At 39.5% G+C, this 1,153,433-nt stretch overlaps 8 protein-coding genes, 1 non-coding gene and 1 pseudogene across 13 annotated transcripts; 5 read left to right on the forward strand and 5 right to left on the reverse strand.

Moving 5' to 3' along the window:
* Window positions 1-47,122: 47,122 nt before the first annotated feature.
* Window positions 47,123-52,945, reverse strand: MED21 (mediator complex subunit 21). Of its 2 annotated transcripts, XM_065887519.1 has the most exons (4): window positions 52,889-52,945; window positions 48,817-48,931; window positions 48,170-48,270; window positions 47,123-47,608 (listed from the first exon to the last, which is right to left on the reverse strand). In XM_065887519.1, exons 1-4 carry the CDS (start codon window positions 52,928-52,930, stop codon window positions 47,432-47,434), a joined length of 435 nt encoding a protein of 144 aa, XP_065743591.1. In that variant the 5' UTR covers window positions 52,931-52,945; the 3' UTR covers window positions 47,123-47,431. The 2 variants fall into 2 exon arrangements, with proteins under 2 accessions (XP_065743591.1, XP_065743592.1); XM_065887520.1 differs by lacking the exon at window positions 47,123-47,608 and having other exon boundaries at window positions 48,219-48,286; window positions 52,889-52,930.
* A 6,511-nt stretch (window positions 52,946-59,456) lies between these two features.
* Window positions 59,457-97,083, forward strand: TM7SF3 (transmembrane 7 superfamily member 3). Its single transcript, XM_065887566.1, has 12 exons — window positions 59,457-59,653; window positions 69,613-69,767; window positions 73,462-73,612; window positions 76,869-76,989; window positions 77,724-77,895; window positions 82,340-82,517; window positions 87,366-87,452; window positions 88,981-89,061; window positions 89,688-89,840; window positions 92,613-92,710; window positions 93,523-93,685; window positions 94,948-97,083. The coding sequence occupies exons 1-12, from the start codon at window positions 59,563-59,565 to the stop codon at window positions 95,208-95,210; spliced, it is 1,713 nt and encodes a 570-aa protein (XP_065743638.1). The 5' UTR covers window positions 59,457-59,562; the 3' UTR covers window positions 95,211-97,083.
* A 9,368-nt stretch (window positions 97,084-106,451) lies between these two features.
* FGFR1OP2 (FGFR1 oncogene partner 2) lies at window positions 106,452-123,568 on the reverse strand. Of its 2 annotated transcripts, XM_065887654.1 has the most exons (6): window positions 123,434-123,568; window positions 121,193-121,310; window positions 113,353-113,495; window positions 110,859-110,972; window positions 108,290-108,403; window positions 106,452-106,589 (listed from the first exon to the last, which is right to left on the reverse strand). In XM_065887654.1, the coding sequence occupies exons 1-6, from the start codon at window positions 123,566-123,568 to the stop codon at window positions 106,452-106,454; spliced, it is 762 nt and encodes a 253-aa protein (XP_065743726.1). The 2 variants fall into 2 exon arrangements, with proteins under 2 accessions (XP_065743726.1, XP_065743727.1); XM_065887655.1 differs by lacking the exon at window positions 110,859-110,972.
* A 2,859-nt stretch (window positions 123,569-126,427) lies between these two features.
* Window positions 126,428-126,500, forward strand: TRNAW-CCA (transfer RNA tryptophan (anticodon CCA)). Its single transcript has one exon. It is a non-coding gene; the product is annotated as a tRNA-Trp (tRNA).
* Window positions 126,501-138,099: 11,599 nt separating this feature from the next.
* Window positions 138,100-170,492, forward strand: INTS13 (integrator complex subunit 13). The gene is made up of 17 exons (XM_065887092.1): window positions 138,100-138,289; window positions 139,271-139,506; window positions 141,894-141,968; window positions 147,612-147,814; window positions 148,207-148,287; window positions 149,744-149,834; window positions 151,208-151,336; window positions 152,849-152,933; window positions 156,135-156,224; window positions 156,433-156,522; window positions 157,644-157,822; window positions 158,922-159,092; window positions 159,354-159,508; window positions 159,809-160,039; window positions 163,372-163,511; window positions 169,199-169,334; window positions 170,152-170,492. The coding sequence occupies exons 2-17, from the start codon at window positions 139,282-139,284 to the stop codon at window positions 170,189-170,191; spliced, it is 2,121 nt and encodes a 706-aa protein (XP_065743164.1). The 5' UTR covers window positions 138,100-138,289; window positions 139,271-139,281; the 3' UTR covers window positions 170,192-170,492.
* A 46,779-nt stretch (window positions 170,493-217,271) lies between these two features.
* Window positions 217,272-218,228, reverse strand: LOC136131085 (heterogeneous nuclear ribonucleoprotein A1-like; annotated as a pseudogene).
* A 38,806-nt stretch (window positions 218,229-257,034) lies between these two features.
* On the forward strand, window positions 257,035-780,204 carry ITPR2 (inositol 1,4,5-trisphosphate receptor type 2). 3 transcript variants are annotated; one of them, XM_065887013.1, is made up of 57 exons: window positions 257,035-257,126; window positions 303,242-303,312; window positions 361,689-361,804; window positions 362,588-362,674; window positions 364,651-364,809; window positions 370,719-370,817; window positions 371,122-371,205; window positions 371,501-371,647; window positions 375,702-375,797; window positions 388,846-388,890; window positions 400,625-400,776; window positions 405,827-405,926; window positions 406,461-406,621; window positions 422,153-422,294; window positions 424,381-424,542; window positions 428,672-428,844; window positions 429,756-429,875; window positions 429,992-430,177; window positions 431,546-431,797; window positions 437,586-437,730; window positions 439,298-439,448; window positions 466,399-466,592; window positions 470,156-470,285; window positions 475,337-475,394; window positions 476,830-476,995; window positions 478,054-478,227; window positions 505,117-505,206; window positions 505,303-505,428; window positions 510,257-510,379; window positions 511,023-511,223; window positions 513,546-513,797; window positions 516,455-516,580; window positions 536,739-536,867; window positions 538,074-538,194; window positions 553,902-554,092; window positions 559,372-559,514; window positions 564,506-564,614; window positions 614,540-614,648; window positions 615,603-615,790; window positions 620,317-620,500; window positions 621,209-621,465; window positions 630,497-630,697; window positions 633,561-633,671; window positions 637,647-637,742; window positions 639,219-639,341; window positions 672,067-672,174; window positions 676,392-676,584; window positions 679,306-679,431; window positions 686,878-687,053; window positions 698,551-698,715; window positions 701,963-702,158; window positions 706,408-706,500; window positions 716,788-716,918; window positions 718,266-718,431; window positions 729,313-729,473; window positions 779,006-779,167; window positions 780,118-780,204. In XM_065887013.1, exons 1-57 carry the CDS (start codon window positions 257,035-257,037, stop codon window positions 780,202-780,204), a joined length of 8,106 nt encoding a protein of 2,701 aa, XP_065743085.1. The 3 variants fall into 3 exon arrangements, with proteins under 3 accessions (XP_065743085.1, XP_065743087.1, XP_065743088.1); XM_065887015.1 differs by having other exon boundaries at window positions 388,846-388,887; XM_065887016.1 differs by lacking the exons at window positions 637,647-637,742; window positions 639,219-639,341.
* Window positions 780,205-871,828: 91,624 nt separating this feature from the next.
* Window positions 871,829-916,245, reverse strand: SSPN (sarcospan). The gene is made up of 3 exons (XM_065887872.1): window positions 915,928-916,245; window positions 878,368-878,454; window positions 871,829-872,245 (listed from the first exon to the last, which is right to left on the reverse strand). The coding sequence occupies exons 1-3, from the start codon at window positions 916,204-916,206 to the stop codon at window positions 871,880-871,882; spliced, it is 732 nt and encodes a 243-aa protein (XP_065743944.1). The 5' UTR covers window positions 916,207-916,245; the 3' UTR covers window positions 871,829-871,879.
* Window positions 916,246-1,007,436: 91,191 nt separating this feature from the next.
* On the forward strand, window positions 1,007,437-1,010,129 carry BHLHE41 (basic helix-loop-helix family member e41). The gene is made up of 5 exons (XM_065887870.1): window positions 1,007,437-1,007,498; window positions 1,007,634-1,007,697; window positions 1,008,018-1,008,125; window positions 1,008,452-1,008,563; window positions 1,009,027-1,010,129. The coding sequence occupies exons 1-5, from the start codon at window positions 1,007,437-1,007,439 to the stop codon at window positions 1,010,127-1,010,129; spliced, it is 1,449 nt and encodes a 482-aa protein (XP_065743942.1).
* A 40,276-nt stretch (window positions 1,010,130-1,050,405) lies between these two features.
* Window positions 1,050,406-1,065,128, reverse strand: RASSF8 (Ras association domain family member 8). Its single transcript, XM_065887542.1, has 4 exons — window positions 1,064,923-1,065,128; window positions 1,053,955-1,054,844; window positions 1,051,507-1,051,651; window positions 1,050,406-1,050,860 (listed from the first exon to the last, which is right to left on the reverse strand). Exons 1-4 carry the CDS (start codon window positions 1,065,023-1,065,025, stop codon window positions 1,050,739-1,050,741), a joined length of 1,260 nt encoding a protein of 419 aa, XP_065743614.1. The 5' UTR covers window positions 1,065,026-1,065,128; the 3' UTR covers window positions 1,050,406-1,050,738.
* Window positions 1,065,129-1,153,433: the final 88,305 nt, after the last annotated feature.

Consider the following 1,153,433-nt stretch of genomic DNA (forward strand, 5'->3'; position numbering starts at 1 on the left):
ACACTGGAAGCCCCTTTACAGGCGGAGACTGCGGGTGGCGGAGGGGGAAGCTTCGGAGCCACGGAGGAGAGCGCAGCAACGGGTGCTGAGGGCAAAACGGAGAGGTTCCCGCACAGAGGATTGGTGCTGACCGGCACTCACCAGCCCGAGAGACTTGTCTGCTCACCCGCCGGGGCGGGCGGGGGCTGGGATCCGAGGGTCGGGCTTCGGAGGTCGGATCCCAGGGAGAGGACTGGGGTTGGCGGCGTGAACACAGCCTGAAGGGACTAGTGCGCCACAGCTAGATGGGAGGGAGTCCGGGAAAAAGTCTGGAGCTGCCGAAGAGGCAAGAGACCATTGCTTTGGGGTGTGCAAGGACAGGGGATTCAGAGCACCACCTAAACGAGCTCCAGAGACGGGCATGAGCCGCGGCTATCAGCGCGGACCCCAGAGACGGGCATGAGACGCTAAGGCTGCTGCTGCAGCCACCAAGAAGCATGTGTGCGAGCACAGGCCACTCTCCACACCTCCCCTCCCGGGAGCCTGTGCAGGCCGCCACTGCCAGGGTCCCGGGATCCAGGGACAACTTCCCCGGGAGAACGCACGGCACACCTCAGGCTAGTGCAACGTCACGCTGGCCTCTGCCGCCGCGGGCTCGCCCTGCACTCCGTGCCCCTCCGTCCCCCCGGCCTGAGTGAGCCAGAGCCCCTTAATCAGCTGCTACTATAACCCTGTCCTGTCTGGGCAGGGAACAGACACCCTCAGGTGACCTACGGACAGAGGCAGGGCCAAATCCAAAGCTGAACCCCAGGAGCTGTGCGAATAAAGAAGAGAAAGGGAAATCTCTCCCAGCAGCCTCAGGAGCAGTGGATTAAATCTACACAGTTAACTTGATGTACCCTGCATCTCTGGAATACCTGAATAGACAAGGAATTATCTCAAAATCAAGGTGGTAGACTTTGGAAACAACTGTATACTTGGGGTTTGCTATATGCGACAGACTAGCTTCTGCTTTTTATGTTTATCGTAGTATAGTTTTTAGCGCTTGTTATCATTGGTGGATTTGTTTGGTTGCTCTCTTTTTTAAAATATTTTTTATTTTAATAATATTTTTCTATTTTTTTATTTTAATAACTTTATTTTACTTTATTTATTGTTTTTTCTTTCTTTTTCTTCCTCCCTTTTCTTCTGAGCTGGGTGGCTAACAGGGTCTTGGTGCTCCAGCCAGGTGTCAGGCCAGAGCCTCTGAGGTGGGAGAGCCAAGTTCAGAACACTGGACCCCATGTAATATCAATTGGCGAGAGCTCTCCCAGAGATCTCCACCTCAACACTAAGACCCAGCTCCACTCACGACCAGCTAGCTCCAGTGATAGACACCCCATGCCCAAAACTAGCAAGACAGGAACACAAACCCACCCACTAGTAGAGAGGCTGCCTAAAATCACAATAAGTTCACAGACACCCAAAAACACACCACCAGACGTGGTCCTGCCCACCAGAAAGACAAGATCCAGCCTTATCCACCAGAACACAGGCACCTGTCCCCTCCACCAGGAAGCCTACACAATCCACTGAACCAACCTCACCCACTGGGGGCAGACACCAAAAACAATGGGAACTATGAACCTGCAGCCAGCAAAAAGGAGACCCAAAACACAGTAAGTTAAGCAAAATGAGAAGACAGAGAAATATGCAGCAGATGAAGAAGCAACCAGACCAAACAAATGAAGAGGAAATAGGCAGTCTACCTGAAAAAGAATTCAGAGTAATGATAGTAAAGATGATCCAAAATGTTGGAAATAGAATGGAGAAAATACAAGAAATGTTTAGCAAGGACCTAGAAGAACTAAAAAGCAAACAAACAAGGATGAACAACACAATAGATGAAATTAAAAATTCTCTAGAAGGAAGCAATAGCAGAATAACTGAGGCAGAAGAACAGATAAATGACCTGGAAGACAGAATGGTGGAGTTCACTGCTGCAGAACAGAATAAAGAAAACAGAATGAAAAGAATTGAGGACAGTCTCAGAGACATCTGGAACAACATTAAATGCACAAACATTCCAATTATAGGGATCCCAGAAGAAGAAGAGAAAAAGAAAGTGTCTGAGAAAATATTTGAAGAGATTACAGTTCAAAACTTCCCTAATATGGGAAAGGAAATAGTCAATCAAGTCCAGGAAGCAAAGAGAGTCCCATACAGGATAAATCCAAGGAGAAACATGCCAAGACACATATTAATCAAGCTATCAAAAATTAAATACAAAGAAAAAACATTAAAAGCAGCAAGGGAAAAACAACAAATAACATACAAGGGAATCCCCATAAGGTTAACAGCTGATCTTTCAGCAGAAACTCTGCAAGCCAGAAGGGAGTGGCTGGACATATTTAAAGTGATGAAAGAGAGAAACCTACAACCAAGATTACTCTACCCAGCAAGGATCTCATTCAGATTTGATGGAGAAATTAAAACTTTCACAGACAAGCAAAAGCTAAGACAATTCAACACCACCAAACCAGCTTTACAACAATTGCTAAAGGAACTTCTCTAGGCAGGAAACACAAGAGAAGGAAAAGACCTCCAATAACAAACCCAAATCAATTAAGAAAATGGGAATAGGAACATACATATCGATAATTACCTTAAGTGTAAATGGATTAAATGCTGCAACCAAAAGACATACACTGGCAGAATGGATACAAAAACAAGACCTGTATATATGCTGTCTACAAGAGACCCACTTCAGACCTAGGGACACATACAGACTGAAAGTGAGGGGATGGAAAAAGATATTGCATGCAAATGGAAATCAAAAGAAAGCTGGAATAGCAGTTCTCATATGAGACAAAACAGACTTTAAAATAAAGACTATTACAAGAGACAAAGAAGGACACCACATAATGATCAAGGGATCAATCCAAGAAGAAAATATAACAACTGCAAATATTTATGCGCCCAACATAGGAGCACCTCAATACATAAGGCAAGTTCTAACAGCCATAAAAGGGGAAATCGACAGTAACACAATCATAGTAGGGGACTTTAACACCCGACTTTCACCAATGGACAGATCATCCAAAATGAAAATAAATAAGGAAACACAAGCTTTAAATGACACATTAAACAAGATGGACTTAATATTTATAGGACGCTCCATCCAAAAACAACAGAATACACTTTCTTCTCAAGTGCTCATGGAATATTCTCCAGGATAGATCACATCTTGGGTCACAAATTAAGCCTTGATAAATTTAAGAAAATTGAAATCATACCAAATATCTTTTCCAACCATGATGTTATGAGACTGGATATAAATTACAGGAAAAAAACTGTAAAAAATACAAACACATGGAGGCTAAACAATATGCAACTAAATAACCAAGAGATCACTGAAGAAATCAAAGAGGAAATAAAAAAAATACCTAAAAACAAATGATAATGAAAACACGATGACCCAAAACCTATGGGATGCAGCAAAAGCAGTTCTAAGACAGAAGTTTATAGCAATATAATCCTACCTCAAGAAACAAGAAAACTCTCAAATAAACAACCTAACCTTACACCTAAAGCAAATAGAGAAAGAAGAACAAAAAACGGCCCAAGTTAGCAGAAGGAAAGAAATAACAAAGATCAGATCAGAAATGAATGAAAAAGAAATGAAGGAAACAATAGCAAATATCAATAAAACTAAAAGCTGGTTCTTTAAGAAGATAAATAAAATTGATAAGCCATTAGCCAGACTCATGAAAAAAAGGGAGAAGACTCAAATTGGTAGAATTAGAAATGAAAAAGGAGAAGTAACAACTGACACTGCAGAAATACGAAGGATCATGAGAGTTTACTACCAGCAACTATATGCCAAGAAAATGGACAACCTGGAAGAAATGGACAAATTCTTAGAAAAGCACAACCTTTTGAGACTGAACCAGGAGGAAACAGAAAATATGAACAGATCAATCACAAGCACTGAAATTGAACTGTGATTAAAAATCTTACAACACACAAAAGGCCAGGACCAGATGGCTTCACAGGAGAATTCTATCAATTCTATCTAATATTTAGAGAAGAAAAAACACCTATCCTTCTCAAACTCTTCCAAAATATAGAAGAGGGAGGAACACTCCCAAACTCATTCTACGAGGCCACCATCACCCTGATACCAAACCCAGACAAAGACATCACAAAAAAAGAAAACTATAAGCCAATATCTCTGATGAACATAGATTTTAAAATCCTCAACAAAATACTAGCAAACAGAATCCAACAGCACATTAAAAGGATCAAACATCATGATCAAGTGGGGTTTATCCCAGGAATGCAAGGATTCTTCCATATATATGCAAATCAATAAATGTGATACACCATATTAACAAATTGAAGGAGAAAAACATATGATCATCTCAATAGATGCAGAAAAAGCTTTTGACAAAATTCAACACCCATTTATGATAAAAATCCTCAAGAAAGTAGGCATAGAGGGAACTTACCTCAACATAATAAAGGCCATGTATGACAAACCCATATCCAACATCGTCCTCAATGGTGAAAAACTGAAACCATTACCACTAAGATCAGGAACAAGACAAGGTTGCCCGCTCTCACCACTATTATTCAACATAGTTTAAGAAATTTAGTGACATCAATCAGAGAAGAAAAAGAAATAAAAGGAATCCAAATCAGAAAAGAAGAAGTAAAACTGTCATTGTTTGCAGATGACATGATACTATACGTAGAGAGTCCTAAAGATGCTACCAGAAAACTACTAGAGCTAATCAATAAATTTGGTAAAGTAGCAGGATATAAAATTAATGCACAGAAATCTCTGGTATTCCTATACACTAATGATGCAAAATCTGGAAGAGAAATTAAGGAAACACTCCCGTTTACCACTGCAACAAAAAGAATAAAATACCTAGGAATAAACCTACTTAAGGAGACAAAAAACCTGTATGCAGAAAACTAAAGGACACTGATGAAAGAAATTAAAGATGCTACAAACAGATGGAGAGATATACCATGCTCTTGGATTGGAAGAATCAACATTGTGAAAATGACTCTACTACCCAAAGCAATCTACAGATTCAGTGCAATCCCTATCAAACTACCAATGTCATTTTTCACAGAACTAGAACAAAAATTTTCAGAATTTGTATGGAAACACAAAATACCCTGAATAGCCAAAGCAATCTTGAGAAAGAAAAACAGAGCTGGAGGAATCAGCCTCCCTGACTTCAGACTATAATACAAAGCTATAGTAATCAAGACAGTATGGTACTGGCACAAAAGCAGAAATATAGATCAATGGAACAGGATAAACCCATGCATATATCCTTATCCCTTATCCCATGCACCTTATCTTACTATTTTTTTTTTTTTTGCAGTTCGCAGGCCTCTCACTGTTGTGGCCTCTCCCATTGCAGAGCACAGGCTCCAGACGCACAGGCTCAGTGGCCATGGCTCATGGGCCTAGGCACTCCGCAGCATGTGGGATCTTCCTGGAACGGGGCACGAATCTGTGTCCCCTGCATTGGTAGGCTGACTCTCAACCACTGCTCCACCAGGGAAGCCCCCACCTTACCTTTGATAAAGGAGGCAAGAGTATACAGTGGAGAAAAGACAGTCTCTTCAATAAGTGGTGCTGGGGCCACTGGACAGTTACACGTAAGAAAATGAAATTAGAACACTCCCTAACATCGTATACAGAAATAAACTCAAAATGGATTAAAGACCTAAGTGTGAGGCCAGACACTATAAAACCCTTAGAGGAAAACATAGGCAGAACACTATGACATAAATCACAGCAAGATCTTTTTAGACCCACCTCCTACAGAAATGGAAATAAAAACAAAAATAAACAAATGGGACCTAATGAACCCCACAAGCTTTTGCACAGCAAAGGAAACCATAAAGAAGATGAAAAGACAACCCTCAGAATGGGAGAAAAATTCTGCAAATGAATCAACTGACAAAGGATTAATCTCAAAAATGTACAAGCAGCTCATGCAGCTCAATACCAAAAAAATGAACAACCAAATCCAAAACTGGGCAGAAGACCTAAAGAGACATTTCTCCAAAGAAGACATAGAGATGCCCAACAAACACATGAAAGGATGCTTATCATCACTAATCATTAGAGAAATGCAAATTAAAACTACCATGAGGTATCTCCTCACACTAGTCAGAATGGCCATCATCAAAAAATCTACAAACAATAAATGCTAGAGAGGATGTGGAGAAAAGGGAACCTTTTTGCACTATTTGTGGGAAGGTAAATTGATACAGCCACTATGGAGAACAGTATGGATGTTCCTTAAAAAACTAAAAATAGAACTACCATATGACCAGCAATCCCACTACTGGGCATATACCCTGAGAAAACCATAATTCAAAAAGAAACATGTACCACAATGTTAATTGCAGCACTACTTACAATAGCCAGGTCATGGAAGCAACCTAAATGCCCATCAACAGACAAATGGATAAAGAAGGTGTGGTACATATTTACAATGGAATATTACTCAGCCATAAAAATAAATGAAATTCGGTCATTTGTTGAGACGTGGATGGATGTAGAGACTGTCATAAAGAGTGAAGTAAGTCAGAAAGAGAAAAACAAGTACCATATGCTAACACATATATATGGAATCTAAAAACAAAAAAAAAAGGTTCTGAAGAACCTAGGGGTAGGAGAGGAATAAAGACTCAGACGTAGAGAATGGACTTGAGGACACAGGGATGGGGAAGGGTAAGATGGGACGAAGTGAGAGAGTGGCATTGACATATATACACTACTAAATGTAAAATAGATAGCTAGTGGGAAGCAGCCACATAGCACAGGGAGATCATCTCTGGGCTTTGTGACCACCTAGAGGGGTGGGATAGGGAGGGTGGGAGGGAGATGCAAGAGGGAAGGGATATGGGGATATATGTATACGTATAGCTAATTCACTTTTTTATACAGCAGAAACTAACACAACATTGTAAAGCAATGTTATTATACTTTATTATACTCCAATAAAGATGTTAAAAAAAAAACAAAAAACCTTCCCTGAAAGCCATCAGGGACTTTGGGCCTTTAGAACATGAGCTTCCCATTCTCCTTGCTTGGCCCTGCAATAAACACTGTACTTTCCTTCACCAAAATCTGTTGCAGTAGATTGGCTTTGCTGCTCATCAGATGAGGAGACCCAAGTTTGGTTTGGTCACAGTCTGAGGATCTAACGTATAACATAGTGACTATAGTTGATAACACTGTACTATATAATTGAGATTTGCTGAGAGAGTAGAACTTAAATGTTCTCACCAAAAAAAAAAAAAGGTAAATTAAAAAAAATTTCCACATCCTGCAATATGGATGAATTTTACATTGAAGAAAAGAAGTCAGCACAACAGAATTCATATTGGGTTATTCTATTTATATGAAGTTCACAAACAGGCAGGACAATACTACAACGTGTGAAAATTCATGCATGGGTGGCAAACTCTACAGAAAAGCATGAATGTAGTGACAATAAAAGTCATGATAGTTTTTAACTTTGCAACAGAGAGGAGTAGTAAGGAAGAGGGAGCACAGGGGGAGATTACAGAGTTTAGCAATTTTGTATTTCTTGATTTAAGTGGTGGTACTTAAGGTTGGTTTGAGATTAAATCCACCTCTACTTCAAGGTTTGTTCATTTTTATTTATCTATGTTACGTTTTACAAGAAAAATTTAATTTTTTAAATTGAAGCATATTTGACTTACAATATAATACTAGTTTCAGGTGTATTACATAATGATTCAATATTTTTCTAGATTACACATCACACAAAATTATTATATTATTGACTATAGTCCCTGTGTTGTACATTATGTTTCTGTGATTTATTTTCTAGTACAAGTAGTTTGCACAAAAAAAGTTTAAAGAAAGCTATATGTCTAGGAAAATAAATGAAAGTTTCTCCTAACCTAAAGAAGTGAAAGTTCCCCTTTACATAACAGCCTTCCCTGGTCCAACTCCTGGGAACATGTGTTGGGTACCTCTTTCATTATGCATATACTGTATGCATATCTCTGTGTATATCACACTTTTTTAATTTTTAAAATAAATTTTACTATTCATATTTTTAAAAAATTATATAACTAATAGAGTACCCGGATTTAAGTCAATCAGCTTGAGTCCTGAGCTTGTACAAAATTTCAACCACTATGATATACTGCTACTTTTTTTTCTGTTTCTTCTTTGACCTATAGACCTCTTAATTTCCAAAGGTATGGTCTCTTTCTAGTGATCTTGCTTTTCCAAACTTTACTGAGGAATAATTGACAAAAATAGTCATGTATATTTAAAGTGTATGACGTGATGATTTTATATATATAAATATTTTATTTTATAAATATAATGAAATAATTACCAAGATCAAGATAATTAACACATACATCACCTCACATAGTTAACTCTGTGTGTGTGGTGAGGATGCTTAAGATCTATTCTCAGCAACTTTAGGTATACCTTATTATTAGCTGTAGTTGCCATGCTGTACATTAGATACTCAGAACTTGTTCTTCTATAACTGAAAGTTTGTGCCCTTTGACCTATATCTCCCCATTTCCCCCCTCCCCTCAACCCCTGGCAACCACCATTCTATTTTCTCTTTCTATGAAATTGGCTTTTTGTTTTTTTAAGATTTCACATATAAGTGATACCATACCTATTGCTGCTTCTTAAATAGCTTCAAGGATGTAAATCATAGCACTGCTTTAGAATCACAGAGCTGGGAAACAAATTTGAAGTCCAAATGTGAGACAATGTTGAATTAGTTGCAGTCACACTGTGTGATAGAATACCATGCATGAGCAGGCACACAAAAAATGATTGCCATACATAGAATGAGAATAAGTTAAAAAAATCTTGTCCCATTTTTCAAAAAAGTATATGCATAAACAACAATCTAGAAAGCTTACGCTTGGGTAGTAGGTCTTGCATGAGTTTTTCTTCTAAGTGTCTACATGTATGTTTTGACTTTCTATAATAACATGAATTAATCATTTTCTTTTTAAAGAACTTTACTGATATAATTGGTATGCAATAAACTACACATATTTAAAATGTACAATTTGACAAGTCTTGGCATATGTGTACAACTGGAAAGCATCACCATCATCAAGATAATGAACATATTCATCACAGTTTAACCATTCATTTTTTGATAGACATTAAGGTTGTTTCAAATTTGAGGCTATTCAAAATAAACCTTCCATTAACATTCATGTACAAGTCTTTTCATGAACATATGCTTTCTTTTCTTTTGGATAAATACCTAGGAATGGAATGACTGGGTCATATGGCAGCTGTTTCTTCAACTTTTTGAGAAACTGCCAAACTATTTTCAAAGTTGTTATATCATTGTACATTCCCAGCAGCCCATATGAGTTTCATTTCCTCCAAAACTTCCCCCAACACATAACATGGTCAGTCTTTTAAATTTTAGCCATTCTAACAGGTATAATGTGGTATCACACTGCGGGTTTTTTAAATTTTTTAATTTAATTTAATTTATTTATTTATACAGCAGTTTCTTACTAGTTATCCATTTTATACATATTACTGTATATATGTCAACACCAATCTCCAAATTCATACCACCACCACCACCCTGCCCCACTTTCCTGCCTTTGTGTCCATACTTCTGTTCTCTACATCTGTGTCTCAATTTCTGCTCTGGAAACTGGTTAATCTGTACCATTTTTCTAGGTTCCACATATATGAGTTAATATATGATATTTGTTTTTCCCTTTCTGACTTACTTCACTCTGTATGACAGTCTCCAGATTCATCCACATCTCTACAAATGACACAATTTCATTTTTTTATGGCTGAGTAATATTCCATTGTATACATGTACCACATCTTCTTTATCCATTTGTCTGTCGATGGGCATTTAGGTTGATTCCATGAAATGGCTATTGTAAATAGTGTTGCAATGAACATTGGGGTGCATATGTCTTTTTGAATTATGGTTTTCTCTGGGTATATGCCCAGTAGTGGGATTGCTGGGTCATATGGTAAATCTATTTTTAGTTTTCTAAGGAACCCCCATACTGTCCTCCATAGTAGCTGTATCAATTTACATTCCCACCAACAGTGCAAGAGGGTTCCCTTTACTCCACACCCTCTCCAGCATTTGTTGTTTGTAGATTTTCTGATGATGCTCATTTTAACTGGTGTGAGGTGATACCTCATTGTAGTTTTGATTTGCATTCCTCTAATAATTAGTATGCTGAGCAGTTTTTCATGTGCTTCTTGGCCATCTGTATGTCTTCTTTGGAGAAATGTCTATTTAGGTCTCCTGCCCATTTTTGGATTGGGTTGTGTGTTTTTTAATATTAAGCTGCATGAGCTGTTTATATATTTTGGAGATTGATCCTTTGTCTGTTGATTCGTTTGCAAAAATTTTATCCCATTCTGAGGGTTTTCTTTTCATCTTGTCTGTAGCTTCCTTTGCTATGCAAAAGCTCTTAAGTTTCATTAGGTCCCGTTTGTTTATTTTTGGTTTTATTTCCATTACTCTAGGAGGTGGATCAAAAAAGATCTTGCTGTGATTTATGTCAAAGATTTTTCTTCCTACGTTTTCCTCTAAGAGTTTTATAGTGTCCGGTCTTACATTTAGGTCTCTAATTCATTTTGAGTTAATTTTTGTGTATGGTGTTAGGGAGTGTTCTAATTTCATTCTTCTACATGTAGCTGTCCAGTTTTCCCAACACCACTTGTTGAAGAGACTGTCTTTTCTCCATTGTATATCCTTGCCTCCTTTGTCATAGATTCGTTGACCATAGGTATGTGGGTTCACCTCTGGGCTTTCTATCTTGTTTCATTGATCTATATTTCTATTTTTGTGCCAGTACCATATTGTCTTGATTACTGTAGCTTTGTAGTATAGTCTGAAGTCAGGGAGTCTGATTCCTCCAGCTCCGTTTTTTTCCCTCAAGACTGCTTTTGCTATTCGGGGTCTTTTGTGTCTCCATACAAATTTTAAGATTTTTTGTTCTAGTCCGTAAAAAATGCCATTGGTAATTTGATAGGGATTGCGTTGGATCTGTAGATTACTTTGGGTAGTATAGTCATTTTCACAATATTGATTCTTCCAGTCCAAGAACATGGTATATCTCTCCATCTGTTTGTAGCATCTTTAATTTCTTTCATCAGTGTCCTTTAGTTTTCTGTATACAGGTCTTTTGTCTCCCTAGGTAGGTTTATTCCTAGGCATTTTATTCTTTTTGTTGCAATGGTAAATGGGAGTGTTTCCTTAATTGTGTATAGGAATGCCAGAGATTTCTGTGCATTAATTTTGTATCCTGCTACTTTACCAAATTCATCGATTAGCTCTAGTAGTTTTTTGATGGCATCTTTAGGATTCTCTATGTATAGTACCATGTCATCTGCAAACAGTGACAGTTTTACTTCTTTTCCAATTTGTATTCCTTTTGTTTCTTTTTCTTCTCTGATTGCCATGTCTAGCACTTCCAAAACTATGTTGAATAATAGTGGTGAGAGTGGGCAACCTTGTATTGCTCCTGATCTTAGAGGAAATGCTTTCAGTTTTTCACCATTGAGAATGATGTTTCCTGTGGGTTTGCCATATTTGGCCTTCATTATGTTGAGATAGGTTCCCTATATGCCTACTTTCTGGAGAGTTTTTATCATAAATGGGTGTTGAAGTTTGTCAAAAGCTTTTTCTGCATCTATTGAGATGATCATATGGTTTTTATTCTTCAATTTGTTAATATGGTGTATCACCTTGATTGATTTGCATATATTGAAGAATCTTTGCATCTCTGGGATAAATCCCACTTCATTATGGTGTATGATCCTTTTAATGTGTAGTTGGATTCTGTGTGCTAGTATTTTGTTGAGGATTTTTGTATCTATATTCATCAGTGATATTGGTCTGTAATTTTCTTTTGTTGTAGTATCTTTGTCTGGTTTTGGTATCAGGGTGATGGTGGCCTCATACAATGAGTTTGGGAGTGTTCCTTCCTCTGCAATTTTTGGGAAGAGTTTGAGAAGAATGGGTGTTAGCTCTTCTCTAAATGTTTGATAGAATTCACCTGTGAAGCCATCTGGTCCTGGACTTCTGTTTGTTGGAAGATTTTTAATCACAATTGTAATTTCATTACTTGTGATTGGTCTGTTCATATTTTCTATTTCTTCCTGGCTCAATCCTGGAAGGTTATACCTTTCTAAGAATTTGTCCATTTCTTCCAGGTTGTCCATTTTATTGGCATCAAGCTGCTTGTAGTAGTCTCTTAGGATGCTTTGTATTTCTGTGGTGTCTGTTGTAACCTCTGCTTTTTCATTTCTAATTTTATTGATTTGAGTCCTCTCCCTCTTTTTCTTGATGATTCTGGTTAATGGTTTATGAATTTGTTTTGTCTTCTCAAAGAACCAGGTTTTAGTTTTATTGATCTTTGCTCTTGTTTTCTTTGTTTCTATTTCATTTATTTCTGCTCTGATCTTTATGATTTCTTTCCTTCTGCTCACTTTGGGTTTTGTTTGTTCTTCTTTCTCTAATTCTTTTAGGTGTAAGGTTAGATTGTTTATTTGAGATTTTTCTTCTTTCTTGAGGTAGGCTTGTATTGCTATAAACATCCCTCTTAGTACTGCTTTTGCCACATCCCATTGGTTTTAGATCGTCGTGTTTTGATTGTCATTTGTCTCTAGGTAGTTTTTGATTTCCTCTTTGATTTCTTCAGTGATCTCTTGGTTATTTAGTAACATGTTGTTTAGCCTCCATGTGTTTGTGTTGTTTACGTATTTTTCCCTGTAATTGATTTCTAATCTTATAGCATTGTGGTCAGAAATGATGCTTGTATGATTTCAATTTTCTTATATTTACTGAGGCTTGATTTGTGACCCAAGATGTGATCTATCCTGGAGAATGTTCCGTGTGCACTTGAGAAGAACGTGTAATCTGCTGTTTTTGGATGGAATGTCCTGTAAATATCAATTAAATCTATCTGGTCTATTGTGTCATTTAAAGCTTCTGTTTCCATATTAATTTTCTGTTTGGATGATCTGTCCATTGGTGTAAGTGAGGTGTTAAAGTCCCCCACTATTATTGTGCTACTGTTGATTTCCTCTTTTATAGCTGTTATCAGTTGCCTTATGTGTTGAGGTGTTCCTATGTTGGGTGCATATATATTTATAATTGTCATATCTTCTCCTTGGATTGATCCCCTGATCATTATGTAGTGTCCTTCTTTGTCTCTTGTAATAGTCTTTATTTCAAAATCTATTTTTTATGATGTGAAAATTGCTACTCCAACTTTATTTTGATTTCCATTTGCATGCAGTATCTTTTTCCATGCCCTCACTTTCAGTCTGAATGTGTCCCTAGGTCTGAAGTGGGTCTCTTGTAGACAGCATATATACAGGTCTTGTTTTTGTATCCATTCTGTGAGCCTGTATCGTTTGGTTGGAGCATTTAATCCATTCACATTTAAGGTAATTATCGATATGTATGTTCCTATGACCATTTTCTTTATTGCTTTGGGTTTGTTTTTGTAGGTCCTTTTCTTCTCTTGTGTTTCCCACTTAGAGAAGTTCCTTTAGCGTTTGTTGTAGAGCTGGTTTGGTGGTGCTGAATTCTCTTATCTTTTGCTTCTCTGTAAAGCTTTTGATTCCTCCATCGAATCTGAATGAGATCCTTGCCGGCTAGAGTAATCTTGGTTGTAGGTTCTTCCCTTTCATCACTTTAAATACGTCATGCCACTCCTTTCTGGCCTGTAGAGTTTCTGCTGAGAAATCAGCTGTTAACCTTATGGGAGTTCCCTTGTATGTTATTTGTTGTTTTTCCCTTGCTGCTTTCAATAATTTTTCTTTGTCTTTAATTTTTTCCAATTTGATTACTATGTGTCTCAGCATGTTTCTCCTTGGGTTTATCCTGCCTGGGACTCTCTGCACTTCCTGGACTTGGGTGGCTATTTCCTTTTCCGTGTTAGGGAAATTTTCAACTATAATCTCTTCAAATCTTTTCTCAGGTCCTTTCTCTGTCTCTTCTCCTCTGGGACTGCTATAATGCAAATGTTGTTGTGTTTAATGTTGTCCCAGAGGTCTCTTAGGCTCTCTTCATTTCTTTTCATTCTTTTTTCTTTATTCTGTCCCGCAGCAGTGAATTCCACCACTCTGTCTTCCAGGTCACTTATCCGTTCTTCGGCCTCAGTTATTCTGCTATTGATTCCTTCTAGTGTAGTTTTCATTTCAGTTATTTTATTGTTCATCTCTGTTTGTTTGCTCTTTAATTCTTCTAGGTCTTTGTTAAACATTTGTTGCATCTTCTCTATCTTTGCCTCCATTCTTTTTCCGAGGTCCTGGATCATCGTCACCGTCATTATTCTGAATTCTTTTTCTGGAAGGTGGCCTATCTCCAGTTCATTTAGTTGTTTTTCTGGGGTTTTATCTTGTTCCTTCATCTGGTACCTAGCCCTCTGCCTTTTCATCTTGTCTCTCTTTCTGTGAATGTGGTTTTTGTTCCACAGGCTGCAGGATTGTAGTTCTTCCTGCTTCTGCGGTCTGCCCTCTGGTGGATGAGACTATCTAAGAGGCTTGTGCAAGTTTCCTGATGGGAGGGACCTGTGGTGGGTAGTGCTGGCTGTTTCTCTGGTGGGCAGATCTCAGTGAAACTTTAATCTGCTTGTCTGCTGATGGGTTGGGCTGAGTTCCTTCCCTGTTGGTTGTTTGGCCTGAGGCAACCCAACACTGGGGCCTACCCGGGTTCTTTGCTGTGGCTAATGGTGGACTCCAGGAGGGCTCACGCCAAGGAGTACTTCCCAGAACTTCTGCTGCCAATGTCCTTGTCCTCACAGTGGGACACAGCCACCCCCCGCCTCTGCAGGAGATCCTCCAACACTAGCAGGTAGGTCTGGTCCAGTCTCCTATGGGGTCACTGCTCCTTCCCGTGGGTCCCAATGTGCACACTGCTTTGTGTGTGCCCTCTAAGGGTAGAGTCTCTGTGTCCCCCAGTCCTGTTGAAGTCCTCCAATCACATCCCGCTAGGCTTCAAAGTCGGATTCTCTAGGAATTCCTCCTCCCATTGCCGGACCCCCAAGTTGAGAAGCTTGATATGGGGCTCAGGACCTTCATTCCAGTGGGTGGATTTCTGTGGTATAAGTGCTCTCCAGTTTGTGAGTCACCCACCCAGCAGTTGTGGGATTTTATTTTATTGTGATTGCACCCCTCCTACCATCTCACTGTGGCTTCTCCTTTGTCTTTGGATGTGGGGTATCTTTTTTGGTGAGTTTCAGTTTCCTCCTTTTGATGACTGTTCAGTAGTTAGTTGTGATTCCGGTGCTCTCGCAAGAGGGAGTGAGAGCACGTCCTTCTAGTTCGCCATCTTGAACCAATCTCAACATGAATAAATCTTATGTTTCATAGTGCCACACTGAGCTCACATAGTAGATCCTGAAACAAGAGCTTGCACACAGTGATGCTGTCTTGGTCAGCGATCCTATAGGGAGCAGGAGTGGGAATGTGCCAGAGTGAAACCGGATGGAAGGAAAGTGAAATCAAGTGTATGATGTGGTGTAAAGCTGATCACCACTGTGGGAAACTGAGGTGTTCTCTCTAGAACTCTCTCTAAAGAGTCAGATGGAATGAACCTCCCCGTTGTCTGCCTGAGGGACATAAGACAGGAGGACTTCTCTGTGGTCCCTTCCCCACTGGTCAAGGGTGTTAAGCCCCTCCTGTTTCCAGGTTGGCACATTTGACAGAAAAACTAAGAAGGTTTGCTGCAGGTGACCCACTGCAGAGCAGAGACACCTCTGGACAGAAAGCCAGAGCTATGAAGGGCAGCTAAAGTGAGGTGCCAGAGTGTAACTGAGGTAAACGAGATGAAATGAGAGAATGAGCCTTAGGGCATGAGAGGTACACCATATGTATAGCTTTGTGAAGGTTTAGGGATTGAAATGCCTTGTTCTTCCAGTCATGACTCTCTTCTTAATTAGAATGTGATGAGATGCACGTCTTATCTTGTGTTTCTTTTAGAGTAAGAGCCTCATTGTAGACGAAAAAGTCAAGTGGCATCCTCTGAAACTACCCACCTCCCCATCCAGCCAAGATAGTAAATAAAAAAAACCAAGTCATATCTCAGAGGAGCATGGAAGAGATTAGAGCCATCTTCAAAGCTTTAAAGGATGCAGGGATGGTAGCTCCCATTTACTTATTCTGGCATCTATGAAAACCAGATGGTGGATGATCATGCATTACTTAACTGTAACAAAGGAGTAGCCCCAATTGCAGAAGCTGGGCTGGATGTGGGACCTTTACTAAAGAAGATTAACAGAGCCTCAAGTATGTAGTGTTCATTTGATCTGGTAAGCATATTATTTTCCATATCATTCAAAAAGAAGGACTGAAAACAGTTTTCATTGGCATGGAATGACAACAGTATATATTCACAGGATTGCCCAGGCACTGTGTTAATTCTCCCATTTTCTCTTATAAGGATCCATACTATTTGGACATTTCACAAAAATTACATTGGTCCATCATTTTGAGGAAACATGTTAATGAGCAAAATGTGCCATGTTCCCCTGATGCCTTGATGAGACATACAGAATTCCAGAGGGTGAGAAGCCAACCCTAGAAAGATCCAGAGGCCTGCCAGATTAGCATCGGTCATGCAGGGCTATCCCCTCCCAAGTACAAGGTAGGTTACTGCATCTTTCACTTCCAATCTATAAAAAAGGACACCACTTGTCAGGCCTCTTTTTTTTTTAATTTATTTTTTTTATTCTGGCTGCTCCGGGTCTTAGTTGTGGCACGCGGGATATTTTAGTTACAGCATGCATGTGGGATCTAGATCCCCAACCAGGGATTGAACCTGGGCCCCTGCATTGGGAAAGCGGAGTCTCACCCACTGGACCACCAGGGAAGTCCCTTGTCAGGCCTGTTTATCATTTGCTTGCAGGCTATTCCACACTGAGATACACTCCTTCAATCCATTTATAGGAAGGTTGCTAGCTTTGAAGTGGAGCCCAGAGCAAGAGAAGGCTTTGTAGCAGGTCCAGTAATAAAAGCAACCTTGCGGCTTGGGTCATATACCCCGCAGATCCCATGGTAGCAGGAGTACCAGTGGAAGAAAAGATGCCACGTGAGTTCTTTGGCAACTCCCAGTAGGAGGATCGCAACGCAGACCTCTAGGGCTCTCAAATGATGCCATGCCATTTGCTGCAGAGAACTATGCCTCATTCAAAATGCAGCTCCTGGCAGACTACCAGGCCCTGATATATAGTCTGAGTACCTCACCATGGGACATCATGTGACCTTGTGTCCAGAATTGGTCATCATGAGCTGGATGCTCTCAGATCCCCAAGTTCTAAGTTAGGCGGACCCAGCAGCAATGTGCTGCTGAAAGAGATAAGTGGTACCCTGGAGACAGTGCTTGAATAGGCACAGAGGCCCAAATAAACTGCATGGAAAATGACCCCAACCCCTGGGATCACCCTGCCGTTGCCCTGACTGACATCTCTTCCTCAGTTCACGCCTATGGCCTCATGGTGGTTTCCCAACGACCAGCCAGCAGAGGAAGAAAAACCCAAGCTTGGTTCACAGACGGATGAGCTGGGTGAAGTTAGTTCGGGTTGATAACGGACTGATAATTCCCATTCAGGGGTGGCCTTGAAAGACAGAGGTGCAGGTAAATCCTCTCAAAGGTCAGGCCACTTAAAAAAAATCATGAAACTGTCTTCGTATACATTCACATGTTAACTTTTAAATGTATATTACCTCTACCCACAAGCTTTATATAGTGCTTAAAAATAATATTTGTATTGTTTGCTTAAGTGTCCTGGATTTAAATTACACCATCAATAATGAAAATTATTTCGCTATTACCATTAACATTGTTAGTAAGAGAGAATCAAAGGGAAAGACTTCCAAGACCATATGGAGAACATGCATGGGAAGTTAATAGGCTCTTGAGAATTTTGTTATGTTGCCTCCACAGTGGGAGATTTGGTAAGCCTTAGCGAAAGAACAAGAAGGCAAATCGAAGTAGCAGAAGGCCAGCAGGCTTTCAGAACCAGATAAATGTGGCTCTGAATCAAGGCTCTGCCACTTACTAAGTGTATGACTTTGGGAAAGCTATTTAGTTTCTCGTAAGCTCAGTGTCCTTCTCTGTGAAACAAGGTTGATGATACTTTAACTAGCTTCTTGAGAGGACCGCCAAGTACAGGTGTGCAGCCTGTGAACTGCACAAACGTACCTAGTGGAGGAGGTAAGAAGGGGCTGACATCCCACTTGGGCTCAGATCCCTGGGTAGCATCTACCATGCTGCAGTACCTATTTCTAATTTGCACAAGGCCCCCTATAGGCTACTTCAGGCCTGCCTGTTGTCAGGATTTAAATGAGATCACATATGTAAGGCACCTAGTAAGTAGTAATAAATGGTAGCTGCTACTGTATTCTGTTGACTCCAAGTCCAGTTATTGAAAGCCTAAGTTAAAAATAGAACTCAGGGGCTTCCCTGGTGGCGCAGTGGTTGACAGTCCGCCTGCCGATGCAGGGGACACGGGTTCGTGCCCCGGTCCGGGAAGATCCCACATGCCGCGGAGCGGCTAGGCCTGTGAGCCATGGCCACTGAGCCTGCGCATCCGGAGCCTGTGCTCTGCAATGGGAGAGGCCACAACAGTGAGAGGCCCGTGTACCGCAAAAAAAAAAAATAGAAGTCAGAACCCAAGCCCTGCATAATACAAACAACTGGTCACACAGGAAGGGCATGTCTCTGATGGAATTGGGCTTCCCCCAATGGACTCTAAAGACCACAAGGCTGGGACCTGCCTCACTCACCTCTGGATGCTCCTGGTACCACTTAATAAATACTTGCTGAATGATTGATTGAATGAATGAATGGATGGAAGGATAATTTTACTTTTTCTGAAACAAAGTAGCATCTGAAACAAAGTAGCATCTGAAACAAACAGCATCTTTGAAAATATTTGCTTGGAGCTGTTCTTGAGTATCTTCCCATACCTTGATTTCAGTTTGCCAGTTCCCAGAGTTTCCTGTAGTTTTGAGGCCACTTATAGAATAAATCTAGGTCAATGTTCAGAATAGGTTGCTTCAACTGTCTTAAATTTAGTGACAGAATCCTCGAATAGTGCAACCAAGCAATAACAATCCCACAGTTTCTCCAAGCTTGGATCTTTGTCATGTTTACCATGTGATCAAACTATGTCTTTTGGCCCCTTTAGGCTACACTGATCAAACTTAAGTCTGATTTATTTAGAGTTATTTTTGTTGTCACTTTTAGACTTTTAGACTACGTAGAAAGTGTCTGGTTCCTTACGTTAAGCTTCCAGAACCATGTTGCTGGTGGGGTGACTACTACAAGAGGGAGAAATTGTCTTTGGAGACAAGTTTTTGTGGTAGAACTTTCTCTGGTTCTACCACAGACTCCCCCCCTTCTCAGCTGTGCAGTGGAGAATCAGACCTCCCTGGGGCGCTGTTAGCAGCATGGTGAGCTCCAGAACAATCCTCTTGGGTGATAAAGAAGGGTTGCTGTGAGATATTATGGAAACTAAGTCTTTCCAAAGGAATAAAACTTGCACTGGAATCCAGCAAAATAATGTTTTCAGTTCAGCAAATTTAGTTTTCCCGTAGTTACCTCTGATTTAGCGTAAGTGGTCTGAACTAGCTCTAAAATATGATACGATGTGATGATGAAATGCGATAAGCCTTACTCCCGTGGGTCGTCTGTTCCGTTAGCGCTCCCTCCCTTTTGTTCCACTGTCTGGTTACATTCCTCTCTTCCTCTTACCTCACCACTGGCAGGGCTTATTAACTGGGTCAGAATTAAATTTTACACGTTGCACCAACAGTTTTAAACATTAATGAGAACTCCAGGCCCCGTAACTGTAACAGTGAAAAGGAGCTGCACAAACCTCCCGAAAAGGACAGCCTCAGTGAGGATCCGAAGGGCCTTTGTTCATCTTCAGAACAACTAATCTCCCTTGCTAAATTTGCCTTCCATGCAATTCCAGAGACTTCTGAATAGTTCTGTTCTTGGAGCATTTCCTTACTTGCTCCTAATATGTTTCATTGTCACAGTAAGCCAGGTCTTTGCTGGTTTTAGTTGCCTGTTTAGAAGTTGCTTTTAGGATAGTCTGCTTTTAAAGTAATCTTTATATTCACTAAGTTTGATGGTAAACTAGCAGTATTATGTTGTCATTTCTTTATGAGAACAGGATTTCCCAAATTCAATTATATTAAAGCCAAGATAAGAAGTTTTGGGGCATTTAAGAGAGCCTATATCTGTAATTGCAGTTTAAAAATCTTTTCTCATTAAGTAAATTATATTAATTCAATTTACTTCACAGCAAAATGAAGAAAGGAAGAGGAAATAATTACGTTCTGCATAATAATTATGTTTTGGAAAGCCGTGTTATAAAATCACAAAAGATTTGAAGAGAGGGTGATACAGATTGCTTCAGATAAGGTTTTCCATTTTTGGTCTTAATAAAATAATTGATGCCTGGCCTTCTGTTCCTGATCTAAGAAGTTCTAGGTTCTCTTAATTTCAAAACGATTATGCAAGACCCTCTCCATCCCCAGAACCTTCTCATGCTAACCAAATTCTCTTTCTCGGATACTCCCGTGCTGTCCCGTTAACATCTCAAATCCCATTTCTCAGATACCCCAGGAAAACAACAACAGAGAGAAGCCTTGTAAGGGAATGGCTAAGAGCATGGACCCTTATGCTAGACTAGCTCTACCACTTACTACCTGTATAACATTGGGCAAGTTGGCTAAGCTCTCTGTGCTTCATTTTCCCATCTGTAAAATGGGGATAGTAACAGTATGTACCTCATAGAGTTATTAGGAGGATTAAGTGATTTAATCTTTCTAAAGTACTTAGAATAGTAGGAGTAGGTATTACATGAGTGTTGTTAAATAAAATTTTATCTAATAAAGTTTAATCCTGATTTTTACTTTTTCTCTCCAAAATCAGAAGGATTTTTATCCCATAAATCCAGTAGAAGAAATTGTTAGTAATTTTTCATGCCTTTTATATAAATAACGTATCTAATAAATATCTTTATCACAGATTATAAACAAACTAGATGTCCAACAATATACAAATTGCTAAAACTTCAGATATTTAAGTGACATAATCTATTTTCAATATGTTTAAGTGAAAAAAAGTAGGTTACATAAAAATAATATGTATTATGATTCCATTTTTTAATTGAAACAATATGTATCATATACAAAGGCCAAAAAGAGTCTGAACAGATAGACAACAAAATGTTTGTAATGGTTATTTTTTGGTGATGAAATGATGGATGTTTTTTTATTTTCTTCTTTTTGAAAATCTGGATCATCTAAATTATCTCCAAGAATCTTAATTACTTATTAATAAAGGGAAACTAAAAATTAATAATAAAAATATAGTTTATGATTGTGGAAATTTATTTTCTCTCCATGGGAATCTCTAAGGAAAGTGGAGAAATATATTAAATTCCTCTAATTTAATTCAATAACAACTTCCATAAACTGGACATTTATTTATTTATTTATTTTATTTTATTTTTTGGCAGCACAACACGGCTTGCAGGATCTTAGTTCCCTGACCAGGGGTCAAACCCTGGCCCCAGCAGTGAAAGCACTGAGTCCTAACCACTGGCCGGCCAGGGAATTCCCATAAACCTCAAATTTAGTAAGATTTTTTTTTATCCCATTGTTTTTAGATATGCTAAGACACTAAAAGGTATTTTAAACAATCTTGAATTTATTAGTGTGGCTCTTTTAAGCATTTGTTCTCACTTTTATCTTACTTTAGTTGTGGATAATTAATGTTTGATGTTGGTTTATTTTGTGTAAGCAAACATTTAAAACAACTTATTACACTAAATTTGAGAACTGAAGTAGATATTCTGTGAATACAATAATTTTAGTTGTTTCTTGAGTTTATCAAATAACAGAAATAAAAAGTTTCTAGCATTACTTATGAGTCAAGATAGATGAATACTTAACTGGATACATTTTCCAAGAATCAGAGAGAAAAATTAAATATACCATCTTATGCAACAGAATAGGGAGCCCAGAAATAAACCCACATACCTACAGTCAATTAATCTTTGACAAAGGAGGAAAGAATATACACAGGGAAAAAGAGGGCTTCCCTGGTGGCACAGTGGTTGAGAATCTGCCTGCCAACGCAGGGGACACGGGTTCGTGCCCCGGTCTGGGAAGATCCCACATGCCGCGGAGCAACTAGGCCCGTGTGCCACAACTACTGAGCCTGCGCGTCTGGAGCCTGTGCTCTGCAACAAGAGAGGCCGCGATAGTGAGAGGCCCGCGCACCGCGATGAAGAGTGGCCCCCGCTCGCCGCAACTAGAGAGAGAAAGCCCTCGCACAGAAACGAAGACCCAACACCGCCATAAATAAATAAATAAATTTAAAAAAAAAAAAAAAAAGGGAAAAAGACAGTCTCTTCAACAAGTGGTGCTGGGAAGGTTGGACAGCCACATGTAAATCAATGATGTTAGAACACACTCTTACACCATACACAAAAATAAAAATGGCTTAAAGACTTAAACATAAGACATGACACCATAAAACTCTTAGAAGAGATCATAGGCAAAACATTCTGTGATATAAATTGTACCAATGTTTTCTTAGGTCAGTATTCCAAGGCAATAGAAATAAAAACAAAAATAAACATTTGGGACCTAATCAAACTTACAAGCTTTTGCACAGCAAAGAAAACCATAAACAAAATGAAAAGACAACTTACAGAACAGGAGAAAATATTTGCAAATGATGAGACTGATAAGGGCTTAATTCCCAAAATATACAAACAGCTCATACAACTCAACAACAACAAAAAACAAACAACCCAATCAAAAAATGAGCAGAAGATCTAAATAGACATTTCTCCAAAGAAGAAATACAGATGGCTGATAGACACATGAAAAGATGCTCAAACGTTGCTAATTATTAGAGAAATGCAAATCAAAACTACAATGAGGTAACACCGCACACTGGTTAGAATGGCCATCATTAAAAAGTCTACAAATAACAAATGCTGGAGAGGGTGTGGAGAAAAGGAAACCCTCCTACACTGTTGGTAGGAATGTAAGTTGGTGCAGCAACTATACAAAACAATATGGAGGTAACTCAGAAAACTAAAAGTAGAATTACCATATGATCCAGCAATCCCACTTCCGGGCATATATCCAGATGAAACTATAATTCAAAAAGATACATGCACCCCTATGTTCATAGCAGCACTATTCACAATAGCCAAGACATAGAAACAACCTATATGTCCATCAACAGATGAATGGATAAAGAGGATGTGGTACATATATACAATGGAAGACTACTCAGCCATAAAAAAGAATGAAATAATGCCATTTGCAGAAACATGGATGCAACTAAAGATTATCATACTAAGTGAAGAAAGTCAGAAAGAGAAGGACAAATACCATATGATATCACTTATATGTGGAATCTAAAATATGACACAAATGAACCTATCTAAGAAACAGAAACAGAATCACAGACATAGGGACCTCTCTGGTAGTCCAGTGGTTAAGATTCCACCCTTCCACTCCAGGGGGCACGGGATCGATCCCTGGTTTGGAAAGTTCTGCATGCCACACAGCGTGGCAAAAAAAAAAAAACTTTAAAAAGAATCACAGACATAGAGAACGGACTGGTGGTTGCCAAGGGGGAGGGGGTTGGAGGGAGGGCTGGAGTGGGAGGTTGAGGTTAACAGCTGTAAGCTATTGTATATAGAATGGATAAACAACAAGGTCCTACTGTATAGCACAGGGATCTATATTCAATATCCTGTGATAAACCATATGGAAAAGAATATTCAAAAAAGAATGTACACATATATATGTATAACTGAATCACTTTGCTGTACAGCAGAAATTAACACAACATTGTAAATCAACTATACTTCAATTTTTAAAATGTGTAAATGTACCATCTTAGCATTAGGGAGATGGCACTGCAACACTTCTGATTTTGCCCTTCTTGAAGTGTGACTTTGTTTCTCCTCAAGCTCAGTTGTAATTTTTTTCCACTGATCTGTGACCCTTGTATTTCTTCCTTTAATCAACTTTTAAAGTGTTCAACAGATTCTTCAGTAAAATCCTTGCAAAAATGCCAACTACAGCTTTTTTCTTCTTTAAAAAATAAAAATAAAAAACTACAAAGGGAATTACCTTTCTCTCCCATACTAAGAACCATAAACCTAAAAGCCACAGTGAATCAGTATGTTGGAGAACTGATAAATCAATACATTTAAATTTGAGGGAAGTCAGTTGATCTTTGTTCTCCCACAAAACTGAGAAACCGATTTGTCTCTCATTAAATCAACTGTTAACCCACTAATTCACATACTTCTTTCATCCGCTAGAAATATTTATTTCAATCTTGCTAATTCCATGCAACCATCCTCTCTAGCTATTTTACTTCTTTTGTCTCTAAGAGGAATTCCCCACTGGATTGTTGAAAACTTTCCACCTTTGTTTCCCTTGAATGTGTTCTCAGATTTAGGGAAAAAAAAGTTCTGAAAAGAAGATGACCCTGATTTTTTAGAGTGAATAAAAATTTTCTTCACCCACAGTGGAAATCTTATAGTATTTTTCCCCAGAGCTATAAGATGGTGGAAAAGGAGTATTTTTTTTCTTATTTAGAAGTATTGAATAAAAGGTGTCAAAAATCTTACTTAGAAAATCTACCAACCAAGATTCAGTAGAAAATCCCAGAAAACTACAAAGAGGTTTAAAAAAAAAAATTAAGGGAAAGCCTCTTTTCTTGTAGTCTAATTTCTCTATTTACTTAAAGTTTGAATGAGTCTTTCTATTCCAGATCTTACAGTATAAAGACAGTTTATTAACCAGTGACACTAGGTTAGGAAAATATTTTACTCAAGAAAACAGATAGCCTTTATATGCCATATAAAAAGAGAACGCTGTTTTAGAACAACACTCAAATATAGCTCAGAGCAGAAAGTATTAAACTATATGTATATAGTTTAATACTATATATATATATATATAAAGTATTAAAATCTATATAAGGAATTTATCAGATTTTCTGGAAAGCTGAGAGTTTTTCATATTTTTTTCTGATATGCTGTTTCCCTTAAATGTATTGGCTCTTCATCTCCTGCTGTTACATCTACAAGAAGTATCTTAAAGATATTCTTTTACAGTGCCTAAACACTTAACTCTAAAATTTTCTACTGCCACCTCCTCCCTGCTACTCCCAGGAATACATTCTAATTACTTACATTTAATGTTTTTCCTTCATCCATTTATGTATTTATTCAACAAGTATTAATTGAGCCCTTACTGTGTGTCAGTCCCTGGGTTAGGCTCTGGGAATGTCATGGTTAAGCACAGATAGACAGAGTCCCTGCTCTTATAGAGCTGAACATCTAATGGGGCATTCAGATATTAATCAAGTAATCACACTAATGGAGGTATAATTATGAAATAAGGTTCACTTTCTGAAAAACAAAGAACAAAATCTTAGAACCCAAACAGCAGGAACCTCACCAAGACTAGAGGGACAGCCAGGTTTCTCACAGGAAACAAACCAAAACAACATCAAGACCAAACTTGACTGGATCTACAACACAAGATTTAATTTATTTTCATAATGGCATTGCTGTAAGCCAAGCAAACAGCCTATTTATTAATTCTAAAGGTAAGTAGAAGAAAATTTAATCTTGACCCTTTCCCCACCAAAAGTATTCCTTCTCATCTGAGAGGAAATATTTACCATCACTCATCTAAGCGATACATTTTACACGGTGCCCCCCGCCCTGGCTATTCCCATAAATTATCTAAGTGAGAAAAAAAGAGTTTTAAAACATCTCCAGCAATTTTTCATCATTTTGCTTCTCTGTCAAATGAATTACCCTCTTGAAATATTTTCTGTATATTAAAAAAAGATGTTTCATGGGTTCTTATTTGCAAACCTAGTTCATAGATATTGTTTTAGTAGATTCAAAATGTATTCTTTTTTGCCCCCTTTGGAAATCTGTGACTCTAGATCAAATTACTCCTAACTTAGGTTTCATTGAATGGAGTATATTAGATAATTTTTATTCCCAATCATTGCTTTATTATGCATTTTGAATCATTGTAAAGAAGATATTTCTTACATCAAAATTTTCCTAAAACTCCAAATATATTTGGTTACTTTTCATTTGGTTGTTCTTTTCTTTCTTTCTTTCTTTTTTAAGTAAAGGTTTGTCTTCATTTCTGTTATCTTACTATAATTATCCCTTATCCTTATTTTAAATTCTGCTGGGTTTTTCCTTTATCTCATAGATTTTATCTTTTTGCTATCAGCACAGCATTTCAGTCTACAGAAATCACTAGGAATCCTAATTTCATAATCTGTCATTTTAGCTAAAACCTCCTACTTTTGTGTGATCAACACATTTGAAAATAATTTCTTCTAAGCCTTCATTTAAAGCATTTATTTAAAATGTCAAGCCATTTATAGGATATGGTAAGGATGGCTAAAAGAGAAAGGACAAGAACAAAGTAGTTCACTACACAACTCCAGTGAAAAGACAAATAAGAAAGAGAAAAATAAGAAAGTCCTATGAATGCAGTAATGACTTGCTCTGGGTGCACAGCTGGAACTCCAGCTTTAAAGAAGGGAAGGGAAAATGGAAAATAGATAGCTAGTGGGAAGCAGCTGCATAGCGGGGAGATCAGCTCGGTGTTTTGTGACCACCTAGAGGGGTGGGATTGGGAGGGTGGGAGGGAGGCGCAAGAGGGAGGGGATATGGGGATATATGTATAGCTGATTCACTGTGGTATACAGCAGAAACTAACACAACATTGTAAGGCAATTATACTCCAATAAAGAAGTTAAAAAAAAAAAACATACTGAACTTATACTGTCAACCAAAAGCAGCACCCACGGTGAAAAAAGATGTGAGAACGGGGAACTGAATTCAAACAAATCTGCACAAATCTTTGATATTATCCCAGGGAGGGCTATATATCTGTATGACTGCAAAAAGTTGCATGTTGATGCCGTTTAAGTATGCCTGGAACGTTACAATAAAAATACATGCTTTTCTGTTTCTGTTTCATAGATTCACTTGTGTCATATTTTAGATTCCACATATAAGGGATATCATATGATATTTGTCTTTCTCTTTCTGACTTACTTCACTTAGTATGATAATCTCTAGTTGCATCCATGTTGCTGCAAATGGCATTATTGTGTCCTTTTTTGTGACTGAGTAGTATTCCATTGTATGTATGTACCACACAGAATCACACACATAGAGAACAGACTGGTGCCAAGAGGAAGGGGATTGGGGGAGAGATGGAGTGGGGTGTTGGGGTTAGTAGATGTAAGCTTTCATATACAGAATGGATAAACAACAAGGTGCTGCTGTATAGCACAGGGAACTATATTCAATATCCTAGGATAAACCATAGTGGAAAAGAAGATTTTAAAAAAGAATGTATATATATGAATAACTGAATCACTTTGCTGTACAGCAGAAATTAACACAACATTGTAAATCAACTATACTTCAATTTAAAAATTAGTTTGGCAAAAACAAAACAAACAAAAGAGATACATGCTTTTCACAGCCAATTAGAAGATGGAAGGAAGATTTGACTGCTGTTGCTTGAATCAGCAATGTGTGTACTAGTCGACATGGCACCTGTATGCAAATTAGAAAAAGATGACTCTTCCCCAGGCTGACATAGCTTCACACAAGCGCTTGTCAAGAACAGCACGGGTTGGACTTCTGCCCTCACTCACCCCCTCGGCCAGGAGTCCCGTGTGCTGACCACACATCTCGGCTTTGCTAGTGGGCTCCTTGTTAGGCTCTGACAATAGGGGGCGCTAGAGGGAGCCCGAAGGGCTGGAGGAGGAACAAGGGACTTGCTCCTGCCTGTGACCCTCCTGGTGGCTGTGTTCTTGCCAGTGGGACTCCATTAACACTTCTTCCCTGTAGCAGCAGTTAAATCCTGTGTGCAGTTCTCCCAGCACTTGCAGGACTAGTTGTCTCGTGCCCCCTCAAGGACACCTGGCACCAGACCCTTCCTCAGAGGTGGGTCCCAGCTCAGTGAGGCACCTCCTGCAAGCCCAGAGACACCAGCGCCCCCTGAGCAGAACCCTCTTCCTCAGAAGTCTGAGTTTCAGTTCCACAGGGCCCCTCCTCTAAGTTTCTACATTTTAATAATAATTCTTACCTCTTGACATTGTTTCCTCAATCCTGAAGGTAATTAACCGTTTCCTGTAGTTGCTACCTCGACAATACATTCGATTTCTCTTTATACCTTTATGGTTACCAAGTTGACAGCCGTATACCTAATTGACAGTTCATTATGTTAAATTCTCTTTGTCAAATAACTGTGTAGTTTCTGTCTCTTGACTAGACCCTGACGGGTACAAAGAGGAAGATGAAGTAGAACAATAAAGGGTACAATCTACATACATGGTATTTTTCAGACATTACTTGAACTGCCCTAACAGACAGACTATGCAAAAAGGGGAAACTTTCCATCAGTCTCTTGAGCTGGGGATTATTGCCAGAATCAAAAAACTAGCTGGCTTAGTTGGCAAGCTCTCCTTAAGGAATCCTGGTTGGAGAGCGATAAACCCAACCTACATCTTTCCAAAGGGGTTGTATTAATCACAAACAGGTTATTCTACAATAACAAGCAACTCTCCAGTTAGCAATGGCTTAGAACATGTACCTATCTTAGAGGTTTCCTGGTAGCCGAGGATCTGCTGCAGCTCTGTTCCATGGCTCTGCTCCAAATATCTTCTTCATTTGGAGGCCTGGGCCAAAGGTGGGATGCCCCTCTCCTTGTCTCCTGGCAGAGGAAAGAGGGTAAGAGTGGAAACAGACAGTGGCTGCTGGGAGGAGGCATAAATCACCTCCACTTGTGTCTAAAAGCAAAGTCAAGTGGTCAAACCCATTATCAATGGGGCAGTTTGGATAAAGGGGGAACAAAATCTTTTCCCTGCTGTGTAAGAATTCAACCTTTAACCTCACTAACTCTGTTCCCCTGGAACCAGATGAGAGTAATATGTTAACAGTGTTCCTCAACAGCTTTGCTTATAATAAAAACGATCTCGGATTAGAAGTTGCATCTGTACTGGAAGGAACTATAAATGCACGATAGACCCCTGGTGGAGGCTGTGTAGCTTTTAGCTTTCCTGAGTGTGGTGACTGTTTTCACTGGGCGTGTCCTTGTGGGGATGCTAGAAGTTATGGCTCTGAAGCTATTAAAGGACATATTGGCTCCTGTGGGGTAGGAGTGGTTCCTGCACCTGCCCCAAGTAGATCTCATCTTCTTGTACTTGAGCTGTCCCTAGGCAGCTGTGTGACTTGATGTCCCAACAGAAGAGGAACACCTGATGGCGCCCTGCTGGCAAACTGTGGTTCCTCTCCTGTGTTCTTCTGAGTGACTCCGATGCCAAAGTGGTCGATGGTAGTTTTGTGTGTCTGAACGCTGAGTTGAACCTAAGAATACCGCATGGTGGGCACTGGAGGAGCAAATGTCTACTCTTCCACAGGGAAGCACTACAGAGGTGTAGACCCTTCTTACAGGGAGAGGAGCAAGTAATTAGGTGCAGTAATAAACTCTACATGCGAGATTCTCCTGCAGGACCCTGGTACCTTTCAGTAAAGAATAGATTGAGAACTACTGATCAATAGAGGCAAATGGAAAGAGAAATAGGTTTGTGACTCAGAGAGATCTCAGAAGCCTGGATCTCTTGCTTACTGCTTGTAACTTGACTGATCGAGCATCAGAATCATCACCTATGAATTTATTATCATTCTGGCCTTTTTACTAAAAAGGAAAAAAAAACAACTGAAACTCAGTTAAGCAAAAAAAGTGGAATTATGTGCTCATGTGATTGAAAAGGGCAGGGATGGAGTTGTAATCTAATGGACTTGAGTCTCCAGGACTCTCTCTTTGTCCGTATCTCCAATTTATTTGGCTTCTTGGCTTCACCCTATCCTACTTCAGGAAGGATTGTTTTTGCCGTATGCGGGCCTCTCACTGTCGTGGCCTCTCCCGTTGCAGAGCACAGACTCCGGACGCGCAGGCTCAGCGGCCATGGCTCACGGGCCCAGCCGCTCTGCGGCATGTGGGATCTTCCCGGACTGGGGCACGAACCCGCGTCCCCTGCATCGGCAGGCGGACTCTCAACCACTGCGCCACCAGGGAAGCCCAGGAAGGACATTTTTTACATGACAGAGCTGCTGGCAGTTTTGGCGCACATTCTTATAATGAGCATATATAAGTCTTTTAAAATTAATGGTTTCATTTTAAAATGTTACTGGGTTCTCTCATTATCTCACCTGTCTTAATTAGATGAACGTCTTTATTTAGGCTAATTGTCCTGACGTTTGTACATTGGAGGCAATCCTTCTTGCTAGAGAAGCTGAAGCAAAGGTAGAAATTGAGTAAACTGATTATCATAAAGTTCTACGTATGGTCGGGACCATGGAGATCACCTGGTCCATGAGTTGTGCCCTCATCTAACCTTACAGCATCCTTCCCAGGATGCTGGCTTACCCTTCTCTTGTTCTTGTTCAGATCATGCCTTGAAAGTCTTTCCACTTTTATTAAGAATATTCACAAACTTACATTTATTCTGGACTTTAATCTTTGCAACCATCCTAGTGTCTTCATATGTTTCTCCAATTTTTTCTCCTTTGGAATTTTTCACATTTACGCAGACAGATATTTTTGTTCTTCTTTTTTTTTTTTTTTGGCTCTGTCAGGTCTTAGTTGCGGCACAGGGGATGTCTGTCGAGACATGCGGGACCTTTCTCGTTACAGGGCACGGTCTGCTCGGGTGTCTCTCTAGTTGTGGTGTGGGCTCCAGGGGGCCTGGGCTCTGTAGTTTGCACACAGACTCTCTCGTCGAGGCGCACGAGCTCAGTACTTGTGGTCCAGGGGCTTAGTTGCACTGTGGCATGTGGGATCTTGGTTCGCCGACCATGGATCGAACCTGTGTCCCCTGCATTGTAAGACAGATTCTTTACCACTGGACCACCAGGGAAGTCCAAGTCAGATACTATTTTAGAATGTTCTCTTTTTTTCCTATTACATATGGTATTTCTCTGAATTTTTGTAAACCTGCTTTTCTAAACCTATCCATTCTGTTAGGATGTAATTATTTCATAGTAACTGTTTTCCCATATAACCAGTCTTTTCTTTCTTATTGGTAGGGAAAAAACTAGAATATTGGGTTTCCCTTTGGCTTTCTCTACTTTCTTAGAATGTTTCAGTTAGAGGTCTTGGTTGCAAACAAAGAAAATAAATCTAGTTTGGTTAAGGAGAAAAATGATTTTTGGAGGGGCTGAAAGTTGCACAATAGGCAAGAAGTCTGGATAAACAGACTTGGGCAGGAACATAGGTGAACAAAGCACAGCCAAGATCCTGCCAAAAGAGCCATCTGTGCAGGATGCCCTATTGGCACTGGCCCTGCTTGAGAGTCACAGCTGTGCTGCTGGCATCTGCTCCCTCTGCACATTTACTCTCATGCCTCCGAACTCACGGTGTCTCTATATATACAGTGACTGGACTGACATTACCAGAATCAACTATTAATTAACCAGAAAGACTATCATTCCCTTTCAGTTTCCATGCTGTCAATCAGAGCTCTTTGTTTCTTATTTCTCCCCTTGTGATTCTCCCAAACAAAGAAGGTGTCCATGTACTGGGTTACCAAAACAAGAACTGACCTTTACAAAAATATCCAAGAAATGTAAGGATTTGTCAGCGTCATTCCTTTAACATAATTAGTTTTCAGGATGTTGGTATATTTGAATTCTTACATTACCACTCTAACCTGTCCCTCTGCAGTTTTTGTAATTTATATGAGGAAAGCATCTTTTATATAATCTACCATCCTATGTCCTCATTATAATCTAACAGCAATAGCATTTGTGTTTGTCCCTGTTTTTATCCTAGTCTGAGGTCCTATGAGATGTTCAAACTGTGTTCTATGGGGGGAAAACGTACCATATAACATTGAGAAGCACTACAAACTCTAACTCCCTTTTGAAAATTTTCAAAGCACAGTAGCATATTAAAGGTTTGGGGAAATCTTGAAGTAAAGAAATGTGTTTAATTTTAACTCAGCTTTGACCATTCTTACTAGACTATTGTTCTAGTTATCTGACTATTGGCCTCCAACTTCATATTGGCCTTCACCTTTCTTTTTTGCATCTCAGGGGCTGGAAGCCTGAAAACTACATCTCCCAGACTCTCTCATCTGCTGGATCTGATTAGGTTCTGGCACGGGAGGTCCTGGCAAGAGGTTACAAAGCAGGAAGCGCAGAAGAGCCCTTACTTTCCTTCTTCTGCTCTGGCTGGGGCAGCAGCGGTGGCAGGCCATCATAGGCCACACAGATTGCTGTAATAGTGTCACAGTCATAGCAACAGCGCCAGAAGACAATTAGCAGCTCCAGCAACAGCAACATCTTTCAGCAAAAACGGGACTGTGGCTTCCAGAATCCTGAACCATCACAGGGACCTCTCGCTTCCTGTGAAGCAGCAGCCGCTGTGGTTCCAACAGTGGCAGTGCAGCAGCGGTGCTCTCAAAGCCCCAGCAGCACAGCACTCGGGGGATCTGGGCGGCACCCTTTCCCTTTTTCTCCTCTCGCCTTACAGTTTGGCAGCTTCCTGGACCTACTGATATCTGAGTAGCATCCTTTCACCTTTTGGCCCCTTCAGCCCTTCTAACACTTTTGCAAACGATTCTCTATATCAAAGGCTAAAGGTTAGAAATACCCAAATTGTGGGACTTCTCTGGTGGCACAGTGGTTAAGAATCCGCCTGCCAATGCAGGGGACGTGGGTTCGAGCCCTGGTCCGGGAAGATCCCACGTGCTGCGGAGCAACTAAGCCCTTGCGCCACAACTACTGAGCCCGTGTACCACAACTACTAAAGCCCGTGCGCCTAGAGCTGGTGCTCCGCAGCAAGAGAAGTCACCGCAGTGAGAAACCTGAGCACCGCAACAAAGAGTAGCCCCTGCTCACTGAAACTAGAGAAAGCCCGCACGCAGCAACAAAGACCCAACACAGCCAAAAATAAATAAATAAATTAAAAAGAAAAATACCCAAGTTGTTTCTATCATTCTGACTAGACACTGAAAGATACAAACACAGTAATTTCCCCCCCCCCCAGCAAACATAACATCTTTTATGACTACAGCATTCTGCGTGACATAGTTTAGGAAAGGCAAACAGCCCAAATCCTCTCTGCCTTTCTTCTGTTTTCTGGTTGTTGTTTTTCTATAAATAAGTACTTCGCCTATTTACAGTGAGTGAGGGGAAAAATGGGAAGAATTAAAAGTGGAGATAAAGTAAGATTTTATATTTTCTTGAGCGTGAATAATCATGTGTGCTTAAAGATCAGATTTATAATAGGGATACAGAATTCCATGTTCTTGGTGAAGTTTACTAGAGAAACTAACAGCTCACAGATGAACCAATACTCCTAAGTATAAGTTTTGGTTCTCAAATATCTGCTGAAGAAAAACCATACACATTTCAGAACTGTAATGAGTCAACAAGCTGAAACCAATTTTGCCCTTCAAAGTACTTCAAAGGAAAGGTGGACCTCAGCCACTCCTATATTCTTTTTTCTAGAAGGTAAACGAAGGTGACTAAAGCATTGGTGATCTGAAGCCTGTATTTTTCTTATATGGACCAAAGAGACCTCATAAGGATTTTGAGTTTCATTATTCATAATGAGTCCTTTCTATCCCTATAACAGGCCAAGCTTGTTCCCCGCCTGAGCCCTGGCTCTTTGCTCAGCTGGTTCTCTTTAGTGATCAAAGTCTAAGCTCAAATTGCTGCCCCCCACGGATAGGTCTTCCCAGACAACTTTATCTGAGACTTCTCCACCCTCCTCACCATCTCTCTCCATCAGCCTGCATCCCATTACCCTGTCTTACTGTCTTCTTAAGTCCTATGTACGCTATCTGAAATTACCATTTTGATGTATTTACTTGTTGATTGTTCATCTCCTCCCTCCATTATGTGATCTCTTTAAAGATATCCCTGGGATGAACATTTTTTTTTTGTGGCTGCATGGGGTCTTTGTTGCTATGCGTGGGCTTTCTCTAGTTGCAGCAAGCGGGGGCTACTCTGTTGCGGTGCGCGGGCTTCTCATTGCAGTGGCTTCTATTGTTGCGGAGCTCGGGCTCTAGGCGCGTGGGCTTCAGTAGTTGTGGCACACGGGCTCAGTAGATGTGGCTCGCAGGCTCTAGAGAGCAGGCTCAGTAGTTGTGGCACACGGGCTTAGCTGCTCCACGGCATGTGGGATCTTCCCAGATCCCACAGGGATCAAACCCATGTCCCCTGCGTTGGCAGGAGGATTCTTAACCACTGCACCACCAGGGAAGCCCTGTGATCTCTTTAAGAATAAAGACCTGATTAAAAAAAAAAAAAAGAGTGAAGACCCGGTCTGGCTTATTCATTGCTATATCCCAGGGCAGTCCCTGCACACAGTGCGGGTGCAATAACCATTTGCATCATGAATGAATAAGCAACTGACCTCCCCTACTATGTTCAATTGTTCAAGACACTGGGCTGGACCCTGTACAATGTTAAGATGGTCCCTGCTCTTTTTGAAAAACTACCATGTCGAGTGTGAGCCAATGTTCCTAAAGTTTGGGTCCATAAATATCTACTGAAGAAAGATAGATCTTAGTTTCATGTGAAAGTAATAAAACAATATATAGTCAACAGAAAATTAAATAAATCCAATAATTAATGTATGCTTTGTTCACAAATGTTCAAAGTTCAAGTTTATATACTTATCTGAATTCTATAAATCCTCCGAATTTATTAAATGAGGTCTGAGATTATGTAAGAGATCAAGCTTTTATGATTCTGATTCCTGTACTTACAAGATTTAGGACGGAGTATTGGGAAGTGCCCTGGAGTACTGGAATCAGAGGGCCTGCCACAGGCAGGCTCTGGGTCAATTGACAATTAACTGTTGATCCTCAGTTTACCCTTGAAAATAGTGACATCTACCCCACAATAACCACAGAGATATGTGAGGTTCAAGAAATAAAAGAAAACCAATTATAAATAACTTTTTTTTTTTTTTTTGCGGTACGCGGGCCTCTCACTGCTGTGGCCTCTCCCGTTGCAGAGCGCAGGCTCAGCGGCCATGGCTCACGGGTCCAGCCGCTCCGTGGCATGTGGGATCTTCCTGGACTGGGGCATGAACCTGTGTCCCCTGCATCGGCAGGTGGACTCTCAACCACTGCGCCACCACGGAAGCCCTATAAATAACATTTATTGGTCACTTCATAACAGACTAAATACTTGACATTTATTGTTCATATCAACCACATAATCCAATGAGGTAGGTCATTATACTTTTTATGTTATAGATTCGGGATCTGAGACACAGAGCGGTGATGTGACTTAATCAAGGTCACATGATTTGTAAGTGGTACGGCCAGGGTTCAAACCCAGAGCCTATGTACTAAATCATTATGTCTTATGCCTTCTAAATAGTAAAAAGTTGCTCAAAGGTGATGTGTCGATTCAATCAAGAAGTTCTTGCAACAATGATCAGGAGACTGCACAGTTCTTTCAGCAGTAATCAAGAGACTGCATAGTAAGATCCTATTTTTCATAAGCTCAACTTACATCGACTGAACCCAAAGCCAATGCTTCTGGTATTCTCAGTAGCTGCATCTAATTTCCAACAAAATCATGGGAGTAAAATACAATGCTGAGTCACCATATAAGTCCTGGATTCTGCATAGCATGCTTTATTGGCAAGTATTCCTTTGTTGTGATTTAGCCAAACCAGAAAAAAAAAAAAAAAAAAAAGGCTGACATTGAACTTGCACCTCAAATCTGAAAAAGCCTCTCTGAATTCCTATGTATAAACCATTGTTAGAAAGAATAAGTACAAATCAAGGGAATTAGGTTTAATCCCCCTAATAAATAAAGAGAGCCTTAGCCAGGGTTAGGGAGAAATCTCTTCCAGCAGCGCTCTTAGGAAGGATAGGGATTTACCGTACTGTTTCGCGTTATTTGCTGAAGCATTTAGAAAAAGCCGCTGTCTGAGAGAGCAGACTACATCAGGAAGGAGCTTAACTCTCTAAAATTAAAGTGTATATTCAATCTCTTATTGGATTTTTTCTTTGAAAAGCACTTGTTTCTAATAAACAATTTCTTCACTGTCGGTTGAGAACAGTAATTTCAAGATCACAGATATGACCCTGGTGTCTAAGGATTTTCTTAAATGTTTAGCTCTGGCAGAAGAAAAGTATAATTTCAGGGGAATCTTCCAACTTTAGCCAATCCTGGGCCTGAGAAATAAATAAGATCAATGTAAACAGTCTGGATAACTGACAAGGAAATGCTTCATTGTCACGCTCAGCATGGTTATGTGACTTATGAGCGTCCTCCATAACGTCAGAATTCTTCTTGCCAAAACAAAACAACTCAGATAAAATACCAAGCTGTAACAGCCCTCAGCCAAAGAGGAAAGAGTAAGAAGAAAAAAATATAACCACTAATTGTTACATCTGCTGCACCACTATTTGATGTAAGCGTCTTCTCTCACCCAGACCCTTAAACAATCTTAGCAAAGTAAAGGTACCATGCTGTCTTATTTTATTTTGAGGTAGCAGTTCTCAAACTTTTTAGTCTCAAGACCCCTTTATACTCTTAAAAATTATCAAGAACTCCAAAGAATTTTGGGTTGGATGATATCTAATAAATGGGAAATTGTTCAAGTTCAGGCATACCTCCGAGATTTTGTGGCTTCTGTTCTATCACCGTAAAGCGAATCTTGCAATAAAGCAAGTCACGTGAATTTTTTGGTTTCCCACTGCATATAAAAGTTACGCTTACACTACACTGTAGTCGCATTTTGTCTAAAAAAAAAGTACACACCTTAATTTAAAAATACGCTATCGCTAAAAAATGCTAACCATCATCTGAGCCTTCAGGGAGGCATAATCTTTTTGCTGGTGGAGATTCTTGCCTCAGTGTTGATGGCTGCTGACTGATCAGGACGGTGGTTGCTGAAGGTTAGGATGGCTGTGGCAGTTTCTTAAAATAAGACAATGAAGTTTCCTTTCACAAACATGTCTCTGTAGCACGCAGTGCTGTTTGACAGCATTTTACCCATAGAACTCTTTTCAAAATTGGAGTCAATCCTCTCAAACCCTGCTGCTGCTTTATATAATTGTCCTTTGTTATCATTTCAATAATTTTCACAACATCTTCAACAGGAGTAGATTTCATCTCAAGTAACTACTCTCTTGGATCATCCATAAGAAGCAACCCCTCATCCATTCCAGTTTTATCATGAAGTTGCAGCAATTCAGTCACCTCTTCAGGCTCCACTTCTAATTCTAGTTCTCTTGCTGTTTCTACCACATCTGCAGTTATTTCCTCCACTGAAGTCTTGAACTCCTTAACATTATCCATGAGGTTGGAATCAACTTCTTCCAAACTCTTGCGAATGTCGATATTTTGACCTCTTCCCATGAATCTCAAGTGTTCTTACTGGCATCTAGAATGGTGAGTTATTTCCAGATTTCAATTTACTTTGCCCAAATCCATCAGAGAAATCACTATCTATGGCAGCTATTGCCTTATGAAATTTATTTCTTAAAGACTTGAAATTCAAAATTACTCCTTGATCCATGGGCTGCAGAATAGATGTTGTATTAGCATGCATGAAAATATTAATCTCTTTGTACACCTGCATCAGACGTCTTGGGTGACCAGGTGCACTGTCAATGAGCAGTAATAGTTTGAATCATTTTTTTCTGAGCAGTATGTCTCAACAGTGGGCTGAAATTCCTCAGTAAACCATGCTGTAAACAGATGTGCTGTGTGTCATCCAGGCTGTGTTGTTCTATTTATAAAGCACAGGCAGAGTTGATTTAGCATAATTTTGAAGGGCCTTAGGATTTTCCGGATGGTAAATAACTTAGCTTCCACTTAAACTCGCCAGCTGCATTCGCCCCTAACAACAGAGTCAGCCTGTCCTTTGAGGCATTGAAGCCAGGCATTGACTTCTCCTCTTTAGCTATGAAAGTCCCAGATGGCATCTGCTTCCAATAGAAGGCTGTTTCATCTACAAATTGTTTGACAATCTGTTGTTTAGTGCAGCCACCTTCATGAATTATCTGAGCTACGTCTTCTGGATAACTTGCTGCAGCTTCTACATCAGCACTTGCTGCTTCTCCTTGCACTTTTATGTTATGGAAAAGGCTTCTTTCCTTAAACTTCATGAACCAACCTCTGCTAGCTTCAAACTTTTCTTCTGCAGTTTCCTTACCTCTCTCAGCCTTCGCAGAATTAAAAAGAGTTAGGGCTTTGCTGTGGATGAGGCTTTGGCTTAAGGGAATGTTGTGGCTGGTTTGATCTTCTATCCAGACCGCTACAACTTTTCACCAAATCAGCAATAAGGCTGTTTCTCTCTCTTATGTGTTCACTGGAGTAGCACTTTTAATTTTCTTCAAGAACTCTTCCTTTGTGTTCAAAACTTGGCTAACTGTTTGGCTCAAGAGGCCTAGTCTTCAGCCTATCTTGTCTTTCAACATGCCTTCCTCACTATGCTTAACCATTTCTAGCTTTTGATTTAAAGCGAGAGACATGCAACTCTTCCTTTCATGTGAACACTCAGAAGCCATTGTAAGGTTACTAGTTGGCCTGATTTCAATACTATTATTGTGACTCAGGGAATAGGGAGGCCCAAGGAGAGGAGGAGAGACAGGGAATGGCTGGCTGCTCAGGGGAGCAGTCAGAACACACACAACTTTTATAGATTAACTTTGCTGTCTTGGGTGTGCACAGTTTGTGATGCCCCAAAACGATCAACAGTAGTAGCACCAAAGATCACTGATCATAGATCACCTTAATAAATATATTACTAACAAATTTTTTTTTGAAATATTGCGAGAGGTACCAAAATGTGACACAGAAAGGAAGTGAGCAAATCCTATTGGGAGAATGGTGCTGATAGACTTACTAGATGCAGGGTTGCCACAAACCTTCAATTTGTTAAAATAAAAACAGTGTCTGAAGTGCAATAAAGCAAAGCACAATAAAATGAGGTATGCCTGTATTAATATATTCTACAGGAAAATAATGAGCCCAATATATGTAAATATAAATAATGTAGATTTTTATGGAATTTAATTATATTTTCCAAAACAAACTAGTGAGAACAGAAGGATTTTGCAAATAATGGATTATCATATCTGCTTCTGTGTTCAATCTTTTATGATATTGTTTTGATTGAAGTATGTGAAAAAAATCTGGATGTGCAATTTGAACAGGGAAGCGTATTTTAATAGTCTTTTCAGATCATTGTGGATATTCTTCTTTGATCCAGCCCTGAGAATCAAGTCAGTTTACTGAAAGTCAGTTGCAGTGTGGAATCCAAAATCATTATCAGTGAGCTTTCTTATTGCATTACAGTAAAATCCATTGCATTTAAATTGATATTTTACTGGTGAATTATTTTATAACATCAAGTAATGGCCATTTGGGGGAAAATGGTTTGCTGAGCTATTTAGATCTTCCCTATATCGACACACATTATTAAACAATACTTTAAAAATCACAATTGGTAACCTCATCACTGATTTCATCAGAAAGATCTCAGAAAAATCTGTAAGTATTGGGAAGCTGTTGAACTCACAAGGAGGATACAAGTTTTCCAAAATTCTAATTTTTGCTTGAAAACTCATATTTTATCGTTGGCAACAAATACTGTCAGTTGTGCTCCTTGAAGCGACAAGATTACTTGATTTATAATATTTCTGAGACAATTATCTCCCAAGTTACCTGAGTCCGAATAGTTTGTCTCTCAGTCATTAGTAAATGATGTTCCCTGAAAACAAGCAGCCAGTGTAGCTCACAAGTCAAAAAACTAAGTTCTTTCTCCTTCATACAACCGTTATACATGGATATGCAGCAGAAGTGCTATATGTATTCGTCATAGTTTGTCACACAGAATAATAAAAAGATGTACATTCAAGGGTCAAGATTTAATAAAATTAATTTTTACTGTTTCATCAGGGGCATTCTTAAATGAATAGGCTTTTTCCCCCATGTGAGTGCATGACAGTAAAGAATGACAGTTTATGATGAGTTCGTTTCCAGTGCCTTGACTCATGGCAAGGCTCCAGAAGCTTTACCCACCATGGCTTTTGTCCCATCAGTACAATGCCAACACAGCAGAAAAAGCAAGTAATATGTCAGCATTATTATGAAAATACTTTCGACTTCACAGACCTGGGTATCCACGAGCCATACTTTAAGAACTGTTTTCTATAGCGTAGCACATCAATACCTGGATTTAAATGTGGATATTCTAAAACCACTTTCTAGGGTTTTCTTCTTGAAAGACGGCCCTAGAAAAATATTCTAAATGTTTCTATTGAGAAGACCTGATATTTAACTGAGTATATGGGTTGCTTTGTTATCATAGAGGTTTATGACCCCCCAATTTTTTTTTTTTTTTTTTTTTTTTTTTTTTGCGGTACGCGGGCCTCTCACTGTTGTGGCCTCTCCCGTTGCGGAGCACAGGCTATGGATGCGCAGGCTCAGCGGCCATGGCTCACGGGCCCAGCCGCTCCGCGGCATGTGGGATCTTCCCGGACCGGGGCACGAACCCGTGTCCCCTGCATCGGCAGGCGGACTCCCAACCACTGCGCCACCAGGGAAGCCCAACCCCCCCAATTTTTTACTGCACACCCCAACCCAACAAATGTTGAGTTGACATCCCTGATATATGCGTATTTATTTCTTTACAGACTATACGTAGCGCTGTACTAATATATTTCAGTTATTATAAGTCATACTATCCCATACAGCCCAACTATCCATAGACAGGTGAAAAGATAAACATATTTGGCACATCCATTAAATGGAATCCTCTTCAATAATAAAAAGGAATAAATTACTGATAAACTCAATAACATGTGTAAATCTCAAAATCATTATCCTTAGTGAAAGAAGCCAGACCAAAAAAGAGTACACACTGTATGATTGCATTTATATAAAATTCTAGAAAATACAAACTAATCTATAGTGACAAAAAGCAGAATTTCCCTGAGGATGGGGGTGGACGGAGGGATAAATTAAGAAGGGGCAGGAGGAAACCTTAGGGGTTCTTGGAAATGTTTGTTATCTTGGCCTTGATAATGGTTTCATGAGTGTATGTGTACATCAGACTTATCAAATTGTACACTACACCCCCCAACACACATGCAGTTTATTGTTATCAATTGTACCTGAAGAAATTTGTAAAAACAAAGGACTGGAATATGATGGTTATTGTTAGGTGCTACAATCAATGCACTGGGGTGGGGTGGGGTGGGGATGAGAGACTAGAGGTATTAATCACCAATTTAAGGCAAAGTGTGAAAGCCAGAAGGTGTCCTTGACAGCAGACACTCAGCTCTTATAGCCTGAAGGCAGAAAAAGCTGAAGATCACATTCAGTCTTTAATTATAAGAGAAGTGAGCCTCCAGAAATATTTGATTCTCAACCCAGGCAAGTCAGCTTCACCAACGTCAGGGCATTGATTGGGAAGGAGTGTGACACTCCGACTTAGAATGGGGCCTTCTTGGTGACAGCACTCAAACATCTTGAATCACCAGATTCATCTGGGACTGAACAAGGCTAGCTCCTCCCCATTAAAGGCTAGCTCTACTCACTTCCTTGAACATGATGCGGAATCCTCTGCTTTGCAAGACAAATGCCATACCCACACACCTCTGGCCGGGATATACCGCCACCTCATAGCCTGGCTACCAGATAAGAAACTAGGATCAGTCACAGTCTAACACAGCTGAGGAGGTTCTGGGTCTACTGAGAAGGAAAAGGTGCTGCAGGACCTAGCTAAGGCGTATGGGAGGAGCTGAGAAAATATATGCAAGACCAGGACATGACACCAGTGTACAGAACCAAGGGGACAAAAAAATAAAGTTGGACAAGGGAGACTCTACTGACCACTTTTCAGACCACTCTCTTGTCATATAACATTTAACATCTTGTGTTTAACAACTAGTTCATAAAATTCCTAAAAATGTCACTACTGGGTCTTGTAAGAACTGATAAGAGCCATCCTGCCCTAGCACACCACTGGCTAAGGCCGATGGCAGAAGATGCTGGCATTAAATTGGGCTACCTGATAGTAGTAGAAATGAAAGGATCCCAAATAGGGGTCAGGTGGTAATGCTTATCAGATGCACAAGATGGGCTCAATCATAGTAATAAATAGCAAAGTCAGAGTGGCTAGCAATGGGGACCCTGACTTCAGAGAACTATGGAATGTGTTAAGAGAACACGAGTCCCCAAGGGCAGGAGAGATGGGCAGTACTGCTCAATCAATACAATCCAATGAAACCAAGGATGGATGATTAAACACCAGAGAGCCGCTGTCCCAATTAAAAGTCACAATCTCTTCCCTATTTCCAATCCTGAGACCCTTGTCAGATTTAGAACCCATTGTTCTCATGAGGATCCCCACAAGAAAGACTCTACAATACCATAGCAAGTGTTTATGATAATTCTCCCAGGCCTACTCCCAAGGGACCCATGGCCGTTTACCCAGGTAACTGTATACAAGGAAAAGAGAAATACCAAGGCATGAAAAGAGAAATACCAAGGCATTTTGAGGAGTGTTAGCTAAAGGGTCTGATTTGACATTAACACATGAGAATCCAAAGCATTATCATGGCCCCTTTGTTGGGGAAGGTAATAATAAACAATAAATGGTGCCCTGGGCCAAGATCCCACGCATAATAGGTCCACTGGTTCCATGACTTACCCAGTGACCATTTCCCCAGCCCCTAAACTTCACAGTTAGCAACCACTCCACATGAGTTACTTAACCCCTGGCATAAGAGCTATGGAAGTGGACAAAGGCAAGTGGAAGCTCTGAAACTGTCCCTCCCACTCTGCCTTGGTCAAAGTAGTAAATAAAAAACAATATTGCATTGGCAATATTGGAAGTAAAAGACAAATATTGCAAATATTTGTAAAGGCTGTAAAAATTCAAAACAAATTTATAAAATTTTATTATAAATACTGTAAAGAAAAAACAATATTGCCTGGAACTACGGCAGAGATTGAAGCCACCCTTAAAGACCCGAAAGATTCAGGCACCATTATCACCATCACAGCCCTACTTAATTCAATAGTCTAGGCCCTACAAAAACACACGTCCAGCATATGAACCTATCTATGAAACAGAAACAGAATCACAGACATAGAGAACAGACTTGTGGTTGCCAAGGGGGAGGGGGTTGGGGGGAGGGCTGGAGTGGGAGGTTGGGGTTAGCAGATGTAAGCTTTTATATATAGAATGGATAAACAACAAGGTCCTACTGTCTAGCACAGAGAACTATATTCAATATCCTATGATAAACCATAATGGAAAAGAATATTTTGTAAAAAGGAATGTATATATGTATAACTGACTCACTTTGCTGTACCACAGTAATGAACACAACATTGTAAATAACTATCGTTCAATAAAAAACAAAACACGTGTCTAGGAGGATGATGCTAGACTACTGCACACGTATACTCATTTACCCTTCATAACAACCCCATGAGGAAATTAGTAATATTTCCGCTATTTTTCAGTTGTGTTGAGACATAGGTAACCTGCCCAAGGTCATACAGCTAATTAGCGGCAGTGCAAGCAGGGTGGCACATGCGCCTATACTATTAATCACTTCTCTCCACGTAGGGCAGGTTTCTGATGTGTGGCCTGTCCAACACACACCCACATGTGTGAAGGTGGACGTAAAAGATAATTTACCATCCAGAGAAAGTGCTCATTGAGCTTCCTCTGTGGCCCATGCCAGGACTTAACAACCTCTGTATGAAGAGCCATGAAGGTGTGTGCCTGTCCTTTTATTTTCAGCTGAGAGTGGACATTTGGTGTCAGAATCAAGTTACTGGCTCCAGGAGGACACTAGTTCAAATCAGAATCATAACACTAGTTTGAGTGGATTCCAGGGGAATCGTAACCTGGCACGACAGCTAGTCTCCACATACCCCTCTAGGTCACAGAACAGCCACTTCCTGAATGGAACCGAAGTTCAGGGTCAAACGGCCCTCTCGTGGTGAAAGATGGATACTTGTTTGGTCTCAGAAGCCCCAGCCTGCAGCATCAGTGCCTTCGCTCCATCTGAGGCCTTTCTCAGGCAACTGGAAGAAAAAAAAAATGCAACCCTCAATAGGCAGGGACAAGGATGCAGAGCAAGGACACGGCGGCAGGCAGTTAATCTTCCTAAATTCTACTCACTGTTGAACTTCTGAGGAGTTGGGGAGACAGTGGGAGTCAGTCCTGTGGAGGAAGATCGAAAGGCCTCTTCCACCAATATCTATAACTGGCTAACAGCAAACCAGTTCTGCTGAAATCAAACACAAGTGAAGCATTATGCTGCTTAAAAATGTGTTGCCTCACTATTTACAAGAGCCAAGACATGGAAGCAACCTAAATGTCCACTGACAGATAAACATAAAGCAGTTGTGGTATATATTTAAGATGTTATGGAAAAACCCAAACGGACTTTTTGGCCAACCCTATATATATATATATAAATAAATAAATATATATAATGGAATGTTAGCCATAAAAAGAACGAAATAATGCCATTTGTGGATGGACCTAGAGATTATCATATTAAGTGAAGTCAGAGAGAGGCAAATATTGTGTGACATCACTTATATGTGGAATTAAAAAAAAAAATGATAGAGACTTCCCTGGTGGTGCAGTGGTTAAGAATCCGCCTGCCAACGCAGGGGACACGGGTTTGGTCCCTGGTCCGGGAAGATCCCACATGCTGCAGAGCAACTAAGCCCTTGTGCCACAACTACTGAGCCTGTGCTCTAGAGCCCACGAGCCACAACTACTGAGCAGCCCATGTGCCACAACTACTGGAGCCCACGCGCCTAGAGCCCGTGCTCCACCGCAATAAGCCTGCGCACCACAATGAGAAGCCCCCACTTGCCACAACTAGAGAAAGCCCGCGTGCAGCAACGAAGACCCGATGCAGCCAAAAATAAATAAATTTTAAAAAATGATACAAATGAATCTATATACAAAACAGAAATAGACCCACATACATACAAAACAAGCTTACAGTTACCGGGGGGGAAGGGGAGAGGGATAAATTGGGAGATTAGGATTGACATATACACACTACTATATATAAAATAGATAACTAATAAGAACCTACTATATAGCACAGGGAACTCCACTCAATACTCTGTAATGGCCTATATGGGAAAAGAATCTAAAAGAGTGGATATATGTAAATGTATAACTGATTCACTTTGCTGTACAGCAGAAACTAACACAACATTGTACATCAACTATACTCCAACAAAAAATTTTTTAAAATGTGCTGCCTTAAACCTTATCATCATTGAAAACATGACCCTTAGACACAGTTTACATGAAATATTGTTTTATTAAATATATTCCTTCCTGTTCAAGAATATTATTACACTTACCTTAAAAGACCCTCTTCCCAATAGCATCCCCTTCTTTCCACCAGAGAGGTAATCAGTGCCCTGAATTTTGTCTTTAGAATCTCCTTATTTTTAAGTTATATAAACATACATGTATAGGCCTGCCCTGAACATATACAGCCCTGGCCAAGAATACTTGGAAGCCTAGGGACCATATATCCAAATTATAAAATGTATAAATCAAGCTAGCAAAGTGTTAATTAAAAAAATAAGTTTTGTCCTCCTGCCTGGAAAAGTGAACCTTCTTGAACACCTAGAAAGCCAGATTCAAATTTCTCAGATTACCAATGAGGCTGAGAATTTGTGCACCTTTATTGGCCATTCCTCTGCTGTGAAATGATTATTTTGTGATTTTCCTAATGGGTTGCTTTTTTCTTTTTTTTTTTGATTCATAGAAGGGTTTTACATATTTTAGATACTAACCCTTTGTCCAGTTCCAAGTACTGTAAATACCTGCTGCAAGGCTGAGCTTGCTTTTTTATTCTTTTTGGAGTACTTTCATGAACAGAAGATCTAAATTTTAATGCATTTAAATTTATTAACCTTTTCTAAATTAGTTAATATATGTAAGTTTGAAGCAGTGTCTGACACATATTATCGTAATTTTTGAATTCTTTTCCTTTATGATGTGAAATTTTTATATCTATTTTAAAAAAGCCTTTCTTATCCTGAAGCTATGCATATTTCCCTAAGAATGTCTTCTAAAAATTTTAGATATTTGCCCTTCACCTGGCATGAAATTTTTTTTTCCTTTTTCCTTTTTTATAACGGCTTTATTGGGAAATAATTAGCATACCATAAGTCACCCTTTTAAAGTATGTATTTCAGTGTTTTTCAGTAAACTCAGTTGTGCAACAACGTCCACTAATTCCAGAACATTTTCATCACCCCAAAAAGAAACTCCATAGGCACTGAATTTAATATATAGCATATATATAACCAATATCCAGCACAATTTCTATTATTTCCCCAGTGATTCACATCATCTCCGTCACAAATCAAGTTTTCCGATCTGCGTGGATTTCTGTTAGATCTCTCTATTCTCTTCCATTGGCCTATTTATCTATCCCTGCACTAATACATGCTGTCTTATTAAAGCAAGCTGTCATTCTATATTTTCTAATGAGAATACTGATTTCTATTGACACTTTGTACTTCCATATAAATTTTAGAAATAACTTGTCAATTTCCACAGAAATCCCAGTTGGAAACTTAGTTAAAATTCTGGGGGCTTCCCGGGGCTTCCCTGGTGGCGCAGTGGTTGAGCGTCCGGGACATGGGTTCGTGCCCCGGTCTGGGAGGATCCCACATGCCGCGGAGCGGCTGGGCCCGTGAGCCATGGCCGCTGAGCCTGTGCTCTGCAACAGGAGAGGCCACAACAGTGAGAGGCCCGCGTACCGCAAAATAAATAAATAAATAAAAGAGGCAGAAGGATATCAACCTAAATTCAAAAGTCCACTATCTCTGCATTTACCACCTCTCCTCTGGCTTGAGGGATGTTTTGATTTGTAAAGACTGTAGAAATATGACAAAAATAAAGACAAATTACATCACAATAGAATTTTATAGTACATCTGTTTAATTATATTATGACCATTAATGCAATATCTGCCTCAATAATTTAACCCAGATAACAATAAAAAAAAATGGCATAATGACAGTTTAAAGCTGGTTCAATCACGATTTTACAAGCTTATTATTAAGAGTGAAAACAGAAGACTATTTAAAATAGCTAAGAAGATAACATGTGTCATAGTGCTTAATGTTTCTGTAACTGTTGGTAAGGCTTCCATCTAAATCTGATGCAGAATTCTCAATGGCATTGAAACAGTTCTTTTCTCAGTGGCACGCATGGTATATATACACTGTGCTATGAGTCTGGAAGAGACTGGCTATGGGTGCCACTTCTTGTCTTCAGCTGGGACTGTGCAATATCAGCAAGTGCGCTCTGTATCTTTTCCAGAAGCATGTCCCCTCGATAAACAACATCCTCCAGACACGTAGCAGCTTCGTGATTTTCTTCTTCCAGCTTATACAAGCTTGCAGCCTTTATAAGACACAAATTTAAGAATGTTCTGAGAAATGAAAAACTTGGAGATTAATGAAAGTTGAGGCGGAAAGAACCTGCGGTAAAAGTATTTACTTTTAAATCTGATGACTACCCAACCATTGTGATAGAGTTTTCAGTTGCAGAAATCCTAAGATCAGATAAAACTTTCAGTGGCAGAAATCCTAAGATCAGAGTCTTCTCTGAATAAATTAACTTAAAAGATGACTTTTCGATTGGAGATCTCTGGATGGCTACATGAGACTCCCTTCCACACTGCTTTCGGACACTACTATTCTACTCCACACCCAGAATGTGCCCCTCCTCTCACTCTTTGCAAGGAAAAGAAGCAAACTGAGGAAAATGGCAAGTTTTCTTTAAGCTCAAAATTGGACAATTATACACATTCAGCTCAGTCTTTAACAGACTACAGTAGTTCACAGTAAAATCCCACTTTAAAATTTAGATTAACTTTGAAAATTTTAACAAAAGGCACTAAATCTATCTCTTTGATTCAAAATTCTCTACTCACAAAATTCTCAAAGGAAAAGATACTTTTACCTGTAAAGCAGCTGTAGATTCTTCACTGGGTAAGGAATCTATCAAAACATCAATGTCTTTTGCTGTTCGTGCAATCAACGCTGCAAAAAGCTGGGCATATTCTAGAGAAACATGGTACTCATTTAGGATGTTAGAGAATCTCAAGTTTTCAGAAAGAGAAATTAAGCTTTATGAAAACAGAAAACTTCATAACTTTTTCTGTAGCAGGCTTCTAATGATTAAAGTGTAACTTTAACACATCAATTCTATTACGTTTGAGAATCAGCTTTAATATTAACTCAAATTGGAATGTAAGCATAATGTATATCATTTCATTTATTAGGACAATACAGTGGTCACTTGAATAAAGGAATCTATAAATGGGATGCCTTTCTTATTAAGGTCCCTCAAGTAAAATTCAGCTAAATTCATACAATTCTCCTCTAAACAAGTAAAACGTCTGTTGTTTGACAAGAAAAGAATTATGAGGTGTTACATAAATTGACTATAACAAATTCATTTCTTTTATGACAAACTTATAGTAATATTCTCAAACAATAACATTTTTAGAAAGCCATAAATAAGTTGAATTTTTCAATAAATCTAATTTTAAGGGATTACAGGTAATGTGAGAGTCAAACTGAGAGAAGCCAAGAAAATCTATTTACCTTCTGTAGGATTAGCTGGCTGATCTTTGTTAATGGCTGTCTGAATATTACTAAAAGAGGCAGGAGGACCACACTGCTGCAACACTCCAATGGCATTACAAAACTGATCCGCAAGCTTGAGGCCAAAGGAAAGGTGGCAAAGTTAGAAAGGATTTAGCTGTTTTACCGATTTTATTGGTAACGGCAGCAACAATGTTCCTATTATAATGGTCTCTGAGCAAGAAAATAAAACAGAAAGGAGTAATTCTGGATAACATAAACCAGTTACTAACAATGATTAAATGTTTTAATCATGCAAAGAAACTACGTCTGGTTTCAATCAAAGAAATACAAAATAATCTTTCTTTTCTTCCCAAGGTAACAGAATGACTAGAGAAATATATGCCAATACTTACTGCAAGCACAAGTAAAGACTTTTGGGGAAGTAGTGGTGGAAAAGAGCAAATGTGATAGGCAAATATCTAAGAATGGCCCCAGGGTAAATTTTAAAATGTGACCCCTTTTCTCAAACTAGAGTAGTTACAAGAATAAAAGTGGGGAAAAGACTGCACCTTAAGTATTCTGAAATGTTTTTCTCCAGGACTCAAGCTGTGAACACCCAGGGCTCTAAAAGTATTCCTTAATCAGTTTTGAAGATTGAGAATACCAAGTCCTTACTGAAACCGTGTCCCATGGGGTTAATGGAAGCTGTCACACTAACAAAAATACTGGAGTACGTCTTACAGAACAGCAGATAAGGGAACAGCTTGTTAGAAACCCCTCTGCTTTGTAACCTGCCTTTAATGATTAAGACTGCTTTAGTTGTTTTTTCTTTCCCTAATTGCACACCCTCCAAGCTTCACGTAGCCCATGTCATACCGCACCAGACTTCTTACCACCCCTACAGATAACGCTGCTGATGCGTGCTTCACTGTAGTAACAGGGGCTTAAGTTGTTTTCCAGAAATTTGGAAGATTTGGAGTGGGCCCCTGCCCAGTTCAGACCAGCTAAGAATAGTTGGGACCACCAACCCTAAAACTGGTCCCGTGCACAACACCAATTACCTCACCTTTTCCCTACCTCCACCCACCCTTCCCCAGGCCTGAGAACACCCTGCTTCTTTATCCCATAAAATCTCAAGCCTCTTGCCTTCTGGGAAGCAATCTGAGATTTGTTCTCCTGTCTCCTCACTCCGCTGCCTCCTGAATAAATAAACCCCTTCTCTGCTGCAAAACTCAGTGTCTCAGTGTTTGGCCTGCTCCACAAGTCCAGCAAACAAACCTGGCTCCATAACATTACCATCTCCAAACCTAAGATCCCTAGTCTCCCCACCAAATTCTCTCCATAGTCCCGACCTCTCAAACCTCAATTCCTTACCTCCAATCAGTGAATCAGCATTTCCACTAAGATTCACTGCCATTATTTGAATGACAGAACTCAAAGTCAACTGTTTCCTTTGTTTAATATCTAATTTCTATTGAGAATCTCCTAGTGAACCAGTCTAACTTCAGACTCAACTTTCATCTTCAAATCCTGCTAATACTACTACAAATCTTTCCCTTTTCCTTCTACCATCACTGCTGCTGTTAGTTCAACTTCACACAAGAATTGTTTACAACAGACTCCTTATTAATTTCTAGTTCTTATTTTCTTTTTTAAAATTATTTATTTATTTATTTTTGGCTGCTTTGGGTCTTTGTTGCTGCAAGCCGGCTTTCTCTAGTTGTGGCGAGCGGGGGCTACTCTTTGTTGTGGTGCACGGGCTTCTCACTGGGGTGGCTTCTCTTGTTGCGGAGCACAGGCTCTAGGTGCAGGGGCTTCAGTAGTTGTGGCTCACGGGCTCAGCAGTTGTGGCTCGCTGTCTCTAGAGCACAGGCTCAGGGGTTGTGACGCACAGGCTTAGCTGCTCCGCAGCATGTGGGATCTTCCCAGACCAGGGATCGAACCCGTGTCCCCTGCATTGGCAGGCAAATTCTTAACCACTGTGCCACCAGGGAAGTTCCTAGTTCTTATTATTTTCTATGCTATTTTACTCTGCTTAAAAATTCTGAGTTTGCCCCAGCATGGTCTTCAAGATAAATCTCCAAGTCTTCAGGCCATTTCAAAGCTTTCAATAATCTAAGTCAACCCTACTTGTTCATTATCTACTCCTCCTTCACATATGCCTGACTGGTGATAAATTCATTCCTGACGACACTGCTTTTGCCCACATTTTGCAAAGGTAATAGAGTGGCAGTTACTGCTCTGAAGCTGTACAAACGTGGATTCTAATTCTGGTTCTGGTAACTCGAGTTTCTTTTAATTTTTAAATTGGGAACATTCTCACATTATAGCAGTGTTATGAAGAAGACAGAAAACACACACAAATATTCAACACACTGGCTATTTGCTCTGTCCTTATGAAGCTCTCAAAATCCATTTATTCAACAAATACTTATCAAAAATCAACTCTATGACAAGCATTGTATATAACTGTATAAACACACTGATACAGTGAACAAGACAGTTGCTGCTCTCATGGAGTTCTCAGTGGGTAAAATAAATTTTATTTTAATAACTTCACAAATAATTACAATTCAGATAAATGCTAATAAGATTCCCTCTATTTTAATTAATATCACTCAACAGTTCACTTTACTTCAGCACTTACAGCTGAAAGCACTCAATTCATTACAACTCCTAACCACATACTGCCTTTGCATTATTTAAATGTCTCTTGAGTATATGACATCTTTCTAATCAGACTGTAAACTCCTCAAGGAGTATTTCTCTGTAACCATGGTGGTGCACCCATCATGGATACCAGGCACCCATACCAGTTAACCTAGAGGTTTTTCTCCAAAATCCAATGATCAGCCTGCCTACCATGGAGTTAAGGGCCATATTCACTTTTCCTTACGATCCTTCTGGCTGAGACATGTATGAATACACAACATTTCCCCTAAAATAACATTTGTATCCAGCTGCATCATTACAATTTGATTTTGTAAAGCCTCAAAGGAGTATCTCCCTGAGGGAGACTGGTTGGCAGCCCAGGCAAGTCACCAAAGGTAGAATTTACCTTGGTGAATTCATCAACATTTAGGGGCTGGCCCTCACACACAAAGTAGCTCAGTTTCTTGTGAGCAGATTCACACTCTTCAAGTGCACAAAGACTAATAACAGGAATACCAACTTATTAGCTTCCGCTGAGAAAAAACTGGCAAGAGACCAGGTACTTGGATTTTCCAGTCAACATCTCACCTGGGACATCAAATTTTAAATAGAATAACAGAAATGTAAACAAGTTAGCTCTTAATGGTAATAAGTATATGAATTCTTTGGCTTGCATATACTTTCTACGTACACATACAGGAAAAATAATCAGAAGGATCAAAGTAAGGGGGTCTACTCACAACACCTGACTTTTCATAGGGAGTAGACCCACTGGCAGGCATTTTAAAAACCTTAAATAAAGATATACGAAGGTCAGAAGATTGACTATCATAAAGACGTCGGTTTTCCCTAAACTGACATGCTGGGGGCGCGGCCAAGAGATGGAACCCTTGGTCTATAGGAACCAACTAAGATGAAACAAAACTTTTCACTTTACTATCACTCCCGCCCCAACCTGAAAATTTTGGCGAAGGAATATTCTCGGCTAACATCTAATGGCAAAAATCCAATCATTAAGAACAAGAATTGCCCTCCGTGGGTTAAAATTGATAAGGGGAAAAAAGCTTCCGCATCCTCTCCCCTCCCTGCCAAAGAGGAGCACTCCCATAAGCACCACTGACAAGCAAATAAAACCTTTCCGAGAGAACATGATAAGGCCGTGAAGCGTGACAGTCCACGCAGTCCTGTCACGGAGTGGAGTGAGATCCTCCACTTCGCAGGCTAAGAGGCCGCTGGCTCCCGAACCGCCCCGCCGCCGGCCTAAGACCTTCCAGACCGCAGCGCCGCCTCCCTCCAACCCCAGCGCTTGATGCTGAAGCCCGGCCTCAGTCCACTCCCCACTTCCGAGTTTTGCCCACTGTCTTGCTTTCTGCCTTTTTCTGCCTTGCTTTCCCTCGGGAAAGAAGACGACGGAGATTAATCGCGTGCAATTACTCACCGAGTTCACGGCGTCCTGCAACTGCGTGAGCCGATCCGCCATGTTCCTCCCGCAAACAAAGAGACGCGAGAGTAGCTGCTCGTACGCAATTGGGCAGCTCTAGGATGCGTCATGGCCAATCACGGGGCTGCGTTCTTGGAGGGGGTGGAGTCAAGCCTTACTCCACGCCCGGCGCGGAGTGGGCGGGACTTTCCGGAGGCCTGCTTTATATGGACTACCTCCACCTGGGGCGACTCAGCTGTAAGCACGTTCAGTAACGCGGGGGCTGTACAGGGCCCACATTGGGGGGGCAACGTACTTTCTCGTGGCTTTTAGGTGTTACACACTTTACAGAGATTGTTGGATTATGCGGTTTTTAAAAGTAATTTTCCCTATCCTCCCTTGTATCCATTTATAAACATCGCCTTGAATACTTGCATGGACCACAAAACATACACAGCAAACAACTAAAGAATACTTGGGAGTCACGGTACCGACTTGAGTGTCAAGAAATCCAAATTAAATTTCAGCAAGTAATCAAGGCGGGCTGTGTTCGGGTGCCCCTCCGTTGCTTTTGGGTGCGGAACACCTGGATACGTATTTAAATGTGGGTGTGCTGGGGCAGCTGACACACGTGAGATGGAAAGTGTCCAAAACTAGTACTAAACTGAGCTGTAATTGCCGTGTTGGAAGATTATGGAAAACAGAGGTCTTGTGGGCAAAAGTGAGAGGAGGAAGACGGTAAGGTAAAAGGTAAGGTGTAATCAGCATCTCTTGTTTGTGTGACTGCGAGAAACTCGGTAAGGAACAGAGCAGGGTTGGTGGAGAAGAGAGTGGAAGTTTCACAGTGGGAAAGAGGAGAAGGTAGTGGGAAAAGAGGATGTTCCTGGAAAATAAGCCAGGTGCGTAGGTGCGGTATGTTCAGTTTTTAAAAAGATAAGCTGTGTAATTTAGGCTTAGACTTTGGACCTATTGAGGGTTTCGGTGTGAAGAGTGATGGTCAAAGCTTGGTATTTAAGGAAACTTAGAGCCTGGGGATAGTCTGGAAAGAAATGAGGCTGGAATCAGCTAATGACTGCTTTGTGGACTTCAGACAAACTCACGTCTGATTATCCCTGATTACCCTCCTGGGGTTGGGGGAGGGTGGAGAAAACTCTCCGTTGGGAACTTGGCTTGTGGGATCTACTCCAGCGCTAGCTGGGAAGCTCCACTTCTGTTTCACCACCACACAACCCCACCTCCAAACAATCAACAAAACTGCTGGGACCTAATTGGGAACCTCTACAGGTGAGGCACCTCTCCCCTTAATGGGATTATTGAGAGAATTCTAATTTGTTTTAACTGTAATATGGGGTAAGCTTGTGACCCTCTCTTCTCACCCCCAGCTGAGAGTGTTCCTTACTGAATGTCTGCCACGTGCCAGAAAGTTATGTGGGTGCTGGGTTTGCAAAGATGAATAAGCCAGGGGCTCACAAGGAGGAGGGGTCTGCAGTTATTCAAGAATGAGGTGAGTTGGGCCTAGACTAGGGTGTTGAGCCTGAGAAGAGAAGACAAGGCTAGTTTTGAAGGAAAAATTCACACGGATTGGTGCCTGGCTGGATACAGAGGGATGAATGACAGTACCCATGAAGGGAGAATACTAACTTTTGTAGCCTGATTGAAGAGAATTTGGGCACGGGGTAGAACCACTCTGAAGCAACTCCTATTACAACCCAACTTCCATCCTGTTGTCCTGTCGTTACGTTCCTTACAGTTTTCAGTAGCTCCACAGAGACTTCAGGTTGATGTTCAGCCATTTCTGCTTGGGTTTCAAGGTTGACCATAATCTGGCTCTAGGAAACAGATTCCCGCCTCCTCGTGCAATAGTTTTCTGAGTGAAATAATCACATCAGATTATTCAGCCACAGCCCCTGAAAATTTTTGTTTTTCCTGCGCTTCTTAAGCCTCTTCTGGCCATGGACCCCTAAAGAATCAGATGAAAACTGGACCTTTTCCCAGACCAGGCTCTCAGAATTTTGCATACATTTTCAGGGGTTTATGAACCTCTTGAAGCTGTGGACTTCAGGTAATAATCCGCCTGCAAAATGCAGTCTTATATGTGTAGCTCAGGATGCCTCAGCAATGGCTCTATTGACGTTTGAGGCTGATTACATTCTCTGTTCTGAGGTGCTGTCCTGTGCATTGTAGGATGTTTGCCAGCATCCCTGTCCTCTACTCACGAGATGAGAGTAGCAACGCACCCCCACCCAGTCGTGACAACACAAAATATCTCCAGATATTCCATGATGACTCCTAGCAAGTGTGGGGCAAAATTGCCTCCAATTGAGAACCACTCAATTCTTTACCTTTATCAAAACAATTTCTTTGCTGTTATTTAATTCACACTCGATCTTTTAAAGTTTTACTTTTTACTTTTAATGTAAATTTTATGAATTACTAGATTCCACATGGACCCCTTCTCTCTCATGATTTTGACTTTTTTTTTTTTTTTTGCGGTACGCGGGCCTCTCACTGTTGTGGCCTCTCCCGTTGCGGAGCACAGGCTCCGGACGCACAGGCTCAGCGGCCATGGCTCAGGGGCCCAGCCGCTCCGCGGCGTGTGGGATCTTCCCGGACCGGGGCACGAACCCGTGTCCCCTGCATCAGCAGGCGGACTCTCAACCACTGCGCCACCAGGGAAGAAGCCCCGACATTTTTTTCATATGCTTTTTAATTTGCTTTTCTTGAATCCCCTACTGGATTATATGGTTTTAAGAGGAGGAACTCAGTATTATGTATCTCTTATCTTTGAAACACAATTTTGGTAAGTATGTCCTTTTAAACTTTATATTATTAAAAGTTTCAAACATACACAAAAGTAGAGAGAATAGTATGGTGAACACTCACGTACCCACCACCCAGCTTCGATTTTTTATCAACTCATAGCCAATCTTGTAGTAAGTACTTTGATTTTTTTAATCTGTAGTGACTCCCTATTTTTTCAGGAAAAAAAGTCTTTAACAGCTCTTTAACTTGACATTCTAGACCCTTAACTACCTTTATTACCTACTCAGTCACAATTTATTAAACATCTAAACTGTTCCAAGCACTGTGCTGAAATACTGTAAATAAGCATTTGCTACATTAGATTCTTTGCAATTCCCTACAGATGCTCTGCTGTTTCGTACTCCTATGCACATCATATAAGATGCATTAATTCTCTCTTCCTTGTATGAAAAGCTCACACTTCCATCCCTACCTCGATTTTGTTCCCCTGTTGATCATCCACTCAGCTTTAAACCTCATTTTAAATGTTTCTTTCTTGATAGAAACCTTTCCTGAAACCCTGGAGTAAGTTAGTTGCTCCCAATCTTCAGAATTGTTCCTTGTACTTGTTATTCCACTTAACACATTGAGGTTTAATTATCCATACATGACTCTAATTTACTCACCACCATGAGCTACTTGTGGGCAGGAAACATATTTTAATTGTTTCCATATTTCCAATGCCTAGCACCTAGCATTTAGCCTGACACTTAGAAGACTCTGAATGCATATTTATGGACTAAATGAATGAATTTCCTAGCATAATGATTTCCATATGTTACTAAATAAACATTTATTGAATTTAATTTAACGAACACAGTCCAAAGAATGTAACCCGCAGGAAGAACAAGTGTTAAAAAATACAGAGCAATAAAATGGATAACTAATAAGAACCTGCTGTATAAAAAAAATAAATAAAATTCTAAAATTCAAAAAAACAAAACAGAGCAAAGGTGAGGTTAGAATGAGATAGAATACATGGGCAAGCTTCACAGAGCACCTTTCCTGCCTTTCCCCTGGAGCTCTATTCCCATCTCCATCCACGTTGTCTTGGGCGTTGTCAAAAATCTAGGATAGGTTGCCTGCCTTCTTTTTCTAGACTCAATTGAAGCAGTCCTTAAGGCTCTAGTTATCTATATCTTGGATTTGGGAATCTTGTCAGTTTTTGTGTTTCCTTTCAATTCTTAGGAATAAAAACTCATCTGCAAAGCTGCTGGGCCCATTTGCTTCACAGGTTGCCAGTGGAACTCTGACATGAGCAAGGAATCCCAGCCAATATTCTTCCCAAGCTGTTACAGTATTTTGGAGCCAAGGTAATGAGGCCCTCTGCTGCTTACTGACACATCTGTCATCAGCTGTCCACTGCAGGCACAGGGAACGGCAATGCTAAAGTGTGAAGAGAGGGAATGGGGTTAGTTCAGGGAGGTGAAATTAATTCAGCATGGCCAGCATAGAGGAGCTGAGTTGCAGCAAGAACCTGGAGAGCTGGACAGGCGCTACATCATGGAAAACATTATGTGTCATACTCAGGAAGATGGACTGTTAAATCCTGAATGCTTTTACCAGAAAACATTTAGCAGTATACTTTAAAAAAAAATTTATTTTCTTATTCAAAAGCCATACACATTCAATATAGAAATTTTACAAAGAGCAGAAATGTGCAGAGAAAATCATTCTTAATCCAATCACCTGGAGATAAACTCTTTTAAACATTTTGATAATGTTCTTTCAACCTTTCTATGCATATAAACATGAATGCATATTAAAAAGAAAACAAAATAAAGCTTATACTATATACATACATGTATATATATATTGCTTTTTAACTTGCCTTTTCATAAACACTTCCTGATCATTCAGTTGCCTTTTAAAAAATGATTTTTGAAGGGCTACAAGGTATTCTATTATATGGCTACGTTACAGGTTATTTAATTAACTTATTGTTGGGCATTTGGGTTGTTTTAGTTTTTTTGCTATTGTAAATAACATCTTGAACAGTTTTGTGCACTAATATATATATATAATTTTTATACATATTTACATACTTAAATCCAAAAGTGCAATTATCACACCAAAGCTGAGTATTTTTAAGATTTCTGATGCAGCTCATGCCATAAAAAGTTGTATGAAATTACACTCTCACTAGTTAGATCTTAGAATGTCTTCTCAGCTCTTTCACCCACACTCGAAGTTCTTGTTCTTTTAAAATATTTACAGCTTAGTTTCTTAATTTGATTTTGTGTGTTACTAGTGAATTTGAACATTTTTTCATGTGTTTACTGGCCATTTGTGTTTCTTTTCTTCTATTTTTTTGTTTTTTAAATTCCCTATTCATGTCGTTTGCTAACTTTTACTTTTGGTCATCAACTTGACTTTTCATATGGTTTATTGTTTATGGTGTTTATTGACTTTAATAAAATTAAAATATTTAAGTAGCCAAATCTACCAATCTTTTCCTTTATGGTTTCCTCCTTCGCTTTTTTGCTTAGAAAGTTCCTCCACTGAATAATTCTGATCACTTCTGGTTTGGCACTGCCAGATTCCAATAGATTTTTGCTCAAATAAACTCTTAAAAGAAAAAAAAAAAAGACAGTTCCATCATTCTGTGATCAACTTGTTTTTTTAAACGTGTATTTCTTCTAGCTCTTTTAAGATTTTAATTTTATTACTTTGGGATTTCATTGTGACAATGTGAGATAGAGTTGTAATCCTCCCTCCCCAGTACAGTGCAGCTAATCAGTTATCAGACACAATTTACTGAATAATCCATCCACGGGTCCAAATGCTACCCTTATAATCGCTGCTATCATCGTCCCGGGGTTTCATCTATTGAGAGTTAGTGGAAAGAGGGTATGTAGGACAGTGAATAAACACCATAGGAATAAACAGTACTACCGCAGGTGTGAACATTTGGGCCAGGCAGAGGAAGGACAGTAAAAGAGTTGTGCCTATTAATATTATGGTGACTGCTATAGGTTTTTAGTTTAGTAGTGGATTAACCACATATGGAATTTTCAACATAGTTGCTTATTAAAATAGATAACTGAAAAAGTTAAAGAGCAGGAAAAATAAAGCAGGGCAATCTTCCCCAAATAAATAAACCTATATTTATAGGTTTACCTATAAACCTAATTCCACAATCGTCTCACGAGCCATCTGTCACATGGACTACGGTCCTTTAAACAGACCTCACGTATAAAATTTGAGAGAGGAAGTTCAGATGAAGGTCTTGAGTCTTCGAGGATAATTTCACTTAGACAAAACGAAACATTTTTAATTGTGGCGCTCATCACCAGCGCAATAACCACCACAGAAACAGCACTGCCCCCGTATTTTCATACCAACATCTCCCTGAGGAGCTAAGGCAATTACGACAGGGAGAAACGATCAACTCTAGCGTTTTGAGCACCAGATTCCTGTTTTTTTTCCGTTTGCAAAGGAAACGCGGGAAACTGGAGCCTGGAGACGTTAGGCCGCAACAGAAAGGGTTATTTTTCACTCGAACGGTAGTTTTCGTAAGTGCGAAAGATACCAAAGTGGGAAGTACAGGTTACAACCCAGAACTTCCTGGGGGCGCCGCAGCCCCCGGCGCAAGGGTGCCCGCAGCGCCGCCGGCCTGGAGGAGGCGAGCGCCGCCCGGGCACGCCCCTCCGCTCCCGTCCCCGCCCTCGCCCCGGGGGGCGCAGTCGCCGTGACGTGAGGGGCTGGAGGAGGCGTGGGGCCGCGCAGCTGGGCTGATTGCCGGAACTGGAGCCCTCTGCCGGGGCGGGGGGCGCGCGGGCTCCGCGGGGCTGGCAGGTGTGCTGCGCGTGCACCTGGCGAGCGATGGCGCCGGACGCGGGCGCCCCGGGATAGCGTGGGCTAGGTGGCGGCGCCCGGCTGGGGCAGCAATGGGGCTCCTTCGGCTGCTGCTCCTGGCTGTGTTGGCGTCGGAACCGGCGGCGGCCGCCGGAGCCGAGACCGTCGGGAACTCCAGCGAGGGTAAGGTCGGGGGCGCCTGACTGCTGCAACCCAAACTTGGTCTTGCATTTCTTGCAAGGTCAGAGTCCACCCCGGGGTCTGTCCGCGCAGCGGGGGAGGCGGTGAGTTCAGAAACGGCAGGAATGGATCGAGGTCCTTTCCTGCAGAAGGCAAGTCCCATTGCTAAGGAGGCCTTAATGTCAACCTCCTGATTTAGGCTGGGGGAATGGGAAGAGATAGGAAACTCTCTTGTTCAGACACATTATTCTCTCCCTTAGGGTGCAGCCATGTTTGTAGGTTTTATTTAACACATTAAAACACCTCTTTGCTCCCAAGTGGCTGGTCTGAGCGTCTGGACTGCGAGGCTTGATGCAGCCAAGGTGCAGCGGGTTTTTGTACTCCAAAATCTAGGTGCTTTTCACACTGGTTATGCTCTACGGAGTTTCAGAGGAAAAATGAACCCAGAATGGGACTTTAGACCATAGGTCATGTGCTTGGTGAATGGATCTTAGTAATAGTTGGTGGTTTGTTAATATAAACTGTAAAAAGCGTTAATTGTATGAAGCTGATAATCATGTGCTTTTCCATGGGGTCAAGAACATTCTTGGTTTTGTTTTGAGCTTAAGAGACTAGTTGTAGTTCTGAAACATAATATTTTCTGAATAATGTGATTCTGTTTCTGAATGCGTATCTTTGAAAAGCACTTGTGCAAACTGAATCCTAGAATTTTTGCCTAGAATTTAAGGCCAAAGCTGAAAAGGGCGGTTATAGTTTTGCAGAAAAAATAGCCTTATTTATAACAGGGCGCTAACATTCACTGCGTGCAGCATGTGCCAGGTGCTTTTCATGGCAGTGTTATTTAATCCTTACCACCCTGTTAGATAATTATTGTCCTCACTGGTGGAGGATGAACCTGAGGCCCAAGACGATGCTCACTACACAAGTAAACAGCTAAGAGGGGCACAGACAGCAGATGAACCCGTGTGTCTTGCTGTCAATTTCATGGTCTTCCACTTCTACAAAGCTGCCCTCCAGTGAGAATGTTTTACTTAGTGTGGTGCTTTACACTTAATTCTTCTCTGAATTCTCATTCCTCAAAGTAGATTCTCCCTCCCTCATATGGCTATTTCCATTCTTCCAAGGTGAAGAATCTGAGAGATTGAGTTTGCAGATGATCAGACGAGAGAAGGAATTTGAGAAGTTAATGTCTTTCAGACACTGTTTCTCACCTCTGTGATTACAGCACTGTTATTTCCTCAGCCACATTATTCTTCTGGCCTTGCATCAGTATTGCTGTTCTGTGCAGAAGAGGGACAGCAGGTGGGAACTTGACTGCTGAGGGTTAATGAAAGCCCATATTCTCCACATCTGTCAGATAAAGATCAGGGCGGAAATTAAGGAAGACTTAGTTCCAGACTTGCATGATCCTCCTGGAAAATGTCTGGATTTCTGTTTGAGGTTTCTGATGAGTATACAAACTCGAAATTGAGTAGCTGCTGTAACTTAGGAGGATTTACCCATCTCTAGCAGAAAGAGCTAAACACCTTGACTAGTGGCTTAGAAGCTAAGTGAATCTTTGAAGGTGGCAGATCGAGTTCTAGAATGTCTGAGGATGGTGCTTTCTGTGACCAGCAGGAGATGAACCATACATCTAAACAGTTTTCCCTTCTCTTGGAGTCCCGGTTCCCTGCTACCGTGAACACCTTTCATTATTGATTCAGGTTCATATCTGGTAACTCACAGGAACTTACCTAGTGATTGGAGTTGAGCAGAGTGCTCTTTGAACCTTCTCCAGTTTGTGCTATCCATAATGCTTAAGGAAGGTAGCAGGCCACTTGTGTAGTTAGTTGCAGGTGTTCTCTTTCTCTCAAAAGTGTGTGCATTTTTGTGTTTCCTTTCACCTTTTAGGGCTAATGAAAATTCATAAGAAAGTATCAATGAGAAAGTAGGAGGGGCAGTTGAATGCTGGCCCGCTCAAGTATCTGAACGGTTTTTGTTTTTAATATTCCATCTGAAGAGAATTATGAAGACTAACCGTTGACAAATCTGTCCTAGAATTTTTCTGTTGAGTTAAAGCAGAAACAGTGGAGGTACATTTCAGTAAATAGTAAAAAGGAAGAGGTGGAAAATTTGAAGGTTGCAAGTTTAGGATCTGATTGAGAAAGAAAAGGAACATATTGGGATTGGGCAGCTCTTTTTAGAATGGAATTATTGGAAGGAAAGAGTGACTCTGGGTAGGAATGGAGGAAGGGTATGAAAAATAGAAAAGGGTCCCCTGCTGTACGTTAGATGACAAGAAACATTTTTGCCAGAGAAAGCAGAGGAGAGCTACAGCTTAAGTGCTCAGTCTCGTGTTAGACGTTTGCCCTGTAATAGCCTTCTTTTTTGTTGTTAAATTTATTTATTTTCGGCTGCATTGGGTCTTCGTTGCTGCACGCGGGCTTTCTCTAGTTGCCGTGAGCGGGAGCTACTCTTCGTTGTGGTGCATGGGCTTCTCATTGTGGTGTCTTCTCTTGTTGCGGAGCACGGACTCTAGGTGTGCAGGCTTCAGTAGTTGTGGCACGTGGGCTCAGTAGTTGTGGCTCGCGGGCTCTAGAGCGCAAGCTCAGTAGTGGTGGCACACGGGCTTACTTGCTTCGCGGCACGTGGGATCTTCCTGGACCAGGGCTCGAACCTGTGTCCCCTGCATTGGCAGGCGGATTCTTAACCACTGCGCCACCAGGGAAGCCCTGCCCTGTAATATCCTTGATGTGCTGTCTTTCCTGTCCACTCCTCAAGTCATAAGATCTAATTATCCCTCAAAAAATGTTTCTGATGCATCCTTTTCCAGATGACTTAGAAGTGCAGTTAAGTTCCTATTAACCTCTTCAGGATATATTTTTGTATTTGTGTCTTCCTTTGCCATGTCTGTTTTTATGAGTAGAAATGAAATGCAGTTTCTGCCAGGCTAGACTGTTAAAGTTGTTTTGACTTTCACTATATTTCCTTGTCAGTCTGTGGAAGTCACTTTCTCAACTCGCTGTTCATGATGGATGTGCTGGGTGTTTTATACCTGTTAGACCTCTTCTTCCCACTAGTTTATTTGTAGGAGGACCATACTGACTGCCTGCATTTGTTTTTTCTTTTTTTTGATAAGGACATGAGCCTCTGAAACATTGGAAAGCTAATAGAAACTAATAATGATATTGTGTAGTATTGGACAGTTTACAATTTTTTCCCCATTTGATACTTTCAGCAGCCACGTGATGTATGCAGCACGGTTAACTGCATTTTACCATGAGGGAACTGAGGCCCATAGGAAATAATTACTTGTCTGAGGTCACAAAATTCAGCTGTCATTTACCAAACATTTACTGTGTGCCAACCAGGTGCCTGGCACTGTGTGAGGCTCCGGAACATCAAATATGAAAGGGCCCTGCAAGTCAGGACTCAAACCATAACTGGTTTGTTTAATATACAGTATTCTATAAAAATTGTGAAATGGCTCTTGGATTGCCAGAGGATTTTCACACAAAAGTTAGATAAAGATAACTAAGAATAGGAAAAAATATAGCTTTCCTTCCCTAATTCATCAAATGTTGTGTTAGGAGTTCTCACGCCTGGCTGGACATTAGAATCACCTGGAGCCTTGAAAAAAAGGCATGTTGGTGAAGAGACAGCTAGAAATTGAAATAGAAAATAAAAAGTAAATTTATAATACCATCAAGAAATATTAAATATTTAGGGATAATTATAATGGGATATGTTACAATCTCTATAGAGGAAACTATACAACATTCTTGAGATAAATTAAGAAAATAAATAGAGGGATATCTCAAATTCGTAGATTAGAAAAATTCTGTTATAAAGGTATCATTTCTCCCTAAATTAATACATTCAGTGCCATCTCAATCAAATCCCAGCAGGGTTTTTTTTTGTGGAAATTGACAAGCTGCTTTCTGAAATTTATATGGAAATGAAAAAGGGCCAAAAATACTCAAGACAGTCTTGAAGAGGAAGAACAATTTGGGGCAGAAATTAAGACAGTGTAATATTGGTGTTAGGATAGGCAAATAGACCAATGGTACACAGTTAAGAGTCCAGCAATAAACCCTCACATATGTCACTTGACTTATGTGAAAGGTGGAATTGCTGAGCAGTAAGGAAACTACTTTCAATAAAGGTTGCTGTGTCAACAGGATATTCATATGGGAAAATGAACCTTGACCATCCCGCCTCACACCATACATAAAAATCAGTTTCATGTTGATTTTAGACTTAAATGTGAAAGGTAGAACAAAGTTCTAGACATTAACATGGGGAATGTATCTTCCTGATCTTGGAATGTGTTGGCAAAGAATTCTTTAAAATCATAAAGGAAAAGCTTGAGAAATTGGACTACATTAAAATTAAAACTTCTGTTAATCTAAAGGTATCGAGAGTGAAAAGACAAGCTATAAGAGTGGGAGAAGATATTTGTAACACATATCTGACAGAATACTCATATCAGTGATGACTAAAGAGTTCCTAAAATTCAATAAGTACAGATAATCCAGTTTTTAAAATGGGCAAAAGGCTTAACAGACCCTTTCACAAAGAGGATATTTAAATAACCAATAGGTAAAACAAAATGTTCTTACCAAGTGTTGGTGAGAGTATAGTGTAACTGGAATACTTCCTCACAAGCTGATAGAGGTCTAAATTGGCAAAACCATGTTGGATAACTGTTCAGGAGTATCTACTAAAATTGAATATAAGTACACCCTGTTACCTGATAATTCTACTCACAGGTTGTACCCAATAGAAATGTGTACATGTGCACCAAAAGACACATACAAAAAATTGTCTGAATGGAGTTATTTATAATTACTCCAAACTAGAAATAGTCCAAATGTTCGTTAACAGTAGAATAGATAAATAAATTGTGGTTTATTTATTTCATGAAGCATACAGCAATGAAAGTGAATGAATAACAGTTACGATAGCAGCTGGGATGAATCTCACAAATAAAATGTTGATTTTTAAAAAGCTAGACACAAAAGAATTCATGCTATATGATTCCATTTAATTACATTTCAAAAAAAAAATGCCCATCTGTGGTGTTAAAAGTTAGGATCATGGTTACCTCTGGGGAGGAGGGAAGAGGTAGTGATTGGAAGAGGCCACCAGGAGACCTCTAAGAGGTTAGAATGCTGTTTCTTGATCTGGCAGTGTAAACTTTGTGCACTTTTTTGTAGGCATTTTAAAATTTTTTTTTTTTGCTGTACGCGGGCCTCTCACTGTTGTGGCCTCTCCCGTCGCGGAGCACAGGCTCCGGATGCGCAGGCTTAGCGGCCACGGCTCACGGGCCCAGCCGCTCCGCGGCACGTGGGATCTTCCCGGACCGGGGCACGAACCCGTGTCCCCTGCATCAGCAGGCGGACTCTCAACCACTGCGCCACCAGGGAAGCCCTAAAATTTTTTAATTAATTAGTTTATTTAGGCTGCGACTGGTCTTAGTTGCAGCATGCAGGATCTTCTTTGCGGCATGCGGGATTTTTTTTTTTTTTTTTAAATTGCGGCATTCAAACTCTTGGTTGCGGCATGCATGTGAGATCTAGTTCCCTGACCAGGGATAGAACCTGGGGGCCCCCTGCAGTAGGAGCACGGAGTCTTACCCACTGGACCACCAGGTAAGTCCCTGAATGTTATTTTAAAGAATATTTGTTTTGTAATTGATACTTGAACCCTAACCCCAGGAATTTTGATTTAACTGGTTGGAGAGGGGCCCAGGCAACAATATCTTTTAAAAAGCACCTTCAGATAATTGTAACGTACAACCAAGGTGAATGACCACTGTATTAGAATTCCTTTCTAAGAAGGACACCTCATAAGCACTACAGAAAATATGAAAAATAGGAAATGTGTAAAGAAAAGAAAACATTATTTAAAATACACCCCGTAGGTACCTGTTTTTAATAGCCCTACTTACTTTGTCAAGTGACCAGTTTTTTAAAAATAATGTATACAGTGTCTCTCCCCTTTGTTGTCTGGCTTCTTTCTGGTTCTTGTCACAGGCATTTGGCTGGGGAAAGAGGGTTAGTAGGCATCACCTTCCTTTCGGAAGCTTTCGGAAATCTGTTTCTGAAATGGCAGGTGTTCTTCTCGAAGAAGTCGGAAGCAGAGACTGTCACTTACTGTTTTGGTCCTGATCATTTTATATTCTCACAGAAGCTGTTTTCATTTCTGATTTTCTTAATGAGAACAAGACTTCTTAGTTATTTTAACTATTTTAAATCAAAGGTGATCTGCTACACTGTCACAGCAAAAACCTTCTCAAATAGGTTTATTGCTTGGCATATATATGTACACACACACATATGTATGTTTTTTATAGAGTATTCTTTCACAAAATAGACTATTTCTTATTTCTTATTCATGCTGGGATAGTAACAGCCTATATGTTCATTAGTAAGGGATTGGTTGAATAATGTTTACCTAGAATGGGATATTATATAGCTTTTAAAATGATAAAGCTAGAATTATCTGTTGATGTGGAAAGATATCTAAGATCTGTGAAATGGCTATACCAAACATATTTGTGTCTTTCTTTTTCCATCTACATAGAGATGCCCATGCTGATATCTGCCTAAATCCTGAAAGGTGTATACCAAACTGTTAATAGTGATTATTTCTATACAGTGTACTTGCTGGAGGAATTAACTTTCTCTACAGTTCTTGCCTTTTAAAATATGGCTTATGTATGATCTGGAACAATATTACCATTTTAAGGGAAAAACAAAACAGGTGACACCTGTTGAGTGTTGAGAGTGTCACCATTTTGTCTAGACTGTGTCCCTGTTTTATAAATTTCACATGAAGAGTTGAGGTAGAACCTGTGTTTTGAGTGCCATCAAGGAAGGAGGTTTTTTTCAAATTGTGCATTTCATTCCTGGTAAGAACGCCTCATTATTGCTATAGAAATCTGGTAAACAATGAAATGTGTAAAGAAAAGGCACTTAGGGCTTCCCTGGTGGTACAGTGGTTAAAAATCTGCCTGCTAATGCAGGGGACACGGGTTCGAGCCCTGGTCCGGGAAGATCCCACATGCTGTGGAGCAACTAAGCCCGTGTGCCACAACTACTGAGCCTGTGCTCTAGAGCCCGTGAGCCACAACTGCTGAGCCCGTGTGCCACAACTACTGAAGCCCACGCGCCTAGAGCCCGTGCTCTGCAACAGGAGAAGCCACCGCAATGAGAAGCCCGCGCACCACAACGCAACTAGAGAGAAACCTGCGCGCAGCAACGAAGACCCAATGCAGCCAAAAATAAATAAAATAAAAATAAATTTTAAAAAAAGAAAGAAAAGGCACTTAACATACATTCCCAGGAATACCTACTTTTATTACCCCTACTTATTTTGTTAAGTTACCAGTTGTTTAGTAGTATATTTTAATTTCTATGGTCCTGTCTTTCCTTACTGTCTTTTAAATCACTGAACGTTTTGGTTCTCCAAGTATTTCTGAGTTGTGATTTATCTTCACCCTTGTGTGATAGATTAAGGAAGCGTTAAGAAAACCAACACTTCACTAACTGATAGCTTCAGTCTCTTCCAGGGCTTATAAATGTTCTGGGTAGTATTTTGATTCAAGGCCCATGTAATGGGAGACAGATGTAAAGATCATCAAAAATTTCTAAGATAGGCTTAAGGGCAAATTTAAGTGTAAGATAAGTGATTATAACCTTTACGAATTTACTTACATCAGTTCTGGTCACAGTATTCAATAATAGGCAGAGCGACTAGTCCGTAAGTACTTAAATAAGTATTTGTCAAATAGAGAAAACGGGATGGGGACAGACTGAAAAAACAGAAAAACTGAAAATGTAACTCGAAAAGGCAGGCCGGTAAGTGAGCTGAGTGCTTTGGACAGTTAAAGGATGGAAATCCAATTAATTCCTAGGAAAACAAACTGAGACTGCTCTTAGACTGGAATTTGTGGATAGTTTTAAGAGTTGGAAGGTGGAGAATGGATGGGACCAAAGTTAAAGTGCAATACATGAAAAGTTTTTAGGGCCGTTTACCGAGGTCTACTTAATTTTATGTATAATTTGGTTTCCTAATAAAGTAATCCTGATGCTGGGAATACCTGGAATATTAAAATGTTCCTTGTTCCCCTTTAAAAACAAAAAAAAAACCCCAGAAAGCTCCCCACGTTTTCCAGACTTCCGTAGATTCTGTTAGCCACTTCCTAATATTTTTACCTCTATTCAGGCTGGAGTTTTGTTCCACATACAAGGTGAAATGTCTTTCCAGTTACATAAATAGAAAATACACCACCTTCATTTGTCATTGTTACAACTATTAAAATTTTCTCAGGATTTTTAGAAATTAAATCAGAACCACAAATAACCTTTTTTTCTATAATCAATTAAAAAGTTATGAAGATAATATAATAACATCATGGAGTTTGGGGAAATTTTATAGAGAGTAACCTTTATTCTAGTTCTAGCAATGTTTGTATGTTCTGTTTGGCTTTCTTGGTTAGCCTTTCTTGATAGTCTTTTTTTTAATCATCCAAATGGAGTACTTGTGTTAACTACAAGAACAACAAAAAGTGCTGAAAAAATTAGCCTTCTTAGGAAACGGTACATAAGAATGAGTTAGTGTCTGGGGTGTTTTCTTTTAGCTCCCACTGACTCAAATTTCCTTCTAAAATAAAACATGGTCCTTCCACTGTGGGACTCTGGTGACTATAATCTTTACCTCATCACCTACTTTTCATCTCTATTAAATTGGAATCTTTTTTTCTATTTTGAGGTTCCAGCCCCCAAGACTGCTTATGTAATGCTTGCAGGCTCCTCTGCTGTTTATGCAAAGACATACTGACTCTAGGGCAGGGGGTGAGACGGGAACCCAGAACCACACAGAAGTCAAAGCAGCCTATTTAGTGGATCCCTTGAGAATTAGGTTAGAAAAGGAAAGAACTGGTGAGCAGCTGGGAGATAAGACACAGTGAGTGAGTGAAACACAAGCAGACATTGCAGGCAAGTGGACAAATGGGAAAGCCTAGGTGAGGTGTTGGAGAACTTGTTAGAGCCTATCTTTTATGTGGACTCTGAACTTGATCCTTAAACAAACGAAAAGCTCCTTCTTCCAGAAGCCCTATGATTCGTGAAGTTCCTGGTGTGGACACTCAATAGACATTTTTGCCTGTGATGATGACACCTTCCTTTGCGAGCTGAGTACTTCGGTCCCATTTGACAGATGAAGAAATTGAGGTTTAAGGGAATTAAGTAACTTGCCTGAGATCACACAGCTAGTAAATGGTGGGGTAAAATTGAAGCCAGATGTGTCTCTCTAGCTGGGCTGACTTCAGAATTCACTAGATTGTAATAATCTTTAGTACCAGTGCATTTACGATTGTTAGTAACTCATCAGGGTTGTTAATCCTTAAATTCAGGGACTCTGTTCTGAATAGAGTTGTTATTGCTGCGACCAGAAGGGGGATTTTCCTGGGCTCTGGGAGCCAGGCACCTTGAACGGCCTATTTTTCACATCTTTTTTTTTTTTTTTTTTCGGTACGCGGGCCTCTCACTGCTGTGGCCTCTCCCGTTGCGGAGCACAGGCTCCGGACGCGCAGGCTCAGCGGCCATGGCTCACGGGCCCAGCCACTCTGCAGCATGTGGGATCTTCCCGGACTGGGGCACGAACCCGTGTCCCCTGCATCGGCAGGCGGACTCTCAACCACTGCGCCACCAGGGAAGCCTTCACATCTTTTGAAATATCTTTCTTCCCTTTAGGTTCTCAGTTCCACCCTTTGTAGCTGAGGCACCCTGGGTGGGCAGCTTCACCCCTTTGAGCTTCATTGTTCTCATCAGTGAAATAGGAGCAGTAATAATAATATTTATCTCAAGGGTTTTTCTGAGGATTAAATTTGCCATGCATTTGTGTTTAAGTATGCAGTTTGTACAAATCGCTGTTAGAGATATAAGTGTTACAATGAAACATTTCTCTCCTTGTAGGTCTTCTTGAATTTTCTGTGGGGAGGTTTAGATACTTGGAGCTCAAGAAGCCCTCTCCAGAGGAAGCTATTTTGCGTCATATTTCCAGCAATGTCACTTTTCTTATCTTCCAAATACATTCACAGTATCAGAATACAACAGTTTCTTTTTCTGAGGTAAGTACAAAGAGTTACTTCCATAAAAGTCATTTCCACATTTTGGGGTCTTGTATTTAGCATGAGCGGTAGAGTTTTTTTTTTTTTAAAGACATTGTTGGGGGTTTTTTTGGCTGCATTGGGTCTTCGTTGCTGCGCGCGGGCTTCTCATTGCAGTGGCTTCTCTTATTGTGGGGCATGGGCTCTAGGCGCACGGGCTTCAGTAGCTGCAGCGTGTGGGTCAGTAGTTGTGGCTCACAGAGCACAGGCTCTGGCTCTAGAGCACAGAGCACAGGCTCTGGCTCACAGAGCACAGAGCCTGGCTCTAGAGCACAGGCTCAATAGTTGTGGTGCACAGGCTCAGTTGCTCCGCGGCATGTGGGATCTTCCCGGACCAGGGATCGAACCCATGTCCCCTGCATTGGCAGGCGGATTCTTAACCACTGCGCCACCAGGGAAGTCCCGAGCATTAGAATTTGATGCCACTTTATGTCTTAAATTTTTTTTCTTTTTTTAACAGGAGGGGGAAAAAAGAGTTTATTTACACGTACAATGTGCGTATACGTGGGAGATCGCAGTAATGCGTAATTCAAAGAGGTGGTTAGAATTTGGGGCCCCTATACCATCTTAACAAAGGGTGATAAATTTGTGGAGAAGTGTATGTCTTAAATTTTTTTAAAAAATAATCAAGATTGGGTCCTGTCAAGTTAGTGGTTTAGACTGGCTAAGAGGTGAGTATCACAGGCCTTTCTTGAGTGGTGACCTCTGACCTAAAGAAGGGTGATGCTCCTGAGTTTGGGGGAGGGTGGCTTGTACCAAATGTCTCCTGTCTGCAGTTAAGCTTTCCTCATACTTCCCACCTTTTCTTTTTCTTACCCTAGTGTGTCCTCAGTGATTTTTACCTGAGAGTACATTTTAATGGGTTGGCTTTGTCATTCAGCCATTTAGTGTTGAAGTTTATTAAGACTCCTGTAGGATCAGCTTTATTCTTTGGAGTCTCATGGAAACAAAAGAATCCTAACACTCAGTTTTAACCAGTGCAGTGCTTTGCTTCCAGCAGCATTTAGGACCCTGTTACAGAGATCATCACTACACCCCTGAACCTCAACCTCAGCTCTGGGAAGTTTCTCAAATGTCCTGGGTCAGCTTAAGCTATTAAGGCTCTGCCATTTATGTTAACCTTTTACAAATCTATTTATATTTAGTCTATATGACCCCCTAGACAAATAAATGAATTTCATTCTGTATAAAGTTGTGCTGCGTTTTTATGTGTCCTAAGCCTACCTTCTAACATTGTGGTATTTGCTAAACAGAGCTGTCTTAGTCCAATTCCTATATATCTTATGGGCACTGGTCACAGTATCTTTCAAACTAAGTGTTTGGTATTTTTTGTTCCTGCTTTCCTGTCTCTGCCACAAAGGTTTTGAAGTTGTGTGTGGTGATCTAATAGACTAGAAATGGAAGGGTTTGATCAAGGAAAAGAGGAAGGAGTAAGTTATGTTAATTGAAGAGATAACAGTGTCTATGACCCATATATATATATGTTTTGTTTTGTTTTTATGACCCATATATTGATTTTGCCTGAGTTCTTTGCAACCAGAGCAGAGATCAAAGCATGTTAAATTTCATAACTTTCTTAGAAGGAAGAAGCATGTCAGTTCTTGAGGGGAAGCAAAGTTTTTTTCTGGCACTAAATTCAAATGGAAACTTTCTATTCAGGCCCTTACATAGGATACATAGTAAAATGGCACAGAGATAATTTCCTTCTTAATAATATCATAGCAAAGACAACATTTGAAGGAAGAGAAAGGATGGAGAAAAAAGGCATTTATATTTATTGCATGCCCACTGTGTGCTAGGCCAGTGATCCTTAAGCTCCTGGGGCCATAGACTTGGAATTTGCTGAAATCTCAGGACTCTCTACCTGGCAGAATGTATGACTACATCTGTATAATTTCATGGGGACCTCTGGAAACTCACTGGGCCTCTGGGGCTCCTAGTTAGGAACCCTTGCATTTGGTTTTCCACGTAGTTAATTTAATTCTCGTAACAGTTCAACCAAGTAGTTCTAATGCCTATTTTTACATTTGAGGAAACTGAGGTTAGATAAAGGGAGGCCAGCATTACTAACGTGACAAAAATGGCCTGGATGAACAGCATCTTGGGCCTCGGTCTTCATGCAGAAAGGATCTTAGTTATCCTTAATTATAATCGTGTTCCTTTCTTGGGCTGCCTTTAGTTCTCACTGTATTTATACGGCGGAGAACATGATAACCAGAACTGCACATAGCTCTAGAAGTGAGTCTGTGAAGAGAACTTTCTGTTGTAACTTCCTGATGAAGTGTGGCGCTTTGGAGTTTCTGGGTCATCTTGGCAGTTAGTTTTTTTTTTTTTTTTTTTTTGCGGTACCCGGGCCTCTCACTGTTGTGGCCTCTCCCGTTGCGGAGCACAGGCTCCGGACGTGCAGGCTCAGCGGCCATGGCTCAGGGGCCCAGCCTCTCCGCGGCATGTGGGATCCTCCCGGACCGGGGCACGAACCCGTGTCCCCTGCATCGGCAGGCGGACTCTCAATCACTGCGCCACCAGGGAAGCCCAGCAGTTATTTCTTTGAAACTGCTGACCCTGTAGTTCCTCACTTAGTATTTGGGTCATTCTCTTTTACGCTTGTCAAATTGAAACCCATCTGGCACTTTTTTCTTTCTATTTCCTTAGCTTTAAGAAAACACTCTGAATCTACTACCTCTTAACTTAGTACTTTGTTATTCAAAAAGCTTTCCCAGCAGATGGGGGCAGGGGATGGGAGAGTGGCTGGGGTGTGAGGAAGGGTTAGAGCAGGGCACAAAGAAGGTGATCTGTGTGTTCACTGTCTTGGTTGTGGTGATGGTGTCAAAGGTGCCTACATTTACCAAAACCTACCGTTAGTATACTTTATGTGTAATTTATAATATGTTAATTACAACTCAGTTTTTTTAAAAAGCTTTCCAAGAACTGAACTCTTTGGGGTCAGAGCTTATGTTTTTGTCTTGGTAGTGGTCAAGTTAATTTGTATATCGGGACCACAAATGGAGGCTGCACCAATGGCTTGGTCCATGTCACAAATCTAAACCTAAGTCAGCCTGCACTTACAGGGAACCCCTGTCAAGGAAACCTAACTTACACTGACCACAATCTTCCAGCTCAGCTTAGCCTAGAAAACAGGACCCTCTCGACTTTTATGGAAATCCTGACCTAGCCAAGCATGCCCTTCTAATGCTCTAAAAAACTAGTTCATGCCCCACATCCCTTGGGAACAGGACTCCACAGCTGGTGAGGCGCTGTCCTCCCCCAGTCCATGGGTTGTTCTCCCTTGAATAAGGGACATCAGACTCATTACTAAATTGTTTTAGTTTTTTCATTCACACAGTAGTTCTTAACCCAGTAGTCTTAGTACTTGACATAGTAGATCCTAACTGAGAGGATTGAAAAGCTTGGGGATTTTTCTGTGTATCTGCTATCCCTGATCAAAGACGTATATTTTAAATAGTTCCTTCACGTGTATGTGTGGTCACGTGCACATAGAGGTGAAAAGAATTCTTTAATCATCTAAGGAGGATCTGTTTTTATTCCTTTTTGCTTTGAGAAGCTTTGGAGTAGGGCATGCACACTAGATCCACTCCAAAATTTAAGCACTCTGCTCAACTCCCAATTCATGATGACTCTTCTTTCCTTATTGCAGACTCTCCTTCCCAATGCCTCGGGAACAGGCACTGACAAAGGACTGGTTTTCATTCTTAGACCAGAGCAGAGTATATGCACTTGGCACTTGGAGACTTCAGACCCTGAGCCTGTCCAAAATGTGGCCATTCCACTCTCCTACTCGGAAAGCGGTAACCTTTCTATTGTCGACTCCCCGTTACTCTCCAGAATGCGGGACTTGTGTGTGAAAATTTAGGGGAAACTATAATCCTATTAAAAGTGTTTATTATAAGTACAATACCTTGAGTCAGAAAGGTATTAACAGCAGGGGAGTCAGAGAATTAGCATGATGACTGAAAGCCCAGGTAGGGAATAGGAGAACACATTTATTCATTTGGAAAACATGTAAGGAGCCCTTGGAGAAGCTGTAACAGAAAGACAAGGCATGGTCCTTCACACATTAGTTGGTTATCGGAGGCCGAGGAAGACGTGGAAGAAGAATGGGGTGTTTGGAGGATGGTGAGCAGTGGGTGTGGCTGGAGCCAGGGTGTGAAGGGCCTGGGGTACAATGTGAGGTTTGCCGTCTATGCTGAGAAACATAGCGAGTTTTTTTTTTTTTTTTTTGCGGTATGCGGGCCTCTCACTGTTGTGGCCTCTCCCGTCGCGGAGCACAGGCTCCGGACGTGCAGGCCATGGCTCACGGGCCCAGCCGCTCCGCGGCATGTGGGATCTTCCTGGACCGGGGCACGAACCCGTGTCCCCTGCATCGGCAGGCGGACTCTCAACCACTGCGCCACCAGGGAAGCCCTTTAGCGAGTTTTTAAGCAGAGGAATGATCTGATGCATTTCATCTCTTAGAAAGTTAACTCTAGAAGCAGTGTGAGGAGTGGGTTGGAGAGGGCATAGCAGAGTCAAGACAGAACAGCTTTCAGGACTCACAGTGAGAAATGAAGATGCGAACAAAGGCCCCTAGAGGGGGCTGGAGAGGAGGAGCTGGGTTGAGATATTCAGAAGGTAGAATTGACAAGACCCAATGACCAGTGGTTATGGATTGTAAAAGTGGGGAGCATGGGCTTCCCATTTGGACAGCTGGGAGGTGGTGATGCAAAATAGGCATGGAGATAGGATTTTTGTGGTGCTGGATGTTTCAGGGGGTTGGGATGAGGTAGATGGTGACTTCAGTTTGGGACACATTGAATCTGAGACCCTTATAGGACATCTGGATGGAAATGTATAGTAGGCAGTTTAAAATAAGGGCCTGGAGTAGAGGTGTGAGGTTAGATACCCAACTGAATAGTTGTTAGTAAAAGCCATGGAAGTGAGTGAGATTGTCCAGGCATGAACTTAGAGATTTAGGGGGGAAAAATAATAGCAGATAACTTCCTAGTGCCTACCACGTGCCAGACTGTTTCTGGGGGATGCTAACTGCTGAAGAATAATTGTAAGACTAAGGAGTAGACAGGAAGGTAAGAGGAGAGCCTGGACATCCTGCGTTAAGTAAGGAGTGGTAAATAGTACTTTGCAGAGAGATCAAGAGAGTGACTGAAAGTGTCCATATGATAGCACAACCCAGAGTCAGTGGTGGCCTTTAATGAGAGTCATTTTAGTGGCACAATGAGGGTGAAAACTAGATTATAGCGATTGAGGAGTGAAGGTGAGGTGAGGAAATTTACATTCTTTTAAAGTTCGGTAGTAAAGGGAAGGAGAGGTTGCAATAACTAGTAAAGGAGGTAGAAGCCAAAAAGAGATTGGAGTTGAAGAAAGACAGTGTTATGTAGCAAAAGGGTAATTACCTGATGAAAAATGATAGATTTCAAGCTTCCCTCAGGGTCAGTGCACAAGAAAATTTATGAACAGTGGAGTGTCAGTTACAATACACATGCTTTTCTCAGCTGTGGTAAATATTTGTAAATGCAGGGAAAGGAGAGTGTGAAGGAAGAGCACAGAATTCTGAGAAAGATTCCACAGAATACTGAAACAGTGCACACTGGGTATCTCCATTCCAAATCTGCAGAGTTCCAGCAGTTGATGCAAACTAAGAACTCTGGGAATGATTGGATGAGTGTATGAAGTTGAGATCTTAAAAACCTTTAAATTGGTTTACCTTGTTCTTAGCTTCTCCACTTGAGTCTGCTGTATACAGTTCTTTGCATGGAATTGAACTAATGTCAAGTGACTTCTTTAAGTGTTGTCTTGCTTAAAGGTTATGAATAGGATTTCTAATAAGAAAAGAAGAGCTGTTTTAACCACATTATTATTATTATTATTTTTTTGCGGTACGTGGGCCTCTCACTGTTGTGGCCTCTGCCGTTGCGGAGCACAGGCTCCGGACGCGCAGGCTCAGTGGCCATGGCTCACGGGCCCGGCCGCTCCACGGCATGTGGGATCCTCCCGGACCGGGGCACGAACCTGCGTCCCCTGTATCGGCAGGCGGACTCTCAACTACTGCGCCACCAGGGAAGCCCTTAACCACATTATTAATGTAACTTAAATACCCCAAATTTATTTTCTGTTTAATTATACATATGCTATTCTAATACGTGGTCTTGGGGTTCTTGAGATTTTTAAATTTTTACTCTTTTATATATACACAAAGACTTCCAGCAATGAGGATGACACCATCTTCCTCCCTGTTGAAAGACTCATGTGAAAAGTGGACACCCTTCTTCTGTATACTAAAATCGAATAAAAACTTCTCTGTGTAGGAAAGGCACACATTCAACATTTGGCATACAATTTCAAGGTGTTCATGGAGCCCCTGAAACCCACTCTTGGATGCCAGCTTAAGAATCTCTGCCTCTTCTGACCTTTTTAACTCTAGTGCAGAGATTGGCAAACTCCAGAGCGCAAGACAAATCCAGTTCGTTGCCTGTTTTGTACATAAAGTCTTATTAGAACATAGCCCAGGGACTTCCCTGGTGGTCCAGTGGTTAAGACTCTGTGCTCCCAATGCAGGGGGCCCAGGTTCTATCCCTGGTCAGGGAACTAGATCCTGCACGCTGCAACTAATATACCATGTGCTGCAACTAAGACCTGGCACAGCCAAATAAATAAATAAATAAATATTAAAAAAAAAAGAAAAGCAACTAAAAATCCGATACTTAAAAAAAAAAACAAAAGAACACAGCCCATTCGATTCCGTATCATCTGTGGCTGCTTTCCTGCCACAAGAGCAGGGTTGAGTAGTTGCCACAGAGACCATCGAGTCTGAAAAGCCTCTAAAATATTTACTATCTGGCCCTTTACAGAAAAGGTCTTCTAATCCCTGTTCCACAGCCCGTAACCTCAGTTAACTTTACCCTTAGTCCATGAGGTAGTACAAAACCAGAAGCCGTCTATTTAACTTCTATATTGGGAGTTCTTATAAGGGGTGGGGTTCTGTTTTTCCGAGTGTGGTTTGAATATATAAGAATTCTATGTTAAGTAACTTACTTGTTTTCCATCCAGATCCTATCCCTGGTGGTTGTAATTTGGAGTTTGATTTAGATATCGATTCCAACATTTACCTGGAGTATAATTTCTTTGAAACAACTATCAAATTTGCTCCGGCAAACCTAGGTCATGCGAGGTATGTCTGTCCCCGACTCCTAAAACTCCTTTTAGGACGTGCATTGCTCGCTGTTGTGTAGACTGAGTAAATTCTCTCAAAATCCATAGTTTCTCTTTAGCAAAATTGAATTGCCTAATTTTTTTTTGGAATGGAAGTAATTTAAGCTTTGTTACTAATACTCGAGCTGTCATTTACAGTTAATGTTGTTTCCCTTCATTCTTAGGAAGAGCCAGATGTTGAGCCTTTATTATGAGCTTAGAAGTACATCTTAGTTTTCGTAAAGAGTTTTAAATATAGAAAACATTCTGGAGGCATGAAACACTCATATTTTTTGTAAGCATCTTATTATTTTAATTAACATTCTGCCCTAAACTTTAATAGTAATGATAGCTAACATTTGAAATGCTCCCTGTGTATCATCCATGGTCCTGCTAAGTGCGGTGTGTTGTCATTTAATCCTAATTTTATGAAGAAGGGGCTGCTGTTCTTATTTTACAGAAAGGCCCCCTAAGGGTTGTTGAGATTAAGTGACTTGCCCACATACACACAGCCAACGAGTAGCAAAGCGGGCAGTTGACTCAACCTGACTGATACATCTGGTTATGTAACCATACATACTGCCTCTCCTTTCTTGGTGGTGCCAAACTTGGAATCGTTGTTGCAGAAGTTTGAAGTTCCAGCTTTTGGTTCCTTTTTATAGATGAGACTTGCAGCCCAAGAGACTGATGTTCAGTTTTGTTGGTTGACTTTAGAGGCGCAGATGCTCCGCCGTGTGACGTCAAGACGGGCCAGGACTCCAGGTGGAGGTTACAGTATGACGTCTATCAGTATTTTTTGCCGGAGAACGACCTCACTGAAGAGGCGTTGCTAAGGCACCTGCAGAGGATGGCTGAGGTGCCTCAGGTGCAGGCCAGTGCTCTCAAGGTAAATCTGACTCTCATAATTTGTGTAGCCAGACTGTGACACCTTTGTAAGAGTTGAGAAGGGGAGAAGCTACCAGGAGCTTTTTTTTCTTTTAAACTGTTTTCTTGGTTTTTCTGGGATTCTCACTTTTTCTCTATTTCATTATCACCTTGGGAGTCATTGCTAGTGATATCCCTAAGTAACGTTGGCTTTTGAGGAGACGCATGTAAATTTTGTTATATTTTAGTTGCAGCTACATCTATGACTGTTCATCTTGAGCTATGGATGGAAGTCGGTGGTCATTTTCTATGTACTCCCATAACTATTAGATTAAAAAAATTTGGCAAGTCTAAAGGTTATAGTGTTTTGAGAAAAAATAATGTGAAGCTGTTTAAGGATATATACGTTACCTTTAATATTTAAACCCAAACGCAAAGTTTCTAACTTGCAGCAAAAGTTTTCTTCGAGCTTTTGAAACCCCTGAAAACTCTTGTGACTCCAAGGGTGGGGACAGGCCAGCAGCCTTGGCATCATCTGGGAGTTGGTTAGAGTCGCAGACTCTTAGGCTCCACCCCAGAGCTATGGAATCAGCATCACTCATTGTGCTTATTCACCAATTAGGAAGCTCTATTGGCAAAGTTTCCCTTTGTACATAGGAAATTTTGAAGACCATTTTTATTCTTAGGAAGAATGTAAGAATTCTTATAACAGGGTCTTTTTAGTTCACTTCTTAACTTTTGGTTAAGAGCTAGAATATCGCGTGCCAGAATTCAAGGAAACATTCAACGACTAATGACGGCATGTCAAGAAGACTCTGGAGCCTGCTTTTTCTGGTTGGTTTTTGTTTTCTTTGGATTTTTTTTGATGTGGACCATTTTTAAAGTATTGAATTTGCTACAGTATTGCTTCTGTTTTATGTTTTGGTTTTATGGCCGTGAGGCATGTGGGATCTTAGCTCCCTGACCAGGGAGTGAACCCGCATCCCCTGCATTGGAAGGCGAAGTCTTAGCCATTGGACCACCACGGAAGTCCCTGGAGCCTGTTTGAAGCGGCTCACACTGGCCATCTCTGGGACAATTCAGTCATCAAAGAGAACGTGATGGATTATGCCTTGAATAAACAAAAACACGTCCATACTGATACTAAAAAAAGAAAAAGGAAAAATGCTCAGTTGCTACCGTTGGAGCAACGTACACGAAATTATACTCTGAAAATTAATAAAGGGAAGGAACTTACCCTGCCTTTTTAAAAGGAGGATCTGTAATTCACTCCCGGTTGATAAGAGAAAGTTCTGCTTTACAGAAGAATGCCAGCTAGTAAATGTAGAAGGAATAATAGAATTAGAAGATCTCCATTTTCTGACCCTTAGTGAAATAATTCAGGCAAGGATCACCAGGTGAAAGAGTGTTGGGGGGAAGGATATTCCCAGGATACCTAAAAAGCACCCTCAGATTAATTCTTATTGCAAAGGGAAAACTACTTTCAGAGTGGAGTGATCCGATGGTCTCTAGCTTATCCATGTGGTCAGAGTTAGCTTTGCTGATAGGAGGTGAACCTGCATTATGTGCTCATGTGAATGTAGGCTGACTTTATCGCCATAGCCTATGGAATATTCTAGCGAAACAGGTTTAACTTGAGTTCCTGTTTATAGGAGTTCCTGTTTACAAGAAATGCCTAGGATCAAAGTACAAGTTAGACATCTTGAGCACAATCTGATAAATTCAGGTTGTGGAGTGATCTGTAAAATAACTTCCTTAATCTTTCAAAGGTGATTCTGGATTGCAGAAATTGGAGATAAACATCATACGTGAAACTTGGTTGGATCTTGGTTAAGGGGTAGAAAAGCTATAAAAGACATCTGGGAAAATTTGAATATGGACCGTGTATTAGATAATAAGAAATTATTAATTTTCTTAGGTGAGCTAAGGTATTGTGAGCACATAGGAGAATATCCTTGTACTTAGTACCTTGCTATTCAAAGTGTGGTGGATGAATGCATAGCGTTGTATCACCTGAGAGATTCTTAGAAAAGCAGAATCTCAGGTACCTCCTCTGACCAGCAGAATCAGAATCTGAATTTTAACAAGCTCCCCAGTGATTCATAGGCTATTAAGTCTGAGAAACACTGTGTTAGGACATGCATGCTGAAGTATTTAGAAGTGAAATGTCATGATTCCTGTAACTTACTTTAAAGTGGTTCAGCCAAAAACTATATATATATGTGGGGTGGGGAGGATCAGGAGGGAGGGACAGAGAAGCAAATCCGCTAAAGTAAGAACAGCTGTTGAATCTAAGTGGGGTGTATAATGTTTTCATTGTATTATTCTTAACATTCTGTTGGACTTGACCAATCTTTTGCCCAGAACACACACATATATATATTTTTTGCGATATGTGGGCCTCTCACTGTTGTGGCCTCTCCCGTTGAGGAGCACAGGCTCCGGACGCACAGGCTCAGCGGCCATGGCTCACGGGCCCGGCCGCTCCGCGGCATGTGGGATCTTCCCGGACCGGGGCACGAACCCGTGTCCCCTGCATCGGCAGGCGGACTCTCAACCACTGCGCCACCAGGGAAGCCCCAGAAAACATAGTTTTGAAGGCTAAGCACTATATTTAAACAGTAGAAGTTTTCTAAGAGGCTCCTGATTATTTACTCCTGAAACGCAAACATTTCCTTTTCTCCCTTCTGTTAGTAGGAACATATCTGTGTATTAGGGCTACGTGGGGCCTTTGCTTCTCCTATTATATTTATCCCCTATTTAACAAACAACCTTTAAAAGGGAATTTTTGAAGTGAAGGGCTACAGGGCAGCACAGCTGTATGTGATTTTTCTTATTTCAGAGCCTGCTAAGGACAAAGGTAAGTGGCTGCTCTCTGTGAGACGTTAACCCACACGGCCTACGTCAGCTCTGTAGCTCGCAGTGACCGCTCACGTTTGTTGGACACTTACTCTGTGCTAATTACTGAGGGGACACTAGTGAGCAGGATCAATAAGGTTCCCACCCTTACGTCATTTACAGTCTAGCAGACGAGACAAAAATTCCTTTCTTTGTCCTAACTAGTGCATTTTACTTAAATCATTTATTTATATCACATTTTACTTAAATTATTAACATATACAAAATCTTTAGATGCATTTTGTGTAAGAGCTTGTTCATATCAACACGTACAGACTGTGCAGGACAATCTCTTGACAAAGTCAAATGGGTTGGCAAACTATTTACATGTAGGATGGATAGCACAGGGAACTATATTCAATATCCTGTGATAAACCATAGTGGAAAAGAATATGAAAAAGAATATATATATATATATATATATATATGTATGTTTAACTGAATCACTTTGCTGTACAGCAGAAATTAACACAACTTTGTAAATCGACTATACTTTAATAAATTGTTTTAAAAAAGCCAAATGGGCTAGTGTATATTTTAAACAAGAATTGTACTTTCATATTAGAACTTAATAGCACAAGTAGGTGGGGTTATAATAGAAAAGCTTGTGGGGTTTTTTTTAAATTAATTTTTATTGGAGTATAGTTGCTTTACAATGTTGTGTTGGTTTCTACTTTACAGCAAAGTGAATCAGCTATACGTATACATATATCCCCTCTTTTCTGGATTTCCTTCTTATTTAGGTCACCACAGAGCATAGAGTAGAGTTCCCTGTGCTATACAGTAGGTTCTCATTAGTTATCTATTTTATACACAGTATCAGTAGTGTATATATGTCAATCCCAATCTCCCAATTCATCCCCCCCCTTCCCCCTTGGTATCCATATGTTTGTTTTCTACATCTGTGTCTCTATTTCTGCTTTACAAATAAGATCATCTATACCATTTTTCTAGATTTCACATATATGCATTAATATGAGATATTTGTTTTTCTCTTTCTGACTTACTTCACTCTGTATGACAGACTCTAGGTCCATCCACATCTCTACAAATGACCCAATTCCGTTCCTTTTTATGGCTGAGTAATATTCCATTGTATATATGTACCACATCTTCTCTATCCATTCATCTGTTGATGGACATTTAGGTTGCCTCCATATCCTGGCTATTGTAAATAATGCTGCAATGAACATTGGGGTGCATGAGTCTTTTGAATTATGGTTTTCTCAGTGTATATGTCCAGTAGTAGGATTGCTGGGTCATATGGTAGTTCTGTTTTTAGTTTTTTAAGGAACCTCCATACTGTTCTCCATAGTAGCTGTATCGATTTACATTCCCACCAACAGTGCAAGAAGACATGCCGATGGCCAAGAGGCACATGAAAAGATGCTCAACATCACTAATTATTAGAGAAATGCAGATCAGAGCTGCAGTGAGATACCACCTCACACTGGTCACAATGGCCACCATCAAAAAATCTACAAACAATAAATGCTGGAGAGGCTGTGGAGAACGGGGGTTTGCTTTTTTTAATCTAAACACTAATCATGCATTATTTTTGGCTTCAGGTGGTTACCCTAACAGCTGATGATAAGACAAGTGTTTCTTTCTCCTCCCTCCGGGGACAAGGTGTCATTTACAACGTCATCGTTAGGGATCCATTTCTAAATACGTCTGCAGCTTACGTCCCTGCTCACACCTACGCTTGCAGCTTTGAGGCAGGGGAGGATAATTGTTCTTCCCTTGGTGAGTATGTGGATTTCAACTGTGAAAATTCTTCTTTGGCTTTGCGGATCTTTATCAACTAGTACAGAACTTAAGGATATTTAGAAGTGCTTTTGTCTCATTCATTCATGCACTCAGCACATGCCTCCTCAGCCCGTCCAGTTACTCCACTTTCTGTTCTAGGCACTGGGATAGAGCAGTGGACAAAACAGACAAAATACTAGCCCTCCTGCAGCCTGCATCTTAGTGGGAAAATGGATCTTTCACAAGATACATTTGTGAAATACATCGTATGTGAGATACATAACGAGGGTAAAGAAGCAAGAGTTAAGTAGGAAAGGGAGGTAACCAGTGAGGGCGAGAGAATTTGAGAAAGCATGGCTCGGGAAGTCCTTGCTGAACAGGTAGCATTAGGATAAAGACCCAGGGCGAGGCAGGGAGCCATGGACGTGTCACGGGGTGGGGGGGAGGGGCAGTGGCGGGGGGTGCCAGGCCGAGGGGACAGCCAGCGCAGAGGCCCTCAGCTGCAAGCCTGCCTCGTGTGGCTGCTGGAGCGGGCGGCCTCGCAGGTCCCAGTTTGGTGTATAGCTTTTATTCTGAGAGCAACGAAAAGGCATTGGAGAGCTTGAGCAGGTGGTGCGGATTCGTGTTTCAATGGGATCACTCTGGCCGCTTTGTTTTGTTTTGTTTGAGAAAAATCAAGGGCAAGAGCAGAAATAGGGAGATTGATCATCGTAGTGTCCAGGAGAGAGAGGGCGCTGGCAGTGGGGCTGCTGTAAGATCTTTCTGTTTATGTGTGTTTAGCATCTTATTTTGAAACAGTTTCACAGAAAAGATGCAGAAATGGTTCAGAGAATTCTGCATAGTCTTCACCGATGGTCCTCAGATGTTAGTTACCGCGTTACGCTGTTTGCTTTTTATTCTTTCTCTCTGTGTACACACATATATACATTTTTTTCCTGAAGCATTTGAGAGCAAGTTGCAGACATAGAGACCCTTTGGCCCTTAAATGTTTCTATTTATTTCCTTATGTAACTAGTAAAACTATCAAATCACAAAATTAGCATTGATATAGTACTGTTATTTAACCTACAGATGTTATCAGATTTCACTAGTTACTCCACCAATGTCCCTTATAACCAGAAGAAAAATGTTTTTTCTGGTCGAGGGTCCACTTCATGATCACGTGTTGCATTAAACTGTCTCTTTTATCTTCCTGCATCTGGCACAATTTCTTAGTCTGTTTTTGTCTTTCAAAACCTTTACCTTTTTGAGGAGTACAGGTTATTTATTTTTGTAGAACATCCTGAATTTGGGTTTATCTGATGTTTCCTTGTGACTAAGTTCAGATTATGGATTTTTGTAGGTAAACAAAAGAAGTGATGATGTGTCCTTCTCTAGAGGCACCTGATAGCTGTGTTCTCCGTTACTGGCGGTAGTAACCCTGATTACTTGGTTAGGAGTGTCGGCCAGGTTTCTCCACTGTGTAGTAACTATTTTCCCCTTTAAGTATCTTTTGGGGAGATACTTTGAGTACAGGTAAATAGTCGTTTCTCAAACTCTTCACTGCTGGCTTTAGCATCTGGTGAGCTTTGCCTGAAACATTTATTACCAGCCGGTTGCCAAATGGCGTTTTTCCATGTTTATCATTCCTTTTATATTTATAGCTGTAGGAGAGGGAGGGGGTCTAAGGACTGAGCCCTGGGTGCTCCAGTGATTATTGAGATCAGGAAATTGAAGAAGATCTCACCAAGCAGACTCAGAAGGAGCAACCAGATTGGTAAAAGGAAAGTGTTTTTTGTAGCTAAGAGAAGAAAGTGTTTAGAGGAAGAGACAGTGATCACCTGGGTCAGAGGCTGCTGACAGGGCAGCTGAGAAAGAGACTGGAAAATGACCACTGGATTTAGCAACATGGAGGCCACAGGTGCCAGTGAGAGCATTTCAGGGTAGCCTGACTCGAGTATGTTCAAGAACAAATAGGAAAGAAATTGGAAAGAGTTCAAACAACTCTTTCAAGGAGTTTTGCTCTAAAGAATGAAGTCTGTCGGTTGGGTTCAAGCCAGGGTTTAATGTTTGCTGTCCTCTGTATCCTGCCCAGTCTTCCACTGCCACGCACAAGATCCTTGAGAGATACAATACAAGAGACCAGGCAGATATAAGTTCTGCGTTTTTGACTGATGGGCTGTATCTTGTCTGGGTTCCTCCGTTTCCTTTCCCTCAAACTCTTTGCACCAGGGCCCCTCCTAATGAGAGTGAGCTCTGGGACCTGTCTTTCCACGTTAGGCGGAGGGGAGGGAAAGGTCCCATCCTACTGTTCCTCCAGCTCAGAGTTGGGTTCTGTGGCTTTTGTCTTCGAGCTCGATGGACACTAGGATGCCTTTCCTGAGCTTGGAGTAGGGCGGATGGACCCACGTGGCTTTTTTTTTTTTAAAATATTTTTAAATTTATTTATTTATTTTTGGCTGTGTTGGGTCTTCGTTTCTGCGCGAGGGCTCTCTCTAGTTGCGGCGAGCGGGGGGCCACTCTTCATCACGGTGCGTGGGCCTCTCACTGTCGCGGCCTCTCTTGTTGCGCGGAGCACAGGCTCAGTAGTTGTGGCTCACGGGCCCAGTTGCTCCGCGGCATGTGGGATCCTCCCAGACCAGGGCTCAAACCCATGTCCCCTGCATTAGCAGGCGGACTCTCAACCACTGCGCCACCAGGGAAGCCTCACATTGCCTTTTAATTGAAACCTTGGCCTCTGTCATAGCTATAGTGATTCTGTCATGATTAAAAACACTAAACACTGGCTCCCCTGTGTCTTCCCCTCCCACTCACCCCTTTGTCTTTATTTTCCCCAGAATTCGTACCTTGTGTTGTCTCTAGATTCTACTTATGAAATCTCTCCTCTCGGGCTTTACTTCTATGTTTAACTTTTTCTCTCCTTCCTTCCTGGTACTGTGATCCGAGATTCTACTTAGTTCCTCTCTGCTGTCTAATGTCCTGGAGGAACATATCTAACTGTGTGTGCCAGTTTTTCTTGGGATGCTGTCTTTGGTGACTGCACCACTTGCTGGAAACTTCTGCTAGATTTTCACTTGAAAAAAATTATCCCACTGAACTGCATGTTTTTGCTGTAAGGATTGAATCGTAGAACTGCTGTCAGCCGCAGGTCTGAAATGAGCAGGATGTTGCAGTAACTCTCATTTCATCTTTCTTTTGAGCTCTTCATTCTCAGAGAAACTGATATGTAGGTATATTTTATGCCCTGCAAATGGTGGTCTTCTGTCTTGTGCTCCTTATCTAAATGTAGGTCTTCATGGTATCCATCTGAACACTCAAGTATTTTATGTGTGTGCGTGTGTTGTTGTTTTTTTTAAAGCATTGACTAATTTAATCCTCACATCCACGGTGGCATTGGTACTTTTGTTTTTAATTAATTAATTTATTTTTGCTGTGTTGGGTCTTTGTTTCTGTGCGAGGGCTTTCTCTAGTTGCGGCAAGCGGGGGCCACTCTTCATCGCGGCGCGCGGGCCTCTCACTATCACGGCCTCTCTTGTTGCAGAGCACAGGCTCCAGGCGCGCAGGCTCAGTAGTTGTGGCTCACGGGCCTAGTTGCTCCGCGGCACGTGGGATCCTCCCAGACCAGGGCTCGAACCCGTGTCCCCTGCACTGGCAGGCAGATTCTCAACCACTGCGCCACCAGGGAAGCCCCTTTTATGTGTTTTGACTTGTGGTCAGTTTGTAACACTTCACATGAGTTTGCGTAGGTGCTTTGTTTTTGTTTTCAGTTCGGGGATGACTTTCTTGTGTTTATCTCAAAGGTGTCATGATGGTGGTGAATTTAGTGGATCTGTTTTTCCCTTCAATAGGGCTTGTCTTTCGAATCCTGTTTTTTCTATTTAAGTTTGTGCCGATCGAGGATCACAGGGTTTGGATTCTTCGGCATCAGGGAGCATATTGTGCTTCATCCTTAGTTATTACACTACATGTTTATCCAAAGCAACATGTATAATTGAGAAGATTGGTGGTAATTTGTTCATGTGTTACTTATAGATAATACATCTTCTTTAATTTAATGTGAGTTTTGGTTAAAATCTTTTGTGATGGAAACCTTCAGTGAGCCTCCGTATATCATTATCCCGCCTTAGCAATTTTGATTCATGGCCGTTATCCTGTTGCAGTTATACACCCACCTGTGGCCCCCCCCCTTTTCACTGGATTCTTTTAGAGTGGGTCCCTAATGGTCATTTTGCTTACGAAATTTTAGTACAATATGTATATCTTAAAGATAAGTGCTGTTTTTAAAAATATATGGCCACAGTATCATTAGCACAAGTCTCAATGAAATATTGAAGATAATTCCTTAATAGCATCAGATTAACAGCCAGTGTTTACATTTTCCCAGGCTTCTTAATTGTTTTTCACAGTTTTGTTTGTTTGAATCAGGTTTCAGATGAGGTCTGCACATTGTTTTTAGTTTTTGTGTGTCTTAAATCCCCTTTAAGTCATCGTTCTCCCTCCCCCGACCCTCCTTTTTTTCTTGTAGTTTGTGAAGAAACAGTTATCTGTTTTAGGCATGGTCTCTCTCCTCCTCCTTTCCCACTTCTCCCCCATCCCCTCCCCCAAATGTGTCGTGAGTAGCATTGCAGACCTTCATCAGGAAGCAGTGTTGTCTGACTTCTCTTTTTGTGACACCAGCGACCATTGGTATTCACTGCCCACATAGAGTAAGTCATTAGGGGTGGCAAAGATGTTTTTAAAATAAGTAATACATGTATGGAATAAATTATTGTCAGTTCACTTTGCTTTTTTTCATGAAGTTTTGTTCTATATTGATTCAAAGTATCAAATTCGATGTATTATGCACTCAGTTTTCATTATTTTTAGGAAGAGTATCTACCAAAGTGTTCTTCACTCTTTTTGCCCTGCTTGGTCTCTTCATCTGTTTCTTTGGACACAGATTCTGGAAAACAGGTATTTTGTCTAATATAGTTGCTATTTACATGCCTTGTGGTCTTTTTTCTGAAATGCTGCTGGGGAATTTATGACCTGTAAGGAGAGTAAGCAACTGGCTACCTCCACTATCTTTATAGATTTGTCGCTGGGGTCTTTTAGTAAAGATTCTACTGAATTACAATGCATTTTGATTTTTTCTCTTTCCTCAGCAATGGAATGCAACCTTCTCTTATTAAGAGGGGAACAAAATTTGATTTGTGCATCAAAACTTCAATTGCTAGATTGACTAGTTGACCAAAGATTACTAATTAGAAATCAGGACGTCTATGTAAAAATATATGTGGATTTTGATGGTGGCGATTGACATGGTTTCGTATAAATCAGGCTGCAGTGTACAGTACAGGGAGGTCGAAATGTCTGCACAACCCTGGGAGGTTCAGACAGCAAATGGCAACTCCACAATCTGCTCAGTGAAACCCAATGGGGGAAGTAGAATATGAATTATGCTCATTGAATTGATTTGAATTCATTGGGCTGACTTTTTTTTTTTTGCGGTACGCGGGCCTCTCACTGTTGTGACCTCTCCCGCTGCGGAGGCTCCGGACGCGCAGGCCCAGCGGCCGTGGCTCACAGGCCCACCCGCTCCGCGGCATGTGGGATCTTCCCAGACCGGGGCACGAACCCGTGTCCCCCGCGTCGGCAGGCGGACTCTCAACCACTACGTCACCAGGGAAGCCCTGGGCTGACTTTTATATAATGTTTGCAGTTACTAAAAAAAAAAAAAATCCTTATATAATTCATTAACAGGCAGTATAATGAGCATCAAGGGGAGAGTAAACATAATCTTGATCTTATAAAACTCTTCAAACTTGCTTTAATAAATTATTTGAAGCAGCAACTCCTTTCCCTCCATTACTCTACTCTTTTTGTTGATTGAGAAGAGAATATTGTGAAGAATATTTAATTTCTCAAAGTGTAGAATGATTCTATAATACAGAATTTAATTGTTAAGCTGTATGCAAGGTCCCAAAGATATTACTAGGTTTTTTATAGATAAAGACAATGGTTGATGTTCATCCTAAACAGGAAAGGATGACTTAAAAGAAGACATAAAAGTCACATTTTGCTTTGGAATATTTTTTTTTTAACCTTTCAAATTGTATTCTTGCTCATGTAATGAATTGAAATCTAATCTGTAATTTCAGATCAGACACAATGACAGAAGTACTATTTTTGTTTTAAGTAGGAAGTATAAATACATTAAAATGAGCTATGAAATTAACAATTAGCTGACCAATTGAAATTGACCTATATACAAGAAGATGTATCCAATAGTTAATACTTGAATTTGTACCCATTTAATGATAATATTTACTCCCAATGACTTCTGAATCTTTCCTGCCTTTTAGATAATTATTTCTCTTCTCTGAATGCCCTCATGTGTAAATTCTGGGAACTGAAGCATGTATTTGTAGATTAGACATTTAAATTGCATTTACTAACTGTAGCTTTTGTTTTTTTTCCTTCCTTGGTCGTTTGCTACTAGAACTATTCTTTATAGGCTTTATCTTCATGGGATTCTTCTTTTATATACTGATTACAAGACTGACGCCTATTAAGTATGATGGTAAGTGAAAATAATATAGTTTGACTGAGTGTTCAAAAAGGAAGGCACCGTTTACACCCACCTTTCCTTCTACAGTTTGACCAGTATTGTGTGTGATATCCTCTTATGTGTGTAAAATAACTGGCCACCTGTGCTCTACACATCTTTTCTAAACTACTCCTCAGACCATCTCTCCCGGGTTTTTAATCTACATGGTGAATTCCTTGGTACTGAGGGAAACGAAGGGCCATATTGATTATAAACCTGTGTTCCAGCTGTGTGGTATATTGACCATATGACCTTTACAGCAATCAGAGTGTTAGGATTTTCTTTACCTTAAAACAAACACAGCCCCTCCTTCCTTGTCACATTGAACAGAATGCTTGTCACCCCTCCTTCCTCTGCCCCAGTTATAGGTTGTACGAAGCCAGGCCTGTCACTAGTCCTTGGAGGTTTAGCTCCCCGGCTGGTTTCCAGCCTCAGACCGGGCCCTCCCTAGAGAGGGCCTCCCCATGCCGGTTTCACTGCACCTTCGGTGCCTGACCCAGAGAGAGGCTAGGCTGGCTCTGGTAATGGTATAGTGTGTCTAAGGGTGCGGTTGGAAAAGCTTCCTCTGATCTAACTGTTCATCCTCTCTCCCTGTGCAGTCCGCCTCGTTCTGACAGCCATTGCCGGAAGTGTCGGTGGGATTTTCTTGGTAGCTGCTTGGTGGCGATTTGGAATCCTCGTGCTCTGTATGCTGTGTGTTGGACTAGTGCTGGGGTTCCTCGTCTCATCAGTGACTTTCTTCACTCCACTGGGTAGGAGATGTGTAACTCACGTCATGCGTGTTCAGTTCACTGTTTAAAGAGTTCACTTCAGCTCTCTAGTACACATATCCCCTCGTCAGGGATTTGGGGCCTCTCCTTAGAGTTCTGGAAATTTGCACTGATAATGTGGCACTTTGGGGAGGGTCAGTACCAGTAAGAATCCCTCTCTCCTCAAAGGCGCTCTGTATAGATAATTCTAGAATGTTTTTGGAGGTAGCTTTGTATCTATTTGTCATGATAAGGGCAGTGTGGGTGTGTGTTTCTGTTAGTTGAAATTAAGGGAGGTAAAGGGGATTCTTTATATATGGCAGAATAGTGGTTTCCGTTTTTCATTTGTTAAACCCTGGAACTCTTTCTTCAAGTGAATTTTAAGCAGAAGCCTGATACACCCCACAGATAAACGTGGTGCTGCTCTGATGGCAGCTGAGCTGAGGAAGCTGGTGCTTTGTCCCCCGTCTTCTCTTTACCCCTAACCTCTGCTCCCACCCTTTGCCAAACCCCGAGTATTCCCAAAGTACCTACTCGTAGTCATCCTAGGACAGTAGCAAAGGGATGGTTCTGGGGATTTTTTTAAGTTATTCAATTTCTATCAATTTTTAAAATCTAGTTAGCTTGTAAGTTAACTTCCTTTTGTAGGGGAGGAAAAATTTTCCTTCTACCCTTCTAGGTTCTTTGGCTGCTCTAATAATTAAATTGACATAAGACAGATCAATAGGAGAAAAACAGATTTAATTTCGTGCCACTGGAGTCCCATAAAAATATAAGCCTCAAAGGCAGTCAAGCAGTTGAGGCTTATCTGCCATCCCGAGCTAAGAAATGGAATGGAGTCTGGGGCTTCAAAGGGGAGGAGGGCAGTTTACAGGAACATAACAAGAAGAGCAGATGTTTGCCATGCAGGTAAGTCTTTCAGATAAAAAGTTATCTCTGGTAATTGCTTTCGTTCTGGGCCAGGCCCCTGATCTAAATTCTTTTAGGCAGTTAAGGGAAAGAAAAGTTTTTCTGAATCTGCTGGGTCTTGATTGCCTTTCAGCTCATGCCAAAGGGGCACATTTTGGGGCCCCATTCTGTTTCCCTTCACTTTGCAGTTGTACAATAACTTAACATTTCTTGTTTGTTGTCAAAAATGCAAAAAAAAGGAGTATCTACCCACTACTATATTTAAAATAGATAAACAACAAGGCCCTACTATATACCATGGGAACTATATTCAATATCTTGTAATAACCTATAATGGAAAAGAATCCAAAAAAGAATATATATATGTGTATGTGTGTGTGTATAACTGAATCACTTTTGCTATACACCTGAAACTAACACAACATTGTAAATCAACTATAGTTCAATTAAGAAAAAAAAGGGAGTATCTACATTCAAAAGTATTAGGCGGGCTTCCCTGGTGGCGCAGTGGTTGAGAGTCCGCCTGCCGATGCAGGGGACACGGGTTGGTGCCCCGGTCCAGGAGGATCGCACATGCCGCGGAGCGGCTAGGCCCGTGAGCCATGGCCGCTGAGCCTGCGTGTCCGGAGCCTGTGCTCCACAGCGGGAGAGGCCACAGCAGTGAGAGGCCCGCGTACCACACACACACACACACAAAAAGTATTAGGCTATTTCCTTTTTGTGACAATGTTTAGTTCTTATATAATAATATCAGATTAAAGGTGATGAAAATGTTAGATATAAGAATAGCTGTCTCAAAAAAAAAAAGAATGCCTGTCTCTTGAGGCTGTCAGTTCTTGAGAACACAGGATATTGAGTGCAGTTGGCTCTCTAAAGATTTTTTTTTTCAAGATCAGAGAGAATTGGTGACCTGTGTGTTTACTGACCATTCCAAGGCCCTTTGACCTGATTTTAGCAAACCTATAGCCGAGTTCATTTCCACAGCCTGCCCCCCACCCCCACCCCCACCCCCGCCCCCCACCCCCACCCCCACCCCCGCCCCCCGCAGGTAGCTTTTTATCTACCTGGAAAGTAGCATTGTTTAGATTTGACTAAATGACAGGTTCCCAGGGATGTCTGTGGAAAATGCAGATTCAGAGCTCTACTCTAGAAGTGCTAAATCAAATACTACTTAATGAGCTTCCTCCCTTTCTGTTAATGCTTAGAGGATGGAGGGATGATGGGTTAGAATTGTTTATAGTTGATGTATTGAACTATCTTATTTTTGGTAGTTAATGTATGAACTATCTCATTGCTTAAGGACATTTAGGGTGAGTGTCTCCTTAATAAGAGTGGGTGCAAACTCATATATATATATATATATATATATATATAAAACCCTATTAAATCGATTTTGCTGTTTATATGGGAGTTCATATGGTTAACTCTGAATGCCACTTATATTTTTTACTTTGCAGTACAAAATCATGGAATCATAGAAATTTGTAGCTAGAAGGGACGATTTGAAGCTTGGGAATGAAGTAGTTCAACCATCTCATCTTATGGGTTAGGAAACTGAGGCCCAGCATCACAGCTGGTAAATGGAAGAGCTTGGACTAGTCCAGCCTCTTCTAAATTATCCTGGTAATAAATGCAGAGCATTTACCTGCTTGATTTTCCTCCCACCCCTCTACCTTCTTAGGACACTCCCTTCAAAGGGGATTGTATTGACAGTTAAATGAAAAAAGTCAGTTCATATCTAATTGCTGACATATTCCCTGGTTGTTAAATTAAATCTTCGATGTGCGTCTATGTTCACACGTTGAGAAAATGAAATTTAACTTGGTGAACCTGTTGTTTACTCTTGATTTCTTTTTGCTTTTCCAGGAAACCTAAAGATTTTCCGTGATGACTCAGTGTTCTGGGTGACCTTCTCTTGTATAGCTATTCTCATTCCAGTGGTTTTCATGGGCTGCCTAAGAATAGTAAGTGTCATCCGGTCAGTTTATTCATCCTATTGTCCTGGGCCTTCAGTTGTTTTGCATTTTTATTATCCAGAGAGAGCTGTCTGATTATCTGTATCAGATGATTGATTTTTTTTTTTTTTTTTTTTTTTTTTTTTTTTTTTGCGGTACGCGGGCCTCTCACTGTTGTGGCCTCTCCCGTTGTGGAGCACAGGCTCCGGACGCACAGGCTCCGGACGCGCAGGCTCAGCGGCCATGGCTTACGGGCCCAGCCGCTCTGCGGCATGTGGGATCTTCCCGGACTGGGGCACGAACCCGTGTCCCCTGCGTGGGCAGGCGGACTCTGAACCACTGTGCCACCAGGGAAGCCCAGATGATTGACTTTTAAATAGCCTTGTTACTATGAAAGCAAGAGAAGTTCTAGTTACCATTACCTAGTTACGATGTTTTTTCCATCAAGTGGTGCAGGTCATCCCTCTTTTAACAGCAGAAGCAGAGAAGGTAGGGCTTACAGTAATGCAATAATCTGCCGGATTGTTCATTTCAGCCGTCTCTCCAGAAGAATGGTTCTTAATCTAATTAGAATTTATTGTTGAAGTTCTTTCACAGGGAAGATACTTTCTATGATGAGGGAAACTGTTTTACCAACTGTAGGTGTTGAAGATTGTTTTCAGTTTATATTTTCAGGTAACCTTTATTCAGCTGTAAGCCTTGGTCTCTCTTCACATGCTCTGAGGGAGAAGTGATTCCCTGGGATTGAGGCCAGTGATCAAAGTTAAAAACTATTATTGTTCTACCAGAGGTGCCGCCTAAACGCTTCTGCTCTTCCACAGCTGAACATACTGAGTTGTGGATTCATTGGCTCCTATTCGGTGGTCTTGGCTGTTGACAGTTACTTGTACACAAGCCTTTCCTACATCACTTTGAACGTACTGAAGAGAGTGCTCCACGTGGATTTCCGCAGAGCTTTCATAAATGTGCCTTTTCAAACGAATGGTAAGACTCTAAATCCAAGAACCAAGTGATAGTCAGATAGGAATACTGGCCCACCTGTGCTAACAAGAACTCTTGGTAACCAGATTGAAAGATTGAAAGAAGGTTAACTGGACAAAAGGTGGAAATTCACACCATCCAAATGCTATAAGAGCCCTGTGTTAATAACTTATGATCATAGGAATGAAGAATTTAAATTTGTAAGGTGGCTGAAAGCCATACTTCTAAAAATCTAGTGAATGAACTTTATTAAGAAATTTCTAAGCCAGGATTACAAAGGTTTATCTGGTCAATTCCCAGTTGTAAGAAAAATGCTGAGAATAAAGCTGTTTGGCACCTTATGAGTTGGGGTGGGGTGAGGGGTGAGAATGACAACCTGATATTTTTAAGCTATTCCCTTGTTTTCCTCCTATAAAGAAGCACGTAATTTGCTAATCAAAGTGAAAGTGGTTTTCAATCAGTAGCTGTATTTTTCCTCAATTGTAAGAGTCTACCCATTAAAGATTTTCCATTAACTTTTTGAAAAAAATGACTACCAAATTAAACGTTCACAAAGATTATAAGATATGTTGGTTTCAGAAATGTTAGAATAGCGAGAATGGAAAAGCAGGTCTTAGAGTTGAAGATATATAAGCATGATTGTTATGAATATTTAAGGGCACATCTTTCCCTCTGCTATCCTGAACCTGCCCTTATTCTTTAAGAGGTTGATGGTAAAGACCTTGAAATCCACATGTCTTGGAAGTTTGACAGTATTTTGCCAAGTCTTCCGCTAGAAGCTCAGTACAATTTGTTGAATCTTTTCATGCACTTCTGTATCCATTCTACATGAGTGGGGTGGGGTCCCATATAGGGTGGGATGGCAAAAAAGAGCATCATGACATTCCAATGATGTACATTTGTGAGATCACTGCCTTCCCCCCCCCACCTCTGGAGAAACACAGCAAACAACAAACAGCTGTGTCTGCGGGCACTAGTCATAAAATACTGGAATGCCAAGGATCCAAACAACTGATTCCTTTACAACCTGTCTGGACTTTCAGATGCCGGTAATTGGAAACTCCTATTTTAAAATGTAAGACCATAGCTTCCTCACTTATTCCTTGGCTGGTGAGGAAATACACGTATGTTTGGACAAACTTACCAGAAAGTCTAATATTAACTGAGAAAAGATGATACAGATTGAGGCTATGAAATGTTGTCTTCGATCTGTGTTAGGTTTTAAAATACAAGAGTTCAAACTGTGCTTCTCTACCATTCTTTAGACTTTATTATCCTGGCAGTATGGGGCATGCTGGCTGTAAGTGGAATTACGTTACAGATTCGAAGAGAAAGAGGGCAACCGTTTTTCCCTCCCCACCCATACAAGTTATGGAAGCGAGAGCGTGAGCGCAGAGTGACAAACATCCTGGACCCCAGCTACCACATCCCTCCACTGAGAGAGAGGCTCTACGGCCGATTAGCCCAGATCAAAGAGCTCTTTCAGAAGGAACAGCCAGCCGGTGAAAGAACGCCCCTGCTTCTGTAGATGCGGAGGGCTTGGTCAGTGCAATCTTGAAGTACAACCCAGGTACCGCCTCAGATTGGGTGTTGTTGCCTTGCTGCTTCAGCAGTCTCTGGGGCAAGTCTGCTAAGAAACCAGCTTCTGTGTCCGTGCTTTGTACAGTATTGTGGTCTCCTTATTGATACAGGGTAAGGGTATACCAGGGAGATGACAGTAATTCTAAGTGAGAGGGAGAAAGATGGCCAAAAAGTTGGTGGTAGGGAGGTTCTTCCTTATTATAAAATACGTAAGGAATTACCTTTTGGTTTATAAATATATGTCAACTTATTCCATTAAATAGATACACTTAAAAAAAAAAAAGGAACTTGAAAACAGTGGTTCTCTTGTAAAGCCCTGGTGGTTTTGTTTTTTTTTTAATAACACCTTGAACAATTCTGTCACCTGAGTCTGTCCAAACTCGGGGGCCAGGGCACGGAGAGTGGTTTAATTTAAGGGTTGGATTGAACTTTTATTTGTCACTGTGTTTGGAGCTTTGGGAATTTGAAACTGGGCCTTTGAACTTCAGAGTACAAAACAGGGAAAACTAACTTATCTTCTTACTAATAGCAGTCTGATTACGTAGTTGCATCTTTCTTAGTATTATATATTATCAAAAAGTACCCTTCTTTTGTTTATGGTAAAATACATATTTACTGTGTCGATCATTTTTTAAGTATATAGTTCAGTAGGTACCCCTCGTCTTTGCTTTTTATTGCTTAAAATGGTATTTTAAATAGCTAAATTATTCCAATTATTTGAAAGTAGCTCCATTTATATAGATAATAGAGCTTTTATGTGGATGATTTATTTATATTCCAGATTAAAAAATGGCCTTTTTGTTTTTCTTTCAAGACCTTTTAAAATAGTGTTGACAGCTGATCTCTAATTGAAACTGCATTCGATGGCGTATGAATTGTTTTATTTTTAGGAGACAGATTGGCTCCTAGCTTCATCCATAATCCCATTAATAGGGAAACCTTTAAAAAATTTGCATTTTGTAGTTCTTTCTGCTAAACTAGTTGTTAGAGCATTGGCACAGTTTCAGAAAATCTGTGCATGAAGCCTTTGTTTGTCCTGTCTGTGTTGTAAAGCGCTGAGGAGGGCGTCAGAAAGGACTCAGGTGTTTAATAGAGCTGCTTTCAGTGACTTGGACTCTGTAAGGAGAGTCCCTTCAGTTTTGACTTTGTTCCACTAAGAGAAAGCGCCCGATGCCCTGGGCTGCATCCCTTCTCCTCACGGCCTTTCAACTGTCAGAGCCTCTGCCGAGGAGGTTCTGCCTTGCATTTAGAGCTGGGGACTCTGACGTGCCTGAGTGGCCTTGAGGTCGGTTGTGGTTGTTGCATTCCCATTTGTAAGTTAACCGCTGTTTAAACGATGCTGCTTTTCAGAGGTTTTCAATGGACAGTAGGTTTCTGAAGTTTCGGGTAACTGGAAAATTTTCAACTTTTGCTCTTAAAAGTGTTCCAGTAAGGTTGAAACAAAATGAAAAAATGTACGACTAATCATTTCTTGCATTGAAAAATTATACACAGGTGTCTGTTTACTATTTATTTTGTAATCTTCACTGTTTATATAACTTCAAAAACACTTAAACTTGAAGAAAAAATGTGTTTTCTTAATAATTCGCTGTAGGGATTCTGGATTCTGCTGTATTGTTGTAAATTCTAACAAAGTTATATGGAATATGTGTGAATTTTTTCCTATACCATCAAAATGCACTGACAGTAAAGAGTATAAAGACAAAACACACTTTCTTGGAGGGGGGAGACATATTGTTTAAAATTTTTCATGATAATTTTTTTTTGTGAGTAATAAGTCAGTTCGTATAATTTTTTAATAATAAATACCTATTTTGAAAAAATGCTAAGAAGTCTCATTATTATAAAATTCCTATAAAATTTTTTACCAACTGTATTTTTGTACCAAAGTAACAAGACATGAGAGGATGGTTTCACAGCTATAAAAACAAAATTATTTAATCTGGACAACAATTCTTTATTAAAAAATCAGTTTAAATATAAATGGAATGATAGGAAATGAACAAAATATGGGATAATGTGTTAAAAGTTATATCCTTTGGGACTTCCCTGGTGGCGCAGCGGTTGAGAGTCCGCCTGCCGATGCAGGGGACGCGGGTTCGTGCCCCAGTCCGGGAAGATCCCACATGCCGCAGAGCGGCTGGGCCCGTGAGCCATGGCCGCTGAGCCTGCGCGTCCGGAGCCTGTGCTCCGCAACGGGAGAGGCCACAACAGTGGGAGGCCAGCGTACCGCAAAAAAAAAAAAAAAAGTTATATCTTTTGTTAAAAGGAAAGCTGATGTCTTTAATGCATTAGTTTGTGTTGGTGTCTTTAGTACTTCAGTTGTGTCAAACAAGAAAAATAGTGTTGCTGGAAACTTGGCTCTACTATTTAAATGTTTTGGTTCTGATTAGCCTATTGTAGATTAGCTACTAGGTTGCCAAACCACAGCAGCTAACTGGTGCTATAGACCAGTTGAGTTCTATATAAATTGGGATAGAAAACTGATTCTAACAAAGAAATTGCTAGAATATTAGACCAGGAGTGAACTTCAGAGATAATGTTAGCTGATCTTAACATGTTATCATGTTATTTTATACCTGAGGAAATTCTTAACCAAGGAGTAAATTATATGAAGTCACAGTTATCAAATAATAGTGCCCAGACCAAAATTTGAGAACTCCCTATCCAAGTGTGCTTTATACTCTGTCATAATGAAAATGTAATTCATTGATTATTTTCAGTTTTCTGCTCGTGAATTGGTAGGAAGCTCCTATGCTCCTAATATTGCCATGATCTCTACTTTTGGGGAGTGATTAATTTTACACAGTGAAAACATGTTTTTCCAAGTTAATTCTCTGTGGTCGTGGACCATTTCCTGTTCATTACAAAGTACATGATAGACACTTAAAATTTCCAATATCCCTAAGTATTTCACCACAGCAGCATTTGTAAAGAATTTTTTGGTATAAAGTTGACTCCTTGGTGATGTACTTGATACCTGTTATTAACCTTCATTAAAACCCCAGAATTCTTGGCTAATCTCCTGAGAACTGGGTGGAGGCTTTCCCATTGTGCTACAGCCCTTCTTGGGAGGGAGGCTACCTGTGTTTTCCTTTTTGATATGAGCTGAGTTGTGTTCCCCCCTCCCAATTCATACGTTGAAGCCCTCACCTCCCAGTACTTCAATATGTGACTATATTTGGAGAGAGGGCTTTATTAAAGAGATAATTAAGTTAAAATGAGGCCATTAGGGTGAGCCCTTATCTAATCTCACTGGTGTCTTTACAAAAAGATTAGAACATACAGAGACCCTGGGGCAAAGTACATGTGAGGACACAGTGAGAAGGTGGCCATCTGCCAGCAGAGGAGAGAGGCCTCAGAAGAAATCAGCCTTGATCTTGGACTTCCAGCCTCCAGAACTGTGAGAAAGATTCTGTTGTTAAGCCACCCAGTCTGCGGTATTTTGTTATGGCGGCCCTAGCAGACTAGTACACTTACAAGTCCTTTTATCCTGATGGTTGATTGAAAGACACCTGGGTACTTTGGCCACTACGTTTGCAAGGACCACTCTTTATGAAATTGAGGTAAAGAGGGGCTCAAGTTTAGTGGAAACTTGGGCTTACCAGGGACTACCCCATAATCATTACACGGGGGAGGCTGGCAGTTCTGTATGAAGCTACATCAGCACCAGGGGCAGAATCGTAATAACCGTAATACAGTGAATGATAATAGTCTGATTTCGATCTCACCTTCACCCATTCACTCAATATTTTGTTGAGTTCCTAAATGCCAGGCATTGCCTTGGGGCCTAGAAGAAGATGACAAACAATACAGGCCTGGCCCCTGCTTCAGGGCTTAGAGTGTGATAAGTGAGACAGATACTAAAATAGTTACAGAAGAAGTAACAATATGCAATGAAAATCTACAATGGAATTGGGGGTGGAATCTGAGATGCCAGGGAAGAATTCCTTGAGGAAGTGACTTTTTTTTTTTTTGCGGTACGTGGGCCTCTCCCTGCTGTGGCCTCTCCCGTTGCAGAGCACAGGCTCCGGACACGCAGGCTCAGCGGCCATGGCTCACGGGCCCAGCCGCTCCGCGGCATGTGGGATCTTCCCGGACCGGGGCACGAACCCGTGTCCCCTGCATCGGCAGGCGGACTCTCAACCACTGCGCCACCAGGGAAGCCCAGGAAGTGACATTTAAGTGGAGATTTGGAGGAAGAGCAGGACCAGAAGGAGGCTCAGTGCATTCCATGTAGTGGAGGAAAAGCACCAACAAAAGCCTGGAGGCCTTCCCTTCTCACTTGGGAGGTGCCCCAGTGGAGTCTCACTTGTATGCCCACCAGTCATTATAGCCCTTCATTTTGGTGCTTGGTGGGAATCAGCTCTCCTATTCTCAGCTTTAGACATTTTGAGCAGTTGATCCAGACCAGGACATTGTCAGGTTTTGTTTTGTTTTCTTTAAAATCGAGTAGTAACTGAAATATCAACATTCTATAAGTTGAAGGTGTACAACGTGTTGATTTAATACATTTATATATTATGATTATCATCACAGCATTAACTAACATGTCTTATCATGTCACATTATTATTTCTTTTTTTGTGGTGAGAACAGTTAAGATTTAGTTTATTAGCAACTTTGAAGTTTATAATACAATACTGTTGACTATAATCACTGTGCTGGATATTAGATCTCCAGAATGTATTTATCTTCTAGTTGTAAGTACATACCTTTAAACGTCTCCCCAGTTCCCCTACCCCCAGGCCCTGGTAGCTACCATTCCGCCCTCTGTTAGTAGGAGTTTGGCGTTATTAGATCACATGGATGAGTGATATCATAGTGTTTGTCTTTCTCTGCTGACTTATCTCACAAAGCATGATGCTCTCAAGGTCCATCCATGTTGTCACAAATGGCGGAAATTCCTTCTTTCCCGTGGCTGAATAATATTCAGTTGTATACAAATGCAACCTCTTTATCCATTCATCCGTTGAAGGACACTTAGATTGTTTCCCTGTCTTGGCTATTGTGAATAATGCTGCAGCTGAAGTAAACTTGGGAGTACAGATACATTTTCAGTATCCTGTTTTTGGTTTTTTTGGATATACGGAAGTGGGATTGCTGGATTATATGGTAGTTCCGTTTCTATTGTCAGTCTTCTCTTCCTCATTAAATTTTAACTGTACTACAGAACTGCACAGAGCACACCTGACCTCTTTATTTACCTTTCTTTTCCCATTCCTTCCAAGACTCTAGAATTTAACAATCATTCCCTGGCAGGTAGGTCAGAACTTGAGTGATCCACAAGCTGTGGCCCTTGGTATCATTCTTTCTATTCCAGAGTCTATATATACGAGTATAATAATATACCTGACTCTACTGCCCCTAAGGGTGAATGCCTTCCCCTGGAAGGAGGTTAAAGAATAGCCACAATTTTTTTCTTTTTGAAGTCCTTAAGGGTGAAAAGGCCTATTCGGTCTCACATGAGGTTCTCATGGCTCCTCCTGTAATGGATTCTCTCCCCCAGACTAGCTTGAATGTGCTTGGCCTGCCTGCACTCATGGTGCAGGATGGATGATCTGGGAGCTTTGAGGAAAGGGCTAGAGGATAAGAAGATGAATGCAGCTGCAATAAGCAAGCGAGACACATTACTAAGCCTGCCTTGGCTCCCCCGTTCTCCATGGGCTGTGTTTTCAGGAATTGAACCGGTTCTCAACTTTTTAAAGTAAACTAGCTGTCTCATTTGGAGACCAACCGTGTATCAAAATTCCTTAAAATGACTAAAATATATGTATCATTAGGGCCGGGCCTAAGGTTCTAGGGCAGGGGTACCCAAGCCCTGGGCCACGGACTGGTACCAGTCCATGGCCTGTTAGGAACTGGGCCGCACAGCAGGAGGTGAGCAGCGGGTAAGCAAGCGCAGCTTCATCTGTATTTACAGCCACTCCCCATCGCTCGCCTTACCGCCTGAGCTCCGCCTCCTGTCAGATCAGCGGCGGCGTTAGATTCTCGTAGGAGCGGGAACCCTACTGAGAACTGCGCATGCGAGGGATCTAGGTTGCGCGCTCCTTATGAGAATCTAAAGCCTGATGATCTGAGGTGGAGCTGAGGCGGTGATGCTAGCGCTGGGGAGCGGCTGCAAATACAGGTTATCCTTAGCAGAGAGGTTTGCCTGCACAGAGACCACAATAAATCAATTGCTTGCAGACTCATTTCAGAACCCTGAAATGTGAGTGGCAAGTGACAATTAAGCTGCATCTGGGGGCAGGCTTTAAGTCAGAATCCGACACGTATTTTAGTCCGTGCGTGGCCCACCCATTATTTTATTTACTACTTCCATCCGTGCCTCTTTCCCACACTGCGCACTTCTCTCAGTCACAGTTTTGGTAAGCCCACGAGCTAACCCTAGCCAAAATGAGTAAAAACCAAACATCGCTGGAGAGCGTCTTTGAAAAGGGGAAAGACACAATGATGAGACAGCAGAAGACTCCAAGACTGCAACAAAAAGAAAGCTGTATTTAAAAGAAAATACCAAGAGTGCTACTTAAATCACAGGTTCATTGCAACAGGTGATTCACATTGTCCAAGCCCCCTTTGTATAATATGTGGCGACCAGCTATCCAACGAAGCCATGGAACCTTCAAAACGGCTTCACCACATGGAGACCAAGCACCCTGCATTAAAAGACAAGCCTTTGGAGTTTCTCAAAAACGAACCGTGAACACAAAGAACAGAAGCAATATTAAAGGCCACCACTTCATCAAATGTGTCTGCACTGAGAGCATCAGTCTTAGTGGCTAACCGCATTGCTAAAGCTGAGAAGCCCTTAGTATTGGTGAAGAGTTGATCCTGCCTGCTGCTAAGGACATTTGTCATGAACTTTTAGGAGAGGCTGCAGTTCAAAAGGTGGCACGTGTTCCTCTTTCGGCTAGCACCATAAGTAGACAAATTGATGAAACAGCAGAGGATATTAAGGCACAGTTGTTAGAGAGGATTAATGAGTCACCGTGGTACTCCAGGTTGATGAGTCTACCGATGTTGAAAACAAGGCAACAATACTCGCTTTTGTGCGATATATTTTTCGGGAGGATGTGCATGAGGATATGTTATGTGCACTTTTGTTGCCAGCCAACACCACAGCTGCAGAACTATTCAGGTCTCTGAATGATTGATTACATATCAGGAAAGCTGAATTGGTCACTTTGTGTCGGTATATGCACAGACAGAGCGGCTGCCATGACTGGATGGCTTTCTGGTTTCACTGCTCAGGTCAAAGAGGTCGCTTCTGAATGTGAGTCTACGCGCTGTGTCATCCATAGAGAAATGCTGGCTACCCGAAAAATGTCACCTGAACTTAACAGTGTTTTGCAGGATGTGATTAAAATTATCAACCACATTAAAGTACATGCCCTTAACTCACGTCTGTTCACGCAGCTCTGTGAGGAGATGGGTGCAGAGCACACACGTCTTCTCCGATCCACAGAAGTGAGATGGCTTTCTAGAGGTAGATCACTGGCCAGAGTTTTTTTTACAAGAGCCGCTCCAGAGATTTCTTTTAGAAAACGTCACCACTGGCAGCACATTTCAGTGAAATAGAATGGGTCGCAAAACTTGCTTACTTGTGTGACATATTCAACCTGCTCAATGAACTCGATCTGTCATTTCAGGGGAGAACGACTACTGTGTTCAAGTCGGCAGATAAAGTGGCTGCATTCAAAGCCAAACTGGAATGATGGGGGCGACGAGTAAATACTGGGATTTTTGACATGTTTCAAACATTAGTAGAGATTTTGAAAGAGACTGAGCCAGGGCCTTCTTTCTCCCAGCTGGGGCATGATCACCTGTCTCAGCTTTCAAAAGAGTTTGAGCATGACTTCTTAACCACAAAAGCCCGAACTGGGAAGGAATGGATCTGCGACCCATTTGTGAATAAGCCAGGTGAATTGACTTTGTCCGTGCTAGAAGAGGATCAACTGCTTGAGATCGCAGATGACGGTGGCCTTAAAGGTATATGTGAGACAACTTCAAATCTCCATACGTTCTGGATTGAAGTCAAGATGGAATATCCTGAGATTGCCACAAAAGCACTGAGGAGCCTGCTTCCATTTCCAACATCCTGTCTTTGTGAAGCAGGGTTTTCTGCAGTGACGGCGACCAAAGCGAGATCACGGAGTAGACTGAACATAAGCAGCGCGCTTGGGTGTCACTGTCTCCCATCCCCCCCAGATGGGACCATCTAGTTGCAGGAAAACAAGCTCAGGGCTCCCACTGATTCTGCATGATGTGAGTTGTATAATTATTTATATATTACAGTGTAATAAGACTAGAAATAAAGTGCACGATAAACGTAATGCGCTTGAATCATCCTGACACCAGCCCCCCACCCGACACCCCCGCCGTCCATGAAAAAACTGTCTTCCACGAAACCGGTCCCTGGTGCCAAAAAAGGTTGGGGACCGTTGTTTTAGGGGTCTAATTTCAGGGATGGGATTGAAGGCCTTTCTCTGAAAAAGAAAACAAAAAATGCACTCTCTCATTTTGCTTATTAACGTCGGAAGGTTTTTCCACCAGAGGACAACTTCCCATTCCACAAGTAGAGCTACTCAACCTTTCTTCCAAACCAGCTCTCCCTCCTGAATCCCTTCAATGAGAGATACCAGTGATTTTCTTTCTACTGAATAGAGATGGTTTTCACTTCTTGTATTCTGTATATGCTAGAGTCTGCATGAGCTAGGAACAAAAACCTTATAATCACTGAGGTAGGTCTTAAAATGAACATATTCTAGGGGAAGTTAGTATTTGAGAAATTCATTCACTTGCTCTCACATCAGCCTTTGGTTTGACAGGCCAGAAGTCTGAAATCAAGCAGGGTTGGGCCCTTCTGGAGGCTCTGAGGGAGCCGAGGTCATTCCATGCATCTCTCCTAGCTTCTGATGGCACCTCATAAACCTTAGGGCTCCTTGATTTGCATAACCCTCTGCCTCTGTCTTCACATGACTTTCTCCTTGTGTGATTCAAATCTCCCCCTTTCCTATAAGGACAACAGTCATTGGATTTGGGGCCCATACTAAATCCAGGATGATCTTATCCTGAGATCCTTAAATCTGCAAAGACTCTATCTGCAAATATGCTCTCATTCACACGTACAACAGGTTAGGACCTGGGCATACTTCTGGGGGACACTATTAAACCCACCACAGATGATCAAAAGGTCTGCCAAGTCAGCAATAAGTTGCTGGCCAATTCCTAAGAAATACAGATAGAAGCTGTTGCTAAGTACTAAGTTTCTGGTAAGAAAAAATAAACTTGGAGACCATACCAATTTTAGCCGCTCATCTTTATTGATAAAATAGGTTCCTAGTAGTACATATTCTCAGACATAAATTTTAAGGTTCTGCTTAAAAAAAAAAGCATGGGCTAGAACACTTGCTATATAATAACATAAATGTCTTTAAACACCAAGTTCTTAAAATAATATCCAAGTAAGAAGACCAAGAATAAATTAACTCAACTTATCTGTTTACAAAAATAATTATTTATCAAGTAATGTTTTATAATAGAGCTGCCCCAATGAATTGCCTCAGACTTACTCCCAATTGTGTAGCTTATTTCAATTCTGACTTGGGATAAAAACTCTATGAATGAATGTGCCATCAAATTAAAGGATACTTTCCCCAAAACCGACAGAAAAGTTTAAAAACAAAGACTGTCACTTGTTTACCAAATAACAATTAAGGCCGCTGAATGAGAAAAGAAATCTATTTAATGTTTGGGCCATTAGCCCTTTTCTATTCAATCAGTCCCATCAACCCCACTTTCCCCAAACTTAAGATAAAAAATTCCGAAGTGAAAAGTAGTTTTAAATTTTACCAATATATGAAATTATACATAAAAGTTACCACGTAAATATTACTTTAACAAATTATATACTCCAAAGTAGGATTTTCTATTGTGCTATTTTTAATATATATTTAATGTGAGTACAGTATATTTAATAATCATATTTGACACTCTTACCTTTTCTTCTATAATCACGACAAAACATGAAAAATTTAGATTTCAACTGATGCTAAAGCACATTTCTATTTCTAGCAGCTTTTAAAAATTTATATACTGGATATATATTCTGTAAAAAATAAAACAAATACTTATAAATCCAGATTTCCCCCTCACCACCCCCTAGCCCTTTGACTGAAAGGTTACAAGAAACATCTTGTAGGTTATGAGAACCAGATGGAACTTAAGAATAGATCTAGAAAAAAAAATTTTTTTTTAATTTTAACTTACTGTTTCTATATGTCTTAAGCGTAATTACTTAAGAAAAAAAAAGGTTTTGAGGCAGAGGAATTCCCAATTTACTTTGAAATTACCATACTTATCTTGCTATATCAAACATTTCAACTGTTAGCTAAATGAACTACATAATATCCTTAAAGATCAACCAGAGAAGAGAAAAATCTCATCTTCATTACTGATTTAGAACCAAAACTTAAACTTTCAAAGAAGTAGTTTAACCTACTAAATACGTCTCTTATAAGCTCTTCTTTCTTAGAAAGTAGTATTCCTTCTCTTTCATTCCTGAAATATTTCATATACTTAAGCAAATCATGGACAACTGTTAGTCAGTGTTAATTAGGATAAATTAGCTAAAATTAAATTACCTCTTTCATTTATGGTGCATGTAAAACATTCCTAAGTCTTTCAAACTGAACTTTCTTTGACAAAAATTTAAATTAATGAGAAGGTAGATAGGCAATCATTAAAGCTGAAGTCTCATGGTACATAAGCTACTTGCTAACTTTCACCATACAGGGAGGATATAATTTAGTATGACGATTTTCCATTCAGAATACTGTGGCAAAATTTGTATTTTAAAATTGGGATGTTTCTATTAATTCCCAGACACTTGTTGGGCATATTCATGTTTATCCAAGTGTCAACCAGAAAGCCAGCAGCACTGCTGAAAGCTCTTGATACATTCAGCAGTCACTGTGAAAATCTTTAACTTGTTCACCAATTAACAAAGGCTTAGTTTCTATTTTTCAATTATAGTTTGGAATAATGTCTCTGACCATTGACTATGCATTTTCTTGTTGCTGTCTTTTAAAAATGTCATTGCCAGTGCACTGTACATATTATAAAAAATAAAACAAAGGGCAGCTTGAGATGGATTTTTCTGTTAATTCATTCACAGACTTAAAAGCTCTTCAGCTCTTCCTCAGACTCAGGTCACTATTGGTCACTAATGCTGATAAAGATGTACTTTCCGACACATCATCTTTTCTAAGATTCAAAAATGATTCTCGAGTTATTTGAAGGATCTCTCTCAAGCCTTTATTTTCTTGCTATAAGAAAGCACAAAAACAAAGAAGCAGTCACCGAGGTGGCTACAAGAGTACAAACATATCTTAAGAAAAGCCAAACTTATGAAGGTATGATAAATAAAAAGCAAGTACTGTAACTGGCAGAAATGTATTAAATGATAGATGCAGCTGAAGCTGACAACTTGAATCCACGGAACACTTTTTTAAAGAGGTAGGAATCATGTATTCAATGTCTTCCACCACTGAAAAGCCTTTTTATTTATGCAGCTGTAACTGTAGACAGAACCTCAGAAACAGCCTTATTTTATAATCACAGTATAGAAAATCACATTAAGAAAATAACACCTAGATTTATATTTGTGTAAACTCAGAAAGTCTGAATAATACCCTCGGGCTAAAAGCTCTCAGTACTTTAGTAATTTGATTATTTCCATGATAGCATGGAATGCAGGGCAAGCCCTGGTTTGCTTCCCTCACTGGAATTTAACAGCAGCAGGGCTGGCTGAATAGATTGTGATATTTCTTAGAAGGAAAGTTAAGTGACCAAATCTAGCACTGGTAAACAACTTTGCCTTTTTCTTCTAGATTTGTTACTGCAAGAAATTTTTAGACATTTACAAATAACTCTCATAATTTATTCTCTACTGCTTTGTCTTTTGGTCTTACTTTCTAAGTTTCAATGGTATAAATAAAGCAGAGATCAGCAAACTATGGCCTGGCTTGAGTGAGGCCTGTTATTGTAAATTAAACTTTACTGGAACACAGTTGAGTCCAATCTTATTTTTTGTGTGTATAGCTGCTTTTTCATTACAATGCCAGAGGTGAGTAGCTACAACAGAGACTGCCTGTTTGCAAAGCTTAAAAGATTTACTCTCTGGCCTTTTACTGAAAAAGTTTGCTTACCTTTGTTATAAAGAATGAGAGAACTTTGTACACTTAGAGAAATCATTTTTGGCCCTCTATAACCAATTTCTCCACCATGATTTCAAAAGAAAGGTTTTAAAAGTATAAAGGTCTACTCTACTGATTTCAGTTATTCAACAATGACTTGTGCTTTTGCTACCACAAAATAAAGGACAGATGCGATAAAAGCTTTTATATTCCCCAGAAAAATACAAGTGGCCAAAGAATATGATTTGTGGACTGAAAACATTTCTCCCTGCATCACTGTGACCTCTAATAAAATAAAGATATTAAAAAAAATTACTAAGCTGAAGAAGTATATTCACCTAATAACAGAAGAGACACAGGATTAAAAAAAAAAAATCAATTTTCTCAATTACTGGTATAAGTTTACTATTGATCCTAGACTCTTGCATTACTATATAAATGGTCTTGCATTATACACCCATATAACCAGTATCCAGATTAGGAAAAAGAACATTACTAGTATCCCAGAAAGTGTGTGTGTATATATATACATCTACATACGTATATTATTTTTTTAAGATTTTTTGGGGACCATTTTTAAAGTCTTTATTGAATTTGTTACAATATTGCTTCTGTTTTTTTTATGTTTTGGTTCTTTTGGCCACGAGGCACGTGGGATCTTAGCTCCCTGACCAGGGATCAAACCCGCACCCCCTGCATGGAAGGTGAAGTCTTAACCACTGGACCGCCAGGGAAATCCCCAGAAAGTATATATTTTAAAGTGGGATATATTTTCTGGCATAAATCTTTGTATGGACAGTTTTCACCTACATGTGCAATTTAAAACCTACCTCAAGTTGAAATATTCGTTCCTGTTCCCTGCAACCCTGTTGCTCGTCGATTTCAATGGCTTTCCTCATTACTGCTGCCATTTCAGTTATCTGGTCAACATGTGCTTGTAATTCCTGAAAAAAAAGAGATGGAAGTTGTGAATCAGTGAAATACTTTTTAAAAATTTTTGGATCCTCCCCTTTTTATAAAATCTGCATTGCCACTTAATATGAATGTAATATCTTTACATTGCCATTTAACATAAATGTAATATATCAAACATATTTACAAGAAAGTTGACTGACCATGAATGTGCCTTTGAAGTCAGATTTCTGTTAGGACTAGGATTACGGATAAGCAGCACAGTATATCTAAACCCATAAACAGGAAAAATACTCATTTCACGTTCCTCTCACCACAAATGATCAGCAACTTTTTCTTTTCCGCACCTACATACCCCATTGACCAAAGTAATGGGAAAGATAAGCATTCAATCTCTTTTCCTCACTGAAGTCTTCATGATTTAAAAATATTTTCTGTGTTTTCCATGCCTAAAAATTCATCTCAATTCAATCCAGAACTTTTCTAGATTATAATCCTCATTGAGAGCAGAACTGTACATTGCTTATATTTGCCTACTATTTAATGTTAGGTACATAATAGATAATAAGTATTGAGTAAAATGAACAGAGTTCTTCTTTAAAGTATTGAATATTAAATGGCCTTTGCAAACTGTTCAAAATATAATTTTAGTATAAAATAGACATCCACATTTGTTTGGCACAGCAAGTAGCATAAATTTCTTCCAATCTCATTCTCTTATTCTTTTTTGCATACCTATGATGAGCCAGGCACTGTGCTAGGTGACAGGAATATGAAGCCTGTTAAGAAATGTTCCCTGATTTCAAGGAGCTTACAGTCAATGAAACAGACAGACAAAAGGTTTATAATCAACAAACATGAGAATAATACTTTTTTAAATGAACAACTTCTATAGACCATTGTTCACTAGCAATTGAGGGTCATTTTGTTATACTAAGGACAAAACTTAAATATAAAAGTTAATAGCTCCCCAAATAAACACTGTCTCTTAAATAGTTGTATATACTCTGTAAAAAGTATTTGAACAAGACCCCCCCAAAACCTACAAAACTAGTAAACTATGGAAGGAATATAATAGAGAATAGGAATATCTTTAGCAAACCGCACATTTAATATCTTCTTAACCAACAAAAATACAGATCCTTATATTATTTTAACACAATCTATAAAAAGCTAGTATGCAGGAAGAAGTCAAAATAAAAGATTACGCTGTCCAGTATGGCACTATTTAAATTTAAATTACTTGAAGTCAAATACAATTTTAAGAAATTAACAATTCAGCCCCTCAGGTCGCACTAGTCACACATCAAGTACTTAATAGCCACATGTGGCTGGTGGCTTCCATATTGAACAGCATAAAGAACATTTCCATCACTGCAGAAAGTTCTATTGGACAGCTCTGGATTAGATTATGGTAGCAAGAATGATATCAAGACAAACATCTGTCGTAGTTTAAAAACACTCTGTAGTAGTTTAAAAAAAATGATTACAATCCCTCCCACTGTAAAGGGAGCCTAATGTTTAAACACAAGTTAAGTATAGATAACTGCAGCAGCAAACTGAATAAGGGTAATGAGTAAAAATTTTGAATACCAACAGCTTTCTCAGTTTATGATTTGGTGTCTTATGGCACTGACCTAGGTTAAACGACTACAAGGAAGCAGGTAATTACTTGCCTTTAAAACGAAAGAAGACAAGAAACTACTAATTTTTTCAGGACAGTCTGTTTTAATAAAATCATCGTAAGAAAAAAACCCCAATACTTCAAACAGAAGTGTATTTTTATAGGTCTGGTTCCTGGGTGGCTCACTTATTACAATAAAATCTTCAGGGAAGTGTCATGGATCTCTTAATAGGCACAAGAAGGCAAGACCTGTGCTTTCAAAACTGTCTTAAAGGCAAGAAGTGCTAGCAACATAAACCTTGCACTGTCTTGAAATGCCTTTCAAGAAGAAAAGGCAGTTAAAACACAAAAGACACAATGGAGAGGGTATACTACTATACTCAATAACACCTAAACAAAGGCAATTTTACTGTGAACTCAAACTAAAGGACTATAACTATGGAAAATCTGAATTAAAACAGTTCATTTAATAGTTTGATTGAACAAAATTTTTAGGAAATCAGATTAAAATTATTACCAAGAAAACATCTTTGATGTCCAGCAAGAGGATGACCGTTTGGAGCTTACTAAAATTTTGCATCTATAGCTAACAAGAACAATAACATGAAAGGCTGGCCCAAAGAACCTTTAAAGCCTGCAATTATCTAACAGGCTATGTATAATACAATACACAGAGAATTGATGACAGACTTAAAGTTTCTACACTGAGTATTTTTGCAAGGCTATGAAAAGCACAGCGTTTTTAAAAGCAATTTCATTTATTTGCTGATTTAATTTGGGAGGAGAATTCAATGTAAAAGAACTTTTTAAATGGACCCCCCTTCCATCCACACCCCAAAAGCTGACTGTTTTATTTAGTGTACATTCTGATTTGCTTCCAAGTGCCTCCTCTGCAGTCCGTGTTGAGGTGCTTCAAGGATGTGTCGAGATGCATCAAGGAAGAATCCTTCGGAGCTGTTACGATGCACCATGTCAATCTGTAGTACAGAGTCATTATAATGTTAATACGGATATTATCCGTAATTTAAAAACTGAATGAGTGTTAGTTCATGCGTGTTAGCCAACTGTTTGAAATGTTTGTTTTTTTAAGATTTCCAAAAAGGTAGCAGTTCAAAAATAATGTAAAAATGAGTATTTGGATGAAAATGAGTTCTCCTCAAACTTTTTATTGGTTTTTAAATGTGTGCTCAAAAACTTCCAGGTTGAGGACAAAATTCTATGTTACACTAGTCTCAAAAGGTTCTCTTACTCCAAAATGCTGTTACGTGTAACTTTGTTTATTAGCCCTAAATGTGTTATAAAATTATTTTTGTGCTTACGCACGTCAGAGCACTAGTACCTAAACATATCTTGGAAGCTCATATTTATCACACAAGTTTCTCTGCTCACCCACTTCTGCTTGTTGACCCCAATAATTAATTCAACGCTAGATTTAGATGGATTTGCTACCTTTCCTTGCCACTGTCCCAGATTCTCCTCATGAGAACTAATCTTGCTTCCTCTAGTATTCCAGTAATAATTCAGATCTCTATTTTAGGATTCATCACATCCTACCTTATATTAGATAATCACGTTTGTGTCTGTATCTCCCAATACACTGAAAGCTTCTATGGTAGAGTAATAAACTTATTCATTCATCTTATTATTAATAATAACTAAGCCAGTGCAAGTCTGTTTGAATCAAAGTGTCTCCTTTTTGTTAATAAATATCTGTTTGAATCAAAGTGTCTCCTTTTTGGGAAAAATCAAAATCACAAACATTAATATGTATTAGTTAGAATTAATAACAAGTAACTAAACTGTCATTTCATGGAAGGCAAGAATCAGCACTTAGATGAAGAATTCAATTGAGATAATTGAAAAAGGATGATTTACAGCTATCTTAAGAAATGTTTAACTTTGCTAATTAATAAAACAGCTGTGATGAGTGGTAAAATCTAATGTGTTTTAGAAAACATTTGCTTCTGACATAGCTGCTACCACAAGAGACTAGCTAGCTTCAGTACCTTATTCTTAAGCACTAGTTTGCCAGAGCATTCTCTTTAGATCTTAAAAAATCTAAGTTGTTAAACATAAGGGCCTTTTGGAATGTCTCAAGATTATACTTATCTTACCAATAATTTTAAGTCAGTTCATATTTGTACCTTAAAAAAACCTCTTAAATTATATATTTAAAATTAAACTTTTTATAATGATCTCATTAACAACAGATACAGTTTATAGTCAAAAGATTGCCATTTAACTATCCAAGGTTTCCTTTTGGATAGGAGATGAATAACATAGCTAGATAATATTAAAGCCACATTTATTTTTACTGTTTTACTATTTGACACAAGAGCTGTCGATTACTAACTTCCTTAATATGTAGAGTTGAATTTACATATTAAAGCAATTCACTAGGTATTTAATTTTAATAGAATTAATAATTTTAAAATACCTACAAGCACCAAGACGGAAGAAATATAACATTTTAAGGAATCTAAAAAGTGTTTCAATAATAGAGAAAGATAAAAATGTTATATGAATATTTCTTAAATAATATTAGTTATAACTAATAGTTAGTTCACCATTATCCAATACAGATAATGGCCTAGTAGTCACAATCTATTCTAATATTTTTATTTCACACCAGCAGTTAAAAATCAGTTTAAAATAAAACATAAACGGAAAAGGACTATTCTACCTGTTTTCAAAACAGGTGCTAGTAAACACAGGGATCAGAATGAGTATGATGAACAGCAGGAAAAACACTAATTTCTATTAGTTCAGCTCTGTCTCTAGAAATGATATTAAGTGATATGTGATGGAGGAGGGGGTGGGGAGGCAATATATTTTATATATACATAAATACATATTTGATACATATATTTCCTCTCCCCCCCACCATGGCACTTCCATTAATAATCAGGAGTATCTATAGTCTGGATGAATTAACCTCATTCAGAAAATAGTCTTAAGAAAAACAAATCTACCTTTAGCTGTTTTCAGATTTTTTAAAAAGTTTTAAGCATTTAATTTTCATTTTTGCAAGAGATATCAATACACAAATTAAAAGAAGTATTTCTTACAAGCAGATAACCTTATAAAAATAATTTTGAATTGAACAGACTTACCTTTATTTCCCAAATAAAGTTTATTTTTTAATATATATTAAAGCTACTAGGGAAGAATGGGAGTTAGAAGAGTAAATCAAACAGAAAATGATACATAACATGAAAAAAATAAGGAGAAGAAAATGTCAAAAAGAGAAGTATTCAATATCATGTAAGTAAGATTCCTATGATTTTTTTAAAAATCTGAACACAAGTTAACCAACTGTCCTTTTCTATTTCAAATTATATTTACAGAAAGGATTACCTTGGTGTGCTGCTCTTTTAACTTCATTATTATCCCTGGATCATCTTTTTTGCTAGCCATTAGCAATCTAAACATTTGCTCTCGATACTTGCTCATTATAAGTTCCAAGGCAGACTGATGTTCTTCCAGGGATGTACGTAATTCTATCAAAAACAACAGTATATTTTATTCAAACTTGAGTTCAGGATGTACAAAGTATTCTCTTCCACATTAATCAAAAAAGCAATTTATAAAGGGGGTATTTTAAAAAGAAAATATGAGGTACAAAAATCTAGCCACATAGAAATAAAGGATACTGGGGCTTCCCTGGTGGCGCAGTGGTTGAGAGTCCACCTGCCGATGCAGGGGACACGGGTTCGTGCCCCGGTCCGGGAAGATTCCACATGCCACAGAGCGGCTGGGCCCATGAGCCATGGCTGCTGGCCTGTGCGTCCAGAGCCTGTGCTCCGCAACAGGAGAGGCCACAATAGTGAGAGGCCTGCGTACAGCAAAAAAAAAAAAAAAGAAAAAGAAAAAAAAAAAAAGAAATAAAGGATACCAAATGGAGTCCTTTATTAGTTCTCAAAATGACCATTTTAAACTCATTTTTTGAGAAATCATTTTAACAAATATTTACTGAATAGGAATTAAGTATCAGATCATGCTCTATATTAGGAATACCAAAAGGCCATAAAGCTCAGAGTCTAGTGGAGAAAACAAAACATAAATAATTAAAATACAATGTGGTAAGTGTAGAGTGGAGCTCTATCCAAATACATATAGAAAGTCTGTGAGGAAAAATTGGTGAAAGCTTCACAGTTGTATAGTATTGAGATCAACTTGCATTCCTTGAAATGAAAAATAAATGACAGGGCATTCTAAGCAGGGAGGCATGAAACTGGATGGTGTGTTTGGGAAATAGTTCAGGGTTACAAGAGCAAAGGTTTCACGGAGAAGAGAAGTATGGGAAGAATACAAAAAAGAAGGCTTGGAGTCGACTTTGAAGGACGATGGATAAGAAAATAGTACACAGTGAAGGTTCTCAAGCAAAAGAATAACATAATCAGATATATTTTTGAAAAATCAATCTGATGCCTGTGTTGAAGATGGACTGGAGGGAAAAGACACTGAAATCAGGGAGACCAATGAGGACAGTTCAGGCAAGAGACTATGAACACCTAAGTTGTGGGCCAAAGTGGTGGGACTGCCGAGAATGAAACGGAGTTATTTCATAGGTAATGACAATGGTGCAAACTGGATACTGAGGGTGAGAGTCTTAAGATCCAAGTAAGGTAGACATTCATATGTAGGACAGGATAAAGAGCAATAAATATCCTCTCTATCTGGGGAGCTACCTTGATCACACGCCTCTTAATCACCACATCAGAGCCTTTTGCCCTCAGCTGTCTGTGGTTCTGCTTCTGCATGGGCTCCAACTAACTTCACATAGGAGCAATCTGACTTCAGACTTCTGCCTGGCTTCCGGCTAGCACCGTGCACCTCTGTCTTCCACCCCTGAGTCACATAGCACAAATGAAATTGCCTTTCATAGCTAAGCTAAAAACGTTTTATTACTCAGTACCGAGAGTACTGGCTGACACAAGGGAGGAGATGTAGAGTGTCAGGTCCATTAAAAATATGCTATCTTAATCCTCATCCAAATCTGAGACGAGGATATTATCCATTCCATCATGCAGATGGAGAAACTGAGACTCTGCAAAGGATAAAATGTTTCTCCAATTTAATAAAATTCAACTGTAAAAAGAGTGACGTGTGACCCAGCAGAAACAAAAAATAGATGTGTGATAGCAGCAAGAATGGAGAAGAAATGAAGATGGAGTGAGTCAGGAAATGTGTAGGTATTGCTGCTAGTCCGTGGGTGCCTCAACAGTCCTTGTTGTTTCCTTCCACATTCCTGAAATAGTGCCTTTGCTGCCTTTTCCTCAAAGTTCCAGCTAAGCATGCTGTTTCCTAGTGGAACCCTAAATAATACAGCAGCCATGTGGTTGGCAGGGTCTTGGAGCTCGGTCCTGGTGTCAGGTGGGAGAGCTGAGTTCAGCTGGGAGAGCTGAGTTCAGGACACTGGACCACCAGAGACCTCCCAGCCACACATAATGTCAATTGGTGAGAGCTCTCCCAGAGATCTCCAAACTCAACGCTAAGACCCAGCTCCACCCAACAGCCAGCAAGCTCCAGTGCTGCACGCCCCATGCCAAACGACTACCAAGACAGGAACACAGCCCCACCATTAGCAGAGAGGCTGCCTAAAATCATACTAAGTTCACAGAAATCCCAAAACACACCACCGGACGTGCCCCTGCCCACCAGAAAGATAAGATCCAGCCCCACCCACCAGAACACAGGAACCAGTCCCCTCCACCAGGAAGCCTACATAACCACTGAACCAGCCTCACCCACAGGGGGCAGACACCAGAAACTACGGGAACTATGAACTTGCAGCCTGCAAAAAGGAGACCCCAAAGTTAAACAAAATGAGAAGACAGAGAAATATGCAGCAGAAGAAGGAACAAGGTAAAAACCCACCAGACCAAACAAATGAAGAGGAACTAGGCAGTCTACCTGAAAAAGAATTCAGAGTTATGATAGTAAACATGATCCAAAATCTTGGAAACAGAATGGAGAAAATACAAGAAACATTTAACAAGGACTAGAAGAACTAAAGAGCAAACAAACAATGATGAACAAAACAATAAATGAAATTAAAAATTCTCTAGAAGGAATCAATAGCAGAATAACTAAGACAGGAGAACGGATAAGTGACCTGGAAAATAAAACAGTGGAAATAACTACGGCAGAGCAGAATAAAGAAAAAAGAATGAAAAGAATTGAGGACAATCTCAGAGACCTCTCTGAGACAACATTAAACACACCAACATTCAAATTATAGGGGTCCCAGAAGCAAAAGAGAAAAAGAAAGGGTCTGAGAAAAGATTTGAAGAGACTATAGCTGAAAACTTTCCTAACATAGGAAAGGAAATACTCAATCAAGACCAGGAAGTGCAGAGAGTCCCATACAGGATAAATCCAAGAAGAAACACGCCAAGACACATATCAATCAAACTATCAAAAATTAAATACAAAGAAAAAATATTAAAAGCAACAAGGGAAAAGCAACAAATAACATACAAGGGAATCCCCATAAGGTTAACAGCTGATCCTTCAGCAGAAACCCTGCAAGCCAGAAGGGAGTGGTAGGACATATTTAAACTGATGAAAGGGAAAAACCTACAATCAAGATTACTCTACCCGGCAAGGATCTCATTCAGATTCGAAGGAGAACTTAAAACCTTTACAGACAAGCAAAAGCTAAGAGAATTCAGCACCACCAAACCAGCTTTACAACAAATGCTAAAGGAACTTCTCTAGGCAGGAAACACAAGAGAAGGAAAAGACCTCCAATAAAAAACCCAAAACAATTAAGAAAACGGGATTAGGAACATACATATCGATAATTACCTTAAATGTAAAAGGATTAAATGCTCCAACCAAAAGACATACACTGGCTGAATGTATACAAAAACAAGACCCATATATATGCTGTCTACAAGAGACCCACTTCAGACCTAGAGACACATACAGACCGAAAGTGAGGGGATGGAAAAAGATATTCCATGCAAATGGAAATCAAAAGAAAGCTGGAGTAGCAATTCTCATATCAGACAAAATAGACTTTAAAATAAAGACTATTACAAGAGCCAAAGAAGGACACCACATAATGATCAAGGGATCAATCCAAGAAAAAGATGTAACAACTGTAAATATTTATGCACCCAACATAGGAGCACCTCAATACATCAGGCAAATGCTAACAGCCATAAAAGGGGAAATCGACAGTAACACAATAATAGTAGGGGACTTTAACACCCCACTTTAACCAATGCACAGATAATCCAAAATGAAAATAAATAAGGAAACACAAGCTTTAAATGACACATTAAACAAGATGGACTTAATTGATATTTATAGGACATTCCATCCAAAAACAACAGAATACATGTTCTTCTCAAGTGTTCATGGAACATTCTCCAGTACAGACCATATCTAGGGTCACAAATGAAGCCTTGGTAAATTTAAGAAAACTGAAGTCATATCAAGTATCTTTTCTGACCATAACACTATGAGACTACATATTGATTACAGGAAAAAAACTGTAAAAAATACAAACACATGGGGGCCAAACAATACACTATAAATAACCAAGAGATCCCTAAAGAAATCAAAGAGGAAATTAAAAATTACCTAGAAACAAATGACAATGAAAATACGATGACCAGAAACCTATGGGATGCAGCAGAAGCAGTTCTAAGTGGGGAGTTGGCAGCAATACAATCCTACCTCAAGAAACAAGAAACATCTCAGATAAACAACCTAACCTTACAACAAAAGCAATTAGAGAAAGAAGAACAAGAAAACGCCCAAAGTTGGCAGAAGGAGAGAAATCATACAGATCATATCAGAAATAAATGAAAAAGAAATGAAGGAAACAATAGGAAGATCAATATAACTAAAAGCTGGTTTGTAAAGAAGATAAATAAAATTGATAAACCATTAGCCAGACTCATCAAGAAAAAAAGGGAGAAAAATCAACAAAATTAGAAATGAAAACGGAGAAGTAACAACTGACACTGCAGAAATACAAAGGATCATGAGAGATTACTACAAGCAACTCTATGCCAATAAAATGGACAACCTGGAAGAAATGGACAAATGCTTAAAAAAGCACAACCTTCCGAGACTGAACCAGGAAGAAATAGAAAATATAAACAGACCGATCACAAGCACTGAAATTGAAACTCTGATTAAAAATCTTCCAACAAACAAAAGCCCAGGACCAGATGGCTTCACAGGCGAATTCTATCCAACATTTAGAGAAGAGCTAACACCCATCCTTCTCAAACTCTTCCAAAATATAGCAGAGGAAGGAACACTCCTAAACTCATTCTACAAAGCCAGCATCACCCTAATACCAAAACCAGACAAAGATGTCACAAAAAAAACTATAGGCCAATATCACTGATGAACATAGATGCAAAAGTCCTCAACAAATACTAGCAAACAGAATCCAACAGCATATTAAAAGGATCATACACCATGATCAAGTGGGGTTTATCCCAGGAATGTAAGATTCTTCAATATACTCAAATCTATGTGATATACCATATTAACAAATTGAAGGCAAAAAACCATATGATCATCTCAATAGATGCAGAAAAAGCTTTTGACAAAATTCAACACCCATTTATGAAAAAAACTCTCCAGAAAGTAGGCATAGAGGGAACCTACCTCAACATAATAAAGGCCATATATGACAACCCCACAGCCAATATCGTTCTCAGTGGTGGAAACTGAAACCATTTCCACTAAGATCAGGAACAAGACAAGGTTGCTCACTCTCACCACTATTATTCAACATAGTTTTACAAGTTTTAGCCACAGCAATCAGACAAGAAAAAGGAATCCAAATCAGAAAAGAAGTAAAACTGTCACAGTTTGCAGATGACATGACATTATACAGAGAGAATCCTAAAGATGCTACCAGAAAACTACTAGAGCTAATCAATGAATGTGATAAAGTAGCAGGATACAAAATTAATGCACAGAAATCTCTTACATTCCTATACACTAATGATGAAAAATCTGAAACAGAAATTAAAGAAACACTCCCATTCACCACTGCAACAAAAAGAATAAAATACCTAGGACTAAACCTACCTAAGGAGACAAAAGACCTGTATGCAGAAAACTATAAGACACTGATGAAAGAAATTAAAGACGATACAGATGGAAAGATATACCATGTTCCTGGATTGGAAGAATCAACATTGTGAAAATGACCAAACTACCCAAAGCTATCTACAGATTCAAAGCAATCCCTACCAAACTACCAAAGGCATTTTTCACAGAACTAGAACAAAAAATTTCACAATTTGTATGGAAACTCAAAAGACCCCGAATAGCCAAAGCAATCTTGAGAAAGAAAAATGGAGCTGGAGCAGTCAGGCTCCTGGACTTCAGACTATACTACAAAGCTACAGTAATGAAGACAGTATGGTACTGGCACAAAAAGAGAAATATAGATCAATGGAACAGGATAGAAAGCCAAGAGGTAAACCCACGCACATATGGTCACCTTATCTTTGATAAAGGAGGCAAGAATATACAATGGTGAAAAGACAGTCTCTTCAATAAGTGGTGCTGGGATAACTGGACAGCTACATGTAAAAGAATGAAATTAGAACACTCCCTAACACCATACACAAAAATAAACTCAAAATGGATTAAAGACCTAAATGTAAGGCCAGACACTCTAAAACTCTTAGAGGAAAACACAGGCTGAACATTCTATGACATAAATCACAGCAAGATCCTTTTTGACCCACCTCCTAGAGAAATGGAAATAAAAACAAAAATAAACAAATGGGACCTAATGAAACTTCAAAGCTTTTGCACAGCAAAGGAAACCATAAACAAGATGAAAAGACAACCCTCAGAATGGGAGAAAATATTTGCAAATGAAGCAACTGACAAAGGATTAATCTCCAAAATGTACAAGCAGTTCACGCAGCTCAATATTAAAAAAATAAACAACCCAATCCAAAAATGGGCAGAAGACCTAAATAGGCATTTCTCCAAAGAATATATACAGATTGCCAACAAACACATGAAAGGATGCTATCACCTCACACCAGTCAGAATGGCCATCGTCAAAAAATCTACAAACAATAAATGCTGGAGAGGGTTTGGAGAAAAGGAACCCTCTTGCACTGTTGGTGGGAATGTAAATTGATACAGCCACTATGGAGAACAGTATGGAGGTTCCTTAAAAAACTAAAAATAGAACTACCATATGACCCAGCAATCCCACTACTAGGCATATACCCAGAGAAAACCATAATTCAAAAAGACACATGCACCCCAATGTTCACTGCAGCAGTGTTTACAATAGCCATACAATGGAAGCAGCCTAGATGTCTATCAACAGATGAATGGATAAAGAAGATGTGGCACATATATACAATGCAATATTACTCAGCCATAAAAAGAAACGATCCTGAGCTATTTGTAGTGAGGTGGATGGACCTAGAGTCTGTCATACAGAGTGAAGTAAGTCAGAAAGAGAAAAACAAATACCGTATCCTAACAGATATGTATGGAATCTAAAAAAAAAAAAAAAAAAATGGTTCCAACTAACCTAGGGGCAGGACAGGAATAAAGACGCAGACGTAGAGGATGGACTTGAGGACATGAGGAGGGGGAAGGGTAAGCTGGGATGAAGTGAGAGAGTGGCAATGACATATATACACTACCAAAAGCAAAACAGATAGCTAGTAGGAAGCAGCTGCATAGCAGAGGGAGATGAGCTCAGTGCTTTGTGACCACCTAGAGGGGTAGGATAGGGAGGATGGGAGTGAGATGCAAGAGGGAGGGGATATGGGGTTATACGTATATGTATAGCTGATTCACTGTTATACAGCAGAAACTAACACAACATTGCAAAGCAATTTTACTCCAATGAAGATGTTTTAAAAAAAAGAGCAATAACTACGATTTAGGCATAATGGACTAGAAATGTCAAAAAGTAACTTTAACTGGCTATTTTCCCATTTTATTTAATTAATTAATTTATTGACCATGCCACACAGCTTGTGGAATCTTAGTTCCCCAAGCAGGTACTGAACCCGGGCCCATGGCAGTGAAAGTGCAGAGTCATAACTGCCGGACCACCAGGGAATTCCCTTTTTTCCCATTTTAAAAAATAGTAATTGGTCCCAAGTTGATAGTACAGTTGCAGATTAAAGTTCTCTTTTGATTTGCTATACACAGTGATAATATAGCTTGCCTTTGTTCTCTTGTTGCAATTCTCTGATTTGTCTGTTTTCTTGCTGGATACCCATAACTAATGTGGACCGTGGCCGATGTCTTGCAACTTCATTAAGTTCTTGAATTTCTTCTTGATACTAATGAAAAGATTTTTATTAAAATGTAAGAGAAAATATTTGAAAATATGTATCCGATACACACACACACACATATATGTATATTTGATAAAGAACCCTTACAACTCAACAATAAAAGGAAAAATAACTCAATTTAAAAATGGGCAAACAAGTAAGTTCTGAGGATGTAATGTACATCATGGTGTCTAGAGTTAACAATATTGTATTATATACTTGCAAGTTGCCAAGAGAATACATCTTAAATGTATACACACACACACGAACGGTAATTATGTGAGGTGATGGAGGTATTAACTAACCTCATTGTGGTACGTAATCTTTTCACAAAATATACATATATCAATATATACTGTACACCTTAAAGTTACACAATGTTGTATGTCAAGTATATCTCAGTAAAGCTGGAAAAAAATAGGTAAAGGATTTGAAGAGACATTTCTCTAAAGAAAATAAACACATGAAAGATGCTTAACATCATTAGTCATTCAGGAAATACAATTCAGTGTAACAAGGAGATACCACTTCACAACGACTAGGATGAGCTTAATCAAAAAGCAAGTAATAGCAAGTGTTGGAGAGGATGTGGAGAAATCACTCCCATATACTGTTCATGGGAATGTAAAATGATATGCCTGCTCTGGAAAACAGTCAGGCAGATGCTCTAAAAGTTAAATATAGATTTTTAAGACCCATCCATTCTAATTGAACTAGGTATATACCCAAGAAAATTGAAAACATATGTCCACATAGAAACTTACAAACAACTATTCATAGCAGTATTATACATAATAGCCAAAAAATAGAAACAATCCAAATGTCCATCAACCAATGAACAGATAAACACAATGTGCTGTATCCTTACAATGAATATTATTTAGCAATAAAAAGGAAGCAGGTACTGATACATGCTACAACATCGATGAAACCTGAAAACATTACGTTAAAAAAAGTCACAGAGAGCCACATATTGTATGATTCCATTCATATGAAATGTCTAAAAGAGGCAAATCCGTAGAGACAGACAGATTTGTAGTTTCCAGCGGCCAGGGAAAGGGGGACCTAGGGAGTAGCTACTAATGGATATGGGCTTTTGGGGTAATGAAGTGTTCTCAAACTAGATAGTAATTATGGTTGCACAGCATGTGAATATACTAAAATCCAAGGACCTGCACTCTTCAAAAGGGTAAACTTTATGGTATGGTTCTTAACTCTGGTTGTCAACCCCCCTTTTTCACAACTCAATACCAGATATATATGTTCACTGGAATGCATGAATCAAGGTAGACAGGGATGTATGTAATGTGTTTAGGGCAACAGAGTTGCAAAACAAAATAAGTAAACTTCCTTCACTATTTTCAGCAGCTTTGTTAAAAGCAGTAACCCTGGGTTGCTTCCTTTTACAAAAGGGATGATGCATTTCTAGAGTGTAAGCTATGAATATATATTTTCCTCCAGTGATTTCCATCATAATATCAGAGATTTTATAATTCTCTTAGAGTTGAAACTCTTTATCAAAAGAGGGCTTAAAATAGTAGCTCACTGGAAAGTTCTTATATACAACAGTAAGGATAACAAGAAGTGAAGCCCTTTTTATTTCTTCTTTAACTGGCAGCATTAAATGAAAAATAAGGTAGGAAGTACAAATGCAGTAACTGCAAAAGGTGGAAACCAGATATTGCTTTGCATCATTTTCAAAAACTATTTTATTGTTAAATAGTGTCACCTAAATACTCTTATAAAGAAAAATATTTCTACATTATAAAAATAGGAGACAGAGCAAAATATGTGTCAATTATATAGTGAAAGATATTATCTGGTCTTTGTCAAATGTATCTAGACCTAAAAAATTCATATATTTTCCAAACTCAAATGTGCATCACTGTCAGGAAAGTGATCAAGTCTATATGTTTTAGAATATATACATATATACATGCCAGTCGAACTTGACAAAATTACATTTCAGTCTAAAGTAAACTGAAACACACCAGTCAAGCTACTTTTAAATTTTAGAGAACATTAAAAAATAATAAAATACTAATTAAGCAGAAGTTTACAATTCAAGCAACACATAAATATCAATGACTGCTTCTTTAAAATGGAATCAGCAAGGAAAAACATCAAACCTGCTTCATAGCTTCTACTCGCTTGTTGAGAGCTGTGGTTTGCTCAATCAGAGATTCTGCTGCATCGTCGTGATCTCTCAGTCTTTCAACAAGGGCTTTAGCATCAGCAAGTGCCTTCTCAATTGTGCAACTCATTTCTAAAGGAATATGTATAATTAAAAATGAAAATCAAGATTCAAAACAAAGCTGGCATAGCATCTTATTTTAGTTTCACGTTAACACAGATATGCTTAAGCTACATTTGTTACTGGATTGCTCACTGTCTCGGAAGAAAAAACATCTAAGAACACCTGTGGTTTTTTTTTGTTTTTTTTTTTTGCGGTATGCGGGCCTCTCACAGCTGTGGCCTCTCTCGTTGCGAAGCACAGGCTCCGGACGCGCAGGCCCAGCGGCCATGGCTCACGGGCCCAACCACTCCGCGGCATGTGGGATCCTCCCGGACCGGGGCACGAACACGTGTTCCCTGCATCGGCAGGCGGACTCTCAACCACTGCGCCACCAGGGAAGCCCCCACCTGTGGTTTTGATTCTGTTAAGGTAGAACAAACTCAAAAGTGAATTTATAATATTCAAAAAATACAATGCGTATAAATATATATAATTATATAATTACATATATATATATATATATATACACACACACACATATGTGTGTGTGCGATCATACATGTATGATTTGCAGACATAATCAGAATGTATTTAAAACACCCTGAATTTATAGTGGGGAAAAAAAGTACACATCCAATGGATATATTTTATGTTATATAGAAATTGTGCTCTTCATAAGGGCAAACCCTATCAAGTCATTTGTCATTTGTGAAAAAGGTCACTTTATTAGTCTTTATTCTGCAGTCAATGACTGTCAGGTCTCTGACCATAGACCCTTCCTAGCCTCTGCTTGGTCAGGTGACCTGAGACACCATTCACAAATGCACACTACTGACCAGCCAAAGTGGCCTCTCTGTGTCATGCTATGCTCAAGTGTCAACCTCCTTCTGGAGGAACTTTGGCTTCTTATATAAAATTGCATTATAATCCTAACTCTTGCACCTTCCTTAGTGAATGGCAAAGAAGGTTGTAACTTAGAACAACACTGGCCATTGTGGGAAACTTCTGAGGTGTTAAAATCAATAATTAATATACATAAAAGGAACTCAAAAAATTAGGAGGCAAAAAATGAAGCAGCCAATAGTTATTGTAGTTTCTTCAACTGGTATGCTGAGACCTCAAAACAAAATTTTAATCTTAAAATAATGTCTCTCAAAAACTTTAACTTTCTGAAACATCATTCTTCAATTTTTCTCTTTCTACTAAGTGTCACCTTACTTTCTATATAAGCTACCCTTTCTTCAAGATTTTCTCAAAAAATAAAATTACACTGTAAAATTACTAGGCCAGAAGCCAGGTCTATAGATATTAAATTAAAACTCAGGTACAGAACCAAGTTAAGGGCTATAATGAAGGATTTTCATCAAGTTTAGGAAGACAGAAATCTGCTACAGAATGTAGGACAGTTAGATCCTACTGCACTGGACTATAGTTCAGTTAATTATTAGCCCCTCAGATAGAGAAAAATGCAGTAAGTACAAAAGAGATTTAAATAACCCAACTACATAACATTTTAAAAGAAGGAAAGAAAACACAGCAGGCCATTTTAGCAGGCTTTCATTTAAGGTTATATAGCAAAGATTCAAAATTGTAAACTAAATAAAGATGAAAAAATGTTCAACAGTATTCTTGGTTGTACCCAACAGCTGAAGCAAAGGGTATACTGTCCTGTTATTATAACAGGTTTAAAGCTGAATAAAAAGATTTTATCAAAATAAATTAAAATGTAAAACTGCCAATCTAGAAAATATTCATGACTAGACATTTCCAGAGAGCTTTAAGAATTAAGCTGGAAACTAATACAATTTCTGTCTCTCTAGATAAAACAAGCAAAAGATTTGTCCTCTAATATCTAGGAGATTTAGATAAGCGTACTTCAAAATACAAGCAAAAGGGCAATTAAAGGAACCAATGGCTCGTACTGGCTAAAACACAAAAGGACAGCCATTCAAAATCTATCTAAGATGCTGCTCCAAGGGAGACATTAGTCTCCAATAATGCCTTGCCCTTCCTCTAAACTTCCAAGGGGAATAATCTAAAATTATAGATAGGGGATTCCGTGGTGGCGCAGTGGTTGAGAGTCCGCCTGCCGATGCAGGGCACATGGGTTTGTGCCCCGGTCCGGGAAGATCCCACATGCCACGGAGCGGCTGGGCCCGTGAGCCATGGCTGCTGAGCCTGGGCGTCCGGAGCCTGTGCTCCGCAACGGGAGAGGCCACAACAGTGAGAGGCCCGCATACCGCAAAAAAAATAAATAAAATTATAGATAGGTAATAGTATGGCTTTCCTATTTACGTGGGAGTTACTATATCTCCATATCTCCCATCAATCCCACTACTATAGAACAGCAGATTCTTCAGAGTAAAATTTTAAAGTTATTTGTGGGAAAAAAAAATTAAAAAGAGAAAAAAATATTTGTCTTATAGTAAAAATAACTGGTTGTAATGGTGAAAGAAATTTTTAAAAAGTCTAGAGAAAGTTATAAAAGATCTTAGAGAAGTAAAGTTTATCTTGATTTAATAGAACAAGTCAAGTATGAGGAACCTCTGACAGTCCTAGGTTCCAACCTAAGATATTGTTAAATGATACTGTTGGGACTACTATGAGAAGAATACCTCTTTATGCTTTGTAACAACATGACATCTACAAACAATAGATAGGAGGCGTTTCCAAATAAAATGCACTAAAGTTCCTATATATGATCAGATGATAGGTGATCTAGACATGAGAATACCTATACTGTGTGTAATTCAGTAAGTTGCCCTCTCCCCAAAAGCCATGCTCCCAGAATTCTCTGGGCGAAGGAATCTACAGAGCCCTGAAACTAGATGGAATCTTTCCAGATAATCATAAATCTTTCTTTTTGAAATACGAAAAAGTTGGGACTTCCCTGGTGGTCCAGTGGTTAAGACTCCATGCTCCCAATGCAGGGGGCCCAGGTTCAATCCCTGGTCAGGGAACTAGATCTCGCAATGCCACAACTAAAGATCCCACATGCTGCAACAAAGACCCTGTGTGCTGAAACAAAGACCCAGCATAGCCAAATAAATAATAAATAAATAATTTTTTTTTTTTAAAAAAGGAATATGCAAAAGTTAAGCTGTGTTCTGGGGGTATCAACTTGACAACATGGCACCAAAGACCCACTGCCTATTAAATCCTATGCTTTGATTCAGTAGCTAAGGCTCACCCTCCTTGCCTCAGAGCAATCACAGGCCTCAACTAAATTAGTCAAAGCACCTTCAGAGTTTATACTAGGTCTGTATACCTAACGTTCCCATATGTAGTAAATCTCAACTGCTAAATGAAAGCACCCTAAAATCATCTACTAGTGGAATAATTATGAAATGTTTTTACTTTCTCCGCTTCATATTACCATCTTCTGGTACAAAACTCACTCCAACAATCATACCTACTGGAAGAAAATCTCGTGACTGTGTTCCCATGATTCAAGGAGTGTCCAAGCCCAAAGCAAAGCCTTTGAATTCTCTAGCACCAAATCCCGACTTTACTGTTTGTTAACAGGTTTTGCATCAAACATGAAAAGTGACGTGCATCAGGCTTGATATGTAACAGGTACTTCAGTCATGCTGATAAAATTCAATTTCTTACCAGAAGCCAAACTGATCAAATGACTTAACTGTGGCCTTCTAAGATAGAGCAACTCGTTAAAATGAAAGAGCAAATATATACACTAATAGCTGAATTGTTTTTGGAATAATTCACTTCTTTAAATGCTGCAAGGAAGTTCCTCAGATATCCTTTAAAAAACAACAAATACATTAACTACTTGATGGCTTGATGCTACCTAAAATAATAAGGTAGAGATGCACAGTAAAAAAAAAAAAGATTCTAAAGCTAGTATCATATATTACAGATACTATCGAACTACTTAAAAGTACATAGTTATAAAAACATTACTTTTACTAAAAGTCCTATGCAAGGGTTTCACATAAAACAATAAAATCTTAAGAAATCCATGGAGAAGTCAAAGATTCCATCACAGACACACAAAATCTGGCCTGCCAAATTCCAGAAAGAAATATGGGATGATCAGGTTATAAAATCCATGAGTATAAGAGCTGACATAATCAGGATGGCTACCTGATAGCACCAGACAAAACCTCGAATGAACACTAACTCATTCCAGTAGAAAAAGATTAGCCACAATATTAAACACTGATGGGAAAATTGCTTGGATGGCAGAGGATATGGTCCAGTACACACCTTATTTGTAAATAAATGTATCCAGAAAAACTGTAAAGGTGAAGCGAGGACTAAAACCATTCCTAAAGGACGTTTTGAACATCTCCAAGTGGATTTTATAGGGTTGCCTCTCTCTATGGTTTAGGACTACATAACCTTCCTAAATATACAAGTAATGTATTAATAATAGTATATTTATTTATGTTACAGATGGATTTTAAAAGTCCCCTACTGAAAAGCCATAATACTCACAATGGTTAATATACTATTATATTTTGTGTCCTTCCAAGAATATTCTAACTTGTCAATCAGGTAACATAGAAACATTTAACTGGATCAGTTATTCATGAATTTAAATTATGCAACACTTTGCCTCTTTCTCAGAAATCTTTCTGCTTGTATCATTCTCAGTCCTCAGCAAACCCAAAACAGGATAAATCCAAGAAGGTCCAAGCTCAGACACATCATAATCAAATTTCTGAAAATGAAAGACAAAGAAAAAATCCTGAAAGCAGCCAGAGAAAAATAACATATTACTTACAGAGAACCAATATTTTGAATGACTATAGATTTTTCATCAGAAATCAGGAAGGCCAGTTAAAAGCGCTAAAGAATGGAACTCTCAACCCATAATTCTATATCCAGTGAAAATACCGTTCATATATGAAGGTAAAATAAAAATCATTCTCAGAGGAAGAAAAACAGAATCCATTTCCAGTAGATTTGTTCTAAAGGAAATTCTTCAGAGGGAAGCAAAATGATAGCAGAAGGAAACTTAGAGTATCAGGAATAAAGGAAGAGCAAGAGAAATCATAAATATCTTGATAAAAATAATAGACTATTCTCTTTTTGAGTGCTTTAAAATGTCTGATATTTGAAAACAAAAGCTATAACTTTTGTGATGGAATTTTCAATTTATGTAGATGTAATATATAACTACAACATTAACGGGGAGGGTTAATGTTGAAATGATAAAATGTCAATTGTAAACAAACATATATGTTGTAATACTAGAGAAATCCCTAAAAAAAAGCAGTATGGAGATAAGAGTCAAAATCATAACAGATGAATTAAAATGAATAAAAAGTTTTAATAACCCAAAAGGAGGAGAAAAGGGGAAAGGAAAGAACAAAACACTGAGGGTACAAACTGAAAACAAATAAGATGGTGGATCTAAATACAAACATATTAATAACTACACTAAATATAAATGTTCTAAACACATTAGAACATGCAGTCTGATCATCTAACTCTTTAATTAGGATTTAAAACAGGACCCAGGGGCTTCCCTGGTGGTGCAGTGGTTGACAGCCGTTCGTGCCCCGGTCAGGGAAGATCCCACATGCTGTGGAGTGGCTGGGCCCGTGAGCCATGGCCGCTGAGCCTGCGCGTCCAGAGCCTGTGCTCTGCAATGGGAGAGGCCACAACAGTGAGAGGCCCGCGTACAGCAAAAAAAAAAACAACACAGGACCCAATTATATGTTGTCTACACGAAACTCACTTCAAGTATGATATAGGTAGGTTAAAAGTAAAAGGATGGAAAGAGACACACTATATAAACACCAATCAAAATAACACCAGTGTACTAATAATAAGTACACGAAAAGGTGCTCAACATGATTAGCCATCAGGGAACTGCAAATCAAAATAACAAGATTCTACTTCATATCTACTAGGCTGGCTATATAATAAAAAAGATAGTAGGTGTTGGCTAGGATGTAGAGAATTTAGAGCGTTCATGGACTGCTGGTTGGAATGTAAAATGGTGCAGCCACTTTGGAAACCAGTCTGGCAGTTCCTCAAAAGGTTAAGCACATGATCTAGCAATTCCCCTCCTAGGTACACACCAAGAAAATGAAAACATGTCCTTGCAGAAAATTGTACATGAATGTTCATAGCAACACTATTCATAATAGCTCCAAAGTAGAAATAGCCCAAATGTCCAACAACTGAGAAATGAATAAATAAAATGTGATATAATGAATATTTTTTGACCCAAAAAAAAGAGGAATGATGTACTGACATAAGCTACAAAATGGATGAAACTTGAAAAATTATGCTAAGTGAAAGAAGCTGGTCACAAAGGAGCACATATTTTGATTCCATTTACATGAAATGTCCACAAGATGCACGTTCATATAGGCAGAAAGTAGATTAGTGATTTGTCTAGGGTCAAAGGGAGAGGGGGAAGATAAGGGGAATGGGTAGTGACTTAATGGGCATAGATTTTTGGAGTGAAGAAAATATTCTAAAATTGATTGTGGTGATGGTTGCACAACTCTGTGAATATACAAAAAAACCATCAAATTGTACATATTAAATGATGGACTATTATGGTATGTGAAATTGTATCTCAATAAAGGTATATTTTAAAAAGAGAGCTGGGGGCTATATTAATACTAGATGAGGGACTTCCCTGGTGGCACAATGGTTAAGAATCCACCTGCCAATGCAGGGGACACGGGTTCAAGCCCTGGTCCGGGAAGATCCCACATGCTGCGGAGCAACTAAGCCCATGTGCCACAACTACTGAGCCTGTGCTCTAGAGCCCGTGAGCCACAACTACTGAGCCTGCATGCCACAACTACTGAAGCCTGCACACCTAGAGCCCATGCTACACAACAAGAGAAGCCCGCACACCTCAAGAAAAAGTAGCCCCCGCTCGCTGCAGCTAGAGAAAACCTGCGCACAGCAACAAAGACCCAACGCAGCCAAAATTAAAGAAATAAATATATTTTAAAAAATATACTAGATGAATTAGACTTCAGAGAAAAGAAAATTACCAGGGATAAAAGAGGGGCAATACATAGTTGATAAAAGGGCCAACTCACCAAGAACACATAAGAATCCTAAATGTATATGTACCTAACTAGAGAGCTTCAAAATCAAATAAAAACTGAAGAAAATAAATAGACATATCCTCACTTACTGCTGAAATCTTCAACACTTCTTTCTCAGTAACTGATGGAACTAGTACACAGAAAATCAGCAACGATATAGAAGAAATGAACAAACTCCATCAACTAAGTAGACTGAATTGATAATTTATAAAACACTATAACCAACAACAGAAGAATACACATTATTTTTAAGTACACATGGGACATTCACTAGGATAGAGTATATCCTGGATCAAAAAACAAACCTTAACAAATTTAAAAGAACTGCAGTCATACAAATTATGTTCTCTGAACATAATGGAATTAAACTAAAATAAATAACAAAGAGACAACAAGAAAATCTCTAAATATTTGTAAATTAAACAACACACATAAGTAATCCATGAGACAAAAAGAAAGTCTTTTCGGAAATTAGAAAAAAAAAATTTTTAATTTTTTAAAATTTTTTTGCGGTACGCGGGCCTCTCACTGTTGTGGCCTCTCCCGTTGCGGAGCACAGGCTCCGGACGCGCAGGCTCAGCGGCCACGGCTCACGGGCCCAGCCGCTCCGCGGCATGTGGGATCTTCCCGGACCAGGGCACGAACCCGTGTCCCCTATATCGGCAGGCGGACTCTCAATCACTGCGCCACCAGGGAAGCCCTAGAAAATATTTTGATCTAAATACAAGATATCAAAATTTTGGCATGCATGTAAAGCAGGAAATTCATACACTAAATGCTTATATAAGAAAACTAGAAAGATATCAAATCAATTATCTAAGCCTCAACCTTATGAAATAAGGAAAAGAAAAGCAAAATAAACACAAACTAAACAGAAAGAAGGAAATAATACAAGAGCAGAAATTAATGAAATTGAAAACAGGAAAACAACAGAAAAAAAAACCAATGAAACCAAAAACTAGTTCTTTGAAAAAGCAAAAAAAGTTGATAAACCTCTAGCGTAACTGACCAAGAAAAAAAAGAGAGAAGACATAAATTACCAATGTCAGGAATGAAAGAAGGGATATCACTGCAGACTCCTAATTCATTAATAGGATAAGTGAATACAATAATAAATTTCATACACATGAATTGGATGAAATGGACAAATTCTTCAAAAACCACAAACTACATAAAGTCATACAAGATGCAACTATTAGTAATAATAATTACAGCTATAACTATTAAATACCTGTAACTATTCTATAGTCCTACAACTATTAAAAACATTCGTAGTTAAAAATCTTCTGCCAAAAATCTCTAGACTCAAGTGGTTTCAATGGCAAATTCAACCAAATAGTCAAAATAATTTTGAAAACAAAATTGGAGAAATCACACTTCTAAATTTTAAGACTTACTATAAAGCTATAGCAGTTAAGATGGCATGGTATTGGCAGAGCCAGTCAGATAAAACAGAACAGAGTCCAGAAATAAGCCCACAGAAACACGACCAACTGATTTTTGAAGAAGGTGCAAAGGCAAGTCAAAGGAGAAAGGATAGTCTTTTCAGCAAATGGTGCTGGGAGACTGGACATCTGCATGCCAACATGTTAACCCTGAAGTAATTCTTACAATTTTCACAAAAATTAACTCCAAATGGACCACAGATCTAAATGAAAAATGGTAACGCTTCTAGAAGAAAAAACAGGAGAAAATCTTTGTGACCTGGGGTTAAGCAAACACTTTTTAGACATGATACCAAAAGCTTGATTCAAAAAAGGAAAATTCAATAAACTGGACGTCATCAAAATTAGAAACTTTTGCTCTGGGAAACACTGTTAAGACAGTCTGAAAAGACAAGCTATAGACTAGGAGAAGATACAAATCACATATCTGACACAGGACTTGTATTCAGAATACATAAAAACCTCTCAAAACTAACAATAAGGTAATAATCTAATTTTTAAAAATGAGCAAAAGACTTTAACACTTAACCAAAAAAATATATGGATGGCAAAAAAAGCACATGAAAACATATTCAACATCATTAGCCATTAAAGAAAAGCAATTAAATCCATGATGAGCTCCACTACACCCCTATTAAAATGGATAAAATAGAAAGTATTGACATACCAAGTGCTGGCACGGAACTCTCACACAGTGCTGGTGAGAATGCAAAATAACATGGTTATTTTGGAAAATGGTTTAGCAGTTTCTGAAAAGTTAAATGTATTCTACCATATGACCCAGGAATACCAATTCTGGGTATTTACTGTAGAGAAATGAGTGGATAAACAAACTGCAGTACATACCATCCATACAATGAAATACTACTCAGCAATAATATTGAATGAAGCACTGATAAGGCAACAACATAGGTGAATCTCAAAAATATTATGCTGACTGAGTGAAAGAAGACAATCTCAAAGGTTACATACTGTTTCCATTTACCTGGCACCGCCCAAAGGACAAAACCACAGCGGTAGATAAGAGGGTACATAAGAGATCAGTGGTTGTCAGGAGCTGGGAGTGGGAGTGGGCACGGGGGTGGGGGAGAAGGGTGTGGCACAAAAGAGCATTCTGAAATAATGGATAGTTCTGTATCCTGATTGCGGTGGAATCTGTACACATGTTAAAATGAATAGAACTATATTGCAAAAAAGGGCATAATACGTTAATTTTAAAACTTAAAAAAAAATTATCTGTCCCCAAGGTTCTGCCTTTGTCTTTAATTCATCTGCTGTTTATTTGCATGCGTGGTATAAGGAAGATATCTAATTATATTTTCCTTTTCTCACGTGGACAACTAGTTGCGCCAGTTCCCATTTATTGGATAGTACGTTCTTCCCCCACTGAATTGTAATGCCACACCTGTTGTATGTTTTTTCAATAAATGTATGGGTATGTTTCTGAGCTCTCTATTCTACCTCTGTATCTATTATCTATCTTTACATCAATACGCTGCCTCAACTGCTACAGTTGTAAAATAACTCTTGCTATCTGATATGGCAAGTCATCTTTTCCTTCTTCAAAAGTGTGTTAGCCTTTTCTCCAACCTAATTCAATCTAAATGGACCTCTAGAGCACTCCAGAGTAAAATCAAACTGCTAGGTAATAATTTTAATTAATTCCAACTGTTGGTAGCTTTCTGAGCCTAAGTAATACAGCCTTATACTGAATCTTGCTCATTGGGATAACTGTTTATTCCATTTTACCAATGACGAAACAGACTCAGGATTTCAAAGGTAAGGAGCTGACTGACAGCACCATGTAGCAAGGAAGGAGCCAAGCTAGTACCAGAAATAGAACTTCTGACCCCCAGTCTAGTGGATATTCATGAGCCAAGATGGCTCTCCAGGGCCCTGTTTGCTTTTACCTATATAAAGACTATCCTGGTCTCCTGGATGGAAAAACAAAGCAAATTCCTTGACCCTACTCGACCGATGAGACTTCCAAAGTATTATATAAATTGCATTTCAAACCAGCAATAGAAAATAAATGGAAGTGTAAATGAAGATGAAAAAATAACAAATATTTAATATTTTTCTGCATAACCAATAAAAGCCTAGTACCTATTTTAACCAGCCATCACAGTTAATTATAAGACTGTTAAAAACAAGAAAACAGGCCCCTAAATGCCATGTCACTTATGCTAAGCCCCACATCACCAAACCAAGACTTAACTTACAGTTTTGGCCTCTTCCAGAAATGGAACCTTAAATCTGTCGATCAGGAATCACTGTGAGGTAATTTGTCTGACAGACCCCTGCCGTCTCCTAAAGGAAAGTGATCTTGTCCCAACCAATCTGCTTTTTGTTAGTATAACTTCCTTGTCCCTTCTCCTATAAAAGTCTTTCATTTTGTACAGCTCCTTGGAACTCCTTTCTGCTAGATGGGATGCAGCCTGATTCATGAGTCGTTGAACAAAGCCAATAAGATTTTTAACGTTTACTCAGTTGAATTTTGTTTTTTAAGGAGACCAATTAGACTTTCTGAAACTAGAATTAACATCCACTTTAAAAAACATTCTCTACATTGCATAATGAAATACTACTATCAAAATGAACTACATTTGAAATTTCTTTTGTAACTATAAAAACATACCTGTTCAGGGAAAGGAATTATAAATAGCAGGTAATTAAAAGCATACCTTTATTAGCATTTCAGAAAAACAATGACACAACGTTTCTATGAATCTGCATGTTCATTTCCTGTGTGTAAAACCACAGAAAAGTTTAAAATATTTTATAATATGCCTTTACTTTGCCACCTTTTTTGAAAACCATCGTGCTTTTCCCCCTGCACTGTTTGGCTGGTAACTGGAGTGGGAGGAAGATTGTTTTCCACATTCTCTAACAAGTTTTAAATTTAAAAGACTCCAGTTAAAAAAAAAAAAAGATATTCTCAATTTTATCTATTTTTTAGAGAGCATGTCTTAACTAGTCACACTTAGCTAGTGTACTTACTTACATTATCTTCTATAGCTAGGTTCATATTACAGGTAAAATTTTTTAAAGCAGTTCCCTGCCCTCCACACTAGCTACATTCTCACCCACTTTACCGCCCAAAGACATTCACAGTCAGACTCCTGGCAGAGGGTTCAGAACACTGTGCTGCCGATAAAAGAGAAACCACCACCCACCCAAGACAGAAACTGCCAGCTGTTAGTTTTAGATTTTGGTTAAGAAGAATCTAAAGAAATTCAAACCAGTCTTCTTTCCCCTTTATCCACAAATCCATTACCCTATAGCTGAAACTACACAGAAATACTGTGACCGCTGTCATACCACAGATGTGTCTATCAATGTCAACAATCTAGTTTAAAATTTTTGATTGTTCAGGCAGGTGCCTCTAAAGTTAATTAGTGGATAATATTAACTGACACATATGGAAATATAAAAAGTCCTCGTTATGGCTTTCTTAGAAACTTATAAAGAGATCAAGAAAGAAAACATGTAAATTATAAATTACATATTTTTTAAAAGCATCTTATACAGACATAGCACTGTATCTGAAAGCACAAAAAATTTTCACTGTCCTTGAAAATGATGGAATGAACACGTTTGGAGTTTTATGAAGGTGCTTTATGAAGAAAATGAATTTTTAAAGTTATAAGAAACAATCTGAAAGTAAGGACACAGGAGAATTTTTTTTTAATTATACCTTACCTTGGAATTGTGGCTAAATATAAGTTGCATACACCTGTATGTTCAAACAGGCATGACAATTCAAGAAGGACCTAACTTAATCGAAACCAGTTATTTCTAACCTATGGGCAAGGAATCATTGGAAGGGCTGCATGGATGTACATATACCAAGCATGGTCTGTAGTCTAAATATTTCTCTCACATAAACAGCCCACTATTTTTAATAGAGACTAGTAATAAAATACAAAAGCATTTAAAAGCATAATAGTCTTTTTGCCACTATGTACAATCTCAACTAACAGATACTAAAAGTACAATTACTTGTGTATTGGTGGTACAGGGTTCCTCATATTCAAAACAGGCCAGGGTTCTTTAAGCTAATATACAAGGTTCCTCTGGCTCTAAAATTCTACACTTTTAAGGATGCTAAGGATTCCTACTCCTATGGTGAATCTTCAGAACTATAACACCTGCTATGTGCCAAGCATTGGTCTAACTTTTGCTACAAAGATGAATAAGACGTGATCCCAGCCTCAAGCTCAAATTAGCGCAAGAGACAGATACTGGAACAAATAATGTTATACAACCTAAGAAATACTGCAGAAGTACCGTCTCAAGTGCTTTGGGAACACCGTGGTACTATCAATATCATCTGTGGGAGCCTGAGAAGACAATGGTCTATGAATTGGATCTTGAAAGTTGGTTTAAATAAAAAAGGAAGAGTAAGCATTCAAGACAGATGGTACAACACATACAAAGGCACAGAGTTGTGAAGGTGCTTGCATGTTTGGAGAAACATCCAGCAGTCTGGCATGACTGGGTATTGAACTATTTGGAGGAGAGGCAAAATAAGACGGAAAAGGTAGAATGGAATGTATTGGAACAGACAGTATAAGGTCCTAAGTGATATGCTTAACAATTAGGACTTAATTCTGTCAGCAATACGGTTATTCAAATAGCTTAAAGAAAGTATTGATATGAACAGATTTGTATTTCAGAATGGTAACTCTAGGGAAGGATGATGGTGGAGAAATCATCTGGTGAAAGAAAAAGAAATAGCATCGTGCAGTGTAAGTGGAAATACACAGTCAAGGATGAGCCTTAGGTTCCTAGTTTGGACAGCAGGATGGACACCGGTACCATTACCTGAGATGGGATACATAAAAAAGGCAGGAAGAAAACCAAGAAAAGAGTAGGATTCTTCAGAGGGCAGTTTCCAGACAGTATGGTTATCCGTGAAGAGTACCAGGAAAAGAGTAATATTTCTTGGAGGGCAGTTTCAAGAAAGAGGGAATGGTTCTCCATGTCATATGCAGAGGTAAACTGAAAACTGAAAAGGATCCCTTTTTGCATCCCTGCCGACCACCCCCCAACCCCGCCCCACAAACGGTGAGCTCCCAGGTGGGTTAGGCAGGAAACAGAGAGGGAAGGTGTGTCCACAGGGTTAGGGCCAAGGCTTTTGATCGAACTTTCCGCACCTCAGTTCCGGAAAGAGGTGCTCAGAGCTGAACAAGGAGAGGAAGTACCGCGCCCAGTAACTGGCAGCCGGTAGTTCAAGAGGTGGTGCAAAGCACCATCGGGGAAGGAAGCTTCCGACTCCCTATGCCCGCTCTGGTCCCTGGATTGATTCCACTTACTCTGGTCTCAATCCCTCGCAGCCGTCAGCTGTGGCGGTTAGGACTCAAGCCTCGGCCAACGGGGACCTATGCACCCAGGGAAAGAGACTCCTCTTGCCTGTTCAGCTTCTTCAGCGAGCAGACGCAGAACCAAGCAGAGGCAGTGCAGGGGCGGCCTGGGGGAATCAGAGGGGCTCAGCCCCATCACTTGCCAACGGAAAACCTCCGTTCACCGCCTCCGACCAGCGCTCTCAGAGCGCTTCAACCTCGCGAGATTTCCTTCCTCGAGTAACCGTGGGGGCAGAGCCCAGGGATTTTTTTTTGAGGCCTCTAGCTGACATGCGCGAGAGGTAGGGGCGGGCCTCCCCACTAATCCACGCTCAGGCTTTCTCTCGGCCTCTCGTAAAGTCTCGCGAATTTTGCTAGGGGAAACGGGCCTGGGTGGAGAGACAGAGAAGGGGAGATCTGGTGGGCGGGCCTTGCGCTTAGGGGACCGTAGCACCGTTAGCCGGTGCTGTGGTTGGTACTTCGCTGTTGGGGAGGCTCTCAGGTCGCCCGGATCAATTTTCCCAATGGGTGACTGGAAAATTAGGAGGTAGAAAATCTTGAGGGTCGGAGGCATTTTTTTTCTTGGCTCCGCCCTCTTCCTGTTAGAGACCTGGGCGTCTGGCCCGCAGAGGGGGAAGGGCAGCTTGGCGGGGCTGCAGAAGAGTGCTTTGCGCACGCGCCAGTCCGAGTGTGTGAGTGTTTGTGTTCACGCGCAGGCGCGCGCGCCCCTGCATTTAGGAAGCCTGGGAAGGACCGGTGTGTTAGGAGATGAGCGGGGAAAGCATAGTCCCCTGTCTTTGGTACCAGACACTCCTGACTGAGCGCTGACCCTCCCCACCCAGCCAGCAGCCTTTTCCAGAGAGGCTGTGGTGCATAGCCTCTGTTCGTTTTCACTGCAGGACCAGGCACGAAAGTAAGCGAACCTCGATCCTGAGGTCTTCCTTATCCACTCACCTTGTACTCCCCCCCCCACCCCAGTTTCCAGCAGAGTGTGTCTAGGTTTCTCAAAGAAGAGTTTTGCATGAAGGGGAAATGCATTGGAAAGCAGGAGAAGAAAATAGCTGGATTGTAAAAAGTCGGTTCGTTTTAGTGAACACTTCTGCTGTGTTTACCCTGTGCTTTTCGAATGTGGATTGTCTATTCAGTATAAGATTTTATTAGCGAAGCAAGGGAGCTCTTACAAGAAAAAGTTTCAAAAGTTCCTCCTTCCCACCATGTGATGGTAGCACCTAAGTTTTTCTGTTCTACATGATGAATTACCGTGGTGTTTCAGAAGCTAAGGTGGAGAGTGTGAATTTGAGGTCCTTATCCTAATGCGAAGACCAGATATGCAGTTATCTTAGGAGATGTTTGTTATGTTTTGAGCTTACCTTTTGTTGTCACTCTTTCCAGTTCATTCTTTCTCCCCAATCCCCATCCTTTTTCAGAAGTCTTGAGATTTTTTTGGAGGGAAGCCCCCACATGCTGACTTATATTACTTTAGGGGTTTGTATTTGATTGATGTCAATTAGCAAGGATCATTAAAAGTGTGTTTGAAGGGTGTTTGTCGTTTATTTTGTTTGGTATTATGTAAGGGAAACCAATACGATCATTTGTAAAAATGTTTTCTTCTGGCAAATTTAAGTTCATTCCAAAAGCAAAAAATATCTGCATGTATTGTAATCTGCCTGTGTCTGGTAGAATGACAGGTGAATATGGTGCAGCTCATCCCTTGAATTGTTACTTTCTGGTCATGACCTCGTTAAATCTTGTCCTTTGTTCGATAAATTTGTTTGACTACTGATTATTCATGTTCCCTATCAAATCTTGAGGAAAAGACGCATTCGTTAGAAATAATTTAAGATATTAAATGTTATGTATAAGGTGTTTGGCTAATATATTTTATCCCTTACAGGTTAAAACAAAATGAAGATTTTTTCTGAATCTCATAAAACAGTATTTGTTGTGGATCACTGCCCTTACATGGCAGAATCATGCAGACAGCATGTCGAGTTTGATATGCTGGTGAAGAATAGGACCCAAGGAATCATCCCTTTGGCCCCTATATCTAAATCATTGTGGACTTGCTCAGTAGAATCTTCCATGGAATATTGTAGAATAATGTATGATATATTTCCTTTCAAAAAGCTGGTGAGTGTGAAGTACAAGTAAAATCATGATTTGGGGGATGTACTTGACTGCTTTTTACACTTTTTGTGTATGACTTTGCTTTAGATTTGACTTACAACTGTTTATTTACTACTTTAAAAGTGTAGTATATAGAACTCCCCTTTGGGGTTAATATATGTATTTAATTGGGGCCAACAACAATAATAACAGCTAACAATTATGGAGCACTTAACGTGTGCTTCATATTAACTCCTTTAAGTCTTAACAGCAGTCCTATGAGGTAGCTACTGTAATTACTGGGACAGTATTCAAAGTGTATAAAACCAGAATGGAACAGACACTGACCACTGAGAACTGTTGTCGGCCTAAGCAGAAGGGATGTTGGCTGAAAGCACTTTGTCAGAATGTGTTGGTATGTTCCATCTGAATATCAGCCTTGTTTATTACTGCCTTGTTGGAGATGCAGAAACTGAGGTAGAGAGAAGCAATTTGCCCTGAGTCATGTAGCTAGTTAGAGGAAGAACCAGAATTTGAACCTGGCTGCTTACAATTTTAGTGAAAGTGTCCTAAATTGCTGCAGGATTTGGCCATATTGTAAAGAATGCTCTTAAGAATGCTAAGGGGAAATTGTTTTTATCAGTAAGAAGAGAAATTGAAGATTGATAGAAACTCCAAGTGTGACAATTATCTTCAGTTTTCAGAATCCCAACTGTTTTATTTTGGGAAAGTCATTTGGTTAAGCCACAAGTGGATGCTTTGCTTTCTGTCTCAGTTGGAGCAGCATAGGTTGGGACGTAGCCTGTTCATAGACCGGCACAGGCACAGCAGTAACAGTAAGGCTGAACACAGAGAGGCTAATATATATTATACATTCAGATATGTTCCAAATTAAAATATAAATTGTTTTAGTCCCTCTGTAAATTGTGTATCATGTAAGGTAAAAAAGTATATATGAGAGGAAGCATAATGTAGTGATTTAGCACACGGGTTTCAGTTCAGGTCCTGGCATCATTAAGCTACCAGCAGTGTGACCTTGATCATTTTGCTTCATCTCTCCAAGCCTCAGTTTCCACCCATGTAAGCATAACTATGATTGTTGTAAGATTTCAATGAGGTAATGTGGGTAAAGTGGCCAGTAAAATATGTTCCTGTCAGGTAAGTCTTAGGAGAAAAGGCTGCTTATCAAACTTACTGGGGAGGCAAAATGAGTATTACATGGATAATAAGAAAAAAGATCATGAGTTAGATAATATAGTCCAGGGGAAAGAAGTAATCTCACCCTCCTCCCAAAAGGGAATATAGCCCTCATTTGATATATTTTCTAATGTATCGTTACTGTTATCATCTTACCTGATATATTTTGTTTGCATTTTACTTTAAAAAATTTTTTTAAGAAATTTGACAGATACAGTGGAAGAATTAGGATGCTTTTTATTTATTTATTTATTTATTTATGGCTGTGTTGGGTCTTTTCTGCGCACGGGCTTTCTCTAGTTGTGGCAAGCAGGGGCTACTCTTTGTTGCCGTGTGCGAGCTTCTCATTGCGGTGGCTTCTCTTGTTGTGAAGCATGGGCTCTAGGCACGCGGGCTTCAGTAGTTGTGGCACACAGGCTCAGTAGTTGTGGCACACGGGCTCAGTTGCTCCGCAGCACGTGGGGTCTTTGCGGACCAGGGATCGAACCCTTGTCTCCTGCACTGGCAGGCGGATTCTTAACCGCTGCGCCACCAGGGAAGTCCCTTTACTTTAAAATTTAGAATAAAGTGCAAATCCATTCTTTTAGCTTTCAATGCTCTAGGTTATATGGCCACTGCTTGTTTTTCTGACCTTATCTCCTACCTCTCTGACCTTCACCCTTTTGAGGGTGTGCACCTAGAGGTCTTTGCATTTGCTGTTTGCTGTACCTGGAATTCTCTACCTCCAGCTCTTTCCCTGGCTGGTTTCTTTTGGTCATTTTGGATTTCCCTCAATTGCCACTTCTGTAGAGAGCCCTTCTCTGATCACCCAACCTAAAGAAGCTAAACAACTTCTGTTTCATAGCACTTATCACTCTCTGAAATTATGTTGTTCATTTATTTTTGTTTGTATTCTCCCTGCACTACCCTCTGTCTTACCACACCCCGGAACCCCGGCTTTCCCCACATTGTGAGCAACAGAACTGTTGTATTCACCACTGTATTCCCATATCCCTAGTGCTGAGAATAGCACCTGGCCTGTACTAGGCATTCGGTAACTATAAAATGAGTGAATGAATCAGTCAGCAAACCAGAGCTAGAGACTGCACTCTCTATTTATGTTTTTGTTATATATAATATATTAAAAGGTATTTATAATAAAATAAATGTTTTAAATATGATGTGATTGAGAAGACTTGGAGTTGAATACTAATTATTTCTTTGAACTCTATTAGGTGAATTTCATTGTGAGTGACTCTGGAGCACATGTTTTAAATTCTTGGACTCAAGAAGACCAAAATTTGCAGGAGGTATGCTTAGATTTTGAGCTGTGGCCATTTTTGAAAATTATCTGGACCTGATAATACTTTCTTAAAATATAATTAATTTTTTAAATAGGTATAGTATTTGCACATAGTTTTAAAACACCAACTAATACTAAAAGAAAAACAGCTGTCTGTCTTCCAGTCTTTCCCCACTTTCTAGAAGCAAGCTTTCAACTCTTTAGCTCATCTAGTATTTACTTCATATTTCTAAATAACATGTTTTTACTGCTATTTACAGAGTTCTCAATTTAAACCTCATTTATCATTAGTGTCGATGAGGATTTACCTTTTATACTTCCTCTCACCCATGCCACTCTCACTGCCTTCTTCCCTTCCCTGATTTTCTCAATATTATGTCAGAAGTTTTGGTTAATTCAAAATTTCATGTTTACATTATAATGTCTGCATAAAGTGTTATCCACTGCTAAGCCAAGTGGCATATGCGATTATTTCCTTTGTTTTGTGTTTTACTAAGGTTTTATTGACATATAGTTGACATACAGCACTGTATAAGTTTAAGGTCTACAGCACAATGATTTGACTTCTGTGTTATTTCCTTTGTTGTACAACTTTTTGGTGTTCCTGGAATTTATCATTTCCTTTTTTTTCCCCTTTAATATGCTTAGTTTTCTGAGAATCTACTGCTGCTTTTCCTCATGTGTCTGTGAAACTTCTCAATATACTTATCATTAATGTATTAGAATTTTAGTAGTTTGATTTTTTTCCCCCCTTGAAAAACTTCTTGGAACGCAGTCTTGGGCTGCACTTTGAACTGGTTGCTTTCTACGCCTGGTACACTGCTGTCATCCTCCTTGCTTTGTGTGTGTGTGTGTGTGTGTGTGTGTGTGTGTAATCTCTTGTTTTGGTAAAATATAACTTCGGAATTCTTGTAACTTACCTTACAGTTTATTGATACTTGAGGTATAAAAATGTCAGATTGGAAATAATTTTCTCCTCAAAATTCTGAGGGCCTTACCCCACTGTTCTAAAACTCCCAGTGTTACTGTGAAGTCCAGTATCATTTTTCTTCATAATTTCTCTCTGAAACCTTTTAGAATCTTTTCTTTCCCCCTTTATGTTCTGAAATTTCTCAATGATTGGCCTTGGTGTTGGTCTTTTCTCATTCATTGTGCTAGGCTCTATATTCTTCAGGAAAATTTCCCCTGTTGTTTCTTTGATAATGTTCTTGTCTTTGTGTTCTGTGTTTTTCTGGAATCCCTATGAATGGGATGTTGGACCTCCTGGATTAAATTCCTTATTCTTTTTCTCACTGATCCTCCCATTGTTGTTCCTTCTGGGCCTTTTACCTATTTCCTTTTAATCCTTATATGGAACTTTTTATTTGATCTTATTTTTAATTTCTTATTAAAAAAATCTTTTAATTTCTTATTAAAAAAATCTTATTTTAATTTTTAACGCTCTAATTATGTCCATTTTTGTCGTATCCTTTTCTTGTTTTATGGGTGTAATTTTTTAATCCAAAGGTATTAGTTTATTTGAAGTTTTCTTTTGATCTCCTTGTGTTTTCAGTGTTCTTTTCATGTTGAGGCTTTTCTTAAATGCCTACTGATATTTAGCTATGCAACCTTATTTAGGTTAGAAGATCTGCATGAGTAGGTATTGCTGACTGACCTTCATCGTGATTTATGTAATCTAGTTGTTTTCCCTGGGAGGCCTCCAGATGTCAGAATAGACAGATTGTTTCTCCGAGACTTCTCAGGTTCTCCAGAGAAGATCTTCCACTCTTCCACCTGCATGCTATAAACTTGGTTGTCAGCCTTCTGGGAGCCAGGGGAGGGGGTAGGTTCTACCATCCAGTAGGTGAACTTTCACTCAGTCTTTCTGTTTTTGGTCTAGTACTGTGCTGTCCAATATAGTAGCTACTAGCCATATGTAGCTACTATTAGCTATCAAATAGCTACTATTTAAATTTAAATTAATTAAAATTAAATGCAATAAAAAATCCAGTTTCTCTGTAGCACCAGCCATGTTTCAAACACTCAGTAGGCCACATGTGGATAGTGGCTACTGTACAGCACAGTTATAGAACTTTTCCATCATCAGAGAAAGTTCTTTTGGGCAGCACTGGTCTAGTGTCTTCCCCTGACACTCCGCTGTGCTTTGTGGTATCCATGCTTGGTACCTCTCTGGTTCATTTCCTCTAAGTACTGTGATTCTGTATCTGGGGGGGTCAGGAAGAGAGAGTCACTTGCATGGGTAGGATGTGAGTAAGATCGGGAGTCAAATTGTTCCTTATACTGGCTTCAAGTCATTCAGTTTTCAGTATCTTGCCTCATCCTTGCTTTATGTGGTACTTGATGCCTCCAGTTCCTGAACTTCTCCTGGATTCTGAAAGGCATATCATCTTGCCTTTTCCCTCTGTAGGCGCTTAGATTTCAGTTTATTCAGTCTTGCTAAGTCCATTACCATTCCTCCATCCATTTTCATACATTCTTGCTGACATCTTTTGATTGTTCTCTTGTCTCCTCCTCCATTCTCTTCATCTTTGTGGGTTTATGGGGTTTGTTTTTTTTCTACCCCCTTTGGTGTTTCCTTTTTTTTTTTAATGCGGTACACGGGCCTCTCACTGTTGGTGGCCTCTCCCGTTGCGGAGCACAGGCTCCGCAGGCGGACTCTCAACCACAGCGCCACCAGGGAAGCCCTGGTGTTTGCTTTTTTAAATTAAATTCCTTTACTACAGTTTTAGTGGAGTTTGAGGGAGAAGAAATAAACCCATGCTCAATTCATCAAGTTTATGCTTTTTAAACATGTGTCTAAAGCTATTGAATTCGTGGTAGATTACGTTCTTTTCTGTCGTTTAGGTGGATAGAAGACTTCAGTCTATTAGGTCCTTCACTGATGAATATGAACATGAGAGACAGGCATTAGTGAAATATTTGAATACATTATTTGAACTATTTCATATTAAAATTTTTCTGTTAATGGATGCCCTTTAGTGGAAATAATCCCATGCAAATGTGTTTTAATGAAAATGTGCTTCTTACGATGTTTGGTCTTAAAATGTTGTGATTAATATTATAATATGTAAACATATCTAACCTTTTTTTCTTTTGAGGTAACTCACTGAAGGGGGACTTTTATTGGCTTGGCTTTGCATTTATATCACTCCAAAATGTTCTTTATTCTTTCATTGCTTGAAAAAATATTAAGGATTCCATACATTCCCCTGTACTATCTTTTTGAAATAGCATGTATTCTGCTTTGTTCTTTCAAGAGGTACTGTGAAAGAAGACTGAAGCTTCTCTAGTTGTGTATAAATAAAAATAAGTACAAATTTGAATAGATTTTCGTTACTGCACCTCTGCAGCGCAGTAAGAGGTATGCATTTAATAATGGGAGCTATACTGATGATACGAGAATTACTGCTTCCTTCTGCTTTCTGAAGGTGAAGGCATATTATATCACACGCATTGCTTTTAGATTATGAACAGAAGGGGAAGCTCCAGGTGTGAAGGCAACTATATAAAAATCCCTAATGTTTAAGATGATATAAAGTAATTGATATTTTGTATAAATTATGTATAATCTTGTCTGTGTAAACACATTTAATGTTTAGCTTTGGTTATCTGTGTCACACCTTTCTCTAGTTATTGTGACTGACTGATCATGAGAAGCAATTGAAGTAGATTGATTGAAGAATGTTTGGGCTGGAAAGATTGTAGACATCTTTTGCTTTGACTCCTTCTTTGTGCAGGTGAAGGAACTGAAGCCCACAGGTGCCAGAGGTAGTTTGACTTGCATACCTGGGTCCAGGACTCTTTCTGTTACAGCACGTGACTCTATCCTCTACATTGTAGATCTTATTACAAAAAATTTATCAGATTTCAGGAGTTTTGGTCTTGTTTTTGTTGGGTGAATTAAAGTTTGAAAGTATCATACTAATGTGACACAGGTTCTATTATTAGTTTCACTTTCAGATTAGGAAAAAGCTAGGAGAGATAAACCAGGGTCACACAATATTAAAAGTCAGAGCCAGCGTTTCAGTCCATAGTTACCTGACTACAGCAGTTAAGCTTTCTGCTGCTTTCCCAGGACCACAACACCCCTGTCCTAAAAAACTTTTTATTTTTCTCCTATGTACCAGGGACTTTTTATAGTCCTATATATACAGTATTTTTTCTTTCATTTTTGATCACTTTTTATGAATAGGTAATACCTATGTAGTTTAAAAATAAATTTTACGTATATACTTGCATGTATACATATGTGTGTGTGTGTAAGTAAAAGCTAAGCCTTGAAAAATTTCCCATTCATCCCCTGTTCCAGTTAGTGGTGTGCTAGAGCCTGGTTATACCAACTTGGAAGAGCTGAGTGTGTGCATCTCCTATCAACTTTACATTCAGTGAAAGCTTGAAAGTAGCGATCATGGGAGTACTTAACCATAGATGTTGGCAAACACTACAAATTAGGTTTTTTTTTTCCCTTTGGAGAGCTAGTTTACCAGCACATCACTATTTATCCCCACCACTATTAGTTTTTAATGGGTCCTTCCAGCGTATCTTTATGCATATATAAAGCAAAGTCCTCATACTTGGTTCTTTTTTAAGAGTGTTTTAGCTATTCTGTATCCCTTGTAATTCCATATGAATTTTAGAATCACCTTATCAATTTCTATCAATACAAAGAAGTCAGCTGGGATTCTGACAGGGATTATGTTTAATCTGTAGTTCAGTTTGGGTAATGTTGTCATCTTAACAATAGTAAGTATTCCAGTCCATGAACATAGGATGTTTTCTATTCATTTAGATCTTTAATTTCTTTCAACAGTATTCCATAGTCCTCAGAGTATAAAATCTGCATTCCCTTTGTTAAATTTATTCCTAAGCATTTTATTCTTTTTGGTGCTATTATAAATGGAATTGTTTTCTTAATTTCATTTTTGGCTTGTTCTTTGCAAATGTACAGCAGTACAATTGGTTTTTGTCTGCTGATCATGTATCCTGCAACCTTGCTTAACTTGCTTATTATTTCTAAAAAATTTCTAATGGATTCCTTAGAATTTTCTACATACAAGATCATGTCATCTGCAACATAGAGATAGTTTTACTTCTTCCTTTCCAATCTGAATTCCTTTTATTTCTTTTTCTTTCCTAATGCTTGGGCTAGAAGCTCTAGTATAGTATTGAATTGAAGTGGTGAGAGTGGATATCCTTCTGTTTCTGATCTTAGAGGGAACACATCTAGTTTTCACTATTAAGCGTGATATTATGTATAGGTTTTTCATAGGTGCCTTATATCTGCTTGAGGATGTTCCCTTCTGTTTCTAGTTTGTTGAGTGTTTTTTATCATGAAAGGGTTTTAGATTTTTGTCAAATGCTTTTTCTGTATTTATGGGGATGATCATGTGATTTTTTAAAATTCCATTGATATCGTTTGCATTAATTAATTTTTAGACGTTAAATCAACTTTGTGTTCCTGGGATAAGTCCAACTTGGTCATGGTATATAATTCTTTTTATATGTTCTGGATTCAGTTTGCTGGTATTTTGTTGAGGATATTTGTATCCATGTTTATAAGATACATTGGTCTGTAGTTTCATTTTCTTGTGATGCCTTTGTCTGACTTGTGCTTATTCTTGTCAACATGATTGTTTTCCCTTTTACTTAGCTGATGGCAGCGTTAGCTGCTGTTGGGCCTCCTAATCCACGGGCAGATCCAGAATGCTGCAGTATTCTGCATGGTCTTGTTGCAGCAGTGGAAACCCTTTGTAAAATTACCGAATACCAACATGAGGCTCGTACTCTACTCATGGAGAATGCAGAACGTGTTGGAAATAGAGGACGAATAATTTGCATTACTAATGCAAAAAGGTGAGACATTAATCACAGTAATTCTTTCACTGAGGGAATTTTAATATCCTATTGTAGTTTTTATTTAAAAAAAGCAGGGGCAACATGTTAGCATTTAAGGATATCACATGTGGCCTTTCTAATATCGCAGCTGTGTTTATCCAGTTCTAAAATATCCAGTTCATCTTATTGAAAACTGTTTAGATTGTTATCACATAGGTCGATTTGACTTTTTTTCCTCACTAGTTTTTCATTCAATTGGTTGTTTGGTATTGTGAATGAGCACACTACAGACAGTCCTTATTGAAGTAATTTTAAGTGCCTGTAACAAGATACTACAGCTGAATAGTGTGTTTAATTTTTTCTCTTACTATTTATTTATTTAAGTTGGTTTTATCTTTTTTATGCCATAGTGATAGTCATGTGCGAATGCTTGAGGACTGTGTCCAGGAAACAATTCATGAACATAACAAGCTTGCTGCAAATTCAGATCAGTGAGTATAATCCATAAATGGAATAAATATTCCATTTTTATAGTCATATTTATTTCATTATAATTATTCCAATAATTTTAATGGTAATTGGTACCATTCCCTTGAATTCTCTACTGGCTCTACAAATTAGTCAAAAATGTATGTTCGATCAGAAACTTCTTGTCCCATTTTCCCTTTAAGTTTAAAATTTTACTTTTTGCTCACAGGAAAGGTGAGCAGAAGGATAAAATAACACATGAATTTATAATGCATATTTTTTTGATGGCTTGTTCTCATACTCTGTATTACAAATCTATAAAATGAGCAAATCATTGGTGGCATTATTCAGTATGTACCAAATCAAAACATAACTAATTATATTGTCTGAATTTTTAAAAAAGAAAAAAGCCACTAAAGATATGTTTGGGACAATTGCTGTGAGGAGTCTATATTAGATCGAGCTACTATTAATTTTCTAGTTGGAGTACTGTTATTATCATCAACAAGTAGGATTATTCTCACTAGGAGAAGGAAGCATGCTGAGGTATTTAGGAATGAAGTATCATTTCCTCTGCAACTACTCTCAAATGACTTAGTAAAAAAAAAAAGAATGTACATCTATTTAGGCATTTATAGTGAAAACAAATGTAGCTAACAGCTAATTAGCTAATCTATGTTAAGGTTATATGGGTGTTCATTGAATAGTACTTTCCTTTCAATTTTTCTGTAGGTTTGGAAATTTTAAAATAAGAAGTTGGCTCACAGATATAGAGAACAAACTAGTAGTTACCAGTGGAGAGAGGGAAGGGGAGAGGGGCAAGATAGGGGTAAGGATTAAGAGATACAAACTACCATGTATAAAATAAATAAGCTATAAGGATATATTGTACAACATGGGGAATATAGCCAGTGTTTTATAGTAACTATAAATGGAGTATAACCTTTAAAAATTGTGAATCACTGTCGTATGTCTGAAACTTTTATTATTGTACATCAGCTGTACCTCAATTTAAAAAAAGAAATAAAATGGAGGGGGCAAAAAATAAATAAAAGTTGGGGGTAACTTTTTAGTATTACAAATTCTGTATTCTTGGAAATAACCAATTAGCGGTAATATAATTTGTTCTTGAAAAATAATAGTAAAAGGGAAATTAATACACAATATATTCATTTTCTCTGTGGCAGTTATCTATTGAAAATTATACCAGAGTATAAGAATTTTCTCTTTATTTTATCCTTCGAATACACAAAATGATCATTTTTGCATTTGAATTAAACTCATATAAATTATTTATTAAATGTTCATACAAGTACAGCAGTTAATACAGTCTTTCTGAATATTTAGCTTTTATGTTAACCGTGGTATCTGATTATAGAGACACACTGTTTTAGTATATAAAACTTTTTATAGTTTACCTGCCTGAATTCTTTACGTAGTATATAGTCTTATATTCTAAGTGAAAAGTTTCTCTTTAAGTCTCATGCAGATTCAGAAGTGTGAGCTAGTCTTGATCCATACCTACCCAGTTGGTGAAGACAGCCTTGTATCTGATCGTCCTAAAAAAGAGGTAAGTGCAGAAGTAATGGAAGAAGAGATCACTGTTAATTATTAATAATAAATGCTGAGAAGGTTTAGCATAAGAATGATCAGGTTGCCAACATTTTCTGATACAAAAATATTTAGAGTTTTGAAAGCAACCTGTATGGCAAAGTCCCTAGATTAGTTCTTTATGTTATAATTGTAGATTTTGAAAGTATTTTGTTTTGTTTGCCTGTTGATGTTTATTTTAAATAACTGTGTTCTCAAACCATACACAATTTGTATTGTTCCTCAAATTTCAGTTACTGTAATGGATTTCGATTGCTTTAATGACTTCTTACTCTGTAGAACTGTTTTTCTTCTCATTAGGAAAACAATACACTCTTTAATCAAAATACACTCCTATAACAAAGAAATTAACTTTACCTATCCAGAGGGGTAAAAGACTAATTTCCAACCTTGGTTTTACTTTTCAAATAAATTTGAACAATTTTAAAGGAAGAGATGAGTCTGTTGATTGTTAAATGGATTCACATCACATAATATTCTCCATTGGTGGTCTGTGTTTAGAAATAGAGATATGTGTGTTTGTATAACTATTTTAAATGTGTATGTTCTTATTTTTGTTCTTTTTAGTTAGCATTACTTAATATAAACGTGAAGTATTAACTTAGATAATGTTTTTTTTTATAGCTGATTTCTTTTTTAGGTCATTATCTCTATCATTGTGTTTTATGTGGTTTCCAGTGTAAGCCCATTTTTTGTTAACTTTTTTCTGACTCTTAGTGACATAACATTATATTGGCTTTACTTTGAGATAAGTAAATAATTTACTTACAATAAATACTATTACCCTGGAATGAGTAAAATTTTGTTGCCTTGTTATAAGTAACTTTTGGCTGCCTTATGCATTTCTTGGTGACAAAATATGATGATTGTAGTGATTTTCATTCTTCGTAATAAGTAGTAGTATCTGCAGAGGTTTGTCCTCTCCACAAAATTAATTATTTTTTCTATAGTATTTCTGTGGGACACTTCAAATCAATTTTGCATATAGATAAATAGAAGTAAAAATTATAAATTAAAATATATATTTAAATCAAAGGCTATTCTACGTTAAGTTTCAAGAGGACAGGGATTTTGCCTGTTCACTGCTGTATCCTCCAGTAGCTCACACAGCTCCTGGCAATTTATACAGTAAGTTCTCTTTAATACCTATCATTGAATGAGTGAATGTATAAAAATGTATTACTAAAATAATGATTATGGTTAATTTATGAACCTTTTCCCCCCTAAATTCTCACAAGTAAAAGTACTTAATTTTCATGGGTTGAAGTAAAATATTTAGCACTAAGTTAAAATGTTTAAAGTTTTGTGGGTTTTTTTCATACCTTTCTATAGTTGTCCCCCGTTTTAACCAGCGAAGTTCATAGTGTTCGTGCAGGACGGCATCTTGCTACCAAATTAAATATTTTAGTACAGCAGCATTTCGACTTGGCTTCAACTACTATTACAAATATTCCAATGAAGGTAGGCAGTTCTTTTTCTTGCTGTTTTGAAAGCTCTGCTTTGCTTTTTAAATATTTGATATGTATTATTTATTTTAATGAACCTTAACTTTTTCTTCCCATATCATATTTTCTGTTTTGCTAGCACACATTCAGTGTCTTTGACCAGGTTAGTAAATAATGAAAAGCAACAAGAAAGGATCACAGAACAAAGTGCTGTATTTTTTTTTTCCTAATAAGAACATTCTGTATCAGCTTTTTTGTTTTTAATTTTGTTCTCATTACTTTCATCAAAATATAATTTCTATCTGAAATGATTACTTTTTCTGTGATTCTTTTCCTGACAGTTGTTATTAGATTTTACTCACTTTGTGTGTTCTAGTAGATCTTTTCTTTCTTATATTTTTGTTCTTGCCTACCCAGTATAAAGGTGTTTGTAACTAATAGGTCTAACTAGGGAAAAATAGTTTATAGTTTTAAACAAGTTTATGATTCTAGCTGAAAAACATATGAGTCTTATGATTTTACTAATGGATTTTCTTAGGAATCTGTTACTGTCTTGTCATTTTCATTATGTTATTTAGTTGTCTAAGACCAGCACAATGTCTGGGCCATAGAAAGCTTCAAATGAATTTTTACTGAGGGGAGTTACATTTAATTGTATTGATTATATTTACAAATATAAAGTAGCCAGTATATCTAAAAATTTAAATTAGCTTTCTTATAAGTCCAGTTTCATTTTTTTTGCCATCTGATGAAAACTAAATTGCATGAGAAATGTAATCTTTTCATTATTAATTTCCTCCTTATACCACTGGCTGGCTCTTTAATAGAAATTATAGCCTTAACCAGTAGAACAGTTTAGGTGAGGCAGCAGTGAACAACTAAAATAGCATGATAGACGTATTTTAATATAATTTCATGAGTTATAAGAAAAATACTCTGAGGGTGACAGATACCTTGCTTTTTTAAATTTGACCATATTTGTGTGCTACTGGTGTGACTCCTCAGTCTTTGTCTTTTTCTTGTAAATAGATAATACTGAAGTTTCTATTTACTGTTTAGTGAGGACAAGTTACTAAACTTGTTTATTAGTCTGTATTTGCTATTTTATATAATTGGTGCTTGCTAATTTACTATAGGTATTTAAAGATGCTATTTCCTCCTTCAATCAACTATTTTACATTGAGTAAACTATTTCAATTACATCATATTTGTGTATAAAAAGTATTGGCAGGACAATGCATTCAGAGTAAAAAAATTTCTAAAATTTCTAGATGAACCATCTATGTTAATTCTGACATAACATAATAAAAATCACTACTTTATTACTGATATGTAGCCAGTAGTTTTTTAAAATAGTTTATATTGCTGTGGAAAATTATTGCATCTTTAAATAGATTAATTACTGAGCAAACTATCCCCTTATTATAGCTAATTATTGTTGGGTATATTTGATCTCACTTTAAGCAAAATGAATAATCACTTCGTTGTTTTAAAAACAAAACCAAGTTATTTTAAATTTTGCTTTAAGGAAGAACAACATGCTAACACATCTGCCAATTACGATGTGGAGCTACTTCATCACAAAGATGCACATGTAGATTTTCTGAAAAGTGGTAAGTAAGAGACGTTGGAAAATACTATTTTGTAAGATCTAACATATGAAAGCATACTAACAGCTTTGAGAAGTTCTTGAGTAAATAAACCTGATTGACTTTAGTTCATCCCGTTCCAAACTTACCTGACAATATCACCCATTAATGGCCATGGAACTAGTGTTCTATTGAATTTACTTTGGGAAAGACGAGGCTAATGGAACAAATACAGACATACCTCATTTTATCATGCTTTGCTTTATTGTGCTTCATGGATGTTGCATTCTTTTACAAACTGAATGTTTGTGGCAACCCGGGTTGAACAAATCTTTGGCGACATTTTTTCAATAGCACTTGCTCACTTCATGTCTCTGTGTCACATTTTGGTAATTCTCGCAGTATGTCAAACTTTTTCATTATTTTTGTTATGGTGATCTGTGATCAATGATCTTTGATGTTGCTCTTGTAAATTGTTTTGGGGTTCCACAAACTGTACCCATATAAGACAGAGAACTTATTCCATAAATGTTGTGTGTGTTCTCACTGCTCCACTGACTGGTTATTCCCCATCTCTTTCCCTCTCCTTGGGCCTCCCTATTCCCTGGGACACAACAGTATTGAAATTAGTCCAGTTAATAACCCTACAGTGGCCTCTAAGAAAGGAAGAGCTGCACATCTCTCACTTTATTTTTTTTTTCATGGAAAGGCATTTTATTTTAAATATAGCAGTGTGTACATGTCAATCCCAAATTCCCAATCTATCCCTCCCCCTCTCCCTTCCCCCCTGGTAACCATAAGTTCATTCTCTAAGTCTGTGAGTCTGTTTCTGTTTTGTAAATAAGTTCATTTGTATCATTTTTTTAGATTCCACATATAAGTGATATCATATGATATTCGTTTTTCTCTGTCTCACTTCACTTAGTTTGGTAATCTCCATGTTGCTGCAAATGGCATTATTTCATTCTTTTTAATGGCTGAGTAATATTCCATGGTATATATGTACCACATCTTCTTTATCCCTTCTTCTGTCACTGGACATTTAGGTTGCTTCCATGTCTTGGCTATTGTAAACAGCGCTGCAGTGAACATTGGGGCGCGTTTATCCTTTCGAACCATGGTTTTCTCTGGATATGTGCCCAAGAGTGGAATTGCTGGATCATATGGTAGCTCTATTTTTAGTTCTTTAAGGAACCTGCATACTGTTCTCCATAGTGGCTGTATCAATTTACATTTCTACCAACAGTGCAAGAGGGTTTCCTTTTCTCCACACCCTCTCCAGCATTTATTGTTTGCAGATTTTTTGATGATGGCCATTCTGACCAGTGTGAGGTGATATCTCATTGCAGTTTTGATTTGCATTTTTCTAGTAATTAGTGATGTTGAGCATCTTTTCATATGCCTGTTGGCCAGCTGAAGCTATGTCTTCTTTGGAGAAATGTCTCTAGGTCTTCTGCCCATTTTTTGATTGGGTTGTTTTTTTTTGATATTGAGCTGCATGAGCTGTTTGTAAATTTTGGAGACTAATCCCTTGTTGGGTCGCATTATTTGCAAATATTTTCTCCCATTCTGTTGGTCGTCTTTTCGTTTTGTTTATGGATTCCTTTGCTGTGAAATGTCTCTCACTTTAAATCAAAAGTTAGAAATGATTAAGCTTAGTGAGGATGGCATGTCGAAAAGCCAGGATAGACTGAAAGCGAGGCCTCTTGCACCAAACAGTTAGCCAAGTTGTGAATGCAAAGGAAAAATTCTTGAAGGAAATTAAAAGTGCTACTTCAGTGAATACACAAATGATAAGGGAATGAAACAGCCTTATTGCTGATATGGAGGAAGTTATAGTGGTCTGGGTAGAAGATCAAACCAGCCACAACATTCCCTCAAGCCGAAGCCTCATCCCCAACAAGGCCCTACCTCTCTTCAATTCTGTGAAGGCTGAAAGAGGTGAGGAAGGTACAGAAGAAAAGTTTGAAGCCAGCAGAGGATGGTTCATGAAGTTTAAGGAAAGAAACTGTCTCCATAATATACAAGTGCAAGGTGAAGCAGCAAGTACTGATATAGAAGCTGCAGCAAGTTATCCAGAAGATCTAGGTCAGATAATTCATGAAGGTGACTGCACTAAACAGATTTTCAGTGTAGATGAAACAGGCTTCTATTGGAAGAAGATGTCATCTAGGACTTTGATGGCTAGAGAGGAGAAGTCAGTGCCCGACTTGAAAGGACAGGGTGACACTCTTATTAGGGGCTAATGCAGCTGGTAACTTTAAATTGAAGCCAAAGCTTATTTACCCTTCTGAAAATCCTAGGACCCTTAAGAATTACACTAAATCTACTCCACCTGTGCTCTATCAGTACAACAACAAAGCCTGGATAACAGCACATCTGTTGACAACATGGTTTACTCATTATTTTAAGCCTACAATTTAGCCTACTGCTCAGAAAGAAAGGTTTCTTTCAAAATATTACTGCTCATTGACAGTACACCTGGTCACTCAATAGCTCTGATGGAGACATACAATGAGATTAATGTTGTTTTCTTGCCTGCCAACACAACATCCTTTCCACAGCACATGGATCAAGGAGTCATTTTGACTTTCAGGTCTTACTATTTAAGAAATATATTTCATAAAGCTATACTGCCATAGGTAGTGATTCCTCTGATGGATCTTGGCAAAGAAAGTTGAAAACCTTCTGGAAAGGATTCACCATTCTGGATGCTGTTAAGAACATTTGTTTTTTATGGGAAGAGGTCACAATATCAACGTTAACATGAGTTTGGAAGAAGTTGATTCCAACCCTCTTGGATGACCTTGAGGGTTTAAGACTTCAGTGTTCATTATTATTTTAACATCTGTTTACTCTGAACTCCATTAAGGCAAAAAGTGCTCACTGTTACATCTTCTTATATATTTACCTTATAGATTCCTCATTTTATGTTTCTTCTAATAAATTTATTGGGATTCAGTACAATGAGTTGTGCATTTTAGGTTCCTGAAGCTTTCTACATAACCATGTTATTTTATCATTTAATGGTGTCAGAGGGTAGCAGTTGTAGATTCTTAAAATTTTTTAAAATTTGCTGTTAATTTTTCTAGGAGACTTTCTAAACAAAGATGTTCTCTCAGAGGTATTTTCTCTTATAGACCTTAAACTCTTGGAAATCTTGTCAAACATTTGAAGTTTGTGATTATTTAGTAATGTTATTATTTCTCTAACTTATTTTTAAAGGTGATAACCACTTAAGTGGAAGCAGTAGAGAAGGCTCATTTAAAGAAACAATAACATTAAAGTGGTGCACACCAAGGACAAATAACATTGGTAGGTATTTAAAAATAATTGAAAGAGAAAATAATAATCAAAAGATTCTTTAAGTATTGTGTAGGGATTATTTGTTTCTTTTTGAATTTTTGTTTTTCATTGTTTTAGAGGATCAAGGAACAAGCTTTTGTTTTTGCTTGTTTTTCCTCTTTTAATTGTGGAAATATTTCTTTATATTCTTTCAAATCAGTGTTTTCTTCTATTTCAGAATTACACTATTGCACTGGCGCTTATCGAATTTCACCCGTAGATGTAAATAGTAGACCTTCCTCCTGCCTTACTAATTTTCTTCTAAATGGTAACTTTCATCATTTAATTGTTTTGACTGAGATTATGACAAGTGAAATCATTAGTGAGAATATGTGAAAATGTGAATTCTCAAAAAGCTGTTTTTTTCAATATAGTCTAACCATTTTATTTCCCAAAGCTGTTTTAAATTTATATACTGGTAAATACCCTTTAACAGTTTTACTAATGTTTAAAAGTAAGTTGACTTTGTCTTTCACACTATTGTAGCTAAGTAAATTTACTTAATATATTTTTTAGAATTTTTATTTTAAAAATTTGACATTTAGAGTCTAAGTTAATTTTTTTTGGAAGATAGAATAATATAGACTTGTTTATCTTGCCCTATTGAATTTTAAATTACAAAATATATATGGAATTATTTCTCTTTAAACACTATATCTTTATTATAAATAAACATCTTATTTTCAATAATATACCATATTATTCTTATAGATATGACTTTAAATCCGATGTTTCCTTGTGTAAAAAATTAAAAAAAAAATTATTGAATTCCATTTGCTAAATCTAAATTCTGATGGCTCCTCTGATGATTCTTATAATAACTAGGTTTTGGAACCACTGTTGTAAAGAGTTACTCTGCCTTTATCATAAGGTTAATTTCATTGTTATATTAAGCACAGTTTGATTATCAGATTGTGTAATGTTCAGATTAAATAACATTTGGTCATGTAAAGTAGCAAGTAGTTAAAATAACAGTGCCAATAAGGAGGTATTGTAGAAGTGAATTGAGACTTGCTTTCTGCCCCAAATGGTTTGTAGCTTTGATAACCTAAGGGTTATATAAGAGTTGTCCCACTTTTCTTCTTGATGTCCGGGAGAAAAATTTTGTATGAACTTGTAATTGAATGAATAATATAACCAAACATTATACCAGAGACCACTGTACTTACTTTGGAAAACTGTGTAACTGTGTAAGCTTGGAGAAGCAAAGAGAAAGCTAAGGCTAGAACGCAGATTTTTAGGACTTGATATGCAGATACACTCAATTAGCAATGCTGGTTAAAATATGAAGAGCAACAAATAAAATGAAAAATCTAGACATAAATCTTAAGGGAAGAACTAAGAGCCCTTGGGATTTCATTACTGATAGAGTAATCTTGTTTTTGACAGGTCGTTCTGTTTTATTGGAACAACCACGAAAGTCAGGTTCCAAAGTCATTAGTCATATGCTTAGTAGCCATGGAGGAGAGATTTTTTTGCACGTCCTTAGCAGTTCTCGATCCATTCTAGAAGATCCGCCTTCAATTAGTGAAGGGTGTGGAGGAAGAGTTACAGACTACCGGATTACAGTAAGACTCTAATATCTATAAATTTTGAGTCTGTCATTCAGCAAGTACATAGAGTACCTATTATATGCTAAGATCTGTGCCAAAAAGTTTAGAGAAGTTGGTTTTTTATTATTGTTTTAATTAGGTGAATTTCCTGCAGTACTTGCTCAAAAGAGCTGTTTATCACTATGTTGTCTTCCTTACATACTCGGTGTATGCTAAGAAGTATCTGAATAGCATTGACACACACTGGAATTATAGGCGAGAATGGAAGTTGATTCGAACTAATATTTTAGGTGGAATTTTATTTCTAGTAACTTAAGTGCCAAGCATAAACATTTGAAAGTTTGGATTCTGCTACTTTGAAATAACACTATAAATTTTTATATGATTGAGAGGTGCATACAAGGAAATTTTATCCATTTTTAGTAGAAATTGTATTGTTCTAATTTGAAATTTTCACTCTTCCACCCCTCTTTGATATTTCATGGCTGTCTACTTTTTAAGGTGTTTATAAAAATTAAATGTGAATGATGTATATGAATATACTTTGTAAACCACAAAGTGTTTTGTACTGTAATTGTTTTTGATTAGGCTTTTCATTTTTATTTTTACATAATTTTTTAAATAAGGAGAAAGCTAGTAAGTGTTCATTGTAGAAAATGTAGATTCTTTTTATAAAAAAAGCGAAAACAAAGACTATCAATTACCTGTAATTCCATCATTCAAAGATAACCACTGTTAACATTTTGATGTTGTATTAAGGTAATTTTTAAGTAAGCAAAATGGTATTCTAGTGTGATGAACTTATTCTTTTATCTGCATATAATAGAAAAGAGTTAAATTATAGAAGTGAAGAAAAATGAGTGTTTTTAAGAAGTGGAAAGAACCATGAATGTATTAATGTTTGAAGCTTTCTTCATCTCTGTTAAATAAAGGCTGATAGGTTTCATGTTCAAAAAGAAAGGAAGAAATTAGTGTGTGGAGGGCGGGCTGTCAGAGAAAATGCTTTGTTGCATATCACAGGACAGAAGACCTCAGGGGAACAGACTGTTACATGTAATCCGTACTGAAACATTAGAAAATAGTTTCTAATTTTATCTTATTTGGTTATCATTAGGATTTTGGTGAATTTATGAGGGAAAACAGATTAACTCCTTTTCTAGACCCCAGATATAAAATCGATGGAAGTCTTGAGATCCCTTTGGAACGAGCAAAAGATCAGTTAGAAAAACACACCCGTTACTGGCCTATGATTATTTCACAGACCACCATCTTTAACATGCAAGCGGTAAGTGTTAAATAGTTTCAGTTTTTCTTCTAGATTAGTTATATATTCTTTACAAATAACATTTATCAAGCAAAGAATGAAATATAAGAGTTTGCTACAGTTAAAGAATTAGTAATAGAAAATGGAAGTGATGGTTATAGATTAGCTCTCCATGGTGATGTTTAAAATCAATTCAAGTACTGTCTAGATGCTTCAATACTTATTTTTCAGACAGATTTTCTTTTTCTTTCTTTCTTTCTTTTTTTTTTTTAAATCTAACAGGTAGTTCCATTAGCCAGTGTTATTGTGAAAGAATCTTTGACAGAAGAAGATGTGTTAAACTGTCAAAAAACAATATACAACTTAGTTGATATGGAAAGAAAAAATGATCCTCTACCTATTTCCACAGTTGGTACAAGAGGAAAAGGCCCTAAAAGGTAGGGTTTTTTTCTTTCTTTCTCGTATATAACATTTTCTTGATGCTTACTGTTTTTTTGAGCTAACTTATTCCCTATGTAAATTATATGTTTGGGAGTGTGTATATACACATACATATGATTAAGATGAAATGATATAAAATAGCAGAATTAGATACATTATCACTTAGAATTGCACCATTGGAAGAGAAAGGAAACCCATGTTTAATTATTTCTTTTAACTTTATCAGTAACAGGTGACACTTGGATATTATTTAAAGAGTATTTTGTAAGAACATTATTTTAAATCTTTACTTTTAGAGATGAACAGTACCGTATCATGTGGAATGAATTAGAAACGCTTGTCAGAGCCCATATCAACAACTCGGAGAAACATCAAAGAGTCTTGGAATGTCTAATGGCATGCAGGAGCAAACCCCCAGAAGAAGAAGAACGAAAGAAACGAGGAAGAAAAAGGGAGGACAAAGAGGACAAGTCAGAGAAAGCAGTGAAAGATTATGAACAGGAGAAATCTTGGCAAGATTCAGAGAGGTGATTTCTTAATTAAATTAACATAGCACTGTGGTGCCTTTTGGCATAATCCATTCTACATGTAGCACATTTGAACATTCAGACCTTATTTATTAGTACTTCATTTAATATGTGTTTATTGTATTTTATAACTATTATTTTATCATTCTTCATGTCTGGAAGGTCTTTCTTGGGCTTAAAGAGGTATGATTTTTTTTTACTATTGGGGCAAAGATAGTGTTTAATTTTTTTCCTAATTAACTTCTGAAAGTCATAATACATGACTTTTGGTATCAGTAGTTGCTTTTATGTGTTATGAACATCAAAGGCATAGTTTTATTTCTTTATTCAGTGAATACTTATTAAATGCCTATGATGTGCCAGGCATTTGGCATACGATCCCTGCCCTGGAAGAATGTACAGTGTTGTGTAGAGGTAGGCAAGTAAATGAGCGATTTACAGCAAAGTGTGGAAGATGCTATTATAAAAATAGGCATAGGAAACCCTTGAAAGCATGAAAAATCATAGTCCTATTCTGAAAACCTTCCTCAATAGTACACTCTTTTCCTCAGTTCCTGATTTATATAGTGATGTCCGGGTTAAATTTGGAAAAAAAACGTTAAAAGTAATAAAGGTCTATAAATAAAAATATCATGACATATTATCAGTAGTTGGCTTTATCTTCTTTATCTTCTTTCTACCTCCTTGCCAGAAATCAGGCAGAGAACCAGGTAACTATTACAATGGCAATGTAGTCAGTCCTTAAAAACAGAACTTACTATGGAAAATTTGAAACTTAATCCAAGAGTAGAATAAAGAGTTACCTATTATCTACTTTTAAAAGTTAATCAATTCATGGCAGATCTCATTTCATATATATTCACATCCATTCCCCTCACCACTACCACCCTCCAACTCCCCCACCCGAATAGTTTGAAGCTAATTCTGGAAAGTGTATTATTTCATTCATAAGTAAGTAAGACACTTTTATTCCCTTTGGCCTTAGAAGTTCACTTCTTCCTTAGTGCTGCTGAGTTTCTGAAACAGAATTGTCTTGTTTTAAGAAGAGGGGGGAATGAATATTCTCATTCAGATCCCACTTATCTTCAAGTATATGAAATTCAAAATAAGCTTGGAGTTAAGTTCCTACCTTAAGGAACATAAGTACATTTCCACAGTACATAAACTTGGGAACAAATGCTAGTAGATGTCTGAATCTTATTTGTAATTTGAAATAGTATTTTGTCTATATCTTTAGAAATTAAAATTGTGAAGTATCTTCCAAGATCACTTCATTTGTTTTTTTTTTGAATTTTACTTTATTTTTTATACAGCAGGTTCTTATTAATTACCTAATAGTTTAGTGTATATATGTCAATCCCAATCTCCCAATTCATCACACCACCAACACCCCCCTGCCACTTTCCCCCCTTGGTGTCCATACATTTGTTCTCTGCATCTGTGTCTCAATTTCTGCCCTGCAAACCAGTTCATCTGTACCATTTATCTAGATTCCACATATATGCATTAATATATGATATTTGTTTTTCTCTTTCTGACTTACTTCACTCTGTATGACAGTCTCTAGATCCATCCACATCTCTACAAATTTCGTTCCTTTTATGACTAATATTCCATTGTATATATGTACCACATCTTTATCCATTCCTTTGTCATTGGACATTTAGGTTGCTTCCATGACCTGGCTATTGTAAATAGTGCTGTAATGAACATTGGGGTGCATGTGTCTTTTTGAATTATGGTTTTCTCTGGATATATACCCAGTAGTGGGATTGCGGGGTTGTATGGTAGTTCTACTTTTAGTTTTTTAAGGAACCTCTATACTGTTCTCCATAGTGGCTGTATCAATTTACATTCCCACCAACAGTGCAGGAGGGTTCCCTTATCTCCACACCCTCTCCAACATTTGTTGTTTGTAGATTTTCTGATGATGCCCATTCTAACTGGTGTGAGGTGATACCGCATTGTAGTTTTGATTTGCATTTCTCTAATAATTAGTGATGTTGAGCAGCTTTTCATGTGCTTCTTGGCCATCTATATGTCTTCTTTGGAGAAATGTCTATTTAGGTCTTCTGCCCATTTTTGGATTGGGTTTTTTGTTTTTTTAATATTGAGCTGCATGAGCTATTTATATATTTTGTAGATTAATCCTTTGTCTCTTGATTCATTTGTAAATATTTTCTCCATTCTGAGGGTTGTCTTTTCATCTTGTTTGTAGTTTGCTTTGCAAAAGCTTTGAAGTTTCATTAGGTCCCATTTGTTTATTTTTGTTTTTATTTCCATTACTCTAGAAGGTGGATCAAAAAAGATCTTGCTATGGTTTATGTCAAAGAGTGTTCTTCCTATGTTTTCCTTTAAGAGTTTTATAGTGTCCAGTCTTATATTTAGGTTTCTAATCCATTTTGAGTTCATTTTTGTGTATGGTGTTAGGGAGTGTTCTAATTTCATTCTTTTACATGTAGCTGTCCAGTTTCCCCAGCACCACTTATTGAAGAGACTGTCTTTTCTCCATTGTATATCCTTGCCTCTTTTGTCATAGATTAGTTGACCATAGGTGCATGGGTTTATCTCTGGGCTTTCTATCCTGTTCCATTGATCTATATTTCTGTTTTTGTGCCAGTACCATATTGTCTTGATTACTGTAGCTTTGTAGTATAGTCTGAAGTCAGGGAGTCTGATTCCTCCAGCTCTGTTTTTTTCCATCAATACTGCTTTGACTATCCGGGGTCTTTTGTGTCTCCATACAAATTTTAAGATTTTTTGTTCTAGTTCTGTAAAAAATGCCATTGGTAATTTGATAGGGATTGCATTGAATCTGCAGATTGCTTTGGGTAGTATAGTCATTTTCACAATATAGATTCTTCCAATCCAAGAACATGGTATATCTCTCCATCTGTTTGTATCATCTTTAATTTCTTTCATCAGTGTCTTACAGTCTTCTGCATATAGGTCTTTTGTCTCCCTAGGTAGGTTTATTCCTAGGTATTTTATTCTTTTTGTTGCAACAGAGATCACATTATTTCTGACCTTTAAAATTTTACCTTTATAAATTCTTCTTCATTTTCTTTTATAATTTTAGCCCCTTTTTACAGCTGACTACGTTACTGAATTACTGCATTATAGGGAGGAAAAGGGAAACTTGTGTTTAAATTTGTTAACTTCTCTTACCTGATTTTAAATTGAGGTATAGCTTCTGATTTGTTCCTAGGCTTATGTTGTGAGAGCCAGGTATCTTTTATTGATTGGTATGTAAAGTCTAGTTAAATTATTGAACCATTCAGATTTCTAAGAATTTAAACTTTTTAAGTTTTTATTATTTGTCTCTCTCAAAGATTAAAAGGAATCTTAGAACGTGGAAAAGAAGAGTTGGCTGAAGCTGAGATTATCAAAGATTCACCTGATTCCCCAGAACCTCCAAATAAAAAGCCTCTTGTTGAGACGGATGAAACTCCACCAGTAGAAAAATCAAAAGGTAAGGTAGAACTGCGGTAACTATGTTTGTAAAAAGTTTTCCAGTTTAGTTCTGTTGTACAGTATCCTTTTATGTTGTGTGTGAGGAAGAGCTACTCACTGCTCCTGATGTTGTTTAGGAGACCCTTTGTTCACAGCCTTGGAAAATATAGGCAGTAAATACATTTGTCAGCTTTTTTTTCTTTTAATTTATTTTTGGCTGCGTTGGGTCTTCGTTGCTGTGCATGGGCTTTCTCTAGTTGCGGTGAGCGGGGGCCGCTCTTCGTTGAAGTGTGCAGGCTTCCCATTGCAGTGTCTTCTCTTGTTGTGGAGCATGGGCTCTAGGTGCGTGGGCCTCAGCAGTTGTGGCACACAGGCTCAGTAGTTGTTGCTCCCGGGCTTTAGAGCGCAGGCTCAGTGGTTGTGGCACATGGGCTTAGTTGCTCCGCGGCATGTGGGATCTTCCCAGACCAGGGCTTGAACCCATGTCCCCTGCATTGGCAGGCAGATTCTTAGCCACTGTGCCACCAGGGGAGTCCCATTTGTCAGTTTTAAAGGAAACATAGTGTCATAGCTTTATTAATGAAGCCTTTGGAAGATAAACACTTTTACTATAAAGTCTGTGGTTTAAGAAATTTTAATTACATAAACTTGAATCTGTGTATGTTCCTAACACTATACTAAGTGCTAGGTTATTGAGGACAGACTCTTTTCTCTAAGCTGTTACTGAACTTAGGGAAGGATCTACTATCCCCATTTATTGATAAATTAAAATGTCTTGTGAATGGGTTTCAGTAAAGGTATTACAAACAATATTTTTATTGTAATGCCTTTTATGTCTTACTTATATGCTGAAAAGCTGAATTTCCTCTTGAGGAATTCTAGCAGTCAAAGATAGGATTCGGGTTTGGGAGTGCCTGAAATCACCGCAGGCTTCAGTTACCTTGAAGGTAAACTAAATTCAGTTCTTTCAGGGTAAATGGGAAATGGTATGACAAAGGACTGAGTTCTTACCACTGTGCCTTTACATAAGACCTCAGAGCTAGTTACAATTATTGGCAGCTCATCCTAGGGAGAAGGTGGGATTGTTTGTTTTTTTATATACTATTGTTGTAGTATATATTGTAATACATGTTAATATTGTCCAGTTCACTGATTTCTTTGAAATTAGAGGTAAGATCTTATCATATTTGTCTTTTAGGCATTTGCCCAGGGTACCTGGAAAATAGTGGGATTTAAATAAATGTCTATTGGTAAATTATTCTATTACTCACATGCCACTGCTGATTAGGATGATGTTAATTTAGGTTTAATCTAAGCAATGCTTCAACACTGTTTGGAAAATAGAACTCTAAAAATTATTATTTATAGTAGCAAAAAGTTGCAAGCAACTGAAACATGAATTAGCAAGAGAATGACTTAAATGATGGTGTGTCCATAGGGTGGAATTTATAAAGCCCCAGAATAACTATTTTCACAAATACCCACTCTTTCCTCTTGCTAATGTATATCATTCCGATTTTAACTTAAGTAACTACTTTTTCAGAAAAGACTTCCCTGAGGACTTCCTTTCACAATTAAGTCAGGTACTTCTTTGTGTTTCCATTGCATCCCATGATTAATACTATGGTAGCACTTAAGAGTACTGCATTGACATTATTGATTGATATGTTGCCTCTACTATTCGGCTGAAACATTTCAAAGGCAGGGGCTTTTAAAAATTTACTGTTGTAAATTTTCATTACCACCCACTACAGTCCCTGGTTCATAGTAGAAGTTCAATTACTATTTGTTAAATGAAAAAATTAATGAATTAATGTATAATAAGTTAAATTTAAAATGCAGGTTACACAGCCATATATACCATGATGTCCACTTTGTTTTAAAAGGAATTTTTATACACATATGCACTAGAGCGTGTCACTTAGATGAAATATCAACTATAATTCAATTAACTAGATCCCTGAAGCTTTTCACCCTGGAAACACTATATAGAGTGGCCTGTATGAGAAGTAACTTGATTGCAAATCACTGCCTGCCCTTGTAACTTTTCATTCAAGACTGGTATTTTTGTTTCTTTTTTCATTCTATTTTACAACCTAAGTCATATGTCTCTCCTGATCAGCAATTTGGTATGGGTCTTTTATTGTACCTCTGTTTCATCTGCTTTGGAAAATAACTTCCTAGGACTCTCCAAAGTGAATTTTGTGCTTGCTGTGTAGTCTGCATGGAAGATTGGGCTATTCCAAACATGCCCTATAGATGTGGTGAAAGTCTGTTCACCTCTCTTTGTGTAATGCAATAATAGAAAAACCAAAATGTAATTTTATTGCTATAGATTGGCGTTAAAAAAAATATGTATAGTTGTTAGAGCAGTAGTATTATGGGTGATTTATCCCCTCTTTATATGTTTTGCTGTTTTCTACATTTTATCTAATGAATATGTATTAGTTTTATAATAAGAAAAAATGTTTCTAATTTTGTTATTATGGAAAATTTATATGCAGTAATATAAACTCTCTCTGGTGCACAGTCTGTGAGTTTAGACCTTGTATACAGTTGTGTAACAGCCCCTACCACAGTCAGATATAGAACAGTTGTGCTCGTCCTACACTGCCCTGCCCCCAATCCCTCATAACCATGGATGTGTCTTTTTCCCTCTATGATTGTGCCTTTCTCAGAATGTCATATAAATAAAATCATAGAGTGTGCTGCCTTTTGAGGTTGGCTAATTTCATAGAACATAATGCATTTGTGATCCATCTGTGTTGTGTGTTTATCATTAGTTTTTTTTTTTTTATTCCACTGTACATGACTGACTTTATTAGAAAGTGCCAACTCACTTTTCCAAGTGGCTGTGCATGTGCATTCCCACCAGCAGTTAGTGAGAGTTCTGGTTGTTCTGCACCCTTGAAAGCACTTGGTATTGTCGTGATTTTTTTTTCTCTCCTAATAAGTATGTAGTAGTATTTCCTTGTGGTTTTAATTTATATTTTCTCTCATGACTAATGATGGCGAGTGTCATTTCATTTGCTTATTTGCCAACTGTATATCTTCTTTGATGAAGGTCCATTCAGATATTTTGCTCATTTTTAAATTGGGTTGTTTGCGGGGGGGGTTTATTGTTGAATTTTGAGAATTTTAAATTTATTCTGGGTACAAATCTTATGTTGGATATGTGATTTGCAAATGTTTTCTCCAAGTCTGTGGATTGTCCCTCTCCTGAGAGCGACTTTTGCAGAGCAGAAGTTTCTAATTTTGATGAAGTTCAATGTATAAATTTTTTTCTTTTATGGTGTGCTTTTGGTGTTATATGTGAGAAATCTTTGCTAACCCAAAGTCACAAAGATTTATTTCTATGTTTTCTTTTAGGAGTGCTATAATTTTATTTATTTATCTATCTATTTATTTATTTATTTTTATTGAAGTATAGTTGATGTACAATATTATATGTTACAGATGTACAGTATAGTGGTTCACAATTTTTAAATGTTATGCTCCATTTATAGTTATTATAAAATATTAGCTGTATTCCCAGTGTTGTACAATATATCCTTGTAGCTAATTTTATGCATAATAGTTTATACCTCTTAACCCCCTCCCCCCTTCCCTCCTCCCACTGGTAACCCTTCCCCCTTTCTTCTCCCCACTGGTAATTACTAGTTTGTTTTCTCTATCTGTGAGTCTGCTTCTTTTTTGTTATATTCACTAGTTTGTTGTATTTTTGAGATTCCACATATAAGTGATATCATACAGCATTTGTCTTTCTCCATCTGACTTCTTTCACTTAGCATAATACCCTCCAAGTCCATCTGTGTTGTGGCATCTGGCAAAATTTCATTCCTTTTTGTGGCTGAGTAGTCTCCCATTGTATATATGTGTATATATGTATACATACATACACACACACACACACACACACCCCACATCTTTATTCATCTGTTGATGGACAGGTTGCTTCCATATTTTGACAATTGTAAATAATGTTGCTATGAACATTGGGGTGCATGTATCTTTTTGAATTAGTGTTTTTGGGGTTTTTTTGGATATATACCCAGGAGTGGAATTGCTGGGTCATATGGTAGTTCTATTTTTAGTTTTTTGAGAAACCTCCATACTGTTTTCCACAGTGGATGCACCAATTTACATTCCCACCAACAGTGCACAAGGGTTCCCTTTTCTCCATATCCTTGCCAGCGTTTGTTATCTGTGTTCTTTTTGACAGTAGCTATTCTCACAGGTGTGAGGTGATATCTCACTGTGGTTTTGATTTTCATTTCCCTGATTATTACTGATTTGAGCATCTTTTCATGTGCCTGTTGGCCATCTGCATTTCCTCTTTGGAAAAATGCCTATTCGGGTCTTTTGCCCATTTTTAAATCAAGTTGTTTGTTTGTTTGTTTTGATGTTGAGTTGTAAGGGCTGCTTTTATATTTTGGATGTTAACCCCTTATCAGTCATATCATTTGCAAATATTTTATCCCATTTGGTAGGTTGTGTTTTTGTTTTGTTGATGGTTTCATTTGCTGTGCAAAAGCTTCTAAGTTTAATTAGGTTCCATTTGTTTACTTTTGCTTTAGGAATCAGATCAGAAAAAAATAATTGCTATGATTTATGTCAAAGAGTATTCTACCTATGTTTTCCTCTAGGAGTTTTATGGTTAATGGTCTTACATTTAGGTCTTTAATCCATTTTGAGTTTATTTTTGTATATGGTGTTAGAGAATGTTTTTTGCCTTTTCTGTTGTGCAGAAAAGAGTTAACTATAGCAGGCCTGGGGCTATTATCATTAGAAAAGCCTGCTTTCAAGTTTGGCCCTTGGCTGACATCTGGGAATATGGCTTTTGAAGCATTCCCCAAATGATAAAGTTATTTTGCCTTATATCTGAACTGAACACCTGCTTTCCTTCTGGGAGTCTGGAATTTTGGTAGTTGTAGTTAGGCAGGGAATGCCTACGTGACCAGCCCCCAGAAAAACCTTGAACTCTGGAATCTTAAATGTGCTTTTCTGGCAGAAATATTGTACACACATCGCTGCATTTTTGCTGCTGGAGGGAGTTTGTACTCTTGTGTGAACCTTCATGGGAGGGAGAGAGCATGGAAAGCCTGCAAATGGATTCCACTAGTCTTTTTTTTTTTTTTTTAAACATCTTTATTGGGGTATAATTGCTTTACAATGGTTGTTAATTTCTGCTTTATAACAAAGTGAATCAGTTATACATATACATATGTTCCCATATGTCTTCCCTCTTGCGTCTCCCTCCTTCCCACTCTCCCTATCCCACCCCTCCCGGCTGTCACAAAGCACCGAGCTAATATCCTGTGCCTTGCGGCTGCTTCCCCCCAGCTATCTACCTTACTACGTTTGTTAGTGTGCATATGTCCATGACTCTCTCTCCCACTAGTCTTTTGACTACTGTGCCTTTTCCCCACACTGGTTTGGCTATGTGTCCTTACTGTACTGTTGTAATGATTCCTAGCTGTGACTGTAACTTTATGTTTAGTCATTTGAGTCCTTCCAGCAAATCATTGAACCTCTAGTAGTTAGTCTTGGGGACCCCTAAACACATACAAATTTTAGAATAAAGGGAAGATGATATTGCTTAAATTATATAAAGTGAAGAGTAGACTAAGGGGTAAATTTGTTAAGTTTGTAAATTTTGAAGTAATGAATTATTCTACCTTTGTTCTCTTTCAAATATTACACCAGGGCCAGTGTCCTTATTATCCTTATGGAGTAATAGAATCAATACTGCCAATTCCAGAAAACATCAGGAATTTGCTGGACGTTTGAACTCTGTTAATAACAGAGCTGAGTTATATCAACATCTTAAAGAGGAAAATGGGTTTGTATTCATTATTGTAGAAATTAGTTTTGTTAATTGCCTTATGGTAAGTTTAGAAAAACAAATGCTTGTTTGTTGTGGTCAGCAATTTTTTTATTACTTATAACTTTTATCTTATTACTTATAATATTATGGACTCATACATGTTACTTATGAGGAGAAAAAAAAATTACCTTCTTTGATTCGTGGTACTTGTAAAAGACCTGATATTATTGATTGTAACCATGAATGTTCATTAAACATCATAGAGGGAAAAATTGTAGAGAAAACATAGTATGCAACACTGACTCTTGTATAAAATAACAAGGGAGAAAATATTTTCCTAGTAAGTAATACAGTATTAGGAATATTGATTTTAATTGAATAAATCTAAAATCTAAAAATAATTGAAGATTTATTAGAATAAATCTAAAATAATTTAAATGGTTATTTTAATCTTTTTTGGAAGAAATTCTCTTAAAAATGTATTGATAAAGGAATTTCTTTAGTGGAAGAGGAAATAAATCCTTGTCAAAATGGAAGAGATTTTTTTCCTTAGTTTTGCTTGGAGCAGTATAGTGGAAAAAAACCAGGGGCCTTTGAAATGAAAGCTTGGGGAAGTCATGTAATCTCTCTGGGCCTGCCTCAATTTTCACTCATTTGCAAAATGAGGAAGTTAAACTAACCAGGGGGAACCCTAATTTTAGTCATTTTCTAAAGTGCTTACATTCTTCCCTTCTATGACTATATTAAATTTTAATTTCATTTAATAGTTAGATAAGGAGAAAAAATATTGGTAGTTAATTTTACCAACTTATTTTTTCCTCCTATTTTTCAGAATGGAGACAACAGAAAATGGAAAAGCCAGCCGTCAGTGAAGAGTGACTTGAGCAACTGAATTTAGTATATTGCATAAATATTTTGGATGGAATTTGATATAAGAACTTTTACAGCAAGATTGTATAGTTATGTTGCCTGGACTGGTTTTTACATTTTTAAAATATTTCAACTAACTTTATCTTTTTTGTATTAATTGTAAAATTAGCACATATGTCAGAAATATACATTTGTCCTCCCAAATTAAACAAATTTATTTTATGGTAAAGGGTGTTCCCTCTGGAAATGTTTTTTAAAAAATTCTTAGGCTTCTCTTTGCCAAATAAAACTCTTAAAATATCTGAAATGCAAAATATCGGAGTATTCCTTTAGGAAAAAGATAATATTCATATAATGGCTGACAATTTTAAGAAATTTTAACAGAATTTGGGTGAGATTTATGTTTAATATAAAATATTGCCTATGAACCTGCAGCATATGCAGTGCTTTTCCAAGAAATAATGTTTTTCTGTTTATTTATTTTGTATTTTAATTTAAGTTGTTTTGTGTGTGTGTTGCCTACTTAAAAGCAGAGTTTTCGGGTAGTTGGGGTAAATTTATGTTTACCCATATTGGATGATGTTATATATACTTTTTATGCTAAAAACCTATTGTTCATTAACTTTTCATGTTGCAAGAGAAGCGTGAAGGAGATTGCTTCGCAGACTTGGAAGAAAGAAAAGTTATGTGTTACTTGTTTTAATCCCAGAAAAGAATCTTGGTCTCCTCATCTCTCAGAAATGTCATGGTTATATGGTGTATATTTGGTGAGTCTTCTTCCTGTGCTGCTTCTGGAAGCTCATAACATGTTGCAAGAAACATGTTATTTCAATGTTAAATGCTAATTCTAGGCTTGTCATTTTTCCTTGAGTATCTATTAGAGAAGAGGAAAAGCTCTTTTTTTAAATATAGAGATTCAGTATTTTTTATTTAAAAAAAAATAACTGGTGGTTAAATAAGGGTTCAGCAGGCTTTCAATCCAGTGAAATATACATTGTTCTCCTTTATCAACTCCTGTATCACTCTTAGCCCTTGCATCTGCCCTCTCCCCTAAGCTAGAGCCATTTTTATTCCTTACCACTGTGTTTAGATATACACTACTCAAAAGCACGACCAGGCCTTATTAGCGCCTAGACTTGCAAGATTTCAGGAGCTGTAACCCAGTACTCAATTATTGGATCATATTTACTTGTGGTTGAGTTCTGACCTTTTGTGTCTTATCCTTGATACCCATTCAGCTTGTACCAAGTAGGAGTCCCTGCTGTAGTTCTTGATTCAAAAATCTTTTCTTTATAAACCATTTCAAAGACCCCTTTTTTACTCTCAGTTTGTGCTTCCTCCTTTCCCATGTGCTAAGGCCATGCTTGTTGACAGTCTTACCTACATTTCAGTCTCCATTTTTAAGTATTATTTTTGCATATATACTGCTGTTATTGTGTTCTACCAACTGGTAGAATGTTTCTGTGGCTACATTTTGAACTACTGTACAAGTAGTTTTCTATATTATTCCATATATCGTTGGTGGTTAAGATTGTCCAGCAGACTCATTCTATGTGCTTAACTAGATGCCTTTTGAGCACCTAAAATTGAGCTCCTCCTCCACCTCCCACAGAGCATCAAGCTATATATTCTTGGTCTTATCTTGAGATACATTTTACAGCCTTTTGGTGGAAGTGACTGTTTTAGGACAGAAATAGAAAAATGACTGGTAGTTGTTGGCTCTTCTAAAACAGGATCCATATTGAGGATTTACTAGTCAAGATAAGTGGACAAAATTTAAATTAAAAAAAAATTATTACCCTTCCAGACTTAATGATTGTGGGAATGAAAGTTACCCTAGAGAGAACAAGTGCCCTTTCAGTTATAAAATTCTGATATCAGTATCATGGTAGCAAAAGATGTCCCTCATTTTTGTCCGCTTGCTCCCCAACAACATCAAAAACTTGACATCCATCCATGGACAAAAGTGCCTTTGAGGGAGCTGTGGCATCCAGCATCCAATGCCAAGTGACCTGGGAAGGGTGTCACCCACCTGTGTGTTGGATAAATAGGCAGACAAACCTTGGTCTCAGCTGTGGACCCTGCAGTAGCCCATGAAGAGGCTCCATACCCTCTCAGCCACAGTCTGGGAACCCCTGGAAAACACTATCTTAGGCACTCATCCATGGACATGAGAGCCTTGTGGAACTCCAGGTTTCTAGGTGAGAGGTTTCAGCACACCATTGGAGTAAAAAAAATATGCATCTGGAAGCACTGGAGTAGATAAGAGAAATAGCTTGACTTTACCCACATTACCCTTCCTCCAAGGTGATGACACAGCTTAGGGCCAAAAGAGAGCTCAGCCCATGATTTCTCCTGTGGGGGAAAGTGAGAGTGTGTGAGCGAGCACCCAACTTCCCCAGCTGTGTGGAACGTTGCCAAGGGGGCTCATTTCTTTGTTGCCCCATCCAGAGTACTGAACTGTGAGCTACAAGACAAGGGGGTTGGTGGGAGGGGGTGGGAAGATGCTGGGAGAGTGGCAGATAGGATTCTCAGAGGGCGTTAAAGGGATGTGAATCTTACTGTGTTGTAGACTCTATCAAGAAGCCCATCCACCAGCTGCTGGGAACACCTCACCTTGGGTCTGCCCAGCTAGCCCATGGACAACACTCAGTTGTTGTCCTCACCCAGAGACCCCTACCACGCTGTGGCCAGCTCCCTTTGTGCACTGCTGATGGCAGCAGTGAGAGTGAGCTTTGACAGACAGCTAGTGAGCACATGCAGAAAGCTGGATTGAAATTGCAGGCAAGGGTGAAACTACACACTTGAGGTTTAGCCACCTTTGGGAAAACAAAGAGATGCTGTCAGCACTTGGCCTGCTGTATTGTAGAATCCAGAGAAGGCAGATAAGCTTAAGAATTTTTCCACAAGAGGGAGAAAGTGCAGCGAGCTGCTTCTGACCAGCAGAATGACGAATCACCACACACTAGATTCTTCTCGCATCACACTTTATTGGAGTACAGCTTGGTTTCAGGCGGATGGAAGGAAGACCCCGTACGCTCGAGCCTGTCTGCTTATATAAGGGCTTAAGGACTCGTGTAAGTCCCTGATTCGTCCGTATGGTTATCGCATTTCGCAAGCCGGACTTTGGATAGGCCACTGCTTCAAAACCTGATTAGCATATTAGGTGCATGCGCCCTAGCGGCATACTTAGCGCATGCACAATGGCTATCCAGCCGCGCCCTACAAGAAAGGAGCATGGAGCAGGTGTATTCATAGAAGGTCTGAGATAGCCTCTGAACACCTAGCAGGGCTGACAGAAGGTATCTCTCTCCTACAGGCAGTTAGTAAAGACTAGAGGAGGTGACTGCTACTTCAAAAGCAAAAAAAGCAATACAAAACTTCAAGAAACATGAAAAATCAAGGTAACATGACACCACCAAAAGGATCACAATCTTCCAGTGACAACCCCAAAACATGGAGATCTGCAATTTACTCAATAAAGAATTTAAAATAGCTGTTGACCAGGAAACACAATAAGCTACAAGAAAACAAAGACAATTCAACAAAATCAGGGACAAAAATACATGAACAAAATGAGAAGTTTAATACAAGGAAGTCATAAACCATACAAATTCCTGAGATAAAGAATACAATGAATGAAATGAAATAGAAAATGTACTAGAGAGCAGCAAAAACAGAATGGATCAATCAGAAGAAAGAATCTGTGAAACAGAAGACATAACTTTGAAATTATCCAGTCAGAGGAGTACAAAGAAAAAAGAATGAAAAGGAGTGAAACAAGCCTAAGTGTTCTATGGGCTACCCTCAAAAGAGCCAGTTGGTGAATTACTGGAGTTCCAGAAGAAGAGAGCAGGAAGGGGGCAGAAAACTTACTTAAAGAAATAGTGACAGGGCTTCCCTGGTGGTGCAGTGGTTGGGAGTCCGCCTGCCAGTGCAGGGGACGCAGGTTCGATCCCTGGTCTGGGAAGACCCCACATGCCGCGGAGCGGCTGGGCCTGTGAGCCGCAACTGCTGAGCTTGCGCTCTGGAGCCCGCGAGCTGCAACTACTGAGCCTGCGCTCTGGAGCCCATGCTCCGCAACAGGAGGGGCCACCACGATGAGAGGCCCACACACCACGGCGAGGGGTGGCCCCTGCTCGCTGCAGCTGGAGAGGGCCCGCGCACAGCAATGAAGACCCAACACAGCCAAAAATAAACAAGTAAATTTTTTAAAAAAAGAAATAATGACAGAACTTCCCAAACCTAGGGGGAGATTCGGATATCCAAGTACATGTAGTTCATATGTCATCAAACAAAATTAACTTAAAAAGCTCCTTTCCAAAATACACTGTAATACAAGTGTCAAAAATCAAAGACAGAGACTCTTAAAAGCAGCAAAGGGGAAAAAGCTAGTAACTTATAAGGGAACCCCCAAAAGATTATCAGTGGATTTCTCAGAGAGACCTTATAGGCCAAGAGAGAGTGGGATGATATATCCAAATTGCTGAAAGGAAAAAGCTGCCAAACGAGTATTTTATATGGCAAAGCTGTTCAGAAATGAAGGAGAGAGAAAGAACTTTGCCAGACAAAAGCTGAGGGAATTATCACTGCTAGACCTGCCTTATGAGAAATGCTGAAAGAATTCTTCGAGTTGAAATGAAATGACAATAATTAGTAACATAGAAACATGAACATGTAGTGGTAAAGGTAAGTGTATGGTCAAATTTAGAATAATACTATAATATTGTGGAGTATTAACCACTTTAGTGTAAAGGTTAAAGGACAAGAGTGTTAAAAATAACTATAGCTACAATAATTTGTTAATGAATATACAATATAAAAGAGGTAAACTGTGACATCAAAAGCTTGAAGGGGGTAGTAAAAGTGTAGAGTTTTTGTATGTGATTGAAGTTAAGTTATTACCAGTGTAAAATAGACTGTTATATGTATAAGATATTTTATGTAAGCCTCATGGTAACCACAAAGCAACAATCTACAGTAGATTCACAAAACATAAAGAGCTTTCTGAAGCATACCACTTCAGAAAATCATCAGTTCACAAAGGAAGGTAGCAAGAGAAGAAGAAAGGAACGCAAGAAATACAAAACAGCCAGGAAAAAAGATGACATTACTAAGTCCTTACCTATCAATAAGTACTCTAAATGTAAATAGATTGAATTCTCCAATTAAAAGACATATAGTGGCTGGATGGATTAAAAAAAAAAAAGATACAGCTATATGCTGCCTACAAGAGACTCACTTCAGCTTTAAGGACACACATTGGCTCAAAATGAAGAGAGGAAAAACATATTCCATGCAAGTGGAAACCGAAAGAGAGCAGGGTAGCTATACTTAGATCAGACAACATAGACTGAAAGCCAAAAATGATAACAGAGAAGGTCGTTATATAATGGTAAAGGGGTCAATTCATTAAGAAGATACAAGAATCATATATATGCATCCATAATTGAGCACCTTAATATATTCAGAAAATGCTAACTGATCTGAAAGGATAAATATTATCATATTGTAACAATACAATAATAGTAGGGGACTTCAGTACCCTAATTTCAACAATGGATAAATAATCCAGATATAGAACAAAAAAAAAAAAAAATTGGACTGTAACCAACATTACTTAGACCAAATGAACCTAGGAGACATACAAAACATTCCATCCAACATCAACAAAATACTCAATTCTTCTCAAGTACACACAGTATTCTCCAGGATAGTTCATATAGGTCACAAAACAAGTCTTAGCAAATTTAAGAAGGTTGAAATCATACTAAGTATCTTTTGTGCCCACAATGGTATGAAACTAGAAGTCACTAACAAGAGGAAAACTTGAAAATTCACAAAAATGTGGAAATTAACACTCTTGAACAGTCAATGGGTCAAAGAAGAAATCAAAGAGAAATTTTAAAATATCTTGAAACAAAAATGGAAATACAGCATATCAAAACATATGGTATGCTGCAAAAGAGGGAAGTTTGTAGCAATAAACACCTACATTAGGGAAAAAAATAAAGATCTGAAGTAAACAATCTAATTTAACACCTCATGAAACTAGAAAAAGAAGAAACAAACTAAGCCCAAAGTTAGCAGAAGGAATGAAGCAACAAAGATCAGAGCATAGGGAAATGAAGTAGAGGCTGGAAAAACAATAGAAGAGGTCAATAAAAACTAAGAGCTGGGTTTATTAAAAAGATAAAATTGACAAATCTTTAGCTAGACTAAGGAAAAAAGAAGACAAAATTATAAATGAAAGAGGAGACATTATAATTGATAATACAGAAATACAAAAGATGATGAGACTACTATGAGCAATTATATGCCAATAAATTGTATAACCCAGAAAAAAATGAGTAAATTCCTAGAAACATACAACCTACCCAGACTGAATCATGAAGAAATAGAAGATCTGAGCAGACCAATCATGAGTAAGGAGATTGAATCAATAATAAAAAAAATTCCCAAAAGGAAAAGCCCAGGACCAGATGGTTTCACTGGTGAATTCTACCAAACTTTTAAAGTAGTAATGCCAACACCTCTCAAACTCTTCCAAAAAACTGAAGAGGAAACACTTCCAAATGCATTCTATGAGGCCAGCATTACCCTGATACCAAATCCAGATAAGAATACTACAAGAAAATAAAACTAGATCTTATGGATATAGATGCAAAATTTTCAACAAAATGTTAATAAACAAAATTCAACAGCAAATTAAAAAGTGTACAATGATTAAGGTGGACTTATCCCTGCGATGCAAAGATGGTTCAACATATGAAAATCAGTAAATGTGATGTGCCACATTAGTCGAATAGAAGATAAAAACCATATAATCACCTCAATAGATGCAACAAAAACATTTGATAAAATACAACATTCTTTTGTGATAAAAACACTCAACTAATTGGGTATAGAGGTAACATCTCAACATAATAAAGGCCGTATATAAAATGCTCACAGTTCACAGCATACTCATTGATGACAGGTTGAAAACTTTTCCTCTAAGATCAGGAACAAGACAAGGGTGCCCACTCTTACCACTCTTATTCAGTACAGTACTAGAAGTCCTAGTCAGAGTAATCAGGCAAGAAAAAGAAAGAAAAGGCATGTAAATTGGAAAGCAAGAGGTATAATTGACTTTGTTTGCAGATTACATAATCTTACATATAGAAAAATCCTAAAGATGCCACAAGAAAAACTGATAGAACTAATCAAAAATTCAGTAAAGTTGTAGGATACAACATCAACATATAGAATTCAGTTGCATTTCTGTACACTAACAATGAAATATCTGAAAAAGAAATAATAGAAATTCCATTTACCATAGCATTAAAAAAGTAAAGTATCAGTACTTAAGAGTAAATTTGACCAAGGAGGTGAAAGATCTACACACTGAAAACTATGACACTGATGAAAAAAATTGAAGAAGACACAAACAAATGGAAAGATACCCCATGTTCATGGATCAGAAGAACTGATATTGTTAAGATAGCCATACTACCAACAGCCATCTATAGATTCAACGCAATCCCTATCAAAATTCCAACGGCATTTTTACAGAAAAAAAAAAAAAAAAGCCCTAAAATTTGTATGGAACCACAAAGCAATCCTGAGAAAGAACAAAGGTGGAGGTATCACACTCCCTGATTTTAAACTAAATACAAAGCTACAGTAATCAAACAGTATGGTGCTGGTATAAAAATAGACACATAGACAAATGGAACAGAATTGAGAGCCCAGAAATAGACCCTTGCATATATGGTCAACTGATATTTGAAAAGGGAGCCAAGAATACTCAATGGGGAAAGGATAGTCTCTTCAATAAATGGTGTTGGGAAAACTGGATAACCACATGTGAAACTGGATCCCTAGCTCATAAAAATTAACTTGAAATGGATTTAAAACTTAAACACAAGACCTGAAACCATAAAACTCCTAGAAGAAGATATAGGGGGAAAAGTTCCTAACAATGATTTTTTGGATATGACACCAAAAGCAAAAATTAATAAGTGAGACTACATCAAGCTAAAAAGCCTCTGCACAGCAAAAGAAACAATCAACAAAATGAAAAGGCAACCTTACCTTTGGAATGGGAGAAAATTTTGCAAATTATATATCTGATAAGGGGTTAATATCCAAAATATATAAAGAACTCATACAGCTCAATAGCAGAAGAGGGACTGAAAGACATTTTTTCCAAAGAAGATATACAAATGACCAACAGGTTCATGAAAATGTGCTCAACATCACTAACCATCAGGGCAATACAAATCAAAACCACAATGAGACATCAGTTCATATCTGTTAGGATGGCTATCATCAAAAAGATAACAAATGCTGATGAAGATGTGGAGAACAGGGAGCCCTTGTGCTCTGCTAGTGGGAATGTAAATTGTACAGCCACTATGGAAAACATTATTGAGGTTCCTCAAAACATTAAAAATAGAACAACCTTATAATTCAGCAATCCCACTGCTGGGTACATATCCAAAGGAAAGGAAACAGGATATTGAAAATGTACCCGAACTCCCACGTTTATTGCAGTTTTATGCATAATTGCCAAGAAACAACCTAAGTTTCCTTCAACAAATGAATGGATAAAGAAATTGTTATTGTATTATATATATATATTATATATATATAATATATATATATGTATATATATATATAATAGAATATTATTCAGCCATAAGAAAGAAGGAAATCCTGCCATTTGCAATAACATGAATGGACCTTGAGTGTATTATGCTAAGTGAAATAAGTCAGAGAAGGACAATTACTGTATGATATCACTTATATATGTAATCTACCAAATCAAACTCAGCAAGAGTGGAATGGTGGTTACCAGGAGCTTGGGGGTGGGGGAAACAGGGAGATGTCGGTCATAGGATACAGAATCCAGTTATAAGACAAATCAGTTCTGGGGATCTAAGCACAGCATTGTGATTCTAGTTAATATTACTGTATTATATATTAGAAAGTTTCTAAGAGAGTAGATCTTAAATGTTCCCACCACAAAAAAGAAATGGTAATTACATGACGTGATGGAGGTGACAGCTAACCCTATGGTGGTAATCATTTTGCAATATAATAGTGCAGTATATCAAGTATACACCTTAAACTTACACTATGTTATATGTCAATTATATCTTAATAAAGCTGGGGGGAAAGAGTCTACTGACTAAAAGCTCTTTTATTTTTGTAATCATAGTATAAGGCAAAATTTTCACAATCCTCTGATAATTGCATGGCTTGTTTGACAAAGTATTACAGTCATAAATACTGTGATATTTTACTCCAAAAATTCCAGTTTATATGGAGATTGTTCAAAATCACTGTGTGGACATGTGCAAACCTCATTAATACATAGACTTATTAATATATGGATTGACACTGGTATATCATGCAAGTATTAAGAATAAGACTGAAAAATACACAGCTTAGTTTTAGAGGAAGGTCACCAAGTGTTTGAATTCTTGAATACTGCACTTGTATTCCTGACTTTACAGTACTAAGGTGCCCTTAATTGAGGGCAAAACAATCTACAGTACTTTGGCCAACTTGTTTTATGAGGCACTGTGTTATTTGCTTTGTTATTTCTGGAATATTTCAATTAAAGTCACCAGTATAATTGCACAACGTGTAGAGAACAAAAGTGTCCAGATGCTAACTTTGTTATGGAGGTGCTTCTCATATGAGCAATTCTAGAAATGTCCATATTATTGTAAAGATTTGAAGCACTAGAATTAATTTTGAGATCTCCAGGATCTGAATTTACACTTATTAGGTTGAATTTCATTCAGATCTATTTCCATGATTAAAATGAACATATTAGATTGAACCATACAAAATTGCCATTTTTATATTCAAAACAAAATTGAATATTGGCCATTTCATATGGTTCAATTTATAAATTTGTTTTTATACCCTGACTAAATATTCAGTAGAAACTAAATTTAGCAGGTTGTGTATATTGAAACAAGTTCCTCCTAGTGAAATGTGTAAACTTAATGTCTGATTAGGATTGTCTTATTTGTAACATTTTAAATTTAATTCCATCACTGCTCTGAATCAACTGAAAATGAAAAGCTTCAAAGGAGAAAACATTTTGAATTAAAATACCCCTGTAATTTCTTTCTTAGTAAGGAATGGGGTCATAACTATTTAGATGAGAATATTAAAAGAAGAGAGAAAATATTGTCCTATTTAAAAGTAGACATCACATTAAATTTATGTACATACCAAGTTCAAGGACAGTCCTTGGGAATATGTTTTAAGGGGTAGAAGAGAAGGAAAAATAAAGGTCAGAGAGGTCAGAATGAAGAAGTGCCACAAAAGTTGCAGAGGTGTTCAGAAGTCTGAAGACTTAAACAAGGCCAACCAACAGATATGCCAACCAAGATGCTGGCGATTACTTCCAAAAAGCCATTGCCATGGAGCAGCGGGAGTAGAAACTAAATTGTAGTGATTAAAATGTTACTTAAATGAAGTTAGAAGTAGAGGATATCAGTCAGCTCTTTCAGAAGTGTAGTGACCAAAGCACCCTTGCCTGTTATGGTAGCTCAGTAAAAGAATAGAATCAAGGGAAGGTTTGTTATTATTTTTTGTCAGTCTTTTTTTTTTTTTTTGCGGTAGGCGGGCCTCTCACTGTTGTGGCCTCTCCCGTTGTGGAGCACAGGCTCAGCAGCCATGGCTCACGGGCCCAGCAGCTCCGCGGCATGTAGGATCTTCCCGGACCAGGGCACGAACCAGGGCACGTTGGCAGGCGGACTCTCAACCACTGCGCCACCAGGGAAGCCCTTTTGTCAGTCTTTTAAAAGATCAGTATGAGGTGCTTGTTTTTGAGTCAAAGGTAAGAATACAATGGAGAAGTCATTTTAACAATATCAATTCTTCCAATCCATGAGCACAGTATGTCTATTTGTGTCATCTTCAATTTCTTTCATCAGTGTCTTATAGTTTTCTGAGTACAGGTTTTTTACCTCCTTAGTTAGATTTATTGACAGGCTTTTTTTTTTTAGGCCGTACCTCCTTGTGGCTTAAGGGATCTCAGTTCCCCCACCAGGGATTGAAGCTGGGCCACAGCAGCGAAATCACTGAACCCTAACCACTAGACCACCAGGGAACTCCCAATTCTCAGGTATTTTATTCTTTTGGTTGTTACTGTAAATGGGATTGTATTCTTAATTTCTCTTTCTGATAGTTTGTTGTTATGTACAGAAACACATCAGATTTCTTTATATTAATTTTGTATCCTGCATTCATTGATGAGTTCTAGTAGTTTTTTTGCTAGAATCTTTAAATTTCTCTATGTATAGTATCATGTCAAAGGCACAGAGTGACAGTTTTATGTCTTCCTTTCCAATTTGGATGCTTGTATTTCTTTTAGTTGTCTGATTGCTATGGCTAGGACTTCTCTGTGAGAGTGGGCATCCTTGTCTTGTTCCTGCTCTTAGAGGAAATGCTTTCAGCTTTCCACTATTGAGTGTGATGTTAACTGTGGGTTCGTCATCTACGGCCTTTATTATGTTGAGGTAGGTTCCCTCTATGCCCACTTCCTGGAGAGTTTTAAATCCTAAATGGATGTTTAATTTTGTCAAAAGCTTTTTCTGCATCTATTGAGATGCTCGTATGATTTTTATTCTTCAATTTGTTAATGTGGTGTATAACATTGATTGATTTGTGGATATTGAACCATCCCTGCATCCCTGGGATAAATCCCAGTTGATTATGGAGTATGATCCTTTTAATATATTGCTGAATTCAGTTTGCTAATATTTTGTTGAAGATTTTTGCATCTATGTTTATCAGTGATAATGACCTATAATTTTCTTTTAGTGTATGTGATACCTTTGTCTGGTTTTAGTACCAGGGTGATGCTGGCCTTGTAGACTGAGTTTGGAAGCATTCCTTTTTCTGCAATTTTCGGGAATAGTTTGAGAAGGATGGGTGTTAACTCTTCTCTAAATGTGTAGTAGAATTTGTGAAGCCATCTGGTCCAGGGCTTTTGTTTGTTAGGAGTTTTTAAATTACTGATTCAACTTCATTCCTGATAAGTGGTTTTTTATTTCTTCCTGATTCAGTCTTCGGGGAAGAATTAGCATTGTTAAAATAACCATACTAACCAGGACAGTCTACAGATTCAATGCAATCCCTATCAAAATACCAGTGGCGTTCACAAAACTAGAACAAATAATTCTAAAATTAGTATGGAAACACAACAGATCCTGAATAGCCAAAACAATCTTAAGAAAAAAAAGAACGGAACAGATGTATCACATCCCTGACATAAAACTATACTACAAAGCTACAGTCATCAAACAGCATGGTACTGGCACAAAAACAGACACATAGATCAATGGAACAGAATAAAGAGCTGAGAAATGAACTCACACTTATATGGGCAATTGATCTATGACAAAGGGGGCAAGAATATACAATGGGGAAAAGACAGCCTCTTCAATAAATGGTTTTGGGAAAACTGGAAAGCTACATACAAAAGAATCAAACTGGACTACTTTCTCACACCATATACAAAAATCAACTTAAAATGGATTAAAGACTCAAATGTAAGACCTGAAACTATAAAACTTTTAGAAGAAAATATTGGCAGTATTCCCTCTGACATCAGTCTTAGCAGTATTTTTTGGATATGTCTCCTCAGGCTGGACAACAAAAGCAAAAATAAATAAATTAAACTACATCAAACTAAAAAGCTTTTGCACAGCAAAAGAAACTAACAACAAAATGAAAGGCTGCCTGCCGAATGAGAGAAGATATTTCTAAATGATATATCTGACAAGGGGTTAATATCCAAAATATACAAACAACTTATACAACTCAACATCCAAAAACCAAACAACCCAATTTTAAAAATGGGCAGATGACCTGAATAAACATTTCTGCAAAGCAGACATACAGATGGCTAACAGGCACATGAAAAGATGTTCAACATCACTAATCATCAGGGAAATGAAAACCAAAACCACAATGAGATATCATCTCAGACCTGTCAGAATAGGTATTATCAAAAAGTCAACAAATAACAAGTGTTGGCAAGGATGTGAAGAAAATGGAACCCTTGTGCCCTGTGGTGAGATTGTAAATTGGTGCAAACACTGTGGAAAACAGTATGGAGATTCCTCAAAAGCTAAAAATAGAACTACCATATGATCCAGTACTTCCACTCCTGGGCATTTATCCAAAGAAAATGAAAATACTAATTAGAAAAGATATATGCACCCCTATGTTCATTGCAGCATTATTTTCAATAGCCAAGATATAAAAGCCACCTAGAGACCCATAATAGATGAATGGATAAAGAATATGTGGCATATATATATATATATATATATATATATATACACACACATATGCACACACACACAATAGAATATTACTCACATAAGAAAGAATGAAATCTTGCCATTTGTGACAACAAGAATGGACCTCTAGGGTATTATGCCAGGTGAAATTAAGTCAGAGAAAGACAAATACTGTACAATCTCACTTATATGTGGAATCTAAAAACAAAACCAATGAGCAAACAAAATCAAATAGAAACAGAGTTATAGATTCAGAGAACAAACACGTGGTTGCCAGAAGGGAGCTGGGTAGGGGGAGGAGAGAAAGAGGTAAGGGAGATTAAGAGGTACCAACTTTGAGTTACAAAATAAATGAGTGAAGGGTATGAAATGTACAGTGTGAGGAATATAGTCAGTAACTATGTAATATCTTTGTATGGTGACAGATGACAAGTAGACTTCTCATGATCATTTTGAAATTTATAGAAATATTGAATCATTATGTTGTGCACCAGGAACTGACCTAGAGTTGTAGGTCAATTATACTTCAAAAACAAACTGATAAACTCATAGAAAAAGAGATTAGATTTGTGGCTACCAGAGGGGGGGGATAGATGAAGGCAGTCAAGAGGTACAAACTTCCAGCTGTAAGATAAAGAAGTACTAGGGATGTAACGTACAACATGATAAAGATAATGAACACTGCTGTGTGTTATATATGGAAGTTGCTAGGAGAGTAAACCCTAAGAGTTCTCATCACAATGACACATATTTGTTTCTATTTATTTAATGTATCTATATGAGATGATGGATGTTCTCTAAATCATGGTAATCATTTAATGATATATGTAAGTGAAATCATTGCTTATACAGTGCTGTATGTCAACTATATCGCAATAAAGCTGGACAAAAACTTTAAAAATACAATGGAGAGGGGGCTTCCCTGGTGGCGCAGTGGTTGAGAGTCCGCCTGCCGATGCAGGGGAAACGGGTTCGTGCCCTGGTCCGGGAAGATCCCACATGCCGCGGAGCGGCTGGGCCCGTGAGCCATGGCCGCTGAGCCTGCGCGTCCGGAGCCTGTGCTCCTCAACGGGAGAGGCCACAACAGTGAGAGGCCTGCATACCGCAAAAAAAAAAAAAAAAAATACAATGGAGAGGTAAACATTTAATCATTCTTTCCTATACACAGTCAAACCTTAACCTATTGCAGAATTTGTTATTTATAGTTATATATTATTTATGCCTTCATACTGAAGGTTGTGGTGAGTATCTTGGGCCGGCAGTTTACAGCATTTTTTTACATTTGGAAATGCTGTTGCCAGTGATGCAATTTCTTTCCATAATGGATGATTCATTACATGATTTGTTTATGGTAGTGGTGGTCTGGGTGACATAAATTTATAATTGACCACCAGGCTTCTAAGGAGAAATAAGTGATTAGAATTAATTGGTAGTATCTTAATACAGTTAACATGGAGGATGAATTACTTATTGCTTATCTTTTTACCATTTGACTCAGCAATTGTTTATTTTACCTGCTTTCTAGATCAGTTATCCCTGTTTCTCATACAGTTGTTGATACATTTGGATTTCTGATAGTATTACTCACTTCTCCTCTGGCTAGTGAGATCCATTTCATCATGGAATGGGAGTTGACGTTTTGAAGGCTGGAAGATTGACTACTCTTGTGTCTGTGGCAGAGGTCACGTTTTCTCTGTAAGGTTGATGTTGAGAAGACAACGGTGTCCCTCTCCATAATCCAGGTGAGGGTGGAACCTCACGCTCCAGGATAGGGGGCTTTCTCGGCCTTAGCGCATACGTTTCTTGGTCTGACTTACTTATTAAGGTTCTCCCTTGAAACACCAGGGACTGAGGAATAAGAAAAGTCTTATAGTTCCTATAGAAATGGTAAGCTACACTTACTACTATTGCCACAATCAGTATACACATACTTACCAACAAAGCCAAAATAAGATTTCTAATCCAGTGGGTATTTTCTACGTTAGATGAGGCAAGAATGCTGTTTTCAGTTAACGACCCATTATCTGGCTCCAGAATAAGGCAGATTCCACCATATGTGATGTTCTCAACTGTGCCAATTTTGTATTCCGGTGACATAGCATATGCAAAATCTGGATGGACATTCCCATCAGGCCTTCTTAGTTTAAACATCACTTCCTGAATTTTTCTGTTAGGACACCTTTTCAGAGAACTGCCGTTGACTTCACATAAGGTTCTGTTATACCAGGATATAATAGTAGACCCTGGTCTCAGGGTGGTTAATACAATTTGTTCAGGGCTACTGGAGTTTAGATAGTCAGTGAGTTTAGCAAAAAACAAACTAATCCTCTCTCTCTTCTTGATAAATGAGTAGAAACTGTTTTTAGTGCGCAGAGTGTAAGTGTGGCAGGGTGTACTTCTGGGCAGCTTCAGTTCAATGGTGAAAAGCATCTGAGCAGCCAGGCCCCCAGAATCTGTGGCACGAAGAATAAAGTCCTGAGGGGAATACTGAAAGTCCGGTTCTAGGGGATATCCATATAGTATTTGATGAGTCAAATTAAATTGCAGCCAGCTTTCTGAGCCTGAAGGATATGCGTCTACTGATTTTATTGCAAGTGTCAAATGAGTTGAGCTGCCATCTTCCTGATCATAAAATGTGTCAGGATGGATTGGGAAATGGAGTCTGTGCCCGACAGTTGCTGTTATCAGTTGAATTGGATTAACAACTGTTGGAGATGTGTTGGGTTGACCTAGAAGGAGCAAACAAGAACCAAATTTCAACAAAAACCATTCTTATTTAGATGTTTAAGGTTGTCTTGGTGGCCGACTTATTTCCCCCCCATATTCATTTTTGGACCTGATTTGCATAGGAATGTGGGAAATCACAGACATCCTGTATTTGGGTACCACATAAGTAATTCCAGGAAGGAGTGAAAGAGACTGACTTCTTTCATCTCTGTTTTTAGCCTTTGATTTGGGGACACTTCCTCCATCTACTCAATGGTCAGGTTCATCCGTCTTAAGCTCTGTCTGCACTTTCTCTTTTGGTTTTCTTTCTCTCACTTCCCTCTCCCTCTTCTCTGACCTTCTTTATCTTCTGTCTTATCATCAACTGGTAGAGTTTGCTTTATAGCTTTGATGCTACTTCTACATATTCACAGAGGTTGTTACTTTCCAAATTTCCTAATCCTCTCAGCCTTAAATTATAGTATGGAAGAAGATCTTGAGATTAGCTCATTAGTAGTATCAAGTAACTAAGTCTGGGTTAGAGGGCTTCAGAAAAACAATGTTTTGGCAGTGGGCTCAAATTTCTAATCTGATTGTGTGTGTGTGTTTGTGCGTGTGTGTGTCTGTATGTCTATGTTAAAAAGCTCAAGAGGGACATTTTTTAAAGTTCAGGACGTAACAGTTGTATAATTGAACAGAAACATAGTAATGAACTAGTGCTCTAATTTCAAAGAACACATTTAAATCCCAAGGCACCTAGAAAACAATTCAAGCTCTGCACAGAAAAGGTTTGGTGTTGTCTGAGAGAGACGATGAGGCAGGTGACTATCGCAAAAATGGGAATATGCTGCGATATAACAAAGGCAGGTGGCTCTAGATATTGTGAGTCGCACTAAGTTGGAAAGAAGAGTGTCATACTAGGAAAAAGCAGTGAATCTAGGAGACAGGATGGGACAATTACTTGGTGAAGGGAAGACTATTTTGAAGGGAGATCTGAGCACTTTTGCATATTTCATGGGATTGACTAACGGTGTATGTTCTAACTACCAGGGAGATAAGTTTCAAACAGGCTCAAGTTCCATCAGCTTTCCCTCCTTGGTGATAGAATTGCTTACCTGGGGGTGACATGTCCTCGGGTTTCTGAGATTCAGGATGGAGAGCACATGTCTTCAGAATCTTTTTTGCGTGAAGCAGTTCATATTTAGTGAGAGACAAACTGGTTGTACCTTGTCTAAATGATGTCTCTGGAAACTCTGTAGTGAATCCAGATAAAATGGTGAGCCTCAATTTAAATTAGATGTTTAATTGAAACATAGGAAATCCCCCAGAATTAAAAATCATCCATGCAATTTTCCATGGAAGTTACCGTACAAGTACGCTTCAATATGAAACAAGTTCTAAGAGAATCACTCCGATATGAGTTACCTAGTTCAGAAAAGAGAAGCTGGGCAGACATGATAACAGGTTGCATTTAAAGAACATTCACCCAATGCCAGGCACTGCACTAAGTACATATTTCATTTTACCTTCATGACAAACGTATTGGGATAATGATTATCCTCAATTTATAAATGACGAAAATAAAATAATAAAATTAAGTAGCTACTCAAGGTCACACAAATAGTATGTTATAGAGCTAGATTTTGAACCCTTGTCTGACTATAGATACTGAATTCTTAATCACAGTACTGCCTGTGTTTAGAGTATATGGTGAGAGAGAAGATGGTCTTAATTTTACCAATAGAGATTGAATTTGTTAGCAAGGCTTTTTCTAATTATGATGAACCATAAGGTTGCAACAGATTATCAGTGTCTTTCTGAGATAATTAAGGAATAATAGTAACTAGACAGAGTATGGTCTAAGTGATGGCTTGAAGTTCCTTCCACGTTTGTGAATCTTTGATAAATCTGAATTGTATTTAATGTGTAGAGGGCATTAAATGGGTACTGCATTTTGTTGTTGACTTTTCTTACATAATATTTTCTTAAAAATTTTTCCCCCTGAAAATCACTATGCTCCTTGTAGAAATATTGGAAAATACAGAAAATATAGACAGAAGAAAATCCAGCACTCATAACGTCATCACAGTTAACATTAGGCACTGTATTTTAATCTTAACACTATTTTAATCTGAATATTTTAACCAACGTTATTTGGTTACTACTTGTTAGTATAAAGATTCACTGAAAAATACAGCAAATAGAAAACTAAGCAACTACCACAATCTTACCTTGCATGTTGTTAACGTCAGAAATAGTCCCATATCTTGTCAATAAGTTTCGGGTGGTATGTGGGTGACTTACCACCATTCCAGTAGGATCCAGGTTAAACATTGTGTTGCCTGGTGAAGTTTGGCTAGTTCTTGAGAATTTGCTAAAAGCTAAATGTTCTATGCCTGAATACCAGTCACTAAGAAAATGCATTATAGTCTTTGAGCCCATGCTTTCAGGTAATTCAAATGCATTTGCAAATTTGGGCAGCTCAGAAAGGGATGAATCCAATAAATCAGGTAAATGAGTAAATGATGAGGTCTCCTTAGAATAAGATTGAGTTTTCAAAAGCACATCAGATGATGAGTCTTTCTCTGATTGGTTGCTGGAGAAATGAGCAGTTTCCCAAAGCAAAAGAGTTGAGTCAAATGTACTATCCCATGCAAATTTGGTATTTACGCTCATGCCAAGAGGTGAAACTGTCTCTGTAGGAGTGGGGAATGAATGAGTCCACTGAGAAACTTCAGGAGTCTCAGACACATGACCATGCTCATGAAGATGCTTCTGCCTCAGCCAGCTTGACAGGGGCAACTGGCTGAACTCAAGGGGAAAATGCGAGACTGCCAGTATCTCCCTCGCTGAGGCTGCAGGTATCAGGAGACTGTTAGGTGACTGTACAAACCTTCCCAGGTAGACTGGGTGAGAGCCACTCCATCTGCAGAGGAATGTTGTCATTGAAGATAGTCCCTCGGAAGGTGTGGCCACATCCTGTATCACCTCCTCAGAGACTGAGGACCCAGGAAAATGAGAGTACTTGGATGAGGCAAGAAAAGCTCGTGAATACCAAGGTTGACTAACTGACTCTGAGACAAGGTGAGATGAAACAGGATGCTTTTGTATTCTTGTTCCGTGGATTGGGGTGTGCCTCCTTATCTCCCACTCTGTCAAGTCTAGTTTTTCTAACAACACTGATACTGTAGAAGTTCTACTCTGAAGGAAGTCAGAATCTGTGAATGAAGTAGCTGTTAATACCATAGAAGGAAGGACCTCAGGAAAAGCAAAAGAATATTCAAGGTTTGTTGTCAAGGACATTTCCTTTAATGAATTCTGTGATGCTACTGTATGCAGTGGCCTTGTCATCTTTGTATACCTTGGAGTACCTGGAATAAAGGCAGGATGGAGGATAGGAGTGATCTGTCTTAAGGCAGCAAATAAGCCAGAAATTGAAGGGGCCTCATCTTTAGGGATCCAAGGAGTCACTAAGGTGGGTAATGAAACAGAGAAAGGGTTGTTTGGTTTTCTCATCATTTCATTTGGCCCTACTGTTGGGACTGGGATAGCCCTTAACTGCCTGGGTCTTCTTTGAGATTTTTGAAGTAATCTCCAACCTTCAATCTTATATCCTAAAATTTGGGCAAGATACTTAGAGGAAGCGTGCTGTTGAAAAACTTGCATTAGCTCTGGCAGTGCTGTAGAAACATGTTCCATAGACCAGTGGAATTGTACAGAGTGACCTTGTAAAGGAATGACTTGCCTGGGATCTTCAGCCAACACTGGAAGGTTCCAAAGATGCTTGTTTACCTTGCTTCTGAATGTGCTCATGGTCACCAAAGAAGGATCCAAGTGGAAATAGTCTGCCAGTGTGTGTACCAAAAAGAGACGGTCTTGAACACCAAGAGTTTCGGCAGCTGCTTTAAGAGTAATTTCAGCTATGATGGTGGAAAACTCCTTTGAGCCTCCGTGAGCCCTAATACTGAAGATTGAAAAGAACAATACAGCATGGATTATTGCTTTATTAGCACTCCCTTATTTTTATGTAGGCCTTCCGGGTATATATAGCATTCTATCATACATCGTTTATTGTTACCTCCAATAACTAGGAGGATAGGGAAGACAATTATTATAATCCCTAATTTATAATTGAAGAAGCTGAGATTCAAAGTGCTAAGAAAAATGTCCAAAGGCACAGAGTAAATACCTGATCCTAATTCAGGTGTTCTGACTTCAATCAGAAGGTAAGAATTTCAGTGGGAAAGTTGTTTTGGAGTTAGAAAGTTCTGAGTTATTTAACTGATCTGAGCTTCTGTTTCTTCGAATAGAGAATGGGTGTAAAAATTTCCCTTGCAGAGCTATTTTGAATATTAATTGATATATGCACTTCGCAAGTTATTACCTGGCACACAATAAGACTTTCACTCTTACTGCGCCTGTCCTGTTCCTTTCTGTCCCTTCTCGTCTTTTCCCGTGACCTTTCCTATCCTTCCCATCCTTGTGTTCTTCCTTGTGTCCTTCCTTTCATCCTACCTTGTGTCCTTTCCTTCCTTGCATTCTTTTTTTTCTTTCATCCTTCTGTATCCCTCTTTTCCTTGCATCCTTCCTTTTGCTTTGCTCTCTTGTACTTCTTTATCTCACATCTTTTGCATCTAGACCAACAGTGGACCTCCTCTTAAATGGAAGTACTGGTTAGTAGTCCCTGCAGTTACTAAATGCGCTCTTTTAAGTAATAGCCCATGATTTGACTTTAGTCCATAGTTGGGGTTGTGAGGCCAATGTCTCTAGAAGCTCGTGGCTTTGCTGAATGGAAACCCAAGTAATAACTCTCACAGATCCAGAAAGGATGTGAGCATAGTATAGCCCTAGTTTACTGTTGAAATGATCAGGTATGCTAAACCAAAAAGTATAAAAAAAAAAATTTAGTTCTTTTAAGAAAATGAAAACAGGATTAATTTTTAGGGTGAAATGATTAGATTCTGTTTTGAATGCATTGTTAAGGCTTCCATTTCTTCCCTTCATCTCTAAGACTTTCAAATGTGCCACGGAGCCCATAAGGCTTTTCGAGATCCAGCCTCTGCTAACTTCTCCAGCTTCATGTCCCGCCACTACCCAGCTCACCCTGTGTTTCAGCAATGCCAAATTTTGTGTGGTTTCCCAAACATAACATTCTGTTTAATGTTTTTGTAACCATTCAACAGGTCCTTCTTTGAGCCTATAGTGCCTTTCCTCCTGTTTTGGCTAGCTGACTTCAACTTTAAATATCCATCATGGACATTACCTCATCCAAAAAGTTTTGCCAACATCCTCCCCCAAGGTGAGTTAATCTACGAATTTAGCCTCTATATCTTACATATATAAGATATATGTAATGCATTCTTTGCACCATATTACCATTTTTAAATTACATTTCCACACACCCTACTGTAGCAAGTTCCTCAGCAGTAATTTATTCATATTATCTCCTACGCCCAGCTCAGGGATCTGGCAAATAGTAGACACTCACTAAATTCTTAATGAATGAATGCATAAGTAAATGGAAAAAAAGATGAAAAAAGATGCAATGATACATGGGAAAACACCTTATAAATTGTGAGTTGCTGTGTAAGAGTTGGTTATTATTGGCCTGAACTCTAAGTTTCATAGTTTTGCATAAAAATTATTCTAGAAGTTAAAAAGCAACTTTCTAGAGAAAAACTTCAAAATTTTAGATTAAGAGGGATAGCAAACAACATGGTAATTTCCATATTGGAAAATAACTTAAGGAAAATAAAAAATACTCAAAATGTGAATTGTTAAACCATATAGAATTACCTTTTAATCGATGTTAAAACAGATAATACATGAACACAATATACGATTCACAAGGCACAAAAATGAAAATCATGTAAAATACACTGTGTTCCGTTTTTACCCCATCATCCTTGTTGCCCGGTCTCCCAGTTTTCCTCCCTTACTGTTACCATAATATTCCAATGTATTCTATGCTTACAAGGCGTATGTGTATTCAGATGCTACTTTTTGAAAAAGGAAAAGAGAAAAGGACTGTTCTCAGTTAGTGCATGGTCCATGAGTGTAAAATAAAATGGTATGAGAAATAAAAACTTAGTTCCCAAGAGTTCATTTATTTGGGGAGGGTGTTTTCCAATTCAAGGAATTACCATAATAAGCTTTGCTCTAAGAGCCTGTTTATTAGCAACACTGTGAAATGTGTCTACTTCTCCCTTTTGTGATTGTCTTCTGTTCCTTATTCTTCCTCCAGTGCAAGGTTTTGCTTCTTCCTATCCTGCCCTTGCTCTTTTGACTAAACTCATAGGCTGAGCACCACACCCAGGTGTCCTGGTACTTTTTTAATGCAGACACTTACCCACTTGGAGAAGGAATCAAGCTTGCTTCCTTTGCTTCATCCCTATCCAGCACATGAAGGGTAAAGGTGATGGAGGCTGTTCGTGTTTGCTGGAAACAGAAATCCCCAGATACTAGCACCATGATTTGGTAATCTCTTCCTTCATCTTCTAAGGGCAGTCCTTGCAAGGTCTTGATAGAAGGATTATATTCCAGCCATCTTGGCAGTTTGACGTTATGAACCCCTGTAACCTGTTCAATTACACATGAAATAAAGTCTGAACTTGCCTTTGGGAAGAGGCTTTACATTTGTTTGCTCTGTCCCTGTGGCAGAGCACTGATAACAAGAATTAAAGATCTCTGTTGAGGTATACATTTCAAGTTTAATCATAAACCAGTTTTTTTTTAAATGCTAAGAATATACTTCTTTCTTCTCAGGTTCATAAAATTCTTTTGAAAAACATAAACTTTGAGTAGAAATCACAGAATAATCATTAAACTCATTAAAATACTGGGTCAAGTATTTCATTAGAAGAAGTTTACAAAGCCTAGGAACTATTTAATATGATTGACAATTAAGGCTCGTGTCTAAAAATGCTAAATTCTATTAAATTCATATATTGGATTGCTTTTCCTCTCAGACTAGGTTCCTTACAGTAGCTCATTATTTGTAAGCCTTTAAAAGTACTTTCATTTTCTTGAACAGTGCCCTGAGACACCTACATATAAACTATTCCAGGGTTACAAGGACTACTTGGAAATCTTGAACCCTGTTTATTTTTAATATCTACAAAACACGGTGCTGAACAGATTGGTTAGAGATACTTAGATGCTTACCTGAAACTGACTTATTTTCCCTTGGAAGGCATATGGAGAAACTGGATAATAGAATAATTTTCCAATGAGGGCAGCTGTGTCTGGCACGCCGTGAAGAACTCGGGTCTCTGCACATGAATAGTGAGTTGTCACAGCCAGCCCATGCATGGAGACAGAGGTCAGCACCAGCGCAAGATATGGTATTGCTGAAACTCTTCGGATCCAGTCCAGGGACTGACGGGTGCTGGCGAGGTCCGCTCCCATGCGTTTCTTACTGGTATCCATGGCTTCTGTATAGTTAGCTCCACTTGGGTAACTGGATATCACCTTACTGAACCACAAACCGCTCAACCGATTATTTCTTATCTATCTTCAGAGCAATATTTAGGGTTTAGAATCCTTTTGTTTTCACATATCATTTGCATCAACGGAGAATTACAGATTCCCACTATCTCAAAACATCACTGCTCTGTGGTGAAAGCACAAGTGAGAGAGGGAGACCACTGATGCATTTTGACATAGAGTCTGCCTTGCGTGGCTCCTTTAGTGATCTCCATCCAGCGGTACCTAGAGATTAATACGGTGCTCATAAAAGGATGAGTTAATGTAATAAGACAGTAAAAACAAATACAATACAGCAATAAAAAGCCTTCCGCAAAGATAGCCTTATTCCCATTTTCATCTGTGCCCCCGTAATAGACATCAGAGGTTTCTCAGCATCCCTGTCCCTCTTTTGGTCATAACAACCTCCCCTTGGGAAAATTTCCCTCGCCTACCTCATGACCAAATGATGTAGCTCCCAATCGTAGTCACCCATCTCTCTGGCCAGAGAGGTGAGCAAATAACTCGGGGCTGGTAGGTCAAAATCCTCAGTGCCGGGCTTCCCTGGTGGCGCAGTGGTTGAGAGTCCGCCTGCCGATGCAGGGGACACAGGTTCGTGCCCCGGTCTGGGAAGATCCCACATGCCGCGGAGCGGCTGGGCCCGTGAGCCATGGCCGCTGAGCCTGCGCGTCCAGAGCCTGTGCTCCGCAACGGGAGAGGCCACAACAGTGAGAGTCCCGCGTACCACAAAAAAAAAAAAAAAAAAAAAAATCCTCAGTGCCTCTTGCTGTGGGGAAAGCCCAGGTTTCTCTCCTGGGGAGGAGACCCAGTCTTGGCTTTTACTGTTTTCTGGGGTTTTCCATGGACGTGCTGGGACATAAAATCTCTCTTTCCTCTAGGGTTGCGTGTTAACCTGCCGCTTCATCATTACGCCTTCCCCTCCCCACCCCACCTCAGTCCTCTCCCAGCACCCCGCGCCCAGCCTCCTCTCGTTTCTGGAACTTGTTATAGAACAGCCCAGTCATGTACAGGCAGGCACTCCGGAAAATGTGGAATAACCCACGGCCCTAGTTGCAATGTATTCCTTTTCAGCTCCCAATGGACTAGTGTCTGTAGCATTTCTTCTTTATGTTGAACACGATGTTAAGCTTGGCCAGTAGAGGGCACTGGAAAGACACTGCAGGAAGAAGGAGGCGTCTGGTTTCCGGGCGCTGTTTTGCTTTCGGTAGCTCCTGCTGTAGGGCTCAGCAAGGCTGTATGTGGAAGCGGACATCCAGTGCGCTCTGCACCAGCCTCACACTGTCCCTTGGTGACCTTGCAGTCCAGCCCAGGCCCAGTTGGCCACTAACCATGACCCTCCTGCCTGGACGCTGGTGTGTTCCAGACCTCGTGTCAGCAGCGGCACCCAGACCCTGTCTGTGCATCCTCCCACCAGCGTCGGCGCATCTGTACCCTGCAAGGTTGTCTCCTGCTGCCTGGTGACTGTGGACCAGCTCCGCATCTGACAACCCAGTAAACTTCCCTGCCATCCCATGGGTGGCAACCATCCTTTTCTCTAAAGAGATCTAAACCTTACTATTGGAGAGTGGGCCTTCCCCCAAGTTTTCTCTTCCTTAGGCACTCTCCAGCAGCCCTAGGTACCCTTAGAGTCTTCTTTACATCTTTTTTTAGCTACTCTCCTACTTTAAGTTAATAATTCTTTACATAAAACCTTCCCTGCTCAAACATACTGTGTTTCCAGTTTCCTTATTGTCCAGACTGATTCACCCCTTATTCTTAACATCACTTTTAGTTTCTGTGACTGGCTTTGTTCTTTTCTTATATTTAGGTTGGTAATGTTTTATTATTACTATTCCACCGCTGAAGTCTATGTAAAATGGGAGAAGCTATGCCTATCTTACCTGTTATCATGCATATGGAAGAGTCTGTAAATTATGAAGTGACATTTTATGTTCGTTGTTTTTATTATCTAACAGCCCTTCTCTCTTATTTTCTTTAGTCTCACCCTCTCTCTGCATGTTTCCGGGATGTTGGTTCTTGACTTTTGCCTTCTCTCTATACCTTAGCTTCTCATACCTATAGCTTCGTCTTGATCTCTTGCTGGAGCTCTAGGCTTATGTCTCTATGGCTCTCTTCAGTTATTCTCCACTGTCTAGATGCTGGAAGATAATGTCCTAAATTTTTAATTTGACAGTCAAGACTTCATTAATTCAACATTCACGAGGGCCTGTTTAATGTGCAAGGTACTATTGTGGGTGCCGGGCATACAGAAGTGAACTGGATAGGTAAAGCCCCTACGTTTATGGAGTTTATATTCCACAATTTAACCCTAATCTATCCTTCCAGACGTATCTCCCTGCATTAACCTGTGATCCAGGGGAAAGTAAACAACTCCTGGTCATTTTCCTGTCTCTCTACCAATTATCAAACCTGAAATGATCTTTGCCCTCTTTGTCTATCCAAACCCTATGCTTTAAGACCCAGTTTAAAAGCATCCATGAATCTTCAGTAGACAACTCCCAAAGCACTTAGAACAGTGATCCACAGCTTTTCCCAAAGCAACTTATCTGAGAGTTAAAATATGCCCTTTTGTAACAGTGCCTCAATATGCATTATTCTCAGTGGGAAAAGGGAGGGTTTTTGCCAGAATTTCAGCACATAGGTATGGGGGACATGTATAATTTGAAAGAGTCTCCCCAGTGATTCTGATATGTCTCCATAGAAGGATATGGCTCCTTCCCTGTTGAGAATCACTGGTCTATACCTTATGTTTCTCAGTGAAATGTGTGCTGCTTTAAAAACATTTTCTATTATTTAAATTCTCATGACTCATCTCTTTACATAAATGGAAACACATTAGGAAAAAGTCAGTGGGTCTACTACTTCTTGAGATTCTTCCCTGCCCACAATTCCTGTTTGTGTGTATTACACACAGAATGTTGAGAAATATTGAAATGATTATTGGTTTTACTTGTAAATTGCAAAAACAAAATAAAATACTACTCACTTAAATAACTGTTGCCCATGCTTTCCTTTTTTTTTTTTTTTTTGGCCAAAGCATTCCTAAGCCCATTCCCTGGCTTGTGCCTTGAACTTAATTTTAGTTTGAAAAATCAAGGTTATATCTAAATATAAGAGTTAAACGTATAAAACTTCTAGAAGAAAACTTGGGGGAAAGCTTTATGACCTTGGATTAGACAAAGAATTCTTAGGATATAAATTCTAAGCACATAATTACCAAAATGATTAATTTTTTTTAAGTTGACAGTATCAAATGCTGGCAATGATGTGGGAAAACTGGAACTCTCATACATTGCTAATATAGTTACAAAATGCCACAGACACTGAAAAACACACTGATAGAGCTAATCACATAAATATAGAATTTATCAAATATACAGTTTGTTATTATTTCTAGTGGCAATATAACATTTCAGAACCCCGAATTTGAAGTTACCTTAAGGATTAGCACTCTGCTTTTTAATGAGGCAATTCCTCCTTAACGTATTTTTCTGCACTTAAATCATCACTTAGCTGTCTCTTCTTAGGTAAACATCCCCAGCTCACTTGACTCCTGCAAAGAAACCACTTCCTGTCCTTTAGGCTTTTTAGTTACTTATCTTAGACCCTCTTTAATATCTCCATCATCCTTTCACATGAAGAGAGTAAAAGTAAACATCAAGGAAGGGTTTCATCTTGTCTAAATATAAAAAGACAATTTCACTAAAAAATGACTGGGGGGACATGTGGCAAAGCACTAGCAACATTTGAAGCTGCCTTTGGGAAAGTAGCTGATTGTATGAGCATGACTGCCACCCCTGCAGGTTTCCCACACCTGCCGGGGTCCACCGTTTGAACTCCCTGTGAATAGGATGGTGGTGCAAGGAGGGAATGCACGTATGTCTCAGAAAGGGAATGTGGACCCGGACAAACTGCCAGCTGTTTCACTGGGAATCAATGACCCAAGAAAGTTAGAATCCATCATTCTGATGAGTCCTGAAAACCGGAAGTCCCTCCACTCAACAGTTTGTACTCTGCGTATTAGGCATTCAAGGCTTTATCAACAGAAATGATCAATGGAAAGTGGGGGAGTGAATGGAAAGCTCTTTGAATTGGAGGGAGTCAAAGGGTTCTTGTCCCTTTCACAATGAATCAGCTAGTACACTTTGGGAGCCTCACTTCCTTTCCCATGGTCTGATTTTGCAGTTGTTCAATTAGAGAGGGTCAGACCAGAAGTTCCCTATGGTCTCTTTTGATTCTTCACCTTTTATGATTTTGTAGTAATAGGCCTCAAGAACTTACTAAAGTGAATCCTTCTCCCTGTGGCAATCATAAGAGAATTAACAGAAATAACTACCCTTGCTGACTTGGCTGTCTTACTTGGAAGCACTTCAGTGACTCCAGAGTGTCGAACAGACTGAGCACTTCAAATTCCATTTCATGACACACACTGTTAAAGAAACCCTGAACAGATTTACTGGAGAGCTTGAGAATATGTGATTGAGTCCGTCAGAAAGCTACTGTTCATTCATTTATTTATTTAGTTTAAAATTTATTTATTTATGGCTGTGTTGGGTCTTCGTTGCTGCGTGCGGGCTTTCTCTAGTTGCGGCGAACAGGGGCTTCTCTTCATTGCTGTGGGCGGGCTTCTCATTGCGGTGGCTTCTCTTTTGCAGAGCACGGGCTCTAGGCGCACGGGCTTCAGTAGTTGTGGCGCGCAGGCTCTAGAGCGCAGGCTCCGTAGTTGTGGCGTACGGGCTTAGTTGCTCCATGGCATGTGGGATCTTCCCGAACCGGGGCTCAAACCTGTGTCCCCTCCATTGGCAGGAGGATTCTTAACCACTGTGCCACCAGGGAAGTCCCGTTCATTTAAATAGGTAGGAACTTAATGGACTCTCTATTCTCTGCAACAAGTGATAACAATTAGAATATAAATAATAGAATAACTTTGCCAGAGTTTTAGATTCTGTGTTCCTTTTGTTGGTGAACAGGATGATCGAAGAAGTAAACAATAGAGAATGATCTCATTCTTAAAATCTTGATTTTAAGATACTTTTCCAAAAGAAAAGTATATTTCATGTGCAAGATCTAAAAATCATACAACTCAAAAAACTATGGCTAGAAAATTCATAAAGTTTTGATCTTAAAAAGATTCGAGGTTGCTTCTTTTTCTTCTCAGAACTTCAGCAGCGCATAGTTAGATATGCTGTGTGCAGCGGTTGCCTAGTAACTGCTTATTTACAGTGACTATGGGGGCCACTTCATTGTAGACTGATTCTAAAACTAGAAAATTCAGGGAAAACACAAACACTAAATGATTTATTTCATTGATTATCAGTTTGATTTTCAAACGTTCTGTAAGTACCAGTGGGTTTTAAAAAAATCCAGACTGACATTTGCTTTTTTATTTAGTGGGAAAATTTAATACATTTTCCTGTATTGTGGTTATTAAAATATTAGGATTGTAGAAATAAGTCTTATTATGTCCTTTCTCTTTGTGCTGCCTTTTCTGCCTCCCCTCTTTATTATTGCTGTCTTTCAAATTCATTGAGTTTTCCCTCCTCCTCTTATTTGAGTCTGTCACATGTATTAACTTGGAAATAATAAGCTCTGTGTCTTTTATTTTGGTGGTTATTCAGATTATTTTATTTTATTAATTTATTTTATTTTTGGCTGTGTTAGGTCTTCGTTGCTGCGCGCGGGCTTTCTCTGGTTGCGGTGAGCGGGGGCTGCTCTTTGTTGCCGTGCACGGGCTTCTCATTGCGGTGGCTTCTCTTTGTTGCGGAGCACAGGCTCTAGGCACAAGGCCTTCAGTAGTTGTGCCACACGGGCTCAGTAGTTGTGACTCACAGGCTCTAGAGCGCAGGCTCAGTAGTTGTGGCACACGGGCTTAGTTGCTCCACAGCATGAGGGATCGTCCTGGACCAGGGATCACACCCGTGTTCCCTGCATTGGCAGGCGGATTCTTAACCACTGTGCCACCAGGAAGTCCCTCAGATTATTTTAATGTGAATGCTTGTCAGAGTTTATAGTTGTTCAATATTTTTGCCTTCCAAAAATTGCAAAGACCTTAGAGTGTTTTAATTCTGATCACCCCTTCACTATTTATGAGCTACTATAATGGTCTTTTGGGTCAATTATTCCCATTGATTTTTATTATGTGACAATCAATGCAGCCAATTATTATAAACCATCGATGTTGCTTTATTTTACCCATATATTACCAATGTCTTTGATCACCATTTCTTTAGTAACAGAGTCCTTCCTTTAATATTCCTTTAGTGAGCTCATTGGTGGTAAAGTCTCTCAGTTTTTATTTGTCTAAAAATTATTTTCTTAAAGGTAATAGATTGTCAATTGTTTTATCTCAGTCTATTGAAGATATTCTACTACCTCTGGCTTGTCTCACTACTGTTGAGAAGTCAGTTGTCAGCCTCATTGTTATTCCATTGTGGGTGCTGTGTCTTCTCCCTGTGGGCTGTTGAAGGCTTTTTGTCTATTGGTGTTTTGCGGTTGTGGTTAGGTATGGAATTTTTTCCATCCTGCTTTTTGTTTTTGTTTTCATTTGGTTTGGTTTTCCTGGATCTGTATCTTTTAACCATTCTGGAAATTACCAGCCATTATCCTGACAAATATTATTTATAACCTATTCTATTACCTCATTTTGGAATGATAGTTAGACCTCACTCTACACTCCATGTCTTTTAACTTCCATTTCATACTTTTCATTTCTGTCTGGGATATTTCCTGAACGTCTTTGTGTCTTTCTTCCAGTTCTCAAATTCTCTTCTCAGCTGTAGCTAACCAATTATTCCTGTCCACGGATATTTTATTAATTCAATTTTTGACCTCTAGAAATTCTGTTTGGTTCTATTTATTTATGTATTTATGTTTTGCTCATGCATTTTATTTTATTTAAAACATTTAATTTCATAATGGAGTATAGTTGATTAACAAGGCTGTCTCAGTTTCGGGTGTACAGCAAATTGATAGTTATACATATACATGTATCTCTTCTTTTTCAAATTCTTTTCCCATTTAGGTTATTACACAGTATTGAGCAGACTTTGTGCTATACACTAGGTCCTTGTTGATTATGTATTTTAAATATAGCACTGTGTACATGTCAGTTGTTTGGTTCTCTTTAAAATCTGTTTGTTCATCTTTTGAGTCTATTGTTCTTTTTGGGTGTGTAAACATCTTTATTGGAGTCTAATTGCTTTACATTGGTGTGTTAATTTCCGTTTTATAACAAAGTGAATCAGCTATATATATACATATATCCCCATGTCTCCTCCTTCTTGTATCTCCATCCCACCCTCCCTCTCCCACTCGTCTAAGTGGTCACAAAGCACCGAGCTGATCTCCCTGTGCTATGCGGCTGCTTCCCACTAGCTATCTATTTTACGTTTGGTAATGTATATATGTCCATGCCACTGTCTCACTTTGTCCCAGCTTACCTTTTCCCCTCCCCGTGTCCTCAAGTCCATTCTCTACATCTGCGTCTTTATCCCTGTCCTGCCCCTAGGTGCTTCAGAACCTTTTTTTTCTTTTAGCTTCCATATATATGTGTTAGCATACAGTATTTGTTTTTCTCTTTCTGACTTACTTCACTCTGTATGACACTCTTTATGTCCATCCACCTCACTGCAAATAACTCAATTTCGTGTCTTTTTATGGCTGAGTAATATTCCATTGTATATATGTGCCACATCTTCTTTATCCATTCAGCTGTTGATGGATACATAGGTGGCTTCCATGTCCTGGCTATTGTAAGTAGAGCTGCAATGAACACTGTGGTACGTAACTCTTTTTGAATTATGGTTTTCTCAGGGTATATGCCCAGTAGTGGGATTGCTGGGTCGTATGCTGATTCTATTTTTTTTTAAGGAACATCCATAGTGGCTGTATCAATTTACCTTCCCACAAATAGTGCAACTAGGTTCCCTTTTCTCCACACCCTCTCCAGCATTTATTGTTTGTAGATTTTTTGATGATGGCCATTCTGACCGGTGTGAGGTGATACCTCATGGTAGTTTTGATTTGCATTTCTCTAATGATTAGTGATGTTGAGCATCCTTTCATGTGTTTGTTGGCAATCTGTATATCTTCTTTGGAGAAATGTCTATTTAGGTCTTCTGCTCATTTTTGGATTGGGTTGTTTGTTTTTTTGATATTGAGCTACATGAGCTGCTTGTACATTTTGGAGATTAATCCTTTGTCAGTGGCTTCATTTGCAAATATTTTCTCCCATTCTGAGGGTTGTCTTTTCATCTTGTTTATGGTTTCCTTTGCTGTGCAAAAGCTTTTAAGTTTTTTAGGTCCCATTTGTTTATTTTTGTTTTTATTTCCATTTCTCTAGGAGGTGGGTCAAAAAGGATCTTGCTGTGATTTATGTCATAGAGTGTTCTTCCTGTGTTTTCCTCTAAGAGTTTTAGAGTGTCTGGCCTTACATTTAGGTCTTTAATCCATTTTGAGTTTATTTTTGTGTATGGTGTTAGGGAGTGTTCTAATTTCATTCTTTTACATGTAGCTGTCCAGTTCTCCCGGCACCACTTATTGAAGAGACTGTCTTTTCTCCACTGTATATTCTTGCCTCCTTTATCAAAGATAAGCTGACCATATGTGCGTGGGTTTGTCTCTGGGCTTTCTATCCTATTCCATTGATGTATATTTCTCTTTTTGTGCCAGTACCATACTGTCTTGATTACTGTAGCTCTGTAATATAGTCTGAAGTCCAGGAGCCTGATTCCAGCTCCGTTTTTCTTTCACAAGATTGTGTTGGCTATTCAGGGTCTTTGTGTTTCCATACAAATTGTGAAAGTTTTTGTTCTAGTTCTGTGAAAAATGCCATTGGTAGTTTGATAGAGATTGCACTGAATCTGTAGATTGCTTTGGGTAGTAGAGTCATTTTCACAATGTTGATTCTTCCAATCCAAGAACATGGTATATCTCTCCATCTATTTGTATTATTTTAATTTCTTTCATCAGTGTCTTATAGTTTTCTGCATACAGGTCTTTTTTCTGCTTAGATAGGTTTTTTCCTAGATATTTTATTCTTTCTGTTGCAATGGTAAATGGTAGTGTTTGCTTAAGTTCTTTTTCAGATTGTTCATCATTAGTGTATACGAATGCAAGAGATTTCTGTGCATTAATTTAGTGTCCTGCTACTTTACCAGATTCATTGATTAGCTCTAGTAGTTTTCTGGTAGCACCTGTAGGAGACTATGTATAGTATCATGTCATCTGCAAACAGCGACAGCTTTACTTCTTCTTTTCCTATTTGGATTCCTTTTATTTCTTTTATTTCTTTTTAGAACTTCCAAAACTATATTGAATAATACTAGTGATAGTGGACAACCTTGTCTTGTTCCCGATCTTAGGGGGAAAGGTTTCAGTTTTTCACCATTGAGAATGATGTTGGCTTTGGGTTTGTCATCTATGGTCTTTATTATGTTGAGATAAATTCACTCTATGCCTACTTTCTGGAGGGTTTTTATCATAAATGGGTGTTGAATTTTGTCGAAAGCTTTTTCTGCATCTATTGAGATGATCATATGGTTTTTCTCCTTCAATTTTTTAATATGGTTTATCACATTGACTGATTTGCGTATATTGAAGAATCCTTGCATTCCTGGGGTAAACCCCACTTGCTCATCGTGTATGATCCTTTTAATGTGCTGTTGGATTCTGTTTGCTAGTAGTTTGTTGAGGATTTTTGCATCTACGTTCTTCAGTGATATTGGCCTGTAATTTTCTTTCTTTGTGACATCTTTATCTGGTTTTGGTATCAGAGTGATGGTGGCCTCATAGAATGAGCTTGGGAGTGTTCCTCCCTCTATTTTATTTTGGAAGAGTTTGAGAAGCATAGATATTAGCTCTTCTCTAAATGTTTGATAGAATTCCCCTGTGAAGCCATTAGGTCCTGGGCTTTGGTTTGTTGGAAGGTTTTTAATCACAGTCTCAATTTTAGTGCTGTGACTGGGCTGTTTATATTTTCTCTTTCTTCATGGTTCAGTCTCGGAAAGTTGTGCTTTTCTAAGAATTTGACCATTTCTTCTAGGTTGTCCATTTTATTGGCATAGGGTTCCTTGCAGTAATCTCTCATGATCCTTTGTATTTCTGCAGTGTCAGTTTTTACTTCTCCATTTTTATTTCTAATTCTGTTGATTTGAGTCTTCTCCCTTTTTTTCTTGATGAGTCTGGCTAATGGTTTATCAATTTTGTTTATCTTCTCAAAGAAACAGCTTTTAGTTTTATTGATCTTTGCTATTGTGTCCTTTATTTCTTTTTCATTTATTTCTTATCTGATTTTTCTGACTTCTTTCCTTCTGATAACTTTGAGGTTTTTTTGTTTTTCTTTCTCTAATTCCTTTAGGTGTAAGGTTAGGTTGTTTATTTGAGTTGTTTCTTTATTTCTTTTTTTTAATATATATTTTTTTGTGGTACGTGGACCTCTCACTGTTGTGCCCTCTCCCGTTGCAGAGCACAGGCTCAGGACGCGCAGGCTCAGCGGCCATGGCTCACGGGCCCAGCCGCTCCGCGGCATGTGGGATCTTCCTGGACCGGGTCACGAACCTGTGTCCCCTGCATCAGCAGGTGGACTCTCAGCCACTGCGCCACCAGGGGAGCCCTTGAATTGTTTCTTGTTTCTTGAGGTAGGATTGTATTGCTGTAGACTTCTCTCTTAGAACTGCTTTTGCTGCATCCCGTAGGTTTTGGGTCATCGTGTTTTCACTGTCATTTGTTTCTAGGTATTTTTTGATTTCCTCTTTGATTTCTGCAGTGATCTCTTGGTTATTAAGTAGTGTATTATTTAGCCTCCAAGTGTTTGTATTTTTTACAGATTTTTTTCCTGTAACTGATATCTAGTCTCATAGCATTGTAGTCAGAAAAGATACTTGATATGATTTCAATTTTCTTAAATTTACCGAGGCCCAATTTGTGACCCAAGATATGATCTATTGTGGAGAATGTTCCATGAGCACTTGAGAAGAAAGTGTATTCTGTTGTTTTTGGGTGGAATGTCTTATAAATATGTATTAAGTCCATCTTGTTTAATGTATCATTTAAAGCTTGTGTTTCCTTATTTATTTTCATTCTGGATGATCTGTCCTTTGGTGAAAGTGGGGTGTTAAACTCCCCTGCTATTATTTTGTTACTATTGATTTCCCCTTTATGGCTATTAGTATTTGCCTGATGTATTGAGGTGCTCCTATGTTGGGTGCATAAATATTTACAATTGTTATATCTTCTTCTTGGATTGATCCCTTGATCATTATGTAGTATCCTTCTTTGTCTCTTGTAATAGTCTTTATTTTAAAATCTATTTTTTCTGATATGAAAATTGCTACTCCAGCTTTCTTTTGATTTCCATTTGCATGGAATATCTTTTTCCATCCCCTCACTTTCAGTCTGTATGTGTCCCTAGGTCTGAAGTGGGTCTCTTGTAGACAGAATATATATGGGCCTTGTTTTTTATCCATTCTGCCAGTCTATATCTTTTGGCAGGAGCATTTAATGCATTTACATTTAAGGCAGTTATCAATATGTATGTTCCTATTACCATTTTCTTAATTGTTTTGGGTTTGTTACTGGAGGTCTTTTCCTTCTCTTGTGTTTCCTGCCTAGAGAAGTTCCTTTAGCCTTAGTTGTAAAGCTGGTTTGGTGGTGCTGAACTCTCTCAGCTTTTGCTTGTCTGTAAGGTTTTAATTTCTCCATCAAATCTTAATGAGATCCTTGCTGGGTAGAGCAATCTTGGTTGTAGGTTCTTCCCTTTCATCACTTTAAATATGTCTTGCCAGTCCCTTCTGGCTTGCAGAGTTTCTGCTGAGAGATCAGCTGTTAACTTTATGGGGATTCCCTTGTATGTTATTTGTTGCTTTTCCCTTGCTGCATTTAATTTTTTTCTTTGTATTTAAATTTTGATAGTTTGATTAATATGTGTCTTGTCATGTTTCTTCTTGGATTTATCGTGTATGGGACTCTCTGTGCTTCCTGGATTTGACTGACTATTTCCTTTCCCATATTAGGGAAGTTTTCAACTATAATCTCTTCAAATATTTTCTCAGAACCTTTCTTTTTTCTCTTCTTCTTCTGGGACCCCTATAATTGGAATGTTGGTGCATTTAATATTGTCCCAGAGGTCTCTGAGACTGTCCTCAGTTCTTTTCATTCTTTTTTCTTTATTCTGCCCTGCGCTAGTTATTTCCAGTATTTTATCTTCCAGGTCACTTATCCATTCTTCTGCCTTGGTTATTCTGCTATTGATTCCTTCTAGAGAATCTTTAATTTCATTTACTGTGTTGTTCATCATTGTTTGTTTGCTCTTTAGTTCTTCTAGTCCTTGTTAAATGTTTCTTGTATTTTCTCCATTCTATTTCCAAGATTGTGTGTCATCTTTACTCTCATTACTCTGAATTCTTTTTCAGGACGACTGCCTATTTCTTCTTCATTTGTTTGGTCTGGTGGGTTTTTACCTTGCTCCTTCATCTGCTGTGTGTTTCTCTGTCTTCTCATTTTTCTTAACTTACTGTGTTTGGGGTCTCCTTTTTGCAGGCTGCAGGTTCGTAGTTCTCCTTGTTTTTGGTGTGTGCTCCCAGTGGCTAAGGTTCATTCAGTGTGTTGTGTAGGCTTCCTGGTGGAGGAAGTGCCTGTGTTCTGGTAGATGAGGCTGGATCTTGTCTTTCTAGTGGGCAGGTCCACATCCAGTGGTGTGTTTTGGGGTGTCTGTGACCTTATTATGATTTTAGGCAGCCTTTCTGCTAATAGGTGTGGTTGTGTTCCTGTCTTCCTAGTTGTTTGGCATAGGGTGTCCAGCATTGTAGCTTGCTGGTTGTTGAGTGGACCTGGGTCTTGGCGTTGAGATGGAGATCTCTGGGATATTTTCGCCATTTGATATTACATGGAACTGGGACATCTCTGGTGGACCAATGTCCTGAACTTGGCTCTCCCACCTCAGAGGCACAGGCCTGACACTGAGCTGGAGCACCAAGACCCTGTCAGCCACACGGCTCAGAAGAAAAGCGAGAAAGAACGAAAGAAAAAACTAAAATAAAAAGAAAGAATGTTACTGAACTAAAAAATAAAAAAATGTTTTTAAATAAAAAAATTAAAAAGTAATAAAAAAAAGAAAAAATGAAAGAAGAGAGCAACCAAACCAGAAAACAAATCCACCAATTATAACAAGTGCTAAAAACTATATTAAAAAAAACAAAAATACGGACAGACAGAACCCTAGGACAAATGGTGAAAGGAAAGCTTCACAGAGAAAATCACACAAAGAAGCATACACATACACACTCATAAAAAGAGAAAAAGGAAAAAAATATATATGTATGTATATAAAAAAAAAAAGAAGAGAGCAACAAAATCAATAAACTAATCTACCAGTGATCATAAACTCTAAATACTAAAGTAAGATAAACATAAAACCAGAAACCAGTCAGTTGCGTACAGCAAACCCCAAGTCTACAGTTGCTCCCAAAGTTCACTGCCTCTATTTTGGGATGATTCGTTGTCTATTCAGGTATTCCACAGATGCAGGGTACATCAAGTTGATTGTGGAGATTTAATCCACTGCTCCTGGGGCTGCTGGGAGAGATTTCCCTTTCTCTTTGTTCTCTCACAGCTCCCGGGGTTCAGCTTTGGATTTGGCCCCGCCTCTGGGTGTAGGTCACCTGAGTGCATCTGTTCCCGTCCAGACAGGACAGGGTTTAAAGGAGCAGCTGATTAGGGGGCTCTGGCTCACTCAGGCCGGGGGGAGGGAGGGGTACAGTATGCGGGGCGAGCCTGCGGCAGCAGAGGCCGGCGTGACGTTGCACCAGCCTGAGGCGCGCCGTGCATTCACCCGGGGAAGTTGTCCCTGGGTCCCGGGACCCTGGCAGTGGCGGGCTGCACAGGCTCCCGGAAGAGAGGTGTGGAGAGTGACCTGTGCTTGCACACTGGCTTCTTGGTGGCGGCAGCAGCAGCATTAGCGTCTCATGCCCGTCTCTGGGGTCCGCGCTGATAGCCGAAGCTCACGCCCGTCTCTGGAGTTCCTTTAAGCAGCGCTCTGAATTCCCTCTTCTCGCGCACCAGGAAACAAAGAGGGAAGAAAAAGTCTCTTGCCTCTTCCGCAGGTCCAGACTTTCCCCCAGACTGCCTCCAGGCTAGCCATGGTGCACTAACCCCCTGCAGGCTGTGTTCATGCCGCCAACCTCAGTCCTCTCCCTGTGCTCCGACCGAAGCCCGAGCCTCAGCTCCCAGCCCCACCTGCCCTGGTGGGTGAGCAGACAAGCCTCTCCAGCTGGTGAGTGCCGGTCGGCACCGATCCTCTGTGCGGGAATCTCTCCGCTTTGCCCTCCGCACCCCTGTTGCTGTGCTCTCCTCCGCGGCTCCAAAGCTGCCCCCCCTCCGCCACCCTCAGTCTCTGCCCGCGGAGGGGCTTCTAGTGTGTGGAAACCGTTCCTCCTTCTCAGCTCCTCCCACTGGTGCAGGTCCCGTCCCTATCCTTTTGTCTCTGTTTATTCTTTTTCTTTTGCCCTACCCAGGTACGTGGGGAGTTTCTTGCCTTTTGGGAGGTCTGAGGTCTTCTGCCAGCGTTCAGGAGGTGTTCTGTAGGAGTTGTTCCACGTGTAGATGTATTTCTGATGTATTTGTGGGGAGGAAGGTGATCTCCGCGTCTCACTCCTCCGCCATCTTGAAGGTCTCTCCCAAGTCTGTTGTTCTTTACTCATATTTTGAGTTTCCATTTTTATTTATTTAAACATATTAAATATAGTTATTTTATATTCTGTGTCTAATCATTCCCACATCAGAAGCCTTTGGGGATCTTCTTCCCCTGTTGTTTCTGCTGTCTCTTTTTCATGGTGCCTAGCTTCCTCGTGCATTGTGATATTCAGCTGTGAGTTACTCCTTTTCCTTGGATCTTTCTGTATGGGAATTTTTGAGTCCTGGATTTTACTCTTTTCTGCCAACCATTTAGGAGATAATATCACCACTTTGAATAAAATTGTCATCTTAAATTTTGTTTTATTTTGTTTTGTTTTTATCACAGCGACAAATTATAAATCACAATTCAGGCTATAAGTCCCTGTGAAAGTCAGGCTGTTAATTTCTGTCAGAGAGGGCTTTTACTTGGTTAGAAGATCTGAATATTTCTTACTTTCTTCCTATTTTTATCCATCACTTTGTTTCTATTGCGAGAGTCATTTAGGGCGTGTAATCTGCCATACTGCTGGAAATGGAATAATCTTATAAAATTCCAAGTTGAATGCAATTTATTTTGGCACCAGAATTTCTTTTCTTTTTTTTTTTAATAACTATTTTATTTTTATTTTTGGCTGCGTTGGGTCTTCGTTGCTGTGTGCGGGCTTTCTCTAGTTGCAGCGAGCGGGGGCTACTCTTTGTTGTGGTGCCTGGGTTTCTCATTGCAGTGGCTTCTCTTGTTGTGGAGCACGGGCTCTAGGTGCACAGGCTTCAGTAGTTGTGGCGCGTGGGCTCAGTAGTTGTGGCGCATGGGCTTAGTTGCTCCGCAGCATGTGGGGTCTTCCCGGACCAGGGCTCGAACCCGTGTTCCCTGCATTGGCAGGCGGATTCTTAACCACTGCGCCACCAGGGAAGCCCCCAGAATTTCTTTTTTGACACAAAATGCCAGTGACTACAAAGCCACGCAATTTGGATCAAGCTTAGCAGAAAGAGCAAATGAGAATTATTACAATGTAAATGGGGCCGTAGTTCTAGTTTTTGTAACATCCATGGCACATAGTACCTGACACTTGCCAACTTTCAGAATTTACTGTACTCAAGACCTGTATTATTGACTTGAAAAAGTAAAATGTACGTTTTAAAAGAGACTTGGATGGAATCCCTCCTAGTAATTTAATATTAATAAACAAATTATACTATTTTACGTGCAAGATCCACACTGGGAGTGGTTCATACTTGATACTGGGTCTGAAAGTGTGAATTCCCATGGATGGATATAGCCAGGTGTGTTGTGATGACACCCAGGAAAGCATTCCTCCTTGCCTTCTCTTTTTTCTTTTGACTTTCTCAGTTGCCCTGAGGTCAGAAACAGGTATTGCTTTCTGAGAACAATTCTGAAAAATAGTTCACTTTGGAAATTCACATGAACAGACTACTCTTAATGCCAATAGCAAGTTGGTAAACACCATGTTCCTAGAAAAAGGCAAATGGCTGTATCCCTGTTTCTACCTCTACAGGACACAGTGAAACCTGCTGTTGTTTTAAGAGTTCCTCAACCAGATAACAAAAAGAAGGAAACTCCATACTCAGCTACTGCTTCCTGTAGCCCACAGAGACCCAAGATTTCTTTCAGCTTAAAAATGCTGTCATTTCTTTGATTTACTGCAGACTATACATAGAAACTTCCACTATCTCTCGGAAAGCAGTTAGCTGAATGTGGCTCTCACTGTAGGGAGAGTGAGTGGCCAGTGATGAGACCACCCCTGTTCCTCCAAGTCCTGTTCAAGTAGGCAATCTAGAAAGCTGGTCTCAAAGAGACAGGTAAGCAGTTAGGAATCCCTGAGTCAAAGATTTCACAAAACAGCAGCTTATTCCATAATTTAAAAAAGTATTTATTGTGTGTCCACTGTGGTCTCTGGCATTGTTATAAGTGCTAGAGATACAACAGGGAGCAAAACAGCCCCATTCCTACAGTGCACAGTCCTTGAATGGAGGGCAGATGAGACAAGGGACGATTCCATTACCAAAGTTTAATGAGGACTGGGATACCGGTGGTAGAAGCTGCTACCTAACCACCTCTGTGTTCACTCTTATGGGTCCGCATGGACCTTTTCAGTCAAAATTGTACTACGTCACAACGCAGCATATAAAATGGTATCTAGAAACTATGTCCCTATAAAAGAGACATGGAGGGTGGGGTGGGAAAGGAAGCAATGAATAATGAAGAAAATATAATAAGTATTTGACCTTTTTTTAACCTTTCAGAGAAGGTTAAACTTTCAAATATATTATATCAAGAAAGGCTGTTTAATAAACAAAACATTGGAACATTTGCCTGGCATGTGTAATTCTTAGACAAGAGTGGGAAAAGGAAGTGAAGAAAATTTTTAGTTTAGAACTAAAAAATCAAATTTTAGTATTTTTCTATGTGTACAAAAATAGCTTTATTTTAAAAATTAAATCCCTATTTAAAGCAATTTTTTAGGGCAGTGAAAATACTCTGTATGACATTATAATAATGGATGCATGTCATTATACATTTCTCCAAACCCATAGAATATACAACATCAAGAGTGACCCGTAACGTAAACCATGGACTTTGGGTGATTATGATGTGTCAATGTTGGTTCATCAGTGTAACAAATGTACCCCTTTTGTTGATAACGGGGGAGGCCGTGAATCTGTGCCGGCAGGGAGTATATGGGAAATCTCAGCACCTTCCACTCAATTTTGCTGTGGACCTAAAACTGCTCTTAAGAAAAAGTTTTGTTTGAAAAAAAATATTTTGCATCTTGGTTGGGAGCTCTGAGCACAGCCCCTTATAACGCAGCCACATAAGTGAATCAGATATTACAGAATAAAAAGCCCATTAACACACAGGCTCTTAAATGAACAGGAATGGCTCTAGCACTAGTATGTGTTAAAGTTTTCTCAGGAATAATAGATAAAGCTTAACACTCCCATTGGAGCACTAAGACCATTTTCTCTCCTTTTTCAGATGTCAAACCTGAGAGCTGGCGTACTCACCAGCGCCCCCTTCCGTATGCGCCTTCTAATTTGTTCGTTGCTACTTGTTAGCACCTGGCTTCTCCCTGTTCTCTCTGCTTGAGCTCTGGGCACAAAAGTGAAGTTGATAGTTAAGTTTGTTTTTTTTTTTAACATCTTTATTGGAGTGTAATTGCTTTACAATGGTGTGTTAGTTTCTGCTGCATAACAAAGTGAATCAGCTATCTGTAAAGATACATCCCCATATCCCCTCCCTCTGGCCTCTCCCTCCCACCCTCCCTATCCCACCCCTGTAGATGGTCACAAAGCACCGAGCTCATCTCCCTGTCTCCATGGTGACTGTTGCAAGATATAAGTGACCCTTCCTGTATCGTTTTGCAGTGAAAGCCTGACTCCAGGTCTCCGAGCTGTCCTCCGCATCTTGCCTGGAGAAGCCAAAACAGCCGTATTGTCCCTTGGGCCCCGGCCATCTGGCCCACTCCCCATGCACTGTTTTCTCTAGGTCAGGAGACTGGGGCAACCACCATTCGCCCTGAGGGGGAACAGGTGAAGGGAGTGTTGGAGTGGAAAAGCCTAGTGTTAAATAGGGAATATCGTAAGACACCATGCTTACCAGGATAGCCTGGTGTGATGAGAAATTTTATTTTTTTCATATCTTCAACAATATTCTTCTGATCGATATGCCTTTCTCATCACTAGTCCTACCTGAAATTTTTACACTATTCTCTCTTCATGAGAAAAAAAATCTGTATTTAGTTTAAGAACGTTACATTATTGAGAAGGCAAATTTAAAGTACTTGACCCTTTCCTGCACATTGTCACAAAGAGTTGTTTTAACAAATGAGACATAAAAGGATGTTTTCAAGAGTCCCAGGAGAGGGTGGGAGGGAGGCTCAAGAGGGAGGGGATATGGGGATGTATGTATACATATAGCTGATTCACTTTGTTGTACAGCAGAAACTAACACAATACTGTAAAGCAATTATACTCCAGTAAAGATATATATATATATATATATATATATATATATATATATATATATATATATAAGAGTCCCAGGAAAATGCAATGTTATTTCTTAGGATATAGACTTTAGATGGGGTGCTGCATGGGAGCCCTGGATGCTGGTGATAGTCTTGGTGGAAGTGAGTTAGGCATCAAGTGAAAGGAGAGATATAACATAAAAAAGATAACTTGGCTTACCTCACATTTGCTCAGGGCAAAATTAGCACAGACCACTGAGTATACATTTACCCAGAGGTACTTTTTCTATTTACCACCAGGGACCCTAGCTGACTATAATCAGGTGATTGCATTTTTTTTCTTTTTTAACATCTTTATTGGAGTAAAACTGCTTTACAATGGTGTGTTAGTTTCTTCTATATAACAAAGTGAATCAGCTATACATATATCCCCATATCCCCTCCCTCTTGTGTCTCCCACCCAACCTCCCTATCCCAGCCCTCTAGGTGGTCACAAAGAGAGGTGATTGCATTTTGAACTCTCCGTATGGAGCAGGAAAACCAGCTGGCTTTCAGTACTAACTTGGGGACATCGGTTTTGCATATATTGGGTTGGCCAAAAAGTTCGTTCGGGTTTTTCGGAAGATGTTACGAAAAACCTGAGCCAACTTTTTTGGCCAACGCGATACCTTTTCAATCAGGTGCAACCTCATGCTTTACGTGGATCTTTAATGGTAGTTTAAGTCACTTGATTAGTTGATTAGACGGAGGTTTGTTGAGTCCATGAAAAGTTCACTTTTCACTAAGTTAAAAAAAAATTCATTCAAGTTTCCTTTCTCTTTTTCCTCTTTGGCTTCTAGTTAGTGAGTTTCAGTTTTTTTTTTTTTTTGCGGTACACGGGCCTCTCACTGTTGTGGCCTCTCCCATTGCGGAGCACAGGCTCCGGACGTGCAGGCTCAGAGGGCAAGGCTCACGGCCCCAGCTGCTCCGCGGCATGTGGGATCTTCCCGGACTGGGGCACGAACCCGTGTCCCCTGCATCGGCAGTCAGACTCTCAACCACTGCGCCACCGGGGAAGCCCGAGTTTCAGTTTTTAAACTCACCTTCAGGCACATTTTATCCATTCATGTGAAATTGTGGCCTGCATGGGCATCAGACCTGACCCTTTTCTTTACCTCATACCCTACATCCAAATCCTGTCGGTTCTACTTTCAAAATATAGTATATTCCTAAATCAAGTACGTCTCAACATTACATCTTAGTCCAAAACACCATTAACTATTTCCTGGACTGCTGAAATAGAGTTGTAATTGGTTTCTTTACTTCCACTACCTTCTACCACCTTCCCACCCACCCAGCTGTCGGGTTGGGCCACTGAGTCTCCAGAGGTTTAAATGGCAACATTTTTTCAAGGAAATTGGCTTGGAGGTCCCACCCCTCACGCGGTTTGTTTTTGCCTTATCTGGATGGTCGTCCCTGGCTCATCCCTGAGAGGTGACATATGAGAGACTAGATATTACTACATAAGTAAGAATAAGGAGCTGCTATGGAGTGCAGAGCACACAGAGAAGAATCATGAAAAGAATATTCTAGTTCATGTTGGACAGGAGGATTTTTTGCACGAATAAGTGACTCCTATCTTAACAGCTTCTGCTTCAAAATAAACAAGTTCCAGGACAAAAGTTTAATATAATTAGAGACTCCGAGGGGAGTAAGCAGAAGGTCACGTAACTCATGAGGAATAAGGTCCAGGAATTTTCAAGCAAAGATAAACATGGGGCTATACACACAAAATAGGATGACCTCAGTGAATATGATAACATTTATTTTTATTTTTATTTTCTTAAAATTTTTGGCTGTGTTGGCTCTTCTTTGCTGTGTGCGGGCTTTCTCTATAGTTGCAGTGAGTGGGGGGCAACTCTTCGCTGTGGTGAGTGGGCTTCTCATTGTGGTGGCTTCTCTTGTTTAGGAGCACAGGCTCTAGGTGTGCGGGCTTCAGTAGTTGTGGCACACGGGCTTAGTTGCTCTGCGGCATGTGAGATCTTCCCCGACCAGGGATCGAACCCATGTCCCCTGCATTGGCAGGCAGATTCTTAACCACTGTGGCACCAGGGAAGTCCTCTGAGTATGACAGCATTAAACGCAGGGGCCAAGTTGAAAGGGACAATTTGTCTTTAATGAATTTTTTTTCCCCTAGATTTCTGTTTGTAAGCTTCAAGTACTGTTCCCTTCTCCACTCTATCTGAAGTATGACTATCTAATACAGATACAACTGCAGCAAAATGAATGCCAGTCAGCAAACTGAACCGTGCAAGAAGTCTGTTTTTCCACAGGCCTCTGCTCTACCAGCTGAGCTACAGAAGGGAGCACAGAAGTCTTCTTTTCTTTCTTTCTTTACTGGCCGCATCCTGTGGCACGTGCGATCTTAGTTCCTAGAACCAAGATCGAACCTGCATCTGCAGTGGAAGTGTGGAGTCGTAACCACTGGGCCACCGGGGAAGTGTGGAGTCGTAACCACTGGGCCACCAGGGAAGTCCCCAGAAGTCTGTTTTTCTATAACCTAATTTCTGTTTTGAGCATTCTTCCAATGCAGCAGAAATTAATCTCTGTCAATTCAGGGGTTTCCTCCTACACTTCCCAGAGTGGCATTGAATATCTGGAGGATGTTCAAGTGACAAGAGGTTGGGGGTGGGAGTACCAGGTTGAGTCTGACCTCTGGTCACCATTTGTCCATTCTGGCATCACTGCGATGGCCAACGCCAGGAACGTAAAAGACCTCCTGCCACTCCAGCTCCCACAGGGACCATACCCTCAGTATCTATCTGCTGGACTCACCTCACAGTCATTTCTCTGCTAGGTTATTCTTGCTCTTTCCCTTTGATCTGGGAATCCACAAACCTGTCTGGAGCTTTGGTAATGCCTCCTTCCCATCTGACACTTGAATGGGTGAGGGAGAAGGGGAGGGGGCAGGCCCATCCCAGGGCCATATTAGCATCTGTGTTATGACGGCTTCCTGCCCCGGGAAATCTTTGTGAGGCAGCCCTTCCTCTAAATTACCGAGTAGATTTCTACATCTTATTTACGCCCTGCGCATTTGCCATTGCCCTTGGGACCTGTAGTTTGGAGACTCAAAATCCAAAAGAAGCTCATTATTTTCTGTTTTCTGTTAACTTATTCTCCCTGAAGGTAATAGAATTCAAGTAACCAATCTGCTGTTTGGAAGATGGTAAGAATGAAGAAGTAGAGAAAATAATAGAGGAAAGCATTGGCAAGTACTTCAAAACTGTATCCTACCTCATAACTTTCTACTGATTAATTCCCTAACAGAGGTCTGAAACACAGACTGGAATGGCATCTGAAACAGAATAAACCTATTGATGAATGACTGAATGATGCATACATGCTCTCATATAATACATAGGAGCTCTTAAAAAATATTATATGCAACAAACAGAAATTACTTAGAATACGATTAGATTATATGGAGTCTATCTCTGCTATGATCTGGCTGTAGAACTTCATCAATCGCTTTACTTTCTGAGCATAGAGTTTCCCATTTGTAAAGTGGAGATAATAACCTCTACTTCGCAATCTTTCTGTGGTAATTAAATCATGTTAAATAATCGAGGTGATTCATGACAACCATTCAGTAAATTCTTATTTGTTCATCCATTCATCTGTCCTCTCATATGTTCACCCTTTCTTTCATCAGTTATGCATGTCTTACTCCTGTATAGCAAGACTGTAGACACTGTTAATGAACCTTTTGTGATATTTACAAATAGGTCGTTGGATGGGTGTGACTGCCCTAGCCATTTATCTAGTCAGCTCTAGATGGAAGCCTTAAGTAAGATCAGTGAAGATAAGCCCTAGAGTCACTATTCCCATGGATCTGATGAACGACGCTCACGACTAGGGCCTCCCCATTGCCCTTACCGGTTTCTAGTGAACAAGTAGTTTAGAGCAGAAATAGTGACTTATGGACAACAGTACCTCCTCACCTCTTCTCTAAATAAATGTTATCAGTGATACTTTCCAGGCTTCACGTAGAGAGTTGGCTGAGATAAAATCTTAGATCCAGAGCAGAGTTCATAACTATCTTTCTCTTTTAAGTGAAGTATAATTTTTATATGGTAAAATGAACAGATCTTGTGTTCAATTCAATGAGTTTTTGACAATTCTATACACTCATTTAACTACCACCCAAAACAAGAACTTAACATTTTTATCACCTCCCTCCACAATACTCTCAACCCCCTTTCCAGTCAATTGTCCTGCCAATATGGCAGAATTTTTATGGTGAAAGCCCCCAAATGTTCTTAGGGATGTCTTCTATTTTATTTAGCATTTGAATTCTGACACCTTTCATCTGCTGGAAGTAAACTAGTGAGAGCCAGCGTTGGCTGCATCATCTCAATACCCATAACTATTCTATGAGGTAGGAACTATTACTCCTTCCATTTTACAGATGAGAAAACTGAAGCTTAATGAGATAAAGTGAGTTTCCCAAAGGCCAAAAAGCTCTTAAGTGGCAGAGCTGGAATTTGAACTCAGATGGGCCTGATTCTAGAACTTAACTTTTATTTTCTTTTTTAAAAAGACACGTTTATTCGGCATCATGGTCAGACTATTACATTTAGCAATCGACAGCCTGGGTACAAGAACAAAACAAACTCAAAAACTACATTAAAACCCTTCGTCGGAATGCTTTACACTTTCCACAGAACAGAAACGGAAATAACGTGTTATACAATAATACAGTCCTTGAGTTTTTTATTGCCCATATACATGAGTATTGTCTAAACCATACCTTCTCTGTAGCAGCTAGGCCCTGCCACCACTGTCCTTGGCTGAGCTCACAAATCTGTTATAACCTGTAGCTTCCCTGTCACTTCTCTGGCTCTCTTCTCCTGCTAAGCTTTGTTTCCTGGCAGTAATTAAAACCTTCTGCCACTGCCATGGCTATCGCTGCTGCTGCTGGAACAGCCATAGCCGCCTTGGTTTCGTGGTTTGGCAAAGTGTTGGCCTCCGCCACCATAGGGGCCAGATCTTCTGCCTCCAAAGTTTCCTCCATTCATGGGTCCAAACTTTGAAGATTGATTGTTGTAATTGCCAAAATCAATGCAGCTTCTGCCACCTCCAAAATTGCTTCCATCGTTACCAAATCCATTATAGCCATCCTGCTGCCACCATATCCCCCACCACCGCGGCTGCCACCAAAGGCATCTCGACCACTGAAGTTTCCTCCATGACCAAAGGTGTCGTTCCCACCAAACCCACCTCCGCAACCACCACCAAAGTTTCCAGAACCACCTCGACCTCTTTGGCTGGATGAGGCACTAGCCGTCTCTTGCTTAGATAGGGCTTTCCTTACTTCACAGTTGAGGCCATTCACAGTGTGGTATTTCTGAATGACAGTCTTGTCTGCGGAGTCATGGTCATCAAAGGTTACGAAAGCAAAGCCTCTCTTTTTGCCACTGCCTCGGTCAGTCACGATTTCAATCACTTCAATTTTCCCATACTGTTCAAAACAATCTCTTAGGTGAAGTTCTTCAGTGTCTCCTTTAATGCCACGAACAAAAATCTTTTTCACAGTGAAGTGGGCACCAGGTCTCTGAGAATCTTCTCTCGAGACGGCCCTCTTTGGTTCCACCACTCTTCCATCCGCCTTGTGTGGCCTTGCATTCATGGCCGCATCCACCTCCTCCACAGTGGCATACGTGACAAACCGGAAGCCTCTGGAGTGCCTGGTGTTTGGATCCCTCGTTACCACACAGTCTGTGAGCGCTCCCCGCTGCTCACAATGGCTCCCCAGACTCTCTTTCAAAGCTCAAACCTCCGATGAAGACCTTCCACAGCTGTTCAGGCTCTTCGGGAGACTTTGACTTAGACATGACCTCAGTCGTGGCGGGGTTGGGGGAGACTTTAACGATGCTTACTTGGTGGCGTCCACGGGCAGAAAGGCTAGAACTTGACTTTTATTTTATTTTTTTAAATTAAATTAAATTAATTAATTTTTTGTCTGCGTTGGGTCTTCGTTGCTGCGCGCAGGCTTTCTCTAGTTGCGGCGAGCGGGGTCTTCTCTTTGTTGCGGTGCACAGGCTTCTCGTTGTGGTGGCTTCTCTTGTTGCGGAGCACGGGTTCTAGGCGGGCGGGCTTCAGTAGCTGCAGCATGCGAGCTCAGTAATTGTGGCACGCGGGCTCTAGGGCTGGCAGGCTTCAGTAGTTGTGGCGTATGGGCTCAGTAGTTGTGGCTCGTGGGCTCTAGAGCACAGGCTCGGTAGTTGCGGTGCACGGACCTAGTTGCTCTGCGGCATGAAGGATCTTCCCGGACCGGGGATCAAACCCGTGTCCCCTGCACTGGCAGGCGGATCCTTAACCACTGCACCACCAGGGAAGTCCCTAGAACTTGACTTTTAAATCACTATGCTAAAGAGCAGGTGCATCCTGAGGTCTGGCTAATGATTGCAATTTTCCCATGTCTGGATTTTGTGCATCTGCTATTATGACAAAAGGAGAAAAAATAAGTTGGTTGACTTAATACCATCATACAGTGTAACTTCCATTTCCTTTATAATATCCTCACAAGGCTTGTTACCCTTTCATTAATTTGTGCCTGCAAGATTTTTACCAGATGACTGTTAAGAACCGTGATGGAGATCATGATAATGATGAGAATTACGAAAGCAAACATCTGGGAGCACTTACTACGTCTCAGGAGCTGTGGGAAGCACTGCACCTGAATTTCTTTATTTAGTTCTCATAAGCACTTTCAGGTAGAATCTGTCATTCACATTTTTACAGACTAAAATTTTGAGACTTTGAGAGCCTGAGTGACTTGCCCAGTGCTGCCCAGTTAAAAAGTTGGTAGAGTTGATTTTCAACCACTGCCGTATACAGCCTCTTAATCCTCTATTTACATCCTCAGTCCTGTTAATAAAGAATGATCTTTGTTCCTGCCCCAACAAGATTTCACCAGGATAAATATGTGAACGTGAACTCTGCCAGCTGGCACTCTTTTAGATAAGATCTTATTCGTCCTCAACACTTAAATCCACCTGGTCTTCAAAACCTTGGAAAACAGCCAGGCTGGGCCTTGGCCAAGTTGTGAAGTAGAGGAAGTTTGTCTCGGGCATTTTATACTCCTCTGCACTCTGCCATACCCTCTAAGTATCCTGTCAACCAAAGACTCCTTGAATTTTCCATTCCTGGAGCCAAAATCTTGCCAGAAGGACTGAGCTCTTCAGCCTCTGCCCGTTTACTTGTTGAGACTCCCTGATGCCCCTCCCACTCCCACCTGCCCCAGCTTGTTGATTTCCCATCTGTATCTGAGTCAGTTTCCCGCTAGCTTCGCCATCCAAGCCTGTGCTAATGTCCTCATGGAGGGAGGTTAGCAGGAGGCCCTCCAGACACCCGCAGCTTTCTAGAGGTAGGACCCCTATCTATTTTGGCAACCAGAGTTCTGTGTCGTCCAGGACTGATAGGAAAGGAAGAGAGGGCAGCCTTAGTGATAACAGCAGCTAATCATATAGTATTTAATCTGTGCCCTGTACTGTTCTCAGTACTTTATACGTATTAATTTATTAAATCCTTACAACAGTCCTATGAGGTATGTTAGTCAAGGCTGCAGCAAGAAATAGGAGGTACGCAGAGATGGAATTCTGAAGAGAATTCAAAGAAGGTACTATTTGCAGATGTGTAGGCAGATTTAAGGGAATCAGTCAGGAATATGGAGGCTCACAGGAGACTAGCCATAGCAGGAAGCTGTTCTTACTCCTAGGCCAAAATGGCAGGTGAGAAAATGGTGTAGTTAGAGCCTGATGAAGAGCCATTCGAGGAAAAGCTGCTCTAAGGGGCCGATGGCAGTCATGGAGGGATGAGGCCAGAGCCCCAGTGGTGTGAGGTTGGGGGAAGCAGGGGAAGTGAACGTCTTGGGGGTTGGTGAGGTGTTGGGGACACTAGGGCTCTTCCTCCTTCTGATTTCCTATTGGCTGAAACAACTAGAAGCCTGAGGTCAGGGGCATCTGGGTGATACAGACTTGACGTACCAGTCACCATGGAGCTCAGTACAGGGCACAAGGACAGAGAAAAACAAGTCCGTGAAGAAAGTGAAGCACAGAGAGGTTGAACAATGTGCCCAAAGTCACAGAATTAGGAAGTGGAGGCACTAGGTTCTGAACTGAGGCTGTCATGACTGCTGTAGCATTGAGGAGTTTTCCCACACTTAACATAGCATCTTACGGGTTCCAAAAATGCTCTCGGGCTCCATTCATCTGTTTAAAATGTCCTTGTACACAGTAGACCCCGAGCAGAAATTACTTTATGACAGGTTTGGGTGACACTGGTAGGCCTTGGCCAATTCAGCGGGTTAATGATAGCTAATGTGGTCAAGTTTATGAAACAGAAAGATCATGAAATATTTAGTAAGTTTGCTGGAAAACTGCTGAGAATTTGGGGAGAATCATTTTGCCTCAGCTGAGGAGAAACTGAGACTTGTGGTTTCTGGGTGAGAGAAGTCAGTATGTACTCAATGTGAACAACGTATGCAAAAAAAAAACTACCCACCTGGGTTGAACCTGCTGGTGGCAGAACAACTGGTAGAAGATACATGCATCGCGTGGAGACATTTCCTGTGAAAGGAGGTACAGAAAAGCACCGTTTTGTGAAAAAGAGAATTCAAGAGAAATGAAATGATTAGAATAAGTCCTTTTTACATTAAAGCAGTGAAGCTCTAATGATAGCCTTTTAGTGTTTATTTTATTTATTTATTTTTTTTGCGGTACACGGGCCTCTCACTGTTGTGACCTCTCCCGTGGCGGAGCACAGGCTCCGGACGCGCAGGCTCAGCGGCCATGGCTCACGGGCCCAGCCGCTCCGCGGCATGTGGGATCTTCCCGGACCGGGGGACGAACCCGTGTCCCCTGCATTGGCAGGCGGACTCCCAACCACTGCGCCACCAGGGAAGCCCTAGTGTTTATTTTATTTCTAATTAAGTTTTTGTTTTCTCCTTGGTAAAATTCGGCAGCAAGCTGAAGTGCACCTTTAATGGAGCCAGACAATGGTTTCTATGAAGAAAAAGGATGAAGCTGGGAAAGAGGGAAGAGGCCCAGGATGATGCATTTAGAGGCACAAAAGTGTAAGAAAAATACTGGCTTTTCTTATGTAATTTAGCAACAAAGTTGTGTAGCGTGTAATGGGGTACTATGGCTTGGCATTATCGCTATAATTTGAGAAAGAAAAGCAGTCTTTACAGACCCAAAAGTTCTATGGTAGACCTCTGTGAAAAGTAAATCAAATGTACTCAGCTTATATCCAAACCAAATGTTATAGACCCAGAGAACACTCTTTCCTACTAGACATTTTTCTCTCCTACTAGTTGTTCAAAAATGGTTCTTGTAAAATTCTATTAAGCTATTTGAAATGTGGAAGTTGGGCTTTAGGTAAGCAATCATTATTTATCATAAAGATGGAATATAATTGCCTTAATTGTTATTCTTTCTAGAATTTAGCTATTTCTAAAAGCGAATTATTAATAATATTTGTTATACAGCTGGTTTGTTTCAAGCCATAAATACTAGACACATATATAAATAGTCAAATAGACATGAAAAAGGCACTCCCCATCTTTCTTTCCTCTGGACTCTAGGTTTCTTAGGATGCTGTGGCATGGGGCCCTAGGGGTCATAAAAACTTGTGAGAGGGGACTCCATCTGAACAATGATTTCAGGAAAGGATAGTCAAAAAGATAGTCTAATGTGTATGCATCCAACCCTTCAAAGGGCTGGGAACTTATACCCCCACATTTGAAAGTAAAAACTAAAGCAACATCCAAATTATAAAATAGAAGATAGGGTTGGGTAATGTCCTTAAGAATCCTAGAAATGGTTCACATTTAAAATACTGCTTAAACCCAAGGATATTTGTTTATAACTGATACATACAGCAAGTGGCCATGATTCTGGTTTGTAACCGGTGTGATCTACGTTGTTTTCCAACCAGGCTTATCTATGATTTGTCTAATGGACTGGAGAAATATATAAGGTATGCTGTGCATCTACTTTACTATCATAGTTTAGGAGGTAGAGAAAGGAACATCTGTCTGTTGAGCTATGACAATATATCATCACTATCTACCTGTTAACTGTCCTCGACTTACAGCAGAACAGCGGAAAGGCAAAGTTATCCTTAATGGTGGTATAACAGCTAATCTATAGGCTGTAATTTACAATAGCATTCCCCTGTAGGACTTGTGTATCTGCTAGTAAGGCGGGCAAGCCTAAGGCATGTCCACCCTTTCCATTCACCCAGGCACCCTTCACTGGGATCTGGGAATGATCCTTGGGAACGACATGTCCCCAGGCCCCAGCCCATCCTTAACAGATAGCTGTCTTCCCAGCCCTGCAGTCCCCAATCCTTCCTGCACTCTCCTTGCTATAACTGCCTGGGCCCTCCCTGCCCTAAATAACCAGTGTCTCTAAGGAGATGACACCCAGCATAGGGGATGGATGTTTCCAATTGTAAGAGACACACCTAAGGGAGGAATTTTAAAGTAGGGACATTTTAGATTAGGTAAAAGACACCAATATTAGAAAATCAACATTTGCATTTCTCAGTTCAGTGCTAATTTTTCATTTATCTCTGCATGTCATGTGTCCGACAAAGGCAAATTCAATGAAGTCAGTGTGATGAGAAACTGACATATTTAGCAGAGAATAAAATGTAAGTGGTTTCAGGACTGTCTTGGTATTGAATCCTATCTATCTAATAAGAATATTGTAATTATATTGTGAAAGTCATTGTATTTTGCTTTTTCTAGTCATTTTCTTATTGCTCCTTACTCTCCCTTTCATCTCTATAAACCCCTCAAAAAATAAGTTACTTTTGCTGAATCTTTACTATTTGCCAGAAGCTGTGTAAGTTCTTTACATGTGTTAACATATTTCATCCTCACAACAACCCTGTGTTAATATCTCCCAGTTTACAGATGATAAAAACAAGAGTCAGAGAGGTTAATGTTCCCAAGGACACACAACTAGTAAGAAGAGAACAGGATTTTTTTTTAATTTAATTTTTGTTTTATATTGGGGTATGGTTGATTTATGGTGTTGTGTTAGTTTCAGGTGTACAGCAAAGTGATTCAGTTATACATATACATATATCCATTCTTTTACCTATTCTTTTCCCATGTAGGTTATTATGGAATATTGAGTAGAGTTCCCTGTAGGGAACTGTAGGACAGTTCCCTGACCTACATAGTAGGTCCTTGTTGATTATCTACTATAAAATATGGTAGTGTGTATGTGTTCGTCCCAAACTCCTAATTTATCCCTCTGCCCCACAACTTTCTGCCCCCTTTGATAACCATAAGTTTGTTTTCTATGTCTGTGAGTCTGTTTCTGAGAACAGAATTTAGATCTCAGAGGGTCAGTTTCCAGTGTCTAAGCACTCAGCCACTAAGCTGAAGTGTCTCTGCATACTCTGGTGGTTTACACTATAGAAATGGTTTGACTACTTCTCATCTTTCCTCTTTATGTATGGTGACTTACAAATGTAACTAATGGCCTAACAGTCCGTACATGTGTCCTCTTCACTTTCCTGCTCTGTGTCCTGACTCCTGTCTGTGTCCCTTATGTTCTCTCTGAGGTCACACCATCTGATTCCACAGTATTCTGAGCATAGTATGAGGGGAAGCTCAGCAAGTTGGTGAGTGCACTGCTGATCACCCCACTCTCCAGATATTTGAACTTGTAGGAAATCTCATGTCAACCAGAGATACAGCAAAAAAGAAAGATCGGGTGTCCTGGATTCGAGCATTCTCTATAGATATTGGAAAAGGGGCTAGCCCTATAAGTTCCCAGCCCTCTTTAGATTGGCTGTAAAGTTGCAGCTTTCAAAGTTCTTGACCACAACTTACCATTAGAAATACATTTCTGTTGCAACTCAAAACACATATATTTATATACAAAGAACTGAAACAAAATATCATAAGACAACACTTACCTTTGCTATGTGATATGTGTTCTGAATGTTTCTATTCTATTCTATTTTTTTTAAAGTTGCTGGTTCAGATCCAGTAAATTGATTTCACAACCCATTAATGGGCCATGACTGGTAGATTAAAACACACCACAATAAAGAATTATTTCTAACTCAACATACAGTGAATTTTCACTAATAATAGATTCAGACCAAAATATGGTTCATGCCTTGATTATCTGTGAAAAATTATGCAAATTATTTGTGTTTTCCTATGTTCCATATGCTTACTAGAGGTCAGAATGCCAGTAAGGGGGAGCATCATGTGAGAAAGATTTTAAGATTAGACTTATCTTTAAAATGCAAGGCAATTTTGAGGAAAAAGAACAAAGCTGGAGGTATCTCATGCCCTGACTTCAGACTATACTATAAAGCTACGGTAATCAAAACAGTATGATACTGGCACAAAAACAGACACATAGATCAATGGAACAGAATAGAGAGCCCAGAAACAAACCCCTGCACCTATGATCAAAAGGAGGCAAGAATATACAGTGGAGAAAAGACAGGCTCTTCTATAAGTGGTGCTGAGAAAACCGGACAGCTACATGTAAAAGAATAAAATTAGAACAATTTTTTAACACCATATATAAAAACAAACTCAAAATGGATTAAAGACCTAAGTGTAAGGCTGGAAACCATAAGACTCATAGAAGAAAATACAGGCAGAACGTTCTTTGACATAAAACATAGCAATATTTTTTAGATCTGTCTCCTAAGGCAAAAGAAACAAAAGCAAAAATAAACGAGTGGGACATAATTAAACTTAAAAGCTTTTGCACAGCAAAGGAATCCACCAACAATATGAAAAGACAATCTATGGAATGGGAGAGAGTGTTTGCAAAGGATATGACCAATAAGGGGTTAATATCCAAAATCTATAAACAGCGTATACAACTCAATATCAAAAAACCAAACAACCTAATTAAAAAATGGGCAGAAAACCTGAATAGACAATTTTTTTTTTCCAAAGAAGACATACAGATGGCCAACAGACACATGAAAAGATGCTCAACATTGCTAATCATCAGAGAAATGCAAATCAAAACCACAGTAAGGTATCACCTCACATCTGTCAGAATGGTTATCATCAAAAACTACAAAAATAACAAATGTTGGCTAGGATGTGAAGAAAAGCAAACACTTGTACACTGTTGGTGGGAATGAAAATTGGTGCAGTCACTATGGAAATCAGTATAGAAGTTCCTCAAGAAACTCAAAATAGAATTATCATATGCTCCATCAATTCCACTCCTGAGAATATATCCAAAGAAAATGAAGACACTAATTCAAAAGGATACATGCACCCCAATGTTCATAGCCGCATTGTTTACAATTGCCAAGGTATAGAAGCAACCTAAGTGTCCATCAACAGACGATTGGATAAAGAAGATGTGGTACATATATGCATATGCAGTGGAATATTAGCCAAAAAAGAATAAAATCCTGCCATTTGCAGCAATGTGGATGCACCCAGAGTATATTATGCTTAGTGAAATAAGTCAGAGAGAGAAAGACAAATACTGTATGATGTCATTAATATGTGGAATCTAAAAATAAAACAAAAGAATGAGTATAACAGAACAGAAACAGACATAAAAATAGAGAACAAACTAGGGGTTAACAGAGGAGAAAGGGGAAAGAGGGAGGGGCAATATAGGGGTGGGGTTTAAGAGATAAAAACTACTATGTATAAAATAAATAAGCAGCAAGGATATATTGTACAGCAGGTGGAAATATAGCCACTGTTTTGTAATAACTTTAAGTGGAGTTTAAACTATAAAAATATTGACTGAAACTAACATAATATTGTAAATCAACTATACTTCAATTAAAAAAATGATTGACATATGGGGGCTGTAATTGTGTTTGACTGTACATGAAGGAGATTATGGCCTTTCCTGAATACATGCTAGCTAAGATTAGCTCTACAGTGTTATTATAATCTTTTAAAATATTAAGATTTGGTCAGTTGCATAGTGGGGACAATTGGAAAAATTTGAATGTGGTCTAGGCCTTAGGGAATTATTGTTAATTTTATTAGGTGTGATGATGGTATTGCAGTTGTGTAGAAAAAAAATGTCCTTTATAGATGCTTATATTGAAGCGTTTATGGGTGATATGTCATGACATCTATAATTTATCTTAAAATAAATATTAACAACAACAAAAAAGACTGGGGACAGGCACGTGGAAAAGTAGCCCCATACCTCAGCCAGGGGCAGCTGCTACCATTGTCCTGCTGCCACTTCTCCAATCTCCTCTGTAACTAAAACTCCAGTTGCTGGGGACGGGTAAGAAGGAGAAGGAGGGAACAAACGTCCATGGACCCACTGAGAGTTAGATGTTAAAAAAAATTGGTGTCATGTTTCTGGTTCCAGGATAGGTGGATTAAGCGTGCTACTCCCTGTCTCTCCAACTGTGTGCAGCTATAAAACCTGAAAAACAGGCATGGAGCAGCTATCTGCGGACTCTGAAAAATAACTAGGACAGGCAGATTGGGCAATAAGAACAGAATTTGAAGTAACATGAAAATGGCAGTGAATTTACGTATTTTAAAAGTTCTAAAATTGAGCAGCATGGATTTGACACCATCTGAAACATGGAAGTGGACATGACTGTGGACAGAGAGAGCACCAGAAGCCTCTAGTTCAGGCACGAGGAACAGGAGAGGAGACAAAGAGTTTCTAGATATAAAACCCAAAGGCACAATCTTTATCTATTTATTTTTATAAATTTATTTATATTTTATTTGTTTATTTTTGGCTGCATTGGGTCTTCATTGCTGCATGTGGGCTTTCCTAGTTGCGGCGAGTGGGGGCTACTCTTTGTTGCTGTGCGCGGGCTTCTCATTGTAGTGGCTTCTCGTTGCGGAGCACGGGCTCTAGGCTGGCGAACTTCAGTAGCTGTGGCAAGTGGGCTCAGTAGTTGTGTTACACAGGCTTAGTTGCTCTGCAGCATGTGGGATCTTCCCGGACCAGGGATCAAAGCCGTGTCCCCTGCATTGGCAGGGGATTCTTAACTGTGCCACCAGGGAAGTCCCCAAAGGCACAATCTTTAGAAGAAAAACTTTGCCAATTAGACTTCATTAAAATGTAAAACTTTTGCTCTGTGAAAGATATTAGGAAGAGAATGAAAAGACAAAGTACAGACAGGGAAATTTTTGTAAATCACATATTCGATAAAGGACTTTTATCCAGAAAATGATAAAGAACTTTCAAAATTAATAATGAGAAAACAAATAGCCCTCCACCCCAAAAGGATAAAAGACTTGAATAGACACTTCACTTAAGAGGGTGTATGGAAGGCAAATAAGCACATGAGAAGTGCTCAACATCTTTGGTCATTAGGGAAGTGAAAATTAAGGCTGCAATGAGAAACCACTAAACACATATTAGAATGGCTAAAACAAAAGATGCTGATAGTAGCAAGTGCTTTCAAAGATGTGGAACAACTAGAACTCTAAATTGCTGGTGAGAATTTAACATAGTATCACCACTCTGGAAAAACAGTTGACAGTTTCTTATAAAGTTAAACATATGGTTACTATATGACAAAGCAATACCTCTAATGGGCATATACCCTAGAGAAATGAAAACTAACATTCACACAAAACCTGTACATGAATGTTTATATCATAATAATTAAAGATCAATTAAATAAATAAAATTTAACAAAATATTAATTAATATTATTATATCATAATAGAATATAATTTCATAATTGCCCCAAACTGGAAACAACACAAATGTCCTTCAACAAGTAAATGGATAAACAGATTACTGCATTCGTATACTGAAATGCTAGTCATGCAACAATCTGGATAAATCTAAAAGAAATTATGCTGTGTTACAAGATGCTAGCCTTAATAGGCTAATATTATATAATTGCATTTATATGACATTCTTGAAAAGACAAATTTGTAGTGATAGAGAACAAATTGGTGGTTGCCAGGAGTTACAGGCAGGGGGAGGATATGACTGCAAAGGGATACCATGAGGGAATTTTGGGGAGGTAAGTAAAGAATTCTATATCCTGATTGTGGTGGTGATTTTATGACTTGATACATGGGTTAGTTTTACTCTACGTTGGTTTAAAAATTTAAAAAGCTGAACCAAAAGTGACAAAATTCTAACAACTGTTAATCTATGGAATGTCTCCTCTGTATGTTTGAAAATTTTCAAAATAAAAAGTAAAAGGAGGGGCTTCCCTGGTGGCGCAGTGGTTGAGAGTCCGCCTGCCGATGCAGGGGACGCGGGTTCGTGCCCCGGTCCGGGAAGATCCCACATGCCGCGGAGCGGCTAGGCCCGTGAGCCATGGCCGCTGAGCCTGCGCGTCCGGAGCCTGTGCTCCGCAAAGAGAGAGGCCACAGCAGTGAGAGGCCCGCGTACCGCAAAAAAAAAAAAAAAAAAAAAAAAAAAAAAAAGTAAAAGGAAACATTTATTCAGTCAAAACACCATTTTACAATGCAGCAGGGCACATTGATTAAGAAATCAGTTTCTAATTTCAGATTTTTAGTTTTCAGGTCCTAGTTCTACAATCAACTAGTTACGTGACCTGAAGCAAGTTACTAAACTATCTGAAACCTCAGTTTCTTAATCTGTAAAAAGGGATAATAATAGTATCTATCTCTTAGAGTTTTTATAAGGACTGAGTCAATAATGTCTGTATTTAGTAAACACCAATAGTTGTTATCTATTACTGTTGTTACTTTACTATCCCAAACTAGTGATGTAAACAGGATCTTCTGAATATTGAATTTTGGACTGATTTAATAAAAGTCTAGGTCTCTAAATATTTTGTTCTAAAACAAATCAAACAAAATACAGAACATTAAGATATTTTTCTACTATTCTATAAATTCTTTTCTTGGTTTCCTTTCATTCTCAGGGGGATAAAAATGTCATTAAGAAGTACCTGGACACCATATTGATAATTGTTATTTTCTAGGTCATAATTGGTATCCTAATATTTTAGAAAATCTGCAAGAAAGAGAGTTAAAGTTAGTCAATATAATTTGTAAAGGTAAGCCATGTACAGATATTCTGATACTTTTTAAATATTGTAAATGAATTTATTAAGCATTTATACTAATCAGACTGAAGCCTATGAATGCATCATTGCTCCAAAATTCTAGATTATATTAGTAAAGTAGGGATTTATGAGCACCTAGAAAAGAAAGCTATGGTCACCAGAAACCAGCACAGATTCACAGGGAGCAAGTTCACTGGACTGACTGCATCTCCTTCTTTGATAACATTACAATCAGGGAAGTGTGGACCAGTTCAAGGCCTTTGTGAAAGTCTCATGGTATTCTTTTGGATACAATTGAAAAATATAGGTTGAATGAAGTACCAGGTCATTGTTAAACAATGGTCTCCAGAATCTGGAGGGAGGTACATCTTTCTTGGTTTTCCCCTTTGTCCTCCGCTATTACACATTTTATCGGTGATTTGATTAATGATACAGAAAGAAATGCTCATAAAAACATCAGTAGATTCCATAAAACTTGGATATCAGAATTAGGTTTTAGTAATTTCCTGATAGTTGAAGGGATGAGATGAAGCAAGCAGAATAACATTGATGTAGATGATTGTTAAGGTTCTGTTCTTTCATCCAGAAAATCAACCATATACATGTGATATGAAGATTTGTTACAATATATATAAGCAAAACCTATGTTACTTAAGCTGAATATGAGTACGTTAGCTTCTCTATTGCTGCTATATAAAAATTATCACAAATTTAGTGGCTTAAAGGGACACAAATTTATTCTCTTCCAGTTGTAGAGGTCAGAAGTCTAAAATGGTTTAGCGATGCTGCATTTCTTCTGGGGGCTCTAGGGAAGAATTTGTTTCATGCCTTTTCCAGCTTCTCTAAGCTGCCCACATTGCTTGGCCTGTGGCCCCACATCACTCGGATCACTACTTCTGTTGTCACACCTCCTTCTCTGACTCTGGTCCTCCTGCCTCCTTATTGTGATTACATTGGGCCCACCAAGGTAATCCAGGATAATTTCCCCTTTTCAAGATCCTTAACTTAATTGTATCTGCAAAGTCCTTTTTGCCATGTAAGGTAACACATTCACAGGCTCCCGGGTTTAGGATGTGGACATCCTTGGAGAACCATTATTCAGCCTTTTGCAATGATGTTATTGCCAAAAGTTATGAGATCATTGGAGACGTTAATATTTTGAATAAAAGTTTATTTTGATCATATTTAATAAATACATTGATAATATAGCAAACTATAAAAATAATACTTCAAATGAAAGAGGTTATAGTTTTACTCTACTCTTCCTTACCAGAGAATATGTAGAAAATTAAGTTCAGCTCCCGATACCATACATTAAAATACAGTCAAACAGGGGTACAATCAAAGACATATTGTGAAAGGATATAAGAATGAGGAGCTAGAATAAGAAATTGGAGATGTCTACTGGAGAAAGAGGGTTGGGGAGTATAGCATAGCTATCTTCCCTCTTTGTGACAATAGCATATGGAATAAGCATTAGAGTTGTTATGAAAATTTTTAATGGGACAAACTAAGGAAAGAGCTGGCTACATCAGGGAAACATTTCAGTTCAATGGAAGGAAGAGCCGTTCGATCTGGAACGGGTTCCCTTGAGAGCTACTGAGTTTTCTTTCACTGGAGACTCTCATGTATGGACTCTCTGTGATTTATATAAAAGCAGTGCAAACATATGGAGAGTACCGAGCCAGATAAATTTCAATGCCCCTCCCATATTTCAAGTTCCATGATCCCAATGACTAAATATCTGTCCCTTCTTGAGGAAAGGAGAGAGAAATATAGCCAGAGCACAAAAGCCAGTGAGCAAATAAAGCCTTTGTAATGGTCTGAATGGGCTGTTTTGATGACAGATTTACGGTGGAATAATTTCCTTTGTTTGTCCTGTAATGAGTGTTTGTACCTTGAGTTTGCAACAAACTTCTTGCCCTGTGAACATTTCCAGCTGGATTTCAAAGGAAGGAAATGGTTTTGCTTAAGTGACGGTTAACAGAATTCCTGCTGATTAATTTTTTTTCTGTATTATTTTCATCACAGGCAAATAGGTAGCTACTTGTTTCAGTTATAAACCTAAAATCTTATCATTTTAAGATAAAAGTTTACATTTATTTATTTACACAGCATATGATTTCCTTAATGCTTAAACTTTATATGGACCCTTTTCTTCTGAACACAGAAATACAAAATTTATTTCTACCCAGCAGTATCCTAACACCCTTTCACAGCAAGTGTTATTTGTATTAATCTATTCATTTTCCATCTTACAAATAAGAATTTTTCTAATAAATTCCCCTCTCTTTTTGATTATTTAACATGTTTTCCTCTCTATTTTAAAGTTCTCACTTTCTCCCACTTCTCCTCTCTCCTCATCCCACTTCATTGAGAAAAAAAGGCATTGAGTCATGCTCTCTGATTATCCCATGAACACTACTATGAACATACCTATTTCTGCACCCATTTTCTTCCTCTTTCCTTCTGTTTCAATGAAAGAAATGTTCCTCCTTCTTTTTTAAAATTAAAAGAAATTTTTTTTTTTTTTTTTTTTTTTGCGGTATGCGGGCCCCTCACTGCTGTGGCCTCTCCCGTTGCAGAGCACAGGCTCCGGACGCGCAGGCTCAGCGGCCATGGCTCACGGGCCCAGCCGCTCCGCGGCACGTGGGATCCTCCCGGTCCGGGGCACGAACCCGCGTCCCCTGCATCGGCGGGAGGACTCTCAACTACTGCGCCACCAGGGAAGCCCTAAAAGCAATTTTTGATGAAGGTAAAAGAAAGGCTAAGTTCTATGTTCGTGAAGAATCAGGGGATGTCATGGTAGAGAACTGACCACTTATGAGCAATAAAGGAGAGTGAGGCTTATTTTTGTTTCCATAAAAAGAGAAAAATAAAATGATTTCAGAATTCCTGCTAAGCTACCTAAAATTTGGTTGCATTCAGCTGGTGACATTGAGACAATCAATCCACAAGCATTTACTGCCTTTTTCCTTGTCATACACAGTAAACTTTTAAGTTTGGAGGCAGATGTATTAAAAAATGGGCAGAGGACCTGGATAAACATTTTTCCAAAGAAGACATACAGATGGCCAATGGGCACATGAAAAGATGCTCAACAGCATTAATCATCAGGGAAATGCAAATCAAAACCACAATGAGATATCACCTCACAGCTGTCAGAATGGCTGTCATCAAAAACAATGCAGGACTTCCCTGTTGGCGCAGTGGTTGAGAGTCCGCCTGCCGATGCAGGGGACACGGGTTCGTGCCCCGGTCTGGGAGGATCCCACGTGCCGTGGAGCGGCTGGGCCCATGAGCCACGGCCGCTGAGCCTGCGCGTCTGGAGCCTGTGCTCCACAACGGGAGAGGCCACAGCAGTGAGAGGCCCGCGTACCGCAAAAAACAAACAAACAAACAAAAAAAGCAAATAACAAGAGATAGCAAGGAAACCTTCGTGCACTATTGGTGGGAATGTAAATTGGTGCAGCCACTATAGAAAAAACAGTATGGAGATTCCTCAAAAAACTCAAAATAGAACTACCATATCATGCGGAAATTGCACTTCTGAGTATATATCAGAAGAAAACAAACACTAATCAGAAAAGATATATGGATGCTTCTGTTCATTGCAGTATTAGTTTCAATAGCCAAGATATGGAACCAACATAAGGGGCCATTAAGAGATGAATGGATAAAGAAGTAGTATATATAGACAATGGAATATTACTCAGCCGTAAAAAAGAATGTAATATTGCCATTTGCAGCAACATGGATGGACCTAGAGGGTATTAATGCTTAGTGAAATAAGTTAGATAGAGAAAGACAAATACTATATGATTTCACGTATATGTGGAACCTAAAAACAAAACAAATGAACAAACAACAAAACAGAAATTGAACTAGTGAGAACAAACAGGTGGTTGCCAGAGGGGAAGGCAGTTGGGAGAGGAAAGAAATAGGTGAGTGAGATTAAGAGGTACAAAGTTCCAGTTGGAAAATAAATGAGTCACAGGTATGAAATATACAGTGTGGGAATATAGTCAATAACTATGTAATATCTTTGTATAGTGACATACTGTAACTAGACTTATCATGGTGATCATTTTGAAATGTATAGAAATATTGAATCGCTATGTTGTGTACCAGGAATTAACATAGTGTTGTTGGTCAATTATAGTTCAAAAACAGACAAAAGCAAACAAACGAATAAAACAAATTCACAGAAAAAGAGATCAGATCTGTGGTTACCAGAGGCAGGTGTTGGGGGGAGGGCAAACTGGATAAAGGTGGTCAAAAGGTACAAACTTCCAGTTTCAAGTTAAATAAGTACTAGTGATGTAATGTACAGCATGACAAAGATAAGTAACACTTGTGTACATTATAAATGAAAGCTGTTAAGAGTAAATCCTAAGAGTTCTTGTCACAAGGAAAAAGTTTTTTCTCTTTCTTTAATTTTGTATCTATATGAGATAACGGATGTTCACTAAAATTATCGTAATCATCATTTCATGATATATGTAAGTCAAATCACTATGCTGTACACCTTAAATTTATATAGTGCTGTATGTCAATTATAATATCAATAAAGCTGGAAGAAAAAAAACAAGAACAAGAAAAAAAGAGATTGTTAAGAAATGACTTGTCTTAGAAAGATAATACCATTCTAATACCCTTATGACACAGCTTCCCACAGGACAATTTGGTTCATTTTTCTGACAGTTTGTGATGACTGTGAACATGAGGAGATAGTGTCTTTTTACAAAAATTTTTTGATTTCTCCCCACCTCCATCCAATCCATCCTCACGTCTTTCGATTCAAACTTTCAGGTAATTTTAAATAAGTCCACTTCTCTTCGTCTCTACCACCCCCACTAGAGTTTGCATCAATATTATTTTTCACCTGGGCTACTACGTTAAACTTTCTCACTAGTGTCCCTGCATCATTTCTTGCTCTCCTTGAATCTTTTCTTCACACAGCAGACAGAGCCGTCTTGTTTCAAATGCTGCTGACTGGTAGGACTGAAAGTTGTCTATTAGACAAACAAGTATAAATGTCTAGGCAGTTAGATATAGACATTGGAATTAAAGTTGGAGTGGTAAACTTGTGAGTGAAGGTAGACTCAGAAGAGAAGAGGTCCAATGTCTAAGCACTGGGGCACGCCTTTGTTTAAATGCTGGGGATATACTGAGGCACCAGCAAAGAAGAGTGAGAAAGTAGTCAGTGAAGTACAAGGAAAACCAAGAGAGGGTGGTTGGTATCCTCGAAGCCAACTGAAGAAAATGTATCAAAGAAGAGGGAGTCAACCACTGTGTAAAATGCTGATGATAGGACAAGTAAGATGAAGACAGAGGACCATTGATTTAGGATCATGGAGGTCACAGGTGTTGTTGACAAGAGTAGTTTCAGTGGATTCATGGGGGCAAAGCCAAAAAGTTCAAAAGAGAATGGGAGGAGACAAATTGGAGACAGCAACTATGCACAGGAGATTTTCTGTAAGGGGATTAGCTGGAGTCCGGGTGAGTTCATAACAACAGAGTAGAGGGCGCAGGAAATGGCAGAGGTGCCTTGTCAGGTGCTTGTGGAAGTTCTGTTTCATTTGCTTCGATTTCCTCAGTGAACTAGGAAATACGCTATCAGCAGGATGAGAGTTAGAACTGGGGAGTAGCTGCGGCATTTGAGGAGGGAGGAGAAGGTGTGAGCAGTCATCTAGAGGAGTGGGAGAGGGACTGGATTAAGCGAATGTGTTATGACTGCCACACTCCCTTGAGGTCCGGTAGAATGGGACCTCATTAGAATGGGACTGATGAGTGTAGGTTTACATTTTTCTCTAGTAATATTAGTTCGCGGTGCAGGTGTGCAGCAAGCTGGATATTGGATTTAGCCAGAGTAGGAGTTGTCTAGGTGAATAATACAAAGAGAGAGGACAAAGAGAGTTGAAATAGTTGTGCGTGATGATGACGATGGACTCTAATCCAGCTGAGTAAGGAAGGAAAATAGGGCCTGTGAGAAGCGGCTTCCCATGTAATAGTGGTGGATCAGTGGGATTTCAGCAGGCTGAAAGATGTTGGAGTTACTGTAGTTAGAAAGACGGGAAGCAGATGGTAGTAAGAAAGTAAGCTGCTTGAGACTGATGTTATGGTTTGTAATTATTGGTAACCATAGGATCGATGACATGCTCATAGAGTGAGCAGCTGAAGCAGAGAGGAAAAATTGGGGTTGATTAAGTTAGAGACCAGGATGCGAGAAAGATCATTTATATAGATGCTGAAAGTATTGTGAGCTATGATTGAAGTGTTGGCAACAGTAATAGTGAGCCAGGAGGTAAATCTGCAAGGAATTGAGAAAGATGACTCAGGGGTCTATAGATCAGCGGTCCCCAACCTTTTTGGCACCAGGGACCGGTTTCGTGGAAGACAATTTTTCCACGGACCCTGGGGTGGGGGGAGGCGGATGGTTTCGGGATGATTCAAGCGCATTGCATTTATTGTGCACTTTATTTCTATTATTATTACATTGTAATAGATAATGAAGTAATTATACAACTCACCATCATGCAGAATCAGTGGGAGCCCTGAGCTTGTTTTCACTTGCCACTCACTGATACGGTTTTGATATGAGTCTGCGTACAATTGATTTATTGTGGTCTCTGTGCAGTCAGACCTCTCTGCTAGTGATAATCTGTATTTGCAGCCGCTCCCCAGCGCTAGCATCACCGCCTCAGCTCCCCCTCAGATCATCAGGCTTTAGATTCTCATAAGGAGCGCACAACCTAGATCCCTCGCATGCGCAGTTCACAGCAGGGTTCCCGCTCCTATGAGAATCTAACGCCGCCGCTGATCTGACAGGAGGCGGAGCTCAGGTGACAATGCGAGCGATGGGGAGTGGCTGTAAATACAGATGAAGCTTCGCTTGCTTTCCTGCCACTCACCTCCTGCTGTGCGGCCCAGTTCCTAACAGGGGGTTGGGGACCCCTGCTATAGATGACTGCGAAAAGGATGATTAATGTATATTAATATCCAATGATATAGAATATTCAAACCTGGGCACCAAGAGCAGTAAAACTAAAACAGTAATGCCGGAATGTAATAGATCTCATAAAGGAAGTACAAAGTGTTATGACCATGGTTTTCAAATTTTATCAAGCATCTGAATCCTTGTTAAATGATTTGTTAATATACATATTGCTGAGCCCCACTCCCTCAGAGTTTCTCATATACTGGGTCTGGGATGGGGCCCAATGATTTGCATTTCTAACAAATTCCCAGTGACACTGATGCTGATGGTCTAGCAGCCACATTTCAAGAATGAATGTGCTATGAAAATTTAGAATGAGGAGGGATTTCTTCTGGCTGGAGACTGCAAGGAAGGTTCATGGAGAATATTCTTTATTTCTCTGTATACTCTTAGAAACAGCAGAGTTTGACATAATCAAATACCATATATTGAATAATAAGAAGTCATGGGCTTCCCTGGTGGCGCGGTGGTTGGGAGTCCGCCTGCTGATGCGGGGGACGCGGGTTCGTGCCCCGGTCCGGGAGGATCCCACGTGCCGCGGAGCGGCTGGGCCCGCGAGCCATGGCCGCTGGGCCTGCGCGTCCGGAGCCTGTGCTCCGCAACGGGAGGGGCCACGGTGGTGAGAGGCCCGCGTACCACAAAAAAAAAAAAAAAAAAAAAAAAAAAGAAGTCATACTTTTTGGGTCACATACTTACTCTGCAAGTCAGAGGAGCAGAGGAAATGTGGTTCCTTCATTTGTCTAAAACTTCACTGTATCAAATCAACAATTTGTATACCACAAACGTATGCAAAGTTATATGTCAATTATATCTCAATAAAACTAGAAAGAAAACTAAAACTGCATTGTCTAAAATGGATCTGATCCTCATGAAGGCCCCACCAGCTGGGTGACCGGAAAAGAACTGACTTTGGTCTGCTCTAAGTGTTGATCTAGTTACATAAATTTAAGCAATCTCTTTAGGTAAATATCTAATCTCTTTGGGGTGAAATGTTTGGTCTTTTGGATTTCACCTGGCGGGATGTGGTTTTGTGACCTTGTGGTCGTGGGGGAATGGTGTCCCTGCCCTGTGCTCTGGCTTCTCTCTTCTCTGTGGCAACGTCTCTGTCTGCCAGGCTGCTGCTCACTCTACTGACATTCTTGGCTGAGTTCTAAGCTGGTGTCACTCATGGTCTGGTCACTGAGATTGATCTGAGCCCAGTAATTCTCTTTCACTGACTTGGCCTTACCTTGCTCGCTATGCTCTCCTCTGAGTTTCTGCCCTGTCTCCTATCTGGCCACTGGCCTGGTTGATTATGGATTATCTAGCCCTTCACCAGAGTGGGGAAGGGTGTGCTGCATTGGCCCTGTGGCAGCCCCACTGGGTCTCAGTTCATGTGACTTCACATTCTAACTCTCGGATGAGCACCTTGGTTCCCACCTCTACCACATGGGAGTGAAGGCAACCTTTGGGGATCCGCTATCAAGCTTCCCTCTCTGCACAATTACACTGACTCACTCACTCTCTGATGTGGCGTTCTGCCTCCCTGGTTAGTGTGGGAATTGCCTGAGAGGCAACCTGCTTTTGGAAGTCTAACTGGAAGCAGGGCAAGACCCCTTCTCTGCCCTCAGCACTGCCCTCAAACTAGCCTAGGAGCCCTCCATCCTCCTGTCTCTAAAGCCCCAGAGTGAGGAGATCAGAGCATCTCGCCCCACATCCCTTGCCTCCTTTCTTGTCTTTTTTTTTTTTTTTTACCATACTTCATGCATTCTAAGAAACATTCTCCACCCCCTTCATATGCATCTTTGAAACTGGGTCTTAGAACTCGTATCATGTCCTAGTTAAATTAGCAGAATTTTTTCTTTCTTGATGGTATAATGGTGCATCTTACAATCAATGTTCTCTTAGAGTCTATAAAATACTGCATCTCTCTGTTTCTCCTCTATCACATTCTCGTACCTTCCTCCTTATCCTCACAACTCAGTCCATTAATGGCACCAAAGACATTTTCCCTACTCTGTGGCAGGTGCTCTTTGTTGAAAGGGAGATAAAAAATTTAGTAAATTCCTTCTTCACCAGTCTGAATTTCTAACTTATTGTCTTGATCAACAAATCCAAAACAGGCCATCCTAGGCCTAGTACCATAAAGCTCCAGGGCTTGGTCTCTGAGACGAAGGCTGCACTGAAACCTGATTTTAGGGGGGGAAATAAAATGTATCTGTTTAATAGTTGCAAAATGAATGTGGGACCTGTTACTCATTTAAAATATCAAAGCAAAAAATGCTTTTATAAAGGTATTGCTGATAGTGAAGGTAACAATTTCATGCATATAGTAGTTTATCAAGAAATTTTAATTGCTAATAATGATAACTAATTTTCTAAAATTGGGAAGTATTTGTATAGATTGTGCCATCTTTAAATTAAATTTTTTTATTAGAGTATAATTTTTTAAAATTAATTTTCATTGGAGTATAATTGCTTTGCAATGCTGTGTCAGCTCCCACTGCATGGCCGAATGACTCAGCCATACATATACATGTATCTCCTCCATTTAGGACACTACAGTGTATTAAGTAGAGTTCCCTGTGGTATACAATATGTTCCCATCAGTTGTCCATTTTATACATAGTATCAATAGTGTATATGTGTCAGTCCCAATCTCCCAATTCCTCCCACCCACCCCTTTCCCGCTTAGTATCCATACTTTTGTCCTTTACGTCTGTGTCTTTATTTCTGCTTGGCAATTAAGGTCATCTATAGCATTTTTTCTAGATTCCACATATATGTGTTAATATACAATATTTGTTTTTCTCTTTCTGACTTACTTCACTCTGTATGACAGTCTCCAGGTCCATCCACATCTCTACAAATGACTCAATTATATTCCTTTTCATGGCTGAGCAACATTCCATTGGATATATGTACCACATCTTCTTTCTCCATTCTTCTGTTGATGGACATCTAGGCTGCTTCCATGTCCTGGCTATTGTAAATAGTGCTGCAATGAACATTGGGGTGCATGTGTCTTTTTGAATTATGGTTTTCTCTGGGTATATGCCTAGTAATGGGATTGCTGGGTCATATGGTGGTTCTATTATTAGTTTTTTGAGGAACCTCCATACTGTTCTCCATAATGGCTGTATAATTTACATTCCCATCAACAGTGCAAGAGGGTTCCCTTTTCTCCACACCCTCCTCAGCACTGGTTGTTTGTAGATATTTCGATGATGGCCATTCTGACTGGTGTGAGGTGATACCTCATTGTACTTTTGATTTGCATTTCTCTAATAATTAGTGATGTTGAGCATCTTTTCATGTGCATTTTGACCATCTGTATATCTTCTTTGGAGAAATGTCTATTTAGGTCTTCTACTCATTTGTTGATTGGGTTGTTTGTTTTTTTGATGTTGAGCTGCATGAGCTGTTTGTAGATTTTAGAGATTAATCCTTTGTCAGTTGCTTTGTTTGCAAATATTTTCTCCCATTCTGAGGGTCGTCTTTTCGTCTTGATTATGGTTTCCTTTGCTGTGCAAAAGCTTTTGTTTCATTAGGTCCCATTTGTTTATTTTTGTTTTTATTTTCATTACTCTAGGAGGTGGGTCAAAAAAGAACTTGCTGCGATTTATGTCAGAGAGTGTTCTGTCTATGTTTTCCTCCTATAGTTTTACAGTGTCTGGCCTTACATTTACGTCTGTAATCCATTTTGAGTTTATTTTTGTGTATGGTGTTAGGGAGTATTCTAATTTCATTTTTCTACATGTAGCTGTCCAGTTTTCCCAGCACCATTTATTGAAGAGACTGTCTTTTCTCTATTGTATATTTTTGCCTCTTTTGTCAAAAATTAGCTGACCAGGGCTTCCCTCGTGGCGCAGTGGTTGAGAGTCCGCCTGCTGATGCAGGGGACGCGGGTTCGTGCCCCGGTCTGGGACAATCCCACATGCCGTGGAGCGGCTAGGCTCGTGAGCCTTGGCCGCTGAGCCTGCGCGTCCGGAGCCTGTGCTCCGCAACGGGAGAGGTCACAACAGTGAGAGGCCCGCGTACAGCAAAAAAAAATTAGGTGACCATAGGTGCGTGGGTTTATCTCTGGGCTTTCTATCCTGTTGCATTGGTCTGTTTTTCTGTTTCTGTGCCACCACCATATTGTCTTGATTACTGTAGTTTTGGAGTATATTCTGAAGTCTGGGAGCCTAATTCCTCCAGCTCCATTTTTCTTTCTCAAGATTGCTTTGGCTATTCGGGGTCTTTTGTGTTTCCACACAAATTGTAAAATTTTTTGTTCTAGTTCTGTGAAAAATGCCATTGGCAGTTTGATAGGAATTGCATTGAATCTGTTGATTGCTTTGGGTAGTATAGTCATTTTCACAATATTGATTCTTCCAATCCAAGAACATGGTATATCTCACCATATGGTTTGTGTCATCTTTGATTTGTTTCATCAGTGTCTTATAGTTTTCTGCATACAGGTCTTTTGCCTCCTTAGGTAGGTTTATTCCTAGGTATTTTATTCTTTTTGTTGCAATAGAAAATGGGACTGTTTCCTTAATTTCTGTTTCTGATTTTTTGTTGTTAGTGTATAGGAATGCAAGAGATTTCTGTGTATTAGTTTTGTTTTCTGCATACAGGTCTTTTGCCTCCTTAGGTAGGTTTATTCCTAGGTATTTTATTCTTTTTGTTGCAATAGAAAATGGGACTGTTTCCTTAATTTCTGTTTCTGATTTTTTGTTGTTAGTGTATAGGATTGCAAGAGATTTCTGTGTATTAGTTTTGTATTCTGCAACTTTATTAAATTCATTTATTAGCTCTAGTAGTTTTCTAGAGGCATCTTTAGGATTTTCTATGTATAGTATCATGTCATCTGCAAACAGTGACAGTTTTACTTCTTCTTTTCTGATTTGGATTCCTTTTATTTCTTTTCCTCCTCTGATTGCTGTGGCTAGGGCTTCCAAAACCATGTTGTATAATAGTGGTGAGGGGCTTCCCTGGTGGCGCAGTGGTTGAGAGTCCGCCTGCCGATGCAGGGGACACGGGTTCGTGCCCCGGTCCGGAAGGATCCCACGTGCCGCGGAGCGGCTGGGCCGGTGGGCCGTGGCCGCTGGGCCTGCGCGTCCGGAGTCTGTGCTCCGCAGCGGGAGAGGCCACAACAGTGAGAGGCCCGCGTGCCGCAAAAAAAAAAAAAAATAGTGGTGAGAGTGGGCAACCTTGTCTTGTTCCTGATTTTCACCACTGAGAATAGTGTTTGCTGTGGGTTTGTTATATATGGCCTTTATTATGTTGGAGTAGTTTCCCTCTATGCTCACTTTCTGGAGAGTTTTTATCATAAATGGGTGTTGATTTTTCTTGACTGTATAATTGATTTAAAATGTTGTGTCAGTTTCTGGTGTATAGCAAAGTGATTCAGTTTTACACATATATATTCTTTTTCATATTCTTTCCCATTATGGCTTACTACAGGATATTGAATATAGTTCCCTGTGCTATACAGTAAGGCCTTGTTATTTATCTATTTTATATATAGTGGTTTGTATATGTTAATCCCAAACTCCTAATTTATCCCTTCCCAACCCCCTTTCCCCTTTGGTAACCGTAAGTTTGTTTTCTGTCTGTGAGTCTTTCTGCTTTGTATATAACTTCATTTGTGCCATATTTTAGATTCCACATATAAGTGACATCATATGGTATTTGTCTTTCTCTTTCTGACTTACTTCACTTAGTATGATAAACTGTAGGTAAATTCAATTTTTTTAATAATTGAAATAAGCATTTGAGAAACAAGTCAAATAAAAATTTACTCCTAATGGAAGTATGATAATGATTTATTGTTTAGTGAGAAACGCTAGTTTCCAAATGGTTTGACTAGGACTATCTTTTTCTATTAATCTTATTTTCTATTTTACTACTATAAGCATGATTTATTTGTATAGTACTTTAAAAATTAGGCATAGTTTCTGTTATTAGGATTAATAAAGAAAAAGATTCTAATATGATACTATAATGAGATGAGAATGAGAAGGACATGTGTCATTATATACTTATTGTTCATGGGTGATAGTATACGGTTTCATTTTTTTTTTTTCCCGTCAGAGCACCAGTTTTCTAAATTCTCATTCCCCACCAGATGCTTTCTTAATAGCATACACAACAATGCATCCCTATCAGAGGAAAGTGTCCATCCAAAAATTGCAGGAGCTTAATCGTTTTTTCTTCCAGTTTTATTGAGATATAATTGGCATACAGTACACATTTCAGGTGTACAGCATAATGATTTGATTTACCTTCATCATGAAGTGATTATCACAGTAACTTTAGTGAACATTCGTCATCTCATATGGCACAAAATTAAAGAAATAGAAAAAAAATATTGGTGGTGGTTGTGTTGAGAATGCTCAGAAATTACTCTCTTAACAACTTTTATATATAACATACATCAGTGTTAGTTATATTTATCATGTTTTACTTTACATCCCTGGTACTTATTTATCCCATAACTGGAAGTTTGCCTTCATCCAGTCCCCCCTACACCTCACTCCCACCTCTGGTAGCCACGACTCTGGTCTCTATTTCTATGAATGTGTTCGTTTTTGAAATATAATTGACTTACAAAACTATGTTAGTTTCTGTTACACAACATAGTGATTCTACATTTCTATACACTTCAAACTGATCACCATGATGAGTCTAGTTACCATATGTCACCATACAAAGATATTACATAGTTATTGAAGGTATTCCCCCATACTGTACACTTCATATTCAGGAGTTTAATCCTTATCGTGATGTTGAAATACAGCCAAATTTAATTTAGACTTTAATATTTTGTTCAGAAAAAAAAGAGGAAAATAACAATTTTAGTGGTGGAGGAGATTTTGCTGCCTCTCGCTTTGTGTAGCTCCTGGGGATAGCAGGAGAGGGGAATTGTTCTCCTCTGTTTCAGCAGCATCGGACCTTTGGGAGTGTGAGCTCATGACAGTTCTTGAAGAGATTCAAATGCTTAAAGGGTAATTTTTTTTTTCACTTTACTCAATTTTCAAATTAATTCTGATTTTAGAACTCAATCTTCAAGCAAGATGGAACTGGACTGTATAATTCATAAAATATTTAATATCAATTTTTTTCTTTAATGCCTATCCAATTTTACACGACTTACGAAAATAAGTTGGCATTTTCTAAAGGATATTTAGATCAGACTCCTTGAGGGCAGAAACAATTTCTTATCACTCTTGTATAACTACCACGGAGCATAGGTACTGGCACACAGTAGGTGCTCCGTGAATATTTGCTGAATGAGTAAAGTGACTGCCAGTATGTCCCATTAACTTTGAATAAACTGTTACATTTAAAGCATCTAAATCGTTTATGTCTGTTTGCTTTATAAGAACATTGTCAGGTGAATGACACACAGTTTTATGTTTCCAAAGCCTGTGTGCAAATTGACCTGGCCATGGAGGAAAAGAACACAGGGAGACTCAGTTTGGGAAAAAAAAGAAGGCTGAGACTTCCATCAGGTTAGTGGAAGGAGTGGATGGATATACAGAAGTGGAGCAACCCGCAAGCATCTAACCTGACGCAAACTTTAACAGGACTCTTGGGAAAGGTCAAAAGCTGTATCAGGAATAAACATGCATAGTGCCCGATGTATGATGCCATGTGGCTTGGTGGGCTGTGTTGCAGCAGTCGTGAGAGCAGACAGAATGAGCCCTCTCCTCTCTTTCCATATCCCTGTCTTTTGGTCCAAGAATACGCCGACAGTAAGAAAATCTGTGAAAAAAAGGTAGACAAACATTAAGCTGGAAGAAAATACTAATGACTAAAAACAAGTGATTTCTTTTCCCTTTTTAAAAAAGTTTATATTATTGGGGTATAGTTGATTTACAATGTTGTGTTAATTTCTGCTGTACAGCAAAGTGATTCCGTTATACGTGTACATATAACCACTCTTTTTTAGATTCTTTTTCCATATAGGTCATTACGGAGTATTGAGTAGAGTTCCCTGTGCTATACAGTAGGTCCTTATTAGTTATTTATTTTATATATAGTTGTGTGTATGTCAATCCCAATCTCCCAATTTATCCCTCGCCCCCGTCCTCCCTGGTAACAATAAGTTTGTTTTCTACATCTGTGACTCTATTTCTGTTTTGAAAACAAATGATTTTTAAACTCTAAGGATGCAAAGTAAAGTTAATGTAGATTTGTAATGTAGCTGCCAAAAAACCAATATCATGCAACTTTATATGGTGTTGTGTATGCCCATGTTGGGGGAGATGGCATATGTTAAGAAATCTTAATATCAGAGACATGGACCATTATGGAATGACTCTAGGGGAGAGTATTCCAAATGCTGTGGGAATGAAGAAATTGCATGTTCGTCAGAAGCAAACAGAACAGATGCTGCTATCAAGTTTTCTTAAAGGTTCTACCAGGTTCCCTGCCCATCCTCTAGTTCCACCCACTGCCATTTACATCTTCTCTCAGAAATTCTACTATGAAAAGACAGACTACGAGGAAGTGAGTACGTATTCAAAACCTGGTGTTATGTTATCTTAGTCCCACACAAACATGGGTAGGAAATGACGTCTGAGGCAGGTGTCCATCCATTCAGGGAAATGAAAGTCTGTGTGAAGCAGCTGTGATGGTTGCAGTATTTGAAGGAAATTTTTCTTCTAGTGTAAACCTACTTCAATAGGAAAAATACTGGATTCAATTTATACAGGAGCCTTTAGGCATTCTTAAGAGCAGATGCAATCTGATTTGGGAGAGTTTTGGGGAGCTGAGTTTTGGCCCATGTATTTGAATATCCATCAAAATCTCTTACTGAAAAGAGTTTAGAATTTTACCTCTCTATCAATATTTTTATGTCACTTATTGCAAGGCTTATTCAATATCAAGCCTGCTCCAGTTTGATAAGCAGAGATTGTAATGGTGAGCATGGCCAAATCCTTGCTTAGCCCGAGGCAAAAATGGTAACAGGTTTAGTTGCAACACTTTCCTGGAACATGGTACCCAGAAATAACCAGACCCCAAACACTGATAAGGTTGTCATGGAGAACTACATTCCAGTCTTAAATCTGTTTTTTGCCAGGAAGAGTGGATTCGAATTCTACAGGCTTCTTGAATTTCCACTTAGCATCTTTGTCTACTGAGATGTTCTGAAAGATGCCAGGAGACACTGGGCCAGCCTAAACTGAATTACTGAAATGCTGTGAAGCTGTATGTCCTCTGCTTGTAATTTCACTGTAAAGACTGTGATAAATACTTCTTAAAAATATGCATTAATAAGAAAAGATTAATCAAAACACCAGAATCAAAAGGCAGTTTCCTAAGCATGTCTTCTGCATGACTGAATCTGTTGGTTCCAATTTCTCCTGCTGTTTTCACTCTACTATGTCAACTGAGACTTTGAAAAATCTTTCTCATAGTTTCTTCTTTAGAAGTTTTCCCGTTTAAAACCAAATGTCACTTATTGCTGTGTTTTTTTGTCATTTAAAAATAATATAAACTCTCTAAAACATTAGGAAAGTAGAGAAAATTAGCCATAGTTTTATCATACAAATCTTTTTTTCTAGTATGTTGTTTTTCCCTGATATTTTAGTGACCAAACTCATTACAGAACTTTTATCCTACTTTTAAGTCATGATATAAATCTTTTTATATATTATTACATAGTCTTAATAAGAATCATTTGTACATATCATGTTAGCTACTCCTTTTTACATCATTAATTTGCTATTTTTCAATATTTGCTTTGTTTCCAGTGTTTATTATTATTATTAATACTATGACAAACATAATTTTGAGTATTTTTCATATATAGGATTTTTCCTTAGGATATACTCCATAGATCCATATTGTTGTTTAAAATGGTTGTACAGATATGAGATTGGCTGTCTCACTCTCAGCATTGGTTATTATAATAAAAAAATTTTTTTGCTAGTCTGATATATGCGAAATGATATTTCACTATTATATTACTTTTATTCTTGCTTACACCCAACCCTTTGCCTATAAGATTTGTTGCACATAGTTTACCCATTTGGTTGTTTTCTTTTAAGTTCTGTTTATTGGAATTTTGACATAAAAATGTATAGCTATAGGAATCAAATCTACTTGATATTTTGCTTTATGTTTTTATATTAATGCATATGTATTTCTAAGCTAAGAAAGCCCTTACTCATAGAATTTTAAAGGTTAATTCCATTTTTGAGTTTTTATATTGAAAAACCACATATTCCCCTGAATTTATTTTCACCCTAAGATATCATGTGATATCCTAGAACTAAACTAAAATTTTCAGCCAACCATGGTATGCCAACATGGTACAACTTTACATGGATGTGTGAGTGCCTGGGTGTTGGTCGAATCCTCAGATGCAAAGCCCATGGATAGGGAGGGCCGACTGTACCAACCATTTTATATGCTCGGGGGATTTTGGCATCCAAGGTGGCTCCAGGAACCAATCCCCTACAGATACTGAGAGACAACTGTACAACAATTCATACCATGTACACAAATGAGAGGAAACCAAGGCAAATTTGGGGAAGGGTCAAGAGGTCAGATAAAAGACTTCAGGAAGTTCTCGTTGGGTTTATTCTCCCTGTTTTTGCCCTTTTCTGAGTTATGGTGCTATTTTTTCCTTTCTCCCATGTATCTCATTACTTGGGTGACCTTGGGTAGGTTCCTTAACCTCTCTAAGACTCAAGTTTCTTCAGCTGTTAAATGGGATTGATAATATCAATTACCTCCTGGAGGTTCTCAGATATCGATATATGAAAAGTACTCAGCACAGGGACTCAGATATATGTTATTAGTATATATTACTTTCCTCCATCTCTTACCCCTCTACCAAACTTGTTCTCAGATCCAGATCTTTCATTCTCATTGGCATTTACCAGTTGATGAGTTTGGCCTTAGTAGCCTGTTTCCATTCATTAAGACGAGGTTAATATTCCTGAAGTAAGCCTTTAAGAGCAACCCAGAAATCCCCGGGGATCTGGGAAATGGAATTATAAGCTGAGAAATTGCTCTTGGTTTGCATTGTAGGACCTTAACTGCCCCAGCTGCACTTTTTATGGTACCGGAAGTCTGTAAGAGGTGAAGGATAGTCAAAGTTCTGCATTACGTCTTCCCTGTTATCATGCCAGGGACCGCAAGCCTGACAGTTTTCTCTGGTGTTAGATGGCAGTTTTCTCCGTGGGTTTTATCTGCCCCCTTCCGTGAAGAGATAAAAACTGTCAGCTTGTGGAAGGCAGAGTTCCCACGGGGCACTTTGGGATGGTTTTACAGCACCAGGTTGGGAATTTAGCCACTTTTGTTTCTTTTGTCTCAAAACTTGTTTTCTTTTCTTTATTATGCCTGACATTTCCCTGTTAAAAATTAGATTTCTTTCTTTTACAGAAATTTAAAAAATTCCAATATCCCTGAAAGGGGTTATCAGGCATTTACGACTGTTTACTGAAGGGACTGAAGTGTAAATGAAGGAGCTACGGCTCAGACTCTGGAGACAGGTCTGGTGCTGGCTCAGTCACTAATGTGTCCTCTTGCACAGGTCACAGCATCTCTGATGCTTGGTTTTCTTATGACCTTTAATATTGCTTTTCTATCAAGTAATGACAATCATAAAAATAGCTAACATGATTGAGCACTTACTTTGTGCCAGGTACTGTGCCAAACCCTTCAAGTGTGTTTTCTAATTTAAATCTCACAAGGCCCTTAGGAGGTAGGTACTATTGTCCTCATTTTACAGATAAGGAAAATGAGGCATCAGAGGTTGAATATTTGCATAAAGATTGGCAGAGGGTAAATTAGTGAGTTAGTAATTTAAACCAGGTCTATGTAATGCTTGTATTAAGTATTCTGGTATAGTTATGATTGATGAATATTGTCCTGATATCTAGCTGAGAACATGAAATTATATTTGGGGAAGAATCGTTGCAAATTGAAGTAAGCAAGAATTGAAATATTCGAGTAATTTAAGAGCAGATAGTGTAAATAGCTCTAAGACTTGTGACCATCAGATAGATTCGAAGAATATTTTAATAGGATGTTAGATTGTGCGTTTCAGTGGAGGCACTGAATAGATGCAAATCATGAAGGGAAACATTTGAGTTGGGCTGTTGGAGATGAGACATGGTTTTGAAGTGCTTTGGAGTGAGCTGCTGCTGTGTTGTGAGTCTTACCTCACCCCCAGTGCATGGGCAAGACCCGTGTGTGTGTGTGTGTGTGTGTGCGCGCGCGTGTGCGTGTGTTAGGGGAGAGGGTGTGGAAGGGATGATTGGCTCTCATATCTAGTTTAGTGGGAAGAACTTCGAAGGCACCACTGGGGGAGCTTGGTATTTGTCCCCGGCAGGTAGGGAAACACGGTAGACTGATGTCAAACTCCAGCTTTGGAAACAGAGAGGTCAAAGGTCAGGAGATGGGTTGGACACCATTTTTGGCAGGAAAATCAGACTTGCTGCTCCTTTGAGATTGGCCTACATTTCTGGAGTTTTCTCAAGCTAAGAGAGTGTTTCTTGTGGAACAAACATTGAAAAGACAGCTGGTTTGGGATTACTGCTAAACTCTTCTCCACTAGACAACACTTTGACAGTGATCAAAACTAATGTCATAAATGAGGGGGCAGATGGACACTGTGTGCCTGAAGTCAAGGTTACCTGGGGAAATGCAGTTCACCACTTGTGTATTATTCTAGCTGGAAATGCTTAACCTAATCTAATTATGAAGAAATGCAAGACAAACCCAAACTGAGGACTATCCTACAAGTAAATGGCTCGATTCTTCAAAAACATCAATGTCATTAAAGACAGAGGATGGCTGAGGAATTGGTACAGATCAAAAGAGACTGAAGAGATATGACAACTAAATGCCATATGTGATCCTGGATGGGATTCTGTCCTGGAGGAAAAAAATGCTATAAAGGATACTATTTGGACAATTGACAACATTGGAATATGGACAGTAGATTAAAGTTTTAGATCAATGTTAAATTTTCCGAGCTGGATAGCTGTACTATGGATATAGAAGAGAATATCTTTGTTCTTAGGAATACACGAAGTATTAGATAAAGGGGCATGATTATGCAACCTATAGTCCGATGGTTCTAAACATAAATTGTATGTGTGTATGTGTGTGTTTGTAGAGAAAGACAATGATGAAACAAACATAGCAAATTATAAAAACTGATGAATTTGGGTCAAAGTGATGTACTCTTTGTAAAAAGTTACTCTCTTGTAACTTTTTTGTAAGTTTGAGATTATTTCAAAATAAAAATGAAAAACAAGTCATTTTCTCAGCAAAGCGTTCCCACTAACCAAGGTCTGTTTCACCCCCAACTCCCCCAACCCTTGCCCACACAAAACCACCCCCTTCAGAAATGCTAGTAAGCCCCACTCTAGACCTGCTAAGTCAAAAATCTCATGGGACGGGGCCGAGGGAGCTGTTTTAAGACGGTTCTTACACTAAAGTTTGAGAAGCCCTGGTTTAGACCAGTGAGGACCCATGCTCGGAGTTGGGGGGTGGAGTTAACCCCATTCAGGCTGTTAGACATGGGGGAAAAGTGGACGGCTCTCTGGGATCTACCTCACAACAGCAGTTGAGGAGGACTATGAGATTGTCCTTCTACCTTCTTCCCTATATCATCATCTACTCTTCTTCCAGCCTGAACCTACAGGCAAGTCACAGCATTTTTTTTAAATTCAAAATTTCACAGCAGGCCGTATAAATGACTAAGGTATATTTGCTAGGGAGCAAATCCACAGAACTCTCCATCATGAATATGGAGATGGGGATTCAGTAGGAAGGAGAACTTTGCCCTGGCAGTATCTGGGAAGCTTCACTGGGGAAATGGAGCTTGGGCATGTAGAAGCAGGAGAAGGAAAGGAGGAAGGGGAATTTCTGGCAGAGGGACCATCACACTCAAAAGCATGGAGACTAAAATTGTCAGATTATATGTGGGAAGTCTGGCTTTCCACGAGGATATGAGGAGTGGAAGAGTAGAAACTAAGGATATCAAAGGAGGAGACCAGGTCATGGTCAGTGTGGAATGCTAGGACATGGTAGTGGAAATCCATTTAGATGGACTGATGTTCACAATATCTAATATTCACACTAGCAGGTTAAAGACTTTGAACTTTCTTCTGCAGACAGGGGCGTGTCATTGTAAGTCTGAACAGTTTTGATCAGATCAACCTTGTAAGGAGACTGTCCTGGCTTGCTTTGAGGATGGTGAGTGTGGGAGACTGGAAGGGAGGAGACCAGTGAGTAGGCAACGATATAGAACAGAGCAAGGCTAGTGGAGAAGGTAAAGAGGAGACATTCTTGAGATAAAAGAAAGAAATAGGTAGAGGAAAGAATAAAGAGTAACTCTAAGACTTTGTGCCTGGATTCTTAAGAAGTTGTTGATGCTACATGATGACAAACGTGATTTTCATTGGAAGGTGGGACATTTTTGAGTTTGTGAGTCAGACGATTAGTGAGGAATTAAGTAATGTGTTTTATCCCACCTACAGCTTCACTGAATTCTTTTTATTTAAAAAAAATTTATTTATTTTTTAAAGTCTCTCTCTCTCTTTTTTTTTTTTGGACCTTTTTTTTTTTTTTTTTTTGCAGTATGCGGGCCTCTCACTGTTGTGGCCTCTCCCGTTACGGAGCACAGGCTCCGGATGCGCAGGCTCAGTGGCCATGGCTCACGGGCCCAGCCGCTCCACGGCATGTGGGATCTTCCCGGACCGGGGCACGAACCCGTGTCCCCTGCATCAGCAGGCGGACTCTCAACCACTGCGCCACCCGGGAAGCCCTTTTGGACCATTTTTAAAGTCTTTATTGAACTTATTACAATATCGCTTCTGTTTTATGTTTTGGTGTTTTGGCCGAGAGGCATGTGGGATCTTAGTTCCCTGACCAGGGATTGAACCTGCATCCCCTGCATTGAAAGGTGAAGTCTTAACCACTGGACCACCAGGGAAGTCCCTGAATTCTTTTTAGTTGTACCCTAGCACACTTTCCCCCTTCTCGGCAGCTAGGTATGAGGTTACCCTTGCTTGAAGTAGGTGTCGGGTGGAACCAAGAACACATAGGTCAAGTAAAAGGGAAATATATGCTGAACAGAGGTGTAAGTTTGAAGGATACTTTCTCATCACCCCGAAAAGAAACCCTGTGTCCTTTACTTACCCACTACAGGCCCTAGGTAACCACTAATTGACTTTTTATCTACAAGGATTTGCCTATTCTGGACATTTTATATGAATGGAATCATGTAATATGTGATCTTTTGTGACTGGTTTCTTTTACTTAGTATAATGTTTTCAAGGTTCATCTATGCTGCAGCATGAATCAATAGTTCATTCCTTTTTATGACCAAGTAATATTCCACTATGTATTTATCCATTCATCAGTTGATGGACATTGGCTACTATGAATAAAGCTACTATGAACATTTTTGTACAAGTTTTCCTGTATACCTATGTTTTCATTTCTCTTGGATATATACAAGAGATGGAATTGCTGGGTCAAATGGCAAGTCTACATTCACCTTGTTCAGGGACTGCCAAACTCTTTTTGAAAGTATTGTACAATTTTACATTTCTACCAGCAGTAGAGGGTTCCAGTTTTCCCATATCTTTGCCAGCACTTGTTATTATCTGTCATTTTTATTGTAGCCATCCCAGTGAATGTGATGTGAAATGAAATCTCATTGTTGTATTAATTTGTGTTTCCTTGACGATTAATGATGTTGAGCATCTTTTTGCGTGCTTATTGGCCATTTGTATATCTTCTTTGGAGAAATGACTGTTCACATCCTTTACTCATTTAAAAAGTTATTTGTCTTCTTATTGTTGAGTTGTAAGAGTTTTTCAAAAATATTCTAGATACAAGTTCCTTATCAGATACATGATTTGCAAATATTCCCTCCCATTCTGTATATTGTATTTTCACTTTTTTTATAGTGTCCTTTGAAGCACAAAAATTTTTAACTTCGGTGAAGTCAAATTTATCTTTTTTTTGTTGCTTATGGCTTTGGTGTCATATTTAAGAGACCATTGCTAAATTCAATATTATGAACACTTACCTCTATGTTTTCTTATAAAAGTTTTATATTTAGGTCTTCGGCCCATTTTGAGTTAATTTTTGTACATGGTGTGGGGCCAAACTATTTTTTGATAATTTAATCTGTTTTAAGTGCCCATCGCTACTGATGGCAAACTTAACCTGGCCAGTTCTGGATAAATTCAGTAACTTCAGGTTTTCTCAGTCATTGCAGCTTTAGTCTCAGTAAATTCAGGACTCTCCCTTTTCCTTCATTCTCCTCTCATGTGGGATTTAGCTAAATCACAGTGGGTTAATGGTACTTATTGACAGGTAGTGTAGAGTGAGTTAGAATTAGGGTTAGGTGTAAACGGGGAGGTCTCTGTCCCACAATTAGTTTCAGAGAGAAGATAATGATAGAACATGAAGAAAGTTTGGGGATCTGAGATTAGGGTGAACATGCATCCCAATTGAAATATGGTTACTCTTGGAGGGAGCAAGCTTCACAGAGGTCCTGAGACTCCACAAAGATGTTGCACTAGGTGATTTTTTTCCCCTACTCACTCAACATATATTTATTAATAGGCACATGACAGTGCCAAGAACTCTTTTATAGAGTGGAATAAAGCAGTGATGAAAACACACAAATTCTCTGCCATCATGGAACCTATATTCTACTGGGAGGAGACAGGACAAACAAATAAGCAAATAAATGTATAACATGCTATGATAAAAAAATCTAAGAAAAATAAAGAGAGGGACTTCCCTGGGGGCTCAGTGGCAATGCAGGGAACATGGGTTCGAGCCCTGGTCCGGGAAGATCCCACATGACGAGAAGCAACTAAGCCCGTGTGCCGCAACTATTGAGCCTGTGCTCTAGAGCCTGCGAGGCACAACTACTGAGCCTGCGTGCCACAACTACCGAAGCCCGCGTGCCTAGAGCCCATGCTCCGCAACTCACTGCCTAGAGAGAGCCGCGTGCAGCAACGAAGACCCAATGCAGCCAAACATAAATAAATAAATTTATTTTAAAAAAAAAGAAAAATAGAGTAGGGAGATAGCAAATGGGGCTGACAGTATTTTATATAGCGTCGTCAGGGAAGGCCTCATGAGAGGGTGACATCAGAGCAGAGATCTGAAGCAAGAGAGGGACTGAGTCTTGCAGATACACATGGGAAGAACACACCAGGCAGAGGGAACAGTAAGTTAAGTGCCCTCAACAGGGAGCAGGCTTGGCATATATGAGGGCGAGCAAGGAGGCCAAGGTGGTTGGAATGAGAAGGTCAAGTCAGTGGCAGGAGATGAAGTCAGAGGGGCAGTGGGGGGCTCTGAGGAACAGTGGTGCAGGTGCGTACTGCTCACTGCTCACTAACGTGTAAGTGCCACTCACACACGCGTACCTGCACAGACGTACTACAATACGTCGGCTCAGGGGGCACATTAAATAGGGCCACATAGGCCATGGAAGTGACTTCAGAATTCATTCTGAGATGGGAAGTCGTTGCAGTGTTTTGAGCAGAGACTTGATCTAACTTCTATTTTAACAGCAAATGTCTCGCTTCTTGGTTGAGAATAGATCATAAAGGTGCAAAGGTGGAAGTGGGGAGATCAGTGAGGAGTCTGTTACGACCCAGGAGAGAGATGATGGAAGCATGGACCAGGGTGGTAGGATGTTGTTTATACTGTGAACATAGAGCTGACAGGATTTGCTGACGGACTGAATGTGGGGTGTGAGAGAGGAGTCAAAAACGATTCCAAGGGCTTCCCTTGTGGTGCAGTGGTTAAGAGTCCGCCTGCCGATGCAGGGGATACGGGTTCGTGCCCCGGTCCGGGAAGATCCCACATGCCAGAGCGGCTGGGCCCGTGAGCCGTGGCCGCTGAGCCTGCGCGTCCGGAGCCTGTGCTCCACAATGGGAGAGGCCACGACAGTGAGAGGCCCGCGTACCGCAAAAACAAACAAACAAAAGGATTCCAAGGTTTCTGAGCTGAGCAAATAAAGGCAGAGTTGCCAGAATAGGTAAGGCTGGGAAGACCCTTTTAAGGAGGCTTGGCTGCCATGGAAGGAGAGCCTAAACCTTTGGTGGTTGGCTGACTATCTTTGCCATGTTAACGCAGCAGTGTGACCAGATCCAGGCCTCAGACTATATAGGACACCTCAGTGGGTGGTGACTTGTGAGGACGAGGTGAGGAGGAAGAAACCCATTGGTCTTAGGTATGTGGTTTGAAGTTTGTACCTGTTCATTAGCATAAACAATCACCCACTTGTTTTGTAATGTCCTGTTCACTGATAGTTTGTACCTAGAGGAAACAAAGAAAAACATTCACGACTTTGGCTAGTAATTGTGGAGCATCCATTTGGATGTATGGTACAGGACTGTGCAACATGGGAAACCATAGAATGTAATCCATAGATCTCTTGGATAAACAGAAACCTCCATTTTCAGGGTCTTCATCTCGCTCCATCTCAAGCTTTTAAATAGCTCGTCCAATGTCTTGGAGGCTCCCAACAGTAATATCATGTATCACGTAGACAGAAGAGGGCTTCTATCATGTAACAGGCATTTCTAAGTTGCTAAGTAACCATTTCCAAAGGAGAACCCAGAAGTAAAGAGAGATCTGTCAGCTGCGTGGTAGGACAATGACTGGGTCCAGTTTATCTCAGTACATTCAGGCTTTGTGCTGGCACTTCCTGGATTCTGGGTCTAACACTTTATTCTCCTCTATCCTGCAGGCTTTCTAAACACAGGTGTCTGAACATTAAGCTTATTCTTTCCTGTTCCATTATGGGATTATAAGCCTCAACCCAAACCATCTTCAAACTGTAAGACAGCCTCGAACTGTAAATTTACATTTTGGTCAGTTGCACAATTTGGCACACACCTCTGTGCACGCCTTGGGTTCCTCCACCTTTCAGCAAACCTTGCCCTAGGGGGATTACTTAGGTCACAGTTCTTTGGGTGGCTAGTGTCGTAACTGCTGTCCAAGTCTGCCTTCTCCAGGTCTTCCGGAAGGGTAGGACAAAAGTCTTGTAAAATGATGAGGGTTACAAAAGCAACGGAGAAGGTGTGGAAACGTGTCCCGCTGCCAGTTTCATTTATGACCGTTGGAGCTTTTAAGAGTCAGAAGCTTTAAAAGTAAACAAACCAAGAAGGTCAATGAAGACTGTGACAGCGGACTTCCGGAAGTAGAAAGTTAAACCTGGGCTCCGGGTTAAGAGCAGGGGGCGCGGGATTAAGAGACCAGGAGGCGGGCTTCCCTGGTGGCGCAGTGGTTGGGAGTCCGCCTGCCGATGCAGGGGACATGGGTTCGTGTCCCGGTCCGGGAAGATCCCACATGCCGCGGCAGCGGCTGGGCCCGTGAGCCATGGCCGCTGAGCCTGCGCGTCCGGAGCCTGTGCTCCACAACGGGAGAGGCCACAGCAGTGAGAGGCCCGCGTATCGCAAAAAAAAAAAAAAAAAAAAAGAGACCAGGAGGCTTAGGAGAAGGTTCACCGCCTATGGTTGGTTAAAAAAATTGCTGGCCCGGCCAAGTGACTTTTACCTCATGTCCACCTGGACATCTGCTGACGGGTCAAGTTTCACTAACGCCCTATACTCGAGACAAAACCTAAGCTACATAGTCCAAATAGAGACAAGACCCTCCCCCTTCCCTCCCTTCCCCCTCCTTCTCCTTTTTATTTTCTTTCTTTATTGTGTATTTTAAAAAATGTTCTACTTTTTCCTTTGCTTCAACACCTTCCTTCCTCTCCCTGTGTCAGCAAATTATTCACCCCACGCACCCACGCCGCTCCGGCTCCTCCTTTTCATCTCCAGGCGTATCGCCGGCTCACTCCGCTCCGGTCCTGCGCGCGCGCCCTATAGCCAATTCTCAATCCTCCCCGCCCCCTTTAAGACAAGGGACTGGGTCTCGGCCTCGCCATCCTTCGCTTTCCCAGGCGGGAACTGTCGCACCCCAAGCCTAGCCCCTCCTGGGCGGCTCTCTGGCGACCGCTTCCCGGTTCGGGGATCCCGCCGCCCCTCCAGCACCACCCCCGCGTTCGGTCAGCGCGCGCCACTGCTTCCCGGGTGGCCGGGCCCCACCCCCTACCCTGGTCGCCCCGCCCCGGCCCGGCTCCGCCCCAGGCCGCCGCTGCCTGATTGGCCTCCGCCCTCTCGTGCCCCGGCTCCTCTCCTCCCCTTCGCCCAATGGGCACCACCACCTGGTCCAAAAATTCCCCCGAGGGAACCGAGGGGCTCTGCAAGCACCGGCTCTGGCCGGGCTGCGGGGACCGCTGCGGCTGGGTGCGGAGCGGGGAGGGTAGGCAGAGCGGGGAGCGGAGGAGGGAGGAGGAGGAGCAAAAGGTGTTGGAGAGAAAACTTCTAAAAGGAACAGGAAACTTGCCTGGGAGGCGGCGGCGGCTGCGGCTCTCCGGGCGGCGCACGTCGCGGGGTGTCCGGAGCTGCAGCGCCGCTCCTGGCGGCTCGCCAGGCGCGGGGCAGGGCTGAGCCTGACACTTGATCCCTCGGGCCGTGCCCGCCGCCGCCGCCGCTCTGGGCGCTACAGGCGGGCGCTCCGTTCCTCTGCCGCGGCGGCTCCCCGGAGAGGGCGGCGAGGGCGCAGAGAAGAGGAGGGAAGTATTCTTCGGAGCATGAAGCAGCATGTCCGATAAAATGTCCAGCTTCCTCTACATTGGGGACATCGTGTCCCTGTACGCGGAGGGCTCGGTCAACGGCTTCATCAACACGCTGGGGTAAGCCGGGGCGCGGGCTGGGGAGCCCTGGCGCTAGGGCCCCTAGGAACCCATCCCAGTCCCTCGTGGCGCCGCCGCGTGCCCCGGCGCCCGCTCCCGCCTGGGGTGGCCGGGAGGCAGGGCAGGCTCTGCGCCCGCGGACAGCGCCGTGCGCTCGGCTCGCTCGCTCGCAGGAAGCTGCCCATAGAGGCAAGACTTTCTTTGCAACTTCGTAATCTCAAGCTCAGAGACGCATCTGAAAAGGAGGAAGTGATTCAAAAGACCGGAGACAGGCCCGGTAAAGAAGTCTTAGTTGGCTTCTCCGTGGGTTGTTTTGATTAAAAAAATTTTTTTTTTCCCTGTGAAACAAAATGCCTCCTCTTCCCCATCTTTGCTCGCCACCTCTCTCAAGCCCTTGTCCTTCAGGGCCGGGTTTGTAAAACCAGTCAATAAAAGTCCGTGGCCTTGGACATGAAACTCAGGCGATGTGGCGAGCGGGAGTGTGGCTTTTCCCTGCGGGAGGAGCTCACCGTCCCACTTCGCTGAAGTGATTTCCTTTTGGCCTTGACAGACGGGGACTCGCCCCGCCTCGGGGGCAGCCTGGGGGCTCCGACGGCCTCCTGGGTTCTAGAACTCACACCTGATTTCTCCCCTCCCCGGGCCTTGGCCCACTGAAATGCTCAGCCTCTCCAGGGACTCGGCCAAGTGCAGGGCTCTTGAGATTGGAGTTGATTTACGAATGGGGGAAATAGATATATAAACATAACCGTGTGCTAGATGGTTAAAGAGGACTTCCTTGATTACTAGTATATTCTCTCTGTCCTGATTGTAAATACCAGCTCGCAGTTTAAACGCACACTGACTGCACTCTATTTTGATGCGTACATTTTGTTGTTGTTGTTACCGCCTGGTCTCAGTAGCTAGACTCCCCAGTCTTAGAGAGTTCAGGCTGAGAAACTGGTGTTTCCACTTCGGACTGGTCAGTTTTTTCTGCTGTTAGGTTTTAGGGCACATGACTTAACATGCAGTGTCCCTGGACGGTGGCTTTGAGCCGTGCCATTAATGGAGTGGTGTCTACCCCACAGGGGACGTGGACGTCACCAGAACTTCCCCAGTTTCTGTTATTTGTGCATCTCCCTCAATGGGTGAAAGAAGGGAGGTAGGTTTAACTTAATCCCTTTAAGATCAATGTTAAGTGAAACTGAAGCATGGAAGAAAAGAATAGCCGTGACAGGTGCTTTTGTGCTGGGTTTGTAAATCATAAGCTGCCATTTGTTTCCCAGAGAGTTCTTAGTACAAGGTCAGTGTTTGGGCTTCCCGCAACATTTTGCAGATGGACTCTGCTTCACCTCACCCTTCCCCTCTGTAGACTCTCTAGGTGTGTTTAGCCCGGTGGTTGATCAGGAAGGGCTTGGGGTCAAATCCCGGCTTCTCTGCCTGTGAACCTTATGACCCTGGGCAGGTCACATAATTGCATCTCAGTTTCCTCACTCATGGTTACTACCTCGTAGGATTGTGCTGAGGAAGAAGTGAGTTAACATAAGGTGCTTAGCACAGTATGTGACGTATGAGCACTTGTATTAAGGGTTAGCGGTTGTAATTGTCACTACCTAGGTGGCTGTGAGTGACAGTTACAGTCGTGGACAAAATAATAAAAAGGATTAGGAATAGAGTATAAAAGCTAGTGAAATAAAAAGACATGTTTTTGTAGTGTCTTATTCAGCAAAGGTATGTGTTTCGGTCACTACATACTTTAGCAGTTGTGGAGTCTGTCCTGCTCATTTTGGAGAGAGAGAAACCTAGGGGAAGAGAAATGAAGTGACTTACCTGTGAAGCAGAGGAAGGACATTAATGCCAAAAGCTGGAACTATAACCCTGTCTCCAGACTCTCAGCCAAGTGTGTGTTTCCTTGGTTACACATCATCTTGAGAAAAAGAAGCTTTAATGTAGCGTATGTTTGTATAAAATATTTATTCATGTTCAACATTTCTTGCTGGTGTTTTGGAAGTTGAGTTGCCTTAGAGTGTGTTTGTGCAGTATTATTTTTCTGTTGACAAACTGATTCTTGTTTAACTTAATATGACAAGACCTCTGTGCTGCTCGATTCTAAGGTGAGGACGGATCGTTGGAAATGCTGCCGCTGGTGAAGCTTGGTGCTCTGATTAGATATTCTTTTTCTTTAACTCATGGAACTACGTTGGCCTGAGAGTTTTAGTAGTTACAAAGCTGGCAGGAGCCTATGTTCATGCCACATGAAATGTTATCTAGGCAAAGTAGCATCACCTACTTTGTTAGCTTAGATGACAACTGGTAGATGTTTTACTTTACACGTGTGTTTTAGGACCATGAAATCAAAGCAGCATTATAGTTTTTCATTATACTTTTGTAGGCTCATTATACACCTTTTCTATCAAAGACAGAGTACATACTTCAAGTTGAATTTCTTTGCACTTCTATAGTTGGAGGTCAGTTGTCCAAGGTCTGTTGCTAATTATGACCTTGTTCATATCATTTATTCTCTTTTCCTGTCAGCATGTCTTTGTGGAGAGTAAGAGAAAGAGTATATGATGCCCCTGCCCCTGGGGTATTATAAAAGTGAATGAAAGAGACAGAAAGGAAAGAGCCCATTTTTTTTTAGAGAGTTGCTAGGAAACTCCACATTATGCTTATATTTTTGTGGGCCTTAAGTTTTTTCAAAGTTGTGTGAATTGTTAAAGTGAATCAGAGAGCTCCATTGGAGACACTGGCATTGTATCTATTTAGCCAGCATAGTTCGTTCCACTGTAATATTAAAAACTCAATGGAAGAGCTAAAAACGAGGCTGCAAGTTTCTGATTTCTATCTTTGCTGTTTATCTATTTGACGCTTTTGGTTGCATGATGGTTTTTCAAATTCACCTTAGGAGATAGTTAGTGAGAATGGAGTTTACAGCATTACAGGTAATTCATACGTATTTATTTTTCTGCAGATAAATTTTCTCTGATTTTAGTATCTCGTGTATAAATTTGTTTGGCAGGATGCACGTTGTTATTATTGGCTTTTGGGAATTTTTGTAATAAGGTCATGAATTTTTCACCTGAAAAAAATCACAGTTTCACTCTATTAGAGTTTAGTAGGCCCTTTTAGAGGCCCTTCCAACTGGAAATGTAGGAAGCTTTTTGTAGGCTCTGTGACCTAGCTTTTAAGTTTGATATCTCAGTCTGAGGAATTAGACTGCTCCGGTTGCAAAGACTTGCATTTCCCTTTTTTCCCCAGTTATCCTTTAACCAGGATTTACCTGACGTTTCTGAACCCTGAGTTATTGCTAAATGAGGTAGAGTATTGTTCTCCCAGCTTGTATTGGTGCAAAAGGGGCCTGGTTTATGTTTTCTAACTTAATTTTTCATCTAAAGATCTATTTAGGAAACACTTATCTTGACTTAAGGAAAACTGCTTTAAATCCTGTTGGATGAAGATGGTGAATATATTTTAAATAAACAATTTTTTTTTGTACTGTACATTTTAGGGTTATGGTTTTTATTTTTCTTTTAAAAGAGAAGGGAGGGGGCTTCCCTGGTGGTACAGTGGTTGAGAGTCCGCCTGCCGATGCAGGGGACACGGGTTCGTGCCCCGGTCCGGGAAGATCCCACATGCCGTGGAGTGGCTGGGCCCATGAGCCATGGTCGCTGAGCCTGCGTGTCTGGAGCCTGTGCTCCGCAAAGGGAGAGGCCACAACGGTGAGAGGCCCGCATACCACACACACAAAAAAAAAAATAGAAGGGAGGACTTTTGGGATATGTTGTGCAATTTCAGATGCGGTGTTACTTTTGTTTTTTCTTTTTCTTTTTTTATTTTTATTTTTAAATTGAAGTATAGTTGATTTACAATGTTACATTAATTTCTGCTATACAGTGAAGTGATTCAGTTATACATATATATACATTCTTTTTTTAAATATTCTTTTCCATTGTGGTTTATCACAGGATACTGAATATAGTTCCCTGCGCTATACAGTAGGACCTTGTTGTTTAGCCATTCTATGTATAAAAGGTACATCTGCTCACCCCAACCTCCCACTCCGTTCCTCCCCCAACTCCCTCCCCCTTGGCAACCACCAGTCTGTTCTCTATGTCTGTGAGTCTGTTTCTGTTCATTTCTGTCATATTTTAGATTCCACTTATAAGTGATATCACATGTTATTTGTCTTTCTCTTTCGAATTTACTTAGTATGATAATCTCTAGTTGCATCCATGTTGCTGCAAATGGCATTATTTCATTCTTTTTTTATGGCTGAGTAATATTCCATTGTATATACGTACCACATCTTCTTTATCCATTCATCTGTCGACGGACACATAGGTTGTTTCCATGTCTTGGCTATTGTGAAGAATGCTGCTATGCACATAGGGGTGCATGTACCTTTTTGAACTAGAGTTTTGTCTGGCTATATGCCCAGGAGTAGGATTGCTGGATCATATGATAGTTCTATTTTTTAGTTTTCTGAGGAAGCTCCACACTGTTCTCCATAGCAGCTGCACCAACTTATATTCCCATCAACAGTGTAGGAGGGTTCCCTTTGCTCCATACCCTCTTCAGCATTTGTTATTTGTAGACTTTTTAATGATGGCCATTCTGACTGGTGTGAGGTGCTACCTCATTGTAGTTTTGATTTGTATCAAATGCAGTGTTAATTGTCCCTTCCCCCTTCCTCCATTTCTTTATACTAAGATTTACTTCCTTGGTCATTGACACTTCTGACACTTCATATTTTGGGTATATCAACTTGACCAATGGTCAGGTACCACACAGTGGGAGTGAGCATGGCAGAATTCCCAGGACGGGCGGGACAGTAGAATCAATAGAAAGTATACAGTTGTTTCATTGTCTGTTCTCCATGTGGTTGAGAGGTTAGTGAATGACAAGTGTGCACGTGTGTGTGTGTGTGTGTGTTTATGCACATCTGTATACATATGTTTAAGTGATTGTTGCCTTTGACTTGAGGTTTCTTTTTGGGATCTACTAAGAATCAGCACCCACTAATTAAGGTCTGAGAAAACACTCCGGTGACCCCCCATTGGAGCAGTGACTGCCAAGTATCATGATAGTGTTTTACCAGAGTGGGAAAAGATCAGGGCCCTTATTCTTAATTACTACTTGATTGTGGCCAATTCAATGCGCTTTTTAATTCCTTTGTTTCCATGTTCAACAGTAGACATCAGGTAGGGGGATGGTGGGTCACACAGTTTATAATTCTGACTTAATTCCTTAGATGGATGAATAAGACATGTTTTATTTTTACCAATTATAGTCCTTTGAATTTCCCTTCCTGATCTTTTTTCTGCTTAAAGTTTTAATATTTAAATGGTTGCAGATTTGATTTATTATTATTTTTCTTATTTAATTTTGCTATTCTTATCATGATTTGAAAAATCGTTCCCTTAGTAGGACTGTTTGATCAGTAGAGAGTCATAGATGAAGCAAGGAATGGTTGTAGCCAACTTTTATATTTGCATAATTTGTAATTTATCTTTAGCCTCTTCTAAACAGAACCCCTCCAAGTAACAGCATTATTTTCTGCTATAACTAGGTATATGAACTTAGCTTTGTTTTGGCTAGGGCATATGTTACTGTGATAAAAGTGTCTAAAAATCTATTGAGTATTTGCATGTGTGTTTAGTGGGGAGGAAGAAGACAGTATAATCTTGAATATTGAGTTGTTCTGGAAAGTCTAAGGGTTAGTAGTGTCATGTTATGGAACTTTAAATCAGCTGGAGTACAAAGACAGTTTCTGAAGTGGTGAACATAAAGTCTATTTTAAGCTGAAAGGTCCACCATTTCTTAAACTTAAGTCATTCTATAAACAACACTGCAGCTTTTAGACCCACTCAGTCAGGTAAACAACCATCCTTCCTTAAGTACCCCTGATCCTTGGCTTTGATAGAAAGAGAATTCAGAAGCAATTGCTTGGCCTCATTCTAGATTTAACAGAGGTTTTTTGCTTAAAATTTTTTTTTTTTGCGTAGGTAGCACTTTTCACAGTCATGTTTCCCCTTTGGAACTGTTCTTGTATAGATAGCGTGTATATAACTTACAGAATATAGACAGATTACTTTAAAACTTTAAAGTTAAATTCAAACTTTAAAACTTAAATTCCAGGCACAAGGTGTATCTTCATATATAAATACAAAGGAAGTAACAGTGGTCTTCTATGACAAATTTCTAGCATAACAATAGATTGAATTTTACTCCTTTTTTTTTTTTTTTTTTTTTTTTTTTTTTGCGGTACGCGGGCCTCTCACTGTTGTGGCCTCTCCCGTTGCGGAGCACAGGCTCCGGACGCACAGGCTCAGCGGCCATGGCTCATGGGCCCAGCCACTCTGCGGCATGTGGGATCTTCCCGGACCGGGGCACGAACCCGTGTCCCCAGCATCGGCAGGCGGACTCAACCACTGGGCCACCAGGGAAGCCCTTTACTGAATATCTTTGAAATGGATGGATTAGCCCTCTCAAAATTCAAATCAATGATTGGTTAATAATGTTACTTTATAGTTTATTCTGACACAAACCTATAGAACTCCAACCTTGAATTAAGAATAAATTATCAGTTTATTCAGAAAAAAATTTAATCATAAAATTGAAAATGTGTCCTCATCATGAATCCAGTCTATGGACCTTTCCTGGTGATGTGGTTTATGCTGGAGGATGCTGCAGACTGAATCATTGGTTCACCTGACTATGAGCCCTGACTATGTGTTAGGGATACAGTATGAAGAGATGCCAGATATTGTGCTATTTTAAATTATTATCTCAAAAACTCAAACTTCCTTTGAGAAATCTGTGGTATGACACTTGACTAGAATCTATGGGAAACTAAAGGCATTTGATAGTTTTGCTCTCACAGTTGTAAATGCCACAAGATCAGGAACTGACTCTGACTTTATAATCCTTGTATGCTCAGCACCTCACACAATTCCTGGTAAATGGTAGGCATTTAATAAATATTTGTGAAATCAATGTAGTCATTATTTAGTAATGGAGATAAGATTGGTATTGAATAACCGCAACATAAAGCAATTCTTTTCAAATGAAGATGATTAAAAACAGTATTCATAGGGAAACAGAGGAGGATTCTTCCTCTGGCTGGTATGACCCGAGGAGGACTTCAAGGAGGAGGTGGTATGTAGCTGAACTTTGGAGGATCATTAAGATGGATATTTATCTCAAATCTATACCCATAATTTGATCATATATTCTTGGTACTTTTTTCTTTTACTAAAAAAATTGGTGAAGTTTTATTGTTCAATTTAATAGCTCCAGAAAAGGAAGGAAACAATTTGATATTATTGAGATATGCAAAGATAGAAGAAATCATCAAAAAACATATTTTATGCTTATTTATCAAATGTGAGAGCTTTAAGCTTGACTCAGACCCTCTGAGTTTATTTGGACTGCCTTCAATCCTTGTCATGTGTGCTGAGTTTACTGAGACCAGAGATAAAGAGGGCAGGATATAAAGCCCAGAAACTTGGCAATTTTGGGGGAGAATTTTACAATGTTTCCAGCTCCTTTGCATATTCTGTTTTCACTCCTTTCCCCTTTATTTTTCCTTAGCCCCAGTGTTTCGTAGTTTTTCTTCATTAATCATGAACTTCAGTAGTCTTCTAGATCCCTGGAAGCTTTGGCATTAAGGACAACTTTCCATCTGTAATAAAATAGTTCTAAATATTTTTGTCTCATAGTGCCTGTGACTATTCAACACACACACACACACACACTCTCGCTCTCTCTCCCCCACTTGGCATAGAATACCCTTCTGGTATGTGTGCAGTACACCATGCCCTCATTTCCTTTTGGTGTTTAACAAGCGATAGAGGCCACAGATAGAGTCCCATGAATGCCGGGAAAGACTTAGGAAGTAAACAAAGCATAATCTACATTCGTATCTAAATTCTTAATTCAAGCACATGTTACTGAGGTTCTATCTATTAAAGTGTTCAAGTCATTGTTAAAATGTCATTATAAAAATCTCTGTGAAAATTACAAAATGCTGGACTTTTATATGTTAGTTATCCAAAAATTCCTCAGTGGAGTCTTAGAAAAAACTTTTAGGTTTTTAATTAATTCCTAGATATCTAGCTCTCCAAGACCTTGTGGTAATGACTGATTATGAAATAGATATCATAATATCTAGCTCTCCAAGACCTTGTGGTAATGACTGATTATGAAATAGCCACTAGGAGCAGACACTACTGCTGTCCGTATATCTCCTGTTTAAAGAGGATTCTGCAAATTGTGTAAGGAATTGATGGATCAGCAGAGCTAAATATAAGAGCTCAAACAAACAAACAAACACCCAGCAAAAAGAACCTGGATTAAAAAAGTCTTGATTAACTTTCTAGCGGCAAATAGAAGTATTATTTGTAAAAATTTCAGAGAATAAATTGCTCTCCAACTCACCTTTAGTTAAATTATTTGAAAGCCTCGTACTGAATTGTCTTGGAACTCTTGAAAAACAATCTATAGTTATCCCTTGCTATCCCAGTTCTTACTGTGTTGTCACAAAAGCTCCAGAGATTTGGAAAACAAAGGACATTTGCATATCCCTTTGCCCATATGGATAAAGCTTAAGAGTTGAGTATTAGAACTAAGGTTCCGTTGTTTGTAAGGAACAGAAACCACCTTTGGCCAGCTTAAGGAAAGAAGGAAATTTATTAGTATAAAGATACTGGAGGAGCCCCAAGAAATTGAATGATGAGCTCAACAACTGAGCATTAAGAAAGGCAAAACCCAGTGCTGCTGTGGGCATCTCAGTAGCAGAACCTTCTCTCTGGGTCCTGCCATTTACATGACTAGGATACAGCAATTTCCTATACTCTGTATCTCTCTTCTTTTTATTATTATTTTTTAATTTTATTTATTTATTTACTTTTGGCTGTGTTGGGTCTTCGTTTCTGTGCGAGGGCTTTCTTCTAGTTGCGGCAAGCGGGGGCCACTCTTCATCGCGGTGCACGGGCCTCTCACTATCGCGGCCTCTCTTGTTGTGGAGCACAGGCTCGGTAGCTGTGGCTCACGGGCCTAGCTGCTCCGTGGCATGTGGGATCTTCCCAGACCAGGGCTCGAACCCGTGTCCCCTGCATTGGCAGGTGGATTCTCAACCACTGCGCCACCAGGGAAGCCCAGTATCTCTCTTCTTAACATTGAAAATACAGAGTGATAGAATTTGGCCCCTCTTGGATTATTCACTTATGTCCATAAAAGAAAGTCGCGAGGCCAGATCTGACTACCAGGGAGATCCCTGTGAGCAGGGCTCCGAGTTTTGCCTGCTTCTGGGGCATTGTGGTAGGGCAGAAGGAAAGCACAGAGGACCTGGGCATGAGCTGAGGTGTTGCCGCTTAGTAGGTAATTTAATAGTAACTTCTTAGCACCTTTTAAAATAAATTATGGTAATATACATAACATAAACTGTACCATCTTATTCATTTTTAAGTGTAAAATTCAGTGGCGTTAAGTGCACTTGCAATATTGGGCAACCATCACCATTATCCATTTTCAAAACTTTTTCATCATCCCAAACAAACTCTTTATCCTTTTTTTTTTTTAACCATCTTTATTGGGGTATAATTGCTTTACAATGGTGTGTTAGTTTCTGCTTTATAACAAAGTGAATCAGCTATACATATACATATGTTCCCATATGTCTTCCCTCTTGCGTCTCCCTCCCTCCCACTCGCCCCATCCCACCCCTCCAGGCTGTCCCAAAGCCCCGAGCTAATATCCCTGTGCCTTGCGGCTGCTTCCCCCTAGCTATCTACCTTACTACGTTTGTTAGTGTGTATATGTCCATGACTCTCTCGCCCTGTCAAAACTCATCCTTCCCCCTCCCCATATCCTCAAGTCCGTTCTCCAGTAGGTCTGCGTCTTTATTCCTGTCTTACTCTAGGTTCTTCATGACATTTTTTTCCCTTAAATTCCATATATATGTGTTAGCATACGGTATTTGTCTTTTTCTTTCTGACTTACTTCACTCTGTATGACAGACTCTAGGTCTATCCATCTCATTACAAATAACTCAATTTCATTTCTTTTTTAAGGCTGAGTAATATTCCATTGTGTGTATGTGCCACATCTTCTTTATCCATTCATCTGATGATGGGCGCTTAGGTTCTTTCCATCTCCGGGCTATTGTAAATAGAGCTGCAATGAACATTTTGGTACATGACTCTTTTTGAATTTTGGTTTTCTCAGGGTATATGCCCAGTAGTGGGATTGCTGGGTCATATGGTAATTCTATTTGTAGTTTTTTAAGGAACCTCCATACTGTTCTCCATAGTGGCTGAACCAATTCACATTCCCACCAGTAGTGTCTTTATCCTTTTGACAATAACTCCCCATCGTCTCCCCCACCATCCACCGTAATCCCTAGTCTAGTTGCTGTCTATGAATTTACCTATTCTAGGGGCCTCATACAATATCGGTCCTTTTGTGTCTGGCTTATTAATTTACTAAGCATAATGTTTCCAAGGATCATCCACATTGTAACATGTATCAGTACTCCATTCCTTTTTATTGCTGAATAATATCCCATTGTAAGGATACAGCACATTGTGTTTCATCACAATTCATCAGTTGATTATCATTTGTGTTGTTTCTATTTTTTGACTATTATGAAAAATGCTGTGATGAATATTTGTGTACAAGGTTCTATGTGGACATATGTTCTTAATTCCTTTGGGTATATACCTAAGCAGGGGAATTGCTGGGTCATATAGTAACGTATTTAACATTTTGCCTCAGCCTTTCCTGTTCTCCTTACCGTGCTTTACCTTTTTTTACATACCATCTTATTACACACAGTATAATTTACTATTTATTGTGTTCATTGTTTATCATCTGTCTACACTGGTAGAATGTAAGCTCTTTGAAGGCAGAGATCTTTTGTTTTGTCACCGAGCATCTCAAGTGCTTGACTCCATAAATATTTATTGAATGAATATTTGTTGAATTAAGATATGCATATTCCCAAATCTTTAAGTAGCTGTTAATATCAATCCCTTTCTGGAAAAATGTCAATGTAATTGTAAAGTCAGTGTAATTGTTCTTATTAAATATTTTGAGAATTCATATGGGTAATTCTTTTAAAATGGATGAAGGTTGTCACTGGATTTATAGTGCCATTAAATCTTGCTATACTAGGTACTTTTATAATCTCTTGGGTCATATCTCTGCACCTACCTAGTCCAACATGTGATAAAACTTACAGGCTGGAAAAAGTAATATATGTAGCCTTATTTAATGATTTGTATGTTATAGGCACATTAAAGTTAATATTTATGAAAGTTCAATTTTGTTTTTAATGTGTGCAAAGAGTTGAATTTGTAAGCATTTTGTGAGACCATTTCTTAATTTCGATCAGCCCTTTCTCTTAAAGGATAATATATAATACATCCAGGGAAATATTTTATACTTTAATAGCCATCAGCAGAAAAGTTTAGTTGGAAATAATTTGCCAATTTGGAATCAGAAAGTAATTGGAGAATTTATAGAACTTTAGAAAAATAGAAGAGGGCATACAACAACTTGTCATTTTTATTTTTGAAATTTAGGAGTAAGTGTCTGGAAAGGGATAGGCATTTAAATATAGGTGGAGGAGAACAAATGAACGGTATTTTTATTTTTCATTACTTTATATTCTTTCTATTGACTAAGTCTGTTTTAATGTGCTTTGCCTCAGTCTTACTCTAAAAGACATGTTTGGTCATTCTCTTTAAGAACTTGAAATTCTCCGGTGTTGTACTCTTATTCTTGGAATCTTCACTGGTAGCGGTGTACAAATGAGAACTTGTCTGAGAGCATATCTGCATATAGGACAGAGAAATAAAGTGAAAAATATAGATATGTAAAAGTTACACAATAATAATTTAAAAAAGCAAAACGAGGTCGTTCTATTCCCTCTAGTTCTAACATCCACTATGATGTTTAAAAATATAATATCTTTAGAAAATAATTTTGAGATGAAAGATACAAAATGTTATCAGAGTTCTGCTTCATTTCTATAACATCCAGATTAATCCTTTTGAAGTATATCATACCAAGTAAAGACAGTGACTTAAAACATCTCACCCAAATCACCAAACACAGTTACGTTAGGGATCCAAAGTGAGTTAATGATTTAAGGACTAGTTACTTGTGTTTGGCTAAAGTGTTCAATGTCATTGCTAGTATCAGGGACATAACTACTTAAAACACTTGCATTTCAAGTAGATTTTTGGTTTCAGCCATGTTTTCAAAGAGGGTAATTTCAGTCTTGGTTTGTTAAAATAGGCAGGGAAGGTAAAGGACGGAATTTTGTTGTATTGAGGACTCTACTTGTGGCTAGGAATGGTAAATACTATGACATTTTAAATCAAATCAAGACTCGTTGATGGAAGTGTTAGTTATCTAAAACTTTACTAAATTAATCCATTGCTAGGGTTAATAACAAATGATAAAGGGCCTTTATTTACCTTTCTTCCCTATTTACCTGGCAGGACATGATTTAGTAATTGAGTTCCAATTCTAAATCCATGTCAAGAATGAGTCTCCTTTCCTGGTCAGTACAAATGAAGTCATTGTATCTGTCAGGGTGAAACCAAGTACTTATTTCTGAAGTCTTGGCTGCTAAAGAATCTCTCAGAACTGGCTCTTAAAAATGATCAAATTGCAAGTGGAAAAACACTTTGTTAATTACTGGAGAATCTGAATAAAGAATTGTTTAAGTAAACTGACATGTACAAGTCTTGAGAGGCAGTAATTACTTTGGCAACAAGATATCCATAAATTTATACCATTAACATTTTCTAAAGAGTAGATCAACATTTGTATTGCACATTTTTTTTCAAAATAGAAGTTATAATAAACTTAATATCAACTGAATCATTTAGTTTGAACTGTATTTAATTTAGCAAAAAATGTATATTAATTTTTATTTCTGTATCAGAGATTGCTAGTTATTCCCCCAAATTAATTTTTCCCTCTTCCATACTAATAGAAGTACTTGAGTTTGTGGATGCTCAGAATAAAGACCACGTTCCCTAGCCTCCCTTGTAGCCAGGTGTGGCCTCAGACTATAATTTGTGGTTAGGTTCTTAAAGGAGAGGTTTACTCTCCTCCTTCCTTTCCTCCCTATCCAGTCCCCATTCAGCTATTTGTAATGTGGCAGGGAAGAAGCCACCTTGAACCATGTGGATGAGGCCAATACTTCAGGAATAATAGAATATCAAGAAATGAACCTGTTCTCTGGACAACCTCAAATCCTGACTCTACTGTATTCGAACAGAAGATGAAACTAGATGGGCAGACAAGGACCAGATCATGTATTCCCCATTAGGCAGTGTGAGGCCATTGATGGATTGTTAAGTAGAAGAATGAAATAATCAGCTTTTGCTCTAGGAAGATCAGACGGTGGTAAAGAGAAATAGAAGAAGGCTGCAAATGGCAGGCATGGGAGGAATCAGGTGATACATGAAGGCAGCCTGAATCCAGCAGCTGGAGTTGGGAATGAAGAGTAGCTTGTCATCAGAATCATTGAAAGGGCAGTATCTTTGTTTAGTGTTTGCCTTTAGACCCCAAAAGACTTATGAATTAAAATATTCATTGTTGCTTTATTACTTTAAAAAATGGAACATATAGACTTGAAAGAAGTTTCCCCTTCATTTGCTTACAGTTGGTTAGAATGTCATTACGCCTGGTATGACTTCAGGCTTTCCATGGTTCTGGGAAGAGGTACAAGCCTCGTCTTGTACCATATTTCCATCCTCTGGCTCTGTTTCAGGCATAAGGGCTTTTTTTCCCCCCTTTTTAGTTGCACAAACATTCTGAGCTCCCTCTTACCATAGGACCTTTTCACATGTTTGTTTCCTCTTTCGATTGGTTTCCCCTCTTAACCCCCTACGCCTTTCACCTAATTAATGCCTGTTTATCATTCAGATTTCAGCTCTGTGATACTTTTTTATTTTAATTTTTATTGAAGTCGAGTTGATGTACAACGTTGTGGCAATCTCTGCTGAACGGCAAAGTGACTCAGTTATCCACATACAGACATTCTTTTTTTAATATTCTTTTCCATTATGGTTTATCACAGGATATGGAATATAGCTCCCTGTGCTATACAGTAGGACCTTGTTGTTTATCCATCCTATATATAATAGTTTACATCTGCTCATCCCACACTCCCAGTGCTTCCCTCCCCCACCCCCTTCCCCTTGGCAACCACACGTCTGTTCTCTATGTCTGTGAGTCTGTTTCTGTTTTGTAGATAGGTTCATTTTTGCCATATTTTAGATTCCTCTGTGACACTTCTGCAGTGAGCTTTTCCTGATCTCCCTGACTGTGTGAGCTCCCTTGGCTACATATATGCTCATACAGCACCATATTTGTTTCCTTCAGAAAATTTATCCCAGTTGTAGTTTTAATTGTACTTCTATTTATAAGATTTATAAGATTATTGGATTATGTATGTTTCTCCCACTAGACTTTAAACTCTGTAAGGGCAGCAACTGTGTTGTGTACAGTTATGTCCTCAATATCTTTCACAGTGTCTGTCACATAACGGGTATTCAAGAAATATACTGAACAAATGAATATTTTAGCATGATGGTTAAGAGGATGAGTGATTCAGACAAACCTGCTTTCAAATTATGGCTTTACTCCTTCTCATGGTATGATCTTTGGAAGTTACTTAATATCGAGAACCTCAATTTCCTTATCTGTAAGGTGGGATTATTGCCTGGTTTGTAGTATTGCCATGATGACCAATGGCAGTTAAAATATGTAAAACACTTAGTAAGCATCAGGCCCTTAGGCACCTAAGTGTTAAATAGGTGGAAACCATTATTATTATTATTACTACTACTATTATTATTATTATATCTGAAAAATCAGCAGGAGTCTCTTTGGAGGCTTGGCCAAGTTCATATTGCATTGATTTAAAAGTTCTGCTGTATTATGTTTATAAAAATTTGCAGTAAACCAGTTTTTCAGCTGGTATTTGTTTAGTAGGCTATTCAAAGGCACTCCGCCTTATCTATTGTTTATTTTGTTTTTGGACCTTTTTTTTCCCCTTCCTTACTTTGATAATGCATACTGCTAAACTGCAGGCACTTATAATTAGCTTTTCTTAGTGGTTTGATGCATGCTATCTTTTTGATGTAATGCAAACACCCGAAGTGTATCAGCATTAGTAATAACCTTAGAATTGCTTGGCATATATATATATATATATATATATATATATATATATATATATACCATATCTTCCTTGACTAGAATTTTCAAGTCTTGTTAAATTTTAAAGCCAACATGTTATTTCAGTTGCTAAGATTTCTTCCCTACTGGAACATAGTGGTAAAAGGAAACAGTTTTGTTTTATTTATTGAGACAAAGCAAATGTTTGCTTTGGAGCCATTAGAATGGATGTTTTGCACAAGTTTCCTACTGGCCAAGAATTCCTGCTAAACTTCAGTGACTGTTAGAGGGATTAGCAAAAACATTTATCTAACTTGGATAATGAATCAGTTGACAAACAAATTGGTCTAGGACAGTCTTGTCAAATTTTAAACAGTGACTGATCAAATGATAATGGTTACGTCTCTTTAGAATGCTAATGAATTTTAGACAAAATCCTAGGGATATGAAAGGCATAGAGGGTGTATCTTACTCCTGCCTCTTAGATATACCTAATGAACAAAAATTATCCAGGCTGTAGCCTTCTTTTGGTTATGCCATAAAAGGAGATTTTACTATTTTCTAAATCTTAGTGTGTATATGTACACAAACTATCGAAGAACTCTTAAAAATTAAAGCATTAAAAAACACTTAAAAAAACTTTCTTTGCAAACTCTTGTTAGAAAATTTCTCTCTGAGAAGCTGTTTCCTTTCAGTTAACATAAATTCCTTATGGTGCAGTTTATGCCAGTTTGTTATTTGTAGTCATATTGGACTAACTACTAATGCATGGGAGAAAAGTGCCACATTCCTTGTTATGACAGTGAATTAGTCAATCTGAAGACCATTTATTAACCAGGATTTTTTTGGTTGCAAGAAACAGAAAACCCAATTAGAACAATTGTCAGCAAAGAAGAGAACTTTCTGGTTGAGGTAGCTGAAAAGTCTATGCATAACATTGTTATAGACTCTCTCTCTTTATCCTTGATCCTGTTTTGTCATCAATATTAGTCCCATCCTCAGGCAGGCCTTCCGCCTTTGGTGGCAGCATGGCTGCTAGCAGCTTCAGCCTTAGCATATCCCATCCTCTTACATCCAGAGCTGAATAGAGAGTGCCTCATTTCCTCAAACTCTAAAAGTGCTGCATTGTTTGTTTGTTCTACTTTTGTGACTAGGCTCATAGTCTCATCTTCAGCCAAACACTGTGGCCAGAGGAGGGGATGCTCTGATGACGGAGGTGACGTCATCATGCTCTGAGTGGAAGAAGAAGAGCCCTTCTCCATTCTTCTTTCAGGGCTCAGTTGCCAGAAGGAAGGCATTGGATGCTGGAAAGGCAAAGACAACACGTGTCCGTTGTAGCCAGATAAGATCACCCCATGGCCTTCACAAGCCATGTTTCCTATGTCCTATGTCAGGTTTTAAAATATGAAGCCCTTAATTATTTTTGGTACTTATATAAGGCTATTCTCTTTCCAGTTTACTAGTTTTGGGCTTAATACTAACACTGTTTCAGGCGGAGCCTACTGCCTGATGCAAAGTAGAATTGTCTAAGTACTTTACATGCCGCAGTAAAGCCTCGTTAGTCTGGTCTGGTCTAAACTTTTCTTTTAGCATCAGCTCCTGAAGGAAAGCATTCTGAGGATATCAGGGGTGAGGGTCGTGGTGAAGGGTCAGAAAGGGAAGGCAGCATTTTATTGTAATGTTGATGCAAAATAAAAAAGGGAGAGGAGCTTAGGAAACAAACTTTTTCAAAATGTGTACACTATTCATAAGTATATGAATAAACCTCCTTCGATAAATGAATCTCATCCATGAAGGTATATGATTTGAGCCTCTTCTCACAGTAAATTTGATTGTGAATATATTTGCTTTTAGTTTCAATAGCTTTTGTTTAGACGCAAGTAGCTTATCCACTTTATGCAATGATTGTGGCCCCTTCTGTGTACACAGTGTACAAGAATTAATTATTATGATGGAGATGTGTACAAAGCAGGCTGTAATATAAGCAGGATTTAAAACACAAAATTTAAAATTGAAAAACTATTAATTCCGATATCAAAATTGGAAAATGTTGTAGCTAAAATGCTTTTAATTAAAAATTCCTTCGGTAAAACAAATATTTACTGTGCCAGAGTTAGATTTGAATTATAATTCCTAATTAATGTGTTAATATTTGAAATGTATGTAATATTTAGATCTTTATATAATATTTAGAAAACACACAGTAAATTTTTCTAACTCTTAAGAGTCAGTGTCTTCAACTTTTTTTTTTGGTCATATCTTAAATATTTAAAACTTGGGTCCATCTTGAACTATTGAACAAACTGGTTGGTTATGAAATGACTGTCTAAAACTCATATTTAATTTCAAGGTTGAAGTCAAACCATTGAATAAAAAGATGTTTGATACTGAGTTTTTAAAGGCAATATGGATTTTGGAAAGAGCTGTTTAAGTGCTTAGATTTGAATTCTAGTCTACCCTGAAGAGGTTGAGAACTTGGACAAATCATTTAATCTCTGAATTCAGTTCCCCATCTTTAAATTGGGAGTACTATTAATACTTGTCTTCTGATTCTCAGTGGTCCTTTGGGAGTAGGAAATGATGCTATACTTGTGTGAGTATTTGGAAAGCTCTACTGGTACATGCTGGATATATAAAAAGTTAGTATTAGAGTTTAAAAATTTAAAAAATTCAGTTTATTGAAACTAAAAAAGTTCACACATTTCTCCCACTTCCTACCCCCCACCTCTTGCAACTACCAATCTGTTGTATCTGTGAGCTTTTTTTTTTTTAAAGAATCCACATATAAGCGACATCATATGACATTTGTCCTTTTCTGTCTGACTTATGTCACTTAGCATAAGGCCCTTAAGGTCCATTCATGTTGTCACAAATGAAAGATTTCCTTTCTTTTTTATGGCTGAATAATATCCTATTGTATATATTCATTAATATTTTGTTTCGATAATATTCCATTTTATGTGGTATATTCCACAGTTTTTCTGTTCATCTATCAGTGGACACTTAGGTTGTTTCCATATCTTGGCTATGGTAAATAATGCTGCAATGAAATGGGGTTTATATATCTTTTCAAATTAGTGTTTTTGTTTTCTTCAGATATATACCCAGAAGTGGAATTTCTGGATCATGTACAGTAGTTATATTTGTAATTTTTAAGGAATCTCCATAATGTTTTCCATAGTGATTGCACCAATTTACATTCCCAACAGCAGTGCATGAGGGTTCCCTTTTCTCTACATCCTTGCCAACACTTGTTATTTCTTTGTCTTTTTGATAATAGCCATTCTAAAAGTTGAGAGGTGATATCTTATTGTGGTTTTGATTTGTATTTCCCAGATAATGAGTGATATTGAGCATCCTTTCATGTACCTGTTGGCCATCTGAATGTCTTATTTGGAAATAAGTCTATTTGGGTCTATTGCCCATTTAAAAATTGAATTTTTTTTTTTTTTTTTTGCTATTGAGTTGTATGAGTTCTTTGTATACTTTGGATATTAACCCCTACATATATGATTTGCAAATATTTTCTCCTATTCAGTAGGTTGCCTTTCATTTGTTGATAGTTTCCTTTGCTGTGTAGAAGCTTTTTTTTTTTTCTTTCAAGTTTTATTTAAAACTTCTTATGTAGTTTCCATCCCAAGTCACAATAGAGCCATGATTTCTTTGGTTTACAGTACATTTCTCCAAAACCTTTCATTAAAGTGTACCCACTCTGAAAGTGTGCCATGCATACGCTGCAGTGTTTTGTACCTCTGCCATACTTCAACACATCTTCCTTTATCATTGATATTCCAGTTCAAAATAGTATTGGAAGGCTTGTGTATGCTTTTTATTTTTTTTTAAACATCTTTTTTGGAGTATAATTGCTTTACGATGGTGTGTTAGTTTCTGCTTAGAAGCTTTTTAGTTTGACGTAGTTCTGCTTGTTTATATTTGCTTTTGTTGCTTTTACTTTTGGTGTCAGATTCAAAAAATCACTGTCAAGAGTGATTTCAAATAGGAGCTTACTGCCTTTGTTTTCTTCTAGGAGTTTTATGGTTCCAGGTCTTACGTTAAGTCTTTAATCCATTTTGAATTAATTTGTGTGTATGGTGTAAGAAAGTGGTCCAGTTTCATTCTTTTGCATGTGGCTGTCCAATTTTCACAACACCATTTATTGCAGAGACTATCCTTTCCCCATTGTATATTCTTGGCTCCTTTGTCATAAATTAATTGACCATATATGTGTGGGTTTATTTCTGGACTCTGTATGCTGTTCTGTTGATCTATGTGTCTGTTTTTTCCCCCCAATACCATACCGTTTTAATTGCTATAGCTTTGTAATAGAGTTTGAAATCAGGGAGTGTGATGCCTCCAGCTTTGTTCTTTCTCAAGTTTGCTTTGGTTATTCAGGGTTTTTTTTTTTTGTTTTTGTAGTTCCATATAAATTTTCAGATCGTTTGTTCTACTTTTGTGAAAAATACCATTGGAATTTTGATAAGGATTACACTGAAACTGTATATTGCTTTGGGTAGTATGGACATTTTAACAATATTAATTTTTCCAATCCATGAGCACAGAATATCTTTCTATTTATTTGTGTCTTCAATTTCTTTCATTAATGTCTTGTAGTTTTCAATATACAGCTCTTTCACCTCCTTTTTTAAATTTATTCTTAGGGTTTAAAAATTGATAAAGTCATAAAGAGGTCACCTAAACCTATTTATTAGCAACAGTTGAATCATATTACACATTTTAATATCAGTGGCTTATTTTTCCAGATTTGCTATAACTGTAAAGACAGGAAAATGTCTCCCCTGCGCCAGTGATGCAAATAAAAAGAAAATGTTGAATTAGTTACATAACTCAGTATTTTCTTGATTTATTTTGTGTTTATTGATAAAGAAACATATTTGGAAAAGAGAAATAATTTATACTAGTTATATACATAATTAAATATCTTGGATATTTTGGATAAACCACTGTTTTAGGCAGTGGTTTTAAAACTACAGTCCAAATATCATCTAATTACAATTCAACAGATCTGTCATGATATTTGGAGTGACATTAAGGTAGCCTACCTTATTATTTTTTTTTAACCTTGAAACATGAGAGAAGAGATGAGACATAGATTTAAGATTTGTTGATTTTTAAAAAGAAATCTAGTCAAGCTATTTCTTAAAATTGTAATGTTCAGGGAAGTTTAAAGGGTGAAATACTAAGCATAGTTATGTGTCTACATCAAGGTATTCATAAATGAAAGGAAATGTAACATTAAGTGAGGGAAAATAAAGCATTTCCTATCACATCCTTACTGTTCCTGTTTTTAAATTACAGGCTCTTTAGAGAAAACTTCAGCCGCTTAGCAATTCTTTAGGCCATGGATGGAATACTTATGAGTCTGGCCTAGTAACAACCCCTGTACTGCCAAGTTCTTGGAATTTAGATTTTCGACAGTCAGGGAAGAGGCTTTTGAGTGGTTTGTGAAAAGAAAGGAGGACTGAACATCCCTGTGGTGCTGTGCTGAAGAGAAGAGAAGAATTAGAAAGGGTGGGCGCTGGGGAAGCAGCAAGTCCCTACTGTACGGCTTTTTTACATTCAGAGAGCATTCAGTGGTTTAGAATTTGAATTCAGCAGGTGACTGAAGAGATGTCATTTCACTGATTTAACACCAAATATAGGACTCTCCAGGGGAAAAACTATAAGGCTTTTGGGGGACCCTTTACTGTAGGGACTATCCATAGAATTACTTTGAGAGAGGAAACTAAAAAGGGAATGGGGTGATTTTACTGGTAATACTAAATCTTGGTCCAGAGTGAATCATGTGCCTTTTTCATAGACTTTCTTCAGACAGGACGAAAACAAGGGCCAAGTGCGATGGTGAAGGTTTTTTATTCTTCATGATTTCGGGTAATTTCTACTCCTCCTGGCAGCAGTTGTCAGCATCTGAGTCCTTCAGATGAGTCCTTCCCGTGACAAAGCCCTTAGTGTACAATCCAGAGCCAACACACAGTTGCAGAATCGTTTTGTCTCCTAGTGGATGTACTTTTTCCATGTAATTTGTTGTTACGAATGGTTTGTGACTTAATGTGCAAAGCTAAAAACTTAAAACAAAAAAGCTGAAAGTTGTATTGGTTTGTGGGAGAGATTTTGTTACTAGATCTACATTTGTTTCTTAGAGGATGTCCAATAAGATAGGGTAACCATGGAGGTTTGTCTTTTTCTTCTTGATCAGAAGTTTGGTTTCAAATCATCAGTTTGGCAATTGAGCCCTAAAGACGGTAGCTCTAAAAGACAGTTTAAAAGATACTTTGAATAAATTGTACTTAATATCTGTTTAAAGCTTGACATTATGAAAGGGAGAGAATGAGAGAGACAGATATAGATAGGGTATTAAGGGGAGTGTGGGTTACCTAAAGACTGTAGTTGGTTTTATTATGGAGCAAAGTGGTTGCTGGCGACATTGTTTGGTTTTCTCTTACCTCTCCAGGGGGGAAAGAGAGTTGTACCATCTTGGAGGAAACTGGGAAATCTTACCAAAATGTCAATTGTTGCTTGTCCCTGGGAGACCTCTTTTGGAGAAGAGTGAAAGTAGCGGGTCCCTCGTGAATATGAATCAGTGAATTATTTGGGCAGGATAAAATAATTCATTGTGTCCATTTGATTTCTTGGTCTTCAGTTTCATTCCATAGGATGGCAGGAGGTTGAGAAATGAGTTGTTTTGCCTTGAAAAGGAATCTGCTTTTGGTAGCTTAGATGTAGGAGCAGCCAAAGTGAAAGCCACCAGATCACATTCTTTTTTATTTTTTTTAAAATTTATTTTAGAACTTTATTTTTTTATACAGCAGGTTCTTATTAGTTATCCATTTTATACATATTAGTGTATATATGTCAATCCCAGTCTCCCAATTCTTAGGGACAGTTTTGGTGAGAAAATAATTGTAACGAATCAGCTGCTGTTTAAACATCTCTAAAGACTTCTTTTTGAATAAGGGAAAGCAGTGACCCTGGTTCCTGTTTTTTGTGTTTTTTTTTTTTTTTTGTCTTTTTATCAGATAGGAATCTGATCAGTATCAGTTAGAAGAAAACCATTTTTCAGATTAAAGGAGATACCTTTTCTTTTGGGTCTAGGAAATGCAAGTGTGAAACATAGACAGCCTGTCTATAAAAGGAGTTAGAAAGTAGGGCAGAATATTCCCGTCCATTCAGATGAAGGGCAGAATGCAGAAGATGATAACCTTCCTTGAGCTTGTCTTTGGAAAATGATTTTCCTCATACTTAAAATTCTAAAGATGAGGCATAGGACTTCAAGAGAAACTTCTATAATGGTAATTTCCCCTGTGATTTTTGCTTGTTGCAACTTGATTGCTCTTTAGTATGGTATTCATTTACCACATGGAAACTTCCAAATACAAATTATGTTGCTACGGGAGAAGAAAAAAACCCTGGTTATTAATGATAACAATATTTGTAAGCAGGGCCCTTTAAAACAATGTGGGCAGAGGGGATGGAATCTTCCTTTTAAAAAGAGATGTGTAATTCTTTTGCTTCCCATCAGTTTTAAAAAAAGTTATCGAGCTATATGTTAGCCATGAACAGCTTCCCAGGAATATGAGACTGTGTTATCTTGAGAGGATCTATTTTATCCTCTGTTCCATACAGCCCTTAACTGAGGTGCTAATTTTTGAGATACTCTCCAGCTTATTAGGGGTTGGGGCAACCAGTTACTAGCTGTTAGTTGTGTTTCCACAGAAAAAGGAATTAGCCTCATGGTATATTTTCAAGGAGAGTGATATTTCTGTGAAATGCCTGCTGGATAGAGTGTGTCTTCTTTCAACAAAACTAGGCTAAGGTTAAGATATGAGAATTTCCGTAAGAACTTTAAAACATCTTGATCCTAAGGTATGCTTATGTTCAGAGAGTTTTTCTTAATCTTTTGGGGGGTCATCTTCCCCTTTGAGACGAAAAGAAAATTTATGTTGCAACTTCCCATGAATATATACAAACATAAGATTTTACATATATTGAGGGTGTTCAAAACTCCCTAAAATCCACTCCCACCCAAGCTTGGGAGCACTTGTACTAACATGTAATAATGGTCCTTACATGAAGACATAAGCTCTGGGTTTGGTCTGTCTTGTACTCTGCTGTTTCCCCAGTGCCTAGGACCATGCCTGGCTCGCAGTCAGAACTCAATGGATATTTGTTGAATGAATGACTCAAGGACAAAATGAACGTATTTTATTTTTGGTTATGTGGCTAGTCTGGATTTTCTGGTTGCTTATACTTCCTTTATCAGTTCTTTACCAGCTGTGTGACCTTCATGGCTACATTTATTTCTTTTGCAAGGAACAGAAACCCAATGTGTTTAAACGAAATAGAGGCTTTTTGGTATGCATTTCCAGGAAGTCCAAGAGGAGGTGCTAGCTTCAGGTACAGCTAGAATCAGGGGTTCAGTTGATGAGACCAGGATTTTGTCTTTTTCTTCACTTTTTTCCTCCTTCTAGGCTGTTTTCTCTGGTAGACTTTTGCCACCCATGGTGGGGAAAAATGATTCCTGGCAGTGTTAGGCATACACTTTCCCTCACAATGCTTGATCCTAGAAGGAGATTAAGACTGCTCCCCTTCCCATTCATTCATTGTTCATATCTGCTTCTGTAAAGGCACTTTGGCCCTGCTGGGGTTGTGTACACTCTCTGGACCAAGTACTGTGTCTGGGGGGATGGGAGAAAGAAGCGCCAGCCTAGGTCTCTTCTTTTTTTATTTTTATTTTTATTTTTGCTGTGTTGGTTCCTCGTTTCTGTGTGAGGGCTTTCTCTAGTTGTGGCAAGCGGGGGCCACTCTTCATCGCGGCGCGCGGGCCTCTCACTCTCGCGGCCTCTCTTGTTGCGGAGAACAGGCTCCAGGCGCGCAGCCTCAGTAGTTGTGGCTCACGGGCCTAGTTGCTCCGCGGCATGTGGGACCCTCCCAGACCGGGGCTCGAACCCGTGTCCCCTGCATTAGCAGGCAGATTCTCAACCACTGCGCCACCAGGGAAGCCCCCAGCCTAGGTCTCTTACCCTCCCTTGGGTGGCAAAGGGGTCCTTTTGGTTCTTAAGCTCTCCTAAGAGTTTTAAGTGGGAAATGGAAGTTCCTAAAAGGGTAAGTGGCAGAATAAAAAGTAACATATGTCTGAAGCACCTATTCTATATAATTAGTTCAATCTAAGGTTGATATTGTGGTCTTAGGATGTCAATGGGTCCCTTACTGAGCAACTGGTTTTCTGGATGATATCACCAAACGCACTTACGTCCTCAGAGGAAAGACTCCTATCTTTCTTGCAGAATTTTTAAGAATGAAGAGAATAAATACCAACATTAACTAGGCGAGCATTAATAGGAACCTTGTGAAACCTGTTATAGATCAGAGAGAGCTTCTGTCTTCAGATTGTAGAGGCAGTGATTTGGATTTGCGGTACGTGACATCGTGTTCTAGCTTTGGCTTTTTATTGGCCCTCTGGTGCCTCCAGAAGGGTATCAGCCTGTGCTGAGCACACTGTGCTTGGCAGGGCTCACAAGTGGAAGCAGTGCAGTTGGCTCTGGGTGGGGAAGGAAATGCTTTCGAATATGAGGGTATTGTTTGAAATACTATTCCATATATTTATTTCAATTATAATTTCTTTTTTAAAATAATTTTTATTGGAGTATAGTTGATGTACAATGTTGTGTTAGTTTCTGCTGTACAGCAAAGTGAATCAGTTATACATATACATATATCCATTCTTTTTTAGATTCTTTTCCCATATAGGGTATTGAGTAGCGTTCCTTGTGCTATATAGTAGGTCCATATTAGTTATCTATTTTATATCTAGTAGTGTGTATATGTCAGTCCCAATCTCCCAATTTATCCCTCCCCCCTTGGTAACCGTAAGTCTGTTTTCTACATCTGTGACTCTACTTTTGTTTTGTAAATAAGTTCATTTGTACCATTTTCTTTTAGACTCCACATAGAAGTGATATCATACAATGTTTGCCTTTCTCTGTCTGACTTACTTCACTCAATATGACAACTCTAGGTCCATCCATGTCCTGCAGATGGCATTATTTCATTCTTTTTTTATGGCTGAGTAGTATTCCATTATATATATGTACTACATCTTCTTTATCCATTCATCCGTCAATGGACATTTAAGTTGCTTCAATTATAATTTCAATGATTCTTTCTTGGACATATATTCTGTTCAACATTGGCTTTCCAATAATGCATTTTTTTTTAAGGAGAAGAGGAATGTTTTCTTTCTGTAATTATCATGCAAGTTTGAGAATAACTTGTTGAGGAAGATTCAAATGCATTTAAAATCTTAAGATATATTTTGATAAGTTAAGATGGTTTAATTTTGAAATGCATAATGTTCTTAATTTTCTTTTGGTTCATTGTGAACCCGTGCTGAGCAGGAGACTATTAAATCCTTGATGCAGTGCTAACTTTTTTTTTTTTTTTTTTTTGCGGTACACGGGCCTCTCCCGCTGCGGAGCACAGCCTCCGGATGCGCAGGCTCAGCGGCCATGGCTCATGGGCCCAGCCGCTCCGCCGCACGTGGGATTCTCCCGGACCGGGGCACGAACCCACGTCCCCTGCATCGGCAGGCGGACTCTCAACCACTGTGCCACCAGGGAAGCCCCAGTGCTAACTTTTGAAACTTAGATTTTTAGTATGTTCGGATCCTCATCCTGAACTTCTTTTCATGTTTAGTAAGTCAATGCGAACTTATTTGGAATTTTTCCACACCTTTAGACTTTTTTTTTTCCCTGAGTCCCTTAGTTTAGAGACTCAGTTGGAACCTAGTGTGCCAGTTGTCTGTGTTCAATGAAAGGATGAGCAAATGTAAATTAATGTGTAACAGCATGCAACAGTGTTTAACGGTGTGCTTCATGAGCAGCAGGTCTAAATCAGATTTTTTCCTATTAAAAATCATGTGTGAAGAACATTTTCCACCAAGAAGTTGAATAAGTTAATTTACAGAATTAAGTAAGTGATCATTAAGTATTTACTCTGTGTCAGACATTGTCTGGTTTTTTTGATTCTGAAGTACTTATTTATGGTAAATACTATATTGCTACAACACTAATTGCTTTAACACTCTATGGTAAATATATATATTATACTGATGTTAGTTATAAATAATGTGTAAAATTCTACCTGAAAACCAATATAATGACCCTTAAAGAGACAATAGGTATTCACATCTCTCCTGACATAGCTCCTCTTCTTCTTCGTTAGGATATTGATAGTTTGCATGAGACACATATGGACCCTCACTTTTCTCACCTGGGTTCCTGTGCTCATTTCCACAGTGAGCTCCCTACCTCTCTCTCCCTGACTATTCTCAGCTCAGCAAAGCAGAGGGAGCTTTTTACATAGAAGCCAGATCATGTTGACTTTTCTCTGCTCCAAGCCTTTCAGGGGCACACACTATCTCATGCATACTAAATGCCAGAGTCATTATATACGTAGGAGGTCCTGTAGGATCTGGCCTTCCATTCCCTGGCTTTTCTGACCTTTCCAATCGCTCATCTTCTTCTCACTCCCGTCAGGTGTATTGGCTTCCTTGCACGTGCTCAAGCACTGCAAACATGCTCCCACCGTAGGGTCTTTGCACTGGCTGTTCCTTCTGCCTGGAATGCAGTTCTCTTAGGTAGCTCCCTCACCTCCTTTATGTCTTTTGCTATGTTTTATGTTTCCTTTTTTTTTAGATAGCACTTATCCCTTAGCACACTATGTAATTTATGGATTTATTATGTTTATTGTTTTTTGTCTCCTTCTTACTGCTCCCTGCCAGAGTGTTGGTTTTTTTGCTCTTAGAACAATGCCTGGCACATCATAGCTGTGCAGTCAGTGTTTGTCGAATCAATGAATTTCCTCATGAAGAGATTTCATTTTTTCTGAAATGATTACCTTACTGCTGAACTTCTTTCAACAATTAAGTGGTAATAATAGATAACAGGGATGAAAATGATGAACCCTAATAATTATTGAGAATGTACTTTGTGCTGGGCATTTATAATAAATAACATTGATGATGATGATGGCTAACCTTTATTGAATGTTAACTTTGTACTGGGCATTTTGCATCGTCAAATCAGTTGTTTTTCAAACCAGCTCTATGAAGTTAGTACTAGAGTTATCTCAATTTTATAGGTAGGCCGGAGAAATAACTTCCCAACATCACACATTTATATGGAGTAGATACAGTTGTGATACTAGAATCTTAAAAGGAAACGTGTATTGTTAAATTTATATTATCCCATTTTTGTCCTAATCTAGTAGAAGCCAATATGTCTCTTTGGGAATATTTATTTGTGGTTTGATGATCGCTGTCTGGAGGATTAGGGATCTGCATGTATTTATATCAATAGATAAATTCATTACCTAGGATTGATTACAAATTCTACTTTAATAGTAGTACTATTTCTGCTTTTTCCAGGGGTTGGAAAAAAATTTTGCCCAATCTGGAAGCAAGAGAAATAATTTAATTTAGCATATATATGTGCGGCTCTTTTCAGTTATCAGACTTTTCTGCTTGTTTTTGTTTACCTTTGATTTTACCCTCAGTTGGCTCTGCTTTTAGAGATCATGTGTGTTGCTTCATTATTTTCGGGTAAGGATTCATTCACTTCATCCCAGAAAGAGAAGGCTCTGTTCCTTAATTAAAACACTGCAGAAGAGGGTATATATGTCATTTCAGCTACAATTAGACCCTTGCCAATAACACAAATAAGTCTGGGATTATTCTCTTTGTGCACAGAAATGACTTAAAAGAGGGTTTTATGCCCATTGATTCCATCCATACCAATTATAGGTGTGACTTTAGAATGACATCTGTGTTTTTAAACCCATACTTATACACATTTAGCCACTGTTAATTAAATGTTGGAAGCTATGTCTCCGAGGGAATTATGTGAGAGTGTGAAGTTTTTTTGTTTTGTTTTGTTTTTTAACAAGAGTTTTTACCTCTCCCCTTTTCTGGTAGATCTTAGAAATGTCCCAGTTCTTATTGACTCAGTCATCTGCTTGTAGCTTTAATGAGGTAACTTTTATACCTTCCAACTTCCTGGAAAAAAAAGTCTCGTTTCTCATGCTAATAATTGTGGAAATTGGTCTATAGTTGCCAGAAGTTTTTCTGGCAGGGGAACTTCTCTTGCCAACTGTTTCCTCCTAGGTACGTTTCTCTTTTGTGTCTCACTAGCCAGGAAGTGGTATTTGGTTCTCATATTCATCTCTTTTTGAAGAAGGCAGCATACTTAAAAGAACAAGGAGAAGGCAGGTCCTTACAGCTATAAAACTAATCGCCGATTGCATTGTACTCTGACGATTTCAAAGGAAAGAAATGTTTCTGGCTAAATTATGTTCTGTTCTGCCTAGGAGCTCCTACTGACTGGATTAGTTTTTGAGGTCTCTTTTAGCCATTCACTTCTAGAATATATAGTTAAATGTTACTTTATGGCTTGCTGAGGGCATGAGCCAGGGAGGAACAGTCTTATCATTATTACGTACTTAATTCATCTTTTCTTCCTATGTTCTTCCTGCTGCATCTCCATCAGCCTCATTTTGTCTTTTGCGATTTGTTTTCTTTACCTCTGTGGTGCATTGAAGCATGGAAGTTCATTCATTCAACAATTATTTTTATGTACTGACTACATGCCAGTCACTGTGCTAGGTATTGAGAATATGAAGATTAAAAATATACTGCTGCAGTCCCCAAGGAGCTCACTGTTTTTATTAGAGACATGGAGCTAAAGGCATCATACAGTAGATAACAGCTTGAAAGGGTGTATATCAAATATGGTGGGATCATAGAAGGAGACCCTAAGCCTCTAGAGGATGGATGAGTATGGGGTTTTAAGCTAAACATAAGTGCAACGTGGGCCAAGAGAATTTCTTAAAATGTGAATTTAAGCTATATTTTAGAAATATAGTAGGGATAAGGAAACCATATAATCTGAAAAGAATTGAGGGAACTGGTGTATTAGTGTTCTGTATATGCTCAAAAAGAAAATATTTTCTCCAGTTGTTGAGTTTTATACATTTCCATGAGAAGTTATATGTTTTATATCTGTCCGTTAGATCAGGCTTGTTAATTATGGGTTTCAAAGCGTGTATCCTTACTGCATTTTATCTGTTTGCCCTATCAGTAACTGAGAAGTGTGTTGAAATCTCCTACTCTGATAATGTCTTTGTTAATTTCTCCTTCTAGTTCTATAAATTTTGTTTTGCATAATTTGGGGCTGTTACATTTAAATTTAGAATTGTTATATATTCTTAGAGAACTGAAACACTTATATTTAATGGCCTTATTTGTCCTGAATAATGTTTTTTTTTTTTTGCCTTAAAGTCTATTTTTCTGATATTATCACTGCTACCATAACTTTCTTTTGATCAGTATTTCTTTGTTGTGCTTTTTTCTGTCCATATGTTATAGGTATGGCTCTAGTCAATAGCATATGGTTGGATTTTTTCATCCAGTCTGGAAATCTCTTTTTTTTTCTTTAAATCTGACTTTGAAGTGATGTTAAAAATTAAATATATTATGATTAATATTGACTTATTCCTACCCTCTTACTTTGTGCCTTTATATTAATCATGACTTGCCCTGATTTTTCTTCTCTCTTAATTCTTTTTGGATCGACTGAAGTTTTTCCTATTTTTCTTCTTGTTCCATTCTTCTTTCTCTATTGGCTTTGTATTTATATACTATTTCTGTTGTTTCAGTATTTTCTTTTAAAATTATACTTTGTACACTCAGCAAAGTATAAAGTTAATTGATATTTTAACTCATTCCTGTACAATTCAGAGCCATGGAACTATTTAACTCTGATCACTCCCTTTCTACTTACATGCAGATGTCTGGTATGTAGTGCTGTACGTTTAAAGACTCACGTTAGTCATTATTATTCTTTTATACCAACAACATTTATTTAAATTTATTCACATGTTTAACAGTTTTTTCCTTCCCATTTCTTTTTTCTTAAAAATTAATTAATTAATTTTTGGCTGCGTTGGGTCTAAGTTGCTGCATGCGGGCTTTCTCTGGTTGCGGTGAGCGGGGGCTTCTCTTGTTGTGGAGCACGGGCTTCAGGTGCACTGCCTTCAGTAGTTGTGGCTCGTGGGCTCTAGAGATTATTAATTAGCTGTGTCAAATTTACTGTCTTAAATCTACCTACTTAAACAATTATTTTTCATTTCTAGAAATTCTTTATCAAATCTGTCTGCCCATTTTTGATGGGCTCTTACTCTTTGCTCTTTTAAGAAAATTATCTTTAATGTCTTTAAACATTCATAATAGTTATATATTTTTTTATAAATTTAATTTATTTTATTTATTTATTTTTGACTGCATTGGGTCATCGTTGCTGTGCGTGGGCTTTCTCTGGTTGCGGCGAGTGGGGGCTACTCTTCGTTGCGGTGCGTGGGCTTCTCATTTCGGTGGCTTCTCGTTGCGGAGCACGGACTCTAGGCGCGTGGACTTCAGTAGTTGTGGCTTGCAGGCTCTAGAGCGCAGGCTCAGTAGTTGTGGCACACGGGCTCAGCTGCTCCGCAGCATGTGGGATCCTCCCAGACCAGGACTCGAACCCGTGTCCCCTGCACTGGCAGGCAGATTCTTAACCACTGAGCCACCAGGGAAGCCCCATAATAGTTATATTTTTAGTTGGTAATTAACAATATGTATATTGTTGTTTTTGCTGATACATGCATAGCAGTTTGTTGCGTTGTCTTATTAGTAATTTGTAAAATATTTGAACTTATATTTCTTGAATTTAATCTTCAGTATAACTACTATCAATTCTGGACAAAATATAAAAAACAACTATGTGGAAATGTGAGGAAATGACCAAAGCCAGGCAGAAACCTGGGGCCAGGGAGGTGTCTATTCTTGGAATAAGAGAGTGTACCTAGGTGAGTTCCCCATTTTACAGCCCTTATTCCTGAGAAAGTTGGTGCCAACCATGTGGCAAAAGCTCAGATAGGAATGACAGTCTGGTGGTGCTAGTAGTAGTAGTAGCAAAGTTCTGGACTTGAACTTTGCCTAGTGTGTCACTTTTACCAGTGCCATTGATTTTCTAGCTCTCTGCAGATAATTGAGAACTGGTAGTAGTTAAGGTCACCTTAGCCATCACTAAATAAGTGATCGCAACCGGTATAGATGCCTATTCATATCCTGAGAAAGACACTTTACAAGTGCTTTGACTTTCACGAGAACAGTAGTGGACCAGCTAGAACAAAATACTGCACATACTGACTTGCAATAGTATTGGGTTCAAAGAAGTTGAGCAGGCAGGGTAGAGAGGATCAAGGAAAGGAAGTTATTAGATGGAGAAGGAAAATCCTAGAAGAAAAAATCAGATTGCTTTCTTTGGCTGGATTAGGACTTTAAGCTTTCAAAATATACAGGCAGATCCTTTCTGAAGTCATGATCAGATATACATGCTTCTCTTTGAAAGGCAATGTGTAACTCTTAGTCTTTTTTCCCCCAAGTTTCACTAGCATCCATACTCTGAATATAATACAGACGCAAATGTATCGAGACACCAAGCGGGGAAAGAGGGGGGGTGGTGATGGTAGTGGTGGTGGGATGAATTGGGAGATTGGGATTGACATATATACACTAATATGTATAAAATAGGTAACTAATAAGAACCTGCTGTATAAATAAATAAAATAAAAAAATTGTTTCACAAAATGATGGCTTCTTGCGGTGATTCATAAAAAAAGTTAACACGTGAGTGACAGCGTTCCGTTTGTAGTCCTCGTGATACCCATTTTGTTTAAAGGTCTTTGAGTCATTTATATGTGGTTTAGATTAGTTTTATCTTTCATGGAAGAACAACTGGAAGCGTTTTAAATACCTAAAGAGCAAGCACAATTTCAGCTTTGGAAGGAACCAATTTTAGAAATATTAGCGGCAACAAACCTGTGCATGGTTGAAAAACTTGCACATGGAATTAAGCATACTTTTAATGTTTAAACTTAAAATATTTGTTCTAATAAAGATATATTATTGAAATAAGAAATCTAAAAAGAGAAGATAATGTTAAACTTTATTGGTTTAACTTTTAAAAATCTCATATTTCCAATGGCAAAAGGGAATTTAACTCTACTTGTCATCAGAGACAAAATATGAGTTACAGCTATGAGTGAATTTTCTGTGTTGCATCTGTTTTGCATTTACAAGTTAGAACACTTTTTGGCAGAAAGTTTTACGATGAAATTACTTCCCTCTTTGTGTGATTAGAATTGTTTATGGCCTTGTGCAGGGGTGTGTCCACAGGACCTATCAGACCTAAGGTATGGAACTGGACATTTGTAGAACCTAGCATTTCCTGTTAAGATGCTCTGAATTATGAGCCAGATTAATTGGCTTACAAACAAGAATCTACAGGCCTGGAGGTTGGCTCCTTACTTAGGCAGCTTGAGTACTGGTCAGTAAAAAATGGTCCCTATTACTACATGGCAACACCTTAAGATGCTAGAATACTGTGTTCTAAGACTATGGTCACTACGGTGAATGAATGGAACAAAAATCACATACCAGCACTTTGCTTGGAATGATAAAATAATGAATAAACTTAAAAAAATTGATTCTAAACAGTTAAACTTTCAAACTACAATGTATAAAATATTATAAAGTCAGAATTTGCTGTTGGAAGATGATACCAGAAGCCAAACTTGATTATAATACAGGATCAGAGAAATGAAAAAGCACAGAAATAGAAGGAATTTGTGAGATCACAGCTGCCGCATTTAGATAATGAGGCACAGAGAGGTTAAGTGGCTAGCATAAACACAGCTGGTTATGGAGTGGCAGACCAAGGATTAGAGAGCTCAATTTTTTTTTTGTTTTTTCTTCTACTCTAGTACTACTTCTAGATGAAGGTGAAGGAGAGGCTTGACTCATGTGCCAGGGTTGTGGTGATGGTGGGTGGTAGGGTTGTGTGCGGTGGATGGACAGTTTTGCTAAGAAGTCAGAAGATTGCAGCTAAGGGAGAAATTCATATGGCCAGCAGGGTAAAAATCCTAGAGTTAGGGATAAAGTGATTTGTGACAGTCCTGAAAGGGCTGTAAAGGCAATTCCACCCTACTTATGAACCTAGCCACAATATTAGCCCCCTTTCTTACCAATAGTTTTTAATAATACCCACTGTGGATTCCCCACCTTCTCTCTCCCCTCAAATTCATTTTATTTAAATATGCTTCAGTGCCATTGTATCAATATTAGAAATGAATTATATCACTTAATTGTACAAATATCAGATATATGTGGTAGGCATATATCAGGAAGATAGCACACTTACTTTTAAAAAGTATTCAAGGTAGAAATACCATTTATGGCTTCATGAGGAAAAATATATGACTAGCATATTTTACCTATCTCATGACATTTTCTTGGCAGTTGGTGGAATAACGCAAGACTGGAGACCAAAGAATAATTTGCTTTCTTTTGGAAATCTACTTACAAATCTGAAAGCCATGTATTTTTATACAATAATTTATTTACACTCCATGTGTGTTCCTAAAATATATGCTGTTTAGTTTTGCCTACTTATGCTGTCTATATAAATGGAATTATGTAACGTTTGGGACTTCCTTTTTTTTAGCTCAACTTTATGTCTGTGAGATTTTCAGTGCTGTTGCATGCAGCTGCAATTTATTCACTTTAAAAAATAGTTATCTTTCTTTTTAACATCTTTATTGGATGTCAAAGGACTGTCTGTCCTCTTGTCCCTCAGCTAGAAGCTGTAATGGTTACTAGGTTTTCCAATGAAGTGGAAATTTGGAATCAAAAGGAATATAATCAATTTCCATTCATTGTAGTGCCTGATTAAATCTAACCTGATTTATTTAAAACATATGCTCGTTTTCTAGTTTGCATATAATTTTCATGTATCCATATGAGGATTGATTTACTGCTTTTCTGCCCAACTTACCAATTCTGGCTCTGAAAATTATTTTAAAACTGTGTGTCATCTGCCTTATGTGCCCATATACCCCCATTTATTTGTTTGGTTTAGACAGTGATTCTGGAATGAGTATTATCTAGTAAATGTGCTGTTGTGTACAAAGCATGATAACCATGTTTTTAGAGAAGTAAAGTTTTAAAATTAAAAAAAATTGGAGTATAATTGCTTTACAATGTTGTGTTAGTTTCTGCTGTACAACAAAGTGAATCAGCTATACGTATACGTATATCCCCACCCTCTTGCATCTCCCTCCCACCCTCCCTATCCCACCCCTCTAGGAGGACACAAAGCACTGAGCTGATCTCCCTGTGCTATGCGCCTGCTTCCCACTAGCTATCTATTAAAAAATAGTTATCTTTTGTATGAAATTATTCATTTGTCATAATTTATTTATCCATGCTACTATTACTGATGGCCATTTGGGTGTTTCCAGTGTTTGCTATCACTCTTGTACATGTCTCCATATGCACATTTGCAAGATTTCTCTAGGGGGCATACCTGTCCAGTTAAAATTTGATTCACATATATTTGTGATTTATATTTATGTATGAAATCTTCAAAGGAGCTAATGAAATCTCCTTATAGATACCTTGGAAGGTCTAACTGTTGAATGATTTTTTTCTTGTCAATTGCAGTGACCAAATAATTTACAGCTATGACCTTATGAAGAAAAGATAGATATGAAGGAAAACAGATTTTATGTTAGTTGAGTTTCAGTGACAGGTTGAGAATTTTAAGCTATTGCTTAGAATTGCCTATTTGGCTTAGTTGCTGATTCAGACAGGGGAAAATAAATGCACCCCATTAGCTGCATTTAATTTAGCCCATTAAAGTGCACTGATAAATTGGGTTGAAAGGTGCTATATAAGATATTGTTATTTAGAGCAGGCTATCTTGACCCTTCTCAGGATTTGACATTTTTGATAACTTTCTGAGACATGTCTGGATGGGGAATATTTCCTACCCTTTCTTCTATCTACTATTAGGTAACCATTTGTTAGTTCCAGTTTTTTTTTTTTAATGTTTTTGTGATCTACCAAAAATACCATGATTGATTTACTCACTTATTCAAAAAATGACTCAGTCATTCACTCAATTAATAATTATTTAGCATCTTCCATGCTTGAGGCCTAATACTTAGATTTGGGCATATTATGGTGAGCAGAACAGGAATGCACTGACTCTCTTGGAACTTATAATTTTTGGTGCTAGTGAAATATGCTTATATAAGAAATCTTGATGGAGTGTGATAAGTTGTCTTATAGAGGAGAGCCTTGGGTACTCTGGGAAAGCAGGTACTCCTAATCCATTCAAGAAAGTTTGGAGAGCCTTTAAAAAATACAGATTCTTAGACCTTATCCCCAGAAATTTTGGTTTTTTAGATCTGGACCAAAGAAACTTCTTATTATTACCTCCTATATATATATATGATTCAGCCAATGAGCCGAATTTGGGAAACACTGTTTATCAGTGAGAAAAATGGGCGGTAATCATGAGAGGGTATTTAAATGACTTAGGGATGGAATAGATGGTTTTCAGAGGATTTCTGTTCTTAGGCCAAAGGTTGATCTTTATATATGTCCCTATTCAATTGTCAATTCTTATTCCTAAGTTGTAAAAGTTAACTGCCCCAGTGGTGGATGGGAAAGCCTGGCTTATCAGTAGTACACACGAAAAAGACCTGGAATTGTTTACTGTGAGCCCAGTGAATGTCAGAGGTGGGTTTGACTGCCACGGAAGCTACTGCAATCCTATGTTGCATAACTGCAAGCTTAGTGTCAGAAAGAAAGAGGTAACGGTCCCCTGACCCCTGCACTTGTTGGGGGCACATCTGGACTCATGTGAATAGCTTCCAGGATCACATTTAAGGGGGATGTTGACACTTGGGTATATGAGAGGATGTTGAGTTCCTTGGTAAATACCATATGAGGAAGAACTGGAGAGAAATAGTCTTGTTCATTCCAGAAAAAGAAAACTTAGTCTATGTAGTTCCAGAAGAAAGAACTGAGATCAAAAAGGGAAAGATATTTGGGAAAGCAAGTCTCATGTTTTCATTGATTTATTTAACAAATGTTTATTAAGTGGCTACTATAACACATTCTAGTGGATGCCAAAGATATAATGGTAAACAAGTTGGATTTAGTTTCTGACTTCATGGAGTTACAATTTATTGGAAGATCAGACAATTAAGCAAGCGGTCATAAGGAAATGTAAGTACTGGGATGGGAAAAAGACCTATAAACAGATTTCTAATATTAGTACTGGCAGAAAGGTGGTAAGTGGTGAATACTCTGGCCCTGGAGGTATTCAAGAAGATGCTCTTGTAGATATTGTAGAAGTTGTGCAGTAAAATCCTGTTTGACATTTAGCATCAGTGATCATATATGTTTTTTTTTTTTTTTTTTTTTTTTTTAATGCGTTACGCGGGCCTCTCACTGTCGTGGCCTCTCCCGCTGCGGAGGACGGGCTCCGGACGCGCAGGCTCAGCGGCCATGGCTCACGGGCCCAGCCGCTCCGCGGCACGTGGGATCCTCCCAGACCGGGGCACGAACCCGTGTCCCCTGCATCGGCAGGCGGACTCTCAACCACTGCGCCACCAGGGAAGCCCCCATATATGTTTTTATAACAGATTCACACTCCTTGTTTCTTTTCTCACCCATTTAATCCTAACTTTCCCTTTCTTCCATTCTCTCTAAACTCAGCTCCAGTTCTTTAAGTCTGCATGATGAGATGACTTTCTTTGTAATTTTCACAGACCTTTATTTATAAGGGAGAGGACAGATTCTTAGAAGTGAAGGCACACTTAATTACTGTGTTTTTCTCTGGGCTATCAGATATTTGAGGATAGGCATAAATGTTTACACAAATGCACTGTGACCAGATTGATGGCTTTAGTTTTTCCCATTCCTCTTGGTGGCTAGCCCATGCAGGTGAGGACTCTCCGGGGCATTCTAGGGGAGCCTGCATTTCTGTGGGATTGGCAGGCACTAAGAATATGTAAAATACCCATGGCGCTTTTAATATAATTTTTATGCACTCTAAATGAGACTATGTGTTTTTTTTTGTTTTTTTACATCTTTATTGCAGTATAATTGCTTTACAATGGTGTGCTAGTTTCTGCTTTATAACAGAGTGAATCAGTTATACATATACATATGTTCCCATATCTATTCCCTTTTGCGTCTCCCTACCTCCCACACTCCCTATCCCACCCCTCTAGGTGGTCACAAAGCACAGAGCTGATCTCCCTGTGCTATGTGCTGCTTCCCAGTAGCTATCTATTTTACGTTTGGTAGTGTATATATGTCCATGCCACTCTCTCACTTTGTCCCAGCTTACCCTTCCCCCTCCCCATATCTTCAAGTCCATTCTCTAGTAGGTCTGTGTCTTTATTCCTGTCTTACCCCTAGGATCTTCATGACATTTTTTTTCCTTAGATTCCATATATATGTGTTAGCATACGGTATTTGTCTTTCTCTTTCTGACTTACTTCACTCTGTATGACAGACTGTAGGTCCATCCACCTCACTACAAATAACTCAATTTCGTTTCTTTTTATGGCTGAGTAACATTCCATTGTATATATGTGCCACATCTTCTTTATCCATTCATCTGATGATGGACACTTAGGTTGCTTCCATCTCCTGGCTATTGTAAATAGAGCTGCAGTGAACATTTTGGTACATGACTTTGTGAATTATGGTTTTTTCAGGGTATATGCCCAGTAGTGGGATGGCTGGGTCATATGGTAGTTCTATTTTTAGTTTTTTAAGGAACCTCCATACTGTTCTCCATAGTGGCTGTACCAATTCACATTCCCATCAGCAGTGCAAGAGTGTTCCCTTTTCTCCACACCCTCTCCAGCATTTATTGTTTGCAGATTTTTTGATGATGGCCATTCTGAACGGTGTGAAATGATATCTCATTGTAGTTTTGATTTGCATTTCTCTAATGATTAATAATGTTGAGCATTCTGTCATGTGTTTGTTGGCAGTCTGTATATCTTCTTTGGAGAAATGTCTATTTAGGTCTTCTGCCCATTTTTGGATTGGGTTGCTTGTGTTTTTGTTATTGAGCTGCATGTAAATTTTGGAGATTTATCCTTTGTCAGTTGCTTCATTTCCAAATATTTTCTCCCATTCTGAGGGTTGGCTTTTGGTCTTATTTATGGTTTCCTTTGCTGTGCAAAAGCTTTGAAGTTTTATTAGGTCCCATTTGTTTATTTTTGTTTTTATTTCCATTTCTCTAGGAGGTGGGTCAAAAAGGATCTTGCTGTGATTTATGTCAGAGTGTTCTGCCTATGTATTCCTCTAAGAGTTTGATAGTTTCTGACCTTACATTTAGGTCTTTAATCCATTTTGAGCTTATTTTTGTGTATGGTGTTAGGGAGTGTTCTAATCTCATACTTTTACATGTAGCTGTCCAGTTTTCCCAGCACCACTTATAGAAGAGGCTGTCCTTTCTCCACTGTACATTCCTGCATCCTTTATCAAAGATAAGATGACCATATGTGCATGGGTTTAACTCTGGGCTTTCTATCCTGTTCCGTTGATCTATATTTCTGTTTTTGTTCCAGTACCATATTGTCTTGATTACTGTAGCTTTGTAGTATAGTCTGAAGTCAGGGAGCCTGATTCCTCCAGCTCCGTTTTTCGTTCTCAAGATTGTTTTGGCTATTCAGGGTCTTCTGTGTTTCCATACAAATTGTGAAATTTTTTGTTCTAGTTCTGTGAAAAATGCCAGTGGTAGTTTGATAGGGATTGCACTGAATCTGTAGATTGCTTTGGGTAGTAGAGTCATTTTCACAATGTTGATTCTTCCAATCCAAGAACATGGTATATCTCTCCATCTATTTGTATCACCTTTAATCTCTTTCATCAGTGTCTTATAATTTTCTGCATACAGGTCTTTTGTCTCCTTAGGTAGGTTTATTCCTAGATATTTTATTCTTTTTGTTGCAATGGTAAATGGGAGTGTTTTCTTGATTTCACTTTCAGATTTTTCATCATTAGTGTATAGGAATGCCAGATTTTCTGTGTATTAATTTTGTTTCCTGCTACTTTACCAAATTCATTGATTAGCTCTAGTAGTTTTCTGGTAACATCTTTAGGATTCTCTATGTATAGTATCATGTCATCTGCAAACAGTGACAGTTTTACTTCTTCTTTTCCAATTTGGATTCCTTTTATTTCCTTTTCTTCTCTGATTGCTGTGGCTAAAACTTCCAAAGCTATGTCGAATAAGAGTGGTGAGAGTGGGCAAACTTGTCTTGTTCCTGATTTTAGTGGAAATGCTTTCAGTTTTTCACCATTGAGGACGACGTTGGCTGTGGGTTTGTCATCTATGGTCTTTATTATGTTGAGGAAAGTTCCCTCTGTGCCTACTTTCTGGAGGGTTTTTATCATAAATGGGTGTTGAATTTTGTCGAAAGCTTTTTGTGCATCTATTGAGATGACCATATGGTTTTTCTCCTTCAGTTTGTTAATATGGTGTATCACATTGATTGATTTGCGTATATTGAAGAAACCTTGCTTTCCTGGAATAAACCCCACTTGATCATGGTGTATGATCCTTTTAATGTGCTGTTGGATTCTGTTTGCTAGTAGTTTGTTGAGGATTTTTGCATCTATGTTCATCAGTGATATTGGCCTGTAGTTTTCTTTCTTTGTGACATCCTTGTCTGGTTTTGGTATCAGGGTGATGGTGGCTTCGTAGAATGAGTTTGGGAGTGTTCCTCCCTCTGCTATATTTTGGAAGAGTTTGAGAAGGATAGGTGTTAGCTCTTCTCTTAATGTTTGATAGAATTCGCCTGTGAAGCCATTTGGTCCTGGGCTTTTGTTTGTTGGAAGATTTTTAATCACAGTTTCCATTTCAGTGCTTGTGATTGGTGTGTTCATATTTTCTATTACTTACTGATTCATTCTTGGCAGGTTGTGCATTTCTAAGAATTTGTCCATTTCTTCCCAGTTGTCCATTTTATTGGCATAGAGTTGCTTGTAGTAATCTCTCATGTTCTTTTGTATTTCTGCAGTGTCAGTTGTTACTTCTCCTTTTTCATTTCTAATTCTATTGATTTGAGTCTTCTCCCTTTTTTTCTTGATGAGTCTGGCTAATGGTTTATCAATTTTGTTTATCTTCTCGAAGAACCAGCTTTTAGTTTTATTGATCTTTGCTATCGTTTCCTTTATTTGTTTTTCATTTATTTCTGATCTGATCTTTATGATTTCTTTCCTTCTGCTAACTTTGGGGGTTTTTGTTCTTCTTTCTCTAATTGCTTTATGTGCAAGTTTAGGTTTTTTATTCGAGATGTTTCCTGTTTCTTAAGGTAGGATTGTATTGCTATAAACTTCCCTTTTAGAACTGCTTTTGCTGCATCCCATAGGTTTTGGTGGTTGTTTCTCCATTGTCATTTGTTTCTAGGTATGTTTTTATTTCCTCTTTGATTTCTTCAGTGATCACTTCGTTATTAAGTAGTGTATTGTGTAGCCTCTATGTGTTTGTATTTTTTACAGATCTTTTCTGGTAGTTGATATCTAGTCTCATAGCATTGTGGTCAGAAAAGATACTTGATACAATTTCAGTTGTCTTAATTTACCAAGGCTTGATTTGTGACCCAAGATATGATCTATCCTGGAGAATGTTCCATGAGCACTTGAGAAAAATGTGTATTCTGTTATTTTTGGATGGAATGTCCTATAAATATCAATTAAGTCCATCTTGTTAATGTATCATTTAAAGCTTGTGTTTCCTTATTTATTTTCATTTTGTCTGATCTGTCCATTGGTGAAAGTGGGGTGTTAAAGTTCCCTACTATGAATGTGTTACTGTTGATTTCCCCTTTTATGGCTGTTAGTGTTTGTCTTATGTTGAGGTGCTCCTATGTTGGGTGCATAAATATTTATAATTGTTATATCTTCTTCTTGGATCGATCCCTTGATCATTATGTAGTGTCCTTCTTTGTCTCTTCTAATAGTCTTTAAGTCTATTTTGTGTGATGTGAGAATTGCTACTCCAGCTGTCTTTTGGTTGCCATTTGCATGGGATATCTTTTTCCATCTCCTCACTTTCAGTCTGTATATGTCTCTAGGTCTGAAGTGGGTCTCTTGCAGACAGCATATATATGGGTCTTGTTTTTGTATCCATTCAGCCTGTCTGTGTCTTTTGGTGGGAGCATTTAATCCATTTACATTTAAGGTGATTATCGACATGTATGTTCCTATTCCCATTTTTTAAATTGTTTTGGGTTTGTTATTGTAGATCTTTTCCTTCTCTTGTGTTTCTTGCCTAGAGAAGATCCTTTAGCATTTGTTGTAAAGCTGGTTTGGTGGTGCTGAACTCTCTCAGCTTTTGCTTGTCTGTAAAGGTTTTAATTTCTCCATCAAATGTTAATGAGATCCTTGCTGGGTAGAGTAATCTTGGTTGGTTTTTCTCCTTCATCACTTTAAATATGTCCTGCCAGTCCCTTCTGGCTTGCAGAGTTTCTGCTGAAAGATCAGCTGTTAACCTTATGGGGATTCCCTTGTGTGTTATTTGTTGTTTTTCCCTTGGTGCTTTTTTTCTTTTTCTTTTTGCGGTATGTGGGCCTCTCACGGCTGTGGCCTCTCCCGCCGCAGAGCACAGGTTCCAGACGCACAGGCCCAGCGGCCACGGCTCACGGGCCCGGCTGCTCTGCGGCATGTGGGATCCTCCCGGACTGGGGCACGAACCTGCGTCCCCTGCATCGGCAGGCGGACTCCCAACCACTGTGCCACCAGTGAAGCCCCCTTGCTGCTATTAATATGTTCTCTTTGTATTTAATATTTGACAGTTTGATTAATATGTGTCCTGGCGTGTTTCTCCTTGGATTTATCCTGTATGGGACTCTCTGTGCTTCCTGGACTTGATTAAATATTTCCTTTCCCATATTAGGGAAGTTTTCAACTATAATCTCTTCAAATATCTTCTCAGTCCCTTTCTTTTTCTCTTCTTCTTCTGGAACCCCTATAATTCGAATGTTGATGCATTTAGTGTTGTCCCAGAGGTCTCTGAGATTGTCCTCAGTTCTTTTCATTCTTTTTTCTTTATTCTGCTCTGCAGTAGTTATTTCCACTATTTTATCTTCCAGGTCACTTATCCGTTCTTCTGCCTCAGTTATTCTGCTATTGATCCCTTCTAGAGTATTTTTAATTTCATTTATTGTGTTCATCGTTGCTTGTTTCATCTTTAGTTCTTCTAGGTCCTTGTTAAATGTTTCTTGCATTTTCTCTATTCTGTTTCCACGATTTTGGATCATCTTTACTATCATTATTCTGAATTCTTTTTCAGGTAGACTGCCTATTTCCTCTTCATTTGTTAGGTCTGTTGGGTTTTTATCTTGCTCCTTCATCTGCTGTGTGTTTCTCTGTCTTCTCATTTTGTTTATCTTACTGTGTTTGGGGTCTCCTTTTTGCAGGCTGCAGGTTGTTTTTGGTGTCTGTCGCCAGTGGCTAAAGTTGGTTCTTTGGGTTGTGTAGGCTTCCTGGTGGAGGGGACTTGTGCCTGTGTTCTGGTGGTTGAGGCTGGATCTTGTCTTTCTGGTGGGCAGGTCCACGTCTGGTGGTGTGTTTTGGGGTGTCTGAGGACTTAGTATGATGTTAGGCAGCCTCTCTGCTAATGGGTGGGGTCGTGTTCCTGTCTTGCTAGTCGTTTGGCATAGGATGTCCTGCACTGTGGCTTTCTGGTCGTTGAGTTAAGCTGGGTGTTGGTGTTGAGATGGAGATCTCTGGGAGATTTTCGCCATTTGATATTACGTGGAGCTGGGAGGTCTCTTGTGGACCAGTGTCTGAAGTTGGCTCTCCCACCTCAGAGGCACAGCACTGACTCCTGGCTGCAGCACCAAGAACCTTTCATCCACATGGCTCAGAATAAAAGGGAGAAGAAGTAGAAAGAAAGAAAGAGGATAAAAGAAAAGAAAGTATAGTAAGATAAAATAAAGTTATTAAAATAAAAAATAATTATTAAGAAAAAATTGTTTTAGAAAAGTAAAAACAAAATAAACCAAAAAACGGACGGATAGAACCCTAGGACAAATGGTGAAAGCAAAGCTATACAGACAAAATCTCACACAGAAGCATACACATACACACTCACAAAAAGAGGAAAAGGGGAAAAAATCATAAATCTTGCTCTCAAAGTCCACCTCCTCAATTTGGGATGATTCGTTGTCTATTCAGGTATTCCACAGATGCAGGTACATCAAGTTGATTGTGGAGCTTTAATCCGCTGCTCCTGAGGCTGTTGGGAGAGATTTCCCTTTCTCTTCTTTGTTCTCACAGCTCCCGGGGTTCAGCTTTGGATTTGGCCCTGCCTTTGCGTGTAGGTCGCCGGAGGGCGTCTGTTCTTCACTCAGATAGGACGGGGTTAAAGGAGCCGCTGATTCGTGGGCTCCGGCTCACTCAGGCCGGGGGGGGGCGGGGGGGGGGGGAGGGAGGGGCACTGCGTGCGGGGCGGGCCTGCGGCGGCAGAGGCCAGCGGGACGATGCACCAGCCTGTGGCACGCCGCGCGTTCTCCCGGAGGAGTTGACCCTGGATCCCGGGACCCTGGCAGTGGCGGCCTGCACAGGCTCCCCGGAAGGGAGGTGTGGATAGTGACCTGTGCTCTCACACAGGCTTCTTGGTGGCGGCAGCAGCAGCATTAGCGTCTCATGCCCGTCTCTGGGGTCCGTGCTGATGGCCGCGGCTCGCGCCCGTCTCTGGAGCTCCTTTAAGCAGCGCTCTTAATCCGCTCTCCTCGCGCACCAGGAAACAAAGAGGGAAGAAAAAGTTTCTTGTCTCTTCAGCAGGTCCAGACTTTTCCCCGGACTCCCTCCCGGCTAGCCGTGGTGCACTAACCCCCTGCAGGCTGTGTTCACGCGTCCAACCCCAGTCCTCTCCCTGCCCTCCGACCGAAGACCGAGCCTCAGCTCCCGCTCCAGCGGGTGAGCAGACAAGCCTCTCGGGCTGGTGAGTGCCGGTCGGCACCGATCCTCTGTGTGGGCATCTCTCGTCGCTTTGCCCTCCGCACCCCTGTTTTTTTTTTGTTTTTTGATTATTATGTTTTGAATTCTTAACGTGTCCTAACTAATTAGAAAAGCTGACCTTTCCCTCACAGCATTTTTAAAAATTTAAATATTACGTTTTGACGTTCTCAGGACTCTGAGGCTTTCACGTTCAGTGTTACAGCCTGATCGGATATTGTGGAGGTTTGGGTTTGCTTTCTCTTGACCCAATGTGACTTCCTGTTTCTAAGAAAACAATTTTAAAGACTCTTAAAAGGAATTTCTTGCATGCTTGGCAGCTCCTGTAAAAGCACATTTTAGTAAGCCAGTGTGAATGAAGTATATTAAAAAAATAAAAGAAAGAAGCATATTGCTTGATCAAATTAGCATTTTTTTGTGTGTGGAAATTGGATCTCATAGAAAAATCCAGTGATTTAGGAAGTGGATGCTTTTGTAACCCAAGAACTAAAAGTTTCATCTTGATTTGTGTAATCATCCTAGTTCAAGGGGACATTTGGTCACGAATGCTGGAGTTAATGCATACTAGTGAGTCCGATTAATATGTTTTTTTTTTTTTTTAAAAAACAAAGTCACAACTGGGGCATCTCTCTTCAAACGAGCTCACAAATTTGGAACTAATTCACATGCATTGTCACAATATTCTGGAGAAAACCCCAGTTACTTCCATCACTTAATCAATGGAAAAAATGAACATTAGTGAGTCTTTTGCTAGTCAGATATTACTCTGAGCAGGAGATTCACGCCTCCTGGCTGTCAGGTCAGCGATTCAGCTTCTCTGGGAATTGTCCTGGAAATTGGCTTCTCGTGAATATTTTAATAGGGGTACGTTTTTGTAACTAGATAGGTACTTTATTCATTTGAGTAATGTTTGCTGAGTACTCACTATGTGTAGGCACCTTTCTAGAGGCAGACAGTATGGTGAGGAATAAGGCAGGGAACGTCCCTGATTTTATTTATCTTTTAAGCACTTGTATAAGGGCTTACTCTATGCCGGAAACTGTACTAGGTACTTTACAGATGTTACATCATTTAATCTTCCTAACAATGCTGTGGGGTGGGTACTCTTATCCTTGTTTTGCAGGTGTAAAGAAGGAGGCTCAAAGTCACCTGGCTGGAAAGTGACCGAGCCAGGGTTGAACACAGGAGGAGAGCTCTTTACCACACTGTGTGGTCATTCTGTAAGCCTGATCTCATAAGCTTACACATTCCTTATAAAAGAAAAACAAAACAACACACACGCACACACGCAAGAACATAAAACCTATGGGCAGGGCTTCCGTGGTGGCGCAGTGGTTGAGAGTCCGCCTGCCGATGCAGGGGACGCGGGTTCGTGCCTCGGTCCGGGAAGATCCCACATGCCGCGGAGCGGCTGGGCCCGTGAGCCATGGCCGCTGAGCCTGTGCGTCCGGAGACTGTGCTCCGCAACGGGAGAAGCCACAACAGTGAGAGGCCCGCGTACGGCAAAACAAAAACAAAAACCTATGAGCAGTCTGACCACTGTTAATGTTTCGGTGCCTCTGTTCCAATCCTCATCATATGTGTCTGTGTAGAGGGGTGTGTGTGTGTGTGTGTGTGTGTGTTTAAATGTATACAATACCTTATTGATTGGTTCCCACTTATTTTCACAACATATTATACATGTTTTGCAGGCCAGTGCATTTAAAGAATAGAATTGTAACTAGCTCTACAGTGTTCCGTGGTTTGTCTATATCATGATTTCTCTAACCAGTTTCCTACCACTTAACAATGTTTCTTAATTTTGTGTTTCATAAACCCTGCTTTAATTCATGTCCTCGTAACCAAATCCTTTTACAAATCCATGACTCTTCAAACCTTTCTGAGTGAAGAATGGTATTAAAACTGTAAATATTTATGCAGTATCCACGTGCAGTCAGCGCTTTGTGAATATGACGATGTCAACATGTGAACATGCTTTTCCTTCCAGGCTAGTGGATGACAGATGTGTGGTGCACCCAGAGGCGGGGGACCTCGCCAACCCTCCCAAGAAGTTCCGAGGTAAGAAAGAGATGCTTACTTTATATTATGTGAACCAACTGGGGATACTTTTGTGTCTTAAAATAAGGAATGTTAGAACTTTATTCAGTGTGAAACTTTCAAACAGAAATGTGTCCACTGAAAATTCTTTCAAAAATATCCCCATCATTTTTCTTCTTTTACACGTTGAAGGGTTGATACTGAAAGAATAGTTTCAAGTTTTGTTTTGCTGGACAATAGTCTGTGTGTTGCAAGGAAATCTGGGTAATTAACTGTGAGAGGCCACTTTTCAAACCAGTAAATACAGCCGAATGATATGTGTTTATATATTTCCGTGTGAGTTGTACTATAAATGTTAGTGTTTCATTATCAACTCTTTAATTTATCTTTGTAAAATCTCCAGGATGGTGACGCTGACGTGTTAGCTTAGCTTTTAAAATGTCACTTTGGTTGGTATCTAATAACTGCCAATTGTCTTAGAACTCCCTCGTAGGTATAATTTTAGAGACAGTGTCATACTATCAACTGAGAAATTGTTCCTAGTAGGAGACTGATTATAACTGTTACAAGAGAAGGATTAATGGAATTTGCAGAGAATCATAGACAACTAAAACCAGTAATTAAGAGCTTGTGCAAATCAATTTCATAGTTTTTGTATACTTATAATAATAATTTAAAAACAGCATTCATTTTGAACATACTGTGTAAGCATTCCTCCTCACAACGATGAAAAGCAGGTTTAATAAGGGATACAGATCTAGAGAGAGAGTCAAAGGGATTTGCTAGAGCCCCAGACCCAACTCAGGATGTGCTCTCCCTGCAGTGGGGAAGGGAGATGCCTAATGTTTGGTACATGTTTCCCATGTTTCACTTTCTGTGATAGACACTTTCTACACAGTTCTTATAATAATATGCAAGAATATTGCATTTTCATCTTGCAGAGAGAGTGATGAGGACAGTAAATGTCCTTTGAGTGGAATTGGTCACTTAAAAAAAAATTAATTAATTAATTAATTAATTTTTGGCTGTGTTGGGTCTTTGTTGCTGCACGTGGGCTTTCTCTAGTTGCAGCAAACGGGGGCTACTTTTCGTTGCGGTACATAAGCTTCTCATTGCGGTGGCCTCTCGTTGCAGAGCACGGGCTCTAGGTGCACGGGCTTCAGTAGTTGTGGCGTGCGGGCTCAGTAGTTGTGGCTCATGGGCTCTAGAGCACAGGCTCAGTAGTTGTGGCGCATGGACTTAGTTGCTCTGCAGCATGTGGGATCTTCCCGGACCAGGGCTCAAACCCGTGTCCCCTGCACTGGCAGGTGGATTCTTAACCACTGCACCACGAGGGAAGTCCCGAAATTGGTCACTTTGAATAAGTGATCCAGATGTCTCCCCAGGTGGAGAAATTAGCAGAAAGAAGGCTGTGGGAGATATACACCACCCATTAGAAGCACCCATAACAGTGCTCAGTGGGGACACTCCCCCAGCCCTGGGCACGTGAGGTGTTCTCAACTATACACAGTTCCCACCGAGGATGGACTCACAGTAGAACTACATGAAGGAGAGTCAGCAGTTGTGGCAAACAAGATGCGAAGTGCTCCGGGACACCTTGCCAGACACTGTGCAGTAAGTGTGTGGAAATGATTTCAGAGACAGAAGAGGCTAGAGGAGCCTAATGGAAGAATGGGCAATATGAAAAGGAAGATATAGGTTCTAAAGAGCATGAACTAGCTATTATATAAAAATGAGGAGACAGTGTTACAGAAAAGAGAGCTGAGGAAATTACCCAGAATGCAGTGCAGAGGAAAGTTTGAACAAGTCATTAAAAGCTTGGAGGAGGGACTGAGAAGATCCAGCAGCATCTAATCGAATTCTAGAAGGAGAGGCTGGAGCGCATGAGAATGAGGCAACATGTAAAGAGATATGGGCGAGAACCTTCCTAAATTGTAGAAAACCACTGTTCCTCAGGTGGAAGAGACACACTGAGTTCAGAGTAGGGATGATAAGCAAATCGAGATCCACAGACACTTCTTTGTGAACTGTAGGATGATAAAGATAAAAAGTTTTAAAAGCGAACTGGGACAACAAATCAGCATTTGTAACAGAAAAAAGCTTGGGGTCCGGGTTTTAACTGCACTTTCTCTGGCTGTGTCATCTTAAGTAGGTCACCCAGCCACTTAGCGTCTCAGAGGACAGCTGTCATTGGCTGCTGAGATCAGGGCTGTATAAAAACAAGAATAATCTTACCACACAAGGCTTTGCGAGGCTTGGAATCTTTCCAGAGAATAAATGTAAAAGTGTTTTAAGTCATTATACAAACCGTAGCTAACTTATAATAGGCATAATGTATTTCCTTTAAACATATTTGACTCTGCTCTTGCATTATAACCTCTTCAAGGGAAGGATTTTATTTATTTATTTTTTGTGTGTGTTTCCCAGGCACAGAGGTTTGCCCATAGTAGACATCCAAAAAGAAAAAAAAAAAAAGCCATTAGATGCTTGTGGGTGGGAGACCCAAACTTTCCCTGGGATCATGTGAAACAACTTGGTTCCCAGGGGTGCTTCACGCTTCACGGCCACGAGCTTGGGTAGCCTTATTCCTCTCTGTCAGTCAGGGGAGGTTAATCTGTCAAAGATAAACCTTCAGGTTTTGTGGCTGCCTTTTTTTTTTTAGATATTTTACTGTATCTGAGGGAACTCTGCGGTAACAGCTCTGTACCCAGTAGGTAATAATACACAGATACTTGGTGTCATATGATTCAGCGGGCACTGGTTCAAAGTATGAATCACTCAGGTGCTCCGTCTGCCCCTGGAAGGCTGGCTTTTCCTGTAATCTAATACTTTAGGTCATTGTCCTTGCTAGTTTGCTCTCATTTTCTACCTCTAGTTTAAGACTAAGCCATTTGTCTCACTCCACTCACCATTGGAGAAGGAGGGTATTTTCCAGTTGGAGATTCAAGGTTCCCTTTTGTCTTAAAGCTCCGACTCTTCTCTGATTCTTGGAAGCCCATCCTGACGGAGCCCCGGAGGAGGGTTCCCTGAGATGGGCTTGTCTCTGCCCTGACCTTCACACTGCACGGCAGCCATAAGCAAACCTCGTTTTCCCAAATGCTGTATCCTTTCTCATACCTTGTGTTTTTGCAGCTTCACTCTTCTCTTCCTGAGTGTATTTCTCCTGTTCCCTTTGGCTGTAAAAGCCATCACTTTTTCATAGATTTGCCTTCTAAGATCACCGCTCCTGCATTTCCAGACTCCTCTGCTAGGTTTCCAGAGCACCCTCCTTTCTTGTTACTTTTCAGCTAATGTGGAGAAGCTATAGTGTATCAGAAACTATCGTTCAGCGGCACCTCGGTTCCTCTTGCCTTAGCCAAATGATGTTCTGAAATTAATTTGAAAAGATTTTTAGTTTTCATACTCACTTTATGATTTGTTCAAGTGAATCATACAATCTTAGAGCTTTAGCCAATTAAAACTAAATCTAGTACAGTTCCCCACTTTTTTGAATGAGGAGCCGGAGTTTAAAAGAGGCTAACCTGTCTCCTCAATACACAGAATCGTACGAGAAGTGCTCCTTTGACCGTGTCACACTGCCTCTCGTGAACAGAGGAAATGAAGTTTTAACAAACAAACAACTTCCCAAGGGTTATTTAAAACCTGGCGGATGGAGAGCTATTTTCAGTAGAAACCACCCAAACGGAATAGTATTAACTGAAGCACATTGGCTTTCTCTTAAGTGAGTGCAAAATTCTTTTCATGATCAAATATTCTCTCATTTTTAAAGATCAACTTTAAACTTTGGAATACATTTTTATTTATTTATAAATATTTATTTATTTAATTTATTTATTGTGGCTGCGCTGGGTCTTATTTGAGGCATGCGGGCTTCTTAGTTGTGGCATGCATGTGGGATCTAGTTTCCCGACCAGGGATCGAACCTAGGCCCCCTGCATTGGGAGTGTGCAGTCTTACCCACTGGACTACCAGGGAGGTCCCTGGAATACAGTTAGATGTAAGAGGAGTCGTAAAGGTAGTATAGAGACTTCCCTTCCATCCAGTTTCCCCTGTGTTAGCATCTTACATAACCATGGTACATTTGTCAAAACCAAGAAATTACCATTTGTACATTCCTATTGACTAAATTCCAGGCTTCCTTCACGTGTCACCAGTTTTCCATTGTCCTTTCCCCATCATCCCATCCAGGATCCCACGCGCCGTTAGTCATCATGGCTCCTTAGTCTCCTCTGGCCTGTGGCACTTTCTTAGTCTTTCCTTGTTTTTTTTTATGACCTTGATACTTTCGAAGGGTACTGGCCAGGTATTTTGTAGAATGTCCCTTGGTTTCGGTCTGTCTGATGTTTTTGTCATGATTAGAGGGGGCTTAGGTTTTGAGAAGGAATGGCACTTAGGTTAACTGCCCTTCTCCTTGCCTTGTACAGGGGCACATATTATCAACACGATTCATCACTGGTCCTGTTTTTTGATATACAATTTAACCCTCTTCCCCCACACTAAATTATAGCAGTTATTTTTGTTGACTTTATATTTTCATTTTTCTTTTTTTTCTCCTTGTTCTTTTATGCACGTACGTCTCCCCCTGTTCTCTAGAAAACCCTGGTGTAGATTTTCCCAAAAGTTTGTGTGTATTAATACGTGTGCATTTTCTATTAGGAGGAGAAACTGATCTAAATCAAAACAAGGGAGGTTTGTGTGTCCTTTTATTACCATCAGGGTGATAAAACTCAGAAGTAATGCAGAACCCCGGGGGCCACTCCCCAGGAGGGCTGAGGAAAGCGGAGACAGCTCCTTTTCTTGGTTGATTAGATAGTTCACAGCCTTGGGCCATTTGGTCTTGCAATTTCCAACTCTGAGACTCTGTGGTCATTTGACACATGACTGTTTCCTAATCCGCTAACCCTACCAAGTGGCTGCTTCTGGAAAGCAAAAAGTCATTCTGAGGCAACAAGTTAGAATGCTTCAGGAGCTAAAACAGGGTCTTTCTCTGCTGTGCGGTGCCACATGAAAGCAGGTAGTGAGTTTCAGGGACTTGGGAGAACACTGACAAGACCATTTCTTTAACTCAGTTCCTTCTCTGCATATAATTACGGGAAGTTGTCTTGAAGGCTGGCACTCTTACCTTTTGGCTCTACTCATGGAGGTTATACGCTTAAAAGCATCTGTGAAAAAGCCATCCAGCTAGGTAGTAGCTTCGACTTTTTATGTAGTTGAACATGTCAGTCTTGTCTAGCACAGTAGTCCTCTGGTATGAGGCAATTATAAATACTTCCTCTAACAGCTTAACAATTGCTTTATTGTATTTCTTCAGATTTGATGTTAGTGTAAATTTTTTGGGATGAAGACTGAAACTGTTTCAGATTTGAAGTTACTACCATTTATCGAGCATTTAATACATGCTACACTGGGCTCAGGGCTTCCTGTGCATTAATGTTTAGTCATCACAATAACCCTATAAAGTAGAAATTGTTGCTATCCCAATTTTGCAGTTGGACAGTTCAGTATAAAGAAAGTATACAACCGTTTTAAGGTCGCTGAGCTTATTAGTGGTAGAACTGGGAGTCAAAACAAGTTTGTCTGACTCCAGAGCTGTTTGTTTTTAACCACTATACCATACTGTCTATTGAATAATGCCCTCCGGTAAGTTCTACCTGTTGGTCCAGTAAAGCCACATAAATTCCATCTAATCCCTCTTCCACACAGTGGAGCTTTAAGTATTTATTTAGAACGATTATATTCCTGTAGATCTTTTTTGTCTACGGTCTTAATTTAAAAAAATTCTTTCACCTGTTGCCAGCTACAGATTCTTCAGTGATTTCTCTAATCTTCATCACACTGCTGTGTTTGGTTTCTGGTTAGGCTCCTGTTTGTCAAATTAATTCTTAGCGGTGTAGAAAGAACTGAACATGGTACATTTGGGTGCAGTCTGATGAGACTCTCCCTCTTTTTTGGATGCCACACTTGCAGCCCAAGAGTCCTGAGTAGGACTCCCTAACTCACCTGCAACTGTTAGTCAACCCAGACTCCTGAGGCTTTTTCATTCGCATCTCTGGACCCTTGTTTCCCTCCTCCTGTGCTGCATAATTGGTATTTTGGAACCAAGTGGAGAATTGGCTACTTTCATCTTTTTAGCATTGGTCATTGTTCTAACCTGCCAAGCTTCCTCTTTCTCTCTTTTTCGATCTTAACTCTCATCCACGTTATTTATTCAAATGCCCAGCCTCATGACATCTTGAAATTTAAGTGGATAAAAGGGATATATGTGGGCTTCCCTGGTGGCATAGTGATTGAGGGTCCGCCTGCCGATGCAGGGGACACGGGTTCGTGGCCCGGTCTGGGAGGATCCCACATGCCGTGGAGCAGCTGGGCTCGTGAGCCATGGCCGCTGAGCCTGCGCGTCCGGAGCCTGTGCTCCGCAACGGGAGAGGCCGCAGCAGTGAGAGACCCGCGTACCGCAAAAAAAAAAAAAAAAAAAAGGGATATATATGATACTCTCCTTTCATGTGTTCTTCTAGTGTGATTGGATATATCTGAAGAGAAATAGATTAGGACTGTGTTAGTTGGAGCATCTACACATTTGACCCTGGAAGATGCGGATGGAGGGAATTACCTTGGGAGGTGGTCCTGGGAAGCGTGAGTGAGGGAGTGAAGGAGAGTCAGCCTCATGGAATGAAAGTCAGTAAAGTGTGACTGAGGCCCGCCACTGTGGCAGCTGGAACTCAGTCCTGCAGGGCCCTCGGAGAAACCAGGAGGAACGTGCTTCAGAATCTCCTACCCAAGGGCGGAAAGGCTGGGACCAGCTTCCATCCTCTGTGGGTTGAGTCGTCACCCCCTCCCACACAGACATCTGGATTGCTGCTGCTTGCAGCTGAGCAAGTTCTTCAAGTGTCAGGGAAGCCCTCATGAGGACAAGAGGAGAGATGCGGGAGCTCGAGCTTGGAACCTGCCCACAGGCTGAGATCCACTGTGGTGTCAGTGAACTTGGGCCCGAGGACGCGGTCACAGTGCTGTGCGTGCTCAGAATTTGCACTCGTTTCTTTAGTTGAAAGACCTGCAATTAGACTGCCAAGTGTTTGAGGGCAAGACTACGTTCTGTTGAATTCCCAAGATCAAGAACAGTGTTTTCAGTATCACTGGGGCTGACTTAATTTTTGTTGAATTAATAAATAAATGTTTTTCTAGAAAAAAATTATAATTCTTAAAGGCAATATAATTTCAGTTTTTTTGTCACATGCTTTTTTTGGAGGTCTTAATACTACCCAGCATGTAACATAGTTGTTAGCTGATTACTTCATTTATGAGAAAGCAATGTATAGACCTGTTATAGTATTACAGTTTTGTATTCCGGGTGTCTAAATTTCAGCTCATTGGTGTTAAATGTGCATTCTGACATATAAATCTGTAGTGTGAATAGCAGAAGAGGAGAACTTCTACATGCGTTAAGTGAAGTTCTTTTAGGTTGTAGTGTTTTGTGGTTTGCTGCTACTCAGAGAAGTTTAGAAAATTGCAGTGGATTTCCAAGCCAGAAGTTACAAAATTTATTAACAAATGTCTTTAAAACTCTCCGGTTCAATGTTACTGTTGTGTTGATTCTGTGTACTTGTGGTAATCATATTAAGAACCTTCCACAGCTTATTATTAAACTCTTAAGTGGCAGTGGAAATGGGGTAATAAGTTTATTCTTTTCAGTGAGGTTTCAGAGAAGGCCCAAAGGATGAAATGGAAAGAGATTGCTTTGCTTCTTTGCTTCTTCTGTTGAAGCTAGTCAGGGTTGTAAAAGGGCTCGTACTTTAAAATACCTTAGTCTCTATTGGAGGAGGTTTGCTGTGGTTATGAATGGTCAAATAAGACTACTTTGGAAATCTAATCAACTGCTGTTTAGGGCTGCCCTCATACAATTAATTGAATATCTAAAATATATATTTGCTGTATGAACTTTGATTGATTTGTGGCTTTGACTTGTGAAGTTTAATGTTCTCCTTGAAGAGTGAAAAGTAATGGGCAGAAAATTAACACTTGTGATGTACGTGGTTTAGTGGTGTTAGAACAACTCCCTTGCTTACTGATCGTGTATCCACGGGCCAATTTTCCTGAACTGGGGGCTCGTGTGTTAAAATCTCCCTTCTAATATTGTGTATGAAATTAAATATGTGTCTAAATTTTTTGCAAGTACTGAATAAATGCCTTTTGTCTGTGAACACTTTAACTTCATAACCAAGATGGCTCTTTCTAAGAATAGAAAGTCCTAAATATTGGAATTCTTAACTTTGAGTGCTTTTGATGGCCTTTATCCATGTTACCTTACTTAATTCTTAATAGCCCCATTTTACAGATTTGGAAACCACACTGTAGAGAAGTAAAGTTAACATGCTCAAGGTCTCACAGCTGGTAGGTGGCGAGGCAGGCTTATTTGAAGCTTGTGTTTTCACACTGCAAGATCTTGATAAATTTAGTAGAGATTTATTGGTTATCCACTCCGTGCAGTGCAGTGTGTGAACTAGTTACTAAGGTTCAAATGAATCAGAAACGAATGCAGCTCTCAAGGAATTTATAATCTACTGAGGGAGATAAGATATGTTTATAAATAATTGCAACCCAAGGTAGACAATGATAAGGGCTAAATAAAAAGTTGTGGTAAAGGTATGGTGGGAGGATGGAGATTTTAATTTCCTGTTTTGAGAGATGAGAAAAGCTTCTTAATTAAGATAGCAATTGACCTGTAACTTGAAAGATTGGTGCTTGCAGGGAAGGGACATCTAGGCTTTTCAGGCCTAGTATTCACCTTTTCATGAAAGTAGCTCCTAGGGTAATGATTGGTACGCAGAGTTAAATTGCATTTCCCTTTTAAACAGTAACAGAATGTTTGGTAGTTTTTCAAGTACAATACTGAGATGAAAGTGCCAAGCCATTACCCCAATAAGTTTGGTCTTCTGCAGGAGATAGACAAGTAAAGCAACGATAACTAAATGTGACCAGGGCTACTCTGTTACCACTGAGGCTAATCACTGACATTTATTTAGTCCTTACTATATGTCAGGTGATGTCTGCAATGCTTTCCATTCTATTAATCCATTTAATCCTTATGCAACCCTAAGTGGTATTTTTTTTTTTTTTTTTCGCGGTACGTGGGCCTCTCACTGTCGTGGCCTCTCCTGCTGCGGAGCACAGGCTCCGGACGCGCAGGCTCAGCGGCCATGGCTCACGGGCCCAGCCGCTCCGCGGCATGCGGGATCTTCCCGGACCGGGGCACGAACCCGTGTCCCCTGCACCGGCAGGCAGACTCTCAACCACTGCGCCACCAGGGAAGCCCAGTGGTATGTATTTTTATTAAGATATTATTATTAGCTGCATGTGCTAGATAAGGCGCTGTAACAGAACTAAAGCAACAACAACAACAAGAACCAATGGCTTCTATAAGATGGAAGTATATTTCACTTAATAGCGCCTAGATGAGTAATCCGGAGCCATCTTGCCACTCTACTCTCTTCAACACGTGGCTTCCAAAGTTGCTTCAGTAGTTACTACTTCTCAGTCAGTAGAAAGGGAGCAAGGGGAATCCAGAGCAAGTAGCTTCTTCTTTAAGGAGGACTTCTGGAATTGCATATATTACTCCTACTCATATGTCATAGTCACATAGTATATTGGGTTGAATGGCTGTCTGCCGAAAGATAAGTCCATGTCCTAACACCTAGACGCTGTGAATGTTACTTTCAGAGGAAAAAGAGACTTTGCAAATGTAGCTAAGTTAAGGATCTTGAAAGGAGATCACCCTTGATTACCCAGGTGGGCCCCAAATCCAATGACAAATGACCTTATAAGAGACAAAAGAGGGGGAGACACATACATAGGAGAGACCTTGTGAAGACAGAGACAGAGAATGGAATTATGTGGCCACAAGCCAAGGAACACCAGGAGCCACCAGAAGCTGGAAGAGGCAAGAGAGGATTCTTTCCTAGAGCCTTCAGAGGGAACACGGCCCTGCCGACACCTTGACTTTGGACTTCGGTCTTTGAGAACTACAGGAGAATAAATGTCTGTTGTTTTAAGCCACCAAGTTTGGTGATTTGTTACGGCAGCCACGGGAAACTCATACACATAGTTACATCTGCTGCAAGGAGGCTGAGGAATGTGATTGTTAGTGGGCTGGCCATGTGCCTACCTAGAATTCAGGAGTTCAGTCATCTAAAGGAAGAAGAGAATGGATACTGGAGGGTGGAGGGAAGGGTAACATTCTCTGCCACATCCCATTCTATTGAGGAAATTGAGGTACAATACAATGAAGTTAAGTAACTTGACCAAGGTCATATAACTAGTAAGAAGCAAAGGATTGGTTGAAATTCAGACACTTAACCACTAATTATACTGTCTTAAGTCCCAAAGGGCTGTGGAAGTAAGAGAAGAGGATTATAATTGCCTTGGGAGTTTAGAGGAAGCGTGGAGGTGAGCTGGAGCTATGGAAGAATGGGCAGTTGTTAATCCAGTGGAAAGGAGAGGGTTGGGGAGAAATAGGCACAGGGGTGTGGAGTAGCATGACCCATTTGTGGTTGTGGCTTTTAGGAATGTTAAAAGCTGAGGAGAATGTGGAAGAGTGGCAGAGGTGAGCTTGGAGGAGAGTCCAGATGCCCAATGGTCTTGTATGCTGAGGCAGTTAATTTTTATGTCAAAGATAGTGGAGCACAATTAAAGACTTTTAAGCTGGGCTATGACATGATCAGAATTGAAATTTTGAAAGATGATTTTCTTATATGGAGAGACGGAAAATGTAGGATGGGATGTCAACTAAGAGACTGTTAAAAAAGTTCAGAATATGATAAGGGACTAAGTAGCTAGAAATTTAACTATATTAGGAATTGATGACTACTTGTATGTGGGAGTGTGGTGGAAGGTCGAGGTGAGGGAGAGGACGCATCCTAGAATTCCCCCAGGTGTCGGATTTGGGCAATGTGGTAGGTATTAGTAGCACTTATTGAGATATGGAATATAAAACAAGCTACTTGATAGGGGAGGATAATTATATTAGTTCTGTATTATTATGTAACAAAACCCCCCAAACTGAGTGGCTTTCTGAGCATTCATTTACTTAACTCATGAATCTGTGGGTTTGCTTGTAGGTTCTTTTCTTCTGAGCTGACTTGGCTGATCTCTGATGAACTTGCTCATGTATCTGGGGTCAGTTGGCAGCTGGATGGTCTGGGTTGGCTTCATTCACGTATCTGCCTGTGGATAGGTTGTTGATTGGGGTGGCCGGGCCATGTGTCTCTCACTATTTGGCAGGCTAGCTCACATTCTTCCCTAGGGAGAGCGTGAGAACAGCAAGAAAGCACAACCCCCCAGTGCTCAAGTGCTATTCAAACCTCTGTGTCACGTTTGCTAATGTTATATGGCTAAGTTCAGAGGCAAAAAGTGGAGAAATTGACTTCGTCTTTTGATGGGAGTACCTGCAAAGTCACCTGCAAAGGGACATGCATACAGGGATGAGAAGAATTGATGGCTGTTTGCAGTTTACCACAGTAATGAACTTGGTTCTGGCATCCTTTCTGCCAGAGGAGAATATCTAAGAGATTTCCTGATATGTTAATCTGGAGGCTCAGGAGAGAAATCCAGATGGAAAATACAGATTTGAAATTTAATAGCATGTAGATAGAATTTAAAGCTGTGAGAGTGAGAAGAAAAGAGTACCCTAGATGGAATCCCTGGGAATACCAACATTTAAGGTGCCGCCCTAGAAACAACAATATCAAGAGCCACAATGAAGTACCTCTACAAAAATGGCTGAAATAAAAATGCTGACAATATCAAGTGTTGACAAGGATGCAGATCAGCTAGGACTCTCATATGTTGCTGGTGGTGTACCAAATGCTACAGCCATTTTGGAAAAGAGTTTGGCAGTTTCTTATAAAGTGAAATATCCACATACCATATGAGCCCTAAATCTCACTCTTAAATATTTACCAAAAGCAACGAAAACTTAAGTTCACACAAAGATCTGTTCCTCAATGTTTACAGCAAAAACTGGAAACAGTTAACAAATATCTTTCAATTGGTGAATGGATAAACAATACGTGCAGTGGAATACCACTCTGCAGTAAAAAGGAATGAACCATGGATACACCCAACAACACCGATGAATCTCAAAAACGTGATACTAGGTGAAAGAAGCCAGTCTCAAAGGGCTGCATAACGTATGACTCCATTTATATAGCATTCTGGAAAAGGCTGAGGCAGGAGGGGTGAATTTAGCTAACTCAAGGTAGAATAGTCCGGAGAGGAAAAATAGCCCTGAGGTGGTTAGAAGTTTACTTGATCCAAAAATAATCTCTTGACTTCACTGAAAAATAATGAAGTCTCCCCAGTCTACACTTCTGTGACTTTTTTTAACTTCTAAGTCTAGCTGTGTGGGAAGATGGAGAAAGACTTTATCCATTCAGGACTCTTTGCCTCTCTAGGTCCTCATACATGGGAGGGTCCTTGGTGAGGTCTTCAGATATTTACATGATACAGTAGTAATTTTGGGGAAAAGAATGATCCTTATGAAAGTAAAACAAAGCACATTTTAATACTTTTACAAGATGTTCGTTCTTCTAAATATATGGAGCGTTAGAGTATTTCTACCTATGCTATATCCATTTTTATCTTTGTATTCCCTAGGAAAGTAATCCCAGTTATATTATTCCAGTGGAATTTCCTATGAGAAATGCATTGCTTTTGTAATACAGTTTTCAGAAACACGTTGTGGTAAGAAGCACAGACTGTCTGTAAAACTAAAACTATGGCTCACTCAAAAACTCTTCAATGTATTATATAGTAGCTATTTTTCTTTTTTTTTAACATCTTTATTGGAGTATAACTGCTTTACAATGGTGTGTTAGTTTCTGCTGCATAACAAAGTGAATCAGCTATACGTATACACACCATCCCCATATCTCCTCCCTCTTGTGTCTCCCTCCCACCCTCCCTATCCCACCCCTCTAGTGGGACACAAAGCACCGGGCTGATCTCCCTGTGCTATGTGGCTGCTTCCCACTAAATAGTAGCTATTTTTAAATAAACTATTTCCCTATCTTCTCGTATTTTGTCATGTATTAGGCATATTAAAAGACATATTAAGGGACTTCCCCGCTGCTCCAGTGGGTAAGACTCCGTGCTCCCAATTCAGGGGGCCCGGGTTCGATCCCTGGTTGGGGAACTAGATCCCGCATGCTGCAACTAAGGGTCCACATGCCGCAACTAAAGATCCTGCATGCCACAGTGAAGATCCCATGTGCTGCAACAAAGACCCGGAGCAGCCAAAACTAAATAAATATATTTAAAAAGACATATTAAAAAGTCAGTCACCCCAGTTTTCACATGCTGTATAGCATAAAGTATCGCCAGTGGGAGAGAGAGTGTCTTACACATATTTGTTATTTTAAGTGAAAGTATGTGTGAATTAAGATTATACTTCTATAGCTTACAGTAGGTGGGCCTTACTTGTTTTACTCTTTTGAGTATTAAATATATTAATATGTTTTATTTATGAAAGTCTCCGTGCATCTCCACAAAGCTTACTAATCATTAACTTATTCAAGCTACCCCTAAGATAAAAGATTGATTTGTACATTGTGTATTCAAGTCCAAGTCAACTGCCTTTTCTTCCCAGGTGTTAATTTAGTGAATGAACAGTTTAAAGATCTTCTCTGATCAGGTGCCCTTGTTTACATTTTGTGGTTTTCAAGGTAAATACAGCAATTTCAGAATACAGCGAACTGCTGGTGAGTGGCAATGTTTGTTTTGCAAATGCTTGGAAGTAGTTTGTAAACTTGGCCTTCTGAAGAACAAGAGGTAAAAACTGAACAAAGCAGCCCTCGAGTAGAGATCCACCCTCAGCTGGTCACACACCACCCTCTCACCTTGTTCTTCTCAAGCCTTATTGTCCTTTGTTAGCTGGGGACCCCTGCAAAGAGATTTATGCCCTGATAGTGAAAGTGATGTGTCCCCAGGAGTTCACGGAGTCTCGTTACTTTTCTAATGTTTCGCTTTCTGACTGTGATTGGTGGTTGATGGTGGTGGTGGTGGTGGTGGTGGTGGTGGTGGTGGTGGTGGTGTGTGTGTGTGTGTGTGTATCTTCCTCTGGGTAACTTAGAGCCGGTTAAAATTAAACTTCCAGAGGCTCTCCAGGTCCATGAAGAACCGGAAGATAATGTGTCCTGTCTTGGAATCATAGGCATAGGTAGCCTGAAAATGCTTCTTAAGCTAGCACTTTCTAAGCGACAGAAGTTTCAGCTCTGTTGAGAAATAGGGCTGCAGAATTTGTCCTTCTAGTTCCACTTAGATGCACTGCGTGAAGCACAAGTCGAGCTATGATTGTTCTAGAAAGCTTCATAGTTACGCAACTTGTATTCTGATTGTATCTGCATAATTAAAACCTCCATGTGGATAAATACTGGAAGGAAAGGAGTTAAAACAAAGTTAAGTATGTGGTTAGGTTGGGAGTTAGGTTTTGTAACGTTACAACACAAAAGAAAAAAGTCCAATACCGGAAATGTCATGTTATAAAAACAGTGTGGCTGTCCAGTGGGCAAACGTACAAACAAAGCAAAGAGCAACTGATCGAGGGTAACGGATATTTTGACTTAAAGCAATAACAGTGAAAGTTCTTTAATTCCTATTTCTTTCTCACCCTTGTTTTTTCAAAATATATATTTGGCCAGCATTGTTAATAAAAGTAAAGGCAGGTACCTTCACTAGTTGGCTTCCACGTAGATAAGCCAGGGGAGCAAGCGAGTTCCCTATTTTCACCTAACACAAGGTAGCATGATCTAGTGGCTTCTTTGGATGCTCTGCCTGTCCCTTCCTTGCCCTCCTACATAAGATTTATTAAACAGCCTGGAGTTCAAGGTCTCATCACTTAAATAGCCTAGAAGGTAAATATCCTAGAAACATTGACTTAGTTGAGTAAAACCTTTAGGACTTGGAAACTGATCACTTTTTTGCAGAGGAAACAAGGCATTCAGGAGCATTTATTACTTGTGTCCTGTGAGCCACACTGGGATGGTTATATAGTAACCAAGAAAGCCAAAGACAGCCCCACCATGGTGGTCATAGGCCATAAGAGATGGTCAATGCAAAGTGTGAGTTTGTCGTAGGACAAAGACCTAGACATAGTTCTGTAGCTTGGGGGTCTTCGAGACCCTTTTGAGAGGGTCTACAAGATCAAATTATTTTCATAATGACAGTAACTTGTTATTTACCTTTTCTACTCTCATTCTTTCTTGATTGTACAGTGGAGTTTTCCAGAGGCTCTGTGAAGTGTGGTGCTGTCATCTCTCTGTTGGCTAATGAAACATGTGCTTATGTTTTATGGTGTTGCAAATTTCTCAGTTTTAATCTGTTATACAGTTAACATCCATAGAAACAGCCCACAAAAGAAAATCTCTTAGGGGTCCTCAGTAATGTTTTAAGGGTGTAATGAGGTCTTGAGACCAAAAATTTGAGAATAGCTTACTAGAGAAACAGTCAAGTAGCAAGAGTTAGGAATCAGCTTAACTGAGCTATAGGAAAAGGCATGTGTTAAAAGCAGTGAACAGGCAGGGAATAGGTGAGAACTGTGGTCAGGAAAAGTAATTAGAAGTCAGGAAGCCAGCAGGTATACCAAGGAGGCAGGACAAAATGAGGGGACAGGAGAAATAGCTACTTTCCATGAGCTTTTCTAGTTCAGCTTTGTATCCATAGCATTGTGCCTATAGCAGGATGGGCCTTTGATGACTATATGTGAATGATTGAATTAAGTATAAAGATTGTAGAACTGCATAAACATTTGAGAAATGTTTGAGATGCAGTGTTTATCATAGTATTTTTCATGACGAAGGAAACTTAAATATACAAAAGGAGGGAAAGGATGTATACACCATGAGTCCTAAGTGGGAATTTAATGTTTTCAAATCATGTTTAATAGCTATAAAATATGTGTGTGTATATATATATATATATATATGTACATATACCACATCTCTTTATCTGTTAATTTATTCTGTTGGTGGTCACTTAGGTTACTTCCAAATCTTGGCTGTTGTAAATAATGCTCTGATGAACAGAGGGGTGCATCTGTCTTTACAAATTAGTGTTTACATGTACAATGGGATATTACTCAGCTATAATTAAAAATGAAATCTTGCCATTTAGGACAACAGAGATGGACCTAGAGAGTCTTTTGCTAGGTGAAACAAGTCAGACAAAGACAAATATGTACCATTTCACTTATGTGTGGAATCTAAAAAACAAAACAAGTGAACAAACGTAACAAAATAGAAACTGAGTTGTAGATTCGTAGATAAAGAGAACAAACAGGTGGTTGTCGAGTGGGAGGGGTGCCGGGAGGAAAGAAATAGAGGAGGGAGATTAAGCAGTACAGACTTCCATTTTCAGAATAATTGAGGCATGGGTATGAAATGTACCAGTGTAGGGAATATAGTCAATAACAATGTAATTATCTTTGTATGAAATGTATAGAAATATCGAGTCACTGTGTTGTATAACAAGAACTAACATAGTGTTGTAAGTTAATTATACTTCAAAAACAAACAAACAAACCAACTGATAGAAAAAGGTAACAGATTTGTGGTTTCAGAGGTGCGGGGGAGGCGGGGAGAGAGGGTAGATTGGAGAAAGGCAGTCAAAAGGCACAAACTTCCAGTTATAAGATAAGTAAGCCCTAGGGATGTAATGTACAACATGATAAAGATAATGAACCCTGCTGTGTGTTGTATATGAAAGCTGTTAAGAGAGTAAATCCTAAGAGTTCTGAGCAGGAGGGAAAAAAATAGGTTTTTTCCTGTTCTTTAAAGTTGTATCTATATGAGGTGATGGATGTTCACTAAACCTGTTGTGATAATCATTTAATGATGTATGTAAGTCAAATCATTATGCCGTACACCTTAAACTTACAAAGTGCTGTATGTAAATTGTATCTCAGTACAACTGTAAAAGAAGAGAAAATGTGAAGTGGAAAAAGAACTTTACATGAAACTGTACATATAATACATTTTCAGTTATCTAAAATATATATGCATGTATAAGTGTATATTTTGGTAACTATCTGTCTGCCTTTTTCTCTAAGGATATACATCAAAATGATAAACATTGTTAACTTTGGGACATGAAAAGAGGTGGGACTTTATTTTTTCTTTGTATTCTTTAGATTTTCCAAATTGTTTTTCAGTGATCATATATCAGTTTTATATTCAGAAATAAAACCAAGTTTTTTTTTTATATACACAGACATATAAACACATACTTTTTTAAAGCCACTAGAAAAAAATTTGAGTTGTTTCATATTGAGGTCGTTTTTCTGTCTCAGGCTCAGAATTTTTTTATTTCTTGGCTGCCTATGTGAAGCTGGGCTGAATGTCTGGAGGTGGCAGAGGCCGGTGGGAATTCCAGTCAAAGGGGGGAGTACTGGCAGCCAGTACTGCTCTTATCAGAAGGAAGACTCAAATTCAAGAAGTCGTTTTAACTTGTCCTGAAATACCTACTGCCCCATGTGAAGATCTTTAACAGACTCCAGGCTCAGAAGGAGGCCTGGCTGCTTCAGCGGTGTTAAATAAAGGGCAAGAAAGCTTGTAGCAGCAAGAAGAGGAAAGTGAAGAAAGAAATACTTGTTGATCTGCAGCTTTGCCTGCCCTTCGCCACTGGAAGGGCTAAAAACTAGGCCCGTAATAGGAGGAAAAATAATAATAATTAAAAATACATATTACACACACATATATTCTATTTGCTAAAGTTTTTAGGGGTTTGAGTTTTCTAGCTATAACACATAGGTTGCCCTTTGGTGCTTGACTTTTATCTTCTTTCCTGTCTTTATAGTAGCAGGAAATCTTTGGACACTTAAAAGTGAAAAGACCACACACAAAAATTAACTCAAAGAGATTTATAGGCTTAAATGTAAGAGTTAAAACTGTAAGACTGAGCTTCCCTGGTGGCACAGTGGTTGAGAGTCCGCCTGCCGATGCAGGGGACGCGGGTTCGTGCCCCGGTCTGGGAAGATCCCACATGCCGTGGAGCGGCTGGGCCCGTGAGCCATGGCCGCTGAGACTGCGTGTCCGGAGCCTGTGCTCCGCAACGGGAGAGGCCACAACAGTGAGAGACGAGTGTACCGCAAAACAAAAACAAAAACAAAAACACAAAAACCAAACAAACAAAAAACTGTAAGACTATTAGAGGCAAATATAGGAGTAAATCTTCGTGATCTTGTGTTATGTAATGATGTCTTAGACGTGGCACCAGAAGCACAAGTAATAAAAGAAAAAAATGGATAGACTGGACTTAATCAAAATTTTTGATAAAAATTTTTGTGTTTCAAAGGACAACATCAAGGAAGTGTAAAGGCAACCCATGGTCTGGGAGAAAGTATTTGCAAACCATATATCTGATAAAGGACTTGTATCTAGAATATATAAAGAGCTCTTACAACTCAATAATAAAAAGACAGGGACTTCCCTGGTGGCACAGTGTTTAAGAGTCTGCCTGCCAATGCAGGGGACTTGGGTTTGAGTCCTGGTCTGGGAAGATCCCACATGCCGCGGAGCAACTAAGCCCGTGCACCACAACTACTGAGCCTGTGCTCTAGAGCCCATGACCCACAACTACTGAAGCCTGCGTGCCTATAGCCTGAGCTCCACGACAAAGAGAAGCCACCGAAATGAGAACCCTGTGCACTGCAGTGAAGAGTAGCCCCTGCTTTCTGCAACTAGAGAAAGCCTATACGCAGCAACGGAGACCCAAGGCAGCCAAAATAAATAAATAAATAAAATAAATGTATTAAAAAAATAATAAAAAGACAAATGACCTAATTGAAAAATGGGCAAAGGATCTGAATAGATATTTCTCAAAAGAAAGAAGATATAAATTGGTCAATTAAGAGCATGGAAAGATGCTAAATATCAGTAGTCATTAGGGAAATGCAAATAAAATCCACAATAAATATCACTTCACACTTGCTAGGATTGCTATGCTCAAAAAGATGGATAATAACAAGTGTTGTTGAAGATGTGGAGATATTGGAACCTTCATACGCTGCTGGTGGGAATGTAAAATGATGTGTGATTTTGGAAAACAATCCAGGAGTTCCTCAAAAAGATAAAGTTATTATTTGACCCAGCAAATCCCTCACTCGGTATATTCTTAAAAGAGATGAAAACATATGTCCACACTAAAACTTGTATACAGTTGTTCATAGCAGGATTATTTATAATAGCCCAAAGTGGAAAAATCCCCAATGTCCATCAACTGATGAATGGATAAACACAACATGATATATCCCTACAGTGGAACATTATTTAGCCATACAAAGTAATGAAGTACTAATACTTGCTACAGCATGGATGAACCTTGAAACCATTATGCTAAGTGAAATAAGCCAGTCACAAGAGACTCCATATTGTATGATTACATTTATATGAAATATCCAGAATAGACAAACATACAGAGACACAAATTAGATTAGTGATGCCTAGGGGTGAAGGAAGAGGATATGGGGGGGTGGGTTGTGAGTACAAAATTTCTTTTTGAGGTAATGAAAATGTTCTAAAATTAGTGTATGGTGATATTTGCACAATGCTCTGAATATTTTTAAAACCATTGAATTGTACACTTTAAAGGGGTGAACTTAATGCTATATAAATTATATCTTAATAAAACTGCTTTGAAAAAGCAAAATATTATGTAGCCAACATGTGATACATGTTAAAACAAATAGTTACAAGTTGAAACAACTTGATGTACCATTATGATTGTCCAATCAGCCAAAATATGTGAAAATTTTAAGCTCTAGAGAGGCTATGTACTTCCCCCTCTTAAAAAAAGAGAGGCTGTGTGGAAATAGGTACTCTCACACTCAAGGAGAAACTATAAATTGGCAAAGACTTTCTGGAGAGCTGTCAGATGAACCAAGCGTATTTTACAAGGCTTTGGCTGATGGAGGAAAATATAAAATAACCAGCAAGCAAAGAATTCTGATCTTAAATGTTAAATAATAAAGTTCCATCTCTACGAACTCATGAAGATACAAGTTCAACGATGAACGAACTTATAAAATCTATTACTAACTTATAAAGTATATAATTAACATAGGCTGTTGAATCAAAATAGGATGGCTGTAGTTCAACGCAAATGAAGGTATCTTTAGTTGTTTTGTATGTCTCATAGAAAATACTATTTTTGGGGGTTTTCACACAAGATTCTAGGGTATTGCTTAAGTTCCACTTAGACAAAGAAATGTTCCAGGTTATGTCAGTTAGACTTTCCTTACTGTCCTATCTGACAGAAGATCTAGATGGAAGGGCCTGGTAATCTTATCAAAGCCTTTGTTTCAGTTGAGTCTTAGTGTAGCCAAACAAGTGGACAAAGAACTTGCAGAACTATTTTTTTTTAAAGCTGTGTTCCTCAAAATAGCTAGAAAAGAAAACCAATAAAAATATTAGGAATATTTTAATATATTTAGGCTAAGTAAACCATGAAATATCAATGCCATTAAAAAGAAATATGTGCACATTTGCTACACGTTCATGAGTATACATTTCCCCTATGAAAGTAAAAGCTCTACGAAGGGACAGAGTATAACCATTAAAAAAAAAAAGTTTATTTATTTTTGGCTGTGTTGGGTCTTTGTTGCTGCGCGGGCTTTCTCTCTAGTTGCGGCGGGCGGGGGCTACTCTTAATTGTGTTGCGCGGGCTCCTCATTGCGGTGGCTTCCCTTGTTGCAGAGCACGGGCTCTAGGTGCGCGGGCTCAGTAGTTGTGCCTCGCGGGTTCTAGAGCGCAGGCTCAGTAGTTGTGGCGCACAGGCTTAGTTGCTCCGCGGCATGTGGAATCTTCCCGGATCAGGGCTCGAACCCCTGTCTCCTGCATTAGGTAGGCGGATGCTTAACCACTGCGCCACCAGGGAAGTCCCGAGTATAACCTTCTTGTTTATTTCTTCATTCACAGCAAATACCATAGTGTTTGGCACATACTAGGTACTCATTAAATGTCCAGCAAATGAGTCTGGAAAATTTTATTTTTTGTTAGGCTTTTCTGTATATTTGAAGTAGTTCATAACTAAGAAAGATTAAAAACAAAAGAAAATAATGTACCTACCTCTGTTGTTACTATATACCCTTTTATTTATTAATAAGATTTGAAGAGGATATGTTACTTTATGTTTTGAAATATTTTCCTTTAAAATTGTAAGTATTATTAAAAAATAAGAGCAACACATACTTTTAGTCATCCTAGAACATTGGGAGTTGCTATTTGGTGCAGATTCTACTTTGTTCAAAGTGTCACCACAATCCACAAATTCAGAGTCCATTATCAGTCCTTCTGCTTTCTCATGGAAGGGCAGATAAGGTGTCAGGATCATTTTACAGAGGAAACAAAAAGCCCGAGGAGTAAGAAGGGGAGAGGGGAAAGGTCACTCTTCTCTTACTTGATAAATACCACTTGATGGAGGAGGAAAAAGGGAAGAGGAAAGATGAAAACTGCCAATATTAGGTTGGCTAATCTAGAATTAACTGGGCAGAGCCCCAAACTAGCCTTGCTCTTTTTTTATTAGACACTTATTATTTTTTTATTTTTTGCGGTACGCGGGCCTCTCACTGTTGTGGCCTCTCCCGTTGCGGAGCACAGGCTCCGGACGTGCAGGCTTAGCGGCCATGGCTCACGGGCCCAGCCGCTCCGCGGCATGTGGGTTCTTCCCGGACCGGGGCACGAACCCGCGTCCCCTGCATCGGCAGGCCGACTCTCAACCACTGCGCCACCAGGGAAGCCCAGACACTTATTTTTAAGAGCAGTTTTAGCATCACAGCAAAATTGATGGCAAAGTACAGAGATTTTCCATATCAACATCCGCCACCAGAGTAAGGCATTTGTTACAATTGATGAACTTATGTAGACACATCATTTCATCCAAAGTTCACCGTTTACACTAAGGTTCACTCTTGGTTGTGTACATTCTATAGCAGTTGACGAATGTATAATGATATATATCCACTGTTATAGTAACACATAGAGTAGTTTCACTGCATATGTGCGCTCCACCTATTCATTCCTCCTTCCCCCCGACCCCTGTCAACCCCTGAGCCCTTTTTTCCAGTTTGTTGAGGTATAATTGACATACAATATTGCACTAGTTTAAGATGATTTGATATATGTATATATTGTGAAACAACTACTACAATAAGTTCAGTTAACATCTGTTACCACACATAGTTGCAATTTTTTTTCTAGTGATAAGAACTTTTAAGATCTACTCTCTTAGCAACTTTCAAATATACCATACAATGTTGTTAACTACCATCACTATGCTGTACATCACCAGAACTTATTTATCTTTTAACTGGAAGTTTGTACCTTTTGACCACCTTCACATCCCCCCCGCCCCCACCTCATCAACCCCCCCAACTGTTGTGTTTCTGTGAGTTTGTGTTTTTTTTTTTTTTTTTTAGATTCCACGTAAGTGGAATCATATAGTATTTGTCTTTCTTTGCCTGACTTATTTCACTTAGCATAATGCCCTCAAGTTCCATCCATGCTGTCATAAATGGCAAGAGTTTTCCTTTTTTATGGCTGAATAATATTCCAATGTATATATTCCATTAATATTTCATTCCAATAATATTCCATTGTATGTGGTATATATTCCATTTTCTTTATCCATTCATCCATTGGTGGACGCTTAGATTGTTTCCATGTGTTAGCTATTTTAAATAATAATGCAACAAACATGGGAGTGCAGGTACTTCTTTGAGATAGTGATTTCATTTCCTTCACGTATATACCCAGAAGTGGGATTGCTGGATCATTTATAGTAGTTCTATTTTTAAGTTTTTGAGGAATCTCCAAACTGTTTTCCATAGTGGCTGCACCACTTTACGTTTCTACCAACAGTGCACAAAGGTTCCTTTTTCTCTACATCCTCACCAGCACATCTTATCTGTTATCTTTTTGATGACAGCCATTCTAATATCTCATTGTGGTTTATATTTGCATTTCCTTGATGATTAGTGATGTTGAACACCTTTTCATGTACCTGTTGGCCGTCTGTATGTCTTCTTTGGGAAAATGTCTATTCGGATCTTCTGTCCATTTTGTAATCATATTGTTTGGGTTTTTGCCATTAAGTTGTATGAGTTCTTTATATATTTTGAATATTAGCCCCTTATCAGATATATGATTTGCAAATATTTTCTCCCATTTAGTAGGTTGCTTTTTCATTTTGTTGGTGGCTTCCTTTGCTATTCAGATGCTTTTTAGTTTGATGTAGTCCTGCTTGCTTATTTTTGCTTTTGTTACCTTTGCTATTGGTGTCAAATTCTCTGTCCATTTTTAAATCGGATTGTTTGTTATTTTGCTGTTGAGTTGTCTGAGTTCCTTATACATTTTGGATATTAATCTCTTATCAGTTATATGTTTTACAAATATGTTCTCCCATTCTAACCTCTGATCCTTTTACTCTCACCATAGTTTTGCCTTTTCCAGAATGTCATATATTTGGAATCATACATTATGTAGCCTTTTCAGACTGGCTTCTTTTACTTAGTCTATGCATTTACTGTTCCTCCTTATCTTTTCATGGCTTTGATAGAGCATTTCTTCTTAAAATATTTCTTTTTAGAATATTATTATATTCTGTCATCTGGATGTCCCACAGTCTATTTATCCATTCACCTACTGAAGGACATTTTGTTGCTTCTGAATTTTGGGGATTATGAATAAAGCTGCTGTAGACAGTGCAGGTTTTGTGTGGACGTAAATTTTCAGCTCATTTGGGAACATACCAAGGAGCAGGATTGCTGGATCAGATGTTAAGATTATGTTTAGTTTTATAAGAAACCACCAAATAGTCTTTCAAAGTTGATGTACTATTTTGCATTCTCACCAACAATGAATGAGAATTCCTGTTCCACATCCTTGCCAGTATTTGATGGTGATAGTGTTTTGAGTTTTGGGCATTCCCACAGGTGTATAATTGTATCTCATTGTTTTAATTTGCAATTTCTTAATGGCATGATGTTGAGCATTGTTTCAGTTGTTTATATGCCATCTCTATATCTTCTTTGGCTAAGTATCTGTTTAGATCTTTTGCCTGGTTTTTAATCAGGTCACTTATTTTCTTATTGTTGAGTTTTAAGTGTTCCTTGTATATTCTGGATAATGATCCTTTATAGGATAAGTTTTTCGGCAAATATTTTCTCTCAGTCTGTAGTTTGTTTTCTCATTCTCTTGACAGTGTCTTTTGCAGAGCAGAAGTATTTCATTTAATTTAGTTTTTTTTTTTTTTTGATGTGGACCATTTTTAAAGTCTTTATTGAATTTGTTACAATACTGCATCTTTTTTTTATGTTTTGATTTTTTGGCCCCGAGGCATGTGGGATCTTAGCTCCCCGACCAGGGATCGAACCTGCACCCCCTGCATTGGAAGGCAGAGTCTTAACCACTGGACCATCAGAGAAGTCCCAGTTTTTAATTTTAAAGAAGTCCAGCTTATCAATCATTTCTTTCATGGATTGAGCCTTTGGTGTTGTATCTAAAATGTCATCGCCATACCCAAGGTCATCTAGGTTTTCTTCTATGTCATTTGCTAGGAGTTTTATAGTTTTGCATTTTACGTCTAGGTCTATGGTCCATTTTGAGTTCATTTTTGTGAAGAGTATAAGGCCTTTACTTTTTTTTGCATGTGGCTGTCCAGTTGTTCCAGCACCATTTGTTGAAAAGACCATCGTTTCTCCATTGTGTTGCTTTTGCTCCTTTGTCAAAAATCTGCTGACTATAATTATGGGAGTCTACTTCTGGGCTCTCTATTCTGTTCCATTGATCTGTTTTTCTATTTTCATCAATAGCACATTGTCTTGATTACTATAGTTTTATAATAAGTCTTGAAGTAGCCCTTCTCTTTTTCATTAAGGACAAATTGAGGGGAGGTGGGGAAGTTGGATACTAAAATTTCACCTTTTATAAGATATAGGCTAGGTTTGAAGATTCGGCTTTAGGCATTTGGGCCAAGTTGGGTGTGCTGATTGTGAGTCTAGAATCAAGTGGAAGTCTTTACCCAGTAATAGGCAGCATTCAGGTAATCACGTAAGCCCCTTCATTTCCCTGGGTGGGGGGAAGCAAAGGGGGTGAGAAATGCCATAGTTTGACTATTCAAGTTCCCATCACCAGAAAGAAGCGATGGAAGTGGAAAATAAACTCCTCAATAATAGTACTGTTAAAACAACAGCAACATGAATGCTAATCGGCCAGCTTAAAACTAGAACCTGCAAGTACTTTGGAAGCACCCTGTGTGCCCCTGCTTCATCTCCTGCCCTTTCTTCCCCTGCAGAGATAACTACTGTCCTGACTTTTGTGTTAACCTATCCCTTTCTTTAGTTTTATCATTTATGATATACGTATGTATCCCTAAATTAAATATACATGTCTCATTGTTTTCTGGGTCCGTGAAGTTGGATGGAAAAAAACTGCATCCATTTTTTCACTCACCTTTTTCATGAGTTTCACTATTTTTGGTTAGTTTATTGCCTTCAATTGTGAATGTAGGTAATAAAATATTTTTCTCAGAAGGGGTACGTGGGCTTCACTGGATGACCAAAGGCCCATGGCACATTCCTGCTAGGGTATTTCCCTAGGAGTGGCATTGCTGGGAAACAGCAGATGCTCCATGCTGGCCCTTCTTGCCAGGAATCCTCATTTACTACAGAGCATGGACAATAATTTGAGGGACCGTTCTAAGTTCTCCAAAGGAATGGCACGTGACCAGTCCATTCTATTACATGGTAGGAGAGAAGTTGATTTGTTATCTATAGTGAATTCCTTAGGCATTAGGGCTTACTTCTCTCCTGGAACCACAGTGTTGGCATTCAATTCTTGGTTGGCTTACTGGGAGCTTCTTTTTTCCTGCACTGGGTATAATGGAGTCTGACTGATTGAGATTTAGACCCTGCCTCTGCCACTTACTAGGAATGTGACTTTGAGGGGTTACTTAATCCCACTCTGTCTCAGTGTACACACTGTAAAGTGATGGTGATATAGACATCCTGGGGTTCTTTGAAGATTAATTTGTGTAAGGTAACTAGCACAGTTACTGGCTCAAGGTAGGATCACTAAGGGTTGTTTTCTTCCTAACTCCCATTCCATTCCCTATATTATAAGGAATCAGAGATACAGATGGTAAGATACAGTTAAATTTCCCTTCTTTCCTTCACCTTTTCCTCACACATATATATATATGTATATATCTTAATTGAAAATTTAAAAAGTATATATTTTAATTGAAGTATAGTTGATTTACAATGTTGTATTAATTTCTGCTGTACAGCAAAGTGATTCAGTTATACATATACAAACATCCTTTTTTATATACTTTTCCATTATGGTTTATCACAGGCTATTGAATATAGTTCCCTGGGCTAGGACCTTGTTGTTTATCCATTCTCTATATATTAGTTTGCATGTGCTACACCCAAACTCCCACTCCATCCCTCCTTCACACCCCTTCTTCCTTGGCAACCACAGATCTTTTGAGAGTTGTTTTTAATTTCATCTTTATTGTTCCAACGCAATCGTGTTTGATTCTGGTGACCTCCATATCGCTATGACTTTCTTTAGTTCAGACTTTGCTTGGGCTTAGTGGAGGTGTCAACACGAGTCACTGCAGCTCTAGAAAAGACGACGTGGCGGTCACATACTTTGTTTCTGGCCTTGCCCAGATCTGCTCCTTCAGTGTTTTATCACTCTGTCGTTTAGTCCTGCTCTGCCACCTCTAAGTACTCTTTAGTCTTTGAAGGAATCTTTCTCATTTTCCTTAGGTGGTTTGTGTGTGCCAGCTCATAGTATTAGTAATTTTGTATTTAATTTGTCTAGATTTGCTTGGTGTTTGCAAAGCTTGTGTAATTTCCTTAGGTAAGATATAGTTTACAACAGAATGATACCTTGCAATTTAAATAGCAGCTGTTGAGGGAAGGCAGACAGTTAACAAACTACTCTTTCTGTTCTTTTGCAAAAGAGCTATGCTGTGATGAAATGAATAATATATTTTAGTGCATACCTGGATTTGCTACTGTGGTTTGATTTACATGGACTAAGAAAAAAAACCCTAGTTATTTGAATTTGTTTGCAAATGCAACACAAGTTAGATTCCTGTGAGAGAATTTTGAAAGAATAACTGTCTTGTTCCGAAGAGAAGGAAATTCTTATCTGTTAGTTCTTATAATGGTTATGGCCCATCACCTAATTCTGGGGAGGGGTGTTTCTTTTGCAAGGGGAGAATTTATATGTGTGTATCATTCATTTATTTCTAAAGTATTTAATGAAGACTCTTTATGTGCTAGATACTTTAAAAAGTTAAAAGAATTTTCTTCCCAGCTTTATGGAGGTTAATTGACTAATAAAATTATGTAGATTTAAAGTGTACAAGGTGATGTGTTGATACATGTATATATTAGGTACTTTGATAGGCACTGGAGATCTTAAAGTAATTAATACAGACACTGTTTCTGCCCTCATGGTGCAAATGGCCATTGATGCCCAGAACATTTAAGTTTGATCTCTTGACTTTGGTCATAGGGGGTCGGATGCGGTCCATAGAGGATTAATAGCTTGTTTGAAAAGCCGTATGTTTTGTAAATACTTCATTTTATATTTCCTTTGGGATTTAATAAGAAAAGTTAAAAGAAAATGTTGGCTCATTACCTTTGCATTAAGGAGAATATAGACAAATCCCTCTTTCCGTCCATGTGCCCAGTTCAAAAGGGGAAGCCATGGACCTTTGAGAGATGGGTGTGTGAGTTGTAGCAGGTGAAATAAATACTTTGGTGGCAAATGAAACTCAGTAGGGTAGTCAGGCTACTGAATCAGGTGCCATGTCCTACCTGGGGCTTCTCTTTCTGTGTCTCATCTGTAGACATGGACGTTCTCTTTCCTAATAAGAGGCTTCATATTCTGGACTTGTGCCTTTTAACAGAAACATAGCAGAGTTGGAATTTTTTAGAGCCATTTTGGCTCAGTGTTATGGGGAAAGGCTAGTGTTAAGATGGGGAATCTTTTTTTCTTCCTTAAGGGATATTAATCCTCACAAAATTAATCAAGTAAAGGCTAATTACAAGGCAAAACCAAACAACAAAGAGGGCAGGGTTAACATTAATAATCATCTATTATGTACTAGGTAGTATTTGGTTATTTCTCAGTTTTCTTGTTCCACTAATCTTTTAACACTGAGAAAAGGAGACATCAGTGTATATTAAATGGATACTTAAAATATGCTTTTCTATACTCTGTCTAGTTAATGAAGAGAGATGAGAAGGGGGAGATGGAGGGTGGGAGTGGTGGGAGGGAAGACAGGATGAGGTAGCGATGCCCCCAGGTGACAAAAGAGATGGAAATGGAAGAGCCAGCCATGTGCAGGGAAGAGGAGGCAGGAGGAGAGGTACTCACCCTGGACTCTTGATTTGGGTAGTTTTTTTAGAATCAAATATTGTTGACTATTATTGTTCTTTGGAATTCTAACTAAGGCGTAAGCAATTATTCTTAACGCTCTGAAAGCTATCTTTGACTTTCTACAAATTCTCGAGTAGGAGAGTCATAGCAGTCATCTCATATCCTTACTTCCCATCTTCTACATCCTGAAGAGGGTGTTTTTCTAAGGATTCTGGCTCAAGCATCCTCACATCCTTCCATGCCCTAGTAGACTGTTTAGAAACTCCCTGAGAATGTGCATATCTTTGGGGGAACCTACTGCACTGCTATTTTTGCCATTACGATGACTCAGCTGTTTTCATTGCCTGAGTGGCATTAACTAGCTACCCGATCTTGGGCAGATATCCTCACTTAACTCTTGTGTAAATTCGGGGGTAATTGTAGCGATCTCATGGAATTGCACTAAGGCATCTCAGGTTGTTCGCAGTGTCTGAAATGTCAGCTACTTTTCCTGATGCCATTTCTCTCTATGTCACCTCTTCTGTTCATTCATGATATGCACTTCCTTCTCTTCTGCCTTGGGATATTAGCTTCCTAGTTTCACTCTGTGTGTTTCTGCTGACTTTCCCCTGAGTCTCGCGTACAGAGAGAGAGGATCTGTTTAGGCTAATTTGTTATAATGAGGTGTCCGAGTTTACGAGTCAATCCTGGTTTTTATCCATTGTCCCAGTGTCATTGCAGTGGTTCTTTTAACTTTTAAAGGTGTCCTGGTTTAGAATAAAGGACATGGTCCCCCTATTAATCAGTCACCAGCAAGTATAGAGGACCTCTGTGGGGGAAGACCTCTTGAATGAAGGTCACCTCCTTGGCACTGCACAGCCGAGAGATGGTGGCCTTCTGATGAGCTGTTAGTCTCTCGTTTATCCCATCTGTTACAAGAAGAGAGGGGTCTCATGACTTACTACTCAGATTGCAGAATGAAAATCAAGAATTTATTGGGTATTGAACTTGGAAGTCTACATCTGCGACCTGAAGCTTGATATCATGGTGAACGTTTTCTAAACTGAGAAAAAGTTCTTTCAATTTGGAACGAAATGTGCTGCTATTATGTAAGGTTACCCTCAAATTCATAACAGGAGTTAGAAATAGGTCTTCTTGTTCTTCCTCAGGCTCTCAAGGAGGAGCAGAATAATTTATTGTTCTCCTAATGGTTTACTCAAGACTTTTGCTCCCTGTCTTGTGGGTTTTTTTTTCCAGTTCTGGCTCCATGCTTCACCCCTGTTGGACACTCAGCAAATATTAATTACCAATTGTGAAGGTTATTCTAACAGTGCTGGGGGAAAAAAAACCATACATGGTTAGTAAATCATGCATGTCCTTTTCACTTTCAGATAATCCTATAACTGTGTCCCTGAGACATAGTATTTAAAGTTACTAGATTATTTAGGGAATCATAGGTAGAGGACTTACGTCATAAGAAAGAAAAAGAGTTTTTTGGTATTTATTTTGACATTAGTGACATTTATGGGAATTGATCACATAAGTAACTAATGAACAAGTTAACTTTTGCATTACCCGAGATCTATAGGCTTGGTTTCCTAAAATGAACGTAATATTTGGTTGTGACCCTTAGAGTTGAAATGTTAACAACCCTGACACAAGACTTGAAAACAAAAGTCTGTATTTCTTCTCATAGAATCAGGAGCATGTGGTGAATGTCGTGGAACATATCAGCATTTCATTGTTTCTCCAGGAATAAAAAAAAAAAAAAAACAGGGATTGAAACTGTATGATGAGTACACTTAGAAATTCAGTTATGACTTAAATGTGGCTACAATTCAGATTTTTCCACAAATACTTGACATTTTACACTGTAGACTAAGCAGTGACTTTACCCTTAGAAATTGATATGAGTAATATGTCTGAATGATTGCTACTTTGGGTAACAGTCTATTTTTAATTTTCTGACCTGGACGTTTACAAGTCAGTGCCAACCTTCGTGAGTTCGGTTTTGTCCTTCAGTTTCCATATTGGACTTACTGAAGAGTAGGAATGATAAACCATAAGAACTTAGTAGGGAATCCGGAGAATACTTTTGGAGAAAGGCTGCCGGTATTTGAATACTGTATGGTACCATACAGTCAAATCCCAGTAATGAATTTCACTTGGTTTAGTCATTCAACATGTATCTAAAGGTATAGATTTCCTTAGGTTTTGCTCTTTTTCCTTCTCAATTCTTTTACTTCCATTTTAAAATTTCATTTATTCTTGTGGCATAAATTGCCATCTTTGTGCTGAAGGACTTTAAAATTTATATTTCATGTTCCTTATAATTTTCTTCTCTAGTGACTCATCACCCATGGGTTTCCTGAAGGAAGTGGTATTTTAGAATCCCATCTACTGTTTCACAATTTAAAAACAAATTTATTTAAATATCAAGAAATGATCATTGTAATTCCCATTAAGACTAAAAGGCACAGTTGTAGAGAATGGACATGAGGACACGGGGAGGGGGAAGGGTAAGCTGGGACAAAGTGAGAGAGGGGCATGGACATATATACACCACCAAACGTAAAATAGATAGCTAGTGGGAAGCAGCCACACAGCACAGGGAGGTCAGCTCGGTGCTTTGTGACCACCTAGAGGGGTGGGATGGGGAGGGTGGGAGGGAGACGCAAGAGGGAGGGGATATGGGGATATATGTATATGCATAGCTGATTCACTTTGTTATAAAGCAGAAACTAACACACCATTGTAAAGCAATTATACTCCAATAAAGATGTTAAAAAAAATACTAAAAGGAAGGTCTCATCTCATGTGGAAAATGGGACACCCAGTGGACACGTTCTGCAGACAACTGGGAAATCATGGCACTGAACCTTTGTGAGAAGATGAGTTAGAGATACATGTTTGAAATTCAGGGAGGAGCAATTGTAAAAACAGTGAGAAAGAATGAATTTTTTTTTTTTTTGGTAATATTAAATTAGTTGAGTGTTAACAAAATTAGTTAGGGAAGCCTTCCTGGAGAAAGTGATTCTTCAGGGTTTTGAAGTTAGAAGGGACTTGACTTGGTGGGAAGTTGATAAGCCGAATTTTTTTTTTTTTATAATTTGGCCACACCGCATGGCATGTGGGATCTTAGTTCCCCGACCAGGGATCAAACCCGGACTCCCTGCAGTGGAAGCATGGAGTCCTAACCACTGGACTGCCAGAGAAGTCCCTAGGCTGAATTATTTAGATGATAAAACAACACACAGAGGTCTCTTAGGAAGGAAAAACAAGCTATGGGTTTGGGGCAGGGAGTTTTTCTTTTTGGTCTGAGAAAAAGAATCTGTTGAACAATAGTGAGAAAAGGTTAATGAAGTAATGAGATAGGTGACTTGGTGGAGGACACTCAAGATGAGGTAAATAAATTTGCATTTGATGCAGAAGAATTCTTAAACAGGAAACTATGTTAAAAAGTAGTGTTGGGGCTTCCCTGGTGGCGCAGTGGTTGAGTCCGCCTGCCGATGCAGGGGACACGGGTTCGTGCCCCGGTCCTGGGAAGATCCCACATGCCGCGGAGCGGCTGGGCCCGTGAGCCATGGCCACTGAGCCTGCGCGTCCGAAGCCTGTGCTCCGCAACGGGAGAGGCCACAGCAGTGAGAGGCCCACGTACCGCAAAAAAAAAAAAAAAAAAAGCAGTGTTGGAAGAAATTGACCCAATGGTCTCGAGACTGGATTGTAAGGGAAGATATTCGTGATGGAGACTCAATCAACGACATAGTTACAGTTGTCTCGCTGAGAGGTGACGAGCTGTGAGCTTTGACGAAGTTGTGCAAATAGAGAATGGTAGCTGTAAAAATAGAACAAGAGACATATCAGGAAAACCGTATGGAATTCGATTAGACAAAAATTTATATTTGAATGTGTAATATTAAGACGAGAGGAGTGGAAGATTTTTTTTTTTTTTTTTTGCCGTACGCGGGCCTTTCACTGTTGTGGCCTCTACCGTTGCGGAGCACAGGCTCCGGACGCGCAGGCTCAGCGGCCGTGGCTCACGGGCCCAGCCGTTCCGCGGCACGTGGGATCTTCCCAGACCGGGGCACGAACCCACGTCCTCTGCATCAGCAGGCGGACTCTCAACCACTGCGCCACCAGGGAAGCCCTGAAGATGTTTTTAATCATACATTATGTTTGCACTGTATGAAATTACCAATATTTGAGTTTTTAAATCTACCGAAGTGGTAGTTTTATATGATTCCTTGTTATACACACCTAGTTGATGATAACTACTCTCAAAAATGGATAATGGCATCAATAAGGAGCCAAGAATTGCAAGGGTAACAATGCTACCAATTAAGTGAGGAGAGTGATTTCAAGTGACGGTGGGTATTTTCAGAGCTCTGAGCTGGGAGCTGAGTAAATTGTAGAATTGAGAACAAAATAAATAAATAAAGGCAGATTTCTTGAATAATTTTTCTCTGAAATTTTAAACATGTTCCTATTTAGGTACTAACTCAAAGTCCAGATAAAAGAATATGGCCTTTGAAACCGGACTAAGTAGTCCTTAACCAGTGTAGAGAAACTTTGGAAGATTGGTTACCTCTTCAGACAGCTTTACGCTAACCTGGGCAATTGCTCACTTTTGATTTATTTGGATATTAGGAAGAAAAAGGATTTTTGTGAATTTGAAAGGGAGTCTGGAAGCATGTTTGTCTCACCTTTACAGTCATTCTTACGTAGCTAGTAAGAGAATTAGACTCAAGTTAATTAAGCAACTAAACAAAATAACACTCTTACACACACACACACAAATGATAAGAGAACATTTGAAATCTTTGGAGGAAAAGACGTGTATACACAACAGTGCACTGTTTTGAAATGCCCACTTTGACTGAATTACTTTGATGATCCTCTGCTTTTCTTTATGCGGATCTTATTGGTGAGTATAAATTAGTCATAAGTGGCCCACACGTACTTCACTAATAAAGAAAACAGTGTTGCCAGATTAAATTAGTGATGCTCTCAGCAAACCAGGGGTGATGTGAGCCTCTGGATGAAATCTCCCGTAGACTCCTTTGAAAAAGACGTGAGTCATCAGACCTGATCTCCCAGGAGTCAGGCCACACCAAGTAGGACCGAGCAGTAGCTGAGGAAAGAAGTGTTCACGGTTTAGAGTGGCAAATTGTCAGGTTGTTTCTGCTCATTTCCTATTCAAACTCACATCCAGTGCTTCCTGCACACCACAGAGAACACTAGCCCTGTCTTCTCTAGCTCAGTAAATGTGGGACATGGGGCGAAATAGAATGGGCTCATTCTCTAGGTGGCCTCCATTTGCATGCAGATTTTACTGGGTCTTCAAAGAAGCAGCTCATGAAAAGCCATGCAAGAACGTGTATGGGTGTGTGTGTGTGTGTGTGTGTGTGCGCATGTTGTGTGGTTTGCAGGAATGTTACATTTCGAGCTGTTTGTGCTCCCTTGGGATAAATGGGGTGAGATGTTTTTATATTTAATCCCACTCTGTGTCCCCTTGGTTAGGTGCTGTTGGGTTATTCAAAAGAAATTTAATGCTCAGTCTCTGAGTTTGAGGGAGTTGGGAGGTCAGTTGGGGGAGATAAGCCTCTTTGTATAAAATAAAGAACAACAAAGCCGTTTATAATCACCGTTGGATAGTAAGTATTGGAGGGATCTGAGAAGGGGATTTCTTATGAGTTGCTATAGTCAGGATAGCTTCTTGGAAGAGTGAAGTTTATGTTTTAGAATTAAATTTCAGTTAAATTGGTACTTATTGAACATCTGCTATGCCAGTCTCTGTTTAGTAAGGACTAAAATTTGAGTTATGAATAACCACTCTGGTGTAATTCTCTTTGTATACATTAGGTAGAGCCACTTTTTGAGAATTGTGTTACACAAAATAACATTATGACAAACACATTTCTCTCTCTCTCTTTTAAACCAAACGTTTCTTAATTTTTGTGTGGTGAGATTGTGATTCCCCTATAGACTTCTCTAAGTGAGGATTTTGTTAAGGCATTTCTTCTCCTTTCTTGAGGCGGTGGCTATGGGAAGGAGTTCAAGGGCGCTGCAAACAGTGTGAGTCAGCTTTCTCGGTGGCAGTCGTTCTAACAAGCTGATAGTTCAACGTTGCCGTTTGGACTATTGAAAAATAATCCTGTACCACTTACCGTATTGTTAGAGCATCCAGAATTTATACCTCAAATAAACTTTTATGTCTGTGGCTCAGAGGGTTGCTGCTGTCCTTTGCCTGGATTCAGTCACACAGAATGGGAGCATCACTACGTGTCATCATTAGAAGTGCAATCAAAACCGCGCCTCCGCTGTTTGTTCAAGGATAAAAGGCAAAAGCACCTGGTCTCTTTTCTGTTACCATGTTTTCATCTGGCAGGCGAGGAGCACGGGAGGTCTGTTGTTTGCCGTTCCTGCATCACATCAAAGCCTGCCCGTTCCGGCAAAGCTACAACTAACCTGTGGGCAGGATGGGCCTCTGTGACCTGTGAGAACATTTATGATACTGCTACCTGGGAAGGATCTCTCACTTTCACAAAAACATTTTAGCTCAAAGAAGTGGCACCTGCCATCATTTGCCTAACTTTTTAACAGAGAACGTCTCCGGGCAATCTCTAAATGAATAATAACATTTTGCCTGCAAATTTATTTCCTCTATGCTAACATTTTCCTTTTAAAAGATCATAGCAACCACTTTCAGGAAAAGACAACACACTTCTTTGTGCTTTCTTGTTTTTGTTTTACTTTTTAGGCCTATCATGGGTAGGATCCAGTTAAATTGCAGGCTCCTGTGGTTGTGCCTTATGTCTTTCGTTTATGGTCCAATTAATCCATGCTTATGATAAAAAAATTCAGATTGTACCAAAGGTTGTGGGATTTTATTCAACATCCAAGGATTAATATCACTAATTTTTATTCATTTCTTTCACTCCTTTATTCATTTATTCAGGAAACATTCATTGAGCACCTACTAAGTGCCAGGCATTTATCAGGTGGTGACACGCTAGGTGGAAAAAAAAAGCAGGGCAGCCTAGAATGCAGGCTGGAAAAGGGGTGCTATTTTTACAGGGCCAGGGGAGGCTTCACTGATATTTAAGCAGAGGCCTAAGGTGGGAGTCAGAGTTGACCATGCAGAAATTCTGGGGAAAAGGCAAAGGCAGAGGGAGCAGCCAGGCCAGAGGCTCTGAGGTGGAGGTGTCCTGGTTAAGTGCCAGCAGTAGCAAGCAGGTAGGGTGGCTGGCGGGGACCTCGGGAGTGGCCTGGGGGGTGGCAGGTGAAGTCAGGACAGTCCTTGGGGATGGTGGAGGTGAAAGACTGGAGCCACTGGAGGGTTTTGAGCAGAGGCTGTGGGACCTGACTTGTGTTTCAGTGGATTCACTCCCCCTGCCTTGTGGAGACTCAACAGTCAGAGGGGCAGAAAGAGGGAGGTTTGCTAGGACGGTGTTGCTGTAGCCAGGAGAGAGATTGTGGTGATTTGGATCAGATCGATGAGTTGGTAAGAAAGCAGATTCTAGATATATTTTAAAGGTAAAACGTATACTGTAGGGGCTTCCCTGGTGGCGCAGTGGTTGAGAATCTGCCTGCTAATGCAGGGGACACGGGTTCGAGCCCTGGTCTGGGAGGATCCCACATGCTGCGGAGCAACTAGGCCCGTGGGCCGCAACTACTGAGCCTGCGAGTCTGGAGCCCGTGCTCTGCAACAAGAGAGGCCGCGATAGTGAGAGGCCCATGCACTGCCATGAAGAGTGGTCCCCGCTTGCCGCAACTAGAGAAAGCCGTTGCCCAGTAACGAAGACCCAACACAGCAAAAATAAATTAATTAGTAAACTCCTACCCCCAACATCTAAAAAAAAACAAAATAAAACCCCAAAACCCCAAAAAACCCTATACTGTAGGTTTCTTTTTGTTTTGTTTATGGTTTCCTTTGCTGTGCAAAAACTTTTAAGTTTAATTAGGTCCCATTTGTCTGTTTTTGTTTTTATTTCCATTACTCTAGGAGACGGGTGCAAATGGATATTGGTGCAGTTTATGTCAAAGGGTGTTCTGCCTGTTTCCCTCTGGGAGATTTATAGTATCTGGTCATACATTTAGGTCTTTAATCGACTTTGGGTTTATTTTTGTGTATGGTGTTAGAAAAGGAAATAATGCCATTTGCAGCAACATGGATGGACCTAGAGATTATCATGCTAAGCACAGTAAGTCAGACAGAGAAAGACAAATATCATATGACATTGCTTATGAGTAGAATATAAAAGATGATGCAAATGAATTTATATGCAAAACAGACATAGAAAACAAATTTATGGTTACTAAAGGGAAAGGCGGGGAGGGATAAATTAGGAGTTTGGGATTAACACACACACACACTACTATGTATAAAATAGATAACCAACAAGGACCTACTGTATAGCACAGGGAACTCTACTCAATATTTTGTAAAAACCTATAAGGGAAAAGAATCTGGAACAGAATAGATGTATCAATATATATATATGTTAACTGAATCACTTTGCTGTACACCTGAAACTAACACAATGTCATAAATCAACTATACTTCAACAACAAAAAAAATAAATAAAAAATAAAATTGTATCTATTCCAGTGGGTTAAAAAAAAGAGAACCTATAGGGGTTTTATTATTTTGGATATGAGGTACAAGAGATGGGAGTCAAAGATGGCTCTAGGGTTTTTATTCTTTTATTATTATTTTTTTTGTTTTTATTAATCCTTGGTTTTTTTTTTTTTTTAACCATCTTTATTGGAGTATAATTGCTTTAAAATGGTGTGTTAGTTTCTGCTTTATAACAAAGTGCATCAGTTATACATATACATATGTCCCCATATCTCTACAGTCTTGCGTCTCCCTCCCTCCCACCCTCCCTATCCCACCCCTCTAGGTGGTCACAAAGCACCGAGCTGATCTCCCGTTGCTATGCGGCTGCTTCCTACTAGCTATCTATTTTACGTTTGGTAGTGTATATATGTCCATGCCTCTCTCTCACTTTGTCCCAGCTTACCCTTCCCTCTCTCCATATCCTCAAGTCCATTCTCTAGTAGGTCTGTGTCTTTATTCCCGTCTTGCCCCTAGGTTCTTCATGACCATTTTTTCCTTTTAACTTCCATATATATGTGTTAGCATACGGTATTTGTCTTTCTCTTTCTGACTTACTTCACTCTGTATGACAGACTCTAGGTCCATCCACCTCACTACAAATAACTCAATTTCGTTTCTTTTTATGGCTGAGTAATATTGCATTGTATATATATGCTACATCTTCTTTATCCATTCATCTGTAGATGGACACTTAGGTTGCTTTCATTTTCTGGCTATTGTAAATGGAGCTGTAATGAACATTTTGGTACAAGACTCTTTTTGAATTATGGTTTTCTCAGGGTATATGCCCAGTAGTGGGATTGCTGGGTCATATAGTAGTTCTATTTTTAGTCTTTTAAGGAACCTCCATACTGTTCTCCATAGTGGCTGTATCAATTTACGTTCCCACAAACAGTTGCAAGAGGGTTCCCTTTCTGCACACCCTCGCCAGCATTTATTGTTTGTAGATTTTTTGATGATGGCCATTCTGACTGGTGTGAGATGATATCTCATTGTAGTTTCGATTTGCATTTCTCTAATGTTTAATGATGTTGAGCATTCTTTCATGTGTTTGTTGGCAATCTGTATATCTTCTTTGGAGAGATGTCTTTTTAGGTCTTCTGCCCATTTTTGGATTGGGTTGTTTGTTTTTTTGATATTGAGCTTCATGAGCTGCTTGTAAATTTTGGAGATTAATCCTTTGTCAGTTGCTTCATTTGCAAATATTTTCTCCCATTCTGAGGGTTGTATTTTCATCTTGTTGATGGTTTCCTTTGCTGTGCAAAAACTTTTAAGTTTCATTAGGTCCCATTTGTTTCTTTTTCTTTTTCTTTCCATTTCTCTAGGAGGTGGGTCAAAAAGGATCTTATGAACACATGTCATAGAGTGTTCTGCCTATGATTTCCTCAAAGAGTTTGATAGTGTCTGGCCTTACACTTAGGTCTTTAATCCATTTTGAGTTTATTTTTGTGAATGGTATTAGGGAGTGTTCTAATTTGATTCTTTTACATGTAGCTGTCCAGTTTTCCCAGCACCAGTTATTGGAGAGGCTGTCTTTTCTCCACTGTATATTTTTGCCTCCTTTATCAAAGATAAGGTGACCATATGTGCGTGGGTTTATCTCTGGGCTTTCTATCCTTTTCCATTGATCTGTATTTCTGCTTTTGTGCCAGTACCATATTGTCTTGATTACAGTAGCTTTGTAGTATAGTCTGAAGTCAGGGAGCCTGATTCCTCCAGCTCCGTTTTTCTTTCAAAAGATTGCTTTGGCTATTCAGGGTCTTTTGTGTTTCCATACAAAATGTGAAATTTTTTGTTCTAGTTCTGTGAAAAATGCCAGTGGCAGTTTGATAGTGATTGCATTGAATCTGTTGATTGCTTTGGGTAGTGGAGTCATTTTCACAATGTTGATTCTTCCAATCCAAGAACATGGTATATCTCTCCATCTATTTGTATCTCCTTTAATTTCTTTCATCAGTGTCTTATAATTTTCTGCATATAGGTCTTTTGTCTCCTTAGGTAGGTTTATTTCTAGATATTTTATTCTTTTTGTTTCAATGGTAAATGGGAGTGTTTTCTTAATTTCACTTTCAGATTTTTCATCATTAGTGTATAGGAATGCAAGAGATTTCTGTACATTAATTTTGTATCCTGCTACTTTACCAAATTCATTGATTAGCTCTAGTAGTTTTCTGGTAGCATCTTTAGGATTCTCTATGTATAGTGTCATGTCATCTGCAAACACTGACAGCTTTACTTCTTCTTTTCTGATTTGGACTCCTTTTATTTCTTTTTCTTCTCTGATTGCTGTGGCTAAAACTTCCAAAACTATGTTGAATAGGAGTGGTGAGAGTGGGCAACCTTGTCTCATTCCTGATCTTAGTGGAAATGGTATCAGTTTTTCATCATTGAGGATGATGTTGGCTGTGGGTTTGTCATATATGGCCTTTAAGATGTTGCGGTAATTTCCCTCTATGCTTACTTTCTGCAGGGTTTTTATCATAAATGGGTGTTGAATTTTGTTGAAAGCTTTCTCTGCATCTATTGACATGATCACATTGTTTTTCTCCCTCAATTTGTTAATATGGTGTATCACACTGATTGATTTGCGTATATTGAAGAATCCTTGCATTCCTGGAATAAACCCCACTTGATCATGGTGTATGATCCTTTTAATGTGCTGTTGGATTCTGTTTGGTAGTATTTTATTGAGGGTTTTTGCATTTATGTTCGTCAGTGATATTGGCCTGTTGTTTTCTTTCTTTGTGACATCCTTGTCTGGTTTTGGTATCAAGGTGATGGTGGCCTCGTAGAATGAGTTTGGGAGTGTTCTTCCCTCTGCTATATTTTGGAAGAGTTTGAGAAGGATAGGTGTTAGCTCGTCTCTAAATGTTTGATAGAATTCGCCTGTGAAGCCATTTGGTCCTGGGCTCTTCTTGGAAGATTTTTAATCACAGTTTCCATTTCAGTGCTTGTGATTGGTCTGTTCATATTTTCTATTTCTTTCTGGCTCAGTCTTGGAAGGTTGTGCATTTCTAAGTATTTGTCCATTTCTTCCAGGTTGTTGGTTTTATTGGCATAGGGTTGCTTGTAGTAATCTCTCATGATCCTTTGTATTTCTGCAGTGTCAGTTGTTACTTCTCCTTCTTCATTTCTAATTTGAGTCTTCTCCCTTTTTATCTTGATGAGTCTGACTAATGGTTCATCAATTTTGTTTATCTTCTCAAAGAACCAGCTTTTAGTTTTATTGATCTTTGCTATTGTTTCCTTTATTTATTTTTCATTTATTTCTCATCTGATCTTTATGATTTCTTTCCTTCTGCTAACTTTGGGTTTTTTTTTTGTTCTTCTCTCTCTAATTGCTTTAGGTGTAAAGTTGGGTTGTTTATTTGAGATGCTTCTTGTTTCTTCAGGTAGGATTGTATTGCTATAAACTGCCCTCTTAGAACTGCTTTTGCTGCATAGGTTTTGGGTCATCGTGTTTTCACTGTCATTTGTTTCTAAGTATTTTTTGATTTCCTCTTTGATATCTTCAGTGATCTCTTGGTTATTAAGTAGTGTACTGTTTAGCCTCCAAGTGTTTGTATTTTTTACAGTTTTTTTTCCTGTAATTGATATCTAGTCTCATAGCGTTGTGGTCGGAAAAAATAATTGATATGATTTCAATTTTCTTAAATTTACCAAGGCTTGATTTGTGACCCAAGATATGATCTATCCTGGAGAGTGTTCCATGAACACTTGAGAGGAATGTGTATTCTGTTGTTTTTGGATGGAATGTCTTATAAATATCAATTAAATCCATCTTGTTTAATGTATCATTTAAAGCTGTGTTTCCTTATTTATTTTCATTTTGTATGTTCTGTCCATTGGTGAAAGTGGGGTGTTAAAAGTTCCCTACTATGACTGTGTTACTGTTGATTTCCCCTTTTATGACTGTTAGTATTTGCCTTATGTATTGAGGTGCTCCTATGTTGGGTACATAAATATTTACAACTGTTATATCTTCTTCTTCTTGGATTGATCTCTTGATCATTATGTAGTCTCCTTCTTTGTCTCTTGTAATAGTCTTTGTTTTAACATCTATTTTATCTGATATGAGAATTGCTTCTCCAGCTTTCTTTTGATTTCCATTTGCATGGAATATATTTTTCCATCCCCTCACTTTCAGTCCCTAAGTTTGAAGTGGGTCTCTTTTAGACAGTGTATATACGGATCTTGTTTTTGTATACATTCAGCCAGTCTATGTCTTTTGTTTGGAGCATTTAATCCATTTACATTTAAGGTAATTATCTATATGTATGTTCCTATGACCATTTTCTTAATTGTTCTGGGTTTGTTATTGGAGGTCTTTTCCTTCTCTTGTGTTTTCTGACTAGAGAAATTCCTTTAGCATTTGTTGTAATGCTGGTTTGGTGGTGCTGAATTCTCTTAGTGTTTGCTTGTCTGTAAAGGTCTTAATTTCTCCATCAAATCTGAATGAGATCCTTGCTGGGTAGAGTGATCTTGGTTGTAGGTTTTTCTCCTCCATCACTTTAAATATGTCCTGCCACTCCTTTCTGGGTTGCAGAGTTCCTGCTGAAAGATTAGCTGTTAAACTTATGGGGATTCCCTTGTGTGTTGTTTGTTGTTTTTCCCTTGCTGCTTTTCATATTTTTTCTTTTCTTTTCTTTCTTTATTTTGCAGTACGCGGGCCTCTCACTGTTGTGGCCTCTCCCGTTACGGGGCACAGGCTCCAGACGCACAGGCTCAGCGGCCATGGCTTACGGGCCCAGCCGCTCTGTGGCATGTGAGCTCTTCCCGGACCAGGGCACGAACCCGTGTTCCCCGCATCGGCAGGCAGACTCTCAACCACTGCGCCACCAGGGAAGCCCCACAGTATTTTTTAATTAAGCTTTCAAATTGAGATATAATGTATATACCATAAAAATTTACATTTTAAAATGCACAATTCAGTGTTATTTAGTATATTTACAAATTTATGCAACTATCACCACTCTCTAATTCCAGAACTTTTCAACATCCCCAAAAGATGTAGCTATTAGTTGTCACTCCCCCATCTCCCCCACTTCTACCCCTGGCAACCACGAATCTATTTCGTGTTCCTATGGACTTGTGTATTCTGGACATTTCATATAAATGGAAACATATAACATGTGGCCTTTTGTGACTGGCTTCTTTCACTTAGTATCATATTTTCAAGGTTTATTCATGTTGTATCACGAATCAGGAAATCATTCCTTTTTACTCCTGAATAATACCCGAATTGTGGGAATATACGATATTTTGTTTATCTGTCCTCAGTTGATGGAAATTTGGGTTGCTTCCAATTTTAGGCTGGTATGAATAATGTTGCTATAAACATTCACGTACAGTTTTTTTGTGTGGGACACACGTTTTCAATTCTCTTGAGTATAGACCTAGGAGTGAAAAGCACATCCTTGTGTGGCTGGTTTCTTCTGATCAACATTATGTCTGTGTAATTAATTCATTTTTGTTGTTGCATGTTGCAGCAGTTCATTCTTTTTCATTACTTTTTAGGATTCTGTTCTATGAACATGCGGCAATTTATCTGTCTCCGATTGATGGACATGTGGGTTGTTGCCAGTTTGAGGCTATGGTGAATAATACTGCTGTGAACATTCTTTATATGTCTTTTGGTGGAAAAGGCACTCATTTCTCCTGGGTAAATACACAGAAGTGAGGTTGCTAGGCCATCCTTCTTTATCTGTCTTTCCGCATCATTCCAGCGTGCTTATTCATGTTGGTGCTGGATATGCCCTTGGCTTCTTGCCAACCTGCTGCAGGAGTCCTTCCCTACCTGGGCACACATTTAGGACTGACTTTTCTTCTGTTTAATCTCTCTGAAAAGCATCTTGTAACAATCCTCTCCTTCCTTATATACTTTTTCTCCTGTTGATTAACAAAGCAGAGCTTAGCTCATGCCTGCCTACGGCTCACTATGTTTGTACAGTTACCAGCTTGAGAGCCTAAGATAATTTATAATGGTGCATTACCTTACAGTAGTGGTCACTACGGGTTTTGAGGGGCCTAGATCCCTCTTAAAATCTGATAAAAGCTATAGGCCCTCCCATAGAAAATGTACACACACACACACACACACACACAATTTATCTTACACCTTTGTGGGATTTATGAACCTCCATGAATCCCATCCAACTGTGTGTTCTTGGTTCCTAGGTTAAGGATCTTCTCAATTTTGGGGAATTCCCTGGCTGTCCAGTGGTTAAGACTTCACCCTTCCACCGCTGGGGGCACAGGTTCAGTCCCTGGCTGGGGAACTAAGATCCCGCATGCCTCATGGCATGGCCAAATGAAATGAAATGAAATAAAGTAAAGTATTAAAAAAAGAATCTTCTCAATTTTGTAATACCTTAAAAATATCAGTCCTCTTCAGCCTTCCCCTAACTCTTTAAGATCTTCTATTCCAAGCTGTTAACTGATGTTCACATAGGAAGGACCATATAGTCACAGATATAACACTGGCTAATACAGAGATCCTGATCTCTTTGACAGAAGGGGTAAGAATTACTAGCACTTACAAAGTCACTGTTATTGTTGTGAAGTCCTCATTCTTTCAGTTCTGCTAGCATTTGAGAACTTTTCTAATTGTATTCTTCACCACTCCTGTTCAGCTCCTTAACTGGAGATTAAAAAGGATACATTGCAGTTGAACTGGACCCTCCTAGGCTGAGAAGGCATTGCCCTGGCCGCAGGTGCCGCTGGCCTCGGAGCTGGGTGTGCACGCCTCCAGCTTCCTTCCTCACCAGGAGCCTTCCCCTCCTCAGCCTGGCAGAGTTTCCTGTCTCACATTTTCTTCATGGATGAATAATTGGGTGCCACTCAATCACAGAGTTCCATGGAAAAGAACGTGTGTGGACTAAATGAAGTGACCAATTAAGTAGTCCATAGTAAGTTAGATCTTTTTCTTGGAAAATGAAGAAAAAAATTAAAAAAAAATTATTGGCTTAAAATTTTTATAAAAGTAATAAAAAGCACAAAATGAAAATAATTTTCCCTGCTCTGCAATGCCCATTTCCATTCCTCAAGGTTGCTAGTTTATCGTCCTGGAGTTTTTGTCAAGCATGGTGTAGATTTGTTTGTTTTTACAACCCTGAGATCACATTATGCAGTGTGGTGCAGCTTGCTTCTTCCACTTTGCAGGGTAGCACAGACATGCTTCTGTGTATACGCTGCATATGTGCTGTTTTACCTTCCTCTTTTCTTGTCTTTCTTTTTTAATGCTTAGTTTCCTTTACTTCCTCGTATTTAGAGTAATGAGTTGGTACCCTGACCTCCAAAGAGTACTAATAAGTATTTTTCTTATAACTATGAACTCATGGACTTTAACGTATTTGATGTGCTTTAATCCAATTTAGTCATTAATCTTTATGCACAGGTAGCCTCATTCTTGTTCAAGGATGAGGCTTGTTGTGAAGTCCTCATTCTTTCAGTTCTGCTAGTATTTGAGAACTTCACAACAAGCCTCATCCCTCTTCAAGTCCTTTTGATGTGACTCAGTCTGTGTCACACACTTTCAGGTGGGACAAGGTATTCCAGGCTGTTCTTTCCTCCAAATTAAAATTAAAGTTTGGAATAAGCCTCAATTTTATTGTGTGGCATGTTTAGGAAAATGTGTCTCACTAGGTTTAACCAGATGTCCCAGGTGCACCCCTGGTTGTGTCTTATCAGTCAACTGCCAAGTATGTGTGAGAGCCTCCAGGTGCAGGGCAGGCAGCTAGAGCCTGTTATGTAGCTGACAAGTCACCCCGTCTAACTCCTCCTCCCAGACCAAGCAAACCACAACCCAAACAACAAAAACAAGTCCTTATTATGTCCTCAAAGTTTATCTTTTAAAAAAAAATTATTTTTATTTAATTAATTAATTTATTTGTTTTGCTGGCTGCGTTGGGTCTTCATTGCTGCGTGCGGCTTTCTCTAGTTGTGGTGAGCAGGGGCTACTCTTGGTTGTGGTGCACGGGCTCCTCACTGTGGTGGCTTCTCTTGTTGTGGAGCATGGGCTCTAGGTGCACGGGTTTCAGTAGTTGTGGCACATGGGTTCAGTAGTTGTGGCACACGGGCCCTAGGGCGGCCGGGCTTCAGTAGTTGTGGTACGCGGGCTCAGTATTTGTGGCTCACAGGCTTAGTTGCTCCGCGGCATGTGGGATCTTCCCGGACCAGGGATGGAACCCGTGTCCCCTGCATTGGCAGGTGGTTACTTAACCACTGCGCCCCCAGGGCAGTCCAAGGTTTATCTTTTATCTTAAGAATATTTATGGGACACCACTGATCCATAGACAAGTAAGCAGTTGAGGGCTGTCTACAAATCTATTGATGTTTTCTTGCACAATAACTTACATACAATCACATTCACCCATTTTAAGTGCTCAGCTCAATGAGTTTTGGTAACAGTTGTGCAGCCAACACTATAATCATACTTCTATCACCGTCCCGCCCTCCCCGCAAAAAAAATTCTTCTTGCCCCTTTGCAGTCAATCCTTGTCCCCAGCCCAGTGCCAGGTGAACCACTGACTTTCTCGTGGATGCTCTAGGTTTGACTTTTCTAGAATTTTCTATAAGTGGCATCGCATGGTGTATAGTTTTTTGTGTCTGGCTTCTTTCCCTTAGTGTATGTTTTTGAGATTTATTCATGCTCTTGTGTGTATCAGTAGTTCAGTCCTCTTTCTCGGCTCAGTAGCATTCCGTTGTATAGATATACTACCGCATTTGGAGCTGGGTTGTTTCCCTTTTTTTGTGGCTATTATGAATGATTGTTGATATGAACATTTTTGTACGAGGCTTTGTGTGTTTTAGTTCTCTTGAGTAAATACCTAGGAATGGGGATTGCTGAATCATATATTCAGTATATGTTTAACTTTTCAAGAAATTACCAAAACGTTTTCTCAAGTTGCTGAACCATTTGCTTCGTACCATGAATGAGGGTATGTATACATGTATGTATGTGCCATGTGCGAGGCTTCCAGTTGCCCCACATCTTCACCACAGTGATATTGTCATTCTTTTTTATTTTAGCCTTTCTAGGGGGTGTGTAGTGGTATGTGACTGTGGTTTTAATTTGCATTTCCTTAATGACCAGTGATGTTGAGCATCTTTTCCTGTGCTTACTGGCCTTCCGTGTATCTTTCTTTGGTGACGTGTCTGTTCATATCTGTTGGGTTGTATGTGTTCCTTTATTGCATTGTAAAAATACTTTCTATATTCTGGATCCAAGCCCTTGTTAGATATATGTTTTGCTTTTGCAAGTTAATTTTAAGTTGAGTTTTGATAAGAAAATGTCCAATTCATCTGTATTTTATTTGAAATACAAAAGGTTCAATCTTATCCAAGGAAAATCATAATACCTCTTAAGCACAACTTTGTAATCATGTAAGGAAGAGAAAATTAAAAAAAAGAAAAGTAAAGAGAAAGTTCAGAGAAGAGATTGGGGAAAGAGTAAAATGAAAGGAAGAAAATGATTAGGAGAAAAGAAAGAACTAGACAAAACTGAAAAGAGAGATGGAATGAGAGAGAACCTAGAAAGTGAAGGAAGAGGACAACAAAAAAATTTACAGTTGTGGAGGGAAGAGGAAAAGTGGAAGGAGATGACAAAAAATTACAGGGAGAAGAAAATACCTCCTCATGCTTTGATTTCCCCTGCCCTGTTTTCTGCAGCAGCTTCTCTGTCACCCCGTCTTTCAGTTTCCTTCTTCTGAAAAGCAGGTTCATGTCCAGCCTACTTTCTGCCACTTCCCACTTCTTCAATATCTACTGCCCTTACTTCCAAACGTGCAACATAGCTGGGTTATGTGTGTCCTTTCCACCTTCAGCGTATAAAAGCACAGACCCCGAAGTTAGTGGCGTGTGTTTGAATCCCAGCTCCGCCACTTGTTTAACTCTGTGACCCTGGGCAGAACCTAACCTTCGACCTCCAGTTTCACCGTCTGTAAAATGGGAATGATAGTAGGACCTGCCTCTTATTTTTCTGTGAAGATTAAAGAATCCACGTGGAGCTCTTATCATAGTGCTTGGTACATAGTGCTTGATCATTCAGTGTTAGCTGCTATTAGAGTGTGTGTGTGTGTGTGTGTGTGTGTGTGTGTGGTGTGTTTTGTGGGGACAGAGTCTTTCTTGGTTATCATTCTTTAAACTTTAGTTTTCTGTTCATCTTCTTTTCATCTGGGAGTATCTTATGAAATTAAAAAACTTAAGTGATAGAACATCACAACAAGCATCACGCTTCTGAAACTCCGAGATATAATAAACACAACTGTATTTGCTCATCTGGAATGTAAAGTTGGAAGTAATAATAATGGATATTTATGTAGTGCTTTAACTTTGAGTATTTTAACCTAGTACTGACAGGTATTTAATAGTAGAAGGCTTATAAGATCCAAGGCTGCAATTTTCTGGTCCTTGTAATAGTGAGATTCCAGACCCATCCACAATGTGATAAACACAGCTGGGGCAGGTGAGCCGTCTGAGCTTTTTATCAGTAAATACTAGACATGAGCTCTACCCTTTCATGCCAATCATCTCTGCCACAAGTCCCGTCATAAAACAGAAGGTAGTAAGTAGTATTTGGAAGGGGCCGTCTTCCCAATGCAAGATCCCTTCTACAGCATTTCTGCCTCTGCCTGAACACTATTGTAAAAGTTCACCTGTCTGTGATTAATTTGTATTTTTTGGACATTTCCAATTGCTGGCAAGATTTTCCTTACATTGAACTAATTGATAGTGAATTAGTATAGAAAAAAAATGTCTCCCCCTTTTTACATGTAGACCTTCAGCTTTATAAAGTAAGATTACGCCTACTGTTTCTTTCCTGTGTTGGGCAGTGTTTTCCAGTTCCAACCATTGTTCTTCAAACAACGTGATTTCTATATTATGCCTGCTTTCCCATTTGCCCAACTTTGGATACAGGCTATTTTGTCAGGATGCCACTTAAAATGTGGCAGCTATAATTGAGCCCAGCATTCTAGACATCTATAACTTTTTTTTTTTGTTTGGCCACACGGCATGTGGGATCTTAGTTCCCCAACCAGGGATCAAACCTGCTCCCCTGCATTGGAAGCGCGGAATCTTAACAACTGGACTGCCAGGGAAGTCCCAAGGTGTCTATAATTGAGCCTAATATTCTGGATGTGTCCCTGCTTCTCTGGTTGGGGCTCCATTCTTCCATGAGTAAGTCTAAAATGGCTCCATCAGTTTTCCAGCTGCCACATCACGGTATTCATTTATTATATTTGGGGTGAGCATATACTTTATCATCTAAACCAGGACACTTTTGAGAGTGAAAAAGGATACAATTAATAATTAGGCACAGGTAACAGGCATAAACCAGAATTGTCCTGGGCACACAGGGCTGTATGGTCACTATAATTATATGAAGTTGAATTCAAGTCTATCAGATACCGAAGCAGTTGAATTTTTCTGAATTTAAATGCAGAACTGTATGTTTGTTTGAAGTTTAATTATGTTGATGTTTGTCCTGTAGAGATTATTTAAAAATCTAGATTTTTGTCTGTCAAATTAGTTATTCCTCCCCAGTCTGCGCCATCGGAAAATTGGATGCACCCCTTTCCTCACATCCTTCCCAGGCGTTGGTAATGTAAAAGGAGCTTTCCCCAGACCTGCAGCACCAACCCATCTCCAGTTTTAAACTGAGAACCACGATCTTAGTGTGTTCCCTTCTCAGGTTTTTGCATTTTAACAGGATACAAAAAAGACTAAAACCTTTCGGAGCAGAAAGAACAGAAATCTAATGATTGTTTCTCAGGCAACTTGGCAGGTGTTTCCCCTGCAGATTCTGAGCATCTTCCATATACCAGATAATAGGTTGTGAACGTAGAGTTACATGCAAACATATTAACTAATGAAAGATACCATTTGATGGATAGGTACAGGAGTAAAGGTAGAAGTTAACTAGAGTGGGGGTGAAAAGGAGGAAGATATATTTAAAAGGGCATCTTCCTGTTTCATTGTAATTGGCTATATAAAAATTTGACGGGGCAGTTAATAAAAGGATAGTTTTTATTTCAAAGTGAAAGCTGGACTTCAAAAGTAATTATAGAGCAAAAAGAAGGTCCCTTAGTAGTCTCTGTTTTCTCTCCTCCTGACCACAGGATTCCTTCCTCCCTCCCTCCTTCCATTCCTTTCTTCCCTCCTTCCCGTCCTTGCTTCCTCTCCTCCCTCCCCCTCCCCCTCTCCTCCTCTCCTCTTCTCTTCTCTTTATATTTATTTGTTTTTTTAAAATATTTCGGTTCCCTTAACCCTAAATTATATACATGTATAGCCCTCTAGAATAGTGACTTTCAAACACTTTTTAAAAAAAATAAATTTATTTATTTATGGCTGTGTTAGGTCTTTGTTGCTGTGCGCGGGCTTTCTCTAGTTGTGGTGAGTGGGGGCTACTCTTTGTTGTGGTGCGGGGCTTCTCTTGTTGCGGAGCATGGGCCATAGGCACGCGGGCTTCAGTAGTTATGGCACACGGGCTCAGTAGTTGTGGCTTGTGGGCTCTAGAGAGCAGGCTCAGTAGTTGTGGCGCACGGGCTTAGTTGCTCCGCGGCATGTGAGGTCTTCCTGGACCAGGGCTCGACCTCCTGTCCTCTGAATTAGTAGGCGGATTCCTAACTACTGTGCCACCAGGGAAGTCCTCAGACACTTTTTATTGCAACTCTCAGTATGGAATACTGTACATTTCACATTGTAATCCAGCATGTACACACACACACACACACACACACCACACACACCCCAGAAAGAAGTTTCTTTTTTTTTTCAGAGTTTAAAAAATTTTTTAATTTTATATTGATTAACAATGTTGTGTTAGTGTACAGTGAAGTGATTCAGTTATACATATATCTATTCTTTTTTAAATTCTTTTCCCATTTAGGTTATTACAGAATATTGAGCAGAGTTCCCTGTGCTCTACAGTAGGCCCTCAGAAACAAGTTTCTTGAAAAGATTACTTGCTATTGCAGTGTCCTCTACTTCTCTTCCCTTCCCTTCCTGTTCCATTCAATTCTATTCCACTCCATTCCATTCCATTTATAAATGGCTGATTGAACCAAATAAATTGACTTGAAACCTGGTTTTCACAATTACAGTTTTAAAAACACTTCTCTAAAGTTATTGTCCATTGACTGCTAAATTATTTATAGAGATAGATGCTTTATGGTTATAATAAGCAACAAAAAGCTAGCCTCACTTGGGCATAAATCTACAGTAATAATGATGATTAGGACTTTATGATCTTTTTTTGTTCTTATGGGTAAATATCTGCTCACAGAGGACCTAGCACAACAAACTGATTTTGTTTTGGTTCTTCCAGATGAGAATTGCAATTAATTTAGTAACTAGACAATGAACAGTGAGCAATTCTTCAATCTAAATATTACATAAGTCTCCATTACATAACTGTAACATGGCATAAAATATCCTGTGTTTGACTTAAAAAAAATGTAGGCCAGGAGTTATTATTGCAATGCTAAAACTGGTTTAAAAAGCCTATCTCTATAAAATGAATTTACCTGTCTTAAGCATTTAGTTGTTCAGCTATTCGAAAATTAGGACTTTCCAAGTGGAGGCCTTGAGGCCATAAAATTCCCTGCCCACTGTTTCTAACTTGCTGCTTTACTTCTATTAAGTCATAGTTACAGATACTTGGATAGTCTCTTTTTCATACATTTTGGGGCCCTTATAGGAGAAATTCAGGTCTCTAGAAGTATGAAACCAGGGAAAGCTAGACTATCCTGTTGTGTGTTTTAATTTCAGTGAATGTACCTAAATGCACTTTTTTAGCATGTATCAGAAGTTTTATTCTTTTTATGGCTGAATAATATTCCCTTGTAAATGTATACCACGTTTCGTTTATCCATTCATCTCTTGATGGACATTTGTATTGCTTCTACTTTTTGTCTATTGTGAATAATGCTGCTATGAACATAAGAGACTCAACTTTCAATTCTGTTGTATACTCAGCAGTGGAATTGCTGGATCATATGGTAATCTTATGATCAAACCTTATTCTTTGAGCAGTTGCCATACTGTTTTTCATAGTGGCTGCATCATTTTATATCCCCACCAACAATGCACAAGGGTTCCAGTTTCTCCACATTCACTCCAACTCTTGTTATTTTCTGCTCTTTTAAAAAAAATTAACTGTCCTAATGGATGTGAAGTACATGTATTTTTTTATGTTTTAATTTCATAAATATGGAGTGTCTTCTATGAAATTACGAAGATGGGCTTTGGACAGAGATTGATCTGGATTAAGTCTTAAAACTAGTTTTGAGACTTTAGGATAGATCTTTAAAACGTTTAGAGTTTTTCTTTCTTCATTTATCAAGCTAATGGTTACCTCAGAGGGTTTTTAGAAGAATTAAGTGATGGAATGTGACCACCGCTGATACGTAGGAGACACTATAGCAGTATATTATATACTTATAAATGAAAATACAAGTAAACATATATAAAATATATTATATATGTAAGTATTGTGTATGTATGTGTCTATATGTATAGACACACACATTTATGTATATATAAATTTACTTGCATTTCTTTTCTTTCAGACTTAATATTTGTGTAATGGGATTTGGAGACTTGTATTTTGATTTTGGAATCAGTCTGCTTATTACACTTTTTTTTGATTATCACTGTTAATATGATAATTTGAGGATGGGAAAAATTAATTGAAAAATTATACATTATGATGTTCTGATAGCGATTTCTACTTATGACTAATGTAATGGTTTGCTTAATGCTAAAATTTACAACTTGACAAGAATGAAAATTAGCATTGGTGCATTTGGATTTAGTTTTTCTGCCTCACTCCAACGGAAGCAAAATAGAAAGTTTCATTTGTTTCTGAGTATTTAGCCATTAATCTAGGATTCAGATAATTAATGTTTTTGAGACTAATATTTTATAGCATTCCTATTGATGTCTTACCATTAATTGTATATGCACATGTGGCATATTTCCCATGAGAAAACATAAATGTTTCTTTTGAAGTATTACAACTCTTTTATATCTATCTATCTATCTATCTATCTAGATATCAGATATTTATGTATCTATGGATGTAGATAGATAAAGACATATATCAGAGGATCTCAGTTCAAATTCCAGCTCATTTCCTTACCAACTGTGTGGACTTAAGAAGAGTCTCAGTTTCCTTCTCTGGAATATGGAGAAAATAATCCTGGCTAAATCTCAAGGGTGTTGTGAGGATCAAATGATCTTTATTATCAATATATAGTACTCTATATAGTTCATAAAGTACTCCATGGCAGTAATCTGTAATGAGCAAACCAAGTATGGTATTTAAAAAATTTTTTTTATTTGTACTTAAAAATGTTTTTTGGAGTATAGTTGATTTACAGTCTGTGTTAGCTTCAGGTGTACAGCAAGGTGAAGGAGTTATACATATACATATATCCACTCTTTTTAAGATTCTTTTCCCATATAAGCCAGTAAAGAGCATTGAGTAGAGTTCCCTGTGCTATACAGTAGGTCCTTACAAAGTATGGTATTAACATCCCTGCCACCAAGGGGCCAGGCAGTCACTTGTCAGGGCTTTCAAGCATCCTATGTGTGGTTGAACTTGTTCATATTTATAAATTATTTTAATCTAGAGAGTCTGTCGTGAATGACTAAGGCAACTCACTCTGAGGTTTTGCTTGTTTATCTCAGAGAAGGGGAAGGTTGGATTTTATCTCGGGCCCCTTCGAGTTCTAACATCTTTGTAGTCTACAAGCCTATAATTACAAAAGGCTGTTTCTCTCCCTCTTGAGTAGTAAAATAGCTGACTTTTGCTTAGAGGAAGTTATCCTGTAATAATTCATGGTCGTCCAGCCATATATTGTGATAAATTTTAATGTTTGCTAACAACTGCAATAAATTTTCTTTGGCCTTTGTAACATTCTAGAGGACACTTTGCCTCTTACATACCCTCTCTGTACTTGCTTTTGACTATGACCAAAGGAGTAGATGTTTGGTTTGAAATTTCCATGCATAAACAAAACAGACTCCTTTTAAAAACACACTCTAAACATAAAGAGTTCTATACACACACTGTATTTCAGGATGCATTTCTTAGAGAAACTGAAAAACAAAAAGAGAGCTACAGTTATATTTTTGGCTAATGAATGTGTACCTCTCCCCTGACCAACTCTGAATTCTAATTGCTGGTGTCTAGTGGCCCCTTGTCTGCCTGTCCCTGACCCTAGGGAGAGTTTTGTTACCACTTTCCAGTTTATCATTGGGAAGGTTCTGTTGTCTTCATGGAATTCTTCTCCATCCTGTTTATATGAAAAAGAGAAAAAGGAAAGCTCCTCCCTCCTCACCTTTCTCCATGTGGAGACAATAAAGCCCTTGAGAACCACGTTCCCTGTAATCAGTATGAGGTAATTTTACAAGCTACCACGAAAGAGCCTGCTTTGTGACAGGCATTTGCTGATGGTTTAATTATGTCTTGCCTCATTTAAATCGTACACACATCTGGGGAATTCCCTAGCGGTCCGGTAGTTAAGACTTTGCCTTCCAAAGCAGGGGTGCGGGCTCGATCCCTGGTCAGGGAGCTAAGATCCCACATGGCTTGGGTCCATAAAACCAAAAACACAAAAACAGAAGCAATAGTGTAACACATTAAATAAAGACTTTAAAAATAGTCCACATCAAAAAAAATTTAAAAAAAAATCTTACAACATCTTTTGGAGGGAGGAGAAATGAAACAAAGTTTTCTTTCCACCATTACCAAAGGAAATTGCTGGCTGCTACGTAACTTGAACATCCTATATAATAGCCCAGAATGGGGTCCTAAAGTCAATTTCTGGGGTGCAGAAGCTGCCTTAGATACAAATATTTTAGGAAGTACTTGTATACATACAAAGCAAAACGTTGCAGAACTATTTAGTGAGGTATTGTGAGTGGAGGTTTAGACTGGGTTCCTTCCAGACGTACGTGGAATCGCGTGAGAAGGTTAGTTCTTTGATTCGCAGGGTGTTATATACCATGGATTATGTGCTCCACACCATTTGAATGGCTTTCATATTTCTTCCCTCCACTAGCATTTATTCGCAGGTTAAAGATGCCAGCAGATCTTTTAGTTTAACACGAGCACTTCTGGGAGGCTTGGTTTCCTTCCACGGTTGTAAAAAAACAGTTCTAAATCTGAGACATTGTTTCTAGCATGTTGCCCGACTGAACATAGCCCATTTTGTGGAATTTCTAACATTTCCTAAACTTATGTAATTCTGTGAAGTTGCTGGCCTTAGTTCTTAAGGTTAAGCTTTCAAAAAATTTAACTCAAATTACTTCCTTCTCTTTGTGCTTTTGGTGTTTGCTCTATGAAGCAAATCTTGCCTTTTTTATTATTCTTTGAGTCTTGAAATGCTGAAAAGATTGTTGTTACCTAGTTAATAAATGGCACTGAGCAGGTTTCTAATTAGAAAACCCCCAAGACCTTTTTCCCTAGCAGTTTATACATCTCTAACTTTAGAGAATGAGCTGACTAAGGGATTCTAGAGAGCTAGTTCTAGAAGCAGGGTGAGGAGTGTGAATAGCTCTGGGTTCCTGCATGCCAGAGAAACACAGGCTTTTCGTCAAAGGCTGCATCCATGCTGGCGCTAGTGATTGCTTCTGCATATTTTAAAAGATATTACAAGGTAATGGAGCTTTCACTCTCTGCTCCCTGCCATGCTGTTTCAGGGAATTCAAGAACTGTATAAAAAAACACATCGTGGTATCTTAAAACAAAGGGGTGAACACTTTGTCACGAATTGGGCACTTTTGGGTTATGTTTGGGTTTAATCCAAGAATTCTACTTATTGAAGCTCTTTGCTGAGAGCTCTGTAAGGGTTTAGTCACCTCTCAGTGAAGCTATCGCTGAACGAATGAAACAATATTGATAATAATACCTTACACTTATAATATGCCTTTCAGTTCACAGAGTAGTTTCACAGATTCTCTTTTTTGCGCACCTGAGCAGCCCTATGAATTAGGCGTGGCAGGTATTATTAATGCATTTATTATGTAGTAAATTTAGAATCAGACAAAATACACGACTAGTCCAAGACCAGTAGATTTTTAAAAAAGTTTTCCAAAGGAGGCAGAGGGAGAATTACACACACACGCATGCACACACACACACACCTGTCACAATCACCACCACCACAAGCATTTTTACAGACATCTGCATGCCCTAGGTTCCCTCCTGTCAACCAAAATAGTCCTGTGATATTAGTTGCCACGCAGAAACAGATCGGTTATTTACAAAATGAGTTGCCTCCTGGGGAGGGTTGCTGAGGAGAACCATACAGCTGCGGGCCCTGAAAATGGAAAGGGCTGTGGAAATCTAAGCCTTAGTGTCTCAGAGGGAGTGGATGGGAAGCCTGTTTGGCCATCCTCATTCTCTCTCTCCCTCGCCCTTCCCCACCCCACACTAAGAGATATGACCAAGCCTGTTGGTTCTGCTGCTTTGTTTTTAAATCTACAGCTACCCTAGAGCTCCCATACGCCCAGATTCAGATCCTCCCTGTCTCTCATCACACTGGCAGTTGGCTTTTGTGCTGGGTTTCTTGCCTCGTGTTCACATCATCCTTCACGTGCTGTAAGAGCTGAAAACCCTGTATAAGAGTTCGCATTTTCCCTGGGATGAAGTGCATACTTCTAACCTAGAACGTGGCACTCTGCAGAGGCTGATTTCAGCCAGCCTCACCGATTTCATTTCGCAGCTGGGGCTGTCGTTTTTCGGCACGGTTGGCAGGTCCCTGGGCATTCTCCTTCGCTGCCCTTGTACCGGCCATGGGCTCTGGTTGGGACGCCCCTCCCCTCTGAGCATTTGAACCCTCTCGCGAATGTGCTGAATTAGTATGGGTTCTTTAACACTTGACTTGTGCCTTCTTTTTTGGAAGACTTTTCTGGCCTCCCCTAAAGAATGTGAAAGGTCGCATTCATCTCTGAACCACACAGCACCTTCCCCAGAGCCCCATTGAAAAACTTCAGCCTGTTTCACCCGCTAGACTGAGGGCTTCTGAGGACAGGGTCTGAGCCTTACAGCACCCAGAGGCACAACCTAGGCAGTAAACCTTAGTTGGCTGGATGCTTAACTTCGCTTCACAATCACTTTAGCTATGATGACGAGGATCACAACACCCAGTTTCTTTCCTAGTTACCTAAGGATACCACTAGTTAGGAGTGCTACTGTACTGGTTGGTCTAGAATTTAGGACAAATATTTTCTTTGTCAAAAGACCATTTCCTGGCCTTCCCTGGTGGCGCAGTGCTTAAGAATCCGCCTGCCAGTGCAGGGGACACGGATTCCAGCCCTGGTCTGGGAAGATCCCACACGCCGCGGAGCTTCTAAGCCTGTGCGCCACAACTACTGAAGCTCGCGCTCTAGAGCCGGTGAGCCACTACTGAGCCCGCGTGCCACAACTACTGAAGCCTGCGTGCCTAGAGCCTGTGCTCTGCCACAAGAGAAGCCACCTCAATGAGAAGCCCACGCACCTCAACAAAGAGTAGCCCCCGCTCGCCACAACTAGAGAAAGCCACGTGCAGCAATGAAGACCCAACGCAGCAAAAAAAAAAAAAAAAAAAAAAGACCATTTCCTAATGAACTTAATTAGGAATTTGAAGTTATGGAGAAGAACACATTTTTTTTTTCTCTTTTCATAGTTAAAGGAAGTCAGAAGTAGAGACTGCAGATTATAGAGTTCAGTTCTACTTGAATATGGACTTGTGTTTTTGCTACACTAAACAATGTAGAGTTTGGCCACTTGCCTGATATAGGACAGTCTAAATCGCCTGCTGTATTAAATTGGGAGTACTCTTTTGGAGCTATCTGTAAACAACCTCTATATGTGTGCTTGAAAAAATTGTGTATTCTCTTTGTAGATACTAATATATAGGAAATATTTTCTAGGGCTAATTAAATATGTTGTCAAGAAAAACAGTTTTCAGGTCCAGTTATTTGGTTTTCACACCGTTGTTCTAAGTGATGATTCCTGTAACCTACTGTAGTTCTAACAGTCTCTCAACCAACTTTCAGCAGTTAGAAGGTGTCTGTTTTCTGTTGGTTATAAAATCTTTACTCATCCACATAAGTAACTTTTAGACCAGAAGTTAATAATGTTTTCTATAGCTTTGTATGTGTAGGTGGGAGGTAATCAATAGAACTTGTGTTTATAATTACAAGCTATAGGAAAAAAGTCATTATTTCTTCTGACTTTGAAAAATTCCTTAAAAAATTTATGGTCATATTTCTTGGTCATGTGTGCCATTAGAACCATAAAAAAGTGAGATATGAAAAGAGGTCGTCTCATTTAATTTTATAATTAATTTTAAAGAGAATAAAAGAATGAGTGCACATATAATATAGTCAAGAATGTGGCTAAAATGTATGTTTGAGCCGACTGAATTTTATTTTTGTGAAACATGCTTGAAAAATGGGAATGATTGTAAATATTAACACATCGATCAAAACAAGGTAAATTTGGTACATAGAATTCTTACAATTTTTTGTGAGAAAAATGAAAATAATGTTTAGATCTTCTATGTCAATACTCCTTTATTATAGAATATTCGGAATTGACCTTTATTCTAAATTGTGTGTTATCCATTCCACAAATGTACAGAATCATTAGCATATGAAGGCCTTTATTTAGTCAAACTTGCATTTTCCTCATTAACAGAAAAAAAATTTGTTTTTTGACTTAGAGATATCACTAACTATATTATTCCACTATGATTTCCTAACTCGACATTTAGTAGTAGAGTTAGGACTATAATCTTGATTTAGTTTTTTTTGTTTTGCTTTGTTTTTCCCTTATAACATACTGCGTCTCAGATGTCTACACCATGTTCACCCCAGGTATGTGGAAGCTTGGGGAATAGATGACTGAAATGCGACTGCTTGATTACTGTGATTGTTTCTACTTCTTCCATCACTTTGGCTGTCAAAGATACATACCATGAATAAGTAATTAATTGTGCAACGTCAGATAAGGCAGTGAAAGGCACTAATCTTATTCTATTGACTTTCTAAGTCCAGGCACCTTATTATAATTAAGAAGTGCTTTATAATGATTACATTGGTTTGATTTCTTTATAGATCACGCTAGCTATGATTTCCTATAAATTAATGAAAAAGGTGGTATTCTAACAGGCTAAATGATTATTTAAAAAGGATGTTATAGGGATAATTTAACAGTTGACTGGAGCATGGGCTAGATGATGTTTAAATGTTATTTATACTCAGGGATTCCGAGATTCCAATGCTAGGCTATAAGGGAAATCTAAGAAATGCTGGTCTCCTTAGTTACAGTGTTTTTGTTTGTTGGTTTGTCATAGACTGCCTCTTTAAGGTGTGCCCTATGAACCGATATTCTGCTCAGAAACAATATTGGAAAGCCAAGCAAGTTAAACAAGGGAACCACACAGAGGCAGCCTTGCTGAAGAAATTACAGGTAAGGGCCAGCCTTCCATCTGTCTGGTTTAGGCTAGAACAAGTACAGCAATAACAAAAGATCTATGCTGTAGCTTAATGATTTCACTCGATACACTGAGATTCAGAATAGATGTGGCAACACATTAAAGGTGGAAAGGACTTTTAAGTTACAGGGTGTGGCTACTGATTTCCTGGAGTGCGGTAGTGCATTTCTGCTGTTTATTCAGGTGTGCCACACTAATTCAGGTATTCACATCACACTGAAAACCAGTCCAGAATCTCTGCAGGAATACCAAATCCAGTTATATTTTACTTGACATAGTACCTAATTTTTTTGAAAGACTATTGGAAAAACATTGAAAGTCTGTTGTTTCTGATCTAGGCTCTGTGTAAATTTAATAGAACTTATTTTGTGTCATTAAAATTCCTGTTACTTTCGAATTGAAACTGAATTTTGAGGCTTTTGAAATTTACCTACTATGTTTGGTTTCTCTAGCAATATTCCTTCTGAAAATAATTTTATAAGACCAAAGTGCCTAGTACTTTTCTAAAATTCCCAACATAAAAGCATCTCAATATATTTTGGGCTACATTTCAGCATTAAGCTGAGAGATTTTTATCGCACATTTTCATCATGTATTTAATGATTGCCCCTCTTCTCCCGAAGCACCAAGAGTAAAGCAACCCGCCTATTTTAGTCTTGGTTGTATTCTTTGTTCCTAAAATAAACCTTATTTCTTTGTCAATTATTGTGCTCTGTTTTCTATGCTTCCACACTAAATATTTGATAATCAATTTATAGCATGCTGCAGAACTGGAACAAAAACAAAATGAATCAGAGAATAAGAAGCTGTTGGGAGAAATTGTGAAATATAGTAATGTTATACAAGTAAGTGTCTATTTACTTTTGCTTAAAAGGGGTGAATATTTTATGGTTAATTTGCATTTGGTAGGAATGCCAACCTGCCTTAAAATTGGGGGATACAGTGGCTTGTTATTTGGTGGGAATTATACAGTGTGATATTTTCTGTTGATATTCAGCACACGATTCTGTATGAATAAATCTGGTGCATACACATAAAGAAGTGAGCTTATCCAGATGTATGCACAAGTTATTAAATCAAAAGGAAGAAAATGGGGAAAGCCTGTAACAAGAGTCCTTTAGAATTAATGGGACTAACCTGTAACAAATGAAGCTTTATGTTTTCATTTTGTAGGGAGGAAAGTTTTCAAATTGTACTTTTAGATGAGAACTGTCCTTGAGTTATTAGCTCTTCCATTTCAATTAGTATACACACTGATTTATCTCAGCAGCATTTCTTCCTTGTGCTTCACTTAGATCTTTTAGCTTTTTACTTGGGTAGTTGTGAATGCCCCACCTTGTTCCAAAAAGAATGTAAGGCATTTTCAAAAATACATTCCATATAAGATAAAATATTAATAGAAATAAATAAGGCAACTGGATCAAAGGGAAAATAACGATTGCATGAATAAAATGAAGTCAAGGGTGAGGCATGTTTATAAAATCCATGCTGTAAAGGCTGATAAACTTTGGCTCGAAGCCTTTTTGTTGCTTGAGTAGCTATAAGGGCAGTGTGAAATATTACAGCATTCACATAGAAGGTCCGTACAGAGAGCTAAGTCAGAAGTTCGGAAGCACAAACATTCCCCAGAAGAAGACCAGCGAACTGTTTCTCCAATGAGCTCTCATAAAGAGGACACTGTTTAATATAGTAAACAATGGCCTTAACAACTTCCTTACTGTAAATACTACAATGAGGTGTTTCATAGAGCTGTTTCAAAAAATAACATCCCCTGATGTTTTGTTATCGGCCAATGGCAAAGTGTCAGAGCACAGGACTGGCAAAGCGGTTCTCTGATGGTACAAGAGGAGAGCCCTGGGTCTGCGGCTCCCTGGACGTATGAGTTAATCTAATGATAGATTGTGTGATACCTGTGGCTGCATGTCCCTTGGGCAGTACTCCATAACTAGAGCTTCTCTTAACCAAGTTTTGATTCATACTAAGTGCCAGCGAGCAGAGCTCATGTTTCTTGTCAAGAACCTGACTCGCGAATGTTTGCGTGGTGAGTTAGGGGCTGAGCCACGTTTTCTAACACGGTGGATTCCAAAAGGAGTGGGGTTGGCCCATGAGGGTTTTCACTGGTTTCTGAGATAACTTCCTTCTTATATTGTGGATATTAAAACCACCATTCTTTTTTGAAGTGATTGTAATAATAGGAAGGTTATTTGTTTTAGTTTTCCTACTCAGTAATGTCTTGGAAAGGTTTTGCCCATGGAATCCAGTAACCCGAACAGTGGTGCTTCTGCCCTCATCTGAGAAGGGGTGGGATTGTGTCCTCTTATGGAAGTGGCAGAGTTTATTTAGAATGGGCAGGCTGTCTCCGCCCCCAGGGGGTGAGGGCTGTCTGCAGGCAGGGGTGGTTAATAATACTAAGTGGGTTGGTGCATTATTACAGGTCCTCGGTTATTCTTTAATATGTTCTGTTTTTGTGGCCAGGCAGGGATTGAGAAGGAATGTAGTTTGGGGGGACCCCCTGGTCTCCTTTGGAAAGCTTGGGTTTATCCTATTATTTATCAGTAGATGAAACTCTTTCAGAAGTGTCCCCTGGTTTGTTTTCCTTATGTGCTCACTTCATTATGAAACAGAATTGGGGATGGAGGTGAGGAGGAACCCAAAGAAAGTCGGCTTGGAAAGATGGTGACTGTGGAGTCTGGAAAGAACTTTGTTTAAACTCTATCCCGAGCTGTGTTATGTGGGCACATGATATAAGTATAAACACATATATGCAATTAGCAGAGGAGATCAAAGAATAAAGGCGGTAATCCATATCTTTCTTCTACAGCTACTGCATATAAAAAGCAACAAGTATCTGACTGTCAACAAGAGATTACCCGCTTTACTGGAGAAGAATGCCATGCGCGTGTCCTTGGATGCTGCAGGAAATGAAGGGTCTTGGTTTTATATTCATCCCTTCTGGAAGCTGAGAAGCGAGGGTGACAATGTATGTAACTATAAGATTAAGAGAAAAGCAGCACATTCTTAAAGACAGTAGTTCTTAGTAGTGGAGAATCCAGAAAGTGCAAAGAAAACAGATACAGTTTTCAATCTTCAACGTATTATTTTTATGTTAATTTCTTTAATAGGTTGAAAGCATTTTTTTATAGTACAAATTGTGCTCAGGAATCATAAAAAGACAAAGATCAGATTAATTTAAAAACATCTTCCAGCCAGAATTTGTGTGAAAGAATTTAAGAACGTTAATATTGGCTGAGACTTCTAAGGGAGAGAGGCAGAGTTTGCTTCTCGGCCTATTCAGGAGGGAGCATGGCTGTAAGGAAAAAGAGCTGTGTTGCAGAAGATGGAGTCTATTCCTTTGAATTTATAGAGCGACACAGCAAATCATGACAATATGTCATTTACTGCCTCTGTAGCCAGTTGTTTGCAGTCTGTACATCTTAATAGATGTGTAATGAATGAGGAGCTATAGATTGGCAGTAGCTCATTGACGACAATACTTAAATATGTTGTGGAATGCGAGCGTGTTGTAGCATGTGAGTTCTAGTAGTTGCTAAAATATTTTCCTGCTACTTTATAGAGCAGAGAAAATAAAATTATGTGCAATGATTCAACAGGGTCAATAGTTAGATACTTTTGTGTGTAATAAATGAAGTAGCAGGTGACAGTCCCTGGCACATGGAAGGTGCTTAATAAATTCTGGTTGACCCCCAATACGGAATAACTTTCATAAATAGACGACTTTACAGATATTGGGTCAGGTGATCAAGAAAAATAGTTGAGATTAAAAAAATTAACATAAAAATTCAAAGCAATATAAAAGTGTAATTATTCTGACAGTTCTCTCAATCAATACTGTGATGACATTTTAAAATGCATTGGGGCTTCCGTGGTGGCGCAGTGGTTGAGAGTCCGCCTGCCGATGCAGGGGACACGGGTTCATGCCCCGGTCCGGGAGGATCCCGCATGCCGCGGAGCGGCTGGGCCCATGAGCCATGGCCGCTGAGCCTGCGCGTCTGGGGCCTGTGCTCCGCAACGGGAGAGCCCACGACAGTGAGAGGCCCGCGTACCCCCCCCCAAAAAAAAAATCATTAAAATGTATTGGCTGTTTCTTGTCTTAGAAATGTCTTGTGTTGTAGTGAATCTATTTTTTCCAGTGAATTTTGAAGTCCAAATTCGATTCCACAGGATGCAAGCTTCATGGTTTAATTTGGTTAATAAGTTATCTGATGATATCCTCCTTAGGTAAGATTTGGGAGAAGCATGGCATGTAGAAATGTAATGCACTTTAAATCTTGTGTTGGATTTCTTAAAAATAAGTTCTCTTTTTTTTTTTTTTCTTTTGGCATCAAGTGATGTATGCTGTGAGCATGACATCTTTTTAATTTCAGTAGGTAGTTAATTACAATCAACTCTCAATTATTCAGGGACTGGTTATGCAGTTTATGAACAACCTGTGTGTTTGGATGCCCTGTTTTGTAATGCTCATTCCCTTCTCCAGCGCTGCCCCCCCACCCCGCCTCACTCCCACTGAGTACGGTCCCTGTTGGCAGGTGGTCAGTGAATTTCAAAACAAAACATCAAAACAGATAAAACCTGAACTCAAGCTCTAAAGGAATGTGATGAAATGATTGGATAAATTGGGGCCTGAGCCTGGCTGTGGATTTTATTAATTCATTCTGTCTAGTTTTTCGTTCTATCTGTTCCTTTCCCTGCTCCCAAATGCCTTTACAGGCTCAAAGAGAGTTGAATGTAATGAACTATTTCAAATAATTAGTTGTATTGGGTTGTGGGGTGGGGAACAACCTACCACCCAAACATTCCATCTTGGTTAAAATGGACAATGTAATTGTTAAGTGCAATGTAGAGATCCTCCTTATATAGGTGTGCTCTATAAAGCATGGCTAAAGCAACCTTACACACTGCTTTTTGCTGAAATAGCTCACTGTTTTTGCTCGCCACTGTGTAGCTTTTATGTGTGATTAAGGTTGCTGTGAAAGCATATCCACAGCCCTATATTTGCCATGTAAATAATTGTATCGTAATGGTCATTTTCTTTGCCAGGAATAGGTAGCATTTTTCTAAAATACAAGCCTACTGTATTTTATTGAAGGCCATTGGAAACACTGTTATTTCATAACAGGTGGTTTAATTACTGTTGATTTTCTTTAAAAACATATTGAACTTAGAGGAGTAAATTGCAAGGTTTAAAGGACTTTAAAATTTCTGTTTTACTATTTAGCAACTAGTTAAGTTGCGATTTAGGTTATAAGTATCCACAAGATGTTCAGTGACCAAAATGAAATGTAAAAATGAGGCTGATGATAGTGTGGGGAGAAAAATGCTCGTATCCTCAAAAATCAGTTGTTTCTACCGTTTAAGGACACCTTTGCCATTTATCTTATAGAATTTTGGGGTGGATAGTTTTGGGAGAACATAGATTCATGGATCCCTCAGCTGTCTAGAAGTCCTCACGTGCTGTTGCTCAGTTAGAAAGTCACTGGGGACAGCCTTGAGCAGAGTTCATAAATATTTCATTTTCATTTATCTTCCCATGATTGAGTAGTTAATTTTTCATTTAAAACTTTGATCTAAGAAGGCCTTAGTTCTTTACATTGGTGGTAGATTTTAAAGGGGAGAAAAGGCCAGATATTCTTTCAATCAAGAAAAAAAACCAACCCTTAGGGAAAGAGTCTCCTTAAATAGCAAGTAGATTTTGCTGTTTTGCAAAACTAGACCCCTTGGAATTCTGGTGAAGGTGGACTCGATCCCTGGTGTTTTGATTTCTATGGCAATGTTCTTTTCACCACATCAGGTGCCACTTCAAAAGAAGGGTAGCTGCCAGTGGCATTACATTGCTCTTCAATTTCGGTAAAATCCCAACGTGAATCTTACATGGCTGTTAACATAGAATCAACAGACGTGCTTTTGGAATTGCAGTTTTTTTAAATGTTTGTGCACTAGGGTGAATGTGATATGGCAGAAAATTCAAGTTCTGCTTTAAATATGTGACTTCTCAGAAGGCATCTGACCCTATCAGTGGATCAGGCTCCATGCCTGTACTCGTCTGAAAATATTACCAAGTTCCATATTTACCAAGTTATCTAAGTAGATGTGAATTCCCTGAAAATAGAGACTATTTATTACACACTTTTGTGTTATTCCTGGCACTTCTTACTGTTCTTTTTATATCTTATGATTAGCATCTTGTCCATTTCATTTGTAAGTTTTATTCAGCGTGGGTAGTCAAAGTAACTATTGTCAAGAACAAGACCTAGGACCTGGAAATTAGTGAATTAATGCTAGATTCTCCTTATGAATACCATTCTTATGAATCCTTGGAGTTGGTGACATTTTGGCTATATGGCTAGTCTCTTAAAATTATATAAGACTTTACAGGTGGTGTTTTGAGGTAAAACTAACTTTGGGATTGGCCCAAAGCATACAGACAGCTATAATAAACAGTAAGACTTAGAGCAGTGAATATAGGTGCAATCAAAAGTATTATTTTAATTGGAAAGAAATAGCTAAACTATGTCATTATATTTAGCAACTTACTGGCTAATATTTGTATGGTACAGATAAGGATGACAGTGAACCAAATCGAATTGTTCTTTAAGAAATTGGAAGACCAGATATAGCCCTGGCAGAATGTGGTATGAAGTCCCAGTGTTTATGGTACGGAAGACTACTCAGGCTTCTACGTGATTCTGAGACTTGGGGCTGCCTTGGTGTCATGTGCAATGACACGTTTTTATTTTTCGAGGGGATGTTGAAAATATGTCTATGTCATGTTGACTTTTATTTTTTGTTTATAATTTAATTGTTTAAAACAGGCAACAATTCATGGTTCAAAGATAGAAAACAATATAAAGGTATATCGGGAAAAGTCTCTCTCTTATCTTTTTTTTCATGTCCTCAATTCCCAGTTCTCTCTTTTACAGTTAACCACTGGGAGAATTTCTTATGCGTACACTCCTACTCTCTTTCCCTTTTTTATACAAATATAGGCCAGTTCTGCCCCCTCATCCTCTCACTCAACACAGTTCCTTTATGATTTTTCCTTATCTGGACATATAAAGAGTTTCTGTGATGGATATTTTGAGTCACAGCATCTGCCTGATTATGGACTTGAAAGGCAGGATGGTGAATAGAGACCAGTCCTGTAAATAACAGAAGCTATTCCTGCAAACTAAAGGATAACCTTCTGTTGCTCCATTAATGAGCTTGAAGCTTCTCTGTCACATTTGAATCTTCAGATATAGTTTGTGCCAACAGTACTATAGGTGAATGTAGACTCCCGTGTATAATTTATTAAAGGTTAATTTATATTAAAAGTGTGAAATTGTGTTCCTTAAAATCTTGGTCTAGGTTCAGATCCAGGGAGAAGAAGTCCTGTCTGTTTTTACTGTCTGAGTCCTAATTTGTTTTTCAGTTGTCTACTAATCTATTCTAATATTCAGTTGATATGAAATATGCAGAGGGAAGGTGTTGGTTTTCATTTCTGAGATGGTGGTGAGCAATCCTCTGAAGGAGAGTGTAGGTAACTACAGTAATAAGTCTTCTAGCAGAACCTAACAACAAAAGTAACTTGAATAACTATAAAATAACTGTTCGTTATTATCATTAAGAAAGCACAACTTCATTTCCCCACGACTTGAGATACGAATAAAAATACTTGAAGATTAAGCAGACATTGTTAATGATAGCATAAATAAAAAATCAACTTAGACTTACTTCTTTAGAGCACTTTTCCCGTAACTGATTTTAATTTTTATCTAAAAATGAGCACGAACCTATTTGCAGGGCAGGAATAAAGATGCAGATGTAAAGAATGGACATGTACACACAGTGGGGGGAAGGGGAGGGTGGGGTGAATTGTGAGATTAGGTTTGACATAAACACACTACCATGTGTAAAATAGATAGCTAGTGGGAACCTGCTATATAGCACAGGGAGCTCAGCTCGGTGCTCTGTGATGACCTAGATGGGTGAGATGGGGGGTGGAGAGAGGGAGGTCCAAGAAGGAGGGGATATATGTATACATATAGCTGATGCACTTCATTATACAGCAGTAACTAACACAACATTGTAAAGCACCTGTACTCCAATAAAAAAAGTGAGATAAAAAATGAGCACCAGGTTTAAGGAGCAATATTAGTGTTGGATGTTTAAGACAAAAGTGAACCATTTGCCCAAGGCCCAAACTGTAAATGTATTCCTACGAGGTCATACTGGATTCTGCATTCTCTGAATCCAGATGACATTAGACTGTTTAATAAACTTCTGAGACTATAGGGAAGATCAAATATAATAGATTTGTTTTTAATTCTGGAGATAATACAAATGTATAAGATTTCCTACGTGCACTTAAAGTGATTCTAATATTTAGGCAGATTGGTTTATTTGTGGTGGGTGCATTCACTCTTTGTATCTCCTGTATACGTGGCATCAGACCTGGTGTGGAGGGATGCTGACCTATTTATTGACATTAAGAAAGCTCTAACTGAAATAGGAGACCAATAAGAAAAGGATCTAGGGACTTCCCTGGCAGTCCAGTGGTTAAGACTCCACGCTTCCACTGCAAGGGTTGTGGGTTCGATCCCTGGTCGGGGAACTAAGATCCTGCATGCTCTGTGATGTGGCCAAAAAAAAAAAAAACTATCTACACCAGCTTTATGAATCCAGACTGATAGGCACTGTGGGACGTGATTATATAATCATTTATCAGAAGATATTTTACCTCGAAGAGAAAAAGAATTAAAATTTATATGAAGGATAAATGGGTCAAATGTTAGGTCAATGACGAGGACTTCTGTGCAGTTATTTTTAGCTTCAGGTATAGCACCACAGACCCATGCACTGTCTCAATTGCAACTTATTTCTGATTCCCAGATTGTTGTTGGAGATAAAGTTGTTTTGATGCCCGTGAATGCAGGGCAGCCGCTACATGCCAGCAACATAGAGCTTCTCGATAATCCAGGGTGTAAAGAGGTAAGTTCAGGAGGAAAGGAAATGAATTTGTTGATTTTCTCATGAGAGGGGAAAAAAAGTCCCATAGTTTCATTGTTTTCATAAGCATAAGCCCAGTTATGCTAGTTACTATTCCTGAGGTACATGTAGATTTCACATGGTCCTTTGAAGATATTTTTTGACATACATACCCAAGTTGTTCTTTCTGCTCCTTCTAGTTGAAGGAATACTTCAACTAGAAGTACTTCAATTACCAGTTGAAGTATTAATTTCTGGTATAAAATTGAACCTGCAGTCTTATAACTTAATGTTTCTTCATTAATAGGTGAATGCTGTTAATTGCAACACTAGCTGGAAAATCACTCTATTCATGAAATATAGTTCCTATCGAGAGGATGTACTAAAAGGGGTAAGTATGTGCTACCTAGACATTTACTGGAAGAATTGAAGGTAGTCTTACTGAGCTTCTAGATGCAAAACCTGTGTATTCACTGAGGTTTGAAGTTTAGAATGTGACTATAAACCTTAAAACTCACATTGAGTTTTCCCTCCTGTGTTTGGAAACGTATATTTATGCATACTCATTAAAAGCCAAGTGTTAGCAGAAGTCCCAGAGTATCAGAACTATAGAGAGACACCCACTTCTTATGTCTATTTGTTCAAACTTTTGTTGGAAATATAGTTTTCTCGATCTGTTTTTCTAGGGTGATGTTGTTCGATTGTTTCATGCGGAACAAGAGAAGTTTCTGACTTGTGATGAATATGAGAAAAAACAGCACATTTTCCTTCGTACAACTTTGCGTCAATCAGCCACTTCTGCTACCAGTTCGAAAGCACTCTGGGAAATTGAGGTATGTAAATATTTTCTGGCTTTTAATAAATACTTATATCAATAAGACAAGGTCACTAGGCTGGCTGGTTTATTGTTATAAGCATCATTTGTGATAGACCCATAAAACAGTAATTTTGGTGAAGCCACTTGTACCTCTTTACTGCTGTGACCGGTTTGAAATGTTGCTATACTTCCTTTATCTATCTTCTCAGGGGCATCTCTCTCTCTCTGTCATTTAATAAGGGCATATATATGATTTAGCTTTTTAAAATTCCATCGTGAAGTGTTGTTAAGACCGGTCAGACTATAGGCCTTGTGCCTCGAATGGTACTGGGGTTGAAATGGAGTGAGGAGGACTCACTGTATGTGAGGATCTGAAGGGCACAGTCACCAAAAAGAACCTGTGTCTTCTGGGGATGCCGTTTCTAGTGGAGCGAGGAGACCCATAGTTAAGAATTCATCGTCCTTTAAGAGGTATTTGCTTAAGTGTGCCAATATGATAGAGTAAGAAAATGTAAGGTATGGATTTTTCTTTAAAGGACCTTTCTGTACCATGGAAGAGATAAGAGATACGTAGTTAACTACAAACAACCTGATAAGTTCCATCTTGATTTTTTTTTTTTTTTTTTTTTTTTTTGCGGTACGCGGGCCTCTCACTGTTGCGGCCTCTCCGGTTGCGGAGCACAGGCTCCGGACGCGCAGGCTCAGCGGCCATGGCTCACGGGCCCAGCCGCTCGCGGCATGTGGGATGTTCCCGGACCGGGGCACGAACCCATGTCCCCTGCATCGGCAGGCGGCCTCTCAACCACTGCGCCACCAGGGAAGCCCCATCACACCTCTTTTACAGCATATATTTTGTTATACTTCCTTTATGTATGAAAATGAAATTCATATTTAATATATTTTATAGTCTCATGATTAAAAGTTAATAAAATGCCCAAATTCTAATATAAAGGAGAAACAAAAGAAAAATAATTTATATAAAACAATATGTAAGTACCTACTTTAGAAGGCAAAATATTTATATCTATCTTTGATGGATACATTTGGATTTGAGAGAAGTAGAAGAAGAGGATCAGAAGACATTCTATACAAATACAGGAAAATGAAAGAGCAGAGGTAAATGTGTGCCATCGGATAATATCTAGTATTAGGTGAAGTAATAACAAAATAGACTTATTTGTACATGATTTAAAAAAAAAAATCACTATAATTGAAATAGGGATAATGAGGCAAATTCCAAACTATTGAAACAGAGAAAATGAGGAAGTATCATGTTTATGCAAATGAGCTGAGCCTTAATTATAAATGAAGCGTCAAAATAATTCTCTAAGTTATGACATGGTTTAGAATAGAGCTGAAATAGCACAGAAGCATAGCTTTTATCTTGAAACCCCACTCATGTTGAGGCATACTTTCAGTCTCTAGCATTCAGAAGAGACCATATCCTTCAGTATATTTGGAGACCATATCCTTCAATAAGTGAAGGGAATTGAGAAGGTCCGGGGAAAACAGCCACCACCAAAACTACATGATATTCTTCCCAGAAGCCTACCCCACAACTTCTCTTATCAGGGTAAGAGAAAGATAACAGACAACTAGAAGATAAATACATAATTAAAATACACATTTCCTTATCACTGTGCTTCCAAAATTTTCAAAATAATATGGGTAGCAATAATGTGAAATATTATTTTAAAACTTTATTAGCAAAATACAGTGATGAAAAAGTCAGATAGCAACTTCCCTACACAGTGAGTTCCCTGCATTTCACGTGTCTCTGTCTATTTAATGTTTGGTTCTAAGTCTGTTAAAATCTCTCCTCTTATATATTTACCATTAGTTTTATAGCTTTTGCTGTAATTGCACCTCTGCACTGAAATCCTTTCCAACAAAATGTGTGGTTGGAAATGCTGCGTCCCATTGAGCAGTCCGAATGGAGAGAGTTGAATAGATTATTCAGTAATTTTGAGACAATGTCTTGGATTCATGTAAGCTTCCTTCTCCATAGTGGATTTCTCTAAAATTATTCGCCTTTTCCTATAACTCGATGTAAAAGCTTTCTAGTATGATTTCATGTTAAAGCATTACCAGTTTATATTTGTGGTAGGTTTATTTCTGCAATACTATGGGACGTTTCCGTATTGTGTGCTGCATCAGCCAGGCTTCAGCCAGGAAGCCTGAGCATCAGGTGTTTCAAGCAGAGAGGTATTTAATACAGGAAATTAGGTTTCAACGTTGTTGGAAGGACTGGGTGGGAGAAAGTGGGGTGGGGAATGTGGTCTTATCTGAAGATCTGGCAGTGCCAGAAGCCACTCCTCCCTGTGGGAGCCTGCCCAGGACAGCTGCCACCACCTTTACTGGAGGCCTAAGAGGATCCTCTCTTTCACTTTCCTCTGCTTCCCGCCCCTGTGCTACAGGGGAGCACTTTGAAGGGCAGGGATGCTCCTGAGTGTCGTACACAATATCTAGCCTATGCTGAACTCTCCTGTGAATTGCAGGATATTTAATGTCTTGGCTACTGCCCATTCATGCCACTAGCATCCCTCCAAAATCATTGTGATAAATGAAAACACCCTCCCTTCCCTATCTGCAAATTATCCCCTAGGGAGCTGCACTACTGTTGCTAGACCCGCTAGTGTATAGGACAGGAGTTCTTAGTCTGTGATTCATGGTGAGCTTCAAGTTATTTGTTAACCTCTAGCAGTGGTATACAAAAGGTGTGTGTGCGTATGTGTGTATGTGAGACAACCACTAGATATGATCAGATTTTTAAAGATATCTATGCCTCTTGCAAAGGAGTAAGAGTTCAAACGTTGACAAGGTCACAGTAGCTGGTGGGATTAGCAAAGGATTGGTGGTAGAAGGTCGATGTGAGAACTGAGCTTTGAAGGATGGGCAGGTGTTTGGCTGCAGGGGGAGCATTTTTGTAAGACTTCACCCACTTTGAAGTATTTTCATCATTACCTCATTGAGCTTTTGGAGTAGCAGAAGACATAGGAGCCGGAGTCTAGCAAAAGGCATTAGAAAGTCCTGTACGTTAGCACCCAGAATTTGATGCTGGGGTTGGAGGCAAACAGTATGAACGAGAAGAAGGAGGCAAAGAGTATTAATCTGTTGGAGAATAGTGGGAATTTATCTGAGCACTCTAATATGTGTTACGATATTTAATCTTCACAACAATTCTATGAATTAAACCCACTTGGTACATGAAGAAGCAGGCTTGAAGATGTTACTTGCTGTGATCATACCATAGTAACTGGTGGAGCTGGGACTCATAAACAGTTGTCTTTGGACTGGAAAACCTGAGCTTTGCTACAACACCGAGCCACCTGTCGTAAGTGACAGTTGCAGACCCACTTTCATTCTCAGTGAGGCTAGTGGCTTAGCATCTGGGGCAAGACAGGTTTCTCGGACAGGTATCAAAGGACATGGTATTAGTAAACAGGCAACACATGGAAAGGGCCAGGAAGTAAGTTAATCCAGACCTCCAGGCCTTGGCGTTTATGGTTCTCTCTGCCTGGAATGATCTCTTCCAGTCTCTCTGCATGACTGTCTCATTCTTACCCACCAGAGTGTCCATGCTGATTGCAGTATCGATAGAAAGTAGCCTACTCTAGGTTACCCAATCATGTGCTCTATTTAGTTCCTCCTGGCACTTGCCAAATCTTATTCATTGAAAGCTCTGGTCTTATTCATTACTGCGGTCCCTACTGCCTAGAAGAGCACCTGACACATGGTAGGCAACAGATTCATTCATAATCTGTTGAATGAATGAATCACAAATGTGGGGAAACCCCACAGCATTTACAGTTTTGGCCCGGGAAACATGTCTTTTGAAGTAAGGCATCTGTGTTTGCAGCTGTGAGAATCATGCAGCCCAGTGAGTTAACTGTGTAATTACTCATTTATGGGGAATTTTGTTTTTCTGCCACGTTGTCCTCCTGAAACGTATATTAGATCTGACAAGTTTAGTATGAACAGGCGGGCACCCCATGTAAACTGTTGGCATTTGCTGGCCAGGAACATGCATGTCTTTTAGCCATTATTTTTGTTTCTCTTTTTGTCTGTAGGTAGTTCATCATGACCCATGCCGTGGAGGTGCAGGACAATGGAACAGCTTGTTCAGGTTTAAACATCTTGCAACCGGGAACTATTTAGCTGCAGAGGTAAGATTAATGGATATAGTGCTGTTAAATCTCTGATTCTCAAATAGTGGAACAGGCAATACAGAAGATGTTGTATTTGAAGAAACAGTTATTATGCACATTTCATTATTGCCTGTCGTGTTCTGGATTGGCATGTCAGTTGTCCTCAAAATGTAAATATTAGTTAAAACCTTAAAATAATTTTTGTCTTGAAAATGAAAACAGCAGCAGCCACAACAACAGAGCTGTGTGGTTAGTTTGCTGTAAGGGCATCTGGAAGGGGGTATCTGATTTGCATCTGTGTGGGATGCGTCCTGAGATTTGCTGTTTAGCTTCACTCTTTCAGAATGTCTGCGTTAGAGCCGTGATCAGTGCATAGTCGATGTGGTGTAGTCTAGATAGTTTCTGGTTAATCTTCTGTGGCTATTCTTTTACTGGTGGGTGGCTTTCATTGTTCAAACCATTGGAGAGGAAAGGGTTTTTTCCTTGAGATACTGCACTGTCCTAAAACTGTCAATAAAAATGGTAAAAACTTAGAAGGGTCTTTTCTTTCTCCACTAAATGCATGTTGACAATCAGAATGAAGGGTAGGTAGATACAGTAGTACAGATGTTTTAGCAATGATTTAATTAAAGTTTGGTTATCTGGTTTAAAACTAATTTTGAAAATATTTGATTTATTTTTTTTAATTTAGTTTTTCTTAAATCTTTTTTGTAATTGAAGTATAGTTGATTTACAATATTGTGTTAGTTTCACGTGTACAGCAAAATGATTCAGTTATACATACATATATATATGTATCTACTTATATTCTTTTTTCAGTTCTTTTCCATTATAGATTATTACAAGATATTGAATATAGTTCCCTGTGCTATACAGTAAATCCTGTTGTTTATCTATTTTATATATGGTAGTGTATAGAAAATACGTTTTCAGATGTATGAAAATGTCCATTCATTCTACTCTCCTCAACTCTGTTTTTCAATTTAGAGTTTCTTCTGGGATTCTAAACCAGAATTTGGTGTTGGAATTTGTAGTATTACTAAAAATTTGTATAAACATGCTGACCCCAGTCTAAGCTGGAACTCAACCCTATTACTATCTCCATCATGTTAATCTGTGATGATTTTCTTTATAGTACTTCCCACGATCTCACTTATCATAAATTTTATTTTTTTTTTGTAACATCACCACTGTGTTTCCAGCACCTATGACAGTGCCTGGTGCTTCGAAAGCATTTGGTAAATAATTTTTGAATGAATGAATATGAAGAAGCTGTTCAGGCTTCTCTAAGCTTAGAGAATGGGAAGAAGAAAATTTCGGGATTTGTATCTGAGAGGCATTTGGAGCCATATTTGGGCAAATTAATCTCTCTAAACTCCCATTTCCTCCTCTGGAAAATGGGGATAATTGCAATATTTGTATAATAAGACTATTAAGAGAATGAAATGAGGTGAAGTGCTTGGCATCATGTGTGACCATGGTAAGCATCCAAGAAGGGATGCCGGCATGATTAATTTTATAATATGGTAAGTAGAGATTGTTCTTACTTTTATAAATATCTGACTCAATTTTAATGAGTCTGCTTGACTAAATGAAATAGAGCTTTGCAATTTGTGGGCTCTTTGCACCATAAATGTTTTGAAGTAACTGTTTTGGAAAAGTAACCCTTTGAAAAATTAAGGAGTAAGGTAAGAGAATCTTGTCTAAAATAAGAAGTCTACTAGATGTCCTGTAAAAGAATAGAAATTAGGATTAAAATTCTTTTGGTGATAGGGAGGCACTCAAGAGCAACACACCTTTGGTAGAGGGGGCCAGGGAGGTACAAGGAAGGGCAGCTGCTTGGTGGACGAGTAAGGCAGTTGGGGAAGAGTGGGAAGCGTGTTCAGGCAATGAGGAAGAGGAGGTATGTGGCATCTTACATTTCCTATGGATAATTCATGTATCACACGTAAGATGTGTGTGAGGTTAGAAGTGGTGCTAGAAGGTGGGAAAGGAGTGCTGGGGCCAGAAATGTAGGGCAGCTGTTTTTTTCTGGCCGTGGATATTAAGCCAAGGAGAATGGATTTTTTTTTTTTTTGCGGTACGCGGGCCTCTCACTGTTGTGGCCTCTCCCGTTGCGGAGCACGGGCTCCGGACGTGCAGGCCCAGCGGCCATGGCTCACGGGCCTAGCCGCTCCATGGCACATGGAATCTTCCCGGACCGGGGCACGAACCCACGTCCCCTGCATCGGCAGGCGTACTCTCAACCACTGCGCCACCAGGGAAGCCCCAAGGAGAATAGATTTTATGTGTAACTTAAAGAGCAGTGTTCTAAATAATTTGTGTTCAAAGCAGACCACTCCAGAGTGGCACTGTGGTAGTCACCAGCCACACACTGGTTATTTAAATTAAACTTAATATTCTTAAAATTAAGTAAAGTTAGAAAGACTGGCAGCCTGAGAAGTCATAGAAGCAACTGGAAAATCAAATGGGCTCAGTCACAGATGCCAGGCAAGGGAAGATAAGAGTTTCATCGAGGGGGGATGCTACCTAAAAGGTCAGGAACAAAATGTCTTTACAATATTTGGCAAGAACGGGGTCATCTGTGACTTCACTGAGAGCATTTTTAAAGGAAACCGGAATGCAGGGGGTGGGGGAAGGGATGAGGAAGTCAGGAAGCAGAAAGAAGTGCCGACTGAGTTTTCATATAATAACTGCGAAGGGGGAGAAATATTAATAAAAGGAGAGTAAGAGTCCAATTAGACAGACTTTTATGAAGTAGTTTTAGAATAAGGTGGATGAGTTGTTTTTATATTAAAGGGAAGGACCTATCACAGGGCAGGATTTGGTGGTGTCTTTTCTACTCTCAGCACACCGATTTATAATTTAAAATATTAATATAATGTGCTTGAGGCACCCCTGGTAAATTGGATGATGTAATTCTTGAATTGCCTTTGAGTTTATGGTGTTTATATTGGCCAGTGTGGCAAAGAGGGCCTAGATAAACAAACATTAAATGGCATACAAATAAAAAAAAAAAAAAAAAAAAAAAAGAGGGCCTAGAGTAGTGGGAAGAAGAGTCCCAGGTAGACCACTCACAATCTCTCTGCCTTTAAGCAAATAGTTAACCTCTCTGAATTTCAGTTCCCTTGTGTGTAAAAAAGGTGATAATATATATTACATGGGATTTTTTGGAATTAAAGAATATCTTGTGAATTTTAAGCACCTTGTACATAAAAGGTACTCAGTAAGTGTTAAGTCCCTTCACTTCCACTGGGAGGAAGGAGACAGAAATTATGTAGTAGTGTTTATTTTAAAATTTATTTTTATTATTTTTATTTTCCAGAACTGACATTTCTTTGTCAATCAGATAACTTAATGGGGAAAAAAGTTGAGAGGCTCACCACTGGCTACCTTGTGCCTAGAACAGTGTCTGATATTTAATTTACATTCAGTAAATATTGGATAGTCTAATGAATGAATCATAGAGACAATGAGGTACACATCCAATCATTTCACTTTACAGAAAAGGAAACCCAGACTCAAAGAGGTGATTTATTTTGTCTGAAGTTAAAAAGCAAGATTAATGATAGTATCCAGGCTGAATGCTACACTTACTTCATCTGTAGCAGTGGTTCTCAGCTGAGGGTGATCTTGTCTCCAGGGGATATTTGGCAACGTCTGGAGACATTTTTATTGTCACTGTTGGGGAGAGGTGGCTGCAGGCATCTAGTGGGTAGAGGCTAGGGATGCAGCTAAACTCCCTGTAATGTGCAGGACACACCCCACAACAAAGAATTATCTGGCCCCAAATGCCAATAGTGCCGATGTTGAGAAACCCTGATCTCCGTTATACTGAAATTACACAACCTTTTATTGACAGTCTACTAGGTGGAAGCACTACTTTGTTATTGTGGAAAAAACAAAGATGATTAACATTTTATCCTTGTTCTTTAAGGATTTGCAATCTAGAGGAGAATTAGATTAACTCATCACTAGGACGTCTCTTTTGCAATTGTTTCCAGAATACATAAACATCTGAGATAACTGGTTTTGTGTAATGTTTACATTATTAACATCTATAGAAGACCATGATAAATCTCACAGTAAGTTTAAAGGGCTGCAACCTTAAGTGTAAGCATATGTGAGAAAAAACACCTAAAATTTTTACTTGTACTTCCTTAACATGATATTCTATTTAACCAGTACTTACTGGGTGGCTAAGTTATTCAGAAAAATGTAATAAGCTTATTGTTTGTTTAGAAATGAAGGGAAACTAACTAAATAAAATTAGACCATTCGTATGATGAAGATTCTGTAGTCTAACTATAGAGACAAAGCACATAAATTGCAAGCTATTCAAGAATAGCACCATATTTTGTGTGTGTATATGTGTGTGAATTGTGGAAAACATCTAGGATTTAGGACAGTGATATAACGCTGTTTAGATTTTATTCTCTAAGTTACTAAAGTGAACCAACATTTAGAAATGGACCCTTACTCAATTTGAATATCTCCAACAGTATTGTCTCAGGGAATTCAAGGTTTATTTTTGAGTAATGTGCAGTGCTAGAAACTCATGGACAAAATGTGGAACAAAGTATTTAATTATGAATTAGGTAATCAGGGCATTTGTGGCTGCATCGATAATGCATTACAGTACTGTATATTAGGCTGTCTTCCTATAGTGTCAGTTTCTGTGGGCCATACAAGAAAATTAGGTGGCATGAGGGGAAAGTAAACAGTCATGTATTTTTGCTTTTAATATACAGGACAGTTTTGCTTTTAATGTCAGCACACTCTGTGCCATTTTGCTATGGATCTTTTTCTTGTATCACCTTATTGGTTCAGGAGAGTTCACAACCATGTCTGTGGGGCAGAAAGTAAATTGATCATATTTTGAATAGGATAATATGGGAGCCTTGGTAAATAGTTCTACAGCCATGGAGAGAATGATAAATCGAATATCATAATTTCTGATCTGCTGCATTTTCTTTCTTTGGATATTATTAAAGCAATAACTTTTGATGATCCTTTCCAAAACAAGATGGAGGGACTAGTGCAAAATAATTTTGTTAAAGATTTTATAATTGCCCTTTTAAAGACCGCTCGCTTATTTGTTTGTAGATAGTCCGGACTTCCACCAGATGGCAGTAAACACTTATTTCCTAACTATACAGTAGTCTTTGGCTTTAATTAATTAGGTAAAAATTTTGTACTCAAGAACCTGTACATTAGCATAGAATCTTATGCATATTAGGGCTGTAGTTTTAAATATTCCAATGTTTAGTTCTCTATCGAATGTACCAGCCATAGTATATGAAAAGGGACTCTCTCACTCTCTCTTTCTCTCTCTCTCTCTCTCTATACACACACACATATATCACACATATATATACATACATGTACAATATTTATATATAATAGAGGAATATACATACAAGACCCTATACACATGTATAAATATATATCAAAATAGAAATGATGCCTGGCACATATAAGCATCCAGTAAAGGTTATTTTTCCCTTCTTTTCTTTTCTAGACCTAACAGCATAATAGGTTGGCTCTGAAATGCCTTGTCATTGAAAAGAGGAACATATAATTATTTACAAACCCACATGTGATGGTTTTATAACTTCAATGATATATATAATAAAAATTGATCAAAAGACATTTCATTATAAAAAAGTAACTTTTTTCTTTTTACGAAAATGAACAAAAATTATGGACTTACAACTTGTGGTCTGCTTCTTGCTCTTGTTAGAGGGACGGTTGCAGCTGTCTTTAATTTGATAGGTGGTACAACCATGACTTTCTCTCTCTAGGTGTTCATGATATCACTCTCTCTCTCTCTGCCTCTTTTCTATTCTGACTTAGTCTCACTCTCTACCTGACTTCATTCTGGTCCTCTTTGGCCTCTTAAATGAGGACTCCCTTCAGAGCTTAGTGGTGGCTGTTAGCTCTTTCTCTTCTCTGTCACTCACTCCCGTGGCTGCAGTGGGTCGTGACTTCGATCTCGGGTATCACACTGCCATTGAAACTCAATATCATATCTAAGATGGAACTGTTTTCCCACAGAGAGTGAATTTTCTTAGCTCTGGGTTAAAAACTTGGGAGTCACGATAAACGTGTTTTTCTCTCTCAGTTTATGCATTCAGGTTTTCCTGACTCTGTCTCTACAAAATCTTTCGCATCTGCTTTTTCCTTTCCATTTCAGCATTGATATCGTTGGGGCTCTGCCATCTCTTACGTGAACCCCACACTTGGTTACTTTGCTTCTTTCATCATCTGTCTCTGTCTCCTACTAATTATGGCCAAGTGAGGATTTTTAATGCACTGTTTCTGCAGACATTTTCCCAGTGATATTCAAAATCTTTCTGAAGATGCAAACACTTTAGCCTGTGGCAAAAAGCCCCGTTGGCCTGGCCTCTTCCTACCTTGGATCACACCAGTACTTGTTATGGAGGTGGGAAGGAAGTTATATGCTATCAGAACTAAAAGATGTAGCTTTGGAGCCCTCAGACCTGTGCTTCTGAATAACCCTGCCGCTCGCCAGCAGTGTGACTTTGCATGGGGTACTTCACTTGATGCCTCCTCTGGAAAATGGGGCTAAGGGTCCCTTCTAATAGGGTAATTGTATGGGGAAATGAATGAACTTTAAAAGCATATAAAAAGTATTCCGTAAATGACATTTATGGGTCTTCTCTCATCAAGGCTCATTTTCTCACCTATTTGGCATTGGCTCTGCCTGCACTGCCTGTTCTCTTTACCCCCTCTTCCTTCTTCTTCTTCTTTTTTTTTTTTTTTGCAGTTTTAGTTTTTATTTTCTTTCTTAACTTTTATTTTATATTGGAGTGAAGCTGATTTACAATGTTGTGTTAGTTTCAGGTGTACAGCAAAGTGATTTAGTTATACATATACCTATTCTTTTTCAGATTGTTTTCCCATATAGGTTATTACAGAGTATTGAGCAGAGTTCCCTGTGCTATCTAGTAGGTCCTTGTTGAGAATCAATTTTATATAGATAATCTTTCCTTCTCTCCCAGTCATATTGAATAATTCTACCTATCCTTCAAGCCTTCGCTCATATGCTACCTTCTCCATGAATAACTCTTCAATAAATTTGCCCACCACAGATCCCTCCTTCTTCTGACCTATATTATTTATAAATTATGCATTCCTGTCTTATATCTCTTGTCACATTCTATTTTGTATTACCGCTAACTGTATTTATGTCTTCTCTTCCCTCTTAGATTGTAAGGTCTTGTGGTCAGGGACCATATTCTCTTTGTCTTTGCTAAAATACCGTATGCCACCATGCTTTGTCCATTATAGATGTTCTATTAATATTTATTGAGTAAATGATTGAGTAGCATATTAGATCTCTCTCTCTCCAATGCCAGATTTATAACTTATTTTTTAACATAAGGAAATGTTTCCTTTAAAGCCCTAAAAGATTCAGGAACCTCCACATCACTATGTCTTTTTTTCCCCCATCTTTAGAAATGTATTTTTTGGATTCATCCTTAGTCTAATTACTTAATTACTGTGGTTATTATGGTTAGAGTAGGAAATCAGCAGTATAAGTGAAACATATATTAAAGTGTATATTTACTTGGCCTTTGGTTAATTTTGGTGAATTTATGTAGCCATAGATTTGTTTGGGTGCTTCCTCTTCCTCTTTCTCCTTCCTTGTCTTCCTGTTCTTCTCCTCCTTCTCATTATTATTATTATCACTTTAATGAATTTACTGAAGCAATAATCTTATTTATTTTTAAATATTTTTAAAAAAAATTTATCTATTTGGCCGCGTCAGGTCTTAGTTGCGGCACGCGGGATCTTTCATCGCGGTGCCCGGGCTTCTGTCTAGTTGTGGCCCGCGGGCTTATTGCCCCGCAGCACTTGGGATCTTAGTTCCCCGACCAGGGATCGAACCCACGTCCCTGGCATTGGAAGGCGGATTCTTAACCACTGGACCACAAGGGAAGTCCCTGAAATAATAATTTTATATAAAAAAGGCCACATTGCAGCCTGTGAGACACAAGTTGAGGCGAAATCTAACTGATCGGCACCGTCTTTAGTATTGTTGCCAAAGACATGAATATATAAAATTTAATGACATGTAATTAGTATGATTAGGCTTTAGTCATAGGCTTTTCTCTTTTACAGATGAGGGCCCTGAGTTCCATGGAGGTTAGGCGACCTTTCCTAAGGCCCATGGCATTTCCTTCCAGACCAGAGTCTGGAATCTGGTTCCACACACATCCCTCAGGAACTGAACTGGGTGATCCTAAGAGGGTGAAATGTGTGAAGACAATTTTAGAAAGTAACATTGTCTTTAAGGTAGAATATGACCTATGTCTTAAAGGGCATACCTGACTCCTGTTTGACTTAGGTACGTTAATTCCTGTTTCTGTACACATGATAGTTACGGATATGTCATGGCTTCCAGCATGAAGTTAATATACTTTACAGTGTCTTTAACCAACTAGTCTAAATGCTTACTGAATGAAAGCTTTGACCGTAGGTATATCCTGGTTAAACATGTTACATATCTTTTGAATATAATTTAGCTATAATTTTAGTATGTATCTTTTAATTTAAAAAGCAAAGTCTGAATTCTTCAAACTGAAAACAAAAGAATATAACACAGTGATCCTTTTATTTTTTTTAAGTCATTTTATTTTATTTTTATTTGGCTACACCACATGGCATGTGGGAATCCTAGTTCCCCGACAAGGGATCGAACCTGGGCCCTGGCAGTGAAAGCGCCGATTCCTAACCAGTGGACCGCCAGGGAATTCCCTAAAACAGTGATCCTTGACTAAAAGAGCTAAATAAACCCCTTCTGTGCACTATGCTGACCTTTCATTACTACTGAGTAAAAGTGTGTCTTTTTGAGTTTGATTAATCAGTAGACAGGAGGCCAGTTAAGTCACTGTCTTTTCACTTTCTACCTTTCACTGTTGGATTCCAAAAGCAGGAATAATACTGTTTTGGGACTGATTCGTTTATTCATAATTCAAGGGAATTTAAGGAGCCTGAGGTATGCATCTCCATAGAAAAATAAAATTCAGCCTCAGATCTCCCCAACTGCTGGCCTAGCACCAACAGGCAACTTGTAACTGGATTCCTGTTTTATCATCCCTCCCCCACCCCCGTTGTCTGTCTGCTCTGAAAATTGAAAGACTGCTGTCCAGTGGCTCTTGGACTTGGTTCTGCCTTCCAGCCACTCCTCTCCCACTCACTTTCTGATTTGTTTAACTATTTGTTTAACCACAGTTTAGTTTTGTCTGTTCTTAGATTTCCTATAAATGGAGTCATACCATGTCTGGCTTCTTTCACTTTACAATCGAGATGTAATTGACATATAACATTGTATTAGTTTCAGGTGTACAACATAATAACTTGAGATGTATATATGACATATATTGACATGATTACCACAGTAAATCTTGATAACATCCATCACCACACATAGTTATAAAATTTTTTTTCTTGTGATGAGAACTTTTAAGATCTACTCTCTTAGCAACTTTCAGATATGCAATTCAGTATTATTAAATGTAGTCACCGTGCGCCATCACATTACCAGGACTTCTTTTCCTATAACTGGAAGTTTGTGCCTTTTGACCCCCTTCCCCGATCTCTTCCACTCCCACCCCTGCCTCTGGTAACCACAAATCTGATCTCTGTTTCTATAAGTTCGTTTTCTGTTTGTTTGTTTGTTTTAGATTCCACATATGACTGAGATCATACAGTATTTGCCTATCTCTGGCTGACTTATTTCACTTAACGTGACGCCCTCAAGGTCGATCCACGTTGTTGCAAATGACAGGATTTCCTTCTGTTTTATGGCTGACTAATATTCCATGGTATATATTTCTGAGACCTACCCTTGTTGTGTACATCGGCAGCCCATCATTTTACTGCTGAGTAGTTCCCCATTGTTTGAATACGCCATATTTTGTTCATCCATTCTCCTGTTACATGATATGCATTTTGTCGAAGCCTAATTTCTGGCCCTATTTTATGTCCCTACCATTGTTCCCCCCACCTTTCCCATCATCCTCAAATGAATGTGCCTGTTTTAGTTGATCTTCCTGGAAATCAGGGTTACCTCCGCATACACAGTTCTTTCTTTAGCTGAGGAGAGCTGTATTTTCCATAATCTTTGATTATTGCTTGTATTCCACTGATTTTCTCTTCCTTCTAGTATCCTGGTTGCTCATTAGTTGATACCCCAATCTCTGGTCCTCCGTGACTATTTCCTTTTTCCTAATTTTCATTTCTTTACACCTTTCCTCTATGGTGAAAGATAGCTGTTCCATTTTTATCCTTTGCATCACTCATTTCCAGTAATGTCAACTATGCTTGTTCCTGCTGCTGACATGGACTTTAATTTTGTATTTATGTTCTCATTGTTATTGAGATCCTCCTTAATTTAACTCCTTTTTATATTGTGATTATTTGTTATATTATTATTTATCTGATTATTTTTATATTATATTTTACAGTTCATCTTCTGCTGTCTTCATATGGAGGCAATGTTTACTTGCACTTTCTTGAATATGCCAAACCATTTCCTGAAAAGTTATTTTGTATCATACCATAGATAATATTCAGAAAGACTCTGAGAAAGAATTCCCCCCCATTTAAACATATTTTTTAAGCAGTCCCATGTTGTTTTTTCCTGCTTTCCTCCCTTATTGTCCTCAGATGAGTGAGCTCCATGCAGAAGCAGAACGGTTGAGTGGACGGTCTTTTTGTTCCATTTCTTTTTTTCTCAGTCCTCTTGCTAAATCTTCAGCTGCAGGGCAGCCTGCAGGGTCCTGATGTACTTCCCAGTTCCAGCAGGTGTCAAGTCTGCATCCCTGGACTCTCTTGAGGCTGCTTCTCTCCCCGGCCCCTCTGCTATTTTTCCTTTATCGCACAGTGACATTCCAGCCCACAGCAGCTACAGTTCTTTCTCTTCTTGCCCTTTCTTCAGACAGCGCTTCTTAGAAAGCCCTCTGCCATCATCTGCTCCCTCCGCTTTCTGCCCATTTGCTTTCTGAGCGTTGCTGTATCTCTCTGGCCATGAGAAGACAGACAGAGGTAGTGGACAGTGGGGGGCAGGATGGGGGAAACAATTTTCTGCTCCATCTCACAGCAGCTTCTCAGTGATGGAGAAGCACTTCTGTATAGGTCTTTGGTTGGTGAATACTCGGGGTCTCTGGGTTGGGGGCACATAGTGGAACCGCACCAAGTATCTTCTGAACTGTGTTCACCCGGCCACTAGCTTGAAGTCAGGTTGAGGTTTGCCATGAGATGACAAGTGGGGAGTTACTGCCTCTCCCCCAGCACTGTCGGCTTTATAATTACTGTCAATTCATTGATGATTGGGGGTTCAGATGATTTTCAACCTTAGTCTTCAATGAGATGGAGAGTGTTTTGCTTTGTTTTTGATCATTTTCAGTACCGTCATTAATATTTAGGGATAGGTTGGGAGGGGCATTCCTCAGAGCTACTAGCCAAGTGTAATTCTGAGAAAGACTCCCAGCCTTACATCTTAAGTGGTGACTTTAATTACCTGGGGTTGCGTATTGTATACACCAACCGATTCACATTAATAGGATTGCATTCAATTGGACAGCTTGTTATTTTGAGAAAACACCTTCTAAACCAGATGCTTTACAAATGAGCAGCGAGGACATCTTTTTGAAACTGTGTATTCAGGTGGGGGTCAAGAGTTACGGATGCTAAGTAGCTGGAAATATGTGGGCCAACAGGCAGCATGTGCGGAGCTCATGCTTTCTCATTGGAATGACCCCTAAACTCCACAGTCCAACCCAGAGACATGTGTTCTTTGTTTTTATTAACATCTTTATTGGAGTATAATTGCTTTACGTTGTTGTGTTAGTTTCTGCTGTACAACAAAGTGAATCAGCTATACGCATACATATATTCCCTTATCCCCTCCCTCTGGTGTCTCCCTCTCACCCTCCCTATCCCACCCCTCTAGGTGGTCACAAAGCACCGAGCTGATCTCCCTGTGCTGTGTGGCTGCTTCCCACTAACTATCTATTTTACATTTGGTAGTGTATATATGTCCACGCCACTCTCTCACTTGGTCTCAGGTTACCCTTCCCCCTCCCCGTGTCCTCAAGTCCATTCTCTGTGTCTGCGTCTTTATTCCTGTCCTGCCCCTAGGTTCTTCAGAACCTTATTTTTCTTTTAGATTCCATATATGTATGTTAGCATATGATATTTGTTTTTCTTTCTGACTTACTTCACTCTGTGTGAGAGACTCTAGGTCCATCCACCTCACTACAAATAACTCAATTTCATTTCTTTTTATGTCTGAGTAATATTCCATTGTATATATGTGCCACATCTTCTTTATCCATTCATCTGTCGATGGACACTTAGGTTGCTTGCATGTCCTGGCTATTGTAAATAGAGCTGCAGTGAACATTGTGGTATTATGAATTACCTCTTTTTGAATTATGGTTTCCTCAGGGTATATGCCCAGTAGTGGGATTGCAGGGTGGTATGGTAGTTCTATTTTTAGTTTTTTAAGGAACCTCCATACTGTTCTCTATCTCTCCATCTGTTTGAGACATGTGTTCTTGTTTGTTAGTTTAAATAGTCCTCATGCATTAGCTGACATAGCGGATATATAGATCCTCTTTTGCTTGACTTTCTTTTCTTGTGTGTTTAGCACGTGGAGCATGATCTTGAATCATTGTTAAAACTTTCCTTTGGTCTATTTTTAGAAATCGGTGTCTGCATTATTGGTCAATAGCAGATTTTGTGGTGGGCAAAATGAACTCTCTTGAATGCTTCTTAAGAGGTGGTGAGACTGTCAGCTCTCACTTGTTCAAAAATGTCAACTGTTTGATACAAACAAAGGCCATAAATTTGGCATTTTAACTCTTGTCTCCTGCACTAGGGTTTGAAGGTATTTACTAACCGTTTCTTTCTTAGCCTCTTTTTATGTTAAACTTAGTTAAATGTACAATAGTGTACTGGAATTAAAGACCACTGGTCTTGTTAATGTGCTTTTAATAGCAATTCAAAACTAGCTTTGTTTTTTTGTTTTTAGCTTAACCCTGATTATCGAGATGCCCAAAATGAAGGAAAAAATGTGGTGAGTAGAATTGTTTTTTTCCCCGTCGAATACAAGCATATTATTTATATTTTATATGAACACATTGAAAAGTTAGTAGAAAATTTGAAGACTAGGGCTCTGAGAGAGATTTTCCAAGTAGAGGCTGTGGATCGAAGATAAAAAGTAAATGATGATTTGGCTTAGATTATAAGGAGATGACCAGAAGTGGGTGTTTAGGGAGATTTCCAGCAACTTGGAGGCCACTTATGATAGAATGCTGAAGGCAACTGGATTTGGGAGGTATGGTGGGTCTAGGTTTAGTTTTCAGAAGTTCATAGAAATTAGGAAGGAGGAATGGAATTGTGGCATAATATTAAAATAGGACAGCAGAACAATCCTTTTCAATTCAAAATAATTTGGTTTCTATTTATGGGGAGAAATTGAAGTGTTCAGTAACTAGATAATTCTAATTTCTAATAATCTACGGTGTGCTACTCAAAAAAAATTCGCAATCTTATTTTAAACCCAGTTTTCATTTAAAATACTTATTATTATTTATCCTGCTCATCTCATCATAATTTGGAAAGAATATGACTTAACAATGACAACATGATTTAATTCAATAAAAAATTCATAGGGGAAGGGAGTTACCAGTGGGGATGGGGGTGGGTTATGGGTGAAACTGTATGGTGATGGATGGCAACTAGACTTGTGGTGGTGACCACTTTGTAGTATATAAGATGTCGAATTGTTAATGCTGTACACCTGAAACTTATTAAAAAATTCAGAAATTCAGGATATTTTGATGTGATCCAAATAAAGCCTGGATGATGCGCTGGATTTTTTTTTTTTTTTTTGGTGTTTGCTATTATCAATCATTTTTATTATTGTTGTTATATCAATATTTTTGATTACTTCTGCAGCTACTGTCCACTACCCCATGGTGTCTACTGCCTTTTCTGTGTGTGACTCTCAGCAGGGCTGGATTTCTTTAAAAGCAATTTAGCCAGATATTTTGATATAAAATAGACACAGTCTATCAGTCTATAATACAATTTTGTTAGGAATTTTGCCATCCCTTTTGGAATGGGTAGGTATTATTACTGCATCACCCCTAATTCTGCTCTTTGATAGAAACTGTTGGAACGTTTCATTAAAATGACTACTGTTTTACATTGGCGCACAGATTTACGTTTTAGGAGGATATGGGGCAGATGGATCAAATAAGAATTTCTGGACCCGAGTCAACCCTGTTTGACTCCTCTCTCCATATGATTATCATGTTTACAATAGAAATAAGCGAAGTATCAGGTCACTGACCCAGGTGAAAACTTTAATTTGTGTCAGAATGTCTTTAAATATAGAAGTAGGTTTGTTAGATCCATTGGATCTTTTATTTATGATTCAGTTTTATCCGTCTGTGTGGGCTTTTCTCCCCCTGGTTTTCAAATAGCTGTAGCAGGACTGTTGGGTCCTTACCTTCCTATGATTTAGGAAAATGCTATCAGTAGCCATGTTTAAAAAGCAAAGTGTGAACCATAGTTTCTTTGGTTCTTCCTATAAGCTTGTCAATGGTCTCAATGGTTTCTGGCCAGAGACCACCAGGAAAATACCCATACAAGTGGCGTTTATAACCCACTGCACGCACACTATGGGGAACCGTGCTGCTTCTGAGTAAGAAGGTGTTATAAAAAACATCTTATAGGAATTGGGCTTGTGTGATTGATTTTGGGGAAGATTTAAAGAAGTGGGGCTTTGCTGTGGACGGGAATGCTGTTAGGAAGAGGAGGTATCTTAATACATTTTATCTGTGGGTAGGGCAGGCTAGGTCTGTAATTGCTAAAGAAGCAGCAGTCGCTCATATTTGCTAGAGGACAGTCATTTTTTGTGGCTTGAACAACGTTCACAGTCTGTCGGTGTTCAGATATGGTTAGGGAGTGGTGTTGTTTCGTCTTGATCCATTCCAGTCATGAAGTGACCTTGTCCGGTGTTGCTGTTTTGTGAAATTGTCCATATTCACCAGGAGAACACCATGGCCCAGCTTGAGTGTCAGGTCAGCTCCTAGCAACACCAAGGCCTGGCTCATCCACCAGGCCAGCTGTCGGATGTCGGGGACTGCTTTTCTCTTTGTCAAGGTTCATTTCCGTGATATTCTATGTGACTTCTTGAGCGTGCTGTCGAGACAGCGGAGCTCTACTGTAGCACCACCATGAACTTGTGTAGCCTTGGACAAGTCAGGTAGCTTTCCTGAGACTCATTTTCTTCACCTGTCTGATAGGATGAGGACGTTTGCCCTACATCTCTCACCTGCATGCCATGGGGATAAAATGCCAGCAGACAAATGGGAAACTCTCTGAATAAAAGATGTTAGTAGGCTAAAAATGTAAGTTGTTTCTATTCAAAGGTCATCATATCAAAGCTTCCAATTGTGCAATTGAATTAAATCTCTGGCTCATCTCCTTTTGGCTACACACCCTTTGGAGATGCTACCGATCATTCTGGGCAGAGCTGAGTGGGAGAATACAGTGAATGAAGGGTTATGGAGCAGCACAGAGCATATAAATAAGTAATAAATCCATGGTGAAGTTTGCTCTGTGTTAATCAAGCTTTTGATTAGACTTGCTAAATATTTTTCCTTTGTATTCCGAAGTACAGTTTCTTTATCCTCCTCTAACGGTGAGAAAGAGGACTCTTCTGTTTAAGCAGTGTTACTAGCAATACTTTAATTGCATACAACATAGGTGGGATCGCTTTTGCTGTAGAATTTTATGACTGGATCTCATCTGTCATCTCAGAGACACATCCAACTGGAGACATCTGATTTCCTTCTCTCTAAAACCCCTAGCTTGAAAGTAAATAAAACTGAGAATATGGAACAGTAAAGCTAACAATATGGCTTCTCATTTTATACACCATTTACCATCTAGCAATGATGATGTTTCTGTCTAAAAAAGAAAACAGAGGAGCGTTTAGAGTGTAGCCTGTGAAAAATGAAATCAGTTTCCCAAAACAATGCTATCTCACCTCAGATCTGGGTTCCAGTAACACTGAGTTCCCTGGGACCATGCTAATTATTTTCTTTCCTAATTTTCCCTATGTTGTCTATTTAATATCCAGTTAATATTTTTCCTGTAATTTAGAAACCTTTATCAAATGTTGCCTTCCATTTTTGAAGTTTCAGAGGTTAATGGATAATACTGCTGAAATGAGGCGGAGTGTGTCAGAGCTCCCATTAAGACCCAAATAGCTGTATTTATTCTACAAAGAAGTCTATTATTTCCAATCTTACAAATGTACAGCATCCACAGGGACCCTGTAAATATTGGAACGGTATCAAGCCCAGCTGGGAACCTGAAAGTCGTTAGTTTTTTTCTCCGTGAAAACTGGCATCTTTTCAAATGGCTCTTTGAAGGAGATTTTTCTGGAATAACACCACCCATTTTAACATTACTTTATTTATGTGGAATGTGATCTGATTTTTCCAGGGAATGTCTTTTGTCTGTGCTGGGGATCCTCAGCCTCAGCAATACTGATATATTGATATTCGGGCCAGATCATTCTTGGTTGTGGTCGGGCTGTTCTCTGCATTGTAGGATGTTTAGCAGCATCTCTGGACTCTACTCACTAGAGACCAGGAGTGGTCTCCCTGTTCTCCGTCCCCCATCCCCCGCCCAAGTTGTGGCAACTAAAAGTGTTTCTGGAAATTGCCAAACGTCTCTGGGGAGCCAAACTCTCTCCCTTTGAGAACCATCCCCGTCTTTGTGCAAAAACATACGTTAAACAGAAATGTTCTAGGAAGCATGAAACTTTGCTGAAATAGACTTGAAAATTCTATTCTGTAGAATTTTTCTTTTGGGGGAGGGTACCAGATCCTGAAAGAAGACCCGCACATTTCTTTGTGTTTTACTATGTATTCATCAGTGGTAAGATGATAAGGAAAAGAAAGAAAAAAGGGTCATATTGGGAATTAGTTTGAGAGCACCCGATTGTCAAGGAACCGTGGCAAGAGAAGAAGGGTTTGCAGCTTTAAATGGCAGGGTTGTGTCTGTTCCATAAAGTCTGCAGTGAGAGCCCCAGAGGGTCTGGACCAAAACACAGATGCCTACACAAAGTTATGCTGCCGTGGCCACAGGTCTGAATCGGCCCTGAAAACGCAGACATTGTTTCTTACCGAATGTCTCTGGCTCTTCACAGCAGAATTGCTACGTGATGTCTCTGCTGAAAATGCGATGACTCACAAATGAGGCAACAGAGAAGGTGTAACAGGAGGCTCCCTGCTGTGCGCCGCGGGCAGGGCCCCCAGGAGCTAGAGAAGCTGGCGAGCCATTAGCATCCTCTGGCTTCTCATACGGGATTTTCAATTTGTATAATCTGCGAGGCTGTGTGCCTTTCCTTCCAAGTGAAAATGCTAGTTTTCTAAAAGCCCAGCAGACTAGGTTAACATTCTGCAGCCCTTCATTCCCTAAATTGAGAGTGTTTTGGAGACTGAGATGCTGTTAAATTTCACACCTGTTTAAGCTCTGTTGTACCTTAATGTCTTTTCATGATGCAAAGAGGGAGGGCAGTGTGCGTCTGTAATTCTCTGCAGAGAACTAGTGTTTTGGGGTCTTTTTTCTTACTTAAAAAGAGATGTGGGTTTGTAAACAAAAGCCACAAGCACACAATTTTGAACAGAACTGCCTTCATATTGTAGAAATATAATATTAATTTTCTTGATATTGAAGCTTGATCCATTTATTTAAAAACTGTATGCTTATAACTCATTATTCATATTTTATTATTTAAAAAATTCCAAGGGGCTGGCTTGAAGTTTACTGTCAAACTGCTATGACAGCTTGTTAAGCAAATTAACAGAGTACAAGAGATTAATAGCAGAATGCTTAAGACTATAGCACTGTTTTAAAAAACTTCTAAATGTGTTAGAAGCGCTTATTCACACATAAACAATTGTTATGCTATTTATAAATGGAACTTATCTATTCATTAAAGCTTTTTTCCTCAAAGACCTAAGCAAATTATTTGGGGGTACATTCCACTTATCCTAGGTAATTAAAATTAAACCACAGCTCTTAAATACTATGAGTAACTTAGAGTGACCTCTTTTAGCTAGCCCTAATAAGTGAGGTTTCTCTATGGAAAAGATTTTTATTTTTCACTGTAAGAGTGTCAAAATAGAGAGGTCTTTTGACTATTCTTATCAGGATCCCATGGGGAGATATTACCAAGGGGGATGGGGTAGGAGGGCAATCTCTTGGAACCCGAATCTGCTCGCCTTTTATAAGTCTAGAAAATTCATTTTGTTAGCCTTTCGAAAGGGGGAAAAGGACAGTGCGTACAGGAGGATTGATTCCACTAAATGAATCTCAAATGACTGATGTACAAACCACAGTGCCAACTGTCAGTTGCAAAGTAGATCTAAATCCTTGGGTCAGTTAGTGCATTTTCCCTGAAGGAAAATCTATATCAAAAGCTAAATTATGATTAGAAGATTGGCATGGAGAGCTCAGGAAATTAGATGACACACATGCCTTTCAGGGATATGGAATTCCTCCAGGAACACTGGAATACTAATTTGTTTCATCTACCCTAGCCTGCGGTGAGAGAAACTGTCAAATTCTTGTTCATTGACTCTCCGTTTGTTTAGGTTACATGCTTATCTTCTGTTAATAAAGCCTTTCTTCAAATATGGTTCAACGTAATTGATTAGATTTTATTTTCCTTAGCTAAAATCATATTTTAATTGTGCCTTTCTAATACTCCATTTAAACCACTTGTGCTCAAATCCCTGTGCCTACATATTCACAAAAATCCTTTGAGTTTTTTTCTACAACTGACTGATCTCGTCCATTATTTCTGCATTCTTACATTCTGAGGCAATCTTCCCTCACATGTATTAATAACACTCATTATGTTGGTGGTTCTTTCTTTTGGCTGCAGTAGCATTGCCAAATCCAGAAAAGAGCTCTTTCATAATATTTCTTTGTGACTGTAACTCTCCTCGTCTGTTTCCCCCCAAGTTTTCATGTTAAGATGTAATAAACAGCAAACTTCCTTTTCTTTCTTTTAGAATTAGCACTTCCTCTTCTTAATTCTCTCCCTTCCTCTTTCTCTGCCTTCTTCCTCATCATAGTGATTATTATCCTCAATTTCAGACGTCACCACCATTTTTACCATAGGGAAGGAGTTCATAGCTGCACGTGGTATTCTCCTGAGCCCTATGTAAGAAGATTGTGTAGATCTTCTTAAGACCTTCTTGACTCAGTTGTTTGGGGTCAGGCAGAAGTGTGATTCCTGTGTCACCATTACATTTCAGAGCCTTCATGGAAAACTGCTCCTTTGCTATCCATATCTTAGTATAACACCTGGATTTTCATGTTGAGCTGCATGGCAGAGATCAACGCAACAGCACACTTTTTTTTCATTGTTTTAGTTAGTTTGTTCATTCGTTTGTTCCTTCCCTCCCTCCCCCTCTGTCTCCCCGTCTCTCCCATCTTTCCTCCCTCCCCCCCTCTCTTTTCTTTACTTTCCTCCCTTCCTTCAGTAGCTTTATTGAGATATAGTTTACATACCATAAGAATTCTCATGTTTAGAATTACAGATCAGTGGTTTTTAGTATATTCACAGAGTTGTAAAACCATAACCACTATCTAATTTTAGAACATTTTTACCGCCCCCAAAAGAAAGCCTGTATCCACTAGCAGCTCCTGGCAACCTGGATCTACTGTCTCTATGAGTTTGCCTTTTCTGGACATAGGTGGAATCATGCACTATATGGCCTTTCTTTCATGGCTTCTTTCACTTAGCATAATGTTTTTAAGGTGCATGCAGGTTGTACCATGTATCTGTACTTCATTCCTTTCATGGCCAAATAATATTCCATTTGGTGCATGTACCACATTTTGTTTATCCATCATTTGGATGATGGTTATGTCTACTTTCTGGCTTTTATAAGTAAAGCTGCTATGAACATTCAGTGCAAGTTTCTGTGGGGTCATATACTTTCATTTCTCTCGGGTAGATACCTAGAATTAGAATTGCTGGTTATATGTTTAACATTTTGAGGAACTGCCCAACTCTTCCTAAGTGGCTATACCATTTTGTGTTCCTCTAGCAATATATGAGTGTTACAATTTCTCCACATCTTAACGCTTGTTATTGTCTGTGTCTTTGACTATAACTATCCTAGTACATTTTCCTGATTAGTAATGATATTGAGCACCTTTGCATGTGCTGCTTGGCCATTTGTATGTCTTCTATGGAGAAATGTCGTCACATCCTTTCCTCAATTTTTATTTATTTATTTATCTATCTATTTATTTATTTATTTATGGCTGTGTTGGGTCTTTGTTGCTGTGTGTGGGCTTTCTCTAGTTGCGGCGAGTGGGGGCTACTCTTAGTTGTGGTGCACGGGCTTCTCATTGGGGTGGCTTCTCTTGTTGTGGAGCGCGGGCTGTAGGTGCATGGGCTTCAGTAGTTGTGGCACGCAGGCTGTGTAGTTGTGGCTCTTGGGCTCTAGAGCGCAGGCTCAGTAGTGGTGGTGCATAGGATTAGTTGCTCCATGGCATGTGGGATCTTCCCGGACCAGGAATCGAACCCATGTCCCCTGCATTGGCAGGCAGATTCTTAACCACTGCACCACCAGCAAAGTCCCTTCTCAATTTTTAATTGGGTTATTTGTCTTTACAGCTGTTCAGTTGTAAGTGTTCTTTATATATTCTGCATACAAGTCCCTTATCAGATATATAATTTACAAATATTTTCTCTATTTTTTTTTTAATAGACACTTTTTAAAGAGAGTTTTAGATGCATAGCAAAATCCAGTGGAAGGTACAGAGGGTTCCCACATACCCCTGCCAGCACACAAATACAGCCTACTATCAACATTCCTCACCAGAGGGGTACATTTGTTACACTGGTAAACCTGCCTTGACACATCATTATTACCCAAAGTTCATAGTTTACATTAGGGTTCTCTCTCAGTGTTGTACATTCTATCAGTTTGACAAAAGTATAATGATATGTATCCGCCATTATAGGATCATACAGAACAGTTACACTGCCTTTAAACTCCTCTGTGTTTTTCCTATTCATCCCTCCCTCCCCCAATCCCTGGCAGTATATTCACAGTATATTTTTATTGTGTCCATAATTTTGCTTTTTCCAAATATCATATTTGGAATCACACAGTGTGTAGCTTTTTCACACTGGCTTCTTTCAAGATGCATTTAAGGTTTCTTTGTGTCTTTTCATAACTTGATGGCTCATTTATTCTTAGTGCTGAATAGCATTCCATTGTTTGGATGTCCCACGGTTTATTTACCTACTCACCTACTGAAAGATTTCTTGGTTGCTTCTAAGTTTTGGCAGTTATGAATAATGCTGCGGTGCAAGTTTTTCTGTGGACATAGCTTTTCAGTTCATTTGGGTAAATAACAAGGAGCATGATTGCTGAATCATATGGTATGGAATGTGTTTTGTTTTGTAAAACCACTAAACTGTCTTCCATGGTGGCTGTACCATTTTGCATTCCCACCAGCAATGAATGAGAGTTCATGTTGCTCCACATCCTCGTCAGCATTTGGTGTTGTCAGTGTTTTGGATTTTGGCCATTCTAATAGGTGTATATGGTATCTCATTGTTTTGAGTGATATCTCATTAGAGAATTTGCTATTCCCTAATGACATTTGATGTTGAGCATCTTTTCATGTATATATTTACCACTTGTATGTCATCTTTGGTGAAGTGTCTCTTCAGGTCTTTTGCCCATTTAAAAATTGGATTATTTGTTTTATTATTATTGAATTTTAAGAGTTCTTTGTATATTTTGGACACCAGTTCTTTATCAAATATGTCTTTTGCAACAGTTTTCTCCAAGTCTGTGGTTCATCTTCTCATTCTTTTGAGAGTGTCTTTCACAGAGCAGAAGAAACCCGTTTTCATGAAAACCAGTTTATCAATTATTTCTTTCATGGAAATTGCCTTTGGTGTCATATTTTTCTTGTACACTGCTATTTTTCTTCTAGTGTCCACACTCACTTCCCTTTCTTTCTCCCTCCCTCATTCCTACTTTCTCGTTCCAGCTATTTCTCTTTCTTTAGACTCTTTCTCCCAACCCACTGTGAGAGTTGAAATATAGGAAATAAACAAAACTGTAGAAAGGCTGTCTAAACTTCAGTAGGGAATAATTAAAGACTAATGTTTTCAAGACCCAAAGGAGTAAATTACAAGTTATAGTATTTCACTAGGCTAGCTGCTGCCGGAGATTTATTTGGAAGAAGTCTTTTTAGCTCACAGATGATCTATAAAGATCCCTCCCAAGCTTGATATTCCATGATTCTAAGCTGTTATGTTACCCAGGCAGCCTTCTTTCCCGACTTATTTGTCTGGCCAGACTACTCTTATTGGGTTATTAAAAGACATTTAGGTTTTCCTCTCTCAGGATATGTCGGTGTTTTTGCCCTTCAAAGACTGTTGTCTTTAGTTCACAGACTTCCATGCCCTCAACACAGATCACTGTGAAATGGGTCTCCTGACCCATGAGAATTTTTTCAGAAGACCTTAAGAAGGTTCTTTTTTTTAAAAATAAGTTTATTTATTTTATTTATTTATTTTTGGCTGCATTGGGTCTTCGTTGCTGTGCACGGGCTTTTCCCAGTTGTGACGAGCGGGGGCTACTCTTTGTTGCGGTGGGCGGGCTTCTCATTGCAGTGGCTTCTCATGTTGTGGAGCACGGGCTCTGGGCGTGTGGGCTTTGGTAGTTGTGGCATGCGGGCTCAGTAGTTGTGGCTCGTGGGCTCTAGAGCACAGGCTCAGTAGTTATGGCGCACAGGCTTAGTTGCTCTGCGACATGTGAGATCTTCCCGGACCAGGGCTCGAACCCGTGTCACCTGCATTGGCAGGCGGATTCTTAACCACTGTGCCACCAGGGAAGGAGGTTCTTAACCGTGAGTTCATGCCTGCCCTTTGAGGAGTGACTAATTCAGTGCTTAAGGGCTGCAGACCAGGCCGCTGGCTTTGGTTAATTTGGACTGAGGCATGGCAAGTTGAATATGGGGTTGAGCATTCACTATAGCACCCACTGCTCCCCTTGCCTTCCTCTTCCCCCCTCCTTTTTCCCTTTTTATTCCCTCCTCTCCACTTTCTCTCCCTCCTTCCTCTCTCCCTCTTCTTCCCTCCCCCTTTTTCTACTCTGGTCCTCCCCGCTCTCCATCCTCTTTCCTTCGCTCCTTCCCTCATCCTTCATCTCCTGTAGGTAACTGCACTCATGTCTTTATTTAAAGGAAATAATGCTCATCTTCCTCGCTCTTAAACTTTTGTGGTAAGATTAGTGAGAACAGTCAAGGGAATGGTTTTGGTATTGTGAGAACTTTTGTATCAATTCAGAAGTGGGGTTTGCTTACTGCTTTTGTATATCCTTCTCTCCTATTTCCCTATACTCACTTCTAGTGTATAGTAAGTTAAGTATACCTTTTTCTGATGAATGAACACAGTTCACAGTTGCTGGTAAGAAACAACTGTTATGGGGGTTAAACCACCTGGGGAGAATTTTCCAGACCCCTGTCTTCATATAAGTCTGAGCTTATATCTCTGCAGAAAACATATAAATCAGAGATGACAAGAGCTACCAGATACTGCTAGCCTATGTGAGATTTAGCAGATAGCAATCCTGTTCCTTCCTAAGAACACTGGCAGTTCCTCTGCCCATTCACAGTTAACTGGTGCTACCAATTTGTGCACCATTTACAGAAGACACCAGCATGAAACTGCAAGGGTTCACTGATCCAAGGAAAATGATTTTCACAGTCTTGGGATGGAGCTTCAAGTGAATGTTTTGGAATGACCAGGTGTAGTATTTCACTGTCATGGCAGCCTTTAAAGAAATGCTTGTCTTTGGATATGGATGGCTTTCATTTGCCTTTGAGCATCCCTTCCCACTTATTTTCTTTCAACTACCTGTGATGGTACAATGACAGTTTTTCTCTCTCATTTTCAAATTTGATTTGATTTAATAATTATATATAAGTAATTATATTTATGTACTTTACTACCAAGCTTATATTACATTTGCTGTATCATGTTTTGGTTTTCTTATACATCAGATTCTTCCATGGGACGCTGGAACTTGGGGAAGTTCGAGTGAAAATACATAATCATCAGTCTTGTGTTGTTTTTTGCTTAAAATGGTGGGAGTGTGCTAGAAATATTGACTGAGTTTCACATCATCTGAAGGCTTCTATTCCATTTGATTTCACTTTATATGCCATTATAGTATGTTCTGGGATCTAATGGAATGAGCTGATGAACTGAATGGGAATGTTGCTGTTGATTTCCCCTCCCCCCAAGTTAATATCCCAATGATTTTTGGGAGTTAGGCAGGAACTCTGAAACATTTCCATGCTTACTCTTTAATTTATGAACTCTAGATGATTCAACACACTACTTCTTCTCTGTGTTTGTTTTAAATGTGGAGTGGTCAAAATTACTACTGTGATAATAGGTTTAATACCAGGGAAGGGATCAAAACTATTGTGACTCTTAGTGCCTTGATAATTTGCCCAGGTCAAATCACCCCTCTGGGATGTGTGACTTATCACTGTTAATAATAATCACCTGAAAGGCTCTCAGACCCGATCTGCTCTTTCTGGATGATGTGAACTGGACATCACTATAATCCAATGAAGAAATAAATGCAAATTTAAAACTGATCTTCCAATTAATTGGAGAGTTTAGTAAGAAACATATAAAAGTAAAAAACCTTGTACTTCCTCAACAGAGAGACGGAGATCTTCCAACTGCAAAGAAGAAACGCCAGGCAGGGGAGAAGATCATGTACACTTTGGTCTCAGTCCCACATGGAAATGACATTGCATCCCTTTTTGAACTGGATGCCACAACTCTTCAGAGAGCAGACTGCCTGGTCCCAAGGTAAAAAAAAATATGGTTAAACAATAGTGTTTCTCTGAATAATTTTACTGGCAGGTAAGGAATAAAAATCATAATCTTAGTATAATTTTTGTGATATAAAGAGAGCAAGCATAAGTGAAGAACAAGAGTTAAAAAAAATCATTCCTCTTTTGTGAGTAGATTAACATAGTTTGTTTTATTCTTAAAAATAATTCGAATGTGCAGGAGAAAAGAAATTCTGAAAAATTCATAAGAATCATTTATTCTTATTACTTATATGGCCTGTGGTTACTAAAATAAAAAATGATCTAGAAGCATTTCCATTAACAGTCATGGCATTTATTTTTATTATGTCAAATTAAAAATTTCATTCACTCATCATCCACTTGTTCATTTATTGAGTCATTCAGTCAACAAATCTTTTTTAAAAAAATTATTTTATTTATTTGGCTGTGTTGGTTCTTAGCTGCAGCACTCCGGATCTTTGTTGTGGCATGTGGGATCTTTTGTTGTGGTGCACGGGCTCCTTGTTGTGGTGCACGGGGCTCCTTGTTGTGGCCCACGGGCTTCTCTCTAGTTGTGGTGCGGGCTCCAGAGTGCGTGGGCTGCTTCTTTTGGCATGCGGGCTTCTCTCTAGTTGTGGCAGGGGCTGCAGAGCGTGGGCTCAGTAGTTGCGGCATGTGGGCTTAGTTGCCTCACCGCACGTGGGATCTTAGTTCCCCGACCAGGGATCAAACCTGCGTCCCCTGCATTGGAAGGTGGATTCTTAAGCACTGGACCACCAGGGAAGTCCTTCCGTCAACAAACCTTTATTGAACATCAATTCCATCCCAGGCATTGCCCTTGGCCTTGGGAAGAAAACCATGAGCAAACTGGTTATGAACTTAAATTCAGATGGGAGTGGGAGGCAATAAACAAATAAACATAAAATATAAGGTCAGGTAATAAGAACGCTTTGAAGAAAAATTGAAGAGTATGGGGAGTTTTATTATGAGACCTCTTGATTTAGGACATTCGAGAAAAGATCTGAATGATTTGAAGGGTCAGATCCTCTCCATATGGGAGAAGTGTTTCAAGCAGCAGGAACACAAAGTGGAAGAATCTTGAGATTTACTAGGTGTCCTGAAGGACCAGCTAAGAGACCAGTCGGCCCCCAGTGAGGGAGGGGAAAGGAGACTGTTAATGAGGGAGTCAGAACTTAATGTAAGAGAGTATTTTACATTCTTTCACTTCGATTTGATTATTTTAATTAAGATTTTTTTGTTTTGCCTAGAGCTGTCTGCTTTCCAACAACAGCACTCTGATGTGATCTCTAGATGCATAGAGGAGTTTTGCCCATATATTCAGGTCTAGTGGAATGGTTCTAAATTGTCCTTGGTACAGCACGGTTGTCTCGGCCTTGGGCAGATGGCAGGGGTGAGGCTGAAGGTACCTGCTCAAAATGCAGACATTATTGTGTAGGTTACTTTCAGGGGAGGTAAGAAGTTACTGTACTAACACTGCCAAGAAACACTGCTCCTTGGACTTCCTCGGCTGTTTCATGGCTGTTCTCATTCATGAGAAATGTAGCTCAGTACACGGCCATACCACCCTGAATGTGCCCAGTCTTGTCTGATCTTGGAAGCTAAGCAGAGTCGGACCTGGTTTATACTTGGATGGGAGAAATGTAGCTGAATCTTGGCCTTATATGAGCCATCTCCCACTCTGTTGAACCAATAGAAGCCTGTAAAGAAATACCCTCTGAAGGATTGGCCTGATGCAGGTCTTTGACCTTCTCTTCTGAGTATTGCATCTTAATAAATCCTTACTCTGACTATGCATTTTAGATTTTAACTCAGCAAGAATAGAGTCCTTCTTGAACTCTAACCAAGAAAGTTTGCTTAGGGAAATGATAGAAAGATCTTACTCTAATGTGACTAGACCCGAGACAAGCCCCTGAGCCTCACTTTATATGGCAGGTTTCATCTATTCCTATTTCAGAACTGCTGAAGCCCTTCTCAGTATCGAACAGAATTTTGTATTAACATAGATTCACTTGTCATTAATTGTTTTAAAGCTAACACTAATTAACACTTAATAATGGCTACTATTATGACTCTGAAGTGCTGGCTGTGTGCTAAGCGCTGTGTCAGCTTCTTTATAAATGTCTTATTTAATGCTGGCAGCAACTCTTACAGATCAGGAACTAAGGACTTAGAGCAGTGCTTTTCAAGTTGGCTCTAAACTGGAATCACCTGGGCAGCATTGCGCCCTCTCCATGCTCTGGCCACACCAAGACCAGTGAAATCAGAGTCTTGGGGGCAGGAGGCAGGCTTTACTTTTACAAATCAGTACCCAGGTGATTCCAATGCGGGGTCAAATCCTTCTCAAACTTGACACTCTGTAATCAGTGCTTCTCACACTTGAATGTGTACTGAACCACCTGGGGATCTCATGGCAGCTCAGATTCTGATCTGCTTGGTCTAGGGTGGGGTCTGAGGTCTGCATTGCTAACAGACCCTCAGATAATGCTGATGCTCCTGATTCGTGGACTAGACTTTTAAGTATCAAGGGCTTGGAGCAGTGGCTCCCAGTCTTCGGTGCGCGTTGGAATATCTGGGGATCTTTAAAAAGTACTGATGCCTCCTCTGACTCCCAGACATCCTGATTTAAATGGTGTGCGGTGCAGCTTGGGCAATAGGGTTGTAAAAAGCTCTCCGGGTGATTCTAACGTGTAGCCAAGTTGGGGAACCACTGGCTCAGTGTGATTAGGTTGATTGATCCTTGTCAAGCTCATGAAGTGGAATTTGATCCTGGATTGTGTGAACTCAAAATCTGTACTCTTAACCACTATGCTACTGTGCCTTCATAGTTCAGACATTCAGATTATATCGAGATTTTAACAATGGATTTATGTGCTGTGGGTCCTAAAGAGTTACTCATTTCCAAAATTCTTGGAAATTGCGGGTTATTATGCTCAAGTATAGTCTCTTTAGCTTGGAACCCAGCCATCTAGGTTGACTCCATAAGCAGCTATAGAAGGTCCAGGAGTAAGAATAGGGGGAACGACACAGAGCTGAATAAGCTATGGCCCCACTTTCCAGATGCTTAAAATATCAATACAGTGAGGAAGATAACTGAGTCCAAGTGAGATCTCCTGTATAATTCCATGCAGAAGATAAGTGGTAATACAGAGGTATATCAGGATTGGACCTTTGCTGATTATTTGGACAAGGATTGGACCTTTGCTGTTTTAGATTTTTGAAACAATCTCTTTTTCTTTTTTTGCACTTAATTTATTTGAAACTTTGTTCACGTCTTGCTAAAGCATTCTAATATTTCGTTCCAAGTGTGATAGCGGTATAGCGGGCACCGCTGTGCACGGCAACAGAACATCTATTACAGACATACCGTGTTTCACAGTGCTTTCCCCTGGAAGAGCAGACTCTATACTTTCTGGTGGCATTTTTTTTAGTCCTGTGGGTATTATTTCCTCTAGAATATGTTCTTTTATTTTACCTGGTGGTCCACAAGGTGGATCTTTGCGGGGGTCTCTTCTAGAAACACCACGAGAGGGATCAGGTGTGGGACTACCACTGCATTCACCAAAATGGTCAGTTACCCATTCTCTAGCTACTGCTAACAAAAATTGCTTGTAAGACATTTTATTCAGTGCATTAACTCAGTCTCTATTTTATCTACTTTTATGAATGAGAAGAATCGTGATGTTTGAGAATGAATCTCTTTCCCTGAAGTCCTTGGCGTTTTATTTGATTTTCTCTTATTGGCCTTAATGCTTTCTGCCTCATGTTATATGATTTATTTATCTTATCTTTCCTACTGAACTTTCAGCAACTTGAAGGCAGAGAACTTACCTCAGTGGTTTTCTTTTAATAGATACTTTATCCATTTTGTTAAAGAAATAATGATAATAGATTCACCAAAAAATGATAATATTTGAGCTGGATGAAGCTCTAGCTGTCCTTTCTTATGCACTCTCTCTCAATTCACATATAGTTGATTCTTATTATTTCTGGAACATGAATTAGCAAATACTGACCCATTGCTTCTAAGGGAACTGCAGAGTTAGGTTCCTGCAAGCCTCTGGGCACAATATTTTTGTCAATCAATCAATACTCAACCTTATTTTACATGTGTTTTTGTTTAAAGACACCTTATTTAATATATATTGTTTCATTAGCGTTGAATTCACGGCCATCATCACTATAACTCATGCCTGAATGAAGCATCTCTTATATGAGTTATTTTCTCCGTAATGCACATCACAGTCTTGCTCTATAGGAACACAAGACAGCACTTCAGCACTATGCTTAGGACTGTTTTAAACGATGAATTCACTAACAATAGATAGTGAAAAGCATGGCGCCAAACAGACCACAGAAAGACACTTGTTGACAGTATGAGAGCGGAAACAAGAAGGAAGAGGATCGTGTTGTTCAGCCTCACTGGGAATGTGAGTGGCAGGGAATCAAATTTTTTGCCACTCCGTGTATGTCTGAGAATGACTTCCAAAGTGACCCAAGTATTGATTTTGGGGTTACGGATAAATTTTTGTGAGTAGGCAAATTCACAGGTATGGAATCTGCGATTAATGAGGATCCACTGCACTATGTACTTTTACGTGCAGATGATTAAACCACAAAAGGGACTACAATCAGACAGCAGTTTTAACTCAGATGGTTACACAGTCAGTGCTTCTTACTCTAGTATGCATCAGAATTGCCTGGAAAGGCTGGTAAAATCCTGTTGGATCTCACCCTTGGAGCTTCTGATTCAGTGGACTGGGATGAAGCCTCAGAATTTGCATTTCTAACCAGTTCTTAGGTGATGCTGATGTTGCTGGTCCAGGGACCAGATTTTGAGAACCACTGGTTTATGTAATAATACTGCATGCTTTGAAATAGCCTATAGTTCAGATATTCCCCTTAAACCAGACTGATCTGCACTTGAGTCAGTTACTAAGTCTAAAAATATATTTATATTCGTATCATGTATGAAACTGGTAAATATGTTGATATGTAAGTGTGCTAATTTTTTATAATCTGTGTTTTTAATACTATTTTGCTTTTAGGAATTCGTACGTTCGGTTAAGACATTTATGTACAAACACGTGGGTAACCAGTACTAGCATCCCCATAGATACAGATGAAGAGAGGCCTGTTATGTTGAAGGTAAATGTTGCTGAGAATGGTTTACTTTTCAGCCAGATGTTGTGTGAATAGGATTAGGGGGTGACTGACATGTTCTTACACTTGAGCTTCACCAGTATTAGAGATTATTGCAATTAATTTCATCAGGCACTCGTGCCTACCAGTTGCTTTAGGTAGCTGAACTTAGAGGCTAGACTGCAGCCGGGCTGTGATTCAGGAAGATGTAGCAGAGATACCAAAAGAGTGGGAGTAGCATATAGAACGGGAAGAAGATTCTAGGAGGGCATTTCCTCTCCTCTGTTGAAACTGAAGCAAAGAACATGTGTGAAAGGGATACATTTCTAGTCGGGCTTTGAAAACAAGGCAGGAAATGGGCACGGGAAATCTGTGTCCCTACAGCTTTTCATAGTGGATGATGCATGTAGGAATTACTGTGTTTGGATTCTCTACTCCTGTTTTATATCTCTTAAACAGTACTAAGATGTGTTAGTAGTTGAAGAATATTGCATAGTTATTTAGTAAAACAACTAATCTTAGTGGAAAAACACATTGCAGATCGGAACTTGCCAAACAAAAGAAGATAAAGAAGCTTTTGCCATTGTGTCCGTCCCGCTGTCTGAGGTCCGAGACTTAGACTTCGCCAATGACGCAAATAAAGTGCTGGCGACCACAGTTAAAAAGCTGGAAAACGGCACAATAACTCAGAATGAAAGGAGGTTAGTGACTTTTAAAATGACTTTGAAATCATAGAGTCAGTTGTCAACTCTTGCAGTAGACCTCAGGTGAATGAATGACTCTAAGGGAATATGTAGAATGGTCTCCATAGCAGCACACCTGCTTCTGAATGAGCAGATCCCGGTGAGTGAATGAAAATGGTGACATTAAAATCTGGTGGAATATTTACTTTTTCCATTTTAGCTTGGCTTGAACACAGTTGTTTTTAGTTACTTTCTGGTCCTTCCTTTTAAATGTTTCGTAAGAGATGCCTTTTGCTGCTCTTGATTTGATATTTGAGTTGGGAGTTCTAAAGGTCCTAAAAGAGGTTTTATGTTTTTCTCTTCTTACTTATTCAAGATACATTTCTCTGCACAAGTACCACGAAACAAGCATGTTATATAATACCAGCAAACAATCTGCAAAGTGTACCTCTCTGCCCTTGTAACTGCCTCAGAGAAACTGGATCTTTGATTCTTCAACTCTGGTTTTGGAAATAAGTGAGACAGAGAATGATACTGATAGCTATCAATCACTTCATCCCTAATTTATGTTGGTACCATGTTAGGCACCATAAATATATTTCTCTAGTCCTTCAAACAGCCCTGAGATGGACATTACTCCCATCTTACATAAAGGAAAATTGAAAGGTTAAGCAAATTAGGTAAGGTCACACAGTAAGTGGGGGATTTAATCACGTGAGGTTTTAAAGTCCACAGGTTTCCAACACACCAGAGCACAAGCATTGTCTGTATTTCTCCACTTCATGGTCTGCTATATACCTTTCAATTTGAACAAGAAAAGGCTATTTACCAATTTCCCAAGCATTCATACGTTGGAACTCTCATACACAGCTGGTGAGATGATAATTGGTATAAGCACTTTGGGACATAGTTTGACAGTAATGAGCAAAGTTAAAGAAGCAGTCTCTCCTCATGTAAGTGGAATCACGTAGTGTTTGTCCTTCTGTGACTGGCTCGTTTCACTAAGCATAATGTCCTCCGGTTTTATCCACATTGTCACATGTGACAGGATTTCCTTATTTTTTAAAGTTGAATAATATTCTTAGGACAGTTTTCTTGTGCAAACTGTCAAGATGCTGAATGAAATAGGTGTGTACAGATGGAGAGGGAGGGTGCAGATTGCTGACATTAAAGTATTGACCTCCACATTCTGGTTCTCCTAATATCACAGCTGTGGGGAGTCAGAACCGAGAGAACGGCCGACTGCATGATTTGGTTCATTTTCTTACCTGCATATGTAATCTTCGGATGATAATAAAATAGATTATAGAAAAACTGAAAAAAAAGTTGAATAATATTCTATCATAGGTGTATATTGCATTTTCTTTATGCATTCATCCATTGATGGACATTTAGTTTCCATATTTGGCTGTTGTTAATAACGTTGTAAAATAACTCATAGAAACAGAGACTAGACTGGTGGTTGCCAGGGGCTGGGGGGAGGGAGAAATGAGGAGTTTCTGTTTAACGGGTATGAAGTTTCATTTATATGAGATGAAGATCGGCTGTACAACATTGTTCCTGTAGTTAACAATACTGTATATGCACATAAACATTTAAAACGGTAGATCTCATGTGTTCCTAACACACATGCATGCGTGTGCCTGCGCACACACAATCACACACACACACACACACACACACACACACAAACACACACAGAAGCAAGTAGTCCATGACTTACCAATTCTGCTCCTAGGCTGAACATTCTTGAACATCTGTCCAAAAGAAGTTTCTATATGTGTGCACCAGGACACATTTAAGAATGTTCAGCCTTAGTCTAAATAACCCCAAACTGAAAACTGTTAAATGTCCATCACCAGTTGAATAGGTGAATACAGTTTTGGTATCGTCATATGGTGGAATACATATATAACAATGAAAATACATGACCTACATCTATGTACAACTACATGGATAAATCTAATATACTTTAGATTGAGTGAGAACAGGACACAAATGTATTCAGCCTAAGATTATTTGTAAAGTCCAAAATCAAGCAAAATTGAACTCTTTGGGGTTTAAGAAATTGGCAGAACTATAAAGAAACGCAAGGAAAGAATTGTCACAGAAATCAGGATGGTGTTCTCAGGGGGAGGGATTGGAGGAGACTTTTTCAATGTTCCACTTCCTACTCTGCGTGGTGGCTTGATAAGGTTCACATGGTAAGCATTCCATAATGAAACACATATGTTTTATGAACTTTTAGATCTCTGTCTTACAATACAAAGGAACAGAAAAATCCAAGTTGCTTCCTTCCAGCCCTGTCAATAGAAAAAGTCATAAATATGCAAACCAGTGGAATAGTTATTTCTCAGCTTCCTCTGTTCTTACCTCTGTTTCCCCCCTAACAAACCTGCATTTGAAAACCACTCTTGTGTATGCAATCGACCTCCAACCCCGTTGGGTGAAATGAATAAAGGCCACAAGCTGAAGCAGCTGCTCCCCTGTTCTGGACGACAGATAATTAAATATCAGAACTAAATTGTGACAGGCAATGGAATCCCATGTGTAGATACCACTTTTTTTATGTCTGTTATTTAGCTATTAACTCTGCTTTTGATGAATCTGTTTCTTTGTCTCTGTCATTGTCACATATGCGCAGAAATTTCCTCAGCCTCGCTAAAAAGTCTCCCTTGCTAAGTATTAAGGTGTTCCTTGAAGAAAAGGACAAATAAAGATTGATTATGAGCACTCCGCCATTGCCGACTGTAACTCTTCTTCAGTTACTGCCGGAGAGAATCTTAACCTCTCGAGATGTTTTCTCAGGAAGGTGGTGGACCAGGACTGACCAGGGATTGTGCATTTTTATTCCCCCGCTATTTTAGAGTGAAAAACATCATAGCAAAAAGAAGGTCTTGCCTGAGAAATAGGAAGTTGCAATGATTGATCTTCATTTAGTAATTTCCAAAAAGCTACCTGCCATCAAAACTCATTCAAAGCTGCCTGTCAGTACAGGGGAGCTTATAGGCTTAGTTGAATGTGTTTATATTATTTTCTCAGTTTTAGAATTTGATATAAAATTCTTTCTGAAAATTCCACACAACTCTGACTCCCTCCCCTCCCCAGAGAATGAAGTTATTATTAGAGATTCTTTTACTCAAAACCACGAAGAATGTTACAAGGTCAAAGGGAACATGTTAGAACATAGGAGATCTGTCTGAAAATGTCTGTATTGTTCCAATCCTTCCTCCCCCACCTCTGCTCCCCTTTCATTCACCCCAGGAGTGGGCTCCAGAGGCACAGCTCCTGTGTTGTGCTCCAAGATCCTCAACCTCAGATATTTTTTTTCGTGGAATTTTCTTCTGCATAGCTGCACCAGCAAAATAGACAGTATTGGGAACACATTGGGGTGGGAGAGGAGAGAGGATGGAGGTGGGTAAATCCGTTCAGAGCTGGAGGAGGTGCGTCGTGCACCACATTTTACTTCTGAGGGTACAGAAAAAGAGGTGGGGTTCCTCTGCTGCCTTTACAGTTCAGTGTCCATTTGTTTTCAGTGTTACTGAACTCCTGGTCCATGCCAGGCACTGGGCACTGCAGCGTGTGTACACACAGTGCCAATGCAGTGGTGAACAGCCCAGACCCCAGCCAAGTCTTTCTGCAATTTGGGGGCTTGAGCACTGGTTCGAATTCCTCGTGATAGGATTTCAGGATCTAGAGCAGGGGTCATCCAACATGTGATCACCAGATCAGATGTCCTGATTCAAAGTTAATATTTTCCTAGAGCAGCATCATCTCCCCTTGAATTTTTATTTGCCTGATGCTACTATCTTGACAACAGCTAACTTCTGTTTAGTGTTTGACTAGATGTCTTTTTTTCAATATCCATTTGTTTCAGATTTCCCGGTCATTTTGTTTTGTTAATGTCTCTTGTGAGCGGCTGAGAGCTGGATTTTTAAAATCTAATCTGATAGTCTATTTGAATTTGCTAAAGTTTAATTACTTTGCATTTGATAAATAATGTGTTTGGACTTAATACCTATGGGTATCTTATTTTGTTATTTTCTTTCTTTAGTGTAGCTTTTTTTCTCTCTTCCTCCACTTCTTTCTTGCTTTCTGTTAGATTGATGAAGTTTTTATTTTCTCCCTATTTTTCCTTTTCTTCTACTGGTTTAAAAGCTATAGATCATATTTCTATTCTTTCGCAAGTGCCCTTATGTTCTTGTCATACATTTCAACTATATATTCTTTCTTACAAAACTTGAAGATATTAAATATTTCTTTCTCTCATGGTAGAAAAATGCCTCAGAATGCTTTAATTGTACACTGACATTCTACCTCCCATCTTTTTTTGGAATAGTTGTCTAAAACCATAGTTCTGTGTTTATTCTTTAAATTACTTGTGTCACGTAAATTATGATGTATCACTTTTTATTACTGAAAATCCAGTTCCTAAAAATTTCTTTTAGTTATTAATTATATTTCTTAATGTATTTTACCTCTTGTTCTGCTTGCTTTTATTTCTTGCATCTCACTTCTCTCTGGGTTCACTTTTCTTCTTGCTGAAATTTGTTCTTTAGTCTATTCAATGAGGTTATAAATCTTACTAATCTTCATGTATGTGAGAATGTCTTTATTTTTCCTCCTCTCTTAAGTGATACTTTATGTATGGAATGCTAGCTTGACAGTTCTTTTTTTTTTAGTATTTTAAAGTTGTAATTTAATTATTTTCTATTATCTCTTGTTGCCATTAAGAATTGTTATTCTTTATTGGCATTTTTCTTTACTTTCTGATAATTTTCTGTTTTTTTTTTTCCCTTTGTCTTTGATGTCCTAAAATTTCACTACAATGTGTTTACAAGTAACTTTTATTTTTGTTTTTCCCACTTGACATTTAGGGTATGCTTTTGATCAGAATACTTAAGTCTTCCTTCAATTCTGGAAAATTTTCAGCCATTTTCTTTCAGGTATTACTTCTTTGTCTTTTCCTCTTATCTCTCTTCTGGAACTCCTATTAGGTGTACGTTGGATCCTCTTAATTCATCTTCTTTATCTTTTAAATTTCCTTTTATAATTTGCCTTTTAGAATCTGTTGCTTTCTGGATCGATTTTTTTCAATACTGTCTATATTGTAAGTCACTACCTTTTCTTAGAATGTGTGTATAATAGTTTACCTTCATGAATTATATTTTTATTTAAATGATTATAATTTTATTTCTCAGATTTCTATTGATTCTTTTGCATAGCCATCTTTTCTTCATTTGTATATGCCCTCTTTTATATATGTTGTCTTTTTTGGTATATAGTTATTTTCTTTGTCTCTTTGAGGGTTGGAAACACTTACTTAAAAGTTACTTTGAAATTGTTCTGTTACTTGAATTTTGTTGGCAACGAATTGGCCTCCTGATTTTTTAGTATGATGGTTGGCTTTCTTAATGTCAGTTTTTCTCATGTGCTTTGGAATTTAAATATGCAGGCTGTTCTTGGATGGGCGATTTTTGCTTATCCTCTCTCTACATTCACTCATCTTTTTTTATTAGTTTTATGGTTGCCTCTACCTGGCTTGCCTCAACAAGTCTGGAGCCAGATCTGATATTGAGGGCTGAGAGCTCATGTCTTATGGTAATTTAAGGCTTTAGCCATTGAGATCACAGGTGGGTATGTCCAGTCCTGTCTGTGCTTCCTCTCTTTCCTCCTACCACTCACTGTACAGCTAGGGCCCAAACAGGGATCACCACATTTTTAAGGTTCCTTTAAGAGATGGAGAAGCCCTGCTTTAGTCTCTGCTTTCTTGTCTTTAGTTTAATTCCTTATCACATGCTTTCAGTACCTGTTTTCTTGCCAGTACTGAATATTATCCTTGCTCATTGCTGTCTTTCTTATTTTATTCCTGATCCACAAAGCTTTTTATTATGGTTTTAGGTATGTCTTTTAAAAAATATATTTCATCTCTCATTGCTGCATATGATAAAAAAGTCACACAAAATTTTTTTAGTAAAAGCAGATTAATAAGATTGAATGAGTTAGTAGGACTAACCATCTCCTGGTATAGAATTGTAATTTTATCTAAACTGAAAAAACCCACTTTTGTCTGCCACAGGTGGGATGCTTGAGGTGAAAAGACAAAAGAATAAGGTTTCAACAGTTTTGGAGGTCAAAAGAGAAGACTAGTTTTCTTGGCTATCATTGCCTCAACATCAAGGGAGGTGGGCTCTGCAAATAAGTTAATGTACAGTGATCCTCAGTCAAGACTGTTAATTTTCTTCATCATCACTCCATTAACTGTGGCCAATTTTTAGGCCATTTGGAGGAGTTTGAAGCAGAGTCATTTGTAGTTGCTCCCAAAGTTGCCCTTTCTTAGATGTCTAAACATCTGAATACAATATCCTCAAAACAGCAAGAGAAAAAGAACACTAGTACTTTTAAAAAGAAAATGCAGATATATTTATGCTCGGACTGGACTTGTAGATTGAGCCACTAGGGTACAACTTAATTTCAGTTTGTTCAAGAAATCTGAGCTCAAAATAAATGTTTTATTATTTCTTTTAAGAATAACAGAATGATATAGAAGACACTGAGTCACAATTTCAAAAGAAATTCACACCACATTTTGATGCATAGGAATCATGCTTTACATTTCTGTGGTTGCCCACAGAAGTTGTGTGGGTGAATCCTGTTCGTTAGACATGTTGTCGAAAAGAAATAGATTGGGTTAAGATTTTAAATAGGCACACAAGAAAACATAATATCTCTGGAATTTGGGGGTAGAGTTTATGATCCTTGGAAGTGTGCTGAAATTTGGATGTGGTGGCTAAATTCTGGATTATGGATGTGTCCACTTAACTCCCTTCCATTGCAGGAGGTAAATCTGGAGATAAGATCAAGATGCTTCCTAACTGAATACATTCCATACTTTCCTAGAGTCGCTGAATCTCTTAAATTGTAGTTTTCTTATTGACGTTATCATGATTGATCATGATAATAGCGGTGAATAATTATGCTAACGTATGCGGATAAAGCTTATTTATTTATTGAAGTATAGTAGATTTACAATGTTGTGTTAGTTTCTAGTGTACAGCAAAGTGAATCAGTTATACATAAATATACATATTCTTCTTCATATTCTTTTCCATTCCAGTTTATTACAGGATACTGAATATCGTTCCCTGCGCTATACAATAAGACCTTGTTGTTTATCTATTTTATATATAGTAGTTTGTGTCTGCTAATCCCAAACTCCTAATTTATCCATCCTCCACCCCCTTTCGCATTTGATAACCGTAAGTCTGTTTTCTATGTCTCTGAGTCTGTTTCTATAAATAAGTTGTAAATAAGTTCATTTGTGTCGTATTTTAGATTTCACATGTAAGTGATATCATATGGTATTTGTCTTTCTCTGTCTGACTTACTTCACTTAATATGATAATCTCCAGGTCCATCCATGTGGCTGCAAATGGCATTATTTCATTCTTTTTTATGGCTGAGTAATATTCTATTGTGTATATATATATACCACATCTTCTTGAATAAAACATATTTAAATATTTGTTGGATAGCTTTTGTTGTATCCAAAAATTCACATATGGCGCAACTCCCTGGTGGACTACTACCTGGGATCAGAAAAAAATTCATATAGAAAATGAAAAATCCCAGGAAGGAGGAAGAAGAAGGCTAAGGGGGGAACTGTTTTCCAGGCACTTTAGGTACTAGATGCCACTGAAGTTCAAGTAATTGTTAAAATAATAACTGAAATGTAGAATTTAAAGGTGAACATTAGTGTATGATTTTAGAATATTATGATTTTTATAGATCAGGTAATACTTTCAGAACAATTTAGAGCATCTGATTGCTTACTCTTGTCTTTCTATGAAGTTCAATTAAGTTTTTCCTCTTTCGTACAGGGAGAAATTGAAATGTAGTGAACATTAAGAGATGTAGATTGATAAAAATAGAACTACCATACGACCCGGCAATCGCACTACTGGGCATATACCCTGAAAAAACCATAATTCAAAAAGAGTCATGTACCACAATGTTCATTGCAGCTCAATTAACAATAACCAGGACATGGAAGCAACCTATGTGTCCATTGACAGATGAATGGATGAAGAAGATGTGGCACATAAATACAATGGAATACTACTCAGGCCTAAAAAGAGATGAAATTGAGTTGTTTGTAGTGAGGTGGATGGACCTAGAGTCTGTCATACAGAGTGAAGTAAGTCAGAAAGAGAAAAATAACATATGCTAACACATATATATGGAAAAAAAAAAGTTCTGAAGAACATAGGGACAGGACAGGAGTAAAGATGCAGAAGTAGCAAATGGACTTGAGAATAAGTGGTGCTGGGAAAACTGGACAGGTACATGTAAAAGTATGAGATTAGATCACTCCCTAACACCATACACAAAAATAAGCTCAAAATGGATTAAAGACCTAAATGTAAGGCCAGAAACTATCAAACTCTTAGAGGAAAACATAGGCAGAATACTCTATGACATAAATCACAGCAAGATCCTTTTTGAACCTCCTCCTAGAGAAATGGAAATAAAAACAAAAATAAACAAATGGGACCTAATGAAACTTCAAAGCTTTTGCGCAGCAAAAGAAGCCATAAACAAGACCAAAAGCCAACCCTCAGAATGGGAGAAAATATTTGGAAATGAAGCAACTGACAAAAGATTAATCTCCAAAATTTACATGCAGCTCAATAACAAAAACACAAGCAACCCATTCCAAAAATGGGCAGAAGACCTAAATAGACATTTCTCCAAAGAAGATATACAGACTGCCAACAAACACATGAAAGAATGCTCAACATCATTAATCATTAGAGAAATGCAAATCAAAACTACAATGAGATATCATCTCACACCAGTCAGAATGGCCATCATCAAAAAAATCTGGAAACAATAAATGCTGGAGAGGGTGTGGAGAAAAGGGAACACTCTTGCACTGCTGGTGGGAATGTGAATTGGTTCAGCTACTATGGAGAACAGTATGGAGGTTCCTTAAAACCCTACAAATAGAACTACCATATGACCCAGCAATCCCACTATTGGGCATATACCCTGAGAAAACCATAATTCAAAAAGAGTCATGTACCAAAATGTTCATTGCAGCTCTGTTTACAATAGCCCGGAGATGGAAGCAGCCTAAGTGTCCATCATCGGATGAATGGATAAAGAAGATGTGGCACATATATACAATGGAATATTACTCAGCCATAAAAAGAAACGAAATTGAGCTATTTGTAATGAGGTGGATAGACCTAGAGTCTGTCATACAGAGTGAAGTAAGTCAGAAAGAGAGAGACAAATACCGTATGCTAACTCATATATATGGAATTTAAGAAAAAAATGTCATGAAGAACCTAGGGGTAAGACAGGAATAAAGACACAGACCTACTAGAGAATGGACTTGAGGATATAGGGAGGGGGAAGGATAAGCTGTGACTAAGTGAGAGAGTGGCATGGACATATATACACTACCAAACGTAAGGTAGATAGCTAGTGGGAAGCAGCCGCATAACACAGGGATATCGGCTCGGTGCTTTGTGACCACCTGGAGGGGTGGGATAGGGAGGGTGGGTGGGAGGGAGACGCAAGAGGGAAGAGATATGGGAACATATGTATATGTATAACTGATTCACTTTGTTATAAAGCAGAAACAACAACAAAAAAGAAAATGGACTTGAGGACATGAGGAGGGGGAAGGGTAAGCTGGGGTGAAGTGAGAGAGTGGCATGGACATATATACAGTACCAAATGTGAAATAGATAGCTAGTGGGAAGCAGCCACATAGCACAGGGAGATTAGCTTGGTGCTTTGTGACCACCTAGAGGGGTGGGATAGGGAGGGTGGGAGGGATGCAACAGGAAGGAGATATGGGGATATATGTATATGAATAGCTGATTCACTTTGTTACACAGCAGAAACTAACACAGCATTGTAAAGCAATTATGCTCCAATAAAGATGCTAAAAAAAAAAAAAAAGAAATGTAGTCTAAGGTAATAGTGAAAAAGAAAAGAATCTAAATTAAGAATTTAGTTTAGATCTCAGAGCCGTGTCCCACGCAGAGTCTCCGCAGGCATCCCACCACTGCCATATTGAAGTGCCGGTGCTGCCTTTTCACAATCTGAAGCACCGCATGCGAGGTCTCTGCACAAGGCCCCCTGTGAGCATGTGAAACTAGACAAAGCACAAAGGAAAATACATAAAAAGGAAGAACTACAATCCTGCAGCCTGTGGAACAAAAACCACATTCACACAAAGACAGACAAGATGAAAAGGCAGAGGGCTATGTACTAGATGAAGGAACAAGATAAAACCCCAGAAAAACAACTAAATGAAGTGGAGATAGGCAACCTTCCAGAAAAAGAATTCAGAACAATGATAGTGATGATGATCCAGTACCTCGGAAAAAGAATGGAGGCAGAGATCCAGAAGATGCAAGAAATGTTTAACAAAGATTTAGAAGAGTTAAAGAACAAACAGAGATGAACAATACAATAACTGGAATGAAAACTACACTAGAAGGAATCAATAGCAGAATAACTGAGGCAGAAGAACGGATAAGTGACCTGGATGACAGAATGGTGGAATTCACTGCTGCGGAACAGAATAAAGAATGAAAAGAAATGAAGACAGCCTAAGAGACCTCTAGGACAACATTAATTGCAACAACATTTGCATTATAGGGGTCCCAGAAGGAGAAGAGAGAGAGAAAGGACCAGAGAAAATATTTGAAGAAATTGTAGTTGAAAGCTTCCCTAACATGGGAAAGAAAGTAGCCACCCAATTCCAGGAAGCACAGAGACTCCCATACAGGATAAACCCAAGGAGAAACACACCGAGACACATAGTAATCAAATTGGCAAAAATTAGAGACAAAAATTATTGAAAGCAGCAAGGGAAAAATGACAAATAACATACAAGGAACTCTCATAAGGTTAACAGCTGATTTCTCAGCAGAAACTCTACAAGCCAGAAGGGAGTAGCATGATATACTTAAAGTGATGAAAGGGAAAAACCTACTACCAAGATTATTCTACCGGGCAAGGATTTCATTCAGATTCAATGGAGAAATCAAAAGCTTTACAGACAAGCAAAAGCTAAGAGAATTCAGCACCACCAAACCAGCTCTACAAAAAATGCTAAAGGAACTTCTCTAAGTGGGAAACACAAGAGAAGAAAAGAACCTACAAAACCAAACCCAAAACAATTAAGAAAATGGTAATAGGAACATACATATAGATAATTACCTTAAATGTGAATGGACTAAATGCACCAACCAAAAGACACAGGCATGCTGAATGGATACAAAAACAAGACCCATATATATATATGTTGTCTACAAGAGACCCACTTCAGACCTAGGGACACATACCGACTGAAAGTGAGGGGATGGAAAAAGACATTCCATGCAAAAGGAGATCAAAAGAAAGCGGGAGTAGCATTACTCATATCAGATAAAATAGACTTTAAAATAAAGAATGTTACAAGAGACAAGGAAGGATACTACGTAATTATCAAGGGATCAATGCAAGAAGAAGATATAAGAATTATAAATATATATGCACCCAACATAGGAGCACCTCCATACATAAAGCAACTGCTAACAGCTATAAAAGAGGAAATCGACAGTAAAACAATAATAGTGGGGGACTTTAACATCTCACTTACACCAATGGACAGATCATGCAAAATGAAAATAAATAAGGAAACAGAAGCTTTAAATGACAAAAAGACCAGATAGATTTAATTGATATTTATAGGACATTCCATCCAAAAACAGGAGATTACACTTTCTTCTCAAGTGCGCACAGAACATTCTCCAGGATAGATCACATCTTGGGTCACAAATCAAGTAAATTTAAGAAAATTCAAATCATATGAAACATCTTTTCTGAACACAACGCTATGAAATTAGAAATCAATTACAGGGATAAAAATCTGTAAAAAACACAAACGCATGGAGGCTAAAAAATACATTACTGAATAACCAAGAAGAAGTCAGAGAGGAAATCAAAAAATACCTAGAGACAAATGACAATGAAAGCATGAAGATCCAAAACCTATGGGATGCAGCAAAAGCAGCTGTAAGAGGGCAGTTTATAGCTATACAACCCTACCTCAAGAAACAAGAAAAATATCAAATAAACAATCTAACATTACACCTAAAGGAACTAGAGAAAGAAGAACAAACAAAACCCAATGTTAGCAGAAGGAAATAAGAGAAGAAATAAATGAAATAGAAACAAAGAAGATAATAACAAAGACCAATAAAACTAAAAGCTGGTTCTTTGAGAAGGTAAACAAAATTGATAAACCATTAGCCAGACTCATCAAGAAAAAGAGGGAGGGGACTCAAATCAATAAAATTACAAATGCAAAAGGAGAAGTTACAACAGACACTGCAGAAATACAGAGCATCTTAAGAGACTATTACAAGCAACTCTATGCCAATAAAATGGACAACCTGGAAGAAATGGACAAATTCTTAGAAAGGTATAACCTTTCAAGACTGAATGAGGAAGAAATAGAAAATATGAACAGACCAATCAGAAGTAATGAAATTGAAACGGTGATTAAATCACCAGATGGCTTCACAGGTGAAGTCTATCAAACACTTAGAGAAGAGCTAACACCCATCCTTCTCAAACTCTTCCAAAAAATTGCAGAGGAAGGAACACTCCCAAACTCATTCTATGAGGCCATCATCACCCTCATACCAAAACCAGAAAAAGATACTACAAAAAAGGAAAATTACAGACCAATATCACTGATGAATATAGATGAAAAAATCCTCAACAAAATACTAGCAAACAGAATCCAACAACACATTAAAAGGATCATGCACCATGATCAAGTGGGATTTATCCCAGGGATGCAAGGATTCTTCAATATACACAAATTAATCAATGTGATACACCATATTAACAAATTGAAGAATAAAAACCATATGATCACCTCAATAGATGCAGAAAAAGCTTTTGACGAAATTCAACACCCATTTATGATAAAAATTGTCCAGAAAGTGGGCATAGAGGGAACCTACCTCAACATAATAAAGGTCATATATGACAAACCGACAGCAAGCATCATTCTCCATGGTGAAAAACTGAAAGCATTTCCTCTAAGATCAGGAAAAAGACAAGGACGTCCACTCTCACCCCTATTATTCAACATAGTTTTGGAAGTCCTAGCCACAGCAATCAGAGAAGAGAAAGAAATAAAAGGAATACAAATTGGAAAAGAAGTAATATTGTCACTTTGCAGTTGACATGATACTATACATAGAGAATCCTAAAGATGCCACCAGAGAATTACTAGAGCTCATCAATGAATTTGGTCAAGTTGCAGGGTACAAAATTAATGCACAGCAATCTCTTGCATTCCTATACACTAATGATGAAATATCTGAAATAGAAATATAGGAAACACTCCCATTTACCACTGTAACAAAAAGAATAAAATACCTAGGAGTAAACCTACCCAGGGAGACAAAAGAGCTGTATGCAGAAAAGTATAAGACACTCCTGAAAGAAATTAAGGATGATACCAACAGATGGAGAGATATACCATGTTCTTGGATTGGAAGAATCATTATTGTGAAAATGACTATACTCCCCAAAGCAATCTACAGATTCAATGCAATCCCTATCAAATTACCAATGGCATTTTTTACGGAACTAGAACAAATCATCATAAAAATTGTATGGAGACACAAAAGACTGCTAATAGCCAAAGCAGTCTTGAGGGAAAAAACGGAGCTGGAGGAATCAGTCTCCCTGACTTCAGACTATACTACAATGCTACAGTAATCAATACAATATGGTACTGGCACAAAAACAGAAATATAGATCAATGCAACAAGATAGAACGCCCAGAGATAAACCCACACACCTATGGTCAACTAATCTATGACAAAGGAGACAAGCATTTACAATGGAGAAAAGACAGCCTCTTCAATAAGTGGTGTTGGGAAAACTGGACAGGTACATGTAAAAGAATGAAATTAGAACACTCCCTAACACCATACACAGAAATAAACTCAAAATGGATTAGAGACCTAAATGTAAGACTGGGCACTATAAAACTCTTAGAGGAAAACATAGAACACTCTTTGAGATAAATCACCGCAAAGACCTTTTTTGATCCACCTCCTATAGTAATGGAAATAAAAACAAAAATAAACAAATGAACCTAATGAAACTTCAAAGCTTTTTCACAGTAAAGAAAACATAAACAAGACGAAAACACAACCCTTAGAATGGGAGAAAATATTTGCAAATGAATCATTGGACAAGGGATTAATCTCCAAAATATATAAACAACTCATGGAGCTCAATATTAAAATGACTAACAACTCTATTGAAAAATGGGCAGAAGACCTAAATAGACATTTCTCCAAAGAAGGCATACAGATGGCCAAGAAGCACATGAAAAGCTGCTCAACATCACTAATAATTAGAGAAATGCAAATCAAAACTACAATGAGGTATCACCTCACACCAGTTAAAATGGGCATCATCAGAAAATCTACAAACAACAAATGCTGGAGAGGGTGTGGAGAAAAGGGAACCCTCTTGCACTGTTGGTGGGAATGTAAATTGATACAGCCACTATGGAGAACCATATGCAGGTTCCTTAAAGAACTAAAAATAGAATTACTGTATGACCCAGCCATCCCACTACTGGGCATATACGCAGAAAAAACCATAATTCATAAAGACACATGCACCCCAAAGTGTTCATTGTAGCCCTATTTACAATAGCCAGGTCATGGAAGCAACGTAAATGCCCATCGACAGACGATTGGATAAAGAAGAAGTGGTACATATATACAATGGAATATTACTCAGCCATAAAAAGGAACAAATTAGGTCATTTGTAGAGACGTGGATGGATCTAGAGACTGTCATACAGAGTGAAGTAAGTCAGAAAGAGAAAAACAAACATCGTATATTAATGCATATATGTGGAACCTAGAAAAATGGTACAGATGAACCAGTTTGCAGGGCAGAAATAGAGACACAGATGTAGAAAACAAACGTATGGACACCAAGTGGGGAAAGCGGCGGGGGAGTGGGGGTGGTGGTGTGATGAATTGGGCAATGGGGGTTGATATGTATAAACTGATGTGTATAAAATGGATGACTAATAAGAAAAATAAATAAATAAATAAATAATTAAAAAAAAAGAATTTAGTTTAGCTGTTCTCCCTTAAAGCAGAAATACTCTTCTTTGGTAATCAGTCATGGAAGAGCATCTGTGGATAGGTGAAATGCTCTCAACACATCTGTTTTTGGGACTCACAGGGTTTTATTTCATAGTTGTGTTTCCAGATATTTGATTAGAGGTGGAGGTGGTGTCAGGTTGGACTAACTGAAAAAGGTATGCTCTTCATAAAGAATTAAGTAAATATTAACTGCATTAGGTATTTTGTTAATTAAATAATTATTATAAAATACTTTCACTTTCCTAGTGTTTTAGTTCTTAGTGTTTATTTGAATATATTTCCAAAATTAAACACACCATAATGTTTCCTTTTCGTTTTATGATAGGTTTGTGACCAAATTATTGGAAGACCTTATCTTCTTTGTTGCTGATGTACCTAACAATGGACAAGACGTTCTGGATGTGGTAATCACCAAGCCAAACCGAGAACGTCAGAAATTAATGAGGGAGCAAAACATATTGGCACAGGTGAATGTTTCCATGTACTAATTTTTCATATTTTGTCTTTTTGAATTATAGTATCAGGAAAGTTCTTGTATTGGTTATCTATTGATGTGTAACAAGTTACCCCAAAACTTAGTGTCTCAAAGCAGATACTTACAGTTTCTGCAGATTAGGAATCTGGGGGTGGACAGTTCTTGCTCAGGGTGTTTCACAGGCTGCAATCAGGGTGCTGGCTGGACTGCAGTCACCTCGACGCTCAAATGGGAGAGGATTCACTTCCCAGGTCACTGGCATGGGCCTCCGCACAGGGCTGCCTCAAGAGCCGGCAGTTTGCTTTCCTTAGAAGTGAGAGATCCAGGACAGGGCAAGAGAGGGCCTTCAGATGGAGGCCATAGTTTTCTTGTAACCTAATCTTAGAAGTAACATCTCATCATTTCTACCTTGTTTCTTAGTTAGAAGTGAGTCCATAAATCCAGCCCACAGTCAAGAAGACAGTATTCCATACGAGTATAATTCCAGGAGGCAGGGATCATTGGGGGCCATCTTGGAGACAGCCTATCACCGACCTTTAAAAACCTCCGTGGTCAGACTGTCTCCAGAAAATATGCTGTAATGCTTTTTTAAGTACAATTTCCAGGGGAACTTGAAAGCTGCCATCTCCATTTGCTTCCTACTTTTTTCCCTTTCTTCCTTCGAAAAGTAGGGCAGTCTCTTCATCAGCTCTCAAGGGCTCTATACAGTATTCTGGTTTTTTCCCTGAAAGTCTAGAGCTGCTTCTATGCTATGTCTTCCTGAAATTGTTCATAACATGCCAGTAAATTAATTTACTCCTTAATAATATGCACATTTGGACATGCCTACCTTCATGCATTCTTTTTTTTTTTTGCATTCTTTTTATTCTGATAATTGTTATATAAAGTAATGGGCTTCTGCATTAATTGTGGACTGAAGGAAGATACTTAAATAAAATTTATGTTGTTGAAATACATGTTCTTGTGGAGTTGGGAAAGGAAGACAGTAGACATATTGTCAATTAATATTCTATAGCTGATTGTCTGAGTATATAAAATCAACATTTTTCTCAAAGAAAGTAAAGGTTGTAAATCTAATGAGACAAAGCCTTTTCTGACATTAGCATTTCTTTTGTATAAAACATTTGATTTCAAGGACTTTTAGGACCTTGAATGATTTATTAATATTATTTCAACCAACATATGTCAAACATTTTACTTTAGTATTATAAATAATAAAATTCAAGGTTTAGTGAATATAGAATTACTGAAGAAACATTAATTCATGTTATATTTCATGAACTACAAAGGATAATTCCATTCCGTTTCGCTTTCTTGTATGACTCCTCATATCTTTGCCTAGGTGCTCTTTCATAAGCAATTTGCTCATCCCATCAGTTCCTCTCCAGGTGATCCTACCTGCTGTCTTGCTGCCTAAAAGAATGATGTTCCTTAGTGATTTTTAAATACTTCCCACTGCTAATCTTCTTACAAGAAGAATCTGAGTCACTGGGTATCACTAGCTGCCCATATGGCTCCTTATTTATTTTGAATGCTTATGCATTCATTGATTTGGCTGCATCTTTATGTATAGAAACAATAAGTTAATTCTTTTATGAAGAGGTTTAAAAGCAATATTTGGAGGCAGTATTTTGATGTCAGTTTCAGATGAAAAGTAAATATTTTCCTTATTTTGATTTTAGAAAGTTATAGAAAATAATAGAAAGAATTATAAAGCCGATCGAAATCAAACTGTATTTTAGTTCATCTGAATATGTTCATGTAACTTGGTACAACCTAACATCTTTATATTTTTATTTTAATAAAATAGAATTTCTAAACAAAATTAAGCATTTTATTTAAATATTGTTTTTGTCATTCAACTTAGGGAATCCTTTTAGCAGTATTTTTCTGTCCCTTAATAAGTTGGTCTTGTATCCTAAAAAAATCTTTTTTATTTTTACTTTATGTTAATTCTATTCAAATATTACAAAAGTGTTTTCCAGTCAGTGTGTAATAAACACACTGTTTATTGCAATGTTGCAAAACGTGCACCTCCATTCATCAGAATAAGCGGTTGTTTTTATTTTTCCTGTTAGGTATTTGGGATTCTGAAAGCACCCTTTAAGGAGAAAGCCGGAGAAGGCTCAATGCTGAGACTTGAAGATCTGGGGGATCAAAGATATGCCCCCTACAAGTACATGCTGAGGCTGTGCTACCGTGTGCTGAGACATTCACAGCAGGACTACCGGAAAAATCAGGTGGAGGGTGGCTCTCCTTTTTACCTCTGTTTAACATCTAAAGTATGGGCAAAGTTCTTTGGTTACTGTTCTAAGACATTTAAATAGGAACGGGAAATTCTGCTTTGCAATGCAATGTTTTATATCGGCAACACACAAAAATGACCTAAAATGTAATTGAGCTGACATATGTATTTATTCTTCCACGTAAAGTTAGAATTGTCAAGGGAGGATGTCTAAGTCCTTGTATGTGCATGGTATTAGCTCCTGCTGGGCAGGAGCCATGCTGGATATGTTATGTAAAGATGAATGAGACAATTTTTGGCATTTCTAGGAGCATGTGCAGTACCAAATCACTGTGTGTAGGCCAAAGAATTCATTGTCTGGTGGAAAAGGTATGACATGTACATCTGAAACATAAGTTAGAGGCATAGAGGGGACAGGAGAGATAGGAGAGCATTGTGGGAATTCAGGAGAGAGAGGAGCTCAGCTGGGGGAACCCAGGAAGAGCACTTGGAGAAGAAGCATTTGGGTTGGATGAAAATCATTTTCAGAAATTGTATGGGAACAAGCATTTTAGTGAAGAGATATTTCTGAAAAGAGAATGATGGATCCTAGAAAGGGCACTTTCATCCCAAGACATTCCTAACTGTGGAGGACAGGAAACCCAGGTGTGTTCAAGGATATAGCTAAAAGCTCCCAACTTCAAGTGAAGTTTCTTTTAAGTCTCAGTTTTGTCTTAAAATATATATATAGCAATGTGCTCAATAATACACATTTGCTGAATATAACATTGCTTTCAGTTAATTATCGTTTGGTACATTAGTGTCCCATGTTTCTCTTAGCCAGTTGGAGAGATGAGTATATAGTTTGTAAACTTCACTGATGAGTTTGGTCCATGGGGAAGGATGCTGTAAGAGAAAGCTGGGAAGGCAGGTAGAGCTGAGCCATGGCGGGGCTAGGTTGTCAGGCCTGGAGGCTGCAGGTTATTTGGGAATAGTTAGTAGTATTTAGTGAGTGCTCAGTTCTAAGCACTTTTCACAACATAACTTGGTTAATACTGGGTTAAGATGAAGAACTGAGGCACAGAGAGGTTAAATAAATTGCCAAAGAATACACAGTTTTGACTGGAGCCAGTATTCAAACCCAGGCTCTTAATAATTGTAGTACTGCCTCTAAAGTAGTCTAAAAGTTATTTGGCAAGAAAAAAAAATTGCTTTTAAAAAAAGTGTGAAAATACAGTTTTTTTGAAATTCAGTTTAAAGATTAAGAAAAAGTCTAAAAAGAATATGTAAAACAGATTAACCAGAAGATAAATAATTTGACAAGGACAAGAGTGAGGAAGCAGACAATATAAACAGATTCTTAAATGCTTTTTAATATAATCCTAGTTATAAACATTTTTCCTCCCAATTGAAAATGCTTGTCATTGGAATTATTTTTCCCAACTTCATTGCATTCCTTTAAGATGGCAAGGTAATGTAGGTAGAGTTATGTTGTTTTATTGGAAGGAAAATTAAGTTCCAGAGCGTCAAATGACAGACAGCACTCAGAGAGTCAGCTTCCAAGAAGCCCCAGATACCAGGGTCACGTTATTCAGCGGAGGTCAGGGATGGGGGTGGGACTGGCGGTCACTCTGTGGCCTCATTTCCCTTCTCGGGTCTAGAAAGATCTACTTTGCTAGATAGGCCTCCACTCCACACTACATGCAATAGTCTATGAGAGAGATTGAATTAACTGAAAAAATCAATAGGTCTACAGAATTTACCTGGTACCCTCAGAACCATGGGACCCCCTAATGTGCGTGTCCTCCTTTGCACTCAGTCTTTGGGAGGGTCCTGTGGACACCCGCTTTCCACAGCACTGCCCTGTGCTTCAGCACCGGATATCCTTGGTTTGGCTGTTCTGCTAGTACCTAGTAGATTGTCCAGGCAGCATGTCTCAACTGGTGTCTTTTCCCAGTCCCTTGAGGTCTGGCACAAAGTTCTTTCTCACTCCTCCTTGTCTAAGCTGGGGACTCGCATGCCTGGTGTCCTGAGGAGTGACTTCCTTGGTGGCACAGTGGTTAAGAATCCACCGCTGCCAATGCAGCGGACACGGGTTTGAGCCCTGGTCCAGGAAGATCCCACATGCCGTGAAGCAACTAAGCCTGTGAGCCACAACTACTGAGCCTGCGCTCTAGAGCCCGTGAGCCACAACTACTGAGCCCACATGCCGCAAGTACTGAAGCCCACGTGCCTAGAGCCCATGCTCCGCAACAAAAGAAGCCACCGCAATGAGAAGCCCATGCACCGCAATGAAGAGTAGGCCCCGCTCACTGCAACTAGAGAAAGCTGGTGTGCAACAACGAAGACCCAATGGAGCCAAAAATAAATAATAATAATAAAAAAAAATAAAGCATGAGCAGAAAGACTTCCTACTTTTTGCATAATTCCTTCTTCTCCTTTATCCTCACCTATATTTTATAGAGTCCTAATAGGGAATTCTTTTGTGATTTAGTACTAACCCAAGTCTTTCATGTTGAGTTTCTGTTTATTGTTATTTATAGAATTTGGAGACACCTCTAATTTCGTTTGATTATTTACTGACATCTTGATCTATTTATCAAACATCTTGGAGGTTTGCCTTATATCGGGGTCTGATTACAATAGTCGTACAAGTGTATAAATTAATACATATCTTTAAAATGATACACTAATAGAAGACATTTACTTTACTTAACTGGTACCCAATATACAAAACCATCATTTTGAAAAAGGCCACAGGATTGATGCCTAGAATATAATGAGATTTGTGCAACCAGTAGCATTTTCAAGGAACAGGCAGGTTCCAGTAAATCTTAAGGCAAAAACACTTTCTAATCAATAAATTTTCCCATCATAGAAAAAATCCCCAAGGAGAATCTCCAAGAAATTGAAGTGAAAACTTTGGGTTGTGGACGGGGTTAAGCTTACCAGTGCTGTGGTTGGCTGAGACGTGGCTTGGAAGAGAGGCGAGGTGGTGGGAAGAAGGAGCAGATGGAATCATGCATGAGGGAAGCTCGCCAGTGGCTTTCTCTTGCTCTAAGAATGAGTGTTTCTGTGTTCACCGTGGCTCGCAAGGGCCTCACCTGCCACGTCAGCTCTTGTTTTCTGCTCACTCGCTGTACTCCAGCCACAATGGCCACCTTGTGTTTACAGAACTCTGAAGACTCGGTTCCACCATTATAGAGCCTTCCACTTGGTACTCCCACTGCTCGATGGCTTCTCTCCCCACGGCTGCCTCCTTTTTTTTTTTTATCATTTCCGTCATTTCTATCATAGGTCAAATGTCCCCTCTTCAAGAGTCTACCCCATCTCAAGTTGTCACCTTTTCCCATCCCTCTGTTTGTTTCATTTCACTTCTCAACATGTAAAATGATCCTATTTACTACCTCATTGACTGCCCCTTCTCACTAGGATGTAAGCTCTATGGGAGCTTATCTGTCTTACTGCCGCATCCCTAGTCTTGCAAACTACCTGGAATGGCTTTCCAGAAATATGTCTTGGATGAATGGATCTGATCGATAAAGTGATCAATCACATTATCTTGTTGGATAGCTTTTTAAAGATAAAAAGTGCTGTGAAATTTTATCATTATTTTAAAGAGATTTAATAGGTCATTGTGGTATATGTACAAAAAAGAAATCAGCTAAGTTCACCTGGGATTGTCATGTAACAGTATAGAGCTCATGCTTCATGAACCAAATGTCAAAGAGTCATTTTTGTTTCTATAATTATGCCAGAATCCTAGGTTATAGCTCTTAGTGAGTGTTCGAAGAAAGGCGTCTGTTATACTGGTGAAATCATTACTTAACATGTCATAAAAAATTGTCATTTTAACTCAGTTTATTTTTGTTTTTCTCACTTGTAAGAGTGTAAACACCCGTATGAAAAATTATTACTAGGCACGTAATTTTCTGTTATAATTTGAATGAGGTATATGTGAATAGATTTCCATTTCCTTCCTCAGATATCCTATTTACTAAAGAATTATTTATTTGCTCTTCTTTAACAATAATTTTTAGTGAGTTTTCTGTTATGAATAAATTAATCAATGTTGCTGACCCTAATAGAACCTGTTATTTCTGAGCTCTTTGTCAGTGCATTCTGACAGTCTTTCTCCGTTGTAGGAATATATTGCTAAGAATTTCTGTGTCATGCAGTCCCAGATTGGCTATGATATTTTGGCAGAAGATACCATCACAGCTTTGTTGCACAACAACAGAAAACTACTAGAGAAACACATCACAGCAAAAGAAATAGAAACATTTGTTAGTTTACTCAGGAGAAATCGGGAGCCAAGGTTTGAAGTGGTTCATCAGTATTCTTTTCTTGTGGGGACTGTGGCTTTTTGCTTTATTTTTAGAACTTTTTTAAAGTTCCAATTGTTTCATGAACAAAACAGTGTTGGGCTTATTGCTATAATAATTATGTACCATAAACAGTTATTATCTCATAGGAGATCAAAGCCCTTTATAGACGTATTTAAGTGTAATTGATTTTCGCTCTGATAACTTGTGTTTTTATAGTACCCCATAGTTTTTCAAAATATATTCATATTTCATTCAATTCAATACATTGCCTCATTTAAACCCTTGCACATTCTCATGAAGTACACTGGTCGTATAATATTATCCACAGTTTAGAGATGAGAAAGTAGAAGCCTAGAGACCAACTAGGAACAGAATTTAGAGTTTCTGACTCTGTGTCAAGTACCCTGTCTCTTATACCATGCTGCCTTATCTGGGAGAAATGAATGCAGAAATGTCAAGCAGATTGACAAAATTTTCTTAATTAGCAAGCAAATAAGTGTTAGAAGGTAGAATTGGGCCTTGGACTTGACCAGGCCATATTCACGTCGATTAAGTATGTGCTGTTTGTCTGTTTTACTCAGTACAACATTAGCTTTGATCTGGCTTTGTTTTGATATTGTAAATATAACAAGTCACAGTGCTGTGGGATGAATATCACCAAATAAATAAAAGCAAACATATCATTTTTGGAAACAAGATTTGTCCTAAATACAAATAATTGGATATTTAATTTGTTTCTAATGGTGCAGTAGATAAGCAACACATTAGAAAAATGTTGCATGGAAATAATATTAAAAATATATCTAGAAAGTCAGTTTCATTATATCTCAAAGTATATTTGGGGGTATGATTTTGTAAGATGCTTTTTGTTAATGATCAATTTAATTTTTTCTCTTGTCAGGTTTTTGGATTATTTATCAGATCTCTGTGTGTCTAATACCACGGCTATACCTGTAACTCAAGAACTCATCTGCAAATTTATGTTGAGCCCAGGCAATGCAGATATTCTCATTCAAACTAAGTAAGCCCAGAGGATGGAGACATCCTATTCTGTTCATTATTTGTAAGCAGTACAGTTCCTTATCATGTTTCTGAATGAGCTTGTTCATAGATTTTGTGTGTGTTATTTATTTCAAGGCTGGTCTCAATGCAAGGAGACAACCTCATGGAGAGCGCCATCCTTTCAGATGACATTGATGACGAAGAAGTTTGGCTCTACTGGATTGACAGCAACAAGGAACCTCATGGCAAAGCTATCAGGCACCTTGCTCAGGAAGCAAAAGAAGGCACCAAGGCTGATTTAGAAGTTCTTACCTACTACAGGTTAAGTATTGTAGAGAATGGTAGTCCTTAGTCTCACATATTCATTGAGAGATGATTCTCTGACATCTATAAAAGTTCGGTATCTATGAAGAAGAAATTTAAGAAGTTGTGTCAGAACTAGGGTAGCTGAAATATTTAGTATTATTTAAAATATTCACAGTAAATGTAAACATCTGTGTTTTCCACATATACCACTTGCAATTTTCTAGTTTTCCACTAGTTTGGAACTGTTGTGCAACAAAGGATGTTTTCCTCTTGTTGACTGGTGTGGGTGCAGATGAGAGACATGTTGGGACCTAGGTAATCGAGTTGAGAGGGAGGTGAAACTGGGGTTGGGGAAGCTGATCCGATTGTAGGGGTGGCCTCAGAGAAAGTTAGCTGGTAGTTATATATATACCACTTGTGATTATGTGGAGACCTAGGGCTTCGGAGAAACTGGTGTCTTTAGCTGTGAAAGTTCAGCGGGGGCATATGGCAGTCGAAATTTCAGTGGTAGTTGCTGGTGGTCAGTATATTGGGAGCAAGAAACTAGCTGGCATTTTTGAGTCTAAGGCTTGGAAACCCAAGGCAGAAGCCCTTGGGCAACTTTGGGCCCAAAAGACAGGAATCTGAGAAAGGCAGAGAATTCACTGTGTTTCCTGGTTTCTGTAGCTACAGCTACAAAGCCAAAGGCTACTTTCTGGATCTCGGAGGCTGATGAATCCAAGTGTACTGATGCCTTTGGATTGATCACATTTGGTTTGGGAACTGAGTGGGTCTACCCTTGGAGTGTAGATACCAGAGCCTGGAGCTGAGTGAGCTTGGGAAAGGCAGAGAAACATGGTTTCATGTGAGCTGTTGTCCATAGCCTACAGGCTTAGTGTATTTGCAGACCTGGAAACCGAGAACTGAGAGCCTAATGACACTCTCCACCAGGTATATGTTGCTGGAACAAGTAAGAGAAGTTGCAACTGAATGGGCATAGAGGTGATTTCATCTGTGTGTTGTCATTTTTTTTTTTTTTTTTTTTTGCGGTATGCGTGCCTCTCACTGCTGTGGCCCCTCCCATCACGGAGCACAGGCTCCGGACGCACAGGCTCAGCGGCCATGGCTCACGGGCCCAGCCTCTCCGCGGCACGTGGGATCCTCCCGGACTGGAGCACAAACCCATGTCCCCTGCATCGGCAGGTGGACCCCCAACCACTGCGCCACCAGGGAAGCCCTGTGTGTTGTCATTTGATCACTTAACCTACTACCAGAAGAGTTTTACACCAGTTATCACCTACACTGGGAAATATTGGAATCATAAAAGTAGATGCTGATTGATACTAATATTTATGAATTTTATCCAGATAAGACAAATAATGTACTATGTTTAATATTTTTAAGGTACCAGCTAAATCTCTTTGCAAGGATGTGCTTGGATCGCCAGTATCTGGCCATAAACCAGATCTCTACGCAGCTCTCTGTTGATTTGATCCTGCGGTGTATGTCAGATGAGAGCCTGCCCTTTGACCTCCGAGCATCTTTTTGTCGCCTTATGCTGCACATGCATGTTGACCGGGATCCCCAGGAGTCTGTGGTGCCTGTTCGCTATGCCAGGCTCTGGACAGAAATCCCCACAAAGATCACGATTCATGAGTATGCTTGGAAAATTTTCTTTTTTAAAAAAATTTTTTAAATTTTATTTATTTTTTTATACAGCAGGTTCTTATTAGTCATCAGTTTTATCCACATCAGTGTATACATGTCAATCCCAATCGCCCAATTCAGCACACCACCTTCCCCACCCCGCCGTGGTTTTCCCCCCTTGGTGTCCATATGTTTGCTCTCTACATCTGTGTCTCAACTTCTGCCCCGCAAACCGGTTCATGTGTACCATTTTTCTAGGTTCCACATAATGCGTTAATATATGATACTTGTTTTTCTCTTTCTGACTTACTTCACTCTGTATGTCAGTCTCTAGATCCATTCACGTCTCAACAAATGACCCAATTTCGTTCCTGTTTATGGCTCAGTAATATTCCATTGTATATATGTACCACTTCTTCTTTATCTATTTGTCTGTCGATGTGCATTTACATTGCTTCCATGACCTGGCTATTGTAAATAGTGCTGTAATGAACATTGGGGTGCATATGTCTTTTTGAATTATGGTTTTCTCAGGGTATATGCCCAGTAGTGGGATTGCAAGATAATATGGTAATTCTATTTTTAGTTTTTTAAGGAACCTCCATAATGTTCTCCATAGTGGCTGTATCAATTTACATTCCCACCAACAGTGCAAGAGGGTTCCATTTTCTCCACATCCTCTCCAGCATTTGTTGTTTGTAGATTTTCTGATGATGCCCATCCTAACTGGTGTGAGGTGATACCTCATTGTAGTTTTGATTTGCATTTCTCTAATAATTAGTGATGTTGAGCAGCTTTTCATGTACTTCTTGGCCATCTGTATGTCTTCTTTGGAGAAATGTCTGTTTAACTCTTCTGCCCATTTTTGGATTGGGTTGATTTTTAATATTGAGCTGCATGAGCTGTTTATATATTTTGGAGATTAATCCTTTGTCTGTTGATTCGTTTGCAAATATTCTCTCCCATTCTGAGGGTTGTCTTTTGGTCTTGTTTATGGTTTCCTTTGCTGTGCAAAACTTTGAAGTTTCATTAGGTCCCATTTGTTTATTTTTATTTCCATTACTCTAGGAGGTGGATCAAAAAAGATCTTGCTGTGATTTATGGCAAAGAGTGTTCTTCCTATGTTCTCCTCTAAGACTTTTATAGTGCCCGGTCTTACATTTAGGTGTCTAATCCATTTTGAGTTTATTTTTCTGTATGGTGTTAGGGAGTGTTCTAATTTCATTCTTTTACATGTACCTGTCCAGTTTTCCCAGTACCACTTATTGAAGAGACTGTCTTTTCTCCATTGTATATCCTTGCCTCCTTTGTCATAGATTAGTTGACCATAGTTGTGTGGGTTTATCTCTGGGCTTTCTATCTTGTTCCATTGATCTATATTTCTGTTTTTGTGCCAGTACCATATTGTCTAGATTACTGTAGCTTTGTAGTATAGTCTGAAGTCAGGAAGTCTGACTCTTCCAGCTCCATTTTTTTCCCTCAAGACTGCTTTGGCTATTCGCGGTCTTTTGTGTCTCCATACAAATTTTAAGATTTTTTTTGTTTTCGTTCCGTAAAAAATGCCATTGGAAATTTGATAGGGATTGCATTGAATCTTTAGATTGCTTTGGATAGTATAGTCATTTTCACAATAATGATTCTTCCAATCCAAGAACATGGTATATATCTCTCCATCTGTTGGTATCATCTTTAATTTCCTTCATCAGTGTCTTATAGTTTTCTGCATACAGTTCTTTTGTCTCCCTAGGTAGGTTTATTCCTAGGTATCTTATTCTTTTTGTTGCGGTGGTAAATGGGAGTGTTTCCTTAATTTCACTTTCAGATTTTTCATCATTATTGTATAAGAATGCGAGAGATTTTTGTGCACTAATATTGTGTCCTGCAACTTGACCAAATTCATTGATTAGCTCTAGTAGTTTTCTGGTGGCATCTTTAGGATTCTCTATGTATAGTATCATGTCATCTGCAAACAGTGACAGTCTTACTTCTTTTCCAGTTTGTATTCCTTTTATTTCTTTCTCCTCTCTGATTGCCGTGGCTAGAACTTCCAAAACTATGTTGAATATTAGTGGTGAGAGTGGACATCCTTGTCTTCTTCCTGATCTTAGAGGAAATGCTTTCAGTTTTTCACCATGGAGAATTATGTTTGCTGTGGGTTTGTTGTATATGGCCTTTATTATGTTGATGTAGGTTCCCTCTATGCCCACTTTCTGGAGAGTTTTTATCATAAATGGATGTTGCATTTTGTGCAAAGCTTTTTCTGCATCTATTGAGGTGATCATATGGTTTTTATTCTTGAAGACAGTTTGTTAATATAGTATATATCAGTGATTGATTTGCGTATACTGAAGAATCCCTGCATCCCTGGGATAAATCCCACCTGATGATGGTGTATGATCCTTTCAATGTGTCGTTGGATTCTGTTTGCCAGGATTTTGTCGAGGATTTTTTCATCTATATTCATGAGTGATATTGGTCTGTAATTTTCTTTTTTTGTAGTATCTCTGTCTGGTTTTGGTATCAGGGTGATGGTGGCCTCATAGAATGAGTTTGGGAGTGTTCCTTCGTCTGCAATTTTTTGGAAGATTTGTGAAGGTTGGGTGTTAGCTCTTCTCTAAATGTTTGATAGACTTCACCTGTGAAGCCATCTGGTCCTGGACTTTAGTTTGTTGGAAGATTTTTAATCACAGTTTCAATTCATTACTTGTGATTGGTCTGTTCATATTTTCTGTTTCTTCCTGGTTCAAGCTTGGGAGGTTATACCTTTCTAATAATTTGTCCATTTCTTCCAGGTTGTCCATTTTATTGGCATAGAGTTGCTTGTAGTAGTCTCTTAGCATGCTTTGTATTTGTGTGGTGTCTTTTATAACTTCTCCATTTTCATTTGTAATTTTATTGATTTGAGTCCTCTCCCTCTTTTTTTGGATGAGTCTGTCTAATGGTTTATCAATTTTGTTTATCTTCTCAAAGAACCAGGTTTTAGTTTTATTGATCTTTGCTGTTGTTTTCTTTGCTTCTATTTCATTTATTTCTGCTCTGACCTTTATGACTTCATTCCTTCTGCTAACTTTGGGTTTTGTTTGTTCTTCTTTCTCTAGTTCCTTTAGGTGTAACGTTAGGGTGTTTGAGATTTTTCTTTTTTCTTGAGGTAGGCTTGTATAGCTATAAACTTCCCTCTTAGAACTGCTTTTGCTGCATCCCATAGATTTTGGATCATCATGTTTTCATTGTCATTCGTCTCAGGTATTTTTTGATTTCCTCTTTGATTTGTTTAGTGATCTCTTGGTTATTTAGTAACGTTTTGTTTAACCTCCATGTGTTTGTGTTTTTTATGGTTTTTTCCCTGTAATTGATTTTAATCTCATAGAGTTATGGTCAGTAAAGTTGCTTGATATAATTTCCATTTTCTTAAGTTTACTGAGGCTTGATTTGTGACCCAAGATGAGATCTATCCTGGAGAATGTTCCGTGCACACTTGAGAAGAAGTGTAATCTCCTGTTTTTGGATGGAATGTCCTATAAATATAAATTAAATCTATCTGGTCTTTTGTGTCATTTAAAGCTTTTGTTTCCTCATTTATTTTCTGTTTGGATGATCCGTCCATTGGTGTAAGTGAGGTGTTAAAGTCCCCCACTATTATTGTGTTACTGTCGATTTCCTCTTTTATAGCTGTTAACAGTTGCCTTATGTATTGAGGTGTTCCTATGTTGGATGCGTATATATTCATAATTGTTATTTCTTCTTCTTGGATTGATCCCTTCATCATTATGTAGTGTCCTTCCTTGTCTCTTGTGGCATTCTTTATTTTAAAGTCTATTTTATCTGATATGAGTACTGCTACTCCCGCTTTCTTTTGATCTCCTTTTGCATGGAATGTCTTTTCCATCCCCTCACTTTCAGTCTGTATGTGTCCCTAGGTCTGAAGTGGGTCTCTTGTAGACGGCATATATATGGGTCTTGTTTTTGTATCCATTCAGCTATCCTGTGTCTTTTGGTTGGAGCATTTAATCCATTCACGTTTAAGGTAATTATCGATATGTTTGTTCCTATTCCCATTTTCTTAATTGTTTTGGGTTTGTTTTTGTAGGTTCTTTTCTTCTCTTGTGTTTCCCACTTAGAGCAGTTCCTGTAGCATTTTTTGTAGAGCTGGTTTGGTGGTGCTGAATTCTCTTAGCTTTTGCTTGTCTGTAAAGCTTTTGATTTCTTCATCGAATCTGAATGAGATCCTTGCTGGGTAGAGTAATCTTGGTTGTAGGTTCTTTCCTTTCATCACTTTATGTATATCATGCCACCGCCTTCTGGCTGTAGAGTTTCTGCTGAGAAATCAGTTGTTAACCTTATGGGAATTCCCTTGTATGTTATTTGTCATTTTTCCCTTGCTGCTTTCAATAATTTTTCTTTGTCTTTAATTTTTGCCAATTTGATTACTATGTGTCTTGGTGTGTTTCTCCTTGGGTTTGTCCTGTATGGGACTTGCTGCATTTCCTGGACTTGGGTTGCTGTTTTCTTTCCCATGTTAGGGATGTTTTCTACTAGCATCTCTTCAAATATTTTCTCTGGTCCTTTCTCTCTCTCTTCTCCTTCTGGACCCCTATAATGCGAATGTTGTTGCGTTTAATATTGTCCCAGCGGTCTCTTAGGCTGTCTTCATTTCTTTTCGTTCTTTTGTCTTTATGCTGTTCCGCAGCAGTGAATTCCAACATTCTACCTTCCAGGTCACTTATGCTTTCTTCTGCCTCAGTTTTTCTGCTATTGATTCCTTCTAGCGTATTTTTCATTTCAGTTAGTGTATTGTTCACCTCTATTTGTTTGTTCTTTAATTCTTCTATGTCTTTGTTACACATTTCTTGCATCTTCTGGATCTTTGCCTCCATTCTTTTTCCGAGGTCCTGGATCATCGTCACCATCATTATTCTGAATTCTTTTTCTGGAAGGTTGCCTATCTCCACTTCATTTAGTTGTTTTTCTGGGGTTTTATCTTGTTCCTTCATCTGGTACATAGCCCTCTGCCTTTTCATCTTGTCTGTCTTTCTGTGAATGTGGTTTTTGTTCCACAGGCTGCAGGATTACAGTTCTTCTTGCTTCTGCTCTGGAAAAATTTCTTGAAGACTTTAAATTCAGCAGATGAACTCAATGATTTTGATTATGTCTTCCGTTTTTAAAAAATTTATTTTGTTGAAGTATGGTTGATTTACAGTGTTGTGTTAATTTCTACTATACAGCAAAGTGATTTGGTTATACATAGGTATACATTCTTTTTCATCTTCTTTTCCATTATGATTTATCACAGAATATTGAGTGTGGTTCCTTGTGCTATACAGTAGGACCTAGTTGTTTATCCATTTTATATATAATAGTTTGCATCTACTAATCCCAAACTGCCAATCCGTCCCTCCCCCAAATGTCTTCAGTTTTGAAATGAAATATAACGAAAGGCATTTCTTTATTCAGACTTGGATTGTTAATTTTCCAAATGCAAACAAGATACTCTTTTTGTAAAGTAAAATGACAGCTCTTGATAATAGAAAAGTTATTCTGGAAACCAATAAACAGAAATCATGTTAATAAAAGGAGTAACAATTAATAAAAGGAGTAACAATGGTAGACTCTGATTTAAATGCTTTACATGTATCAACTCATTTCAAAATAGCTCCATTTTATAGATGAGGGTACAAAGTGTAGAAAGGTTCATTAATTTACCTAAGCTTAGAAGTCAAGAGGTCAAAATATATATATTTTCCTATTTTAAATGATTAGAATCAATTTAACTTCTTTTAACTTCTTTCTGTCTTCATAGATATGATTCTATAACAGACTCTTCCAGAAATGATATGAAGAGGAAATTTGCACTGACAATGGAATTTGTTGAAGAATACTTGAAAGAGGTTGTAAATCAGCCTTTTCCTTTTGGAGATAAAGAAAAAAACAAACTGACATTTGAGGTAATTTTTTAAAACAATCCGTGAGGTTATTCAATTTATGCTGTCTAAAATTAGATACATTGAACATTAAAGATTTTTTTCCCTCTAATATTTAGGATGTTTTAGTAATTAGGTAGTTGAATTCATGAACATATGATTCCCTCTGCCACTGATTAAAGGATAGATTTGATGCTTTAATTATACCTGATATAGAATACTAAATGTTTTATTTATAATTACCTGTTAGATACTCTGATTTTTCTAGTTTCATTTATTGTGTAAGCTTTATTGCATTTAATGAACAAAGACAGCTTTGCATATTTATAAAATGGTTGGATACATTTTTTTCATCTCCATGAAGGTAATGTTTTTAGCCTTATTAAACTGAATTGAAATACCACCAGTTATAATATCACTTTGGGGATATAGGGACAAAACTAGAGAAAAGATGCCATTACATGATATCTGGGGTATTAGGTGCCTACTGGTGTGTAACAGATTACCCCCAAACTTAGCAGCGCAAAGCAATAAGCATGTATTATCTCATAGTTTCCATGGGTCAGGAATCTGGGAGGGCTTATTAGTTGGGTAGTTCTAGGTCAGGGTCTCTCTTGAGGTCAGGATCTCACAGGCTGTCGATTGGGGTTGCAGTTTCTGTGGGTCAGGAATCTGAGAGGGCTTATTAGTTGGATGGTTGTAGGTCAGGGTCTCTCATGAGATCAGGGCCTCACAAGCTGTTGATTGGGGTTGCAGTCATCTGGGGTTAGATGATCTGCTTCTAAGATCACTTGTGTGGTTGCTGGCGGCTACATTTCCTTGCTGGCTATTGTCTAGACACCTCATCTTCTTGCCGTGTGGGCCTTTCCATAGGCTGCCTCAGTGTCCTTACAGTATGGCACCTGGCTTCCCCCAGAGCAACCATTAGAGAGAGAGAAAGAGAGAGCCCAAGATGGAAGTTGCAATCTCCTATAACCTAATCTTAGAACTGTCATGTCATCACTTCTGCTGTATGCCGTTGGAGACTCTGACTAACCCTGGGGCAATGTGGAAGGAGACCCTACATTGGGCGCCATCTTGGAAGCTGGCTCTCACACCTAGTATGTCCTACAGTATCCAGGAGACCACACAGTGGCATAAGGAACATATATTTCGAGACAGATTTCTTGGATAATATTCATTTATTAAAGTAATTCATTAAAGTAACTATTTATTAAGTGGTATCCTATGGACGTAAGTTAATGTTTAAATAAGAGGTAAATCATTCTAATGTAAATCTCTTTTAACCACCCTGATACAACTAATATCTTGTCTTGTCCCTTCCTTGCTGGCTGTTGACAAGATACCTCATCTTCTTGTCACATGGGCCTTTGATGGGGTTGATGAACTGGTCTTATTTGGATTTAATTCTAAACTTGACTAAATTAGAGTTCAGTGGTTGCTTTCAGAGGTATTTCAATTCCTAGGTATTAAAGAATTAGAAAGGTTAGAAATACCTGCACTAACTTAGATAATAAAAAGTCAATGCTAATTTCCGTTCCTAATGTTTTTCTTTTCTTTTTCACCTTCTCCCCGCCTTTTTAAAATTAAGGTGGTCCACTTGGCTCGGAATCTTATATACTTTGGATTTTATAGTTTCAGTGAATTATTAAGGCTAACAAGAACACTTCTGGCTATCCTTGACATCGTTCAGGCCCCTATGTCATCGTATTTTGAAAGATTAAGCAAATTTCAAGATGGAGGTAAGAACTTTGGAGAAAAGTTATAATCTTTTTGGTATTTCTTTGAGGTGAGATAGAAAACAAATCTATAGAGAAGTGGTTGTTAACATGTACCTGCTAATATATGTGTGCAAATGGAATGTCATCCTGTGGTAGGACTGAGTGACCAGAGGCTGGATATACAAACATTCTTCTCTGTTTTTAATGAAAAGCTTTAAAAGACAACTTCATAAGATCAATGAATTCCACCTTCAGCAGCTCATGTTAAGGTCAATCCACTAGTGAAGTATTATGTGTTAAAAAGTCTTAATACTTGTGATCATCGTGGTGTGTGTCATGTGCTGGCTACGCTTCATAGCATGGCATAAAAAATGCAGAGAATGGGCACACTCAGGGTCACACCAGAGAAGCAGAGAGCAAGGCTAGCACAAGAGGCAGTACAGTAAAGTGGGCAAGAGAGCATGCGCTTTTGAGTCAGAGTGCCTATGTTCAAATCCTGCCTTGACCATTTATTAACTTAGGCAAGGTACTTATCTTCTCCAAGAGTTTCTTTTCTTATCTGAGATATGATGTTGAAAATAACAGTATCTTCCTCACAATCTCCATGTGAGAATTAAGTGAAATGTGTACAACATATTCAAAGCACTTATAACAGTGCCCATCTCATAACTCAATAAAATTTTTTTCAGATGGTGATTGTCTTTAAGTAGGATGCTCTGAAAATACCGTGTGGTATAGAATTGTTTGCAGAATGTATATTGAAGAGTGCATTTAAGGTATACAGCTGTAAGGAAGTGGGGAAGGTAGGATTGGGCAGACAGAGAAGCTGAGCCACAGTGAGGTTACAATTGAGGTCATTGCTGATCCTACAGGGAGCTCTGGAGCTGAGTTGGCCCTTCAAAGTGGTCACAAATTAAGGCAAAGGGCCTGAGCTTTATATCCTCGCATTAGCCAGCCTTGACTGCTGGCTTCATCACAGAGGGGGTGTGTAGCTTTGGGTAAGGCAGTCCCCCTGGACAAGGGTCATTCTTAGTGGGAAGCACGGCTTCGAGAAGACAGCACTCATCATGCCCAGCAACTGAGGAAACAGATACCTCAGCTCTAAGAGGTGATGCGGGTGGAGCATAATGTATCCACTATAGTATCCACTACAGGATTAAACGGTAAAGCCAGAAATCTAACTTCGGACATAGGGAAGAAATACATGACTAGGAATGATAAATGAACAAGTAGCTGAAGTAATTAATTGTGATGCCTAAATCTCAATTCCTTCTACATCTGCCAAAAATCTGTACAGACCAATAAAAAGCAAATTATACCCCATAAATCCCTCACCTTCAGCAGAACTAGAGGACAGAGGACAGTCTGAACTTCAGTTATTATAAGTGGAAAAGCAACATCAGTTTTTAGTGGCACTGTCTCACTGTTCCTACTGAGAGCCTCTGTGGACAGTTAGGGAGTTCTGGAAAAACCATGTGGAAGAGACAGGAAGGGATTGTGTGAAAATCACCCTTAGAATTCCTTGGTGGTCCAGTGGTCAGGACTTCTTGCTTCCACTTCTGGGGACCTAGGTTTAATCCCTGGTCAGGGAACTAAGATCCATCAAGCCGCATGGTGTGGCCAAAAAAAAAAAAAGAAAAAAGAAAAGAAAAAAGAAAACCACCCTTAGAAAAAGAAAGTCTGTCTATCCTAAGGGTGAAAATATTGAAAGAGATTCCAGGTAGATAAGAGCACTGAGTAAGGAGGAAGGAACTTGAAAGTACACAGGTAGCAGTTGTGGAAAAGCAATGCTTCTAGGGATGAACAAGGTTAAAAGTAAGGAAGAGGCACCCTTTGGAGTCTTGTTGGTGAAGGCAAAAAGAAACAAGGTGGGGAAATCTAGAATACCAGATAAAAGAAACTAACACAGTATTGTGAAGCAATTACACTCCAATAATGATCTATTAAAAAAAATTGAAGAAAATATAACTTCCTCCACTGCCCCCCAACAAAAACCAGACTTTAAAGAAACTGCACTTCATGACTCAGACAGAAGAGGGTGCTCCTGAACTGAAGATCATGTAAACCAGCTCATGTTGTCACCTTGTCCATGAAATGCAGAAATGTAATCAGTCTTCATCTCTATGAAAGGACTGTAAGATCAAAACATTTCAGTTGATGGAAATTTCTCTCTGAACATCAACCATGAAAGAGAAGAAAATTGTCAATGATACTCTAAACTGAATTAAATATCTTCAAACATGAAACATGAATGTATGAAATACACCTTGAATCATAAATCCAAGAACTAAGGTTAGAAATGGACCAACACAAACCAGTGGGAAATGAAATGAAAGTTGATTGGACTCAGAAAAGAAAAAGACTTTATTATTATTATTTTTAGAAATAACAGATCGAATTACAAGGTATCAAAGGAAGAATACATTTGAATGAAAGTATAGTAAGCACCATTGAAGAAAGGCAGGAGAACAGTGATGAGAATGTTAAGGATTTAAAGAAACAAGTAAAAATGGTCAGTGAGAAAGTGGTTGAAATGGAAGAAAGGCAAAGAAGAACCATCATATGAATAATTGGAGTCCCTGAAAAAGAAAAGCAAAACAATGGAACAGACCTGAGATTTAAAATTCCAATCCAAGAAAACATTCAGTAACTAAAAGATAACCTGAATTCTACATGGTGAAGTTATGTAGGATGATAATCTCCAAGACTTAAGACATAGAAAACGAAACTATTATATATAGTATATATTCAGACAGAGTGGTGAGGGGGACAGGGAGGCACTATGAAAGCAAATGGAGAAAAAAGGAAAGGAAAGATGCTTCCTGGTATGATGCTTTTTACGATACCCAGTTTACTTTACACCAGACCATTCTTTAAAAACTTAGAAATTGATTTTGACTTTTGTTCTCAGTGCTTATAGTCTGCTTTCAGAGTTATACCCTACAGAGTATTTTATTCCTCTGAGGATTTGCTGATATCTTGTACGTACTCTCCACTGTCCTGTGTGTGTCTGCCCTCTAAGACACGTTTTCTACTCTTTTCAGTATTTTATAATTCTCATATTTTCTCATGAACTCCATTCACCTCTGGATACCTTAATCATTCTTTCAACTCTCTGAGAACGATTAATTTTTCAATAAGAATTTATTGAGCAACTATTGCATGCCAGACATTATTCTAGACACTGGAAAAAAAAATGATGAACAAGATAGAGTCCTTAGCCCTAGCGGGGACAGACAATAAATAGGCATAATCCCTCACCTCTCCCTATTGGGGGAGACAGTCAGATAATAAACAAATGAATATACACTATTACATTGCATAATACTATGGACAAAAATCAAGTAGGACAATATGGAGCATGATGGAGAAGGGACGGGCAGTTATTTTTAGCTAGAGTAGATTTTTTTCAATTGAAGTATAGTTGATTTACAATGTTGTATTAGTTTCAGGTGTACAGCAAAGTGTTTCCGTTATACATATATATATATCTATTTTTTTTCAGATTCTTTTCCCTTATAGCTTATTGTGAAATATTGAATATAGTTCCTTGTGGTGTATAGTAGGACCTTGTTGGTTGTCTATTTTATATATAGTAATGTGTATATGTCAATCTTAATCTTCCAGTTTATCCCTTCCCCCCTTACTCCCTGGTAACCATAAGTTTATTTTCTACATCTGTAACTATTTCTGTTTGTATATAAGTTCATTTGTATCATTTTTAAGATTCCGCATATAAGTGATATCATATGATATTTGCCTTTGCCTGACTTACTTCACTTAGTATGATAATTTCTAAGTCCATCCATGTTGCTGCAAATGGCAATATTACATTCTTTTTTATGTCTGAGTAATATTCCCTTGTATATATGTACCATATCTTCTTTATCCAGTCATCTGTCGCTGGACATTTAGGTTGCTTCCATGTCTGGCTGTTGTAAATAGTGCTGCTATGAACATTGGGGTGCATGTATCTTTTCGAATTATGGTTTTCTCTGGATATATGCCCAGGAATGGGATTGCAGGATCATATGGTAGCTCTATTCTTAGTTTTTTAAGGAACTTCCATACTGTTCTCCATAGTGGCTGTATCAATTTACATTCCCACCAGCAGTGCAGGAGGGTTCCCTTTTCTCCACACCCTCTCCAGCATTTATTATATGTAGACTTTATGATGATGGCCATTCTGACTGGTGTGAGGTGATACCTCACTGTAGTTTTGGTTTGCATTTCTAGCTAGTTTTTGTTTGCATTGAACAACCTCTCTGATGTCTGAGCAGAGACCTACATGCATCAAGGAAGACGGCCCTGAGGCAGAGTCAGCTTGTTATGTGTGAGGAGCAGCAGGAAGGCCATTTTAGCTGAGGCAAAGTGAGGGAAGGGAGAATACAGGAGAAAAGGCTGGAGAAGCTCAGACTGTAGAGATTTGTAGACCCTTGAATTTGAATTGTGCTCTAAGTTTGATGGGCAACTTCAGAGGGTTTTGAGAAGGGATCAATATGATTTGATAACTTTGGCAGCTGAGTGGACAGTAGTGAACATGTATGTGGACATAAATGTTAGAAAGACCATAGAAAGGAGGCTATGGCAGGATTGGAAGATGGTGTTGGACTAGAATAGAAGTGGTAGAAGTGGATGAATTTGGAATGGTACTGTCCTGACTCATAGGACTTGGATGTGAAATGGGAAAGAAAGAAGAGAGTCAAAGATTATTCCTGGGTTTTGAAAGCAGTTGGATGAATGTGGTACTATTTATTGAGGTGAGAAAGACTAGTGGATAAGTAGGGTTGTAGGGACAATCGGGATTTCTGTTTGGGCACATCAGGTGGGAAATGACTGTTAGGCATCCAGTTGGGGATGTTACGGTGACAGTTGGATATGTGGATGAACTTAGGGTATTGTCAGGGTAGAAATATGAATGTGAGAATTGGTGCATAGGAGACATGAATACGATCACTTAAGGAGTGATTGTTGATTGGGAAGAAATGACATCTAAAGACTGAATCCTGGATGCACCAACATTGAACACCAAGATCGAGCAGGCCCCTGCAAAAGAGTCTGGGACAGAGAACCAGTGAGTAAAGAGGAAAACCAGGAGAATACGTTGTCTTGGAGGCCAAATGAAAAGTAATTGTAATTGTTTGTTGGCTTATATGATATATTTCCTAGATAGCTGCTGTTCATTGAGGACTGTATGTGCTGAGTGGTTTTCCATGGACTACTTTCCATGTAGAGTGACTTGTGCTTAACCATGACACACGGTGTTACTCCATTAGTTAAATATAAAACACCATAATTCTATTCCAGTATAAATGGTGATTCATGATAGTTTTTATCAGCCCATTATAATTCTCTAAGAAACTTCTTGCTGTGTTGTAAGAAATACCTGTATGTGTCCTGCATGAACCGAGGCTCAGAGGTCTCTTCCTTCTGACACTCGACTCGTGTGGTGTGTAGAATGGTGTCTCTTTATTTGGGGAAAGGCATTTTCCTAATCTGTGGAAAGGGTTTGTGGATTTTGCCTAGATTTTTGGAATTTGAAAGAATATGTTTAGTAGTAAATACCCTAGAAATCTGTTATTCTGGTCCTTGGGGCATTGAAATTAATTTGAATTTAAGGACTATAGTTTAAGATCCCTTCTCTTGATATTTGCAAATCAGAGGGTAAATTATTTCTTTTATACATTCCTATTATTGGATACATAATGTAAACTGTGAGAAAATGTAGTTTGTTGTTAAGCATGATTTGATAACAGTATATACTATATATCTATCTATATCTATATCTATAATCTATATATATATATATCTTGTATATACTATACAAGATACCTCTGAGAGAATTTGTTAGAGTGAGCTTTCTTCATTTCTCTCAACTCTAAAAGCCCTTCTCAAGGAATCATTTTTGCTTTTACTACCACTAAATGTTTATTTAATATAATTCTCTTGCATACATATGGGAGGACAATGCTTTTATAGTAAAACACTCTCTAGATTTCTTTGGAGCATAACTATACTTGCAAGACAAAAAAGAAAAAGTACTATACTTTTGTCAATGTTGCCTTGAGGTACATATGAAAAAGTGAATATGTGGCTTTATTTACATTACATAAAACAGAAAGGAAAGAACGTACCTCGCAGGGATACCTTGTTTGCTCATAAATATTGCCAATATGCGAATGTAATGGAATTGTGCCTGGATTCCACACTGTTTTGTAAAAAGTACCAATATAGAAAACCATAATCAGGGAGATTAATTAATTTGCGTAAGATGCATGAGTAAGTCAGTAGCATTGCGAAGAATTAAAGTGCAAGGAATTAGTCTTCCTATCTTTTGCACCATTCAATTATTTATTAGTCTGATGAGCTAATATTTTAGAAAAATTGTTACTGAGGTTAGAATTTTGGTCCGTAAATTCTTTTGAAGTTAACGCTTCTGTAGGGGCTCGGTCTTACAGGTATTCTTTAAGGTAAGTAAACAAAAGACAGAGTTGAAAATAAATTTTGAAAATAAAAAATAATAAAATTGGGACAAAGCAACATCACGTGCCTCTAGATGTGACGTACTGAGAAGGACACGACATTGCCTATTTAGTTATTCCTGACAAAAATTCATAATCACCATCTAATTATGAAGAAATATCAGACAGGTACAGATTGAGGGGGGTATTTTATAGAACAACTGGCTTGAACATTTCGAAAATGTCAGTGTTATGAAAGATAAAGTTTGAGAAACTGTTTCAGAATAAAAGAGATAAAAGAGACATGACAACTACATATAATATGGGGTTTTGGATCAGGAAAATTATTATCTACAGAAGACATTATTGGCACAATTGGTAAAATTTGAATATGGATTGTACATTAGGTTGTAGTGTTGTATCAGATTTCCTGAATTTTATAATTGTACTGTACTGTAGTTATGGAAGAGAATGTACTTGTTTTTAGCAAATACGTGCTGAAGAATTGAGAGTTAAAAAGGTCATGATGTTTGGAACTAACTCCCAAAGAGTGCAGGAAAGATTGTGTGTGTGTGTGTGTGTACAGAGAGAGAGAGGATGTAAATGTGGCAGAATTTGTGAATCTGATAAATGTGGGCAGAGGGTGTTATGGATGTTCTTTGTACTATTCTTGTAACTCTTTCCATAAATTCGAAAGTATTTCAAAACAGAAAAATTAATGACTTAAATAATTAGGCAAGTAAGAAAATGATTTATTATATGTAAGATGACATTTCAAACTTACAGCATTATCTTGCAACTCTTCTAGGAGATGTGTTATTATAGCTGAGTTCTCTTAAGCTATACATTCCTAGAAAAGCCCTATTAGACTCTATAAATTCTTAGCAAAAGAAGCAAGAGAGAACACATTTCTGGAATTTCCATATGTGGAGACAGGATTGTCAGGCCTGGGAAAAATTCCTGTGGTACAGGGTGAGACTGAGGCTGATGCCAGAGAGGAAATCCCAGATTACGGGAAGTACCTGGAGAAAAAAGAATTGTTATTCTAAAGGACGAGTCAGGGAGCTGTAGCAGTATTGCCACAGTATAATACCCGGTGTAGCACCATCTTGGCTCTTGTATATTAAAAGTGTTTGACTATATTTTCTTAATTTTAGTGAAACTTTATTTTTATTGCCAGTCATTTGCAAAATACAATTTTTTAAGAATAGGAGGTAATTTTATAAGCACTGTTGCTGGACAGGCCAGCTCTTTCAAGTAAATGATAACAGCTTTCTTTTCTCATACTGTGTCTGGAAAATTCTGTGCAATAGAACTATGTCTTTTTTTATCCTTTTGATCGACTTAGCACTTAAGAATTCTGCTCTAGCCCAGCTGGGGCTGGACATTCAGAGAAGTGTGTCTGGTCCTTGTTTGGCCGGTCAGACCCAGGGGAGCGGAAGAAGAGAGAGGTGTGTGGAGAAGGTGAAGGCTTACGGTTCCCGGAGTTCAATTCCATGCCGGCCTCAGTGGGTGTGCACATAGCATTCATATGTTTTTCTGGGAAATCCTGTAGGCTTAGATGCCAGTGATTCGTGTTTGAGGCAATGCGGATGGCTGCCTCGGAAAGTGGCAATTACAGAAGTTTTCCTCTTCTGGGTCCTTGGTTACAGGGCAGCCCTTCGCGTCACTGGGAGTTGTCCTCATCCTAGAGCTGGTTGGGAGTCTGAGTCTAGCTCCCAGGTTGTGTCTGTTCACCGTCACGGTGGCTTTTTAGTTGGCATGCTCAGCAGAAATTGATAGGTTCAGAAGCAGCTTCTCATTTTCGTGCCCTAGAGGTGGTCCATTCAGAAAATTATCCAGGCACACTCACACGGAGACAAAAGGAGCTGGCACTGCCCTGGCCTTTACTGTAGTGAGGCAGAAGCTTCTCGTCTTCAGAGCTATCAACTATCAACTTTTCGTTCACTATGTACTCACTTAAGGGAAGAAATACTGTTTCCAAACAAGTGTATTCCCTCCCAGCAGGCTATGTTGTTCAGTGAGTGTGCTTTGCCTAATACCTGTCATTTACTCTCCGTGATTTAGAATTCACAGGCACCATTCAGTGTAATTGATCTTTTGGATCGAAGGATTATGTCAAGCAGTGCTCTTCTTTGTCATGTTTAGAAGTTAAAAGCAAATGCCATATACAGGCTGATAAACTGGATATTGTCAATATATTTGTGAAAGTACATTTCATTTAAAAAATTATGCGTCTCTCTTTATGCTTGCTGAAGGATACACAATCAAGGATTGATACTACTACAGGCATACCTTCTTTTATTGCACTTAGCTTTATTGCTAAGATATTGCATTTTTCACAAACGGAAGATTTGTGTCACCCTTGAGTCCAGCAAGTCTGCTGGAGCCATTTTCCCAACAGCATTTGTTCACTTTGTGTCTCTGTGTCACATTTTGGTAATTCTCAGAATATTTCAAACTTTTTCATTATTAATATGTTTGTCATGATAATCTGTGATCTTTGATGTTGCTCTTGTAATTGTTTTTGGCCACCACTAGCCACGTCCACATAAGCCGGCCAACTTAATCAATAAATGTTGTGTGTGTTCTGACCGCTCCACCAACCTGCCGTTTCCCGTCTCTCCTTTTCTCCTTGGGCACCCCTATTCCCTGAGACACATCAATATTGAAATTAGGCCAGTTAATAACCATACAGTGGCCTCTATGTGTTCAAGAGAAAGGAAGAGTTGCACGGCTCTCACTTTACATCAAAAGCTAGAAATGATTAAGCTTAGTGAGGAAGGCATGTTGAAAGCCAAGATACACTAAAAGCTAGGCCTCTTGCACCAGTTAGCCAAGCAGTGAATGCAAAAGGAAGGTTCTTGAAGGAAGTTAAAAGTGCTACTCCAGTGAACATATGAATGGTAAGAAAGGGAAACAGCCTTATTGCTGATATGGAGAAAATTGTAGTGATCTGGAGAGAAGATCAAAGCAGCCACAACATTTCTTTAAGCCAAAGCCTAATCCAGAGCAAAACCCTAACTGTCTTCAATTCTCTGAAGGCTGAGAGAGGTGAGGAAACTGCAGGAGAAAAGTTTGAAGCTAGCAGAGGTTGGTTCATGGGGTTTAAGGGAAGAAACCATGTCCATAACATCAAAGTGCAAGGTTAAGCAGCAAGTGCTAAGGTAGAAGCTGCAGCAAATTATCCAGAAGACCTAGCTCAGATAATTCATGAAGGTGGCTACACTAAACAACAGATTTTCAGTGTAGACAAAGCAGCCTTCTATTTGAAGAAGTTGCCATCTAGGACTTTCATAGCTAGAGAGGAGAAGTCAATGCCTGTCTTCAAAAGACAGGCTAACTCTTGTTGGGGGCTAAAGCAGCTGGTGACTTTGTGTTGAAGCCAGTGCTCATTTACCCTTCTGAAAATCCTAGGGCCCTTCAGAATTATGCTAACTCTACTTTGCCTGTGCTCTATAAGTGCAACAACAAATCCTGGATGACAGCACATCTGCTTACAACATGGTTTACTAAATATTTTAAGCCCACTGTTGAAACCTACTGCTCAGACGAAAAGATTTCTTCCAAAATATTACTGCTCACTGACAGTGCACCTGGTCACGCAAGAGCTCTGATGGAGACATACAACCAGATTAATGTTGTTTCCTTGCCTGCTAACACAGCATCCATTCTGCAGCCCATGGATCAGGGAATAATTTTGACTTTCAAGTCTTATTATTTAAGAAATACATTTTATAAGACTATAGCTGCCTTAGGTAGTGATTCTTCTGATGGACCTGGGCAGAGTAAATAGAAAACCTTCTGGAAAGACTTCTTATTCTAGATGTCATTAAGAACATTTGTGATTCGTGAGAAGAGGTCAAAATATCAACATTAACAGGAGTTTGGAAGAAGTTGATTCCAGCCCTCAGGGATGACTGTGAGGGGTTCAAAACTTCAGTGGAGGAAGTAACTGCAGATGTGGTATAAGTAGCAAGAGAACTAGAATTAGAAGTGGAGCCTGAAGATGTCACTGAATTGCTATAATCTCAAGTTAAAACTTGAACAATTGACGAGTTGTTTCTTATGAGAGAAGAAAGTGGCTTTTTGAGATGGAATCTGCTCCTGGTGAAGATGCTGTGAGGATTGTTGGGATGACAACAAAGGATTTAGAATATGACGTAAACTGAGTTGGTAAAGCAGTGGCAGGGTTTGAGAGGATTGACTCCACATTTGAAAGAAGTTCTTCTGTGGTTAAAATACTGTCAAACAGCTACAGAGAAATTGTTCATGAAAAGAAGATCGATGCAGCAGACTTCATTGTTGTCTTATTTTGAGAAACTGCTGCGACCACCTGAACTGCCACCAAGCCCCACCCTGATCAGTCAGCAGCCATCAACACTGAGGCAAGAGCCTCCACCAGCCAACAGATCATAATTCAGTGAGGGCTCAGATGATGGTTAGCATCTTTTTTTATGATTAAGGTAATTTCATTAATTTATTCTTACATTTATGAATTTATCAAATGACATGTTATTTTGAATACACTCTGTGAAAAGACTCAACTGTTATTAGGACAGGCATGTCATGCAATGTTTGAACATGGGTAGACACTGACCTTCTTTGATGCTAAAAGAAAATAATCCAGATGGTGAGCAATTTTTAGCATTAAAATATTTTTTAAGTTAAGGTGTATACATTTTTTTTACACATAATGCTGTTGTACACTTAATAGACTAAACCATTGTGTAAACATAACTTTTATATGCACTGGGAAACCAAAAATCTTCCTGAGACTCATTTTTATTGCGATATATGATTTGCCGTGGTGGTCTGGAACTGAACCTGCAGTATTTCTGAGGTATGCCTATACTAATGTGATTAATTAAGATCACTAATTGCAGGTGCGTGGGTGTATTTTGTTCTACTAGAGAGTCATTTAAATGGTTGGGACAAATGTGAATCGTACTTATACATTCTCCTAAGAGCAACATAACGTGTTAACTCAGAAAGGTGAGAGTATCATCTCCATTTGAGCAGAGTATAGAACTTGACACAGTCTGGAAATAGCTTAAGTCTAATTTGTTATTTAGTTATCCTGTCAATATCCTTTCATTTATCTGTTTGTTGTTTGAATGGAACTGGGGTTCAAATTTAAACCTCCAAAATGGAGCAATAAAGTCTAACCATTGAGTAAGACTTGGGCTCATTCGGGTGTCTAGGTCACCACTGTCATTTCTTCTCACAATTGCCCCCCAACCCTTGAACTCACCGCAGTTTGAAAAGACAATAGATCAGAAAACTGCCAAAAGGTCAAATAAGAACCAAATAGTTTCTTTTCATCTTCTACCATTTTGCTTTTTCGCAGCTCCAAGTTCTTGGGAGTTTCTGTAGTCAAGCCCTGAAAGCTTGGCCTGTTCCCAGTCGGTAACCAGATAATGTCTTTTTTTGGCATATATGTTATAATATTGAAGAAGGGAAATCACCAAAAAAAAAATCGATGGAAATTCCATTTACTTTTAGGATTTCCTTTCCTTTGAGGTTTCAGGGTGGGAGCTAAAGTGCCTTTGGTCTTAGAGAATAAAATACAGGTAACCCACAGCAGCCTGAAATTATCCTCCTGCCCTAAAAGGATTCCAGCTGCACTGGTGACTCATGTAGCCCTGTGGGCCCAACCCAGCGTAGAGAAGAGATAAGGAGGGAGGGTAGTAGAGGCACCTTGGATACACAAATGTCCAGTAGTACCCTTGCCCCAGAAGATTGGGGGAGGAGAGTGAGGGTGTGCTAACTCCCCATCTAGTGGCAAAGAACCAGCTGCTTCTTCAATTTAACTTTTTTTTTTTTTTTTTTTTTGCCTTGGCTGGGACTTCACATGATCCACCTTGAAATGCTTTTCCTGGCAAAATAGTTGCTTTTTAAAAGGAGAAGGGAAATTGAGATGGAAGGTGGAGCAGAAACATTTTTTAATAGTGTTATATGGGTGGGAAAGGAAGAAAATATTTTCAGCAAAAAGTCTGCCAGAAAATAGTTTCTTCCTTTATAAAATCAGGAGGTTAATCTAAATGTGATCTTTACAGTCTCTTTCAGTTCAAAGCTGTGATTCTTTGAAGATTAGTATGTAATTCTCATTCGCTCACTCAATGGTATTCTTTTTAATGTGTGTTGCAAAAGACTCCTTTTAGCAAATATCCATGAAGCATGACTGCTGGTTAAGAGCTGTGATTGCTCTTTGTAAAGACACCAGCTACAATGCCTTGAAACCAGGAGCCTTAGTTCACTTAAAATATCGAGTGTATCAAAAAAATCAAGCAAGGGCTTCCCCGGTGGCGCAGTGGTTGAGAGTCTGCCTGCCGATGCAGGGGACGCGGGTTCGTGACCCGGTCCGGGAAGCTCCCACATGCCGCGGAGCGGCTGGGCCCATTGAGCCGTGGCCGCTGAGCCTGCGCGTCCGGAGCCTGTGCTCCGCAACGGGAGAGGCCACAGCAGTGAGAGGCCCGCGTACCGCAAAAAAAGCAAGTAAGCAAGCAAGAAAGGCTTACCTGTGTGCAAGTTGGGACTCCGAGGGCGTGTATATGTGGAGTTGGAGGATGAGAAAGAACAGAAATGAGGTTTAATACAGTGACCATCACCGAACAGCAGGTAGCAAAGGTCCAGGCAGCTTCATTTTAAGGACTCTCTCTAATGTCCCTTCAGCTCCTGTCAATGTTTCATCAGACTGAGCTCCTTCCAGGTCGGTATAAACGACGTAAGTTCACAGCACAGCTCACAGTGCTCAGAAGTGTCAGGCTGGTTGGCTTGCCGGAGGAAGATGCCACAGTGACCAGTCATCATCTGAACATCTCTTTCCTGGACTTCTGGACTTAATTTTTCCCACCACCATTCTGCCCCTCGCGATGCTTCTTTTTGATGGTCCTGCCTCATCTCTGCTTCCAGCCTGTCCCTCGCCTTCAGGCAGATCTGTCTCATCCACTCTGGGTCTCGTTCCTCACACCTGCTTCTTCTCCCTTCTGCCTACACCTTCTCCCCATTCACATCATATGCTTCTAGTAGAGGGAGCTGGAGCCTCAAAGAGGTGGCCAGGACACGTGTGCAATCCCATCCACAGTGATAGGTTTCTCTTGTCCTCTGTGTGTGTGCCCTGTGTCAGATGAGTGTGTTCTCATCATGCCTTGAGATTCGTCTCCTGACAGCAACTGCCCAGGATCTCTGGAGGTCCTTAGTGCAGGTTTGTTCCCCAGGAAGCAGACTCTGAACAGAGATTAGCACGCCGGAGTCTTATTAGGGAGAGCTCTTAGCATCAACACTGGTGGAATGGAAGGGAAAGAAGCAGGCCTGGGCCAAGCGAGAAATTGGGTTGTGTTGTGGTCTTAGTGGGGAGCCTCTGGGTGGTGTGAAGTTGGGGTGTCCTTTCAGAGTTCTCTCTCATTGGAGTGAGGGGGCTGAGTTTTTATGCCCCCGTGGGCTGCCCTGGAATGGGGTGTGGTCTTGCTTGAAGCAGCTGTTTTCAGACCAGCCAATCCCCAGAGGGCTGACTTTTGAGGGCTGTCCCCCAAGTGGCACTGCCAGCAGCTGAGGCAATAGTCCTTCCTTCCTGAAAGGGAATCTGGGCAGGACCATCACAGCATCCACTACAGATATTTTCCAGAAAAGTACCAAGACTGGAAAAACTGTAGGTCAAGATTAAGATCTCATAGGAAATAACAGATTAGGAAGAAAAATAAAAATGATTCAGATCTTATAGAAGATAGAGATTAGGGAGACAAAAACAACATTAAGACATTTAAATGCACAATAAAGTTCTAGAGATGAAAAAAATTTCTAGAGGCTACCTACTTCCAAATGCCCCAGAATCACTGGCATCAGAAATCTACTCCGGGCAGCAGGTGTTTTATGGAATCCTTTTCTTCGGATGTGAAGGAAGATTTCTGTGGTATTCTGATCTTCTGAGTCTGGTTCTCTTACCAGCTTTGTGCTGTGCTGACTGCACCTCTAAGTCCTTTCTGGCTTAATGTATAATGTCTTTTACACTTTTGTTATATATTTTTTTCCTCCTTAAGCTTTTAGAAGTTTTAGAAAAAGTGCCTGTAACTGTCAGGTTTTCTCTTAGTTATCAGTGGTGCCTGGGAGGCCTTGTTTTCCCCCTCTGGGCTTAGTCTTCTCTCTCTATATCAAGAGGTTCTCAAACACATGATCTACGCTAGATCATGTCCCTTTAAAAAATCAAATGAAGGTATAAAAATAGGCAGAGAATAACTATGTAATATGTCTATTATATAGTTAATAGTGAGTGTCCACCATTTGCTAGGCCACACATTTGACAGAGGATTACATCAGAAGGGAATCTATTATTTATATTTAATGCCTAGAACACATCAAAATCTTGCATATTTTTATCTGTAATCCTTGTCACAATCCAGCAAGTAGGTATTATGGCCACACTGTGCCCAGGAAATGTGCTCTTACAGAGGGTAAATACTTGCCCTGAGACTATACAGCCTGTAGCTTGCTGAACCACATTTTGAATTCAGCTTTCTTTTTCTTTTTCTCTAGTTCTTCACAAAAACCAACAGCCCTGCTGTGGATGTGCTTTCGGCTGTTACACTACTTTCTGTACAGATGACTTCTTCATCTGCAGGGACTCTGCTTTCTACTTTTTCCAAGTTTCCTAAGAAAGTTTAACACAAAACAGTGGTTGTTTATTAAAGAGTTTTGATTTAACTTGAGGTGACTTCACAAGTCAGATCCAAAAAAAAAAAATTTAAGCCAAGAATCTCGCCTTCGTGAACCGTTGTTGGGATTGTCTCAGAAGCAAAGTTTGAAACACAAGTCTTAAAACTGTTACCACTTAAATATCTTGAAGTTGGATGTTCCTTTTCACTCCCTGCTGGTCTCCCTGGCGCTGTTTTTGGCTTTTTCTCCACATTCCCACATAAGGATCCTTCTGAATCACATCCTCTGCCTCTTACTAGTTATCATCATCTCTTAGAGAGTAACAACCCAGTTCCCTAAGTTGGTGCCCACAGGTCTTCATAATCTGCATTAGACGTCTCTAGTTCTGTCTCTTGCTGTTTCCCCAGTAATACGAAACAATTTTATCCTCCAGGACACTTTGCTATGAGCTACTTCTGTATTTCATATATACTTTCATAACTCGCTTATCACTAGGATGAATGTATGTGCCATGCCTTATATAAACATGCATTTGAAGGACAAAAATATTTAGAGACCCTAATATTCCAAATGTATGTTGGTGACTTTTTTTTGTTAGTGTTGAAATTTTTTATGTCTGTTTTTCCTAGTAGACTTATGAAAGGCTCCATGACTCTTAGAATTACTACCTAGAAAATTCAATAATAAAGATTCAAAATTATTGACTGAGAGAGCCAGAAGTGGGGAGAAAAGCTATGAAAATACATTCTGTTTCTGTTTCCATAGCTGACTTGTACCATGCCTAACATAACATGCATACTTGGCTTTCAGAAGTATTTACTGAGTGACAAACATTTGATGAATGTGTGTAACCTACATGTTTTATATAAATACGTATTTGAATGATAAGAATATTTTCTAGATCATGACATCTCAGATTTATAACTGTTTTTCTTTTATTACTTAAGAACTTTTAATTTGGCTTTCAAAACTTCCAGTGAATGGGAGATAACATGACAAATGCCAGTTCATGTTAAAATACTTCCTGGTATTTTGTTTCTACAATTTTAGTGATTAATGTTATACCTTTTCACGATCTCTCCACCATCTCTTTTTTATAATTGATGTATAGTTGATTTACAGTGTTTTGTTTCTGGTGTACAGCAAAGTGATTCAGTTATAAATGTGTATACACACACACACATATATGTAATATATTCTTTTTTATATTCTTTTCCATTATGGTTTATTACAGGTAGATATTGAATATAATTAGTTCCTTGTTCTACACAGTAGGAGCTTGTTGTTCATCGGTTTTATATATAATAGTTTGCATCTGCTAATCCCAAACTCCTAATTTATCCCTCCTCCCCCGACCCTGGCTTTCCCCTTTGGTAACCATAAGTGTGTTTTCTCTGTCTGTGAGTCTGTTTCAGTATTGCAAATAAATTCATTTGTATCATATTTTAGATTCCACATGTAAGTGATATCATATGGTATTTGTCTTTCTCTTTCTGACTGACTTAGTACAATAATATCTAGGTCCATCCACACTGATGCAAATGGCATTATTTCATTCTTTTTTTATGGCTGAGTAGTATTTGGTTGAATATATGTATACCACATCTTTTTAATCCATTCGTCTGTGAGCATTTAGGTTTGGTGCACCATCTTAACAGAATAATATGGTTCAAATATTCCCTTGCTAACTGTGTAGGTTCATAAATTTCAGGAGGATTTAATGGGTATGATGCATGCATAACTTCCATATTACACTAAGTCAGGAAGCAACTCTATAACTGCCTTCTAGTTCTCTCAGTCAGGGGTTTCTCACATAAATTTATGATACATAAAAATATTTTTGTTATACTTCGTAATTAGTTTAACTCAGTAGAGGCAGAAGACTCTGTAGGTTCATCTGTATTTCTCTGGGATGTGTTGGAAACAAAGGCATTGTCTATAGTACTTTGGGTTTTGGTTTCCCAAAGGTATCAGCCACACAATGGATGAAGCACCTTCCACAGTTTAGTGTGGAGTTTATTCTTATTCTCTAAGCTATAAAGTGACTCCGAAACCTCTGGAGTTCTGTAGGAGTGGTGTAAATGATTCCTGGCAGCCAGGAATAGCTACTGACATTACCAAATTGAGTTAATAGGACAGAATCAATACCTAGATGACCTCACAAATAATGAGAATGACTAAAGAGGACCAGGTTGTCCTCACCTTCTTTCTACTCAGTTATTTCATCCAATTGTAAATACTGTTTGACCCTCAGAATCTAATGCCTCAAGGTGTTAATACACTGGGGTAGGTTCCTCAGTTCCCTCAATTTCTGGTCAAGGGCATCCACCAGTGACCTACAGTAAGGCACCTTATTGGAACCCAATCATAGATTTGTAGAATGTTAGCATATAAAGGGACTGTAGAAATCGTCTATATGAACTTCAGATCTTCATAGTACCTGTAGCAAATGGTCATCTAGGATCTTTTGGAACACCTGAGTGACCAAGATTTTACTGCTGCAAAAGGTAGGCCTTTCTTATTTACAACAGCTCCAAATATTGTCTCTTTTGTTAGGTTATCCTAAATATACCTCCCTCTCACTTCCAACAAGCAGCCCTACTTTTGTTCCCTGGAGCCATGTGGAAATCTAGCCTCACTTTCACATATCAGTTCTTTCTATGTTTGCAGATGGCCGGCATGTCACCTGAATATCTCCTCCTCTCTGTGTCATCACCGGCAGTTTCTTTAACAGTTCCTCTTATGTTTCTAATATTTTTGATCACTGATATGGCAAGAAAAGTTATTTTCTCATTCATAATAAACACTTTACTTTTGTAATACAGTCTAGATGAAAATGAGTGTTTTTGGTAATGATGACATAGTATTGATTTCTACTGAACTTGAATGAAACTAAAGTTCTAGTTTGTGCTCTGTTAACATCACATTTTCCCATCACATACTTGAGTTGGTTTTATTTGGACCTAAATGGCAGGGCATTTTATATTTTGATTTTACTTTGTTGGATTTAAAGCCATTAGTTTTCTTTTGTTAATGCATAGATTGATTTGCACATATTGAACCCTCCTTGGGAACTTGGGATGAATCCCACTTGGTCGTGGCCTATGATCTTTTTTATGTATTGCTGGATTCGGTTTGCTAATATTTTGTTGAGAATTTTTGCATCTATATTCATCAAAGATATTGGCCTTTAATTTTCTTTTTTTGGTGGTGTCTTTGTCTGGTTTTGGTATCAGGGTGATGGTGGCTTCATAGAATATCTTTGGGAGTCTTTCCTCCTCATCAATCTTTTGGAAGAATTTGAGAAAGCTCAGTATAAGTTCTTCTTTGTATGTTTGGTAGAATTCGCCTGTGAAGCCATCTGGTCCTAGACTTTTGTTTGTAGGGAGTTTTTTTTTTTTTAATTACAGATTCTATTTCACTTCTAGTGATCGGTCTGTTCATATCATCTATTTCTTCTTGATTCAGTTTTGATGGGCTGTATGTTTCTAGAAAGTTGTCCGTTTCTTCTAGGTTGTCAAATTTGTTGGCATATAATTAATTATTCATAGTATTCTCTTATGGTTTTCTGTATTTCTGCAGTGTCAGCTGAGATTTCTCCTTTCTCATTTCTTATTTTGTTTATTTGGGTCCTCTCTCTTTTCTTCTTGGTGAGCCTGGCCAGAGGTTGGTCAATTTTGTTTACCCGTTCAAAGAACCAGCTCTTGGTTTTATTGATTTTAATCCATTAGTTTTCAACCTGTCCGTGTAGTTTTGGGATTTGATGGAGTCATTGACTATATTAGTTATCCTTCATTGTTTCATGTTGTCTTTGCATTTGCAAAACATGCTCTTTCTGACTTCACCTGTCACTGACAAAAATACTTATGTGGGTGAGGCAACAACAGATCAGCAAGGAACTAGAGGCCCTTCTGTACTTTAACAGTGATTGATTTAATAGTACTCTTTGGCCATAATCAGTTAACTAAAATCATATACCTATGAAACTGTACACTATTCAGTGTATATCTCTATGGTATGATATATCAGAGGAGTGGTTGTTTTTGGTGGTGGTGGTGAGGGGGAATGTAGAGCTCAATAACTGGGAAAGGGCACAAAAGAGCTTTCTGGGGTAACGGAAATGTCTGACTATCTGGATACCCTGTGGTTTATATGGGTCCTTCTAGTCCAAACTACTAAAATCTTTCATTTAAGATCTGCGTATTGCACTGTATTTAATTTACATCTCAGTTATAAAAATAGTATGTAAGTCCACTTATTGCTTGCATTACCAGCTGTTAAGAATTAAAGATCAGTTTGGCAAATTAAAATGAAATCTTGAGGTTTGGAATACTGAAATGACTTTGTCAGTATTTGACAGTGATGAAATCCAAAATAAGATGTAGAACTTAACCAGTGTTTTGTATGAATTGCTTTTTCAATTTATCCTTTGAATAACACTTCTTTAGGGTGTGGGATGGGAAATAATTTTCCTTTAAGCAGTCTACTTGATATTCAGAAAAAGATGGCTAATAACATTACTATACTTTAGTAACATGTTTCTAGTAGGTTTTGCTTTGTTCTGTTTCTTCTTTTTTATAAATGTATTTATTTTATTTTTATTTATTTTTGGCTGCGTTGTGTCTTTGCTGCTGTGCACAGGCTTTCCCTAGTTGCAGTGAATGGGCGCTACCCTTCGTTGCGGTGCGCGGGCTTCTCATCGCAGTGGCTTCTCTTTGTTGTGGAGCACGGGCTCTAGGCACGTGGGTTTCAGTAGCTGTGGCTTGTGGGCTCTAGAGCGCAGACTCAGTAGTTGTGGCACATGGGCTTAGTTGCTCCATGGCATTTGGGATCTTCCCAGACCAGGGCTCGAACCCGTGTCCCCTGCATCGGCAGGCGGATTCTTAACCACTGCACCACCAGGGAAGCCCTGTTCTGTCTCTAAGGTCTTGGAAAGTTGGAGTCTGTAAATGGCTTATCAACATACTGTGTTCAACGAGTGTTTATTCAGAATGAAGAAAATTAGGTGTCATATCATCTACTCTGGCCATTGAGTATTCTTTATAAATCATTCCTCTGCAAGACTTCTCCTTTTAGAGGTGATATTTTGTGTCAACCATGTCATAGTGTAAGAGGTAATGAGCTATGATTATGTGATGGACCACAGGCTCATTACTAGGGTGGCGACCACTATAATAGAACATAATGAAATAGAGAAGAGCTGTTTTTCATGGCTGTAGTGAAAACATGCATGTGTCGTCCATTTTTCATTTTGAGGTAATACAATTATATGGTATTTTTCATTCTTCATGATTTTTCTGCACACATTATATAATTTTATTCTCACAAGGAATTGGGACCTATTTTATTAGGATTAAGGTTCTGAGCATCGGACGGCGAAGTGATTTGAGAAAGATCACAGTAGTCTAAATGCTTTACACCATTCAAAGCCTAGTTCAAAATTGTATCTCTTCAGTGAAGCTGCCTTTCACTCTCCTCACCCTAAGATAATTTTCCCAATTAAAATAATTATCCTAAGCAATTTTGTATACCGTCCACGCTATACTATTACTATCTTATTTGCTTTGCATTTGGTCTTCAATTGGGGAGGGGGGAGACATGATTTCTGTTTTCTTAGCTCTGTTATAAACTCTCTACTTCTCTTGTGTCCTCCCATCCTCGATATCCTTAATATAAGAGCCAGATGAACATTGGCTACCTAATAAATAGTTTCTGAACAGGGGCTGCCCTTAAAATTAAATTGTGTCATATAAACATAATGCCACGAGTAGTGTTGGTTCATTATATAATAATAACTGGTGGATAAAATCACTTGAGAATAATGTGAGCAGATTCATGATATGATTAATAGTAATGCTACGTTTTCAGTACACAGTTTTAACTAGGATATTTTCTTTCTGCATTTGGTAGGTTTCTGAGTTCTAGTATACAATCTTTGGAAACTTGGAAGGTGATAGCCTTTAGTGAATCAACATGGTGTGGGGAAAAGATGCACATTGACATTAGTTGACCTGAATCTGAGGCTCTGCCACTTTCTGGCTGTGTAAAATGAGATGGGTTCCCCACCTCCCTACCTGCTGTGAACAGTGTATGTGGCCTAGCAAAGTACATGGGATGTGATATGCCCTTGATAAAGTCAGATTCCATGATTTTCCTTATCTCATTGTTATCTATTGTATTAAACATGTTTTTCTTTTAAACAAATACGTTTTTAAGTAACATGAAATTATATATGCTTTTAGAAAAAAATTAGAAAATTAAGAAAGTATAAAAGAAAGCAAGCCAAAACTCACCTTGATGAAACTTACCCTTAGTGTACTAATATCTAATTTTTTATATAAGCCTTATAAAAATAATTATTATTTTTTTGACTGCATTGGGTCTTCGTTGCTGTGTGTGGGTTTTCTCTAGTTGCGGTGAGCGGGGGCTACTCTTTGTTGCAGTGCATGGGCTTCTCATTACGGTGGCTTCTCTTGTTGTGGAGCACGGGTTCTAGGCACATGGGCTTCGCTAGTTGTGGTGCGTGGGCTCAGTAGTTGTGGCTCCCGGGCTCTAGCACTCAGGCTCAGTAGTTGTGGTGCATGGGCTCAGTTGCCCCGCAGCATGTGGGATCTTCGTGGACCAGGTATCGAACCTGTGTTCCCTGCATTGGCAGGCGAATTCTTTTTTTTTTTTTTAATTAATTAATTAATTTTTGGCTGCGTTGGGTCTTCGTTGCTGCGCACGGGCTTTCTCTAGTTGCAGCAAGCGGGGACTGTGCTTCGTTGTGGTGTGCAGGCTTCTCACTGTGGTGGCTTCTCTTGTGGAACATAGGCCCTAGGCATGCGGGCTTCAGTAGTTGTGGTGCACAGGCTCAGTAGTGGTGGCACGTGGGCTTAGTTGCTCCACGGCATGTGGGATCTTCCTGGACCAGGGATTGAACCCATGTCCCCTGCATTGGCAGGTGGATTCTTAATCACTGCTCCACCAGGGAAGTCCCTTGGTAGGTGGATTCTTAACCACTGCACCACCAGGGAAATCCCAAATTATCATTTTTAATAATTTTTTTGTTTATCCAACTTTTTTTTTATTTGTGCAGTAATCTAACAAGCATGTATGGAATGGCTGCTATGTGTCAGGCACTATTCCTGGTGTTGGAGATAGAGCAAAAACTAGATAGAATCCATGTCTTCATGGAGTTTATGTTCTTTTTTGAGGGAGGATACAATAACCACATAAACAAATATAAAATATGGTGTGAGATAGTGATAATGCCATGACTGAAATGTAAAGCAGGATCCAGAGTGATGACAATCCTTCTTTAGAGAGGGTGGCTGGAAGAGATCTGAGGAGGGGACATTAAACCAGAAATCAGAAAGGATTTTGAGGGAGTCAGCCAAGTGACCATCTGGGTAAGAGACCTCCAGGCAGACGAATACCAAGTTCCCTCCAGCTCCAGCTCATAGATTAAAAACTCTGTTTGCCTGCATGGATAAAGAAGATGTGGTACATATATGCAATGGAATACTACTCACCCATAAAAAATGAAATAATGCTGTTTGCATCAACATGGATGGACCTAGAGATTATCATACTAAGTGAAGTAAGTCAGAAAGAGAAAGACAAATACCATATGATATCACTTATATGTAGAATCTAAAATATGACACGAACTTATCTGCGAAACAGAAACAGACTAACAGACATAGAGAACAGATTTGTGGTTGCCAAGGGCAAGGGAGGGTAGGGGAGGGATGAGATTAGTAGATGCAAACTATTATATATACAATGGATAAACAACAAGGTCCTACTGTATAGCACCGGGAACTATATTCAGTATCCTGTAATAAACCATAATGGGAAAGAATATGAAAAAGAATATGTATATTTATGTATAACAGAGTCACTTGGCTGTACACCAGAAACTAACACAACATTGTAAATCAACTATATTTCAATAAAATAAATTAAAAAAATAAAATATCATTGGGGGAAAAAAAAAAAGAAGTTCATGGACTGGATATGTAGTTCTCCAAAATACTGTGATCTGACTTTGAACTGGGAGTGCTGGTTATTTATTGTCTTCTAGGGTGTTAAATCTTGATCTTTCTTTTAGTCCAGGTTGATACCATGTTCCCTATTACTCTGCTTATATCACTAGCTTAACTAAGGTTTTGAGCTTGTGTTAATGTTTTTGGGTTTTTTGCATCAGAAAAGTCCTTTTATAACCCAGACCCTAACCGCTGGGAGGAAGCACTGCTCCAGAGAATGTTCAAAATAGAAAAAACTGCTCTAGTTCTAGAGAGTGTAGGCATTTTCCAGCAAGTGAAAGTCTATAAGGAGCTGCTGAGCAGGGAGGGGAAGTAGGAAGACGTCCTGAAACATGTCTTTATGGTTTAACATCATTCTGTTTCAAATGAATTATAATAGCAGCAGATATATTTTTCCAAGACCAACTATAAAAATATGTTTCAGGGAAATAAGAATGGTTTTGGGGTTATCCATTTTTTGGCTTCTATTACTATAAAGCATTGAGAACTGCCTTTGGTAGTCGCTAAACGAGAAAATTGCTGTGAACAATTATTCACAGAACTCTTATCAAATATGTCTATTATCTCTTATAAATGTTTAGAAGATTTCAGAAGTGTCTATCTGAAATCTAAACAATTGGAAAATTCAGATTATCCTTTTTATTCTTATGTGTTCATAGGAGAAAAGTATTTCTAATAGAAAGAGGTAACAGATAAAGATGACTTTAAATAAAACACCAAGGGAAGTAAGGTAAATTTCAATCATGTAAGATTCTGTTAAATCTCTTATACTGTCTGTAAATCCACATAAGTCTTAATGATTGTTGAAGCCTACAGTATGATTACCGGCAGTAAAATGACTTTGGAATAAGGAAGAATTAAATCACGGTCAGCACAGCTTTAGTGTTATGTAAATTCCTTATTGCTTTTCACGTCTCTGGAATTGGTAATGGAAACTTGGCTCACTGGAACCATCAAAGAAATAAAGCAGTGAACGCTCAACCCGTTCCCAGTTACCATTTCTAGTATGCATTTGCTGTACTTGTCTTACTTTGGGGTTTTTCTCTTGAGGGAATTAGGATTAGTAAAAATAACTATACAATCATATAATGAAAGAACCTGGACAGTCTATCTGCTTTTGTTTCTAAGCAATTCTTTCCTCTGTACTTTTACCTAACAAAGATGACTCCATTTTTCACACCATTTCAATATACTTTATACATAAATCCAAATTCTAGTTGTTGAGTTAATATAAAAGACATAGAAAACCTGAATTTATCCAGAGGATTTATATTATGATACAGTAGCCCTTTCACTGAAAACTTTTCAGTAGTATTAACTAATTATGGTTGAGAAGAGAAATAGATTTCTTCTTTTGCATTGCTGAAGACCGATCACCTTTGACTTAGCAGTCTAGAATTAGAAATTTTTCTGTGGAAAAATGGATACCAGGAGCCTTGCACATCTGTTATTTATGTGGTGTTTGACTTATGTTTTCCAAGCTGTAGTAGTTCCTAATTGAAGCACTTCTCATCACCACCAAGCAACTCTAGAAAATGTAGCATCTTTTTTTTTTTTTCTTTGCGGTACGCGGGCCTCTCACTGTGTGGCCTCTCCCGTTGCGGAGCACAGGCTCCAGATGCGCAGGCTCAGCGGCCATGGCTCATGGGCCCAGCCGCTCCACGGCATGTGGGATCTTCCCGGACTGGGGCACAAACCCGCGTCCCCTGCATCGGCAGGCGGACTCTCAACCACTGGCGCCACCAGGGAAGCCCGAAAATGTAGCATCTTTTAATTTGCAAACTCAGAGTTGGCCATATATGGAGATGTTAGGCAAGTTGTGTGGCAGCCACGTGCCACAGGCATCTAAGGATGTGGTATCACTGGAATGAACCCTCCCATTTCTATGACAACATGTGTTATATATTATTATGTTTCTGGCCTCTAGATTTTAATTTCTTGGTGACAAGATCTATGTTTGGGGGAAAGAATTGTCTGAGTGAATGTTTTGTATGTAACAATCATTTAGATTAAATGATATTTTCCATGCAAATCTAAATAAGATGCAGACACTGGGTGCCAAGGATTTTTGTGTGAATCAAGTGTAAGAATAACAGAGGAGACTGTTCTGTGTTGGTGGTGAGAAAGCATCTCTTGGAGGCTAACACATATACATACTAGAATCCAGGCTCGGATAAATGTACTGGTTGAACATTGATGACCCAAAACTATTGCCAACAACCAGATTGTATCCCTGCAATCTATGGGGGGATTTGGAAATACTCAACTGTTAGGATTGTATGAGAACCATAGACAATGAAGCATTCTGCCTCATTACAGGTTTTTCTGTTAGAAAATGGGGCCATCTCAAATCCTTTGTCTCAACCCTGTCTAAACTTGTAAATTATCTTTCATATATTTTTTTCTTATCCCTTTTTTTTGGCTTATGCAAGCAGCAGTGTAATAAAAGTTCCTAGATTCTCAGAATGAAAACCCAAATTAATTTCTGCCTGGAAGGTGCCGCTCTAGAAAAAATGATCCTTCATTGCCTGCTCAAAAATGTACTATTTCAGTACCACCCTCTTGTACATATACTAATTTCATCTATGGATAAGATAATGAATTTTAAAAGGCATTTCACCTTTCACAATGTACAAATAATATTGGTTACCACTGGCTCCATGGTAACTGTGGTCTGCGCATAGGACCGTGAAGTCCTCCTTTACATATTTTCCTTTTATTTGTTTGCCTTTCAATCCTGTAGGTATTCGCACAGTTTATGCTCTTTGCTTAGAGCTGAGAGTTTTATCTCATCCCATCTTATTTCCATTTCCCTTTCTCTTGGTTTACACCCTGAGACACTGGGAGAAAGGAAAATTCTTTGCCAGATTCTTAGGCCTTTGCTTGAGGCAAAGCTCCACAAACACCCATGAAGCGAAGACCACTGTTCTGAAGAGAAAGTAGACAGTTGTTCTTGCAAATCCTTGTTGCTTGTTGTAGGGATTTAGAAGTGAGAAACAGCAGTTAAGCTGGAGAGGGTAAATCGTAACAGTGGCAGGAGGATCCTTTGGTACAACTGCTTGTGGTCAGTGTGAGGAATGAGTGCGTGGGCAGTTTTATTGGAGGACAAATTAAATGAGAAGCCAAACTCAAGAGAAGACACAGAAAAGGAGTAACACCTCGTTGAAAGTGATCATTTGTCAATAATTTGTTTCCCTAATTATCTCAAACGTAGCTGCTTTTTGTGGCTTTTGAATTACAATTTTCTATTCAAATTGATGCAGGAATGGATAAAATGGTGCTTCCTCTCTAGGTAAGAGCTTTTCTTAAAATGAAGCTGTAAAAATCCTCCTCCTAAGCTCTTTTCACAAGCATTACGAAAGCAAAGCTAAAAAGTCCTTGGTTTGAGGGTAGGGTTAGGACACTAATTTAAATGTTTTCATATAGTCTTTGTATCCTCACTTGCAACGCCCTTTATTGTAGAGATTGATAACCTTTCTTCCTCATTACTGTAAGAGTTAGTGCCTATTGGTGCGGTAGTTGGTAGGACTTACTGTGCTCTAGAAGGACCTGATTAAGATACTGTTAGAGCTACCGACAGCTCACCTGCAGTGTGTCATTTGAAAGCACTTTCTGAGAAAAGTAAACTTTCAATTCTAAAATCTGTCATTTTGAAATGTGTCTGCACTATTTTAACTTTATCTGCAAGGACATAGCTGGAGCGAGGCTATTCATTCCCATCCTTAGTACTCTTCCTGCCACATTTTCAGTCTGGTTGTGGCCAACTGGATGTAACAGCTGTCTCCCAAGGTGGCGTGTGTGTTGACTTAAGGACTTTTCTCGTGCCAGGAAACAATGTCATGAGAACCATCCATGGGGTGGGAGAATTGATGACCCAGATGGTGCTCAGCAGAGGTTCCATCTTCCCCATGAGTGTGCCTGACATCCAGCCCAGCCTGCATCCCAGCAAGCAGGGGAGCCCCACCGAGCACGAGGATGTCACTGTCATGGACACCAAGCTGAAGATTATTGAGATTTTACAGGTACAGGGCCTAATGGAAGGGAAGTGACAAACACCTAACTGTGCCTATTGGTTTAACTTCTTACACATTTTGTTCCAGATCATTGTGTAAATATTCTGAAGTGGTATTGATCTAATTTTATTCCTTTTACATTAATGATAAGCCTGGTAAGAAATCTCACACTGACACTATTTAACATATTAATTACATGTGTGAATTCTCACTAAATATAATATATTAATGATGGTACCTAACAAATGTGGAGCGCTTTGAGGTTGACATAACTTCTTTCATATGTATTTTCTCATTTAGCATTGACCCTGATTAAATTTTACCTTTATTTAAGAAGGATTTCAGAGTAGGCAAAGTTAAGATTGAATTCCAACTGTTTTTCTATTTTTAATTGAATTAGACATATGATTCTACGTATACAGATTTATTGTAGTAAGAAACTCAAATAAAATTTTATTTTTATTGACAAAAATGTTAATAATTGTTTTTAATATTTTATGTAAGTGACTATCTCTCTTGATGATTTCGTTTCTAAGAGGCTAGGAATAATATATATATATTTAAAATTAACCTAGTCTAATACCTATCTCTATGAATTTAAAGGGGGTAAATTACTATTTCATGACCAGTGGTTTAGTGGATAAATTCCCCATTACTGTAGCTATGAATTCTTAGCTTTTTTTTTTTTAAGTTTGGAAAGTAGTTTTATGATTCTTTAATTATAGCATTTATTCCAGATTCGAAGAATGGAGTCTGGAGTTTTTGAGGATCTATTAAAATTCTGGAAACAGTTTACTAAGTCTTTCATCATAATTTAATGTAGACTGAGCTACCAGAAGTGGGTTAGTAGTCCTGGAAGGGTCTGTACATTTTTATTTAAAGTAATTAGATTTATAATCATAAAAGATTTCACAGTTCCTCCCGGAATTCCAAAGGCTGAATCCCGAGAAATATTGGCAGCCCTCCCAACCCTGTGTTCGTGACCCGGAGAGATCACTCAGTTGTGCTGTTCTTAACCTGTGGAAGGTGTTGAGCACCTGACCTGTGGGTAATGGGCCTCCAGCTTAGCCTCCTTCTCCTCATGGGAGAGCCTCTGAAATACGTGTCCTCATTTTAGCCCAATGACAGTTCAGAAAAGCAGCATTTACAAAACAGTCCCTAACAGCTAAAAAGCGATGAGATGGAGATACTATGGCAGGGCAGGCTAGGGCTGACTTGCTTTTGCTGCCTCTTTGGGGTTCTTTATGTATTTCTTGTTGAACCTCTGTTCTTGCTCTGATTTTTGTGCCTCCGTGTCTGAGTCTGATGGGCTGTGTCTGTGTTCCCATGTGCTGCTCTTGAATGTTTCTTTCTTAGAACTTCCCTTCAAGAATTTCTTTGTAGCCACGTTCCTTAAGCAAGTTTCCTGCTTTCTGCCATCTCTTCCTCCTCTCAGGCTCTTCCTTTCTTTTCCCCATCATTTCTTGTATTTCTTTTAGTCTTTTTATTTCTCTCTTATTCTCCCCCTCTATCTGTCTTCAGCTCTTTCTCAACTCTCTTTCTCTGACTTTCTTTTTATTCTTCCCTTTCCCCCCTTCTCTTCTACCTTCCATTCTTTTTCATAATTAAATATAGTAGAGGATGATAAGTTTGAATTTTGGCTCTATTTATAAAATATAATTCATTGAACACTAATCTTCAACTAAAAGCTAATAAATGTTTCATTAATTCATGTTTTAATAATTTGTTCTTTACATAAGTTTGTTTAAAAAACACCCTTCTTTTTATGCACCCACAGTCTAGCTTCTGCTCCCACCCTCTGCTCGGGGCTGCCAAATCCACTGGCTCTTTCTCAGCCCTCTTCTCCCACAATCTGTCTCCTGCTTTGAAAATCCCCATATTAACTGGAATCAGTTCAGCCAATATGTGGTACAGTGCTCACTGCATATTAATAAAAGAGTCTCTCTGGTGTTTACTTTTCCTCCTGGATTATATGCTCTTCAAAGGCAGGTTTTATATCCTTGGTACCTTTTCTGTACCCTTGGCAGCTTCCTCAGTAGCTGGCTCAACAAGTTTGTTGAACTTGATGGAACATAGCTAACATAGAGCATGGTTGCTGCTCAGGAGGAGCATAAAGTTCTAGCAGAGTAGGAGAAGGGGGACAGGGAGAGGGAGAGAGAGCGAGAGGGAGAGAGAGCGAGAGTGAGAGAGAGAGAGAGAGAGGGAAGGAGGGAGGGAGGGAGGGAGGGAGGTTGATTTAACTTTGGACCTGTAGGTGTAAATAATGTGTTGGGTGAGCAAAGAGGAGAAAAATTGATTCGGACTGGGGAGCTAGGGAAAGCTTCATTTCAAAAGGGATTTAAATAGGACCTTGGAGGATATCTCAAAAGCTAGTTATTATAGGGTGGAGGAGAAGAATATTCAAGGTAAAGTGAACAATGGAAATGAATGTGCAGAGGCAAGAGAGAAACTGCAGGCATTCCAGCCTGTGCTGTCAGGACTGAGAAGAGTAGAACAGAGAGTGAGAGAAAGGGGGCAGCAGGAGGGGGGCGCGGGGGAGGGGTCTGATATGATGGCGGCGTAGCTAGAGCTAGGGGGAGATGATACCACCAAATACCAAGTTTTCTCGAAACTTGCCTGACCATTACTGTTTGCTGGAACAATGAGAGTCTCTTAAGAGAGTGTAGGGGACACAGATAATAATTATACTGGGAGCGAAGGCCAACCCAGGCCTCTCCCAGGCAAACTGGGATGGAAGGTCACCCTGTATAAGTACAGCTCTCTGTTGTTTCCCGTCTCCACTCATGTCGGTGGCACATACTTTTTCCTTCTCTGATCTCCACTGCATTCTATACCACGTGAGGTAGCCCTCCTTAATTTCCTAATTATTTTAACAATGCTGTATCTTGTTTTCCCAACTCAGTCACTGGCATCTTGAGGACTCTGGGCTTCAGGCATTTGCATTCTTCCCAGTGCCGAGCACAGACGGGAACCTTATTGACACTTAGTTTCTGTCAATATGTCCATTAAGGAGAACAAGGACAAAAACACAGACCCAAGGAAAAACAGGCACTAAGGAGGCACATCCCTGGTATATTAGATGCTATTACCTAAGCTGTCCCTTTGTAGCCTAGATCCAGGATTCATTGTGGTGTAGCCAGAATCCACACCATTGCAGCTGAAATCTTGCCTTTCTGTGCCTGAATGAGGGCCACAGCTCCAGTACTTTCCTTGCAGAGCCGGTGAAAACTCTGCAAAGTGCTTGGGAAATTATGTCATCGTTACCTCTTCATCCAGACCCAGGAGATACCTCTACTTGGACTATTCTGAGAGTAATCATGGAGAGTCAGGTTTTCTTCTTTCCAAAAACTGTTCAGGGATTTTACTGACATTGGCTAATGGAAATGCATCACTTTTCTTAGTGTTATGACTGATTATCATGTAAGCAACAGAAGTGATAAGAGTTTACGAATAAAGTTTCTAACTAGTTCATGTGACATGTTGATAGTACTGTGGCTCTTGGTGTCCTGTAATGAATTTTTAAACACCATGCTGATGAAAGAAACTTATGTTGTTTTTAATGTTTCTTGTAGTTTATCCTGAGTGTCAGACTGGATTATAGGATCTCATATATGCTGTCAATATATAAGAAGGAATTTGGGGAGAACAATGGAAATGCTGAAACGTCTACCAATGGCTCTCCCGATACATTGCTGCCATCAGGTATCTCCTCTGTGACAATATTTCCTCTTTGGATGGTGTTTTCCTGAGAACCTGAAAGTTCCTTTTATGTTTTAAAACAAGAAGTATTCCTATGAGACAAAAATGTCAAAATAATCTCCACCAATAAAATGAAGGAACTGAGATAGAAATTAAATAACTTGCCTAGAACGGCAGCGAGGATGTTTGCTGCTACTGGTGCTTTGGATGCAGTTTTTCTGGTAATCTTCACAACTCTGTGAAGTGCAGGTACTGTGTTGTTTTTTGTTTGTTTGTTTTTTCAACATCTTTGTTGGAGTATGATTGCTTTACAATGGTGTATTAGTTTCTGTTTTATAAAAAGGGAATCAGCTGTACATATACATATATCCCCATATCCCCTCCCTCTTGCGTCTCCCTCCCCCCCACCCTCCCTATCCCACCCCTCTAGGTGGTCACAAAGCACCGAGCTGACCTCCCTGTGCTATGCGGCTGCTTCCCACTAGCTATCTATTTTACATTTGGTGGTGTATATATGTCCATGCCACTCTCTCACTTCCCCATCCCGCTCCCCAGGTCCTCAAGTCCATTCTCTAGTAGGTCTGCGTCTTTATTCCCGTCCTACCCCTAGATTCTTCATGACCATTTTTTTTTGTTTTTTTTTAGATTCCATATATATGTGTTAGTATACGGTATTTGTTTTTCTCTTTCTGACTTACTTCACTCTGTATGACAGACTCTAGGTCCATCCACCTCACTACAAATAACTCAATTTCATTTCTTTTTATGACTGAGTAATATTCTATTGGATATATGTGCCACATCTTCTTTATCCATTCATCTGTCGATGGACACTACGGCTGCTTCCATGTCCTGGCTATTGTAAATAGAGCTGCAATGAACACTGTGGTACATGACTGTTTTTGAATTATGGTTTTCTCAGGGTATATGCCCAGTAGTGGGATTGCAGGGTCGTATGGTAGTTCTATTTTTAGTTTTTTAAGGAGCCTCCATGCTGTTCTCCATAGTGGCTTTATCAATTTACATTCCCACCAACAGTGCAAGGGGGTTCCCTTTTTTCCACAACCTCTCCAGCATTTATTGTATGTAGATTTTTTGATGATGGTTCTGACTGGTGTGAGATGATATCTCATTGTAGTTTTGATTTGCATTTCTCTAATGATTTCTCTAATGATTAATGATGTTGAACATTCTTTCATGTGCTTGTTGGCAATCTGTATATCTTCTTTGGAGAAATGTCTATTTAGGTCTTCTGCCCATTTTTGGATTGGGTTGTTTGTTTTTTTGATATTGAGCTGCGTGAGCTGCTTGTAAATTTTGGAGATTAATCCTTTGTCAGTTGCTTCATTTGCAAATATTTTCTCCCATTCTGAGGGTTGTCTTTTGGTCTTGTTTATGGTTTCCTTTGCTGTGCAAAAGCTTTGAAGTTTCATTAGTTCCCATTTGTTTATTTTTGTTTTTATTTCCATTTCTCTAGGAGGTGGGTCAAAAAGGATCTTGCTGTGATTTATGTCATAGAATGTTCTGCCTATGTTTTCCTCTAAGTGTTTTATAGTGTCTGGCCTTACATTTAGGTCTTTAATCCATTTTGAGTTTATTTTTGTGTATGGTGTTAGGAGTGTTCTAATTTCATTCTTTTACATGTAGCTGTCCAGTTTTCCCAGCACAACTTATTGAAGAGGCTGTCTTTTCTCCATTGTATATTCTTACCTCCTTTATCAAAGATAAGCTGAGCATATGTGCATGGGTTTATTTCTGGGCTTTCTATCCTGTTCCATTGATCTATATTTCTGTTTTTTTGCCAGTACCATATTGTCTTGATTACTGTAGCTTTGTAGTATAGTCTGAAATCTGGGAGTCTGATTCCTCCAGCTCCGTTTCTCTTTCTCAAGATTGCTTCGGCTGTTCGGAGTCTTTTGTGTTTCCATACTAATTGTGACATTTTTTGTTTAGTTCTCTGAAAATGCCAGTGGTAGTTTTATAGGGATTGCGTTGAATCTGTAGATTGCTTTGGGTACTATAGTCATTTTCACAATGTTGATTCTTCCAATCCAAGAACATGGTATATCTTTCCATCTGTTGGTATCATCTTTAATTTCTTTCATCAGTGTCTTATAGTTTTCTGCATACAGGTCTTTTGTTTCCTTAGGTAGATTTTTTCCTAGGTATTTTATTCTTTTTGTTGCAATGGTAGATGCGAGCGTTTCCTAAATTTCTCTTTCAGATTTTTCATCATTAGTGTATAGGAATGCCAGAGATTTCTGTGCATTAATTTTGTATCCTGCTACTTTACCAAATTCTTTGATTAACTCTAGTAGTTTTCTGGTAGCATCTTTAGGATTCTCTATGTATAGTATCATGTCATCTGTGAATAGTGACAGCTTTTCTTCTTCTTTTATGATTTGGACTCCTTTTATATCTTTTTCTTCTCTGATTGCTGTGGCTAAAACTTCCAAAACTATGCTGAATAAGAATGGTGAGAGTGGGCAACCGTGTCTTGTTCCTGATCTTAGTGGAAATGGTTTCAGTTTTTCACCATTGAGAATGATGTTGGCTGTGGGTTTGTCACATATGGCCTTTATTTTGTTGAGGTAAGTTCCCGCTATGCCTACTTTCTGGAGGGTTTTTATCATAAATGTGTGCTGAATTTTGTCAAAAGCTTTTTCTGCATCTACAGAGATGATCATATGTTTTTTCTCCTTCAGTTTGTTAGTATGGTTTATCACATTGACTGATTTGCATATATTGAAGGATCCTTGCATCCCTGGAATAAACCCCACTTGATCATGGTGTATGATCCTTTTAATGTGCTGCTGGATTCTGTTTGCTAGTATTTTGTTGAGGATTTGTGCATCTATGTTCATCAGTGATATTGGCCTGTAGTTTTCTTTCTTTGTGATAGCTTTGTCTGGTTTTGGTATCAGGATGATGGTGGCCTCATAGAATGAGTCAGGGAGTGTTCCTCGCTCTGCTACATTTTGGAAGAGTTTGAGGAGGATAGGTGTTAGCTCTTCTCTAAATGTTTGATAGAATTCGCCTGTGAAGCCATTTGGTCCTGGGCTTTTGTTTGTTGGAAGATTTTTAATTACAGTCTCAATTTCAGTGCTTTTGATTGGTCTGTTTATATTTTCTGTTTCTTCCTGGTTCAGTCTTGGAAAGTTGTGCTTTTCTAAGAATTTGTCCATTTTTCCGGGTTGTCCATTTTATTGTCATAGAGTTGCCTGTAGTAATCTCTCATGATCCTTTGTATTTCTGCAGTGTCAGTTGTTACATCTCCTTTTTCATTTCTAATTCTATTGATTTGAGACTTCTCTCTTTTTTTCTTGATGAATCTGGCTAATGGTTTATCAATTTTGTTTATCTTCTCAAAGAACCAGCTTTTAGTTTCGGAGTCTGAATCTTTTACGCATTATGCTCTTTTGGTGAAAATCCAAGGTTTTTTGGTTTTCTTTTTTTGACTTGGATCAAAGAATAATGCGAAATGCTGCTCTCAGGAGGAAAGGTATTTTGTAGGAATTACCCCGCTCAAGAAAAAAGACATGGCATTCCCCACAATGGTCTGGATGTGGGTGTTGGCTTTATTGTGTGTGTGTATGCATGCGTTCGTTCTTTATTTCCTTGCATGGTTGTAAATTGGTAGTATATTTCAGTTTTTCACATTTAAAATGTGTAAGAATGAAGCCACTCTATCTGTGAGTGTGGGAGCATAATGACATAAGAGCATAAAATTTATTGTAAAAATTTTGTGACTCTGGAAAGTACCTTATGAAACCTAAGGTATATTAAATTACCATTTTTCTGGATAGATCAGGCCAGTCATGGCAAGTTGGAAAGTATGTTGTATTGAAGAATTAGCCAGTTAACAGAATTCTTTTGCTGGGGCAGGATTTGTACACAGATATGATACTTTCTTTTAACCACAACCACTGTGATAACATCAGGAAGCCTCCTCTTTTTTCTGCATCAATCGATTTGATAGGAATGAGTCAATGATTATAAGTGTGTAGTTAATGTAGATGCTCAACCAAATGTCCTGCTGTCCGACTCATCGGTACCATCCAAAGGCAGCATGCCTCTACGGAAGGGGTTAAGCTGTCCTGAGCTAGAAGTCTCCCTGGAACATTTGCAACAGTGTTGGTTTTTTTATGCTTCCCAGAATTGTAGGACTCCAAAGGGCTATTTCCAGGAATGTTAGGGCAGAACCAGAAAGTCTTGCTGGCAGTTGCATTGACACTAGCATAAGAATTATTGGCTTTCAGAAGCCAGACTTCTGGAAACAGGAGCTCTAAGTGTCAGTAAAAGTGTGGGAGGGAAAGTCTAGGGGCATCCCCAGAAAACCAGTTCTCTCTGATTTACCTGATCTCTTAAATTGGTTGTATTCATTAGAGGAAGCATTCTGGGAAGAATTCTTTTTGCCTTTTTATGTCTTGCTCTGTTTTCTTTTCATACTTTTGGAGGTGAGAAATAAATTGTGTACTTATCGTAGTTATTTTCAAAATGTTATTGTTGGGGATGAGTGAAGAATCATGGTTGGTTCACATTAAAAAAAAAAAAAAGTCAAATACCCTGTCCCAGAAGAAGAAGGGACGGATTTATAGAAGTAAGCTTAGGTTAAAAGATCATGTTTGGAAGTACCATGTATTAACAAGGTTCCTTATAGGTATACTGTGATTCTTTAAAAAATATTATTCTTCCATGTCATTACCCATTTAAATTAAATGTGTGTATATAGGTGTATGTGTAGTTGATATATATATATATATACACACACACACGTACATACTTATATAGATGTGGAAAGTTTGTAAATGGTTCTTTCTGATCTTTTAAATGTATCTTTGACTCTAACAATATATATTTTAAAATGTAAACTTCAATTTAAAATATTGACCGATAAGGGGAACTGTATTGAGACTTTTTAAAGTGTTAATTGACTTTTGGTGGCATAAGGAAATTAAGACAAAAGCATTTTTAGGTAAGCTAATATTATCATAAATATTGGGACTCCTAATTATAAAATGATAAAGAATGGATTTTACCATTTGTCTTTGCAGCTGTTGTTCCTGACATAGATGAAATTGCAGCTCAGGCAGAAACTATGTTTGCTGGAAGGTACAGTAACATTTATGTGTCTTTTTCTTGTAAATAAGATTTTACTTAGAATTTTATTGACACTTTATTGTTCACTTCGCTATATCTATTTAATTTTAGATCCTTTATCGTTGCCAACATAATTTCTGCCATAAATGAAGCTGCTAATTTACTGTAGAAGAGAAAGCATAGCTTTTCTTTAGGTCAGGTAAAAAAAAGACAGGAGACATGAGTTCAGTGTAGTGAACTTTCCCCTGAATTCTTTGCTTTTCTTTCCTCAAATAATGACAGCACACGAGCGCCCTTTAAGTTTCCTGGTATGAATATTGCTGCCTCTTGCAAAACGTTGCTTCCCCAAATCTGAGAAATTGTAGGCAAGAAAGTAACTTCTTTCAACGTTATCATTAACTTTATAAGTGAGAAATAACGCTATTTTCTGCCAATTGGAAATATCCATGATTAAAGAAAATGAAACATCTCTGACATGACTACTCTCCTTTGCTGTCAGGTGCCCTGCTACTCACTGTTTTTAGGTTGTTTCTTTTTTTCCCATAAACGAAAGTAATAGTCAAAAAGAAAAGTCAAAACCGTAAAATGTCTGAGCTACAAATTATTGAGTTTCTGGCATTCATTTTTATCATAGATTTGCCATGAGTACCTAAACAAATTTCTGTACTAAGGCACTGCATTTTCTTTGGTTAGAAAGAAAGACAAGAATGAGTAATCAGGGGAACCCAAAAGGGTTTTTATCTCTAGTGAACATTTGGTTTAAGTTTGTTTTTATATTGTTTTGCCAGTTTTTGCTGTTGTTATTGTTGCTGTGTTTTCCTTTTCAAGTATTTCATTATTCCCGAGAAGAGAGAATAAACCAGTGTATGATTTTCATCTTAAAATAAATGGACTTTTTATCAGGGGAATCTTGCTCAGAGTCCGGACACACCAAACTCGCAGAGTTGCTCTGGTGATGCCTGTGTGCCTGTGTGCACGAGCACTGCCTTCCCCGTGCCTCACCACCTGTCGTGGAGAGGTTTTTGGACTCTGGGGAAGTTCAGTCCTTGATGTCCATCCAGCCAAGTATGTCTTCTCAATAAACGCTTCAGGATTGATTCAGATTCTATCTTTTGTCTTTGCCTAGATGACCAAATCATCCCGGTTTGCCTGCTACTTTCCCAGTGCAATTACTCAAAGTCGCCTATCTTGGGAACCCCCTCAGTCTTGGACAAACTGGGATGTAGGTCACCCCTACTGTCATGGACAAACACAAGTTTTCTCTATGTTTTGTTTCCTCATTAGTTACCCGAGGCCAAAAAAGAGTAAAAATTTCTTCCTTTATACTTTCCAGTTTTTTTTGGCGGGGTGGGTGGGTGATAACTGAGGATGTACACACAATTTTAACCACTTCTGACTAAATTTTATGTAAATATAAGTTATTTTAGAATAATTTTTGGTTTTATAGAAAGGAAAAAAATCCAGTTCAACTTGATGATGAAGGAGGCAGGACATTTTTACGGGTCCTCATTCATCTGATCATGCATGACTACCCTCCTTTGCTATCAGGAGCCCTGCAGCTGCTGTTCAAGCACTTCAGCCAGAGAGCGGAAGTTTTACAGGCATTTAAACAGGTGAGATTCAGTAGCCCTCAGTAGTTCCATAGCAGAGGCTCTGAGAATATTGTTTATAACATCCAACCTGACTTCATGGTTGCAGAGTTAATGAGACTGTGCAGCTTTTCCTGGGGACACTTTCTATTTTTAAAGATAGATATGGCCTTGTCTTAGGCCAAGACTTGATCTATTTTAGAAAGAGATCCCCACAAGTGATTTTTCAGTTAATATCTTTAATGTAAATGACAGGCACTAAAATTTAGGAGGGCACTGGGAGATAAAACCATATTAGGAATTTTGTTGCCAGTGCTGTTATTTTGACCCCAGATTTTACTGATAAATTTGGGTAATGCCCTGAAATAAACGTCGTGATTGAAAAACTGTAGAAATCCAAAAGAAAGGAATTGTGATGGATCTAATCTTTTTCTTTGTTGTCTTTGAATGATATCAATCTTGAGACCATTAATGAGAAATATCTCAGGGCTTACATGTATTTCACTAATATTTATTTAATAGAGCATTGATCTTCATTAGGAAGTTTTACAAGGGTATGTTACAATATGAAATAATTAAAAGAGTAATTATATAAATACAGATAATTATTCATATATTTGTAAATGTCACACAATACATATAAATTTAGGTTTAGACTGTACCACTGTTTTCTTCCACTTGTTTTTATGCTTCTACCTCTTTCCAAATAGAGAGAGTCTCAGAAAAATTAACTTTAGCAGTAAAATTAGAGTTAGGGTATCTCATTTTAAATTACTCTTTAGCACTTTAAAAAGCTTTGCTAGGGCTCACTTTTTTATATGTGTAATTCTTCATAACATGTGAATATATTGAGTAGAGTTCACAGATACTTTCAGGGGAATTTTCATGATCAATATACATTTAAAATATGTAAAATATATGTAAATATATATAAAATATTCATAAATATTCTAGAAATACTAAACTTCAACTGAGGGGCAAATATGTTAAAAAGACTTGGGATTTTTGACATAAATGAAATAGGAATAAAGGAAATTCCATAAGTAAGTTAAGTCAACTAAGGATTGCAATTCTGTTTCCAGGTACAGTTACTGGTGTCCAATCAGGACGTAGATAACTACAAGCAAATCAAGGCAGACCTAGACCAGCTTCGACTAACTGTAGAAAAATCCGAGTTATGGGTTGAGAAGAGCAGCAGCTATGAGAATGGAGAGATGGTTGAAAATCAAGTAAAAGGTGGTGAGGAGCCAATTGAGGTCTGTTTTCAAGATCTATTTTGAAATAATCCAAACAATATCTTTTAAATCAGCATAAAATTTCCATTTGCCAAGTCAAATATCTGCATAAATTTGTACTTTGGTTGATTCTTATCAATTGCTCTCACTTGTTACCTCATCTGACTACTTTTTCACTCTTCCTCCTTCCCACTGTAAATCCTATAAGCCAGGAATCAGGACAATAGGAGGGAGTGAGGTGGAGAAAAAGAGGAATAGGTCCTAAGCTGAGACCTGTACAGAGAGGGGAATTTTTGTTTCTACCATTCATGGTGGCTTTTTATTGGTAACCTATAAATCATTCCTTTTATTATTGAATAACCTTATAAATATGTAAAAATACCCAATGGATGGACAATATGCTTTATTACCAACATGAAAATCCCCCAAATCTGTTTCATCTACAGAATAGTAAGACACTGATCATAAATCCTCTGTTATATTGGTTTTAATTTTCAGTGGGTTAATTAGTTGCTGTTTTCAGATTTCACTAAATACTAAATAAACCATAAAAATTTTTAAGCAGTGTTTTAGTAGACTAGTGCCAACAGTATAAAGATAATGTATTGAGTTTCTTAAATACCTCTCTAGTGTTTTATTTAGTTGTTATTTTACTTTATTTTATTTAACATCTTTATTGGAGTATAATTGTTTTACATTGTTGTCTTAGTTGCTGCTGTATAACAAAGTGAATCAGCTATATGTATACATAATCCCCATATCCCCTCCCTCTTGCGTCTCCCTCCCACCCTCCCTATCCCACCCCTCTAGGTGGACACAAAGCACCACACTGATTTCCCCGTGCTATGTGCCTTCCCACTAGCTATCTACCTTACATTTGGTAGTGTATATATGTCCATGACACTCTCTCACTTTGTCCCAGCTATCCTTCCCCCTCCCCATGTCCTCAAGCCCATTCTCTGCATCTGCGTCTCTATTCCTGTCCTGCCCCTAGGTTCTTCAGAACCATTTTTTTTTTTTTTTAGGTTCCATATATAGGTGTTAACGTACAGTATTTGTATTTCTCTTTCTGACTTACTTCACTCTGTGTGACAGACTCTAGATCCAACCACCTCACTACAAATAACCCAATTTGGTTTCTTTCTATGGCTGAGTAATATTCCATTGTATATATATGCCACATCTTCTTTATCCATTCATCTGTCGATGGACACTTAGGTTGCTTCCACGTCCTGGCTATTGTAAATAGAGCTGCAGTGAACATTGTGGTACATGACTCTTTTTGAATTATGTTTTTCTCAGGGTGTATGCCAGGTATTGGGATTGCAGGGATGTATGGTAGTTTTATTTTTAGTTTTTGAAGAAACTTGCATACTATTCTCCATAGTGGCTGTGTCAATTTACATTCCCACCAACAGTTCAAGAGGGTTCCCTTTTTCCACACCCTCTCCAGCATTTATCGTTTGTAGATTGTTTGATGATGGCCATTCTGACTGGTGTGAGATGATATCTCATTGTAGTTTTGATTTGCATTTCTCTAATGATTAAAGATGTTGAGCATTCTTTCATGTGCTTGTTGGCAGTCTGTATATCTTCTTTGGAGAAATGTCTATTTAGGTCTTCTGCTCATTTTTGGATTGGGTTGTTTGTTTTTTTGATATTGAGCTTCATGAGCTGCTTGTAAATTTTGGAGATTAATCCATTGTCAGTTGCTTCATTTGCAAATATTTTCTCCCATTCTGAGGGTTGTCTTTTGGTCTCATTTATGGTTTCCTTTGCTGTGCAAAAGCTTTGAAGTTTCATTAGGTCCCATTTATTTATTTTTTTTTATTTCCATTTTTGTAGGAGGTGGGTCAAAAAGGATTTTGCTGTGATTTATGTCATAGAGTGTTCTGCCTATGTTTTCCTCTAAGAGTTTTATAGTGTCTGGGCTTACATTTAGGTCTGTAATCCATTTTGAGTTTATTTTTGTGTATGGTGTTAGGGAGTGTTCTAATGTGATCCTTTTACATGTAGCTGTCCAATTTTCCCAGCACCACTTATTGAAGAGGCTGTCTTTACTCCATTGTATGTTCTTGCCTCCTTTATTAAAGATAAGATGACCATACATGTGCTGATTTATCTCTGGGTTTTCTATCCTATTCCATTGACCTATACTTCTGTTTTTGTGGCAGTACCATACTGTCCTGATTACTATAGCTTTGAACTATAGTCTGGGGTCCCAGAGCCTGATTCCTCCAGCTCCGTTTTTCTTTCTCAAGATTGCTTTGGCTATTTGGGGTCTTTTGTGTTTCCATACAAATTGTGAAATTTTTTGTTCTAGTTCTGTGAAAAATGTCAATGGTAGTTTTATAGGGATTGCATTGAATCTGTAGATTGCTTTGGGTAGTATAGTCATTTTCACAATGTTGATTGTTTCAGTCCAAAAACATGGTATATCTCTCCATCTGTTGGTATCATTTTTAATTTCTTTCATCAGTGTATTATAGTTTTCTGCATACAGGTCTTTAGTCTCCCTAGATAGGTTTATTGCTAGGTATTATATTATTTTTGTTGCAGTTGTAAATGGGAGTGTTTCCTTAATTTCTCTTTCAGATTTTTCATCATTAGTGTATAGGAATGCAAGAGATTTCTGTGCATTAATTTTGTATCCTGCAACTTGACCAAATTCATTGATTAGCTCTAGTAGTTTTCTGGTGGCATTTTTAGGATTCTCTATGTATAGTATCATGTCATCTGCAAACAGTGACAGTTTTACTTCTTTTCCAATTTGTGTTCCTTTTATTTCTTTTTCTTCTCTGATTGCTGTGGCTAGGACTTCCAAAACTATGTCGAATAATAGTGGTGAGGGTAGATATCCTTGTCTTATTCCTGATCTTAGAGAAAATGCTTTCAGTTTTTCACCATGGAGAATGATGTTTGCTGTGGGTTTGTCGTATATGGCCTTATTATGTTGAGGTAGGTTCCCTCTATGCCCACTTTCTGGAGGGTTTTTATCATAAATGTGTTTTGAATTTTGTCAGAAGCTTTTTCTGCATCTATTGAGGTGATCATATGGTTTTTATGCTTCAATTTGTTAATATGGTGTATCACATTGATTGATTTGCATATATGGACGGATCCTTGCATCCCCGGGATAAATCCCAGTTGATCATGGTGTATGATCCTTTTAATGTGTTGTTGGATTCTGTTTGCTGGTATTTTGTTGAGTCTTTTTTCATCTATATTCATGAGTGATATTGGTCTGTAATTTTCTTTTTTTGTAGTATCTTTGTCTGGTTTTGGTATCAGGGTGATGGTGGCCTCATAGAATGAGTTTGGGAGTGTTCCTTCCTCTGCAATTTTTTGGAAGAGTTTGAGAAGGATGTGTGTTAGCTCTTCTCTAAATGTTTGATGGAATTCACCTGTGAATCCATCTGGTCCTGGACTTTTGTTTGTTGGAAGATTTTTATCATAGTTTCAACTTCAGTACTGAATGAAAGTGATTGGTGTGTTCATATTTTCTATTTCTTCCTGGTTCAGTCTTTGAAGGTTATACGTTCCTAAGAATTTGTCCATTTCTTCCAGGTTGTCCATTTTTGGGGCATAGAGTTGCTTGTAGTAGTCTCTTAGGATGCTTTGCATTTCTATGGCGTTTTTTGTAATTTCTCCTTTTTCAATTCTAATATTATTCATTTGAGTCCTCTCCCTCATTTTCTTGATGAGTCTGGCTAATGGTTTATCAATTTTGTTTATCTTATCAAAGAACCAGGATTTAGTTTTATTATCTCTGCTATTGTTTTCTTTGTTTCTGTTTCATTTATTTCTGATCTGATACTTATGATATCTTTCCTTCTGCTAACTTTGGGTTTTGTTTGTTCTTCTTTCTCTAGTTCCTTTAGGTGTACGGTTAGATTGTTTATTTGAGATTTGTCTTGTTTCTTGAGGTAGACTTGTATGCCATAAACTTCCCTCTTAGAACTGCTTTTGCTGAATCCCGTAGGTTTTGGATCATCGTGTTTTCATTGTCATTCGTCTCAGGTATTTTTTGATTTCTTCAGTGATCTCTTGGTTATTCAGTAACATATTGTTTAGCCTCCATGTGTTTGTTATGTTTTTTTTTCCCTGTAATTGATTTCTAGTCTCATAGTATTGTTGTGAGAAAAGATGCTTGATATGATTTCCATTTTCTTAAATTTACAGAGGCTTGATTTGTGACCCAATATGTGATCTGTCCTGCAGAATGTTCCATGCACACTTGAGAAGAAAGTGTAATCTGCTGTTTTTGGATGGAATGTCCTATAAATATCAGTTAAATCTATCTGGTCTGTTGTCTCATTTAAAGCTTCTGTTTCCTTATTAATTTTCTGTTTGGATGATCTGTCCATTGGTGTATGTGAGGTGTTAAAGTCTCCCACTATTACTGTGTTACTGTCGATTTCCTCTTTTAGAGCTGTGAGCAGTTGCCTTATGTATTGAGGTGCTCCTATGTTGGGTGCATATATATTTATAATTGTTATATCTTCTTCTTGGATTGATCCCTTGATCATTATGTCATGTCCTTCCTTGTCTCTTGTAACATTCTTTATTTTAAAGTCTTTTATCTGATATGAATATTGCTCCTCCAGCTTTCTTTTGATTTCCATTTGCATGGAATATCTTTCTCTGTCCCCTCACTTTCAGTCTGTATGTGTCCCTACATCTGACGTGGGTTTGTTGTAGACAACATATATATGGGTCCTGTTTTTGTATCCATTCAGTAAGCCTGCGTCTTTTGGTTGGAGCATTTAATCCATTCACATTTAAGGTAATTATCGATATGTATGTTCCTATGACCATTTACTTAATTGTTTTGGGTTTGTTTTTATAGGTCCTTTTCTTCTGTTGTGTTTGCCACTTAGAGAAGTTCCTTTAGCATTTGTTGTAGAGCGGTTTTGGTGGTGCTGAATTCTCTTAGCTTTTGCTTGTCTGTAAAGGTTTTGATTTCTTCATCGAATCTGAGTGAGATCCTTGCTGGTTAGAGTAATCTTGGATGTAGTTTCTCCCTTTCATCACTTTAAGTATATTATGCCACTCCCTTCCAGCTTGTAGAGTATCTGCTGATGAGAAATCAGCTGTTAACCTTATGGGAGTTCCCTTGTATGTTATTTGTCATTTTTCCCTTTTGCTTTCAATAGTTTTTGTTTTTAATTTTTGCCAGTTTGATTACTATGTGTCTTGACGTGTTTCTCCTTGGGTTTATCCTGTATGAGACTCTGTGCTTCCTGGACTTGGGTGGCTATTTCCTTTCCCACGTTAGGGATGTTTTCGACTACAATCTCTTCAAATATTTTCTCTGGTCCTTTTTCTCTGTCTTCTTCTGGGACCCCTATGTTGCGAATTTTGTTGCGTTTAATGTTGTCCCAGGGGTCTCTTAGGCTGTCTTCATTTCTTTTCATTCTTTTTTCTTTACTCTGTTCCATAGCAGTGAATTCCACCATTCTGTCTGCCAGGTCACTTATCTGCCTCCGTTTTTCTGTTATTGATTCTTTCTAGTGTGTTTTTCATTTCATTTATTGTATTGTTCATCTCTGTTTGTTCTTTAATTCTCCTGGGTCTTTGTTAAACATTTCTTGCATCTTCTTGATATTTGCCTCCATTTTTTTTCTGAGGTCCTGGATCATGTTCAGTATCATTATTCTGAATTCTTTTTCTGGAAGGTTGCCTATGTCCACTTCATTTAGTTGTTTTTCTGGGGTTTTATCTTGTTCCTTCATCTGGTACATAGCCTTCTGCCTTTTCATCTTGTCTCTCTTTCTGTGAATGTGGTTTTTGTTCCACAGGCTGCAGGATTTTAATTCTTCTTGCTTCTGCTGTCTGCCCTCTGTTGGATGAGGCTATCTAAGAGGCTTGTGTTGGTACAGTTTTTTTCCTGTAATTGATATCTAGTCTCATAGCATTGTGGTTGGAAAAGATACTTGATAAGATGTCAGTTTTCTTAAATTTACAAAGGCTTGATTTGTGACCTAAGATATGATCTATCCTGGAGAATGTTCCATGAGCACTTGAGAGGAAAGTTTATTCTGTTGTTTTTGGATGGAATGTCCTATACGTATCAATTAAGTCCGTCTTGTTTAACGTGTCATTTAAAGCTTGTGTTTCCTTATTTATTTTCATTTTGGTTGATCTGTCCATTGGTGAAAGAGGGGTTTAAAAGTCCCCTACTATTATTGTGTTACTGTCGATTTCCCCTTTTATGGCTGTGAGCAGTTGCCTTATGTATTGAGGTGCTCCTATGTTTGATGCATACATATTTGTAATTGTTATATCTTCTTCTTGGATTGATCCCTTGATCATTATGTAGTGTTCTTCTTTGTCTCTTGTGATAGTCTTTATTTTAAAGTCTATTTTGTCTGATATGAGAATTGCTACTCCAGCTTTGTTTTGATTTCCATTTGCATGGAATATCTTTTACCATCCCTTCACTTTCAGTCTGTGCATGTCCCTAGGTCTGAAGTGGGCCTGTTGTAGACAGCATATATAAGGGTCTTGTTTTTGTATCCATTCAGCCAGTGTATATCTTTTGGTTGGAGTATTTTACCCATCTATATTTTAGATGGTTATTGATATGTATATTCCTCTTTCCATTTTCTTAGTTGTTTTGGGCTTGTTATTGTAGATCTCTTCCTTCTATTGCGTTTCCTGCCTAGAGAAGTTCCTTTAGCATTTGCTGTAAAGCTCGTTTGGTGGTGCTGAATTCTCTTAGCTTTTGCTTGTCTTAAAAGGTTTTAATTTCTCTGTCGAATCTGAATGAGATCCTTTCTGGGTAGAGTAATCTTGGTTGTAATTTTTTCCCTTTCATCACTTTAAATATGTCCTGCCACTCCCTTCTGGGTTGCAGAGTTCCTGCTGAAAGATCAGCTGTTAACCTTATGGGGATTCCCTTGTAATTTATTTGTTGTTTTTCTGTTACCACTTTTAGTATTTTTTCTTTGTATTTAATTTTTGATAGTTTGATTAATATGTGTCTTGCCGTGTTTCTCATTGCATTTATCCTGTATGGGACTCTCTGCGGTTCCTGGACTTGACTGACCATTTCCTTTCCCATATTAGGGAAGTTTTCAAGTATAATCTCTTCAAATATTTTCTCAGTCCCTTTTTTTTCCTCTTTTTCTTCTGGGACCTCTATAATTCGAACGTTCATGCGTTTAATGTTTATCCCAGAGGTCTCTGAGACTGTCCTCAATTATTTTCATTGTTTTTTCTTTATTCTGCTCTGTGGTGGTTATTTCCACCATTTTATCTTCTAGGTCACTTTTCTGTTCTTCGGCCTCAGTTATTCTGCTACTGATTCCTTCTAGAGAATTTTTAATTTCATTTATTGTGTTGCTCATCACTGTCTATTTGCTCTTTATTTCTGCTAGGTCCTTGTTAAGTGTTTCTTGTATTTTCTCTATTCTACTTCTAAGATTTTGGATCATCTTTACTATCATTATTCTGAATTCTTTTTCAGGTAGACTTCCTATTTCCTCTTCATTTGTTTGGTCTGGTGGGTTTTTACCTTGCTTCTTCATCTGCTTTATATTTCTCTGTCTTATCATTTTGCTCAACTCACAGTGTGTGGGGTCTCCCTTTCACAGGCTGCAGGTTCATAGTTGCCGTTTTTTTTGGTGTCTGTCCCCAGTGGGTAAGGTAGGTTCCATGGGTTGTGTAGGCTTCCTGGTGGAGGGGCCTGGTGGCTGTTTTCTCGTGGATGAGTCTGGATCCTCTTTTTCTGGTGGGCAAGACAATGTCCAATGGTGTGTTTTGGGGTGTCTATGAACCTAGTATGATTTTAGGTAGCCTCTGTGCTAATGGGTAGGGTTGTGTTCCTGTCTTGGTACTTGTGTGGCATGGGGTATCCAGCACTGTAGCTTGCTGGTTGTTGAGTGGAGCTGGGTCTTAGCATTGAGACGGAGACCTCTGGAAGAGCTCTCCAGATTGATATTACATGATCCAGGAGGTCTCTGTTGGTCCAATGTCCTGAACTCATCTCTCCCACCTCAGAGGCTCAGGCCTGACACCCAAGCGGAGCACCAAGAGCCTGTCACCCACACAGCTCAGGAGAAAAGGGAGAAAAAATATAAATGAAGAAAAATAAAATAAAATAAAATAATTAAAATAAAAAAACATATTATTAAAATAAAAAATAAAAGAAGTACTTAAAACTAAAAAAGAAGAGAGCAGTGAAATCGAGAACAAATCCACCAATGATAAGAAGCACTAAAAACTAAACTAAGATAAGCATGTAAATCAGAAAATAGTCTGTCGCATACAGCAAACCCCAAGTCTACAGTTGCTTCCAAAGTCTACCGCCTCAGTTTTGGGATGATTTGTTGTCTATTCAGGTATTTCACAGATGGAGGTACATCAAGTTGATTGTGGAGATTTAATCCACTGCTCTTGAGGCTTCTGGGAAAGATTTCCCTTTCTCTTCTTTGTTCGCACAGCTCCTGGGGTTCAGCTTTGGAATTGGCCCCGCCTCTGCGTGTACGTCTCCACCCAGACAGGACGGGGTTAAAGGAGTGGCTGATTAGGGGGCTCTGGCTCACTCAGGCTCACTCAGGAGAGAGGGCTACAGAATGTGGGGCGAGGCTGTGGTGGCAGAGGCCAGTGTGACATTGCAACAGCCTGAGGCGCGCTGTGTGTTCTCCTGGGGAAGAGGTCCCTGGATCACGGGACCCTGGCAGTGGCGGGCTGTACAGGCTCCCAGGAGGGGAGCTGTGTGTAGTGACCTGTGCTTGCACACAGGCTTCTTGGTGGCTGCAGCAGCAGTGTTAGCGTTCCATGCCCATCTCTAGGGTCCAAGCTGATAGCAACGTCTCATGCCTGTCTCCGGAGCTGTTTAGGTGGTGCTCTGAATCCCCTCTCCTCATGCACCCTGAAATAGTGGTCTCTTGCCTCTTAGGCAGTTCTAGACTTTTTCCGGACTCCCGGCTATCTGTGGCGCACTAGCCCCTTTCAGGCTGTGTTCACACAGCCAACCCCAGCCCTCTTTCTGGGATCTGAGCTCCAAAGCCTGAGCCTCAGCTCTCAGGCCCCACCCGCCCCGGCGGTGAGCAGACAAGCATCTTAGGCTGGTGTGTGCTGGTTGGCGGCGGTCCTCTGTGTGGGAATCTCTCTGCTTTGCCCTCCACACCCCTGTGGCTGTGCTCTCCTCCGTGGCTCCGAAGCTTCCCCTCCACCCACACCCTATCTCAGCCAGTGAAGGGACTTCCTAGTGTGTGGAAGCTTTTCCTCCTTCACAGCTCACTCCCAGAGGTGCAGGTTCTGTCCCTATTCTTTTGTCTCTGTTTTTTCTTTTGCCCTACCCAGGTACATGGGGGAGTTTCTTGCCTTTTGGGAGGTCTGAGGTCTTCTGCCAGCATTCAGCAGGTGTTCTGTAGGAGTTGTTCCACATGTAGATGTACTTCTGATGTATTTGTGGGGAGGAAGGGGATCTCCGTGTCTTACTTCTCTGCCATCTTGAAGGTCCTCCTTAGCTCTTATTTTAATCTGCAGGATTATAAACTGTTACTATTTAGAGAGGTTTACCTACCCCGAGTCTTCTGTTTCTTGGAATACCTAAAATATTTTGTAGTGCAGGGTGATGAGCAGAGGTAATTAGTGGGAGGGGGAGGTAATTAGAGTCATCAAAATGTTAAAAAGTTCCAAAGGGAAATTCAGCGGTGGGTAACTACTTTCTACTTGTCTCAGGACTAATTATCACTGATCTGCACAACAGTTTTGACTTAATTCTTTTGGAACTGTTTCTGTGATTTTATGTTGTAAGTTAGTAGAATGTAGAATTTCTAAAGCTTTTACTTATTTATTTATTTATTTTGGTTAAAATAGAGTTCTTCCATGGTATATTTAAGAAATAAGAGAAATTTCAACATTTGTTTAGTATTTGCTGTACACCAACTCCTAAAGCTGACACTGTCATGCATGGTATATCTTTTAAAATGTTACGACAAACTTTGGAGATAGTTATAAACATCACGTTTCTGAGCATGAACCAACTGAAATTGAGAAAACCCAAGTGTATTCTCATTGTCAAGAAGCTCTATGTGATTTTAACTCAGGTCTTTTTGATGATAAGTTCCAGGCTCTTTAATGTAAAATTGCACTTTCTGATATAATACTTTGTTATTTAGAGATGTATTACGCTTTCACGAAGTTAGAATACCTCTTTCTTATACAAATACATATTTTGTAAATGTTCTAGAGGATAAATGTAATGTTGCTTCCCCTTTTAGAACATTTAATTCTTTTATTTTAATATAGAACAGCTCTAAACCTCAGCAAAATGCAGTATGCGTTTGTAAAAGTTTGCCCCCCAAAACCACCGAAGAGTAGGGGTGAGATGTTCCATGAAGGATGTTAGTCACTGGTCTGCAGTTTAAGTTCCCAGTCATGAGGGAAAGTGGAGAAAGAACCTCTTTTATAGTGTATATCAATGGCATCCTCATAGCAGTTTAATAAACAGTTTGTATTGATGTGAGAAAGAAGATGAATAAGTCATCTGAGGATAGTCATCTTATTGAAGATAAAACTGCATTACATGTGGGCTATAAAACTATTTTTCTAGGGACTTCAGACGAATACAAGTCAGTGAAGCTGAAATGTATTTATTTTTTTGTTGACTTCAGGATTTATCAGTTCAGCAAATGGTAATAATTTTGGGTACTTAAAGCAGGAAGTGATTTAATACAAGGAATTAAATTTTTGAACAGTCTGGAGGAATACGGTTTAGAGGCTGCCACTGGACTATTGATTTCAGTGTCAAACAATCATAGCAATGATTCAGAGGTGAAGAAGCTGCTTCGGCTAATGCCAGCACTGCTGCTGCCACCACCACTGACGCATACCTTAGAAGCTTGTGGCCAGATAACAGAACCCTCAGATCTTTTGGGATTTTCTTTTCAGCCCTCATAGCCACAGGAAGATGGCCTTGAATGGATAGTGTATTAAGAGTATAGGTTTTAGAGTCTAAAGCTGTATACAGTCACTAACTGTATGTATGACTTTGGGCAACTTATTTTAATTCTTTCAGTTTTATTTTCATTGTCTGTTCAATGGACTTAATAATGGTATCTAGCTCATACGATTACTGTGAAGATTAAATGAGCAAACTCTGTGCATGTGGTGTGTCAGTTAATATGGCTTCAGTGGGAAAATATAAACAACAAGGTGACATATTATCTACTAACAAGTCAAGAAGTGAGGCTCCAGTTTTAATTAATTTATTGTCTCAATGCAATCATCATGGACCACTTCTGAGACTGATCTTTCTCATGATTGCATCACGACAGCAGCATCCTAGACATCACAACACTGTCACAAAAGAATATCTGTGCTTTTCTAAGTCTCCTGTTTAGGAACAAGTAAACCTTTCCCAGGCGCCCCTTAGTAGATTCTGTCTCATGTCTCCTTGGCCAAAGCAGGACCACATGTTTACCTCTAAACCAATGGACTATAAGATTAGCTTAGACTAAATAAAAGATGCTCTGCAGGCTAGGATACTCTCCCCTGAGTTACGTGGGGGAAGGGTAAACGAAATCAAAATCTGCTGGCAAGAAGGAAGAAAGGATGTCGGTGTCTGCCAGAAGTCCACAGTCAGTGAATGCTTGTTATAATTATTATTGGTTTTCATGTGGAACACAGTGTGCTGTTTACTATGATGCATATAGAATTATGAAATCTTAAAAGATACTTGTTAAATTAAAAGATACTTGTAGGGTTATCAAGTCTATTTCCTGTGTAGTATTTGTTCTCTCTCTAAATAGGTCACCTAAGTGAGATATTTCTTAAAATAAAACAAACTTCTGTGATGGGAAATTCAATACCTCCCGAGGTAGAACATTCTGTTGAAATTAATGTATTGCTTAAGAAATAGAATAGTACCAATAAGAAGTCTCTGTGGTCCATCCCTATATCCCAGAGGAAACCATTATCATGAGTTCATGTTAATAATTTCCTTGCTTTTCTTAACTGTTTTACCATGTATATCTATATTTTTAAAACATTTAACAAAATGAAAAGTATTTCACTTAGTCTGTTTTAGATATGTTTTGTCCTCCATCTTTGTTGTTGTATAGCAATGACTTATTCATTTTCTCTAATATACATTATTACATTTTATGCACATGTTTATCTAGTAAACTGTTGATGGACATTTTATGTTCTTTACATATCTAAAAGTTTTAGAAGAAAGTTTTAAAGAAAATTTGCTACAGTTTTAAAAGAAAATTTGCTACCAAAAGGAGCTTAAAAAACTTTTTAATGTCACCTGATGCACATGTTTAAGCGCCCCTTCAGGATATATATTTAGGTGTTAATATCTGGTATGTTTACTTTTACCAAATAATGCCAGTTGTTTTCCAAAGACCAAATGATACTCCCTCCAGGGTGTATAAGAGTTTCTGTGGTTCCCCATCCTGATGACTACTGGTTTTCTCACTTTTCCATTTTTCTTCTTCTTTTTTTTTTTTTTTTGGTACGCGGGCCTCTCCCCACTGCGACTTCTCCCGCCGTAAAGCACAGGCTCCGGATGCGCAGTCCCAGGGGCCACGGCCCACAGGCCCAGCCGCTCCGCGGCATGTGGGATCCTCCAGGACCAGGGCACGAACCCGTGTCCCCCGCATTGGCAGGCGGGCTCTCAACCACTGCGCCACCAGGGAAGCCCTCACTTTTCCATTTTTGATGATTGGGTGTGTTTGGTATATTATCCCTGTTGTGATTTTCATTTTGCTGGATTATTATGAGGTTGAGCATGTTTTTATATGTTTATTGGACATTTCACTTCCTCTTCCAGTTTAGGTTAAGCTAAATTCTGTGTGCGCAGGTCGTTAGGTCCTACCAATTCATGTATAGCTACCTAAGGTTAAAAATATTTTTGACATAAAGTCATGGTGATGCTATAATTCAAACTTGAACACTATCTTTTCATCTATTATTTCTTTTTTTCTTGCTTTATTGTGTTGGTAATGTTTTGCAGTACAATGGTGAATAGATGTGGTGATAATGGGTATCCTTGTTTTGCTTCTGATTTTAAAGGGAATAATTTTAATATTTCGCTATTGAATATAGTTTTATGGTACTTTTTTTTTTGTAGATACCTTTTACCAATTGAGGAAATTCCTTTCTGTTTTTCGTTTGCTAATTTTTAATATGGTTGTTGACTTCCATTAAATGCATCTGTCAAGATTGTTATTTTTCTTTAATTATAATCTGCTAATTTTGATAACATGAATCATAAATAGAGCTGCTACCATAGTAACCTTGCATTCTAGAATAAGTGTATCTTGGTGATATCTTTTACAGTACTACATCCAGTTTGCTAGTATTTTGTTCAGGATTTTACATCTTTGTTGTCAGTGAGGTTGGCCTCTAATTTTCCTTTCTTGTACTGTTCCTGTCAATTGTTGGTTTCAAGGTTAAACTAATTCTGTAACAAAGTGAGTTACACAGTCTTCCCCTTTCTTTATCTCTTCTGTGAATGTTTGGTAGAACTTTTCTAAATCTGCCTGGGCCTTGGATTTAGTTTGTGGGAAGACTTTAACTAGTAATTAATTTTTAAAGTTTATAAATTCATTAAAATTTTCTATTTTGGGTCAGCTTGTATACTTTTCTGGCTATATACTTTAGTTTTCAAATTTATTCATCTTATTTCATTATCTTTTTTTAAAAATAAGTTTATTTATTTATTTTTGGCTGCATTGTGTCTTCTTTGCTGCGTGCAGGCTTCCTGTAGTTGCAGTGAGTGGGGGCTACTCTTGGTTACCGTGTGTGGGCTTCTCATTGCAGTGCCTTCTCGTTGCAGAGCACAGGCTCTAGGCGTGCAGGCTTCAGTAGTTGTGGCGCATGGGCTTAGTTGCTCTGCGGCATGTGGGATCTTCCTGGAGCAGGGATCAAACCCGTGTCCCCTGCATTGGCAGGCGGACTCCTGACCACTGCACCACCAGGGAAGTCCCTCGTTATCTTTTTAAGTATCTGCTATATCTGTAGCTCATACCCCTTTTTCATTCTCTTCTTCTTTTTTCCCTTTAGATTTCACTCTTTGTGTTGTTCAATTCTGTGGGTTTTGACAAATGTATAATGTCAGGTACAATCTCACCAGAGCTGGATATACTTTATCCATCCGTTTAACAAGTCTGTTTTTGGCTTTGTTGAGCTCCTGTGTTTGTTTGCTATTTCATTATATTTATCCTACTATACTGTAGCCTTTTATGTTGACATACTTTTCAGACTTTTAAAAAATTTAATAATATAATTTCCTTCTCAGGAGCTGCATCCCACAGATTTTGACAAATGGTATTTTTATTACTGTTCAATATTAGATATTTAAATAATTTCATTATGATTTCTTCTTTGGCCCAGTGTAGTTTCTTGGAAATGAGTTTTTAAATTTCCAAATGCATTCTCAAAATTTGCCCATTTTTTTGGCTATTGAATTCTTAATTAACTTGTAGCAAGAGAATGTGGTTTTGATGATATCTGTTATCCAAAATTTGTTGAGACAATTTTTGGTCTATTATATCCTCAGGTTTTAGAAATATTTAATGTGGGCTCAAGAAGAATGTGAATGCGTGTAAGTTTCCTTATATGTGATTAGTAAATCTAGTTTATTGTATTTAAATCATCTATCTAATCACAAATATTTTTGTTTTCTTGATGTATCAAAAATTGAGAGAGATTTGTTAGCATTTCCCACTATAATGGTAGGTTTATCAGTTTCCCCTATAGTTCTATTAATCTCTATATGTTTTAAGGCTATTTTATTTGATGCCTATAAATTTAAAATTATTTTTAACTGGAAACAGAAGCCTTTTATCAGTTGAGATTTATTTTCTCCCACTTCTGATGATATTGTTCCATGTCTTCTGGCTGCCGTTGCTACTGTTGAGAAGTTCGCTGTGTGTTGAATAGTGGTGCTTTAATTCTGATTTTAAAACTGATTAAATGTTTGTTAAACCTTATTATTGCCTCCATATCTATTAGTTTTCTTTTTATATTTTCCATACCTGCGACTTTATGCTGAATTTGAATAGTTTCGTAGAGTCGTCTGAGTCGCTCTTCAGGCATGTCTTATTTGCTGTTCACTTTACCTCTTGACTTTTAATTTCAGCCATTATACTTTTTCACACCTGCAGTTTGACTAGATAAACCTTTTTGGTCATTTTTGATCATCTTTTGTTGCTTGCTAATTTTTGTGATTCCATATGGCTATTTAATAGCCTGTATGTAATACTAATTCCATGTTTCATTATATATTTGGTCATGTTTGATTATGAGCTCATATCTTTTATTAATAGACTTTGTTTTTAGAGCAGTTTTAGGTTTAGAGAAAAATTGCACAGAAGGTACAATGCCCTTATATCCTCTCCTCCCCTCCCTTCAGTTTTCTATTATTAACATCTTACATTAATTAATGTGGTACATTGCAGTTGATGAGCCAGTATTGATACATTATTATTAACTGAAGTTCATAATTTACTTTAGGTTTTGCTGTTTGTGCTCTATGATTCTGTGGGTTTTGACAAATGTGTAATGCTATGTACAGTATCATATAGAATAGTTTCATTGCCCTAAAATTCCTCTCTGCTCCACCTATTTGTCCCTCTCTTGTGAATCCCTGAGCCCCTGGGAACCCCTCAGGAACCCCTGATCTTTTTACTGTCTCATGTATAGTTTTGCCTTCTCCAGAATATAGGTAGAATTGTACCATATCTAGCTTTTTCAGACTGCCTTCTTTCATTTAGCCGTATGCATTTGAGGTTTTTCTATGTCCTTTTGTAACTCACTAGCACATTTCTTTTTATTGCTAAATAATACTCCATTGTCTGGATGTACTATAGTTTGTTTATCCTAACTCACCTATTGAAAGACCTCTTGATCGTTTCCAGTTTGGGGCCATGATGAGTAAAGCTGCTGTAAACATTCGGGTCTAGGTTTTGAGCTCACATCTTTTGGATTTAAGGATTTGAAAGACGGTATGTTTTCCTCCTTAGAGTATTTGTGATTACCTTGGCCTATGGCCAGGGGGCGCTGTGAGCCTGAGACCACATTGCTCCCTTCCCACACACAAGGGTCTAAAGGCAGGAGTCTCGGCTTTAGCTACTCCGATTTGACACTTGCTTAGAGCTGGCTTGTCTTTCTGGGTTGCAGGCCTGGTACTACTGGCATTTGCCTTCAGGGAAACTTACCATGTTGCCCTGAAGCTTGGAACTCTCTGATCTGGTTTCAGTTTACTTTTTTCCATTGTAGATGGTGGGTGGGGTCTTTCAGAGTTGTCCTTCATTTCCAGTGAGCCCAGAAATGTACTTAAAATAGGTTCTGTATCTAGGATCTAGTGGTTTTCTAATAGGAAGGCCATTTGCAGTTTTAAGTGTGCTATTCTTGCAGAAGTCCTTGGGAATGTGTTTACTTAGATAGTTAGTAATTAAAAAAATGTATTATGAACTTAAATTCTTTGGAATATGTGAATTCCTCTGAAGTTTGTGTTTAATCCAGAGAAGATTTCATTTGCCTCATTGAGACACTTTGAGATACGACATTTTGTAAACATGTTAGACAAAGTTTTTGGCTTGGAACTTTTGGAGCCCTTTTATTAGTGGGAATTCTATCCCCAAATCTTGAGTGAAAGTGGGCTTGTCTTTGTATATAGGAGCTCAAGAGAGTTTTCTCCCTTTTTTGGCTTTGACCAAGCCAAGCCAAGACAGGTACTCCTTTGTTCTTCTGTGCGCCACGTTTTTCCCTGACTCGTCTCTGTGGGTGTCTCCTTTAGGTATTCCTGGTCCTGAGGCAGGTTTCTGGTCAGACCTTCCATCTTCTTGGAATTCAGGCTTTGCTTCTTTTCGGTTGTGTGTGTGAGACAAGTTAAAACTCAGTTGTTGGTTCTCAGCTTGGGCTGATGCCCTCAGGGCCAACAAATGAGTCCGTGCTTGATTACTGCTTGGAAAATTCGTATTTTTCTGGTTTCCGGCCTCCGTTTGCTTCCTCTTTACTAAAAAGAGATAGTTTAAATATTTTATCTATCACTTCTGAATGTTGTGTAGTCAGAGGGGTTCCTCTGCACTTCTACTTCAACATTTTCTATTTCTGACGGTTCTTAAAAGTAGAAAACTCTATTTTGAGCTCATATATTTATCCTTGTAATATCTGTTTACTGATGTTAGTATTGAGGCACTGTGGACCATATCTGAACCTACTCTACTTGATTTGCTGGCATTTCTCTCCAGAGAACAACCCTTTTTCTTGAATATTCTGCTTAAAGTACAATTTCATCCCTTCACCATCATGCTTCCTTGCCTTTGTACACACCTGAATTTCTCATTTCCCTTCTTAAAGTTTGATATCTAGAATCAAATCTAATATTTGAGCTATGGCTCTTGTCCTCAAAGAATGAACACACAGATTAACACACATAAAACAGTATGACAAATGTATGATTGAATATTGAACTGTTGTAGCACAGAAAAGGGAGAGGTCAGTGTGGGACTGGCTACTTGGAGAAGACTTCAGTGTTTTGAAAGATTGGGAGGATTTTATTAGTGATTCAAGAATAATCACAAGAGAAGCAGAAATTCAACAGGGATAAGTGATTGGTGTTTGAAGTGGCTGGGACATTGGGAGCCTTTGAAGATTTGGGGGAAGGATGGTTCAGCAGTGCAAGAGGCTAAAGGAGGGGACCAGTTAAGGGCCTCTTGCCCAAGTTCAGGTGTGAGGTTAGGTAAGCAGGAACTAGGGAAGCAGCAGTAGAAATGTACACAAGTAGGTTCATTGAGAAGCCAGGAGAATGGTACATTTATAATAGATTAATATAAGGAGAAAAAGTGAGAAACTACAAAGTTACTAATTGTACACAGCCGAATAATCTACATTATACAATGAACCAACTGCCAGAGGTAGTGACAGTTTATTGTAAACAGGATGAAATATATCACATCAATGGAAACAGCCAGTAGCAGGCAGCATGTACTCTGGCAGACCAATCAGATAATAATCCTTTGTTGTTCAGTAGATCTTTACAAAGGCTCTAAACACAGGATGATTGGCATTGTTTTAAAACAGCTCATAATGGTCTTTGTGCCTGCTTAGATATCAGAAGACCAGATAGCATTAAAGTAAGTCTTCATTTTAGTAATCAGAAACGTTTCTGATGACATAAAAGTGTTTTTTTCCCTCAGTGGTAAACTCTGTGTACTTGGGGCAATAAATGTGAATTGATGATCCATTTACTAACACTAACAAATCTCGGCGAAGCCAAAATTATCCCATTATTGAAGTTGATCTCGTAGAAGCAGGGGGAGGACGGGTGGATTTGGTCTTCTAGTAAGCCCATTGTGTCCCTAGTACCTATGAGCTTTACTACCTAGTATATCTTCCAGGGTTTCCCTTTATGATCTTGCCTTCCACGACATGAAAAGATTATACCATTGGTGCTGAAAGCTTGATGGCTAGGGTGTAACGAGTTGACTGTCTCAGTAGTGTTACTAGCGCCTCACATTCAAATATGTTGTGTTGACTTCTAAATATAGGAAGGGGAGGGATTAACTCAGGAAGCCACATCCGAGTGGGTTACGTCAGGATTGCCCGTTATGCTCCTTCACCTCTTAAGAGTTGAGAAGCAGGCCACATGGGCCTCACAGGACACAAAGTTCCCACCCGTGTTAAATATTTTGGTTGTTGTTAATTTTTCTTCACAGTGATTGTGCTTCTGTGTCTGCATATCTATGTTTATTTGTCTCTGCATCTAGCTACCTACCTATATGTGGTCGCCTGCTCCTTTAAAAAGAAATTATAGTCATCACTGATGTCTGATGTTTAAACCATCTATCTAGTTTTTACTTCAAGGACTATTTTTTTCCTTTTCGGGGTTTCTGATTGATTCTTTTTCATATCTATGCATTCTAGATTCATATCTGCCTGTTTTCACTTCATAACTTTTTGTTCTTTTAACGGGTGTGTGATGTACGGGGCAGAATTAACTGGGAAGTGTCCCTGGGGGCTCACTCTGGGTTGCCTGGGCAACCAACTGGCTGTCTGTTTGCAGGGTGAGGTGCGGTGGTGGGAGGGGCAGGGCACCATCTTCTCTCCTAAGAGGCTGTGCACTGATTTGGCTTCTCATGGGACCTAAGGCTTCTGCTCCTCTTCTCATTTCTGTGGGCCTCATAGCTCGTGTACCTGGTCAATTCCTACCAACGACAGGTACCTGAATCCAGACTGCCTGGTGCCCAAGACGTTTTGTGTACGTCCATGGACCCGTTACTCTCAAACTTGCCTGGTGAGAAGTTGCTACGAGGTAGGGGCACGGGTGGTCACTCAGAAGTGTAGACCCAGACTGGTGTCACGCAGAGCGGCGGTACCTCCCCGGGGGGGGATGGAAGGCTGGGGCGCACACGCCTTTGCTCTGCTGGCCCTTGGCTTGCAGTTCCCCCTTTCCCAGTAGAGCTCTCCCTTATCCCCGCCGAGTGATGCTATGGGGTCATGCTGAGCCGCGGTAACCACAGAGGGGTCCACCTGGGGTGAGAGATGTTCCTCACTTTATCTCTATGATTATTTTAAATGTACTTATATTTCAAAGTTCTTTCAGATTATTTGACTGTTTGCGTTTCACTGGGAATGATATAATCTCATTATTGATTTTTTTGTTGTTGTCTTTCTTAGCATTAACTTTCCTCACAGGTATTTGAATTTTAGTTTGCTGATTTATCTTACTGAGAGAATGAATTCCTTCCTTCCTTCCCTCTCTCCCCCTCTCCTTCCCTCTTTTGCTTTTTCTCTGCTTCTCTCTCAGCACCCCTTCGCTGTCTGATGGTTTTTCTCTTACCTCCACATCTCGTTACTCTTTAAAAGCAAAACCCAGTTTCCATTCTTTGCCAGCCACTTCTGATCTTTTTTCTTTGATGAAGCAAACAGGTAAGGAGGCTGATCCCTCTAGAAAGATATCTTGAAAGAAAATGGTGCTTTCCCAAGTGTTAGTACTTTGATTCTGCACAGCAGGGAAATAGTTCTATATAGACTTGGTTTCTTCAGCAAAACTTCTGATTGACTCTTGGCAAAAGTAACTGGTAGAATGTCTAACCTTCACTGCTTGGTTCAGAAAGACTACATGAGTTTCAGACAGAATATCCCTACAGGATCTGACCAGTGAGGGACACTGTGATAGCTACATGGAGAACGTGTATCCATTCATTTGGGAGAGTGCTTTCTGGAATGTTCCTTTTACGGAATTTGTTTTCTTGTCTCCACTTTCTGTTTTTGCCCTCAACCTCCTTGTATATTTATTTTACTCGTTTATATCACATTACATATCTCTGTCCTTTATGTCTGAGCTGATGTTGCTGAAGGTGATTGCTACACATGAGTGTCAAAGTCCTTTCACAAGACATGCAGCTGAAAACTAGTTTTTGGCTTTGAGCCAAATGCTACTTATACACATTCTCATTCTATTTGGTGTAATGCAAGTTCTTAAATGTAATGCTTGTATCTCCTGAATTTGTTTCTTCCAATTATTTCCAGGATAAGAATCTTTTTCCCTCTGGCCTACATTTAAAATTAATGCCGTTTCAGCATAAACTTATTATTTCCTTTCATGTTATAGAGGACAGTTACTATTTTATTCAGTTTTTCACTTTGCCATTTGTTCTCAATTTCATATAAGTTGGTAGCGTGGATTCCAACTTCCTATATGTTTTTTTCCTCAACGAGTGGCTTGCAAGGAAATTATAGAAGTTGATTCATTCAAATCGGAGCCACCTGTGTCATCGGGCCAGGCAGCAGCGTTTCCTTAATGATTGCTTGCTGAAGAGGGAGTCGAAGAGAAGGTGGTGCTGATTTCTTCCTCTCACCTTCTATACATACAGCCCCCTCTCTCAGTCACATTGTGGTGTGCTCTGAGGTGACTGTGACTAAGAATGCTTTCTTCACGTGACATCAGGTAGCAGACATAGTCTGTAAGGGCTCTATTTATATCACTGTTTTCACTTCCTGCACAGTGCTTTGTTAACCTTTGCCACCCTGCTGACTAAAGGGTTGCCTACCTTTCTAATTTCATATAATACTGGTGAGGAGCGAATTAAAAAGTATTATATAATATGAATAAAGTATTATAGAAAGTATTATAGAAAAAAGTACTGTACATTGCTGTGCTATAGTGGGTTCCTGTTGTACTCCTAGGAAAGCAGCTATTAGTTTACATCGAACATACCTATCATCAGTACATTCCCTTTTTTCTGGAATATGTCTTTAAGCAAAGAGAATGCACTCCAGTGGTACATCCTTTTTTGGTTACTTATTTATCAGAGATATAGATAGTCAAAGAGATTTGGGGTATTTTCTAGGACATCTGATTAAACATCATCAAATACTCATTAAAATGGCATCAAATGAATCTGAAAATGCCATGTTTGTATTTGTCTTAGGACAAAGGAAAGGAAAACAGGTTTGGAGTAAGACTAAGAATATGCATTTACTCTCTAGAAGGGCGGAGATTTGTGCCTAGCTTGGGGGAAATCTGGAGGGGCGTTATCGGCCAGTGTTGGTGGACACAGCCTCTTCCCTGCACTGTGGATCTTGGACCAAGCCTTCAAGCAGCCGTAGGTGCCAGCCAGGGAAGCAGAAACGACCATGACCCCGTGATGGTCTGAATTAGCTTTACAGACAAGGTCAGATAATTAGATCTAGGCTGATGTTAGGGTTCCTGCATCCCCCTGGATATCATCCCGAATGGGTGGTATGTGATGTTAGTCTTAGGTGGGAGGGAGAGAAAATACCTCATTCTCCCACATTGAGGCTATCATTCAGTTGTCTGAAGGAGGTGCTATTTACTAGGAAGAGCTTCAACTAAATTATCATATGGTTGGTCAGTCAAGTATAAAAGACTGAGTATTAGATTTTTTGTGTGTGTTTCGGAGGGAGGTGGGAAGGGAAAAGGATGGCATTTGACGTCTGAAGTTGGGAGGAGGGTGATTGGTAAATGATGCCACTGATTCAGTTAAATAGTGGATACGGGAAGAGAAGGCTCAGAATCCAGACGGTGAGCAGAACGCTTTGCAGTCTTGCTGACTTGATGACATTTGCTGGGGAAGGACACCTGTCACTTCACTGGGATGGGGACAAAGAGAAGACATGCCCTGAGCTATTTTTTTTTACCAGATCTTTATTGGAGTATAATTGCTTCACAATACTGTGTTAGTTTCTGTTACACAACAAAGCGAATCAGCCATATGCATACACATGTCCCCATATCCCCTCCCTCTTGAGCCTCCCTCCCACCCTCCCTATCCCACCCCTCTAGGTCATCGCAAAGCACCGAGCCGATCTCCCTGTGCTATGCTGTTGCTTCCCACCAGCCAACTGTTTTACATTCGGTAGTGTGTATATGTCGATGCTACTCTCACTTCGCCCCAGCTTCACCCCCCCACCCCATGTCCTCAAGACCATTTTCTATGTCTGCCTCTTTATTCCTGCCCTGCAACTAGGTTCATCAGTACCACTTTTTTTTTTAGATTCCATATGTATATGTTAGCATATGGTATTTGTTTTTGACTTACTTCACTCTGTATGATAGACTCTAGGTCCATCCACCTCACTACAAATAACTCAATTTCGTTTCTTTTTATGGCTGAGTAGTATTCCATTGTATATTGTATATATGTGCCACATCTTCATCCATTCATCTGTCGATGGACATTTAGGTTGGTTCCATGTCCTGGCTATTGTAAATATTCACTGAGCTAATCACAGCTGTAGTAGATGCAGGAAGTTCTACATTGTAGGATTTGGAAAGTGCTTTTTTAAAATAAAATGATTGCCCTTGTTTAAGTTAAGGAGCCAGATCCTCATTAATTTGTGCCCATGTTTAGTGGACATTTAGGTTGGTTCCATGTCCTGGCTATTGTAAATATTCACTGAGCTAATCATAGCTGTAGTAGATGCAGGAAGTTCTACATTGTAGGATTTGGAAAGTGCTTTTTTAAAATAAAATGATTGCCCTTGTTTAAGTTAAGGAGCCAGATCCTCATTAATTTGTGCCCATGTTTAGTTCACCATATGGTTCATACAATATTATTTTCTTATATCATTTTTGCTGTTGATCTAAAAGGCGTTTCCATGCCTGATGCCAAATAAATTTGAGAGCAACGCTGTGTTCAGAACCACTGTTTGTTTAGGTATTCACTCTGAGTCTGTCTAGATCCATGCAACCATCTAATTTCTAGACTCTTCCCTAAATTTCTAGACCCTTCTAGACTCTCCTTGCTATGTTGTTTCTGAATGTATTGCTTTATGTTACAGTATATACTGCGCACTTAAAAATCTAGCCACCTCAATAAAATCACTTAACTAAGTGGTTCCCATATTCCACTAGAGGAAATAAATTCAAGTTCTTCCAGATGATTGGAAACAATTACAATGAAGTGCAAGTATTTTTGGAGTTCCATATTTATTCTTCATCACTGCTGTCAAAAGGATAATATAGATATTTACTATAAGCATGGCATTGTTCTCAGTGTTACACATTTTTTTTTTCCTGCATCTGCTCAGCTCTGGGACTCTGAATAAATTATAATTCTACATTTTACACATAACTAATATTTTGTCATTAGGATAAAGCCACGGCTTTGTCGATTTGGGCACTGATGTAGGGCCAAATTTGCATAGGATATAAAAAATATAATTAATTTCTTCCCTTTCTGGAGGAGAACTCTCAGAACATCTTTACTTAGAGAATTTTGGCGTCAACATAAGAAAACAAAACCTCACTGTAGTTATATAGTTTACATATTTCTTAAATTCCCCCAATCTCTGTTTTGGGATCTTCCAGATGTTCTGTGGGTTAATATTTTTGTTCGGTTTAATTACATTGAATTATTTTCTGAAACTAAAGGGGGCCGTTTATTGAATTCTCCAGCATTGCCTCCTTTTGTTGACTGCTGGCAATTTTAAATTAAAATAAGTTTTCTTCATCATTCCCATACTTAGAGAGTTTAGCATTGTCTATATCCTCCCTTGGGCAGAACTAGAGAACATAACTTTTTGTAATGTAGTACATCATCCCTGAGATTGCTTTTCTTAAAACAAGACAGTTGCTTTTTTTGCAGGCCATTGTTTGAAAAATAGACTTACATATATCTGCCAAAACTTTGCCTGTATTTCTGACTGAGTTTTTTTAAGTTGACATATGTCAGAAAGATCTCCTCTCCACCTTAGGAGCTTTGTCAGTCTTTAGACTTGGTAGCATCTTAATCCTGGCTTGGAATACAAGGGTGGTTTTCTTTAATATTTCTTCTCTTCCAGAAAAAAAATGAATATGGCCTTTTTCAACTCAGCCTTCACCTTTGTGATCAGAAAAAGGAAATTTAATTATATTTCTAGCTTTGCAATTTCTATTTCTCATCAATAAATTATTTTTGGTATCAAATAGAAACGCTGTTTGTCTCATGCTCTGACCTCCAGCCTCTTCCATCTAAACAGTTTATATTTACGTGAGCCACTTGGGCCCCTTCCCTCTTCTACACTGACTTCACTTACATATATAATTTTACATTTTCTTCTACAACTTTTTCAGATTCACTTAGTGTTTATTGTCTTGTAGACAATATCTCCCATTCTTTTTTCTCTTTTATTTACCTGGGGTGGAGGTTGGATTGCTTTCATTTCTTTCCTAGGATTTATTAGCATAGGTGACACAACCCTGGAAGGAAACAGTAACAGTTTGAATACTTGCAGTGTTTTTATTCTTTACTTTTTGCAGTTCCAGTTCCATTGAGTGAAAGAGATAAGGTGGTCAGAAAATCTTGGAGAGTATCCTGTCATAGTAAAACAAAGTGAGATTTAAAGGGAAGTGGTAGTGAGCCATAGAATCAGATGCCAAAGACAGTTTTAGTAATTGAGTCATTGACACATAAAAGAATTTTAATACAGTAGATTATTCTTTTGAGGAATTTAGTGGGGGTAGTAATCTGAGTAATCTGAGATGCAAGTAGTAATCTGACTACTTCCCAGAATGGGCGATATCACAGAAAGTGCTTGGTTGGCCTCAACTTGGCCATATTTTCAGAGAGTTAAGAAAGAATCAGTAGAGGGTAAAAACTGTTCGTGCACAAGAAACAGAGATGAAGCAGAGAGAAGAGGCAGGGGGAGATGGAATTTAAAAATCCGTGCTTCAAAAGTTCTTTTTCTCTGAGACATAGCAGGGAAGGTAGACGGTTTTGTAGTTGATACTGGACATTTTCAGATGGAGAAGAGGCAATGTCATGTAGGGGAATTTCCTTATGCTCAGTAAAATGGGAGGAGAGTTACTTGCTAAATGGAGTTCAGATTGGGAGCCTCCGTCTTGGACAATATTTGCCTGGAGAGAAGTCAAAGAGGAACACGGAGCTTACTGAGCAGTGGTGATGGCACCGCATGGGCCAAGTCACTCGCCTGCTTGAAGCCTTCTATCAGAATTCTTTGACTAGCAAGGAAAATGTATATATTTTTCTTTCTTGGTTTGCATTAATTTTGTGATTTTTCATGGAACACAGTAGGGAAAACAGGGACAAATAAAATTTATCAATTGGCTTCATATAGTTTTTACTTTTTCCTGAGCTTAGATTGGAGTCCCCTTTAACTGTGAGTCCAACACCTTCAATGTAGTCAGGACTTTAGGGTGTTTTTTAACCCACGTTGAACTTGACATTCATCCCAGGTGCAATTTTGTACCTGTTGTAAATCAGGGAGATGGTCAGGCCCCACTCCATCTAATGGTCCACTTTTGCAGCATGCTTTGTCAGTTCTTGTCGTTTTCTACCCACTGTTGTGCTTTTCTTTCTACAGTGCCTTTGGCTAAGGTGACTTCTTCGCCTAACAAGTGTACCCCTGCCCTTCCACACCCCCTCATACTTAACTAAGTAGTTTTCATCTTTCAAGACCTTAGCTTAAATTTCCCCTCCTTCATAAAGCTGTCTAAAGCTATAACTAGCCTCTGTCTCTCTCTCTGAATAGTGAATTCTGCTCAGTTCAAACCTTTATTTTCATATTTCTCCCTGTTTCCTTAGGTAAACTGTAATTTTCTTGTGGGAAGGACCATATCTTCTATTTCTTTTATATCTATTCACCATTGCCTAGTACCAGAAATGCATTAAGTCTTAACAAATGTTCAGGTATTAAATTGTTCGTAAGTGATGTTTTATTTTCATGTGGTGACTCCAATAGTTGATATTTAAAATATGTATCTCCCTGCATTTGTTTTTTTATTGTACTGCTACAGATAATGGTTGTTAGAATGACATGCTTTTGGTGTTTCAAGTCCTCTTAATAAGCTTTATTAATTTAGGAATTTAAAATATTATTTTTAAATAAAGAAAAATTTTTTTTCATTTTCATGATTCTGTACATGGTTGGTTGGCCCCCAGTCATGACTCTTAAGGATGTCATGGTAACCTGTCAGAGAATTCTTGGGTTAAGGTGCTTTTTCCTCCCATCCCTGAAGTGTTTTAACATGTCATGTTATGATATGCTCCTTCAGTCTTTTTTTTTTTTTCCCTGAAGTTCATCCCTAATAATAAAATTATGCCTCCTATGCCCTGGATTTTTACTGTTCCTTTTCCTATAGGCAATATAAAGTCATGATATGTCTGATACATTTAGCATAAGGAAATAGACTGATAATGTTACTTGTAATACCCTTTCCTTTTAAACTTAATTCATTAATTATTAGTAATGCCATAGATCTTGTAATTGGTTGTTGTTGGGAAGTGGTCATTTTCATGACTCATTTAAGCCAAGGAGCTTTTTATGGGATAAAAAAATACCAAGGAAACATTTAAGTTGAATAGTAAATTCATCACAAAATAATTACAAGAAGTGTTTCTTATTTATTACAAAATAAATAAATGTATTACAAAGATATATAGGGCATAACATACATCTTTGTGTTTATTTTAGGACTCAAACATTTTAAGTCCAGTGCAAGATGGAACAAAGAAACCTCAGATTGACAGCAATAAGAGCAACAACTACCGGATTGTAAAGGAGGTCAGATGTGAAATATTTCTATGTGAGTTTATACTGGCATGGCAAAGAAGTTTTGTTCCTTTATTATATTTAATGCTTTTCTTCTTCTTTGGAAAGATTTTGATTAGGCTAAGTAAACTCTGTATACAGAATAAAAAGTGTCGGAATCAACATCAACGATTACTGAAAAATATGGGAGCCCATTCAGTGGTGTTAGACCTGCTGCAGATACCCTATGAAAAGGTAAGTTCTTAGGTACTGTTTTCCTTTTTAAATTTTGATACAATTTCAATATAGCAAGGTTACAAAGAATCTTTTTCCTTGAACTATTTGCAGGTAAGTTGCCAACCTGATGCCCTACCACCCCTGAGCCCTTTAGTGTATATTCCCTACAAGTATAACCAAGTAACAACCTTCCAGATCGGGAAGGAGCATCCCACTCTACTGCTACCTAATCCTCACATGCCATTCACATTTCTCGCATCATCTCAATCATGTCCTGTTTGACAAAAAGATCCACTTCAGAAACAGGAGCTGTTTGGTGTTATTTTAATCTCCTCATGCTGGAACTCTTTGACGTTGACACTTTTGGAGACAGCTATTTTGAAGACTGTCCCTTAATTTGGGTCATTTGAGGTTTCCTCGTGATTCGATTCAGTTATGCATCTTTGGCAGGAACGTAACAGAAGTAACATTTAAGTTTTTCCCACCACTTCCTATCAGGCAGCATGCGATTTTGATTTGCCCCATGACCGGTGATGTTTACTTGGGTCAATTGATTAAGGTGGTGTCTGCCAGGATTATCACTGTGAAGTACTCAGTTTCCCTTTGTAACAAATATTTTGTGGCGTGGTTCTTTGAAACTAAGTAAACATTCCATTTTTTTATCAAACTTTCAATTTATTCATTTATTTATTTTTATCAGTATGGACTTCCAGATGCTCGTCTTATTCAATAGGTTATATTTGATTTCTAGCACTGTTTATTTTGATTGTCCCAGATTTGGCCAATGGAGCCCCTTCAGGCCAGCTGACCTGTCCTCTAACATGGTCCCATCATTCTTCGAGTAGTTCCTTGCTTTGTTGCACATTAAAATATTCCAGGCTCCCTTGCATTCTTCTTGTTCCACCTCTGGAATTAGCCATTTATTCAGTAAGCCCCAGTTCCATTTGGGGGAGAATGGTATTTGGGAGAAAAATCCTGAGAACTAAATGTACTTATTGCTGTGGAGGTTTGCCCCTCCAGGCCCTTTAAGTAGACAAATCTAGAGAATATATGTGTGTGTGAATATAGTTATTCTCTTACTCCATCTCATCTTCCGTCACCACTGCTGCCCTCCTTATGAATGCCCTCTGCACCTCACTCAGGCTCTGACCCCTCCACAAGGGTGGATGCCCTCTTCATCTCTCTTGGGCACCAATGTGCCATGCCAGGCCCCTCTCTGTGGATACCCTCCCCACTTGGACTTCTCACTTCTCATACTGGATTGCCCCCTGTCTGACTTAGTTACATTTTAATATGTAAATTTATAAGGTGGTATAATTCAAACTAGGTTAGATAATGCAATGAAAGAATTACTGAAAAGCAGGAAAAGGTATTAAACCTTAAAAAAGGTATTTTCCAAATTATTATATCTTTGATATTGTAACATGGGCATTGGACATGTGATCAAGGCCCTTTTTCTACTATTTAGTATAACTGTAGTGTTGAATATTTTACTACTACTTTGTGTTTTGGGTTTGCTGTTTTATTATTAATCATATTTTTATTGAAGCATAATTCACTTACAATATTATATTAGTTTCTGGTGTACAACAGAGTGATTTGATACGTCTATACATCACAAAATGATGTGACCATACAAAGTTATTACAATATTATTGACTATATTCCCTATGCTGTATATTACATCCCTGTGACTTGTTTATTTTATAACTGAAAGTTTGTACCTCTTAATCTCCCCCACCTACTTCACTCATTCCCCCGATGCCAGCAACCACTAGTTTGTTCTCTGTATTTATGAGTCTGTTTCTGTTTTGTTATGTTTGTTCATTTGTTTTCTCTTTTATATTCCACATATAAGTGAAATCATACAGTATTTGTCTCTGTATGATTTATTTCACTTAGCATAATATCCTCTAGGTCCATCCATGTTGTCACAAATGGCAAGATTCCATTCCTTTATGGCTGAGTATTATTCCATTGTATATGTATATCACTTCTTCTTATTCCATTCATCTGTCAGTGGACACTTAGTTTGCTTTTGTATCTTGACTATTGTAAATAATGCTGTAGTGAACATATGGGTGCACATATCTTTTTGAATTAGTGTTTTTGTTTTCTTAAGAAAAGTACTAGAAGTGGAATTGCTGGATCATATGATAGTTCTATTTTTAATTTTTGAGGAAATGTTATGTACTGTCTTCTGTAGTGGCTACACCAATTTACATTTCCGCTAAGAGTGCATACGGGTTCCCTTTTCTCCACATTCTCACCAACACTTGTTATTTGTTTTTGATAATAGCCTTTCTGACAGGTGTGAGGTGATAATCTCACTGTGGTTTTGATTTGCACTTCCTTGATGATTATTGATGTTGAGCATCTTTTCATGTGTCTGTTGGCCATCTGTATGTCTTCTTTGAAAAAATGTCTATTCAGTTCCTATGCCCATTTTTTAAATCAGGTTGTTTGTTTTTTTGATGTTCAATCATATGAGTTTTTTGGTATATTTTGTATATTAATCCCTTATTGGATATGTCATTTGCAAATGTCTTCTCCCATTCAATAGGTTGCCTTTTAATTTTGTTGATAGTTTCCTTTGCTGTGCAAGATTTTTTTAGTTTGATTAGGTCCCATTTGTTTATTTTTGCCTTTGTTTCCCTTGCCTGAGGAGACATATCCAAAAAGTATTGCTGAGACCGATGTCAAAAAGTGTACTTCTCATATTTTCTTCTAGGAGTTTTATGGTTTCAGGTCTTAGATCTAAGTCCTTAATCCACTTTAAGTCTACTTTTGTATATGGTATGAGAAAGTAGTCCAGTTTGATTCTTTTGCATGGAGCTGTCCAGTTTTCCCAACACTGTTTATTGAAGAAGCTGCCTTTTCCCCATTGTGTATTTTTGCCTCCTTTGTCATTCCTTCCTGATGCATTTCTACCACTCTTCACCAGCCCAGAATGTCTAAATCAAGTGATTTTTACTTGCATCACCTAAAGCTTAAATAAAAGGTTGAAGAATTTTTCTACATATCACTGAAAATCACATACAATGTGGCATCCTCTCTCTCAGAGCTCATTCCTTGGTTAATTGACCGTAGTTCTTGGGTTTATCTCTGGGCTCTCTGTTCTGTTGTGTTGATATATGTGTCTGTTTTTGTGCCAGTATCATACTATTTTGATCACTGTAGCTTTGTAATATAGTTTGATATCAGGGAGCATGATATCTCCAGCTTTGTTCTTCTTTCTCAAGATTGTTTTGACTATTCAGGGTCTTTTGTGGTTCCATATAAATGTTAGAATTATTTCTGGGAAAAATGCCATTGGGGTTTGCTCAGTTTTGATACCTAGGTTGTTCAGGAACAAACAAAAAAAAGCATAAGACGACAGTTTCAAAGAAACACCAATTCCAGTAGAACTGGCCCTGATGTCCTTCTGTGTGGCTGGCTTTTCTGTGGGAATTGGGTGTTCTTGTGGCTAAAGTTCCTTTGATGTCTTTTCGCTATCCCTGGATTACACACATAAAGGAAAATGTTAGTAGATTTTGAAATAAAAACTTCCTATTTTCAAGATAGGAATGGAGTTTTCTGGACATATTTATTAGTCTGGTTAGTTCATCCCTATTTTCAATGTGAGGAAGTGAGTCTGTTAATGATCCGAGGCAGTTTATTTAGTTATAGATGGCATAAAATATAGGCTCTCAGGTTAGGAAAAAAGAAAACATTAAATTCATTGAATATAAACTATTACTCAAAACATGAGTCCATTTTGTATATCTGACACTGACCACATGACCTACCCAGAAAAATTTTAGGTTGTTTCAGTGATATTGTTAAAAGACCACTTTTAAAAAGAGAACTTTGCATTCTTTGTGAGTTTTGAGACTTAAGTTTCTTATTGAGATTCTTATTAGCAGTAAAGTACCTTATTGTAGGACTTTGGAAAATGACAGTGAATAAGGAAACAACTTAAGAGTGTGTGTGTTAAGAAAGAGGGGGACAAAGAGAGAGGGGAAAAGAGGAGGTCAGAAAGCGAAGAGAAAAAGGAAAAGAATGAGATGGAAAAAATAGACAAAGTAAGTCGCAAAAGGAGGGTGCACAGAGAGGGGAGAAGAGAGACTAGAGGTAAGGTCAGAACTATATATACAGAGAGAAATTTACAGAGTGGAGAAAAGAGGGCAAGTGAGTGGAGAGAAGAAAGAGTGGGGGCAAAGCAGGAGGACAAGGGAGTGAGAGCAGGAGAGAAGGACCAGAAGGGGCCAGAGGAGGAGGGATAGATGCCTCCTGGAAAAGTAGAAAGGGAGGAGTTGGAGAAAGAGGGAGATAGAGATGGTGGGGAAGGAGGAGAAACAGAAAACAAAAAGAACAGGAAGATCCAGGTACATGGAAACACTGGGAAAGATGGGAAATCCAAGAGAGCGGAGGAAAGAGAGGGATTGGAGGGTGCAGGACAGAAGGGAGCAGAACCCAGGAGAATGAGGGGGCCAGAGAGAGAGGAAGGGGGGACAACGGGGGTGTGGGGACAGAGGCAGGGGAGAAGAGACAGCTTTGTACGGAGATGGGAAATTGTAGTGGACAAGCAGGAAAGTTGGGGAGAATGAGAGATGGACCGTGAAACAAAAAGCGGGAGGAAAGAGTGGAGCAGAACAGATAGGAGGAGAATTAAGAGAAGGGGAGAGACATCTACAAAATGGGGAGGGTGGATGGGACGGGGTAACCGGGAGAAGTGTAGACACAGAAAGGGGAGCATAAAATAGTGGCATGGAGGAAAAAATGCATGTGCGAAAAAATATATTCTTTGATAATATTTTTACTCCTGTGTGTTTCTCTGTATCACGTGCTACTCTTTAACTTCTAGAATGATGAAAAGATGAATGAAGTAATGAATCTGGCCCATACATTCCTGCAGAATTTCTGTCGGGGAAATCCACAGAATCAAGTTCTCCTCCATAAACATCTGAATTTGTTCTTAACCCCTGGTGTAAGTATTTGAGTGACTTCTAATATTTATAGTAAAGTGTCCATCTCATTCGTTTTAGCAACATTGATGGATAGAATTTTATTCATCTTCATCACCACATTTTTTAACTTGTAGGGGGTTCTCCTCCTAAAAGTGAATATCTTTTATTTCCATTAAGGGAACATTTAAAGAAACGTGAAAAATTACACAGATCTTACCTGCAGATGACAACTTCATTTATATGTACATAGTTTAATGTTAGGAAAAAGATGTGGTAGGACAAAGACTAACTCTTTGATGCCATGAGTAGGTTAAATCTGGAAAACTCAAAGGTGGAGTTAAATCTGCTCTGTAAAACATGTGTCAGCGAATACTAAGGAACAGCTACTTTTGAATAATACATAAATTAATCTCAAGAATACTGTTGCCAACTTGTTGACCATTATAATAAGCTCCGTTTTCCAACTAAATTCCTTTGTGAGCTCAGTTTTTTTTTTTAAGTGCTGAATAATCTCAATGCACTTTGTAGAAGACTTGCACAGAAAACTCACTACAGTTTTGCATAAAATAGGAAACTGATCACAAGCTGTGCAATTGGTCTAAGTACTGTAGAATAGAAAATTGATCTTGTCAGAGTTACAAGGGCACATTCCTCTGTGTGTAGCTCCTTGAAGCAGAAACCATGCGGCACATCTTCATGAACAATTATCATCTGTGCAATGAAATTAGCGAGAGGGTTATCCAGCACTTCGTGCACTGCATTGAGACACACGGCCGCCACGTGGAGTACCTGAGGTTTCTGCAGACGATTGTCAAAGCAGATGGTAAATATGTGAAGAAATGCCAGGATATGGTGATGACCGAGGTATGTTCTCAGTTTGTATTTTATCAGCTTCACATAAACGATATGCTCAAATATGGGTTTTCTGTTAATTTAGAGTGACAAACAATCCCGCAGCAACATAGGTTTGGAAAATAAATTAAGTACGACTACTTAAGCACAAATGTATTTTGCTTAGACCTAGGGAAGTAACGTATCATAAGTTGATGTTATAATTTTCTAGGAGTTTATTTTTTTTTTTTTGATTCTTAACGAATTTGTGGATTTTAAATAATGGGTAAAATCCTATGAAAAGTTATAGATTATTTAGGATGAAAGTGATTAAATTTTATATTTTTAAGTTTCAGTATGTAACAAAAATGGATTAAACTCTGCTTTTCAAGTGCCCTTATTACTCGGTTCCTGAAACATAGAATGGGTGTTCTTTGTTACTATTTACAGGGGGCTTTGAAGGGAATGAAACTAATGAATAGAAATTATCCATCAGTGATTCATTATATATGGAAACTTAGCTGTTTAGAGTAAGTTAAAAATTTGAGAAAAGCAAATGGATGAAGTACTTCATTTATTTTGCCCTTTTCATTATGTTGTTTGTCATTGAGCAAGATTTATACAATGAATGAGTTACTCACTGGGAACCAAGTGATACTTTGGAGAATACTTTGAGCCTGTTTGGGTAAATCATTGCTCTGTGACCTAATGGTCCTCTAAAGGCCTGTATGGATTAGGCAGCTTTCAAACATGGCTACAAACAAGTTATATAGTAGATTATATTGATTTGGGGGGATTTTCATAATGATGTACCTTAAATTTGAGAGTGGGAGTAGTTTCTGTATTGGTACAATGTGAGTCCCTCTTGCTCCATAGAAATGTTAAAGTTAATTCAGCTGGAAGCCTTGAATTTTAGATGTAAATTATTGTTATTAACATTTAAGGAGCGTTTTAAACTTGTAAAATTTACCTCTTATATGTATTTACATTAACATTAGCCCTTCATTGCCTAGAAATGTGAGAATGAATTTGATTTTGGAAAATCATCATGGAAAGACTTAAAATGGGAAAGCAGCACATAGTTAAGCCAGTCCTATGGCATTTATTAGGTGAAGCATTTCTGTGTGTAAAGAAGTATTTATAATATTAGGTTAATATGTAAATTTTTGACCCATATACATTCACTTTCAACAAAACTTTCATTGTAATCCAATTAATTGTCTTATCAATTCAAATAAAATAGAGAGAAAAATTACATAATCTGTGTTCTCCACCAAAATACTTCACATTGGCGTCAGAAAATTGGTACTGTAATAGACAACAAGGATTGAGGCCTGCGCAGCTCCTGACCTGTCTGTGGTTTGGGGTTGCTATCTGCCTCATAAAGCAAAGTAGAGGGTTTGTCTTCTGGGAAGACAAAAGTCTTCTCTGCCAAAACCTCTTACATAGTTGGCCTTGGCATCTTCCAGGAATTGGAGGGCAGGGATTGAGACCTCTTGAGTCTGGGTTTTCAGTTGAGGTAGAGAGAGAAGACAGTGGTTATGAAGTCTGGAATGGGGTGTAGTTACCTCCAGAACTCATCACTGTTAACTCAGCCTGAGCTTCATGACAGTCAGAGTGGATTCCTCAATAAAATAATAATACAGTTTCCCCCCAAAATAGACAAGGCATTACGGTGATTGAGCAGTAAAATTACCACCTGCTGGAATTCTCCACTGAAGTTATATAAACACAACAGGGAGGAAAACTTATGTCCTAAGAGCCCCTACATACTCATTCTTTGTCTCTCTCTCTCTTTTTTAAAAGTTGTCTTTTTCTCTTCATTTCTCCCATCTCTGCTTTTACCTCCATTCTCTACCGACATCCGTGACACGTGGAATCTCCAAATTCCCGTAGAGTTGCATTTGGTTCAGTGTACTTGCTTACTTATTCTGTCACTATTGAAGGAGATGGGGATATTTTATTCTATAGTAAAATTAGACTTACGGGATTTCTCATACTTGGCAATGGAGTCTGCCATTTGAAGTAGAAGGAAGTAACTTCATTGGAATATTTTGCAGGTTTAATTTCAGTGGGTGACTCACTGAACAGTTTACTGTCATCTGTGTCCTTAATTCTTGCCCCTCTCCACCTCTCCCATGTCTCTCCGACTGGTTTTGATAACATTCATAACTAATCACTCGACACATGCCTAGAATCTTTTTTACCATCCTGCCTTGGTGTAGTTCTGCATTTGCAGTGTTATCTATGTTTCTACAAAGAGATGCACGTATTTCCAGATAGACCAAGCCTTTGGAAGTAACTGCAAGGATGAACATTTGGACTGCTATGTCGACTCTCTTGTTATCATTTCAGTTGATAAATGGGGGTGAAGATGTGCTGGTATTTTACAATGATAGAGCATCATTTCCCATCCTTCTCCATATGATGTGTTCAGAGAGGGACCGAGGGGACGAGAGTGGCCCCTTAGCCTACCACATCACCCTTGTGGAGTTGCTGGCAGCATGCACAGAGGGGAAAAATGTCTACACTGAAATCAAGTGCAATTCCCTTCTGCCCCTGGACGACATAGTGAGGGTGGTGACCCATGACGACTGCATCCCTGAGGTAAGCCTGGCAAAAGCTTAGTGGTTATAGAATTATTAGTAATTTTTAATAAGTGCCGGAAGTCCTCCTACTATTATTTATAATGAGATAATGTATTTATTGAAGGAATTGTACTTAGCTATACAATTAGGAACATTTAAAAGAGCATAAAAAGTTTACTCTTTTGTTCTACAAGGAACTATGAAAAAGGATAAACCTTTTTAAAGTATAGCCGCTATTAGTTTACTAGAAGCTACTATAGGAATTTCTAGGTATGGCATTGTGATCAAACTGAAAAATTGACTTGTAACCTCTAGTATGTTACTGAGCATAAAACAGATGCTTCATAAATAATTCACAGTCATCAATAGGAGAGGCTAGGATGGTACTGCAGGATCACTATCAGATTCTCTAGGTTTACCTTTGCTTTATGGAATAGATGCATTCTTGGAAATACGGACACATTTTGCTTTATTCACACATCATCTTTTACCCTCTGTTCTTGTTTGGCATGACGGCAGGGAAGAAACTCATTAGAAGCTGGTTGTCTGCCAACAAGATTAACGAGGCTTCCAGGAACGTGCATTGCAATAATGTTTTTCTTTTCTACCATTGTGGTGTATTTTTGCAAAGTTTATAAACATGTGATACACTAAATCCAAACATTTTAAATCACAGTAGCTTAAAAAGGCATCCGGTTAGGTTAACTTCCCTACTTCCAAATAGTCCTACACAGTGATGGACTTGAAAGTATATTTTTATGAAATTTTGTGGAATTGTTGATACCTCAAACCAAGGGTACTTCATGACTTGATTGGTTTGAAATAAGATGACAAAGAAAGGAAGCATAGTGTAGTGATTAAATCCGTGGGTTCTGTCTTTTTTTGAGGTCCTGATTCTGGCCATGCAGTTCTCTCGGACATAGCACTCTAACCTCTTATATTCACCTACTTCACCCCTCTTCATCCTTCAGATCTTGATTCAAGCATTACTTCTTTAAGGAAGACCCTCCTGGCTTCCCATAGTAGAGTCTATAAGAGCCTATAATTTGAAATTTGATATTTGAATTTTATTAGTTAAAAATACCTGTAGCCTTCACATTCTTTACCAAGATTATAAGCTAAATGAGAGTAACACCTGGGTCTGTTTGTAGTCACCATTATATCGTCTGAACCTGAACCTACATTTAATAAATATGTTTTGAATGAATGAATGAATGGTTTAAAGAATGAGTCAGAATCTTGGATCCATTACTTTCTAGCTGTGTGACTGATTCCAACAGGGTACTTAACCTTCTAATCTTCAATTTACACAATTTTGAAGCGACATAATTATAGTATGTACCTGATGGGATTGGTGGAGGATTAAGTTAAGATATTACACACAGACTGCTGAAGGCGTTTGGCATGTAGCAAGCACTGAATGCATATTAACTGCTGTCAAGGGGATTATGATAATGCACCAAATGGCTCTGATGTCTCCGTGACACAGGCACCCTGCCATTGAAGATTTGCTTCAGACCTCAGTCAGGTAGAGATAAGTACTAAGGGCATGAAAGCTGGCCCTGTATTCCTTATGGTTCTAACTCGGATTCTGTGAACCCTCTGAAATTGTTTACATGATTTTTTTATGTGTGTGCATTTTTCTGGGGAAATTTATAGCATTCATCACATTCTTATACAGAGAGAGAGAGAGGAAAGAAAAGAAGAGATGAGAAAAGAGAAGAAGGGGAAAGAAAAGGAAAAACAAAAACTATTGCCTGTGCACTTTAGAAATGGTATATGTTGGTGAGACTCATGCCAGTCTTTTATGAGGAACTTTGCTAAATCTGGAAAGGAACTTTACTACATCTTAAAATAATTCAATTTTTTTTTTTTTTTTTGGTAAACTGTGAGCCTGCTTCTTCTCAGAAATAGTAATTTAAATGCTTTTGAATGGCAACAAAGTATTATTTAGTCAACATATTGAAGCATTGTATTAGATCTCTCTTGGTTGCAAGTGACAGAAACCCAATTTAAACTAGTTTAAATTTTAAAAGGGAATTTTATTGGCTCTTGTATTTGGGAATTTGAAGAATAGTTGTTCATATGATTCAAGAGATTCAAACAATGTCAGAATTCCTTCTATCTCTTGTTACCTTTTCCTTTGTGGTTTTGCCTCATTCTCTTTATCTGAGCGTGATTTTCCTCCACACACCTGGAGAAGATGGGTCTTGGAGTCCAGGTTGACCTTGTTCCATTTTGACAATGAGAGAGGGGGAAAGAGAGCGAGAGAGAGAACGAGAGAATATGAATGAATGAATGACAGAGACAGAGAAGGGGAGGGGAGGTGGGGAGGTGAGGGGGAGAGGAGGGAAGAGAGGGAGGCAGAGAGGGAAAGAGAGTACTTTTGACTCCTAGTGTCTGAAATATGTTAGACTTGGTTTGCATGAAGTTCACATTCTCACACCAATCACTGGGCCCAGGGGAATGGAATACTAGGTCATGTGTTTACCCTGGGTCAGGGGGTGGAGTGTTTTAGTAAAAGAAAGGAGATGGGAATGCTCTCTGGGTACACCCAAAGTATACTATAATTTACTATAGGAAATAACACAGTTTCACATAACCATTCATAATAGATATTTGAAGATGAAGAATAAAGAAAAAACTCACTCTCTTTTCTATTTGAAACTTGCACAGGTTAAAATTGCTTATGTGAATTTTGTTAATCACTGTTATGTTGACACTGAAGTGGAAATGAAAGAAATCTACACAAGTAACCACATTTGGAAATTATTTGAGAACTTCTTGGTGGATATGGCAAGGGTAAGTTACACGTTGATCATTAAATACTACTTCATGTTTAGTAAGGTTATTGATATATATTTTGACTAAACAGTATCAAGCATCTGGATGAAAACTTAGAATTAAACCGAATGTTTAGATGTCATCTGTTCCATTCAAAAAGTTGTGACTGAGTTTCATAAGACTGTGAGATTTAATGAGTTAATGTACTCAGAATGCCAGTACAGTGGATATGGCCGCAAGGTGTTCATTTTCACTTTTACAACTGACCATATTGGCCTGTTAATAAATGGAATTTTAGTAGCCTTTTTACATCAGTTAGAGATGATATTTGGCAGACGTCAATTTGTATTCGACCCTGTATCGTGAATGCAATTATAAACCAGAGATGGAAGAGATCGCACGAGGTCTTGGATACTGCTTCCGGGCAGGTAGGTACTTGCAGACGATTTAGGACCCAGCACTGCCGACTGTTGCCTATTCCACATTTTCTTTGGGAGTGTGCTCCAGTAATTGAATCATCTGCTGCTTTCACTCATGTCAGTCAGAATACAGTCCGCTTTTTACTTTGAGTCCATTTTCTCATGTTTGGCTTTTCGGGGGGTTGGGGAGGACACGTGGAGCTGGCTGGCATTTTCCAGGTACTGTCTAGCATATGTTTTTGCTCTGTTAATATTGAGTACGTGAATGAACGAAGAAAGGAAGGAAGGAATCTTTGATAGATAGCACTTAATGTGAGTTAGTATATCTTAGCCCCTTTTTGCCTGCCGAATGATAATGTCCAGGGTGTATTATTTTAGTTATTTTGTGGGGGGACGATCTTCTCCAGTTTTCCCATTAAAATTATGGGACATAATGTTCAAATATGAGTTTCACTAATAGAAGATAGTGTATAGCTAACTCCTTAGACTTATATGACTTATGGTGGCCTGTCCCAGTCCTTTGGCTTCCTACATTCCTGAGTGCTGGTCGTTTACAGGGGCCTCACTTAGATGTATTGGAGGAGAGGGGTTAGTGAAGTCCACACGGATGGATGCCAATTGCTATTCGTTAGCTCGCTGCCTTCCTACAATTCTTTCTGGAAGGCTAAAGGGATATAATAAAACATTAGCTGTAGATCCAGACATCCAAGAGCAATCTTAGATAATAGAATAAATCACATATTCCAGTCTAGGAGCTCTTTTATTTAGTCAAGGCTCGCAGGTGGAATGTACTTATTTCGCCTTGGGTATGGGGTAGTATGAGTGAGCTCTGCTGTGTTCACACATGTGTGAAGCAAGGCAATCCTGTTTTACCTCATTTCTGTAGACCTTAAAAGCCACTCGCTACCTTCCTCAGGTAGACCTGCATCCTGTTTTACACAGGACTTAACATACCACTCATATTTACCCCTGTGACCTTGTGAAAGTCCTTGTAAGTGACTGGCCACAAGTATCTCCGGAGACCTTGGAGTAAAGGATGGTTTATATGCCGATGGCTGAGCTTTAAAACTGCACGTGCAGGAAGACATTAAAGAGATTCCAGACTGATTTGCAGAGTTGCACAGTGCTAGGGACTAAAGATAAGCTTGAAAAGACCAAGGTCACATTCTAGGCATCATGACCTGCAAAGCTGAAAGGATTTTTATTTTTAAACCAAAGAAGGCTTGATGATAACTGTCATTGATTATGCTACCTTGGAAACAGTCTTTCCATTGATGTGTTTATTCATAAGGCTAAAGGGTATATATTCTTTTTTTTTAAAAGTATGCATGTAGGGAGGATTTTTATTTTAGCTATTCAATATTTAAGTAGACATAGTGTTATTAGTATATAAAGGCTTTAAGGGAATTTAAAGTTTTCTTGGTCTATTCAATCATTATATCTAACCACAACAGCTTAACTATACTGCAGAAGCATTTTTTTTCTTTCCTTCTTGCTTCCCTCTGATTTATATTTTAAAGCAGCAACTCTCTTATCCCCTCACCGAGAATGACAAGGACTCACCCTTCCTACTTCAGGGAAAGGACAGGAAACCTGACTTTTCCATACTTGGGATTTATCTTTCTCCCCGTGAAGACAGTTTAAGGAGCCACCACACACTTTCAAATTCAAATACAAAAAAAATATGGTTAAAGAAGTGGAATGTGGCCTTTGAGGTGAATTTTCAGTTCAGTAGAACAGTAGCTCTCAAACTTTAGTGAGCAGCAGAATTTTCTGCAGGATTTGTTAGAACACATGTTGCTGGGCCTCACTCCCATAGTTTCTGATTCAATAGCTGTGAGACTTGGCATTTTTAACAAGTTTCAGGTGATGCTGAAGCTGCTGGTCCGGCGACCACACTTTGAGAATTACTGCAGTAGAGCAAGGTAGTTAGCAATAGGCATTTTAGAGTCATTAGCCAGACCAGAGTTCAAGTTTAGATTCTGTCTCTTACTAGCTCAGTTATCCTGGGCAAGGTACTTAGCCCTCTGACCCTGAGTTTCCTTATTTGTCAAATACATACAATAATAACACATTCCTGGGCTTCCCTGGTGGCGCAGTGGTTGAGAGTCCGCCTGCCGACGCAGGGGACGCGGGTTCGTGCCCCGGTCCGGGAAGATCCCACTTGTCGCGGAGCGGCTAGGCCCGTGAGGCATGGCCGCTGAGCCTGCGCGTCCGGAGCCTGTGTTTCACAGCGGGAGGGGCCGCAGCAGTGAGAGGCCCGCGTTCCGATAAAAAAAAAAAAAAAAGTAAATAACACATTCCTTATGGCGTTACTGGGAGGATTCAGTGAGATAATATGTATAGAGCTCTTAGCACATGCTCGGCACTTAGAGAGTTGGTGCCATCATCCGTTTTACCCCTGTCATGGTTAACATCACTGGTATTACAAGGTTATATGTAGCCTTTAAAGCAATTTCAAGTAGCTTCCCCAAGACCCCATAATAATGTTGAGGATAACCTAAAGGAGGACCATCTTACGCAGGCAAGAGCCAGAAACCATGTTCGTGAAGCTGGACACACACAATAGTGACTTGATGTAGAGAAGGACTAAATTCGGATATTACAACAAAGTTATGAAATCCTGGAGCAACTGATTTACATCAGTGAGACATGGTGAAGGTAATCTGGAGGAAAGGTATTTGGTAAATTGGACCTAAAGAATCGTAGGATCTTAGGGTTGAAAGAGACTGGCAGTCCTACAGTTCACAGTTTCTAGCACCTGCCTGTATATTTCTATTTATAATGATCTCATTACTTTTTTGTGAGACAACTGATTTCATTACTGCACAACTTGAATTGTTAGAAACCAAAACTGAGCCAGATTTTTTTTAATTTTTAAATTTTGTTTTATTCATTTTCTTATACAGCAGGTTATTAGTCATCAATTTTATACACATCACTGTATACATGTCAGTCCCAATCGCCCAATTCATCACACCACCATCCCCACCCCCCCCGCTGCTTTCCACCATTGGTGTCCATACGTTTGTTCTATACATCTGTGTCTCAAATTTCTGCGCTGCAAACCGGTTCATCTGTACTATTTTTCTAGGTTCCACATATATGCGTTAATATACGATATTTGTTTTGCTCTTTCTGACTTACTTCACTCTGTATAACAGTCTCTAGATCCATCCATGTCTCAACAAATGACCCAATTTCATTCCTTTTTATGGCTGAGTAATATTCCATTGTATATATGTACCACATCTTCTTTATCCATTCGTCTGTCAATGGGCATTTAGGTTGCTTCCATGACCTGCCTATTGTAAATAGTGCTGCAGTGAACATTGGGGTGCATGTGTCTTTTTGAATTATGGTTTTCTCTGGGTATATGCCCAGTAGTGGGATTGCTGGATCATATGGTAATTCTATTTTTAGTTTTTTTTTTTTTTTTTGCGGTATGTGGGCCTCTCACCGCTGTGGCCTCTCCTGCTGCGGAGCACAGGCTCCGGACGCGCAAGCTCAGCGGCCATGGCTCACGGGCCCAGCCACTCCGCGGCATGTGGGATACTCCCAGACCGGGGCACGAACCCGTGTCTCCTGCATCGGCAGGCAGACTCTCAACCACTGCGCCACCAGGGAAGCCCCTATTTTTAGTTTTTTAACGAACCTCCATACTGCTCTCTATAGTGGCTGTAACAATTTACATTCCCACCAACAGTGCAAGAGGGTTCCCTTTTCTCCACACCCACTCCAGCATTTGTTGTTTGTAGATTTTCTGATGATGCCCATTCTGTCTGGTGTGAGGTGATACCTCATTGTAGTTTTGATTTGCATTTCTCTAATAATTAGTGATGTTGAGCAGCTTTTCATGTGCTTCTTGGCCATCTGTATGTCTTCTTTACAGAAATGTCTATTTAGGTCTTCTGCCCATTTTTGGATTGGGTTGTTTGTTTTTTTTTTAATATTGAGCTGCATGAGCTGTTTATATATTTTGGAGATTAATCCTTTGTCAGTTCTTTCATTTGTAAATATTTTCTCCCATTCTGAGGGTTGTCTTTTCGTCTTGTTTATGGTTTCCTTTGCTGTGAAAAAGGTTTTAAGTTTCATTAGGTCCCATTTGTTTATTTTGGTTTTTATTTCCATTACTCTAGGAGGTGGATCAAAAAAGATCTTGTATGATTTATGGCAAAGAGTGTTCTTCCTATGTATTTCTCTAAGAGTTTTATACTGTCTGGTCTTATATTTAGGTCTCGAATCCATTTTGAGTTTACTTTTGTGAATCGTGTTAGGGAGTTTTCTAATTTCATTCTTTTACATGTAGCTGTCCAATTTTCCCAGCACCACTTATTGAAGAGACTGTCTTTTCTCCATTGTATATCCTTGCCTCCTTTGTCATAGATTAGTTGACCATAGGTGTGTGGGTTTATCTCTGGGCTTTCTATCTTGTTCCATTGATCTATGATTCTTTGTTTGTGCCAGTACCATATTGTCTTGATTACTGTGGCTTTGTAGTATAGTCTGAAGTCAGGGAGTCTGATTCCTCCAGCTCTGTTTTTTTCCCTCAAGACTGCTTTGGCTATTAGGGGTCTTTTGTGTCTCCATACAAATTTTAAGATTTTTTGTTCTCGTTCCGTAAAAAATGCCATTGGTAATTTGATAGGGATTGCATTGAATCTGTAGATTGCTTTGGGTAGTATAGTCATTTTCAGAATATTGAGTCTTCCAATCCAAGAACATGGTATATCTCTCCATCTGTTGGTATCATCTTTAATTTCTTTCATCAGTGTCTTATAGTTTTCTGCATACAGGTCTTTTGTCTCCCTAGGCTGGTTTATTCCTAGGTATTTTATTCTTTTTGTTGCAATGGTAAATGGGAGTGTTCCTCTTTCAGATTTTTCATCATTAGTGTATAGGAATGCAAGAGATTTCTGTGCATTAATTTTGTATCCTGCAACTTTACCATTGATTAGCTCTAGTATTTTTCTAGTGGCATCTTTAGGATTCTCTATGTATAGTATCATGTCATCTGCAAACAGTGACAGTTTTATTTCCTCTTTTCCAATTTGTGTTCCTTTTATTTCTTTTTCTTCTCTGATTGCTGTGGCTAGGACTTCCAAAACTATGTTGAATAATAGTGGTGAGAGTGGGCAACCTTGTATTGCTCCTGATCTTAGAGGAAATGCTTTCAATTTTTCACCATTGAGAATCACGTTTGCTGTGGGTTTGTCATATATGGCCTTTATTATGTTGAGGTAGTTTCCCTCTATGCCCACTTTCTGGACAATTTTTATCATAAATGGGTGTTGAATTTTGTTGGAAGCTTTTTCTGCATCTATTGAGATGATCATATGGTTTTTATTCTTCAATTTGTTAATATGGTGTATCACATTGATTGATTTGTGTATATTGAAGGATCCTTGCATCCCTGGGATAAATCCCACTTGATCATGGTGTATGATCTTTTTAAAGTGTTGTTGGATTCTGTTTGCTGGTATTTTGTTGAGGAGTTTTTCATCTATATTGATCAGTGATGTTGGTCTGTAATTTTCTGTTTTTGTAGCATCTTTGTCTGGTTTTTGGTATCAGGGTGATGGTGGCCTCATAGAATGAGTTTGGGAGTGTTCCTTCCTCTGCAATTTTTTGGAAGCGTTTGAGAAGGATGGATTTTAGCTCTTCTCTAAATTTTTGATAGAATTCACCTGTGAAGCCATCTGGTCCTGGGCTTTTGTTTGTTGAAAGATTTTTAATCACAGTTTCAATTTCATTACTTGCGATTGGTCTGTTCATATTTTCTATTTCTTCGTGTCAGTCTTGGAAGGTTATACCTTTCTAAGAATTTGTCCATTTCTTCCAGGTTGTCCATTTTATTGGCATAGACTTGCTTGTAGTAGTCTCTTCGGATGGTTTGTATTTCTGCGTTGTCTTTTATAACTTCACCTTTTTCATTTCTAATTTTATTCATTTGAGTCCTCTCCCTCTTTTTCTTGATGAGTCTGGCTAATGGTTTATCAATTTTGCTTATCTTCTCAAAGAACCAGCTTTTAGTTTTGTTGGTCTTTGCTCTTGTTTTCTTTGTTTCCATTTCATTTATTTCTGATCTGATCTTTATGATTTCTTTCCTTCTGCTAACTTTGGGTTTTGTTTGTTCTTCTTTCTCTAGTTCCTATAGGTGTAAGTTTAGATTGTTTATTTGAGATTTTTCTTGTTTCTTGAGGTAGGCTTGTATCGCTATGAACATCCCTCTTAGAACTACTCTTGCTGCATGCCATAGATTTTGGATCATCGTGTTTTCATTGTCATATGTCTCTAGGTATTTTTTGATTTCCTCTTTGATTTCTTTAGTGATCTGTTGGTTATTTAGTAACGTATTGTTTAGCCTCCATGTGTTTGTGTTTTTTATGTTTTTTTCCTTGTAGTTGTTTTGTAATCTCATAGTGTTGTAATCAGAAAAGATGCTTGATATGATTTCCATTTTCTTAAATTTACTGAGGCTTGATTTGTCACCCAAGATGTGATCTATCCTGGAGAATGTTCCATGCACATTTGGGAAGAAAGTGTAATCTGCTGTTTTAGATGGGATGTCCTATAAATATCAGTTAAGTCTATCTGGTCTATTGTCTCATTTAAAGCTTCTGTTTCCATATTTATTTTCATTTTGGATGATCTGTCCATCGGTGTAAGTGAGATGTTAAAGTCCCCCACTACTATTGTGCTACTGTCGATTTCCTCTTTTATAGCTGTTAGCAGTTGCCTTATGTATTGAGGTTCTCCTATGTTGGGTGCATATATATTTATAATTGTTATATCTTCTTCTTGGATTGATCCCTTGATCATTATGTGTCCTTCCTTGTCTCTTGTAACATTCTTTATTTTAAAGTCTATTTTATCTGATATGAGTATTCCTACTCCAGCTTTCTTTTGATTTCCATTTGCATGGAGTATCTTTTTCCATCCCCTCACTTTCAGTCTGTATGTGTCCCTAGGTCTGAAGTGGGTCTCTTGTAGACAGCATATATATGGGTCTTGTTTTTGTATCCATTCAGCTAGCCTGTGTCTTTTGGTTGGAGCATTTAATCCATTCACGTTTAAGGTAATTATCGATATATTTGTTCCTATTCCCATTTTCTTAATTGTTTTGGGTTTGTTTTTGTAGGTTCTTTTCTTCTCTTGTGATTTCTATTTGCATGGAATATCTTTTTCCATCCCCTCACTTTCATCTGTAGTTGTCCCTAGGTCTGAATTGGGTCTCCTGTAGACAGCATATAGATGGGTCTTGTTTTTGTATCCCTTCAGCAAGCCTGTGCCTTTTGGTTGGAGCATTTAATCCATTCACGTTTAAGGTAATTATCAATATGTATGTTCCTATGACCATTTACTTAATTGTTTTGGGTTTGTTTTTGTAGGTCCTTTTCTTCTCTTGTGTTTGCCACTTAGAGAAGTTCCTGTAGCGTTTGTTTTAGAGCTGGTTTGGTGGTGCTGAATTCTCATAGCCTTTGGTTGTCTGTAAAGCTTTTGATTTCTGAATGAGATCCTTGCTGCGTAGAGTAATCTTGGTTGTAGTTTCTTCCCTTTCATCGCTTTAAGTATATCATGCCACTCCCTTCTGGCTGTAGACTTTCTGCTGAGAAATCAGTTGTTAACCTTATGGGAATTCTCTGTATGTTATTTGTTGTTTTTCCCTTGCTACTTTCAATAATTTTTCTTTGTCTTTAATATTTGCCAAGTTTATTACTGTGTGTCTTGGCATATTTCTCCTTGGGTTTATCCTGTATGGGACTTGCTACGTTTCCTGGACTTGTGTTGCTCTTTCCTTTCCCATGTTAGGGATGTTTTCGACTGTAATCTCTTCAAATATTTTCTCTGGTCTTTTCTCCTTCTGGGACCCCTATAATGCAAATGTTGTTGCGTTTACTGTTGTCCCAGAGGTCTCTTAGGCTTTCTTCATTTCTTTTCATTCTTTTTTCTTTATTCTGTTCCGCAGCAGTGAATTCCACCATTCTGTCTTCCAGGTCACTTATCTGTTCTTCTGCCTCAGTTATTCTGCTATTGATTCCTTCTAGTGTAGTTTCATTTCAGTTGTTGTGTTGTTCATCTCTGTTTGTTTGTTCTTTAATTCTTCTGGGTCTTTGTTAAACATTTCTTGCATCTTCTTGATATTTGCCTCCATTCTTTTTCTGAGGTCCTGGATCATCTTTACTATCATTATTGTGAATTCTTTTTCTGGAATGTTGCCTATCTCCACTTCATTTAGTTGTTTTTCTGGGGTTTTCTCTTGTTCCTTCATCTGGTACATAGCCCTCTGCCTTTTCATCTTGTCTATCTTTCTGTGAATTTGGTTTCTCTCCACAGGCTGCAGGATTGTAGTTCTTCTTGCTTCTGCTGTCTGCCCTCTGGTGCATGAGGCTATCTAAAAGGCTTGTGCATGTTTCCTGATGGGAGGGACCTGTGGTGGTTAGTGCTGGCTGTTTCTTTGGTGGGCAGATCTCAGTAAAACTTTAATCTGCTTGTCTGCTGATGGTTTGGGCTGAGTTCCCTCCCTGTTGGTTGTTTGGCCTGAGGCCACCCAACACTGGAACCTACCGGGGGGCTCTCTGGTGGGGCTAATGGTGGGCTCTTGGAGGGCTCATGCCAAGGAGTACTTCCCAGAACTTCTGCTGCCAGTGTCCTTGTCCTCACTGTGAGACACAGCCACCCCTCACCTCTGCAGGAGACCCTCCAACACTATCAGGTAGGTATGGTTCAGTCTCCCCTGGGGTCACTGCTCCTTCCCCTGAGTCCCGATGCAAACACTACTCTGTCTGTCCCCTCCAAGAGTGGAGGCTGTGTTTCCCCCAGTCCTGTCGAAGTGCTGCAGTCAAATCCCACTAGCCCTCAAAGTCTGATTCTCTAGGAATTCCTCCTCCCGTTGCCAGACCCCCAGGTTGGGGAGCCTGTTGTGGGGCTCAGAACCTTCACTCCAGTGGGTGGACTTATGTGGTATAAGTGCTCTCCAGTCTGTGAGTCACCCACCCAGCAGTTATGGGATTTGATTTTACTGTGATTGCGCCCCTCCTCCCATCTCACTGTGGCTTCTCCTTTGTGTTTGGATGTGGGGTATCTTTTTTCGTGGGTTCCAGTGTCTTTCTGTCGATGATTGTCCAGCAGCTAGTTGTGATTCTTGTGTTCTCACAAGAGGGAGTGAGAGCACATACTTCTACTCCACCATCTTGGTTCAGGGCCCCAGATTTTTATCTATTATAATTTTTACTTATTCTTTCCTTCTATAGCAGCATAGAATGATTCCATTCAGGAAGAATGTGGGTGTTTACTATTCTCCTCGCTGATGATCTGGTTTGAAATGGTAAAATTATTCAACTTAAAGGAACTTAAGATCATCTAGGCTGACCTCCTAATTTTGCTTCCGAGTTCCAGAGAGATTAATTTGCTAGCATGGAGTGACTTGCCTGGCTAGTAACAGAGCTGGGAGGTCTGTGGCAGCCTATTTCAGGGCTCTTTCCACAATAGCTTCTCAAATGTGTCACAACAGTCCTCATGTCTCCCATTATTTTCTCCATGACTTTCAGTGGTTCCTCTTCTGTTAAGGCTTCTGGGCTCCTTGTTTTCAGTACAGTTTTGAGTTCTTTCTAATTCGTCAGTGTTTCAAACATATGGCATTCGCGATGGAACCCAGTGCTTCAGGCAGGGTCCAGCCAGCACGAAGCAGATGATTATTTTAGTAGAAATTTGGAAAGCAATCCTATTTAGAAGGCAAATGAACTATTAATATGTAGTGGCCCTCATACCATCTTCCACCTTTCTCCTCATGTTTCTCAGGAGTCAGCACCACCAAGTTCTTTTTGTTTGCTCTTGGTAAAGCTCTCTAAAGAGTCCCCTTAATTAGTATCTTTTATTTTCCTGTTTGTACCCCCTTGTCTGTTATCTTGGTAAGACCCATATAAGAAAAGCTTTCTGAAAGACTCTTTTTAATGAACTAAATTTGTTTATTTTTAATTTTTATTAATTTTACTTCTTTTTATTTGTTTATTTGCAGTGGATTGTTTCACGTCCTTACTCTATTCTGATTTTCTGACAGAGACTGCATCCATGTCCTGTAAATATACCAGATTTAGATAGGCAGCAAGGCTGTTAGATACATGAAAAGTTGCTCTACTGTCCTTTAGAGCATTTAACGGCAGCCCACTTTGATCTCCGTGCCAGTGCAGCTAAAATTGGTGTTTGTAGGGCAGAAATGCTTTCCCTTGCCTTCATAACTGATTGTTGTTGCAAAGTCAGGGGATTTGAGTCATCATTAGAAAGCATTTGGAGGGGGGGCAGTGTTCAGTATCAGACTCCCTTTTCTTTTGAAGATGTTCTCAATTTTGCTATCGATTTCAAGATTCTGTAATGGCCAGCAATACCCTAAGTGATGTACTGGCAGATGAAATTAGACCGAGGGATAACTTAGAGACACACCTAACACATTGTCATGTCATTGCCCCCGTCAGTCATTGCTAAACAAGACAAATCAGAGTATTTCATTTCCAAAGAGATCACTTGAGCATTCTCTCCCTTTGTTTAGCTTACCAAATAGGTAGGAAATGGGAGTAAAGATAAATTTATATGTACTCTGAAACACACTTTCTAGGTTCTCTAATTTGATAGGATTGTATAGGTTTTCTTTCCTTGATGAGTTGATTCCATTATTTTCTTCACTTTCTGAAGTTGAACGAGCCATCGAAAAGTCTCATTCTAAAGCCTTCTTTGAATATGCCCTTATTAGCTAACGTTGCAGCCAAGTGAAGAGTGTAAATATTCTGTAAATATTATTTTGTGTGTAGCACCTTTGCCTCAGTTGTAATTCTGTTTTTCTCCTCAGTTTTCATGCTGAATTATACTGATGGTGCCCAGGTGGGATGAGCACTTGTTTGGCTCTTCTCGATTGATGATTGGTTGGCCCCTGTTCTGCCCTTCAAGTCAATTTCAGCGTTTATCATAGTTGATTGATTCCTTCTTGAAACCTGTCCTCATTTGGCCCCCAGGATATCAGCCCTGCTCCCACCTCACTGGCCACTCCCTTTCAATCTCCTTTGCTGTTTCCTCCAAATCTTCGCAGCTTCTAAATATTGAAATGTGCCAGGCTTAAACCTTAGACTTGCTCCCTTCTCTGTCTACAGTCACTTGCTTGCTGATCTCATCCACTCTCCTAACTTTAATCCCACGCTGGTTGAAGCTTGGGTCCTTCCCCTGATAGTCTCACATATCTTGCTGCCCACGAGACATCTCCAGTTGGCTATTGAACCTCAAACTCTTCATTCACTTTCATGGCCCACTAAAATTAATTCCTTCTCAAGTCATTTGTATCTCAGTAAACGGCAATTCCATCATTCAGTCTAGGCATTCAGGCATAAAAATCTTGGTGTCATCTGTAACTCTTATTTTCTTGCTCTTCAGTTTAATCCTTTAGCAAATTCTGCAAGTATTAACCTTAAAATATTCAAAATCTGACTACCTCTGAATAAATACTTTGATCACTGCCACCCTGCAACAAGGTACCATTAACTCTCATCTGGATAACTTCAGTAGCTTTATAACCTGTTTTCCCTGCTTCTACTCTTGCCCCCTCCCTTCATCATCTATTCTCTATACAGCAGCTATAATGATTAAAAAAGAGGAGGAACTTTGATTCAGGTCACTCCTCTGCTCAGATTCCTCACAGGGTAAAACCACTACATGATTGGGCTTTCCCCTGTCCAAAAAACACCCCCATCCCTGCCCTTACTTCCCGGTGTGCTCTTGTTCTCCCCCTACCTAGCTCTCTTCTTCATCTGCCTCTTGCTGCTCCTCAGATATGGCAAACACACTCTCATCTCAGCATCTTTGCATCTGCCTGGGATGCTCTCATCCCCCAGGTACCCTCCATTCTCGTGACTTCTTTCAGGCCCTTGCCTAAAGTCTTCAGAGAGGCCTTGGCTGACTACCTGGTGTAAAGTAACAATGTCTTCCTTCTGTCCCTCTTTCATTTGCTTCATTTTATCCCCACCTGATGTTTTTATATGTATTTGTGCTTGTTTCTGCTGAAACAAAAGAAAGGCAGAGATTTTGTCTGTTTGGTTCACTGCTGCATAGCTGACCTAGAACAGCGTCTCACACATAGTAGATACTCAGTATTTGTGTTATTATTTATGTATTTATTTAGGCTGCAACATGTGGCCCGCGGGATCCCAGTTTCCCGACCAGGGACTGAACCCGGGCCATGGCAGTGAAAGCGCTGAGTCCCAACCGGGGAATTCCCAGTATTTGTGGAATAAATAAATAAATATCATCTGAAGTTAAAAATATTTAAAAAGTGAATTTGAAAACAAATTGTGTAGTTTTAGCATAGAATTAAGTGGGCCTGTCAATGGAATGGAATAAATAGCCAGAAAAAGATTTTTACTTATGTAAGATATGAAGGTATAATAAAGAAATTATCACCTATCAGTAGGGAAGTGATGGGTTATTTCTGGTGATCAGCAAACTTTTTCTGTGCAGATCTTGATAGTTTTTCACGCTACTATCACAGGTCTTATAACAATTACTAAAGGGAAAGGAGTCATAGACAATATATAAATAAGTAGATATGGCTAGATTTGACCCATGATAGTTTGCCTACCCCTGGATTATTAAATTAAAAATAATAAACTCCATTAGGGTTGTGACTTTTATATGTTTTGTTGTTCACTGATGGATCCCAGGTACACAGAATGTCCTTGGCATGGAATATGGGCATTCAGTAAAAATTGTTGATTTGAACTAAATCAAAATGACATTTGAAGACCCTGGCTATTTGGGGTGAAATGAACTCAGTTCATGTCCTCACATCATACATTAGCATAAACTGCAATAGATTTTAGAGATAAATGTGAAATGATAAAAATGGTTGGAAGTGTAGGTGGATATTTGTCTGTCTTTGGATGAGAGAGTTATTTTTAAGCATAAGAGCAATAGATGAAATTAGCTAAGGAAAAAACATTTCACTATTTGAAAATTTAAAACTTAAGTATATAAAAACGTCATAAAAATAAAAGAACATCAAAATAGAAAAAGTTACTCTACATTAAAAAAAGGCTAATAACCTTTATACAAAGAACATATAAATAGGTAGATAGATAGATAGATAGATAAGAAAAGCACTATAACAATCTAATGATAAAATGAGGCGAATTCAGGCATTCATGGTTTATAGAGGAGGACATACAAGTAAATCCCTGAGAAAATAGTCAACTGTTAATAATTTTAAGAAAATAAAAAGGAAAATAAGATCCAATTTCTAACTGTCAAAGTTTAAGACTAAAAAGATAAAAGTAAAACGATAATATTAAATGTTGGTTCACATACCTTGCTGATGAGAGTGAATTTATGCTGTCTTTTTGAAAAGCATTTTGGTAGTACATTTAAAAAAGCCTTCATACCTTTTTAATGTGTCAAGTAGTTTACCTTCCAAGAATCTGTCCTTAGGAAATAATTAGAAATGATATCAAGGATTTATGGGCAAGGAAGTTCAACATTTATAATAAAATACAGTAGGAAATAGTTTACATATTTAATAATAGAGAAATGGTTCAACAAATTATGATATATCTAAAAGATTGAAGTTATAGTATCACTGATTATTTTTTGAAGTTTTTTTTTTTTTTGCTGTACGTGGACCCCTCACTGCTGTGGCCTCTCCCGTCGCGGAGCACAGGCTCCGGACGCGCAGGCTCAGCGGCCATGACTCACGGGCCCAGCCACTCCGCGGCATGTGGGATCTTCCCGGACCGGGGCACAAACCCGTGTCCCCTGCATTGGCAGGCGGACTCTCAACCACTGTGCCACCAGGGAAACCCTGAAGATTTTTAATGATATGAGAAGTGCTAATGATTGAGTGATGAATATTAAAAGGGGAATAAAAAACCGCTTATCCAGAATTATTTCCATTATGTAAAATATATAGGAGCAAAAAGATTAGAAGAAAAGATTCCAAGGTGTTAACCATGGTTTTGTTTGGATTTTGAGATTATGGATAATTTTTGTTTTCCATTTTGTATTTTTCTATTTTTTACAGGGTTCCTACAGTTAATATTTTTCTTAACATCAATATATATTACCTTTTAAAAAATGAATTTAAAATTCTAAGAAAGTGTAGGCACAGATGACTCACATAAAAAGGAGATATTAAAAGCGAATGTTTGGAAAAGTTTTGACCTCATAAATAAAGGAATGCAAATTAAAATAAATATGAGATATCACCTCAGATATTTATAAGAACATTTTTACTGCCTATGAGGAATAAAAAAATGATTTTTAAGATTTGTATTCCGTGGTCTGTATGATCAAAAGTATATTACTGGCAAGAGCTGCCCTATCCGGTAGGGTAGCAACTTGCCACATTGAAATTTAAATTTAATTAGATAAAATAAAATTTAAAAAACCATTTCAAGTGCTGAATAAGCACATGTCTAGTGGTTACTATCTTGGACATCCCAGATATAGAAGATTTCTGTCATTGCCGAAAGTCCTCTTGGACAGGGCTGCTCCAGTGTATGTATGATAACTTATTTAACCCAATCTGTCGTCTTTGGAAGAGTAACAGTCACTTTTAGAGCAGAAGAGAGAAGGGACATCATATATACAAGGGGAGAAATCTCAGAAATAATTATATCTAGAAATTACGCTTAATGTTTATTTGTTCAACCAATAATTTTAAATACCTACTATGTGCTAAGGTACTGCATGTGCAGTGGTGAGCAAGACAGAGCAGCTCCTGGTGTCTAGGGCCTTATATTCTAATGGTGGAGACAGATTTTTCCCCACCCAGAAACCTCCATGGCTATTTCTTCACTTCCTTCAGTTCTTTGTTAAAATGTTACCCTTATACAGAGAAGTATCTCCAGGCAATTTAGGTAAAATAGTAAATCCTTCTCCGTACCTACTCCTCCTGCTGTATTGCCTGCACTACTTGCTCTTTATTTTTCTGAAAGTCTATTTATTTGCTCTATTTTTACACACTTATATGGTTTGTTAATTTGTATATTGTGTGTCTCTTTTGATTAGAATCAGAGTTTCAGTAGAGTAGGGACTTTGTTTTGTTTGGTTCACTGTTCTAACTCCCTAGTCTAATAGTTTTTAATTTAACAATTTATGTCCCTAAGTGATAGTCCATGAAATTTTATAGGTGCATAGTAAAATTCATCTGAAGCAGAAAAGGACAGATAATTTCAAAAGATGATTTTTTTTTCTTGGAAAGGACAATGAAGGTAGACTTGTTTTTCCAGTTGTAAAACACATTACAAATTGGAAAATCATTTCATTCTTATAGTATTGAATTAAAATACTTAAAAAATAATGATACATGGAGCATACCAGAGATATGAGGAGAGATTTAAACAGTGATTAGTGATACACTATAAGATAAATTCAAGTAACCTGAGAGTGAGGCAAGAAATTACTTTTAAATCAATGTTTGGAGGACAATTGGATATCGGTATGGAAAAAAACTAATCAGAATGCATAAATCAGGTCACCTACAGCAGCAAATTCAGATAGCTTTAAAAAGTTAAGTAGGAGTCAAGATTGTGGATGGAGATGGGGAGAAGACTCCCAAAAAAGCTAGAACAAAAATGTACAGAATATTCTTTTCTTTTGTGGAAGGGATTTTTCCTTCTTTATATTAAACAAATGGAAATGACCCAAATATAAAAAAACAGTGCCTGAATGCTAAAAATTTTACACCATGAAATGTAATGAAAGGAATTCTAAGAGTCAGAATGTGAAAATACATGTGAAATGACTGCTGAAAAGTTTTATTATGTGAAATACGTTTACTGATATGTAATATACAGTCATTTCCATGTTTCATTTAAAGTGGCTTAGAGGGTTGAATCATCTCTACATGACAAAATATAGACATGAAATTATTGTGTGAAAAATGCCCTGCCTTGTTAGCAATGTCAGAAATGCCAGATGAAATAACTTTTAGGTATCATTAACAGTTCTAGCAGCAAACAGATGGCACACTCCAAGAGGTGTGGGAAGGGTTAAAGGAACCAGGAGTGACAGGGGAAGCATCCAGGAATTGGTAACAATGCAAAACTATTGCCACCCCAGGCCTGAAGGGGCAAGGGGTGGCACCAGTGTTACCAGAGCCCAGAGGAGAACTTGGAGACATTGCAGAAGGGCTCCAGAAGACGCTATACCCAGAGACACAGACACTGCTGAAGCCTCAACGAGGAGAATGGAGATGGGGATGCAGGTAGAGGCAGAGGCAGAGTAGGTACCTGACTTCTTTCTCTTCCACTCTGTGATCTTCTGCCAGTGCGTCGCATCAGCTGAACCTAACCAGAGCCTGAAAGCTAGAGCTAGTTGATGGTAATGAAGGAACATCCTGTGTATGCAGAGATAGGTTGTTGATATCATTGTAAATTTATTGTTTTAGAGGATGAGCCCAGCAAGTAGTACAGAACTGTCTATAAAACCTCATCTGGTGATTCCTCTTTTGGTGAAATATACCCCCAAAATCTGAAAGTAAAAATAATAATTTTGCATAATCCTGTATAATAACAATAATCGGGAGCGGGGGGGAATCACATAAGACTCGCAGGAAAAAAATAGCTAAGAAAATAAGAAAATGATTTGTATTTTTTATCTACGTATACCTAACTAAACTCATTCCAAAAATGGATTAAAGCATGATGGTGCATTAGAGTAATGGAATAAATATAGCGTTTTGAAATAAGTGTTTAAATAATGATGGTACATGGGAATGTTTGATAGGAAATAATGGTATGTGAATAATATCTGCAAACAGAAACTTTAAAAATATATGTATTACACATAAAAATTAATTTAATATGATGTAATTTTATTTGGGCCATTTCTAATCTTTATTGGGAAGAAACAGTAAAAATAAATAAAAGACAAGATAAAGAAATATTGCTAATAATTAGGTTCCTTATTTCCCGAAAAATTTTTAAGGACTTTAATTTAAAAAGTGGCTTCCTTATCTCTTGCCTGTCCATAATATTACAGTGTAAGATACAGGCTCTAAAGGTGAAAAAGTTGTCATTCATCTGAGGCATAAAAAGTATCTTGAACATTATTTGAATTTCTTGTACAAATGAATTGAGGAATAGGTTCCACACAGTTGTGTCAACCCAGAATTTCCACGACCAGGATTTTGAGGAAAGCCTTCATCTAGAAGTATTATAGATAACTTTTATTAATTAATCCACTGACTAAAGCAAATCTGTGGGGTTCTTTAGCAAATGATCAGTTGCAGGTAATGTAGTGTGATTCTATAGTAGCTCCAGAAAGCCCCGTTCAATTGTGTGAAATGTCACTGGATGAGGAAGAAGCCTCTCTGGGCTGGTTGTGGTAGAATTGTTCAACTACTTACTCCACTTTAATATATTTTTATCCTGTGTATCAGAAAAATTCACCATAAAAGCCAGTGCTGAAAGATACTAAATGAAATAAATCCTACTTAATATCCATCATGGGAAAGTCAATTTTATATTAGATCTGGGACCATGTTAAATTTTAACCTGAGGTTTGATATTCCACAAATAGAGTCTAACCCTTAGTTAAACTAAGATAAAATGAGTCCTTTCTTATTCTCTCTTACTCTTTCATTTAAAAAAATTAATTGGTTCATTCTTTTCACATTTATTGAACATTTTGTATTTACCACGCATTATGTTATGTGCTGAAACAATAACTAAAAGATGACATAACTTGACATAATTTATTTTCTTTAATTGCATCATTCCCGACAGTAACTATGGGATTAGACACACTAAAAACCTTTTAGTTCTGATAACACCCCTGTCAGGTAGGTGTCATTTAATAGATGGGGAAAAAGTGAGCTGCCCCTGACGGCAAGCGACTTAGAAGCAAAACAGACCCTGTGCTCTTTCTTCTCTCTCCATTCAGCAAACACTGTTATTTTCCACACTGAAACATTGGGACACATGGTTTGAGGAGGGAGTTTTTGGTGAATTTATTTGTGTGCAGGGTTTTAAAGCAATATCAGATTAAATTACGTTTCCTTACTCTTGATTAATCACCTATTGAAAAGAATAAAAAACTTACGTAAAAATTCGAATTGTCTAAGAACATCTGGAACATCTGGCCACCATACTGACTCACTGTAATCTTGTGGATATTTAAACATTCTTACTCTGCCCAGTTCTTGAGTCCTTCCTCGCACCCTATGTTCTCCCCCACTCACTTCTTTTTTTATCTCCATGCTCTTTTTTTTTTCACCACCCAACTTTTTTTCATTCGGTTTTAATCGTGTATCTTAGCTTTTGCAATTTGTCAACCCTGACATGTTTGGAAATTTACAGTTTGTTTAGCAGAATGACCAATTACAGCTTCATTTAATCCTACATAAAGGTCAGAGCCCATGTTCTTTGCTGATGTTCCCTTTACTCTAGTGTCCTGTCTTCTTGCTTAGCCAACTCTGAGAAGAAGGCATGAACACACCCTCTGTGTTTCCCAGATAATCTGGGGATGAACAAGTCAAAATTGTTGGCAAGGTTTGACCTTTTATTTTTTATTTTATTTTATTTTATTTATTTATTTATTTATTTATTTATTTATTTATTGCGGTACGCGGGCCTCTCACTGCTGTGGTCTCTCCTGTTGCGGAGCACAGGCTCCGGACGCGCAGGCTCAGCGGCTATGGCTCACGGGCCTAGCCGCCCCGTGGCATGTGGGATCTTCCCAGACTGGGGCACGAAGCCATGTCCCCTGCATCGGCAGGCAGACTCTCAACCACTGCGCTACCAGGGAAGCCCGACCTTTTCTTATCTTTCTGTTTTCCTCTCCAAATATTTTCTGTTTGCATTCTCTAATCTGAGCCAGGTATTAGAGGTGAAAATGTATAGAGAGATATGGAGCCACCATTAATCACCTTCACCACTTTCTTGTACTTACAATGAGTTTCCTCTTTGATTTCCTCACATCAAGTGGAAAAGTATTTTCCAGCAAAGCTAGGCTTGAGGATGGAGGGAGAAGGTTGTGTGCAGGAGGAGGGAGAAGCATATCTGGAAGAAGGGGCTGGGGTCTGTGAAAGAATTCTGGCCCAAGGATGAAATGGCAACCAAACTTAAAGGTGAAACTACTACAGAATGATAAACTTTGAATGGATTTCAGGCAGAAATTTTTTTAAAGTATATTTATTTAGTTATTTATTGGCTGCATTGGGTCTTAGTTGTGGCATACGGGATCTTTCATTGCGGTACGGGGCTCTTCATTTTGGTGCACAGGCTTCTCTCTAGTTGTGGCATGCAGGTTTTCTCTTCTCTGGTTGTGGCGTGTGGGCTCCAGACCACGTGGGCTCAGTAGCTGCAGCACGCGGGCTTAGTTGCCCCACGGCATGTGGGATCTTAGTTCCCCGACCAGGGATCGAACCCATCTCCCCTGCATTGGAAGGCAGATTCTTTACCGCTGGACCACCAGAGAAGTCCCAGAAATGTTTTTATTCAAAGCAACTTTCAAAAGCAGAAGAAATGTCATAAACAACCATTTCATGACAATTTTCCAGTATTGACTTATAATTCCAGTATTGACTTATAATTCAAGGTTCCAGTATTGACTTATAATTCAAAGATGTGATAGACTTATAATTCCAGTATTGACTTATAATTCAAGGTTCCAGTATTGACTTATAATTCCAGTATTGACTTATAATTCAAGGTTCCAGTATTGACTTATAATTCAAAGATGTGATAGAACACATTGAGTTGTTTTGTTTTTCTCTCCAGGTTTGCAACACAACTACAGACAGGAAGCACGCAGACACCTTTTTGGAGAAGTGTGTTACTGAGTCAATCATGAACGTTGTGAGCGGCTTTTTTAATTCTCCCTTTTCAGACAACAGTACCAGCCTGCAGGTAATATAAACAAACAAGTACAAAAGAAGTCTGTCACACGATTTCTGTACCTTATTTGAGTGTAGAAAACTTTAATATGCCTGGAAGTCCTTTCCTACATTTCTCAAGATCACTCTTCTTTCCTATTATTGACTATTATGCTGCTTTCTGAGTTTCCCAAACTTTATTTTAAATAAAGAGGCTCCATCTTCAAACTGAATTATTTTTGCTCTCCCTCTAAGCAAAATAGGAACTTTCACATCTGTAGATTGACTGCCAAGTGTCGAAATAACTGGTAATGATTCTTTAAATGGATAGACATTTTGACTCAATAATTCCAGTTTAGTAAATCCCGAAAGAATTCGCAGGGATTTATGTACTAAGATTTTCATTGAAGTGTTTATAATACTTAAAAATTGCCATCAACCTTAAATGTCCACAAACAGGGGAATAGCTAAATAAATTACGGTATATCTGTAGATGGCTTATTATATAGCAATTAAAAATCATGTTTTAAAAGAAAAATCGATGCCTAAGGAAAATGATCATGAAGCAATGTAAAGTGAAACAGGCCCCCAAATTGCATCATAGCATCATCCAGGTTTGTGCGTGTAAAGAATATATGTGCATATATACGTAAGAAAACTCAGGAAGTAATTATCTTAAAAATGTTGATACTGATTCTCTCTCCACGTTAGGATTTTTGGTGATTTTCGTTGCCAAATATTCTACAGTGATTGCTCTTATAAAAGTATTATTTCAGTTATACTTTTTTTAGGGAAAATTGTGAATGAACTATTAGAATCATGTAAAATTGTTTTTGTAGGTCCAAATTGTTGCCTCCTCTACGTGCTGATCATACGAAACCAAAACATACGATCAGTGAAACAAACAAACCCAAAATGCCTGCTCTATTTATACTCGGAAATAAACCAGAGATTGTAAAAATATACTTAAATCCATGTCATTGGCTTCAAGAAATGCCATATTTTCCTGATTAAGAATATAGTTAAAATAATCAGTTTTCTATAGTGTCTGGTGTGGTGCCTCTCATGAGATGGGTACAAAATAAATATTTGTTGAATGAGATGTTCATTAAGTAGCACTGAAACTTAAAAGGCAAGACAGTATTTTATTTTGGTGGGCCTTTTTTGATAATGCATAGATACTGCATCAGGAGTGTTAATGGTTTAGTGACCTGTTTGCCTCTTTTCTTTCTGTTCTCAGACACATCAGCCAGTTTTCATTCAGCTGCTTCAGTCTGCCTTCAGAATTTACAATTGCACTTGGCCAAATCCGGCTCAGAAAGCCTCGGTGGAGTCCTGTATCAGAACTTTGGCTGAAGTGGGTAAGTCAGAGTGTCGGATTTTACTTATTTTCACATTTTGTGAAAGAAATCAGGCTTTTGGCTAATAGGCAATACAAGTAGCTTTTCAGTTTTCAACTTAAAAAGAGAGCAGGTGTGGTTTCTGTAAAGCTGAAGACCAGTGATCAGCAAATGACTCTGAAATTGTATCCTTTTTGGGAGGGGGATATAATTGTTATATTTCTTCTTTTTAAATATTTTAAAATATATTTATTTATTTCTAATTATATTTCTAACTTTAAATTTAATATTGTATATGGTGCTTTAATATAGCTCAGTAAGATATTACACAAATGAGTTTAGTTTAATTATCTCAGATTTCATTATGGAATTGTCTTGTCTGTTAAGTAGCCTGATTTCTTAACATCTTCATGTGGCAGGAGGACTTTTTGAGGGGTTTTTGGTTTTCTCATTTTGTGTGAAATTCATCAGTATTCATTGAGGCTCTGTTATGCGTACAAGGCTTCAGAAATTCCAAATAAAATGGAGTGCAAGGGGATAACAGCTAAGGGAAGGTTAGTACATTGTAGGAAGAATTTCTCATAGAGTCCTCTTTTTTTTTTAATACAGTTAATTAGGGCTGTCAGAAAGGAGGAGGGAAAAGAAATATAGACTGGGCTGGACTTCAGAAAACAAACAGAGGAGCTGGATCACTCTCTCAACTACAGGTGGTTCTGCAGGCATTGGGAAGGGCAGCTTATAGTGTGTTTCATTATCGTGGTCATCATCACTGCTGACATTTGTCAGTGCACCATTTGCAATGCTAAGCACTTCACGCGTATTATCTCATTTAATCGTTAGGTAGGCTCCTTGATTATTTACATTTTACAGTTGAGGAAACAGAATTATCTAGATTAGGTGACTTGGCCAGGGTTATGGTATGTGCTCAGTAAATATTTGATAAATGAATAAATGGTTTAACTAATTAATGACCACGTGAAATATTTTTACTCTTTTCTCTCCATCTGCAATTTGGTTTAAGTAACTTAATACTAACAAAATTTAATGATGCGCAATTTTAATTTGAGTACATTCAAAAGCAGTTATAACCCAAGAGGATCAATTGGAAATTATTAGAACTAAGAGATTAATAGAGTTCATCTAGGTGATTAATTATAAATAAGTATTAAACTTGGTAGATTTTCTATATATCCAAAAGGGAGAAAAAATGTGAAAAAGATATGTCACAACAGCAATAGAAATAGTAACTACTTAAGAGAAAACTTAAGAAACACGAGAATAAAATTATATTGCTATTTTGAGGGGTACAAAAGATTTTAATAAATGGAGAGTTATACTATTTCTGGATTTCAAAATTCAACTTGTAAGGATGCCAGTTCTCCTCAAAATTATAATTTTAATGCTTTACATCCGAGACCCCTCCTTTGCACACACCCTCCCCTCGTCACGGCCCACTCGGGCTTAGGCACCTCATGTAGGGCCACGCCCCACAAAGATGCATCCTCTGGCAGCTTGGCCTTTGCCACCTTCCTGCAGTTCCCACTGGTCCATGTCACCCTGCTGCTCTGAGGGGCGGCCTCTCTTCCCAGGTGGCCTCTGACTCTGTGCTGGATCACTCGTTTGCATGAATACCCTTATCACCTTTGACGTGGTGCCAGGCTGTCCCCTGCCGTGGACGTCCTCCTCACCTGACTCAAGTCTAATTCTCCACTCCCGGCAGCCTCCTGTGCACATGCCTTCCACTCCTTTCTGGGCTCGAGTGCTCTGGACCACCTCGGCCCCTAGCGCTCCTTGTCCAGCGCTGTCACTTGACTTTGCTCTGCTCCTCCTCCAGGTTTTAGGACAGAATAGTTCAGGAAGGGAAGGGAAGAGGTAAAGGAAGAGGCCACCATATGCGTTGCCATAAAATAAAGAAGGACACAGAAGAGAACCTAAATTTTATTTTTAAAAGTTGCACATAGGGCTTCCCTGGTGGCGCAGTGGTTGAGAGTCCGCCTGCCGATGCAGGGGACGCGGGTTTGTGCCCCGGTCCGGGAAGATCCCACATGCCGCGGAGCGGCTGGGCCCGTGAGCCATGGCTGCTGAGCCTGCGCGTCCAGAGCCTGTGCTCCGCAACGGGAGAGGCCACAACAGTGAGAGGCCCACGTACCGCAAAAAAAAAAAAAAAAAAGTTGCACATAGCATAATGTCCGGCAGGATATCAATAAAGAAATAACACTGGTATCTCTGGCTGGTGGAATTATAAGTCAGTCTGGTTCTGTTGTTCTTGCTTTCCTGTAATTTCTGAGTTCTTAATAATATACTTTTCAAGTTATGATAAAATAGTACTAAAAGCATCTTCATTTGGACCAAATCAGCTGGGAAATATACTAACCATCAAAAACTAAAATCTGAAGAAAAAGCAAAGAAATGTGATGATGCTATTTACTTTACATAGGAATACGTTGTGTTTGCTGCATTTGAAGGCAGTCCCCCCCCTCTTCCTCATCTCCTTCCTGCTTTCTCTCCCCTGCTCTTCTTCCTCCTCCCCTTTTTTTTTCTTTTTTTGCGGTATGCGGGGCTCTCGCTGCTGTGGTCACTCCCGTTGCGGGGCACAGGCTCTGGACGCGCAGGCTCAGCGGCCATGGCTCACGGGCGCAGCCGCTTCGCGGCATGTGGGATCTTCCCAGACCGGGGCACGAACCCTCGTCCCCTGCATCGGCAGGTGGACTCTTAACCACTGCACCACCAGGGAAGCCCCTCTCCTCCCCTTTTTTTCTCCTCTTCTTTCCTCCTGCTCTTGCTCCCTCAGTACTTAGCAAATGCATTGAGGGAAGACACCAGTTGGCCCTACCCGGGGCACAGAGGGCATGCTGTTCACACCACTTACAAATTGAGAGGCGAAGAGCTTTGAGCCACAAGTGAGATTCCATGCTGTGCTTTCCTTCCGAGTTGCAAGTTGCTGCTACAGTGGTGTTCCCTGTGTACTCACATCAGCTCTTGCAGAGCAGGATGGCAGAGCTTTGGGGGTTTAAAACAGTCACTGAAACTGGATCAGGCTAAAGATTCTTTCATTCCATTTTCTACCAGTTCCTCGACTGTTTATGATTTAACAGGAAATTTTAGTCTCTTTGTATGCTAAAAGACATATGTGAAAGGAAGTCTAAAAAATAATTATATCTAAGTCTACAATCAGGGTAGGTTTGGAAGAGTGATGTATTGGTATAAAATCTGTTTTATCTTTGTGAACATTTTTTTTAATTGAAGTATAGTTGATTTACAATGTTTCAGGTATATAGCAAAGTGATTCAGCTATACATAAATATACATATTCTTTTTCATATTCTTTTCCATTCTGGTTTATTATAGGATATTGAATATAGTTCTCTGTACTATATAGTAGGATCTTGTTGGTTATCTATTTTATATATAGTACTGTGTATCTGTTAATCCCAAACTCCTAATTTATCCCTCTGTTACCCCTTTCCCCTTTGCTAAACATAAGTTTGTTTTCTCTGTCTGTGAGTCTGTTTCTGTTTTGTAAATAAGTTCATTTGTATCATATTTTAGATTCCACATATAAGTGATATCAAATGATATTTGTCTTTCCCTGTCTGACTTACTTCACCTAGTATGATAATCTCTAGGTCCGTCCATGTTGCTGCAAATGGCAAGCCTGTTTTCTTCCACTTCCTTGTTTGTTGTTTCCACCTGAACAGTTAGGAAGCTATGGAGATTCCATTCCCGCTATCCCCCGCATTTGTACTTCCCCCGCCTTCTCCTCCATAATGGCCTAGTTTGACCCCACTTTGCTTCCTTTTTGGACCACTGTAGGCATTCAATGTTCTTTCCTTCTGTCTTTCTTCACTTAAATCTGCTACCAGAATAATCTTCTTGAAGTGAAATTCTCTTGTTGGTTTAAAAACATCAACAACAAAGTCCTCAGCCTTCAGCAGCATACCTTTGTCTAACAAACTAAGGATGGATTCCTCATTGCAATGTTTGTGGCCTCCACAGCCCTACCTCCTCTTTTGACCTTGCTCACTGCTCCTCATCCCCACCCAGCAAACTGAACTATTATGCCCCAGGCATTGCTCACACTATAACTTTCTTTCTCCAGTTTCCACCATTGCCATCTCTCAGCATCTTTTCCATTACTCAGAAAAATTCTTTGTCCAAATTCCTCCATAAAAGCCATTTCTGACTCCCAGGTCTGGATCTGAACTCACCCTCATTTGGCCGTTTATACTTTTCTTACGGTCTTTACTGTATCCTAGCTTACATCGTCATAGGTATTAATCGACTAGATTTTGAGGGGCAATGACTATGAAGTATCTGTCAAAAAGACATTAATAAAAGCTATTGTCTAGGATAGAAAAGGTGAAAAGCAAATTCTGCTATGCAATGGGTAGGCCACATCTTTTTTTATTTGTTGATGGATGCTTTTTATGGAAAAACACATAACCAAAATGAGAGACATTCAGAAGTGAGCATCCATAGTAGTAAAGGGATCTAAACCCATCTTATTTGTGTAGTGATTGAAAACATTTGAAATATTTAGACAAAGAAAAGAAATCCGAGGGGGCACATAATTATTTTCCAACATTTCAAGGTGTGAATGGACTTCTTTTACAGGTTCCCAGGAATAGGATTATAATTAACATATGGTAGCTGCAAGAGGCAGATTTTTGTCCCATTGTAAAGAATAACTATATTACAGTTAGTAATCTTAAAACCTTGGGAGTCACATATGATTCTTCCCTTTTGTTCACTTGCATTAAATACAATAGCAAGTTCTACTGGTTCCACTTCTAAAATACACCTTTTTTTGTGTTCTCTTGTGGGGCACCCTTGTCCAAATACACCATAATCTGACATGGATTACAGAAGAGTCTCCTTTCTGAACTCCCCACCTCCCCAGTCTCACTATAATCCATTCCCTACACAATAATTAGAGTGATCTTAAAATGTAAATCAAACCATATCTTTCACCTATGTAAAACTCTCCATTTCACTGAAGATTCCTATAGCGTATCATGACTTAGAAAGCCCTTCATCCTCTGAGCTTCAACCACTACTGCTTTCCCCCATTTCCCTACTCTCACTTCACCCACACTGGCCTTCATTCTGTCTCTCATCTACAAGCCTTTTTCTCATCGTAGGGCATTTGTGTGTGCTGTTCCCACTATTTGGATCCTTATCTCCCAGATGGTCACGTGTTCAAAAGTTCAGTGCTCAGTGAAGTGTTGCAGCTCCCCCCATCCTCTCTTACTGTCTTAGCACTATTTGAAAGCACCTTGTTTGTTTGCTTCTTTGTTGTCAGCTTCTCCCATTAGAGCATAAACTATGAAAGCAGGGACTTTGCTTTATTCACTGATCACTACTGCCTAAAAGTGTCTGGTTCTGATGAAGCCGGTTTATGAATGTTGTTGACTGACAATAATTCATGAGCTAGATATTTCGCAGATAGTGAAATTTAGGAATAGAAAGGTTAAATAACTTGCCCGATTAACAAATAGTTGAGTTGGATTTGAAATCCAGGTTCCTCTGAGTGTGAAGTTATGCTCTTCCAGGTTGTCCCAGAAGTCATATCTTAGGAAGCCCTGGCATATAAACTAGAACTATGGCAGTCTGGCTTGCTGGTAGGGAGCTGTCTGAAATTTTATAACTCAGGTGCAAGGTCATTTTCGTGTTTCAGCAACTCTTTAAGAATAAAAAAGGGCATTATTATAATTCAAATATGTAAGAATTTATAGTTATAAAACAAAGAATATACATATTTAAGAAAAATATTACAAGTCGGGAGAATACTTAGTTTTTATAAAGCAAATTTTCAGTGCATTTACAAATTGGTAAACATACTCCTATACATACGAATAGCTATTATATTATCTATTATAGTTACATTTATATAACAGTTTTCAGTTTGTAAAGTGCTCTCAAGTACATTGGTTCAACTCATCCATCATCAAAAGTATTTCACTCTCTTCCGTATTTGTACATTGGACACAAAAGGTAGTTAAAACAGCAAAAGTATTTACTAAATTAGCACTTACCTGGCTGGGAGTAGAGAGCATTTATTAGTGATAGACATTGTGGTAAACCCTATGATGTGGACATAATCCTTAGCCCCATTTTACAGATGCAGACATGAAGTTAGCAAGGTTAGACAGCTTGCTAGGTCACACAGGCAGGTGTGAACCCCTTCTAGGCTGACATGTTAGCAGGCATTTGTGATGCTCTACTATCACAAATAGGTTTAAATAAGCATTGTTTTATACCTTTAAGGTACGAAATATTGATCAAGATGTTAATGCCCTTGGCCAGTTACTGTTCCTCAGTTTATTCATTTATATAAAATACAACAGCACGTGTTAGAAGTACTTCAAGAAAAAGCATCCAAGGATTACTCCCATGTTACTTCAGTTAAAAAAGAATTTTGTTCCATGTGTTTCATAATCTTCAAATGATTTAGGGGGATTAATATTGGGTACTTTGTTGGAAACATAATCATTTTTTCCACATGGAAATTCTGTAAAATATCTTTTACAAATGGTTTGAATAATGAACATCAATCTTCAAGCCAGTTGTTTCCCCCCCAAATTCGAATGTGTATAAATCATTAATTCTTTGAGAAGAGAAATTCAGTCTTTATTAAAACAAACATTTCTATTTTCATCTATCTAGATGTTATGGCTGATTGTATAAAGAGCTTGACATAATACATCCCTGTAATTATGGTTTTAAAGTAATAATGGAAATATAAAAACTCCATTATTAATTAATTAATTTATGGCTGCGCTGCATGGCATGTGGGATCTTAGTTCCCCAACCAGGGATCGAACCCATGCCCCCTGCAGTGGAAGCGCACAGTCTTAACCACTGGACCACCAGGGAAGTCCCTCCATTATTACTTAAAAAAAATTAAATATGAATGAGTCAGAAGATAGGGCAAAATCTTATAAAGGTTTTCACTTATTTATTAATTGAACTATTTATAATGAACCATCATTATCTGAAAGGCATTATTCTAGTTGTAAGGGAACTGCAGTCTGTCAAACCATATTTCCTGCCCTCAATGAATTTCTAGTACATTGGGGGTAGATGTAACATGTATAAAAATCACAAAGCAGAATAAAACTAAGTACCTTATCTGTTACAAATTTCTAGAGCCTGACACTGTGCCTAGAGCATGGTAGGTACTCAGTGAATATTTATTGTATGAACAAAATACGTGGGTGAATACAAAGAAATGAGTGAATATCCTATTCTTGTCATTGGCTGCGTAATATCCTATTGTGTGCTTATATTCTGATTTATTTAACCCCACTGTTGGTTATTTATGTTGTTTCCAGTCATTTTGCTCATGAGGAAGGATAAGGTAAACACCTAAAGGTAGAATTTCTGGGTATTCTAATTTTGACAGATACTGCCCTCTGTAGAGGTTGTTCAATTTATATGCCATAAGCAATGTAGGAGAGTATCTTTCTCCTTGATAATGTGCTGTGTTATCAAATTCTTACATATTTGCAAATCTTATAAATAAAAGTATTGTTATAGTTTTAACGTGTGTTTCTCTTCTTATGAGTGAGGGAAAACAAAACCTTTCCATATGATTGATTCATTGGTATTTTCTGTGAACTGCCACTTTTTGTGTTTTGCTCACTTTTCCTGAAGGCTTTGTTTTTCTCGATAGTTTGGATAGCCCTTTATTTCTTAAGAAAATGAGCTCTTTGCCTATAAGTAGCCAATATTTTTTCTCAATTTTTCATTTGTCATTTCAATATTTTTTGGCATGCAGGAATTTCTTTTCTTTTTTTAATAAACATTTATTTTATTCATTTATTTTTGGCTGCATTGGGTCTTCGTTGCTGCACGCTGGCTTTCTCTAGTTGCAGCGAGCAGGGTCTACTCTTCGTTGTGGTGCATGGGCTTCTCATTGCAGTGGCTTCTCTTGTTGTGGAGCATGGGCTGTAGGGCGCATGGGCTTCAGTGGTTGTAGCACGGGGGCTCAGTAGTTGTGGCTTGCGGGCTGTAGAGCAGAGGCTCAGTAGTTGTGGTGCACGGGCTTAGTTGCTCCGCGGCATGTGGGATCTTCCCGAACCAGGGCTCAAACCCGTGTCCCCTGCATTGGCAGGCGGATTCTTAACCACTGCACCACCAGGGAAGCCCAGAAATTTATTTTCTTTAAGGCATTTTAGGTTTTCTTTCATCTTCAGAGTGGCCTTGATCAGTATAAGATGCTGTTTCTTAATTCCCATTGAGAATTTTCATGTTTTTAGTTTCTCTGTCTGTTTGTGTTTTTGGTGTGACTGTTTACAATTTTGAGTTATCTGGAATATATTTAGTTGTAAGGTATAAGATATGGAATTAATGTAATTTTTTCCAGATGACTTGTCACGTGTGCCAATACTAGTTCTTGCACAACCATAAAATTATATATTTTTTTATTGAGGTAAAATTGATATAGAACAATATATTAGTTTCAAGTATGCAACATAATAATTTGATATTTGTATACACTACAAAGTGATCATCACAATAAGTATAGTTTCTATCCGTCACCATGCAGTCGACCCCCTTCACTCTTTTCACCCACCTCCTAACTCCCTTCTCCTCTGATAGCTACTGATCTGTTCTCTGTATCCATGAGTTTTGTTTCGATTTGTTTGTTCATTTGTTTCGATTTTTAGATTCCATGTATAAGTGAAATCATGTGGTATTTGTCTTTCTCTGTCTGATTTATTTCATTTAGCATAATAACCTCAAGATCCATCCATGTTGTTCCAAATGGCAAGATTTCCTTCTTTTTTATGCTGAATAGTATTCCATTGTATGTGTGTATATATGTTTTATATATATATATAAGATATCTTCTTTATCCATTCATTAATTGATGAACACTTAGGTTGTTTCCATATCTTGACTATTGTAAATAATGCTGCACTGAACATGGGGGTGTGTATATCTTTTGGGGTTAGTGCCTTCATTTTCTTTGGATAAATACCCAGAAGTAGAATAAGTGGATTATATGGTAGTTCTATTTTTAAGAAACCTCCAACCTGTTGTTTTTCATAGTGGCTGCACCGATTTATATACCCACCAACAGTGCAAAAGAATTCCCTTTTCTCCACATCCTGTTTAACACTTGTAATACAATTGTTTTATTTATTCAATTTAGGGGTTAATTAAGTATAGTTTGAGTACCAAACAAGAAAGATACATTTTGTGTTTTTAGTGTTCTTTGTATTTAAGAACACTAGTGTTTCAGTACAGATTTATCCTGGATATTTTGACATGATTCAGAAAAGGTGCTACTCTCTGCCCACCCCATTATACCTTCCTTGTGCACCAGCTGTCCTTGCTCTTGCGGACCTGTACAGGAGTGCTTGATGATAAATGAAGCGTTATAGTGACTGCTCACGCTTTCTGTTGCCTTTTCCTCCTGCCTGTCAGTCTATCTATCTAAGCATTTTTTTCCATGGCGCTTACGGCTGCAGTATGTGTGTTCTCAGAGATTTTTGGTCTGGCGGTTACCACCAGTAATTTTGTCTAATTTAAAAATTTCACACAATATGCAAGACTTAATGAATAGTAATTAGAAATAGATTTCAATTACATCTTAAAATCACTGCAAAGTCTTGTCTTATCTAGAGAATTTTCAGGATTTGTAAGCCTAATTAGTTGGTTAGCCCAATAATCACAATACCTATGAATAAAGATAGTGCATTTTAGAGAACTGTCGCTGCGCAGAGCTCTGTAAAAGGTGAATGCATTAATAACAACCCATCCTCTCTCTTATTAGTTTTTAAAGAACTCCATATGCTTATTCTCTGGCAAAATACCCTTAACAAGATAGTATCTTAGCTGCAGTCCAACTTAGGAGTGAAACAGGAACATTTATTTTTTAAACATCTTAAACTTTAATGTGACCACTAAAACAAAGAAGTTGGAGTTAATGCTACGTGCCCGAAGAGTAACTGACTGTTGGTAAATTCATTAGTTTTTCCTTATTGGGGGCGGGGAGGTGGGATAACCGTTAACCCCAAGAATTCGTCCTAGTTCACATTGCAATATACTATTTATATCAGAATTTTATCTAGCTAAATAAAAAGAAGCTAAGTTTGAATCATATTTTTGGTTGCATTTGAAAAATATTATTCTAGTTATTAATGGTCTTGTAAGTGAGATCATGAATTAATTCCTTTCTTTTCCTAGTCACAACCTTCTGCTTTAATTTTTAAACAATATATAGAAAGCTAAATTAGCACTGTCAACTTTTTTTTATTTTATTTTATTTTTAGCTGTGTTGGGTCTTCGTTTCTGTGCGAGTGCTTTCTCTAGTTGTGGCAAGCAGGGGCCACTCTTCATCGCGGTGCACGGGCCTCTCACTATCGTGGCCTCTCTTGCTGCGGAGCACGGGCTCCAGATGCGCAGGCTCAGTAGTTGTGGCTCACGGGTCTAGTTGCTCCGTGGCATGTGGGATCCTCCCAGACCAGGGCTCGAACCCGTGTCCCCTGCATTAGCAGGCAGATTCTCAACCACTGCGCCACCAGGGAAGCCCAACACTGTCAACTTTGCTTTCAAATTAATCTTTATAATATTTTGACAGTACAGAGAATCTATTTCAGGTCATGTCTTTAATGGTATTAATATTTTTACAGTTGCTTGAAAAAGTTTCGTCATTATCTACACAGCTGACTTATTTTAATTCAAATCCTTTCCCCAGTTGCATAGTTAATTTTCTTTTATTGCCTAGAAATTGTGATTTAGCCTTTGGCTAAAGTTTACCTTTGGACATGAGAAAGTAGGGTTTACTTTAGCCAGTTAATTTATATCGTGCAATCTGTGCTAAGACAAGAGACTAGAAAATACCACCTAGAGTGGTACAGTTTGGGAGACCAATAAAACCCTTTCCATAAACTTTGGGTTGGTGGAGTCTTCTCATTCTGGTTTGTCCCTGCTGCTGGCCGTAGTGGAATAGTGGCAGCAGCTCATAGATGCATGAGGTAGGGGTGCAGGGGTGAGACTTCCCTGACCACACTGATAGGAGGGATGCACTGCTAGGAATAACAGAGGTGCTACCATTGGATTCCATTCCCACTGATATCATTAGAATACTCCTTGAGCACGTCTTTGTGTAAGTGACGTTCATAGCAACAAATGCTCACTCGTTGGTTAGTTGTATCTAACGTACCTGTTTCCTAAAGGGGAGGTAAGTCCACTCCCCCAACTTTGTTTAAACATGAATGGAAATAAGTTTTGAGCAACTTTCAGTTTTACAATTTTCGTTATTTTCTGTTGCTTAAAAAATAACATATAAGAAGTATTATCTTCTGTTTGACTTTTGAATGTTTAGAGCAAACCCAGTTTATAAGTGAAACAGCCATAAGAGGATGAAAGTCTTGCTGGGATTTGATCATGGTGCGGGATTAAGTATTTATAAAAATATGTGCAGCCTGGACTTTTCAAGGCTGTCGGTCCTTCAGATGGGACAGGAGTGCAGTTGCTTTGCTGTGTGTGATGGACAGAAACAGAGACATTGTATGCTTTGGAAAGGGAAATTTATAATGAATATTAGGAAAACATTCACTACGGAAATTTGGGCAGTGGTGCAATTGATTGTTAGGGTTGCCTTAGAGCTGTTATTATTTCCTTAACACTTCAGCTTGAGCCTTTGTTTAAATTGGGAACTTTTTGTGTTGGTAGCTAAAATTATCTGTTTTCAGAGAAGTTTTTAAGTATCTCTGAGCTTCAGAGAATTTTCACCGGCAGAAATAGTACTGCCCACTGTTGTTGTTTTCCTTGGGATTAGGACTTCAACATATATTTTTGGGAGGCACAATTCAATCCATAATAACATTATAGATGTTTACTATAATATGGCCAATATGCTTATTTAATCCTATTAAACACACAAAGTAGACCTTCTCAGTTTAAGGACTTAATATCTTTCTTCAGCTCAAGGTGACTAATTGTCCTCTATTTTTTCTTAATCATTTCTTCCTTTTCATTGTCTCTGATATTTTTTCTAGAGCTTACATTTATTAGTTATTTGACTTCCTGGATGACCCTCCCTATTTCATATTCTCTGTTTTATTTTCCCTTTGACTCTTTTAAATTAATTAATTAATTAATTTTTGGGCTGTGTTGGGTCCTCGTTGCTGCGCGTGGGCTTTCTCTAGTTGCAGCGAGTGGGATCTTCTCTTCATTGTTGTGCGTAGGCTTCTCATTGCGGTGGCTTCTCTTTGTTGTGGAGCATGGGCTCTAGGCATGCAGACTTCAGTAGTTGTGGCGCGCGGGCTCAGTAGTTGTGGCTTAGCGGCTCTAGAGCGCAGGCCCAGCAGCTGTGGCACACGGACTCAGTTGCTCTGTGGCATGTGAGATCCTCCCAGACCAGGGCTCGAACCCCAGTCCCCTGCATTTGCAGGCGGACTCTTTACCACTGCACCACCAGGCAAGTCCCCCCTTTGACTCTTTTATGCTCTACAAGATTCCTTAACTTTCCCAGATTATCAGCTTGGTCCTTATTCCTATTTTTTTCTTTTTCAGCCAATTTTGAAACGTTTATTTGCTCAATCATATTTTAATTTCCAAGATTTCTTTCTTTCTTTTTTTCCTAATGTTTTGGAGGCACTATATGCTCACATTTTCTGAGGACAATAATTACAATTATTTAAATATTTTTTGTGCTTCCCTAAATCATCTGTTTTCACTGGGGCTAGTTATTCTTAATGTTCTTGGTTTTCCCTGTGATTCTTGGCAGTGTGTCATAAAGGTCTATAATGACTGGCGTGGGCTTTCACTGCAGTTTTTTTTTTTTTTATAATATTTGTTTTATTTTATTGATTGATATTTTTTTTTTTGGTTGCGCTGGGTCTTAGTTGCAGCCGATGGGCTTCTTAGTTGTGGCATGCAAACTCTTTAGTTGCGGCATGCGTGTGGGATCTAGTTCCATGACCAGAGAATGAACCCGGGCCCCCTGCATTGGGAGTGCAGAGTCTTTAGCCAGTGCACCACCAGGGAAGTCCCCCCCCGATCCTTTTTTCTGATCCATTTCTTCCAGGGTCATAAACTCCTTTAGGCTGATGCTGTATGAGGCCTATTCTTTTGAGCTATCCTATTCTGTTCCTCTCAGCTGAGTTGCTAGGCGAGTCTGGCTAGGTGTTGGATAATAGACCAAAACTGGAACTTGATCCAGATATGGCAGCAGCGGCTCCTGATCCAGCTCCGTCCCCTTGCCAAAGCTAGCCCAGTCGGACTGAGACTTGTGAGGCAGGGAGATGTCATCCGAAGTGGGGGACTTAAGGCACTTCCCCCTCTTCCGGGGCTTGAGTGTGTGATCTGTGTGCTGTTTTGACAGTCTTCCAACCTCGTTCTTTTTTTAAAATTATTAATTAATTAAGTAATTTTTTTATTTATTCATTTTTGAATTTTAAAAATTTATTAATTTTTTATAAATCACAGCAAGATCCTTTTTGACCCACCTCCTAGAGAAATGGAAATAAAAACAAAAATAAACACATGGGACCTAATGAAACTTCAAAGATTTTGCACAGCAAAGGGAACCATAAACAAGAGCAAAAGACAACCCTCAGAATGGGAGAAAATATTTGCAAATGAAGCAACTGACAAAGGATTAATCTCCAAAATTTACAAGCAGCTCATGCAGCTCAATAACAAAAAAACAAACAGCCCAATCCAAAAATGGGCAGAAGACCTAAATGGACATTTCTCCAAAGAAGATATACAGACTGCCAACAAACACATGAAAGAATGCTCAACATCATTAATCATTAGAGAAATGCAAATCAAAACTACAATGAGATATCATCTAACACCAGTCAGAATGGCCATCAACAAAAAAATCTAGAAACAATAAATGCTGGAGAGGGTGTGGAGAAAAGAGAACACTCTTGCACTGCTGGTGGGAATGTGAATTGGTACAGCCACTCTGGAGAACAGTATGGAGGTTCCTTAAAAAACTACAAATAGAACTACCATATGACCCAGCAATCCCACTACTGGGCATATACCCTGAGAAAACCAAAATTCAAAAAGAGTAAATACCAAAATGTTCATTGCAGCTCTATTTACAATAGCCCAGAGAAGGAAACAACCTAAGCGTCCAACATTGGATGAATGGATAAAGAAGATGTGGCACATATATACAATGGACTGTTACTCCACTGCAGTTTTGAGGCTCTGTTTCTCTACTAGCTTTCTCATGTAAATGACAGGGCTTACCCTGAGCTCTGGATGAGGGGCTGAATAAATGATACACAGGCTTTCTTGGAGTGTGTGTGTGTGTGTGTGTGTGTGTGTGTGTGTGTGTGTGTGTGTGTGAAGCAGAAGGCAAGCTGGGAATACTAACAAGGGTTAAAATAAGGAGGGCTCTCATCCGGGCTTGGGATCTTTTGTATATTTTCTCTTCTTCTTTGAGCTGCCCTCTCTCTCCCGGCTGTGCTACTGCTTATTTGATGAGGACTTCGCAGTTTCTTCAAGCTCTGTTCTGCTTCTCTGTCAATTCTTAGCCCCTTCCTTTGGCATTCTCTCCAGGCAGGTATTCGTGTTTGTTGAGAGAACATTTCTGCATGTCTTTATTGTATCCTCTGGCAGCATGTGCTGCCAGCTGCTCTGTTATGCTAGTCAGAGGGATGAAGGCCTTCACTTCCCAGGTATTCAGATGCTATTCCTTCTTGAGTTGCCAGATGACTTTCCCATCCCCCGTGACCACTTTGTGTGTGTCTGTGAACCTAGGAAGGCCTGTTCTAATTCGTATGTCTTGTAGAGCATTTTCTTCTTTCTGCTTTCTCTGACGGACAAATCCCCTCTTCATGCTGCTTGCAGAAATGCCTCAACATTTCTGTTTTCCTTACAGCAAGCACTCTTATTTTTCAGTATTGTGATATAAGTGTATTAAAATACAAATTTCAGTGGATCCTGGGAGGAAAGAAGGACATGTACTGTGTACTGTCTTCCAATGCAGATTTTTTTATACTTGTCAATTTTTTATTTCTTCTCTCAGATGTTTTACCACATGCAGTTTTGTGCATTTGTGCATGTTTGTGCACAGACACCTACACGTGAATTATAGTAATAAAATGGACTGGCAGGATTTTATCATGTGTCTTCTGTCTGCTTTTTAATTTTCCTTTGCATCTTGGAAGGTACAAATTTACATGGTTGGTATACAGTGTTTTGCCATATTGGTGCTTTGTAAAGTGCATTTCAAACATTAACCATCAAGAAATCACATGAATTCTTGAATGTTTAATGAGCCCACTTTAATAATTAGTCTTAAGAATTGAGATACTTTCAAGTTAAAAACTTTTGCCATTATATAAAATAATTTGACAGAATTTGAAGGTTTGACATTTTCTTTTTTCCCCCAGTTTTACTGAGATATAATTGACATATAATATTGTCATTGATATATGTATATATTGTGAAATGTATATATTGTGAATATGTATATATTGTGAAACTACAATAAATTTAGTTAACAATCCTCATTTCACATAGTTACAATTTTTTTCTTGTGATGAGAACATTTAAGATCTATTCTCTTAGTAACTTTCAAATATATAATACACTATGGCTAACTATATGCTTTACATTACATCCCAGAATTTATTTATCTTATTTTTTTCTTTTTTATTTGTTCTATCTTTATAAAATTATTTTGATAGCATGCAAGTAGCTTTAGTCAAATAAAGAGGAAAATATTTTAAATCTTTCTTTTTCAGCAAAGAATCGTGGAATTGCCATTCCAGTGGATTTGGACGGCCAAGTTAATACTCTTTTTATGAAGAGTCATTCCAATATGGTGCAGAGAGCGGCCATGGGTTGGAGACTGTCAGCTCGCTCTGGACCACGCTTTAAGGAAGCTCTTGGAGGGCCTTCTTGGGATTATAGAAATATTATTGAAAAGTTACAGGTACAATAAGAGCATGAAATGGCATTAATATTTTCTAAATTATAATTTTTAATATATGTAGTCACATAAATAAAATATGGTTAAAAATATCAAATTCTAGTTGGGGACCAGACTTTACAATGTCCTACGAACACCACCCTTTTAAAAAGCATAGCTTCTAGGTAGAAGTTGTGGTGAGTTGTTTTTGGTGAGTATGTATTATTTAATGTGCTCTGATAGTAGAGTAATGGGTCTTAATAACTTCAATACATTAGGTAAAATAATTTACTGTAAAGACTCATGTAATAAAGATTCACAACCTTGCTTGAATTCATCTCTAAATATCCTTTTATACTCCTTTGGTGAGAATGGTGTGAGCACCTTTACTCCCAATTTATTTGCATAGTATCCCACTCCTGTTTTTGGCCTGGACATTCTGGGACACTGAGTAAAGAGGGACATTGTATTAGTCTGCTTGGACTGCCATCACAAAATACCACAGACTGGGTGGTTTAACCAACAGAAATTTATTTTCTCACAGTTCTGGAGCTAGAAATTCAAGATCAAGGTGTTAGCAGGTTGTTTTCTTCTGAGGCCTCTCTCCTTGGCTTGCAGATGGCCTACTTGTCACTGTGTCCTCATATGGTCTTCCCTCTGTGCACATACACATCTGTGCCCTAATCTCTTCTTATAAGGACACCGGGCATTTTGGACTAGAGGCCATCCATATGAATTCATTTTAACTGAATTACCCCTTTAAAGGCCCTAACTCCAAATATAGTCACATTGAAGTACCAGGGTTAGGGCTTTATCATATGAGTTTTGAGAGGGACACAATTCAGCCCATAACAGATATCTTTCCTCTCACATAATTAGTGGAAGATTTCATGGGATGATCTGGGGTATGGCTTGAGGAAAGTTCTTGGCATGAAGAATGGTCAAGACATGAACTGGAATAAATATTGTAAGAGGTAATGAGTAGATTAAATGGTGAAGGTTCAGAGTTTTGATAGATGAGCATTATACGTGATTATAAAGACAAGTTAGGGACTTCCCTGGTGGTCCAGTGGTTAAGATTCCGTGCTTCCACTGCAGGGGCCACAGGGCCACAGGTTTGATTCCTGGTCGGGGAACTAAGATCCTGCATGCCGCGTGGCAAAGCCGAAGGGGAAAAAAAAAAACAAAAAACAAGTTAGACTCAGTCTGAAAACTTGAAGGTTATAAGTCATTAAATGTTTTGAGGAAAATGTCATTATAAATGAGTAAGCAGTTATTGGTTTGCAGGATAGAAATATCAGGAAGAGACTAGAGGAAGGCAGATTAATAAGAAATTACTAAACATATCAGCCAGGTGGTGGTATCAATGAAATGAAAAAATAGGTGTTATATACAATAATGAAGGCAGGGTGAACAGACCTGGTGGTTTTTGGATGGAGACAGAGAGGGGACATGAGGGGTGTTTAAGAGGCACTGATGATTGGAGACTAGGTGATGTTATAGACTCTTCATTGTAAGAGGGAAGGAGAGGATCCGGTAAAAGGATGTTGGCTATGATCATTGAACATACAGTGAATTAGGTTTATAGGCTACTGAATGTATTGGAAGGTAAGTCTATATTTGGAGATAATAGTTGGAGTGAGGATAGTGGTTGGTATTGCTGAAATAGAGAGTATAGTGATAGGAAAAACAAAGAACATTTTGTGAGCGGCCGGAAGTGGCAGAATGGCCAAATAAATGAGGAAAAAAAGACACTGTCAGAAAGGAGGGAAGTCAGGTTCATGAGAGCCAGAGGGGTAGACATTTCAGGGGAGAAATAAAGAGGGCGTGCTTTAAACTTCTTTTAGCACAGTCATTGGCATTCGCTGGATAAATATATATTTGATGAAAACTCCGTTCCAGCCACTGTGTTAAGTACTGGAGATAGAACCATGAGGTCTGTGCCCTCATAGAAAATGCATTCTGATGCATTAAGTAAGTGGTATGATGTTAGAGAATTAAAACTGCTATGAATAAAATAAATCAGTATAACAATATGATGGAGAATCGCTGGGAGAGTGATCCTGCAGTGAGGGAGCTCCTCTCTATTAAGGAGACAGTGAGTTGAGACCCAAATAATGAAGAGGAATAATCTGTTCAAAGATAGGAGGATAGAGAGCTTTATGGGGAGGGAAGAGTAAATGCAGAGATGTTAAGGCAGGAATGAGGATGTGGGTTTGAAGAACCAAGAGAAGCCCATTGGGGCAGGAGTGAGCAAAGGAAGAGAGTATTATGAAATAAGGAGCCAATTCATGTAGAGACTTCCATGGTAAAGCATTTGGATTTATTCTAAATGTGATGGAAAATCATTGGAGATTTTTAGCAGAGTATAGGCATGACTTGGTTTACCTTTTAAAAAACACTGTGGATTTTGAATGGTGAATGGATTATAGGGTCCAGACATGGAAGCAGTGAGTCTAGTTAGGTAGTTATTGTATTAATTCAGGCAAAAGGTATTGGTGGCTTGGCTTAAGGGGATAGCAGCAGCAATGAAGATAAGTAGCTGAACTTTGGATATAGTTGGTCCCCTAGGTCTAGTGGGACTTGGTGGATGGATGGATGAGATGTGGGATGTTGGAAAGAGAAATCAAGGATGAGCCTGGGTATGATATGATTGGATCATTTGCTAAGATAGGGAAGAATGGGAGAGTTGGAATCAGGTGTTCTGTATGGAGAATTTTAAGTGTTGAATGTCTATGTCAGTGTCTCTGTGAGTGTGTCAAATAGGCTGCTGGATATATGAGTCTGAAGTGGTTTGGAAAGATGTCCATACAGGAAATATAAATGGGGGGATTTTCAGCATACGTATGATATTAAAACCATGGAATTGCGTGAGATTCCTCACAAGAAACTGTAATAGAAGAAAAAGGACCAGGAGCTACCAGGAGCTGGTTAAGGAGTGGTCAGGACGTAGGTGGAAAATAAGGTGAGTGCGATGTTACAGAAGCCAAGCACAGAAAGTGTTTGACAGAGCAGGGACAAGTGTATACAATGCTTAGCAGTGGTTGGGTGACATGAGGTCAGAAAAGGAACCACTAGGTCTGGCAACAGGGTGATGGTTGCAGCTAACTGGTACTCAATAATTACTAACATTTATTCAGGAATACTAAGTGGTCAATACGTGTTAGAGCCTGATTTTTTTTAACCATTTAAAAAAATTGAAGTATAGTTAATTTACAATGTTGTGTTAGCTTCAGGCATTCGACGATGATTCTTTTTCAGACTCTTTTCCATTATAGGTTATTACAAGACATCGTAGAGGCTGTTTTATGTATTTACTTTTAATCCCATGTAATTGCTAGTATCATTATCCTGGGTTTTCACGTGGAGAAATAATGAATCAGAGATCACATAGTTGGCCCATGATCAAAATAGGAGATAAAGACAGAATTCACATCATAGAAGCCTGGGCACAATTTGTTTAGTAAATGAAAGGAAGAAGAGAGGTAATCTGAAAGATAGGTATGTGTTAGTGATGTTTTATTAAATATGGCCACATTGGATAAGCATATTCTTTTCCCACCTTTGTATAATATCTAGTTTCCCATTTATATGATTTCCTCTCTAGTAGTCTCTGCTAGCTGTCATGAGGAATTTCTCAGAAAGCTTATTTAGAGTAATTGAAGTAGAAATGATCACTTTTGCTACAAAGAGAGGAAAGAGTTAAACAAGTTAACCCCTGAGATCTAGCCATAAGAAATCAAGAGGCTACCAGGAAGAAAATAACATAAAAACACATGTTTTCAGACTTCCCTGGTGGCACAGTGGTTAAGACTCCGTGCTCCCAATGCAGGGGGCCTGGGTTCAATACCTGGTCATGGCACTAGATCCCATGTGCGTGCAGAAACTAAGAGTTCGCATGCCACAACTAAGGAGCCTGCCTGCCGCAACTAAGGAGCCCGCCTGCTGCAACTAAGACCTGGTGCAACCAATTAAAAAAAAAAAAAGCATGTTGCTATAGCTGAGAGTAACAATAAGCAATCGGCAGTCAGTCTTCTGCTTAACAAAATATGCCACAGGTATGGGTGAATAAAGTATTGCTTTATGCGTATTTTTTGGTTTATTTTCTAACTTAGTTATCTTAAAAACAAAGAGGGGATGCTTTAATCATTAAGGAATGTTCAGTAAATTATCATTGCTTATAGTCCGTTTTAGAAACATGTCAGATGCTTTCAGCTATAATTAACACGATATTCAGCTAAAAGTGGCTTAAACAATAAAAAAATATATCTTTCGCATAGCAAGGGATCTGGATCTGGGGCTCTTCCTGAGGTGTTTAGTTCAGTTGCTTGATAGGTCCAGGCCTTAACACCATTGGTCTGTTGCCTTTCAGTGTAAGGCTGGTCTCCAAAGGTCATAAGAGGGCTGCCTCATATTTTGGATTTTCACACTCTCGAGCTGTCTTGAGATAGCTACTATCTCAAGTATACTGTAGTATCAAGTATACTGTAGGTTCTACTATCATAGGTAGTTCCTAAAGAATCTGCCCCGTCCTCCCCCTATACACAGCCCCACACTCAGCAGACTTCGCCAGATGTCTTACTGGCCAGGACGATGTCACATAATCATTCCTAATCAATTACTGGCAGGGGAAATGGAATGACCATGACTGGCTTAAACTAATCAATCTTGTCTTTAGGCTGAGGGAGCTCATCTCCTTGAGAACGTTGTTACCTGACTGAGAAATAACATGGAGATTCTGTTAGCAAGGAAGAGGATGAGGAAAGGCTATTGGCAGGTGACCAATAGTGTCTATCAAAAAATATAATTTGAAATACTATTAAGTGCCATTGAACCCTTGTACAGTACTACTGCTGGTTCAGATAATACGTCAAGGAATTTTCCCGTTGGAAGAAATGGTTAGTTCCGGATGACCAATGACATATATGAAGTCTTTTTTAGCTGTTTGCTGAGCATACCCCAATTTGATGAATACCTGCATCGTCTCTATTGCAATCTTAAACACTGCAGTGCTCGTAACAGTGGCTTTACTGACTTATCATCTTGTCTGTATATCCTTAGAAATCATATAGCTACCCACCCCTCCCTTATAGTATAAATGAAAAAGGAGACTCAAACAGTTTTCATACGGAAAACCAGCCTATACTTAAAGCACAGACATTTGGTACCGTGGGAAGTAGGGTCCCTCTTCTCTGAAATTCCCACATCTCATTCCTGGTTAGTATTCTTAAGGTTGTCCTATCTTCAAAGGATGAAATCCGAGTTAGGTCTTTACATGGTCTCTCTTGTGCTTTATTCCTTAGGATGTAGTGGCGTCCTTGGAGCAACAGTTCAGCCCGATGATGCAGGCTGAATTCTCTGTGTTGGTTGATGTGCTGTACAGTCCAGAGCTACTGTTTCCTGAGGGGAGCGATGCAAGAATAAGATGCGGTGCTTTCATGTCCAAGTAAGTGCGTACAGCCTGAGATGCTGCAGGTGCTGCTACCCTGAGCTGGCCTCTGACGTCCCTGCTTTTTACTCTGCTGTTGCCTAATGACAGTTCGCAGAGCATGTAAAAGGTCTAAAATCCGTGTTAAAATATACCTCCAAAAAATTAGTCTGATTCAACAGAAATTCTGTTTTGGTGACGTTCAACTTACATTTATTAATATTTGCTGAAAATGAAATGTCATTATTGGCCACAAAGTATCACATAAAAGAGTATCTTGGTTCTGATTCCTTTCTATAACTGTATGGTATGAAGTTTTAAAAGATTCCTGTTTAAAGTCACTGATTTTCATTAGCAGAGAGAGGAAGGAAAGGGTAGTAGCATTTATTGAGGCCTTCCTATGTGCATTGTTATCCTGTGTGTGTTATCTAATCTGCACAAGTGCTCTGCGAGGTTGAGCCTCATTTTAGAGATGAGCAGGCTGGGGCCCAGGCATGCTTCGGGGAAGAGCTGTTAAGTCTCCACCCAGCACCTCCCATGATGCCTTGATGATCCTCATCTGTAGCTTTCTCATTTACGTATTTCTCTCAGCATTTCTGTGGTATTGTCAGGTCTATTAGAGTAGATGTGTCAATCGTAGCATATTTTCATTTTAATGGTAAAGGAACAATTCTTAAGGAAATAAAAGCAGTTGTGAGAAAAAGTGTAAGTAGCTCCAGAAAGAAAAGACAGACCTTAATGTTGAGGACCCTTGGCTGAGTGATTTGCGAAGTAATTACATGTAGACTCAAGATGGCCGGTCAGAGGTGCTTGGTCACCTTGGGGAGAGTATCTGGATGGAGAGTCAGAAGAGGCTTCCAACCCTCTTGACCATTATCCATCACAGCCTGTTCCTGTGCGGTTGAGGATGCAACTGAAATGGTCTCAAAACCTCCTCTGTTGACATACTGAGGGCGAAATTGAAGGTTGTGGAGACACAAGAAGTATGTTCTTTCTTTTACCAGTTAAAGCTGGGATTCGGGGAGAGAGAACAAGGTATGGGGTGCAAAGAACTGACTGCAGGGGTCATGTTGAAGAATAGGTGGGTTTCTGTATTATGGCCAGAATCACGGATTCTTGGCTTTTGATCGCTATATCTTTTTTTTTTTTGCGGTATGTGGGCCTCTCACTGCTGTAGCCTCTCCCGTTGCGGAGCACAGGCTCCGGACACGCAGGCTCAGCGGCCATGGCTCACGGGCCTAGCCGCTCCGCGGCATGTGGGATCTTCCCGGACCGGGGCACAAACCTGTGTCCCCTGCATCAGCAGGTGTACTCTCAACCACTGCACCAACAGGGAAGCCCCTTGATCGCTATATCTTAAGGGGCCTGGGAAGAATGGGTTTGTCTGGACATTGGCCAGACTTCTAATAAGAATTTTGAAATGAAGAGGTCCAGAGTGTCTGCAAAACTGATGATGGTGGAAGCCATTGGGAAAAAAAATTAAGTAGAGATATTGCCTAGTATAAAAATAGGGTCTTTGACAAATATACTTAACCTCCCATGAATAGGTATCAATGTATAGAATATAGGTTAAAACGTGGGTAATAACCCTGAGAATTTTAACTCCAGTATATTCATATGATACTATAGCTATATCCCAGAGACTTGATAGTTTAGACAAGTGATTGGCAAACTCTGGCTCACAGGTCGTTGATCATTTTTGCAAATAAAGTTTTGTTGAAACACAGCCACACACATTTATTTACATATTGTCATCTATGGCGGCTTTCATACTATTGTAGAAGAACCCACTAGTTGCCTAGTCTGCATGGCCTACAGAGCCTAAACTATTAATATTTACTGTTTGGCCCTTTAGAACAAGAGTTTGCTGATTGAGTGTCAACAATTAGAGTGTCAATACAGTAGCTGCTAACTATCCATGGCTACTTAAATGAACGTTTAAATTAATTAAATAAAAATAAAATATTTAGTTCCTCAGTTACATTTGCCACATTTTAAGTACTCAATAGACATATGTAGTTAGTGGCCAACAACTAAGGCAGCCCAGATACAGGATATTTTAATTATCACAGAAAAAGTTCTGTTGGACAGCACTCGTCTAGAACGTAAAGATATAGGTCTGTAAGAAGGTAATATGAAGTAACTCAGGATATCAAGAAAATATTGACCTGTGCTGAAGATGAAGCAAATCTGTTGCAATATTAGGTAAATTCAAAGGACAGAAGCAGAGTGATATGATAATGGGAATATATCACAGGTCCTACACCCAGGTGGAGGAAGAGGGTGTCACACATAGTGTAGTGGTTAGAGAAAAGATTTTTGTTCTTTTGTATGTGTGTGATTGTAGTATGGCCAGAGGCTCAGGGATATCTGTTTACTTACTCCTTCCTTAATTCTGGGAAGAACCAAGAGTTTTATTTGCAAAGATATCTATTAAAATTAGAGTCCAACTTCATTAATTGCTGTAGACCTTAAGTGGGCCTCCTGACTTCCTCAAATGAATTTAATTCCTGGAACTTGTTGAGTCAGATGGGTCTGCAGGAGAATGCGAGGGCTAAACCCCAGGAAAGGACCAGATTTCACATAGAGTAAGAGAGAAGAGAAGAGGTCATTGTGGGTGTTAGCTTTTATGGTGGCTGCTTATAGTTCATTCATATCAGCACTCACTCCTCTCTTATGAAGGAAGCAGCTCAGTGTTTCCCAAACTGTGGTATGTGACTTGTGGAGAAGAGGCAACTGTTAATTTTAAAAAATGAATTAGGAAAGAATACAGAATATCAGAGTGCATCTTATAGAGTAAAGGTAACTTTTGCATTAGTTTTACAAATGCACTCACAGACATGTATTTGCATGGTGGGGTTCATAGAAAACAGTATTTGAAAGTCACCTGATCTAACTCAACCAAACATTATATGATAGACGAATACCTGTGTAAATCCCGAGCAAGTGTTCATTCATTCCCACTGATATTTTCAGATGGTTAGTGAATTAAATATTTTATCTAAAGAAAATTTAAAGAAAATGGAAATAGCCTAAGAGAGAAAAAAAATCAAAAGAAATTTACAGTGTCCATCAAATGATTTTCATATCTTTAAAGACTATATCATGTGGGAAAAAAAAGACTGAATAGCTGAGGTTTTAGAGAGGCAGGTTTTTTTTTTTTTCTTGTCAGGAGAACTTTAGAACAATAATTGTGCCTGACCAGATGGACATATAGCACCCTGCCCAGATGTAACATGTCTAAAAGGAAATCACTGTTCCTTCACAGTGTGAAATAGGTGTCATTTAAAAGTATCATATTCCATCTACTGACCCAACTCACCCATTTCAGGCATCTGTGATCTCCCTTCCCTCTCTTCTTCCACTTTCTGTATGTCGTCGTTTGCCAGGTCTTGGCTATTTTGTTTCAATATTGCTTTTGGTACCCTTACCCCATCACATGCCCTGTTCATCTCTTGCTTGTTCTCACTCTTCTGTGCCCTTGTGCCCACCTCCATCTGACGTATCTTTGTCACAGGTAGGCAGGGCCATACAAGTCCTTTAACACAGTGGTTCCCCATTTTCTACAGCATAAATTCCAGACTCTTTAGCACGATATTCCCAGATCCGTCTTTTCAGGCTGCACCTCTTACACTCTCCTCTTCCACGTCTTTAAGTGTCAGCTGGCAGTTGGAGTACTTCTTCCCTGGACGTGCCTTCAGCTTTCTGCATCTGCCCTTTGTTCATTTCCTTTGCGAGGATGCCTTTTCTCTGCACTCTTCCCTGCCAGGTGAAATCTGTATAGTTAAATGTTACCTTGTCACCGAGACCTTCTCTGATCAGCCCTACGCAGCTCCCCCAACAGAATATAATTGTCTCTTTGTCCAGTTTATGGCATTTGCCACTGCCTCTGCTATAGCACTTACCGTGTCACATAAGAGGCAGCTGTGTACAACCTAGCGTGTGTCAGGACTCTTCATCAGTGAAGGGTCCTGTCTCCACAAAGTGGTGCTTCAGAATTTTGGCCCTGAAGTCAGATGGTCCTGGGGTCTATTTCCAGATCCCACCACTGAACAACTGTGTAACCAGAGACAAGTTACTTTCTCTCTTTGGGGCTCTGTTTTCTCATGAGCAAAATTAGCCTGATAATAGAAACTATTACATTAGCTTGCTGTGAGGATGAATGGAGAAAATCCAGGGGAGGTCCTCATACTTCACCCTGAGAGCTGATAAGCACTCCTGGATATTATCTAGCGAAAGCTCACTTTTCCTCAGGGCTCTGTCCCTCAGGACTCCTGTTATGTCACTGAAATCAGATCATTCCGTTATATTCTACATCGTTTTGTTTTTCTAGGAGGACACATCTCACAGGGTCATTTTGAGAACCAGCTTTTTAACAACGTGAGCTATATGTGCTAAGCTGTAAATTCAGATTCTGAACGTCTTACTTGAATCTGAATTTTTGGAGAGTTATAGAACTGTGATCTGCAAACTTTTCTCTTGACAGAGCACCAGTGTAGAAGTCACCACTGTAAAATTAATTAGAGTCTTTGCCCAAATTATAGCAAAAGTAGTAAATGGGTAGACTGTGTTGATGTTACTTGTTTTTTTTTATTCTAATCACAAAAACTGCCTGTTTCTACCAAGCCCTAGCAGTGAAAAATAGCAATTATTATTAATGGAAACTGGAAAGCAGCCCATTAATGCTAAGGTTCAAAAGTTGTGTACTGCTGCTCTACTATACAGTTAATGTGATATAGTACATAGAAAATAATATAGTATGACATAATATAATAAAATGTAATATACTGCAGGTATCCATGTGCACTGGGATAAACTGACTATAAAACAAAGGCTTTATAATACAAAGCTTATAAGCTGAAGTATAATTTTAAAACTTCGACAACATGTATCTGGTTTGCTTTATACTCTCAAATAATAGTGTGATTTTTTTTCCTCTAGCGTATGATGTTAGTATATAGCTTGAAGAGAAACCACTGTCCTATTAAAGTTTAATGTTTTCTTTTAAGGTTGATCAATCATACAAAGAAACTGATGGAGAAAGAAGAAAAATTGTGCATTAAAATTCTTCAAACTTTACGAGAAATGCTAGAGAAGAAAGACAGCTTTGTGGAAGAGGTATTTAAAATTTTTTCTTAGTATTTGAAAACAAAATAGAATTTCTAGAATATTATAATGAATGAATTACAATAGGCTATTATATAATTCCTTGCATTACGTGTTAATGGTGTCGTGTACTTAGATGAATTAGATAATTTGAGTTTTTATGCTGTTCAACTCTCATGTCTGCTTTGATGTGAGAAGGAACTAAGATTAGAATGGCCCAAGTATTTGGTTTATTTTTTATCATATTTTATCTTGATTATGTATATTTTTCTCATATAACATCAACAGACCAAGTAAATTTTTTTAACAATGAGCAACTGAGATGCGTTATTAAGATTCTGTATAAAGTTCTGCTGCGTATTGAAATGGTCTCTGCATTTTGGAATATGTTGATTTTTCATTGTAAATATATGTTCATGTCATTTTCTATAATATTATGCCAAGTATTATAAAATAATACTTTTTAAAATAAATGCAACTGTAAGTTTCTATTCTTAACTGTATTAATGTAAGTATTGCACAGATGACTTTTCAGGGAATATCAACTTATAGGTAATAATTGTCAGTCTGCTATTAAAAATGACAGCTCAGTTGCTCATTAAGAGTTAGCTAGCAGCATGTTTAATACCCAAGGTGATACACTTAAATATAAAATATATATCTAGTGTAGGTTTTTTAGCTAGCTACCTTTACCCTTTACTTTTATGCTAGGTATCAAACATAATTTGTACCATGCTCCTTAATAATTTTTTTGGTTTTTTCTGTAAATACTAATCACCTGCTGTGTTTAAAATTGGAAGGATTTTATTTTTATTTATTCATTTATGTATATGCTATCTAATTCCAAAAAGATTGTAGTGGTAGGGTTTTTTTTTAAAAAAGTATTCTTGTAGAAAAGAAATACAGTGGAATCTTGGATATTAATAGAAGGGGCATAGCTTTAAAATACAGCATCTGAATCAGATGTTTCTTCAGTAATCAAAATGACTTCAGCTTTGTGTTAGTTCATTTAATCTATATTTGAGAAACATCAAAATACAGGTGAGGTGGTCAATGCAGTTTTAGCAAATGTTTCTGTGACATAGGACTCAAGAAATATGCTTATAAGTTTGAGTATATGGTATCCTTTAAAAAAATGGTACATAGAGTTCCTTGGGGCTTTTTGTTGTTTTTCTTTGGTTCCTCAAAATATTGCTGTAGATTGTTTGATTTTGGCTGACGTACTAGATCCTAAAGGTAGAAAAATGGGATCATATGAATTTTTGACAGAAGAGTGAGGTTTATGATAAGTAACTTGTGCTTATCAGAATATACATAATAAGCCTTCCAATTTTATATACTAGATTATTATTGAATTTCTCTAAAGGAAAATAGGGAAGAAATCAAGTAACATTTTACTCTGACTGGTCAAGAGTATTTCAGCAAATCTCCCAAACCACCCTAAAATAAATCATGCTGGCAGCTGTTTCTCCTTTCCATTCCCAGGGCTGTCACTAGTTCAGCCTTTCATTTCCTCTTGTCTAGAAAACTCCAATAGCCCAGCTCCCTGAGACCTCCTGAAGGGAGGCAGGGCTGCTGTTTTCATAACTCCAAGGACACCATTCCCATCACGCATAATAAGCATGGCACCCTTAGGACACGGTCCTCAGGGAAAGGGTCAGACGAGAAAGGCTATTCGGGCTCATTCACTCAGCTCAGCACACACTGTGAGCAACTATTAAGCGCCGGTTCTTGTGCCTGGGCACTGGGGAGAAGGTGGCGAATGGCACGGCTTGCTAAGGGCCACCACGGGGTACATTTCACATGCTAGTGGACTCCGGTCACAATCTGCAGAGATCACGAGAGCCTTTCAGGAACCTTCAGGGGCTCTGCACTGCCTTGGTGTTCCAGGCTCTCCATGGTGCCCCCTATGCTTCCTCCCACCCTTCCTCATCCATTAGCCTCTCAAAATCTGTGCCACTCAGTGTGCCTGCAGTGTCCCTCAGGCTTTCCCTGCACTGAGGCTTGCTACATCCGGAATCAGGATTGTTAAAGTCCAAACAAGCCTCAGTATCCCTAGTGTTATCTTTGTGAAGGAGCTAATGAGGAGTACTTATCAATTGTTTTTGCCAGAGGTGACTACTTTCTCAATAGAATTAGCAAAATACTTTGTACCTCTCTTTTAAGACACTGCATCTGGGTGTTTTAGTTCAAGTTCGTTGTTTTATAGATGACGTCACTGAGACCAGAGAGGTTATGTGATTTGCTCAAGGTCACACGGCAGTGTCAGAACCAGGGCTTAAACTGGAACTCCTTCCTCTCTGCCTAATTTATTAGATCACAGCCAACTTTTACAAATGGTGTATATCACTATTAAGAAAGGTTAATATATTTTGTCCAGCATGTTTAGAGGTCCAGATTTTAAGTCATAGGCAGGCGGAACATAGCAGAATATAATATCCAAAATAGATAAAGGTTTAGAAAACCTCTAAGAAAATATTAAAGAATATGGAAGTGTAGTCATTAACTTAGAAAGAAAAACCTGAAAGAGACTTAAGTATTATTTCTTAATTTCCATGTTTACTAAAGACAGAGTAAGAAAAAAATTTTTAACTGAAAGAATTCTACATCTTAAACAACTTTTTCATTCTAAATGTTTTAGAATGAGAAGCATTTCTACTAGTGGAAGGAGAAGACGTTTTTCCCCCAAGAAATTTTTTTAAAAAGCATATTAGATCCAGAATGATTCAAATACCTATGCTGGGAAAGAGACAGGCCTGGACGATCTCTACATGTTGTCAGTTGGCCCGTCTTACACAGCTAGTGTTCCGTTATCCGTGCCAGTGGAGGGGACCTAAAGGACTCGCCAGTCTGGGGGAAATGGGCTTGGGAAACAGATTCAGAAACTGGTCAAAGCTATTATTTTACAACTTATTGTGTATTCTCAGAAAAAAATTGTGAATATCAGTCCTGGGATAACAGGTGGTTTGTGCTTTCATGATCATATTAGTTTCCTATTTATCAGAAAGTTAGTGGTTTACAACCCACATGTTTATTATCTTACGGCTTTGGAGGTTGAAGTTTAAAATCAAGGTGTCGATTGCGTTCTTTCTGGAGACTCTAGGAGAAAATTCGTTTCTTTGCTTTTTTTAGCTTCTAGAGGCCTCCTGTGCTCCTTGGCTCATGGCTTCTCCCTCCATCTCCAAAGCCAGCAGCAGTAGTATCTTCAACTCCCCCTCCCCCCCCCACTCTCTCTCTCTCTATCTCTCTCTCTCTCTCTCTCACACACACACACACACACACACACACACACACACACACACACACAGACTCCATTGTCACATCCCCTTCTCTTACTCTGACCCTCCTGGCTCCCTCTTATGAGGACACTTGTGATTACATAGGAACCACCTAGATAATTCAGTATAATCTCCCCATCGAAAGATCCTTAACTGAATCACATCTGCAAAATTCACTTGCTGTGTAAGGTAACATTCTCAGGTTCTGGTTGGTTAGGGCATAGACATCTTTGGGGAGGGCCATTATCCAGTCTATCACAATGATCCTTTTACTGACACTGAGAAATGGCATGTAGAATGTAGATGGAGAGCTTACCTGTGGCTGATTAGAATGTAGGGCAGTTTACATGTGAATGAATATGACAAAAAATGCTTTGAATGTATAGCACTTTGCTGTTTCCAAAGTATTTTAAAATATTTTGCTACCTTTCAACAGTTCTAGGAAGTATATAGAGCAGGCAGTGTTATCTCCAGGTTTGTAATGTGGAGGGACTCAAGAGAAATGAATTGCATTGTTACATACATTACCTAATACCTGGTTGTCTAACACTTAATCAACTGGATTTCTTCTGTCTGTGTATCGAAGCATTCCCAAGAGATATCTCAGAACTAAAACAGAAAACTCACACCAGGGTTTTTCACACAAGCTATCCAAATACTACATTTGAGACTTCACTTATTTAAATTTAAAATCTTACCTTAAAAGAAAATCTCCATTTTCATTTTTGTATATCTGGTCTCTGATACTGGAAGTTTTGTGTGTGTGTGTATGTGTGTGTGTCTGTGTATAGCTGGTGCAAATTTAAAAATAGAGCAATGAAGCAAGTTTGCTTCATGGTTGAAACAGATGTCCTTAAAGCAATTTGCAACTTTGAGACCGAGTTTTCTGATTTTATTAGCCTTCTATGTATGATATATTAAGGAAAATCATTATGTAACTATGTTTTATCTGGTATTTAGTCTACCTTAAAAACATTTACAATTTGTAATCCCTTTGATTACAATTCCTAAATTAATTTTACTTAATATTCTTCCTTGCTTTCATGTTCCTTTGCACCAAAAGGATGAGAGAGAAGATGTGGGTGGCAATATCTTGAAGATTGCAAAGAGTAGTATAAGTAAATGAAAATTGAATTTTCTATTAGGCATGTCTGTGTGAAATCCAGTGATCACCTCTGTACCGTTTGTTATAAGTTACAGTACTTATTTTTATTGAAGGTTAAAACATGAAAATTGTATACTGAAAGTCCCAAAGGGGGAAAGTTAGCTAAGTTTTATAAAAATTTTATAAAGTTTTGTTTGTTTAGGCGATTCTGGTAGAAAAGCAAAAAGTTACAAAGGATATCTATAACTCTACCTTGGACGCTCAGTGTTCCTTTGGGATGGGTTCTGTTTGACAGGCTCCTTTAAGGTAACAACAGCAGGCATGTTTATTTGCATTAAAAAAAAAATATGTATGTTGGAAAATGTGAGCAGGGAAAGAGAAGAGAAGGAATGTTTTTAAAATGGCTTTAAGGCAGTATGATTTCTAATGTTCTCCATCCTCAGCGCCATGCTGTTTTACTCTTATTTCTGTGACTCTCTACCACAAAATAGAAAGACCTGTTATGATGTGTGTGCTGCTCCACAGTGTGGCTTAATTATAGCATCACACCTTAGGTTTGTGTACTTCAAGGTATTTTAGGTCCAGGTCTGAGTAAGGGTTCACCTGAGGTGGTCAGGAGATAGAAGGAGCTGGGTGGATTGGATAGAGGTGGGCTGGTGGAAGGTGGAGCAGGAAATAGGAAGGACTTGGTTCAATGGATTGGTTTGGTTTTAAGGATTTTTTTTTGGGGGGGGGTCAATTTTCTTCACCTTACACTCTTCAGTATATAATTCTGTTAAGATTTATAGAGCATTACAAACTATTCCCTCTCATAAAAAGGGAGAAACATATAAATCATAAATAGTAAAGATGTCTATAAGATCTGATCCTGAATATATAAAATTCGTAGTTTCTGTACTGTAGAATTAGAAAAGATAATGAGTACTGAAAATATTCCCTGGTAGCCCGTGGAACTGGTGATTTACGGTCTCTTTCCTTACTTTGCAGTCAAAGAAGTTGACCTATTTAGAATGCCAATCATAATTTCCCCTGTGAATATATTCCTGTCTACTCGTAAGTTACACTGACAATACATGTAATCTACAGGATGACAAAGATGTTTAGTCAAGTTCAATATTCTTAAAATGTTCAGGTTTGAAGAGCCATATATCCTTGGAATATTATTGCAAAGGGATCTAGAAATCACCTCTACTCTCGTGTAGTTTTATGCTCTGGTGTTTATAAAGTAATGATAGTTAGCATTTATTGGGAGCTTCCTGAAAATTAGATACTCTTCCTCTTTATATTATTTAATCTTTAACTCTTTGTCATAGGTAGTATTATATCTCTCTTTTACTGATGAAGGAACTGAGGTATAGAGTTTGAGGTCACACACCTAGTAGGTGAAGAGAGCTGGTATCCCACCCAAACATTTTGGCTCCTGAGGTCTTAACTTGCATGTTAGAGCCAAACAGATGATACGACTTACAGTCACACCTCTTCTGTTTTCTCAGATATTCAACTAAATAAAATGAAAAGTTCTTTAGTTTTGTTCTTGATAAAATTTGTGTGCATGAGTCCTGGAAAGCCTAAGCCATTTATTCAGTGAGCTGCTAAGGAGAGGCTTGAAGATTTTAGACTGAGCTGTGAGGGGACAACATGATGCAAGAGCTGTGCAGATTTTGAAGATTTCTTTTTACAGACCTACAGATCAGTATCCGAGCTCCCCAAGACCCACCCTGTGATCATGGTCTGAGTAGCTAGTAGCCTGAATATTATATATAAAATTTCTAAACAATGCTTTATAAGATGACAGGGTAGATAGCCCCTTGTGGAAATGTGGCATTCAGCAAACAGCATAGCATCTGATTGAGAGCTGTGATCTTTATGAATGCCCAAGTGGGGTAGGTGATATTTACACATTGAACAGTGCAGGCAGACAGAGGCTTCTTGATTTGAAAGTTGGTATGTGGATTGATACGGAATAAAGATCTTTAAGAAATGATGCCTTGAGTTATTTTTAAAATATCTTCCATCTTGTAACTCAAAAACTTACTGTCCGCTGAGTTAACTAGATTTTATTGTTTTCCTCAGCAGGAAAAAAATCATTGTAGTTAATCTTTTATTTCTGATTTGGAGGAGCAGCAAAAAGAATGTCAGATATATACCAAGGAACTTAACTCCTTCATCAAATACGCAGACTTCTCAGTCCCGACAGTAATCACATTCTTGCAAATTTGTAAATTGTATCAAGCTTCTCTTATTGTAAGAGTCTGTGCGGAATCATTCACCTTCTATGCATATACTCATTTCACTTTTTAGGAGGCAGATAAACAGATTTAAGTAGAATTGTTGTACAGAGTGCACTGTAGCTTAAGAATTTGATAATAACTGTTTTGCTAAGGGAAAATTAATTTCAGTTTTAGCATCAGCTGCATTTTGTAGAATTTTTAAAAAAATACATTTTAGAGGTGAGTACAATTTTTCCCGTATGTTCTAATGTTTTTCTTTTTTTAAACTAGACACAATAAGTGCTGTTGCAAACCTTTTGTACTACCATTCCTGTATTGTGAATGCGTGAGTGTGTGCGTATATGTGTGTATTGTGTTTTAACTAGGTAACTAAATGGTTGGAAATATGAAATTATGTTGATGTCTCCTTACAGTAAGAGATCTGTTTTAGAAATATAATTGGTATACTCTTCCACTTTGGAATTTTTATTTTATATTTTTATCTGGGCAAAAAGACTTTGACCATTCAGGTGGGCACAAAGGAAATAATTAGGTTTAGAAATTTACTCTTTAGTTGCTGAGCTGGCTTGGTCGCTTGTTAGGCCATTCAAAGTGATACGTTTATCAGATTTACTGAAGTCATTGTAACCTCATTATTACAAAAATTATAAAGTTCTTAATTACATCTTGCCTTTACTCTCCCACTTAAAAATCTGACATAATAACATCACTGCCTCAATGATTTTTGAGATATGCTTTGATTCTGTAGAGATCAGTGACTAAAAGATCATGTTGAAAATATTATGAATACTCAAAAATTAGCCAACTATTTATTGCCTCCAGTAAGACACTTGGTAATTAATGATTGTAGGTGAAAAATGGTATTGTGATTAAAAAATAAACGTGCATAATATAAAAAGTAAAAAAAGTATAAGAAAAGAAAAAAGAATAAAAGAAAAAACACTAAAATTAATATATTACTAAACTATCGTGTTAATTATTTCTACCTAAATCTAACCTAAACTCTTTTTCAGGATGCATTCATGATTAGTTTCTTTTAACTCCATGTTATTCTAGTTTGTAATCATTTCAGCACTTATAAAATCATGTCTGTCTTGTTAGTACACTAACAAGACCTTTTATTATCCTGCCTTCTGAAGGATTTCTTTGGTGTGTGTTGTTATTTTAAATAAATTAGAAACTCCTTGAGGATGGGTCTGATACATACGCTGAAGAAATGCACAGAAGGCCTTTCAGAGCTGAGATTCTGTAAAGGTCTAGTTCTGTATTTTCTCTCCAGTCCCACTCCACACGCCATAAGTGTTGTACTATTGAGGGCAGAGATGGGCAATCTTATTCGCTGCAGTGTTCCCCATGGCTGGCACTGTGCCCTGCACACAATCATTGCTCAATAAGTGTTTGTGGACTAATTTATACATAGTAGCAATAAATGTTAGCGACTGTCTGCTAGTACAGCACATTGCCCTTCACTAGTCATATCCAAGAAGTGGGTTCTAGAAGTATCACTTCAGTTCTACTTTGCGTCTCTTTGTAACCCAGGACATGGTAGGTTTCTTGGTACTTGGCACACCTGCAGAGTTGGGCCAGCTGCAGGGAGAGCTACATACAGCATTGAGCACTGGGGAAGGGGATTATCTTGCAGCAAATGCTTTGTCTGATGGGCTGTGTAGTGTCTGCTTGCTCTCTGGTTTGGAAGGGAAAGAACTGGGGAATCCCCAGACATAGTAACGTGGGCGCTCAGCTCAGGGAAGCTGCGGCAAAGGGAGGATGACTGGATCTGGAGGCAAGCAAATGGGAGGAAGGTTCCGGCCACTGGACTTCTCTCCCAGGAAGGGCCCCGCTCCCCGAGAAGGGACTGAGAAGAACAAGCAAGGAACTTAGGTCACACTAGAAGGGAGAAGAGCCCACTGTGTAGCCAGGAGAACCTGAGAGCAACTGGGGCTCTGGTCACTGAGTTTGTCACGCTAACTAGTGTAAATAGCTGTAGAGGCCACTAACTGTTGATCTCAAGCAGCACTAGGATCTCCTGCCACGGGACAGAATTGGTGTTTGGAACCGTTCTGCTGTTACCACCGTAACGAGGAAGAGGGATGTAAAGGCTTGAAGCAGATCGGGCCTGAGACATTTTACTTTTTCCGTCTGATACCTTCATCTCTGGACTAGTATTTGAACAGGTCCTCACAGAGGAGATACCTGACCTAGTATATGAGGCACCAAAACCACATTATTGTCCTTGCTGTTACTTTACTATTCTTTATTGTGCATCTCTAAAGAAGCCATTTGCAAGGTAACAATGTGTCTGCGGGCATTTGGAGCCTCACAGTAACTCTCTGAGGTAGGAAAATATTTTTTAATCTCCATTTTATAGATAAGAAAACTGAGGCCCAGAGTGTGGAATGATCTGGTAACAATCATATGATTCATAAGTGGCAGAGCTAGGGATGACTCAGGGTGTTCTGATTCTACTCTATGATCTACTCTGTAAATGATCATTTAAATTTGATTTCATCTTCTGAAACCACCTCTTTCAGACTTTCAGTTCTTTTACTGCCTCTAGAAACCTGAAGGTTCAAACAATCTTGAAAAAGAAATTTTAAAAGGAAATGTATTCTCATTCCTTTTTAGGTACATACTCTAAATAATAGCAATAGCTATAACTTCTGTGGTGTTTACTGTATAGTAAAAGCCAGGTGCTTGTATAAATGCTTTACAGCGTTAATTCCTTTAACCTCCGTAACAACACACTGAGGAAACTGCGGCGCAGAAAGGTTACGGAACTTGTCCGAGGTCACACAGCAAAAAAATGGTGGAGCTAGGATGAAAACTCAGGCCTTCTGGCTCCAGAGCCCATGTTTGCAATCACGGCGGGAGGCTGCCTTTCATTCTAGTCTGGTATCAACTTACAAAGCCACAAGAACGTCACTCATAGCTGTCAGAGGAAAACTATTTTCTTGTTTCAAGTAACACAAACAACCTTAAGATATTTCTTCTTGTGTTTAATGATTTTGAACAGCTACTATTTGCTGATTTCTTCACGGTAGGCTCGGTTTTTGCACATTCCATCTGGTACTTGAAACTCTCAAGCATTTTTGGATAAATCTTGGTTACTTACACCAGAACAGCATACAACATTTTGAATATTTGCAGATTGCTCAGTGCGATGTTAGGTTTATCTTTTCTCAGTTGTTCTTAGCCTTTGGCTGAGTTTTTAATTAAAACTCAAGTTACAGACTATACTAGCTCTGCAGCCACAGAGTAGGGAAAACAGACATGATGTGTTAATGAACACATCCTGGCAGCTTGGTTTAATGAGTTGGTGGCACAAAAAAATCTAAGTGAGGGCATGTGACAGTTCAAATCGAATGCTTGTAATTAATATCAGATAGATGGAATAATATTGATGATTCTAACTCAGAGACATGTACTTGTAAATTTCCATCCCAGGTATTGAGTCCATTTCCCTTTCTCTCAAAATGCCGGAGTACGTTCATATAGTAACCCGAGATGTGCTTGCCAGAAGGTATGTGGTAACCAGCAGTAATCTCACACTTGGGCGTACCTTTGAGAAGGATGCTTTCTTTAGGCTTCTCATCATTTTCCACCACGGTGCATGCAGTCGTTTATTCATTCAGCAAACGGGCTGTACCATATGTAGAGTCGGCTGAGATTCCCTGTCCCCTTGGCAGCGTTAGATAAGACCTCTGGCTGTTGGCCAATTGCCCACTCTCTTGAAAGAGACCTGTCAATTCCATACGCTTTTGCCATTCAGGGCACAAAGTGTAACCACTAAGCCCTTCCTCCAGTCCTGGTCCCGCTGCTTTCTCCATGGCATTGCCCATCTCCTTGCCCTGACCTTAATATTTCTTTCCTCCTCGGTCTCCCAGGCTCTTCCTCTCCACTCTGTCCCTCTCAGAAGGTGTTCCTATGTCATTATCTTCTCCTCTATGTGTTCCCTCCACCTTCTTTTCTTAAAATTATTTTATTTATTGATTGATTGATGTATAGTTGATTTCCAATGTTGTGTTAATTTCTGGTGTTCAGTAAAGTGATTCTGTTATATATATATATACATACATTCTATTTCATATTCTTTTCCATTACGGTTTATCCCAGGATACTGAAGATAGTTCCCTGTGCTCTACAGTAGGACCTTGTTGTTTATCCATGCTCTATATAATAGTTTGCATCTGCTATCCCCAAACTCCCAGTCCATCCCCCACTTTCTTACTTTAAGTGAAGAGTCACTCTCCCTGAGGCTACCCCTCTTTGTCAGCAGCTCTGTGGATTAGAGCTTTTCTCTCATACCCGCTGGGCCAACAGGCTTTGTCTTCATGCTCTTTTCTCCTGGTTATTTCTAGACCAATTCCTCTGCTGTCTTTTAAAATCTGAGGCCCTCTGACTCGATCACCCTGGCTCTGCCAGCATTCCAGTCCCTCCCTCTCAGCTCTCTGAGACTTTGGAACCTGGCTCCCATTCTGTGTCCCCACCGCCAGACCTGCCGTCACCGGAGCAGCTTCAGTCCACGTGGGCCGTGCATCCAACACTCTGGCCTCTCAGGCCCTTGACCTCTGCATTTGCACTGACCTTCTCCCCTCCACACCCATCACTGACTTCTTTGGCAACATTTTGGAAGTTTTTATCACCAGGAACCGCTTTTTCCCCACAATAATGAATTCAGACATCCTGTTGGCTGCCCTTTCCTCTCTCCCATTCAACTTGCTTATTTAACTACACCCATTATGACTGTCCTTTGACTTAATCGAACCACTGACCCCTCTAATTTCCCAATTGCCCAGCTTGCTCCCTTCCTCTGCCTGTTAACCCAAGATTTCAGAGTCACAAGCCCAACTGTTGAGCAGCTGTTTAAGGCTGGCCGCTAACGAGCAGTCCTCACAAAACAGCATGGAAGACTGGAGAGTGGTTCCCCAGGAGAGAATTGGAGTACTGTTGCCAAAAGGTAGAGGAAGGGTGCCAGGAAGGCCAAAACAACCGATGACCACTCCAGTTTCTTCTGCAATTTCTGCTTCTTGACAGATTGAGTAATTTAGATTATTTAAGTTGTTTGCCTGATTTTCTATTCATGCTCCACCTAACTGTATATGCCACGTCTTTCCAAGTGAAACCAGAATTCTTGGCTCAAAGTTCCCTGACAGAAAAGCTTCTACTTCACTATATACACAGGCACTCCGTGTTCTCCAGAATTGAAATGGCTGAGGATATTTTTTCTCAGGCTGAGAAAACATATGGACAAGAGTTTGCTACTTCTTGTAGTCTGTAGCCTTTTGACAAGACATCTGCTGTAACATTTTTTGCTCTTGGATCATAGACTGTTGTTTGCCAATTGTTTTCATAAATATTAATCTTTGAAATCTTGACTGACATCTAAGTTGTTCTTTTTGGATTCTTTTCTTCTTTATATGCACCATCTTTAAATAATTGTGTCACAATATAACAACAAAAAAAAAGGTTTCTCTTATGAAAAATTCCTACTTTAAAATCAAGGGCTAAAAGTTCTAATTCAGTAACTTACATGCTTTTTTTTTTTTTTAAACATTTAAATTCTCCCTCCTTTTCCTTTACTTAACTAAATGTATTGCCATTGGAATAACACTTCCGCATTAGTTTTGCGAAAAGTAGTCTTTCACTTCAGCCCTTGAAAGCCCCTCAGGAAGACATTGAAACTCAAATCCCCCAGGCATTTGACCGAGTCCCAAGGTTGGTAACTACACCTTCTTCGTCTGAAACTATGAACTTGAGAACCAGATCATGATCATGAACTGGGCTACAAATATCGTATTCAAGATGTTCACTAATGGTCTTAATTTTTAATCATACCTTTGCATGAGAAGATAATTGACAAGGCTGTGATGCAAGATACAGTGGGCACAACTTCCACCCTAGGGCCTTATCTAATGACTGTTGATCAAGTTTTTCCTGGACCTGGGTGGCCTCGACCATGCTCTAAGTAACGAGCGGAAAGCAGTGTGCATGCACCATGCAGCTTTTAGGCTCATTTTTATTACACGTGATAGTTTCTGATGTGTTGTACTGTTAACTCTGGGGATCAGTAATTCAGTCCATTTTAAGTTGTTTCACTTATTCCTCAATTAATAAAACATTTTTAAAAATTTTATTGGAGTATAGTTGATTTACAATGTTGTGTTAATTTCTGCTGTACAGGAAAGTGATTCAGATATATATATATATATATATATTCTTTTTCATATTCTTTTCCATTATAGTTTATCACAGGATATTGAATATAGTTCCCTGTGTTATATAGTAGAACCTTGTTGTTTATCCATTCTATATATAATAGTTTGCGTCTGCTCACCCCAAACTCCCACTCGATCCCTCCCCTACCACCCCCTCCCCCTTGGCAACCACAAGTCTGTTCTCTATGTCTGTGAGTTTGTTTCTGTTTCGTAGATAAGTTCATTTGTGTCCTATTTTAGATTCCATATATAAGTGATATCATATGACATTTGTCTTTCTCTTTCTGACTGACTTCACTTGGTATGATCATCTCTGGGTCCATCCATGTTGCTGCAAATGGCATGATTTCATTCTTTGTTATGGCTGCGTAGAATTCCATTGTCTTGGGTTGGCCAAAAAGTTCATTCGGGTTTCTTGTACGATGTTGCAGAAAAACCTGAGCGGGCTTCTTGGCCAACCCAATATATATGTACCACATCTTCTTTATCCATTCATCTGTCGAGGGATATTTAGGTTGTTTTCATGTCTTAGCTATTGTGAACAGTGTTGCTATGAACATTGGGGTGCATGTATCTTTTTGAATTATGGTTTTCTCCAGATATATGCCCAGGAGTGGGATTGCTGGATCACATGGCAACTCTATTTTTAGTTTTTTGAGGAACCTCCATACTGAATAAAACATGTTTTAATCATAAGAATGAAAAGCCTCCATACAGATACCTGATCTTAAGGCCTATTACCAAAGAGTTACCTGTGTGTTAAGCCAGTATGCCAGACACAGCAGGAGACTCATTTTAAGGGGAACCTATTTGTTCACAGTGCTGTGGGATCTTCTCTTCCTTAGTAAACTACCTGTTCAACATTGAATTTAATCTGTTTTTAAAAATAGCTTGCAAGATCTCATTACAAGAGCTTGCGAAGAATACTGCGTTCTCAGGTTTTCATAAGAGTATTTCTTTCTCTCATTTTTTAAGCCATAATGCTCTATTATTAAAGCAGAGTTAGTAAATTGGAAAATATAGTAACTCACTGATGTGCGATGAAGTTATTTCTTCAGCTCTATCTAGAATCATGTAAAAATTAGAGTAGAAGAGATTTTTACATTTTGCAGTCCTAAGGGGTGTGTCAGGGTCTGGGAATGTATCTCACAGTTGAGATCAAGCACAATTCCCTCTGAGGTCTGTTGGCAAGAGTCAGCTCTCCTCAACCTCTGGAGTTTCCTGAAAGTAAAACGAGATTCACGCGGTTGCATACCATCCTGCTGATTCTTGCCGGGGATACTTTCTGGAAAGAGCATACTGAATATGTCTGCTGTGCTTGTATTTTAGGGAGAAAACAAAATCTCAAACAACTTGGGACCTATTCCATCTACTCCAGGAAGTTGAGGAGTAGATGAAGGGCCTGCCCCAGGGAGGCCTCTGCCACGGCAACCAGTGATTCCAAGCAGCTGAGGGATGGGTGCTGAGCGGTGTTCCTCTGGGTCAGGGATTAGGCACCAGAGAGAGGATTATTTGGAGAAAAGCCTGGCCTCACTTGTACCGTTTTAGTCAGATGCCCACACCTCCTAAGAACGTGCCACGAGCTGCATTATACTCTGTGGTAAAATACTAAGGATTGACATGATGCCACCTGCATTAGTTTTCTTGGGCTGTCATAACAAAGTACCACAGACCGGTAAACAACAGAAATTAATTTTTTCAGAGTTCTGGACGCGAGACGTCCAGAGATCACGGTGTTCGGGAAGTTGTTTCTTTCTGAGGGCTGTGAGGGAAAGATCTCTTCCAGACCTCTCTCCTTGCTTGTAGATGACCGTCTTCTCCCTCACGTCTTTACATGGCCTTCCCTCTGTACACGTGTCTGTCTCCAAATCTCCTCTTCATATAAAAGATACCAGTCATATAGGATTAGGGCCCACCCTAGCGACCGTGTTTTAATTCACTCACCTTTTTAAAGCCCGAACCTCCGAGTATGGTCCTATTCTAAGGTAACGGGAGTTAGGACTCCAACTATGAACTTTTGGGTGACGTGATCAGCCTGTATTACCACCTCGGACTTTACTCTACTCATAGATAAGACATGTATAAACGTTTTCTGTGTACGCTTCTCTTTTGCCCATTTGGTCGAGGGCAGCCAGAATGGACTGAGCAGATTGCTGGCATCTACAAGCAGAGATTTAGGAAGTTATTTTTAAACATTATTTAAATCAGTCGAAACCAACGAAGAAACGTAGGAAAAGGATTTTGCTTTCCTCTTGTTTCATATCTTGGATTAATGTTGAAAGAAAACCGTTGATTGGCATAAAAATTCCAGTGATGCTGGGAAGTACATGGATAGATGTTTGAGCATAAAGTTGAATCACTATATAGATCTGACTGGTTCTGAAAACACAAAATGGGAACATTTTTAACTTTGATAGAATTTAATGTTTGTGATAGTCCTTAGCCTTGGCCTGACTTTCAAAACCATAGTCCAGTTTTTTTCTTGGGCACTTTTGACAGTGTTTCAGCACAATCACAAAGAATTGGAAGTTTCAGATATGATCTTTGGAGTTTCTCTGTTTGCTCCAAATTAAATTAAAGAATTATTCTGGAATATCATTTTAGCAATTTATCATTCTGGTCCTCTCATAAAAAATACACACTTAAAATCCTTCATTGAAAAATATACCTTTTCTAGAGGACCGGTTTCCTACTATTTGTAAACCACACATGCACAATTTTATTTATTTTGATAAGTGATCAGTTTTTTAAATGGTTATTTCTAATACTCACATAAAGATAAAGCAAGTTTTTTTAATATAAATTTATTTATTTTATTTTATTTATTTTTGGCTGCGTTGGGTCTTCATTGCTGCTTGCGGGTTTTCTCTAGTTGCGGTGAGCGGGGGCTACTCTTCATTGCGGTGCGTGGGCCTCTCATTGAGGGGGCTTCTCTTGTTGCAGAGTGTGGGCTCTAGGCGATGGGCTTCAGTAGTTGTGGCACGCAGGCTCAGTAGTTGTGGCTCACGGGCTCTAGAGCGCAGGCTCAGTAGTTGTGGCTCACGGACTCAGTAGTTGTGGCACATGGGCTCTAGGGCTGATGGGCTTCAGTAGTTGTGGTGCATGGGCTCAGTAGTTGTGGCTCACAGGCTCTAGAGCGCAGGCTCAGTAGTTGTGGCACACAGGCTTAGTTGATCTGCGGCATGTGGGATCTTCCTGGACCAGGGCTCGAACCCATGTCCCTTGCACTGGCAGGTGGATTCTCAACTACCGCGCCACCAGGGAAGCCCAGATGAAGTAAATTTTAAAAAACATAACACAACCAGGAGCACTACTTTTAGCCTAGCCTCAATGCCTTATTCCTTGTGCTTGTATGTGGGAGGAAGTGAAAGGTTCTCCTTATTTTAAGAAAGAAAATGACTCAAGTCATAGTATTACTTTTGTAAATCTCCTGGTTTATAGAACATTTTTCTGATAGTTTAAAGCAGTGCTACTTTATTTTCTTAGGTGTAAAGTTTTTCTTTTTGTATATTTAAAATCAAGTCTCTCATTCTAACAAATGTAAGGTAAGTAGTATCAGAAAAATACTTCAAGACACATTCACACAATAATTTCTTCTGTTTGTAAACAAGTGACTGTATAGCCAAATTAAGATTTTTGATCATTTTTGTTTTGATTTTTGTTGTAATCTCTCCCATGGGATTCTAAATGGTTACTTCACTAACTGCACAAGAGAAGGGACTTTTCTTGGATCATTCAGGTAAACATTTATACACGTATGTAAAGCAGTAAACATCAGACATAGAACATGGTAGTAGAAAACCAAAGGTGTATGTGAGAAAATATTGCCTATAATTAAAAACTAGACTAAGGTACATTATTCTGGAAGTGGAGAGCCAGTCTGAGCTATATAAGAAAAACCATCATCAAAGCATTTTTATGGACGTATCACAAAGCTAAAAGGACTAAAAAAAACCCAGGAGCATTTTTAAAAACTACTATTTATACCTGTCCACTGCTGAATTTCTCTAAGTTTAGTTTTTCACTCCAGTTTAATATACACGACAACTGTGTAGTAAATGAACGTTTAGAAGTACATTACAGACTTTAATGTGAAAATCTTTTTTCTGATCTTATGGCTCCCTGCTGTTATGTTCAGTACGTTTATTGAAATGTCTTACTCACGTAATGCTGTAGTGTATTACACTTGTCTGTACTTCACATTTGCTTTAGATACTTCAGCGGGCAGAACACAATGAGGTACATTAGGAAAGTCCGATGAATGTTGCTGGCATTACTAGGGAACGACGTACAGAAGTGAACTTGCTCAGCTCCCAGACATTTATCTTTTCTCTTACTCTTAAGGATATTTAAGATAAAAACAATTTGCTGTAATTGATTTATTTTACCAAATATACTAGATATACTAGATAGATTTCAGTGACCTGTGAAGAAACGTTATTCCAGTCATCTTCCCCCTTCAGGTTTTCATAAGGCTGGGTATTGTTATAACAAGTGACTAAGGAAGAATATGGGAGAGGATAATTAGATAGATGCTGTTTTCCTGGGATTAGATGCAGTGTTCCTAGATGATCTAAGGGTATCGGAATTTTTGTTTTTTTGCGGTACGCGGGCCTCTCACTTCTGTGGCCTCCCGTTGCGGAGCACAGGCTCCAGACGCGCAGGCTCAGCGGCCATGGCTCACGGGCCCAGCTGCTCCGCGGCATGTGGGATCTTCCCGGACCTGGGCACGAACCCACGTCCCCTGCATCGGCAGGCGGATTCTCAACCACTGCGCAACCAGGGAAGCCCGGGTATTGGATTTTATGTTTAGCTTTGTAGCCGCAAATGAAAATTCAGCACCCTGTGTGGTTCTAATTCAAACTATCTGTTAGTGTTAGTGTTTGAGAGGGGCCCTTAAATAGCATCATTCTCCCAGGATTTGTAACTATTGAGAAACATTAGAGTCACTCAGATTGAGATCAGAGTGTCAGCTTACTAGCTGGAATATCCAACTGGAAAACATGCTTTCAATCTGTGGATATGTTTGCTAATATTTTGCCCCAACCTAATAACAACCCCAGATTTCCCCAAAAGGGCAAGCTTCTTTAGAGTATGGCAGAGAGCAGCCCAGAATTCACCTGCTTTTGTGGTCAGGAAGAACTCAGGAGAAGCTTTGCTAAGCATCTTCCTATTCCGTCTTTCCAACTCACCAATCGGATAAGATACTTCCCCTTTTTAGGGGGGAAGTGAGTGAGTCGGCAGAGAGAGGTCAAAGTGTCGCTCTTAGGAGTTCCTCCGCCCAGGACACATGAGGTGTGGAAAAAGGAAGTTCCCCACTGACTTTTCTCCTTTGGGAGTTTTATTTAATTACATAACAAATTGTAATTGCCTTCATCCATGCTATGTTCACAATTCTATAAGAAATACTGTATATGTATAGTCCTTGCTTTATACAATGGGAGCACTAGGTCTTAACTTTTTTTCACAGAAACATATTGATTAATAACTTGCCATCAATATTGGGACCTCAGTCTACGCTGCTGCTAAGCTGTGCATAATTGCCAGTTTCACTGATGCTGAATCTTTTCTTTTCTCTGTGAGCTTGAGAACGCCTAACATAGGTATGTTTTAGTCTAGACTGACTAAAGAAAATGTCTCTAAAATGAATATTTGGAACTGATTTTCTCAGTAAGTTTACCGGTAAACCTGAATTGAAAGGTATTCATTTGATTTCCATTGCTCTAAATGCTGAGCATTCAGCTATATCAGAACCATTCTGATTGGTTGGACACTGTTTACTAGAATTCTCACGATGCGATGCTACTGTTAGCCGTTATACTCTTCATCATCAACAACAGACACTTTCAAAAGCCTGCTTCCTACAAAGTACAGTACTACCAAGTTCTGAGGCATCAGAAAGTATCAATTATCTGCCCACAAGAAGTTTGTGCTCTAATGTAGAATGCATGCCAGGCAAGTACATGTGAAAAGGAAATAACGTGCATTAAGCCTGTGCTTCCTGCTAAGTGAATTATATAGGTGTTAGAGGCAGAATGTTAAGTCATGCACCAAAGACATTTTTGACAGGTTTGGGATGGCTACAAGCCATTTCCTAGAAATTATTCATAAAGTTTGAGACACTAAAAAATGAGTGTTACTGTTAACTTTGCAGGAGTAGATTATTATGAGATTTTTGGTCCTAGGAAATTTCGGGAAGGAGGTAGAATTTTAGCTGGTCGTCTGATATCCCAAGGACCGAGTCGTTGGTACCCTTCTCACCCTGCATGCCACTTATTAGTAAGTAGCATCACCATCTACCAAGCTGCTCAATCAAAACCTTCAGTGTCATTCTTGATCCCTCTTTCCTCTCATCCACACAGCAAATGCATCAGCAAGTGCCCCTGATTCTACCTATAATGTTTCTTGAACACACTCAGCTGTCTGTCTGCCTTGCACCTCCCTGGTCTGGACTCATTATCCTGACCTAAGACATCATCATCTCCTGCCTGGACTACCCCATGATGTCCTAATTCATCTCCCTGCTTCCATTGTTTGTAACCTCCAGTCCATTCTTTCCATAGAATAATAGTTGTAAATCATAAGTAAGATGATGTCATTCTCCTGCTAAAATCCTTTGATGTTTTTCTATTGTTCTTTAAAAGTCACATTTCTTACCAGAATAAATAAGGCCCTACATGATCTAGCTTGTGCCATCTTTTTAATCTCATTCCCTTACGTTACTATAATGTAGCCACATAATATCCTGTCTGTTCCTCAAACAAAATACTCTCTTTCCATTTAGAGGCTTTGCATTTGCTATTCCTTCTGCCTGGAATGCTGTTCCTTTGGCTGTTTGTGTACCTGTTCCTTTTTATCCTTTAGGTCTCAGCTCACATGTCACATTCTTAGCTCAAATGCCTTTTTTTGATGACCCCATCTAAAATAGCTTCCCTCAGTTGTCTTCTATTATATTATCCTATTCATTTTTTTCATAGCACATTTTAGAAAATGCGAATGTCTAGTTCCATTCTTTTACTGTTTATTTATTATCTGTCTCCCTCTATAACCCTATAACTCCATGAGGATAAGAATCTTGTCTTTTGTGTTTATTACTGTATCTGCAGTGCATGTCAAAGTGTCTTGGATTACTCAGTAAACATTTGTAAAATTATTGAGAATGCAACCGCATAGCACAGGGAGATCAGTTCGGTCCTTTGTGACCACTTAGAGGGGTGGGATAGGGAGGATGGGAGGGAGGGGAGACGCCAGAGGGAGGAGATATGGGGATATATGTATATGTATAGCTGATTCACTTTGTTATAAAGCAGAAACTAACACACCACTGTAAAGCAACTATACTCCAATAAAGATGTTTAAAAAAAAAAAAAAGAATGCAGCTCATATAAGCAGAGGAGAAAGAGAGGGGCATTCCAGCTTGAGTGAGAGTGTGAGGAAAGTGCAAAATAGTTAGAATGTGGTTTGTGAACAAATTATGCAGAGCACTGTTCTTTTTGGGAGTAATACTGTTTATATGGTGCAGTTTTATTTTAATTGTACTTGGATATAAATTGGAAAGTAAAACTAACTTATAGAAGGTCTTAAAGCTAAAGCTGTGGGAATAGAATTCACTTTGCAGTCAATCAACTTGAAGCTACCGAAAGAATATTTTTGATCAGGGAGTGACTCTATCAAAGTTAACCCTGCAGTGATACCATTGGTGAGAAATGCTGTAGGCAGAGAAGTCATGTAGGAGAGGATTGTAGTTGTCTATCTGAGAGCTTATGAAATGTATTTCTATGACTCTTTCAACTAGAAAAGGATGGAATTTATATGTCTGTCATAAATCCCCAAATAAAAACTCTTCAAAGGGAGTTATCATGCAATGAAGAGCTTGAAGACTTGGACTTTGGAAGCTTTAGGATTAGAAAGGACTGGAAAGCTTGGCAGGAACATGAATGTCTCTTCTTTGCCATTCCTTCTCTTCCATGTACATACTCTCCTCGTGGTAGTGATACTCGTATTTTGCACTGAAATCTTGAAATTTCCTCTTTCTGTCTCTTCGCTAAGATGATAAATGAACCAAGAACCTATAAAGCTGGGCTGCAATGTCACAACTCATCAGTAGGTGTCAGCATCTCACAAATGATTTATCCCATTTTGAGAATTTGTCAAATGTAGAGCTTTAAATTATATAAAATAAATTACTGTTTTATTTTATCCCATATATCTTTTGAGTTCTCACTTCATAGTTATAAATATTTATTAAGGTCACATGAAATCAACAAATTTTTTCTAAATCTAGTTACAGTAACATAGTCACATTTTATTCACAGTTCTGTTGTCTTGTGACACTTTTTAACAATTGATAGTCCACTTAATTTTAGCTACTGTGGTATTACATTACTTATTTCAATAATACTTTAATATTTGGTGGAGCTATAGACACATCTGGGAACCAGAAAAAATATGGTTTGTGTACTTTGTTTTCATTTTCCTGTTTCCTTTGTTTTCATTTTTTTTTTCCTCTCCATCTAACATTTCCACCATCACAGAAAGTTCTGTTAGATAGCCCTGCTATAGACTAAACTGATCTCTTTTGTTAAAAAAAAAAAATCTGCGGACATCACCATGTGCCTGGGTTCAGGATCTTGTACATAGATATGTTTTAAAATTTTTAAAACTAAATATGGGTAGCTGTTCTTTGTTTGGAGGGTTTGCTTTGTTTAGTATGTAGTGTATTTCACTCTCAGTTTTAGAATTCTTTTAACATTAGGCTGCAACGTTATCAGTAAAATGGAAAGAAGGCAAGGGTTAAATGTCTAGGTTTATATGCTAGCTCAGTATTTTCAAATCAAATAACATTACTTGAAAACTAGGTATACTTAATATTTTAAAATTGTGCATATTCTAATCAATCCTTGGAAAAAGGAGTACATGAGGCTGGGAATTTATAGGAGTCCCTGTAGCTCATTTTCAGGAATAACCAGCTCATGTTTGACAATTGGTTATACTCTATGCAGCTAGTTGTAAATATAATGTAAATGCTATGTAAATAGTTGCCAGCCTGTGGCAAATTTAAGTTTTGCCTTTTGGAACTTTCTGGAATCTTTTTTCCCCAGGTATTTTCGATCTTAGGTTGGTTGAATTCACAGATGCAGAATCTGCAGATAAGGGCTGACTATATTTTCCTTGACTCTCTTACTTCATTTCTGGCCACCAAATGTATAAGTCCCTCCCTCCCTCCCTCCCTCCCCCCATTGACTAATTTTCCACCACCAGCTAGGTGTCTTGCAATTTAATTCAATTCTGACTACCAGAGACAAGACTACTGTTTACCTAGAGGCAGCATCAGATTCCACAGATTAAGGACTCAGTCCCACAAGACTGCTTTCCTTCTTCAGACGCCAAAGCAAAGTCCAGGTTTTTACCTGTGCTTCTGACTGACCGGCTATAAACCCGAGATTCCCATGACCCTCTCCTCAGGTTTGATAATTTGCTAGAGTGGCTCACAGAACTCAGGAAAAACAGTTTACTTACTGAATTACAAATTTATTTTAAAAGGATACAACTCAGAAACAGCCAGATGGAAGAGATGTGTAGGACAAATATGTGGGAAGGGGTGTGGTGCTTCCCTGCCCTCTCCCAGCACCTCCACGAGTTCACCAACCCGGAAGCTCCCTCAACACCCTACTTTAGGGATTTTTATGGAAGCTTCATCATGTAGGCATGATCGATTGTTAACTCCATTTCCAGCCCCTCTCCCCTCTCTGGAGAACGCGGGTCAGGGCTGAAAGTTCCAGACTTCTGATCGCAACTTGGTCTTTCTGGTGACCAGCCCCCAACCAGGAGCCCACCAAAAGTTACCTTAGAACAAAGGATGCTCCTGTCACCCAGGCAGTTCCAAGGGATTTAGGAGCTCTGTGTCAGACACTCCTATTACTCAGGAAATTACAAAGATTTTAGGAGCTTCTTGTCGGGAACCAGGGTCAAAGACCAAATATTAGCAGAAACCGTGGGCAGAGACTATTATTATTTCACACTTATTATTATTCACACTTAATTATATGAAAAGTGGAATATTTGATATTTTCTCCCGCTTGCTTAGAAGCTGCAGTGTTGTATGTGTCTTCTTTCCTATCCTTAATCTTATGTGCTGTGTGACTGGTTTTAATGAACTCTTTCTACCAGTAGGGAAATGGTCCCTGTTTTATGAACTGCTATGAAAGTCTCAAAACATGTGACTGTCCATGTGAACAGCCTGTGCAGATTAAAGCTGCAGGGCATGATTGGAGGAGACACGGACTGCCAAGCCACGAGGCGGCTAGGAAGGCATCCTCTGCCAGCGACAGCACGGGATTATGTAACGCCTGCAGTGTCTGGCACTGTGGCTCCACTGGAGATACATCACGTGTTGTGCAATGCTCTTGGCCCTGAAATTCAATTAGATTGCTTTGAATGATCCGTGAGTCTGCATGAGATAAGCTTTTACTGCTCTCCACTAGAAAGCAAATGGGTTGATTAACCCCACATAAATTGAGAAACTGCCATTATAATTCCAGCAAGGATAGTTGCATTTTATATATATATACACACATATATCATTGTGCCACAGAAGAGCAGAATTTAAGCATTATGTAACCTGTATAAATAATGGGGGGAAAAACCCAACCCTCAAGACTAGAAAAAAAATATTTTCTTACAGACACTTAGCCATAGATTTTCTTTTTAAAAAATAGATTTTGCCATTGTTTTGGGGCATCTGCCTAAAAGCTGCCTATGTGGTGTTTTTTTTGTTTTGTTTTGTTTTTTAATGCCATGATCTGTGAATGAGAATAAAGAAATTGATAGAGTGATAATTTGGTTGGGGGAAGGAACTTTCATCGGAAAAAATTTTTAATTGTGAGTTCCGTGACCTTTTTATACTGAGCAGGTTTACTTTCTTTGTGAAATTGTAGCTGACCAATTTAAGAAGTTGGGAGCCATCTGAAATTAACCCCGTATTGTTTGGCTGAAACTTCTTGCTATCTTTTCACAGAAGAAGATCTGGGATGGAGGAGGGAAGATAACAGTAGATGTTAAGAAACTGAAAACTTGGAATAAAGTTGAGGATTATTATCATACTAAGGACTTAAAGGGCCACTGGGAAATCACAAAACTCAGTGATGTGAGCTTGACTTTCCCAGGTTCTTATACCCCCATTTTCCTCCAGATGGGCTTTAAGGTGTCAACCAAAACCCCTGGTGAGAAGTTAAAGTTCATTAGAATTGTTTGGGACACTGAATTGAAACCTAGGGTGCCGAAACGCTATGCAGAGAGCTTCCGTTTTGTTATATCGACAGGGATTAAGAGTATGGTTCCTGGGCTTCCCTGGTGGCGCAGTGGTTGAGAGTCCGCCTACCGATGCAGGGGACACGGGTTCGTCCCCTGGTCTGGGAGGATCCCACATGCCGCGGAGCGGCTGGGCCCGTGGGCCATGGCCGACTGAGCTTGCGCGTCCGGAGCCTGTGCTCCGCAACGGGAGAGGCCACAAAAAAAAAAAAAAAAGAGTACAGTTCCTTTGTGATTTAAGGTAAGGTCAGTCTTGAACTGCAGCAAAACCACCACTGTTGTTGTAGTTTTTTCCCTATTGAAAAAGGCTTGTATCTCTCTCCTATCCTTTGAAATCCTTAGGACACGAATTTGCTCAGTGTAACCTTATATCCTGCCTTTAGTGTAAGTGGATATTCACGAGTAGGTTGTTTTCTAACATGTAGTAGTAAAACCCAGATTTTAACCATTTTTCTTTTTTGATAGATTATCTGAATTTTGTGAGATTTAACATGCATAGGTTTTTCTCACTGGTTTAATTTTTCTAGCTATCTGCAGTAGGTATTATTACTGTTGTTTTTATTAACTAAAGGGAAAATCGATGCATACAGAGTTACAATGAGCTGCCCCGGGTGACACCGCAAGGAGTGACTGCATAGGGTTTCCAAAACAGCCCGTAAGCATTCTCATCCCTCTATGTATTAATGGTCCCCAAATGCTGTTCCATGGACTGGTGCCAGGCTGGCCCATATTTCAAGGAAATTCTATTTTATTATGCCTAGAGTGAAGGTCTGGGATTCTGTCATTTAAAAATAGCTTCCCAGGTGATTCTGATGCAAGATAAGAGTTGGTAGCTACTTCACGTTTAATATTCTGAGCTATAGAGATAGCAGTAGAACATCTCTATTTATGCTCTACTTCAAAAATATTTTTTTCTATTCATCCTTCTGATATGTGTGTGTATTTATATATGTATGTATATATATGTATATATATATTCAGACCAAATTGTAAAAATATAGTTCATTCCTTTTTTGTTTCTTGGTAAAATTTTAATAGAAAATGTATCTTTCCAAAATGGACCTAAATTATTTTGTGGCTAACGTGGTAGTATGTTATAATATTCAAAAGAATACAGTGAGAAACGTAATTCAATAAATGGCATCTGCTATTAAAAGGCCAGCTAGCCTCCAGGTCTTAAATTGATGCTAGCTGGTGTAACTTGGTTAACGAGGGAATTCAGAGTTGGTTTAATGAGTTGGTGTTGGAGGGATGGCTCGTTATCATCAGTGGATGTAACTTGCTGCTGCATCTTTGAAAAACAATAAAGAGGGACTAGCGCATCCCTTACCCTACCATGATTCTTTTTTTTCCCTTTCTTGTTTCCATCTTTAAAAGAGGATGTGTGATCCATCACTCCTGGGGCCGGGACTCCATGAGCATCTTTCCTTTCTTCATCTCACTCCCCACCTTAAGCCCACCCCACAGCCCCACCCTATCTTTTTGCAAAGATCATCTTGTTTTGTACCACAAATGTTTGTTTTAAAGGGAGATGTTTGCTAAGGCCAAATTAAGCCTGTGAACCTACATGCTTCATGACCAAGCATCATGGCTTGGGCTTTGGATAGACTTGGAAGGGGGCTCTGAATGCCTGCAACGAATCTGAAAACTTTTGACAGTTCTAAGTTAATAGTCAGGGTACAGACAACTTTGCAGAACATATACTTTCTAGAAACACATTCTTAGTAGTGCAGCTGTCATAACGCATTTGCCAAGCACATGATTGGCAGCTATTTAGGCATTTTTTAACTTACATTTTAGTACTTACGTAATACTAGCATTACATTATAAATAAAAATAATTTTTCATGTGTTGTACTTACGAAAGTAAATAATGAAGTGTGATATGGTTTTCTGAACTTCAGTCATGAGCAAATAAACTTTTCTTTACAAATGAACCATATATTTTCAGTTTTTCATAACTGTTGAAAATGCACCGTCTAGCAAAAATGTCTTTAGGTAATAAAATAAATGAAATCAGCCTTATGCAGGCTGGTTAGGTGGAGTCTCTTTCTGAGGATTTACACCATAGAAAGGAAGTTACTTAAGGGCAGAATCTGGGTCTCTAGTGTACTTTCTTTCACAGTGACTCATATTGTTATATTAATGTGATGATGTTTGGTCCAGGAAATAATTTATTCAGGTACTCTAAAAAGAAATTATATTTCTTTCATAAATGACTTCTCCCCAGTTCCTGACTTGTTCTGTATAGTTTTTCAAAGTTATATCAGCCTATAGAAGATCCATTCCCACAAATATCTAAGCAAATTCATAGGTAGTATGTGCTTAAAAATTTTTTTTTAAAGATTTGTTTGCTGTATTAATCAGGTTTCAGTCAGGAAAAAGCAAAAGACACAAGTTATTTTAACAGATTGTTTAAAATAAAGAATTGCTAATTAGGAATTGAAGAAATGAAAGGCTAAATGAGAAACACTAAAGTGTGATATAGAAAGGAACTTTAAGAAGCAGCTGTCACCCCTAGGGCTGGAGCAAAGGGAAGAGATTAGAATCAGATGTAAAAACTTAGCAGAGGGGACCGGTATGGCTGGATCAGACTTCTGAGGCATGTGACAAAGGCCAGGAGCAGATGTGTTTGGGGGAAAGGCATGATGGAAAAGTTACACGCTGGGTTAGGTGTAGCTATGGACAGAAATCACCCCTGCCAGAATAATGTGTGGCTTGAAAGCCACTCCCAAGAGCAAGAAGTAGAACCGGGAAGTCCACCGGAAGCCCGCAGGAAGCCGACAGGAAAGAACAAGCCTCTTCCTTCAGTCCTGCACTCTCTCCCTCTCCTGCCTCCTACTGGCAGATCCTCATTTGGATCCAGCCAGCAAAGCAGAAAAGAGATTTATAAAATCCTAGCACCCGCACCTCAAGGGACAGTTTGGAGCTGAGAAGCAATAGCTTAAAAACCGGCACTCTCAACTTTAAGTAATTTAAGAAAACGCTCTCAATTAAAAATTATTTGAGGGCTTCCCTGGTGGCGCAGTGGTTGAGAGTCCGCCTGCTGATGCAGGGGACACGGGTTCGTACCCCGGTATGGGAAGATCCCACATGCCGCGCAGCGGCTGGGCCCGTGAGCCATGGCCACTGAGCCTGCACGTCCGGAGCTTGTGCTCCGCAACGGGAGAGACCACAGCAGTGAGAGGCCCGCGTACCGCAAAAAAAAAAAAATTATTTGAAATTTAATTTTTGAACAGCTAATATACCACGTGGTACAAAAATATAGAGAGAATGATTTCCCTCTCACCTTCACACCCCTTGTATCCTGTTCCCGCCCTCCCATCTACCTCCACCTAGATAATCACTGTTGTTCGTTTCTTACGTACCCTTTCAGAGTTTCTTTATGCGTTCATAAGCAAATACAAAATTCTTTACTTTTTACTGAAGTATAGTTGATTTACAATGTTGTGTTAGTTACTGCTGTACACCAATGATTCAGTTTATATATATGTATGTGTGTATATATATATACATTCCTTTTTTTAAGAATATTCTATTCTATTATGGTTTATCATAGGATGTTGAAGATAGTTCCCTGTGCTATACAGTAGGACCTTGTTGTTTATCCATTCTTTACATAATAGTTTACATCCGCTAACCCCAAACTCCCACTGCATCCCTCCCCCAACCCCCTCGCCCTTGGCAACTACCAGTCTGTTCTCTATGTCCGTGATTCTGTTTCTTTTTCATACATAGGTTCATTTGTGTCATATTTTAGATTCCACATATAAGTAATAGCATGTGGTATACAAGTACATATTCTATTTTTTTTAAACATCTTTATTGGAGTATAATTGCTTTATAATGGTGTGTTAGTTTCTGCTTTATAACAAAGTGAATCAGTTATACATATACATATGTCCCCATATCTCTTCCCTCTTGCGTCTCCCTCCCTCCCACCCTCCCTATCCCACCCTTCTAGGTGGTCACAAAGCATCAAGCTGATCTCCCTGTGCTATGTGGCTGCTTCCCACTAGCTACCTATTTTACATTTGGTAGTGTATATATGTCCATGCCGCTCTCTCGCTTTGTCCCAGCTTACCCTTCCCCCTCCCTGTATCCTCAAGTCCATTCTCTAGTAGCTGTGTCTTTATTCCCGTCCTGCCCCTAGGTTCTTCATGAGCATTTTTTTTTTTAGATTCCATATATGTGTGTTAGCATATGGTATTTGTTTTTCTCTTTCTGACTTACTTCATTCTGTATGACAGACTCTAGGTCCATCCACCTCACTACAAATATCTCAATTTTGTGTCTTTTTATGGCTGAGTAATATTCCATTGTATATATGTGCCACATCTTCTTTATCCATTCATCTGTCGATGGACACATAGGTTGCTTCCATGTCCTGGCTATTGTAAATAGAGCTGCAATGAACATTTTGGTACATGACTCTTTTTGAATTATGGTTTTCTCAGGGTATACGCCCAGTAGTGGGATTGCTGGGTCATATGGTAGTTCTATTTTTAGTTTTTTAAGGAACCTCCCTACTGTTCTCCATAGTGGCTGTATCAATTCACATTCCCACCAACAGTGCAAGAGGGTTCCCTTTTCTCCACACCCTCTCCAGCATTTATTGTTTGTACATTTATTGATGATGGCCATTCTGACCGGTGTGAGGTGATACCTCATTGTAGTTTTGATTTGCATTTGTCTAATGATTAATGATGTTGAGCATTCTTTCATGTGTTTGTTGGCAGTCTGTATATCTTCTTTGGAGAAATGTCTATTTAGGTCTTCTGTCCATTTTTGCATTGGATTATTTGTTTTTTTGATATTGAGCTGCATGAACTGCTTGTAAATTTTGGAGGTTAATCCTTTGTCACAAGTACATATTCTTTTTTTTTTTTTTTTTTTTTTTGCAGTCCGCGAGCCCCACACTGCCGGGGCCCCTCCCGTTGCGGAGCACAGGCTCTGCGGCCATGGCTTACGGGCCCAGCCGCTTCACGTCACGTGGGATCCTCTCAGACCAGGGCACACACCTGTGTCCCCTGCATCAGCAGGCGGACTCTCAACCACTGCTCCACCAGGGAAGCCCACAAGTACATATTCTTATCTTTGTTATCATATTACTTCTCATACCACTTTTTGGCATCTTGGTCTTTTTACTTAACAGTATATCTTGTTGATTTTGCTGTATTCATACATAAAGGGCTTCATCATGTTTTAATATCTCATTACCTTAATGAATTCTCTCTTTTCAGTAGTTTCAAATTTTATTCTCTTCGGTGTTCTCAGGAGCAAATGACATCATCTGCAAATACTGATCGTTTCCAAATTTTCTTTCTATCTCTAAAATCATTTCTCTCTGCTAATTGTTTTGGTACATTCAGCACTGTGTTAAATATTGACGGTAATAGTGAACATCTTTGTCTCTTTCCGGCTTTATTGGGAATGCTTCTAATATTTCCCATTAAGCATGATGTTGGATTTGGGGTATGATAAATATATTACTTTGTTAAAGGAATTATCCATTTATTGAGCTTATTTTTTAAAATCAGAAATGATGTTGAATTTTGTTAAATGGCTTTTCAGCATCTATAGGGCATGACCAACCATGTGACTTTTCTTTTTATACTTAATATATTAGATATATTTCTTTTAACTACCTGTGTTGTTAATAGATTTCTTAATATTTCTAATATTGAGCCATCTTTGTATTCCTGGAACAGAGTCCACTGGGTCATAGAATTGTTAACAGACACACACACACATACCCAATGATACTTATAAAAAGATTATAGGGGGCTTCCCTGGTGGTGCAGTGGTTGAGAGTCTGCCTGCCGTTGCAGGGGACGTGGGTTCGTGCCCCGGTCCGGGAAGATCCCACATGCTGCGGAGTGGCTGGGCCCATGAGCCATGGCCGCTGAGCCTGCGCATCCGGAGCCTGTGCTCCTCACGGGAAAAAGATTATAGGTATTTGTTATTATCTGTATTTATATCAGTTTTACTGTTTCATAAGAAGAATTTGGAAGTCGTTCTAGTTTTCCTCTCCTGAAACAGATAGCATTAGAATGATCTCTTTAATGTTTGGTAGAGTTTCCCTGTGAAACTATCTGGGGTTGGTGCTTTTTGGGTATTTAGCTCTTTGACAGTTTTCTCTATTTCTTCGTTGGAAATGGACCTTTAGTTTTTTTTGTTTCATTTTGGTTCAACTTTGTTGAATTATATTTTACTAGAAAGTTATTTATTTTATTCAGATTTTGAAGAAAACTTTTATATGGCTATGAAAAATTATATTGATCGTAGAAAATCTTATTATCACTTAATTTTTTTCTGTTTGGTTATTTCTCCTTTGCAGTGTATTCGTGTTTTAGCATTTTTCCCCTTTCTTTACTATGTCAGATGGTTAATCTTTCTCATTTTTTCCCAAAGGGAAAGTTTTAAAAAATTTATTTATTAGTTCTATTTACTTTTCTAACTCATTACATTGTAATTCTATATTTAAAATTTTATCTGGCTTAAATTTTTGCTCTTTTTTATTTTTGAGTATGACATTTAATCTACTTTTATTGCTGCAACTGTTTAGGGCTATGGATTTTTCTCTTGGCACTGCTTTTCCTATATCCTATAGCATCTGTCTCTATATAGGAATTTATTCATTGTTGTTGTCTAGAAGTTCTGCAGTTTAGTTGGAATTTTCTCTCTGGCCCAAAAGTTTAAGGAGAGTTTATTATTTACCAGATGCAGGGGATCTTGTTTTCAGATTTTTAAAACTAATCCCTAGTTTTCTTGTTTGTTATCAATGATATACTCTTAAATTTTTCTTTGCATTTAGGAGAATTCTATTATGTCATATCTTTTTAAGTATTTGCTCTCTTCCATTTCTTTGGTTTTCTTCCTCATACCTCCAATTATGTGTACGTTGTTTTCATTCCCTATCTTCTTTGCATGTATAATTCATAAGTGACATTTATTGATAAATTTTGCTGCTGCATTTCACCTTTTCTATCCTTTCATGTCCCTTTTTATATATTCTTTCTGTTGATACAACCAAGTACTTTACAGGAGGTGTTAAAGGTCCAAAAGCAGTTTCCTTTTCTGCCACGACAAAGACAGAATGATCCTATAAATATGGCGACTCTAGTTACTCTGCACCTCTCACATTGCTTTTCCTCACTCTCATCCTGACATCTAGTGATGCAACGTGGAATGTAGCTTTTGTATTTGGGGTGGGGAGCGGGGGTGGGGGTTGGTTCATAACTTCAGGGGCTATATTTTTGCCTTCCCTTTTTGGCTCTGCTGCAGGGCCATCTTACCACTCTTAATGCTTCTTCCTGACACTTTATCATGCATGGCTTCTGCCAGACAGCAGCTAATATGGACAGCCTTTCTATGTCCTTTATAGTCTTTGGATTACATATGTCTCTTCCTTTTGCTGAAAATGGAGTTTTCAGGGTTTCATTTTATTCATTGCTGTTTTTGTTGATTTCCACAGAAGTATAATGATGTTAAATTAATTAGTACAACACATACTGGAAGTCTGTGTGCTTTTACAGAATAGCATTTTACTATTGGACTTTGATGGTTTACACAGGTAATATAGTACTTAAAACAAGTGCTATTCAAAATAATGTTCAGACTGCTCCCAGAAAGTCACTGTAGAAAATGAGAGAGATGCTGCTTTTCTTTTTCTTGACTTTCATTTCCTTAAAAAGATCTTTTAGTATTGGAACTTGGTGCTAGTATTTTGATAGTCCAGGAGAATTATTTTCATTAATAATTGATATGAAGCTTCTGTTTTTTTTGCGTGGTTCTTTTCCCCTAGAGTTTCCCTTTTTTTAATTTGTAAGCTCTTTTTCTTCTTCTCTTTGCTGCTACCAGACCAAATTGGCCCAATTTGAGTAAGATTTTATGGGCCCTGTTTTTCACCGTTTTTTAGGTGTCTTGTTTTTTTTTGATAGTGCAAAATATGTTAGTGAGTACTGAGGTAGAAATTACTTTGTGTGTTTGTTAAACTGTCCAGAGTTTAGGAGAATAATTTTCTACTGTCTAACTTTTAGTTGATGCGAAATAACCCAGATTCTGTTCTGTTTGAAGGATAATTTTTTTAGTCTGTTGTTATAAATACAAACAGCAGTGGATAATTACGTTTTGTCTGAAGAGTAGTCATCGTTTAAATGCTAGTTTTAATTGATAAATTAAAATAAGAAAAATTAAGGTCAGCTGTTCATTAAGTCTTTTCCCTTTTTGGTTGTTGTTAGTTACCAAACTTAAATGGCTTGAATTAAGATTAAAGGTGAAGCTTTAGAATTAATTTCCCTTGTAAAATACAGCTCTCCACAACAGAAAATAAATGAACTGAAATCAGTGTTCCAACAGTGTAACTACGCATGCAGTAGCAAGTTACTGGAGCTGACAATTTTCAAGTGATAGTAGCTGGTTATATAAGTCACCCAAGGTGGCTTGATGTACTGTTATTTACAGACAGAATTGGAAATAATACCACGTGCCAAGGTAACAGGCAGTCAGACAAAAACGTAACAATTTACTTTCCAATAATTATCATCACTTCTAGCCAGGCTGGAACTTGATTGATCCCGTACAGAAGAATATTTTTTGTATGGATTTATTTCAAACCCAGAAACATCATGACTGTAGTAAATATTCCTGTAAATCAGTTTTTTAGACTTCATTAGAAGAAATAGCAATAATCACTTTATTCTTTGTGTATCAAACTAATTGATACAAATTCCAGCTGGTACCATTCCTCAATTCATTTGTCCCTATTTCCGTTCCCTCACTCTTGCTTTTTTCCTGTCTCTCTTTAAAAAATGAAGTTAACTGGAAGTTTTTACATGAGAACTGATTATGCTAAGAAATTTAGCTCATCCTTCTTCCATAGTTGGTAAAATAATTAAAAAAATAAATCTTGCTTCATATTGTTTGGAAGTATCATATTCTTGGAATGCGTATTTAACTGAGGGATTTCTAATACTTTCAGAGGCTTATTAAGCCTTAAGTTATCACTGTGGAAGGGATATGTTTTCAGAGGTTCAAAGACGAGACAAATGAAAACAGACAAATGACAAAGTTGGTGGAAACATAGCTGAATGGTAGAGAGTTTGAAACAGTTGGTGATAGGCATGCAGCCTGAAGTCAGTTGATTTTCCTTCTGTATTTCCCTGTATTCAGGGTCAGCCACGTGGGAAAGAGAGAGAGAAAGAAAGAGAGAGAGTGTGTGTGTGTGAATCGTAGTAATGGGGAGTTGGAGACAATGGAAAAATTGGGTAAGAGAGAGAAGGCAAAGACGCTGGAAAGAGGGAATACTGTAGTAAGCTAAGGAAAACCTGTAAACGCTCTCGTGTGGATGAAATTTTATTCCCAGATGACTTTTCATGGCAGCTTCATGACTAGCTTGTGCTCAGAGTTTCTCCAGACAGAGGTGCGTCTGGACAAAATACCATAGGAAGAGTCACAGCTGGAGCTGCCAGGAACCAGACCAGCAGCTCTCCATTCAGGCCAACCCACGCTGGCCTATGTTGTTGAAGGTAGCACTAGCTAATGAACAGATAAACCCGAAAACCTCCGTAGCTTAGTGTAATAAAAGTTTGCTTCTGTTTTCGCATCATGAAAGTTAGAATCCTAAGGTGAGTGTCCTGGCCAGGCAGCTTCCCAGCAATCCAGAGCCCTAGGTTCCTTCCTTCTCCGGGCTCTGCATCTTCCTAGGCGGCTGTGCCTTTTTGCCTCAGGCTACAATAGAGGAGAGGATGCAGGGTTCCCACGTGGGCCGCATCCCTGTCCCTTCTGCTCCCCTGCAGTGGGCTCAGACTCAGTCACATGACCCCACCAGACTGAGAGGAAGGCTGGGCAACGTAATCGAGTTGTGTGTCCAGAGGAAAAGGGAGAGGATTGGTGAAGAGTGGGCCAGCCTCATCCTCTCCTAGCAGTAAGCCAGAGAGTTTGTCTTTTCCTCTCTTGTGTTGGTAATGTCAGACTCACAGGGCAGGGATAGCTGCTGGTGTGTTTAACACTGGATGTTTTTAAAACATTCTATGTTTTCCAAAAGGAACAGCTAAACTAATATTCTTTTTTCAAAGGGCTGAAATGTTAGCATCATGGCAATACTAACAAAAAAATATAGAGCGGTGTATATATATATATATACAGTATATACTTACAAAAAAATTACTGAATGTCTGCTAACCCCTGAAGATACGTTAATGAACAATCTCTGTTACATCCTCAGAGTTTAGAGTTTAGTGAGAAAGTCAGGTACCAAAGAAATAGTTGGGCAGGGATTAATTAATATTTTTTCTTTACTTAATGACTCTGAGCAAAAAGTCCCAAGTGCTGTAAGAGTTTGTAACTGGAGGATACAAGTTTGGTGAGGGGAGGGGTATCCAGAAAATGGTGTTTCCAAGAAAGTGACATTTAAGCTGAGACCAGAAGGATGGCAAGGTGTTGATGAAGGCGGTAGGGGCAGTGGCATAGCACAGGGTGGAGGGAACAACAGATTCAAAGGCTGCTGCACCTTGGATGGGACGATACTTGGTACAGATCTCGCCTCCCTTTAAAAAAATTAGACACCCAGAAGCAAAAGGGACTGCAAGGAAGGAACTGGTTACAGCTCAGGTGAAAGGAAACTGAGAAAACAGGAAGAATTGGGGGGAATCAAGATGATAGAGAACAAGAAATAGGGGAAGAGAGTTGGCAACAGTCAAGGAAACTTGATTCGAGCCGAGTTCTATTTAATATGAGTGTTTTTCTGGGTAGATTTCTTTTTGTGTTCTTTTACTATCAACTTCTGCCCCAAACATTTTTAGTGAATGTTTTCTAATTTTTCAAAATGTCTCTATTTTAACATAAAATTAAAACGAATGCATACTTTCCAAAAATATTTGGGACAAGCATATGCAGTGAGTTGATTCTTGCTGCTAAGTGAGGTGTTATGTCAGTTTGCTGTCAGCATCGAATGAGATATTTGTGAAATTGTCCTGATATATATCAAATATTGGTTTAATTTGATTAAAATTTACTGATTCGTTTGTCTCCTTTATTAAAACATGCTGGATCTCACGTAATGACAGGACTAAGTGGTCCAAGGAAAACAACCATATTTTCACGCACGCTGGTTCTCTCTTGAGTTCTGGGAATGAATCCTGACTTGGTTGCCTAATAGGGAAAGTGATTTGGGGACATGGAAAAAGCTGATGCTATGACTTTCTCATTCTTCTTCTCTAACCTTTAAAGGTGTGAACAAAGAGGTGTATGGTCAGGTCTTCTCAGCACAGTGGAGTGGGGAACGTCTCCTTTTCTTATGAAAGCTACATGTGTTCTTCTCATGCTTTGTTTTGTTTAATTCTGCAGTGGTTGTTGAATAACATTGTGGCTTTCATGCTACATCTGGAAAGTGTGTAGTCATATTCCATGGGAAGGAACAAAAGGATGGTGGGTGGGGTAATAACCTGGTTGTAATCACAGTGTACATTTATTTGGAAAGATCAGCATATTAGTACGCAGTGGCCAGATTAACTAAACTCAGCTGGAATAATTTGATATATTTGGTTTCTGTAAAAGCTAAATATCTTTAAAACTCTAGAGGTTTGCTGTAAACCTTTTGATGATTGATGCCTTTTGAATATGGCTCTCCCACTACTAGAATTCTAATGCAACTTAAAAACTATCCTTTTAAAAACCTTGCCCCCCCTCACCCCCCCCAAAACCTTATCCACTTATCAACAAAACAAATTCTAGCATCTTTCTTCAGGAAAATTAGTATTTCTTTAAACTAATAGATTTTGTGAAGCATAATTTTCTTGAGGTTGTTTTTAAATTTTAGTTTCTCCACCTCAAGTAGTGTGAGGTATCCATGGAAACTGTCCAGCCTGTATTCAGTGCACTGGACTGCCTTCCCACACAGGTCAAGACACAAACAGTCTTAGTTACTAGTTCAATTTATTGTGCCTTAAACATTAGACAGTTTTGAAAAGAAATTGGCTCCTAATTGACACATACAGTTTTATATTTAATTAGCAGTTTGAGCTGCTCTACATTTTACTAACAGATGTAACATTCAAAACATGTGCCATTATAATACATCTGTCGTACAGATGCACTTAAATGCGAGAGCTTTGTGGCAAATAGCAGTAATGGCTCATCAGCTTAGCAAAAAGTTGGACAGAACCGACATTATTTTCTTTAAGATGTGGATTTTAAAATCATTTAAAGAGTGAATTTCTGTAATCTAATGGATATATTTTATTTTTTAACAGCTTTATTGAAATAGTCACACATCCTAAAATTCACCCTGCTGAAGTATACAGTTCAGTGGTTTTTAGCATATTCACAGATTTGCAAACAACACCCACTGTCTAATTTTAGAACATTTTCATTACCCGCAAAAGAAACCTCACGCCCATTAGCAGTCACTCTCCATTCCCTCCCCCACCTCCTGTCAACCACTAATCTACTTTCTGTCTCAATGGATTTACCTCTTCTAGATGTTTCATATAAATGCAATCATAATATATGTGGTCTTATATAACTGCCTTCTTTCACTTAGCATAATGTTTTCAAGGCTCATCCATGTTGTAACTTGTATCAGTGCTTCATTACCTCTTTATTGCCAAATAATATTCCATCATATGGATAGATCACATTCTCTCTACCCATTTATCATTGATGGACATTTGGGTTGTCCCTACTTTTTAGCTATTATGAATAATGCTGCTATTAACATTCACGTACAAGTGTTTGTATGGACGTATGTTTTTATTTTTCTTTTGCATATCCCTATGCAAAAGGGGTCATATGCAAACTCTATGTTTAATTTTTAGGAACTGCAAAACAGTTTTCCAGAATGATGGCACCATTTTATTATGGTCATCAATGTATAAGAGTCCCAATTTTTCCACATTAACAGTGTCGTTATTGTCTGTCTCTTTTTATTTTAGCCATCCTAGTGGGGGTAAAGTGGTACCTAAGGGTGAATATTTTAAAGGACAGCAATTTCATATTGTCTGTGCTTCATAAATTAGTTAAATGCATCTCTCTTATTTATTTACTTTTCCATGGCTCTTCATTTGTAAGTAAAATATACCTCTTGTCTCTGTCAATATTGTCACTTTGTTTACTGATTTTAATGTAGGCCCAGTTCAGAGTATGTGACATCAAAACGTAAGATGGTGGTGAACTGAAGTATTATACACAACATGTAGCGGTAAGAAAGGGAAAACACTAAAGACAAATAGTTTATTTAAATCTCTGGTATAATTTCATCTTGCTTTATGTGAAAAATGGGTGTGATAGTAGTACCAGATACTGTGAAGCTTTGTTGAGTTCCAATGCCAGATTAAAAGATATTCTTTTTTTTTTTGCGGTACACGGGCCTCTCACTGTTGTGGCCTCTCCCGTTGCGGAGCACAGGCTCCGGACGCGTAGGCTCAGCGGCCATGGCTCATGGGCCTAGCCACTCCGTGACATGCGGATCTTCCCGGACCGGGGCACGAACCCGTGTCCCCTGCATCGGCAGGCGGACTCTCAACCACTGCGCCACCAGGGAAGCCCCGATATTCTTATTTTTTCATTCAATGTGATATACATCTCATCAGTTCTAATACGCCATCAGTTGTATCACTGGAAAAAAAAAGAATGTTGCCAGTTGAGCTATGATAAACCGTTAATTTTAGAGTGACCTGTGATTCAGGAATGTTAAAATTTGGGGAAAATTTTAGAATTTTGTTAGAATCATTGAAATGTAATAGGAGATGTGCTAGTGCACTTTTTTGGGGGGGAGGGGACCCACTCATCTATGCTACCAATACCCACAGGAGAAAACAAGACTTTTCATACCTCAAAGATTTGATAAATACCTTTTTTACACATATTAATATCCAGAAGTATAAAAGTGATATATTACACACACTCACGCGCGCGCGCACACACACACACACACACACACACACACACAGATAAAGAAGAGAGGGAGAGTCATCAACTTATTATTACCCAGTTTGGGAGTATGAAATTAGCAACCTATAGTTCACTGAAATTCTTTTTCCTGTATTCTTTAATTTATTAATTGAAAGTAGCTTGTTTCCCTCAAATCAAATTTTTTCAAGATTGTGTTTTCTTTTCAGTCTGAGAACGTTGTTTTGTTCCTTTCCAAAGCTAACTAGACAGGTGATTCACAAGCCTGTGAAAATGTTTATAATGCAGAAACCTCTCACCCCAGCACTACCAAGCAGCTCTACTTCCATATCAGCAAATGTGCTTTGCATGTTATTAGACATAAAGTGTTACTTCCTTAGTGCCCTGGATTCCAGTTACAGTTGAGGATGTGTAAAGTAGTGAAGTATCTGCCATGGTGTATGCCAGAGGGGATCAAAATGACTTTCAAAATAGTGTTCACGAGACTGTAATAAGCCTAGTCAAAGACTTTCTGCAAAAGCCTTCCTAAGGTAGGCATTTGACACTTTGTCTTTTAATGAACTCAGGCATCTTTAGGTTGGTTTGGATTGAGATCTTGTTTTCTTTGGGTAATAATTGTACTGGTGCTTTGAAATGTTGTCGAACATTTATGGAATTCCTAGATTCTACTAGTTCTAGTCTCACAGTTTTTCATTGTGGAATTCTTTGAAAGTTATGGTTAACATATAGAACACAGTTGGGAGGTATAAGAAGATACTTGCTTATATAACAGTAGGCAAAATATATCATCTCATGACAATTTGATTCAAGAAATCCTCAACATTAGACCTACATAATTTTTATTGTCACTAAAGAAAACACTAAAGGAAAACATGATTTTCATTTGATGAGGGGAAAATGAGATAAAATAGAATTAATTTTATCTTTTGTTATAAATTATGGCACACCCAAACATAATATTTTTAAAAGAAAATAGTAACTTTGTATCTTTTAAGGTGATACATTTACGTAATATTAAGAATTAACGTTGCTCAGTCAGATCCTTGCAGTGATGCACAGCGTCATGGTGGTTTCTGTGTTTGTTTTTCAGTAAAGTATGAACATCCTATTTCATTAGACATATGGTGACAGGGAAGAACTTAGACTAGACTTTCGGCATATTAGCGTATTCTCTTGCATTAGGCCATATCACAATCATTGATTAATATTTTACCTTCCAATTTTTCAGAGTGAATGTTAGAATTGTTTACTTTTTCTTTTTGGTATTCTAACATTTTGCTTGTTGGATTCCAACATAACTTCCTTCTTTCAGCCATAAAACTATAGTTATTGAGTTTGTACACTAAAAACATTTAATATGCAAGTAACATTAAATATATCTCAAATATCTGCCCAAGTTGTAAGACATGATAGATACCATATATTGCAGTCCTTAAATAGGTGGCACTCAGTACAAATCTTTTTTGGTAGATAGTGATCTCTCATTCAGAATCATTGGTTTAGACATTCATTCAAAAGTATTTATTAAGTACTTAATGTGCCAGGTTTTGCACTAGGTGTTGGAGTTGTTTGCTGGGCAGCCAAAAAGGGGAAAAAAAGCACAGTCCCTGTGCTTGTGGTGCCTATAATCTAGTAGAAGGAGATAGAAATCGTTCAAACACTGATATAAAATAGCTATAAAACTAAAATACTTGGTGAATGAAGGGCAGGATATTATGAGAGGACTGAATGAGAACTAGCTTAGTAAGGTTAGAGGGAATGACTCTGATATGGTTGCGCTCAGACCTAAAGGTTGAGTAGGAGTTAACTAAGCAAAGCTGGGAGTACTTGGGGATGGGGGTACACAGAAAGCATGGCTGGCCAAAGGAAACCTCATCTGCTAATGCCTTGAGGAAGAGGAGACATGATGAGACACTGAAAGGCCTGTGTGGCAGGAGGAAGATATAGATTGATTCAGAGAACAAGGATGACAACGGTTCAAGATTTGTAGATGTTGGATCATGAGTCCTTACCTAAACCATGCTATGGGTTTGGGTCAGTGTTCAAAAGTCACAGAACATGATATGCAGGAAGCAACCATCATGATGCTTAAATATAATATTGAATTTATATGAAATAATATATACAACATCATTTAAAATTATGAAGCATACCAATACAATGAAGACCCGTGAATCCCCCAGCCAACTGAAGAATAGCTTGTATCTACCTATGTGTTTTGGCCTCCCCTTCCAGAGGCAGAGGCAACTAGGACATCTCAGTTTTAATACCACACTACGTGTCTTCTAGGGCTTTTTTTTTTCTCTCAAGATCATGTTTCTGAGATTCATCAAGGTTGTTGTGTGTTGCTGAGGCTCAAGTTTTTTATATTTACCAAAGATATTATTACCCTCTGGGAATATACTACAATTTACTGATCCGTTTTTCCTGTCAGTGGATATCTGGATTGATTCCAGTGTTTTGGTTTATTTTTTGCCTGTTTGTTTTGCTGTCAATGCTTATATAAATGTCTAGGATGTGGTACTATGTGTCTCCTGGAGCACATGTTTCCTTGGGAATGTAATTGCTGGGTGAGAACATGTTTTCTAAAGTGGTTGTACCAATTTTCATTCCTACAATTGGTCCACATCCCCTCCAGCACTTCGTTTTGTCAGACTTCTTAATTTTTGCCAATCTAGTGGGTGTAAGATGGTGGCTTATGGTAGTCTTTCTTTTTTTAATTATAGTTGATTTAAAATGTTGTGTTAGTTTCAGGTGTATAGCACAGTGATTCAGTTATATATATATTCTTTTTCAGTATAATCTTAATTAATACTCCCTAATTACTAATAAAAGGTAAGCATGTTTTCATGTTTATTGGCCATATGTGTTTCTTATAAGAAATGCCAGTTCAGTTCTCTTGTCTACTTTTCCACCAGATTTTTTTCTCATTGATTTGTAAGCATTTTATGTATTCATGTATATTCAGTTATAGTTCTCTGTTGTTTCACAACCCTCTGAATGACAGAGAATGAATTGGGGGGGGCACCAAGTGCATATGGGGAGCCTAGTTAGGAAGCACAGTATTTCCTAATGGACACTGTGTGATAATTTTATAAATGTTTTAAATATTTTTTCTTACATTTCTTATGTTAAAAACAAATATTAGGAAGAAATATTGCTCTTTTCTAAGAGAACATTGGACCTTTGGTCTTCCCACTTAACACTACTTTAAGAAAAGTTGATCTAAATTGGCTTCTGAAGAGTTTTGCTTTGTACACGCACTAGGGATGCTTGAAACTTATGCACGTGTATGTGTTATTTTTATGAAACCATAGCATACTGATCAAGTTGGCTTCAAAGTTATCTTCTACGAAATGAATGCTGTTTTTCATTTGCCTTCTCTTAAAAATTTATAGGAAGTTGGAACTGGATATTTATGTCAGAACTTAAAAGCTGTGGGTGTCTTCATGGCACTGGACATTGTCATATCCTATATATGCCAGTTGCGCAAGTCTTTCTCAAATGAAGCTTCTTTTTTAAAACATTAAACAAAATATTACAATAGCTGTTTATTTAGTACTTATGGGCTAAGGACATAAAGCTTTCCATAAACAATTTCTTTTTCTTAAAATAGTCCTGCAGTGTGGATATTATTACACAAAGATGGGGAAACTGAGTCTGAGGGCAGCTAAGTAAAATTCTTGAGATCACAAAGCCAGTGGTAGAACTCAGATCAAACCAGTGGTGTAAAGTGGTGTCGCCAATTTACACTCATCAACAGTGTATGAAAATTTCCATTGCTCCATAATCCTTGCCAACATTTTGCACTGTGAATCCATTTTGTTTTTTAAAGGAGCAAGCCGCTTTTTTAAAAATTTTTTATTTATTTTATTTTTGGCTGCATTGGGTCTTCGTTGCTGTGCTTGGTCTCTAAAACATTATCATTTTCACCAAGTGCACAGCTTTCCAATGTTGAGCCCTTTCGTAAATCACATGATTATGTGTTAAACTGTGTGCAGATAGATATCATCTCATTTAATTCTCAAGAGCTTCCCTTGAAGTTGTGCTATGCAGAGCTCCTCTTCATTCCATTGACTCTGTAGATACTTCTATCTGAGGAAATTCTAAATATATTCTGAACTTATTAAAATTTGGCTTCATACTTCCTTTGTCAAAATATTTGCATTGATTGATAAGTAATGCAAGTGCTAGTTTTCTCCTTCCCTTTCAAGGATAATTTCTTTCTAGTATTTTTGGGAAAAGGGATTAGGTTTCTCTCTCTCTCTTTCTGTAAGGGGGTGGGTATTCTACCATGCTGTTCTCTTGATAACTCTTACAAGTCCTGTGCTCCTCTCACTGCCCCGTGGGCCAAGACCCTCTTGGTTGTAGGTGGTAGGTTCCCAGCTTGGAGCTCATGAACTACACTGAAACAGGAAGGTGAATATAGAAACAGGAAGGTGAATATAGGGCTGGAGTGTGCTGGTCTTACCTCTCTGTCTTTTTTTCTTTTTGTTTTGTTTTGTTTTTGTCTTGTTTTTTTTTGTTTGTTTCTTTGTACATCTTTAGCTTTACTAAGAATGTCAAATTGTTTTTCAAAGTAGCTGTACCAATTTGCCCAGCTATCAGTGTTCTGTTTGCTCACATCTTTGTAAAAGCTTGATGTTGAAAGAATTTAAAATTTTTTCCAGTTGTGTAGGTGAGAAATCTCTTACTGCAGTTTAAGTTTTCATTTCTCTAATTACTTGTGAGGTTGATTATCTATTTTCTTATGTTTATTGGCTACTTGGCTTTTCTCTTCCATGACGTGCCTGTTTGAGCCTTTTGCTCGTTTTCTTTTGGATGATATATGCTTTTTTTCTAGTGTGCAGGAATTCCTTAAACACTATACACACACACACACATATATAATATCTTTTCCCAGTTTGTGGTTTTAATGATGTGTTTTAATTAATGGAAGCTCTCAATTTTACTGTAGTCTTTTATAGTTTGCAGTTTTAATTTATTGTTTAAAAAACCCTCCCCTACCCCTGTATCATAAATATACTCTCCTCCATAGACCTCTGAAAGTGTTACACTTTTGTCCTTCACATTTAAATCTTGAACCTACCTGGAATTGATTTTTGTGGATTGTGTGAGATACAGGTTGAATTTCAATACTTTATATATTGTTCCTTACCACTGTTACTCCATCTTGCAAAGTTGTACCTATGTATCAGTCTTTACCAAATGATTGTGGAAATATAAGAGGAATCACAGCACTTGAGGATCTAAAACAGATATCACTCTTCCCGTTGTCCAGGAGGGAAACTCTCCAATTGTACTTCACATTATTATTCAGATCAAGGTCAATTCTCTCATTTATTTCCATCTCCTCCCCTTCTTGCTTTGTCCTCTTATGTTCTCTGAGACCTCCCATAAGCTGAATCTTTTTTGCTCTATACCTCTCCATATCATCCTTCAGGTACACAAAGCCTGTGCAGAAGCTTTGAAATTAACCGTTTTTCAAACCATTGAAATTCCATTTTTCCTGGCCTTTGGTGTGAGTGTGCATGCTTGCATTGGCAGCATATTGATTCCATTTTTCTCAGTAACAAGTAGTTTCTATACCGTGAACCAGCGGATTATGGGCTTAACTTTAGTGGTTGTGTGCACTGCCATTTGAGTGTAATTTTATGAGGTAGTGGTTTATGATGTGTGAGTCAAGGAGTTTTGCTTCAATAGGGAAATGGTGTCTAAGGCTTATCTGCTTATCGTCTGATTAGTTACTCTTCTCTCGACTTTATGTTCTGGAGATGAGATGAAGACTGCTTACTCAGAAAGATCCATTTACAAGCAGAAAGATCCATTCTCCAGTACTATGGGTGAAGGGTTGCATAAGTTCTCAACCTCTGAATTTAAGCAGACCCTGTATTAAAATGGGTGAGGTGTATGATTTTGTTGAGTTTCACGTCAGTCCATATGCTTCCTGGAAACCCAATACTGAGAGGCTTTTATTAAACCCCAGAGAAGATAAATAGTTCCCTTTACTTCTCACTAGTTAGAGGGCACAAACTCATCCTCTAAGAAAAGCCTTCTCAGCAACCTTGTTTGTCTAGAGGCTGGGATATTTGATAAACCCAGAATGATGACTTTAAGTCACTCTTATCTCCAGTATCATCATCAAATGTTTTAAATATCATCATTTACTGTGTAAATGTTTAAATTTCACAAATGGAATCAAATGGTCTAGTGAGGATTATTTATGTTGAAAAACAGTGCCATATGTCCTCTACATATTTGAAAATTCTTTTAGCATATGCTTGCTTTTTGCACCCCCTTTCCTAGTTCCTGACACATGGTAGAAATATAATGTCTTTACACTGAATTAGAAAAAGGGAAGAAAGGAGATGGCAGTAGATTGCCATTGTGGCGTATGAATAATTGGTTTAAATTTTTTCCACATTCTTTTTTTTTTGTAACCTCCTTTACAAAAAAAGAATTTCAGAATTCTTTTCAGAGTTATTGAAACATCTGTATGTTTTTCAAAATTATCATGATTGTGTCATTGGATTGATGAAGAGCATCTTGTGAATGTATATAATAACTACTCCTATTGAAGTTTATGTTTCTTATCTTAAGAAAGTGGGGAAAATCATCAGGGGAAAGAATTGGCTTACATTCCTTGGAGTCAGTGACCAAGAAATACAAACCATTAGCCAGTTGGATTATAGGAGATTGGCCACATTTCCTCAAAGGAGTTCCTTAAAGATGGAGTTGATTATAATGACGGATCTAATGTAATTCCACTAGGATACAGCTGTTGCAATAATTTATTTGAAATTAGATACACACCTTTTTAACCCCTGGGAATTCAAATGAGGAAAAATATCTAATCAGACAGGCTATCATTAATGAAAAGGTTAGGGGAAAGCCAGTTAGACTCATACCAAGTTTAATGTTAAAATAAGATTGTGTGGAGACTACAGATACATACAATCACCTCCTTACAGATCTTATCCAAGCTGATTAGCAGCTAATTGTTAGTCTTGGAGGGAAAACCCTAAATTAAGTATCTTCAGTTTGCAATGTTCATTACCTTTTGAATTTCTAGTTGAGGACTTAGTTTTCTAAGATTCTGGTTGTGGTGACACATTTTGATGATGTCTTGATGATATTGCACACGGTGGAAAAAATATTACTTTAGTGTATGATACTTCCAAGGGAACAGGAACAGAGGTAGAATCAGTACCTCAAACATCATCCTTGAACTCTTCACTCGTAATGCTATTAACTCCCGTTAAGGCAAACAGGACTGTGCTTCTTTGAAAATCAAAGAAAACCTTTAGTCCTTTCTAAGACTAATACAGTTTTGTTATCCTTTCTATCCATGAAAGGCAATCATTTCTGACTTCTTAATTTTCTGTTAATTAATTAGTTTATTTATTTTTCGCTGCATTGGGTCTTCGTTGCTGTGTGCGGGCTTTCTCTAGTTGTGGCGAGCAGTAGCTTTCCTTGTTGCGGAACACAGGCTCTAGGCATGTGGGCTTCAGTAGTTGTGGCACGTGGGCTTAGTAGTTGTGGCTCACGGGCTCTAGAGAGCAGGCTCAGTAGTTATGGCACATGGGCTTAGTTGCTCCGTGGCATGTGGGATATTCCCATTCCAGGGCTCGAACCCATGTCCCCTGCATTGGCAGGCAGATTCTTAACCACTGCACCACCAGGGAAGTCCTGAGCTTCTTAATTTTTGATCCATTGGAGTTGATGCAACAGGAAATGGCCAGGAAAAACCCATCATCTAGGATTTTCACAAACTGTCAGTGTGACTTCTCTTTTTATGGAGATGTTTTGTTGTAATTTCAGAAGGTGGTTGTTAGTTATGTTGGCTACATTACATTTAGTACATCTGGGATGTGTTCACATGAAGACATTGGCTAAAAGCTGTGTCTTGTGGCCTGGAATTGACTCTGATATTGAAAAGACTGGGAAGGACATTCCTTGCTACTTGGCCTAATCTAACAAAGACACCTTCTTGGGAAGCCCAGTCAGAAATTCATTTTGGAATTGAAGAACGAGTACAGAAGTTGAACTTCTCAATTGTTGTAGAATTCTTTTCAAAATACGTTTTTAGTTCTTTCCCAAATTTCTGCCATGGCAATTATAGCTCTGAGACTATTATTTATAACCCTGGCACCAGAATTTCTGACCATGGCTCTACGATTACTTTTATTTGAGTTAAAGGAATTTGTGTAAATGACTTGCCTCTGAGCTGTCACCGCTGTAAGGCCAAGACACGTTTGGACGTAACACTTGCCTCCCATGCCTCAAGGCAGAACTCAGTATTTGACAACAGGAATCAGTTCTGCTAAACTAGTGATGTGGCAATATCTAAAGTTTTCCAATCTTAAATGAGGACGATTAAGACAAACAGAACAGAATCCTGCTCCATCTCTGTGTATTCTTCATTCATGTTTAGCACCAAAGTTTGCCTTTTTTGAAAACTATGGAGTTTGAACCAATGTAGAATTTTTTCCACCTAGTTGAAGTTGGAAGGTCCATTGTGAGCCCCGGGTCCATTAGCTCACAAGTATATAATTCCAAGGACTGATTAAAATAGTGGATAACTAAAGATTTTCAAGTAGTTTATCATTTATTATTTTTGCCATTTTCTTAGTATGTGGGACGGTTTGGTATAAAGTGAGAAAGTATGTACAAAATCACCTTGTCAACTGTAAACTGTTCTGTGATCTGAATAATATTAATACTAGCAACAACAGCATCAATTATACACAACTTATATAGCATTTACTATGTGCTGTTCTAAGTACTTTACATATTTTCCCCTATTTAATCATCACTGAAGCCCTCTGAGAGTAAGTGTCATGATCATTCAGTTTGACAATTATGGGACTGGACACAGGGTAGTGAAGTAACTTAAGATATTCCAGTTAGTATGTGGCATAGGGGGGATTGAAATGCTGGCAGTGTGGCTCCAGAGTTGAGAACAGAGATATGGGGAGCCCCCGTCTCCTTTCGGTGGCATTCTGAATGTCATATAGTTAGAAAATATTTGCTTCTAACTAGGCCGGAAGTAGCTAAGAAGAGTGTTGCTCATTTGATTTAGTTGTTTATGAATCTGATAAGCACCTGTGGTTTCATCTGCCTGAAAAGAATTTAGCAATGATGCCAAGTACGGTGCTCATTTTAATGTGATATGGAACACTTCCACTGTCTGATTGGTTTTGAACAGCTTTATTCTTCTAGTAGTATAAAGAGCATTTTTTAAAACAGAGGGTAAAACGTAGCTTTCTATAATATTTATCCTTTAAACTATTGCTTTTCTATCTCTTGGTTGAGTTTCTGGATTAATGTGGTTAAAAGGCTCTTACAGAGAATAAAAAGGGAGCTCATTCACATGGACCTGGGGTTCCACTCACAACAGGTTCTCTTCCAGACAGTGACACTGACTTGTACCATTTCAAGAAAAACAGTCCTGTGTTTTCACGTTTGGCAGTTTTACTTATTACAGCTGGGCCGACTGTATGTTACCAGGTTAGAGTGAGAAGCAATCCATTCATGTGTAGAGGTGAGAACCGTGATTAGTGCAGCAAGCTGAGGTGCCCTTTAAAGAAATTAAGTACTTCAGTCAATGTGTTCTCATGTCTTTCTCCCCAACATACAACCTCAGCCTTATAATTGATGGGTCTAAAAAGGTCTCTTGTAGCATCTCCTTCTGCTGTAATGAGATACACAGTAAAAGCCCATTTGATTCCAAAGAAATGTCTTATTTTGTTTTTCCTCCCCTGTTGGAAGGATGCTTCTTTGGCCAGATGAAGTTAATTTACTCTAAAGGCCTTTCTTTTAAAAGAAAAAAAGAAATTTTCATTTCTTACGTCTTCTCTAAGTGCCCCACTTTGGTTTGACAGGGGCGAGTTGAGTTCTCTTCACTGGTAGAATAAGCTCTTAACACCTCACTATCTCTTCGAAGACTGATCATCACCTTTACTCACAACACCCCACATGAAAAAGTCTTAGAGGAAGAAAACATGAAATAGGGGACAATAATAAATGTCTGTGTTCTAAAAAATTTAAGTGTCAATAAATGAAAGTTGCTATAAGGCTCTGGGCACCTGTTGAGATTCTTGGCACTGTGACATTTAGGACATACATATTTGTTCCACACTGTGCACGAGACAGCTTTGCTGGGATGATCTTCTGGGTTAGCAGGGGAGGTTTGCCATGTAAAGCCTCTTCCGAATCAGCTGTTTGCCCTTAAGCGCTTCCGTAGGGCTTAGTATACATCTCTATTATGGAACCGATGGTATTGCAAATTCTTTGAGGAGAGGGTTATATCTTATTCACCTAAGATAGTGCCTAAAACACACTTGGTACCTAACGAACATTGGTAGAATGGAGGGGAGATAGGACATGTCCATAAACAAGAAGAAGAAGAGCTTTTCAGACAGAGAATATGATGTGAACAAAGAGAAAGACTTAGAAAACTGTGGTCGAGGAATCATCACAGAGTTCAGTTTGGTTATAATATAATGTGTGAAGACACTTTTGGAAGTAACTGTTGAAAGAGTAGAGTAGGCGGGATTTCACAAATCATTGTCAAGTTGGGGGTGGTGGCTAATAGATGATCCCTTAAGTTTGGAGCCTAAAAGACCAGAACGATGTGATCTCCTTGAAATAAATTGAATTTCTTCAGTTTGAGAGGAAAACCGATTTAAGAGAGAAGGAATATTCCCTTCTGAAAAGTTGAGTTTGCGGTGCCACCAGAATCTCCGGATGTAGATAAGGAAATGTAAGTGGAAACAGGATGAGAGGCTCAGGAAAACAAGGTCAAAGCTGAAGGAAACACACTTGGCAGTGAGACCTGCACGGGTGATTGTGCAAGCAAGGGTCAGATGAAGTTGCTGATGGGGAGAAGGAAGCTGAGGGGAGAAGAGCTGAGGACAAAACGTGAAACAAGGCTGGAGAAACAAGGACAACCAAAGCATGAGAGAGAGAAGGAGCAATGAAAGCCACCTGTCTCAGCATAAAAGGCGGGCATGCTGGGGAGGGAGCGTGCAATGCAGCACGGGGAAGTGGCTGGGTTTTGCCATCAAGAGTTGAGTTCAGGTCTTACTCTGTCACCTGCTAGCTGCACAATCTGTAACCAATTACATAAGCTCTTGGGCCACAATTTCCTTACCTTGGCAGTTGTGGTGTTAATTTAAATAGTTTAAACATACAGCCTTTAAATAATACTTTAAAAATTACTCTCGTCTCTTAAAATAATAACCAGTGAACTGGAAGATTTAGAGTTGTCTATATTTCTTATGTACATGCAAGCAACTATATTGCAAAATATATCATTTAAAAAATGTCTTGTAATCCATACAAAATTGAAGATTTAGGAATTTTTGAATTACATGTTTGATACACTGTCTTTTGCCCACTGTCTTCAGAATAGAGCACTTGGAGTTTAAATATAATTCTCTTTGTCTGATCAAGCTTAATTTTTTGAGCACCTGCTGTATACCCAGCACTTTTCTAGCTCTTTTTACTGAGCCCCTCTAACTAAGGCTTTCTCTTTCCAATTCTTAGGGTATTTATTAATCTGTGTTTTCTTTAGCCACCATAAATATTCTTACCAACACTTTTGAAACAATTTAAAACGTATAGTGTTTGTGATTTTCCTAGTATAGTCCATTGAAAATACCTTATTTTATTCTTTATTTCTGGGAGAAGCAAAACTATTGTTATCTTCTTGGGAAACATTTGCAAATTTTTGCCTCAGAAAATATTATGCAGTATAAAGTTACTTTTTCCATGTCTCAAATCATTGATAAAATGCATTTTAAGTGGCACTTTAATGTATTGATATTTTTTCTTTTGCTAGAAAAAGAAACAATAACTTACACTTTTCTAATCCTTTTTATTAGGGTACTACATTAAGAAAAATACTCCTGAATCGGTACTTTAGAGGCAATTATGGTGTCTGTATGAACGGACACCTCTCTGGAGCCTACTGCAAATCTGCACAAGGAGGAGGCAAGACATCATTTTTTCCTCATTTTCGGATTTTTAGAGCGTGTCTGCATGCAGTGCTACTCTAGTATTTTACTTAACATAGCACAAATATAAAAATCATTTAAAGAGCACTATTGTCAGCCACAGCAAAAATAAGAAGATCCTGCCATTTGCGCCAACTAGGATGGACCTCAAGGGCGTTATGCTAAAGTGAACTAAGTCAGACAAAGACAGGCTATCTTTGCTGTCGCTTACATATGTAATCTAAAAACACCAAACTCCCAGACACAGGCATCAGATTTGTGCTTGCCCGAGGCAGGGGGTGGGGAGTAGGGGAATCAAGGGAAAGGGGTCACAAGGAACAAACTTCCAGCTCTAAAATAAATAAATCCAGGAGATGTAATATACAACATGATGACTATAGCTAACAATACTGTACTGCATATTTGAAAGTTGCCAAGAGAATAGATCCTAAAAGTTTTCATCACAAGGAAAATAAATTAACTTTATGAGATGATGAATTTAATTAATCTTATTGTTGTGATCATTTTGCAATATATCATATATCAAAGCATTATGTTGTACACCTTAAACGTACACAATGTTATGTATCATTGACATACGACGTTATATCTCAATAAAACTGGAAAAATAAATTTTAAAAGCACTATTATAAACCTTTGCACAGGGGCTTCCCTGGTGGCGCAGTGGTTGAGAGTCCGCCTGCCAATGCAGGGGACGCGGGTTCGTGCCCCGGTCCAGGAAGATCCCACGTGCCGTGGAGCGGCTAGGCCCGTGAGCCATGGCCGCTGAGCCTGCGCGTCCGGAGCCTGTGCTCCACAACGGGAGAGGCCACAACAGTGAGAGGCCCAAAAACCTTTGCACAATTTTGGGTTCATAAAACAATGGATTTGAACATTTGAATTAATTTTGCCTTCTGACAAAGGTTTATTTATTTGTTTTTCCTAATCACAGGAAGCTTTTCTGGACAAGATTCAGATAAGATGGGGATATCCATGTCAGATATTCAGTGTCTACTGGATAAAGAAGGTGCATCTGAACTTGTCATCGATGTTATAATGAGCACCAAAAATGACAGAATTTTTTCGGAAGGCATTTTATTTGGCATTGCCTTGCTTGAAGGAGGAAATACACAAACTCAGGTACTTGCTTACCATCATGACCATTTGTTACATTCTGTTATTCTGTATTTCTTATTTACTTGTTATAGATACCCAGGGAAAGTAATGTTTTTTCATTAAGCTTCTCACGACTGTTCCCCCACCCAAAAACAACCACATTTTCCTTATATATTTATTTGATTTGCTGTAGTAACTACAGAGCTCCACAAATTATTCGGTGAAGCAGAGCCCTCCTTAGCAGCATCATTTCTAACATGATACCAGAAATTCTGGTTTGCTTAGGGAAATTTTAGGCTTACTTTCAGCAAATCAGGACAACATTTTGACTCATCAAAGAATTAAATGTAGAAGAAAAAGAATTAAGTGCATTAATTAAATGAGGTAATATATATAAACTCCTCGCCCAGTATTTGGCATTAAAACAAGTTCCCATAACATTCCCCACCCATCTCAGATACTTTTTCAGAAGCTCAGAACTCTACCTTTCCCTTTTGCCCCAAATCTCTCAGTGCTCGTTACCCTGTTGCCTCTCCCTGCATTCACTGGTGTGGGGAGAGAAGAACCATGTCTTCTTTCTTCATTCTTGCTCATCCACCTCAGGAGGGGTGCTCACTTGCATGCAGGATCAGACCACTGCTTCTAGAAGGCATGTGTTTCACTTTGAAATTCCTGCCAAGTTGTGTCTGGACTCCCCCCGCTTAAAGGCAGAGCTCGCTCACTGTGTGATCCCTGGAGCTGGGAAGTGTTCCCAGGGAACAGGCATCATCCTCCCAGCCCTGCTGCTCACTGATCTGATATTTCTAGGTTTGCCTTGGTCAGGAAGGAAACGACGCTTACAACTAATCGGAAAATCCAGAATCCATTTTCCCTCTTCATGGCAAGTAGAAGCCACATCTAATTAAACGCTAAAAAAAAAAAAATCATGTTACCTCTGAAGATATCTCTCCAAAACACACGTTATTCTCCTGCTTAAAATCAGTCACTTTCCCTGTAAAGGCAAACTCTACCGTAGTCCATAAGATCCTTCGTGATCTAATCTCTTCAAGTTTTCCATCTTTCCTTTCTTGTTCCATCTCTCCCCTCCCCCGTCCTCTCTCTTGTGCACCTGCTATACTTAGCTCTTGTAGTTCCTTAGATGTGTTGTGCCGTTTCTCATGTCACTTTCTCCTCTTCAAGGACTCAACCCATGAACTTCTTTTGGAAGCCTTTTCTGATCCTATGTCCCACTGGGCAGATTTGTCCACTAGGTACTGTATGCTTCTGCTCTATCCTGCAGGAGTTCATCAGGCCATGATTCCTTAGAGGTTGAGACCACATGTTTTCCATCTTTGCATCCCTTGTGTCTGGCACCATGGCTGGCCCAGCCTAGGGATTCAATAAATGTTCAGGAGTGAATGACTCTATGAATGAGTGGTCCGAATCAAATTCTACCTCATTCACAAAGTCTTCCCTGTCTGGTTGGGGCCTTTGGGACCAGTCCTTTATCTGAGCTCCCACAGCATTTGTTTCTTTGATGCTCACTTGGCACTTGGCCTGTGCAGCTTTGTTTGGTTGTTATTTATATGACATCCTGTCTCTCCAGTTAAATGTCATCTTCTTTAAAGTAGGGGATCATGTCTTGTTCTTTATATCTATGGTGCTTTATAGCCATTCAACGAATATTTGTTGATGTGGATAGCATTCAATGATTTTTGTATAAGAAAACCTTCTTTTAAGATGGGTTATGACAGTCTCACTTACCAGCCTTACCCTATTCGTGTTTCTCACTTATCTACATCATTGTGTAACCCAGATGTCAACTGTGTGCTCCCGGCCCTAAGAGGTCTAGTTGAGGTCAACTTGAATCCTTGCCCTCGCCAAGACTTCTGCCAAAATCCAGGAGGGGTTACATTCTCATAGTCTCGCTGGCCACTAATGTCTTGCTTTCTTCTTAGTTCATGGGCTGTCTTGGCACTTGGCAGCTTCTGTAGTACTGAGGTAGGAATCTGATCCTCTTCCTCAATTTCTATCCTCCTAGCTACATAGATCAATTTATATGTTTAATATACTTTATTAGAGAATGGTTGAGGGGGAGGATAGAGGAGGTGGTTAGATTACAATTTCAAATTGCACGCTAAGAATAGCAACAATGAAAATAATACCTCCACCAAGTGCTATTCTTGGTGCTTTCTGTGTAATAACTTGGTTAATCCTCACAAACAACCTGTGCAGGAACTTGTGTCCTATCTCATCTTAACAAAGAAGAATCTGAGATATACCTAAACTCACATAGCTAGTTAGAGATCAAGCTAGGATTGGAACCCATGCAGACTGGCTCCAGAGTCTGTGCTGTTAACCACTACAAACATCTCCTTTCGAAAATATCCTTCTACCGCCTCACTCCTAGGAAGTTTCACTGGCTGATCACCCTGAGTCACACCCTGGTCTTACTTCATCTCTCTGGTTCCTCACTTCATTTCTCTTCTCTGTCCTCTCATTTCTAGTCTCTAGTCTAGTCTAGTCTTCTTGGGGGAAAGTCCTTCCTCTGTCACATAGATCTGTTTATCTATCACCCGTGGCTCCACCTTAGAGTTTCGTCTTATACTCTGAAGCTCATGGAGGTGCTTCCCCAGTCAAAGCCCACCTCTTTTGTGAGGTAAATCGTTATGCTACCTGTTGAGATTATATACACATATAAAAAGCATACTGTTTATCTTTATTAAAATCATACTGTTCAGCTTTATAGAGCCCTGGTTTTTAAAAGTCTGTGTAAATCATCTGATATTTTGAGCTTAAGGGGTCATTTTATAAATTTAGTGATTTAGAGTCAGAGAATCTGGATTTAAATCCTAGCTCTACCCACTTACTACTTATATAATATTGGGCAAGTTGTTTACATTCACCAAACCATATTTTATTGATCTACAAAATGGAAATAAGAATACCGTGTTCATCACACAGTTGCACTGAAAGAATCAATGAGATAATATGTGTCAAGGAACAACATAAATTATAAAACTTTGTTTTAATAGAACCACAAAGTTCTATAACTTCCTCATTAATATATAGGAATCCCTCTCTACCTTCTAACCCCATTATATTGAAAATATTAGGGTTCAAGCATCAGCTTAATTTATGAGACCACAGAGGTCTCTGAATGCTGAATTTATCCTTTGAATTAACAGAACCAGCTTGACTGTTTCACTGTGGTTGCTATGGTTACTGTGGCTTTTGGGCCTGCTTTCTTGAGTTGCTGCTAGCCCTCTGCTTAGAGCTTCCCCCTTGTAGGTATGAAGCCAACTTGTAAGACTTCATGAAACATTTGGAGAATATGCATCGCCCACATCACAAATTGCAGGACAGGCATCCATTTCAAGCCCTGATGTCATTAGAGTCTCACCTTAAGTTCCAGGACCTGTGAGTCATGGTTTCAGGCATTCTTTCAGGAAAGCATATCTGCAGGAGCCAAACTCCCCAAAATTGACTGTTTAGATATATTGGATTATGGTCAATTCTAGTTGATCTGGAAGTCATTATTTCTTCAGATGTTTTCTTCCCGTTGTCTCTCATCAAGGTTATATAACTCTTTTTTATCAGCACAGTTCCTGGAATTATTATCTTTATTAATTTTTTTTTACTTTCTCTTGTTTGTGTTGCATCTATTCCAAGGTTTTAGTCTTAATAACTTACAATTTCCCCACCCAGTGTGAATCCTGACTTCTCTGGAGTGTACCACCTTTCCCATCTCCTACCTCTTCGGTTACTTCCTGAAGTCATTAAGCAGACCATGATTAGGGCAGATATTCTCAAGTTTCAGTATTTCCACCTCTCCGTGAGATATGTTTTATCATACTTCGGGTGTTGAATCCTTTCTACATCATTATTTACTCTAAAGCAGAATTCACTTTATACATTTTATGGTGGGCTTGCCCTAGACCCCATGCAAAGCAACGTATCTAATAAAGTACCAGAAGAATTTAGTGCCTACTTATCAGTGGGTTCCTGTGAGTGAGGCTGCCATGGTAACACATTCTAAATTAAATGTACTATAATTTAGACAAAGAGAAAAATAACTCTTTATAGACTCACATTTACCATCAGATGAGTGGTTGTTTTCCATGCTAGATTACAAAGTCACAAGGGCAGAGACTGTAGTTGTTTCCCCTGTTTGTTCTATCCCTTCATAGCACGGGACCCGGCACATAGTAGGCCCTCAGTAAATATGTGTTGAATCAAAACATGACTTCATAATAATATAAAAATCAAAGCGCTCTTTGCATACCCCTTCTTACAGTACCTTTGTAAAATTTTAAAACAAATAATCAGTAAAGATGAATTCAATAACATGAAATTATGTTGGATTTTAGTGGAAAGTGCTAAGCAAATACAAGCTATTATTAGGACACAGTAAGTAGTACAGGAGACTAGCAAAGCTGTCAGTTTATGAAATAATCATGGGCAGCACATTAAATATAGACTTTTATCCATAATGCTTATGTTTATTTCAAACATAAAAACATTATTTTCTCCCCTTGGGTATAGATGTCTTAAAATATGTTTTCTTGCAGTATTCCTTCTACCAGCAGTTGCATGAACAAAAAAAGTCAGAAAAATTCTTCAAAGTTCTCTATGACCGAATGAAGGCTGCTCAGAAAGAGATAAGATCAACAGTGACAGTTAATACCATAGACTTAGGTAACAGAAAAAGGGATGATGACAACGAATTAATGACATCTGGCCCACGCATGAGAGGTAAAGAAATAGTTGAGTATTGGGGAGAATAGAGTGAGAGAAAAGAGGGGTAACACAGTTTTTAGATCTCTCTTATGTTTTTTATCTCACTTGTCTTAGTCTAATTATTCCAGCTGTGACTCTGTTTATGGAACTCCATCCTTGAATTTTTGTGGTCATGGGGTTGACCTTGAAAGAGCTCTGTAGGGCCAGGCTCAAGCAAGGAGTTATCAGTGCAAAGCAACAAGTGACATGAAAATGTTTGATTTCAGTGTGAAATTTATGGTTAAGAACAACTGCCCAAACCTTCTGAATGTTCATGAAATTTAAACTGTAAGAACAGGAATTACAGCAATAAACCCTATGAAAGATTTTTGATATTTGGAATAATGAAGTCATCAGTGTAGTAAATACAAATCGTCTAAATATTAACATTTTTGAAGTTTGCCCTATTTTCCCACCTTCTCGTATTCAGGAACTCTGACATTTTATATTTATCACAAAGACAGGAGCCCTTCTAAAATTGGCTAAGCATTAAGATCTTTTTTTTAATATCCCAGTGCAAAGTTAATTTTTTAGTTGCTACCTCTTGGATTCTTTTTGGGAAATTCTTGCACCTCTTGTCAGGTGATTTTAAATTCAATTGTTAGAGAATTTGGATAACTGTCTTTTTTTTAATTAGCAAAAGGAAGTTAATTCATAAATATAAGAATACTGCTTTATTTTCAGTGCGAGATTCATCATTACATTTAAAAGAGGGAATGAAAGGGCAATTAACAGAAGCTTCTTCGGCAACATCCAAAGCATACTGTGCGTACAGAAGAGAAATGGATCCAGAAATAGACATCATTTGCACAGGATCAGAAGCGGGAAACGCTGAGGAAAAGTCCGCGGAGGAAGTAACAATGAGTCCTGCCATTGCCATCATGCAGCCAATTTTGAGATTTCTTCAGTTACTCTGTGAGAATCACAACCGGGAACTGCAGGTATTTGTTCTATTTTGTGTGAAAGCCGAGCATACAGCCTATGATTATAGGTAGTTAAATTCAAATAAAACTAACAAGTAGTTTTGGAGAGAGTTTGGGAGAAACAATAAAAACAATAGTGCTCTTCTGAAATGGAAGAAACTTTGGTATCTAAGTGAAGAAGAGTGAGAGGAAAATTCCTTTATGCATGAAAAAAAATCAGGCTCCTATGGTATCATTCTTTGCATTTTCAACTCACATCTCTTTAGCCTCAGTGGGTATCCTCTAACCTTAGGACTCCGGGATTTGTTAAGTAAGGTCCCATTTGCCTCATCAGTACGTTTCATGGTTTTATAAGACTGTGGAGGCTTTCATCGTTCCCAACTCAGTTCATATTTCTTGAGTGTGGATACAGAGTATCTTTGTATGTCTTCATTAGAAACAGAGTTAATATAGAAGAGGATTTTTTTTTTTTGGCTTTTGAAGTATAGTTGATTTACAGTATAGTTTTAGTTTCAGGAGTACAGTAAAGTGATTCATATATATATATATACATATATTTCCTTTTTAAAATTCTTTTCCATCATACCTTATTATGAGATATGGAATAGTTCCCTGTGCTATAGAGTAAATCCCTATTATTTATCTACTTTATATATGGTAGTGTGAATCTGTTAATCCCATACTCCTAATTTTTCCCTCCTCCTTCCCCCTTCCCCTTTGGTAACCATAGGTTTGTTTTCTGTCTGTTTCTGTTTTGTAAATAAGTTTATTGGTACTATTTTTTTAGATTCCACATATAAGTGGTATCTCTCTAGGTCAATCCATGTTGCTGCAAATAGCATTGTTTCAATCTTTTTTTATGGCTGAGTAATATTCCAGTGTGTGTGTGTGTGTGTGTGTGTGTGTGTGTGTGTGTGTGTTACATCTTCTTTATCCATGTGTCTGTTGATGGACACTTCGGTCGCTTCCATGTCTTGGCTATTGTAAGTAATGCTGCTGTGAATATAGGGGTAAGTGTATCTTTTTGAATTAGAGTTTTTGTCTTTTCTGGGTATATGCCAAGGAGTGGGATTGCTGGATCATATGGTAACTCTATGTTTATTTTTTAAGGACCATCCACACTTTTCTATAGTGGCTGCACCAATTTACATTCCCACCAATAGTGTAGGAGGGTTCCCTTTTCTTCACACCCTCTCCAGCATTTATTTATTGTAGACTTTTTGATGATAGCCATTCTGACTGGTGTGAGGTAGTTTGGATTTGAATTTCTCTAATAATTAGCAGTGTTGAGCATCTTTTCATATGCTTGTTGGCCATCTGTATGTCTTCTTTGGAGAAATGTCTCTTTAGGTCTTCTGCCCATTTTTCAACTGAGTTGTTTGCTTTTTTGATAGTGAGTTGTATGAGCTGTTTATATATTTTGGAAATTAATCTCTTGTCGGTTGCATCATTTGCAAATATTTTCTCCCAGTCTGTAGGTTGTCTTTTCGTTTTGTTGATGGTTTCCTTTGCTGTGCAAAAGCTTATAAGTTTTATTAGATCACATTTGTTTATTTTTGCTTTTATTTCTTTTACCTAGGAAGACTGACCTAAGAAAATATTGCTACAATTTATGTCAGAGAATATTTTCCCTATGTTCTCTTCTAGGAGTTTTATGGTGTTATGTCTTATATTTAAGTCTCTAAGCCATTTTGAATTGATTTTTGTGTATGGTGTGAGGGAGCGTTCTAACTTCATTGATTTACTTGGGGAAGAGGATTTTTTACAGCAGTGAAGGTTGATACCTTTGTAAATTAATATGATCCTGGCCTTACATCTTTGGTACATATTTTGTTGTCAAATAGATGAACTTAGGTGTGCCTAGGAATTTTGGCCCCTCTGTTTTGGGCATCATTTGTACATGCTGCTTATGTCACCATAGAAAAACCACATGAATGGTGACATCATTTCTAAGAGCACGACTCCAGTATTAGAGCGACAGCAGAGTTTGAAGCTGTGTTTTCTAGTAAGCATCTAAAGTGCAGGTGTTCTGAATTGGTAAGAGAGGGTAGATTCATATTAATTTGGATTGAATATCCTCCAAGGAGATGAGACCCTCAGGAATTAATGAATGGTGGAAGCCATGACTCTTGTGGACCACCCCACCACAACTTGGAGAGAGCTGCTGCAGAGCTGTCAGCAGGAAAAGACCAGAAGCTTTATTTGCAGAGGGAAGATATTGAATATGTGCCTGTGCACTTATCCCGACCCATGTGGTCTGTCCATGTGGGAAGTGGACATGTAGTATCTGATCAAACATCTTCCTGATAGGAATGTGGGATCAAACAATTTGGAAAATGCTACTTTATAAAAGAGTTTTGTTTTATTACAAATAAGTGTTAGAATTATTCACAATAGTTAATATATAGAAGCAGCCCCAGTGTCCATTAACAGATGAATGGATACACAAAATGGGGTGTATACAGAAAATATAATATCATTCAGCCTTAACAAGGAAGGAAGTTCTGACACGTGCTACAACGTGTATGAACCTGGGGGCATTATGCTAAGTGAAATAAGACACACAAAAAGACAAATCCTGTGTGATTCCACTTGTATGAGATAGAGTAGTCAAAATAATGAAGACAAAGTAGAAGGGTGGTTGTCAAGGGCTAGGGAGAGGGAGAATGGGGAGTTGTGAATAGGTGTAGAGTTTTAGTTTTACAAAGATGAAAGGAGTTATAGAAATGGATGATGGACATGGTGGCTAAACATTATGAATATGTTTAATACCACCCGTCTGTGTACACTTAAAAATGGTTAAGAGTAAATTTTATGTATATTTTGCCACAATACAAAAAATTGGGAAAAAAATCACAAATGCAAACTAAAAGGAAATAGAATAAATGGTAGAAATGAATTCAAATGAATTAAATAGTAAATTAAATTAGTGAAAATAAGTAATAAATTAAAATAAAATAAAAGTTTCCATCTTTGCTTACCCTTTCACCAGGTTTATTCCCCCATGAAATCACTTTTTTTTGTTTGTTTATACAGCATGTTCTTATAAGTCATCAATTTTATACACATCAGTGTATACATGTCAATCCCAATCTCCCAATTCATCACACCACCACCCCCATCCCCCCGCAGCTTTCCCCCCTTGGTGTCCATACGTTTGGTCTCTACATCTGTGTCTCAACTTCTGCCCTGCAAACCAGTTCATCTGTAGCATTTCCCTAGGTTCCACATATATGCGTTAATATGCGATATTTGTTTTTCTCTTTCTGACTTACTTTACTCTGTATGACAGTATCTAGATCCATCCACGTCTCAACAAATGACCCAATTTCATTTCTTTTTATGGCTGAGTAATATTCCATTGTATATATGTACCACATCTTCTTTATCCATTCGTCTGTCAATGGGCATTTAGGTTGCTTCCATGACCTGCCTGTTGTAAATAGTGCTGCAATGAACATGGGGATGCATGTGTCATTTTGAATTATGGTTTCCTCTGGGTATATGCCCAGTAGTAGGATTGCTGGGTCCTATGGTAATTCTATTTTTAGTTTCTTAAGGAACCTCCATACTGTTCTCCATAGTGGCTGTATCAATTTACATTCCCACCAACAGTGCAAGAGGGTTCCCTTTTCTCCACACCCTCTCCACATTTGTTGTTTGTAGATTTTCTGATGATGTCCATTCTAACTGGTGTGAGGTGATACCTCATTGTAGTTTTGATTTGCATTTCTCTAATAATTAGTGATGTTGAGCAGCTTTTCATGTGCTTCTTGGCCATCTGAATGTCTTCTTTGGAGAAATGTCTATTTAGGTCTTCTGCCCATTTTTAGATTGGGTTGTTTGTTTTTTTAATATTGAGCTGCATGAGCTGTTTATATATTTTGGAGATTAATCCTTTGTCCGTTGATTCGTTTGCAAATATTTTCTCCCATTGTGGGGGCTGTCTCTATATCTTGTTTATGGTTTCCTTTGCTCTGCAAAAGCTTTCAAGTTTCATTAGGTCCCATTTGTTTACTTTTGTTTTTATTTCCATTACTCTAGGAGGTGGATCGAAAAAGATCTTGCTGTGATTTATGTCAAAGGGTGTTCTTCCTATGTCTTCCTCTACGAGTTTTATAGTGTCCAGTCTTACATTTAGGTCTCGAATCCATTTTGAGTTTATTCTTGTGTATGGTGTTAGGGAGTGTTCTAATTTGATTCTTTTCATGTAGCTGTCCAGTTTTCCCAGCAGCACTTATTGAAGAGACTCTCTTTTCCTCCATTGTATATCCTTGTCTCCTTTGTCATAGATTAGTTGACCATAGGTGCATGGGTTTATCTCTGGGCTTTCTATCTTGTTCCATTGATCTATGATTCTGCTTTTGTGCCAGTACCATATTGTCTTGATTACTGTAGCTTTATAGTATAGTCTGAAGTCAGGGAGTCTGATTCCTCCAGCTCTGTTTTTTTCCCTCAAGACTGCTTTGGCTATTTGGGATCTTTTGTGTCTCCATACAAATCATGTCATGTCATCTGCAAACAGTGACAGTCTTACTTATTCTTTTCCAATTTGTATTCCTTTTATTTCTTTTTCTTCTCTGATTGCTGTGACTAGGACTTCCAAAACTATGTTGAATAATAGTGGCGAGAGTGGACATCCTTGTCTTGTTCCTGATCTTAGAGGAAATGCTTTCAGTTTTTCACCATGGAGAATGATGTTTGCTGTGGGTTTGTCATATATGGCGTTTATTATGTTGAGGTAGGTTCTCTCTATGTCCACTTTCTGGAGAGTTTTTATCATAAATGGGTGTTGAATTTTGTCAAAAGCTTTTTCTGCATCTATTGAGATGATCATATAGTTTTTATTCTTCAATTTGTTAATATGGTGTATCACATTGATTGATTTGCATATATTGAAGAGTCCTTGCATCCTTGGGATAACCCCACTTGGTCATGGTGCATGATCATTTTAATGTGCTGTTGGATTCTGTTTCATAGTATTTTGTTGAGGATTTTTGCATCTATATTCATCAGTGATATTGGTCTGTAATTTTCTGTTTTTGTAGTATCTTTGTCTGGTTTTGGTATCAGGGTGATGGTGGCCTCATAGAATGAGTTTGGGCATGTTCCTTCTTCTGCAATTTTTTGGAAGAGTTTGAGAAGGACGGGTGTTAGCTCTTCTCTAAATGTTTGATAGAATTCACCTGTGAAGCCATCTGGTCCTGGACTTTTGTTTCTTGGAAGATTTTTTATCACAGTTTCAATTTCATTGCTTGTTATTGGTCTGTTCATATTTTCTACTTCTTCCTCGTTCAGTCTTGGGAGGTTATATCTTTCTAAGAATTTGTCCATTTCTTCCAGATTTTCCATTTTATTGGCATAGAGTTGCTTGTAGTGGTCTCTTAGGATGCTTTGTATTTCTGCAGTGTCTGTTGTAACTTCTCCTTTTTCATTTCTAATTTTATTGATTTGAGTCCTCTCTTTTTCTTGATGAGTCTGGCTAATGGTTTATCGATTTTGCTTGTCTTCTCAAAGAACCAGCTTTCAGTTTTATTGATCTTTGCTATTGTTTTCTTTGTTTCTATTTCATTTATTTCTGCTCTGATCTTTATGATTTCTTTCCTTCTGCTAACTTTGGGTTTTGTTTGTTCTTCTTTCTCTAGTTCTTTTAGGTGTAACGTTAGATTGTTTATTTGAGTTGTTTCTTGAGGTAGGCTTGTATAGCTATAAACTTGCCTCTTAGAACTGCTTTTGCTACATTCCCATAGGTTTTGGATCGTTCTGTTTTCATTGTCATTTGTCTCTAGGTATTTTTTGATTTCCTCTTTGATTTCTTCAGTGATCTCTTGGTTATTTAATAACATATTGTTTAGCCTCCATGTGTTTGTGTTTTTTACTTTTTTTCCCTGTAATTGATTTCTAATCTCCTAGTGTTGTAGTCAAAAAAGATGTTTGATATGATTTCCATTTTCTTAAAGTTACTGAGGCTTGATCACCGAAGATGTGGTCTATCCTGGAGAATGTACTGTGAGCACTTGAGAAGAAAGTGTCATCTGCTGTTTTTGGATGGAATGTCCTATAAATATCAATTAAATCTATCTGGTCTATTGTGTCATTTAAACCTTCTGTTTCCTTATTTATTTTCATTTTGGATGATCTGTCCGTTGGTGTAAGTGAGGTGTTAAAGTCCCCCACTATTATTGTGTTACTGTGGATTTCCTCTTTTACAGCTGTTAGCAGTTGCCTTACGTATTGAGGTTCTCCTACGTTGGGTGCATATATATTTATAATTGTTATATCTTCTTCTTGGATTGATCCCCTGATCATTATGTAGTGTCCTTCGTTGTCTCTTGTAACATTCTTTATTTTAAAGCCTATTTTATCTGATATGAGTATTGCTACTCCAGATTTCTTTTGATTTCCATTTGCATGGAATATCTTTTTCCATCCCCTCAGTTTCAGTCTGTATGTGTCCCTAGGTCTGAAGTGGGTCTCTTGTAGACAGCATATATATGGGTCTTGTTTTTGCATCCATTCAGCAAGCCTGTGTCTTTTGGTTGGAGCATTTAATCCATTCACGTTTAGGGTTATTATCGATATGTATGTTCCTATGACCATTTTCTTAATTGTTTTGGGTTTGTTTTTGTAGGTCCTTTTCTTCTCTTGTGTTCCCCACTTAGAGAAGTTCCTTTAGCGTTTGTTGTAGAGCTGGTTTGGTGGTGCTGAATTCTCTTAGCTTTTGCTTGTCTGTAAAGCTTTTGATTTCTCCATCGAATCTGAATTAGATCCTTGCCTGGTAGAGTAATCTTGGTTGTAGGTTCTTCCCTTTTATCACTTTAAGTATATTATGTCACTGCCTTCTGGCTTTTAGAGTTTCTGCTGAGAAATCAGCTGTTAATCTCAAGGGAATTCCCTTGTATGTTATTTGTCATTTTTCCCTTGCTACTTTTGATAATTTTTCTTTGTCTTTAATTTTTGCCAGTTTGATTAGTATGTGTCTCAGCATGTTTCTCCTTGGGTTTATCCTGTATGGGACTCTCTGCGCTTCCTGGATTTGGGTGGCTACTTCCTTTCCCATGTTAGGGAAGTTTTAGACTATAACCTCTTCAAATATTTTCTCGGGTCCTTTCTCTCTTCTCCTTCTGGACCCCTATAATGCAAATGTTGTTGCGTTTAATGTTGTCCCAGAGGTCTCTTAGGCTGTCTTCATTTCTTTTCATTCTTTTTTCTTTATTCCGTTCTGCAACAGTGAATTCCACCATTCTGTCATCCAGGTCACTTATCCGTTCTTCTGCCTCAGTTATTCTGCTATGTATTCCTTCTAGTGTAGTTTTCATTTCAGTTATTGTATTTTTCATCTCTGTTTGTTTGTTCCTTCATTCTTCTGGATCTTCGTTAAACATTTCTTTCATCTTCTCGATCTTTGCCTCCATTCCTTTTCCGAGGTCGTGGATCATGTTCACTATTGTTATTCTGAATTCTTTTTCTCGAATGTTGCCTATCTACCTTCATTTAGTTGTTTTTCTGGGGTTTTATCGTGTTCCTTCATCTGGTACATAGCCCTCTGCCTTTTCATGTTGTCTCTCTTTCTGTGAATGTGGTGTTTGTTCCACAGGCTGCAAGATTGTAGTTCTTGCTTCTGCTGTCTGCCCTCTGCAGAAGTTCGTTCTTTAAAGAAGATCGGTAAGATTCTTATTCCCTCAGCAATACGTATGGAAACTCCTCTATGCTGTCATATAGTTTGCTGTAACCTCTCACCTCTAGCAGGAGCACTGAGACCGTGGGGATGCTTATCCATGGCATTGACTGGACAGAATGCATAATCTCTCGATAGACTTGGTTCTAGAGAGGGTCCGCCGCTGGCTGCCGATCCAGTTCCTGCAGGTCCCCGGCTGCTCCAGCTACTGGACCACATCTGTCAGCAAGCGGGCAAGGTCTCAAAATCACTCTAACAGGTTGTGTTTCCTTCCAGAAATTTTTATGCACATATAAGCATACTGATCTGTACATGTAAACCTTTAAAAAATACACCCACAAGACCTACTGGAGAACGGACTTGAGGATATGGGGAGGGGGAAGGGTGAGTTTTGACAGGGCGAGAGAGAGTCATGGACATATACACACTAACAAACGTAGTACGGTAGATAGCTAGGGGGAAGCAGCCGCAAGGCACAGGGATATTAGCTCGGGGCTTTGGGACAGCCTGGAGGGGTGGGATGGGGAGAGTGGGAGGGAGGGAGACGCAAGAGGGAAGACATATGGGAACATATGTATGTGTATGGCTGATTCACTTTGTTATAGAGCAGAGACTGACACACCATTGTAAAGCAATTGTACCCCAATAAAGATGATAAAAAAAAATACACACACAATATAATGGTCTTCCACTTACTTTTATCATTTAGTAATATATCTTATTACTAAATTACTTATTACTAGATTATGTTTGTATCAGTACGTATTGAAGTACCTCACTGTTATAGCTTCAGTATATTCCAGTGTTTGGATGTACATTTATTTATTAAATCAGTCACATTGTGATGGGTATGGTGTGGTTTCCAGTTTGGGCTGTTATAAGCAGTATGCCGTGAACCTCTTTGCAGTCGTATGTTAACTGAAAATATTGACAGGTGCTTCCAAGTTGCCCTCCGTAATGGTTGCATCATTTACTGTTTGAAGCTACACTGTTTATAAGGGATCATTTAGTTGAATATTTGATTTCTTCTTTCCCTAATGAATTTCTTTCCAGTTTCTTTTTCCTTCTCCTTTTCCTACTACCTATTGTTTTTGTCCTTTGTATATAGTTTTAAGACAATGATGTTGAGAAATATTTGTTACGAACCATACTGATAAATATAGATGCTTGGGGAAAAAATGCATCTTTTATTTCTTAAACCCAGGAGAAATTTAATAAATATAAATGCTTCCATATAAATAGCCATTCCATCCCACATTACCACGGGGATCCTCTCGAGTTAGAAAAACACTCCTATGGAGAGAACTAAAAACAATTAGCACAGTGATTTTTTTTTTTTAATGCTTCAGGTATGCTTTCTTTTGCCTTTAGAATTTCTTGAGGAATCAAAACAACAAAACAAATTACAACCTTGTTTGTGAGACCCTTCAGTTTTTGGACTGCATTTGTGGAAGTACGACGGGTGGCCTGGGCCTCTTGGGTCTCTACATCAATGAGAAGAATGTAGTGCTGGTCAACCAGACTCTGGAGAGCTTGACTGAGTATTGCCAGGGCCCATGCCATGAAAATCAGGTAACTGTGAAAGCAGTCCTTCACGCCCAAGTATTCTGACCAGTCAGCAAAAGGATCAGCTTGGTGAAGGAGCCAAGCTTTGTGTGCATGTAAAAGATCTTTCTTCTTGCTTTGCCAGATAGTTTTACCTTCCTAACAAAACATACAAAGACTGAATTATGGACTAACAAATACTATGCCATATTTTAATTTAATTTCACCCTAAAAGGAAATTCCCATGAAACTATTCCACATAAAAATCAGAGTTATCAAAAAACGTTAAATATGTTTTTTTCATCATTGATCAGTTTTCATCTTTAGTCAATCTTTTTAGGATTTGTGGCATCAACTCCCATTGGTTTCTTCGGCTCCACTGCAGTGGGTTGTGTGTATTATCTCCTTCATATTCACAATAAACTTATGAGATATGTAATAGTTCTTCCATTTTGCTGATGAATAGGTTCTGACTCAGAAATCAAGTGGTGTTCTAGAGTCTCAGAGTAACCGAATCTGTACGTTGTAGGGCCATTCTTAAAACTGAGGACTTGGACCTCCCTGGTGGCGCAGTGGTTGAGAGTCCGCCTGCCGATGCAGGGGACGCGGGTTCGTGCCCTGGTCCGGGAAGATCCCTCATGCCGCGGAGCGGCTGGGCCCGTGAGCCATGGACACTGAGCCTGCGCGTCCGGAGCCTGTGCTCCGCAACAGGAGAGGCCACAACAGTGAGAGGCCCGTGTACCGCAAAAACAAACAAACAAACAAACAAAAAACTGAGGACTTGTGGTTTAGTTTAGAGTGCGCTTTTAACTGTATTACATTTTCCAGGGCAAAGTTTCGACTCCTTTTTCCAGAGTGTTTGTCTCTGATTCCATTTTCTTGGATATCACAGTCACATAGAAGGAGTAGACAGTAGAACACTTGGACTAGTAAAGTGGGGGGCACCCTGGAATTTACTGACTGTTCACATCTACACAGGTTGTTACAGGGCTGCCATCACAAGCATGGATCCACCCTGGAAGGAAGAGTTTTCAAGTCACAGACATTTCTGGTTATTAACTTTAAAGAAGCCATTGAGACCAAATATCAGTGCTTAATATAGAAAAGTGAAAAAAGTAATTTGCTTTTCTATTGTGAATTATATGATGTATATGTACAAAAATGCACACACACATACATGTAAATGCATAGGTATGTAGAACAAAAACACAATTATTGACATAAATAATTTGTTAGGGGCATACTTCTTCCCCCCCCCCCCCCGTAATATGCACGTGACATGGTGAGAGAGTTTGTGGATTCTGCTCTGTGTTATATTTCCCTCTCCTAGGGCAACGATACAAGAAAACCTAACTGTTGATTTAAAGTTAAGGAAATACATGCAAATTCAAAGATTTGGTTTTGTTGTTGGTTAAAATCATGTATATCTATAACAGAAAACAGGTATTCTCCACTCTTGGTTTTTTACTAAATCAGGTAAGCTCTAAAAGTAGAAATTAATAATAAAATAGCGTGAATCCCGTATACCCTGGAAATACACTTACTATGAACCCCGTGCTCTGGAAGTGTGTGGATAAAAAGAAAGTGGCTTGCAAATTCCGGACACAATCTGCAAATTGCTTCCCTCTAAGTTTAGCAAACATTTTAACCATCAGAAGAACCTCAGGAGATGTAGAAGACGGATGGAAAACACCTCTCTTGGGTGTCAGGGGAGTAAAAATTTCCTTTTATGAAGGGAGAAATGAAGCCCATTCTGAAAAATAACAGTCCTGTCAGAGTCACTTTGATTTTACTCTTTCTCATTTATCTTACGTGGGTTTCAGTTTTTCAGACACCTTGACAGTGGGTGCTGTGTGGTAAGATGTAGCTCCACAAACTCAAACCCACAAGTTCCTGATTTTCAAGTCCTATAAAATGAATTAAATGTGGAGTCCTAGCACTGTTGACCCTAACCTTCAAAATACTGACATTTATCTCTCAGGATTTTTTTTTTTTTTTTTTTTTTTTTTTTTTGCGGTACACGCGGGCCTCTCACTGTTGTGGCCTCTCCCGTTGTGGAGCACAGGCTCCGGACATGCAGGCTCAGCGGCCATGGCTCATGGGCCCAGCCGCTCCGCGGCATGTGGGATCTTCCCAGACCGGGTCACGAACCCGTGCCCCCTGCATCGGCAGGCAGACTCTCAACCACTGCACCACCAGGGAAGCCCCTCTCAGGATATTTTATAAGATTTTCTCAAGTCAGATTCCTCTGTGAATCACTTAAGTTTAAGGAATCTTTTGACCTTTTCCCTCAACCACCATAATTGACAAGATGTCTCCAGAACATCAGGAGGTGCCTGTATAGCCTGTCTGCTGCCACAATGATCAACAGCATCACTTGTTACTCATTTAGCATTAAGTAGCAGATAAATGAAGTTGCTACATCATTTCCAATAAAGTTTATTTACAAACCTTGGGCATAAGGGGCGCATTCCTTTTATAAATAGGAATATTCTCTTAGCCTGGATAGATCAGAACTTAAAATTCTAAATTTAAAGAATTCCTCTAATGAAGGGCATATTAAAATTTATTGACTGAGTGTTTTACTTATCCATTGTTTTTTGAAATTCTATTAAAATGGTTCATTGAAAAGATACCTGTTTCATACAATGTCTATCTCTATGTTCTTCATACAAAGCCATTTAACTAATACTAATCAACTAATAGACTCTATGCAAAAGAATAAGTTAAAGTTAAACCTTTGAGTTATCTTAGACTTAATCTCAAAGTTAAATTTTAATTATATTGTAAAAGTCGAAAAGCTAAGGTGAGTCTGTAATTTTATGTCATGGCTTCTAGTGCACTTATGTCGTAAATAGAGTGTCATTTTACAAACATTTTTTTTTCCTAGACATGTATTGCTACTCATGAATCTAATGGGATTGATATCATCATTGCTTTGATTCTAAATGACATAAACCCTCTTGGTAAATATCGAATGGACCTGGTGCTCCAACTAAAGGTAGAGTAAATCCACTATTCGGGGGGGTGGGGAGTGACATTCTCTATATAAAACTCCCTTTCAGAGTTGACTCTAAATCTTCAAGTAGGTCTTGTAAAAAGCAAGGTATTTTCAACTAATGAATTGGCAGAAAGGGATAGTAAAAGCACCATGAGCACTAAATTCCTGATAAAGTGTCAAATAAGATTTGAGGTAATGTTAGTTGGAGGGTACTTTACTGGAAGTTTTTTTAAGCAGCCACTTTGTTTTACTGCTTTTCTTCTGCTTTTGTTTTCTATTTTTCATTATATAGAGGAGCAAAAGGTTCTGAACATTCACTATCCCATATATTTTTAATTCATCTTGACTACAGAATTCTATCTAGCAAGTCACGATTAATGAGACTATGTCAGAGGAGGGCTGCATTTTAGTTTTATGTCTCTCTACTTTCTAAAAGTTGTTTTCTTTTATTATATATTAGAATCTTATTTTTTTCCCCAAATAAGCTAAGCCATTTTCACACTCCCTTTGAGGAGGTGCTTCACCTTAAACCATGCGCATACTTCCCAGCAGTTCCATTTATCAGAGGTCAGGAGCACAATGGCATTTTGAAAAAAATTTCTTCAACTTTTTGTTCAAGTAGAAACAGATAAATGAATATACACAAGAAACTATATAATCCCAAATATAAAGGCATGCTATTCAATTGAGATGAATTATTAAAGACCACATATGTTTAGTGTTAAACAGGTTTAAAAATCATTGGTTAAATAAAATTTTTCTGTAAAGACAGGTCGATCCAATATCATAGAGAGAATAAAGTTTAACTTTTTAATGGGTAAATTTATGGCCAAGAAGAATAGAAATGATATTTCTATAATTGTGTTTCTAAATATAGATTTAGATATATAATGGAATATATATTATATATATATACTACTTATGTGGAGATTGTGCTAATGGCTCTTAATAAGCAAACAAAGAGATAAGTTAACTATTTTCATTTGCAATAAATATAATCTTTGGGTATTTATCTTCATAGATTAGAAAGAAGGTGATCCTTATGTAGATTGAACGTGTGTCCTTTTCCTAATTAGCTTCATGCTTCACTTAGTAAAAACAGCCTAGGCCTATATAACAGACAGCTTAATTTGAATTACTAGAAAAAAATTATTATATCTTGAATTCATTTTTAACCATAATTCATAAAGAAACAGGCTTTTAAAATCCTTTATTTACCTAGAGACTATACCTTTAAATCTCTCTGTCTCTTTTTTTTTTTTTTTGGCCATGCCACAAGGCTTGTGGGATCTTAGTTCCTCAACTACTAGGATTGAACCTGGGCCCTCCACAGTGAAAGTACAGAGTCTAAATCTAACCACTGGTCCTCCCGGGAAGTCCCTAAGTCTCACTCTTAACTGACATAACTTAATGGGGAAAATACTGAAGGATTTGTCAAAGTATAGGCATACAGATTATTTACAAATCCAGACCTATGTAAAAAAACCTAAATTAAATGATGGGGTATGACTTAACAGTACAAAGATACTCTTGGCTATTCAAATGGAAATCTTTTTTGAAAAAGGATCACTTAAAATTTCATTTATGTTTCTAGGCATAATTTATATATACCTTTTCAAACTATGACAGTTGGATAGATCAAGGTATGTATAAAATACAAAATGAATGAATTTGACTTAAAATATTCATAGTTTTCTACTTAAAGAAAGAGGTGAGTGTATATTTCTAAACAATCCATGAGGCTTTGTACATAATGGCCAATATGAGAACAATGTTTGTAAGACAGAATGATATAGTATATCGGCAAATTTTAGAAGGTATAGGTAGTATGCTTTTAATTATAAATTCTCCAGAACATTATAGAGATTCCATATTAAAAATGTTAATGTTTTATTTTATACCATCCACCCTTAAATTTATACTTAACCAGTTATAATTTTAAGTATATTTAACTTTACTAATTTACTATACCATTTTATGAATTTTCTGATGCATATATCTTGTCCCTTTTAATTTATATTTCATAACTGATCTGGGACTATAAAGTGCTAAATTTATAAATAGGTAGGTTTTTTTGTTACTATTGTTGGTTTTCTGTTTTTTGTTTTTCTTCTAAGGACTCCAGCTTCCTTTGGAAGAAAATCCTCTATTAACACACATGAATTTGATTTCTAAGCATATATAGGCTCTTGTACTTTCAAACTGATTCAAATTTCAGTAAGTCATTTACAAGATTTCTATTCCTCCAACATAGTATGAAAAAGATTGGTCAGAAAAAATACTGTATTGCCAATAGCATTCTGAAATTGGATGTATTTTTAAGCTATTATGTATTGGGCCTGCTGAGTGAGGTTCATTAGAGAGTACTGTTAGCGTTGCCAGGGTTTTAGTTTTCAGTTCTATGGGGTCAATTAATATTGCTCTAAGGATCTAAGCTCTCCACTAACACTGGAGCCTTATTTTTTTAGGTATGTTGTTTAATATGGGATGCTAGGTTATAAAAAAGGAATTTTAGGATTAGTACAAATCTGTAAAAATTGAAAATGGAACAGAAAAAATAATGCTACCTTTCCCACAAAATCCTAACATCTTTTTAGGATGGGTTAGTGACGTTGGTATCATCATCACCATCACATTATCGTCATCGTTACTAATATTAGCCATTTAATCAATAGGCTGTATTTCTGAAAGAAAAATAGTTGGGTAGAATTTGGTATTAAAAATATCCAGTGTAATTAATTTGCACAACTTTAACAAAATTTGTATTATGAATGCCTGCATCACCAAACAACTGATTCAATTTAAGTTTTCATCCCGTAAGATGTTAATTTTGAGTCACTAAGAAGCATCTTAGAGCCATTTGGCTCTGCGTGTGTGGAGGTTGAGATTTTTATCTAAGTGAATATTACAAAAACACTCCCAGGTCGTGTTTATCATCTTGCAGTTTGCCACAATTCTAGGGCAGTGCTATTGAAAACACAGTATAAAGAAACATCATTCCAGGGACTTCCCTGGCGGTCCAGTGGTTAAGACTTCACCTTCCAGTGTAGGGGGTGTGGGTTTGATCCCTGGTTGGGGAGCTAAGATCCCACATGCCTTGCGGCCAAAAATTGTAACAAATTCAATAAAGACTTAAAAAAAAATAAAAAGAAACATCATTCCAAATGTTGAAGATATTGTACTTTGTGTTGCAAGATAGTGTATAACCATGTTGTACCCGTTTTGGATAATAAATTGGCTGTATCAGAAACGTTTTTGATTTCAATATGTAAGCATGTTTGAGGCAATATATTTATAAACTAAATTAGAAAACACCAAAGACAACGTAAGCTGTTTTTATTCTCTATTAAACAGAAATAGAAAATATTATTCTTCTACAACCCAGATGGTAAAAATGTTGCATATATGCTACCATGTAGGGAGACTAGTAAACTGTTATCAATAAATATTTTGTTTCTAGCTCATGAATTTAGAATTTTATAGATTAATTTTCACTGATTATTGCTCAAATTTATTTAAAATTTTGATTTGCTAGTGTGTGTTAATGTTTCGTGTTAAAACAATTATGCTAAATTCTTTGTAAATTATACGCCATTTTTGTGGAATGTGTTGTCGATACTGGTGTCTTGTTAAAGTTTCATCATAGAAATGCCTATTTAGGAAATAGTCAAGGAAGATATGATTAGATTTTAATGCATTATATATAAACTCAATTTTGTGTTTAAAATTCCTTTTCACCAATATTTAAAATATCCTTTGTAACATATCTCTCATATTCATTATTTTTATTTATTGTTAACAATAAAGTAAAATACTCTATTTTAAAATGTTAATAAGCGAAACTAAATTAGCAGTTTAAAATTCTGCTTGATTTAAAAATAAATAGTCCTGATAATCTCAGTTAAAACAAATTGAGGGGATCATTAATCCATGAAATAGACCTTTCATGTGTATCAACTCAATCTGTATCTCTAGAACAATGCCTCCAAGCTTTTGCTGGCCATCATGGAAAGTAGACATGACAGTGAGAATGCAGAAAGAATTCTATTTAACATGAGACCCAGAGAACTGGTAAGAAAACTTTTGAAAGCTGTGTTAATAATGTGTAACCTAAAAGGGACAATTTATAGTATGCATGTCAGGGGAAATGTCTACTGGCTTTCACTGCTCTACCAAGGCACGATGGCACATCAAGACCTGCTATTACAAGTACCTCAGAAGCCCCATGATAGCGAAGGCCTGTGTGATTTGGGTCCTTATTTCTTCATTGGCTTTATCCACTTTAAGTGCTTTTCTTAACTAGATTTTCACACTTGCCTAAACTATCTGCAAATTATTTTTTGCCAGAAAAAAATTTTTCTTTAGTTTTTGTATTGGAATATAGGTGAGGAAGGTATATAAAAATGTTTGTACCCCTCAAAAATTTGATTTATACCTCTTTCTGAAAATAAAAACAAAATAAATATCTTTGGTAATTGTTCTTATTAATAAAATGTTACACAGTACTCAGCCTAGAGGAAACTGTGTGGAGACCTGCTGGGAATTCCACAGAGATCATTAGTGTGTCTTCCTATTGTAGAAGTTACATTTTCCTCCTCACTTGTGACATGGAAATTATGAAGAAATATCACCGTGCTTTAAAACCATTGGGTTTCAAAAGCATTGAGAACATTCTCGAACCATATAAGCCAGTGCCCCAATGACTAAGTCCCAGTCTTATAAACACCATTGTTGGTGCTATGGGGAAACCTGTGAAGGCACTCTTTTGCTCTCTTTAATAGTAAGGGATGGATTCAAAGAAGGTAGATAAAGAGAAAGATAAGATGCAGTTTGATTTAACATACATTTAATGAGAGCATAGGACCTGCAAAAAACAAAAACAAAAAACTCCATCCATGGAAGGCAGTGGGCTAACAGGAGCAAGGCGTTCCTTATTCTTATGCTTAAATGGAGCAGTGAGTTATATATTCATTCGACAATATCTCTGCACAATAGCCCTTTGAAAATACCATTTCCTTTGCCTACAACATTTTTATCCCATCATCTACTTCCTCCTTGTGACCTACCCTCAACTTCTTGCCTGAGTTAGTGCCCCTGCCCTGTGCTTGCTGAGTGTCTCACAGTTGTGTTGGCCTCTTGATTTGCTGACAGTAAGTTCCCTGAGGGCAGATACTCTGTTGTATCCACTATTGGGTCCTCAGGGCAGAGAACGGTGTCTAGCACCATGTGTTCTTGTTATTAGTGGGCCCTTAATAAATAATGGATGTTTATCAGGGTTCCAACATCTCCCAGTTGATGGGAACTCTGGCACAGTCAGCATTAAAAAACCAAAGCCAAATTTTGCAAAGAAAACAGGGAATATTGTAGGAAAATACTTCCATATTCATTTAAATACAGATGGTTTCCTAGGCTGTTTTCATTTAGAATTCTTTTATACTTTTCAAGTCTTAGGAAGCATTCCAAGTTTTAATTACACCTCATAGATGATGTAAATGCATGTTGTTTGTGGCATTTCAAGCCTTCTTGTTCCCCTTTGTTTTTTGATAGGTGGATGTGGTGAAGAATGCCTATAACCAAGGATTGGAATGCGATCATGGGGATGATGAGGGCGGAGATGATGGTGTTTCCCCAAAAGATGTTGGACACAATATCTATATTCTGGCCCATCAGGTGTCACATTTTATATCTTTATATTGTTTTGCTAATCTTATCAATCATGTCTTGTGTCAATGCTTGCTATCATATTTTCAAGTTCTGGTCCCTCCATTTTTTCAGCACTTGCCTTCCTTGCTCTGGGTCAAGGAAAAGAAAAAGCTCCCAGAGTGCCTGATGTGGCCACCAGGGCTGTGCTAGGGGCTGGTCCACAAGAAAACGATACTTGGTACCAAAAACTGGGCCAGCAGGGAGGAGACAATCCCATGTCAGAGCCTGAGGAATAGGTAAACCACGGCAGCAGGTGGAAGTCTTGAAGGAGAGAGGAAAGAGGCTACTGAGAAGATAGAGAGTATGATATGAAGTAAGGGATTGCATTCAGGTCATAACAGGCTTCTGGCCTCTTTGAATTGTAGGTTGGCATGTTTCCTGCAGAAGCTCTAAAGTGACAGCCTCTAACTGGGTTTTGTTGGGCTTCTAATAAATATAAGGCTAAATTTACAGTCTTTTGAAGGAAAACCATTTCTGTTTTATAGTAACTTGTGAAAACAGGTGCTTGATAAATTTTATTTGATAAATTTAATTTCATTAACCTGAAGATCAGCTTTAAATTTGCATCTTCTAATGCAGAGTTTTTAGAAGTTAAAAAATTGAAATGACATATGCGCATTTGATTTTATCCATATAGCTCTCATTTTCTTACAGGATGAAGTCCAGACTTCTACACGTTCCCAATCTCTCTTTCTAGTCGTTTTCTCCCACTGACAATCTCTTCCTCTTCCTGCTTCCCTGTACATCTTACCAGATAATTGAACAAACATTGGTAGCTATAAGTAAGACTCTGAGTAGATTAATCTTTTTAGTTTTTAAATTTTTCCACTTTTATTGAGATGTAATAGACATACAGCACTCTGTGAGCTTAAGGTGTTAAAAGTTTCCTCTTTTAGACAGTTATTGCCCTTCTCTGTCCTTTGTATAACTCCCTAATGTATGTAACCTTGAATATAATTTTTACAAAAAATTCAGGGAAGGAGGGCTTCCCTGGTAGCGCGGTGGTTGAGAGTCCGCCTGCCGATGCAGGGGACACGGGTTCGTGCCCCGGTCTGGGAAGATCCCACATGCCGTGGAGCGTCTGGGCCCGTGAGCCATGGCCGCTGGGCCTGCGCGTCTGGAGCCTATGCGTCCGGAGCCTGTGCTCCGCAACGGGAGAGGCCACAGCAGTGAGAGGCCCACGTACCGGAAAAAAAAAAAAAAAAAAATTCAGGGAAGGAGTCAAATTCTAAAAGATACTAATACAAGAAGCTGGTATCATTTTGTAATACAGTTGCACCATTGAGAAGATTTTTAGGTCTCTCACAGTATAGCGAAATGCACATATAGAAGAGAAAAAGGTGAGGGCACATGGGTTATAGCTAGGAAGACAAGAGAGAATTTTAGTTATTGAGGAACTGAAAGTTAAGATGAAGGGCACACTGAAGGAAGTAGAACACAGAGATTTAGGATGTGGAAAAGAAAGTGACAGAGAGAGAGAAAGCGAGAGAGGGAGAGAGAGAGAGGGAGGGGGAGAGAGAGAGAGAGAGAGAAAGAAAGAAAAGAAGGAAGGAAGGAAAGAAAGAAAGGGAGGGGGAGAGAGAGAGAGAGAGAGAAAGAAAGAAAAGAAGGAAGGAAGGAAAGAAAGAAAGAGAGAGGGAGGGAAAGAGAGAAAGGAAAAGAAAAAGAAAGAAAGAGAAAGAAAAGAAAAGAAAGAAAAAAGAGAGAAGGAATGAAAGAAAAGAAAGAGAAAGAAAGGAAGGGAGGAAGGAAGGAAGGGAGAAAGAAATTGGGTGACAGGAATTGAATCAAGCTAGAGAAGGACTGTCCAGAGTCTGAATGAGAGTAGAGAGAAAAAAAAAGCACAAACAGAATTAAAATCATATTGGTTTCTAGAATGAATATAGAAATACAGTGACACAGCATGGGTACATGATCAAGGAGTTATTTCAGAAGCTGTAGCGTTGTGGAAGGAAAACAGCAAAAAAGAGAAGGGCAGAATGAGCAGTAATAAATTTTAGAAGAAGGAAGTCAGGGAATACAGCCACCCATGTCCTTTTGACTGAAAGCTAGTCTTGCTCTGTCTGGAAAGGTTATCCCAGCTACACGAGCAAGACCTGACCCTGTGTCTTTTAAGTGGGAAATGAACAACCAGACCAGCCAAGTCAGACCTAGAACAAATAGAGGAGTAGATGTTGGAGCCAGATCACCTCATACCCATGAAGAACACGTTTAAAAATGCAGTTTCATGTTACTAGTTATAATATGAGTAACAATAAAAAGATCAACGTCAAGAAAAGACCTATGTTAGGTCAGTCCAGTTTTAAGCGGATTAAGTATAAGAGTAGAGAATACAGATTTTTAAAAACAGGTTAAGGTGAAGGTCGAGAAGAGTGGAGAATAAGGATAAAGGATGCAAGTGCTAGTCATGGATTGGAAGATAACGATTTAAAATGTGAAAGAAGTTTAAAATGAAGACAGCATAAGGTCAATGATTTTGATGGATTTGAGTTTATGAAACTGTTAGGAGATAACAGATTAAATTCAACGATGATGGTGGAATTGTCCAAGGAGTGGGAATTCAGAAGCAGTTTAAAGAAAGTAACAAGGAGTTAAAAACAACTTACTGAAATGAAGAGATGAAACAGTGGATGTGAAAATGGTCTGAATGGTTATCTAGAGGTTTCTGAATTTCTGAAAACCAAAATGTTAGAAAAGTGGTAGTTTGCAGAGCTGGGATGGTACAATATAGAGATACATAAATAAAGCCAGTCTTCAGGAAGAGAGAGAATGTCAGACTGAGTGAGGGGAAGAAGGAGATCCGGAATTGCTGCATACTTAAGGGCTTGTGGTTAAATGGTAAGAGTGTAAACATGGAACGAGAGTCCATCGGAGTCCCTTCTAGGAACTCAAGGAAGGGACAGGAATGGCAAAATATATGCAACAGTATATGTAACCAGCAGTGTAGTTAGGCAAAGGTCTGCTCACTTTCTTACCGCGACACAGGAAGTTGTTGCCTTGCCACTTTATAAATGTGTTCTCTGTGAGGTGACTCCTCCCACCAATTTTAATGAAAAATTCAGTTTTCACCCAGAAGAGAGCTGTGCTCTTTTGATCTTTCCACGAATGACTCCTTTGGCTTTCTCTAGGCCAGGATATCGTGCTGGTTTCTTAGGAGGCCAAAGATGGTTGCTGAGTTCGTTATGAACCTGTTGTCCAAATAGGCCCCATACTGAGACACAAATGCCAAAGACAGTGGTTGTGAACACTGGTTCAGAAGTAGCCATGTAGCTGTGCTCCAAGTGTTTTCTTGCATCCAGGTTCGGCTGTTTTCATTGTGAATGCAGAATTGTTTGGCTCCAGCATCCTAATGACCATGCAGATTGATTTCTGCCTTTGCACAGTTCAGTAATTCCAAAACTGAGGTTCAACTTCCTCCTTGTTTTACTATAATCATCTTTTGTACAGACAGTTTATTTTGGTGCCCTCAGACTTTCAATTTTTGTTGTTATTCTTTTCATGGTAGTGAGGTAGTTCTGCTTTTTCCACCATGACATCCTTTCGGCCCTTCCTGTGGTTGGTGTTACAAGAAAAAAATAATGCTTCTTGTAAGTGTCTTGTCTGATCTACATAGAACTATAAATACATCAAAAAAGGGAATTTCTTAAGTTCTAGTACCATAGTGTCGTGCAGAGAATTTCCTTAAAATTCAGCTGTGTGTCCGTTTTAGACTTTCTGTCCTCCACATGCCCTTCTCATGCGTCTCTGTCTCCTCTGTCTGCTCTAGTTTTGATCTTTTACATTCGGCTTTCTTCCTGTTCCTTCTCTTTATTCCTGTCTTTCTATAGAACAGTTGCTGCCTGCAATCTAGAACATTGCTCAGTACTTTAGGTTAAGTTTAACATATAAGTCATATTGTTTCTTTGATTCCATGTAGTGATTTCTGTTTTTCCAAGACTTTTAGTTTAGCTTCATTTCTTCCTCAGTTGTGCTGAGATATAATTGACATATAATATTGTATCAGTTTAAGGTGTTACAACATGTTGATTTGATACATTTATATGTTGCAAAATGATTACCACCATAGCATGAGTTAACACCCAATCCAGTAACATAATATCATTTTTCTTTTGTGGTGAGAACATTTAAGATCTCCTCTCTTGGCAACATTCAAGTTTATGATACACTATCATTAGCTATAATCACTGGGCTGTACATTAGATCCTCAGAATTTATTAATCTTGTAACTGGTAGTTTGTACCCTTTGACCCCCATATCTCTCCCTCTTTCCCCCACCTCCCAAACCCTGGTGACCACCGCTCTACGCTCTTTCTCTGAGTTTGTCATTTTTAGATAGCACATCTAAGTGATATTATACAGGATTTGTCTTTCTCTGTCTGACTTATTTCACTAAGCGTAAGGCCCTCAAGTTTCATCCAGGTTTTTGCAAACAGAAGGATCTCCTTTCTCATGGCTGAATAAGATTCCATTGTATATCTATACCCACATCTTCTTTATCCACTTATCCATTGACAGACAGCTACATTGTTTCCATATCTTGGCTATTGTGAATAATGCTGCAGTGACACCCTTTATTTCAATGCCTACTAGAATTAAGTATAGGGAGAAGTGTTATGTGCTTTTCAAGATGGGGAGAAATATTATATAGCAAGCCTCTGGAAAGCAAAAATAACTCCTGGCTCTTCAGGCGAGAAAGAATGGATCCCTTTCATTGGATATATGAAATTATTTTTTAAATATAGGCTTTAAATTTTTTCATCAGCATTTCCCATGTCATTAAATAGTCTTTGAAAACGTAATTTTAATGTCTGCATAATTGTTCATCGTTTGAATGTACCATAATTTATTTAATCACTCTTTATTGTTAGACATTTGGGTTTCTAATGTTTTTGATATTATAAATTACGCTATGATTAACATCCTCATACATTAATCCTTGTCTGCTACACTGACTATTTGCCTAGGATAAATTCCAAGAAGTTTAACTACTAGGTTGCCGGGTAGTAACTATTTTATGGTTCTTGATACACATTATAAAATTGTTTTTCACAGTGTGATGGTAGTCATCTTACTGAATCTTAAAATTATTACTATTTAAAAAAAGCTTCACCAAGTTGATAGTGTCAGGGACATAGTGACCACTCAACACATGTTTGCTGAATGAATTAATGAGATAGATGAAAAGGGATCTCATTTTAATTCACATCTTTTGGATTACTAATAAAATGGACTGGCTTTTTTTGTTTGCTTTGCGGTAGGCGGGCCTCTCACTGTTGTGGCCTCTCCCGTTGCGGAGCACAGGCTCCGGACGCGCAGGCTCAGCGGCCATGGCTCACGGGCCCAGCCGCTCCGCGGCATGTGGGATCTTCCCGGACCGGGGCACGAACCCGTGTCCCCTGCATCGGCAGGCGGACTCTCAACCACGGCGCCACCAGGGAAGCCCTGGACTGTCTTTTAATATGTTATTTGGTCATTTCTATTTATTCTCTGAATTACTTGAAATTGTGTTTACCCATTCTTCAGTTGGGGTTCATTTTTGTCTTAGTGAACTTTAGTTAAGGTTAATAAATCTTAGTCATAGTAGTTACATCTACTTCATCCTGGTTCATTTGCTTTTTAATGTTTTAATGATAGTTTTCTTCCACCACCTTGAGGTCTGTTAAACACTTACCTAGATTTTCTTCTAGTGTATAATGAATTCAGTTTTTGCTTTTAACTATGTAATTTTTCCGTGTCGTAATGCAGGAATAATAAAAAGGTAAGTTCTTGTGTTAATTTATCTCTATAAAGACATAGTCCAAGGTTTAGTAGTAACAGCGGTCCATGGGGGAAGGGTTTGTAGTAGTTATGTGAGCGTGGTGTAGGGCATGTGCGAACTTTACTGGAAGAGATCAGGGTCAAAATCCAAACCACCTTCAGGGCCAAACAAAAATGAGTGATACGGGGGCAGGTGAGGCTGGGTCGATGGGGTGATATGGTAAAGATGTTGCTTACCTCTTCTGACTTTCCAACTGGGCTTGCAGGCTCTGAATTTCTTCTTCTTTCACTATTTCAAAAAGTCTGAATTTTGAAATTTAAAAAATGTGAAAGCTCCTAATTTTTTTTAAATTGGCAACTCATTCAAAAATTTGTAAAACACTGAGCAGTCGAAGCAAAACTCACCAGCAGGCAAAATGCAGCTCAAGAGCCATAGTTTGCCACTTGTAGAGTAAAGGATCTAAAGTTCTCATTCCTTTTTTATTCAATTGCATGGACTTTTGAGTGCTTTACCAGATGTCAGGCACGGTACTAGATACTAGGATACAGTAGTGAAGGAGACCAACAAGAGATCAGCTCTCAGGACATTTACATTCTGACTGGGAGCAGTGACAAATAGACGAACCAGAGATAGCAGATAGTGACGCAGGCTGTGCAGTGAATGAGAAGAGGGTGTGATGAAAGACACTCAGGAGGTGCTGTTGTAGATTGGCTGATCAAGAGGGTTTTCTCTGGGAAGGTGAAACTGAAGTTAGATCTAAGTGAGAAAGCAAAAGTCAGCAGTATATAATGGGGCAGAGTGTGGGGGAGCATCCCACAGATGGCTGGAAAGTGGCAGTGAGCTTGGCATGTTTACAGGAATAAATAGCTGGACCTTCAGCCAGCCACCAGCACTTGAACCCTATAATACTCACAAACACTGCACCTGAGGCTCATTTATTATAAGATAGTCATTCAAGAACATTTATTGAGCACCTCTTATGTCAAGCATTGCTTCAGTTGCTAAGATAGAAAATGAATAAAGATGCCATCAGAAAGCTCACAATTGAGTGTGTGTTGGAGGGGAGAGAGGGAGACAAATTAATCATTATAACTGAATGTACTTAGGTTAAAATGGAGGTGTGCGCAAGACACGCTTCCCTGAGGAGTCAGGAGAGAATTCATGGAAGAGGTGACACTTGAACTAAATCTTGAAGAATAGGGGGAAGGGGGAGAACATTCCAGGCAGAGGCAATGACTCATGCACCATAGACATTTTAGAGAAAGGAACTTCTTTGGGGAATATTGGTAAGGATTTTGTATGGTATCTACTTATGTGTTTATATGAAATGAATTACAATCATTTGAATTGAGTCAGCATCTTTGGTAACTGTAATGACCCTGATTGTAGGCATTTAACAAATATTGCATGAATGAGTGAATGAATGAGTAGGACATGATACACTTTAAAAATTTAGTATTTTATAATTTAAGTGTTATAATAAAAAACTGAATAAAAATATTTTACTGTTATCATCATTATCATCGAATATCATAAAATTGGTGATATTTTTCCCCACTGGAGTGTAAATCCTTGTGCACAGACAGCTATTTTTTTCTGTTCCTGTGTCAGGTACATACCTAGCTATGGTAGATACTCAAGAAGAGTTTGGGGGAATAATTTCTTGTAAAAATGCATGTGTGCTGAGAATATTTTTATATAATGCAGGTACTCTGGAAGATTTATAGAATCCTACAAAATTGATATTAGCATTCTGGCAGTCAAGGATCTTATTCAACTGCTATGGACTTTCTTTTTAATTTTGTAGTTTATTCTTTGCCAATCATGTCAGCAAACCCTACGTAGATAGGACCCTATGATATCTTCCCTCGTCAGGAACTTTTCTTCTTTTCATTCATGATGCCACCTTTCTGCTGAACTAATATCTCCTCCTGTTCTTAAAATTCATTTAGTATTACCTTAGTTCCTTTAAACTTCAAACTGAAACCTACTTACCCCATTTCCAGTCAACAATGATCTTTCTTTCTTTTGAGTTCTTATATCTATTATGTTCACCCCAAACTGCATACGTTCTTTCACACTAGCTTATGCTGTGTATAATTCTAGAGTTGTTCTTTATTTCATGTATATAAGTCTGGGCTACATAATCAGTAGCAGATTCACAAAATCTGGGTACCCATAAGGCCTCATTAAAAAACAAAACAAAACAAAACAAAAAAACTTCGCACAAAGAAAAATATCACAGGGAAAAATGCTTAGGTATTTAAATCCTCAAATAGGCACCTACATATCTTTCAACAAGCAACAGAGAATCTTGGGATTACAGCCATTTATATGACCTCTCAGATTCATGGTGAGTGGGAGCAATAAAAAAATATAGTCCAGGAAATGGATCGAAATTGGACTTCTGATTATTAGTTCGCTGTGAGGATCTTGAAGCCAAGTTCAGTGGAAGCAAATATTTTTCTGCTTTAACATTTCATGTTTGGTAGATTTATATTTATTTCTGAGCGACATAATTATTAGAGCATCAGTCTGAATTCTAGCAACATAAGAGGGCTTCACGGTGTCTTCAGCTCCTCCTTAGGTCTGCTCTAATTTCAACCATATTCATTGAATTCAAAATCTATTAGGAGAGCTAGAGATACCAGGCAGGGCTGCATCTGTATATATTTTTTCCATGCAGGGAAATACATACATCTCCTAGCATATTTTAGACCTTTGGTTTGTTACCCTGTCCCCAGCCAAAGCCAATATCTCTTTCTTTCCCTTCAGGGGAGAGGATGGTAGGAACTGCCATCCTGTTTCAAGGACTGGGATGCTTTCTGTCATGCTGACAGAATTTGCTAGATCTCTTGATAGTCCTCATTAATCTGGGGGTTTTTTTCTTAGAATTTTGGTCTCATAGCTGCTATTGCTTGAGCTCTATTCATTTTAAGGGATATGCGTATACGCTACGCCAAGTAGCTAAATTTTAATTTATACTGAAGTCATATGAAATGGATGTATTGCTCGAACTACTTAAAATGTTTTCCTTAGAGACTTAGGCTGCTTCACCTCTTTGCCGCTTCTATTTTCTTACGCTAATATGTAGTAATCAGCATTGCTTCATTTACTTTATTTGTAGAAATAGAAGGATGAGCTTGTAATTGGATACATAACTTCCATCTTTAATATCTTTGAAGGGTTTTAACTAACAATTTCTTCATCTTTATTACCGCTTGTAGTGCAGAGAGTAGAAAACACAGCTGGGTTTTCAGCTCACAGAGGCACTTGTAGCTCAGCAATTTGCTGGCTAGGATATAGTACAAGCAGCTTAACTCTTACTCACCCTGAACCCTGTATTTTCTCCATTCGCTGATTACATCACTCAACTTCTCTGACTTCAGCTTTCTCTAAAAAAATATGATGAGTATCCATGAGCTATGTTTGCAGAGCAAACTTTCAGAGACCTATTGGACACTAACTAGAGAGTAGTTGGACCCCGATGGCTCTTTTACTGGAATAGATTATGTTTTAAATAACATAACAAAGTAACTAACCAGCTACTGGATATTTATGTATTTATTTATACCTTACCTACTTATAAAAGGAATTTGAGATTGAATGAGAAATGCACTTGTAAAATTAGACTGTTAGAATACAAGATCAAAGCCCTGAGAAGGAAAAGAATCTAAGTGTGCTAAAGGTCTCTGCCAATATCCTCACTGTTTATCAGTGGTAGCCCTGAGCTTCTTGGTAACCAAGAGTAAAAAATAATGGGCTGAGCCTGTGCTCCGCAACGGGAGAGGCCACAACAATGAGAGGCCCTCATACAGAAAAAAAATAAATAAATAAAATAATGGGCAATACAAGTCATACCTATACTATTCATTTATGACCAACTTATTACTGGTATTTAATTCTCAGATAAATGTATACAAGGGCAGAGGACAGCATGGTAAACAATGTTTTCTAAACTGTTCTGCAGAACGTACCAGAAAAAAAATGAACATAGCTGTTTTTAGTCCTCAGGGATAAATAATGATCTACACTTCTGAATTATAATTGAGTTGAAGGTAAATAAACATGAAGTGTGTATGATACAACAGTCATTCTGAAAATAGATATGTAAGGTCACTTCATAGAGAGACTTTCATAATGTAGAAACTTTACAATATGTGAATTTAGTTGGAAAAAAACTTGTTTAAATATCAAGAGATAGGGCTTCCCTGGTGGCGCAGTGGTTTAGAGTCCGCCTGCCGATGCAGGGGACGTGGGTTCGTGCCCCGGTCCAGGAAGATCCCACATGCCGCGGAGCGGCTGGGCCCTTGAGCCATGGCCGCTGAGCCTGCGCGTCCGGAACCTGTGCTCCGCAACGGGAGAGGCCACAACAGTGAGAGACCCGCGTACCGCAAAAAAAAAAAAAAAAAAAATATCAAGAGATTATTTTATCAAGTCGCAAAAAATAGGCGATTTGAAAAACCTGCAGATCTTGGCAAATAGATATGTAGAAGTGTAAGCAACTGAAGGAACTTTGCCTGAAAACTTAACATAACTGCAGGTTTTCCTTTTTGAAAGAAATAGAAAAATCAGGTTCAGCTATTTTCCCCCTACAAGAAAGATATTTTTCTGTGTTGCTATCACAAGGCAGTTTGATGTAAATAAAATAGGTTATTACAAACTAATGTTACTTTGAGCATTAATTATTCTGTGTTTCTTGGCAACCAAGGCAAAAAAAGAAATATTTAAGTTACATGATACATATATAATGCAAAAAAACCCCACCCAAAACCCAATCCCCCCCCAAAAAAAAACAAACCCATACTGATTATTAGTGAAACACAACACTTCTTTGTACCTAAGGCTAATAGGAATTTACTGAGGGAACCCTCACTAGTAGTATTAATTACTGGTGATGTGATAGAGGTTTAGATTAATACAACTTAGTAATTTAAAAATGTCTGTCAGATACTAGATTAAAAAAAAAAAAGCTTAGCTGTATCCTGTTGCCATGTGTACTCTGTAATAATAAAAGGCAATTGAATTTTCAATAAAAATTTTAACATGATGCTATATAGACAATTGTCTCCACAAATATTCCTACATACACAATCCAGCACCTGGACAGAGCCTGGTGCATCAGAAGTGCTCCATCAGTGTTAAGGCTAATCAGATTTATTTTCATGACCTTCCTCAGCTAACTTCATTCTCAGTTCATTCTTCATTCAGTGTAAATTTATTGATCACATACTATAACCTGGCTGTGTTCTCAGCAAACAGATCTAAATCCCTTGCTCAATGAGCCTGTATTCTTGTGGGGATGTCATCCTCCTTGAGATCACATTGCCTGTTCCTTTTGGGACAGGTATGCTGCAGATATCAATTGTGCCACAGATGGGGAATCCCGAGGGTGTGAAAATGAGAAATAGTCTCTACCCTCATGGAATTTACCTTTTATTACCGGGAGACGTAAAGACAATCACAGCTCAGCAGCCCTGTGGAAGATGTGTCCCTGGGATGCTCTGGGATCTCAGGTTAGGGGTGTGCATGGGAAAATGAGTGTGTGGCTGAGACAGAGAGGGAGAGAGAGAGTTAGAGGAACAGAGATATAACTTTCCCCCGTACTCGATCATTTGCTCAGCGTTCAAGCAGGCAAATCAGCTTCTCTAAAAAACCCCTAGGCCATTGACCCATAGCTCTGCTCCCTTTTTTAGCAAAACGATCAAAAGTTGTATACAATCGCTACCTCCATTTCCTCTTTCTATTCTCTCTTAAATTCATCCCTGCCAGCCTTTCATCCTGACCATGCCACCAGAACAGCTCATAACGAGGTCACCAGTGACCGCCACCTGGATAAATTGAACAGCTTGTCCTCAGACTCCATCATTATTTGTCCTGTCACTAATATTTCACACAGTCGGCTGCTCTCTTCTTGAAATACTTAGCTTTCATGCAGCACGATTGATTTTCTGCTTTCTGCTTCCTCTCCAGCCCCTTCTTCTCAGTTTCTGTCACTGGTTCCCATTCCTCTCCTGCTTCTATCAGAAGTGTTCTAATCAGAGTGTTCTAGGACCCATTCCATGGCTCTCTCGTCCTCTCAGTCGACACTCCCTCCCCAGATGATCTCACTCAGTCACGTGACTTTAAACTCCAGCTGTACCATAATAAATTCCCAATTTGTATCTTCAGCGTGAGCCTCTCCTCTGAACACCAGACTGGTATATGCAGCTGCTTGTCTGAGATCTGCATTTGAATGCCTTTTTAGGCCTCTCACACTTTACATATTTGTAATGAAACTTGATTCTCCCACAGTCTTTTCAACTTAGATACAGACCCAGACCCTGTGACTCCAGAACCTTAGTTTCTTCTCATTACTCTAACCCAAGGCTGGGTTGATGCCTGTGCTGTGTGCTCCCATCACACACTGTGCTTACTCTGATCACAGAACATATATCACTGAATTACTGTGGCCTGTTTACTTGTTTGTTACCACTAGACTCCAAGTTCAGCAAAGACAGGAGTTGTGTTTTATTCATTAATGTGTTGCCTAGTGCAAAGGACTGTGTTTGATACAGTAAATACTTCTGACTGATTGAGTGAGTAAATGAGTGACTATTACAGTTAACAGGCGCCATAGATCACTAGAAAGGAAATAGGTTAATATTGGTGTTGCTATAGAGGGCTTTGTGGAGGGGCTAACATTTTAGATGAACCTTATGTATTGATAAGATTTAGATAAGCAGAGAAAAGAGGAAGGCATTTCCATCACAGGGAAGGAAAGAGCAGAGGAAGAGGTAATAGTCATCATGATATGCATATGGAGGTGAGGAACTCTGGGACACCACAACAAGGTATATGGAAAGCAGCGTGGTGCAGATGTGGAGGGAGAATGGAGGGACACATCTTACCAAATTCTGGAGGGTTTTAAGTGCCAAAAAACAATTCAGTCAAAATATTTATTGAAATATAGCATAGGGCTTCCCAGGTGGCACAGTGGTTGAGAGTCCGCCTGCTGATGCAGGGGACACGGGTTCGTGCCCTGGTCCGGGAAGATACCCCATGCCGCAGAGCGGCTGGGCCCGTGAGCCATGGCCGCTGAGCCTGCGCATCCGGAGCCTGTGTTCGGCAACGGGAGAGGCCACAGCAGTGAGAGGCCCGCGTAGTGCAAAAAAAAAAAAAAAGATATCCACCAACTCAAAAGCATTATTACAAGTCTTCAAAAGATCTTTTAATGATTATACTTTTATTCATGCACTAATTTATAACCTGACATTACTAAGCAAGTATTTAAAGATAGGTCAATTAAAAAGGAACCCAAAAGAAAATAGAACTACCATATGACTCAGCAGTCCCACTACTGGGCATATACCTTGAGAAAACCATACTTCAAAAAGAGTCATGTACCACAGTGTTCACTGCAGCACTATTTACAATAGCCAGGACATGGAAGCAACCTAAGTGTCCATTGACAGATGAATGGATAAAGAAGATATGGCACATGTATGCAATGGAATATTACTCAGCCATAAAAAGAAACGAAACTGAGTTATTTGTAGTGAGGTGGATGGACCTAGAGTCTGTCATACAGAGTGAAGTAAGTCAGAAAGAGAAAAACGAATACCATATGCTAACACATATATATGGAATCTAAAAAAAAAAAGGTTCTGATGAACCTAGGGGCAGGACAGGAATAAAGACGCAGATGTAGAGAATGGACTTGAGGACACGGGGAGGGGAAGGGTAAGCTGGGATGAAGAGAGAGAGTAGCATACACTACCAGATGTAAAACAGATAGCTAGTGGGAAGCAGCCGCATAGCACAGGGAGATCAGCTCAGTGCTTTGTGACCACCTAGAAGGGTGGGATAGGGAGGGTGGGAGGCAGATGCAAGAGAGAGGGGATATGGGGATATATGTATACATATAGCTGATTCACTTTGTTATACAGCAGAAACTAACACACCATTGTAAAGCAGTTATACTCCAATAAAGATGTTAAAAAAAGTTTTTTAATTTTAAAAAGAGAAAATATAATTAGTAAACATGTAAGCCAATATGAAAACACTTATTTCAGAGCACAAGTAGTATTCTGGATGTATGTGTTTGTGTGTGTGCTTGCATGTATCTGCCTATGTTTATTGGTTAACTTGTTTTTCCAGCTCAAACATAAGTGAAGAAAGGTTAACTATATAGCTGACGCTTTATTCCAATGATACATTGTAGAAGTATGAGATGGGATGGGATGGCAGGACATAGGGATCCACTTTACTCTTGGTCAATAGATCCAGTGGTAGAATATTAAGGTTGTGTATGATAATAATACAATAAAAATATTTCTGATTTAATAGCCTTTTGTGGGTATGTGCGTCTTACTAGTAATGTAATGAGCTTGCTCAGCCTTTATGTTTTGTGCCTGTTGGTGCATTTGGAGTTTCAGAATTACTTACAGAGGCACAGAAAAGTGAGACACCATAGTGACAAAATAATGCTTGAAGATAAACTGTTGAACTAAAAAGTCAGGTTTCAGAAACTGAAATAGTTATCCTCAGCCAGACCAAAAAAGTCCCCCATCTGCATCACAACCAAGCAGTTATTTGAAATTATAAGTAGGGGAAAGTTCTGGAAAGTCCCTTGTTGGGATTCGTGTTATCAATGAAATAATATCACTTCTAGAGATATAAAATGGTTTGGTTCAAAATGTATCTTTTTTCTTATCTGTCTATTTATATCTAACATTTTGTCAGCTGTATGAGATCTGCAAAATATTTTCAAGTGTGTTTTACTTTTCACTTTTATAGGTAACTTTTTGCAAAGGGCCGCGTAGTAAATATTTTAGGCTTTTTCAGTTATACAGTCTCTGCTGCAAACATTTAACTTGCCATTCTAGTGCCAAACCAGCCATAGACAATACATAAAGAAATGAGCATGGCCATGTTAAAATGAAACTTCATCTAAGAAAACAGGTGGTAGGCCAGATTTGACCCACACGCCATCGTTTGCTAACCCTTGCTTTAGATGATTTTTAGAATCATCACAATCAGAAGTTTCTCACATTTGAAAAACCTTTATGAGTCAGAATTGGTAAGTCATTTATTTGCAAGTATCTTTCGTGTTTATATTTATAACATTCAATTCACTCTGTGTATGAGTGTAACACACATGCGTACACACACAACAGAGAGACGTACAGAGTGTCTGCCTGGGTAAAAACGAACTCACTGGAGGTTCTTTCTTTCCATTGCTATGATTCTGTGATTTCAGTCTTCTGCAAACAGTGGAAGCCTGATCCTAAATGACAGTGGACTCTGACCAGGCAGTGTAGGTTGAATCGTCAGATTGAGAGTATGAATGAATCAGGTATGAAACAGGAGTGTGAATGAATCGAGTAGAACAGAAGCAGAAGAGGGGAACACGAAGGCACAAGCACTTGAAATGACACAGATCTAGGGGTGGAGGTTAGAGGTCAGAATAAAGAAACTTCGCTGGGGAAAAGGTAACATTCTGCTTCCATCTGGTACGTAACTAGGGAAACGCTGTGTATTAAAGTGGAGGTCAAAGCAGTGGTTCTGACACTGTAGTGGGCATCAAACTCCTGGACCCCGTCCCCAGATACTTTGATTGAATAGGTCTGGGGTGGAACCCCAAATTGCTTCTTACCGTACATCCTGGGTATTTTTATTCAAGTTGTCCGCAGGCCACAGTTTCAAAGAAGCTGCTCCAGAGGTTTGCCCTCATCAGCTTCCTTCCCTAACTGTACCCGGGGCTGGTCACCTGACCCAGATCCAGCCTCTTTTGAACTTTCTACCTTCCTGCTGTCAAACTAATCTGATTATCACCTAATTTTCTTTTATGTGAAATTAAAGGAATTAATCTGAGCTATTTATCAACAGAAAGACTCTTTTTAAAAGACTCGCATCAAAACAAGCAAAAACCATAACTCTGTCCTCCCTGGGCATGTATTCTTTGACCCCCTACAGCAGTGTGAGGATCCTGAGACTCTCACTGATTTATATGTAAAATTCCTAAGGACCAAACCAAAAGAGAAGGCCAGAGTGGCTGGGGCGCAAAGTGGGAGAGGGCCAGAGGTGAGGCTGCAGAGGTTGGCAGGGTCAGGTCAGGGCATGTAGAGCCTCCTAAGGGGTTTGCCCTTTATCCCTGGAGAAATGAGAAGCCATCACCATCATATAAACGCAAACTCCACTTCATTTCTGGGAATGGCATGAGGAGAACCGGAATGTGGGAGAGTCTTGGATAACTGCCAGGGGTAGAGTCAGTGGCTGGTTAGATGATGATGCATTTCACAAGACTGTAGATAGAGAAGGCTGGGAGGTGGAATGGGGGGAGAAGAAGCTTGGTTCTAGACCTCTGGTGTTTGAGGAATTTATGGGATATTGGGTCAGAGGTGTTTAACCTGGTGTTGATTATAGGTACTTGATTCTCAGGAACGAGAGCTGGGCTTGGAACATGGGTGGACAGAGACATTAGTATGTTGATGCTATTGGAAGTGCTGGGTGTAAATGAAATTTCTCAGGAAAAGCAATTGGAATGAGAGGAGGAAAAAGATCGAGAATGGAACACTTTAAAGGAAAGGAGGAGAAAGAGAAACGTATAGGTTGAGAATGAGAGATCTGAGCGAATGGGACATGAAAGCAAGATGAGAGAGACTCACAAAGGAGCGGGGACCAGGGACTCCAAGGAACTCCATACACAAGGTGCAGCCCTAAACCCAACCCCAGGACTTGGCACTTAGCAGGTTACCAACAGTCTCACTAAGAGCAATCCATACTGAGCAGTGGGGGTCCTAAACAGACAGCAGAGAGCAGAGGAGGCGGTGGGATTAATACCTAAAAAGGAGATTCACTCCAGGTGCGTGTTAGAGTCAGAGAAGCAGTGAATCAAAACAGCTTAGTCAGTGTATCCTCAGCAGCATGAAAGTGAAATATCAGTTCTAAATCTTAGAGGGGAGGGAGGATGAGATAAACACTGGTGGCATTACCACTCAAATTGTCTCACTGTCACTGAGCAACTTCATTTATACCCTTAATACACCGCAGTTGCTCTTCAGAAGACGTGGGTGTCTGCGTGTGTGTGTTTTGTTTAAAATGTCCATCCAAGATTTCCTCAGCCTCCTCATGTATGTTTGTCTCTGCTCTTAGCACATTACCCAAAAGCACTGCCAGTAAAGGGCTAATAGGAAATATAGGTTCCTGATTGCACAAGCAGATCTTTAGCTGCCAGACAAGGGATTTGTTTCAGCCGGTACCCACCCCACGTGATGCTCCACGGTTCCCATCTGGTAACGCACGCTATGGGATCACAGCAATGGTGCTAATTAAATGTCAGCAGGCTCAGGAGGTGCAGCAAGGCCTTCGCGCTCAGATTCCTGAGACAGAAGCAGGAAGGAGAAGCACATCAGCCTTCCTGAAGCTCATTAGGGTTGGGGAGGGCTCGAATTCAGACAGCTGCCGTGTTCAGATCCTAAGTGGATGCTGCAAGAGGGCCCACAAATGAGCTCCAAAAGGAATAAACAAACATTTGTCCATACAGTATTAACAGGAAACACTTTCTTTGGGCAAGTTTTTCTTGACATCCTCCATCACCCCCTATTTTATGGACTGCATCCCTGATTCTAGAAGTGCGTATTTAACTCGTTTTTGAAGTTGATCACTCCCACACGTTCAACACTGACACAAATGAAGGGAGAAGTTTTCCAAAGTAATCAATTAAACACACATATCAAGAAAAGATCAGTGCTGAGGCTGCAGGTGGTGACAGGCAGCCAGACCCTTCTGGCTTCTCCTGAGGGCCCTGACCTTCTCCTTTCTTGTGTGTTGCCGTCTGCGTTTACTGTGGCACGGGGAAAACAGTCTGAAAATCATCACCAGCCTCTCCCCGGAGCTACGCTGAGGTCCTTTTCTCCGTGGGTGGCACGGTCCTCTAAGCAGTTGCCCAGCTAGTAAGCCGGCATTCATCTTGACCCTTCCTCCACCCCACGCGGACAGCAGGGCCCACCAGTTCTGCCCTCTGGGCAACCCTCAGACCTGCCCGGTCTTCTTCCTCTTCCTGCCCGTTTCCTCCTTCTGCCTGAAGAGCTGCTGCAGCAACTTCCTTTCTCTTTGCCTCCAGTCAAGTCCCTTTTTAATCCACTTTCCACAGGGATGTCAAAGGGATTGTTTTAAAATGCCAACTGCTCGTGTCTGTCTCCTGACCAAACTTTTCAATGGCTTTCAGTAGAACAGGGCACGCGCTCAGGAACAGGGCTTGGGAGACCTTTGATGATCCACGTGCCTGATTACTTAAAAAAAAAAAAAGTTGGCTCGTAGTTAGCAAGTACTAAGTGCTGGCTCTCATGGAATCATCACCATAACTCTCTGAGATAAATAGGAATAAAGTACTGTTATTGGACAGGGTCTGTTCTGAGCCCCTGATGCGAAGCACTGTGCAATCCCACTCTCCAGCCGTCTCTATCAGCATCCTTCCTCTTGTACTTTATATTCCAGAATCTGTCGACATCCTTCACTACCACCTAGTCCACATCACCATCATCTCTCACCTGGCTTATTCTAATAAGCGTCTAACTGTCCTCCCCGCTCCATTCACCCTTGCATTCTTCAATGTCTTCTCTAACAGCAGGTGCACTGAACCCTTAAAAATGCAATGCAGATTATGCCACCTCCCTGCTTACAACTTTCTGATACTTCTGGTTTCTAAACAAAAGTCAAATCTTGGCACGGGCTTCATAAGCTTCTCAGTATGACCTGACCCCTGTGCCCCCTCGACCTATATCTCCAGCCACCCTCTTCCTCCCCAACTTAAGCCACACTGGTCTCATGGCTGTGCTTTGAAGCCAGCAAACATAATCCTGCTTTATGTCGTTGAATTTACTGTTTCTTCTGCCTTTTAAATTTCTGTTACACTGTTCTGACCATTTCATTTGAAATGGCAGCCTCCATCCCCACTAGTGCTCATTCCTCCATCCTCTGCTTTATTTTCTTCTTAGCACTTTCCCCTTTTGGTAGACCATAGATTTGTTTGTGTATGTCTCCCCCATGACCAGAAAGTCCACTCCGTAAGGGCAGGAGTTTTGTCTGTTTTGTTCACTATTGTAATCCCTATGCTTAGAGAATTACTGGCCACACACTACAGTTTCCTGAAGTATTTTAGAATGAACACACGAGGCATACACCAATCACAGTACTTAGCTCATGACTGCTTACCTGATGAAGAGAATTTTGTTGTTGTTGTTTTGGATTGGGATAAGTGGGTCTTTACGTTATGTTAAAATTGCATATAACGTGCTTTATGGATCTAACAATATTTATGGATAATTCATGACCTCGTCACATAGTACCAAAGAAGCTTAAAATTCAGGCAGTAGCTTTGTCCATAGTATCTATATGTTTGTGTTCAACACGTGTTTCTTTAGATGTCTACCAGTTAGCTGTGTATTTTTTAAGAAAGGAGAGCAAATCTTCCTAAATGAGTTTGTCTCTAAACTTTCTTTCCTCCTTTTCTCTCTTTTCTTTGCATGCCCTCTCTTTGTCTTCTCATTTGCAACCTGGGTAATTTAACTTCTCAGTGACTAGATAACATTGAAAAGGTGTTGGGTGTCACAGAACGAACAAGTAACAGAAGACATCTGTTTGCAATTCTTCGTCTCTTCAGTTTGATTCAACTGATCTGAATCCTGATTTAGAGCTGAAATTCACCTTGCCTCCTCATTTCCTCCTTCATTAGGTTTGCCTTTGAAAGGCAGAAGTTCACTTGAGCAATAATTCTCTCACTTTTGAGAAGCGCTCTATCTAACAAAAGCTGACCTTTTTTTTAAGCAGCTGTTGATTAGACAGTTAAACATAGAGATGGCACTAGCATGGTATTTCTCAGTCTGATGTAACTCAGAAATAGAAAGCTGCAGAAACCGGAGGTTGAAACGCTTTCAAGCAACTGAGCTTGAAGTTCCTGAAAATGATCTCGCAGTGCTTCCTCTCGTCTCCCCACACTCCACCCCTGATTTTACATCTGGCTCGTCTGTGCACTTCAGATTGGATTCCTGAGCACACTGGCAGGGTGAGAACTGTTGTGAAAATCATCATTAGGATTCCAAGCCTTTAATTAGGCCACTTTCAAATGGCTTTGTCAAGACTAAGCAAGAGAAAAGCAACTGACTCATTCTTAGAAGAGGTTTATCATAAAGGAGAGTAGAATGGTAATACTGTGCTCTTCACTAAGTCTGGTTGGTTGAGGAATGTCAGGGGCATTAGAAGCACAGACCCTCCAGTAATTCTCTTTGATATGGTATTGTATGTATTTTTGTTCTTTCACAGCCAGGTAAATCAGACATAAAAAGGTCAAGGGATGTGTACGTGTTCCCATGAAAGGTCAGGGACAGAACCAGAGATAGTCCCTTAGTATGAATAATAATCCCACTTACTCCAACAATTACTGTGAGAGCAAGAATTCTCTAAGTTTTCCCAGCCAACCATAAGACCTACTTTAACATGCAAACCCTCAAAACAATGGCTTTCTTCACCTCCTGGTGCTTTCCTTGGGGGGGAAAAAAAGATCACTAGAAACAATGAAAGAATCAGAATACTTTTGAAGAGATAAGCAATGCTATAATTCCTAATTTCTTTATGTTGTAAGTAAATGACTGCTTTATTCCAGAAAGGAATTAGAACATCCTTCATATACACAAATTGTAATTCAATATTTTCTAAAAATCAATCTCTTTTGGAAAAGTAAACACATTTACCATTAAAAATTGAACAAAAACTCTCTATGTCTGCCATCCACCCATCCATCCAGCTCTCCATCCATCCAATAAATATTTATTAAGGAGCTGTTCCATGCTGAACAGTGTTCTAGCTACACAGGACACAACTGTGAACAAAGCAAAATTCCTGTCCTCCTAGGACTTATATTCTAGGTGAGTGAGATACACTAACATCAAATAAATAATAATTCACACTCACATTTCATTATTTTAATTGTCATGGAGAAGGATCCTTCTGTTCTGCTAGTGTTTCCCAAGCCACATTTGAAAAATCACTAAGGAGGGGACATGATTATAAATATCCAGCAAATTTATTTCTAGATGCTTTATTTCTATTATTATTTCTAGATAATGATACTAAAGTATTATTATCCTCTTATCTCTGGGTCTGAAGAAATGCATTACTTCCTCTATGGGAATAGTAAGACCCACAAATTTCAAAGATGTGTCTTGGGCTTCCCTGGTGGCGCAGTGGTTGAGAGTCTGCCTGCCGATGCAGGGGACATGGGTTCGTTCCCCGGTCGGGGAAGATCCCACATGCCACGGAGCAGCTGGGCCCCTGAGCCATGGCCGCTGAGCCTAAGCGTCCGGAGGCTGTGCTCTCCAACGGGAGAGGCCCGCATACCGCAAAAAAAAAAAAAAAAAAGGATGTGTCTTTATTTACATCAAAAGGAAATAGAGTCTGAAGAAATGTCTGTCATCAATTCTACAAAACAAAAGCAAAAACCCGAATGTACATCATTTTGGGGTTTCCTAGACATCAGCTGCTGCCTTCTTTGTCATATTAATGTTTATCTGTATTTCGGGTAAGCTCACTAAACATGTAAAATTTGGTCTTTTTCCTTGCTCTTCACCATGAAATATTTTATTTATTTTGACTAGGACTGCCAAAATGATTAATATAGAATATTTTTGTAAAATACAGATTTCAGAGAAGATGCCCTACTAAACATACAGTTTATTTTCATGTAGTTTTTAGTCATTCAGAAAATACTGATGTACATTCTTACATTGACATCAGAAGCAGTTCAGATTTATACTTTGCTAAAGTTTGCATGAAACAATGTAAAATGGCAGGTATTTTCCCTTAAAATGATAAATTCTTAATAAAATACTAATATATATAGCTTCTAAGTATTAAGGTAGGAGAAAGTGTGACCTGTTTTAGTTGAAGAAATGAAACTAAAGAATAAATATGACAAATAATTGTAGGGAAAAGCTTGCTTTAGAAGGTAATTTTGTTCATCTATTCATGAAAATACACTTATAAACTAATTTTATAAACTAATATATTTATTATATAGTATAATTATGTAAACCTTCTAATAAACTTTTTTTTATTTGAATGGGATTTTAGTATAGAAGTCTTTTTATTTATTATTTTTAATTTTTATTAGAGTATAGTTGATCTACAGTGTGTGTTACTTTCTGCTGTACGGCAAAGTGAATCAGTTCTATGTGTACATATATTCACTCTTTTTTAGATTCTTTTCCCATATAGGTCATTACAGAGTATTGAGTAGAGTTCCCTGTGCTGTACAGTAGGCCCTTATTAGTTATCTACTTTATACACAGTAGTGCATGTATGTCAATCCCAATCTCCCAATTTATCCCTCCCCACTCATTCCTCCCCGGTAACCATAAGATTGTTTTCTACATCTGTAACTCTATTTCTGTTCTGTAAATAAGCTCATTTGTACATTTTTTTTAGATTCCACATGTAAGTGATAATATACGATATTAGTCCTTCTCTGTCTGACTTACTTCACTCAGTATCACAATCTTTAGGTCCATCCTTGTTGCTGCAAATGGCATTATTTCTTTCTTAATGGCTAATATTCCATTGTATATCTGTGCCACATCTTCTTTATCCATTCCTTTGTCAATAGACATTTAGGTTGCTTCCATGTCCTGGCTATTGTAAATAGTGAGTACAGAAATTTTTTTAAAAGAGCAAAGTGAGCTCAGAAGTTGGGCCATGAGATAAGTGACCAGTTTTCTTTTAATTAAATGGAATACTTTTGATATGTCTGATCCCAATTTCAATTTTTTTTGAAAAATGGATTCAGTAAACTACGGTTATTAAGAGTATTTAATAAATGCCTACATTTTTCTTACAGGTTTTTAAAGGAAAAAACTTCTTTTAAAAAAGTTGCTTCTTTTATGTTTAATTTTAGATTATGAAAAAGGGGATTTCCTGTCAAGAATATAAGTTGGTCATGGTGATAAAACATATTAAGGACCAGGATTCTGTTAGGAGGATTGGAATCTCCTAGAGGGTTGGTTAAACCGGGTTGCTGGGCCTCACCCCCAGAGTTTCTGGTCCTGAAGGTGAGATGGGACCTAAGAAACTACATTTCTCATGAGTTCTCAGGTGATGCTGATGTCACTGGCCCTGGACCACATTCTGAGAACCTTTGTATTACCATGAATATTCGCCATCAGTAGGAAAGCTAGATTCTTCATCACAACAATTTGTAATGCTCTCTGTCACAACCTTAGTACCTAGAAAACTTACTACTTTCAGTCATTTAAAAATGCATTGTTTCTTGCCTTTTTTGCCCCCTCTCCTTCTTTGCCCTGCTTCAGGGTTGAGCTATCATATTTATTATAACCATTAAAGGTCTTTTATTGATTTTACTATAATTTCAGACAGACCCTCGTGAATAGGAGTCTAGATCATCTGGAAATTTGGAGTTTTAAAATTTTTCACAAATTTCTTGTCATTTTGCATGTATCTTTATCTTAGTTTGGCCACCGTTGTAAAATGGAAATAAACTGATCCCTAAGAACCATAAAGAATTTATTTTAGATATTAGTTAAGTAAAAGCTATGTTTTTTAAACTCCTTGGATAACGATGCTCTAATGTAGGGTAATGCTGGCTTTCCAGAGTCCCTCCTTCAGTCCTGCAGGGGGAGGGAAGGGACCAGTTCCTTACTTCCCTGTGGTTGTGTGTATGTGGCAGGGATGAGAGAAAACAGTCTTGAGATCTCATGCTTTCCTTCGGGTCTGGGGTCCTTTGGGCTGGTGGTTTATGAATTCTCCACAGCTGCCTGGCAAGGTGCTCAGGAGTTTGCCCCATCTCTTTCCCAGGGTGCCAAACCGTATTTCTCAGAATGAACACCCCCTCTGTTCTCTCTTCTGTCCTTTGCCAGCTTCCCGATTGGTCACGCTTTCTTTGGGGCTTTCTGTTGGGATTCTCAAGAGCCTATTTGGAAATCCAGAAAAATGAATATTGCCTTTTTTCTCTCTCATTCTGGTTACAGTCCAAATTCTGCTCAAGATAATATGGATAGCTGTGTTTGACTAAGGAACAGGGAAGCCTGAGAAAGAGAAAAAGGGATTTTTTAACTGACTTTTTACGAAAGACTGAGATTCGTTACTTTTCCCAGCTAATCCATTCCATTACACTGGTTGGCGGTGAATCAGTACTTTCCTCTGCTTCCCATAGCCCATCTAAATACTCTTCCTACTTCCTCTCATCCTCATCTGACCCCTCCTCCAACTCTCTAATATTATCACCTCCTTTCTTTGGGAAAGGGCACCATTTCCTCCTTGGGAAAGGAGCCCTTCACTACTTAACCTCAGACATGAGCTGAATATTAATGGGGGTTTCCCGCAGCCTGCATTCTGCTGCCTGAAGTGGGAAGGGGGTGCTCCTGTCTACTGGGGTGCCTGAAGCTGATTCTCTTCTAAAGTATCTTAGTGCAAACACCGCCTGCCACGGTGACTGTCTTCTTGTCGAGGCCGCAGGGCTGAACTGCCTCGTGTTAGTAAACCTTTTCTTCTTCTGAACATGGCTTTGACCCTAATCCTAAAAGAATAATAATTCTGGCAACCACATGCTAGAAGAAGAGTTATTTCTTCTTTGATCTATTTTCTTTATAAAGGACCTCACAGTCCTGAGAGTAGCTCTGGACAGATGGCACCTTTCCCAAATGAATTCTCTCTAATACCCCAATTCCTTTTCCAATAGAAGCAAAAAGAATAGGTAAGGATCTCAGTTTATCTTGCCACAGTTAACAGAAAAATTTCTTTATGGTTTGTATTAGCTTTTGCTATAGATTGAATGTTTATGTCTCCCCAAAATTCATATGTTGAATCCTAATGCCTAATGTGATGGTATTAGGAGGTGGGGCCTTTGGGAGGTGATTAGATCATGATGGTGGAGCTCTTCTGAATGGATTAGTGCCCTTATGAAAGAGGCCTGAGAGAGATCCCTTGCCTTTTCCACCAGTGAGGTTATAATGAGAAGACATCCGACTGTGAGGAAGTGAGCTCTGCTTAAACATTGAATCTGCTGGTGCTTTGATCTTGGACTTCCTAGCATCCAGAAATGTGAGAAATAAGTTTCTGTTTATAAGCCACCCAGTCTATGATATTTTTGTTAGCACAGCCTGAACAGACTAAGACAGCTTCCTCGGGCTGCTGTAACAAATTACCACAAACTTGATAGCTTAAAACAGCAGGTTTTTATTCTCTCACAGTCTTGGGGGCTAGAAGTTCTAAATCAAAGTGTTGGCAGAAAAGAAAAAAAAAAGTGTTGGCAGGGCCAAGCTCTCTCTGAATGCTCTAGGGTAGGATCCTTCCCTGTTTCATCTTAGTTTCTGGTGGTTGCTGGCAATCCTTGGTATTCCTTGGCTCGTATCACTCCCATCTCTCCTGTCATCAGTTGGCATTCTCCGTGTGTGTGTGTGTGTGTATCCAAATTTCCTTCTTCTTATAAGGGCAGTAGTCGTTGGATTAGGACCCACCAATATCCAGTATGACCTCATCTTGATTTCATTATACCTGCAAAGACCTTATTTCCAAATAAGGTCAGTTTCCCAGGTCCTGGGGGTTAGAAATTGAACATATCTTTTTGGTGGACACAATTCAACCCACAGAAGTATTCTCTATTCAGACTCCTCACATGGGCATTTAGTGTGCCTCCAAATTCTAGTCCCATCTCCTGCTATCCATCCTCTATGACGTGGTTCCTGCAGATCCCTCTCTACATTAGAATGGCTTCCTCATGCCATCCTCCTTCCCCTTTATCATTTTCTCTATTCTTTAAAACCTTTATCGGATGGATTTCTTACATGACTCCTTTCCTAGTACCACCAACCAAATGTGATTCCTTGTATTTCTGCCCTTGTTTTCCCTCTTTTAATTACATTTCTGTAGTTGTTTTAATTCCTCCAACTAGAAAGTAGGTTGCTTGAAAGAAGAAAGTGTCTACTTATCTCTATAATCCCACAATAGTTCTATGCTTTGCACATAACAGAATCACAAAATCAGAGAAAAATAGATGTCTTGAAAATACAAGACTTGTGTATTTTAAGCCTATTAGAAAAGGTAAAAACCTTTGTTTATATCCTCTTTTGCTGATTTCTCTCTGCTTCAAACAAGAAGAGTGTTTGGTGTAAAAGCAGTGTACCAAACCTAAGCAGATAAAGGCAATTATTCCGACTTCAGGCTGTGGCTCACTTTGTGATCTTTGGAAAGCTGGTAGCCATGTCAGTTTTACCAATTAATAAAAGTGGAGCTTACATGAAAAATTCACAGATGAGAGGTTCCAAAGAATAATTATCGTTGAATAATGTTCAAGTGCAATTGCTTGGTTTTTTTACTCCAACCTTACTTGGACCCAAACTGAAATGAACACTACAATCCTAATGATAAGAAGACAAATGTGAAATGGTTTAATAAGGGATGCTGCTAAAAATGAAAAGCCCAAGTCTGTCATCTTTATTTCCGAGTCTTGGATTTTAAAAACGGAACAATGTTAGTCAAAGACCCTGCTGTAGGTTACATGTGTTTATGTATAAGGTTTGTGTATATACATAAGTATGTGTATATACATATACATATGTTAATTTCTATTCAGTGTTGTGTATGTATTTAACTAAATTACAAGTATGTCATAATTAATAATGAGGTACATGATTTTCACTTTTCTTTTCAACATATAGTGAAAGAATCGCTAGCCCTTCTTGGTAGTCCTTTGCTTCGTAGGGATGTCTTGATTCTTTTATAAGGCTGACTATCCACCAAAGGTTTCGATCCCTTCCTCACTTATATATATGCATATATCTGCCCATGATTACATTGCATTTTGTTTTAAATTTTTTCTGTTATGAGAGACAACAGATTATCTTGGCGCTAGTTTTTCTGTTTGTAATAATGAGCTAATGAGAGTTGTTTATTGGTAAAATCATTTTGGCATCCCTTCCTAAGCAGGGATGACAAATGTAAACCCACATCATATATAAGACAATTGCTATTTTGCCTTACAAAGGTTGTTGTGGATTACAAGTTCTTCTAGAACCCAGAGATTCCCCACCTATGACATTATCCCTTTTGGCATTCAGTACTGTTGCCCATGTTCAGATTCTCGTTATTACTAATACTGATTGCTGGTTGGTTTTCCAGACTGTGTTGTGTTGTGACATCAGCTGATTTCGAGTACTGTGGTAAGGGTCTCTGTCAAGTACAGTTGGCTATTGTAATATGGCTATCCTTGATTATTTTAATTAGCTGTTTTCCAGTTTTTCATTAGGGTTTAAATTAGATTTCTTACTATGATCGCTCTCGACAGATGTGCTATACTCGTCCAGAAACTTGCCGAGTGTTTTCACCTTTAGTTTCCAAAGCATGTAATACTAAATGATGCCATTGCATCTTTGGGTGCTGGGGTTGTTTTTCTTTTTTTATGTCATATAAAAAGGTACATGGCAGGTATAGCAGACAAAATGTGGCCAGAGTGAAGACCCCATCTCTAAGGAAAAACCGATATCTCTGGTTGGCAGTGTGGCCATTCTACATGGTATTTTTTATAGAATTGCATAAATAGCGGACTAAATCTTTCTTTAGAAAACAGTTGGGCATATGTTAAATGGTCTCTGAGAATTTGTACTGTGCTTTTTAGTAAACTCTAAATTTGGACCAAGAGAACTCTATACTGATACCAGTCATTTTCACCCATTTCAGAATCAGTGAGATACTCTACTTCTTTTGTATTTTGTCTGTATAATAGGAATGCTATCCTTGCTTCATAAAGGGTTCAATTCAATTCAGCATTTTTTGAGTATCCAGTCCCTTCTTCTCCAAATAGTTTACAATCTAGCAGAAGGGATATAAGTACATGAATAACTATGAGACAAGAAAAAATATTAAAATATTTTATTTCTGTAAACACTGGGAATTTTATCATCATCTGATATCTAATCAGTTTTCTTTGGCCTTTCTCTTTTATCGAGGAGAACACAGAGAGATAATATACTGAGATTTATGGGTCCTTGCTCACTTAAGTGCATAATGAATGTCATTAATTAACCCATTTCTTTACTGATTCGACAAATATTTATTTTTATCAATTTGATGTACCAAGTTCTGTTTTTGACTCTGAGAATGTAGAGGTGAGTAAGACCAGGCACTTTTCCTCAAGCATGTCACAGCCTGTTGGAGAGTAATAATAGTTACTAAGATACAGTATGAGAAATTATACTATCTAGATATGTACAGAGCACTATCTGAACACAGAACAAGGAAAAAGAAACTAGGTGACTTTAGTCAAGAAAGGCCATCAGTTACAAAGAATATAAAAGACATCCAGGTAGAAAAAAATGGTACAATTACTTCTATTTTTTTTTAATTTTAAAAAATTATATATTTCAAATTTTCCAAGATTTGTATAGATTACTTATATAATCATGAATGAAAATATTATTTTAAATGTTTGAACATGCGAAGGGAGGCCTAGGCATTTTTTAAAGTGCCTTTTAGAGTGCCCCTTATCTGCAATCAACCAAGACAAATGTAGGATAATTTCATTAAGACTGAAGGAAAGAGAGAGGCCCTATCATGTTTCTGTTGAGCAGGATGAAATGAAAATTACTTGTATAGATTTGTACTATGAATTATATCACATAAAATAGTATTAGTGGTTTCTTAAAATAATTATAGCAATTTTGGCACTATAAAGTGACTATAAAGAGGTAAAAGCTTTTTTTTTTTTACAGATGAATTTACTTACAAAACAAAGATAGACTCACAGACATAGAAAACAAACTTATGGTTACCAAAGAGGGTGGGGAGGGGGGCGAGTGGAGATAAATGAGGAGATTGGGATTAACAGATACAACTACTATATATAAAACAGATAAACTACAGGGACCTACCACATAGCACAGGGAACTCTACTCAATATCTTGTAATAACTTACGATGGAAAAGAATCTGAAAAAGAATATATATATATACATATGTAATATATACACACACATATTAACAGTCTCTTTTTTGTACACTTGAAACTAACACAACATTGTAAATTAACTATACATCAGTTGAAAAAGAAAAAAGGGAAGAAAAAAGAAATAAAATGTTTTAATAAATAAATTTAAAAGAAATTATTCGAATTAATGTCTCACCTTGGGAAGCTCTCCATAATTTAAGATTTAAAGACTTACATTCAGTCAATTAAACAAGTATGTATTGAGCATCTAATGTGTGCCAGACACTGTTCTAAGCCTTGGAACAGTGAACAGCAGTGAACAAACCAGATGAAAACCCATGTCCTCTAAGTACATACGCTTACTTTCTTCAGGGGGGAGATAACTAATAGATCAATGATAAAATATGGTATGTTGTAGTGTGTGCCATGGAGAAAAATAAAGCAGGAAATGGAGTTAGATGTTTTGGGGAAGGTGAGGGAGTTGGTCTCTGAAAGCATGGTTATTGCTAAGACAATATTTGGAAGGAGTCCTGAAGTAGGGTTAGGGAGCAAGCCATGCGGGGATCCAGAGGAAGAGAATCCAGGCCAAAGGGAACCGCAACTGCGAAATCCCTGAGATGGGAACATGATTCTCAGGTTGAAGGAACAGGCAGGAGCCCAGTGGGGCTGGGACTGTGGGGAGGGTAACAGGAGAGGATCCAGAAAGGGAGCGGGGCCAGATTCTGTCGTCCTTCTTGGCCACGGTGAGGACGGGGCTCTGGCTCTAAATGAGGTGACAGCCACCCGAGGGTTTGGGGCAGAAAAGAGGCATCACCTGATCAAAAACCTGACACCAGCTCCTGGGTTAAGGTGACTCCGGAAGACAAGGGTAGAGCCAGGAGACCAGGTACAAGGCTATTGCAGAATTCCAGGCAAGAGGAGATGGTGACTGGGACCAGGGTGGTGTGGAGGTGTGAGAAGCAATGAGATGATAGACACTCCTGAAACCTGGTACCTTGGTGATCACTGCTCCTTGCACTCTGTCAGTAAGCTCCATTCTGAGTATCTCACTCTGACTAGCCCTCCCTAACTAGGACTTCCTTCTCCCACCTAACTCCCAACACATTTTAAAACCACGTTAGAAGCTACAATTTGTTGATCCTGTCACCTTTTCATTGTCCCTCCTGACTTCCTTTCCTTCCTTATTCAGCTTGGATTCCATGGTCCCATTGTACGTTGTTGACCTCACCCAGCAAAACCACAATCTCATTAATTACAACTCTGCTTACTCGATATCTGGACCCTGACAAATGAACATCAAGGGAGAAAAACACAAAGATGCTATTGCCCTCACTTTGACCATAGCAGAAGGGGGACCCTTGGGGTTTCCCAACAATCCCATTTTCCAAGTCCATTCACTTTCCCTAGCCAACTGTTCCATACCTTCTCTTCCTCAAATTCCCAAACCTCTCTCATCCTCCTTGTCAGCTTTTTAATCCACTGAGAAAATAAAAGTAACCAGAAAAGAACTACTCTGTGTATCCACCACAACTGCCCACCCGTATTCTCTGCTGTCACTGTGGCTGAACTTGTTTCTATCTGAGGCAAGTTCTTCCACTTCTATACTAGATCATTCCATTCTCACCTAGTCAAGACATGGCTTTAGCAAATGTTCCATCTCTCTCAAACAAACATGACGCTATAATTGCCATCTTACAAAAAATCCTCCCTTTTACCCTGTCCCTTTCTCTAGCTACCACCCTATATCTTGCCTCCCCCCTTAGAGCAACGCTCTTCAAGATCTGCCTACACTCATCGTTTATACTTCTGCTCCTCTCATTCTTATTTAAACCCACTACAGCTAGGCGTTGGTGCCCACCATTGCCCGACCTGCTGTTGTCAAGGTTACCATGACCTCCAAGTTGGTAAACAAGTGACCACTTCTCAGTCCTCATCTGATTTGAGGCAGACGATCACTGCCTCCATTTTTTCAAGTTCTTTCTTCATTTGGCTGCCAGGACACCTGATTTCACTGGTTTTGCTCCTACTTCACTGGCCCAGCTTTCTCAGTCTGCCTTGCTAATGCCTCTCATCTTTCTAGCCTCTGTCAGAGTTCCTTAGATCTCCTTTCTCTGTCTAAGCTTACTTTAGGTGATCTCACTAAAGTTCATGGTTTCAAATATCAATCATATACCGATGACCCCTGACATTTAGCTCCAGCTCCAGCCTCTGCCCAGAATTCCTGACAAACATCAACAGCCTGCTCGCCATCTCCCTTTAGATGATGTCTAAAGCTCTATGTGTCTAAAACCAAAGTCCAGATACTCACCCCCTGAATATGCTCCCCCTGCATTTTTCCTTAGTAAGTGGCATTTCTAAACTTTCAGTTGCTCAATAATTTTGGAGTCACCCTGAACTCCTCTCTTTCTCTCATGCCCCAGATCCAATCCGTACACAAATCATGCCAGTCCATGCTTTCAAGAACTGGCCATTTCTTAAAACATATGCCAATGTGCCTAAATGATTACCATAGTTTTATCCTTTGAAACTCATTTAGATTTTTAGAAACACCTACAAGTCACAACAAGTTTTATGACTATGGTTTGTAATAAAATCTATATCATTCACATTTCAGTCAAAAATAAAATGTAAATATAAAACAAGAAATGGCTTTCTTGAGTGATTTATAAATATCCCTGAAAGCCAATTCTAAAATAATAGTTTCAAAACTGAGCGACATCAATGGAATGAATAACTTATCAAATCATCACTAACAAGGATGCTGTTTATTTACTTTTAGTTTTATATGTTCTGGATTATTGTTTAAAATTTATCTCCATTCTGTATACTTACAATAACAGTAACATTTCACGAGTAATACAAAGACTTATTTATTGCTCTTTAACGTTGATAAGAGTATTGACTCTGCAACCATACAGCTTGGGTTCAGTACTGGTTCTGTTATTAGCTGGAAAGCTGCATTCTCACAGACAATTTCCTTAAGTGCTCTGTGCCTCCGTTTTTCTATCTGTAAAATGAGGATAAGAGTGCTTACCCCAGGATTTCTTACTAGGATCAAATGCGTTCATGTACTTAAATGTTTAGGATAGTACCTGGCACAGAGTAAGAGATAGGAATGGTACTAGCAATAAAAGAATTATATGGCAGATTCTTTGTTACTAGAAGCCCTCGGGGAACTTGAGGCTTAATAGAAAATCTGAAAGGTTAAAGACATTATGAGGTTTTTGAGATTGTTCAAGACAACCATAAAAGAGGTATCTGAAGGCAATAGGTATTAGTTGTCTACAAAGTGAGAGAACTGACCAACAAATGCTATAGACATTCAAGTGAGAAAGATTACTTCTATCAACAGCAGGTTAAGATAATTTATGGTGAAAGTTTTGTGTTTTAAATGTTCGGTTTCAATTACAATAAAACTGAGATCTGTACTCATAAAGCACCAATATTGACATGTGAACATGTAGAAGCATAGGATTTTAGTGCAAACTGCTAATTGTAGAGCTTTGATTAGATGCTGTAGGAAACATAGATACCTATTTATGTGTCTATAAGAAGCTTCCATTTATATTGGTACCACTACCCACTGAGCTGTCACAGTGTTCGTCAAGTTATTTATTATGAGTATCCATTATATATCACTGTGGGCTTTTCTTCTTCCTGGCACAATTATACATTATTGAAGATGTGTATTTAGTCAACAGTTAGTAAGTGAATACCTGCCCTGGGCAAGACACAGTCTTCTCATGCTAAGAACGTATATCGCCAAATAAAAATATAAGATTGCTATAGTGACGTTGTTATTTATGCCTTTCAAGTAGACATGCTTTCCTGAAATGGAATTAATTGCCATTAGCCCCAGAACTGTGAAGCTTTGTATAAAGTGGACAAAGTATTTTCAAAGTTTGTCCCCAGGACAGGGGAAAAAACAGTCCTAACGCACTGCTTCCCTCTTTTCCCCTCTAGTTGGCACGCCACAACAAGCTCCTGCAGCAGATGCTCAAACCAGGATCCGATCCAGATGACGGAGATGAAGCCTTAAAGTATTATGCCAACCACACTGCACAGATCGAGGTAACCATCTATATTGTTTCTTGAATGGGACCCACTGTGAAAAGATATGTTTACTTTCTCTTTCAGACCATTTTCATGATTGTTTCCCAGAACAACGAAGTCGAGTTGAGTGATGTAAACTGTAAAAGTATATATACCAAAAGAAGAGATGTGAGCAGTCCCTTGTGAGAAATTCATGTGTACCTCTTTCAAAGCTGTCTTTATTTTTTGACCAGAAATATATGCAAATTCTCTTTTATAATTAATAAGGTTGTTTTTTTGTTTTGGTCCTGGAAGAAATCATTGCAGAGCAGTGATATTTTAGAGACGGGGTTATTACAGTGGATATTATCATTCAAGAAATGGTTTCTTTTTTAAAACTATGGAAAGCTTATTAAAGTAGAGATCTCTGTGTAAGAAAGTATTCAGAAGGGTGGGAAAAACGGAAGGCACTAGTAAAGTTTTCATATTGATAGCATGAGCTTGAAATGGTTTAACAGTGTCCGTTTCACTTTGCAGCGATTCAGTCCCACCCCCGTAAATGAGACCTTATTGAAGGGCTGGTGGCAGTTCAGGAGGTGTGGGTCAACATGGCCTTAATCATTTTGCGTTGTGAGACCCATCTGGCTGTCATTTACTAGCTGTGGTATCATTTTGACACTGGTTGGCAGAGCTAATCAGGCAGAAGTGAGCAGAGTAGTTGGCGCCTGTCACTCGTAATTTACATTCACACATGCATTCACTTTGGCAGATAGTTTTAGTTTTCAGCAGAGAGCATGATGGCATCACTGCTATTAACTCTCAGGGTACATAATCACTGTACCTTCTTGTGTACTGTTGCCAAACCTCTGCAATAATGAGAATCATTACTTTGTGTCTCGAAATGAATCCCTCGCTCATGTTTATAAGCATCAATAGCTTTGGTGGTAGACTGGACTTAGTGCAGTGCGTGAGCTGGACCAGCAGCAAAAACATTGCTCCCTGCATCAGGTGCTGAGGAACTGGGAAGCTGGCGAAGTCAGCAAGCCCGAGGAATTGATACGAATAAATCATCCAACCACCAAGGTTCTGCAGAAGGTCCCAGAGGCCAGAGTACAAAGCCAGTGATTAGAAGAGGCCATCAGGAATGGTAGACAGAACGGGCAGGTAGAATATCAGGTGGGCCAGAGGTAGAGGTTGGGTTAATACTTGTGTGTGAGAGACAGAGGTGGTTATTGAAGTTGGACTTCTATTGGTTCCCAGCAGTGAGGAGAGATTTAGCTGTAAATACATATATTTGGTAAATGTTTACTGAGCCTTTACTCTTTACCAATTACATACACATAGAGAAGGTCGTTCTGTGTAGTAATTGCGTAAACAAAGGCCAACGAAATTTAGAGAAAATCGTAATTAACTGTGCCTGGGGAATTTCAGGATGGATTTCACAGAGTAGGTTGTCATAAAGTATGTATTAAAAGAATAAGTAGAGGTTTCTCTCTACTAAAATTTGGGCATGGGATTTCAGGTAGAATTAAATGAAGGGAAGGTGAAAGAACATAGGAAGGGGAATGACTCTCTTCAAAAGATTACTGAAGTTGCTGTTTGGAAAAGGGATTGGAAAAGGGAATGAGGCAAAGAATGCAGGTAGACGAAATGGGAAGATAGAAGAGGGAGAAATGGTTGTACTGAAGACGACTTGATTGGAGAAAATAGACACAAATATAACACACACACACATACACATGTAAACGGCTTGATGATTGATGTTGGATTGCACATGTAAGGTGAGGGAAATACTGGGGAAAAGGATGCCCCTGGGGCTTCTGGTTTGAATAAATGGACAGAAATTGCTGTTACGCATGGAGATCCTAGCTTTGGCAGTTAAAATGTACAGGAAGATCATTTGTTGATTCTTGGATAAATTGAATTTGAGGTGACTTTGAGGAATGCATTAAGTTGGATATAGAAGTTAAGGGTCCAAAGGAGTAGTCTGAGTTGATGATCTAAATTCTTCCCTTTGACCAATCCTCATGCCCTCCTTCCTTCAGGCATTCATTAATTTCATCGCACTATGCTCCCACAGCAGTTTGATCATTCTGTTAATGTGTCATGTTGGAATACTGTTAGCTTCTTCTGGGTAACTTGTTCCCTATTTGAGGCAGAAGCTAGTCTTGATCATCCTTTTATTTCCAAAACTGAACACTGTTCTTGGAGCCTAACCATAATAATGAGTATTGTTGAAAATAATAGTTTGTCTATATGTTATAGACTCAAAGACCCTGGGAAATAGGAAGGACCTTGTGGGTTACCTAGTCTCTTCACCTATCCAAGGAGGAATTGCTTTATAAGGATCCTGTTTCTGCTTTAAATTCTTCCTGTGATAGTGATCTTACCACTTCAGGAGGAAACATCCAATTTGGAATAACTCCAATAATTAGAAAGTTATTTTTTGATAAAACATGCACTCTAGCCCACTTTTATGTTTGCCTACTGTTCCGAATATTTGCTACCCTGTCAACACGACAGGCTTACCTCTAACATTTGAAGAACCATTGTGATTAGTAAGCAATACAAGCTTTTATGGATTCATGTTGTTTTTTCACTTTGAATTTCCCAGGACTCCTCGCCTAAGGACTGAATAAGCATTTGTTGAATAAGTATATTTTAAAAAGTATACATTTTTGGCTTTTTACAGTTAATGCATTCCCATCTCTTTCAGTAATCCCTCCAGTCTGTCAATGCCCCTTGTAAAATGTAACAACCAAGATCAAACATAACATGTCCTAAAGGGGCTGAAAAGCTTGGCTTATAGTAATCAGAACATTATTTCTTAAATGCACCCTAAGTTTTTTTTAAAATGTTTGACACTGTTGGATCAAGTAAACCTTTTTTTCCCCACACATAGTTGCTTACCATACCAAAGAGGTCCAATTCTTCTTTTGTACAATTGATTTTTTTAGCCTATGTTCAAGAATTTTATTTACCACTACAAATTTCTTCTTTGTTTTATGATAGTATTCTAGTATGTGGTCTGTGTATATAACATATCATTTAAGGTAGCTTCCGTTACAAGTAAAAGAGTACCAGACTGACAATTTTTTAAACAATAAAAATGTTTGATTATCCCGCATGATGGGAAGTCTGGAGGTACCAGTAGTTCTATAATTGATTAAATGACTCAGTGATGTCTTCAAACACTCAGACCTTTTCCATCTCTTCTGCTAAGTCTTCCTTTTTATGCTGGTGATATGTCACTTCATGGTTGCAAAATGGCTGCCAAAGTTTTAAGTATCATCACCACCTTTTGTTCTAGGCAGGAAGAAAGACGGTACAGCAAAAAAGGGCTTTTGTGTTGTGTATTTGATTTTTTGTTGTTATTTTATTTGTCTCATGTGGCTTTCTGCCTTTTCAGGAAGCAAAATCTTTCCTGGGAGCACCTTGCAACCCCAGGGTATTTCTCCTTACGCCTCATTTCCCAGAGCTAGGCTATTTGCTCCTCACCATACCAGTCAAAGGGAAATAGAATGACTCTTTTGCCTTAAACCAATCCTGTGATTCATTCTTGAGGGCTAGGTAGAGTACATAAATATGAAGCTTGCGACTTAGTCTACACAAACCCTTGTGACATAGGAAAGCTGTATGAAAACATTTACCCTGGGTTTTGCTGCTGTTGTTGTTGTTTAAAGTTAAATTCTTACAAATACCAAATAAGAGAAGTACAAAATAATGACTTCTCACATCTGGGTATATGCTTGAATGGAAGTTATACCTACAAAAATATGTCTTGCCACATTTTAATGACGTGAAGCATTTTTCTCTGTAGAACTCAGGCACATCATGTTGTATATGTCATTTGTTCCCCAACAGCCCTTTTTAGGAAGAACGGGCTAACAGCAGGTTAAAAATATACCAAGTGCTGTGCTTAAGATTACATAACCAGTCACTTGCCAGTTAAGACCCTCTTAGTTCTCTGATGTACTTCCTGAACATAAAAATGCGTGGCAAGAGTTTAATGCTAATCCAGAAAGAATAAAGATTTTCTTTTGTTATTTATAACAAAATATAATACTTATAATACATTAGTCCAGTTAATTTCTCTCATTTAAAGAGAAAAATGTAAAGGACTATTTCAGATACTTCAAGTTGGTACATTTTTTCGTAACTGAAGTCCTAAAGTATCACTAATAAGGTCATGCTAAAAACAGAAAATAGTTTAAGACCATCCAAAGCCTTAAAGAAATGCAAATTAATGTTTTCAGATTGTTCGGCATGATAGGACAATGGAACAAATAGTGTTTCCTGTCCCCAATATATGTGAATACCTCACGCGAGAATCCAAGTGCCGTGTGTTCAATACCACGGAAAGGGATGAACAAGGAAGTAAAGTGAATGACTTTTTCCAGCAAACGGAAGATCTCTACAATGAGATGAAGTGGCAGAAGAAAATCAGGAGTAAGTACAGTAAACTGAAATGGTTCATTTTGAGCATAATGATAGATACCTTGGTACTTCGGGATAACTGACAGTATTCGTTTCAATTGGTTCTTAATTTCTTGCCATCTGATGTTACTGAAATCGTTTATAGGCTTAAGATTGTAAGCTCAGTCTGCAACTGAAGCCAAGACACCTGTGGCTTAAGGAAAACAGAAAGCTCTGACTAATTAGATCATCTTTTAGTGCTGATCCTATAGTTTTATAAATATTATGACATCCAAGATTGCAGCTGTATGTTTCAGCCTTGGAACAGCTGCAAGTTTGAAGTGCATGAATAGGCCCTGACTGGCCTTAACAGTCAGTGAATGGGGTGGAGAGATGTCGGCACCAGCACTTTTGTCCTCTTGTGTTTCTGATCTTATGATTGAGTAGATTGTTTAATATTTTCTTCTGAGAGTCATTCTATCTTTCAACATATCTGTACCTCAGCAAATCAAAGTAAAAATTGTGTGACACTTGCATTCAAATAGGGCAGGGTTACAATGTCACAGTTAAAAGTTACCATAATACAGGTCTCCAGTCTATTTGGAAATATTATGTAACAACCTAAATGGGGAAAGAATTTGGAAAAGAATAGATACATGTATGTGGATAATTGAATCACTTTGCTGTACACCTGAAACTAACACAACGTTGTTAATCAACTATACTCCGATATAAAATAAAAAGTGAAAAAATAAAAAGTTTACCAAAAATTGAAAAATTTTCAAGTTTAAAATAAAGTTTATTTTCCCAGATGAGAAATATCATGAGTTTTTAACAAAAATTGATAGGGAAAAACTCTTGATTAAGTCTTTTCTGACTTTTGGGAAGGTTTTCCAGATAGGCAGGCATATGTTCTCAATACCTCTACTCAACAGTGCTTCATCATTTTAGTTTCCCAGGAACTTCAGTGATTATGGTTTATGAACTTGGTTGAGCTTGAGACATAGCATCTTTGGATAAAGATTGTAGCATGCGTTGTCACACTTCTTAGCAGAATATTTGAAAAAATATAGAAATTACTCTCCCTTAGCATTTTACCACGTAGAACCTTATGGAATTCAGAGAAAATTTTGGGTATCCAGAATACATATGAAAACTCAACTTGATAAGCATACTTTTTGTTCTTGACAAAAAGTAAATTGAATAATGAGCCAGTGCTTGTAGGATCTGTGCTTTTTTAGATAAATGTTTTGTCATTTATCAAAAAACAAATCTTGGGACTTCCCTGGTGGTCCAGTGGTTAAGACTCCACCCTCCCAATGCAGGGGGCCCAGGTTCAATCCCTGGTCAGGGAACTAGATCCTGCGTGCTGCAACTAAGAGCCCTCGTGCTGCAACTAAAGGAGCCCACATGCCACAACTGAAGGATCCTGCCATGCCGCAACTGAGACCCGGTGCAGACAAATAAATAAATAAATATATTTTTAAAAATCTTAAAATAATTTCCAACATACAGTTTACTTTTAAAATTTGGAAGCAGCTTATGATCAGGTTATAGACAGATCTAATTCATTTGATGGATTTGTTATTACAAATGTATGCATCGACATCTTCTGATTTTGTCTCAATATTCTGCTTTTTAAAATGAGGACTCCTAATTCAGGAATGATGCAGATGTTTACAATTTATGACACATTAGTCAACTAAATCCCATGGCTAATCATAGCCTACTCCAATGCTCCATTCCAAGAGAAGAAAAACAAGAAGTACTGAAGGGAAGTGTAGTTTATAAGTGAGGAACAGACTTGAGATTGGAATTCACAGAACATAATTTGAAAAGCTTAAAATTTCTATTTGAAAATTGAGATGTCTTTCCCCCTCAATCGACTCCAATATTTTAAATCTGATGTTAAGCTATTAAGAGTTAGAGAATGGACAAGATTCGAATAAGTCATGTGTCAAACTTACATGCATGACATCTGTTCAGTTCTTTAGGAGAGGTGAAAACAATTGAGTTTTGGTTTATGTAAATGTCAGTTGTGTTCAGTAGATGCATCTGCTAATTCATTTCTGACGACAGATACAGAATCCCGTTTCTGAAAATATTCAGCAAAGCCTCTCTCACTTATTGGTAGTTCTTGTTGTATCTTTCATTTACTTCTGCTGTTGCAAACCCAACAAGTTCCCGGGAAGCCTAATTGTTTAAAACTTAGTGTTATAAATTACTAGTTCCCAGTAAACAGTTCTGTGCCGTGCTGTTAAGTTTCAGAGTTCCAGGTAGCTGTGACTGTGATTTGGAGTTTTCACCAGAGATAAATCTGTGCAAGGGGTGGGGGGTTTTATTTTACTTTGAGACACGGGAGTGAGACCAATTTATCAATATTACTAAATTACACAGCAATGTATACCATTCCATTAAAAGGGGCCCCAGGCGGCTGCTAAACTCTCTTCCCCCCTAATCTGTTCTAGGGATAAATTAAAGAGAATTCATATAGAATCATCTTTCCTGACCACCTTTAGCAATTGCAGAATTACTCATCCTTCTACAATGGCTTAGATGTAAACTGGCTAAAGGAGAAAGAAGGAATCAAATAGAAAACTCCTTTTTGGTATCGATTATAAATGTTCTAAAATAAGTCGTAGTTTTATAGTAGTTTACAAAAATGCATTTAGTAAAATGTTATTTCAGTAGGGCTCCTGTGTTGAAATCAAAATTCATTTTCTGTTCTGTTCCACTGTGCTTCTTTCCCACTAGGTAATCCTGCCCTGTTCTGGTTCTCAAGGCACATTTCTCTCTGGGGGAGCATCTCCTTCAACCTGGCTGTGTTCATCAACTTAGCTGTGGCTCTCTTCTACCCATTTGGGGATGATGGAGATGAAGGCAAGTGCTTGTCTGTCTTTAAATGAAAAGTATTTCTGAGTCTGAAACAATACTCTTGATGCATGCCCTAACTATCTAGACCTTCCCAATTACAACAATTACAATCTTGTTGAACAGATTCATTGGAAATAGAGAATGATGGTAAGGAGAGTAGGCAAAAAACGATGGTCAATATAAATGTTTTTCAAAAAGCTCATATACAGAAGAGCTAGTAGAGCTATATTATATATTGACAAATAAAGCAATGAAAAAATTATTTGTACATAATTTTTGTGACTGAAAGCATTTTTATACTGTATTGTTTCAATTACATAAATATATGGGGAAAATGAGAGGGATGTATGCCAAAGTGTTGACTGAGATAAATAAGTAGAATCTCTATTTTACTCTCTTCTCTTTGCTTTCCGTGTTGTCTGAGGTTTCTACAAGGAGCAGGCAAGTAATCTGAAAAGAAGTTTTTAAATGTACAGGGTAAGACCGAATATGATAATAGAACATAAAGGATATTGAATATGAAGTTAATTTTATTAAACGAACAATACATGAGGTTTTGCAAAAGCAAAGACAGGAGAAATTATCCCATGTTAAGTGAAATGGGAAATAATAGGAGAGGTATGCTAAAGGGTGGGACTGTGGGAATTAAGTTTTGTTTAAATCTGGCAAAAGTGCATATGGGAAAGTATGTCACAGGCTTGGGATACAGTCCGGTCAGTAACTTTGGAATGGGTGTTGAAAGAATGGCTTGAAGGACAAGATGGGAGATGCCAGCAAACAATCACCACAAGGTGCTTTTGTATCTCATCTGTTCATAGGATTATGTGAGAATCTAATGAGATGCTATAGGTACAGCGGTTAGAATAGCGGCTGGTGAGCGTGCCGTAAAGCTTAGCTGTCGATGTTGTTTGTTGTTACAAGATAAATAATAGTACTACAAAGGGAAGCTCAGTGAAAAGGATGGTATGACACGAGCAACAGGTGTTTAAGCCTATTTCAGATGAACTGGAGGTGAGCAGGAAGGGAAATGGGAGTGTGCTGGTAATTTATTATTTCAAAGATCCGTACAGACAGCAGATATCAAAGTTCTAGCCTTTGGGTATAATCTGAGTGGTCATAAAAAGTTTGACTCTTTTAGAAGGTACGCCAGTGCTAATAAAAGAAGAATATTTGGCAGTGGAGTGGATGTGTGAGTTAAATAGCAATGAAAACATAGCAAATATTTGGCCGCCCTATGTAGGGAAGTTGCAAATACAGCAGGAAGTGGAAACAGCTTTCTCTTCATTGTGTTTAGTCTCATTTAGTGATGATAGCCCTCTTGGCGTAGAAGAATGTAACTCTTGTTACGGGGAGAAGTCCAGCTGGAAATGATAAATTAGTATCATCTGCACAAGGAATGCTGAGAGTAGATCGTAGTGTCCCGGTTAATAGAAGCATAACGTCTTAGATATGGAAGCAGTTCTGGAATCATCTAATATCAAATCATCATTTGACACATACAGAGATGGAAGCCCAGAGAAGCTGAAGAATGGCAGATCTCAGAGTAGAAGGTTAACGCTTTTGTTTACAATCTAGGACTTTTCTCCGTGGATGATTAGGTTGGGAGTGTGTAGGTAGCAGGTGCCCCTTTATGCAGGACATCATCTTCCCTGAGTTCCATTCCATGATATCCCTTACGAGACCACCAGAACCGAAGTATACAGCCTCTGCTGCCACCAATTGTACGTGAAATATCATGGAGATGGGCACTGCCACCACTCTGGACATCTACTCTTTACTCAGCAGGATAAAGTAGAACACCTGCTACATTTTTTCATATTTGCCTGACTAATAACAATTATGATAGTAAAACTGATGAGGATAACAGCAGCTGTTATTGTTTACCGTTTAGATAGGCTCAGGCAAAATGCTAAACACGTCGCACACATAACTTCATTTAATCTTCCTGACAATCCATAAAGTAAGTACTTCATCCTCATGGATAAAGACTTAGAGGCTTAGGAAGATTTGCCCAATAATTCGGGAGTAGAGTCTGGAACTGTGTATTTTTTTAACAAGTTCCCAAGGTGTTGCTAATACAACTGGTCCTTGAACAAGAACTTGAAGCCACACACATAGTAGAATTGGGAATGAGGCTGCAGCCGCAGAAAGAAACAGGACCAACACAAACAAGGCAGGAAAACACGCTGTGTCATCATCAGGTGCAGGTGCAGACTTTACTCTTCAAAAGGGACTGAATAGACGTTAACAGTAGTAACCAAGATGGAGGCTCACTCTTAGGTATCTGGGTGTGGGTGTGGCCCTAAGAGGGAAGGGAAGACATGACCTACCTGCCATTTTGGCAGTGTGGAATCCGCAGATTTTTTGCATAATATGATTACAGTTCTAGATGGGTTATTTAATTATAGCTCCATGAATAAGGTTACAGTTTTGGTCAGGATTAGCTGAGCCTCCGACCTTCAGTTACACGCTATGCATAGCTAGGAAGGTTGAGGAAGCAAAGTTAAGACTGACTAGCACACTTGGCCATCAGAACTGGCTGGAGAAGGTAAATTCTGTGCTGGACGTGCAAGTCCCTTACCCTGGATTTTGTCAAGCACAGGCCAGATGACTCCATGGCTGGAGCACTTTGAGGCAATTTAAAGATGAATTAGTTGATCATAAGATTCCTTCCAGGGCTTCCCTGGTGGCGCAGTGGTTGAGAGTCCTCCTGCCAATGCAGGGGACACGGGTTCGTGCCCCGGTCCGGGAAGATCCCACATGCCACGGAGCGGCTGGACCTGTGCGCCATGGCCGCTGAGCCTGCACGTCCGGAGCCTGTGCTCCGCAACGGGAGAGGCCACAACAGTGAGAGGCCTGTGTACTGCAAAAAAAACCAAAACAAACAAACAAACAAACAAAAACATTCCTTCCAAAAAGTGCTAAAAAAAATGATGGGAACATGTCAGAGAACACAGGATTCAACTTGAAAGGTCTCCCAGTGGCCACATCAGTGGAAGTTTTGAGGAAAAAATATTGACAGTAATATGTAATAACCCATAGAATAAAATAAGAATCCAGCAGTCCATATTGATAGAAGAGAAAGTATTCCAATTAATCAGTGTAGAAGGAATAATGGAAACAGAATGTCACCATTTGGCGAACATCATATGGTAGTAAGAATCATCAGTGGATGCTAAAATTAATAGGTGAGTGTTAGATGAAAACATATAATGAGAAACAGGACACTGACATAGTCAAAGTATATTTCTCCATAATATACTTATTATAAAGGAAACAAGAGTGACTTTAAAGTGGGGAAATCACTTTAATTATGTGATCAATGTTAATGTCACCAGTAATGAGACACAGCAACATCGAGTGCCTCTTGACATGATGTGCTGACAAGGACATGGCATCATTTGCCAAAAATGCGTAAACTGAGGAAATTTCAGGCAAATCCAGAATGAGGAACATTCTACAAAATAATTGGCCTATACTCCTGAAGCTTATGAAAGTCAAAGAGATATTGAGGAATTAAGAGACTAAAGAGACATGGCAGCTAAAAAGAATGTGTGATCCTGGTTCAGAAAAAAGACATTATTTGGGCAATCCATGCACTTTGAATAAGGTGCATAGATTAAAGTGGTATATCATATTAATTTCCAGATATTGATCATGGTAATGTGATTATGTAAGGTATTTGGGGAATCTAGGTAAAGGGTATATGGGAATTTTGTATTGTATTTGCAACTGTAACGTTGTCAGAAAGTTTTGAAATAAAAAGTTAAAAAAGAATAAAATAAGTAAATATGAAGACTCTATCCAACTCTGAGGTTCCTGGTTTCTGGGTATAGAAGTTGATCACAAAAATCACCTAGTGAATCTTGGGCCGAAAAAAGACCTGTGGTCAAAATGGGCCACCTTTCCCAACCCCAGATCCTAATGCAAACTGCTCCGGAGTCACTGTGGCTGACGTGGCACAGGGAATGGGCTGAGTATGCTTTCTCCAAGGGTATTTTCCAGCCTGACCACACATGAGCTACTGGCAATCAGTTGTGCCCAGATCTCTGGTTCACACTTGGGTTGTAATGTTAACTGAGAGAATGGTGTCACCCTGCAACCAGGGTAGTAGTGAACAATAATTAAAGGGAGATACTTAGTGGGGAAAGTGATTCTCAGAGGATCAGCTTAGAAGGCACCCACCCTCCCAACCCCTACTGCAGATAATCTCCTTTCATTGCCAGGCTTTGCAGAGCTCTGAATTTCTTCAGGAATCCAGGGCTTATTTTGTGGCTGTAGGTTTTGGTCTGGGTTTCCATGTTTGGTTGATTGGTTTATAGGTTTAACATGTGCTTCTCTAAAAAAGAAACTTGTGCCAAAGTTGAGGAATGATGCTATGCTGGTTGTGGCTGAAGCCACAGCTGTTGATGCTAGAGAATCTCCGAGATGTCCACTCAGAAGTTGAGCGTTGCCATGCCAACCATCCCTGCCCAGTTTGGCAAAGGCAGCCTGTTAGCAGAGAAAAGTGCCGCCATGGGAATTTCTTATATCCAGATAGCATGTGACTTTTTAAGAATATTGTGTTCGAATTTGGGGTGTCATTCTTTTTTCCCTCAAGTGCTTTGTGTTAAAGAAAATAAGTTCTTCAGGGTGGTTTTAATGCATTCATCTTAATAACAACCATTGATGGAGTGTGGCTGGGTGCCAGGCACTGTGTTAGGCCCTAGAGATACAAAGGTTGGGAAGGTTGTCCTTGTCCTCAAGGAACTTAAAGTCTAGTTAAGGGATGAAGAAAGGAGTGAGGCGCAATAGTAAAGAACCCATAGATTTATCCGGTCTACTTTAGCTGGACTGAGGTGGGGGAAACAGGAAATTCTGAGGCTCTGCAAGAGGCAGAGCAATGAAGAGAGGGGAGTAATAAGCAGCAAGCTCTCTAAGTAAACGTATAAACGAGTCAGTTGAGGTAGATAGGAGAGGTGAATTGCCTTGAGGTCTCCAATTTTTCTACTTGAATTTTTTTTATGAAGGACAAACTTTATACTTTCTAACACTTAATATATAGAGGGAATTCTAAAAATGTTTTCTGTTACAAAAGTAATACATGCTCATTATAGAAAATTAATATAAAGTATTAAGAAGACAGTCCCCCCTTTCGACCCTTAATGGATAAAAACTGGCTTTGACAGTCTGTACTGTCTTCTCTAAAGTTTGTCAGAGAGTTTCAGTTTATTCTTTTAGCATCAAATCTTCAGCTAGAAAACAGTGTGATCATTCATATAGAATATGATTACAAATTATTGTCAAATGATAAAACTGTAAATTAATAGCCATTTTAAGTAACTTGTAAATTTATTTACTATTCACAAATACATATTTAACACTAAACTTTGTGCAAGGTACTAGGCTAGACACCATTTGAGTTCTCTCTACAAAGGGATCAAATACCCAGCTGTAAGTTCATGGTTATAATTTCATATTTAATCAAGGGGAAATCTCAGCAAGCCAGGTACTGTCTGGGAAGGAGTGGTCAAGATGTGGTTAGATGATCAGGCATTAGTGACAGTGCATGGTGTGACTATCAGTGCCAAAGCCGAGACTTTTAAAATAAGCATGTCACACCAAGTCATTGCTTATGAATTACGCTGAAGAGTCCAGTGAGTGGCTGAGAGTTGTGAAGCGTGCAAAGATGTTGGCAGTTTTAGTAAACTTAACAGTGAAGCTCCACAACTTGGGGAATTTATAACTGGAGACTTAGTTACTTACTCAAAACGAGCTCACAGGTTATGTTTCTGTTTATTCATCTCATCAGCAAATATTTATTTGTTACTGCCCGCTAGGCACTGGGACAGGCCCAGAGGTGGGCCTCACGCTGACAGAGCTCACTTTCTGATGGCACCCCAGTAAGCATGAGAGAACGTTGAAGGCATCATCCTCTCTGTGGCTCTTTCAGATCTGTGAAACCCGGGCAGCTGGTGGTCAGGCTATGTTTTGGTAGACATAGAGGGCTCACAAGCCAGCGTCTTAATAAACATGAGTTGGGTACCCATTTTGTTCGTGTTGCCAGAGGCCAGGAATGGAAGGTAATTTCCAGAGCAAGCAGCTTACCCCTTTTTTTCCCACCATCTTCAAAGTACTCTTATCAGATCATAAATCTGGTAAGCGGGCAGATCAGATCTTTCCTCCCAATCCTCTTTCATCACTGCTTGCTTTGAGAGATAACATAAGAACAACCTTGCAAGAGTAAACCTGTCTAAGCCAATGCTGCTCATTATCTGACTTTTGTTTTGTTTGTTTTTTAATGACTGACAGGATCTTCCTGCCTACTTTGGATCCATTAGCACTCACTATGAACTAAAGGCCTGTACAGAATTCACTGAACGAATCCAGATAATTCCATGGTGTCCATGATAATACAGAAACTCTGCACATCAGAGCACTCGTGGTGTTTGCATTCAGAAGTGAATTTTATAAATAATAAAAAGAGGTGTGGCCCAGAGAAATCACTAGTGGAAAATCTCTATTTTATTCTTTCCCCTCTGACTTCATCAGCCTAAAGACACGCGTCTGAGGTCTAATCAGCCCAAGAGTGTTGCCCTTTAATTTACTTCTGCAAATATAGCACCACATGACCTTCAGAGGGGGATTCTTTGAATCCCCATGTCAGAGCAAACGTCAATGAATTGTCCTTTTTTAAAAAGGAAATGTATTTTTGAACCCGTTTTAGGGCCATTTCTAAAGAAATTTTTGTCGTAATGGAGTTTAGTTTTGAAACATTTGGAACTTCTGTTTTCTGATGACGTAAATAGCTGAACATTTTTTTTAGATGTTGATTTGGCTTTTAAATACACACATATACATATGTATTCATACACATAAATACAGTTGTGTGTTTTAACAGTTAAAGCTTAGGTCTATTTCATTAAAGACTGGATATTCTACATTCTGAATTCTTTAGAGGAATCTATAATATAAAAACTTGATAATAATAAAACAGGACAAGGAATCTATAATATAAAATTTATAGAGGAATCTATAATATAAAAACTTGATAATAATAAAACAGGACAAGGTATGAGTTCACTGCCTGATTCCATATGATTTAGCTGAACATTTAGTGGTCATTAATCATAAATGTTGAATTAAGACTCCCAAGTGAGATACCTCTATCCAAAGTATTTAGCATGTAACTCCCGTAGGAGAGAAAGATGAACAAGTCTCCGACTTAATGAAAGGAGCGTTGACTAGTGAGTATTTAAGCAGCCTGGGATTCATCACAAACTTTCTGGAAATGTAATAATGAGTAATGTGTACAAAGACATTTCCTCTAAGTATACAGTGTGTAGAGTGGGTTATTTTGAAATCCACTGTTTTAGGGCTTATCTTGCTGTATTATATAAAGTAGACTGGCAAATATTTTAACATGTTCTAGTTTTGTTCTTAGTAAAAATAAACTCCTTCCACATTTTACAGGTACACTTTCACCGTTGTTCTCAGTTCTGCTTTGGATAGCAGTTGCAGTCTGCACATCTATGCTGTTTTTCTTCTCCAAGCCTGTGGGTATTCGGCCATTTCTTGTGTCAGTAATGCTCAGATCAATATATACAATAGGTCTTGGGCCTACGTTAATACTTCTTGGTGCAGCTAATGTAAGTACTTTACTTAGCTTTCTACTGTTCTGGATTAATTAAAAGTGTACTAAATATAAAAATGTAACTCTATGCTTTAACTCTGTATATACAGTAAATTCTAATTCATTGTGAGTCCGAGTTAATCAGAGTTTAACTTGTACCTTTTTTATTGACTTTTGAGAGAAAGGAAAAATGGCAAGTGAGGGGCTTCCCTGGTGGCTCAGTGGTTGGGTTCGTGCCCCGGTCCGGGAGGATCCCGCATGCCGTGGAGCGGCTCGGCCCGTGGGCCATGGCCGCTGGGCCTGCGCGTCTGGAGCCTGTGCTCCGCGGCGGGAGGGGCCGCAACAGTGAGGGGCCCGCGTACCGCAAAAAAAAAAAAAAAAAAAAAATGGCAAGTGAAAATTTGATATATTTAAGATGGTAGCATTTGGAGCATGACCCAGTTCTGCAGTCAATTTAATCCAATTCAGTTTTAATGCCTTTGGCATCCTATATGGGCAGCTATTGACAAAATTAACTCTGAGCCACTGAGCCACTGTTAACATCCTAAAGTAACTTCTAAATCATCCGAGAAAGATTAAATTATATTCAGCAGAATATTAGAAGTGAATAATACCTTTTATAAAATGACCAAAAGAAAAGGGTTGCTGTAAGAAAAAATATGAAGTTGGACTCTTTTTATGAGAACAAAACCTATTAACTTGTGAAAGGCATAGATGAGATTTTTTTTTCCACTAATTTTTTTTTTTAATTTTGAAATATTAGAGCAAGGGCATACATTTCACAACTTGAGCTAAGTAGGTTTAGAATAAGTAAGCCAGACTACTATTGCAAATAGCAGTAATTTTGCCCAAGAGATAAAATCTTAAAGGGACTAGACAACTTTTTGTATGGCACAGCTAACAAGGGATGTTAGGAAATGGTAAATTACCAGGTTGATGAAAGAACATGTGGCAGGTAAATAAATCTTGCTAATATGTCTGCTCAATAGCTAAGCACTTTCTATATTTTTTCCTGGGTTTCTAACATAATATCCTATATTCTGGTGTCTGTATATCTGTATCTGGTATCTCCCCTACTGCATTATATAGTTCATAAGACTAATGATTGATCATTCAATGTCTGGAACATCATTGGTATTCAACAAATATTTCTTAATTAAATTAACTAATGAATGAGTGAGAGATTATCTTTGTATTCTTATATTTACAGTGCCTTGCACATAAAAAACAGGTGGCAAATATATATGGAAAATGAAATAATCAGCCAAACTTTTGAGAACTATAAAACCAAGCTAGTATGGCCAAATCTATGTTTCTGACCCCTATTATAGTATTACATATAATATTATACATTATAATATTATAATTCTTCAAAAACTGGGCATGATATATATGACAGATATATACATATATATGTGATGGATACATATATATATACATATATATATGTGACAGATATATTTATATGTTTATATATATTAAATGATTACATTCAGGTCACCAAGTTACCAATTATTCCTCAATCATTGTAAATAAAGGGAAGTGTACTATACATACAAAGGGCTCTATCAGTAAAGAATTCTGTAAAGTACCAAATATGTTATTCTGTAAGTTTCTTGAGGGCAGGGGTTGTCACATTCATAGATATAATCCTGTCTACCTCACTCACTCCCTACCCCCTTTTTCTCCACCTTAATGCCTAGCACTTAAACATTCAAAAATTGTTTACATGAACTGAACTAGTACTTTTGGTGCTTTGGAAATAAGCTAATTTTGTGAAATTTCCAACCGAGTGAATTAAGGAATCTTCATGAATTTATCTGATTTTCTCTAAGCCTATTACTGCATCCAGCTTATTATTTTTTCTTTAAAAAATACATTGACTATTGAACCCAATTATTTGAAGAAACAAATAATATTTCTAAACTGATAACTGATCCTCAATAAGACATTAATCCAAGCGAGAAAATCCAAATTTGATAAATGAAATAATAGCTAGACAGAATTAGACCAAAATAACAGCATTTATTGGGTCTCTGTTATCTAATAGACAATGATAATAATAGAGGATTTGTGGTTCTTGCCATCCAGAAGCTTTAAGGATATATAAAGAGGTACGGAATAACATTTTAAAATCTATTGGAAAAGCCAAAAACATTGGGAGAATTTTTCTTTTGCCCCTCATGGGACAGGATAAAAAGATAACTTCTGCCTGGTTTGGTGAGAATAGTTCCACTATAAGTAATGACTATTCATCACCAGAGGGCAGACAGCAGAAGCAAGAAGAGCTACAATCCTGCAGCCTGTGGAATGAAAACTACATTCACAGAAAGACAGACAAAATGAAAAGGCAGAGAAATATATACCAGATGAAAGAAAAAGATAAAACACCAGAAAACCAATTAAATGAAGTGGAGATAGGCAACCTTCCCGAAAAAGAATTCAGAATAATGATAGTGAAGACGATCCAGGACGTAAGAAAAAAAATGAAGGCAAAGATTGAGAAGATGCAAAAAATGTTTAACAAAGACCTAGAAGAATTAAAGAACAAACAAACAGAGATGAACAATACAATAACTGAAATGAAAAATGCACTAGAAGGGAATCAATAGCAGAAAAACTGAGGCAGAAGAATGGACAAGTGACCTGGAAGACAGAACAATGGAAATCACTGCCATGGAACAGAGTAGAGAAAAAAGAATGAAAAGAAATGAAGACAGCCTAAGAGACCTCTGGGACAACATTAAATGCACCCACGTTCAATGTACCAACATTCGCATTATTGGGGTTCCAGAAGGAGAAGAGAGAGATACAGAACCTGAGAAAATATTTGAAGAGATCATAGTTGAAAACTTCCCTAATACCAGAAATGAAATAGCCACCCAGGTCCAGGAAGCACAGAGAGTCCCAGGCAGCATGAACCCAAGGAGAACCACACCGAGACACATAGTAATTAAACTGACAAAACTTAAAGACAGATTATTAAAAGCAAAAAGGGAAAAATGACAAATTACATACAAGGGAACTCCCATAAGGTTAACAGCTGATTTCTCAGCAGAAAATATACAAGCCAGAAGGGAGTGGCATGATATATTTAAAGTGATGAAAGGGAAGAACCTACAACCAAGATTACTCTACCCAGCTAGGATCTCATTCAGATTCGATGGAGAAATCAAAAGCTTTACAGACAAGCAAAAGCTAAGGGAATTCAGCACCACCAAACCGGCTCTACAAAAAACGCTAAAGGAACTTCTCTAAGTGGGAAACACAAGAGAAGAAAAGGACCTACAAAAACAAACCCAAAACAATTAAGAAAATAGTCATAGGAACATACATATCAATAATTACCTTACACGTGAATGGATTAAATGCTCCAACCAAAAGACACAGGCTCGCTGAATGGATGCAAAAGCAAGACCCATATATATGCTGTCTACAAGAGACCCACTTCAGACCTAGGGACACATACAGACTGAAAGTGAGGGGATGGAAAAAGATTTTCCATGCAAATGGAAATCAAAAGAAATCTGGAGTAGCAATACTCGTATCAGATAAAATAGACTTTAAAATAAAGACTGTTACAAGAGACAAGGAAGGACACTACATAATGATCAAGGGATCAATCCAAGAAGAAGATATAACAATTATAAATATATATGTACCCAACATAGGAGCACCTCAATGCATAAGGCAAATAAATGCTAACAGCTATAAAAGAGGAAATCAACAGTAACACAATAATAGTGGGGGACTTTAACACCTCACTTACACCAATGGACAGATCATCCAGACAGAATATTAATAAGGAAACACAAGCTTTAAATGACACAATAGACCATATAGATTTAATTGATATTTATAGGACATTCCATCTGAAAACAGCAGATTACACTTTCTTCTCAGATGCAAACAGAAGTCCAGGGCCAGATGGCTTCACAGGTGAATTCTATCAAACATTTAGAGAACAGCTAACACCCATCCTTCTCAAACTCTTCCAAACAATTGCAGAGGAAGGAACACTCCCAAACTCTTTCTACGAGGCACCATCACCCTGATACTAAAACCGGACAAAGATACTACAAAAAAAGAAAATTACAGACCAATATCACTGATGAATGTAGATGCAAAAATCCTCAACAAAATACTAGCAAATAGAATCCAACAACACATTAAAAGGATCATACACCATGATCAAGTGGGATTTATCCCAGGTATGCAAAGATTCTTCAATATACGGAAATCAATCAATGTGATACACCATATTAACAAATTGAAGAATGAAAACCATGTGATCATCTCAATAGATGCAGAAAAGGCTTTTGACAAAATTCAACACCCACTTATGATAAACACTTTCCAGAAAGTGGGATAGAGGGAACCTCCTACCTCAACATAATAAAGGCCATATGCGACAATCCCACAGCCAACGTCATTCTCAATGGTGAAAACTGAAAGCATTTCCACTAAGAACAAGAACAAGACAAGGATGTCCACTATTGCCACTCTTATTCAACATAGTTTTGGAAGTCCTAGCCAAAGCAATCAGAGAAAAAAAAAATAAATAAAAGGAATCCAAGTTGGAAAAGAAGTAAAACTGTCACTGTTTGCAGATGACATGATACTATACGTAACTAATCCTAAAGATGCCATCAGAAAACTACTAGAGCTAATCAATGAATTTGGTAAAGTTTCAGGATACAAAATTAATGCACAGAAATCTCTTGCATTCCTATACTCTAAAAACGAAAGATCAGAAAGAGAAATTAAGGAAACAATCCCATTCACCACTGCAACAAAAAGAATAAAATACCTAGGAATAAACCTACCTAAGAGGTAAAAGACCTATACTCAGAAAAACATAATACACTGATGAAAGATATCAAAGATGACAAACAGTTGGAGAGATATACCATTTCGTGGATTGGAAGAATCAATATTGTGAAAATGACTATACTATACTACCCAAAGCAATCTACAGATTCAGTGCAATCCCTATCAAATTACCAATGGCATTTTTTACAGAACTAGAACAAAAAATCTTAAAATTTGTATGGAGACACAAAAGGCCCCGAACAACCAAAGCAATCTTGAGGGGAAAAAAACAGAGCTGGAGGAATCAGACTCCCTGACTTCAGACTATACGATAAAGCTACAGTCATCAAGACAATATGGTACTGGCACAAAAACAGAAATATAGATCAATGGAACAAGATAGATAGCCCAGAGATAAACCCATGCACCTATGGTCAACTAATCTATGACAAAGGAGGCAAGGATATACAATGGAGAAGACAGTCTCTTCAATAAGTGGTGCCTGGAAAACTGGACAGCTACATGTAAAAGAGTGAAATTAGAACATTCTGTAACACCATACACAAAAATAAACTCAAAACGAATTAAAGACCTAAATGTAAGACTGGACACTATAAAACTCTTAGAGGAAACCATAGGAAGAACACTCTTTGACATAAATCACAGCAAGATCTTTTTTGACCCACCTCCTAGAGTAATGGAAATAAAAACAAAAATAAACAAATGGGACCTAACGAAACTTAAAAGCTTTTACACAGCAAAGGAAACCATAAACAAGACGAAAAGACAACCCTCAGAATGGGAGAAAATATTTGCAAACAAAGCAACGGACAAAGGATTAATTTCCAAAAAATATAAACAGCTCATGCAGCTCAAATATTAAAAAAACAAACAACCCAATCAAAAAATGGCCAAAGACCTAAATAGACATTTCTCCAAAGAAGACATACAGATGGCCAAGAAGCACATGAAAAGCTGCTCAACATCACTAATTATTAGAGAAATGCAAATCAAAACTACAATGCGGTATCACTTCACACCAGTTAGAATGGGCATCCTAAGAAAATCTACAAACAATTAATGCTGGAGAGGGTGTGGAGAAAAGGGAACCTTCTTGTGCTGTTGGTGGGAATGAAACTGATACAGCCACTATGAAGAACAGTATGGAGGTTCCTTAAGAAGCTAAATATAGAGCTACCATACGACCCAGCAATCCCACTACTGGGCATATACCCTGAGAAGACCATAATTCAAAAAGACACATGCACCCCAGTATTCATTGCAGCACTGTTTACAATAGCCAGGTCATAGAAGCAACCTGAATGCCCATGACAGTTGAATGGATAAAGAAAATATGGTACATATATACAATGGAATATTTCTCAGCCATAAAAAGGAATGATACTGGGTCATTTTTAGAGACATAGATGGACCTAGAGACTGTCCAACAGAGTGAAGTTAAGTCAGAAAGAGAAAAACAAATATTGTATATTAATGCATATATGTGAAATCTAGAAAATTGGTACAGATCAACCGGTTTGCAAGGCAAAAATAGAGACACAGATGTAGAGAACAAATGTATGGACACCAAGAGGGCAAAGCGCGGTGGGGGGTGGGGGTGGGATGAATTGGGAGATTGGGATTGACATGTATACACTAATATGTATAAAATGGATTACTAATAAGAACCTGCTGTGTAAAATAAATTAATTAATTAATTTAATTTAATTTAAGAAAATAACTTCTTAAGAGCAGCAAGTGTTATACTTTAATTTCTGCCTGAGAAGAAATCTACATGGAGATATAATTTTCTTATTAACTATGTGAATCTGTGGGTAGTCTAATAGCCTTCACAGCATAAAACACTCGTTTGCACAGTCCCCAAATGATACATTATGATCTGCCTGTCCAGGGCATTTTGACCAAAGAAAATATTAGTTTTGATTTGGGACAAATTGAATGGAATAATTGTAATTTTGTTATGATAGATATTGATAGAAGAGTTTTTACCTATAGTTTTGATACTGTACAGATTAATAAAAACATTTTAGCAAATATCATTTACCTTAACGTTTAACATAACAGGCTCATTACAGAGCTGTCTATGGTTTACCATTTCCTAGGAGGTAGGAAAAAAAAGAAAACATAAATCAATCATGTTTTTCCCTTAGATTTTAACGTATTTATTAACTTAATTTACACTTAAAACTTTGCATTGTGTAACAGGTGGAACTATAATTGCTAAAGTTATAGGTATCAGAAACAGGGAAAAATTGTCTACCTGAGAGTTAAGCCTTAATGAGCATCAGAATTCCAGACCTTAGGTAAATAGCAAGCCTCTGAATTCCGTTCTTGTCGTCAGTGAAATGAAGATATTAAAACCTAGCCTGTCCTCATCGGGTTGTTGAGAAGATCAGTTCAGAAGATTAGTATGAAGATTTAGAAAAGAACAATAGTATGATAATGATAGCAATAAAGGCTGCCATTTACTGGTACCTAATACATGAAGTAGGATTTAATTGTGAAACATTGCTGTCATGATCGTAAAAGTGTTTGTATTTTGGTTCACAGGGACTTGTTTGTTTCTGACTCAGTGTCTTTAACAGTGTTAAGCAAATACAGCAAGTCCTTTTTTTGGTAAAGGAATCAAGTGGGAGGAGAAAACCTCAATCTATATTCTGAGCACTTAGTATTCTCAGTTTCTGCTTCTTATGATGCTTCATCTTTATCATCTTTGCTAGTTTCTAAAAAATCTGTATTTAGCTTGCAGCTTGCTTCTCTGTCTTGTCTCGGGGGTTACCTCAATACTTGAGTTGTTTTTAAAAATTCAAATGTTCTTCTCTGTTATAAAAGCATATCTTATAACCCAGTACAGCTTTCTTCCCACCTCTACGTTCCATTTTTAGTTATTGCTAATGAAAATTAACATTATTTTGGCAAATATAAACACATTTTATCAGTTTGGGATCACTTAATATGTTTTCAAACCATCAAACTTATTTGTAAATCTCATTTTAATAATGATAGTATTAACCAGTTATATGGCTGTTATATAATTTATTTAACCGTTTCATTAATTCTTATTGTTTAGATTTTTATAATAAATAATACGATAAACACCTGTGAAATATATTGAGTCAAAACATTCATATTCTCGTCCTTTCTTTCTCACACACACACATACACACACACACAGACATACACTCCCTGTTTTTCATATAACACAGTCACTGATGCTCCCACTTCTGATACTCAGTTGCAGAAACAGAAAACCGCCCCAGTGCTGGGAGAATACTAGCACGTGTTGAATTTAGTAAGAGACACTACAGTTTATACCACCCTCGTTTACTGTACTGTTTTGCTGGCAATTTAAAAGATTTCTTGGGTGATTTTGACTACATGACAATTTTGCCTCACGCTTTGACTGTAGAACCTTATCCTGCCCAAGATGTAACATCACTGAAATGGAGATTGTTGAATCAGATAATCTGATTTTTTAGTAAGAAGGTTGATGAATATATAGTAATATAGTTAAACTGCAGTTTAAGACAATAGATTCAATATTACTTTTTAATAAATAGTAGACAATCTTTTCTGCTATAATTATTGTTGGAAAATAAATAGGAACAATGTAAGATGGGGATAGGATTATTGATCAGGGACATAGAACCAAATAAGACAAAAAGGATTATATAAAGGCAGCTATACATTTCTGAGATCACATAAAATAGCAAACTTGAAGGGACACCACATAGAATTCTAGAGCTGTGAGGCACCTTAAGGCTTATTCCCTTCTAGTCATTTCATTTTAGAAATGAGTGTATACATCCTATAGACACCAGGAGGATTTAGCTAAGTAATTAGTGCCAGAGCCAAGACTGGAACCCTGATGGCCCAGCTTCTAAGCCAGGGTCTTCCCACTATACTGCTCTGTTTAAAAAAAGTCCTGCAAAGGCATACCAATGAAATATAAAGTATCTATGAAAATATTACTATACTGTATAATTAATTTACCTAGTTAAAATTAATGAATTTGTTTTAGTATACATTGATTAACAAACGAACATTCATTTTTCTGTTTTGGAAGACCATCATTTGGATGATGTGTCACTTTTAAAAGGCTGTACAGAGAGCTTACATTGCTGCTGTTTCCCTCCCCAACCTGCCACTTTTTCCCCCAACCTTCACACAATTTATCCTATTCTCAATGAAAAATATATCAAGGGCAGCTTTGAAGAATAGATGGAGAAAGAAAAAAGTAGAAGGGACGGTTGTGATCATTTATATCGGTATTTGTGTGCTGACTCGAGGGTCCTTCCAACACCAGTTCAGAAGATGGCCTTTTAACCACCTTGCTCAGTTCCCACACCCCCCGTTTATTTTCGCCCACATGAACGCTTGCCACAGAAGCAATGATCGCCTACATAATGGTATTGACAAACGAAGGACTGGTTAGACAATGTCAAGTAAGTCATGACATGAAATGGGAGAATGTTTTTGTAACTTCTTCATTTCCATAAATATTCCCAGCTTTCATGGAAAATGCTCAATAAAACCAATTTGCAAATTTCCAGGTCATGCATCAGGAAAAACCAGCGTTCAAGTTCTTTCTTACCCAAATCATTTATACTTACACTTATTTCTTCATGGTATGAATACTTCAAAATTAAAAGACAGTTTCCTTGTTTCTGATCTCTGCAGAAATAGGTGGCTGCCGCTACCAGCATTGGCTCCATCAAGAGAAAAGGAGCATATTCATCAATATGAAGCTTTAGGTCAAGGTTCAAAAAAATTAACCTGAAACAAATAAGGCGAATCTTTCTTTTTCGTGCAAGAATGGCAGAGGCCCTTTTAGGCAGAAGTGTGTCCTTGCTTTTGCATTATTTGAGAATTGAACTATATTGCTCTTGAGAACCTGAATTCAATGTATCCCTTTTCCTATAAGTATATAGGACTTATAGTTTTCCTGCATAATTTTTTTATGACTCAAATACACATTTAAACAATTTGTCTTCAACATATAATTCATCCTTCTGAAAAGTCATAATTTTAATTTTATTTTTTATAGAACTTCTTATTTCTATTTCATATTGATGATATGGGTGAATGAATTAAACTTGCTTTTGGATAGTAAACATAAAGACATCCATTAATACAGTAGCTATATTTAATAGTAATGTAAAGGTACGATGATGTAACACTAAATAGTGAAGTAAGACTTTCTATTGAACATCATTCAAGTTAACAAGATGATGAAATTGATAATATCTATTATTGAGAGGATATTTAATTAACATGGGGCAAACTTAGGAAAGGTTTGAAGTTTTTAATTGCTATGTTGTTGACTTGGTTTGGTTATCTTCACAACGTGCAATGATTAACCATTTCTCATTTTATCTGTGTTGATTTGGATTTCAGAAAGTGGAAGGAAAAGGTTTTTCCAACCTCTCAAATTTTACTTCTGCCCAAAGTGTTGCGCTCCTTCTTTTGTTATTTAAAATCATTCCATAAGGCAGTTTCTTTCATATACATGGAAAAAAATCTGTGATGTTGCAAAGAGCAAGCTGTCTTCCCAAAGTTAGGTTTGGACATATAAAAACAAATATGATACCATTGCCAAAGAACCTCAGTATAAATTTCTGTATTCTGTATTTAAATTTCTATACTTAAATTTCTGTATTTAAATGTATTTTTAATTTGAATACTCTACATCAGCGGTCCCCAACCTTTTTGGCACCAGGGACCGGTTTTGTGGAAGACACTTTTTCCACGGACCGGGGTTGGGGGGAATGGTTCAGGCGGTAATGGGAGTGATGGGGAGCTATGGGGAGCGGCAGATGAAGCTTCCCTCGCTGGCCTGCCGCTCACCTCCTGCTGTGCCACCCGGTTCCTAACAGTCCGCAGACTGGTACCAGTCCACAGCCTGGGGATTGGGGACCCCTGCTCTGCATGGTACCAAGCATAATAAACACTCCAAAACGTTTACTGAATAATTACCATACATAGGACTTAGAAGATACATCCAAGTATTATATTTATTTTAATCTAGGTAGAGAAGTATATTTATATTTTTTATGAATGTAGAGTAAATTAAATACAAAAATAATTTTTAATGGCCTACTTGTTTAAAATAATATTCAGTAGAGAAAGCCCAGGATAAAAAATCGAGGACAAATCTCTGGAGGTTTTCTGAAAATATATTTTTCTATTTCATTTATAGTATAATAATAAAAACATTGCATTATTACTTTTAATATGGAAAATATAATGAGTAATATTTCAAGAGTCATTGTACTAAGGGCTTCATATTCATTATGAATTATTTAATTCCTTGAAGAGTTCTATGAGGTGGGAATTCCTTTATTCCAATTTTTGAGAAGAAACAACCAAGGCCTACAGTTGCATGGCCTAGGTCAGATAATAGTAGTGGGAAAACTAGCATTTAAATTCACGTCTGTCTTGATTGCAGAACTGGGACTCTTAATCGCTCTTCCTCTCTTTTCCTGGAACTGCAAAGAATACAGGGTTTGTCTCTATGGTGTTTACATGCAGATTTGTAAGCAGTGCTGAAAAATTACAAAATGAGAAATCATAAAAGAAAACCACAGACTTTGTGAATAATAGGTTTTGTCAATGACATGCTGTTTTTGTGAGTTTCAGAACAAATAAGACAGTAAAATCGAATCTTTTCCTCCCTTTAGCTTTGTAATAAAATAGTATTTCTGGTGAGTTTTGTCGGAAATCGTGGCACGTTCACCCGAGGGTACCGAGCGGTCATCCTGGATATGGCCTTTCTCTACCATGTAGCATATGTCCTGGTTTGCATGCTGGGCCTCTTTGTTCACGAATTCTTCTATAGCTTCCTGGTGAGTACATCTCTATGTGGATAGTCACTGCTGAAAAAAATACATAATGCTGCTGCTTCTTATGCTTCTTCCTTTGATTTTTTTTTTTTAAGCAGAGTCTGGCATTTAGGACAAATTATGTTATTTTTAGACTTGCCTAGGAAAATCATGCATTATTATTATTTTTAGTCTTTTTCTCTGAGAAACGACATAGGTGGTACAATTCTTTATTTTCTCTCTGAGACCCATCTCTTGACCCAGGCTTTGTATAGCAGGCTGCTTTGGGTTTCAGCCAAGTCATATTTCCCTTAGAGATTCTTCAACAAGGAAAGGGATACACTTTCTTGGTACTGAATTCATTGTATTTATTTATAACAGCAAATATTTTGTGTATCTTTAGAATGGCATATAAATAAAATGAAGGGGAAAGCCAACTTAGCAAAAAGACGATGAGTTGTTTTAAGGGCAGTCTTAGATTTAATATGTTGTTGTTGTTAAGCTTATTTACATATATCTATTCATTAAGTGGATTTTCAGATTTCTTCTAAAGCTGCATTTTGGTTTTGGTTTTGGTTTTTTGCTGGTTATCAGTTTTCCTTCCTACGTATATGTTCTGTAGCTATAAACCAGGAGAGGAGTCAATACAAGTATACGATAATGTTTTGAAACTCAGAGCATTACCAGGTTAGCATCATGATGCCAGAGGAACAATTTATTCATATCTTCAGCTCACAGTTGGTATGCAGAGGAGGACACTACCCAATAAAATAATCCCTGAAAACAAGCTGAAGATCTAAAAACATTATGCTGACCTGGTTTGCTTGGGTCATGAGGGGCAAATTCATTGCCTCCTGCTTCCCTGTGACCTAGCTCACCCATGTAGGAAGATTAAGTAAGAAACTAATTTTCTGTTTACCCTAAAACACTTGAAAGAGCCACAGTGAAGAGCGGATTTGTCCCTTATCAACATAAGGATACAAAATTATCTTCCAGGCAGCTAAGTTAGATTAGTATTCAGCCAGTTAAGTTAGATTAGTATTCGGCCATCAAAAGTAGACTTTTTTTTCTGATCCAAGGATCCTAATGAATTCCTTCTTTGCTCTAATTCACCACAAAAATTGCATTTTTTAAAATCTACCTATGATAGGTAAAGGTCTATTATACCCAGCTCTTTTCCCCGACTGTAATAAATATGTAATATTTATTATAATGTTTTTTGCTTCAACCTCCTTGTCTATAAAATGGATAGGGGTAATATGAGAGCCTAGTAATATCAAGACCCATTAAAGAAATAATATGAAAAACATGTGAAATGATACATGTAAATCTTTGTTACTTAAGGAAAGGTTTTTGACAAAATAAAGGTGTGTTTGAATTATTGTATGAGTTATTAATAGTAATGTTACTTTTAATTTATGTTAACCTTAATTTCCAGTTGCATTTTTCTCTCATCTTTTTCAAATCATACAACACTTATGCTAATTTGTTTTCATTGGGTTGGTTATAAAAAGGATATATTCCATTTTCATGTTTAGAGGGCTAGAAGAAAATTTTAATGGACGTAATATCAAAATGGTATTTAAATGTATTTTTTAAATATTTTTATGTTTTAAAAAATATATGAATTTGCATTCCCAGTTGTGTCCACAAATGCCAGTCCTTTAACCAGTAATAGGAACCACACTCTAGATTTTCCTTTGAGAAATAAACGGAAGGAACCGTTCACCTGTCCAACATCAATACCTTTGCATTCTCAAGATTCTGATTCCATGGGTATGGAATAGGGCCCAGGAATATGCATTTTCATCAAGTATCCTATGGGCTTCTGAAAACTATAAACTTTCATAAACTATCCAGAAATGATCTGGAACCATTTCCAGACCTTTTCTTTAAGCCACTGTTCAGCTGAGGGAAAATCTCCTTTCTGTCAACTAAATGCTTAAATAAGTGAAATAAGCCAGGTCAGTAATTTGGAAGCTGAACTTGCATTACTTAATTTGTCTTTAGGGAAGAATAAGGAATTTGCTTCTAAAGGTTGTATCTCCCTCCAGGAGATAAACAGATAGCAAAATAGTTAAACATATGTTTTCGTGTTTGACCGTCAAAAAACATCAGTGTCCTAAGGTGAGCAAACAAGTTAATATATTTATGGCAATTATTTGCAAGACTATAGTTAAATTGGAAAGTAACTGTATAAGCCTCAAAGCTCTGAAAGACAGAGTACAAGGCCCTGGTGTTTCTGAAGGGATGAGCGACACTGGTATTAATCATTTCAACCAGCTCAGAAATTGTAATCACTCCCCATAGATAGCAGAAAACAAACCCCGGTTATTCTAATATCAAAAATACTATTCATTTCTAAACTGATACTTAAGCCTTCATTAAAGTAACTGTTAATATTGCTTTTAACCAACTTTTAATAATGAAACATGTAGTTGCAAATGTATAATTTCAACTTTAAATATAGCAATAAATAAAATTGTTCTTAAAGTTGACTGCAGATAGCAAACACATACCTAGGTTCTTGACCAGTGCCTATGGATTGTCTACTGCTAAACACAAAATGGATAATAACCCATTATCCATAGAGGAAGTGAATTAACACTTGTGAATTATATTTCTGTTTATACTTCTGTTCCCAAAAGCATATACTAAAGTAATAGGTTCTGCCCTCAATCTACCTGTTTAGTAAGAAAGATGTTTGCATTTCTCAAATATTCTTAAATTTCATACCTTTTCTATTTTAGTGAGCTCATAAAATTGAATTCACGTCATTTCACCTCTAATCCCTTGATTAAACAATCCGTTGAATGAATCCTTCAATTATTCATCACTTAGTTCCCTAATTCAGCATTCTCATGTTAGCCATTTTACATATTCTAGAAGCAACTACAGAATATCAGAAAGGCTAAAAATAGGGAATAAGTAGCTAAGTTGATTATGTATCATATTACAATTTTTCTAAATTCAAATTTGAAGCTATGCTATTACCATATCTTAAAAAATTGATATTACATTGGTTATGAAACCAACATACGCACCTTATATATTGTGTTAGAGTTATCTTTATTGAAAAATAGTTTATTAACACATTCAAACTGGAGGAGAAATACATATTTTGGTTCATTTTTAAGTTGTTATTTATACTGTTATTCTCTCACAGGTAAATTAAAATGGCCTGCATTTGTATTTGTGATTACCTTTGTATTTATTCACCCTTTGCTTCATTGCATTTTTTTCCTTGTTTTTGTTCTCTTTGGTTTTGTAGCTTTTTGATTTAGTATATAGAGAAGAGACTCTGCTCAATGTCATAAAAAGTGTCACACGGAATGGCCGCTCCATTATTCTAACTGCAGTCCTCGCCCTCATCCTTGTCTACCTGTTTTCCATTATTGGATTCCTTTTTCTGAAGGATGACTTCACTATGGAGGTGGATAGGCTGAAAAACAGAACTCCCCTTACAGGTATTGCTGTTACCACTAAAGCAGCTTGCTCTGATGGCGGCTCTGACTGGTACATCTCTTGCTAAGAGGATCACAGATGAATGATGATGGAGGCAATGTTTTCTTCCATTCCTTTGAAAACATTTTCTTGTTCACTAAGAGCTCATGAGTGTGAAATACCCCTATGCTGTATGTTAGCTGACAGTGTGCATAGGAAAATCTTCATACAAGAAACGTCACCTGAGCTCAGTCTCAGTACAGAAGTTTCAACAGTGTTGACTGTACTCCCGGGGACAGTTGACAATTTCAGCGCAGGGTAATAGCTTTGGGATTCTTTCTCCTGGGGGATGTCTCCCCCAAGAACTTCCAGCATCATTCACAACCATTATTTCATACATGTTTGCTCACAGTACATTATATTATACTTGAATAGTTGAAAAGCATAAATGCTTTGATTTGGAAACCATCAGATAGTCAGAAAATATGCTATAGAAAAATGCTCAAAATATTGTCATTAAATGGCTCTGTCCGTGAATATGTGACTGTCAGAATTTCTGTATGATATTTATTTTTATTGTCTGACTGGTTAGACATCACCCATTTATACTCACTGTGATTCTTGTGGTATGAGGGGTGATTCTTTCCATCTCACTTTGGACTTTTTATATATTATGCTCCCTAATGGTTTCTTCTTTCCCCCTTTCCTACATTTTGTTGTTTTGGTTAAATTTTGTTCTTAAGTCTCTTTCCTCCTCTCCTGTTTTGCTGCATGGACATCGCAGTTCTGCACTTTGCTGGTAGTTTCTCTGGGTGATTCCACTGCCTATGGGTTGCAGAGACGGGAAACCACAAAACGACTCTCTCTTTCTTCAAACCATCAAATTTAAAAGTAGGATTTAATTAGTGGTGCTTTTAGAATATGGGACAATTAAGTGGCATTTAGATCTATTATTTAGTCTAAGTAATCAAGGCACGGAATAGAAACATCATATACATAGATGGAAAGTTATTAAACTTGAGACTGAATTTCAGACCTAGGTAGTAGTCTTTATTCACAGACACATGGTATATTTTTTGTTATGGCCTTTCTTTTTCTCCCTTAAATGTTACTTTGTCTAGAGTTTTATAGGTGTAAATATTTGGAGGAAAAGCTCATGTATATAAATACCCCCAAAACTCCACTTGTACTAAACTATCTGTGAATCATAAACTATCTGTTCTCAAAATTCTTTGTCTTAATTATTTACTAGGCATGATCACATTGAGTTATTCAGTACAGAGTGAGTCTGACACTGAAGCATCACAATTTCTGAATTCAAACGTGTACAGTCGTTATTGTTTTATGAATCTTGTAGTAAATAATTTTAATTGTGTCGTTTAAAAAGTAAATCAGTGTCCAGAGGAATGGATAAGGAAGATGTGGTACATACATACAATAGAATATTACTCATCCATAAAAAGGAACGAAATGGGGTCATTTGTAGAGATATAGATGGACCTAGAGGCTGTCATACAGAGTGAAGTAGGTCAGAAAGAGAAAAACAAATATTGTATATTAACACATATATGTGGAATCTGAAAAAATTGGTACAGGTAATCTTATTTACAAAGCTGAAATAGAGACACAGATGTCGAGAACAAACGTATGGATACCAAGGGGGATGGGGGTGGGGGATGAATTGGGAGATTGGGATTGACATATATATACTATTGATACTATGTATAAAATAGATAACTAATGAGAACCTACTGTATAGCACCGGGAACTCTACCCCGTGCTCTGTGGTGACCTAAATGAGAAGGAAATCCAAAAAAGAGGGGATACATGTGTACATATAGCTGATTCACTTTTCTGTACAGTATAAACTAACACAGTATTGTAAAGCAACTATACTCCAATAAAAAAAAGTAAGTTAGCGTCATTATATTATGAATACATTTTCTTTAGAAATATAAAAAAGTCTTCTTTCCTGTCTTTTACAAAATAGGAAGCACGAAAACTAAAATGTCAAGATCTTCACTAAAAATATTTATACATATTTATATAAAAAGTTAAACAAGAGAAAGCATTTGTAAATACTATAAAAATATGGCATGCAAGAACAGCTAACAAAGTTAAACTCCTGATTCTTCATAGACTGAGAGTTTTTGTTTCATAGAGAGTGTATGTGGTACCATGCCCTGGAAGAAGCACTCATATTTTCATAACATTTTAAATTTAATTCCTAATACTATATATTATGTCTGTGGATATGTAGCATAAAGCTTATTCTTTCAGTTATTGAAAACTATTTTCTCCCAAAGTTGAGTGAAATTATCAAACATAGCACATCTAGGGAGCAAGTGAAATTGGGTACACAGTTCTTCAGCGAATGTGAAGAAATCAGTGAACAAAGAGAGAAGGTTGAGGTTCTAGAGCTGAATGGCAGGTGCACCACAGATGGATATGAGAGCAGAGGACCAATAATTTGCAAATGGCCTTGGGAGTTTAGGACAATGCATATCCCACCTCTGACACCAGTGGAATCTGACTCTGTAGATGCAGGAGCCTGCACTTGACGGCGTTCAGGGGAATCCATGTCTTAGACAAGCCCAAGGAGTTGGCGGGAAGGTAGTGTTGACAAGCGGAGGTTCCAGTGTCTCTCCCACTGCCCCCTATTCCCCATACTCAGTGCTGCCCTCCTGTTTCTACCCTCATTTCCTCTCCCCAGAGAACGGCAGAAACTTCCCAGGTGGCTTCCCCCCGCTCAGCCTCTCTTCTGCTTGTGCAAGTCATTCACTCCTACCACGGTTCTGATTCTGTGTCTTACGGGTTTGAAAACTTTGCTGGGCCCTGGGCTGGCTGTGGGATGCTTGGTTTAAAATCATTAGCCTAGAAGCTCTGCTTTGTCTGTGCCTTTGCTGGCCTCTGTACCTTTTGTCATAGGATTGTACCTGGAATTGCCCCCTTTACCCTCTACCTCATCTTCCTGTGTGTAAATCCTGTCTCCTCTAGATGGATCCTTCTCCAAAAACCTTTGTTTTTTCCTTTCTAGAATTCACCTCTCCCTCTCTGAACGCACTACCTCACTTTACGCGTACCCCACTCCCTCCATTCAACTATAATTATGTCTGTACCTCTCTGTATTCCCTACTTGATTGTGGGTTCTCCAAGGCCCTGACTCCGAGTCCTCAGAGCTTAGCACGAAGTCAGTAAATATTAATTAAGGGAATGGCTCCTGGGGAACACTCAGGAACCCCACCTCTCTGACCACTTGATGCTCACTCCACCCCGTGATATACCCATCCTTTCTGCCATGCTGCCCCAGTCAGGGTGCGGGGAGGTAAAGTTTGCAGCTTCCCTTCCTCATGGACCCGAGCTCTCTCAGCTCCAGGGCTTGTGTTGGTGGCAACTCCGGGCCTGGTCTCTCTCCTCATCACACGTCCAAACTCCAGCCACCATTCCCCACTTCTGCCTTCGCCTCATCAAACAATCAGGCTAACCTTGGTGGGTGCTGCCCTGAAATGCACGTAAGTATTTCCTCAGTATATAAAAATGAACTTAATCCATTCCCTCCACCTTCTGGACTTTCCTTGGTGGCTCCATGTGAAAAACAGATTTGAGAGGAACGAACCTCTTCATGTTGTATTTGTTACTAACAACAAAATTTGTTATATGAAACTTGTTTTACACAGATAAGAAGGTTACTATTTACTTTTCTATCGGGGCCAGGGAGACAGGGGGTAAAGGTGGATCCTTGGGGACTAAGGAAGAAAAGATTCTGAACAGGGATCTGGCAGAAGATTCTTGTTTCCCTGAGATGTTTGATGGCCTGTTCCCGGGAACCCACAGTTTACCGTTAAGCGATGCCACCTCCTGCTTGCTCTACCTCAGCCATGGGCACCAGTGCCTGAGAGCTCAGGGTTACCAGCTACACTGGGGGAACATGTTTCTGGCATTTCCAAGCCAGAGCCCTGAATGCATTTGGCCATGGGAACATTGTTACACATGGCGGTTAGGGCCTGCAGTGTTAGTAGTTTATCTCAGCCACTTTAGAAAGATAGAACAGGCTTTTAGTGGGTTGGCCCATGCACCTATTCTCTATTTATGAAATTGATTCAGTAGGCAAGACTGTGTTCGGAATTCTACACTGACTTAACTAAAAACTTTAGGAACACAGCTAATTTGGAGTAATAGCACCTTTTATTTATGTGTCTTTGTAATGTGTCTGCTCATTTCTTGTCCCTTGCGTATTTGTCTCTATACCATGTCTCCATTGTGTGTTCTCAGGTAGCAATGCAGTTTCTGCTATGACTTTAACTTCAATCCTGGGAACATGTGAAAAGGACAACTGCTCACCCACAATACCAGCTTCAAATACAGGTCTGTAAAAAGGGCTTCAGGACAGCATGAACTCGATACTTCTGAAGTTATGTTTATTTGATTAAAGTTATTATAGGTTAGAGAGTTGCTCTAAAAATTTCATGGTGAGTTGAAAGAGAAGAATGGAGGGTAAAAGAACCTAAAAGTTTCAAACTAGAGAAAGGATTCTCATATCCGTCATTTTGTATCCTCACCCTGTTCCTTGCGTTATTTGTAATCATGAGAATTTATCAAATTTACCCTGTGGTACATGCTGCTAAAAATTCTGTCACCGTATTGCAAAACCATACCACACTAAGCAAGACCCTTTCCACTGTATAGCCTTTAACTAAGAATATATTGCCTTTAACAGAAGAATCCATCCTTTAACAAAGAATGGAAAAGCGTGGGTTTAGAACTCAAAAAGCTTGGTTATAATCCCTGACCTGCCACTTTCTAGGTCTATGTCTTGCATATGTTATGCAAATTTCCTGGACCTTGTTCAGATGGCTTGTCCTGAAAGAGAGGGAGGAAGGGAGGAAGGGAGGGAGGGAGGGAGAGAGGGAGATCTATCTAGGTACATAGGTAGGCAGATAGATAGATAGATAGATAGATAGATAGATAGATAGATAGGGCATATGATACTTTCCCTGCCTCCAAAGGAACAAATGGAACCATGCATATAAAAAGAATTTTTTAAACTCTAATCTGTTGTCGAAGGATGTGGCAGGAATTTGGAAACTATGGCATGTGTGAAATTTAATGAACTGTAGAAGGAATTAGTGATCTGTTTCCAGAAGCAGCAAAGATTTAGGGAGCATTTAGATATTTCAAGAGTTCTGTGTATAAAAAAGGAATAGATTTAGTCTCTGTTATGTCTACAGAGGGCAAAATCAGACTCAGAGAAAATGAGGGAAGCAAGAGTTAAGCACAGCGTAAGGATGGATTTCCCCACTTCCATCTGGAAGCACATTGTTTGGTCATAATGATAGAGCCTTTTTCCCCAAGTTGCCTTTTGCCTTAAGATGCTGGACTGTTGCTTGAAGTCCAACAAAAACAGACAGTCTCTTCTACTGACTAAATGCTCTATGACTTAAAGGGAGAATTAAACACATGCATATGTTCCATTTCCACGTCCCAGCAGCTCAGGCACTGTAAACAGCTGCCACTCAGACTTCTTTCCCCCCTGACCTCCTGGGTACCCAGTTCAGGCCTATAAACCACAAACCAGCTCCTTCTCTACTTGTGTAGGTTTGCTGTGCTCTGAAGTTTCTAAAATCCCATTACATGCATCCCCTGGCTTATATACCTCCAATTTCTTCAGCTTCCTCACATATTACAGCAATGACTCTTCATGTAACACTCCAAGGCAAGAAGTTGAGTGGTGTGACCATGTTTAGGATGGTGCAGTTTGTAGTCACACCACACGCTTGACCCATATTTGACTGACTCTTGGCTAAAATGCCGTTCTTCACTGGTTCAGCTGTCAAGCCATAATGCCTACTCTGTGCTCACATAATTGGGAGTTTGGGATTTCAAGTATAAAACCATGCATTTATGTCTATCTTTCTGCCAACCCATAATCCCAGGTTGTCCCAGTTTGTCCTGTTGAATAGAGGAGGGACTTCTTGACAGATGATCTCTAGGTTTCAGGTCCCTTCCAGTGCTCACGTGCCATGAGGCTCATGGTATCTTTATGGATCCTGATTCTATTAAGCAGAATATTCGTTCTCTCTCATGTCATCCTCAAGTTTGATAAGCTCTAGAACACGGGTTGGCAAACCTGGGCCGTGGGGAAATATGAATTGTCACCTGTTTCTGTACACCCCTCGGGCTAAGAATGGTTGCAGCTTTTTTTTAAGTTTTTTTTTTTTCTTTAATGAAAAAGATGCAATGGAGACTGTATGTGACCCACAAAGCCTAAAATATTTACCATCTGGCTCTTAACAGAAAAAAAAATTTTGCCAACCTCAAAAGATTTTCATTAAAGGTGCTAGAAATGCTACATGGGGACAGTGCTAAGGACAGAGTCCTTTGGTGTGTGGCCACCAGAAACGTGATTTCAGATTAACATAGTCATTTTTGTGCATTATTCACCCACAAAGAAATCTGCCTTAAATAAACTACCATTTATCCCATGTTCCTCCTTCTTTTAAAAAATATCTCATGAGGCTCCTTCTCAAAGCCTCCTTGCCAAAGCCCAGATACATAATGTTTGCCAATATTCCCAATGTGAAGTTCGTCTGAACCCATACTGGCTTCTCTTGATCCTGACTCCTTCCCGCACTATCCCTTTAATGACGTATCTTATCTGGGGGAGCAGATCAATCTCATTTGTCAGCGGTTTGCAGAATTTGTCATAATCTCAACTTCAGATCTGCAGACGTTTTACTCTTCCCATTTTCCACAATTCAAAAAATCACAGAGAGCTATTTCAAAAACTCAGACATAGTTTAAGTAGCTGGCTAGATTTAAATAGCTCTTAGGATCTGTTGGCCACCTTGAGCATCAATTTATTGTTATAAGTACTTATCTCTTTTAATTCAACATTCTTTCTCTGTGACAGAGTATGAAAAAGAGTATGTTAAAAAATTTACTTCCTTGTTAGCATGAGCATTTTAACAACATGGTCCCAAGTAGAGTAACCCTATTTCTGCCTTGCTCTTCTAAAAATTATTTCCTTTTTTTAAAAAACAAATACACTGGGCTTCCCTGGTGGCGCAGTGGTTGAGAGTCCGCCTGCCGATGCAGGGGACACAGGTTCGTGCCCCGGTCTGGGAAGATCCCACATGCCGCGGAGTGGCTGGGCCCGTGAGCCATGGCCGCTGGGCCTGCGCGTGCGGAAGCTGTGCTCCGCAACGGGAGAGGCCTCAACAGTGAGAAGCCCGCGTACCGCAAAAAAAAAAAAAAACAAATAACACTGTAACAGTGGTTTGATTTTAAGAGCAAAATATTGGTTTGCCAGTGAACGAAAAACAAAGCTAGTGTTCCTCCTGCCGGAGTCTATAAAGGCGGCTGACCCAGGGCCCCAGCACAGCAGCTGAGCCAGCAGTGCTCATCCAGCCCTAAGGTACAGTGAGGATGCTGCTGAAGCCCCCTCTCCGAGAATGAGATCCTCTCGGTCATACACGTATGGACACATCCCAGGATGTTGCCGCCCAACCCTGTGCAAGTCTGCAAAGCTTAGGCTTTATAGAATTTCCCAGGCATTGTTGTAGATGCTCAACCAGGTATTCTAGTGTCATTGTTTCATACAGTCTTACTCATGGTGACATTTTGATCTTGACATTTAACAGAATGAAGTGAGTGTTTTTGTAAAATAGGAATTTAGTTAAGTCAGATCAGTACAGATCCTCAACGATGATGACGATGATGATATTAATAATTATAAAAACTCTGTGTATTCATTCATTCATACAGCAATATTTGTTGAGCCTCTACTGTGGGCCAGCCGCCATATTCAAGACAGCGTTGAGTAAAGAAATAATCCTTGACATTATGAAACTATAAAATAGTGAGGGAAGCATAAAAAGTTACAAAATACGTGACTGCAAATGGTGCTATGATAGGTAATCACAAGAGAGCCTAGCTGTAGATAAACAGAGAGGCCCTTCTCGGGAGGGATTCTTTAAACTGAGACTTGGAGGGTGAAAGACCAAGAGAAAGAAGGAGCTGTTCTGAGCCCAGGGAACAGCATGAGTGAAGGCCCTGAAGCATGTCCAAGGATAGATAGATTCTGCTAACTATCCTCATATTATAGGTAAAAACACTGAAGGACAGAGACATTACCTTCACAGCTAGTAAATCTAGATCTCTGATTCCAAGGCCTGTGCTCCAACCTTCTAAATTTTATTGCCTCCTAATTAAAGGACTAATCTCTATAAATTATTTCTTTCCTAACCAAAATCTAGAGATGGTTAAAATTCTGCCTAATATTGCCTTCCTCATAGAATGCTTGGATAGATGTTCGTTATGCGTATTGTCTCCTGAAGGCAATTTCTTAAAAAAAAAGTAAATCTTCTCTATTATGTATTTATCAACTGGAGTTGATTCTCTCCTCTCTTCTCCAGACATTTGACAATGTCTGGAGACATTTTTGGTTGTCATAATTCTGGGAGGAGTTTTACTAGCATCTAGCAAACGAGTAGGGGCCAGGGATGCTGCTAAACATCTCACAATGCAGAGGACAACTCCCCCCCAACCAAGAATTATTCAGCCCCAAATGTCTACAGTGTTGAGGCTGAGAAAGTCTGTTCTGTCACAGGGTCTGTTTGGATATTGGTTTATACCTCCGAATGCAAACGCATTACGAATGCAAACGCATTAAAGACTTCCCATAATACTGCTATCACCCGTCATTTTCACCTAATACATTACACAAAGAACAGAACTTCCCTTTTCTCTATGGACAAAAGAGGACAATTCTTCCAGTTGTATTGCCCCAGGGGCAAAGTCTGCATTTTTTTTTTTAGACTGACCTGAACTGGGAGCTGTGGGAGCTGCAGGGAAAGCTCCCAGAGTAAGGAGGAAAGAATCCTGGAGGGATTTCAGCACTGAAGGTGTGACAGAGACACTGGTGGGATCCAGAGATGGTGGCAGTAGCTTTTCACGATTAGGGATCATTTGTAAATCAGTATTAAAAGCTACAGGAAAGTCTGTATTAATCTGCTCTTTCTTCTGTGACCTTCTTACATTTGACATGGTAAATGATAAAATCCATTTGATTGAAAACTCTGCGGATCTGACCTTGTAACCCCTGCCACCTTTAAATCTTGGCCACGTGTGTCTAACTGCAAAAGTAGAATGAAAGCCAGAACCTGGTGTTTGTGGGGCAGCTTGTGTTGCTTAGATGTAAAAATAACTTTGCTGTGTCTAAGACCAGGATGAAAATTTTTTTTTAATTTACTTATTTTATTTACATTTTATTTTTTGGCTGCATTGGGTCTTCGTTGCTGCATGCGGGTGAGCGGGGGCTACTCTTTATTGTGGTGTGCGGGCCTCTCATTGCGATGGCTTCTCTTGTTGCTGAGCACGGGCTCTAGGCTCACAGGCTCCATAGTTGTGGCACACGGGCTTAGTTGCTCCATGGCATGTGGGATCTTCCCGGACCAGGGCTCGAACCCGTGTCCCCTGCATTGGCAGGCGGATTCTTAACCACTGCGCCACCAGGGAAGCCCCAGGATGAAATTTGAATTTGCAATCCCTAGCGTGCATTTGTGAAGGCCTTGGTTTGTTACCTAGTGAACAGCAGGTCCGCATTACAGAAGGCCCAGACACGCGCAGTAGCATGATAACAAGCCTCGGGGAGTGGAAGGCTGAGCAGCCAGCTGCTGCGGAGGCTCCGTAGGTGCGGGTAGAGTCATCCTCCCAGAGGCAGCGAATTCTCATGGCAACTGGCAACTGACTGCAGTTGAATAAAAAAACAGAAATCTTTTATTTCATTTGCTGCAGACCTCCCTGACTTCCTAGACAAAAATGTTCTCCTAAAAAAAAAACCCAAAACTGATTTTCTAGAAAAGTAAGGAGTTTTTGAGGCAAAAAAATTACTTGCAGTTATTTTCTAAGTAAAAATCATTTGAATGTACAGGATAAAAGAGGTTTACAGATGTCCGACATTTATGAGTTATTCAAATTGAATATATTTTGGTATTTTACTTTAGTAAAAAAGATTGAGGTATAGCAGAACTGGTCAGTCTTTATGTCACACTACCTTTGACTTCCTACTGGGTGCCCCGTGTTTTTAATTTTTTTTTCCTAACGTTTTTTAAAATCAGCAATTCCATATTGAGGTGATTGTGATTAAAGGTTAAGGCCAAGAAACAAGAGGTTCTCAGTTGTACTCAGAATTTCAAATATGTCTCAATGACAATCTATTGCTTCTAAGAAACCATTAAAAAAGGAATTAATTGTTAAAGCAGAAAAAAATGACATTAATAAATACTTTTATTTATGCATGTCCAGAAAAATTTATAGACTAACACCTCAGATCGGGGGAAGTATTTCAGAGTCAATAGAATATATTTTTATTCCTTTCTTCATATGAGACACCCCTATTATGAACTAAGAAAAAATCCTTTCTAATACTCCTAAACTGAAAATGAGGATAATTTAACCTCATATTGTTTAAGTATAGAATTTGTTGGTTATATTAAAACTATAACTTTGCATGAGATTTGACAGCCATCTATCAATAATAATGCTAATTATGATACTTGGAATTTATTACACCCCTAAATATATGCCAAGCAATGTTCTAAGTTCTTTACATGAATATACTTAGTTCTTTTAAAATGTCTTCACATTAAAGTCTATTTCCACTAATTCTTCCTTTTTGCATATAAACAAGGACGTGTCCTCTCACTTCTTTTATAACCACCTCTGTTTTCATCCTTACCCCCTTGCCACCATTAGCTAGATCATTATTCTTGCACCTGAAATCTTTTCCTTGCTACCATCTGTTCTCTTTCTTCTTATATACACTCTTGGGTCCTAACTGAACCTTCTTCTGCATTCTCTTATCCCCCCAAACTAATATCCTCTTAATCTCCTTCCTTTCAGTACTGAATTCTTCTATAAAACAATTGACCTACACTCTCTCCTTCAATTTCTGAATCAACCATCTTCTCTTAAACTATTTGCCATCTTCCTATGACATCTTCCTATGCTTTTCCTGATGACCTAATTGTTAAATCCAGTGACCTTTTCTTGTTTCTCATTGCCTTTGACCCTTCTGTAGCTGATGTTTTTTGATACTCTCTTCATCTTTAAATTATTGTCTTCCTTAATTCTGGATCACAGTACTCTCCCAGCTCTTGTCCTCTCTAGCCTTTTAAAAGTCTTCTTGTCCAATAAACGTAAAAATCATCTGAGATTCTTTCCTTGTCTTTATCAAAGCCCCGGCATCCAGTTCTTCCTTCCAGATGGTCTGTTTCTGTAGTTTAGTGAGACCATCCTTTCCCAGGTCACCGCTGGCTGGAAGCTTCAGTCTGATACTTCACGTTGCCGTCTCCTTCATACCAAGTCCCGTCAGCTCCCGATCTTTCATCCTTTCCATTCTCACAGCCATTACTCTGGTTGAGGCTCATAGCACATCATGCCTGAATTATTGCAGCTGCCTCCTAAGTGGTCTTTCTACCTCCAATTATTCTCTCCTCCTCAATTTACCCACTATATCACCACTAGGCTACTTGTCAGAAATCACTGATTTGAATATGTCCTTCCCTACCCACAACTCAAGGTGTCCACGATGCTCCGTTACGTGCCAACTAAAATCCAAACTCCCTAGAGCTTTTCAGAGAGCTGCCAGTTTATCTCCAGCCATATCTTACACTCCTCTACATACTGGTATTATTGGCTCTTCATCATATAAGCAATTTTTTTTAACTCCGGGGCTCTCTGCCTGTGCCATGTGAAATGCCTATCTACTGCTGTCTTAGTCCATTGAGGGACTCCCCTCTCATTATCCTTAGTATTAAAAGTTCTCTCTCTATTCTGATCTCTTTGCACCGCTCTTGTGGCTTTTATCGTGTGTTAATTTGTCTTGTTATTTAAGTTCATGTTTTATCTCATACTGCTTTGCCAACTAGATGCTAAATCACCTTTCTTCTGTTTAAAATTCTCCAGTGACTCCCCATAGCTTTCAGGGTAAAGTTTAAACCCTTCAGCTTGGTGTATGATTCTCTCCATAATCTGGCCCTACCTACTTCTCTTCTTACAGCTCCTGCACTCATCTGCATATCCCAGAGGCCCTGGCATCCCAATCCACCTGCCATTCCCCAGACACTCCAGATGTGTTTTCATGCCTGTTTGCCTTTGCTCATCCCATTTTATCTGCCTGGAATGTCTTCACTGATCTTACTGGCCAACCATGCCCTCTTTCAGTATTCAGCCCAGGTGCCCCCTCCTTTAGGATGCTACCCCTGACGCCCCAGCCCATGAGATGCTCATCCATCCTGCTTCCTTAGTACCCATGGTACTGCACTGCCTTTGTTCATCTACCACCCACATTTCCTAGGGGACCATAAGTTTCCTGGGGGCTGCAGCACTTTCATCTCCCCACTTGTATTTCTAGCACCTAATGCAAGGGCTCTTGATATATTGAAATGAAGCAGGTTTGGCATGGGGAGAGCTGCTTATGTAGATAGGTCTCCACAGGGTGGCATTTATTTAGGTGAATTCATCCTGACTCAGGGCCTGGCTCTCAGCCTGAAGGCCTGGGAACTTGGCTTAACATATTATGAGTAGATCCGTCTCACAAAGGTAAAACCTTATTAACCAAGCTCCTAGAGGCTACTGTGTAAAACTGGCATGCCCAAGCACTAGTTATGGAGTGAGTGGACTGGACTATGGCTGACATTGACCCTGACCTGGGCACTCTCCCGCTGTTTACATTGTCACACAGAAAGCCAATTCTCTTTATGTATTTGCAGCCAATCTATTTTATTTCACAATGGCTAATCATGTGAATTGTGTGTGGATTTTACTAGCTCACCTCTTATTAAAGAGCAAACAACCTCACTTCTGAATTAGTGGGGAGAGATGGGAGCACTTTCCTGTAGCTTCCATCAACTGATTAATCTGGCACTTAATCAGTCTTTAGTAAACATTGGTGTCATATGACCAGGTAGTTGCTGATTAAATAAACGAATGCAGATCCTGCCACTGGATAGAAGATTGATTGAACATCTAACCGTGGCAAAGTAGTATATAGACATACTGCACGTGACTGCATTGCTGGAAAACCATATATCTCTTCAAAAATTCCTTTAACTCTCATACACATTTCTGACTATTTTCTTCGCATTCTTCCTAGCCAGCACCACCACCAGGTGTCGGGGACCTAACCAAGCACTGTGCAGACTGCGCTTTCTCACTGTCTGCTCTGCCTTTCTTGCCTCTTCTGCTGTTCTGACAGCTGGCACCACAAGCTTTACTTCTTCCTCCTTTGTCCTGTCTCCAAACGCGGTTTTATTTCTTCTACTTTCTAAGTCAGAATGTGCCTTGGTGCTCACCTCTACGGGAGGTGGTCCAGCACAGACTCTGCTGGTATCTTTGATGCTGCATTTGATGCTTGCCCATCTCTGACTTCCACCCTCGTCTTGAGGAGTATGTTTTAGAAAGAAGCAGCTCTGAATAAAGGGAAAATGCCGATCCCTCGTCCATGTGATGTTGAAGTCAGCTTACAAGAAGAAAATCAACCTTTTCATAACAAAGTACCAGACAGGCTATTTGTAGTGGATCAGGTACACAAAATTATCAAGAGAAGGGTTCTCTTTCTTTTTCCTTTGGTGGTGGTTGTTTTTACATTCACACCGTGACATGCAGACTGGCTACACCATTCCAAAATTCAGTGCCACTATGGTTCTTTAATCTTGTCACAAGAAAAGTACATTTCTGCTCACTTAATTTAGGAAATCCTGATTCTAGTATCCAATTTGGTGTGAATTTTTTATTATTTTAAATGACTGAGAGATTACTACCATATTTGGTAACTATCTTTAAACAAAATAAGACTAGGAATTTTTCTGCACGTGATACTTTTTTATCTCTCTCCGTTTGTCCCTAAATATTTTCACATAAACACATTCACATAAAATAAATTATTTACATGAAATAAATTGTTTACATAAATGCATCGTGCTTCTTATCTGTAGCTCCATGCTGGTCATTCAGAAAGCTTAGACACTTACTAAAGAAATGAAATAGCATTTGCCCCAATTTGTGAGCCCTTAACTTACTATGGGTATGCCAATCTCTGTACAAAGTGTTTTACATACCTTAAATATAATCCTTAAATAACCCTCTGGAGGGTTTAGTCCTTAAACAGACCCCCCCCCCCACCCATTTTACAGATGAGGACGTTGAGATTAAGTAACTTGCCCAAGTCCCAGTTCTGGAACAGAGTAGAATTTAAAGCTGGGTTCACCTAGCTTCCTTGTACAAGCTCTTTCCCACCCCCCCAATACTTTTGCTTCCTGGGTGAGTTAACTGTGTTTTCAGAAGGTCTCACTGAAATCTCCCCACATCACGACAATGCACAATGAATATTAGCTTTCTTATATTCTGTCCTTTTCATTCTGTCATTTTCCACCGATGGAAGAAAAAATGATTTGGGGGTATTATATGCGTGCTTTATGAATCTGTGTCAGTCACGGGCTTTACGGGCTGCCGCATGGAAAATAATGTGTTATATCCCTTCAGAAAACTGTGTCCTGACACAGTTATAAAGAAATAGATCTTTGACAGTACATAAGAGTGTGTTTTAAAAGCATGAGGTTGCTGTACTGTTTGACTTGTTTGTTTTTGTAGCTGCTGAGGAATATGAAGATGGAATTGAAAGAACGTGTGACACCCTCCTTATGTGCATTGTGACTGTCCTGAACCAGGGCCTCAGGAACGGCGGCGGCGTGGGAGATGTGCTGAGAAGACCCTCAAAAGAAGTAAAAGCTGGAGAAAAATGGTTTTTCAAGAAGCACATGATCTTGTTTTAACCTTTCTTAACAGCATGTACAATATGGTTTTTGTTTTCAGGGTACTGTATGTTATGTTGTTTGCTTTAACAGTATCACGGTGGCCATTGAAACCAATTCGTTGTATACTGGGATTACATAGAAACAGCTAATGTGCTAGAAATCTATGTATGTTAGTAGGGTCATGAACTCTGTACACCTTTGAACTGTGGACAGAGTTATATTCGACTATATATATTTCGACTATAGTCTTTATGGAGGAGTTGATTGTTACGTAAATAACAGAAACCAGGCTGCCTTTTGTCTGTCAGGTTTCTCGGGCATGAAGATTTACTCTTTGCCTCTGAATAGGAACAGCCTCTATTATTTATCGATGAGGAATATCAAATCTGAACAAATTCTAACAGGATTTCGTATATTCAAATGGCAAGGCTGAAAAATTTCTCATTGGATACAAGGTCTCAAGGGCCACGCTGGGAGCTTGAATAATCTCAGTCCTCCAACAGGCCAGCCGTATCACGTTGTCCGTTCATCTCATGTTTCCTCATCTATGAAACATCTAGGCTATCTGATCTCTAATGTGTATTTTAATACCATTTGTCAAGTAGAAATAAGCCTGAGTTGAATGTACTTAACTCTATAAGGCCAAGAACAAAATCGACTCCAGAAATGGACGGATCATTAGATCCTCCTCGAATCTCTGATCTCTGACCTTCGGGACTGGTATTTGTCTACCTTTTGTGCAGCTTCTGGGATAGGGGCCCACTGCACCAAAATGCATTTAGCACAATGACATGTAAAGTGGTTTTTAATACACAGTAAGTCCCTCCCTTGGAGAGGAAAAGTGCAAGTCCTAGGGAATGGGAGGGGTCTGGGAACAGACTGGAAAGTTTTCCTCACAACACTTAAAGAAAACGAAGATCGGGGCTTCCCTGGTGGCGCGGTGGTTGAGAGTCTGCCTGCCGATGCAGGGGACACGGGTCCGTGCCCTGGTCCGGGAGGATCCCACATGCCGCGGAGCGGCTGGGCCCGTGAGCCATGGCCGCTGAGCCTGCGCGTCCGGAGCCTGTGCTTTGCAATGGGAGAGGCCACAGAAGTGAGAGACCCGTGTACCGAAAAAAACAAAAAAAAAAGAAAACGAAGATAGAAAGTGGGTCTTATTTTTCCAACTTGGAATACTATTCATATTTAGCAAACAATGACTGAATATATACTTTCTGCTAGACGATATGCTCAATCAACATGCCTTGAAAATGTGTGTATATGTATATATACACGATGGGCTTTTTTTTAATGTTTTAAAATTTTTTATTTCAGGAACCCTTGTTTGCTGCCCGAGTGGTGTATGACCTTCTTTTTTATTTCATTGTCATCATTATCGTTCTTAACTTGATTTTTGGGGTTATCATTGATACTTTTGCGGATCTCAGAAGTGAAAAACAGAAAAAAGAAGAAATTCTAAAGACAACCTGCTTCATCTGTGGTAAGTGTTCTCCAGATACTATAATAATAGAGAAAGAAACTGCCCAGTAGAAAGGAGGGACTAGAATGATTTTTGTTTGCCATGCTTTGGGAAAAATTATTTCAAAATGAAAGCTGGACAAAATTCAGATGATGTAACTGAGAGTTGGACTGGGATACTCTGCTTCCAGAAAAAGCAGAAGAATTACATCCCAAAGCTAACTCGCCATTATTTCTGCAATTTGTGTGATTCTCTGACTATAGTATGTGTTACAAAATACCAAAAGGTTCCACCAACTGGCAAACAGATTTTTAATCACAATAACATATTGATTAAACAATAGAATGATTTTTATTGTATTTTGTTAGGTTATGGATCCAATATGCACCAGCTTGAACTTCTACTCACTGGCAGCACTTCGGTTTTGATTCTGAACTGTGGTTTCTCTCAATTTCTGCCACTCTCTCCCTCCCTCCCTCTCTCTCTCACACCCTGTCCTCCTCTTCTTCTATCGTTAGCTCTCTCAGGCCCACCCAACCTCCTCTTTGTCCTCATTATTTCCTTTGGCTCTATCCTCTGCTTCATAGACCTTAGCCCTTTCTGGCTTTAGTCGTCTCTGTAGCTGGCTTAGTCGCCCTAGGATCCTTCCCCCTCCTTGAATAATCACCGACTCCTGGTGATACTCACCATCTATTTTTCCACGTCAAGCTGAAGAATCTTTTTGATAAAAGTCACGAAACAAACATAAGGGCCTCACTACGATGTTTATTCTATATAACTTAAACTGGACCCGCAATAAATCCCCTTCCTTCCTTGGTTCACCTTTTATCAACTGTCTCATTTCCCTGAATGGTTCTTCCAAGCCTTTCCAGCATCCCTCCAACAGGTGGGAGTATGCCAGATATTAACCTGTGATCATGAGCTCTATTCCAAGAAAACAAACACAAATTAGACATGCCCTTCGGGGTGTCCACAATCTGTTGTGGAATACAGACACAGTAAATATCAGTGCTATCTAATGCATTAAGGGAAATGATGGAGAAGTTTACAGGTTGTTAACGTCTCGTTGGGTTGTGGTAGGGGGCCGCCGAGGAAGAGTCAAGAAAGGTTTCTTAGAAGAAATGGTGGTGGAGCTGATGGTAAAAGATGGAATGGAGGGACTTGCCTGGTAGTCCAGTGGTTAAGACTCCACGCTGCCAATGCAGGGGGCACGGGTTCGATCCCTGGTTGGGGAACTAATATCCTGCATGCCACATGGCGCGGCCAAAAAAAAAAAAAATGAAAGGAGAGAGCCATATCCAAGTGGGCAGAAGCAGAGTGGCCAGCAGAAGGAGAGGCGTGGAGGGGTGAACAGCATGAGTAGAGTCTTCATTTCCTGTAAACAGCTCTGTGTTTCTGGAGTGTACGTTTCAGAGCAGGGCAATGCCAGCAAAAGAGATTGGCCAGATCATATGTGGCCTTTTATATTAAAAGGCTTGGACTTCATCCTGTGGACTTATAGAAGATGGCGAACAATGAAAGAATTTTAAGTAGAGGATGCAGGGTCTAATTTTTATTTTTGAGCACTGTGGCAGCTATGGGAAGTTGTTCATCAGGGGACAATATTGGAGGCAGGGTAACTAGGTAGAAGGTTATTGCCATAGTAACTAGGTAGAAGGTTATTGCCATAGTCCATGAGAGGTAACAAAACCTTGATCCAGGAGAGGTGGTGGTGGCAGTATTCAGGATTAGAGGACAAAGTTAAGAAATATTGGGGAGATAGAATTTTTAAATCTCAATGGTTTGGTTTGGAATGGATATGAGAGAGCGTGGGTGCCTGGGTGGATGGCTGTACCAACAGCTGAGTTTGAGAATAGAAGAAGAAAAACAATTTTACATAGGCATATACTGAATTTGGCTTTGGAAGTACTGAAATTGAGGTATGTACTGAACAGCCCAGTGGGATACACTCAGCACAGAGGTCAACATATGGGTCTGAGCCTCAGAGAAGGAGACAGTATCGGGGAATCCTCAGCCCGTATGACATAGAAAAAGCTGGAGTGTGGAGGAAGGCTTCCAAGTGAGAGGAGGAGATGATGGGAGCTCACATGGAAAACGTCAGCATTGAAAAGTTGAAAGAGAAAGGGGATCACACACTCACAAAACCTTTCCAGTCTGAATGGTGTGAGGACAACCGGACATGTGTGGCACGTGGAAGTGAGGGGAGAAAGCACCCTTGGGAACAAAAGAATTGATTATCAACTGTGTCAAAGCAGTAACATGAACTGAAGCAGAGCCTTTGAATTTCTCGTTTAGGAGGTTTTAGAGAGGAGTTTCCAGGAAGGTAAGGGCAGATACCAGATTGCACAGTGCTGGGGAGGGACTTACTGGAAGGAAATGACACAAAAAGAAGAGTCTTCTCTTCATATGTCTAGATTAGATGGAGGAACACAAGATTGGCATGGCGCCAGAAAGATGTTGTGCAATTATTGGGAGATTTGGGGAAGAGAGTTATTATATAGAAGGGTGAGTCCCACAGAGGAAGAAAGGTAGTACCTTTGAAGATCTTCCTGTGTCTCATGGTCTTGCCTTTACACTGCTTCCTGGAAGCCTTTTTCTTCACAATCGTAATAACTTATGTCAGCACACTACCTCCGAAACATGAGTTCTTTGGAAAAATCTATCGGTAGACTGAGCTTCATTCTAAGACATGATCCTGTCCCCGCTATTATAACAACAAGAAAACATGAACAGCAAAATAAGCGTGTCACTTCACCCCTATTTCTGCTCCTCTGAGCTTTCCCTTCAATGTCAAAATTCTCTCTGGCTTTTCACAGTTATCAAAAAGCCTGTAGCCTGTAAATTCCTTAAAATACCACAATAACCTTCATCACCAAGTTGAAATGTTTGTCTCAGATCTCATCATGAACTTCCTGCTGACCTTTTCTTCTAGCTCAGATTGCACGTTCTCTGGGTCTATCACAAGGCCCTAGTCGTTCTCCCAACCCCTGGATCAGAGGTTCTGATTTTATCATAGACTCCTTGTCTCTTCCCTCTGCCCTTCTCTTTAGCACCACTTTATGTAGATTATTTCCAAATATGCAGCCAGGGCTCCAACCTCTCTCCAGGCTTTTGTTCTTTATTTTCCGTGGTTGATTGACATTTAAAAAGATATGACTTCCTGGCAGCCAATTTTACCATGTCTGCAAACCGGTGCATCATGCCTTTCCATCTCCTTCCTCTAACCTGGCAACTTATCTTGTCTTCTGTATTGCAATTAATGATACCCCACTGGGCTGGGAACTTCTCCATCACTTTAAGCATCTCCTTTTTCCTCTTCCAGGTGCACTAGTTACTACATGGTAATGAATCTGCTTTCACAGTCTCACTTCCTTCCACATATTCCCACGGCCACACCTTGGTTTTTGAGGCTCACCCTGGCTCATACCCCCCCAAGTGGACTGTTCAGTGCTGCCAGACAGAATTTTCCACTTTGAACTCATTTCCTTACTCAAAAGCCTATCAATAACATTGTACAGTCTATAACTCTAAAATTCTGATTTTCCTGGCATGTAAGCTGCCCCACAATTGGGCCCCTTCTTTTTTGCCTGCCTTTTCATCCACTGTTCTCCCATTTATAGCTCAGGTTCTGGTTCAACTGCATTACTCATCTTTAACTCTCTCTCATGTGTTCTCTGTTATGGTGTTTCTGTTTGGAATACCCAGACTCCTAAGCTGTTGAACTACTGCCCTGTCTCTGAGACCCAGATCTAAAGCCGTTGTTCCGTGAATTCAGCTTCCTCTGGTCTCACTAACCAGAAGCAAACACATCTGCTCCTAGATTTGTCGACCACAATTAGCTGTATAGTACTGTACATATTTTTCATTGTCTCATCTCCTCTGTTGTATACTAGGCCTTATCATATTATAGAAAGTATATGAACTTTACCGTCAAGTAGACATGGGTCTGCACTGGTTCCACATCCTGGCTATGTGGTCTTGGTCAAGTTTCCTTTCACCTTGAAAGTGAGGAATATAATGCTGTGTTTTGGGGTTGTGGTGGGTATAAATGAAATCCTGTCTCTAAAAATTCTTAGCTCCATGCTTAACTGAGAGTAAGCTCTCCATACATGATAACTTCTCGTCTTTAGGAGATCCACATCTACATCTTATCCATTTTTATGCTTCCATAGTGTATATTGGGGATCATTCATAAATATTTGCTTAATGGATGACTATCCAATTAGTCACCTCCAAATTAACATTGTCTCTATATTTATGTGGCTTATAACCTATAAAAGGAAGATAAAGCAAGTAAGTCCTAAATTGCTATATACTGCAGACAAAAAAGTTAGATGCACTAATTCCAAGTTATCCCAAGGTTTGTCACATGTATGGTATTGTTTCTGTGGCACACACATGTCCACAGGGATATAGGGTGATATATCAGAAGGTATTAGATCAACATGGCCTATTTTTCAGAAGCTTCACATTTATTAACAAATTTGAGAGACCATTGAGGTGAATTAACCTGAGAGCAAATTCAAATAGTATTTTTATATTAGAACAAATACTTTGTAAAGTAGAACAAATTTAGTGTGAACATTTGAAATAAAATAGAAACTTACTTAAATATTGAAAAGTGTTTTCAAGCTCTTTTAGCTGCTAATCCCTGTGACCTCAGTAACATAAAGGTTCTTTATTCTCTGCCCTCAAAGGGCAGAAACATGTGGGAAGTGTTGTGATAAAGTATATCTAGATATGCATTCATTCCTGGAATCACTTACCGCATATAAGATCTAATATATACCATATATATTAGAAGAACTTAATTACAAGAATAAACATTCGGGATATTTGGGGGTTGTATTAGTAGGCTATCAAATAGCTGTAATTAATCTAGAAATGGTTCCTGGAGGAGTTCGGTGTTAAATTGTGATCCAAAGGGAGATATAGTATCAAATAACAGAGGAGAGATTCTCCACAGTAGGAGTTGGCCCCAGGAGTATTCCGAGGATGCCCATAGTAGCAACAGAAGAGGTGGGTACTGTGACAGGCAGTGAGAGAAAATGGGACTTTCCTAGCCCCGAAGACAGTGAACCAGATGTTTCAGAGTTGGGATTCAGAAAACAGTTGCTAGTGGTCCAGAAGGTGGTCATGATGAGGTGATGATGAGCACATGACAGAGCTGAAGCAGTAAGCGTGGAAACAGATCGACTCTGTTGTCCGCATTAACTATTAATTTTGAATTACTAGAGGTGAAAAATCCAGTGAAAAGGAGATGTCAACAGACCAGGTGTGACAAAATAACAAAATGGAGAAAGGATTTGATGATAGGTCAGAACTCCTATCATAGGAGGGTCAGGTTCCTAGAATTTTCTAGATGATTTAATAGGATATAAAGGCTAAATTGTGAGGGGGGCCATCTAGGTTCTTCTCTTGGTAATTAGTCCCTTCTCTATACTTTGCGCATTATTTTATTATCTTTATTGTCTATACTTATGCGTGAAAGTCATTCATTCACCTATTTGTTCAACCGTTACTTACTGAGCATCTACTAAGTGCTAGGGTATTGCAGTGAACAAAAACAGACAAAAAACACTTCCATCATGGAACTTATTTTCCAGCATACATAGAATGTCAAATGATGACTATGGAGAAAAATAAAGCAGAGGAGAGGAATGTGGATGCCTGGCTAGTGAGTGGGTATGTTCCCTTACCTTAGTCATACTGGGTGGGAAACACAACATAAGTGTAGTCTTAACATTTTTCCTGAAAAGTTTGTATTGAGCTCACAGAGCTCCTCTTACCCTTCCTTTCTTTCTCCCTTGGTTGTCTCATCTGATGCTCTGGCTTTCATTGTTCATTTTATGTCATTTATCCTTGGACTAGTGGAGTTATATCTTGAATGCTGTTTGGAATTTCCAGCTTCCTGCCTAACATCCCAACATTGGTTGTTCCGTAGGCATCTTAAACTCAACACATCTAAAATCAAATACATCCTCCCTTTAAAATCTCTTCCTTCTATTTTTTTTCCTCTTGATTTAGTGATACTACCTTAAACTTGGTCATTCAAGTCAGAATATCGAGTAGTCCTTGATTCCTCCTAAATTGGTGCCTCTAATCGGACATCAAGCCCTCTTCAGTTTCTACCCCAGAGTCCTCTTCAATCTTTATTATTGATACATTCAATTATTCTGTGAACTCTAGTTGAATGCCTACTGTTTTCCAGCTACTATGCCAGGTGCCGGTAATACAAGAATAAATCAGACAAAGTAGTAGAGCCTAAGATAGAAACAGACAAATTTTCATAGCAAAGACACAGAGAGGACCAACCAAGGGAGTCAGAGCTGTGGCAGTGGTTGAGTTGGCTCTTGGAGAAGAAATTCTTGTCAAGTGGGAAAGAGACTAGATGGGGGCGTAGAGTTTTCAGAGGAGTTGGTGTGTTTGGAGAATGGTGAGAAAGTCAGAGTGACTACAAGACATGTGCACAGAGTGGATAGTCAGTGCATGAGTCTGAGGGCGACTTCAAGTTCACTGGTGGACAGGGATTTCATTAACAGAGGGGAAGAAGAAGGGCTAAAGAAACAACTCTTTGATGAGTTGAGTTTGACATGCCCATAAGTTATCCAGGAGGCAGCGGGAAGTAGAATGTAAAGTTGAGAAGAAGGGTCAGTGCTGGGGATAAAGATCGAGAACTCATCAATCAGCATGATGATGGTTGAAACCATGAGAATGGATGATCAAGCTTAGAGAGCAAGACCCAGTGAAGATGAAAGACAACCAGTTTCCCTCCCTTAAATCCCTCCTCCCCTGTCCCAGTCCCCTGGACTCCTACCCTTAGCCTCTTCTCTCACAGTCTTCCTCTAAATCCTGGCACAGGGAGTTACTTAAAGCACAGCTCCCAGTATGCCAGGCTCACTCAAAAATCTTCAGCATAAAGCACAGACTCCTTAGCTTTGTGTTTAATACTTTTCATGGTTTGTGCCAAATGGACCATTTCATCTTAATTTCTGAGTGTTCCCTCCTGGCCACACCAGAGGAACTGACAGTCCCCTAAACAGGGCATTTACTCTCATCTCTAGCTTTGCTGTGCTATTTCCTCAGCCCAGAGGCAAAAGAACATGGCTTTGGAGTCAGGAATATTTTTATTTAAATACTGGCTGACTTTTCCACTAAATAGAGGTGTTAACTTGAGCAATTAATTGAATCCCTCTGAATCTCTTTCCTCACATGCTAAAAGGTCAGATCGGATTATTGTAATTATTATAGCATATTTGGACATCTTTGTAGTTGTCAGCATAAATAGGTGCTCAATAAAAGTTAAGTACCTTTTCTTACCATTCGTCTCTTCTCCACTTGCCATGATCATGTTTCATAGGCCAGACATTTAAAGCTTTATGCCTCTTTGAAACCTTTTAAAGGGTACCTGGTCAGAACTCATTTTGTCCTCCTTTATGTTTCCTTGGCAGATTGTATCACTTCAGAATATAAAACAAGTTGTCTGTTTCCTCTCCCATATTATAGGTTAATTGATGGTAGACATTATCTTTATAGTCCTATGTATCTTGCAACAGGTAGGGAATTGTTTGAATTGAATTCTAGGAGAAAGCTACTTTAAAATTTTCTCCTTTTTTTTTTGGTAATAACTGTTGAGGTACAATTCACATACTGTATGATTCACCCACTGAAAGTGTACAATGCCGTGGGTTTAGTATATTCAGAGTTCTCCATCCATCATCACAATCAATTTTAGAGCATTTTCATTTGCCCTCAAAAGAGACCTCATATCCTTTAGCCATCACTGCTCCCTTCCTTCCCGCCAAACCTTCCATCCACCTCAGCCCTAGGCAACCATTGATCTACTTTCTGTTGCTATAGATTTGCCTATCCTGGACATTTCATATAAATGGAGTCATAAAATATGTGGTCTTCTGTGACTTGCTTCTTTCACTTGGTATGTTTTCAAGGTTCATGTTATAGCATGTATCAGCACTTCCTTTCTTTTTATTGCAGAAAAATATCCACTGTATGGATGTACCATATTTTGTTTATCTTTTTATCAGCTGATGAACATTTGGGTTTCTACTTTTTGGCTATTATGAATAATGCTGGATATTCATGTACATGCTTTTGTGTGGACATATGTTTTTCTTTTGTGTATATACCTAGGAGTGGAATTGCTGGTACACATGGTAACTCTATGTTCAACCTTTTGCAGAACTGCCAAGCTATTTTGTAAAGTTACACTATCTTACATTTCCATCAGTAGTGTAGGAGGCTTCCAAGTTATCCATGTCGTCATCCACATTGCTATTATCTGTTTTTGATTATAGCCATCCTAGTGGAACAATATTTTATGAGTGACATATTCTTTTTTTTCTTAAAGTAATGAGAATTTATTGAAACAATACGTGAGCAATTTAAGATAACAGGTGCAGTAAGCAAAGAGCCATATGGAGAGCCAGATGTTATTCATGAAACTAAAGCAAGACCCTCAGCCCCACCATACACTATTACCCAACAACTTTTTTCTCAGCTTCCCCTTTCTCTCTGTCTAGAATGGCTTCCCTATTCTAATTGCTTCTCTCTACTTGCTGCTCTACCTCCTGGTTTCTGCCAGTCCACAGCTTCTACTGCCTCATTGCTTTCTGCTTATATCCTACTCTTTCTGCATCTCTTCAGTTCCGTTATATTCTTAGTGACCTATTCTTAATTCACTCAATTAATATTTTATTCAGTGCCAACTATGTACCAGGCAATATTCTAAGCTATTGGGACCATTGGTGAAGAAAAGAGACACATATATCTGCCCATGGACATGCAATAAATAATCAACATAATAAGCTCATATCTAAGTTCCTGGATAAAATGATATTCCTCTTTTCTGTGCCAATTAGCAGGCTGGATTTTTCTTGCACAATCATTTTTACCTCTGTAATTGAGACTTGTGGTCCAGTTTAATAGAACACCTTTGATATGGCTATATTCAGTCTGTTAAGAGGTGAAAAGCACTCTAGGAAAAGGAAGGGGACAAGGAAAGAGTGATCAAAAGTATCGGCAAAGCAGAAGAGACAGGCTATAGGATTAAATAAAGTGATCAAGTTAAGCCGCATTGAGAAGGTGAGATTTGAGAAAAACTGGAAGGTAAGTGAGTTTGTCAAAGAGATACCAGAGAGAAGAGGGCCGTGGGCAGAGGAAACAGCCAGTTCAAAGGCCCTGAGGCAGGGGTCTGGGTGCAAGGATCAGCAGGGAAGCCATTGTGGCTGGAGGAGCGTTAGCAAGGGAGAAGATAGAGGGAGACAAAGTTAGAGAGGCTGGAGGGCCACATCACTTAGGGCTTAGCAAAAAGGTATTGCGTGGGATGTAGTTAAACTCAACAATTATTCAATGTTTTTCCAAACTTTGAACTTAACTGGGCATCCTGTATTTTCCCCGGCAACCCTACTTGTAGGGCACTGTAAGAACTTTGACCTTTATTCTGAGGAGGTGAGCCACCGCAGTGTTTGGAACAGAGGAGGGACACCATCCTGCTCGGTTTTTTAAAGAATCACTCTGGCTGCTGTGTTGAGAATAGGCCACAGAGAATAAAGATGGAAACAAGGGGTCTGGAGATTATTTGGGTAATCCAAATGAGACATGATCATGGCTCAAACCAGAGTGGTAACCATGGAGGTGGTGAGAAGCAATCAGATTCTGGGTATATGTTGAAGGTAGAGCCAAAAGAATTTCAACATGAATTGGATGTGGCATGTGTGAGAGAGAGAGAGAGAGAGGATTCAGGGTTGACTCGTAGACTTTTGGCTTGAAAACTGGAAGAACGGAGTTGTCATGGAATGAAAAGAGAACATGGGTGGAGCAGGTTTGGGGGAGAGGATTGGATTCTATTTGAAGCATGCTGAGCTGTTGATAGGTCAAGCAAGATGAGGCATAGCCATCTGCCAGCCAAACTTTATGGTATTTCCCGTAAAAATATCCAGTAATATAATTTAAAGGGTCACGCCTTCATTGGGGACAGGTTTTTTACTTATCGTACTTTGTTTTGCATCTTATTGTTTAAAGGGTCTTCTTCATGCCTAAATGGCCAAATGACCTTTTTTTAAAAAAAAAAAAAATATGTTTGGGAAAAGAGTAGCCAGGTTTGGAATTCAATTTCCAGATTTCTCCTCCAGTATCTGAACTGCAAAACCAGACTGAATCCCAACATCCCATTTTACTTGGCAGTATAATTCATTTTTCCATAGATGTTTTTCTTCATCCCCATTCATTTCCTTTCATCTGCGCTTCAACCTTTGAGAGAAGAGAATCTTACTACCCAGTGAGATTACTGCTCCGTGTCCTTCCAGAGGCTAAAAATATGCCCTGGAAATTGAGCAGACCTTCCCCTCCCCAAAATGCCTGGAACACAGTAGTCTAAGGGGTGGAATGAGCCCGTGAGTCCTTACTGCGCTCAGAGCCCAGATATCTGTGGACATTCGTTTGCCCTTCACTGATTACAAGTGGTTTTGAAGAGATGACTGTTAGCTGCCTTTTCTCCTTTTACCCAAGTTTCTGGTTAAAATGACACTTTCTTTCTGCCCTGATTAGCAAGCGTGATTTTTCTTGCACAGTCATTTTGACTTCTTTTTCTTAGACTTGCGGTCCAGTTTAATTTGACAATTTTGATACAGCTATATTTAAAATTGTCTGCAAATTTTACATCTATAATAGGACTGTGCGTTTCTAAGGATCCACAGGAAAGAAATTAAAGACTCTGACTTTTTTTCTGCAGGCCTTATATACTACGTTGTTTTTAATCATAACATTTTAAATTGTCATGGTCTTTCAGAAAGTGTTTTTTCACAATAATTATTATGTTCTGTTTTTATGCCAAGAAGTGAGTGCTGATTAAATTACACACATTGTGTCTCCTGTGATTTGCAGGACTCGAGAGGGACAAGTTTGATAATAAAACGGTTTCTTTTGAGGAGCACATCAAGTCAGAACACAATATGTGGCATTATCTGTACTTCCTAGTCCTGGTGAAGGTGAAAGACCCAACTGAATACACCGGACCTGAAAGTTACGTGGCTCAAATGATTGTGGTGAGTGAGAAGAGGGTTTGCATCTGTGACTATGTTGCATTTTGTCCGCTTTCACCTTTCCTACCCTACCTTTCTCCCAGAACATAAAGTTTCTAGCAATCATTTTGTTAACTTTTAAATAGGACTGGCAGTCATTGAAGAGCCCCTATCCTGGCTAAATCATTGGTTCCTAGTGGACTTCTTGGTTATACACACCAAATCTAAGCCTCAGGTGTGCAGATGGTATTTCCTGGAGAATTCTCTGTGCAGTGAATTCAGTCCTGTCTGTCATCCTCCGACCTCATGCCTCCTGTCATCACTAATGTCTCAATTCCCCACACCTGGAACTTTGCCATTGGCAAAAGGAGATTCATACTTTAAGAAATTCCTTGAGTTGCAGAAATTAAGGATTTAAGCAATTAAATTGCGTTCGGGGAGAGGATAATGTTCAGTCCCAATGGGAGAGCACTGGCTTTTTGTCAGCACACATTTTGGATAGATTGACTGGTGTTGGTGATGGATTTGCACTGACCTTGCTGCATCCAGTTGCTCGTAACTCCTCCTTAAGATCAGTAGCATTGCACAGAGGGCGTGGTTGTCCATGATTTGAATTTTCTTCTGCTTCATAGAAGATTAAAACTAACAGGCTTAAAGAGAAGTCAAAGTTACAACTTTCTTGTATCCATGACACACAATTAGGGAGTGAGTATCATTGAATCTGATATAAATTCTTGTGTATAAACATAGCCATATATTGGATATCTTCTCAAAAATCATCCTCCAAAATTGTGTTAATAACTCTTTGGGAATGAGACCTTAGAAGAGTCATGACCCTCTTTGATGCTCAATCCCAAAGATAACATTTAGTAAACACCAAAGTGTCAGAAGAGCCGGGTAACGGTGGGTCTATGTCTTCCCCTCTGCGAACTTATCATCCACTTAGGAAGACATAAACACAATATAGGGAAAAACCAAAGAACATTTTCAGAGGCTAACATCTCACTAAGTACAGGTTAATATTGCAGTAGTTTACCTTACCTGACAATATTTTTGTGTCACAGGAGAGCTACACGTAAATTGAATTTTTATCATTCAGCATTTGCCATCCTATCTTATTGACGTGCATTCTACTGTAAGTTATTTTCTCTCCATTCTTCATGTGACAGTGGACAGAACCTAACATTGTTTCTTTTTCTCCACAAATCCTTTTCTGCCCTCTCTCCCTTCTACATTAGGAAAAAAGGTAATCATTTTGAGGCTATGCACTCATAGTCATCATTTAAACAGTCTTGATCTCAAGATGCTCAGAGACTGTGTGAAACATTTTGTTTCTTCTTGCTAGGGGAGAATCCTGTACAGCATTGCATTTAAAATGTGACCTCACACTGCTAGATTTTACCGAAGTTTGACTAAATTGAATTAATATGTATTTGGCCGGCATCCATTATGTCCCTTGGACTAAAAGATTGCAGGGAATACGCAGAGGAGTCTGAAATGTCCCTTCTGTGCCAAGGGATTTAGAGCTTACTAAGAAGAGGAGGGGGGGCAATAAACCCAAAGTAGAACAGGCTAAGTTTCCCAAGAGTGGAACAGATGGAAGTCTGGGAAGGCTTAAAGATGTAAAGTGACATCCAACTGGAAGGTGGTGGAGGGGAATCGGGGTGTGTGTGTGTGTGTGTGTGTGTGTGTGTGTCTGCGTGTGCATTACATGAGACGGGGTAGAGTTTGTGCAGATGGGGAGTGTCTGCTGGATTCAGAGTGAGTTCCTATAAGAAGGAGCAACCTGAACAAAAGCATAGAGACGGGACATTCAGACACTCAGCGGATAGTTAGTTGACCGGTTTCACTGGTACACAGTTTACGTGTCAGGAAGTTCTGAGAGATATGACCCAAAAAGTAGATTGGACTTTTGAGCAAGAAGTGTAGATATTTGGACGTTATTTTCTCTCAGCAGTGGGAAGCCACCGAAGATTTTACCTAAGGGAAGAATGTGGCCTGGGGAACAGTGCTCAGGAAGTGGTGTGTCGGCTGGTTGGGAGAAGGGAAAGATGAAGTCAGAGGTAGCATTTGGCAGCTGGTGAGATTAGGAGGTGGGTGTGGAGAAGCGGGGCAAGGGGAGGACCGCGAGATGAGACAGAGACTCCCGCCACTGTGAGCCGGGTCATTGGGAGAAAGGTGGTGAACGGTTTCAGAAAGCCTCTGTTAGGAGGAGAAACCAGTCAGAGAAGACTTGTGGATTTTGAAATGAGACCGGAGGCCGAGTCATGGGTTAGGAGGGCCGGTGTAGTGACAACAGCGTGGGCCTTACAGCCAGAAAGATCTGAACTCCAACACTGGCTCTAGCACGTCTGCTGTGTGGTCTTGATGTCTCGGGTGAGTCTTCAAACCTCCCTGAGATTCTGCCTCCTCACCTAAAAGGCAGAAAATTGGTGTGAGATCAGTGAGATGACATGTAAAAAGTGTCCAGCTCGGGACTTCCCTGGTGGTCCAGGGGTAAAGAATCCACCTTCCGATGCAGGGGACGAGGGTTCGATCCCTGGTCGGGGAGCTAAGATCCCACATGCCGTGGGACATCTAAGCCCGCGTACCACAACTCCTGAGCTCGTGCACCTCAACGAGAGAGCCTGCGTGCAGCAATGAAAGATCGCACATGCCTCAACTAAGATCCCGTGTGCCTCAACTAAGATCCCGTATGCTGCAACTAAGACCGACACAGCCAAAAAAATAAAGGAAATAAATAAAGTAAAATAAATATTTTTTTAAAGTGTCCAGCTCATGGTAGATACTCAGTAATTGACAGTTTTCAGTGGCATCATCCACATGGAATGACAGTTGAAGCCTTCAGGTTAGCAAGAGGCGGGAGAAGGGAGAAATGCAGAGAGAGGAGAAGAGAAAGCCAGAGACACAACCTGGGGGAATCTCCCATTTAGGAAAAAAGAGAAAGACAAGTAAAATAAGTAGAAAAGAAGACACTGAAAAGGGTAGAAGAAGAACCAGGCAATGGAGCGTGTTAGAAGCCAAGAGACGAGTATTTCCGTGTCAGAGTTCACAGCATCAGTTGCTGCAAAGAGGAGACAGGTCCAAGCCTTTGGATTTTGTGATAAGGAAATCACCAGGTGACTTTCACTGTGAGAGAAGACTGCTGCAAAAACGTTGACCCATCTTTAGCTTTCACATTAAGACCTGCATTTTGCCAGGCTCTCGTGCTTGAATTTTTAAGACATACTGATCCGTGTGTCTATCCATCCTCTCCTGTCAGAACTCTCTCCAGAACCAGGACAGGAGGGAGGAGAGCCCACAAACTTATTGCAACATGAACTGTCTCATTCTCATCCAAGCAGTGCACACCCAAGAGAACAGGCACTGGTCCTGGATTTTAATGGGCAGGAGAAGAAAGAGAGATATTAAGCTTTGGAAGGATGGAAACAAAAAGTCACTTGCCGGTAAGAGTGTTCATTTACTGAAATAGCCTTTTTGGAAAACTTCTAAAAATCTGTAGTTGATGAACCCAGTTTGGAAAATCTGTTACTCCAGACTCCTTGGAGATTATGGCCTCCTAATCTTGACCCTCCTAGAGAGAGAAGATTTTAGAGCACATGGCAAGTTGAAGCATGTCTGTGGCTCAATTCAGAGACTACATTTTCTCTCCCTCCAGGTCAGAGGTAACTACTCTTAACAGTTTGGTAGGAAAACTTCCATTTTGCTACCACTTTAATTTTTGGTCCTTAAAAATAGGTGCATTTACCAAGTTGATTTAAGTGCTTAAACCAGGAGAGCTTTAGAAGAAGTTTTTAATTCTTCATAATTGACATAGCTTTTACCCTCAAGGATTTATGCAAAATAAAATAAGGAAGTTCTTCACATTTGTTCACAAAACAACTCATCTGAATTCTACACACTTTAAGCCTGGTTTGTACCTAGATGCCCTTAGAAAATGTTTCCTGTCTTCTGGTAAAATGAGAAAAACAAGAATATAACAAGTTTGGGGATGTTTCTCCCTCTGTATATTTTTTCGCCTCCAATACTTCAACTTTATTCTTTACTACTAGGTCCCATAAGGAATATTTAGACTAATGTGCATTAAAACATACATTTTAAATAAGTTAATATATAGCTTCTAGGGGTTAGAATCTTAGGAAATACATTTGTGCCTCTACATCCCTGTAGTGACAGGATCAAGACCCTGAAATATTAACAGAAGCTTAAAACTTCCTCACCCCTGCCTTCAAACCCTACACCAGGCTGTTGGACTATCCACTGTCTGAGTCTTTGAATTATCACAAAACCTCTTCTGGGACATTGTTAGGGGAGATGTGAATAGATCAAGGCATTTGGGGAATATATTTTCTTCTGGCAAACAAACTCTCATTTTTGATAAGAGAATTGATATTTTGAGCTAGTATTTATTGGGGACAGAAAGTAAGAGACAGAAAAGAAAGGATCATGCAGAAAAGTAAAAGTAATGAAAGAGAATCCAATAAACTAGGAGGAAAGGGTCTAAGAGGATAAGTCCCGCAGCCTGTGCTAGTAATGGCCTGTGAGCATCGCTAAGCCCCTTTGCCTCTCCCATTACTCATAGGATGATATTGAAGAGGAACAAACAAAATAGAGATCATTAGAAAAAATGCCCAAGGCTTTTAGAGGTTTCTCTAAGACTTTGGAGACATTTTCAGTTGTTCGTTTGCCGAGGTATGTTCAGGACCTTTGGGAATATTTAGTACTTAATTTGACAAACAGTGGGATCAAAACCAGAGGTACCTGGAAGGACAGGTACCACATGTGTGTTCAGAGAACTGCCCACGTGTGCTGGTGTACTGGGCTGCGACCCAGACCCTGGCTGACCATGCCCCATGACCATGGCTTTGTGGGGACCAGTTTCTCATTTTAGCACATGGCACTTTTAAGTTCTTCTACTTATTTGACTCTTGACTAAAAATTCTTTGTGGACATCATAGTGATGTCAGCTGGGACAATTTAACTCATGTTTTTGGAGGGGGGTTGTTTTTTAAATTTTTATTAGAGTATAGTTGCTTTACAATGTTGTGTTAGTTTCTGCTGTACAGCAAAGTGAGTTAGTTATACATATACATATATCCCCTCTTTTTTAGAGTCTTTTCCCATATAGGCCATTACAGAGTATTGAGTAGAGTTCCCTGTGCTATACAGTAGGTCCTTATTAGTTATCTATTTTATATATAGTAGTGTGTTTACGTCAATCCCAGTCTCCCAATTTATCCCTCCCCTCCCCTTCCACCCTGGTAACCATAAGTTTGTTTTCTAAGTCTGTGAGTCTGTTTATGTTTTGTAAGTTCATTTGTATCATTTTCTTAGATTCCACATATAAGTGATATCCTATGATATTTGTCTTTGTCTGACTTACTTCACTTAGTATGATAATCTCTAGGTCCGTCCATGTTGCTGCAAATGGCATTATTTCATTCTTTTTATGACTGAATAATATTCCATCGTGTGTGTGTGTGTGTACAGATACACACACGCGCACACACACACACACACACATATATATATACATACCACATCTTCATTCATCTGTCGGTGGGCATTTAGGTTGCTTCCATGTCCTCGCTATTGTAAATAGTGCTGCTATGAACATTGGGGTGTATGTGTCTTTTCAAATTATAGTTTTCTCTGGATATATGCCCAGGAGTGGGATTGCTAGATCATATGGTAGTTCTATCTTTTAGTTTTTTAAGGAAGTTCCATACTGTCCTCCATAATGGTTGTACCAATTAACTCATGTTTTTGTTAACATAATAATTGTCGTGACACAAAAAATAATTGTAAGTTTCTTGAAGGCCGCAACCAGGAATAGAGTAGCCTTTGTTCTGTGTAAGACCAGGGCAGATGATAGCTATAATATATATTAAAAGCAGTTCGATAGACACTGAGTACCTCTTATATGCTAGCAGCTGTGCTATGGGTTTGATACGTAAGGATAAATAAGAAGTAATCTCTTCCCTCAGGAAGCTCAAAACGTTTATTCAATGAGTAAATAAAATAATGAGTGAATTAACAAATGAACGGTTTATTCTTAGCCCTCTGGTAGTTGGACATAATTTACGGAAAGATACACCAAAATAGCTGCAGGAGTTGAGAACATGAATTTCTCATTAGGCAAATGTCATCTTTCCCCTCTTTTAAAATCAGAAGATAAAGACGCAGCAGGGATGTTAGGCCACCTGAACCAAGTATAATGAATGCAATGTTAAAAGTCGGATGGCTGATTTGAGAGACAGGTAATTTAATCCCTCTGTCGTCTCTCAGTATTTCTGAAGGCTGACCCATCCCATATATGCACAAATCCTCAGGAGTGCCCCTGAAGCTGCTGTCCTAGCAGAGGGGCAAGCATGCGCATTGGTGGGTTGTTCGGCATAATTCACCCTTCAGAATGAATTCTTCCTTGCATAATCTATTAAGGCCTCAGAAAGAGAGGGATTGTCCTTTTAATGAGATAGAAAAGAAATGTAGTCACCCAGAAGGAAGGAAAAGAGCTAAGAATTTTCCAGATGTTGTTTTCTGTGTCTGGAACTCAAAATCAATCTCGTTTAGTTAAACCGTATTTTTGAGCCGTAACTGTTGGAGGGAGGATATATTTGGGCTCATGAAAGACATCAAGTCTTCTAAGATTTGTATGTACCCCTCCTGCATTAGCACTGTTGGCCAACTTAATTTCTGCCTTATTGTCATGTGCCATAATTATGAAATTATATGTTCTGATCCTATTATTTCCAATTTACGCTAATTGTGTAATTGAATCTAATTAAGCCAATTATGTAACTGCTCAATCTTGAAAACCTATTTTAAAGACGTTAGAACATAATAAGACACTTTTAAAATGCTTACATTTCAAGGCAAGCTGGGGGCGGGAGGTTGTAGCTTCAGAATGTACAATTAAGAAGGAGATGTCTACATTCAAGGAGATGCCACCTCTACTGTCCACATTTTAAATCCAGACATGTGTCTTCAGTTTAAGAGGGATCTTTTTCCATTCCCAACTCTGGATTTCATTTTTGTTGTGGGACCTATCCTATACATTATCCTAATTTCCTATTTAGTATTCGTACTATAATCCATGAGTTACCACGTATTTGTGCAAGTTAACGTCTTTCTAATTCTCTTCTTATTTTGAAAATAGAGATAGAAATGGTGACTATTTAACGGTGTGGCTGTACACGGAGTCTTCATCTCAAAGACTGTCCTCAGCGCCGGACGTGAGGGTGGAAGGATTTGGGCCAAATTGTTTTAAATGAGATTCGGATGGAAGTGGGGTGGGGAATAAGGTCGAGGGCAGGCACTTGAGGCGGGGACTCTCAGATGTCATTGACTGCTTCCTGAATTGATCAGAAACTGAATCTGCTGGTGTCCGGGTAATAGTCCTCAAAGTTCAAGAAGCTAAAGTGGCTCTTGTTAGTTTTTCTAATCAGTGTCTAAGGAGGAGCTCAGCATCAAGGAAGGCACCGGGGCATCGGATTCTGAAGTGTGACTTCCTAGGATTCCCATTTATAAGATCGAGGACGACTTATTCTCTCTGTACTTCACGTTACCCATCAATGAAGGAAGTGTAATCAGACAGCACTCGGAATAGAATAAGGGGAATTGTCTGGAACCTGGAGGCCTCCTGCTGTGCCAGACCCTGTCCCATTAGCTGCCAGATCGTGGGGAGAAGGGGGAGGTAGGGATCCCAGGGAAAGAACGTGGGCAGAGAAGGCTGCAGGGTCATGGAGTCGGGGAGCGGGATTTAGAGGGCTTGGGACAGCAGGTAATTTGGCAACTGGGAGATACTGCAACAGTTTTAGCAACTAGTGTAGGCACATCTATGCAAACCAGCTGAATATTGACCCTGTATATAACAAGACTTCCCTTGCAGAGTTGCTACCAGGATTAAATCAACGTGCATACTACAGTACTATGACTAATGGGACTTCCCTGGCGGTCCAGTGGTTAAGACTTCGCCTTCCAATGCAGGGGATGCAGGTTTGATCCCTGGTCGGGGAGCTAAGATCCCACATGCCTCTCGGCCAAAAAAACGAAACATAAAACAGAAACAATATTGTAACAGATTCAATAAAGACTTTTAAAAAATGGTCCACATCAAAAAAATCTTTAAAAAACAGAAACAGCACTACGACTAATATAAATAGACATTCGATGAGTGCTATCTGCTGGATGCTGTGCAGTTTGACATGCATGATCTCTTTAAAGGCCTTGTATCAACCCCGGGAGGCAGTCTGGTGTGATTATCCCCATTCTACACATGAGGAAACCGAGGCTTAGGGAGGACACAGCCAGCAGAAGGGGATGCTGTGTCGGTTACGTGCAGGAGACATGCAAGTGGCCAGCACGCGTGCTGTTGTTCTGCGATGATGCTGTTAGTCGTGTAAAGCTAGCAGCGATGCTTCCTGTGAGGGCGGGTGCCCAGCACAAACCTCACGCTCTACAGAAGAGGGACCACAAACGCGCCCTGCAGGCCGGGGCTGGGAGTAACCTGGCCCGGGAGACAGGAAGTCAGCGGAGAAGCCTACAATGGCAGGAAGGCCTGAGAGGAATACAGATATGAAAACTGTCCTCGTTCAGATCTAGCTGGCAGCTGCAAGTTTCCTGCAAAGGTTAGAAGGGTTACAATGACAATTATTACAATTGCAGGCAAGAAAGAAGGAACAGGACATTTCCATTTAATTTGACAAGCATTTACTGGGGAGACTATGCATGAGGCACTGATGGAAACAAGAGTAAAACATCATCACTGCCCTTCCAGAACCACAGTGTGATAGAAAAGACAGGTATATTCACCAGAAACTATAGTGCAAATCAGAACTCCCATGAGAGAGATAATAGACGTTCAGACACACAGTAGCTGGAGAAATCGTAAAACAAATTATACCAGTACACCCCTGATTTATTAAAACCCTTCAGTGGTACTTGGAATAAAATTTAGACTCTTCCCCGTGGCCCTCTTATGCCATCTGGCCTCAGCCTACTTCACCAATTCCATTCCATCTCACCTTCCTTAGCCCACGACAGTTCAACCACATTGGCCCTTTTCTTTTTATCGAAAATGCCACACTTTTCCCTGGTCAGTACCTTGGTGTGTGGATGCCTTCCATTTGCAGTTGTTGTCCCCAAGCTCCCTCCATGCCTGGCCCCCTCCCTGACACCCCCATTCTCGTTACTTCCTTTCCTGTTACCCATTAGAGCACTTATATTCATCTGACCTAATACTGTTTTTATACTTACTGACATGTTTATTCCTCTCCACTACGACTCAGGCATTTACACATCTGTTTCATTCACTGCTGATTCCCAGCCCCTAAATTAATGCCCAACACATAGTAGACACTCAGCATAGATCTGTTGAACAAAGTAAATAAGACATTGAGGCACTGGAACCCAGGTGACAGGACAGCCCTTTCTGGCCGAAGGCTCCAGGGACAACTACACAGAGATTAGGAGGACAGTTGGACCTTAAAAAATGAGGATTTTGTCAGAAGGGATGGAGAGGAATATATTCCAGGTGAAGTGTGTATCTTTTTTTTTTTGTGTGTGGTATGCGGGCCTCTCACTGTTGTGGCCTCTCCCGTTGCAGAGCACAGGCTCCAGACGCGCAGGCTCAGCGGCCATGGCTCACGGGCCCAGCCGCTCTGCGGCATGTGGGATCTTCCCGGACCGGGGCACGAACCCGTGTCCCCTGCATCGGCAGGCGGACTCTCAACCGCTGCGCCACCAGGGAAGCCCTGAAGTGTATATCTTTAAGGGAAATGTAAGCAGAGAAAAAGAAAGAAAACTAATTCAGTGTATACTATGTGCTAGCAGCTTTGCATGTTATCCTATTTAATTATACCCATTTTATGTTAATTGAGGCTCAGAGAAGCTTATTACTTATCCAAGGTTCTCAGTAAATAGGGCTTGAACCAGGATCCAAACACACATTTTTCTGGCACCTTTGTATATGATTTTACCTTTAGCTATTCCATTTCCTAGTGAAGAATCAAGTAGAACGACTAAGGTCAAATATATGTAAGTTCAGTGTTGGAGAAAAGGGAAGGCAAAAAACCCCAAACCCTAACCAAAAGACATCCTTTGGAAGGAGGAAATCTCTTTCTGCTTCTCCAACACGTATTTTAAGGAACTAGAATCCTTAGTTTTTAAGCTGCAATAGTTGAGGTATGATCCAGAATGCCTTAAAACTGCAAACCAATAAATCTTTTTCCATCGGTTCAAGATTTGTTCATCCAATAAACGCAGGCTCAGAGTCTGAGTGCTTACTGTGCCCCAAGCACTGGGCTGCCTAGGGATTCAAGGTTGAGGCTGAATACCATAGCTTCCTTCAGGAAACATTGGTGAAATACAGCAGAGCAATCAAATAAAGGGTGGTGATGGCCCAGTGCAGCTGTGGAGCCTGCTGCAGAGCAGACAGCCTGGGCAGGGAGGCTTCACAGGGTCAGGCCTGGATGCTTGGGTGAGTCAGTAAATGAGGAGGGAGCAGGTGGAGGGAGCAGGTCAGCCTGTCTAGGGAGAGAGTGAGGCTGTCCAGGAGGAAATGTAACTAGGAGCCTGATCACAAGGTCCTCGTGTGCTCGCAAGTCTTTACCCCGAAAGCTAAGGGAAGCCCTTCAGAGATATTAAACCAAAGAGACAAGGTCAGATGTGCACTTCAGAAAGTATGTTGCATAACAGTGTAGGAAACGTATTCAGGGGGGCCTTCCTGGAGCAAGGAAAAAAAGAAAAAAACGGGTAGAAAGATTTCATTTCCTAGCAACAGTGATGAGAGCTGGTATGAAATGCCACTGCGGATTGAGAGGAAGTGATGAGTGTGAAATGATTCAGGCAGAAGACTCACCGAAGGCAAGAGCAGAGAGGTTTCAGTCTCTGGCCTTAGACAGTTGGGGGTGCTGGGTTGAGCAGTGGGGCCCAACCCAACTCCTAGGAGTTCCTCAAGGGCCAGCTGAGGAGATGTGATGATATCAGTGTCCACGTGCGCAGGAACAATTTGCGTGTCTAAGTGCGTATGTCCAATAAGAAACTGAATAGATGGGTCTCCAGTTCCCACAAGGAGTTAGAAAAGATCAGCTGCCACAGGGGGAGGATTTCCAGAGCATAGCGCAGCGGCTGGTATCTAGTAGATACTGAATAAAAATTGGTTAAATGATCATAAAATTTATACACCACTGGAGTATACTTGATAGCTGAAATCACAGACTTGGATGAAGTGCTCCAAGGGAAACTATACAGAGTGAGTAAATCAGAGAAACACGCTCTTAGACAGACGGACACGAAACTGTAACTGTTATTTAATACTGATAATAACAACTAATGAGAATAATAATGTGTAGGTCCTACCACCCAGATTTTACTCATCAAAAAGTAGAACCAGAAAGGAGAAAAACAATTTTCATAGGAGGGCTCCGAAAGACGATTTTTAACTTTTCATCAGCCAGCAGAAGTGTTTTGGTCAATATGTGGATATCCTGTAACCCAACACTGATTAATAAGTTTTAGTGTGGAATTATGCCGCAAACCCAAATGTTTAGAGCAAAGTGATTTGGGCTTTGTTCAATCTATAGAAGCCTCTCTGAAATGGTGACCCATCCTAAGGCATTTGTTTGAAGCTTATAAAGAGATGCTCACATCTCTGATTCTCATAGCCTTGATAAAAAGATTTCTTCCCACTGTGCCAATGAAAATTCTTGTTTCAAAGTTCTAGTCATTACTGTAAGATCTTGTTCAATTCTCAGTTGGCTTTCTGGAATAATAACGTTCACATTGTTAGGACTGATACATTTTACTCAGAAATTCTGGCTTTCTTCCAGAGAGTAACAGATGCCATCAAAATGTAAGTTGTGGGAATGAGAACTATATACTGTAAAGCCACACAGCTTCTGTCTAATGGTTTTTAATAGGCCAGCATAGCCTGTGCCACATCGTGAGTAATTAGTCAAGATGGCAATTAAGCTGAAACACTACTCTTGTGTTAGGTAAGGTTATCAGGCAAGCTAGTTTCCATAGGATTTTGGACTAGTTTTATCTAAGGGAATTACTGAAAAATAATTGCTGAATTTTACAAAAGTGATTTAGCACTTGTATTTCAAAGATAAGTCACGTAATGTCCTGTTTGTGGAATCAGTTACTTTTAAGGGGATTTCAAGATCAAGGTGTTTTGAAATAATAGCAACTAAGGTAAGTCACCCCAGCTCTGAGTCTTGTTTCCTCACCTGTAAATGGGGATCCTACCCCTCTTTGCCAGGATCCCTGTATGTATTCAACAAAACCACCTCCATCCTTGGGCCTAAGGTGGTGTCTGGTTCCTGGTCATTGCTCAAGAAACGTTTGATCGTTCCACTTCTGCTTAAAGTATTGGCCTCTTAAAATAATATGGCTACATTTATATACTGTTTTGCAGATTCAGAGCATTCTTAAGCCTTTTAATGTTCAAACCCTTTTCTGATTCAGCATCGTGTCTCTCTTAGAGGTCAGGCAATGGTCGACTTCATTTGTTCAATAAATACTACCTACTGTGTCCTAGGCACTGCGTTAGCCCCTGGAATGGTGGGCAGAGGAGAGCAGGAGAGGCGTGGCCTGTCACGGAGTTTCCTGTTTAGAGCAGAAGGCAGACCCTAAACAAGTCACCACAGTTTTTACATAGTGAGTGTTACCACCAGGACAGGCCCGGCAGAAGGACCTCCCTATCTTGTGGCCTGACTCACACTCAAGTCCCTTTGCATTTGTTCCTTTGTTAAACTGAAAGTCAGGAGCTCACTTAAACATTTGAATGGCTTGAACCATTGAAACCATTTGAGTTCGACAAGTGATTTTAGGACAGATCTTGCCACAAAGAGGTATGGTGTGATGCCAGCAGGAGAGTCGCAGAGAGGACACGGGGCAGGGCTGTTGTGGAAGGAGCGCAGGAGCTGCCACTGAGTCAGAACAAAAGTGCTGGGAGGGGCTTCCCTGGTGGCACAGTGGTCGGGAGTCCGCCTGCCGATGCAGGGGACGTGGGTTCGTGCCCCGGTCCGGGAAGATCCCACATGCCGCGGAGCGGCTGGGCCCGTGAGCCATGGCCGCTGAGCCTGCGTGTCCGGAGCCTGTGCTCCGCCGCAGGAGAGGCCACAGCAGTGAGAGGCCCGCGAACCGCAAAAAAAAAAAAAAAGTGCTGGGAGAACAGATTTTGTCTAGCTTACTTCAAGTTCCCCCTGGGGTCGGGGGGTGGTGCAAGCTTTGCCCTTATCTTGTCTCTGTGGAGGGAGCCACAAAGGAAGTGTGTTTCATTTCCAAAGGCTACATTTTAGGCTTCTTCAACTGAAGAACTAACAACAGCATTTTTCAGTCATGTAATTACCTTTTTAATTTTTTCCCAACATTTGAAAGAGTTCCAATACAAAGCACACATTTCACTTTAGAAAGAATATCCTTCTGCATTGGTGCCCTGCTGTCATTATTAACTCTTAAGAAAGAATTCAAATTGTTTATGTCATTCTGTGAGATTATTGATTAGCATTTCAAACACAACTGACATTAAAAAAAAAAAAACACACCAGTTCACCAGGATCTGAAATTCAAAAATAGCCAAATTCAGGGGTGGTTTATTTGCAGAGGTACTTACAACTTGACAAAGAGATAATTACCCAGGAATTTTCTCTAGCCAGCTGGGTACCATGCTTTGATATAAAGGCCCTTGGCCCTGGTTCTACCTGTGACTTTGAGAAGAGACTTGACTGCCCTGCACATAACTCCTCATTCACAATGAGAATCTAAGTGGTTTCCAAAGTCTCTTCATCCTAGTTCTAAAATTCTGACAACTCTAATATTTAAAATTTCTTTATACTAAATTTTGAGTATGTTAATGTTTGTTTTCTATTACAAGCTGGAAGCAGTTGTGGTAGGAATTTTGGAGTGGTCCGAATTTGACTGTTTCCGTTTTATTCACTGGGAGGACTGTGTGTGGCCTGACCCCTCCCCCAACCCTGGCTGGAGTCTGGCTGTTAAATGGTAGTTGGTCTGCTGTCCACATGATAACACATCCATGCTGCTGGGATTCCCCAGAGGACAGCACTGGTTAGGACCAGACCATGAATTTTCCTCTAAGACTTGGAGCCTCACCTCTGAGAGAAAACTCAACTGTGGTTCCAGTGGGGGGTTGGGAAGTTTCCACTGTCTCAGCTACACCTGTGCCGCAGGGCCTCAGAGAATACCTGTTTCCTGAATGAGCGCCTAGTACCATTTGGAAGCACTAAACCCAGTTTGAAATATCATTTTAGCAGACAAAGACATAGTGCCAACAGATATATAACAAGATAACTCATTTTACTGGAGGATGATAAGATGTATTGTTACTTAAGAAGGTCATGCCTTCCTCACTTTGTCCTCTAGTGTCTAACTCATTTGTGCCCAAGTACCCAAGGATGAAATAAGAGTGGAGTGTTCAAAGGGAGTTACTAGAAGGAGGCTGTGTGTGAGAGAGACACAGCATGGCATGGTGTTTAGACACGGACTTGGGGGCTTATGCAGCTACTTTAACCTTCTTATGTCTCAGTTTCTTCATCTGAAAAATGGATAATTATCCCTACCACTAGGATTTTTATAAGACTTAACAAGTTAATAGTTATACAGTATCTAACGCAGAGTAAATGTTACATGAAAATTTAAAATATATATGAGTGAGGATCAGGATAGCATTTCAAGGCTCAAGAAATTAGTATTTATTTAACAACTTTTATATTTGGTGCCTACCATGTTTGTTGTAATGGGTTAGATCATATAGGAGAGCACAAATAAAGGACGGATTAATTCCCAGCCATCCAGAAGCTTGGGCCTAATTCGGAGAGCATAATGTGTGGTCATGAAGGTTGGTTGATAACACCACATAGCAATGTTTGATGAGCTACAGATGAGGAGCTCTCCTGCAAGTTAGGGACAGAATGTTGTGTGTAAAGGAAAGAAGCAGATTCGAGTAATGATATCAAAGCCTAGGTGGACCCATCCCCGGATTAGGTTGGGCTAAATGGTAGCAGTAATTCATTGTTCAGGATGAGGAGTTTCTGCGTGATCTTGTAAACAAATGAGAGACGTTGGCAATTTTTAAGTAGAGGAATTATATGACTGTTTTAAATGGGTTTCTTTTTAATGAAGTATCATATATAGTTCATAGTAGGATGTAATGAAAGGGCAAAGGCTGGAGGAAGGAAAACCAGTGACCATCGCTCTGATGGAAAATGTGATGGCAGGAATCTGGAATAAAAAGGAAGGGTGTGGGGCTTCCCTGGTGGCGCAGTGGTTGAGAGTCCGCCTGCTGATGCAGGGGACATGGGTTCGTTTCCCGGTCCGGGAAGATCCCACATGCCGCAGAGCGGCTGGGCCCGTGAGCCTTGGCCACTGAGCCTGTGCGTCCTGAGCCTGTGCTCCGCAACGGGAGAGGCCACAACAGTGAGAGGCCCGTGTACCGCAAAGAAAAAAAAAAAAAAGGAAGGGTGTGGTGGGACGAAGATTGGACCAAGAGTGAGGATGGGCTGTTGTCCTGTTCCACCACCCAGCAACCGGCCGGTCTTGCCCCCCCACACCTGCCTCTCTCCCTGTGCCCAGCCTCCCTGACTTTTCCCCTGAGCTTTCCAATTCTGCCAACCTTGTCTCCTGCTGTTCCCTTCACCTGGAATGTTTATCTTCAGGAACTAAGATCCTCATTCCTGGCCAAGACCACTAAGACCCCAGGCCCTTGATAAGAGCACCCGGTTATATCTTTACAAAGTCCTCACCACTAACTGAAATGATTTGCCTTGTGAATGTGCTGACTTTCTTTGGTCTTTGTTTCTCTGGGAACTGGACTCTTGACTGTGCTGCTCACTGTTTTCCCAGTACCCAGAACAGCTTCTGGAATAAAAAGGTTCTCAACAAATATCTATTGAATAAGTGACTAAATCACTGATCTCTGAGGCCCTTCCAGACCTGATTTTTCACTCTCTGATTCTACCTGACACATAAAAGAAGAAAACTATTAGCTGACAATGGATTTAAGAGAAAGGAAAAGAAGACTGAGGTTTCAGGTTTGGGTGACTAGAAGAATACTTTTTTTTCCCCCAAATCATGCAGGGAAACGGTAATTTTGGTTACCACCTCATTCCATGTATGATTACAATGGGCCATCCATCCAGAGGTTCCTTATGATAACAAAACTGGGGTCCAGGAGAGTAGGCTGACCAAAACTGAACATGAGTTATGGAACTCATATGTGAAATTCATGTTTTCTAACTGGCGGTAATAACAAAGATTGATTTATTTGAAACTATTAGTGTAGCTATTGATACTTGAATGAAAATCCTACATTTTCATTCAAATAACCTAAAGGAACATGTTAAGAGCTTTTAGCATGGTAAATCAGCGTTAACATGTAATAGTTACATGAATTTGCTCACTGTTTAGTACCGAGTGCTGGTGAGACTAAAGGCCTCCCTTTTCGTTAGGACCTGACTATGGATAAGTCATTCTCCTCAGGTCTGTTCTGTCTGGTATAGCCATGGTGACCTGGGGTGCTATTCTGATACCAGTCGTTATAGCAATACAGTTCTGGTGGTAACCCCCCAGAGTTAGCTCAGACCCCACAAGTTACGGGCCATTGTCCCTAACAAGGCTCCCCTGACTTCAGATGCCAGCTGCACTTTGGGTGTTCCCAGGCCACCTGCACTCTGACCATAAATTCAGAGTTTCCCATGAGCCCTTCATGTTTGATAGTTCACTAGAGTGACACACAAAACTCAGAGACACACTATACTTAAAATTACAGTTTTATTATAAAGGATTTAGATTGGAAACAGCCAAATGAGATTTGGGTGGGTTTCAAACACAGCGCTTCTGTGCCCTCCCTCTGTGGAACAGGGTGCATCCTCCTTCTAGAACAGAGATGTGTTCACCAACCAGGAAGCTTCACTGAGCTGTGGTGTCCAGAGTTTTTGTTGGGGTTTCAGTAGATAGGCACAGTTGACTTTTTGTGACATTTGTCACATGATTGAACTCAATCTCCATCCCCCTTCCCCTCCCTGGAGGCTGGGCTGACTCAAAGCCCCGACCCTCTAAATCACATGGCTGGTGTTTCTGGTAACCAAGCCCCATCGTGAGTCATCTCATCACTCAACAGACACTGAGGTGTGACCCAAGGGGCTCATGAATGACAAATACACTTCTATTAGATTAGAACCGCCCTGTCTGGAAGAAGAGATAAAGACCAATCACATTATACAGATGTATTCCCCATTTTCTGCACATGCGTTTGTTGCTTTTTTTTTTTTTTTTTTTTAAGCAGTAATTGGAAAGGAGTTTTAAACCTTAACTGGAAGTTAGGACTCCTTATTCCTCTATCTCTCTTATACACAGCATACACTCCACCAAAGTACTTCATCTACACTATCCAGTGAAAGAGATACGAATCTACTATTCCCAAAACTTCTAGCACTCTAGTCCAAATAACCTTCCACTCTCACTTAGACGGCTTCAGGTGCCACTGAACGAGTCTTTCTGCTTCCATACTTGCCCCTTTACTGATTATTCCTCAGAGAACAAGGTGATGATTTTTAAAATGTGATTTGGAATATGTCACTCCTCTGCTCAGAGCCCTCTGCTGGCTTTCTAAAGTACATAGAATAAAATTCAAACTCCTTCCCCAGGCCTATACACTCTGACACCTGCGATCCCCTGCCCCTCAATCATTCATTGTCTTCAGCCCCACTGACCTTGCTCTTCCCACAATACGCCAAGCCTGTTTCTACCTGAGGGCCTTTGCATTTGTTTTTCTCTTGGCCCGCAGCACTCATTCTTTCACTTCCTGCGTGTTTCTGCTTAAACATCGCCATCTCAGAGAGTCTTTCTCTGGTCACCTTTTCAAAAGGGGTCCCTTCTCCTGTCTGTATCATTCTTAATCCTCTTACCCTTCTTATTGACTCCCCCAAACACTTATTGCAATCTGACATTATGTTGCATATTTACTTTTTAATTGTATGTCTTCCTCATACATACATAATATAATCTGCATTAGGGCAACAACTTTTTTTTATTCATTATCATTACTATATCATCAGGACTCAGAGCAGTGGCTGGCACGTAGTAGGTGCTCAGTAAATACTTGCTGAATGAATGGATGACTGAGTGAACAAACAAATGAATAAGAAATAAGTAACGATATATCTCTAGTGGCTTAGCTTAGGTTCCTAAGAATGCAGACGATAGCTAGTGAGCAAAATGGGATAGTAAGAAGAGCACAGGGATTAGACTATCTGAGTTCACATCCCAGCTTGGCTGCTTCCTAGCTGTGTGACTTTTGGCAATTTGCTTAACCTCTCTGCCTCAACGTACTCGTCTGTGTAAAAAGAAAAGAAAAAACTATTATCTACCTTAACACTTTAAACTGTGTTTGAAGACCTCTAACAATGAGGAAACTACTCCCACCCAATACTTAATAACTCTCCAGTATGCACACATGCAAGTAGAACCTGGGATCAGAGGATCCAGCAAGTCTAAAATAAACCTTGTGGACATGGAAGACTGAATTAGAGACTAGGAGACGTGAGAGAGCTTGGCCATGTTTCTTAACCTCTTGCTCCCTTGTATGAAAAACAAGGGAGTTGAGTTAAACTATCAAAAGACCCTTCTAACCCTGATATTCTGTGGTTTTATAATCAAAGCCACGAATCTGGGCAGACATGGAAGCCAGAGGTGGATCAGAGAATCATACACCAACCTTGAAGAAAAGCAATGGCACTCTCTTTCTTATAAGGTCCTGCGAATTCAAATGGTCACCAAGTAGTCCTACAGTGTCAATTAAATTTTCTTTGTGAGACATAAACAGTCACTGAAAAGCATGCTTCCATTGGTTATGATTAGGTTGCCAGTTCCAGTCTGCAGAGAAATGGCAACAAGAATGGAGCTGAAGGTGGAGTCAGATTGAGGTCAGTGCCCACGTCAGCATCTCTTGCCTCTCTTACTCTTTCTCAGATAAAGTACTACCTAAGAAGGAAGAGAGGTTAGTTTATGTCATTAGTGAAAGGGCACTGTCTAGATAGAAACAGTGATAGAAACATGGGCTAACACATGTGAATGCAATTTCTCCATCTGGCAATACACACATTATTTGATCTGTTCAAATCATAGTAACATTGTCTTCTCAGAGCACATAAGTGGTTCCCTACTGCTCATTCTTAATTTTTTCCAGGTATGTGTCTTAGTTTGGTTCACTTGCCAGATTTCTTCTTTTCGTACAATATCGTTTCATTAATCTTTATCTGCATTGTGAGTTTTTGTCAGATTTCTATATTTGGTTGCTAACCTGCTTTGTGAAATCCTATCCTTTCCTATCTTCATCTTTGCATATCTCTCTTTTTTTCAGTAGTTTTGTGGATACGAATGTGGTAGAAGCTAAGATTACGTCATCTTTAATAAAGGAGAAAATATATAATATGTAGAAGTCAGGTGAGCTACACAGAAAGAAATCAATCAGGTTGGCAAATTGCATCTATGAGACAAAGTGCAAAATGCTTTTTTCATGCAGTATTTGTTGAAGAAGTTTGTGGAGATGGTTAAAATGTATATGGAAAAGTAAAGAACCATTTTGTTCAATTTAAATGACATTGATGCAGTTTTTACATTATGAAATCTTTCAATATTTCCAACAATCTTTGATATAGAATTTTACACAATTGCCTCAGAGGGCCTTCAGATATAAAACTCTATATCTAAGGTTGTAAATTGGGCACATCCAGTCTGTGTATAATAGACATCTCTACAGTTACTCCACAGAGTTCAATAGATCAAGAACTGCATTATAGCTTGGGAATTTGGGGGAAGTTGTGGTTTCAGATAATCCTTAAAGCCCACAGTTAGCTATCACTGTTTTTAATCAGTCCTAGTTTAAATTGTCATATGGTTTTCTGTAGGATGAAGTGTCATTTTATGCCCTTTTCTGTTCACTGTGAAAAAGAAGTCATAGTGTTGATTTTATAGAACCAGAAAATGTATTCTTCCAAAATGAGCAAAATGTCAAAATGACTTTTCTTTCCTTATGGTTATGGCAACTATTAATATGGGCATCCTTTTTAGAAGTGACTGATCAATAGATTGTTTTTATTGTTTTTTCTCAAAAGGAAACATTTAAGCAAAGTACACCCCCCCCCAGATAAGTGGGTGCTTTCCTCCTGCCATGAATGTAAATAGGGCTGTACAAGAGGAGGAAGAATACTCTCATAGAAACTTGCATTCTCTTTAGTGTTCTTAGCCTAAAAGATATTCTAAAACAATACTGGAGAAGAGCATGGTAGATTGTATTTGAGTTATTCCAACAACAACAGAAGAATGCATTTTATTTTGAAGATAGAGCAGAGATAGGACTGTAGTTGAGTGGATCCTAATAAAAACATCCCTGCTAATGAAAAAACGTAAGCATAACCCAGTATAAGCGTAATCCAACATAAGCATTAAGGCACTTTCTGTAAAACAGATACCTAATAAACATTGAAATATCAAACTAAAATTAGCAAAAAGAATTGTCTCAGCAGAGGCTTTATTTAAAAACAGGGTGTGAAACAGTTGCAACAGGGTGTGAAATTGTAGTTACAGCTCACATAGCCATTCATGACTTAATTTGCAATCTAGTTGGATTTTCCTATCTCCCCGTTGTTCCTGTAATTAGCCATTAAACCAGCAGAAACTACATTTTCTGCATCACATGGGCAATGTCTTTAAAGTCTGCAAAGAGAACAAGGAAAACAGACTAAACTGTTTCCTGAAGAGTCCAACTAATGTAGGAAAATATTTGTTGCATAAATACTGAAACCTTGTCAGCAAGCAGAAAGAGGATATTGGGCTGTTAATTAATTTAAAATAAATGTCTCTTGTATCTTTTTAAAGAAATCCTCTGTATTATTTTTATTTTCTAGTTTCATATAATTTATAGTTTTCATGGTAAACTGGACAATGTGCAAGAATAATACAATATTACCTAAAAATACTCAACTCAGAAATGGTTTCTGTGCAGGCAGCAGCTATAGGGCCAGAGTCTGTCGAAGGTTTCCTCTTGCACACTCACTCTTGTGCCTACATCCCTTAGCTGCCCTCATCACGTGACATCATCTTAATTAGATGGAATTGTTTTTTTAAGAAGTATCCGATTTAGGGCTTCCCTGGTGGCACAGTGGTTGGGAGTCTGCCTGCCGATGCAGGGGACACGGGTTCGTGCCCCGATCTGGGAAGGTCCCACATGCCGCGGAGCGGCTGGGCCCGTGAGCCATGGCCTCTGAGCCTGCGTGTCCGGAGCCTGTGCTCCGCAACGGGAGAGGCCACAAGGGTGAGAGGCCCGCGTACTGCAAAAAGAAAAAAAAAAAAGAAGTATCCGATTTAAATTCTTGAGGTGACAGATTTGCCTTTTAATTAAAACATTTTATTCCTTTAAGTAAAAGGTATATATTTTTCACAACTTATTTTCCATAGAGAACATCTTCTTTTCTGCTTCTCACCTTCTAGAATAAATGCACAGATGAGCAAATTTATTTTGGGATTTAAAACTGTAAAGTTATATATATAATGGTAAACAAGCATGAACAATCTTACGTTTCAGGGATGTCATGTGTGCTTAATGAAAATTCTGATCTCTTACCTCTGAATTCCCATATCTTAAGTCCGGGGATACAATATGTCAAGAAAAATATAACAGTTTCATAAAAAAATGATTCATGTAATTAAAGTTGCAGGAGCCATTTCTTGATTTTCTGCATGTTTGGGGAATGTACAATGCCTTATTCTTATATTAAAAATATTGTTAGTTACTCAGGCTACAGGAATTACTGAGCTTTAAATTTAATTTACATTCTATATGGTGACATGGTTTATTTTCCTTTCCTCAAGTCCTCTGTGTTCAAGCATGAAAATTCTCTGACTTCCTTAGAGTTTCCGGTTTAACCTTGCTAGGAAACCCCGCAATAAAGTTGTGGCTTGCTTTTGTACTCTTAGTGTGATACCAATAAGCGTCCTTTCACGATTACTGCTCATTGCTGTCATTCCCAAATTATATCGGATAACTGTAGTTAGAATACTGCTTTACTGAAAATGCTTTATCCCTTATCCCGGATCAGATGGGAATGCAGTGATATGGGGCCACCACCTGGGGAGGCTGACCTACAGCAGGTCACCAGATGGTGTCTCAGGGACCGAGCTCCAAACAGGCCCTTTCCCAGGTGACAAAGTTCTAGATCCTGTGCTAAACTTCACAGGCTCAGATCCTAGATATCATCAGGACACACAAAATGGATTGGGGTGGGAATACGCTAATCAGAGTCAAAAGACAGAGCTGTGGAGACATCAGACTGCTTATGCATTGATTTAACAAGATAAATTATAATTTCCAAGCAGAACAGACACGTGTGCTGGCCGGTCGGTGTATTTTTGTCCTGCGAAGTCAGATTATAATCAGAAGGTTGCTTAATGAGCAGAGGTTTGGCGCAAAGGGAGTTAGTTGGATGCATGATTTGAATGTTTAGTGGGTCAGATAAGCTGATACAGCCTCGTCATTGCATGCAGCTGTAGCCTAGAGTGTAAAAGAGAACTTGAATCCCACGGGTAAGTCCTGGCTTTACCACCTACACGCTCTGTGACCTTGGGAAACAATCACTCTGTTTAACAGTTTGCTTCTCTGTAAAATGAGATAAGACTAGTGCCTACCTTAGGGTTATTGTGAAAGCTCATTCATTACCAAGTATTTATCAAGTAATTATAATGAACTGAGCATTATTTTAGGCACTGGGGAAGCAGCAGTAAACAAAACAGACAAAAATCCCTACCTTCATGAAGTTTACATTCTGATGGCAGGCAATCAACAACATGAATAAATAACATAATATGCTAGATGGTGATGGATGCTACAGAGAAAAATAAAGCAAGGAAGGGAAAATAACCAGGGCAGTGTAGTTCCTTTTAAATGCAATGAAATAAAGAATGTAAATGTGACAGCACTTGGACCATTATATTTTTCATTCTGAGTTATTATTATTACTGCTCTTCTCATTTTCTCTTCCATGAGGAACACACAGAGCCTAGGCACATATCCCCAGGAGAGTGCTAGGCACACAAGCCAGTTCTGCCGACTTCTGCCCGTTTGTCCCAAGCTAACTACCTTCCCCCCCACTGACAGAGTTGCCTTTCGATGTGTTAATTCCATTGATGAATTAAGAGTGGGTCTTTCTTTGTTCTGGAAGACATTTTATCCTTAAGTTGTGAGAATACAAATTTCTTTTATCATGAGTTCGTTTTTTTAAGTCTGACTTCAAGCATTTTAGAGGCATCTACATACTTAGAGAGATTTGTAGGATCTCTTCTAAGATAAGATCATGAAAAGGCTTCTGATACTTCATGATCTCCAGAGAAAGGATTTGGGGACCTGGGAATCAAAAGCCTGTATCCTAGTTCTGACTTTCTCATCATCTGTGTGGCACTGCTTAAGCAATGACAGCTGTGAACCTTAGTTTTCTCTCCTGTGTCTTGGGGTGCCCTCCACAGAGTTTATGTGAACTATTTAAAGCACCTATTTAAAGCAATGAACTATTTAAAGTATTATGTGATTGAAGTAATACCGATTTTAATAATGTTTTTAGTGGTTTCTCCTTCACTTTTCCTTTCATATCAGTACCAATATTTTGCCCACAAACCTAAGTAGGAGTTAAGATGATAAAGCGTAGGCTTCAAGAATCTTAGGGCTGCAATAACTAGTCCAACCTTCCAGGCCAACTCAGGAATCCCTCTCCCAAGAGAGGATCAGAGAACAAAAGTGCTCCTCCAAGATCGGTTGCCAGTAGGTTCCCTATCTTTGACCCCCAGTTAAGCATTCTTTCAACTACATTACAAAGAGGTGATGAGGGAGAGTGAAGGTGCTGACCAGGATACAAGGGAAGATACCCGTACATGCGGCTGGGTAGCTGCCTAGCAGTTAGGCTTTCATGTTATAGCAAGAGACCAAGCAGTTTCAATGTGATAGGTTAGAAAATGATTGTGTTTAAGCAGATGAGGAACTTATTACAATGGTTTAAAGGAGTCTGGACAGCACTGTAGTAGAGAAAAAGGGTCTGAGGACAGACAAAATAAAAATGTAATTATAAGTAATCAGCGACTAAGTAGCAGGTGGAGGGCATGATGATAGTAAAAAAATCTATCCACATTCTCGCATGTGTACATCCGGCCCCAAGTATCTGAGTGCTTGCTGGGCTTGTATGCCAGGCATAGGCAGAGAAAAATCTAAGTGGTCGTTAGGTGCATGTGACGTCAGGAAAGCATGGAAAGACACGTTTTCTAAAATGTCACGTTGACGTAACATAAGCTCCAGAAGCGCTATGTAAATTGTTTTATTTTTAATAAAGGACACATCCTTGGGAGCTCTGGGTTTGATCTTCAGCTCAGGCTGGAGATAAATTGCCAGTGACCAGCTCTGAGGGAGAGCCTGTACAGTGCTGTCAATGAACTTGGACCAGGTGGCAGGCACCCTGCTCTGTGCACCATCCCAGGCAGCTGCATGTGACTCCAGCCTGTTAATGGAACTTCAGCACTTTGACTGAAGCCGGAAGCCAGGGAGTGCAGTGCCCTTTGGCTGCAGGATCCCAAGCCACTTGGAAGCAGGGCACATCAGAAACACCTCATTGCCTTGCTCCAGTTGTCACAAGTGTATTTATTATAATGGGATTCTGTGCAATAAGGTGGTGATGCTGTGACTCAGGGAATAGCACAGGAGACTCTGTATTAAACGTGGGATTTGGCTGGTAGAAAGCTTATACTGTGCATTGCGTCAACTGCTGTCATCCTATAAAATTTGACTTTGCAATAAGATGGTTGTCAATATAAGTAAGAATTTGCTAAATTAGCGGCTTAACCTTATGGTACACATCCAAAAATCTTTCTGTCACTTTTTACCCTAGATGCTTCATTGGAAGGTTACATATAAATGTATTTTGTGTTGAAAATTGAAACATGCTTCCAATGTACCTGGGGAAGTTGATACTTAAAGAAATCCTGTGATTATTCTTTTAGGAAAGAAACCTTATGAGATGAATAGTAAATAATCTAATATGTTTGGTTTTGTAAATCTGTTTTTTCTATATCACATTAACTTAAAAGACACCTGTGTCTTAGGTTAGAATAGATTATTTTTTTCCAGTAGTTGGTCATTGTGCACAATCTAAACCAATACAATCTGTATTATACAGTTGTATTGCCAAATCATTCCCCACGCTTTCCAGCAGATTAAAAAAGAGTTATGAAGCAATGGGGCTAGGAGTACAAGGATTACTCTGAGGAACAGAAATGCAGGGAAATTATGCTAAATCTTATATGATACATAAACCGTGGCCAAGGATATAAATCATAACCAAATACCATAAGTAATGTTGAATAGATGTTGCTGTAATTCTGATAGATAATGTAATTTCCAACCCAACACAACACAATTAAATGTGAGGCTGAGAAAAGACAGCCTCTTCAATAAGTGGTGCTGGGAAAACTGGACAGGTACATGTAAAAGAATGAAGTTAGAACACTCCCTAACACCATACACAAAAATAAACGCAAAATGGATTGAAGACCTAAATGTAAGGCCAGACACTATAAAACTCGTAGAGGAAAACATAGGCAGAACACTCTATGACATAAATCACAGCAAGATCCTTTTTGACCCACCTCCTAGAGAAATGGAAATAAAAACAAAAATAAACAAATGAGACCTAATGAAACTTAAAAGCTTTTTCACAGCAAAGGAAACCATAAGCAAGACTATAAAACCATAAAAAAGACAACCCTCAGAATGGAAGAAAATATTTGCAAAGGAAGGAACTGACAAAGGATTAATCTCCAAAATGTACAAGCAGCTCATGCAGCTCAATATCAAAAAAACAAACAACCCAATCCAAAAATGGGCACAAGACCTAAACAGACATTCCTCCAAAGAAGATATACAGACTGCCAACAAATACATGAAAGGATGCTCAATTTCACTAATCATTAGAGAAATGCAACTCAAAACTACAATGAGGTATCACCTCACACCAGTCAGAATGACCATCATCAAAAAATCTACAATCAATAAATGCTGGAGAGAGTGTGGAGAAAAGGGAACCCTCTTGCACTGTTGGTGGGAACGTAAATTGATACAGTCACTATGGAGAACGTTATGGAGGTTCCTTAAAAAACTAAAAATACAACTACCATACGACCCAGCAATCCCGCCACTGGGCATATACCCTGAGAAAACCATACTTCAAAAAGAGTCATTTACCACAATGTTCATTGCAGCTCTATTTACAATAGTCAGGACATGGAAGCAACCTAAGTATCCATCGACAGATAAATGGATAAAGAAGATATGGCACATATATACAATGGAATATTACTCAGCCATAAAAAGAAACGAAATTGAGTTTTTTGTAGTGAAGGGGATGGACCTAGAGTCTGTCATACAGAGTGAAGTTAAGTCAGAAAGAGAAAAACAAATACCGTATGCTAACACATGTATATGGAATCTAAAAAAAAAAAAAAGGTCATGAAGAACCTAGGCGCAGGACGGGAATAAAGACGCAGACCTACCAGAGAATGGACTTGAGGATACGGCGAGAGGGAAGGGTAAGCTGGGACAAAGTGAGAGAGTGGCATGGACATATATACACTACCAAATATAAAATAGATAGCTAGTAGGAAGCAGCCTCATAGCACAGGGAGATCAGCCCGGTGCTTTGTGACCACCTAGAGGGGAGGGATAGTAGGGAGGGTGGGAGGGAGGGAGACGCAAGAGGGAAGAGATATGGGGATATATGTATATGTATAGCTGATTTACTTTGTTATAAAGCAGAAACTAACACACCATTGTAAAGCAGTTATATTCCAATGAAGATGCTGAAAAAAAAAATGTGAGGCTATTTGGTAACATTCTTTTATATGCTAAATAAGTACCCCAAAGTTTAATTTATTAAACTTTGGACAACTACAATGTCATGTAAAAGCATTTAAAACTGTCACATGAAGACATAATCAAATTACATTAAAATCATCATAGAAAGAAAAATATGTATTCATATCTGCCTGGTGAAATGTATAAGATGTAACAGAACATCTACTGAGGAACTAAGGATAAATTCGAGTTCAGCAGGACCTTGGAAGTCTTGGCTACTAACACAGCCAAAACCATCAGTTTTCCATTCCTGGTGATAAATTTTAAATCCAACTAAATCCTGTTAGGGCAGTAAAAAGCCTTGTCAGCTCAGAAGTTAAGTAGGCACGCATTCACTGGCAGCATATTGATACCACAGACCGGGCCAAAGTGCAGACATCTCCTGTAATCGAGTTTTCAAGCACAAAGTTAAGGCAAAGCCAAATATGGCTCCAAGGGCAAGGCTTCTTTAACGCAATTCATAGCATCACCCTGGGCTTTGGGACCAGGCAAAGCCAAAGGTCAACATCACTTGTTTCTCTGAAACAGTGAGCCTTGAAGAGAGGTAACAAGGAGGTCAGAGTGGGAGAGGGAAGAGATAAACTTGACGTGTGGAAGGGGTTCTCTGTGCCCCCTTGGGTTAGGCAAAGAAGGAGGAAGTGGAAGAGAATTAACAGTGTGTTTTGTAAAATGTGGAAGGGCTAAAATACCCTGGAAAAAAGCCTCATCACTTTCTTTCAAAGTCACAGTCCAGATACACCAATGCTGTGGTCTCTGACTGTGTGGCACCATCCCTGAGAAGCCTGGCCACAGGCTTGCAAAGAAACGGAAACAAAAATAGAATTCTTCCACTCTGAGGTGGCCTCCCTCTTCTCTGTGTGTCAGTGATTTTCAAGCAGTAGATTTTGAAATCCATGGTGACTTGAGGAATTTACATGTTAAAAACTGGGAAGCTATAAGCAAAAGCTGCATGTGGGGATCTGGAACAAATGAACAGGCTCCTCTTTCCCACAGGGTTACGAACAGTGGGGTGGGACAGAGTGGAGGGAAGACCCGCTGAATCTCCCAAATAGCATTTGACATGGGAAAACGTTAAAACTCAATGTCAGGGTGACTCCTTGTTCTTGTCCCTGAAACTTTGTTGATTTCAGTGATATCATAATCTCATGAGGCCAGTTACAGACCAGTCCTCCCACTCTCTCCCATCCGCTTTGCCCCAACCTTATGCTCCCACATCCTGCACCTACTCTGCCCTGCCTGGCTCCCATTCGACTCTCCTCCCACCAGAAACTTGTTATAGATATTATCTCTCGTTCCCCACAAGACAAAATCATTGCACCAGTTCGTCTACATTGTTTCTTAATCCTGACACAAATCCTGAAAGATAGGTATTATTATCCCCATTTTTAGAGGGCGAAACTTAAGCAGTAATCTTCTCTGATCACACACCTAATGGGAGGCAAAGCTGGGATTCAGGCAGAGAGTGGACTGCCTCCAGAACCCCTGCCTTTTCCATCACAGCCTGCTGTACTGGCTCCCTGCTCATCGAAGCATCCTCTCGTTTGGGGACTGTCTTGAGTGGTTTCACGTTGGTTAGTGCTAACACAAAGTCTGCACCTTCCCAGCACAGAACAAGTCACTTCACCTTTTCCCTGAATATTCCTCACCTCTGGTGCTTGAAAAAGTCAGAGCAGTGGCAGAAGACTTTTCTTCCTCTGCATCCTTCATTGTAGCCTCTACATTTATTCAGCTAGCATCTAGTGAAAGCCTACTGTGTGTGAAACACTATTCTAGGCTCTAAGAATAAGCGAAACAATGCCCACCCTCCTAGAACTTACACTCTATTACTGGAAACAGACAAATAACTATATAAGGGAGGCCATGTCAGGGAATGATGAAAAACACATGACCATCTCAATAGACACAAAAAAAGCATTTGACAAAATTCAACATCCATTCATGATAAAAACTCTCATCAAAGTGGGTATAGAGGGAACATCTCTCAACATGATAAAGGCCATTTACAACAGACCCACATTGAACATAATGCTCAATGGTGGAAAGTTGAAAGCCTTCCTGCTAAATTCAGGAACAAGACAAGAATGCCCACTCTCACTGCTTCTATTTAACATAGTATTGAAAGTCCTAGCCACAGCAGTCAGACAAGAAAAAGAAATAAAAGCTATCCAAATTGGAAGGGAAAGGCTAAAACTGTCACTATTTGCAGATGACATGATACTCTATGTAAACAACCCTAAAGTCTCCATCCCCAAACTATCAGAACTAATAAGTGAATTCAGCAAGGTTGCAGGACACGAGATTAATATACAGAAATATGTTGCATTTCTATACACTAATAATGAAATATCAGAAAGAGAAAGTTAAAAAAAAAACAACCCTGTTTAAAAATGCATCCAAAGAAAATACAATACCTAGGAATAAACTTAATCAAAGAGGTGAAAGACCTACACTCTGAAAACTATAAAACATTGATGAAGGAAATTGAAGATGATTCCAAAAAATGGAAAGATATTCCACACTCTTGGATTGGAAGAGTTTATATTATTAAAATGGCCATACTACCTAAAGCAATCTACAGATTTAATGCAATTCCTATCAAAATACCCAGGACATTTTTCACAGAACTAGAACAAACAATCCTAAAATTTATATGGAACCACAAAACCCCAAATTGCCAAAGCAGTCCTGAGAAAAAAGAACAAAGCTGGAGATGTGACCCTCCCAGACCTCCGACTATACTACAGAGCTTCAGTAACCAAAATAACATGGTATTAGTATAAAAACAGACACATAGACCAATGGCACAGATTAAAGCACCCAGAAATAAACCCATGCACCTATGGTCAATTAATCTCCAACAAAGGAGGTAAGAATATATAATGGAGAAAAGACAATCTCTTCAACAAGGGGTGCTGGGAAAGCTGGACAGCTACATGTAAAACAATGAGATTAGAACATCCCCTCACACCATATACAAAAATAAACTCAAAATGGTTTACCTACATGTAAGACCTGAAATCATAAAACTCCTAGAGAAGAATATAGGCAGAACACCCTTTGACATTAATTGTAGCAATATTTTCTTGGATCAGTCTCCTAAGGCAAAAGAAATAAAAGTAAAAATAAACAAACGGGACTTAATTAAACTGGTGAGGAAAAACAAAGTAAGCTAAAGGAGTAGAGAGGGATGGAGGTACATTCTACTAGAGTGAGTGAGAAAGCCATGAAAAGCTCCAGGGATCAGCAAAAGCTAGCCCCTGACAGCAATGGGCTGGGCATGAGGGAGGACCAGCAGGGCAGCCACGTGACCAGAGCTAGTGAGGAAGGCAGATGGCAGCCAAGGATGTGGGAGGGGAGAGGGACAGAGACTAGATCATGCAGGGCCCCTGGGCTGGGAAAGAATTTTACATTTTATGCTAGGAAAATTTATTCTAAACACTTTATCAGTGCTTTCACTTTTTGGTTCAACATTATCAATTATCTCTCATACACAAAATTCACTCCTGACAAGGAAATGGGTAGAACATACTAGGTTAAATAGTTCAACTCACAGAACATTCACAGGCTGGTAGATTTCAAATTGCTCCTAACCCCTCAGGCAGAAGGTAGGGGCTAAAGAGAGAACTTAAGATGGCAATCCAACAGCATCCTTTTCACTTTATTCTTTTCCCATAAACACACCCTGGATAAATCTTTCTGCCTTGCATGGTCATATCCTAACTAAGTATGTATATAACTGCACATTTCTGGGTGTATTCTGTGCTTCTGCAGCTCCCTTTAAAACAGTCCAATCGAATATTTATATATATATAATGTCTCAGACCAGCAACAAGTTAGCAAAAACTGATGCCGAGCTAGCCCAGTTTACCTGCACTGCTTGTCCTGCAGCTTCTTCACCATTGCTTCTAGGGCACCCTGCCCCTCTGGCCACCTGCAGCCACTGATGGCCACACGGCCCACAACCAGAGGCGGTGAACAGGGTTGGTGCCTATTCTAACACCAGCTATCCCATCTAGGGGCACTGTAATCCAGTTCTGGCATTAACCACCCAAAACTATCAGCAACCCCATAAGTTAGAGAGCATGACCCCCAACAAGACTGCCTAGATTTCAGACGCCAACTGCACTTTGGGTGTCCCCAGGCCACCCACACTTCCGACAGCCTACATATAAGTTCAGGGATTCCCATGACCCCCCTCAGGCTCAATAACTCACTAGAACAACTCACAGAACTCGGGAAAACACTGTACTTATGATTACAGTTTTATTATAAATCAGGAGGGCCAGCAAAATAAACAGACATATGGACAAAGTCTGGGAGGGAACACAGAGCTTCCGTGCCCTCTCCCCACGGAATAGGGTGCGTTACCTTCCCCGCACATCAGTGTGTTTACCAACCAGGAAGTTCCACAAGCCTCAATGCCCGGAGCTTTATTAGGCTTTCATTACATGGGCGTGATTGAATCATGGACACATACTTGAACTTGATCTGCAGCCTCTCTCTCCTTTCCGGAGGTCAGGCTGGCTCAAAGTCCCAACCCTCTGTTCAGGAGTGCTTGGTCTTTCTGGTGCCTCGCCCTGTCTTGAAGCTTTATAGGGGCCCACCGGGAGTCACCTCATTAGCATAAACTCAAGTGTGATCCAGGGGGTTTGTGAATAACAAAGACATTTCGATCATTGGGGAAATTCCAAGGATGCACGGTCTCCCCCTAGGAGCCAGGCAAAGACTAGGCTTATTTTTTATTGTACAGCAGTGCCCCAGCCAAGGAGAGTGACAGGCTTGGGAGTGGTCAGTTGGCGGTGGGAAGGAAGGTAACGGGGGTAGAAGCAAGTCAGAGGAGAAATGTGAGATCAGAAATTGCCTATACTGCTCGGGGGGCCACATACATATGGATTTATCCACGGTTTCAACTCTTAAGATGTGCACCACCTAAATGAGGAGGCAATTAAAAGTCAGCCAGTGTTCGTTATAAAACGTCTCAGGACAGCATCGGAGTTCTCATCAACACAGAGCACCTGTGTGCAGCAGCCAATCCCCAGGTATCACAGTGTTACACCGACTGGCTCCATCATGTGTCAGAAATGAGTTTTACACGTACACATTGCTTCAGCGTCTGTTTCAGTTTCTTTAAGTTTTGTGTGTCAGATTGACGTTCCATAAAAACAAATCATCAGGGAAATGTTTCAAAAATAGAAAAATGGATGAAACGCATAAAACCCGAACAGCCTCAGTTGGAAAAATGGGGAGTTTATTTGTGAAGCTGCACAGAAATTAGAAAGGCAACACCTACTGCATGTTCAACGACTGTTTCCACGTTGCCTTTGTGTCAAACTGCTCTATGACCTATGCTTGCAATTCCTGTTCACCAAGACGCTGTGCCTTCTGTGACTTGGCATCTTATTATTATAATCAACCAGGAGTCATTGTTCAAGAAGAGCCGCCATGCTCTGGGGTTTTGGTACACCCTACTCTTCTCCCAGCCTCACTTGTGTCCTGGGCAGCCCATACCTCTGCTTTGTCTTTTGAAGTCTCCCATGTTCATCCCACTTGAGATTACCTCATTTCTTCTCACATTTAACAGCTGCTGCTTGGCAGAGTTATGTGTCATCGTCTACGGCTGCTGGGCTCCTTGTGTTCAGGACTACATCATCTTTGGACCCAGCTGGCCAGCTGTTGATGCATTGGCAGCCTTGGTAAAATTCTTTTCAATCTGTGCACCATCCTACAGTTGTTCTAAGTCCCAGACAGTGGTCACTACTATGCTCTGCAAAGCTATCATCCAACTTAGAGTTCAGTCCCATGTTGACATCACACCCTGCTTGTCCCTATGCCATATTGGGACAAGAAGAACATATTGGTTTGGACTCAATTCAGAGCTTTTTAATCAGCATCCCTCAATCCACATGATGTCCTATGCAGAAAAATTTAGTGAAGAAATGTTAGCTTGTTGACGCTAATGAAAAAGTTTGACCTGAGTGTAAGATTTCTTTGGTACATGTGGCAAATCATCTTGGTCCAATTCTGAATTTATTTTTAGGTCTCTGTATTGTGCTAACCCCAAAGAACCACTCCAGACCTTTTTTATTCTTTATTTTTTAAATTGAAGTATAGTTGATGTGTATATACATCCTTTTTTTAATATTCTTTTCCATTATGGTTTATCCCAGAAGATTGGATATAGTTCCCTGTGCTATACAGTAGGACCTTCTCTATGTCTGTGAGTCTGTTTCTGTTTTGTAGATAGGTTCATTTGTGCCATATTTCAGATTCCAGATATAAGTGATATTGTCTGGTATTTGTCTTTCTCTTTCTGACTTACTTCACTTAGTATGGTAATCTCTAGTTGCATCCATGTTGCTGAAAATGGCATTATTTCATTCTTTTTATGACTGAATAGTATTCCATTGTATATATGTGCAACATCTTTATCCACTCATCTGTTGATGGACATTTAGGTTGTTTCCATGTCTTGGCTATAGTGAATAGTGCTGCTGTGAATATAGGGGTGCATGTATCTTTTTGAATTATAGTTTTGTCTGGATGTATGCCCAGGAATGGGATTGCTGGATCATATGGTAATCGTATTTTTAGTTTTCCGAGCGACCTCCATACTGTTTTCCATAGTGGCTGCACCAAGTTACATTCCCACCAGCAGTGCAAGAGGGTTCCCTTTTCTCCACACCCTCTCCAGCATTTGTTATTTGTAGACTTTTTAATGATGGCCATTCTGACCAGTGTGAGGTGCTACCTCATTGTGGTTTTGATTTGCATTTCTCTAATAGTGGGTGATGTTGAGCATCTTTTCATTTGCCTACTGGCCATCTGTATGTCATCTTTGGAGAAATGTATATTAAGGTCTTCTACCCATATTTCAGTTGGGTTGTCTGGTTTTTTGTCGTTGAGCTGTATGAGCTGTTTGTATGTTTTGGAGAGTAAGCCCTTGTGGGTCGCATCATTTGCAAATATTTTCTCCCATTCCGTAGGTTGTCTTTTCATTTTGTTTATGGTTTCCTTTGTTGTGCAAAAGCTTGTAAGTTTGATTAGGTCCCATTTGTTTATTTTTGTTTTTATTTCTGTTGCCTTGGGAGATTGACCTAAGAAAAGCCACTCCAGATCTTGATCGTGACCATGCCCCTGCTCCTCATGGTAGATTTTTGAAACAATTCAGGGACTGGTAGAGAGACCAGTGACAATAAAAACTAAAGGAAAAAGTCTGGATTTTTTTCAGGAGAAGGTCATTGGAATCAAGGACAAATTTCAGGGGAGTATTAATATCCATCCACTTCATAAGAGAAAAAGAGAGAATAGGAAATAATGAAATAAGAGTAGCAAGTATAGACTACTCCCATGAAAAATATGTCAAAACCCATTTTTATAGGCAATTTACAAGTGACCAAAATACATATGACTTCATAGTAGATAATACCTCACAAACATCCTTTCAGCAATTTATGTACATAAATGCAATTTTCTAATCTACAGGCTTTCTAAAGAGATATGGAACTCTTTCATTCTCCTAATTGGTCCAGATACTATAAATGATAGTCCAGGTTTTAATGGAAACCAGAGGGACCATAGTTGTGACGGGAACAATCCTGGTTATGCCATTGTCTCTGCAAAAATTTGTTTTTGGAAAGCAGAATGTTTTTATTTGCATATGATAAGACTGTGCTGTTACAGCATCCTAGGGAATCCATAAAGAGTTACTAGAACTAATATGCGAATTTAAAGAGGTTCAGAATTATGAAGTATACACAAAATAATCATATTTCTATATATTAATCAAAACCTGTTGAAAATTAAAATTTTAAATGCTAAAAACATGGAATAATTACAAGTAGATTTAACCAACTATAGGTGCAAACTCTGTTAAGGAAAAAAAAACTACAGAATATTGCTAGGAGAAAGAAATTTTTTTTTTATTGGAATATAGTTGCTGTACAATGTTGTGTTAGCTTCTGCCACATGGCAAAGCAAATCAGCCATACTGTGCAGAATTTTTAATAACACTGCTTTCATGCTCACATGTGTCCCTATTTAGCCTACAAATTAGATGATTTGTAACAGGAGTATAGTTAATAACAGGAGTACAGTTAAGGATTTCCTTTAAGGTTCAGCCAAAGGTTAGCGATGTTAAGATATCACTGGTTAGGTCTTGAGTTATTTAAAGTGGTTGTTCTCAGACTTTAGTATACATCAGAATCACCTAGAGGGCTTGTTAAACACAGATTACTGGGCCCCAACCTTACAGCTCCTGATTCCACAGGTCTGAGATGTGGCCTAAGAATTTGCATTTCTGTTTCCCATTTGATGTTAATGCTGCTAACCCAGGACAGACAGGCTTTAAGGACCAACAAGTCTTTTCCTCTGCTTGGGTAGTATTTTGAAGACAAGGGAAAAGACTTTAGGATAAACCAAACAAGTTAAAGGAACTATTTGATAAAATGTCTTAACGTCAGGGGCTAGTGTAAGAACATCAGCTGGTGAGCTGGCTGACTGCAAATTCAGTCTAGTCAGATTATTACAGGTAAGGCCCTGCGCCGATAACCACGTGCTGGATCCTTCTTTGATTTTTGTGTGTGATTTTGAGATTTGGTGAGCATTCATCGCCCCCCCCCCGCCCCGCCCTCTCAAGGGGGGCGGAGGGGGGGGGGGGAAGAGCATTCTTTTTGTTGTTGTTCCAGAGAAGGAATTTAAGTAGTCTTTTAGAAGATTTACTCATTTTTTGTTCGAGACAAACCTGTATGTGCTGTGTATATACATACATATACATCTATGTGAGGTAGAAAAGGCAGTGAAGTTCAAACAGTAACAGATGGAGTTACTAAAACAGATTTTAATTCCACTTGTTATTGTGTTGCATTTGACTCTGGTGTTAAAAAAAGTTCTGGAATGTTTTTTCTCTAGATCTGTGTTTTCTGTATAGACATTTTGTATGTGTGTGTACGTAAATTTTTCCTTGAGCTCTCTATATAAATTTACTATGATTTTTTCAAATAGGTGTATTATTCTTAATTCTCCTCTTAATAGGTCACCTACAGTGGAAATGAATATGATGATGATATTTGAGAGAAATTTCAGGAGAGTCCTGTCAAAATATCAGAAAAAGATGTTTTGATTTACATTTTACTGCTGGTGTCACCATTCAGCATTTTTTCAATAGTATTGAAATATAAATTGCCCTTTTTTGTTTTCATTATTGACATTTTTTGATTATAAGGAACAGGCTGATCTTGATCTAAACATGCTTGTCATTTTCATAATTGAGGAGACTTACAGCCAAAGTACAATGTAAATACCGAATAACTGAAAGATTCAGAACAAAGATTAACCCGCGAACCCCGTATAGTAAAAATTCAGTTGGTGACACCTTCTAGGGTCAAGAGACTTTTAAGGTCAGGGATGTCTTTGTTGTATCAGGAGTCCTCCATTGTCATCCTGGTTCTGCCAATGATCTGATTTGTGACTCGGGTTAGTGGTTAAATTTAAACTATCTTTAAGGCTTCCTCCATCTCTATTAGAAAGGGACATTCTCCAGTGGTGTGCTAATGTTTAACGACCAGTTCTGGCGGTAACGAGAAAGCCCTGATGGTCGCATTGCCTATTTCCACGGTGTAAATATTCCCACCGTGGCTGATTTCAGGCTGCTTATCCTGGAGGATAAGTCTCCAAATAGGAGTCTACTATGTCTGTTCTTCATGCAGCAGCCAAAGTGTTCTGTTTCATCTTATTTTTATGTGTACATGTGTGTATGCATTTGCTGTAAACCAGGAATAGCCATTCCTCCACTGGGGGCCAGAACCCTCCTTGGCCTCCACTGCTTCCAGTCCTCCCCATAACTGGGTCTGCTTCTGGTACCTCATCTCCTACCACTCTGTCTCTCACTTAGTACCACACTCCAGTTCAACCTCCTTTCTGTTCTTCAAATATGCCAACCTCACTTCGAGCCTTGGGGCCTTTGCCTGACTGTTCCCTCTGCCTGAAGCTCTGTCCCATCACTTCAGTGCAGAGCTATTTCCTTCTCATCAACCAGGCATCACCTCCTCAGAGTAACCTGTATGGCCTATTCAATCTACAGTAGCCCCCTCTCCTCCAAAGACAATGTTTCAAACCACCGTTTTCTTCATAGTATGTAGCCTTATCTGAAATTATTTCATTTATTGTCATTTGTTATCGTATCCCTGCCCTTCCTTCACCTTCTGTTAGACTGTAAGCTCTATAAGAGCAAGGACCCTTTCTGAGCTGTTCACTGCTTTAGCCAGAGCTTGGAACAGTATCGACTACATAATAGGTGTTCATTACATATACTTGAAGAAAGAAAGGAAGGAGGTCTTTTTGCTTTGGATTAGTAAAGAACAAAAAGAAGGGGGGGTTTCCCTGGTGGCGCAGTGGTTGGGAGTCTGCCTGCCGATGCAGGGGACGTGGGTTCGTGCCCCGGTCCGGGAAGATCCCACGTGCCGCAGAGCGGCTGGGCCCGTGAGCCATGGCCACTGAGCCTGCGCGTCCGGAGCCTGTGCTCCGCAACAGGAGAGGCCCGCGTACCAAAAAAAAAAAAAAAGAAAGGGGAGTTGTTCATGGTAATGATATGTCTTCTTGAAAAACTCAGGTTACCATGTTTACCATATATAACAACTCCTAAGCATCCATCCATTTTACCAACGATATGTATCAAGTGCCAACGACATAGAAATGGAAGATGCAAGAAGAAATCAGAAAGAAATCCTGCCCTCTAAAGGGCTTATAAACTAAACAGCTCACAAATTTCTCCTCTGTGTAATTGATGACCCCATAATTAATTAATAATATTAATTATGTATGACATTTATGATATGATATGATTGTGATATTTGATTTATGGTATGGTCATAATTATCCCATAATTATTATAGTATTAAATATGATTGTTATGTAATAATTAGTTAGCTGTATGACTTAGATAATTAGTTAGCTGTGTATGACTTAGATAAGGACCTTAGTCATTCTAGTTTAAAGTTTTATCACCTTTGTGCTGGACAAAATAGGCCAGTGTTAAATTAGCACCTGGCCTCTTTAGTCCCTTGACACTTGCACCAGTCGGGGAGTCTTTTTTTTTTTTTTTTTTTTTTGCGGTGCACAGGCCTCTCACTATCGCCGCCTCTCTTGTTGTGGAGCACAGGCTCCAGATGCGCAGGCTCAGCGGCCATGGCTCACGGGCCCAACCGCTCCACGGCATGTGGGATCTTCCCGGACCGAGGCACGAACCTGTGTCCCCTGCATCGGCAGGCGGACTCCCAACCACTGGGCCACCAGGGAAGCCCCAGTCGGGGAGTCTTTAAACAACAGCAACTCACCTGGCTATCTTAGGGGGAAAAGGAATTTGTGGAAGGGATGCGCAGAATTAAGAGGAAAGTGACAACCAGGCCCAGCTGGGCAGAATCCAAGCAAAGTGAGCTAGCTGGCCAGAAAGTCCCACCTGGGGCCAAGGCTGGCTGGAGGAAGGTGCCACTGCCTCTGCTGCTGTGTCCTGGAAGCTGGCCCTGGCACCAGTGGCATCACCACAACCAGAGGTCACTGTCTCAATCACTGTGAACAAAAAGAATTCTGCTTCTTGGTAGCCCTTGTTCCATGTCAAAATCTCAAGCAGGAGCAACTGGTGGGCCACTCTAAGGTCAAGTGACTGCGCTCTGACTACCACAGAGAGGACAGGCTTTTCAGCTTCCTCAGCAGGACGATGGACCCAGCCTTCCACAGGACCCCCAGTGGCAGTTTTCTCAAGCACAGGAGGGCATCAGGGGTTAGGGAGCCAGAAGTTGGACAGATGCCCACTTGAGTATTCAATACTCTGTTCAAAATACTTTGCACCAATCTGACCATGAAGAAATCTCCAGTTTTTTCCTATCCCAATGAGACTTGCAAATGCTCATACTTGAGATTATTTGCAGAAGAAAATAAATATTTATGTTCTTTGATAACGAGGCCAAGAGAGAAACTTAGGCGAGTAAATGTGGAAATTAACAAATAATAAGATTAAGAAAGGGTTATAGCCCCAAGAATAAAAATATAGATTAAGTAGAGTTATGAACTGACAGGAAAAGAAAACCATAAACCGGAAGGGAAATGACTGGCTCTAAGGAGGCCCTGGAGCTGCCTGGCGTTCCCGACAATCTCCTCTGTTATGCAAGCTTTACTTATTTATTTTCCCTTTGTGGTCAGAGTGCTTCCCACTTAACACTTCCCCAGGAAAAACGGCAATAGGGATCTGGGAGAATGTCAGGCAGGCCCTTTGGTTCCTTGATCTCTCACAGCCAGGTGGCAGACAAGCCTCCCATCACCACATCATCAGACCTTTGACTGGGTTTCGGTCCCTGCCTCTGCGGCTGCTGTGTATCTTTGAATCAGCTAGCTGGTGGCTCAAAGCATCTTTGGCTGCGGGCCTCCACACCCTTCCTCTCTGAGTGATTACCCAACCTGGTCGGTGCTCAAGGTGGGGTCCATAGCCTCCAGCAAGCCCATATCACAGCTGCTGCCACAGCCAGAGACCTTCTGCCCCTTAGTGTTCCTGGTTACCAGCCTAGCAATCCTGCTAGTTATTGACAGGAGGACTGTAGCTCCCAGCAGCCCTAAGCTGCTTGGGTCCGGATCCTCTTAGATCTCCCCAGCCATGGACCACTCTCTCTCCTTGGTGCAGCTCCCTCCCTGGGTGCCGTGTGGGCTGGGAGCAGATCAACCCCTCCACTTGATGTTGTAGCTGATGCTTTGTGTAGACACCCAGGGGACACGGTTAGCTGCGGCGTCAGGGGTGAAAAGACTGAGGCCAAAAGAGAACCTATAAGCAGTTTCACTTCCGTGTGCAGCCATTGCCCTCCCATCGTGGACATACAGGGTGTTGCTAAGAGGGAGGGTTGGGAAGGCGGGAAGGGCTAAGAAGCAAGGTGGGTGCTCCGGGGCTGTGGTCTCTGCCCACAGGCCAACCTGCTGCCCATGATGAGAGCCGCCGCTCGCCCCCAAGGGTGCATCACCTATTCCAGGTCACTGCTGAGAGCCCTACTTTTCAAAATCGGCACATTTTCAGGTTGCTGGAATAGGTGGGACTTGAAGATCACAGTTCTCTCAACCCCCAAATAGTCGGGGTCCCCCATCCGGCACGCAGACCACACTCAGGCAATGACTTTTCCATTGGCCTAGTGCATGCAGTGCCTCTTGCCCATTGCAGGAGGCCGAGGTCCACATTAATGCCTGACTTTACCAGCACCTAGCTCCCCCGCCAGTCTGGAAATGTTTAAGGACAGAAGTCTCGACCCATGAGTCTGAAACTCCAGAGCCCAACACTTTTTTTTTAACATCTTTATCGGAGTATAATTGCTTTACAATGGTGTGTTAGTTTCTGCTGTATAACAAAGTGAATCAGCTATACGTATACATATATCCCCATATCCCCTCCCTCTTTCATCTCCCTCCCAGCCTCCCTATCCCACCCCTCTAGGTGGTCACAAAGCTATGGCTCCCTGTGCTATGCGGCTGCTTCCCACTAGCTATTTTACGTTTGGTAGTGTATATATGTCCATGCCACTCTCTCACTTTGTCCCAGCTTACCCTTCCCCCTCCCCGTGTCAAGTCCATTCTCTACGTCTGTGTCTTTATTCCTGTCCTGCCCCTAGGTTCATCAGGGGCATCACCATTCCTTTTTTTTAGATTCCATACATATGTGTTAGCATACGTTATTTGTTTTTCTCTTTCTGACTTACTTCACTCTGTATGAGAGACTCTAGGTCCATCCACCTCACTACAAATAACTCAATTTCATTTCTTTTTATGGCTGAGTAATATTCCATTGTATATATGTGCCACATCTTCTTTATCCATTCATCTGTCGATGGACACTTAGGTGGCTTCCATGTCCTGGCAATTGTAAACAGAGCTGCAATGAACATTGTGGTACATGACTCCTTTTGAAGTATGGTTTTCTCAGGGTATATGCCCAGTAGTGGGATTGCTGGGTCGTATGGTAGTTCTATTTTTAGTTTTTTAAGGAACCTCCATACTGTTCTCCATAGTGGCTGTATCAATTTACATTCCCACCAACAGTGCAACAGGGCTCCCTTCTCTCCACACCCTCTCCAGCATTATGACACTCTTGTTTAAGTGTTTGTTGAACTGTTTTGACCCTCTCTTCAGCCGAGGGGGGCCCACACTCACCTGTTTCACTCTGGCTCCTAAGGTGAGGAAGCCACAGAAGGCGGCTTTCAGCTCTGCAGAAGCTGAGCCTGCCAGGCTGTGATGCCCTCCTGCACACCCCGTGCTGGGAACAGGGCAGCCACTTCCCCCACGGCTGTGCTGTGTGTGAAACTGGACCAGCGTCCAGTCCCTCCCAGCTGTAACTTTTTGACTGCCAGCCTGAGGTCCTGCTGAGATCAGTACCCTGTCGTCCTCATCCCAGCACTTCCTCCTTCATGGGCACTTTTGCTGGACCTGTTTTCTCTCTGCCCTTGGGAGCAGTGACTGGATTAAATAGGCCTTGTCCCTGGAGGGCTCCCCAGCCAGCAGCCCCCTTCCCAGCAACGATGCCCTGCAGGTGGGGGTGTGGGAAGGGGCCAGGCAGGAGCACCGCAGTGCTGCCAGGGGCTGTTGCTTTTTGAGCATTTGTTAGGTGCCTCTAAGGGGCAGGCTCCAACCTTTGTGCGATCAGCTCAGCCGTCCAAGCATCCTTGAAGTTCATACACTGCTTCATAGGGTTCAACCTACTTTCACATGCATAATGCAAACTTGATGTCCAAGCACGTAGATTTGTAAAACATTTCAAGGTTTGACAAAGGGATTTGTTACTTTATGAAAGCATTCAATACAGATTTGCCTTGGATAACTAACACATTTTAAATTTCTCAATCCACACAAATATGGTACTCCTACCGCATTTGCAGGAACTCAGTTGCAGAAGGAAGATACAGATACAGAATAAACAGGGAGAGACAGAAGGAAGATACAGTTAATAAGGGCTGAGGGACTTCCCTTCGTGGTCCAGTGGTTAAGAATCTGTCTTGCAATGCAGGGGGCTCCTGGTCAGGGAATTAAAAGCGCGCATGCCCCGGGGCAACTAAGCCCACGTGCTGCAACGAAAGATCCCACGCACTGCAACTAAGACCCAACGCAGCCAATAAATAATAAATAAATAAACAAACTTTTTTTTTTAAAAAAGTGAGGGCTGGCAAATGAATCTTCCAGTCCTGGAACGTGTTATTTTTCTAATGATTTGCCCTTCTTCTCTCCCTTTTCTTTAGAATGAGTTGCCAAGGTTTTCATTTATTTGTCAATCCAGGAATAACGTTTTAATTTCAAAGGACACAGCTGGATCCTTTCTGTCACCTCCAGTCCCCAGTGTTTATCACACAAGAGTGTGTTTTCCAGCTCATCCTTTCTTCCTCAAAACCCAGGGCCTGCATCCGAACCCCTCTGAGAATCAGCCTTTTGTTGTCCAAACTGAGCAATGCTTGTCACATACAGGTCGGGTGTTCACCAAGAGCAAAGCTAGAAGCCCAGATACCAGTGTTGTGGGTGTCCATTAAGTTTCTTTTTTTGGCTGCATCGGGTCTTAGTTGCGGCATGCGGGATCTTTTTTTCTTCAACTGCAACACACGGGCTCTTCATTGCAATGTGCGGGCCCAGTAGTTGTGGCGCGCAGGCTTAGTTGCCCCGCGGCATGTGGGATCTTAGCTCCCTGACCAGGGATTGAATTCGCATCCCCTGCATTGGAAGGCGGATTCTTAACCACTGGACCGCCAGGGAAGTCCCTCCCTTAAGTTTTTGAGATAATGTCTCACCTGCCAGCAAGGCCGCCGCGTTGGTCTTGAGGGCGTGAAGCCTGCCATGCCCCTCCTTCATTGAGCAGAGGCTGGGATGGGGTACATGAAGCACTTCGCGTTAACCAATATGATTCCTTTGACTTCAGAAAGAATCCCTGTTCCAGATATTGTCCTTGTTCTGAAGTTCCAGGAAAGCAGGAATTATGTCTTTCCTTCGGGCACCTCCCAGTAAGTAGGTAGTATTAGCATTGCTGGTGTTCCTTTTGAGAGCCATTTCCGCTGACATCTTCAAACCAAAAGTGCAAAGAGAGGAATGCAGTGGGTCACAATGAGGCTTTGGGGAAATGGTTATACTCGTCGGCCCAGGAGGCTTTGCGTATGATTTTAGAATGGAAAATGAAATATAAACTTAAGGCTTAGAAGAGGATGGTAACCAAGAAAAACCTTTGCCAGTGGTCTTGTAACAGCATATTTTAAGCATAGAGAGTCTAGAAGCAGAAATGAGGATACATGTTAAATGGTTTATGGATATACCAGTACAACACAATACAATGCATGGTATGTTCAATGTGATACCCCTCATTAGCAGTCTTTTAGAGCACTCTGCAAAATTGCGGTGAATGTCAAGCAGTGATCAATGTATTTGCACAGTATCTGCGTCTGCATTTCTGATACAATAACCTAAAGCCTTTATTTCTGATTTTCAGTAAATAAACCTTTAGCATACCCCAGAAGAAGTAATCAAGGGGGTTCAAGTTATAAAATATATTCTCCCTGTAGTCTCTGTTTTCTCTGGCAAGTTCAGAAGCTAAGCATTGACATCTCCATTGGACGTGGAGAAATTGTCCAGTGCAGTGAAGGGAGCACGAGGTTTCCCGTCGCACAGAGTGGAGGCCAAAGCCTGGCCCAGCCACTTATAGCCCCTATGTGGCCTTGGCCAGTAACTAGTCCTTTTCCTGCCTCAGTGTTGTCATCTGTAAAATGGAGATGGCAACAGTCTCAACCTTATGGAATGATTCTGGGTATTGGCCACAGCATGACTGAAGTGCCTGACACTTGTCAGGCAGCCAAAAAATGGGTTATTACTGTGTTATAGAACTACAGCGCTTGCTTTCTCTTTAGCTTACATGCAGGTGACTTATTTTTAATCTTTTTTTAAACCTTTTTTTATTGAAGTATAGTTGATTTACATTTTAGGTGTACAGCAAGGTGATTCAGTTACATGTATATATATATGTATACATATATTCTTTTTCAGACTCTTTTCCGTTATCGGTTGTTACAAGACACTGAATATAGTTCCCTGTGCTATACAGTAGGTCCTTGCTGTTTATCTATTTTATATATAGTAGTGTATATCTGTTAATCCCAAACTCCTAAATTATCCCACGTGACTTTTAATGTGTACCTAGTGGAGCTAAAATGACATAAGACAGTTTCTCCAATGTTTGGCTCACTGAAATCAATCTCCTCCTGCTTTTCAATCTCGTTCTGATGCAGAGAGAAATCCTTACAATCTTTACATTTTCTCAAGCCTGTCACCAATTAAGCATCAGCAGGGCTAGATTATATAAGAGCTTTTCCACTACCTAATATGGAAGAACTTGTCCAGAAGTGGAAGTTAAGTGCAGGGAAACAGTTATAAGACCTCAAGGAAACCTAAACTTTCCAGGTTTCAGAATGGGCGTTTGTTATATGCTGAGCTTGGGTTATGTGGTCTCGAGGTTGCTTCTAGCCTAAATGCTATGTTTCTGTTCGCTCACTTGGCGAGCTTGGGGCTTGTCTCAGCAATTTGGTTTGTAAAGTTTTGAATTCATAGCTCACAGAATGATGAGCTGGAAGAGACATAGAGACCACCCAGGGTAACATTCCGGTTTTACAGATGAGGAAACCGGGACTCAGAGAATAAGGCTTCCCCACCATCCTTATATCACATAGCTAGTTTTTGGCTGAACTAAAACCAGAACCCAGGTGTTCTGACTCCTAGATCAATGCTCTTTCCTTTATATCGCATGGCCTCTTTCCTGCAAATGAGGTATCACATTTAAGAACCAAATATGAAAACAGCACAGCTAAGCTCTGACTGACTCTGACAACCTAATTGTTTATGGAATAACTACAAAATTACATAAGTCAAATTGATCTGACCGTTGAAAGGACTATTTGAAAGGTTTTCACATTTAAGTCTGTCTATCTTCTAGTCATCGAGAAAGACACATTATTATTAGAATTTAGGGATAGCAAGAGGGTTATGGTTGGCATGCTCTCAGTCCCTTCATCCCTGGGCTTTGCATTTTAGAAGGCTTGAGAAGCTCTGGATTTCCCATCACCAAGTAGCTAGGATCATACACTGTAACCTCGGAATCTAACACTTAATCTGCAGCTTCCCTGACTTTATATTACCCTGTAGTTAAACATTTTCATTCCTGATGAAATAAGGAAATGGTGTCATATTGACTAACCAAAGTCGCCATGGGACTCTGCTAATCACAAGCATGATCACGAGATGTACGTAGCATATGTGAGTAACCGAGAAATAACAAATCAAATCCAACCGCTTTGTTAGATGATGGACACATTACAAGTCGACGCGGTGAGGGAGTGGTGTCCTGTTAACCAGTCACCGTTCTGAGTGTCTGTCCTGCGGTTCTGGCTCAGGCTGAAGTGCGGCGCTCTCCTTTCTCACCGGGCTCAGGCTGAGCCTTCCATGGAAGCCGCTCTTTTTGACACTGGAGCAGAGAGAGGAACCTTGGGGTATTTCATTGGAAACAACTCTCAGTGAACAAGCCTGTGCAGCATTTATTCTAAGAACTCTGCTTGATTTGAGTTAATTTTGGTGCAAAGAATATGCTTTCTGCACGAATTTGGAGGAACATCAGTTGTGAACATTTATTTTTAAAAGAGTGGCGCTTTTTTGTAAAAAGAGGACAAAAGACCATACATTTAGGTTGCTTATTTTTTGCCATTTTAGGGAGATGCAGAACATTCAAGTCAGGTTCCTAAAAATGAAGAAAAGGAACCAGAAAGCATTCAATACTGAAAAAAAATTCTTAATGACATGTTATATTTTAGCTTCAGATTATGGTCCGTTGATATACAGAGGAAGAGAGGAATGAAACAAAAAGCACAAAGGAGAGAAAAGGCTGAGAACCAGGCAAACAAACAAAAACAGAGAAAGATACAGGCAGTGAAAGGAAGAAAGATGAGAAAAACCAAAAGAGGGTTAGAAGAGAGAATGATTTTTAGGGACTAGGAGAAAGGACGGCGGAGCTGGGTGGCTTTCCTAGCCAGCCCTTAAGCCCGGCTTGTCACTGTTTTCATCATCTTTGATTGAGGTCTTACTCTCCACCTAGACTGTCAATTCCACCAGCACAAGAACTGCACTGGGTTTGGCTCTCTATTGTCTTCCCAGTGCCTAGCACAGACATAGTCAACACTGTAAGAATTAGTCAATGAATGGATGAACAAAGGAACAAGTGAAGAAAGAATGTGTAAGGGAAGAGTCCTGTGGCCCAACCAGCTGGGGCAGTGGTCCCCTGAGAACTGCCATTGTTTCCTCAAAAGCAAGAGACCGTGGACTGGGCTGACCTGGGCCCCGCAACACCTACAAGAGCATTTCCTCAGAGGCAATTCCACCGTCTCACCCATGTTCTCTTTGCTAAGCATTAGAACACTGTTTTGTCTCTCTTTCTCTTGGAAACTTTCTGAAAGCTGATGTTTTCGCCAGCCCCACCTCGGGTCCATCACCATGTCTCCTGGTACCTTCTCACCCCAGGCCCAGTTGTCTGAGGTTCTCAAACGCTTCTGTTCCGTCAGCCTCCCTGGAATCCCTGTCCTGATACAGACCAACTCTCCTCTCCTACAAGGCTGCCTTCTTGACTCTCCTGAGAGGAGTCCCCTGTCCTTTAGCCCACTGGTGGCAGCGGCCGATCTTCCTACCCCCTCAGTACGAAGGGCCCCAGAAGAGGGTCAGCTGACTCAACTCCCCATCGCCAAGAAATCATCACATCTTCACCGTCATGTGAAAACCCATTCTTCAAGCCTTTCCATCACTGTCTTTTAATACCCCCTGGTCACTCCTGTGTGTCATCCACCCCTTCTACTGACCTCCTTCAGGATGAATTCGCGGATTTCGTGCATGATTCATCCAAAAGATTCTCCTCTGCAAATTGTGATTTTTTTAAATCTGTAGTAAAATATACATAAAACATAAAATTTTACCATTTTAACCATTTTACGTGTAGAGTTTTATGGCATTCAGTACCTTCACCTTGTTATGCAGCCATCACCACCGTCCATCTCCAGAGAGTTTTCATCTTCCCCAACTAAAACGCTGTACCCATGAAATACTGACTCCCCAAATTCCCTGGTATTTTATCAGATTTCAGGCCCTCTCACTCTAGAATTTTTATTTCCTGAAGTTGTGCTGCCTTCAGAATTTTAAATATTATTCCACTTTCTGTCCACAGTCTCCCTTCTTGCCAGGAGGCCTGGATGCAGACAGGTCTGGGTGGGGATCCCAGCCAAACTATTTGCCAGCCTCAGTTTCTTTATTTGTAAAATTCAGGTATAGGTAATACGGTAGATAATATAAATACTGAATAGATAAGAGAACTGGAGTCCACTGGATCGTCGAAAGGATTACGTGCTGACAGAGCATTTAGCACAGGTCTGTGCTTCTCCATCCCTCCTACCAGTCCACACACTAGTGTGCCTCACTCCAGCCACTGCTCTGCTGACATTCCTGGCTTCCCGATGCCTTTGTCTTTCTGAGGCCCGTTCCAGGGGACACACCATCTTGTATCAGTCCAACTCTCTGCCTCAACTCCACACCCACTTGGGCTGTTGGTGAACAGTGGGCTTTGCCGGAGGCATTACAAGGCACGGTCTCCCGGGCTTCCCTGGTGGCGCAGTGGTTGAGAGTCCGCCTGCCGATGCAGGGGACGCGGGTTCGTGCCCCGGTCCGGGAAGATCCCACATGCCGCAGAGAGGCTGGGCCCGTGAGCCATGGCCGCTGAGCCTGCGCGTCTGGAGCCTGTGCTCCGCAACGGGAGAGGTCACAACAGTGAGAGGCCCACGTACCGCAAAAAAAAAAAAAAAAAAAAAAAAAAGGCACGGTCTCCCACTCCGCCCCTGCAAGCAATTAATGGGCCCCTATTTGGCTTCCTCTTCCCATTCCTCATGCCAGCCATTTCAGATCTTTCCTCTTCACTCCATCCCCCTACCCTGCCACTACCCAAGCAGTTACCATTTATCTTCTATGTCTCCACAGTTCAGAGTTCTTAGACTTTAGTGCACATAGGACTGATGCAGGTCCCCTAAGAGGTTCTAATTTCGTAAGAGACAGTGGGGTTGAAATCTGCTATTTTAACAAGCAACCCCAGGGGATTTTGATATGCAGAGTGCCCCGTTCACTTTTTGTGGAGGGCTCTCCTAAGCCACAAGCTCCTTGAGAGCAGACATTTTGTCTTACCTGATTTTCATCTCTAAATACCTGGCAATAGATATTGAAGGATTGATTGAATGAATGAATCTGGCTGTCACTCTGCACTTCTGCATAAGTTACCATTCTCCTTTGAAATGCTAATTGGCTACAGCTATTTAAATGCAGCTTAAATCTCTTTAATATGTTTTATCCTATCCTTTATCAGCCCTTTTCACTGCCATTGGGGGTAGGGGACTGTAAAGAACGTGTTATTCTCTGACTAACAACTACCAAAAAAAAAAAAAAAAAAACCAATCCAAGGGCCAGATGAGGTTTAGGCAGAAGTGCAGAGATACATAGGTTGGGTCTTTCCCCTTTCCTCTTAGGGGAGGAACGTACTCTGCGGACCCTTGTTCTAGAGATCAGCTAGGCAGACGTCTTTGTAGCCACTGCAGTGGACTTTTCTGGAGTTGAAAGAATCTGAAGCAGGAAGGTCACTGCTAGGGATATTGGGAGAAGGTGACTTAGAGAAATAGGTAGAGATACAGACTGACGTATCCAATCAGTGGTGGAAAGGCTCACCTGCCTTCAAATCCTAACTCTGCCATTTTCTAGCTTGTGATGAGGGTAATTAAACTGCTGGGGCTGCTTGATTCCTCGTCTGTAAAATGGGACAGTGATTTACCTTGCAAGCTCTTTTGAGGATTGAAAGACGGGGTGTAAGTAATTCACAGTGATTCTATGATGGTAGGCAATCAGGCAGAGTTTTCAAGAGAGGTGGGTATCTCGTTAACCATCTGCCTTTACCACGATGGAGGGGACACACACACACACACACACACACACGTATGCACTCACACCCCTACCCTCAGTCAGCCTGGAAAAACAGAAGTGGCACCAGCTATTGCCCTCTGGGGAAGTCTAACTCTAAAACCTCCCTCCCACTGTAATAAAATGTTTCCAAAGAGAGCAGACAGGGTAACCTAGGGCCATGCCCTTCCACTTCCCTCTTCCCTGAGCAGAGCTGGGAGCCTGTCTTGGGGAAGTGGGAGGTAAACCAGCATGGGTGGCTGGAACTGAAACATTTCTTTTAGCATCTCCAGACCCTACGTCATCAAGATTCACTGATCGCCCACAGCGTTCAGGGCGCTGCTCTAAATACTTTATCCGGGACCTCCCTGGGAGCCCCTACAAAGTTTGTTGCAATATTTAATTCCCACCCTCAACCTCTCCCCACCCCTGGCCAGAAAGAGTACCTTTTGCTTTGGGTGCTAGGAAACTTTGATTTAAATGTTAGTAATAATGAACACTTATAAACATTCTTTACAGAACTTCAGGCGCTCTTCTATATTTATTCCCTTGTTCCTGCACATGTATTTGTCTTTAGGAGAAGAATTTGGACTGGTTTCCTCGGATGCGAGCTATGTCCCTCGTTAGCAATGAAGGTGACAGCGAACAAAATGAGATTCGGAACCTGCAGGAGAAGTTGGAATCGACCATGAGTCTGGTCAGACAGCTGTCGGGTCAGCTGGCGGAGCTCAAGGAGCAGGTGGGTGCGCTCGGCAGATGGAGCTGGGGGGGCCGGGGCATGTGAAATTGTTCACTACTGTGAGAGAGGGGTGGCTGGAGACTCCTGGGCGCAAGATTGTTATCCACGATGGACGGTAAATTCCCATAAAAAAAACACCCCACGTTGTGTTGTAAGAACCAGACCTCTACAAGCAGAGGCTACTTCTACTTATCACACCTCCCCATCTTGTGTGACACTTCTACGGAACGGGGAAGGAAGGAGCAGATGCCGAAAGACAAGGACCTCTTTGGACTTTTTTTTATAGAAAATCGTATTCTTTTTTTTTTTTCCTTTCGTGGTGCGCAGGCCTCTCACTGTCGTGGCCTCTCCCGTGGCGGAGCACAAGCTCCGGACGCGCAGGCCCAGCGGCCATGGCTCACGGGCCCAGCCGCTCCGCGGCACGTGGGATCCTCCCGGACTGGGGCACGAACCCACGTCTCCCGCACCGGCAGGCGGACCCCCAACCACTGCGCCACCAGGGGAGCCCTAGAAAAATCGTATTTTCTGCCATCATAACCATTACTATATCCATCAGAAAGGCAGATCGTCATTAGTACCTGTCATTTCAACACTACAATCAACCCCTTTGTCGTGTAAAATTGTTAGCATTAGTAAAAATAATATCAAAAGTAACCGTGGTAGGTTTTAAAATGACTAAGGTGATGGCGATGATTATATGTGTGTTACAAGCAAGGGCTGCTTTAAAAGAACCACAGTTCCTCTTTCTTAACCACAGGGAGTGGTTTGCTCTGTTTCTCTGCCTAGGGAAATTCACTTTAAAAAATATTTTCTCTTTTTTGGTAAATATATTTTCTATGATGCTGGACAGACTATAGGTGCTTGGGAAATATTCACCCAACATTGTGTGTCCCACCAGCACTGAGCATGAGTGAGAAAATCAGCTCAAGGCATTCTCTCTTTTCCCCCAGATGACAGAACAAAGGAAGAATAAGCAGAGACTGGGCTTTCTCGGATCAAACACACCCCATGTGAATCATCACATGCCACCGCACTGACACCATGGGGGCAGCCGTGACTAGCCTGATCACTGAATAAAGAACTGAGATGGAGGGGAGCGAACAGTGCCTATTGTTGAAAAGTTAAAAACAACCAAGTGCCAAGATGTTGAGTGGTTTAGCTCCGAGACAATTTCTAACTGTGTTTTCATGGTTGAGAAGACCAAACTTAAAATGCAGCCACTAAAAGGCACACATCACGCATTCTTAATGCAAAGAGAGGTCCCTTGCTCAAATGGACGGAGAAGGTAGGGGGAGGCGGGGTGGAAGGAGATGCAGGGCGGAGAGAGCTACCTTTGGCTGAATCTATAAGAGTCCATTTTGTCTTAAATGCTGACTGCAACCTTTGTCATGGTTGGTTGGAATTTCTTTCTTTTAATGATGGCATATAGGTCAGTGATACAGGAAGTCATTTTGGTGGCTAAGTTTTGCTAAGGGAAATAACTGAAAAGATTAAAAATGAGAGTTGCAAACAAAAATGTTAATGCTTCCAAACCGTAGCTGTCACAGGCCAATTTCCTTATTTATAACCTGCAACACAATGGATTTACAGCTCTAGGAACTAGAGCTTTGGAGCTTATGCCCCTCGGGCTGACAATGCGACTGGAATGTGATTTCCTTCTCCCAGATTCAGAGGGGCTCTGTCAATATGGAGTACAGAAAGAGGTTTTCATAAAACTTGTTTAAAAACATGCTTAAAGTCATGTAGAGGCTAAGATTTTTAAAAGATTTGGGGACAAAAAAGATGACAGTAAGCCCCAAGGACATATGTATGCTATTAAAATACATTGAGATTAATAAATGAACATGCTTAAAGGTGACAGGAAATATTGAGAAACTTATGATGGTGGCATTGCCTTTTATAGATATGGAGTAAAAGCCATTTGATTCATGTTTGCTGTGCTTAAGAAACGAGTGGTTTTATTTATCCTATTCTTGCAGTTAGGAAAAAAATCCAAGAAACATATTGAATACTCAAGAAAATGCAGAGTTTCAATTGCGTATTTTAAACTGTATCAGGAAGAGCTTTTCAAAATGTAAAGAGATAATAATCTCTTCCTCAAATTGTTTGTATGTTAAATTATGCAACCAGAATTTGTGGAGGGAGAAATTAACCTGCCATGCTTGTATTATTCTTAGCGATTATGCTTTTAGAATGTTAAGACAAAATTCAGATCATGAAAGTGTTAGGAGAACTGCCACGTGGCAAGAGAGCAGGCACATGACACCAGACTCTTGGAGGTGCTCTGCAAGCTGACCTTTCCTGGTCGCTGCCCCCAGAAGAACAAAAAATTGCATTTTTGAACTCTCATGTTATCACCACCAAGGTTTAAGTTCAGGACAGCGTTTGCTGTGACCATTTTTAAAGCTTTGGGATTATTTTAATATAGTTTAAGCTGTTGGCTCCTAAAATTCTCAAATCATGGTCTGGGTAGATGATAAAGGATGCCTGAACCAATCCTTTTTCCACACACCCCATTAAAATGTAGACTTGGAGGAAAGCTGTTGAAACCCAGAGCAATGAATTTTTGAACTGAATCTGCTGGTACACCTCCCCCACTCCTCCAAATACCTCCCCAAGTTAAGAATTCCTTACTCTGATCTGATAGTATTTTTCCTAACCAGTTGCTAAAGGATCATGATTCAGAGATACTCAGAAACTGGGATATATATCTGTATGCAACACAGAACTTTGAACCTAGGAGGCATTCAGTAAATGTATGAGAAATTCCAGTGTCATTCGATCCTAATGCTTCATTGAAACTTTATATCATATATTTGATTTTTGAAAATGGCTTCACCAAAACTGAAGTAGACCAAAGCAGCCATTTTTTTAAAAAAATCCAAGACCATTATTGTTATTAACAGTATTAGATGAAAAGTACCTTTTAAAGTATTTTAATTAGGCAGAGAGTTTCATGGGTAGGGAAAAGAAGAGAAAGGTGGAAAACATTGGCTATGTTCCGATGTCAGAACTTATCCCTGTTTAACACAAAGTAAAATTTTTCTGATGGATGTTCCAGCATCAAGAAAATAAGTTAATCTGTACAGATGAGAGCAACCTGCCTTTCAGATGAACCATCTAGTCTTTCCTTACACTTTTTTATAGAGAATGAGCCATTGGGTATGTACTGCCATCAAGAAATGGCTTCACCTCTCCAACCATTGTGGAGTGGCAGGTCACCGTGTGTTTTCTCCTATGAGAAGTATTCAAAAGCGATTACAACTAACCAGACTTTTATTTAGTCAAGATTGAAATATTTCTCAGTTCTGTTTCTCTCTTTCCTGCCTAAATACTTTAAGACTATAAAGCAAAATAAACAAAAGCAAACAAAAAAAGGCAGTTTCAAGGCTATGAAATTCATGATGGAGGAGATAATCACGGGGAAATTTGACATTCGCTATAAATTTATGTTTGTTTTGTATATGTTTGTTAATGCAACTGGACTATTTGACCTAGGCAAGTATCAATTAACATTCTCATATTTATATAGCAATATTAAAATAAATATAATCATCTTTGATTTTGTTGTTAAGGAAAATGTTTTACTATTTAGTTATTAAAACCCATATTGGTTTAAAAGTATGTTTCCGCTGAACATAATTTTTAATTTCAAAAGGATTTTATTCCCCTACATGTTCCATTCTGAGGTCCAAGAGTTTCATGCAAGTATGTTTTAAGATTATAATATTAAAAAATATTGTAAAGCAATTTTACTCCAATAAAGATGTTAAAAAAATAAATAAATAAATAAATAAATTTTATACTTGTAAAACATATTTAAACTAACTTTAAAAAGTTAGGGCTTATTTTCTTTCATACTGAAATTTTTCTGTTGGTGATGAGGACGCAGCTTCTAGTGGATTATTGATAAGTCAGGACGATATTTCATCCAAGTCAGAACTAATTGTTTGCTTTTCTCCACATTCTCAGCTCGCAACTCATTGTTTGGGCTGCTCTTTTTAGTTTATAGTTGTTTTATTAGAAGCAGTCATGCAGTAGGGCCCACCCTCTACCCCAATGCCCCAGGGCTGCAAATGAGCGGAGAGGCTGGGGATCTGGAGACTTGGGGAGGGAAGGTGCAGATTGGGACTTCGCTATGATTAGGGGAAAGGAGTAAAGGATAGATAATAGGATGAGCGGGGCTTACCCTCCAGGAACCCAGTAGACTGGGGCATAAGTAAGTAAATATTGCACAAGTATAATGATGTGACAGGTTACGGGCTCAAGAGATAACCCTTAAACATGCAAAGAACAGGGCTTTGTGGGGAGTAGCCATAAGAGGTGTGTTCCCTCCAGCAGTTCTTAAATCTTTACGGAATAAGAAATCAGCATATTCTGACCCACAGACCTGTTCCAGGATGCCCTGACACATGATACATTGCAAAAAGGGGTGCAGCAGGCATCTTAAAGACAAGCACAGGTGCCTACAGGAACCAGGCAAGTGACTAAAATGTATGCAAGTGTGAGGGGTACACTGTATGTAGGGAGAGGGGAGCCTGTGGAGAGCTTCTTTTTTTAAAAATTTATTTTAGTGAAGTATGGTTGATTTACAATGTTTGTGTTAATTTCTACTGTACAGCAAAGTGATTCAGTTATATATATATATATGTTATTTTTCATATTCTTTTCCATCATGGTTGATCCCAGGATACTGAATATAGTGCCCTGTGCCATACAGTAGGACCTTGTTGTTTATCCATTCTATATGTAATAGTTTGCATCTGTTAATGTGGGGAACTTTCTATTTGCAAGATTTGACACCTAATTCCACTTTGAAGAAAATGCCTGAGGCCAGTTGAGGCCCTCTAGTCACTCGTTTGTCGATAAAGCTACCCCATTTAGTAGAAGAAAATACACTATACCCAAATGGAGCACAGGAGCTAAAACGCATGTGAAACTTGAGAAATCTGAAAACAAATCCAGGTGTCACCTCTGAACTGAAGTGTTTCCACAGACTTGAACTAATTTATAAAATTATCATACCAGTTCTTCTCATTTCACCAGTAGCCTTTTTTTTTTTTCCTGCAGTAGAGGGATGCTACGTTTGCCTCAAAAACCATGATTCTAATATATGTCAAAGCCAGATAAGTATAACTCATAAATTATTATTAATAAAATTGAATTTGTTTAGCCTTTTTGCATGTGATACTTTAAGTGCTTTATTCATTTCTTAACGTTTCTGAATAATGTATCCATTGGTATGAAAGTCATTATTATTGCTATTTTACATAACGAGACATGGGGGACAAAAATTTTGGTGACTTGAATCACACGGGTGAGCTAATCCAGGTGGACCATTGTGTCCAGTGCTTACTGAGAGTTGGTCAAATTCCCAGTCGGCCAACACCTACTGGTATATCTACATCCTGGTGATACACAGCAGGGGCTCTGTGGTTACAGGCCTTTTGACCATCCAGGATTTCCTGGTTCTTAACCCCCAGAGCATGGGACAGCTGATATCAAAATGACTTGCATGAATCACCTGCAAGCCACAAAGAGAATTCTCTGCTCACATGGGCAATTTCTAGTGTCCCTGAAGCTGTGTGGCAAGAATTGTTTTGTTTTGTTTGGGATCCGAGGAAAGGTTTCGGGAGGGAAAGTGGACAATGTGTTCCTCTTCCAGTGAGAGTAACTAGCACAAAGGGTGGGAGGATACACGTGGAGGGGAGTGTGATGGACATTTGAAAGTCACCCTGCCTTTGACTGTCAACTGCAGTGCTTTGAGGAAGTCTTGGGAAGGCTAGTCTTCAGAGCACAACTGCAGGCCAGAAATCTGTGTACTTAAACCTCTCCTATGTCCTTCCCCGACAGCAGAGGCGCTGGCACGTCACATGGAACGTGTCACATGGCAAACAAAGAAACACAGAGACCAAACTTGATGAAAGTAGAAAATTTATAAGAACAGAGAGAAGTTGTTGAACTCAGTTTGACTCAATCTAACAGAAGATTCTGGTCTTTACACTTCGATGTGGATTTCCCCCTAGATTAGCCTGTTCCGTTTTCACTCTGGTCCTTGGGGTAAAATCAGCTCCAGGTAGAATTGCCCTCCTAACAGCTGTGGAAATGTGGATACAGGTGTGGATTCCCTCCACAATCCACTGCAGCGCTTCCTTCCAAAGTTCTCCTTCCCTCAAATCTATTTGTGTAGGAAAAACCTTCTGAGGCTGCTGCCTGTTCTAATAACTGTGGTTTTCGTTTTGTTTTTATAATTGTCTTCACTGTGGACAGTTGTATCTGCCTTTCTGTCTCCCATAACCTGTTCCCTCTCAACATGGATCAAATGAATTTTTGTGATCCTGGTCTTCTCAGCAGTATATTCAAATAAAAATGTTGTGAACACATTACCTTAAAATTAGACCCTGCTTCATAAAAAATATTAATGTATTTTATATCATTTAGGGTTTTATTGGAGAAGAAAAATCAGGTTGGGTGACATGGACTGAGAAGATTTTAAGGATTTTAAGGATTTGACATCATGCAGTTGTAGTGAAGAGCTGGCGAAGAACTCGACGGAAGGCTGCTGCTTCTGCATCAGTGGTGGTAGGTCTGAAGTCATGGTGAGTCAGTGGGGCTGGTGGTCAGGAGAAAAAGCTGGGTGTGAGGCACGGAAGAGCAAGGACAAACTAGGACCCATGGGAACAAAATTCGCATCTAGCTTTTGCTGCCTCCAAACTCCATAGCTTATGTGACATAAAAAAGAAGCTAGTGTTCTTCACCATGGAGAGGCATGTGCATCTGACTCAGGACTCGGTGAAGCTGAAGAGGAGATCTGATGGGAACCGGAAGATGGAAGACTGTGGACTGGCTGCTGCCCACACCAGCATGGTGAGCAGGAGATCAGGCTTCAGTGGTACCTGTTGCCTACTCCTTCTGAACTTAATGACTGTTGCTTCACTCCCACCTTCCAAATCTCATGAAAATATCTCCTGTGGTCAAAAATTAACCTATAATCCTCTGAGAGAGGAGATTCTGAGAAACGTAGTTCCAGCTAAGCTAAACTGATGGAGTGCAAAGCCACTCCCCTGGAGTAGAACTTAATGCTCACCCATAGCGATGCTCCTCCTCGTACTGGACACACAAAGGACATATTTCCCAGCACCCATCGTGGTTTGGTGGAAACACACGACTAGTTCTTTATTTTTTTTTTTTTGATTTTTTTAAGGGTTTGTATTTTTTTAAGGATTTTTTCTGTTTGTTTGTTTGTTGGCCGCACCGTGCGGCATGCAAGATCTTACTTCCATGATGAGGGATCGAACCCGTGCCCTCTGCAGTGGAAGTACGGAATCTTAACCACTGGACCACCAGGGAATTCCCTAGATTTATTTATTATTGAGGTAACTTTGGTTATAACATTATATACGTTTCATGTGTACAACATTATATTTCTATTTCTGTATACCCTACAGCCTACCCACCACCAAAACTTTAGTTTCCGTCCATCACCATGCAGTTGATCCCTTTTACCCATTTCGCCCCTCTGGTAACCACTACTCTGTTCTCTGTATCTACATGTTTGTTTTTGTTTGGTTTGGTTTGTCCCATTTATTCTGTTTGTTTTTTATATTCCACATATCAGTAAAATCATACTATATTTGTCTTTCTCCATACGACTTATTTCACTTAGTATAGTACCCTCAGGGTCCATCTATGTTGTCACAAATGGCAAGATTTCATCTTTTTTATGGTCATTAGTATTCCATTATGTATCTATACATACCACATTTTCTTTATCCATTCATCCATTGGTGGGCACTTAGGTTGTTTCCATATCTTGACTATTGTAAATAATGCCATGATGAACATAAGGGTGCATATATCTTTTCAAATTAGTGTATTCATATTCTTTGGATAAATGCCCAGAAGTAGGATGGCTGGATCATATGGTAGCTCTAGTCTTAACTTATTGAGGAATCTCCATACTGTTTTCCATAGTGGCTCTACCAATTTACAGTCCCACCAACAGTGTACCGGGGTTCCCTTTCCTCCACATTGTTTCCAACATTTGTTATTCCTTGTATTTTGATGATAGCCATTCTAACAGGTGTGACGTGATCTCTCATTGTGGCTTTGATTTGCATTTCCCTGATAACTAGTGATGTTGAACACCTTTTCATGTGCCTGTTGACCGTTTGTATTTCTTTAGAAACATTTTTAATTGGGTTGTTTGTTTTTTTGTTGTTGAGTTAATATGAGTTCTTTATATATTTTGGATCTTAACCCCTTATCAGATATAGGATCTGCAAATATCTTCTCCCATTCAGTAAGTTGTCTTTTCATTTTGATGATGGTTTTCTTTGCTCTGCAGAAGCTCTCTAGTTTGATGTAGTCCCATTTGTTTATTTTTGCTTTTGTTTTTCTTGCCTGAGGAGATATATCTAGAAAGATATTGCTAAGACCAGTGTCAAAGTGCATACTGCCTCTGTTTTCTTCTAGGAGTTTTATAGTTTCAGACCTTACATCCAAGTCTTTAATCCATTTTGAGTTGAATTTTGTGTATGGTGTGAGACAGTGGTCCCAAGTTTCATTTTTTCGCACATGGCTGATATGAGTAGTTCTGATTAGTGGATTGTGAGTTCAGTTGATAAGCAGGGGTGGTAGAAAAAAGGTCCCTGTACAACCTCAAGTTCTTTCCCCACCACATTAATCATGGAGGCCAGGATGGAACCAGCCTGAATCCCCAAGTCACCGCTTTGAAGGGAACTACCCTGGAGATCCTTGATACACACAACAGAATTGATATGAGTGAGAAATAAACTTTTGTGTGTTAAGCCATTGAAATTTAAGGGTTTTTTGTTTTTTGTTAAATAAATGAGATTGGGATATGTGTGATTGTTGCTGTAGCATAACCCAGCCTACCTGACTAATCCAGATATATGTATTAGGCACCAGAAAATTGACCCAAATATACAACTTCTGGGAGGTGCACAAGAAAAATCTATGTAGGCAAAATCTAATCATTTAAAAACTGAATGTAATCCAAAGGTCCAGTAATTTTGGGTGTGTTTTAAAATTTATGATTCAATCATAGGATGGAATGTTATGAATCTATGGGAAGTATGTAAACTGAGGCAACATTGGAAAACAGGCAGGATAAACTTTAAAAATGCCTACAAATTATATGTACACTGTTAACTATAGAAAAGCATGTTTCTCAAAAAGACTTAAACAAAATACACTATAATGGTATTTGTTTCAAAACAACTATAGGATTATACAGTATTTTCCTTTTTTATTTTCTAAGCTTTTTATAGTTTTAAAGGTTGCTTTTATAGTATAATAACATTTTTTAAGAGAAATGAGAGTTGTATTAAATCCAGCAAGTGTTTTCTAGGAACAAGTTTTCCCAAACTCATTTATATTGTATAGGATCATTGGAATTGTAGATTAAGTAAATACTATAGCCACAGATTATACTGATTTCAACAAGACATTTAAGAAAAGTTGCATGATATTCCTTTGGACAAAATAGAAAATTTGTCCTTGATTAGAGCAGAGTTCTACAAATATGCATGCAAGTGAACAGTTTTACCTAACACGAGATTAGCGTAAAGTATCCTTGGCCTATTGTTAGATCTCTGTCCTTGGCCTTTTCCTGACCAACCTTTATTCCAATGTCTGGAATAACAAAATAGCAAAATTATAAAATGTGGAGATGACATAAAGTTGGGAAGTAGAGTAAACAGGATGGATGACAAAGTAACAATACGATCAGAAAACTAGAATAGTGAACAAAGCTATTGTGATAAACTTTAACTGGGAGAAGTGTAAAGTTTAGCTCTAAAGAGCTCAGTTACATAAATATAGGGTAGAGAAGACAAACATTCATGTAAAAATCAAACAGACCTTGAGATTTTTCATAACTTCTATCTCTATATTTATATATTCATTTACTTCAACATATGTTTATTTAGTGTCTATTATATTTAAGGAATATTGCAGAAGTCCAGGCAAGATATGATGAGGGTTTTATCTCAAAGAGTAAGCATTGGGGATAGAAAGACGGGTTGGTTGAATACAAGAAATATTCAAAAGGGAGAATGTACAGAACGTGGTGCCCAACTGGGTACTCAAGAAGGAGGAATCCAGAATGATTCTTGGAGGGACTTCCCTGGTGGTCCAGTGGTTAAGACTCCACACTCCCAGTGCATGAATGGGGAAACAGTGATGCTGTTCATTGAGCTGGGGAATACTGAAGGAGTAGGCTATAGGGAGGGAGTAAAAGATAAGTTTATTCTTGGACATACTGAGTTTTAGTTCTTTAAGAGACATCTGGGAAGGAATATCTGTTAGACAGTTGGATATAAATAAGGGTCTAGAGTCCAAGAAAGAAGTCAGGGCTAGAGATAGAAGAAAGAGTCATCAAGACATAGCATGACAGAGAAACCAAAGAAGTAAATAAATGCTGAAAGACAGAGAATAGACATTAAGAAGAGAAGAAGATCAAGGGTAGAACCCCAAAGAACATCTAGCAAGGGAAGCCAAAAGAAAGTGAGAAAACTCAGAGAGCTAATGTGAGAACAAAAAAGGAATGATGTTTCAGAAGTCAAGGGAGGAGAGAGATTCAAAAAGGTACAGAATTTCCTATCAAATATGTTAGTAGACTGTCAGAGCCTCATATACACCCTAGCTTTATATTTGTAAACATAAAAACTAGAGAGTAATGCCATACCTAATAATACAATTTAGAAACAAAATTCCATCATCACACATAAACTAGATAATACCATTATTAAAGCAGAGTCTATTAAGGAATTTTTCTAACTGCATCTGGGCCACTCCCTCGACATTCCATTCTCAGAATCAGTTTGTGAACAGCCTAACCTAAGAAACTAGGGGAAAACTTTGACTCACTCTCACACTGTGTCCTTACACCTGGATATGGGCTGCTCTCATCTGGAAAACGGGTGACCATCCCCTTTCACATGAGAGCTATGCTCTGAGTCAGTCAGTCCCCATGTCAACCTTCCCCTTCCCCCTTCTGTTCCCGTCAAATCTTCTCATTCTACCTCTATAGGTACACGTCCTGTATATAACTCTACAGGAAGTAGAATGGGGCAGGCGAGAAGCAAGGTTTACCTTGGCATGTCTACTCAGTGGAGGAAAACTGTTGTGAGTCTGGACAGGAAGGTTGCCGGGAGTAATAAATACATATATTGAAAGAAAAAGAACGTGCTGCATCTAGAGAATCTAGAATTAGTGTAGAAAGAATGCACTTCTATGAAAATTGCTGCAATTTGGGCTGCTAGCTTGCATATCAACCTGCTCAAGCAAGAGAAGTAAAGTGGGAATGCAGAAAATGGTCTTCTTCTACCAAAGGGAGCTCCGCGTTCTCCTTCCTCCAGCATGGCTGATTGAGGGCAGCTAGGAGGGTAGCACCAAATAGGCTCAGTGTAGCACAGGCCACCCTAAGGAACCAAGTCCTGGCCTCCCTTTCAAGTTAACCTTCACATGGTAGAGATACAACTGAATGCTGAATTAAAAAGGATGTGGCACCAGAGGCTTCTCTGCATCTGAATTTTTTTAACTGAAGTGTAGTTGATTTATAATGTTGTGATAATTTCTGCTGTACAGCAAAGTGATTCAGTTATACATATATATTCTTTTTCTAATATTCTTTTCCATTATGGTCTATCATAGGATATTGAACGTAGTTCTCTGTGCGATGCAGTAGGACTTTGTTGTTATCCATTCTACGTATAATAGCTACATCTGCTAACCCCAATCTCCTATTACATCCCTCCCCGAAACCCCTCCTTAATTTGGTTACGTGAAGAATTACAGACAAGTATAAGCTCAGGAAAGTTTAAATGAGAAGCATATCTCTATCACCAGTTCAAACTCAATTCATAGTTGCAGGGCCCAGTTTTCTGGCTTCAAGATACCCAACACATGACAATTTACCTGCTTTTCAATAGTTTCAACATTGTGCTATCGGTTTGACCTGTACCTTGTGGTATGTGCCTTCTCTTGGTTTCAAATAATCCAGCAATGTGTAGACATGCATGTAGACAAACACACAAATATTGGATGTACTACACCACGAAGTTGAGACTGACTTTGTGCCCCGCACAATCTTGTTCCTCTAGTGTCACCTTTAAAGACCCTGGGCTGGCTCAGTGAATGAGCTATGCAGGCAGCCAATCCAACACAGTGTGATGGCCTATTCTGTGAAAGCCATGCCCATCCGTGATTGTCCAGGCTCCACTGTCTATCTGATTTAAACTGTCCATGACTCGGTAATCACTTCTTTGAATTAAAAATAATTATAAAAGGTAAATTTAAATAAATTTAGAAATAAAAACAAAATAAAAATTGTACATTTTTTTGAAGAAAATAATTATGCTGTGTATGGAGGATGGGAGATAAAGTGGAACATGCTCTGTCAAAAAGAACACATGGGAGGGGAAAGGTTAGCTAAGAAAGGTGTTCTATGGAGCCCAGAAGAAGGAGCTTGGAGGAGAAGGGAGAGGAGTTCACGGTTGGAGCACGCTCAGCTGAGCTAATACTAGAAGCATCTAACATTCCCTGAATGTGCACCAAAGGATACTACATGCTGCACATGTTTTAACTTATTTAATCTTCCTGTAATGCTATGATATATTTTAATTATCTCTAGTTTAAAGATGAGGAAACTGAAGCATGAAGAAATTAAGCAATTTGCCCCAAATCCCACAGCTTATACTATCTGAACCAACACAGTCTGATTCTAAAATCCATCCTCTCAGCCCACGGGCTATCCCGTGCACTGAAAAACAAACAGAAGATGTAGGACAAGCCATGCTGGAGAAGAGATGGAAATGTAGCAGTGTCATTAAATAATTAAAGTAGAAGTAGGAGAGGCAGAGGCAGGAGGAAAGCTAGGCAGCTCTCAGAAGATGAAGATCTAGGACAAATGCCTGAGGGATGGGAGAAAATGAAGACAAGCTTTGCCTCTTCCTACATTTATTTATCCATAAAACATCTGTCAAGGTCACACACTGTTTCAAGCACTGAGCTGGGCACTGGAGATACAAAGACAAAATATAACCACTATTCTTGAGAAGCTCACACTTCCAGAGTGAGATGGGCCAACATATATTTCAACACAATGTAGTAAATGCTAGGGTTAAAGTATGGAAGTTTCCGTGTCCAAAGTGTGGAAAGAGGTTGCACAGAGGAAATGGCATTGAGGAACTGAATGGGACGTTAGAAGTGGCCGAGGAAAGGGCTCAGGGAGAATAGGCATTTGAAATCTCAGGCAGCGTGAAGGCAAACAGAGACAAGAGAAAAGGAACTGTGTTCATGGAATGGCCAAAGTTGCAGTGGCTGGTGTGTCACGGAGGAGGAGGAGTAAGAGCCAGGCCATGAAACTGTGCATGTCATTATCTTAAGGAGCAATGGGAGAGAGGCCGGCAAAAGCTTTTACAGGAAGCAGAACATGATCATGTTTAGTTTCAGAAGAGTAACTAGAGGCAGAGTGAGGGCTGCATTGGAGAGGAAGAAGTTATCAACAGGAAGGCCAGTTCAGTTAGGTTGCTGCAAGTATCCACCCAAGAGAAAGCCTGTGTCGGGGCGCTGGTGGTCTACAAAGAAGCATGGACAGCCCAAGAGACATTACTGAGTTAGAGGGCCAGGATTTTAAACCAATAGAGGGAGAGTTCTTAAGGATTATCTCAAGATTCTAATTTGGGAGAGAGGGTAGATGTCCATTAGCAAGGGGGGGGGGAATTCTTCACAGTGAATACGTTTGTGACATGTCGAGTTTGAGGAAACTACCAGGCATCCAGATGAATATTATAGTAGGCTCTATGATTGTTGAGGCAAAATAATATCATCATTGTGATCTCCTAACACCTTATTTTCAATGCCAGATAGCTTCCCTATAAAAACATTAGTAACGGATTATAGATGGTTGGCAACCGAATCAGTTGCCTCATCGCTATAGATGGAGATGCAATAATCACAGTGTATTTTGAGTTTAGCTAAGAAGAACCAAGATTTGCATCAAGCTTTACAATGCTTTAACATATGGTATTACTTTTAATCCCCCCAGCAATCCTAAAGGTAGGTGTTTAATATCCTTCCAAAGTAATATTTAATATCCTTTCAATTTTGAGGAATTGAAGTCAGTTGTGTTAGTGATCACACAGTTAGTTAGCTGTGGAACTGCAACTGGACCACCTCCTTCTACCTTTGCCTGTAGAGAGAGACCATCCTCGTGAGACTGCAAAGCCACTGAGGTCAGAACTGGTCTTGTTAATTCTTATGATTCTGTTGTTTGTCACAATGCCCAGAGTATGGTAGCACTGAATCACTGGATTTATTCATTTGTGGAATGAAGATATGGATGACACACATCTAACATTCTAGAATTCTTTACTTTGTTAAAATAACACGATTACATTCCTGAGTAAATATTTTCTTGGAAATGAAAAATTAAAGATATTAGCCAGGGCTTCCCTGGTGGAGCAGTGGTTGAGTCCGCCTGCCGATGCAGGGGACACGGGTTCATGCCCCGGTCCGGGAAGATCCCACATGCCGGGGAGCGGCTGGGCCCGTGAGCCATGGCCGCTGAGCCTGTGCGTCCGGAGCCTGTGCTCCGTAACGGGAGAGGCCACAACAGTGAGAGGCCTGCGTACTGCAAAAAAAAAAAAAAAAGACATTAGGCAGGTGTTATTTCTTGTGACAAAGCTTGGGAGAAAGGATAGGTTCCATTAGCTAAAATAACACTGTGGGAGGGGGTAATATTATAAAGAGAATATATAGAAAGAGATATTTCCATATAATCTAATTTGTTTCCCATGCTGCTAGCAGGAAGACCCTTCCTGAATACCACCTGAACAAGCTTTTTCATTGCTGTCTTTCCAAGGGTGTGCCTGTACACCGACTCCTCAGCCGCCTCTCTCTTTTGTTACAGGACGTTTTCGTTGAGCTGTCGAAATTGGCTGTGTGTCAGACATGTTAAAAGCAATGGCAGTTGTGGCAAGTTAGTTGATGTATTTTAAAATAAACCGAGAGGGCCATGTTGTTGTCAGGGGGATAAATTGCTCTATTTAGCAATAAATGATTTATTTAACGGCAGTAGACAGGGTCCAAGGGATGCCAAGCTGCATACATTTGGGGAAGAGCTGAGCTGTTTTCTCAGAACCCTCTCATATGGGACCAAAATAAGAGCCAGAGAAGTTTGTGAGAAGATTAATTAAATTCTTGATTTGGGAATGACCCCAAGGAACGAATTTTATTTCCCGTGTGCTGCAAAACTGACCTCGTAGCATTTTTAAAGGTGAGACACGTTCTAGAAGCATCAGGTATGAGCACTGACCCAGACTTCATGGGTTTTCCTCAAACTGCAGCAGCAGCATTTTCCTGGCTCACCTCTGAGGACGAAGCGTGGTGTTTGCAAAAGTGCAGGAGGCTGAGAGGCAGAAGTCTGGGACTTCACTCTTTCTTCCTCTCCCCATTCAACCTTGGTTGGTGGCTGCTAGATACAAGGTAATCAACACATGTGAATTGACTGAAATCTAAAGTTGCAGAAGTACAGCACAACAGCTAAAAGCACGGGCCCCCATTCTAGAAGGCCCTGATTGGCATCCTGGTTCTGCCTCTTATTCACTGGGTGACCATGAGCAAGTTTCTGGCCTTTCTGTGCCTCATTTTTCTCATCCGTAGATGAAGATGGTAGTAGTACTGATCACATACAGTTAATGTGATGTTAAATGAGTTACTACAATTACAGAGAGGACCACCTGCGATTGTCTCTTCTCTTATCATCGACAATTCCCTCTCCATTGGTTAATTCCCCTCAGCAACACTGCTCCCTTGAAAGAGAATCCTTGATCTTACATCCTTCTCTAGTTTTGACCTTATTTCTTTTCTCTCATTCACATAAAAACTCCTGGAAAGGATTGTACACTTGCTCTTTGATCCATTCCATTCAGACGTTTATCTTTACTATTCCAATGAAATTGTTCATCAGAATCACCGGTGACCTCCATCTTGCCTGATCTGAAGGTCAATTCTAAAGGTTCTCTCGTGGGACACAGCGTTCAGCGGCATTTGACCCATCCTGGATTCCCTCATTCTGCAACACGACTCTTTCTTGGTTCTTTTCTTACTCCACTTGGCCACTCTTCCTTAGTCTTCTTTGCAGGCACTTCCTCACTGCCCCGCCCCAGGGGTCAGTCTCTGGAACTTCTCTGTCCTTTTTCTATGCTCCCTGGATGATTTTGTTCAGTCTCGCACTAACTACAGATGTAGATTTAAGTACATGGCAATGACTCCCAAATCAATACCTGCAGCCCCAGTGTTTCCCCTGGAATCCCCCAGAATCCAACTCTTTTTTCACATCTCCACGTGGATGAACAATAGGTCTCTTAATCTTAGTTCAGTCAGCCCTCATTGTTCGAGGATTCCATATTTGCAAATTTGTCTGTTTGCTAACATTTATTTGTGACCCCCCCCCAAATCAATAGTCATGGTGCCTTCTCAGTCATTTGTAGACATGTGCAAAGCTGCAAAAAATTTGAGTCATCCAACATGCACGTTCCAACTAAGGTCACATGGCAACACTCTGGCTTCTTGTATCAGCTCCCACAATGTAAATAAGCATCCTTTAGTGATCTCTTTAATACCACATTTTTTTAACTTGTGGGCTTCTCTTGGTACTTTCACTGTTTAAGATGATTCCTAAGCACTGTGCCGAAGCACTGTCTAGCATTGCTCCGTTCCACAAGAATGTGGTGATGAGCCCTATGGAGAAAATACTTGTGTTACATAAGCTTCATTCAGGAATGAGTGGTCATGCTGTTGGCATTGAGTTCAATGATAATGAATAAACAACATATATTAAGTAAGGTGTCTTTTTTTATAACTTGAGGAAATTAAAGAAGTTTTGAAGTAGATACATGTCATTTTAGATAGCTAAAATGTGATCCTCTTTTCTACTACGTGAGTCTTGGTATCAGGCAAAGGCTACCACTTACTCTAGAAATCAAAAGATCCAGAAACTCACTTTCCCATCCCCTTTGCACCTAGAGTCAGGGGACTTGATCTAGGTTTGAGCATTCAAACTCAGCAACACTGAATTTGTAAGATGGAGAGGAAACAAAGTGACAGGGATAAAAGAATTGTGGCTGCAAAGTCAGCCAAGGCAGCCATGTCAAGACTGCAGCAAATGTATCCTGTATCTTCACCAACTGCATTGTGACCATGAGCTGTGGCATCCAAAGTTCAGCAGCAGTGATAGGAGCTCCTTTTGAGCAAGTGTAGGGATTTGATTTTGCCTGTTGTCTCACTGTATTGCTTTCTTCTATTCCTGCCCATTTTTCAGCTGATTCCTCCAATCTCCCTGGACTTTCTATGTTATCGTCACTTTCCATTCAACTAACTAATTTTCTGTTACAAACAAGTGCCCTGGCTTTAACCAAAGAGATATAAGGGAGAGACCAGAAGGATATACTTCAGCAGTGATCAGAGAAGCAGAAGGGAGACTGGAGCGTTGAGTGTTGTGGACATAAAGAGACAAAAGACACAAGGACATAATGAAATGCAGCACCAGCTGGCAAAACGAATGCTGTGGTAGAACCATGAGTGAACAGAGATCACTGAGTATGGGAAATAAGAGATTTTAGTGCCTTTAGTGGGAGTGGTTTCCAATTTAAGATAGAGTTGATGCCAGAGAATAGTGTGAAATGAAAGGGAACCATGGTGCACAACATGAGGTGTCTTTAAACAGAAGCATAGGTCATGTATTGGTCAGTTGACAAAAAGATTGTAATCAGGAGCTCGCTGGAAGCCAACTCTGTATTTCCCCTAGGAGCAAGGGTTCAGTATTCACTAATTCAGTGTTCACTATGACTGTAGAAGATAGCTATTGTGCATAATGACAAACCATTGTATATCCAAAACGTACCTGTGAATTCCTCCCACCCCATTCTCAATCTCTGAAAATAACTTAATTCCTCTAGCTGCTTGGGCCAATCAGTTACCTTTGTTCATCTTTTCCTCTTGCCTCCCACATGCAATCAGCCAGTCCTTTCATATCTTCCTTTGAAATTGCTCCACTTCTTACACCTTCATTCTTTCAAGCCTGGTCCAAACCATGATCACTATGATGACGGCAATAGCATCCTAACTGGTTACCCTGCTCCCATCCATGACCATGCCCACCCTTCACTTTCAGGTAAGTCAGATCGTGTCATTCCTCCACTGAGAACCTTCCAATGGCTTCTCTTCTTATTCAGAGCAAAGGCCGAAGTCCTCACCTTAGCTTTCAGCTACACTGTCATCTCTCTTGATCCTCTAACACATCATGACATGCACGCCCCTTAAGACCTTGGACTTTCTCTCTTTTCTTCAAACATTCATCCTGCAAGGATTCACATGTCTCACTTCCTCGCCGCCTTTGTGTTTCTCCTCAAATGTCAGCTTATCAGAGAAGGCTCCCCTCGGTACTACTCCATGTAGAGTTGCACCTCCCTCAATCTCTCTCCCCTTTCCCCGCCTGATTTTTCTTCATATCAATTATCACTCAATATATTATATATCTGTCTAATGTTTCCTCTCAATAGAATGTAAGCTTTTCGAGGGCAAGAACTTTATCTGTTTATGTTCACTGCTGTTTCCCCAGTGCCTAAAACGGTACCCGACACAAAGTAAATGCTAAATAAATTAGTATTCTGATTGATTATTTGATTTCTTTTACGTGAACTGGAGATAATATTACTCCTATTTCACACTGTGATTTATCCGTAACAATGTTAAAATATACTTCCGACTGCCTTCCATCTTTACTGGGCATGCCCCTGGGCCATCTTCAACAAGTGTGCTTAGGGAAAGCACATGCTCACTGCTGCCCTAAGCAACACATCCCAAGCCAGGTGTCAGGAATGGTGAGGTCATCTACCACCCCAGCCTCTTGGCTTTGGTAAGGGTGATCAAGAATGATGGTGTTGCTTCAGAATATCATCTTGAAAGCTCTATGGATCATGGGCTTTGATTGTCCCATAAATTACCTGTTTTCTTCCCAGCATGAATCGTGGAGGAGACAGCTTTCTTCTCAAAGGAAGATGTGCCATTTGAAAAGTTTTGTTCCCACGCAGGGTGCATCACAATGAGTTTACCATCCAGCCAACCGTGGAATTGTGACTCAGGACATTCGTGTAGACTTGATGCTTAAGAAGTTAGCTGCGCGATTCCCAGCTGTTAAGGCCCCTGACCAAGGATGTTTGCTTAACTTTGAAAGAAAGCTTTCCTTTGGAACATAACTTCCTGGTGAACAGGATCAGGTGTTGCTTAATATATATTAACTGGATACAGAGTAAACCATGGGCTTATGCGGGGTAATTACCTGCTTAGGCAAACTCACTCTTCAGTTTTGGTCATCAAGCCAAAATTTTAGGCGGTCAGGGCTGGAAGCCACGTGCATTGAGGATCTGTGAAACCACCCACAGAGTCATCATTCTTCCAGGCTCAGGCTCCTCAAACAAAAATCCCGCTCTGTTCCCAGTCTGGAGAGGCTCCAGGGCTGGAATTGCTCAAGCCTCAGTTCACAGACATGTCAGTGTATTCATTTGCCCCATAGGTATGCGTGCAGGTTGGCCCCATACACGACAGTCCCAGTTAATAGAGACTCGGCGTTGATGTTTACGGCAGAAAGAACACATGTTCACTGTGAAATGTTTGGAACCTACAGGAAACATCATGAATAAAAAAGGGACTCATAATTCTAAGGCCCAGAAACTAAACTGTTAACAATTTAGTGTATATCCTTCCAGCCATTTATTATGTGTGGCAGTATGTATAGTTTTAAATAAGTTGGATTATTCACACGTTTTTTCATAACCCTTTTCTACTTACCTATTTTATTGTGGACATTTTCCCAGGTCATTAATTATTCTGCTCTAGTGATTTTTTGAATAGCTGTCCACTATTCCAACATACAGACGTACTGTATTTTATTTAATAATGCTTTACAGCTTAACATTTAATTTCCATTATTAACGACAATGTTGTGGTGAACACTGTAGAGCATTAAAGTTTGTGTACATCTCTGATTATTTTCTAAGAATAAATTCACTGGAGGAAAATCATACAGTCAAAATGTACGAATAGATTTAAGGCTTCAAAAAGTTTTCAGCCAGTATACACTCTTACAGAGCAGGCAAGGGTCTCCTTTCCAGAGGTGGCTTTTAGATGAGGCTACACTGGGAGTCCCTCTCAGGGTCTCCCTGCCCCTATTGGATCTAACCTGTACCCCCAGAAGCTGCCCCAGGGAAGTAGTGTGCAGAAGGCTGTCTCTGCCCCTCAGGGCCTTCCGGGCTGCGTCTATTCATCTCTACAGCTGGGCCAGCTGAAGCATGTGGAGGTCAGGTGATGTGTGTGGGGTCATGCAGCCAGCAGTGACTCAGCCAAAACCCCTCCAGTGCCTGAACCTTGCTCAGATCACAAGGTTGAGAGCACTTGCTTCCCTGAGGCCCATTATTCCCAAATAATTCAAAGAGGCCACTTGAGTTTGTAGATATTCAGTTTGGGAATGACTGGTTCAGCCCCATGACTTTGCTAATTGATGACACTAAATGCTGTACAATCCTGTTTTCCTTTTCCTTTTTGGAACCAGTCAGAGAATGATTTGTAGAGTTTCCCTCCACAAAATAATTTGCAGTCCAGCTGTGCGATGGGTGTCTCCAGGTGTCCACCTGAAACTCTCAGACTCAGAGGCATAACTGCTGAACTGGATCAAGACAAAATTCTGATTCATTATGACTCACACATAAAACCCAAGCTGCCTAGTAAGGCACCAGAACACCCTTATCAGCATAAGAAAACCTCTGGTGACACAGGTTGGCCCTAAGATGGAGGCCTCTTGTCTACTTAATCCTTCATCCATTAAGGTGAATTAAATTCAGGTGACCCGTAAGTCAGCAAACCTAGTAAGACTGAGTCTTCGCAGATGATTGGGCCGGTATGAGGTATGGCTGCATCTGATTCACAATGGGTCCGTGCTTCCAATGGTTTGCTCTCCCTGGATTACTCCCTGGAATGGTGCCTATGAATTCAGGGTCCTCCATGGACATTGTGCTTTGTTCTGATATTCAATACTTAGCCATAGACAGTGGGAATTGAAACCCAGATGTTCCTCTAGTTGCTGGCACCACTTGCACAAGGGGTAAGAGAAAGTGGAGAAGCATCAATTCAGTTTTTTAAGTAGATAGAAGCCTATTCAGATTGCCTATTTCTTCTTGTGTGAGTTTTGGCAGATTGTACATTTCAAGGAATTGGTCCATTTCATCTAGGTTATCAAACTTGTGGTCATAGAGTTGTTCATGGCTTTTTTTTTTTTGCGGTACACGGGCCTCTCACTGTTGTGGCCTCTCCCCTTGCGGAGCACTGGCTCCGGACGCGCAGGCTCAGCGGCCATGGCTCACAGGCCCAGCCGCTCCGCGGCATGTGGGATCTTCCCGGACCAGGGCACGAACCCGTGTCCCCTGCATCGGCCGGCGGACTCTCAACCACTGCGCCACCAGCGTATTTTTGATTATCCATTTAAGGTCCATGGGATCTGTGGTAATGTCCTTTTTGCATTTCTGTTTTTCATTTTTGTGTCCTCTCTCTTTTTTTCTCGGTTAGCCTGGCTACAGGGTTATTGATTTTATCCGTCTTTTCAAAGAACTGGCTTTTGATTTCATTGTTTTTCTCTATTGATTTCCTCTTTTCAATTTCATTGATTTTTGCTTCACTTTTTACCATTTCTTTTCTTCTGCTTCTTTGGATTTAATTTCCTCTTCTTTTTCTAGCTTACTAAGATGGAATCCTAGACAGTTGATTTTAGATCTTTTTTCTTTACTAATATATGCATTCAATGCTATAAATTTCACTCTAAGCACCACTTTCACTGCATCCCACAAATTTTGATAAATTGAGGTTTCATTTTCATTTAGTCAAAAATATTTAAAATTTCCCTTAAGATTTCTTCTTCGACACATGTTTTATTTAGAAATGTGTTGTTTAATCATTAGGGAGTATTTTGGAGTTTTCAGCTGTTTTTCAGTTATTGATTTCTAGTTTAATTCCATTGTGGTCTGATGACAGGCTTGTATGATTTCTAATCTTGTAAATTTGTTAAGGTATTGTTTATGTCCCAGAATGTGGCCTGTCTTGGTCAATGTTCCATGTGAGCTTGAGAAGAATGTGTATTCTGCTGTTGTTGGATGATGTAGTCTATAGAAGTCCATTATGTCTAGTTGATTGATGATGTTTGTTGAGTTCAAGAATGTCCTTACTCATTTTCTGCCTGCTGGATCCATCCATTTCTAATAGAGGGTTCTTAAGGTCTCCAACTATATTAGTGGACTCATCTATTTCTCCTTGCAGTTCTATCAGATTTTGCCTCACATATTTTGGTGCTCTGTTGTTAAGCACAGAACACACTAGGGATTCTATTCTTGAGGAACTGATACCTTTATCATTATGTAATGTCTTTCTTTACCCATGATGACTTTCCTGGCTCTGAAGTGTGCTCTGTCTGAAATTAGTATGGCTAGTCCCACTTTCTTTTGATTAGTTTTGGCATAGTATATCTTTGTCCATCCATTTACTTTTCATCTGCATGTGCATGTGTCTTTATATTTAATGTGGGCTTCATATAGGCACTTATATAGTTGGGTCTTGACTTTTGATCCCCTATGACAATCTCAGTCTTCGAACGTAAATTTTTATGTGTATTTCTGATTAAATTCATATGCATATAACAACATATTTAATACTGTGCCTATCCACTTAAAATCAAATTTATCTTGTTATAAGTTGCACTATTCACATATGTAAGTATATAATTTGATGACTTTTTATAAATATATACATCGTGTAATAACCTCCCCAACCAAGATATAGGATATTTCCATCTCCTTGGAAAATTCCCTTGTACTACTTTACAATCTCTCTCCCCTCCTTATGACTCTCCAACAATCATTGATGTGATTACTATCACCATAGGTTAATTTTGCCAATTCTAAAATTTCGTAGAAATGGAACGATACAGTATATAATCTTTTGTATCTGGATAATGTCACTTAGGGTAATGTATTCGAGATTTATTCATGTTATTGTCTGTATCAGTGTGTTCCTTTCCATTGCTAAGATTCCATTTTATGAATACGCTCCAATATATTTACTCATTTAACTGTAGATGGTAATTTGGGTTGTTTTCCAAGCTTTTACAAATAAAACTGCTGTGATTATTTCAATATGGGTCTTTTTATAGACATGCACTTTGTTTCTCTTGAGTAGATACCTAGGAGTGAAATTTCTGGATGGTTTGATAAGTTTGTGTTTAAATAAGAAACTGCCAAACTGTTTTCCAAGTTGCTGTACCATTTTGCACTCCCACCACCAAGAGTTCCCATTGTTCTACATTTTCACCAACACTTGGAAGTTTTAGTCCTTTTAATTTTAGCCATTCTAGTGGGTATGAGATATCATTGTGGTATTAATTTTCATATCCCCAATGACTACTGATAAGTACCTTTTCATGTACTTATTGGCCATTTATAGATCATTTTTAAATTATTATTATATATTTCAGGTGCACAACGTTATAGTTCAACATCTGTATACACTGCAGAGTGAGTAGCCCCACAAATCTAGTTACCATCCATCACCATACATTGGCCCCCTTCATCCATTTTGCCCATACCTCAACCCCTTTCCCCTTTGGTAACCACCAATTTATTCTCTATATCTATGAATTTACTTTTTTATTTTGTTTCTTAGTTGGTTTTGTTTAGTTTTGTTTTTTTTTATTATTCCACATGAGTGAAATCATACGGTATTTGTCTTTCTTCATCTGACTTATTTCACTTAGCATACTACACTCAAGATCCATCCATGTTGTCACAAATGACAGAATTTCATTCTTTTTTATGGCTGATCACTTTTCATTGTATATAGATATACCATATCTTCTTTATCCATTCATCCATCAGTGGACACTTAGGTTGTTTCCTATCTTGGCTACTATAAATAATGCTGCAATGGACATAAGGTTTCCCTCATGGTGCAGAAGATTTTTAGTTTGATGTAATCCCATTTGTTTAGTTTTGCTTTTGTTTCCCTTGCCTTCAGGGTGAGATCCACAAAACGTGGCTAAAACCAACGTCATGAGGTTACCGCCCATGCTTTTTCTAGGAATTTTATGGTTTTGGGTCTTACATTCAAGCCTTTAATCCATTTTTATTTAATTTTTGTGTATAGTATAAAATACTGGAAAGTTTTATTCTTTTGCATGTGGCCATCCAGAGTTCCCAACACCATTTATTGAAGAGACTGTCCTTTCTCCATTGTATGTTTTTTGCTCCTTTGTATTAGATTAATTGTCCATATACATATGGGCTTATTTCTGGGCTCTCAATTCGGTTCCATTGAGCTATATGTCTGTTTTTGTGCAAGTACCATTCTGTTTTGATTACTATAGCTTTGTAGTATGGTGTGAAATCAGGGAGCATTATACCTCAAGCTTTGTTCTCCTTTCTCAAGATTATTTTGGCTGTTCAGAGTCTTTTGTGGTGCCATACAAACTTTAGAATTATTTTTTCTAGTTCTGTGAGAAATGCCATTTGCATTTTGATAGGGATTGCATTGAATCTGTAGATTGCTTTGGGTTGTATGGGCATTATAACAATATTAATTCTTCCAGTCTATAAGCACAGAATATCTTTGCATGTTTTTGGCATTTTCTTCCATTCCTTTCAACAGTGTCTTAAGGTTTTCAGTGTAAAGGTCTTCACCTCCTTGATGAAATTGGGATTGTTTTCTTAATTTCTCTTTTTGATGGTATATTTTTAGTGTATAGAAACATCACAGATCTCTACTGGTTTTTTATTCTGTGACTTTACTGGAATTCATTTACTAGTTCTGTCAGTTTTTTGTTGTTGTTCTTGTTGTTTTCTATATATAGTATCATGTCATCTGCAAATAGTGATGGTTTTGCTTCTTCTTTCCAATTTGGATGCCTTTTATTTCTCTTTTTGCCTACTTGCTGTGGCTAGGACTTCCAATACTATGTTGATTAAAAAAGTGGCAAGAGTGAGTATCTTTGTCTTGTTCCTGATTTTAGAGGAAAAGTTTTCAGCTTTTCACCACTGAGTATAATGTTAGCTGAGAATTTGTCACATCTGGCCTTTCTCATGTTGAAGTACATTCCCTCTGTATCAACTTTGTTGAGTTTTTATCATAAATTGATGTTGAATTTTGTCAAATGCTTTTCCTGCATCTACTGAGATGATCATATTTTTAATCCTTCATTTTGTTAATGTGATGTATCACACTTGTTGATTTACAGATGTGGAACCATCCTTGCAGCACTGGAATAAATCTGATTTGATGGTGGTGTACGAGCTGTTAAATGTATTGTTGAATTTGGTTTGCTAATATTTTGTTGAGGATTTTTGCATCTTTGTTCATCAAGGATATTGGCCTATAATTTTCTTTTCTGTGGTGTCCTTGTCTGGTTTTGGTATCAGGGTAATGCTGGCTTTGTTTCCCTTCTCCTCAGATTTTTGAAAGAGTTTAGAAGGATAGGTATTAATTCTTCTTTGAATATTTTGTAGAATTCACCAAAGAAGCTGTCTGGTTCTGGGTTTTTATTTGTTGGATTACTGTTTCAGTCTCCTTACTAGTAATTGGCCTATTCAGATTTTCTGTTTCTTCATGATTCAGCCTTGGAAGATTACATGTTTCTAGAAAATTATCCATTTTTCTAAGTTGTCCTGTATATTGGCATATAATTGTGCACAGTAGTCTCTTATGATTCTTTGTATTTCTGTGGTATCATTTTAAATTTCTTCTCTTTCAGTTATGATTTTATTTATTTGAGTTTTCTCTCTTTTTTCTTGATTAGTCTTGTTAATGGCTTGTCATTTTTGTTTATCTTTTCAAAGAACCACCTCTTAGTTTCATTGATTATTTTTAATTTTTAGTCTCTATTTAATTTATTTCCTCTCTGATCTTTATTATTTGTTTCCTTCTACTGATCTGGGACTTCATATGTTCTTCTTTTTCTAGCTCCTTTAGGTGTAAATTTAGACATTTTGGGGGGATTTTTCTTGTTTCATGAGGTAGGCCTGTGTTGCTATGATCATCCCCTCTCAGACTGCTTTTTCTACATCCTACAGGTTTTGGTATGTTATATTTCTGTTCACATTTGTCTCTAGGTATTTTTGATTTCCCCTTTGTTTTCTTTGATGAGCCTTTTGTTATTCAGTAGCATGTGGTTTAATCTCCATGTTTTTGTGGTTTTTTCCCTTTTTTCCTTGTGCTTGGTTTCTAGTTTCATATCATTGTGGTCAGAGAAGATGCCTGATATGATTTCAGTCTTCTTGAATTTATTGAGACTTGTTTTGTGACCTAGTATATGATCTATCCTAGAGAATGTTCCATGTTAACTTGAGAAGAATATGTATTCTGCTGCTTTTGGATGCAGTGTTCTGTTTATATCTATTAAGTTCATCTGGTTTAATGTGTTACTTAAGGTCAGTGTTTCCTTGGGCTTCCCTGGTGGCACAGTGGTTGAGAGTCCACCTGCTGATGCAGGGGACACGGGTTTGTGCCCCAGTCCAGGAAGATCCCACATGCCGCGGAGCAGCTGGGCCCATGAGCCATGGCCGCTGAGCCTGCACGTCCGGATCCTGTGTGTCCGGAGCCTGTGCTCCGCAATGGGAGAGGCCACGAGAGCGAGAGGCCTGCGTACCACAAAAAGAAAAAAAAAAAACAGGTCAGTGTTTCCTTATTGATTTTTTGCCTGGATTATCTATCCACTGATGTAAGTGGAGTATTAAAGTCTCTGAATATTATTGTATTGTTTTCAGTTTCTCTTTTTAAATAGTTAATAATTTGCTTTATATATCTTGGTGCTCCAGTGTTTGGTGCATGTACATGTATAGATGTTATATCATCTGCTAAGTTGACGCTTTTATCATTATATAATGCCCTTCTTTGTATTTATTAGTCTTTATTTTAAAGTCTATTTTGTCTGATATGAGTATAGTTACTCCAGCTTTCTTTTCATTTCCATTTGCATGGAATATCTTTTCCTTCAGTCATTGTGTATCCTTACTTCTGAAATGAGTCTCTTGTGGGCAGCATTTAGATGGGTCTTATTTTGTCATCCATTCAGCCACTCCATGTCTTTTCATTGGCAAATTAATTTATTTACATTTAAAGTAATTGTTGATAGATATATACTTATTGCCATTACATTAATTATTTTCTGGCTGTTTTTGTGGTGCCTCTCTGCTCCTTTATTCTTCTCTTTTTTCTATTCCCTTGTGTTTTGGTGGTTTTCTTTAGGGTTGTGTTTAGATTTCTTTCTCATTTCCTTTTGTGTGTTTACTAAATTTTTCCTGTGGCTACTGTGAGGTTCACATGTAACATTCTATGTAAACAACAGTCTGTTTTAAGTTGGTAGCAACTTAAATTGAACACATCCCAAATTTTTACCTTTTTACTCCCCCGCCCCACATTTTAAACTTTTAATGACATGCTGTATCTTTTTATTTTATAACCCTTAACTGATTATTGTAAGTTTAGTTAATTTTACTACTTTTGTCTTTTAAGCTTCATGCTTTTTTTTTTTGACACAAAACTTAATAGAAATTTTGTTTGTAGTTCTTACATTCCCAGTATGAGCCAAGCTAGAACCCCCTGCCCCACTCGGAACTGGCCCAGTTTTGGGGGCAGGGGAGAAAGGAGAGAGAGAGATCAGAGCTCAGGCCTTAGGATCCCCATTCTTTCTCAGTGCTGGGGGGCTGGTGATGCCACCCTCTTCTCCTACCCCCCTGTGGGATCCAGGAAGGAGAGCAGATGGAATCTTGGGCCTGGACCTTCTCCTCCATGCCACACCCCACCCTGAGTCCCCAAGTTGGAGGGGAGCTAAGGGATCTGGGGAGATAAGGGGACAGCAGAAACAAAGATGTCAAATCAAGAAAGATGAAGGCAAGGGGTGAGGGTGAAGGAGAATCAGAGACAAAACACCAGTTAAAAAAAAAAAAAAAAGCTTAAAAAAAGAAAAAGGGAGGGGGAGAACAAAAACAAAATCCACCCCAAATTGGAACCCGCCTGGGAAAGAAATGAAAGTTCTCCAGTCTCATAGAGACATTATTTGGCGCGGCCGGCTCTGCGGCAGGAGCACTCAGGCCTCAGTCCAGCTCTAGAGGCGGCAATGTGGCCCCTACAGCTCATCCTTGGCCTGGCCAGTGACAGCATCTCCCTCCTCCTCTTCCTCTTTCTCATCCTCATCCTTGTCCTCCTCATCTTCATTGTCTGCCTCCTCCTCTTCCTTGTGCTTCTTCTCCTCCTCCTCCTCCTTTAGCCTCTGCTCTTCGTCTTGCTTGTCCTTCATTTGTAATTGATCTACTACTTTTATTATATATTTACCCTTTCCTGTGGGATTTTTACTTTTGCAGGTTTTTCTTAATATTAATTAATGGTATTTCTTTTTATTTTAAAAAAAGTCCCTTTAACATTTCTTATAGGGCTGGTTTAGTGTTGGTGAACTCCTTAAACTTTTGCTTATCTGGGAAACTCTTATTCTTTCCTTCCATTCTAAATGATAACCTTGCCGGGTAGAGAATTCTTGGTTGCAAGTTTTTTACTTTCAGCACTTTGAATATGTCATTCCACTCCATTCTGACCTGCAAAGTTTCTGCTGAAAAATCTGATAGGGGTTTCTCTTGTATGTAATGAGTTGTGGTTGTTGTTGTTTTCTTGTGGCTTTTAGGATTCTTTCTTTATCCTTAACTTTTACCATTTTAATTATAATTTAATTTTAATGTGTCTTGATGTGTGTCTCTTTGGCTTTATCTTTCTATAAATCTCTGGGCTTCCTGGACCTGGATTTCTGCTTCCCAAAATTAGGGACATTTTCAGACAGTATTCAAAAAAATTTTCTGGAACTTTCTCACTCTCATCTCCTTGTGGGACCCCTATAATGTGAATGTTACTCCATTTGATGTCTGAAATGTCCCTTAAGATGTCTTCACTTTTTAATTTTTTTAATTTTTTATTGGAGTAAAATTGCTTTACAATGTTGTGTTAGTTTCTACTGTACAATGAAGTGAATCAGCTATATGTATACTTATATCCCCTCCCTCTTGGATCTCTCTCCCACCCCCCTCATCCCACCCATCTAGTTTGTCAGAGAGCACCAACCTGAGCTCCCTGTGCTATACAGCATGTTCCCACTACCTATCTATTTTACACATGGTAGTGTATTTATGTCAAACCTAATCTCCCAATTCATTCCATCCTCCCCTTCTCCGCTGTGTCCACATGTCCATTCTCTACATCTACATCTCTATTACTGCCCTACAACTAGGTTCATCTGTACATTTTTCTAGATTCCACATATGTGCATTAATATACGATATTTATTTTTCCCTTTCTGGCTTACTTCACTCTGTATGACAGACTCTAGGCCCATCCACATCCCATTCATTGGGTCAATGAAAATGACCCAATTTCATTCCTTTTTATGGCTGAGCAATGTTCCATTGTATACATGTACCACATCTTCTTTATCCATTCATCTATCTTTGGACATTTAGGTTGTTTCCATGCCCTGGCTATTGTAAATAGTGCTGCAATGAACATTGGGGTAATGCATCCTTTCGAATTATGCTTTTCTCAGGGTATATGCCCAGTAGTGGGATAATTGGGTCACATGGTAGTTCTATTTTTATTTTTTTAAGGAATCTCCATACTGTTCTCCATAGTGGCAGTATCAATTTACATTCCCACCAACAGTGCAAAAGGGTTCCCTTTTCTCTGCACCCTCTCCAGCATTTATTGTTTGTAGATTTTTATGGCCTTCATTCTGACCAGTGTGAGGTGATACCTCATTGTAGTTTTGATTTGCATTTCTCTAATAATTAGTGATGTTAAGCATCTTTTCATGTGCCCCTTGGCCATCTGTATGTCTTCTTTGGTGAAATGTCTATTTAGGTCTTCCACCCATTTTTGGATTAGGCTGTTTATTTTATTGATATTGAGCTCCATGAGCTGTATGTGTATTTTGGAGATTAATCCTTTGTCCGTTGCTTCATTTGCAAATATTTTCTCCCATTCTGAGGGTTGTCTCTGTGTCTTGTTTATGGATGGTTTCCTTTGCTGTGAAAAAGCTTTTAAGGGTAATTAGGTCCCATTTGTTTATTTTTGTTTTTATTTTCATTACTCTAGGAGGTAAGTCAAAAAAGATCTTGCTGTGGTTTATGTCAAAGAGTGTTCTTCCTATGGTTTCCTCTGAGAGTTTTATAGTGTCTGGTCTTACATTTAGGTCTTTAATCCATTTTAAGTTTATTTTTGTGTATAGTGTTAGGTAATGTTTTAGTTTCATTCTTTTACATGTAGCTGTCCAGTTTTCCCAGCACCACTTATTGAAGAGACTGTCTTTCCTCCATTGTATATCCTTGCCTCCTTTATCATAGATTAGTTAACCATAGGCATGTGGGTTTATCTCTGGGCTTTCTATCCTGTTCCATTGGTCTATATTTCTGTTTTTGTGCCAGTACCATACTGTCTTGATTACTGTAGCTTTGTAGTATAGTTTGAAGTCAGGGAGCCTGATTCCTCCAGCTCTGTTTTTCTTTCTCTAGATTGCTTTGGCTATTCGGGGCCTTTTGTTTTTCCATACAAATCGTAAAATTTTTTGTTCTACTTCTGTGAAGAATACCGTTGGTAGTTCAATAGGGATTGCACTGAATCTGTAGATTGCTTTGGGTAGTATAGTCATTTTCACAATATTGATTCTTCCAAACCAAGAACATGGTGTATTTCTCCATTGGTTTATGTCATCTTTGATTTCTTTCATCAGTGTTTTATATATAGTTTTCTGAGTACAAGTCTTTTGCCTCCTTAGGTAGGTTTACTCCTAGGTATTTTATTCTTTTTGTTGCTATGGTAAATGGGATTGTTTCCTTAATTTCCCTTTCTGATTTTTCATTATTAGTGTAGGGGAATGCAAGAGATTTCTATGCATTAATTTTGTATCCTGCAACCTTACCAAATTCTTTGATTAGTTCTAGTAGTTTTCTAGTGGCATCTTTAGGATTTTCTATGTATAGAATCATGTCATCTGCAAACAGTGACAGATTGACTTATTCTTTTCCAATTTGTATTTATTTTATTTCTTTTTCTTCTCTGATTGCTGTGGCTAGGACTTCCAAAACTATGTTGAATAAGAGTGGTGAGAGTGGACACCCTTTTCTTGTTCCAGATCTTAGTTGAAATGCTTTCAGTTTTTCACCATTATGATGTTTGCTGTGGGTTTGTCATATACGGCCTTTATTATGTTGAGGTAGGTTCCCTCTATGCTCATTTTCTGGAGAGTTTTTATCATAAATGGATGCTGAATTTTGTCAAAAGCCTTTCTGCATCTATTGAGATCATCTGGTATTTATTCCTTAATTTGTTAATATGGTTCATCACATTGATTGACTTTCATATATTGAAGAATCTTTGCATTCCTGGGATAAATCCCACTTGATCATGGTGTACGATCCTTTTAATGTGTTGTTAGATTCTGTTTACTTGTATTTTGTTCAGGATTTTTGCATCCATGTTCATCAATGATATTGGTCTGTAATTTTTCTTTTTTTGTGATATCTCTGTCTGGTTTTGGTATCAGGGTGATGGTGGCCTCATAGAATGAATTTGGGAGTGTTCCTCCCTCTGCAACTTTTTGGAAGAGTTTGAGAAGGATAGGTGTTAGCTCTTCTCTAAATGTTTGATAGGATTCCCCTGTGAATCCATCTGGTCCTGGACTTTTGTTTGTTGGAAGATTTTTAATTACAGTTTCAATTTCATTACTTGTGATAGGTCTGTTTATATTTTCTAATTCTTCCTGGTTCAGTCTTGGAAAATTGTACTTTTCAAGAATTTATCTATTTCTTCGTGGTTGTCCATTTTATTGACATATAGTTGTTTGTAGCAGTCTCTTATAATCCTTTGTATTTCTGTGGTGTCAGTGTGGTTTCTCCTTTTTCATTTCTAATTTTATTGATTTGCATCCTCTCCCTTTTTTTCTTGATGAGTCTGGCTAAAGGTTTATCAATTTTGTTTATCTTCTCAAAGAACCAGCTTTTAGTTTTGTTGACCTTTGTTACTGTTTTCTTCATTTCTATTTCATTTATTTCTGTTCTGATCTTTATGATTTCTTTCCTCCCACTGACTTTGGGTTTTCTCTGTTCTTCTTTCTCTAGTTGCTTTAGGCATAAGGTTTATTTGAGATTTTTCTTATTTCTTGAGGTGAGATTGAATTGCTATAAACTTCCCTCTTAGAGCTGCTTTTGCTGTGTTCCATAGGCTTTGGGTCTTTATTGTCTTTTTTTTTTTTTTTTTTTTTACAGTTTTTTCCCTGAAATTCATTTCCAAACTCATAGTATTGTGGTCAGAAAAGATGCTTGATATGATTTCAATTTTCTTAAATTTTCCGAGGCTTGATTTGTGACCCAAGATGTGATCTCTCCTGGAGAATGTTCGATGTGCACTTGAGAACAAAGTGTATTCTGCCACTTTCAGATGGAATGTTCTATAAATACCAATTAAATCTATCTGGTTTATTGTGTCATTTAAAGCTTGTGCTTCCTTATTTATTTTCTGTTTAGATTATCTGTCCATTGGTGTAAGTGAGGTGTTAAAGTCCCCTACTATTATTGTGTTACTGTTGATTTCCCCTTTTATGGTTGTTAGCATTTGCCTTATAAAATGAAGTTCTCCTATATTAGGTGCATAAATATTTATACTTGTTATATCTTCTTCTTGGATTGTTCCTTGATCATTATGTAGTGTCCTTCCTTATCTCTTGTAACAGTCTTTTTTTTTAAGTCTATTTTATATGATACAAGTATTGCTACTCCAGCTTTCTTTTGATTTCCATTTGCATGGAATATCTTTTTCCATCCCTTCACTTTCAGTCTGTATGTGTCCTTAGGAGTGAAGTGGGTCTCTTGTAGACGGCATATATATGGGTCTTGTTTTTGTATCCATTCAGTCAGCCTGTGTCTTTTGGTTGGAACATTTAATCCATTTACATTCAAGGTTATTATCAATATGTATGATCCTATTACCATTTTCTTAATTGTTTTGGGTTTGTTTCTGTGGGTCTTTTTCTTCTCTTGTGTTTCCTGCTTAGAGAAGTTCCTTTAACATTTGTTGTAGAGCTGGTTTGGTGATGCTGAATTCTCTTAGCTTTTGCTTGTCTGAAAAGCCTTTGATTTCTCTGTTGAATCTGAATGAGATCCTTGCTGGGTAGAGTAATCTTGGTTGTAGGTTTTTCCCTTTTATCACTTTAAATATGTCTTGCCACTTCCTTCTGGCCTACAGAGTTTCTGCTGAAAATCAGCTGATAACCTTATGGGGATGCCTTTGTATGTTATTTTTTCCTTTTCCTTTGCTCGTTTTAATATTTTTTCTTTGAATTTAATTTTTGTTAGTTTCATTAATATGTGTCTTGGTGTGTTTCTCCTGGGGTTTATCCTGCATGGGCCTCTCTGTGCTCCCTGGACTTGGGTGACCATTTCCTTTTCAATGTTAGGGAAATTTTCCACTATAATCTTTTTAGATATGTTCTCAGACCCTTTCTTTTTCTCTTCTTCTTCTGGGACCCCTATAATTCGAATGTTGGTGCATTTAGTGTTGCCCCAGAAGTCTCTGAGATTGTCTTCAATTCTTGTAATTCTTTTTTCTTTATTCTGCTTCTCAGCAGTTATTTCCACCATTCTGTCTTCCAGCTCACTTATTCGTTCTTCTGCCTCAGTTATTATGTTACTGATTCCTTCTAATGTATTTTTTATTTCAGTTATTGTATTGTTCATCTCTGTTTGTTTGTTCTTTAGTTCTTCTAGATCTTTGTTAAACATTTCTTGTATTTTCTCAATTGGTACCTCCATTCTTTTTCCGAGATTCTGGATCATTTTTACTATCATTACTCTGAATCCTTTTTCAGGTAGGTTGCCTATTTTCTCTTCATTTATTTGGTCTTTTAGTTTTTCACCTTGCTCTTTCATCTGTGACATATTTTTTTGTTGTTCCACTTTTTTTTTTTTTTTTTTTGTCCTGACGGGTGGGATTGTGTTCCTGTCTTACTGGTTGTTTGGCCTGAGGCTTCCAGCACTGGAGTTTGTAGGCTTTTGGGTAGAGACAGGTCTTGGTGCCAAGATGAGGACCTCTGGGAGACCTCACTATGATGAATATTCCCTGGGGTCTGAGGTTCTCTGTTAGTCCAGTGGTTTGGACTTGGAGCTCCCACCACAGGAGCTCTGGCCTGACCCCTGGCTCATGAACCAAGATCCTGCAAGCCACAGGATCAAGTTCAGTTATAACTTCTGTTTGGTATTTTCTTATATTTTCTATCTCTGTGTTGAAGTTCTCACTGTTTTCATACATTTTTCTCCCAAGTTCAGTGAACATCTTTATGACCATTATTTTATTTTATTTTGTTATTTTTTTGGAGTATAATTGATTTATTAGAGCATAATTGCTTTACAATGTTGTGTTAGTTAGTTTCTTCTGTATAACAAAATGAATCAGCTATACATATACATATATCCCTATATCTCCTCCCTCTTGCATCTCCCTCCCACCCTCCCTATCCCACCCCTCTAGGTGGTCACAAAGCACGGAGCTCATCTCCCTGTGCTATGCAGCTGCTTCCCACTAGCTATCTATTTTACATTTGATAGTGTATATATGTCAATGCTACTCTCTCACTTCCTCCCAGCTTACCCTTCCCCCTTGCCGTGTCCTCAAGTCCATTCTCTACATCTGCATGACCATTATTTTAAATTGTTTATCAAGTAGGCTGCTTATCTCTGTTTCTTCAGTTCTTTTTCTGAGGTTTTGGACTTTTTCTTTTGATTAGAACATTTTCCTCTGACTCTTCATTTTGCCTAATTCTCTGTGTTTGTTTCTGTGTATTAGGTAAATCATCTACCTCTCCCATTCTTGATGGAGTGGCCTTATGTAGGAGATGTCTTGGGGAGCTCAGAAGCACAATTCCCCCTGACCACCAGAGCCAGGTGCTCAAAGGGTGTCCCCTATGGAGACCGTATGTGCACTATCTAGTTGTGGCTGTTGCTATGGCATGCTGATGGGTGCAGCTGGCTCCCAGAATGGCAGCAGAACCTAGATGTGGCAGCTGCTGTGTGCTGGTGTGTTAGGCTGACACTCAAATGGCTGTGGGATCTGGCCACAGTGGCTGCTGCATGCTGGAGGTGAGGTTATTGCCCAGCCTGCTGTGAGGCCCAGCTGAGTTTCAGGGGTGAGGTATGCCCACTGGAACTGACAGATTAGATAGAAATTTCCAAAATGGTACCCTCCAGCACCAGTATTAGCAAGGTAGCCTGAGGTCACAAAGATGATTCCCTCCAGCATCTCAGTTCTCAGGGTGCATCCCAACTGCTTCCTGCCTCTCTAGCAGATGCTTCAAGATAAGTAAGTGGGTCTCCTTCACCTATTTTCCATGAGCTTTTCAATCTGGTATTTTTGTGCTGGTTTTCAGGTCAAGTGAGCCTACACATAAGCCTCTACCAGTGGATTTTTTGTTCTCCTTAGTTCTATAGTTTTCCTAGACATATTCCTCATTGATTTTCAAAACCAGATGTTTTGGGGCCTCATCTCCCCTGTGTATTATTTAAGGGTTGGAGCCCCTGATGTGGAGCCCAAATCCCTCATTCTTCAGAGAGAAGATCTGTATCTTTATGATCCTTCTGATTGTGGAACACCACATCTGGGGTGTGGTCTTTTTTCCTTGATATGATCATACCTCTGTATCTGTGTTTCTCCTATCCATCTCAGTGCTGTCCTTTTACCCTTTGTTGTGGAAACCCTGTTCATTCAATTTTCAGACCTTTTCCAGAGGGGATTATTCCGTATGTAGTTGTAGACTTGTTGTGTTTGTGGGAGGAGGTGACTTCAGGAACTTCCTATGCTGCCATCTATAGCTCTCTCGTAGATCTTTTTTTGTGAACTTTCTGTTCACATGTCACCCATATTTATTTGTGTTACTTCTTACTATTGAGTTACACAAGTTTTATTATTCTGGGTTCCAGTTATTTTCCAGATACATGTACTGAAAATATTTTTCCCAGTTTGCCTTTTATTTTCTTTCTTTGAAAAGCTGGTTTTAACTTTATAAAGTCCAATTTATTGATTTTCTTTCTTTTACAGCTACTAAAATTAATATTTTGTATGAAATTAGGAAAAACTATTTATTTATTTTTAACACTCTAAATAGTCTAAGGTTTACAATTGACCAAGTTCTATATATAATGAGCAAAGGACAAAGCAAGCAAACAAGCTTTTCTTTCAAAAGCTTAACTACAAAGCAACTTAATGCAAAAAGTCTGAGGTATCGTAAAAGGATCAGAGGTCGTAATTAATCATTTTCCAAAGCAGAAGATAGCACAATAATATCCACCCGTCGTGTACATGTTGCTATTCACTTACAGTCTTGAAAAGGACTCTCTTGTTTAGCTTTTTCTTCTGCCTATTGACTCCCTTAAAGGAGGGAATTTGGAACCCATTCTGCTCCCAGAGCCTGTTTCCTTGTGACTGAAGCTATAGAATAACAAAGTAACTACAGGTTTTGTTTGTATTTATTTGAAAATACAATTGAATTGCAGTTTTGCAAATAATGTAGAAACATATAGAAAAGTGGTCTTCTACCTCCTTCATGTTGGACAAAAGCATGGTGCTCATCTAGGCCTTGCTACTGCATAGACTGATTAAGGACGGACAGTGTAACGGATGCCACAAGTTCCGCTGGCTATAAACATCATCAGTTTTCTGGAGAAGCTGAGTGCTCTCCATTAGTGACTGGACAGGACACTCCCCTTCGGTTAGAACTCAGCTTTCTTTGACTTTCAGCAAATAAATTACCTTTTCAGAGGCTCTGGAGTTTCCTTTTTAAAGTAGGGATGCTACCTTACATGGTTGTTATAATCATTAAATGATATTACACTTGTGGGAACATCTAAGACAACACCCTGTGTCATCTAACAGGGAAGATACTCAATAGAGTATGTTTAATCTGAATGAGTTGCATATTCAAGGTTGCTATGTAAACCAAAGGATTCTATTAAGCTATCACAGGCCATTAGCACCTTAGTTCAAGGTAGCTTTTCAGATTTGCCTGTTTTCTAGCAAAGACCTTATGGGAATGCACCACTAGACAGTCATTTTTGAGGACGGAAAAAAGTCATATCTAAGAATGAAGAAGAAAATATCAAAGACATAGGTATTTCCCAAAGTGGTTTTCATTTCTCGAGTGGGGTTTCACCTTTTGACTGAGGTTTCACACTAGGGCAGCCAGAGTGGATTATGTTGAATGGGTGCCCTGGGAGGGAGAAAAGAAAGCCATAAAGGGCACAGTAAATAGAAGGAAGCAGAATGCAAGATCACCAAGTCAGTGTTTTCTTATTTCACATTTAGCCCTTATCTTAAATCATTCATTATTTCAACAGATCTTTTTCAAATCACAATGGACCTAACATTCTGCCAGATACTATAGATGATTCAAAAACCAGTGCCCATATTCTCCAATAAGTAAACCATATAGATTAAAGTAGGGATTCAAGGCCAAAATTATTGGCACAGACTGTGGTGGTTAAATATCCTTCTAGTGGTATCAAGGTAGGGATTGTAGTGGAGTCGTCATGGGGATTAGAACATAGGCTTATGTCATAACCAATTTGTGCCAAGAGCTATCTGTGATTCACCTTCCACCATCAATGGTCTCCTCACTGCCAGCCAGCAGTCAAAACCTAATTTCTGCCTATGTTATAGGACCACTCCTAGATTGGGTTTCCCCAGAAAGAGACATGGAGACAGAGTTTGGCATCAAGATATGCATTAGGGATGAACGCCTATAAAGGAAGTATAAAAGAGCAGGATTAGGTAGAGAAATTTGAATGTGGTAGGGAGCCCAAGAGCTAGGATTGCTCACAAGTCATCCTGCAGGGGGGTGAACTAGCTGGGACTTTGTTTTTGCTGTCCTCAGTTATAGATGTGGGCCACTCTTATAAGGACGTGAGGTCAGGCAAGGCAACTCTCTGCAGCTGAAACAGACTCTGAAGGAGCTGACACTGAAGATTGTTACAGATCCCATTGCCCACAGCTGGGCAGCAAATCATTCCTTCAAGGGGGATCTGGACAATGTATCTCCAAGTCTACCACAAGACCTGAGCCAAGATGGATATCATGAGGTGTTTTAGATAGATAGATTGATAGATAGATGTGTTCAGACACACACACGCACACACACACACACACACACACACACAAGAGGAGAGAGAGAGAGAGAGAGAGAGAGAAGAAGGAAGAATTATGAAACAGAATTAGTATTTTCTATAAATTAAAAAGGCAAATTAATTTGTGAAGATCAAGGATGGCGTAGCTAGATATTTGAAGAAGATGGAGCATTTGGAAATGTTAACTGGGAGGAATGTTTTAAGTCTTCTGACAGAATTTTTAAATTGCCCTACAGTTCAGGTGACGTTTATAGTGTAAATATGCAGAAGACAAATCCTATAAGATTTTGAATCTTTATTCCATGGTCTCAGATTGACAAAGGTAGCTCCAGAGAACATAGTGGGTGTAGACTACAGCTTGGGGTTGGCATGATGGACTTGGAAAAATGCCAAATGGGTAAAGGCATCTAGGATGATGGGGGCAATGTTATAATAGTTGACTATGGAGCCCAAGCTGAGTGAAGCATCCGGAGGAGTTAGAAGGGCTCCTAGGTGTTGGTGTTGTAGAAAGAATAATAAGTAACTGAAGCTAGCATAAGGGTAGAAGAGGACTTTTAGTTCTTGCGAGTGAATGAAAGAGAGACTAGATGCAGAGGTTGCAACAGAGAAATGAAAGGACCAATTTGAGATCTTGGTTGGGAAATTTCTCATGAAGAGACTCAGGATAGAGCTATGCAGGTAGAAAGATGGCATGGACTGGAAATGAAGGCTCCTAAAGTCATATAAGGCAGATGAATGTGAGGTCAACAAGTTGTCATCATCCTTGTCATTAAGAAGATTTTAGTAAAGGCTGGAATAATCAGATTTGAATTTTAGGTGCTGCACAGGGCAAAGTAATAGTTACCATGTCCAGCCACTAGGAATTTATCATCAGAAACCCTGGAAAGGAAGTGAAAACCAATTTCCCCATTCCTGAAGAAAAATCCTCACTTGCTTTTTCCAAACTGAGAGGAAACAGAAGAATGTTTTGGTGAAAAGTATTAGGTCTAAAATGTGAAACTATGTTGAAATCTACTTTAGTGGATTGAGGGTCAGAACACACTTTTTAAAAAACAGACACTGAATGGCCTCTTCTTTCACTTTCTGCCACAGTGTCTGCTAGGCAAGGAAAATGACTCATTAATACATTTAACGCCAGAGGCCTGACTCATTCAGAAATCTCTTAACAACCACGTCACCAATCTTACTATACTTTAGCTAATGATATTCTGAAGCTCAGGCTGTCAGAATTATGCCTCACACGTGGGTAATGGGTTTTACAGCTTGCACCAGAAGTAGGCTAGTAGTATTAATTCCTATTTTAATGAGGTAGAAGCTGAGCTAAGTGCATCACCTTAGGCTAGACATTGAACAGAGTCTGAAACTGTACTTCTTCTTACCATCAAAATTAGCAAAGTGTCCACAGCAGAACACTGACTTCTAGAGCAGACACTTCAGGTGATTGTTTGAGGTCTAAACCCAGTGACTGCACAGAAATAACTGCTACCACATTTGAAGAAGTGATAACATGTCTACTAATGAGCAAGTCGAGGGCAGGAATAATTTTTTATCCAACTTTCTATTTCCTGGGCCTAGCACAGAGCTTGGTAATAAGTATTCAAAAAACATGTCGAATGAAGGAAATATCTTAAATATCAATTTTGTGATTACTGTCTTTCCTGAGAGGGCTGTAACAAAATGCATGCTTTATCTCTGAGACAAACTTTGTAGTTCTCAGCAGTGAATTGTACTCAAGTGCAAGTATCAAAGAAAAAGATCTATTGCATTACAGAATTTTCTGTCTCCTTGGTCTTACGCTTTTGATCAGAGTTTGATGCTAATACACATGCAGTCCTGAGCCAGAGGTAGAGAAGGAACACAACGTGATTCCAAACAGACCTCCAGCTTTCTGGGCTTAGGGTCTCCAAAGCCTTATAATTTTTAAATCATCTGAAACTTAGAAATTTCCATTGAATCTTCTGTGCTCATGAAGTAGAGAACGTAGTGACTCTCAGAGAAGTCAAATCCAATCAATAAATATTTACTGACATCTACAAGAGAGTCATTTGGGGGTTACTGTATGGAAGATATTAGCTTTCTCTCAAGCTGCTTGCCATCTACTTGGGGAGGAAAGATATAAAAAATATGAAAAGGGGTAAGTAGTCAATTCAAGAAAATGAACTTTGTCACAGGACAGCCTGTAACTATGCAGCATTCATCTTCCCCTTCTTGATTCCTACCAGCAGCTCAAGTTTATTCAAGTATCCACTCATCCCAGGTGCTAGAGGGGAAGATGACCTTCTCCCCAGACCAGATTTAGGTCCTAATTAGTAAAGACAATTAAAATGTGACATTCCCTGTGCTACTGTTATTGGTCCAACAGTGGACATGTGACCAATGCTGGCTCAAGCCAACTGAGGGAAACTGATAGCCACTGCTCGGGGAGAGGGTTCCCATTCTCTGCCACTAGATGTGGGCAAAGAAGAGAGTGTAGCCCTAGCTGCATTTGGCAGCCCTCTTATGACCACGAAGAAACCAGACATGGATGGCAGAGTGGAGAAAATTAGGGTCTCCAATGATGTATTTGAGTCCCTGAATCAACCTCGGAGCCTCTCTTAACTCAAGGCTTCCTGCTACATGAGATAATAAATCTCCTTATTGCTTAAGCTGGATTGGTGGGGGATTTGTTTCCAAAAGGATCTCAAGGAGACAATGACCAATTGCTAAATGCGTGGGCAGATAATAATTGCTGTGAGAGTTCAGAATGGGGAGAGTTCATATCAGGCCAGAGTGGTCAGGACAGTATTCAGAGAAACAGAGCCTTTAAAAATGAATAGAATTGTACAGAAGGAGAGGCCAGAGAAAGACCTTCCAGGCAAAAACCAGGAAATGAAAGGAATTTGAAGAGCAATAAAGGAATAGAGGGTGCAAAGTGAGAAAGGAAAGGTCAGGTCAGACTTTAGAAGACCTTGAAGATCAAGTTAAAGTACCAGGGACTCTGATATTTATTTAGGCTCCAAGGCTACAATAAAGATTTTTGAACAAGAAAATTGTCCCTGCCTGAGCATTTGAAATCAGGTCCACCTACCACCAAATTATACTCCTGCCGGTCCATAAAGACAGTTTCAAACATTCATGGGTGTTTTAAGCAAATGGCCCACCGCACCCCACTGCCCCTTCACCTTGACCTGCCTATACTTTGGTCTCATTTCTCTGGCTCCACACTGTGGGTCTGAGATTCTGACTTTGATCCTACGTCTTTGGCCTCTGCAGATTAATCTCTCATCCTGTTCACCCCATCATTTAGTCTTTGTTCCTTCTGTCTCGTGAACTCTGGGGTACTGTGCGTTCTGCATTGGAGCCCCACTGTGTTCTTGTGGGATGCTGTACTTCCTCCCAGACCAATCTCCAACTCAGGTACTCAGGAGAGAAGAAGAGGGGGGAAGATTCAGGTAGAGATGACAGTGCAGAAGTGAGCCGGACATGGTTGTGCCCATGGTTAGAACCAAGGTTGTTTTAAGGGAACTCATGAGGACTTAATATATATGCTATACAAATAGCTCTTAGAAGTTGACGAGAAAGATGCAAGCAACCCAGTAGAAAAATGAGTAAATGGCTAACCGACCTGAAAGTGTGTTCGAATTCCTTAAAATGATGGGAGTGCAAATTAAAGAAAAAAATGCAGTATCACTTTACTAATACCTATTACTTCGGCAAAAGTAAAAAAGAGCTGTACTACCTACTGTTGGTGGGAATGTATGGAAAAGTGCACTCATACATTACTGGAGGAAATGTGAAGACTTACAGCCTTATTGGTGAGGGCAAAATGGCGGCATCTTAAAATTAAAAATACCTGTAGACTCAATTCCAGCAATCCGCTCCTGTTCTAATCTCATAGAAATAAAAGCAGCAATACAAAACACATAAGTACACATAAATACATATTGTAGTGCTATTTGTATGAGGGGGAAAATACTGGAACAAAGAGAATACTCGTGAAATGAAGAGGAACTGAGTACATTATAGAATATTATACAGCCATTACAATCAATCAGTGCTCTGCCAGTTGACATGGACAGAATTACATGAGGAATAATAATGGCCCTGATTTATCTGGTGCTTCCTAAATGCTAGGCACAGTTCTAAGTGCTTACATGTATGAACTCATTGATCCTCATAATAACCCTACGAACTACGTATTATCATAGAGAAGTTGAGTAACTTGTCCAAGCATGCAGTTAGTAAGTGGCAGAGCTGACATTTGAATCCCTAGAGGTCCAGAGCTGCTGAAATGAGTGGAGTAGGGAGAATAAGAGGGGAAATCCAAGGTTAAAAAAGGAAAAGAAACACGTCAGACTTAAAAAAAAAAAACCCAAAACAGCAGACATGACATAATGGCATTCATGCATTATAAAACCATATAGTTGTGTGTATAAAGAAACTTGACTTTTTAAAAGTGAGAAGTCATGGAATCATAGAACCTTATGGTTGTATGGGGAATGTAAAAATCATGTAACACAATCACACATCTGAGGCTTGAAGCACATAGTATCTGTGCTCAGTAGTTGGCAGACATACCAGGATGAGAAACTTAATATCACATAGCCCCTATTTCGAGTCTCTGATTTTTATCAACTAGCCCTTGTTCTATCACTTGGATGTCATACAGAGTAAGCCTGTTTTCTCTTCCACAAGGGAGCCCACGTGTTTAAGGAAAGTGTTTAAGTGTTTAAGGAAAGGTATTGTATCACTTCTAGGTATTCCCTTTTCCAAGTGCTGAGTTTCTTCACTGAGCCTTCAACATGGTTTTGAGTTTCCATTAAATTGATCATCCCTTTACAAATATAATCTGGTTTCTCTAGATCTCTTTTTCAAGGGCGGTACTCACAGTTGGACACAACACTATAGGTATGGCTGAGACACGTGGTTACCATTCAAGATTCTGACCCCATGTTTATGTAAACTAAAATCATTTTAGTTTTTGTGATCACTGAACCATGCTGTTGGTTCTAAATGGGCTTACTGCCAACTAAAACCACTGTCTTCATCACTGCCGAGCTCTCTGACACACACTGTAAGTCAAGAGCTGTTTTTCAGATGCAAGTGACATAATGGAACGATCTTTGTAGAGAGACTGACCTGGTTTGAATCTTGGCTGTATCATATCCTATGAGACTTCAGGAAAGTCAATTACTTTATCTAATCTCAGTTTCCTCAACAGTTAGGTAAGTATAAGGATTCCACTGAAGGGTTGCTTTAAGGGTTAGAAATAAGGTATATTGAAGCTAGTCCATATAAGTACACAATTAAAAAATAGATTTTTTTAAACCAATTTATTGCCATTAGTAGATTTAAGTCATTGTAACAACATTTGAGGGCCATTTGGGATGGAGATTATAGCCTCTTTATGTTAACCCTTCACCCCTGCTTTCTGTCAGTTGTCACCAGAAATATCTTCTGATTAATCTTCATCCTTTGGATAAGGTCAGCAACTATTCATGTTTCCATCTAATTATCCTTTTCTCCAGTAGTTCTTTGTCTATTTTGCAGAGAAAGAAGGTAGCTTCTTTCTTGAAGTCAGAACCTTTACCTATTGCCAACATTATTTAATTTTTTCGCAGTTCCACAGAAATCACCAATATTGAATTCAGTGATCTCATGAGCCAGGAGAGTTGAGCTCATTTAGAGCGGTTAAGGGAATCATACCGCTTTCTCTCTAAATTCTCATCAACTTCACTTTCACCAAGACATTCTTCCTTGTTAAAGTAGAAGCTGTCCCCGTCTCTGCCTCCACTTACTGACTGATGATTCTGTCAGTAGGGTAAGACAAGAATTGTCAGATGCTCTGCTTTTAGCCAAATGAGATTCCCTGCAGGTGCCCTCTTGGTTAGAGTAGCCTTCTAAGCTGTGTTGAGAGCTGGGTCAGGAAGGTATCCTCTCAGCCAGCTGAGCCCAAGTATGTTCTTCTTGAAACCATCCATAAGTCTGTGCGGTGTTCTCATCCTCAAATTTATACATTTCTACACTTTTACAGAGGTGTACAACTTCTTGACAGGCAGCTAAACTGCATCCCCTCCTATAAGGTTAGATCTTTTTAAATCTATTGAGCCTAGAAAAGTTACACTATCCATCAGCCCCCTTCGTGTCCCCACTTCCCTCCTTAGTGAGCTTAAATTCCATCATTAAAATAACTGAACAAGCATCTCAGATGTCTTCCTCTTTTTCCCTTCATCATACTCACCTGGTTAAACTCTGGTCCTGATTACATCCTATATTGTGCCCACATCCTTAAATCTTAACGTTTCTGGAAAAAAATCACAGAACCATGCTGAGTAGTCTCACTTAAATTCATGACCACAAACCTCAAATGGGCACACAGCACTGCTTGCCACACCACATCATTTCTCTAGTAGTAGATTTGTCACTCTCCTAAGTTGACTTTTTTCATACAGCTCTTTACTCCTCAAATACCCACCATCCACCCCTCCTGCCTCCCGCTGACCTTCTACATACTAATGCCCTTTCTGTTTATTTGTATTTGTTGTTGTCCTGCCTTGAGTGTTTCTCCCCTGACCCTCTTAACTTCATGATTTACTCCTTCATTTTATTCATGTCTTCGTTCAGGTCTTCCCTAAACAACTTAGCCAGGAGGGCACTCTCCATCACCAACTCTCTTTTTCCTTCATAGTACTTATTTCTACCTGAATTGTTTTATATACATATTTTCTCTACTGTTAGCTAAAAAAATTTTTTTTAATTTCACTTTCATAATTTGCATATTCTTAATTTTTTCTGGATGCTCCGTCACGTTATCATCTATTGTATCTACCCTATTGAGTTTGGATACCTGTCTCTTAAGCCCCCCATCCTGCCGTTTCAAACTATCCAGATTGTTCTCAATGTAGGTTGTGTAGTTATTATCCTAAGTCTTCACCATCTCCTAAGTTGAATCCACCCTTTTCTAGATAACATGTTTTGCTCTTTCACAGTTTACTCATTCTTTGTGCTGGGGCATATCTTCTGGGAACTAGGGCCTCTAGACTCACAGAGCCCAGAGTTGTAGGGACAGGAAGCACACATTTCCCAAATGGGTCACTGGGAATGATGGTAAGAAGGACCACTCCTACTTTCCCCCTTATTTTCTAGACCCATTTATTCTACCTACTGGAGGCACAGCACAATGTAATGGTCATTGATTTATGGCAGCTCTTCTTAACAAGGATTCTCCATGATGATCAAGCCCTAATGCCCTAATGCATCTGCTATATATTATGAACTAACTTTCCTCCTAAGAACTATGGATCATCCTTGACAAAATTGAGAAAATAGTCAGTCCAATAACTTTGGGTGTGGCTTAAATCTCTCATGGAATTCTGGTTGAGAAAGACTGAGGGTATATCCTCTACCCCAGAGGATGGCATACCTACACAAGGTAGTATCTCCAAGCAGGTACTGTACTTTCAAGAGACCATTTCTTCTTGGTGGTACCCTATGTGATACAACCAGTAGATATTATGGTCAGATGCCCAATGCCACATCTTCTTTGCTATTAAAAAAGTAGTTCTGGGGCTTCCCTGGTGGCGCAGTGGTTGGGAGTCCGCCTGCCGATGCGGGGGGCGCAGGTTCGTGCCCCGGTCCGAGGGGATCCTGCGTGCCGCGGAGCGGCTGGGCCCGTGAGCCATGGCCGCTGGGCCTGCGCGTCCGGAGCCTGTGCTCCACAACGGGAGAGGCCACAACAGTGAGAGGCCCGCGTACCGCAAAAAAAAAAAAAGTAGTTCTCAAACATTAGTGTACACTAGAATCATTTGGAGGGCTCTTTAAAAGACAGACTTTTGGACCCTACCTCAGGCTCATTTAAATTCTTGGGTGGGATCCAAGAAACTGCATTTCTAATAAGTTCCCAGGTGATGATGATGCTACTGGTCCAGGAACTACACTTTGAGAACCACTGCTGTAAAATGAGTCTGTAGATCCAATGTATTGTTATGTAAGATCTCAAATCAATGGATCAATTACTCTATAAACTTTTCAGTAGCAGTGCAAGCTGAAGCCCTGGGAAAGACAAACCCACACCCAGAATACATGCCACTCTCCTTTCCAGGTGGAGGGGACCCAATGTAATCAACTGGCCATCAAGCGGCTGGTTGATTCCTTGAGGGATGAGATCGTATCGTGGGCTTAGAATTGGTTTCTGTTGATAGCAGATTGGACATTTGGCAGTAGGAGTATCTATATCAGCCTTGGTGAGTGGAAGTCCCTGTTATTGAGTCCATGAATAGCCTCCAACCATGCTACCATGGTACTCCATTCACACACCCATGGTGCCAGCACTGGAGTGACTAATGACAGAGGTTTGCTGATGTCAACTAGTTAAGTCATTCTGTCTACTTGATATTTTATGCTTTGTTTGTGGTTGATGCTATCTGGTATGTAGGTAATATGTAATGCCAAGATTTTCACACTTTGTGTTCACTCCCATACATCCATCCAAATCATTTCCTTGAATTTGTTAAGACTTGTTTTGTGGCCTAATATAAGATCTAGTCTAGAAAATGTTCTCTGTGTGCTTGAGAAGAATGTGTATTCTGCTGCTATTTTATGAAATATTCTGTTTATGTCTGTTATGTACATTTGCTCTATAGTGTGGTTCAAACCCACTGCTTCCTTATTTATTCACAGTCTGGGTGAGCTGTCCATTGTTGAGAGTGAGGTAGTAAAGTCTCCAACTATTATTGCATTGCTGTTTATTTACCCTTTTATTTCTGTTAGTATCTGCTTTATCTATTTAGGTGCTCAAGTTGGGTGCATAAATATTTACAATTGTTATATCTTATGGATGAATTGACCCCTTTATCATAGTATAATGACCTTCTTTGTCTCTCATGACCATTTTTGGCTTAAAATCTAGTTTGACTCATATAGGTATAGCTACCTCTGCTTTCCTTTGGTTATCGTTTGCTTTGACTCTCTTTTTCCTTTCTTCAATTTCAGCCTAAGTGTGTCTTTAAGGCTAAGTATAGGCAGCATATTGCTGTATCTTATTGTTGTTTTTTTGCTTTCCTTTTAGTCATTCAGCCACTGTATATCTTTTGATCAAATAATTTAACTGATTTACATTTAAAGTAATTATTTATAGGTAAGGACTTACTATTGCCATTTTGTTCATTGTTTTCTGACTGGTAGTTCCTTTGTTACTTTCTTCTTTTCTTGTTCTCTTCTTTTATGATTTGATGACTTTTTGTGGCAGTATGCTTGATTCCCTTATCATAATCTTTTGTGTATCTACTACAGGTTTCTCCTTTTTGGTTATAGTGAAATTTATATAAAATATAGTTATAAAATCCTATTTTAAGCTGATAGCAATGTAACTTTGATAGCATACTGAAATGCTATGCTTTTACTTTTCCTCCCCTCACATTTTAGGTTACCGATGTTACAATTTAAATCATTTCTATACTGTGTGTCTACTAACAGCTTACTATAGTTATATTTATTTTTAATGTGTTTCTTTTTTAACTTTTCAATTAGAATTGTTAAGTGATTTGCACATCACCATTACAAGATTAGAAAATCTAACTTTGACTATTTACTTTCACTGTTAAGTTTTGCACATTCATATGTTTTCACAATGTTGATTAGCATCCTTTCATTTCAGCTTGAAAAATGTCTTTAGCATTTCTTTTAAGGCAGGTCTAGTGGTGATGAACTCCTTCAGCATTTGTGTGTTTGGGAAAGTCTTTATGTTTCCTTCATTTCTGCAGAACGACTTTGCCAGGTATAGTATTCTTGGTTTATAAATTTTTTCTTTCAATATTTCATATATGTCATCCCACTTTTTTCCGGCCTGCAAAGTTTCTGCTGAGAAATCCACTGATAGTCTTATGGGGGTCCAACGGCTTCCTATTATACTTAGATAGAAATCCAAATTACTCTCAAATATTTGCATGATCAGGCCCTGTCCACCTTTCCAACCTCTTACGATCCTCCAGTTACTCTGGCTTATTTTCTGTTTGAAACTTTCCAGGTAGAGTTCTCCTTCGGGGCCATTGTGAATGTGGTTCCTTCTGCTTGGATCATGCTGTGTCCATTCTTCACGTTGTGGATCCAGCTCATAATTCAGGACTTCATTCAAATAGTACATCCTCAGAGATGCTACCCTGACCACCTCCCCATCCAGGCTGACTGCCCACCATACTACATCTCCACTGGCAGTCTTTCAATCTTCTTCTTTTTATTTTTTTTTGATATGGACCATTTTTAAAGTCTTTATTGAATCTGTTACAACACTGCTTCTGTTTTATGTTTTGGTTTTTTGGCCACGAGGCATGTGGGATCTTAGCTCCCCGACCAGGGATCAAACCACACCCCCTGCATTGGAAGGTGAAGTCTTAACCACTGCACCACTAGGGAAGTCCCAGTCTCTCAGTCTTATCACTTTTTTCATAGTACAAATCACCATGTGAAATACTCTTATTAATTGAATTACTATCCTGTTTATGTTTTGTCTCTTTCCCTCCCATTTTTTAGTTAAGCCCCAACATTGAAGGGCTCTTGCCTCTTTCATTCAGTGCTCTATCCTCAGCTCCCCAATAAAGTTGGCACTCGGTTCATATTTGTTGAACAAATAACTCAGTAAGAAATTCTACCCAGTTTTATTAATGTGTATGAAATTAAGCCCAAAGATGTATTTTTGGCACAGCCATAGGCCTTTTAACAAGCTAACCTCTACTCATCACCTCCCAAGCATAGACATTAGTCAGTCTGAATAACCCTTTGCAACCTGGAAAAGATCCAGCCTACTTCTTGAACCCAGTCACTACAACCCACTCGGGGATCAAATTCACAAACCGTTTCTGCCTCGCTGCCTCCTGGCCTCTTGCCTTACTCCCCACCTAAGCTGTGCCCTTGCTTTGACATTTCCACAGACCCCCTTGACAGAGGACCAGATCCCCGCATCATCATCTCCAGCTCCCCTTGTGAACTTCTCACACTCTATGCGCTGATATGGAAGGCTGTTCCCCATCACACCTGTGACTCACCATGCCTTTTCCATCTCGATTTCTTCTTTCCATGTTTCTACCTGCCACCCTCCATGGTAACTGTTTTCCTAGGTTTATCTGTTTTTCTCCTTCCCCCACTATATTGAGTTAAAAACCTTCTAGTTCTGTCAGTCTAGCCTCTAGGCAGACAACATTCTTTCTGTGCTGTGAAATGTGAACCACCCGTGGCCAAGAACCCAGTATTCCAGTATCTTAAGCCAATGGGCCCCCAATCCAAATCTAGTTCATCAACACTATCTGGACAGGCAATCACTGATCTCTTAGCTCTTTCTCTTTCATCTCAAATCCATACTCTCAGTAGAATTAAGTGATAAAAACAGCACCTGTATCCCAAGTAATTTTTTGTTGTTGTTCAAGAGTTTATATTCTCTAAAGACTCTTCCTTGAGAGCTTCAGATTTTCTCTGTTTTCAGACTCAAATGCTGCCTCTCTCTTTTCCCTTTGCTGCAGCAGCCGGTTTCCTGTGGGCAGGTCTGGGCTTTGAGCATCTCTTTACAATCAATTTTGATGCAGGCCAACAAATTCTTTGTCCCCATACTTTCGTATACCTCAGAGATCTTTCCATCAGATATACCAGAACTATTCATGCTTCAAAATGTAGTTCCTTATACAGTGGAAATCCCAGAGTCAGGAGATCTGCAGGAGAGCTGAGGGAGAATCAGCAGGTGAACACAAAACAGAAATGATAGAAATGAGCCCAATTCCTAGGCAAGAATTATGATGCCCATGGATTATCTGAAAACTTTTAAAACATCCAAATGAAAATGGAAGAATCAATGAGGTCAGCTCACGTTGCACATTTGTGCCTTTTATCACATACCGTAAACCTTGCAGGATAATCTGCCTCTGAATCAAAAATTTTGTTGGAACATCTGCCCCATTTAAGTTATAGATACAATATTAAACAATAATAACTACGGTACTGGGAGATGGGACATCAATCTCTTTTCCAAAGTGATTAGTCGGTTTATTTATGTAGTTATGAATGCAGCTAATATTTCAAGCTATAGCATGATGTGTTTGAAGAAATAAGTCGCTCAAATTATTCCCCCACCAAGAGAATAGAATCCAGCAGCACCATGGGGTTTAGAATCAGACCTAGATTTAAATGTCAGGTCTATCAGTTATTAGCCTGTAGCACTTAATCTCTCTGAACTTTCCTATACTCATCTATAAGAACGGAAGTGAAGACTCCTTTCTGGGTTGTTCTAAGGATTTAATGACACAATCTATAGGAAAAAGCACCAGCATGGTACTTGACACCTGATTACTCAATAAGTGTTTACTTTTCTTCCTACCAGATGACCAGCCCAGACTCTGAGATTTTAGACCCCATATAAATATTAGACACTCAGAGCTCTTCCCCTTTAAAAAGTGGAACAAAAGTAGCTTTGTTCCACCTCCCTAAGAGGTCATGGTTAGAACAACCCTTCTGTGCCTCTTCAGTAGTGTTTAGAAAGGAGAATCTCAAGTTTTACTGCCAATGGATGTTTGATGTCGGAACATAGGGAGTGTCATGGTATCAATGTTTCAGCCTAGTGGGAATTTCAATTCCAAGTTCAAATCAGAAAAATCTTAATCCTATCCAAAAAGTGTGTACATAGAAGAGGAACAACAGAAGTAGATGAATCAAAACTCAGTGAGAAAAAAATAATCAGGTACACTGATTTTGTTTATTGGATTAGTGATGAAAATCTGGACGTTCATGTCAAATCTCACCCCAGGTCCTTAATTTGCTGCGGACAATTTTGTTTAAATTAATGTGTAGTAAAATGTAAAACTATGGTCTCATTTCAACTTATGGTCTCAGTCATTCTTGGCAAAATATTTAGTTGTCTCATGAAGTTAACGAAGCAAAACCTCGGGAAGGAGAAACCATGGCCATGGCCAGTATGCCTTCAGTCTCCCCTCCTGTTCCCACAGCAGCCATCACACCATGTCACTCATTCCTTCTGACCTTGGATGTGGTCTCAGAATTGCAGCCAAGGTTGCAGAGCCCAGAACAAGTGAAGGCAGGTGAGCAGCTCTGGTTACGGGTCTTCTGTCTGTCTAGGTGTTCTATGTTGGTCATGGGTGGAGTTGTCTTCTCAAGGATGAGGAGAAGCAGGCTCTATCAGAGGATGCCAATGCATATTTGCTCCCGATTGGCCCCAAAGAGCTTGCTTCTCTGTTTCTACTCATTTGGCTTGGACTTCTGACCTTACCTCCTTGGCTGTTACTGCCTTTGCTCCTGCTTTTTTGAAGACCAGGCCTGCCCCTATGTGGCACACAGCTCTGCTTGTTCCCCAGCACCACTTAGTTCCAGACCTCACTCCGGATGCTCACTTGGTGCTGCTTTTCCTCACTGATGATAGGTCTCAGGACTTCTCTGGCAACGCAACGCTTTCTGCTACTCCTCCTGGGCAGAGCCCACTGTGGCCTTAGCGGGCGGCCACTGTCCGCTGTCCTCACCTGGTCTGATTAACCCAGTTCTGGGAAGCTGCTCTGTGGGACCCAGCCTGGCCCGCCCTGGCCTTGTCCGGCCTTGGCATGGGGGAGGGGTTCTTCAGAACCCCCATCTTTCCTCAAGGGACAGCCTGTACCTGAGTCAGCCTACACCAAAAAGGTGGCCTCTTCTTCCTTTTCGGGATTTGTGGTTCACTCGTTACTCCTCAAGCCTACCACAGTTGCCTTGGCAGCAACACACCCTGGGGCCCACTGGGAAAATTCCACACTCCGATTTGGCACCTGTCACTGGTAGCAGACAGGCCTGAACCGCTGGGGAGGGACAGAGCCATGATGAATTAGATAGTGAACCGATTGGGGCAGCGGTGGAGTCCCTTTCTATGACAGTGGACAGCAAAGCAGTGTTAGGGAAATGGCTTCTTTTCTTTCTTCTGTTAGCAATCAATCCTTGTGCCCCAGGACGGCCTCAGCTTGGCAGGTTGACACCCAGATGATTTCTGATGGCCTACGTGCCGACCACAAGGCAAGCTCGAGCTCTGCCAACTCAGCCCCACAGAGAATCCCTTCTCTGGGGATGAGAGGTGCCGTTCCAAACCCCAGCAAGCTGGAATGCATCCACTCCTATCCCTTGCATGCAGCTACAGTGAACAGTGGTCAGCCGAAGCAGAAGAGCAGAGGCATGGCCTGTCTGTGCGGGAAATGTTAGTCTATGCTCTGAAATCTGAGACATGAAGGGAAATTTGCCCACGGAAGAGCTGTGGTTCCAAAACTGATAAAAACGTTCCAAAATCTTGCTCTGTCATATGCTTGATTACACCACTACTCAGGATGACAAATGAGCTTCCACCTTAATTATAGCTTGGGAAAGGATGCATAGACAGTTCTTTGACTTCTGTTTTATTCTGTCCATTCCAAATAGCTACTTCCAAAAGCAGGAGTGTAGAAGAAGAGACATAAATAACACTCCATGGACTGTCTCATTTGCTCTGGAAAATCCCCTAAAAGGTTAAGGTTGCATCTCATGCTTCTGGGCATGTGTGGGTCACATGCTGGGAGCTGGGAAGCAGCTCCTGACTCCTGCTGTGGTGATGCCCAACCAGGCGGATAGGGAAGGACACCGGGCACCACAGACACAAGCTCTGGTAAACCAGTGTTGACTTCAGGATTACGTCCACGTCTAGAAATCACATGAGGAGAGAACTCTCAGTTTCCTTCCCTGGGAGAAGGATGGAGCAAGAGAGGAAAGGGCACAGTGATTTAACACTTTCAAGGTGTCCAGAAGGGAGAAAACCCCTCAGACAAGGGAGACAGAAGCCACTCTCTCCAGAAGCTTCCAGAAGATGCTGGAAGCATCTGGATTCCCAAGGACAAAGGACACCTTAATTCCTGGTTGGCACGTGATGAATCTCCAGTGCCAAGTATCCTGACCAAGGCATTCTGTGGCAAGGAGAAAGGAGAGGAGGAAAGAGATGGAATCCCACTGGAGACTCTCATGGGGAAAAGACAAACAGCTGAGTTACTCTATTTCCCTGTAGTCTAAGAGTCCTCACACTTTCGGCAGGGAGCCCAAGCCTCACACAACTTCACAGGCAATAGGATGCCAGGGGACCTGGCCAGAGTTGCTTTTCTGTAGGGGGAGAAAGTGACTCCATCCTGCTAGCAGGTTTGGGATTCCTTCGGTGAGGATGTCGGTGGAGAAGGTATAGAAGTCACCCCCAAAAGAGTTAGAGATGGAGGGTGCCTGTGAAAGTGAGGTGGGGAATGCAGCTGCAACAGGTTAAAGGCAAATACGGCTGTACACGCAGCTGCCTTAAGCAGGCTAATGGAGAAATGGACCAAGGCCTCTGAGGGCAAGAAAAGCAAGAAGATGCCGTGAGCTTGGCACCACGATGGCCCGGGCGTGAGAACTCACCTCCCCCCATCCCACCTTCCCCTGCTACCTCCCAGCCTCATGCAGTTCTCATGTGTCAGCAGAGGCTTTTGGATCCATATAAAATCTGCTCCCACTGGTGTTGGAGGTGGGCCGCGTGCCCGGATGCCCTATGAATCACCTGCAGCAGGAGGAGATCATCACTCTCCCATCTGCTGCCCCTGCTCTCAACCTCCAAGTAGAGCTGGCAGCTGGGAATAGGTCCGGGATCTCAGCCTTCTCCCTCTCTCCTGCCCTGTTCACTAGAAGTGGTGGGCCTCGACCGCTAACCTTACTGCTCTCTGACTGTCCGGGGTGGGACCGTTGTAACTGCCGGAGACCCCCAGCAGATGCAATTGCTTGTGAATGATGTTAGAATGGGTCCCTGGAAATAAGGAAGTAAACAATCTGTCTGGGGACTCCAGGACCAGCCCCTCATGGATCAGGAGAGCCTCATCTGCGTTCCTGGAGCAGATGGCCGGAGATGTAGCACAGGCATGGCCATCTGAAGGAGCCTGGTTTTGTCTCTTCGTTTGTTTGTTTTTAGCCATTTGGGAGGGGCAGACTGTAGCAAATTCTTGTTGCGCTTTTGATTCTCTTAATATTCTTCAGCGTGACCACATTTATTTAGGGAATCAGGGACCTCCCGGGGGTCTTCTGGCCGGGTCTCTTGCTGCCAGGGGGGTCTGTGCCATGAAATCAAGACAGTCGAGGAATGATTTTTAGCAGCAAAGATTTGTCCTCCTCCCACCTCCAGCATCTGCCAGACGCCCTGAAAATTCCACAGATCAGAGTCTCTCATTAACAATAATATGTATGAAATAAAAGTTATAGTGGAAGCTTGGATTGATTTCTTTAAAAAACAGTTACTGGTTGCTTAGTATATACCAGGCACCAATGAGACTAAGGCTTAGAGAGATTTATTGACTTCCATGTAGACATAGGTAGTACGAAGGAGGGTCAGGGTTGGAAGCCACATCTTCTCAATTCCCAGTCCAGTGTTCTTACCATAATGCCATAAAGAAGGGAAGGAAATAAGATGTATGATCTTTAAAATATTAACTATGGAATTTCTTTTAAACAATACAGTTTGCAAAAAATATTTTTGCCGGTTGAATTCATAAGAGATCTAAATTGTGTATAATCAGTGCTTCTACAACTTAAGAAAGCAACATTTTCACAAACAAAGTGAGCCTGGTCCTGATAATTTGCTCTTCTGATACTGTGCTTAGAAAACCCTTTCTCCTGGCCACTCCCGTCTTAATGAGAATGAAGCCAAATGAGTGGGATCCTGAGGAAGGAGGCTCATGGCCTCTCCTACGGTGAGGTAAGCTGGCTATACGGCCATGTGATCCACTGACACACTTTCTTTAAGAATCAGAAAGCAGGAATTCCCTGGCAGTCCAGTGGTTAGGACTCCGTGCTTTCACTGCTGGGGGCCCAGTCGGGCTCAGCAAAAAAAAAAAAAAAAGATCAGAAAGCACTTACAATTTCCCCAGCTGCAGCCTTTGAGAGATAGGATCAAAGGCTCTTTCCCAGTTGGTCCTTCTCAGCACATCTCCTACCTCAGAGTTGGCAAACTTGGGAAAGGTAGGCTGGTACTCTCCCATCCCTCACCCATAACAGTCATAGCTAATCTGGCATGACTGTCTTTCCCACTGACTTTTGGGGTGACTCAGAATCCTTCTCAACACAGCACTCAGTACAGCAGCTGTCAACAGAGAGAAGTGACATGTGAACTGACACCTGATTGCCAGCAAGGTTTTACCGGCTCCTTTTCACTCAGAGGGCTGCCAGATGTTCCCACTTTTCTCTGCAGTTTGCTCTTTGCTTCTGTTCGACTGTGGTAGGGTTACAAATTTACTTAGGGTACACTGAGATGCGTAGGTTAAAAGTAGTTTCAATATTGTGCTGTAGTTGCTGTAGTCACCGTTACTTGACAATGGGGAAGGGACAGAGAAGGATTCTGTATTTTAGACCATTGCATCTCAAACTTTTATGTGCATCCAAATGAATTATCTAGGGATCTACTTAAAATTCAGATTCTGGTTCATGAGGTCTGAAAGGCGTCCTGAGTTCTACATTTCTAATGAGCCTCCCAGCTGAAGCTGTTGATTTGGAGCCCACACTTTGGGTAGTAAGGCTTTTAGACATTGCAATAAACTTAGTCTGATATTAAATTTCAACAGTCTCCTTACGTAGCTCTTTGGTCTCTCTTACATTAAATACTTAGTCCATCAGAGGTCCATTAGATCTCATGGTGGAATGGGAAAATGGTACCTATGAATCCACATGGAATCCTCTGGATCCTCCCTGGCCTCTGTTGTGAAGTGGCTGGTCTGGGCTGCTCTACAGACTGGTGACCACTAAGGTTGAACTAGTCTCTTCTCTGGGCCTGATTGTGTTCAGACTCTCAGAAGCAAATCTGAAAAACTGATCTTGTGAAGATACTGTGAATGTGAATGGCATAGACTTCCTGTGCTGACACAGAAAATCTATGACCATTTGGAGAATTGTAAACAAGATGGCAGGCTAAAGTTTGGGGTGGGGGGTTTTCAATGCTCTCAAATCACAGGTAGCTCCCCAGGGTTAAGACCACATTAAAGGCTCAATGTCTCCAAGCCTTCGTTTCTTCTTCTGTAAATCATACCCATAACCATAGGGTTTTTGCCATACACAAACTGTACTTTTTAGTGTTTTCCCACAGCTGCAAGGAAGCATAGTGAATCTGCTTTTGGTTTCACCTCAATCCAAGCGAAACTTGAACTCTGCTGAAGGAAGAGGATGTAAGTTAACATCAAGTATGCCTGAGGATCCTAAACCACAAATCTTGAGAATTCCAGAGCAAGGGTGAAACTTAACGGCAGGTGATTTTCTAACCAAGATTAAGCCATCCATGCCTCCATCTCTCTGGCCAGAAACATTCGTTAAACATTTAAATGTGACACAGGCAGAGCCATGCACTAGATGTGCGTCCATCTTTCGCAGTAACTGGACATATCATATTCAAGGCCACAATTCAAAGAAACAAATTTCAAGTTGCCTTAATTTAAAAAAGGAATAGAGCATAGTTTCATTCCTACGTAAAACTTGCTTCAAAATGGTCTTAAGTCTTTTTGAAAGCCACTCTAAGTAACACGCTGAAGAGTCCCTGACATTTTCTCTGGAGGCTGCAAACCAGAAGCTTTTAGAATGCTCTGCGGATTGCTGATGAGAGCTCCCATTTACTTGCAAATTCTCTTGACTATCAAAAGTGAAATGCGGAGAGCCGCCAACGTCTTGTAAATAGAAAGAGGTCGTTATTGCACTGAAGGAACCAAGTTGCTCAGGCCTTTCTACCAAACTAATGAATTCTCCCTGCTCCTTTTTGGGTTGTTTCACATTTTGCAAAGAAGGAGCAGACAGATTGGATGACTTGCCCAAGGCCAGAGAATGTACCACCACCGGACTTTGGAATGAGACATATCATTCTTGGCTCTCTGGACCGGACCATTCCCTGACAGCCTTACCTCTTTTTGGCTACAGGGATACTGGGGTTGCTGTGAAGAGTAAAAGAAATGAGTTAGAAAGAGTCCTGCAACTGTATTATTTTTATAGCCCTATTGTATGTGACGTCTGCCCCTTGTGAATTTGTTCAGTTAAGGATTTCGTTATTCAGACAGCAAATAAGGCCTGGTCCCCAGTCCTGGAACTGACGGGAGGGCTGCCAGTCCTTGAGTCTGTGAAAAGCGAATGCCGGTGGGCCTTCCCTGCAAGTCTGTCTTGGCTTGAGCCAACTGGGTCAAAGGCAGGCCGCTTAGCCCTCTACTACAGAGCAGGGAATTAACTCGTGATGTCAGCAGTCCCAATATTGGAGGTGTGAGCGGGTGACACACTGTGAATGAGCAAGCGTATCTCATCCTCAGCACCCCTGCCTCTCCCAAAATGTTGACCCAGTTCACAAAATGAAAATGAGCTGTCTTGCCCGGCACCTTCATAACCCGCTAAAACTGGAAGACAGTCCTAAGGCTCCCATCCCTTAGCTGGCTCTTGCTAACTCCCAGCCCTTGGCATCCAGGGGCACTGGATGGATTCTGTTCTTCAGCTAGTCAACACCTGGCTGGACCTGGGACTGGAATGGACTGGCCAGCCCAAGCCATGCTGCTCTTCACCTCCCCGCACATTGCTCAGGGGTTGGAACTCCCACAGGGAGCCCAGCCTGAGGGATGGCCTCTCCCCGGCAGTGTAAGTTATGTAGGCTCCCTTCCCAGGGTTGTACATCAGCTGCCTGGAGGAACGGCCTTGATGACCTCGTGAATGTAACATGCACAGAACCACCCTTAGATCCGGCAGCTGGGCCCCTGCCTCTATCCTGTGCTCTAGAGGTCCCTGCTCTGAGCCTTACCCGGATGAGTGAGCGTCCACAGGTCCCACCCAGCACATATACTGTCCCTTCTGACCACTCTCCAGGGCTCTGGAATTCCTTCCAACAGCCCAAGGCCCATTCTCAGGACCAGCCTTGGGCCTTTTCCCCAGGTTCACCCCCGACTAGTGGACAATAAGTGCTGTGTATGGAGAGAGTGGTGGAGATTGGGGGTTGTACACAAGGGGCTGCGGTCTCCACACATATGTACATGAGGCCTCTCCTGAAATGGCTTTAGAGCCTCTGTGTGTATTCCTGCCCAGGGGCCCTTGCAGGCTAGGGCATAAGAAATCACCAAATATTCTTTTCTGGAATAATTTTCTACTCCCCATCTACTAGGTCAGTTCATCAATTCCCATGGGCTATACCAGCTTCATGCTAATGACATCTTAATTTATATTTTTTCTTTGCTGAACTCTAGAATATCTACTTGGTATTCCCAGTTAGATATATCTGATGCCTCAAACTTAACATAGTTAAAACAGATTTCTTGATTTTTTCCCCCAAATATTGTGCTCCCATTGTGCTTTTTCATCTTAGTAAATGGTGTCACTATCCACCCAGTTGCTCAAGCTAAAGACCTAGGAGCATCCTTACTGGATCTCTCCCCTTCCCCACCACCTATGTCAAATCCATTGGCAACTTCTATTGGTTATATATACCTCAGATCTCTTTCTTCTCTCCCTTTCCACTGCCATCCCTTTGGCCCAAGCCACCATCACCTCTTGCCTGGACAACTGAACTAACTTCCTAACTGGTTTTTCTCTCCCATTCTTGTCCTCCTACAGTCCATTCTCCCGAGTGACAAAAATGCTCTTCTTTCCATGTAAGTTAGATCATGCCTTCTCACGTGGCCCCTATGCAAAAGGGGGAAATGTCTTCTCACGCCTTATGGATGGAGCCCTTGCCTATGCCTCCATCCTTGTCTCATGCGTCCCTCCTTCTCTTTCACTGCCTACTCAGGCCCTTCAGTTCCTCCAGCGCCCTCTGCTTTCCCACACCGTATACAGCCAGCAACATCTCCTCATGAGGGTCTCAGCTTACAAGTCACCTCCTCTGAGAGCCCTCCCGGGGAGATCCAGCTAAAAATGGTCCCGATCCCTTGTCTCCTGCATTGATTCTCCTTCTCAGCCCCTTATTTGTTCCCTGCATAACACTTATATTTGAAAGTATTATTTTACGCGATTGTTTTCTAGTCCTTCTATCCTACTAGACTCTAAGCTCTTTAAAGGCAGGGCCATGTCTGTCTTGTTCACAGTTTGGTCCCCTGTGACCAAGACAGTTCAAGGCATATAGTCAGTGCTGGGGAAACATTTGTTGTACATATAATGAAGGTGGGGACAGGACTGGTGGGTGTGGAAAACATATAAGTAAGAATAGCATCTTTTGCATCCCTCAGGGACCCAGGCCTAGTCATTTTCCCACAGCCCAAGGGTCAACTGTCAATGTCTGAAGACTCCTTTTCTCCTGATCACTCATGTTGGTTTCTAGATCCTCTGTATGTGTTCTCAGAAGGCCCCTTCTAATCTATAGAAAGAATGTAAGACCCTGGCCAAAGCTGAAGCTGAGACATTCCGTTGGGCCTCAGAGATCGAGAGAAAGCCATCCCCACCCTGAGAGTGACAGGTTATAGCTCTGCTCACGGGGCAGCCCGGTCCTGAGAGCCTGGTGGGGTTGCTTGGGCGCAGAGATCACAGAAAGCCTCTCTGTTTGGGGTGGGTTTCCTTCGCTTTGTTTCTTTGTGTGCTCCGTGGCTTGTTCCTAACTCACGGCCAATCACCACACTGCCAGATGGTGCGAAAGATTTACCGGAATTTCGTTTTCAAATAAACCACAAGCTTGGATGAGCTAATGTTGTTCCACATAAAAAAGCCACAAAACTGGACAAATTAGCGTTGTTTCAAGAGAAGAAACTTGTCCAAGCCGTCAGCTCTGCCCTTCTCGCAGCTCTGATAGCTGCGTGAAAACACTGGGGGTGGGTCATTCTCATGTGAGGCCACCACACCAAAGGATGGGTGGGGAGGGAGCACCCCTCCCGCTCTCCCTGACTCCGCAGAATGACTTGGCAGTGCCGTGGGGCATTTCATTCTCCCATGGAACTGGATCGTGTCTGTCAAATTCGTCTCAGTTACACCAAGAGCCCAAGGATGGCAACGGCCTCTTCCAGCCTGTCATCAATGGCTGCAGTCCCCCCCTCAAACACAGACTGCTGCGAGCTTTCCTGGACAGCAAGTCACCTGACAGCCGACCAGCAGGGATGTGAGGGCTGATGATTTATATGCCACAGCTGCTGGGGACGTTCCACGTAGCATCCCCTCCCCAGCAGTAATGGCAATATAGCCTGGTAGGCAGCGCTTCCAAGCTGAAAACCTAGATTCTAACCCCAGCTGCACTGCTTTCACCTGTGGGGTCATGGGCAGATTGCAATTCTCTAAGGAGCGATGTTTTCTCGTCCTTTAGCTAGAGATAATAATCCTAAAAGAATAGGGTCGTCTTAAGAATAAAACTGAGATACAAACCCTTTGCACTGTGCCTGACATACAGTAAGAGCTCCATAAATGTGGGAGCTGTATGGGCTGATAATCAGGATGATGGTGATGGTGTCACTTTTGTGGCCGTCCCCCAGCCCCGTCCTTAGAGCACTCAGAGCCAGTCTCAAAGGAGGTATGTCATCTGCTTCCTGTGGTCAAAATATCATGAAGTAAATTAATATAGCTCAACCGAAAGAGCCCTTCTTAAAGAATCTAAAACAGCGCCTTTTCTTTTCTTGACCACACATCAGACTAGGTCCCTTCTGACCTTTGTGTTAAATTAGCATTCTACCGGTTTGCCTCCTTTTGGAATTTTATATCATAAATATATGTAGAAATACTCTAAAGGGATGTCTGTGATCTGGGTCTTGGAACTTCATATTTTTACATGGGATAAAGAAATCTGGAACTTATTTGAGCAGAGATTCAGGTTCATGAACTTAATAATAATAACCAAAGTAGCTACCATGGATTGAGTACTTTCCAAGCTAACAACCTTTATATCCTTCATTCTAGTGAATCTCCACTATAAATCTGCACTATTTCCCCCATTTTACAGATGAAAATACTAGAGAAAAAGTGTACTAGTTATAAAAAGCCCAGATCTGCTTCAGCGTAAGGTCTGCTCATGCAGTTCTACTTGTGTTTGGGGGTAGAAGTCACTAGAGAGGAACAAAAGAACCAAGATAATAATGGTAACGATAATATCACTGTCATTATCATTATCGAATGTTTAAAATACCTTAGAAGTTTTGCCTCAGAACTCACAACCGCCCTATAAGGTGGAGACTCTCATTGTCTCCATTTTACAGATGAGGGAACCCAGCAGAGAAGCTAATGGCACATCAAAGCCACTTAACTGGTTGGTGGTAGGTAGCAGAGGTGGGATTCAAGCCCAGGCAGTTTGACCTTGACCTCTGTGCCATGTGACTTCCCAAGGGCAGAGCTTGAAGCCTCCTGAAGCTTTGTGCACTGAGGAAAACCTTCCCAACATTATTCATCAAGCCAGACGCCCTGAAGCTCCTGCCGCATCCCCACAGCATAAGGTAGACCCACCGACTCTGTAAGGGATCCCTGTGTAAGCACGCAGATTTGGGTTGTGACTTGCTAAAGAGGCCCAGTAAAGGCTGTGATTTCTTCCTGCGCGTGGTAAGAAACATCTCAGGGAGCAGGGAGAGGGGTCACGAGAAATCATTTCCTGATGCGAAAACTCTACAAAGTTTGACTGGATTCCTCAGAAACACGAAGAGGGACAAATAATTTTTGGTCCATTTTCTTACAGGGCTTAATTTCGTTTCCTCAGGGTCTTATTTGTTTTACCTCAGAATGTGATCATCAATAGCATATCTTAATTTCTTTCTGGCTGAAAGCAAAGCTTTTAACTTCTCAGTTGATATAAATACGCCCCACCTCTCAGATTTGGTTCATTTCTTAGGGTTCAGATGAGGTTTGGAGAAAGCTCTGTTCATTTTGAAGCCTCATGTCTGGGGCCTGGAAGAAGGCTACAGCAGCCCGAGATTGGAAATCTCCTCTCAAGTCAGCCACAGGCCTAAATAAACAGTGAATCTCCTCCCAGAGTGCCCAGCTGAACTTCGAATGCCCCCACGTCCCTTCAGCAGCTCCACGTGCAAGTCTGGTGGGAGCCTGCGTTTCGGGGCCCTCTGGGGTGCTTTCCCTTCCCAAGGCTGACATCCCCAGCCGCTGACTCACTGCTCATCCTCTTTACTAGAAGTTCTGGGTGAAGCAATGCAGGAAAGAAATTCACTGTTTCTACTCCCTGAATCTGACCATGACTCACTATTCAGCAAACACCAAATGGTTCCACACCCTCCATCTGAGAAGGAGGGGCCAGGCGGTTACATAAGCAGCTGTGGATGGCTGCCCTTGGGTAATTGAAAGTGAAGCCCTTCTGACCGGAAGCCTGGCTGCAGGGACGTGACTCTTTCCTCACCCCATGACCCCAGGCTTGACGAGGGGAGAGACCTCTCCGGGAGAGGGCCCCCAAAGCCAAGGTGTACCGCGGGGGTTTGTTTTTTGCACAGTAGGCCTGATGGTTGGCGTAGCCGGTATTTTCTGCCTTGTCAAAACAGGGCCCTGCCACAGTGTCTCTGATCTTATCTCTTGACAAGCTGGAGCTCAGGTCCGTGTGGCAGATTCTGCCCAGCATGCTGGACAGAAGAGGAAACATGGCTAGGGCCCCCTGTGCCCAGAGACCAACCAAGAAGGACCACCAGGAACATCATCTGAGGGAGATGATTCGCAAGGGCTGTTTTAGTGTAATAAGCTCGGCACTGTGATCATAGAAAATAGAGTTGAATTGCAAAGCTCAGAGTATAGGAGACAGTTGTTTTTCTGGTTCAGGGAGAAGAGAAGTGACTTTAAATTGCTCTTCGAAAGATACAGAGGGGTTAGACGGATCTTCGCTAGGCCCAGTAATCCTGTCCTCCTTTCCAGCCTGCATTACCAAGGAATGACTTTTGAGGAGCGGTGGGAAGCAAAACAAATTCTGAACATCCATTTCTGGAACCTGCTACACGCAGAGAAGGCCTGCTTATAGACACCACAGGAAGTTCCAGCTGATGAAGGGAAAGCTATCTTTTGGAATGCCATCCCTGAGGGGCTTGTGGGTGTATATACCTGGCTTCTTGGACAAGACCACGGTTCTCCTTAACTGGGCGTGGTTGTCTGCTTGAGCGGAGCTGGGAAGGGCCTGCAGGGGAGGAGCGGTGGGTGAGGGAACACGGTGGCCTCCAGCTTGGCAAGGCTGTCATCCTCAAGAGGAATGTTCCAGGAAACATCCCCGACACACAGAGAAATGAGATGCTGGAGAAGACTGGCCTAAAGAGCTCAGGAAGGCCAGTAAAACTGGAGCATTTGGTAAGAGATAGAGATGGAATGGCATTGTTGGGTTATCTAAATGTGGTGTGTCGCCATGAGTGGGGGGCTGCCTTGAGGTTCCCAGCCATAGACATGGTATCATAGTATGCTATACGATGATTGATACGATATAGGGTGTAGACATGGCACCATAGGCTGAATTATGTGTCCCCACTCCACCACCAAATTGATATGTTGAAATCCTAACCAACCCGCACCCCTGCCCCAATATCGCAGGATGTGACTATATTTGAGACAGGGCCTTTTAAGAGATAATTAAGTTAAATTGAGGTCATAGGTGGGCCCCACTCCAATATGACCAGCTTCCTTCTAAGAAGAGACGATTAGGGCATAGACACAAGCAGAAGGAAGCCCATGTGAAGATACAGCCTGTCCCTTTTATGGGTGGTTCTCAGAAGATAAGCTAAGGCAGATAGAGAGAGAGGGCTTCCTGCCCCCATTACAGTCCTGAGTATAAATGGAGCTGTGGGAACTGGGTCCCTGAGCGTTTTGAGAAAAATTACGAAGGCTCATACACCCTGGTACAGAGAAGTGTAAGAGTCTCCAAAGGCCCTCGTGAGGAAATGCAGTTCTGTGGGCCTTCTTCTCCAGGACGTTCTAACCAGCACTGACTGTCTCAACAGCGTGTGCTCAACCCAGGGGCATTCTCCTCAAGCCCCGCTTTACAACCCCTATATCTGGAGCCCGGCCAGGCCCTCCAGCAGCCCCATCTCAGTTAAGAACCTGCCAAAGGAGTGGTTTATCCATGTGCCTCGTGTATATCAAGGGAAAGTAATCCTAGGCTCTGTCTGAGAGGGTCTTAGTGGACCCTTCAGGAAGGAAGCCTGCCTGATAACACAGGGTGAGATAGCTGGCTGTTTGCTTTGCTAGAGCCTAGTTTTATGTTCTCTCTTCTGAGAGGCAGTGGTTGGACACCAGCATGAACAGGATAAAAACCCTGAAGGATTAACGACTGAGTCCCTCCCCCTCTCTCCCACCACCTCCGTCTCAATTATTCCAGTTTTAGTCTTTTCTCACATTCCCTAAATCTGATATTTTAACTGAACATTCTGGGTTTGCCTTCTTCCTTCCTTCCTTTATTCCTTTTTAAAAGTCTATTTTAATGAAATGCTCCCTGGCTCCCAGCAAAGCTCACCTCCACTGTGAGTGCCCCTGCAGTGGGCAAGAAAGGATGAGTCCTAGCTGCCTTTCAAAGCCGCCCCCATCTCTTCCCCCTTCCACACCGCCCACGCCTACATGAAGATGAGGACAATAGGGCACCAGTGTCTCAGGACAGTTCCCCAGAGCCACTTCCCCTAATACAGCTCTTCCCTTGGGGCTGGCAGCTGTGGGTGGGGCCTGAGAGAAGCTTCTAGCCTCATCGTTTTCTTTGAGACAAAATTTCGAGAAGCGTTAAGAAGCAAACAGAGCATAAACCAATGTCTTAGCAAGTGTTGCCATTCAGAGATGAAGTGTATTTAGGAGGAAAAATGCAACCCTGGACCCATAGGTAAGAGCTAAATCCCGATATAGATACCTCATAAACTTGGAACTTCCAACCCAGCCCTGAGAATGCCGTGCTCTCCCACGCACTGACGGCAGGCCTGGTCCTCGTCCAGGGAGTTCAGTTGCAAAACTGGAAACTCCCTGACTTAAAACAATGTCTGGGTGTTTTCTGCTTCCTAGGAGCTTGGAAGGAGGGTAAAAAGTTTAATAAATGTGTTGCTTAATTTGACTTCTCCTACCCTGCGTACCTACGTGTTTCATCCGCGTTCATTAGATGTGCCAGCCATAAAAGGAGAGCTGTAAAAAACTCGGCGAGCCAAATGAAGAGACTACTTCATGGTTCCTGTCCAGTGTGTAGCAGTGTGCTCGGGTATTGTATAAGACAAGCACCTCCACCCGCAAATAATAGGACATGGTCCCTGCATTCTTGGAGTTGATAAACCAAGGAGTCCAGATAGCTGGCTAATCAACCCTTCAGATGCCTATTTCTTTAAAAAAATTTTTTTTCTTTTCCATTATGGTTTATTACAGCATACTGAATATAGTTCCCTGTGCTAGGAACTTGTTGTTTATCCATTCTCTATATAATTGTTTGCATCTTCTGGTCCCAAACTCCCAATCCATCCCTCCCCTGTTCCCCCTCCGCCTTGGCAACCACCAGTCTGTTCTCTATGTCTGTGAGTATGTTTCCGTTTCATAGATAAGTTCATCTGTGTCATATTTTAGGTTCCACATATAGGTGATATCATATGGTATTTGTCTTTCTCTTTCTGACTTACTTCGCTTACTATGATAATCTCTAGGTCCATTCATGTAGCTGCAAATGGCATTCTTTCATTCTTTTTATGGCTGAGTAATATTCCATTGTGTGTGTGTGTGTATATATATACCTACACACACATACATATATATGCATATACTACATCTTCTTTTATCCATTCATCTGTCGACGGACATTTAGGTTGTCTCCATGTTTTGACTATCATGAATAGTGCTGCTATGAACATAGGGGTGCATGCAGATACGTATTTCTAATACCCATTTTCTTTTCCTGCTTCACCTGCTTCTTCCTCTTCCTATTTCCCCTATCCTTTAGTCTCCGCCTCCCCTTCATCCATTCCTTGCCCTTTCCTCCTCCAGGTCCTCCTGAGAGCACAACAATTCTCTCATTGCTCTCAGCATCAAGGGTAAAAGGAAGTGACCTGGAGTTGTCTTACCTTCTCACCCCAACTTCTCTTGGCTGAAGTTAGCTTTTAGGAGGAGTAAAATAAGAAGGGAAGAGAAGTAGATGTGGGAACACCTCATCAAAAATTATTTGCTGGCAGGGACACATATAAGTGAATACATAAATTGTAAATCACAGAATTACAGAGGAGGAAGAGGACTTTGAGCCTTGAAAACTTACTCCCTCACTTTTCAGATAAGGAAAATGAGACCCAGAAGGTTGGTGATCTTCACAAAAAGGGAGCATCATCGTAAAAGGGGCTAAGACCCAGGCCTTCTTGTTTCTAAATCAATGCTCCTTCCCTGGGTAGATTTCCTCCTAGATGCCAGATAAATATATGTGATTGGGAAGGCCATCCGTGGGCCTAATCCTACACCACCTTCACCTTTGCCTGCAAGTTCTCTCACCCCATCACATTAAATGAAACTGCCCGGGGATGTCATGTTAAGCTCTTATCTATCCACTATGTCTCCATGTAAATGAGTAATGTGAGAACGGTGGTTTGGAGAGAACACTGAGGACCACAAGTCCCTGCCTGTCTCCTATGATCTGGGCAGAACAATCTGGATCAGTGCTATCCAACAGTTATAACATGAGCCACAAGGGAGAGCCAGTTGTGTAATTTTGAATTTTCTAGTAGTCACATTAAAAAAAAGTAAAATGAAGCAGGTGAGATTCATTTTATTTTTTGTTTGTTTGTTTGTTTTGTTTTTGCGGTACGTGGACCCCTCACTGTTGTGGCCTCTCCCGTTGCGGAGCACAGGCTCCGGACGCGCAGGCTCAGCGGCCATGGCTCACGGGCCCAGCCACTCCGCGGCATGTGGGTTCTTCCCGGACCGGGGCACGAACCCACGTCCCCTGCATCGGCAGGAGGACTCTCAACCACTGCGCCACCAGGGAAGCCCTATTTTATTTTTTTAAAAATATTTATTTATTTATTTTGTCTGCACCTGGGTCTTAGTTGCGGGATCTTTTAGTTGTGGCATTTGGACTCTTTACTTGTGGCATGCAGACTCCTTAGTTGTGGCATGCATGTGGGATCTAGTTCCCCGACCAGGGGTCGAATTTGGGCTCCCTGCATTGGATGCGTGGAGTCTTACCCACTGGACCACTAGGGAAGTCTTGAGATTCATTTTAATATATTTTATTGGACCTAATCTATCTTAAATATCATACTAACAGACCGTCAATTTAAAAAATGTATCAATGAGATATTTTACATTCTTTTGTTTTGGTACCAAGTCCTTGGCATTTTGTGTGTGTGTTGCGCTTACAGAATCTTCAGCTTGGACTAGCCATTTCAAAAGCTCTGTGGGGGCTTCCCTGGTGGCGCAGTGGTTGAGAGTCTGCCTGCCGATGCACGAGACACGGGTTCGTGCCCCGGTCCGGGAGGATCCCACATGCCGCGGAGCAGCTGGGCCCCTGAGCCGTGGCCGCTGAGCCTGCGCGTCCGGAGCCTGTGCGTCTGGAGCCTGTGCTCCACAACGGGAGAGACCACAACAGTGAGAGGCCCGCGTAACGCAAAAAAAAAAAAAAAAAAAAAAAGCTCTGTGGCCACACGTTTCTAGTGGTTACCACGTTGGACAGGGCAGATCTAGACCTCTTTTCTCATCTGTAAAATGAGAAGTTAAGAGCATCAGGGATTTTCAAACTTCTCTGCTGAGTCCTAGGAATTCTTTAGAGGTGCCTCAAGGAGTGTGTGTGTGTGTGTGTGTGTGTGTGTGTGTGTGTGATGGATTTGGGAGGGGTGGAGACAGCTAGCTTTGGATCATCTACTTCCACTTCATGCCAAATACTTCCAGCATTAACTGTTTTAAATATTTGCCTTTGGTGTGAGATTTTGTTGTGAGAAGATGTTCCATAGCTAAATAAGGACGCTAAAAACCCTTGAATAGCGTAACCTGTAAATTTCACCGAGTACCCCAGCCTGGCTTCTGGAAGAATGGAAAAGGAGCAGATAGTTACCTGCCAGGAAAGAAGAGGGCCCTGTGACAAGTGTGGGAGTAGCCCCACACTCCAGCTGGTTGTCAAAGTTATGGCTGTGGCCTGTAAACTAGTGTGTCAGGCCCAGACTCTTTCCCACCTGGTCAAGTTAATGGATAACAGTTTGAGTTATCAACTGGGGTTTTGTCTGGTAGGGCTGTCCTGGGGCCCTAGCCTTTTCCATAGGCCAGACTGTCTGGAATCTGAGCTGACTGATACACAGAAGTCACAGAAGGACAGGCTTTTTGTGGAACACAGTACCTTGGTTCTCTTGCTCCATAAGCACCCCAGCTTGAGGACACCCTGCCCATGGAGGCTCCACATGTGGCTCCAAAGATTTTATCCTGTTCTCTTCATTTTAAACTGGAATATACAAGAAAATACACACAACAGCAAAACAGCTGCAAGATTCAAACAGCTATACCAGCAAAGGATGCAGTGTTGGAGGATATCAGTAAATCCAGGTTCACGGCCAGCCGTCAGCCCACCCACTCACTTCCCAGGGCCACGCCAGTATGAGATGGAGCTCGTGGCCACAGTCCTTTGAAACTCAACTACTCAGGAAATACACACATTTTTGTTAGATTATTATTCTTCATTTAATGAGTTATTAAGTAGCCCCACTGAGTTCAGTTAGACACATGGTCCCCACCCTTCTGGAATTTCTTAAATATTATGGTAAAATGAAGATGTCCTTCTCTTCAGTTGGCTAAAAACTCCCAGAATCTTAAGCAAGCTAGAGATGAAAAAGTATATAGCAGTCCGTGACATGTTTATATTACCAAGGAGACAATTAAAAACAGCCTGAAAAGGCTATTTCCTCAAAAAATTAAAAATAGAGCTACCATATGATCTAGTAATTCCACTTCTGAGTATTCATCCAAAGGAAATGAAAGGTATAACCCCAAAATATATCTGCACACCCATGTTCACTGCAGCTTTATTTACAATAGTCAAGATATGGAAACACACACACACACAATGGAACATTATTCAACCATAAAAACGGAGGAAATCTTGCCATCTGCAACATCATGGATGGACCTTGAGGGTATTATGCTAAATGAAATAAGTCAGACAAAGAAAGACAAATACTGTATGAGCTCTCTTATATGTGGAATCTTAAAAAAAAAAACAAATAATGAATTCATGGATTCAAAGAACAAATTGGTGGTTGCCAGAGGTGAGGAATGGGGAGTGGGCAAAATGAACGTGGTCAAAAGCTACAAACTTCCCGTCATAAGATAAATAAGTAAATAAGTTCTTGAGATGTAATGTACAGCATGGTGGTTATGGTCAATAATACTGTGTGGTATATTTGGAGGTTGTTAAGAGAATAGATTCTAAAAGTTCTCATCATAAGAGAAAAGAAATTGTTAACTTTGTGTGGTGATGGATGTTAACTAGACTTATTGTGACCATCATTTTGCAATACATGCATATATTAAATCATTATGTTGTGTACCTGAAACTAGTGTAATGTTATATGTCAGTCATATCTCAATTTTTAAAAAAGTGAGATCTAGTCCCAGATCTATCCCTTAAAAGAACACTTATAATAAAGATGTTTCTAAGAAAAACAAACAAACAAAACGTAGCCTGCACATTTCCAACCCTCCTCCATCTACTTACCTCTCTTTAGTGGTATCTGCTTCTTTGGATCGAGTATAAACAGAAATCCTCTAGATGTTTCTTCAGGTACAGGGGAAGATACTGCTTAAGTATCTAGCAACATACAGACAATAATAGTAGCCATTTATGTGCCAGACATTGTGTTACACATTTACTCTGACAGGTTGCTTCATTTGATTTTACAATAACCTTCATCAGCCCGTGATTTATGAAAAAGAGACTGGCTCAGTGAGGATCAGAGGCTTCCCTGGCAACACAAAGTTAGGGTAGAACTGGGGTTCTAACTCAAGATTAAAGTATATGCCAGAGCCTCTGTGCCTTATGTACAGCATTCTCTTGCCATCCTATATGTGGCCCAATCTGTGCATTTTTTAAAAAGACAATTCTAGAAATTTATTAGCCACAGTTGTACAAAAGAGGACAACTAAATATGTTCCTGCTCAGTATTTATTAATTTTGGAGGGGATATTAACTAAATGACATATATTTAGGTTTGATAGACACAGAGAAGGCCCCCATAATCGTTAACTATAATTATTGGTCTGGAAAAACTTACCTCCTGTAGGAAGCTGCTTTCATCCTTTCTAAGAACAAATGTCTTTCCTTACCCAACGCTGATTCCTGCCAAAGGCCTGGACTTATGTCATATTTCTACAGGGGAAAAAAAATGGGCCAAGTGGGTTGAGGAATTATTTTTCTAATATGTGGATTTAATTATATTAAATCTTGCAAAGATTTTCACATGAATTACACTCAGTTCTACGTTAACAACTTACTTTTCTTGAAGAAAAATAAAATGAAGTAAAATTTAGATTTCCTTTTTGAAAAAGAGAGTAAAAGCATCGTGACCTGAGGGATCTCACTCCCAGCGGTCTGACAACTCAGACACCTTCTGATACGAATGTGTTACACAAGAAAGCCTGCTGAACAGCACTTGGGCTTCTAAGTATTTGCATTTTCATAGGGTCCTCTTGAAAATCAAACTTTTCTAGACTCCAGTAATGGGACTGTAATGATGGGCTGACCTGTGGTTGAGCTAACGTTCTGGATAATAGTCCTCATTTTCCTAGATGTTCATTTCACAGCTTTGCTCTCCTCAAAGCTCCAGTACTTCTTCTGTCCTTGTCTTTGAGCTTATGACTTTTTTCCTATTTCGTTGAGAAAAGAGAAGCAATCAGAAAAGAACTTCCACAGATGTCAACCGCATCTCCCCACATAATTGCATCTATCACCATATATCCTGCCTTCCCTCTGTTTACCAAGAGATGAATTGTCTCTGCTTCTATCTAATCCAAGCCCTGTATGTTATCATCCTCTCTCATCAGCTCACTAACATCATTTAATCTCCTCTCTCCTGTACCAACATTTTTTTTCCTTTTCTACTGGACCGTTTCCATCGGCATACAACTATGCCATAATTTCACCCATCTTTAAAACAAAAGAAAACAACAACCCTCCCCCAAAAAACCCTCTGTTGACTTTATCAATACTCTTCTCTGACTGTTGCCATATTTCTCTATTCCTGTTTATAGGAAACGTCTCAAAAGAGTTCTGTTTATTCATCATTTCCTATACTCCTCCTCTTATTTTTTCTTGAGCCCATTTGCACTACAACTTTCATCACTACCACTCAGTGAAATAGCTCTTTTCAAAGTAAGCAATGAATAAATTCTCAGCTCCCTCTTCCTGGACCAAGCTGTGGCATTGAACACAGTTTCTCACCCTTTCCTCCTTTGCTCTCTTCACTTGGCTTCCAGGATGCCAAGCTTTTTAGCTACTGCTCGGTCTTCTTTGATACTTCATCCTGATGTCCTCATTAATACTGGATGCCCTCAAGCTTGGTGCTTGGTCCTCTTCTCCGCTGGATCTCTACTCTCCTAGAGGTGTCATCAAGTTTGGAGGTTTTAAATGCCATCTTTACACTGAGTGTGTGTCTCCAGACCAGATCACTCTCCTTAACTCCAGTCCTGCATAACCAACCACCCGCTTGGAATCTTCACACAGTTGTTTCAGTCTTCTCAACCTTAACATATTAACTTGAACCTGCTCTTCACATAAGTCTTCCCTCTTTCAGTAAATGGCAGCTTTATCCTCCCAGCTTCTCAGAGCCAAAACCTTGAAGGCAGGAAAAGGAGGACAAAAATAGTACTTATCTCATGAACCTATTGCAAAGATTAAATGAGTCAATATTTCTCAAGAAAGTGGAACAGTGCCTGGCATATCATTAGTACTACATAAACTTCTGTTAAATAATTAAAATAAATCATCATCTTTGGCTTTTATCTTTCTTTCACACCCTGTATCTAATCATCAGCTAATCGTGTTGTCTCTTCCTTAGAAATATGTACGAAACATGGTCTCTTCTCATCTCTCCCATTGCTCATACCCTGATCTAAGCCACCATCACCCCTTGCCAGGATTATTGCAATAGTGTCTTAACTGGTCTCCCAGCTTCTGCCTCTGCCCTACTACAGTCAATGTCAACAGAGCAACCAGAGTAATCCCTTTAAAACAGAAGTCAGATAGTATCACTTCTTTGCTCAAAATCCTTCAGTAGCTCCCGTTTCACTCAGAGTAAAGTCAAAGGTCTTAAAATGCCCCGCAAGGCCCTTCATGCTCTACAAGCCACACCACCTCTACTGCTCTGAACTAATCTCCATCATGTACCCGCCTCCACTCTGTGCCATACCCACGCACGTGCCCTTCCTGCTCTTACATGAATATACCCAGAGTACTCCTGCCTACAATCCCTTGTATATTGTGTTTTCTCTCTGCCTGGGCTGCTTTGTCCCAAGGGAGCTGCATGATTCCCCCCTCCCTTGCTTCCTACAGAGGTACTAAATATCATCTTGGTAGAAAAGCTTTGGGCGTCCACTCCACATACAATGGTGACTGCCACCTCCACCATTCCCATTTCTCCCTTTCCTGCTTTTCAGCGTTTTCCAAAGCCCTTACAGACCAAGCATCAGTAATTATTTGCTTAGTGGTTATCTCTCTCCCAACTGCAGACCCCACGAGGGCAGGAACTTTGTTTTGTATACTGCTGCACTTCCAATATCGAGAACAGCGCTTGGCACAAAGCAGTCGCTCAATAAATACTGGTTGAAGAATTAATGAATGAAGCCCCATTACTAGTGCAGCTGCCCACTGGCTTTGTGTGCATACAGCTCAAGGAACCCACATTTTGGAAAAGTTCTGAAAAGTTCTGAAACATGAGATCCTTCATATTCAACATTTGCTGAGGAAAAGATTTATTCTATGAGTGTGAGTTAAATTTGTCTAAGCATACCTGATAAAGGCCCTCTTCAGCTTATGACTACCCAACTAACTAATGGCCTGTTTAAATAACGCGTTTTCCTCTTTCAAACTACCCTGAGGTCTTTTGATTAGCAATGAAGCTACAAGTGCCAAAAGTACCACCTAGTGGATGAAAGGCACAGCATGCGCAAAGGCTCAGAGATGAGAAATGGGTACACAAATCTGCTTTGAGGGAAACAGAGTAGAGAGTAGAGAATAAGTTGTAGCAAAGACATGTAATAACTTGAATGCCAGGCTGTAGGTTGTATGACTATATAACTATGGAACATGGTTAGTTTTTAAAATCTCAGTTGAGTAAACTACTAAAGATTGATTGAGCAATCTTAATGAGCTGTGCTCCACAGAGAACATAGTAAAGGTACACTTTTGGATAAGAATTAACACCTTAGACATTTTTTGTTTTTTTATAATAGCTACACTGAGGTATAATTTGTGTATAATAAAATTTATCACAATTAGATGACTGCAGAGAATTTAGAAATTCTCTAAATTCAGAAAGCATCACTACATCCACAGATTGGAGAAATTCCCTTCTATTCTTTGTGTGTTGTGAGTTTTTAATCATGAATGAATATGATGTTTTGTCAAATGTTTTTCTGTATCTATTGAGATGATCATGTGGTGTTTGTCCTTCATATTTTAGGTTCATTTTTAGATCTTGAACCAACTTTGCATTCTTGGAATGAATCCTACCTTGTCTTCACTTTTTATGTTGCTGGATTCAATTGGCTAAAATTGTCTTAATTATTGCTGTGTCTGTATTTATAAAGGTTATTGGTCTGTAGTTTTCTTTTCCTGTGATGTCTTTGTTTGACTTTGGTATCAGAGTAATACTGGCCTCCTAAAATGAGTTGGGAAGTGCTTCCACGTTTACTTTCTGGAAGATTTTTTGAAGGATTGTTATTACTTCTGGAAATACTAGAAAGAATTCACCAGTGAAATTCTCTGGACCTGAACTTTTCTTTGCGGGAAGATTTTTAATTTCCAGTTCAGTTTCTTTACTTATTGTAGATCTATTTCAATTTTCTATTTCTTCCTGAGTCAGTTTTGGTAATTTGTACCTTTCTAGGAATTTGCCCACTTCACCTAAGTTGTTGAAATTATTGGCATACTGTTATTCATAAAATTCCCTTTTAATCCTTTTAATTTCACAAGGAAGAGAATTAGCTCTCAGCTTAAACTTCTCTGTACCATTTGATTTTTTTTAACTTATGTGTGTGTATTATGTTGACATAAAATGTGTTTAAGAGTTTATAGCTTTTTCAACAAGTGAAGAATCAATGCTTTCTATATGGTTAGTACTAAAGTTATACGAGCCAATCCATTTCTCTTTGAAGAAGTTGTGTGTACTAAACAATGAAATAAGTACTGTGCTTTACTCCTCTGATACAGAAATCAGATAATTTTCAATGCTGCCTCATTAAAAAAAAATTCTCCTGCCCTCTCACAGCTATTTTTACTCCTTTTAAGATGTCAGTGTGTGTTAATTCAGAATGCCTTTTTGTGTTGGTTTCCTATGGCTGCTGTAACAAATTACCACAAACTGGGTGGCTTAAAACAATAGGGATTTATTCTCTCACAGTTTGGGAGTCCAGAAGTCCAAATCAGTTTCACTTTACCAAACCCAAGGTATGGGCAAGGCTGCAGGCCCCTCCAGAGGCTCTCAGGAAGAACCCATCCTTTGACTCCTTCAGCTCCAGTGGTTGCTGGCACTCCTTAGCTTGTGGCCACATCACACCAACCTCTGCCTCAGTCCTCACACTGTCTTATCCTCCTTTGTGTCAACCCCCCCTCTCCTCTCTCTTATAAAAATACGTGTAATTATGTTTAGGGCTCACCTGGATAATCCAGGATAATCTCCCCATCTCAAGATCCTTCACTTAATCACATCTGCAAAGTCCTTTTTTGCCATATAAGATAACATTCATAGGACCCAGGGATTAGAACATGGATATCTATTGGGGGTACAATGTTCAGTCTCCCATACTTCTTTAGATTTTTAGTCATTGAGTTAACTTCCAATGTCTATTCAAATGAAGGAACTATCTCTGAGGTAAAAATGAAATTTAAAAATCTAATTTATTTAGGGCTTCGAATCACTGTGAAAATAAAATATGTGATGGCAGAAAGTGTCCACATTTTTCAGAGTTAAGTATTTTGCTTAATTAGAGTAGCTTTTCCTACTCTTTTATGTACACTGTCCTTTTTTTACTCTCTTAAAATATTTTGTCTTTCATTATGTCTTTAAGTTGGCAAAGGATTAATGTGATGAACTGAATAAAAATATATCTACAAGTAATTCATGTTTTCATTTATTCTTTGTTAATAACTACTCTGCCCAAGTCCATCATAGGTTTTCTTCAGACATTAACTTTGTTATGTAAAAAGTTATGTGTTTGACTTTTGTACATATTTGCTTTAGACAACAAGAAATCCTGTGGGCATGCAGTCTCTGCTTACTTGTAGTCTGGAAAATGCCTCTAATCACTAGGTGTTTAAAACTTCATCCTTTTACAAGAATAGCATTATGTAATTTTAGCCATATTAGACATAATCACAGTTCGTAATAAAAATCATCTCCCTTTTCTCTCAGATTTTCCTTTCCTTTCATTAAAATTCTTGAGGAAGAAAGAAAGAAAGAAGAAAGAAAGGAAGAAAGAAAGAAAGAAAGAAAGAAAGAAAGGAAGGAAGGAAGGAAGGAAGGAAGGAGGGAAGAAAAAAAAGAAAGGAAAGAGGAAGGAAAAGAAGGGAGGAAAGAAAGAAAGCAACATAGTAAAGGAATATTTGAAGGAGTTTCATAGGTCAGCACCCCAAAACATTTACTGTACTTGTTCAAGTCCTTTCATTAACTGGGTCTTCCAGCTTGGTGCCAATGTCCTGGAACAAAGAGAAATCACTGTGGTTAAACAAGTGAGTAAAGCTGAAGGTTCTCGTCTGGGTCTCAGACGGAGACCTGGTACTCTCTGCAAATATGGATAAACCACGCCACTTGTAAATTACCGGTTATTGGTTTCTTAAACCAAGTCGTGCCTTCTCTTAAGGGATATGTAAGCCCTGGGGACTTAATGAGAGAGCCGTCTAGCTTTCTCTTCCCTGTTGTGTCACAGTTCTAGTCATAACAAAATATCTTAAGAGTGGTCATTGAAAGATTAAAGTCCTCCATGATTTGTGTGTGGACGGCTCCATTCCATTTCAGGTATTAATTTTATAAAAAGGCCTCAGGGAAACATTTGCCTTATTTTCCAACCTAGTCCTTCCTCTTGCATTTCTGAGAAAGTGTTCATCCTTCTAAATATCAAATCTAAAGTAACCTCCAATTATAAATATGCAAAACATTTTCATAATCTAAACTCAGTCTCTACCCTACGTAGCTTCCCTGTGTGTGTGTCATATGTGGGAATGGGAAACAGAGAGGTAAAGTTCCTGTGAATGCACTGCTTACAGACACTCCAGTGGCTCCCAAACTCTTTTCCCTGGCCTACAAATGGGAAAAGATCTGACCCCAACTTACATCCTCACCCGCATCTGGTAGCAGCCTGCCCCTCTGACACTCTGATCAAGCTTCCTTCATCTTCTTTCTCTTTCTCTGGCGGCCTAACCTCATTCCTGGTCATGAACTCTTGCTGTTCGTTCTGCCTGGAATGCTTTTCCCCCTAGATCATTGTGTGTTTCATTCCTTCTCATTACTGAGGTGCCAGATCAAATGGTATGTCCTGAAAGCTGTCTTCCCTTACCATCTCAGTGTTACCCTGCCCCTTCGCTCTCTCCCATAAGACTCTGTTCTTCATAATACTTACTGCTATCAAAAATGTTCTATTTATTTGCTTATATATATATATATTTTTTTTTTTTTTGCGGTACGCGGGCCTCTCACTGTTGTGGCCTCTCCTGTTGCGGAGCACAGGCTCAGCAGCCATGGCTCATGGGCCTAGCCACTCCGCTGTTTGCTTATATTTTGATTGTCTGTTTCTCCTGCATGAATATAAGCTTTGTTAACCTCTACACATCCAGCTCCTAGAATTATGACTAACAAAAAGTAAGTATTCAATAAACACGTATTGGAGAATTGAATCTTTTACATTTCCTTTTCCTCTTGCCCTTGTTTTTTTATCCTGTGACCAAGAGGCACAGGTGTTCTGGAAAAGCTCAGAGCATTCAAAGATCTATGGATCCAGTTATAATAAAAGGCACCTTAGGGCAGAAGACCAGTTATGGGCTTGGAGTGCTAAGATCTTGAGCACTTGGGGATTTGGTGATGAGAGATGATACCCACCCTCACATTCCCATCCATCCACCCCCATTTCAGCTGGCCTAGCATAGCCAAGAAGTATCGTCTTGGTCACCTCTTCCCCAAAAGGCACTTGGAATATGGAGTACAAAAATAATTTAATGATCCAGGCGCTACTGGCCACTTCTAGTAGATGAGCTTTGGGAGAGCGAGAATAAGCCATCTGGAAAGACGGCACACACGTCCACGGCCACATTACAAGCTCCCTGCCCTGTTCCCACCCTGCAAGTGGCTGCTCGGCTGAGTTACTCTGGGTGGGGGTAAGGCTGGCAGAGGAGCCAGCTGTGGGGACAGCCTCCTTCTGGAGCTGTGTGTTTCTTGTCTCAGAGGAGGAGAGCTGGAATGGAAACGTCTAGCTAAATAAAATTGGAGGGTAGCGAGCAAGGATAGTGGTGGTCCTGTCTTTCTGCCCCAGAGGCTGAATTACTCTCATTGTTGCTCAATTGGAGTTAGGCTAAAAGCAGACAGATTGTCTTTTCAGCCTTTTTTCTCCCTTCAGTAAGTATCCAAAAGTCTAGAAATTGATATAATTTAAAGTTAATGAAAAAACAGTTCAGCAGCTGCATCGTATTTCATGCCATTCTTTCCTTCTCCTTGGTCAGGCCTCTCCCAGCTCCCCCAGTCTTCTGTTGTGTCGCCAAGGGCACCGCACTGAGCGGAGGAGCCTGTTTGGAGGCCATGGCAGGCTTCCCCATGGCTGATTTCGTATTAGTCACTTGGTCGGCGGGAGATAAACAGGAGCCGGGTCATTTTTGCACGTTGAGCAGGTGACGAACCTTCCTAGCTGTTCTGGTGGCATTGACCGATGATGGTGCTTGTTTCTGTTTTACCTACTGCCTCCAAAGCCCGATGTTTTTTAGCTGTAAGTTGCATATTTGTTTTCTCCGTCAAATGCAGTGGGGAGGGATAATCCTGAGTGCTTTGGAAGGAGTTTACACAATTCACCAGCTTCTCCAGTCATAGGGCAGGTTGTGTGTTTGCCTTGGTGGTTGTACACAAGACATAGATGAAAAAGCAGAAGCAGTGGAAGGTTCTCTAGCAGCATGGTTCCATTAGCATCGTCAGGGATTCCCAGATCACTGTTTTTCCTCCTAGCATAAAATGGCCTTCAGAATCTACTGGTGTCAGGCCAATTAATTGCCATTGGAAATTTTCTTTACCTCCCCTCCTTACTTTTTTTTATATTATGTGATATTTCCTGAGAGGTCCACTGCAACCCCACTAAAGGCAAAAGGATTGACACAACACTGGCAAGACTGATGATTTGATGAAGGAGAGAAATGTCTCATTATTTGCACACCAAACCCCTTCACGCATCTGGAAGGGCTGGCTCCAAAATCCTGGTGCATCTTTGAAGTATCAGCAGGTACCTCCCCAGGGGACAAGTCCAGCTTTGAAAAGGACATCACCAAAGGCACAGGAAGGTGACTCAGAAGAAGCAGCTACTGCTTATTTCAAGGAACCTTCGGAGCAGTCTAAAAGTAACCCCACGTATGAAGACTTGAGGTCGGTGGGACTGTCATTCCCTTTGTAGATCTCATTCCACATGGAGAAAACCTGGTGCATATTAGATACAGAGAGGCTTGCTAAACCAACCAGAGACCAGACTTTAATCTAAAAGTTTGGAGCCTACCAGCAAGTTCTCTAAGAAAGCATGTTTTGGACACTGCTCTCTGCTTTGAATGTTAATTGTGAGCAAGTGTGCCTTGATGGTTAAAGCTGGGTTTAGGGATAGGAGAAAGGGTTCCTCCTTGTTCAATCCAGATATGACTGCGTTGTTTTCCTGAGCACCTCATTAAACATAATAAAACATATCCTCTCCTCTTCCCTCTCTGGCCTACGTTTTCAGATTTAAAGTTGGGCTGGGAAATAGGGTTCATAATAGGTAATGAAAATAATAAGCATAGACTGAGCCCTCAGAATGTTCCAGGCACTGTTTCCAGCACATTGCAGATACAAACTCTTGCAAGCTTCACAATGACCTTGTGAGGTAGGTGCTGTTATTACTCCCATTTTATGGAGGAAGGAATGTAGGCACAGGGTAGTTAAGGAATTTGTCCCAAGTGTCTGTAGCTAGTAAATGGTAGAAAAACCTAGACTTGGACCTTTAGCAATCTGACTGGCTCTGGAGTCTGTGTCTTTAATTGAGGCTGACAGCAGCTCCCTGAAGGATTCCAGTCACCAGTGTCATCTAATCAGTACCAAGTGCACAATCCCAGAGGGGCTGCTTGGTCTGCCCCCTCAGTATTCCCCAGCCACTCAGAGCTACTCCTCTTTAAGTGGGCTCTTGGGTCCCCCTGAATCACCCTTTCCTTTCCTCCACTCCCCCGGTGTCATTGAGATTGGGAGCAGATGAGTAACTTTTATTTTATTTTATTACTTTTATTACTTCATTTGATTCTAAAAAGAAGTTTAGAAGAAATGTCCTGGAATATATTAGCAAAATGAAGGTGGGGTTTTCACCCTGTCCCAGAAAAATACAAAACCATGCTTAGTCTCCTTGGACATATTGAGCAGGGATTTCCAATTTGTTGAAGTCAGAGTGTGTGTTATTGCAGGTCCCAATAAGGCAAAGAGTAAAGAAAAAAAAAAAACCCAAAACGGAAATAGGAACTTATGCCAAGACATGTTAAATAGAGAAAAAGAGGGCTTCCCTGGTGGCGCAGTGGTTGAGAGTCCGCCTGCCGATGCAGGGGACACGGGTTCGTGCCCCGGTCCGGGAAGATCCCACATGCCGCGGAGCGGCTGGGCCCGTGAGCCATGGCCGCTGAGCCTGCGCGTCCGGAGCTTGTGCTCCGCAACGGGAGAGGCCACGACAGTGAGAGGCCCGCATAACGCAAAAAAAAAAAAAAAAAAAAAAAAAAGAGAGAGAGATTGAGCCGAGTAAACTTGAGCAAATCCCTTACCCTCATTTGGCCTCAGTTTGCTTTTTTGTAAAAAGAAATATGTTGAACGAGAGGCTTCCTTCCCTCATGAACGCAACGATTTTAAGATAAGACGTAAGTGCTAAGGAGAAAGATTTGGGAGTAAACTAAAGAAATTGTAAAACATTTTCTTTTCCCTTTTCATATTTTTTCCTTATTACAATAAAACAAATGAAATAAATAACTGATCCTGTAAATAACAAGACAATATTTAGAACTTGAGAGCAGACAAACATTTCTCCTTTTTGATGTATGTCAAGGGCCCTGACTGCACTTGGAGAAAAATGCAAGGATGTAGAGTTTGGAGGGGAGTATAATCTGGGAGTCAAAGAAGAGAAATACTATTTCTAAAAAACATTTTAAAATCTGATAATTTCATTAAAAAAAACCACCTGAAGCCTAAATCCTCTTGCAAAAGGGTACATGGACCTTCAGTAAATCCCAGGTTTCCATAGAACATAGTATAAAAAATCCTGGTGTTTCTGAGTCCCTCACATGTTTATTCACTCTTACCTTCCAACTCTTTTTCATCCAGAACTGCTTTTGTGTTACAGTAGGGAAGAATACATAACTCTGCAGGCAAATATCCTATCCCCACTCCCAGCCCTGCCCCATTGTGTTGCGTCTTACTCTGCGTGAAAGAAAAGCAGGTGGAAGAGAGTGAACTTGGGGCAGAAGGGGAGGTGGTTTGAGGTCAAGGGTAGTATTGGCTGTGTCCTAGTTCTACAACTGTTGGAGTAATGGATGTGGCTTGGAGTGTCTGCTGGTGGTCAGATGAAATCTCACTACATTTCTCCTAAAGGCAAGGAAGGTACCTCCCTCCAACAGGGTAGCCTGCTCATGTCTGTATATAATTTCTATTTTTAATGCACAGGCATGCTGTGAATCTAAGTCTCATGTCTCTTAGCTCTTCAGAGTACCCAAGATGTCAATTTATAGAACTCTGCCTGCTTCTGGCACCAGCCCCTGGGGCCTCTGGGGCAGGCGAGGTGGCCTGGTAAGAACAGCTTTGAAAAAGTCCTCTGCAGATTTTATCTCTTGGATTCTAGGGCTGACCTTGGCTATCTAGACATAGATCCAAAAAGTTCAAAGATCCCAGTTTGCTATGAGCCATCTTACTGTCACACAGAGGTCCCTACTAGGGCTTAGCCAAGGTCCTGTCCCTGTGTGGAGCCCGGTGCTGGGAAGGGACTCAGAGCTGATGCACGGGTAGGAAGAAAACAATTCTGCCGGCTAGGTTTGAAGAAAGAAGTCAATGTATCTGTGCAAACACTTAACTCATAAACCCACCAGTGTCTCCAAAGCAGAGATGGTGGGTTGCCCTTCCCAGTGGGTAGTGCCCATGGTTGGAAGCTCTCTGTGACTTTTTTCTCCCTCAAAGGCTACATGAGGTATTTCTTATCACCTGGGGTCCCCTGTATCTATGGGAGCAGTGGCGTGGCCCACAGGATGGCTCTGGGCTCTAAAAGTCTTGCTCTGGCCCTGGTATGTCATCCAGTGAGGTCAGTGAACCCCAGGCTTCCCAGGTGCCAGGACTTTAAAGCCCTAATCCAGTCTGCCCACTGAGTAGAGATCATGGCTGGGAAATAAACACAAAAATATTATCTGAATTGCACTTCCAGTGTCTGCAAGGGGCAGAGGGATCACTATTTCATACTCAGGCTCCAGAAGATAGAAACTCTTAATTTGTATGTTTCTGCACCGTGCTTTGCTATAGGAATTACAGGTGCTACCACTGTTTTCCTGCTGTCCCGATGCACCCCTGGATTTCAGTTTGTTGCAGTTTATACCCATCAGCATCATCACCATCACTTACACAGCATTGACCATAGGCCCTGTTCTAAACCTATTACAGATAATCATTCATTCAATCACTCATCAGTTTATTCTTCACAAAAGCCCTATCATTACCCTTCAGATGAGGAAACTGAGGCAGAGAAGCACATAGAGGGTAGTTGCCTCTTGAATGCATATAAACACTGAATTCAAAGAGTCCTTAAAATAGCATTCTGGGATTTCCCAAATCTAGTTAAAGAGGACTGTGTTTTTGCATATTATTTTCATGTATATGCTAAAATATGTAGCCTAAGCTTAAGGATATTTTTCATTAAATTTTATTTTTATTGCTACCTTAAAATAATAATTTGATATTTCAAATCTACTCCTATCTCCTGTCCCTTAACTTCCCTACTTTTGACTCTGTCTCCAAAATTCCCCAAGCCGGAAGTATTTTTAGAGATACAAGAGACAAGGAGACAAATAAAAAGGGAGCGTGACAACATTAGAAATCTGTTGGTTTGGTAAATTCCCATGATTTACAGTTGAAGGAATTTTTTTCTTATAAACTTGGGGTAGGATTTGAATGAAGACATTCTAGAAAAAGAACTGTGTACTATTTTATTAATAATCTTCAGATAAGATTATTTAATATTCTGGAGGGATTGGGATTCTACAGTAATTGCTTTGATAATTTCTTCCATATCTTACACATTCATAGTTAGGAATGCCATTCTAATATGTATTCTAAATCCTTCCTACACAGCAAGGTAGCATTAAAAAGGAAGATGGATTTGTAATGACACTTCCATTAGCTATGATGAGTAGCTCTTGCAGTAAAAGTAGCCCTCACCCATTTTGGGATGCAGGTTGTGTTCAGATAAAATGGAAACTATCCGGTTTTCTTACCTGAGGTGGACTTGAACTCCACTTTGTCTCCTGGAAATCAGAAACCATAAGAAGCAACATTTTTTTCTTATTATTTTAAGGTTGGTTGCGACTTTCAAATTACGTGCCCTAAATTTTTTCCCTGCAATGTAGGCAAGTAGTTCCCACTACTTGTGGGAGCTTGGGCTGCAGAGATCCTTGTGGAAATCACGCTTGTTAAGCCAGAAGGGAAGCCCCTTTCTACTCTCAGCTTTTGCTAACACAGTGAGCTGAAGGTGATGAGAGCTGGAGCCATGTTTGCACACGAGACCCAGCACAGCAGAGTTACTTACATGCTTAGATTGGCTGCTGCTGTCCAGAGACCCATGCACTGCACTTGGTAGACTGGTACCTGATACAGAGGCATTGAGGAAATGGCAGGGGGCAGCTGGCACAGGGGGAAGCAACCCCTCACCTCTTCTCTCCAGGCTGCCCACATATGCTTCACGAGGCTCCACCAAGTTCAGGGAGGGATCCTTTCTGAAAGCTGGGCTGAGGGCTCACATGTCACTGAGCAGGGACAGAAAGGTGCCTCCATCTGAAACTAATCACATAGCGTGTCCCAGGTGAGAATATGTCTGCTGCAGGAAGAGATGAGTAAGAGCCTTGAGGGATCCTTGAAAGACTGTGAGGTCCTTGGGGAAGAGAGAGCAGGCTGAAGCAGGCTGTCTCCCCTATCTCTCCAGCTCCTCTCCCCAGGGCTGCTCTGGCAGGAGAACCAGATGGAAATATCACCTAACACAGAGTGTTTTATTTGTCCTGGTCTACACTCCTGCCTTATGCAGTGAAAGCTCCTTGGCCACACCATACAGAGGTTCTTCTCACTTTTAATTGAATCCTGAGGTATTTTTTTTTTCTAGAGGTGCCAGCTTAATTACTAGAATTCCCAGCAGGGCTAATCAGAGATTCATAGAAAATAAAGATGGAGGAGAAGATCTTACCCAATGGGTTTCTATCATTCTGCTCAGAGGGTTCTTGCCATCCAGGGCAGTGATCACAGTTCTTGGCATGGTGGGCTATTAATAGGAGCCCTGAAATAAATCCCTGCCCAGTGAGATAAGAGAAACTGATTTCACTGCCTGGGTATCTCTCCTCTGGTCATCAGACACCTTCCATTTTCATCAGCTGTTTATCAAAATCAGATTAGTAAGAGAATCATCAGAGCAGAATTGTTTACGCCTGTCTCGACCTTGAATTACAAATGACTTTCTTGTGCTGCTTGAGCAAAAAACCATGACCTACAGATGAACCAGGCTTTGTATTTCCTGCACCTTGTCCTGAACTTATAATTCCCCAAAGACCACAGTTGTGAAGTCTCGTTGGTGATCATTGATCTAGGGCAGGTGAGGTTTGCTCTGTGGGGGTGTGGTTATGTGGGTGATAGATTCCATCTTTGTGATAAGTCATAAGCCACTAATGGGTTATTTTGAGCTCTCCCAAGTGGAAGACAATGGAGCATTTAGTAAGCTGGCGGTTACGTAAGACATCTCTTTCCAAACAAAGAGGAGGCGGGACACCCAGCCAAAGGGTTGAGCACAGGAGGCTGTGTGGTCTGGTGGTTCCAGGGCGAGACGTGGGGTCAGGGCTTCCTGGGTTCAGCTACCAGCCGGGACTCTGACTCAAGGGGAGCAGAGCCAAGTTTCTTGGCTTTTGACAGAGAGACTGTAAAACCCAAGAGAGAAAACCGCAGGTCTCTGCTCAAGGACTCTGGGGGAAAAGCACATTTTGGAAATGAAAAAAAAAAAAAAAAATCACCCAGTTAAGTTACAATTTGGGCCCTTTTCCAATAAGACGTGAGCATTTTTTCCCTGCTTATTGCCTGACACGTCTTTCTCCAGGCAGCAGCGTGAAGCCAAGCCAGGCTCCGAGGGTATTCTCTGTGGGATGAATAGAGGAGCCCGGAGGTCCGAGCAAACGCAGTCAACCTGGGTGCGTTGTCACCCGCGGTGCTCACGGAGCCGGGCCCTGGCGGCAACGAGGTTCTGCATGGATTCTTCTCTTTGCCTCCCTGTTCTGCTTTCCACAGTCAAGAGCCCTCTGAGATGCTGGGAGGAGAGAGCCCTTCCCGCAGACTCTGCGCGTTTCCCTTCCACGAGTCTCAGCTGCCGTCTGCTCAGCTGTAAGCAGCGGCCCGAGCCTCCGCAGACCCACGCGGATGCCCAAGCCACAGCCCGAACCGAGGCCCAGGGCAAATGTTCTCCACGTCCCACCAGCTCTGAAACTCTGTTTCCTCTGCCGAGACAGAGTGGGTGGCTGCCTACAGGGTTGGGTTGGGAGGACACCTGGGCAAGGCTCCCCTCACAGGCATCACACCTCCTTTCTCCGGACCAGAGACGTTTTCTGATCTTCAGGAATCACTTACGGAAATGAAAACCATACTTATAGGGATCTCTGTATTTAAGGTCTTCACCCCCAGCACAGGAGTTAACAACACCTTAGATGAGTCTCATAGACGTGGGCCAGGGCATGAAGGAGGGGGAGGTTTTGCTGTGGAATGAGGTGGTGGGGAGAGCAGTCTCTTCTCTGGAAGAGAGAGATATACATCCCAGAAGTGGAGGTGGCCTTCTTGGTCACTTGACCCAGAGCTGTCTGGGCAGCTTGGAAATCTAGCAGTGCTGGGTGTGAGGGTTGCAACAGGATGGTAGCTCTTACTCTAAGCCAAGCTAGGCCAAATGGAATCCAGGTTCTCACTCGTGGTCCACTCATCCAACCCCAGACACACTCAAGATGTCACTTCTCCCTACATTGGTCCGAGGGGACGTTCCCAACCACTGGCCACGTAGCCAAGCTCCATGTCCCACATTCTAAACTTCTCTATATTAAAATAAATAAGCTCTCTCTCTCCTTTCAGTTGTATAACCATCCTTTGGTCACTTTTGTTGCAATCTAGAAAAAAGTTTTAATAAAAAATTGTAAGTCTACTCTTACCCATAAAGGTATCTGTGGGAACATTGCCTATTTTGTAAGAATATGTGAATTCTATCCTGACTGAAAGAGAAGTAAAAATAATCCATTGAGGCTAGTGATAACTTTAATCCCATAATTTTCAGGCTCTGGTCCCTCTACTTGACAGTTCGCTCTGGCTGGCGCACCACTTTCACACCCGCCCTGGGTACCAATAGTCTATTAAACACATGCCTAGGAAGATGTAGGGAGAAGAGCTAGGGGTGGGTTTCATGAGATTACAATCATCTTCTCTGGTCACAAGTACCACTGCTTCCTGTGGTCCTTGAGAATCATCCTCTCGTTCTCTACAAGGACACCTGGTCAGAAAGACAACACACTGAGTTTCTGGGGAGAAGGGTCTGGGTAGAAAGCCAAACAGAGTAGACAGTGCACCCCACCCAGAGAGAGATGTCTCCAAAGTGTCCAGGTCCGCTGACATCTCATTGTCCAGCCCCTCCTCAGGCACTGTCCAAGCCTCCTCCACAATTCCTGGCAGCAGCATCCCAGGAACCCCTACCTCCTTCTCCAGCAAGATCCATGTGGAAGAGGAAGACGCAGCACAGGTCCCACAAATGAATCTCCAGACCTCCCCACCCCCCATCCCCCCACCCCTCGCCCCAATCACAGGGTCTTGTTAAACAAAAGGCTTCATGTCTCAGTTGAAATCGTGTATTTGGATTCTTGCCCTAGTATCTGCTTTTCCCCAAGAATAACAGCTGAGTATACATCCCACGGGATCTTTCTGATGACCTTTCCAAACAAGAAAAGACTTCCTCTAAAACCCATGCTTTGGGAGGGATCAATAAACATATAGATATCTGTTGGAAAGAAATAGAAGAATGAACTGTTGTCTCCAAGCTGGCATCATCCCCATGTATTAGTTTTATTTTCATTTGCTTACAATCTGAATTTTAAAAGTGCAATAGCTGATATTAGTCCTGCACTTCATAAATACTACCTTATTAAAGATGAATCTGTCAAATGAAAAAATAATTTATAACCATTTGTCATGAACTACAAAGATAGATAGACCCTGTCAAGGGAAAGAGTAGATTTCTGGCTGTAGTGTTTTAATAATTAAATTTGCCACCAATTTAAAAATTCATATGAGTGTTTTCCTATCCAGCCTGGAGAATGAAGTTCCAGCTGGTATTTTCTGACTATATTCAAAAGTAAACCCTTTTATGATTCTTGGATGAGAATCAGTGATCCACAGAGTCAAGCATATTAAAGGTGCTTGATGGTTGGTTTTTAAATAAATGAGGGATTGTATGTTACAACCTAACATGCAGTAGATGGATAATGTACCAAAGCTCAATAAAGCTTCACTTCTAAAAGTTGGGGTTAAAGACGCTCCTGTTACATTAAATTCAAAGGGCTATGAAAATCAGGAGAAATGTCTCAGCTTCTGCTTCTGCCTGAGAGAAGGGCTGAGAGAAGGTGGCCACATTCAAGAAACATCCAGATGTGTAAACCAACAAATAAGGATCCGGCCAGCACATGATTCCATGCACATCGTCAGCAAGATTGGTACTATCTTGGGCTTCCCTGGTGGCGCAGTGGTTGAGAGTCCGCCTGCCGATGCAGGGGACGCGGGTTCGTGCCCTGGTCCGGGAAGATCCCACATGCCGCGGAGCGGCTGGGCCCGTGAGCCATGGCCGCTGAGCCTGTGCGTCTGGAGCCTGTGCTCCACAATGGGAGAGGCCACGACAGTGAGAGGCCCGCGTACAGGAAAAAAAAAAAGATTGGTACTATCTTATTTTAAAAGCAGAATTTCTCTTTGAGGCCCATTTGATAAAGTTTCTGGCTTATAAAATGGAAGTCCCAGAAGGGGATAGCAATGCAGAGACACTTTTCTAGTTGGATGTGGGGACTGGAGCCGGTGTCAATGAGAAGGCTATGTAGAACCCAGCTGGAAGGAGGAAACCAAATATTTATCAAGCCACTGCTATGAGCCACTTTGCTAAGTGCTATTTAATTTAACCTTTCCCATGAGGCTGTGAGGCAGTTCCACTTTTCTCCACTTTACAAATGAGGAAACTGAAGACTAAATGATTTGTCCAAAGTCACATAGCTAGAAAGTGGCAGTCAGATTTCCAACCCTAAGACCTGCAGCCTTAGGACGAAGGATAGGAAGTCCAGCTCAGAGCATGTGATCTAAATCGTTATCCCTTTCCTTTGGCACTCTACAAGCTTTTCTAACTAAATTAGAGAAAAAGAGCCACTGCATTTTACAGTATAGTCAACTATTTAAATTGCCTCAGAGTTGGTAAGAAGGAGCCCTTGTTTTCAGATTTGAAATGGAATAGGCTGTCTGTTTTTCCATGTAATTCAATGTCAAATATGACTGCGCATGTAACATTCGACATGTATCTCATTCTTTAGGCCAAGCTTTACTTGATATTAATAGGTGTAAAATCAGCGTTCAAAGCATCTTCTGCAAAATTTTTTTTCCAGCTCAGGCTCCCTCTGGCTGGGGAGCATTTACAACCTTGACTTCGACAATGTACCAAAAGAGAGACAGCCCCTGGAGCAAAGGAGTCCAAATGCGTATTCGTCCTTGTCTATTCCAAACCCAGATTTTTTTCTGCAAACACTAAGTTGAGAGATGTGATGTAGACCAGTTCATGGGCAATGTACCATCACCTTAAAACACATCCAAACAAGGAGATTTCAGAGATTATGAAAATTTTATTAACAAAGAAAATCTTCAGTATACACAGCCCCTTAAAAACAACCACCTCAAACGTGTAGGAAACACTTTGTTTTCTACTCATTATACCCTCAATGCCAGAAGAAGAAAACTGCAACACCAAAGTACAGACCAATATTTTCGAAGGGGATAATTGTTTGAGATAATAAAATACTAGAAAATTAGAAGAAACCAATCAAGGTATTCAGTTCACAGGCTGAACCACTGAACCTTTATCCAAATGAACGTTTCCACTGTGAGTCAGTATATGTGGCCATCAGCTCTTTGTAACACTACCCTGAAAACACAGCGGACATCTAAAAATATGATCAAGTTCTTCGAGTACAGGAAGAACCGAGGGCCAGCCTGATTCACAGGCTGTGTGTATCGCTGCACAGCAATGGTTCAGCGACAGTCGCTAGAAAATGTAAAGGTATGCTTCACGATGGGATGCAATTAGTTTTTCAGGGCAACTTTTCAGTTCATTTCTGATCATCATTAACCGATCCACCACTGTCCCCTGGAATCTCCCTCAGATATCCTCTACCCCACCCTTTACTAAGCAAATCTATGAACATATTCCAGATATACTGCATGCAAGAGAGGAAGTATGAGAATGTGAACAGATTCTAATGTCCTGGATACAACTAGAAAACACATAACGGGTTCTCGCTGTCAGAACACACTGATGTCTGCAGCTGAAAGTCCCTTAAAAGAGATCTTATGGAGGTTTCACTCAAGGAAGGAAAGAAGTTAGGCCTGTTACTTGACTACAGTTTCTAGGGCCTGGTGTAGCTATATTTTTAGGAATGGCTCCAAGGATCTGCCTGCACAAATTTGGATGGAGCGAGGGAGGCACAGATGGTGGTCACGTGAAGGCACAGACCGACTGGGTGGGCTCAGTTACAAACTCTGCACACTTAGGCTGCTGTATTCCTCCTATTTCAAGTGCTGCCAAGTCCCGGCTGTTTGCCTTCTTTCCAAAGTCTTGATTCATTTAATTCTCCTGAAGGAGGTGGAAGAGAAGGAGGATTGTGCAAATCTTACTGTTTTATGGTTTAGAAGAGACAGTCACCATCTTGGCACCTTGTCAGATTTTAAATGTAACATTTTGCTAAGTGTAAAGCTCGGTATCTGTTCCTTTTCTGTTGCCATTACTGTAACTTCAATATTTGCAAAACACAACCTCAAAATGCTTCACATCCAGCCCAAAGCAGTTTGTTATTCCAACACAATTCTCACATGTATCAATACACAGTGAGTTTGCAGCACAGAAATCTTTTCTTTCTTTCCTTTTTAATTTTTTCATTTTATTTCTTGTTTCTTCTTCACTTATGAATTGTTTCTCTCTTTAGGGATTTAAGAATGATTCAAGCACACAATAGCAAAAACCCCATTATATATACACATTTTATATATATATAAAATGTGTATATATATATATACACATTATATATATGTGTGTGTGTGTATATAATATATACACACACACACACACACACACATATATATATATATATATATCCTGATTATTACCAAGCTTATCACCATGTCAGTTCTTACTGGTTGCATTATTTAGAAAAAGGAAGCACATAAGCTAGAGTTACTCTACCATTTGAAATACCCTGTGAATCGCTTGTAAAGCATAGAACACCTTAGTGTTGCGTAGAATTTAATTTTCTGATAGAAAAATTTGTAGTGTTTGCTATAAAAAATTGTTTAAGGTATTCAGGGTGTGATTCCAATGGTGACTTATTCATAGTAATTAGCATTAAAGCACTGGTTTCTCACTCTTTAAAAAGGAGCCCACAGATTATCAGTCATTTTCTTTTGTAGGAAACTGTCAAAATCAAAATGGATTCAGTTATTGGAATTTTTTTAACAGGGTACAAAGTATTTTTTTAGGTCATCGTCAGGAGGCTTGGTGTGTGTTGATGTAATTTTTGTGTATTAAACCGCTGCTCCAGAATCATCCATTAAGCCCCTGATGTGCATTTTTGGCCTGAGCTAGTGTGTAGGAAGGCCTTTTTTTTTTTTTTTTTTTTTTTTTGCGGTATGCGGGCCTCTCACTGTTGTGGCCTCTCCCGTTGCAGAGCACAGGCTCCAGACGCGCAGGCTCAGCGGCCATGGCTCACGGACCCAGCCGCTCCGCGGCATGTGGGATCTTCCCGGACCGGGGCACGAACCCGTGTCCCCTGCATCAGCAGGCAGACTCTCAACCACTGTGCCACCAGGGAAGCCCGAGGAAGGCCATTTTTAAAGCAAGTCAATACATAAAAAGGTTTTAACATCTGTTAATCAGGTGTTTTATCTGGAGGGCATAAAATATATTTACAATCCTCCAACTAACTTAACATTTCCCTTTTTATTTGGATATTCATATCATGTAATAATCGACACTATTGTCACAATCGATGGAATTATTCATATACCTCTTAAGGCAAACAAGGAAATGATTTTTTTAGAGTAGGGTTTAATGATTAGTAAAATATATCAATAGGCAATGTGGATAAGCAAATTAAGCTCAATTATCTTGAATTTCTGCTTTCAACAGAGCATACTAATAGAGAAAGTTTTGGGTAACATTTATGCTACATGAATTTGCATTCTGAGCTCCTTCCTTAAAACATTGATATTGTTCCAAATTCAATGATAACAATAACTCGAGAGAAAAGTCTCCCACCATAGAGTAGTTGTGCTCTTTTAAGTCGCAGTCACTTCAAAACAAAACCAAAAATTACCCTCCAAGCCAATGGCCAAATGTTCAAATAATGACCTCAGAAAACATTAGTTTAAGGCTCTAGTTGACTGTGCATACAAATCAATAATAAGATTACATATCAAATATAATTTCATGAATGGGGCACCTCAGCATTACTCAATCTTCGTCAAAAGTACTTAGCTTAGAGATATTTTACAACGTATCACAAATGTGCTATTTGTATAAACATTTCCCATTACAAATGCTCTCATTTTCATTTAAATGAGTATTTTTAACCTGAGCTATTAATAAAAAAAAAATTTTTTTTTTCTCCCTTGTAAAGCTTGGCTTTCAGAAGAAAGAATCTTTAAGTCTTCTCTCTTGTGATAGTAATTTCTCCAAATACCGACAGTGCCACGTAAGTACAGCCAGGGCTCATTAAATAGATTTCTGAGCATAATTATAATTAACCATTAGCTAGAAATTAGTTTTAATGATTTGTTTTAGATGACAGAATAGAAGCATAATGTAATTATTTTTAAACCTTCTATATCATTAAGAATACAACTACCACCAGCTTTCAATTACTGCGAAGCAATCACCCAAAGCATTCACTAAGTGATCTATTTACAGTTCCAAAATAGGGGAGCAGAGGAAAAAGGCCAGGGGTCCCAACCCAGGTGTTTGTAATTATTTAGCCTTTTGCAAAATCTCTTCCTTTTCTACTCTGCTCTTTTAAGCTGTTTCATGCCTTGAAGACAATCTCTACCAGGGAAAATAGAGAAAGACACACTGGCTGCTCCGCTTTCCCCCTCCTCCTGCCCCCTGCTTTTCTCGGAGTCATAGTGAGGATCACGGCGGGAGCGGGGAAAGGCCTGGAGGAAGATCCTACAAAATTTAGCAAGTGGGTCTGAAACTGTCCAAATCGAACTGGACTAACAGGAAAGAAGATTATATCAGTAATAGGTAACATGAGTATTAGGAATAGACTCCAGACTTTAAAGATAGAACTCTACCATTCTTTCCCTGTACCGTGTTCTTTTAATATCCCAAAGTCAGTTTAGATCTTAAGAATTAAAAAAAAAATACTATGGAAACCTGAAGAAATGCTCTTTCATTTCCTGAAAAATATAAAAATATTCATTTAGAACAGTGAATATTAGTTATTGTCAAATTTCATTGTTTCTTCATTTTCTTTCTCTTTTTTTCCTTTAAAAAAAAAAATCTCAGCTAGTTAGGGTGCTGTTTGCTTTCCCACCTTTGAACAAGAATGTTAGACCTTTTGCTGCTGACCTTCGGAAGTTGTCAGGGAACACACCCTGACACCCACGTAAAAGACCTGGTACCTGTGTTTCCACATCACAAAGCAGGCCAACAAGCACACAAGGCCGCAGAGCAAGTTCAGAATCATCTGGATGAGTAAGAACAGCTTGAAAGTGCCAGTGATGCTGGTACAGTCAGTCACATCCCGGTACACAAAGGTCCTGCTGAGGGGCTCAGAGGAGGGCAGTTTGCACTGGCAGGAGTCGAGCGTGGTTCCACAGGTAAGCTGTGTGAGTTGTGCATAGTGGTGAGCGGCGAACGCCACGGCCAGCACACAGACCGTCAGGCCAAGGGCACTCAGCAGAAAGTACAAGAGCTGCAAGAAAGCAGAAGAAAACCTTTCCAGTTATAGAGAACGTTGGATGACTATTGGCAAAGCTAATAAAGAAAAGCTCTTCTTCTTCTCTTCCAAGATTCCTTCTCTCCCTCCATTCCCTGATGGAAGGGCTGTCTCTCCTCAGAAACATGGTACCCAAGACATGGCAACGGCTCGTTATGGACTGTTAGTGACCAATCTGATCACAATCTGAAAAACTCTGATCGTATTTTCATTTGTCGTACAGATGTCGGGTGTTTTTCATGAATTGAGCCAATAATATTAGCTTGATTTGGGGATGTTTGTATATGGATGTAGCAGGCAGCTTAGATGACTCCCAAACACAAGAGCCGTCCCTGAAAGGCATACTGTGCTTGTTTTGACCTTAACAACTGCTGATATAAAGACTGAAACAAGACTAGAAAGTAGAGAACAAATTTCTTCAATGTAAACACTGTGTTGGCCAAAATTGGCCATGATTGGTCAACTAGCAACATGGGTTAATGAAAAAGACTATATTCAATGGAGTGGTTGCCAAACTATGTCCAGGAAGGCCAGGATCCCCAGTGAGAGGTTGCTGGGGGGAAAAAAAATTATGGTTCCAGAAGGTGGGTGACTTGATCACCTACAAGTCTCATCCCAAGTCCACCTATAACCATGTAGTTTCTGAGCATAAAAATAAACTGTAAGTGGTCCCTCAGTCACCAAAGTTCTGAACACCATTGGCTTATGTGTTAGCCTTGGAATGGAAAAGTCTGGTTAAAGTTCTAACTCTGCTACTAAAGAACCATGGAATCCCTGAACAGCTCAGACATTTACCCTACACCTGAAATTTTTTTTTTTTTTACGGTACGTGGGCCTCTCACTGTTGTGGCCTCTCCCGTTGCAGAGCACAGGCTCCAGATGCACAGGCTCACGGGCCCAGCCGCTCCGCGGCATGTGGGATCTTCCCGGACCGGGGCACGAACCCATGTCCCCTGAGTCGGCAGGCAGATTCTCAACCACTGCACCGCCAGGGAAGCCCCCCACCTGAAATATTTTGATCAAAAATTGTGGGTGCTTATTGACGTGGCCACAATATAAACCATTTTACAGAACAAGAAATCTTGTGATTGGACTTCCCTACTGAAAACCTTGCTCTTAATGGCCCAACCTACTGAGGACCTAGATAAGGAACAGAGTCCCCAGCTGTTGGGACTGGTGTACTGAACCCAGTTCTTAGTGCAATATTTACATTCCCATAGTCAAAAGTTGCTCATAGAGCAATTCTGCTGAATGTGAACTCCTCAAAGGAAGATTAGTCACGTCCAAGTTCAGATGAAAGTTGCTCTGAAAAGATTATGCCCTCCGCCTGCCTCCAACTAATTGCAACTCAAAATAAAAACATGTATGCAAGATTATAAAATATGTGTGCATAAGTCCTCCAGATGAGTGATTTTGCACACAGGGACAATTTCAAATGTTTTCAAGTCTTAAATATAGAATACTTAAAATTTTATGTTTTCTGTCTTGACTGGTGTGTGTGTGTGTGTGTTGGTGTCCTGAGCATGTGTCTGGTTTGCTTGGAAGCTTCACTGCGGACACAGGAAGAGAGTGGACCTGGTTAAAGCCGTTTCATCTTCCTATGGCTGCACGAGCAAAGAGTGCAGAGGTTCTTCGGATCTTCTCATCAAAAATATCTTACACACACACTCTCTTTTTCATTTTCAAATCATACGAAGGACTGTCAAATACAACCCACATTTCTTCATCTGTGAAACAGTTTATGGAAACATCTTTCTCAGGGACATAACAAGGATAACTTAGACTGAACACATTTAGCCTCCCTTGGAGGAAGGGAACCAGAAAAACACACAGTGAAACAAACCATTTCAAAAATTTAAGAGGAAATATTTAATCTGTGCTATTGAATGCATCACCTTGGTCCTGCCTGTCGCCAAAGTTTCAGTGGCCATATTTTCTGCAAAAAAAAAGTAGTTCTTGGGCTAAAAAAGTATGGATTTATTTTGTGGGGCCATTGGGATAGAATATTTGAATTATTCTGGGTTGTTTTGAAATATTCAGACTTGACAACTGACTTCAAACTCTTGATGCCAAGGGCCAAATTAGATTGTGCTGGCCGTGTCGTGCGTGCCTGCCCATGACAGCTGCATTTCCAGTGCCTGGGACATGAGTGACTATACCAGCAGGGAGGGCCCAAATTAAGGGATGATTTTTTACCTGAGAGTCATCTGCCTAGCAGAATGGCCCCAGTTGGAGTTTTCTTCATACACTTTATTGCCATCAGTGGATGGGGCTACGGAGGTCCTGTCATAACTCTCTCCCACACACTCATCCTTAGATAGAGAATTTATAGAATATCCGCTGGGGCATTATCTTGAAACAATGACAATAATCCCTCATTCTCGATCTGTAAATTATTCAAATAGCTGCAAAAAATATTCTCTCATAACCATCACAAAAATCCGTTTGCTGAAATGAGAGTTTTCCTCTTCTTTTTTTTTTGCGGTATGCGGGCCTCTCACTGCTGTGGCCTCTCCCGTTGCAGAGCACAGGCTCCGGATGCGCAGGCTCAGCGGCCATGGCTCACGGGCCCAGCCGCTCTGCGGCATGTGGGATCTTCCCAGACAGGGGCACGAACCCGTGTTCCCTGCAGTGGCAGGCGGACTCTCAACCACTGCGCCACCAGGGAAGACCCTGTCTCTTCTTAAAAGATAACTTTTGGGCCCAAAGAGCAAAAGATTTGCCCAAGACTTTTACCAAGTACACAGCAGTGCCTGGTGATTGTTACAGGCATGGACTGGGGAGCAGACAGCCTGAGTTAGAATCCCAGTTCTCCCCTCCATAACTATGAACCTTGGGCAAATTAAATCTATCCCATGGGTACCTTTGTTTCTTCATCTAGCACCTAAGTCACAAGATTACTCTAAGGATCAAAATAATTGATACTGGGCTTTCCTGGTTTAAATATTTAAGTATTCTTGAAATGAACACATTAGCAGACCTGGAAAGAGCTGCCAGTTCTCAGGACTTTTAGGATATCAACCCTATACTGGCTTTGTGTTATTCTATGTCACGTGAGAGTAACAACACATCCTTGGCCTGTAGAAAGGATGTGAACATTTACACAAGCACAGAGACTACTCAATTTTAATTGAGCATATTAAATATTCTAGAAGCCTCAAGAGCGCAAACAAAAGCCATGCCCCTCAGCTCCTTTAAATATGAATACATTTTCATTGGTGCATTAGCTCACACATTGTGATTCTGCCTCTCCCACTGCAGGAAAGCATCGGGCCAAGTAAGCAAGAGTGAGCCACAGAATCAAGTTTCTTATCCATTTCAAGACATAAATACAGACTTGATCGGCCAAAGCCTGTGGGCTACATCCGCAGCGCTGTAGCATTTTTTCCTTCGCGGCTTTTAACTCAGCTGACAGCAACAAGCTTCTGGGTCAGAATCTGTAATTTAAAATCAAGTGGCTTACTTTACCTACACGGCACACATAACTATCAATAAGAGTGTTTACGATGACCTTGGGAAGGCCAGCAAATATATTTTGATACCAGCGGGGCTCGGGATGCATCTGTCTTGCCTGTGTCAGTCCGGGCGGCCGGCACTGCGCAGCGGGCGGAGGCGGGCGCCCCCGGCGCTTATGTAACCACAGCGCCCGGGGGCACGCCCCGCGCTCGCCGCCTCTAATTGGTACCCGGCCGCCGCTTCAAAGTTCAGAGGCTATTGCGACTGCAATGCCCTCGTGGGGAATGTGCCCCGAAGTGTTTATGCACGCACACGAACCAGACACGTTTCTGAACATCATCAAGGTGAGCCCCGAGAAAACAGAGGATAGGCAGGAGGCCCAATCAGCGGCCGGATGGCCCGCCGAGCCCAGGAGCAGAACTCGGGAGCAGGGCCCGGGGAGAAAGATGGAAGGCGCCGGCGGCTTACAGGGCTTGCCAAAGGGCCGCCAGAGAAGACTGTGCTAGCTTGAGATGAAAAGACAAGCCCCCGTGGCCACTGTCTGTAAGGAAAAGGGAAGTGTGTGGGGCGCGCGCGCGCGCGAGCGCGTGTGTGTGTGTGTGTGTGTATGGATGCGCGCGCGCGCTAGCACAGGCTGCAGTAAAGCGCTGGCATCACCCCCGTATTGCTTGTCCTGACTATCTGGGCGTTCAACAGAAGGAAATAAATTCGCCGCCAAAGCTTGGTCCAGGGTATCAACACGTAAGCACTAAAATGCGGTTTTGCTAGTGAGAAACACCTCATGAAGATGCATTTTATTTCTTCTCCCCCAAATGATGTCAGGAGCACAAGGGAAGTCCGCTGTAACCTGTTGTGCCTTTGGAAAACCTGGAGATTGACGGAGCTCATTTTCGACCTGAAGGTAATATAGCGGGCACCTTAGAGAGCTGGCAGCAAGCATCACTAAAGGTCACATTCAGAAGAAGAGAAAAGTGCCTCTGTATTTGTCAATGTCTGTCACAGGTGAAAAAAAAAGATAGTTAATGAGATCTTCCTAGTGGTGAATTCTCAACCTGGCTGACATTGGCAGTGACTTTTTTATTTTTTAATTTTTTTTATCCTTGCTCCTTATTTTAAATGCAGACGTTGAGATGGCTTTAGGGGCCTCTGTGAAGATGTTGCTGTTGCCTCTGCTGTTTCCTGGGATCATGGTGGAGAGGGGGATGAAGGCATTTCACAGAAACTGATGAACCTAGTTTAGAGCCCTTTTTACCTAATGAATGAAATTCCCATAATTTAACAGATCATTTCTTACTAGGCTTTAAAAAACAAAATCATCACTAAGCCTTGTAGTTTATTCAGACTTCTACCAAAAAAGTAAACATGGACTGATGTCTGCTCTATCTGGCCTTCTTTTTAAGGGACACCCTCAGACAGAAAAAGTAAAATTTCCAAGGGGGGTGGGGGGGCATCTCCACCAAAATTCTAACTCTATCAATTTTTAAAATAGCATCCATTAAATTTTTAAATTAGAAGAGTTACATCTAACTATTGGAGAACATCTCAAAATTGAAGAAAAAAACTACACAATGTAGGTATAATCCCACCACTCAGAGAAACTATTTTTTCTGTGCATATAAGAGCTATTTATTTAATCTCTGTAGGATCATAGCATACATTTTGTGTAGCCAGTTTCTTTTTGCTAGTTAAAATAATTTGAATATTTTATTCACTAATTACTCTTTCACGACATGACTTAAATATATATATGTATGTATATATGAGCACATTGCTTTTTTATGTCAGTAGCTTTTATATCAATATACTAGAATATACTAACATCTTACAAAGGAGTATCCAGTTTTTATGTGTTTTCTTATAGAAGAAAAGTAAACAATGTGACTGGACCCCCAAACCAAAACAAAACCAAACCAACACTACAGAAAGCTTTTTGTTCTCTGCTACAGGAGTTGAAAGAAAATGTAGGAATTTGATTTCTACCAACTGATTTCTGAGTGGGCTGTTTATCTCCCTAAACTCTGAAAGGGTGTGTCTGTGCTTCCCTTTGGAGCAGATTCTACTGTGCAGTGAAAATGCTGTGTACTTGAATTGGCTCCAACCAAACACAGTGTCTCTAAAAAAAACGGCACTCAGGAAAGGCACACACACTTGCTAAACCAAGCATACCCCAACCTCCTGCCTTTGCCCTCAGATTCTTGGCACAGGTCATTTGGATGCACCCAATGTACCTTTTCTGTCTCAGTGATCCCACCTACCAAGGGAAATACACTTAGACTGCTTCATTATTAAAACATTCTAAAAAAAACCCCCCAAGATGGGGAAGTGGGCACTGATATAGACACTTTTTCCCTGGCCAAGTGTTTTGCTGAACTGATGAGTTTTCAATTTTCCTTTTAAGGGCATTGGAGGGCACTTCATATGCTCTGTGCCAATCCAGTTCATGGAAATTAAGACTTAAAAAAAAAAAAATCAGCATTACCTTTGGGGTCTGGATGAATGCCCTCCTAAAACATATTTTGGCCTGTCTAAAAATGCAATTTCTAGAATAATCAGATATACAACCCCTTAAAAAGTCCTCCTTAATTTTGTACTTGTGTTTCCTTCTATGTGATGATAAAAGAGAAAGAAAAAGGACAACTTACTTTCATGGCAAACTGGATACAAGTCCGTTCGTCAACTTGATAGGAGACACAAAGCATAAACAAACCAAGATAGGCCACTAAGCAGACCTGCAATGGAGAACAGGGAGGAAAGGTTGTTATCAAGGAAAGCCGTGCGTTCTAATGACATCAATCTCAGTGTCTTTCACCAGTAACATCCTTGTTATCAAGGTGCTCATTTCATTTGCTTATCTTTATGTGCTATTTTTTCTCAGCTTGTGGAACAGAGTTTTAAAAATAGGAAAATCAATTTATTTCAATTTAGCCAGTATTTATTAAGTCCTTTCGATGTGCCAGTTGCTGTAGAAGGTCCTTCAGCAAATACAATGATGAACAAAATTTCCTCAACCTCAGTAACTGTACGGTCCAGGCCAGGCCACGATAAGCGCACACACTATTCTACGGCAGGGCATTCTGTGTCAAATGCTATTCAGAGAAGTACAAAAAGAAGAAAAAAATAACATTGAATTGGGCAATTAAAAAAGCCTTCTCTAAAGAGGTGGATTTGAAATGGTCCTTGAAAGGGATGATGATAATAATAATGATCACTACCAGTTACGGAAGACTTACCTTGTGCTTGGGCTCTTCTAAGGCCTTTTGTATGGATTTCTTCAAGTAATCAGCACAAAACCCCATGAAGTAGGTGCTATTATGATCCTCACATTATAAGTGAGGAAACAAGCACAAAGCTAGTAAATGATGGAACCCGCCCTCAAACCAGGTAGCTTGGGTGAAACAGTACGAGCGCAGGCGGATGCAGGACTGTGTGTGGAAAGAATAGCAAACGTGTATCTACAGTTGAAATAATAAAATATAGAGCAGAAAATGTAGGTGGAAAGTCTGGGGATGTAGAACTGAGTTAGGAAGTAGTGGAGTTCCCTTGACCATTTCTGAGCAGGGAAATGACATGATTCAAGACACGTTTCTGGAAAATGAGCAGTGGTGTTGGGTGGGTTGCCGGTGAGAACACCAGAATCTTATTTTACTAATCTAAGCAAGATTAATCTATCAGGTGAGCCAGAGCTCAGAGGGTGGTGGACGAAGTCAGAGAAAGAGGTGAGAGGAAAGATGTAGTAAAAGTAAAATGTATACATCTTGGCTATTGCATGACCAATGGGAGGACACTGGAGTGGGAGAAATAGAAAGCCATCTCCAAGTTCTTGAGTGTCAGTGATAGAAAGAGTGGGGGTGGGGGGGTGCAACTGACCCAAAGAAGGCTGGCAGGAGGCATGGCAACTTTGAGGGAAAACATACTCAATTTTTAAAACAATTTTTTAAACCGAAGTGTAGTTAATTTACAATGTTGCGTTAGCTTCAGGTGTACAGCAAAGTGATTCGGTTATATATATATATATATTTAGGTTCTTTTCCATTATAGATTATTACAAGACACTGAATATAGTTCCCTATGTGATACAATAGGTCCTTGTTGTTTACCTACTTTATATACAGTAGTGTGTATCTGCTAATCCCAAACTCCTAGTTTATCTACAACCCCACCCCCCGCTATCCCCTCTGGTAACCATAAGTTTGTTTTCTATGTCTGTGAGTCTATTTCTGGCTTGTAAATAAGTTCATTTATATCATTTTTAAGAGTCCACATATAAGTGATATCATATGATGTTTCGCTTTCTCTGTCTGACTTACTTCACTTAATGTGATAATCTCTAGGTCCATCCATGTTGTTGCAAATGGCATTATTTCATTCCTTTTTATGGCTGAATAATGTTCCATTATATATATATATATATATATATATATATAATCTCCAGAGAAAACACTAATTCGAAAAAATACACGCACCCCAATGTTCATAGCAGAACTATTTACAATGGCCAAGACATGGAAGCAACCTAAGTGTCCAGCGACAGATGAATGGATAAAGAAGATGTGGTATATAAAACCTACTCGATTTGATTTTCTTTTTAGTGCATTGGAGTTTCTTAAACTGTGATTTAGAGTTTCTAATCAAAGCATACCTATTCACACTCAACTTTGGGAACCTTAAAAAGTTGCTAAGCTCTACTTTAGGATGAAAAACATAAGCAACAGAATTGCATTTTCTGATAAGCACAATTTTCCTAGAGACAATGTTGGAAGGGTGGCTGAGAGTCACCCAGCAAGTCATTAGATGGCTGGTTTGGTGATACTCGTAACTCTTATCCCCAGGGCCAGCTTTGAACCTCGGACCTGCTAGGGTGGTAGAGCTGTTTATTTACAAAGCCAACACAACATTTTAACGTAGCACCTCTATCCTATTCTCCCCTTGATTACAAAATCAATAAGTGGCTTGTGCCCTCACTGGTTCTCAAGTTGCAGGTTTAGGTTTCCACTGGACTGTGAAGCCAAAAGCCAAGCCTTCCTTGAGTACAGGCTGTTTGCAGGGTTTTCCACCATTAGGACAGGCTGATGGTTAAAAGCAGAGATGACATTCCTAGTTCAACAGATACAGCGTGGGCTGGAGAGGGCTGGGTAGAAAACAAAGCAGATAGGACCCACAGAGATAGCTTTTCAGCAGAGCACGGGCAGATGTGGAGGTAATGACACTGAAGTTGTTTGTGTAACCCACAATGTGGCCATATTTCCAAGGCAGGGATGAAGTTCCTTTTCAAAACTCTTTTAAAAATATACCTAAAAAAATATATCTAATTGAGGTATAAGTTTGATAAGGCCTGTAATGGCTTACTATGTATTTTCAAATTAAGAATTTTCAGAGCTAGGGACTTCCCAGTGGTAAAGAATCCACCTTCCAATTCAGGGGATGTGGGTTCGATCCCTGGTCAGGGAACTAAGATCCCACGTGCTGCAGGGCAACTAAGCCTGCACACCACAACTACTGAGCTTGCGCGCCTCAACGAGAGAGCCCACGTGCCGCAAACTACAGAGCCCACGCACTCTGGAACCCACGAGCCACAACTAGAGAGAGAAAACCTGCCCGCCACAACTAGAGAGAAGCCTGCACACCACAACAGAGTCCACGCCGCAACGAAAAGATCCCGCGTGTCTCAACGAAGAAACGAAGACCCCTCGAGCTGCAACTAAGACCCGAGGCAGCCAAAAATATAAAGAAAATAAATAAGTAAAAAATTTTAAATGCTTTAAAAAAAAGAATTTGAAGAACTAAAACAATGGAAGAAAGACCTTTTCTTTTTTGTTTATCGGCAAGAAACCCAGTGGAAGCTTCTAAACTTGCTTGTGGGGATGGTTAGATCCCTAAGTACGTGCCTAGGCTCACTTGTTAGCATCTGTCTGCAGGTGCACAGGGTCAGGCTCTCTCCTACATAACTGTCTTTGTCCCTAGAGGCTATTGTGAAGTTGGCAATTGCCAAAACTCTCCCCTTTGTCTTCATGAGAGACACATTCCAACAATCAAGCCTAAATGACTAGTATCTTAAAAATCTGACTCTGCCTTCCTTGAACAAATTTTTCTACTTCAGTAGTGTCTACTTCTGTGAAGCCTTAATTTAGCCTGGCTTCCGGCAAGAAGTTGCACAAGAACATATAACCTCACTCTAGAGTATTTCACTTAGTCAGTCGACAGAACTCTTTTTGAGGCCAGACTCTTTTAACAGCTCCAGGAACCGAGCACTGAAAAACCAGTCTCAGCCTTCAAGGAGCTCTCAGTTCAGTGGGAAAGAGAGGAGAGTGAAGTTACAGTACCATGTAAATTTTAGGACCGTATCTGCTGTAATACACTGAAGGTGTGATTAACCTGAAGGCAACTTGAAGAAACTTCCTGGAGGAAGATGGATTTTGAAAGGTAAGCAGAAATTAAGCAGAAGGATGTTAGGAAGAGTAGAGTAAGTACTAGTGGGTACAAAAGCATGGAGAAATGCAGAGTAAACATTGAGGTCTCCCAGAGCTCTGGTGCAGAGGATGGGAGAAGAAAAAGCCAAAGACGAGCTTGTAGAGATGGGCAGGAAGTAGGTCACAAGGAACTTTTATTTCAATCTAGGACATTTGAGGCAAGGGAATCATGTGATCAACGTTGCCTTTTAGAATGGTCTTTGCAGCTGTGAAGAATGGATTGGGAAGGGAAGACCAGCTGGGAGGCTGTTCTCCATCTATGGAGAAATGATGAGTGCCTGAGCTCAGGTAGCAGTAGGGACCGAGAGTAGGTGTGTTTGAGTGATGTTAAGGAAACAGAATCCAAGGCTCTAAGAACTGATTAGGTGTGAGGGTTGAAGGAGAGGGAGGATTAAGCAAAGTGCTCAGCTACCTGACTTGAGCTGTCAGGTGGATGGAGTTCACGTTTAGTAAGGCACAAGATACAAGAGGAAGAGCAGAATGGGAATGGAAACCGATAATGCCCACCTGAACTGAAATCTCAGACACGTGGGCCTAGAACTCATGAAAGGGATCTTAGCTGAACATAAGCCCTTAAAGCAATGGAAACCATCAGAAATGCTGGGTCACCCAGAAACAGTCTAGGCAAAACAAAAAAAGGCCAAGGAAGTTACCCAGTTATGAAGAACCATTGAATAGTTTGAGCAGAAAGCATCTCAAATACACTTCATATAACTTTGGTTGTACATCATGACATGTCTAAATACTATGAAACTGATCATCCTTCTGGATTTTTGAAAGTTTCACTTCTAGGTCCTAGTGTAGGATATTTGCTATAAAGCCTGGATCAATCCAACATATTTTATTTTAATATTTATTATTTATTTATTTGGTTGCGCCGGGTCTTAGTTTTGGCAGGTGGGCTCCTTCGTTGTGGCTTGCAAACTCTTAGTTGCGGCATGCATGTGGGATCTAGTTCCCTGACCAGGGATCAAACCCGGGCCCCCTGCACTGGGAGCAAGGAGTCTTAACCACTGTGCTACCAGGGAAGTCCCAATCCAACATATTTTAATTTCTTGGCCTTCTGATAGGGCTCAATCGGCTCTGGGAGGGGGTGGGGAGTTCATTTTCTTACCTACAGATTTGCATATTAGAACAATACTTCTTTATCAGAGGGTTTATTGGAATTTAGAATGCAAGCACTTTATAGAATAGTATTTATTGAACACTTAAAACTGAAGGCTTATCATCAAAAAATCTAGAAACAATAAATGCTAGAGAGGCTGTGGAGAAAAGGGAACCCTCCTGCACTGTTGGTGGGAATGTAAATTGTTACAGCCACTATGGAGAACAGTATGGAGGTTCCTTAAAAAACTACAAATAGAACTACCATACGACCCAGCAATCCCACTACTGGGCATATACCCTGAGAAAACCATAATTCAAAAAGAGTCATGTACCAAAGTGTCCATTGCAGCTCTATTTACAATAGCCAGGACATGGAAGCAACCTAAGTGTCCACCATAGGATGAATGGATAAAGAAGATGTGGCACATATATACAATGGAATATTACTCAGCCATAAAAAGAAATGAAATTGATATTTGTGGTGAGGTGGATGGACCTACAGTCTGTCACACAGAGTGAAGTAAGTCAGAAAGAGAAAAACAAATACCATAGGCTAACACATATATATGGAATCTAAGGAAAAAAAAAAAAAGGTCATGAAGAACCTAGGGGTAAGACAGGAATAAAGGCACAGACCTACTAGAGAATGGACTTGAGGATGCAGGGAGGGAGAAGGGTAAGCTGGGACAAAGTAAGAGAGTGGCATGGACATATATACACTACCAAACGTAAGATAGATAGCTAGTGGGAAGCAGCCACATAGCACAGGGAGATCAGCTCAGTGCTTTGTGGCCACCTAGAGGGGTGGGATAGGGAGGGTGGGAGGGAGACGCAAGAGGGAGGAGGTATGGGGATATATGTATATGTATAACTGATTCACTTTGTTATAAAGCAGAAACTAACACACCATTGTAAGGCAATTATACTCCAATAAAGATGTTTTAAAAAATCCAAAAACTGAAGGCTTTATGGACACGGGGAGGAAACCAGATTTCTCATGCCAGACTATGGGTCTTGTTTTCTGAGTGGGCAGGACGTGGGCACACCAGGAAGACAGGGTGCTCTGGCTTCCCAGGGCGGGGAAGGAGGAGCTCTTGTTAATGAGTGGTGATACTCGCCAGGCCTCTCTGGAACAACATTCTTGGATTCTGGGCCAGGGCTTCCATTGGATATGGTGAGGTGAGACCCATGGAAGAGGAAAATGGCAGTTACATAAGATTTTCAAGAAGGCACCCATTGGACCAGGGGCAGACAGGTGGTATCACTGAACACAAAACCAGACAAGACCTGGGTGGCACTGGGAAAACTAGTGCTGAAAGGGCAGCTAGCCCTGAAGAGCTTGTGAAGATTTAGTTCATGTACAGATGGATAATTATGTTGATAAGAAAAGCTTGAAAAGATTTTTTTAGTGAAAAAAAATCCCATAATTTTAAACCTGTTTTTGGATGCATGTTTCTGCAATCTGTTTAGCAAGAAGAGAAAACCTAAGTCGCAAACTCCACATTCTGTCTAAAGATGTTCTTTGACTGCTCAGAGTGAAGACTGCATTCTCTCTTGAGAGTTAGAAAGTTAAGCAGAGTTGAAATGTTCTCTGAATGTTAAATCCATTTCTAGATGTATGAGTCCTGAGTCTTGTCACACTTTGTGTTATTCCTGCAGTGGTACCTTTTGAGGATTGGCTTATTATGAATAAAAAGTGAATGGTGGATGGACCTGGGTCTTGGAGATTTACCTACATATCATTTTTTTTTCCTTTTCATTTTGGCATAGCTAGAAGGTATCACCCTAAAACATTTTGTGAGAATGCGAATTATTGGTATTTACTTCGCTCCATGTCATATTTATATTCTGGTCTTGTGACATTCACGCAACCTCCAATTTATTTGTTTTCTTCTTTTTGTTGTTGACAGAGCTGCTTGACAGGGCTATCTGGAGAATACAACCTCCTCTGTCAAATGTCTTTCAAGGTTTCTCTCCTCCTTCCATCCCCCCCTTTCGTTTGTGTCCCTGAAATGTGACTCTATTTCTGTTAGTTAATCAATGTTCACCTGTGTATTTAAAGTGCTTTATTTCAGTCAATATAGTAACAAGTTGGACTCTCCTCTCATATTTGCACAGCCAGTTGATCAACAAGAGATGTAGCAGAACTGTACATATTTCTCTGGATATTTCTTAAGAGAATTTCTATGGGTTTTCACCTATTTAATAGAATTTAAGGTAGAGTATTAGAAATAATTTTCAACAAATGATAGATATATTGCAATATGTCAAATGAATGCAGTCTCACTCAGGAGAATTGCTTATTAATACATAGTTTATCAGATATTTACATAATATACAAAAGAATATTTCATGAGAATCTATTAAAGGATGTTTATTGGATCAGGATTTCAGAAGGATGGGATAGAATATTTTAGCATAACTCAAGCATTTTTACTAGATTCTCATTGCCACTGCCTCTGGTAAGACAATGTCTAAGCTAGTGGTTCAGGGTTACTTGGAGGGCTTGGTGAAATCTCCCTTATCTCCAGAATTTCTGATCTGGGGTGGAGACCGAGAATTTGCATTTCTAATAAATAAGGCCACACTTTGAGAACCACTAGTCTAAGCTAAAAACATAGTCTTCTGGAGAGGTGGAAGGTGGCGGAAGAGTAAGACGTGGAGATCACCCTCCTCCCCAGAGATACATCAGAAATACATCTACACGTGGAACAACTCCTACAGAACACCTACTGAATGCCGGCAGAAGAACTCAGACCTCCCAAAAGGCAAGAAACTCCCCACATACCTGGGTAGGGCAAAAGAAAAAAGAATAAAGAGAGACAAAAGAATAGGGACAGGACCTGCACCAGTGGGAGGGAGCTGTGAAGGAGGAAAGGTTTCCACATACTAGAAGCCCCTTCGCGGGCGAAGACTGTGGGTGGCGGAGGGGAGAAGCTTTGGAGCCGCGGAGAGCACAGCAACAGGGGTGCGGAGGGCAAAGCGGAGAGATTCCCGCACAGAGGATCGGTACTGACCAGCACTCACCAACCCAAGAGGCTTGTCTGCTCACCCGCCGGGGTGGGCAGGGGCTGGGAGCTGAGGCTCGGGCTTCAGTTGGAGCGCAGGGAGAGGACTAGCAGCGTGAATACAGCATGAAGGGATTATTGCACCACACCTAGCCAGGAGGGAGTCCGGGGAAAAGTCTGGACCTGCCAAAGAGGCAAAAGACTTTTTCTTCCCTCTTTGTTTCCTGGTGCGCGAGGAGAGGGGATTAAGAGCGCTGCTTAACGGAGCTCCAGCCATGGCCAACAGCGCGGACCCCAGAGATGGGCAGGAGACGCTAAGGCTGCTGCTGCCGCCACCAAGAAGCCTGTGTGCGAGCACAGGTTACTCTCCACACCTCCCCTCCCGGGAGCCTGTGCAGCCCGCCACTGCCAGGGTCCCGGGATCCAGGGACAACTTCCCTGGGAGAACGCACGACGGGCCTCAGGCTGATGCAACGTCACGCTAAGAGGCCGCCGCAGGCTCGCCCCTCATCTGTGCCCCTCCCTCCCCCTGGCCTTAGTGAGCCAGAGCCCCCGAATCAGCGGCTCCTTTAACCCCGTCCTGTCTGAGCCAAGAACAGACGCCCTCCGGCGACCTACACGCAGAGGCGGGGCAAAATGCAAAGCTGAACCCTGGGAGCTGTGCGAACAAAGAAGAGAAAGGGAAATCTCTCCCAGCAGCCTCAGGAGCAGCGGACTAAATCTCCACAATCAACTTGATGTACCCTGCATCTGTGGAATACATGAATAGACAACAAATCATCCTAAATTGAGGAGGTGGACTTTGAGAGCAAGATTTATTTTTTTTTCCACTTTTCCTCTTTTTGTGTGTGTGTATGTGTATGCTTCTGTGAGAGATTTTGTCTGTATAGCTTTGCTTTCACCATTTGTCCTAGGGTTCTATCCATCCGTTTTTTTTTTTTTTAACTTAAAATTTTTTTTTCTTAATAATTATTTTTTTATTTTAATAACTTTATTTTACCTTATTTTATTTTCTTTTATCCTCTTTCTTTCTTTCCTTCCTTCTTTCTTTCTTTCTCTCTCTTTTTCTCACTTTTATTCTGAGCTGTGGGGATGAAAGGTTCTTGGTGCTGCAGCCAGGAGTCAGTGCTGTGCCTCTGAGGTGGGAGAGCCAACTTCAGGACACTGGTCCACAAGAGACCTCCCAGCTCCACGTAATATCAAACAGCGAAAATATCCCAGAGATCTCCATCTCAACACCAGCACCCAGCTTCACTCAACGACCAGCAAGCTACAGTGTTGGACACCCTATGCCAAACAACTAGCAAGACAGGAACACAACCCCACCCATTAGCAGAGAGGCTGCCTAAAATCATAATAAGCCCACAGACACCCCAAAACACACCACCAGACATGGACCTGCCCACCAGAAAAACAAGATCCAGCCTCATCCACCAGAACATAGGCACCAGTCCCCTCCACCAGGAAGCTTACACAACCTACTGAAGCAACTTTAGCCACTGGGGACAGACACCAAAAACAAAGGGAACTATGAACCTGCAGCCTGCAAAAAGGAGACCCCAAACACAGTAAGAAAAGCAAAATGAGAAGACAGAAAAACACACAGCAGATGAAGGAGCGAGATAAAAACCCACCAGACCTAACAAATGAAGAGGAAGTAGGCAGTCTACCTGAAAAAGAATTCAGAATAATGATAGTAAAGATGGTCCAAAATCTTGGAAATAGAATAGACAAAATTCAAGAAACATTTAACAAGGACCTAGAAGAACTAAAGATGAAACAAGCAACGATGAACAACACAATAAATGAACTTAAAAATACTCTAGAAGGGATCAATAGCAGAATAACTGAGGCAGAAGAACAGATAAGTGACCTGGAAGATAAAATAGTGGAAATAACTACTGCAAAGCAGAATAAAGAAAAAAGAATGAAAAGAACTGAGGACAGTCTCAGAGACCTCTGGGACAACATTAAATGCACCAACATTTGAATTATAGGGGTTGCAGAAGAAGAAGAGAAAAAGAAAGGGACTGAGAAAATATTTGAAGAGAATATAGTTGAAAACTTCCCTAATATGGGAAAGGAAATAGTTAATCAAGTCCAGGAAGCACAGAGAGTCCCATACAGGATAAATCTAAGGAGAAACATGCCAAGACACATATTAATCAAACTGTCAAAAATTAAATACAAAGAAAAAGTATTAAAAGCAGCAAGGGAAAAGCAACAAATAACACACAAGGGAATTCCCATAAGTTTAACAGCTGATCTTTCAGCAGAAACTCTGCAAGCCAGAAGGGACTGACAGGACATATTTAAAGTGATGAAGGAGAAAAACCTACAATCAAGATTACTCTACTCAGCAAGGATCTCATTCAGATTTGACGGAGAAATTAAAACCTTTACAGACAAGCAAAAGCTGAGAGAGTTCAGCACCACCAAACCAGCTTTACAACAAATGCTAAAGGATCTTCTCTAGGCAAGAAACACAAGAGAAGGAAAAGACCTATAATAACAAAGCTAAAACAATTAAGAAAATGGGAATAGGAACATACATATCGATAATTACCTTAAATGTAAATGGATTAAATGCTCCCACCAAAAGACACAGACTGGCTGAATGGATACAAAAACAAGACCCATATACGTGCTGTCTACGAGAGACCCACTTCAGACCTAGAGACACATACGGACTAAAAGTGAAGGGATGGAAAAAGATATCCCATGCAAATGGAAACCAAAAGAAAGCTGGAGTAGCAATTCTCATATCAGACAAAATAGACTTTAAAATAAAGACTATTAGAAGAGACAAATAAGGACACTACATAATGATCAAGGGATCGATCCAAGAAGAAGATGTAACAATTGTAAATATTTATGCACCTAACATAGGAGCACCTCAATACATAAGGCAAATACTAACAGCCATAAAAGGGGAAATCAACAGTAACACATTCATAGTAGGGAACTTTAACACCCCACTTTCACCAATGGACACATCATCCAAAATGAAAATAAATAAGGAAATACAAGCTTTAAAAGATACATTAAACAAGATGGACTTAATTGATATTTATAGGACATTCCATCCAAAAACAACAGAATACACATTTTTCTCAAGTGTTCATGGAACATTCTCCAGGATAGATCATATCTTGGGTCACAAATCAAGCCTTGGTAAATTTAAGAAAATTGAAATTGTATCAAGTATCTTTACCATCCACAACGCTATGAGACTAGATATCAATTACAGGAAAAGATCTGTAAAAAATAAAAACACATGGAGGCTAAACAATACACTACTTAATAACGAAGTGATCACTGAAGAAATCAAAGAGGAAATCAGAAAATACCTAGAAACAAATGACAATGGAGACATGACGACCCAAAACCTATGGGATGCAGGAAAAGCAGTTCTAAGAGGTAAGTTTATAGCAATACAGTCCTACCTTAAGAAACAGGAAACATCTCGAATAAACAACCAAACCTTGCACCTCAAGCAATTAGAGAAAGAAGAACAAAAAAACCCCAAAGTTAGCAGAAGGAAAGAAATCATAAAGATCAGATCAGAAATAAATGAAAAAGAAATGAAGGAAATGATAACAAAGATCAATAAAACTAAAAGCTGGTTCTTTGAGAAGATAAACAAAATTGATAAACCATTAGCCAGACTCATCAAGAAAAAAAGGGAGAAGGCTCAAATCAATAGAATTAGAAACGAAGAAGGAGAAGTAACAACTGACACTGCAGAAATACAAAAGATAATGAGAGATTACTACAAGCAACTCTATGCCAATAAAATGGACAACCTGGAAGAAATGGACAAATTCTTAGAAATGCACAACCTGCCAAGACTGAATCAGGAAGAAATAGAAAATATGAACAGGCCAATCACAAGCACTGAAATTGAAACTGTGATTAAAAATCTTCCAACAAACAAAAGCCCAGGACCAGATGGTTTCACAGGTGAATTCTATCAAAGATTTAGAGAAGAGCTAACACCTATCCTTCTCAACCTTTTCCAAAATATGGCAGAGGGAGGATCACTCCAAAACTCATTCTATGAGACCACCATCACCCTGGTACCAAAACCAGACAAGGATGTCACAAAGAAAGAAAACTACAGGCCAATATCACTGATGAACATAGATGCAAAACTCCTCAACAAAATATTAGCAAACAGAATCCAACAGCACATTGAAAGGATCATACACCATGATTAAGTGGGGTTTATTCCAGGAATGCAAGGATTCTTCAATACACACAAATTAACCAATGTGATACACCATATTAACAAAATGAAGGAGAAAAACCATTTGGTCATCTCAATAGATGCAGAGAAAGCTTTCGACAAAATTCAACACCCATTTATGATAAGAACCCTCCAGAAAGTAGGCACAGAGGGAACTTTCCTCAACATAATAAAGGCCATATATGACAAACCCACAGCCAACATCGTCCTCAATGGTGAAAAACTGAAAGCATTTCCACTAAGATCAGGAAAAAGACAAGGTTGCCCACTCTCACTAGTATTATTCAACATACTTTTGGAAGTTTTAGCCACAGCAATCAGAGAAGAAAAGGAAATACAAATCAGAAAAGAAGAAGTAAAGCTGTCACTGTTTGCAGATGACATGACACTATACATAGATAATCCTAAAGATGCTACCAGAAAACTACTAGAGCTAATCAATGAATTTGGTAAAGTAGGAGGATACGAAATTGATGCACAGAAATCTCTGGCATTCCTATACACTAATGATGAAAAATCTGAAAGTGAAATCAGGAAAACACTCCCATTTACCATTGCAAGAGAAAGAATAAAATATCTAGGAAGAAACCTACCTAAGGAGACAAAAGACCTGTAATGAGAAAATTATAAGACACTGATGAAAGAAATTAAAAATGATACAAATAGATGGAGAGATATACCATGTTCTTGGATTGGAAGAATCAACATTGTGAAAATGACTCTACTACCCAAAGTAATCTACAGATTCAGTGCAATCCCTATCAAACTACCAATGGCATTTTTCACAGAACTAGAACAAAAAATTTCACAATTTGTATGGAAACACAAAAGACCCCGAAGAGCCACAGCAGTCTTGAGAATGAAAAACGGAGCTGGAGGAATCAGGCTCCCGGACTTCAGACTATACTACAAAGCTACATTAATCAAGACAGTATGGTACTGGCACAAAAACAGAAATATATATCAATAGAACAGGATAGAAAGCCCAGAGATAAACCCACACACATACGGTCACCTTATCTTTGATAAAGGAGGCAGGAATGTACAGTGGAGAAAGGACAGCCTCTTCAATAAGTGGTGCTGGGTAAACTGGACAGGTACATGTAAAAGTATGAGATTAGATCACTCCCTAACACCATACACAAAAATAAGCTCAAAATGGCTAAAGACCTAAATGTAAGGCCAGAAATTATCAAACTCTTAGAGGAAAACATAGGCAGAACACTCTATGACATATATCACAGCAAGATCCTTTTGACCCACCCCCTAGAGAAATGGAAATAAAAACAAAAATAAACAAATGGGACCTAATGACACTTAAAAGCTTTTGCACAGCAAAGGAAACCATAAACAAGACCACAAGACAACCCTCAGAATGGGAGAAAATATTTGCAAAGGAAGCAACTGACAAAGGATTAATCTCCAAAATTTACAAACAGCTCATGCAGCTCAATAATAAAAAAACAAACAACCCAATCGAAAAATGGGCAGAAGACCTAAATCGACATTTCTCCAAAGAAGATATACAGACTGCCAACAAACACATGAAAGAATGCTCAACATTATTAATTATTAGAGAAATGCAAATCAAAACTACAATGAGATATCATCTCACACCAGTCAGAATGGCCATCATCAAAAAATCTAGAAATAATAAATGCTGGAGAGGGTGTGGAGAAAAGCGAACACTCTTGCACTGCTCGTGGGAATGTGAATTGGTACAGCCACTATGGAGAACAGTATGTAGGTTCCTTAAAAAACTACAAATAGAACTACCATATGACCCAGCAATCCCACTACTGGGCATATACCCTGAGAAAACCATAATTCAAAAAGAGTCATGTACCAAAATGTTCATTGCAGCTGTATTTACAATAGCCAGGACATGGAAGCAACCTAAGTGTCCATCATCGGATGAATGGATAAAGAAGATATGGCACATATATACAGTGGAATATTACTCAGCCACAAAAAGAAATGAAATTGAGCTATCTGTAATGAGGTAGATGGACCTAGAGTCTGTCATGCAGAGTGAAGTAAGTCAGAAAGAGAAAAACAAATACCGTAGGCTAACACATATATGGAATTTAAGAAAAAAAAAATGTCATGAAGAACATAGGGGTAAGACAGGAATAAAGAAACAGACCTACTAGAGAATGGACTTGAGGATATGCTGAGGGGGAAGGGTAAGCTGTGACAAAGTGAGAGAGTGACATGGACCTATATACACTACCAAACGTAAAATAGATAGCTAGTGGGAAGCAGCCGCATAGCACAGGGAGATCAGCTCGGTGCTTTGTGACCGCCTGGAGGGGTGGGATAGGGAGGGTGGGAGGGAGGGAGATGCAATAGGGAAGAGATATGGGAACATATGTATATGTATAACTGATTCACTTTGTTATAAAGCAGAAACTAACACACCATTGTAAAGCAATTTTACTCCAATAAAGGTGTAACAAAAAGAAGAAGATAAAAATAAATAAATAAATAAAAACAGTCTTCTAAATGCTGACGCCTAGTATGGGTTTTATCTGAATGGTTAGGAGTTAGGAGTTTTACACTGACTAGTGGAGTTTCTTATAGAAGAGTTGTTTATTACAAGTAATAATGGGATGTAACAATAATAGTTTCCCCATAAATAAGTATAGTCATGGCTATTGTAGCAAAGTTCCTTAAAATTGGAGGGAAAAAAATCCTTTGTCTTCATCACTTCTTAAATATGACTTCATTCTAGAGCCTGTGGCCTCAGCGAGTGTGGTTGATGGTTTGGGAGCATCTCTAAATCATCACTTAGTGTGATGTGGCCCTCTGCTACTGTTGACAGGCAAAGCCCACTCCACTGCAAGCCAAAGCAAAGCAATCATCCAAAAGTGGACCGCCTCTCCATCGGTGTGCTGGTAAACGTTTAAAAACCAGCTGTAGGGGTGGGAGCTGCTATTTGTAGCACTTGCTAATTTCCATGGTATAAATACTTCTACCAGTGCTGCTTTCAAGCTACCGATGTGAAGTCACTGAGCACAGGGTTGGGAAGAGATGTGCACAATCATCTTTCACGAGCCCATCAGAGGTGCCCTAGGCACCCCGCACCCCTACCACACTGTTTGCCTATTGGAGTCCCTCCTCTTATTTTAGAAGCATCTGGTTACCAAGTGGGATTAGTTTGTAACTAAGGAGTAAAGTTGGGCACATTACTCTTTATTAGTTGTTTGCAATCCCTGAAACCAGCCTACAGAGTCAGTATAAAGGTGCAGAGGAGTGAGCCAGGGAGAAATCCTAGTACTCATTTCCTAATTTGTGAAAATGGAGTAAGAATCGTAGCAACGTAATCTTTGAGATCTTGTTATTCACGGCCACCCCAGTGAAAGTATCACTCCCCAGCTGAGTCGAGCTCAACAACTTTTATTGTGGTAGGCACTAGGAATATGCAGAATAAGATATGGTCATTGCTCTTTAGAAATTTACAGTTTAAGCCCCACTTTGCAGAGAAACTGAAGCACAGGAAAATTGATTGCCATGGGTAATGCCATCTGACCAGGCTATGCCAGGTGTAAAAATGGGCAGCCCACAGCAGCTCATTCAAATCCCTCCCTCCTGGTCACTCATCAAAATCTCTCATGCTTTCTGTAATGTAAGGGACATTGAATCAACTGTGTTGTCTTTTCCCTGCTGTGCATTACTTCTTAAAGACACCAAAAAGTTTGGTGTTAATCAGATAGGATTTAAATATGGTAGAATGTTGAAGTCATCCCTCCCCACATTTATTATTATTATTAATTATTATTTTAAGTCGCATTTTAAGGTAAAAGCAAGATAATAGGATTAAAAAATACTCTAATCAGATGAGGTAAGAAAGGTAAAAATAACTCTCAAAAGCATGAAACATCAAGTAAGAGTTCACTCAACTGGTGGTTACTGCTTCTTTAATTTTGTTAAAACCAAGTCTAGAACTACAGTCAAGGAGACAGTGTGGCATAGTGGGAAAAATGTGGGCTTTAGAGCCTGAAGCTTGAACTGCTGCTTTACTAACTAAATGTTCTTGGACAAAGCAATTTAATTCTTCTTAGCCTTGGTTTCCTTATCTAAGAAATGGAAACAATAAGGCCTTCTTTTGATGGTTAATTCAAGGATTAATGATAATGCAAGTAAAGGGTATAGTATAATACCTTAACAAATAGCTGGAGAATAACTGGTAGTGATTACTACCATAATTATTATTGCAATTAGAGTCACTCATACATTTATTACAGTAGACCAAATTTAGAGTATATTTCAAGCGTCAGAAATGTATTACCAACTTAAACAGGTTTAGAATTGATAACACACCTACTGTCTTGGTTACAAATATTTCATAGTCTACTTTTTATTAGCACCAATGGATACTTGGTGTGGTCTTTATATTTATGTAAGAAAAACGAATTAACAAGTCTAGATTGTTTGACATTTTAATGCTAATATTGAGCAGTTTTACGTGCCAGGCATTAAACTAAGCTCTCTTTGTAAATTATCCCATTTGGTCTTCATAAAAATCCTTGACGTAGTCGCTGTTATTAGCCCATTTTATAGATGATGAAACTAAGCTCAGAAAGGTTTTATGCTCGAGGTTACATAGCAAATACAGAACTCTAAGCTGTACGTGCCCAAGTACAGAGCTGGCTCTTAACCATTATACACCCCAGTCACCTCTCTGGAGGAATCTGGACAGCCCTATACGTGAAGTGAGAACTGCAGAAATTTGGATAACTTTCCATCATCTGCTCCTCTCTTGTGTGGGATGGCAGGAAGCCCTGGTCCTGAGGTGGGAAGACCAGTCTTTGAGATCCAGACACTGTCCAAGCTGAGGGAATGGGACACAGTCTTTGAGACTCAGTCTCAGTTTGAGACTTTATAATTTAAGGATCATAAGTAACGTGCCTGGAATGGTAGTAGGTATTATTTTTTCCATCTCATATGACCTCAAACTGTGCCAATACAACTTACTCTGAAATTTGAGCTGAAATGAGTAATATATATAAAGGTAGCCCTCTCTCACATCTTAGAAATAATCTCATTCTCTTCATTTAAAAAGTTTTCATTGTGTACCTACCATGTGCCAGAAACTCTTTGAGACTCTGGAGATACCACAGTTAACAGAAGAGACAAAAGTCGCTGCCTTGATAGCACCAATGCTTTAAAGTGGAGAGGCAGACTGTAAACAAATGAATAAGTAGAAATATAATGTATCAGTCGTTGAGAAGAGTTATGGAGAGCATAGCACTTACCATCATAGCTTCTTTTTCACACAAACATGACATATAGTAAATAGCAAAATACAAACAATAAATCCTTAAGGTGATATGTTCTCCCTGAAAAAGGAATTGGTAATCCTAGCAACCCCTTAAGAAAAGATGGTAGACTCAAGATTGTTTCTTATGAGAACCTTGTTGATTGTTATTCCAACAACACATATCCACTATAAGCTGTCTAAGACCTCACAGGCTCTATAAAAGAGAACACATCCGTGACCCCAGAGAAGGGGCAACAGAGGGTAACTACAAAAAGGTTTACAGCGAAATGGGCTGCATCCAAAGGATAGAAACTGGAGCAGTATATCGTAGCTCTGGATCTGACAGACCTAGGTTCAGAACCCACCTCCACCACGTTTTTGCTTTTGGCCTTGGACAAATTAACCTCTTTGAGCCTCAGTTTCATCATCTGTGGGATGATAACCACAGTGCCTACTTCATAAATTGCTGTGAAGATTATATAAGACAGCATGTGTAGAAGGCTTATAATAGTACCAGCACATATGAAGCAGTCAATACTAATTTGTCAGATAAATGAACCCATTCATTGAGAGACTTGGGCTACTTTTGCTTTCATAGCAAGGACCCACTTTTCAAAATTCTCTCTAATAACGTTAACATAAACAGTTTGCCAACACCTGAGAGTTATAAAACTTCGTTTTCTGAGTCTTTTCCTTTCTGCTACAAGACTGTTTATTATCTACTACTCAGGAAATGCCAATCTTGGTAAACATACCAAGCTGTATATGTTTCTCTGATAACACTATTGTTGCTTTACAAAGATAAACATTTAATTTCTGAAAACAAAAATCCCATTCAGCTAAAAATATTTTCTATCCATAACAGATCCAAAATTAATATTACTTTTTTTTTTAAAAAAGTGAAATTGTTTCAGCCAGACTTAGTGTACAGATATTAATAGGAAGTTCCAAAAGTGATAGGCATGTAAAAGTAAAGGTTCCAAATCAACCAGAGTTTATGGCAGAATTGAACATCAAGATGAGAGAGTAACGTACTTATGGTCAATTAATCTACAACAAAAGAGGCAAGAATATACAATGGAGAAAAGACAGCCTCTTCAATAAGTGGTGCTGGGAAAACTGGACAGCTACATGTAAAAGAATGAAATTAGAACACTCCCTAACACCATACACAAAAATAAACTCAAATGGATTAAAGACCTAAATGTAAGACCAGAAACCATAAAACTCCTAGAGGAAAACATAGGCAGAACACTCTTTGACATAAATCGTAGCAATATTTTTTTGGATCTGTCTCCTAAAGCAAAGGAAATAATAGCAAAAATGAACTAATGGCACCTAATCAAACTTAAAAGCTTTTGCACAATGAAGAAACCGTTTACAAAATGAAAGGACAACCTGCTTAATGGGAGAAAATATTTGCAAATGATATGGTGGATAAGGGGTTAATATCCAAAATATACAAACAGCTCATACAACTTAACATCAGAAAAACAAACAACCCGATCAATAAATGGACAGAAGACCTGAATAGACATTTTTCCAAAGAGGACATGCAGATGGCCAACAGGGACATAAGAAGATGCTTAACATTGCTAATTATCAGGGAAATGCAAATCAAAACCACAATGATGTATCACCTCACAGCCGTCAGAATGGCTGTCATCAAAGAGAACACAGATAACAAATGTTGGCAAGGATGTAGAGAAAAGGGAACTCTCCTACACTGCTGGTGGGAATGTAAATTGGTGCAGCCACTGTGGAAAACAGTATGGAGGTTTCTCAAAAAACTAAAAATAGAACTACCACATGATCCAGCAATTCCACCTCCTGGGTATATATACGTGAAAAAGACAAAAACACTAATTTGAAAAGATACATGCACCCCAGTGTTCACAGCAGCATTAAATACAATTGCCAAGATATGGAAGCAACCTAAGTGTCCATCAACAGATGAAAGGTTAAAGAAGATGTGATACACACACACACATACACACACACACACACACACACACACACACACACACACACAATGGAATACTACTCAGCCATAAAAAAGAATGAAGTTTTGTCATTTGCAGCAACATAGATGGGCTTGGAGGGTATTATGCTAAGTGAAATAAGTCAGAGAAAGACAAATACCATATGATAATCACTTATATGTGGAATCTAAATACAACAGACTAGTGAATATAACAAAAAGAAAGCAGACTCACAGATATAGAGAACAAACTACTGGTCACCAGTGGCAAGGTGGGGAGGGGACAATCTAGGGGTAGGAGATTAAGACGTACACACTATTATGTATAAAATCAGCTACAAGGATATATTGTACAATACAGGGAATACAGCCAATATTTTATAATAACTATAACCGTTAAAAGTTGTGAATCACTATTTGGTACACCTGTAACTTACATAATATTGTACATCACCTATACTTCAATAAAAATAAATTTCAACAAGAAAAAAAAAGATGAGGGGTAAACTGCAACTATCTGTCTCTAAACACTACAAACATCAGTAAAAGCATTAAAACCTAGAACACTAATCATAATTTTGAAAAAATGTTTCTTCTTGGTTTTTATTAAACTAAGCCCAAAATAGCAGCTTCTTTTCTACTACAAATAAAACTGTAGCTAGCAACAACTTTTTATAGATAGTAAGTTTTGCTAAGGAGTGTTTTATTTGGCCTATAATATATTAAGAAGATATTCAATGCCTTTCCATCTGCCTTAGGAATCTACAACCCCAGAGCTTCATTGCTCTACTCTTTCTATTTTTATTTTTCCATTAGAGTAAAAGTTGCCAATGAAGAGCTGTAGTACAGAAATAGTCTCTTCATCTAAGGGTTAAATTCCGCCTGGCCCAGGAAGAGTTTGGGTTATGACATACATCCCCATCTGTGCATTTCTACACATTTCTTGGAGGGAACAATTTGGAATCTTTAGTTTGCAAGTTAAGATTATTTTTTAAAGAAGCTGGTAGAGATCCAGGTCAAAATTTCTCAGCACAAAGGTAATTCTAGATGACAAATTCTCTCACAGAAAATTATTTCTTTGCAGAGTTTAAGGAGAAAAGACACTTGCTGAACCACACCTAAGTTGAGCTCATCTATAACATCCCTTCAAACTTTTTCTTCTCCTTTGTTATTATCATTGTCCTTTTGCCTGAGGAGCTGATACCTGACAGATCTATGTCCAATGACTGTAACTCTATGGACTTTTCATATATGGTTATGTAAAGACATTCCAACTGAATCAAAGTTAATGATTTATGTGCTAATTAATTAAATTAAAAAGCAAAAGCAGGCCTATCATCACCTAGAACTTTCTTAAATCTAGATCGCTTTGGAAAATAAATTGTAGAAATACAATTTCTAGGGCTTCCCTGGTGGCGCAGTGGTTGAGAGTCCGCCTGCCGATGCAGGGGACACGGGTTCGTGCCCCGGTCCGGGAAGATCCCACGTCGCGGAGCGGCTGGGCCCGTGAGCCATGGCCGCTGAGCCTGCGCGTCCGGAGCCTGTGCTCCGCAATGGGAGAGGCCACAACGGTGAGAGGTCCGCGTACAAAAAAAAAAAAAAAGAAAAGAAATACAATTTCTAAGAACTTATGAGGCAACTTCAGGAACTTCAGAAAATTATTACTCGTGCAATTGTCAGCAGCAGAGAATGGATTCACCTGCTTTGCTGCGACAAAAGGTCTGATTGGTTGGTCAAGAAGTAGTGTTAAGAGGCACTTACATACCAGAACGAAGTCCTTTGTTTGGTAAAATACAACCTTTCTAATTCCAAGTGGTGGCTTTTATCATGATTTGAAACTATCCAATAACCAGAATTTTATATCTTTATTTTGATATTAATATAGCTATATATCTTTATATATAATCTATCTTTACATATAGAAAGATTATATATGTATAATTCATGATATATAGAAAGATAGACTTTATATATGTATTTAAAAATTTTTTTAACCAATGTTGCATTGTACTTTGCATTGCTGTGTAGTTTAGGCAGATCTGTTGTACAAACACAAAAAGAGCGCGAAGGACAAAGGGACTGCTCTATTTCTTAGCACACATTGTGTCTTGCAGATGTTCACTTATACCTCCTATATTGCTTTATAAGATACTAGAAAACTATCCTGATGGAACTGATAAAAAGGAGTTGGAACTTGTGACCAGAGGCTGGATGAAGGGAGCCTGAATCCCTTAAATCCTATGGATATAGTGTGCTTCCCTTGATGTTCCTGCCAAAATAAGGCTGGAAAGCTAACAAGATCTGCAAGAGATGTGCCAGTGCAAAGTTGCTACAATTCCTAAGTTTCAAAAACCTTGCTTGAAAACGATTGCAAATAGCTCATAATTTTTTTGTTGTTGTTGTTTGTTTGTTTGTTTGCGGTACGCGGGTCTCACTGTTGTGGCCTCTCCCGTTGCGGAGCACAGGCTCCGGACACGCAGGCTCAGCGGCCATGGCTCATGGGCCCAGCCGCTCCGCGGCATGTGGGATCTTCCCGGACCAGGGCACGAACCCATGTACCCTGCATCGGCAGGCAGACTCTCAACCACTGCACCACCAGGGAAGCCCAGCTCATAATTTTAAACCAATGAATCTCACAACTGAGCGTTTCATCAAATCACTTACAGGAAACAGAGAGAAAAATCCGACAACTATCCTAGTGCGTGACTTATCATGCAGACATTCAAGTAGAATCCCTTTAGTTTGGGTTTTACTTTAATATTACAATGCAGATTTGCATAACTATGCTAAGATACATATTTTATAGGAACTGCTGGGAATTTTGCAGTTACACCCTCAAAAGATTGAATTAGCACGAACAAAAGAATTGTGGAGCAATGAAGTTGGTTATGGATAAAAATTGGGCTTAATTGTCATAGGACAAGAATTGTGCCTTTGAGCTAAAATGTCCTTTTACTTCTTTATCATCCTGGTATACTACTCTTCCTTCAACCATTTTGAATCCAGTAATATTCATTCTTCAAACTCTGCTCAAAGATCTTCTCTACCCAGAAAGGGTACCCTTTTTGCATTACCCACTTTGTATACATTAGCTCATTTATTCCCTAAAACAGTGAAATAAGAAAAAAAAAATGTACATCATTTTATGGAACACTGTCACTTAGAGAGGTTAAGAAACTTTTAAGTTGATCCAAAGAAGATTTTTTAAAGCATCAAGAGGTTCCATTTCTGCATAACATTAAGGACTAAATTATATGAAACCCTTCTCCCAAAAAACACTTTCAAATGCACTGAGCTTCTATAGGCTAAGGGTGGAACCAAGCCCATGGCATAAATGTAGGCCCCTAAGTGGCTACACCCTTAAACGGCTATACCCTAAATGGCTACTAGAAAATAATCCACTAGCACTAAAATTTATCAAGAAACTTGTTCTGTCTCAGCTGATGAGGTGGGGTAGAGGTTTTGAGAGTTTTCTGCTACTTGCACAGTCCTGGCAACTATGAAGATGAGAAAGTAATATGAAAGTGACCCTGAAATTAAAAAAACAACTGTTTTTTTCAACAAAGAAATTGTAAGAGGGAGAGAGAGGAAGGATGGAGGGAAGAAGAGAGAGAGAGAGAGGGAAGAGAGAAAAGGTAAATCTTTGAGAAAAGGAGATATAAGAAATATATGAACCAATTGCAGTTCGTGGATCCTACTGGGATCCTTATTTTGACAAACTGTGAAGAAATATTCATGAGTTAATCATGAATATTTGAACTCTGATTTGAACCTATTAAGAATTTGAACCTATTAAGAAATTGTTAACTTGTAAGGTGTGATTGCTATTTTGATTATTTTTTAGTCTTCATCTTTTGACTTACATAGTGAAATATTTATAGATGAAATGATATAATATCCAGGATTTACTTCAAAATAATCCAGTGTGTGGTGTGTGAGTATGGAAGGAGTACAGGAATATACAAGTGAAGCAACATTGATCATCACTTAATAATTATCGAAGCTGAGTGATGGGACTATAGGCATTCATTGTACTATTTTATCTACTTTTGAGTATGCTTGAAATTTTCCCTAATAAATAGGTAAATTTAAGAAAAGGTGGCTCTTGGATCATGATACCATTGGGACACTTGGCAAGACAAACCATCTGGAAGGGTTACATCCTCAAATAGCCCACACCGAATAATCACATATAAATGCTCTTAGAAAATGAACTCACAGACTAATTACAGCAAACATATGAAAAATAAATTCATTAGGGAAGGCCAGCACTCACACGCATATAAGTTTGTATGCATGTTCACACACACATTCTCTCTCTCTCTCTCAGAATTAAAGCCACGTGAATTTCAAATAGCAGAACTAAAAAATAGAGCCTATAAAAGTTCATTCAGGGCTTCCCTGGTGGCGCAGTGGTTGGGAGTCCGCCTGCCGATGCAGGGGACACGGGTTCGTGCCCTGGTCCGGGAAGATCCCACATGCAGCGGAGTGGCTGGGCCTGTGAGCCATGGCTGCTGAGCCTGCGTGTCCGGAGCCTGTGCTCCGCAACGGGAGAGGCCACGGCAGTGAGAGGCCTGCGTACCGCCAAAAAAATAATAATAATAAATAAATAAAGTACATTCTATATATAACTATATTATTTGTTTACAAAATGATTTTATATTATATATGTGATTTGTAACTATTTTTTTACATAACCATCTACTGTGAACATATTTGAATAAGTAACTAAACATATTAAAAAGTACATTCAAAATAAACATATGTGAAAGAAGGAATTGAAAACACGAATAAAGAGCAGGGAAGATACCAGGAATATATTAAAAAACCAACAATAACAAAAAAATAGGAGTTCTAGAAATGAAAAATAAAATCATTGGAATTAAAAACTCTTGGACAAGTAACAGGCAGATTAAAGTCAACTGAAAAGGGAAATAGTAAACTAGAAGGTATATCTGAGGAAATAACCTAAAATACAGCACAGAGAGACACAGGGAGATGAAACATAATAAAGGGACTTGCCTGGTGGCACAGTTGTTAAGACTCCATGCTCTCAATGCAGGGGACCTGGGTTCGATCCCTGGTCAGGGAACTAGATCCCACATGCATGCCACAAATAAGAGTTCACATGCCACAACTGAGGAGCTGGCAAGCCGCAACTAAGGAGCCTGCCTGCCGCAACTAAGACCCAGCACAACCAAATAAATAAATAAAATAAATATTTTTTAAAAAAGAAAAGAAACATAATAGAGAGCTTGAGAAATAAGGAAAATAAAACAAGAATGTCCAAACATACATCTGATAGCAGTTCCAGGCAAAGTGACTAAAGAGAAGAGGGAAGCAATACTTGGAAAAAATAAATAATGGCTGAATTTTTTTCAAAATTGATGAAAGACACAAAAATCTTAGATTCAGGAAACATATAATCAAATCCACACGTAGGCACATTGTAGCTAAACTACAGCACCCTCAAAAACAAAAAGAAAATCAGAAAAGCAACCAGAGGAAAGAGGCATGTTATCTATAAAGGAAAAACAATTAGATATTTACCAAACTTCTTAGCAGCAATAACTGAAGTCAGGAGACAATGGAATGATATATATTTTTTAATGGGAGAAAATAGCTATTAATCTAAGACTAAAGAAATATTTTATAATCATTATCTTGTATGTAGTCATTAAGTAGATTAAAAATGTTTAATGAAAATGGGAAGAAAACAAGGAGAAATAGATTCATCTAATGTTGGGAAATCTGAATACACATCTCTCAGTAATCTTTAGATCAAGCTGAAAAATATTAGTAAGGATGTAGAAAATTCAACAACCTGTTTAAAAAGCTTGATTTTTAGATTGAATACAGAACTGTAAATTTCAAAATGAGAGAATCCACATTTTTGTTCCAAGCATAAATGGAATGTTTATAAAAATTAGTCACATACTAGATCACAAAGTAAGTCTCATATAATATCAAAGAATTGATAGTATGAAAAGCACATGAACTGAGCACAAAGCAATTCAGTTGAACTCAATAATCAAAAGATAAGCAAAAAGGACATTAGAGAAAACCCAAATAACTGGTGAGGTATTCTTTGCTTGCATAGAAGGTACAAACTGAATGAAAATACCAAAAGTATTTTTCTTGGAACTTGAGAAGCCAATTCTAAAATATATAGAATTTATATTCTTCCCTGGTGATCTAGTGGTTAAGACTTCGCCTCCAGTGCAGGGGGTATGGGGAAGATGGGGGTCGGGGAGGTGAGCTGCTTATGCCATCACCTTTATAACAAGATGCATTATAGTGCTATTTTAATACAGACAGTGTGATATCAGCAGAGTGACAGACAAAACAATGGGATTGAAGAGGATCACAGACACACTCCTCAAATCTAATACGGAAACTTGATAGATGATAAATGGAAATAGCAGATCAGTGTGAAAGTTCTGATTATTTATGGTACTAAGACAATTAACACTCCAAAAATAAAATATGGACATTATCTCACATCCATATGCAAAAAGTAGACCACTTAGATTAAAGATATAAATACAAAAGCAAACCTTCCACATTTCAGAAAACAATATAGAAAAATATCTTTCTGACCTCGGAGTAGGGGGAGATTTCTTTAAAATATACCATATTTTAAAGCATATACCATACCATATTTTAAGCATATACCATAAAAAGATTAATATAGGTAAATACATTAAAATTAAATCTTTTCCTCAACAAAGCCACCATAAACAAAAGTAAAAGACATGATACCACCTAGGAGAAGATATTTGCAGTACCTAAAACCACAAAGGCTAAGTAACAAAGATAATAAATCTTATAAATCAATAAGTAGGAGAAAAACAACTCATAGAAAACACCTGTTGAATAAATAAAGGATCGAAAACATAATTAAATGGTCAATAAACATATATGTTCAACTCCATCAGTAATCAGAAAAATATAAATTAAAATAAGATATCATTGCATACAAATAAGATAGGCAAAAGCTAAAACTGCCTGCTACTTGGCCATAAGAAATAATGAAATTTTGCCACTTGCAGCAACATGGATGGACTTGAAGGGCATTATGCTAAGTGAAATAAGTCAGAAAAAGACAAAGGACAAATACTGTATGATATCACTTATATGTGGAATCTAAAAGATACAACAAACTAATGAATATAACAAAAAAGAAGCAGAGTCACAGATAGAACAAACTAGCGGTTACCAGTGTGGGGCGAGGGGCAATACGGGAGGGGGTTGGGAGGCCCAAACTATTAGGTGTAAGATAGGCTCCAGGATGTATTGTACAACACGGCGAATAGAGCCTGTATTTTGTAATAACTGTAAATGGAAAGTAACCTTTTAAAATTGTATTAAAACTTGTTAATTAAAAAAATAAAAGATTTTTTAAAAAATTAAAATTGTCTGACAGTAACAAAAGTTGGCATATATGTAGATCAGTGGAAATTCTGACTTACTGGAGTGTAGATTTGTACAACTTTGGGTTTGTGGTACAGATATGGCAATATCTAATAAGTTGAAAAGGCCTATATCTTAAGACCCAATCATTCAATTCCTAGGAATATTCCTTTAAAAACTTTGAAATACATGCATAGAGAGCCATGGAATAGAATGTCCATTGTATCACTGTTTGTAATTGCAAGAAAAAAATAATCTTTTGAAAACAACCTAAATTTTCATCAACAGGAGAATGAATAAATTAATTGTTGTATATTCCTATAATGAAATATAGTATAGCAAAAATGAATGAATGATATCCATGAACTATTATAAATAAATCTCAAAAACAATATTGAAAAACATATTATGCTACCATTTATATAAAATTTAAAATATTGAAAACAACATTAATTATTGGTTATGGATATATACATATAAAAAGTATGAAAACATTCATAGGCATGACAGATATCAAATTCAGAATAGTAGATACCTCTGGAGAAGGAGGATGGGGTAGGAGAATATGATTAAGAAAGGAAACAGGGGCTTCCCTGGTGGCGCAGTGGTTGAGAGTCCGCCTGCCGATGCAGGGGACACGGGTTCGTGCCCCGGTCCGGGAGGATCCCACATGCCGCGGAGCGGCTGGGCCCGTGAGCCATGGCCGCTGGGCTTGTGCGTCCGGAGCCTGTGCTCCACAACGGGAAAGGCCACAACAGTGAGAGGCCCGCGCACAGCAAAAGAAAGGAAACAGGTGACTTCAATATATTGCAATGTTTTCTTTCTTAAAAAAATGAAAACAAGTATGACAAAATATTAAAACCTGATGAACCTGAGGCTGCTTTATTAGTCTGTCTATGCTATAATATACTTAGAAATTTTCATAATTAAAATCATAGGATTGCATAGAATTGCCCATACTTGTTCAAACTCACACAGAAATAAAAATAAAAATTATAACCTAAATTTTTTCAAAATGGTAGATCTGGGATTCTACCCACATGTGTTTTATTCCAAAGTTGAAGCCCCTCCTGCAGTTTCAGGCCCCCTCTCCTTGCCTTTTCTGATCCTCCCCGGACAGGATTAATCACACCTTCGTCTGTGCCACCTTCTTTAGGGCACCAAGTTAACACTTGGTTTTTTCAACTGTATCGTAGCTGGTTGTGTGTGTGTGTGCCCTCTCCCAGACACAGCTCCTGGGAGTGACGCACTTGGCGTATGGAAAGACACAGGGAGAATGGCTAGATGTGAAAGGTTTCTGTTTTACAAGTAGGTACTCTTTCGTTGATAGGCTTCTGTTCTGTTGCTCATCAACCACCTAACTCACTCTTGTGGTAACTTATCAGAAACTAATCATCAATAGGTTCTATAAGTACCTACTTTTGCAAAGTAATCCATTTTCAAAGAATATAGGAGAAACAAAACTGTGTTTCAGCATTTCTCATGAATCAACATGAGGGGTAGAAGTGCTACCTATTTGTGGGAAAAATAAACTACTACAATTTATTTGTTTCACTTAAAAATTTTTGAAGTTCTCAGAAGGGAAAGGAATCTTATAAATGTGGATTTAGCCTACTCCAGAGGTATAGAGATAGGCTGAATTTTATGATTCAGGCATCATTAAGTAGGTTCTCAAATTAGGTCCCACTTCAGAAACGATTGTGCAGATAATTCTACGTTAATACTCCTGGGTCCATCTATCTGAAACAGTACAATAAATAGAATTTGATGAAATGGTACAGTATATAGAAATTATACAGTAAATCAATGTAAATTCAATTATAACAGGAATGTAAATGAGAGAACCATCCTGCTCAATCTTTAAAAAATATTATCAAGTGGCTTTTCTAATTAAGAGCACTTTTTACCAAAAAAAAAAGAAAAAAACAAAAAAACCACACACATACACAAAGGATATAATGGACCATTAAGTAATATATAGTAACATTACTTCTTTAAAAAGTTTTTTGTCCTTTTCGTCATGAGGTTAGTGTCCCCAGGCAGCCTGCAGCCTCTCCCGCATTTCCTCTCTTCCCTTCCATGGCAACACGGGTTAGCTAGACACTGAGCTTTTTGTGATGTGTGTGTGAGGATGGGGAGAAGGGGAGCGAGGCTTCAGGGAGGTCTCCAGGTGGAAAAATTTGTGACGCACTAGATTCGGTGACTGAATGAGTATTTATCGAGGGTTCTCGAACACAATAGTTACGGTCACACTATGTTCATTTTTAAAATTACGTTTGGTCTCACAGCCCTTAACTTAGATGGAAACTCTTTCATAGGCATCCCAAGCCACTTCTTCATGAAAAGATTATGCGACAAAGCCAACCTGCGTCGGTCTGATCCTTCTGTTTCAGAATCTGAGTAGCGAGCGCACGAGAGACATGCATAAACTTACTGAACGTGCACTAAAATGGTTGAATTCTGTCTTCCATCAGTATGCAGTCATGGAGCAGTTATTTTGCATTGATTATAAAGTGTCCACCTTACGGAGACCTCGTTTGCCCTTTTGCTGCCTCTGACGCTCCACCGCTTCACTGAGGTGGGGACAGTCGCCCTGTGTTCATCTCCATAACTGAGCACCCTCCACCCTCCAACAGAAAGGATGAAGGCTGAAATGCTGTTTCCCTTATCTTGGAAAAGGCCCCTTTTATAGCTGTCCTGGCACAGCTAAATGGCACAGGTAATGGCCTGATATGTGTGCCACACCTGATACTTTAGAAGGAGGCTGGTAAGTGTTATGTTTTTCCCTAGCAATAAAGCGAAAATTCTCTCCCTAGTTAGGGTCTAGTTAACACACTAGCAAGTCCCCCTCTTTTCTCCTCACCTGTCATTATCTTCCACACAAGAGAGAGGTCTTGATAACAACGTATCTTAATGGGATTTTAATGGCTCATTACAGTGAATGCTGAATCAAACACTTTCACAACAACAGTTGAGTGGGATGCTGATAAAACAGCATCCTCGAGGTTTCCGCAGCCTCTCCCAGCCAGGGGGAGTTGCTCATTTCTGCAGCAACAGAAGCAGCCCCAACCGAACTTCTTCAGCAGGACGTGAGAATGCTTATTTGTGAGCAAACCATTTGCTTTCTAACAGCCAGTCACTTACCAGCCTTTTGCCAGGGTGAGGAAACACAGCACTGAAACACTCACATTCATCACTGTGTTAGGCAGTGGATGTTGCTTAGCAACCTTAGATCAGAGAGCATCAACTTTAAATATGCTCAGAAATCAAACCAGCGATATTCCAGCATGTGTCTGGAACCGTGGCCTTCCTTGCCTTTTGTTTGCTACTTATTTTGGACTCAGATTGGACCAAAAGGTGGCATATTGGATGGTTCTACTCAGTCTTCTCTAGCTTTCCCCTCTGGGATGGTTTGGATTTGTGCAGCGCTTGTTAAAGTAAAGCAGAGACCCTTAGAATTTTTAGGGTTTTTAAGCTGGACAAACAGGATCAAACGAGAAGCTCTGACAGTGTACCTAAGGGAGATCCACCAGGAGCTGCATGCTCGTCCTGGAGGCTGTGACAGCATGAGGCCCCAGGTGGGAGCACCCTCAGGGTTTTATTTTGAGACCCATTCCACAGAACAAAGAGTGTTCATCTAATTTTCAGAACCATCATCAAAAATGAAAGCATCAGCTGCATATTATAAAGGAGACCTGAGAGCGGGCTTCCCTTGAGTTCTAGAAAGACCAAGCCTGAGATCACTGCTCCCAGAGGCCAGAGGGCTCATCTAATTGCTGAAAATCTGAGCATCCGCCACCAGCAGGGCTCAGTCAGCCACCCTCATTTTCTTGCCTCAGAGGCCAAGGTGTCACGTAGCTAGATCCTGATAGCGACTCACTCCAGAAGCAGCCAAGAAAGGCAGAGATTTCCTAAATGGGGGGTCCTAAGCCTTAAAGCTAAGGCAACAAATGAAACGCCTAAGCTACCCTTGGAATTGTAGGCACCGGCTAAATCTACTTGATTTTATTTTTACTGAAATTTGACAAAAGAAGCAATCCATAAATGCATTGAAAACACCCTCCTCCATATGTTTCACTTCAGGCATGAGCCTGAGCCACGCCACCCCGCTGCACTGCCAAGTGTCAGCTTACTGGTTCAGAACCCTCATCGGAAACATTCAGACTTGTAGCTGTTCCATGAAAGCCACAGGGCCTTCCTGAATTAGCTGAGAAACACACTTAAGAATCACTGAGGTGGCTGTACAAATTGATATTCCTCACTGAAAAGGCTATGGATTGAATTATGCACACCCTCCCCCAATTCACATGTTAAAGCCTTAACCCAAAGAAAATCACCTTCAGTTTATGAACTCATTGTAATAAACCTAGACTTGTATAAACCTAGACTTGAATCCAACCCTGGATTTTAATGGGCTCTTCTGAGCAGCATTTCTCTAGTTTGCCAGGATCTAAGTCCTAAAACTGAACTGTACTTTGCAGTGAAATGGTATCTAATTAAAGTTTAATGACTAGATTCCATTCCTATCCTACAGCAACACAGAAACATGCACACTGAACTCTTCACATTATCTTGTGTGTATCCTTTAACGTTGATGCCAACCCTTCAGGGTACAACACAGGCAAGTGGACCCAGTTAAAGAACACCCTTAATAGAAATGTCATGGACAAGGTTAATGGGAAGAAAAAGTCCAGAAAATATCCATTTCCTCAGACCAAACTGAAAGTGGACATCATAATGACAATCTATAAAACTACTGGACCAAATATTAAGGAAACCTATGCCATCGCTTTCTTTGTAGAAGGTAAGGATGGTAATATTGGCATCTAGCATTCAGCCACATCAATCCTAATTTGTCCTAATTTATTCAAGTTAGGGGAACGCAAAGTAAGTCTTGTGACTTCTTTCTTTTTTAGATCCTGCAGTCATTTTATAACATGAAATAAAATATCTCAATAATGCTAAGTCAACATGTTCTGAATATCTCTGGAACCCAAGGGCCCACAATAGAGTAATAACACACTCCTTATTATTACCTCTTAGTTCTTTTCAACATTATCAATAAACTTTTCTATGTTGGAAAATACAACTGTATGTCATTTCTCAAACCATAGTTTAAAAATGGATATACATAAGTTCAAGCAGAAACTCTAATAATGGCAAATATGGAATAGAGTTTGGTTTAACACACTGGATACCGTTATGTGTCAGGGATAAATAATGGCCCCGTGGACACATAATATACTTAAAGAGAATTAATCGATTTACTTTTTATTTGATTATCCCCGAATTCTATGCACTACTATTTCTACCATAAAAAAATAAAACCAAAATGATAATTGTCAATATTAAAAGTGTCTAGAGATTGAATATATCCATAATACAGGTTGAAAAATATCAGAAGCTGTCCCTTCTCCTTTTTTAAAAGGAGAAAGGAAATTCAGGGATAATTTCCTCATTGTATAAGCATTCCCTTGGCCTTTGCATATCTGGCTTAGTATGAAGCTAGCAATAGAAGTGAAAATACAGTCTCCTAATGATTCTAAGCATCTAATGATTTTTTTCCAACTTTACTTATTCTTTCATTTTTTTTTTTTTCGGTACGCAGGCCTCTCACTGTTGTGGCCTCTCCCGTTGCGGAGCACAGGCTCCGGACGCATAGGCTCAGCGGCCACGGCTCACCGGCCCAGCCGCTCCGTGGCATGTGGGATCTTCCCGGACCGGGGCACGAACCCACGTCCCCTGCATCAGCAGGCAGATTCTCAACCACTGCGCCACCAGGGAAGCCCTTTTCTGTTGTTTTATTATTAACTTTACTTGTTCTTTATTCAGTATTCCTAAAATTCTTTCAGAGAGCATGTCACCAAATTCTTGAATATTCCCTTTTGTGTTCATACACTTATTAAAATTATTTTTTTTCCAAATTAATCCAATTATGTTCCATTTCTAGACTTACTACAACAACTTCATGTACCTATAAGATAATTATCCTCTCATTACTTATTATACGTACTCAGTGGAGACTGAGTTAGGCCATGGGATTATCACTCCTCAGTCCCTAACTCTCCTGTGAGAGTTGCTATAATCAAAATTATTTCCCAGTGGTTCTAGAGATGCAATTTTAAGTTTCAGAAGCATATTAAAGCCCCAATATGAAAAATAATGTACTACTATGCAATGTGTTCCCAAAAATATAATTCCAGATTAAATTCTCAAATGTCAATACACATACATAGAAAATTGACATCATTGTTTTGCTTCTTGACTTGTTTTAGAGTCTATCCAAAAGCCCAGTGCCAAATCTTTCTCACTTCCAGTTTTTCTTCATAACCATGATCAAATCATTTAGGCAAACCATCATGTCGCAGTCTCTCCACTTATAAACTGCGGATAATAACTTGCTATATGTCATATATCTACTTGTGAATTTCAGGGTGTATCCTTTTTTAAAATAAATAACCATCCAATGTTCCCTTCCGTTAAGTCAAGGTTAAAAATAGATTTCAAAAATCCGAATACACCTGCATTTTGAATTCCTTAGCGTAAGTTAACATATGAAAACTGTTATTGAAATTCCTGACAGCACTCTTAAATCATTACAGATTCATATGATAAGTTTTATGAATGACATTAAGGAAAGGAAATATTCTTCCCTTTAAGCTCTTTCCTTAAACTTTCTAATGTGATCACTGTAGTATATATCTCAGGGATTTTATTCCAGGCGGATGGGGTATGGGAACAATGGAGCAAGAGTCAGGAAAACTAAAAGAAGCAACAATAAGGCAAATAAATTCCCACTTTCCATGGGAATATTCCCTACAAGGGCCAAGAAACTAACAAACACTAAACATCCCCATTGGGGAAGAGAAGCAAGAGTTTGCTCCTAAATTGACTTCAGAGAGAAATGCCAAAGCAAATAAATCACGGTAAGTGAAATACTTTGAAAGGTAAATGGACTTTAAAAATATTTGCGTGGGTTAAATTTTTTAATCGGAAGTATTCATTACTGTCAGATAAGGCCACATGTCCATCAGGGTCTCTGGAGATCTCCTCCTTGTATATGATTCATTATTTTTAGACCAATGCCTAGCTCGTCAGACATCCCCAACAAATGTTGCCGAATGAAAAAAATAAGCCAAAGTTCAAACGTGTTATCCTTCACCTAAACCAAAATTGTATTAATCTGAGTAAGAAATAAGTAAAGGCCCCAAAGTTCTTAGATTTCTTCAATCCTTACACATTTTTTCATCAATAAGAATTCTGGAATGACGCGCAAACTTGAACGTCTATTCCACCCAGCTAAATCAAGCCATTAACAGAATAAAATGCAAACTTCTGTTTCCTAGGATCCCTCGCCCCTAGCCAAGTTCATCCTCAAAGACCTTGTTTCACTTGTGCTGTCCTTGTGGAGTGACTTGCAACCCTCAAGCCATGTAGAAAGAATTTTGAGAGAAGAATGGCACTTTTACAGGTTACGTGGTCTCCAGAGCAGCTCCATTCTTTTTTTTTTTTTTCCTTTACGGGAATCTTTTGTAATTGAAGTAAAAAGACTTCAGTCATGTCCGTGATGGAGGGTGAGAGGAGTCATATTTTCAGGTAGGTAAGAAATAACCTATTTGTTTTTCTAAAATTCCTCTGGACATAAATCTCTGATTAGAGATTACCAATGGCTTTTTTTATAACTAGAATTTCACTGAATATTCATCAAGCCACCCAGATATTGGTCAAGAAGAAGTTGCCTAAGTAAATTTATCCATATACCTAGATTCTATCATGGGAATGGTGATACCCAAATCCCAAAGTAATGCGATAGCAAACCTTGTAAAATGAAGTAAGTGTCACATGATCAGAGGCAACCAGTATAAACAGAAATAGAAGAGTGAAGCGGTCAAACTGTCGATGGGGCGGGTGCCTCAGTCTGGGGGCCCTGCTTGAATTCAGCGTAAATTCCGGAAACAGGTTTGACTCTGTCTCAGCCTCAGGGATTGACCTGTACTGTTTCGGTCTAACTTTCCAGTATTCCCTGGGGGATATACCAGACCAGAATCATTCCACGTCCCTAGGGAAAATGACCCTGAGGAGGCCCTTTTCCCCCAAGTTAATTTTTATAATCCTCCAGAAAGATTCAGAAAGTACTGGACTCATCTAATACCGCTAAGACTGCTAACAGTAACTTGGCTCAGATCAGAGAAAGGTGAGATGGCCGAACTGATAGCTTCTTCAGGGTTCAAACTGGTCTGGGAAATGGAGCAAGTCCAAAGTGACTGTTCTGCGTGATTAGAGATAAAATAGAGCCACTGCTACTTCGAAGAGCGCCACTACCAGTGACTGCTCCACTCATGGCTAAGAAAACGTGCGAACTCACTGAACGCTTACCAGGAGCCAGCACTGTTCTAAGTATCAGAACATGTATTCATTTCTTTATTCCGCAGGACAACCCTAAGAGAGAGGAATTATTATTACCATTCTGATTTCATCAGCGAAGACATAGAAGCCTAGAGAAGTTAAGTAACTTGCCCCAAGTTATTCAGTGAATAATGCCCGGGCGGGAGCTCAACACCAGGTGCAGTGTTTCCGCTTCTGTACTTCACCACCCGGCCTCCCTGCCTTTTCCCTTCCTTGAAAGCTTGGAAGAGCGCCCCAGGACCAGCCACAGACAGCCTGAGGAGAACAACAAGCACGGAGTCTGTGGGAGATGGGGACAAGTTGCCTGCAGCTCCGGCCCAGCTGGAATGAGATTCTCCTTGCCCACTCCTTAGGGCCCCTCCTCTCTTGTCTCAGGCCATCTCCACTAACTGCTCTGCTCTGCATATGCTCTCTGCTAAAAGACAGGATTACAGATATCATCAATACAGATGTCACTACCAGAAAACTTCGAGTGGATCCCAGATTATAACCGAGAAAACTGGAACAAACAGAGAACTGGCTGCGGATAATGTTCTTTGCACCATAGCCAGGGAGCTTCTAAGGGCAATTGGGAGCATGTGATGCTCCTACAAGGAGCTCACGAAACTTCAGAGTTGCAAGGTTTGTACGTTCCCGTCTTAAACATTAAGACAAATTTTCCCCACCTAATTTGCTTTTTTCGTACTGGACTTTTTAAAGTTGAAATAAAGAAAGGTTAGAAAACACATTTGTAAATGATATTCAAAACCACTGAATGAGAAGTTTCGTTCCTTTCTTCTTTGAATTCACCTAGCCTTGAAGAACAGACCTTTTTTCCCTCTGAGTATGTTAACAGTCATTGAAGTGACTAAAATACCCAGTATATTAGTGAAAAGCTATTTTTAAAATCACTTGATTTAGAAAACTCCAATCATGATAATTTCCTGGGAATTCTCAGCACACAAATTAAAAGTTTTAAATTACTCTGCAAGAATTTGGAGTTCGAATAATCTTAAATAGAAAATACCTGCATCAATGCATACTTAATCAGGTGTTTTTAACATCTGTCCCTGATCCAAAATTATTTTGAGGGTTGTTTTATAAGGTACAGTTCCTGTGGTCAGTAATAGCAGTAATGATGCAATGTGAGACTAGGAGCCAGAGGTGTCGATCCTGGTCTCACCTGACTCCACCACTTTTCACCTCTGGGCTTTGAGAATGCCATTTAACTTCTCTTAGCCTGCTTCCTCGTGTCCACAGATGAATAACAGTTCCCACCTCAAAGTGTTGTTTCAGGGACCAAATGAAATAATGCACGTGAAAGAGATTTTAGTAAGCCCGAGGCACTATAATTATAAAATTACAAACTAAATGTGGGCGCAGCATGGCTCAGTGAGGAAAACGCAGATGCAGTCTGGTGCTAAAAGGAATCAACTTGGCTGATTTGCCAACTTTGGAAACTCATGACCTTCAGTGGGTTTGCCCTTGGTTCTCTCATCTGAGAAATGGAAGGATAATAACTATCCCATAAGGCTGATGTGGGGATTAGAAATAATACATGTAAGGCCTCTAGCAGGACAGGCCCACAGTAGGTGCTCAATAAACGGCACCCGTTTCATATCAGAGAATCCGTTTAATTAAGCCAAGTATGCTGTGTCCAAACACTCAACTCACAACAGCTGAGCAGTGTTCTGCTTTGAACAGTACATCCATTAGCAGAGTCCCAAATAAGGCTCCTGCCACGGCCAGCACCCTGGGTTTATCCCACTTTAGATTCCAGTGGATTAAGGCTGTGCTTGCTGTATTCACATTTCCTGCCTTCAACCACTGTTTTATAAACTTACTACCGGAACCTCAGATTTAAAAAATAAAATCAATTCTACCCAGTGTGGCCACTCCAAGTACAGGATTTTTCCTAACTCGCTTTTACAGGATGAACGTATTCACTTTTTTGCTACTTCTGTAGGGACGAGGGTGGGGTCCGCGGGCGAGGAGAAGGAAAAAGCCGAAGTGAATCTGCTGTTGTTATCGAGGCTGTTCAGTGTGACCAAAGTAAGCAGCCTGTGCCTCCCTCCCCAGCTCCAGCGCGTGAGGGTCAGGCCTGTCGGAGGCGGAGGCGTTCGGAGCCACAAGCAGGACAAGGACACGAGCACCGCCGCGCCAGGCCTGAGCAGACCCGGGGCGGCGGGCATCGGTCACCAAGCAGAGGGCGAGTTAGAGGCGTGGAGCCGGGGAAGGGCGCATGCAGGTGGGTTAGTGGTAACTCGACCATGCGGCGTGGCATTCCTGTCTGGCAAACGCGCTCAGGCAAAACAGACTCGATGCTTACAATGATCCCAGCCCAAAATGGAGTGTCTCTGACTAGCAGGGAGGAGCTGATGCCGGCCATGAGAAAGCCCACCACGGTCACGGCGACGCCCAGCGCCAGCTGCAGCAGCGCGAGCAGCAGCGGGAACCGGCAGCCGCAGCACGTCCGGGCCTCCTCCTCCCCGCACTCCTTGGGGGCCCCCGCGCCCCTCTTCGGCCCCATGTCCTCAGGCCCCGCGGCGTCGGCGGCCGGCGGTCCCCCTTGGCTCCGCGCGCCGCGGCCCGGCCGCTCCCTGCCCATGGCGGCTGCGGGGGCGACGGCGAGAGCGGCGCGGGGCGGGCCGCGCTGGCCCTGCTCGGCGAGTTACGGAGGCTGAACAAATATGGCAAACATTTGGAGCGACTCGCCGAGCCTCCGAAGGCCACGGGGAGCCCGCGGCGGCGGGGGAGTCGAGGGGGGGTCGCCAACTGCCAACTCGCCGGGCGGGACACAGCGCCCGCCGACTCGGGCAGAGTGGCCCCGCGCCTCCTAAACCCCAGCGCCCTTTAGACAGGCTGCGTGTGCGCGCGCGTGTGTGTATGTGTGCGCGCACGTCTGTGTACGCGCGCGCGCGCGTGTGTGTGTGTGTGTGTGTGTGTGTGTGTGTGTGTGTGTGTGTGCGCTGTATGTCTCCCACTCCAAACCCCAGGATTTTTTCGGTTTTGTTTTTGTTTTCTGAGAGGTGCAGTGCAAGGTGATGAATGTTTAAATCGTTTGAGTTTAATTAGTAGAAAATTTAATCCGAAAGAGGCGTTGCTAGGCTCCAAGCTGTGAAGTTCAAGAAGTTAAATTGTTCTTTATTTTCCAAAAAAGGCATGGGCTCTTTCTTTTTAAATTCTGCGATCCTGCTGACAAATCAAGGTATTTTTCCCATTGAGGTATTTGCTTTTGAAATTACTATTTGTACAGATACTGGGCTAATTGGGAACTCTCTCACATGTATTTTTTTTTAACATCTTTATTGGAGTATAAATGCTTTACAATGGTGTGTTAGTTTTTGCTGTATAACAAAGTGAATCAGCTACATGTATACATATATCCCCATATCCCCTCCCTCTTGCGTCTCCCTCCCACCCTCCCTATCCCACCCCCCTAGGTGGTCACAAAGCACCGAGCTGATCTCTCTGTGCGATGCAGCTGCTTCCCACAAGCATCTGTTTTATATTTGGTAGTGTATATATGTCAATGCTACTCTCCCACTTCGTCCCAGCTTACTCTTTCCCCTCCCCATGTCCTCAAGTCCATTCTCTAAGTCTGTGTCTTTATTCCTGTCCTGCCCCTAGGTTCATCAGAACCTTTTTTCTTAGACTCCATATATATGTGTTAGCATACGGTATTTGTTTTTCTCTTTCTGACTTACCCCACTCTGTATGACAGACTCTAGGTCCATCCACCTCACTACAAAAAACTCAATTTCGTTTTTTTTATGGCTGAGTAATATTCCATTGTGTATATGTGCCACATCTTCTTTATCCATTCATCTGTCGGTGGACCCTATTTGTTTTTAAAAGCTCTTTTAATCGTTTATATGAAGTCCCTAGCCAGTCTTCGCTAATCACAACGGTGCCTACGGGGATTATTACACACTTTGGATGTGGAGGATTTAACTCAGTCCACGTTTGAGATATTTTTAATGCACCTACAGTGTGCTAGAAAATAAGGATGCTCAAGGTAGATTTGGTCCCTGCCAAAAGTCACCGAACAAATCAATAAAACCGATTATTCTTATTCCCACATACTTCTCCTCAGTAGCACTTAGAACAAATTTCAGTGAAACCACTCAGAAATGACCCCATCACTTTAGAGTATTTATATCTACTTTGGTATGGACATTTTAGCATTCAGAAAGCTTTATTTAAAAAAAAAATGATGTTGCCAAGATGCTAGGATAAAGCCTACTCCTAGATTGTTTGCTATCAGCTAATTTAAAGAAAATCTAACTCCCTGCTTTGTCTCCAAAGAATTAGAAACTAATCATCAGCTCTCCTTGGGTACCTCTGAAGGTATAAAATATATTCTTATTTTATGAACTTCAGTGTTTTCCTTATACCTTCCTTCTGGATCAGTGAGAAAAATATGGTCCATGGAAGAAATGCAGTAGCTTAAAAAGCAGAAACCAAACTGCACATCCCAGCGCTCCCCCTAGAAGCAGTAGAAACAGTGCTCACTCTCACAAGAGGAGCAGAGGGGCTGAGGAAAGGTCATTGTCAGCTTTGGGGCCATTACACCATTAGGATTTCTAGTGAGAACAGACAAATAATAGCCGGTGTTACATCAAGGTACCCATGTGACTTGTGCCTGATTGAGAACAACCCAAATGACAAAAAAGAACAATACTTGGTTTTTCTACATAAACCCAGAAAACATTTTTAGGAAGCTGAGTACATGGAAGTAATTATTTGTTCTTACGAATAATATAGCTACCAGTTACTGAGTATCTATCTATTCGGTAACAAGCACATGCTAGGTACTTTACGTTCTTGACAGTTACTCGTTGTAATTATAGTTTCTTCTTTTAAAGATGAAAAGATGGAGTAGCAGAATCATTAAGTAGCCAGATTATTGGGCCACTCGCCTAGTTAGGGATGAGTGAGGGGAACCAAACGTAAACTCTTGTGGATTACCTGTTTTGTTAATTACTTCTTGTAGGCAAATAAATGGATGGACTGATTTAAATCGTTTGTGATTTTAAACAATTTAATGATCATAGGTAGTACTTCATCTATCACAGAATTAGCTATTAGCCTTGAATCTAAGATTATTTGAGTACTTTACAAAAATATTTTGATCCACCACCATAATGTATGTGATAGTTGACTGAGACTTATTTCTGTTAATAATTTGTAGCTAGATACAAGCTCTATTTGCTGACCATACTGCTGGGCTGTCAGTTAGTTAAGAATAAAACATTCTTCGCTTTTCCCTCAATATCTTAAATTAGACGTTAAGTTAGAATAGGTAAACAAAATAATAGGGTATTCCTGTAGGTTTGTCTTCTAAGTTTCAGAACTAGTGTGGCTTACAGTTGCACATAAATTCTTATAATGAAGTCTTACTTTTAACTGCCTAGGTGAGACAAGTTACAAATGAAACCAGTAGCAGTGAACAACAGCCCAGATAAATTGTAATCCTTCTAGCCTGATTACAATTTTCAGCTTCCAGCAAAGGAAGGCAGTAGTAGTATGGGGAGCCTTACACCTGCTCAGATTCCCAACCACGTGCGTGATTCTGTGTCCGAGGGGGTCTGGTCTTTGGCAATACCACAAGGTGATAGTGATGAGGATGGTATTTTCACTTACTTAATGTGAGGAAGTAGAAACAACGAAGAGGATGACAAAAGTTGTCAGAAGGTTAGTGATGAAGAGTAATCAAGGCTAAAATGGTATCAAAGGGTCTTTAAGGACAACAACAAAAAAGGTCTTCCTTTAATATGTCCTTTCCACAGAAAAAAATCACCATTTCCAGCTCATCACATAGTTTAACAGAAATGAACAGGATTTTTTTTAGCGTTCATAAGTTATAACGTCTCTGTTTTATAGGCTAAGCAATAACCTCTTCAGATATTTATATTACCGGGAAAAAAGGCAAAGTAGAAACAAAGTGTTTTCAGATACTCTACTGGCTGCTCCCATAACTCAAAACTGACAGAGATGGTAACTTAGAAATTACAGGAGAGTAGTTAATATAAGGTTTGAGATTATTTTGATCCTGTGAGGAAAATAACAAAAATAAGCTTAGTATTTCTGTGTTTGCTGCATTTCAAATTCAACATTATTTGGACGTATTTATGCTTCAGAAATTCAGAACTGGAGAAAAAAATTAGTGTCATTAAGAAGTTGTCCTTAGGGAATACGACTAGAAATAATCTCTAAACCAACTTATTTCTGAACACATGATCTTAGATTCACCAAGAACAAAAAAGATTTCATAGGAAAAATTATTACAGTTTCAAGGTCTGTGTCAAGTCTCTTTAATATGTAATGACATATATTTTAAATGTTCAATCAGATTTGATTTAAGAAAGTATCAAATATTCTACAGAGAACAACTGGGAACTCATTTATGATATGCAGCACCATTGGTCTCCCTATCTAAAATAACTCTAGGGTTATTGCTGACGTGTGTGTACAACAAATAAAAGAAAATCTAATTTTTTGGTATTTTCTTTATTTATATGTCATTAATTCTAAATATTTCTTTTGGCTCAAGTTTTTCTCCAAAGAATTGACCCATTTATGATCTTTGTGTGGCAGTTATTTTAGAATAACCTTTTAAACAAAGTTATTCTAAAGTTATTTTACAACTTTATTTATAAAGTTGTATTTGACTTTTCAAGTTAAATGTCATATGTGCAGTGTACTCTCTATGGGTCACATAGGGCTTATAACTTTCTCATTCTATAGAGTGTCCGTAGCAATGCTAACTATGAATCCTTTCCTAATGCATTCCACCTATTTATATGATGTTATTTATAATATCAAATTTTTCTACATGCAGTTTGTATTTTTGTCTATATAATTTCGGTGTGTGCACTGCATATGATAAGGTAGAAATAACTAAACTTATTATAATTAAGAAATATAGGGAGAAGAATGGATAAAAAATTGTGGTATATTCATACAGTGAATACTACTTGCTAATAAGAAGGAATGAACCATTGATATAGTCAATGACTTGAATGAGTGAAAGAAATTAGACACAAAAAATAAATACTGCATAATTCCATTTATGTAAAAATAGAAAGGTAAAAATCTATGATAACTGAATTTAAAAAGTGGTTGTAGAGTTGGGATGAGAGAATTGACCAGAAAGGAGCAGGATGGGATTCTCTGGGGTGATGGAAGTCTTATATATCTTGCTTTGGGTGGTGGTTACATGGTATAAACCACTGTGAAAAACTCATTGAACAACACTTAAGATCTGTGCCTATTATTGTATGCAACAATATCTCAATTTTTGAAATGTAATAAGAGGAGAATATAGGACGTCATTGTATATCCATCAGTTATTAACAATAGAAAAAGTAAAGTTTCTTTTTTTTAATCTAAATTATCTTACCAAACTCTCTTCATTTCTCTCCTGCCATTCTGATTCCTCTGTATTAATTATCTATTGCTGCATAATAAATCACCCAAAGCTTAGTGGTTTGGAATAACAGTAGTTCTTTATTATTTCATAGTTTCTGTGGGTCAAATATTCAGATAGGGTATAGCAGGGATCATTTGTTTCTTCACATTTTCTGGGGTCTCAGCTGAAAGACTTAAAGACTGGGGCCTGGAACCATCTGAAGTTTTGACTGAGGCAGAAAGATTTGCTTTCAAGGTGGCTCACTCATCTGGCTGGTAGGCTGGCTCCTTTCCATGTGGCCTCTCCGTGCATTGGCCTCTCCACAGGGTTGTTTGAGTGTTCTCACAACATGGTGGCTGACTTCAACAAGAACAAGAGATTCAGAGATTGAGAGAACAAGACAAAAGCTATCCTTTTAATGATGCAGCCTCAGAAGTCACTTAGCAACACTTGAGCCACACTCTAGAAGCGAGTCACTAAATCCAGCCCACATTCAAGGGGAAAAGAATTAAGATCCGTGTATTGAAAGAAAGAGTATTAAAGAATCAAAGAGTATCAAAAGCATATTTTAAAACCACCACATTTAGGTATCACCACATTGAGATATGACTGACAGACAAAAAATTGCACAAATTTAATGTATATATCTTGATGAATTGGATTTTTTATTGCATAGGGAAAGGGCATGTACACTACACGTTCCATGGCTTCATCAAAGACTCCAAAATCTAAGGAATCCAGACGTCTTTCCTTAGCTCTAGATCTGCAGATGTAAATACCTATGTACCCAAATGTACCTCAAACTCACCCTATCCTTGAACTCCACAGAGAAATCAAGTAAGATAAACACAAAGTGTACATAGACTTTAGTGGCAAGGTGGTCATTGGTTGCCCTTGCCAAGAGTAATACATATAGAGTTTCAAGATTCCAGTGAGTTTAAGAGTGGGTGGGAGGTGATGAAGGGGGGAGAAAATTATCTATGGAAAAGCTTAGCTGTGAAGGGAAAGAAAGAGGAAAAGCTATAGCTAAAGGGATAATATAAAGTTGAGGAAAAGTGTGCCTCTCTTTTTTTGGACAATTGATCAGATAAATTCCTTGAGGTGGCAGAATTAGTCAGAAGGAAAGTCCCTTCACAGGCTGAGATAGAAAGAAAGAATGTAAAATGAGATAAAACACAGTTGCGTTTGCAGGTGTGTGAGGAAGGCAGTTGAGGGAATTCATATCTCTGCCCTCCTCTACAACCAATATAGTACCAACATTCTCCTAAATGATGCAGATTTTAGCCACAGAGCCAGTCTACTTCCATAGCCTATCCCACAGCACATTTTATTGCTATATCTCATAAGCATAGATTTAATGAAACTGTATCATTTTCTGAAAAATTTCTCTAAAATAACAAAAACATGATTTTCTGTAAATTACAATAATAAATGATGTCTGCAATGTGTATTTGTGTATATATATATATATATATATATATATATATATATATATATACACACACATACATACATATATTTTATAGGTTACAATGTACTCAAATTATTACTCTCTAAATCTAACCAAAACCCTATGAAGTCGAAATTTTTTTCAGTGGTTAAGTGACTTGCTCAAGGCTACACATTTTTAGCCATTTAAAAAAATTGAAGTATAGTTAATTTACAATGTTGTTAGTTTCAGGTGTACAGCAAAGTGTTTCTGTTTTATATATATATATATTCTTCAGATTCTTTTCCGTTAATGGTTATTACAGGGTATTGACTATAGTTCCCTGTGCTATACAGTAGGTCCTTGTTGTTTATCTGTTTTATATTCAATAGTATGTATATGTTCATCCCAAACTCCTAATTTATCTCCCCCTACCCCCACTATCCCTTTTGAAGGCTACAAGACCTAAGCTCTAAGTTCTCTGCTCTTGCCATTTATATTTTAGCTGAATGACTTGGATTTTTTAGCTTTATTGCGATATGATTGGTACACCACACAAAAATTGCACAAGTTGACTGTATATATCTTGATGAGTTGGATTTTTATTGCATAGAGACATGGCATTAATACATTGGACGCATAAGCAGTCATGCGTGGTAAGGGCAAATGTGTGCTAATATACACATTAAACATGTTAACATATATGTTAAACATGCATGTTTAGGGCTATGCTCTCAATTCCGATGTGTGGGTTTTCTCCCCACACCACCAAGCAGTTCTCCAACACCAGCTGGGTGTCCTACAATTCAACTCAATTCTGACACTGTCTAGCCAGAGACAGCATCAGATTCTAGGTGTTGAGGGCTTGGTGCCACAAGACTGCCCCTACTTCAGATATAGATCGTGAGTCTAGGTGGTTATCTGTGCTCCTGACCCATTGGTTATATATCAGAGGTTTCTGCAACCCTCTCCTTGGTCTTGATTAACTTAGGACTCAGGAAACTATTTTACTCATTAAATTGCCTGTTTATTACAAAGGATGTTAACAGATACGAATCAACAGCCAGAGAAAGAGATACATAGGGCAAGGTCCCAAACAAAGGAGCTTCTGTCCTCATGGAGCTTGGGGCTGTGCACGGTGGCATGTGGAAGTGTTCTGGTTCACCAACCTGGAAGCTCTCCGAATTCAGTTTTTTGTTTTTGGTTTTTATGGAGGCTTCATTACACAGGCATGATTGATTAAATCAATGATCATTGGTGATTGGTTCAGCCTGGGGTGGAGGCTCTCTCCTCCCTGGGTGTCTGGAGGGTGGGACTGAGAATTCCAACCCTCTAATCATGTGGTTTGTTCTCCTGGCGGCCAGCCCACATCCTTAGGTGTGTTCCAAAAGTCATCTCGTTAGCATAACAGAAGACACCTTTGTCACTTTCCTCACTTAGGAAATTCCAAGGATTTTAGAAGGTCTGTGCCAGAAATGGGGACAGAGACCAAATATATATCTTTTGTTATAAATCACAATATCACAAGGGCATAAGTGCTTTGTGCATAGATATCCCTGCCAAGTTCCAGGGTAGTGAGAACAGATGCTGTGTAGAATCTGGACCATAAGCACCGTGAGGACAGACATCTTGCTTTTCTTAATCATCATTGTTTCCACAGTACCCAGCACAGTGCAAAGAACATTGCATGGCTTTAATAAATATTTATAGATCCTAAATAGTCATACAATTTACACACAAGATTCATCTGGATTCAGATATTTCTGATATAAACAATAAATCTTTAAAATCCTTGAATGCATATTTTGTTCGTCCATTTTTCTTTCTCTTTTAAGAGTTGTCTTTAGGAATAACTCAACCGAGACACTTTGGATGAATTATAATCAGGTTTTCTCAATAATAACGTTGAAAACACCATAAAGTAATTTTAAATATCCTATGTGTTATAAGCAAACTATACGATTTTCAATTTGACCACTACTCTTCCTCTTTAGAGTAAGTGAGTCACTGTCTGACTCCAAGCCAGACTGACATCTTCTTTCATTTTCATAATATGCAGGTTTCCATAGACTTACAACTCCCTGCATTTGGTTCCATATCCAGTCATCATCTCCTTTAAAGTCATCTTTGGCCCTAAGACAAATCTTTATAGGCTGTGTTCTTTTCCTCCTACCATTTTTCTATAAATTCTCTCTCATTTTTAGTGCGTCCGTGAGTGCAAACATCAGACTCAGTCTGCCTGAGTTCCAGTCCCGGCTCCAATTCTTACCAGCTGTATGATGTGGACATGTTCCCTCACCTCTCTAAGCCTTCATTTCCTATCTGTGAAATGTGAATATTAAAAGTACTTATCTCAGAAGGTCTCTATGAAGTATAAATACAATAGTTCATGAAAACATGGAGGACATTTCCTAGCATGGATAAGTAATCAGTAATTGTTAAGCTGCTATCCTAGCTTATCGTTCTTGGCCTACACAAGGGGCTCAATCAGTATTTGCTGAATGGTTAAATCTGTAAACAAGTCAACAGATATTCCTTTTGTTTAATTATTTCTGTCCCTTGAAACTGAAGGTACCCTGACCAATGCTCCCACCCAGGTGAATCTCAGCACTGCCATGAGCATCCTTGTCTCTGCAACAATAGACCTGCTGTTGTCTAAGAAAACCACACAGGAGTGACAAGTGAGTGGTGAGTGTTTTTTTTTGTTTTTTTTTCCTGTCAAATTGTACCAGAAGATATGAAGCCATTGTAGGGCAGGATAGATATTTTATAAAGTTTCTATTTACAATACTTTTGCAATGTGGCATATAAGGAAATGCCAAGTGCTATTTTATAATCCACACCGCTTTCAGCTTAGGTGTATTTGTATGAGCATTATGCTAGCTAATTATACCTGGGATTTTTGTTGTTCTTTTATTAGCGTAATCATAAAATTAAGTAGTAGGTTAGCAGATACTTGTATGCACAGCTTTTTAAGCCAGGGATGCAGGTCAGAATCACCTGCAGAGTATTTGATACATGTTTTTGTTTCTAATGTCTGACTTAGTTATATTTTAGGTGGAGTCTAGGCAGTTAGTACGTTTGGGATGTACCCCTGTGATTAAGTCCCACTCTGAAAACCTGCCCAGGACACACTCCAAGCTAATCTTAACACTCTTGCCATCCCCTAAGGCAGCAAGGAACATTCCTTTGTCAAAGACTGACTGTAACTTTATCATTTTATTTCTTCTTGGTACCTTTTTCTCAGGAGTGAGTGCCTGTACAGCATTCTTTCTTGAGTTCATTCAATAAACATTTAATGAGTGCCTAAGATGGCCAAGTAAGCCAGCAGGCACTGATGGTAAAAAGGCAGCAGGTTCCTGCTCTCAAGGAGCCCACATCCAACTGGAGGGAGACAGACACATAAACAGGGGAGTGTAATAAAGTGTTACGTGTGCGAGGACAGAATTGTGTGTGAGGTCCAGCAAGGCGTGAAGGCACCGTGACTCTACTAGAGAGTGTCACAATCAGTGTCATATGCCTGCATTCCTGGGAAGCATGTAGCGTAGCAGGGTAATTATTCATGCCTTGTGGGTTTTTATCTATGGGGTGACTCTGGAGTGTGTCAGCTTGGACCTACTGGTTCAGACTTACAGCACCAATGTCACCTAGTCAACAGCTCCTTCCCTGTGCCTAGTCCTTGGAGACAAACCTTCCTAGTTTCAATTTTTTGCTGCTCCACCTCAGGGTAGTAAAGGTATAATCAGACCAGGACAAGGCGAGAGGAGCTGACTCTCAATACACAACCATATTGCTGGCCCCTAGGAGGATAGCCCTCTCTCAACTCCCCTGAATACTGAAGAACCAAGGTCTTGCTGGAGTTCGTGAACCCCATGCCTGTCAATCATTTTCAACTTTCTTCAACATCTATTTTTTACTTAGTCATATTTTTTATCCCTAAGCAATCTGTAATAAACATGTAGTATACCATGCAGATTTTGGGAAAGGGCATTTTTTCAATGTCATGCATTATTTTTTGTTCTGTTCCTAAAAGCCTAAACAATCCATATTTTAACTAAAAAATAATTTAATTTTCTTGTGCATCCTGTTTAGAGAGAGTAGGGGAAGCATGTGAAATGCTTATTGAAGGAAGTTGCTTGAGATGTAATAAGAATGAAACTAGCACCTAGAAAAACTCATCAAGATGATAAAAGCAGTTGCTTGGGGGCAGTGGGACATGGATAATGTTTTCCTCTTCTTCCTATTTTTCTGTTGTCCTCTAACGGGCACATTACATTATGATGTAACCAAAACAAAACAAACACCCCCCAAAACGCTTAGTTTTCAAAAGAAACTCACTTCAGTAGAGATTTGGTCTTAGATTTATTTGAGAGTCACCTAAACAATGGAGAATTAGGTATATAATGGATGCTCAATTAAGAAGATATTACACTTGGTAGATTGAGAAATTCTCTCTGGATTGAATCTTCATATATTAATTGAATTTAGTTTCAATAATGAGATGCTGCTAAGATAATATTTTTAAAAGAAAGTTTGTGAAAAGAAGAGATAAGGGCTTCCCTGGTGGCACAGTGGTTGAGAGTCCACCTGCCGATGTAGGGGACATGGGTTCGTGCCCCGGTCCGGGAGGATCCCACATGCCGCGGAGCGGCTGGGCCCGTGAGCCATGGCCGCTGAGCCTGCGCGTCTGGAGCCTGTGCTCCGCAACGGGAGAGGCCACAACAGTGAGAGGCCCGCGTACCGCAAAAAAAAAAAAAAAAAAAAAAAGAGAGATAAGTATAATATACTAAGGTAAAGGGAAAAATTTCTGAAAGTATGAGGGATTATAATAAGCCAGTGGTTCTTATCCCTGACTGTGTATCAGAATCACCCATGATACTCTTTTTAAATGTCTGTGACCTAGACTTTCCTCTAGAAATTCTAATTCAGGAAGTGGGTTGACATACAGCATTTGCACTTTTCAAAGGCGCTATAGATAGTCTTGATGCAGAGGTAGGATTGTAAGCCATTATTCCAAATGAAATGAATCAATCAATCCAGGCACCAACTAATGCATCTGAAATGACCTGGGTCCTTCAACTTTGTCAATTAAGAGAAATTAAACTTTTACTTAGTAAAGCTATAGTTGCTCAAACACTTGGCATTTTTCTTTGGGAAATTTCCTCAAAGATGATTTAAGAGCTGCCCAAGATAATCATCCTTATTACTTAATGCTTGTGTAAACCTGGCCTGCTAATTTTATTTTATTAAAGATTGATTACCGACTTGGGACAGAAATGTAAAGGCAGAGGCAATCACCTTATCCCTCCATTCCCATTATCTGCTCCCCCCAGTGAATGCTCGACTAGCCTCTGATGAATGAATGAATGAACGGTTCTTCTTCCTCATTTTCACGGATGAGCCTCCGAGCAGTCGTGCCACTTGCCCACGGACTCACTACTAGTTGATGGCAGTGTTGGGACTCAAGATCAAGAAAGCCCATTCTCAGTGCTCGAGTCCTCCCATGCTGCCACATGCTTTACTCACCTCCAAACAACTGTTGATTGTCCCAAAAGTTAAATCCATCCTTCAAGAATGCTATTAGCTTCCATAGAGAGCATTACAAATAATGTACCACAATTCTATAAACATAATTGACAAAAATACTTAGCAACAGTAACACCGTGTGAGTGGAATGCCTTCCAAAGTGAGTACTTCGAAGGAGACACGATTTCTACACATAAGTTCTGGTTCTTAAAACTCAGTCTTTGATTTCTAAGTTGTACAATGTACCCTCCACTTATATATTGTTCCAATGAGGGGCATCAATGTGCCAGGTTTAGTTATTAGTTTCCTTCAGGTCAGTATCTCACTGGAAAAATTTGACTCAGATCACCTTACCAAAAAAAAAAAGCTAAACTTTGATCTATAATTAATTGATGCCTCTGTTTTCACAGCTGTACATTTTTAGATAAGACTGCCAGATTGCCTACCTAACTGACTCATGTAAACTATCCTGTAGAACCAAGAGAAACTGTAGGGTTTTTTAAATACATTTTCACCACACCCTTTTTTAAGCCACCATTGGGGAAAAAAATTATAACAATAAGACAGGACAAGAGGGCTACCATTGTTGACCAATCTCCCTCCCGCAATAAGAATGTTGGAGTAGGACTCTGGTCTCAAATAATAACTTTTGTTTTACAACATAATTTTTGCTGCTATCATGTCTTCAAATAGAAGGTAACACAGAATTCGGATAAACAAAGAAGTGGATAAAATTAAAGTTGCCCCAACTATAATGAGAACAGCTTCTTTGGATAAAAAGGCAGGGGTGGGGGGAAATGAGTATTAAAGTCTAGGAAAGGAAAAAGATTTTAACAAAGATCACATTTTTTTACCGATATGACCAAAGTGAGAAAGAAAATATATCCTCATTAAGCAAAAGTAAAACTTGCATGAGATTCTGTGCAGTGTGAGAGAATCATTCTGGTTTTTGTTAAGCCTGCTTCTCGTCTTCAAACAGTATCTTCCCTGGAGCACAGCCAAACCAGCAAGGATTATGGTGGGTACATCAGGGCGTACATGTGAAAGGACTGGCAGACAATAGGGATTGTTTGCCCCTTGGAAATTTTTAATCCTTCCTTCGAAACCTATAAATTCTGCTGCATGTCCCTCCACTTTTATTCTTACCATCAGGCTGCTCTATGTGTACAAACAATCCTTGATAGATGTTTAGCTTAGAGCTGAACTCAACGTTTGAGTCCCTTACTTGTATGAGCTGCTATACGATTCAGGAGAAAATGAAAAGACAAAAAAAAAAAAAAATCTAATTTCCTCTCCATTCCTCTCAAAAGATCTCAAACACCTTTCAAGTTTTCTTGTATCTTAAAGTAGTGTTTCTTTCACCCCAGAATATCTCTCTGGACTAAAATTGTTTAGTTATTAAACTGTGAACTTTAAAGTTAAATTTTAGATCCGGGAAAAATATGCCGTGGACCCAGAACATCCAGGGGACAGTTAAATGGGAGGAATCGAACTTCTTAAGTTTAGAGGTGCAATTTATATTTTGTAGCATGAGATTGTGTATGTCATGTTGTATGATGGGGCTATCTGAGGTGGCCTGGAGGTGAAGTAGAAAGTCCCTTCCCTTGTTGTTGCCTCTGACGAGGTTCTGCAAGCACCCTAGTGTCTAAAGGCGTCGGGACACTCGGTTCATTGTGTCAAGAAAAGAAACCTCACCGCTCTGTGCACGATCGTGTGAATAAATATTCAGCACCTCCAGCTCGGATTCATGGCTAACGATCTAGAGTCTGAATTTTCAAGGGCCAATTGTGTGGCCTCCTCCTTGCATGCTGCCTTTTTTTTTTTTTTTTAGTAGTTTCATTATTTGTTCACACCTCCAGGAGAAGAAGTGGAGAAAGAAGATGAAACATAAATTCATCAACTTTTTTCAACTACATCCTCATTGCCAAACTTCTCTGGTTCCAAGAGGGCTTGTGGTAGAGCACAGAACAGTTGGGGGAGCAATCTTTTGCTGTGCCAACAAAAATGTAACACAGGGCACACTTCCTCACATCAGGACCAACTGAGTCCTCTTCAAACAGAAAGACAGTATCCGAAGTTAATATTTGACTATGGCACTGAAAGAAAAACAAAAAAAAAAGCCTGGCTAAACCCAGGATCCAACCATCTGAAGGTTTCAATTACCCAAGTGCTGACCTGAGCAGAGAGACTGCAACACCGTGTGTGTGTGTGTGTGTGTGTGTGTGTGTGTGTGTGTGACACATACAGAGTGTACACAGCTGAAAACGGATTGGCTCTGTTGCCTCCTTCCACAGGTAGCCTTAAACTAAGAGGCATGAGATTTAGTTTATTGGTTCTTGATGACTTTCATGTAGTTTGCTGGCACCATTTTGTAAGGCCTCTTAGGAGGCACTTGGAACTAAGGCCATACACAAGACAGCCAGTGTTTCTGATGCCGTTACGGGTACAGTCATGAGAAACTGAAAATACGCCCATGCAGAGCTTTTGTTTATTGGTGATGGTTTGAGGAATACAGAGGCCACAAGCAAAATTGTGAAGTTGAGGGGACTTCTTCTTGACACAGGCCTGCCTCTCTTTTGAATCCTCCTGTGTCCTGATGGTACCACCCCTCACCCCCACCCCCTGTCATAGTGCCTGGCTCCTGTCCCCAGCAAAACAGGGGAGGACGATCCATCAGTACGAGTGATATCCAGTCCACCCCTTCGCATTACCCTCGGTATAAAAGTGCAGACCTCTTAGCCTGACTCCCTTGCTGTCCGCTCTACCCTCACCTTCTCTTCTCTGTCTTGTCTCCAGCCACACGAGCGTCCTTCCCTTCCACAAGCTCTGCTCCCTTTTTGCTGCTGGGCCTTTGAACACTCTGTTCTCCATGCTGGGAACACTCTCCTCCCCTTCTCCCCCAGCCATCTCCCAGGTAGCTGGACTTGACCCTGCAGCCTTGGTCAGCTCTGCCCCTCAAGCCCTTTCCTAGATTACCCCTGCTTCTCCTTTGAAAGTCCCCATGTCAGGGTTGGTCTTTCATGTCATGTTGTGTTCCCTCCCCAGTTATCAGCCTGTGAGTGTCTGAGCTCTTACGTGTGTACTGCTGCAGTCCCAGCACAGAGCATGGCCCACAGCAAGCACCAAATAAATATTTTCCATGCTCTTAACTACACTTTATTGTTTCCCATGTGTTAGGGATACCTGTTGCCCTGACCACATCAATTTCCTCAGGAGTCCTCTTTCTTAGTCCCTCCTCAGTGCGCATCAAAGCACGTGACCTTGCATTTCATGGCCTCAAGTAACTGGACAACTGCTAGATAGCTGACACAGGAGATTTGATCCATAGGCCAACAGTGAACTGAGACTTGGGGTCTTGTTCAAATGACAATATGGACCAATCAGATTCCTCTCTGGAAAGTCTGGAATTGGGATATGAGCATTAGTCCCGTCATTAGTGGATGTCAGAGATAGCCAGTCCTGATATACATGATATATAGAGAATTGGATGGGGCCGTGTGGGGTCTTGTATGGTTACTAAAGTCGAGAGCTGGTTGAAGCAGAAGAGCAGAACATATAGTCAGAAACAGACGTGAGAGAGACCATGTGTCACTTAAGACTGAGAGAGACCAACTCCAGCTCCTGATTTTTCTAGTTCCCAGTTTCTGGGATTTCTGTTCCTTATAACCAAAGGATTTGTGATTAGAACCCATCGCCTCAAGATTTCTAGGCCCCAAGGACCCCAGTTAGTCCTTCCAGGTGAACCCAAGAGGAAAAACAAGCAACACCTGTCGCCTCCCCTCTTTGATGGCAGGGGAAGCAACAGGTGGTGCTGACCCCTGGGGGGCTTCTGTTACCTCCACCCCCTCCCCGGGGATGACCCTGACTGAGTACCCACATAGCATGACTGCTCAAAGCTGAGCACCTCTAATGACTGGGGATGCGAGCAAAGGTGCCCAGTGGTACAGCTTTGATCTGAGTGTTCAGAGCCACGTAGCAACCAACCCCATGTGCCAGGGTGTCATGAGCCTAGGCTGGAATAGTAAGCCACTTAAAAGTGAAGTTCTGGTATTCAGTAATGCCAAAGATTCGCTGAGAGACAGAAAGGAATAATACTAATATAATGATGGCATTGAAATAACGTTTTATGTTTCACGAAACCCTTTTACTTAAATCACCTCATTGGATTCTTGCCACAATCCTCTATCTATTTGGTCACTGAGCTTTGCTAATTTTATATTCTGAACTTCCTTTGATTCTGTCTCCCTCTGTTCTTGTATTCTTATTTCCTTAAGAATAAAGTTCAATGTGAAGAGCCTTGCAAAGTCACGCTAAGGATTTTGAACTTTATTCTCAAGGTAATGTAAAGCCCTGGCCAAGATTTGAGCAGGAGAGTAATGTGTTTAGATTTACATTTTGAATGCATCACGGGGCTGCAGTGTGGATAATGGACTAACGGAGGGGAAGAATGGAAGCAGGCACATCGGCAGCAAGGCTGCTGCAAACACCCAGCAGAGAGACCCCGGTGGCTTGGACAAGGTAGAGAACTGGGTATGAGGGCGGAAAGAAAAGTGCCCAAGTATCTGACTTAAGCAAGGTGGGGATGGTGTTTCCATGATAGAGGATTAAGTGACTGCCAAAGAATATCTAAATCATACAACTTCAATTCTTTTGAAGGAATATCTACTTTTATTCTGATGATTTTATGGGTGTATACATATGTCCAAACTTATTAAATTGTACATTTTAAATATGTGTAACTTATTATATGTCAGTCAAACCTCAATAAAGCTGTTAAAAATGGGGGAAAAAACCAAGCATGTGGTCAGTATTTGTGGTCTAAGTAGAACCTGAAGAAAAATCAATGTTTAACCAAGATAGTATTTGAAGATCAGGTGTGTAAATAAGTTAGTGATGATGCCCTGGAGTGTGAGTTTGACCTTCAAATGTCTAACATTTTTTTGCGGCTACTGTGAGGAAGTTTCCTGATTTATTTTTACTTCATCTTTACTTGGTTGTAAACAAGGTGTGTTTATTTTGTTGGTGGCCAGTGAAACCCTGGCCATTTCCTCCCTAGGGTACTTTTAACCATGAGAGTTCTGCCTTCCTTGTTTTCAGATGTTCCACTAAAATTTATGAACTTAATACAGAAATCATATGTGTCACGTATATCATTTGAGTTTTTGATAGTTGCAAATGAAAATTTCCTTATCTACCAGTTTTATGATATTAAATAAATCTCCACTTCATCATTCATCCTTGAAGGCACTATTTAAGCTTAATTATCCACATACGTGGACCACAGTCAACATGATAACAAAAAGAAATAAGAAAAATGATCAGGGCAATGTATTTTAATGTACCGGGATTTAGCTTCCACATTTCTTGAAACATAAGATTTGAAGGTATAATGGCTAGTCCATCAATCCTTAAAATAGCTTTTTAAGAAAAATACTATGAAGACAATGCTCAGAATGGGAGAAAATATTTGCAAACAAAGCAACTGACAAAGTATTAATCTCCAAAATATACAAACAGCTCATGCAGCTCAATATCAAAAAACAAACAACCTAATTCAAAAAAAATGGGTGGACGACCAAAATAGACATTTCTCCAAAGAAGACATACACATAGCCAACAAACACATGAAAAGATGCTCAACATCACTAATTATTAGAAAAATGCAAATCAAAACTACAATGAGAAGAAGAAGAAAAAGGAGGAGGAGGAGGAGGAGAAGGAGGAGAAGGAGAAGGAAAAGGAAGAGAAGAAGGAGAAGAAGGAGAGGAAGAAGAAGGAGGAGGAGGAGGAGGAGAGGAGAAGGACAAGGGGAGAAGGAGAAGAAGGAGAAGAAGAAGAAGTAGAAGAAGAAGAAGAAGGAGAAGGAGAAGGAGAGGAAGGAGAGGAAGAAGAGGAAGGAGGAGAAGGAGAAGAAGGAGGAGAAGGGGAAGAAGGAGAAGAAGAAGAAGAAAAAGAAGAAGGAGAAGAAGAGAAGGAGGAGGAGAAGAAGAAAAGAATAAGGATGTAAGAGTAAAGAGGAAGGGAAGGAGTCATCAGCATACAAAGGAGATCAACAAATATCTGGACATTGGGAAGAGGAAAGGGGCATGTTGACAGGAGGAGCATCCCTGATTATCCCCCAAGAGAAAGGTTCCAGAGTCAGGGTTCTCAGGAGAGCCCTAGGGAGTCTCTGGCCTCTGAATCTTCAGGAATAGAAGGCAAAGCTCAGAGGAGGACCTGAAAACTGGGGACCTAATTAAAAATCTCTTTAGAGGACAGCTGCACTCATCATCCCTATCTCCACCTCCACTCTTCAATGCAGAGCTGCACCCTTACACACCACCCTGACATTTACCCCCATGCTCTTTTCTAAAGAAATGAAATAAATTGAGATTCCTAGATAGCAGGTCATGCCCCAGAGTAAAGTTTCCCCAGTTCTGGAGGTTGGAAGTCACCTGCCAGTCATTATATCATATCCCTTTGTCTAAGCATGAACAGGCAACCAAGGATCCCAGAATCTGTAGATAAAATCAACAGCACAAAACAGAAGGATCAAAATGAACAGCCCTCAAAAGGAACAGGGAGAATTGGGGAAACAGAAGAGGACTAGTAAAAGTTTTTCATCAGTATCCTCAGGCTGTCAATGAAGATGTTGCGTCCATAAAATAAGAATTGGAAGCTACCAAAATAGCAGATTGGAACAAGAGGTCAGATGATTCAGAGAGAAAATGAGAGCGATCTCTGTAAAGGAAGTAGATTTCTTACAACTAATGATTAAAAATCAGGATATTTTTGAGTATATGCTGAAAACACATTTGCCTTTTAGGCTGGAAACCTTCTCCAAACCTTCAGCTGTTCAGTGACAGTTCAATCAATAAATACACACAATGTAGGAAGAATAACTTGATACAGGACAAAAATGCTATCAGCTTTGACAATGTGAAGTATACACTGTCAGAAATAGGGAAGCAGAAGAGAAGGATAAAGATTGAGGTAAGGCTAAGCAAGTTGTACCTTCTTTCATTGGGTAGAGTCATGAGACTGTCTAAAAAGGTAATGGAGTAAAAGAGGGAAAAGAGGTGGGGGAGCAAGTAGAGCCCTAATTATCTTATTTATATTTAAAATGCTATATTAGCATCTAATTAGGGATAACACAATACACTGAGCTATAGCCCCATCTTTCACAGCAGGGACCTTTTAGATACTGCCTAACATTTCCAATCAAAGTAGGGGTGTAACCCTGTTATTTAGAGTTGTGGTGGGAACTACCCCTGGAACTGGAAACAGCAAGGGATAAGAGCAGATATTTACCTCTGGAGAGTGGGAGTGATGGACTAAAGACCAGGAGATATTTTGCCCACAAAAATCCTTCGGGAATATTTGGATATTTTACCATGTTCTTGAATTATTTTCACACATATTTTAAAAATTCTAAAGTGAGTGTATAGCCTTCACACTGAAATAAGAAGGATCTATTGCCCATCAAATATTATGAGTGACTCTTGGGATTTGGGGCAATTTCACATACTTTATCTTATTTGATCTATAACTAGTGAGGAAGGAGGTGCTGCTTTCTTGTAGCAGGGAGAAACCAAGACTTGGCACATTTAGTTGGCTCCCCCCATGCACCAGGTGATAAGTGGCAGAGGTAAAGGCTGAGCTGAAGTCCTCTGATGCCACCTTCAATATTCTTTCTTCTGTACCAGTGGTCCTCAAACGTTTCGTTTACGCATTCCTTTATACTCTTTTTTTTTTTTTTGCAATATTCCTAAGATTTATATTTACCAAAATTTTAAATCAAATATATAATATAAATTTAGGGTGAAAACATTTAAGTGTATATGCTCATTGTAAATGAGATCTATGAAATCATATACCAGGGTATAAACTCATGTATTAAACCTGAATATGAAACAATGACAAACTAGTGTCATGGCAGTTAATCAGTATAGAACCTTGCTGACTTTTCTTTTTTAATTTTTTTAACATCTTTATTGGAGTAAAATTGCTTTACAATGGTGTGTTAGTTTCTGCTTTATAACAAAGTTAATCAGTTATACATATACATATGTTCCCATATCTCTTCCCTCTTGCATCTCCCTCCCTCCCACCCTCCCTATCCAACCCCTCTAGGTGGTCACAAAGCACAGAGCTGATCTCCCTGTGCTATGTGGCTGCTTCCCACTAGCTATCTATTTTTCATTTCTTAGTATATATATGTCCATGCCACTCTCTCACTTCGTCCCAGTTTACCCTTCCCCATCCCCGTGTCCTCAAGTCTATTCTCTCCATCTGCGTCTTTATTCTTGTCCTGCCCCTAGGTTCATCAGAACCTTTTTTTTTTTTTAGACTCCATATATATGTGTTAGCATACGGTATTTGTTTTTCTCTTTCTGACTTAACTTCACTCTGTATGACAGACTGTAGGTCCATCCACCTCACTACAAAAAACTCAATTTCGTTTGTTTTTATGGCTGAGTAATATTCCATTGTATATATGTGCCACATCTTCTTTATCCATTCATCTGTCGATGGATACTTAGGTTGTTTCCATGTCCTGGCTATTGTAAATAGAGCTGCAATGAACATTGTGGTAAATGACTTTTTGAAGTATGGTTTTCTCAGGGTATATGCCCAGTAGTGGGACTGCTGGGTCGTATGGTAATTCGACTTTTAGTTTTTTAAGGAACCTCCATACTGTTCTCCATAGTGGCTGTATCAATTTACATTCCCACCAACAGTGCAACAGGCTTCCCTTTTCTCCACACCCTCGCCAGCATTTATTGTTTGTAGATTTCTTGATGATGGCCATTATGATTGGTGTGAGGTGATACCTCATTGTAGTTTTGATTTGTATTTCTCTAATGAGTAATGATGTTGAGCATCCTTTCATGTGTTTGTTGGCAATCTGTATATCTTCTTTGGAGAAATGTCTGTTTAGGTCTTCTGCCCAGTTTTGGATTGGGTTGTTTGTTTTTTTGATATTGAGCTGCCTGAGCTGCTTGTAAATTTTGGAAATTAATCCTTTGTCAGTTTCTTCCTTTGCAAATATTTTCTCCCATTCTGAGGGTTGTCTTTTAGTCTTATTTATGGTTTCCTTTACTGTGCAAAAGCTTTTAAGTTTCATTAGGTCCCATTTGTTTATTTTTATTTCCATTTCTCTAGGAGGTGGGTCAAAAAGGATCTTGCTGTGATATATGTCATAGAGTGTTCTGCCTATGTTTTCCTCTAAGAGTTCTATAGTGTCCTGCCTTACATTTAGGTATTTAATCCATTTTGAGTTTATTTTTGTGTATGGTGTTAGGGAATGTTTGAATTTCATTCTTTTACATGTAGCTGTCCAGTTTTCCTAGCACCACTTATTGAAGAGGCTGTCTTTTCTTCATTGTATATTCTTGCCTCCTTTATCAAAAATAAGGTGACCATAGGTGTGTGGGATTATCTCTGGGCCTTCCATCCTGTTCCATTGATCTATATTTCTGTTTTTGAGCCAGTACCATACTGTCTTGATTACTGTAGCTTTGTAGTAGAGTCTCAAGTCTGGGAGCCTGATTCCTCCAGCTCCGCTTTTCTTTCACAAGATTGTTTTGGCTATTTGGGGTCTTTTGTGTTTCCATACAAATTATGAAATTTTTTGTTCTAGTTCTGTGAAAAATGCCATTGGTAGTTTGATAGGGATTGCATTGAATCTGTAGATTGCTTTGGGTAGTATAGTCATTTTCATAATGTTGATACTTCCAATCCAAGAACGTGGTATATCTCTCCATCTATTTGTATCATCTTTAATTTCTTTCATCAGTGTCTTATAGTTTTCTGCATACAGGTTTTTACCTCCTTAGGTAGGTTTATTCCTAGGTATTTTATTCTTTTTGTTGCAATGGTAAATGGGAGTGTTTCCTTAATTTCTCTTTCAAATTTCCATCATTAGTGTATAGGAATGCTAGATATTTCTGTGCATTAATTTTGTATCCTGTTACTTTACCAAATTCATTGATTAGCTCTAGTAGTTTTCTGGTAACATCTTTAGGATTCTCTTTGTATAGTATCATGTCATCAGCAAACAGTGACAGCTTTACTTCTTCTTTTCTGATTTGGATTCCTTTTATATCTTTTTCTTCTCTGATTGCTGTGGCTAAAACTTCCAAATCTATGTTGAATAACAGTGGTGAGAGTGGACAACCTTGTCTTGTTCCTGATTTTAGAGGAAATGGTTTCAGTTTTTCACTATTGAGGACGATGTTGGCTGTGGGTTTGTCATATATGGCCTTTATTATGTTAAGGTAAGTTCCCTCTATGCCTACTTTCTGGAGAGTTTTTATCATAATGGGTGTTGAATTTTGTCAAAAGCTTTTCCTGCATCTATTGAGATGATCATATGGTTTTCTCCTTCAGTTTGTTAATATGGTTTATCACATTGATAGATTTCCATGTATTGTAGAATCCTTGCATTCCTGGGATAAACCCCACTTGACCTTTATACTCTTAAAAATTATTAAGAAGCCCAAAGACATTTTGTTTAAGTGGATCACACGTATTGATAGTTACTGTATTAAAAGTGCAAACTGAGATCTTTTAAAATATGTATTTATTAATCCATTTAAAAACAAAATAAACACCCATATAGTAACATACATATTTTAATAAACATAAGTATAATTTCCAAAACAAAGCATAGTGAAAGTGGGGACATTGTTTTAAATATTTGTAAATCTCTGGATTGATGGAAGAAAGCTGCGTTCTTATAACTGCTCTGCACTGAACGTGTTGTGATAGCATGCATCAAGTAGCCTCTGAGAAGACTCCACTGTACAGATAAAAAGGGCAAATAATATCTTAGTATAATTAAGAAAATAGTTTTGAGTTTATAACCCCCCTGAAAAGGCTCCATGGACCTCCAGGACCTCCAGACTCTACTTGGGATTCCACTTTTTCAGGAAGTTTTCCTTGGTCTCCCCAGGAAGAATTCAATCAGCTTCAGTGTTGTTCCCACAGTTCATCCCTTGAGCCTCACGTTAGTCCTAACTTTTGTATAATAGTTGTTGACAAATTCACATCCTTTACTAAGCTGTGAACTCATCTTTGGTTCGGTCCCCACCCAGTGCCTAATACAGGGGGATATAGTAGGAAATAATCACTGTGGGATAAATAAATAAACGAAGCCCAACACATTGTACCAAAATACCACAATAGTATGAGCTAGAGTGTTCTGGTAGAGAAGTAGGGCAACCAAGCTAGAATACAGTGTCATTGTTAAGAAAAGCTAGCAAGTTAAATGAATGGGTTTGATTTGTATCTCTGCCACTTACTAGCTGTCTGACTTTTGAGCAAGATAGTACATCTCAGTTTCTTCATCTGTAAAATAAGGATAAAAATAATCCCTACTTGTAAAGCTATTGTGATGGTGAAATATGATAATTTATGTAAAGTAATTTTCTTTATAATGCTTGACAAATTATGAGCACTTTTACATTTATTATTACATCTATCACTGAACGGGCAAAGCTGGCACTCTATCTCCACCCTTTGACTAATAAGTGGGGTAAAAAGGGGGGAAAAATACCTCACTGGGAAGAAGATCTTGCTCAATGACTATTTATTCAATGAATTTCAAAATATAAAATATCAGATTTTGAACTCAAGCAAATTTCCTCTAGCTTACTTGGAATTAGCAAATCATAGACCACAGGGGAAAATTAGAGTAATGACAATACATGATTAGAGAATAAGAGGTGAGACATACAATTCATGGATGTTTGTATAGATTTTTCATAGCACTTTGTTACTTTGAAAGGATTTCACTAGTGGTAATCAATCCACTTGTTTGGATCTTAGTAAATACATGAAAACTCAAATGAGGTCTATATTCTGAAGTCTTCTTTAAGGTCATTGGAGGAAGATGGTCTGATAATGGCTTAGGACAGTTCTTACTTAGGGCAATTGGAAATAATGCCATACATTTTGAAGGCAAGTTTCTTAGTTCAGCTTTATCCTATACTTATTGAGTCACACTGAGAATAATTTATTGCAGCCAATCCTTATTTAACTCCTAATTTTAATGATGTGTAGTAGCACTGAACGTTCACTTACATGATGTACACTCAGATGTGCCCAAAAATGCAGTTTCTTTATTTCATTACAACTTTTCAGATTTCTTAAGTCCCCACATCTTTGTGGGGTTGGAGAGTGTGAGGGTGGCCAGTGGGTACACATTTTGTTTAATCTGCAGATGTTAATGCTATCCAAACATTTGCACTGTCTCTTCAGAGAACTCAGCTTCTACTTGGATGACTTCAGTAAGTGCTCAGCCATTCAGGAGTCGCCTCCCTCCTCTGTTCTTCTCTTTGAAAGCTTCTGGGTGTAGAAAAGGGGGCTGAGGCTTTGCAACCTTATAGGAGGAGCTTAGGGGAGATGCAGGGGGCACTGCTCCTTGGACTGGTGACTGCTGAGGTGTGACCGGTGCTGTCTGACTTTTGAAGGTGAAAACTTAGTTCCCAACACTGGAATCTGGTTCAGATTATTTGCCTCTAAGTCTTCAATTCTTTAGCTGCCCCTCTCCGTACCTAAGCCTCTGCTGGTCTATAGGCTCTTTCTGCACCCCTGGGACCCTTCATGGAGAGTCCCCTTTAAGGTCACATATGTGAGTAGGAGGAAGCAGTTGCTCACCTCTTGACCCGTGTTGTCCTCTACCCCAATGCCATCTCCTTCATGCCATCTTTGATGTGTATCAAGCCACAGGATGGAGCTTTTTCTAGGGGCCACAGCCTCTTCTACACTAACCTCAGAAAAGTAAGACATCAGTCCAAATGTCCTTCACCTTCCATATACCTATCTGGGTGTTTCTAAAACCTTACTTACTAAGCCTTCAACCTCACGTGGGAGATAGGAGTGAGTTTGATTATCTGACATCCGTCAAGCTTCTTGTCTTCCTTCCCTTGTACCAGAAAGGGCAGGATTCAGCCTTTCTGCTTCCTCTGTGTCATATCCTCTTTTCTCCTCCCTCATCCATCCTCATAGCTTAACTCTCTTAAGGGGGAAGAGCTATCCTCTCTGCACTATGGAAGAAAGTCTATGATTTGAATTATCATGGCTTAGTCTTGATAGTTAAAGAAATTTAGAAAGTTCTTTCTTTCTGGGCAAAATCTGGCTTAAATGACTACTGTCTTTTTAAAAATCCTATTTTAATGTCAGAGGCTAAATATTAACCCTAGGAAAGCCCTTCGCATTCATTCCTTCCATAACATTCTTAAATCCTCTCAAGGCAAATGGGTGCTTCTGGAAGAAATAGGAAAATATATGAGAAAGCCTAATTAATATGTTTCAAAAATGTCCCCCATTATGAGTGATTGTCATTACCCCAAATCCAGGCAATATTATTGGACAACATTAATTTGCATATTAACTGAGAGCTTTCCAACTGCTTTCGAAGGGCTGAAACAGCCAAAATTGTTGGTAGAAAGCAGAATCAATTCTTTGGGAGTTTCAGAACTAATGCTTGCTGAATATAGGAATACTTTTCAAAAGTTCCCCTAGAATTCCCTAATTCCAGTCAGCTAACGAGACATTTGATGTTGGATGACTCACCATTATCTTGAATTATTTTTTCTAAAACTAGGCTCAGAATCTTTCTTTTAAAAAATCTAGCCTGCTTTCTTTACCTTTTAATCTTGTTAATGGTACCACATTTCTCCCAGCCTGACAATCATCTTCAGCCCATTTCATTCAAACCGCATTTGAACGGCAGGTACCATGTTAGCCACTGTGTTTTGTCTAGGGCACAAACTCCGCCCTCAGGGAAACTTCTATATAATGTCCTCTATCTAATCAATCACTAAGTCATACAGATTTTTCCTTGGAAATGCGTCTCATGTTTCCTCTTGTTTCTCTTTTCTACTGTCACCATGTCCTCACATCTGAATCACAGCCATGGCAGTTTGATGTCCAACCCCTCCACACCACCTTCCTCTTGCTGCCCAGAACACATCATCTTCTGATACTTCTTTTTTTTTTTTTTTTGCGGTACGCGGGCCTCTCACTGTTGCGGCCTCTCCCGTTGCGGAGCACAGGCTCCGGACGCGCAGGCTCAGCGGCCATGGCTCACGGGCCCAGCCGCTCCGCGGCACGTGGGATCCTCCCGGACCGGGGCACGAACCCGTGTCCCCTGCATCGACAGGCAGACTCTCAACCACTGCACCACCAGGGAAGCCCATCTTCTGATACTTCTTAACCTCACTGTTGTTGGTGCTCAATAAATGCTTCTTAGGTTTAATTCAGTTTTCCAATCCGCGCACAGATGACTCTGACTAGCATAAGAACTGTAGCCAGAGGTAAGGAGAGAGGACGGTCTGTAATGTCAATGTGATTTCATTCATATGGAGCAGCCATCCATCATGCTTGCCCCCTCCTCCCACTGGGTGGTCCACTACTGCCTCAGGATACTGGGTCAGATGGATTCCTCTTTGGATCATTCTGGCATTTTTTGAACTTCTTTTCTTCGTCTTTCTATGGATGCCTTATTGCATAATAATTTCTTAGTGCCTCTTTCTTCGGTGTTTTGTGTCAGCCACAAATTTAATCCTATGAATATGTTTTCCTTGCTATCATTTCATTCTTACTGTCTCAAAATACTGAACCGCAATGTTAAGGAACGGTGATACTATTGTCTTAAAGACTGCAATGTAATGTAATTAATGGCTATGTTCGTCACTGGGGAAAGAGGGGAAAGAGCAGGGTGTTTGGTATCTAGATTCCAGAACTACTCCTACTTCAGAAAAACTCCCGCTTCCCCTTGCTCCCATGTGTGTTCTTAGATCATCGTGAAAAACACAGAATACCACTAAATCTCTTCAGAGCAAAACTTGCAGTTTGCTCAGATGGTACGACTGTTGGTAAATAAGCTTATCTTTTTTGAACGGAGGGAAAGTCTTTCATGCCTATTGGCTCCTTGGGTTGGTGGGGGTAGAAAGCAGAGATTTTTTAAAGGAAAGCCTGCTCTTTTCTTTAATGAAGAGAAATATGGTAAATGAGGAGATAAAGACTGAGAAGTTGCTGGAGCACAACAAGCCACAGACACCAATATCAAGGGTCCTGTGCAAACCCCACCAGGCAGCTTCAGTCTTACAGAGAGCTGTTCATTGTCCTTTTGTGTATTCTGATGCTTTTCCCAATCTTTTTTGATAAGGTTTTTAATACGTAAGTAACATAAACATCATGCAGAAAAAAGCCGAAATAGAGATGAGAAAAATAAATCAACAAATATAATTTTTCTACATATAAATGCTTTCTAGGTTTTTTTTTCCTCTCATGTATACACCTCAATAACATTCTAGCTTCCAATAAATGTTTGTTGTGTAACTCAATTAATTGAATGACTAAAGGCTATAATCATACAGTTATACAAGTTGGTGCTCTGATTTTTTTTTCCACTTTAATTAACATAACCATTTTATTTTTCAATATTGTTAGTCATTGCCTTCCTTTGAGTGGATATGACACAATTTACTTAGTAATTTCTATATACTTGGGGAACATTTACATTTTTTCTCAGTTTTGCTATTATAGATAACACTATGATGACAAGAGTATTCCACATTTTGTGGGCCACTTCTTCTGGATAGATTCTCTAGATCAGGGGTAGGCAAATTTTTCTTGTAAAGGGCCAGACAGTAAATTTGTTCGGTTTTTAGGCCGTATGGTCTCTGTCTCAGCCACTCAGCTCTGCTGATATAATGCAAAAGCAGTCATAAATAATACATAAATGAATAAGCATGCCTGTGTTCAGATAAAACTTTATACATGTGCAATGAAATTTGAATTTATTTAGTTTTCAATGGGTCATGAAATATTAGAATTTAAAAATTTTGCTTCAACCATGTAAAAACTGTAAAAAACATTCTTAGTCCACAAGCTGTACAAAATAGGCAGCAGGCTGGATATGGCCAGATGGCCTATAGCTTGCTCTAGAGTCCAGGGATACTGAGTCAAAGGATACACAACCAGCCAGGTCCTTACTAGTAATTTTGATGGCTACCTTCAACCATATTTCTCGGTTGTTAAACTTCTAAGTTTAGATATTTAAATAAATAGTCAATGTTTCCATCCTGGACCACATAATTATTAAGAGACTATGCAAAAGAGCCATGCTTGCAGTTTGTGACCTCTAGCCAGTAACCATTTTCTTGAAATTGACTTAGAGCGACGAGATTGTATGAGAGATCATCTGGTCCAACCTTCTGCAGTGGCCATCTGAAGCAAGAAAAGCCCTAGTTAAAGGGTGTCCAGCAGGAGCATTCCAGAATTTCAGCATCTAACCTTAACCTTCCCAGTTCAAACACATTTCATTCTAATTCTTCAGTTGAACCTGAGAACGCTTGGCCAGCTGCCACCTTCAAACACTAAGACAATTATTAACTTAAAAAATCCCTCTGCATTTCTTTCTCTATCCTGGGTTGATAATGATGAACAAGAACTATTTCCTTTTCTGGATTGTGAAACTGAAGTATAAAAGTACCTGTTTTCTGATTGCATGGTGATTCAGAGAAAAGGAAAACCACGTTCCCTGCTTCTAGGGCTAACTGTCATGGTCATAAATTAAAATTTATTAAGCATCTACTGCTTACATTCCACTGTGTGAGGCAAAATGCCAGTTAGTCCCATTCATTACAGTACATTTTTCAGTTTTTTCAATTTATTAAATTGTATCCTGGATAATTAGATTGCTTCAGGCCATAAGTACAAAATTGAAAATATTTAATTAGGACGCATATAACAAAACAGCAGCAGTTAAAACCTGGTGTATTCAAATATCAGCTTGACAGTTACTATTCTCAAAATCCAGAAGGGGCAGATTTACAAGATGTCCTGAGGGGTAAAGGACTTGGTCAGACCAAGAAAGACAGTGAACTCTTTACAAAGAGGAAACCCTTTCCCCAGGGTTCTCTATAGTTGGAACTTGGGGCCAAAGATTTGTGATGGCTTATCTTCCAGAGTTTTTCTAAGTTATTTCTTAAAGATATGAAGAAGGTATTTATTCTTATTCCAGCTAGAAGTTAAGAATCTTTCAAATAAAAACACTCATTCAAGAACTCTGCTTTATATAACCCCCCCATGCTCTAAGTATTTTTTAATGAGATGTTTGTATAAACCAGGCCATAAACTACATATAAAGAAAACAACATTTCTCTTTATGGGAATGTCACAAAAGTTAAGACCAAAGTTACTCATGCCTGAGGATCATTAATGGGTAGAGTGGTATTCCACAGAAATCAGTTTGAAGAGAAGTTAGGAGGGGGTTTGCTTATCTGTATCTTTACAAATAAAAGAAGAAATCAAATGTGAGCTTAGTAAATATGTTACTGGTTGTAAATCATATTGAACTGGTGACAAATACTACAGAGAAAAGAGGTAATTTCAAAATAGCTTTAAAAAAAATAAATAGTTTTGATTAGATATTTTTAAAGATCAAAATGATGAAACTTAGTAGGGACATTTAATAGGATGAAATCCAATAGGAACAAATATAAAAGGATATACCTTCAGAGCAATAAAAGTCAACCAAGAATACAAATGCAATATAGGAAAGAGCTGGTTAAGTCTCCAAATGATAGAAAAGAACTCGGGCTCATATTTGTCAATGAACTGAATTAAATTAATAATGGAGTGTCATTAGGAGATAAGCCAATATAAATTTAGAATATTTTGATGTTTGTCACCATGTCATAAGTTCAGATGTGTAAAAATCACTCTGTGTTAAACCCAAACAGCATGATTCTGAAACAATGCCTGAGAACTCCCTGGAGATTCTTTAAAACAAAGACTCAGCACCCAACACTGCAAATATGGCATAGTAAGTTCTTGAGAAGGGTCTCAAGGATCTGTATTTTAAACAAGCTTGAAATGTGATTCATATGCAGGTTAGTCTCTGGACAAGGCTTTGAGAAGCATTACTCTAGAGGGCGATCAGTTCTTTTTTAGTCACTCTGCCTGCAGTTCAGGTATCTACCCTTGGTATGCGGTGCTGATGTGACTTTCAGTTGAGTGGGCTTTGTACGGGCCTGAGAATTAAGGCTATCTACAAGCAATCCACTTCTGTTTTTTATTTCTTTTAAAACACAACTCTTTATTAAAACAACTGCCCAGGTGATATACACTATGATCAGAATATTCCTCTGTCCTCTAAGCTTCTTGAAAGCAGGGACTGTTTTTGTTCACCCTGGTGGTGGTAATGCTTAGCACAGTGGAGTTCAATTATATTTTTTGTAGAATGTTAAGCACAATGGTATTGATTTATTAATGTTATAAGATATGCTATATGATATATAACATATCAGTATTAAAGAAGTATAAATCTTTAACAGAGTAAAAGAAGTTGCCACTTATATTCAAGCCTTATCACTATGAATAGAAAACAACTTCTCACTTATTCTTGGACTCCACATTCACTCATTTCTCCAGCTCTGGCTGAGGGCTTCAGAGCCATTTTAGATTACCTTAACAACTGATTATAATTTATCAAAAAAAGGTATTGAATGCCTTCTTAAGAACAACACTGTGTCTCACTAGCCTCCCTACAATGAATTCTCAGTCCATTCAGGTCTAAACCTGCCCTCTCAAGAAAAACTTCTTTCCTTGCCCTGCGGGTGGGCTTGGCCTGGCACTCCCCCACAGCCCTGCCCTGCCAAACCCAGAAGGCATGCAGTTCACATAGCGGACACCCCTTGAACATCTGGCTCTGGTGGCCAGGGAACTTGCATTTCTGGGCCCCACAGGACTGAAGCAATCAGAGAGACAATTCTTGGCAGGCTGCCACCCCAGGGCACTGCACAGACAGCAGACTGAAACATAACACCAGTGTTCCTGTGACCACTCCTTCAAGACTGGAAGAGGTAGCTGCTTCACCTAATACATAGAAATAAACAGAGAGTCAAGAAAAATGAGAGTCAAGAATATGTTCCAAAGGAAAGAACAAGACAAAATCCTGGGGGGCGGTGGGGGGAACTTAGTGAAATAGAGATAAGTAATTTACCTGATAAAGAGTTCAAAGTAATGGTCCTTAAGATACTTAGCAATCTTGGGAGAAGAATGGGTGAACACAGAGAGAACTTCAACAAAGAGATAGAAAATATAAGAAAATACCAAACAGAAGTCATAGAGCTGAAGAATATAATAACTGAACTGAAAAATACACTAGAAGAGTTCAACAGAAGAGACCAGATGAAATTGGAGAAAGGATCAGTGATCTGGAAGACAGGGCAGTGGAACTCACCCAAACACAGCATCAAGAAGAAAAGAGAATTTTTAAAAATCCCCTTCAGGGACCTATGGGACAACATCAAGCAGACCAATATTTGTATTATAGGATCCCAGAAGGAGAAGAGAGAGAAAAGGGACAGAAAAGCTATTTGAAGAAATATTGGCTGAAAACTTCATTAACCTGGAGAAGGAAACAGATATCTAGATTCAGAAATCTCACTGAGCTCCAAATAAGTTGAACCCAAAGAGATCCTCACCAAGACACATGATAGGTATAATGTCAAAAGTTAAAGAGAGAATCGTAAAAGCAGCAAGAGAGAAACAACTTGTTACATACGAGGGAACCCCCAGATTTTTCAGCAGAGACTTTGCAGACCAGATGGGAGTCGCTTGGTATATTCAAGTGCTGAAAGCAAAATAACTTCCAGCCAAGAATACTCTACCCTGCAAGGTTATCATTCAGAACTGAAGGAGAGATAAAGAGTCCTCCAGGGCTTCCCTGGTGGCGCAGTGGTTGAGAGACTGCCTGTTGATGCAGGGGACACGGGTTCGTGCCCCGGTCCTGGAAGATCCCACATGCCACGCAGCGGCTGGGCCCATGAGACATGGCCACTGAGCCTGCGGGTCCGGAGCCTGTGCTCCACAACAGGCGAGGCCACAACAGTGAGAGGCCCACGTACTGCAAAAAAAAAAAAAAAAAAAAAAGTCCTCTAGATGAGCAAAAACTAAAGGAGTTCACCACCACTAAACTGGTCTTACAAGAAATGTTAAAGGAACTTCTTTAAGCTGAAAAGAAAGGGTATTAGTTAGTAACAAGAAAACATATGATAGGAAAAATCTCACTAGTAAAAGTAAATATATAGTAAAGGTAGTGGACTAATCACTTATAAAGTGAGTACGAAGGTTAAAAGACAAAAGTAGTAAAAATAACCATAACTACAATAATTAGTTAAAGGATCCACAAAATAAAAAAGATGTAAAATGTGACATCAAAAACTTATAACATGTGGGAAGGAGTAAAAATGTAGAGTACTCAAGGGACTTCCCTGGTGGCGTAGTGGTTAAGAATCCTCCTGCCAATGCAGGGAACACGGGTTCGAGCCCTGGTCCAGGAAGGTCCCACATGCCATGGAGCAACTAAGCCCCTTTGCCACAACTACTGAGCCTGAGCTCTAGCTCACAAGCCACAACTATTGAGCCTGTGAGCCACAACTACTGAGCCTGTGTGCTACAACTACCGAAGCCCGTGCACCTAGGGCCCATGCACAACAAGAGAAGCCACCACAATGAGAAGCCTGCACACTGAAACAAGGAGTAGCCCCCACTCACCGCAACTAGAGAAAGCCCACGCACAGCAATGAAGACCCAGTGCAGCCCAAAAAAGTAAATAAATTTATTTTTAAAAATGTACTCAAATGTAACGTAATATCAACTTAAACTAAACTGGTATATATATATATATATATATGCCTCATGGTAGCCACAAAGCAAAAGCCTATAGTAGATACAAAAAACAATAATGAGGATGGAATCTAAACATAACACTAAAGAAAGCCATCAAGCCACAAGGAAAGAGAACAAGAGAAGAAGAAAGAAACAGAGAAACCACAAAACAGCCAGAAAACAATTAACAAAATGGCAATAAGTACAATGCTATCTACAATTACTTTAAATGTAAATGGTAATAAGTACAGACCTATCTATAATTAATTTAAATGTAAATGGGCTAAATTCTCCAATTAAAAGACATAGAGTAGCTGAATGTTTAAAATATGCTGCCTAGGGCTTCCCTGGTGGCTCAGTGGTTGAGAGTCTGCCTGCCGATGCAGGGGACACGGGTTCGTGCCCCGGTCTGGGAAGATCCCACATGCCGCGGAGCAGCTGGGCCTGTGAGCCATGGGTGCTGAGCCTGCGCGTCTGGAGCCTGTGCTCCACAACGGGAGAGGCCACAACAGTGAGAGGCCCACGTACCGCAAAATAAATAAATACATAAATAAAAATAAAATAAAATAAAATATGCTGCCTAAAGAGATTCACTTCAGATGTAAGAACACACACAGACAGAAAGTGAAGTTCTGGAAAAAGATGTTTCATGCAAAAGGAAGCCAAAAAAAGCTGGGGTAGCTCTACATATATCAGACAAAATAGACTTTAAAACAAAAATTGTAATAAAAGACAAAGATGGGCACTATATAAATGATAAAGGGTCAATCCAACAAGAAGATATAACATTTGTAAATATTTATGCACCCAGCATAAAATCACCTAAATATATAAAGCAAATATTAACAGACCTAAAGAAAGAAATTCACAAAAATACAATAATAATAGGAGACTTTAATACTCCACTTAATCAATGGATAGATCATCCAACAGAAGATCAATAAGGAAACATTGGCCTTAAATGACACATTAGACCAGATGGACTTTATATATATACCCCCCCCCCCACACACACACAAACGCACACACATATATATAGAACATTACAAATCGTATATGTGATAAGGGGTTAATATCCAAAATATATAAAGAACTCATACAACTCAATAACAAAAATACAAACAATGTGATTAAAAAATGGATAGAGGGTATGAATAGACATTTTTCCAAAGAAGACATACAGATGGCCAACAGACACATGAAAAGGTATTCAACATCACTAATCACTAGGGAAATGCAAATCAAAACCACAATAAGATACCACATCACACCTGTTAGAATGGCAAGGATGTGGAGAAAAGAGAATCCTTGTGCACTATTGGTGGGAATGTAAATTAGTGCAGCCACTACTGAAAATAGTATGGAGGTTCCTCAAAAAACTAAAAATAGGAGTACCATATGATCCAGCAATTCCACTCCTAAGTATATAGCAAAAGAAAATGAAAACACTAATTTGAAAAGATACATGCACCCCAATGTTCATAACAGCACTATTTATAATAGCCAAGATATGGAAGCAACCCACGGGTCCATCAACAGATGAACGGACAAAGAAGATGTGGTATATATATATACAATTAAATATTACTCAGCCCTAAAAATGAATGAAACCTTGCCGTTTCCAACAACATGGGTGGACTTTGAGGGCATTACACTAAGTTGGACAACAAAAGAAAAATACCGTATGATTTCACTTATATGTGGAATCTAAAAATACAAAACAATCAAACAATCAAAACAAACAAGACTCATAATAGATACAGAGAAAAAACTGGTGGTTGCCAGAAGGGAGGAGGTTGGAGTGTGGGCAAAGTGGTTGAAAGGGTCAAGAGGTACAAACGTCCAGTCATAAAAAAAGTCAGGATATAAAGTGCAGCATGGTGATTAGAGTCAATAATATTGTATTACATATTTTGTAACTTTGTATGGTGACAGAAGGAAACTAGACAAATCATTATGTTGTACACCTGAAACTAATATAATGTTATATGTCATTATACCTCAATTTGAAAACGAAGGAAGGAAAGAAGGGAGGGAGGAAGGAAGGAAGGATGGGAGGAAGAAAGGAAGAAAGAAAAGATTGCTTTCAAGTTCTTCACGCTGTGATGCTGTGTTTATATTTGTATTCCAAGTTCCAAGGTCCCAGACCTCATGCTTTCTTGTTCTGTTGGTTAGCACTCCCTCCTCCCCACCCCAGGCCCCCACACACATTGAAACATACACTGTTTGATTCTGGTTAATCTTCTTTGTCTAACCTCTCTTGTCCACTCTAGTTAAACTTCCTCCTACCCACTTACCAACTTCATTTGGGTGTCATTCTGTATAACTTGTTTTCAGATAACATATGAACTCATCTTCCCAAGCTTTCAGGTCATTATGAAGTTGTATCTTTCTTTTTCCCCCTCCCTGTGCCACACGGCATGTTAATTCCCCAACCAGAAATGGAACCCGCGTCCCCTGCATTGGGAGCGTGGAGTTTTAACCACTGGACAGCCAGGGAAGTCCCTAAAGTTGTATCTTAATGGGATTTCTCCTACCATGAATATTTTAGTGTTTAAACCAAACAAAACTCTTTTAAGACAAGTTATACTGTGGTTTTCTCATAAAGGCAACCTTGCTCACCACTGAAGTCTGAGCTTTAGTCAACTGTTGTAGTCAGTAAATCATTGTGAAATATACTTGTTAAAGTGGCATGTTTTCAGAAAAAAAAATTATGTCCCCTGGAGAAAGATTAATGATATTGTTCTGTAGACTAGAATGCTGAGGGTTAGATTTACTTTCTTCAGCTACATGAAGGGCTTCTTGGGGAGAGATGTCTGGTGACTAGTTTTCCATGTACGGAGAGAACAAAGAAGAAATTCAGGGCTTCAGTTAAAGCAAGAGAGCCACAAGTTCAACAGCAGGAGGAACTCAGCTGCAGCAGTCAACTGAGAACAGCAAACTCATTGGATTTTCACTTGCCTAGAAGCAAGACCTGGCTGAGAAGCTCTCTTGAAGCCTTATGGAACTGGATGAATGATAAAAAGAAAGCACAACTACATGGGTGAATGTGGAAATGATTTTTCTCAACTTAAAAAAAAAAAAAGGAGAATTTGATACCATTGCATGCAAGATGATCGAATGAGAGAGCAACAGGTACCCAAAGGACAAATGGGGTGATGACTAAAAGGACTGGCCAGTGACATGTTACACAGAAGGATGACAAAGGTTTGAACAAACTAACATGCACCACAATATTCATTTGCTCACTCACTCATTCCACGGTATGTACCGGGTGCCTACTACATGACAAATATTGTTCTAGACACTTGAACAAAACATAGATCCCTGTCTTTGTGCAGTGTACATGCTATTAGAGGGACACTAAAAGTAAGTAATAAATATAATACATAACTAAATCATAAGGTACGTTAAGACAAGAAAGAAAGGAAAAAGTAGAGCCGGTTAAGGTGGATTGTTGCTGAGCCAAACTTGGGTCCAACTTGCCCGAGCACAGTAAAGTCAATCTGTTGACTTGGGCTGTGGTGAAGGAAAGTGCAGCATGTAGCATGTATTGCAGGGCGCCAAACAAGGAGTCCAGGGCAGCTGGTGCTCAAAACACCTGAACTGCAGCATGGCTTTCGGGAAAGCATTTTTAAGGGCAAGGTGAGGGAGGAGGAGTCCCCAGGGTATGCGATCAGCTTGTGCACAATTCTCTGATTGGTTGATGGTGAGGTAACAGGGCGGTGTCACAGAGGTTCACATTATCAATCCCTAGGCACCAGTCAGTCTGGGGGCTACGCGCTCAGGGTCATCGAGCAGTTAATTTGTTCCACTTGGTGGTGGTTTTAGCATCTGTAAAACAACACAGAGGATGTGCATCAGATACTATTATCTAGGTGCTCCAGAGGGGAGCTAAAGCAGAGGATTTGGAAGAGGGGTCTGTCCTGAGAAGGCCCCAGAGTGTCCTGCTGGGTTACAGGATCAGGTGTGGAGAGGCGCATGCTAAGTTTCAGAATTAGAGAGGTCAGGGCAGGCCTCGCTGAGAACAAAGATTTGAGTAAAGATTTGCAGAAGAGAGGGAGTGAGCCCGATGTCTGTCATTGGGGAAGACTGTCCCAGGCTGAGGGAAGAGCTAACGCAAGGGTTTTAAGGCACAAAGCACTGGAGGGGTTCCGGGAACAGTATGGAGGCCACGTGGCTGGAAGGGAGTGAGAGAAGAGAAAAAAGAGGAGGTTAGAGGTAAGAGGGGTGAAAACATCTCATGAAGGGCTCTGTAGACCTTGCTCAATGCTTTGAATTTTACTGTGAGTGAAACAGGAGCCGTGGCAAGGTTTTAAGCAGAGGAGTGACAGGATGTGACTTTACTTAAAAATGCTCACTCAGACTACTGTGTTGGGAACAGGCTGAAGAAAGCAAGGGCAGAAGCAGAGTGACCTTCCCGAGGCTCTTGCAGTAAGACCACAGGTGGCAGTGGCTCCGATAAGTGAGGCGGAACCAACGTGATAGCAGGTTAGAAAGAAGGAAGAAAAATGGCCCAAGAGATGCCATCGACGAGTTGTACCTATAAAGGAAAAATTCACACATTCCTTTCTTTTATCAAGGAGACAAAATAAACCACTGTATGTTTACGCTGAGTGCTGCTGCTTGCATGATTTCTCAGAATGACTGACAGCATTTGATGTAAGGATGGGCTTGCTCTGGTAGTTATCGTAGAATAGCAGAGTCATTTCTCTTACCGCCTAAAACACCGATGTTATTTGTGTTTAGGTGGCGGTGATTACTTGGGTCTGCAAAGTATACTGACTTAAAAATAAATTGGAAATGAAAATAAAAAATAAATTTGAAAGTAGAAAACCATGGGGGGGTGCAGGGGAAAATGAGAAATATAAAATGAGTGTCCATTCGTACTATACACTATATTGGCAGGAGCGGGTGGTCAATGTCATGCCCATGGTATGAGAACAATCTTTTTTTTTTTTTAATTTCATGATTGATCAAAAATGTGGGTGCTTGTATTGTGTTCTCTTTTTCTCCACTACCCCAAATGAGATGAGAAAAATGAGAACAACGTAAAGCCATTTACTGTGAACAATTAGATAATACAGATAAGGTGGGGGGAAACCCAGATAATACAAATCAGCGAAAGTCCCACTAATAATCACTTTGAACATTTTGGCTTCTACAGCTCCTGCTCTCTCCTATGCTCAAGTACACAGAGTATCTTTTACATATACTTACATAAATAAAATTATATACATACATACAACTTGAGAACAGTCTTGTGACAGCATTCAACTTGGATTCACAGCACCTGGCTTTAAAGGGGCCACTACGTGACGGTGAGCAAATCAGAGTGTCCTAGACATTAAAACTAAATGGGATCCTAATGGTCTGCACTGGCAGCAGCCCTCCCTGCTGGGGCTCTTCAGCTCTCTTTGTTTAGATACCTTCCATCCAGCTTCCCTCAGCTAGGACCTTATCTGCCTCTTCTGGTTACAGCAAGAATTGCCAGGGCCCTTCAGAATCAATGAGCACAGTCAGAGGGACTTCCTGCAGATCTGTGATGCAGGTGGTAAGGAGTTCTGTCATTCAGAGCCTGAAGGTGCCACAACTAAGCTGTTAAACCATCTCCATCCTGACCAGTTTGTGGCCTGGGGATGTTAGATGTGGCCAGGAAGTTACAGAACCTGGACAGCGTGGCCTCATACATGGTCATGTCCTGGGAAAGAGGAGGTCCAGACAGGAAATAGGTAAGGATGTACAAATACAGAAAAATTAAAAACAAAAGGAAGAAAGGAGACAGAGTGAGAGGAGGGAAAGGAAGAAGGGAGGCGGGAAGAAGGAGAGAGAGGGGAAGGGAAGGAGGGAAAGAGGTTAAAAGAGAGAGAAGGAAAGAAATGACAAAAGGGAGGGAGGGAAGGAGGAAATACAGCGAGGTGAGGTAGAGACTGAACGGTGAATAGGGATATTAGCACTTAATCTTCTCCCACATCAGTCTACGCTGATCAATATCCCACTTCTGTCTTTTGTTATATTAAAACAAACATGTTTACTACCTTCTAAAATAAAACTTATTCTCCATTTGTAGTTGCCTTGGGTTTGAGACTTTGAGCAAAGAAAAAAGAGAAAGTAACTACCCCTTTAAGATGACTCTACCACAGCTCAGAAGGTAGATAATGAGATTTGCGTGCTTTTTCTTGTAAAAATACTTTGAATCCTGAGCAAACCGTGTCAAAAGGAGAAATAATCAAGCATGTCACCCATCTGGACTCAGGAGATAGCTGATTCTTCATGAAGAGGCTGGCTAGTGGTCAAGGCATTGATTTTTGTCCCCTGATTTGGAGTTGCCATGCTGCCAATGAGCCACTTAATCTTGTTGATACCAGAGAATATTTATTTTATCCAAATGGAATAAAGCAGGGGTGTAGGATATAGGCACGAAGTGTCTAGAAACATTCAACAGTAAACTTTAAGATCACTTTGACTACAATTTCTAGTGTCTCCTACTCATCCTAGTACAGAAACTGGGGCAGGAAAGCTGGGCATTCTCCCAGATTTCCTTGAAGAAGGAGCAAAAATAGTAATCTGCACAGCCAAGAGTGTCAGCAAGCATTGATAATTGTGAGTCTAGCCAATATAAAGTTTTGTGGGCCAAAATGAGTTGATCCTATTCTAAATGGGCCAGGGTTAATTCAGTCCATTTTACTCACACATGCTTAAGTGTGAAACAAAGACTCCAGGGTCGGGGAGGGGATGCAGGTGGGGGGTGGCCGTGGTGTATTTCCCAGCTGTGGGTTTACTTCTGTGGATAACATTTAGCTGGCCATCAAAGAACTGCTTTCCAGAGGATCACTGTATCCTGGACGGCTGCAAACAGAAGGACCTGCAGTCAAATCCTCAATCACTTTGTGAAGTCAGCGTCCACCTTTGTTAATTATTAGCCCATACAAGGTTAAGGTTCTATATGAATCTGCACCTGGAAAACACTACCACAAGCAAACAACTGCACTAACGAGACTGAGCTGAATGCCATTTTCATCTGGAAAACAAGGTTGTTTGTATTAAGAACCAGATCATTTTTTAAAAAGAGCTACCGGTACAGCAGAAAGTAAAGAGTCCTGCTCAAGAATATTTCCCCCATTATCTGAATCTCCAAATTCACCATTAGAAACATATTTCTTTAAGTTACAAATGGTTCAGTATTGAGCACACTTGATTTAGACTCTGACATCTAGTCTAAAACTTAGGCACCTCGGGCAAGTCCTCAGACTCTGTGGGCCACAGTTTCCTTCTATGCAAAATGGTGATAATAAAACCTACCTTACCAGCTTTGAAGGGTTGTTTTTCATCCCCAGCTATGTGGCTCTCTATCCTATACAGTAACCACACTTCCTGCCAACCACCTCTACAGAGTGTGTCTTCCTGAGCTCCCCTCTGTGTTTATCCCTTTTTAAAATTATTGTTTTCTGTGAAGCATCTGTTGCAGTCGGCAGTATGTCAGTCAGTATGTCCAATGTCTGGAATCTTTCTTGTCACAGTTTGGGGTTTCTCCAAATCACATGTCTAACAACTCTTAACGTTTCACGCAATGACCCATGTTGGCCCTTCTGAGCCACTCGGTTGCTTTGTCACTCAGAGCCTTGAAAAGAGACCTCTTTGGCCAAAGGAAAAACAGGTGGTGTGAGCTTAATTATCACCCTGTGGTCCTCCCTTTCTCATTTCCCTTTTTTGTCTTTCTAGTCATGCTTTATTTGCATTTTTGCCCCACCATTCGAAGGAGATGCCATTTCTGCTCTCTCACACCCAGCCTCAGCACTTCCTTTCCCAAGGCAGCTGTTCGAATGGAAATACTGTGGGCTTTCTAACGCTGCCGACAGCGGTTCTAATCCTGGCTCTGGTATTTAAGAACTCAGTGATTAACGGTGACTTCTCTGCACTTCGATCCCCTCATCTGTGTAAACGGAAATCATGTCTATTTCAAGGGTTCTTGGGTGATGAAGGGAGATTGTATATGTGCTCCTGAGTCCACAGGGTGATCAATAAATATGAATTAAATGTTTTCTTCTTTGCTGTGTCTTACTTTCATTCTAAAATTCTTTAGCATCAAAATTCTTGGGGCTTCCCTGGTGGTGCAGTTGTTAAGACTCCAACTAACAATGCAGGGGACACAGGTTCGAGCCCTGGTCCAGGAAGATCCCATATGCCACGGAGGAGCTAAGCCCATGTGCCACAAGTACTGAGCCTGTGCTCTAGAGCCCATGAGCCACAACTGCTGAACCTGCGTGCTACAACTACTGAAGCCCACGTACCTAGAGCCTGTGCTCCACAACGAAGAGTAGTCCCCACTCACCGCAACTAGAGAAAGCCTGTGCACAGCAACAAAGACTCAACACAGCCAAAAATAAATAAATAAAAATAAAATTTTTTAAAAAGTTCTTTGTAACTCCCTTCCTGGTCCTTTCCCAATCTCCATCATCTTCTCTCAGCTCTCTGGGTGCTGTGGAGGACCTATTGTCTCGGAGACCGTAGGTGTAAAACTCAGATCTCCTGCCTCCCAGATCCATCTCCACAAAGTTACCAAGTTACCCTGTTAAATGGTGCTAACCAAGGACCTATCTTATGGGTCGTTGTGATTCAGTGCGGTGGTACATGTAAAAAGCTTGCCATGGTGGGCTCCACGTGTGTTAAGTACATGGCTACTACAGTAGTGTTAGCGCTAATCGTTGTCCCCCTGATTCATTATTAAACCTTGCTCTTTCCTTTACATTCTTCATGAATGATCTGCTTTCCTGTTCTTCTAACCTCAGATTTCCTCTTTCAGATGAACTCTTCCCCTTTCTGCCAAATCATTCTCTTGCCTACACACCTATCCAAAACCATTCAAGGGGCATCAGTCTATTACTGGGCCAGGAGACACTTTCTTAAATGTTAAGGTATTTTTCCTTTGAGGTCTTAAAATTGTATGCTATAGCCATTTAGGGATTAAAGCCTGGGTCATCTTTACGTTTTGAAGGCTTGCTTCTCTCTCATTTTCCCCCTCGACCCCCAATCATGTCCTTCTATTTCAGATACCTGTTCCTATTCCCTTTTTCTGTGGCCCTCTTCTGTGTTCACAATTAATTTTTCTTTAATTTTCCCCCACTTATCTAGTGATTCACCTCTCCTTGATCAATCTGAACCAGTGACTTTAACTCATGCTTCACTCTCTATTATTTGACCTACCCAATATTAGAAGAAACAGAAGTCGTCCAGTGGCCTGGCTTTATGTGATGAATACACTAGTCACTCATTTAAAAACAGCCAACTGCCAAGTTGTTCTAATTCAACGGTCTTAGAACATGGTTTTGCTTTTATTTTTCCTCTAAAATTAGATATTCAGTGAAGAATAGAGATTCTCCAGTAGTTTGATAGATACCATTCCTAATAAAATTTTCCATCTATGAAAATTGAACTAGTCCTGGGTTTTCTCTGTCATTCTATTGTCATGAGCAACCTTCTCACTCACACCTACCGTCATGGTGCCCCAATCTCCAGGCCCAAACTCCACTTCTTCCTAACACAATTCTGGCCCAGGATCTGCTATGACTCTGTGTTATTGGACCCAGTTCTATTGTGCTCTAGACATACCCCTGCCCCTTAATCTGCTTGCTGATAATATGCAAATGAACAGCACTCTACAGCTTCTGGTAATTGAACTCACAGTAGCTACCGAATTCTGGGCTAAAATGTTCCCGTACACTTTCTCAGTTAATCCTCATAGGTACCATTTTTATTCCTAGTTTACAGATTAGAAAACTCAGAGAGATTAACACCCTGTGAGGAAAGTATTACAGTCCCTTCCATTTAACAAATTACAAAGTTGAGGCATAAAAAGGCTAAGTAATTTGCCTGAGTTCATGGGAATGAGGTAATGTGACAGAGAGTGGTGATATGGGGAGTGGGGGCTACTTTAGATAAAATTGTCAGGGAAGACTCTCCTAGGACATTATATTAGTCAGAGCTCTCCAAAGAAGTAAAACCAATACAGGAGATAGATAGAGAGAGAGAGAGGTGAAAGATAAAGAGTGAAAGATTTATTATAAGCTATTGACTCGTGTGATTATGAAGGCTGAGAAACCTCACCATCTGCCTTGTGCAAGCTGGAGACCCAAGAAAGCCAATGGTGTAGTTCAAAGCCTGAGAGCCAGAGAGCGAGTCCAAGTCTGAAGGCCTGAAACCAGGACCCAAGGATCAGGCGAAGATCCATGTCCCAGCTCCAGCAGTCAGGTGAAGACTGAACTTCTCTGCCTTTTCATTCCATTCAGGTCCTCAAAGGATTGGATGAGGGGCACCCACACTGAGGAGGGCCATCTGCTTCACTTAGTCCACCCATTTCAAATGCTAATCTCTTTCAGAAACACTCTCACAGACACAGCCAGAAATAATGTTTAACCAGGTATCTGGGCATCCTACGGTCCAGTCAAGTTGACACATAATATTAACCATCACAGAGTGATTTCACGGAAACAAGTCCACCCCTCGTCAATCTGGCCGCATACACATCTTCAGCCGTACTTAATCTCCGAATAAAGACAATAACAAAGTCATAACTCCACCTAACATGATCAACCTATCCTGTGTATGAACTAAAACTTTCTAACCTCTTCCTCAGAAGAAGAGGTAAAGGCCTTGAGTGGTGTTGACTCTTCTCCTTGATTTCTCATAACTTAAATACTCTGATGTAAAATTAACAGTACTTAAATACTATGATGTAAAATCAATACATCTTATGTTACACGATAAGGAAATAAGAGAGGAAAACAAATGAAGATATTTGATACACACATTCATAACTAACTAAGGAGGAAATGCTCATTATAATAACAGCCCTCATTTCTGTGACTGGTCACAGGGTATTTATAACTACCTGCTTCCGCTACTCACTCCATATCCCCCTTGCCTTCTGCAAGCACTAAGCAAAGTAATAACCAGAAGCACCGCTTGACGTTCTGCCCCCTGAGAGGATTTCCCTTCACCACTGTCCTTCAGGGATGTCCCAGAAAGGGGCTGTAGGGCCGCAACTATCCACTTTCTGGTGCTGCCTGCATGTCATGCAAAACCATGCAACGATACACCAGACCTGAGTCTTCTCTCTTCCTCTGTGAACCGATCTTAGGGAACTCCCCATGAGGCCTCAGGTAAAGCCTGGGAGAGAGAAGCCAGTGCAGCAGGAGTGGGGACCATGGGCATTTGGGTCACTTCTTCATGCAACTTACCTGTGTCTTCAGAGCCTGCTCGGGCCTGATCAGAGATACTCAACTTCCATTTGAGGATGGAGTGCTGCTGTACGGCTTGGTGGGTCAGACAACACCCAGTTCACGATGGGCAGCTCAGGCTGCCTGGTAACCTGGTGGCCCGTGGCTAAATGTTCAGTCTCTACTAAGACCCAGGAGCAGGTCAACAACTGTTTTTCAAAAGGAGAGTAATTATCTACAGAGAATGGCAGGGTTTTGCTCTAAAGGGCCCACACTATGATTCTCCTATAGCGGCTGCTAAATGCCCCAGAGAGCATCCCTATCTGCCACTGACACTTCAAGGACCACTGGATCTGCTGGATCATATGGCCCAAGCAGCTTGCATAGCAGCCTGGACCAGTGGCAGAGTCTTCTCTTGTTCCGGGTCCCACTTCAAAACTAGCAGCTTTTCAGATCACTCAGTAAATGGGCCACAGTAACACACCTCAGATCGGGAATACGTCATCTCCAAAATCCAAAGAGACCCACTAGGCGCTGTGCCTCTTTTTCACTTGTAGGAGGGGTCAGATGCAACAACTTATCCTTCACCCTAGAAGGGATATCTCAACCTGCCCCACACCGCTGGACCCCTAGAAATTTCACTGAAAAAATTCGCCTGAATTTTTGTCAGATTTATTTCCCACCCTCTGGCATGCAAATGTCTTACTAATAAGTTTAGAGTAGTTGCTGCTTCTTGCTCACTAGGTCCAATCAACATAATGTCCTCAATTTAATGGACCAGTATGATATCTTGTGGAAGAGAAAGGTGATATAGATTCACCCAAATTAAATTAAGATGTATGGCTGGAGAATTGGTATATCCCTGAGGTAGGACAGTGAAGGTATATTGCTGACCTTGCCAGCTGAAAGTAAACTGCTTTTGGTGGACCTTATGGACAAGGGTGGAGAAAAAGGCATTTGCCAGATCAATAGCTGCATACCAGGCCAAAGGGAAGGTGGTAATTTGCTCAAGCAATGTAACGTCATCCGGTCAAGCAGCTACAATTGGCATCACCACCTGGTTAAGTTTACAGCAATCCACTGTCATTCCTCAAGTTTCATCTGCCTTCTGCACAGGCCAGATTGGTGAATTGAATGGAGATGTAGTGGGAATTAACACTCTTGCATCCTTCAAGTCCTTGATGGTGGCACTAATCTTGGCATTCAGTCCAAGTACTGCTTTCAGCTTACTTTTTTCCTAGATAGAGGGACTTTTTAGTTCTTAGTTTTAGTGGCACATGGCCTTTCCCACCATCATAGCTCTCACTCCACAGGTCAGGGAACCAATGTGGGAATTCCACCGGCCTCTGAGTATATCTATTCCAATTATGTATTGTGGAACTAGGGAAATGACCCTAGTTCAGGTCATTTCCCACTGTGGGAAGGACCTGAGCTAAAAATCCACTGGTCGCCTGAACTTCATCTGTCCCTATTCTGACTAGGACCACAATAACTTTTTGGGTCTCCTGGAATTAGTGTCAGTTGAGAGCCAATGTCCAACAGGTCTCGAAAGGTCTGATTATTTCCTTTCCCCCAATGCACAGTTACCTTGGTAAAAGGCCATAGGTCCTTTTGCGGAAGGCTAGGAGAAAGGTTAACACAATAAATTTTGGGTAGTGTACTGGGGTCCTTCGTTGACTTAGTCAGTTTGGGCTGCTATAACAAGAATACCATAGACTAGGTGGTTTAAACAACAAACATCTATTTCTCACAATTCTGGAGTCTAGGAAGTCCAAGATTAAGGTGTCAGAAAATCCTGTGTCTCCTGAGGCATTCCAACGGTTTGCAGATGGCTGTCTTCTCTCTGTATCCTCACATGTTGAGGAGCAGAAAGAGAGGGAGCAAACTATCTTGTATCTCATCTTGTAAGGACACTAATCCCATTCATGAAGGCTAATTATCTCCCAAAGGCCCCATCTCAAAATACCATTACATTAGAGATTAGCATTCAACATACAAATTTGAGTGGGACAGAAACATTCAGTCCATAGCATTCCTCAAGGGAAACCAGCCTCCGTTTCATTCAAGAGGCTTTGGGTCTGTAAACTGGCTCAAGTCTGGGATTTGACTAAAGGGCCATGACCCTGTTCAGGTTAGACTTCAGTTCACTTGACCTAGAACTTTCTTGCGCATAAAAAAAAGAATTTAGTCGGCTTCCTATCTACTGATTGCTAGAAACACCATGATCAACACCATAGCCAACTCCATAGGTCTGCATGAGTCAGTCTATTCTGATTTCTGCTTTGATTCTACTACTCATTACAGTGACCACGCTCACCTTGCCATTGGTGTTGAGTGCCACCACGTGGCCCCGGCCACCATGGGATCCAATAAACCCCATTGCATTTCAGTTTCCCAAGTCAGTGACTACAGTTCTCACTGTGAGGACTGGCCTGCAGAGAACAATCACAGGGCTCTTTAAAGATGTCAGGGTTCCCCTCACACATTGATTTCTCATGGTGTTGGTGAAAGGTATGTCTTCTGGATTCTCCCAGTATGGGTGAGTGGGTCTTAAATGACAAATCCACTCTAACATTTCAGTATCCCTAAGCCTTTCAATCCCTTCCTCTACTTTAAACCAAGGCAAGTTGGGCATTTTCAGTTCATTCACTTGGGCCACTTTTTCATCTATGGTTCAGCCAACCAACCAAACTTTCTAACTTCCTGAGCTATAACATTAATCGCAGAGGCTCTGCTTAGTCCATATCAATAATTTCAGTCTGATGCAGCCTTGTGTTCCTTTCTCCATTATCCCACATTCTTAGTCCATTCCAACACATGTTCTCTGGGTTTTTATCTGTATAAATCAGAAAACTCAAGTAGTTCTTTTGGACTACAGTGTACTTCCCTGTGGGTCACATTTTGTACCTAACCTTTAGGGGCCTGCTGGGACCCAAGTCTAGTTATAGGTCTAGGAGCAAAGCAGGTGGTAGGGGTGGGTCCTGAGGAGAAGCAACATTGTCTTGCATGGCAGCTGCTTCAGAAGAGGCCTTTACAAATTCTCAGGCAATACAGGGTTAACCCCCTCAGATGGGAGTAGAAAGGCCAATACCACTGGGGGTGGGGATGCTGTTGCCAGTGGGGATGAGGACACCACTTCTACTGGGGCCGAGGAGGTTACTGCCACCAGGGTGGGCAGATCACTTATACTCGGAGTGGGGAGATCTCTTCCACTGGCAAAGGGGACTAATCAGAATTTAGGAGCTCAATGTCTCCGGCATCATTAGGGTCTCTCCCAGCTTCATCAGTGTTTTCCCGCATGTCCCCATCCCAGCTTAGAGGATCCAATTCTTTCCCAATCAATGCCCTTACTTTTATGGTAGACACCTTGCAAGGGTGGAAGTTCAACGTACGTTGTAATTCAGCCAGTTACAGAATGAGATTCTGCATTTGATTTTCAGCAAGCTCAGCTCTGCATCTCTAAGGGTCTCATAAAGGCACACAGAGAAGCTTTTGGGTCATTTGTACAGCATTTGAGCTGGGAATTCAAATCCCTGAGCTCAGCCTCTTCTTTTACCACTTGTCCAAAGACATTAGGGGCTGCCAATCAATGTCATTATATTTGTTAGTTTTCCAAAAATGTTCAAAAGCATTACATACACAGTCATTCAGCTCTTTGCTTCTTGTAAGTTGTTGATTAGGAGGATCCAGTGCAGGTATTTTGCATACCTCTATTACAAAGTCCACTCCATTAACTACCAGTGCTTTCTTTACTATTGAAAATAAAGTCATTAGGGTCTTTAAATCTAAATAGATGAGAAGGCCAGTTTCAGAAACCCCAGAACCAACTCAGAAAACTCATCCATAAAATGCTATTCCTCTAGAACCATTCAGAACCCAAATCTGTATTAGTCAGGGTTCTCCAGAGAAAGGAAACCAACAGGATATATATATATATATATATATATATATATATATATATATATATAAAATTAAAAGATGTTTATATAAATATTATATCAATATATTAATAATATATTATATACTATAATGATATAATATAAATATATTTATGTTTGTTTGTTTATTTATTTATTTATTTATTATCAGGACTTCCCTGGCGGTCCAGTGGTTAAGACTCTGCACATCCATCACAGGAGGCATGGGTTCGATCCCCGGTTGGGGAAATAAGACCCCACATGCCGCGCAGCACGGCCAGAAAAAAGAAAGAAAACAACAACAACAAAAAAAGATTTATTATAAAGTATTGGCTTATAGGATTATGGAGGCTGAGAAATCTCACAATCTACCACCTGCAAGCTGGAGACTCAGGGAAGCCGGTGCTACTCTAGTTCAACGACCAGGGAAGCAGAGATTCTAGTGTGAGTCTGAAGGCCTGAGAACCAGAGCACCAAAGGCAGGAGGAGCCTGAGGTCTCAGCTCCAGCAGTCAGGAAGAGAGTAAGTTAATCCTTTTTGGCCTTTTTATTCTATTCGGACTCTCAATGGACTGGATGATGTCCACTCACATTGGGGAGGGCAACTGACTTTACTCAGTCAATTAATTCAGATGCTAATTTATTTGGGAAAACCCTCATATATACACCCAGAAATAATGTTTAGCCAGATATCTGGGCATCCTATGGTCCAGTCAAGTTGACACATAAAATTAACCACCACAGAGTTATTTCACGGAAACTTAATGACAAGGAGCCCGGACTGGAATGTCGTGAAGGAAGAGCATTCCCAGCAGAGGGAACAAGTGCCAAAGCCCTGAGATCAGTACGTTTTAGAAAAAGAAAGGCCAGTGTGGCTGGAATGTAGTGCTTGAGTAGGAAAATGGGCAAGATGAAGGTGTAAGGCAGGCTGTAGCCAGATGATGTAGGGTCTTACTGGGCGTCATAAGAGCTTGGGTTTTCTTCTAAGGACAACATGGAAATGTTAAAGAGTTGAAGATGGGAAGTGATACTGATACAATGTGATGTACATTTAAGAAATATGACTGGCGACTGTAAGGAGAATGGACTGCAGGTATGTTAGAAGTGGTGGCAGAGAGAGCAGTCAGGAGGTTTTGCAGGAACACAGGTGAGATGTGCCGGTGATGAGAACTGTTATGGGAACAGGGAAGGGAGCGATTCAAGGTATGTTTCAGAGGGAGAGTCAGTATGATGTGCTGTTGGATTGAAGGAGAGTGATAAGGAAATTAAAGAGATTATTTATGATTTACTATGGTTTTGGCCTGACATAGTGACTTGTGAGAGTCAATGGTTAAATTTTTAGGAATTCTGTAAGCCAGTTGTTAAACATAGCCATTATTAAAAATTAACTTATATAAATTTACAATTAAATTATATTAACTTTTTAAAAGGTAATAAACTCTCAAAATTCATCACTTCCTAATTGTTTTGTTTCTACTACATGTTTACTTATCTAGGATCTTGAAGTCATCTATGGCTACATATCTGTTTGGTGGAAATAGTACGTAATGATGAGCTGTTGCACATCTTTTCTACATTCAGTGACATCACATTGGTAGCTCGAAATCAACCACGGTCGGAGTATTTACACCATGGAAATCATAAATTCTGTAATCAGATCTCGACTTACTGTTTTGCTGACTGTCTAAACTTACGAGAATAATGGGGAAAATGTTAGTAATGCCAATTAGACTTAAAAGTGTGTTGTATCGGTAGTATTGAATTATGAATAGCACAAAATATTGAGAAAATAGTCTTCCAGTATCCAGAAGTATTGTCTGATGCAGCACTTCTTCTTTCAGTCTAGAGACTAAGCATTACCCACAAACAACAGTTAGATTGTTGCACTGGAGGAGAAAAAAAATCTAGCTGTTTTGTTTTGTTTTGATTTCATTTTCGTTTTCTACCGGGCAGGGGCACATAAGGAAGATTAGATCAGGTATAGACACATTTTAAAAAATATTTATTTTCTCCGTGTCTGAGTGTAATGTGTTACTGAATTTGCAGACAAACTACAAGCAATTTGTAATAGACCCGCTTGGGCCACAGGGATCCTTTAAGCATTTTGAAGTCTGGGTCTTGTCATGCCCAGATATGTCAGATGCTCTGTGTGAGCTAAATTGCAAGGTCCATGGGGGCAGGGAGATTTGTCTGTTCACCGATGTATCCTGAGAACTCTGAACAGCTCCCAACACACACTAGGCATTTAATAAATATGTGTTGAATTTTTTAATTATGATAGTGAAACTTTATATGAAAAAGTGCCTCCAAACAGAAGTTTAGAGACTCAGTTGAGGATTTTAAGAAGCAGTCATGCAGGGTAACAGCAAGAAAAAAATTAACACAAGGTATGTGACTATTGTTTTCACGGTTGAGAAGAGATCTAAATAGGAAAATAATGCCAATACTAATCTGAATTTACCAGAATTCACTTTATTTCCTTTACTTTCGCTCCTTGCTCTCATCTTACATCTCCAAAATGATTTGGTAAAGTTTGATGGTTTTACTTGGGTATTTTAACAAAAGCTGATCTCACGCTGGCATTGTAGCACGATTGTTTTTCAAAAAAACCTGTTCAAAAGACTAACAGGCACTTCAAAGTTCTCTGAGAGAAAGAACGCTCATGGAGATTTTTAAACATATACTAGCCCTTTATTTCCAAGTCCCACCTGAAAACTCCACCCAGATTTGTCTTTCCAGGTCTTGAAAAGCAATGAAGAAGAATTTCTGTATCTTAACAAATTGTGGAGATGATTGTTACAGCAAATCATTTCTCAACCACTGTCCATTCTGGCCAATGAATAGCATTCTTGAGTTCTCTAGTGAGCAGAGCCAAACAAGTGACTTCAGACTTGAGAATCCCAGGAGTGATTTTGGCCTGACTCTGACTTTCCCAGAGGCAAAATTATCCTCATGCAGAATACATCACAAATCCCAATGATGACTCTCTTTCCAGGTTTTAAGAAGGGTCTGAAAAAACAAAAGCCTCCTTCCAAAATCCACTTGCATTCATAGCACTGGGCCTTATGCTCATTTATTACAAAGTGTCCTCGGCTCAGGGGTCTCAAGGGTCTCCCTGAATACTTTTTTTTTAGTAGGCAAGTAGATTGTAGTGATTTAGATGACTCTCCAAATTAAAAATGTACAGGGATTTGTGCAAAAAGAAAAAATATGACTTTTCACTTGACTTTTTTTTTTAAAGGACACATAAACAAGTTCTTTTTGAAGCAGATTTAAACTCTATGCCTAGGAGAAAGAAACAACTTAGTCATTCCTGGAAAAGTAAAATCAGTAGCTTAAGTGAAAAAATAATTAAACCAGTTTTATAGCATCAGTATGTAAAACTATAACTGGTCAATAGACTAAAATGTGAGGGTGACATTTTGGGGAGAGTGTCATATAGACATTAACAAAAGCTTTCACAGAAATGTGTTGTTCAGTGTTAGAATATTTAGCTCTGTGATGTTGCCACAGTGTTTTGTGTGAAGTGTACTGTGTGTCAGATGGGTAGGACAATCACAGCCCCCGTGTGCTGCCCCAGAGTCAAATCCACATTTTGCTCTCTGCCAAGTGCTTTCTTTCTTTGGGCTAATGCGAGCTTGGCCTTGAGCCCTCCTGACACAATAAAGAAGGAGCTATAAACCATGGGTGCCCTAGGTTAAGACACTGTTCAGTCAGCTAGAATTGTCTTCAAGTTTGAGACAGTGTACCATATAGCATAGTTATGTGCCCATGTTTCTTCCTACATTTGAGAAGACATGAGACAGTATTGACCTTGAGAATATATGTATCCCAATATAGGAGGATTTAAATTCTAGGACCTCTCCTTAAAACTTCAGGTGCAGTACGTATGGACTTGTGTGTGTGTGTGTGTGTGTGTGTGTGTGTGTGCGTGCATGCACGCACGTGCACATCTGTACCTGCGTGCATAGCTACTATATAACCTGCAGAATAAAAGGTATAGTAATTGAGTCATAGGGTATCACATTATTTGGTTAATAAAGATTACAACACATGCCCCACATAGAATAACACATATATCCAAAGCATTATTATTATTGTCATTGCTGTTGTTGACAATAGCAAGAGGCAACATTTACTGAGTACAAATTATGTGCCAGACAAGCCATTATGTGTTGGCTTGCTTAATTCTCACAAGAAACTTATGAGCTATATGTGATTATCAGTGAAAGAGAGAAGAGGAAAATGAGGCTGAGAGATGAGAGAACTTGCCCAAGGTCAGAACTAGAAAACGATGAAGCTGGGCTTCAAGTCTCATGTTTGGCTTCTCCAAAGCCTTTTTTGTTAATGCTAAAATAAAATGAATTCATTAGGAATAAAACTTGCTCTTTCTTTGATGATTTTTTAAAAATCCCTATTGTTCCAGTGCCTCTGAATCACCAATTTGGTCACTAATGACCACATAAAGTAAATGTATAAAAAATAGAAAGCATTAAGATTTCCAATCCTGAGAATTACAGATGAGTAAACTTTTACTGGATGCTTATGAATACAGCAACACAAGTGAACAGAAATAGTACTTTTGAGGTGGAATTTATAAACGGCATCACGTTTATAGCTAATTTTAAGTTTTTATATACCAACTAAAAGTAGTAAGCCCTGTATTCATCAATTTATACTAAGTGATTCTCCACAAAAGATAAATGTTCCAGAAGGAAAATCTACCACGACTTTATTTATTTAAAATTTTATTGGAGTATAATTTCTTTACAATGGTGTGTCACTTTCTGCTTTATAACAAAGTGAATCAGCTATACATATACATATATCCCCATATCTCCTCCCTCTTGCATCTCCCTCCCTCCCACCCTCCCTATCCCACCCGTCTAGGTGGTCACAATGAACAAAGCTGATCTCCTTGTGCTATGTGGCTGCTTCCCACTAGCTATCTATTTCACATTTGGTAGTGTAAATATGTCCATGCCACTCTCTCACTTCGTCCCAGCTTACCCTTTCCAACTTCCCCGTGTCCTCAAGTCCATTCTCTACATCTGCATCTTTATTCCTGACCTGCCCCTAGGTTCATCAGAACCCTTTTTAAAATTTAGATTCCATATATGTGTGTTAGCATACGGTATTTGTTTTTCTCTTTCTGACTTACTTCACTCTACATGATAGACTCTAGGTCCATCCACCTCACTACAAATAACTCAATTTCATTTCTGTTTATAGCTAAGTAATATTCCATTGTATATATGTGCCACATCTTCTTTATCCATTCATCTGTCATTGGACACTTAGGTTGCTTCCATGTCCTGGCTACTGTAAAAAGTGCTGCAGTGAACATTATGGTACGTGACTATTTTGGAATTACGGTTTTCTCAGGGTATATGCCCAGTAGTGGGATTGCTGGGTCATATGGCAGTTTGATTTTTAGTTTTTTTTTTTTTTTTTTTTTTTTAAACATCTTTATTGGGGTATAATTGCTTTACAATGGTGTGTTAGTTTCTGCTTTATAACAAAGTGAATCAGCTATACATATACATATGTTCCCATATGTCTTCCCTCTTGCGTCTCCCTCCCTCCCACTCTCCCCATCCCACCCTTCCAGGCTGTCACAAAGCACCGAGCTAATATCCCTGTGCCTTGTGGCTGCTTCCCCCCAGCTATCTACCTTACTACGTTTGTTAGTGTGTATATGTCCATGACTCTCTCTCGCCCTGTCAAAACTCACCCCTCCCCCTCCCCATACCCTCAAGTCCGTTCTCCAGTAGGTCTGCGTCTTTATTCCTATCTTACCCCTAGGTTCTTCATGACATTTTTTTCCCTTAAATTCCATATATATGTGTTAGCATACGGTATTTGTCTTTTTCTTTCTGACTTACTTCACTCTGTATGACAGACTCTAGGTCTATCCATCTCATTACAAATAGCTCAATTTCATTTCTTTTTAAGGCTGAGTAATATTCCATTGTGTATATGTGCCACATCTTCTTTATCCATTCATCCGATGATGGGCGCTTAGGTTGTTTCCATGTCCTGGCTATTGTAAATAGAGCTGCAATGAACATTTTGGTACATGACTCTTTTTGAATTTTGGTTTTCTCAGGGTATATGCCAAGTAGTGGGATTGCTGGGTCATATGGTAATTCTATTTGTAGTTTTTTAAGGAACCTCCATACTGTTCTCCACAGTGGCTGAACCAATTCACATTCCCACCAGCAGTGCAAGAGTGTCCCCTTTTCTCCACACCCTCTCCAGCATTTATTGTTTCTAGATTTTTTGATGATGGCCATTCTGACTGGTGTGAGATGATATCTCATTGTAGTTTTGATTTGCATTTCTCTAATGATTAATGATGTTGAGCATTCTTTCATGTGTTTGTTGGCATTCTGTATATCTTCTTTGGAGAAATGTCTATTTAGGTCTTCTGCCCATTTTTGGATGGGGTTGTTTGTTTTTTTGTTATTGAGCTGCATGAGCTGCTTGTAAATTTTGGAGATTAATCCTTTGTCAGTTGCTTCATTTGCAAATGTTTTCTCCCATTCTGAGGGTTGTCTTTTGGTCTTGGTTATGGTTTCCTTTGCTGTGCAAAAGCTTTGAAGTTTCATTAGGTCCCATTTGTTTATTTTTGTTTTTATTTCCATTACTCTAGGAGGTGGGTCAGAAAGGATCTTGCTGTGATTTATGTCATAGAGTGTTCTTCCTATGTTTTCTTCTAAGAGTTTGATAGTTTCTGGCCTTACATTTAGGTCTTTAATCCATTTTGAGCCTATTTTTGTGTATGGTGTTAGGGAGTGATCTAATCTCATACTTTTACATGTACCTGTCCAGTTTTCCCAGCACCATTTATTGAAGAGGCTGTCCTTTCTCCACTGTACATTCCTGACTCCTTTATCAAAGATAAGGTGTCCATATGTGCATGGGTTTATCTCTGGGCTTTCTATCCTGTTCCACTGATCTATCTTTCTGTTTTTGTGCCAGTACCATACTGTCTTGATTACTGTTGCTTTGTAATATAGTCTGAAGTCAGGGAGCCTTATTCCTCCAGCTCCTTTTTTCGTTCTCAAGATTGCTTTGGCTATTCGGGGTCTTTTGTGTTTCTATACAAATTGTGAAATTTTTTGTTCTAGTTCTGTGAAAAATGCCAGTGGTAGTTTGATAGGGATTGCATTGAATCTGTAGATTGCTTTGGGTAGTAGAGTCATTTTCACAATGTTGATTCTTCCCATCCAAGAACATGGTATATCTCTCCATCTATTTGTATCATCTTTAATTTCTTTCATCAGTGTCTTATAATTTTCTGCAAACAGGTCTTTCATATCCTTAGGTAGGTTTATTCCTAGATATTTTATTCTTTTTGTTGCAGTGGTAAATGGGAGTGTTTTCTTGATTTCACTTTCAGATTTTTCATCATTAGTATATAGGAATGCCAGAGATTTCTGTGCATTAATTTTGTATCCTGCTACTTTACCAAATTCATTGATTAGCTCTAGTAGTTTTCTGGTAGCATCTTTAGGATTCTCTATGTATAGTATCATGTCATCTGCAAACAGTGACAGCTTTACTTCTTCTTTTCCGATTTGGATTCCTTTTATTTCCTTTTCTTCTCTGATTGCTGTGGCTAAAACTTCCAAAACTATGTTGAATAAGAGTGGTGAGAGTGGGCAACCTTGTCTTGTTCCTGATCTTAGTGGAAATGCTTTCAGTTTTTCACCATTGAGGATGATGTTTGCTGTGGGCTTGTCATATATGGCTTTTATTATGTTTAGGAAAGTTCCCTCTATGCCTACTTTCTGGAGGGTTTTTATCATAAATGGGTGTTGAATTTTGTCGAAAGCTTTCTCTGCATCTATTGAGATGATCATATGGTTTTTCTCCTTCAATTTGTTAATATGGTTTATCACATTGATAGATTTGCGTATATTGAAGAATCCTTGCATTCCTGGAATAAACCCCACTTGATCATGGTGTATGATCCTTTTAATGTGCTGTTGGATTCTGTTTGCTAGTATTTTGTTGAGGATTTTTGCATCTATGTTCATCAGTGATATTGGCCTGTAGTTTTCGTTCTTTGTGACATCCTTGTCTGGTTTTGGTATCAAGGTGATGGTGGCTTCGTAGAAGGAATTTGGGAGTGTTCCTCCCTCTGCTATATTTTGGAAGAGTTTGAGAAGGATAGGTGTTAGCTCTTCTCTAAATCTTTGATAGAATTCACCTGTGAAGCCATCTGGTCCTGGGCTTTTGTTTGTTGGAAGGTTTTTAATCACAGTTTCAACTTCAGTGCTTGTGATTGGTCTGTTCATATTTTCTATTTCTTCCTGATTCAGTCTTGGCAGGTTGTGCATTTCTAAGAATTTGTCCATTTCTTCCAGATTGTCCATTTTATTGGCATAGAGTTGCTTGTAGTAATCTCTCATGATTTTTTTTATTTCTGCAGTGTCAGTTGTTACTTCTCCTTTTTCATTTCTAATTCTATTGATTTGAGTCTTCTCCCTTTTATTCTTGATGAGTCTGGCTAGTGGTTTATCTATTTTGTTTATCTTCTCAAAGAACCAGCTTTTAGTTTTATTGATCTTTGCTATTGTTTCCTTCATTTCTTTTTCATTTATTTCTGATCTGATTTTTATGATTTCTTTCCTTCTGCTAGCTTTGGGGTTTTTTTGTTCTTCTTTCTCTAATTGCTTGAGGTGCAAGGTTAGGTTGTTTATTCGAGATGTTTCCTGCTTCTTAAGGTGGGCTTGTATTGCTATAAACTTCCCCCTTAGAACTGCTTTTGCTGCATCCCATAGGTTTTGGGTCGTTGTGTCTCCATTGTCATTTGTTTCTAGGTATTTTTTTATTTCCTCTTTGATTTCTTCAGTGATCACTTCATTATTAAGTAGTGTATTGTTTAGCCTCCATGTGTTTGTATTTTTTAAAGATCTTTTCCTGTAATTGATATATAGTCTCATGGCGTTGTGGTCGGAAAAGGTACTTGATACAATTTCAGTTTTCTTAAATTTACCAAGGCTTGATTTGTGACCCAAGATATGATCTATCCTGGAGAATGTTCCATGAGCACTTGAGAAAAATGTGTATTCTGTTGTTTTTGGATGGAGTGTCCTATAAATATCAATTAAGTCCATCTTGTTTAATGTATCATTTAAAGCTTGTGTTTCCTTATTTATTTTCATTTTGGATGATCTGTCCATGGGTGAAAGTGGGGTGTTAAAGTCCCCTACTATGAATGTGTTACTGTTGATCTCCCCTTTTATGGTTGTTAGTATTTGCCTTATGTATTGAGGTGCTCCTATGTTGGGTGCATAAATATTTACAATTGTTATATCTTCTTCTTGGATCGATCCCTTGATCATTATGTAGTGTCCTTCTTTGTCCCTTTTAATAGTCCTTATTTTAAAGTCTATTTTGTCTGATATGAGAATTGCTACTCCAGCTTTCTTTTGGTTTCCATTTGCATGGAATATCTTTTTCCATCCCCTTACTTTCAGTCTGTATGTGTCTCTAGTTCTGAAGTGGGTCTCTTGTAGACAGCATATATAAGGGTCTTGTTTTTGTATCCATTCAGCCAATCTGTGTCTTTTGGTGGGAGCATTTAGTCCATTTACATTTAAGGTAATTATCGATATGTATGTTCCTATTTCCATTTTATATATTGTTTTGGGTTCGCTACTATAGGTCATTTCCTTCTCTTGTGTTTCGTGTCTAGAGAAGTTCCTTTAGCATTTGTTGTAAAGCTGGTTTGGTGGTGCTGAACTCTCTCAGCTTTTGCTTGTCTGTAAAGGTTTTAATTTCTCCATCAAATGTGAATGAGATCCTTGCTGGGTAGAGTAGTCTTGGTTGCAGGCTATTCTCCTTCATCACTTTCAGTATGTCCTGCCACTCCCTTCTGGCTTGTAGGGTTTCTGCTGAGAGATCAGCTGTTAACCTTATGGGGATTCCCTTGTGTGTTATTTGTTGTTTTTCCCTTGCTGCTTTTAATATGCTTTCTTTGTATTTAATTTTTGACAGTTTGATTAATATGTGTCTTGGCGTGTTTCTCCTTGGATTTATCCTGTATGGGACCCTCTGTGCTTCCTGGACTTGATTAACTATTTCCTTTCCCATATTAGGGAAGTTTTCAACTATAATCTCTTCAAATATTTTCTCAGTCCCTTTCTTTCTTTCTTCTTCTTCTGGAACCCCTATAATTCGAATGTTGGTGCGTTTCATGTTGTCCCAGAGGTCTCTGAGACTGTCCTCAGTTCTTTTCATTCTTTTTTCTTTATTCTGCTCTGCAGTAGTTATTTCCACTACTTTATCTTCCAGGTCACTTATCCGTTCTTCTGCCTCAGTTATTCTGCTATTGATCCTATCTAGAGTGATTTTAATTTCATTTATTGCATTGTTCATCGTTGCTTGTTTCGTCTTTAGTTCTTGTAGGTCCTTGTTAACTGTTTCTTGCATTTTGTCCATTCTACTTCCAAGATTTCGGATCATCCTTACTATCATTATTCTGAATTCTTTTTCAGGTAGATTGCCTATTTCCTCTTCATTTGTTAGGTCTGGTGGGTTTTTATCTTGCTCCTTCATCTGCTGTGTGTTTTTCTGTCTTCGCATTTTGCTTATCTTACTGTGTTTGGGGTCTCCTTTTTGCAGGCTGCACTTTCGTAGTTCCCGTTGTTTTTGATGTCTGTCTCCAGTGGCTAAGGTTGTTTCAGTGGGTTGTGTAGGCTTCCTGGTGGAGGGGACTAGTGCCTGTGTTGTGCTGGATGAGGCTGGATCTTGTCTCTCTAGTGGGCAGGTTCACGTCTGGTGGTGTGTTTTGGGGTGTCTGTGGCCTTATTATGATTTTAGGCAGCCTCTCTGCTAATGGGTGGGGTTGTGTTCCTGTTTTGCTAGTTGTTTGGCATAGGTTGTCCAGCACTGTGGCTTGCTGGTCGTTGAGTGAAGCTGGGTGCTGGTGTTAAGATGGAGGTCTCTGGGATATTTCCACCGTTTAATATTATGTGGAGCTGGGAGGTCTCTTGTTGACCAGTGTCCTGAAGTTGGCTCTCCTACCTCAGAGGCAGAGCCCTGACTCCTGGCTGGAGCACCAAGAGCCTTTCATCCACACAGCTCAGAATAAAAGGGAGAAAAAGTAGGGAGAATTAGTAGAAGTATGAGTAAAGAAAGAAGGAAAGGAGGAAAGGAAGGAAGGAAGAAAGAAGCAAAGAAGGAAAGAAAGGAGGGAGGGAGGGAGGGAGGGAGGAAGGAAGGAAGGAGGGAAAGAAGGAAAAAAGACAGAAAGAAAGATGATACAGTAAAAATAAAATAAAGTATAATATAGTTATTGAATTAAAAAATATTTACAAAAAAAAAAAAAAGGGACGGATAGAACCTTAGGACAAATGTTGGAAGCAAAGCTATACAGAGAAAATCTTACACAGAAGCATACACATACACCTTCACAAAAAGAGGTAAAGGGGGAAAAATCATAAATCCTACTCCCTGAGACCACCTCCTCAATTTGGGGTGATTCGTTGTCTAAAGGAGGGAAGGAAGGAAGGAAAGAAAGAACGAAGGTAAAGTATAATAAAGTTATTACAATTAAACTTAATTATTAAGAAAAAGAATTTTTAAAAAAAAGTCATGGACGGATAGAGCCCTAGGACAAATGGTGGAAGCAAGAGTATACAGACAGGATCTCACACAGAAGCATACACGTACACATTCACAAAAAGAGGAAAAGGGAAAAAAATCATAGATCTCGCTCCTAAATTCCACCTCTTCAATTTGGGATCATTCCTTGTCTATTCAGGTATTCCACAGATGCAGGGTATATCAAGTTGATTGTGGAGCTTTAATCCGCTGCTTCTGTGGCTGCTGGGAGAGATTTCCCTTTCTCTTCTCTGTTCTCACAGCTCACAGGAGCTCAGCTTTGGATTTGGCCCTGCCTCTGCGTGTAGGTCGCTGGAGGGCGTCTGTTTTTTCGCTCAGACAGGACGGGGTTAAAGGAGCCGCTGATTCGGGGGCTCCGGCTCACTCAGGCCGGGGGTTGGGGGATGGGGGAAGGAGGGGCACTGCGTGCGGGGCCGGCCTGCGGCGGCAGAGGCAGCGTGACGTTGCGGCCGAGGCCGGCGTGATGTTGCACCAGCCTGAGACCCGCCGTGCGTACTCCCGGGGAAGTTGTCCCTGGATCCCAGGAACCTGGCAGTGGCGGGCTGCACAGGCTCCGCGGAAGAGGGGTGTGGAGAGTGACCTGTGCTCGCACACAGGCCCCTTGGTGGCGGCAGCAGCAGGCTTAGCGTCTCCCGCCCGTCTCTGGGGTCCGCGGTTTTAGCCGCGGCTCGCGCCCGTCTCTGGGGTTTGCGCTTTCAGCCGCGGCTCGCGCCCGTCTCGGGGGCTCGCGCCCTCAGCCGCGGCTCGCGCCCGTCTCTGGGGCTCGCGCTTTTAGCCGCGGCTCGCGCCCGTCTCTGGAGTTCCTTTAAGCAGCGCTCTTAAACCCCTCTCCTCGCGCACCAGGAAACAAAGAGGGAAGAAAAAGTCTCTTGCCTCTTCGGCCGGTGCAGGCTTTCCCCCGAACTCCCTCCCGGCTAGTCGTGGTGCACTAACCCCTTCAGGCTATGTTCAAGCCGCCAACCCCAGTCCTCTCCCTGAGCTCCGTCCAAAACCAAAACCCGAGCCTCAGCTCCCAGCCCCGCCCGCCCCGGCGGGTGAGCAGACAAGCCACTCGGGCTGGTGAGTGCCGGTCAGCACCGATCGTCTGTGCAGGAATCTCCCCGCTTTGCCCTCCGCACCCGTCGCTGTGCACTACTCCTCGGTCCCGAAACTCCCCCCTCTGCCTCCCGCAGTCTCCGCCCGCGGAGGGGCTTCCTAGTGTGTGGAAACTTTTCCTCCTTCACAGCTCCCTCCCACTGGTGCAGGTGCCGTCCTTATTCTTTTGTCTCTGTTTTTTCTTTTGCCCTACCCAGTTACGTGGGGAGTTTCTTGCCTTTTGGGAGGTCTGAGGTCTTCTGCCAGCCTTCAGTAGGAGTTCTGTAGGAGTTGTTCCACGTGTGGATGTATTTCTGGTGTATCCGTGGGGAGGAAGGCGATCTCCGCGTCTTACTCTTCCGCCATCTTCAAGGTCCCCCCCCTGATTTTTAGTTTTTTAACGAACCTCAATACTGTTTTCCATAGTGGCTGTGTCAATTTACTTTCCCACCAACAGTGCAGAAGGGTTCCCTTTTCTCCACACCCTCTCCAGCATTTATTGTTTCTAGATTTTTTGATGATGGCCATTCTGACTGGTGTGAGGGGATATCTCATTGTAGTTTTGATTTGCATTTCTCTAATGATTAATGATGTTGAGCATCCTTTCATGAGTTTGTTGCAAATCTGTATATCTCCTTCAGAGAAATGTCTATTTGGGTCTTCTGCTCATTTTTGGATTGGGTTGTTTATTTTTTTATTATTGAGCTGCTTGTAAATATTGGAGATTAATCCCTTGTCAGTTGCTTCATTTGCAAACATTTTCTCCCATTCTGAGGGTGGTCTTTTTGTCTTGTTTATGGTCTCCTTTGCTGTGCAAAAGCTTTTAAGTTTCATTAGGTCCCATTTGTTTACTTTTGTTTTTATTTCCATTTCTCTAGGAGATGTGTCAAAAAGGATCTTGCTGTGATTTATGTCATAGAGTGTTCTGCCTATGTTTTCCCCAAAGAGTTTTATAGTGTCTGACCTTACACTTAGGTCTTTAATCCATTTTGAGTTTATTTTTGTGTATGGCATTCGGGAGTGTTCTAACTTCATTCTTTTACATGTAGCTGTCCAGTTTTCCCAGCACCACTTATTGAATAGTGTGTCTTTACTCCACTGTATATTCTTGCCTCCTTTATCAAAAATAAGGTGACCATAGGTGCGTGGGTTTATCTCTGGGCTTTCTATCCTGTTCCATTGATCTATCTTTCTGTTTTTGTGCCAGTACCATACTGTCTTGATTACTATAGCTTTGTAGTAGAGTCTCAAGTCCGGGAGCCTGATTCCTCCAGCTCCGTTTTTCTTTCTCTAGATTATTTTGACTACTCGGTGTCTTCTGTGTTTCCATACAAATTATGAAATTTTTTGTTCTAGTTCTGTTAAAATGCCATTGGTGGTTTAATAAGGATTGCATTGAATCTGTAGGTTGCTTTGGGTAGTATAGTCATTTTCACAATGTTGATTCTTCCAATCCAAGAACACAGTATATCTTTCCATCTGTTTGTATCATCTTTAATTTCTTTCATCAGTGTCTTATAGTTTTCTGTATACAGGTCTTTTGTCTCCTTAGGTAGGTTCATCCCTAGGTATTTTATTCTTTTTGTTGCAATGGTAAATGGGAGTGTTTCTTTAATTTCTCTTTCAGATTTTTCATCATTACTGTATAGGAATACAAGGGATTTCTATGCATTAATTTTGTATCCTGCTACATTACCAAATTCATTGATTAGTTCTAGTAGTTTTCTAGTAGCACCTTTAGGATTCTCTATGTATAGTATCATGTCATCTGCAAACAGTGACAGCTTTACTTCTTCTTTTTTTGATTTGGATTCCATTTATTTATTTTTCTTCTCTGATTGCTGTGGCTAAAACTTCCAAAACTATCTTGAATAATAGTGGTGAGACTGGACAACCTTGTCTTATTCCTGATCTTAGAGAAAGTGCTTTCAGTTTTTCACCATTGAGAATGATGTTGGCTGTGGGTTTGTCATATATGGCTTTTATTATGTTTGGTAAGTTCCCTCTACGCCTACTTTCTAGACGGTTTTTACCATAAAATGGGTGTTGAATTTTGTCGAAAGCTTTTTCTGCATCCATTCAGAGGATCATATGGTTTTTTTCCTTCAATTGGTTAATACAGTGTATCACATTGATTGATTTGCATATACTGAAGAATCCTTGCATTCCTGGGATAAACCCCACTTGATCATGGTGTAGGATCCTTTTAATGTGCTGTTGGATTCTGTTTGCCAGTATTCTGTTGAGGATTTTTGCATCTATGTTCATCAGTGATATTGGCCTGTAGTTTTCTTTCTTTGTGACATCCTTGTCTAGTTTTGGTATCAGGGTGATGGTGGCCTCGTAGAATGAGTTTGGGAGTGTTCCTCCCTCTGCTATATTTTGGAAGAGTTTGAGAAGGATAGGTGTTAGCTTTTCTCTAAATGTTTGATAGGATTCGCCTGTGAAGCTATCTGGTCCTGGGCTTTGTTTCTTGGAAGATTTTTAATCGCAGTTTCAATTTCAATGCTTGTGATTGGTCTGTTTGCATTTTCTATTTCTTCCTGGTTCAGTCTTGGAAGGTTGTGCTTTTCTAAGAATCTGTCTGTTTCTTCCAGGTTGTCCATTTTATTGTCATATAGTTGCTTGTAGTAATCTCTCATGATCCTTTGCATTTCTGCAGTGTCAGTTGTTACTTCTTCTTTTTCACTTCTAATTCTGTTGATTTGAGTCTTCTCCCATTTTTTTTTTTTTTTTTTTTTTGTGGTACGCGGGCCTCTCACTGTTGTGGCCTCTCCTGTTGCAGAGCACAGGCTCCAGACGCGCAGGCTCAACAGCCATAGCTCATGGGCCCAGCCACTCCGTGGCATGTGGGATATTCCTGGACCAGGGCATAACCCATGTCCCCTGCATTGGCAGATGGACTCTCAACCACTGCGCCACCAGGGAAGCCCCTCCCTTTTTTTCTTGATGAGTCTGGCTAATGGTTTATCAATTTTGTTTATCTTCTCAAAGAACCAGCTTTTAGTTTTATTGATCTTTGCTATTGCTTCTTTCATTTCTTTTTCATTTATCTCTGATCTGATCTTTATGATTTGTTTCCTTCTGCTGAGTAGGGTTTTTTTGTTCTTCTTCCTCTAATTGCTTTAGGTGTAAGATTAGGTTGTTTATTTGAGATTTTTCTTGTTTCTTGAGGTAGGATTGTGTTGCTATAAACTTCTCTCTTAAAACTGCTTTTGCTGCATCCCATAGGTTTTGGGTCATCGTGTTTTCATAGTCATTTGTTTCTAAGTATTTTTTGATTTCCTCTTTGATTTCTTCAGTGATATCTTGGTTACTTAGTAGCGTATTGTTTAGCCTCCATGTGTTTGTATTTTTTACAGTTTTTTTTTTCCTGTAATTGATATCCAGTCTCATAGTGTTTTGGTCGGAAAGGGTACTTGATACAATTTCAATTTTCTTAAATTTACCAAGGCTTGATTTGTGATCCAACATATGATCTATCCATGAGAATGTTCCATGAGCACTTGAGAAGAAAGTATGTTCTGTTGTTTTTGGTTGGAATGTCATATAAATATCAATTAAGTCCATCTTGTCTAATGCATCATTTGAAGCTTGTGTTTCCTTATTTATTTTCATTTTGGTTGATCTGTCCATTGGTGAAAGTGGGGTGTTAAAGTCCCCTACTATGATTGTTTTACTGTCGATTTCCCCTTTTATGGCTGCTAGCATTGGCCTTATGTATTGAGGTGTTCCTATGTGGGGTGCATAAATATTTACAATTGTTATATCTTCTTCTTGTATTGATCCCTTGATCATATGTAGTGTCCTTCTTTGTCTCTTGTAGTAGTCTTTATATTAAAGTCTATTTTTTCTGGTATGAGAATGCTACTCCAGCTTTCTTTTGATTTCCATTTTCATGGATTATCATTTTCCATCCCTTCACTTTCAGTCTGTATGTGTTCTTAGGTCTGAAGTTGGTCTCTCATACCTACCATATTTATGGGTTTTGTGTTTGTATCCATTCAGCCAGTCTATGTCTTTTGGTTGCAGCATTTAATCCATTTACCTTTAAGGTAGTTATCAATATGTATGTTCCCATTACCATTTTCTTAATTGTTTTGGGTTTGTTACTGTAGGTCCTTTCCTTCTCTTGTGTTTCCTGCCTAGAGAAGTTCCTTTAGCATTTGTTGTAAAGCTGGTTTTGTTGTGCTGAATTCTCTTAACTTTTGCTTGTCTGTAAAGCTTTTAATTTCTCTGTCAAATCTGAATGAGATCCTTGCTCGCTAGAGTAATCTTGGTTGTAGCTTTTTCCCTTTCATCACTTTAAATATGTCCTGCCACTCCCTTCTAGCTTGCAGAATTTCTGCTGAAAGATCAGCTGTTAACCTTATGGGGACTTCCTTGTATGTTACTTGTTGCTTTTCCTTTGTTGCTTTTAATATTTTTTCTTTGTATTTAATATTTGATAGTTTTATTAATATGTGTCTTGGCATGCTTCTCCTTGGATTTATCCTGTATGGGACTCTCTGTGCATCCTGGACTTGACTGATTATTTCCTTTCCCATATTAGGGAAGTTTTCAACTACAATCTCTTCAAATATTTTCTCAGTCCCTTTTATTTCCTCTTTTTCTTCTGGGACCCCTATAATTCAAATGTTGGTGCATTTATGGTTGACCCAGAGGTCTCTGAGCCTGCCCTCAAGTCTTTTCATTCTTTCTTCTTTATTCTACTCTGTGGAAGTTATTTCCACTATTTTATCTTCCAGGTCACTTATCCGTTCTTCTGCCTCAGTTATTCTGCTGTTGATTCCCTCTAGAGAATTTTTAATTTCATTTATTGTGTTGTTCATCATTGTTTGTTTGCTCCTTAGTTCTTCTAGTTCCTTGTTAAACATTTCTTGTATTTTCTCCATTCTATTTCCAAGATTTTGGATCATCTTTACTATCATTACTCTGAATTCATTTTCAGGTAGACTGCCTATTTTCTCTTCATTTGTTTCGTCTGTGGGTTTTTACACTGATCTTTCATCTGCTGTGTTTTTCTCTGTCTTCTCAACTTGATTAACTTATTGTGTTTGGGGTCTCCTTTTCACAGGCTGCAGGTTCATAGTTCCCATTGTTTTTGGTGTCTGCCCCCAGTGGATAATGTTGGTTCAGTTGGTTGTGTAGGCTTCCTGGTGGAGGGGACTGGTGCCTGTGTTCTGGTAGATGAGGCTGGATCTTGTCTTTCTGGTGGGCATGACTGTGTCCGGTGGTGTGTTTTGGGGTGTCTGTGAACTTGTTATGATTTTAGGCAGCCTCTCTGCTAATGGGTGGGGTTGTGTTCCTGTCTTGCTAGTTGTTTCGCATGAGGTGTCTAGCACTGTAGCTTGCTGGGTTTTGAGTGGATCTGGGTCTTAGCGTAGGGATGGAGATCTCTATGAGAGCTTTCACCATTTGATATTACTTGGAGCCAGGAGGTCTCTGTTGACCAATGTCCTGAACTTGGCTCTCCCACCTCAGAGGCACAGGCCTGACACGCAGCTAGAGCACCAAGACCCTGTCAGCCACACGGCATATCAGCATGGACTTGACCAGCTGTGTGCAGTGAGGCACAAGGGGCCTCTCTGTCTTTGTGGGGAATCGTGGTCCAAGGCTGGGGTCTGCAGTGATGGTCAGTGCCAACTGTGTCTCCATGGGACATTATGAGACCAGCTGAATGACCTGGTACAGGTTTCTTAACCTTTCTGCAGCTGTGCTTTCTCACCTTCCCTGCAGGGATGAGGAGAGCAGCAGAGGAGCCTTTAATTTTCTCCCTGCACTGGGTCCTTGGAGAACTAGAGGGCATTTAACCTCTACCAGTACTTTAAAATACAAGATAGCTTGACGGTTTTCTAATTGCAAACCTTAAACAGGAATAATGCTTGATGGGGAACAAAGAGAATTTCTGATTTAAAAAAAAAATTCCGGCATTTGCATGGGGCACCCAGCAGGTCTGAGTGTGTAACAATAGAGATGACAATGGTAATTGCACTAAGATCAGCCAGTAATGAATGGACAGACACAGCATTTTGTCCACTGTGATTCCTGTAAAGTCTTCATTTATTTTCAAGACAATGCTGAATGCAAATGTCACCTAAGAGCACAACTGAGAGATAAAGTAAGTTTTTTTAGAAAGAAAAATTCACCATGTTACAATCCTTTGGGTTCATGTGTTCACTTCATGTAGACACAGTTTTAGAAAGCCATGCTTGAAACAAGGTGGAATTGAGTTTAAATATTATGGAATATGAGATGCCAAAACATAAAACCAGAAGTAGAGGAACTATAGCTTGCTTCAACCCCTCAATTTTTCACTTACCTAAACTCTACAAAGCAGCACATCACGTTGGTCTATTTTTTTATCATCACACAAGTCCACAGTGTTCATATTTATCTCACAAAGTCAGTTCTAAAGCATTCAACAGGATTACTCACTGTCTTGATTTTATTCAGAACGATTTAGGGTTTCCTCCCCATCAGTGCCCAAAACAAAAACACAAACTAGGCAGTATCTTATTTTATTTACTCCACGATAGCATAAACCTAGGCCATTCCACCCAATCAGAATCTGGGGAAGAAGCCTGGTGACTCCTCAAAGTAAGGCTGAGACACACAAAGCCACAGAGATAACCTGACATTCAGCGAATAAAAAGAAGGATGGTAGGAGAATGGAAAAGGAGCCAGGGCCAGATCATACAGGCCCTTAAGAAGTTGACCATATTAATTTATGGGTTGTTATCAACAGATGAGATCTTTGAGTCCCTCCCTTAACAGAAATTCACGTAATAGAATTCCAAACTACAAAATAAAATCTATTAATTATCTTATAATCCTTGGCCATTTCTCTTTATGAAGTGAAGCTCTTACTTCATTATATAAATATTAAGATGTATTCTAAACTCCAAAAAGTTCTCTTAGATACAACATAGACATGTAGTTTATTTTATTTTTTTAACATCTTTATTGGAGTATAATTGCTTTACAATGGTGTGTTAGTTTCTGCTTTATAACAAAGTGAATCAGTTATACATATACATATGTTCCCATACCTCTTCCCTCTTGCATCTCCCTCCCTCCCACCCTCCCTATCCCACCCCTCCAGGTGGTCACAAAGCACCGAGCCGATATCCCTGTGCCATGCGGCTGCTTCCCACTAGCTATCTACCTTACGTTTGTTAGTGTATATATGTCCATGCCTCTCTCTCGCCCTGTCACAGCTCACCCTTCCCCCTCCCCATATCCTCAAGTCTGCTCTCCAGTAGACATGTACTTTAAATACTACTTTTCAGGTTGAATCAATCAAGTCTTAAGAATTTAAAGTTACCTGAGCTTATGGCCAGTAAATTAAGAGAGATCATGACTTCACATGCTTCACTTTGACATTTATCATGTCATTTATTAAAATATCCCTTATGATGTGGAGAAATTAAGATCCTCATATAGTTCTGGTGGGAGTGAATGATGTGGCCATTTTGGAAAGCAGTCTGGCAGTTCAGTTACCACATAACCCAGCAATTCAACTCCTAGGTGTACACCCAAGAGAACTGGAAGTATTTTTGTCTACACAAAAACTTGTACATGAGATGTGACCTTCAAGGTGGTGGAGGAGTAAGACGTGGAGATCACCTTCCTCCCTACAAATACATCAAAAATACATCTACAAGTGGAACAAGTCCTACAGAACACCAACTGAACGCTGGCAGAAGACCTCAGACTTCCTGAAAGATGCCTGAAGGTGACCTACAAGCAGAGGGCCAAAATCAAAGCTGAACCCTGGGAGCTGTGCGAACAAAGAAGAGAATGGGAAATCTCTCCCAGAAGCCTCAGGAGCAGCAGATTAAATCCCAACTAGCAACTTGACGTACCCTGCATCCGTGGAATATCTCAAGAGACAACGAATCATCCAAAAATTGAGGCGGTGGACTTTAGGAACAACTGTAGACTTGGGGCTTGCTCTCTGTGACTTATTTGCTTCTGATATTTATATTTATCTTAATTTAGTTTTTAGTGCTTGTTATCATTCATGGATTTGTTTATTGGTTTGGTTGCTCTCTTTTTTTAATTATTATTTTTTAAGTTAATAAATTTTTTTCTCTCTTTTTCTTCTGAGCTGTGTGGCTGACAAGGTCTTGGTGCTCCAGCCTGGTGTCAGGCCTGAGCCTCTGAGGTGCGAGAGACAAGTTCAGGACATTGGTCCACCAGAGACCCTGCGGTCCCATATAATATCAATCGGCAAGAGCTCTCCCAGAGATCTCCATCTCAATGCTAAGACCCAGCAAGACTCAATGACCAGACTCAATGACCAGCAAGCTCCAGTGCTGGACACCTCATGCCAAACAACTAGCAAGACAGGAACACAACCCCGCCCATTAGCAGAGAGGCTGCCTAAAATCATAATAAGTTCACAGACACCCCAAAAAACACACCACCAGCCATGGTCCTACCCACCAGAAAGACATATCCAGACTCATCCATCAGAACACAGGCACCAGTCCCCTCCACCAGGAAGCCTACACAACCAACTGAACCAACCTTACCCACTGGGGCAGACACCAAGAACAAGGGGAACTATGAACCTGCAGCCTGCGAAAAGGACACCCCAAACACAGTAAGTTAGGCAAAATGAGAAGACAGAGAAACACACAGCAGATGAAGTAGCAATGTAAAAACCCACCAGACCAAACAAATGAAGAGAAAATAGGCAGTCTACCTGAAAAATGAGTAATGATAGTAAATATGATCCAAAATCCTGGAAATAGAATGGAGAAAATACAAGAAAAGTTTAACAAGGAACTAGAAGAACTAAGGAGCAAACAATGATGAACAACACAATAAATGAAATTAAAAATTCTCCAGAAGGAATCAACAGCAGAATAACTTAGGCAGAAGAACGGATAAGTGATCTGGCAGATAAAATAGTGGAAATAACTACTGCAAAGCAGAATAAAGAGAAAAGAATGAAAAGACTTGAGGAGAGCCTCAGAGACCTCTGGGACAACATTAAATGCACCAACTTTCAAATTATAGGGGTCTCAGAAGAAGAAGAGAAAAAGAAAGGAACTGAGAAAATATTTGAAGAGATTGTAGTTGAAAACTTTCCTAATATGGGAATGGAAATATTCAGTCAACTCCAAGAAGAACAGAGTCCCACACAGGATAAATCCAAGGAGAAACACACCAAGACACATATTAAACAAACTATCAAATATTAGATACAAAGAAAAAATATTAAAAGCAGCAAGGGCAAAACAACAAGTAACATACAAGGAAATCCCCATAAGGTTAACAGCAGATCTTTCAGCAGAAACTCTGCAAGCCAGAAGGGAGTGGCATGTTACATTTAAAGTTATGAAAGGGAAGAAGACTACAACCAGATTACTCTACCTAGCAAGGATCTCATTCAGAGTCGACGGAGAAATTAAATGCTTTACAGACAAGCAAAAATTAAGAGAATTCAGCACCACCAAACCAGCTTTACAACAAATGCTAAAGGAACTTCTCTAGGCAGGAAACACAAGAGAAGGAAAAGATCTACAGTAACAAACCCAAACCAATTAAGAAAATAGTAATAGGAACATACATATGGATAATTACCTTAAATGTAAGTGGATTAAATGTTCCAAACAAAAGACATAGACTAGCTGAAAGGATATAAAAACAAGACTCAGATAAATGCTGCCTGCAAGAGAACAACTTCAGACCTAGGGACACGTATAGACTGAAAGTGAAGGGATGGAAAAAGATAATCCATGCAAATGGAAATCAAAAGAAAGCTGGAGTAGCAATTCTCATATCAGACAAAATAGACTTTAAAATAAAGAGTATTACAAGAGACAAAGAAGGACACTACATAACGATCAAGGGATCAATCCAAGAAGAAGATATAACAACTGTAATATTTATGCACCCAACGTAGTAGCACCTTAAAACATAAGGCAAATGCTAGCAGCCGTAAAAGGGGAAATCGACAGTAACAAAATAATAGTAGGGGACATAAACATCCCACTTTCACCAATGGACCATTCATCCAAAATGAAAATAAATAAGGAAACACAAGCTTCAAATGACACATTAGATAAGATGGACTTAATTGATATTTATAGGACATTCCAACCAAAAATGATAGAATATACTTGCCTCTCAAGTGCTCATGGAACATTCTCATGGATAGATCATATGTTGGGTCACAAATCAAGCCCTGGTAAATTTAAGAAAATTAAAATCATATCAAGTATCTTTTCTGTACAAAACACTATGAGACTAGATATCAATTACAGGAGAAAAACTGTAAAAAATACAAACACTTGGAGGCTAAACAATATGCTACTAAATAACCAAGAGATCACTGAAGAAATCAAAGAGGAAATCAAAAAATACCTAGAAACAAATGACAATGAAAACACGATGACCCAAAACCTATGGGATGCAGCTCTAAGATGGAAGTTTATAGCAACACAATCCTACCTCAAGAAACAAGAAAAATCTCAAATAAACCACCTAATCTTACACCTAAAGCAATTAGAGAAAGAACAACAACAAAAAAAAAAACCCCACAAAGCAGAAGAGAAGAAATCATAAAGATCAGATCAGAAATAAATGAAAAAGAAATGAAAGAAACAATAGCAAAGATCAATAAAACTAAAAGCAGGTTCTTTGAGAAGATAAACGAAATTGATAAGCCATTAGCCAGACTCATCAAGAAAAAAAGGGAGAAGACTCAAATCAACAGAATTAGAAGTGAAAAAGGAGAAGTAACACCTGACTGCAGAAATACAAAGGATCGTGAGAGATTACTACAAGCAACTATATGCCAATAAAATGGACAAACTGGAAGAAATGGACAGACTCTTAGAAAAGCACAACCTACCAAGACTGAACCAGGAAGAAATAGAAAATATAAACAGACCAATCACAAGCACTGAAATTGAAACTGTGATTAAAAATCTTCCAACAAACAAAAGCCCAGGACAGATGGCTTCACAGGTGAATTCTATCAAGCATTTAGAGAAGACCTAACACCCATCCTTCTCAAACTCTTCCAAAATATAGCAGAGAGAGGAACACTCCCAAACTCATTCTACTAGGCCACCATCACCCTGATACCAAAACCAGACAAAGATGTCACAAAGAAAGAAAACTACAGGCCAATATCACTGATGAACACAGATGCAAAAATCCTCAACAAAATCCTAGCAAACAGTTTCCAACAGCACATTAAAAGGATCATACACCATGATTAAGTGGGATTTATCCCAGGAATGCAAAGATTCTTCAATATGCTCAAATCAACCAATGGGTTACACCATATTAACAAACTGAAAGAGAAAAACCATATGATCATCTCAATAGATGCAGAGAAAGCTTTCGACAAAATTCAACACCCATTTATGACAAAAACTCTACAGAAAGTAGGTATAGAAGGAACCTACCTCAACATAATAAAGGCCATATACAACAAACCCACTGCCAATATTGTTCTCAATGGTGAAAAACTGAAACATTTCCTCTAAGATCAGGAACAAGACAAGGTTGCCCCCTCTCACCACTATTATTCAACATAGTTCTGGAAGCTTTAGCCATGGCAATCAGAGAAGAAAAAGAAATAAAAGGAAACCAAATCAGAAAAGAAGAAGTAGAACTGTCACTGTTTGCAGATGATATGATACTATACAAACAGAATTCTAAAGATGCTACCAGAAAACTACTAGAGCTAATCAATGAATTTGGTAAAGTAGCAGGATACAAAATTAATGCACAGAAATCCTTTGCATTCCTATACACTAACGATGAAAAATCTGAAAGAGAAATTAAGGAAACACTCCCACTTACCACTGCAATAAAAAGAATAAAATACCTAGGGATAAACCTCCCTAAGGAGACAAAAAACCTCTATGCAGAAAACTATAAGACACTTATAAATGAAATTAAATACGATACAAACAGATGGAGAGAGATACCATGTTGTTGGATTGGAAGAATCAACATTGTGAAAATGACTATACTACCCAAAGCAATCTACAGATTCAATGCAATCCCTATCAAACTACCAATGGCATTTTTCAGAGAACTAGAACGAAAAATTTCACAATTTGTACAGAAACACAAAAGACCCTGAATAGCCAAAGCAATCTTGTAAAAGAAAAGCGGAGCTGGAGGAATCAGGCTCCCGGACTTCAGACTATACTACAAAGCTACAGTAATCAAGACAGTATGGTACTGGCACAAAAACAGAAATATAGATCAATGGAACAGGATAGAAAGCCCAGAGATAAACCCACCCACAACTGGCCACCTCATCTTTGATAAAGGAGGCATGAATATACAATGGAGAAAAGACAGCCTCTTCAATAAGTGGTGCTGGAAAAACTGGACAGCTACATGTAAAAGAATGAAATTAGAACATTTCTTAACACCAAACACAAAAATAAACTCAAAATGGACTAAAGGCTTAAGTGTAAGGCAGGACACTATAGAACTCTTAGAGAAAAACATAAGCAGAACACTCTATGACATAAATCCAAGCAAGATCCTTTTTGACCCATCTCCTAAAGAAATGGAAATAAAAACAAAAATAAACAAATGGGACCTAATGAAACTTAAAAGCTTTTCTACAGCAAAGGAAACCATAAACAAGACAAAACGACAACCCTCAGAATGGGAGAAAATATTTGCAAATGAAGCAACTGACAAAGGATTAATCTCCAATATTTACAAGCAGCTCATGCAGCTCAATATCAAAAAAACAAACAACCCAACCCAATAATGGGCAGAAGACCTAAATAGACATTCCTCCAAAGAAGATATACAGATTGCCAACAAACACATGAAAGAATGCTCAACATCACTAATCATTAGAGAATTGCAAATCAAAACTACAATGAGATATCACCTCACACCAGTCAGAATGTCCATTATCTAAAAATCTACAAACAATAAATGCTGGAGACGGTGTGGAGGAATGGGAACCCTCTTGTACTGTTGGTGGGAATGTAAATTGATACAGCCACTATGGAGAACAGTATGGAGGTTCCTTAAAAAACTAAAAATAGAGCTACCATACGACCCAGCAATCCCACTACTGGGCATATACCCTGAGAAAGCCATAATTCAAAAAGAGTCATGTACCACAATGTTCATTGCAGCACTATTTACAATAGCCACGACATGGAAGCAACCTAAGCGTCCAATGACAGATGAATGGATAAAGAAGATGTGGCACATATATACAATGGAATATTACTCAGCCATAAAAAGAAACAAAATTCAGTTATTTGTAGTGAAGTGGATGGACCTAGAATCTATCATACAGAGTGAAGTAAGTCAGAAAGAGAAAAACAAATACCGTATGTTAACCCATATGGAATCTAAAAAAAAAAAAGGTTCTGATGAACTTAGGGGTAGGACAGGAATAAAGACACAGACTTAGAGAATGGACTTGAGGACACGGGGAAGGGGAAGGGTAAGCTGGGACGAAATGAGCGAGTAGCATTGACATATGTACACTACCACGTGTGAAATAGATAGTTAGTGGGAAGCAGTTGCATCACACAGGGTGATCAGCTCTGTGTTTTTGACCACCTAGAGGGGTGGGAGAGATACGCAAGAGGGAAGGGATATGGGGATATATGTATATGTATAGCTGATTCACTTTGTTTTACAGCAGAAACTAACACAACATTGTTAAGCAACTATACTCCAATAAAGTTGTTTAAAAAAGAAAACTTTTACATGAATGTTAACAGCAGGTGATTCATAATAGCCAAAAGTGGAGATAGCCCAAATGTCCATCAACTGATAAATAGATAAATAAAATGTGGTTTATCCATTTGATGAAATGCTATTCAGCCATAAAAAGGAATGAAGTATTTATACATGCTACAACATCAAGGAACCTTGAAAACATTATGTTAAGTGAAAGAAGCCAGTGGCAAAGGACAACATGTTATATGTTTCCATTTATGTTATATGTTTTCCAGAATAGGCAAATCCATGGAGAGAGAAAGTACATGGGTGGCTGCATTAGGGCTAGGGAGAGAGGAGGGGGGGAATGGGGAGTGACTGACAATGGACAAGGGGTTTCTTTTTTTGGGGTGATGAAAATGGTCTAAAGTTGATTATGGTAAAGGTTGCAGAACTCTGTGAATATGCTAAAATCTAACTGTATAGTTTAAATGGGTGGATTGTACAGCATGTGATTATATCTCAATAAAATTGTTATTAAAAATTGACAAACAGTAAGTTTGCCTTAACTCACTGTCTGCGTGTTTTAAAAAATTAATAGTTATGTGTGGAGGGTGGAGGGCTCCTATTATACTAAAGTTAATGTGAATCTGCATTTTGAGAAATTATGCCGATGACTACATCAACTGATGTCAAAGACTCATTCCTGCGGGATACAATTTCACGGCATAAATGTCCCTTACACCTCTTAAATTGAAATGGTCCCAGCAGAGGTCAGAATGAGTTCCAGATCTGCCTTGAAGGTCAGTGGTAAACAAAAATGGCAAAGCCCTTACATCCTAGAGCTTATACCTGCCTCCTATTGCAAAAATTGCTACAGGTTGTATCCTATTCATTGCTAGCTCTTGTTTTGTATTTGTTACAGAATAATGGGAAAACTGAGCTCTGTTCTTGAGAGGCTCACAGTCTGAGGGAGATAAAATTTATACATTATAGGTTACAATTTTAACAGGCCAGTGGGAACAAAGACCATTCCCCACCTTGCTGTTAAACGGTAAAGAGCCAGGAGGACTGGCTATTACTACTAGGGCTGCAGTAACAATCTCTCTTAAAGCTCACATAATTTGGGCACTAAAACCTCTTTGGGTCTTTTACTCCATTATATTCACTTGTTCCTGCCTTAGAGCAAGGTGGCCAGGATGTGATTTTTGTGCTCTTGTATACCATGGCAAAATGCTGCATCCTATATCTCTTACTAAATGAATTGATCTTATTCTAGTATTTGTTTCAATCAGCAGGTCTTCGTTTTAAGGGACATCCAAAAACAAAAATCAAAAACGCAACTATTTGTTTCACGTGCAAATATATCAGATTTTTATTTCTAACCATTCAAAATGCATATCTGATTATGGACAATTCAATTAACAAAATCCTTTGGCGGGTCTCTGAAGTGCCCCTCCTGTACCCACTTGCCTTGGCTCGGGATTTCCTACAATGTCACCTGAAAGGCACTAGAGAGATAGAGACAGGCTTTCCAGCGTTAAATCTTAGCCTTTTAGTGACTGTGTGATCTTGGGCAACTTAACCTCTCTGGGATTCCTATCCTCCATCTGTGAAATGGGAATAATAATAACGACAACCCCATAGGTTATCATGAAGATCAAATGAAACCATATGTATTAAAGTTCTTGACAGAATGTCTGTGACCATAAGAATTCAATAAATACTTTTCTATTATGACTACATGAAAACGCAGAATGATCAAGTGTATCAACATGATACACTCCAGTCATCTTTGTTTTTTTGTTTTTTTTTTTTTTTGCGGTACGCGGGCCTCTCCCGTTGCGGGGCACAGGCTCCGGACGCACAGGCTCAGCTGCCATGGCTCACGGGCCCAGCTGCTCCGCGGCACGTGGGATCCTCCCGGACCGGGGCACGAATCCGCGTCCCCCGCATCGGCAGGCGGACTCTCAACCACTGCGCCACCAGGGAAGCCCTGCGTTATATTTTTAAGAGTTAATTCTTCATAGTGTGTGTAAAGTTAGATAAGGGAAAAAGTGGAACAAGAAGGTAAATGAGAGTCTCTTCCTAGTCCCAAGGGGAGAGAGTGCAACTGACTAGGCTGACAGCACTGAAGAAGGTGAAGACTGTCCACATTCAGGAAGTAGTTTGGTACAGAAAAAAACAGGACTTGCTGTTGGACTGGATACAGAAAGGAAAGAAAGTGAAGGGCCAAGGATGTGTCTTAAATTTGGGGCTCAATCAACTAGTGTGCTGTAGAGTCACTGACTGAGAATTGTGAAGAATAGAGGAAGTGTGGATGGATTTGGGGCAGAAGGTGGACATTAAGATGTCTCAGGCTGAGATAGTCAAGTTTAAAATAACTAGTTTAAGGTATCCAAGGGGAGTCGTCAAGTAGGCAGCTGGATTTATGAGTCTGGAGCTTGCAGTTGAAAATGGAGGTGGAAACATAAATCTGGGAGTCATCAACATAAAGACGATATTAAAGCCATGAGCCTAGATGAGAAATCACCTAGGTGAGATCACCTAGATGAGAAAAAGTAGGTAGAGAAGAGGGCAAGAGCCTATCCTGGGCAGGCCTTGCTCGTATTTATAGCCCCAGCACTTAGTTCCGGCACAGAGCGGTCCCTCAATAGATTGCTGATGAATGCAAGAGAAATTCTGGGCTAGCCATTATTAGAAATTAGGTTATATAAACATAACTAAATAAACCATATTAAGAATGAAAGTAACACCATTGTAAAGCAATTATACTCCAATAAAGATGTTAAAAAATAAAATTTTTTAATTTTTAAAATAGGGGAAAAAAAGAATGAAAGTAATAAATACTCAAAACTCATCACTTCCTAATTGTTTTACTACATTTTACTATTCTCTATGCTCTTGAGATTAATTATGTCTATTGTAACTTCCCAGCTCTGCGTTCAGTGATGTTGCATTGGTAGCTTGAAATTGCTAGTGGTGGGAACGTGTATGCCGTGGAAATTGGCAAGGGCTACAAATTAGGGCTTGGGTTATTATTTTGTCAATTGTTAGACTCAAGAAAGTGAAGGAGAAAATGTTAATCATTCAGACTGAACCTAAAATTGTGTCATGTCTATAGGCATCATATTGTGAATAGCACAGAAATTTCAGGAAATATTTTTCCAGAATGTGAAAATTATCTGGTTTAGTAAAGAAGTTGCTCATATCACAGATATGAGTGAGTGAGGTTCTAACAAATGTCTTCATTGTTTCACTTTCACCTTACTCGTGAGCATAATGATATAACATTTACATAGCAACTCATAACATAACAAATAAAAAATCAACAAACATTCATGTAGGAATTACACTTGTGAATTAATTACAACCAAAGGTTGGCAAGGGATAAAGAGTTTGGCAAAAATCAATAAAAGCATTCAGTGAGAATCAATTGGCTACATGGAGTTTAAAGGAATAGTCTTTGCTTCATATCCTTCATAACAGTAAAATGTACAATAAACTATACGCATACACACAAACATTTTGTATGCACACATTTTCCCTAGAGAACCAGTTAATCGTTTACCAACATACCACTGCTTACATACAGACCCGATAGGCATATGGTAGTGTTTGCAGTATTAAAATTATTGTATTACTATCTATTCATGGGAAGTGAGTAAAATATTCATAGCAAATTCATGATCAAAATGTTGATAAGTTATGTCATTTGAGTTCCAGTAAAATTAGAATGGATCTGTCAAATATCATAAAACCTAGAGATTGAGGGCTATATCTTCTGTTTATTTTCCTGAATTTGTGCCTGATAATTGATATTTTTTCTTTCCTACACAGAGGTCTTAGACACCTTAGAAAAATAACAGGTTAAGAAACTTATTTGGTCGAGAGACAGATGTAGAGAACAAACGTATGGACACCAGGGGGGAAAGTAGGTGGGGTGGGGTGGTGGTGGTGGGATGAACTGGGAGACTGGGATTGACGTATACACACCAACATGTATAAAGTGGATAACTAATAAGAACCTGCTGTATAAAAAATAAAATAAAATTCAAATTAAAAAAAAAGAAACTTACTTGGCTTTCTTAAAAGAATTATCTGCTGATCAACTATTTGGACCTGATTAAAGCATCTACACTTTCACTAGGCAATACAATACCCACTAACCACATCTGGCTATTTAAACTCAAATTTAGATTTGTTAACACGAAATAAAATTGAAAAATCAGTGCCTTAGTTAAACTAACCACATTTCAAAAGCTCAATCGCCACGTGAGGCCAGGGGCCACCATACAGGGCGGCACAGGTTACAGAACATTTCCATCATCACAAGAAGTTCTACTGAACAGCACCGATGTGGAAGATGCTTTCCACATAGATGCTCTACATTATTAACTGAGTGATCCAATTTTACCCTATACTTTTAAGCTGAAAAGTTAAAAGAAGTCAAGAATTTAATTTTCAGGAGAAAAGGAACCACCAATAATTGCATATTTGGATATATTTAGATATTAAGTAAACAAGGTAGGGACATACTTCTTGGGCATCTCCTATGTGGTAGACATAATATTAGTCACACTCACAACAGGTATATAATATCTCCACTTTGTAAACAGTGAGGACGCTGGGGTTTGCAGAAGTTCGATGCGTTGCCTTTCACAGTCAGGCAAACAAGGGGTGGCAAAGTTTAACCTTCTGCCCGGAGTTTCAGACTCCAAAGCCCATGTTCCTTCTGGCACCGTGAACCTCTCTTCTCTAAACAAAAGTCATGGATGGTGAATAGAAATGTTGCATTTTCCTCTGGATATGGGGGAGGCCGCTGTGCAGAGAGGCTGTAAAACAAGAGACTGTGGGCACTGACGGTGGAACCTTGGCTCTGCCATTTCCTAGCTGTGCGACGTGGGCAAATTGCTGCATCGTGTGCCTCAGCTTCCCCCTCTTCTGAATGGCATCATCACAGTTCCCATCTCAAAGGACCGTCAGGCAATTAAATGAATTAATATTTGTAAAACACTGAAACAGAGCACGGCACCAAATCACTGCTACAAAAGTGCTCGCTAATATTATTAGGGTAGATGGCATAGAAACGAAATCAGTCACTGTGTCTTCCATGGCCGGAGAACAGAACTCGAAACTGAATTTAGGCATGTCATTCGTTGAAGACCTGAACAAGACTTTAATTTATGACAAAGCGTGGGCTGACAGCATCTCCCCACATGCGTGCACAAATACGGAGCTGTGTGACCTCTCAGAAGAGCACTCTGAAATCGTAAGGTTGTGGCCGGTATTGCCTATTTTCAACCAGCCCGTGAAATAAAACTACATCTCATTAATGGAAAATCACAGTGACAGGTCTGGCCCTCTATTTTATTGTTATTCACCTATTAGGAAAGGAAAGGATAATTGAAAGCAATAGGTTTACCTCTTGAACTTAAAATATTTTACTTAATCTAGCAATTATTTTCAAACCATACTCTACGATACCCATAATTTTAACCAGGCAGCTAAAAGAGGACAATAATAGCTACCATTTACTGCTCACCTACCATGCTGTAGGGGCTCTGAATACATTGTCGCCAGCCTGCACAAAAGCCAGGCAGAGTTAGGCATCGGTACCTCTGCGCTACATTTGAGAAAACTGACGCATTAATAACTTGCCCAAGGTCAGCTAGTCAGGGGAAAACAACACGTGAACGCAGGTCTCCTTGGTCTTAAAGCCAGAGCCCACATCACTCTGCCACCGTAAGCAGGAATATGAAATAATATGAACCAGGAGAGAAATATGTGATGTGTCTATTTCATTACTCTCAGTATGTCTGAGGCAGAATTTCTAAAATATTAAAACACCACAGATCCCAGGAAAGTCATTCGCATTACTATCCCAAATCACAGTAGGCTCAGAAGTTTATGGGCTGGGTCACCAAGGACAATGCAGGACTGTTGAGCAGGTGTGAGCTCAGGCCCAGGCCTGCTGACGGCTCGCCATCCCTGGGCTGTGTTTGATGGGTGTAGTCTTTATTTTGCAGCCTCGTGACCAGGAAAATCCATGCTGTCTGTCTGAATACATAATTAGGGAAAAGGGACCTCTGTGTTTCTGCAAGTGTGAGTAAATGCAAAGTTGGTTTGGGGATGTGAGGGTGGAAGTGGTCCTGCCCCTATTTCCAGACTCTCGGGCGCATGACTGACCACCCGGGGGAGAATCCCACTGCATCAGCAGCATCTTATACCGACCGGGGTCCTGCCTCCCGTGACTTGCTCCAGCTGTCTTTTGTCTGCACTGACCCCTCAGTTCTTGTCTCCTCTGTGCCTACCAGTTTGGCATTCTGATGGGTTTGCTTCACTGGCTCCCCATCCTCCCACTTTGTTCCACAGTCTGAGGCTCGACTCCTTCATCCTGGCCCGGAGATTGTCTCTTTCTGCACTCCTGGTAACGGAGCTCTCTGGCACAGCCCCAGGACGCCGTCCTGTGATCCACTCAGCCCAGCAGACCTGTAAACACAGCCTGCCATGCCAAACTTTGCACCCCCTCCCCACTTCTGGCCTCGCAGAGCCGTGCCCTGGATGTCACTTCAGCAGCCCACGGTCTCCAGAGCACCTGTGGAATTCAGCTGGGCTAGTTCCAGCCCCTGACGTCTCTGCCTTGCCCATGCACACTGTGAAAGGAAGTAAAATTCTGTGAGTCAGAAACGCCAACTTACCAAGACTTGTAGGGAGCACACTGGCAGAGTTTACTGCCTTCTGGGCACAGAACATGTCCACCCTGGCACAGTGACAACAGCCATTCCAGAGGCATGGGCCCTACACCCCAGCAGAACTGCCCACCACTCCACTAAAGACCCTGCCAGGCTCCTGGGGTTCCCACTATCTCAGGAGCACCTTTCAATCCTCTATGCTACCTGCTTCCTGATCTTCACGTGCCTGGTGAGGCCAAGAAAGAAATATGCAGCACCCCAAGTGCAGTGAGGGTGCCCCAGCCCATCAGAGCCACACCAGTATGGGGAAGTCCCGGCAGGAGGATGGGATGGTAGGAACCAAGACTACATTTTCCACCTCCTGCACCTATGAGGATCCTTCAGATGCTATGTAGCTGGGTGATGACTTGTCCTTCAAGCCTGTTACTGGAACAAGGCTTCAGTTCAGGTGACACCTGAAGGATGAGTAAGAGGAAGAGAGTTGAAGGGAGTTGGGGACGTGGGGAAAAGCATTCCAATCAGTTGGGAAGTTGGGACAACTTAGTGAAGGATCTGAAAGTTCAGGGTACATTAAAAAAAGAAAAATTGAAAGGAAGTAGGCATGCTGGAGTATAGAAAAGAGGCAGAGAAATGAGAGATGACACAGAGGATGTATAAAGGCAAGTGTCTCTCAGGCCACTCAGAGTTTTTATTATTTTAACCTGATGGAAATGGGAAACAAATGGTTTTGATGAAGGGAATGACATGGACAGAAAGATGGCTCCGGTCACAGTGTGGAATTGAATTAGGTGTGGTGGAGGGAGAAGGCATGCCTACACAGTGGATATGGGTGTGAGATGTCTGTTGTCAACTCCACCCCAGATTCACTGCCTTCTCCATGGGCTCTCATCACAGGTGGGAAGTTGGGAATGACATTTTGCACTCTCCCTTGCCCACAGGGGAGTTCAGATGATGCCAATGAGAGGCCCTTGTGCAAGAGGTGGAAAGTGGAAGAGACACACCACGTTCCTCCAGCGGTGTCAGCGGCTGCATGCAGATGTGAGGTTCACACTGGCTTCCAGGCAAGCTCCTGAAACTCGGTCTCTTCAGCAAGGCAGGCGGCTGAGCTCGATGGCATTCGGGTTACCCTAAAATATCTGGCTGGCAAGATTTCCTTAAAGTTAGTAGCTGGTTTTCGCAACCTTGATTGCCTTAGCTTACGTATCCAAAGGTTACGAATGCTTCTAATCCCCTCTGTTAAATCCCTCCCACTTGAAATATCTAGAATGGTTTCTGTTTTCCCTACTAAACCCCAACTGTTCAAGGGTTAAAGGAGGTTAAGAAGTTCTCGCAGTACTGGGGGTGAGAAATTATGGGGGCTTGGTCTAGGGTACAGGCAGTGAGGATGGAAAAAAATAGGATGGATTTCATTTACATTTAAGAAGTGGCATCTACAGGACATTGTTATTAACTGGATGGGAGGAAGAAGGGAGATGAAGGGCTCAAAAATGACCACCAAGTTTTTGGCTTTAAGGTCAAGCAATCTTGCTAAATTTGCCATACAGTCCACGTAGCTGGGAGGGGTGTGGACATCAGGCTGCCCCAAGTGGCCAGCCCTATCAGGGCTCCTTTCCAGATTGAAGCACTGAGGCCAAAGAAGAAGTAAGGAAGCCAACAGTATGATGGTGAAGAAGACGTGCCCTTTGGCTGGATGCTAAGGGCCATTGTAATGGCTTATCATCTTTTTCAAAGCTGCTCCAGCCTCTTCTAGAGCAGAGGAAGTCAGTTAAGCTAAGTTCTGTCCAAATCTCCCTCTAAAAGGAGGCGGCTAGGGAAATGACCAAGCAGCTAGGGTCAGGGTGAGGGCTGAGTGACTGGGATAGAGAAGGAGCTTCTCACAGGAGACTACAGAGGATGTGAAACACCAAGAAGGCAAACCAGTTTAAAAGCCACAAGGCAAAGTTTAGATTCAAATACCAAAGAGAGAAAGTTCAAGCACTAAGCTATGAGAAGAGAAGATCACAATATATGTCATGGGAGATGGCAGAATCAGAGACAGAGCAGATCAAGAGCATATAAAGTTGTATATGCTTGGAGGGGGTGGGTAAGGGGGCGTTCCCACCAACATCGGGAAGTCAGGGCAAATTGGGGGAGGGTAATGATGGTCTCGACAGCTTATGGGAGCGGGGCAGATAGTATTTTCCTTGGCCATCTTTCCATTCAGGGATGTTTTGATTACAGGAGGACAAGGCTTACCCATAGACTGAGGTCACTGACTACACCTTCTGGAATGATTTCTAAAGTGCATTCTTGAGAAGCATAGCTGTAAGGGATTCTCAGATGCACCAAAGAGGAGGTATCCGAGTACTGCCTTTGGAATATGTGAAGGCTTTAGGATAACTACTCAGCTTCCTCAGTGATCTCCCTTCTTTAAGAAATTATGATCCATTAGAGTCTAAGGTTGTTGAAGACAAGGTTCCATATTGAATCCCTAATGCCCCTCACAGTGTACAGTATGTATCAGCTTAACAGATGAAGATAGAATAGCAGATTCCAAGACACTGGGCAGCTTTATCCAGTGGGCTAACCACAACCTTTATCCATGTGTCTATCTGTGGGGGGAATACACCCAGAATTCCCGCTCAAATGTCAGGAACACCACTCCACAACTAGAATGGGGTCAAGAATGGCCCCTCTCACCACTTTCTTCATTTCTCAGCAACTCCTCGAAACAGCCTCTGGTGATGGCTCCCAAAGCCTGGAGAAGGGGCTTTACTAAGGGAGGTGGAAGTCTTGGCTGGGGGGTCCCCTTGGGGGCTGAAGGGAGAAGGTAGCTGTTAGAACCCTAGACTCCTGCCGGTGACAACCCCAGGAGCACACCTCAGGCCTCGGTTCCCTATTGCCTGGCTTTGCTACTTAGTACACAGCAAAGACAAGTTACCTGAAGTCTCTAAACCTGAGTTTGTCTATCTATAAAGTGGAGTTAGTGGTGCCTCATTCAAAGAATGGAGAGAACTAACGAATGTTTGTAAGACACCTGCCTCGATACCTGTCCACTAAAATGTTCCAAAGCTGCATTCTCTTCCAGAATTCACCTCCCAATTCCAGCCTTAGAGAGTGGCTCCGCTGCTCCCATTCTACTGTACTCACATACCTCTTCTCTCCTCCCTCATTTGCTCCAGAACCCGACACAGTCACAAAGCTCTTCTCCTAATCTCCTGACCTCAAAGCCACTGTATATTATATCAACGTGTCTTGAAGTAGATGAAGAGCAAAATCCAACTCCCTTCAGGTGGGAACTATCAGCAGGTGCATTTTTGCTGGAAGTTGCTCTCTTCAATTCAAATGCCGGGGGCAGAAGGCATAGCTAGAGGACAGATGCCACTACGTTAAAAGGAAGAAAATCATTTCCCAGAAAACACGCAGCTGCAATGTGCATTCTACAGGAAGTAGAGCAAAGCCTCTTAAATTCCCTCCCTAAGCAGATTTCTGCAATTATTAGAACTTAAAAATACAGATGTTAAAGACCATGGCTTAAGGAGTTAGTTAAACACGTGCAATTGCAGATGGAAAGACAGAAAATTTTCTGAAATTGGTATTAAATACCCTCATACATAAAGGGACACTGCCAACACATATGGCATAGTGGAGAAAAAACGACGCACTGAAGAAAAAAAAAAAAAAAAGAACCCGAACAAGCTATTTCCTTTAGTTGGACCACCATAGAGATGGCTAGTGCCAACCCAATATCCATTCTCTGCTCCCTCTTTACTAAAGAACTCCCTACATTATTGGAGAAGCCTTAAATAAAAACCTGTATTTTTAGTCCCTTGTGATAGGATTGGGCAAAGCAGAAGTCATTGGGTAGAGCTTATAAGAAAAGCTCTTTAAAGGAGACTTGCTCAGCTGGTAGACACCCTTTTATCCTTCCCTGCAGGAGCTCCAGCAGCCATCTTATGACTATGAGGCAATCTTGAGGACGGATGGAAGCTGGTGTAGAATGGAGCATAAGTCTGGTATAGTGATGGCACTATTACTACTTCACATTACCCCTGGACTCCTTTCCTCTAGACTTCTTTTATGGGACCAAAAAAGAAATTCCTAATTTGTTTAAGCTGCTGTTATTTTGGCTCAAATGCAGTTCTTAACTGATACTCACACCTAGCATAGGTTTCCATTAGTTTCCTTGTGAATGAGGATTATAAGTTAATATCAGGAACATAATAATTTTGGGGTAATTATATATGAATTCTTGTTTTAATTTAACTATTGAATAAAATTTATACCAATAGTTCTAAGTGTAGGTTAAATCTAGTCTTTTGTTGCCTTTATAAAGCACCAGTCTCTATTACAGCTAGCTCTCTGCACTGGGTGGACACCATCTGAAAATGGATTCAAGGACCATGCCCCTAATGGGCAGGTGAGGTAAGTGGCTGTCTAGTACATCTTATTCCTATTTGTGTTTCGCAATAATGCAAACGTGCATCTCTCTGAAGCATTTCTAGGGATTTTCATCAGCAGTGACAAGGGAAACACAGGAGTTAAAAGGCTCCCTCTTCATGCAGCCTCTCTTGTTTCCACTATACAGCTAGGCCAGGAGAACCCAGAAAAAGGCAGGGATCACTTTGTGGAAATCCTTATGGATTTGTCATCTGCTTCTCACTCTACTTTTCGGTCTCATTCTGGATCAACCTCAATCAGTATGAGAAGCACCTGGGCGTGGGAGGGAACAGGCAAATACTTACGAAGAGGAGAGCCAGGGAGATCCCCCTACAGTGGTCTCAGACTTGGCTCTCCCCTAGTTGTCTTTTGTATGTAAGAACTCCAGGAACATTGCGCATATGTTAAATTCGGGACCACATGCATGAGTGTTTATGATAATCACAAAACTACAGACAATTTCAGCAGTAATAAAATTCATTTCCTATACTTAATATTACCTGCTCTGTGTTGCTATGCAAAGACTAATAAGTGTATAAACTTCTTGAGCCATGTTACATAAACATAAAATGTGATTCATGTGTATGTTTACAACCACAAAAACACATTAATTGATAGTCTACAGAAAGACTGAAGTTCTTTTTTTTTTTTTTTTTTGCGGTACGCGGGCCTCTCACCGTTGTGGCCTCTCCCGTTGCGGAACACAGGCTCCGGACGCGCAGGCTCAGCGGCCATGACTCACGGGCCCAGTCGCTCCGCGGCATGTGGGATCTTCCCAGACCGGGGCATGAATCCGTGTCCCCTGCATCAGCAGGCGGACTCTCAACCACTGCGCCACCAGGGAAGCCCCTGAAGTTCTTTTACAAATTAAACAGGGTACTTCCCTAGTGGCACGATGGTTAGCGATCCACCTGCCAATGCAGGACACGGGTTTGAGCCCAGGTCCAGGAAGATCCCACATGCCGCAGAGCAACTAAGCCCGTGCGCCACAACTACTGAGCCTGCGCTCTAGAGCCCACGAGTCACAACTACTGAGCCCGTGTGCCACAACTACGGAAGCCTGTGCACTTAGAGCCTGTGCTCCACAACAAGAGAAGCCACCACAATAAGCCCGCGCACCACAACAAAGAGTAGCCCCCGCTCACCACAACTAGAGAAAGCCCATGTGCAGCAACAAAGACCCAGACACAACTCAGCCAGGAAGGAAGGAAGAAGGGAGGGAGGAAGGGAGGGCGGGAAAGAAAGAAAGAAAAGAAAGAAAGGAAAGAAAGAAAGAAAGAAAGGGATTATAAATAGGGTTACTTGTGCTAATTTACTGAAGATGCAACTAGAAAACCCAGCCTTCTATTCTGGGATTTTAAATCTGGTGCCTTTAGCAAATAGCATCAGCAATGGTTTAAAGTCATATTTGGCTTCTGGTGAATAGCAGTGGGGTTTCTCTTCTCCTAAGATCCTCCTGTGAGGCGATGTACCTTCCTCCAGCGGTGTGCCTGAAAACACTAACAGTGACAGCAGTGTGCACGCCCAAAGGAGGGATTCCGAGGAGCTTCACACATCCCTGATCTATCATCCCACTCTGGTCCCTGCCCCCCATGGTCCCCACCTTGATTTTAGCATCAACCCTAAACTTTTTCTTTTAGATTTCCTTACACTGATTGATGAAGTTTTTGATGTAAAATAACGTAGAATGACTAAATTCTTGTCCACTACCCAAAACAGAGGTGATGAAGAAAGGCATCTGCACACCTGATGGTACATCTTTACAGCAGTACAGGCAGGAGGCGCCACACCCCTGGGCAGATCCAGGGCCTTTAAAGCCATTAGAGATGCACAGGTAGTTTATCCCAAACACCCTAGTCACCTCTCCAGGAGAGTGGTAAGGCTTGTAGAACCCTAAAAAGGCAGAAAACCTCTTCTCCATGGAAACGTTAATGCTCCCAGGAGAGTTCGCTTTCTGTTGGAAATTCAAGACTTTGCAAGCAAACACGATAAGAACTTGCAAAGTCACAAGGTGACTAGAATGAGTGTCGGGCTTAGAATACTTAGGCAGGGGTGAGAGGAGAGGGGTGGGACCTGGAGTGTTTCCTTTAATTAGAGTCTCTATAGGTAGTGATTTCCCTACTTAACCAAAAGAAAGCAATGGAAGCAGCTCCCAGCCTAACCCTTAAAAGGAGAAAGATGGGTATCTTTAATTGAAATCAAAGCATCACAGAATTCTTTAATTATAGGCTCAAAGGGGTTTTGGGCTCATCTTGCAGCTCCGTGGCTTTCAGCAGGACAGTATTAAACCTTCCTGAAAAGATAAGACTCAACCTATTTTTAAACATACCCAAAGAGGACATTCTAGTCTTCTGTTCCTTTGTTAGACAGGGGAGGTTTTTTTCCCTTTCTAACCTCACCACAGGTGAACTTTCCTATTACTAACCTGAGCCTTCACACTGGAGTTTGGCTTAGTTTGCTCAGTGGAAATGAACTGCTGGTCATCATTAGCCTTCTTCTAAACTGTACTTCCATCTGTCCATATGTATGAAATTATAACAATTAATTGAGATATTTGGGTTTAGATCAATACATTTGGAGCTAGATGCCAAAGGAATTACTGACAAAACACTGCCACCCTTCTTTTTTTCATACCTTTTTATTTCTCTGCCATGAGCTCCAGTACATTTGAACACACATACACACTACAACAAATGTGCACAGTCACACCGGTAAATTAAAAAACATTCCTGAAACAGCTAGTTAACATTTAGATCTCGGCCCTCCTATTCACATCAGGCGGTAATAGTGAAGGGCATAGACACTGGAGCCTACTGTCTGTGCTTAAATCCTGGGTCTGGGACCATGGGCATATTTTGTAATCTCTCTATGTGTCTATTTTCTCATCTGAGGAATGGAGACAATAATAGTATCTACCTTATAAGATTGTGGAAAGGATTTGTGAGTTACTATATTAAAAGCCCTTAGAATGGTGTCTGGACCCTAATCTTAAATGCTATATATTTGTCAGCTATTGTTACATCCTCCTTGCAGCAAAGGGACATTCAGAGCCTCGATGTTACAGAAGGCAAAAGTCTGAGAAAGAAAAGAATAGGACTCAAGTTTAAGGGGAGGGAATAGCAAGAAGAGTGATCAAGGTGAGAAACTGAAAAAGACAAAAAGCAAGTAAGAGAACGAAAGCTATAGGGAAAGAGGAAAAGCAGACATTTAATGGGGGGAAAGGTAGAAAGAGAAAAATATAAGGTGAAAAAAAAGAAAAGTAAAAGGGAAACAAGAATAAAAAGGTGGGCATGAAATAGGGAAGAAGAAGAAAAGAAGGACTGAGGATAACAAAGGAGACCAAACATTAGAAAGGACTCCACTTACAGCTTGAGCTGGGTGTCAGAAAAAGAAAGGAGTGAAAGAGAAAACAGAAATGTTGGAACAGAACACATGGGGAGAGGGGAGATAAGAGTGGTAACAGGAAAGGTTTCATTTGCAGCAAGGCCTCTTTGTCTTTGAATTAGGGGAAGTTTACATCCAAAATTAACACCTCTGATCTTCTAGACTTCCTTCCCAATTTCTCCTATTGCCTTAGAGTCTGCCCCAGACTTGCCCCCTAAGGTTTGCCCTGATGAGCTGTCTGACTTGCGTCTGGTCCGCTCTACCGACAAAGCCAAGATGCAGTGATCCAATCTTCACTTCATTTTCACTAAATACTCCAGCCATACTTATATTTACACCCTCTTCCTTCTCCAAACCGTCAGAAACCTGTAAGGGGAGCTGGTATTTCATTTTTTAAAATTATTCACCTTGACGACATCCCTCCCCACCCCCCCACCCCCGCCTCCTCTGCTTTTTTTGGGGGGAGGGGTGTCAATTTCGAACGAGAGGACCAAACGATACAGTACTGCAGGGGTATGCCGCTTTTAGGACTACAAATTGTCCTCCCCACCAAAGGGAATTAATCACCTAATCACTTGAAAACACGAGAGAGGCTGGCTCTAGGTATAAAGTAGAATTAGGATTTAAAAAAATACTTTTTCTTTTAAGCATTATCATGATTAAATTGCCTATTTGGTGCAAATAAGCCTCCCTCTTGGAGAACGTCGAGAGACCTTAAAGGGCCCTCTAAGCAGATGAAGTGGACGGACCGCGAGCGTCTCCTCACGCGGGGGTGAGCTGGGGCCGCCGCCGCCGCCGCCGCCGCCGCCTCCGGAGTCACGAAGCCAGACGCGGCGCGTCTCCGCCCAGGACTCGGGAGACTGCAGCAGCGCTGCCGCGGCCCCGGCTGCTCCGGGAGGCTGGGAAGAGACGCGACTCCCGCAGACACGTGACCTCCTCCCAGCCGCCGCTTCCCGCGACCCAGATCCGTCCCCGGAACCCGCGCTCGGCGGGGCGGGCCGTGGGACACGTAGCGACGGCCCGTCCCTGCTGCGCCCTGGCGCGCGTGCATTCGGCGTAGTTCTCCCCTTGGTTCACGCGCCACTGGCAATAAAGAATGTTTCGGGGATCACCCGGGAGAATGCAGGAAGGAAAGACGTTTGGTTTGCCATCTATCTACCTGTATATAGAGAGATTAATATCTATTCTCTCCATCCCCGCCCTGGCAGACCCGAGCGGCGGCAGCGGGACCGGAGACCCGGGAGTCCCGCAGCACGCGCTTTTCCCCCGGCCTCCAAGGCCCCTTGCCGTCCGCCGTTCCAAGCGGCAGGGGCAGTGCGCAACTGCGGGCACCTCCCGGTAACTCTCACTAGCAGTGAGTCATGCTCCCGAGGTGGCTCTGGGGAAAGGTAGCCCGGCTGGTGCTGGCCTGTGCTTTCCCCGCGCCGGGCGCCGCGGCTGCAGGGCGAGCGCGCGCGCGCACGGGTTCCCCGCGCAGTGATGTGGCAGCAGCTGCAGGTCGGATCACGTTGCTGGCCCTGTGCTGGTACCCGTTTGAGACAAGATTAAGGAAGGAGGCTTTGGAGGTGCCAGCGGTAGTAAACGTGGGCTCTGCACACTCCCGGAGTCGCTTATCACACGAGGGGGGAGGGGGCGGGGAAGGCACGCAGCGCCACCCGGGGCGCGGCGGAGTTTTGCCAGCGAGTGATAATGCTGCATCGCTTTCCGTGGTAGCCCCTCTCGTGCCACCCCTTCCTCACCCCCTCCCTCCCTGCCACGTTCCTCGGGGAGAGCCTGAGGCCCCAAACGTCGTCATCTGCGGCTGTGATTAGTGGCACCGCAATTCCGGCTGCTGCGGGAAGTTTGGGTGGCCCAGGGACACTGTGTGGCCGAAAGACACTTGGATTGCGACATTCTGATCCACTGGCTACATTCTCGTTTATTTTAAATCCTTCAGGGAGCGGATTTCAAGTTGTCCCCTTTCGGGGCAACCTCCAATCAGGGCTAAGGGGTCCCCGCCGGCAACCGAGCGGTGAGCAAACAAGTCTCCAAATTGTCCTTTGGGACTGAAGTTGACCCACCGCGAATTCTCTTTCTCTTTCCTTTTTCTGGTCCAAACCAATAGCACAGTCGGTGGAAAAGCAAAAAGCCACGTTCACGTTCCTGAACCGCAATGACGGACGGATTGAGGGAGTCTCACTTCCGAGCCGAGGAAGCCCTGGCTGCCCTGCACCCCCCGGCGCCGCCCCCCCCCCCAACACACACACACTCCCCCAGCTGACTGCACCGCCCTCGGGAAGATGAATAGCTTGGCTGAAGTTGTTTTTCCTTTCCGGTGGCCCTGATCAGGTGTCCCCGCCCCCTCCCGCCGTTTGCCCTCCCTCGCAGCTTTCTCCAGACGCCCCCTCCCGGCCCGGCCCCTCCTCCCCCGCCCCCCTCTGGGCTGGACCGCGGATGGTACGTTCCGCACGTGAGCTGGGTGCTGGTCTGGCCGGCGACGCGCGTGCCCTGTGGCCAAACACTGCCCGGAGTGAGAGCAAACTACCAGCGCAGTGGGGCCGGCGCGAGTGTGCGTGCGTGTGTGTGCGTGTGTGTGCGAGAGAGCGAGCACGGTGGGAGGAGGGGACCAACCGCTTCACACTTTCAACACTGCACTGAAGAGGGAGAGAGAGGGAGAGAGAGAGAGAGACTGGAGACGTACAGATCCCCCCAAGATCTCCCAAAGCTACCGTCCCACAGATTATAGAACAGATCCCCAAAAATCGAAACAGAGGAAACGGACAGCGGTGGAACATGGACGAAGGAATTCCTCATTTGCAAGAGAGACAGTTACTGGAACATAGAGATTTTATAGGGTAAGGTGCACGCACCCTTGCGAATATCTGTCTAGGCTTCAGTTTGATTTTTTTCTTCTCCAGAAAGTGGTATGGAGCGGGCGAGGGCAGAGCCCCTCCCCGAATGGATGCCTGATGCTGATTTCTGTTTTGCAGACTGGATTATCCCTCTTTGTATATGTGTAAGCCCAAAAGGAGCATGAAGCGAGACGATAGCAAGGTAAGTGTAAGTTTCTGATGTTCCTCATAACCTGTCTGGAGAGTTAATTAGGGCCATTGATTTCACAGCGAAGCTCTGCCCGCAAATATATTCCAGCTTCCCCGACTGTGAATTTTAAGTGGTTTGCGGGATACTCTCAAGGGGAGATTAAACATCATACCTGAATTTAAATTGCATTTCAGAGCAGTCCAGAGGAAAGAGTTGTCTTGGGCATAGTTTCTCACAGTTTTTTTTTGGTGGTGGGGCGGCGGTATTGTAACATCCAGTAAATGAATGTTTAGCTTATTGTTTTCTCTCTTCCATGACTCTCATATATTAAGGATACCTACAAATTACCGCACAGATTAATAGAAAAGAAAAGAAGAGACCGAATTAATGAATGCATCGCTCAGCTGAAAGACTTACTGCCTGAACATCTAAAGTTGACAGTAAGATGCAGATTTTTATTCTTTGCCGCTCTCCAAGGGCGTGTTAATAGCCTGGTACTACTCCCAGAGATATAAGAATAAATGTAAATATCAGATTCCTTACAACCTGTGCTATAGAGGGTAGAGTTTCCTGCAAACTCAAGAGTAGGTGTTCACAACTGAAGGCAAGAAATCATTTATAACCTGTATTGTGGAAAGCTCAAGAAGTATAGGAATAGTACTTCTTTCAAAGTGTTTGCTTAAGTTGCTGTGCTGACTGGAGAGCCAGTGAAGCCAAATGTGTGTTTTTAAGTCACCAAGTGCCCCCTTCTTTTTTTGCACTGCAGACTCTGGGGCACCTGGAGAAAGCAGTGGTCTTGGAATTAACTTTGAAACACTTGAAAGCTTTAACAGCCTTAACGGAGCAGCAGCATCAGAAGATAATTGCTTTACAGAATGGTAAGTCAGTTCGGGGAAGCCAGCCCACCCCGAGGAAGCCGGGCAGCCCACAGAGGAGCAGTGTTAGGACTCTTCCCCCAGCCCCACCTCCTTCCTGGGGCCCACGGGCTCACTTTCATTTGTTAAATTGCTTACTCTTTCTCTTCACTGGAAAGTGCCCATTTCCCGAAGCATCCTAAAGGCTTTCAGCCGAACTCAGAGGAGTCAGATTTGTATTTAAAGTGGCGGCTGCGCCCTCTCCACTTCGGTTTTTCAGCGGGGAGTAGAGCGCCTCCCCCCCTCCCCACTCCTCCCACCTCTGGGCAACCGGTGGCTTATATCACTCGAATACGGAGGAAAAACCGAGATCACTTTAGTCAATGCAGGGCCCACGTGATAAGCAGATGTTTTAACGTCGGTATTTTTCTTCTCGCCTCCATTCCTCTGTTCCCCACCCCCGCCCCTCACCCCTTCCTCATCCTAGGGGAGCGATCTCTGAAATCGCCCATTCAGTCCGACTTGGATGCGTTCCATTCGGGATTTCAAACATGCGCCAAAGAAGTCTTGCAATACCTCGCCCGGTTTGAGAGCTGGACGCCCAGGGAGCCGCGGTGTGTCCAGCTGATCAACCACTTGCACGCCGTGGCCACCCAGTTCTTGCCCACCCCCCAGCTGTTGACTCAACAGGTTCCTCTGAGCAAAGGCACCGGCGTGCCCTCGGCCGCCACCCCCGCCGGGTCCGGGGCCGCCCCCTGCCTGGAGCGCGCCGGGCAGAAGCTGGAGCCCCTCGCCCACTGCGTGCCGGTCATCCAGCGGACTCAGCCCAGCGCCGAGCTCGCCGCCGAGAACGACACGGACACCGACAGCGGCTACGGCGGCGAGGCCGAGGCCCGGCCGGACCGCGAGAAGGGCAAAGGCGCGGGGGCAAGCCGCGTCACCATCAAGCAGGAGCCCCCCGGGGAGGACTCGCCGGCGCCCAAGAGGATGAAGCTGGATTCCCGCAGGGGCGGCGGCCTGGGGGGCGGCGCGGCGGCGGCGGCCGCCGCGCTCCTGGGGCCCGACCCGGCCGCCCCGGCCGCGCTGCTGAGACCCGACGCTGCCCTGCTCAGCTCGCTGGTGGCGTTCGGCGGAGGCGGGGGCGCGCCCTTCGCGCAGCCTGCGGCCGCCGCGGCCCCCTTCTGCCTGCCCTTCTACTTCCTCTCGCCTTCGGCGGCCGCCGCCTACGTGCAGCCCTTCCTGGACAAGAGCGGCCTGGAGAAGTACCTGTACCCGGCGGCGGCCGCCGCCCCGTTCCCACTACTGTACCCCGGCATCCCCGCCCCGGCCGCCGCCGCCGCCGCCGCCGCCGCCGCTGCCGCCGCCGCCGCCTTCCCCTGCCTGTCCTCCGTGTTGTCGCCCCCTCCCGAGAAGGCGGCAGCCGCCGCTGCCGCGACCCTCCTGCCGCACGAGGTGGCGCCCCCTGGGGCGCTGCACCCCCCGCTCCCGCACGGCCGCACCCACCTGTCCTTCGCCGGCCGCAGCGAGCCGGGGAACCCGGAGAGCTCCGCTCAGGAAGATCCCTCGCAGCCAGGAAAGGAAGCCCCCTGAATCCTTGCTCCGCTTAGAAGGGACCCGGGTTCACGCGGAATCATAAGTTAAAACACCCTTAACGTTTTCAAGGGAGGAAGTGTAAGAGATGCACGACGGGCTTAAAAGAAAACAAAACATAACAAGCAAAAAAACCACAGGTGTTTTGTGTACGTTTGGAGTTCCTGTTTTGCTCATCCCTCACCGCCCACCAACCTCCACACACTAACATCCCTTTCTTCTCCCACCAGCTGTACAAGAACCTCATAGGTATTCTTTTTTCTTTAAAGAGCTCCCCGTAATAAGTTTTGCCTTCTTTTAGGCCACGTTCCATTGTCTTTTAAAGTATAGGACCGAATTCTCGAGGAAGTGAGAAGGGTCTGCTCAGCGAGTGAGCTCGCTGAACCAGGGTAGGGGAAAGGTGGCGGAGGAGCTGACGTGGAACCGCAGGTAGCTGCTGTCTGCCTGCGTCTCAAAGCTGTCCTGCTTGCTTTAGGAAGATTTCCACAAATAGAAGGAGGACCTTTTAGAATTCAGCTTAGTCTTCAGTATTTCATAATGTTCAGCTTTTCAAGAGGCGTATATTTTTCAAAGAGGAAGCGGTGAGGATGCAGTCGCTCACGTTGCAACCTATTCTGAAGTGGTGTGAATGGTGTCTCTTAGTAAGTTGCGCTTGTTTAAGGAGATGTGGAGTTGGGCCAACGTCAGAACTAAGTCAGGGAAGGAGATGGATGAGGAAGGCCAGAGTCATTCTCAGTACATTTGCTAGCACTTTATTGAGAAATTGACCGTGAATCAATTAACTCATCTTAATTTCATATATATATATATATATATATATATGAAATTGAGTGCATCTGTTTTCACCCTGTCATTATTTAATCCATCATGTTTCTAAGTTTGTATCATCTTGGTGTTAAAAAACAAAAAAAGAATGTGTGCTGAACTTTAAAAAAAAGAAAAAGAAAACCAAGTCCAAACTGATTTATCCTATATTCTGTTAATTCACAAGAGTGGAGGAGGAAAGCATTAAACTGGTCCGTTTGGGTTGGAAATGCTGTAAAGATGTGGAATGAAGCCCTGTGAGGCCTTCCTATCTCCAAGTCTATGTATTTTCTGGAGACCAAACCAGATACCAGATAATCACAAAGAAAGCTTTTTTAATAAGGCTTAAACCAAGACCTTGTCTAGATATTTTTAGTTTGTTGCCAAGGTAGCACTGTGAGAAATCTCACTTGAATGTTATGTAAGGGGTGAGACACAACAGTCTGACTATGAGTGAAGAAAATATCTGGGTCCTTCAGTCAGTTTGGTGCATTTGCTGCTGCTGTTGCTACTGTTTGCCTCAAACGCTGTGTTTAAACAACGTTAAACTCTTAGCCTACAAGGTGGCTCTTATGTACATAGTTGTTAATACATCCAATTAATGATGTCTGACATGCTATTTTTGTAGGGAGAAAATACGTGCTAATGATATTTTGAGTTAAAATATCTTTGGGGGAGGATTTGCTGAAAAGTTGCACTTTTGTTACAATGCTTATGCTTGGTACAAGCTTCTGCTGTCTTAAATTATTAAAAAAAATAAATAAACACTGTCTGCAAGAAACCAGCTGGTTTAGAAAAGTTTAGTATGTGAAGATAAACTAGAAATTATCTTTATATTCTAGTATTTTCAGCACTCCACAAATTCTATTACCTAAAATTAATATTGCCACGCTATTTTGTGATTTTAAAATTCTTACTAAGGAATAAAAACTTTAATATACGTACGCTATGAGATTGTCTAATAATTAAAAAGACATAATGGATGCTCGGATAGTTTTAAGATAATCTATGAATATAGGGATAAAAGTCATTTAGGTTCTCAGATACACAACTTTATTTGTCACTGGTTTGATATCACACATTTGCAATCTCTTGCAAGCCTCCAGGCTCTGGCTGTGTCTACTTGGTTGTTCCCAATATATCTACATGAAAAGTGCAAAAGAAAAACCTACCAGTCACTTCCATGGTTTATGTTAGACCCAGTTTGCTAATGTTTTTATGACTGATGGAGCTTTTCATCTTTGACACCAGGTAGCCTCTGTTGTGTGGTCTGGTGCTTCTCTTTCACTGGATCCCGTATAGATACTCTATCACTTAGGGGTGGTTAATTTCTTGGTATATTTTAGCTTCCTAGCCTTTATAAAATAATTCTTTTGTGGGACTTTATCATGGAATTCAAGGAACAGAAATAATTATTTCTAGACTTTTCTCAACTTTATAATCAAATTTGTGATTTGATACCAACTGTGCAAAAGATTGTCAATATTTAGTTTCAATAATGTTCTTCACAAACCCCTTGATTTTTGAAAGGTGTTGAAATAATAGTCAAAATTTATGAGATGTAGAAAAAGTGCTCCCTCTGCTGACTTTATGGCAACCAAACTGCAAGTCATAGAAAGTGGAGCCGGAAGGAACCTCGGAGATCAGCTGTCCAGCCCCTGCCTTTTAAATATGAGAGAAATGAAGCCCAGAGATATCAGATATCTCCCCAAGGCCACAAAGCTACCTGGAGCCAGCACTAGAGGCCAGGTCTGTTGTATCCCCCAGTCAGTGACCTACTTCCCGTTGCAGCATCTTGAACCAAATAAACCGAATTTGGGCAGCATTCATGAAACATCATGAATAAATCACAGGAAAAGGCAATAAAAATTAACATTACAAAACCATGTAGGATTTTTGAGCATTGTAAGTTATTGAACTTTAGAAAAATGTTCTGTCCAAACCAGAATAATGGAAAAAAGTAGCATTTAAAATATTTTGAGCTACGTGTTAATGTCATATTGTAATCATGTGTTTCATAGCCAAAAAAGATGCAAAGTAAGTCAGGATAATAAAATGTTTTAGCATTTGTATGATTTTGGTATAATAAAACAAAAAACCTTAGGGTTGGACCAGATTTTATAGATTAGTTGTTTAGTCCAAATGCCTCTATACTAGCATAGTAATAGGATAAAGTTAGTGAGGATAGAACTGCAAAATGATATTGTCCATATTGCATCTGAAAAATGTTATTTTGGTCATTGATTTATTTTAATGAACCAAAAGACTGGGGTCGTCATAATTTGCTAAGGAGGATTCTACACCCAGAGCGGTCAAGTTTAGCCTAAACCCTTTGTATTATATGTGATTTTTCAATATACGACAAATATGAATCTTGAGTCAACAATATTCTACACGTATAGTATTACACGGATTAATTTTACATACACATATCTCTTAGCAAAGTTTATATTGAACTGATAAACATCCTTTCTTCCCACAAAGAGCTAAGTACGCTTTTAAGGCACTAGACACTACATTTTAATAGCTCTTTAAAGCATGACTGGAGTTTTAGTTCCTATCATTGTGAAAACTATTTTTCATTTAGTTGTCTGTTACTAGCCATACAGGCCATAAATTTTGTTATTGCCCATCAAAAGTATGTCAAAGAAGCCTCAGGCTGTTCCCGTCTATGTCATGGGTCGATTCTGAACCTCTCCACGGGAGGTGATTGCCATTTGAGGTTCTGGGAAGACAAGGCTGGACAGACTAGGGGCTTTTACCTTAGACAGAAATGAACAGAGCCGGGCTTCCCTGGTGGTGCAGTGGTTGAGAGTCTGCCTGCCGATGCAGGGGACACGGGTTCGTGACCCGGTCCGCGAAGATCCCACATGCCGCGGAGCGGCTGGGCCGGTGAGCCATGGCCGCTGAGCCTGCGCGTCCGGAGCCTGTGCTCTGCAACGGGAGAGGCCACCACAGTGAGAGGCCCGCGTACCGGGGCGGGGGGAAAAAAAATGAACAGAGCCCTCATGAACGAGTTAAGCCCATTATAATGCTAAAAGCTGGCTGTACTATTGTGATCACAGTATTTTATTTCAGAGAGCAATCTGATGTTTTTCATTAAACAAAAATCCTTAATCTGTTGGACCCTCAGATCAACATATTTAGGCCCACCCATTGTTCTAACTGTGCTGTTTTAAATAAATTCAAAATGAATATACGGTGCATGCCTAAGTCCAATGTAAGTTCCAGTTTTTCATAGAATTTAATAGGGGATTGACATGGAAAATTATCACATATTTTCTGTGATTAAGATGGGATTTATACTAAAAAACATGTGCAGCATGTACTGTAAAAAAATGCTCCAGGGACCTCCATGGTGGCGCAGTGGTTAAAAATCCTCCTGCCAGTGCAGGGGACACGGGCTCGAGCCCTGGGCCGGGAAGATCCCACATGCCGCGGAGCAACTAAGCCCGTGTGCCACAACTACTGAGCCCGCATGCCACAACTTCTGAAGCCCGCGTGCCTAGAGCCCGTGCTCCGCAACAAGAGAAGCCACTACAGTGAGAAGCCTGAGCACCACAACGAAGAGTAGCCCCCGCCCGCCACAACTAGAGAAAGCCCGTTCGCAGCAACAGAGACCCAACACAGACAAAAAATTAAAATAAAATTAAATAAATAAAAATAAAAATGCTCCAGGAAAAGAGTTGGACACTTGTCTTAAATTGAGTTTCTTGCACTTGTTCAGTGGTTCTATATTCAAAACTCCAAACAAATGTAAAACTAAACCTTGTAAAAAGTTGATGTTTTAAAATCCTGAATTCAGTGATGCCCAATTTATGTGGCTTCAGGGAATGATATGTGCCCCCATGAAACAATGGTTGAGAAAACGGAAGCTTCTATGTTCAGGTGCCAACACTGTTTACCTGTATTACTTATTTATTTTTAGTGAAAAGCTTAGTAAAATATGTTACACATGTCTGAGGAAAAAAATACCCTACTGAGAAAGTTAACCTTTCTCAATAATTCAGGGTCATGATTATAAACATCACTTTTGCACTACACACGTCATCTGCGAGTACTGGCACCTGCACAGAATTCTTTTTGAGTTCTTATACCCGTTTTTATAGGCTTTTCAGTCTCTTTACTCAGGGTCAGGCTGCCATATCACTTCTTGATGTGTCAGAGCGCCTGCCTAAGTCTTATCTGATTTGCCACTTCTGACTTACTGTGGGCTGGGAAACCATTTAACCAAAACCACACCCATTTGAAATGCATCTAAAATTAGAATTAATAGGTTCTAACAGAGTACCTGAGGGGCACTTCTCTAAATTGTGTGAGCTTGTAGAGGCAGTGACATGTTGATCCCGCCAACTTCTTTTCTCCATTTAACTTTCACATTCTCAGCAAGGTTCCATATCAGAACATTTATGCAAAAGCCTTCAGACACTTTATATATTTTTAATCATTTTTATTACACACAAAAAATGGTTTTATCCCACAGTAACTTCAAAATAAGGAAATTCCCGTGCAGAAGCAAATTGTTTGATTTGATGAGCACTTCTTTCTCTCAGGATGATAGGAATAGGAGACCAAGGGCCTTCAGTGAAAACTGATACTGCATTTTGATTCATGGATGACTCTGGACCCTGCTTCTGGTGTGTTATCTCTGCCTCTGGGTTTTGGACATCTTGGGTGGCAGGCCCAGCTAAAGCATTCTGGGGAACTGGCAGGGAGGACGTGTAGGCCCTGATGCTGCCTCTGAATTTAGACATTGTCGATCCTTTGGTGAGAGGTTTCAGACTCCCTGTGGACTGCAACACATTCCTTTCTCCTTGAGCCTAGGGTTGGAAGAAATAGTGGGTATGGGGATTCAGGCATTTGTTTCGCTCCTATTATATGTGAGGTGCTGTGTAAGTGCTGGCTAATCAAAGATGAACAATCTCTGAGGATCTCAGAGTCTGTTGGGGGTGACAGACCCACACTAAAATAAATTACATGTGCCACGCAGGGGTGATTACAATACTTGGGGGTGAAGGTTGCTAACTTCGTCTGGGTGGGCCAGAGAAGACCTTGAGAAGACCTTGAGAAGTAGCTGAGTCCATCTCCAAAGAGAAGGCTCTGGCACACTCTGGCCCTGGACTAAGCAGCAGGACAGTTTAACTGGCTAATTCGACTTGAGGTCTGAGCAAGCACTTCCTAACTTCTCAGTCTCTTTAGAACTTGACTGCCATACTGACTCTCACCATCATCTCCTCCTGAGGGTCTGGACCATCAGGTGGGATTGAGGGGTCATGATAGTTCCTACTGCAAAGAATAGCATTCAGAGCATGATAATATCTAATGAAGTAGAGGGGGAAAAAACAGTACCTCACAAGCAGCTCTGTCTCACCTCATCCGTCTTACAAAACAAAAACCACTAAGGGTGACTTCCTCTCCTTCAAGTAGGGGCATGGTGATTCATGTTCTCCACTCAGTACCCAAAGGGGAAATGAGAGATAGGAGCCCTAGAGGGAAACAAGGAATCCTAAAGCCTGTTTTTTGAAACCTCTGGGAGGAAGCTGAAGCAAGCCACTAGTCCAAGGTTACATAGCTCAGTAAGTAGCAGAACCAAGACTGGAACAAGATGTTTTGGTTTTTGATTCCACTGCTCTTTATATTATCACCCATAGTGTAGTAGTTAGGAAGGCGATAGGCTGTTTTCTCATGAGTTAAGCTAGTCCATTCGCGGTCTTAAGAGGCAGAGTCTATGTTTTTGGTGGACAACAGAAGATTAATCACGGTAGTAGCCTTTCCAAATTATGGCATAGAGCATGCAAAAATTATGATGGAGAAATTCTGGAAAAACAATTTTCAACATGCACAGACAGAGCTAAACAATTTTGCTGTCCACTCAATTTGGAGACATCCAGAAATGTGTCCTCCTTGGTTTGGAAGTCCCCACATGATCTGGTGAGCTTTCCATCTCTGCCTCTACCCCTCCGTACCTAGTGGGTCTATTGAATTCTAAAGGTTCGCCATGAAAGAAGGGATTAAAGCAAGCCTTGAATCTGGACAGAGGGAACCTTTAGAATTGAGGAAGTAGGAAAGAGGGCGATTTGCTACAGCTTTTATATGGGGTATTTTTAGGGTGTTGTAAACTTCAGCTACGGTTTCAATTTGAAGTCTTTTACATATGTGTTTGCTCATGTGTATACACAGAATATCAAATGCCTCGCAGTGGACACACTGAGTATCCGCCACATAACTCGGTAATAAACTTCGCTTTCATATACGGCTTTACAGGTTCAGCAGTTTCAAAAACCAGTTTTGACAGGGGTACTTCACCCTGGATCCAATTCCTGAAGACCTCAGTTACTTAATTAGAAAATTCCCTCTGATAGGACATTTTAAAGATACCAGCGTCTCTTTCTGTGACACCTTAAGCAGGGTTTGGTTTTCGAGTATATATTGCTGTTAACAGGGCTTATCTGCATCTCTATAACGTAGCTGTGTGACCCGCACGTGACCGAACAGGTGAAGAAACCTGACTATATGCCCACACCCTGCAGAGCTCTGCAGACACAAGTGGGCGCGATAAAGGATCTAGTTCTGAGCTGTGTTTGAAGCGTACTCATCTAAAAACTGGAAAACCAACCCTAGCTCTGAAATCGCCGCTTGAGCGCTTCACAGTGAGGGAATTAAAGCCGAGGGGAATAATGTCACCAGCCTGGAGATCTTCAAGGAGCTCTAGGATTGGAAAGAGAGAAGCATTCTTAGGTTGCCTAGCGATAAATCTGCCGATGATATCATTCTCGGGGAGGCCGGCCTCCCCCTCCTGTCCCCGCCCGGCTATCCTTCCTCCCTCCCCACTCTCCCTCCTCGCCCCCTCCCACGCCCGGGTTCAAAGTACAGCGGCGCGGGGTGAGGGAGCTTGAGCCGGACTCGGCGCTGTCACGTGCGCCCGCACATGCCTCGGCGCACGCTGCGCGGCACGTGAGAGGGGGCGGGGCGGGGGCCGGGAGGCTCTGGCGCACCGCCTTCTGCGCGTGCGCACTGGCCCCTGCCCCCGCCTTTACCCTGAAACGGGCTCCGGGGAGCTGGCGGGCTGCCGAGTGGAGGGCGGCCAGGTGGAGGGCCGAGGGCCTACGGCCGAAAGCACGGCAGGGCAGGGCAGGGTAAGGCAGGGTAGGGCAGGGTAGGGCAGGGCAGGGCAGGGTAAGCCAGGGCAGGGCAGGGTAAGGCAGGGCGGGGCGGGGACGGGGACGCGCCCTCCCGACAGCTGCGCCGCACCCTGCCGCGCCGAGTCCTAGCGGGCCGGCCCGAGGTAGTCATTCATCCCGAATTAAAGCCGGCTGTGACTCGGTGCTCCTCGAACCATTCTGACACAGCAGTTTCCGAGCAGCCCTCCCGGCGCGGGTTAGAGGAAGGTCGACAACCGCCTCGGAGGGCCTTGGGGCGGGAACTTCAAGCCTGGGCCGGCCGCAGCCGGGGGAAGTGACAGGCTGGAGGGTGACACACCGTGACACACCCCGCGGCGCCGGGAAGCGGGCCAGACCCTGGCCTGACCTGGGCTCGTCTTGCTAGAGAAACCCCTGGCAGTAGGTGTGGGTGTGGTGAAGTATCTTTCATTGATTTCAGTTTTGCAAATTGAATTCCCACTAATTAAGCACTAGGGGATTTAGTTAACAGTGATCAATATATTGGGACTTAACGGGGAAGGTGTAAAGGAAAAGAAGTGATTTTATGGCCCTGATGGATTCTGCATGGTGCCGTAAAGTGAAGGAAATTAATATAGTCAGGGGCTGAGAGATGGGTTTTTTAAGTTATATTTTTAAAAAAATATGTAGAAACACTTTCTCTTAGGAAAAGTGATCAAGTCGCACACTTTCACTTTTTGAAGTGATCACAGGCTGATTTTGTAACACGTCTGGAAACGTGCATGTTTATAAAGGATCTGAAATGAGTAATTCCTTTGGAGTTCATGATACCCTTTGGATAACCGGGTGCGCACAGCAGTGTTACAAAGATAGGGAAGCACCGCTACCCCTCTGCAGATTTAGTTTGGGTCATGTGATGGAAAGCGATCTCGGGGGTTGCCAGTAATATTTGGACGAGTCAGGTGCCAGTATTTGCTAAGACATCCTAGAGTGGTTGTAAACTCTCCAGCGTAAAGGGCACAGTGAGTGCCACCGTGGAGACAGACTGGTATGAGCTAACAGACATTCACAAAGCACAAAATGAATTCATTGTTTGCTGTTTGCCTTGTAATGAATATGTATGCATAATGTCCTATAGGTTGAGTTTGAATAACACTTCGCTACCACCCAAACTGTAGGAAACAGCTTAGTTATTAATAACACTCTGAAAGTTGAAAAAGCAAAGGTAGACTTCCAACATTTAGTCAACAAATATATATCGAGCTCTTACTATGTGCCAGGCATTGGGGATACAGCAGTGACCCATACAAATTCATCACCCATCATGGTGCTCAAAACTTGCAATAACACCTCCCAAGTTCCCAGGCATTTGCTAACCAATTATTATATATGACAGCTAGCACTTATATCCCTCTGCACTGGATTTTTTTCATTTGGAGCTTAGGAAGATGCCAGGCAAAAGTCATCAATTTTCATCCCTTTCTCCTGTCCCCTCTCCCTTCCCTTAAGTCTCTGGAGCCATACTAGCCTCCCTGCTCCTCTTCTAACAGGACAAGCTTGGTCTTTCTCAGAATATTTGCACTTGCTCATCCATCTGCCTGCAACACTCAGTCCCCAGATGGGGGATAGCTGATTACAACTGCACCCACACCTTTTTTTTTTTTTTTGGCCATACCACTGGGCATGCGGGGATCATATTTCCCAGACCTGGGATCGAACCTGCGTCCCCTGCAGTGAAGAACGCAGCATCCTAACCACTGGAACGCCAGGGAAGCCCACTCCTACCTTTTTTTTAGATCTCTGCCCAAATGCCACTTTTTCAGAGAGGCCCCCCCTGAGCATCCCATAGGCAATAAATAAAATGCCACTCCTCCATCATTATTTTTGATCTGTTTTTTCTTCATAGCAGGTATTACTCCTGACATTATGTATATACTGATGTATATGAATACACAGACATATTGTTTGTTTATTGCTTGTCTGTCTCATTAGGATGAATAGGGACTTTTTTCACAGCCATTTGTCTAATGCCAAGAATGGTACCTGGCAATAAATAAATATTTATTTATTTGCCTTTTTTAAATAAACATGTATTGATTCTCAATAGACATTTGCTGGATGAATGAATGAATCTCTGGCAAGCACTTCAGCTTGATGACCTCACCAAAGACAACACAACACTGGCCTCTCAAAGCATCCCCTTCCGTGTTAAAGTTCATTTCACCAACACTTACTGAGCACCTGTGTGACAGACATCAACAAGTGGTAAGGAGTCAAAGGCAGTTAACATCTGATACCTGCAAATGGGAAAAGACTCGGAGTGACTTGGAAACTGATTGGATTTTATTGTCGCAATAAAATTATAGATACAGTATTTAAGCATTAATAGAGTTCCCCTAACAATAGAGTTAATATCACTTTCACCTTAGTCCAAATGATTACATCTTACGTTAAAAGAAATTGTTCACTTAACTGAGATACCTTCTTTGAAATTTAAAATTAGAGTCTGATCATTTCTCCATCCCCTGAGTCAGAGAGAACAAACCTGTAGAAGAAGTAAGTGTCAAAACAGATTGTATCTCAGCTCTCAGATGGCCACTGAACCTGTGTGAAACTCAGTGGGACCAACTGAATTCAACCCCTGATGGAATGTACAACACATGTGACTAGGGCTTGAAGGTCCCAGATGCTTATGCTCTTCACCGGCTCTGCCAGGTGTGGTAAGCTTTGTCCCTTAGGCAATAAGCTTCTTCAAGGCAAGAGCCAGTATCTGTTTATCAGTGCATGCTCAGCACCTAGCACAATGCCTGGCATACAGTAAGCGCTCAATAAACAGCTGTTGAAATCCAAACTCTCCTCCCCATTCCCACAATCATTGTCCTAGTTCCAAGCATTATCATCTCACACCTGGGTTATTGCAAGAACCTGCTCAGTGGTCGTGGTCCAGTCTTCCTTTCCCATGCATTGGCCACACTCCCAGCTCAGTTAACTTTTTAAACACCAGTAGTGCACTAAACAATAGTTAGGAACAACCCATTACATGAAGAAGGCATGAAAGCTTCAACTTCCCTTCTAGTTTCACTTCCCTTTACTCTGTCCCTTCTCCTACTGCCCCCAACCAGACGATGGGCATCGACTGCGCTTGTTGCACTGAACTACCACAAATTCCTGAATACTGTATGCTCTGCACTCTCAAATGTTTGTCCTTGGGTAGAATAACCTTATTTGGAGGTCTCCTACTCAGTTGTCAAAACTCAGCCCAAATTACATCCCCTCTGTGAAAATTTCCAAAACTCTCTGAGTCAAAAAGTAACCTCACCCACTCCTTTGCTTTGTGTTTTCTTAGCCCTTTCTTTAAATCTCCACTTGGCTGTTTAAACTCTCACTCCACAAACATGCGTGTGTAAGAAATTATGTCCTTATTTCTCTCATTAAGTCTAACTTCAAGCCACCTCCCCAAGGGCTGGTAGGAAATAATCTCAGGCATTGTGGGCTGTCCCGCTCCCACCCTCCTTAGGATTTTACAAGGACCTGGGATTTTCACAAGGAAAGGACCTGTTCATACTCAGATTGTCTGAGATAATTGTCAGTATCCAAGTTTGCCGCTTTCTGGATGGGTGGCTTTGCTGAGGCGGGAAGAGCCAGACCTTGGGGCCGTTGAGTCCCCATTCCTGTCCGGGCCTTTGCCACATCAAAGGAACTGCAGACCTGTGACCCCACTGCCTTGTTGCTTCTGCCTGTACTCCTTCCTCCTAACATAATCTCCAACTTTGGAGAGGGTTACAGGGACCAGGCAGTTAACCTAAATGAGTGATGTTGGCTGAGAATAAGACCACAGAGAATAATAGGGACCACAGTGAATCGGAGGTTGTACCCCCTTAAAAGGGGCAGACATTACGCAGCTCTAACTAATTGTAGCCAGGTGAAAAGGTAGCCCAGGACTGCCAGGTCGTTGGATTTTTCCAGGAGAAGCTGAAGTCTAGATTTTAATGTGAAATCTACTCTCAAAATGTTGACAACTATTTTTAAAAACCTCAAAACACTATTCCTTATAAATGAAGCATATCTGTCAAAGTATTAGCCTGGAGAAGCCCACTTTGAGACATCTGCTTAAAGAAGGGGGGAAAAAAAAGGCCTGATGTGAGGTTTCCTTCAAGCATTTAACTCCAAACTTCCCTGATATAAGTAGCCCTGAAGTCATTCTTGAAAATGGGTGGAGGGGAAAATGCAATGAGAACAGACACCAACAATGTCTCAATAAATTACCCTGTCACGCCTGGGACTCTTCACATTATGTTGTAATAAACTGGGTGTGTCTCCCGCACCTGGGCACTCAAACACTGCTGCTGCTCAGACGGGCACCACCTCCAGCCTCACTTGGCCCTCGCTGCTGTGACTGTTTACTCGTCCTTAGCTCCTCAAGTTTCTTGTATGACCCTCCCAGACCTCTCTCCCACTTACCTCAAGACCTCTGCTTATCTCCCCAGTCTCCCTACTTCATCAGGAGAATTCAAACCATGGGGCATCATCTCCCTAACTTTCACCCTTCCTACCTCCCTCCTCCCACACCCTTGCTTCCCTTCCTGCCACTGCAGAGGGAAATGTAGCCCTTCTGCTCAGAGCCAGTCCTTCTATCTGTGCCACTGATAACTGTTAAAACTCCACTACCCTTTCCACACAGTGGGTCTGGATCTCTGTTAAGGGAGTTCTGTTACTCATTCATCATTGTACTCCTGGAGTCTAGTACACTGCCAGGGACAGGCAAGATGCCCAATAAGCGTTTATCGAATAAACGCTTTTTTTTTTTTTAATCTGGGGGCTGTACCACAGTTCCTAAAAATTGTCTAGAGACATAAGACAACTGTTGACATCTGATGCTTCATGGGTTATTGATATAGAGAGAGTAGTTTCCCCTGACTCTGAGAGTGGGCTAAATTTGGAGGAGATAATCCAGGAGGGAATGTGGCTGGCAGGCTAGGGAGTTCCTCCTGGGTCAGGTCGGTGCCATCCAGCTGTGAGTCTGCTGTATTAATACCTCCTACTTGTCTTCTCTGATTACTGCTGGTGAGGCTGGCCTCTGGCACTTGCTGAGGGGAGCAATGGGGAAGCCTCCACATCCAAGGTGTCACATGGTTGTCTGTCCCCTCAGGTTCCACCTGAGGACACCACACTGCATTAGCAGATTGTCCCTTGGGGAAAGACGATAGGCACCAAGCTTTCTTATTCCTTGTATATTTTGAGACATTTTTCTATTTTCTTTTCCTCTAACCTTTAAACCTTTAAAAAAATATTTTGATGGTATATTAAAGTCTGTGTAAATTAATTATACTTAACTTTAATCCTACTCTCATATTCTATTTTATATCTTCCTTATTACGCTATTCACCTTCAACCTTTTCTTCTTTTGAATTTCATCTGTTTAAAATTATTTCATAAATAACTTCACTCTTATTTTAATTTTAACAAGTTATTTTAACCTTCTGGTATCCTTTCAAACTTTATTTTCTTGTTCTCATCTTTAGTCAGCTTCTTTTATAGTCCATGTTGTACTTCTGTTTTATGAGTTTTTATAATTCTCTTGGTTTAAAATTTTGCCTTACTATTCCTTTAAGATTTTCTTATTTCTCAGTTTTCAGCTTTTAATTGGTTTTAAATCTTCCAGAATCTTTTAGCATCACATTTTAATCTTTATTCTCTCTTCAATTCCTTTTTGACACTATAACTTTTCTACATTTTTTCTTATTTATTATCTGTCAATCAGTCTAGTCTAATTATTTGTTAGAAGCACATTGAAATTAAGAAAACTTCGCTGCCCCTGCCCCACTTCTGCCGACCATCACTGTGAGTACTTGTTTTGTATTTTGCATTCATGTAGCCTTTTTGACACAGCATTCTGTGCAATCTTTAGTTTCTTATTGTATATCTTTAAATCTATGGTTTCTAATTGTTTTAATTAATTTCTTTTGGTTGCAAGGAACAAACTTATTCCAATTACCTCAAGTGATGGGCATTTTACTGTAAGAATGAATGTGCAAAAGAGGAAGCAGGAATCTCACCCACTCTGTAGGCCAGGCATCATGCCTATCCTATGGGACATCCTCAGAAAGAGCTGGAACTGCTGTGGATTTGGTCACTAGAATAAAACAAAACAAAATTCAGAAGCAAATGTAATATCAAAGTGGGAATTTTCATCCTATTGTTTGTTAATACAGGTAACCTACCAAAATCTGAATTTCAAAGAAGAGAATCATATGGAGATCCAGGAATAAGAATCAAGCTACACAAAAGGGGAAAAAAAAGGTTAAAAAGTTCAGGTAGCTCCAGATTCCTCCATAGCAATATTTACTACAGAAGACAGAGGAGTACCATTGCTACCCAGAAGCTACCCAGAACCAATGAACCAACAGCATTGGCATTATCTGGGAGCTTATTAGAAACGCAGAATTTCAGTTGCCATTCCATAGCTGTTGAATCAGAATCTGCGTTTGGCCAGATTTTCCGGTGTTTTCTAGGCTGCTTCTTTGAACTTTGCTTGCAATTTTCTTTGGTCTTCTTCTTTTTTTTTTTCTTTTTTCTGAGAAAGCCTGTTTATGTAATTTAATTGAGATTGGAGATGTTTGTCTGCACATCAGAACGACTTGAGGGATTTTTTTTAAAACGTGCATGGATCATACCCCCAGAGAACTTGATAGAATTGGTCTGGGAGGATGGCCAGTTTTTCAGAAGCTCCCAATGTCATTACAATATACAGCTAAGGCTGAAAATCATTGACTCAAGGAAAACCAAATCCATGAACCCGTTCTGAAAAAATTACTGAAAGATGGACACCAGACAACAAAGAAATGAATCAAAAGAAAGAGTTCAAAAATGAAGAAGCTGGGTTGAAGTAATTATTGAATTAAATAAAAAATAAACTACAACTAAATACCTTGGAATTTTGGTTAAATAATATAATAATTGGAGCTCTAGAAGACAAACGTGTTATCGTGTACCTCCTAAATTTCTACTTATGTTTGGTGCACTCTCTCAACAAATCCATTATTTTCTGGGGTTTCTATCCTTCATTCTCAGGGGTTCACACAAGTGATGGCTGCCCCATGTCCCGCTTTTTGGCACCTCACCCCGGGCACACTCTTCTTCAGCTGAGAGACTTGACAATGCAAATGGTGACTTAGCTTGCCAGTCTGCTCTGGGTTTCTAAAAAAGAGCCAGAAGTATGGACTAGAAAACTAGGGAAAGCCTTGTGATACTAAATCAGAGTTAGAGGGATTAGAATGAACTCATGACGATATTTATATAAACCGCACAGCTCCTGTCTCTCTGAGGCCCTGCCTTGCAGATTCCAGTGCTCAGCTGCCCTAACCCCTGATCTCCTCCTCCTTAGCTCAGAGGGACTGCCGCTCTCTGCTTGGATTCCAGATTGCTACACTGCAGTCAGGAGAATTTCCCCAGGCAGACAGCCAGGAGTCATGAGGCTCACCTCTTAGGTTTCCCTGCCTACAGGGATTGATTGCAGTCTTGCGTTGCCGGCTCTGTCCTGTGTTGCTGCTTCTCCAATGTCTGAAAACACTTGCCTTAGACATTTTGCCTAGCTTTATAGTTAAAGCAAGAGGGTTAGTACCAGATACTGCATCATAGACAAAAGCAGAAATGCTGAACTATATATTTGATAATAGTATTGTATTAATGTAAAATTTCCTGAAATTGATCATTATAATGTGGTTATGAAAGAACTCCTGTTCTTAGGATATACATGCGGAAGTACTTGGGATAAAGCTGTCTACAACTTACTCTGAAATGGTTTGGTCAAAACAATAATAATACAAATAGTATTAATTCGTAGATTTGTAGAGGGAGCAAGAGAGAGAGAGAGAGATTGATAAAGTATATGTGGAAAATGCTATTGGGGAGAATCTAGATGAAGTGTATACGGGAATTCATCACACTATTTTTGTTAACTTTTCTAGAAGCTTGAAACGTTTTCAAAATAAATAGTGAACAAAACATCCCCTTGAGTGTGGACTGGGCTTGGGCTTCACGTCCCAAGTTACTATGGAAAGAAAGAATAGTAACTTTATAGTGAAGAACCCTGGCAACCACCACCCTTCACTAGGTGATCAAGGTTGACATCACCAGCTGTTAAGTCATGTGGACCTCATGTACCCACTGATACTATGTGATGAGCAGATTTTCTTACTCAAGACTTATAACCCAAATTAAGAACTAATGGGGATCCTTAAATACACTTTTCCTTAAATGACTTTTCAAATAGGGTAAATATTAGCCATTCCATTTACTTCTACCTAATTTAAGTAGCATCTGTCTCTAGAGAAATGAGGATGATATGTGTGAATTTATCAACTGTATTCTAATTTTAGAGTCCTGAGAAGTTTAGGACATTGCGAAATCAGGTGCTCAGGCCATTGTCGCCCACTACCCAGCCCCATTCATCAGAGTGGTCGTTTGGATCACCCTTGCTGTGCGGCCCCTTTACCTGTTGATGAAGGCCTCTTCTCATACAGTTGACCCGGCTGGAACCCAGATTACCCGGTTTCGAGGGATGGGTTAGCAGGTTGATGCGTTGGCGTGCCACGGTCCTGGCCACTTTGAAGGTCAGTGTGACTCCACTCCTTTCTAACCAGCAAGCTCTCTGACGCCTGCCTATGGAGAGTAGCGTTCCTTTTCTGGGAAGTTCGTTGTGGTAAGAAGCCTAACGTGCTGGTTTTCCTCACAGGGTTTAGCATCAGCCTGCAAGACCTCTGGAATTTTAATACTCGCTCCCCTCCCCACACTTGCGGCTTTAGTCATTTCTTCTTTCTGGTTGTTGGGGAATGTGTACGTTGGCAAAGGTAAAAAGTGAATTGCCCATCTTTACATCTGTCAAGCTGCAAAGCACTGTTATCAAGCATCCAAGGCATGTTTCAGGAATCTTTTTCCTTCAGTTTGGATCTAGGTTTACAATAAACTGTAGTTGTTTTGCCTTAACCTTGATACTTTCTGCCCAAAGCACATGTGGTTGGTTTGGAGTGTATGTCACCTCCTTCCTCTCACACAGGGAGAACGTGTGCTCTCCAGCTCACACAGAGAACAAAGTAATTGAACCAGAATAGGGCAAAAATAATGTCTCCTAAATTCTATCTCTGAATTTTCCCCAAATGTCTTCACTTAGAATACTTCTGATGTACTTAACCTTTCTCATTCCTGCTCATGAAATTATATTGATTCTATTGACCAGGTGGGCTATTGGGTTTTGGTTCATTATTAATCCGGATATCCCATGCCTAACACTCAGTAAATATTTTTTTTAATTAGTTAATTCGTCCATTCACTCATTCATTCATAAAATGAATGACCCTTCTAAAGTTTTAATGTCTCTAATATTGGAAATAGGTAATATTGGGTGGTATTGACAATTTATTACGCAGTTGAGAAAAGCATTGCATTACCTTTTATTTCATGGTTTGAAAATATTTTTTGAGGAAGTTCTATCTTGAGAGAATAGTATACTCTACATTTATTATAAATTGATAATAATAACTAGATAACGTTAAATACATTTTACAATAGAGCCTAAAGGGATAAACTGATGAAACATTGTATCATGTTTTATAGCTGAGAAAAAATAGTTTTCCAGATGAATATATTCAGTCCCTGTAGGGAGAAAAATGTAGTGAAATGGGTATGAGGTAACTGACGTTCATAACTCTCTTTTTCCTTTAGACACCAAGGTCCCTATGATTGCAGACCTCATGGAGCTCACAAAACTTCCTTGTGGTGCCTGCCAGTGTTATGAGACCAGGCACCACAGAGGCTCAAGACCAGCTCAGGGGAGTCAACTTTAACAGAGATTGCTACTGGTTATTTCTTTTCTCATGGGGAACAATCCCCTATGGTTTCAGCAACTCTCCCCTCACCAGACCTTCTGAAATCCATAGTAAGCAGTAGGTTATTAGATCACAGTAGTGAATGAGTCTGAAAATGGCATTCCCCACCCCCACCCCACAGTTCAGAGATTTTTGTCCTGGGGGTGCGGTGGAAGAGTCTCATCTTGTGACCTTCTTCTGAGTCTTGGCATGTTGGACCGAAAGTACTTACTCACTAACCCTGGAAGGATTACCATGTGGAGTGGGGTATTCCTGGCATGTTACTTTAAGGATATTGCTTAAATCTAAAAGTGCTCTCTCCAATACTCATCTTCAATAGACAAGACATTTCCAGATTATACCAATCCTATATATCATCTAGAGAAAAGTAATGTATCTAGAACGTACAAACGCAGTAATCAGGATACAGGTTATCATCAGGTAATTCTATCCATGTAGAAGTGTTGTCTGGACAGGCAAAGCAAAGGCAAAAATAGGCTACGGTCTTGGCCTCAGAACTCTTTCCCCTTAAGCTGAGTGCTCAACACAGCTCACCCCGTTCCATTTGAGCATCTGAATTGTAAATTCTGCTGAGATTCAAAAAGACTGGGGTGCAAATCCTGGCTCCACTACCTAACTGCATAAACTTGGGAAAATTGCTCACATGTCTTTCTGTCTGTTTCCTTATCTATGTAAAGAAATGGGGATGGTATAAGGTCCACGAGTGTTTGGAGCTCCGTGAACGTTCAAATGCTAAACAAACATTAGTTGTAGTTGGTTCTTAGGAGGCAGTCTAGCATAGAGGTCAAGAGCATGGACTCTGAAGTGAAGCAGTCTGGTTTGAGTCTCACTTACCAGCATCATGACCTTAGGTGTTACTTCTCTAATTCTTTGTTTCCTTGCCTGTAAAAAGGATGATTTTCATGAGCTAGAATAGCTATAAGGATTAAATGACATAATCTAAAACCTCCTGTATTTGCATTTCTTTCTGGGTGAGTTCTGTGGCCATGAACTGCTGTGGGAAGCCCGGAAGGACGGAAGACAGATGTGGCCTCCGTTGGGGATGATGGGCCTGCATAGCCCAGCTGCGTTGGGCCCTTTCTGGGGCCACAGTGCGGCACAGGGCTCTGCAGCCCATTCCCACGCGTGAACTCTGAGGTGCAGTGGCCCCGCCCTTCCTGTGCCCCAGACAATGTGAGCAACATGCAGCCACTGGATAGGTTGTAAAACTAGTTTGCTTGGTGTCTTGCCATCTAATCAGTTCTCACGTGAGTGTCTTTCTGGGTCAGAGGATCATGAGTTCTTGGGTTCACTGTGGTCAGAGTCAATAGCCACCTAACAGGAAGTTGCCTCACTAACGAGATAATTCAGAATTTCTTTGGAACTTCAGTCTGTTGCTGGGTGACACACTCCAATATCTCAAATCCACACAGATCTTCCATTTTTCTAACTAGCACAGTTGAACATCGCTTAGTCAGGAACATCCTAGGAGTCCCAGGCTGTCAAACACCCTTAATTACATTCAGACTGATTGGCGTCTCATATCTGGAGCCCTAAACGGCTAGGCAAGTCACCTGAGTCTAGTCAGGTCACGATGGCTCTTCCTGAGTTAGGCAATTGTTCCCACGAACAATCTTCATGTTTCTGGTGTGGTAAAGAGATATGACAGTGGCTATTTGCTACGTGTCTCTTACTATATATGCTGGGCACTCTAACATGTACTAATTTATTAAATTTATGAGGTAGGTGCTACCATATAAGGAAACCCAGAGGTTAAGCAACTTGCTCCTAGTCACACGGCCACCCTTCCCTAGGCTTGTTTTGCCCTTTGCTAGTCCATACCTGATTTTAGCAACAAGTCAGAGGGATAAAAAAAAAAAAAAAAATCCCCATAGTAACATTTAATTTGTCTCTAATAATTGCTGAAGACTACTTCTTTCTATCACTAAATTTACTATAAAGAATTTGATTCCAAACAGTCATATAAAAGAACTTTAAAAACTGGACTAATTTTACAGTCATGTAATTCTGACTCTAAAAAATGTATATTTGTGTCAAAAATAATGTATCATCATTTTATTAATGAGTTTTTTTCCTTAAAAATTGCTTTATCCCCCTAATGTGAAATCTTATTAAAGTTTTATCCTTATGTTTTTCTTGCATGTCTATTCTGATTTTGGCTTATTGAGACCTAACCTGCCTAATATGCATAGGATACAAATTAAATGCTTCCAATATATCCAGAGGAAAATTTCACCCAGTCAGTTGTTTTGTCACCTATAGTAATATCCTTTTAAATCCATTTTTTTTGTTTTGTTTTGTTTTTCCAGAAAGAGCTTTTCTTTAGGGTAGCAATGATTTTGTTGCTATTTAGACACTATCTATTTAACAGCAAAATGTCTTAACACCTAGTAGGTACTTAGTGATACTTAATGAACAAAATTAATTAATTAATATGTACTTTTCACAATACTATATTTATATCATATCATATGAGAATGCTTAATTTACAAGTGGTGGTTTAAAAAAATTATTAATCAGAAAAAAATCTGTTCATGGGCTAGCTACTAACCATTTCTTGTTACTAACTATTCCCTTCTGTGAAAACATCAAGGGTAGGGTGGGGAGGGAGGGAGGGATGGTGAGGTAGCTACACATGGAAGGGGAACCCTTAGAGCCTTGGATCTCAAACCTATGAGACTCAAAGCCTCCTTTTTATGACAAATATTTTGTTATCCTCCTTTACTACCCTGAAACAAAGTCCATAGAAAATATAGTCTACAATACACATAATTAAAAAAATATATAATACCTTCACTGTAATATAAAGGAGAAATAAAAGGAAAGAAATATATATATGAAAATACATAAATATAGCTCTACTATAAAACATAATGAAGTAGTCATATACTTACATTGATAAAATGTTGGAACTTAAGAGATGTAGGAAAATCTGCAAGTTGATTCTTATATTTGACATTATGAATGAAGACTGAAAAGGTATATTTAAATGTACACATAGAATCAACATGAATCAAGAGTTACTGACACAAACTCTTGCCAGTGCTTTTTTTTTTTTTTTTTTTTTTTGCGGTACGCGGGCCTCTCACTGTTGTGGCCTCTCTCGCTGCGGAACACAGGCTCCGGACGCGCAGGCTCAGTGGCCATGGCTCACGGGCCTAGCCGCTCCGCGGCATGTGGGATCTTCCCTGGCCGGGGCACAAACCCATGTCCCCTGCATAGGCAGGCGGACTCTCAACCACTGCGCCACCAGGGAAGTCCCTGCCAGTGCATTTTATTGAGGACTCAGTTCCACAAGCCAAGATGTTGCTGGTGACATGATCTTCAGAGACTTAGTTTCTAGGCTCATAAAATTATACACAACTTTTTCACCAGTAAATTTAAGGCAGGGCATTAAACGCTGTGAGACACATGTGATGATACTTTTTCATTGTTTGCAGCTGCTCTGTAGTTGTGGAAGGTTTACCATCCCTGCTCTTCACTGTATTACATGCTGCCTCTGATCACTGGGACCAGTGGAAACACCCCTGCAAATTTCCAAATGCCCCTCGTGGGTAGAACCGCCTTTGTTGAGAAGCACCTCCCTGGAGGTTTGTAATAAGCTGGGATACTTTTTTTTTTACTGTCTTGCCAAAGAGTCTGGAATACCCAACCGTGGTTTCCTAGTATATTGCTTCATTGAACTTTCAATCCACTTTTTATAAAATTTTTATTTGAGAAATCTTGTTGGAGCAATTGAATACAATATATATGTTTGAGCCGACTCATCTGTAGGGCAATGCCATTCTCACTTCAGGCTAACTGAATAACTTTCCATATCCGGGCAAATACAGTCATCTTTGCAAATTATTTCCTTTAAAAATATGGACTTTAGAGTCTTGTTTCTATTTAGGACATTCTAATTCTTCAATGATTCAAGGCAAGTTGAGTGAGTGTGGACTTTGTAAGGGTTTAACTAATCCCTTGTCTTGTCAGTTTCCCTCTGAAATCTGCACACCCTTCATGAGTTACAAAATTATCACTTGACAGCTGCTAAATGGCCTCAGTGAAATGAGTTGTTCCTTTTGATCAAATCCATAGTAGATAAAAATGACCAATGGCTGCTAGGCTTTACAGAGAAACTAAGTTTAAAACTTTCAAACTATTGTTACTTTGTCACTTTAGAAATGAGTCAGGGAGTGCCAGCAAATAAAATACGTTTACTATTATTTCTTTTTTTGGCAAAGAAACACTTTAAGTCCTTGAAGTAAGAGGCCCATACGCTTTCAAATCCAATGCAGCAAGGCAAATTAATATAAACAGCCAACTTCTTCGGTAGTGAGTATCTTCATTTTCTCCGGGTCTCTTCAAGTAAGGAATTACCCTAATCCTGCGGCGTTGGAGCCCCACAAGGTTGATGAACGGTAGCTGCTGCCCCCTAGTGTAGGACTCCTTGTTACTGCACACACTGGGTTGGAATAACCAGAAGCCCACTACCAAATGCATAGGAAATAAACAAAGGAGCTGTGTTTAAATGATGCAGATAATTGAGAACTTTTTCAAGTATATCATTCTACTAGAACGAGTAGTTATAACACTTTTTTGTAATTGTTTGAAGAAAAAGTCGTTTAAATGTTTTCCTGTCATTGCTTAGAGTTTGACGTTCTCATCATCATTTTCTGCTCTTCCCACTTCAGGGCTGGCTACATAATTTGCAGGGCCCACTGATAAATGAAAATGTGGGATCCTTTGTTTAAAAAACAGGACAAGAGAGCCATGAAAAGTACTAAAATATGTACCAAAATACTTTTTCCACCTCTCCCTTGACTTGTTATGGTGGTTTTTATTTGCTATTTAATGTAAATAATGTAAATTTATTTGAAATTTTTAATTAGTTGAATGAATTTTATCATTCATTTTTATACTGTGCAATGCAAATTTTAAGTGCAAATATAAGAATAAATATAATTGTATTAAGTGCAAATTAACTCACACTATGAAATTACTGAAACTATACAATTCATATTTTGTAGCTCATACACACTTATGTATTTTGTTCTACCCAGAACAATGGAAATGGTAAAAAAAAAAAAGTATTTCACATGTCTTTATTTCACTTCCTGATTCATGCACATTCAACCAACATTCTCTACCTTTGGCTTACTGATGAGTAAGTAAGGACTGAATGGAAAAAGGACTATGGGTTGCCCGATCTTTCCCTTTTCTTCTATGTCAAAATATGCAGCATAAGTGCTTGGCTAGGTAACAGGAGGAGGAAAGAATATGATAGGGTTTCTTGGTCATTTGTGTTTTTTAAACACCTCTGCCTTCTATTTGCGTTAGGAGCAAGTTATGGTTCCAAAGGAAAGAATGGCCTCTCGGGGCTCTCAGTGCCCCCATTTACTCAATCATAGATGTAGCACACTTGGGGACTTCCCTGGAGGTCCAGTTCACCTTCCAATGCAGGGGATGAGGGTTCAATCCCTGGGAGGGGAGCTAGGACCCCACATGCCTTGCGGTCAAAAAACCAAAACATAAAACGGAAGCAATATTGTAACAGATTCAATAAAGACTTAAAAAAAAAAAGATGTAGCACACTTATCTTGTACTAGCTTTGAATGTCGCTGAACTCCCTGGTGTTGTGGACCCACTGGAATTCTGCGTTCATGGGACATGGAGAATGCTGTCTGCAGATGGGGAGCTAAGGAATGATGGACACGCATGTTTTATCTCCTCTGCTTATGTGCTTGCTCCACTGTTGCATCTAACTTCACTTACAGTTCACAAGGTCAAAAATCAAATTATCAAGAATTTCATGACAGTGACAGCAGAGCGTTAAACCAAGCACAGGGAGGGCCCCTCTGAGTTCAGGACCTTGTACAGGTTGCAGGCCCATGAATCTGGCCTCTTGTAACTTGAATCAGTTACACAAATGTACACCCCAAATCTGTTTTGCTTGTTTGGACTTCCATTATTTCCAAATGGGAATGTGTAATTCAGGGTCTTTGGGAGAATGTGGAGAGACTTTTCTTAGTGTACAATCACCAGTCAACACTTACTTGCAGGCAGGGACAGCTGAAGTGGGATTCTGTGGCTGGAGCCTCGTGCTTGGGCCCTGGCCTGGGGGGACGGTGGGGGGAAAGGTGGGATGGGGTGGGGTGGGGTGTGGTACCATGGTTTCATTCAGAGCCATCATTCTGAGGTGAGGATACAGATCATAATTGTAGGGATTGTGAGAGAAGGTTTACTACATCTAATGGGGCGTGCTCTAAAAGACTAGAAGGATATTTGCTGTAAAGAAATAATTGTGACAAGAGGCAAACTTTTAATTTTTTAAACTTCATAATACTAAGGAATAGACTAGTAATAGTGTTGTTTCAGCGTAACCTTTCAAAATGTGTCTAAATATGCCTGGTAGCAGGGCCGAATTTTAGTTGAAAATTTATGAAACCAAGGATTCAATCAAAATGCACTTGTTCTGTGAGTACCAGGCTTAGGGCCCGTGCTGAGAGTGAGGGAGTCCAGAGGTAGAAGGCAAAGTTCCTGCCTTCCAAGACCCATCTGGTTTGGAAATCAGAACAATAGCCACGAAATTATGAAGAAACGGTAGAAGGGCCAGTTTTAAAATTTTTTCTAGTCTAGTAATGAAATTTTACCTTACTCAATTTAGACAAAAATCTCTTAAAGACATAGTTGGTTTCCTAGCCTCTCAAAGGGTATCTGGAATGTGGTTTGATTTTTTTCCTTGATGTCCAACACACATTGGCATTAGCCCGTTAGAATTTTTAAATTATTTCTTCTCCTCCTCCAAGAAATTTCTTTCTCCTGTTTTCTTCCCTGGGTGTAGAGTTATCGGCTCTTTCTTCCCTGAATGATCAGCGTATGTTTCTACCAGACCTTCTATGTGTTTCTACCATTTCTTCATTTGCTGCCTCTCATATGGTAGAGGCTGAATACCAGCTAATGAAATTTGTATCCAAGTAGAGCTCTTTATTCCTTTGTGTAGATCCATATTTCCAACGGGTATCATTTTCTTTCTGCCCAAAGGACCTCCTTTAACATTTCTTGTAGTGCAGGTATTTTGGCCGTGGATCCCTTAAACTTTGTTTATTTCACCTTTTTTTTTTGAAAGATGATAATGATCTTCACAACCAGCCATTAGCGGTATGCGGGCCTCTCACTGCTCTGGCCTCTCCCATTGCGGAGCACAGGCTCCAGACGCACAGGCTCAGCAGTCATGGCTCACGGGCCCAGCCGCTCCGCGGCATGTGGGATCTTCCCGGACCGGGGCACGAACCCGCGTCCCCTGCCTTCGCAGGCGGACTCCCAACCACTGCACCACCAGGGAAGCCCCAATGGAGTAAGTTTTTATTCCACTGATCTTATGACCTTGACCAAGTAGTCCACCACTGTAGATATGTATTTGGTTTTCCTACAGTGGAAGATTCCACGGATTTGGTTTCATTTCTGCTAGACTTTATGAAGAAGTAAAGTCTTGCCTCTTATCAATTATTGAAAGCATTGTAGAATTAAGCTCTAAGTCCAAACCACAGGCCCATAAGAATTAGAATGAATCTTAGAATCATGGAGTCCAATCCCTGCCCTAAGTCCATACAAAAAACTTTCGTATTTTAGAGATAAAGAAGCTGTGGCAATCATGTAAGAATTTTTATTTGCCACATGTATATGACAGAAGCCATATTTTATGTATGAAGATCGTGTTCCTCTGCCTTAGATTATCTGTCCACATCAGGGTGTGTAGTTCCAGTGTCATATCTTTGAAGTGAGTTTTGGGATAGAGCAGGAATAATGAAGAGTAGGTAGCAGCACATTAACCGCTAAACATACAGGGTCATTTCCTCTTAGCCTTAATTTACAGGGTCCAGGGTTAGTCTGTCTTTGTATTCATAGCATCTGGCAGAATGTCTGACTCATATTAGGTGCTCAATAAATGTTTTTATTGTTGGATGATAAAAGATCATTAACAAGTATCCCTGGTTCAGAGACTGATGCTGGATACTAAAGAATCTACAGAGTAAAGAAACAGCTAAGTAATATGTAATTTGGAAAGGGGATGGTGAAAAAAAAAAAATTTTTTTTTTTAAATTTAAAAAGATGACCACAATGACTGTGTCATTGTTTTTCTTGAAAGATCTTTACATAAAATCATTGATCTCTGTTTAAGAGAATACAGCAAGGGCTTCCCTGGTGGCGCAGTGGTTGAGAGTCCGCCTGCCGATGCAGGGGACACGGGTTCGTGCCCCGGTCTGGGAGGATCCCACATGCCGCGGAGCGGCTGGGCCCGTGAGCCATGGCCGCTGAGCCTGCGCGTCCGGAGCCTGTGCTCCGCAACGGGAGAGCAGTGAGAGGCCCGCGTACCGAAAAAAAAAAAAAAAAAGAGAATACAGCAAATGCAACAGAGCCATAAATATGACCATTAAAAGGCACAAAAGACAAGGTAGGAGATAAAAGTAATTATATGACTTTTTAAAAAAGTGATGAATATTGACAGAGAAGCATAATCCAGGAGGAAGCAAAAGGTGACTGATTTTCAGAGCTGGAAGAAATCATAGGAATCATTCTGGTCAGTCCTTTCATTTTACAGAAGATAATGCCAGAGTCCAGAGGAGTGAGATGGCTTCTCAAGGCATCACAGTAAATTGCAGAAAGTGAGGCCTAGAGCCTAATTTCTCTCTCACTACAACCCTTTCTACTCTTCAGCTCAGCCTGCTCCAAATATTTCCTCTTCAGTATGGAAGATCAAATAAAAATAGAGACTCGGGGTAGAGATCTAGAACAAAGGGAAAACAAGAAGGTAATTATTTTTATATGCCAAGGGATTTTAAAAATAAATTAAAATCTGAACGTGAATATCCATGTCGGGACTTTCCCCAAATTTGAAAACCTGCCAAGCATCAGAGTTTCTGTGCAGACGGAATTTTTTAAGTGAAATTTTGCAGCATGAGAACAAATCCCCAACCTTAAACAGATGGGAATTTGTGGGGCAAATACAGCTAATATTCACAATGTCACAAGATTGAGCTTCCAGTTGTGTGAAGACTTCAGGAGCCTAATTTGAGGGAACTTTGGATACAGTAAAGCCAACACAGAGTCCTCCTGCAGAGGGCGCCGGCGAACAGGCAGGGAGAGCACGGCTGCGGCGCACTGCGTCCCCCTGGAAGGTGGGAGCCCCTCTTAAATCAGGCTCTGATCCATCATCACACTCCAGGAGCAACCGGAACAGGAAAGACGCAGTGTCAGGCTTTAACTACGTGCTCCCCGCGGGCAAAATTCCCCACTCTTTCTACATGTGTTCTCGGTGCTGCAGGCTGGTTTGGAGAAAGTTAGGCTTTTTCTTAACCCAAGAAACGGTCAACAGAGGTGAAGGAAAATGTATGGAAAATGCATTTTCTCTGAGTTGTGATAAATAGAACAAACAAGTAAAAGAATCATTAAAAAGTACTTCGAGCCATTCAAACGTTGAGAATTTGCTTCAATGACATTATAAGGTGAAGAAGTGTAGTTAAACTAATTTCCACTTAGGCAAGAATGTGTTTACTTTCTTTATCTTAGAGATATTAAGCCTAAGGGAGCTTTGAACAAATATTTTATTTTATTTCATTGAAATATAGTTGATTTACAATGTTATGTTAATTTCTGCTGTACAGCAAAGTGGTTCAGTTATACAGATATATCCATTCTTTTTTATATTCTTTTCCATTATGGTTTATCATAGGATATTGAATATAGTTCCCTGTGATATACAGTAGGACCTTGTTGTTCATCTATCCTATATATAATAGTTTGCTTCTGCTAATCCCATACTCCCATGAAATATTTTAATAAGAGGGAACCGTGGGCATGGAAGAGAGAGGGGGAGGTCAGCAGATATAGCAGATGGAGTAGACATGTTGAGGAATGTACCTCTGGGCAAGAGAAAGGAATTTGAGGCAAAGGACACCTGGGCTTTGGAAATGGACCTCGAGCTTGCTTGGTGGATCAAGGACCAGCCTCAGGTTATATAATCCAGGTATCTGGGACAGAGACGGAATTGCTGCATTAGGAATGAGAGGTGATCCTGTCCATTGGAGAAATACTGTACGAGTACCGTATATTTACTTGAGTGCTCGTGTACCAGAGCGCGTGGATGAAGAATGTCTCCTGCCGTATCAGTAAATGAACGAGGTTGCAGCCATCAAGCTATCAGCCACTGTGGCGGCCCACGACTGTGCACCCTGAGGGGATTCAGGATGGAACAAAGGAGGATACGCCCTAGATAGTTCAGGTGCGTATCACAGGAATGATTTCGATGAGCCCAAACTCTTGCACCTTCCCATACACAGAAAAGTACTGAATTCATCAACTTGAGGTGTCTGGTTTTCTTTTTTTTTTTTTTAATAAATTTATTTTTATTTTAGGCTGTGTTAGGTCTTCGTTGTGGTGTGCGCGCTTCTCTTGCTGCCAAGCATGGGCTCTAGGCATGTGGGCCTCAGTAGCTGTGGCACTCAGGGTCGGCAGTTGTGGCTCGCAGGCTCCAGAGCGCAGGCCAGCAGCCGTGGCGCACAGGCTTAGTTGCTCCGCGGCATGTGGGATCTTCCCGGACCAGGGCTCGAACCCGTGTCCCCTGCATTGGCAGGCGGACTCTCAACCACTGCACCACCAGGGAAGCCCCTGGTTTTCTTAACAGTAACCTTTTGATGTTCCAACTACCTGGGTTTTTGTTGCAAAAACTATATACCCTGGCTCCTCCCTGACCTCTTGGGAGCTGTCCCTGAGAGCTATCTGAGAGGCTGCCTCATGGGCTTTAGTCCTCCGAAAGTTCACCGAATAAAATATAATTCTTAAATTTTAGGTTGTGCTTTTTTTTTTTCCCCAGTCAACAAGTCCATGATATAGATGAAGGTGGAGGAGAAGTGAGAGGTCATGGTTTTGGATATTTCTATGACCTTCCACATGAGGGTTAAGGCCATTGGGCCAGAGATGCTAAGACTTCTGCAAACAGGCAGACTATTTTCGGTAGGTGCCGAGTTAATGTTCATAGAGTATATACTGAAATTGGTGAACAAGCAGAGAAAGGGCAAGTGAGAAGGGACCAGTCCAGAGCTACCTCTGTGCCTGCTTCCCCCCACCACCTTGTCCAGCACCAGTGCTTCTGCCAGGACACTGAAGTCTAGAGGGAGATGAGGTCCCTTCTGGTGTGGAGGACGGGTAGGCAGTGGAACCAGTGAGAACAGATCCATGCTTCTGTACTTCACTTGCTAGTGATTTGACTTGTCTAATGAGTCTTCATCCTCTCGTATGCAAGATGAAATTCATTCATCTTTTCATTCCATTAATATTTATTGAGTGCATCTCATGTGCCGGGGCCTGTGATAGGTACTGGAAATAGAGGGGTAACAAAAGAGACACGGTCCCTGCCCTTGTGGTGCTTACAGGATAGTAAGATAGACATTAAATGATCTATAGGAGATAGATATTAAATAGTCAGACAAATCACTATCTAATTATGATAACTTCTGTGATAGGAAGTAAAGGATGCTATTAGCATATAATAGGTGAACTTAATTGATGGGGGGGACAAGAAAGGGAGTATGTTAGGTCAAGTTTTTTAGCTAAAGCCAGTAGGGAAGGTGTGAGGATTGGAGACAGAGAGGTCTTCATGCAGGGTCAGTCTTTAAGCACAGTGGGAAGCCTGAGGTCTAAGGACACCCTGCAGTGAGGGTGTGGGAGTGGGTAAGTTTTAGCCAGAGAGGTTCTGTCCAGTCACACGGAGTAGGGAGACTGCATCCTCATCCTATGTTTTAGGAGTTATTGACTGTTAATCTGTGAAAAACCACTTCCAATAAAGTCTATCAGAAAAAAAGCAACTCTGGTGGCAACAGAGGGTAAACTAAATGAAACAGACATAAATTTCTCCACAACAGTAAAAGTTAAATAAATATCACATTTGTTCTTTTCCTTTTTTTGCGGTATGCGGGCCTCTCACTGTTGTGGCCTCTCCTGCTGCGGAGCACAGGCTCCGGACACGCAGGCTCAGCGGCCATGGCTCACGGGCCCAGCCGCTCCGCGGCATGTGGGATCTTCCCGGACAGGGGCACGAACCTGTGTCCCCTACATTGGCAGGCGGACTCTCAACCACTGCGCCACCAGGGAAGCCCCTGTTGTTTTTCTTAATTATATCAGTATACATCAATTTTTGGCATTTTCCCTACCCTCCTTTTTTCCACCCCTCTGGATAGCACAAGAAGCCCTGGACCACAAAATTCAGGGGAAGAGGTGAAGGGCTTGGTCCTCAGTCCCCATTGCGGGAGAAGTGATGGAAAGCGGGAGGCTGTGCTAGCAGCTTTGCCCTCCCCACCTCTACGTGGGTGTGTCCTAGCTGCCCTGAAGCCTCAGAAGCCCTGCAGATGGCCCTGAGGCTCACAAACCTCACAGCCTCTCCATCTTGGCTGAGCCCATCTCCAGGTGTTGGTTATTCCTCCCTATTCAACCCTCTGTCCTCAGGCCCAAGCCAGTCTATTTGTTTTGTTGGCCTGTTACCTTTAAATCATACTGTTTTCAGGGCAGTCTACTCCCATCTCAAAATTCTCTTCACTTCCCCTAAATCACCCACCTACAAAAAGCTATTCGCCACCCTAAAAGGTAAGAAGAGCCCAGATATTTGGATACTTGGTGATCTTTTCATCCTTTCTGGGCATGGAGGCCAGAAGAGCAGAGAAAGGTGATGCTGTTAATATTCTCTAGAAAATCTGGAGTTGCTAAAGACAAAATCAAAAGAAACTAAAAACGAAAAGGCATTGGTTAACTTTGTCCTCATATCGCCCTCTTACCCAAGTATAATTCATCTAGACTGGTGTTCTATCATCTGCTCTTAGACCTTTCTCTCGATGTTTTCAGCTTCTGATTCTCCTGGTCTTGCTTTCAAGTCTCTTCTGTCAGCCTCATAAATGCAGATGTTCCTCCAGCTCCTGCCTTTGGCCCTCTCCTGGGTGCACTCCAGGACTCCTCCAATGCAGACGTGCATGTGAATAACGTGGGGATCTCACTAACATACAAATTCTAACTCACGGAGTCTGGAGTGTGGCTGGAGACTCTGCACTGCTAAACAGTTCCTAGGCAACACCGAGGCTGCTGGTCCTGACCATACTGCATAGCAGTAATGCATACTTCTCCTTGAGAAACTTACTTCTTCCTTTAAAAATATATTTGTATGTTTTTTTTGGGGGGGGGGGAGCGGTCTCTCGCATTTTCAAGAGAAAATGCCTCAGTGCAGATAGTCTCTGTATGTCCACCTTCAGCTTTGTTTCCTGCCCAAGCTTCACACCTGCATATTCAAATGCTGTCTGGAAACATCAATGTGGATTCTACCAGCATCTCAACAGGACAAGTACACAACTTGAGTCACCACCCTCTCAATAGCTCCTTTCCCAGTGGATCCCACCCCAGTGAAAGATATCATGAAGTAGTGGAATTCCAGAACGATGACTACCAGCTCCCCAGTGCCCTAAATGGACCTGAAAAACATGCCACTCTTCGTTGATTTGGAAGAATCAAGGATATAATTTTGAGGCAAGAGCAAACGAAAAGAAGTGAAAATCTGGTTTGGAAGCATTCTATCTTTATTTGCTTGCGTCATAAAAGAAGAAACAGTCACGGCAACAAGAGATTTATGGTTAGATAGAACTGGTTCCTAGCAAACAGGTTTTCAAGAATTTGCCTGAACTTCTATTCGGTAGCTTCACTTGAAGTTCCATTTACCACACTGCAGAGGGGAGCTCTCCAAGAGTGTTTGCTTAGGGAGGACTGTGTAAAGGATTGAGCCACTGTTTTCTTTAAATCTTATACGTTTATTTGGTGTCAGAGCCCTTGGCAAGAGAGATATGGTCAAATAGCAATAGCGATTCCAGTGGTTTACTTGAGACATACTGGAGAGTTTGTACACAGTGGTATTAAGAAGAAAGGTTTGTATTTGGCTGCTACTATATGTATAATCTAAATACACACACACACACACACACACACACACACACACACACATACACACACACACTCTGATTGTTAATTTTAGGGGTCAACTTGACTGGGCCTTGAGCCAGATGCCAGGCCTTGAAATTTTTGCTGTGCCATCATTTGAGCAATTTCTCCATATCTGTCCTTGCACTGCAGAGTCTAGGGATTTTCCATTTATGTCCACCTGGGATATTTTCATGGGCTGTATTAGACGTATGTTCAGGGCAAAATGGTGACACAAGGTGAAGAACTGTCAATGCTATTTATTAGAGTTTGGAGCGGGTGGATGTTCAGGGCAGTTTTCACAGAAGATAGTTAAGCAGGTCTATTACAACTGCCTTCCACGAGGTTCCCCTAAGACCAATCTCTTCCCAGTGCAGCCCGATCACTCCAAGATTGCCAGAGTAAGCTCTCGAAAAAGCAAACTAATCTTAAGGCTCCTTTGACCCTGTTTGGCTCTCCGTTGCCTGCCTGATGAGACTCAATGTCCTTCACGATATGGCCCCATCTATCACTCCCTCCTCATCTTACCCCAACTCAGCGTACTCTCTACTCTTCCACGACCTCCCAAATGTCCATATTAGGAGTCTCTGTACAAGGAACCTCTGAAACCTTTCCTATGAGTCCATGGACTCAAGTTACAGATGCCTTCCATAAACATAGACTGATCATTATATCGTAGGGCACCTGACAATGGCTTGTTTTTGTGTAAGATCTTGCATCGAAAACCACGTATCTTTAGGTTATAAAGCTGCATTAAATTTGGAGAGGATGTCTAACAGAACAAAGCTTCTTTAGATCAAAGGTATTCCTTTAGCCACTATTTGGAAAAAAGGGTAGGTCGGGTTTGAATCTATTCATAGAAGTCTATGAATTTAATTTTAATTTGGGAAGGATTAAGGTTAGTTCAATTTGAATTTTAAACATTTAAAAATATCTTCTCCCTTCACTTTATTAGATTTGAGAGGATCGACTGAACAAATAATTGGGAGAAGGGGTTGTTAGCTCACATCCAGAAAAGGACTGTATATTCCGAGTCAGTTGCTTGGAAACAGAAAGCTGGACTCCACAGGCTCTTCGGGCACCTGGGACACCGCTTACAGGAGCCGAACGTGGTCTGCGTGGCCCAGGTACCTCCTTTTCATGTCTGCAGGCATGTCACCTTTTAAGAGGATTTCTGAGCCACCTACATAAACTTGCAGTCCTTTCTCAACCTTTGGCACTTCCTATCGTTCTTTGCTGCTTTTTTTTTTTCCTCCTTTGATCTTATCACAATCAAAAATACTAAATATTTTACTCCTTTGTTCCTCTGTCTTTTCCTCTAGAATACAAGTTCCACGTGAGGAGGGATTCTGGTCTTTTTTGTTCACTGCTGTATCTCCAGTGACCACCATATAGTAGAAACTCAATAAACACAACTGAGTGAAAGCCTGCTAACTCTTCCGGAGCCTAATCTACTTCCTCCATGGAGCCTGTCCTGACTTTCCTGCTCACCTCCAATGTGCTCCGGCAGGACTCTGCCCTCCACAGAAGTGACCGCATGGTTGATCTGACGTTAAAGCTCACCTCTTCCTTCTGGGATTAAACACACTCTCAGAGTGTTCAGAGATGATAAGTATTTTGATCAATTAGGATGCATTCCCAAACTCAATTCCACACATTACAAATCAGGAACGATTTCACCAGCAGCAGAAAATGTGAAAAAGACAGGATTTCAGCGAACTGTCAGCTCAATGACTGAATAATGGGGCAGAGTTCACAAAAAACTAACCAACCGCCCACACTCCCACCCAACCCAGTTTAGTTTTAGGCTTCATAACAATGAATCAAGTTCCTCCACGTTGACCTGGTTAAATCACAGATGGAGTTTTGTGATGAGTCCTAGCTGACACATTCTCAAGTGTGGACACTGGAAATTATACTTATTTGAAAGAACTGGGAATATTTAGCCCGGGAAAGAGAACACTAGATGGCATAAGAGATGCCTTCAAATTTCTGCAGTGCTGTCATATTGGTGAAAATTTGTTTCTTCTGTGAGATCTTAAGGAAAGTAGGAAATTATAAGGAAATCTATTTTGGTTCAATCAAAGAGAGACCTTTTTTATTTTATTTTTGCGGTATGCAGGCCTCTCACTGTTGTGGCCTCTCCCGCTGCAGAGCACAGGCTCCGGACGCGCAGGCTCAGCGGCCATGGCTCACGGACCCAGCCGCCCCGCGGCATGTGGGATCTTCCCGGACCGGGGCACGAACCCGTGTCCCCTGCATCGGCAGGCGGACTCTCAACCACTGCGCCACCAGGGAAGCCCCAAAGGGAGACCGTTTTAGCCCCAGGTGGCCCGTGCGGGTCTAGTCTTTGGGGTTTGGTGGGGATGGTGTGGAAGCCATCAGGTGGTGCTCAGCGACTGCCACGCTGCGGCCCTCTGGGCTGAGAGGGCGGCCCCTGGTGCACCCTGCATGCTCCCTGCTCTCGCCAGCCTCTTCCTGCCTGCTGCTTGTGGCTGCACAGCATGTTAGCTCATTGTGCTCTTTGCTTGAAGTGTCTGTGATTTGCTTTGTTCTTTAAAAACAGCATGACACTAAGTATTCCAATTCACTTATTTGATTTTCTCGCGTTGGGCAGTTGCAGGAAACTTGTAAATATTGGCTTGGCATAAACGAAGATGCGTCTGTATTGTCCGTTCTCCCTTCGCTTCCTTTCATTCTGGACCACAGTCAGACCTTTCTGTCATCGTGGACACATACCCATGGCAGATGAATGAAAGTGGCCGATACATCAATAGAACACAAAGTTAAGTATAACGCGGGGAAAACAGTATTCCAACACACCAGACTAAGAGACTGGGGTGTCTAAATTTGGTGCTGCAAAGAGCTTTTCCCCCCAAACCATGGTTTTCCTGCAGGAAAGCCTGCAGGGGCTGTCTACAAGGGGGAGACCCATTTGAAGGCCCACCTCTCAAATACATATTTTCTGTGTCTTTATCCTCTCCCTTCCCTTCCTCCTGTCCCAATCTCTTGCCACCCAGCACACAGAACAGAGTATCTGTGACTACGCATCGAGTCCCATGGCACCGTTTCCACCGTTTCATTTAAGGCTGCGGAGAGCTGTCAAACGCCTGGGGTTTCTTGGATTCTTTTTTCCCTCCTCCACCATTTAAACATCATATTCTTTTGCTACTGTCTACTTCAGATGTCTATGATCTCTTTGGTTCTCCTCTTCTCCGGGTGCACGGTAGGTGCTCAGTAAGAACTTCTTACTGAATAAACCCTAACAGCCTACTTAGTTCAGGTTACCACCACCTCTGGCCCAGACTCCCGCAGACCTCATAAGCTGTCCTCGTTGCCTCTAGCCTTGACCCTTCTTCAGGCAGCTCTTCATGACGCCAGTCAGAAGGATCTTCCTAATATGCTAATCTGATCGTTTCATTTCCATGCTTAAAACTCCTCTGTGGCTCTAAGGATAAAGTCTAGACTCTTACATGGCAGCCAAGGCCCTTCATGATCGATGCCTACCTTCTCTTTTAGCCCTCCTAGCCTCTTCATCTTTCTATCTTCTTGTCTGTGCCGGCAGCCCTCTCCAGTTTATATCCCCTTCTCCAGGGCTTGCCAACACCCCACGCTGGGGTGAAGCCCTCCTTTAATGGTGGTCACTAGACTGTAAACCTCCCTGAGGTGCAGAACAAACCGTATTAACTTCAGTCCGGTGTCTGGCCAACAGCAGAGGCTCTCTGAATGTCTGCAGAAAGCATGAATGTGCCCAGCGTGTTTATGCCCATTTTATAGAACTCCGCTGGTCTTTCTTCAGGGAGGCAAGCACAAACACATGGAATGGGCAGCAGGTGAGTTAGACAGGATGGAAATTAAAATTCTAAAAGTCCAAACTAGGACATAGAATAATTTACATTTTGAGTTAATGTTTCTCATTTTCTCTTTGCTTTTATAACATCCTATTATTCATATGTATAATTTCATGAACAAGATCGAACTTCTACTGGTAAAAAATACAAAGATAGGGCTTCCCTGGTGGCGCAGTTGTTGACAGTCTGCCTGCCGATGCAGGGGAAGCGGGATCGTGCCCCGGTCCGGGAAGATCCCACATGCCGCGGAGCGGCTGGGCCCGTGAGCCATGCCCACTGGGCCTGCGCATCCGGAGCCTGTGCTCCGCAACGGGAGAGGCCACGACAGTGAGAGGCCCGCGTACCGCAAAGAACAAACAAACAAACAAAAAAACCCCAAAGATAATTTATATACTTCCACGTTGAAAAGTGGTTAAAATGTAGAAGCTGGGCATTGTAAAGCTTATTACGCAGCTTTATTGTGGAATACAGGACAGTACCTTGGTATCCGAAAGGATTGCATTCAAGGACCCTAAGAGCTACTTATCAGTTATGTGATTTGGGAGAAGTTCCTGGGCGGAAGAATGCACCTCCTGTTGTGCCCGGCAGGTGCAAAGGACTGAATGGTTCCTGCTTTTCCTCTCACTTGTGGTTTTAAAGAGATCTGGGAATACAGCGCTTCAATACTAAATAATTTTTTCTTTTACTTTTGAAATAAAAGGGAGGCATATTAGTTTCTTAATTCAGTGTCACTCAGATGAAGCAGCTGCCTTGGCAGGAAGAGATAACTCTTTACTTATAATTAACATTCTGTGTCACTGATATGCAGACCTTTTCTCTTAGGCATCTTTTAAAGGAAAAACAATTACAGTTTAAAATATTACATACGTAAGAAACAAACCAGCAATTGTAATGCCCCAGTGAATCCTGAAGATTTATTATTTGGGAGAATATCAGATATTGATCCTTTGTTTTACAGCTCATGATAATAATCAGAAAATATACATTTTGAAATGAAAGTCAAAAGAAAAGAACAATTACATATAATACAGATTACAGACATTTTACTTGTACATAAGCAAAGCAGTACTAAAAGCATATTTATGTGTCCACAGTTAGCGGACATAGCATTTTTCTGTTTAAAGCTGCAGCAACTCAAATCCTCTTCGGGTCAATAAAGAAAGACAGATTGAGAAATACATTTAGAGCTATCACCATGTCTGGCTGTAATCCTATTTTTAATCTTTTCCCTCCCCCCATATATATATGTATATACTTTATTGCCTTTATATTTCTGCTGGTTTAATATAATTAGTATACTAAATAGTTATCTGCATTTATTTGGTTTCTAAAAATATATAAAATGCACTGGAATAGAGCTCCTGCAGCTTTCAAGCAGTCACTGTCCTGGCATCAAAAGCTTACTCTGGAAATGTAAAGCAGCAACACTGAATAAATAGTGATTGTTCTGTCTTCTCCGTACAGCTGATGGTCTTAAACCAAAACTGGAAAACACTGTAGCAAACAGTATAAACATGCAACTTAAAAAAACTGACATAATATAAAAGTAATACTTATGAGCTAAGTTTAATACAATATGGACTAATAAAGACAACTTTAGGTAGAAGAGGGATGTGAACACAGCATCCTTATTTACATATAAGTTAAGGCCCAATTTTTCAAAGGCAATGCACACAAGGAACCGTCCATCTGCCCATGCCCTTTGCGCACCTGAAATCAAGAGTTTCTGCCTTTTCCATATTGCCTCCTCAATCCATTATTATAGCTGTAACTTGGAAAGATGTTCACAGAAACGGTTTTAAATGAAGTTTCTTTTCTCTAAAGGCCACTTTGCTCTTATTCACAAAGAAAATTTTCTTTTAACGCAGGTGCAAAATGTGTTTATGTTCTGGAAGCAAGTGCTTATTTGTTCTTCTTAAACATTGTTAAAATTCACATTTCACACCGTAACTTTTACATTTTTACCGTATTAGTCTTGTTTGAGCTCTAGTTTGATTAATTTGAACTACAGAAATTGATGACGAGCTCAGTGATGGCTGAGGGATGGCTGAGGGATTCAAATGGTTAACTCCTATTAACACCAACCAAAGTCTCACATATAAATACCCTGTGCATCAGGAGAAAAAAAAAAAAGAAAAAAAGCTAACAAACCAAAATATCTCATAAGAACGACAAAAGGATTGAGGCAAGCCACTACGGTTCATTCGTTGAGGATGACAAACACTCAAAAGGGTCAAATATACCAATACTATTTCAAATTATTCCCTGGTAAGAAAAAAAAATCTTCTAATGTATTTACTACTTGTAGGAAATCACAATAAAACAACTTCCAGTGTAATAATAATTTTAAAAACTTACAGTCTAATTTAGTATTCAGAACCTGAATATGCCCCCAGATGCAAAATTTTCTATTTGGTATTTTTGCGTACCATTGCCCACTTCCCCTCTGAAATGTATCCAAAGATGTGGCACTTAATCTAACTCATTTGTATTCACAATAGATAAAAATAATCAGAAATAGACTAAGATATTTTTAAGATGTTCTAGGGAAATGAGTTTTCTTTCCTCTATTAAAAAAAAATACTTAGAAAATATTTCTTAGAGATGTGCTTCCAGAAGTGTTGATAATAAAACTGCTTAAAAAGTACAGTTGCTCATTGTATTAATCAAATTCACATTTATATACTCTTCTCATCCAGGAAATAGTATTTCTATCTGTAGTTAGGTCTGTGAAGATTATTTGGCAGCTTGAAAATTCAGATGAAGTTGTCAGAATCCTACTAACAGTCTTTCTTTAAAGTTAGTAGGTTAATGCTGATAATAATTTACAACAATTAAGTTGGATACTTTGTGTTTTTCATGGCATGCCCAGGCATCGTTGCAATTAAAAATTGCGAAGTCTAACGTATCTAGGTTTAACATTTTGATTTAAATAGAATGTGATCAACTTATAAAAATGTTTTTCTTTGTGAATAAGATCTCAATTTCTCTGAACAACAATAACAAAATGACCCAGTATAGAATGGAACCCTTTAAAAAATAAGGCATATATCAGGCATACATAAACCATTATTGTCACAAAATCTACAAATTCTTTCGATTTTTTAATTCTAATTTTTAAATATATATGGATATGAAATAACTATTATAAACTGACAGCAAATGTGTATAGATTGTGGCTATTAGATAAGAATCATTTATTTCTCAAGTTCTTTTTTGCAAAACAATATAATGGCAAGGTCAACTCGGTAACTCCAAGAACCCAAAGAAGATATTTTTAGTTGAGGTCTGCCATTTAGCTGGACTAGAAAAGGCAACTATGCATTATTACTTTCAGTCCTCTAGAAGCTTCTACATATTGTCATAGCCATTCTTAAAAATTATCATTGGAAACCTAAATATAGCAGCATTCTCAGCATTCATTAAACCAAAAATAAGTCAGATGCGTTTAAAACATCAAAAATTGCCCTCATGCATAGGATATAACTTACACCTTTTTATTGTTACCATGGCATTAATATACGAATCCACTTTTATTTTGTTGCATGTAAATAATACAGATAATACGTTTTCCTCAGAATAAAAAACTACTTTAAATTTTAGATGAAAGTCTTAATTATATTGTACCAAATTCTGATCACAGGGAAGGTAAAAATGGCTAAGAAGTATCTGACCACATCCATCTAGATACTCTTGTGCATCTTAGTTATTAAGTCAGTACTCATGGGAGGGGTGTTGACTCATTTTTGGTTTCATAAACAAGAAAATAATATATGTACAAATGGAGATTAACGTCCTGCAAAGGTCAAGCTGAAAATTAATAAAAACGAACACTGACTTTAACTTTATTTCCTTGGTAAAAAGTAACTAACTCCAATCTACTTTCTATTTAAGTGACTGGAAAAATTGCAATAGTTCATAATGTACTCAGTAAATTCTGTGCAAGCAATAACTTATCCATGGGTGCTTACACCAATAGACCATACATATAAAGTGGGTTATTTTAAAATAAAAAAAGTATCACTTAAAGCAACCTTCCTGAAGATATCCTTGGACATCTCTCTTTTTTTTTAAGACATTTCTAATTTATGTATGATGGCAACTCTGAGGACCCATGAGACTAAAATAATAAGGCAGGGCAGAAACAAAACGCATAATGTATCAGGAAACCCCATGCCTGTTTGGATAGATATTCAACAATTACATTTTTGTTCAACAGTGTCTGAAGCACTGCAAACCTTTTAAACATGTAATTTACTTCATGAAAATATTTCTGCTCTTGTGTATGGTTCGTTCATATGCTGGAGATACTGTAAAGAAAAGATGAAACACCAGATTAAAAAGAAAACCTGAATTATCTCACCTAATTAAGCAGCGGCTAGGATGGGTTCACAAGGTAAATGCAAGTCAGTTCTTCTGGAGTCAGTTTCCATGGCAGAGCCCCCTATGACACGTGTATAGCTGTAATTCAGCAACGCATGGAGTCTGGCAACATGCACACAGAGTCATCGTCACACAATATGCAGTGTAACTCAGTCACAGGATAAGTATTAATAAAAAATATTAAAACGTCAACACTCACTCCTTAATTGATTACATGGAATAAATAAACTAAGCCAGTCACATATTTCTCTTCATTCTGAAGTCACGGTTTTATTTATGTATACACACAGTATAATACTTTCCTAATGCTCTCGAAATGCTACAAATAAAAATGAAGGCTTTGCATTACAGCTGCTGGACAAAAACATCAACACTGTGGATGTGTGAAAACACAGTTTCTTTGTTCTTTAGCATCAGTGCACAGGGTATGGCTCCAAGTGGTATGCAATTTAGGACAGAAAAAAGATACGGTGGCTTGTGAAATACATCCTCTGTTCATCATTGGCACAAAATCAAAGAAGGAATTTTCACTGTCCTTGGTACCTTTACTGGGTCTCTCCCCTGAAGGCAGATAATGTTATACATATATGCCTTCAGGATTAAAACCAGACGAGATAGGATTCTGTAGAATACGAAGATTACTGGGGAGCTGCCGAGAGGAACCAGGTCGCTTCAGAGACCCCGACTGGAATGGTGCCTCTAAACAGGAAACAGAGAAAGTCATTTGATGTTTGCAGTAACCTGGAGTACTTCGCAATATGAAAAATTAGAACTTTTCCTGCTCTCAAGAACCAAATAATATACAGTAACGATTGCAACCCCCTGTGAGTCCTGGGTGAGAGGAGAGGTTACGTCTGCTTGACCCTCTCAGTTGATAAAATAGTTTTCAGTGATTTCAACAGTTCATGATCTTTTCTTAAAAGGTGAACATTTTGCTTCTCTTTCTGGGTTGTTCAGATTATATGCATATACAGATTTAGAAGTGTCCTTTAAATATCAGCCCAAATTAATAACAAAGACTTTTAGGAGAGGAAGAAGGGGCATTAGGAACAGAGAGAAGCTAAAACTCAATTAATAAACTCAATTAATAGACTACGACTCACACATTTCAGGAAAAGTTTGTAAGGAAGCAGTTTAAAACTAATGATAGGCTATCTGGTCATCTAAGTAAATAAATAACCTAAATATTATTGATTTTCCCCAGAAACAGCAAGTACGTCAAAAATTTTTTTAAGCGGCCCAAGAATTAGCTTTGAATGGTAGGAGAACATTTTAGCCGAAAGTAAGCAGTTTATTCCAAGTTAAGAGAGTAAAGTTTTTTAAAAAGCGATCTCTCAAATCTTACCCCTTTCTAGGTCTGCATGCGAGGCCTCCACTTCGATGGGCTCCGCTGGCAAGACGGTGACTTTCGTCCCTGTCTGCTGGATAAACTGCTGGAGGTTGACTTGCCGCAGCTCCTTGGTCAGCTGCTCCAATTCTTGTTCTTTGTCCTAGATGGGAGTTAAATGCTTTCTAAAATTTGAGGATTCACTATTGGCCAGCTACAGACATCCTGGTGACAGCCCACCTGCTACAAGGGTTGAATGTGGGACACCTTTCACAAGAATGCATTTAACAAACCTGGTTTATATCGATGTAATAGGCTAAGGAGGTCACTTTCACTCTGTGGCATGGGCCAAAAGTTAAGCGAATAAAGGACAACTTCTTCAGTCTGTCCTCTTAAATGTCATGCTTTCCTCCGTTAGGAGTATACTATGCCCCTGATGAAATAAATATATGTCTATAAACTTTCATGAATAAAACACTGGATTGCATCCATCCTGGTGTTTACAGCAAGCTTGCTAAGCTGTTCACAATTAAACTTCCTTATTATCTACTTCATAACTGACTGCAAAATTAATAGTCACTTGGGTCCATGAGATTCAGGGTTCTTGTTTTTTTTAACTTGTTTAAGTTTTCATGGGATCCATGATTGAGATTTATATCATAGCAAGGAAAGCAAGGCGAGCAAGATTCCCACTATGGGGTTTTTTAATCCTTGATGAGCAGATCTGAGAACTGAAGAGCGCTAAAGTAAGGAGACCAAGTTTGGACGGCCAGAAAGCTCCAAAAGCAAGGAGAGGCATTCTGTTATCAAATGGACTTTCTTCTCTTTCTCTCCTTTAGGGCACTATAAGAAAAAGTGGCAAGGCCGCATCCAAGCTGGTTGTGTCAGAGGACGTGGTAAGGATATAGGGAAGAGAAAATAGAAAGGCGGGGTTTTTTGCTACTTTGAGTGTAGGGGGTACTTGGAGATACGTTAGTAGTTTGACTATTAGATACTTTTCACAGGTAGTGGGGTTTATTAGTAACAACTGTCACAAATTAGTGTTTCCTGTAATATCAAGGCAATATAATTTCCAACTGCACTCTTTTTGTGTTGAAATGAACCCAAATAGTAAAATGCTGACAAATCATAAGTTAACAACCTTCTATCATATGAGAAATTCCTGACTGCAAATTTTGGTGGTAGTTCTACCTCTCACTGTAGTTAGTGGCAGAGAAAGGAAATCACATCAGTTCTTCCTGAAACGTCAGCTTTCTCTGCTTGTGGAACTGTTCCTACTCTACAGCAGCTCTTCTCAAACTCCGGTGCGCACAGGCACTGTTTGGAGATGCTGTTACTACACAGACCCTCAGTTCCTAACCAGCAAGCCTCACGGCTCACTCTTTGACCCATGATCACACAGCTTCTAAACCGGCACGCCCAGCTCAGCAGCCACTGCACGCATGTGCTGCTGAGCGCCTGACATGTGGCCAGATGTGACTAAAACAGAAGTTTAAATGTGTTTAATATTTTTAAACAGCTTTATCGAATATTATTTAACTTTAATTTATTTAAACATAAGTAGCTGTATTATAATCAGCTGTGTCTCTTTCTCATTTCAGCTGTTAGAAACTGATAGCTCTTTGCAACTCCCATTAACATTACCACACTGTCTTTTCAAGAATGGGTATCCAAGAAATACAAGCTGAGGGATCATGGAGTAAGTGTGAAATAGAAATGTCCTCGTACCCACTAGAGATGGGGGAAAATCAGAGAGGAACCTGCCCCTCTCCTCAGGGAAGCAAAGGACAGTTGCGGGAGAGGGGAGGAGGTGGGGTTAGCAACAAAGGAGACGTGAGAGAGAAGCAGCCAGCTAGCCGCACAATCACTGGTGAACCAATCCTTGGTCATCTCTTTCAGCTCTTGTTTCCCTATCACTAAAAGGAGAAGGTCAGATTCACTATCTCATCATTAGTGGCCATTCCAGCTCTGAGATTCTCATCTCCTGTATCCGATTACCTAATGCTATCACTGCCACAGTAAGAAAGCTTCTTCCGTGGAAAAGGACCTGTGTGGCTTCAGCTCTCATCTTTGTTTTGGCCTCATATCTTAGCTGTGTCATAAGTCACAGAAATTCTAAGAAAATGATAAACCAAAGTAAGTTTCTAACTTTAAATGTAAGAGAAAATGAATAATCAGTAAAGAAGATGCCGAAATATATTTAATTCTTTTTTCTCTCTATATATTTCCAGTCAACTTTCTGTGTTTTATTGAACATTTTTTCTATTTTCAGATTCTTTTCCATGACCAGTGATGAAAATAAAGGCATCATCATTCTGGAAAATCAAGAGCAAACCTACAGTGATTTGGAGAAATACAGAGTTTAAGAAGCTTCCGTGAGGAAAGAAAGAGAGGAGTTCAGTGTTTTAGATTCCAAATATTTAACTCTTTTAAATAGATGAAACATTCTAATCAACGTGTCCTTACCTGTAGTCGTTTGGTGGCTTGTCCAAGAGACCTTTCCACGGCTTTAATACCATTTTCCAGCCTCAGACTCTGCTGGCCTTGAATGTCAATCTCCCCTCTGACCTTACCGATCTTTCCTTTAACCTCTTCTTCATTGACCTGTGCCTCTTGAACTTCCCGTTGCAATTTTTCTGCTTCAAGACCACTTTCCATAGTCTGGATTTGACCCAAATAGTCTTTTAATTTGCTCTCACATTCTGTTATTTTCTGTCTTATTTCTTGAAGTTGATCTTTCAGCTGTTTTTCATTTTCCTGTTCAATCTGTAATTCATTTTCCCAGAATTCCTCCTCTTCAATTTCAACATCGTTTCTTTTGATCTTCTGCTCCAGGCGGACAATTTCTTCTTCGAGGTTAGAATTATATTTTTGCTCCCAAAATCGTATTTCTATTTCATTTGATTCTAGCTCTTTCTCAATGGATTGGAGCTTCTCGGTCTGCAAACGGATCAGCTTCTTTAACTCATCTGCTGTTGTTTTGCAGTTATTCAGCACCTTTTGTTTAAGTTCAGTTTCTTTACCTTTTCCAAAAATGTCCATTAACCCTTTGGCACCTCCTGTAAATGTTAACGATTTCCTTTTAGGCTCTCTCCTTTTGATTGCTTTGTCAATCTGAGGCCTCAGTTTAGCCAAGGGGGGCAAACTCTGCCTGCATAAAGTTCTTTCAGGAACTCGAGCCACACCATCCGACGTGGGCCGCTCACTGAGAGACGGCCCCGTTCGACGTAAAATCAGCTGTACATCACTAGCGTACTGCCCCCATTTGTTTAAGGATATGATAGGATTTTCATGAGGTGCTAAGTGTCTTTCAGTATCTCTCCATTTTTCTATAAGAGTGTACCTTCCAGTTCGACCTAGATAAAAAAAGATAAGAATAAATTGTCAAAAAGGGATACACAACAGCTGAAATAATGCCTCCAGACATAGGACACGATTTGATAACTGTGCCTTTTTAATTAGCATCAAAGTCCAGCCCGTGATGTCTTTAAAACTTCCACTTGAGGACACTGAACTCCTTAAGATACGTAACACACAAAACTATGGGATGTGAACTGCATACACTCTTCAGACTCGCTTAGAAACTCAGCTTTACACTTTAAACCTCAATGGGAATCTTAATCTACCCTCTTGTCAAATGCTTGACCGCCTAGACCTTGTTTGCGGCAAGACCTCCAGCTGAAACTAAGGAGGGCACTAGAGTGTCCTGCTGGAAGCCAGGAGGGCCTGGTCCCAGGAACCAGGCAGGACTTCAGAACTTGAGCAAACTTCCACTTGAGGAATCCCTCTGATTTCTCTGCACATCAGGACTTGGGAAGGTTGGAGCCCCCGGCTCTCCTCCTGAAAGGAGACATGGAGCCAGTGGAGGACCTGCTACCCAGCTACAGGTGCTGGGTAGGCCTTTCCTTGCCCATACCGTCCTGCATACCTGTGGCAAATAAAAAATCACCTCAGTGAAAACAACCCTCAAAATAGTCTCATATAAAGAGTGGGGTCTGAAGAGAAGTCTTGTTCAGTTTTGATAATAGCTTCAAAGAGTCTTTTAAAAAACGTTAAAAAGGCAAAAATGATATTATTAAAAAACAAAAGTAGAATAAAATTACATTTATGTTAAAAATATACTGAATCTAACAGTAATTATGGAAGATAAAGATTCAGAAGACAACATAATGTCATTAGCTTGAATACACTTCCTAAATATTTCCATTTAAGGTGTGTGGGTCAGATGGAAAATATTAATTTTAAGAGTGTCCATTAGACATCTGAAACTAATGTAAGGTTATATATCAATTACATCTCAATTTTTAAAAAGTGTCCATTAGTAGTTAATATTATTACAAAGAAAAAAAACTCACCTTGCCATCTAGCAATTATCATATTGGCATATACAGCTACTGATTTGACTTCCCTGCCTTCTTTTTTATTTCATGAGCTTCTGAACCAATAGTAGTATTTCCTCAATCACTGGGCCAATAAGTGGAAATCTGGATATGTACTATGAACACCCACATGTGCTATTCAAAAGCAGCAGATGAAGAGTGGTACTGCTCTAAGCATATGTGTATGTTCGTCTTTAAGGAAACCTGAATCTTGGGTGCGGCTGAAAAGTTGAAGCTTTGAAGGCAAACAGACTAGAGTTTTAAGCTCGGGTAAATTACTTGCTGGATAAGTAGCCTAACTTCACTTCTAAAGTGGGGAGAGGGGCAGTACCTCATAGGTTCTGAGAGTCAGAATCAGGGCTAATAAGCACCTGCCATACTGCCTGGCCCGTAGCAGGTTTTCAATACATGGCAGCCATCATTAATTGAACACACTGTTTTTCACATGACAAAAGGGCTGACCAGAGACCTCCTTTAAATAGTGACATGACGCGACAACAATCTGACTAAAAGAATTCTTAATCAACTTGCAGCAACTCCTAGCTATGTAAAGCTGGACAGAGTGGAAAGAAAGAATATGGGCTCTCTGGAGTCAGAAGGCCTGTTTTCAGATCTGGCTCTGCCATGTATTTACGTGATTTGCACAAATTATTAAATTTCCTTCAGCTCTGGTTTCTTCATCTGTAGAGTGAGACTTGTATTTTCTTACCTGACAATATTGTAAGAGTTAAGTGAGATATAAAATATAAACATGTTTTATAACATTGAAAAGTGCTATACAAGTATTAGTTGTTGCTATTATCAAAATACCTGGGCAAACAAGGGGAATGCAAAGCCTTATTAGCACACTGGATTTGGCTTCTTGGAATAAAAAAATGTTTCTAAAGATTTTCAAGTCAAAAATTACTGTAATTATACCAAGAAAAACCACCCAACAAATCTTCACGGTTAAACTCGTTCCAGATGTACACACTGCTTCAAAGATCACAGCACTTTGGGTTCCTGGCTCTGCTGTCTATCAACTACTTTTAGATCTCACTCCTGCTATCTGGACCCTGGGTCCTCATCAGTAAATATGAAGGGTTGGACTAGACCAGTAGAACCCTCTCTAATCCTACCAGGCCATGAAGCATCTTTAAAAAGAAAACTGAATCATTACATTATATGAGTGAAATCAAAAATTTTAAGGACTCTAATTTAGTCATAATTAAATATAAAGCTTATTTTTCCAATGCTTAATGGTAGTACTGCTACTCTATGAGAATGTCTTGGTAGATTATTTAGGATTGCTTTTATTGCTAGCGTTTCCTTTTTGTTAAATAATGCATATTTAGTGCAATTAGGCAAAAAAATCCATCCAGCTATATAAAAAAGCTTTTTTAAAAAGTAAATGAATTAATACTTTGATTTTATTACAGAAATTGGGTTTTAGATAGTTTATGTAAGAGTTAAATTCCACAATCATTGGAATTTGAATGCGTATACTTGGCAAGGCCCTACAGAACATGAATACTTCATTTAGACAGATTCCAATTCCTCCTGCAAAACTCCTTTTATTGCAGTTTATTAAGTGGATACACTTAGTTCTACCTTGCATACTATCTTGATGTAGCCCTAAGACTAATAAAAAGGAACATACATCTATCTATCTATCTATCTATGGCATTTGTAGTTTAAACTGTTTTGGCTACCTAGGCCTGTATGCCACAATTTGTAATGATAAATAAAATATTGACTATACTTCTGAAGAGCTGAAGCAATTGAGTGTAATCCCAAGAATCATTAACTTCATATAATGAGGAAAATCACAAAGAGATTTTAGTGCATCAGTGGAATCTCACTGGACGACTGATATATATGTACAATAGACAGCTAGTGGGAAGCAGCCACATAGCACAGGGAGATCAGCTCGGTGCTTTGTGACCACCTAGAGGGGTGGGATAGGGAGGGTGGGAGGGAGACGCAAGAGGGGTGGGATAGGGAGGGTGGCAGGGAGGGAGACGCAAGAGGGAGGAGATATGGGGTTATATGTATATGTATAGCTGATTCACTTTGTTATACAGCAGAAACTAACACACTACTGTAAAGCAATTATACTCCAATAAAGACGTTAAAAATTTTTTAAAAAAAGGAGATAACAGACTACTTTCACCTAACTTAAAGTGGAATATTTAGGTGAAGTAATATGAAGTTTTAGAAATATACACCAAAATTCGAACACTCAAATATGAGTCACCCAGAAACATTATCCTCTTATTTCAACCATTTAAAAAACTGTAACCATTTTTTTTTTACAATTTTAGGAAATTTTTCCTTAGAGCCAAAAAAATAAAATCATTTAAAAGTGTCACTTCTTGGGGGCTTCCCTGGTGGCACACTTCTTGTTATGTATTCAACAAATATATAGTGAACAAACATTTGTCAGAAATAGTGTCAGGCCCTGGGAATATATTCTATTAGACACCCTGATCATGAATGCTCTTCAGAAATTTTAGTTTTAACTGACATTTGATCGTTTCTTCAGTATGAAATCCTCCTTACCCCAAAGATGAACACTCTATGTTCTTCAAAAGGACATGACAGAGCTGGCATTAACCTCTCACGAATTTAATGTTAACATATCCTCCTGTTTCTGGACATACTGTAAGCAATGTCAGTTAACACCTGACTTATTCTTTATCTCTGGTGAATAAACTATCCTACTCCACTCAGTTTTTCTAATAGATACTTTTCTCCTTGAGCTACAAACATTTTGGAATCTTATGCAGAATCTAGTGAACAAAACTAATTCATTCCATAATGACTCAGAATTCTTACAACAAACATTGCTCTCTGTAACAGAACTTAGATTGTAACATTTTATAGTCTGTTAAATGCTTTTGATGCTTTTATATATATATATATATTTTAAAGCAATTTCCCAATGATGTACAACTATTCTGAAAATTTGTCAATGAACTTTCTGTAAGTCCTGTGTGTAGCTATTAAGATAACTCTTACCATAGAGTATTTATCTTATGATGACAGTGGTACAAGAATATCTTTGAGTATAACCTGTCAGCTAGCTGTGCATTCAACCCATAGTTAAATCATTCACAGTATATTTTCCCAGTGTGTTGATGAGACTATCATGTAATCACAGAATTACTGCATATTAATTTAGGACTTACTTAGGATTTTATTATAAATATACTACGACTAAAAATAATGAAAACATTTATTGATTTCATAATGATTAACATTTAATATGCCCACTGTTTGCTAGGCTTTGTGCTGGTTACTTTACATAAATAATATTAACCAAAATAACAGCTAACATATCATTATAAACCACTAAAGTTTGGGGGATTATTAATGTAGCATAATCTTACCTATCCTGACTGATGCATGCTGTGAATTACATGTGTTCACATTCATTAAAATAATCTTTTATGGATGTGGAAAATATAGAAGGTACTTAGAATTATGGATGATACTCAGAATTATGGATGATATACTACACTACTGCTATAAATATAAAAGTTGTAAAAGATGACCCTGGCTATAAAAAAGCAGTATATTTTAGTAATAAGGATTTTTAGTTTTTGTTTCAACGTAATTCAGTCGGTGACTATATTTTCTAACAGTTGTCCATTGAGATTATAGGGGATATAAATAACATAGTATAAGAGTAGTTAAGAGCAGGGTTTTTGAATCAGACTACTGGTTTGAATCTCAGGACCCTCCTTACCAGCTACGGGTGCTTGGGCATGTTATTTAACATCTCTGTGCCTCTGTTCCATCATCTCTGAAATAGGGATCATAACTGGGCCTTTCTCATAAGACTGCTGTGAGACTGTTAAATGATGTGGAAAATTTAATTCCCAATTCAGTAATGAAAAGTGGGACTTTAAAACTATGAAGCATTAGAGTGAAATCTTTTTTTTTAAACTCATCTGTAGGTACATAAAAAGCATTGCTTAGAGTGTTTACTTCTAGGAAGCGAGGTCATGAGTGCTTCTTTTACCTTCTTTGTGTTTTGCTAAATTTCAAAATAGTCTACAATGGATAGTACTACTTGTAAAGAGATACAAAATTAACCAATTTATAAATTTCTAAAATTGATAATTTATATATGAAATTAAGAGTTAAATGTGACAATATAAAATATATTATTTTCTTTATCTTCTAAAGGATCATATAATCTTAGAGACGAATGGGACATCACCAAGTTCAGCCTGTAATTCACAGAAATGTAAAAAAATTCATTCATTTATTCACAAGTAGGTACTGAGTAACTACTACATGCTAGACATGGTTTTAAGCTATGAGAATAAGCAATAACAAAAGAGTGGCAGGAAAAAAAAAAAAAAAAAAAAAAAAGAGTGGCAGGCAATACACAACACACAAAGGAAAGAACGTATGTCTACTGTCCATTAACCAACAGCTTTAAGGTCAGATATGCTAAACATTCAGAATTTTTTGGATTATAGGAAGGTAGCATAGTGCTATCCTGCAGGTCTGTAGTCAAACATATTGAAAATTCTAAAGTAAAATATATCAATTTCATACCAAATGGAATAAATATAGATTAAAAGCAGCCTCCGCCTCACATCAAATCAGATCAGTTTTTACTACCAAATGAGTTCAAGCCATGCCAGGTATGGCTAACAAATTAAGTATGATAAACTTTAGGCTTTCAAAATTTTTTAGGTTTCAAAAATGTGGATAATGGATTGTGGCCTATATGTAATATGTCGCGGGGGCTGGGGGGAGCACAATAGAGAAAAGTAGAGTATGGCAGATGGCGAGTACGTGTGCGTGTGTGCATGGACAGGCAGTCAGGGAGCAGTTAGCTGAGGGAGTGAATCTGCAAGAGCGCTGGACGCACGGTATTCTCAGCAGACAGATGAACAGGTGCAAGGACTAAGGCGGAACTGTCTCTGACACGTTTAAGAGGAAGCAATCAAAAGTGAGTGGGAGGAAATGAAGTTGGAGGTAAAGCAGGGATTCATTTAGGGCCCTAAAGACCATCGTATGGACTTTAGAATTTTCTGAGTGAGTCCGGAAACCACTAAGGGGTTTTGAGCAGAAGAGTGATGATGATGCATAGTTTCAAAGTATTACTTTAAAATAAATCTGTTGAGAATAGGCTGCAGGAGACCAGGATGATACAAGGAAATGAGTTGGAAGGCCACTGCAAAAATCTAAGTGAGAAATGATGGTGGCTTACATCACGGTCGTAACAGTGGCTGTGGAGAGAAGCAACAGGATTCTGGATATATACTGAAGATAGTACAGGGAGGATTTGTTGATGGATTAGTTGTAAGGTATTAGAGCAAGAAAAGAACCAAAGATCACACAAAAGTTTTAGATCTAATCAATTAAAAGCAATAGTTCCCATTTGTTGAGATGAGGGGGGAGGAAATCTGAGGATGGGCAACAGTTGGGACACAAAGCTTTTGGGTTTGGACATTTTAAGTCTGAGATACCAGTTAGTCATCTTCTAGAACTGCGCTGTTCACTACAATAGCTATTAGCCACGAGCCACATTTAAACTTTAATTAAAAATTCATTTCCTCATTTGCACTAGCCACACTTCAGGTAGGTAATAGCTACATGTGGCTAGTGGCTACTGTACTGGACGGCACAGATACAGAACATTACCATCCTTGCAGAAAGTCCTATGGGGAAGCACTGTTCTAGAAACTATGTTTTGTAGAGCACCTACTACTTTAGGCAAAGCAATGGTATAAGAGGGATAAATAAGCAGGACCCCTACTTTGAAGAGGCTTCCAGAGAAGAGAAAGAAATATTAACAAATAATAAAACCAGAGATCAGCATAAAATGTGTTTGTTTGAAAACTGATTTTGTTGGGGGCAAACTCTATGAAACATGGCTTTTGGGAACAATCCACGCCATCTTGGGCCCCAGCCCCAATCAATTTGTTTGGATTAAATGCTAGCTCTGGCCCCGGTTGAAAGAGATATGGGACAAGATCATCAGAAGTGTGAAGAGAGAAAACTTCTGAATCTTCAGTACTTTCAATGGCACCAGGCAACAAAGCAGTGTGAACCAGAAAACCTTTCCCTCAGCCTCCCTGATTTCTTCCTCCTCTTTTTTTCCTCTCTAATCTTCTGTTATCTGTACTTTAAGTTCTAAGCTACTTGAGGGCAGAAGTACATAGTTTTCATATTTTTCATTTGTGATTTTGTAAAAGCAAATGCATTTTCTCAACTTAACTTGAGACAGATGAATTGTTTAAGGCTTTCTGTTTCACATACAGATCTGAGAAGTAGTTTGAACTCTATTTTGAAATAATGGCATTTCTGGGATAGTTTATGGGAAAAACAAGGTCGAATATTTAAAATTGGGAATGTTTCAGAAATCCCAGGGTGTACGGTACCCAAACAGTGCGTTCCTGCTGGGAAGTTTAACACTTCATGCCAATTGAGTGTGTCAATCATCGTTTCACTTTTAGTTACTGTCTCTTATAATTTGGGAATATGTTCTATTTCTATCACTTAAATATAACCTGTCAAGGTAGTCAAAGATCAGAGGAGAAAGGATTTCCTTCTATACTAGTAACTAACATTCAAAATCTTTTATCAAATTCTGTTCTGTCTTTAGCTCTTTTCTAACTTGATTGGAGTGATTAGTACCATTGAGTCAGAAAATGTTAGCTGTCATATATATTTGCAGACTGCCAATATGTATACATGTTTTTATATCACGATGGTTTCCTGAAAGCAATTTTAGCTACCCAGAAAAACTCAATAATCCCTAATCATATATATAGTGCCTCCCCCATGGGCAAATATGTGGACTTTAACTTAAGAAGCTATTCTATATGTTGCGTCACTATAAATTTTTTAGAAACATCTGCGGTTTTGCTCAGTCAGTCCACATATGCTGCTATTAGTGTAACTAAACCTTTTACTGTGTGAAGCCACAGAGATTCTGCAGGTGTTTGTTACAGCAGCAATTTCCCCTAATTAATAAACCCTCTATTATTTCTTACAGTATAAATAAGGTCAAAATACTATAACATTTTCATTTAGTGTTTAGACTCGGAACACCAATAACTTTCGTGACAATGGAGATAAATATTTAACTGTGTATTAGAAGCATAATGAATCTGAGGCTGAGAAAATTTTATGGCACAACAGAAGCAAGGATCAACAGTGCTCGCTGGTTTCCAGTTGAATCATCTCTCAGGTGAATTCTGAATTCAATGAAGTATTTATGATTCAGCAAGAGAGTTGTTTAGCCAAGTTTGGAGAAATATCGTAAAGCATCTGTACTCAAGTTGTCAACTTTTCAAAGCAGTTCTGGACTGAGTTATTGAGAAAGCAAATATGGGGTGGGGGGAGTAGGTTCAGTTAAAGCTTCTTTTTATCAATAGCTTGGCCACAAAGAAGTACACTCTTTAGTCCAAACGGATAAACACACACCTGGTACATCCGGACAGTTTCTCCTTGAAATTCTGTGTCGAGAACATGGTTACCATATGGACAGATGCAGCTTACTGTACTCTTCAACTGCCTTGACTTTTCTAAAAACTACTCGTTTTTTTAACCACTGCCCATGGCTTGATTCTCAAATATAACAAAGAAACTTAGATTTGACACTTGCTAATTTTAGTTTTCACTAAGCAGAAAAAACCCAACAATGCTTAATATTTTAATTCAAATAAATTATGTGAGGCTTTCAAAAGGGGCAATGACTAAATAAGTTGGTTGCAAAGAATATGAAATAAAGTTAAATGCCTTAATTTCCTCCTCTTTAATAATTAAACTTAAGTCCACAAATATAATACTAGTGCCAAACGCAAGAAAATCTCATGGGATGTGAAAGCCTAGGATTCTCAGCATTGTTTTACTATATGAGTGTGCTATATAGTATTTCAGGAAAAATCAAAAGATGTTAGTATTATAACAAAGCCTCTGTCTTTGTATAGGGCTACTGCCAACTTCAAACAGTGCACTGGCCACAACGCAGGGGCACAACCTCCTCTACAAAATGCTAAGGTGCCATCGTGACAGTGACTTGTCTCCATCCTGAGCTAAACCGACACGCTTCCAATAGAAACTAGCACTATATAAAAACAAACTTTTGATGAGGAGCTCAAAGACAAAGAGGCACCGAGCACCTAGCATGGTGAACACAGTTTCCTTCTCCATACAGTTGACCCTTGAACAATGCCAGCGTTAGGGGTGCAAACTCTCCACACAGTTGAAAATCTGCATATAACTTATAGTCAGCTGGCCTTCTCTATCTGCAGTTCCTCGTGGATTCACCTAACCTTGAATCGTGCAGTACTGTAGGATTTCCTATTGGGAAAAAAGCCCCATTATAAGTGGACCCTGGCAGTTAAAACTTGTGTTGTTCAAGGGTCAACTCCACATGTTTGCTAAGTGATTAAGATGCAAATACAAACTTTAGCCCACATTACTGGCTTTACTGATGTAGGTGTTTATGCCCTCATCATGTTCCAAATGGAATTATGGCAACTAAAAAACATGCATAAAATATCATAAAGATAAACTGAGAGTAAATAAGAAGAAAAGTTGCAACGGGATAAGTGAATAAGATGGAGCCGGTAAGCACAGATTTCACTACTTCATCTTCACTGTGTAAGATTTAAAAAGTACACATTATCTTTCTAATGAAGAACCACGTCATTTAATTTGTTGCAAATTTCTTTTCTGAAAGTATTCAGAATAAAAAATCGGATTTTGCCTAATGAAGAGTCTGGGAACTTGAAATCTACGTTTTGGCTCAAGAAAACCTTTTTAGTTCCAGAAATCATTGTTTAGGATAACAACAGGTGAGAAGACACTGCAGACTCTAGACTCCAGATGGGTAAACTCTCGGTGAGGCAGAGAACAAGTATCTTCACAGACTGACCTAAGCTGGAGGCAGGGGACAGTAATAAGTAAAAGTGTGCCTGAGAGATGTATTATGGAACCAAATGAGCAAAACCCACAGGACATCTATATTTAAAACAAACAAAAACAACAGGAAGCATAAGCATAAACCACTTTATCTCAGACAACCCGAGAGTTCACTTACCTATCGCTTGAGCTAAGGCTATGACAACTTCCTGGCAAGTTGTGACTTCGGTGACCCCACAAACAATCCTCTGAACTCCGTCCACCCATACTTTAAGTTCCATGGTGCCCCAGCCAGTCACCAGAGGTCCCTGAGACTGGTCATCAAGGCGTCAGGTCATGTCTCTGGCCACGAAAACACGGAAAAGGCAGAGTCTGTGTAGTCAGCTAAAAAGAGGAAAAAACATTTTTAATAAAACAAATCTTACCATTTCTCCTAGTAAGTAAATGTTACCAAAACAAATTTTAATATATCATAGTCCTACTACCATTAATGACCATGGGCTTACTTATTCACAGAACTGAACTTAGAAGTGTGACTACAACCATGGCCACCAATCATGACACCTCATGGTACTATTTCCACAATTAGAATATTAATCATAAAGTCACTCTCCATTGACCAAAGAAATCTTATTTACTTGACCAAGCCCTATTGCTCAACATACAAACTAATTTATTACAAAAATTACTTCATTAGGATAATTTCTGAGGTTAAAAAAAGAAAAGTTTTTTTGTCATTTTAGGAATCACAAATAATTGAACCAGTTTCCACAGCCTTGTCAGCATCTGTTTGTTCCCTGTGTTCCTTGCCTCACACTCTTGGCCAAGGGACCGAGAGTGTTGTCTACACCACTGAAACTTCAACACCAAGTGTAGCATAAGGCATAGGTGTGCAGAAAATATTAGCTGAAGGATATTAATTCCTTCGTTGGCTAACAACTTCCCCATCTATGATCTGCTTGTCCTCTACCCATTTATTTAACTGGAGTTTGATAATTGTCTTAAACTTTTTTTTTAAAAACATCTTTATTGGAGTATAATTGCTTTACAATGGTGTGTTAGTTTCTGCTTTATAACAAAGTGAATCAGTTATACATATACATATGTCTCCATATATCTTCCCTCTTGTGTCTCCCTCCCTCTCACCTTCCCTATCCCACCCCTCTAGATGGTCACAAAGCACCGAGCTGATCTCCCTGTGCTATGCGGCTGCTTCCCACTAGCTATATATTTTACATTTGGTAGTATATATATGTCCATGCCACTCTCTCACTTTGTCTCAGCTTACCCCTTCCCCTCCCCATATCATCAAGTCCATTCTCTAGTAGGTCTGCGTCTTTATTCCCATCTTGCCCCTAGGTTATTCATGACCATTTTTTTTTTTTAGATTCCATATATATGTGTTAGCATACAGTATTTGTTTTTCTCTTTCTGACTTACTTCACTCTGTATGACAGACTCTAGGTCCATCCACCTCACTACAAATAACCAGTTTCGTTTCTGTTTATGGCTGAGTAATATTCCGTTGTATATATGTGCCACATCTTCTTTATCCATTCATCTGTTGATGGACACCTAGGTTGCTTCCATGTCCTGGCTATTGTAATAAGAGCTGCAATGAACATTTTGGTACATGACTCTTTTTGAATTATGGTTTTCTCAGGGTATATGCCCAGTAAAGGGATTGCTGGGTCCTACGGTAGTTCTATTTTTAGTTTTTGAAGGAACCTCCATACTTACTGTTCCCCATAGTGGCTGTATCAATTTACATGCCCACCAACAGTGCAAGAGGGTTCCCTTTATTCCACACCCGCTCCAGCATTTATTGTTTGTAGATTTTTTGATGATGGCCATTGTGACCGGTGTGAGATGATATCTCATTGTAGTTTTTTTTTTTTTTTTTGCGATACACAGGCCTCTTACTGTTGTGGCCTCTCCCGTTGTGGATCACAGGCTCCAGATGCGCAGGCTCAGTGGCCATGGCTCACGGGCCTAGCCGCTCCATGGCATGTGGGATCTTCCCAGACCGGGGCATGAACCTGTGTCCCCTGCATCGGCAGGCGGACTCCCAACCACTGCACCACCAGGGAAGCCCCCTCATTGTAGTTTTGATTTGCATTCCTCTAATGATTAATGACGTTGAGCATTCTTTCATGTATCTGTAGGCAATCTGTATCTTCTTTGGAGAAATGTCTATTTAGGTCTTCTGCCCATTTTTGGATTGGGTTTTTTGTTCTTTTGATATTGAGCTGCATGAGCTGCTTGTAAATTTTGGAGATTAATCCTCTGTCAGTTGCTTCCTTTGCAAATATTTTCTCCCATTCTGAGGGGTGTTGTTTTGTCTTGCTTATGGTTTCCTTTGCTGCAGAAAAGCTTTTAAGTTTCATTAGGTCCCATTTGTTTACTTTTGTTTTTATTTCCATTCCTCTAGGAGATACGTCAAAAAGGATCTTGCTGTGATTTATGTCACAGAGGGTTCTGCCCATGTTTTCCTCTAAGAGTTTTATAGTGTTTGGCTTTACATTTAGGTCTTTAATCCATTTTGAGTTTATTTTTGTGTTTGATGTTAGGGAGTGTTCGAATTTCATTCTTTTACATGTAGCTGTCCAGTTTTCCCAGCACCACTTATTGAAGAGGCTGTCTTTTCTCCATTGTATAATCTTGCATCCTTTATCAAAGATAAGGTGACCATATGTGTGTGGATTTATCTCTGGGCTTTCTATCCTGTTCCATTGATCTATATTTCTGTTTTTGTGCCAGTACCATACTGTCTTGATTACTATAGCTTTGTAGTATAGTCTGAAGTCAGGGAGCCTGATTCCTCCAGCTCCGTTTTTCATTCTCAAGATTGCTTTGGCTATTCAGGGTCTTTTGTGTTTCCATACAAATTGTGAAATTTTTTGTTCTAGTTCTGTGAAAAATACCAGTAGTAGTTTGATACGGACTACATTGAATCTGTAGATTGCTTTGGGTAGTAGAGTCATTTTCGCAGTGTTGATTCTTCCAATCCAAGAACATGGTATACCTCTCCATCTATTTGTATCATCTTTAATTTCTTTCATCAGTGTCTTATAATTTTCAGCATACAGGTCTTTTGTCTCCTTAGGTAGGTTATTCCTACCTTTTATTCTTTTTGTTGCAGTGGTAAATGGGAGTGTTTTCTTAATTTCACTATCAGATTTTTCATCATTAGTGTATAGGAATGCAAGGGATTTCTGGGCATTAATTTTGTATCCTGAAACTTTACCGAATTCATTGATTAGCTCTAGTAGTTTTCGGGTAGCACCTTTAGGATTCTCTATGTATAGTATCATGTCATTTGCAAATAATGACAGCTTTACTTCTTCTTTTCCGATTTGGATTCCTTTTATTTCTTTTTCTTCTCTGGCTGCTGTGGCTATAACTTCTAAAACTATGTTGAATAATAGTGGTGAGAGAGGGCAACCTTGTCTCGTTCTTGATCTTAGTGGAAATGGTTTCAGTTTTTCACCATTGAGGACAATGTTGGCTGTGGGTTTGTCATATATGGCCTTTATTATGTTGAGTAAAGTCCCCTCTATGCCTACTTTCTGGAGGGTTTTTATCATAAATGGGTGTTGAATTTTGTCGAAAGGTTTCTCTACATCTATTGAGATGATCATATGGTTTTTCTCCTTTGGTTTGTTAATGTGGTGTATCACATTGATTGATTTGCGTATATTGAAGAATCCTTCCATTCCTGGGATAAACCCCACTTGATCATGGTGTATGATCCTTTTAAAGTGCTCTTGGATCCTGTTTGCTAGTATTTTGTTGAGAATTTTTGCATCTATGTTCATCAGTGATATTGGCCTGTAATTTTCTTTCTTTGTGACATCTTTGGTTTTGGTATCAGGGTGATGGTGGCCTCGTAGAATGAGTGTGGGAGTGTTCCTCCCTCTGCTATATTTTGGAAGAGTTTGAGAAGGATATGTGTTAGCTGTTCTCTAAATGTTTGATAGAATTTGCCTGTGAAGCCATCTGGTCCTGGGCTTTTGTTTGTTGGAAGATTTTTAATCACAGTCTCAATTTCAATGCTTGTGATTGCTCTGTTCATATTTTCTATTTCTTCCTGGTTCAGTCTCGGAAGGTTTGCATTTCTAAGCATTTGTCGATTTCTTTCAGGTTGTCCATTTTATTGGCATAGAGTTGCTTGTAGTAATCGCTCATGATCCTTTGTATTTCTGCAGTGTCAGTTGTTACTTCTCCTTTTTCATTTCTAATTATATTGATTTGAGCCTTCTCTCTTTTTTTCTTGATGAGTCTGGCTAATGGTTTATCAATTTTGTTTATCTTCTCAAAGAACCAGCTTTTGGTTTTACTGATCTTTGCTATCGTTTCCTTCATTTATTTTTCATTTCTTTCTGATCTGATCTTTATGATTTGTTTCCTTCTGCTAACTTTGGGGTTTTTTTGTTATTCTTTCTCTAATTACTTTAGGTGTAAGGTTAGGTTGTTGATTTGAGATGTTTCCTGTTTCTTAAGGTAGGATTGTATTGCTATAAACTTCCCTCTTAGAACTGCTTTTGCTGCATCCCACAGGTTTTGGGTTGTGTTTTCATTGTCATTTGTTTCTAGGTATTTTTTGATTTCTTCTTTGATTTCTTCAGTGATCTCCTGGTTATTAAGTAGTGTATTGTTTAGCCTATATATGTTTGTATTTTTTACAGATTTTTTCCTGTAATTGATATCTAGTCTCACAGCGTTGTGGTCGGAAAAGATACTTGATACGATTTCAATTTTCTTAAATTTACCAAGGCTTGATTTGTGACCCAAGATATGATCTATCCTGGCGAATGTTCCATGAACACTTGAGAAGAAAGTGTATTCTGTTGTTTTTGGATGGAATGTCCTATAAATATCCATTAAGTCCATCTTGTTTAATGTATCATTTAAAGCTTGTTTTTCCTTATTTATTTTCATTTTGGATGATCTGTTCATTGGTGAAAGTGGGGTATTAAAGTCCCCTACTATGATTGTTTTACTGTCTACTTCCCCTTTTATGGCTGTTGGTATTTGCCTTATGTATTGAGGTGCTCCTATGTGGGGTACATAAATATTTACAATTGTTATATCTTCTTCATGGATTGATCCCTTGATCATATGTAGTGTCCTTCTTTGTCTCTTGTAATAGTCTTTGTTTTAAAGTCTATTTTATCTGGTATGAGAATTGCTACTCCAGCTTTCTTTTGATTTCCATTTGCATGGAATATCTTTTTCCATCCCCTTACTTTCAGTCTGTATGTGTCCCTAGGTCTGAAGTGGGTCTCTTGTAGACAGCATATATATGGGTTTTGTTTTTGTATCTATTCAGCCAGTCTATGTCTTTTGGTGAGAGCATTTTCATCCATTTACATTTAAGGTAATTATTGATATGTATGTTCCTATTACCATTTCCTTAATTGTTTGGGTTCGTTATTGTAGGTCTTTTCCTTCTCTTGTGTTTCCTGCCTAGAGAAGTTCCTTTAGCATTTGTTGTAAAGCTGGTTTGGTGGTGCTGAATTCTCTTAGCTTTTGCTTGTCTGTAAAGGTTTTAATTTCTCCGTCAAATCTGAATGAGATCCTTGCTGAGTAGAGTAATCTTGGTTGTAGATTTTTCTCCTTCATTACTTTAAATATGTCCTGCCAGTCCCTTCTGGCTTGCAGAGTTTCTGCTGAAGGATCAGCTGTTAACCTTATAGGGATTCCCTTGTGTGTTATTTCTCCCTTGTTGCTTATAACATTTTTTCTTTGTATTTAATTTTTGATAGTTTGATTAATATGTGTCTTGGCGTGTTTCTCCTTGGATTTATCTGGTATGGGACTCTCTTTGCTTCCTGAACTGGTTTAACTATTTCCTTTCCCATATTAGAGAAGTTTTCAACTATAATCTCTTCAAATATTTTCTCAGTCCCTTTCTTTTTCTCTTCTTCTTCCAGGACACCTATAATTCGAATGTTGGTGTGTTTAATGTTGTCCCAGAGGTCTCTGAGACTGTCCTCAATTCTTTTCATTGTTTTTTCTTTATTCTGCTCTGCAGTAGTTATTTCCACTATTTTATCTTCCAGGTCACTTATCCGTTTTTCTGCCTCAGTCATTCTGCTATTGATCCCTTGTAGAGAATTTTTAATTTCATTTCTTGTGTTGTTCATCACTGTTTGTTTGCTCTTTAGTTCTTCTAGGTCCTTGTAAAACGTTTCTTGTAGTTTCTCCATTCTGTTTCCAAGATTTGGATCATCTTTACTATCATTATTCTGAATTCTTTTTCAGGTAGACTGCCTATTTCCTCTTCATTTGTTTAGGTCTGGTGGGTTTTTGCCTTGCTCCATCATCTGCTGTGTGTTTCTCTGTCTTCCCATTCATCTTACTTTATGGTGTCTGGGGTCTCCTTTTCGCAGGAGGAGGTTACCGTTGCAGGTTTGTAGTTCCCATTGTTTTTGGTGTCTGTCCCCAGTGGCTAAGGTTGATTCAGTGGGTTGGGTAGGCTTCCTGTGGAGGGGACTAATGCCTGTGCTCTGGTGGATCAGGCTGGATCTTGTCTTTCTGGTGGGCAGGTCCACGTCTGGTGGTGTGTTTTGGGGTGTCTGTGGCCTTATTATGATTTAAGGCAGCCTCTCTGCTAATGGATGGGGTTGTGTTCCTGTCTTGCTTGTTGTTTGGCATAGGGTGTCCAGCACTGCAAATACTCATTTTCTAACTGTCTTCAATTTAAGAGTTATTCTAATAATGTAAACTTTTTTTTAACTTGCTGTGTTTCCCCAGTGTTTAATATTTTGTTTAGCTGCATTATAGGTGAAGCAGAAAATTCTGCATTCTCATATGGTCAAACAATATGTCTTGATTTTTTTCTATTGATTAGAATGTTATTATTAGCCTACTAAAAATCAATTACACACAATTCTTTTTTCTGTGGGTTTTTAAAATCTCAACACTTCCTGTGTTAATAAATCTTTAATCAATCTATGATTTGTTTGCCCATTGTCCTGTGATCTTCCTATTTCTTTGCTGTTTTTAAAAAAGAATGTTAAAAGTTTATGAGATGTAATAAACATTGATTTAATTAAAGAAAATATTTAAACTTGTTTAATGGTTTACAATGGCACGGCCATTTCAGGATTAATTGATAATTTAAAAACTTATTTAAAAAACAATACGAACTTTTCCTATAAAATAGTATTTACTACAAATAGTAACTTAGTCCTTTTACATTCTGTTAAAGGACCTAAGACAGTTTGAGGGTACCTGGTCACCTGGGTAGATGAGTCAGAACACATGTGAGATGAATGAGAATAAACCTAATTACTTTTTCTAGGGACGGTACAAAAACACTTTTTGTTGGGACTTCCCTGATGGCCCAGTGGTAAAGAATCTACCTTGCAATGCAGGGGACGCAGGTTCGATCCCTGGTTGGGGAACTAAGATCCCGCATGCTGTGGGGCAACTAAGCCCACGTGCCACAACTACTGAGCCTGCACGCCTCAACTAGAGAGCCTGCATGCTGCAAACTACAGAGCCCACACACTCTGGGACCCAGGCATCACAACTAGAGAGAAGCTCCAACGCCACAACGAAAGACCCCACATGCCACAACTAAGACCTGATGCAGCCAAAAATAAATAAATAAATAAATAATAAATAAGTCTTAAAAAGAAACCTTTTTGTCACACTGTAATTTCCCAGAGTGCCGCTTCAGCTCTCTCTGCTTCCACTGCAGCGCCAAGGCGGCTTCACTAACCCCTTTTATGCCCAGAGGAAGGACCATCTGCCCCCAACAAGCTGATTCCCAAACTGTGTTCCTCAGTTAGGAAATCTGTAAGATGTTAAATTTCTGGGGAAAAAGGGCTCCAAGGCCGAGGAAATGTAAGAAATCCAGTAAACAAAGTTTAAAAAGTTCCTTTACTGCTAGGTTCTTTGAGCATTATATAGGCTGGTGTGCACTCCAAGTGTCAAATAAGAGGTTTATGTGCTACTGTCCCTAATCCATTTAGAGAACATTTAAGGAAAGGAAACATAAGAGTTCTGACTTAAAATAAGATTTGTTTCCTTCTCTGCTAGGCACTCTATTTACTAAAAATAGAATAGTATTATTCTTCCTTGGGATGAGTTAAGATGAAAAAATGGTCAAACATTAATATATTGTGTTAAATTAATATATTAAAATTAAATCATTTTATTAAAAGGAAAAACAGCTGAATTTTTAAAGCTGAATTAAAATTTATTTAATACATAGTCCCTTATGTTTCATTAGAAGATTAAACTTGGACCTTTCAACTTAAAAGCTTTCGCACAGCAAAGGAAACCACTGACAAAACAAAGACAACTTACTGAATGGGAGAAAATATGTGCAAATGATATGACATAAAGGATTAATATCCAACATATATAAATAGCTCATACAACTCAACATCAAAAAACCAAACCACCCAATTAAAAAATGGGCAGAAGAACTGAACAGACATTCTTCCAAAAGGAAATGCAGATGGCCAATAGGCCCATGAAAAGATGCTCAACATCACTAATCATCAGGGAAATGCAAATCAAAACCACAGTGAGATATCACCTCACACCTGTCAGAATGGCTACCATCAAAAGGAACACAAGTAACAAATTGTTGGTGAGGACGTGGAGAAAAGGGAACCCTCCTACACTGTTAGTAGGAATGTAAACTGGTGCAGCCGCTGTGGAAAACCGTATGGAGGTTTCTCAAAAAAACTAAAAATAGAACTACCATATGACCCAGCAATTCCACTTCTGGGTATACATCCAAAAAAACCAAAAACGCTAATTCGAAAAGATACGTGCACCCCAATATTCATAGCAGCATTATTTACAATAGCCAAGATATGGAAGCAACCTAAGTGTCTATCAACAGATAATGGATAAAGAAGATGCGGTGTACATATCCGGTGGACTACTACTCAGCCATAAAAAATGACGAACTTCTTGCATTTACAGCAACATGGATGAACTTGGAGGGTATTGTGCTAAGTGAAATAAGTCAGAGAAAGACAAATACTATATGATATCACTTATATGTGGAATCTAAAAAATACAATAAACGAGTGAATATAACAAAAAAGGAGAATCACAGATACAGAGAACAAACTAGTGGTTACCAGTTGCTGGGGGCAATATGGGAATAGGGGAGTGGTCAGTACAAACTATGGAGTGTAAGATAGGCTCAAGGATGTGTTGTACAACACGGGGAATATAGCCAATATTTTGTAATAACTGTGGATGGAAAGTAACCTTTAAAATTGTACAAAAATTTTAAAAATTAAAATAAAAAAGTAAAGAGCATTATTTTAAAAAAGATATTAAACTTGGGAAACCTAACACAAAAGACATCAGATCTGATTAAAAGTTCTCCCCACCCCCCAAGAAACCTATATTATTTCAAAGAAACTTATGAGGCTCATTATTAAGTTCCATTAAGGTTTTAGTATACCATCACATTTTTTTTTTTCTTTTTTGCGGTATGCGGGCCTCTCACTGTTGTGGCTTCTCCCGTTGTGGAGCACAGGCTCCGGACGCGTAGGCTCAGCGGCCATGGCTCATGGGCCCTGCTGCTCCGCGGCATGTGGGATCTTCCCGGACCAGGGCACGAACCCGTGTCCCCTGCATCGGCAGGCGGACTCTCAACCACTGCGCCACCAGGGAAGCCCCTATTAACTTCTTAATGTTTAAATATTACTGATGTAAGGAAAAAAATGTCTATGGGTACCTGCTGCCTGCCTGTAGAAATGGGAAAGGAACTGAAGATGAAAAACAACCTGGAGAGTGTGACAGGATGAAGCACAATGTGAGAGGAGGAGAGAGAGAGTGAAAACACATTAGGAAAAAAAGAGGCAATGAGAAGCCAGAATTTGGCAGATACAGGTAACGGTTTTTGGAAAACTGCCGCAGACGCCAGGCATAGGTTACCTGCCCCTGACCTGCAATGTTCAGATTATGCATGTTTGACACTCTTGTTCTGTATTTTGGAAACGCAGTTAAAAGTAAGTTGCTTTTATCAAGACCATTATTTTGCTATAATGCAGTTCTGCAAATGGTGCCACAGAAATCGGTTGTTAAAAAAGGTACACAATGTCAAAAGCGGTGCTAAGGAAGATGACCTTAGTAATAAAAATAAGAGCCTCCCAAAATGAATTCTTGAGAACAGCAGTCCTGAGAGATGTACCATGGGGAAATAAGGTTCCCCAGTCCAACAATTTTGAGAAACATTTCATAACATGTCATCTCTGGGAGACAATGCGCAGCAAGATAAAGGTTCTGATACCCCAGGGTAGAGAAACTGGTCAAACTCTGTTAAACTTACTCAGTGACTTAGCATGGCGGGTGGGGAGTGGAAGGGGGAACAATGCCTATAAAATATATTTTATACTATTGGATGCAAACGTCTAACTTTTAGAAAATTTGCCTACATGTAAAAATAAGATTTCTACCAGCCCTTTAATGTAATTTGAGGCACTGAGAAGTAGTGATGGATACACTGTTTAAAGTTTTACTTGCAGGAACAATATAGAACAAATGAGAATATTTAATAGAACCCTAGCTTTCTCTTTTGCTTATACAAAAAGTCTTCATTGCCAGGATGAAGCCATCCCTTCTAAAAATGGGTTTTATATTTTTCTTTTCAGGGACCTGTCTAAATCATAGGATTTTTCTTTAATAGTATGTTTTTAGAAGTTCTCAAAGCTAAGCAGTATGTACATATTAACTATTAAATCCAATAAACCCATGCTCTTTCCTCTATCACTCATCATCCTCAGATCACAGCATTCAAACACATGCAACGATCTAACATTTCCCAAATATTACATGTGCACATGACCACTCCACAACTATGGCGAGGAATGGCATGAGCACCGACCATCTGCCAAGTGCAGTGTATTGTGTCTCATTTATTCCTCACAGCACAATTCAGTGAGTTAGGTATCACTGGCCTCATTTCAAAGGTGAGAAAAGTGAGTCTCAGAGAGCTTAAACAACTAACTCTCCCAAGGTCTCAAAACTTGTAATTTGGGGGCATATATTCAAAACTGGGGTGAATAAAGAAACTAAGGAATGAGTAAGGCAGGCTTCTCCAAAAGGATTCACTGTACCTAAATAAGTGTTCTTAAAATGTCCTAAATTATACTAAGAAAACTCATCTATCACCTCCTGGAAATTTATTTCTATTAATAAACAACAATCACACAGTAGGTATAAACTTGCCATTCCAGGAGAAAGAGAAGAGGTAAAACAACTAAATCGTGCTAAGAAACTACAGTTTTAATTGAGAGAACCTATGATAAATAAATGCTCATGCCAGCAAAATGAGTGTCTCACGGTCAGATTCATTTTTCAGAGCCAACAAATTATTCCTCCAGTTTTGGAAAATTATGTCCACATTTATTTTACAGAGGCCTAAATAAAATACGTTTGCATATTTGTGTTAATTTTTAACTCTTGCCTTTAATATTAAGCAAAGCTTCTTAGAGATTTCCGGCATTTTCTTTAAGTTCACACCATTAAAAACTACTTCCTGGAATAAGCCATTTTTTCCAAGGGACCATTGATCTAGTGGAGATAGCATTTACCAAGGTTCAAATCCTGAGTCTATTACTTAAGATGCATAACTTTTCAAGTGGCATGTGTGAGAAATAGAATGCCTTTTAAAAAAATGTACCTAGTGCGGGGCTTGGCTCAAAGTGTAAATTCAATAAAAGTTTGTTCTGTGTATGGAAGTAAAAATTATAACTTTCAAAAATTAGAAACTTCTTTTCCTGAAGGAAAAAATCAATAGAAAAGCGACATTTTGGAAACATTTTTATTTTAATAAGAGCACCTGAAAATAAAGACATTTTAGATTATGACACCGTGTACCTAAGAGCAGCCAACACTCTCAAAGTTTTTAAATGGAGATTAGAAATGATAATTGGGATTAGCACCCATATTAAAAAATTTCAATTGCATCTGGTATAAACATGATACAAATCAAGTTAAAGTTATTGATATGAAAATATTGATCCTTCTACTAAGAACCATCTTTTTTTTGTTTGTCTGTTTTTGTGGTACGCAGGCCTCTCACTGTTGTGGCCTCTCACTGTTGTGGCCTCTCCCGTTGCGGAGCACAGGCTCCAGACGCGCAGGCTCAGTGGCCATGGCTCACGGGCCCAGCCACTCCGTGGCACGTGGGATCTTTCTGGACTGGGGCACGAACCCGTGTCCCCTGCATCTGCAGGCGGACTCTCAACCACTGCACCACCAGGGAAGCCCCAAAAATAAACTTTTAAAATAAATATAACTAGTAACTTTAGTTTTTTTATTTAGCATCAAATTTGGTGTTAGAAGAGCCATTATTTTCAGGTGAGTTTCTTATTCAAAGCTCATCTCCAGATAGCTTATGGACAATTATATTTTTCTAAATCACATATAATGTTAAACCTATACTATGATTTTGAAATGGAGACTTCTTCCATACCCAGAGGTGTAAACTAACAGGTCACAGAGCAGGATCAAAAACCTTTTGGGAGCACAGTACTTCGTCAGGACAGTACTTATTTCTGAACTAACAATCTGAGTAAATTTTGACCTGCCAATTAAAGCTCTGAGCAGAAATACAGAATTTCTATGTAATAATTATAACTTAAGAAAAAGCAAAATCTTTACAGTTACCCATTTTAGAGAATAGAGAGATATATTTCCAGTAACCAAAGCTAATCTCAAAAGCAAGTTCTTATTCGAAATAATTCCTTTTACTAATCTAATACTAACTGACACCACCAAAAAGTCATTTATTCCCTAGTCCCTTCAAAATGGTTACCATTTGTAAAATCATTCTGATACCCCATGGAAATACAAGGACATGTTTATTAGACTGAATTCTTCTTTGAGTTCTGGCTGACAGAACACTGATAAAGGAAGTGTTTTGCTTGGGAATTTAACCTGGAAATTCACACCTTGAAAAGGGTCACAGGAGAACAAGGCATGCAGAGGTCAGGGAGGGTGGCATGAGACAATGGCCACTCGGTGGGTCTGAAGGGATGTCATAAAAGTGATGGAAATGAACCAAGACCAATACATAAAAATGAACAATTCAGTCTAGGTCAGGGCCTCCAAAAGCCCCTACAGCCCTCATTGTAAGCCAATTCATGATGGTCAAAATCTCACTAGTGGTAGTAACCCTGAGTCAGCTTTAACTGGAATGCCACCACTCCACACGAATGCTACTAACCATAACATGTGCATCTTTCTTATTTTTTTCTGCTATTCCAGCCTTGCAGTATTCTTCTTTCCAAGTCACAAGCCTACCAAAATCACTCAAAAACAATTTGGCTCTATGTGGTGAAAGTTCAAAGGAAGCTGTGGATTCCTTACACCTAGAGATGTCAAGGAGGGATGGACACATGATGGTACTTTCTCCAGACAGATAAAGGTCACTCATTTCATAGAGTTCACTGAAACCAAATGGATAAGATATCTTTCCTTTCGGAGCTAGCAACCTGCTGGCCAGCAACTAGCATAATAATTTCACTGAACACAGAAGGCTGAGGTCTAGCCAAATTTTATCATTCGATCAAGGTCACGTGGATGGATGTTAGCCAATCTTTGGAATAATACTAATTTAGATTATTCGGAAAACTGAAATTAAGTGATTAAACTTAATTAAGTGCCCAGTACAGAAGATGTTGAGGGAGTTGCTCTTGTAAAGAACTCTATGAAAACAGAACATAAAATGGGGGTTGCCACTGACATAGGAACATTGCCATGAAAAATCTTTGTGTTGCTTGTTCCTGCTAATTTTCTTAAATGTTCATGGAAGGTGGACCTTACAACTTGATTTTATTGGTATAAAATCTAAGTAAAAAAAACAAAAATAATGTACCATTGGGTTGCATTTCTTGCTGCAGTACTATTTTTAAAAAGGAACATAAAAAGCCATCTGGTTTGCAATTACATCTTCTGTTGGTGTCCCAGTCTACCTTGTGGCCCTTTAGAGAAAGCTGGAGGCATATGTGTAGCGCCAAAGTTCTGTGATGGTTTAACTCCCGTTGAGCTCCCAGGACTGGGAAAGATATCACACTCTCCAAGTCTTAATGTGAAAAAACCCTGAATTCTGGCATCAATTAAATCATGCTTTTTACTACGTATGCTATTTCATGGCTCTCTTTCATTGGAAAACTGGCAGTGAGCAATAATGTTATAATGTATTTTTACTAAAAAAAATTACTGAAAACTTGGTGACATTTTAAAAGACAGATGTAAGTACAAATAGATTTGTGTTATTGCTCCGAGAGCAGATACACTTTGGTACCTTGATTGTAAACCAAACCCTTCAAATGAAAACATGTTTTTGTTACTTAATCTAGCAACAACAATAATAAACAGCTAACACGTACTGAATTCTACTATGTGACAGATGCAAAGTTAACTGTGTATATATATATTTATATGTATTTTATATATTATAATATACGTGTGTGTATAAAATTTGATTTAATCCTTCTGATACTCATCTATAGCTCTGTGTGACTTGAATTAGCATGAAACAAGTGAGGAAACTGGGGTATAGAGGAATCAGTAACTCAGCCAGAGTCACTCAGCCAGCAAGTGATATTAAATTATGTTCAAAACTTTAGAGCCTCCATTCAGGTATAAGGAATCTATTTCCTTAATTTAGTATTTATGACATTCTACAATGAAACCCACTGTTTTACTTCACAGAAGATAAAAATAAATGTCTTTTTCATCTACAGACGTCTCACTCATAATATCATAAATATCAAGCCCATTAATTCTGACAAGCCCATTCTTACAGTTATACAATGAATTAAGTTCACAAATTTTTCAACAAAACATTGCCTTGACTAATGACTACGAAGGTGACTTTAAATAGGCAAACTTTATATATCAAACATGTTCCTTTTCAGGTATATATTTCTAAGCTAAATTAGTATGTAAACATTTCAAAGCCAAAATAAAATACTTTGGGGAGGAAATAGTAATAAAATTAAGGAAAAAGTGAGCACCCAACTTTCTTTGACTGACTGTCAAAGTGGCTGCTAGACTATAAACCTTTCTACTAACTTCAGTTTTCAGAGTTAATTAACACAGTATAGAAAGGGTAACAGTTGGTCTTTCTTAAATACAAATTGGATCCCACACTCCTGCTCAGAACGCTCCAATGGCTCTCCACTCACTGCCATCAGGACCTGGCTGACAGTGAGGGGTTGTAGGGGCTGCTGGAGGCCTTGACTAGACTGAATTGTTCACTTCTGTGTGTCGGTCTTAGTCTGTTTCCATCACTTTTATGACACCCCTTTGTAACAACCAAGTGTTCACTGTCGCATGCCACCCATGGCTCCCTTTCTTTTCTGTACCTTCTTCTCCTGCGACCAGTTGATTAAAGTACTAAATGCTTTAAGAGCATGGAAGGAAGAAATTATATTTGGCAAAATTAAACATGCATGATCCCTAAGAATCTTTGTTAAACTAGAACTATTTCAACTCACAGAACATTTCAAATGTATCCATTCAGGGCTTCCCTGGTGGCGCAGTGGTTGAGAGTCCGCCTGCCGGTGCAGGGGACACGGGTTCGTGCCCCGGTCCAGGAGGATCCCACATGCCGCGGAGCGGCTGGGCCCGTGAGTCATGGCCGCTGGGCCTGTGCGTCCCGAGCCTGTGCTCCACAACGGGAGAGGCCACAGCAGTGAGAGGCCCGTGTACCGCAAAAAAAAAAAAAAAAAAAAAAAAAATGTATCCATTCAAACAATTTGAAAAGGTAGTTTTCCCTTATTCTTTAAGAGCCAAAAATAATACTGCTTACTCTACATACTTCCTGAAGAAAATGTAAGTCAGTTATATAATGAAATCCCTAGATGATATGCAAAAATAGCTGCATCTTTTGGTGATATTTTAAAGTACAGGCATACCTCACAGATATTGTGGGTTTGGTTCCAGACCACTGCAATAAAGTAAATATCTCAATAAAGTGAGTCTCACCAATTTTTTTGGTTTCCCAGTGCATATGAAAGGTTTATTATATTGTAGTCTATTAAGTGTGTAATAGCATTATCTCCAAAAAAAACAATGTACATACCTTACTTAAAAAATACTTTATTGCTAAAAAATGCTAACCACCATCTGAGCCTTCGGTGAGTCTCATCTTTTTGTAATAGCAAGATCAAAGATCACCGACCACCATAGCAAATATAATAATAATGTAAAAGTTGGAAATATTGCGAGAATTACCAAAATGTGACATAGAGACACGAAGTGAGCAGATGTTGTTGGAAAAATGGTGGCAATAGACTTGCTCGATGCGGGGTTGCCACAAAACTTCCATTTGTCAAAAAACACAATATCTAGGAAGGGCAATAAAATGGGGTATGCCTGTAATAGGTATTTTCCATGTAGCAAAATTCTAACAGAGAGTTTAATTATTCCATGTAATGAAACAAATAATGCTATTCCATAATGTTCCATACTTCATTCTTCACACAGTCTTCAGTTGTCACTCTCTTTAAAGAGACACTCTGTGCTGCTCTGCATTTAAGCTGGGGAAGTTTTGGGCTTCAAATAATCCAGGAAGTGTTGTGTTGCTATATGAGCATTCAATATTATTTGAAAAGATAGGTGCTAATTTTGAGACGTGCACTGTGAAATTTCAGGGCAGAAGACCTGATATTTACTGTAAACATCATTAGTGATGCCGACTGAAGTGGTCCTCGACTTGACAATATTCTATTTAGAGAACTGGGCTTAGGCCTAGTCCCTGCCCTTTACTGAAACTACAGTGTCCAGGTGAAGATGGCTGTGACTGGTCAGTCAGCAGTCAGATGCAACGAGGAAAGCTACACGTTTAACCTTGAGCACATGAATAAATAGAAATGGCTCAACTGCAGGGCGCAGCAACTAAAGCAACTGACTGTTTAAAATCCTAGTACACTTTCCAAGTTAAACTGTTTGTTTAAGGGGGAAAAGGGCCCTAGTTTTTTATGTTCAAATAAATGTATTTGCATTTCATTAGTATATCTGATTTCCACAATGTGTTTATATTTCATCAAGCCCTACATGTTCAGAGTAGAGAGCAAAGCTCAAGCACTGCTAATCCAGCAGTTAACCTGGTGAAGGTCACTTGCAGAAGGATCACCCCGTGGAACAAAATGGGTCAAAAAAATGTGGCCAAGGACTACTCCAGCAGTCACTAAAAGCCACCCCCTGCCTCAGTGACATGCAAAGTGTGAGGGAAGTAGCAGCAAGGTAATAAGTCACTACTTAGAAGGGAGCTGGGAACGGTACTGCAGTGGAGAAAAGTGGATTTTTGTAGAAGCAGTTGAATTAAAGTATAACATACTACAGAAAAATTCAACAATTTTAAGTGTGATGAATTTTCACAAGGCAAACACACTTGTCTAATCACTTCCAAGATCAAGAAGAAGCCCTCTCCTAGTCCTGGCCCCTCCCTGAAAGGACCTCTATCATCACAGACTAGTTTCGCCTGGTTTGGGATTTTGTATAAATGGACTGTATCGTATGAAGTGGTGCCTGGTTTCTTTGGTTGACAGTATGCTTGCTGAGCTTCATCCACGTTGCTGTTCATAGCAGGTACTTCATTCTTTCTCACTGCAGTAGGGATTCCCCATTGTACAAATACACACAATTTATTCATCTATCTTCTGTTGATGGACAGCATGGTTGTTTCCAATTTGGGGCTCTTACAATGTTGCATAGCTTGGAGTGGAGTTGCTCCAGTCTGCAGCTGCCTGCCAAATGATCCCTCCACCTTCCTCCTGTCTCTCCCCCTGCACATCCATTTTATACATTATTGCAACAGAAGATCTTTCTTTTTTTTTTTTTTTTTTTTTTTTGCGGTACGCGGGCCTCTCACTGCTGTGGCCTCTCCCATTGCGGAGCACAGGCTCCAGACGCGCAGGCTCAGCGGCCATGGCTCATGGGCCCAGCCGCTCCGCAGCATGTGGGATCCTCCCGGACCGGGGCATGAACCCGTGTCCCCTGCACCGGCAGGCGGACTCTCAACCACTGCGCCACCAGGGAAGCCCCAGAAGATCTTTCTTAAACACAAATTTGATTCCATACTCCTGCTTAGAGTCCTCTAATGGCTCGCCACTGCCCTCAGGGTACCGCCTCTTGATCATGTCGCAACTCTCCCAGCTCCCCATCGTCCTTGTGCCAAGACATTTCAGTTCTTTGGATACATCATTCTCTCAAGTAACTTTGCTCTGCATATGCTGCTCTCCTTCCTTGGAAAATGCTTCTGATTCCTGCATATCCTTCAAGCTCATTTTAATCTCCTTCCAGGCATCTTTCCCCAGTCTTTCGGCCCCTGTTCTGATCTGAAGGTGTCCACTCTTCCCTGTGCTTCCAAATCACTGTTTTGGTTTTACCGTGGCAACTCTCAAAGTGCTTATCTGCCTAACTCCTCTGATTCTCCTTCTACCCCCTTGAACACTTCAGCACAGTGACTGACACAAAGTGGATGCAACATACGTGTTTGTTGTATAACACAGGTGCTAACTGCACAGCACAGAGACTACAGTTTACATTTTATTGGGGAAAAAAAGCACAGTTCTAGTGAGAAAGTGTAAGTGTGAACTGAGAGGTGATAAAATTGGCATTCAAGTATTTAAAGCCAAGTAAAGCCCTACAATATTGATTTAAACTCTGGAATAAAGGTTAAACCTTCCCATTAACGATGCTACTGTGAATATTAAACCACATTGTAAAATTCTTAACTATATCCCAAGGCAATACCTAGAGAAGGAATACTATTGTTTTCATCTACAATTTGTGACTTCTCAAATAAAACATTTAATTTAAATAATTTTAGGGATATTAATTTTTAAATACTCAGTGAAAGGAAATGTGCAAGTAAATCATACTTATGAAAGAGTAGACAGAAAAATGATTGCAAAAAATAATGTCTAATGTTCAGAAATGGGAAAAAAATCAGTGTAGTATAAAACTCTCCTAACACAGCTCTTTCTCAACACCTTATCACTTAAGCAAAGCTTTTCCCTCTCTAAAAACAAATTAATCAAAATAGGCCAAATGTCACCAGTCAAGAAGAAACACAAGCACCACCCTACAAACTAAGAGGGTTTTTAATAAAAAGAATGTAAGGAATCTAATGAAATCAAAACAAAGGAATTGATAAAAGTAAAGAGCACAGACTTCTCAAGCCATTTTCAGATTCTGGTTTATAAATTACCTATCTGAATAACTTGTTTAAGATTATGAAGATAAATAAACCCATAGATAGACTGTATTAATATCCTCTCCTGTTTCATAGCCTGGGAATATACAGAGTGAACACAACATATGCTCTTTACCCAATTCTTCCTTCCAATATATTATTTGTTTTCTCAATCAACGAGTTCTTAAATTGCTATGTTTAGCTTCTTTAGGTGGGGAAAAGATAAACAAACTTTTTTTGACTTATATTATTTCATGATAGAATTAAATAAACATATACCTCATCTCATTTTTAACACTAGACTCTAAAAGTTCCAAAACATTCACTGTTCATTTTCCTAGTATGATTCTGCCATAAATGAAAACTTTTAATTAAGTTTTGGATATTTTGAATTTGTAAGAGCAATAAATATTTCTGTAGAGCATCCAGCAAAATTAGAAATTTGCATCTAAAGCTGAGAAGACAGATCCAACACATCAAAGTATCAGAGAGGTGACATAAAGCTGTAAAACTCACTCATATATACTCTAATTATGCCCTTAAATAGTATCCCTTTAGCATTATTGTACAGATTTATATCAGGTTGTCCTATGCTTCCATTTTAAGACTGACTTAGACTTGCAATTTAGTATTTTAATATATGTACCTGTGTATACACATATGCATGCATATATATTTATGTATATGTGTGTATCTATATTATGTATATGTATATACCTACACACAAGCACCCACATACACACTCTCCCTCTCTTTAACTGTAGTTTAACCTAGAAATGAGGGTTCCCCCTTCTTTCTAACTGTTAATTTTGTGAACATACTGACGGCTCATTAATTAATGAATTACCCAGTAGATAACTGTTCAAATTATACAATCATCCAATGTCAGAGCCAGGAGATTTATGCATTTCTGATTGCCTAAAGGTCCACAAATCTATAATAATATGAATCTAACTGAGTTCCCAAAGAAGCAAAATAGTACAGACCTCTAAGGAACAAACTAAACAATGAAATACTCTGAAAGCTGTATGCATGAAAACGAATGCAAGAAAACTCATGGTTTGTGTTCAATGTGATGGATAACAATATATTCAGGAGAGAAGACAGATTAAGTAAGTTACAAAATTTTAGACTATGAAAAAAATCACACAGAATAAAACTATGTAAATCACAGTCTAAAAGATGGAATAAAATATCCATGTTAGTTCTCTATATTCAGTGCTCAGGAAACAATAAAAGTCAAAGTCCAATAAAGAGTCAGCAGTTACCTCATTAATAAAATGGGAATCAAGAATTCAAGGCCTAGGGAATTTACTGCTCAAGAGGTGTGGGGGAGGGCATTAAGGAGGTTTCCACATTGTAACACAGGATAGATGTTTTCATGATCAAGAGGCATCTATAGCCAGTCAACTGAGGCACTAGTAGAAGCATAAACTTGGACTCCTTCTGAAAGTTTTCCCGCTGCTCAAGCTTTACCTAGTAGTAGCAAAATGACGACGAAGTTGCTAATTTTGATTCAAATCCTAGGAACCCATCATTTGTGCTTAGCTACTGAATGAAAAATCTTACATGATGGAGAGAAACAATGTCTTAATTTCTTTTTTTTTTAAATCAAGAATACCAATATGTTTAAAGTTATTATTCAACAATAACTAAAAAAGCAAAAACAATGAGACTCTTACCAAAAACAAAACAAAAAGGCCACTGTTTAAATGAATCCAATACTCAAATTTGTGGAAAGAATGATCAAAGTCAAGGAAATAAAATAACGATTTAATTTTAAATACACGATGTGATTCACATGCTCTTTGTTAATCATGATACCACCAGGGTCAGACATTTAGTAACACGTGATTATACAGAAAAAACAGACAACAAATACTCTTCTTTTTATAGTTACTCATTAAATCTAGGCAAATCAGGTGCTTTCTCTAAACTAAGCCAGGTTATAATCTTTTATTTAAATAAATCCACTCAAGAACTAAATAACAAGTAGAAGAAAAAGTCACCCCTTCAACTCCCAGGTCACAGGCAGATTCCTTTGAAGGCTAAGAGCACTAACATGAAAATCATACTATTACAAAAATCAGGGGAAGATGACACGGAAATCATCAGTTACTAGTGCTGTTTACAGACCATGAAGTTTTCCACAACTGACCACAGTGTGAGAATCATTACAACCCCGAGATAACACTTTCTGTTTTTTATCCTGAAAAATTCAAATAGTGTTAAGTGTTAGATAATTTATAAAATTAGGCAAGGCAGTTATCACTGTCATTTTGTTACATCCCCTCCTACCACCAAAGACAAAACAAAACAACAAAACACCTGGCTAACTAATCTGCTCAAGGGTTAAGTTAAATAAGTAAAGAATTCAGGTCTCCAATCTTCAGTCCTCTACATCCAGCCCCAATAGGAATCTACCATACAATGCTAGCCACTCAGACCCCTATCATCTCCCCAGATTTATCACAAGGGAAGTATAAGCAGCAGATGAACAAAGAGGCCACTTTACACCTGCCTAAGATAACCCAAGGAATGGAGACTGACCTATCTACTTAGCAAAACTAATTCTTCCAGAAATGCTGTGAAAGTCCCCTTCCTGACCCTTTGGAGCCTGATCCTGAGCGGTACCCTCAGTTTCGCGAGAGGAGGAGCCTCACAGGAACCCTCAGCCTTGGATCCTGTTTCCAGCTCAATCACGAGGAACACCCATGATGTCCCTTCCAGTCCTGTGATTCTAACGCCTCACACTGTGAGTGCCATTAAAGTCGTTTTTAAAAGAAAACTCAAAAACAAACTTGAAGAATGTAAACATTTTCTAGGGGAAAAAAAAGTCTTACAATTATGTAGGAAGAATAAACATCTGTGAATGTTCCACAAATCTCTAAGTAGGAGAGACTGACAGAGACCTGAGTGATAGGAAGGATTTGTCTTTGAAAACAAAGGAGTAATTTATCAGGCCAATAAATTCATTGTGAAGACACTAAAGTCAAATTAAATAAAACTAACAAGAGACAAAGCAATGTCCTAGTTTTGTGTGCTGGGAGCTGAGGCTTCACTGAGCACTAATTATATCTGGTTGGAAACGAAGCAAATTAAATATGTTCCCTTTTAAATGGTGGGTGTTTTTGGTTTTTTTTTTTTTTTTTTTTTAATCTTTTAAAGAACAAAGCATTTTGAAGTATTTTACCAAATTAACCTTGGGAATTAAAGAGTAGGTTATACTAGTAATTTTTTTTTTCTGATGTGCCCTGGGTAACAATGATCAAAGTGTACACTGAAGATGTATTTAAAAGCCAAATATACAGTTCTATAGTTTTGGGCTTTCCAACAACATGCCTCAGAAGCTGGGGTTCTAAACACAAAGTATAAAAATACATAAGTAATTTATGCAGGATCTGGGGTGCTCATAATCAATTGAGAATGTAAAATACTTTCAGGAAACTGTGAAAACCATGTATTTTAGCTTATTTGTCTTTGTGGTCTTCATTGCATTTTTTTTTTTTTTACTTCTAGTCAGTTCTATTTCCAAAAGGGCTTAGGATGTTCTCCTTTGAGACTCTGATCCTGAAACAAAGCTTCACTTCTAAAAATAAAAGTATAACAGTAGGGAAGACATTATTCAGGGAGCAAACTATTTTATTACAGTGGAATTAGTTCATCCCAATCGCATATACTACATAAAGCCTGTTTACAGACAATCACAACTCATTATGTTAACTGACAGTGGAGACATGTAGGGTGGAACGACAATATCCCAAAGAGGAAGAGAGACTGTAAGTGTACACACATCACAGGCACTCAAGTTCAGGTCAAGAACTGAGCTGGGCTTGGTTTAATACATACCTGCTTCTCTCTCTCTTTTAAAAACTAAATTGTTTCACACTGAGGTTGGCTGGGCCATTACTTTCCTTTAGTCTCTGACTCTTGGGAAAGTGGTGACCTTTAGAGGCAGCTCTTGATTTCAGGACACAGCCACTCCTCTGAAGCTCTTTCCCGTGCATCCCGTTTCCTTCTCTCTTAATGTGTGTTCATGAACGTGTGCACGCACACACATCCTCACTCCCCCAACACACGCACAAGGTGTAGAGACGCCCATTGAAGCAGTCATGGAGGCCCACCAGCCATACAAAGGCTGTCCATGCTATGAAACAGATTTGCTTTTGAAAACAATTACCTAAGTTTATTGTGCTGAACTTGTCATTTCAATGCTAACCTGACTGCTGGTTATAAGTCTAACTAAAAAAAACAAGACATTTACTAATCAAATACAATTTGGTAATGTGTGAAAGTGGGATGAAGACTTTGACAAAAGAGAAAATAAAATAGGATCTTGGTAGTAAAAAATTATAAACTCTACCCTACTTCTAAAAATACCCCCCCCAAAGTATACAACATACAAAAACTATACAAAGTAACTTACATGAAATTTTAAATGTGCTTTTAAAGAGTTCACATTTTTAAAAGCATACCAAAGAGGGTAGGGAGTGGGGTTGGTGGAAGCAGTGATTCACCGAGGTGAGGGAGAGTATTTCATCGGGAGAGTATTTCATCGCTGATATTGTTTAGAATCTCTGCAACATGGTGACAATGAAAGGAAGAATGACTTTTAGGAAACTTAGTTTCATTATTGTTTGTTTCTAAATTCTCTAGACAACCGCACTACTGCCTGCACCACAGCAACCTCTTCTACCGTCCTGCCCTTGGCGCACAACAATTAAGAGTCCAAATTCAGTCTATAAAGTCGTAATGTCACTGGGCAAACTTTCTCAAACAATTTTTATTAAAAAGGGATTTAAAAAAATCATTAGACAAGTAATAAATGATGCTGATAGAAAAATTAGATAAACTCCAAGATATACAGGGGGAAAAAAAATCAACTTCTGATCAATTAGATACTACCCGATCACACACATACACACACGTTTTAAAAATTCCAATTACCAACCTTCTGGGCTTTGTTAAAGACTAGTTTCACAGCCATGTTATTAGCTCTTTTAAAATATAAATAAAACTAAGAATTCCTACACTAAAAAAAGTTGTTCTAAGTAGCAAATATATGAAGTTTCTAAAAAATAATAAATCTTGAAAGTATCAAGTTTCCAATAACAGCTGAACTTAAATTTTTGCTAAATAATTTTCTATTTATTCCTCAGTTACAATTTTCCACTTCAGAAAAGAGAAGTCCTTGTCAAAAGGTTTGAGATGAATCTATACACTGAGTCACAGATTTCCCTCTGACATGCACTGCAATCATAGAGGTATGATTTACAAAGAATATTCAGATGGTTTCTATCACCACTGAGTTAAAAATTCATTAAGCCAGTTGTTTCTAACTCTTGTCAAAATGTGGGTACAGAAGCAAGAAGAAAGAAACACCATGGAGACCACAGAAACCTTTTAATGAAGATATCTGATGTTACCCAAGTTAAATGTAGGTATGCAAATCAGCACCAACTTTCTGCACGTTCTGCTCTTTTCCATATTAATTAATATTAAATTGAGAGGCTGAAATGGTTTTTCGCCTTGTTTCCTTCCTATTTCTCCTTGCTGCCTATTAAAAGACGGTAATTTAACAAATTCTGAGGAAAACAGTGCTAGACTACACCGAATTCCCTATCTCCTTACTAGCCTGCTTTAACATGCTCCACTTCAGAGAGATATTCAGAACTCACTGAAACATCCATGCTACATCACCAGGCTCAACTGCTTCTCCCCTTTTTGTTTTCGGATAGTCTCCCATCTACTTTACCACAGTAGTTCTTCAGTAGCAATTGCATGCATTTGAAAGGATGCAGACTTCTAGCACTTGAAAGGACCTAGAGATCATCTGGGTCAGGGTTTCTCTGTCTGTTTTCCAGCCCCTACACCACAGGGCCAGGACACACAGTGGCCAAGGGCTGGGGCGGGGGATGGAGGAGATGTGTCCACAGGGGCAGGAGGAAATAGCCCCATGCCCTACCTAGGATTTTTATCACTCTTACTCTTCAAAAATTAAAACTTTTGAGTGGAAATGATCAAACAGAGAATCTTCTTAAAAAGATTATTCATTATTTTTTTCTGACAGGCTAAGTAACTCCTTGTCTCCAGCATTTACTGTCTGTATTTCAAAATCAGGGAACTCTGCAAAACTTCCTGCTTCCTTATTAAAATGCAGAGGGGAAAGGGAGGGGAAATCAAACAAGGGTGGGATAAGGTCCAAATACAGCAAATTATTTATTATATCTTTTCTATGTAACATACCCATTAAAATGTGTGATATTGGATTAAGAATTGTTTTAAAGTCCATCTGACTAAAAATACCATATAGCAGATTCACCAACAAGCTATACAATTGTTCTAATTGGTTTGTTGTAGACTGCTTTTACCTTTCCAGGTACTTTCTACTTATTGAAACAGTTTGGTTTTAATTTCTATGTGCATTAGTCGCTATGAACTTTATCCTATTTTTGAGATTTATGAGATAACTCCACTGTTTCCCTATAAACTTTAAAAGGCATTTTTCCAATTGTCCAATACCATTAATAAAAATTATTAACTTCTAGAGGTAAGGTTAATGAACTTCTTTTCTAGGCTGTACCAAGGCACTGACCCCTCTTGTGTAGGTATGACTGTCTGCCAGTTTTACTCTTGCTTAGTTAAGTTGTACAGTTTAAGGATAGTCCATCCCTATCTTCACAGTTGCTTAAGAATAAATCACCTGGGTTGAAAAAGAGCTTTTTCATAAACTTAACATTTCTTTAAAAAAAAAAAAAAAAAAGGTCACTGACTTTAGGATAAAGTCCATGTTCCTACCATGGCCAACGTCAGTCCAGCCCCTTCCTTAACTACACTTCCCCTTTGTGAGGCAGCCATATCCCCCTGCCCCACCATGTACAGTTTTCTCTGCTTAGAACATTTTCCTCCTTCCTACCCACCTCACCAGGTGAGCGCCAGGAACCCTCCGGTCCCCGCTTGATGAGGTAGTGGCACCAAAGAAGCACCAGCAGATGCTGAGCATTTCCTCTAGGCCAGGACATATGTAAACTCAGAACGCTGAGGAAATGTTATCATCATGTCCATTTTACAAGCGAGGATGTAGAGGCTTTGACAGGTTAATTAATACAATACTGTTAGTACAAGATGGAGCTGGGATTTAAACTGAGTCTGACTCTAGTCCTTGCTGTTAATCTTTACCTGGAGGGTGGCAAAACCCACAGGGATCCGGCAGGTTTGCATATTAAAGGCAAAGAAACAGTTTTCACCTCCACAAAGAAATATGCTTAAACGAAACCAAACCAAACCTAATGACCCTTTAAGTTTACTTCTATGAGGGTGGGTAATATTCACTTTCATATTATATCTACCATAAGAAAACCAACAGCCCTTCTGTTATTCATTTTCCCTCTAAAATAAGAATCTGGATAATTAATGTGATTTTTCTAGAGAAGCCATTTGTATTCTGGAAAATTTTAATGTGCTTTAGGATAAAAGAGCGTGATAATAACTTACTAAAAGCATACCTTAGGTTAAGAAGGAATATAGTGGAAAAAATATAAAAGGACACGGAAAAGCTCACTAGTCTTGTTGTTTTCTGTTGTAAAACCAAAAAATGCTACAAACAATTTGTGGGTCTTCTGTTGCAACGTGAAAGATCACAAGTTTTACTTAGAGCTTCAGTATTTATGTGAACAGATACCAAACGCTTTCGATCAAAGGAGCTGCAACAGATTCTGTAGCCGCCTGGGAGCTGAGCCACACAGTTTTGGTAAGAATTTGATCTCCAACTTATCCCGTTCTGTCTCATTATGGAGTATTTCGGGGTTGAACTGAACTCTTTAGCAACATTTAACCTGTCCTTATTTTTACCTTAGAGGAAAAGTCACATCTCACGGATGGCTGAAGTATCTGATATATTTAGTTCCTAACACGTCTGTTTTAATATAAGATCACACACAACAATTGCTCTCTGTAGGACATCTGTGGGCAAGAATCTCTTTTAACTGATTAGGTAATATTTTAGTTTTGGTAGTAAAAGATTCCAGATGTTTACTCTAGCAGCTTTTGTAGACACACAGGATTAATGTTAGACACGTCATCCCTGGTTTTGGAACAGGGCCAAAGTATGTACATATGCTGTTTAATTATGTTGGCACCCCAGGCATTTCAAACATTATCAGAATTTCTCAGCTGATATTCCCATTACTAATCATGTTTTAAATAATCATAGAGGAGTAAAGAAATTGGCATTGCACATACTAATGAAATCTATCTAGCCCCTTTTACTTTTAATAGATTTGGAGGTTTTATGGATGAACAATTCTCTTAGGCTATATAAACACAGGTAAATGTAATATAAAAACTGCCAGGAAATATTTTCTTCTAAATCTTTGCTTCACACCAGTGTAGCAATTTCCAAATTCTTTTTTGTTATTGTTCTTCTTTCTAAAAATTCATCTATCCCAAGGGAACCTTCGACTTAGCCGTGAAAGTTTCCCATGAGTCCTCGAACTTGACTTTGGGATATACTTCTCTATACAAACAGTGCTAGAAGTTTGTTTAGAATAAACATTCCAAAGTTCTTTACCTAGAAGATTCTGAACAACCTGCTGTGAATCAAAAAGCATACAGACACAGTAGAATTGTTTTATATTAATGACTCAAATTTCTCCCACTTCCTTTTAGGAAAAATGAAGCAACAACAAACATAGTATTTCCACAAATTTTCCAAAGACATTCAGAAGTTTTCTATGTGAAAATAAATGAGTAAATCATCACGAAAAAAATGGATGAAGTGAGCTAAAAAAAGTGCTACAGACTATCTTAGAGGAAGGATCTTTTCAGTGAAGCAAGCTCAATGGAAAAATTCCTAATCCAGAAGTTTTCCAGATATAAAATTTCCAAGTTTCCCAAGACCATATTTTAGTCACTTGGTCTCCTGGGATATGGGAAGTTTCCTTCATGTGCTGTAGGTTGCTGTATCATGCACATAAATTTAAGCTAAACACACACAAACATACATTTCATTAAAATAGCACATGATGACGAGAAACAAGGTATTTTGGTAAATTTATCTGGAACGTATTTATAAGTAAAACATAGGTCAGATCAAACCATTAAAGCATTTTTTCATATTTTGTGAATTTTGTTGAATAAGAAATATTTTCAATAATGATGGGAATAGCTGTAATTTTACATGTATAGCTGATACTGAAATCTCTAGTAAATCCTCTTCTCTCAAGTTCTCCTACCCCAACTGATTGCTCAGACTTTAACAAGCACCTTTAGAAGCAGACACTTGTTTTCCAGCCTGTTAATTTAAAGTTTCTCAATCAACTGTTTGCCATTTTCACTGCCAATAGTTCAAAACCTTTATTATCTCCAGCATTTGCAATTTCATAACTGCTGTGCCAGTCCACCTGGCCCACTGCCACCAAATCCTACTGTTCCCTAAGCCTGGCTCAAATCTGGTTTGGACCTCTATTACGCACCATGACAGAGGTATAAGAAAAGGTGGGTAATCCAGCCCAAGAAATCTATACTGACTTCACAACATCTTGATGAGTAAGGATGGGTCCCAAGAGTGACACTGAGCCAAAATATACTCTGAGAACCCAAGTAAGTGATACAGTTGAAAAGGAAAAGGAAAACACCTAACCAAATTTCAGTACCTTGGAGTGCTGACATTTTAAAGGTTTGGCAGTTGGCAAAATCAAAGTAACCCAGAAATCTAGCACAATGCAACTCCCCAAATCTACACCCGAGGTATGGAGATTGTAACGCTGGCAAGATAAAAATAATATGAAAGAGACCCTGGCATTGTAAAATGCTTCATTAATGGAGTGGCAGAATATCATAAACTCCCAAATACCTCAAAAAACAGAAGAAAAAAGTTTGCAAGTCAAGCTACTGGTTATGAAAGAAAGTTTACTGCATTGTTTTGTCAGACATTATATCACTGTAAACAATCTTTATTTATAGTGGAAACAGCAGCAGTCAAGCTGGTTAGAAATCAGATATTTATACTGCTTCAGCTTGCTGTCTCTATGATCATGTTGCAGGGGTCGGCAAGCTATGGATAGCCTGCTGCTTGTTTTTGTAAGTAAAGTTTTACTGAAACAGAGTCATGCTCATTCATTTACCTGCTGTCTATGGCATCGATGTGCTTCGACAGTGTGGGAGTCGAGTAGTTTTACCACATGGCCAGCAGAGCCTAAGATATTTACTGCCTGGCCCTCTACAAAAACAGTTTGTAGATCCCTGACTAGATGATGAAATGTAAGATAACCCTGATGATGTGAAGTGCAGCCATAAGAGGTATGGTAGCAAATAAGCTATTTTTTTCTTCTTTACATTAAGGAGCATTGAGGATTTTCTAACAGTGTGTTTCAACAGTGAATAGTTTTGATAAAGATAGGAAACAATACTGATTAAAATACAATTATGTTTATTTTAAAATTCTGTAAACACAGTACTTGGATGTATGCTTTCTACATATGTTATAGTATATTTGTACTTTATAGATCATCTCCATGGTACTGATACTCTGTAAAACATATTTACAAATACTGGGTAATTAGTACATTCTTTCTGTAACCAACTACACAGTATCTGTATTGTTTTGTTACTATAGGACATTGAAATACTATGTTTCTATAGGAAATAATATATTAAAATAGTGCATCATTTGTATCTGTGAAATTAAGATGTCTCAGATTATCAAGAGTAGTGGTTAATGGTCCAAGAAATGTAGTAATTAAGCACAGTCTGGCTTTTGACTTAATTGCTTTCTTTGTGCCACAGTTTTGATATTTTGTGATACACAATTGACCTTGAAAACTAACCACTTGCCGGTACAGTATGTGTAAAAAAAAGGTTTTTGAGTCCTAACTTTGTTCTGTTAATCTGAAGTTGCTTATCTATTAAAATCCAATTCTAGGAAAAAAGAGAAATTCAAAGATACCTATTTAATTTACAAAAACGGTTAAATATTGTCCATTAGAATACAGTTTTCTACTACATTTAGAGTAACATGGGAATTTTTGGTTTCATACCAAACACCTCAGCAAAAATGCCTATGGAGTGAGTAACAGTTCTGCAGAGCATCACAGGCTGATAATTCTGTGTATGATAGACAAAAACTCAATAATGGATTACAAAAGAATAGAATCCATCCTATCTAGACAAGTGGTTTTAAAAAGTCATCCTACAGAGCCTCATAGAAAGTTTTTTGAAAACAAGTAAAATTATGTGGAGTGGATTCAATTTGCTTCTTATAGTCCCATTACTCAGGATTATAAGGCATGAGAAACAATGCAGGTCTAAACTGTCACACAAAAATTCTGAAAATCATGGCTCCTGAACAAGACAGCTTTTTCTTTTCTCCCGAATAAAGCATTCTTTTGATCAGGGGGCAAAACTACCAAGAATTACTTAACCATTAATTGTAACTATATTAATCACTGTAACATTTATCAATTACCTATTAAAAAACAAATGAATTAAAATTAACTTTGAGAAAATTTAGACATACAATAGTACAATCTGTACCCCAAGAGAAAGATCCTTTTAGCTCTTCTGCCTCATTTTTCTTTTAAAATAATTTTTACCTTTTTTAATAATAGGCCTTTGTTACCCTAAATCCTTTTTTTTTTTTTTTTTTTAAAAACAAAGTGAGGTAAAATAACCAAACCAATGAAGACTGACCTGAAAACAAAATTGACAATTTGGTTGCCATTTATTGATGGACTAAACAAGTTACGAATAAGTATCTCTGAGGAAGCAACTCAATTAAATATTGGTGAGAGGGTTGATTCAAAGATACACAGAAGCCAGGAGTATAAATCAGACAGCCTAATTTCAGACTGATGGTTTCTTTAACCATTAGGTAAAATTGTTTTTCTAATTAGAATCATCACTAACAATAAGAACTTAAAACTTAATCGAAAAGTTTTAAGTTTTAATTATGTAAAAGAGTACCAAGGAGATAGTCTTGTTAAGAAATACACTGTTAAGAAAATATTTTGGAACTTTAATTAAGGCCAAGCATGAATACAGAACACAGGTGATAAGTAACAAAAGACACAGCATTTAAAAATGGTGGCAGAGACATTGATTTACTTGGAATGAGTACATGGGATATTACCAAAAAATGACAAAACATGAACGTATGCACACAATTTGAGCAGAGATGAGATATCTCGAGCTTTATCTCTTGAATTTGGGGCTTATTGTTTTAGCCACCAGAGGTCACCCTTCCCCAGAGAGATGAAAAGCAGGGTTTGTGAAGCACTTGCCACTTGTTGTGTATTTGTTATAAGGATATAATTAAAAAAAAAAAAATACACATGTTTGCAACATTCTTCTCTCCCCACCTGAACCATATCTGAGGATGGAACCACCCCCTCCACCTTGCCCCTTAATGCAGACATATCGGTACTGGAGAACAGAAGTGAAACTTGCCTGAGAGGCTAACATGATCTACATAACAGAGTTGAGTCAAGCAATGAGGGATGGGTGGAGGGGATGCAGTTCCTGGGAGAAGTAAGATTTGTGGAAGGCTACCATGCTAGTGAGAGAAAATGCAGAGAACTGGATGAAAGAGATTTCAAGAATTTTTACTGTGTATTATAACCATTCCTGGACATTTTCAGCTAAAGGCTGCAGTAAAGATTTATGTTGCTTTTAAAATCTAGTTTTGCATGTCAAACTTAAATTTTATCTACCAAATCTGGCTTTCAGGAAAAAGCAAATTAGCCAGGGCTCCTTCAGGGTTCAACAAACATATATTTACATTCAAACTGGAGAGAAAAAGACCCTGGCTTTGTCATAGTGTCTTGCACAAAATATGTGGTCAGTAAACACTCTTCCCCACTCACCCCATCTCACATGTAATACAAGAAAGAGCTGACAATCGAAAGTTTCAACCTCTTTTGTTTCAATCCCATTAGGTAAGGGCCCCCATTCTCTCCATTTGCTGCCACTCTACTATAGCTACGGGTAGAAATAAAATTCAAGGGATAGAACAGGTTTTTTATAATTTCATGTATGTGGATTACAGCAGCCAAGAGGCAATTCAGCATAGACTCTTATGATTACCCAGGGGTTTAGAACTTTCCAAAACACAATTTTTCTTATTCCATGTAGCACTAAAGGAAATTACAAAGAAAAGTGTCTTTAGTAGCCCAGAAGTCCTTAGCAGTTTGTGAAATACTTGTTTAGAAAACATTCTTTTATATTCCAACATATTGGCAAATAAGGCTATTGCACATCATTTTAACTTTTGGATACATAACAACTTTCTTTCCCAACTACAAAGGCAAAATATGTTCATTACAGAATATTCAAAAAATGAAGAAAGGCTCCAAGAAAATAAAATCACCTATAATCCCATAGAATATGGGGAAAGAGAACGAAGTTCTGAGTGAAACATTTTCAAATACGCAAAATATTAAATTTATACATGGTTCAAGTTTTTATAATTAGAATTCATTTCCATTCAGCTCACAAAATCCACTATAACCTGTCCTCTGTTTACCAATGAGATATTCCCAACAAGTTTCCCAAGAATCTCATGCTTTGTGGGCCACATTTTCATACTCCGTTTACTCTTTCCTTGTACCTTCTCTGACGTGTCTACAGCATTAGTACCGCTGACCAGTCTTTTGCAAACACTCTCTTGTCCTGATTTCTTACACCCTACCTTCCACAGCTTCTCCCATCCATTTGGTCATTCTCCATCAGTCATCATCGTGGGCTGCTCTTTTTCAGGTTAACGTTAACTGCTGAACTTCTGGCTCTGTCCTCTATGCCACTCATTTATACCCTCTCCCTGAGTGACCAAAGTCATTGGCACGGTATCAGCTACGAGCTTCAAGTTGATAGGCCTAACATACAATAGATGCTTAATAAATGTTTAATTTTATTAATGATTTAATGACTTTCAAACCCAATCTCCAGGAAGTTCTTAGCTCCAAGGCAGAACCCCACAGCAGAAGCCACCTACCTACTACACTTGAGAATGGTAACTGGCTGGTTAATTGTAAAAGTGGGTTAGGCAGTGAACCATAAAACATGACATTTTACATATTTGACATTAATCAAATACATGTACAATCATCTGCCAATATTTTTAGAGTCAAGGTCATTACGTAATGATAATGGGTCGAATTCACCAGGAAGACAAAACAATTATAAGTTTAGTACATGAACTCAAAACCACAACATCTAAATATATGAAGAAAACACTGACAGAACTGAAGGGAAAAACAGACAGCAATACAATAATAATAATAGGGGATGGCAATACCCCACTTTCAACAATGGATGGATCATTCAGAGTAGATCAATTAGGAAACAGAGAACTTGAACACCACCACAGAGCAAATGGACCTAAAGACATGCAGAACATTCCACCTCACAACAGTAGAATATATATTCTTCTCAAGTGTACATAAAACATTCTCCAGGATAGATAAAATATTAAGTAACAACAAAAAATCTTATCAAATTTAAGACTGAAGTCATAACAAATATCTCTTCTACCCACAATGTAATGAAATTAGAGATCAACAGCAGAAGGAAAACTGGAAAATCCAGAAATATGTGGAAGTTTAACCAGTGGGTCAAAAAGCAAAAGAGAAATTAGAAAACATCTTGAGACAAATAAAAACCACAATATAGCAAAATTCATGGATCAGCAAACTCAGTACTAAGGGGATTGTTTACAGCAGTAAACACCTATATTAAAAAAAAATCCTCAAATAAACAACCTAACTTTATATCTCAAGGAATCAGAAAAAGAATAAACTAGGTGCAAATTTAGCAGAAGGAAGGAATTAATAAACATTAGAGCAGAAATAAAAAAACAGAGAACAGAAAAGCAACAGAAAAAAAATCAATAAAAAGGTTTTTTAAAGATTAACAAAATAAATAAAACTTTAGCTAGACTAAGCAAAGAGAGAAGACTCAAATAAATAAAATGATAAATTATGGGAAGAAATCACAACTGATACCAAAGGAATGCAAGGGACAAAAGATTACTGTAAAAAATTATATGCCAACAAACTGGACAACCTAGAAGAGATGGATAAATTCCTAGAAATTTACAACCTATCAAGACTGAATCACGAAGAGAGAAAATCCAAGCGGACGAATAACTAATAAGATGAATCAGTAATCAAAAATCTCCCAAGGGAAAAAACCATGCAGAGTATGGTTACACTGATGAATTCTACCAAACATTTAAAGCAGAATTAATGCAAATCCCTCTCAAACTCTTGCAAAAATATTGAAGAGGAGGGAACACATCCAAACTTATGTTCAGGCCAGAATTACCTGATACCAAAGCCAGACAACGATAGTAAAAGAAAAGAAAATTATATGCCAATATCCCTGATGAATGTAGATGCAAAAATCCTCAATAATATACAAGGAATCCAAATTCAGAAGCACATTAAAAGGATCATACACTATGACCAAGTGCGATTTATCCTTGGAATATAAGGATGATTCAGAATATAAAAACCAATTAATATGACATCCCACATTATCAGAGTGAAAGACAAAAGTCACATGATCGGGACTTCCCTGGTGGCGCAGTGGTTGAGAGTCCACCTGCCAATGCAGGGGACACGCATTTGAGCCCTGGTCTGGGAAGATCCCACGTGCTGCAGAGCAACTAAGCCCATGCGCCACAACTACTGAGCCTGCGCTCTAGAGCCCATGAGCCACAACTACTGAAGCCCGCATGCCTAGAGCCCATGCTCCGCAATAAGAGAAGTCACCACAGCGAGAAGCCTGCGTACTGCAATGAAGAGTAGCCCCTGCTCGCCACAACTAGAGAAAGCCTGTGCGCAGCAATGAAGACCCAAAGCAGACAAAAATAAATAAATAAGTAAAATATATATACATATTTTTTTTGAATTTTATTTTTTTTATACAGCAGATTCTTATTAGTTATCCATTTTATACGTATTAGTGTATATATGTCAATCCCAATCTCCCAATTCATCACCCCCCCGGCCACGTCCCCGCTTCGTGTCCATACGTTTATCCTCTACACGTGTGTCTCAATTTCTGCCCTGCAAATCGGTTCATCTGTACCATTTTTCTAGGTTCCACATATATGCATTAATATACGATATTTGTCTTTCTCTTTCTGACTTACTTCACTCTGTACGATGGTCTCTAGATCCATCCACGTTTCTACAAATGACCCAATTTCGTTCCTTTCTATGGCTGAGTAATATTCCATTGTATATATACAACATCATCACATGATCATCTCAATCAATGTAAATGTAAAAAAGCATTTGACAAAATTCAACACCCTTTCATAATAAACACTCTCAACAAACTAGGAGTAAAGTTTACTCCTTACCTCAATTTATAAAGGCCATATATGAAAAGCCTATCTATCATCATCTTCAAAAGTGAAAAGCTGAAAACTTTTGCTCTAAGATTGAGAATGAAGCAGACTCTCACTCTTGCCACTTCTATTCAACATAGTACTGGAATTCCTAGCTAGAGCAATTAGGCAAGAAAAAGAAATAAAAGGCATCCAAATCAGGAAGGAAGAAGTAAAATTATCTGTTTGCAGATGTTATTACCTTATATGTAGAAAACCCTAACGAATCCACACATACAAGAAATCTGTAACAACAGATAAATTCAGTGAAGTTGCAGGATACAAAACCAACATGCAAAAATCAGTTTTCTATACACTAACAACAAACTATTCATAAAAAGAAATTAAGAAAACAATTCCACTTACAATAGCATTAAAGAATAAAATATTTAGGAATTAACCACAGAGGTGAAAGTCTTGCATACTGAAAATGACAAAACACTGATGAAAGAAATTAAAGAATACACAAATGGGAAGACATCCCATGCTCATGTACTGGTACACTTAATACTGTTAAAATTTCCAAACTATCAAAAGTGATCTATACATTCAATGCAATCCCTATCAAAATCTCAATGACATTTTTTACAGAAAGAGAGAAAAAAATCCTAAAATTCATATGGAACTACAAATAACCACAAATAGCCAAAAAAAAAAAAAAAACTTGAGAAAGAAGAACAAAGGTGGAGGCATCACACTTTGTGATTTTAACAACATATTATAATATATCCACAAGTAAAGAAATGAAATTGGACCCCCAATTTACAACATACACAAAAATCAACTCAAAATGAATTAAAGATGTAAATGTAAGACCTGAAACTGTAAAATTCTTAGAAGGTAACATGATGGAAGTTTCATGACATTAGGCTTGGCAATAATTTAGATATGGCACCAAAATCACAGGCAACAAAAGCAAAAAGCTCTGTACAATAAAGGAAAAAGTCAACAGCGTGAAAGGGCAACCTACAGAACAGGAAAAAATATTTGTAAACCATATATGTGATAAGATTTTAATGTCCATAATTTATAAGGAACTCTTATAACTCACCAAAAACAAACAAAAACAAAAACAATGCAATAACCTAATTTAAAACTGGGCAAAAAATTTGAATAGATATTTTTTCAAAGAGGACATACATATGGCCAACAGATACATGAAAAAATGCTCATCACTAATCATGGAAATGAGACATTTCCTCTCACACAATGAGACATCACCTCACAACTCTTAGGATGGCGATTATTGAAACAAAACAAAAACAGGAAGTGTTGGTGAGGATGTGGAGAAACTGCAACTGTTGTACACTGTTGGCGGGTGAACTGCCATGAAATGGTGCAGGCTCTATGAAAAACAGTATGGAGGTTCCTCCAAAACTTAAAAATAGAACTACCATATGATCCAGCAATCCCACTTCTGGGTATTTACCCAAAATAACTGAAGTCAGGATCCCAAAGAGATATTGGTACTCCTACGTCCACTGCAACACTATTCACAATAGCCAAGAGCTAGAATAATCTAAATGTCCATGAATGGATGAATGCATAAAGAAAATGTAGTATATACATGCAACCAAATATTATTCTCCCATAAAAAAAGAAAGAAATCCTGTCATGTTACAACACGGATGAACATGGAGGACATTATTAAGTGAAGTGAGGCAGTCATAGAAGGACAAATTCTCCAGGATTCTACTTATATGAGGAATTAAAGTAGTCAAATAGAGGCAGAGAATGGTGGCTGCCAGGGGATGGAGTGGGGGGCAACACGGAACTGCTATTCAACAAGTATAAAATTTCAGTCATGCAAGATGAAAAAGTTCTAGCAATCTACTGTATAACATTGTACTTACAGTTAACAATACTGTACTGTACACTTGGAAGTTTGTTGAGTGTAAATCTCATGTTATTACTAATTATTTTTTTAAAAAGACCTTCCTTTTTTAATTCTTCCAAGGATTACTTGCAAGGCGAATCTGTAAGCAAAAATTCTCTTGAATTTTGTTAATCTGAAAATGTCAATATCAACTTTATTTTTGAAAGATAGTTTTATAGGACATAAGATTCTTGGTTGACAATTTTTTCTTTATCATCCTTCTGACCCCCATTGTTTCTGATGAGAAGTAAGCTATTAATCTTAATGAGATTCCATTCTAAGTGAGGGGTTGTTTTTCTTTTCACTGCTTTTAGATTTTCTCTTTGTCTTTCTGCATTTTATAATGATGTGTCTGAGTGTGGATCTCTTTTTGTTCATCAAGCTTGTTGGATGTATAGATTAATGTTCTTCATCAAGCTTGGGATATTTTCAGCTGTTATTTAATTCCATTTTCTTTTTCTCTGCTCTTCTGTCTTTCCTCTGTCCTTCTAGTACTCCCATTACACCTATGTTGGTGCCCCAATAGTGCCATTCTCTGACTCTGTCCATTTTTCTTCATTCTATTTTTTTTTGGATTGCATGATCTTCTGTCAATCCATCTTCGAGTTCATTAGTTGCTTCAGCCAGTTCAAACCAACTGTTGAGCCCCTCTAGTGAATTTTTCACTTCGGTTACTGTACTTTTTATTGTACTTTAGAATTTCCATTTGGCTCTCTTTTATAATTTCTATATTGATAATTTCTTCATTCTCTCAATTTAGTGAGACAGTGTCATTATAGCTTCCTTTACTTCATTAAGCATAGTTTCCTTTAGTGATTTGAATAACTTTACAATAGCTGCTTTGAGGTCTTTTCCTGTTAAATTCAACATCTGAGTCCTCTCACAGGCAGTTTATGTTACCTGCTTCCCACCCCCCCAACTGTGTGAATCACAAGTTCTTATTTCTTTTCATGTCTCATAGTTTTTTGCTGAAAACTGGACACAATATATTGTATGAACTCTGGTTTCTCTCCCCTTCTCTCTGGGACTTCTTTGTTTTGCTGTTGTTTGCTGTTTGTTTAGTGACTTGGCTAAATTGTTTCAGAAAGTCCATTTCCCCTGCAGTGTGAAGCCTCGGCTGTTGCTCCTCAGAGGTACAGTCTAGGGCCTGCACACAGTCACCAGGGAATGACAGTATCATGTTAGCAGAGCTCTCTTTGCCCATCTCTTTCCCTTATCTCTATTAAGGTATCTACTTAGCTCTTTGGCTTAAGGAATTGCTGGCTGATTGCTCTACTGTTGTAAACAATGCTCTGGGGCATAGGTTGTTTCACAGTCTGATGCAATTAAGTGTGGGCAGTAGCAGTTTTTTTGGCCACTGAGGTTTTTTCTGACTTCAGGAAGGCTTTTCTTAGCTCTTTCCCTGGTTCTCTTTTGTGAAGTAGCTGGCCTATGGTTTAGCATTCTGCTTTTACAAGGATATACCAGGCTCCTTTTTTTTGCTTACTCTAGAGATTTCCATTGTTTTTGAGAGCGTCCTGAAACTTAAACTTCCCCACACTCTGTTTCAAATCAGTTCCTTTGGGGAGAGCTTTGAAGCTCTCTGTTGTTATAGCTGCCCCTTCCCCTAGGCAAAATCTCTGAGACACTGCTCCAGGGGCTGAGTGGAAGCAGTAGCCTCAGGTCTCCTTGGCTTGCCTCTCCCAGTGGGGAACTTCTGCCCTTCAAGCAAGACAGGGTGGGAGCAACTGGAGCACCAGTATTCTAGGCTGCCATACCTGCAATGGAATCTCCATTCTATCAGGAGGGGCTGGGTGACGGAGCTCCTGACCTCTTGGCTGCACTCACCAGGAATCCAGCCTCTGTAACTCGATGTGGGAGGGGATGAGAGGTGCTAGCAGCCCGCCCTCCAGGTAAGACATGCTATCCTTTCTCTGGAAGATGAAAGGAGAGGGAGCCCATATTCTTAGCCACACCTGTTGAAAGTAGAGCTATTTTAATGCTGAGCTGGGGGCAGTGGTGGAAGGTAGGAGCAGATCATGGCTTTGCTGACATACTGGTGTTCTTACCAAATGTTAGCAGAGTTTCTTAGATAAATGTTTCTTAATTTGGTATATATCAGTGGGGCAATACCCAGTGACTTTAATTTATATTTTATTTATTTATTTATTTTTGGAGAGATTTGGGCAGTTCTTTATTTTTTAAACATCTTTATTGGAGTATAATTGCTTTACAGTGGTGTGCTAGTTTCTGCTTTATAACAAAGTGACTCACTTATACATACACGTATGTCCCCATACCCCATCCCTCTTGCATCTCCCTCCCACCCTCCCTATCCCACCCCTCTAGGTGGCCACAAAGCACCAAGCTGATCTCCTTGTACTATGTGGCTGCTTGCCACTACCTAGCTATTTTACATTTGGTAGTATATATATGTCAGTGCAACTCTCTCACTTCGTCCCAGCTTACCCTTCCCCCTCCCCATTTCCTCAACTCCATTCTCTACGTCTGCATCTTTATTCCTGTCCTGCCCCTAGGTTCTTCAGAGCTTTTTTTTTTTTTGAGATTTCATATATATGTGTTAGCATACGGTATTTGTTTTTCTCTTTCTGACTTACTTTACTCTGTATGACAGACCCTAGGTCCATCCACCTCACTACAAATAACTCAATTTCGTTTTTTTTTATGGCTAAGAAACATTCCATTGTATATATGTGCCACATCTTCCTTATCCATTCATCTGTTGATGGACATGTAGGTTGCTTCCACATACTGGCTATTATAAATAGAGCTGCAATGAACATTGTGGTACATGACTCTTTTTGATTTATGGTTTTCTCAGGGTATATGTCCACTAGTGGGATTGCTAGGTCATATGGTAGTTCTATTTATAGTTTTTTAAGGAACCTCCATACTGTTCTCCATAGTGGCTGTATCAGTTTACATTCCCACCAACAGTGCAACAGGGCTCCCTTCTCTCCACACCCTCTCCAGCATTTGTTGTTTGTAGATTTTTTGATGATGGCCATTCTGACTGGTGTGAGGTGATACCTCATTGTAGTTTTGATTTGCAATTCTCTAATGATTAGTGATGTTGAGCATCCTTTCATGTGTTTGTTGGCAATCTGTATATCTTCTTTGGAGAAATGTCTATTTAGGTCTTCTGCCCATTTTTGGACTGGGTTGTTTGTTTTTTGATATTGAGCTGCATGAGCTGCTTATAAATTTTGGAGATTAATCCTTTGTCAGTTGCTTCATTTGCAAATACTGTCTCCCATTCTGAGGGTCTCCCATTTCTGAGGTCTTTTCGTCTTGCTTATGGTTTCTTTTGCTGTGCAAAAGCTTTTAAGTTTCATTAGGTCCCATTTGTTTACTTGTGTTTTTATTTCCACTTCTGTAGGAGGTGGGTCAGAGAGGATCTTGCTGTGATTTATGTCACAGAGTGTTCTGTGTATGTTTTCCTCTAAGAGTTTTATAGTGTCTGGCCTTACACTTAGGCCTTTAATCCATTTTGAGATTATTTTTGTGTATGGTGTTAGGGAATGTTCTAATTTCATTCTTTTACATGTAGCTGTCCAGTTTTTCCAGAACCACTTATTGAAGAGGCTGTCTTTTCTCCATTGTATATTCTTGCCTCCTTTATCAAAAATAAGGTGACCATAGGTGCATGGGTTTTTCTCTGGGCTTTCTATCCTATTCCACTGATATATATTTTTGTTTTTGTGCCAGTACCATACTGTCTTGATTACTGTAGCTTTGTAGTATAGTCTGAAGTCCAGGAGCCTGATTCCTTGAGTTCCATTTTTCTTTCTCAAGACTGCTTTGGCTATTCGGAGTCTTTTGTGTTTCCATACACCTTGTGAATTTTTTTGTTCCAGTTCTGTGAAAAATGCCATTGCTAGTTTGATAGGGATTGCATTGAATCTTTAGATTGCTTCGGGTACTATAGTCATTTTCACAATGTTGATTCTTCCAATCCAAGAACATGGTATATCTCTCCATCTGTTTGTATCATGTTTAATTTCTTTCTTCAGTATCTTATAGTTTTCTGCCTATACGTCTTTTGTCTCCTTAGGTAGGTTTATTCCTAGGTATTTATTCTTGTTGTTGCAATAGTAAATGGGCGTGTTTCCTTAATTTCTCTTTCAGATTTTTCATCATTAGTGTATAGGAATGCAAGGGATTTCTGTGCATTAATTTTGTATCCTGCTACTTTACTGAATTCATTGATTAGATCTAGAAGTTTTCCGGCAGCACCTTTAGGATTCTCTACGTATAGTATCATGTCATCTGCAAACAGTGACAGCTTTACTTCTTCTTTTCCGATTTGGATTCCTTTTATTTCTTTTTCTTTTCTGGTTGCTGTGGCTAAAACTTCCAAAACTATGTTGAATAATAGTGGTGAGAGTGGACATCCTTGTCTTCTGCCTGATCTTAGAGGAAGTGGTTTCAGTTTTTCACTATTGAGAACGATGTTGGCTGTGAGTTTGTCATATATGGCCTATATTATGTTGAGGTAAATTCCCTCTATGCCTACTTTCTGGAGGGCTTTTACCATAAAATGGGTGTTGAATTTTGTCGAAAGCTTTTTCTGCATCTATTGAGATGATCACATGGTTTTTATCCTTCAATTTGTTAATATGGTGTATCACATTGATTGATTTGCATATACTGAAGAATCCTTGCATTCCTGGGATAAACCCCACTTGATCATGGTGCATGATCCGTTTAATGTGTTCTTGGATTCTGTTTGCTAGTATTTTGTTGAGGATTTTTGCATCTATGTTCATCAGTGATATTGGCCTGTAGTTTTCTTTCTCTGTGGCATCCTTGTCTGGTTTTGGTATCAGGATGATGGTGGCCTAGTAGAATGAGTTTGGGAGTGTTCCTCCCTCTGCTATATTTTGGAAGAGTTTGAGAAGGATAGGTGTTAGCTCTTCTCTAAATGTTTGATAGAATTCACCTGTGAAGCCATCTGGTCCTGGGCTTTTGGTTGTTGGAAGATTTTTTATCACTGTCTCAATTTCAATGCTTGTGATTGGTCTGTTCATATTTTCTATTTCTTCCTGGTTCAGTCTCGGAAGGTTGTGCTTTTCTAAGAGTCTGTCCCTTTCTTCCAGGTTGTCCATTTTATTGGCATAGAGTTGCTTGTAGTAATCACTCATGATCCTTTGTATTTCTGCAGTGTCAATTGTTACTTCTCCTTTTTCATTTCTAATTCTATTGCTTTCAGTCTTCTCCCTTTTTTTCTTGGTGAGTCTGGCTAATGGTTTATCAATTTTATCTTCTCTAAGAACCAGCTTTTAGTTTTATTGATCTTTGGTATCATTGCTTTCACTTCTTTTCATTTATTTCTGATCTGATCTTTATGATTTCTTTCCTTCTGGTAACTCTGGGTTTTTTTTTTTTGTTGTTCTTCTTCTTTCTTTAATTGCTTCAGGTGTAAGGTTAGGTTGTTTATTTGAGATGTTTTTTATTTCCTGAGGTAGGATTGTATTTCTATAAACTTCCCTCTTAGAACTGCTTTTGCTGCATCCCATAGGTTTTGGGTCGTCGTGTTTTCATTGTCATTTGTTTCTAGGTATTTTTTGATTTCCTCTTTGATTTCTTCAGTGATCCCTTGGTTATTTAGCAGTGTATTGTTTAGCCTCCACGTGTTTGTATTTTTTACAGACTTTTCCCCTGTAATTATTATCTAGTCTCATAGCATTGTGGTAGGAAAAGATACTTGATACAATTTCAAGTGTTTTAAATTTACCAAGGCTTGATTTGTGATCCAAGATATGATATATCCTGGAGAATGTTCCTTGAGCACTTGAGAAGAAAGTGTATTCTGTTGTTTTTGGATGGAATATCCTATAAATATCAATTAAGTCCATCTTGTTTAATGTATCATTTAAAGCTTGTGTTTATTTATTTTCGTTTTGGATGATGTGTAATTTTTTTTTTTAATAGTTTCTACCAGTTATGCTTGTTTTGCTGTGGGGCAGGTCTGCCATTCTGAAAGTGGAGCCTTTCTTCAGTATCTGTATTTCAAGTGCAGGAAGAAGGAAATGGCTTTTGAAGTAATCAGGTGAAGAACTCTCCTAGATTGAAAAGTTTTTATTCCATTATATATTATACACGAACAAAAACCTAAGTAATGTATACTGCACACTTAGAATATGCTAGTCATTGTTTTGAGCACTCAGAAAATATTAACACGTTTAGTCCTCTGTAAGTTGCATAGGTTGCTTTATCACGCTCATTTTATAGATGGAAACAGAGGCCCAGGAAGTTTCACTGATTTGCCCAAGGCTGTATAGCTAAGAAGTGGAAACACAAGGATTAAATAAAGGCAAATTTGCTCCACAGGCTGGTTTTTATTTCACATTTCTTTTTCTATGAATAGATAACTAGATACTTAAAATTTGGTTCATAATGTTAAAAAAATATCAATCCTGTTTTTACTTAGGATTATGTGGTAGTCATATTTTTTACCTTAAACTTTCTTTGAAAATAGTTTCTAATATTTAGCTCCATAATCTTGTTCCATCTTGCAGTGTAGGAAAATGCTTGTCTCATTATCTCTTATCACTAAATACAATACTGTCTTTTAAAATATAATTGTCATTCTCTTTGTAAAATATTTTCTCTTATGGTTGATTTATCTTATATCTACATTTTATTTTTACATTTGTTTCATTACTTAGTATTTTAGTTTAGGCTGCTGTAACAAAATACCATAGACTGGATGACTTAAACAATAAACATTTACTTCTCACAGTTCTGGAGGCTGAGAGGTCCAAGATCAAGATGCCAGCAGATCTGTTGTCTAATGAGGGCCCACTCCCTGGTTTGTAGATGATCATGTTCTTGTTGTATCCTCACATGACTGAGAGAAAGATAACTAGCTCTCTGGTCTCTTCTTATACAACCACTAATCCATCATAAGAGCTCTACCCTCATGACCTCATCTAAACCTAATTAACTCCCAAAGGTCTCACCTCCAAATACCATTACATTGGGGTGAGATCTCAACACATCAATTTTAGGGGGAAACAAACACTCAGTCCATGCACTAAGTGAACAACAAAGAATTTTCTCTTACAGTTCTGGGGGTCAGAAGTCCAAAATCAGTTTTGATTTTGCACCAGAATGAATGTATCAGCTGAGCCATGCTACCTCCAAAGGTTCTAGGAGAGAATTCTTTCCTTGCTTCCTCAAACTTCTGGTGGATCCAGGCATTCCTTGCCTCACTACTGTCTCTGCCTCCATGGTCCCACTGACTCATCATCTTCTGTCTCAAAAATTCCCTCTGCCTCTCTCTTATAGGGATAGATATGATTGCATTAGGGCCCATCCAGATAATCCAGCAGAAGGATTTAAGATCCTCAACTTATTGCTTTTTCCATGTAAGGTAATATTCATTCTTTTACCACAAGAATATACTTGTAGTATACACCAAATGAGATCTTTATGTTTTTCCTGTTACATCTTAGACAAACGTCGGAAAGCTGTAAATTTTAAACTATAGCCCCGAGGCACCTCCAGAGACACAATTTAAAAACGATTATCAAACAATGGATATCCAGAAAATTAAATTCCCCTTCATAAGAGAATTATCTACAACATCACAGTTTAAAATGTGGTATTAAAATCTAAGTAGTACATTTTAACCTAATCCAAACATTCCTTTAAAAGAACAATTCAATGTCCTTCTGCAAAATGATAAATTGTTTTCTACAATCAGGAATCTTTAAAATTCAAGATACCTTTTAAATTCAATTTAGTAACACACACACACACAGATACTCTCACTACCCACCCTCCCCCGCCAGCGCATAAGCCTATGCAGAAGAACATTTATGTTATTTAGTCTGCTCTGGGAGGCCATTTCTAAGAGTTATGAATACAAAGTAATGAGACTACATTTTTCTTTAATATATAATTTCATACTTAACATGCAGATGGGCGCTGTAACCCATTAGGGTAGGCAATTTGGTAAATATATACCTTTTTATATTTTGCCACTTTTCAAACTATTTGGAATTCTTCTTTTAGAAATTTCCTCTATATCAGTTTATTATACATGGAAGTCTTATTTTTAATGGCCACACTTTCTTTAAAAAGTATGAGTTTCACATCCTAGGCTCACTCATGATTACCTTTCACTGAACTTGAGATAGTTACCTCTTAGTTTTTAAAAAGCAAAATTACCCTATGTAACATGTTTTTGCTGTTACTAAGATTATTTTAAAAGAACATACCACGTTAGACTCCAGGCTGCTCAAATCCAGTGAACAGGCTAGCACCAATGCTGGTGTACTGTAAACCGTAACAATTCTGTCAAGCAGATCTGCTGGTCACAATGGAGACACTCTCCAAGGAAGAGTTACGACCACTACATAACAGGCTGAGCCGACCAGCTCTCCAGTCACCTTTGTGCGGTCTATTCCATGCCACCCATAACCAAAGGACCTCCTCTAAATGTTGACTTGATTCAAGGACAGCTTCACCACTTATGACCAAGCCAAATCAGGTAGAAGACAACAGTCTCACTTTGCCATGATATAAGAGGGGTTCAGATTCACTAGAATTTAGTCTAGCTCTTTAGAGAAGAAAGGTTTATAGAGCAATTCTGCATAAATCTACTCAAGCCACTCATGAACTAGTTATTCTAAATAAATTAACTGACTATAAAGGGGCCAACATCAAGACATCAGGCCTTGGGTCAGATGAAGTGAGTGATGCAGTGAAAGGCTCTTTTGGAAGATAGACCAGTATCCTTGGTTCAGCCCAGTAACCATTCTATGTTCTTGTTTCTCTGGGAGAGTTGTGGGATACAACCAGAACAACAAGGGTTCACCTACAGATACTTTCTGCTGGTCCTCCCTTACCTATGAAATGTCTGGTCATTGAATTTAAATAATTTTAAGTGTTCAGTTTCCATATATCTTTATCATCTCTGAGAAATTAAAATCATGTTCTGTTTGGCTACTAATGCCGGGATCCATATTTGTTTGTTTGTTTTTTTTAACATCTTTATTGGGGTATAATTGCTTTACAATGGTGTGTTAGTTTCTGCTTTATAACAAAGTGAATCAGTTATACATATACATATGTTCCCATATCTCTTCCCTCTTGCGTCTCCCTCCCTCCAACCCTCCCTATCCCACCCCTCCAGGCAGTCACAAAGCACCAAGCCGATATCCCTGTGACATGCGGCTGCTTCCCACTAGCTATCTACCTTACGTTTGTTAGTGTATATATGTCCATGCCTCTCTCTCGCCCTGTCACAGCTCACCGTTCCCCCTCCCCATATCCTCAAGTCCGTTCTCCAGTAGGTCTGTGTCTTTATTCCTGTCTTACCCCTAGGTTCTTCATGACATTTTTTCCCCTTAAATTCCATATATATGTGTTAGCATATGGTATTTGTCTTTCTCTTTCTGACTTACTTCACTCTGTATGACAGACTCTAGGTCTATCCTATCTATCCACCTCATTACAAATAGCTCAATTTCCTTTCTTTTTATGGCTGAGTAATATTCCATCGCATATATGTGCCACATCTTCTTTATCCATTCATCCGATGATGGGCGCTTAGGTTGTTTCCCTCTCTGGGCTATTGTAAATAGAGCTGCAATGAACATTTGGGTACATGACTCGTTTTGAATTTTGGTTTTCTCAGGGTATATGCCCAGTAGTGGGATTGCTGGGTCATATGGTAATTCTATTTGTAGTTTTTTAAGGAACCTCCATACTGTTCTCCATAGTGGCTGAACCAATTCACATTCCCACCAGCAGTGCAAGAGTGTTCCCTTCTCTCCACACCCTCTCCAGCATTTATTGTTTCTAGATTTTTTGATGATGGCCATTCTGACTGGTGTGAGATGATATCTCATTGTAGTTTTGATTTGCATTTCTCTAATGATTAATGATGTTGAGCATTCTTTCATGTGTTTGTTGGCAGCCAAAGCAATCTTGAGAATGAAAAACGGAGCTGGAGGAATCAGGCTCCCTGACTTCAGACTATACTACAAAGCTACAGTAATCAAGACAATATGGTACTGGCACAAAAACAGAAAGATAGATCAATGGAACAGGATAGAAAGCCCCAGAGATAAACCCATGCACATATGGACACCTTATCTTTGATAAAGGTGGCAGGAATGTACAGTGGAGAAAGGACAGCCTCTTCAATAAGTGGTGCTGGGAAAACTGGACAGCTACATGTAAAAGTATGAGATTAGATCACTCCCTAACACCATAAACAAAAATAAGCTCAAAATGCATTAAAGACCTAAATGTAAGGCCAGAAACTATCAAACTCTTAGAAGAAAACATAGGCAGAACACTCTATGACATAAACCACAGCAAGATCCTTTTTGACCCACCTCCTAGAGAAATGGAAATAAAAACAAAAATAAACAAATAGGACCTAATGAAACGTCAAATCTTTTGCACAGCAAAGGAAACCATAAACAAGACCAAAAGACAACCCTCAGAATGGGAGAAAATATTTGCAAATGAAGCAACTGACAAAGGATTAATTTCCAAAATTTACAAGCAGCTCATGCAGCTCAATAACAAAAAAACAAACAACCCAATCCAAAAATGGACAGAAGACCTAAGCAGACATTTCTCCAAAGAATATATACAGACTGCCAACAAACACATATTTGGTTTTATAAACTTTTCTTGGTTTTAGTTTAGTTTTTTTATCAGCTTATGAATTTTATTTCTGTTTATCAATAAGAACTATTAAAGCAGAATGTTATAAAACTTCAGTCTAGTTATATAGCATCAGAAATACTTAAATTTAAAAAATGGATGTTAGACAAATAAGTAACAAGTTTTTAGAGCTATATTCAAAAATACTTTAAAGAAGAATAAAGTCTTCACAAGGTGGCTGCCAATCACCTGTGTAACACTTATGTGAATGTTTATATTCTAATGGATATAGGTAAGAAGGATGATGAAATGAAGCAATGCTTTGTGAAAACTAATAAACAAAAATTAGCTTTTATAGTGACACAGATTCTTAACGATTCCTCTCAAGAGTACAGACAGGCTCCAATTACAAAGTATTAATATATTTCACTGGAGGTTAAATAAGCCAACATGTCTCACAATTCACATGCCTCTTATAGACGTTTTAGTAGAAATGGAACGAAACCACCTTATAGACTATCAGTCCACAGGAAAGAGAAAATGTTTTTTGTCATGAATGATCTTGCAGGTTGTGTTGGCTATTAACTATTACCTCTCAGCTCCAAATTCATCCTTTTGGTCCTCTCTATAAAAATGGATCTAGGTCCTTAAATATTTTTTCTCTGACAACTGCACCATGTGAAGTTTTGTCAAGATGGGGCACTGGAGAGACACAATAGAGAGAGCAGCAGGAAAGGGTTTTGCTCTCTGGTGAGCTGGCTCAGCAGCAGTTTCTCTGGCAGGGCATGGGCCACAGGTGGCTGCCCCAGTGTACAGTCCTGCAGCAAATGCAGTCTCCCCAGTGCCCGGATCTTGCAGGCAGAGAGGCCACTAGAAGCAGCAGCTTCCCCAGCACCAGTGTTGGCTGGTTTTATGCAGAGCGCCTCTGTTAAGATACCTCCTCAGCAAGTTCCGGAGGGGGGGGGGGATTTCTGTTTACTTCCATCAACGAGGCACCACAGTGACTTTTCTGCCACGCAGTGAACCACAGCCAGGTTCTCTGCAACAAAGTCTGAACCTCAGTCCCAAGGGGCCTCTTCTCTGGGTATTCCAACTCAGCCTTTGGGCTAGTGGTTATTAAGATCATATTATACCTGCTATTCTGTATTCTACAGAGGTCTCTTTACCTCATCAATCTCTCAGTTCCAAGCCCCTGTTATATTTACAGTCTTTTCTTTTAAACTTCCCCTGTTCAAATGAACATGTGGTGCCTCTCTCCTGACCGGACCCAGGCTTATCCAGCAATAGAAAGCACTGTTTTCCAATTCTTTGTGTATCTTAGGATAAATATCCCTACTAACAATTAGCTACACTGATGTAATTTTTTTAAAAATCAGAAAAAGTTGTTTTAAAAGATATATATTTTATTTATGTAATCCTCTATAGCTTTCAGAACCACATGAAAAACCGAAGAAAAGTAAGGATGTTTTCTCATTTAATATTATTCATCTGTAGGAAAAAGAAATCCAGTTAAAAATATGAAAAATGTGAAGCCAGAACTTTCATGAAGAAAATACTTGCCTAGTTTGTATATAGCAGAGAAATAAAAGAATCAAGTCAATTTTACAAACCACTAGAAATGGAATAAAAAAGAAATGGCCTCATCTAATGAATGAACTTCAGATAATATTTTCATTACTTATTCTGTCTTGTTAATATGAGTAAAAAATATAAATAAACATTTATATAATAGCACAGATTCAAATCAAACAGCATAGAGCAAGAATAAAGGGAAAAAGAAAATATTTTCACACCTTATTAAGTGGGCTGACGTGAACAACTGCCAGCAAACAACTTTATAAGAAACTTAAATTATGAAAAAGTTTGCTCATTTTTACACTTTATCTAATTATCTAAAAACAATCTTCTCATTCAATATAAAACATGCACAGAACCTAGCAAATTAATAAATGTCTTTCTCAGAGACTCTTACATGTAAATAATATCAACAAAAAAGATCTCTCCTAACGAACTATCAGAAAGAGAAGTTAAGAAAATAATCCTATTTACAACCACATCAAAAAGAATAGGAATAAATTTAACCAAGGAGGTGAAAGACTGTACACTGAAAACTATATGACATTGATGAAAAATTGAAGAAGACACAATAAATGAAAAGATATTCTGTGTTCCTGGATTGGAAGAATTAAGATTGTTAAAATTTCCATACTACTAGTGATTTCTGTAAATGCAATCCTTATCAAAATCCCAATGGTATTTTTCATAGAAATAGAAGTAAACAATCCTAAAATTTGTATGGAACCACAAAAGACCCCACATAGTCAAAGCATTCTTGAGAAAGAAGAACAAAGCTTGGAGACATCACACTCCCTGATTTCAAACTATACTATAAAGCTATAGTAATCGAAACAGTATAGTACTGAACTAAAAACAGATACATAGGTCAATGAAGCAGAAGGGAGAGCCCAGAAATAAACCTTTGCATAACTGGTCAATTTATTTACAACAAAGGAGCCAATAGTATATGATGGAAGTAGGACAGTTTGTTCAAAAAATGGTTTTGGGAAAACTGGACAGCCACATACAAAAGAATGAAACCAGACTACTATTTTACACCATACACAAAAATTAACTAAAAGTGGATTAAAGACTTGAATGAAAGACCTAAAACCATAAAATTCCTAGAAGAAAACATAGGCAGTAAGCTCCCTGACATTGGTTTTGATGATAATTTTTTTGAATCTGACTCCAAAAGCAAAGGAAACAAGAGCAAAAAATAAACAAGTAGGGCTACATCAAACTAAAAAGCTTCTGCACAGCAAAGGAAATTCAACAAAATTAAAAGGCAACCTACTGAATGTGAGAAAATATTTGCAAATGATATGCCTCTGATAAGGGGCTTAATATACAAAATATATAAAGAACTCATACAACTCAATATCCAAAAAACAAACAAAAAAAATCCCCAAAACCAAAACCAAAATTCAGAAACAAAACACCAAGCAACCCAATTAAAAAATGTGCAGTGGACATGAGTAGGCACTTTTCCAAAGAAAATATGCAGACTGCCAATAGGCACATGAAAAGATGTTCAACAGCACTAATCATCAGGGAAATGCAAATGGAAATCACGATATCACCTCACACTTGTCAGAATGGTTATTATAAAACGACAACAAATAACAAGTGTTGGTGAGGATATGGAAAAAAAGGTGATGCACTGTAGGTGGAAATGTAAATTTGGTGGAAAACAGAGGTTCCTTAAAAAATTAAAAATAGAAGTACATACAATCCAGCAGTTCCACTTCTGGGTATTCATCCCAAGAAGAAAAAACACTAACTCAAAAAGATATATGCACCCTTATGTTCACTGTAGCAGTATTTATGATGGCCAAGAAATAGAAACAACCTAAAGGTCCTCCGATGGATGAACAGTTAAAGAAAATGTGGTATGTACACTCACCATACATACACACGAATATTATTCAGCCATAAAAAGGAAGGAAATCTTGCCACTTGCAACAACGTGGAGGCACCCTGATGGCATTATGCTAAGTGAAGTAAGTGAGAAAAAGACATATAATATGATCTCACTTTTATGTGGAATAACAACACAACTCCAAGTTTATAGATACAGAGAACAGATTGGTGGTTGCCAGAGGCAGGAAGTGGAGGGGTGGGCAAAATGGGTGAAGGGGGTCAAAAGGCACAAACTTCCAGCTATGAAATAAATAAGCATGGGGATATAATGTATGGTATGGTGACTGTAGTTAATAATAGTGTACGGCATATTTGAAAGTCGCTAAGAGAGACCTTAAAAGTCCTCACCTCAAAAATAAAAAAGTCCTCATTTCAAGAAAAAAAAATTTTTGTTAAGGAGGTGGTGTTAACTTACCATAGTGACTGTTTCACAGTACATACAAATATCAAATCATTATGTTGTACACCCAAAACTAACATAATGTTATGTGTCACTTATACCTCAATAAAATATTAACACATTAAAAAAGCCCACCTTCGTTTCTACCCACCCACCCTGTACCACCCCTCAAATCCCAAACTGCAACTCTCTGGAACAGATAGCAAGAATATGCAGATTAATTAAGGTAACACTGCATGAAAAACCCTGGACATGCAAGCCATGGTCCAAGATTATTGAGATATGTAAAACTTAGCAAGAAACTATTTCTTTATCTAAAGGAACACTATACATGAAGCAAAGAAAAAGCACTGGTTAGACATTAGGACCAGGGAGTGTCATAAAATCCAAAAATGAAACAAAACAAAAATACCAATCAATCAAACAAACCCCAAAACAGCCCTTAATAACTTCCAGCTTTTAAAAGTTTAAGACAAAAGAAAATGAATGAATTTCTCATGTGTTTCAAGGATAAATAGGCTCTTCCTGTCTCTAGTTTAAACAAACTCGTCAGTTGAAGGTTCTGACTCTACAATTTTGGAAAGTATGACTGCCTGACAGGCAAAATACAGGATGAAAATAAAGATAATAGTAATTTGGTAACAAATTATAAACTCCAACTGGCCACCGGCACTTCAAAGTAAACATTAGTTAGAGTTAGTGGGGTCTGTGGTCACAGTGTTACAGAGAAGTACTGTCTTCTGTTTTTAAAGTATGAGTAGCTAGAACCTTATCAATAAAGAAAAAACAAACGGTAGGGACTTCCCTGGTGGCACAGTGGATAAGAATCTGCCTGCCAATTCAGGGGACATGGGCTCGATCCCTGGTCTGGGAAGATCCCACATGCCATGGAGCAACTAAGCCTGTGCTCCACAAATACTGAGCCTGCACTCTAGAGCCCGTGTGCCACAACTACTGAGCCCACGTGCCACAACTACTGAAGCCCACGCGCCTAGAGCCTATGCTCTGCAACAAGAGAAGCCACTGCAATGAGAAGCCCACGCACCACAACAGAGAGTAGCTCCTGCTCACCGCAACTAGAGAAAGCCCGCGCGCAGCAATGAAGACCCAACACAGCCAAAAAAATAAACAAAATTTTAAAAAAAGAAAAAAAAAAGAAAAAACAGAAACGGTACTACTGAGAAAAAGCAGAGTGACTAAAGAAACACAACTAATGAGTTATTTCTCTTAATCTCATTCATTCTTCCAAAAAGCACATTCAAATCAGCATTTCGTATTAACACAATAGTGGATCACCTAACTTTAGCTATTATATATTCTCTTCTCCTAACAACATCACTATGAAAATAAATATGGAAAATTTTCATTTCTCTGCAAACTGAGATAGGTAACAAAGTATAATGTTACTTAACTTTAAAGATACACACAAAAGATAAGCAATTTTCCGCGACCTTACACATGAATTTGGATAAAATCTCACCGTAATCTCTTTGCTGGTAGAATGGCCTATCTATGAATGCATATTTTGACATAAATTATTTTCTGTTTCTCAGTTTTGTGTCTCATATTTCAGAGGAGAAAAATAAAGAGTGCATTTTCTAGAAATGCGAATGCTAAGCAGCAGACAGGAATGACAGTTTAATACTGTAGGTGTTACTGGGCTTTGGCTCAAAAACTCTGACCCTGAAAATCCTGTGTCAAGATGCTCTTCAGGGGTTTCCCTGGTGGCACAGTGGTTAAGAAACCGCCTGCCAACGCAGGGGACATGGGTTAAAGCCCTGGTCCGGGAAGATCGCACATGCTGCGGAGCAACTAAGCCCATGAGCCACAACGACTGAGCCTGCGCTCTAGAGCCCGCGAGCCACAACTACTGAGCCCTCGTGCCACAACTACTGAAGCCCGCGCGCCTAGAGCCCATGCTCCGTAACAAGAGAAGCCACCGCAATGAGAAGCCTGTGCACCACAATGAAGAGTAGCCCTCGCTTGCCGCAACCAGAGAAAGCACAAGCACAGCAACAAAGACCCAACGCAGCCAAAAATAAATAAATAAAATAAATAAATTTATTTAAAAAAAAAAAAAAGATGCTCTTCAATAATCCCGCAGTTGGGCGGAGCCCCTTTATATCAAGGGGTCAGAAGAGACACTGGAATGTCTATCTGACCATATGTGGAATTTGAAAAAGAAAACACTATCTTCAGCTGAAGTAGTAGTAAGGTCGAAAGGAAAAGGACTGACTAACTAAAGCTGTAATCCTAACGATTTCCACAATTTTAACCAAAACACAGAGTTTTAAATTCAATTCTTAAGGGATTAGTACTCTGATCTATGATTAAAATTTAATGAAAACTCCACAGCCAGTTTTTGCTGATTGTAAAAAAAATTAAAAAATCGAATTTCATGATAACAAACTCCATGAGCACTGTCAAAATTTGTTCTTTTATTTCAAATATCCATTTGAGAAAAATTTCAAATAAATAAACATAAATCAGTAATCAACTTGTTTTACATTTTTTGACATGGAGATGATTTTATATTATTTAAAATGGAATTTAACCTGTATTAAATTCAATTTTCCACTTCAATCAAGACTTCTATAGAAAAATACTGCATGTTTGTTCTTCCTATAAAATACAGCAATTATCTACCTTATTTATTATTTCCCAAAAGCAAAATCAGCCCAATCTCAACACACCACTGGAATTTAGGAGAAAGTTAATACAGGCACATTTGCAGTTAAGGATAGCACATATGTTTTATCTTGCCTTCTCAGGCTGTTGGACTACAGATGCCAAGGACGCAATGCTGAAAAGGATTATCGGGCTCAACATAAACACATACCACAATCAATTAATTATGTCTGCTATGAACACAGGCAGCATACACACGTGACATATTTCACCATCCCTCCTACGGAAGCTGTTGGTTAAGAACACATTTTAGTGGTCAGACAGCCCTGGGTTCAAATCCTGACCTCTCCACATATTAGGTGTATGACCTTAGACAGATTACTAGCTTCCCTGGATCTAAAATGGGAATAATAATCCTTAAATTTGTCAGAGCTAAGTTACAATGAACATGAAGACTTAAATACAACCTGGCATGCAGTAATTACTTGAAAATAGCTACTATTAGTAGTGTTATAGGAGTCTGAGTCTTTCAGGGCTCATTAGTGACCAATCACTGAATGTGACCTTGAAAGGCAGGTCCCTGACCAAGTCTGCTGCTGTGGTGAGTGAGCTCTCACTCAGCAAGTCACTGGATTTACGGCACTAGCCAGCTGTGGCTGCACCTGCTGAGCAGAGGCACCGGCAGCTCACGCAGGGCACACGGACACAACTCCGCGAAGCAACCAAGGGCCAGGGCCATCCTCTCATATTCCCCAAACCAACACTACAGGTCTGAGGTCTGTCCACGCAATACAGAAATGTGCCATTTACTCAGAATGAGGTTTAGGAAAATAATGGTTACAAAAATAGAACCTTTTTACTCTTCCTGGGACCACTCACCTACCTACCAAGTATGGGATAGGAACTGGTAATCACACTCTTCTGAGAATTTCAGAGTCTTAATCTAGGCCTACTCAACACCAGCTGCAGTGAAAGAAAACAGACTTCAACCAACATGAAATCTACTTTAATGACAAAGTATATATATATATATATATATATATATATATATATATATATATATATATATATATATAAAATGAAGAAAAGACCTTTAAAATTTTAAAGCTAGGGGCTTCCCTGGTGGCGCAGTGGTTAAGAATCCGCCTGCCAACTCAGGGGACACGGGTTCGAGCCCTGGTCTAGGAAGATCCCACATGCCGTGGAGCAACTAAGTCCATGTGCTGCTACTACTGAGCCTGTGCTCCTCAACAAGAGAAGCCACCACAATGAGAAGCCTGTGCACCGCAATGAAGACTGAACCCAGCCTAAGATAAATAAACAAATAATTAATTATAAAAAAAAAAAAAAAATTTTAAAGCTAGATAGAAAATGCTTATGATATATAACCAGGAGAATGAACAATATCACTAAAAGGAAACTAGATTCTTTTATTATAAAAAGTAGTTTTCAACAGCTAAAAACAGTGTCAAATATTACAATATTGCTTGAAATTCTGACTCCATGATTATGATTTCTAATTAATAGGGTTGGCTACTACTCCAGGTCTTATTACAGTATATGATTTTACTGAGCCTGAGTGAATCTGATTGGAAAGCAATGAAAATGGAAGGACATAGGTTTTAAAGAGTCAGCAGACCTTGGTTCACTACTTATTTTAACCTTTTAACCCTGAACTTCCTTAAACTCCTGGATGGTCATCTCTCCATCTGCAGAATACTCGTAAGACTATTTCCCTCTTTAGTTTGCTGTGCGCATCAAACTAGACTCTTCTACTTCAAAGTGTTATACAAACACTAAAATGCTGTCCCACCAGGTGACTATTGCTAGAGAAGCCACACCTTACCGTGGGTGTATGAAACAGACTTGGATTACTGGGAACAGGAGAGAAGCTGGGAGGGCAGTGCTGCGGGCACACCACACAAGGATAAATCTGCTCTCATTACTGGGCACAAGTGCCAAGCTCCCTGAGGGCGAGACCATGCCAACACAGGCCCTGTGGATAACAGGCTACTGACTGCATGGAAATCTCACCTTTTTTTTAAATTCTGGAGATAGTTTCCTTTAATTTGGTTCCATAAATCTGGGTGGAGGGGCCGAGCATGAAGACGGACAAACACGTGAAATGAAATATCATGGACAAAGAACGCCCAAGAAGAAACAAATCTGGATACTAATCATAGGCCCCACCCATTTTTAAAAATCCAACTCACTCACATGATTAGTAAAGATATAAATAAATAACAAAATAATATATAAGCACAGTTATGTTTAGGTGTCAAGAGTGATATATATAGACATGAGGCCAGATGGGAAGATGTCTTCTATTCCTCCATCTTCAGAAATACAAGAAGCTGTTTACAGCCATTGAAAAAAGGCTAAATAAACTACAGTTCACAGAGCCAACACTCAAGCATTCATTGCCGGTTATAATGCTATTTGGGGAAGAAGCGGAGATTGAGTTTCCTCACTTTTAAAATATGAAATGCCTGACAGTTTTTCTTAAAGTATTAACAAGTGCTAAGTGCTTTGAATGTATCAATTTATTTAATTCTCATAATAATCTTTAGAGACTGGTACTATTATTGTCCCTACTTTTTAGAAGAGGAAACCATGCCACAGAGAAGTTATAAAACTTGCCCAAGATCACACACCTCATGAGGGGAAAAGCCAAGACCTGAATCTAGGCAGTCTGCAACCTTGAATTAATATATACTCTACCATCTAATAAAATAAACAATTAAGCAGAATATATACTTGTTTCAAAAAGCATCTCCTAAAGGCCTACTATTGCTACATGTATGATAACAAAACCTTTAAAGACACTAGATTTAAACAGAAGTTCATGGGTCATCTCCATTTATTACTTAATTAATCATGTCATCACATTTATTCGACTCAGGTGCTTGTGGGATTGGACGTAAAAAGGAAGCAAGGGCCTAGGAGAGTAACTACCACTATCAAAAATAATATTGTTCATCTGGGAAATATCTAACTAATCTATTCCAGTCTTCATAAACAGGATTGATCCTAACCAGTCTCCCTTGTATTCCCAGTCCCTGTACCCTGGCCTCGTAGGGATCCAACAGTCCCTTATGTTGCCCCTTGTCTATCCAAAGGCTCCAATCAACTATCTCCTGCTCTGCCATCACCAACAATAGAATTTTGCAGCCCAGAAACACTTTTCTTCTTCATCAAGTCCTCTTCATGTTGGTTCCAGTGGATGAAGTCGACTAGACGTTAAGGGGGAAGAGGAATATCTGACTAACTAAAGCACATTAAATTCATCTCCAGCTGGTAGTATGAGAAGAGATAATTAGGGCAAAGAGCTTTCCTACTGTCCCTTGAACAAATCACAGTGCCCATTCTCAGGGCCGGGGGAATTCAGGGGTGGCAAGCAAGGCACAAAATGTAAGGAGGCATCATTGTCAAGTGCCAATACTACCTGCACGCCTCTGAGAGTGAGTGCATCCTTACATGTTGTGCCCTCCTAGGTGCCTCACTTTACTTATTCTAAAGACCTTGCACCATTCTGCCCGCAAGTCAAAACGGTTAAGGTGGTCCCAGTGGACAGGAAGGAAAAACTTTAGCTGCTCTCTGGTCACTGCCTGAGGAGAAGCGACTGGTTCTACCTTCCCTTCTAATTTTCCAATGATTTCTAATTTAGTTTCTGGCTAAAACCTAAGCTCTTGTTTGGTGGCTGACCAACTTTCCTAAACAAAAAAGAAACACTAGTGAGTGAGAAAGCCTCTGGCCCCAGGGCCTCAAAATCTATTAGGTATCAGTTAGCTCTTCCAGGGTGACGGCAATCAGCTGCCTAGAAAACGAGTGCTACAGCCACAAGAGCCCCGTAGGGGACCAGGGTGCCGGCCTGCCCATATCTGCTCCAACATCACCACTCTGTCCACTGACTTTTATACTGGATCAGAGAATAAACCAATAGCTACCTTACCATCTTAAAAACAGCAACAACAAAAAACAAAAACAGTTTTCTTCTGATCCCACTTTACCCACTACCTATCCTTCATTTCTTGTCCCTTTTCATTTTCTTACCTCCCACTCTACTGAGCCCGTTCCTGTCAGGCTCTTACCCCCCTACTCTACCAAACCCCTTCATCAAGGTCACCAATCACCTTCATGGCACTAAATCTAGAGTCAGTCCCCCCCCTCCTCCCAATACACTTTCTGCTTTTGGCTGCTAGGACACGGCGCTCTCCTGGTTTTCCTCTGTCTTCACTGGTGTCCCTTCTCAACCTCCTCTTCCCTATACTTTCCTACTGAGTGTCCCAAATCTGTCCTTGGTCCTCTACTCTTTCTACCCATATTCACACCCTGGGTGATCTCATTCAACTTAACCACAACTTGAAATGCCATACACTTGACAATTCCCACATTCACATTTTTAGCTCACTTCAGCCTCACATCCAGATGCCAACTCAACATTGGCACTTGGACGTCCAGGAGGCAACTTGAACTCAACACGCCTCAAAAGGAATTCTTGATCTTACCTCCCTAATCTGTTGCACCCACACTCTTTCATCTCAGTTCAAACCACCCAGAATGCAGCCTTTTAGGTGCTTAGGCCAAAAGGCCTCCAGTTAACCTTGACTCCCCTCTCTCACTACCCAGCATCCAGTCTGTCAGGAAATCCTGCTGGCTCCACCTCTACCCACCCTGCCATACATACTCTCCTCTGAGTTACTCCAATAGCCTCCTGACGAGTCTCACTGCTTCCACCCGTGCTTCCTCCACCTCCATATCTGCCATTCCCAACACAGAAGCCAGAAAAGAAGAGAAATAAAAGAAAACAAACAGAGACAGGAACTTAAGTACGTAAATGACAAGACATAATGAAGTACAGTTGACCCTTGAACAGCAAGAGTTTGACTGTGTGGGCCCACTTATATGCAGATTTTTTTCAGTAAGTACTACAGTACTACACGATCCACAGCTGGTTGAATCTGTGGATGCAGAACTACGGATACAGAGGGCCAATTAGGGGACTTCAACATCCTCGAATTTTGGTATCTGAGGTGTGCCCTGGAACCAACCCCCCACAGGTACTGAGGGATAATACTCACACCTATATCCTGACTCCAACAGTTATAAATGCAGGCTGCGAACATGTACGTAGATAGGAAACTCAAATACTACAAGGGGCACTGCTGTCTAGGACACAGTTTTTTAAGTCAGGGGACAACTCTTTTTCAAGTTCTGCATTAAGTACGCTTTCCCTTAATCTACATCCTAGCTTCACTCCTGGGAAACTGATTGTATTTTAAGACAATGCAAAAGTGCTTTGTGTATGTGTGTAAAAAGTTAAGTCCAGTTGTGAACTTTCACTGGTAAAGCACAGTGGGCCATTTTTAAGTTTTTTGTGTGGGACTGACCTGTGCATGATAGGATGCCTGGCCTCTCTGTCACCCATTCACTAACTGCCGGTAGTACCTCTTCAATCACTGTAGCAACCAGTGATCGAATGTCCTCACAAATGGCATCGCAAATGTCCCAAACACTCTTGGTAGAGGAACCTCTCCTGCTTAGAAACACTACTCTAGAAATAAGTCTACAATCCTATAGCATCTGCTGATTCATGGTTTGATCAAAAGAAGTGTGAGCAACATACTGAAAAGCACCAAGTGCCATCCATCTTGAGGAAGGGATTAAAAGTTATTCAAGAATATCCTAATATATCCATCGGTTCTCAGCTCAGATAGTCCCCTTGTCCTAACATGTTGGTGAGCTTGGCTTTCTTGTGAGGTGGCGGTGGGATTATAATGGCTGGCAACTACACATGACACATAACTTGAAACCTTGGGAATTTGCTACTATGTAAATCCATTTTGCAGTATGGGGAAGTACCAGTGTGCAGGAAAGAACACTGGACTGATTGGGAATCAAATGATCTGGGTTGTAATTCAGGCTCTGCAAACAAAGAGATGTATTTACCTATTTGACCGATCTTTACCTACGGGCTAGGCAGCACTGGGACCACAGAGAAGAACAGAGAATTTTTACCCTAGAGAAAGAAGTCTAGAGGGAGCAGATCAGTCCCCAAATGCGTCTTCCTTTCTTCAGCCTCAAATGTGAATCTTCAAAGTACCTTCCAAGTAAAAAATAAAATTAAGATTTTATGTATATGCTTGCAAGATGCCATGGTGCTTCACAGGGAAAATACAAAATGACGCTGGCATGATGGTGCCAGAGATAAGGTAAAGTCACCCATGTGACATTATTTTGCTTTTCACGTGAGGATATAAATATAACATTACTATATGAAATTACTACTTGGTTAATAGTAAAAAATCACTATTTATATTTCTGCTTTTTGATTGATATAGTAAAAAGAGAGAGAGTATACATTCAAATGATCCTTGAAAGCAAAATGGAAGAGAAACAGCAGTTAATACCAGCCTGTTTTCCTGAAAGCATTATTATTTGTTGCATCAAAAAAGTACAATCTTTAATCATTTCATCCGTCACACAATTCCCATTCTGACAAGGCAAAATTTGCAAAGAATCTGCACAGTAAAATTGTCCAGTGGCTGCAGCAGCGAACAGGAGAAAATGTTAAAGTGAAAGGAATATTAAATCAATGGCCTGGAAACAGTATAGCTTTGAATGTTATCTATTCATACATATTTTTTAAAGTGAGAATATTTTAAAGTAGCAATATCCTTTTGAAGAATAAAGATATGTTAAATATTTAATTTCTTGAGACTATAAAGAAATTATCAAGAATAAAAAGTGAATAAATTTTCTCCTTACAGAAATATCTGAAGTTTAGGTTATTCCAAACCATCAATATTTCTACTTATCCTTCAACTAGAACTTTGTTTACTTATAAATAATTTTGATCCTTTCAATTACCATAAAGCCCAGAGCCCCTAAAAGAAAAGCTTGTTTCTATCAAACTAGAATAAGAATCCTGTTGTTGTTGTTTTTTTTAACATCTTTATTGGGGTATAATTGCTTTACAATGGTGTGTTAGTTTCTGCTTTATAACAAAGTGAATCAGTTAAGAATCCTGTTTTTTAAAATCAGCCATCTCCTCCCCATCTATATTCATATTCACACCAAGATGTACTTGTTTATCTCCAAACACATCATGCTCCTTATGTGTCTTTCTAGATTTTGCATATGCTATTTCCCAGGCTATTTTAGAAGGCCTTCTGCTGCCTCCCTAAAGACCTACTCATTTTTAAATACTCAGCTCAAATGATCTCCACAAGCATCTCTCCTTAACCTCTGCAGTTACAGTACTTCCCCATGTGCTCCCATAGCACCTCCTTCATTCCACTGTTGTGTATTTTATAACATGACCATAACCATTCACCACCTGTCTATCTGTCTATCCCCCAGTAGACTCTCTGTAAGCCAAAAGACTGGGCAGTACCATGTCTAAAAGAATTGATAATGAAATGAACAGCTATGGAAAATTATGGTGAACGGCTCTTATCCTTCTGCAAAAGATCCAAACCTTAAGGTCTACTACTTCCTCCAGATTTGTGTTATTTATTTATTTTGCATATTGATTATTTATTTATTTGGCTGCGTCAGTCTTAGTTGTGGCACACGGGATCTTTTGCTGCAGCTCCTGGGCTTCTCTCTAGTTGTGGTGGGCGGGCTCCAGTGTGCTCCGGCTCAGTAGTTGGGGCATGAGGGCTTAGTTGCCCCACGGCATGTGGGATCTTAGCTCCCCAACGAGGGATCGAACCCTAGTCCCCTGCATTGGAAGGTGGATTCTTAACCACTGACCACCAGGAAAGTCCCCAGTTTTGTGTTATTTATAAATTAGTATAAGAAAATCAAATTTGGTGTGTATATTATGTATATTATCAATTTTCAAGGTTGAGCTAACAGATTTTTTCCCAAGGGAAGAAACACATCTCTACAATTGATGTCCAAAACAAGTGCTTTTGATTCACACATCTGTTAAGTGCATATGAACATTCATACTTAACAGATATTTACCAAAAAAAAAAATTCCCCTATTTAGATTATGATTCATCCAAAAAATAGGAAGCACAAAAGAAAAAAAAAGCATACCACAGAGAGCTTATAGGGAAAGTAGGTGTGGTTACTGAACACCACAATTCATGCCTTTCAATGTCAGAAAGTGCTTAATTGAAACAATATAGACTAAACCTCCACTGTAAACTGGAACCATGTGTGCAGTTAGTTATGATTGCCACCTACAATGTCCGGTCAAAAGAAACAGAAAGGAAGTATGAGAGGTAAGTGCATAACGCAGCAGAAACATCTATACACAAAACTTATCCATCAGTGCCACTAAGGTAATTTGCACAGATGGCGAGGGGATTTAACAGGTATCCAATTTCCAGACGTATACTCCATGCTTTATGAGATCACAATTTCATTTCATCTTTATAGCCACCCTGTGAGATAGCTATTGTTAACCTCAATTTCATGATTTAATGATTTCTGATAAGCTCAGAAAGAAAAATGTGATCTCACTTGTCCCATGTACCCCGTCTCACTCAATGGACAATGGCCTGAGTCCTCTAAGCCTGCACCACAAATCAGGCACTAGGGATACAGGTATACCCAGGGTGACCACTCATCCGGGTCTGCCTGGAACAGCAATGGTTTACATTGTTATCACAGCATAATTACCAACAGTACCATGTTTCACTCTCCAAAGTGTCTGGTTTGAACAATTATGTAGTCTCCTTAAGTAATAAAAGAGTGAAAGTCTACTTACATAAAAATATATCTAGCCTGTGTCTGGAACAAGACTGAAGCATTTGGGAAAAATGACACTATTTTAATAAAAATGATGACAGCTATCATTCATCGAATTTTTTATATACAAAATCCTTTACATATATAATTTATTCTTACCCAACATTCAAGTGAGAAAACTGCATTTTAGAGAATTCAAGGTCACACAGTTAACAATGGGTTAAGCTGACTGGTACCCAGATTGATGAATACTGATGATATGTGGCAATTTCTGAAAGTACAGACACACACAGCTCTTTGGGACATCCTGGAAGGAAGGGATAAGGATGAAATGAGGGGCCAGGAAGGCTACCAAGGGTGTCTTTCTTGCAAAGTGAGTCTCTTTCCTCTAACTCCTTGGTCTTTAGTGGAACCACTAAGTGGGGTTGTGTGCGCATGTCTGAAATAGAAACCACTTTTAAAAGAAGCAGGTTTAACACTGGGCAAAAGTGAAGACCATACACAGAGGCAAGTCAGACAGATGAAGGGATGCTCACTTGACACAGGACTCTAGATTGAGCAAGATCACGGGGAGATTTTCATAAGTTTTGAAACTGGAGGTTCAGGATAAGTTTCCCTAAATTTCTGAGAAGCAAGTACACCCCAGCTGAAATGTAAAAGAGAGGAAGAGTGAAAGAGATGGAGTGTATAAGTTCAGCTGTTGATATAACATGGTATTACTTGGCAGTAAAAACTTTGTTTTTCCCATCTGATGTGAACCCTTTTTACTTGGTGAGACTATATGTTCCTTAAAAGCAGAAACCATGAACTCCATCCTCTTCTGTAACTTTCACAAAATCCACTTTAGATAAAAGAAACTGCCTTTGCAAAATTAGAAAGAGGGTTATAACATTATTACTACCTTAGTAGATCTTAAAAACAAAAAATGATTTTGTATATTCTCCCTATTGCATTCAGGTAGATGTAGGCACTGCCTCAATTTACTGGGATAGAAACCAGGTCATAGAGAATGACTCTACTAAAACGATAGTCACCGGTGCATTCAGGAGGAGATGCGATCACAGTCTCACGTAATTACATACTAAACTCATTTTTACAAACTCAGACACATGGAAGAATGCAAACCAGCAATAAATATTCACTGAACTCTGACTAATTCAATGTGTAATCTGATAATCATATCTGCCTTTAAGATTATTCTGGCAATTAAAGGAGTCAACCTGCAAAGAATCCTGTGTAACACACACACACACACACACACACACACAGCTACAAATTAAAAAAATAAATATATGTTCTTTGTACACGAAGATACCCAAGAAACTGTTAACAATGGTTACCTTTGATTGATGAAAGGTAAACAAATCCATTAGCATTACTGAAAAAAACAAGGTCACCATTAAGAGCCATATTCAGGAAAAACAGCACAAGTAAATTAAACAAAATAATACTTAAGACTTGAGAGGCACAGTATCTCTGTGAAAGAGGAGACGGGACAGAAGGGAGACTGGTTATTTCCTAAAAATTCCTTAAATTTCCTGCTCAGATATAATCATTGTAAACAAAACAGTGGAGTCAATGGGGAAGTGGAGCAGAGATAAATAATAAATCAAAATATCTGGAATTAAAATAAATGTCCTAGTTCTCTCATTTAATCTATAAAGACTTTAACTTTGATTCAATGTCATTGGCAATCAATATTTGAACATTTAAGCTGCTGTGACACGATATAATAGGCACAGGGAAAGGGCTAAGATTTAAACCTAGGGACACACTGCTCTTTATCATTCCCAGGGATGCTGGACCCTACCCTTCCAGGGAACACGATCCCAGATACACAGGTATATACCACAGTCTAATATGAATGGTAGCCTGGAAATGCAGTCTGTTCAACCCTGCCCAGAGACTGATGATCTTGATTCATTACTTGACTCTGTGTATAGTCCATCTCAATAAATATATCTTTATGGTAATTTTTTTTCAATAAGGCATATGATGAAATCTTAGACATTTGGTCAATCTTAGATTAAAAAAATCTTTCAAATTTCTGAATACAAACACATTTGTTTTAGAGAATCTGTAATAATAATGTAATATTAATAATAATTATTTTCCTATAATTCTACCACTTGGAGATAATCATCAACACTTTTGTATGTTACCTCCTTGTTTATTTTCTGCATAAATACAGTTAAAAAATACAAGATTATAATTTATATTACATCCTTATGCTGTCACTTTTTAGATTACTATCATTTTTCCATTCATTAAATAGTAAAAAATAAAACTATCTACAGATAAAGAAGCAGGTAGACAGACAGATTCCATTATTGGCTACAGAGTACTAGTCTACCTTCTAGGTGCATTATATGAGCATTTTGATCTTTCTTACTTCTCCCACTGCCAACATTACGAATTACATGTGTCTGCGTATGTTACATTTTATGTACAGGTCACTCATATATATGTCATGTACATGTTTTTTTAATCTTTAATAATGTGATATACTAAATATATTAAAATTAAACAAATCTTTAGATCTACATCTGTTTGTATTCTTTTTTTTTTTTTTTTTTTTTCTTTTTTTCAGTACGCGGGCCTCTCACCGTTGTAGCCTCTCCCGTTGCGGAGCACAGGCTCTGGACGCGCAGGCTCAGCGGCCATGGCTCACGGGCCCAGCCTCTCCGCGGCATGTGGGATCTTCCCAGACCAGGGCACGAACCCGTGTCCCCTGCATCGGCAGGCGGACTCTCAACCACTGCGCCACCAGGGAAGCCCCATGTTTGTATTCTTTTTTAAACTAGTAGGAACTACTAACTAATTTTTATTTTTATTTTATACTGCAGTATAGTTGATTAGCAATGTTGTGTTAGTAGCAGGTGTACAGCGAAGTGATTCAGTTATACATATACATGTATCTGTTCTTTTTCAAATTCTTTTCCCATTTAGGTTATTACAGAATATTGAGCAGAGGTCCCTGTACTATACAGCAGGTCCTTGTTGGTTACCTATTTTAAATGTAGCAGTGTATACATGTCAATCCCAGACTCCAAAGAAGACATACAGATGGCCAAGAGGCGCAAGAAAAGATGCTCAACATCGCTAATTATTAGGGAAATGCAAATCAAAACTACAGTGAGATATCACTTCACACGAGTCAGAATGGCCATCATCAAAAAGTCTACAAACAGTAAATGCTGGAGAGGGTGTGGAGAAAAGGGAACCCTCCTATACTGTTGGTGGGAATGTAAATTTGTACAGCCCCTATGGAGAACTGTATGGAAGTTCCTTAAAAAACTAAAAACAGAGCTACAAACTAATTTTTTAAATTGGGTGTTGATTATTTTCTTACTGATCTTAAGTAGTTCTTTACATATGGGTATTAACTTTAGTTATATATATGATAATATATATATACATTATATAGAATACTTTTTTGTGATTTGACATATGCAATTTTTAATCATTTTATTTTTAATGTAATTACATATATGAATCATTCCTTTTTAAATCTTTGCATCTGTATTTTAGTTTAACTTTCCCTAAACCCAAAATCAGATATTTATGAACATTCTCTTCTAGTATATTTATTACATTTTTATATTTATAATTTTTAATCAATAAGACATTCTTCTTGGCTTTCTATTCTGTTTCAAGTATTTGTCTACTTTATTATTTTTTACAGTTGGAGAATATAGCCAATATTTTATAATAGCTTTAAATGGAGTATAATCTATAAAAAAAAATGAATCACTATACTGTACATCTGAAACTAACAATATTCTAAATCAACTATACTTCAATAAAAAAATTCTCTCCTTGACTTCTGATAACTTGACTGTAATGCATCTTTCTGTGGATTTCTTTGGGATTATTTTATTTGGGATCCTTTTTTTGTGTGAATTTTTGACCTTTATTTATTTTTTTTATACAGCAGGTTCTTACTAGTTATCCATTTTATACATTAGTGTATATGTGTCAATCCCAATCTCCCATTTTAATTACTATCTTTATATAAATATGTTTTGGCTCTTATCTTATAAATACGAAATTCAGAATCACTGACCTGTGAAAATTTCCTGCTGAGATTTTCATTATATTAAACTTACAAATCAATATAAAGAGATCAAAAATAATTAATGAATTGTCTTCCATACTGAGTCTCTGCACCCTGAGAGAAAAGTTTAATGGTTTTCTTCCTAAATACCATTTGCATTTCTCACAAAGTTTAATCCTCAGCATACTTTTTGTTGCTATTATGAATGGGCTCCTTTTTTCTCACATTTTGGAACTAGTTATTATTACTATATACATCATGATATTTCCATTATTTACAATGGAACTTTACTACATTCTATTATTTTTAGTTCAGCGTCTTTGTGATATTTTTCATTATCTACAAAGAAATTTATCCTCCTTTCCAATAGTTCTTTCTCTTACTCCTTTTTCTTTTCTTAATACACCAGCTAGATATTTCAAAGCTACGTTAGATTGTAGTGATGACAGCTGGTATGTTGCTAACTCTAACAGGAGATAAAATTTTTGTGTTTCACCATTATTAGTATTTTGGCTATTAATAGCTGGATCCCGATTTTGTTTATAAAATTATAGATACTTCCTATAAAGTAGAAAGAGTAAATATCTCGAAACTGTGAGATAATGGGTGATTTTATTTTCCTTCACATTTTCACAGTTATCTAGGATTTCTAAATCTACCTTTCTATATTTTAGAATTCAAATTTTATTGATTTATGTTTTTAAAAACATCATCCATTTGATTAAGTTTCTCAAACATATGTGGAAAAGATCTACAAAAGTATTATTACTTTTCAATTACAGGTAACTACAGTTAGATCCCATAACTGCTAATTTTGTATATATTTGTAAAATTAGACTAGCCACAAACACTTCCAATTTATTTTCCAAGTTTCCTAAAATGAATGGACACACACATCCTTAACTCACTTTTCTCTTAATGTTCCTTGCTTCAGGAGAACATTTTTAACTCCGAATAATCTTGGTTAGCAATCAGTATCTTGCAGAAGGCAAGAGAGAAGCAAACCCTAAAAAGTTTTCTCTTTAGAAATAACATTGTACTGTTCCTTGTAAAAGACAGCAAATCTAAAGATAATGTCTGGATACAAATTTCTCAAAGTAAACTTATTCTGCTAATAAAAATGATACTTCATCCTTTTAATTAAAATACATTCATGCTTATTAAGACTATAGTATGAGATGCCATAAAATAAAATATTAACAATTTGATATTAGGAAATTCATAACATTCCCAGATCAGAGTTCCATGAAAACCAGATTCTAATACTGTTAATATTAAGACTGGCATGTTAATAAATGTTTGTGGCAATCTCTTCAAGTCTTCATCAAATCCTGTTTCTTTCATATTTCGTTAAGTAACCACTATACTGAACCTGTCTTACCATCTGAAATAGTTTGAGATACATTATCAGAAAAATATATCAACTTCCAATACAAGCAGCTAAATTTTTCATTTTTACTCTACCAGAGAAGTTTCATAGCGCTAAAAAATGCAAACTGCTACCCATTTTCTAAAAACAGAAATGAAATAATCAGGTCACAATAGATGGCTTCTTTCTTGGAGAGAAAAAAAAAAGATGATGATGAATGCAACTGGAATGTTTATTGTCACTGAAATTCTTCAGGCCTGGATTCCAAGTACATGTCTTGATGCAGGTTACTATGACAACTTAAATTACAGAAAATATCCCTCTTTCTATGAAGTTGTTTTCTCCACAAGGCCATTTCAAGCCTCCTAAAATCTGTATGCATGGATTACTTATAACAACAAAAAGCATCTCTTCACAAGTTTTATTCAGAAATGCCCCCATCTAAACCCTTAAAACCAAGAACAAGCATATAAAAATAAATTCCATTAAATCTACACGGGACAGAAAACCTAACCTGAAAATACACGTACAAAGCTTAAAATATAAAATGTTGAGAGTACTCTGAAACTACTCCCCATTACCAGAAGCACAGGGTGTATTACCACCATATGCTTCATTACAGAAACTATGGGAAATCACTTGCAAGGCAGTTGTTAAAGAAGATTATAGAACTAAGCCTTGTTTACCATTATTTTCCCCTCACTAATGCTTTTTCCAGGAAAGTACCAGAAAAGGAGGGTGGGAGGATATTGCAGTCCTATTTAGAAGAGAAAGAGAAACAAATAAGCAATCTGTAAAATCTAAACTTGTTTTACCTAATCTGTCTTTTATACAAAACATGGGCTTTATGGTTTGCTCTCACACAGCTTCAATTTTATAAACCTAACAAAAATGCCTTGTGATAACAGTGTGAATTATTCTCTATCCTCATTCTCTAAGAGAAGAATGGCTTGGGAATAATTGCATCACTATGGAGAAATGTGATTTAGTACAGATATTCTGATTTTAAGAGAGTAAAAATTTAAAGTAGCTCCTTAAAAAAAAAAAAAAGGTAGTTTTACAATGTAGCAATACTAAGAATTTTCAATGCTGCTTTTGCTGCTCATCAAAGTTAACATAACTAAAAATTAAATGCTTCCTTTTGAAAGGCTTAGGGAACTCATATACCCTGTTGGTATGAGTAAACTGGCTCAGTATCCAGCATAGGCAAAAAAGTTTTGTAAGTTCAAACAAAGCTTTATTTAAAAAAGAAAAACAGAGCAGTACGCTAAATGCTAAAGGAGTCTCTTTGCTGTTGAAGTCAAGAATCAGACTGTTACCGAGCATTTGAGAATAGCAAAAAATGAAAACTCCTCGGCAGTAAACTCCAAGCAACTCATATACCCCTCTCCTACCTGTATTAGTAAATAAGTACTAGTGTTCCAAGAGAAACAAAATAACTGAAGTGTTCAAAGCTAAAACTAAAATTTCAGTGACTATCCAATCATGGAGGAGAACTTTGGTCAATGGAGCTACAGAATACATTTTTTCCTTATGCTTTTCTTCTTTTGACTGTATTACAAATAGCAGGGCTCAACTAGGATTTTTCAGCTCTCACATGGATGTCATGAAATCACCTTATTAGAATCAGACTATCTTTTATTCTCAACACTTGGAGACTTTTAGTCATGGTTTTCCCCTAATGCTCGAGCAACGTAGCAGAGTCCACAGGAGAACTGAACCAGTGAGGACATGAACTTGTGTTTTTAGGAATCCGCTCCTTCCACAGAGTCTAGCAATTACTAGAAGGCTCTAAGGGGAAATTAATTTATGTGAGACCTTCAAAATTCATCACCTGGGCAAAAATGCAAGCGCATAACTTTTGCAAGTGAGGGACTAAGGAATTTATGTGACAGCACACTGGTTGGTGCCCTTAAAGAGTTTATTCACCTGTAAAGTGTGAACCGTTTATTCATAAGTCATTCACTTACTACAAACAAGGTCAAATTATTTGCCCTCCTGAGACCAATAAGTCACTTTAATGTTCAAGAGACAAGAGACTATACACATCAAGCATACAAAAAGCAAGTGGAGAATAATTTAGTTGTATATTCCCTCCTCAAGGGATTTTTGTGCCCCCTTTATTTAATGAAGCCTATTATTGACACTGTTAGAGATGGAAGCTCAAACTACAGGATATATTTCAGACTTACCAAGACCTTCTAACCTTTCACTGTTAGAAATACTCCACTGTTTTAAAAGAGGCTGCCGATTTGAAGCATTAGTAGAACAGTGCTCAGGAAGCCCAAGACTGGTGATACACCAGTTTGCAAAATTTTGCCTCAGACGCCAAATTTGAATCTCGAATTTGTAACATAGTGGCAACTACTGCTAACTACACTTTGTACTTATTTAAATAAAGGGTTTATAAATGATGATTCACCAGTGAACACAATCTCTGAAAGTCTCCCAAGACTTTGAAAAGTTTTCTTAAAAAAGTCACTGTAAGTGATACGCTTATAGGATGTATGCAAGGAGTACAAATTTTCAGACTCACCTTGCCATGCTGGAGTCCCCAAGTGGGAGCAGTGTGAGGTAGTCTTGAGGAAGGGTAGAGCACCAGACAGGTATTCTAGGAGGAGCTACACAGCACCTGAAAAGGTACACAGTGTCCTTACAGTCCTGGCTAATTTTTATCTTAGAAATGCTACATCACCCCATTTTAACTTCTAATCAAAGAGCAAAATACACAAGCTTTTAGCTTCAAATGGTTTTTCCAAAACAATTTTTCCTCCCCTCTTGGGCCCTCTCCGCTAGTCATTTGAATTGCAGTACTTGTGGGGTAGATTTGTTTGGTTTGGTTTGAATTAGTATTTTTGTGCCTTTGAAAAAGGAATTTTAGTTGTTTCTTTAAAAGGTTATTTGATGGGCCCGTGGTGTTCTAGGAAAGACTTTGTGCCTTCTTTTTCTCCTGACCAAAGTTCCCTGCAATACCACAATAATTTCTTGAAAGCAGTTTAGCAGTTAGACATTTGGAAAATTGCCTAAAGCCAGGGCCTAAAAATGAAGTTGAAGTTGAAGAGAACTCAGGTTTTCAGTCTTAAAAAATAAAAACAAAAACATGCTGCATTCTTCCTTGGTGAGTACAACTGACAACCATTGGCTAGCCTAAGAAAGAGGGTAACTTGGCACCAGTTCTTTTGACCATTCTATTGCATGATACTGTGAGAATGTGAAACTCTGCCATGACATTAGTTATAAAGAAAGCCAAAGAAAGAAATCTTGGCCACAAGACAGGAATTGACGCAATTCTTATGTCTGCCACATTCAGACTATGCCCTTAATGCAGATGTTTCTGCATTTATTTATAGAAAGGTTTACTTTAGTAACAAGACCATCTTCCATTAACCATATTTTTTTAATATACCAAGACACTGAACTACTTTTATTATGAATAGGAAACACCACCCCCAAAAGTGAACAATTCTTAAGTTCTTAGCTATGAAATAATATGAAATATCAAATTAGAAATAGTGTAAGGGGATTTCCCTGGTGGTGCAGTGGTTAAGACTCCATGCTCCCAATGCAGCGGGCCTGGGTTTGATTCCCGGTCAGGGAACTAGATCCCACATGCATGCCACAACTAAGGAGCCTGCGAGCCACAACTAAGACCCGGCACAACCAAATAAATAAATATTAAAAAAAAAATAGTGTAAGGAGAAAGAACTGGTGGACCCCAAATGTGATGCAAGCTATCAGAAAATATATACATTGGTTGGATTCTTCTCTCACCATGGTGTGTCAGCTTAGATTTTTCTCCCTCTTTCTTAACTCTATAGTTCTTCCAGGCTACTTTGTAGCAATCTGAGTCTAAAGCATCACCTTCCACTGGAACCCAAAGGTCTAGGAGGAGCTTCAAGCTGTGACAAGACTCCCAATGGATTCATCTGAGGTTAACCCAACCTGGACCCTGGAGTCTCCTCAAATGTCCATTGATGAAAATTCCCAGGCAATTCCAGTTGCCTCTCAACCTATGCCTGAAGTATTAATAAAGAACCTCTGTAACTTGACGCTCAACCCTAGTATCAAATTGTCATTCATTCTACCAGAATGTCTACCTCAACCAACTGGGCGGTTACTTGGTGAAAACATACCCTATAGGAGAGGGGTGAGGACTGTGTTAACTGATCAGAGAGATAAGATGGAGGGGCTGATCCAATCTATTAAAAAAACGCTATGGCAAAGGAGTTCCTTGGTCTGACTCTCAAAGAGAACCACAGCAGAATGACACTGAGACTCGATCAAGAGAGCAAAGATTTAGATGTAGCTGTCGTTTTTGCCGGTTTCGTAGAGATCCTTCTGAGGATAATTTTTTTTAATTAATTAATTAGTTAATTATTTATTTATTTTTGGCTGCATTGGCTCTTTGCTGATGTGAGTGGGCTTGCTCTAGTTGTGGCAAGCGGGGGCTACTCTTCGTTGCGGTGCACGGGCTTCTCATTGAGGTGGCTTCTCTTGTTGCGGAGCATGGGCTCTAGGCACGCAGGCTTCAGTAGTTGTGGCACGCGGGCTCAGTAGTTGTGGCTTGTGGGCTCTAGAGCCCAAGCTCAGTAGTTGTGGCACACGGGCTTAGCTGCTCCGTGGCATGTGGGAATCTTCCCGGACCAGGGCTCGAACCCGTGTCCCCTGCATTGGCAGGCGGGTTCTTAACCACTGTGCCACCAGGGAAGCCCTCTGAGGATAATTATGAGAATTATTACAACAATAAGTATTACAGTAATTATTATGACAGACACAGAGTTGAAGGAGCCATAAACCTTATTCTTGTACTATTTTTTCATGCTGGTAATTTTAGGATCATTATGAAGCAGCTTGGGAAAGACTGTGTACCAGTATTTTGATATCCTATAAGTTCTGTGATGTCTTTTTTTCTTGCATCTCTTTTCTACCTTAATACAGTAACTTACAAGGAATCTATGTAGCTTGCATTTGAATGACTTGAATATACTTTAGTTCCACTTTGTGAAACAAATTAACTTGTGTGGAAGGAAAGTGAAGAAGATGTTGGGTGACTTGGCCACAGCACTGTTAGAACAGCATGTTGAATTGTAACAAAAATTTTTGATGTGCTGTTTTGAAAAAAAAAAAAAGAAAGAAAATATATACATATATACATTTCAAACACAACTGAGGAAGCGGGAAGTCAGTCCAAAGTTTTCCCTTCCAGAGCCAGGTTCTCCCTGCTCAGCTTCTACAGCCCTGGACGGAGACACTGTTTCCAAATCTGGTTACTAGACAAGTACTTCATATAAGTTAATAGTTGTTATAAAAATGCCATTCATTTCCAGATTACTTTTTCCATGGTGTCATAGCTGCAAGTGTAAAAGTGCATGAGTGCATGCTTCCAAGTTTTAAAAGAGAGAGAGTAGCAGTCACATTAAAATATTTTTCTAATGAAAATGAATAGGCTTTAAGCCAACTAGATACCATAGAATTCCTGTTTCATCCTCTTCTATTAGATGGGTTAGAGCCATCTGGCTTCAACTAGACCTACCTCCTAAAGAAGCTAGAAGACAGACACATTTGAAGCTGATGCACCTTTGGTAAAAGAGCCTGTCCACGGACCATTATATCATCCAAAAAGTGAGGAAGGGTCAACTCTGCTGGGAGAGAGGACTGGCAGAGGACTGGGTGGCGAATTCAGAACCATGTGAGAAGAGGCGAAATAGACTAACCACCCTGATTCCCACCTTGGGCCTAGAAGCTATCTGGAATCCAGTTTGGTTGGCAAAGGGATTCTTATTTATCTAATTCAAAATTTCTTTTCCTATCCATCTTTTCTTCTTTAAAGCCTCACCACTCTTTTAAGTTTTGTTTTCAAGAAAGTTTTTTGGAAATGGGAAGTGGGCACCTGAAAAGTAGTTTCTAGAATTGACATAATCGTCATCTTCTTTTGTCCATAAAATAACGTTATCACTACCAGAGCCAGACACTTAAAGGCCAAGATGATTATGGTGCTCATTCCCTCATATATAATTCAAAGTGACACTAACTTGCATATATGCTGACATTAAAATCTCTCCTTTTCAGATTTTTATAACTGTAAAATTCTGGATGAGTCGAGGCTCTTTAGGATAGGACGGCACGTGTCCTAGTTCTGCCGGTGGCCTAGGAATGTGGGAAATGCCACCCCCCGACAGGAAGGACTCAGTCCTCAGGACTCAGCTCTGATAAACCTCTCCTCACCTCTCTAGTCCCCAGTGAGGTCTCAATCGTCTCCCCAACAATTACTGCAACCATCCTAACTATTCAACCCATCGTCCACCCTTTAGCCAGACCACTTTAAAAAAGCAAACAAAAAAAGAACAAATCCTATCATTCTAGGGTTTTTAAAAGCCTCCACCAAAGAAGTTCAAACTTCTTTTGTTTGGCCCGTAACTGCAGTGACAATATTTTCCTCACTGCAAATACAGACGTAAGATCTGGCAACTGTGAGAGTACTCACAGAGGCGGTAAGAAAGCTGAGATTTAAACTGGGGTGCTCTCAGAGAGTGGACAACGTCCCGGTGCTCTACATGAGCCTCTCTGCATCCTCGCAGAGGATGCCGCTAGCTCATTTCCAGACACCCTCCCGAAGCCACCACATGACATGCCCAGCCTCACCCATGGCTCAGCTTCTCGGCCTCTAGCCCTCCTTCATGCTGGTGTCCCGTGCCGAGGCCCCACCAACTCACCCTCCAAGAGACTACCCAAAAGTCTCCCAGCCCCTGGAACCTTCCCTCATCCAAACTGATCATTCCAGGTACTCCCAAGTGGCTGGCTAACACTACTCACTGGCACTGCTTCCTAAATCCTCACAGCCTGATGAGGTAGGCAGGCTGTAATAAGGGAAGATCAGGAAAGAAAACTCAATAGAAAGGTTAAATAACTGGTCCAAGGTCATACAGCTAATAAGTAGGGGAGCCAGGAGCTGAACTTAGGCAAACGGACTTCAGAGCCCCTGACCTTCAACAACCGACCTCACCATCTCCACTACGTATCTCTACTGTAATATTTAGCACAGATTATAACAAACTGTTGGCTCTGCTTGAGGGCAGAGACCTTTTGCACTGATATTGCCTAGCACATCAGAGGTGCTCAGTAAATGTCAACTGAGGGCTTGATGAATTCAGAGGGTTTTACAGAATGGTAACGGGTTGTTGAGAGGTGCTGAGCTTATCATCAGTGAAAGCCCTGCCCAGCTAAACGATTTCTTTTACCTAGATATAATTCTATGACTACATCTCTGAAAAATAGGTATTATATAAGCAATTGAAATGGACCAATAATCAACTTATACCAACATGTGCAATTTGGGAAAAAAGGGATAAAAATTGGAAACCTCTACATTCCAATAATTATATTATTTTTGTTAAAGTTAAAATTAAGGTTATTTAAACATCCACTGGACACTTCTAAATATGTGTAAGGATCAGACATTCTCCTACTTTGGTAGCCAGCCTCCAAGATAATCCCCAAATATCCCTGCCTCCTGGTCTTCATATCCTTGTGTATTCTCCTCCCACATGAGTGGAGTTAACTTGTGGAGCCAGTAGGATATTGTGGAAATGATGTGTGACTTCCAGACTAGGTCATAAAAGACTATGCAGCTTCCACGTTGCTCTCTTTGATCACTTATTCATGTTATACAGACATTCAAGCAGCCCTATAGAGAAATCCACGTGGTAAGGAACAGAGAGGCCTCCTGCCAATAACCAGTTCAAATTTGCCAGGCTTGTGAGCAAACCACCTTGGGAGTGGATCTTCTAGCCCCAGTCAAGACTTCCTGTGGACTACTTACAATACGGGAGGAAATCTGGGCTGCAACCTTATGAAAGATCCCGAGCCAGAGCTGCCCACCTAGGACATTCCTGGATTTCTAATCCAGAGAAACTAGGTGAGATAAAAAATGTTTATTGTTTTAAGTCCCTAAGTTCAGGGCAACTTGTTTGCAGCTATAGATAACTAATATTTCTACTATCACCCACACAGCCTTTATTTAAATTAGTCTATAAGAATGCAAACAGAAGCTGTTGACGTAAATGAACACAATGTCAGGTTATTGCAACTCCTATACGCTGAGCACAAGCAAAACAGAATGACTAAGAACAACTCACGAGCAAAGTAAATTCCAGTTTCAAGAGGTGTTGCCTTTTTTTTTTTTCATCAGTAAAGAATGCAGGCCCTTCATTTGCTTGTAGATGTCTCTTAATGGCTGCTGATTAACTGCTGGATATATTCTCTTCCTTCCTCCAAACTAGGCCCACCAGGATGGGTAATCAATGGACAGTAGGGTCATTTTTATTACTGTAGAAACCAGAAAAGAGCTTACTGCTCTGGCTGTTCAAGTCTCACAAGTGATATAAGAAAAAGTCTGAAGGTTTGGAGGAAGTTACTCTCTACTCTCCAAGGTGCCAGAAAAGTTCAAAAAGCACACTTCTTTCTTATTGAAAAGAGAAAACCATCTAAATATTCAACTCTAAATACCCAACTGTAAATAAAATGCGATAGCACATTTTCATAAGTATTCACAAAATAAATTAAAACCACAAATACAAAAATTGGAAAGAAGGGTAGGAACATTCAAAGTTTTTTTTTCTTCTTCGATACGAAAACTCACAGACATCGTACATCTCTGAATATAATTCAGCTCTGCTAAGAGCAACATACGATGGTAATAAGAAAAGTATCTTGGGTTTTACATATTCCATATGTAATGTTAAAGCCATAAAATGACTACAGAGACAATGAGGTAGATTTTCTGTGGAAATGAATCCATTATGATGCTATCAGCTAGATCAGTTTGTAAAGCAGAGGGCAATGGTAATAACAACAAAAAAATTCACTTTTAATAAACATTTACTAAGCCCTTACTACATTTAAAATACAGGAGAAATTATAAAGGTAAATAAGATATGTATTCCTTTCTATCAACTGTGCAATATTTGTGAGATGTAACTAATATCTAGATAATAATAATACCAAATAAATGTTTTGGAAGCACCAAAGAGACTTGAAAAAGAAAGCCTATAGTAGAGTTCATATCCTGGTGGATATTCAGGAAGCCTTTGTGAAATAAGTCATTATACTTGTATTATGTTGTAAATTTTCTGAGCTTTTTCATATTAATGTGTTAGAAGTCCCCAGATGACAAAGCTGAGATTCAGAAAGATTAGATGACTTGATTTGAACACAGTCCCTGCCCTTTAAGAAGTAATAATAGGCACACAGTAAATAAGTGCCTGGCCACACACTGTACAATCCAGCCACTATTCACAACCCTGTGAGGGTAAATCCTACAGTCCCCATTTGGCAGAAGAGGAAACTAAGATTTCAGAAAGATTTGGTTCCTTTCCAGGTTCACCTGATTTGAATTCAGGTGCACAAGATTTCAAAGATCCTGCTTTTTTCCTACCAGACTCCCATCCCAGGTTAGTTCACATAACCCAGGCAGGTCCTAATAATAAGTGTTCTCACTCTATTGCCCCTTCCCTTTCTGGCCTAATAAACTGATCCATAAACCATAGGAATTCAAATGCATCCTTGTTACTTTAGTCTTCTGATTTGTTATTAAATGTCATACAGGAACTCAGAAGAATAACAAAGGAGAAGGATACCGACAAGCAAAGGACATGATCAATTGTCTTTTAAACAGCTGAGCAATCGTTTTTCTTTAGGCCAATTTGAGAAATGCATTTTATAAACTTTACCAATGCATTTTACAAATGCATTTTATAAACTTTACCAAGACAAGCTATCCAATGATTACTTTCCCCTGGATAACACGTTCATATCCCACACACCAGAGAGTTGTTTTCAGAGGATGAACTACATTGTTTGGATAAAGTATTCACCAAATTATCTAGGTGTCTTTACTGAAGATCTTTTACTCCAACTGGAGTTGGCAAAAACCCAAACACACTGTTAAATGCATATAGATTAAAGACAAACATAACCACACTAACAGAAGCTGTGTTTCCCTATAGAACACTTATCAGACAAATGTGATACTGGGACATATTAAAGAAAGGAACAGTATGATCCTTGGTGTGGTCCAGTGATTAGGACAGAACACATGGCTGGGCCAAAGTTTTAAGAGAAAACATCAAACTGATAGAAATGTTACGAAGGAAAAAGACCTGAAGAATGGAAAAGGAAGCAGAAGCAGGCTCCTTCTGCAAAGGAGACATTATAAAGCTGTCTTTACTGCTGCTCAGAACGTACAAGGCTCTGCAAAGGCATAGTGAGTTTGCAGAAGAATTTAGGCGGAATCGCTACACCCCTCTGAAAAAGCTGCCTTCTGAGATTGGGAAAAACACAAAGAAGTTAATTGGCTTTTAATTTAAATGAAGTAAACTACAAAGGTTAAAAAAAAAAAAAGAAAAAAAAAGCCCCGATAAGGTTGTGAACAGCCCTTCAGCACATACAATTTCTCTAAACAAACTGAAAGGATTCTTCGGAGGTTTCCACGCTGTTCTGTGTTATTTGTTAGACCCACTCCCCTACTGCACCATGGAATCATGTCTCGTTTCTTCTTTATAGTCCCAGCACCTAGCACCAAATCTGGCACACTCAATAAATGAGGATGAAGGGAAGGCCAGGAGGAGGGTCTAGAGAAAGCAGGAATTTGACATGCTATTTCCTGAGGTGGCAATGCAGGCAGCTGGCTGACAAATTTCTCCCTTCCTTTTCTCCCTACAAGGAAGGACTGGATCGGGGTGGGGGTAGGTGGGAGGGGGGTTATTTTTTAAATGAAAGAAAACAATTGTTAATTAGTAAACAAACTTGTGGCTTTTTATTTTTGCATTAACACAAATGAAATCTCAAATGTTGATTTCAGCCACCACTCCCCAATCACCCTGGAAATTTTTCTAAATACTACAGATTGCTCTAGTTAACCTCTTCTTAGCTTATCAGATTTGATTATCCAGCTTTATTGCTATCAATTAACCATCTGTTCAATACTGTTACCAAACAACAAGAAAAATCCCAAGACTGCTTTTAAAGACCTGACAGTTCTGACTGGAAGGTTCTCTGCCTGGACGTTTTAAACTTTCTCCCATTTTTTTTCCTAATGGTCTCAAAAGAACTCATTTTAAAAAGACCCTGCCATAAAGAAGAGTGAGTTCAAATATGAGGGATTTCTTTTTTAAATAACACGAATTAGTTTCAAGTGACAATGATTTTCATTCTCCATTTAAAATGAGAGTTGGTAGAAAATTTTTAGCATATGTTTAAAAGGCAAAAAATAGAGAGCAAGGAATATTCTACTATTAAAATTGAAAATTACTATAGTATGTCAGCATGTTCAAGCATGCTTTGAATAATTATCTAATTTCCTAAATTGCACTATTTCATGATTATGTTAATCTTGAATAAATGTCCTCATTTCGGTGAAAAGAAAAGCATAAGCAACAAAGCTACCTTAAGCTGAAGAAAAGAGTATCCTTATGTTTAAACACTACTTATGCCAGGCACTTGTGCAGATCACACTTTACCTATTTCTGAAACCTTATCTTTTCCTGCCTTAGTGTTTTAGGGAAGGGACGTCCTTAGATCATTTCTGGAATTACAGCCTCCCACAGTTTTTGGTCCATTTCTGGTGTACTCTCTCCCCTTGCTGAAAGCATATGGTATTGACTGCAATGCTGTGTTAATAATGTCCTCTTTGGCTCCAGGCTCATCAAAAGAAAGCTGAGAGGTAAGACTGCACAGATCACATGACATATCGTTGATTCGGTTCATACCATGTTCCCCTTCGTACCAGCTCACTGCCTAGTGATGGACCCCCAGGTACAGGAAATATGGCAGAAACACACAAGGGTCACAAGGGGGGAAATGGCAATAAAGAAGGGAAAATTATTAAAGCCAACGGAAGTGGCAGCAAGTAACAAAGAACTTCATCAGGATTGTGAGAAGCCAATGACCACAGGATACGATAGGTCAGGCACGAGGGAAACTCATGGAAGAAGCTAATGGATGTCTGATCTCCGCACAATTTAGAAAGAAACTGGGTTAAGAGGAGCGGGCAGCAGAGGTACTCACAGAAGAGGCAAGTTGCCCTGGCATGACTCAGAAGCCGGCACAGTCTGCACCTCATAGGCCCCAAAGGGCATGTGGAAGCCAGGAGTCTCAATGGTCCAGCTGACCCAAGAAACATGAGGTCATCCACACAGTGGACCATGGCTCCACAGAGAAAACTGGCCTCGTCCTCTACACGTTCTGGAGGTAGCACAGACCACGTCCTAATCCCAGCTCTGCTGAAGTGACTTTGGAACAGTCATAACCTCCTTGAGCCTCAGTTTCTCATCTGCAGAGCAAGCTCTTAGGACTAAGTGCAGCTGTGTGTCTTTTAATTGGCAACATCTCAATGGCCCTGGAAGATGCAGGATCCTGGAGGAGGATGACCTGACGTATGCAAATCATCAAGGCTACTCCTACCTTCTCCGTGCGGAGAGAACCCAACTTGGGATGCTGGGGAAACCAGACTGGATGTAGCTACCTCACCCCCTTCAGACTGAGGGCAGGCTCTGCTACAGGGCCACAGAGACCAGGAGAACTGCTTGCCGTAAGCCAGAGTCAGGAAAACATTTCTCTAAACACGTCAGTTTGTAGCCTTTTCTATGTGCCAGGCCACTGTTCTAAGTACTTTATGCATACGAATTCATTTACTTCTCAGAACAATCCCTCGTTTTCTGATGAGGCAAGAGACTTGAGGTAGTCAGATAACTTATGTCCCCCAGCCAGCAAACAGCAGAGTGGCTGTACATGTGCCCAGCCCTGCTACTGCAGTCTGTGCTCCTAACCTCCCCCAAACACTGCCTCTAGCCAGGACTCGGCGAGCTGGCTCTCCTGACAGGAAGGCCTTCTCTCCCCCAAATACCGAGTTCAGCCATCCTTCCCTAAGTTCCACATCAGTAAGATGGGGTAAGACCACTTTCTTCCCAATGGAACAGAATATTTTTATGTGAAAATGACTAACAAACGTATGAAAAGATGCTCGACAGCATATGTCATCAGGGAAATGCAAATTAATACGATGGGATCCACTACACACCTATTAGAATGGCCCAAATCCAGAACACTGACAACACCAGATGCTGGTAAGACTGTGGAACAGCAGGAACTCATTCATTGCTGGTGGACTGCAAGATGACACAGTCACTTTGGAAGCCAGTTTGGTGGTTTCTTACAAAACTAGACATACTCTTACCATACAATCCAGCAACTGCTCTCCTTGGTATTTACCCAAAGGTGTTAAAAACTTATGTCCACACAAAACCTGCACATGGATATTTGCAGCAGCTTCATTCATAACTGCCAACACTTGAAAGCAACCACGATGTCCTCCAATAGATGAATGGATAAATAAACTATATCCAGACAATGGAATACTATTCAGCACTAAAAAGAAATGAGCTAATGAGCCATGAAAAGACACAGAAGAAACATAAATGCCTATTACTAAGTGAAAGAGCCAATCTGAAAAGGCTATACACTGTATAATTCCAAGTATATGACATTGAAGAAAAGGCAAAACTATGGAGACAGTAAAAAGATTAGGGATTGCCAGGGGTTAGGAGAGAGGGAGGGGTGAAGAGGCAGAGCACAGAGGACTTTTAGGGCAGTGAAAATACTTGTTATGAGGCTATAATGGTGGATACCTATCATTATTAGTATGTCATTTGGATACGTCTGTCCAGACAGAATGTACAATACCAAAAGTGAACTGCAATGTAAACTATGGGCTTTGGGTGATAAAGATGTGTTATTGTAGGTTAATCAGTTGTAACAAATGTACCACTCTGGTGAGGAATGTTGATAATGGGGAGGCTATGCGTGTGAGGGGGGCAGCGGGTAAATGGGAAATCTTAACTCCCCCTTAGTTTTACTGCAAACCTAAAACTGCTCTAAAAAAATTGTCTTAAATGCCCAACAACAGCTAGCACATTGCAGACACTCAGTAATTGCTAATTTACTCCTTTACTTCAAGTAATCATTACCTAGACAAAGGCCACAATCTGCCCAGCCCTCCATGTTTTTATCTAGCTAAGGCCCTGGTCAAACTGATTCCCTGCACAGCCAAAGAGCAAACCCTGGACTGAGCCTGCCTCTCCCCAAAAGGCACCAAACTAAATTACCCGTGTGTGTGTGTGTCCCTGCGATGGACACAACCTGAGTCTAGAGCTGCCCTCAGGAGCTATGGACAGCAGAGGGCTTGCCTGACCCAGCAATGAAAGATCCCGTTTCTGAGCTGTTATTTGGTATATTACACCATGCCACAGGGTCCACAATGACAGCATTTGACAGAAAAACACAAAGCCTTTAGCAAACTACAGAACCACTGTGGGACTTTTTTGGGAACGCCTTTCTGCACAGTGCAGCAAATGCACATTACCCTGCGAGTTTACAGACCAGAGTTCACTTCCCACTTCTACCAGCCAACAGACTGGGGGAGAACAAAACTCCCCACACTCAGAATCCACGTGATCTGCACCTGAAAAATGAAAGGCTCAGGACCACGTTTACACCACTACCCTGGATGTTTTCCTCTGGACATATTCCAGTTTGCTAATGTTCCTAAAATTTGGCCCCCAAAACTAAAGATGCCTTTCCAAAAATGGCCTGATCAGCACAAAAGATTTATTACCTGTGTTGATCCCGCCTTGGCTTTTTTTAAAATTAAATTATTTTCATTGAATGTTAAACAGGTACAAAATATAAAGAATTACCAAGGAACACTCGTGTATCCACAAGCAATTTTACAAAGAAAAACTAAATTACTAACACCTCTGAAGCTCCTTTTGATTCTTCTTTATCCACTCCCTCATCCTCCACTAACAGGTAACAACACTCCTAAATTCTGTGTGTACACTTGCCTTTTAAAAAACAGCCTAATCACATGTTCGTGTATCCCTAAACAATATACTATTTAGTTTGCTCAAATCTCTGAACCTCATATAAATGGAATCAGACTATATACGATCTTTTTTGCAACCTGCTTTTTCCACTCAACATTATGTTGACGTCTGAATCAGTGATCCATTCATTTTCAAAGCTGGGAAAAGGGCTGACATGCACAGGTGTGGGCTGAGGCTGGCTGTTTCCGGGCAGCATCCACTCTGACGGGGTGGTGCCCATGCTGTATTGGTTGTTCATCATTTTCAGTATCACCCCAGTCCTACAGTACTCCACTGTATAAACCACACCACAGGGAATTCCCCAGCAATCCAGCGGTTAGGACTCTGCACTTTCACTGCTGAGGACCTGGGTTCAGTCCCTGGTTGGGAAACTAAGATCCCCACAAGCCGCGCAACGAGGTCAAAAACAAAAAAAACACCACACCATAGTTATGTTTTATACAATCGATGTTTTGTTTTCTTCCAGATTTTTTTGTGGTGGGCCACATAAAGTGCTATGAATAGTGGTGGCCAAATGCTAGGTTGTAGAGTATCCATATTTTCAACTTGATTAAAATCAGTTATCTTCAAAACTTTGGTCATGACCATGTGGTTCATAAAATTTCCTAGATTAAATCCAACTTTTTTTTTTAATGAAAAAGAGTAAATTAGAAAGAAAAAATAGCACAGAACACTACCCTTAGGAGGATATGATCAGTTTCTCAAAACTTTGGCTTAAATTACACACATGTGTCATATGTATACACATGTCAGTAAATGAATTCCTTACTATAGGTCACAGTCGAAAAGCTCAGAACTGTCTTACAGTTGACTCATTCTCTCTTTGCCTATGTCAAAATTTACCATTAAGCTTGTTTGCTGATTTTTAAATTCCAATTATATATTTAATTTCTCAAAGCTCTATTTAGTTTTTTCAGACCTCCTTTGTCATTTTTATATTCACTTGCTATTTACTCACATTTTTAACCTCATTTCTTTCTTTTATTTTTTTTTTGTGGTACGCGGGCCTCTCACTGTTGTGGCCTCTTCCGTTGCGGAGCACAGGCTCCGGACGCGCAGGCTCAGCGGCCATGGCTCACGGGCCCAGCCGCTCCGCGGCATGTGGGATCTTCCCGGACCGGGACACGAACCCGCGTCCCCTGCATTGGCAGGCGGACTCTTAACCACTGCGCCACCAGGAAAGCCCTAACCTTCTCATTTCTTTGAAACGAAGTCATTTTACATTCTCTGTCTGACAACTACATCTGAGATCACTACGTGTCTAATTCTGTTGCTACTATTTTGGCTCGTTCTATTCATGATACTTTGCTTTACTTGTCTGTTTTATAATTTTTGACTCTGAGTTAAATTTTCTTGTAGTGATATATTTTGAACTCTTTGAGGCCTGGGTTAAAGCAAGATTCCTCCAGAAAGAATCTGCACCTGCTTCTGCCTTGGGGTACTATGCTGGAACCACTTTACAACTATATGTATTTGCCCCTTTTCTGGCCTACCCAGGTAGGTCTGAATTAGGACCTGCATGAATGTTGGTTATTGGTTATGAAATATCAGATAGGCAGTTTTCCTTAGAATCGCTGGGGGCTGGGAGGACATGAGGGGAAAAGTAGTATTTCTAGTTTTAACACTACACTATGAAAGTAGCCTTTAGGTGGTCCCACATTTATGTGGAGACATCTTCTATTAAACTTTTTTCCCTAGCATGGACTCTGGGCTTTGTCTCCTGTCTCCAAAGCAATAGGAGACCAAGGAAATCAAAACACACATTTGCTGAATTCAGCAAGTGTTCTCATATTGGATGTTTTGCTTACCTCTCTGAGTTCTCACTTTCACTTTCAGGCCAATGTTTCTTTCTTGCCATTTAAAGCCATATTTTATATAATTTACCTAGCATTTTTACTTCTAGTTTGTGGTGGAAGAGTAGTTTAGAGTGTCTAGTCTCACAAACCACCAGAAATGAAAGTTTGTGCTAACTTTTAAACAGTCAATACTTCCTATTAGCTTATACTGAGCTCATGTTCAAAAAAACCCCATTAGGTCTTCTGCATATGAGCTGTGCTAAGTTTCTTCATTCCTGTACTTGCATAACTGCTATTATTTTGAATCTAAATGCAGAAATTCATATTCTGACCCGTTAAATTTAGTCTTAATGTTTCAGCCCTTATTTTAAGCCATTAAAATCTTTCTGAATTCTCAATCTGTCATTTTCAGATTTTATCTACATCTTCAAACTTTTTCATTCACAAACTTGATTAACATACTTACTATATATTTATTCCAAGTTGAAAAAGATGTGGGATATCATATTATTCAGCATGTGATTCACTATAAAAATGATTTCTGAAAAAAAATGATACATCCGGAAAGCGGCACCCAGTATCTCCAATTTTATACAATAAAAGATGTTTGCCCGGAAATGTGCTTTTCTAAAATCAATGTTTTATTACCTTTTGCTAAGTGTCCCTTAAGGACGATTATGAAGAATTTCTAGTATAGATCCTTGACTATGCCGCCATCACATACCACAAATTAAATGTGATACAGATGTGAGAGTAGGTTAAAGTGAACAAGGAGGATGCCTTTGAAAGCTATGATGTAGAAATAATCAATCACGCTTTAAATGGTGCTGACAAGTAAAAACCCTGACAGCAACAGCAAAGATCCTTCAGGGAAGGCTGACAGAGTCACTCTGAGGTGAAGATGCCTTTGCTTCAGTGATTAATTTTATTTTACAAGAAGCAGCAAAGCCATCCAGCACACTTGCCTCATTCCACCTTTATGAGAAAGGGACCAGCAACTAAAAAACACATTAATGTTATATAGGGTGACCAAATAATTTATCATCCAGGACAAAATGTCCTATTATTATGCCGAAACAAGAGGAGTGAAGCAGGACTGACCCAGGACAGAATTCACCCTAACAATATATATCTTTTACCTTTTAATAAAGCAACTGCCTCAGTATTTCCTTATACCGCCCGCAGAGACATTAAAAAGTGCTCATCCACCACTTATTTTCTACTGGACAAAATCTAAATTTATAGGCTAATATGCTAATAATGTCCTTCAACACCCCCTCCCAACTATTATGTTTAGTATACTGTTTGTTAAAGTAGGCAGTTTGATATCCTTCATTCTTAAAGTGAGTTTTAAAGGAATTTATGCCATCTAAAAAATTCACTGAATTGAAATATCTCATTCCATGAATCTTTTTAAAAAATCAGCTTGAATTTAAATTATTCTTGCAATGAGATAATCCTGACAGTCCAACATTTACATCCCCTGTGGTGCAAAACTTAAATGAGGACATTTATAAGTACCGCCCTTGCCCTGGCTCAGCCCGGGCAGCGGCTGCAAAGGCTCCTCAGGTAGCCAAGGAGCCCTCTCTCACAAGCCTAGGAGCTCAGTGCTGCCTCCGCCCCACTCCCACCAGCTAACGGAGGCCAGTGATCAAGGCTGCAAAGCACAAAGCCACCTTCTAGTTCGTGGGGTTTTTTTTGGGGGGGTGGGGCAAAGTAGTGGTTTTCTTTTTTTTAAGGATGGAAATCACCCCCAAATTCCAGACATATGACTTCTCTGAAGAAACCTGAAGATCTGTCGAACACTGGTTCCGCCACACGTCCTAAGGGCAGTAACCAGCTGGGGGGAGGGTACCCGCCCCCCTCAGGTTAGTCACATGCTCTCTAATTTGCCACGGTCCTAACCACTCATCTTGACACCAAACCCACTCTTCCCCTTAATGCCACCTGCATGACCGCTGTAATGACTGCAAATCCCTGCCATAAAGTGCCTGCAAATAAACACGCACCCACACAGACAGAGAAGGGTAATTTACACAAGACCGGGGCACCGGGCACCCAGAGCCCCCGGCGCCAACCAGCCAGTCTGCCAGCCGGTCCACCTGAGCTCTCATCCTTCGCTCACTGCAGGCTCTCCCTCACCTCTGCTGCTTCCCCGTGTGTTGGCTTCATTCTCTCAGACCAGCTTCCCCCACTGGGCGTTTAGTCAACTTTCCGTAGTTTAAGAAATCTCTTCAAAGCTGTTTTCTCATTTGTTAAATGAGTAAATTTACCTTGCAGAATTGTGAAGATTAACGAAAATGTGGGTAAAGGACCCTGCACATGATAACCATTTAGTTCATGGTTCTTACTATTATTTAGGTCAATAAACCCTAAAGTAAAAACAATAGTGAGCCACTGTATTAAAACAACTTTTGTAAATCAACCACACTTCAGTAAAAAAAAAATTTTTAAACCCCACAACTTTGTTTTATGGAATTTATTGAGTTTAAAAAAGTTATAATTTGCTTGCTTTTAAAGAACAGATAACAAAACTACTATATAAATAAGAAAGAATAAACTCAGTTATATCACATAACCACATAATGGAGAGAGGGCACCTGTGGCACAGAAGGAAAGTCACTCTGAAGGGCCGGCAAGATTTCCAGAACGATTTTTTTGCTGATTTCCCCATTCTCCTCATTTAGGCAACAATTTCATTTCTCGTAAGGTGCTTTTAAGGAAAGCACAGAAATGATTATGGAAGAAGAGTCTTTCCCACCCATTACAGAAAGCATAATGGTTGCTGCATTTTTTAACCAAAAATACTGACCATGTTGCTGTGTATATGTGTTTGCTTTTTTCTTAAAATAGAATACGCGAGGGAAGTCTTTGGTTTTTCTTTCTCTAAAGAGAATGCTGTATATAATTATGAGTAATAGAGCATACTGACCCACCTAGCCAAAACAAATAACAACAACAAAATGTTCACATTTGTGGGCTGAATACCTTGTTATGACAAACTCGCTGGAGACTTAAAGACATGGCATGTTTGCTTAAATCGGTTTTCAACCATGGGGGGGGAGGGTACTTAGAAAATCTGATAAAAACAGAAAGAAGTAGACCTAAGAATGAAATCCAGCTTCTCATACCTGTTTTTTTAAACCACCACTCTGAAGTGTGCCAGTGTGAACCTCAGTTTAAGGGTCATCTTCTCCAAGAGGCCTTTCCTCATTCTC

Source organism: Phocoena phocoena, chromosome 11 (assembly GCF_963924675.1).
Source record: "Phocoena phocoena chromosome 11, mPhoPho1.1, whole genome shotgun sequence".
Classification (NCBI taxonomy): domain Eukaryota; kingdom Metazoa; phylum Chordata; class Mammalia; order Artiodactyla; family Phocoenidae; genus Phocoena; species Phocoena phocoena.

Bases quoted from the DNA above. Each gene is read 5' to 3' on its own strand.
- MED21 (XM_065887519.1), bottom strand. From the start codon at position 52,930: ATGGCGGATCGGCTCACGCAGTTGCAGGACGCCGTGAACTCG. The intron at 48,932-52,888 runs GTGAGTAATTGC...TTTGGCCTCAAG, and splicing joins TGCAGGACGCCGTGAACTCG to CTTGCGGATCAGTTTTGTAA. The intron at 48,271-48,816 runs GTAAATAGATTT...ATGTTTCTCTAG, and splicing joins GCCAGCTAATCCTACAGAAG to AATATGCCCAGCTTTTTGCA.
- TM7SF3 (XM_065887566.1), top strand. From the start codon at position 59,563: ATGGGGCTCCTTCGGCTGCTGCTCCTGGCTGTGTTGGCGTCGGAACCG. The intron at 69,768-73,461 runs GTAAGTACAAAG...TCCTTATTGCAG, and splicing joins CAACAGTTTCTTTTTCTGAG to ACTCTCCTTCCCAATGCCTC. The intron at 87,453-88,980 runs GTATTTTGTCTA...GTTTGCTACTAG, and splicing joins ACACAGATTCTGGAAAACAG to AACTATTCTTTATAGGCTTT.
- FGFR1OP2 (XM_065887654.1), bottom strand. From the start codon at position 123,568: ATGAGTTGCACAATTGAGAAGGCACTTGCTGATGCTAAAGCCCTTGTT. The intron at 113,496-121,192 runs GCAAGCTATATT...TGTTTTTGATAG, and splicing joins ATTGCAACAAGAGAACAAAG to AATTACGTACATCCCTGGAA. The intron at 108,404-110,858 runs GTACACTAAATA...CTTTTTTTTCAG, and splicing joins ACTTGGAAGCAAATCAGAAT to GAATTACAAGCACATGTTGA.
- INTS13 (XM_065887092.1), top strand. From the start codon at position 139,282: ATGAAGATTTTTTCTGAATCTCATAAAACAGTATTTGTTGTGGATCAC. The intron at 141,969-147,611 runs GTATGCTTAGAT...CCTTTTACTTAG, and splicing joins AAGACCAAAATTTGCAGGAG to CTGATGGCAGCGTTAGCTGC. The intron at 147,815-148,206 runs GTGAGACATTAA...TTTATGCCATAG, and splicing joins TGCATTACTAATGCAAAAAG to TGATAGTCATGTGCGAATGC.
- ITPR2 (XM_065887013.1), top strand. From the start codon at position 257,035: ATGTCCGATAAAATGTCCAGCTTCCTCTACATTGGGGACATCGTGTCC. The intron at 466,593-470,155 runs GTACAGGGCCTA...TGTTTCTTGTAG, and splicing joins AGATTATTGAGATTTTACAG to TTTATCCTGAGTGTCAGACT. The intron at 702,159-706,407 runs GTATTGCTGTTA...GTGTGTTCTCAG, and splicing joins AAACAGAACTCCCCTTACAG to GTAGCAATGCAGTTTCTGCT.
- SSPN (XM_065887872.1), bottom strand. From the start codon at position 916,206: ATGGGCAGGGAGCGGCCGGGCCGCGGCGCGCGGAGCCAAGGGGGACCG. The intron at 878,455-915,927 runs GTAAGCATCGAG...TCTCCATTGCAG, and splicing joins CATTTTGGGCTGGGATCATT to GTCTGCTTAGTGGCCTATCT. The intron at 872,246-878,367 runs GTAAGTTGTCCT...GCTTTCTTGCAG, and splicing joins GTATCCAGTTTGCCATGAAA to CTCTTGTACTTTCTGCTGAG.
- BHLHE41 (XM_065887870.1), top strand. From the start codon at position 1,007,437: ATGGACGAAGGAATTCCTCATTTGCAAGAGAGACAGTTACTGGAACAT. The intron at 1,007,499-1,007,633 runs GTAAGGTGCACG...TCTGTTTTGCAG, and splicing joins GAACATAGAGATTTTATAGG to ACTGGATTATCCCTCTTTGT. The intron at 1,007,698-1,008,017 runs GTAAGTGTAAGT...TCATATATTAAG, and splicing joins TGAAGCGAGACGATAGCAAG to GATACCTACAAATTACCGCA.
- RASSF8 (XM_065887542.1), bottom strand. From the start codon at position 1,065,025: ATGGAACTTAAAGTATGGGTGGACGGAGTTCAGAGGATTGTTTGTGGG. The intron at 1,054,845-1,064,922 runs GTAAGTGAACTC...TTTTTTATCTAG, and splicing joins AGCCTTAGCTCAAGCGATAG to GTCGAACTGGAAGGTACACT. The intron at 1,050,861-1,051,506 runs GTAAGATTTGAG...TTTCCTGTTTAG, and splicing joins GCATGCAGACCTAGAAAGGG to AGGCACCATTCCAGTCGGGG.